Source organism: Geotrypetes seraphini, chromosome 1, assembly GCF_902459505.1.
Source record: "Geotrypetes seraphini chromosome 1, aGeoSer1.1, whole genome shotgun sequence".
Taxonomy (NCBI): domain Eukaryota; kingdom Metazoa; phylum Chordata; class Amphibia; order Gymnophiona; family Dermophiidae; genus Geotrypetes; species Geotrypetes seraphini.
The window spans coordinates 547,730,268-548,883,700 of NC_047084.1; the positions used below are offsets into that span (position 1 = coordinate 547,730,268).

At 42.4% G+C, this 1,153,433-nt stretch overlaps 2 protein-coding genes and 1 non-coding gene across 8 annotated transcripts; 1 reads left to right on the forward strand and 2 right to left on the reverse strand.

Annotated features, from left to right (window-relative positions):
* Positions 1 to 25,628: 25,628 nt before the first annotated feature.
* PAM (peptidylglycine alpha-amidating monooxygenase) lies at positions 25,629 to 641,941 on the reverse strand. Of its 5 annotated transcripts, XM_033929180.1 has the most exons (27): positions 641,659 to 641,940; positions 487,725 to 487,778; positions 479,921 to 480,432; positions 478,895 to 479,012; positions 429,458 to 429,515; positions 391,656 to 391,743; positions 371,698 to 371,783; positions 367,657 to 367,737; positions 344,202 to 344,250; positions 331,192 to 331,259; positions 309,177 to 309,257; positions 302,665 to 302,741; positions 286,132 to 286,235; positions 265,249 to 265,436; positions 245,069 to 245,140; positions 191,694 to 192,005; positions 163,538 to 163,667; positions 155,882 to 155,998; positions 144,876 to 144,948; positions 144,454 to 144,664; positions 138,472 to 138,666; positions 115,739 to 115,863; positions 111,224 to 111,323; positions 88,093 to 88,146; positions 66,694 to 66,897; positions 36,539 to 36,595; positions 25,629 to 26,450 (listed from the first exon to the last, which is right to left on the reverse strand). In XM_033929180.1, exons 3-27 carry the CDS (start codon positions 480,010 to 480,012, stop codon positions 26,263 to 26,265), a joined length of 2,928 nt encoding a protein of 975 aa, XP_033785071.1. In that variant the 5' UTR covers positions 480,013 to 480,432; positions 487,725 to 487,778; positions 641,659 to 641,940; the 3' UTR covers positions 25,629 to 26,262. The 5 variants fall into 5 exon arrangements, with proteins under 5 accessions (XP_033785071.1, XP_033785072.1, XP_033785073.1 ...); XM_033929181.1 differs by lacking the exon at positions 487,725 to 487,778; XM_033929182.1 differs by lacking the exon at positions 88,093 to 88,146 and having other exon boundaries at positions 641,659 to 641,939.
* Positions 641,942 to 760,906: 118,965 nt separating this feature from the next.
* On the forward strand, positions 760,907 to 915,465 carry SLCO4C1 (solute carrier organic anion transporter family member 4C1). Of its 2 annotated transcripts, none has more exons than XM_033929185.1 (13): positions 760,907 to 761,658; positions 786,538 to 786,801; positions 851,479 to 851,667; positions 860,261 to 860,357; positions 870,236 to 870,357; positions 885,921 to 886,036; positions 893,236 to 893,380; positions 897,098 to 897,293; positions 899,360 to 899,513; positions 900,226 to 900,422; positions 906,380 to 906,444; positions 913,603 to 913,740; positions 913,877 to 915,465. In XM_033929185.1, exons 1-13 carry the CDS (start codon positions 761,214 to 761,216, stop codon positions 913,999 to 914,001), a joined length of 2,253 nt encoding a protein of 750 aa, XP_033785076.1. In that variant the 5' UTR covers positions 760,907 to 761,213; the 3' UTR covers positions 914,002 to 915,465. The 2 variants fall into 2 exon arrangements, with proteins under 2 accessions (XP_033785076.1, XP_033785077.1); XM_033929186.1 differs by having other exon boundaries at positions 760,908 to 761,137.
* Positions 911,116 to 911,307, reverse strand: LOC117352767. Its single transcript, XR_004537830.1, has one exon. It is a non-coding gene; the product is annotated as a U2 spliceosomal RNA (small nuclear RNA).
* Positions 915,466 to 1,153,433: the final 237,968 nt, after the last annotated feature.

Consider the following 1,153,433-nt stretch of genomic DNA (forward strand, 5'->3'; position numbering starts at 1 on the left):
AGCGCAGAGCATTCAGCGTGCCGGGCTGTGCTAAAACCTGCTTTTGCGGTATTGTAAAAGAGGGGGGGGGCTGAATTAGCTGCTCTGAATATTTTAAAAATAGATTTTAATGTACCTTCATTAACCCAGCTGATGCAATCAACCCCCATATGTGGTCCTGAAAACTCTTTCTTATGTTGCTGTTGTTCAGTTCATGGTTAGGATGAAACAGTGAGGTTAGGTACCACAAGGAACAAAAAAAAGTATTAATAGAAAATAATTAATTTTTAAAAATTCAGAGGCCCCATATACAAAACCATGGTAGCAAGTCCCGACACAGCAAATGCAACGCAGCCCATAGGAATTATACAAGGTGCCCTAAATGTGAATACATAATTGAATACATAACCCCACCCCTACAAAAAAGCTGTATTGTTAAAACTGTAATCAAAGAAATTTAACAAAATGGAATAATTCGCAACACAGCCATTTTTCTCCCTTAGACTAATTAAAATTTTTATGATAGCTGATTTTTTATTTGAATTTTTTCACTTATTCATTCATATATTTAGGTACAGTATTTTAAAAATATTTTTATTAATTTTTCATATAAACTAAGTACAAAGAATGGTAAGGGGGCAAAGGTCATGGATTTGATATACCACCTTTCTGTGGTACAACTAAAGTAGTTTACATATTTATATATAGGTACTTTCTCTGTCCCTAGTACTTTCACATTCTAAGGGACCTTTTTACTGAAATTTTGTGTGCGCAAAATTTTATGCTGTCCATTTTATACCTATAGGCCAAGTTGCACTCAGGGCTCATTTACTAAAACTTAACATGTGTTAAGTTGTTGTTTTTTGTTTTGTGTTTTTTACCGGGGCCAAAGAAGTTAAATGGCTTGTCCAGGATTATAAGCATAGGAGCCAACTTTTCAAAATGATTGGGGGTGCTCAACTCGGCACAGATTACCAAATCCATATAAAATAAATTAAAGCATGGTGGGTTGTAAACACAGCTGGTGGTGTCACAGGTGGTGCCACAGGAAGGTCTTGTGGCTAAATAAATGCTATGGTAGTACGTCTCTTCAGTCTCTCTCCCTCTTCAACCCCCCAGTTTATCACCAGTTTGCCATCTTACTCCCAGTCCATCTACACCACATTCACACTGTCTTCAGTCCACCCAATCCACATTTTCCCTCTTCCAGCCAATCCTCAATATTCCCTCTTCCCTATTTAACCTGTAAACACTAAATACTTTCTTTTCTCTCAGACCATCCCTACTTCTTTCTGTCTTAATGTCATCTTCCTCCTCTCACTTCTTTCTCCCAATGCATTTTAGCTTTTGTTTTGGGGATAGAATGCTAAGTGCCCCCCACCCCCTATACCTACTCTACTCTCTCCTGACCTGACTTATCTTGCCCCCCATTAGGTTCCCTCTCACTCTACCTTCATCAGTGTTCCTCCCCTGCAGACTAGGCTCACCCATTCCTTATACTTCCTTAGATGATTTATCACACACTTCATATTTTTTATCCCCACCCTTCCTGGCAAGGATCATATTCCTACTCTCCGTTCCCAAAGCTCTAGACACCATTCATATCTGGAACTCGCAGACTTAAATACAAAAGCAGTTTCACATCCAGAAAGGGTCTATGAGCTGATCCATCACCTGCATGTACAGACTTTGGATGCTCAGCAGTCAGTTGCTCCACAGCCCTCAGGGCCACATTTGCATGTGTTGCTTCTTACCCTTAGACTAAAAATACCAAAGATCACATGTGAACAGGAAATCGGTGAACCCAAAAGCATGTATTCATATCAACCCACTGTGTGCTAGCCCACCTGCTAGTGGTAATGCGACCAGGCTGCAAAGGTCCTGTTACAGGAAATGACTAGATTCGCTAGGAGTGACGGTGGTCTCCTGTCCTGAGAAGAGACTCCTTATGCCTGTGCCAACATATTGCAAGTAAACCATAGAGGACTACAGAAGGTACAAAGGATGAACAAAATATTTCCTATATTAGTTTTATTGGATGGAAAGGAAGTAACAGAGCATTTGTACCTAGGGGAATGCATACATCCTCAGTCAGTCTCTTGCAGAAGCTAATTTTTTTTATTTTTTTTTTTACATTCTTGCAAGGCAGTCTACTCAATTAGCATATTCACTTTTCCATGGTCACAATGCTAATCTTGTGGTTTCTCCTTCTGTAGCTACTTCCTGTCTCCTAAAAGCAACGTATGACTTATCTTCATATCTAAGCTTGGGTTTCTTTCTCTTATAGCAATTTGGACAGGTGTAAAGCATTTTGCAGAACATAATGTGAGACATCGTGTGTACATTATTTCTAAATATACTGAAGAAATATGCTTCAGAAATGTGGCTTCCTCTCTCTCTTTACAACAGGGATGTCAAAGTCTCTCCTCGAGGGCCGTAATCTAGTCTGGGTTCAGGATTTCCCCAATGAATATGCATGAGATCTATTAGCAGACAATGAAAGCAGTGCATGCAAATAGATCTCATGCATATTCATTGGGGAAATCCTGAAAACCCGACTGGATTACGGCCCTCGAGGAGGGACTTTGATACCCCTGCTTTACAAGCAACCCATCCTAATAGAAATTCAAAACTTTAATCTCAATTTATGCTGTATTTTTCAGCTGCAATGCTACTTAAATCTGATCATAAATTGTTATACCTTAAATTCTAATATTATTTCTATCCTTATAGTACTACAAATATTATAGCAATCCTTAAAAATATTGTCAAAAAGCATTGACTGTAATATCTAGCATCAGGCATTGACAATGACCACTAGGTGGCATATGTAACCTACATAATTAATCTAGGCTGTGGTGGTGTATCAGGGGGGCCTCTTATCACATTACTATAGTCATCAATTTTGGGGAAAATTTGGTTGTCACATTTCTTGTTTCTTGTCAAGTTTTGACCATACCAAGAATTTCTTCCATCTCAGCCTATATCTGACCTTTGCATATTAATATTTTTTCTTTCTCTCCACCGCCATCTGTCGCCTACAGAAAATCACTAGGTACACATTCTTCTCAATAATGGCTTATGAACTTCTCTTTTAGGAAATTATCCACACTTTTATTTAAAACCCTGTTAAGCTGATTTCACCACATTCTCTGGCAATAAATTCCAGAGTTTAATTACACATTGTGTGAAGAAATATTTTCTCTGTTTTTTTTTTAAATCTACTCCTTAGTAACTTCATCACATGCCCTCTAATTCTAGTATTTTTGGAACGCATGAACCAGCAATTCATATCTACCCTTTCCATCCATTCATCATTTTATAGACCTCTATCATATCACCCCTGAGCCATCTCTTCTTCAAGTTGAAGAGCCCTAGCCGCTTTAGCCTTTTCTTGGAGGGAAGTCATCCCATCTCTTTTATCATTTTTGTCATTCTTCTCTGTACCTTTTATAATTCTGCTATATAATTTTTGAGATATGGCGACCAGAACTGCATACAGGTGTGGCCATACCATAGAGCGACACAAGAACATTATAACATTTTCATCTTTGTTTTCCATTCCTTTCCTGATAATTCCTAATATTCTATTTGCTTTCTTAGCTGCCGCACTTTGAGCTGAGAGTTTCAACATATCTTCAATAATGACACCTAGATCTTCTCCTGGGTAGTAACTCCTAACATGGAACCCTGCATCATATAACTATAGTTCGGGTTCTTCTTTCCCGCATGCATCACTTTGCACTTGCTCACATTAAATGTCATCTGCCATTTTGATGCCCAGTTCACAAGGTCCTCTTGCAATTTTTCACAATCCTCTTTAACTTTGAACTTTGGCTGAATGATGTCCAGAACCCAACAGTTGGAACAAATCTGAACACAGGCCTGCAGAAATGCTAAGAGGCGGCCCTAATTTGGAGAGGAATCTCCCTTGACCTGGCATCATTGTGATTTCTTGGTGGAAGGAGCAACACAGGGTGCTGAGTAGTGCTGCCCGATTCATGGAAAAAAATTTCAATTCGATTAGCCTATTGAATCGATTTTTCAATTCGATTTGATTTTCCTGCCCAATTGGATGCTTTTTTTCAAACATCCTGGTGGGTTTATTTTATACATCTTAACTCCTTTTGCTTTCTCCTATCCACACTGGCACTGTGGTGTAAACAAAATAAACAAACAAAAAAGACTTTTCCTCGCTCTGTTAAATCCTAACTGTCTAACACCAGCTCTGGCAGGATATACGTTTCAAATCTGACATATTGTAATTATAAAACAGAAAACAAAATTATTTTTTCTTCCTTTTGTTGTTTGGTCATTATTCAAATCATGTTGGTTCCTTCCTTACACCACAGATCACATCTTCATCATACTCTATACCACAGGTGTCAAAGTTGGTCCTCGAGGGCCGGAATCCAGTCAGGTTTTCAGGATTTCCCCCATGAATATGCATGAGATCTATGTGCATGCACTGCTTTCAATGCATATTCATTGGGGAAATCCTGAAAACCCGACTGGATTACGGCCCTCGAGGAGGGACTTTGACACCCCTGCTCTATACCTAGCCCTTTCTCAGCAGGGGTAAGGAATACCGGTCCTCGAGAGCCGTATTCCAGTCAGGTTTTCCCCAATGAATATGCATTGAAAGCAGTGCATGCAAATAGATCTCATGCATATTCATTGAGAAAATCCTGAAAACCTGACTGGAATATGGCTCTCGAGGACCGGAGTTCCCTACCCCTGCTCTATAGCAGTGATTCCCAACCCTGTCCTGGAGGAACACCAGGCCAATCGGGTTTTCAGGCTAGCCCTAATGAATATGCATGAGAGAGATTTGCATATGATGGAAGTGATAGGCATGCAAATTTGCTTCATGCATATTCATTAGGGCTAGCCTGAAAACCCAATTGGCCTGGTGTTCCTCCAGAACAGGGTTGGGAACCACTGCTCTATAGCATGGTTCATAGTTTCATAGCACTGCCGCTCCAACACTTCAATGGTCTTCATCATATTTTCACCCACTGCCCCACATCCCATTTTTACAAGCTCATCGAGTTCTTGTAACCCAAACATATCCATATCATCTAAGACTTACTGACATGTGTTCTCTGCCTTTTCCAAAATGTTGATGTAGCCATATTATGCAGGCTCTGGACTGGAGCAATAAATGTACTTTCTGGGTCAAGAATACAGTACTTCCTTAACTTTTTCCGCAATCACTAGGAGAGAAGGTTGCAGGATTATATCTGGACTGGCTGGGACTTGCCCTTCTCCCATTCTTGCTGAGAATTTGGAATTTTCATGGCACTTAGGTCTTTCCGGAGTACCTCTGCGGGTCTCTTTTGTTCATTAGCTGAGGGTTTTGACTTGCTCCTGTGTTTAGCACAGGAAGAAAAAGAAGCAAATTCTTTCCCCTTTTACTAAACTCTCGTGCTCTGTCCTGCTAGGAGCCCAGATGCGTCAGGATGAAACGCTACCGGAATTTCAGCAACAGTTCAGCTCTGCCTCCTTTACTAAACCGCTGCACCGCGCTAGTGGTTTTCAGTGCCAGGAACTGCACTGAATGCTCTGCGTTACTCCTGACACTCATAGAGTTCCTATGAGCGTCGGGAGCAGCATGGGTCATTCAGCGCGGCTTCTGATGCTAAAAACCTCTAGCGTGGTGCGGCGGTTTAGTAAAGGAGGCAGCGCTGAACTATTGCTGAAATTCCGGTGGCGTTTCATCCTGCCGCATCTGGGCTCTTAGCAGGACAGAGCGCGAGAGTGATAATCTTCACCACATCCGGGCCACAGCAGGGGCCGGAGCGAGAGGCCATGGTAATGCCAGAACAAATGGCTGCAGGGTGCGCACAGAAATCACCTGTTTCGGTTATTTGGGCCGGTGGCGTTGAAAGAGAGTCTGTTCCTGGTCTAGGCAGAGGCCTAACTACAGTGGGAAGGTACATTTTAAAAAAATGTAATAAAAGGAGAAAAGCCCTATTGCAATCTGAAGGCATGGAGAGAGGAGGGTCAGTCACTGAATCGGCCAGGCTGATTTTTTTAAAAATATGAATTGATTCAAATCGATTCACCCGAAGTGAATTGGTGAATCGATTTGAATTGTGAATCGGGCAGCACTAGTGCTGAGGTCTGGTTATGCCTGCCTTAGCTCTGGGAGAATCTCAGGGATGTGGAACTGGAATATTGTCAAAGAGTGCTTGTAGCCATAAAAATTAGAGCATCCAGATCCTCAAGGGGCTCTAGGTCTGCTGTCAGGCAGCATCTTAGGATGACAATTTACAACCCAGCTTCTGAAATCATCCAGACTCTTACTAAATAACAACTGATCTTTAAAAGGGAGTCCGTTGAGAGTAGCTTTAGAGGTGGAATCTCCAGCCCATTGAACGAGCAGAAATTGAATAATATGCTTTACCCATTGCATGAATGCCATAGAGAGCATCAACTAGATAATCCACTCTAGATAAAAGGAGCTGAGGCAATGGTTCATTGCCTTCATTGGTCCAAAGTATGCAGTCTGGAAAGACAGGCATGTGTGATAAAGGATGCCGCTGAGGCAACTTTGACTCCTAAAGCCAGCTCAAAAGATCTCTTGAGAACTACATGTACTCAGCGGTCCTGCATATTCTTAAGAACTACACCACATTCACTCAGAAGGGAGGTGCACTTAGTAACGTGAGCAACCAAGGAATCCACTTTAGAGTGACTAAAAAGCTGCTGGCACTCCTTTGCCACAGGATACAAGTGAGATATGGCCCTTGCTACCTTGACAGACCTTTCTGGAGAATTGCACTGCCCTGAGACCAAGGTATTAATGTATGGATGATAAGGAAATGCAGAGGAGTGAAGGTTCCAGCCTGTGTCCCAGCCTCCCCTGCTATGGGAGGTGTATCTGTAGACAATAAGGGAATAGTGAGAGTATCATCATCATCATCTATGTTCCCTGCAAACAGGTCTCCCAAGTCTTAAATACGTTTTCAGGAGCTTTCTGAAATGTTATATTTGATACATTCTTATAAGAGATGATTTATATCAGTATTCTTCAACCTTTTTACACCTATGGACCAGCGGAAATAAAAAAATTATTTTGTAGACTGGCAAACTAGTAAGATTGAAATAAAAATCCTGTCTCTGTTAGCTCAGTACCTACAAGCAATCTGATCCCATCCACACAAGCCTCAAATAGTTATGATTTTATATTGAACATATTTTATAAAAGTATAAAAAGAAACAATATTCTGTACAATTGTCATTTTATAAATACAACTAATACAGAGCAAGTATTAACAAAACCCACATCTCCCCTCCCCTTTACATATATCCCCTCTACTATCAAGATAACTGAATAAGTCAAATTATTACAGAATGCTACATGGAAATATCATGCTAACAGAATACCGCAGTCACACATGACAGGAATAATGTTAGGGGAGTGCAACTAGGGCACCTGCCCCCTGGTCAGAGAGAACCCTAAGCCAGCTGAAAGCTAAAGAAGCACTGCCTGGGCTTTGCACTCCCCAGTTATGTCTAACACCAGCTCTAGCAGGATACATATTTCAAACCTGATATATTCTAATCACAAAATAGAAAATAATTTTTTTCTATCTTTTGTTGTCTCTGGTGTCTGCTTTTATCTTCTATTAACTCTCTTCCTTCCAGCTTCTGCCCTATCTTTCTTCAATCCAGCATCTGCCCCTTCCATCCTGTTCTGCCTTCTTTTTATTCTTTCTATGCCCCTTTCCATCCAGCCTGTGACCTCTCTCTCCTTTTTACATGATTCATTCCAGCTTCACTGCTGTCTTCATTTTTATCTCTCTTACACCAGATCTAGCATCTTTGTCCCTCTCTCCTTATTTCTCTGCTGACTCCCTTCCCAGCATCAATCTCTCTCTACTTTCTCATTCCTCTGTCTCTCCTCTTTCCCTCATCTGATCTCTCCATTCTACCCTGACCCCTTCCCCTCCTCCCTGCCAGTTGTTTCCTTCCTTTTTTCCTCCTCCCCCTATCCAATAGTAACTCTTCCCTTCTCCCCTCCCATCAGCATCTCGCTTTGTCCCTCCCTTCTTCCAGATCCAGTAGCAGCTCTCCCTTTCTTTTCCTTTAGCCAGCAGCTTCCCAGCTTCCAACAGTGGCTTCCTCCCCTTCCCTCACCTCCTAGCAGCTCTCAGTACTTGCTTTCAGAAATGCCAGTAGCGTGAGCGCAGTGATTCACTTAGGCAGCCTTGGATCTTTTGATGGGTCGCGCCTGCCTCTTGAGGAAGTTGCATCATCAGAGGCAGGTCGCAACTTAGCAAAAGCCCCAAGACTGCCTAAGTGAATCACTGCTGCAGGCAAGTACTGAGAGCACACCGGTGGTTGAAGAACACTGATTTATATTGAACAATTTTGAATTCAAATTCCTGAGAATGTCCCAGCCTCTTCAAGTTGTAAACCACATAAAACTGGAAGGTAACACGGTATATAAATTATAATGTAATGTAATGGACAGTGGCAGACTGCAAAGCAGATGTCCCTTGGGGGGCTATGCCCTGACATGTCGAATCCAATATGCAGCTGGTTTGCGCAGTGGGAGCACGGCTCTGCTGAAAGGCTTTCCACATTAAATTGATGAATTCTGAAGAGAAAGCTGTACAAAGGAGCAAGGAATCACCCTGAGATGACCCTAATTTGTGTTTCTTGGGCTGCAGGGTATCTGCGTCCTTTCACGCAGAATGGTTATTGTTTCTGTGCCCCAAAATAAGAAAGGACCATCTCAGTTGGCTAGACATCTTTTCTTCTAGTTGAGAACACATATGAGACGTTAAGCTGGCTGCTCTCGCCTCTCTATTCCATGCTGCGTGGCCCATGGCACAAGGAGGCTCCTGGCATGGAATTGGTTAAAAGAGCCCAATCACTGTTTTGAGGCAAAAGGAGAAAATTTGGAGCAGCAGAAAACTTTTGAAAAAAAAGATTGCTAAAAATCTAAGATGAGACCTAAAATCACTAAAAATACTAACAAACCAAAGTAAAAAATCGGTGCATTTAGGATTTTTGAGGAGGGAGAACATGCAGAAATAAAACCCTCAAAAACTGCATTTTCAGAACTCTTTTCCCCCCAATTCACCTCACAGGCTGTAACAGCCTTACTTACTGTAACCTGTGCAGGCAATGTGCTGCAGCTTGCCTCAGCTCTTTATAGTAGCTGGCAAGGAGAAGAAACTAGTGCTTCATGCTGGAAGTTCTTCAGTGCTCTGCTGATCTTTGGGCTGCCAGTCAGAAAAGGCGTCTGATTGAACCCCCACCTCCGCAGACTGACGGATGCATTACCAGAAGCGGGGAAGAGAAAAATGCAGCTGAACCCTGCAAGACACTGCTGAGCCTCTGACGGATGCCTGACAGCCTGCGTGCAAACCCCTTCTAAGCAGTAGATGAGGGAAAACAGGGATGGCTTTGAGCTCCAAAAATACTTGTACAGGTACCACAAGAGATTGGCCTCTCAGCTGCAGACCTCAGTCTGCTTCTTCTCCACATAAGCAGAGCTGACACGAAGATTGGTAAGCTCTGAGCACCAAAAATTAACTGAAAAACACTGAGTAAAATAAAGAAAAAGGGAGAACAGAACAGAAACACTCCTTCAGGCTCACAAGCAGAAGGAAAAAACGGTAGGTGGCAGTAGAGCTCCCAGTGAAGTAAGAGAGATAAAGAAAAAAAAAATCTAGAGTGGATTCCTTCTGCAGAGCTGGCGGTAATGGGGAAACTACCGCTTTTTCAGAATGACACACCTAATGCATTAGAAATTACTTTGGGCTGTTCCTTCTGCCACCAGGAACATCACTCAAGCACAAAACCTTCTGAAAGTTTTCCCAAGCCTGCAGAAGATTCTGGTGCCAGAAGGTCTGAGTTTCCAAACAGGTGCAGGAAGCACAGGAAAAATAACAGGTTAAAAGTTCACAAAAGGGCAACCCAGTAGCTCTAAGGTTGCTTCAAAAAATGAGAATAAAATGCAGACACCAACTTCAGGAAATCTGCTCTCATTGGCAGACAAGGCTATATAGGAGATAGGCATAAATGCACAAGGAAAAAAGAAAAAAAAGGAACAGCAGGGGGATAAATTTGTACATGTATTATGTTGAATTTCTCCCATTGTTACACCAGATAGTCAATGCTAGGCTGTACCTGAATCTGGTGTTGAATATTTGGGTATAAAGGAGGGCCTGCACTTAGCTGGAGAACAGTAATACTCAGCCTGGAATGCGGCTAAAGTTAGGACAGTCTTTATCCAGTTAGTGGACTGAATATTACTAGTACAGTAACTGGGTAACTCCCAGCAATTCCAGGCGGGTGGAGTAGCCTTGGCATGGAGCAGTAGTTTAAAGCTTAGTATAGTGGGCCAAGAACCTGGAGAACTGAGTTTACTTCCCATTACAGTTCCTTGTGATTTTGGGCAAGTCACTTAACCTTCCAATGAACCAGATACAAAAATTTAAATTGTGATCCTATAGGGGATAGAGAAACTATCTGCATAGAATAAAAGTAAACTGCTTTTATTATACCACAGTGTATCAAAACCATGACCCTTTACCCTCTACTTAAGCTCTGCTTCCAGATCACCCCAGCAATACCTGGAGAGTGCCAAAGCAGTCGGTCTAGAAAGTGTTGGTTTCATATTGAACAATATCCCCCATATCCTATTAGATCTAACAGCAGCACCTGATATGATTAATTATCATCTATTGTAACAGAAGTTAGCTAAATTGGGAGTTACAGGATATAAACTTTGATATATGTCAGAAACGAAGGTACTCAACCGTTCAGTAGGAAAGATAAGAATCCAATGTTTTATTATCAACCAGTAGCCTTCCATAGGAATCAGCCTTGCCTCCATTATTCTTTAATTTGTGCTTGAGTTCCATAGCCCAGATAATGAAAGTTTAGATTTTTTTTTCCGTAATTTATTTGCTGATAATACTTCTATCTATAACTGAAATCAAGGTGTTTCACTATCATCTTTGCACATGCATTAACAGAAAATATCATTATGGTTTAGGAAGTCTGAACTTACGCTTAATTTGGAAAAACCTCATTATGTGTGGATTACTAAGGGCTCCTTTTACAAAGGTGCGCTAGCTTTTTTAGCACACGCACCGGATTAGCATGCGCTAGCCGAAAACCTACTGCATGCTCGAGGAGGTGGTAGCAGCTAGTGTGCACGGCATTTTAGCGCACGCTATTCCGCGTATTAAGGCCCTAACGCACCTTTGTAAAAGGAGCCCTAAGAGTCATCAAGCACTTTGTTCCATCTATTGATGGTTATACTTTAACAAAGAAGGGATTGTAAAAAATCTAGATTTTTGGTTAAGTACTTAACTTGTAACATCCAGTGGGTTGCTTTTGTTTGTTATATAGTTTAACTTTATTGTAAGATACTTGTACTTTTTTGGTGAGGCAAGACATCACTTTAAGTAACATTATTTGGATAATATTGCTGAAAATCTAGGTAGGAGTTGTTCCTATCCGATAAACCCCATTGAATATCAACCCCAATGTCTCTAAGTGGGAAGATCTCCATCGTTGAGCTCTTTGGGGATCTTTATTGTTACTCTTTAATTTACACAAATGGTTTTACAGAAGATGGAGTTATTTAGGCTCTACACATATTATTTCTTTTAATTTAACAAGTAATGATCAGACATTCCCTGACAGGACTGGTAACTGCCTGGTGAAAGTAGTTCAGTAATTAGTTGATACAACAGTTATAAATTTTACCTTCTGGAGATATTGAAAAATTCCTGAGCTGTAATGCCACCTTTTGTGAAGAACGGAGAGGAGAGTTTGTAGGTCCTGGTTCTGATATTTCTTTTGATTCTTTGAACTTGACTCATATTTTAGAAAAGTTGAGGGGTTATGCTAGCAACTTTGATTACTAATTTTGCATTAGAACCCAATAGCAAGTGGGTCTTAAGGTTCTTGTGTAATTATGATGCTATTTTCCTATTTCCAGATGTAGCATGGGCCATGCAAAAAAGGCAGCAACAACTTTTATTTAAGAATAAAAAAAAAATCTAGAATTCTTCATTGCATAAGCCTTCATTCTCCTTACTCGGTAAAAACCCTTTCTGATGCATTTACAATAAGTGTTTATCTATGCTGCATAGATGGATGTTGCAGTTTTTGCCTATTTTTTTTTTTTTTTAAATCAACTATTATATTCCAATACAATACTTTTATGACCAAAATAAAGAAAAAAATATAAACAAGGAAAAATATTACAAAACTACAACTCCTCCTGATGTCTCCTTTACAATCCAGTCCTCAAATCAGACAGGAACGCAAGGCATAATTCCAGGAAAAATTCAGCCATTGAAATAAAATGCTAACAGATAGCCATGCAATAGGAAGGATATTTACTCTTTGAATATTTTTTTAATTGTTTCACACTAAAATTTGAGTGTGTATTGTCTAAAATAATGTTTTTCAACTTGGTCCTGGAGTATCCCCTTGCCAGTCAGGTTTTCCAGATATCCTCAATGAATATGCATGAAAGAAATGTGCATATAATAGAGGTAGTGTATAGAAATCAAGTTTATGCATATTCATTGTGAACAGAAAATGGTAAAACCAGAGGGCATAATTTGAGATTGAGGGGAGATACACTCAAGGGTACTGTTAGGAAATTCTTTATGGAGAGGGTGGTTGATGGCTGGAATGCGCTCCTGAGGGAGGTGATAGAGAGGAAAACAGTGACAGAGTTCAAAAAAGCATGGGATGAACACAGAGGATCTCTAATCAGAAAATAATGGTATATATTGAAGAACTAAGGCCAGTACTGGGGCAGACTTGCATGGTCTGTGTCCCGTATGTGGCCATTCATTTGAGGATGGGCTGGAGAGGACTTGGACGGCTGGGATGATTTAGATGGGCTGAAGTGAGCTTTGATGAAGACTCCAGTATATGGAACCTAAGCACAGTACCGGGCAGAGCTCTAGGTTTCTGGCCAGAAATATTTAAGAAAAAGAACAATTTAAATTAAATCATTAATTTATATAAAGTGTAGGTTTGGGCAGACTGGAAGGACTATTTGGGTCTTTATCTGCTGTCATTTACTATGTTACTATGTCCTCAAAACCTGTCTGGCAAAAGGGTACTATATGACCAAGTTGGAAAAACACTGGTCTAAATCAGTGAAACAAACTTCTGCTTTCATGCATTTTGAATTGTATCATTTAGACAACAGAATGTGAGAAATGTGTAAACTGCGTCGAGCTCTACGAATGTGGAGATGATGCGGTATACAAACCTAAGGATTAGATTAGATTAGATGAGTTTTGCAAACCACTGAAGCTAAGGATTCCCATGTGTGAGGGTAATATCATCTGTATGTATTTTCAAAGAACACAAAGTTTTTTTTTCATCCATTATAAGGTGTTCTCCAAGGACATCGGTCTCACAAAACCTCCCCTATTACTTTAAAGATTGATTTCCATCGCTAAATGGATTTAGGGTGCATCAGATTATGTTTGATGTCAGTGATTCTATCCTGGAGTATGTGTATTTGGTGTGGCAACATCCTGGGCTATCGGTTGTTATTCACCGTGGACTTTGTATCACTATGTATTTCAGGGTCGATTTTAGACATGCTGGGGCCCCCAATCCTCTCTTCCTCCGTTCCCCTATTTCCCCTATTTGCCACTACTCCAACACAAAAAACAACCATCTTCACAAAATTCAGAACGAGGTATCACAAATTAGAAATATGAATAATCAAAATTAAACTGGGAACTTCAAGAAGGTAAACTCAAAGTATTACAACATTGGAGAAATAAAACCAGAAATGCACTTAATTTTTGTACTGAACATAATTAGTGGCACAACCACAAAATCGGGGAGGCTTAGCCCCCCAATTAACATTTCCCTTGCTGTGGTTGATGACCACCTTCTCCCCTCAGGTTCACCATCTCTTCCTCTCTCTATCCAGTGTCTCTATCCAGTGTCTCTATCCCCCCCTCCCTCTACGCCACCTCTTGGGTCCAACCTCTCTTCCTTTCTTTTCCCTCCCTTCATCCATCGTCCTCCAACTCTCTCCCTTTCTTCTGTTTCCAGGTCCATTATTTCTTCCTCTTCACCTCCCCCCATCCTGTTTGGCTTATCCCCCTCTCTTTGAACCCCCTCCCCTGTCCATGTACTTCAAAAGAGCTACACCAGGCATAGTTCTGGTTTCCACCCTTACCTGGCATGCAGCAGAGGATCTCCAGCACTAAAGTGATTCTAACAGGCTGCCATGGCCTCCACTGAAACAAGTTATGTCAGACAGTGCAGCAGAGGCCATGGGCAGCATGTTAGAATTGCCATAGTGCCAGGATCCTCTGCAGGCCATAATTACTTTTTAAAGTTAGACCGGGATGGTTAGGGGGATGCCAGACAAGGGGGAAACATGCCACCCTTCAGGGGGACCCCTAAAACGGGGGCCCAGGGCAACTACCCTGAAATGCTTGTATATCCCAGGTTACATCTATTTTGAAATCCTCAGATATGATGCACAAGGTCCTACTATATATTATATTATTCATTACATATTATAGTATTAAGTATTTTTTAGGCATACAACTATGATTTATTATTAAATATTTCTTGCTGATTATCTGTGGAGCCTGATGATTGAATACTTCTATTTTATAACAGCAATACCGACATAACTCAATACTATCTCCAACAGCACAGACATTTTCATGCACAAGCCTGGTTCTAAGAGAGAGGTTGTAGAGGATCTGCATTAAAGATAGTAGTTTTTACAGCAACCTGTGAACCTGCTCTCTTTTTTAGCACAGCAAAAACAGTCAAGCAATTGTATAGCCTTTAGAGTGTATTTAATACAAAACAGTGTTTTAGCCTAGATTAATTATTTAGGTTGCATTTCAGGGCATATCAACAGATTAGGGCATAAATAGCTGTTGAGGAAAGGCTCTGGTGTTAATTTAATTCCCTTCTACCCACCCCAAAGCTCTCCACCCATCCCAAGGCAGAGCTTTTTGATTTATAGGCTCTCCAGCCTACCAGGAACAGGGCATTACTTTGGTAGGATTTTTCTGCCCTTTCTTCTTTTTTTTTTTCCTTCAAGGTGTAAGTACTTCTGCACCACAGTATGGCTGGGAAACATCGTATCACCAAAGCTGCTGCTCAGGTTACAACTTCTGTCTCTGTGCAGACAGAAAATGTTACCCAGGCTTGAATCCGGTGGCAAGACTGAGAAGCATCCGTGAGAATGAGAGGTACATCAATGAAATGGTTCATGAGGGGTCAAAGATTTCCAGCAGTGGGGAAGAAGAGGCTGTGCTGAGGGAAGGCAGCTGGACTCAGATTACGGAACATTGCAAGATTGGTACTGTGACTCCCCCCCACCCTTGAACTGAAGAACCAGTATGCTATCCTGGAAGTGGAAGAGATAAGAGCATCCCAAGGAGAGGAAGGACCAAAGCTTGAAATTCCAACAAATGAGTAGATCCGTGACCACTAGGAGATGTACGGTAGTGGTAGTTGGTGATTTCCTTCTGAGGGGTACAGAAGCGTCCATCTACAGACATCATGTCACGAGAGGTATGCTGTCTGCCTTGTGTCAATATCCAAGATGTTACAAAGAGCTTACTAAAACTCATCAAGCCTGATGACTACTATCCGATGCTGCTCATCTATATTGGCACTAACGATACCAACTGTCAAACCTGTCAAAAGTGACTTTGTGGCTCTGGAAGAGAAGGTGAAGCATTCATGTGCGCAGGTGGAGATGAATGCTTCGCTACATGGATGGTGTCGTCAAGAGCATTTTGGCTTCCTGGACCATGGGATGATTTTCCTAGGGGTGGTGTGCATCAAAGAAGGGAAGAAGTGTCTTTGCTAGCAGGCTAGCTAATCTACTGAAGAGAGCTTTAAACTAGAAGTGATGGAGCAACTTGATCAAAGTTCCCAGGGTGAAGCTCCCGGGTGAGTATAAGCCCTCAGGTAAGTAAATCACTGAATACCTCTACACGGATCGGAAAAGGGGACAATGTCTGGAAAGCAGTATATCCTAATGCTCAAAGTATGGGAAACAAGATTCTGGATCTAGAAGCTGTGATGCAAAAAGAGGAGTTGGATATAGTGGCGATCACAGAGAACCATGACTGGCAAGGCAGGATTAATTCTTTGAGGGCCCCTAGGTACCCAAGTAGGCTGGGCCCCCTGGCCCTGCCCTGACCCTACCCCACCCATGCCCCGCCCATGTCCCACCCCCATTTATCTGTTTTCTTATTTACTTCTTTATTTCCCCTTGTATTTTTTTTTTAAATTTTTTTTTATTCAAAACAAAGATTAGCATACCAGTGCACAGTTTTTCCTCTATGCAACCCCCAAACATCTCTGAACAAATACCCCTTCCTTCCCACCAGGACTTTAACTCTGAACCCTTTCCATGCATATATAAAAGTGTTCAAATATTTGTAAAGCAGTAATACTATCCAAAACATGTCTATATTAATAACCAAGTTTACAACGCCTCAACTGCCTCACTCTACATCAACCAACTGTAACCCATATGTTCAAAGAAGCGTGGGATGAACACAGAGGATCTAGAATCAGAAAATAATATTAAATATTGAACTAAGGCCGATACTGGGCAGACTTGCACGGTCTGTATATGGCAGTTTGGGGGAGGATGGGCTGGAGAGGGCTTCAATGGCTGGGAGGGTGTAGATGGGCTGCAGTAGGTTTTGACGGAGATTCCGGCAGTTGGAACCCAAGCACAGTACTGGGTAGAGCTTTGGATTCTTGCCCAGAAATAACTAAAAAGAAAAAATTAAAAAAAAATCTAAATTGAATCAGGTTAGGCAGACTGGATGGACCATTCAGGTCTTCATCTGCCATCATCTACTATGTTACTATGTATAAACAACCAAATCTGTAACTCCTCTAGCACAGGGGTGTCCAATGTCGGTCCTCGAGGGCCGCAGTCCAGTCGGGTTTTCAGGATTTCCCCAATGAATATGCATGAGATCTATTTGCATGCACTGCTTTCAATGCATATTCATTGGGGAAATCCTGAAAACCTGACTGGATTGCGGCCCTCGAGGACCGACATTGGACACCCCTGCTCTAGCACTTTCCACTCCATGTATGTTAACTTGAAACAAAACAATAAGGCAAGCAGTCCACCAAAGAATCCAACATGAAACAAAAGAAGATTGGCAGAAAAATAAGGAGATTCAAATCAGGTTAATTCAAGGTGCTCCTAAGACCATGCCTGATGCATTTCGCCAAACAAGGCTAGTCAACGCTAACAAAAAAAACATGTCTTTCATGCAAACAGAACACAGAAAACACTTTTGCCTAATATGGAATATGTAATCACAAACTAACCTCTCCCCCTTTTACAAAACTATAGTATGGTTTTTAGCCACGGCCAGCGCTAAAAAATGCTCTACAGTTTTGTAAAAGGGGGGATAAAATATAAATACATAGACAAAGGTTAAATAAAACCACCAAGAAGCTGGACTCTGCATACAATGCAACACCACAGAAACAACGATGTCCCCTAAAGCAAACAGTGATGTCCCCTAAAACAACAGCAATGTCCCCAAAAGCAAAAAAATAAATAAATATAAATTTTTTTCTACCTTTGTCTTCTCTGGTTTCTGCTCTCCTCATCTTCTGTCCTTCTGTGCCTCTTCCAGAAATTGTCTGCCTCTCCCTTCCATCTCTTCTTTCCCCCCTATTGGTGTGGCATCCATCATCTTCTCTTCCCTTCTCCAATGGTTTGGCATCTCTCTCCTCTCCTTCCCTCTCCCACATCCCCATGGTCAGGCATTTCACGCTCTTCCCTCCCTTTCTCCCACTTCCATCAGCATCTTTCTCTCCCTTCAACCCAATTCCATCCAGTATCCTTCCCCTTATATCTCTCCCCTTCCCCTGCACACCAATTTCATCAGCCCCTTTCTCTCCTTCCACCACCCTTCCATACCACCCTGCCCCCTTTCTCTCCCTCCACCACCCTTCCATCCTCCTTTCTCTCTCCCCCACGGCAACGCCTCTCTCCCGCATCAACAGCATCGCCCCTCCCAGCAATGGCAACTGCCCCCCCCCGCAGTAACGGCAACAGCCCCCCCGCAGTAACGGCAACTGCCCCCCCTGCAGTAACAGCAACAGGCCCCCCCGCAGTAATGGCAACAGGTCCTCCCCACCCACAGCAACAGCAACAGCAACGCAGCCAAATGTGTTACAGGAAAGTCCCGTGATGACCGCTTCTACCGGTCCAGCACCCTCCGACGTCACTTCTTCCACAGCAAGTAAGTGATGTCGGAGGGATCTGGACCGGCAGAAGCAGTCATCGCGGGACCTTCCAGTAACACAGCTGGCCACATTGCCGTTGCTGCAGGCGGGCGGTCTGTTGCCATTACTGCGTGGGGGGGGGGGGCCCGTTGCCGTTACTGTGGGGGGGCCCGTTGCCGTTGAAAAATAGCAAGGTGAGTTGCCCTCCTTCACCGGGCCCCCCTCACAGTTTCGGGCCCTAGTCACGTGCCTAGTTGGCCTACTGATTAATCCGGCCCTGATGACTGGGATGTAGTTATACCGGGCTATAATATGTTCAGGAAAGATAGGAAGAAAAAGAGGGGGAGTAGCGTTATATGTTAAAGATCATATTAAAGCCACACAACTGAAGGATCTGCAGGGCAAAGAAGAGGCACTGTGAATTCATTTGGAAAGAGAGAATAATGAATATATTTACATTGGTGTGATATACAGGCCTCATTCACAGACAGAAGAAATAAAGATTTAATAGTAGACATTCAGAATATACTATATTTTTTGCTTTATAAGATGCACCTGACCATAAGACGCACCCACCTGTAGAGGAGGAAAAACCAAGAAAAAAAATTCTGAACCAAATGGTGTGCCCTGTACTCTTTCCCCCCTCTGGTAGTCTAGTGGTAGACCAGGACAGGGCACGTCTAGAGGTGGGCACGTCTAATGGTAGACACGTGTAGCGGCAGCCAGCCAGCCCCCCCAACCTCCCCCATACCTTTTTAAATCACCCCCTGTACTTTTAAATCATCCCCCAATAGATCACCCCCCTGTACTTTTAGATCATCCCCCCAGAACTTTTAGATCATCCCCCCAGTACTTTTAAATCATCCCCCCAGTACCTGGTGGTCGAGCGTGTATCCCTCCCTTGCTAGTGGCGCACAGGTCAGGAGCACGGATATCAGGAGCAAGTTTTCCACGCTCCTGCTTGGGCCCGCACCGCTTTCTGAATGGCTGGGGTCAGTTCTTGCGGGCCCAAGCAGGAGCGCGGAAAGCTTGCTCCTGACATCTGTGCTTCTGACCTGTGTGCTGCTAGCAAGGGAGGGATGCACGCTGGACCACCAGGGACTGCGATGATGACGAAGGAGAAGGAGGAGGCGGCGGCATGGGGCGGGTAGCTGTTTTAAAAGGTGCAGCAACTGTGGCGACAGCAATGATGGCGGGTGGATAGGTGGGTGTTTTAAAAGGTGTGGCAGCAGGGTGTTTAAAAATGTTGCGGTTATGGCGGCCACGGCGGGCGGGTAGGTGTTTTAAAAGATGCCGCGGTGGGGTGTTTAAAACATTGCGCAGGGGTTCAAAATTGTACCTTCGCTCTATAAGACACACCAAGATTGCCCTCCACTTTTGGGTGGGAAAAAAGTGTGTCTTATGGAGCGAAAAATATGGTATCTAAAAAATGGGAAGTCTTACTAATAGGTGATTTTAACATGCTGGATGTTGATTGGGGTATCCCTATTGTGGAGTCTTCTAGAAGTAGGGAGATCCTGGATTCTCTACAAGAAGAACTGTTCCAGCAGTTGGTAATGGAACCCATGCGGGATGGGGTCATACTGGACTTAGTGCTTACAAACGGGGAAAGTGTTTCTGATGTTACAGTGGGTGATCATCTGGCATCCAGTGATCACTGCATGGTATGGTTTAATATTAAGATGGGTATAGAGAGGGCTCATTCAAAAGCAAAGGTTCTAGACATTATAAAAACTAACTTTATTCGGATGGGGGTTTATGTCAAGGAATTATTGTCTGGTTGGGAATGTCTGGAAGGAGTGGAAATGTGATGGGCAAAACTGAAAGGAGAGATTATAAGGGCGACAAACCTTTTTGTGAGGCAAGTAAGTAAAAATAAGAGTTAAAGAAGGCCGCTTTGGTTCTCAAAAGTAATAGCTGTAAGGTAAGGAATAAGAGGTTAGCTTTCATAAACTGCAAAAGATCACAAAAAGAGGAAGACAGGCAAAAATATCTGGAAAAGTTACAAGAGGCTGGTCATGTAGTCAGGAAAGCAAAGTTGCAAATAGAAGAAAAAATATCTGAGATGGTAAAACAAGACATTTTTTAGATATATTAGTGATAGAAAGAAGTGCAAAAGTGTCATTGTGACGCTCAAAGGTGAAGAGGAGGAATATGTAGAAGTTGATAAAGAAAAGGCTGAAATGCTTAACAAATATTTCTGTTCTGTGTTCACGGCTGAAGAGCTGGGAGTGGGACTGCAGAAGACAAACGTGAATAGGGATGGAGGAGTAATAGACCCTGATCGATTTTCAGAGGGTTGTGTTTATGAGTTGCTAGCTCAAATAAAGGTAGACAAAGCAATGGGGCCGAGGGTGCTGAAGGAACTTAGGGAAGTTCTGGTAGCTTCGCTGACTGACCTTTTCAACGAGTCTCTAGAGTCAGGAGTAGGACTGGAGAAGGGAGGATTGGAGAAGGGCGGATATGGACCCTCTCCACAAAAGTGGAAGTAAGGAAGAAGTAGGGAATTACAGGCCGGTAAGTTCAAATTCTGTGGTAAGCAAATTAATGGAAACACTTTTAAAAGAGAGACAATACACGCTGAGACCAGCTGGTCTCATCATGGCTGCACTTTTCAAGGCTGTATTGTTTGTTCCCCTGATGAGCCAAACATTGCTGAAACAAGGTCACTTGTTGGGAAGATTGGAGAAGATATGACAGCATTGGAGCTCAAGTCGTCTTTTGTCAGCTAAGTCCTTGAATGTGCCCTTTTCCAAACCTGAGTTGTTCTGTGAGGCAGTTTTTTTGCCAGTGAAAGTATCAAAAGTAGTTTTGATTTGTACCTTTTGGTTCTATACTGCTACATTAGTCTGAGGCTTTTTCTCCCTCTTTTTTGGTGCATGCTGGGTTTGAAGAGGGGGGTACCTTAGTGCCACGATCATACAACATTTTGAATCATTATAGAGACGTTTAAATACCTACATAATGTAAATGCACATGAGTTGAGTCTCTTTCATTTGAAAGGAAACTCTGCAATGAGAGGTCATAGGATAAAGTTAAGAGGAGATAGGCTCCGGAGTAATCTAATGAAATACTATTTTACAGAAAGGGTAGATGTGTGGAATAGTCTCCCGGAAGAGGTGGTGGAGATTGAGACTGTGTCTGAATTCAAGAGGGCCTGGGATAAGTCTGTGGGATTTCTCAGAGAAAGAGATTATGGTTACTGTGGATGGGCAGACTAGATGGCCTTTATCTGCCATCATGTTTCTATGTTAAGTTCATACCTGCTCCAAATGTGTACTTGCATGTCCTTTATGCATATGTTTTATAACTTATGTAACAACACCCAAACTACGCCCCAGGGAATGCCTATGCACCATCTTGTATGTACACATACTGATAACAATGAGGGGGGGAATTGTTACGGTGTGGTAAAAATTTACCTTTTATAGCACCCTAATCTCCTGTGGGATTCAGCAGGATCACAGAACCACAGGTTAAGAGAATAAAACTGTTTTTTAGCCTCCTCACAAGCAGTATTATTACCACAGACCAGGAGCATCAGACTGCAAAACCATGGCCCTATTCTCCTTGGCCAACAGAGCAGGATGCCTCTCCCAGCTCAATTCCCTTGCCCCTTCAAAGGTTTCAAGTTTTATTAGTTTTAATATACCGACCATCGACGTGCATCTAGCCAGTTTACAATGCTAAAAAATGTAAAGGTTAAAAAAAAAAAAATTATATATATATATATATATATATATATATATATATGTATAATAATTATAAGAGGGGGAAGAGTGAATATTAAGGACAATTTACAAATACAAACTTAGACTTGAGGGGAAGGAGGAGTCAATAAATACATCATTAAAAACAAAGTAAAAGAACAAGGAAGAGGGGGGATACAACATTAGGAATGGGGATCACTTCTTGAAAGCGGCTGATGATAAGTTTTACTGGCTGTTGGAGAGGAAGTATTTAAGGGCTGTGATATGCATCTTGAAATAAGAATGTTTTTAGTTTAGTTTTAAATTTGTCGAGGAAATTTTCGAGACAAAGTTGAGGTGGCATAATGTTCCAAAAAGTTGGAGCAACTATGGAGAAGTTAGTTTTCCTAGTGTAGTAGAATTCTTTGATGGAAGGGATGGTCAATAGATTCTGATCTGCTGATCTAAGTGTCTGAGACAGGCAAAGAGTAATGATTGGTGGTCCTTGGAGGGGGTCTTTGGTTACGAGCAACTGTCATTTACTCTTGCCCAGTCCGGCACCAGCTGCATAATGGCTTGACAATACTTTGGTCATATTTCCATCAATGATATCAAGATAGCCCTTTGAAGGTACAAGAGCTACCTTTATAATGATGGGTGTGGGAGGAGGGCGAGTGGCTTGGCTTGAACTTGTGGGGTGGACAGGAATTGAGCTGGGAAGTACTCTGCTCTGTCAGCTTGGGAGCAGCTGACCGTGGCTTTGGGACTCAATGTTCCCAGGTGGTAAAATAACCCCAGCTAAAATGGTACATCGCTGCAAGTTGTGTTAGGGTATTTGCATAGTAATAAGATACAAAACAAGCATTTCATTACTACTTAAGCCATGACAACTTAAATATATCCAAATATTATAAACCAAATAATTCCCACTTAACCTAACATGTTAGTGAAAGTTCAATTCTAATAGCAGGAATTGGCCTCAGTAGTGGAGCCTACACGTAGTCGAAATCAATGACTGGGGTATTCAGCGTAGTTGTCCTTGCTCCTTATTCTCCAATCATTGGCCTTAATCCTGTTAAATTACTTTATTCAAAAAAATTCAATCTGCTATAAATTTCTTATTTTTTCTTTTTCCAATTTTATAACTTATTATCATTAAAACATTCTATTAAACTCATTTTACCCCTTTCATTACACTCTCATTCTATTCCTTTCACTACTCTGTCATTCTACTCCTTTCATTACATTATTATATATTTCTCATGAAACTGCCTGCTTTCTATTATATCTATTGATAGTTATTTTAAACTAGGCAACATTCATTATTCCAAAAGCCTACTTATCTTGAGTCAGCACTTGTATTTCAAAACAGCCAACGTGACCGCTTTCAAATAAACATTGAGCAGCAACGACTTGTTTCCCAAATTATCTGGCCCTGATGCAGTGGGTTTGAGTTTGTGCCCACGAAACGCTGGCCACGTTGGCTGTTTTGAAATACAAGTGCTGACTCAAGATAAGTAGGCTTTTGGAATAATGAATGTTGCCTAGTTTAAAATAACTATCAATAGATATAATAGAAAGCAGGCAGTTTCATGAGAAATATATAATAATGTAATGAAAGGAGTAGAATGACAGAGTAGTGAAAGGAATAGAATGAGAGTGTAATGAAAGGGGTAAAATGAGTTTAATAGAATGTTTTAATGATAATAAGTTATAAAATTGGAAAAAGAAAAAATAAGAAATTTATAGCAGATTGAATTTTTTTGAATAAAGTAATTTAACAGGATTAAGGCCAATGATTGGAGAATAAGGAGCAAGGACAACTACGCTGAATACCCCAGTCATTGATTTCGACTACGCGTAGGCTCCACTACTGAGGCCAATTCCTGCTATTAGAATTGAACTTTCACTAACATGTTAGGTTAAGTGGGAATTATTTGGTTTATAATATTTGGTTAAGTTTTTCCACTGGGGAACTTTTGTATTTAGTGTGTTAACTTAAATATATCACCATGACATTTTTTTTTTGTCAGACAGCATTAGGGCTATTTAAGTTATGTTAAAGATCTTAATACCACTTGGTGAATTCAACCATGAGCAACCAAATCTTCATGCATTTATTCTCCACGTGCAAAAACATGCTTTACAAAATTACCACCAATAACTCAAAACCAGCTGGTCCAAGTTAGCACAGCTTATTTTTGCACATGTAATTACAGTGAATATTGTGAAAATGTTGCAGATTTAAGTTGCTGAAAAAGGAGGAAACTGCTCTCTCCAATTTCCTAAACTGTAAAAAGAGCCATTGTGTCCTCCTTTTACTGTGCCATGCATTTTGCCAGTAAAACATATTAGATCATGCTGACTGGCAGGGAATTGAGCTCCCTTCCCAACCCCTCTTGTACGTCCTCTTTAGAGTTAGGGAGCAGTAGCCTAAAATCAAAATACAAGTATTTTTGGACAACTTTAAACACTAAAACTTACAGAACAGAAAGGCTGTATTATGAAGTGGTCACATGCACTTGTGTCAGATCCAAAAGCTATATAATACAGTATGTATCAGATCTACATTAATGCAGAGGCAGCTTAATCAAACTAAATCAGGGATGTCCAACCTGCAGCCCAGTGAAGTATTTTGTGCGGCCCCGATCAAGGACAATGCAGTGTTTTCCTCTGCTGCCCCCTGGTGTTTACCGTCTTGCCGGCTCCCTTCTCTGTCTTGCTGCAGAGTTTGCACGTTTGTTTTGTCCCAGAAACATTTTTTTCAACCAATGCGGCCCAGTGAAGCCAAAAGGTTGGACTCCCCTGGACTAAACAATTACCTAGGGTGGCAGTTTCACCAGAGTAGCTGCATTCAAAGCAAAGGCATAGCTCCTACCAGCCACATGAAATCAAAGAAGCATCAGCACACACTTTTACTCACAGGTAGGGCAGGCAATTTTCAAGCAGCTCATTTACCTAGGTAAATGAATTTTGGAAACTGCCCTCATTCTAGGTAAATTAATTTTGGAAACCGCCCTCGTTGTATAATGCATATATCTACAAACACAGAAGGTTAATATTTTAGATATGCTGTCCAATGACAAACCAATTTTTCTAGGAGATACTATTGGAGTAATCCTGATTTATTGAGTTTTAATTTTAAAAATCATATTGGAGAGGGAGGACTAGGTACCTGAAAATTAACTGAGAGGTGCCACAAAGCTAAAGGTTTTCTTACAGCACTTAACTCCCTTCTATGGATTCTGCATTAATGAATAGTAAGAACGTTTGTCTATGTACCATGAACTTACAATGTTTCAGATCCATAATCTAGTAACTTTGAGAGAGAATTAATTTGTGGAAATACCTCCTAACACTAATCACCTATACTGATCCACTATATGTATTAGAATATGCAATTTGAGACACAGATTTCCTCTTAGCTAAGATCATGTTTTATTAAACACACTGCAGGTTCGATATATAGGCACAATTTCTAATGAAGTGCTTAAAGATAGCTTGGTCTAATACACTTTTGATAGCTGTTCATTCTCCCTATTTCTCTCTCTTTACATAACAAAATATGGTCCAAGCTTAATTTTAAAAAATCTCTTTTGTCTTCTTGGCTGGTGAATAATGGTTTACTGTATCTTTACCCAAAGCACACACACTTTTTCCAACCTGCAAAAATTCCAACATACACTCTGAAACTAATGCTCTGCAAACACTTTATTACACAAAGTACATTCTGTTTTCTGAAAATAGTGTTCTAAACACTGTACCCATCTAAAAATAAGACAGCCCAGAAACATAACCCAAACAAAAGCAAAATCTTTAAATAGAGACTTTTTCTTTCTTTCTTTCTCTAGATACAACATAATGGAGTAATTTAAAAAAATAGAAGAGGATCTAGCAGCTTTATTTTGCAACATGTTTAGAATGCTAAGAAGGAAAGGCACAAAAGAACATAGAAATCAGCAATCAAAATTCTACTGGAAAACACAGTGTTATAAGCAGAGGATGAACTTGCCTACAAAACACTGGAGAAAGGGAAGAGAAAAAAATCTCTTTCAAAATGCTTAAATGATTAAATACTACATAGTTAGTTTTCAAAGTTAACACTGCAAGAATAGATGATTTTTTTTCAGAATTTATATGTTGACAAAAATATGGCAACAGTATGAGTAAGACACACCCTTACCTGCTTAAAGAAAAGAAAACCATGACAATGTACAGCCCACAGAGACATGTACAGTTACAATTAAATACACAACCTTAAACATGCTACTGTAAAGCAACCTCACACTAATGGATAAAATCATTCAACATAAACTGGATGTCAGTTTCAGGATGATGAGGAAACTGGAGGTGCTGGTGGAGGTGGTGCAGAATACTCTTCTTCTGAATCTGTACCATCATCCTCATCTTTTTCTTGATCGCTCCCTTCTGTACTTAGCCGGTCAAATCCTTTCCGACTGTACCTTTTCTGGCTTGCAAAAAAGTTCCCTAGGTTTAGGCCTCCACTGCCTTTTCCTGTAAGAACATCAGATATTTGATAAATGGATAGTACTATCAGTGTTAATCTGTATTTACATATAACCTGATATTCAGAGTTGATACTAATGGTTTTCCAGTTATATTACATCACTCATGCGGTAGAGCAGGGGTGTCCATACTTTTTGGGCTTGCAAGCTACTTTTAAAATGGCCAAGTCAAACTGATCTACCAACAATAAAATAAAATAAAAAAAAACAGAAAGCATACTGTATGCGGAAAAAATGTTAATTATCATTTATATTCCGTTTTTTTTTTCCAAAGAGGTCAAGGCAGATGACTTTATTCAATGTTACCTCAGTAACAATTATACAAAAATAGACAAATATACCACCTCCCTTTTTACTAAACCGCGATAGCGGTTTTTAGCACAAGGAGCTGTGCTGAACCGCCATTGTGGTTTAGTAAAAGGGGGCCATAGTGCAAAATATAGACAGCAGATATAAATTCTCAAAACGGACATATTTTGATCACTAAATTGAAAATAAAATCACTTTTCCTACCTTTGTTGTCTGATGATTTCATGAATCTCTGATTGCTCTTCTTCTGATTGTGCATCCAATATTTATTCCCTTCTTTCAGCCTCCTGTATGCTTCCTCTCCTCCAGACCTCATTCCTTCCCCAACTTTTTCTTTCTCTCTCCCTGCCCCTCTCTCCTTCTTTCTTTTTGTCTGTCTTTCTTTCTATCTCCCTGCCCCCTCTTTCTTTCTTTCTGTCTTTCTCTCTCCATGCCCCCTTTCTTTCTTTCTGTCTCCCTGTCCCCCCTTTCTTTCTTTCTGTTTCCCTTCTTTCTTTCTGTCTCCCTGCCTGCCCCCTTTCTTTTCCTGCACTCCACCGCCGCAGAGTTGTGAGCTCTCCCTGCTTCCCAACGCAGAAGTGCCGGGCCAACCAGCCTTCCCTCCAAATGGCTGGCCCGGAACTTCCTCTCCGACATCAGTATTGACGTGGGGGGGGGGGGGGGCTGGTTGGCCGGTTGGCCCGGCGCTTCTGTTTACGATGTTGGGAAGCAGGTAGAACGCGAAGGCAACGCAAGTCTATCACGGAGCCCGGGATACTGGTCAATTGCAGTCGACCTTTTGGGCACCCCTGCTGTAGAGTCACCCCTGCTGTAGTCATCTCTGGGTTGGCAGGTTTGGCTACCAGAAACCAGATTATTACTTATATATTATTCACAACTGATTAAAGTAAAGCACAAGCAAGTTTCTTTTAGGTTATTCTAATCACCAGTTTGCATCTTCACCTAAGAATGGGCAGAGTAATTCTGTAACTGGGCACCAGTAGTTATGTGTATCTTGCATGGGTAAATGCTGAAACAACTGGCACCTACACATGTAATTACACTATTCTATAAGATAGCACATACCTTTCTTAACATGTAACTCCTCCTTTCCCCGCCGATCATCACCCGAGGTTCCACTGGCCAGCACACAACAACAGTGGCAGACCGCCCCAGTCAACAGCAAGTAGACCAGCCGAGACCTCCAACCGCAACCAGACTCCAGGCAGGGGAAGGAAAAAGAATGCCATCTTGCTCCCTCTTTCCCCCGCCGATCATCGCCCAAGGTTCCACCAGCCAGCACACAGTGGCAGACCGCCCCAGCTTCAGCAGCAGCAAGCAGACCAGCTGACACCGCGACTAGACTCCAGGCAGGGGAAGGAAAGAAAATGCCTCTTACTCCTCCCTTCCCCCGAGGCTCCACCCGGCCAACACCAGCTCTGACTCTCCCTCAAACCATCTCTATCCTCACACACACCACTACTACAAATAACATGCCTCCGACACACCAAACCACCCCCCTCCCCACCCCCCCTCTCACCACAACCCCAACCCTCCTCACAAAAATATACTTCACCATCCCCATCATCACCATTACCTCCCAATACAAAAACAGCTGTACCAGGAACCCTGCCAAACTCATCCCCATCCCCATCCTACCCTCCCCACCAGCCCTCATCAACAACACACTCAAGTTCGCACTCATCAATGCAAGATCAGTTAATAAAACCTTCATCCTTCATGACCTCATCTGTGCCAACACTTGGGATGCCCTCATGGTCATTGAAACCTGGCTCCAATACAACGATGGGATAGCACTAGGCGAACTGTGTCCTCCAGGCCCTAGCCTGCTCACGCACCACAGGGAGAGGAGGCGGAGTGGCCACCATCACCAAGATCGCTGCCACACCAAAACTGATAAATACTATCAACGCTCCCACCCTAGAGGCTCTTGCCTTCACCTTGGGCCACAAACACAAAATTGCTTTCATTCTACTCTACAGAGCCCCACACTCCTCAGCAGAAGCCCTAGAGTCCCTCCTTGAATTCATCACCAAGCTATCCATCTCACACAAACATGTGACCATCCTGGGAGACTTCAATTTCCCAGACTACCCCAACACCTCAGGAATGAATGACAGCTTCCTCTCCTCCCTCACCGACCTGGGATTCCACCAAGCTGTAACCACCCCACACACTCAGCAGGCAACACTTTAGACTTAATCTTCACCCATAGGGACCTGACTGCAGAGCCTCAACAAACAATCTGCACCACTACACCTGTCCCATGGTCAGACCACCACCTCATTGAGCTCCAACTCCCAACTGAAACTACCTCAGCCCTGCTGAAAGGCTCTATCCCACCCACCCAACATCAAATCCCCAGCTCAGTCAACCCTACAGTGATGGCCACAGACATTCACAATCTAAACAAAATCTGCACCCAACACCCACACTCCATCGACCTAGCAGCCACCACTTGGCACTCCAACATCCAGTCCCTCTATAACAGCCTCGCTCAAACAAAAACAATACGAATAACCACCACCAAAACACCTGCCCCCTGGTACACCAGCGACCTCCGATCTATAAAGGGATCACTGAGGAAAGCAGAAAGAACCTGAATCAAACACCCAAATTCAGAATCCAAAACTCACTGGGAAAACACAGCCACTACCTACAAAGCTGCTATCCTAGAAGCAAAGAAAGTCTACTACTCTCACATCCTACAGAAAGTCCCAGCTAGGTGCAAACAACTGTTCGCACTTACAAACCAACTCTTCACCAATGCCCAAGGAAAAAAACAAAACAATCCAACTGAACTTGATAGTGAGGCTCTCTCGGATTTCTTCCAGTCCAAGTTATAAACCATCTGCAATAATCTTGACACCATCAGCCACCCACCAGCATACCCCCAACCTAACCCCAATACTCCATCCTCTACCACCCTATCCCAATTTCACATGACCACCCATGCTGAAGTTCTCGAAACCCTGAGAGAATTCAAGCCCTCCGGCACCCATCCTTGACCCCTGCCCATCCAGTCTCCTACTATCCACAGAAGACGCCATGGCAGAATCTATCCCCCCCTTCATTAACTCCTCCCTCTCCATGGGGACAGTACCACTCAGCTGGAAGTCGGCTATTATCAAACCCACACTCAAGAAACCCACCCTCAACCCCAACAAACCCAGCAACTACCAACCAGTCTCCAACCTCCCATTTGTCTCCAAACTCCTAGAACGAATAGTGCTCCGCCGCTTACATCTTTTCATAGAAGAAAAAAGCGGCCTTGTCTCCCGCACAATCTGGCTTCCGAAAAGGCCACCGCAGAGTCAGTACACCTGGATATCACAGATGACAGTTGATCAATAGTCGACAAAGGCAGTGATGACCTAGTGGACCCACTTGACCTCAGCTGCCTTTGACACTGTCGACCATCACCTCCTCTTTTCCAGACTCTGTGACCTCGGCATCAAGGACTCGGCTCTCCAGTGGTTAACCTCATTCCTTCACCAAAGAACCCAAACATTCCTACTAGGGCCGACCAAATCTGACCCCAAACTATCAAATATGGTGTTCCCCAAGGCGCCCTTCTATCCCCCCTCCTTTTTAACCTCTACATCAGACCTGCTTTAGATATAGCCCAGTAGTACAACATCAAAATTCACTCTTACACCGATGACATTCAGCTGCTCCTCCCACTAGGCGAAAATCGATCATCCCAAATTGATAACCTCCAACTTTGCCTCTCTGACATGAAAATATGGATGTCAAACAACAAACTACAGCTGAACGCCTCCAAAACTGAACTGTTATGGATTAGGAAAAAAAGTACCAAATACACACGCCCAACTCTATCATGGGACTCCACCTCACTAACAGCAGCAGATCAGGTACGCAGCCTAGTAGTAACATTAGATGGCCACCTGTTCCTGTCCACCCACATATCTCAAATAGCCTCCACCTCCTTCTACTACCTCCGCCAACTGAGAAGAATCAAATCCTACATCTCCAAACCTGACCTAGCCCAACTCCTCTATGCCTATGTTCTCTCCAGGATGGATTACTGTAACTCCCTATTTAATGGAATGGCCAAAAAAGATCTCAAATGCCTCCAGCACGTACAAAACGCAGCAATCCGCCTCCTACACAACCTCAACTACCATGACCCTATCTCCCCAGCCCTCCGCACAAAGCACTGGCTTCCGATCAATGCTGTGCTTTCAAGACCCTGGTGATAGCACATAAAAGAATTTACGCCACTACCCCAGCATACATAGGATCCAAGCTAACCCTGTACATCCCCACCCGCCTCCTCCGCCCTGAAACAGAGAAACACCTATGTATCACCCCAGGAAGGTCTCTCCTGTCAGAAACCGCCCGCAAATGCTCCTACAGCCACTTCATCCCCCATCTCTGGAACCAACTCCCCCCACAAATCAGACTACAGAACTCTCTGATGACCTTCCGGAAAGTAGTAAAGACCCTCCTCTTCAACTGAAATTCTAACTGCAAACTACCCCTTGACCTCCTTATATTCCCTCTCCTTTCTGCACTCTCCTGTACTTAAGTTGCTGTATAGTCTTTGAACTGTCCAAAATGTTTTCCATTGTGAATGTTGGCTTGTAATCCGTTCTGAGCTACTGGAAGGATGGGATAGAAATCAAAATAAATAAATAATTGCAAGAGGGTCTGTATAGGTCTCCAACTTACATTCATAATTTTTAGAATACTATGAGTTATAATGTGTTGCATGGTGCATTTAGGCATGCCCATTTATGCCTGCCATTGGCACGGCACTAGTATTCTATATTTTGGTGCACAGATGCCATTACAGAGCTGGTACCCGGCACCTCATTAGAAACTTAGAAATCAAAATACATAAAATCCAAGTAAAATAAGGAACAGAGAAACAAGCCATGATAGATGCGGCCCCTAGTATATGTGCCATATGAAACAGGAGTACTTAAGAAGGTGACAGGAAAACCAAAGTAACAAACCCATGTCATTGAACTCCTATACACTTTTACTTCAACTTAGAAGAGGAAACATGGGTAATCTGAACTTAGACATGCGTTATCCCAAAATATCAAATAAATTATTCCTGAGCCAGTGGCATCAACTGAAGATAAGGAGATACCGTAAAGTTGAGTATGAATGACCTAACTAAACGAAAAGAGGCAATGTGTCTGCCGAGTTAAGGTGCTGAATAGAATCTTAGGAAGCAATTGAGAAATTTCTAGAAGAATGGTCACCAGTATCAGAAAACATGAGAGGAAATGGTAACCGCAATGTTTACTAGTGAGGAGAAAATCTCAGTGTTTTCTCGCATTTTCTCGTGAGGATAATCTCAATGTTTTCTTGTATTTTTTTGTGAGTAGAAAAACAAAATAAGGAGAAATAAAATTGCTGGGCAGAAGCATAATACCAGAGGTCCATCAAAAACCAACATAAACTCTGAATAAAATCTTGTGTGTGGAAGAAAAGCACACCACGATATTTCCTACAGAAATATGGAAGCATAATGACAGAAAAAGTCAAACAGACCAACTACTCTGCTCTTCCACAGTAGCTCTTAAGTCTTCTTCTCTTAGTAAAAGCAAAAAGTAAAATAACTCTGCGAGACCATTAAGAAATGGTTGTAACAGAAGATCATATGAGGTAATCAACCAAGAAAATGGGTTTTTTTTTAGTAAAAACTTCCAGGTCACTTAAAATGATTCCAATGGTGAATCAAGATTACAGGCTTTTGGTAGCACCATGGAGGAGTTCTGAGTCTTACGTGACTGTATTATATTAGCAGGAACAAATCGGTAAGAAAGGTAAAAAGGAGGTGATCTAGAAATAGTCTAGAGGTCACAACGTGTAACAGACAAAATCCCAGCATACTGCAGAGAAGTGTAACTAGTAGAACAGTAATGCACTGAATAAAGATCAATATACAAACAAAGGGCTTATAACAAAGGTGCAGCTTGATTTTAGTACTAGAACAATACCCAGTGGTACTATGATATGCTATTAAAACTTGCATATGCTAAATTGCACAAGAGCATATCCATTTTATCTGACTAGAAATTGAAATTGCACCCCAACATTACCTATTTTCTCTGGCTAGAAATTGAAAATGAAACTGAAAGATATAAATGTGATCTGTGCAGAATGCAGAGCAGAAACAGGTCTAGAATTATAATCTTATCTAATAGAACTTGGGTAGTGTGCACTGATACTTGAACATATAACCCTGTAACTTTAGACCGTGTACTGAAACCTTTGTCCCAGAGACTCTGTTTAAGATAAACTGGAGTAAAATGGAAAAAAACCATCTTTAAAAGGATGTACTGGCCTCCTCCTCCCCTACAGCCACTCCCAAACCTCTGGGTTCCTTTGGAATAAAAAAAGGAGATGGAGTAAAGGATGTTGTGGATAATGTCCATTAAACCAGTGGTTCCCAACCCTGTCCTAGAGGACCACCAGGCCAATCGGGTTTTCAAGCATGAGAGAGATTTGCATATAATGGAAGTGACAGACATGCAAATCTTCTCCATGCATATTCATTAGGGCTATCCTGAAAACCCGATTGGCCTGGCGGGCCACCAGGACAGGGTTGGGAACCACTGCATTAAACAATAGGAAAAACACATATAGGGAATGATACTTCAAAGTAATATGTGCCTTTTGGAAAATACTATATGAACATTGATGGTACAGTGGAAGGCATGTTTCAGAAAAAATCTGGTTAGTCCTGCTTATAAGATAAAGCAGAGAACCATTCTTCTTCAATGGATAAAATAGAGAAAGAAAATGACCACTGATAGTGCATAAGCACAAAAGTAAACACTGCTTGACTTAATTTCCTTACCATGTTAAAAAAAAAGAAGTAACTTAACAGGCTCTACACCCATGTTAGATTCTGCCACTTATCTTTGTACGTTTGAGTCCAAACAACAGGAAAGAGATCACTTTACAGGCTCTACACTCATGGTGGATTCCTTTCACAGTAACCCGATGAAAATCATCGATGTCTATGTAGGTTGTTTTGAACCCATACTGACATGCTAAGATATGCAGCTATGCCATCTGTGATAAAACATCCATTTCTTTTCTTATGCAATTTTGCGCAGCAGAGTCCATGGGAAAATAAAGTTCAAAGACTGCTGGAAATTAAGAAACTTGAGCTGGAATTTTGTGCCACGGCTACAGGTGAATTCAAATTTTTGATAAAAAGCTTTTGGTGTCCCGTATGAAAAACCTTCAATACCTCGATGGCTTTTCCAAGAGAAGGACAAAAATATATGCCTGGTCAGTAATTACTCGACAAATGTAAATATGTGGATGAGGACTCAAATAAAATGTTATGATACCTAATCAAAAAATAATGCAAAGATCAAACCAAGTCTAAAAATGTTCCTTTCTAGATAAAAATGGCTCAGAAACAGTGAGTGAGTAAGGCCAACACAGTTTATGAAAAACATCAAGAGGCATACTGATTAGTGTATGTCTAATGCAATAGAATTGAATACGATAATTTCAAACTTATCCAATATTAACAACAGAAATGGATTAATTTCTGTCTCCCCAAGACGAACCAAAGGTCAAAACAAATAGAGCTAAAATAATTTGAAAGACCTCGGTGTGCATGGCTACTATAGGAACAAACATCAAAGCTGATGTGTCTCCAAACAATATGGAGATGGGCTATAGGTGCGGGTATCTGTCTGACCACTCAACAAAAGCCTTACAGAAGTTGACAAGTGATACAAAACTAATCTGGTATAAAAGCCACTAGTGAAATTGCTACCCACAAGAAAGAGAATCTTTGCGAGACTGAATCAAACGGCCCAAGCGGCAAACCTCTTATATTGAAAAAACAACCAATATTAATAACAGATATAACAACAAAGCCAGCAAAGTGTTGGAACCAATAATAAAGTAAAAAACCAAAATTAAAATTAAGTTAAAAAACCTTACCTTGCTTAAAAGAGAGCCAAAAGTGAGATAGAGCAGCTGCAATGCAGTGGCTATATTGAAAGATCACCGCACCGAATAGAGATAAGAAGGTACTGCATGATGACATCATGCTGCATCGCCATCGCAAACTAAAGCGTGAATCAAAGTGGTGGGTGAAACAATGACAGCTACGTGCAAATAAAGGGCATGAGGTTTAAAAAAAAAGATTGAACTTTTAAAAAACAATAACTGGCTAGGATACACAGATATTATAGATGTTTAACCAAAAAGCTAGCGGGAAATAACATCTTCAAATTTTAAAGATCTCTTGATCTTTAAATAGAAAGAGCAAGAGCAATTATTGTTCCAGTATGTCCCTAGAAGTCATGTTGAAAATGGTTTCTCATTAACAAAGGACCAAACATAGATTCTGATATAGGCAGTTTACTAAAACATAATGCCAGGACAATTTTGGCTGCTAGCAAGAATATAAAAGATAAGTTCATTTTATGTACATATGAAGACTGGAATGAGTGATCTTCTGATTTCATTAAAGATGACCACTTAAGTATTGTGGTATGTGGTTTTCTTTTATTGGATTTCAATGCATTATTTAACTTTTTTTTAGCTATTTTTAAGTGGAAAGGCTATAATTACTACTGAATACACATACCTTGGAAATACTGTGAGGTGCTCAATCATTCCACTTTCCTATAATACAGGAAATTATTTTGCAGACAATTCTTGTTCCATAGTTGTTGTTGTTTTTTTAATATGTTTACAGAACAAGCCTTACTGTTTTATTTTGCCTAATGAGATGTTTTCTCCAAGTATTTGGTGTGGGTTTAGGTTTGTTATGCCTAGGGCCCGGGGGTAAATGAACTCAGCATACTACGTGACATGTCTCCTCAAGTCTGCTTATCTGACCTCCTTGTCCTGAGTGTTACCTTGACAACCCCAAAAGGACAGTAAAGTCTGTTTATCTGACATCCTGACCTCCTTGATCTTCAAAGGACAGTAAAACCAGATGACCATCAGTAAAGACAGATGGGAAACCCGGGCTCTGCAAACACCTTCTGAATAAGTTGCTTCTCTGACTTCCTGACGCCTGCGTGTCTCTCAATGGGAAATTGGGCTCTGTAACACCTTCTGGATAACATCAAAGTTTGCTTCTCTGACTTCCTGACGCCTGCGTGTCTCTCAATGGGAAATCGGGCTCTGTAACACCTCCTGGATAACATCAAAGTTTGCTTCTCTGACTTCCTTTTCTCTGCGTGTTGCCCGATAGCATCAAAGGGACACAGATCTCTGCAAACACCTCCTTAACCTAGGTGTTGTCAAAACAGAGAACAAAAGAGCAAGACCAGCTGTTTATGCTTTACTAAGAACCCAGCAGCTTTTCCAGCTTTTCACCCAATATAAAAGACGGGACTTGCCTCTAACCAGAGAATCCATGACGTCTGGAAGGAGAATCCACGTCTAAAGGGACAGTCCTTTGGTCCACCCATCTATCTATTGCAAGGATTCCCAATTGTGAAGATGGTCGTTATATGGGGTCAAGGTGATGCTATTTTATATTTAATTCTTATATATGTATAATAAAGTGTTATTGTTTATGCTTTATATTGTCTGTGTGCTTTTTTGAGTGTCACTGATCATCCCATTTGACAGAAATAAGTGGCGGAACAAGGTTTTTCACTGCTATTCTTTTTCTATTGTTGCCATTTATCTTTATTTAAAAAATAAATATCATGTGCAAACCATCTGTTCTCAGCTCAGCTGGTTTACAAAATTCAAAGCACTTAAAAGTGGTTACAGAGCTCCAGTCATTTCACATACCTCGAAGCTTTCCTATGAGTCCTCCTGAACTGGATTCATGTTTGTGCTCTGTCTCAGCTGCAAGGAGAAGAGAACATTCCAAGTAACCATTCTCCTAGTACTGATTCACATTTACATTCCATCTTTTTAACTGAAAGCTGTATTCTTATATCACCTTTATATCTCACCTTTTTGTTCCCAGTAAGGCTGGTCTTTGGGCAGAGATTTTTTTAGATACAATTAGTATTGTATTCCTTTTTAACTTATCAATGTTGACTTGGCATAATACTGTATACCCTGTCAGCGCTATATAAACAATAAATGTTGTAATAATAGGAATGAACTCAAGACAGTTAAGAAACTGACAACAATAGAAATTTAAACCCCCATACTGTTGTATGACTTTAGGCTAAGGTTCTTCACAATGACCCATCAATGATACAAGTACCGATAAAAGATGATGTTCAGAAAGCATCAGCACACAGTATTCTAGCGAAAGATTAGGTTCTTACCTCTGCTAATCTTCTTTCTTGTAAATTTCCTCTGTAGTCTGGATGATAGGGTTGTGTATCTTATCTAGCCATAATTTGTAGGAATCTCAAATAACAAACTTGAGCCCCTCCCCTGGGTCTATCTCCTGTGACATGATCCCTGAAGACCAGTCAGTAACCAAGCCAGGAAGGACTACCTAAAAAACAAGAAACAAAAGAGAGAGGGAGGTGGAACGAGGAACTCCCCGCTACGCAATTAATTCAGTTCATGGAAAAAAAAAAAAATCAAAACAGCCATATTGAAGATGCAAAACATAGCATGAACATTCAATTTGAACTATAAACCTCATAGAACTTCATAAAACTTTAGAAGGAGACACAGCCTATATAGGCAAGAGGGGCCAACCACCCTGGGACCCCTCTAACCTTTCTTTACAAGGGAAGGATGGCATTCTCAGCAATGCTGGGTAAAGACAGAAATCCAGCTTACCAGTTACTTGCCAGGCGACCTGCGAATTGGACAGAAACTGAGCGGGTGTCCAGACTACAGAGGAGATTTACAAGAAAGAAGATTGACAGAGATAAGAACCTAATCTTTTATTCTTGTACAATCCCTCTGTAGTATGGATGATAGGGATATATCAGAGCAGTCCCCGAACATCAGGGAGGGCCTGATGAGCCCGCCGCCAGGACCACCACCCCTAAAGTAGCATCTTGCTTAGCCGCTAAATAAATCCGGTAGAACTTGGTGAAAGTGTGCAGGGAAGATAATCTCCTCAGAAGAAACAAATGTAGATTCAGCCAAGAGCAAGCCATTCCTCAGGTGGAATGAGCCCCAACCCCAAGGGAGGGCTCTTTCCCCGCAGCCACATAAGCAGCTGAAAAGGCAGAACATATCCATCTTGAGATGATAGCCTTAGAGGCAGGCCTACCTCAATGGGCAGGACCCGAAAAGATGGTCCGAAAAATGAAATTTGTTGGTGGCCTCCAAATACTGTATCTTCGAAGAAGACGCCGGACATCCAGGGACTGTAAGATTCTGTCCTGGGACTTAGAACCCGAAGGAACAAAGGCTGGCAGCCAAACTTCCTGATTCACATGGAATATGGAAACCACCTTCGGAAGAAAGGAAGACACTGTCCGTAAGATGACCGCAGAATCCATGATCAGAAGAAAAGGATCCCGACATGAGAATGCCTGTAGATCCAAAACCCTACGGGCAGACGTGACCGCTATAAGGAAGTCTTGATGGTGAGAACCTGCAGGGAACCTGCTTAAGAAGCTCATAAGGTAGATGGCCCAGTGAGTGGAGAACCAAATCCAGATTCCACGTTGGAAAAGGAAGCCACAAAGAAGGCCTCAGCCGAACTGCATCCCGCAAACAGCGGACAACTTCTGCCTGGGGTGCTAACAAACCTCTGAGTGCAGCAGGACCCAAGCAAGAAAGACCTGCGATCTAAACTTGAAGGGAAGATACAGCAAGTCCCTGCTTGAGGCCAGACTGCAGGAAATCCAGAACCAGTGCCATTAAGGAATCCGAGGGATCCACCTGAGCTCTGGAACACTAAGCCTAGTAACACTTCCAGGCCTTTGCATAGGTTGCAACAGAGGATTTCCGCTTACTATGAAGAAACCTAGAGATGGCCGTGGTTGAATAGTCCCTGGCTGTCACTGCCATGCACTCAATAGCTAAGCTGTAAGACCAAGACAGAATTGTAGTGCTATTGGGCCCTGAGCAGTAAGGTGAAAGGGCAAGGGAGTCACAGTCCCCTCTCGATTCATAGCCTGACTAGGTCGGCATACTACGGATTCTGTGGCCCATCTGGTGCCACCAAGATCACCGGGCCCTTGTGCACTTCAATGCAGTGCAGAGCGTGCTTTATCATGGGCATGATGGAAAAACAGAGAGGAGACCTCCCCAAGGCCATGGCAACCAATCCCTCGCTGCCAGCCTTCCGCCGATGACTGAAGAATCTGTCCACCTTCCTGTTCTTGGCAGACGCCAACAAGTCAAATGTTGGATGGTCCCATTGCAATACCATGTACACGAATGCTCACCTGGATAGGGACTACTCTCCTGAAACCAGGGACCGACGACTGAAAAAGAATCAGCGAGAACGTTTTCTACGCCCTGTCACAATCCGTCCCCGGTGGCTCCGCTCATTCCAGATATGTCTGGGACCAAACCCTGTCCAGCCATACAGCGAGCTAACCACGGGGATAGGATTGGGACCAGTCACAGGGAAAAATGTGTATTCCCCTTTAACTTGGATCAGTCTGTACTGCAGGGAGTAGAGGAAGGGGAACAGAACAGCTCAGAAGAGCCCCAGAGGAACCTCCCTCCCTCAGTTCACTCCCAGCTGAAACTCATAATGAGAAAGCCAAGACAAGCTAGGCAAACTGTGCAGGCAACTCCTCCCCCTCAGAAAGCAGGGCGTGGTTGGTGGAATTCTTTTGAGGCTGCCCTGAGGAGAAGGAGTTCAGTTGGTTCTGGGCCAGCTCAGGAAAGGGTCTCCCCTGATTGTGCTCCTGTGTGTGAGGACGTTGAAATGCAGGAAGCAGACACTGGCCCTTTTGTCAACCAGCCAGCACTGCCTGAACCCATGGACTGTGGGGAAAATCTTGGTCTGCCTGAAGATATGCTCCTGGAGTAAAGATAAGTGGCAAGACTGGGAAGTTTGTGTAGTTATTAGCATACTCTGTGTGATAGAGTCTTGTTAAGCAGAAGTGCTGTCTATTGGGAGTTGCAGAGACTTGTGCTAAAAAAAAAAAAAATCGTTTTTTTTTTTTAGTTAAATGAAGCTGGCCTAAATTGGGTCTCACTTATCTGAGAGTGAGGGAAGTAAATGATTTATTAGGGGAAGAATTCACTAAAGATCCAGGTTGGGTTAGTGGGGCCATTGTTGGCATTCTGAGAAATCAGAAACTTAAGAAGTAAATTCCTTTACTCCCCTCCCCCCACCAACAGCTTCTGTGTTGGTTATAGCCAAGCCTTAATAATTGCAGAGCTTGGGGGCCCAGAACTAGAGAGCGCGCTAAAAGGTTTCTTTACCTGCCTAAAGGTGAAGACAACGCCTCTGGAGTTCTGTTTGATGTTTCTTTGTTTAGTTGTTACTTACCTGGATTGCCTGACTAAAGGTAGAAGTGATAACCCATTCCTGTGGGTCCACTTCATATTTTGGTTTTTGTGTTTGCTTGGAGCATTTTACTCTGACTTTGATGGACTTGTTTTTTTTTTGAGTGCTTATGGATTGAACTAAGGGAGATGGTACTCCCGACATCAGACCACTGAATAAAGGGACTAGGTTATGAACCATAAAACTGACTTGTTTTGCCTTTATATTTCATTCCTGGAAAAGGGAATGTGTACCAGCAGGACTTCCTTCCTTCACCGGAAGCACGCCAGAGTTGTGCTAGGGTGAGCAGAGACCAGGTTCTGGAAGACACAGGTACCGGCTCTGTCACAGCCCGCCATGGGAGCTACGGACAGAGCCACCAGGTGCTTTTCTACCCAGGAAAAGAGCAGCTAAGCTTCTAGGCTCAGGAAAAGACTCCTGGTGCCTCCCTGTCTGCTGACATAGTCTATCACTGTCGTATGGACTGAGAACAACTGGACAGCTCAACAATGTAGACACGGCTGAAAATAGCAAGACAAGGCGGATCACCCTCAGTTCCAGGTGATTGAGCCAACTGCTTTCTCAGATAGACCACTGACCCTGCACCGGGGCAGACATACATACATACTGCTTCCCACCCGGAAAGACCCATGTCCGTGGCAAGGGTCACCCAAAGACCCTCAGAGGCAGACCCATGCACAGGGTCAGTGGGTGCAACCATCAATGCATGCTATTGCACGCCATCGCCGTGCAAGACAGTGGCATTGAAAATGAGTCCCTCAGCAGACTCCACCGAGGGTGCGGCGACTCCTGAAGAGTACGCAGCTGAGCCCTGGTCCACTGGACCAAATCACCTTCGTGACCAGGAGCCCCAGGCCCAGCAGAGCTTGCCAGGCTGAGGGAGCTGGAAATATTAACATTCCTTGAATTGTTTGGGGGAACTTCAGGTTCCGAGACTCCGGGAGTAACCCTTGGTTTCTGAGCGTGTGAAACTGAAACCCCAGCCACTGCAAGTCCTGCATCGGTTTGAAGTGGCTCTTTCTTATATTGATTACCTAGCCCAAATGGAGCAGCAAGTGGATTACCTGCTGCATTGCCCTGTGTCCCTCCTCCAGTGAGCGAACTCTGATCACACAGCCGTCTAGGTATGGATGGACCAGGATATCCTGACAATGGAGGAGGGCAGCAACAACCATCAAGACCGTAGGGAAAGTTCTGGGCACCAAAGCCAGGCCTAGCGGAAGAGCTGCAAACTGGACGTGTCGAGCCAATACATGAATCCTCAAAAACTTCCTGTGCCACAGAAAAAATGGGGATATGAAAATACATCTCCAGGAGATCTAGGGAGGCCAAAACACCCCTGGCGCCATTTCTGTGAAAAGCGAGGACACAGTCTCCATATAGAAGCACGGGACTTTAAGGACCGCATAGAGCGCATTCAGGGCCAGGATTGGCCTCCAAGCTTCAGAGAAAGGCTTTAAGACTGAGGAAGTAAATCAAGAATCTCCCAAGTCAAAGTCCTCCTGTGGCACGTGCTCAAGAGTCACAATAACCAGCAGCCTGCGAACCGTGGTCCTGTACCCATGGAACTTCCTCAGGGAGCCCCACAGGTGAATCCCGAGAGGAGTCCGGCAGATGCCGCCCAAAACTCCAGATTGAGGCTGTCGCGCAGGACCTCTAGGACCAAACAGTTTGAGGTCCCACTCTCCCACACCAGCCAGAAAAGCTGCGAGACTCCCTCCACTACTGAGGAGCGGGGCTAAAGGCTTTGTGTTAAAACTGCTTACTTTGTGGGAGCGGAAGTACCTCTGTTAATGGACTACTGATGGGCAGAGCCCCCCCAAAGCGGGGGCCGGACACTGAATGGAATTTTTGACCTAAAACCAGAGGACCAGAGAACTGGTGAGGGCCTCTGAAGGGACGAACATTAGGTCGCTCTGTACCCCTACATCCTGCACCCGGCACCCCTACATCCTGTTGCCCGGCAGAACTTGAAGCTTACAGTCCACACTGCTCAGAAGGACATCCAGCCCCTGACTGAACAGAAAAAGACCTAGAAAAGGCAGTCTGCTCAGGGTGGCCTTGTAGGAAGAATCCCCGATCACTGACAATCTTCTGGTGGATACAGAATGAGCTCCCAGCTTTACAATGATCTACATTATATTCCATAAGGTGTCTGCCAGATAAACCACTCTGGAAATCTGAAAATCAAGATACCGGAGAACTATTCCCTCAGGATCATGGCGAAATCTGGAAATACAGGCTTGGGTGATGGAGGACTCGGCTGCTGTCACCCTTACTCTGGCCACTGCTGAAGCAAGGAGGTGGTAAGAATAAAATCCACTCGCCTGTCCTGAACATCATGCAGGACCACCACTCCATTTGAGGGTAAAGACATGTGCTTAGAGACCTGAGCCATGACCAAATCTACCTTCGGTGAATGAAAGACGTGTAGAAAAATGCTGGTGCCATGGATATAACCTTGTTATAGCTCTAGCACATTTCAGGATACCCACCAGGTTATCCCAGACCTCTGGAAATGTCCGGACCAGATCCGGATGATCAGGAAAGGAGGAGGAAAGCAGTCTTTGGTCACTCATCAGTGAACATTCTGCACGAGCAGGGTAATCTGGCTGCAGGCTCAAATCAAGCAAGGAATTCCGACCTGACTGTTAGATGGTGTGACTTGGACAGTGTGTGTACAGATAGGTCTCTGCCAGGTCATAGGACCCACACTTATCTTGACCATTAAGGTCAGCTAGTTTAGCCACATCAGCTAACACTGCCAAGATACCCTGAGGCAACAAAAGGATGGAAAGAGATAAGGACACGACTGCAGGCATCGCCCGCCTATTCTCCGGGGTCCCCTTCAGTGACATGCTGGGAATCAGTGAAGGAAGATGGCCCACCTGATGGGCTGACTTCCAAGGGGGAATCACAGGCATGGACTCTTATATTTTTTTTTCTCAACATGCCTGAAACCTCCTCTTCACCAAAACCGGGGTAAAATAGCCCCTGCGGCAAGGGCCACTCCATGCACATCTGATCTAGAGTGCTTAGCAGGTTTATGAGACATTTCCCCAGAACTGTGGTTAAATTTCACCAGAGCGCTGTCCGCACACATTTTTGGGTCACCAGATGTGAGGTTCACAGCACTGGCAGCAGAAAGTCCAAGAGGGACCGCTCCGGAGGTGGAAGACACAGAATCCGTGCACACCTTGCCCCCCTTGCGGGCTGCGGTGCACGTGGAAACTGGCATCAGACAGCCATCCGCCGAAAACGAGGCATGAATCCATGACATCATGTCCTGAGGAGGCCATCTCAATTTAGAGCGAAAACGAAGCTCCGTGTGCAAAAAATACACCTCTGAAAAGTTTAAAGAAAAATCCAAGATGGCTGCTGCGGGTGCCCGGGAAAAACACAGGGAACCTGGGAAAACCGCAATTTTGTGTTTTAGAGGTGTTTGTGTGTGTGTGTGTGTGTGTGTGTGTGTGGTGGGGGGGGTTGGGGCATGCAGGGAAACCACCCCAAAACACCTTTCTAAGACCCCCCCAAATCACCAAACCAGGCATGCATACAGCTGCTCACTGTGTCTGTGCTGCAAGAGAAAGAATGGCAGGCAATCTGAACATAGCAAGAATGGAGATCTCTATTACCTCAGGAAGCTGGAAAACTGGATTTTACTTCTTCTGACTGCCTCACTTGCTTGTCACCCCAGTCAGTGACTTCTAAGACCTTTGGATTACTCAAGGAAGGTACGCAGTCTGGTCCCGATCCCAGGCATGCCTGCATGGAACCGCGCAGCCTGCGCTCCACCCTTTAGAAGACGAACCCAGGGTGAGTTAGCTCCTGATCCCAGATCCCTGATCCGACGTACCAGCTGTCCGGGGGGATTACTGCAGGTAACCCCCACAGATGCAGACTTTTTCTCAAAGTCTGCGATCTCCCACCGAAAGGATGTCCCCGCAGGATGTATCTGCGGCACAAGGGCAAAACCCACGCAAAAATAGCAAATAAATATACTAAATTCTAAGAAAAGAAACACAAGCAGAAGATATGAGCTCCTACAGTTTGGCTGTAGGAATACAAAACTGGTCTTCACGGAGCATGTCACAGGAGATCAACCCGGGGGAGGGTATTTGAGATTCATACAGATTATTGCTGGATAAGATACACAGCCCTATCGTCGAGACTACAGAGGGATTGTACAAGAATGCTGTGATTGTTAAAACTGCCCCAGGGGACTCCCAGCCAGTCGGGTTTTCAAGATATCCCTAATGAATATGCATGAGAGAAATTTGCATGTCTACCTCCTACTTTATAGGCACATCTTGCTCATGCATATTCATTAGGGATATCTTGAAAGCTCAACTGGCTGAGGGTCCCCCAGGATAGGTTTAAGAATCACTGCTCTAATGCATTAATTTCAAATCACTGTTAATCCAGATGAAGAACTGATGGCATGAAATTTACTATAGCATTAAAAAATATGCACTAACAGAAAGATGAGCGCATAGTGCTGCAGTAGCATGTTGCCATATACTGTATCGTGTGGAAATATTTTCTTCTTTTTGCCTGTCAGTGAGTCAGAAAGAAAAAAAATATTTACCCCTGAGGCTATCTGGCTCCAGAATTCAGTCTCCAATGCTGAAGTCTCCAATGCTGAAGTAACCCCCACGAACCAATACCATATGCCTGCCCCAGGGATGTACCTGGCAGAGTCCTCGTTTTGCATCATCATCTTGTAAAATGGTGGCCCCTGACCTCTTGTATTATGCTAGGAAGCACTGCTAGGGATCAGTTTGCAAAAAAAGAAAGATTGTTCTGGAAGGAATGCCTTATTTGATGTTGTGCCCTAGCTGTGTGCTCCGACGTATTGCTAGGGTCCAATGTGGTTATTTTTAAAGATGGTAGCATTACTGGTCCATGGGAATTTGAAGCTTTCTGGTCCAGGACCTCCCTGTGCTAGGTACTTTGTCTTGAGGTGACTAGGCCAGGAAGTGGGATTGAGTGGCAACTGAAATTTCTCAGGACAGAATTCTCCTAAGTACTGCACTTCTCCTCACATCACACAGTTGCTCCTGTAAAGAGAATCTTTACTTCAATTCAAAGTTGGAGTAAAGATTCTGCATCAAGGGTTTGCATGTGATTTGCATGATGGGCCCATATCCCTTTATTGCAGGGGTGTCCAATGTCGGTCCTCGAGGGCCACAATCCAGTCGGGTTTTCAGGATTTCCCCAATGAATATGCATGAGATCTATTAGCATACAATGAAAGCAGTGCATGCAAATAGACCTCATGTATATTCATTGGGGAAATCCTGAAAATCCAACTGGACTGCGGCCCTCGAGGACCGACATTGGACACCCCTGCTTTATTGTATTAGTTTTAATATGGTTTTTTCCAAGCTAAATTATTTACTGCATCAGCAGTAAGGTTAGCATGGGAAAATTGAAAAGTAAACTACCACTCTAAAGAATAAGACGCCTTATTACATGATCTTCTCATTTTTTAATATGAAGGGATCACTTTCTAGAATAAGCAAGATTAGTTTCTCTAGGTCTATTTTCCTTATTTTGGTTACTGCTAGACTATGGCGGTCATTTTAGAAGTAACAACTTGCAGAAATAGTGGCATTTATAGGTAAAGCAAAGTTACTTACCTGTAGCAGATGTTCTCCGAGGATAGCGGGTATACAGTATATTCTCACATGTGGGTGATGTCATCCACGGAACCCAGTATGGACAGTCAAACATACTGTCACTTTTAAGTTTAAGAATCATCCGCATGGCGTGCATTCCTGGGCCTTCCCGCCCAATGTCAGCTTGCAGGTCCTGCAGGTTCAGTAAGATAGCTAAGAAGCCAAGTGGGCAGGTTGTGAGAATATATACCTGCTATCCTTGAAGAACACCTGTTATAGGTAAGTAACTTTGCTTGCTCTAGTGATAAGCAATTACATATTCTAACATGTGGGATAGAGAATGACATGGGGACAGATTTTTCCCCGTCCCCCGCAGGATCTCATTTTTCCATCCCATCCCCACGAGTTCTTTTTCTGTTCCTGTCCCATTCCTGAAAGCTCAGTCCTCATCTGCACAAGCCTCAAACACTTTAAAATCATAAGTGTTTGAGGTTTGTGCAGTTAAGGCAGAGCTTACAGAAATTGGGTAGGGACAGTGACAAAACTCACGGGGGCGGGACGGGACGGGGAAATTGAGTTCCTGTGGGGACAGGGACACATTTGTCCCCGTATCATTCTCTAATGTGAGACTCCCAAGCTGGCAGGATCATGTCTCTAAGAAGAGGATTAGAAGAAACTAGCATGAACCTGGAGAAATCCAAAGGGCTGGAGGAAAAGTTGGCATTTAGTTAGAGAATAAATTTTGGAGAACTGCTTATCCAAATCAACTAGCCCTTCTAGTAACATAGTAGATGACGGCAGATAAAGATCCAAATGGTCTATCCGTATGCCCAACCTGATTCAATTTCAATTTTTATTTTATTTATTTAATTTTTTTTTTCTTCTTCTTAGCTATTTCTGGGCAAGAATCCAAAGCTCTATCTGGTACTGTGCTTGGGCTCCAACTGCTGAAGTCTCTGTCAAAGCTCACTCCAGCCCATCCACACCCTCCCAGCCATTGAAGCCCTCCATATCCCATTCTCAACCAAAAGGCCATATACACATACCGTGCAAGTCTGCCCAGTACTGCCCTTAGTTCTTCAATATTTACTATTATTTTCTGATTCTAGATCCTCTGTGTTCATCCCACGCTTCTTTGAACTCTGTCACCGTTTTCCTCTCCACCACCTCTCTCGGGAGCATATTCCAGGCATCCACCATCCGTAAAGTAGAATTTCCTAACATTGCTCTTGAATCTACCACCCCTCAAACTCAAATTAATCTCTACACAGTAGTGAGAAGTGAAGGTATGGCTGCTTTACATTTGCTAGTATAGATGCTTAAAATGTTCTCCTGCCAAATTTGTCCAAAGTTCTGCATTCTCTGCTTGGTGGTGTACTGGCATATGTATGACAGCTGTTTGCTTGCTTGAAGGCTGACTCAACTACTAAAGATTGGTGTTGTAGCTGGGGTTTATCAAAGCCAGAACAAGTTAGGATTCTGTGTAAAGAGTCTAACTTATGTGGAGCCACTGAGACAGATAGTTTCCCAGTTTTTAAAGAGAGCTTAAGAACATAAGAACATAAGAATTTGCCTCCGCTGGGTCAGACCAGAGGTCCATCGTGCCCAGCAGTCCGCTCCCGCGGCAGCCCATCAGGTCCATGACCTGTAAGTGATCCTTTATATCCTTCCATCCCTTTTGTCCTTACTTATCTATATCCTTCTAACTGCATCCTTCTTTATCCTATATCTTCCCTATCTATATCCTTCATTAACTTTTTCTTTCAAGAATTTATCCAATTCCTCTTTGAAACCCTGTAAAGTACTCTGTCCTATCACTCCCTCCGGAAGTGCATTCCAGCTATCCACCACCCTCTGAGTGAAGAAGTACTTCCTGGCATTGGTTCTAAACCTGTCCCCTTTTAGTTTCTCCGAGTGCTCTCTTGTTCTTGTAGTTCCCCACAGGCTGAAGAATCTGTCCTTCTCCACATTCTCAATGCCCTTCATGATCTTATATGTCTCTATTATGTCCCCTCTGAGTTTCCGCTTCTCCAGGGAGAAGAGCCCCAGTCTGTCTAGCCTGTCTGCGTATGAAAGGTTTTCCATACCCTTTATCATACGTGTAGCTCTTCTCTAAACCCTCTCAAGTATCGCCATATCCTTCTTCAGGTACGGCGACCAGTACTGGACACAGTACTCCAGATGCGGGCGCACCATCGCTCGATACAGCGGCATGATAACGTCCTTCATTGTGGTTGTAATACCCTTCTTGATGATACCCAACATTCTGTTTGCTTTCCTTGAGGCCTCTGCGCATTGTGCTGTTGGCTTCATTGTCGTGTCCACCAGCACTCCCAAGTCCTTTTCAAGGTTACTTTCCCCCAGTACCAACCCCCCCATTATGTAGCTGAACCTCGGGTTCTTTTTCCCTACATGCATGACCTTGCATTTCTCCACATTGAAGCTCATCTGCCATTTATTTGCCCAGCTCCTCCAGCTTGTTCAGATCCCTTTGTAATTCTTCGCATTCCTCTACTGTTCTAACCCTGCTACAGAGTTTGGTGTCATCCGCAAATTTTATAACTTCACACTTCGCCCCTGTTTCTAGGTCATTAATAAATACATTGAACAGCAGCGGTCCGAGTACTGATCCCTGCGGAACCCGCTCGTGACCTCTCTCCAGTCTGAGTAGTGGCCCTTCACTCCCACCCTCTGCTTCCTGCCTGCCAACCAGTTCTTAACCCATCTGTATACGTCGCCTTCCATCCCGTGGTTCCACAGCTTCCTTCATGAGTTTGTGTAGTAGCACTTTGATGCAATCTTTAGGCTACTTTACATAGTCCAAAGCTTCTATGAGCTTAGCATGAGGTTCCTCCTCAGATTCTATGCTTATAGGGAGCACTTGGCCCATCTGTCTGATGAAGTGGTAAAGGACTGATTTTCAGGTGGGGACCTGTGTTAAGTTGGTGATGAAGGATATTAGGGTATCCCATAGGATTCATCTGCAGAAAACTCTGGATACTCATCAGAAGAGCGTGGTGATAAATCAGATTCAGAGACCTTGATGTCAGCTCTTCTGGAAGTATAGTGTCGAGGTCATGTTGAGAGAAGCATCGAGAATATGATGAAGAACTTCAAGAAGTTGGCGTGCTCCATTTCCTCAAATATGATGCATGCATCAAGTGTCTTTTTGATGAAGAGGCTTGCCGTTATGGCATCTGAGACCAATGCCTTGAGGGAGTATATGGCTGAAGCTCGGACTGGACTGGAGCTAGAAGTGTCGATGCAGGAGGTTGCATCCTTGGAGAAAGATGACATACACATGCACATGGCAATTTCAGAGAACCTCTATTTCCACGTGTATATGTTTTGGTGAACAGAGATTCCAAGAAAACACAATTTGAGTTGGCCAAAAACATATGTACGCAGACTAGGAGTAACATTAGACGGCCACCTGTCCCTGTCTACCCACATATCTCAAGTAGTCTCTACCTCCTTCTACTATCTCCGCCAACTGAGAAGGATCAAACCCTACATCTCCACACCTGACCTAGCCCAACTCCTCTACGCCTATGTCCTCTCCAGGATGGATTACTGCATGGAGAAGCCAAAAAAGATCTCAAGCGCTTCCAGCGGGTACAGAATGCAGCAATCCGCCTCCTACACAGCCTCAACTACCGTGATCCCATCTCCCCAGCCCTCCGCACAGAGCACTGGCTCCCAATTAACCAACGCTGTGCATTCAAGGCCCTAGTAATAGCACATAAAATAATTTAAGCCACCACCCCTGCCTACATAGAATTAAAACTAACCCCCACCCGCCTCCTCTGCTCGGAAATGGATAAACGCCTATGCATCCCCCTAGGAAAGTCCCTCCTGTCAGAAACTGCCCGCAAACGCTCCTACAGCCACTCCATCCCCCAACTCTGGAACCAACTCCTCCCACAACTTTATTATAAAATTTCTATGACAGCTATTGTACCTGCTCCAAGGCCCACCCAAGTGCAAATACCAGAGTGCTTGGACTTTGAATTTCCTTGAATCAGGGGGCAATTGTGTTTACCTCTGCAGTGTCTACCCCATCTCAGAAAAGCATTAAACAGTTGTTCTTTTTTTCAGGTGGCTCTGTATTGTGGTTCCTCTTGTAGGTTTATAAAAATTTGGCAAACAGCAGTAATGTTAGCATGAGAAAACTGAAAGTAAACTGCCATTCAAAAGGGAATAGGACTTAATATACACTTCCCCCTCCGAATCTGTGGTTTCAGCAGGGCAGGATTAATTCGTCGAGGGCCCCTAGACACACAAGTACACTGGGCCCCCCTGCCCCGCCCCACCCCACCCCACCATGCGCCCAGGCAGAAACAGGAAGCTGCGTCAGAGGGAAGCTTTGGGCAAGCAGCACCGCTTGCACAATTACAGTTCCCGTTGCCTTTTTTACCCGCATTGCTTGCTTGTCTTACTTTCTGTTGATAGGGGGGGGGGGGGCTGCGTTGCTGATCGATGTTGGAGGGGCCCATCGCAGTTTGGAAAAAACAATGTTGATGCCCTCCTTCATTGGGCCCCCCTGACCATTTCGGGCTCTAGGCACGTGCCTACTTGGACTATTGGTTAATCCTGCCCTGGGTTTCAGCATCAACGGATTCGGTTATTTATGATTTAAAAAAAAAAAATCCCATTTTAATTTTTCAGGCTTTTTAAGCCCTGTAAGCCCCCCCTTAAGCCTTACCTGATGGTCTAGTGGGTTTTCGGGGCAGGAGCGATCTTCCCACGCTCCTGCCCTGTGCAGATCGCTCACAGGAAATGGCTCGAGAGACTACGGGAGCTCAAGGCAGCCATTTCCTGTGAGCGATCTGTACATGGCAGGAGTGTGGGAAGATCGCTCCTGCCCCGAAAACCCGCTAGACCACCAGGTAAGGCTTCAGGGGGAGGCTTACAGGGCTTAAAATAGCCGGGGGGAACGGGGGTTAGGGGCAGAACCAGCCCAAATATTATTCACGTTTTTTAAATATTTGTGAGCTGGCTCTGCCCCTTACCCCCATAGATACGGAGGGAGAAGTGTATTGCCTTTCTGTGGCTACAATCAAAGTGATTTACATATTATATACAGGTACTTATTTTAAATCTGAGACAATAAAGGGTTGCCCAGAGTCATAGGAGATACATTACAAAGCAGTTTGAGAGCTATTGCAATACAAAAACAGAAAAACTAGTGCTGTTTGAAGAGTGGGACATTTTATAGTCCATAGTCATGTTGATGGCTGTGTGTGTAGTGTGATAGTGGTTGCAAGGTGCTTGGTAGGCTCAAGGGTCAGTTTTCTGTGATGGATATGGTGTCAAAGAAGTAAGTCTTTAGTTTTTTTTGGAACATGAGGTAGTGGTGGTTGGGAAGTTGTTCCATATTTCTGTGCTGCTAAATATAAACTTAGAGTTGAAAATATGTTTGTATCTGAGGCCTTTTATCGAGGGGTAGCTCATCAGAAGCTTACTAAGATTTCTGGTCGAGGTGGACCATAAGGAAATGATTACCGTATTTCCCCATGTATAGGCTGCAGCTTATACATGGGTTTTATAAACTGGCCTAGTGGGTGCGGCTTCATTAAATGGGATGTCCTATCTTAAAATGCTGTGACAAAGTGCAGGAAAGACAAAACCAAAGAAAATTGACCCCAAAAAAGTCCACAGAAAAAAAATCCAGGAGAAGCAAAAAGAACACTGTGGAGAGACGATGTTCCTGAAATGGCAGAGTTCCAAAGATACAATAAAGCAATCCACAGAAAAGTAAAATAGTCCACATAAAAAACCTAAAGGACCTAGTCTGCTGAAAGCGCAGGATCCAACACGGTCCGTGTTTTGACAAAATAGTCTTTTTTCAGGGGTCCCTGAAAAGTCCTCTGGTAGTGAATACGTGGAAAAGCTATAATGTGGAAACTCGTAACAAAAGCACTGCTAACAACTGAAGTAGGAAGGCAGGAACTAGAATGCAGGGAGGCAGCGCAAGGAAAACAGCAGGAACTGATCTGAGGCAGAGATATAAGCGGTTCTCCTGTAACCAGCACTTTTAACACCGCTAGGGATATGTGACTTTCTTCCTTCTTTCAGTGCCCCTCCCCCTCCCACGAATGTCCTCGGGAGGTGCCTCAGCCTCCCTGCTGAAACGCACGCCCCTGCCTGTGGCTTCAAAGCCGCTGTCAGAACCAAGTGACTGACACTTATTGCCGAGCAGTCCCCCTCACACCAAAACAAGTATCACGAGAACTGAAGGCAACCAATCAGGAAGCGGTGTGGGGCGAGGCATGAGATTGCAAACATCATTCTTGCCCTGCACAGCATGACTGGAGGAGGGAGGAGGCAGCCGTCCAGAAGGTATTTACCAGCGAGGGGGGGATGATATATAGGCCGCCCCATTGTATAGACCAATGTAGATTTAAAAACTCATAGATAAGCCATGACTAGTAACAAGGGGCAGCTTATCTAAGAGTTTTTAAACCTACATCGGCATTTCCTGCGGCCTATACATGGGGAAATACGGTAAGTTTATGAGTGGCATGACAGTGTTGCCATATAGGATGTGGAAAATTATTCAGGAGATTTTGAAGTTTATTTGAGTAATGACAGGTAGCCAATGTAACTGAGATAGGTCGAGACTGGGTCATATTTTTTAGCTTGAAAATAAGTAACTGCAATATTGTGGATTAGTTGTAATTTGCGGGTTAGTATTGTGTTGATGCCTGTGTAGAGGGAGTTGCCATAATCAAGCAGCAACAAAATTCACATTTGTATAAGTATGGCAAAATATTGTTCGTGGAAGTAGGGTCTTACGAGTCTCAGCTGTCTCATGGAAAAAAAGGTTTTATTCCAAAGATTTGAGATTCACAGTTCAAGGGATAGTGTGAAGTCCAGTATAACACCCATTATCTTGGAGGATTTTTCTATGTTTAGTTTAGATCCTGGCGGTAGGACAATGCAATTGAGAGCTGTTTGTTGAGGACCGTGGATTTTGATTTTGGTTATGTTCAGTTTGAGTTTGTTGATATTTGCCCATAATTGTATCTTGTCGATGTAATCAGTGATTTTTTCTGACTCATCTAGTTGGCAGTCTGTATTGGGAATGAGGAGGAAATTGTCATCTGCGTATGAAGGCAGGCATTCATAGTTGAAAATGTAATGTTACAGAGAGAGTTCATTAATTGGTTGAACAGTATTGGGGAGAGGGCAGAACCCTGGGGTACTTCACAGAAGACTTTCCAGCTGTTGGAGAGGACTCTATCTTTCCGGACAAGGTATTTTCTCTTTTCTAGGAAGTCATTAAACCAGCTAAGTGTGGTGCCTTTGATTCCAATTTCAGTAAGTTTTGTGAGGAGAAGGTGGTGGCTTACAGAGTCAAAAGTTGCGAAGATGTTGAATTGAAGAAGGACTGCTTGTTGACATGTGCTTAGTATCTGTTTGATTTTTGTTGTGAGGGTTAGTAGGAGTTCAATGCTTTGCTGCAGTTGGAATATTTATTTAGATTTATATCCTGTCCTCCCCAAAGAGCTCAGAACGGGTTACAGTTTACATTCACAGTGTTACAATATAGGGAATACTATTCCCTACTATGTAGGATGTGAGTTGCTTAAATACATACATGAATTTCTAGGAGCTTGGTAAGTAAGGTCTGTAGCTTGAGGGGATGGAAAGGGCAGCATTTTGCAATTTTGGTATGGGTATAAGAGCTATTTTTCCCATTTTGGCCGTGAGTTGGCCTTGATTTAGAAAGTTGTTTAGGAATTTAGTGATCCAGGTGATGGTTACTTCAAGCGCTGTAGCTAAAAAATATGAGGGGCAGTTGTTGACAGGGCTGTTGTGGGCTGTTTCACATGTTGTTAGTGGAGTGAGGGTGTTCCATATCTGGTCTGCTGTGCAGGGGTCACTGGAGGTTTTGGGAATGGTGTGTGTAGATTCTGGGGTGAAGTATGTTTTTTTCGACTTCTGTCGGTACTGTTCTGATATTATTGAGGAAGAAGTCTGCAGTATCTTGAGCTGTCAGTTGGGACCTATGTTCATAGGTGCCCTTTTCCGGTGGTGCTGTAAGGTTGTGTGCAAGGCAAAATAATTTCTTGTAGGTTACTATTTAAGATAAATGTTATTTGAACAGATTCATATTTACTCAAATAAAGGTCTCAACATGAAACCTAAAACATTGGCTTTTTAGTACGCACTGTTCCTGAATACACACCCATACCCTGACCCCCCCTTTTCTGCAATTCTAGCCCCCCCAATCTTTAAAAGGAAAAGACCCAGTCAAAGGAGACTCACACAAGTTCAACATTTATGAAAAAGATCAGAGATTTATAACTCAGAGAGTTCAGAAATTTACTTTAAAATATCTAGCTCTAAGGATAATAAAACCATTAACAAACCTTTTTTTTTCTGAAAATACCTTTGCGGAGGGGGGGGGGATTGGCTCTAGGGTCTTTTGTAATGGAAAAAAAATCTCCAGGAAGGGTACACATTTTAAATAGCTTTCTGTGTAACAGGCAGCACATAGCACTGGGGTATCTGCTGGTTTACAGCAGGTGATGATGCATTATACCGTATGCACAGTTATACCACATGGGATATCATTTATCAATGCAAACTCTGGATTGTCTAAGACATGTTTCAAGCTTTTGACTTAGAAATAAGTAAAATCAATATTAAAAACTCAACAATTTATCACCTTGCAACTGAAATAAAATTTTTCTTCAATTTTTTACAGCTCTTTCTAGCTTTCCAAGGCTCCCTGATACAATGGAAAATATAATGGGATATCCTCATCTCACCTAAGAATGGTACATGTACAATCTTTTTTAAAATTCAATATAAAACAGTAAATTGCAATCCTTAAAGGAAGGTTTTTGAGACATTCCAGATTAATATTTGTACTCAGCTGAAGCAGTATGCATGCAAAACTCCCTCATGTATATTCATTAGGAACATCCTGAAAATTAAATTGGTTTGCAGTCCTCTATGATTGCAGTTGGGACACTTGCATAACATACTAAATCAGTGATGTACAGTAGACAAGTAGAAATGATCAAATATTATCTGCTTGACACCCAGAATGAAAAGCAAAGATTTTAGGAGCTCTCTGATATCACTTTAATAGTGAGGCACCCAGAGAACAAAGTCTGGACTAGTATGAGATATAAGAAAGTTTACTGATTTAATATCAAATCCACATGTTGAGAGGAATCAGCATGGCTGTGTTTTGGCAACTGTGGTTCTGTCAGGAGTCTTACAACCTCATAAAAACATAATTAGTTAAAAGAACAATAAATATTTAAATATCTCATACTATTGGACTTTGTTCTCCTTGTTTACTGTTGCATACTCACAAGGTTTGCATTACCTGTTCTGTTCTCTCTAATATTTAGGGCAATACATAATCTAAGATAATATATTTTAGAAAAAGTCTGGAAAATCAGCATATCTATCAATGGATAGCATATCTATCAAATGGATACAGCACAGAGAAGTGGGATAGCTGACATATCTTGATGCTTGTCAGCATATGACAATTAGCTATATTATCAGCTTTTAATTTCTTTTGGAAGCGTGAGAATTATAGAAGCATCAATATATATACATGTGTGTTTGAGGAGTTAATTGGACCTAAAGGTACTACAGGGAAGGCTAGTGATTCCCCAATAGCCAATGAAGTAACCAAAAAGGAATGCATGAAAATGAGTAATTCCTAATAGAACTGTGTTTTTCTGTGATGCCATTATGGACCAATAGATGGCAGGCTTCTAGAAACTACTGGTTCACGTTCCCATCCAAAAGCATAAGCCCCAGAGCAGACAACCAGATTCTAGATCTCCCTTCAAATAGTTCATTTCATAAGTTTCTGTCTTTGAGTACTTAAAACTGCTGCTCATTTGCCTTTCACTTTCTTCTCAGCTCTATCTAACACTTCTTCCTCTCGTCCACCCATCCCCTTCTTATCTGAGTACTTCCCGCCTCCAGCGTTGTCATTTCTCCCATACCCTCCTCCATACTCTTCTGCTCTGTCTCCTCCTCTCTGCTGGGGATATCAATCTCAATCTTATTCCTCCTAACCTCCTCCCACTCTATTTATTCAGCCCACACCATCTTACCTCTCTAGTACATCTCTCCTCTCCTCCCCCTTTCCTCAGCTGCAGGTATTAATCCCCACCCTTGTCCTCCCAGACCACTCATACCCCACATTGCAATGGCTCCAACTAGAGAATGATATGGGGGACAAATTTGTCCCCGTACCTGCAGGAACTCAATTTCCTTGTCCCCGTGAGCTTTGTTGTTGTCCTATTTCTGTAAGCTCTGCCTTAACCGCACAAGCCTCAAACACTTATGATATTAAAGTGTATGAGGCGGGAGTCACGTGATGCTGTGAGCCGGCGCGCACGTAGCCTAGCCAGCTCCGGAGCTCGTTCCCCTCTTACCCCTTACAAACGGGACGAACGGCGAGCGGACGAAAGCGAAATTCGGCGATTTGGGTGGGAAAGTATATGGACAGATTCCTGACCACAAACCAACCAGCCATGTCCACTAAATCGACGAAGAAAGATAAAGACAAAGGTAAACCTACCGAAGACAAGATGGCGGATCCCACCGGCGGCGTGCTAAGACAGTTCACGCCGGAGACGCTGGCGGAACTGAAAACTTTAATCACCCAGGCAATATCTCCTAGTATGGAGCAACTGTCAGCACAATTAACAAAATTAGAAACTATAATGGAGGACCAGTCAGCAAGGGTGACAGTACTGGAAGAACGCGTTTCCACAACGGAAGATGAGACACGTGTTCTAACAACGGACGTGGCACGTATGAAAGTGCAACTGGATCAACAGCAAGCCAAACTGGAGGACCTTGAAAATAGGTCCCGAAGGGGGAATTTACGATTTATGGGGTTCCCTGAGACGATTACAGACTCCTCTCTCCTATCTGTGCTTGAAACATGGTTAGCCAATGAATTGCCTATGCCGACTAGCCTGGGCCCAGCGCGCTTTGAACGGGTCCACCGTGTGGGACCCAGGTCGGGGAATGATCAGAGGCCCAGGGTAGTGATTGGAAAACTTCACAACTATAGGCATAAAGTGGAGATACTCAGAGAATTTCGACTTAAAAAAGAAAAACTGACCTATGATTCTACCCCCATTCGAATTGGCCAGGACTATTCTGCTGCATTGACGGAAAAAAGGAAAGTATTCTACCCTCTCTGCAGGAAGCTGGCTGATCTTAAATGTCGCTTCCTATTTCTCTATCCAGCTATCCTGAAAATTCAGCTAGAGGGTAAATGGCATGTGTTTGACTCGGAGATGTTGGCTGGGGACTTCATTAACAGGCTAGGGGCCCCTGGGCCATCAACAACCTGAACATATTGGACAAGGTTTACATAGTTCTGTGGGATTCACCAATGAAAAACATGGTTTATGCTGTTCACCCAATTATGGGTCACCTTTCCTGTTATGTATAAGGGGGGGACGAGTTTCCATGCATCATAGACGTGCTCTACCTTCCTGTATCGTAGTGTTGCAGGATGGGTCACTGTTTTGGGGGGGGAATTCGGGAACAGGGGTTCCCTGGGGAGAGAGGGGGGGGATTGGGAAGGGAGGGTGGGGGTTTGAATGTTGGGAAGTGTGTACTTTTTGATCTATCCTCCCATATGACATGGCCACCAAAGTTAGGGAATATATACGGGTTCTGTGATTGTTTCAGCTCTGGTGGTTCCTCGGGCGAGGGCTGGGCGCCTGGGGGATTTCAGGAAACACTGTTGAGAATGTTCTTTTTCTGTGGACCTGATGAGTGGTAGGACGTTCAGAATATTGTCCTGGAATGTTGGGGGCATAACTTCTCCAGTGAAGCGGACCAAGATCTTGAGCAGGTTAAAACATCATAATGTAGATCTTGCCTGCTTGCAGGAAACACGACTAAATATGACTGAACATGCTAAATTACAAAGGGGCTGGGTGGGCCAGATTTTTTCTGCCTCTGCCACTACTAAACACGCTGGAGTGGCCCTCCTGGTGCGTAGAGGCTTTCCGGGACGGGTGGAACAGATACATGCAGATACACAAGGTAGAGCCCTACTTTGTAGGGTGATCATGTCGGACAGGGTATTCAACATTCTTATAGCTTATGGTCCTAATCAATACGATCACAAATTCTTTCAGGGCCTGGTTAATTTAGGTCACCGTGACCCTACAACACCATTACTGATTCTGGGCGATTTTAATCAAGTTCTGGATCCAGAGCAGGATCGCACGGGGCCAGGCATCAGTCAAAGCTCGACTCCGAGCAAAGGCCTACCCTACTTGTGTGAAGCACTGGATCTTGTAGACCCTTGGAGATTATTGCACCCACGAGAGAGGGACTTTACACATCAATCTCGGGCACATCAATCCTTCTCCAGAATAGATTACATTTTAATATCAACATCCCTATTTTCCCAGATTGAAGCCTCAGAGATAGGTCCTCTTTCCGTATCGGACCATTGCCCGATATGGATAGATATACTTACAGAGACGTCTCCTATTTTTAGTGGGTGGCGCTTCCCATCTTATTTAATAGATAATCAAGACTTCATAACGTACTTAACGGAGAAATGGGAGGACTACCTTCGTTTTAATGCTCAACATAGGGAGACACCTCTCCTATTTTGGGAAGCGGCCAAGTCAGTTCTTCGAGGAGACATTATCTCCTATGTAGTGGCGTATAGAAAACGCGTGGCACAGGGCATTATACATCTTGAGCGGCAATGCAAGACGCTTAAGAAACAACACCTAGCACATCCTACATTACGATCTAATGAACTCTTGACTTCAGCACAGGCCGCCCTAAATTCTCTGATTCATGAGCGCACAAAAAAACACTTATACTTTGTCCAACATAAATACTATAGATACGGGAACAAACCGGGTAGATTACTCGCTTTGCTCACTAAATCAAGGCGGCCTGATAGATATATTCCCTGTTTGCACTTGCCTGATGGAACGAAGGTGACGGGCACAGGGGGCATATCTGATAGTTTTCTGCGTTATTATAAACATTTTTACTCTTCGGTGGAGGGTGCTCAGGGACCAGAGGCAGAGGACTTTTTAGAGGATGCAGGGATGCCAAGACTGTCCTCTCCTATGCGTAACGCCATAAATAGGCCAATACAGGGGAAGGAAATACAACTAGCTGTGAAACAATTGAAGAACCGAACATCTCCGGGCCCTGATGGGTATTCCCCGGAATTTTACAAACTCTTACTTACACAAATTTGTGGACCCTTGGAGGCGTATTATCAAGCGGCAGAAGAGGAGGGAGCTTTTCCGGAGGGAGCTAATCATGCATACATAACATTAATTCCAAAACCGGGGAAACGAGAAACAGATATAGAATCCTATAGGCCTATATCTCTACTTAATGTAGATATTAAAATATTGGATAAGGTATTAGCCAATCGACTGGCGACACTGCTTCCCCAATTGATAGTTCCTGAGCAGGTTGGCTTTGTCAAGCAGCGCCATTCAGTGCTCAATGTTTGAAGATTATTGACGGTCATGCACAGAGCTCAAGTAACACGTACAGATGGAATATTGGTTAGTTTAGATGCGGCGAAAGCCTTTGATAAAGTCAACTGGAACTACCTATTTTCGGTACTTTCCTATATGGGTTTTACCGGTTGGTTTTATGATATGATACGATTGTTATATACGTCACCCACTGCTAGCATTTTAGTGAATGGTACGAAGACGCCATCTTTTCAGATAGCGCGAGGGACGAGACAGGGTAGTCCTCTCTCTCCCATGTTGTTCTTGCTCTATCTGGATCCCTTTCTGAGATCACTGCAGAGAGATGATGGTATAGTAGGCCTTCCGGAGGGGGACTCACAACTACGAGTCTTGGCATATGCTGACGATATGTTACTGACTTTAGCTGACCCACAGGTTTCCCTGAAAAGAGCATTAGCCATCTTAGATGAATTTAGCCTATATTCGGGATTGATACTCAACCTTCAAAAATCACTGGTACTTCCCCTGTCTCGAGGACTTCCTGCTAAGTGGAGGGGACCCTTTCCCTTACAATGGGCTACCACTTCTCTGAAGTACTTAGGTATAAAAATACCAATAGACATCACCAGCCTATATTCAGAGAATGTCCTACCACTCTTGACGCTTACACGACAGAAATTGTCACTTTGGAGGGACTTTCCTATATCACTCATGGGTAAAATTGCTTTATATAATATGGTGTTGTTGCCCCAGTGGCTATATATATTTCAAATGCTCCCTCTTTTATTGTCTGCCAAACATGAGAAGGAGGTGGGGAAATACCTCACTTCTTATTTATGGAATGGCAAAAAGGCCAGAATTTCACTGTCTGTTTTGATGCTTCCTAGGGCGCAGGGGGGACTGGGCCTTCATAGCTTACGATTGTTCTCTCAGGCGTGTCAAATGAGACACCTGAGTGATTGGTTCCGGGGGACTAGCCATTTTTCGGCTACTTCTTCGGAACTAGTCCTATGTTCCCCGTACCACTTTAGTTATTTGTTGCACACCTTACATCTCCCAGGGGGTCCACCACCTATTGGAAAATTTATTTTTCAACCGTTGCGTCAAGTGTGGAGACGTTTGTGTAAAATGCTAAAGATCAACCCTACCGCTACAGCATACTTACCTTTCCTGGACAATAAAGACTTTCCACCTGGGACATCTAAATTTCCGGTATCTGTGTGGAGAACGTCAAATTTGCACTATATCTCACAGGTGGTAACAGCACAGGGCACGGTGCCACCATTCACGGTGATGCAGACTGAATATCGTTGGACACCTCGGGACTGGTTGGCGTATGCTCAGATGACATCTTATATTCGATCTCTCCCACCGGCAGGGCTCACGAACCAATGTCAGGAGACAATTTCGGAAGCGTTATGTTTAACAGCACAGACCCAAATCCCCTTGAAATTTCATTTACGCTTCTTACGGGACAGTCTGGGGTCAATTTCTTATGACGCCTATGCGGCCCGCTGGTCGGGGGATTTGCCCTGTGAGGTGAATGGTCAACATATACAACAGGGTCTTCAATCTATTCACTCTCTTACCTCTCAAGTGACCCTTATTGAATTGAACTATAAGTTCTACTTACGTCTCTACAGATCACCAACATACCTGTATCGTGCTAACCTCAGAGCATCGGATACGTGTATTAAATGCGCTCAACCAAGAGCAACGCTGGGACATCAGTTTTGGTCGTGTCCATTGATAGTGGGCTTTTGGATTCAACTTCAGCGGCATATTACCTCCATGTGGCACCAAGGTTATGTTAACCGTCCGGAATTGTTGTTCACGATGGACTCACTTCCCCGGGGTCTCCGAGAGGTTTCCGAGGCTTCCTGGCCCGGACTTTCCTCATGGGAAAGAAAACGATATTACATTGTTGGATTGTATCAGACCCACCAACTTTGTCATTCTGGAGAATTCTGATGCTTCGTCAAGCATCGATGGAGCGTATGTCCTTAACCTCATTGGACTCACCTAGAGGCCGGATATTTAGCTCTGTTTGGGAACCATTTTGGTTAACGTTGACTCATAAAGCACGTAGTCACTTGTTGAACCCGTAATAATTCGATAGATGGAGGATGATCATTGTTACTGTGGGATGTTGGGGGGGTGGGTGTTGGGGATAGGGAGGGGGAGGGTGGGGGGATGATACTGGTTTGACTTGTGTGATTCTATTTTCTTGCAAAATCAATAAACATATTTCAACATAAAGTGTATGAGGCTTGTGCAGATGAGGATGGAGCTTGCAGGAATGGGGCAGGAGCAGGAATAGAACTCGCAGGGATGGGAAAATGAGACCCTGCAGGGATAGGAAAAAATTTGTCCCCGTGCCATTCTCTAGCTCCAACATCATCTCTGTTCCTCGCCTCCTTACCTTTTGATTGTGAACTGTGGAACATCTGCTCTATCTCCAATAAATTTGTCTACATCCACAGCCTCTTCATCTCCCAATCCTTCTACTTACTTGTTCTGAGATCTGGCTCTGCTCCAAATATTCTGCTTCAGTAGCTTCCCTGTGTCATGGAGGCTACCTCTTCTCCCACACACCTTGCCCAGCTGGATGGCAGAGGTGGTGTGGGCTATTACTCTCACACTCCTGCTGATTTTAACCCCTTCTGATACTTCAGTCTCACTGCCCACCCTCCTTTAAAGTCCACTCCATCCACCTATTTTCTCCACTACCTCTCCAAGTAGTTGTCATCTACTGAGCCCCTGATATCCCTTTCTTTCTTCCTCACTGACTTTGACTCCTAGCTTTCCTCCTTTGCAACTTCAACATCCATGCTGACGAGCCCTCCAATTCTTATATCTCTAGATTTCTAGCACTGACATCCTCATTCAATCTTCAATTGTGCTCTACTGCCCCCACACACCAAAATGGCCACTTCCTCAACCTTGCCTTCTCCTCCAACTGCTCAATCACCAACTTCAGCATCTCCAGCCTCTCCTTCTTCGACCATCACTTAGTAACCTTCATAACTCAATACCCTCCTCCTCAGACCTGGCCTATCTACATTTTGGAACCTCCACATCATTGACCCTCGCACTCTCTTCAATACTGTTTCATCCCTCCCCTCAACCACTATGTTACAAGCCTCAATCAATGATGTCATCTCTTTACAACACCATCCTTTCCTCTAGATACCCTCACTCCTTCCATTCAGCAAGACGTACCAAACCCCAGCACTAGCTAACCTCCAAAATCTGCTACTTATGCAGATGCGCCCGGTCTGCCAAATGCCTATGGCTTGAATCTCACACTCCAACTTTATCCACTTCAAATTCCTACTAACCTGATATGCGGGATCTTATCTGTGGAATTCCATGCCTGAAGAACTTCATAAAGCTTTTTATTTTCTGTTATAAACTTTAAAAAGCTTTCAACAGTAGTTTTAATTCATGTGGAGATTTTTATTATAGTGGATTTATATGTCTGTAATATTATAAAATTGTTAATTGTAAGCCACTTCAACATAAGAACATAAGAACATAAGCAGTGCCTCTGCCGGGTCAGACCAGAGGTCCATCCCGCCCAGCAGTCCGCCCCCGCGGCGGCCCAACAGGTCATGACCTGCCTTAATCACCAGAACGGGCCCCCTTGCCCCCTAGGTTTCTCATCGAAGTCCTATCTTCCCATCAATGTCCTAACCCTCCAGCCTTGCACCTGCACGACCTGGTGAGCTGTCTATACTTATGCAACACCCCAGCACCTCCCTCAGTACCCCACGATCCCCTTTTCCCTCAGGAATCTGTCCAATCCCTGTTTGAATCCCTGTACTGTACTCTGCCGGATCACTTCCTCCGGGAGCGCATTCCATTTGTCCACGACCCTTTAGGTGAAGAAAAACTTCCTTGCATTTGATTTGAACCTATCTCCCTTCAGTTTCTCTGAGTGCCCCCTCGTACCTGTCGTCCCTTTTAGTCTGAAGAACCTGTCCCTGTCCACCCTCTCTATGCCCCTAAGTATTTTGAAGGTCTCTATCATATCCCCCCTGAGCCTCCTCTTTTCCAGAGAGAAGAGCCCCAGTTTATCCAGCCTCTCAGCATATGGGCAGTTTTCCAGCCCTCTTACCAGTTTCGTTGCCCTCCTTTGGACTCTCTCAAGAACTGCCATGTCCTTCTTGAGGTGCGGTGACCAATATTGAACGCAGTATTCCAGATGTGGGCGCACCATCGCTCGATACAGCGGCATGATGACTTCCCGCGTCCTGGTTGATATGCCCCTCTTGATGATGCCCAGCATCCTGTTGGCTTTCTTCGAGGCTGCTGCACACTGTGCGGATGGTTTCATGGATGGATCCACTAGCACACCCAAGTCTCTCTCAAGTCCGGTGTCTTCCAGCAATCTCCCCCCCATTTTATACTCGAACAACGGGTTCTTTTTCCCTATGTGCATGACCTTGCATTTATCTACGTTAAAGCGCATTTGCCATTTGTTTGCCCAGTCCTCCAGCTTATCGAGGTCCCTTTGCAGTTCCTCACACTCCTCCCTGGTCCTAACTCTGGCGCAGAGCTTGGTATCGTCTGCAAATTTTATAACCTCACACTTTGCCTCCGTTTCCAGGTCATTGATAAATATGTTGAAGAGTAGCGGCCCCAGCACCGATCCCTGCGGCACACCGCTCGTGACTCCCCGCCAGTCAGAATATTGGCCCTTTACTCCGACCCTCTGTAGTCTACCTGACAGCCAGTGCTTGATCCATCTGTGTACATCCCCGCCCACCCTGTGGTTCCACAGCTTCCTAAGCAGCCTTTCATGTGGCACCTTGTCAAAGGCCTTTTGAAAATCGAGGTAAATGATGTCTATGGGTTCCCCTTTGTCCACCTGACTGCTTATTCCCTCAAAGAAGTACAGAAGGTTTGTCAGGCACGACCTTCCCTTACAGAATCCGTGCTGGCTTGTCCGCAGTAGGCCATTTTTCTCGATGTGCTCGCAAATGCTGTCCTTGATCATTGCTTCCACCATCTTCCCTATAACTGAAGTCAGGCTCACCGGCCTGTAGTTCCCGGGGTCACCTCTCGATCCCTTCTTAAAGATAGGTGTGACATTCGCCAGTTTCCAGTCCTCTGGTACCTCTCCAGTTTTCAAGGATAGGTTGCAAACATGCTGGATTGCGCCCGCTATTTCCTGACTTAGTTCCTTTAGAACCCTTGGGTGGATCCCGTCCGGTCCCGGTGATTTGCCGCTTTTCAGTCTGTCAATCTGCTTGAGGACATCCTCCCGACTTACCTCTATATGCCCCAATCTTTTGGCCTGCTCCCCACTCATGAGCTCCTCTGAGTCCGGTATATTGGACGTGTCCTCGCTCGTGAAGACCGACGAGAAGAACGTGTTCAACCTCTCAGCTACCTCTTTATTCTCCTTAATCACTCCCTTCCTATCCCCATCGTCCAATGGCCCCACCTCCTCTCTCACTGGTTGCTTCCCCTTTACGTAACTGAAGAATGCCTTGAAGTTTTTCGCCTCCCTGGCCAGCCCCTCCTCGTATTTCCCTTTTGCTTTTCTAATCTCTCGGTGGCATTCCTTTTGGCATTTCCTGTGCTCCTGGTGATTTTCCTCCGTTGGATCCCTTTTCCATTTCCGGAAGGACACTTTCTTGTCACTGATTACCTTCTTTACTTCATGTGTCATCCAAACCGGGTCTTTTGACCGCTTGTTCTTGCGGCCTTTCCTGAAACTGGGGATGTACAGTTTTTGCGCTTCCTGCAGTGTGTCCCTGAGAAGGGTCCAGGCGCTCCCTACAGTCTCCATCCTAAAGCCGTTCCTGAGCTTCCTCCCCACCATTTTCCTCATAGCAACATAGTTCCCTTTCCTGAAGTTGAGCGCAGTCGTTGCTGTCCTCCCCACTATGCTATTTATGTGCTATATAAAATCAATAAATCCAGTCCAATTTAAAACCTGTTTTATCACACCAAAATGTAATCTTAAACGCCATGGATAAAACAGAGCCAATTGTCAAGAAAAGAAGAGAGCGGAATATATCAAGAGACCATCAAGTGGTTAGAGGTTATACCAGTGTCAACCCAGTCCTCCGGGCACAGCTAGCCATTTAGGTTTTCAGGATATCCATCAGGAGAAGGGCCCCAAAGGTTAGACCCCAAGCTCACTATTGAAAATGCTTTCCATGGCAGGGGAGGTGGGGGTGGGGTGGAGAAATACCCAGGAGGATGAACCCCCAATGTGGTCCCCTGCCGATGGGACCCGTTTCGCCCAAAAGTAAATCTAGCCCCAAATGAGGAAGGACGCTGAAAAAGAGCTCCTTTATGAACCCTTGAAAAAGCCCTTTTGGGCGAAATGGGTCCCGTCAGGGCATGCTAGAGTCACTGCTTTGAAAGAATAAGTAAAAAAGAAACGTGCTGTTAATTAGTCTTTATTTTTGAATAATAACAGAAAGTAATACAGCAGTAAGCAAACAAGCTATATTTAAAAAGGAGGCAATTAGATGAGCCAAAGCCGGACATTCACACATATTTTGTGTATCAATGTAAATGGCTTTGAAGGCCCTTTTGCCATCCTGTAATTGAACCCGAACCAGTGAAGTATGCGGTTGTTGTGGTTGTTTCCAGTTTTGCCTCACTTTTTCATCTTCTGCATCCTTTTAGAATTGGGAGAGACCCAAGCTATGGAATGGATATGAGGGGAGGGAGAATTACCAGCTACCCTTTTAGTCCAGGGTGATGGCAGTAAGTGGGAGGTGGGATAGACCCTGGTAGGAGAAAAAACTATCCCAAGGGGTGCTGCTGCCTAAGTCCTTGAGTGAAAAGGGATATTAATAAGTTAAACAGAACTTCCTAATCTGTTGGAATCCTGAAAGAGACCAGTGATAGAAAAGAGATTTTTTGGAGCCCTCATATGCATACGAATGAGGGCTCCAAACTAATCCATCTGAAAGAGGATGACATCAGACTGTTACCCATTTATCCAAAAGAGGCAAGGGAATGACCCATTTTGAATTTATGTTGAATTTTTCCTTTTCATCCTTAAGAGTGAAAGTGATCCCCAATGAAGGTTTGAGGGAGAGCCATGACCACAAGACAGATTATATAGGTCCTTTTGGGGCCTGTTGGATAGAGGACTTCTTGTCTGCAGAAAACCTCTGGTGACTGAAGAAGGCATATTCTGGTAGATTGCTGCGTGGATATATGGTGCTATGGATTCTTTCAAGCTGGCCGGGAACTTTGATTACTACAATATGCATTAAATAGATTTGCATACCAAGGAGACAGTAAATGAAGATCTATCTTATGTATAAGCATTGTGGATAGCCTGAAAACCTGTCTGGATTGGTGTGCCCCAAGGAATGGCTAGAGAACCATTTGGATTATGCACATAGCAATCTAGGCAAGCCATATTAAAAACAGTGAAGAATGAGATTAATTTAAGACCATATTTTTACCAACCTCCATAGATTTTCACTTTCCTCCAACGCAAGAATATTGCAATTGCAAACAGGACCACGAGTGGGATGATTAATAATGTGCTAATAAGGACAAATGAAACTCCTATGCCAGTTGCCTGCTCAGCACTTTTCTGTTTGTGCTGCACCTTCACAGATTCCATCAATTTGGGTCTGTTGTTTACTCTGGTTTCAACAATTTTTGTTTCTATACAAGAGAAAAAAAAAAATTCAAAATTCTGGCAGTAGACACAATTGGCTAATAGAGAAACATAAAGGATTATTCTATCAAACAAAATACCATTTGGGGGTAGAGAAGAGAAAGAATAGAACTTCAACAATGATTTTTAATATTCCATTTCAAAGGTTTGCAAAAAAAGAAAGCAAAACAGGTTTAATCCTCTTGGTTTGAGCAGGATCAAATAATTTTGTGCCCATAGGGAATCTGGTTGGTAGTGCAGTACTCCCCCCCCCCCCCCCCATATTCTACAGGTTCTAAGTCTCCAAACAAGAGATGAAAAATGAATCATCCTTACTTTAGGACTCAAAACTTACATTTAATCTTGGTCACAAATACTCAATGTGATATAATCATAGTAGAGAAGGTGTGGATAAGAGGCTACTATACTCTATTTCCCACCCACTTGCAGCATATCAGGGCTTGAAACAGGCTTCAGGCTATAGTTAATGGGGCAATGTAGGCTAAGGGTGGGCACAGTGTGCACCCCATTCACCTACCCCCAGAAGCCATAGCTTTTGCCTCTTTCTATTGCCCACCTGACATCAGAAGCTGCAGATTCTAATTCCTCCTCCTATATTTCCTCCTCCTCCAATATTTCACAAATGTCAGCTTTTTTGCATTTTCACCCGCTCTCAGAAACCGCAGCCTGAAATGTTTATATTTATTAAAAGAACTTGATATACCACCACTCTTCATCAGATATAGGCGGTTTACAATAAAAATATAATAAACGAAAATAACTCCATTTTCTAATAGGAAAGATAAAATCCATTCAGTAAAGACAATTACTCGAACACTATGTTTTCTCATGAGACCCCAAACCTTATTGTCATTATTAACAAATATACACTCTACCATTCCATGTCTGTAAAGGCTATAGAAGACATGCTAACCTGTCTAAAATTTGAAGACTTGCTTAAATAAATGGCATTTCAGAATTGAATTACATTTCTTCACTGCATCCCCAGTTACCCCAGCAGCAACCTTGGTATCACATCTCTTCTCCAAACAGTAGCTTGTCTCGATTCCTCTTCCCAACCAACCCCCTTCTCCCTTTCAAGGTCAAGTTAAATTTATTTAATATACTTCAAATATAAAAACAAAGGTAAATCTAAGCAGTTTACAATAAAAATTTAAAATAAGCAAAGTAAAAATTAAATAGGGTAAGAAACAAAAAAAGTAAGACAAAACGTAAAATACAATTAAGAACGTGAGGAAAGAGGGAATCAGCGGATTACAATAAAAATAAAAAGGTTGTGAAAAGTGATGAACAATATGGTAAGGGAGGAAACAGAAAATTTAGTTCTGCTCACACTAATTTCATAAAGCCAGGAATGAAACTTTTGAGAAAGGTTGCCGTCAAAAGGAAGTAAATTAAGAGCTGAAAGCCAAGGAGAAGTAATATGCCTTTAATTGTACCTTGTAGGTCATAAATGATTTTTCTGAACAGAGATAAAAAGGCAAAGAATTCCAGAGAGTAGGAGCCATAACAGAGAATGAAGAATTCCTATGGAAATCAAGGAAAAGTTGTCGGAATGAAGGAACGACTAATAACTGCTGTTGTGAAGAGCGTAGGGTTCTTTGTGGTGAGTATGGAACCAGAAGACTATATAAAAATGAGGGAAGACCACTCAATGGAATCTGGTGAGAAAGGATATATTTGAAAGGGATGCGATATGACACCGGAAGGATGTGTTCTGATTTTAGAAGCAGTGTGATGTGATCAAACTTAGAACAGTGATGAAATAATCTTACTGCAGTGTTCTGGACTAATTGTAGACGATGTAATTGGTATTTTGGCAGTCCAATGAGAACAGAATTACAGTAATCAAGTATGCTCAAGACAAGGGAGTGTATTAGAATACGGAATGAACTTTGTTGAAGAAATTAACGGATGGATTAAATTTGACAGAGGGTAGAAAGATGAAGATCCCAACTTAGAGATATGTGAACAAAAGCTTAGGGTATTATCTATTGTTACACACAGAATTTTGGTTTTAGGTGAGAATTGTAGGGGACTCCTTTCATAGTGATATATAAAGTAGTTTCTGGTAGTTTCCTGGTAGAGGGAAAAAGCAACACTGCTGTCTTTTGAGAGATAACCTTGAGCTTATTTACCGTTAGCCAATCTGCAATAGTGTCCAGCTTTGCAGAGATTAATGAATAAGATGCAAAAGAATGTGTTTCTAAGGGAAGAATCAGCTGAATGTCGTCAGTGTAAATGTAGAATGTAAAGCCTAGAGACTAGAGTATGAGAGTGAGCAACGCAAGAAAAATGTTGAACAATATTGGACCTAAAATGGAACTCTGCGGTACACCTGATTTCATTGAATACGGATGAGAGAAGGTGTTGGAATAATTGAGTAAGTATGATCAGTCAGATATGACTTAAACCATTGAAGAGCGAGACCAGTACCTTGTAGATCTTCTAGATGTTATAGCAAGATGCTATGATCCACCAAGTCAAAGGCTGCCACCACCAAGATAAGGCTGCCGACATATCTAAGGAAAACAAAACAACATTTTGGCCACTATCTAGTACCTGTCTTATATGATTTAGCAATCCAAGGAGAGCATGTTCAATAGAATAGTTTGAACAGAACCCCATCTGGCGAGGGTGTAATGCATTCATTTTTGTTAAGAAATCCGATAATTGAAACGCAACTGCTTTTTCTACAATCTTGGAAACAAAAGGCAGATTGGAAATGGGCCTATAATTAGTCACAGTATTTGGGTCCAATCAATGTGTCTTCAAGAGAGGAGTGATGACTGCTTCAATCTAAAGGAAAGTCACCTGTAGAGAGACTATTATTGACTATCAATATAATGGTTCAAGAAGAGGTTCAATGAGACATGATAAAAGTGATGCAGGCACAGGATCAGTTGGAGGTTCAAGTGTGTTACTAATTTCCTTAAAGAGGTGTCTGATTGAGGATTAAAAGAGTTAAGTGATGCAACTGGCCCTGCAGATAGTGAAGTTGATGAATGAGAGCATTTGAGAGAGTCCCATTTGGGGGCAAGTTGTCACAAGATTATCACCTGTAGAGAATGCAGGGAGAGAAAGAGCTGGCATCAGGGAGTCTTGAAGACCAGTAATTTTATAATGAAATCCCTTTGCAAATTATTTTAAAACACAGAATGGTGAAGTTTCTGGAATTCTGTGGATTACAGGACCGGAGGCAACATGGATTCACTAGAGGTAGGTCTTGTAAGACAAATCTGATCAATTTCTTTAACTGGGTGACCAGAGAATTGGATAGAGGATGTGTGCTAGATGTGGTGTATTTAGATTTTAACAAAGCCTTTGACAGTGTTCCATACAAACGTCTAATAAATAAACTGAGTGCCCTAGGGATGGGTCCCAAAGTGATGGGCTGGGTCAAGAACTGGTTGAGTGGAAGGTGACAAAGGGACGTGATCAATGGAGATCGCTCTGAGGAAAGGGATGCTAGCAGTGGTGTGCCTCAAGGTTCTGTTCTTGGGCCTGTTCTTTTTAACATTTTTTATAAAAGATATTGCTGAAGTGTTGTTGAGTAAGATTTGCCTCTTTGCGGATGATACCAAAATCTGCAATAGGGTAGACATGCTGGTTGGTGTGAATAATATGAAGAAAGACCTGGTGAAGCTTGAAGAATGATCTGAAATTTGGCAGCTAAAATTTAATGCTATGAAATGCAAGGTTATGCATTTGGGTCAAAAATCTGAAGGAACGGTACAGTTTAGGGGGTGAAGAACTTATGTGCACGACAGAAGAGTGGGACTTGGGTGTGATTGTATGTGATGATCTTAAGGTGGCCAACAGGTTGAAAAGGTGATGGCAAAAGCTAGAAGGATGCTAGGTTGCATAGGGAGAGGTATGGCCAGTAGGAAAAAGGAGGTATTGATTCCCTGTATAAGACTTTAGTGGGATCTCATTTAGAAAATTGTGTACAATTCTGGAGGCCGCACCTTTAAAAAAAGATATAAAAAGGATGGAGTCGGTCCAGAGGAAGGCTACTAAAATGGTATGTGGTCTTAATCTTGAGGCATATGGGGAGATATGATAGAGACGTTTAAATACCTACGTAATGTAAATGCACATGAGGTGAGTCTCTTTCATTTGGAAAGGAAATTCTGCAACGAGAGGGCATAGGATGAAGTTCAGAGGTGATAGGCTCCGGAGAAATCTAAGGAAATACTTTTTTTACAGAAAGGGTGGTAGATGCATGGAAAAGTCTTCCAGAAGAGGTGGTGGAGACAAAGACTGTGTCTCAATTCAAAAGGGCCTGGGATAGGCATGTGGGATCTCTCAGAGAGAGAAAGAGATAATGGTCACTGCAGATGGGCAGACTAGATGAGCCATTTGGCCTTTATCTGCCATCATGTTTCTATGGCTGCTTCTGCTGCTCTGGATCTCTCCTGATTAACCAGGCTCCATGTGGGCTACCTTTACAACGTGGAGACCTTCCTCTCCAACTTTTTTTCTGTCTCCAAGCAACAGCCCACCCCTTATGTTTTGTCTCCATTCCTGCCTCTGGCACTCTCCCCCCCCCCCCCCTTGGATCTTTGCTTTCCTCCAGCACATAGCCCCCACAGCTCTGTCTCAAACCTTCTTCCTCCAGCACACACCTTCATATCTCTTTCTCAATCATCACTCCCAAACCCACCCCACAAAATACCCCCAAAGCTCTCTCTTGGTGATTCTCACCATTCCTATTGTTGTCTACCAATAGTCATTTTCCATAACAAACTTTCCATACATCCCTGGTCCTTTTTTCCTCACTAGGCTACTTTAAATCGTCCCGAGTAATAACTCATCAGAAAGGTCATCAATTAGATCAAAAAACATTTTCTACTAAGAATTCAGTCAATCCTAAAATCCGCAGGAAACAAGAGAACTGGACTGATTCTTTATGGTCTGATCCATTTTGAGTAATATTGTATATCTAGGGGCTTATAAGAAAATACTTAAAAAAACTGAGAGTGGTTCAGAACACGGCTGTTTGCCTTATTTTCGGACTAAAAAATGGGAGCATATTACTCCTTTTTTTCAAAAACTTCACTGGTTGCCGGTAGAGTCCAGAGTCCTGTTTAAGTTCTCTTGAATTTGTTATAAAGCAGTTTTCGGTATGCTACCTGGCTACCTTGCTCCTCACTTCTCTCTGAGTCACTCCAACAAGAATACATGTAGGATAAACTTGTTTAACTACCCCTCTATAAAATCTTGCCATTATAAGAAGTTCTTTGAGAGAACTTTCTCATTTCAGGCTGACAAACTGAATATGTGGCTCGGAAAAACTATGCAAGAGGCTATTCCTATTTTGATTTTAGAAAATTGTTAAAGACACATCTATTTGATAGGTTGATATCTTAATGTGCTCTGTTTTAAACTATCTCACCTTTTAATTGATGTATTTTAATTATCTGCCTGTTTTATCTGTATGTATTAACTTTTCTTGTTGTGAACCGCTTTGAACCTTTTTGGTAAGGCGGAATATAAAAAATAAAATTATTATTATTATTAATATTATATCACCCCAGCTCACACACATTCAAGCTTTCTGCCCTCCTGCTGCTTCCCCCTTTAACCCCTGCAGCAGTCAACTACCCCCCCGACTCTGCAGCATAAAGACACCTAGATCTCTCTCTCTGTCCCCAAACCCCGGCAGAACATAAGCATTCAGCATTCTTTCCCCACCCCCCACCTGCAGCACACAGACACTCAACTTTTTCTCCTTCCAACACCGTCCCCCCATAGCACACACACACACACGCACCTAGTTCTCCTCCACGAATCTTGCAGCACACATATGTCCAGCTCTCTTTATCAATCCCCCTGAAACACACAGATGCCTGGCTCTCTCCCTCCACCAATCCCAATACCACCCAAACCCCATAGGTACCAGTTCCCAATCCAATCCAGTCCTTAAGTCTATATATCGGGTTTTCTCCTAAGTTAGGGGCTTGACTCGGTTAACATAAAGAAGTGTGGAAATGGAAACCAAAGCTAATTTAAAGGACCTGTTAATCAATATAGCAAGAGCACATTTCTAAATCCTCAGTAAGGTTACTCATGTACTGATTGTTGAAAAATGTTTTTAAAGACTTTCTAAAGATTAACCCCCTCTTCTACAAAGCCGCACAGTAATGGCCCCGAAGCCCATAGAAATTTAAAGAGCTTCAGGGCTGTTGCTGCGCGGCTTTGTAGAAGAGGAGGGTAAATGTTTTCTAAAGTCTAAATGTTTTTAAAGACTTTATAAAAGTACCGTATTTTTCACTCCATAAGACGCACCTCACCATAAGACGCACCTCTGATTTAGAGAAGGAAAATAAGAAAAAAAACCCATTCTGAACCAAATTGTTTACTAATATATACCCGACACCTTTAAATTCCGTCCCAGCCCCCCCAATCAATCATCACTTTTACATACCCCAGCACCTTTAAATTCTGTCCCAGCCCCCCAGCACCTTTAAATTCCATCCCAGCTCCTGGCGATACTTTTAAATTTTGGAGGTTGGTGGATGGATGCCTGCTGCTAGTAGGGGCCCACAGCACAAAAGCTCACTAATGCTTGGGCCCATGACACTTCCTAATTGTGCTGGCCACTGGTGCTTCGCTGGATGACTGCCTGCTGATTACTAGCATGTCGGGGCCAGCAGCGCACAAGCGCGCTGTTGCGTGGGTGCACGCCACTTCTGAATGGCTGCCTCAGTTCTCGTGAGGAGCCAGCGAGAACTGAGGCAGCCATTCAGAAGTGGCGCGCGCCCATGTAGCAGGGTGCTTGTGCACCGCTGGCCCCAACATGCCAGTAAACAGCAGGCAGCCATCCAGCAAGCACCAGTGACCGGCACAATTAGGAAGCGTTGTAGGCCCAGGCATTAGCGCACTTGTGCACCATGGGCCCCGCAAACAGCAGGCAGCCATCTACCAACCTCCAAAATTTAAAGGTACTGCAGGGGAGGGGGGGGTATATTCGCTTCATATGACACACCCTTATTTCCACCCACTTTTTTGGGGGGAAAAAAGTCCATCTTATGGAGCAAAAAATACGGTATATAGAGAGAAAGTTGTTCTAATCTCAACAGGAAGTTCATTCTAAATTGAAGTAAAGATATATGTAAAAGAATGGGAAACATAACCTAAGACTTTCGTTTCTTTGAGTGAAGGAAAAGATAATTTATACAATTGAGAAATTCTTGGTTTTGTAGTTTGTAAAGAACTGATTGAGATTGAAACAAAAGGAAAAAAGGCTCCATGTAAGATTTTGAATATTATGCTTGCACATTTAAATTGAATTCTAAAATAAACTGGAAGCCAGTGAAGTGCCTTCAGAAGAGGGGAAACATGGTCATATTTCTGTTTTCTATAGATTAGTTTAGCTGACGTATTTTGAATCAGTTGTAATCTCTTCAAATTACCCTTACTCAAACTGACAAAGAGAGTTACAGTAATCCAGCTGTGTCAAAATGACAGCTTAGACTAATGTACCAAATGTTTTTGATGAAATAAGTGATGAACTTTCCTTAACATACGGAGACAAAAAAACATTTTTTTGAAAGGTTATGTACCTGACACTGAAATGAAAGTTAGGAGTCTAACAAAAAACCCAATATCCTAGAGGAAAACTCAATATTTAAGAGATCTCCAGTCATAAAAGATGGTAAAAAGAACTAATTTGGGGCCAAATCATAATAGTTTGGTTTTTGTAGTGTTGAGTTTCATCCTAACAGAGGTAGCCCAAGTTTGAAGTCTGGAAAAGCAGGAGTTTATATTCATTGACAAATTAATCAGTGTCAGGTCTACTCCCAATAAAATGAAAATATCATCAGCGTACATGAACGTTGATTCAAAGCTGGTTAACATAACAAAATTTCTTATATACTGCCGCTACCTCGCAGTTCTGTGTGGTTAACAAAAATTAAAATACAAATATACACGGTATAAACACACTTAGTTAGTTAAAATATTTACCAAATAGATCAGTCTTCATAAATTTTCTAAATGCCAAATAAGAAGTAGAGATAGAAAGATGCATACTAATTTGTTTATCCCCTAATGCTGCCTGATATGCTAAGATCTTACTAAAGAAGCATTTATATACACATCCTTTTATAGAAGGAAAATCAAGGAGCCGAAGATCACATAGATGTTTTCTACTGGCAAATTTAAAATGATCCATGATCTAACTGGGCATGTTGTCAGCTTTCTGAGTTGGATATCTCGTATTGGATCCAGCAGGATGTAGAGCTGAATGTCATCAGCGAACAAATGTATGTGGATCTCATGTCTTGCTGCAATATTGATCACTGGTTTAATGTAGAGGTTGAAGAGCCATGAAGATAGTAGCACTCCTTGGAGTACTCCATATTTTGGTGAAGTTAGTGTTGACAGGTGGGAGTTGGTGAGAATGCGGTATTGTCTGTTTGTCAGGAAGGACTTGAACCAGGATAGTGCTATGTTGTTTATCCCGATCTCAGTTAGTCTAGAGCTGTGGTCTCAAACTCGCCGCCTGGGGGCCACATGCAGCCCGCCAGGTACTCTTTTGAGGCCCTCAGTATGTTTATCATAATCACAAAAGTAAAATAAAACGGTTTCTTGATCATATGTCTCTTTAGCTAAAAATTACAATATTATTATTGAGACTTAGCCAAAAGAAAAGATGTATATTAAAGTTTTACCTCATGCATAATTGTCATTTCTTTAACAAGACATTAACTATTTTTTCTGAGGCCCTCCAAGTACCTACAAATCCAAAATGTGGCCCTGCAAAAGGTTTGAGTTTGAGACCACTGGTCTAGAGAGTAGGATGTTGTAGTCAAGTGTGTCGAAGGCCGCACTCAGGTCTAGTAGGACAAGGAGCACATCCGTGCCTTTATCCAAGTAGTTACAGCAGCCATCTATGGTGTTAAGTAAGACTGTCCGTGCTGTGGTGTTTCCTGAAGCTTGATTGTTTTGTGGCCAGTATATCTGTGAATGAGGTTAATTGGTTTAGGACTGTTTTTGCCATGAGTTTTGATACAAACCCCTTTAGTGTAGTCATATAGATATTAAAAAGGAGAGGAGATAGAGGAGAAATCTAATCCAATATCTGATAGCAGATGAATTAAGATGTTATGATGACTACATCAAAGGATGCTGAGAGATCAAATTGTAGAAGCATTGTGTAATGGTTCTGAGATAACAGGCTTTGAATCGTAGAAATTAAGATCAACAAGGTCTCCGTACTAAAATTAGGATGAAAACCATGTTGAAAAGGAACAAGTATAGAAAATTTATCTTGATAATCAGAAAGTTGTTTAGAAATTATGGATTCAATCATTTTTGTCAGTAACGGTATATTTGCAATAAGGCGATAATTAGATGCAATTGTTGGATCCAAATCGGACCCTTTCAACAAAGTGGTTAATGCAATATGGCCCATTTTATTTGAGAAATAGCCACTTGTGAGATTAATCAAAACTATTAACCATGAGAGAGCAAGAGAAGAAATGTTGGATTTAGGATGGCAATGAGTCTAATATGCAGCTTTTAAGTCCAAATTTATTGCACAATTTCATCAACTGCTTGTCATCAACAAGATCAAAAGTGTGCCAAATGCTATCAGCTGGAATATCATTAAAGCTGTCTTCAATGAAAATCAGATTGTCCTCAGGTATAACATGTGAAAATGAAAAACATATGATTGTAATTTTATCATTAAAAAATTTTGCCAAATTATCCAATGTTGATCTAAGATTATTACAGGACACTTCAGTCTCACTTGTAAAGGATTTCCTGAAGTCATAATGCCGCTGTACAGATCCATGGTGAGACCTCATTTGGAGTATTGTGTTCAATTCTAGAGACCACACTACCGGAAGGATGTGCTGAGAATCGAGTCGGTTCAGCGAATGGCCACCAGGATAGTCTTGGGGCTCAAGGATCTCACGTATGAAGAAAGGCTGAATAAATTGCAACTGTACTCACTTGAGGAACGAAGAGAAAGGGGAGACATGATTGAAACGTTTAAGTACGTCACGGGCCGTATCGAGTCGGAAGATGGTATCTTCTGTCTCATAGGACCCTCAACCACCAGAGGGCATCCACTGAAAATCAGGGGAGGGAAGTTTCATAGCGACTCCAGGAAGTACTTCTTCACCGAAAGAGTGGTGGATCATTGGAACAAACTCCCACTGCAGGTGATTGAGGCCAGCAGCATGTCGGATTTTAAGAGAAAATGGGATATCCACGTGGGATCTCTAAGAGAGTAAAGTCAGGGGGGCGGGTAGTTGGAATGGGCAGACTTGGTGAGCTATAGCCCTTTTCTGCCATCATTTTCTATGTTTCTATGTTTCTAATCTAAATAATGTTTCCAATACAGCAGGGACAATGTATCAAAAGAGTCAGAAAAGACACTAAGCTGTAATTGAGAGACTGACTCAAGTCAATTAAACCACCAGAAGAGAAGGAACCACTATACAGTAACTCAGCTCAGAGACATAAAACTCTGAAGAGGGGGAGGTTACCCCCTCTTGGGGCAAGAGTTTATCATCCAATCATAGCATAATTATTGATAATAGCGGATCCAACTCAAAGGTGTTCAAGTAATTAATTTCTGTATATATATATATAGCTCTTAATGATAATGCTTTCAAAAATGCTTTCAAAAAAGGATTTCCAAAAAGTAATTGCACTCAGGTTGTCACTAGCAATATGAAAGCTTCACTTAGCTTATTTGCAAAGAACAGCTCATCAGGGTCCCGACGCGGCCCCGTTTCGGTGTCTGCTTCAGGAGACCCCGCCAACTGAGAGTTGAAAATTGCTGCAAAGTCACACCATGTACAAGTTCAAAAACTGTGATCTAAAATGCAAAAACAGTAAACTTAAGAAAAATGCAACAGAAACGTGCACTGAAACTCGAAGGGCTGCAGTATCTGTGCAAAGCAATTAAATATTCATAGCTGTCATTCCGGAGAAAAGGCACATTGAAACATACATACCGGTCAAAAAATTGAAAAGTTCTGTGCAACGGAGAACGCCGGCACCCGCTCCGACTTTTAAACTGGAGTGGGGGGGGGGGGGGGGAAACCGAGCGTAAGAACGTGATGACATCATAGATTCACAAACAGAAGCAGCAAAAATTCCTTACTACAGTAGCCAGACGTGATCAGAGGAATGCAGCCCACTCGATCTCGTTGTTAAGACCATTCGGGTGGAGAGTGCTGAGGTTGTAAATCCATTTTTGTTCTCTCCTCCACAGCATACGGGCAATATCACCACCCCTGGAGCAAAATAAACAGTCCAACACTGTAAATGTAAAATCTTCCAAAGTGTGATCCGCATGTTGCCAGTGTTGCACCAGGGGGGCTTCCTGTACCCCTGTCCGTATGCGGCTTATGTGTTCCCCAATGTGGAGCTTCAAATTACGAGTGGTGCACCCCACATACACGAGCTGGCACGGGCATGAAATAGCGTATACTACATGATGAGAATTGCAATTGGTACTTAACTGGGTATACTTAAAATGAGACGGCAATGACATTTGTTGAATAATGACACTATATTTACATATTTTACAATGTCCACACGGAGAATGCTGACCCCGCAAAGACTGTTGAACAGGTAAACTTGAGAACTGAGAATGTGTCAATTTCTGTTTGAGATTAAGAGGTTTAGAAAATGCAAACCTGGGAACCTCTTGAAAAGCTTCGTGATACTGCATGACAGGCCAGTGATGTTTAATGATTCTCTTGATTTGGAAAGCATGAATAGAATATGGTAAGACACACACCAACGGACAGGATTCTGGTTTGGATTGTGACTGCAATAACAGGGAACAGTTGGCATATAAGCCTCTCTTGTAGGCTTTCTTAAGAATTGAAGGTGGATAGCCTTTTGATAAGAACCTGTGCCTAACTTCCTCTGCCCTGTGCACATATTCTTCCACCGTGGAGCAGAGTCTCCTAAGACGTAAAAATTGTCCAGTGGGTATGTTGTTCCTTAGGTGCTTAGGATGAAAACTGTCATATTGCAGTAGATTGTTCCTGTCCGTGGGCTTCCGGTAAATAGATGTCTGAAAACTGCCATGATGCAATGTGATATTGATATCTAAAAAAGAAACCCGATGACAATCCTTAGTCATAGTAAACTGTAAGTTGGAATCGCAACTATTGAGCCAATCAAAAAATAGCGCCAGATCTGTCTCTGTACCAATCCACACAGCAAACACGTCATCAATGTATCTCTTCCAGAACAAAAAATATTGCCAAAAGTCAGATGAATATAAAAGCTGTTGTTCAAATTGAGACACATAAAGGCATGCTATGGAGGGGGCCATTTTCGACCCCATAGCAGTGCCTTTTATCTGTTTATAGAAATCTTGATCGAATTGGAAATAATTCATGCTGAGTGCCACATGGGCTAAATCAAGCAAAAACTGAATTCTAATATCAGACATTTCTTGTGCTTGTAGTTCTGTTCTAATGACTTCAATGGCTTCGCGTTGGGGAATATTAGTGTACAGCGCTGATATATCAAAAGTAAGCAAAATAGCATCCTCTGGTATGTTCTGAAATGATGACAAAAATTGAATAATACTGGTGGAGTCCAACACATAAGAGGGAGCCAATGGAACCCTATCTTTGAGATAAAAATCTAAAAAAGCTGATAAGGGTTCAAGAAGGGAACCAATACCGGATACAATTGGTCTTCCTGGAGGGCTAGACAAAGATTTGTGAATCTTTGGAAGAAAATAAATAACAGGTATCTGAGGGTGTTTGCAATTCAAAAATCTAAATTCCCTTTCAGTGATGACTCCCGATTCTACAGCTTGTAACAATAAATGAGAAATTATATCAAGTATGGATTGCGTAGGATCGTGCTGCAAACGTTCATAATATGTGGAATCACTAAGCTGGCGTTGTGCTTCCATGACATATTGATAAGTGTCTTGAATGACCACCCCACCACTCTTGTCCGCCGAATGTATCACAATACTTGTATCAGTGGCTAAAGAAGATACTGCAATATGTTGTTGTCTGGACAAATTAAACCGGGTGGGAGGAGGGTCACTCTCTAGACTGCCAATATCTTTCAGTATCAGATCTTCAAAGGTTTGTATATGCGGGTCAACCGTGCCCGGAGGGCACCAAGTGGATTTAATACGTAAAGTATGTGTGCTGTCTTGTGGCTGATCAGTAGAGTTTCAGTGCACGTTTCTGTTGCATTTTTCTTAAGTTTACTGTTTTTGCATTTTAGATCACAGTTTTTGAACTTGTACATGGTGTGACTTTGCAGCAATTTTCAACTCTCAGTTGGCGGGGTCTCCTAAAGCAGACACCGAAACGGGGCCGCGTCGGGACCCTGATGAGCTGTTCTTTGCAAATAAGCTAAGTGAAGCTTTCATATTGCTAGTGACAACCTGAGTGCAATTACTTTTTGGAAATCCTTTTTTGAAAGCATTTTTGAAAGCATTATCATTAAGAGCTATATATATATATACAGAAATTAATTACTTGAACACCTTTGAGTTGGATCCGCTATTATCAATAATTATGCTATGATTGGATGATAAACTCTTGCCCCAAGAGGGGGTAACCTCCCCCTCTTCAGAGTTTTATGTCTCTGAGCTGAGTTACTATATAGTGGTTCCTTCTCTTCTGGTGGTTTAATTGACTTGAGTCAGTCTCTCAATTACAGTCTAATCTAAATAAGGCATTATTTTGATCTCTAGAGGTATTTATTTTATTCCCATAGTAGGTTCTTCAAGTTTTGTTAAGTTCCCGGTTATACTCTTTCATTTTCCTTCTCCAATTTATTTTATCCTCCTCTAAATTACTTTTTTCCCCATTTTCTTTCTAATCTTCTGCAATTTCATTTAAGAGCATAATGACAATGTAAACCAAGGGACTTTATGTTTATACAAAACCTTTTTTGATGTGAAAGATGCTAAAGAATTAAAAATTTTCTCTGACTTATTTCCAACATATCCTCAATATTAAACTCCTGTGGGGAGCTGGGTAAAGTTAACAATAATTTTGACTAGAAAACGCCAGGATCAACCTTTTTCCTTGTTGTAATTTTTATTTTTTGTTTACTTTCCTGAATTTTGGACATGAAAATAGGTAAGTTAAAACTACCTAAAAAATGATCTGACCATGGTTGTTTTTGCCAATGTATATTTGAAATCGATGATATTTGGTAATTTAAGTCAGTGTAACTAATAAAATCTAGAGTGTGGCCATGTGCATGTGTAATTACTGGTGGAAAGAGGGATAAGCCTAAGGAACTCATGAATGATTTAAAATTAACCGCATCAGGATTATTATCATCTTCTAAATATAGATTAATGTTGCCTACAATCAATAGCCTAGAGTATTTTAATGCAGAATTTAATATAGTTGTCTGTAAGTAATTCAAATGATTTTCGCCAAGGAACTGGAGGGTGATAGAATAATAAAATTCCCAAGATTGGGATCACTGACTTTTTCCCTTAGGTGGATATCAAAGAAGGACCTATAGATTATAGATAGCCCTCCACCCTTCTTACCTACTCTAGAAGAAAAAAGACCAGCAAAAACATGTGGACACAATTCTTTTTGTGTGACTAAGTCACCCTGAGATAACCATGTTTCAGTAATGAAAAGGAATCCAGAATCATTGTCAATAATTAAATCCTGAATAATCTGTTGCTTATTGCCAACTGAATAAGCATTACAATAAAAGGAAGAAACTGGAGTATGAGAATCTACAAGTAAATTAGGCACAGAATTGTCAGTAGGAATAGATTTTAAAACATTCAAATTTCTATATTGAGTATGTTTATAATTGACAATAGGAGATTTCATCGTAAGAATTGAGATTTTAAAATTGACAGAATTAAAATCTTCTAACCTGAAGATATGGATGGAATAGAAATGACACAAATTGGATTAACACAAACACAATAAAAAGCAGCTTAACCAGCAAGTGAACTTCATTGTTATGAAATTAGTAAATTATGGAATAACTGACTGCTTAGACTTTAAAGCTACCTAACAGCTACCTAGTCTCATTAAGAATATGCTAATTAGCACCAAGGAATAAATAGACTGGCAAAGCAAATCAAACTAATAATATTTAACTTTACCCAAGAGCTAGTTTCACTAAGGTGTGCACCTTCGACTAGCACCTTAGATGGTGCACTAAACAGCTGTGCGCTATTAGACGCAAGCTTTTAAAAAAAGCTTGGCGCCTGATATGAAGAAGGAGTGGAGCAAGCTCCCACATCCACTGCCCTGCCCAGAAGCACATATATCATATGTATAGTAAATTATGGCAGATAAAGACCTGAATGGTCCCATCCAGACTGCCTAATATTTACACATATTATAAATTCATAATTATTTTAATTGTCTTTTTTCTTAGTTATTTTTGGGCCATTAACCGTAAAGGCCACTCAGTATTGTCCTTAGGATCCAGCTACTGGAGTTGCCGTCAAAACTCACTCCAACCAATCTAATCCAACTGTTTGTTTGCCAGATACAGGCCATGGAGTATACCCAGCACCATCCTCATGTTCCAAATTACTGTAGTTCCCGTTGAAGCCCTCCCCAGCCCATTCTAAACTAAGTAGCCATATACGGAACACAGACTAAGCAAGTTTGTCCTGTACTGGTCATAGTCTATCAATTTATACCATTCATTTTATAATTATAGATCCTCTGTGTTCATCCCATGCTTTTTTGAATTCCATAACCGTTTTCCTTTACATAACTTCCCTATGGAGGGCATTCCAGGCATTCACCACCCTCTCCATGAAAAAGGATTTCCTAACATTACTCCTAAATCTATTATCGTGCAACCTCAATTTATGTCCTCTATTTTTACCATTTTCCATTCTCTAGATCATATTTGGTCCTATATTAATACCTTTCAAGTATTTAAGGGCCTGTTTTACAAAGCCACACTAGCGGCTGCAGCGCGGTAACGGCCCTGAAGCTCATAGAGATTTAAAGGGCTTTGGGGCTATTGCTGCGCAGCTTTGTAAAACAGGCCCTAAATGTCTGTATCATACCCCCTGAGTCTCTCTTCTCCTTAAGAGTGTACAGTACATATTCAGCCTTCCATTTTTGTTGCCTTCCTCTGGACCACTTCAAGTCTTCTTATATTTCTTGCCAGATAGGTTCTCCAAAACTGAACACAATACTCCAAAAGTGTACATCCTTTCTTCTGCTGGTTACACCTCTCTCTACACACCCCACCATCCTTCTGGCTACAGCCACAGCCTTATCACACTGTTTTGTCACCTTCAGATCCTCAGACCCTTTCACCCCAAGACCCATCTCCCCTTCCATGTATAACAGTCTCTCACCTCCCAGCAAATACGGATCCCTCGGATTCCTACTCCCCAAATTCATCACACTGCACTTTGCATTAAACTTTAGTTGCTAGACGTCACATCATTCTTCTAACTTTTCCAGATCCTTTTTAATGTTTTCCACTCCCTCTGGGATGTCAACTCTGTTACAAATCTTGGTATCTTCTGCAAAAAGGCAAACATTACCTTCTAAACCTTTGACAATGTCACTCAGAAACATAATGAATAGAATCATTCTTAGCACTGATCCTTGAAGCACTCTACTACTCACTTTTCCTTCTTCCAAGCAAATTCCATTAATCACCACTTTGAGTCCTAACTAGAGAGTTGTGCGGGGACAGAAATCCCACCCGTCCCCGCCAAAGTCCCACCCGTCCCTGTGAGGAATCCCACCCGTCCCCGCAAGGAATCCCTCCATCGCCACCCGTCCCCATGAGGAATCCCCTCCGTCCCCACCCGTCCCCGAGAGGAATCCCCTCCGTCCCCACCCGTCCCTATAAACTACAGAAATAGTTATTTCATTTAATTATGCTACTGAATTAAAGGCTCTGGTAGAAACCCATTTACAAATAAGCAAAAAGACTTTATTTATTTGGAAATATTAATTGGGAAGAATACATACTTTGTAAACGGGTTTCTACCAGAGCCTCTAATGTTTATAAATTTTTATCAACACAACTAATATACTACTTTATCCTAAAGCAAAAAAAAAAAAAAAAGAAATATAATTTTTTTCCTACCTTTGTTGCCTGGTTTCTGCTTTCCTCATGTTCTCATTCAATTCCTTCCATCCACTGTCTCTCTTCTCTCTGCGTCTTCCATTTGCTCTGTTACCCTTTCTCCCCCCTTCCAAATTGGTCTGGCACCCATCTTCTTTCCTCCGCTCCCCCCATAGTCTGGCATCTCTGTCTTCTTCCCTGCCAGCGTCTTCTCCCCACTCTCTCTTCCCCATTTCCTTTCAGCGTCCTTCTCCCCCCCATCTTCCCCATGTCCTGTCAGCGTCCTTCTCCCCCCTCTGTCTTCCCCATGTGCTTTTAGTGTCCTTCTTCCCCCTCTGTCTTCCCCATGTCCTTTCAGCGTCCTTCCCCCCGTCTTCCCCATGTACTTTCAGCGTCCTTCTCCACCCCTTTGTCTTCCCCAGTGCTTTCAGCGTCCTTCTCCCCCCTCAGTTTTACCTTAAGCGCCTTTTCCTCTCCACTCCACCTTTCCTTCCTTTCTCCCTCCCTGCCCCTTACCTTTGTGGCGCTTACCCGTCCGACTGACAACAGAACAGGCCCGGTCCAACAAACCTCCCTACCCTGTAGCCGTGAATCTAAATTACCTTCTTACAGCAGCTGGAGTATTGAAGCTGCTGTAAGAAAGTAATTTAAATTTGCGGCTACAGGGCAGGGAGGTTTGACGGACCGGGCCTGTTGTCGGTCGGTCGGAGGACCTGGCTGGCTGTGCTACACCAGGGGCGGACCGCATCCCACCTTGTACCACTGCCTTTTCCCTGCCTGCCCTGCCGCAGCACACAGCCGAACGGAAGTCTTCCTGATGTCAGCGCTGACGTCGGAGGGAGGGAGGGCTTTGCTTAAGCTCTCCCTCCGACGTCAGCGCTGACATCAGGAAGACTTCCGTTCGGCTGTGTGCGGCAGGGCAGGTAGGGAGACGAGCCTCGTGACTGAATACATCCAGCCCCGCAGGAATCCCGCGACCCTCGGAGGCATCCCCACGGGATCCCCTCAACCCTAGGGGGCATCCCCACGGGATCCCCGTGACCCGAAGGGGGAACCCGCGGGATCCCCGCGGGATTCCCGTCGTCCCCGTTCTCATGCAGCTCTCTAGTCCTAACTTCAGTCTGTCAAGTTTATTCAAGAGCCTCTTATGAAGAACCGTGTCAAAGGCTTTGCTGAAATCTAAGTAGTACATCCTCGATCCAATTCTCTGGTCGCCCAGTCAAAGAATTCAATCAGATTTGTTTGGCACAATTTACCTTTAGTAAAACCATGTTGCCTCAGATCTTGAAACCCATTAGATTCTAGGAAATTCACTTTCCTTTCCTTCAGCAACTCTTCCATTATCTTTCCAATAACCGAAGTGAGGCTTATAGGCCTGCAGTTTCATGCTTCCTTTCTGTGATTACTTTTGTAAAGAGGAACCACATCTGCTCTTCTCCAATCCCATGGAACCTCTCCCGTCTTCAAGGATTTATTAAACAAATCTTTAAGATGATCTGCCAGAATCCCTAAGTATCCTGGAATGGATTCCATCCAGTCACATGGCTTTGTCTACTTTCAAGTTTTCAAGTTTTTATAAACATTTTCTTCTATATATGGCATGGTATCCACTCCTTTCTCACATTGTGGTCCTTTTCCTGGATTTTGTTCCATGAACACAGAACTATTTGCTTAGCACATTTTGCTCCTTTCTCAATCGAGGTCCTTTTCCTGGATTTTCTTCCATGAACACAGAACTATTTGTTTAGCACATTTTGGTTTTTTCTCATCACTCTCCACATAGCAGTTCATAACTTCTTTCAGTCTCACAATTCCATTTTTTGTCTTCCTCCTTTCACTAATATATTTGAAAAAAAAAAATTGTCCCCCTTTTTTACATGAAACTATATTGGCTATCCATAACTGCAAGGAATCAAGTTTAAATTAGGCATCATTGCCTTTAAGATCCTGACAGGCAATGCCCCTGACTATCCATCAGAGTCGGCCATCCTATTCTAGGGTACCTCCAACAGATATTCCACCACAAATCTTTTCCACATAAAATTCCCAGCATACAACAATATCAAGTCTACCAGGAAAATTACCTAATCCATCCAATATCACTTAGCAAAATGCTGGAACCAACTACCATTTACACTATGATCTTTTAAAAGAATTTCTGTATCCAGAGAAGGAGCCAACCCTGAATTAACTGAAATTGTAATTGTAAAAGTCCATTTCCAATCTGTCTAATGTAATTCCTGGGACATAACGATGAGCCAATGATGACCTATTTGAACTTGTAACTATGAACCAACTGTATTAATAACTTTACTGCTCTACCTGTACTAGCAACTCTGTTGAATGTTCAAGTCAAAATGTCCATTGTAATTTCCTGGGTAACTGACCCAACCTCTTGTAATGTACTCTGACCTTGAACTGAATATGTAAAGGCAGAATACAAAACCTGATTAACATAACATTTGCTCTTCCACTTGCTTTTTTACCAGACGTAGCTCTCTCTTGGCTTCTTTCAGTTCCATCCAGTATTCTTCTTTTTTTAATATTTCACAAATGCCAACTTTTTTGCCTTTATTTTCTCCGCCACTAGCTTGGAGAATCACATTGGTTTCCTTTTTCTCTAGTTTATATTTATTTTCCTCACATAAAGGTTGGTAGCCATTTCTATTGTTGTTTTCAGCTTGGACCATTGATTTTCCACTTCTCTTATGTCCTCCCATCCTATCAGCTTTTTCTTCAGATACTTCCCCATTTTACTAAGTCCACATGTCTGAAATCCAGGACTTGGGAGTTTTGTGTGGCTGCCCTCTACTTTAGCTGTATATCAAACCAAGATATTTGATGATCGTAATTTCCCAGGTAGGTATCCACTTGGACATTTGAGACACTTTCCCCATTTGTGAGCACCAGATCCGGTATTGCTTTTTCCCTCATGGGTTCCATTTGTCTGAGCAGAGCCCCTTGAAAGGCATCCATAATCTCTCTACTTCTTTCTCATTCCATAGATGGAACTTTCCAGTCTGCATTCAGCAGGTTGAAATCACCCAGAAACAGCACCTCTCCTTTCTTTTCCAACTTTTGGATATCTACAACCAGAGCATTAACAATTTGCTGCGATTGGGTCAGAGATCTATAGACAACACCCATGAAGACAGAAGTTTCATCTTTGCCTTTCAAATTGATCCATATCACTTCTTCCTTTCCCCAGGCACTCTGCATTTTAATCACTTGGATGTTGGTTTTTATATAGATAACTTCTTTTCCACCTTTTCGACCATCTCTGTCCTTCCTAAAAAGATTATAGGCTGGTATGTTTGCATCTCAGTTACTGAACCATGTCTCTGTGATAGCAACAATATCAAATTCTGGTTTCATCTCTCCCTTCTCTGCAGCACAGAAACTCAGTGCTCTCTTCCCCCTTTACCAAATGGTTTTAGCCTGGTAAGATTCACAAGTGGAGGAAAGGAAAATGACTATGCATCAGGCCAAAACCTTCTCCTCTGTTGCTTTGGCACTGATTGCAAAATTTGAACTACAAAGGTCAAATTTAAAATTCAGCACCAAGCGAAAGTAAACTGCCGCCTGACACACAGCCACTCTCCTTTCCTTCTGCTTATGATAAGCAGTGGGCCTGGGCCTAGATAGGAGGGGGCAAATGCAATATAAGTAGTATTTTTACATGCACATGCATTGCACATATGTGGTGGGAGGAGGGAACAGTGCAAAAAGGAGAGAGAGCTTGCTGCTGACCCTAACTGCAGCTCCAGTTGAGCTGCTCACTGCTATGGGTTTGTACAGGCAAAACCTAGGCAGCAGGTCCAGTTTTTTAGTCACCATGATGACCTGGTGATGAGAGTTTCAATAAAGCCCTTAATTACTCCTTTGTGATAACATAATGTTGTCTATATGCTCTGTTCAAGAGCATGCATTCAAGTATGAACTGACCAACAATTAAAAATACTTTTCTAAAAAAATGGTCCTTTACATTTATCCTCCCTGCCCACCTTTTTTTTTTTTAATCCCCTAACCAATAAATCACGTGCTACATAAAGAGATTCTAGATTTTTTGCAAAGACCAACAAGTATTCTGGTATTTGGTTTGGGCATTACTATAACACCATCCATACCTGTTATTTCTTGTATCGCAAGTCCAGCTTTTTTAACTGAACGATGTTCTGCTTCTACAATACAATACAGCTTGTTAAAACCATTTGAGGCACTATAAAGACTCTTGATCAAACAATTTTGGCAATTTTTAATTCAAATACACAATGAAGTCAGACATGAGATTTAAGTCTTTTGATAGCATGCTCAAATGAATATATTAAGTTACATGTATTCATACATATATAATGTATTTAATGCCAGCATTTATGGTATATTCTGCCCAACTACAAGTCTAAGCCTATAACAAAACACATCCAATATAATGTATTATTCATATGTCAATACACACACAAAAATATAGTTTAACAAATTACTGAAATGTGTGTTTTTTAAATATACAATACACACACACATATTATATATACAAATACATACATGTATCAGCAAAAAGGTAGATGGGAAGACAAGGCAGAAGGAAAAACGAACTAAACTAAACTAAACCTTAGGTTTGTATACCGCATTCTCTCCACAATTGTAGAGCTCGGCATGGTTTACAGGAGCTGGGATAGAAAAGGAACTCCAATGAAGGGTTATAGGCCTTAGTATAAAGAATGTTCAGAGGGAGGAAGTATTACATTTTTGGGAATAGCCAAGTTTTCAGATGTTTACGGAAAAATTGGAGGGAGCTCAGATTCCGAAGTGGGGAGGTAAGGTTGTTCCAGAGCTCAGTGATTCTAAAGGGGAGGGAGGTCCCTAGTTTTCCAGCATGGGAAATGCTTTTTAATGAGGGGAAGGATAGTTTTAATTTTTGGGTGGATCTGGTGGTATTAGGATTTGAGGAATTCCAAGAAAGTGGAATAAAGGGAGGAAGGATGCTGTGTAGAATCTTGAAAGTTAGGTAGGTGCATTTAAAGTGAACCCTGGAGATTACTGGAAGCCAGTGAAGCTTGGACAGGAGCGGTGAGACCTAGTCAAATTTACTTTTTGCGAAGGTATGCTTAGCCGCAGCATTCTGAATCCGCTGAAGTCTTTGAAGGCTTTTCTTTGTTAGGCTTAAGTAGATAGAGTTGCAATAGTCCAGTCTGGAAAGGATGATGGATTGAACAAGGACGGCAAAGTGTTTTTGATGGAAGCAGGATCTCACTTTCCTCAGAATGTGAAGGATGAAAAAGCATTTTTTTTTACCAAGGAATTGAGGTGGTTGTTGAAGGACAGTGTAGAATCAATGATGATGCCCAGAACTTTGCTGGAGAACTCAAGCTGCAGTGTGGAGCTGGAGGCCAGTGGGATGAAGGTGGGTAGTTGGTCTAATTTTGGGCCAAGCCAAAGTAGTTTTGTTTTGGACTCATTCAGTTTCATTTGTACGGTGAGGGCCCAGGATTGGAGGTTCGTTATACATGAGGATATGTTCTCGGGAAGGTTAGTGAGGTTCGAGTCGGTCTCAAGGAGGACAAGGATGTCATCAGCGTAAGTGTAAAGTGTTTCTAGGGGGGACAGATGGAGGAGTTTCAGGGAGGACATATAAATGTTGAAAAGAATAGGAGATGGAGGTGAGCCCTGCAGGACTCCACATATCTGTTTCCAGGGAGAGGATGAGGTGCCATTCATGTTGACAGTGTAAGAGCGGGAGCGTAAGAATTTCGAGAACCAGTCTAGGACTGTGGAGTTAATGCCAATCTCGGAGAGTTGGTAAACTAGAATATCATGATGAACAACGTCAAAAGCTGCAGAAAGGTCGAATTGTAGAAGAACAGCAAACTTATTATGAGAATGAAGTTGTTGAACCTTTGAGATTAAAGAGGTTAATAGGGATTCGGTGCTGAATTTGGGTCGAAAGCCCTATTGGTAAGTCAGGAGAATAGAGATGGTGAGAGAGAAAAGTTAACTAGAAAGCTATGTACACAAATGTTTGCAGTCTATGTAACAAAGTCCATGATTTGATGTTGCAGGCAGACTTGGATATTGTTCCTATCACAGAGAAATGGTCTGATGACTCTCATGAATGGAATACAAACATGCAAAGATGGAGCTGGTCGGAAAAGTAGAGGATAGCTTTATATATGAAAAATAACATTAAAGCAGCTGAGTACCTGATTGTAAAACCGCTTAGATAACCTTGATAGGCGGTATATAAAAACCTAATAAACTTGAACAAAAAAAACTTGAAGATGTGGGGATCCTGGGGAGAGGGAAAAGCAATATGGATTGTCTTAGAAAGAAAAGATGGAACAGCCATCGATGTGGGTGTTGTCTACAGACCTCAGACACACACAAAGAAATTAGACAAAGATCTGGTCCTAGATATACAAAAGATGGGGATGAAGGGGGAGATGCTATTGATTGGGGATTTCAGTCTGCCGCATTGTAAAGTCCTGTCTGCAGAATTGGGAGAAAGTAGAAAGATTGTAGATGCTTTTCAAAATGCACTGCTGAAACAAATGGTGATGGAACTCACAAGGGGAGGGGTGTGTGGCGCAGTGGTTACAGCTATAGCCTCAGCACCCTGAGGCTGTGGGTTCAAACCCCCGCTGCTCCTTGTGACCCTGGGCAAGTCACTTAATCCCCCCATTTCCCCAGGTACATTAGGTAGATTGTGAGCCTGCTGGGACAGACAGGGAAAAATGCTTGAGTACCTGAATAAATTAATGTAAACCGTTCTGAGCTCCCTTGGAAAAACGGTATAGAAAAATAAATAAAAATAAATAAAAATAAATAAAAATAAATGTATCTTGTGCTCACAAATGCAGATGATGTATCCAATGTCAGAATACTGATCATCACATTGTATGGATTGATGTAAGGGCTAAAGCGGAATATGACTACACAAAACTAAAAATGCTGATTTTATTAAAACTGGAGAAGTCACCAAAAAAAGAGCTGAAGGGTAGAGAATGAAACGGGGACACTTAAGCGTTCAAGGCTTGTGCAGATGAGGACAGAGCTTGCAGGCATGGGGTAGGGACAGGGACAGAACTTGTGGGGATGGAGATAGATCCTGCGGGGACAGGGACAAATTTGTCCCCATGTCATTCTCTACTGAAGGGTTAAGAGGACATTGGAGCAAACTGAAGGGAGCTATAAAATCAGCAACCGAGCTTCAAACAGGGAAGGTTAGCCTGAACAAGAGAAAATGAAAACCGATATGGTTCACCAAAAAGGTTACTGTCAAAATAAAAGCAAAGGATGTAGCCCTCATGAAATATAAAAGTACCCAAGACGAGAAACACAGAAGAGATTAGCAGATAAAACTGAAAGATGTGAAGAGCGAAATATGGTCGGTGAAGGCTCTGGAGGAAGACTAAATGGCTACAAACAAAGAAGGGTGATAAGACTTTTTTTCAGGTATATTAGTAAAAGGAGAAAGGCTAGAAAATGAATTGTGAGATTGAAAGATATTATGAACCACTACGTGGACAGTGATAATGAAAAAGTAGAGGTGCTTAACAAATACTTCTGTTTTTACCAAGGAAAATCTGAAATTGAAGTTGATATTACACCATTTACGAAAGAAAGCGTTTATGAAAAACTTTAAAAACTGAAAGTGGACAGAGCCATGGGGCCAGATGAGATCCTTCCCAGAATTTTGAGAGAACTCAGAGGGGTTCTGGTAGTTTCTCTTACAGATTTATATAATAAATCCTTGGAGATGGGGAATGTTTCACTGAATTGGAGAAGAGTAGATGTGGGTTCCTCTTCACAAGAGCAGAGAAGAGGTGGGAAATTATAGGCTGTTTAGTGGTTGGAAAGGTAATGGAGGTGGTTGGAAAGGTAATGGAGTACAGTACTCCCCCAATATTCACGGGGGTTCCGTTCCAGGAACCCCCGTGAATCTTGAAAAACCGTGAATACGGTTTTTTGTGGGACAGATTGGAGAGGGCAGCGGGAGAGGCAGGAGAGAGCAGCATGTCAAAGCAGCTCCTGATTGGTAAGACCCAACTTTACTGCAGGACGAGGTGGTCGGAGCATACAGCTAGTGATTTCTTTCACTCGCCGGCGCTCCAGCTGCTCTCTCCTGCCTCTCCAGCTGCCCTCTCCTGGTTGGTGGTTCACGGTCGGAAATACCGTGAATGACCGGGACCGCCAACCGCGAATGACCGGGGGAACGCTGTACTGGAAAGGTGGTTGGAAAAAAAAATTTCCTGCAGAGTCCACTAACCAATAACAATGCTAGACCTTTTTATGATAAATTTCAAATTTTAAATTTTATTTTATTCCTTACTATTTATGAGCATTCTAGTCTTCTGACTATTTGTAAACTGAGTCGAACTCTGACGAGAGATGACCCGGTATATAAACCAAAGATTAGAATAGATTAGATAGTGAGTTTCCTGGAATCCAATGCGTTACAAAATTCAAGGCAATAAGTCTTCACCAAAGGAAAATCATGCCAAACAAATCTCATCGAGTTCTTTGACTGGGTGACCAAAGAATTGGATAGTGGACATGCACTGGATGTAGTCTACTTGGATTTCAGTAAAGGCAGCTCACAAATAAACTCAGTGGGTTAAAGTTAGAACATAAAGCAGTGAACTGGATCGAGAATTGATTGATGGACAGACTGCAGAGTGTGGTAGTTAATAAGAGTTTTCTCAGATGACAGATATGTAAGTAGTGGAGTGCCTCAAAAATCTATAATGGGACCGATTCTATTGAACATATTTATGAGAAACATTGCTGAACAGTTGGAAGGAAAAGTTTGCCTTTCTTTGATTGACACCAAGATTTGCAACAGAATGGACTCCCCTGGTGGGTGTGGACAATATGAGAAGGGATCTACAAAAATTAGAAGAATGGTCTGTTTAGCAGTTAAGATTTAATGCGAAAAAGTACAAACTGATCCACTTGGGGTACAGAAATTCAAGAGAGCAGTATATGCTAGGGGGTGGAAGAGTGACATGCACGATCAAGAGGCAGATCTTGGGGTGATGTCTGAAGATCTCAAGGTGGCGACACAATGTGAGCAGGCAATGGCTGTTGCCCAAAGAATGCTAGGCTGCATAGAGAGAGAGGCGTAGTCAGCAGAAAAAAGGAGGTGTTGATGTCCCTGTACAAGTCATTGGTGAGGGCCCAATAGGAGTACTGGGTCCAGTTTTGGAGACTATATCTCTACAAGGATGTAAAAAGACTTGAGACGGTTTAGAGGAAGGAGACAAAAATGGTTGGATTTTGGTAATATTATAGTGAAAGAAATGGCAGGTTTTAGCGATATGTTGTAGGTGGCGAAGGACAGAGAGGAGTCAAAGATGACCCCAAGACTGCAAGCTTAGCAGACAAGACAGGGAGGATGAGAGTATTGTCCAGAGACAGAGAGAGAATGGAGGAAGGGGGAGGTATCTTACACTGCTGCCTGTCCCAAGTCCCCTAGACAAATCTGCAACACCATATATAACTTCAGTCAATATTATTCACTTCCAGAAATAAATAATGAAGTCATCCAAGTCTATCTGGCTAATTATTGTAATGGACCTATTCTTTAAAAATGTATCCAAATCTTTTTTGAAATCAGATATATTACTAGCCTTAACCACAGCAATAAACTCTATAACTTGTGTGTTGATTGAAAAACACTTTCTTAAATTAGTTTTTAGTTTGCTATTGCTTTGTTTCAAGGAATGTCCCTCAGTCCTAGTAATATTTAGCAGAATAAGAATGGGTTTCATATGAAGTTGTTCCACATTGCACACACTTTTATAAAATTAATTCATACTCCTCCTTTGTCGCCTTCTCCAGCCCTCACCTGTTTAGTTTTTCTTCAAATTACTTAGTTTTTTTTCAAATTATGAAGGCACAAATACAGATAAAAGCAACACCCAAATAAACAACCTTAAAATGAGAAAAAATATATTGAATGAACCATGTATCTAAATAAAGGGACAACACAGATCAATGTAGAAAAATAAACAAATCAACTGGATGGGTTGAAAAATAAACCAATCAATATGTTCGGAGTTGGATAAAAAGTCAATATATCATATATTGACTTTTTATCCAACTCCGAACATATAAAAATTGCAAATAACCAATTCAAAGCAAGCAACCAGGACCACAATGAACATGAGAACATAATGAAGGGAACCCAATTCAAACCCCTTTTATAGGACGCTACAGATTACAAACAGCAGGTCTGAAATTCATATTTAAATCTTTCAGAACACTGGGTCAAATACCACAGATCCTGGTAATTTGCTGATTTTCTAGCTGATCAGCTTTTTCTAACAGTAGCTTAAGTTTCACAGTTATTTGCTTTAGTTCTTCTAAATTATAATCTTTTAAGATTCTCCTCTAATTTACTCTTCAGCAAAGACTGAGACAAAGAAGTAAATTGTTTTTTTCTTCTCTGCTATGATAATCTTCTCCTTAGCCACTTCTTTTAAAGCCCTCTTTTTGAAAACTGACCTGCAGACAAGTTTACCAGCCTAATCTAGCTTTCCTTCTGGTAAAAGTATCTGAACTACTGAAGATTTTTTTTTTTAATTTCCATTTCCCAGTTTCTAAAGCCCCCCCCCCCCCCCGGAGGAAGAGATAGCTATGTGATAACAATGTTAGGGGGGCCAGGCCCCACCAGCACTAGAGAACCCAGCTGGATCCATGGTGAAGGAGAGAACCACTGATGAAGTGACTAGGCCTTACCAGCTTTACACAGGCTAGCTCAGTGGTCTCATACTCAAACCTTTAGTGGGGCCACATTTTGGATTTGTAGGTACTTGGAGGGCCGCAGAAAAAAAATAGTTAATGTCTTATTGAAGAAATGACAACTTTGCATGAGGTAAAACTCTTTATAGCAAGCCTTAGAATGCATGGCCTGACAGTTGACAGATTGTGGATGACCACGAAAACTATGCACGGCAGAACAATTTGAGAACTATAGGAGTTCCTGAGTCTGTCAAGGAGGGAGAACTGCGAGCTTGGATGGATGGCTGACTGCCTGAGGCGCTGCAAGTGGGTGCAGGGCCATCGGATTTCAAACTGGAGAGAGCACATTGTCTTGGGCAACAAAAGAAGCCTGATTCGAGGCCGCACCCGGTCATCATGTGGTTCCTTAATTATGTGGACAAAGAGTTTATTCTGCGCAAGTACCAGGACTGCAAGAAGCTTACCTATGAGAATCATCAGGTACTTTTAGTCCAGGATTTATCAGCTGAGGTGGCAGCAAGAAGGAGGGTGATGGCCTCACATTACACCGCACTTTATCGGTGGGGGATTCGGGCCACCTTGTTATATCTGGCCCGGGTGCGCCTGGCTTACCAGGGGAAAATCCTCTTTTATGAGAAGCCTCAGGAAGTGGAGGCTTTTCTGCATAATCTGCATCCCACTGCTGCAGGAGGCTCCTGAATACTGTTTTTATCCTTCTGACTTAACCACTTTTAGGTGTTGTTGAAGGATTGCTCCTTCTCTCTAGCTGAGGGCCCTGATGTGGCTTTGGGACCTGCTACATACCGCTGGGGCAGTGAAGAGCTGGCTATTTGGTTTTGCCTGAGCGGCTATTGATTATTGTGATCTGTAGTTCATCCTGCTCCTTATTATTTGCACTCTCTGTCTTCTCAGTTTTTTTACTCTAGCGTGCAGTTTTTTTCTTTCAGATGCTCTGCATTATCCCTGAAGGCGCAGAACATAGCTGCCTTGTACCAGTGGCTAACATTGCAAGTCTTATCTGCCCATTTCTGAGTAACAGGGATCTATTTTAGTTTTTGATTCCATTTGTGAATTGGAGTGGGCTGCTATACTGGCCAAATGGCTTAACGCATACTTGCCTCAGTTAATAGACGAAGACCAGGTGGGGTTCGTACCGGGCCGCTATACATCTAGAAATATCTATAAGACTATGCTGGCAATGCGTGCGGCTAAGGGGACTAACACGAAGGCCGTCCTGGCTAGCCAAACCTCCAAATGGTACAAATTCATACAATCTAAATGCTATCTGGCTCCTTTAGACTCCATAGCTAAATGGAATTCTACGTTACAACTCACTTTTACTGATGATACTTGGCTTGATATACGGCTCCGCACTTTCAAGTCTCTGCGATCTGCTGCTTTATTGCAAGCGGCTTTCTTTTTGTACCACAGAGCTACTTGGACTCCCAATAGATCTGCCAAGATTTCTAGATCTAATGACGCTGTTGGTCATGTAAATCACCTGATGGCTCTCTCCGACATATGTTTTTCTCCTGCCCATATGTCCATACCTCTTGGTCTGCTATTTGGTCTACAGCAGTGGTTCCCAACCCTGTCCTGGAGGACCACCAGGCCAATCGGGTTTTCAGGATAGCCCTAATGAATATGCATGGAGCACATTTGCTTATCTGTCACTTCCATTATATGCAAATTTTTCTCATGCATATTCATTAGGACTAGCCTGAAAGTCTGATTGGCCTGCTGGTCCTCCAGGACAGGGTTGGGAACCACTGGTCTACAATATCTAAAACTTTTCATATTTCTGATACTTTCACCTTTGATATTTTAATTGCTGGCTCCTTAGCTTTATCAACTCCATTACCAATTTATCATGATCGCCTGTTGATAGCCTGTTTATTGCTATTAAAATAATCCTCCAGAATTGAAAAGACTTCTCAAAGCTAGAATTTGAATCACTGCTGGCACTCTGTATGTTTACACCAGGGGTGTCAAAGTCCTTCCTCAAGGGCCGCAATCCAGTCGGGTTTTCAGGATTTCCCCAATGAATATGCATGAGATCTATTTGCATACACTGCACTCGTTGTATGCTAATAGATCTCATGCATATTCATTGGGGAAATCCTGAAAACCCGACTGGATTGCGGCCCTCGAGGAGGGACTTTGATACCCTGGTTTGACACCCCTGGTTTATACGTTAAATGTGAATGCTACATAGCAGAAAAACATAATTCCACTTCTTCCTATACCAAAACCTGGGCTCTGATACAAGAATTTTGTGACTCTGGTCTTTGATATATGTTTGATATAGTTTCATTTGCTTCTTGAATTGTTGTCTCCTGTAGTCTCATTTCTCATTTCCTGACTCTTAATTTTTCTTTTTTTTTTTTTTTTTTTTTTTTTTTTTAATGGCTGGTTTAGCATTCATGTCTATATATCTATTTAGGCACTATATGTTTATCTTCTGTATTAGACTATTATGCATTGTATTTGATTTACTTTCTCATACTTGGCTTGCGCTTACTTTCATGCTTCTTGTTTTGAAGCATTGCTTTTGTATATCATATTTGTTATATTTCTTGAAAATGCAATAAAAGTTGTTGAACTGGAAAAAAAAAAAAGATATAGAGAAAGCTTTTGATAGTGCACTCTGGCCACATCTCTTTTGGACCTTAGTGAGATTTGGTATAGAAGGACGCTTTGTGGACTGGGTGCGGGCACTATATTACGAGCCACAAGCCCAACTTATCGTTAATGGAAAGTTAACCCAACCCGTCACCTTAAACCGGGGAATGAGGCAGGGGTGCCCCCTTTCCCCCTTATTGTTTGTCCTGGTGGTGGAGCCATTGGCGGCACAAATATGACAAGACCCGGGGCTGGAGGGGATCACGGTGGCGTCCCAGGAGCTGCGCTTGAGCTTATTTGCTGACGATATGCTACTCTATATCAACCAAGCGCCTACTAATTTGCCTAAGTTTTTGCATTGGGTAAAGGTATTTGGAGCTTTTTCAGGACTGCGGTGAATTGTAGTAAATCGGATGTACTGATTCTGGAGGGAAGGACCCAGGAACCATGGCGTGCTAATTTACCTTGGGGATTTACCTACATACCTCCGAAGCAGAGATGTACTGGCTGAATATAAAACGGGCTCTCAGATCAGTGAAGGATCTGAGTTTGAAATGGATGGCGCTTCCACTGTCTCTTTTGGGAAGAGTGGCCCTTTTTAAAATGATGCTGCTGCCAAAATTCTATATCCAGTCCAGGTACTGCCTTTGTGGATTAAGCGAACGAATGAGTTGGAATTCATATCTATAGTGCGGTGATTTCTCTGGCACAATAAGATGGCTCGTATAGCCTATTCTAAACTTATTCTTTCCAGGGAGAGGGGAGGGCTTAATGTGCCTGATCTTAGACTTTACAGTGTGGCTGCCCAGCTGCGTGGCATTCATGAACTGTTTTGTGGTGAGCAAAAATTTTTTCCTCTTGTCCTAATTCAGGCATGGTGCAAATCATACATTTTTATCAACCTTTGGCCTCCACCCTGAATGTAAACCCTACTTTGCATTCCTTCACCCGTTCCGGGCTGAGTGGGCGTGGTGGCGCAAGTCACAAGGGAAATCAGCTTGTGGTTCACTGTTGGGATATGTGGGTAACATAGACTTTTTGCCGGACATTGGGTTTTTCTTGTTTACTCTCTGGACTGCTTGTGGTGGTGGTAGTTTGAGTAGTTTGCTGGCTGTGGGGGGAGGGGGGTCAGTTTTCCTCGTTTGAACAACTTAGGAATTGTTGGGATTTGCCTGCATCTCATTTCCGGGCATATCTGCAGGCTCGGCATTACTACACCCAGCTTCGTGCCCAGTGGGGAGACCAGGCTGACAACACTAAAGTGGATACTTACCTCTCCACTTTACCTTCGATGATGAATACTCTCTCTTGGTGGCATAAAGTTTTGAAGGATGCATTGGATACTTTGGGAATCACCAAACTAGCATTACAATGGGAGGAGGACCTTACTCAGGAACTCAATAGTGCCCACTTTCAGGACTTGTTTAGGGTGGTGGGTGGGGGGCCTTCCTAAAGGCCACAAATTTTCAGGAAATTCACTTTAAACTTCTCCATAGGGTCTATTTGACCCGCTCTCGGGGTTTCCAACTAGGGCTTTGGGTGGATCTGTTCTGCCTCAAGTGCAAAATCCATGTTGGTACTTATGCACATACTTTTTTGGAGTGCCCTAAACTGACCCTTTGGGTTGCAGTACTCCCTCGGTGGGAGGGATTGCTCCATTTATCTGTTTCTTGGGATTATGTGACTCTGCTTTTGGGTGATTAGCTGTCTCTTCAGGCCACTGCAGTACCTGCGCCTGACCGTAAATTTCTCACTATTGCTTTCCTCTTGGTAAACTGCTTGATCTTGCAACATTGGATAGAGGAGTTGGAGCTAGAGAGTTGCGCGGGGACAGAAATCCCACCCGTCCCTACCCGTCCCCGCCAAAGTCCCACCCGTCCCCACCCGTCCCCGTGAGGAATCCCACCCGTCCCCACCCGTCCCCGCGAGGAATCCCATCCGTCCCCACCCGTCCCCGCAAGGAATCCCCTCCGTCCCCGCCCGTCCATATAAACTTCAGAAATAGTTATTTCATTTAATTATGCTACTGAATTAAAGGCTCTGGTAGAAACCATTTACAAATAAGCAAAAAGACTTTATTAATTTAAAGTCAGCATTCTATTGATCAAGTCCGTTGGAGAGTTATTGATAAGGTGGAGATGGGGAGGGAGGTGGGTAACTATGATGAATTGTTGAACTATAAAGAACAGAGATGGATATATTCCTTAAACACAGTGACTCCTCTTGGTTTGAATGCAGAATTGGAGTGGGGTTCCTTGATCTAACCTACTGGGTGGGAGGCTCCTTTAATATACAATACAGAATGTACTATTCCAGTATAAGTGTTACTATCCCTTTAAATCCGGCAGGCCGACTCGTGACGCTGTTGCCACGTAATCACGGGTGTACAGTGTACTCGGGCTCGGCATTATTTAACTGCTGTCAAGAACGCCGCCGCCATCTCTATAGGTAGAGTGGTCGGGTTGCTGGCGATTGAATATCTGGTAAAAAACGAACTGCTGTTTTCGTGTCTCTTTTATATATACTTGGGGCACTTAGAGGGCTATAATAACGTATACTATTTAATATATACTTTTGTTGTTCTCCAGGGGAAGTTCCTTGATAAAGCTAATAGCGAAATATGTCGGTATGACAATCCCTGGGCCAGAGACCACAAGTTAAAGAGCTAAGTATTGCTTTTTGAAAAATAGAATTAATTACATTAATATAAAAACTTTAACAAAAGTAAAAAATGACATACAAAAATGATACAATTAAGCTAAGATAGGACCCGATGAAGATTTGACACGTAAAGCTTAGGGCAATGAGATTGAATTGAGCCCTAAGTGGTGCCGCTGAGGATCCTTAAGAACGTTATATGAATATGTATGCATGAGGGTATACCAAGGTAGTAGAAGGTTTGCTATCTTTATAAATTTTTATCAACACAACTAATATACTACTTTATCCTGAAGCAAAATAAAAAAAAAGAAATATAATTCTTTTCCTACCTTTGTTGCCTGGTTTCTGCTTTCCTCATGTTCTCATTCAATTCCTTCCATCCACTGTCTCTCTTCCTTCTGCATCTTCCATTTGCTCTGTTACTGTGCCTCTCCCTTTCTTCCCCCTTCCAAATTGGTCTGGCACCCATCTTCTTCTCTCCGCTCCCCCCATAGTCTGGCATCTGTCTTCTTCCCTGCCAGCGTCTTCTCCCTACTCTCTCTTCCCCATTTCCTTTCAGCGTCCTTCTCCCCCCATCTTCCCCATGTCCTGTCAGCGTCCTTCTCCCCCCTCTGTCTTCCACATGTGCTTTCAGTGTCCTTCTCCCCCCTCTGCTTCCCCATGTCCTTTCAGCGTCCTTCTCCCTCTCTGTCTTCCCCATGGCCTTTCAGTGTCCTTCTCCACCCCCCCCATCTTCCCCATGTCCTTTCAGCGTCCTTCTCCACCCCTTTGTCTTCCCCATGTGCTTTCAGCATCCTTCTCCCCCTCTGTCTTCCACAAGTGCTTTCAGAGTCCTTTCCCCCCCCGCCCTTCCCATGGCCTTTCAGCGTCCTTCTCCACCCCTTTATCTTCCCCATGTCCTTTCAGCGTCCTTCTCCACCCCTTTGTCTTCCCCATGTGCTTTCAGCATCCTTCTCCCCCCTCTGTCTTCCACAAGTGCTTTCAGAGTCCTTCCCCCCCCCCGCCCTTCCCATGGCCTTTCAGCGTCCTTCTCCACCCCTTTGTATTCCCCCATGTGCTTTCAGCGTCCTTCTCCCTCCTCTGTCTTCAAGTGCTTTCAGCGTCCTTCTCCCCCCCCTCCTTCTCTACCGCCCCGGGTGCAGCACAGCCAGCCAGGTCCCCTTACTTTTGTGGCACTTCCCCGACCGACTGACAACAGCCCCGGTCCGACAAACCTCCCTGCCCTTAACTGCGAATCTAAATTACCTTATTACAGCTGCTGTAAGAAGATAATTTAGATTCGCGGCAGGGAGGATTGTCGGACCGGGGCTGTTGTCGGTCAGTCGGGGAAGTGCCACAAAAGTAAGGGGACCTGGCCGGCTGTGCTGCAACCGGGGCGGGGTGTGGTGGGGCGGCCCGCCCCGTCCCTTGGTAGCCACTCGAACCGCGAGGCTACTCTCCTCCTTACCTGCACTGCCTGCAGCACAGAGCCAAACGTTAGTCTTCCCGACTCAGTCGCGCGGCTCTTCTCTCTACCTTCTCTGCTTGCAGCACAGAGCCGAACGGAAGTCTTCCCGACGTCAGCGCTGACGTCGGAGGGAGGGAGGGCTTTAAGCTTTAAGCCCTCCCTCCCCTCCGACGTCAGCGCTGACGTCGGGAAGACTTCCGTTCGGCTCTGTGCTGCAAGCAGAGAAGGTAGAGAGAAGAGCCGCGCGACTGAGTACATCCAGCCCCGCAGGAACCCCGCGACCCTCGGAGGCGTCCCCACGGGATCCCCATGACCCTAGGGGGCGTCCCCACGGGATCCCCGCGACCCTAGGGGCGTCCCCACGGGATCCCCGTGACCCAAAGGGGGAACCCGCGGGATGCCCGCGGGTCCCGCGGGATTCCCGTCGTCCCCGTTCCCGTGCAGCTCTCTAGTTGGAGCCTCCCTTTCAAGCCTGGATTCTTTCCATGAAACAAGCAGCTCGATTTGAAATTACTTTGGAAAAGTATAAATTGTCTACCCCTGAGCGAAAGCGCTATATGCACTTGTGGACTCAATGCTTGGTCTGGGTGTGAATTGCTAGCCATATGTGCGGGAATTTGAAGGGTGCCCCTACTTCCTGGGAGCTGGTGGAGGGGGGGGGCACTACATGCAACCTTTCAGGGATACATATAGGGATTTTAGGAGAGAAATGAAAACATACTTGTTCTTAAAGTACATAGGTAACTGATTCGCAGAATCTCTCTGTCAGTACTAGACCTCCAGATCTGCTAAACAATAGACACTAACTATGTCAATTCTATTCAATTTGTAACATTCTCTATAATCATTGTAAACCGCACAGAACTTCACGGTCCTGTGGTATATAAACCGTTATTATTATTATTATTATTCAGGGGGGAGTAGAGGGGGGATGGGTGCCTGTTGGGTGAGTGGTGTGCTTGGGGTGTCTGAAATGTTTTGGGGTGGGAGGGTTTTTTCTTTTGTTGGCTGCTTTGGGGGACTAATAAAAAACAATGGGAACATTCTTCTCTGGACAGAGTTATTGGCAGAGTTGGATTCACCCTTTTTTGTTGGGGGCTGCTGTGTTTACCTTTGTATATTGTTTCTGCACTAGTCAACTGTGTCTAGTTTGTTTTGGTTTCACATCACTATTTTATGTGATACTTTACCCTTGTTGGTTGCGTTGCTACACACTTTGATGATTGTGTGGAGGTGTATGTTTCCTGTTGTACCAATAAAGATACTTAAAAAAAAAAGAAATTTAATATGGAGAAATGCAAAGTGTTGCACATTGGGAAAAATAACCCAAATCATAGTTACCAAATGCTAGGATACACCTTGAGGATCAGCGTCCAAGAAAAATATTTGGGCATCACTGTATATAATACACTGAAACCTTCTGGTGGTGGCCTAGAAAGCAAACAAAATGCTACAAATTATTAGACATGTGATGGTAAACAAGACTAAGAATTTTATAATGCCTCTGTATCGCTACATGGTGCAACCTCACTTTGAGTATTGCATTCAATTCTGGTAGCCTTATCTCAAAAAAGATATAGCAGAACTAGAAAAGGTTCATAGAAGAGTGACCAAGATGATAATGGGGATGGAACTCCTCTTGTATGAGGAAACACTAAAGAGGTTAGGGCTCTTCAGCTTGGAAAAGAAATGGCTGAGGGGAGATATGACTGAAGTCTACAAAATCTTGCTTGTCCTGGATTGGTCGCTTGGAATGTTGCCACTCTTTGGGTTTTTGTCACGTACTAGTGACCTGGATTGGCCACCGCGATGACCGGCTACTGGGCAAGATGGACCATTGATCTGACCCAGTAAGACTATTCTTATGTTCTTATGTGTAGAATGGGTATAAATGGGTACAAATGGATCAACACTAAATGAAGTTACAGGGAAAAACTTTTTAAACTAATAGGAGGAAATATTTTTTCACTCAGAGAATAGTTAAGCTCTGGAACGCATTGCCAGAGGATATGGTAAGAGCAGTTAATATAGCTGGTTTTAAACAAAGTCTGGACAAGTTCCTGGAGGAAAAGTGTATAGTCTACTAATGAGACAGACATGGGGGAAGCCACTGCTTGCCCTGGATCGGTAGCATGGATTGTTGCTACTATTTAGATTTTTGCAAGGTATTTGTGACTTTGTCTAGCCGCCTTGAATACGGGATACTGGGCTAGATGGACGTTTAGTCTGACCTAGTAAAGCTATTCTTATGTTTTTAAATATTGCTGATGCTGAGGACGAAGAATATCTTTGCTGGCTGTTTGTCTTCACGGAGAAGCTAAGTACTTCCTGTTGTTTTTTGCTTGGCTGGACTTGGACGTTTTCTGGCCCCCTGGACAAGGGGCAGAGACAATCGTAGTGGATGGTAAAGTGTGTTTTTTTGATTTATGTATATCTTTTTTCACACTTAGCACTGTTGGGTGCACTTTATTGTAAAAAATACGGAGTAGAGCCCGGGGATGTTTCACAGTTAACACTCGTTTGGGTGTAAGCCATGTGACAGCCTTTTCCACTGGTTCTCTAGTGGGTGGCTGTGTTACTGAGGGCTCTCCCGTTTAATCTACTTACATCTTAAACATCATTGATAGGTTGGTGAATGTAGTTGAGCCGTCTCTGCTTTTGTCTCTCTCCCTTGTCTAGTTTCTATTCTTGGGGTTTGGGAGGTTTTTTGTTGTTGGTTTCTTATGCTCTGCCATACCCCTGGAACTTCTGCTTCAATTGCAACATTTCAGATCATCAAAAAGGCTAAACTCAGAGGGGGATCCCTCCCTAACTCAGTAATGTATAGCCCTTTCAATTGTTTTATTTTCCATTATCTTAAAAAAGTTTTCAAACCTGTGATCTAGAGGTCCAACTGATTCCTTCACAGGTTTCTTGTTTTCGGAATACTGTGTCAAGTTACTATGCTGAACAGGTTCAGAGAAAGTAGGCACAGGGTGGAGCTGCACTTAAGTACAGTTGTCCCAGATCTGAAACTTGCAAGTAGTAAGTGCTGGAGTGAGAACTGTAATCTGAGCTGACAGTGGAGCAGGTCTACTGGTCTACACCATAGCAAAGAAACTTAGAATGAACCAGAATCATAGACCTGAAACTGCAGTCAGCCAGGTGGTTGCAAGGCATTAGAAGAGAATGGAAATGGGTATCAGCTTCAAGCAGAATCTCAGAAAAAGAAATTCACACACAGCAAGACTGATAGCCTGATTACTATCAGCATCCTGCATACCAAATATCCCTTTTAACTAAGTTCCAGTCAATCTCAAGCAATCTTCTCAACTATACCCTGTATCTTTTTTTCAGGTCACAAGATGGTTTGGTAGTTAGGACTCCTGCCTTAAGCTTGCAGGCTGGCCACAATTCCAGCCTTCATTGGGGTTCCTTATCCTCCCAACTTGAAAACGTTTTTATTAGATTTTGCCTTGGTCAAGATTTTTCTCAAATTCTTTCTAGGCCTGCCTTAATGTTTTACCTTTCATTTGCCAGAGTTTATGCTCTTCCTATTTTTCCTTATTTTGGCCATTCTTTTTTACTTTACCAGCATTTTTTAATACTAAATTTAACAATGCCATGCAGCCATTTAGTCTTCCTTGGATCTTGTTCAATACTGTGGATAACATTTTATCTGGGTTTCAAAGACAGTATTTTTAAAACTCCATATAATAATAATAACAGTTTCTATACCACAGTACCGTGAAGTTCTATGTGGTTTACAAAAGATTAAAAGACGTTACAAGTTGATTGAACTTAAAGAGGTACAAGAAAGTGGTTAATAGGTCAAGAGAACCGTATTGAGGAGAAAGAGAAGTACGGGTCAGCTGTCTAGATATTTCAGGAATATCTAGACAGCTGACCCGTACTTCTCTTTCTTCTCAATATGGTTCTCTTCCAAGTTTCCAAGTTTATTATATAATTTGATTAATCGCCTATTACAATTTCTAGGCGATGTACGGTTTCTTAAATAATCAAGTACAGGTAACAAATCAAACAAACAAAAGTCAGGTCAAATTAAAATCATAAATATAAACATTCCTATACATAGTTTAACCTATACATATAATATCAAAACAAAGGGAAAATTATTAATGGATTACACCACTTAGATGGACAGCGTTATTGAAAATGTGTTTAACTGAACTTACTTATCAGGTCATGGAAACTACAGCCTGTGGGGATCATAATAAAAAATAAATAAATACATCCTAAAACAGTCATAAGTCGGCACTTGGACATCCTAACTGCTGGGATGTCCACATGCCAATTTTCTAAACCAGTTTTTTGGATGTCTAATGAAGCATTTTGCCCACTGTGCATCCAGAGTTCCAGGGGGTGTTAGGGGTTATGTTATGGGCATGCTTAACTTGGACATCTTGCAGTGATAATCAAACCTTTTCCAAGACATCCTGGAAGGAACTGTTTTGAGCTAAACTTGTTTTAGAATAATAATAATAATTTTATTCTTATATACCGCCAAAGCCCTAGTAGTTCGAGGCGGTTTACAACAGAGAAGAACTGGACAGTCAGCGAATATAGGTACAATGTAAAGTCATCAAAATACAAGTGAGCAGAATACAGAGGTAAGGCTTAAGAGATCTTGGGTAGCGATTCGGTTACAGTATTAAGAGATCTTAGGTTACAAATCGGTTAAACAAGTTTGTTTATACTAATTTTCTGAAACTTAGGTAGGATGAGGAGTGCGTGATAATGTAACCCAGCCAATCGTTTAGTTGACCTGCTTGGAAAACAAGTGCTTTGTTCAGGTATCTTTTGTAACGGCAGGTGTTTATTGTTGGATGGTTAAACAAATGTACTTTGTGTGTGGGTCTGATTGAACAATCTAAGTTAAAATGGGGAACCAAGTACATGGGGGCCGAACCAAGAATAGATTTGAAACAAAGACAGGCAAATTTGAACAGAACTCTTGCTTCCAGGGGCAGCCAATGGAGTTTTTGCTAGTAGGGAGATATATGTTCCCATTTTTTAAATCCAAAAATCAATCGGACTGCCGAATTTTGAATGATTCAGAGTCTTTGAATGGTTTTTTTGAAAGACCCCAAATAAATGATGTTACAGTAGTCGAGTAAGCTTAGAATGGAGGATTGCACCAGTAAGCGGAATGAGGTTGCATCGAAGTACTTTCTGATGGTTATTAGTTTCCATAATGTTGAGAAGCCTTTTCTGACCAGTAAGTCAATGTGAGCTTCAAGGGTAAGGTAGCGGTCCAGAGTCACTCTCAGAATTTTTATGGAATCAGCAATAAGAAAGTCTTGTCCATTCAAGGAAATTGATGAATCTTTGATTTTGTCATTCGGACTCGCCAGAAAGAATTAGATTTTTTCTGAGTTGAGTTTCAATTTGAATTCGGACATCCATAGTTTAATTTGCTTTAAGATAGATGCCAGGTAATTCTTCATCTCGGAAGTTAGGTTTGTTAGGGGAAAGTCTATGGTGATGTCATCAGCATAGATGTAAAATTTGACTTTTAAACTTGCAATAGATTCCCCAATGCGGCCAGGTAAATGTTGAACAGTGTGGGGGATAGGAGGGAATCCTGTGGGGCTCCACATAAATTTACCCAGCTGAAGGATTGTGTATTGTCACTGTAAACTTGGTACGATCATTTACTCAAAAAAACCTGAAACCATTTTAACACATTACCAGAGAGACCAATTGATTCCAAACAGTCCATGAGGATAACATGATCAACTAAGTTGAAGACATTACTTAAATCGAATTGCAGGACTAGTACACTTGTGCCCTGGCTAAATAAGCTGTGGAGGGAATCTAGAAGCGAGGCAATAACAGTTTCAGTGTTAAACCCAGAAGAAAACCTGACTGGTTATCATGTAGTATGCTGAATTTATCCAGATAGGTAACTAAATCCTGGTTAACCAGACCTTCCATCAGCTTTACAAAGAAGGGAATGCTTGCGATGGGTCTGTAATTTGATGTCAGCTTGATAGATTCTTTGGGATTTTTTACAATCGGTGTGATCAGGATCTGACCTAGGACCTTGGGAAAAGTACCCGACAGTAGAAGGGAAGAAAGCCAAGTGTGTAACTTGGCTTTGAAGATGACCAGGGCAACTATCATAACTTTTGGTGGGCAACAGTCTAATTTGCAGTAAGAATCAGCGTATTTGAGTAAAATTTGCAGAATTGTTGACAGGTAGGGATGGTAAAATTATTCCAGATCATATCAACTTTAGGTTTGTCTTTGTGTTGAGCAACTGGGTAGTTCGAATGATAGGGTGGATCTCAGGTTGGAGATTTTGTTGTTAAAAAACTCAGCCAGGGCATTGGCTGATGGTGGGGAGTCTAAGGTAGGGCGGGCTAAGGTCTGAATATCGTAAAGATTGTTGACTATTTTGAAAAGATTTTTAATGTTGGTGTTTGGAGAACCAATTCTTTGTGCGTAAAAGTTAGTGTGTTTAATTGTTATTAATTTTTTATATTCTTTTAATTTTAGTCTCCAATTCACTCTCCCTTTACTATCTCCTGATTTCAACCATTGTCTTTCAAGTTTTCATAACTCCCGTTTCACCGTTCCTAGTTTGGCATCAAACCAGCCATCCAAATTTTTGTTTCTCATTTTCCTTGATTTGATGGAGGCCATTTTGTTTAGGATCTGCGTGCTCATATTGGTCCAGGAATTTACTGAAAATGAGTCGGGATCTGGGTTGGAAGTAATGTCATAATGTGACCAGAATTCCACTGGATTTACCAAACCTCTAGTGGCTACCACTTTCTTATTCCTTTTTGCCACCTTGGGATTGGTTGGGGAACGTCTTGTTTGCCAGCTAAATTGGAAATTGCATAATCAGTGGTCTGACCATAAGGAATCAGTCTAAGTGGCTTGCTCCCAGAGAATCTTGGGATATATATACTAGTTCTTTGAAGGAGAAGGTTACTAGGTCTAGTTGATGACCTTTTTGATGGGTCTTTTCTGGGGCCGGCACGAAGAAGTCTAGAGAAGCGATGAAGGAGAGTAAAACTTTATGGTCACCCTGCTCTGCCTACTCTAGGTGAATGTTCAGATCTCTGATCAGTAGGTTGTAGGGACCTGTAATTGAGTTTGTGAGGAGGAATTCAGAGAAGTTGTTTTTAGCCATTTCTTAGGAGGAATGTAAAATAGCTTGTTAATTAAGCCATCTTTTAACTGGTCTGACCAGAGTTTACAGGAAAAAATTTTGAGATCCGTTGAGGATTTCGAAACTAAGATGGTGGACTCGAATGAATCTCTTACAATGATGGCTAGTCCTCCCCCTGTTCCCCTGGTTCTGGGTTGAGAAATAATTTTAAACCCGGGTGGAAGACACTCGCAAATTATGATATCATTGTTGAAGACCAACCATGTTTAAGTTAAAAGACCAAGTCAGGGTTGGTCTCCTCTAGCCAATCTTTAACCAGCTGTGACTTGTTCCTAATAGATCAAATGTTTAAGTAGAATCCTTGAACCTTTTGGTGATGGGGGGAGTCAGCAGGTACTGAGTAGGAAACTTTCCTCAACGACCGGTGTTTTTACTGTAAGGTCTGTTTGGTTTACGTGAGGGGCAAACAACCGGGATTTGAAAAGGGCCCCATTCGGAACAATTATGAATGAAACGATGGGCCGACCTGTGGGGTTCTGGTTGGTAGAACAAGACCTTATGAGGATTGGAATCAGAGTAGAGTATAGTGCCTCAGCTGACCAAACTTTGTAACACGTCCAATAAAACATAAGAAATAATGTTAAATAGTTATGTATAGAAGCCATCATGTATTGAGTTTAAGATAGCTTTATCTGAAGTAGAGGTAATAGATTAACCATGCAAAATACTTATCAATTTGTCCAGAAGGTGCGCCTAAGGGGAGTTCATGTAAGACCGGAGGTGAGTCCATTCGGAGCAGGAACCAGCTGTGCCACCAAGGGTCCCAAGCTGGGCAGATGATTATTGGATACATGAAGGTATGAACCCCACACTCCCTCATTGGTCACTGATCTCCCCTCCCATAACCCAAAAATCTGAATGATAGAGTACGTAATTGTCTCTAGAACAGCAGCTTTTAGTATGGGAAAGCCTAGTAAAGCTGGACACAGGTGTCTTAAGTAATCTGATGGGTGGGCTAGTGAACCATAGAGAGGATGACTCAGGTCCAAAAGCTACTCTAACCACTATTTCTGGTGGAAAATGTGAGGCCACAAAAACCTACCAACACCCTACTCTACTGCCATATAGGTGTCACCTGAAGCCTAAGGACTATTGGGGTGGTAGACAGGTGGGTATTAGTAGGTTTTGGGAGAGTTTGGAAGGCTTACCATAAATTATAAGGGAACTATGGTGAGATGTACATCTGGCACCCTTTATGTTAAGTTTACAGCAATGCCCTCTAAGGTGTCCAACTGCTCTGTTGGCATGTTTGTGTGGCCAGTACATCACAATGATGGTCACACTCATGTCTAAATGATCTGGATTTGGATGTTTTCAACTTGGACGTTTCTATGGTTGAAAATGGGGTATAAAGTTAGGTATCCTAAGGGTTAGATGTCTTGTTGGCCAAGATATCCAAGTAGGCAATTTTAAAAAAAAATTTGGACATCCAGCAGTTTGGCTTTCAAAAATGGATGTTCCCGTGATTCCAAATTTGGATGTCTTGCAGGAAACGTCCAAAGTCAGACTTAGACATCTTATCAAAAATGGCCCTCTATGGGTTTGACAATTACCTAGGTTGTATTAATTCACTCTATAACATCCATCTTCGAGCTCTCTTCTATTCCCATCCTAATTCACTCCTTGATCATTTCACACATCAATTACTGCAACTCACTATATCATGGTATCACACAAAAGAAAATCCGCAGACTACAATTAATACAAAATACCGCTATCAAACTCATTTATAAGGCCAACAAATATGACCACGTGAAGCCACTGGCTACCAGTATTGCATTGAACAACCTACAAAATACTCCTACTTGCCTTCAAAATCAAACACACCCACTCCCCAGCCTTCTTAGATAAGCATCTTATCCCCTATGCCAGCCCACTGCTCCTCCGATCTACAAATCAAAATTTGCTGACCATCCCGCCAATTAAAGAGCTCTTCAATACCCACAACACTATCTTCTCTGTCACCACCCCTATCCTCTGGAATTCGCTCCCTCCTGACATTCGATCTGAAGAATTCCTTTGAAAAATTCAAGAACAATCTCAAAACAATCCTATTTAAGGATGCATACCAAATATGAAAAATTATTTCTTCCCCTCAGCTCCATATAAGATCCAAGATGAAAGAGAACTGCTTTTAAGAAGCGACCCCCCCTTGTCTTCTTCTTCCCCGTTCCTCCCTCCTTTTTAAATTTATTTTTTACTTCAATGTATTTTTGACTTCCCTAACCCTAGTTCCTCCTGTATTAAGTCTTCTTCCACTCATGTCTTAATTAAGTAATGCCCTTTTTCTTTTAAAACTGTTCCCTAATTTTAATATGTTATTTATTGTAAACCGACCAAATACTTGTTGATGGTCGGAATATCAAATAATGAATAAACTTGGAAACTTGGTAAAGTTAAACAGTGACTACACTGTGAATACTGATCTCTAGATCTAAGGTTTATTTGATTATCTCCATTTGTACCCCACAAACTGGTCAGACCATTCAACGCAGAGAATATGACATATATAAAAGTTAATTCTCCTTGCCACATGTAACTTTCTCTTAGCATATTTTGCTTACATGGATAGCAGAGATATAATAGCAAAGAAATTAAAACATACTTTCTGTAGGTGTGAACTTCCATACAGTGGTGGCATTAGCATCTCCAACATACACCACACCATCTTCTGAGGCATCAATATCATGGGGCATTGCAAAACTCTATCAAAGCAAACACAAGCAGCATCACAGTTAAAATATATAAGAAGTACCATGCTGAGTCAGACCGATGGTCCATTGAGCACAGCATCCCATCTGTAACTCTGACAAATGTGAGTAACTTGGAAGTACCCGACAGATAGTAATGTGGAGGCAGTCCTCATTTCTACTTAGTTAAAGGATCTAACTAGCAGAGACTGACCTGATCTTCCTGCTCTGATGAGCCTTCATAATTCCAGGATGCTGTCGCCTTTGGCACAAGTACTTTACGAGAGGTGGAGCTCACCCCAAACTTGACTTCAACTTGGATATTTAAATTTCCTTCAGTGATAGCATGTTCCACTGGCACACAACTGAAGGATCATGCTCTTTGGCATACCCCAGTGAGGCACATATATTTTCAATTTTGTGGTTACTCTTGTTTTATGATATCTGGCTGTGTTTAATAAGGCTGCAGTTTTGGTTTCATAGGTTTATGTTCAAAGACCTTTGTTGTAGAGTCATGAGGGAACTGAGTTGGGCATAATAACCAGGAATTTTGTATTGAATATTCTTACTGAGGAAGCAGAGGTAAATATTCCAGGGATAAGGAAGCTCACTACTGCCATAGGCTGATAATTAATTTGTTGTTTGCTAATGATGCCAATTATTTGGATTACCAAGGTTTTAAATGCTCATAAGAACATAAGCAGTGCCTCCACTGGGTCAGTCCTGAGGTCCATCGTGCCCAGCAGTCCGCTCATGTGATGGGTCAACAGGTCCAGGACCTGTGCAGTAATCCTCTATCCCTGTATCCCTTTTTCCAGCAGGAAATTGTCCAATCCTTTCTTGAACCCCAGTACCGTACTCTGCCCTATTACGCCCTCTTGAAGTGCATATTTTCTGTTTATCTAGTCACAGACACTGAAGTCCTATAACAGCTCCCCATTTAGGATCCCTAAGGCTGTAAAGTAGGCAACTATTCTATAATGGAACTCACATTTAGAAACCTAACATTTAGAAACCTGCAGTTATCCTAGCCAATGAGCCTAATGTGGTACATACACATGCAACTTAAAATAAAATTTTCTGTAAATTACCTGTTAAGTGGGAGCTCAATCTTATGTCCCCCACCCATGCTCTGTCCTTGTGTATGCTCCTCTTGCTAATATCCACTCTGTGAGTTAAGCATGCATTGAACTTTCCAGTTATGCGGTATAGAAATGATTTGTTATGTTAATGTTTGCACAATAGCACTTACGTGGGTTTCTGTGCACATATGCACTCTAAACATTTGCATTCATAATGCATTCATAAAGGTGGATATCTAGGTTATATAATCACCCTTCATCTAATATAATAAAGCTCTAAGCGCGCATGCGCACTCCCACCTGCGTGCGTCCGTTTTCCGTGCGCTGTAGGGACCCGCAGGTAGGAGTGTGCATGCGGAGCCTGTCGACCGCCAAGAAGCGTCAAAGGACCGGCCAGGTAACACATCGCGACTCCCCCTCCTCCACCCCCTCCCCCGCCGACGACCCTACCCGTCACACCACTATCAAGCCCTGACTCCCCTTCCCCCCGCCGACCCTACCCGCCACACCAGATACCCCTGTTGACCCTCCCAGCCGACTCTCCCATCGCTACACGGCCGACAAACCTGGCAGCTCCAGCAGCGTCCCAGGCACACTAAACATGCTGCTTCGGCTCTTCTACTGACCTAATTTCTTCTGCCGCGTCCCTGTCAGGGGGGTCACCGGGGCCAGGAGGGCTTGGGCTCCCTCCTGGCCCCTTCGTGTCGTAGGGGGGTCACCGAGGCCAGGAGGGCTTGGGATCCCTCCTGGCCTGCTCGTACTCGGTGAAGGGGGGGGGCACGATCGCCGGGGCAAGAGGGCTTGAGCTCCCTCTTGCCCCGATATCGTCGGGCGGTCGTTGGGGGGAGGTGGGTTGTATTGAGGGCAGGAGGGCCTGGGATAATAATAATAATTTATTTCTTTTATACCGCTATACCGTGAAGTTCAAAACGGTTTACAGTAAAGATACATTTTTACAGTACATGGGATACAAACGGTTTACAATAAAGATACATTTTGTCAGTACATGGGATACAAGTGGTTTACAATAAAGATACATTTTGTCAGGACATGTTATGCAAGGGGAGAGAGGATAAGAATTAGTCTCAAATCTAGAATTGGGGAGGCGAGGTAGAGAGGAGTGCCATAGCAAGGAAGAGGAGGTTGGGCATTTAGAATTTGTTAAAAAATCGAGTTTTCAGGGATTTTCTAAAGCCTGTGTATGTAGTGGCCTCAAGTATGGGTTTTCCAAGCCAAGTGTTCAGCCTAGCTGCCTGGAAAGATAACATTCTATTTAAAAACTTTTTGTATTGGTAAGATTTCAGGGAGGGGTAATTAAACAGGTTTGTTCTGCGAGTGCTCTTGTTGGAACCGTTGAGAAAGAACTGGGAGATTAGGTAAGTTGGAAGCATTCTTCTGCCCGTATTTTAGTGGGGGGTGGGGGGTAGGGTGTCGCCGGGGCCAGGAGGGCTTGGGCTCCCTCCTGGCCTCTTCGTGTCGGAGGGGGGGGTCGCCAGGGCCAGGAGGGCTTGAGCTCCCTCCTGGCATGCTCGTACTCGGTGGGGGGGGGGAGAGGGGGAGAGCACGATCGCCGGGGCAAGAGGGCTTGGGCTCCCTCTTGCTCTGATATTGTCGGGGGGGAGGGGGTGATGTATCGCGGCAGGAGAGATTGGCCATCTTCTCTGACGTGATACGATCACTCCTGTACCCGAACTGCCACAACCCGCGGCAGGAGAGATTGGGCATCTCTCCTACCGCGGGTCACGGCAGTTCGGGTAGAGGGGTGATCGCATTGCGGTAGGGGAGATGAGGCATCTCTCCTTCCATGATGGTTGCGGTGAGTAGGTTGCCGGGCCGCTGAACTGATCCTGCTGCTGCTAAATGCTCTAATGGGTTGCAGAGACCCCGCCCCTGCACCACGCCCCTTCCCCCTTCTGCTGAGGCTTCGCGGAGCGGCGCTCGTGAGGAAAGAATGTAAGGGGTGCTGATGGACAGGGGGGGGCAGAAAAAGAAAGGGAGGTGTACTGCTGGACAGGGGGAGCAGGGATGGACAGGGGAAGAGGCGCTGATGGACAGGGAGGGCAGAAAAAGGAAGGGAGGCGTACTACTGGACAGGGGGAGCAGGGATGGACAGGGGAAGAGGTGCTGATGGACAGGGGGGAAGAAAAAGAAAGGGAGGCCTACTGTTGGACAGGGGAAGCAGGAAAGAGGTGATGATGGACAGGGGGAGGTAAAACAAAGGGAGAAGGGCTGCTGCTGGATAAGGGGATCAGTGAAGGGGTGGTGGTGGACACAGGGGAGGTAAAAGGAAGGGAGAATGGACAGGGGGAGCAGGCAAGGGGTAGTGGTGGACAACCAAGGGAAAAAAAGACAGAAAGAAAGAATGACAGAAATACAGAAAGCGGCTAAGGAGAGAGAGAGAGAGAAAAAGAAATAAAGACAGACACATACACACACACACACACATATATTCTAGCACCCGTTAATGTATCGGGCTATAAGACTAGTATGGTCATATTTAGCAATACCAAACAGAACACGAATTATTGAATTTTGAATTACCTGTAAGGCATGAATCGCAGAGACGCCTAACAAAACACAATTGCAATAATCTAGACTGGACAAGACAACTGTTTGGAGAATATATTTAAAATTAGCTCCAGATAGATATGATCTAAGATAATAATCTCAATTTAAAACAAATTTTTTTGACCATGGCATGTATGTGAGGCTGAAAAGTTAGCAGTGATTCTAAGATCAAGCTTAAATATTGCACTTCTGGGGAAAAAAGCATTGTTGTTCCCAAAACTTGCACTGAAGCTGGAATATTCAGTATCGTAATCCTTGACAGATACACCACCCTTGCCTTTGAAATACTCAACATTAACTTGTTAACCATCCACTTTTTAAAAATTTCAGATATAACCAATTCCAATTTCCCAATAGACTGCATCAGTGATGGACCAATTGAAAAGAAAAATTGGATATCATCCGCATATAGCCTATAAGAAACTCCCAAATTCCGCCACAACTTACATAGTGGAAGCATAAATAAGTTGAACAAGGCAGCAGAGAGGGCCAACCCCTGGGGAACTCCAATTTAATTCTGCACTGGATGCCTACCCAGCACTGCTGCTGGGTAGGCATGAACTAAAACTGGATGGGCCTTGTCCTCCTGGGCATATCTATGGCTATATTACTGCTGTATTTGAAGAGACTTTCTGATAATACCTTTGCCAAGGCACCACAGCAGTTGTGAGACTGCCCTATCAACTAAAGGGCCACCCTACTGGTGCTAGTGCATTAACTTGAATGTGCTTATCAAGGAATTTGATTCTGCTTTAAAATAAAAAGCAAACTAGAACATACCTTTCTGACAGGAACAAAAGTACTTATAATTTCTCCACTGGAAGAGTTCATGACGAAGCCCTGCACTGGAGTTGAGACACCATGGTACATCATCCCATTAACTGCATACAATACGCCACCTGCAACTGCAAACCCATTGTTCAGTTACTTAGAGAACAGAAAATGAATTTTCCACCGAGAACACAAAATCCTTTATTTTACTCTTAGAATATGCACTAAGAACCTTACTGTTGCCTTTAAAAAAATACACACAAGAAAATAAATAATCAATTGAAGTAAGAGTGGCTCTAGTAGAGCTTGGGCCTGTCTACTTTTGGCTCAGACCCATTGAGCAAAAGTGCATCACTGGTGTAGCTAACAGGGCTCCTCAAGCCTTGCCAGCTGACATCCTTGGCTCACTAAACTCCTCAGCATCAGAACACCACAGCAGTCAGCACCAGCATGCCCAGCTGCTGAAGCCAGAATCTTGCACATGATCCATTCCTGCACATGTGCAGGCTGCTAGCATTTGCAATTGGAAGCACTGTTGCTGACTTCTGTAATGTTCTGACAGCCCAAAGATTTGATGGATTAAGGATGTCTTCCATTGGCAAGGGCTTGCAGATCCCTGCCAGCTAAGGTATTAAATTTTAAGTTAACATAGGAGATTGATAAATAAACTGAATGCATGTGGTATGGACCCTAAAGTGATGAACTGGATTAAAAACTGGTTAAGTGGAAGGAGACAAAGGGTAGTGGTAAATGGAGTCTGCTCAGAGGAAAAGGATGTTAGTGATGTGCCACAGGGATCTGTCCTTGGGCTGGCTCTATTTAACATCTTTGTGAGTGATATTGCGGAAGGACTGTCTGGCAAAGTTTGCCTCTATGCGGATGATACCAAGCTCTGTAATAGGGTAGACACCCTGGAGGATGTGGATAACATGAGAAGGGATCTGGTGAAGCTTGAAGAATGGTCAAGCAACTGGCAACTAAGATTTAATGCTAAAAAATATAGGGTCTTGCACTTGGGCGGCAAAAGTCCAGGAGAAAAGCATAGAATAGGAGGCGAGGAACTTTTGTGTGCAGAAAAAGAGCGGGATTTGCAGGTGATTGTGTCTGATGTTCTCAAGGTAGTAAACCAGGTAGACAAGGCAATGGTCAAAGCCAGGAAAATGTTTAGATGCATAGAGAGATGAATGGCCAGAAGGAAAAGGGGAGGTGACAATGTTGCTGTATAAGTCTTTGGTGAGGCCCCATTTAGAATACTGTGTGCAATTTTGGAGATCGTACCTTCAAAAAAATATAAATAGAATGAAGTTGGTCTAGAGAGCTGCAACAAAGTTGGTTAGTGGCCTTTATCATAAATCATATGGGTACGGACTTAGAGAACTTAATATGTATGCTTTAGAGGAAATATGGGAAAGAGGGGATATGATAGAGACATTTAAATATCTTTGTGACATTAATGTACAGGAGGTGAGTCTTTTTCAAATGAAGAAAAATTCCAGAAGAGATGGCATAGGATGAAATTAAGAGGTGAAAGGCTCAAGAGGTAATGTAAGAAAATACTTCTTTACAGAAAGGGTGATAGATGCTTAGAATGGTCTCCCGATGGAGGTGGTAGAGATGAAGACTATATCTAAATTCAAGATAAGAGTGGGACAGGCATGTAGGATCTCTTAAGCAGAAGAGAAGAACAGACTTGATGGGTCAATAGGCTTTTATCTGCTGTCATGCTTCTATGTTTCTATTTTCTCCTTCAGCCCTTTTGGACCCTAAATGGCCCTCAACATTGCAATGGCCCTTAAACGCTACAAGCATTATGAGTATGTTGAATGACAAGAGACCTATTTTTTGAATGGACTTTGGTTTTATCATCAAAGAGTTCCCTGAGGCAGTAGATGAAACATGGTCCATGTCGGGACCCAGGTAAACTTCAGAAAATAAGTCTTCTTTCATATTGTTTTCAGTATAAAACCGTTTGAATCACACGTTGAGTCTTTATGAGAGTAATATATGCAATTAATGGATGGTGAGACCAATGCTGGGGGACTTGTTCCTTCTATAGATCTCTGAGCATACATCATACCACAAATTCAAGGACATTGCCAATATTACAAGATATTATTATAAGAAAACTTCTGCATCTGGGATTATTTTTTTGTGTTTTGGCCATTAGATCCTAGCCGTTAATTTAAAAAAAGAAAAGAAAATTGGCCATTTTTCCGCTGCAGTAAAAATGGCCTTAACATGTGTGAAAGACCTACTTAATGCAAGGTGAGGCCATTTTTTTATCGCAACTTGGTAAAATGACCCCATAGTTAACTATGGGGATCATAATAATAAAAAATTTTTAAAAATGATCAAAAAGTGGCCTAATCAGTACTTGGATGATCAAAAAGACAGATCGTCCAAGTACTGATAATCAGCTTAGGCCTTTACCCTGCCTCTAAACGCCTAGAGCAAAAAGAGACATTTTTAGAGGAGGGGAAAGGGCGGGAGGTGGGCCGACCTAGACATGGTCGTACAGCAACTATAACCAAAAACTTTAACAGGTTGTGCAGTCGGAACTTATACATTTTGACTTAGACCAAGTCAAAACAGGTATAAGTTCTGAATAAGGGCCGCTGAGCTGTTTGCGGCTGCCGCAATCAGCTCAGCAGCCCTCTCAACCTGCCTACCCCCCACTGCAACGATCACGGCAGGAGAGAAGGCTCATCTCCCCTGCCGCAATCGCGATCCCCCCCCGAAGTGCCACGAACAACAGCAGGAGACATGCCTAATCTCTCCTGCCGCAGCAGGAGGGGGGGGGGAGGGGGAGGATCACGATTGCAGCAGGAAAGATGCCCAATCTCTCCTGCAGCGATCGTGATCCACCCCTCACCCCTGAACCCCGACAATACCGGCAGGAGGGAGTCCAACACCTCATGCCGAGGTACGAGCCCCTGAACCACCTCAACTCCCTCAAATAGCGGAAGAAGGGAGCCCAACCCCTCCTGCCGAGGTGCACCCTCTGCACCCCCAGACAATACCGGAAGGAGGGAGCCCAACACCTCCTGCTGAGGCGACCCCCATCCCGTGACCCCCCCACTCCCCCTCAAATATGGGCCCCCCGAGCCCCCCACCCCCCTGAACTTACATTAAGTTGGATGGATGGACGGGTCCCAAGCCTGTCCGCCCGGCAGGCCCGCCATCCTCCAAATGGCGGGCCTAGGGTCTGATTGAGCCAGGCGCCTAAAGCCCCACCCATAGGAGGAGTCTTAGGCGCCTGGGCCAGCCGTAATTGGCCCAGTTGCTTTAGGCCCTCCTGTGGGTGGGGCCTTATAAACATGGGCTGGGTTGGCTCCATGTGTCTAGGGCCCCGCCCACAGGAGGGGGCCTAAGGCAACTGGACCAGTTCTGGTTGGCCAGGGTGCCTAAGGCCCCTCCTATGGGCGGTGACTAAGGCATCTGCTCCAATCAGGCCTTAGGACCGCCATTTGGAGGATGACGGCCTGCTGGGTGGACGGGCTTGGGACCCGTCAGTTCAGCCAACTTAATGTAAGTTCAGGGGGGGTGGGGGGTGTCGGAGGTGTCATGCGGTTAGTGGGGTCTGGTCGGCGGTTTAGGGGGTTAGGGGGTCCGATCGGGGGTTCGGTCGCAGGGGGGTACATCGTGGGCAGGAAGGCCTGGGATCCCTCCTGCCTGTATTTGAGGGGGGTCACTTTCCAGCTGGAGGGGTTGAGCTCCCTCCTGCCGATATTGTCTGAGGGTTGGGGGGTGCGCCTCGGCAGGAGGGATTGGGCTCCCTCCTGCTGGTATTTGAGGGAGTCGGAGGAGGCGTTCGGGGGCTCACTCCTCGGCACGAGGGGTTGGGCTCCCTCCTGCCATTATTCTCGGGGTTCGGGGATGGATCGTGATCGTGGCAGAAGAGATTGGGCATCTCTTCTGCTGTGATCATTGCGGGGGGGGGGGGGGGATGATTCTGTAACCAGTGTTGTTTTTGACAGATGCCAGATACGAAATCCAGGTTATTCTCAAAAATGTAACTCCTCCTCCCTCTCTGGTTATTCTAGTCCTCTAAATTTTCTCTTCATTTTGCCTCTTCCCTCCACTGGAGTTCCTTTCTACCCTAACTCTTGTTAACCGTGTCGAGCTTTACGAATGTAGAGATGATGCGGTATACAAACCTAAGGTTTAGATTAGATTAGCTTTTAGGCGAAGGACTGGCCCCTCCTTCGCCTCAAAGGTCTTGTTTTGGGTGTTTGGGACTTGGGTAATTTTTTGGTTGATAATGTGTTCTAAGTTTAGACATAGTGGTGGTCTGGGCGATTAAACTGCTGAATATAGAGATAGGCCATTCTCAAAAAAAAACCTCATTTTGGATGGTTTTTTTGAGAATGGACATTTTTCCTGCTGCTACTTTCAGCGTTTAGGGCTTTAGGCCAAAAGGGGACTTAGATTTTTTTTTATTGTGCCCCTCACGCATATAAACTTTTTTTTTTTTTTTTTAGTGTTTTTAAGTGTTTGATGTTCTGGTTTGCCCTGTTACAAAATTACCCCACTTGAAATAATCCAGCAAATATATATACATTATATGATGTCAATAACATTTCCCGAATCTGAAAATGTACCACTAGGAGAAAGCCTAATCCTAATCCTAAGACTAAGCCTAATCCTAAGCCTAAAGGATAATCTACACCCCAGAGTACTTCGGGAATTAAGAGATGTCCTGGCGTAACCGTTAGCCGCGCTTTTCATTCTTTCCCTAAGCAAGGGAAAAGTCCCCTTGGACTGGAAAACTGCTAACGTCATTCCGCTTCACAAAAAGGGAAGCAGGTTGGAGGCTGAAAATTACAGACCGGTGAGTCTCACATCAATAGTGTGTAAACATATGGAAACGTTGATTAAAAACAGAATGGATATGTTTCTGGATGACGAAAGACTGAGGGATCCCCACCAGCATGGATTAACAAAGGGAATATCTTGTCAAACCAATCTGATAAGCTTCTTTGACTGGGTAATGAAACAACTGGATGGGGGACAATCCCTGGATATCGTGTATTTAGACTTCAGTAAGGCTTTGATTATTAAACAAGATGAATATGATAGATCTGGGAGATATATTGACTGCATAGGTTAAAGACTGGCTTAGTGGCAGACTTCAGAGGGTGGTAGTAAAAGGTACTCCCTCGGAAATGTCAGAAGTGACCAGTGGAGTGCCACAGGGCTCGGTTTTGGGTCCGATACTATTTAATATCTTTGTAAGGGATCTACCTCAGGGACTTCGAGGTAAAATTGCATTATTTGCAGATGACGCTAAACTATGCAACATTGCGGGCAGCGCAACTGAGCCCGACAGCGCAACCGTGCCAGACACTATGAGGCAGGACCTAATTTTACTGGAACAATGGTCTAATACTTGGCAACTGAGTTTTAATGCCAAAAAGTGTAAGGTGATGCACCTTGGTAGCAATAACTCCTGCAGAACATACATCCTGAATGGTGAAAACTTAACAAGAACCATCGCAGAACGAGACCTGGGTGTAATCATTAGTGAAGATATGAAAACTGCCAATCAGGTGGAGAAAGCTTCAGCCAAGGCTAGACAAATGCTAGGTTGCATCCGGAGAAGTTTTATCAGCCGTAAGTCTGAAGTCATAATGCCGTTGTACATGTCGATGGTGAGACCTCATCTGGAGTACTGTGTTCAGTTTTGGAGGCCACATTATCAAAAGGATGTGAAGAGAATGGAGTTGGTTCAGTGTATAGCCACTAAAATGGTCTCAGGACTTAAGGATCTCCCATATGAAGAACGTCTAAGCAGACTGCAGTTATATTCTCTCGAAGAACGCAGAGAAAGGGGTGACATGATAGAGACATTCAAATATCTTACGGGCCGTATTGAGGTGGAGGAAGATATCTTCTTCCTTAAGGGGCCCACAGCAACCAGAGGGCATCCGCTCAAACTCAAGGGTGGGAGATTTCATGGTGACATCAGGAAATACTTCTTCACCGAAAGAGTGGTTGATCGATGGAATGTCTTCCACGTCAGGTAGTTGAGGCCAGTAACGCACTCAACTTCAAGGGACGATGGGATAAACATGTAGGTTCGCTCTGGGGAAATGCTTAAAAAGAGGGTTCTTGTTGAGGAAGGGTTCTTGGAGTGGGTTCGCTTCGGGAAATTCTTAGAGGGAGGGTTCTTGTTGAGGGAGGGTTCTTCGAGTGGGCAGACTTGTTGGGACAACGGCCCTTTTCTGCCATCATACTCTATGTTTCTATGATAGAGGGTGGCAGAGAATGAGGGGAGAGAGATACATTACTGAGGAGTCTTTTTCAGCCTCCTCCCTTCCTGGTGAATTTTTCATGTTATAATGACATGGACAAGAGAACTCCACAGTAGGTAAAGTATTGCTCTTTAACTCAGGTAGCTGTTAGCACCCTCACCATGCTATCACAATAACCACACCTACACATTTCACTCAGTAGTTGGAACATAAGAACAGTGCTGAGTGGATTTCTATAGTCTATGTTCCAGAAATGCCAAAGAAAGATGATTTAATCATGAATTAATAATGAAAGTGACTATTGAGATGACTGGATAAACTGTTCAGGTCTTTATCTGCTGTCATTTACTATGTTAATGTCTGTACATCATCACTTAAGCAGAAACAGAAGAGGCAGAGACACCTGACTCACCCGCTTTTAATCCCTCCTTCTGACCCACTCATACCTGTACCTTCTATGGGTGTGTAAAATACTATCACCTCAATTTCCCTTCTAGTCCCACCAAAGATGGCCCTACAGCTGAATACCAACTTAATTAGTAGCAAATCTCATTCACTTAGGGCTCCTTTTACTAAGGTGCGCTAACAAATTAGTGTGCATTAAATGCCATGCAGCCCATTTTATTCCTATGGGCTTCTTAGCATTTAGTATGTTCTAAATCCATTTGCGCACCTTAGTAAAAGGAGCCCTTAATGTTTTATGGGAAAGTTGCCTAACATTTGTCTGTTAGCTGAGTTTGTCCACCAGTTTGCCTCAGATTTATTTATACAGCAGGTTTCTCAATTTTTTTTTTAAGAAACAATGAAAGACTTATGACTTACAGGAGCACAGAGAGCAATAAATATTTTCCACAAAGCAAGCCAGCACTCAGTCTACTGCTTCTGCTCAGTGATGTGGCAATGAAAAGTGACATAACAGGTCCTCTTCTAAACAGCAATCAGTCAACAGTCACTGCATTTGTCATAGCTGGCACCCATGTCCTCATCACCTACTCTGTTATCTTGACAGCTTCATCCTCTCTTTTTAATAAAAAAATAGTCTCGACAAGAAAAATTATGATGGCCAGTCATAAGAACTACAGGAGGAGGAGGAGGGAGGAAGGAGCAAAGATGAACAAGAGGCTCACAGACAAAAGTAGGAATTTCATTTTAAAGCTGTTCCCTAGAATGGATTCTATCCTTTTGGGGCCTGGAAGTGAAAGAAGCTTACCTAACTGTGAAGAGCCAGCACTGTGAAGAGCCAGCCTCTTTTTTCATATCATTAGCAAGATTTATCAAAGTGCACTAACACACTAGTGCACTCATAATTCACCTTATTAGTAAAGAGGTTTTACTGCATAGAACAGGGTTTACAGCAAATGCAAGCAGTGTCTCACTTCTGGCTCACCACATATTAGCTTTCCAACGTATTCATCATTATAGGACCCTGAGGGACCCCTGAATAAGACTTTTTGTCGAAACGTGGACTGTGTTGGGTCCTGCATCCCTAGTGGACTGGGTCCTTTAAGATTTTTATGTGGATCATTTTACTTTATGTGGATGATTTTATTTTATGTGGATGATATTAGTGTACTTTTGGAACTTTGACATTTTCAAATAAAGTCCATTTAGAAACATCGTCATTCCACAGAGTTTCTTTTGGTTTTTACAGTAAATGGCACATTAATGTGGGTTAGTACAGAATAATGCATTAGCACCTTTTAGTAAATCTAGCTGTAAGAGTCTAATTTATTTACTGCCTTTTTGAAGGAGTTCACACAAGGCGGTGTACAGCAAGAATAAGTCAAACATAAGTAATAGATAATTACAGCTTAACCCTTTAACTGGCAGAAGGTGAAATGGCTGCTTTACGTAATTTGATGTTGAATGAGAGCAACCGTGCCAAGTAACAGGAATTTGGAGATGCAGATCTCCCATAAGAGCCATAGAAGACACATGTTGCTTCTGAGCAGCAATGCCAAATAAACGGCTAAAAAAACATCCAGAATACAAAGTGTCATAGTATGTTATATCAGATCACATATTAGAGATAGAGTGGTACCTTGTTTTACGAGCATAATTCGTTCCAGAAGCATGCTCGTAATACAAAACACTCGTATATCAAAGCAAAGTTCCCCATGGGCCACAATGTAAACTAAAACGATTTGTTTCACAACCAAGGTATGCTATGGTGGCCCAAGGGTGGGTACATGCCTGAATGATGCTGCAGCCTCTTCTGCAGGGTCACTTCCTTCTGTCGGGGTCCCCATACAGTTGCCCCCTGCTTCAGGACAATGCATCTCCTCCGTCCTCCACCAGGTTGTACCGTTTCCTCACCAGATTGTCTCTTCTCCTCTCCCCTCTAAGCAGCACAGTCAGCGAAGCCCCAACCCCTCTCTTCTACTGCTGCCACCACAAGCACCGGTGGCAAGGCTTGCAGGAAAGGACAGCCCCGGGCTGTCGGACATGGTGCATCCATCCACTCCTCTTCAGCCTTTTATCACAGCCAGGCAACACGGAGAACAGTAGATTCCCGGGCAGAGAGGAACAGACATCTTCCCTCTCTGTTGATTTCTAGGGCATGCTCCTATACAGCCATAGCCACAGCTCACCGGCCCGTGCTCATTGGTTACAAGTGAGTGCACATGGCTGGGGGTGTGACTAGCGGTGGAAGAGGAGGGAGTTGAGAAAGAAAAAGATTGCGTGGAACGTAGGCGCATGCGCGCATAAAGAGCACCTGCCAATTGCCAAAGGGAGCGTGCTAGGAGCATCAGGAATAGGGGGAGACTACTTCCATTATTGGGCCGGCGGCCGGCTTAATTCACTCGTGTATCGGGACGCCGCTCGGTTTGCGAGGTAAGATTTTTGGGAGTGTTTTGCTCGTCTTGCAAAACACTCACAAACCATGTTACTCGCAAACCAAGGTTTGACTGTACTATGCATTTTTTACAGTTATCTTCTTTTTCTACAATACCTGAGGGATGCTTGTTAGTCACTTCAAATGTGCGTTGTCTCTATACGAGTATCTCTCAAAGTGAAGCTTTGACAGTGGTGGAGGAAGTTTTAGACGAGGCGCCATGTCCTCATAAGGTTCCTGTTGAATTTTTAGTTCAGCTTACTAATGTTGCTATGTCTTATAACCATTTCATATTTGCAGATCATTTTTATCAATAAGTCTCAGGTATTGCTATGGGGGTGTCTTTTGCTCCCTCTATTGCAAACTGGCTAATGGCTTTCTTTTGAGAAATTTCTTCTTAAAATTGGATGTGCCATGGTGGTGTTATATTGATAAACACACACAAAAAATTCCAATAGAACTGCAGTGATATGTCGAACAAGGAACAAAGAAAAAAACTGCAAGAATGGTGTACAAGACGCCAAGTCTTTAATTAACACACATAAAAAATGAACATAAACAGTTTGTATCCAAGTATCCAATATAACGAAGTTTGCAGATGATACAAAACTATGTCGGGTGGTTGGCTCTCTAGGGGACTGCGAGGATCTCCAGAAGGATCTAAACTAGCTGGAAACTTGGGCGAAAAAGTGGCAGATGAATTTTAACATAGACAAATGCAAGGTGATGCATCTAGGAAAGAAAAACAATGAACATGAGTATAAGATGTTGGGGGTGACATTAGCCAAATGCGAACAAGAAAGGGATTTGGGGGTACTGATAGACAGAACCCAAAAACCTTCAGCTCAATGTGCGGCGGCGGCGAAGAAAGCAAACAGGATGTTGGGCATGATTAAGAAGGGGATCACGAGTAGATCGGAAGAGGTCATAATGCCACTTTACAGAGCAATGGTCAGGCCTCACTTGGAATACTGTGTCCAACACTGGTCTCCATACCTTAAGAAGGATATAACTCTGCTGGAGAGGGTGCAGAGACGAGCCACGAAACTAGTCAAAGGTATGGAGAATTTGAGCTACGAGGAACGCCTCAGAAAACTGGGACTGTTCGTCCTAGAGAAGAGAAGACTGCGAGGGGATTTGATAGAGACTTTTAAAATATTAAAAGGATTTGATAAAATAGACCAGGAAGCAGTATTGTTAACATTTTCGGAAGTCACACGGACACGGGGTCACAGCCTGAAACTGAGTGGCAGCAGGTTCAGGACAAACGTCAAGAAGTTCTGTTTCTCACAGCGAGTGGTTGGAGCTTGGAATGCTCTCCCTGAGGAGGTTGTGGCGGAGACTACTGTTCTGGGTTTCAAGCGCAAGTTGGATGCACATCTTCTTGAAAACCATATTGAGGGATACGGGAAATCTGGATCTCCCAAAAGGTGTACTTAAATGGGCCACCGCGTGCACGGATCACCGGACAAGATGGACTTCGGTCTGATCCGGTGAAGGCATTTCTTATGTTCTTATGTTCAAAAAGGTTAGAGAACCGAGACCCGACATGGTCCGTGTTTCGAAGAAACACTCTTTCCTCAGGGGTCCAAAAATGTGTGTCATGTACTGGGAAACCTTATAGATAACAACTGGAGACAGCGAAGAAGCTCACCCAGCTTGTTTTGCTTTTTAAGACATCGCTTTCTCCAGTTGCTACCCATAAGGTTCCCCAGTACATGACACACTTTTTTGGACCCCTGAGGAAGGAATGTTTCTTTGAAACATGGACTGTGTCGGGTCCGATGTTATATTGATGATATTTTTGTGATTTGGCAGGGTACTGATAAAACTCTGGTGCAGTTTGTTGCTTATTTAAATGAATGTCACACTTCTATAAAATTTGAATGTTGTCAAGATGTTTCTTCTGTTAATTTTTTAGATGTTCAGGTAACATTAAAAAAGGGAAGTTTTATTCTACTGTGTACACCAGTGATTCCCAAATGTTTTCTGTTCACGGTTCATTTAGGGCTCCTTTTACGAAGGCGCCTTAATGCACGGAATAGCGTGCGCTAAATTGCCATGCGCGCTACTCGCTACCGCCTCCTTTTGAGCAGGCGGTAGATTTTCGGCTACCACGCGCTAATCCGGTGTGTGCACTAAAATGCTTAGTGCACCTTCGTAAAAGGAGCCCTTAATGTTTCAAAAATTTTCCACAGCTCGCCAGGTCAAACAATAGTTCTGTAATTTAATACAGAGTTTCTCAACTTCTTCAAGCTAAGTACTCACTAAACCCCCTCTTCTATTGAACTGCACTAGCAGTTTGTAGCGCAGAAAGCCGCGCTGAATAGCCTGCGCTGTTCCCGACGCTCATAGAAACTCTATGAGCATCGAGAGCAGCACGGGTCATTCAGCGCAGCTCACTGCGCTAAAAACTGCTATTGTAGTTTCATAGAAGAGGGGGGGGGGGGTAAGTCTAACAAATAGCAACTGAATATCCCAGCCCAAGCTGCGCCCTAGACCCACCTTGGCTCCGCCCCTGATCCCACCCCCATAATAAAAGTATTAATTGTAATGCAATTTCTTCCATCCATTTTTCATATAGACATAATATCTTATTAATGCATAATGGTAACCACAAAATTTTAAAAAAGCACAAAGCCCACTGTACGCAGAGAAAATGTTAATTATCATTTATATTTCGGTTTGTTTGTTTTTTCAAATAGGTCAAGGCAGATGACTTTAAAATATGCAATGTTACCTCAGTATCAACTTTAGAAAAACAGAAAAATATAGTGCAAAATATAGACAACAGATATAAATTCTCAAAACTAACACATTTCAATCACTAAATCTATATATATATAAAATCGGAGGTATGTATGTATGTATGTATGTGTGTATGTGTCGCGATCACGCAAAAACGGCTTGACCGATTTGAACGAAACTTGGTATGCAGATCCCTCACTACCTGGGATGATATGTTCTGGGGGTCTCGCGGCCCCCCTGCACACGTGGGCGGAGCTACAAACATAAAATCAGATTTCACCCATTCATGTCAATGGAAAAAATGTAAAAAGCTGCCATTCTCACAGTAATTCAAAAACGGCTTGACCGATTTGAACGAAACTTGGTATGCAGATCCCTCACTACCTGGGGTGATATGTTCTGGGGGTCTCGCGGCCCACCTGCAAACGGAGGCGGAGCTACAAACAGAAAATCAGATTTCACCCATTCATGTCAATGGAAAAAATGTAAACAGCTGCTATTATCACAGTAAATCAAAACCGGCTTGACCGATTTGAACGAAACTTGGTATGCAGATCCCTCACTACCTGGGGTGATATGTTCTGGGGGTCTCGCGGCCCACCTGCACATGTGGGCGGAGCTACAAACAGAAAATCGGATTTCACCCATTCATGTCAATGGAAAAAATGTAAAAACCTGCCATTCTCACAGTAATTCCAACTACCTGGGGTGATATGTTCTGGGGGTCTCGCGGCCCACCTGTACACGTGGGCGGACTACAAACAGAACATCAGATTTCACCCATTCATGTCAATGGAAAAAATGTAAAAAGCTGCCATTCTCACACTAATTCAAAAACGGCTTGACCGCTTTGAACGAAACTTGGTATGCAGATCCCTCACTACCTGGGGTGATATGTTCTGGGGGTCTCGTGGCCCACCTGTACACGTGGGCGGAGCTACAAACAGAAAATCTTATTTCACCCATTCATGTCAATGGAAAGGATGTAAAAAGCTGCCATTCTCACAGTAATTCCAACTATAAAACACTTTATATGACACTATAACCACTAGGGACATCTTTTCTATTCTACCACGGACACCATACATATAGAGTTTGTATGTTCTAACTGTGTTTGTAACTGTTTCCTTCATGCACCCCAGTTCATAATGTTATTACATTACATGAGTACTCACATATGCTGAACTAGGCACACAGGTTCCATTCTGAACCGGGAAAAAACTGCATGGAGTTTCTTTTCAACCTGAGTTTCCACATATTGAGTTGTTTAAATCTATACTGAAACTTTTGGATGCCACTTATTCCAACAGATCTTCCTTTTCAGTTTAAGAGATTGCTAATTCCAGTGAGACTTGCATTCATTCACCACTATAAAGTATCTTTATTTGAATCCATTTACAGTGTTATTGCTATAATTAAATACCCGTGCAACGCCGGGGCATCAGCTAGTTGAAAATAAAATCAGCCATCCAGTTGGAGATGGTACGCTTAGAGATCGGATGTCCCAACTTGTTTGGATCAAAGGAGACAAAAAGTTGAGGAGCAGTTCTGTATGGTTTGGTGCATTCCAAGTAGAAGGCCAAAGCATATTTACAGTCCAGAGTATGAAGAGCTGATTCTCCAGGGGAGAATGAGGCTTTTGAAAAAACACTGGAAGAACAATGGATTGGTTGAGATGAAATTTTGAAACCACTTTAGGTAAGAATTTAGAATGAGTACGAAGGATCACCTTGTCATAATGGAAAACTGTGAAAGGTGGATCAGCAACTAAAGCTTGCAGCTCACTGACTCTTCGAGCAGATGTGAGGGCAATGAGAAACACCACTTTCCAAGTGAGATACTTCAGATGAGCCGAAGACATTGGTTCAAATGGGGGCTTCATCAATTGAGCAAGAATAACATTGAGATCCCAAACCACTGGAGGCGGTTTGAGAGGAGGTTTAACATTGAAAAGTCCTTTCATAAATTTGGAAACCACCGGATGAGCAGAGAGGGGTTTCCCTTCAATAGGCAGGTGGAAAGCAGAAATTGCACTGAGATGGACTCGGATCAATGTAGACTTGAGCCAGAGGTGGATAAGTGCAAAAGATAATCCAGTTAAGAAGGATATGGCAATACTCGAGAAGGTTCAGAGGAGAGCGATGCGACTGATAAAGGGTATGGAAAACCTAACATATGTCGAAAGATTGGAGAAACTGTGTCTCTTTTCCTTGGAAAGGCGGAAGCTTAGAGGGGATATGATAGAGACTTACAAGATCATGAAGGGCATGGAGAAAGTGGATAGGAACAGATTTTTCAAAATTTTGAAAAATACAAGAACGAGGGGGCATTCGGAAAAGTTAAGAGGGGACAGATTCAGAACCAATACTAGGAAGTTCTTATTCACCCAGAGGGTGGTGGACACCTGGAATGCACTTCCAGAGGGTGTGATACGACAGAGTACGCTACAGGGTTTCAAGAAGGGTTTGGATGAATTCCTGAAGGAAAAGGGGATTTAGGGGTACTGATAGAGAATTATTATGCAGGTTTTTGACCTGATGAACCTCTGGTCTGATCCAGCAGAGGCACTGCTTATATCCTTATGTCCTTAACAGATAAGGAGGAATCTTGAGGCTCTTTATCATGAGAGATACACCACATAGAAAATCTATTCCATTTTTGGTGGTAGCACTGTCTAGTGGTAGGCTTTCTGGAAGCCTCTAAAATGTCTCTTACAGGTTGAGAAAACTGAAGAGGAGTTATGTTAAAAGGTACCAAGCTGTCAGTTGCAGAGACTGCAGGTTGGGATGAAGTAAAGATCCTTGACTCTGTGTAAACAGAGATGGAAAAACTGGCAGAAGGTATGGCTCCTTGCTGCTGAGTTGAAGTAGAAGGGAATACCAAGGTTGCCTAGGCCACCGAGGAACTATCTGAATCATGGTGGCATGATTGTTCTTCAACTTGACAAGAGTTTTGAGAATGAGAGAGAATGGAGGAAATGCATATAGGAAGAGATTCATCCATTCCAGTAGAAAAGCATCTGCCTCGAGGCGATGAGGAGAATATATCCTGGAGCAGAACTGAGGCAGTTTGTGGTTGTAGGGAGATGCAAAGAGATCTATCTGAGGAGTTCCCCACTGCGAAAAAATGTGATGAAGAGGCGAGGAATTGAGTGTCCATTCGTGAGGTTGCAGAAGATGACTCAATTTGTCCGCCAAACAGTTTTTTGCCCCTTGGATGTAGACAGCTTTCAGGAAGGCGTTGTGGGAGATTGCCCAATCCCAAACCCTCAGAGCTTCTTGACAAAGGGAGGGAGATCCCATCCATCCCTGTTTGTTGACATAGTACATGGCGACTTGGTTGTCTGAGGACTACCTGGTTGTGAAGATGTTGAAAAGCTTTGAGAGCACTGAAGATCGCTCTGAGTTCCAACAGATTGATGTGACACTGACGATCCGTGCTGGACCAGTGGCCTTGAGTACGGAGACGATTGAGATGAGCCCCCCCCCCCAAGCATAGGTCGAGGAATCTGTCGTGAGGACTTTCTGATGAGGGGGTGTTTGAAACAGCAAGCCTCTGGAGAGATTGGAAGAGAGTATCCACCAGCGGAAAGCCTGTCTCAAGGAAGCTGTAATGTGTTGAGAGAGTGGTTCGCAAGCCTGTGTCCACTGAAATGCCAGGGTCCACTGAGGAATTCTGAGGTGAAGTCTGGCAAAAGGAGTCATGTGCACTGTGGAGGCCATCTGACCTAGGACCATCATGTGTCTCGCTGAGATTTAAGAGCGGGAAGACACTGCATGACAGAGTTGAAGAAGAGCATCCAGACATTGTTGAGGAAGGAATGCTCTGAGTTGGATAGTGTCCAGAACAGCTCCGATGAACTGTAGATTCTGAGAGGGCTGAAGCTAGGATTTAGGGAAGTTGATTTCAAATCCCAAGATATTTTAGGAACCACGTAGTCCATTGGGTTGCTACAATAACCCCCTGAGCTGTTGAACCTTTGATGAACCAGTCGTCTAGGTAGGGAAACACCTGAAGACCATGGTTCCTTAGAGCTGCTGCTACCACCACCAGGCACTTGGTGAACACTCTGGGAGATGAAGCCAGGCCAAAGGGTAGCACTCTGTATTGGTAATGCAGATTCCCCACCCAAAATCTGAGGTACTGACGGGAGGTCAGATGAATGGGGATGTGAGTATAAGCCTCCTTGAAATCTAGAGAACATAACCAATCGTTCTGATCTAGAAGGTGGTAAAGAGACACCAGGGACAACATGCAAAATTTTCCTTGAGATCCAGAATGGGTCGCAGATTGCACGCCTTCTTCGGAACTAGGAAGTAACGGGAGTAAAATCCCCTGCCCTGCTGTTCCAGAGGAACTTCTTAAATGGCACGGAGATGAAGCAGAGCTTGAGCTTCCTGAAGAAGAAGGGTGGTCTGAGATGGATTGGAAGGATATTTTCTTGGAGGAAGCTCTGGTGGAATCTGAGTGAAATGAAGAGAGTATCCTTCCCTGATGATTGACAGCACCCAGAGGTCGGATGTAATGGTCTCCCATCGATAGTAAAATTGATGGAGACTACCTCCTATGAGGGGAAGGGAGGACAGAAGCAGAACGATGGAGGTTATGCTCTGATTTAAACAGTCAAAAAGGCTGCGCAGCCTTAGGCACAGCAGAAGGCTGAGGTTTCTGTTGCTTCTGCTGCTGTTGTTTCTTGGGGTGGGTGCTCAAGTGTAAGGAGCTGCCCTTGGAGTATAACACCTCTGGAAAACTGGAGTTGGGTGTGAAGGTTTTGCAGGAGCTGGCTTTGGCTTTGGTCTGACAATGGAAGCAAAAGACTTTTCATGTTCAGACAATTTCTAAGTGGCAGCCTCTATGGACTCATCAAAGAAGTCATTGCCCTCACAATGAATGTTAGCCAGACGGTCCTGAAGATTAGAATCCAAGTCAATGGTGCAAAGCCAGGCCAAGTGGCGCATGGCTACAGAGAAAGCAGTTGCCCTAGCCAACTGGAGAAGTTGTGACAGAGTAGCAGTGACTTCTTGGAACTCGAAATGCCTATGTTGAACCAGGTTCTGGAGAAAACCTGAAAGAATATCAATGAGGAACTTGAGATAAGTAACAAAGATAAAATTGTAGTTGAGGACTTTGGAGGACATCATAGCATTTTGATAAAGACGACGTCCAAACTTGTCCATGGTCTTACCCCCTCTTCCAGGATAGACCCTAGAAGGATGGATTCTTTTAAATGAGGACTCCACAAAGAGGGATTGGTGAGATAACTGTGAATTCTCAAACCCTTTGCAATGTAGAGTTCTATACCTCGAGTCCAACTTGCCTGGAACAGCAGATATAGCATAAGGAGTCTCTAGACATCGTTTGAAAGTTTGAGACTAAAGCTTATGAAGAGGAAGCTTAAGTGACTCTGCAGGAGGTTGAGGCAGATGCATGACCTCGAGATACTCCTTAGAGTATTTGGACCCAGCATCTAATTGAATTTCCAGGTCATCAGCCATCTGACGAAGGAAGGAAGAGAAGGAGAGCTGATCCGCAAGGGCCCTGCCTCGAGAGAGACTCGATGACCTAGAGGCACCTCGAGTGGAGAATGAAGGTGAAGCCTCTCTGGAGAAGTGGCAATCCAAAGAATATGGAAACTTGGAGGAGGCAATGGAAGCAGCTGACTCCTCTGGGTCTGGAAGCGGCGACCTCGATCGAGGAGTTGAAGGCCTCGAAGAGCTGGAAGGTTTGGAATGAGGTCTAGATGAGAAAGGCTGCTCTTTGGAAGGAGACCTGCGCCTCGATGAATGCCTTGATGAGGGCCTCTATCGACGACGAGAGTGATGCTTGGAAGCAGGTCTCGAGTAGGATGGAGGAGACTTCACCCTATGTATGGAAACAGGTGATGTTGCTGGTGAATGAATAGGGCTGGAAGCTGTAGATCGAAACTTAGTGGTTTGGACTGAGGAATCTCAAAGCACTCCCAAAGGCTCTGCTCCTTGTATGGAGTGTGATGATTCCTGTTGAGAATGTTCCACTCGCAAAGAATTTACTCCTTGCATCGCGTGTGTAGATGCCAGACCAGATACTCGCAAAGACTCTGCTCCTTGTATAGAGTGTGAAGCTTCAGCTTGAGGCACAAGCAGGGACTCGACCTCGCGGGAGACTGCCGATTTCCCAGGCTGGATTACAGGAGTCATTGTCGAGGCAGAACCATATTTGCACAGTAATTGAACAAATTGCCGCTCCAACATGGTCTGGAGAGAAGCCTGCAAATGTGGATCCACGTCTGAAACCGGACCACTTGCTGAGGTTATAGGCTCCAAGGTGGAGTGGAGATGTGCTTCGTCTTGGAGGTCTTGGAGAACTTGAGGACCATCGCTGGAACCTTCTGCTTAGGTATCTGACCTGAGGGGAGCTCAGAGGACGATAATGTAGGTGTACGCGAGGCTAAAGATGATCCAAATGAGGATGGTCTGATGAGACTCGAGGTCAGAGACGTGGAAGCAGAAGGACCCTCGGCGGAAGGTGGGACCGAGGCAGCACTCGAGGTCGAGGGTGTCATTGAAGAGTCCACCCTGAAAAGTTTTTCCACTAATACCCGACGAAGTTTAAAGGCTCGAGGTTGAAGAGTAGCACAGCGCTCGAACGACTTAGGACTATGGTCCAGCTCGAGACACTTGAGGCACCAGTGGCGTGGGTCCGTGAGAAAAATCGCATGCTGTCACTGGTTACACTTCTTGAAGCCTGTTACTGGCCGGGACATAGGAGAGAAGATAGCCGCTGCGAAGTCGAAGCCCGCAGACTGCGGCCAAGCGGCCTGCCCCGCCAGTCAGTCGACGAAGAAAAATAAAGTCTTTCTTTTTTTTTTTAATGAAAGTAAAAGAGATAAGTAACACAGCGATTCGCGACTAAAAAGAACACAAACCGCGGTGAGAGAAGGCATGAAGTGAACGAAGTTCAGTGCAGAGCGTCAAAGTACAGACTTCTCAGCTCTGCGGAAAACTGAGAAATGAGGAGACTCGCCCTGTGCTAGGCGGGCAAGCACTCGCACATGTGCAGTGCGGCTGACTCAAAACTTCTGAAGTTTCTACAACCAAGTATGCTTGCGAGGCGATCCGCATCAGGACTCCGTGGATGTCGTCACCCATATGTGAAAATAGGCGGCCTGCTTGTCCTGGGATAAAGATATGCTTTGTAGACCTGTATGGAAAATGCAGATGGAGGAGGTTATTGGTCATCATAAATGTAAATGATCTGTATGCAATATCACGATTAAAGCTAAAAGTTATCATCCTATTTCTGCTCATTGTGTTTTTTTCTATATGTTTTACGGATTGTCAATTGGTTTGTGTGGTTTATTTAATAGAACACCTTTGTTATCTTTTGTATGTAGGGCACATTGTCCAAGCTTTAAAAACAAGATTGATAGAAAATAGGAGCCGTTTGTCTTTGCATAGACTGACAGCTCTGTTGATTTCACATTGTTTGAACCTTCATCATAAATTTAAGGACCTGCAATGTTGGGTAATAGAACATATTGTTATGTCAGTGCGGAGAGAAAACATTAAAAAGAAACTCTGGCATCATGAACAATGCCATTTGTTCCAGGTGGTCACTTAGGGAGAACTTAATTAGAAAATTATCTGTCCATGATAGGGGTGTAATTTCAATACTGCTATGTCAACCCCTTTGTAGAATACCACCAAGTCTAGAATGTGACCCTTTCCACGGGTTGGGAAATTCATCACCTATGTGAATCCTAGTGCTGTCATTGTGTCCAGGAAGATAGCTGTGGTGGTATCTGGGGTTTCAATATGTAGATTGAAATCTCCCATGATCACCATCCTAGGGTAATTCAGGGTCACTTGTGTAATCAGATCAAGGCGTTCTTGCACAGATGATGTTGTTGGAAGATGCTCAGTATTTCATGAGCAGCCTGATGGTGCTGGACAATTGGATTGGTACTTTAATTGGCATATCAAAATCAATAATTGGCATATTAAAATATATTTAATTGGCTTGATATAAAATGCATTCAATTGTCATACATACTGGCCTGACCTTCTATGCATAGGGTTGGGAAAACACCTAGCATAGAAAAACATCGCTGTCTGTTTCCCCCACTTGATTTTACAACTGCTCAGTTGTGAATTGAAAGTGCTGTCTCTGACATCACAGATGGACAGATGATCATGACAGTTACAGACTTAAAAATAACCCAGGCCGATCAAAAGTTCCGATAACAAAAGGTTGTGGTAAGAAGAACCTGAAGGCATGGTCCAAATGAAGGATGTAAGATGAGAAGTTTTTGTTCCTTGGAGAAATTGGACAAGTCTTACCAGGCATGTGATCCTACAGATGCATAACAGTCAGAATGTCTATGGTAGGAAACTTAGAAAGATCAAGGCATATGACAGTTGGAAGCAGATTAGCATAATTTTCAACTAGGCTTTAGCAAGAAATATGAACATGTATTAACTTCTGCTTATGGCCCGGGAAGGTCCTCTCTCTCTTTCTCTCTCTCTCTCTTTCTAATTTCCTTTCCCCAATCCTGGTATTTGTAACTTTGTGCTTTGGTATATATGCTTTGAGATTTTTGGCTGGGATCAAACAAACCTTTACTATCTGTTCTGTATTTACTTTCCGATACACTGAATAAAAGAAGAATGTATATTCATACAAGTATCATTATTGGTCTCATTTCTGAGCAATATAAGTGAGAGGTCTCCTATTAAAGTGGTCTGAATACATTTTGGGACTATCCCATGACCTCACTTCTTGAGTATGTCTGAATGTGTGTCTAGTGTCTTCTTTTAGTGTTATCTTTTTACATAGGCACACCAGTCAGGTAAGCTAAGAGAGAGTATAAAGCAGGCAAGCCTCTTACGAGCCAGATTGGAAATTCATCTTGGAGCTGGATTAAGAGAGATTCAGATTCACTTAGCTTGGGATGGTGATTCTGTGCAGTTTGAATCAGGACTTAATCAGGACTGCTACCCCTGGATGGATTTTAGAAATACAAATTTGACAGGTTTTGGATTGTGTGCTCATTTTTATCACACACAATGCTTCGGAGTATTTAATTTTATTTTCCCTCCTCCAAGTGTGGAGTGTTTTTTTGGGTTACATCTTTCACAGTTGTGCATATGTGGTATGATGCATGCCTAATTCAGAGGGTTGAAGAACTGAATTATTTGCAAGTGTACTTCATGAAGAACATAAGAATTGCCACTGCTGGGTCAAACCAGTCTTCCATGCTGCCCAGCAGTCCGCTCACACGGCGGCCCCTAGGTCAAGACCAGTGCATGCAGAAGCTAATGTCTTATTTAATGGTCACACCTGAATAATTTTAACAAGCAGGAGAGAAGACTGTCCACACAGCAAAGCATATCACTTTATCCTGAAATGTGGCATGAACCTGAAAGGAAACAGAAGTCAAAATCCACTGTCCTTCCACTAAAAATTGAGGTATTCCTCAATATGTTGACATTATTTTGGTCATCCTCCAATCTTCAGGTGTCACAGACAATTTCAATGATAGTTCACAGATTATTAACAGTAGATCTGCAATTTCATTTTTAAGTTCTTTCAGTACTCTGGGGTATATATAATTTGGTCTAGATGACTTTCTACTCTTTAGCTTGTCTGTTTGGCCTATTACATCTTACAGGTTTGTCAAATCATCACCATTAAATACCATTTCAAACATGGATAACTCCCTATTTCACCTTACCTTTTAAGGATACCAGCTGTTTTTTGATCTTCCTTCTGCCTTTTTAAACTGGTTGGATGCATAGCGAAATTCACCTTATTTATTTACTCCTCTTCATTCAATAACAAAGTAATTTTATGCTTCACCTGCCTAGAAAGTATTTCATTTTCTTTAAATCATGTGTCTCATATGTGTTTAGGGGCCCATTTACTAACTTGTGCTATAAGTAGTCAATATTGAGGTGCATTAAGTGCAAAACCTCTGTGTTAAGTGTTCCCAGTATTTCAGGGAAGGCAGTCATGCAGTTTATATTGAGCAATATTCAGTAATGCACATTAATGACATGGTCAGCATTATGGAACAGGGTTAGTTACAACTCTGGAGCTGCAGCTAAGTGAACGATGTTAGCAGTTAACATGCGGCAATGTCCTCCATATGAATAGCAAGGCACAGACTCTGTCCATACCACATCCCCTTAACATGATTTCTTCTGTTAAGTGTTTAAACAGCATCATGCTGTTAACACACATTAAAAAACACTGTTCACATCTAATGCAGCCTACTAAATAGGTGATTTAACGTCAGGATTAAAATTACCTCTATCCCACCTGCACAGTTTAACTGGGATGTGCCAACACAATTATTAAATTAGCACTACTCTAGTTTGGGTCATAATTAAACGGTGTCAGGTCAAAAGCACGCCGGGACAAAGGCGCGAGCAGACAACTGAGCGTAGTGTGGAGGCGCGCGCCGAAGAAAAAGACTGTTTTTAGGGGCTACGACGGGGGTGTGTGGGGGGGAACCCCTCCACTTTACTTAATACAGATCGTGCCGCGTTGTGGGGGCGTTGTGGGGGTTTTGGGGGGTTGTAACCCCTCACATTTTACTGAAAACTTAACTTTTTCCCTGTTTTTAGGGAAAAACTTACGTTTTCACTAAAATGTGGGGGGTTACAACCCCCCAAAACCCCCACAACACCGCCGCGATATGTATTAAGTAAAGTGGGGGGGGGTTCCCCAACAAAACCCCCCGTCGCAGCCTCTAAAAACATTCTTTTTCTTCGGCGCACGCCTCCGTCTTGCGCTTAGTTGTCGGCGCGTGCCTTTGTCTTCCGCATTACTGTCTATGAACCTAATTAAACATTTATATTTTTACAGTACCATTTTTCAGTTTTGTAAAAAACTCCTCATATTATCAATCAAAGAGAGATTACCTGGTGAATAGGAGATAGCAAATATTTCATCTCCAAAGGATTTGTGTTTGATTTCTTTCATGAACATGCCAGTTTCAGAACTAAAGCACTGAATTCGTGCATTTTCTCTGTCAGCCACACACAGCTGAGCGAGTTCCGGAACCAGGGTCAGACTGTGAGGGATATCGAACTGTTTTGCTACTCCCGATGAAGACCCTGTATGAAAAAAATATTGCATACTTATTTTTACCCTACTTGTAAGTTTTGAACTTCCTCACCATGCTTGCAATTCCAATCTTGCACCTTTAATTTGAAAGATACAAACTGTGCTTTGTTAAGAGAAATTTAAAGCTTGGTTCAGGTCAAATTTGCAAATAATATTTTGTGAGTTTATCAAACGACGGCATATTAAAAAGTGTGGAGAGAACAGAATTGAATGCTGTAAATACTTTACCAAAAATGGAGTGGAATAGTCTAGTGGTTATAGCAATGGGTTTAAGAACCAGTGAAATAAGGGTTCAAAACCCAACATTACTCCTAAGTCACTTAACATTCCACTGTCTTAAGTACAAACTTAGATTGTAATCCCTCTGGGGACAGGTAAATTTCTACTGTACCTGCATGTGACTTGCCTTATTCTACCAATGAACAGGTATATGCTAAATCCAAGAATAAACAAACAGGTAAATAAAATGTTAAATACACATGCAATGCATTGATCAACTTTGTGGTGTTTATGAAGGTAGGATCTTTAGATACTGCAAGAGATATTATACCGGGTATGCTTTATTGTGCAATAACAATGGGCAGCCTACAACTGGGACACATGGTTCTTACCCACTGTCATTTCCTCTGTTTTTGACAAATGAATGGGGAATCTGGTTTGCTGCTTCTAGCAGTTGTAACCAGTACCTAAAGGGAGATCAATGGATTATAACAACATTCTGTGGTGAAACAAACTCTTGGGTATTTGACCTTCTAATAACTGGACCTATTAGCTGTTACTGAAGCAGTATGGATGATCAGCATCTCATTGTATTTTTAAATAGCCAAGCAATTAAATATTCTAGTTCAGACTGTATCAATATTTATTTATTTATTCAATTTTCTATACTGTTCTCTCAGAGGAGCTCAGAATAGTTTACATGGATTTATTCAGGTATTCAAGCATTGTTCCCTGTCTGTTCCGGAGGGTTCACAATCCATCTAATATACCTGGGACAATGGGAGACCAAGTGACATGCCCAATAAATATATGTAAATTTAGAAAAAAAGTAGTTTTATTAAGTGGCTCTAAACTCTTGTATTACACAAAACCCAACATGCACATTTTAAGGATGCAAACACTTTTCATATATTTTCCCCAAAAAATGTATGTTGCAAGTTAGAAAAGTGTGGTATCAAATATGTAGAGAGGATATAAAAATCTTTAAGCAGTTTGTACAATCCTCATACAGGGGTAGGCTGTCTGTCCAGACCAAGCTAGGCCAGACACCACAAATCATTGTGAAATGCTACTATAGGAAAACAGTATTGCATACTATAGCAAGCAGCAATAAGGCAGTATGAAACAATACCATTAGGAACAGAGATAATAGTAGTATTGGCCAAATACTACCAGAAACACAAATACTGAAAACAAGAATTAGAAATTAAATCAGCCAAAGAGAAATTATGTTTTACCTGATAATTTTCCTTTTCTTTAGTCTTATCAGACCAGTCCAAAACCAATGAGCTATGTATGTTCATGGACCAGTGGATGGAAACAGAGAGACAAAGTAGTACTATGTCGTCTTAAGAATGCTCAGTATTTTAAATGACCAAACAATGGTGTTCATGTTCATACTTCCGATCAAATGTTCTATTCATCTATTACCTTTACCTTCAGAATGGAAGCATGGTCATTCAAGTTGGGAAGGTGTCTGGTCTGGTAGGATTAAAGGGAATAAATAATCAAGTAAGGCAATTTCTCCTTCCTTAGCATCCATACCAGACCAGTGCAGAGTCAGTGAAATGTAGCAAAGAAGTGAATGTGGATGGGGGAAGAGAAGATCCTGAATTATAGAATCAGGTATGCACCTTGTAGAACTTCTGAACTACAGACATATTCAAGAACAAATACATGGGAAGACAAATTAGCCAATGTGAACAGTGGATTCTTAAGCTCAGATATCTCCAGGCCAGGGAAATTCATTGCCAGATAACATATATCTTGACCCACATGGGAGCTAAAGTGATAGGCTTATTACAAGATCTGAAGATTGAACTGGAGATAAATAATACTGGCTTTTTGCTGTAGCCCTCTACATGAGAATTTTTAGTTTTGCTTGACCTCCTTAACTCAAGCTCTCATTAGCACCCAGCAAAATTGACTCTGGAAGATGTATGACAACTATCATAAGAACATAAGCAATGCCTCCGCTGGGTCAGACCTGTGGTCCATTGCGCCCAGCAGCCCACTCACGTGGCGGCCCAACAGGTCCAGGACCTGGCAGTAACCCTCTATCTAAACCTTTCTATCCCCTTCTCCTGCAGGAAATTGTCCAATCCTTTCTTAAACCCCAGTACTGTACTCTGCCCTATTACGTCCTCTGGAAGCGCATTCCAGGTGTCCACCACACGTTGGGTAAAGAAGAACTTCCTGGCATTTATTTTGAATCTGTCCTCTTTCAACTTTTCCGAATGCCCTTTTGTTCTTATATTTTTTGAAAGTTTGAAGAATCTGTCCCTCTCTGCTCTTTCTATGCCCTTCATGATCTTGTAGGTCTCTATCATATCCCCTCTGAGTCTCCTCTTCTCCAGGGAAAAGAGACCCAGTTTCTCCAATCTCTCAGCGTATGAAAGGTTTTCCATCTCTTTTATCAGACGTGTTGCTCTCCTCTGAACCCTCTCGAGTAACGCCATATCCTTCTTAAGGTACGGCGACCAATATTGGACGCAGTACTCCAAATGCAGACGCACCATTGCCCGATACAATGGCAGGATAACTTCTTTTGTTCTGGTAGTAATACCCTTCTTGATTATATCTAGCATTCTATTCGCTCTTTTAGCGGCCGCTGCGCACTGTGCCGTCGGCTTCATTGTCATGTCCACCATTACCCCCAAGTCCCTTTCTTACATTACATTTCGGATTTCTATTCCGCCTATACCTTGCAGTTCAAGGCGGATTACAAAAGATTTGACTGGACATTTTCCAGTGAAGATACACTTATTTATTTATTTATTTTTAACAACAGAGGAGATATAGCTGGAAAGATTCCGAGGGGATTTACAAGTTGGATAGCAAATTGACAGTGCAGAACTGTGTGATATAAACAAATAGATTACATTTGGAGTAGGTAAGATTACAATACATTTCAGGGATCTGTTTACTTGGTAGGTGATTTGGGGAGGATTTTATAACGGAGAATTATCTGGAGGTAGGTGAAGAGGGGTTAAGATATTTGGATGAATTTTTTGAAAAGCAGGGTTTTGATTTCTTTTCGGAATGTTTTGAGGTCGCCCGTTGTCATCAGCAGGTTAGAGATGGAATGGTTGAGTTTTGCTGCTTGTGTTGCCAGAAGGTTGTCAAACATTTTCTTGCGCTGTGTGCCTTTGAGTGGGGGGAAGGCAAAAGGGTTTGGGGTTCTTCTGTGTCTTGAGGTGAAGATCTGGTTTAAGCGGTTGTTTAGGTAGGAGGGGGAAGAGCCATTTAACGCTTTGAATAATAGGCAGTAGAATTTGAATTGAATTTGTGCTTGTATGGGTAGCCAGTGAGAGTCTAAGAAGGCAGTTGTAATGTGATCATATTTTCTCAGGGAGTAGATCAGTCTGAGGGCGGTGTTTTGTATGGTCTGAAGTTGTTTTATCATCATGGCAGGACAAGATAGATAGAGGGAGTTTCTTGGGTACTCTTATTCAATAACATCCCTTCCATCGTATAGTTGTACCTCAGGTTTCTGCTTCCCACATAGAATACTTTACATTTCTCAATGTTGAACTTCATCTGCCATCTCGTCACCCATTCCCCTAGTTTGTTCAAGTCTCTTTGCAATTCTTCGCAGTCCTCCTTAGTCCGAGCTCCACTAAATAGTTTGGTGTCGTCCGCAAATTTTATTATCTTGCACTTCATCCCTGTTTCTAGATCATTTATGAATATATTAAATAGCAGTGGCCTGAGCACCGAGCCCTGCGGAACACCACTCGTGACCCTCCTCCAATCCGAGTAGTGGCCCTTCACCCCTACCCTCTGTTTCCTACCCGCCAACCAGTTTCTGATCCATCTGTGTACGTCTCCGTCCACCCCATGGTTCTTCAGTTTCCGGAGTAGACATTCATGAGGCACCTTGTCAAAGGCTTTTTGGAAATCTAGGTATATGATGTCTATGGGGTCTCCTTGGTCCATCCGTTTGTTAATTCCTTCGAAGAAGTGCAATAAGTTAGTTAGGCACGATCTTCCCCTGCAGAAACCATGTTGGCTGGTTATCATAAGTTTGTTTCTTTCAAAATGTTCATCGATGTTTTCTTTTATCAGTGCTTCTACCATTTTCCCCGGAACCGAGGTCAGCTTCCCTTATGTCACCAAGTTTAAATTCAGGATCTTAAACAGTATTATATCATTTTCTAGTCCTTAAGAATGCCAACTTGTGTAGCTGGAATAACCTCCCATCTCATCAAGTGGCACAAAGAATTTTTCTAAGTTGACCTCTTTCCTGTGCATCCATCATCCTAGTGATGGAAACAGAGCAGTTGCTGGACCACTACTCTGCTTCAAGAGATAATGTGCTTACTATTTGTTTACATATTTGAGAGGACTGCTGTAGGATTCTGGGAACTATATAATTTTTTCTAAACTACAGTACATTGAATTCTGCACATCTTACAAGATGGCCCATTAAGCCCTTCAAAATTAGCTCAGAAACCATTCATGGGATTCATGGCAGAGAAAGATTCTCTAGATGACAATTCAGACAGCCATATTGTAGCCTATCCTGATGGAAGGAATTTCCATGGCACATGAAATTCTCAGTCTTAGAAAAGTGACCATGAAAGGACAAACTTGCCCACAATAGGTGTGGCTTAAGGAATAATTATGACTCAAAGCTCCCCAACTTCCCAAAAAACAACTAATTCTTGCAGAGGAAGAAAAATGAGCACTCTATGCAAAACTGCCATGTCAGCCACTCTGCGCTAGAGCTGCAGAGAACTATGGCCACGATCCTGTGGTGCTCCCTAGAAGTAGTCCTGATCAGGCAAATTGAAGGATGAACAAACCAAGACTGCGATCTGCAGCTCATGTCTGTGTCTGTCTGCACTCAGGCTTGACATTTAGCTGCAAGACAACTTTCTTTGGAAGGAGGAAGAAAACTACAATAGAAAGTCACCATGTAGCTACTGTCCAGTAAATAGCTACTTTCATGTCTGGCCAAATTATGCAAGAAACAAAATGAACTGAACTGGGAAGACCATTTCTTTCTTTTACTTTTTTTAAAGTAAAGCTTCAAATTATTCACAGAAAAGAACCACTGCAGTAGGTATGAACTTCATTGCTTCCGAAAATCTAATTCCATACAGAGTTTTCTTAAGTCTTAGAGCAGAAAGTTCTAATAGCTATGACACTAATGCTACTGGGCCAACAGGGCAAAACCTTCTGAAAAGAGTGGAAACCTGGAGACTAGTGAAAGTAGGCCTATGAGCAAGAATTCCCATGAAAAAGCCTTTCCTCAGTGCAGTTCAACATCGTAAACGTTTGAACTGTGCTAAAGAGCATACCAGCAGGACCACAGAGTAGTGGAAGAAGGTGTTGTGGAGCGATAAGACCCGAATCGTCGTATTTGGCATAAGACTCCTGAGTAACATACTTAAGAGATTATTTGTAGTTACTATATCAAGTGGATAAGACTGAAATTAACACATTTACAAGATGTGAAGAGTATTTTAGCCAACTGTTTGAGGGGCACAACAGAGGACTTCGGAGTCTGTGCATTGGAGAATACCACTGCCCTATGTGTTTTATGTGCATACCTGCTCCCCACTGCATGATGAACATCCCATTTGGCGAGAACTGTATGATTCGGCTGTTGCAGTAGCCATCTGCTACATAAAAGTTGCCTGTAATGGGATCCACAGCCACATCGGTTGGTTGGCAGAAGTGGTTCCTGTCACTGCCTGGTTGAAAGGGCTTTCCCAGGATTAGGAGAGGACTTTTTCCATTGTCAGCTGACAGCTTAAACACCTTTTCAGAGAATCACAAGTTCAGATAAGAGTAAAAACACAAAAGAAGCAGTTGCTAGAACTTATGAACCATCAAATTGTCAATGTTCCACGATGTGTGGCTTTTGGCACACATAACTACTGTTTGCAATATCTAACATAAATCATAGTACAGTCATATTGTCATATCAAATTAATGTTTTGAACACACTGTAAAACTGAATGAAACGCACCTGATGCAAAGCTACGTCAGTGAGCCAATAACTGCCATCCTTATCTATGCTCAGGCCATGTGGCATATGAAAACTGCAATTACATATAAAAAAAGAAAACACAATTAAAATGGATTGCAAAACCAGCCACAATTCCTCAAATATGAACTACAATGCTATTAGTCCTCTGCAATATTTAATAGGGCCTTATCAATCAATAATGAAACAAAGTAAAGCCAACAAATTTGAAGCCCACAATAAAATTCAGGATCCCTCAGGTTTAAGTTTCCATGGTGCCCAGTGTCATTACAATGCACAGAGGGAGGCTGGCTATGGAGAAACTGGAATCAGATTGAGACTTCCAGGCCTTATTGCCCATCTTATTTCTGTACTTGCTGAATTACTTATACTACCTTGTTTCTCCGAAAATAAGACCTACCCCGAAAATAAGCCCTAGCAGGATTTTTGGGGTAGGACTTAATATAAGCCCTACCCCCCCAAATAAGCCGTAGTCCAGGGATACACCAGCAGTTTCCCTTCCCTCCCATCCCTTGTGCAGCAGAACCCTAGAGTGAGTACCCCTTCCCCTGAGAACCTTCACCCGCCGTGCAGCTGAATTCCCATCCTTCCCTCCCTCCCATCGGGACCCTGCCATGAGCCCTACATACCTTCCTAAGCAAAGTCGAGTCAGCAGCACTCTAAACAGGCTGCTTCGGCCTTCCGCCTGTGAATTCACTCTGCCGCATTACTGACAGTAATGCGGCAGAGTGAATTCATGGGCGGACAAGGCCGAAGTAGCCTGTTTAGTTTCAAGTTTATTAATTTTTAATATACCGACCATCAACTGGTATCTAGCCGGTTTACAGTAAAATATTAAAAATAAAGATAAAAGATTATACTTATAAAAAAGAAGTTAATAAGAGTGCTGCTGCCCAAAGCTGCTTAGGGTGGTATGTAGATCTCGCGGCGGGGTTCTGATGAGAGGGAGGGAAGGATAGGTGTTTGGCTGCATGGCGGGTGCAGGTGCTCAAGGGGTGGGGTGCTCGCTCAAGGGTTCTGCTGCACAAGGGATGGGAGGGAAGCTGGGCAAGGGTCCTGCTGCACGAGGGATGGAAGGGAGGGAAGGATAGAAGCTGGGCAAGAATCCTGCTGCACAAGGGATGGGAGAGAGGGAAGGGAAGCTGGACAAGGGTCCTGCTGCACAAGGGATGGGAGAGAGGGTAGGTCTGAAGCTGGGTAAGGGTTCTGCTGCACAAGGGATGGGAGGGAGGGGAGAAAAGATTATGCACATGTGGGGGAGAGAAAGGAAGAAGAATTGGGATGAAGGAGAGGAAGGGAGAGATGATCATGTACATACCTTGAAAATAAGACCTAGTGCGTTTTTTGGACCTAAAATTAATATAAGATACTGTCTTATTTTCGGGGAAGCACGGTATTAAAATAAGACTGTCCAAACTACTCTCAGCATTCACAGAATGCTATACATGCTCCTGTCAGTAGAGGTGATCTGATATGCTCATTTGTTCCCAAAATGTAGGCTTTTAGGGCTGTAATAATTGGGCTATTCTCAAAATATGCATGTTCTAAATAAGTGGTTATCAAAATAGATATTTTAAGTGGCCTCAGAAAGCAGCCTCCTAAGAATCACATACTCTTCATTCTGCACACTTTTTCTCTGATCCACCCTTAACAAGGAGGGTTTGAAAAAACTTTACTCCTATGGTTTTTTTCTACCTCTGTTCAAAATTAATCAGCTGGGAGATTTATTTTGCTGTTTTCCTCATATTCAAGAATAGGAAAGCAAGTGGATGTAATAAGCAGTGGATCAGGATGGAAAGTTGTATTTAGTGCACGGGGTTGATTCAAATGCTGCTGTTTTCTTTTTTACCTCATATATAGTCTCCACTCTCTTACGGTTAAAGTGTGGAAGTAAAGGTATGACTATGTTCAAATTCACTGAGAACCTTGCATAGTTATAAAATTATTATCAGTTATGCAGAAAGCCTTGCTGAGAGAATGGAAAACCATATTGAGGTTCCAAATGCAGTCGCATCGCTCCCTTCAAAAATCATGCTACTTCAGGATGCGAAGCCAAAGCCACTCCAGCCCTAAGCAAGAGAGGCCTACCACCTGTACTTTGAGGGAACCAATTGCCAGGCCCTTTTCTAAGCCATCCTGAAGAAATGCTAGAACACTGATAGTTGAGTCTGAAAAGGCTCCACATTCTGCTTAGAACACCAGTGTTGAAAAGTCTTCCAAGACTTAGCATAGGCTGCAACAGTTGCCGGTTTCTTAGATCTTAGGAGGGGTAGCCATGATCACCTCTAGTAGCCCTTGCACACTTTGGCCATATGCTCAAGAGCAATGCCATAAGCCAAAAGTGTTCCAGATACCCCCAGGGACACTGGACCCTGTGAAAGAAGAATTGAATGAAGCAGTAGTTTAAAACATTGGTCCCTGATACGGTTGATGATCTTGCTTAAGTGGTTGTACCTTTTTCAGACACTACCTTTGCACTTACTATGGAGAGATATTCATAGGATGAATGGTTTGTTCCCTTAAGGTTTCTTGGCCAAACAAGAAATCTAAATTGCCTATGGCTTATCTACAGGGCGGTTGGGAGTTGGGCTTGCCCAACTTGCAACGATACAACTATGCTTGTTTGCTTCGCCATTTATGCGACTGGTTGTTAGGGTCAACCAAATATACCCTGGTACAGATGGAGAGCATATTATGCACCGGCTCATCTACTGCTGTTGTTGCACTTATTGAGAGAGTTACTTCTGGCTCGTTTGCGTAAGAGCTTGTTGGTGTGATCAATGGAGGATGAATGGAAATGGTTGGTGCACAATTTGGATAGGGATCCATATGTTACGGACCTGATACTGATGCTGCCATAGCTCTGACTTTGTGGGCTGTAACTCGATTCTGTAGATGCAGTCCAGCCTGAGCATAGCAGAAAGAGATGCAAGCAGCTAACCAGTTAGAGATGGTGCGCTTGGAAATTGGATGTCCCAACTTGTTTGGATCGAAGGAGACAAAAAGTTGAGGAGCAGATCTATGTGGTTGAGTGCATTGCAAGTAGAAAGCCAAAGCACGCTTACAGTCCAGAGTATGAAGAGCTGTTTCTCCAGGGTGAGAATGAGGCTTTGGAAAAAACACTTTAGGTAACATAGTAACATAGTAGATGACGGCATATTAAGACCCGAATGGTCCATCCAGTCTGCCCAACCTGATTCAATTTAAATTTTTATTTTTTTTCTTCTTAGCTATTTCTGGGCAAGAATCCAAAGCTTTACCCGGTACTGTGCTTGGGTTCCAACTGCCAAAATCTCTGTTAAGACTTACTCCAGCCCATCTACACCCTCCCAGCCATTGAAGCCCTCCCCAGCTCATCCTCCACCAAACGGCCATACACAGACACAGACCGAACAAGTCTGCCCAGTACTGGCCTAATTCAATATTTAATATTATTTTCTGATTCTAAATCTTCTGTGTTCATCCCACGCTTCTTTGAACTCAGTCACAGTTTTACTCTCCACCACCTCTCTCGGGAGCGCATTCCAGACATCCACTACCCTCTCCGTAAAGTAGAATTTCCTAACATTGCCCCTGAATCTACCACCCCTCAACCTCAAATTATGTCCTCTGGTTTTACCATTTTCCTTTCTCTGGAAAAAATTTTGTTCTACGTTAATACCCTTCAAGTATTTGAACGTCTGAATCATATCTCCCCTGTCTCTCCTTTCCTCTAGGGCAGGGGTGTCCAATGTCGGTCCTCGAGGGCCGCAATCCAGTTGGGTTTTCAGGATTTCCCCAATGAATATGCATGAGATCTATGTGCATGCACTGCTTTCAATGCATATTCATTAGGGAAATCCTGAAAACCCGACTGGACTGTGGCCCTCGAGGACCGACATTGGACACCCCTGCTCTAGGGTATACATATTCAGGGCTTCCAGTCTCTCCTCATATGTTTTCTGGCGCAAGCCTCCTATCATTTTCGTCACCCTCCTCTGGACCACCTCAAGTCTTCTTACGTCTTTCGACAGATACGGTCTCCAAAACTGAACATAATACTCCAAGTGGGGCCTTACCAATGACCTGTACAGGGGCATCAACACCTTCTTCCTTCTACTGACTATGCCTCTCTTTATACAGCCCTGCATCCTTCTGGCAGCAGCCACTGCCTTGTCACACTGTTTTTTCGCCTTTAAATCTTCGGACACTATCACCCCAAGGTCCCTCTCCCCGTCCGTGCATATCAGCTTCTCTCCTCCCAGCATATACGGTTCCTTCCTATTATTAATCCCCAAATGCATTACTCTGCATTTCTTTGCATTGAATTTTAGTTGCCAGGCATTAGACCATTCCTCTACCTTTTGCAGATCCTTTTTCATATTTTCCAATCCCTCTTCGGTGTCTACTCTGTTACAAATCTTGGTATCATCTGCAAAAAGGCACACTTTTCCTTCTAACCCTTCAGCAATGTCACTCACAAACATATTGAACAGGATTGGCCCCAGCACCGAACCCTGAGGGACTCCACTAGTCACCTTTCCTTCCTTCGAGCGACTTCCATTAACCACCACCCTCTGGCGTCTTTCCGACAGCCAGTTTCTGACCCAGTTCACCACTTTGGGTTCTAACTTCAGCCCTTCAAGTTTGTTCAACAGCCTCCTATGAGGAACTGTATCAAAGGCTTTGCTGAAATCCAAGTAAATTACATCTAGCATATGTCCTCGATCCAGCTCTCTGGTCATCCAATCAAAAAATTCAATCAGGTTCGTTTGGCACGATTTACCTTTTGTAAAGCCATGTTGCCTCGGATCCTGTAACCCATTAGATTCAAGGAAGTACACTATCCTTTCTTTCAGCAACACTTCCATTATTTTTCCAACAACTGAAGTGAGGCTCACCGGCCTGTAGTTTCCTGCTTCATCCCTGTGACCACTTTTATGAATAGGGACCACATCCTCTCTCCGCCAATCCCCAGGAATCACTCCCATCTCCAGAGATTTGTTGAACAAGTCTTTAATAGGACTCGCCAGAACCTCTCTGAGCTCCCTTAGTATCCTGGGATGGATCCTGTCTGGTCCCATCGCTTTGTCCACCTTCAGTTTTTCAAGTTGCTCATAAACACCCTCCTCCGTGAACGGCGCAGAATCTACTCCATTTTCTTGTGTAACTTTGCCAGACAATCTCGGTCCTTCTCCAGGATAGACTACATTCACGTGGATAGAAGTTCCATCTTCTCTTTTCAGAGCAATCCATATCGCTTCTTCCTCTCCCCAGGTCCCTTGCATTTCGGTCGCTTGGATATTGATCTTTACATAGAGAGCTACTCCTCCACCTTTATGACCATCTCTGTCCTTCCTAAAAAGATTATATCCCGGTATGTTTGCATCCCATCCATGTGATTCACTGAACCATGTCTCTGTGATAGCGACAATATCCAGATCTGCCTCTAATATCAGGGCTTGCAGATCATGAACTTTGTTGCTTAGACTGTGAGCATTTGTGGTCATCGCTTTCCAGCGATAATCTCCTTTTTCGTATGGATTTTTGTGTCGTTTCACTTTCCGTTGCAATACTAAGAAATAAGTTGCTGATATTGCTTATGTTGCAATCTTTACTACTATCACATCTTTTCTTTTGCCGGGGGTAGTCTCTATAATTGTCCTTCGTACATACACCACCCCCACCTTCTAGTTTAAATGCCTAGAAAAATATTGTCTAAATTTCTCTGCAAGGTTTCTTTTTCCTGCTGTAGTAATATGTAGCCCATCAGTGCAATATAGCTTCTTGTCCTTCCATGTATTTCCCCATCCTCCTATGTACCTGAAGCGTTCTTGATGACACCAGGCTTTGAGCCATCTATTAAGAATTTAGGATGAGTACAGAGGACCACCTTGTCATGATGGAATAATGTGAAAGGTGGGTCTGCAACTAAAGCTTGGAGCTTGCTGACCCTTTGAGCAGACGTGAGAGCAATGAGAAAAACCACTTGCCAAGTGAGATATTTAAGGTGAGCTGAATCCATTGGTTAAAAAGGAGGCTTCATCAATTGAGCAAGAACAACATTGAGATCCCAAACCACTGGGGACAATTTGAGAGGTGGTTTGAGATTGAAAAGACCTGTTATCCTGCCGTTATATCGGGTGATGGTGCACCCGCATCTGGAGTACTGCGTCCAGTATTGGTCGCCGTACCTTAAGAAGGATATGGCAATACTCGAGAGGGTTCAGAAAAGAGCGATGCAATTGATAAAAGGTATGGAAAACCGTTCATATGCTGAAAGATTAGAGAAACTGGGGCTCTTTTCCTGGAGAAGTGGAGGCTTAGACGGGACATGATAAGAGACGTACAAGATTATGAAGGGCCTGGAGAAAGTGAATAGGGACAGATTCTTCAAACTCTTGAAAACTACAAGAACGAGAGGGCATTCGGAAAAATTAAGAGGGGACAGATTCAGAACCAATGTTAGGAAGTTCTTCTTCACCCAAAGGGTGGTGGACACCTGGAATGCGCTTCCAGAGGGTGTGATAGGACAAAGTATGCTATTGGGTTTCAAGACGGGATTAGATTATTTCCTTAAGAAAAAGGGGATTGAAGGGTATAGGTAGAGAATTACTGTACAGGTCCTAGACCTGATGGTCCACCGTGTGAGCAGACTGCTGGGCGCGATGGACATCTGGTCTGACCCAGCAGAGGCATTTCTTATGTTCTTATGTTCATAAATCTGGAAACCACAGGATGAACAGAGAGGGGTTTCCCTTTGATAGGCAAGCAGAATTGCATTGAGATGAACTCGAATGGATGTGGATTTGAGGCCTGATTGAGACAAATGGAACAGGTAATCCAATACTGAAGACAATGAGGTAGACTGAGGCTCCTTGTGATGAATGGTGCACCAAGCAGAAATTCTAGTCCATTTCTGATCTTGCACTGTCTAGTGGTAGGCTTCCTAGAAGTCTCTAAAACGTCCTGTACAGATTGAGAAAACTGTAGAGCGGTAGTTAAGTTGAGAGGTACCAAGCTGTCAGGTGTAGAAACTGCAGGTTGGGATGAAGTAGAGACCCCTGACTCTGTGTAAGCAGAGAGGGAAAAACTGGTAGAAGCAATGGCTCCCTGCTGCTGAGTTGAAGTAGAAGGGAGTACCAAGGTTGCCTGGGCCACCGAGGAGCTATCAGAATCATGGTGGCATGTTCCTATTTGAGGTTGAGAAGTGTTTTGAGAATGAGAGGGAATGGAGGGAACGCATAGAGAAACTGATTCGTCCATTCCAGTAGAAAAGCATCTGCCTCCAGTCGGTGAGGAGAGTATATCCTGGAGCAGAATTGAGGCAGCTTGTTGTTGTGGGGAGACACGAAGAGATCTATCTGAAGAGTCCCCCACTGAGAAAAAATGTAATGAAGAGGCGAGGAATTGAGTGCCCATTTGTGAGGTTGTAGAAGATGACTCAATCTGTCCACCAAACAGTTTTTCTCTCCTTAAATGTAGACAGCTTTGAGTAAGGTGCTGTGAAGGATTGCCCAATTCTACCCCTGTAGAGCTTCCTTGCAAAGAGGGAGAGATCCTGTTCCTCCCTTCATGTTGACATAGTACATGGCGACTTGGTTGCCTTCCGTATGAGGACTACCTGGTCTTGAAGAAGATGTTGAAAAGCTTTGAGAGCATTGAAAATCGCTCTAAGTTCCAACATATTGATGCGACACTGACGATCCATGCTGGACCAATGTCCTTGAGTACGGAGACCATCGAGATGAGCCCCCCCAAGCATAGGTCGAAGAATCTGTCATGAGGACCTTCTGATGAGGAGGTATTTGAAACAGTAAACCTCTGGAGAAATTGGAAGAGAGCATCCACCAGTGGAGAGACTGTCTCAATGAAGAAGTCACTCTGATGTGATGAGAGAATGGGTCGCAAGCCTGCGCCCACTGAAATGCCAGGGCCTACTGAGGAATTCTGAGGTGAAGTCTGGCAAAAGGAGTCACGTGAACTGTAGAAGCCATATGACCCAGGAGAACCATCATGTGTCTTGATGAAATTGTAGTCAAGGAAGACACTTTGTGGCAGAGATGAATGAGAGCATACTGACATTGTTGAGGAAGGAATGCTCTGAGCCGGACAGTGTCTAGAACAGCTCCAATGAACTGCAAAGTTTGAGAGGGTTGTAGCTGGCATTTGGGAAAGTTGATTTCAAATCCCAAGCTTTGTAGGAACCATGGAGCAAATGGTTCCGCAGAGCTGCTGCCACTACCACTAGACACTTGGTGAACACTCTTGGAGATGAAGCCAGACCAAAAGGTAGCACTCTGTACTGAAAATGCAGATTCCCACCCGAAATCTGAGGAATTGTTGAGAGGCTGGGTGAATGGGAATATAAATGTAAGCCTCTTTGAGATCTAGAGAACATAACCAATCGTTCTGATCTAGAAGGGGGTATAGAGATGTCAGAGACAGCATCCGAAATTTCTCTCTGACCAGAAATTTGTTGAGGGTTCTAAGGTCCAAAATAGGTTGCAGATCTCCCGTCTTCTTTGGAACTAGGACGTAATGGGAGTAAAACCCCCTGCTCTGCTGTTCCAGCGGAACCTCCTTGATGGCACGGAGACGAAGCAGAGCTTGAGCTTCCTGAAGAAGAAGGGCGGTCTGGGATGGAATGGAAGGTTACTCTTTTGGAGGCAGATTTAGAGGAACCTGGATGAAATGAAGAGAATATCCTTCCCTAATGATGGACAGCACCCAGAGATCTGATGTAATGATCTCCCAGCGGTGGTAAAAATGATGGAGATGACCTCCAATGGGAAAAGCAGAACAATGGAGGTTATGCTCTGTATTAGATGGTCAAAAAGGCTGAGAGTTCTTAGGCACAGCAGGAGTCTGAGGTTTCTGCTGCCTCTGCTACTGTTTGTGGTTGTTTCTTAGGAGGTGCTCTTGTAAAAGGAGCTGCTCTCTGTGGAAAACGCCTCTGATAAGATGGAAGATATATGAAGCCTTTAGAAGTAGAAGGCTTAGGACGAGTGATGGAAGCAAACGATTTTTCGTGTTCAAACAATCGTTTAGTAGCTGCCTCGATGGAGTCTCAAGAAGAGGATCTATGCCTCAATGAATGCTTCGATTGATGTGGAGAACCATACCTCGAACCAGGCAGGTCTCGAGAAAGTCCTGGATTTTTAAATAAAGATTTAGACTGGCGGACAACAAAGTTAAACATACTGGCACTATCTGATTATGTAATACTGGAATACTTATATTTTGAATGTCATGACCCTGATGTTTGGTGACATGTTTATGTCATAGATGGGAAAGTCAGAGTAGTGGTGGCCTGGGCGTTTAAACAGCTGAACGTAAAGGCAGGCCATTATAAAAAAAAAACCTCCTTTTGGATGTTTTTTTTATTTATAATGGACATTTTCACTGCTTCTACTTTCAACGTTTAAGGGCCTTAGGCCAAAAGGGGACTTAGACTTTTTTTTATTATGCCTCTCCACACCTGTTTGAAAAGTTTGTTTTTTTATTTTCATGAAAACTATTTGGATTATCTTTGTGTTTTATAATTGCCAGCCTGGCCATTCTGACTTAAGCCCAGTAAAAAGGTTGGATAAAAACTATTTTTCCTTTACACTGACTGTTTCGTATGGTGGTGATTTTTGGCTACTACAGCCAGTACTCCGGCTGGTCCTGGGCAAGCTCCCGGGCCAGTGCTTACTCCTAAAGGTTACCCCAGTTCCAGGGAAACGCACCAGTTTGGTCCCCACCAGCACCCTCTGCTGTCCTGACCTGAGGCCTGGTGGGCGACAGAGGGAGGAGAGACACACACATACATACTTACCCTGGAGCAAAGAAGGGGGGGGGAGAGAGAGAGCGAAAGACAGAGATATCCTGATCCAAAAAAGGGGAGAGAGAGAGAGAGAGTGACATCCTGGACCAAGGAAGGAGGCACAAAAATAGATTAAGACCCTGGACCAAGTAGGAAGAGAGAAGGAGGAGGGAGTAAAAGAAGAGATGCTGGACCATGGAGGGGGAGAAGACAGGGCTGGGAGTTATAGGAAGAAGGGAAGAGAAAAAAAAAAGACAAAGTGGATATGGGGAGGGGCAGGGAGATAGAGAAAAGATGCAGGGCATAGAAAAAGGGGAGGGACAGAGACACATAGGGAAATTCTGGACAAAGTAAGGCAGGTACACAGATGAGATAGTGAAAATGGAGAAAGGATAGGGACACAGAGGGAAGATGTTGGACAGAATTGATGGGGACAGAAAGGAGAGATAGATGGACATAAGCGAGAAATGAAATGTCAAAAGGACAGGAGACCCTAGCAAGAGTTATCAAAAACACAGAGAAAAGCAGGAGACACTGAGACCAAACCAATGCTCAGACAACAAATACAGAAATAAATATTTTTTGTTTCTGAATTTTTAAATTGTAATATACGTATAATGTTCTAGAAATTGCACTTCAATTTCTATTACTGTGGCAGGATTGTTTTTTTCAGGGTTTATTAACTAGAGCTCTGAAAGTGTCTTTATCCTCCCCCCCTATTCAGGAGACATGGTTTATAGGGGGGCTCATCCCAGTTTTTCCACCCAGGGTCCATTCAGTCCTAGCTACTCCTCTGGTCTACAGAGGGGAAAACTTGAAACAGCAACTGTTCTCTTGATAACTTCCAAAATTAGCTGGACAAACCTTCTGAATATAAAGCTCAGTGTGAATTCTGAACCGCTTTAGATGACAAACATTGGAATGGAGATATTGGCATTATTAAATAAGAATTAAGGCAAACAATGTCAAAATATATGGGTTTTAAATTATGCGGACTGCTGGGCACGATGGACCTCAGGTCTGACCCAGTGGAGGCATTGCTTATGCTTTTCATATATTGGTATTAAAAGCTCAACACTAAGAAATCCCTACATATGTACTGCTGCTGATCTGACTGCACTCTAAAGTAACTTTTAGTACTGATTAAATGGCATCTAGCACACATACTTGCATATTGGTAACAAGATCACATAAATCTTACAGATCTCTGCCAGTAGACTTGAGTATTGTAGAACTACTCGGATCTACCACAAGAATAGTGCTTTGTTCAATAGGTCCAATTCCTCGCTGTTGGTACACAAAGTTTCTGTCAAATGAACTGTTTTAAAAAAGGAAAGGAAATTTGAGAAGAGACAGATCTAAATGTCAAAAGTGCAAACCACAAATATGTATCCATATAAGTCAATAAAAGCACATTCATTGTACAAATATACATGAACAACCATTTTTACCCACCCAATGATTAATCAATAAAAATCAATAAAAACATAGATTCTTTGGAGAATAGAGAGATCAAAGAACATGTTTTAGCTATGATTCAGAAAACAAGCTCATAGCACATACATCAGAATTCTGAAAGCAGCATTTGAGAATATTCTTAAAATAATCACTTTCCATGTATATAAGACAGCATTGCAGTGTTTAACATTAGAGAATATCTACGTTCAGCTGCAAACCTGGCAGCTAACTTTTCAAAACAATTGGGGGTGCTATACTCAACTCAAATCACTTTACCCAAGACATGGAGAAGTTTGCTCTGTATCAGGTATGCTCAAGTGCTCAGGGTATCCACAGAGCTGCTCCTTGTGGCTCTGTGGAATAGCCAAGGGAGGTTTGTGGGATATATGGCTTCTCCACTTTGGAGTCAGGTCTACCTAGTTATTAGGAGCAGCCCAGGCCAGTGAAAAGATAACTGTAGATAGTGAATGTAAAATAAAACTCCACGAGTACAATACACAAGGCATTTGTTTATACAGGTTCAGTTGTATTCCAAGTGTCTGTATTAAGCATATTGCACACTAGAACTCTCAGTTGAGGTTTCTAGTCCATGACTCTCTCCTTCCCTCTTTTTAAAAAATCTTTTGTAGTTATGCTGATAATCTATTGTTTTCATTATTCTCTAATGAATTGCTTTTGAGATGTATGCTTACTACTGTATATGGTAAAGAGCAACCAAAATGAACCAATGATAGTATTAAGTGACAAAGATATCAAAGTTACTCATCCTAAATTGTACCCTATATACAACTGAAGAGACTTTAAAACAGGAGTAATATGAGCAAATTTAGGCACACCAATAATTAACCTCACACTGCTTTCTGTATAATCTGCAGAGCCCAAAACAGAGTTGATACCATTCACAAATAAAGTGAATTGCAGTAATCAATTTTAGTTAGAACCAGGCTCTGCACCACCTTTCTAAAATCAGACACAAGCAGTATTGGTTTTAACTTACTTAAAGTCAAAGCTGAAAAAAGTCAGAGTCCAAAAATACACTTGCACTCCTAATGTGATGTTTCACAACAATCTCCACATTCTGATATCTAATCTCAGTAGGTAAAGCAGGGCCCAAATATCTACCCACATATACAACTCCGGTCTTTGACAAATTCAACACCAACTTGCTATATGTCAAAATATCCACTCAATGATCTTATCCAAAAATATTCTCAGTTGCAAACTGGGTTCCATGTCCCACTCCTGCATTGGAAAAAAACTGCAGATCATCAGCATACATTCAGTATGAGACCTGCCTGTTTATGACAAAAGATATCACCAAACATGGTTATAGTTATGTCATCTAAAATATATACAGTATACTCAAACAGTATATATTCAAATAATACCAGTGTGTTTAACATTGATGTTCACCAATCTCTTTGTTTAAATCATATGAGGCTACTAAATCCAACATTGTCCTTGATATTACAAACCTACATTAATGTTTCCACCATGAATATCTGGGACAATCACTTCCTAAACACTAAAAAAGAGGTCAGTATTTGAATGCACCGTTAAAGGCAGGGGTAGGGAACTCCAGTCCTTGAGAGCCGTATTCCAGTCGGGTTTTCAGGATTTCCCCAATGAATATGCATGAGATCTATTTGCATGCACTGCTTTCAATGCATATTCATTGGGTAAATCCTGAAAATCTGACCGGAATACTGCTCTCGAGGACCGGAGTTCCCTACCCCTGGTTAAAGGGGAAGGGAATGGGACTTGTATACTGCTTTTTTGTGGTTACACATTCAAAGCGATTTAAATATACAGTATACAGGCTACTTATTTTGTACAGGTTACTTATTTTGTACTTGGGGCAAAGGAGGATTCAGTGACTTATCCAGGTTCACAAGGAGCAGCCCTGGGATTCGATCTCACAACATCAGGCTATTAAGGCAGAAGCTCTACCACTAGGCCACTCCTAGTGAATCATCTTCTACAATAGGGACACTTTTTTCAATACTTATATTTTAGTGTGTTGCAAGTGGTTGTCCCACATATTTGTGCTGGTGACATTAATGTAGTTTTATTATAGCATGAACAGATTCAGATTTATGGTATGAATTCAGTAGCTCTATATGGATTTTTAAATAAAGATTTAGACTGGCAGACAACAATGTTAAACATACTGGCACTATCTGATTATGTAATACTGGAATACTGATATTTTGAATGTCATGACCCTGATGTTTGGTGACATGTTTATGTCATAGATGGGAAAGTCAAAGTTGAAATATGGCTGCAGAATGCTGCCAGCTGAGCCATTAAAGATGAAAAGAGTATTCCGCATGAAGCTGCAACAAAGTACGAGACAAAGTGGATGCAGAGGGCTTTTGGAAGAAGTTACTGAACTGTAAACTGCTGTCTACAGGTAGGTACAGGTTTTTTTCTGTTTGGTATACAAGGACTGGATTAATGGAGACAGAAAATGTAAAACTTTTTATATGGATTTTTGTTTTTGATTATAAACAACAACATTTTTATTTTGAACATAAATAATGCTTTTTTGATGAACACATTTGGAAGAGTACTTGATTGAAAAGTATACACAAGGGTCTAAACTATAGAGAATATATTTTAATTAGTCCCTTGACCTGGATTCACATATGCACACTATAGATTTCTGATAATTTTCAGAAAACCAGTAGGACCTTTGGATATAAAAATTTTGTTACTGTAATTACTATTGATGAAGCTGAATAGACCCATTTTTGTTGATGCGATTTTTTTGCAGCTTACTGTGGGACCTTCACATATACCCATTCTTTCTTTGGTCAAATTGCCTTCATTAATATCAGCAGAATTCTCAATTGCTTGAGGTCGTATCAGCTCAAAGGATTAGCACAGGAACTGAGTTTTTCCCCCCTAATAGCTACAACTGAAATTTAATAAGGACATGCAAAGTGATATCGCTGCTCTTTGAGAGTCTGCCACCTGCTTGTGACCTGTATTGGCCACTAACTGAAACAGCATACTGGGCTACATGGACCTTTGGTCTGACCCAGTACAGTAATTCTTATGCTCTTATGTTTACCAGCTGAGCTCTGATCAGCAGGCTAGGATGTTCCAAATTCAGAACCAGGAGACTGAAATTCATATCAAAGTACCTCATCATATAGTCACATGCTAAATGATGGCAGCAGTAAATGAGAGTAAGAAGTTATATGGATGCAGAAAATAACTGAGAAGTGTTGGCAGGGCAGTATAGAGAAATGTCCCATATCCCATATTACTCTTCCATTCTTTGGATAAACTGACAACCTCACAAACTATTCTGAAACCTTTTCAAAACATTATGGGGACCAGTGGCGTACCTAGGGTATGTGGCACCCGGGGCCCATCATTTTTTGACACCCCCCCCCCCATGTAAAAAAATATTTTTTGTAATGACCATGAAACGGAATAAATGGTCAGAATAGAAACAGGCAGTGAAAATTTTCTTATATTCCAAACATAACATAACATAAATTATGTCTGAATTGTCATGACATCAGAAGTACATATGGAGTAGTTGCAGGTGATGCTTGGGACAGTTCTGATTGTGTTAGTTCGGTTTTATGTGTTTTTTGAATAGAAGGGTTTTTATTTCTTTTTGAAGGTTTTGCAGTCTGTGGTCGATGTCAATTGGTTGTAGAGTTGGGGGTCGAGTGTTGCAGCTCGAATGGCTAGGAGGTTGTCGAACAGTTTTTTTCTTTTGACGTTTTTGGTTGGAGGGTGTGTTAATGGTGCGTGAGTTCTCCTATGTCTGTTTGAAGTGGATTGAATTATTATTATTATTAGCTGAAGAAATTAGTAAACCCCCCCCCATTCCACACACATTAATTCTCTTCCATTTTTGTTCCCATTATAAAAAACACTGATAAGTTCCCAGAAAAAAAATACATTAAAATAAGAAGTGAAAACAAAGGCCCCTACAGATGAGAACATAACATAAGAATAGCCTAACTGGGTCAGACCAATGGTCCATCATGCCCAGTAGCCCATTCTCATGGTAACCAATCCAGGACACTAATACCTGGTCAAAACCCAAAGAGTAGCAACATTCCATGCTACCGATCCAGGGCAAGCAGACACTTCTCCCATGTCTTAATAACAGATTATGGACTTTTCCTCCAGGAATTTGTCCAAATCTTTCTTAAAATCAGCTACACTATCTGCTTTTACCATAACTTCTGGCCACTTCATTTTTAAGTTTAGATCTTTCCTTTCAAACAGAGACCTTGCTAGATGTCAAATACAGCACAAGGTAACTTCACATGGACTTAGCTGTGCAGGAAATGTGAATCTCCTCATACACCCACCATATAGTGCAAAAATGTGCAAAGGTCTGTTTTTTTCTTTCGATCACTACATAGCCTAATGCCACACAAGCAGCGCTGTTACAAACATATTCTGTAGGTCAATGCTAAGGATAACAAAGTTTCCTTCCTTGGACCAGAAGGAGATAAACCACTGGAAGAGATCCCAAAACAACACCCAAAGACCCACTCAGTGTGTGAACCAGTTGAGTGGAGTGGACTAACTGGGGGGTGGAAATGGGCCCGGAGTTTGCTCAGCAGAATTTCCCAGACCACCTCTTCCTCTCAACACATTGACACGCTGCCACCACCACCACTAGGAACACCTCACTGGGTAGGCCAGCTATGCTATAAACTTTATAAAACACATTATTATATTTTCTTATAAAGCACATATTTTAACTGAACTCTCTGACATCCTCAGCCTTTCCATTCACAAAAATAGAAGGAAGAAAAGTTCCCATTTCCTGCTGTCTCATGTCCCCGGCCTATACAATATTTTTTTTCTGCAGACCCTTCAAAAGTCTGACCAAATCCTCGTTTCACTTGCATTATAAAGTACTGAGGATGCCATCTCTCCCCAATCCCAGGTCCTAAAGTCTAAGACAGTAGCGCAAACTAATGCTGCCAGATACAGGAAAAAAATTTTTGATTCGATTCAGCCCTATTGAATTGGTTTTTCAATTCGATTTTCCTGCCCAGTTGGGTGATTTTTTTTCAAAACTCCTGGTGGGTTTTATAGCTTTTTCACCCCCTTTGGCTTCTCCTAACTACACTGGCGCTGTGGTGTAAATAAAATAAAGAAACAAAAAGGACTTTTCCTCTCTCTGTTAAATCCTAGCTCACGTTTGCAGTCCAACACCAGCTCTGGCAGGATACACATTTCAAATCTGACATATTATAATCACAAAACAGAAAATAAAATTAATTTTTCTACCTTTTGTTGTCTGGTTATATTTCAAATCTTTTTGGTCCAAGGCTCTGGTTTTCTTCTGATAACTTGCTTGCCAGGGTCTCCTTCTTTCTGCATGCTAACCATCCATCTGCCAACTCTGTCCTCCCTTTCCATTTCCCTTCCCTTCCCAGGAAGTCTGGTATCTTTCCTTTTTTTCATCTCCCTCCACAGATCCACCTTTTCTTAAATACCCTTTCATCCGGCATCTCTCCCTCCTTCCCCACCACCCCAGAGTCCACCATCTCTCCCTTTCTTTTCCTAATTACCCTCCTATACAGTATCTCTATCCCTCCTCCACACCATCCCTTGTGTCCAATTTCTCTCCCTTTCTGTTCCTTCCCTCCCTAAATCCCATGGTCCATCATCTCTCTCCCTCTCCTCTATTTTCAGACCCATTATTTCTTCCCCCCCCCCAAAGTTTGGCATATGCACGTCTCTTTGAACACCCCCTTCCCTCCGTGTACTTCTAAATCATGGTCCCCCCCAAAGGCCTGTCCCCCCTTAAAGGTCTGCCTGTCCCCCCTTGAAGGCCTGCACCCCCCTTGAAGGCCTGTCCCATCCCCTTGTAGGCCTGTCCCCCCCTTGAAGGCCTGCCTGCCTTTCCCCCCTTGAAGGCCTGTCCCCCCCCCTTGAAGGCCTGCACCCCCTTGAAGGTCTGCACCCCCCCAAAGGCATACACCCCCCCCGAAGGCCTGCACCCCCCCTGAAGGCCTGCCTGCCCCCCTTGAAGGTCTGCACACCCCCCCCGAAGGCCTGTCCCCCCTTGAAGGCCTGCCTGCTTGTCACCCCCTCCCCCTTGAAAGCCTGCCTGCCTGCCCGCCCGCCCGCCCCACCCTGAAGGCCTGATGCCCCGAACCACCCCGAAGGACCGCTCGCCCCCCTGGCCTCCCCGCACCACCTATGAAGCAGCCGCAGCAGGATCGCGAAGTCAGCATCAGCGATCCCTGCGCTGCTTTCTGCGCCACGGTCCCGCCCCTCCTCTGACGTCAGAGGAGGGGCGGGATCGCAGCGCAGGGATCGCTGACGCTGACTTCGCGATCCTGCTGCGGGCTTCTTCACAGGTGGTGCAGGAAGGTCAGTGGGGCGAGCGGTCCTTCGGGGGTGGGGGGGACTGAACGGCAAGGCCGGGAGCACCCCCTTAGGGCTGGCACCCGGGGCGCACCGCCCCCCCCCCCCCCGCCCCCCCCTAGGTACGTCACTGATGGGGACCATTTACTAAACTGTGTTAAGCAGTTAGCATGGGTATTACCGTACGGTAGCTGTTAGCACAGACTCATACTAACAGCTATCGCATGCTGAAACCAGCCAGCAAACTGCTTAGTATGGGTAGGATCCAGACGACTTATTGGTGAAGATGTGGAGTACATGTTAGTTGTCAGGAATGCCAACAGCGCAAGTGCCCTTAATGCTACCTCAAATCAGGAAGCACAGCAACTACCCTTAAGAGGAAGAGGAGGAAGAAGAAAAAGAAAACGAAGACATTACAGCCAGGGAAACTCCAGGGAAACTCCCTCCATTCACTCAGCCACCCCACTGTATTCCCCCCTCCCAACTATTTATATATGATCCAAGTCCACGTACACCGATAAGGCCCTCCATTAAGATGAGGCCCCTCCCAATTTACTGAAGCCATACATCTCTGGTAGTCTAGTGTGCTGGGTAAAAATGATCTTTAGCTCCTGATCCATCTGAGGCTTGAATTCAGACTGACAGCGCTGACCTCTAGTGGTAGCCTTGCAGTACTACTGCAAGGGGGGTGAATCTGGCAAATAGGGACCTTGTAACAGGGAGTTATTGGGGGGAGGGGTGCTTAAATCATGTGTAAAGTGTCACAGTAGGGCTGAGTGAATGAGGAAGGGAATTTCCTAGCCATAGCTTTGATGATAAAATGTACAGCTGGGGACCTACATTACATGTATTGTCAGGTAGTGTGGCAGCACCCACACTGTCTGCTGATACATTTAACATTGGCCCAGGTATTATAAATGTAGGACGGATGTTTGCCACATCCCCTGAATTTACCATGCCTTAAGTTTTGTACTTAAGGCACCTTAATAAACATGCCCCTAAGATTCGGTATATGTTCCATCAATATTCGACTTACTTCTGGTCCCATATGTGATCTCCTCTGTGGAAAATAACTAAATTATTATTAGGATCTAGAGCCAACCCAGAAACTTGACCCAGATTCAGCTTTACTCCCTGCCAATCTACATCTTCTTCTAGATGGAAACCTACAAAACAGATAAAGCAAAGATTTCATTAGCAGATGTAAAAACCTTTTTGGAAATTGCACACTCTTATGCTGTGCTGGTGGTTCACATACAATTTAAGCCAAATGAATTATTAATGGTAAATTCATTACAGTATATGTTTAAAGACCACATACTTTGGTGCAAGAAAACTGAGGGTCATTTTTGATAGTGCTTCTAAGTCTGACTTGGACATCCTGAGAAGTGTGTCCAAAATTCAGATGCCGAAACCACTAGACATTCATCTTTTTTCGTAAATCACCTATTTAGATGTCTTGGTCTACAGCAGTGGTCTCAAACTCAAACCATTTGCAGGGCCACATTTTGGATTTGTAGGTACTTGGAGGGCCTCAGAAAAAAAATAGTTAATGTCTTATTAAAGAAATGACAATTTTGCATGAGGTAAAACTCTTTATTTTATTTAATTCAATTTCTATCCCATCCTCCCAGTAGCTCAGAATGGGTTACAAGATTTATAGTTTATAAATCTTTCCTTTTGGCTAAGTCCTAATAATAATATTGTAATTTATAGCTAGAGACATAAGATCAAGAAACTTTTATTTTGCTTTTGTGATTATGATAAACATACTGAGGGCCTCAAAATAGTACCTGGCGGGCTGCATGTGGCCCCCGGGCCGCGAGTTTGAGACCACTGGTCTACAGGATGTCAAACTAACTTTTTGGGACATTTTTGACTATAAAAACATCCAAGTTGAAAATGTCCAAACCCAAGCCATTTGGGCATAGGAGGGGCCACCATTTGTACTACACTGGCCACACAGACATGCCAGCAGAACAAATGGTGCACCTAAGACGGTACTGCTATGAACTTCACATAAAGGGTATCAGGTACACATCTCACCACAAATCCCTCATAATGTCTGTTGAGTCCTCCAAAACTCCCCCCAAACCCACTATTCACACCTGTCTACACCCCAATAGACCTTACAGAAACATAACATAGAAACATGATGGCAGATAAAGGCCAAATAGCCCATCCAGTATGCTCATCCACCTTAAACATTATCTCTTCCTCTCTCTGAGAGATCCCATGTACTTATCCTATGCCTGCAGACACAGTCACTGTCTCCACCACCTCTTCCGGGAGACTGTTCCATGCATCTACCACCCCTTCTATAAAAAAAGTATTATCTTAGATTACTCCTGAGCCTATCACCTCTTAACTTCATCCTATGACCTCTCATTCTAGAGATTCCTTTCAAATGGCTGCAAGGGTCACCTATATGGCAATACAATAGGATTGGGGGGGGGGGGGTTGGTGGCCTCATACTTTCTATTATAAATGTGGTAGGTAGAGTGTGATATTGGCCTGGATCCCCCTCTCTATGGTTTACCACACCATCCACTAGGTTACTCTAGACACCTGCTTGCTGTTCTACTAGGCTTTCCCATATCAGATGCTGCTGTTCTAGAGACGGGTATGTACTGTTTTATTCAGATATTTAGGGGGTTAGAGGGGGTCAGTGACCAGTGGGGATGTTGGGGAGGTTTCTGACTTAATCTCTCCAGTGGTCATCAGTTTGGGTACCTCTGCAGCACTTAGACGCTTCAAAAACAGGTCTAGCTCTGGACATCTAAATTGTATCCTGGACATCTTGGGAAAAGTTTCATCACCATTGCAAGAAGTCCACGTGCTAAGCATACCCAAAGCCTGCCCATAATATGCATTCAACATGTCCCCTTGAACTTTGGACGCTCAGTGGGAAAAAAGTCTACCAAGATGTCTAGAAAGATGGCTTTCAAACTTGGCACTTAGACATCTTGGCAAGAAAAATGTCCCAAGTGATGATTTAAGCTGGGTTTAAAAAAAAAGATTATTTATTTATAGTTTCAAATTAAATATCAAGCATTATAACTTGTACAGAAATAAATAAAGCCTGTGAACATATGCCAATAAAATTTCCACTTTAACAGTAAAAATAATAATGAAGAAAACAAAAACATAGGTTTAACTTTACTCAAGTCCTCAAATAAGATCCAAGATGTAACACTTGGTGAGAAAACAAAGAAATATACAATAAACAATCAAGGCTTATAGCTGAGAGCAAAATGTATCTATCAATCAATGAGCTCATGATTTTTCTTTCTCCAAATGGGAAAGTAACAAAAAGGTAGTTAACTGAAAAGGTTCAAAGAATACATACTTGTTTGCTTGGTGATACACAATACACTTACAGGCGTGTCACAAATAAAATGTAGCCCCTAAAGCTAAAACTCCTGGCTTAAGAAGAAGAAAATCACGCCTACGCTTCTGCATCTCACGTGACAAATCAGGGAACATTTGTATTTTATAGCCAAGAAATCCTTTCTGCCTATTCTTAAAAAAATAGTCTCAAAATACACGCCTTGTCAGATTGAAGAGCTACTGATATTATTAATGTTGCTGGAATTGCAATTTCTTTATCTGAAGTCTCAAGCAATGCTGACTGCTGTATTGCTATGCCACTTGATTAGTACTGGAACATCAAATTTATCACTTGTAATACTAAATATACTGCACTCTTATCGGGTATTATATAGCTATATGTAGACTACCTAACATACTTGTAACTACATATGTAGAATCTTTTTGTGTGGACTTTCGAACTACAGTTGGGCACTAAAATAGTCCCACTGCTAAACTCTTCATCAGTCCACTTTTTATTTTTATTGAAAATGCCACTCTATTCTTGTTTAATCTTCTGAGTAAATCTTCAATTTCATATAGCTTTATTTATCTTCAATTCTCAATCATACTTAATAGTGCAATAATTAATATAAAATTTATTTGAATTAATTTGAATCACTTAGCTCTGAGTATCGTTTTATTCTTTTAGTCTCCTTTTCAAATATCATCAAAGCCACCTCTCCTGACATGCATGCTTCAATGAAACTTTCTTCAGGGTCGAGGGGAACATTTGAGGATGCTTTCTACTGGAATCAAAATAAAAAGTGGACTAATGAAGAGTTTAGCAGTAGGACTATTTTAGTGCCCAACTGTAGTCTGAAAGTCCACACAAAAAGATTCTACATATGTAGCTACAAGTATGTTAGGTAGTCTACATATAGCTATATAATACCTGATAAGAGTGCAGTATATTTAGTACTCCAAGGGATAATCAAGCAATGCTGAGACATCCAATGCTTCTTGGTTAGTAGTCTTTTGATGTTGAACTTTACTGCTAGAAGGTAAATAGTAAACCTGCGAGAATGGGAGAGGTTTCTCTGAAACTCCCAGGATTTACTGAAAATCTCTTTTAATCTTTTCCCTAAGAGTCATCGTAACGACCCTAGGGAAATTAATCAATCTTACGTTGTTACTACGAACACTATTCTCTAAAATTTCAATGTTCCTCCTAAGATTAATATTATTTTTAATTAATGTCTCTTGAATTTTTTTTAGAAGAAATTAAGTCTTGTTCAACATTCTGGATTTATGGCTTTACCAAAGTTAGCCACAAGATCACAGAGTGCCTCTAGTGTCACTTCATTGGGTTGTTAAATAATAGTTTGTTCCTGTTTGGTGAAAAAGTGCTCACCATATGATGGTTCCTCCTGTTGCTCCTCCGTAAGGGCTTGTCCAACACCCGCAGAAGAAACAGCTCCCTGTTGAAATGCCCCCACTTCTAAGCTCTCCGTTGTTACTGCACTTGCCTCGAGAAGAGGAAAAAACCCTCCCTCCGGGGTTTCCTCACTCTGTGGAGAGCTGGTAATCCGAGGCTGCGGGGGCAGTGCTCGTGAGTCGGGGCTTAAGGTCGTATCTGCCCCAAGGAGAGCTACTGCGTTCCCGCCCATGCTTGGCACCTCCAACAGGCACCTCTGACATTCCTAAAACATTTTGCATCCGCCGTAGACGATCCTCAATATTGCTGGCACGGACCCCTCCGGTGCGCCACGAGGCAACAGCGGTGCTCCGGCCACGTCGCTTAGGCATTTCAGGAAGGAAAAATTACTACCACAAAGTTTTTTTCCTGGATTTAAGCCGCAATCTTCCAAAGCGTGTTACTCAGTGTATCAAGCCTGCAGCCATCTTGGATCTAGGCTGTTTTTTTTTGGATGTGTTTATGTTTTGAAAATGAGACCCATAGCATACAACTTTTTTTATTTACCACAATTATAAAACATTAAGGCCATAATATTTTTTGAGTGAGCAACAGGACTACCACCTGATTTTAGACAATATTTTGTTTTCATACAGATCAACCTGCAAAATACTGTGTATTTCCACCAATATCATAGTTTATTCATATGAAAGAGAGGTACAGTTCTCCAGTTTGATTCCTGTCCTCCTGACGCAGCGAGTTAGTATCCTGAGAAACAAGGCTGCTTTTGTTGAGTTTATTGGATGGTACACTGCTGAAGATGGCCTGGATGGGAATTTTGGTGGAATGATTTTGGTCTTTGTTTCTCTGGAGTGTTGCTGCAGTATAGGAAATTTTTCTCCACTGCTTCATAGACCTTGCTCAGAGATCCCTGCCCAGAAAGTGACAGTTAACAGCTATTTGAGAACAGAAAAAACTGCTTTCATATATTGCTGTTTTTTGGGAGAGGTCAATCTTATTGGTTTGATTGTTGTTTTTCTGAGCAAGAGAATTTGCTTCTTTTTTTGAGGTTTGTGTTTTTTGCTCATTTTTTTCTGGTCTAACCTGGCCAATGATAGTGCTGCTGTACTCTATAAGAGCATTGCTGTTGCAACTTTGAGTTGGATCCGTGCTTGTTGAGTCTATGTTTATAATCATGATTAACAATTGCCCCCCTAAATCAGTAATATTTTATTTTTTTCAACGGTTGTTTTGTTTTGTGTGTGAATTACTTCATTGAAGATGGTTCCTGATATCATAGTAATTTCATTCAGAGGTAAAGTGATCATATTAAGTAACTGCTTAAAGTAGCATTGGCACTGGAATTGTTTTGTTTTGATTTTTAACATGTTGACACCATATTCCTGGTTTCCATCCAAGTTTTTTTTCCCCTTAACATTCATGCTTAATTTTCTGTTGTCATAAAATTTATGCATTTATGGTATCAGAATGTGTATAGACTACATTAGGTGTAGCAAAACAATGTTCTTTCTTGCTTCCGAGACCATATAAGTGTCTAATTTTCCTATACAAACTTATTGTACAAACTGACCAACAATAGAAAGTTACATGCCTAAGTTGAAAAAGGACAAAGACAGAAAATCAGCAAGGACATACAAGGTATACACATATCCCATTTCTCAAAGCCAGGGCTAAATCAAGGGTTGTGCAAATAGTGCGGCCGCATATGAAGCAAGGGAGACAGCGGTACCAAAATTGCTCCCTGTCAATTATCTCCTCTCAGTTGTGGGTACAGTTCTGCTTACAGTACAAAGTGTCACTATGTCTAACATATGTACACTCCTTTTCTAATACATTGAAACCAACAGCAACCTCAAATATATACAGCCTCAATTTCATACACACATATAAACTGGTCTTTTCACATAAGCACATAAAGCACCACCCATGACTTTTCCCTCTTTGAAACACACACATTTCCTCTTTGAAACATACACACACAAATGGCAAATTCTATATAGTCCGCCTACGGTTAGGTGACTACATTGGTATGCCTAGCCGATGTAGGTGCTTAACTTAATCGATTAATAGGCTTAATTGGCGCTGATAAATGGCACTTGAGTCCTCTTAATTGGCTTTAATTGGACTTAATTGAAAGTTAGGCACCTAACTCAAAAAACATGATCCTATAAAAAGCAGGTGCCTAGTTCAAAGGGCCTACCTAAAAGTGGGCATAATCAGGGGCGAATTGTGGGTGTTTTCAAGTTAGACGCCTCTTTGTGATTAGGTGCCATTAGGCAGGCGCAGGTATTTAGGTGAAGAAAACACTGGAATAAACTGGGTGCACCTCCTAGACAGATACCCCCTCCTTTTTTTAAAAAAAACACTATCCAACATGTTGATAATGCGTATTCTCACAAATTGTATTCTGTTTTTCACTGACTCTTCAGTGACTTTTTCGCCATTTGTGTTCTGAAATTCGCTGAATGTCCAGCCCTCTTCACTGTAACATGCTAATATTATATTTATCTGTAATTGTACTCTGTAATCACTGTAATTCGCTGATTGTACAGCTCTCTTCACTGTAAACCGCTTAGAAGTTGCAAGATTGTGGCGGTATAGAAAAAATAAAGTTATTATTATTATTAAAGTTAGGTTGCCTAGCAATGCCTAAGCCTGCTTAAGCAGAGCTAAGTGTGATTCTATACAGTGTGCCTAACTTTTATAGAATCATACTTACCACTGTACTAGTTGGTGGCGGACTATATGCACAGGCACTGTGTTATAAGTCAGATGACTCTAATCACTGCCGAATTGCACCACCAGTTGCCAACCTCCAAATGATGGAGGTTCCAATCCCCCCTCCTCTCCATAATTACATTACATTACATTTGTGATTTCTATTCCGCCTGTGCCTTGCGGTTCTAAGCGGATTACAGTTAAAAGAGATCAGGACATTACCGAGAGAATTACATTACAACGATTTAAGTAAATTACATGTTGTGGTATAGAAATACAAGTATAAGATATCTGGATTTATCGATAGAATAACTTGACAGGGTTCAAGTAGTTACAAGGTTCAGTGGGGAAAACAATATAGGCAACTGAAGAAAGATACCTAACTTTGAAGGAATCAGTTAAGTGGATACCTAAGGGAGATGCTTTTTTAGGAGAAGGTTAAATGGATACCTAAGGGAGATGCTTATTTAGGAGTTTGGATATTTTTCATAAATGAGGTTCAAGGGGATGACTAGTGTGTTATTTGCTGGGGAGAGTGCATGTGCGATTGGGGAGGGGAATATTAAGTAAGGACGTGTTTTTTGAAAAGAAATGTTTTGATTTCTTTCCGAAACACTTTGATGTCTGTTGTTTTGATCATCAGTTTGGTGATGGTGGGGTCAATTTTCGCTGCCTGAGTTGCTAGAAGGCTGTCGTAAAGTTTCTTACGTCGGGTACCATTATGAGGGGGGAAGGTGAAAAGATTCTGAGTTCTTCTTGATCTGGGTAGTCGGTAGCGGCAAAGACGGTTGTTCAGGTAATTGGGGGCCATACCATGGGTTACTTTGAAAAGTAAGCAGTAGAGTTTGAATTGAGTTCTTGCTTTTATCGGAAGCCAGTGAGAGTCTACATAGGTGGGTGTGACGTGGTCGAATTTGCTGAGCGAGTAGATGAGTCTGATAGCTGTGTTCTGAACGGTCTGTAGTTGTTTTATCATAGTATTTGGGCAAGGTAGGTAGAGGCTGTTGCAGTAATCTAAGGAGCTGAGTATGAGGGATTGTACAATGATCTTGAAGTGTTCTTTGGAAAAGAATTTTCTTATTTTTCTTAGGTTTCGCATGGTGAAGAATGCTTTTTTTATGGTTTTGTGTATTTGTGTTTGCATTGTGCAGCCTCTGTCTAGGTGTGTTCCCAGAATTTTGAGAGTATTCTGTATTGGATATTTGATTGTGTTTACATCTAGTTCTGTTAGGGATGGTTTTTGTTCCTTCTCTAGTAATAGGAATTTGGTTTTCTCCGCATTCAGTTTTAACTTGTGGTTCGTCATCCATTTTTCTACAGTTTCTAATGTTGTTTTCAGGCGTCCGTTGGAGGTGGGGTCTTGGATGTCGAAGGGGAGGAGGATGGTTATATCATCCGCGTAGCTGAAGGATGTAATGTTTAGGGCGTCTAGGGCCGTGCCTAGGGATGCTATGAAGAGGTTGAAAAGTATGGGCGATAGAGGGGATCCTTGTGGAACTCCGCAGGGGTTTGACCATGAGTCGGATAGAAGATCATTTGACTTGACTCTGTATGATCTTGTTTTGAGGAATCCTTGGAACCAGTTGAGAACATTACCTGATATTCCTATGGCATCTAGTATTTGGAGTAGTATGGAATGGTCAACTAAGTCGAATGCTGCTGAAAGATCGAGTTGGATGATTAGTAACTTATTTCCTTTGCTGAGGTGCTGACGGGCTATGTCTAGTAGGGAAACCAGAAGTGTTTCAGTACTGTGATTGGTTCTGAATCCGGATTGAGTAGGGTGTAGGATGTGGTGGTCTTCTAGGTAATTGGTGAGATATTGTGCTACTAGACCCTCTATGAGTTTGACGTATAGAGGTATAGAAGCGATTGGTCTATAATTTGTTGGGCTGTCTATTGGGCCTTTGGGGTCTTTTAGTATGGGAGTAATTATGATTTCGCCAAGTTCCGAGGGGAACTGACCTTCCCTTAGGGTAGTTTGCAGCCATAGCGTGAGACCAGCTGTGAATTTAGTGGGCGCTGTAGCTAGTAGATAAGGAGGACAATTGTTCAAATCACATGAAGATTTGCTGTATTTTTTATACAGCCGGTCTAGGTCTGACCATTGTGTCGTTGGGAAGTCGGTCCAGATCCTATCTGCTGAGGTGGCTTCGTCTTTTGTGGGTTTTGTTAGTATCTCTTCAAAGATGTTTCGAGAGTTGTTAAATGTGGATCTGATTGTGATGATTTTGTGTTTGAAATGGTCCGCTAGTTGGGAGGCTGTTGGAGTTTGGTTTCCTAGGGTGGCGAGGTGTATTGTCTTTTTAGGTGTAGGAGTTCGGCGTCAAACCATTTGTCTGATGGTCTGCATATTTTATTTTTTGTTTTTAGTGGTGCTAGTTTGTTTAAAGCGGTTTCACTTGTGGAGCGCCAGGTGTTTATGAATCCTTTGGGATTGTTTAGGTCTATTTCTGGGTCTACTGGGTCCCAGAATGTGGTAGGATTGATTTTCTTTCTGGACTTGAAGCTTGTTGTGTGTGGCGTGGGTTTGTTGTTATTCTGCACCCAGTTAATAATGACCATGAGACTACAACTAGGGGTTAAGGCTAGAGAATGACCAAGTTTTGATTTGGGTTTCAGCATCAAAATTGGTCTGAAATTCTGATTTAGGACATGAGTTGGCCACTGTTAGAAACAGGATACTGGTCTTGATGGATCACAGTATGGGCAATTCTTATGTTCTTATGACTCACTCCCCCGAACCAAAAATGCCACCCTCCTAGTACCTCATAGGTCCTCTCCAGGCCTATCTTACAAGTCCTGGTGAACTTGTGACCTACCTGGGGAAGGAGCGAGCCTCAGTTGTATCCACTGTCTCTGCCATTAAAATAGCTGTTGTGACCTGCAGCAGAAATCTTGCGAAACTGCTACTGAGGGAGCACTTACAGGAGTAACCAAGAATTGTTTCTGTTTATTTCTCCAATATCAAAATGGCTTCCAAAACCTTCAGTTGCAGTCTCCCAAGACTGTTGCTGAAGTCTCAGCAGCCATTTTGGCAGTAGAGGTAGGAATGACTAGGATTTGCTCATGCCCCAATTAGGCCACTAGACCAATGTTTCTTAACTCGGTCCTGGAATATCCCCTTGCCAGTCAGGTTTTCAATATATCTACAATGAATATGCATAAATTTGATTTGCATATACCGCCTCCATTATATGCATATTCATTGTGGATATCCTGAAAACCTGATTGCCAAGGGAGTACTTCAGGACCAAGTTGAGAAACACTGCACTAGACCATCAGGTTTTAAGGTGGGCTTGGGGGGGGAGGCAATTCATGGGTATGACCAGGAGGGGTATTTTGCTTGGCCATGAGGTGAGGAAGGAAGGCTCTATCTGGTCTTGGGAAGGAGGAGATAGGTGCTCTTTGGAGGGGGGGGGGGCAGACTTATGTTTCAGCTACAGATTTAGTTTCTGCCAAAAATGAAAAACTTTGTTTTGGTCAATCTCTCTACTCATGGCATCCCTTTTATTTATTTAAGTCATTTTCTATCCTATCCTCCCCAAAGAGTTCAGGGCGGGTTACAGGTTAACATACATAATATACAGTTAGGTTACAATTTGCCGTAGTTACAGCACAAGCTTTTATCCTGATACATACTAGGGATCTAATACCAATATCCATAACATACAGTTCACTGGTTAAATTTGTCATAGTTAAAGTGCAAGATTTTGCAATACAAGTTTTTATCCTAATGCGACACATACTGAGGATCTTGGATCAATATATATTTCTTTGTAATCTATTGGTCGTGGGCAGGTATGTTTTTATTGCTTTCCTAAAGTTGAGAAGTCCTTCAAGGGATCTAATCTGATTCCAGTGGGTTGGTATGATGTGGGAATAGGAATATCGTTTGGCGGTTTGCAGTTGAAGGGGACAACCAAGGGGCGTTTTGAGGCATATTTCATCCTGGGAGCAGAGGGACCTGTTTGGCACACACGTTGGAAGCTTGGTCGTCATGTAGCCTGGAGCCAGGTAGTGCAAGGATTTGAATGTTAGCATCAGTCCCTTAAAGACACGACGTTTGGCTATGGGCAGCCAGTGAGCCAATGACAGAACCTGGGAGACAGGGTCGCAGGGATGGTTTTATAGAAATCTGATTGCTGCATTTTGTACACACTGAAGATGTTGTATGCTCTTCGCTATGAAACCGTTGAATAGCTCAGGCCCAGACAAAGCAGGAGCTAAGGAGGACCACTTCCATTCCAGTACACTAAACTACCAATGATCACTTCTGGGTAAGTCCTGGGAGTGATGGCAGGCCTGGGATTTGTTTGAGAGGGGTGAGGGTAGGGGGAGTAACTCCTTTACAGATTGTGGGTGGGCACTGCGTTGGGGAGGGTCTGATCAGAGCACAAGGATTGAGGGGCCAGCAAGGATCAACACTAATCAAGTCATGTTGCTGCATTGCCTGTAGCGCAGCTGCACTTATTGCCTCCACATGCTACTGACTCTTGTGACAGCTACTGGCTATTGGTTATTGTGACAGCAAGCATGCAAAGATGACCCATGTTCTAGCCTTCACAACTGGCCACTCCATCTACTCATGCCACATCCATCTCCCGCCCATTCCTATGTTAAAAAAAAAATATATAATGTGGGATTTCTACTGTGCTGGCTGCTTTTTCCATTAGAACAGGCCCACACTAATTCTCACTCTTGTTCACACAAACATATTTCTAAAATTTGTATTCAAGATAAAGAATGACTTTGGACATTTTGGCCCAGATTATCTAAAATGGTGCCTACAGGTAGGTGCCTATCAATGTAGGCACTTCATTTTTTAATTGGTTCAATCGGCGCTGTTAATTGAACAGCATCATTAAAAATCAATTAAAAAACTTAATTTTCGGGCAGGTGCCTACACTGGTAGGTATCATGTAGGCATTTACATTGAGACACCTACCTGAAAAGTAGACATGGTTAAGGGGAGGAGTAAATTAGGGGCGGTAAATTAGGCTAAGAAAATCCTGGCCAATATACTGGTACCTAACATTACAATACCTACTGGAACCTAAGTTGAGTTAGGCATCACTAGGTATGATTCTACTCCAAGGTATCCACTTTTCCCTCTAAGTTCTAACTGGCTATGTGCACAAAAAATTTATTTTCTGTAACCTTTTATAAAATGAGTTCAAATTTTTGCACTATGAGTCAAGTGAACCTCAACGTATAATGCAACTAATATTAGGATTTCAGAGTAATTGTTATAACAAAAGCAATTCTACATTAAGATGTTTTTGTATATTACTTATTTTAAATAATTTGAAAACATCAAGTATGAGTAGTTCAGTTTTTCTGTGCTGCTTTACAATACCTAATTTATTCTCCCTTTTACTAACTGTGGTGGAGGTTTCTACCGCAGCTTGGAGCACTAAATGCTCTGACGCTTCTCTGACGCTCATAGAATTCCTATGAGTGATGGAGCATTTAGCACCCTAGGATGCAATAGAAACCTCTACCGCAGCTTAGTAAAATGGGTCCTTAAATTATATTTTGTTATGCATACTATGTTTTGCCTTATGTAAAAGGTTCACAGTCTGTGTTTGCAAGCACATGTACAAAGTTTACAGGGAACATTGCACTCTTCCAATCTTGATCTTAGCTAATTCAACTGTTACTTAACTATCACTGAAATCCTTTGTTTTGTTGTTCAAAATTTTTTTTGGGGGGGTATGTTTAATATTCCTGACCACAATTCCTACCAAATTTCTCCCATCATTATGAACCTAAGTCAATTAAGGTATTGACTAGAACCCAGATTGAATTCACACTACCTTTGAACAAATCAAGAACCTGATATAAATTAAAACATGCACTTGGGGATACAGTAAATAACACAAATCTATTAATCGCAAAAATGATAAAAAATGAAATGGCATAAAACACACAGCTAAAGAAAAGAGAGATCGAAATAAGACAAAAATAAATCATATACCCACCAGGCAAGTTTATAATCTGAGAAACCAATTCAGTACAGCTACTTTTAGCTATATTTCTAACTCTATATCAGTGGTATCAAGCAAAATAGAGTACAAACAGTCTTTAGAACCAATAAAATTAAATCACATATCTGGATTATGCCATATTGACCATGTTTTCCCTCTTACTATGAGTATTTCTGTTTCACACATGAATCTGACTGTCCAAGAACTCTACCACAGTGTTAAAGGGTAGATCTTGCTAGGTTACCCAGAGTAAGGAAATAAGTCATGATCTGTTGTGTTTTGTATTTTGAGAGCAATATCTTGTAGATTAGATAGGGAGATTAAAATACTGCAGACATGCTGAACTGCAGGAAGAACAAACATAACCCTTATGATAGTCACATTGATAGCACTATTCAGAATACAAAGCAAAAGGAAGTATTTTTATGGCTTCTTTAGAAGTAACCCTATGTTGACTTAAGGCCAAAGTTTATGCTAAAATTATTTTGACTTTGAAACTAAGAAATGTTAACAGTTTCTGAAACTTGACACCATTTCAGTCAAAAATAGCTTAATCTTTTTTCCCAGCCTCCAGAAAGCTAAAGTTTTATCAGCACCATATGCTAGTATACGGTCATGGATTAGTTCAGTAATCTCTTCTAATAATGAGGTGCAAATCTATGATAGGCTGGTGGTGAGCTAGATAGCTTTACAGTTCACGGAATAGGGAAAAGAGTGGTGTGCCTCACGGTTCTGTTTTTGGGCCTGTTCTTTTTAACATTTTTATAAATGATATTGCTGCACGGTTGTTGGGTAAGATTTGCTTCTTTGCGGATGATACCAAAATCTGCAATAGAGTAGACACCCAGGATGGTGAGAATAACATGAAGAATGACCTGGAGAAGCTTGAACAATGGTCTGAAATTTGGCAGCTAAAATTTAATGCTAAGAAATGCAAGATCATGCATTTGGGCTGCAAAAACCCAAGGGAATGAACTTATGTGCATGACAGAAGAGCAAGACTTGGATGTGATTGTATGCGATAATCTTAAGGTGGCCAAACAGGTTGAAATGTGACAGCAAAAGCTAGAAGGATGCTAGGGTGCATAGGGAGAGGTATTATGGCTAGTAGGAAAAAAGAGGTATTGATGCTCCTGTATAAGACTTTGGTGAGACCTCATTTAGAATATTATGTGCAATTCTGGAGGCGGCACCTTCAAAAAGATATAAATAGGATGGAGTCGGTCCAGAGGAAGGCTACTAAAATGGTGCGTGGTCTTCATCATAAGGCATACGGGGATTTCAATCTGTATATTTTGGAGGAAAGGTGGGAGATATGATAGAGACATTTAAAAACCTACATGGCGTAAATGCGCATGACTCAAGTCTTTATCTCCCATCATTTACTATGATGCACAAAACTTCCTGTACAGTTAACATAGGATTAGCATGCTTTTGCCACAGTTTTGTAAAACAGCAAGGGTTTCAGCACAGATGTTAACTTACGTGGAAACCCTGACTACACACTGCATTAAAAAGAAAGCAAATGCAATGATATGCTAATTCAGGCATGTAAAACAATAACAAAAATATTTTGCATACATGGCTAGTATGGGCAATGTTTGACAGGGTCCAGGGCAGCATAGAATGGATGACTGAGAGGTGTCTCGCCACCCAACACGACCACACTGCATGCTTGGCATCAGACACTCCTCCCTCTTTCCTGAAGCGAAGAACCTCTACCTGGTGGTCTAGTGGCCCCTCTCCCTCTTCTCACCAATGACCCATCTCTCCCCCCTCCCCTATACACAGATCAAAATATTTTCCTGGTAGTCTAGTAGCCCCCCTTCCCTGACCTTCACCCACACATGCTCATTTCACTATTTCCCTGGTAGTCTAGTGGCCCACCCTACCACTCCTTGATCCCTCTACCCAAGCCTACATTCTATACCTTTATAGAAGGCAGGAGCTATGCTCACTCACTCCTGCCTCTGGCGCTGCCTTCTTAAAAAATGGTGGCACCCTGTTGATGCACTAGGTGAGGCCTGTCTGCCATAAAAGATTGTTATTTTTTTAGTTGAAGCACTGGATTTTTTTGTGGGGAGGAAACCTGTCTGGGGATCATGCAGACCTATGAAGCCTTTTCCCCCTCCCCTCTGTCACCCCTTTTTGTCAGTGCTTGGCAGAAAGAGTGACATTTTGCAATGAGCTACAGATTACTGCCTCAATTCTAATGCAGCAGTAATTTGCATACTCACTGATTATACATGATGTGGTAGTTTTTCTTCCATAATTTCATGGTAGAGCAAAGCTTTCTGAATCAGTCCCTGAGTTAGAAATACAATGAGAGGAAGGGGGTGACAAATATTCTTAACTATTTTTGTATACTTAATCATTCAAGGTTTATAACTCTGAAATGTGTTTTGTGGTAGTTTAACTTTTCTGAATGGAAGATTAGGTTTTCACCTTCGATAATCTTTCTGTTAGTCCTTGGAGGATTCAGTATACTAGGACTTCAATCCCTTCCCGCAATCCTGTTGTTGCAGAAATCCTAACACTTTTCCTCCCACCTTAGAGAGAGAGTTAGAGCCCCCTGCAGTTCAGTCCCAAAGCCCAGCAACATACCTGAACAAACCCATGACATGGAAGGGGTTACAGCAACATAAACAATTTCTGAACTGGTCTGCTCTGCAAAACATGAAAATAAGTAATAAACTGGCACAAAGTTAACACAGAAAACATTGAGGAACAATGTAGAACTAACCTGCTGTGTCCAATGAGCACCCACATGAAACAGCCTTTGGCAATATGCATACTCAGAAGGAAAAATTATGTTCTTACCTGTTAATTTTCTTTCCTTTAAAAGCAGCAGATGAATCCAGAGACAAATGGGATAGCACACATCTACTAGCAGGTGGAGATAGAGAAACTGATCAATAGGTAGTCCTATTGGCTGGCACGCCTCCTGCTTCTTCAGTATTGCTCCTTTCCCAAGCATCCATAATCATTAATATGCTTAGCATGTAAAAAACTTATTTCCCATAACAAATTTCAAAAGGTAATAATACAAAATACAACTATCAATAATAACAGACTTTGAAAGTTGCAAAACAAAAAACCGACAGAAAGAGTGGGGGTCTGGATTCATCTACTGTGTCTAAAGGAAAGAAATTTAAAGGTAAGAACATAATTTTTCCTTCCATAGCAACAACAGCAGATGAATCATGAGACCATTGGGATGTAGCAAAGCAATCCTCAATCTGGGTGGGAAGCAAACGCCACTTCCGAAACAACCGAAGCACTAAACGCAGCCTCCACATGCACCACCACAACCAACTGGTAATGCTGAGATAAAGTATTCTTGGAAGACCAAGTAGCCACATGACAAAACTCCTCCAAGGGAAAAAACCTCCAGACTGAGTCCAAGAAGTAGCCATCGCTCTGGCTGAATGATCATGAAGTTCTTCCGCCAACCACTTCCCTGCCATCAAGTAAGTGTAAAAAATGTTCTCCTGGACCCTTCGAGCGATGGAGACTTTGGAAGCTGCCATACATTTGCCGTGTCCCTTGAAGAATACAAAGAGGTGATCTAAATGATTAAAAGTCATTAGAAACCTACAGATTGCGGAGAATGCTACACACTTGCATGAAACACAGTGAAGAAAAGATCGCCTCCCCATTCCTCCTCCCAGGAAGAAGGAAGGAAACGTGAGAGCGGCATAAAAGAAAGGATGACACCACCTTAGAAAGAAATTGTGGTACTGTCCGAACTGACACCTCAGAATTTGTAAATCAGAAATAAGAATGCCCGCCATACAATGCCTACAAGTCAGAAAACCACCGAGCTGAAGCCATGGCCACAAGAAACACCGTGTTCAATGTCACAGCCTTTTAGAGTCTCAAACAACAAGGTTGAAACGAAGCACCTTAAGACTGTACTCCGGACAGGGCTTCTTAAGAGGTGTACGAATATACTGTACTCCTTTTAGGAACTGAACTACATGAAGCTGAGAAGTAAGCGAAGAACGAGATATCTAGCCCTTGTAACAAGCTAAGATTGCCACTTGAAGCTGAAGGGAATTGAATGCTAAGCCCCTGGCAATATGCTTGTGCCAAAAAGGAAAGAATATAAAACATAGAAGTCTGGAAGGGTGCCAATGTTGAGAAGTAACCAAGACAGGAAAAGCCTCCAAACGGTAGCATAAGCCACAGGTGAAGATGTCTGTATTGCCTGGAGAAGAGAAGAAATAACCTGCTTCACATAACCCTTACACATCAGCCATGACTTTTCAAAAGCTAGGTTGTAATACCAGAGTAGGATGAATATCCATGTTGATCGGACCCTAGGTGAGTAAATCTGGAGATACCGGGAATCTCAACAGTTCATCCGTCGAAAGACTCATCAGATGCGCATAGCAAGGATGGCGCAGCCAATCTGGAGATTCTCTGATTACTGTGCTCTGAAAGCGAGCTTGAGATGGCAAATCCATCCAATCATCAGCCAGGGAAAACACTTAAAAAACAGAAACCAGAGGCAAGAAAGAAGCAATGCTGCTATCCCCTCTGACTGCCACTCTCTGCATCTGCTGAAGAAGCTAGGAAGCTTTGAATTTCGAGATGAGGTCATGAGGTCTAGTTCTAGGAGATCTCACCTTTATACAAACAGCTGGAATGCCTGAGCGAATAGTTTTCAATTATCAGGATGTAGAAGATTTTACTACTACTACTATTTATTATTTCTAAAGCGCTGAAAGGCGTAAGCAACACTGTACATTTTAACATACAATAGACGGTCCCTACTCAGATTTTGTGGTGAGAAAGTCTATCTAAACCTTTTTCCTGTCCTGTAAAATGATGCGCTGATAGAAAAAGATGAGATTCCACCCATTGAAGTAGAACCATTACTTTACTCGCCAACTGAGTACATCACGTACTTTCCTGGCTGTAGAGAAATACCACCGTCATAACACTGTTCTAAAAGACCTTTATCGTTATTCCGGAAGAATAGTCTGAAACTCCTGAAACGGTAGCCTGACCATGCTTCAGTCCAGAAGAATGAACGAGTACCAGACTCCTTGCACTGAGGATTGAAGGCACTGAGCTCCCCCCCCAAAAAAACCAACAGCCTGGGATGTTTGGTGACTATGAGCCAGTCCAGCAAAGACTGAGGCATGCCTTTGAAAAGATTAATCTTGCTGAGCCACCAAATTATATTGAGGGATGCTTGAGGAGCCTACTAGATACTATAATTGGAGCCTTGAGATACTGGGAACCACTGGAACAAAAGCAACTGCTGTAGCATTCTCATGTGAAAGCGAGCTGAAGTTCCCAGTGGAGTCACCACCATAGATCCTAGAACCTGTACAGAATCCATACTCATGTTCTTGGTGACTGAAGAAGGCGGCAAACCTGAGACTGTAACCTGTCGTCCCAGTCTCCGGGAAGAAACACATTCCTCTCCTATGTGAACAATATCCCCCGATATTACAACAATTAGTACAGGAGAAAAGAGCTCTTTGGAAATTTGAAGATTCACATCCAAAGAATTGAAGAAAAGAAGTTCAAATAAAAGAACTCACCCGTTTGTGGCTGACAAATTGTCCTGGCTGGAAGACATCTGAATCAAGCAGTCGTCTAAGAAAGAAAGTACCTGAATCTCCTGTTTGCACCAAAACGCCACTAATGACCTCATTTTCTAAAATGTTTGTGGAGCTGTGGCTAGGCCAAATGGCATCTGCCCAAACTGATAGCACTGCTTGATGACAGCCAAGTGAAGATAGTGCTAATTCAGTGTTCATAGGGAAATTGTATATATTCTCACAGTTTTTCTCCGGAAATATTTAACTCTGAGAAACTAATTTACCAGAATGAGATCCAGCCCCCGTCTGACCAATTCCCCTGTCTTAGGCACTATGAAGTAAATGGAATAACTTCTCTTAGTTCCGGAAGAACTAAAACTACTGCCCCGAATACCAGTAACACTTAAAAGGGGGTCTCGCACTAACGTAACCTTTGGAAGCTCAATACATGGTGACTCCAAGAAAGAATCTGAAATGGGAGGAGGATTCAAAGTTGCAAGCATCCTGAAAAATGCCCAAAGCCCCTTGACCTGACATCATAGTGTCTCCCCCCTCATGAGAAAGCATAAAGAGTTACCAGAGGAAGTGAAGACCTCTTCAGAATGAAGAGCACACAGTCAGGGAACGGCTGGACGAGAGTTGTAAATTCTGGAAGAAGAAAGGAACTTTCCCACAAAAAATCCAGCTTTGCGATGTAAGATGGAGTATGTTAGAATTCTGAAAACAGTACTAACTTCATGCAATGTTAGCCAAAAACTTACTGCCTTTAAAGTGAAGACGTACTACATATAATCTAGAAGTTGCATTGACCGCCCTATGGGAAACAATCTGCACCCTAATTGTTATCAGACAAAGCTCACATCCCTAAAGAGAGCTTCAGGGATGATTCCAACAGCCACATAGCATTTGCTATTCTGTGGGTTTGGGAGAATAGGTAACTTGTCCCTGGTTAGAAGGAGCCACACAGCTCTTCTTGTCAGTTTGAGGGACAGTCTAGCAGGTGCCTTGAGAAGATGACGACCTGAGAAATCTGTGCAAGAAGCTTTGAAACGAAGTCCCTGGCACCCTAGAAATAGAAAAGACAGTTCTGCCCACAGAAAGTTATGAAGTGCCATTATGACCTTAGAAACTCCCCCATTTTGTAATCTATTCGTAATACATTCAGGAATCAATTCTATGGTGCTACCAGACACACACAGTGCTTTAGTGCTACCAGACACACACAGCGCTGCACAGAGGCACAAAGAATAAGAGAGAGATAAGAAGATACCCTATGAAACACAGGGTACTCTCATGCCGCTGACATCACTATGCAGCAATTTGCCTTCTGCCGACCATAACGGCAAAAAAACGAGATTGGGCGGCTGAGTACAGGGCAAAATCTCTTTCTTAAGCACCGTGAGGCATAACAGTACAGTCCCGATTAAAGTAGTTAAGTCTTTTCAAGTAGAGAGAATGGGGAAACACACACACAAGGTATATCACCGCAACAGTGGCAAAAGCAGTTGAAACACTCCCGACGCGTAGAACCCCGAAAACAGGGACGCCGTGGGATACAGTGACCTAAGTTAGCTGTAAAATAAACCCTGTGAACACTGCGGTGCTCCTGCTAGCTGTTTCATGCCGAAATGAGCTGGCTCTATCAAAAGTGCATTAAAAACCTACCTGGAGCCAACCATTAAAATATTTTGCCCACTGTCATGGCATAAAAATCTTAAAATGAACATTGGAGAGAAATAAATTAATGCTGTTTCACTCTCCTCAACTTAGGAAAATAAGCGTGCATCTCTTGCGCTCAGTCAGGAATCAGCTATGTGACGAACACACTTGGAGCCGTCCAAATATTCACCTCCACCCGGCCGCAGGAACTGCCAAGCAGAGTCCGCCTCGGGGAGAAATCCCACTACCACTGTGGCGCTGCAGCCAGAGTATGAAAACAAGCGCGTCAACGAAGCTCTATCCATACACCTGAAGCCCTTTACTGAATAAACTTCATACAAATGTAAATTTGCTTGTCAGTCGCTAAACCATTTCCACAACTCTACAAAAGACAGCATTTGATAAAAAACATATTCCTTCTGTAGATTCACACCGAACCCCCAGCTCCACCATAACCAGAAACCAGAAAAGAAGTTCAAATAAAACATATACTCACAACTTTGTTGATAGTGCTGGCAGATGCCAGTTGCTCAGCACTATGAGGGCAGAAATGTTTAATAATCACTATGGTCTCTTTTTTTTTTTTTTTTTTTAATACAGTGAAGGGAAAGAAAAAAAATCGAGACCCAGTCAGACCCTCTATCATTGGAGGGAGGGTGAGGCAGGGACCTGGTAGGGCCCAGGTATAACCCCTAAAGCCGGCACCGTTCAGCCGGATACCTCTTTCTCACTGAAGAGAAACCTCAACAGGAGAAAATAATTGCCCAGTCACAGCCAGAATCCAGGAGCTAGGTGAATAGAAACCATCACCTGCTGGGACATAAAGCATACTGAAGATGCAGGAGGCGTGCAGTCAATAGGACAGCGGTTTTCAACCTGTGGGTCGTGACCCCTTTGGGGGGGGGTCGAACGACCCTTTCACAGGGGTTGCCTAAGACCATTGGAGAACACATATTTCCATGGTCTTAGGCAGTGTTTTTCAACTGCCAGTCCGTAGAAATTTTCTACCGGTTCACAGGGCTGGCATGTCCATAGGGCCCAAAACAGTATTCTTCAGCCGCAGGTCCATGGTGTGATCAATGCAGCATCTTTGGGCCGGCTCCCTGAGTGCTGCAGTGCACAAAGTCGTGGGAAAAGGCTCCTATGTGCGGCCTGCACCTGAACCATAAGCCTTCTCTCTGACGTCATGTCAGAGGGAAGGCTTCCAGTTCAGGCGTGGGACGCGCGTAAGGAGCCACTGCTCACAGCTTTGTGCAATGCAGCACTCAGGGAGCCAGCCCGAAGACGCTGCGTCGATCATACAGTTGACCGACCCAAAGATAACACTGGGGCCAGAAGGCAAGGCACATGGAGGGAGAGAGACAACAACGTTAGGGGAAAGGCTTTTATTTTTTTTTTTTAGTGATTGATTTGTCTGTTTTTTTATTTAGTGATTGATTTGTCTGTTCAGGAAGAAATGCATTTGTTTTTTCCCTCTGGGGTTGTACTACTTGCAGAGTCTTGCATCTTAGGGTTTGTTTGTAAATATTAGTGCTTTTAGTTTTTGGTCCTGCATTTGCATGGGGTTATCTGTTTTCTAGTAGGAATGAATGTTAAAAAGCATACAGTGTGCTTTGTTTATTTTAATTTTGTGGTTAACAATTATGTGTTGTTAATACAATTATATTGTGTGTATATATGAAAAATGAATGGAAAAAATGGTGTTACAATTTGTACTATTATGGGGACAGGGTCTGGGGCGGAGATTGAGTGGAGATGGGCACGACTTAGCCAAGTGCCGGTCCACAAAATAATTATTTTATTTCCACCGGTCCATAGGTGTCAAAAGGTTGAAGGTTGAAGGTCTTAGGAACCAAGACACCACTCCTCTATCCATCTCCAGGCGGGTCCACTCATATGCAGATACGCCCACATACATTTATTTGTAATTAGAAAGAAATATTTCACAATATATAATTACATATTGTTTTTGTGATTAATCACTATGCTTTAATTATGTTCAATTTGTAACAATGAAAATACATCCTGCATATCAGATATTTACATTACGATTTATAACAGTAGCAAAATTACAGTTATGAAGTAGCAACGAAAATAATTTTATGGTTGGGGGTCACCACAACATGAGGAACTGTATTAAAGGGTCGCGGCATTCGGAAGGTTGAAAACCACTGCAAAAGGACCACCTGTTAATCAGTTTCTCTATCTCCACCTGCTGGTAGATGTATGCTATCCCATTTGTCTCTGGATTCATCTGCTGCTGTTGCTAAGGAAGAGCAAACTCCTCACAGGATCCATCTATTGGCTGAAAGATCCTCAGGCCCGTGAGGATAATAACAGAGGCAGAAAACAGGCAATTCAAAACAACTGAGCTTACACAGAGAGGGTGGGCTGTACTGGATCCTCTAGGTTGTAATAGAAAGATTATCAAAGGTGAAAACCTAATCTTCCATTCTGTTACGTCCCTTCCAGATTCAGTACGCTAGGTGACATACCAAAGCAATGGCAGCATCTAGGGAGGGGACAGCCTGCCCATAACACTGAGGCCCCAAAAGTGGCAAAAGAGCGAGCCACCACATCCATCCGGTAAAACCGGGTAAAGGTATGAAGAGAGGACCAAGTAGCTGCCCTGCAAATTTCATCTGTATGAATCGTTCGAGACTCCAACCATGAATGAGCAACACTTCTAGTCGAGTGGGCCTTAAGGGAAACTGGTGGCTGCTTGCCGCAAGCAATATAAGTCACAGCAATGGCCATACAAATCCAACAGGTGACCGAGGACTCGAGGACTTAGATGCCGGCCTACCACGCTGAGGCGGGACACTCAGGACAAAAAGGTGATCAGACAACCGAAAATTATTAGTCCTTTCCAAATAATGGAGCAAGACTCTCTTGACGTCAAATTTGCATAGAATCTGATCCATCCTCTCCCAGCTTATGGAATGAAATGCAAGCAAATGAACTTCTTGGTTGACATGGAAAGCGGAAATCACCTTTAGCATAAAGGAAGGTACAATATGGAGAACTACTTCTGCATCCATAAGTCAGAGAAAAGGTTCCCTACAAGAGCGAGCTTGATGTTCTGAAATATGCTATGCCGAGACAATAGTGACCAGAAAGACAAGTCTTGATCATCAGATCCAGAAGAGTAACATCCTTTAGTGGTTTGATATAGGCCTCCACAAGGCCCTGAAGAACGATGTTAAGATTTCAAAAAGGGAAAGGATGACACAAGGGAGGTCACAAATGGGGCAGATACCAGGTAACATCAGGATGAGCAGTAAGCTTGCCTGGAAACACAAAAGGCTTGCCTGAACTTTAAGGGAGGCCACCCTAAACCCTTATTTAAGCTTGCCTGAAGAAAGGCCAGGACCACCAAAATGGGAGCCTGTTCAGGCTCCACTTAGTCCTTAGCACACCACTATTGGAAAGCCTTCCAGGCCTTAGCATAAGAAGCCATAGTAGAAGGTTTCTTAGATTTCAAAAGCATTGAGATGACCACATCTGAATAACTGCATCTGATCAAGGATGAGCACTCAAGAGCCATGCTGTAAGACCAAAGCACTGTGGGTTCTCTATGGGCACTGGACCCCGACTGAGAAGATTGTAATGAAGAGGAAGTTTGAGCTTCCTGTTCCACTGAAGACGAACGAGATCTGCATATTACGGGCAACGAGGCCAGTCTCGAGCAACTAGAATCACGAGGCTAGGATGCATCACTATCTAGCCACCAGTGCAGACTGCTTTGAGCTTGTTCCATCCAGGGGAGCGGCATCTGAATTTGATGACATTGTGGAGACCACCGAGAGAGGAGGGAGTCCTGTTGAGGGTGCATGTACACTCTGGCCCAGGGGACCGCCTCCAAGGAGGCTGCCATGGAACCCAGCACCTGAAGATAATTCCAACCTGTTGCAGCTGGAAGGTCTAGAAGATTTCTGGTCTGCTGCTGAAGTTTCTGTCTGTGTGGCTCAGGAAGAAACATACAACCCTGCTGGGTTTCGAAGACAAGGCCCAATACTCCAAGGTCTGTGACAGCATCAACTGGCTCTTCTTGAAGTTGACAATCCAACCCAAGCCTTATAGCAAAGATACCACTGTCTCCACCACATGTTCACACTCCAGTCGAGACAGAGCCCGGATGAACCAGTCGTCCAAGTAAGGATGGATCTGGACACCCTGCCTGCCAAGAAAGGCCGCTACAACTACCATCACCTTGGTGAAAGTGGGGGAGCTGTCGCAAGCCCAAAGGGAAGAGCCATGAACTGGAAAAGCTGTTGCAGAACACAGAAACCTGCGATGCTCCGTAAAGATTGGAATGTGGGGTAAGCCTCCGTGAGATCCAAGGATGCTAGAAACTCCCCAGGAGAGATGGTAGCAATGACTGTGTGCATAGTTTTCATTTGGAAATTAGGAATCCGTAGGTAGCAATTGACCGACTTGAGATCCAGAATGGGTCTCCAGTCCTCTGAGCTGTTCTTTGGCACAATGAAATATAAGGAGCATCTGCCGAAGCCTGATTTGTGTTCTGGAACGGGTTCTATTGCTCGAATGTCTAAGAGATGCTGCAGGATAGCGCAGACCTTTGACTTCTTCTTCAGCCAACCTACCAGCAAGTTAAGAAACAAATCCGGAGGCAAGCAATAGAAGTCTATCTTGTACCCTTCCCAAATGATATTCAGCACCCATTGATCCGAGGATATGCGAGTCCACTCCTGGTAAAACTGAGAAAGTCAGCCCCTGATATGAGGAAGCCCCGCCTGACTTTTGGAGTCATTAAGGCTTTTTAGGAACAGTAGCTGCCCAGAATCTGGATACCTGAGGATGTCTGGAATTGGAATTGCTTTAATGAGGATGGTATCCCTGGGAATATCTCTGGGAGGAAGAACCCGAGGATCCCTGACAAAATCTGCGGGAAGGTCAAAAATTACTACGGTCTCCTCCCAAAGTCTGGTGAGGAGTGCTCACAGGGAGAGACTTAGGGCATCAATCAACAACACTGGCCATGAGGTCATACAGACCTTTCCCAAAAAGAAGCTGACCCTTGAAAGAAAGTCTACTCAAAGTGGTCTTGGATGTAGTGTCCCCAGCCCAATGACAGATCCAAAAAGTCCAGCGTGCAAACACCACATAAGCTGAGAACTTACTAAAAACTCAAATAAGATCATAAAGGGCATCCACCACAAAATCCACACCGTCCATCACTAGCTGGGGACAGGCATCCACTTCCGCAGAGGGCACACTGTGCAATTTCATGTTCAGGCATGCGCTACAAAGGAGCCTGCCCCTGCCTTGATACCCAAAGAAGCTACTTCAAAAAGCTTTTTCAATATAATGTCCACTCTACGATCCTGGGTGTGCTTAAGCACTACTCCCCCATCGCTAGGGAGGGTTGTGAATCGAGTAGCCTGCACCATGACGGAATCCACCTTAGGTTGTTCAAAAAACTGCTGAAAATCAGGAGCCAGCGGATAAAGCTTAATCACAGTTTAGAAAGTTGGAAAGAGCTTTCTGCGGTATCCCATTGTTCCGTAACTAGACCAAGAAGCTGTGGATAGGATAGAAAAAAGGAGGACAGCACATTAGAACGGTCCATGACTGAACACTGTGACATGGAAGGTGGAGATTCCAATTTGAGCTCTTTCAGAACATCAGCAATAAAATGGTGGACAGAGCTTTGATTAAAGAGTCTGTGGATGGAGCGGTCCTCACCCAAATCTGGACTCTCAGGGCGACCATGCTAACTAGTCCCAGGAAGGGTATCAGCTAGAACCAAAATAGAAGCAGTGTCAGAAGACAGACAAGGCATAATAACCATATGGCAATTAATGCAATCGAGCTCTGGCATTGCTGTATGAGAGGGTTCCCTAACAGGGATCTCTGCCACTGGCGCAATTGGCTTAGAAGAAACCGACGTGCTCGCCAGCTGTGTCAAACAAGCTGAATCCAAAGAATACACTTTCCAGAAGAGCCAAATAAAGTATGGTGAAAATTCACACCCTGTATCCACTGCAGGGCTCCTCTGAAGTGTCAGTACCATGCTAAAAGAGTCCCTAGACTCAGAATCCAGGTATTTGGCACCAGACTCCAGAACAGCCTCTAGACAAGACTATTTCCTGAAATCATGGACTAAGGCAGGCTCCCCAGCCATGGAGGACCCTGATGAGGTGAAGCCCAAAGCTCCCGCCTCCTCCCCCAGTGCACTGCAACACGCAGTATACAGTCGCTGATCAGGTGCAAATCCAGCACAATCAATGCACACATTTGACAGATTAGGGGCTGAGGAGTTCGTCCCAAATGATTTTTAAACAAATTGAGGGGATTTGAAGCAGAAATAAAACTTTGAAGAAAAGATCAATAAAATCCAAGATGGTTGCTGCCAGCGAATTTTCACCAAAAACGGCAAAAATAAACAAAATCTGAAATTAAAAAATAGTGATTTGGGGTTTGGGGAGGTGGGAGACCTGAACCCTACTCAGAAAATTCTGAAAAAAAAAAAAAAGAGTTTTACCGCCTTCCACAGACCACCCCCAAAGTTTCATTAGGAAATAATGGAGGTGTACTTACAGTTTGTGCAGTGCCTGCAAGTCAGCTGAATCGAGGAAAGGATTTTTTACTTCACAAACTGTTCCAAATGACCAAACTTGAAGATCTTTGGATTGCTAGTTGGACAGGCTCACTATAACCTCCACCTCCACAAAACCACTTCACGCAACCGGGGGATGGAAAACACAGCCTGTGCCCTGAAACCCAGAGGGACTTTTAATCAGGATGCATACAGACTGTGCTTAAACCCCTGACAAGGTCAGATGGCAAGCGAACTTCCAGGGGAATGGACCCTGAGTCTGAGAAAGATGGCAGAACTTAAGTTTCTCTGTGAAGCAGCAGTCCAACTCCGCAAGACTGCGCCCTTTCCTCCAACAGAGGACCACCAGAAAGGGTTCTCACAGCACTCAAGCCACCAAAAAAAGACAAACTCAAGCAAAAAAAATAAGAAAAAGAAGTAGAGCAGAAGACTTCTGCATGGACTGCTTGCAGAAATTGAAACCGCAGGGGTTTCTAACTCTTTCTCTAAGGTGGAAGGAGCATGTGCTCAGAAAAGTGTTAGGATTTCTGCAACTCCCAGATTGGGGGAAGAGACTGAACACCTAGCATACTAAATCTGGAAGGGACGTAACAGAAACTATGATTGTGATCCCTTGTAGTAATATTGGGATATGAACTATCTGCTGCTTGGATTCAGTATATTCCATGCTCAGTTAATCATGAGAACTGAGCTTTTCTTCAGGACTTTGAGAAATGCTTGGCCTAATTCCTGATTGGTGAATTTCCCCAGATTGTGTTAATTAATTTGAATGAAAAACAAAGACAAAGACAGACTGTTTCAGCTGCACAGAATTCACTGGACTGCCCATAATACTTACTTATATGTAAGCAAGAAGCTGTTGTGTGTTAATTTTGAAAATGGGGAAAAAATGGCAGGTGATAGTTTTATAGTCACAGGTAAAGGTACATCTGAAAGTGCTGGTTTGAATGCAAGGTGCCACAACCAATGTGCAGATGTCTAGAGATCAAACAGATCAGTGGCTTGGTAAGAGAATTAATTTCACATGTTGCATTATCTGGCTGTCCACATTAGCAAACAAGCCCACACAAAGTCAATATCATAAGACCACAACACAAAACAAACACAACAACATTATGTTTTGTTATAGAAACCTGAAGGGAATTAATCATGGTTTCCTAATTATAGGAATCATTGAAAATAAAAATTAACCTAATTACTAGAGTATTTAACTAAACATCATAAGAGGAAATGCTTCCAGCTTGGATAGTAATTTGTATTATGATAACACAAAGATCATTAATGGGTTGGGGTTTTTTTTTATTTATTTATTTATTTTTATAATATATCACTTCATAAGAATGTAAAAAATGTAAGATTCCCTTCTGGGTGCATAGGAAAGCACAATCAAACCTGTATTCTGAATTTAAAATCAAAGAAAAGCTAATGCCATGGGAAAATACAGCAGGATTTCCATGGCATTTACTGAAATGTAACAGCTTGGTTGCTTTCTGATGAATCTTGTCAGGTGCAAGATTGAAGAACAATTGCATCCAGGGTCCCTCATTCACTAGTAAGGGTGACATTTAATATCACTTCTCTCAAATTTTTATTAAAGAAAAGCAGCACTGACCCAATGATGCTTTTACAGGATTTAGACAATCATTACAAAATTGGATCCTAATTAGTCTGCCATTGATAACAACAGACAATAAGAATATGTTTTGATAGTAGTAGTTTTTCCCATAATAGTGTGCGTCAATATACAAAAAGCATAAGCTTTTTTAAATATACATAATGTGCATTGATGGAGTGTTTCAACAAACTTCCACAAAGCATTCACTTTTTGCATGGGCTGAAAATTGCTTCAGGCTTTCTTGGCATTCCCTTCAGATTCTGCTAATGTGGATCAGAGCCTGTATTAGCATTTCAAGGCTAAGAAAGAATGCCTAACCCACCTCCTGTGCGCTCCTTCTCCCAGCTGCCCCCTGCACCAGGCTCAGCTGGCTGTGTCATTGACAGCATATCCTTAGCTGGCCTCAAGGTAGACTCTAGCCTGTGGAACTTGTGGATCCTGTCTCTGACAAGAACAGGATCAGCCCTGCCAGCACGATCTCTGGCATCCAACCAACCAGGGTCCTTCTTTTGGACTACATTAGCAATCTCAGCTACAAGATCTGATCCTGCCTTTTCTGTGGGATTATATTTATGCACATGTACAACATCTTCCCTTTCGCCTAGCAGCTTGGAAATGAGTGAATAGAAATCACCTGTACAAAAGAGAAAAAAAAATAAGAGGGAAAGGATAAAAGGATTACAAACACCACGGCAAAAATGTCAATGCAATGAAACATCATTGATCATCTTTTGGCTAGTTGCCTGTTTAAAATTCATGCTTTACCTCATTAGAGGCTGAAAATCTATTTATTGGATGTTGTTATTAAAATATTATTTTGAATGAGAACCAAATTTCATACTGGCCATCTAGAAAAAAAAACTTTCAGCCAATATTCTTTTGCAATGGTCCCTTTGCATCAAAACCTTTCCCCCTCCCCCAAAGAAAAAACAGCAGTTTCAATAAGAGATATTTTCAGTAGGTTTTTTGACAGATTATGGCTAAGTTCCAAACGTCTCCAAATAAAGGTGACGGTATGAGGTCACATGACTTCTCAAAGGAGTCATATGTGGAGGCACAAATTTCAGGAAACAGCATCCACAAATGTCATCAGCCAGATTCTTGTGATAATGAAGAGGAGTGCAGATGTATCATCATCTTTTGGCTGCATCTTCAACAGAACTCTGTGCCGAAATCCAACTCATGAACAAGTTTTAAATGTAAACCTAACCCTTCTTCTTGAATAAATTGTAGGAAAGGAATTTTATCTTAAAACAAACAGGTGACATTACTGTACCATGTTGCCACTCACCAGCATAGTATCTTTTTTTAATCTGCTGTGTTGTATTCTGAAAAAAAATATTGATCCAAAAGCATGGAAGCAGATGGCATACAGAAAAAAAATGAGTTACTTGACTTTCTTTGAATTGAGTACATATGAGCTATTGAATAGTGTCAAAAGGCAGGAAAGATATATGAAAAGGGTGCAGACTTGTATGCAAATTTCTTTGATTAGATAGCCAGTTGCCCAGGAGATATTTACTACTTTTCATAACAATTCATACAACTCAGTTTCACAGCACAGAGAACTTGGAAAGCATGCTTTAATACATGGGAGAGATATGATGGCAGAACAGTTCTCTCTCTCATACATCTTAAGGTTAATAAATTAAAACAATGCAAACAAAAAGATAATATATGTAATACTTTTATTGGGCTCAAAGAATGCATTTGAATTTCTTAACCTCTAAAGTGAACTGACAAGGCAATAACACAACTTTCCTTAAGGTGAAAACTCAGACTCCAAACTAGTACAGTATGAGGAAAACTGGGCCAGACTCTAAACTAGTGTCAGGAAAACCAGTGGCCACATGAGTGTGAAAAATAAAGTAATTTTCAACTTTTCTCTCTTTCTTCCAACTCAGAATGAGAGGTTATGAGGCTCATTTTCAAAACACACAGATTTATTAAGTTATATATGTTACTGTGGGGCTCATTTTCAAAATGGCATAAAGTGGCATTTGGATGTTTGGATTGTCAAAATGTCTAAATTGCCATTTTCAAAACCTTTCTAGACATTTTTCTAGGCTGTACATTTCCAGTGCGTCTAAATCTGAAGGGGGCATCATTTAGACATTTGGGGCTAGACCTGCTTTAGAAATGAAAAGGGCAAAAAAGATGCCCAAACTGACTAGATGACCACTGGAGATATGAAGGCATTCCGCAGGGGTCACTGACCCCCTCTAAACCCCTAAGATGTGTCTCTATAACATCAGCAGATGTAATGGCCAGTCCTATTAGAGCAGCAAGCAGATGTCTGGAGTAGCTTTGTGGTCAGTGTAGTGGACTGCAGAGAAGGAGACCCAGGCCCATATCCCACCCTAACCACTACATTTGTGGTACACAGTTTGAGCCCACCAAAATTATACTGTACTGACATATAGGTAATACCTACAGGCATAAGGGCTATAGGAGTGGTAGACAGTTGGGTACAGCTGGTTTTGGGTGAGTTTTGGCAGGCTCCCCATACAATGTAAGGGGTTATAGTGGGATGTGTACCTTGTACCCTTTATGTGAAGATCACTGCAGTGTCCCCTAGTGGGGACTACGGGAGCTCACGGCAGCCATTTCCTATGAGTGATCTGCACAGGGCAGGAGCGTAGAAAAATTGCTCCTGCCCCGAAAACCCGTTAGACTACCTTTTATTCCTGTTTGTCTTTGTCCTTAAATTGTCTTTTCCCTTGGATTGTTTTTGATTAAATTACATTTTAATTGGTATATTGTTATGCATTTTTGTACACCGCCTAGAAGGCTCGAGTGGGCGGTATAATAAATGTTATTTATTTATTTATTTTTTAGTTCAATCTGTTTATTAAGTATTTCAAATATACAAAGAACAGTAAACAGAATTATCAGGAAATATCAAAACCACAATCAGATTAACTGTTAGACATGTCATGAAAGTAAAGAATATTATGGTAACAATGATAAACTAGTTTTGTGTAGCTATAAAATCGTCAATGGGTGTCCATAGCTGATTCTGTGAGTGATGTAGTAGAGGATAACGTTTCTCAATCACATATTGTTCGAAGTGTTTGAATAAGCATACCAAGTTCCACCAGAAGGGATAGTTGAGCCTAGAAGCCAATTTCCAATGTTGTAACACCTGCTGAAGGCCAATAGATATCAGCAAATCAATTACTGGTAGTTTTGGTTTACATTTGGAATTTTCAAAACAGGTATGTAAGGAATGTAAGATAATGATATCATATGATATATCAGCAGTACAGTTCATGATCACTTTAATGGTGGACCATATAGCTTCTCAGAAGGGGTGAACAGCCTCACATTCAAAAAGTATTTGAGGCAAATCACCCTCAGCTGAGAGACAGTGCCAGCATTTATCATTATCTCTAAGTGCAGCTTTTTTCCTACGCGAAGGAGTCCAGGTGACTGTCCACATAAGAAAATAAAGGGACTGGGATAAGCTAGCTGACAGGAGAAGTCTATTTGTTTTTGTCCAAAATGCTCTTCATTGCATTTTGGTAGAATCAACTAATTTTTGCAGCTCCGCTGGATCTGAATAAGTAGAAGTCTTATTGTTGTATGTAATTTTCATCCTGGCTGGGTATAGAAGGCCAAATATTGCGCTGAGATCTTTTAGATCTTGTTTTTGTTGGAGGAATATTTTCCTCTTGCCTGCTGTTGTCTTCGCCAAATCCGGAACAAAAAGGATTTTTCTGCCTTGATATAAAAGTTGTTTCTTAGATTTCATCTCATTTAGGATCTCCAGCGCTTGTTGGTATCGCAGGATTTTTGCGACGATGGGCCTTGGCGATTTCTGGTTGGGTATGAGCCTGGATGGGACCCGGTGCACTCGTTCAATCTCAAGCGGCGTAGTGAACGTAAGGCCGAGTAGGGACGGGATGAGATCCGTCAAAAACAGGATAGTATCCGACCCCTCAGAAGACTCCGGGATGCCCATAATATGAATATTGCTTCAGCGGCTCCTATTTGCCAAATCCTCTAGGTCCGTTTGAAGCTGAAGTATGGATTTCTCTTGGCTGAGAGCACGTGTAATATTTTGAGAATGAGTTCTAGTCAGGTCTTCGAGCACATCTATGCGTTGCCTAGCATCCACAAATTGAGAATTCAAAGCTTCAATTTCTGTGCGTATCAACTGAGTTTCTGCAACCTGTTTGTGAATAATCCCTTTGAATTCTCTAACTTCTGATATGAGCAGTTCAATTTGAGAGTCTAGCGATTTTGGCGCCATTTTGTCTGGCGAGCCCGGATCATGTTTGGGTCTCTTACCACTTAGCAGAGGAGATGAAAGGGGATCTGGTATACCAGGTTTAGAGAGTGACATCTGTGTACAGTATGGTTGTTAAGAGCAAACAAATCATCTCAGATTACAGCGAAAAAGCAGTCCGATTATCTGAATTAGTTGCCGTTTGTGGAGAGGGCTCACAGAACGCGTCCGACCACCATGTTTGTCAAGCCACGCCCCCGGTATAATAAATTTTAAATAAACTTGAAACTTGAAACTTAAAAATAGGCCGAAAAATGAAAACGGATCTAAAAAAAAAAAAATCGCAAATAACTGAATTCACGGATGATGAAACCGCGAATTTGGACGGAGAAGTGTACTACAATTTGACATTTCAGCAGCTTGCAATGCAGTGGACAACTCACTCTTCTCAAATTAAATGAACTTGGAGTACAGGATGTGGTATTACAATGGTTTTCATAATTCTTAAAAAAAAATAGAACATATGAAGTGTGGAAAAACAAGAAATCCCAGCAATGAAAGGCCAATTGTGGTGTGCCACAAGGCTCTCTGCTATCACCTGCATTGTTTAACATCTATTTGAGAACTCTGGGAAATAATCTGCCCTTGACCCAGGATCACATCCTCTCTTACGCAGATGGGGGCAAATTCTATAAATGGCATCCTGATTGTAGGCAGCGGTAGGCGTCCTACTGCTGTCTAACCAGCCAATCAGGATGCATGTTAAAAAAAAACCCTACACTGGTCGCCTACGCTGTATGCTTCTGCCATGGGTGCAGGGAGATGCATCGGGATACTTAAGCTCACCCAAGGTTGAGCATGGGCATGGTTTTGCCCGGAAGTGGCCTTGGGCGAGATTAAGTGGCCCTAGACATCTCCCTAGGGCCGTGATAGATGCCTACAATGTAGACCAGCAAAATGCTGGCCTACATTTCAAACAGACGCGGCTGCTGAGCTGATTGCGGCAAGGGAATCTCTCTGCCGTGATCAGCTGAGCAGCACTGGCAGGGAACTCCCCCAAGACTGTACATGGCAGGTGGGATTGCCCAATTCCTCCTGCTGCCACCCCCAAGCCCCCTCAAAGTCCCCCGGAAGGAGAGATGCCCTCCTTCCTGCTGGAACCCATGAAACAACCCCTCCCCCAACTGCGATAGGCAGGAGGGATGCCAACTCCCTCCTGCCAGCAGGCCCCCCTGAAACAATGACCTCTCCAAACCCCCCTAGGATGCACCAGGGGAGGGGGTCTAAGGCTTTTATTGGCCCAGGCACCTAAGGCACTCCCTTGGCCAACTGGAGTCACAATGGCAGGCCTTGCCCTTCCTGGTACATCCCAGAATGCAATGGGAAGGAGGCCTAAGACCTCCTATGGGAGGGGACCTTATGTGCCTGGGCCAATCAGAGCCTTGGCTCCTCCCCGGTACATCCCAGGATGTACCGGGAATGGGAAGGCCCGCCATTGTGAAGAGGCTGGCCATACTACAATAGGTATAGAAACATAGAGTATGACGGCAGAAAAGGACCGATGGCCCAAGAAGTCTGCCCACTCAAGAACCCTCCCTCCTTCGAGAATCCATCTTTTAAGCATTCCTCTGGAGCAACCCCACCTGTCTGTCCCATCGTCCCTTGAAGTCGAGCGTGGTACTGGCCTCGACTACCTGACATGGAAGACCATTCCATTGATCAATTACCCTTTTGGTGAAGAAATACTTCCTGGTGTCCCCATGAAATCTCCCCCCCCCTGAGTTTTAGCGGATGCCCTCTTGTCGCCGTGGGACCCGTAAGGCAAAAGATTTCTTCCTCCACATCAATACTGCCCGTGATGTATTTGAATGTTTCTATCATGTCCCCCCCTTTCCCTGCGCTCTTTGAGAGAATATAAGCGCAGCCTGCTCAAACGTTCTTCATATGGGAGATTTTTTAGTCCTGAGAACATCCTAGTGGCCATTCGCTGAATCGACTCCATTCTCTTCACATCCTTTTGATAATGTGGCCTCCAAAACTGAACACAGTACTCCAGGTGAGGTCTCACCATTGATCTGTACAACGACAGTATAACTTCAGGCTTACGACTGATAAAGCTCCTTCTGATGCAGCCCAACATTTGTCTAGCTTTCATATCTCCCCGGGTGATTACTCCCAAGTCCCGTTCTGCTACAGTTCTGGTTAGGTTTTCACCATTCAGGGTGCATGTTCTGCATGGATTTCTGCTACCAAGGTGCATAACCTTACATTTTTTGGCATTAAAATTAAGTTGCCAAGTATTGGACCATTGTTTTAGTAAAAGTAGGTCTTGTAGTGCCGGGTGTGATTGCGCTATCAGGTTCTGCTGCGCTGCCCACAATGTTGCATAGTTTAGCGTCATCGGTGAATAATGTAATTTTACCTCGAAGTCCCTGAGGCAGAACCCTTACAAAGATATTGAATAGTATCGGGCCCAAGACCGAGCCCTACGGCACTCCACTGGTCACTTCCAACGTTTTTGAAGTAATATCATTTACCATTACCCTTTGAAGTGTTGAGGGGGTTGGGGTGCCATGGTGGGGAGTTGGGGTCTGGAGGGTGTTAGGGTGGGGAGTTCAGGGGATTCATCAATTAAAGGGTCATCGGTTAGGGACATTCTTGGGAGAGTGGGTTCCCTGCTACAGCCATGACCAGCTGATGGCAACGCGATTCTCTAACTCGGTGTTCTTCAACCTTTTTACACCTATTGACCGGCAGAAATAAAATAATTATTTTGTGGACTGGCATCGGTCCGCAGACCAGCGGTTGAAGAACACTGGGCTAAGTCGTGAGCCAGACCCTGCCCATCTCTACCCAATCTCCACCCCGATCCTGCCCTCATAGTCCTAATTGTAACACTATTTTTCCATTAATTTTTCATATATACACCCAATATAACCTTATTAACAACTCATCGATCACACCGCGGACCGGCAGTTGAAGAACACAGTTTTGGGCCTGATGCACATGTCAGCCCTGTGGACTGGCAGGAAATTTCTGTGGACCGGTGGTTGAAGAACACTGCTCTAACTGGTGCCTGTGACACAAGCACCGGTTATAGAATTGGGGTGGTTAGGTAGGGTTTGGTGTTTGTCCACTAGGATAGACGCGATTCTGTACAGGATGCCGGTGTGTGAGTCTCAGATGCCACTTAGGCGGCTGCTGAGACTAGCGTTCTATACAGAATTTCCCCTATGATGTCTTTATTCATTGTATAGCCAAATAATCCTTTGATAATATCTTAAATTACTTGAAAAATACTATCGACAACCTAAGTGCATGGATGATGAGAAACTTTCTCAAACTAAACAAATCAAAGACAAGAATATTATGATTTGGAGATTACCTAGTAGGAACTAGAACTGTCTACAGGCGAGAGACCAAAAATTGAAAATTCTTCTAAAGTTCTGGGAGTTACACTAGACTCTCTTCTGAAAGAAGCCCACTGGCTACTTGTCACACACCGCATCACTTATAAAATACTAATGCTAATCTTTAAAATCAAACTCTCGCATGTTCCACCCTTCCTGGATAAACTCATCATCCCTCTCTGCCCTTCCTGGACTCTCAGATCAGCAGATCAGAACTTATTGTCTGTTTCCTCCATCAAAGAATTCTACTACACTAGGAAAACTAACTTCTCTGTAATTGCTCCAACTTTATGGAATGCCTTGCCATCTCATCTCCGCCACGAAAATCTTCTCGACAAATTCAAAACTAAACTAAAAACATTCTTATTTCAAGATGCATTCCACCGCTTCTAAACTTCTCATTCTCAAAAGTTTGCCAAAAGCTTTTAAGAAGCGACACCATCCCTAATGTTACATCCCCACCCCCTCCCTTTTGTTTTCAACTCTTAATTTTTTTCTTTTAAAACGTTGTAACTATCAACCCCCCTTTTTCCCCTTTTACCCCCACATTCATGTCTGTCTTTGTAAAATGTCTTTTAATGTTCACTCTCCCCCTTCCTATAAGTATTATTTTAATCTTTTATTTTATTTTAGCATTGTAAACCAGCTAGATACTTGTCGATGGTCGGTATATTAAAAATAATAAAACTTGAAACTTGAACTCAAACTTAACCTTTTTTAAGATGAGAAAACTGAGGACAGTAAAACCAGTCCTAACCCAGGTCACTTTCAGGACAGTAGCAGAGTCTGTTCTAATATCGTACCTGGACTATTGGAACTCACTATATTGTGGCATTACAGAGACAGAACTCAAGAGACTATAACTACTACAGAATACTGCAGCTAGATTAATTTTCAAAATGAATCAGTACAAGAGGGCAAGTCCGCTATTAGAACAACTACACTGGCTGCCCATGAAAAAGTGAATCCAATTTAAGATAGCTTGCATGGTTCACAAAGTGTTCTAAGGAGAAAACTCAGATGAACTAACTTCTGATATTAAAGTTCCACACTCCTTCAATTCACAAGTATTGCAACACTTCAAACTATCCTTCCCATCACCTGAACAAGTTTGACGGAAGAAGATGTTTGAGGCTACCTTTGAATACCAAGGACCTCTTATCTAGAACAAACTGCCAACAAACCTAAGACAACCCACCACTTACTTTGACTTTCGGAAGAAACTTAAAACATACCTCTTCTATCTAAAGCCAATCTCCTATCCTCTACCTTTCCCCCAACAACCTCCTAATCTTCACCTCTTCCCTCTAACAACCACAAGACTGGGCTTAAAAATTTAACGTCAAGAAATTGATTTCTTATTGTAAACCGCATAGATTCCTTGTAGAGAACTGCAACATATAAGACACTGTGCTATTCTTAAAATCCTCTACAATATTAATGCTAAGTAGAAGGAACCAATAACTAGATATGTTTGGGTAGGCCATGAAAAAGGACAGTTTAAGTATAAAGCACTGAGATGTGACCAAGCCTTTCTAGAATGAATGACTTTAAAAGGTTCTATCATGTTTATAAAAATCATCCTACCTCAGTGAGGTTAAACAGCCTCTCTATCCCAGCCTTTGAAGAGGAATCTTGTAGGTGAAATCCTCTCCTGTCAGGCACTAATTACCAAGACTATTAGGGCCAATTTTAGCAAAATGAGCAAAGCAAACAATACTCAAACAGGATTTCCCTAGCTTCATCTGTAACCATGCCAGACGTTCAGCTGTGTGTATATGTGCCAAAATATTCCATTACTCCTTCCCACAAAGACCTCAATGCCTTTATAAACATAAAAAGGCACATCTGTTCATTCTAAAAATATCTTCTGAAATGAAGCAATAAATAAAACAGAAGATTCTTCTTCATAAACAAAGATTTATGAAAGAAAAAAAGGCAAAATAGTTGTAATGTGTCACAGAACCATTTTGTTTGCTCCCAGGTCAATCCAAATGCTAAGACACATTTTCTGTTACACCCAAGATGAAGTATGCAAGGTGTTTTTCCTCCCCAAATTTATCTAAAAGGCACACCACTGCCAAGGCTTTCCCGAACTAACAAGCATAAAGCACAAATCTCAAGCACAATCAAAGTCAAGCAATAACTGAGACCTTGGGCATTAGATTGTTTTGAACTGTATCAAAGAGTCTCTGCAAAAGTCAAGAACAAACCAAATAGTAATACGTATAACGAATACAACCAAAATTGGTCAATTTTTAAATCAGTAACTAGAGAGCAGCTTCTTGTTTCAATAACTGAATTACTAAACTAAACCTTAAGTTTATATACCGCATCCTCTCCATAATTATAGAGCTCAGCACAGTTTACAAGAGTTTAATATAGGAAGGAATAACATAATGGGTTTGGAGGTTGAGTATAGGGGTAGGAGAGTATTACATTTTTGTGAAAAGCCTAGTTTTCAGGTGCTTACAGAATAGTTGGAGGGAGCCCTGATTCCTTAGTGGGGTAGTAAGATTATTCCAAAGACCTGTGATTCTGAAGAAGAGAGATTTTCCCAATTTTCCCGCATAGATGATACCTTTTAGTGATGGGAAGGATAGTTTAAGTGTTTGGGTGGGCTTGGTGGTGTTAGGACTCGAGGAGTTCCAAGATAATGGGATTAGGGGAGGGAGGATGCCGTGTAGGATCTTGAAAGCTAGGCAGGCGCATTTAAAATGAACCCTGGAAATTACTGGGAACCAGTGGAGTTTGGACAGAAGTGGGGAAATATGGTCAAATTTACATTTTGCGAAGATCAAATTGGCCAGTGTTCTGAATTAGTTGAAGTCTTTGAAGACTTTATTTAGTTAGACTTAGATTGATGGAATTACAATAGTCTAGTCTGGAGAGGATGATGGATTGAACAAAGACGGCAAAATGTTGTTGGCGGAAGCAGGATCTCACTTTCCTCAGCATGTGGAGGCTAAAAAAGCATGATTTTACCAAGAAGTTAAGGTGGTCGTTGAAGGAAAGAGAAGAGTCGATAATGATGCCTAGAACTTTGCTTGAGAACTCAAGCTGCAGTGTGGTGCCAAGAGGGCAGTGCGAAGAGGGTAGGCAGCTGTTCTAATTTTGGGCCGAGCCAGAGTAGTTTCGTTTTGGACTTGTTCAGTTTCATTTGAATTGAGAAGGACCAGGACTGAAGTTTCGTTATGCAAGCTGTTATGTTCTCAGAGAGGTTGGTAAGGTTCGAGTCTGTCTCGAGAAGGACAAGGATGTCATCATCATATGTATAGATTGTTTCAAGGGAAGATAAATGGAAGAGTTTCAGGGAAGACATGTAGATATTGAAGAGAATAGGGGATAGGGGTGATCCCTTAAGGACTCTGCAAGTCGGTTTCCAAGAAGCGGATGTGGTGCCATTTGTGTTGACAGTGTAGGAGCGGGAACGTAAGAAGTTCGAGAACCACTCTAAGACTGTGGAGTCAATGCCTATCTCAGAAAGTTGATAAATTAGATTATCGTGGTGAACGACATCAAAAGCTGAGGAGAGATCGAATTGTAATAGGACCGCAAACTCGCAAACTTATTACGAGAGTGTAATTGTTGCACCTTTGAGATTAGTGAGACTAGTAGGGATTCGGTGCTGAAGTTGGGTCTGAAGCCATATTGGTAAGGTAAGAGAATGGAAAATCTCTCTAGGTAAGATGAGAGCTGGGTGGAAATCATGGCTTCTAGCATTTTAGTCAGGAGAGGGATATTTGCTATGGGACGGTAGTTAGAAGGTGAGGAAGGGTCAAGATCAGCTTTTTTCAGTAATGGGGACAAGGAAATATGTCCCATTTCTGTGGAGAATAGGCCTGATAGTAAAGCAGAGTTTATAAGTCTGGTGAGGGATGAGAATGGCTTGCGTGGGAATATTCTCATACAGGTAGGAGGGGAATGGATCCAGGGCACATTTGCAGGATTTAGTTTGAGACAGAGTTTGGAGATCTGAGATTCGGATACGAGTTCAAAAGTAGTCCAGGATCTGTCTGCTAGGATAGGGTTAGAGTCATTGGGGGCCAGAGAATTGTAAGAGACTGCTGGAGGGAATGAGCTCCTTATGGTAGTGATCTTTTCATTGAAAAATTTTGCTAGGTCGTCTGCTGATGGGGAGGAGGGGGGGAGTGGTGGAATCATTTTTAGAAGTTAAGGTGCGCCAGATGTTAAACAGTGTACCACTCTGGTTGTTGGATCTGGAGATTTTGTCACCATAGAAGTTCTTCCTTGCTTTTTTTAGTACTGAGTTATAGAACTTGATATTGTCCCTCCAGGATTGTCTATCTGAAGGGGATTTGGATTTTTTCCATTTACGCTCCAGTGCTCGACATTTCTGCTTCAGTTCACTATGGTACGGAAGATACCAAGGGGTCTTACGGGGGTAGAAGATAGATTTAGTAGCTAAAGGGGCAATAGCACAGTAGGTAGTCTCGGAGAGGTTTACCCAGTTGCGCTAGTTGGATTCTGGGTCAACAGACTTAGGACAAGAGAGAAGTTGGTTGAGAAATTGGGTCCAGAACAGTTTGCTAGCGATTTTTTTGCGGAAGGTAATAGGATTTGTGGCACGGGGTGGAGAACCAAGGTGGGACATGAAAATGGGGAGGCAGAAAGAACCTAAAAAGTGATCAGACCAAGGGACATGTTCCCAACGAGCATCTTTGGCAGACGTTTTGTGCTCAGTCAGGTCGAGGAAGCTGATGATGTCTAGTGTGTACCCCTTTTCATGGGTTGGGGAGGACGAAGGAGAGGGGAAACCTAAAGAAGTGAGGAAGTTGTTGAATTCGGTTGCATCCTTGCTGGTGTTATCATCTAGGTGGAGATTAATATCGCCAATGATCAGTAGTCTCTGAAATTTTAGGAAGGCGCTTGTTATGGTCTCAAGGACGTAGGATATGTCTAAAATCATCACAAGCTATACAAAGCCACCCCATTGCCTGTAGCAAATACAGCCCAGCACATCAATGTCACTGCTTGCTTTTCATTCTTTCTGTGCACTTCTTGTGTCTGGTGCAACAAATAGCTACACAAAGACAAGGAGTGAGAGAGCAGCAAGCCCACAAACACTTTCTAATGCTACCAAAGAGAAAGCCATGTTTGTGCCAACAGAAAATATGAGCTGTGGAAAGATCATTCTGATTGCTTTTTCCTTCTGGTGTCCATTGGGCAGAATAAGTTCACAATCCTTCTGTGTACCCATCAAGAAAAATAATTAAAAACTAATATAATTTTCATTCCTCCTGACCTAAAGTTAGTCTTCTCCAGTTCTTTGGTTGCTTTATATATGAGTTTTCTATGTATTTAGAATCTATATTAGTTTGATTCAAAGAAAAACTACATGTCACCAGCTGCATCTGTGCATCAACCAGAAAATACCTCCCCGCTCCTTCCCACTCTTCCTCCACCATGAGCACCTTCACTTCCCCAGTACCTCTAGCTCTTTGTCAGTATGAGCAGCAGCTCCATCCTGCTGCTCGCCCCGGCCTCAGTGCTTCCCTCTGTTGTTACTTCTGGGTCCCGTGACTAGGAAGTGACGTTAAAGGGAGAGCTGAAGCTGGCAGCAAGTTGGAGGTGCTGCTCGCGCTGGGGAAGCTAAATAGGTATGGGGGAAGGGATGCGCTTGCGGCAGGGAAGAAGTGGAGGGATGGAGAAGAAGGCAGGGCACCACCGCCCCGGGCTCCTCCCAACCTCGCTACAGTGGGCAGTTGCACTTAATGCACCTCTTAATATTGTGTTAAGTGCAGTTAAGCTATCAACAGTCATAACAGCTAGCCAGTGGCATTGCCACGGGTGAGTCCAGGCTCACCTACTTTGAATTGAGGCCCACACAGCAGCAGTGTGGCTGGCGAGGATCCCCAAGCGCCAGCAGCTGAAGACTCCTGACATTTCTCTCTTCCCTCCTGGTGATTTGAGTCTCTTAACTATTTTTTCTGTTAATGCTCCTTTTCTCTGGAACAGTATCCCCAACTATTTGCGGGAAAATACAACACTTATCAAATGATAAAGACATTCCTTTTCCGCAATGCCTTTGTAACCTAAACTGTCCTTTAAAGGACAACTTAGTTTTAAGAAATATTTCTACTTTCAGTTCCACAACCTTGTTCTTCCCCTTAAGTGTTTTCTTTTCTTCTTTCTATCAATTGTAGTTCCAATCCCTTCTTCCCTTCTGTTCCCATTCATCTGTGTCCTTAAATCATTTTTTTCCCTTGGTGTGTTTTAAATTAAATTAAATTTTAATTGGTATATTGTTATGGCATTTTTTTGCACCACCTAGAAGGTTCAAGTGGGCGGTATAATAAATTCTAAATAAACTTGAAAGATTTATAGCCCACTTAACACTGGAGAGAGGAAAAGGAGAAATGCTGGGCAGGGAGTAGGATTATCGTGCCCACTCACTTTGAGCTCAGGTATGCCAAAAATTGGGTGTCTGGCTACGTCCCTGCAGCTAGCATGTGGTACTGGTCCATGAGCTGTCACAGTTGGATGTTCCTCTGCTCTGCCCTTACCCATGCTAAGCAACTAGCTTGAGTTATCTTTTTTACTGTGCTGGTTGGTTTTAACACATGAGAGCCAATTGCAAGGGTCCCCTAATTACTAATGACTACTATTAGCTTAATGCAGCTTTGTAAAAGCACTCTTTAGATTTTGCTTTTTTATAGTTATTTTATAGTTATGATTTATTTTTGTAGGCATTTAAACTGTTTATGTTGTGTACCTTTTTGCCAAATTGTTTAATTTAAATGATATTGATTTAGAGATGTTTATATGATTGAGACTGTATTTTTATAATTGATGTATTTTATTATTTTTGCATTAGCTTTTTGTAATCTACTTTGAGAAGATTATTTTATCAGGAGTATGCTGAATATAAGTAATACATTAAAACAAAATATTCTTTAAGCAGCAAATATAGTGAAACCCCTGATTAGCAAGCAACAAATTACTTCACATTGACTGGAAACAATTCAGTTTATATTAGCTTTGTTATCACAATTAGATTCCATTCCATGCAGTATTGTTCCCAATCTTATTGCTTGCTGGAGTTACAGAGAATTAAAGGAAAACAGTTTTAACCAAATTCAAAAGAAGTGACTTAATAAAAACATTCTAAAGTGAGTTAATACTGCAGTATTCTGTGCTTCCTTTGGCAATACTTATGAGTACACAAAGTACTTTTTTTTTTTTTTTTCTAAGATCGTTTACAAACCAGTAACAATATTAATTCTGCATTTTTTGGTTCCAGTGCTCAGACAAACTTATAACAGTGTGGTACCCCAAGTAATATATGCTGTTTTCAGTAGAAAAATGATGCCCTGAACTTTTCCAGTGTTTTTAATGTAAATGGTTGTTGCCTCTTAATTATGGTTATGGGTCTCTCTCTACCAGGATTTTCTCACTTCTAGTCAAAAAATACAGTTTGAGAGAACTATGGAGAAAAGAGAACTTTAGATAACAGAAAAATCACAGTTACTTACCATAACAGGTGTTATCCAGGGACAGCAGGCAGATATTCTCACAAGTGAGTAATGTCATCCAAGGAGCCCCAGTATGGATAGTATTAAAAGTGCACTGTCACTTTAAGTTTTAAGAAACTTTGCGACTGCCCGCACCATGCATGCATGAGTGCTTTCTCGCCCAAAGTAGGCTTGCGGTACCTCAGTTCCATAAGCAAGCAAAGAAGCCAACCAGGAGAGGTGGGTGGGTTGTGAGAATATATGCTTGCTGTCCCTGTATAACACCTGTTAAGGTAAGTAACTATGCTTTATCCCAAGACAAGCAGGCAGCATATTCTCTCATGTGGGACTCCCTAGCTTACTACAATGGGATGAAGGGAGTGTTGGCCATTAAGAGAGTAAATTTTGGAATACTGCTTGGCCAAAGTGAACATCCTGTGTGGAAAGGATTCCAGACAGTAGTGAGTCGTGAAATGAGGACCAAGTAGCTGCTTTACAGATTTCATCCATGGGAGTGGAATGCAAGAAAGCAACTAAAGCTGCCATAGCTGGGACCATATGTTGGTACATGACCCCGAGCTGCAGCCCAGCCTGAGTACAGCAGAATGCAACACAGGCTGCCAACCATGTGAAACAAATTCTCTTAGTTACAGGCTGATCCAAACTGTGAGGATCAAAGAAGAGGAACAGTTGAGATGTTGTATGTGGCTCAGCCTGTTGAAAGTAATAAGCCACGGCTCGTTTACAGTGTAAGGTAGGAGTGCCCACACTTTTTTAGGCTTGCGAGCTACTTTTAAAATAACCAAGTCAAAATGATCTACCAAGAATAAAATAACCTTCCCCCCCCCCCATACACACAAAGCACACTGTATGCAGAGAAAATGTTAATTATCATTTAAATTCTAGGGTTTTTTCAAAGAAGTCAAGGCAGATGACTTTATGCATTGTCACATCAGTAACAACTATACAAAAAATAGACAAATATATCCCTCCCTTTTTATTAAACCACAATAACAGTTCCTTAGGCAATAACAGAACGGTTTATAAAATTACAATTAAAATAGAAAGGAACACCATATTCATAAAAAAGGCAAAGGATAGCACAAAAAGAAGAAAAAAATCTATATATGTGGAGGGGCATAATCGAAAGGAACGTCTAAGTCCGTTTTTGTCTAAGTTGCAAGTCGTCCAAAGTAAAAAACAGCTTAGGACACATTTTCAAAAAAATACGTCCAAATTTTTTTTTGTTTTGAAAATCGTCCTGCCTATCTGATCATCCAAGTCGCTAAATCGTCCATCTTTATACCACATTTTCGTCCAACTTTTCATCCAAGTCAAAAACGCCTAGAACAAGCCCTGTTGGATGTGGGAGGGGTCTGCAAAGTGATAGACTGAACACCCAGACATGGCACCTAAATAGTGGGGTACCTTACAGGGCACTGCTGTGAACTTCACAAAAAGGGTGCCATGTCATCATCTCACTACAGCTCCCTCATAAGTTGTGGTGAGCCCCCCACCTCCAGAATCCTCTAGACCCACTTATCTACCACCCCCAATAGCCCTTATGGCTGCAGGAGCCACTTATATGGCAGTACAAAAGGGTTTGGGGGTGTATACGGGAGTGTACATGTTTAAGTATCAATGCAGTGATTACAGGGGCTTATGGACATGGATTCTCCTCTCCATGGGTCCCTAACCCACCCCCAAGACGGCTTAAGCCGCCTCTGTGCTGGACGACTAGGCTTGCCTATGCCAGGCTGCCAGGTGATGATGGTTTGGAGGCTGAATTTTAAAGGTGTGATTATGATTTTTAGGGGGTGGGGAGGATCGGTGATCACTAGGATAGTGTGTGGGGGTCTGTATTATGTGTTTGCAGTGCTTATCTGGTGACTTTAGGTGGGTTTTTGTAACTTAGACCATATTTTAAATGGTCTAAGTCACAAAGTCAAAGTTTTGTCTATGCTGGGCTATATAACTTTCAGTTATACATACTGTAAGACTTTTGACACCTATGGACCGGCGGAAATAAAATAATTATTTTTGTGGACCGGTACCGGTCTGCGGACCGGCACTTGAAGAACACTGGGCTAAGTCATGCCTTTCTCCACCCAATCTCTGCCCCAGACCCCGCCCCCATAAAAGTACTAATTGTAACACCATTTTTTTCATTCATTTTTCATATATATATATACACACACACACACAAAATATAATCGTATTAACAACACATAATGGTTAACCACATAATTAAAATACACAAAGCACACTGTATGCTTTTCAACATTCATTCCTACTAGAAAACAGATAACCTCATGCAAATGCAGGACCAAAAACTGAAAGTACTAATATTTACAAACAAACCCTAAGATGCAAGACTCTGCAAGCAGTACAACCCCAGAGGAAAAGAAACAAATGCATTTCTTCCTGATGCAGATGTAAATCAATCACTAAATAAAAAAATTAAAGCATTCCCCCCACCGCTGTTGTCTCTCTCCCTCCATGCTGTGCCTTGCCTTCTGGCCTGCCCCCCAGTGTTATATTTGGACCGGTCCACGGTGCAATCAACGTGGCGTCTTCAGGCAGGCTCCCCGAGTGCTGCATTGCACAAAGCTGTGGGCAGCACGTCCCGCGCCTCATCTGTAAGCCTTCCCTCTGACGTTGCGATGTCAGAGAGAAGGCTTCCTGTTCAGGCACAGGCTGTGCGTAGGAGCCTTTTCCCATGGCTTTGTGCACTACAGCGCTCAGGGAGCTGGTCTGAAGTTGCCGCGTTGATTACACTGTGGACCGGCGGCTGAAGAACACTGGTCTAGAACACTAAGATCCTCAAACCAATATCTTTTTTTTTTATTATTTTGAAATTTCAAATAATGTTGCTAAAGAAACATAACAGGATATGGAAACATAAATCATTTTATATAATTATTATCATTACAAAATCAGAAATTTCATCTAGCCCTCATTAAAAGAAGAGGTGCACTATTTAATAACAGAAATCTATTTCAAAGGAAAATTAAAGGAAGAAAACATCTTCCTTCTATATAAGCATCTTTTTCAAATCAGGCTCCTCAATTTGAAAATAGCTATCTCAACCAAGAAAATATATAATCCCCCATTATTTTTGATCATGAAATTGTATTAACTGAGCCGGATCCCAAAAAATATCATCTGTACTTCGAAAAGTCACCAAACACTTGCAAGGGAACTTCAGAAAAAATGTGGCACCCAGTTCCACAACTCGAGGTTTCAAGGCTAAAAAGCCCTTCCTTCTGAGTTGAGTCGATCTTGCCACAACATCTTTTTTCTGTACCCTCATTGAAAATATTCGGCACTCACCATACAACAGTATTTTCTGTGACTGCTCCCACAATTTGTAATTCTTTAACTTTACATATTAGATCAGAAACTAACTTAGAGAAATTCAAAGGCGCTTTAAAATGTTTTTTGTTCAAAGATACCTAGGAACACGGGGTGCCCTTTCTGAATGCGCTGCTTGCCCTTTATAGTTTCTCTTCTCTTAAAAGAAATACAGCAGCATAATGTGTGTCTTCCCATTCCTTGTGTTTGTTCCTTTTATGTTTTCTTTCTTGACTTTATTGTAGTTCCTCCCCCCCTTCCCACATATAATCAGTATGGTTTGTCCTTAGTCTGTAGATGCCTTTGTTTTAAATTACTATATCCATTATGTTTATTAATATTGTACTCTCGCCTAGAATTTTGATAGGCATGTAATCAAATTTTAAATAAACTATGAAACCGTCTCTGAAAGAGCAATTTAGCACCTATGTTCTACTAACTAAACGGTGACGGGTCAAAAGCGCGCGAGGACAAAGGTGCGCCGACAACCGAGCGCGGACAACTGAGCGCAGGGCTTAATCGCGCCGAAGAAAACCTGTATTTTAAAGGGCTCTGACAGGGGGTGTGGGGGTGCCTCACGCTGCCATGTTGGGGAGGTGTGGGGGAAAAAGTTAAGTTTCCAGTATAATGAGGAGGGTTACAACCCCCCAAACCCCCCACAACGCCAGCGCAATCTCTATTAAGTAAAGTGTGGGGGGGGGTTTTCCCCACCAACACCCCCTGTCAGAGCCCTTTAAAATAAGGTTTTTCTTCGGCGCGATGAAGTCCTGCGCTCAGTTGTCCGCGCTCGTTGTCGGCGCTTTTGTCCTTGCGCGCTTTAGACTATGAACCAACTAAACTAAATTATCACTGCTATGTTTTATTCAAAACCTACGAGAAGTACAAAGGAGAAATGCTGAAAAGATATTATATGTAAAAATAAAATTATTAAAAAAAAAAAAATCTTAAAGAGAATCTTGTAAGAATTTTATTTGCAAGGGCAACAACGCTGCAGCATCTGAAGATTATATAAGTATCAGTTTTTTGGGGAATGGCTTATATTCTTTGGCTACAACTTCCTCATAATAAGCAAATCATTTTCACAGCAGTCATTTAACTTTATCACCGCCACCTCTCACTGCTACTCTGATAGAAGACAATGCTTTCCCATATCACATAAGAACATAAGAACATAAGCAATGCCTCTGCTGGGTCAGACCTGAGGTCCATCATGCCCAGCAGTCCGCTCACGCGGCGGCCCAACAGGTCCAGGACCTGTGCAGTAATCCTCTATTTATACCCCTCTATCCCCTTTTCCAGCAGGAAATTGTCCAATCCTTTCTTAAACCCCTGTACTTTACTCTGCCCTATTACTCCCTCTGGAAGCGCATTCCAGGTGTCCACCACTCGTTGGGTAAAGAAGAACTTCCTAGCATTCGTTTTAAATCTGTCCCCTTTCAACTTTTCCAAGTGTCCTCTTGTTCTTTTATTTTTCGAAAGTTTGAAGAATCTGTCCTTCTCTACTCTCTCTATGCCCTTCATGATCTTATAAGTCTCTATCATATCCCCTCTAAGTCTCCTCTTCTCCAGGGAAAAGAGACCCAGTTTCTCCAATCTCTCAGCGTATGAGAGGTTTTCCATCCCTTTTATCAAGCGTGTCGCTCTCCTCTGAACCCTCTCGAGTAACGCCATATCCTTCCTAAGGTACGGAGACCAATATTGGACGCAGTATTCCAGATGCGGGCGCACCATCGCCCGATACAATGGCAGGATAACTTCTTTTGTCCTTGTTGTAATACCCTTCTTGATTATGCCTAGCATTCTATTTGCTTTCTTAGCGGCTGTTGCACACTGTGCCGTCGGCTTCATTGTCATGTCCACCATTACCCCCAAGTCCCTTTCTTGGTTGCTCTCATTCAATAATATCCCTCCCATCGTATAGTTGTACCTCGGGTTTCTGTTTCCAACATGCAATACTTTACATTTCTCAACGTTGAACTTCATCTGCCATCTCGCCGCCCATTCCCCCAATTTGTTCAAGTCCCTTTGCAATTCTTCGCATTCCTCTTTAGTCCCAGCTCCACTAAATAGTTTTGTATCGTCCGCAAATTTTATTATCTCACACTTCGTGCCTGTTTCTAGATCATTTATGAATATATTAAATAGCAGCGGCCCGAGCACTGAGCCCTGCGGAACACCACTCGTGACCCCCATCCAGTCCGAGTAGTGGCCCTTCACCCCTACCCTCTGTTTCCTACCCGCCAACCAGTTTCTGATCCATCTATGTACGTCTCCGTCCACTCCATGGTTCTTCAGTTTCCGGAGTAGACGTTCGTGAGGCACCTTGTCAAAGGCTTTTTGGAAATCAAGGTATATGATGTCTATGGGGTCTCCTCTGTCCATCCGTTTGTTAATTCCTTCGAAGAAGTGCAATAAGTTCGTTAGGCACGATCTCCCCCTGCAGAAACCATGTTGGGTTGTTTTCAAAAGTTCGTTTCTTTCCAGATGTTCATCGATGTGTTCTTTAATCAGTGCTTCCGTCAGTTTCCCCGGAACCGAAGTCAAACTCACTGGTCTGTAGTTTCCCGGGTCACCTCTTGATCCCTTTTTAAAGATGGGCGTGACATTGGCTATCTTCCAATCCTCCGGGATCATGCCTGTTTTCAAGGATAGGTTGCAAATTTGCTGCAGTAGTTCCGCTATCTCCTCCTTTAATTCCTTCAGAACCCTGGGATGGATTCCGTCCGGACCCGGGGATTTGTCAGTTTTAAGTTTTTCTATCTGCCTGTGTACATCATCAAGGCTCACTTCCATGGATGTTAATTTTTCTGCTTGATTTCCATTGAATATTTGTTCAGGTTCCGGTATGTTGGTTGTGTCTTCGTTTGTAAATACAGACGAGAAGAACATGTTGAGTCTTTCTGCGACTTCTTTCTCCTCCTTCACCGCTCCCTTCCTGTCTCCTTCGTCCAGCGGTCCTACCTCCTCCCTAGCTGGCTGTTTCCCTTTAACATATCTGAAGAACGGTTTGAAATTTCGTGCCTCCCTGGCTAGCCTCTCTTCATACTCTCTTTTGGCTTTTCGAACCACACGGTGACATTCTTTTTGATACTTCCTGTGCTCCTTCTGGTTCCCTTCAGTTTTGTCCTTTTTCCATTCCCTGAATGAATTTTTCTTATTGCCTATCGCTTCCTTCACTATTTTAGTCATCCATACTGGGTCTTTTGTTCGACCCTTTTTGCACCCCTTTCTGAATCTGGGGATGTGCAGATTTTGTGCCTCGCTCACTGTGTCTTTGAAAAAAGACCAGGCATGTTCTACTGTTTGCCATTTTTTGGAAGTGTTCCTAAGTTTCTTCCTTACCATTTCCCTCATTGCTTCATAGTTTCCTTTCCTGAAGTTGAAAGATGTCGCTATGGTTCTCTTTCCGTTCGGTATGCCTACTTCAACCTTGAACTTGATCATATTATGATCACTGTTTCCCAACGGTCCCACTACTTCCACTTCCTTTGCAGGTCCCCTTAGTCCATTTAGGATTAAATCCAGAGTGGCATTTCCTCTCGTCGGTTCTCTAACAAGCTGCTCCATGAAGCAATCTTGTATAGCCTCCAGGAATTCTGTCTCCCTAGCGCATCTTGAGCTTCCAAGACTCCAGTCTATCCCAGGATAGTTGAAGTCTCCCATAACAACTGTGTAACCACTTTTGCATTCTCGCTTCATCTCGGCATCCATTTCTTTATCGCTATCTCCGGTTTGCCCGGGTGGACGATAGTATAGGCCCATCTTTATTTCATGCCCTTTCCTACCCGGTATTTTAACCCATAGCGATTCCAGTTTGTTGATCATCTCCGCTGTGTCCATTCTTGTCGATTGTATGCTTTCTTTTACGTATAGGGCTATTCCTCCTCCTTTCTGACCTGACCTATCCCGGCGATAGAGCTTGTACCCCGGCAGTGCTGTATCCCATTTGTTTTCCTCATTCCACCACGTTTCAGAGATTCCAATGATGTCTATGTCCTCTGCATTGGCCATGGCTTCTAGCTCCCCCATTTTGTTTCTTAAACTCCTTGCATTAGTATATATGCAGTTTAGATCCTGGCATTTTGTCGTCTTCATTTCTTTTCCCTGTGCTTCAGTCTTTGGTGTCTTCTCTTTTGCTACAATCTTTCTAACCTCCTCTTCTGGGTTAGTTGACTCCTGTAATTTGTCTCTTGTTTCTTCCCTGCCTTTTTTCCCCTTAGTATCTTCACGGGATACCTTCCGAATCATCGACGCTAGGTCGACTGTCGGCTTTCCCCTTTCTCTTAGTTTAAAGCCTGTTCTATTCCTCTCTTGACGTTGTTTGCTAGAAGTCTTGTTCCCGCCACGCTCAGGTGCAGTCCATCTCTCCTGTAGAGCTTGCTCTTGCCCCAGAACGTTGTCCAGTTCCTCACGAAGTGGAACCCTTCTTCCTCACACCATCTCCTCATCCATGCATTTATTGATTGTAGTTCTTCCTGCCTTTTCACATCTGCCCTCGGTACCGGTAGGATCTCTGAGAATGCTATCTTCTGGGTCCTCATCTTCAGTTTCCTTCCTAGAATCTTGAACTGTTCTATCAGCGTGCCTCTTCTGTAGTCTCTCCTGCTGACATCATTCGTCCCGATGTGGATCATTACTGCGGTCTCTTCCGTCTCTGCTCCTTCCAAGACCTTCTCAATTTTGTCCACGATGTCCTTGGTTCTCGCTCCTGGGAGGCAGGTCACCAGTCGATCCTCTCTTCCTCCTGCTATGTGGCTGTCTACATGCCTCAATATCGAGTCTCCCACCAGGATCGCTGACTTTCCCTTCTTCAATTTTCTTATCGGTCTCAGGTCAATGTCCTCGGTGTGCTTAGCTCTCTCTTCTTCTGGGCATCGACTAGCCAGCAGAAAAACCCACTGAGCAAAAGCTGTAGAGTGAATTTTCAAATAACCAGCTTGAATAGCATACCCCATTTCCTATTCTTTTACTGTGGTCCCAAACCAGGAATCTTGTGCTCTTAACAGAGAAATAAAACAACAACAAAATTGACAGCAGATGAAGATGGCCTATAAAGTCCATATAAACTACTTAGCTCTTCAAACCCTTCCTCTTCATAGTGATACTCTAGGCTTGACCCATGCATTCTTGAATTCAGAAAAGTCCTTGTGTCTATCACCTCCACTGGGAGGCCACTCCATGCAAAGAACAAAAAAAAAAAAAAAAAAAGACTGCAGAATGGAATGTACAAAGTATAAGAATATTTATTCAAAAACTATGTAAAATTGTAATCCAAAAGAATGACACTCTTATACATGGAGTATGCTCCATGCATCCAGCGTGGGACCAGGCAGTTAGCCCTGTGCATCGCTCTGCTGCAAGTAAAAAAAAGAGGACTCGAGCCGCATCAGCCATCACTGCTTGCGGGGACCAGGCAGGCAGCCGCGTCTAGTGAGGAAGGGTGACTGAATGAAAAAAAAGGTAGCGGGGGGAGGGGGGGGGCAGGGCCTGTCCTGCCAAATTAAAAATAGGAAGGGAGCAGGGAGAGGCTGAGCCTGCCTGCGAGGAGGCCTGGAGGGGGGAGGCCTGCTTGCCAGCCTGGGATGGGGGAGGCCTACCTGCTTTCTTGTCTGAAGGGCTGCCAAGGAGGGGGAGGCCTGCCTGCCTGGGAGGGGGAGAGGCCTGTTTGCTTTCTTGACTGAGGGGGCTGCCTGGGAGGGAGGAGGTCTGCCTGCCTGTCTGGGGGGGGGGGGGGATGCCTGCCTGACAGGGACCATGAACTGCGAATGACTGGGGGAACACTGTATACGATGAACTATGCAAGCAGATTTAAACTTAATTCGCCTTTTAACTGATAACCAATGAAGATCATTTACTAAGGCACACTAGCCATTTTATCATGCGCTAAAACGGCTAGTGTGCCTTAGTAAAAAGACCCTATATGCAAAGGCAATGCATTCATCTCTTTTTAGACCAAATATTAACTTCAATGCAGCATTTTGAAGCAACGGTCATTTTTTAACCAGTTTTGATGCTAAATTCAAATATAAAGAACTACAGCAATCAAGTTGAGCTAACACTAACATCTGAAACAATAGTGCAAAATGATGTTAAAAAAATACGATTTCACTAACCTAAGGGGGTCTTTTACTAAGGCGCACTAGCCGATTTAGCACACGCTAAATGCTAATGCGCCATTTATATTCTATGAACGCGTTAGCATTTAGCGTGCCTTAGTGCCTTAGCGTGCAAGACCCCCTAAGTTTTCTCATAATGTATAAATTCTTCCTCCATAAATTGGAAATTTGATCTTCAACTGTAAGAGAAGAGTCTAAGACTTTAGACATTTATCTACTTGCAGGGTAGTATCTGATTGTAAAGTACGGTAATAGATGAAGGAACAGAGGATAATGAGTTATGAAACCAAAGAACCTTCATCTTACTTGTATTCAATTTCAACTTATTAGTAGAAATCTAATCTCCAATTCTGTTCATGCAATCAGTAACCTTAGCTGTAATAGCTACCGTATTTAAACTTAATGGAATTTATTCAATCATAAGCATAAAATAGCAGACAAACTTCTACTGGCAAACATACATTTTGCAGAGGGCTAATAAAGATATTAAAAAACAAAGGAAAAATATAAGAACCCTGTGGCATTCCATACAAAGAACCCCAGCGCCTAGAAAAAGTCCCATCCTTTGGCACACTAGAATTCCAGTTTACTAAGAATTCACTAAGCCCCCACCCCCCTTTTAGAAAACTGTAGCGCGTGTTTTAGTGCCAGCCGCAGAGGTAATAGCTCCAACGCTCATAGAATTCATAGAGTGTTGGAGCTGTAACTGCTGCTAAAAACTGCACTACGGTTTTGTAAAAGGGGGAGTGGTGTCAGGTCAAAAGCGCGCCGGGACAAAGGCGCGCACAGACAATTGAGTGCAGCGCAGAGGTGCGCGCCACAGAAAATTACTGTTTTTACGGCTCCGACCCGGGGGGGGCGTGGGAGGAACCCCCCCCACTTTACTTAATAGAGATCGCGCCGCGTTGTGGGGGCGTTGTGGGAGGTTGTAACCCCCCTCATTTTACTGAAAACTTCACTTTTTCCCTGTTTTTAGGGAAAAAGTTAAGTTTACAGAAAATGTGGAGGGTTACAACCCCCCAAACCCCCCACAACGCCGGCGCGATCTCTATTAAGTAAACTGGGGGGGCTCCCCAACAAAATCCCCTGTCGGAGCCCCTAAAAACTAATTTTCTTCGGCGCGCGCCTCCGTCTTGCGCTCAGTTGTCGGCGCGCGCCTTTGTCTTTCACGGGGTTGTCTATGAACCAGGGGGAGTAAACCAGTTAAGAACAGATCCACCTAAACCCAACTCACTCAATTTATTGATCAATAAAATATGATCAACTGAGTCAAAAGCCGAACTAATAACGAATTGTAACAGAACACACAGACAACCTTGGCTCAACCATTGCTTAAGCAATAACAGCTCTGTACTATGTGTGGGACAGAACCCAAATTGAGTATCTTGTCAGCAGGAAAAATATTTGATAAACCTTAAAGCTGCTTATTTACTAGTGCTTCCAAAATTAGAAGGCTAAGTGACATGCCACCATTTTGTTATTTAGGAATAGGAATGATGACAATATTCCCCAGTTCAGGATTGTAAGGACCCCTCTGATAGCAGGCTGTTAAAGAAAATTAATAACATAGCATCTGAAATCTTAGAGAAAAGATACGAGGGATATTTGTCTAAAGCTCAGGAATGTGAGTTAAAGCTCTTCCTCACCTCACCTGCAGTCCTGCAAACATAGCTATTTACACCTCATATACACTACAACCAAGTTTTAGTCCATAAGATAAAACATGTGACAAAACATGATTTGTGTTTGTGCTGCACATGGTACTCACCAAAACTGTGCGAGCCAAAGGAAATGACAAAATGTCCAACTTTTAGAACTCTCACATAATTTTGAGATCAACTGGTTTTTTCCCCTTTGTTCCTCAATTTATCTATTTTCTTACTGCAGTTCTCAGTCTCTGACAGCTTCCAGAATGCCTACCACAAGATATGTCAATTAGAGAATGACACGGTGACAAAATTCATCACCGTTCCGGTCCCCGCGGAAAATAATCCCATGTCATTTTCTAGTGTCTATTTCAATCTCAGTCCTTCTACACCAGCATTCTTCAAAGCAAAGCTTGTGGGTCAGTGGCTGTGGCCATTCATACTCTGATTCTTTCCTCTCTCTTTAAAGAATAACATGAAGATGGTTTCCCGCGGTTATCCGCGGGGACGGGAACGGTGATGAATTTTGTCACCGTGTCATTCTCTTTCAATCTTTCTTTCTTGAAGTTGAACTATCAACAAGGGGGGGATTAAGACCCCAACTGTGAGGGAGCAGAAATTAAAAACTCTACATTTTATGGTAAAGCTTCCTTGCTTTAGGTATTTATATAACACTATGGGCTCTTTTACTAAGCTGCGCTAGCAATTTTAGCGCACGCTGCATTGTTGCACGCGCTAGACGCTAATGCCACCATTGAGCTGGCGTTAGTTTTTACGCATAGCACGGGGGGCAGTGCGTGCTAATCTGCAACACACGCTAAAAACGCTAGCGCACCTTAGTAAAAGGAGCCCTATATTCCAGGGTGCTTTATCACAAATTAAATCTTTGTACAGAAATTTTGCATGAAAGGAACCAGTAAAATTACTGCCATTTTCCAGCACATTTTCTGCAAGCACAAAGACGACCAGCGGGCAATTTATTTTCTTCACTTTATTACATTTGCTGCTCTAGTGATTGATATAACTATATTTCTATTGGGTCCTAAATATGTATTTTATCTTTGGCACAAAATTAACAAATATTGCAACAAGACTGCAGGTCTATGCTGATATAGCTGCAGGAAGGATCTATCAGATTTGCCTTTGGTATACATTTGAGGCACTGACCAACTGTGACTGTATGTACACAGACTGAGCAAGCAATGTACCTGGCTCTAACCTGCACATTTATCTTCATATTCCTCAAACATCTTGGTGCTAACCCTGTAAACCATAATAAATGTAGCAAAACCCAACAGAGGTTCTATAAATTATAAATTATATTTTCAGCACAGTAGGCAATTGTGCTGCTAATGTTTATTCTTTTTTTTATGTTCAATCTTTTTATTAAATTTTCAGAGAAAAAGAATAACAAATATCAGAAAGAGTACACCAGGATGCAGAACTGTAACATCAGCAGAAAATGTACAACAATTATCACAGAATAAGACCATAAGATATGAATTAACACATGTCTATAATAGGAGCCCAAGTCTGATTAAAACTAGATAAATTACCAGATTTCTCTGCAGCTACTTTTTCAAATTTGGCAGAAAGGCAAACTAGATTCCACCAGAAATGAACTGTTAATGATGAAAAATCTTTCCAATTAGACAGAATTGATTTATGAGCTACCTGAAGTAAACAATACAGTAAACGAGATTGATATTTATCTAAAACATCAGGTAAGGCATGCGCACCAAATACAATTGCAGCATAAGAAAGAGGAGATGTGATAGGTAAGTACCTACAAATTATCACCCAAACTTCAGACCAGAACATGTACACAATAGGACAGTGATAAAACATGTGAGCAAACGTGCCAACCTCCAAAGTGCACGACCAACATTTGTTAGTGTGTTTCACATCTATTAAGGAGAGCTTATGTGGGGTCCAATAGGCCCTGTGCAAAAAGAAGAAAGACTGCTGTATCATGGACGAGGATTTGAGGGAGCGTCTCAGAGAACTCCAAACCATTTTCCAAGTAGGGAGATCAAAAGTGATGAGAGCAGAGTCTTCCCACGTCGACTGGAGAGATAAGCAAGCCGTAAACTTATGATCTCGGAGAATATGATACCACGATGATGCTTCTTTCTTAGCTCCACAGAACTTGGAACACCATAGCAATATAGATGGAGAAGATGACGATAATGGATGGAGTTTTAAAAAGAGTGATAAGCAGTGGTGAAGTTGTAGCCATTGAAAATGATAAGTAGCAGGGAGATGATAAGTAGTAGTAAGGCAGGAGAATGACATCAAGGCAGAATCCACCATCACTTGAGCAAAAGACCAGATGCCCCGTTTGATCCAGGACTTCCACTCAATATGTTGTCCTTGGATTTTAACCAGAGGGTTATTCCATACAGAAGATAGAGAAGTCGAATTCCATACCAGATCTGCACATTTATCAACAGCCCGTAATGCAGTTCCCGTAGAGGCCAAAATGATATTGTCATCAATGATGTGATTTGGAGCCATGAAAGAAGCGTGTTTTAAGCACTGTGTAGAGTGTAGACTAGATTCAAGGAAAAGCCAAGGCGGGGGTGACTCAGGTGTAGGTGTTGCTAACCATCTGGACCCTTGGCGAGCAAGAAAAGCCAGATGGTACTCATATAAACTCGGGAAATTCACACCTCCGTTCTCCTTAGAAGCCTTGAGTTTCTTCAGTGCAATACGAGGAGGTTTACGCTGCCACAAAAAACCAACCAGGATGGATTCTATTTTGGCATAAATCTTAGAGTCCAAAAGAAAAGGCATCATAGAGAGAATATAGTTGAGTTTAGGAGTCAAAATCATCTTGATGGTATCAAGGCGACCCCACCATGAGAGCTTGAGTGGTGACCATCGTTCTGTCAAGGAGGTAGCAATCTGTAACAGCAGGTCAGAATTAAATTTCCGGGTATCCTCGAGAGAAGGACCAAATAAGATACCCAAATATCTCATTTTCTGGGATGCCGGTTGTAATTGAAGACTTCTGAATGAATCATGGTCAACCAAGTCATTTAGTGGTAGAATCTCAGTCTTGGAGATATTCAGTTTATATCCAGATATTCGTGAGTATTTTTCCAATAGCAGAAACAGATGTGGTAAAGATGCAGGATCAACATAGAGCAGTACATCATCTGCATAAGCGGACAGTTTCACATGGAAGTCACCGATATTGAATCCTTGAATGGAAGATGCAGATCTGATGGCAATAAGAAGTGGTTCAAGCGCGATGTTGAATAGAAGCGGGGATAAAGGGCATCCTTGCCTGGTTCCCCGAGTAGGTCGAAATGAAGTAGAAGACAGGTCATTGATACGCAAGGTGGTGGTTGGGCACGTGTACAAGACTTGTACCATGTTAATAAATGCAGTCGGAAACCCAAACCATTTCAAGGCAGCAAATACAAAAGGCCACTCAATGCGATCAAAAGCCTTTTCGGCATCTAGCGCAACCGCCAGGAGAGGCTTAGAAGAAAGTTGAGCTTGGTGAATAATATGAGCAAACATTCTAGTGTTGTCTGAGGAGAGACGGCCACACATAAAGCCAGTTTGATCAGGGTGAATGATCGTATGAAGAACAGATTGCAATCTCATAGCCAGAATTTTGGCAAATATCTTCGCATCGGTGTTAATCAAAGATAAGGGACGATAATTGGAGACACGCAGTGGATTCTTGTCTTGTTTTAACAAAACAATGATGGTTGCTTCAGTAAACGTGCCTTCCACTCGCCCAGAATCAATCAAATGGAGAAATAACTGCAACAGTATGGGAGAAAGCAGATCCTGAAAAGCAAGATAGAATTCAGTGGTGAAACCATCAGGGCCGGGAGCCTTCTTTTTCGCCATGGAAAATAGAGCTTCAGAAATCTGAGATTGAGTCAACGGAGCAGAGAGGAAATCAGATTGACCCTCCAGGAGAGTGTTGTGAGGCAAGACGTCCAAAAAAGGGCCAATAGCCGAGATATCTGGAGACTCTGATGAGTAAAGAGTGGTGTAGAAACTTTGAAACTGAGCACAGATATCCGTATTGTCAAGCCACATCTTGCCAGCGTCATCTTGAATAGCCGGAATCAGAGTTTTTTCTGATTTAATCTTAACATATTCAGCTAGTTGATGACCACACTTATTAATATTTGCATAGTAATAAGCGGATTTCATGAACACGTCTCTAGCAGCTGAGGAACTGAGTAGCAAATTGTATTCGAATCTTAAATCACACAGAGATTGTAGGCATGTTTGGTCATTAGGACAAGATTTATGAAGGTCTTCTGCCGCACGCAATTTCTGCAAAAGAGTAGTTTCACGTTCCAGAAGAGACTTTTTCTTTTTTGCTGAGTGGGAGATTATCAACCCCCTAATATAGGCTTTGAAGCAATCCCAAGTAGTAGTCCAACACGTATCTTCAGGCAAATTGAAGTCAAAAAATTCTTTGATGGCACCACGCATAGAGGAAACAAAACTCTCATCCGAGAGTAAACAAGAGTTAAAGCGCCAAGCTCTCTTAGGTATGCAAGCTCCAATATCAGCAAGAGATAAAAAGATGGGAGCATGATCAGACACTGAGATTTCTCCGATGGTGGCTGAGTCAACCTTAGACATAAGATTAAAACTAATCAAGAAAAAGTCTATGCGTGAATATGATGCGTGTGGTGCGGAGAAGAAAGTGTAGTCTAATTCTCCAGAATGTAAAGTTCTCCATGGGTCACCAAGCTTCAGGTGTTCCAGCAGTTCTTGAAGTTTGAACCAAGACCTCGATTTACGATAAGGGACCGTCGATCTCCTGTCTAGAAGAGGATTCAAAATCAAATTAAAGTCACCACCCAATATATAATGTGAACCACAGGAGGAAGAGATTATATCAGCAATATCATCAAAGAATGCAGGGTGATCCACATTGGGTGCATATATGTTAACAATGCTGATTGGTAGCTTATTAATATTCACATGGGCAACCAGCCATCTGCCATCCATGTCAGTGATATGTGAGGTGATTGATAGGCCGGCACGTTTACGTAGAAAGGTAACCACCCCTCCCTTCTTGTGCACTGCAGCTGAGAATAACGCAGGGAAAAACCCCTTTAAGGACAACTTAGGGGATTCTTGCATAGATAAATGAGTCTCTTGAAGCAAAACAATATCTGGAGCATGGCTTTCAATATACTTCAGAATCTTGACTCTCTTCACTGGGTTATTAAGACCCTTAACATTGAGGGATAGACAGCTTATAGGCATGTGATGATTGGTAATAAGTCACTGCATGTATAGTATGAAAAGCAATAATAACATGAGAGCAGGTACATAAAGTTGTAGCATTAGAAGCATAAACCTGTGATAATAAAACAAGAAGCAAAGTACAGACTGCATCAGTGTAAGGAGCTAGCAAACAAGCTAGCATAACCTGTGGGTAAGTGAGAGGCACATAGAGACCAGCGAACTGACTGCAACGGAGGCAGAACAATAACAATCAGAACAAACATCATCAACAGTTACATAGAGGAAAACCTGTCAGAAACAGCCGCCATCAGAGTGAAACATTAAGTAAGAGCCATATGAAAAAGGTAGACATGATCACAGTCAGATTTTATCAATAGAAGAAGGCTGAACAGATTCCAGGAACTACGCCAGAACAGCAGGATCAGAATAATCAGTGGTTTTGTTGTTGTAAGTTACTCTCATGCGAGCTGGAAATAAGATACCAAATTTTGCACCAATATCTTTTAATTTAGGTCTATACGCAAGGAATTGTTTGCGTCTTTTAGCAGACTCTTTCGCTAAATCAGGTACAAAAAGCAATTTGGATCCTTCAAATGTAATCGGACCATGGAGTTTGGCATGTTGCATGATGAGCATGGTCTGGCTGTGGCGCAGCATGGTCACAACGATCGGTCTGGGGAATTTGGTGAGTTGGTGGCGCTGATGTGGCACGCGGAACGCGCTGTCAATTTCTAGCTTTGTAGGATCTTGCAGTTTAAGGATTTGTGGCAATAATGCACCCAGGAACTCAGCGATGTCACAGGCTTCTCGACCCTCAGCAAGACCGAGGAGACGGAAACCGTTCCGCCGGGCCTTGTTATCTGCATCTTCAAGAGCCCTCTCTAGCAAGGTAACACGTGCCGCTTGGCGTCTCAGCAATTTGAGTGATTCATCCGTCGCAGCCGCCTTCGCTTCCAACGTGTCAATGCGGGTAAGCGCTTTTGCAAATTCACCATTTAGATTGCTGAGGTCCTCTTTTATTTCAGCTATATCTTGCTTTGTGTCTGTGAGGAGATCGCGTATGCCGCGGAGCTCGGCTAAGATGGCGGCCGAATCGTCCTCCGACTTACTAGCGCTTTGTTTCTGGGGAGAGGAGGGCTCAGCGTTCTTCCGCTTGCTAGGTTTGGTGGCTGCCATATTCGGGCAGCAGTGAGTGCAAAAATAAAATAAAAGCAAAAAAGAAAAGACGATGTTTGATCGAGGCACAAGCACGAGGTCTCCGGAGCCAAAACGCTAGGCTGCCATACGTGCACGCGCTCACTAGCGCCCCGCTAATGTTTATTCTTTAATTAAACAACCCAGAGTCAATTAAGTGCAATGACGGCACCCAAGGAACTGATTTACAAAGAACACACTGTTCAGAGTTTCATACATCATTTATGTAGAGAGTTTCTAGGATGAGAATTTCTGCACTTTTCCCCTGGTTAAAACAAGACTCCTTCTGTAGCATGGAATAAAAATAGTGTAACTGTTTCCCCTTCCTACACACACTTTCCTTTGCAAAGACAGTTGAGATACATTAAAAACCCCACACCTCACTCCTAGAAGCTGTCAAATCTCCCATTACTAATTTAATACTGCTTGTGAATTTAAACTTCTTGCTGCTGTGTGTGAAAGATAAATAACTAGGAATAAAACATTGCACATACAGAGGGAGCCTAGTGACATCTTGACATTGTTTGTTCTCTTCTGGCATGATGGTTATCTGTAGCACTAAAGACATCACAAGTAAGAGAGATGTGCAAACAAATCTAACACATACTGCAGGGTCCTAACACTTTGCATGCTGTTGCTGGCTTCCCTCCATGAAATACTACTTTATGTAATAAAAATAAAATAAAATATATATTGTCACTGCCTCCTGGTGGATAGGCTAATAAGGCCACTCTTCAATCCAGACATAGGATTCTCTTTTAAATTCTAACTCAATGAAGACACTTAGAAATACTCTTCAAGGTAGACAAGAAATCAGTAATTTTATTTACAGTCAGCTTTAATAACTTTTCTGATCTAAGTGATCTAAATTTTTAACAGTAGGCAACAATTTCCAAGGCTTTTTTTTATTATAAATTTTCATAATGTATCAATAAAAAATACAGGACATGGAAACAATCAATTAATTAATAGGAAAACTATTGATTATACAAATATATATTCCATCAAGACCACATAAATGAGAGGAAAGTGCTCATGGATAATTTCCTAAACAAGAAGTCCCATAGGCTATTACTGAAAAGGCTTGAGGAAATCCACTGCTTATTCCTAGAATAAGCAGCATAAAATCTGTTTTACTACTTGGGATCTAGCTAGATACTTGGGACCTGGGTTGACCACTGTTGGAAACGGAATACTGGGCTCGATGGGCCTTCGGTCTATCCCTGTATGGCAATTTCTAGGATTTTGCTGCTAGATATGGGGGGGGGGGGTGGATGAAGAGAAAATTTTAACTAATTTAACACCTCTGGGATCCGGAAAAGCCAGTTTATTTGATTGTGTGTTCCCTATTGTTTTAGATGAGCTCAAAAAAATAAATGAATTACATATAAATTCACTACAAAGTTGAGCGCCAAAAATAAATGAATGCTGAGTGTTACCGTATTTTCTCGCATATAACGTGCGCGTTATACGTGGTTTTTACAAACCGCGCATACCCTTGCGTGTTATACGCGTGAGCACGTTGTACAAAATTTTTTTTACATAGTTCCCCCCCCCGACGTCCGATTCACCCCCCCCGCAGGACCGCTCGCACCCCCACCCCGAAGGACCGCTCGCATGCACCCGCACTCCGAAGGACCACTCGCACGCACTCCCACCCGCACCCCCAGCCTGAAGGACCGCTCGCACCCCATAGCCTCCTGACCCCCCCCATCATGTAGAAGCTCCTACCGGTGTCCTGCTGCTTCCTCTTGGCAGTCCCGGCCCTTCTGTGAGCCATGCGCCTGCTTCTTCCAGCGGTCCCGCCCTTTCTCTGACGTCAAGCCCTCTTGCCCCGCCGACTCCCCGACACGATTGGGGCAAGAGGGAGCTCAAGCCCTCTTGCCCCAGCCAACCGCGGTACCCCCGACACGATCGGGGCAAAAGGGAGCCCAAGCCCTCTTGCCCCGCCGACTCCCCAACTCCCCGACAATATCGGGCCAGGAGGGAGCCCAAGCCCTCCTGCATCTGGCGACACCCTCCCCCCCGCTAGTTGTTTGGGCCAGGAGGGAGCCCAAGTCCTCCTGGCCCTGGCGACCCCCACCCCGCTAGTTGTTCGGGCCAGGAGGGAGCCCAAACCCTCCTAGCCACGGCGACCCCCTTCCCCCACCCCGCACTACATTACGGGCAGGAGGGATCCCAGGCCCTCCTGCCCTCGACGCAAACTCCCCTCCCCCCAACGACCGCCCCCTCAGCTGACCCGCAACCCCCCTGGCCGACCACCACGACACCCCCACCCCCCTTCCCCATACTTTTGTGTAGTTGGCCGGACAGACAGGAGCCAAACCCGCCTGTCCGGCAGGCAGCCAACGACAGAATGAGGCTGGATTGGCCCATCAGTCCCAAAGCTCCGCCTACTGATGGGGCCTAAGGCGCCTGGGCCAATCAGAATAGGCCCGGGAGCCTTAGGTCCCTCCTGGGGGCGGGGCCTTGGACACATGGTCGGGTTGGGTAACACAGTATGAGAAAGAAAGCATTAGATAAATGCAGAGGATCCTTTGTGGCAGCAAAGCAATTGTAAATTCAAAGGTCAAAAAATTTTCTAACGAGGAGCCAAAATAAAAAAATTTTTTGACCTTTGAATTTACAATTGCTTTGCTGCCACAAAGGATCCTCTGCATTTATCTAATGCTTTCTTTCTCATACTGTGTTACCTACCACCACCTCCACAGGGAGGCCATTTTATAATTCATTACTCTGTAAAGAAGTATCTTCTTCTGGTACTCCTGAGTTTATCCCTCTTCAGCCTCATATCATCCATCCTGCCACAAGAACTTCCATTTTACTGAAAAATGTCTCTCTCTTGTACATGATTTATTAACTTTAAAATACCTGAATACCTCTATCATACTCCCTCTATTTGTTTTTTCCTCTGTAATACATTTACTTTAGTCTTCCGTTCTAAAGTCAGCCAGCACTAGGGACTACACTCACCATAAGAATTTGTCCCAGGTAGAAAGAATGGCTACTGTGATTTTTAGTATGTCTTAAAATTCCCTATCAGTCTAATCTGCTGTCATTATAGCTCACTATGCACTTGATCAGCATATCTTTCCCTATAGATTGCACCTAAGAAAAACAATGATAGAAGGGTTTAGCCAAACTTAACAGGCTCTAATCCTATATAGAATGGTCTGGGGTCTGACAGGAGGGAGTGGACATCCCTCCTGCTGGTGATCTTCGGGGAATGGCAGCAGGAGAAATCGGGCACTCCTCCTGCCGTGGACATTTGGGGGTGAGGGGCTTCAGGGGTTCCGTCAGGAGGAACTGGGCAACCCTCCTGCTGGGGGGATGCCTCTTGTGGTGGTGGCAGGAGGAAATGGGCACTCCTCCTGCTGCGTCTGTGTTGGGAGGGCTCGCCGTTGGGGCAGGAGGAATTGGGCACTCCTCCTGCCATGGACATTTGTGGGGGGGCATTTGGGGTTCTGGCTGGAGGGAGTGGGCATTCCTCCTGCTGGCCGACTTCACAAGGGGATGTGTTCCCTTATACGGCTGCTAAATTAATCGCGGCAGGGAGATTCCCTTGAAGTGATCGGCTCAGCGTCTGCATCTATTTGAAATGTAGACCAGCATTTTGCTGGCCTACATTTCAGGCACCTATCGCAGCCCTAGGGAGATGCCTAGGGCTGCCTAAGCTCACCTAAGGCCATTTCAGGGTGAAACCACGCCCACGCCTAGCCTTGGGCGAGCTTAAGAGGCCATATGCATCTCCCTAGGCTCATAAAAATGCACCCAGTGTAAGTGACAGTGTAGATAACCTGCCTCAGGGTTATAAAAACAAAATCTTGTGTCCCGATTGGCTGGTTAGACAATGGTAGGATGCCTACCGCTGCCTACAATCGGGATGCCGTTTATAGACTTTGCCCGTAAAAGTCTAAATTAAATTAATTAAGTAAGTATGGAAATGTACATAGAGACAGATGTCTGAGGAGAATCAATACACTTCTCCCTCCGTATTCGCAGTGATAGAGGATTAACAGATCAGAAAATACAGAAAAACAGCAAATAACTTTTTCATATGTTATTTGCGGGTTTCTGTTAAAAACCCTCGAGAATATGATAAAACCATGAAAAACATTTGAGAAAGTTATTTGCCTCCTCCCCCTGCCTGCCCGGGTCTCTCCTTAACCCTGGCCCCCATCTACAGAGCAGGGAAGAGAGAGAAGCCCAACGCCAACTCCTGTCGCGTCACTCCAACCCCTCCCAACCCACCAAGCCGCCGCTCTTACCTCCGGGTGGCAGTCTTTGCCCTGTTACTGAGATTCAAAGTAATGCTCGGGTTTCTCCTTAATTCTGGCCCCACCTACAGAGCAGGGGAGAGAAAGAAGCCCACCACCAACTCCTGTTGTGTCGCTCCAACCCCTCCCACCCCACCAAGCCGCCGATCTTATCCCCGGGTCCCCCTTGCGCTCGGCCCGTCTCTTCTCCTCAGAGCTGTGGACCCAAATTCTCATTAGCATTCCAGTGGCGCTCAGGTGACGGTCTTGGCCAACAGGAGCTCGAGGGGGAGGGAGCAGTGTGGGGTCCCGGCGGAGATGACGGCCATGAATGATGTAATTTGGGGGAGAGGAGCCAGAAAGCAAAAAACCCCAAATAATCTAAATTGCGAGTGCAGAAACTATGAATACAGAGGAAGAAGTGTAATAAGATTCATCTGATAATTTGCCAACAGGTGGGCAAAGAAAACAGTTGATAGGACACTTCTGTGTATCTGCGCCCAAGCCTGGTCATATTGAGAGTTGGACTACATCACTAGAGACTGCAAGAAGCAACAATGTAATTTAAGGAATAATTCCTCCAACTTCTGAACATCCCTCTCCCCCAATCAAGGAGGAGATATGTCTATAATAAACTTTAAAGTATCCCTCTAGTTGGCTCAATGGTTCAGGTGGTAAATAATGTGCACTACCATATCGAAGTTGCCCTGTTTAATCATCACCTATCACATCTGTTAAAATGGTATATGAAGCACCCATTAGGGAAAAGAGTCATAGTCATTTCTGAACAACAACATCTAGAGGTCAGATTTAGGGTCCATAATTGCAGGATTCTGAAAGATGCCCTGGTCTATGGTTCCTGGCTGAGGGCTATCACTGCTATAACCAAAGTGGGTGTGTCAGGGAGAGAGGAATATAAAAGAGGGGTAAATACTCTAGTAGTTGTGATCAAAGGCTCATGGCACTAGATCCTAACACTGGTTCATAGTGAACTAGAAGTATAAAAGAACAGGAAGAAATAGCTTGGACAAACAGAAACATAGAAACAGACGGCAGATAAGGGCCACGGCCCATCTAGTCTGCCCACCTCAATGACCCTCCCTCTACCTTTCTCTGTGAATAGATCCCACGGGTCTATCCCATTTGGCCTTAAAATCAGGCACGCTGCTGGCCTCAATAACCTGTAGTGGAAGACTATTCCAGCGATCAACCACCCTTTCAGTGAAAAAGAATTTCCTGGTATCCCCGTGCAGTTTCCCGCTCCTGATTTTCCACGGATGCCCCCTTGTTGCCGCGGGACCCTTGAAAAAGAAGATATCTTCTTCCACCTCGATGCGGCCCGTGAGATACTTGAATATCTCGATCATGTCACCCCTCTCTCTGCGTTTCTCGAGTGAGTACAGCAGTAATTTATCCAGCCGTTCCTCGTACGGGAGATCCTTGAGTCCCGAGACCATCCGGGTGGCCATTCTCTGGATCGACTCCAGTCTCAGCACATCCTTACGGTAATGCGGCCTCCAGAATTGCACACAGTACTCCAGGTGGGGTCTCACCATGGATCTATATAATGGCATAATGACTTCAGGCTTACGGCTGACGAAACTCCTGCGTATGCAACCTATGATTTGCCTTGCCTTGGATGAAGCTTGTTCCACTTAATTGGCAGTCTTCATGTTCTCACTGATGATCACTTCTAAGTCTCGTTCTGCTTCAGTTCTTGTCAGGATCTCACCATTAAGGGTGTAAGTCTTGCATAGATTTTGGCTGCCCAGGTGCATGACTTTGCATTTTTTGGCATTGAAGCTGAGTTGCCAGGACCTAGACCAGTGCTCCAGTAGGAGTAGGTCGTGCATCATGTTGTTGGGCATTAAATTTATGTCTGTTATGCTTTTGCCCACTATGTTGCTTAGTTTGGCGTCATCGGTGAATAATGTTATTTTGCCTCGCAGCCCTTCAGCCAAGTCTCTTATAAAGATGTTGAATAGTTTTCGGCCCAGGACCGAGCCCTGCGGCACTCCACTGATCACCTCCGTCGTTTCGGAGGGGGTGCCGTTCACCACCACCCTCTGAAGCCTACCTCCAAGCCAGTTCCCAACCCATTTCGTCAATGTGTCGCCCAATCCTATAGAACTCATCTTGCTCAGCAACCTGCTTAGGGAACTATGACAGAGGGCTATAAGATCATGAGTGAAGTAGAACCGTTAGCTCAGGTAGCTGTGAATTGCTCTTTTCAAATACACAGGGGGACCTCAATGATACTACTAAGTAGTATATTTATAACAAAACAGAGGAAATATATTTTCGCTCAATGTGGAATTAAACCATGGAGAGATTAGCATAGCAGGGATTAAAAACAGATTAGCATAGCAGGGATTTAAAAAGGTTAGAACAAGTTCCTAAAAGTCCATAAATCATTATTAGGGTTTATTTGGAAAATCTACCGCTTATTTCTGGGATAAGCAACAAAAGATCTATTTTACTTTTTTGGAATCGTATCAGGTACTTTTAACATGGATTGGCCATTGCTGGAAAGAGGATACTAGGCTTAATTGACCTTCAGTTAGACCCAGTATGACAATGCTTACATACTTTTTTTAAAAAAGTACTTCCCTATGGTAATAAATAAAATTGAAAATAAACCTTCTCAATGGCTTGCAAGTTTCAACTCCATTAACTCCCTGGTAACAGTTGTTTACTGATAATATCATATCGTTGGCAAACTGAGTTACTAGAGCAAGAAGATTTCTCTTTAAAGTTTATGGTGCTGGAAATAAATATCAAAATTCCCGGTTGCTTCAGCATGCCTGATATTCAATCTGCCTCCCACATCACCTCTAAATTACCCAGACCTATTGTGTCTAAGGGCAGTGACTGAAGAAGTAATGAAGTTGGCATTTTTGATACTGGGGATGCTCAAGACACCATGTGTTGAGTATCAAGTAACCTAGATATGTCAAGGACAATAGTATTTTATCTGATACTTGGAAAACTTTGAAATTTATTAATAAATTGGCAGATCTTCCAGTAGAGAAATTCACTTATCAATCCCTATGGCTAAACTCCAAGATTCAAATAGGCAGGTCTGGGATCTTCTGGAAGCATTGGATGCAGGCAGGCATTCGTACATTAGATGATGTTATATCTAATGGGAAACTGCTTGATTTTTCACGGCTGCAACAATCATTTGGTATTTCAAAATCTCAAAATTATAGATGGTTGCAGTTGAAGCAGGCCATTCAGAGTGGGTTCCCTGATTGGCAGAATCTTAAAAATTATTATAGCTTGCCGATCCTATGCTTCCAGACAGATTTGCTGGGGCATAAGGCCGCCCGGTAGTATAAATTAATATCTGATCTCTTAAATAAAAAACAAAAAATAGTCGAGACATTTGGAGTAGAGAATTGCACGGGAATGGGGACGACGGGAATCCCGCGGGGACGCCCCCAGGGTCGTGGGGATCCCATGGGGACGCCTCCTAGGGTTGCGGGGATCCCTCGGGGTTCGATGCAACTCGAGCCACAAGGCTCATCTTCTTTTTCCTACCTGCCCTGCCACAGCACACATAGCAGACCGGAAGTCTTCCCTGATGTCAGCGCTGACGTCGGAGGGAGAGCTTAAGCAAAGCCCTCCCTCCCTCCGACGTCAGCGCTGACATCGGGGAAGAATTCCGGTTGGCTATGTGTGCTGGGGCAGTGCAGTCAGGAAATAGAAGATGAGCCTCGCGGCTTGAGCTCCATTTGGCTGAGAAAGTTGCTGGTAATTTGCTTGCAGATGAGGGCTGGGAGGCAAACATAGAATACAAAAGGGGGGAGGGAGTGCGTTTTTGGACACAAGGCATGAACTTGGGAAAGAGGATGGAAGAAGGGAGGGAAAGAGATGCTGAGGTGGGGGAGGGAGTGCATTTTGGACATAAAGCATGAACTTGGGAAAGAGGATGGAAGAAGGGAGGGAAAGAGATGCTGAGGTAGGGGAGGGAATGCGTTTTTGGACACAGAAGGCATGAACTTGGGAGACAGGAAGGGAGGGAAAGAGATGGTTGTGTACACGGGAATGGAAGAAAGGAAAATTTTTGGTCATAGGGAGGGAGTGAGGTACAGATGAGAGGGAGAAATACTGTGGTGGAAAGGGAACAGTGGGACAGATTGAAATGAATACAAGAGGGAGGAATGTTGGACATAGTGGTGAAGGGAATGGAGGGAGAGATGTGGCATGGTGCAGGAGAGGGGTGATAGGAGAAATGCTGGGCATGGGGCTGGTGGGCAGGCAAGAAAGATGAGAAAAGGATAAATGCTGGACCATGGTAGGAGGAACCAATGGATAGCAATAGAAGAATTTACAGAAGATGGGAAAGCGGAAAAAAGAAACTGGGACCAACTTTATGGAAAAATAAGTCTCCAGACACAAAGATAAAAAACAGAATTTATTGACTAAAATATGTTAGCTTTGGGAAATGTATATAGCAGATGTCTTTGTATTGTGTTCAAAAGAAAAGGAAATGCATTTCTGGTTTTATTTCTACAGTGTTGAAGTACTTGCTGACCCTTGCTGTAACTGGTGGGGATCCCCAAGAACCGCCAGCAGAGGACCTCATCTAGAGACAGCAAGAACTCACCTCCACCAAGCACAGCAGTCGCTGGCAACATCCATGAGCCACTGAGGTGCCAGCATCTATGACTCAGGGACGCTACTGCTGCCTGCCAAGCTTGGCAAAAAGGACCCCCCGGCCAACTGCAAAGGAAGTCCTCAGCTGACAGCTTGGGGGTTCTCATCAGTGGGGGGGGGGGGGGGTGGAGCTTACTCTCGCCGCTGCCCCTGGCTTGCTGCTCCTCTTTGCCTCCTCTCCTGGCTCCTTTCTGGCTTTTACTTTCCTCTTCTGTCTCCCCCTTCTGCCTGCTTGCACTGCTTATGTTTTTATGTTCTTATATTTACATTAGAGGCTCTGGTAGAAACCCATTTACAAAGTATGTATTCTTCCCAATTAATATTTCCAAATTAATAAAGTCTCTTTGTTTATTTGTAAATGGATCTCTACTAGAGCCTTTAATTCAGTAGCATAATTAAATGAAATAACTATTCTGCAGTTTATAGGGACAGGTGGGGACGGAGGGATTCCTCGCGGGGACTGGTTGGGATAGAGGGTTTCCTCACGGGGACGGGTGGGGATGGGTGGGATTTTGCGGGGACAGGTGGGATTTTGCGGGGACAGGTGGGATTTCTGTCCCCGCGCAACTCTCTAATTTGGAGTATTGAGATAAAGCAGTATATTTCTGCATCTCGATGGCCACTTATTTGGACTTGGAGAATGAGATGTACAGCATCAGCATCTATGAGACAAACATGTTTTTTCTTGTTACAAAGATCTTTTTGGACCCCGGTTAGGTTACACAGGTTAGACAGTTCTAATTACTTCAATATAGCAGGTCTTTGATTATAAGTCAGTTTTTGTTTAGTTTCATACACATCCAAGGAAGGGTGGGGGAGGGGGGATATTTCTGTCCTATTTTGACCTTAGAGTATTTACACTTGGGGTGGGTGGGGGAAGAAAATGATTGGTTATGTATTATATTGGTGTATTATATTGGTGTATTATATGTTATATATTCATGTATTGCACTATTGAAGGGTTCATAGACAACGGCGCGAAAGACAAAAGCGCGCGCCGACAATTGAGCGCAGTGCGCGCCGCCGCACCGCTCTAAATTACAGTTTTTAGGGGCTCCGACGGGGGGTTTTGTTGGGGAACCCCCCCAGTTTACTTAATAGACATCGCGCCGGCGTTATGGGGGGGCTTGGGGGGTTGTAACCCTCCACATTTTACTGTAAACTGAACTTTTTCCCTAAAAACAGGGAAAAAGTGAAGTTTTCAGTAAAATGTGGGGGGTTACAACCCCCCACACCCCCCACAATGCGGCGCGATCTCTATTAAGTAAAGTGGGGGGTTCCCCCCCACACCCCCCCGTCGGAGCGCTAAAAACAGTAATTTAGAGCGGTGTGGCGGCGTGCGCTGCGCTCAATTGTCTGGGCACGCCTTTGTCCCGGCGCGCTTTTGACCTGACACCCTATTGAAGTATGGGAAATCAATAAAGAATAAAAAAAAAAGACACCATAGAATACAAAGGGCTTGCGCTTGTGCCACGGGGCATGTGACAATGCGTCATATTGTAGTAATCACAGAAACATCGTTCAGTGACTCTCATTGATGGGACATAAACATATTGGGCCATAATCTTTTTAGGAAGGTCAGAGATGATCAAAAAGGTGGAGGAGTAGCTCTCTACGTAAAGACCAATATTCAAGTGATTGAAATGAAGGAAGCCTCTGCTGCTGATGAAATGGAGGGTGGCCTGTCACAGCCAGCGTCAAAAACGGATATTTCTTCAGATTTGAGAACCCTATATCCAATCTTTGTCGCCAAGAGCCCGGAGTGATATTTTGAACTCCTTTTGACCCTGTCTGGGCTGGAGCTCAGGGTGTGGTCAGCGTGGGGGAGTCCGGGGTATGTGAAAGGACAAATTCTTATTTTTCTTTTTTTCCTCTTTCTTGGTTTGGTGTGTACTGGTCTCTCTTTTTTTCTTCTTCTTCTCTCTTTTGTTTCTTTTCTTTTTCCTTCCTACTGGGCTGGGGGGGTTGGAGATGGGGTTTCATTTTCGACAGTGTGTTATCAGAGTCCAAACCCACTGCCACATGATTTGTCTTGTGTAGGATGACATGGAGGAGGGGGGGGGGGGGGGTAGTTGATTTGTACTTTGCTTCCTGTTGGGAATTTCTTCACAGTTGATTGCGCTTTGTATTTGCTTCCTGATGGGTGTTTCTTCTTTGTTGATTGTACTTTGTTGGTTGCCTCTAATATTGAAAATAAAAATTGCTTACACATGAAATGCAGGGGGCCTGAAGAAAGGAGGAAGAGATATAAATAGCTATGAAAAGAGAAAATGGAACGTCTATTTAATTGGGTGTTCTCTATAGACCTCTAATTCAGTCGCAGCAATTTGATAAAGATCTTGTTGCAGATATCTGAAAACTGGGGAAGAAAGGAGAGGTGCTGTTATTGGGTGATATTAACCTGCCGGATGAGGATTGGAAAGTTTCATCTGCGGAATCGGAAAAAATTAGGGAAATAATGGATGCCCTTCAAGGCAAATGGTGACAGAACCAATGAGGGAAAAAGAGATACTGGATCTGGTGCTCACAAATGGGGAAAGTGTCTCTAATGTCCGAGTGGGTGCCTACCTGGGTGGTAGTGATCATCAAATGGTTTGGTTTGATATAACAACTAAAGTAGAGAGTGACATCACCCACACCAGCCATTCTCTACTTTAGTTGTTATATCAAACCAAATCATTTGATGATCACTACCACCCAGGTAGGCACCGGTGCGGCTGCTTGTCCTGTACTGTTTTTTGTACTCTTCCCAGCTGCTTTTATTTGTTTGCATCTGTATTTACCGGTTGCATTTGTATTTCTTGTATGCCCTTTGTTACTTTGGTGGACCTCAATAAACATGATTTAAAAAAAAAAGTCCTGGATTTCACACGTGTTGACACAAAAATCAAAGATCTGAATTTCAAATGTGTTGGCTTCAGTAAAATGGAGGAGTATCTGAAGAAAGAGCTCTTAGGATGAGAGGACATAAGAGAAGTGGAAAAACTACTCCAAGCTGAAAGAAGCAAAAAAAAAAAAAAAAAATGGTTACTAACCTTTATGTGAGGAAAATAAATAAAAACAAGAGGAAAAGGAAACCGGTTCTCCAAACTAGTGATGGAGAAAATAAAGGCAAAAGAGTCTGCGTTCATGAAATATAAAAATACTCAAGAAAAGGAGCACAAAGAGGAATACTGGATGAAAATGAAAGAAGCCAAGAGAGATATGTCTGATGAAAGCTCAAGCAGAAGAGCAAATGGCTAGAAATATAAAAAAGGCGAGACAAAAATGTTTTCAGGTTTATTAGTGAAAGAAGGAAGATGAAAAATTGAATTACAAGACTGAAAGAAGCTAGGAACCGCTATGTGGAGAATGATGAGGAAAATGAAAATGTACTCAACATATACTTCTGTTTTGTATTCACAGAAGAAAATCCTGGAAAATTGCAATTGGCTGGCAATATTACATGTGAGAATGGCGTAGATACCGTGCTATTCACATAAGAAAGTGTTTATGAACAACTTGAAAAACTGAAGGTGGACAAAGCCATGGGACAATACGGCATCCATCCCAGGATACTGAGAGAGCTCAGAGAGGTTCTGGCTGTTCCACTTAAAGACTGGTTCAATAAATCCCTGGACATGGGCATGGTTCTGTGGGACTAGAGAAGATCGTATGTGGTTCCTATTCACAATGAAGAGATGAAGAAGGAAACTACAGGCCAGTAAGCCTCACTTTGGTTACTGGAAACATAATGGAAGCACTGCTGAAGGAAAGGATAGTGAAATTTCTAGAATCTAATGGGTTGCAAGATCCGAGACAACATGGCTTTACTAAAGCTAAATCGTATCAAACAAATCTGATTGAATTCTTTGACTTGGTAACCAGAGAATTAGATCAAGGAATTGCACTAGATATAATTTACTTAGATTTCAGCAAAGTCTTTGACACGGTTCCTCATAGGATGCTCTTGAATAAACTTGACCGGTTGAAGTTAGGACCCAAAGTAGTGAACTGGATTAGAAACTGGTTGTCAGACAGATGTCAGATGGTGGTGGTTAAAGGAATGAAAGGTGAGTAGAGGAGTGCCTTAAGGATCAATACTGGGGCCAATTCTGTTCGATATGTTTGTGAGTGATATTGCCGAAGGGTTAGAAGGAAAGGTTTGCCTATTTGTGGATGATACCAAGTTTGTAACAGAGTGGACACCTCGGAGAGAGTGGAAAATATTAAAAAGTATCTGCAAAATTTAGAAGGATGGCTATACGCAGGAAACGAAGAAGGGAAACTGACAGGGTTGACGGTCAGTCTAGAAGAGGAATGCAGGCAGATTTATAGGCTTAAAACCGATAAATCTCTGGGACCGGACGTCATCCATCCAAGGGTAATCAAGGAACTGAAAGGGGTTATAGCTGAACTGCTCAAACTAATAGCCAATCTGTCGATCAAATCAGGAATGATTCCGGAAGACTGGAAAGTGGCGAATGTCACGCCGATCTTCAAGAAAGATTCGAGGGGAGATCCAGGAAACTACAGACTGATGAGTCTGACCTCGGTACCGGGAAAGATGGTAGAGGCACTGATAAAGGACTGCATCATTGATCATCTCGACGGATACAATCTGATGAGGACTAGCCAGCACGGTTTCAGCAAAGGAAGAACTTGCTTGATGAACTTACTGCACTTCTTTGAGAGAGTAAACAGGCAGATAGACAAGGGTGACCCATTTGGCATTATATATCTGGATTTTCAGAAGGCATTCGACTAGGTCCCACATGAACAACTACTTCCAAAAACTCTGAGCCATGGAATCGAGGGTGAAATACTCACATGGATTAAAAACTGGTTGGCAGATAGGAAACATAGAGTGGGGGGGTAAATGGACAATACTTGGACTGGAAAAGCGTCACGAGTGGAGTGCCGCAGGGTTCAGTGCTAGGACCCGTGCTCTTCAACATATTTATAAACAACCTGGAAATTGGTACGACGAACGAGGTGATTAAATTTGCAGACGATACAAAGTTATTCAGAGTAGTGAAGACGCAGAAGGATTGCGAAGACCAGCAACGTGACATAAACACGCTCGAGAAATGGGCCGCAATATGGCAAATGAGGTTTAACATGGATAAGTATAAGGTGATGCATGTCGGTATAAAAAATCTTATACACGAATACAGGATGTCCAGTGCAGTAATCGGAGAGACTCCCCCGGAAAAAGACTTGGGAGTACTGGTAGACAAGTCAATGAAGCCATCTATGCAATGTGCGGCGGCAGCAAAAAAGGCAAATAGAATGCTAGGAATGATTAAGAAGGGGATCACAAACAGTTCGTAGAAGGTTATCATGCTGCTGTATTGAGCCATGGTATGCCCCCACCTGAAATACTGCATCCAGCACTGGTCGCCGTACATGAAGAAGGACACGATACTACTCAAAAGGGTCCAAAGAGCGACTAAAATGGTTAAGGGACTGGAGGAGTTGCCGTACAGTGAGAGATTAGAGAAACTGGGCCTCTTTTCCCTTGAAAAGAGGAGACTGAAAGGGGACATGATCGAAACATTCAAGATAATGAAAGGAATAGACTTAGTAGATAAAGACAGGTTGTTTACCCTCTCCAAGGTAGAAAGAACGAGAGGGCACTATCTAAAGTTAAAAGGGGATAGATTTCATACAAATGTAAGGAAGTTCTTCTTTACCTAGAGAGTGGTAGAAATCTGAAATGCTCTTCCAGAGGACGTTATAGGGAGAAGCACCATCCAGGGATTCAAGACAAAGTTAGACAAGTTCCTGCTGAACCAGAACGTACGCAGGTAAGGCTAGACTCAATTAGGCCATTGGTCTTAGACCTAAGGGTCATTGCGGGAGCGGACTGCTGGGCATGATGGACCACTGGTCTGACCCAGCAACAGAAATTCTTATGTTCTAACGTCTTGCAACTAAAATTCAATGCAAAGAAGTACAAAGTGATGTATTAAAAGAGTAGAAATCCAAGGGAGATGTATGTGCTAGAAGGCGAGAGGCTGATATGCATGGATGGGGAGAGGAATCTTAAGATAAGTGTCTGAGGATCTGAAAGCAACAAAGCATTGTGGCAAAGTGGTGGCTGTAGCCAGAAAGATGCTAGACTGTTTAGAGAGCCATGTAACCAGCAGAAGAAAGGAGGTGTTGAAGACCCTGTCCAGGTCATCCGTGAGGCCCCACGGAGTATTGTGTTTGTTTTCAGAGGCCGAATCTGGCCAAGGATATAAGAAGAGTTGAAGTGGTCCAGAGGAAAGCAATGAAAATGGTAGGGGATTTGCACCACAAAAGTACAAGGAGAGACTAGAGGACCACAACATGTATACTCGGGAGGAGAGGAAGGACAGAGGTGATATGATACAGACATTTAAATATTTGAAAGGTATTAATATAGGACCAAATCTTTTCCAGAGAAAGGAAATTGGTAAAACTAAAGGACATAAATTGAGGATGAGGGGTGGTAGACTTAAGAGTAATGTTAAGAAATTCTTTTTCACAGACAGGGTGCTGGATGCTTGGAATGCCCTCCTGAGGGAGGTGGTGGAGAGGAAAATGGTGATAGAATTCAAAAAAGTGTGGGATGAACACAGAGGATCTCTAATTAGAATATGAATGGGTAAGCTTTCACAATCTGAATCCTGCAAAGGAGATGGTTTGGACAGACTGGAGTGAGCTTCAACGGCAACTCCAGTAGTTAGAACTTAAGGACAATACTAGGTAGACTTCTAAGGTCTATGGCCCAAAAATCACAAAAAAACAAATGATATTTTAATTTAATCATGAAATGATAATGGCATGTAATTACAGGGCAGACTGGATGGAATGCTCAGGTATTTATTTGCTTTCATTTACTAAATTATTATGTTACATGGGCCGAAAAGAGGAGAAGAAGCAAATTAAAAGCTAGAGATCGATCAACCGTGATCTACAGCAGTGTTCTTCAACCGCCGGTCCGGGGACCAAGTTTCCAAGTTTCTAAGTTTATTAAATAATTTGATTAATCGCCTATCACAATTTCTAGGCGATGTACAGTATACATAAATAATCAAATATAGGGAACAGAACAAACAGACAATATTCAAATCAAATTAAAATACTGACTACAAACATTTCTATACATAGTTTAACTTATACGTATAATATCGAGGCAAAGGGAAAATTATTAATGGGTTACAATCAATATTAATTTAATAACGTTTAAGGAAAGAACAATAGGAAGGGCAACAGGTAAAGTTTATAATAATATACAAAGTTGAAAGAAAAAAGAAAGCGAGTCTTTGTGATCTATTCATTAAAAGCATCTATAAAAAGGAAACTCTTAAGTTTGGATTTGAATTTATCTAAGTGCTTTTCCTCTCTAATAAATAGTGGGAGATCATTCCAAGATTGGGGTGCTGTTATTGAAAAAATGGTGTGACGCCTCGTATTGATAACTTTCAGTGAGGGAATAGCCAATAAGTGTTGACCGGTGCCGGTCCGCAGAAATTTTCTGCCGATCCACAGGGCCGGCACGTCCATCTGGCCCAAGACAGCGTTCATCAGCTGCCGGTCTATGGTGCGATCAATGCAGCATCTTCGGGCCAGCTCTCTGAGTGCTGCAGTGCACAAAGCCATGGGAAAAGGCTCCTACGCGCAGCCTTTGCCTGAACTGGAAGCCTTCTCTCTGATGTCACAATGTCAGAGGGAAGGCTTTCAGATGAGGTGCGGGACGCGCGCTGCCCACAGCTTTGTGCAATGCAGCACTCAGGGAGCCAGCCCGAAGACGCTGCGTTGATCTCACAGTGGACTTGGCCCAAAGATAACACCGGGGGGCAGGTCAGAAGGCAAGGCACATGGAGGGAGAGAGACAACAACGGTAGGGGAAATGCTTTTATTTTTTTTATTTAATGATTGATTTGTCTGTTTAGGAAGAAATGCATTTGTTTCTTTTCCTCTGAGGTTGTACTGCTTGCAGAGTCTTGCATCTTAGGGTTTGTTTTTAAATATTAGTACTTTTAGTTTTTGGTCCTGCATTTGCATGAGGTTATCTGTTTTCTGGTAGGAATCAATGTTAAAAAGCATACAGTGTGCTTTGTGTATTTTAATTTTGTGGTTAACCATTATGTGTTGTTAATACAATTATATTGTATGTGTGTATATATGAAAAATGGATGGAAAAAATGGTGTTACAATTAGTACTATTATGGAGACAGGGTCTGGGGCGGAGATTGAGTGGAGATGGGCACGACTTAACCCAGTGTTCTTCAACTGCCGGTCCGCAGACTGGTGCCGGTCCACAAAATAATTATTTTATTTCTGCCGGTCCATAGGTGTCAAAAGGTTGAAGAACACTGATCTACAGTATGTACCTGGAAGTAAATTGGGCATAATAGATAGGCTTTATGGTTCTTATCTACTGTGTGTCTCTGACTCGCTTCATCAAGAAAGCACTGCCTCACATTCCATTCTCATGTAAATGAGGCTTCAGCCAGTAAATTGAAGAGGATATCACAATGCAAAACCACCTGTACGTTTCACTTTTTTGAATAATTGCTCTGGCCCCTGGAAGAGACATAAAGCCAATTTGAAAGGAAGGTAAGGAAACAATTATACTGCAAGTTCAGAAGAGCCATAAAGTGGAGGGATCTTGTAACGAGTTTTCTATACAATAAAGCTGAATTGCTGATATATTCCAAATGAGTGGCTCCCCTGCCAGAGAGCATAAGAAATCACTATACTGTGAACATCAGCTAAAAAACCTTAAAGAAAATATCATTTTAATGTACATAGTATTTTGTTCATCAGGTATAAAACAAGAATGCTCAACAAATCAGCTTTTTTAATTTTTTTAACCTGACATTTAAGCACAGAACATTGGCACAACTCATCTCCCTTGGGTTTTGATATCTTATTCAGGAAAGAAATAAGCTTAAAAAGGAAAGCATCAGCCTGCCTTGGTTTCCATAGAAACACTATGTCTGCTAAGGTTGCATTACCAACTAGTGGCTTCTCTGCAAAGCAGACTACCTTGATGTTATCTATTGGTCTCACAAAAGATCTTTTACAGCTTCACTCAAATGTACTTTAAGGCACAGCCTTAGAACAAAATATTTTGGGACTAAAGTATAATATACCAAGGGCTCCTTTTACGAAGGTGCGCTAAGCGTTTTAGTGCACGCACTGGATTAGCTATAGAGCGCGCTAGCTGAAAATCTACAGCCTGCTCAAAAGGAGGGGTAGCGGCTAGCATGCACTATTCTGCATGTTAAGGCCCTAGCACGGCTTTGTAAAAGGAGCCCTAAACTAATAGAAGTGAAAGTAATATAGCACCTATCGAGAGGTCTATTTTGCTTTGTAGCAGCTATCCTTTCCCTTTTTCTCTCAGAGATCAACAGAGCGCAGGAGGCTTTAGTGCCATGCTTAGTGTGGGTTCTGCACACAGTCTTCTGTGTAATTATGTTTGTCCTATTCAGAAAAGAGTTTACACTCAATAAACCTGCATGTAAAGATTTGCATACACATCAGCAAACTGCATATTCAATACCCCCCTTCCCCATTTTACTAAGCCCGACAGCACAGACCGGCACAGTAAATGCTACAACACCCATAAGAATTGAATGGGTATCAGTGCATTTGCTGCAGAGCTTAGTAAAAAGGGACCTAAATGAAGATATTAGCTATTAAACCTAGATGCAAAGACCCGAAGTCAAGTGCAATTTCTAATGCCAGGGCTTAACATGTGGTCTGATAAGTGGTAATAAAAGTTAGCTTGTTTTGTTACAGCTAGCATTAGTAATAAGGTTTCATGCATGTTTTTTCTCTTTTTAAGAACATAAGAATAGCCTTACTGGGTCAGACCAATGGTCCATCAAGCCCATTAGCCCGTTCTCATGGTGGCCAATCCAAGTCACTAGTACCTGTCCAAAATCCAAAGAGTAGCAACATTCCATGCTACTGATCCAGGGCAAGCAGAGGCTTCCCCCATGTCTTAATAACAGACTATGGACTTTTCCTCCAGGAATTTGTCCAAACCTTTCTTAAAACCAGCTACACTATCCACTTTTACCACAATCTCCGGCAACCCGTTCCAGAGCGTAACTATTCTCTGAGTGAAAAAATATTTCCTCCTTTTGGTTTTAAAAGTATTTCCCTGCAGTTTCATTGAATGTCCTCTAGTCTTTGTAATTATTGATGGAGTGAAAAATCAATCCACTTGTACTCGTTCTACTCCACTCAGGATTTTGTAGACTTCAATCATATCTCCTCTCAGTCTTCTCTTTTTCAAGCTGAAGAGCCCTAACCTTTTTAGTCTTTCCTCATACGAGAGTATGAAAGACTCAAAATCTGTTCTTGCTTTGTTGAAAGGGATGGGTCAATTTAATAAAATGGAAGTGGGATGAGGAGCTGAGGTGATTGTCTCACCAATTGCAGGGTTAACAGGGAAGTGCTGCAGCTGTGAAATTAAAAGTAAAGCGCTTAAGAGCAGAAATTAAAATGATACCATATAGATAATATTTTTGTCCAGAATAGCACTCCAAGCATGCACATAAAGTATGCATAAACAGTTCCAAGTGCCAATACAATATTTTGGGTTTGAAACACTGGTTCTTCAAACACATGCCTATGTGTTAGTCTCCATGATGACCTTGTGTTCTCCCATGTTTGTGCACATTTTCTACGTGCAAATCATATTTGCATACAATTGGGTTTCAGAACTGAATGCAAAATTATGTTACTGCACAGCTCTAATACACAACTTAATATGTATTATTATTAATGTGGGTTGAAACAAATTCAATTTTACAAAGGTGCGCTAAGCGTTTTAGCGCACGCACTGGATTAGCTATAGCGCGCGCTGGCCAAAAATCTACCGCCTGCTCAAAAGGAGGTGGTAGCGGCTAGTGCGAGTGGCAATTTAGTGCGCGCTATTCCGTGCAATTAAGGCCCTAGCGCGGCTTTGTATAAGGAGCCTTAAATGCAGGTTATGGAATATTTACCATCAGTCTGAGCTCATTATTTCACTATGTATAAAAAGATATAGTGCAGTGTTATTAAGTAAATTAAAGCAATATTACAAAAATTTAGCATAATTAGATTGCACTATTATTACCACATAGACTGTGGACCAGTAATTGATTACTACTTCCTGAATTATTCATGATATGTAGAGTACATAGAGTTGTACAAAGGGCCTGATTCTGTAAGTGGCGCCTGACGCGGCAGGCTCCTGTAAAATGGGCACCTGCCACGTGCCAAACATGGCTAACAAGGACCCCAGGTGCTGGAAATGTAGGCTAGGGTTTTATAGGCCCTATATTTCTGGTGCCTAGGGTCCTTGTAGAATTGCAGCCAGCGGTAACTAGTGTCGCCAAAGTCCAGCACCGCCCCTAAACATGTTTTGATTACTTTGTAAACTGCTGTGAACTTCAGGAGGTATTGGCAGTATACAAATAAAGACTGTAATGTAATGTATTCTTTCTGTGTCACTAGGTGCCGGTAGGCACCATGGACCCAGGTACTGGTCTTGAAGGGCGCTTAATTTTTTAAATGTGTTTTTGTTTTTTAATGGTGTGACCAATTATCGTGCCACTTAAAACCAATTAAAACACTTAGTTAGGCACGATCTAGGTGCCTAACTTTTGGTGACCTTTGTAGAATCAGGCCCAAAATGTTTTTCTACCAAGATGATAACATAAAACATGTGTGCCTTATGGCTGTTTGTAATGCTTACTGTGATTGTGGTATTGTAACCCACCTTGTTAAAGGGGGGTTATAACCAAATAAACTATACCTAAAGAATTACTGTACCACCTTCATATTAGGATTGCTAAAGAATACCCAAATACTTTCAGAGATGGATTAAATAATCATGACAGCCATTCTGTGGTCCTGAACTCCACCTTATATTCCAGCACACCCTCTTTGAGCATAATTTAGTGCACCAGGAAAATAAAGAAACTCAGGAAATTGCAACAAAAATAACAAGGGTCCTAAAAGAATTGGCAAGTGTCATTTCCTTCTCTGACTTCCTAGATCTGTATCATTGGAACTCTAATCCAGTGGCTGCTTACAGTGATTATTTGATCCATCTCTTAGCTCAGAAATTCAAGAGAACATACATCCTACCCACTGCACTTACCTTGTTTAAATACTACCTCCTCTTCCCTTTTAGGCTGCTGCAGTACACCTTCTCCATGTGCACTCCCTGTTCCTAAAGAGAAGGATTTAAGAATGTCAATAACTCTGATTAACTCCAGTAAGATAAAACCATTCTTTCTCAGGGAATTTTCAACCACGAGAGAAGGTAGCAATATATATCAAAAAAGCTGCATTTGGCATCTATACATCTCCAATAATAGGGTATATAACATTGATTGGTGAAGACCTTTATCTTTTATCCAAGATCAATCAGAAAATTATGATGCCTGTATTCCTATTGATCTGTCCAGGAGAGCCTCTTTTCAGTTGGGTCTGTGAGGTACAAGGAAAAATAATGATCTGTCTCAAATCTATGACTGAGACCTTCTCCTGCACCGCAATCCAAATGTCCAACTACTAGATAATATGTGTTCCATGAGCGTCTTTGACAAAAGGCACATATCATGCATTTAAGGAGTTAAAATTGCAAACAACAAGGGTGGGTGTGTTCTCCTGTGTTGGTCCAGAGGAATGGAACAGGCTTCTGCAATATATATGATGATAAGGGAATTTGAAAACGTTTAAAAGATTGCTAAACACCATCTGTTTTGCAAAATGAAATATGGTTGAAGAATGAGGGACTACGTTTGTGGATATCAGGAGATATGTTATGAACATTGATGTTTAATTGCTTCTAATCATTTTATGTTCTTAGATATTTTATATTGTATTTTTGTATGGTTTTATGTCTGTAATAACATTTATTATGCTTGTTGATTTCTACTTTGCTTTGTATAAGGCAAATAATAAATAAACACACAATACAATTTATAAATTCTCTATGATTTTACTTCTAAAAATGCACAGTTTATATTTTATTTTTAATATGTGCAAATTCCAATACAATCAACAGGAAAACTGAGTCACTGTTACTCGAAAAAGATGTCATTAAATCAACATTGTCAAATGTAACATGAATTTGGAAAAGTGAAACATAAAAACCTAGTTATATCAGAGTTATTTATTGTCACTAGTTATTGATTATTGTATTTTTGTTTTTGATGTGAATTCTTTTGGTTTATGAACGAATTATAAAAAGACCTTGTAAAGGTGGTGGGACACTGGGGAAGGAAAGCTGCAAGATTGTTGGTGGACGACCTCTGGTATGAGTTTGACGGTTTACAATGTCACTGGAAGAGGTTCCATCTCCAGCCCTTACAATGTAGACTTCCAACTTTGCACATGTGATCTTTCAAAACGTGGCAAAAAGTTATCTTCCTCATGTTCCTCTTGAGTGTCATTACACTTTGACCCAGTGCATCCACCCACACCAAAAGGACTGGGTTGGCATTTTCAAGGTTGGCTGGAGCACAGCTCGGGACTATTACACATTTCTGTGGTCACCTGTGCCTGAAAATTACGTGAAAGGATCAACAGTTAACTGTGTGTTATCTTTTCAAGGATTTTATCTCCCAAATGATGATGGGGAGTTTTATCAGTTCTACTATGTTACACACAAAGGGGAGATTCGTGGGGCAAGTACCCCTTTCCAGTTTTGAACCTCATTATCAGTGGAAGAGCTACTGATTATGGAAGATGAAGGTTATTCAGACATGTTAGTAGTGACCATAAAAGCTGGTCTTCTTGAGCTAAAAATCGAGAAAACACTGAAAGAAAAAGAAGAGCTCCTAAAGATCACAACACACAGTTTATCAATGCAGTGGGCTTCAACAAAATTGTGCAGAATTTTGTCAACCCTGTTGATTAACTGAAGCATGATAAATATCAGCACTTAAGTAATAAAAAGAGGTTCTCTGACAATCAGTCTGTAATGCTCGCAAGGTTCTTTTTGCCTTAGCTCATTGCCAATACCACCGTAACTACGATAAAAGCATTAGAAACCCCATGGATATTACTGCACTAAAGAAACTCCATCAAGCGAGAATGAAATACAACTTACTTCTTAGTAGAAAGGCGGGTAATGCTATTTTTATGCAATCAGCTAACTATTACAGCGACAACAATAAGAGTTGACATGCCTTAGCCAATTATCTCAAGGTAAGAGAGGAGAGGCTTAACATACATACTATTATCGATGTAGACGGTAAAAGTACGTCTGATCCAAAGAAGATCACACAATCCTTTCAGAAATTCTATGAAAACCTGTATTCCTCCGAAACTATGTTATCAGCAACAGAAACATTACTCCGAAAGCAAATAAGTCACCCCACTATTACAAAGGAGGATAATGAACTCTTATTCACTCCCATCACCTTGGAGGATATACATCAGTCACTGAAAGGGATGGCAAAGAAGAAATCACCAGGGCCAGACGGTCTAACATCCAAATTTTACAGTACTTTTCAGGACCTACTGAGTGAGCCTCTCCTTGCCTTCTTTAATCACTTGATTGACTCTGGACAGGTGGCAGCTTCATTCACGGAGGCTAGCATTATAGTCCTACCTAAGCCAGGTAAAGATCCTCTGCTCATCCCTAACTACAGACCACTGTCACTAATAAATGTGGATGCTAAAATATACGCAAAGATCCTTGCATCTCGCTTATAAGAGATACTGCCTACACTCATAGGAACAGAACAGAATGGATTCATAACAGGCAGGCTTGCCAGTGACAATGCTAGAATGTTTGCAAATGTGATTCAACACGCCTGTCAATGTCAAACTCCCCTGCTAGTATTGGCACCAGACACAGAAAAAATATTTGACAGGGTAGAATGGAACTTCATCTTTGACACGTTGCATTGGTTCAGAATTGGCAAGAAATTAATTGATATGATTAAAATATTATATACCGCTCCCACTACAAATGTGTGTATCAATGGTTCATCCTCATCTTCATTTCATCCCACAAGAGGAACCAGGCAAGGATGTCCACCTCAGAACCTTTACTGATATCCATCCCCAACAATCCTAAAATCGTTGGGGTTCAACGGGATCCTGTAGAAGTGAAATTCTCGGCATATGCTGACAATGTCTTGATATACACGACATCTGAATCACTGCAGTCTTTAACAGAGGCTATTGAATCATATGCCAAAGTGTCTGGCTATAAACTAAATTCAAATAAAACTGAACTAATGCCACTGAATATGTTGGTGCAGAAAGCTGATGTTGAGAATTATAATTTTCAATGGTCTCCCAAGAAGCTAAAATATTTAGGTATAAATTTTGGTAACTCCATATCGCAGACAATGGTTCAGCATAAATTATGCAAAACATTAATTCTTTAATACTTCGATGGACTCCTCTGAAATTGTCCTGGTGGGAAAGATTAGAATTCATTAATATGATAACTCCAAAAATCAACTATATCTTGAGTATGCTCCCGTTTTCTCTATCATCGTCATTTTATAAAAAAATAGACACTACATTAACTCAATATCTGTGGAATAAAGGGGTACCGAGGATTGCTCTAAAGAAATTGAAAGTGCCAAAACTAGATGGTGGTGTAAACTTCCCTTGCTTTTACGATTATCACTGTGCTTTCTTGATGAGACAAGGCACTCGCTGGCTTCTGTATGGAGAAAGACCTGAGTCCAATGGAAACTGGTGCAGGTACATTGAGGAGGAAAAATATGGGCTATTCTCTCTCCCTTCTTTACCATTCACGTCACCCACTACAACAGAGAAGACAATGGACCCCATTCTGTCTTCAATGAAACAAGTAATACATGAGGTGGAATCACTATTGAAAATTACATGTCTGTCTACGACACATACTCCAATATGGAGAAATGAACGTATTAAGATTCAAAATGATATGGTAGATTGGAAAGATTGGTAGTGCTGGTATTTGGCAGATTAGACATCTGCAGGATGGAGATGGTTGGCTATCATATAATGCTCTTGCAATACGATATAATCTACCTCCCAGTTCTTACTACTCTTGGCTTCAATTAATTCACTCATTACAGGCCATGATGAAAAAGTCAAAATTGGCCAATGCTACTTCTGACATCATAACTATTTGTTCAGCCTTAACGACTAACCATAAAGAAGCGGCTCAATGGTACAAATGGATTAGGTCAAAAAAACACAGAGTTTAATCAATCTCGAACATAAATGGAATCAAGAACTGAGCATGGAAATCACTTCTGATGTTTGGAGAAATTGGTCCATAGCTTCAAAAATTAGTCGATCAGCTGCATATTGTCAAACCACATTCTTCTTGCTTCACAGAGCTTATTGGACCCCACAACATTTATCTAAACTCAATGCTAACACTGATGACAAATGCTGGTCATGTGGCAACAATGCTGGTTCTTTACGGCACATGATGTATGATTGTCCGTTATTATATGATTACTGGAGACGCATTTGGCATGACATTTGTTCAATATTCCACATTACACAGTCTCTCTTTCAACATTATCATCCTAGCAAGTGAACAAGAACAATTGCCCTAATCCCAAGATGAAAATGATCTGTTACATCTACTAACAATGGTAGCTATCAAAATAATCCTAACCAACTTGAAGAACTTGGCTGCAGCTGACTATAATACTTGGTGGAATACTGTTTGTCTGGTAGCCAAATACGAATGTATTGCTGCGGATAGATCGCATGCTCTGTGCAGATTTGAAAGGATGTGGGCACCATTACTGTCTTATACTCAATTTCCATATCATCCCAAAAAATGATTTAGGGATCAGAAGACAACAGCAATAATGTTCTCATGGACATCCCACTGTGTTCCGTATTTCTGCTTGATCATATACATGTATCTGCTGATTTAGACATCCAAGTGAACCTCTCTCTTCTCTTTTTATTTTTCATTCTATTTGGGTATTTTAATTATATTCCTTGATATTGTCTCACTCCTCTTACCCAATGTTTTACCTTGTTCTCTTTTTATTTTCATCTGCTTCATATTAGTCACTTGATGCTTTTGTGTTATTATATTCTTTTCACTCACTCAAATATAACTGTTAATCGATTTGTTTGTACTGCATTGTAAGGTTTAGAATTTTTTAAATTAATTACGGGGCCAAAAATTCCTGAACATATAAAATTAAGTCTTGAGGAGCTTATATCGATAAAAGAATTGCAAACAGCATTGAAATCTCTTAGAGTTGGAACCGCTCCAGGCGGTGATGGATTTACTGTAGAGTTTTATAAATCATTTCAAAGCACCTTATTACCACTTCTGTTAAATTTATATCAGGATCAACTGACTAAAGGTTGTATTACAGGTACTATGGCAGAATCCTTAAGTTTTGCCAAAGCCAAATAAAGATCCCATGTTGGTTTCAAATTACAGGCCTATTTCTTTAATTAATGTAGGTGGAAAACTTCTGGCTAAGTTATTGGCTTTACGCTTGGCAAAGGCTCTCCCTTATATTACTGGTATGCACCAAACGGGGTTCGTTGCTCAGAGATATTCTTCAAACAACACCAGACTGTCTTTTCACATGTTGAATTTAACAAAAGATATGGAAGATCCGGCCTTCTCTGTATCCTTGGATGCAGAGAAGGCCTTTGATTGTGTGGAATGGACCTTCATGTATCAAGCAATGGATTGGTTTGGTATTGGTTCAGGTTTTATACAAATGATTCAAACTTTGTATAGCTCCCCTGCTGCTAGATTGTATATTAATAATAATTTCTCAGAGCGTTTCTGTTTGCAGCGGGGTATTAGACAAGAATGTCCTTTATCTCCTTTGCTTTTTGACATCGTACTGGAACCCTTGTTATTAGCTATTCAACAGGCAAAAAAGATCCAGGGTATTCCTCACACAGGTCTGGAATACAAGGTATCTGCTTATTCAGATGACATTTTGCTTCATTTGAGGAATCCTGAAACATCCGTTCCACATTTGCTGGATTTGATAGAAAAATTTGGGAAATTTTCAGGATACAAAATAAATTGGAGTAAATCAGAGATTCTTCCACTAAATGTACATTGTACAAAAGGATTCCCTTTCTTAAAAACTGGAGAGATTCCAGAGGACTGGAAAATAGAAAATGTCACGCCCATCTTCAAGAAAGGCTCAAGAGGAGACCCAGGAAACTACAGGCCGGTGAGCTTGACCTCGGTCCCGGGAAAGATGATAGGAAGCGCTGATTAAAGACAGCATCTGGGAGCACATCGAAAACAATGGGCAGCTAAAGTCGAGCCAGCATGGCTTTTGCAAGGGCAGGTCATGCCTCACGAACTTATTATACTTCTTTGAGGGGGTAAACAGCCAGGTGGATAAAGGGGAATCCATAGATATCATTTACCTTGACTTCCAAAAAGCCTTCGACAAGGTACCACACGAAAGACTGCTTAAGAAGCTGTGGAACCACGGGGTGCAAGGGGATATCCACCGATGGATCAAAAACTGACTGGCAGGCAGGAAACAGAGGGTTGGAGTAAAGGGCCATTACTCAGATTGGCAATGGGTCACGAGCGGAGTTCCGCAGGGGTCGGTGCTGGGACCGCTTCTGTTCAATATATTTATTAACGACCTGGAGGCGGGAACAAAATGTGAGGTTATTAAATTTGTGGACGACACTAAACTATACAGCAGGGTCAAAAACATGGAGGACTGCGAAGATCTCCAAAAAGATCTGACAACGCTGGAAGAGTGGGCCAAAAAGTGGCAAATGAGCTTCAACATATTGAAATGCAAGGTCTTGCATGTAGGGAAAAAGAACCCGATGTTCACTTACAAGATGGGGGGATCACCACTAGGGGTGAGCAACCTTGAAAGAGACCTGGGAGTGATGGTAGACACAACATTGAAGGCGTCGGCGCAGTGCGCCACAGCCTCAAGGAAAGCGAACAAAATGTTGGGTATCATTAAGAAAGGTATCACGACCAGGACGAAGGAAGTCATCCTGCTATTGTATTGTGCAATGGTGCGCCCGCACCTGGAGTACTGTGTCCAGTACTGGTCGCTGTACCTCAAGAAGGATATGGCGGTACTTGAGAGAGTCCAGAGAAGAGCAACTAAGCTAATAAAGGGTATGGGGGACCTCTCATATACTGACAGACTGAAAAAGCTAGGGCTTTTCTCCCTGGAAAAGCGGCGACTTAGAGGAGACATGATAGAAACCTTCAAGATCATGAAGGGCATAGAAAAAGTGCACAGGGACAGATTTTTCAAATTATGGGGAACCATAAGAACAAGGGGGCACTCAGAGAAATTGAAAGGGGAAAGGTTTAGAACAAACGCCAGGAAGTTCTTTTTCACCCAGAGGGTGGTGGATACATGGAACGTGCTACAGGAGGATGTGATAAGCAGAAGCATGCTACAGGGCTTCAAAGAAGGTCTGGACAGGTACCTGGAGGACAAAGGGATTGAGGGGTACAGATAGGAGTAGAGGTAGGTTATAGGGATAGGATTAAAGGTAATTTATAAATTTAGTCAGAGACCACTGTTCAGGCAATAGGCCTGATGGGCCGCCGCGGGAGCAGACCGCTGGGCAAGATGGACCTCTGGTCTGCCTCAGCGGAGGCAACTTCTTATGTTCTTATGTTCTTTGGAAGGAAGAAGTTATAAAATATCTAGGTATTTGGATAAAAAATACGCTGGAGGAGACAATGAAAGTAAATGAAAAATCTTTATTACAGAAATGTGTGAGCATTGGAATCCATTACATCTGTCTTGGTGGGGAAGAGTTCAAACTACTAAAATTATGATTTTGCCTGTGGTTTGTTACCAAATGGGTATTTTGCCAGTTTTTTTTCTGGGGTTCTTTTATAAAAAATTAAATAGCATTCTTACAAAATTTATTTGGCTGGGTAAAATTGCAAGAATTGCTCTAGTATCTTTACAAAAGCCAATTACGGAGGGTAGGGTAAATTTTCCTAATTTTTATAGGTATCATTAATCCTATATTATGCGTCAAGGTATGTATTGGATCCTCCCAGAGCTCATGGAAAAGTTCCCAGATTGATTGACGTTGGAATGGCAACTCATGTTTCCTCTGAGATTAAGTCATGTTCTCAGTATCAAAATGCCTAGGTTATATAAAGAAAATAGAATATTAGTAGATACATGGAAAACCTTAAGATATGTTAATAACTTAACACCTATTTCAATACTTAAATCAATGGCTAAACTCCAAGATTCAAATTGGCGGATTTAAGGTCATCTGGAAATATTGGATGAAGACAGATATACGCACTTTAGATGATGTTATTTCTAATGGTAAGCTGCTTGATTTTTGACAATTGCAACACAAATATGGTCTTAATAAATCACAAAATTATAAGTGGTTACAATTGAAGCAGGCCATTCAGGTAGGGTTCCCTGAATGGAAAAATTTTAGTAATCAGTATAGTTTACCATTCTTGTGTTTTCAGGTGGATTTTCTGGGACACCAGGCTGCTCAGTGGTACAAATTAATATCTGGATTTATGAAAAAGAAACCAAAGACTGGTCTTCGGGACATTTGGAGCATTGAGATTAAGCATCAAATTACTGTGTCTCAATGGTCTTGGAGGATGAGGTGTACAGTGTCTGCCTCTATGAGACAACTTTGCTTTTTTTCTGTTACATAGAGCATTTTGGACCCCAGTTCGTTTACAGAAGTTAAATAGCTCTAAGTCAAATAGATGCTGGCACTGCCATCTCGAAGCTGGGACATTAGATCATTTGTTATTCTATTGTCCATTGATTTTTGCTTTTTGGAAATCAATATGGGGTCAAATAAATTGTATGTTGGAAAATCCAGTGGCATTATTGTATGATACTGTGCTGTTTGGCATGTCAATGAGGGCTAAGAGCCAAATATCATCTAAGAATAACAGGCTTCTACTTATTATAACAGGGGTTGCCATACACAGATTATGAGTAATTGGAAAAACTGGAAGAGACTTAATTACAGTTTCTGGTAGAACTCTTTATGTCACATTTATAAAATGGAAAGGACAATAATCACACAGCAGGGGAATTTTAAAAAATTTCAGGAGATTTGGGAGCCATTAACAAACTATTGTAATGAATGAATATTATTTTTCCCCTTAAAAATGTACATCCAGGATAGGGTAGGGGTTGAAGGGTTTTTTGATTTTAATATTAAATAAGGTATATAGGAATGGGGTTTATAGTAGGTTTTCTTGAATTTAAATAATGTTATTGATTAGGGGGGGATAAATTCTGATATGGATTTTAATAGAATATTAAGTGTTGTATTTAAGTTTAAAATGTTATAAATGCTGTTACACTTATTGTAAATGTTTTTAAAATGAATAAAGAATTGGAAAAACAAAATCACAAAATTATAGATGGTTGCAATTGAAGCAGGCCATTCAGGAAGTGTTCCCTGAATGGAAAAAAATCTAACTAATCAGCATAGTCTGCTGGTCTTATGTTTTCAGGTGGAATTCCTGGTACACCAGGCTGCTAAGTGATACAAATTAATATCTGGATTTTTGACTAAGAAACCAAAGACTGGTCTGTGTGACATTTGGAGCATTGAGATAAAGCATCAAATTACTGTGTCTCAATGACCACAAATTTAGGCTTGGAGGATGAGATGTACGGCGTCGGCATCTATGAGACAAACTTGTTTTTTTTTTTTTTTTTACATAGAGCAGTTTGGACCCCAGTTCGTTTACAGAAATTAGATAGCTCTAAGTCTAATAGGTGCTGGCACTGTCATCTCGAAGCTGGGACATTAGATCATTTACTATTCTATTGTCCATTTGGGGCCAAGTGAATAATCTACTGGAAAATCCGGTGGCATTATCATATGATACTGTGTTATTTGGTATTTCCATGAGAGCCAAGAGTCAAATCTCTTCTAATAATAATAAACTTATGCTCATCATGACAGGGGTTGCCATACAGCAAATTATGAAAAATTAGAAAAATTGGGATTGGCTGAATTATAATTTTTGGTGAAATTTATTATGCCAAATCTTTAAAATGGAATGGGTAATAGCCATACAGCAGGGGCATTTTAAGAAATTTAGGGATGTTTGGGAGCCATTAACAAAATATTGTACAGAATGAATATTATTTTCTCCCTTTGTTCATACACATCCAGGGTGGGGAGAGGGAGAGGGAATATTTTATGATTTATTATGCTTAAGTACAATTGTTGGATATAAGGGGGAGGGATATTTGATGTGAGTTAAACTTTGATGATATATTAAGTGATGTTAAAGTATAAAATGATTGTATCTTATGTTACACTTGTTGAAAGTTTTAAAAATGAATAACGACTTAAAAAAAAGACCTCGTATTCAAAAGATTCCAAAAACAGGCAGGAGAGGCTCTTGCCTGGTTAAACCCCACTAAGTTGGCCATCCAGCAATATTCAGCAGCATTTATGGTTAAGACATTTTAATTTTACCGTTAACACCAGTTATTAGTAATTAGATTATACTGCATTCCCTTCTAGTGCAAAAGACATGTGAGTCTTGAACCAGTGGAATATACCAAAGTAGTCCTGAGTCTAGGGTGGAGCAGATGAGCCTACTGTGGGCATTAAGGACCCAAAAGCGGAGTCCTTTCATACTCCACCCTGTAGAAGTTCATGAAAGTATGGAGGGTGGACAATGTAGCCGCCCTACAAATTTCCTCTGGCGACACTGCCCGGGACTCTGCTCATGAAGAAACCATACCCCTCAGAGTGTGTTCGCAAAGTGATTGGTGGTAGTGTACAACACCCAATATATGCTGAAGCAATAGCTGCACGAACTCACCTGGAACTAGAAGCCTTAGGCCCCGATTCACTAAAGTCAAGTCAGTGATTGTCGCTAAACCTGTTTTTACAGGTTTAGCAACGATCGCTGCTAACTGACCCAGTTCACAAAACGTCCCACTGCGTGTTTTTCCCGTCGATCGCCCATTTTTCGATCAGGCCATGCAAATTAGTAAAACCCCATGCAAAATAGCCAAGCGATTGATTCCCTTACATTGCTTGGCTATTTTGCATCGGGTTTTACGATCCTAAAACCCGACTGCTGTAGACCTGTCGATAACTGTGTTACCATCAAAATTGCGGAAGATTTCAGCCTTCACTATATCTAACCCATAACCAAACCTATAGCAGCAAAAGATGAGTCTCAAAGATGATCAAAAAATAATTTTGTATAGAGCAAATCTTTTAAGTTAAACATCATTTGTCATCATGCCAAACTCTAACAGCTATTTCTAAACATCACTCTCTCCTTATCTCCTCTAATGAAACAACTTTACATCTTCCCTTTGAGCATATACTTCCCATTGGAACTCGGTCACATTCTCATAACTTCTATTATCAAAAACTCCAAGGAGCCAGTCACTTCGGTTGCCAACTACAGACCCATTGTCAACATACCTCTTTCCTCAAACTAATGGAAGGCCTAGTTAACCTTGATCTCATGACATACTTAGAGAAGTTCAACATTCTACATGACCCTCAATCAGGATTTTGCACAAATTACAGCACGGAAACAGTCTTAGCCTCACTGACAGACTACCTCCTCCATCTATTCTCCCTGGGAAAAAGCGCACTGGTACTTCAGTTTGACTTGAGCAGTGCTTTTGACCTTGTCGACCATGACGTTTTGCTCAGATGCCTTGATTCTATTGGCATCTCTGGACAGGTCCTAACCTGGTTTATGGGCTTATTAAAAAACCGCACTTACCAGGTCCACAGTGAAGGAGCCTTTTCCCATTTCTGGTGTAACCTCTGCGGAGTCCCACAGGGTTCCCCTCTATCCCCTTCTCTATTCAATGTCTACATGGTACCTCTGGGACATATGTTATCTGATTTAAAATTGAAATTGTACATATATGCAGATGACATTACAATCATCATTCCCATAACCTCACTGATACAAGAGACAGAACAACTCACCTCATCTATCCTTACTAGGGTAGAACAATGAACTACTCAATTCAAACTAAAACTGAACCCAGAAAAAAAACAAGCTTTTCCTCGCAAGTCCAAACCACAAACTAATGAACACCTCCTTGAAATTAAACGGGTTAACTTACCCAATCAACTCTACCATCAAAATCCTTGGAGTCATCCTAGACCGATGCCTGTCTTTTGAAGACCATACTAACGCCCAAGTTAATAAATGCTTTGGCACCCTCTGGAAACCATCAAACACTATTTTGACTTCCTCTCTTTTCGATTGCTGGTTCAATCCCTAATCTTAAGCACCTTAGATTATTGCAATATTATATACTTGGGTTCCTTCAAAAAAATCACCAAACGACTGAGAATCATTCAGAATACAGCCGTCCGTCTCATCTATGATCTCAAAAAATCCAATCATGTAAGCCCGTACTACAGAAAACTACAGTGGCTGCCGATGGAGGCAAGAGTCATCTTCAAGTTTGCCTGCCTCTGCTTCAAAACCATAACCGGTTTATCTCCAATCTACCTCTCGCATCATTTTGAATTTCCAGGCACCACTTGCACACTTAATGCCTATCTGTTCGCCTTCCCCTCTCCGAAAGGCTGTATCTACAAGAGATTCCTTGATAGATCACTGTCATTTCAAGCAGGCAAATGGAATAAATGTCTAACCACCCTCATTTCCAACTCACCCTCCTACCAATCCTTCAGGAAATCAATTAAAACCTCTGACAAATTCCTCTGACTCCTTCCTGCCTTGTAACTTCTCTGAAACACTTCCGGATAGACCTAGCTACTCCTGGCTTACCAATGTAACTAGAAACTTGTTCTCTGTAACATCACTGTCTGTGTACAGTCTCTTCCTCTGTAAACCGCTCTGAACTGCTTGTGGTATTGTGGTATACAAAAAGCACAGTTACTTATCGTAACAGGTGTTATCCAGGAACAGCAGGCAGCTATTTTCATATATGGGTGACGTCATCGATGGAGCCCGGATGCGGACACCTCACAAGCAGACTTGCTTGAAGAAACTCGAAGTTTCGAGTCGCCCGCACCGCGCGAGTGCCTTCCCGCCCAGTGCAGGGCATGTCTCCTCAGTTCAGATAGCTAGCAGAAAAGCCAACCAGGGGAGGTGGGTGGGTTGTGAGAATAGCTGCCTGCTGTCCCTGGATAACACCTGTTACGGTAAGTAACTGTGCTTTACCCCAGGACAAGCAGGCAGGTATTCTCACATATGGGTGACCTCTAAGCTAACCAGAATGGGATGGTGGGAGTGTTGGCAATTTAGGAGAATAAATTTTGTAATACTGTTTGGCCAAACTGTCCATCCCATCTGGAGAAAGTATCCGACAATAGTGAGAAGTAAAGGTATGAACCGAGGACCAAGTAGCAGCTCTACAAATTTCCTCAATAGGTGTAGATCTGAGGAAAGCTACTGAAGCTGCCATAGCTCTGACTTTATGGGGCTGTGACTTTACTGTGAAAAGGTAATCCAGCCTGGGCATAGCAGAATGAGATGCAAGCTGCCATCCAGTTGAAGATGGTACGCTTAGAAATAGGATGTCCCAACTTATTTGGATCAAAGGAGTCAAAAAGTTGAGGAGCAGTTCTGTGTGGTTTGGTGCATTCCAAGTACAAGGCCAAAGCACGTTTACAGTCCAGAGTATGAAGAGCTGATTCTCCAGGGTGAGAATGAGGCTTTGGAAAAAACACTGGAAGAACAATGGATTGGTTGAGATGAAATTCTGAGACCACTTTAGGGAGGAATTTAGGATGAGTACGAAGAACCACTTTGTCATGATGGAACACCATGAATGGTGGGTCAGCAACTAAAGCTTGCAGCTCACTGACTCTTCGAGCAGAAGTGAGGGCAATGAGAAACACCACTTTCCAAGTGAGATACTTCAGATGAGCCTTATCAATTGGTTCAAATGCAGGCTTCATTAGTTGAGTAAGGACAACATTGAGGTCCCAAACCACAGGAGGTGGTTTGAAAGGAGGTTTGACATTGAAGAGCCCTTTCATGAATTTGGAAACCACAGGATGAGCAGAGAGGGGTTTGCCTTCAATAGGCTGATGGAAACCTACAATTGCACTGAGATGGATTCGGATCGATGTAGACTTGAGGCCAGAATTGGATAAGTGCAAAAGGTAGTCCAAAACAGAAGATAAGGAGGAATGTTGAGGCTCCTTATGATGAGAAAAACAGCACGTAGAAAATCTAGTCCACTTTTGGTGATAGCATTGTCTAGTGGTAGGCTTCCTAGAAGCTTCCAAAACATCTCTTACAGATTGAGAAAACTGAAGAGGGGTTATGTTGAAAGGTACCAAGCTGTCAGGTGTAGAGACTGCAGGTTGGGATGAAGCAGAGATCCTTGACTCTGTGAAAGCAGAGAAGGAAAAACAGGTAGAAGGTATGGCTCCCTGCTGCTGAGTTGAAGTAGAAGGGAGTACCAAGGTTGTCTTGGCCACCGAGGAGCAATTAGAATCATGGTGGTATGATCGTTCTTCAACTTGACCAGGCCTCGAAAGTTGGTGAGAACTGTGTCTGGAATCAGATCTTGAGGATTGAGGAGACTTTGCCTCGGAGACGAAAGCAGCCGATGCCAGTGGATGAATAGGACTAGAGGCTGTAGATCAAAACTCCAGAGGCTTGGTGGAGGAACCTTGATGCACTCCCAAAGGCTCTGCTCCTTGTATAGAGTGTGAGGATTCCTGTCGACACACTTGCAAAGAATCTGCTCCTTGCTTCACATGCTTGGATGCCAGACCAGACACTCGCAGAGACTCTGCTCCCTTCAAAGAGTTTGTAAGTTCAGACTGGGGCAAAGTAAGCTGCTCGACCTCGCGGGAGTCTGCTTAATGCCCAGGCTGGATAAGAGGAAGCAGTTTGGGTCCCATGTTAGTAAAGAACTGAAGAAACTGCTTCTCTAACATGGTCTGGAAAGAAGCCGGCAAGGATGGATCCGCGTCTGAAACCGGACCACCTGCTTTGACTGGAGGTTCCTTTGAGGTATTGTGAGTGTGCTTCGACCTGGGAGTCTTAGACACTTTAATCACTACCGGTGGAACCGACTGCTGAGGAAACAGGGGAAGATACAGCAGATGACATCGAAGTAAGAGCCGCTGCAAAAGACGAAGGTCTGATGAGGCTCGAGGTGGAAGCAATAGGTGCAGGAGGGCCCTCGGTGGGAGTCAAGGCCGAGGACACCTTCGAAGTCGAGGGATCAGTAGAAGATTCCATCTTGAAGTGCTTGTCCACCAAAAGACAACAACGCTTGAAAGTATGAGGCTGAAGTGTTTGGCAAGGCAGGCATGACCTAGGATGATGTTTCGGCCCAAGGCACTTGAGACAGTGTCCGTGAGGGTCCGTGAGATCGCACGCTGACACTTGCTACACCTCTTGAAGCCCATGGCAGGCCGGGACATAGAAGGAAAAATAGCCGCTGCAAGATCGAAGCCCTCGGGCTGCGGCCGAGTAGCCTGTCCCGAAAAACGGATGGAAGAAGAAAATTATTATTATTTTTTTTACCAAAAATAAAAGAAAGAAAATAAGAACAGCGATTCGTGAAGAAAAAAATACAAACCACGGTTCAGAGAAGGCACAAAGGAACGAAGTTAAACGCAGAGAGTCAAAGATGGACTTCTTGGCTCCGCGGAAAACTGAGAACTGAGGCGATGCACCCTGCGCTGGGCAGGAAGGCACTCGCGCATGCGCGGTGCGGGCGACTCGAAAGTTCAAGTTTCTTCAAGCAAGTCTGCTTGTGAGGCGGATGCATTTGGGCTCTGTCAATGATGTCACCCATATGTGAGAATACCTGCCTGCTTGTCCTGGGATAAATAAAGTTATTATTATTATTACATAATTAAATATACTGGTGGACATATCATAATAATACAGACGCCAATCTTCAGAACCTCTTATGATGTATATATCATGTCAAGTCCCCGTCTTGTATCACTTTATAATCATTTATGCCCACCACATCTACATTTCCCTATCCCTTGTGCCCTTTGTTTATACTAAATTTTTATTCTTATTAAACCAATTACTAATAGAGGATCATTTATATATGTACTGTAACTAAAACTTTTTCTGCATGAAAGGTAACACTTATCTCTGTGGATCCTGCCACCATCAACGCTGAAATATATTCCAGACTCCCTGGGACACACAAAATATCTGTCCCATTAAAAAAAAATAATAATTAAATCCCCTACTACCAGCCCTCCCCCAATAACCCCCAACAAATGCATGCCTCCCTCCCGACAAATGTGGCGACCCACAAACGGCAGGTGGGATGCCCACTCCCTCCTGCCACCAGAGGACCCCTCCCCGCCCTGTGCCCTGTAACTCTTACCTTAACGTTGGGAGCAGGAGGTACTTAAAACACCTGCTCCTTTTTTCCGACGATACTGAGCCTTAGGCCCTAATTGGTTCAGATGCCAATCAGGGACTTCCTTAGGCTCCTTCCTAAGGAAGTCCCTGATTAGCTCAGATGCCTCAGGCCCCTCCCAAGGGAGCCAATCAGGGCCTTAGGCCCCTCCCCGTGCATCACATGATGCACCTGGGAGACGTCTAAGACCCAGTGTCGTCAGAAAAAAGGAGGAATGGGGGGAGGATAGGTTCTTCATGGCAGGAGAGAGTGGGCATCGCTCCTGCTGTTTTGGAAGGGACGAAGGTAGGTTCTTCATGGCAGGAGGGAGTGGGCATCCCTTCTCCCATTTGTGGGTTGCCGCATTTGTCGGGGGTCATTAGGGGAGGGCTGACGGTAGGGATTAGAAAATTTTTTTATGGGACAGATATTTTGTGTGTGTAATACTCACAAAATATCTGTGCCATAAAAAAAAGAAAAAAGAAAAACAAAGCCCCGTCAGAAGCCAGTGACAGGAGGCTGCTTCCCCTGTCACTCCCTACTTGTTGATGTAGGTAACCACCGTGGCATTGTCCATGATAACCTGGCCCGCTTTACCTTCTAGGAAGTTCTCCAACATTTATAGGGCCAGATGAATGGTTCACAGCTCCAAGCAGCTAGAAGACCACTTCCTCTGCAAGGGTGACCATCAGCCCAGAACTGGGTGACCCTTGCAATGACTGCCCCCCCCCCAACTATAAGAACATAAGAATAGCCTTACTTGGTCAGACTAATTGTCCATCAAGCCCAGTAGCCCGTCCTCACGGTGGCCAATCCAGGTCACTAATACCTTGCAAAAACACAGTGACAATATTCCATGCTACCCATCTAGGGCAAGCAGTGGCTTCCCCATGGCTGTCTCAATAACAGACTATGAACTTTTTCTACAGGAAATTGTCCAAATCTTTCTTAACACCAGCTATGATAACCACTCTTACCAAAACCTCTGGCAACACATTCCAGATCTTAACTATTATCTGAGTGAAAATTTTTTAAAGTGTTTCCTTGTAACTTCATCAAGTGTCCCCTAGTCTTTATAATTTTTGACGGAGTGAAAAAACGATCCACTTGTACCCGTTCTACTCCACTCAGGAGTTTGTAGACTTCAATCATATCTTCCCTCAGCAGTTTCTTTTTCAAGTTGAAGAGCCCTAACCTTTTTAGTCTTTCCTCATACAAGAGGAGTTCCATCCTCTTTATCATCTTGATTGCTCTTCTTTGAAACTTTTCTAGTGCCGCTATATATTTCTTGAGATAAGGAAACCAGAAATGAATGCAATACTCCAGGTGAGGTCACATTATGGAGTGATACAGAGGCATTATAACATTCTTAGTCTTGTTAACCATTCCTTTTTAAAAAAACTCCTAGTATTTTGTTTGCTTTTTGGGCCACTGTCACACATTGGGCATAAGGTTCAGATCTTTTTCTTGGGTGCTAACCCCCAAGGCTGTCATCTGTTGTCAGGGTCACCCAAGAGGATATGCAGACCGGCAAGCCTTTTTCCAGTGACTCTGCCCAGAGCCACCAATACAAACTTTGCCAAGAATTTGCATGTGGAGACCACCGCAAGCCTCAGAGTTTAGATGAAGACCTGAAAATAAAAAATTGAATTCAGACCAGAGAGAAAGACATCTTCCAACTCACTTGTAGAAGGAAAAAATTGAAAAGTTGGGACACGGCCCAGAGATGCATAAGGCAGAACTGAGAGAAAAAGGTAGATGATGCCTTCTACAAATTTGCGAATAAAGAATAACCCACTCATATGCCTTTGGACTACAACTGTGGATAGATAAGAGAAGCCTTTTCCATAAAAGTACAGCAGAATCCAGCAAAGTGTCATAGTAGTTGTCAGTAAAAAAGGACCATTTGGCTAATGCGGTTCAAATGGCCCATTGCTATATTTTCTTCACAATTTTTCTTCTTCAAAGTGGCATCAGTACATTCATGTTTATTTTGGATCTTGATATACCTTGCTCTCACTTTATGCATCTTACTTGCTTTATAACAGTGATTAAGCAAGTTGTTATTCTGCTTTGGGGGGAGGAGGGGAGTAGAACTCAAATAGAAGCAGCAAATATTCATCCATTTATTTATTTGGATTTATATCCCGTCCTCCCAGAATAGCTCAGAACAGGTTACAAGTTTACGTACATAATAAAGCATACATGAATCTCACCTTTTCCTGATTATAGTTACCATAAAAAAAGGTTCACCACCCTGAATATATTTGGTTGTTAAACTGTTTCACTGTATTGTATGAACAGTGCTAGCATCATGTCTGTGTTACTTTAATGCATGCTTATTAACATGTTCCATTTGTATTGTGCTGACTAGAGAATGTCACAGGGACAAATTTTTCCCCGTCCCTGCAGGAACTCATTTTTCCATCCCATCCCTGAGAGTTCTTTTCCTGTCCCTGCCCCGTTCCTGCAAATTCCATCCTCATCTGCACAAGTTTCAAAACATTTTAAAATCATAAGGGGCTCATAATCGAAAGAGAAAACCATCCACAAACCGGCCTAAGTCGGCACTTGGACGAACATTTCTCAAAAACGTCCAAGTGCCGATATTAAAAACGGGTTTTGGATGTATTTTAAATGACCTAGGCCTTCATAGTGCCGCTGAACGACCAAAGCTAAATGGAGTATTTTGGGAGGCGTGTCGAGGGCGGGATGTAGGCCGACTTAGACTTAGTCGTACAGCATTTATAACCAAAAGTTTTACAACAGAGCCTAGACAGAATTTGGACGTTGTGACTTAGACCATGTAAAACATGGTCTAAGTCACAAAAACCCACCTAAACACACCAGATAAGCACTGCAAACATAGACCCCCACACACTACCCCAGTGATCACCAACCCCCCCACCCCCATAAAAATTTTAATCATAACTTTAAAATTCAGCCTCCAGACCATCATCACCTGGCCGCCTGGCATAGGAAAGCCTAGTCGTCCAGCCCAGAGGCAGCTTAAGTCGTCTTGGGGTGGGTTAGGTACCCTTAGAGAGGAGGTCCCATGCCCATAAGGCCCTGTAATCACTGCATTGATACTGAAACATGTGCACTCCCCTATACACCCCCAAACCCTTTTGTACTGGCATATAAGTGGCTCCTACAGCCTTAAGGGCTATTGGGGTGGTAGATAAGTGGGTTTAGGGGATTCTGGTGGTGGTTTGGGGGGGCTCATCATGACTTATAAGGGAGCTGTAGGGAGGAGAAGACATGGCACCCTTTTTGTGAAGTTCACAGCAGTGCCCTGTAAGGTACCCCACTATTTAGGTGGCATGTCTGGGTGTGCTGTCCATCACTTTGCAGACCCCTCCCACATCCAACAGGGCTTGTTCTAGGCGGTTTGGACTTGGACGGAAAGTTGGACGGAAATGTGGTATAAAGATAGACGATTTGGCGGCTTGGACGATCAGATTGGCAGGACGTATAACTAGACGATTTTCGAAACGAAAAAAAATTTGGACGTATCTTTCGAAAATGTGTCTTAGGCTGTTTTTTTTATTTTGGACGTCTTATGGGATGGACTTAAACGGATTTAGACATCCCTTTCGATTATGCCCCTCTGTGTGTTTGAGGCTTGTGCAGTTAAGGCAGAGCTTACAGGAATTGGACAGGGATAGCGACAAATCTCACGGGGAAGGGACGGGGAAATTGAGTTCCTGCGTGGACAGGGAAAAATTTGCTCTCATGTCATTCTCTAGTGCTGACATTGTGAGAGTACCCCTATCTCTGTCATACAAATGTTCTTCCATGCTCCTATTAGGGGATATGGCATCATTCACATTCTGCTGGTATTAATCATAATTCTGTAACACAAATATTAAATAGTACTGATGGTGTATCATGTGAGTCCAATTTCTAGGATTCATTTTGCCATCTCTAAATTTATCTCTGATTATATTTATGCTTATATTTGATATTATAACAATTGGAATAAATTATTTACCTGCATGGTGGTGTCCATGATGCATCATTATATCAGGCTTTACTGGAATCGGAATATTTGCCTCTTCTGGGATGTTCTTGAATAGCTCTGGTCTGCCATCCTGTACGCAGTTCATGAAAGAAGTGGCATGTGCAGCTTCCATGTAATACATAATGTATAAATTGCACATTTCATCATTGGCTGTACCACTATATCCAGGCAGCAACACATCAAAGGTGTCAAAGGGGACCAAAAAAAAAAAAAAAAAGAGACGTTACTAAAAGCATCAAAAGAATCAATCAACAATATCTACTCATTTTAACTTGTAGCGCTATAGAAATGATTAGTAGAAGTAGTGCCAAAGTACATGCTATAAATTTGTCATAGGTGACAGTCTCCGAGAAAAAGTGTTGAGAATGGCCAATATTTCATATCATGGGTCCACAAGCAGTTTTTTTTCACATAATAGGATGGGGTTTGGATTGCTGTACTACAAATTGTTTGCTTTAACAGAATACATTAAAACCTTAGTCATCTTTCTTCAGAGATGGTCAGATACGATAAAAGGTTCCACCATGGTATTTTTTTTCCAATAGAACCTCAGAGCAACTACATAGCAAGTCTGTTTTTTGTAGCTTAATGCTTTCTGTTGGCTATGTTGTTACAGCAATTTCATACCAATTACACCATAGCTAGGTTTAGAATCATTTCGATGCTCATGCCACAAGCAGTGGTTTGATAGCTGCTACATCACATCTCTGCCTTTCAGCAGTTTACTCTTAAACTGACATCTGCTATTTATAAGCATCAATGCATTTCATCTGTCAAGAGAGAAGGATTTCATGATGTCCTCTATTGTTCTTATGTTTCAATATATAGCCTACTGATGGGCTTGATAGGGAATTGTTGATGCTTTAATTTTATGCAAATCACGATACAAATTTCAGTAATGGAAGTAAAAGTCATGGATGAAGAGCTGGAATTCTTGAGTATACACTGCACTCAGTAATTCATTTTGAGCCCATCTTCCATTTATATTACTACTACTACTAATTTCTACAGTGCTACTAGGCATACACAGCGATGTATATCAAAACATAGAAGAGACAGTCCTTGCTCGGAATCAAAAATCTCAAGCACGAGTACAGGATGTCCGGGGCGGTACTTGGAGAGACCTCCCAGGAAAGGGACTTGGGAGTTCTGATATACAAGTCGATGAAGCCGTCTACACAATGTACGGCAGCTGCGAAAAGGGCAGACAGAATGCTAGGAATGATCACGAACAGATCGGAGAAGGTTATCTTGCCGCTGTAGGGGCCATGGTGCGTCCTCACCTAGAGTACTGCGTACAGCACTGGTCGCTGTACATCAGTGGTCTCAAACTCAAACCCTTTGCAGAGCCACATTTTGGATTTGTCGGTACTTGGAGGGCCTCAGAAAAAATAGTTAATGTCTTATTAAATAAATGACAATTTTGCATGAGGTAAAACTCTTTTTAGCTAAAAAGACATATGATCAAGAAACTTTTATTTTACTTTTGTGATTATGATAAACATACCGAGGGCCTCAAAATAGTATTTGGCGGGCCGCATGTGGCCCCCGGGCCGCGAGTTTGAGACCACTGCTGTACATGAAGAAAGACACGGTACTACTCGAAAGGGTCCTGAGAAGAGCAACTAAGATGGTTAAGGAGTTGGAGGAGCCGTACAGCGAAAGATTAGAGAAACTGGGCCTTTTCTCCCTTGAACAGAGGAGATTGAGAGGGGACATGATCAAAACATTCAAGGCACCCCAAGGTAGGGAGAACGAGGGGGAACTCTTTAAAGTTGAAAGGGGATAGATTCCGTACAAATGTAAGGAAGTTCTTCTTCACCCAGAGAATAGTGGAAAACTGGAACGCTCTCCCGGAGGCTGTCATAGAGGAAAACATCCTCCAGGGATTCAAGACAAAGTTAGACAAATTCCTACTGAACAAGGACGTACGTTGGTAGGACTGGTCTCAGGGCGCTGGTCTTTGACCAAAGAGGCTGCCGTATGAGCGGACTTCTGGGCATGATGGACCACTGGTCTGACCCAGCAGCGGCAACTCTTATGTTCTTATGCTCAAAAGAGCTTACAATCTAGTCAACACAACAAACTGGACAAGAAGGTGCATCAATACACTGTGCTCAGGTGAGGGAATTACAGAGGGAAAGACAGATATTGGTGCTTAGTAGATAGGGCAGTGTACCGCAAACATAATTTTTGCTCTGACATACTTATGGAGCAAATGTTTTTTTCTGTGGCACACCAACAACCAAGTCCCATTTCACCCCCCGCCTTGCCCCACAAGAACCTTATTTCGTTTTTCCTGAGCTTGAGGCTGTGTCTGGAGGGCCTCTGAGCATGCACGAACGTCAAGATGATACCATTGCATGCATGCACGCATGCGCGTGATGTCATTGTATCGACATTTGTGCATGCTCTGAGTCCCTCCAGGTTCGACCCCGAACTCAGGGAAAATGAGATGAGGTTCATGTGGGGGTGGAAAGGAGGAGAGGTACCGGCACCAGAAATAAAACTCTTATACATCATGTGTCCTTCAATCCCTGGCGACACACCTGGAATCTCGCTGCAACACGCAGTTTGCGATTCAATGAGGTAGAAGAATTACAGAGGGAATAATAAGACAGATATTGGTGCTCAGAAGGTTAGTTAGAGTTTGGAATTGAATGCATTTATCTAGCAGGTGCCCAGATTCACAGGAAACAAGCTGGTTTCACTGTGAATCTGGGCATGTCATTCTCTAGGAATGCATGTTGATGGTACCCTCAGTACTCATTTTAAATGAATACAGATTAGCTAGGGAAACAGCAAACTAGGAGGAAACCATGGGGGATGTACAAACAAGCAGAATTTTTCCCAGTCAGCTGAAAAACAGATTGCTCTAATTTTCTCCTCCAGATTCGTTATCACTTGTAATGTTAAAGGATATCTACATTCTTAAGCATAACCTTCATTATTATTAACACCACAAATGCATGCAGTAACAGGCATACACTACAGATTCACTTATACCAAAGAATGCATATTTAAATTAATGCTCAGAATTTCCCAGTAACAAGACACAAATAGAATACATGAGGGCGCATGGTTTGCTGCTTGGCAAAGTACGTCAGTGCTGACTTTTCCAAGTGGTGTCAGGAACTGCTCGTTTATTCACCATGGAAACAAATAATGGTGCTAGCCAGATAGGGAAAAACATGAGGAAAGATTTTTCTAGACACCAAAGAGATCAGCCCCTTTGTCCCAGTGAGCTCTGCTGATAATTGAAAGTTCAACTCATTTCATTCCATTGCTGCCTGACAACTACCAATATACAGTACTAGTTTTTTCTAAAAAGAAAAAATGGACACCCAGCTGTAGAAAAAAAACCCCTATATTTAATCACACAGACATCTCTGTACCTTTGATATATTGCTTTTAAAACATACCTTTCAAAAGTGACAGTTTTGCAGGAAAACTAGATCGGGTGGTTGTGTCCAACAAACCCATAACTACAGTATAATTCTCTATGACTCTTGCTTTAATTTCCCAGGGTGACCAGGACTGGATGGGTTGCTGCAATAGCAATCTCAACCCAAGGAAATAATCATAAAGAGGGTAATGAAGTCTTTTCCACACATAAAAACACTGTTTGTAAATCTTTATTCATTTTTTTGTGTTACAACAAGTGTTACAAATAAACTCAATAGAAACTTGAATACACACTTGACTAACTCATATATTAATATCAAATTTAATACACATAAAAACACTGGAAATGTTTCATTATTGCCCACAGGGCCAGTTTTGAGGAAGTGGGGTGCAACCAAAGGAACAATCCTTAGCCCCATGCCACAGGAAGCCTCAATCTTGCCTATAGCGAAGATGGCACAACCTGTTGGTAGACTTGGACCCTCTTGCTCTCAAACTTCTGCCACAGGCCCCAATATATTTAACACCAATGCTGACTGCTCATTCTGAACATAGGGACAATTCTAATCTAATCTAGGACTTATGAGTTGCATTATGTCTAAAAAGGTTCAAGGCGACTTATAGTACAATTTGTGGAGATACAGTTTAGTGCAGTGTATGCATGCAGCAGAGATACATTATAGAATCTTTGAGATTCTATGAGGTAGAGATTGTTGGATGTTGTCAAGCATCACATTATTTTTACCCACAGTGCTGAAGTGATATTCTAGGTGTAGGGGATAGAGTGTGGGATTTCCCTTTAGACTGTAGTTTTTGTAGTTTGAGGGTCTGGTTGGATTCATTTTTGGACTGGATTCTTTTTTGGAAGAAGAATTGTAGATTCATTGCCCAGTTGCTGTGTTTATAAAATTATGCTTTCTGGGAAAATTTCAGGATTTTTTTTCCTTAAATGATTTACAGAAGATAGTCTATGCAATTTATATTTTGAAATTGGATTACTGCAATTCTTTATATTTGGGTTGTTCTAAGCCATTGTTGTCCAGAATGCAACTTTTGCAGAACACAGCTGTTAAGATCATTTTATTTAACTTTAGGTAGAATGATTTCCACTTCTGAAGCATTTGAATTGGCTTCCTGTTACTGCCCATATTGAGTTTAAAATTTTATGATTTGTTTTTAAACTATTATATGGAAATTATCCTACATACAATGTATCCTTGCAGGTGGTTAGATCTGGCCTTAAATCTAAAGAGTTAATCCAAGTTGACAAGTTTGAATTTCTTCTTCCTCTTTTATTTGTTTGGCTTTATCCCTCTTTTACTTGTTTGATTTTATCCAGAAAAAATAATATATTTTTAGCTCAGTTCTTCCAGGTTTATAGAATTCATTGCCAATTATAATTAGGTTAGAACAAAATTACCTGGCATTTCAGAAGCCATGGAAAGGTTATTTACTGTGTATTTTCAAAGATTTTGTTCTAAGTGACAATGACTTTGGCTGCTATAGAATATAAATTCAGTTACCAAAGGTTTCATTTGTAAACCATCATGAACTAAAGGCTAAGACAGGATAGAAAATCCCTGATTATTATTATTACTAGTCTTTAAGCCTGTTACATTAACGGGTGCTAGAATATATGTCTGTCTGTCTTTCTGTCTCTCTCCCTCCCGCTGTCTTTCTTTCTGTCTCTCTCCCTGACCCCTTTGTCTGTCTGTTTTTCTGTCTCTCTCCCTGCCCCTGTGTCTTTATTCCTTTCTTTCTGTCTCCCTCCCTCCCACTGTCTGTCTTTCTATCTGTCTCTCTCCCTGCCCCTATGCAGCAACAGCATTTCTTTCCCCCCACTTCCCTGTGCAGCAGCCACAGCAGCATTATCTCCCCCTCCATTTCCCTGTGTAGCAGCATTTCCCCCTCACCCCACTTCCCTGTGCAGCAGCCGCAGCAGCATTCCCTCCCCCTCCATTTCCCTGTGCAACAGCATTTCCCTCCCCCCACCCCACTTACCTGTGCAGCAATAGCAGCAGTATTTCCCTCTCCACTTCTCTGTGCAGCAGCTACAGCGGTATTTCTCTTCCCCTCCATGTCCCTGTGCAGCAGCAGCAACAGCATTTCCCCCAACCCCCCCTTCCCTTCCCGCGGTCTAGCCTGCAGGATTAGTTTGAGCCTCAATGCGGTGGCTTCTCTCACGATCGCCACCTGTGTCAGAAGCTTTCTCCGACGCAGGTGCGGCTTGTGAGAGGAGCCGTCGCAGCGGCTTTTAACTTAAAAATAAACTTCGGCCTGTAGGGCCGTATTTACTGGATGGAGGACTGCGCGAGATGGAGAGAAGGGAGGCCGGGCACAGCTAAGCACACGTGCACACTCCTGCCGGCCAGGGACCTACGGATCACGGATCATGCAGGTAAGAGTGCGCATGCGCTTAGCGTTTTATTATAGTAGATTGTTACTAAAGTACCAGCCTGTTACATCAATATAGCATTGTAATATTTTAAATGCTGCAATTGGGCAGGGAGGCAAAAGCATTATTGCTCATATAGGCATGCTCCAAGGTCCTCATCTGGCCTTCAAGCTTTACAATGTCTTTATCCCTTATTTGGACAACTGCATAACTAATGACTGTGCCCCTAATTACTGCTTTATGTGTATACTAGTGTTTAAGCCCGTTACATTAACGAGTGCTAGAGTAGATGTCTGTCTGTCTGGGTTTTATTTTCCTTTGTCCCTCTCTCCTTAGACGCTGTCTATCTGTCTGTCATTATTTCTGGCTGTGTCTCCCCCTGGCCTACTGTCTGTCTGTCTTTCTTTCTCTCTCTGTCTCCCTGACTGCCTGTATTTCTGTTGGGCAATGCCTGCCTGTCTCTCCGTGGCCCCCCTTCCTATGTCCATAGTGTCCCATCCTATGTCCTTAGTGCCCTCAGTGCCTCCTTCCTATGTCCTTAGTGCCGTCAGTGCCTTCTATGTCCTCAGTGCCCTCAGTGCCTTCTTCCTATGTCCTTAGTGCCATCAGTGCCTTCTATGCCCTCAGTGGCCTCAGTGCCTCCTTCCTATGTCCTTAGTGTCTTTCTGCCTGGCCCCCTGTCTGTCTTTCTGTCTGTCTCCCTATCTCTCTGCCTGGCCCCCTGTCTCTCTCCTTGGCCCCCTGTCAGTATTTCTCTGTCTCTTCTGGCCCCCTTTTGTCTGTCTGCCTCCCAGCACACCCCTCCCTCCAAAGCAGCCCCCTTTCCCTCTCCCTCTCCACTTCCCTGAGCAGTAGTATTTTTTTTTTTTTAATCAGCATGGTTATTTTTTACCTTATAGCAGCCGCTGCACACCATCCTGCCCTTCTTCTAAGAAAAGCAGCACTACAACCGACACTCTCCAGCCCCTACTAACAGGAGACAAACTGCCAGCGGCGCCGTTGTCAAACTGCCACCGCAACCGCCACTCTCCTGCTGGTCCTCTAGGCGCAATGCCGCTGTTGTCAAACCACCACTGCAACCGCAACTCCTTCTGGTCTGCCAAACACAGCCGCATGCGCCTGAAGCCGACCGTCATTGAAAGAGCTGCACACTCACGCGCCTCCAGCCTCCGCACGCTCCTCCAGCCTCCACACGCGCCTCCAGCTACCGCAGGTGCCGTGAGGTGTCAAGTAGAATACTGCCACAGAAGCACACCTCATGGCGCCAGGAATCACGATGTTTCAACAGCGCATGCGCACTTAGGGTTTTATTATATTAGATGACTTATGAAACAATGGAAATAGAAAAAGAAAGAGTATGTCATGTGCTGTTAGGCACGTGGTACCTGGAGCAGAGGCTCTAAGTGAATCAAGGTAGACCACTGTGAGTCACCATGGAGAATGCTGGAAGGAATGGGCTGCAAAACCTCCTCAGCACTTGGAAATTGGCCAATGAGAGCCCTAGGTAACTAGAGTGAAGGCTCTTAGTGGATTGGGGGTGGACCTGCATGTCACCCCACAGAATGCTGGGATGAATATGCAGATAGACTGCAAGACATCCTCAGCACAAGGAAATCAGCTGGTGAGAGCCCTGTGCACCTGGAGTGGAGGCGGACCTGCAAGTCACCCTGGAGAATGCTAGGAGGAATAAGCAGATGGGCTGATCAAAAAAATAAATAAATAAAAATGACTTCAATACTGTCACATTTTAGTAAAAGAGTCCCCATATGAATTTCTTGCAGGAGGAGGGGTGCATTCAGTCTCTGTTGGCATAAGTATTATTTTCTTTTTAATGAGGTTATTGAGGTCTTTTACATTAATTTTTATTTTATTTAAGTATTTATATACCACTTATAGCCTAAATTGTTTATATTCAGGTACTCAAACATTTTTTCCTATCTATCTTGGAGGGCTCACACTCTATCTAATGTACCTGGGACAATGGGGGATTAGGTGATTTGTCCAGGGTCACAAGGAGCAGCATGGGATTTGAACCCACAACCTCAGGGTGCTGAGGTTGTAGCTCTAACCACTGTGCCACACATCTACCCTATTTGCCGGATAAAGCCAGTAAAAGATAGGCTTTCAGGTGGGGATATTCAGCTTGGAGCAGGTGGTGAAGGATCAGAAGATATACTGTAGGATTCATCTGCAGAAAAATCTGGTAGGTCCTCACTGAAGTGGACAGAGAGAGCGAGAGAGTCAGATTTCTCAAATTATTCTCTCCTTGGTGTATCTGGAACTGTGCATCGTGAAGACATTCAAAGATACCGTACTAAGATTAGGGTTCATCAAGCTCTCCAACTGCTAGTGCCAGCCTTGATACTATGTGGAGGCATGAGATATTCCTGTCATTTTCTTTCCTGGAAAAAGAGTACTACAATGTCAGTCTGACAAAATGGATATTCCTCTCATACAAAAGTCTTGTTCTGTCCCAAGAGAATTAATCATTAACTAAAGAACACAGGTACTTTTGGGCTTCACTTCCAGAAAAGCTTTCATAATCACCAAATGAACAGATTGTTTTAAATGTTCCACAGAATGTTAAATTATCATTTATCAATCAACAGACACCTAGGGTTCTACCTTACAGAGATCTCTACTGGATCTACAAGAGTATTGTGCTATAACCTATTTATACCCCTCCAATTTCCTGAAGAAATGAGGGCTCTCTTCAGGTCATGCTAAGAGGGGATTCCTTTTGGACAGAAACTGGGACTGACATAAAACCATACTCCCAATATAATATTTATCTTAGCTCTCCCTGCCATTGTACTATAAAGAAGGGGGAAGAACTATTTGGATGGCTAAGCCACTGAATCACAAAGAGGTGCATAGTGGGATCTGCTTGAATCAGCATTCCTGGGGAAGAAAGAAGCAAGTGCACCAGTTTCAAAAGAGAAAGGAAGAATCTCTGGAATACTGAAAAGTAGCAAGTAGCAGGAAGCCACTGATCTTGGAAATGGATAAGAGAATGCAGCATATGTTCATAGAATTGGACCAGAAAGGATCAAATCCATAGAGGGCCAGGCAACCACAATGAACTGTTGTGAGCAGCTTGAGGTTTTTTTGGTGCTGGCTGGAGGTGGCAGGACAGACCCTGGCTCTACTTGAGCTTGGGGCCACATCTAGAGGGCATCTGTGCATCCCAGTGATGTCATCATGTATGCTCGGTGGCTCTCCAGATGTAGACCTGACCTCCGGCAGAGCTGAGACCTTCAGCTATCATCAAACGAGTCTCCAGCAGCTTGCAAAAAGAGCTCCTGCCCTTGGACCACCAGTACCTGCAATAAGACTGCGATTGACATGGCTCCACCAGAGATGTATCTATCCCAAAGGGGGGTGGGGGCTGGGAGGTAAGGAGACAAAGTGGCTCAGTTTGTATAGGGGCGAGGCTGGGGCCATATTTCAGAAATATACCGTGTTTCCCCGAAAATAAGACACTGTCATATTAATTTTGGGCCAAAAACCCCCACTAGGTCTTATTTTCAGCAAAACAATGCCCAATCACAAACCCACAGTATCTTTTTATCTCCCCTCCTACCGCTCAGCCGAACCCCCGCTGACCCTTCCAGGTCTCCTTCCCATCCGAACTGAATTATAATCACTGGTTTCTAATGCTTTTATTTGTAGGCATAGCTCTGTTGCCAAAACCTCCGCCAGCCCTTCCATCCCCTCTTTCCCATGTGGATGATCCTGCCACAATACAAATTTTTAAAAGTGCTTAAGAGGCCACAAATCCATCCAGAATTTTAAAACTTTTTGCATAAGGTGCTTTTCAAGAGACCAACATACCATTACCTTCTTTCAAACAGCAGCGTCATGGCAGCAATCTAAATGGGCTACTTCGCGGCTTTCTCCTGCCGAGGAGTTCTGTGTACCGCGTTGCTGATGACATCATCAGTGATGCGGCAGAGGAATGCCACGGTGGGAGAAAGCCGCAAAAGCAGCTTGTTTAGATTGCTGCCACGATGCTGCCATTTGGAAGAAAGTAATGGTATATCGGTCTCGCGATTGGCGGAGGAGGGGGAGATGGGAGGGTTGGCGGGGGGGGGGTAAGTGCACAGGGGGAAGGGTGCACGGGGGAAGTGCTGTTGCCGGCGAATCCAGCGCTTCAGCTAGGGCTTATTTTTGGGGTAGGGGTTATATTAAGACCTACCCCTAAAATCATGCTAGGGCTTATTTTCGAGGTAGGTCTTATTTTCGGGGAAACATGGGTAGTAACCCTCAGAGATCAGTTCTATCAGGTATTTGGGGGAAAGAGTTTTAGATTCCAAGCGTGATTTAACTGTTTGATAGTTTTCCAGTCTGCCATTATTTTATTTTTGTCAACACCCCCTTAAGCCCTTCAGTAAATCCTTAGTTCACAATAAAGCCAGGCCTAGATTGATTTATTAGGAAGGTAGAGAAGAACATGGGGAAAGAGTGAATTTTGGTGCCAACAGACTCCCAGTTCTTTTATATTTCTGATCTGAAGCCCAGAACAAATAAAAGAGTTAAACTTACATGCCAGTGTTACCTCCCTGAAACTGTGCCCATAATTTGCTACTGTGAGGGTCCCTAGAATAACCGGGGTTACATATTAAAAACAAGCAATAATTAAATTGTTTGTAAATAAAGCACATCACAGAAAACCTTTCCAGTTGCCCACATTCATCACCTCAACATTCAACACCCTATTACCCCTCCTACCCCAAAGCCATCCCTCTCATATAGTCTTCCATAAATCATCCAGGTAAAACATCAATCCTTCAACATTGCACTCATTCTGCAAATCACATTCCTCCAAACTCCTCCCATAATGATCACAAGGCTCCACTGAAACCACTAAGCCAGGAGTGTCAAAGACCCTCCTCGAAGGCCACAATCCAGTCAGGTTTTCAGAATTTCCCCAATGAATATGCATGAGATCTATTAGCATACAATGAAAGCAGTGTATGCAAATAGATCTCATGCATATTCAGTGGGGAAATCCTGAAAACCCGACTAGATTGCAGCCCTCGAGGAGGGACTTTGACACCCCTGAACTAAGCTCACATTGCAACACTCACTCTTGCCTACTGTAGTTCTCCAAATCACCATAGGCCTGATATAGGCATCAAGCCATAAACTCAAGACTAGACATCACCTATTACCAACTATTACATTCACCCGACGCAAAGAATCAACTAACAAATAACACCCAACCATCCATCCATCTTCCCCAAAAATACACATATAGCCCATCCACACTAAGATGTCTTGGCTCAAGTTCTATTTAGCAACCTCACCTAGATTCAGTCAATATCATTGTCTCACAGAGGTTGCTTTCTTAAGAACATAAGAATTGCCACTGCTGGGTCAGACCAGTGGTCCATCATGCCCAGCAGTCCGCTCACGCGGTGGCCCTCTGGTCAAAGATCAGAACCCTAACTGAGACTAGCCTCACCAGCGCACGTTCTTTTTCAGCAGGAACTTGTCTAACTTTGTCTTGAATCCTTGGAGGGTGTTTTCCCCTATAACAGCCTCTGGAAGAGCGTTCCAGCTTTCTACCACTCTCTGGGTGAAGAAGAACTTCCTTACGTTTGTACAGAAACTATCCCCTTTCAACTTTAGAGAGGGTGAACAACCTGTCCTTATCTACTAAGTCTATCCCCTTCAGTACCTTGAATGTTTTGATCATGTCCCCTCTCAATCTCCTCTGTTTGAGGGAGAAGAGGCTCAGTTTCTCTAATCTTTCGCTATACGGCAGCTCCTCCATCCCCTTAACCATCTTAGTCGCTCTTCTCTGGACCCTTTCGAGTAGTACCGTGTCCTTCTTCATCTATGGCGACCAGTGCTGGATGCAGTACTCCAGTTGAGGGCGTACCATGGCCCAGTACAGCGGCATGATAATCTTCTCTGATCTGTTTGTGATCCCCTTCTTTATCATTCCTAGCATTCTGTTTGCCCTTTTTGCCGCCGCCGCACATTGTGTAGACGGCTTCATCGACTTGTCTATCAGAACTCCCAAGTCCCTTTCCTGAGAGGTCTCTACAAGTACCACCCCGGACATCCTGTATTCGTGCATGAGATTTTTGTTACCGACATGCATCACTTTACACTTATCCATGTTGAACCTCATCTGCCAAGGCGATGCCCATTCCTCGAGCCTGATTATGTCACGTTGCAGATCTTCGCAATCCCCCTGTGTCTTTACTACTCTGAATAACTTCGTATCGTCCGCAAATTTAATCACCTCGCTCGTCGTACCTATGTCCAGATCGTTTATAAATATGTTAAAGAGCATGGGTCCAAGCACCGAGCTCTGCGGCACCCCACTGGTGACACTCTTCCAGTCCGAGTATTGTCCATTTACCTCCACTCTCTGCTTCCTATGCTCCAGCCAGTTTTTAATCCACGTGAGTATTTCACCCTCGATACCATGGCTTGTAATTTTCTGAAGTAATAATAATAATAATAATTTTATTTTTGTATACCGCCGTACCCAGGGAGTTCTAGGCGGTTCACAACAGTTAGATGAAATACACAGAATGCGGTTGAAATTGAAGAACATAACAAAGCAATCGTAAAGTCAAACTAGTTATAGGTTTATAATTAAGAGAATACAGTAAGAGAATACATTGAATTTAAGAGAAGGAAGCCAATGCATATAAGTTAAATGGAGGGAGCAACAATCTTGAAAGAGTGGGAAGGGAAGAGGTGGAATACGTTAAGGAAGAGGAGGAGTGTGTTAAGGATTTGGTTTGTTGAAAAGTAGAGTTTTGATCTGTTTTCTAAAGTTGAGATGTGAAGAGGCATCAAGTAAAATTTGGGCGAGCCATGAATTTAGTTTGGCCGCTTGAAAAGAGAAGGTTCTTTTGAAGAATCTTTTAAGATGACACGATTTCAATGAGGGAAAAGCGAACAGATTTATTCTGCGGGAGCTCTTATTATTGTAATTCAGGTTGAAGTGAGGATAAAGATAATCCGGTGACATACCAAATACTGTTTTGTGGCAGATGCATGAGAACTTAAATAGAACTCTGGATTCGAACGGCAGCCAGTGCAACTTGTGGTAGAAAGGGGTTATGTGTTCCCATTTCTTCAAGCCAAAGATGAGGCGGCGGTGGTATTTTGGACCAACCTCAACTTCCTGGTGATTTTCTTGAAGGCGCCTAGGTATATGATGTTACAGTAATCCAGGACATTCAGAATAGAAGATTGGACCAACAGACGAAAAGAGGTGTCATCAAAGTATTTTTTAATGGTGCGGAGTTTCCAAAGCACCGAGACACTTTTCTTAAATACTAGGTCAGAGTGTTTCTCCAGTGTGAGATGCTTGTCTAAAGTGACTCCTAGTATTTTTAATGATTGCTCAATACAGTAATCCAGTCCATTTACATGTAGTGTAGTTTCCTTGATTTTTTCATTTGGGGCTGCCAAAAAGAATTTAGTTTTTTCCGGGTTTAGCTTTAATCTAAACGCTGACATCCAGAGTTCGACCTGATTTAGAATGCATGATAGAGAGTTTAGTAGCTCTGATGTAAAGCAGGAGAGCGGAATGACTATGGTGATGTCATCCGCGTAGATGAAGAATTTGAGCTTTAGACTCTGCAGGAGGTTTCCAAGGGAGACAAGGTAGATGTTAAATAGGGTGGGGGACAAGGGGGAGCCTTGTGGGACCCCACAGGGGTTGTCCCAACCGTAGGAGATAGAGTCGTCCTTAAACACCTTATAAGTTCTATTAGTCAGAAACCTATGGAACCAATTGAGAACATGACCTGAGATTCCAATAGATGTCAAACAGTCCAGCAGAATAGTATGGTCAACCAAGTCAAATGCGCTGCTCAGATCGAGTTGCAGTATCAGAGCGCATGATCCTTGGCTGAATAGTAGATGAAGGTAATCAAACTGAAAAGCTATGATTGTTTCGGTACTGTGCTCTGATCGGAAGCCGGATTGGTTGTCATGTAAGATATTGTGTTTTTTCAAATATGCGGTAAGTTCGGTGTTTAACAACCCTTCTGCTATTTTGGTTACCAAAGGGATATTGGCGATAGGTCTAAAGTTGGATGCGATGTTAGATGGCTCTTTTGCATTTTTTTAAATTGGTGTAATCATAAAGTGTCCTTGTTCCACTGGGAACTTTCCTGAGGATAGTAGAAAGTTTACCCAAGTCAGCATGTTGGCCTTAAAATTGACTGGGGCCGATTTCATGACATTTGGAGGACAGGTATCCAGTCTGCAGTAGGAATTGGCATACTTATTGTAGTATTTACTAAAGGTTTGCCAGTCAATGGATGAGAATATGTTCCAGTTCATATCGGCTCTGGAACTGTCTGAATCTAGCAGAATGGGGTAGCACCAGTGTGGCTTGGCCGGGGCGGTTAGCAAGGATCTTAATTTTTGTATTTTGGAATTGAAAAAATCAGCCATGCTGTTTGCAGTTAGAGTGGGTTCTTAGGGAGCATCAATAAATGTTTCTATATTGTATAGATCATTTACCAGCTTAAAAAGGTTGCTAGTATTGGCTGAAATGTCGCCAATTTTGTGGGCATAGAAGTTTTAGTAGTCATTCATGCGGAACCTTGTCGAACGCCTTCTGAAAATCCAGATATACAATGTCGACCGGATCGCCCTTGTCTATCTGTCTGTTTACTCCCTCAAAGAAGTGCAGCAAGTTCGTCAAACACGATCTGCTTTTGCTAAAACCGTGCTGACTGGTCCTCATCAGCCTGTGTTGTCAAGGTGATCAATGATGCTGTCCTTTATCAGTGACTCTACCATCTTTCCCGGTACCGAGGTCAGACTCACCAGTCTGTAGTTGCCTGGATCTCCCCTCGAACCATCCGGTCCCGGGGATTTATCGTTCTTAAGCCTATCAATCTGCCTACACACCTCCTCTAGACTGACCATCAATCCAGTCAGCTTTCCGTCTTTGTTTCCAGCATATTGCCTGATGGGTTCTGGAATGCTGTGCATATTTTCTTCGGTAAATACAGATGCAAAAAAAATGTGTTCAGTTTGTCAGCGATTGCTTTGTCCTCTTTTAGCGCTCCCTTTATTCCATGGTCATCCCACAGTCCCACCGCTTCCTTCGCGGGTCGTTTCCCCCTAATATATCGAAAGAACAGCTTGAAGTTCTTCGCCTCCTTGGCTATTTTTTCCTCGTGGTCTCTTTTGGCCCCTTTTACCGCCTTATGGCACCTGTGTTGATGTTGTTTGTGCTTGTTCCAGTTTTCGTCCATTCTTGACCTTTTCCATTCCTTAAATGAAGTCTTCTTGTCTCTGATCGCTTCCTTCACCTCTACAGTGAGCAACGCCGGTTCTTTGTTCTTTTCTTCTTGGATCCCTTGTTGATACGCGGTATATATAGATTTTGCGCCTCGGTGATTCTGTCCTTAAAAAGGGACCAAGTTTGCTCTAGAGTTTTTACAGTGCTTATCCTCTTCTTAATCTTCTTCCCTACCATGAGTCTCATCCCTTCATAATTCCCTTTTTGGAAATTCAGTGCCGTGGCTGTCGTTTTGGACCAATGTTTCTCACATCCAATATTTAAACAGATGATATTCTCCAAACAGAACTAGGAAAGTCTATTATGCAGAAACAGCATGTATTCACAAAAAAACTCTCATCAGCTCTGGCAACAGCAAGTCCAGACACTAACCACAAATTCTCAGGTGCAGTTCTTGAACATCTCCATCTTCTGACTACTCTCTTCAAATATAAAAGGCTGCCAGCTTATCCAGATCAATAGAGTTTCTTGTTTATTACGATATACTCATATTTGAATGCAGGCTAGTAAGACAGCCAGTATTATGCCTCTAAGCGCTTAAGCTGTGGATGGATTGCTAAAAATTGCTTATGTCTTTGCACCATGTATTTTCTAAGATTTGGGAAGATCATAATCTGTTTGTTCTGGAATAAAATTATAGCCTTTACCCTTGCTGTCTGTAAAATAACTATCACCTGGTGATAATAGCTTGATGACCATCAGTCTAAGGAACTTGGCACCCTATGGGTGCAACCCATTACAAGTTCTTTATCATACTTTAATTGAAGCAGTTTCAGTAAAAAAAAAAAAAAAAAAAAATTCTCCAAGAATTGTACAAATATGTGTACAGGATTGGCCTCTTCCATTCCCTCTTCCCTTTGCCTCCATTTTTCAAGTTAATAAACACATTTGTAACCTAAGCCTCCTATTGTAGTTCTTTGTTTTGTTTATTCCCCTTGCTTCAATACCTTTGTAAACCTTCAGCTCCAGTCCCCCATCCACATCAGTACCTCTCTCCCTTCCCTCCAGCACCAACCTCCCCCCATTGGTCCACCACCTCTCTTCCTCCCAGCCCAAATCCAGCACCATCCTTCAGCTTTAGCTCTGAAGACAGCCAGCATCCCTTCCTCAATCAATAGCAGCAGGCAACATCCCCCACCATGGGTCAGCATCTCCTCCCCGGCTTCCCTCGTGCCTACTACCAAAACAAACCAGCTGCGCCAATGATGAAAAATCTTCAGAGGCTAGTTCCGAGGCCTGCTGAGGAGTCCCTCCTTGATGTAACTAAGATACATGAAGGAGGGACTCATCAGCAGAAGGAAGGCCTCGGAACTAGCCTCTGAAGATTGTTCATCATTGGCGCGGCTGGCTTCTTCAAATAAAACTGCCGCCACGCTGAAAAATCTTCAGAGGCCTGCTCCAGGCTTTCCTTCAGCTGAAGAGTCCCTCCATGATGTAACTTAAGGTTACATGAAGGCTCAACGGCTAAAGAAAGGTCTTGCCGCATGCTGCTCAAGAATTTTCAGCGTGGCACGGCTAATTTGATTGGGTAAGGTAGGCGTGAGGGGAACTGGGGAGTATATGCTGAGCCAAAATGATGTTGCTGCACTGACCCTGGTGCAATTTTTGCTGTGGGAACAAGGTCGTCTACCGCTCTAGTGGAGCACCTGCGGGTGCATGCTTTTTCCAAACTCATTACCTCCTTGATAAATAATTGCAGTTCTCATTTACAGTAATAAATGCACAGCAGTACCCCTTTAAAGAATTTCAGAAAGAATAACTTTGCAATAAAATTTTTAATTGCTCTATTTTTTGCTCCATAAGACGCACTTTTTCCTCAAAAAAAGTGGGTGGAAAAATTGGTGCATCTTCTGGAGAAAATATACCCCCTCCCCCGGTACCTTTTTAAAATTCTGTTGGTCCAGAGCTGTATCGGCAGGAGCTTTCCGTGCTCCTGCCCCTGCAGGATGGCAGAGCGTCGCACAAGGCAGGCGCGAGCTTTTTGCGTTCCTGGCTGATCCCGCACTGCTCCCTGAATGGCTGCTGTCAGTTCATCGGATCAGATCGGTTCGGGGGGGGGGGGATCGCCGAAGCAAGATGGGTTAGATCTGCCCAGATCTATCGGGGGGGGGGCTGCGTCGGGGCAGGAGGGGTTGGGCTCCCTCCTGCCCGTATTTTAGTGGGTGGGGTTATGTCTTGGCAGGGCGATCGCAGCAGAAGAGATGGCTCATCTCCCCTGCCGCGATGGTGATCGCCCGAACTGCTGCCAACTGCAGCACTTCGGGGGGGGGAGGATCACGGCAGGGGAGATGCCTCATCTCTCCTGCTGCGATCTTCACCCCGAAGTGCCATGGTTGGCAGCAGTTCGGGCGATGCCATTGCAGTAGGGGAGATGAGCCATCTCTTCTGCTGCAATCATTGCTGGGGGGGGGTGGTGGTGTGTGGATTTTGTAACTGGTGTTCTTTATGACAGACACCGGTTACAGAATCCAGCTTTTAGGTGAAGGACTAGCTCCTCCTTTGCCTAAAAGGTCTGGTTTTGGGCGTTTGGGACTTAGGCTGGTTTTTTGGTTGGTAATGTGTTGTAAGTGTAGACGTAGTGGTGGTCTGGGCGTTTAAACAGGTGAACGTAGAGGTAGGCCATTCTCAAAAAAACCTCATTTTGGACTTTTTTTTTTTGAGAATGGACATTTTCCCTGCTTCTACTTTCAGTGTTTAGGGCCTAGGCCAAAAGGAGACTTAGACATTTTTTTTAATCATGTCCCTCCATGCCTTCATGCCTCCAGTGGTTATCTGGTCAGTTTGGTTACCATTTTGACATTTATTCATTACTGAAATAAGTCTAGCCTCAAACGTCCACATTTTGCCCTGAACATTTTTTGCAATGTTCCATTATTGCAAAAAAATGTCCACATCATAAATCTGCTCATATCCCATACAAAACACCCCCCTCTTCTGATTTAGATGCACTGAAAAGAGTTCAGAAAACAGTCTAAAAATGTGTTTTGAAAATGGCAATTTGGATGTTTTAGAAAACAAAACATCCAGATGCTACTTTATGCAATTTTTTGGATATTTTTTTCTCTTTTGAAAATGAGCTCCATAAGCACATAGCCTTTTTGTGGTTATAGGCTAAAGCAGTGGTCTCAAACTCATGGCCCGGGGCCCACATGCGGCCCGCCAGGTACTATTTTGAGGCCCTCAGTATTATAAAGAATGATTCTTTATGGAAAACTTGTGCCTTAAGTTTCCAGCGGTTGCATTCTGGAACTTTGCCCGCCTAACTACTGTAACCTCACGCAAGCGCTTTCCTGTGTCTGTACGCGATTGTCCTCTCCACTCCACCTCACAATTGCGTGTAGACGCAGGAAAGCGCTTGAGTGAGGTTACAACAGTCAGGCGGGCAACGTTCCAGAATGCAACCACTGGAAACTTAAGGCACAAGTTTTCCATAAAGAATCATTCTTTATAATACTGAGGGCCTCAAAATAGTTGGTCCAAAATCTTGTCTCTTGCAGTTGATACGTTGATAGTTTTTCACTTTCTTCGTGTTGCACTGCTTTCAGCTGTGTATAGCTGAAATTATCAGAAGCAATGAAGGAAAGATTTATAAACTACTAGTATTTTAGCCCGTTACATTAATGGATGCTAGAATATATGCATGTCTGTCTTTCTTTCTGTGTCTCTCTCCCTCCCGCTGTTTTTCTTTTTGTCTGTCTCTCTCCCTGGCCCCCTTTGTCTGTCTGTCTTTCTGTGTCTCTCTCTGCCCCTGTGCCTTTCTTCTTTTCTTTCTGTCTGCCTTCCTCTCGCTGTCTGGCTTTCTTTCTATCCATCTGTCTCTCTCCCCCCCACACTTCCCTGTGCAGCAGCCACAGCAGCATTCCCTCCCCCTCCATGTCTCTGTGCAGCAGCATTCCCTCCCCGCCACTACTTCCCTGTACAGCAGCATTTAGATCCCCACCTTCCCTGTGCAGCAGCCACAGCAGCATCAGCATTCCCTCCCACCCCACCCCACTTCCCTGTACAGCAGCAGTGTTTCCCTTACCCCCCCTTTCCCATCCCTCGGTCTTGACTGCTCCCTTAGTCCCTTGCTGCCCGACCATCTGCCGATTCCAGCAGCGTGTACAGCACTCTACACACGCTGCTTCGGGGCCTTTTACTGCCTTGATTTACTCTGGCACGTCCCTGATGACATCATCAGAGATGCGGCAGAGCAAATCAGGGCAGTAAAAGGCCCCGAAGCAGCGTGTGTACAGTGCTGCACACGCTGCTGGAATCAGCTGATTTTGAATCGGGACCGCGACATCCCTTCGCGGCTGGAGTGTTTTGGGCTTCCCTTCCCGCCCCGCAAGGTGTCACCACGGCTCCTCTCGATCCCGCCAGCGCTAGCGTCGGAAGCCTTCTCAGACACTGGTGCGGCTGGTGAGAGGAGCCGACATGGAGAGCAGGAAGTCCAGCGCTGGCAGCGAGTGGTAGGTGCTGGAAAGTAAGGCTGGGGACTCGCGCATGCGCACTCCTGCAAGGCCACAGACCTACATCTCACAGATCAGGGAAAACGGAAGCACGCAGTTGAGTGCGCATGCGTGGCTAGCGTTTTATTAGATAGGATAGATAGTTTATAAATCTTTCCTTTATTGCTTCTGATAATTTCAGATAATCCACATTTTGGATTTGTAGGTACTTACCTCATGCAAAGTTGCCATTTCTTTAATAAGACATTAACTATTTTTTCTGCGGCCCTCCAAGTACCTACAAATCCAAAATGTGGCCCTGCAAAGAGTTTGAGTTTGAGACTACTGGGCTAAAGGTTCTTCTGGAGCATGGTTGTTACAATCAAGCAATTTATGATGAACTATGTAGCACACTATGTCATCAATTATAACAAGGATTGATATATTTTGTTGCAATCAGAATATGAGAAAGGAGAACCAGTGTCCCACATAGCAAACAGCAGAAAACAAAGCAGAGTAGGATATGAAAGTGTTCAGGATTCTATATCAATTTTAATCCACCATAGAAAATGTCAAAGTTCATCAGACTGCAAACACAATTATTATAAATCTCTCGACACGGCCGTGTTTCGTTTCATTCACCTTAGTCAGGAGAAGGAACGATTCTTATTGGTACATGCGACAGCAGGTCAGAACCACGTTTCTCTAATTGGATTTGTTAACTAAAGTGCATTTCTCATAACATCATATAACACCTCACCTCAATGAACTTTGATTTCTACAGTAGATTAAAATTGCAATCAGAATGCAATTTCTCACTCACTCTAACAACATGTTGTTCTCATTGTAATACAGCAGCACCTAAAAGACCATGCTCTTACACTGCATAGTATTTTTTTCTGTATGTATAATCATTAGATTAAAAAAAACAAAACAAAACCACAGGCTACTATAGGTACTTGAAAGTCACAAGAAATGTAGCAAAACCCTGGTTTACAGGTAGGAGGGCTGTAAAAACCACCACAATTGTAATATAATTGTAAATTTAAATATTAAATATTAAATGGTGAAGTGTATTCTCAATGTGAGGTAGTAAGCTCTGAGAAGCCGAGTTCAGGAAAAAAAAACTAACAACAAAAAAACTGGCTTCATTGCTTCATGAAACCCAGGCTTTTTAAGGTGGAAATCTTGCTCTTAATTTAGCCACACACCATCATGGGCATACACTTTTTGTGCTTAAAAGGGTAAATAATAATATAAACTTTCAAAAGTAATTTAAAGTTCTAGTGGAGAAGTCTTGACTCATAAGCAGTGGTTGCATAACCTACCCAATGTATGTGTCTTTGGATCTCCCTTCACCAGTGAAAACACATCTCGCTGCTAAAGTGTCACCATAAATTACATCAAGCGGGTGCTCCACAGGATAGAATGCCTGCATAAGAAACACAATGAATAGCTCTATTACAAGACCTCAAATGCCTTAAGTTCCCACTCTGTGTGCATTCTGAAAATCTTTTCTCCATTTGCTATTCAAAAACAGTTTGAATGTTCAAGAATACGTCATCCCAGGCAAAGAATATCATGATAACATGCATGGAAAGCATAGCAAAATGATGGCAGATAATGACCATTTAGGGACGGATTCTACAAACTTCACCGATATCGGTGGCCACCTAAAAAACTGTTGCAATCATGCAATGGCACCATTTGTAGAATCATGGTTACCTCAAACATAGGTGGCAGAAATGTAGGCCAGGGTTTAACGTAAATCACATCTACTGAAGCACCTATGAATGCCTAAGGTCGTTTCTGGTGTTAACCGCACCTTCTTTGGCCTTAGATGTTCTAAGGCAGTGGTCCCCAATCCTGAGCTGGAGGACCGCCAGGCCAATTGGGTTTTCAGGATAGCCCTAATGAATATGCATGGAGCAGATTTGCATGCCTGTCACTTCCTTTATATGCAAATCTCTCTCATGCATATTCATTAGGGCTAGCCTGAAAACCCAATAGGCTTGGTGGTCCTCCAGGAGAGAGTTGGGGGACCACTGTTCTAAGGGGTGCAATGAAAGTGCCGTTTTTTGTAGGTGCCTATGTTTTCTTAATGGCTTTGGCAATTAAGTTAGGCCTACCAGCGCCTAACTTAAGGTGCCATTTATAGAATATTCCCCTTAGTGAATAAAATATACTATTCAGCTTTTGTAGATAAGACACAAACCAATGATCAAGTTATCGTAATCTATAGTTATAGGGCCTTCAATATATGCTATGAATAAAATTTTTTCTTTTGCTGCTTGAAAGAAAAATAAGAGCAAATTTATAATTAATAAATATCAGTGCAAATGTTTAATAATTTCCTATAGCTATATAATGGGCAAAAAATATCTTAACATGTTAGAAAGATTACATATGTATGGCAGGGCTTATGTAAGTGAAAAACAATGACTATATGTATAAATGTGGAAAGGGCAAAAGGAGTGTTTGCAGTCATTCAAGCTGCGGTAAAAACCAGTTGGAGATGGCCATAAGAGTGGAAAGGAGAAGTCCAGATGTCTAAAAGTACTCTAGTAGCATACAGTGAAGTGACAAAACCTAAATTAAATGTCATCAAGGACAAAAATGGCCACATGCAGAAGTAGGCATAGATCTCTATCTGAGAGTTTATTCTTTACTAAGTTTATAAGGCAGATGGGCAAAGCTCTGCCAGTAATGATGGAAACAGATTCAGAACTGAGAGCGAAACTGCTTGAGGCCTTAAGACATTGATGAGGTACCTTAAGACGTTGATGAGGTACCTTCTAAAATTGCCATTTCACCATCTGCTAAAGAAAGCAATGTTTAAAAATTGGGAGATCCTTCTTAAGTTTCCAGTGGCTCCTAGGAAGATGACTCTTTGTACAGAGTTCAGTCTTGCCTGGGCTTTGATAAATTGCAGCTGGTTGAGTCGACACTCAAAAAGACATCCAGCTCTAGGACGTAGACCCCTGGACCTCCAGACTAGAAAATGTTTCAACAACTTTGAGTATTAGCATATAATCTGTAAATCTGATCACCTCATTCAACCCCTAGGCAAGTCACTTAACCTTCCAATGCCCCACAAAAAAACAACTGTGCCCACTAAGGACAGAGAAAGAACCTGCATATAATTAAGGTAAACTGCGGGAGCAGGAGAACCTTGTCTGAGGGAAAGGAGGGTGCGATAGTGTGGCTACCACCGTGCTTCCAGCAGTAACGGCGACTGTTTTTGTTGGTGGTGAGCTGCAGGCATCGATTGAGACGGACCCTTGACATCACCGGGTCTGTCTCGAATTGGATTTAAATCATGCCGCCGCCGCAGACAGACCGGGAGCATGAGAACCTTATCTGAGGGAAAGGAGGGTGCGATAGTGTGGCTACCCCCGTGCTTCCAGCAGTAGCGGCGACTGTTTTTGTTGGTGGCGAGCTGCAGGCATCGATTAAGATGGACCCTTGACGTCACCGGGTCCGTCTCGAAATGGATTTAAATCGTGCCGCCGCTGCGATTGCCGCCGCAGGGCGTGGCTGAAGGGGTATGCCCAAAGGGGCATGCCAAGCCCCTTGGGAGCCCCTTGGAGCCACGAGGAGCCGGGGAGCTGGTCCTGAACGTTCAAGGTAACTTTACAAGGTTAATGTTGGGTCAACATAGGGAAAAGAAAATTAAACTAAAGAGTTCAACTCCAGCTATTTCTGGCCCCATGGATAGGCATTTAACATTAGCGGCTGGAAACTTTACTGTGGCACCAATTAATATGAACTCTTCTTTGTCTGGTGCTTCTATGAGCCCTCTTGAACAATCTCCTCCCCTTCATCCAGTATCTGGTGATAACAGGAATATATGTCCTGCTATATCCGCTGAGCAGGTGGTAACCCCCACTCAGACTAATAAGTTGGTTTACTCTGAAATACCTAAAGTTTTGGACTTTTCTGGTCTAGTGGAGGAACAATGACCTAGGGTGGAAGCACAAGATATTACACTCAAGGATTTGTGATTAGGTATTACTAGGTTTGAAGGGTTTCTTAGGTCAACAATGAAACAAATGGGGGATTTTTCACAATCTGTATCTTGTAAATTAGAAAATGTGAATTCCAATTTAACGTTTAAATGCTACGGAAGCTCAATGTAATACATTACAAGCTGTCTCAGTCTCTGTTGTTAAAGATTCTACTGTGATACATGCAAAATAGAATCTATGGAAAATATGAATAGAGCGAGAAATCTCCGCTTGGTCAACTTCCCTGTAGCTCATTTATTATCACCAGAAATTTTGTTAAAAATTTTTTTTAAAGAAATACTCGGGCTACCCAATGCGGAGAATTTTCCAATAAATAATTACTATTATATAGCTCAAAAAAAAAAAAAAAAAAGAATCTGCCCAAGAGGTGGACCATCTGGTCACCACAGAAATTAATTTAACTGAATTTTTAGAAGACACGCAAGATGTGATTCAGAATCGGTCCACCCTGGTGATAACATGCATGAGTGAGATAGATAAAATGTTATTCATGAAACTTTACTTTAAAAATAGGTTAACTAAATTTTGTGGTGATTTAGTCAGGATTTTTCTTGATGTTTCTAGAGCCACTCAATTTAGACGGAAAGAGTTTTTGAAGTTAAAGCTCAGAGTTTTGGCCCTAGAGGCATCTTTTTATCTAAAATTTCCCTGTAAATGTTTAGTTAAGTTACATGATGTTGAATATGTTTTTTGGGATCCTATTCAACTGCAACAATTTCTAGTTGCTCGTGAGCAGAAATAGCATTACTCTTTTTGTATTGTTTCATTCCTAAGATCTTGAGGAGGAATGTATCCCTATGAATAGTAAGGATTGAATAAGATTCGCGAAGGCGAGCTGAGAATCTTTCCTTTATTTTTTCTTTTACTTTTTCTTGTTGTATAAGTACCCTGCTCCCCCTTTTTGTGGGCTTAAAAAGGATTTATGCATGATGAAATTATGTATTTTGACTGTAGATTTTTTTTTTTTCCTGTTATTAATGGATAATGTATTATTCAAATTATAATAAAAAACTTATTAAAAAAAAAAAATTAAGGTAAACTACTTTGGATATAAATCACATCCTTGACCCTTTATTTATATACCATTATTCTCATGACTTGTGTACATAATTAGCATGCTATAAGCACATACCGTATATACTCGAATATAGGATGAGATATTTGGGCCAAAAAAATGGCTCAAAAATGGGGATCTCATCCTATATTCGGGTCATCACCTGACCCCCCCCCAGACTTCATGCAGGCTTCTTGTAGGCCAGGACAGGAGGGATCCCCTCTCATCTCCCATCCCGGCCACCTAACAATTTTTTTAACTCTCTATTCCCCCCCTCCCCCCCGCCTGTCTGCCCACCCGCATGTACCTTTTTTGCAGGTTTTAATCCCTGGTGGTCCAGTGGTGTATGGGGCAGGAGCAGTCTTTCTGCATTCCTGCCCCGTACCAAGCCGCTGCCTCCGATCTCGCGGCGCACCCCACAGGACCGAACTATTCATGCTCCCTGCTCGGCTCTGCGCTGCTCTCTAATTGGCTTCCGCCAGTTCTTGTCCCGCGAGATTTAGCAGAAGCCAATGAGAGAGCAGTGTGGGGCCGAAGCCAATCAGAGAGCAGCGTGGGGCCGATCAGGGAGCATGAATAGCTCAGTGCTGTGGGGTGTGTCATGAGATTGGAGGCAGCGGCTTGGTATGGGGCAGGAACACGGAAAGACTGCTCCTGCCCCATACACCGCTGGAGGGATTAAAACCTGCAAAAAAGGTACATTGGGGGGGGGGGGGTAGTTAAAAAAATTGTTAGGTGGCAGGAATAGGAGATGAGAGAGATCCCTCCTGTCCCGGCCTACCACTAGACGACAAGAGGGGGTACAGGGGAGGAAGGTGGAACAGGGTGCAGAGCCTGGAAGGGTATGAGGGGGGCTGGGTACAGAGCCTGGAAGGGAGAGAGTGGGGCTGGCTGCATAGCCTGGTAGGGCAGGGAAGGGAGCTAGGTGCAGAGCCTGGTAGGGAAGGGGGCTGGGTGCAGAGCCTTGGAGAGCCTGGTGGAGAAGGGGTTGGGTGCAGAGCCTTGCAGGGAGTGAAGGGGCTGGGTGCAGAACCTGGCAGAGAGGGGAGTTGAGTGCAGACCCTGGCAGGGGAGGACATGAGGGAGGGGACACTGGGTGCAGATCCTGGCAGGGCATGACACTTGAATATTAAGCCCCCATCTTATATTCGAGTCAACCATTTTTCCTCCTTTTTGGGGGGAAAAACGAGGGTCTCGACTTATATTCGGATCAACTTATATTCAAGCATATACGGTACTCAACAGAATTACCCTGTAAATGTCCGATCTTCCAGTTTCTTCTGTACATGCTTGTGCTGATCTCATGTTTTCCATATGCTGATAATCAGTCAGCTAAACCACAACCAACCTTGAAGGAAGACACTATCTGGAGTTTCAACAGTTTACTGAATCAAGTAAACAGACAAGCCACTTATTGTATACAGTCTAAATGGGGGAGGGGGAAATAAGAACACACTTCTGGGTTTACAGCTGCTGCTATATTAGCTGCTGGAGTTGAGATGGAGTATTAGAAAATAAGAAGAACATAAAAGTTGTCATACTGGGACAGACCAAAGGTCCATCAAGCCCTGTTGAGAATAACATTATTAAACAGGATTTAGGGGGCCCATACCTAAATATTTTTGAGATACCACTTGCCTGGGATACTTGAAGACAGACACCAATATAAATAAATAGAAGATGAGGCTGAAAGATATAGAAATGCTTTAAGGTTACAATAAAATACAATAATTTTCTTGGCTTAATATTACTGGCAAGCTGTCACTTAAAATAGATGTTTGTCCCAACTGCTACACCTTGTAGATTGGGTAATGGAAGGGTCCAAGTGACAGAATAGAGGAAGTGCCATGTTTACTGACCTAAGAAAAGGAAACAAGTCACTGGACCTTAAGATAGCACGCTGTTGTAAGATGTCCAATGCATAGAAATAGATGATAATTTCAGATAGTCTAAATGTAATCCCGTAAATTGCTTATAGGAGTGAAACTAATTGTATGTGGTTAACTAACCCATTATAGATTTGCTAATGTTAGAACATAAGACTTGCCGCTGCTGGGCAGGGCAGGATTAATTCGTCGAGGGTTCCTAGGCACCCAAGTACACTTGGCCCCTTGCCCTGCCCCACCCCACCATGCACCCAGGTGGAAACAGGAAGCTGCGTCAGAGGGAAGCTTTGGGCAAGCAGCACCGCTTCCAAAATTACAGTTCCCATTGCCTTCCTTACCCGCATTGCTTGCTTGTCTTACTTTCCGTCGATCGGGGGGGGGGGGGAGGGACCTGCATTGCCGATCGGGGGGGGGGGGTCCCGCATTGCCGATCGATGCTGGAGGGGCCCACCGCCATTTGGAAAAAACAATGTTGATGCCCTCCTTCATTGGGCCCCCTGATCATTTTAGGCCCTAGGCACGTGCCTACTTGGCCTATTGGTTAATCCTGCCCTGCTGCTGGGTCAGACTAGTGGTCCATCATGCACAGCAGTCCACTCATGCGGCGGCCCTTAGGTCAATGGCCAGTGCTCTGAGCCCAGCCTCACCTGTGTACTTTCCAGTTGAGCAGGAAAATTACTAATGAGATAAGAGTGTCACAAGGAACCACATCTATAGTAGCAGCAATGCATGCCTCATCTATAGTAGCTGTCTGCATACCTCTGGAAGATAAACATGGCCTTGTGCTGTTTTGAACTGAGTTCCCAGGTATTCCAGAGATTGGAAAGGAACCAGTTGGCTCTTGTGAGAAATCGCTATCCAGCCCAGGCTCTGCAAGACCTGTACTACTTGATTCGCTGCTCGATCTCCTTTGGAGAACGAGAGGCTCTGATCAGTCAGTTGTCCCAGTATGGATGCACTTGGAATCTTGCCCTGCAGAGATGCGCAGTAACCACCACCATCACCCTGGTGAATGTGTGGTGTGCTTTTGTCAGACCAAAGGGGAGCGCTGAGAACTAGAAATGTTTCTCCAGGACATGGAATCTCAGGAACTTCTTGAGCTCTAGAAATATGGGAATATGCAGGTTGGTTTCCATCAAGTCTAGGGAAGCTGAAAGTTTCCCCAGCGCTACTGCTGCAATGACTGACCGCACTGTTTCCATGCAAAAGTGTGGAACCTCCAGAGCCAGTATGGGACTCCAAACTTCTGAGCCTTTCTTGGGCACTGTAAAGTATATGGAGTATCTGCCTAATCCCGATTCTTCAGGCAAAATGGGCTCTATGGCCTGAAGTTCTACCAATCTCTTCACTGTTGCTAGGTCTTTGCTTGTTTTCTCTGTTCACCCTGCCAGGGAGTCCACAAACCAGGCTGCTAAGGAATGGGCAAACTTGAGATTGTGATCACTCCAAATGATCTCCAGCACCTAAGGATCTGATGAGATCTGCGGCCAAGCCTCCGCATACTCCGAGAGCCATCCCCCTATGTTCAGAGGAACAGCTCCATTCCTAGCATCATTGTGCTTTCTTGGAGGCTGAAGTGGGACGAGAACTATAGGCTTGGTTTAGCCTAGGTCCTGAAATCTCTGTCTTGAACCTTGATAGGATCTTTGCAATGAGGCTCCTCCCGAGCACTGCCAAAAGTGTCTTGAGCCATGAAAATTAGACCAGCATCTTGAGGTCCACAGTCTGCTGTCAGAGATTTTGGCCGATGACCTACCATGCTAATCATATTATGGTCCAAACTAGGCCTTTTCAAACAACATTTACCCCTTAAATAGAAATCTGCTGAGTGTAGCCTTGGAGGTAGAATCTCCTGCCCATTGCCTGATCCAGAGCATTAAGCGGGCTGAGATAAAATAAGCCGAGACTTTGCTCATAACTCTGATGATGTCAGGGCATTAGTCACATAAAGGGCATTAGTCACATAATCCATCCCTGTTAACAGAAACTGGGGCAAAGGCTCGCTTTCACGTGAGCATTAATATGATGAAAGAGACGTAAATTATCACCAATGTAGCGGTTCTTAATGAAGCCTACCTGATCTTTATGTAAGAGAGATGAGATTACTTTGTTCAGACGCAGGGAGAGGATTTTGGCTAAAATTTTGTAATCGAGATTCAATAGTGAGAAGGGTCTAAAGTTTTTAACAAGGGTGGGATCCTTATCAGGTTTTGGGAAGACCACAATAGTAGTATCAGTGAAATTAAATTGTTTATCGGGGGACAAATGAAGAAAATTATAATAATTAAGAAGGTGTGGGGCAAGAAACGTATGGAATTTTTTATAAAATTTGTTGGTGTATCCATCAGGTCCGGGAGCTTTATTATTGGCCAGCGAGGAAATGGCAGTCTCAATTTCTGGAATGGTAAGGGGAGCGTCCAACTCAGATCTAGAAGAGTCAGAAAGTTGAGGATGATCAATTTGATCCAAAAAGGAGTCAATGTCGGTGGTCGAGGAAGAAAGTTCAGATTTATAAAGATTAGAATAAAATTGCTCGAATTGAGAGGTGATCAGGTTTGGGGAGGTGAGAGTTTGTCCAGTAGAGGTTTGAATAGATGTAATGTGTAGTTTTTTGGATTTGGTTTTAAGATATCGTGCCAGCGGTCTTCCCATGGTATTGTCTCCCATATAATGAGACCAGAAGAGTGCAAGAATAAATCTTGTCTAGCTTTATAAGAAACATCCGGATGTTTGGTGCGAATATAGTGAGCTATCTTAGTGCGCTTAATTGGATGATTTAACCCATTTACATTATAGGAAAAAATATGCAAATCAGCCATGTTCCAATGATGGCAATGTCATTGTAAGGCAATCAAGCAGAAAAAACAGCATAGATACAATGAAGTAAACAGCAGGTAAGAAATCACTCCTGTAAGAGAAACAAATAATAATAATAATAATTTATTTCTTATATACCGCTATACCGTGAAGTTCGAAGCGGTTTACAATAAAGATACATTTAACAGTACATGGGATAGAAACGGTTTACAATAAAGATACATTTAACAGTACATGGGATAGAAACGGTTTACAATAAAGATACATTTAGTCAGTACATGGGATGCAAGTGGTTTACATTAAAGATTCATTTTGTCAGTACATGGGATGCAAGTGGGTTACATTAAAGATTCATTTTGCCAGTACATGGGATACAAGTGGGTTACAATAAAGATATATTTTGTCAGTACATGGGATGCAAGTGGGTTACAATACAAGTGGTTTACTAGCATAGTGAGTAAAGAGAGAAAGCAAACATATCAGCACAAGCCTGGTTCAAAAGGAAGAGCCATGCAAGTGTGCAGAAACAGCTAAACAGTTTATGGGTGTTCCCGCAGGAACGGGGGGAGACACAGGGAGCAATCAAACTGACAGCTCCACACCTATAATAGCAAATATAATACAAGACAATTCAGGTAAATGAAACACAGAACAGAATTGCGCATAGAAATGTCCAGTGAAAGCAGTTCATTGCATGTGTATAGATTCAAGGAAGGCGACAAGTTCCTCAGGGTCAGTATAAGATGTTGTATGGTTATTGTAGGTCACCTTCATGCGAGCAGGATACATGAGCCCATATTTTGCACCAACGTCTTTCAAAGCTTGCCGTTGAGAGAGAAAAGCTTTCCTTTTAAGCACTGTGGATTTAGCCAAATCCGGAACGATGAAGTATTTCCTTCCCTGATGTAATAGCTGTGGATGTGATTTCGCTGCAGTGATAATTTGTAGCGCGTGCTGAAACTGCAGAATTTTGGCCACGATGGGCCGTGCTGAGGTGAAATGAGCAGACGGTTTTGAAGGCACGCGGTGCGCTCGTTCAATTTCCAGCGGGGGCGTAAAGGTAAGGCCCAGGGCTTTTGGAAGAAATTCAGATAGAAACGCAGCCACATCTGATCCCTGAGAAGACTCAGGTAGACTGATGATTCTAATGTTGCTCCGGCGAGAGCGATTCGAAAGGTCTTCCAAGTCCTGCTATAGGGAGATAAGGAGCTTGTCATGTTTGTCGACCAGAGAGATTTTCATTTGCAGGTTTGCTGTTTGCTCTTCAAGAGTGTCAAGTCGATGTCTGGCGTCAATAAACTGAGAATTGAGAGCCTCTATTTCAACTCTCAGAGGCTTAGTCTCTTAGACTTGTTCCTGCATGATGTTTTTAACTGAGCGTATTTCAGTAAGGAGGATATCTAATTGAGAATCCTCATGCTGCGACGCCATTTTGGTTGGGGAGCTCAGATCCGTTTTAGGCCGCTTCCCACTCGATGGAGCCGGCGAGGCAGGATCGGTTTTGTTGGATTTAGGGGGAGACATGTCGGGGGTGAGAGCATACAAAATATGTCCGGAGTAGAAAATATAGCTACCTGAATTAGCCACAATAATCAAAGAGTGTTATCAGTGTGGAGGAGCGGTCACTCCATGCGTCTGTTCCCCGCGGCTGACAGGCTCCACCCTGAATAAAACATTCATATCAGGATGCCAGGGAAAAGATGTGGACTGGAATTTCATCCCTCTAAGGATAGAGCACGGAGCAGATGGGACCTGCTGGTAGTCTAGGTGTGATTCCCTTAGGGAATCAGTAATGAGATCTAACAGAGCTGAAGGTTTGAACAGCTAGTGAACTGGGGGGGTCATGCCCCTGGGAAAGGGCCAACACATCTTGCATATTCGCTCCTGCCTATGACCCTGTGTCTCCCAGCAGGGAGGACACACTCTGAGACAGCAAAGATATACAGATAGACCCCTCATCCTCCGAGTCTCTGTCTGAAAGGTCCACAAGATCCTGGACAGCTTCTGAAAGATAGGTGCATTCTGGAAGCTCAAAACTTGCATACCTCCTGGGTCGCTGCCAGACCTCCCCTACGAGATCACAACCATTCAAATAACTCTCCACATCAGATCTTCTTCAGGTGTGGGAGCACACTCTGCCCCTCCCCGATGCTACAACCGCTGAGCCAGTTGGAAGGCCTAGCGGGACAGTTTGAATTCTCTGCTTGCCTGAGTCCCTACCCTCCGGTAGCAGTCGGGAGATTCTCTTCAGGTGTGAGAGCACACTCCGCCCCTCCCCAACGCTACAACTGCTGAGCCAGTTGGAAGGCTCATTGGGACAGTTTAAATTCTTGGCCTGCCTGAGGCCCTATCCACATCCACCTAACACTACCCATAAACAACAACACAAGACACCCGATCCCTCCTTAGTACCTGAGCAGACCAGCAACTCTCAATAAGCAGAGAAAGAAGAAGGAACTCCTCCACCACTCTCCCACTACTACACTACCAGACACTCTTATCCCCACAATGATAGCTACACCACAAAAACACATACAGTCTATCCTGCTGATTACCCTACTCCTAGCCAACTGGAAGGCGACAGCAAACATATCTACTATATCAAACACTAACAGAATTCTCCACTCAGCCAGACGAATCACAATAGACAGAGGAGTAAATTAACAGACCTACACTTACCACCCCACCACACAAACAGTAAGAAGAAGACCAACAAACCCCTATAAGACCAAAACTCAACCCCACCAAAGATCACTCATCTACCCCAAAATAACTCATAGCACTCCAACAGACTACACCACTCTCATATGCGTATACTTAAACATCAGGGTCATAGGCCCTAAGACAGAACACATAAAAAAACTGGATAGGAGAAAACCTAGACTGCCTTTTCCTCACAGAAACCTGGCTAACTTCAGAATCAGACCCCAGAGAAAATAAAAGAGGAGGAGGAATTGCCATCATTGCCAGAAACACCATACACCTAAAAATACAAGACAAAATAACTACCCCATACATGGATCTACTAGCCTGTCAACTCTCAAGCACATCACTCAAAGGAACCCTAACCTACATGCTCTGCTACATAACCCCAGGAAACTGGAAGACAGCAAAACCAACATTTGAAGAGTTTATATGCCGAAACTCATTATCAACAACTTACAACTTAATCCTAGGAGACTTAAACCTCCACCTCGAAAACCAAACCTCCAAACAAGTGGAAACCTTACTATCCTACGTCGAAGCCTTAACATACAAGATATTAAGCCACACATGAAAAAGGTCACCAACTCGACATTGCAGCCTATATGTCCCAACAGCCCATGCAACCAGAGATTCACACATTAAATGGAAACTGGCACTGCACCCTCTAGTCAGATCATTATACTTAGATTTCAATATCAATTGGACTAAAAACAAAAACAAACCAATCACACAAAAAATAACCTACAACTCACATAAATATATTGACCCCCACCATATTCTGGACTAAAACAGACACCATAATCCAAGACTATAACCCCAAAGACTTCATCTCACAATGGAGCCATCTAAGCTCAACAACCCTAGATGAGCTAGCCCCAGAACAAACAAAAACCAGAATCTATAGGAAATCAGACAAATGATTCGACAACGAACTACTCCTGCTCAAAAGACAATGCAGACAACTAGAAAGAAAATGGAGAAAAAATAGTCAAGATTCCACAAAAACAGCATGGAGAAAAATAAACCAAAAATACAAACAAAAACTGAAAGAAAAAAGAAAGACATACTACATAAAACAAATAGGAGAAGAATCCCAAGACACAAAAAAGCTCTTCAAACTACTAAAAGAACTCACAAACACCAAACCCTACCTAACCAATAACGACCCCCCCTGCCCTTAGCCACTCTCTTAGCGACATTCTTCAAACACAAAATTGCAACTTTCAATGGAACACCTATGCACCTTGAAGAGATCACAACACACCTCACAGAGAAAGAATCAGTTGCAGCAGACAGAACTTGGTCCAACTTCCCACCTATACAATGGTCAGACCTAAACAAACTCTATAATAAATACAGCCATGCAGCCTGTGGCCTCAACCAATGCCCACCATAACTATTAAAAACCTCCAGTACACTATTTCATACCCTCCTTATGCAATAGATACAAACTTTACTCACAGACGGCATCTTCCCACAAGACCTTAGTGAAATCGCCATCTCTCCGATCCTAAAAGACCCCAAAGGACCGACAGATCAACCCTCCAACTATAGACCCATAGCTTCAATACTACTTTATGTCAAGCTAATGGAAGGCCTCGTAGCTAAAGTCCTAACCTTATACCTAGAAATCCACTACTTACTCCACTCTACATAATCTGGCATCAGAACGAACTACAGCACTGAGACCTTGCTAGGATCACTCATAGACACTGCTAGATAACACCTCAGCACAGGAAAAAAAAATGCTGATTATTGAACTAGATACCTCCACAGCTTTTGACCTGGTAGACTATAACATCCTCCTACAAATACTAGACTCAATAGGAATCACTGGCAAGGTACTATCATGGTTTAAAAGATTTCCACAATCCAGAACATACAGAGTTAAAACAAATAAAGAAAAATCAGAACCATGGTCTAATCTCTGCGGTGTACTCCAAGGATCACCACTATCTCCCACACTCTTCAACCTATACATTGCTTCCCTCAGCTCTTGCCTAGACAAACTAGGCCTTACATCCTACAACTATGCAGACAACATTACCATTCTACTTCCTTTTGACCAACCAGCGCCCTCCATGGCAAGCACAATACACAAAACACTTGTTACAGTAGCAACATGGATGAAAGAACACAAAATGAAACTAAACCCTAACAAAACAAACTTCATCCTCCTCAAAAATAGCAAAACACCAACTGTAACAAACCTAGTAATAAACTCAATCTCACACCCCATCCAACCCACTCTAAAACTCCTGGGAGGGCTGACAGACAGAAGATGCACCATGCAGCCACAAATCAACTAAACAATAAAAAAAATAATTCAGTCATGAGAAACCTAAGGCAAGTTTGAAAATTATTTGAAAAAAAACAGTTCAAACTTATAGTACAATCCAGAGTCCTAGGTCTAATGGACTACTGCAACATACTATATCTCCCCTGCCCAACAACCATGATGAAGCAACTACAAACAGTACAAAACACAGCCTTAAGACTTATCTACTCATTGAAGAAATATGACCACATTACAGTGGCATACCACAACTCACACTGGCTCCCAATACAAGCGAGAATACTCTTCAAATTCTACTGCCTACTATTCAAGCCATAAATGGAGACAGCCCAACAACTAAATCAATCCACCTCAACCAGACACAGGAGAACCCATGCACCATCCAACCAAAAACATGAAACGAAAAAAGCTGTATGACAACCTCCTAGCCACTCGAGCAGCCAAGCTGGACCACCAACTCTCCAATCTACTGACTTCGACCACAGACTACAAAACCTTCAAAAAAGAAACAAAAACCCTACTATTCAAAAAATACATAAAACCAAACTAACACACCTAGATCTACCTCAAACATCACCTCCAATATGCTCCATTCCTTAGCAAACTAGAAAATATCCAGACCACTCCTTATGTACTTCTAAATGTCCTGACAATTCATATGTAATTCGCCTTGAACCGCAAGGTAACGGCGGAATAGAAATCACTAATGTAATGTAATGTAATTAACAAATTTAGGAAAAAATATTGTATTAGGCAGCATGGAGTCCCCTTTAGGTGACTCCAACTTGCATTTCTTGGGCTCCATGGCTTCCATGCTCCTACACTTAGGTAAACCACCGTTCTGGAGTTCTGAAAGAGATTTTCTCCTGGCTAGACAGGCCCTTCAATGTCTCCTCAGCCTTAGAGACCTGAGGGGAGGCTAAGCCTAATGCTTCTGACCCCCTTCACACGCTGTGCAGCATGTGGCACAAGGGCATTCTTCCAGCATCCATCCAATGCAAATTTGGCATGAATTAGGGATAAAAGAGCCAGAGGACTCCATCCCTACAAGTTTTGAGGCAAAATGAAGAGATCTGAAGGTTCTGGAGAACTATGGGGGGGGGGGGGGGGAATCGGGAAATCCAAGATGGCCACCATGGCAGCATTTTGGCACCAAAAAATGGCTTAACCAAAAACAAGAAACTCAGAAAATAGGATTTTAGAGGTGGGGGCCTTAAAGGGAGGGGCAGAATCTCTTAAAACCAGCTTTTTCAGATCCCTTGATTTTTCCCACAGGCTTTTAACAGCCCTATTCACTGGGACCTGTGCTGTGGATGTGCTGCAGCCTGCCTCACCTCTAAAATTAGCTGAATCTAGGAAAAAAAAAAGTCACTGCCTCACTTTCCTCCAAATGCTGAAATCTTCGGGCTGCCAGTCGGACCAAAGTCTGACTGATCCTCAACCCCCGCTGACCTGTGCACGCAAAAAGGGGGAGGCAAAACACCACAGGCAGCCTGAAGAGACCTGCTGGATGCCTAAAAGTCTGTGCTCAAGCCCCTGCGACCCTGCAGACTAGCTAACATGGAGGGATTGGCCTGTCAGCTGCAGACCTCAAGTATGCTTTTCCTCCAGATAGAAAAAAAGCTTTCCCCTCAACCTGGGGAGCTCTTTAGCTTTGAAAGCTGCAAAAAAACAAAAACCCACAAAAAGTAAAGAAATATACTGAGCAGATCAGAAAGATTCCTTCTGGCTCGCATGTGGAAGGAAAAACTAAAAGGAGCAGCAGAGCCCTCTGGAGGAAGAGGAGAAGTTGAAAACCTGGAGTAGATTCCTTCTGCATGTCTTGCTACCATGGAGAAAATACCCTACCATTCAGAATGACACATTTATTGCACTAGAAACTGAGTTTTAGTTAGCAGGATGAAATTAAGTGGTAGTTCAGGATACAACTGGACTATAAATACGAAACAATAAAATGCAAACACTCTGTGGGGACAGAAGAATGCACATGCTATAAAAAAATGCACCATATCTGCACCTTTCTGACTTCACCAGCAACTTTCTTTAAATTAGTCCCTTATTTTCTAACTTCTGTTACTCTTATATCTATCTATATGTTCCATATTTGCTTACATTCTAAAAATTTTATATTGCATCTTGTATTGATACTGTAATGTAACATTCTATGCCATACCTTGCATTGTTATTTTAATATTTTTACTGCTGTGATTGTCTATTGCCCCTGTTTGACTTATTCTTGCTGTATACCGCCTTGAGTGAATTCCGTCGAAAAGATGATAAATAAACCCCAATAAATATATATTTTAAATATCTCATTGAGGTTACTGCCTAGAGTAATGTATAGCATCAGTGGCATAGCAAGGGTGAGAGGTGCCTGGGGCAGAGGCACCCCTCCCCAGCCCTTGTCTCCGTCTCCTTCCCTGTACCTCTAGTTGTTCACTGCCATGAGTAACAACTTCAACGTGCTCCTCGCGACCCCGTCGGCTCTCTGAAGGTACTTCCTATGCGCGGCACCCGGAAGTGACGTCAATGGAAGAGTTGACATGATCACGAGGAACATGTTGAAGTTATTGCTCGCAGCAGTGAGCAACTAGAAGTATGGGGGAAAGAAAGGGGAATGCTGGTGTCCCCATCAACATGGTGCCCAGGGTAGACTGCCCCCCTCTCTACGTCACTATACAGTCTATAACAAAGGTAAACCGCTTTAGTTGTATCACAGAAAAACAGTACTTCAAATCCAAGACTATTTACTATACCCTTATGTTGCCGCTGCACAATACCATGTCATCACATTCTCAGCATGAGCATGATTTACTAGAGAAAATAATTCAGGTCTGAACTAGCCAGGACTATAGATCTTTGCTCATTATTTACAGACACTTACTACAGTGTGTGATGCCCATTAATTAATTTTGCGTGTGACTTTCTTTGGATGCTGTAAACTGTACATTACAAAAATAAAAGTAAAAATCCCTAAAAATATATAACTAAAGCAGAGCATACTGCACAATGGAAAAAACATGCAACATCTCATGGTTTGTTGCTGTGTAACAATGCAATAAAAATACACATACCTGTGGCAGCTGGGGACTCTGTCGACCAATTAATGTCCACTGTCCATCTCTAACTCTGTAGCCACTTACTACTTGACCTGCAATAAACATGCCTTCACTTTAAACAAGAAAATTCAAGAAATTAACATATACCTGAGACCTGATTTAGGGCTCCTTTTACTATGGTGAATAAATGGATTTAAAATGGATTTAGCACACATTAACAATTAACATGTGCTAAATGGCAACAAATCAATTGGGGGCTAGGGGAGGGAGAAGGAGCAGGGAGGCAGGGAGAAGGAGCAGGGAGGCAGAGAGGAGGGCATGGGGAGTGCCACTGCCCCAGGCACCTCCTACTCTTGCTAAGCCACTGCGCACAACTTAATAAAAGGAGCCATTAATAAGGTTCTCTCCCTCTCTGTCTGTGAGAGAAAAGCTTAGTAAACCAACTCCATAGCCTATCTACATTTACCGTGTATATATTTTGCTCCATAAGACGCACCCATCTCTAGAGGAGGAAAACCAAGAAAAAAAATTCCGAACCAAATGGTGTGCCCTGAACCCTGTCCCCCTCTGGTGGTCTAGTGATAGGCCAGGACAGGGTACAGGGTACATCTAGTGGTGGGCATGTCTAATGGTAGGTAGCCCCAAGCCAGCCTGCCCCCAGCCCACCCACCCACCCCAAGTCAGCCTGCCAGCCCCAAACCAGCCAGCCAGCCCGCCCCAAGCCAGCCAGCCCGCCCGCCCCAAGCCAGCCAGCCCGCCCCAGGCCAGTCATCCCGCTCCAAGCCAGCCAGCCAAACTAGCAAGCCAGCTCCAGGCCAGCCAACCAGCCAGCCCCAGGCCAGCCAGCCTGCTCCAAGCCAGCCAGCCAGCCCCAAACCAGCCAGCCAGTCAGCTCCAAGCCAACCAGCCAGCCAGCTCCAGGCCAGCCAGCCCCAAACCAGTCAGCCAGCCCAAGGCCAGCTAGCTAGCAAGCTCCAGGCCAACCAGCCAGCCCCAGGCAAGCCCCCGTAACTTTTAAAATTCTGCCGCCATCATTTCCAGTCAGCTTTGCTCCCTCCCTGCCTCCCGCAGGCTGCTCATTTCCTGGCCAGTGCGAAACAAATCAGCAGTGCGGCCGTCAGGAGGAAGCTTTACGCTCTCCCATTCGGCCCCGCGCTGCTTTCTGACTGGCTGCCTTAAGTTCTCGTGAGTTCCGCGAGAACCTAGGCAGCCATTTGGAAAGCATCGCAGAGCCGAGCAGGAGAGCATAAAACTTCCTCCTGACGGCCATGCTGCTGATTTGTTTTGCGCTGGCCAGGAAATGAGGAACTGGATGGACACTAGGTGGAACGGCGACTGAAGACAGACAGACGGACGGACCGGGGGGATGTTAAAAAAAGGTGGTGCGGCATCAGAGGGCGGGCAGGTGGGTTTAAAAAGGAGGTTTTGTGGCAGCGGGCGGGTGGGTTTAGAAAGGTGCTGCAGAGGGCAAGATTTACAATGGTACGGGGGGGAGGGTAACAAAATTTGTACCTTCGCTTCATAAGATACACCGAGATTTCCACCCACTTTTGGGTGGAAAAAAAGTGCATCTTATGGAGCAAAAAATATGGTAACCTGTATTGTTTAAAACATTATGACATCATGCACAAAAAGAGCAGCACAATGAGAGAAGGGTATGTTATACTATGTTAAACTTGTTTTCTTTTCCGCCTTTACTAATTCAGTTCAAGGTCGGAATACAATATAAGAGGTTGGGTCAGTTACCCAGGAAGTTACAACAGACACTTTGACACAGAGATTCAATAGAGTTGTTAGTAAAGGTAAATCAGTACAATTGTTAATAAAGTTAGGTCATGGTTACAAATACATAGTTACAAGCTCAAGTAGGTTATCGTTGGCTCATCGTTATGTCCCAGGAGTTGCATGAGATAGTTTAGAAATGGGCTTTTACAATTACCATTTCAGTTACTTAAGGGCTGGGTCCCTGTCTTGGTACAGAAATGCTTTTAAAAGTCACAAAACTGAGATGAATGCACATATGTCAGCTAAGACTCAAATAAAACTCCTATCAGACTGTATACAAATTGCATTAGCTGGATAAAGCATGTGCAGTATCAGCTGTGCTAGGAATTACTTTAAAAGTTTCTGAAGGAAAAAAAAGTTTCAAACTACCAGAAGTCAGTATAGTTAAATGTAACCAAATGGTTTGATGAATCATAACTTTACACGTCATAGCATGCTAATCTCAAGACTCAAGCTAAATCATAGGATGTCTCTGTTGTTAAACAATAACATTACATTAAAAGATTAGTGTTGAAGAAATATTTGTGGAGAATGAACATTGATAAAGGCCCATCTACATTATTCCTAAGAATGCAGCTGAAACAGCAAAATTGTCCAGTACTCTCCCATACACTAAACAAGCCCAAACAAAAAATCCATACAAAATATTATAACTGTGAGTGAAGAGGCTAGAGAATTCTCTGAGGGCTAGGAACCTCAGATTTTGAATTTCTCTGTAATAGACTGTTGTTTGTAGATATACAGGAAATGTATTTCTGCTTAAATATCTTTAAGGAGATGTAAAAAAATCTCTAAGCCTGAAGAAAATTCCTTGATTAATCATTATTTTGAACTTTCTAGAACTCACTGGAAGAATGAGGCTGAAGGAGACTTAGGGCTCCTTTTACGAAGGTGCGCTAGGGTCTTAACGCACAGAATAGTACGCGCGCTAGCTGCTACCGCCTCCTTTTGAGCAGGTGGTAGATTTTCGGCTAGCGCACGCTAATCCGGTGCATGCGCTAAAACCGCTAGCGCACCTTGGTAAAAGGAGCCCTTAGATATTTTGACAGAGGGCTCCTTGGGTGTAACTAATTTTCTAGAACCCTCTGCTGATGATATTTCTTTGAGACTATCTCTACTGGCCACCACTGTTCCCTCTAAGCTGTGCGCTTGTGCGCGCGCACACAACTTGCCAAACCCGCACACACAAATTAAAATAGCGCGCACAAAAAAATAAATTTTTGCCTAAAATGATTTTCACTGCTAAAATGAAATGTTGCAGAAGACCAGCTGTTCCGATTTCCCATTTATCACATTTATTGAAGCACTATAATATAAATTTTAAGTCATTCACGTGATTCCGTTATCTTTGGCAGTTGAACTTGACACGTCACGTGCCCCATAGGGCTATAGCCTATGGCCCATAGGATATGAAACACTTCCAATTCTTTGACTTCCTTAAATTCTGCCATATTGTTTATTTCGTGGAATCGTAGTGTGCAGCATGGAACTGTATTCGTTTATTAAATTGCAACCAGATATAACTCTTAAAATGTCTAAACCGCGAATGGTGAAAAGTGTAAAACGCAAGAGAGCTGCAACAGCTTTTAGGTCTGAATGGCTTGAAGAAATTGTTGAAATGGAGACACCGGAATCTCGAAATACAATGCGTGTTCGACTGTGTGAAATATTTACCTATGACGAAGACGATGGAGTTGTGTGTTGTTATTGTCAAGATGCCAAAGCAACTGGAAAATTCTCTACTGGAAAAATATGGGATGATGTTTGGAAACTGGACTTTCTGAAACGCCATCTATCAAGTAAATCTCATACCAACAGTATTAGGAAACTCAGAAGTAAAAATCCGAATTTAAGAGGGGGACTGGTTAACGTGTTGCTTGAAAGCACAACCAAAAAAGAAAACAGGCAAATTAATAATGAACGAAAGCGTTCCAGTCCTGATTAAATTAAGGTTCTTGTCAACAGTGTTGTGCTGGACATTAAGATGAATATCTCAATGCTCTCTGTTCAAGATATCAATGAGCACATGGTGAAGTATGTTAGTATACCTGATAGCTGGAGAAGCAAAAACTATGCGTTTGAATTTCTTGGAATTATCAATGGCATCGTGCAAGATGATCGTATGGCAGACATTAAATTAGCAACGTATCATATGTTAACTGTTGATGAAAGCACAGACATTTCTGTCAACAAGTACTTAATACTCTACTTTAAGTATCGGCCAGTCAATTCAAATGAGTATAGGATATCATTTGGTGGGAATGCTACAGTTGGAAGCATGTGATGCTACATCAATAGTAACAGCAATTAGGGAATTCTATAGGAAACATGAACTTGACCTGAATAAAATGGTTATGTTCACCTCTGATGATGCTTCTGTTATGTTGGGCAAAATAGATGGTGTTGCAGCACAGCTGAGAAAAGACATTCCACATTTAGTGCAGCAACATTGTGTTGCACATCGGGAAGATTTGGGACTTTCTGATTCATGGAAAGAAGTAAAATTGATGAAAGTAGAAACTTTAATGAGAACTGTGTACACGGTGTTCTGTCGGTCTTCCACTAAACGATGCAAATTTCAATAAATAGCAGATGCATCTGAATGTGAATCAATTGCTTTCAGACCTCTGAATGAAGTACGCTGGCTATCTAGACACTTTGCACTTAAAGCAATTATTCAAAATTATCATCCCCTGTTAAAATATTTTGAAGACAAAGATAATGATCCTATTGCATAGTACTGCTATAAGAAGCTGAACAGTGAACAATTTCATATTACACTTGAAGTTTTGAATGATGTCTTATCAGAACTGGCTTCCTTAACCATGGCATTTCAAAAACGTGGTTTGACACCATTGGAAGCTTATCATCTTGCACAGGGTAAATTGAACAAACTTCGATGCAATACTCAGGCGACAAGGTTAAGTGGAGTGATAAAGTCAACAGTCTTCTTGACAACAGGATGAGGTCTGGAGAAAAAGTTTCAGTGGATACTAATTCCATATTAACCTTCATCAACATCCTATGTTTGCATCTGGGTGAAAGATTTCCTGAAAATGAAGTTGAGGAATGGTCTGCTTTTGACTGTACAGCAACATCATAATGCGACTTTGACTTAGGAAATGGACATATCAGATCTTTGTTTAAAGTATAAACAATTTCTTCCAGAGGAAAGTGTTATTATTCAACAATACAATGACTTTAAATTCCTTGTTGCAGAAAAAAAATCAAAAGTAATCTGATAAACAGCTTTCCAGATATGACGAAATTTGCATTTCAGAATGATCAATTTGCAGATTTAGCAAAATTGATGGACATTGGTGCCACATTCTTAGCATCTAGTTCAGATTGTGAGCGTGGTTTTAGTCTAATGAACAATTTGAAGACTAAACAAAGGAATCGTTTACATTTAGAGCATTGTCTGCAGTTTTTGTTTGGTTTTCCTGTTTTGGTGGTTTTTCTGCAGATTCGGTTGGATTTCTTTTTTGTCACATAAAGTGTAACTAACATAAAGTGTAACTAAAATTACATTGTGTTTTCGTTAATTCAGACTAAACTCAAAGACCTGCCCATAAATGCCCATAACTGAACTCCGGGCCCTCTGGCAATAATTTTTATAGCGCACACAAATTTAGCTTTTCTTTAAAATGCGCACAGATGAAATTTTTTGCGCACACAGACTATGAAAAATTAGAGGGAAGATTGCTGGCCACACGTTCCAAAGTTAGCTAAAAATGATGCTATTAAAATTGTTCTTTAAGTATTATTTGCAGAAAATAGTATTATGTGGGATAAAAGACAAGTTTTCTCTGATGTGTTTTGGATCACATAGACAAGTAAAAAGTCTTTTTTTGAGGTAAAAAAAACAACAGAGTTTTGGCAAAGGGTGGAATATTTTACTTAATGTTGTATATCACATGATACACTAGGGAAGGGAAGGTGCATCATTTGGGACTGACAGTGGTGGCCGAAGCAAGAGCCTCCTGTGGGCTTCCTACTTCCAACATTTTAAAGAGGTACGTCGGAGGTTCGGGGGCATTTCAGGGTGGGGTGGGGCATCTGGTGGCATGAGGGAGTGGACATCCCTCCTGCCGCATTGCTGCTGTGGGGTTGCATTGGCAGGAGTGAGTAGGCATCCCTCCTGCCATTTTTGCTGCCATAGGGGGGGTCGCAGTGCCCTAACAGCAGTGACAGGAGGCTTCTTCCCCTGTTAGGGCTCTGCGCATGTGTCAATTGTTCACTGAGCGACTGATCGGTTGCGTTTGCATGCAAATGATTTGCACCTCCATGCAAATCATTTGCATGCAAACTTGATAGTGCATTGATCGCTGCTGGAGAATCATCCAGAGAATCAGCCAACAGCAATCGAGTCACTCTCTTTAGTGCATCTGGCCCTTAGGCACTCATTTATAGAAATGTCCCTCACCCTCCCATGCTCCCTTTTTGGATCCACTCAGAAAAACTTACGTCTTTATAGAATAGCAACAATAAACTTACGTATGTAAATTCTAATTATTACCAATTAGCACCAATAATGATTGTCAGCACCCAATTATCAGTGTTAATTGGTTCATTAAATAATGAAATAGCACAAAGAATTCTGAGTGTGATATATAGAATTAGGGAGTTATTGTGTATTCATAATGACAACTGTTTGATAATAAAAGACAAAAATGCACATTAAAATTTTTGGGTGCCCCTACACATGCAGCACATGCACACATTAAGCAAGTAACTCTTACCTAAATGGTGGGTGTGAACTCGATAGGCAAAGGGATACATCGGATATTTTTTATACGGGCAGGCGACATCAGCATAAATCTCTGGAAAATGACAAGACAACAGCATTATTAGTTCACATAGGCTCCTGTCTGGTTTTGTTCAAACATAATGGCCCTTCAGCTAAACTGTATTGTAAGACAAGCATGAGCATCATACCTATGTTATTTGAATGTTCTAGCACAGGATAGGCAACCTTTACACACAGAGAACTGCAACATTATGTAATGTCACAACTAGAAATACGCAGAACTCCACAGACTTTCTGTGATAAAACAAAAAAGTAAAAAATGAGCTAAAAATAACAAAAGTAAACTTCTAGAGTGGCTACCAGGAAAATATTTGCGAAATACAATAACTGATGTTTTCTGTGTGTACTTCCCATGGTCTCGTGGACTGCATGCAATTCAATGGTGGGTCGCATTCAGTCCAGGGACTGCAGGTTGCCCACCCTTGATCTAATATGTGCCTATTAGATGTTTCATTGGTATTATACTGACGTTATATCTATGTTATATGAATGTCCTTCCAAGGTGCCTATTATGTCAAGTTTCTTTGGAGATTAAAAACATATTAGACTTGAAATAATATGGCTTTAGAGCAAGGCATTCTAAGGAGACACTGTTCATTTCACTCCTTGATTCTCTTAGAACTGGCTTTGATCAACAGGGATTTCTTATGTTTTTAGACTTTTCTGCTGTTTTTGATACGATTCATCATGAGATTTTATTAAATAGACTGTATTCTCTAGGTATCCAAGGAATGGTTTCACTCACTTCTTATACTTTGTAGTTTCAGGTAGGAAATTAAACAGATTGAACACCCATCTCAACAAGAGTACAAGGTTCTGCTTCTCAGCAGTGTTATGTTATTTGTATACAGTACTGATCTGTAGAGTACTCTCCTGCTTGGGTCTACAATATCAATTATTTGTAGATCAGGGATCTCAAAGTCCCTCCTTGAGGGCCACAATCCAGTTGGGTTTTCAGGATTTCCCCAATGAATATGCATGAGATCTATGTGCATGCACTGCTTTCAAGGCATATTCATTGGGGAAATTCTGAAAACCCGACTGGATTGCGGCCCTCAAGGAGGGACTTTGAGATCCCTGTTGTAGATGATATTCAGTTTTATTTCCTAGTGAAGGATTCTATTACCACTACCATTTCCTCTTTACTGATGTGTTTATGTATTTACAGATGATCAGATCACGGAAGACTGCTAATAGGTTGAAATTGAACATTAATAAAACTCAGATTCAGTTTTAAATCAGTTAAAAGTGATCCTATGAGAATTCCTCAATTCATTAAGATGGATGATACATACATTCAAGCAAAATTTCAATATTAGTATTTTGGAATTGTGTTGGATTCTAAACTGTTTTTTTAAACCACATGTGAAATCCATTGTACAAAAGGCATTTTTTAGGTTAACGCTGTTAAGGTAATTAAGGTATTAAGGGCAGGATTCACTAATCTGCCAGATCGGATCCGGGCAGGTCCGACTAATTCAGTAAACTTTAACATGCAAATGAGGGCAGTCAGAGGAACGCCCCCATCTGCAGGCACGGATCGTGCTATAGCGATCCCCACGCATGCGCAGAAGATCTGTAGATGGTCTGAGCATGCGCGGGACCTCCGTACCGTTGAAGTTGGGGTTTTTTTGGCGATCGAGGAACTTTTGGGAGCCCGTGGTTTTAACCCGCTTAAGCCCACGGGTTAAAACCATGGGCTTGTAGTGCGGGGAAAGGTGGGAGAGCTGGGACAGGCAGGCATGTTCGGGGCTGGAAGATAGGTGTATTCGAGCAGGCAGGCCGGCACTTTCGAGGCTGCAGGAGGCATTCGGGGCAGCAAGAGATCAGGGCTGACAGGGCAGAGAGCAGGGCTGCAAAGGGCTTCAGCGACTGGTCCTGAGTAGTCGCTTTTTGCGAGCACAGTCAGATAGGAAAAAAGTTTAGTGAATCGCGAACCTGCCTACATTTGCATGGCCTTGCCCTCATTTGCATGCGCGGATTGGAGGATGGTCGGAAGACAGGTAGGTAAATCGGTCCGGGGTCGCAAATTGATCGGTACACAATCGGTTTGCTTTGTGAATCTAGCCCTTAGGGAGGTTTTCATCAATGGGCACTAACGATTAGCACATGCTAATTGCTAAAGACACTTATAGGAATATAATGGACATTATTAACATGCAGTAATGCAATTAGCACCCATTGATGAATTCTTCCCTTATTATCAAAAACTAATTTTCATAGTCTTGCAAGTGCTAATCTTTTCAATTCTAGATTACTGTTACTCGATCTATTTAGGACTAGCACATTCCTTACAGCTGATTCAAAATGTTCTGCAAAAGTGTTGAAAGGTCTATCCAAATGCAAGGATGTTTCAAAAATTATCAGCAAATTGACAGTATTTAATAAAACAAACACCCCTGGCATTTCAAACTCCTGCACAGGAAGATACATTCTTAGAGGAAGTGCTGACACTGTCCAATAAATGACACGGTGTGCTTAATTGGTAGGGCACCATATAAAAAATGGCAGCGCCCTTAGTTGTTTGCACGGTAGAGCAGTGAGCAGTCATCACATTTTTGTGGTTGGAGAGTGTGAAACCTTGTGAAATTCATAGAAGAATGCTGCAACAGTATGGCGAGAGAAGAGTATACAAGTGATATGTTGAAAAATGAGTGAATATCAATTCAGATGAGGAACACTCCAGTTGTCCCAGCATGGCTGTCACTGATGAGAAGGTGGGTCATGCTGACACCATTATTCATGAAAACATGTGCATTTTTTTAGAAGTTCTGGCCAGGGAATTAGATGTCAGTATCGGATCCACACATACCATTTGTCTTGGAGGTTCTCAGGTATCACAAGTTGTGCGCACAGTGGAGGCCTAGGATGCTGATTGATGAGCACTAGATGATTCATGTGCAGACTTCCACAGCCTTTTTGGTGCGGTATAACGATGAAGGAGAAGGCTTCCTGGCATGTATCATTACAGGGGACGAAACCTATGAGCCTGAAAGCAAGAGGCAATCTTCACAATGGCACTACATAATCATCTCCAGTCAAGAAGTTGTTCAAGTCTCAATCCTCCACGGGAAAGGTCCTGTGCACTTTCTTCTGGGATATGAATGGACCAATTCTGGAGCACTATCTGGTAAAGGGTGAAACAGTGAATAGTGCTTGATACTGTACAATGTTTGAGGAGGAGCCAAAGCTAAAAATATGGAGTTGTCACAGAGGACTTTTGTCTAAAGGCGTTCTGCTCCTTCATGATAACGCATGCCCTCACATGGTCACTGAAACTCGACACCATTTAGAGATTGAGATTTCAGATCTTACAGCATCCTCTATACAGCCCTGATATTGCTCCTTCTGATTATTGTGTGTCTGAACCCTTGAAGGACACTTTAAGACATGGGTGTCCAACCTGCGGCCCCGTGAAGTATTTTGTGCAGCCCCGGTCAAGGGCAATGCAGTGTTTTCCTCTGCTGCTCCCAGGTGTTTATCGTCTTGCCGGCTCCCTCCTCTGTCTTGCTGCAGCGTTTGCACGGCCCCAGAAAATTTTTTTTTCGGCCAATGCGGCCCAGGGAAGCCAAAAGGTTGGACACTCCTGCTTTAAGAGAATGAAGATTTGGAAGTGATGAGGTCAAAGAAGCAGTACATTCCAGGCTGAAGGCACAACCAGAAACATTTTTTTTCCAATAGAATAAAGAAGTTGGTACAACGGTGTGAGAAATGTGTTGAAAAGGAGGGTGAATTTTCTACATAATGACATATAATTTGTATCTCTAATTGAATTATATATCTCAACATATTCAATTTGCTGTTACTTTCTGAAATGCCCTCATATACTCATGTAATGCTGGTTTTGAAAAAGCTTCATTGGTTGCCTGTCTACTGGAGAATCATATTCAATGTCTTGACTTGATTTTTAAAGCACTGAACAATGAGGCACCTCTGGCATTATAGTCTTCATTAAAAATTTACCGACCTTTTCGGTACTTAGGAATCCAATTGACCTCTTCGATTGACTCCCTTAAGCAGATAAACTTACGCCTGCTTTTTGATTATACTCGTCAACGGCTGGACCAATGGAGATTTTTTCCCCTTTCAGTGCATGGTCGTATTCATCTTTTTAATATGATTATTTTTCCCAAATGGCTGTATGTCCTGCAGTTATTGCCTATACGTTTACTGCAGAAGGATCTTCGGGCATTTTATAGACTTCTTTCTCGGTTCCTTTGGAATGGAAAAAAACGCGGATGCAGTCCCACTTTTTGATTGGGTCTTGGTCGAGGGGGGGGCATGGGTGTCCCCGATTTGCAGAAATATAATCAGGCTTGCCTGCTCCGTTATCTTGGGGATTGGATTCTGGACCAAGACGTTTAAACTTGCTTTGCTTATGAACGGGCATACTATTCTCCTTGGCATTTATTTTCCCTGTTACATGTGCCTCGGTCTTCTCTTCCTTCTTCCTTGCGCTCTAGCTTGTTGTTAGGATCTTTACGTGATATCTGGAAGATTTTGGTGTTGCATTTGGGGGGGAAGCCGGGGGTGTCTGACCAGTTGCCTTTGCAGGGGAATCTTCAGTTCTTGCCTGGTAACTCTTCGGCTTCCTTTAGTCGTTGGGCCCAAATCGGAATGACTACTTTGGAGCATGTCCTCACCGAGGCTGGGACTCTCTGCTCTTGGCCGGCATTTCAACTCCGGACGGGGATTCGGGAAACTGATTTTTTTGCATATCTACAATTGGACCATTATGTTCATTCATTGCGGGCGGAGGATTTGCAGCTGGGTCTGGGCGGCCGGCTTCGCTCATTTTTCGCTAGTTTTGCAGATGGGGGGGGGGCTTTCTGTTTCAGCGCTGCATAAAGCTCTCTGTTTGTTGGCCCCGCCTCGCTCTTGGTACTCTTTGTATGTTCGGTGGGCCCCAGACTTGGGTCTCCTCCCGGCGGATTTGGATGTGGGAGGTCTTATTCGGTGTATCCCGACTATTTATGTTTCTGCTGAACTTCGGGAGTGCCAGTTTTGGGTGCTCCATAGGGCGTACTTCACGAAGGTTCAGCTGTTCCACTCTGGCTTGGCCGATTCGGCTCAATGTGAGAAATGTAATGCTGCCCCTAAATTCTTCTAAGCAACAAAGTTCATGATCTGCAAGCCCTGATATTAGAGGCAGATCTAGATATTGTTGCTATCACAGAGACATGGTTCAGTGAATCACATGGATGGGTTGCAAACATACCGGGATATAATCTTTTTAGGAAGGACAGAGATGGTCATAAAGGTAGAGGAGTAGCTCTCTATGTAAAGATCAATATCCAAGCGACCGAAATGCAAGGGACCTGGGGAGAGGAAGAAGCGATATGGATTGCTCTGAAAAGAGAAGATGGAACTTCTATCTACGTGGGTGTAGTCTACAGACCTCTGACTCAATCGCAGCAAATTGATAAGGATCTGATTGTGGATATCCAAAAGTTTGGAAGGAAAGAGGAGGTTCTGCTGTTGGGAGATTTCAACCTGCCGGATGCGGACTGGAATGTTCCGTCTGCGGAATCGGAAAGAAGTAGGGAGATTGTGGATGCCTTTCAAGAGGCTCTGCTCAGACAAATGGTGACGGAACCCACAAGAGAAAAAGCGATATTGGATCTGGTCCTCACAAATGGAGAGAGTATCTCTAATGTTCGAGTGGGTGCTCACCTGGGTAGTAGCGATCATCAAACGGTTTGGTTTGATATAACGGCTAAAGTGGAGAGCGGCCGCACGATACTTAAAGTCCTAGATTTCAAACGTACGGACTTTAATGCAATGGGAAAGTATCTGAAGAAAGAGCTGTTAGGATGGGAGGACATAAGAGAAGTGGAAAGACAGTGGTCTAAGCTGAAAGGAGCGATAAAAATGGCTACGGACCTTTATGTGAAGAAAATCAATAAAAACAAGAGAAAAAGGAAGCCGATATGGTTCTCCAACCTAGTGACTGAGAAAATAAAGGCGAAAGAGTTGGCGTTCATGAAATATAAAAAAACCCAAGTAGAGGATAGCAGAAAGGACTACAGGGTGAAACTGAAAGAAGCCAAGAGAGAGATACGTTTGGCGAAGGCACAGGCGGAAGAACAAATGGCTAAAAATGTAAAAAAGGGAGATAAAAATTTTTTCAGATATATTAGTGAAAGGAGGAAGATAAAAAATGAAATTGCTAGGCTAAAAGATGCTGGGAACAAATATGTGGAGAGTGATGAGGAGAAAGCAAATGTGCTAAACAAATACTTCTGTTCTGTGTTCACAGAAGAAAATCCTGGAGAAGGACCGAGATTGTCTGGCAAAGTTACACGAGAAAATGGAGTAGATTCTGCGCCGTTCACGGAGGAGGGTGTTTATGAGCAACTTGAAAAAACTGAAAGTGGACAAAGCGATGGGACCAGACGGGATCCATCCCAGGATACTAAGGGAGCTCAGAGAGGTTCTGGCGAGTCCTATTAAAGACTTGTTCAACAAATCTCTGGAGACGGGAGTGATTCCTGGGGATTGGAGGAGAGCGGATGTGGTCCCTATTCATAAAAGTGGTCACAGGAATGAAGCAGGAAACTACAGGCCGGTGAGCCTCACTTCAGTTGTTGGAAAAATAATGGAAGTGTTGCTGAAAGAAAGGATAGTGTATTTCCTTGAATCTAATGGGTTACAGGATCCGAGGCAACATGGCTTTACAAAAGGTAAATCGTGCCAAACGAACCTGATTGAATTTTTTGATTGGATGACCAGAGAGCTGGATCGAGGACATATGCTAGATGTAATTTACTTGGATTTCAGCAAAGCCTTTGATACAGTTCCTCATAAGAGGCTGTTGAACAAACTTGAAGGGCTGAAGTTAGGACCCAAAGTGGTGAACTGGGTCAGAAACTGGCTGTCGGACAGACGCCAGAGAGTGGTGGTTAATGGAAGTCGCTCGAAGGAAGGAAAGGTGACTAGTGGAGTCCCTCAGGGTTCGGTGCTGGGGCCAATCCTGTTCAATATGTATGTAAGTGACATTGCTGAAGGGTTAGAAGGAAAAGTGTGCCTTTTTGCAGATGATTCCAAGATTTGTAACAGAGTAGACACCGAAGAGGGAGTGGAAAATATGAAAAAGGATCTGCAAAAGTTAGAGGAATGGTCTAATGCCTGGCAACTAAAATTCAATGCAAAGAAATGCAGAGTAATGCATTTGGGGATTAATAATAGGAAGGAACCGTATATGCTGGTAGGAGAGAAGCTGATATGCACGGACGTGGAGAGGGACCTTGGGGTGATAGTGTCCGAAGATCTAAAGGCGAAAAAACAGTGTGACAAGGCAGTGGCTGCTGCCAGAAGGATTCTGGGCTGTATAAAGAGAGGCGTAGTCAGTAGAAGGAAGAAGGTGTTGATGCCCCTGTACAGGTCATTGGTGAGGCCCCACTTGTAGTATTGTGTTCAGTTTTGGAGACCGTATCTGGCGAAAGACGTAAGAAGACTTGAGGTGGTCCAGAAGAGGGCGACGAAAATGATAGGAGGCTTGCGCCAGAAGACGTGAGGAGAGACTGGAAGCCCTGAATATGTATACCCTAGAGGAAAGGAGAGACAGGGGAGATATGATTCAGACATTCAAATACTTAAAGGGTATTAACGTAGAACAAAATCTTTTCCAGAGAAAGGAAAATGGTAAAACCAGAGGACATAATTTGAGGTTGAGGGGTGGTAGATTCAGGGGCAATGTTAGGAAATTCTACTTTACGGAGAGGGTGGTGGATGCCTGGAATGCGCTCCCGAGAGAGGTGGTGGAGAGTAAAACTGTGACTGAGTTCAAAGAAGCGTGGGATGAACACAGAAGATTTAGAATCAGAAAATAATATTAAAGATTGAACTAGGCCAATTACTGGGCAGACTTGTACGGTCTGTGTCTGTGTATGGCCGTTTGGAGGAGGATGGGCAGGGGAGGGCTTCAATGGCTGGGAGAGTGTAGATGGGCTGGAGTAAGTCTTAACAGAGATTTCGGCAGTTGGAACCCAAGCACAGTACCGGGTAAAGCTTTGGATTCTCGCCCAGAAATAGCTAAGAAGAAAAAAAAAAAAAAAATTTAAATTGAATCAGGTTGGGCAGACTGGATGGACCATTCAGGTCTTTATCTGCCGTCATCTACTATGTTACTATGTTATGTTACGCTATTTTGAGTTGTCCGGTCGTTCAGTCCTTTTGGAGGAGGGTGGTCCGTTTTTTGGAGGCTCTGTTGAGCTGTTCCATTCCTCTCACCCCGGTGGGGTTTCTTTTAGACAAATTTGAGGCTTTTCAATTATCGCCTGGTATAGGTAGTTTATTCCTGTGGAAGGCAGGCTTGGTGGCCAAAAAGGTTATCTTGACCGAGTGGGTGTCAGCTGACCCTCCTGCGTATTGGGCATGGCGTAATCGGCTGCATGCCTTGATGCTGCTAGAGAGGGGTCGGGTGCGTGTTTCCTTTTGTCAGTCCAAGATTTTTCTGCGGGTCTGGAAGCCCTATATCTATTCTCTCTCTCCTAGAATTCGGAGTTCGATTCTTAATACTCTGAGGTTTTGACCTGCTTGGAGCGGTGGGCATTGGGGCTCTGGAGTGCCCCTCCCTGGATAAGGACCTCCCCCCCTTTTTTTTTTTTAGGGGATGGGGAGGGGAGAGACCTTGCATTTCTTCTCAGGGCTCATCAGAGTACAGGGCTCTGTTTGTACAGTATCTTGGTATATATTGTCTAGGCCTTTCCAAAGGTGAAGGCTTGACGTTTTGTCTGCTATCAGCTTACATAATCTAGCTTGTCTCCCCTCCTTTTTTTTTTAGGGGGGTTGGGTTGAGGGGGGGGATGGGGAGGGAGTTGGGAATGAGGGGGAGAGTTTGGGGAGTTGCTGTCTATTCTCTGCACCGCCTGTGCCTGTATTGTGTTTTCTCTGTTCTGTCTATGCTGATTTTTAGAAACACATCTGTACTTCATTTATGCGATTGTGGATAATTTCCTAACATATGTTATTGCTCTCCCTGTTTTATTGACCTGTATATGTTTTCTGCTGCTTTGGTATGTTTCTTGGAACTTTAATAAACAGTTTGAATGTAAAAATTTACCGACAATCACTTAATTTTTGCTCTGATGAAAATGATTTTGGATGTGCCTTCGTTCCAACAGATTAAGACTGGACACCCATCGTGCTTCTACGTTTTAGATAGAAGGTGCATGTTTCTGGAACTCTTTACCTTTCGACTTCCTTGAGATGACCTCAATTCTGCAGTTTAGTAAATACTGTATATGAAAGCTGATTTGTTTAATAATGCCTTTGATTAGACCTTTTCAGTTTACAGAGCTTTTTGTTATGAAATCTTATGTATTTGTTTTTGTTTGATATTGTTTGCATTTTATTATGTATGTTTACTTCTGTAAACCACCTAGAATTGTAAGTGCAGACTATACATATTTTAAATAAATACAGTATTTGTATTATACTGACATTTTTTTACAGTGCTATTAAATGTGTATATTTCTGATATTGTTACATGTTAGCCTTATTACTAGGATTCAATTTGTTGTTTCCAGTTTTATCTCATTGATAGTATTTATGATTATATTTCGTCATGTCACTACTGTTACACTGTAAACAAAACTGAAAGTTGTACCTGATGTATACCACTTTGGGTGAAACCCTTCACAAAGGCAATTAATAAATCTCAATAAATAGATTAAAATGAGAACTCAATTCTCTATAAGCTCGCACATTGTAAGGAGGCATAAAAAACCCTGAAAGCTCACTCAGGTTTTAAAATTTTTTTCCCCTACTACATTCTAAAGAAACAGCCAGGCAGCCTTTTCAGTGCTCTGCTCACCCATAAATATATACCAGAGAACATTTTAAAAAGAAGCATTACAGCTGAGCAATTAAAAGCAGATACTGCATTATTAGAGCTTTCGATAAGGGACTGCATAATCATCGATCAGCTTCAAAGAAAAGCCCTGAGCTTATTCACGTCACAACTTCCAGCATGGATAATACACTCATCAAAGTGACTAAGCACTGCTGAACTCATTCAGATGCACCAGGACTTCAGCTAGCACCTGCAAGGCATATTGCTGGAGATTTACAGTTAATTACTAGTAACAGATCTTTCAGCTGGCCATATATTAAAGACAGTAGAAAGAGCATGTGTGAATAGTAACCCTTTTATAAGAGTTATTAGCAAGTTACATACCACTCTGTGATAGAGGGCATTTAGATTGTGTTGCTTCCAACAAGTCAATCTTCATGAAATGTACTATCTTTAGAAACATGACTTCTGACAAGCAATTCAGAGGATTTATCTTTGTTTGACAAATACAAAATTTACACTAGCACCTACTAAGATTATTTTTAAACACTATGGGTTGCAGAGGTAACATGTCTTTCTAATCTAATTTTTCTAAACCCTCTGTAACCCATACGAGCTTATCGTATGGGCATTACTTTAGTGCACACTTGTCCTAAATGTTCCAGTATTAATGCCTCTTTGGGTCACATGTTCTGGTCTTGCCCAAGTATTTCCCAGTTTTGGCACCATTTGGGAGAATACACTACCTCCTGTAGGGTCGACATTGGACGCCGGCCTCGCGAGCACTTTTTGGACACTATATCATTGCATCACCGAAACCTAAAGGACTGACCGCTTTTCTTGCACGGGCGATGCTCCTTGGTAAGAAAGCTATTTTGATCAACTGGTTGTCCCCTGAACCTCCATCTTATGCCCAATGGAGATAGTTGATGATTGTACATGCCTCCCTGGAGCGTAGACAAATTGGGGACCTGGATTCTAAGCTTGGAAGGCGCTTTTGCTCTATCTGGGAACACTTGGATGGACCTTACTCCAGGCACGGGCAGTAGACTTTTGAATTTATGATTTGCTTTTTTCTCTCTCTCCTTGTGGTTCTTGAATTGAAGATGGGTGTGTGGGTTTATGGGAATGGGGGATGGGGGGAAGGTTGGGGTAATGCTGTATTTTGTGCACAGTATTGAGAACTCTGTTGCTCATTTTTGTATTATTTGCTGGCACTTTATTGAAACCCTCTGTAAATGGGGCTAGGAAGGGCTTCCCAAACCTATCTTCAGGACCCCATAGCTAGTAGATTTTCAGGATATCCACAATAATATGTATGAGATAAATTTGGATGTACAATCTCCAGTGTATGCAATTTTATCTCATGAATATTTGTTCTCAGATATCTTGAAAACCTGACTGGCCATGGAATCAACTAGAGCAGATCTGGGAAGCCATGCTGTAAGTACAAGCCCATATCACTGGATAACATATCTGTGTACAAATCAGAAGATCTATCATTAGTTCCTGGTTGCCTCAAAGATTGTTTTCAGTAGTGGGCAATAGTGCTGCCCGATTCACGATTCGAATCAGTTCACCGATTCACTTCGGGTGAATCGATTCGAATCAATTGAAAGCAAAACAAAAAAAAAAATCAGCTTCCCAATTCGGCTGACCCTCCCCCCCTCGCCCCCTAAAGCAGGAGCGGCAGCTCTGCTCTTGCTGGCTGGCCGCTGCCGCACCTGCTTTATAAGGTGAGGGGGGAGGGTCAGTCGGGATATGCTGCTGTCGACTTCCCCCCCGGCGTACGGCTTCCCCCCCCTCTGGTCTCCCACTTCCCCCCTGGCCTGCCCGCACCGTTTACCTTTGAGGAGCAGCCTGCAGACAAGATCGCGGTGCTAGCAATCTTTGCACTGCTTCACAGCTGTTTCCTCCGTGATCCTGCTTCTGATGTCAGAGGAGGGGCGGGACCACGGCAGAGGAAACAGCTCCGAAGCAGTGCAAAGATCGCTAGCACTGAGATCTTGTCTGCAGGCTGCTCTTCAAAGCCAAACGGTGCGGGAAGGCCAGGGGGGAAGCCAGACACCAGTGGGAGGCCAGGAGAAACATGCAGGCCTTCCGGGGGGGGAGGGTGAGCAGTCATTCAGGGGGGGACAGGCATGCAGGCCTTCAGGGGTGGGATGCAGGCTTTTAAGGGGGGGAGACAGAACTTCAAGGGGGGCACAGGCCTTCAAGGGGGGACAGGCTTTCAAGGGGGACAGACAGACCTTCAGGGGTGGGATGCAGGCCTTTAAGGGGGAACAGGCCTTTAAGGGGGACAAGCCTTCAAGGGGGGAGACAGGCCTTCAAGAGGGGGGACAGGCCTTCGGGGGGACAGACCTTCAAGGGGGGACAGGCAGGCAGGTGTTCGTGGGGGACAGACCTTCAGGGGAGGGGGACCCTGGTGTAGAAGTACAAGGAGGGAGGGAGGGAAGGGGGGGTTCAAAGAGACATGAATATGCCGGGGGAAGAAATAATGGGTCTGAAAATAGAAGAGAGGGAGAGAGATGATGGACGATGGGATTTAGGGAGGGAAGGAACAGAAAGGAAGAGAAATTGGACACAAGGGATGGTGTGGAGGGGGAGATAGAGATACTGGATAGGAGGATAGTTGGGAAAAGATAGGGAGAGATGGTGGACCCTGGGATGATGGGGAAGAAGGGAGAGATGCTGGATAAAAGGGTAGTTAAGAAAAGGTAGATCTGTGGAGTGAGACGAAAAAAAGGAAAGATGCCAGACCTCCTGGGGAGGGGAGGGAAACGGAAGGGGAGAACAGAGATGGCAGATGGATGGTTAGCACGAAGAAAGAAGGAGACCCTGGCAAGCAAGTTATCAGAAGACAACCAGAGCCTGGGACCAAAAAGATTTGAATAATGACCAGACAACAAAAGGTTTTGTATTTTCTGTTTTGTGATTACAATATGTCAGATTTGAAATGTGTATCCTGCCGGAGCTGGTGTTAGACCGCAAACATGAGCTAGGAATTAACAGAGAGAGGAAAAGTGTTTTTTGTTTATTTTGTTTATACCACAGCGCCAGTGTGGTTAGGAGAAGGCAAAGGGGGTGAAGAGGCTACAAAATAAACCCACCAGGATGTCTGAAAAAAAACAACACCCAATTGGGCAGGAAAATCAAATCGAATCGAAAAACCAATTCAATAGGCTGAATTGAATCAAAATTTTTTTTTTCCTGAATCGGGCAGCACTAGTGGGCAGATCTGCATGAGGACAGTAAGATGGCCATGCTATTAGGCTGGGAGTCTTAGAATTGAACATTAGTCAAATGGGAGTATCCCTTAAGCCTAAAAATATTTATACAATACTAGAAACAGGTGAAACCATCAATATATCAAATCCAAAAAATAAAAATTTCACCAAAGTTGAATCTTCAAGACTTGGGCTCATAAACAAAACTTAAATACGTCTAAAAACCCGCCCAAGCCAGCACTTGGATGACCTAAAAGACAGGTCGTCCAAGTGCCGATAATCAAACTGAGTTTCTGGACATATTGAGGGACTTTTTAGACCTCTGAATCTTGCTGTGCACACAGAGCTAAAATGGGAGGGGTGTGGGCAAGATAGGGGCTGACCTAGACTTAGTTATCCTACAGGGATAATCGAAGGTTTTACTAGACATCCTGGATGAAATAAACATTGTGAGTTAGACGATATAAGAACAGGTATAAGTGCCAAAAAGGTATCCAAAGTGACCAGATAACCACAGCAGAGACAAAGTAAAAACCGCCACACATTCCCCCAGTGTTCACTGACTTCCTCTCACCCCCACAAAGATTGGAATAAAAACATACATACATGTCTCCAGAACATCAGCACCAGGTATAGGAAAGACTAGTACAGCTGCACAGAGGTATCTTAAATAGCCTGGGGGGTGAGCTAGTGAACCATAGAGAGGAAGACCCAGACCCATAAGTTACTTATTCCCCCATTGCCCCAGGTACATTAGATAGAGTGTGAGCCCACTGGGACAGATAGGGAAAAATGCTTGAGTACCTGAATGTAAATCACTTAACATAAGAACATAAGAATTGCTGCTGCTGGGTCAGACCAGTGGTCCATCCTGCCCAGCAGTCCACTCACATGGCGGTCCTTAGGTCAAAGACTAGTGCTCTAAATGAGTCCAGCCTCACCTGCGTACGTTCTAGTTTAGCAGAAACCTGTCCAACTTTATTTTGTAACAGACTCCAGAAGAATGCTCCAGTTGTCTACCACTCTCTGGGTGAAGAAGAACTTCCTTACGTTTGAATGGAATCTATCCCCTTTCAACTTTAGAGTGCGCCCTCTCGTTCTCCCTACCTTGGAGAGGGTGAACAATCTGTCCTTATCTGCTAAGTCTATTCCCATCAGTATTTTAAATGTTTCGATCATGTCCCCTCTCAGTCTCCTCTTTTCAAGGGAGAAGAGGCCCAGTTTCTCCAATCTCTCACTGTATAGCAACACCTCCAGCCCCTTAACCATTTTAGGCGCTCTTCTCTGGACCCTTTCGAGTAGTACCATGTCCTTCCTCATGTACGGTGACCAGTGCTGGATGCAGTACTCCAAGTGAGGGTGCAACATGGCCCGGTACAGCGGCATGATAACCTTCTCCGATCTGTTCATGATCCCCTTCTTTATCATTCCTAGCATTCTGTTTGCCCTTTTTGCCGATGTCGCGCATTGCACGGACGGCTTCATCAACTTGTCGATCAGAACTCCCAAGTGTCTTTCCTGCGAGGTCTCTCCAAGTACTGTCCCAGACATCCTGTATTCGTGCATGTCATTTTTGTTACCGACATGCATCACATTACACTTATCCACGTTGAACCTCATTTGCCATGTCGATGCCCATTTCTCGAGCTTGATCATGTCACGTTGCAGATCTTCGCAATCCCCATGTCTTCACCACTCTGAATAACTTCGTATCATCCGCAAATTTAATCACTTCACTCGTCATACCAATGTCCAGATCATTTATAAAGATGTTGAAGAGCATGGGTCCAAGCACCGAGCCCTGCGGCACCCCACTGGTGAAGCTCTTCCAGTATGAGTATTGTCCATTTACCCCCCACTCTCTGTTTCCTATGCTCCAGCCAGTTTTTTAATCTACGTGAGTTTTTCACCCTCAATTCCATGACTCTCAATTTTCTGAAGTAGTCGTTCATGTGGAACCTTGTCGAACGCCTTCTGAAAATCTAGATATACAATATCGACTGCATCGCCCTTGTTTATCTGCCTGTTTACTCCCTCGAAGAAGTGCAGCAAGTTTGTCAAACAAGATCTGCCTTTGTTGAAACCGTGCTGGCTGGTACTCATCAGACCATATCCATCAAGGTGATCAATGATGCAGTCCTTTATCAGCGCCTCTACCATCTTTCCTAGTACTGAGGTCAGACTCACCGGTCTGTAGTTTCCCGGATCTCCCCTCGAAACTTTTTTGAAGATCGGCATAACATTCGCCACCTTCCAGTCTTCTGGAATCTTTCCCGATTTGATCGACATATTGGCTATTAGTTGAAGCAGTTCAGCTACAGCCCCTTTCAGTTCCTTGATGACCCTCGGATGGATGACATCCGGTCCCGGGGATTTATCGCTCTTAAGCCTATTGATCTGCCTGCATACCTCTTTTAGACTGAACGTCAACCCTGTCAGTTTCCTGTCTTCGTTTCCAGCATATAGCCTGATGGGTTCCTGTATGCTGTGTATATCCTCTACAGTAAATACAGATGCAAAAAAATGTGTTCAGTTTGTCGGCGATTGCTTTGTTCTCCTTTAGCACTCCCTTTATTTCATGGTCATCCAAATGTCCCACCGCTTCCTTCGCGGGTCATTTCCCCTTAATATATCAAAAGAACGGCTTGAAGTTTTTCGCCTCCTTGGCTATTTTTTCTTCGTAGTCTCTTTTTGCCCCTTTTACCGTCTTATGGCACCTGCATTGATGTTTGTGCTTTTTCCAGTTTTCGTCCATTCTTGACCTTTTCTATTCCTTAAATGAAGTTTTCTTGTCTCTGATCGCTTCCTTTACCCCTACTGTGAGCCACGCCGGTTCTTTGTTCTTTTTCTTCTTGGATCCCTTGTTGATACGCAGTACATATAGATTTTGTGCCTCGGTGACTGTGTCCTTAAAAAGGGACAAAGTTTGCTCTAGCGTTTTTACAATGCTTATCCTCTTGTTAATCTTCTTTCCCAAGCATGAGTCTCATCCCTTCGTATTTCCCTTTTCGGAAGTTCAATGCCTTGACTGTCATTCTGGACCGATGTTTCACCCCTGCGTCCAGGTCAAAGCAGATCATGTTATGATCGCTGTTTTCCAGTGTCCCTTCTACTTCTACACCTTGTGCCGGTTCTCACAGTCCATTTACAATTAAGTCCAGAATTGCATTTCCTCTTGTATTTTCCTTGACAAGTTGTTCCAGGAAGCAATCGCCTACAGCATCCAGGAACTTGGTCTCCCTAGCACGGCCGGAGGTGCCTAGATTCCAGTCTATCCCCGGATAGTTGAAGTCACCCATGATAACTGTGTTGCCTCCCTTGCAGTTTCATTTAATCTCATCCATCATTTCTCCATCAATTTCTTTGGACTGCCCTGGGGGTTGGTAGTAGATGCCGATCTTCGCTTCCAGTCCATTTGTTCCTGGAATTTTACCCATAGAGACTCTAACTTATCCGTCTGTTGTGGCGTGTTCTCTCCAGTAGATTCAATTCCCTCTTTGACGTATATGGCAATGCCCCCACCTTTTTGAGCCACTCTGTTTCTGCGGTATAGTTTATATCCCGGTAGCACAGTGTCCCAAATGTTTTCCTCAGTCCACTATGTTTCCATGATGCCGATGATGTCCACATTATGTTTTTGTGCCATAGCTTCTAATTCACCCATCTTATTCCTTAGGCTCCTTGCGTTCGTGTACGTACACTTGAGTTTGCAGCCTGTTCCTTTCTTGCATTTCCTTCCCTCTTGTGTCGGTCTTGCCTGTGATCCAGTGAGTCTTCTCCTCTATCTTCCTACACGGTATCCTCCATGTATACTGTTTCCTGAACCATCAACACTCTCTCTCAGTCGACTGTCGGCTTTCCCCTTCTTCCTAGTTTAAAAACTTCTCAACTTCTCTCTTAATGTTGCTTGCAAGTAGCTTTGTTCCGTCTCTGCTGAGATGGAGTCCGTCCTTTCCTGAATAGCTTGCTCTTCCCCCAGAACGTCATCCAGTTGCGCACGAAGTGGAATCCTTCTTCCTCGCACCAGCGCCGCATCCACGTGTTAACTTGCATGCAGCTCCATCTGCCTCTTCTCGTTGGCCCTGGGTACCGGTAGGATCTCTGAGAATGCTATCCTCTGCATTCTGGTTTTCAGCTTCCTTCCTAGCATCCGGAACTGGTCCTTTAGTACTTCCCTGTTGTAGTTCCTGTTGCTCATGTTGTTCGTCCCCACTGCCGTATCTTCTTCTTCCACACTGTCGATGACCCTGTCTATGCGGCTCACTATGTCTTCTACGTTAGCTCCCGGTTGGCAGGTCACTAGCTGATCCATCCTTCATCCCGTTATGTGGCTGTCGACTTGTCTGATGATGGAGTCCCCCACGATGACTGCTGTTCTCTCTATCTTCTCTTGATTCTCCAGCTGCAGGTCCATGTCCCTGGTGTATGTCCATCACTCCAGCCGTAGGTCCGTGTCCTTCGTTCCCATCCATTTTCTCTCATCCTGGTATTGGCTTACACCGGACTCATCTTCTTGTGGGTTCCCTCCACTGTTTCCAGATCTCGCTGCTGTGACACCCATTTCTTCCTGGTGGTTGTCCGTCAGATGGTCCACACTCTCTGTAGGTGTATCTCGGCAGTTCCACTGTTGCTGGTAATTTTCCACGGCCTCCCTGTATGCCTCCTCTATGAACTTCTCCAACTCTCGGACTTCCTCCTCAATGGTGTCCTCTGTCTTGATGTTCTCTGCATCCTCTGTCTTGATGTTCTCTGCATCTCTGTCTTCCTCCTCCACTGCTTGAAGAGCTTCCAGTTCCAGTATTATGCCCTCCAGGAGTATGATTTGTTTCTTCAGGCTCTCCAGTTCTCCGCATCGAGTGTATATGTAAGACCGCCTCCCAGAGGGGAAGTAGTCATACATATGGCAGACGGTGCAGAAAACTGGGTAGCTCAACATCCTGCTTCTGTCTGCTGCTTCCATTGCTACCCACTTGCCGGTCTGCTGAGGAAGTCTTCTGTGTCTGCTGTGGCTGTCCTCTGTGTCTGCCTGGTTGTATATCCTCTGTACCTGCTGTGTCTGCCTCGTTGTGTGTCCTCTGCGCCTGCTGTGTCCTCTGAGTCTGCCTGGCTGTGTGTCCTCTGCGCCTGCTGTGTCCTCTGTGTCTGCCTGGTTGTGTGTACCTGCTATGTCTGCCTGGTTGTATGTCTGCGTCTGCTGTGGTCTCCTTATGCTCTCCTTTAGCGGTGGCTCATCCCTTCTCAAGGCCCTGTTAGCCCTTCCCATTTTAAGGTGGAGCTCCGGTGGATGATGTCAGGGGGTGGGTGGAGCTACCTCACGCCGATGCCCCTTGCTCTCTCCTGCTTTCTGTTGCTCCTTCTTCCCTTCTGTTCTCTGCTTTGCTTTTCTCTCCTCTTTTCCTGCCTCCTGCTTGCCTGCCCGAGCCTGTTTAACTGAGCTTTGTTGGCCCCTCCCCTTTTAAGGAGGAAGTCCAGTGGATAAAATCAGGGGGTGGGCGGAGCTACCTCTCGCCAATGCCCCTTGCTCTCTTCTGCCTTCTGTTGCTCCTTCTTCCCCTCTCCTGTTCTCTGCTCTGCTTTTCTCTTCTTCTCTTTTCCTACCTCCTGCTTAGACCATAAGTGGTATATAATTACTAAAAATAAATATTCCTCTAAAGAAAGCTGACCTCTTATGAGGATGATTTCTACATGTCTACTGTTCTTTAAGCCAGCTCAAGTGACATCTGAAAAGGTGTTCTAAAGAACACGTGCAAATAGGATTCAGTGAAGTGCTCTGGTCCAAATAGAATCTAAGGATCACACATTTAGATTAATGGGGGGGGGGGGTAAGTGTTATGTATATTGAATAAACCCACAAGCCAAGATTTAATTATATAAACAAATTTTCCAGTACTCAGATTTAAAAATGTTTTAGGGAAAAAAAGTTTATTAGAGATTGTACTTACCTACAATTTGCAGCATTTGTATACTGATTATATCAAAATCTCATTATATACTTAATTAGAATAAATTGAATATTTTATATTATCATTTAACCTATTGCCACTTGTTTCTTCACTAGAATTCAATTTTGTGAATTAAGAAACAGTCCCCTCTTTATTACAAATTCCTTTAGAACCAATTATAACAAACAGTTTCCTTGCAAACTAATTTTCTTTGGTTCAGCAATTTTTCTTGCTCCTTTGAGCTTCCAGTTCAGACAGAAGCTGCATTTAGTGGAACAATGGTACCAAAAGTCTTCATTCTCAACTGCTCTCTTCTAGGTCAGCCATTGTACAATTCTGCAACCTGGTATATGTGGCCACCAGACACTTTCACCTTCATCCTGTGCCTCCTCATTACAGTACTTCCTTCCAATTGAAAGACTCGCCCTCCTGTACACTTATGCCACAGAGGTATTTAAACATCTCTATCATATCTCCCCCTCTCACCTTTTTTCCCCCCCCCAAAGGATATAAATTGAAATCTGGTCTGCCTCCATATGCTTTATGACAAAGAACACTGACTATTTTAATGGCTGCCTTCTGGACAATCTTGTTTATTTCTTTTTGCAAGTGTGTTCTCCAGAACTGTACGTAGAATTTAAGTTAGTAGGAAACTGTTGTGACATGCGGGACTACAGCCTGACTAATCTTGTGTGCCTATGTGGTGCCAGAGCAAAACCATCATGGATTCTCTACTGTAAAGTAGGTTAGACTAGTGACACTGCTGCACAGCTAAGCTATCTTATGTGTGGAAAGTCAAAAATTGTTGTTTCTTTTCCTGCGTAAATATGCACAGAAACAGATTCCTGAAGTCTTCTCTGAGTCTAGCTATGAAGACTGTGAGGATGCAACAGTGTTACTGCCATCTTATGCAAGCACTGGTGCACCAGTGTTCCTCATTTGCATCCTTTCTTTCATCACTGAAGATGCTTGCCGCAATCCAATAATTATACAAATTAAAACATATATTAAACACTTACAACTAACAGGGGGACATGACAAATCGGTACATTAGGCTAAAAAGGGATGAAATACAATCCTTTTTTACTTTTTTTTCTCTTTATTTATATTTTGAACATATTATCAAGAATAAACTTCTTGTACAGAATATGATTGAGTCAACATAATATAAAACAAATGAAGTAACATCTATATGACAAAATTACTATTTACAAAATTACTATTTATTATTATTGTATTTCATGACAAAATGACAAAATAGTAATTTTGTCATGAAATACAATCCTAATTGCAGCTGCCTAGTGACACCTAAGTTCGGGATCGGCACCTACCTTTTTTTAATTGGCTAAATTGGCATGGTAATTGACCACGCCAGTTTTCAGCCAATCAAGAAAAAACATACATTTACAGCGCCAAACTCTTAGGACACCTAGTGGCACTTAAGAGGAGGCACCTTCCCATGCCTAAAGATGCCTAACAGTGCCTACGTTAAACAGTAGGCATGGTTCACTCAGGCATCATTAGGTGTCCAAGATAGGCACCTCTAAATTAGGTGAGTGAAAAGCTGGCCTAATGGAGCACTGCCTACCTTTAGGATGCCTAGCAACACTTAGGGCTCCTTTTACGAAGCCGCGTTAGCAGTTTAACGCACGTAATAGCGTGCGCTAAACTGCTGGCCGCACTAGACGCTAATGCCAGCATTGAGCTGGCGTTACTTCTAGCCGCACAGCGCAAGTTTAGCGCGCGCTAAAAAGCTGCATGCGCTAAAACCGCTAATGCGGCTTTGTAAAAGGAGCCCTAAGTCTGCTTAGGTGCCGCTAGGTGTGATTCTATAAATGGTGCCTAGCAGTTGATTGTCAACTGAGCCAAGAGGCGCCTACAATGTAGAAACTGTGAGGCATCGTTTATAGAATCTGGCCCTTAACGCCCATTGATGAAATCCTTTCTAAATGTTCGATTGGTAAAACATTCAGTTAATCATTCTAAGACCAAATAAATAATACCTAAACTATTTTAGTTTAGATAAATGCAAATCACAATCAATTAGATTAAAAACAGCAGATAAATCTAGCTTTCTAACAATTACCTTTCCTCCTTTATCTAATATTAAACACATTTAATAAACTGAGATTGCAAGTAATGTTTCTGTGCTGTGAAGGCTGCGGGAACTTAACTGTGTTGATTTCAAGTAATCATACTATAAAATACACCTAATATATAGTGGTGATAGGCCTACATGAAGATCTGATGAGGGCTGGCATGGTAGCATCTCAATTTTCTAACAGTCAAAGGAAAAACATAAGAAAGGATAAAATATAAGGAGGACATAAATGGTTTTTGGCTTTTTAAAGAAGTACTCATGGCAAAATTCAAAATGTTTGACAGGCCATTCTGATTGAGAGCCCACAAGGGACAGAGAACATTACCTGCATGTAATAAACGTAAACCTCTTTATACCACAGAAAGGCGGTATATCAAATCACATTACCATTTCTCTTGTATCCTTTATTTCCTCACCCTGCCTGTAGAGGTCCTTTGAGTAGCTTTTGTTTTATTTCAAAAAGTATGAGTATTTAAACTGTCAACTGATCAAACTAACAAAGGAATAAAAATATTCAGATCTCTCCTATGCACTGTGTATCATCTTCTTCAGGAATTTTCCACTAGTGTACCCAAATGTCCCTTTGACATATATGATTTTCGTACTGAAACAACACTGTTTCATGCATGAAGATGCTGCTTCGGTCAGCCAGCCTCCTAATTACTTAAGGCTAGTTGTCTCCAAGCAGAAATCCTGAAAAGTTTCCTACTCTCTCAGGGGACAACAGTCCCATCACCAGTTGCTCCTTAGCCAGCTGTGTGTAAAGATAGCAAGAATATACTCTCCGATTTTTCCACCTACCTCCCCCTGCCCTCCAAGTTTAAATTGCTCTAGTGCTATAAACAGAAATAAGTAGATCTCAAGTTTATGATTTCACTCACCTTTCTTCCCTGGTGGTATAACTGTGTTCAGGGACATCAAAAGATAGATGCCAGCAATCAGAGGCTGTCTGGAGGAATAGAAAAACAACCACACTAATTTCAACTCTAAGCTAAACAGCGTAATAATAAAAATATGGCCTTCTGCTGTTCTGTAAACTACATTCAACTCACTTAAAGCAAATCTCCTCAACTAATTGACTATGAATTCTCAACTACATAACAACATGTAAGAAATAGAAATGAAATAGAAACACTTAAGAGCTTCTCATCGTTTCCTTCTGAAATAAAACAATTGCATTATTAATTACCTGTAGAGAGGATGTTTCATGTCCATGGATTCGTGTTTGGAGTCGTTGAAGAGCCAAGGTAAAGGTAGGGCCACAGACAAAATTTGAGACTGATGGCTCATTTATTTAATTTTCTATACCATTCTCCCAAGGGAAGTCAGGATGGTTTACATAAATTTATTCAGGTATTCAAGCCTTTTTCCCTGTCTGTCCCAGGGGGGGCGATGTGGAGATTAAGTGTCTTGCCCAGGGTCACAAGGAGAAGTATGGTTTGAACCCACAGCCTCAGGGTGCTGAAGCTGTAGCTTTAACCACTGCACCATCCAGAGGCATTACAACAATTGTACAATATGATCGAATTAATATCACCTCTGTTCAAGTGTGAGGAAACAAGAAGGCAACCAGTTTACTAGATCCAATGTGAGAAATAATAGAGAAGCAGACCATACAAAATAAAAGAACAATCTTTATTAAACGTATTCCCAGGATACAGAAAAGTGCACAACATTGCCGTGTTTTACCCAAAATGGCTGCGTTACGGGCAAATTAACCAGCTGGTGAATGGCATGCTAATTACACCAAAGCCTAAGAATGTGCCTGGGTTCGTTGCAGCTGGTTAATTTGCCCCTAACATAGCCATTTTGGTGAAACGCAGACACTTTTCTATATCCTGAGAGCACATTTAATAAAGACTGTTTTTTTTAATGTTGTATGGTCTGTTTCTCTATTGCCTTTGCTCAAAACCACTGTCCAAGACATAATACAAAAGGGGCAAAAAATGATTTAAAAAAAGGACCATGCTCTCAGTTTTATAAACATTAAAGTCAATTAAAATGAAGGAACCAAAAATTTCTAAGAAAATCCATGTTCTATTTTCCAGTCCAATAAATTGCTTGCAATGAAACTGAATTTCTTTTCATGTCCAGAGAAAAATAATCCTTAATATCAAATATTTTGATAGATTTATGTTTCATTAGAGGTTTTTAGAATGAGTTTCAATATCTTGGTGAGAGAGGCTTGTTATTTTAGGACTTCCTCACAACAAAACATATTGCATAATATTATCAAAACAGGAGCAACACACAGACAGTCATAACAGACATCCTCTGCAGCTGCAATGAATTACATATACTATTATTTCAACAATCAAGCCTGAAAATGATTCTTGCCTTTAGCATATGGAAGAAAATATAACTTTTTTTCTAGGTGGTATGCTTCCCAAAAAAATGGAAAGGATCAAAATGATGTTTATTTAAGTAATAATGTTTGGTTGACAGCAGTTGATGCAGCACTAAAATTTCAAAGACTGAGCAAATGTCAAAATCAAAATAAGATGTTTAATTTACAAATCACTCACTGCTCGTAATAATCACACAAACTAAATATTAGTAGTACAGCTGCTATTACTACCGCAACACAAAACGACTCCCAAAGAGCTTGGACCAAAACACTGATAGCTGAAGATTGTAGAAGTGGACAAATTGAATGTGTACAACAAACAAACAACAACAAAAAATAAATCAGTTGTGAGTAACTGAAGAAATCTGAGCAGTATAGAAAAGTGTCTAAAATAACACCTAATATTCTGGTTGTGTTAACCTGTGGGACTAGTATATCACTTAGAAGAATTGGATGGGATAAACTATGAATATTGTTTTTCCCCAAAAGTATTGCTATTTGTGTCAGAGAGCTGAGAGAGAATCCGAAAAGGAAGTACCATGGGCCCGTCTTCTTCATTGCCTGCTGAGTTTAGTTTCCTCAATCCACATCCCTTTTAGTATGGCTATAACGAGAGCAGTCCTCTTGCTAAGGGACACAGATCATGGTTCCTTCTGATCTCAGCACACTTACTCTGACCCTTTTAGCTGACAGAAACATAGAAACATGATGGAAGATAAATGCCAAATGGCCCATCCAGTCTGCCCATCTCCAGTTTTTAAGAAATAGGGTTACCATATTTGTGATAAAAAGAGGGCACAACACATGGCTCCGCCCCTCTCCTAGGCAGTTGTCAGCTGCATGCGGTCAGGGCCATAGCAGGCTATAATTACACCCTATGTGACTTGCCCTCCATGGCGGACCCCCCAACCTTTCTTGCACTGCACTCATGACATATCAGACTTTCAGTTGCTGAGTTTTGCACTTTATATAATTCTTTTTTCTACATATGTTGTCTAGTCCTAGCCGTAGTCCCAAAATGTCTCCTCACCTTGAGTGCCACTGCATAATCACAGTCTCAGATACAGCAGTGATGGGCCCAATAGAGACTAAGGGCTAGATGCACTAAGGAGGATCAGTAAGACCATGTGGGTCTGCTCTGATCCGATTTTTAGCCGATTCAAAAAGAGCAGTAAAAGGTTTGCATGGAAATGATTCACATGGAGGTTCGTCATAATCCCCGTCGGATCGATCACTGTGAGAGTGACTCTCATACATGCGCAGAACCAGCAGGGGAAACCCGAACAGCTGAGAGGCAGGGGAAGCCCCCAAAACAGCCTCCTATCACTCAGCTGTTTGGAGCAGGAAAACTTTTTTTTTTTTGAGCACAGATATTGTGCGTGTGAATCTGCCCCTTAGGCAGGGGCCTTAGGCATCTGAACCAAACAGGGCCTTAGGCTCCTCCCCCTCTGTATCCCAGGATACAATGGGGGAGGAGTCTAAGGCCCTGATTGACTGAGCCAATCAGACCTGTCAGTTTTTACGGATCGTTAAAACCCTTGCTTTTTTGTGCATAGCCAAGTGATGTTAGTGCATCAATTGCTTGGCTAGTTTGCATGGGGTTTTAGCTAATTTTCATGGCCTAATTGGAAAATGAGCGATCGAGGGGAAAAACACGCAGTGAGCTGTTTTGTGCATCAGGTCAGCAAATGCGATCATTGCTAAAGCTGTCAAAACAAGTTTAGCATTGATCGCTAGCTTTAGTGCATCTGGGCCTAAGTGAGGAGAAGGGCTCCCCCATGAGAGAAAAAAGATATATACAGTGGTACCTTGGTTTGTGAGCATAATATGTTCCAGAAGCATGCTCGTAATCCAAAGTACTCGTATATCAAAGCGAGTTTCCCCATAGGAATTAATTGAAACTAGGATGATTCGTTCTAACACTTCTCCTTCTTCCCCCCCCCCCTCCTCCAACCCAGCATATGTACTCCCCTCTCTTTCCATCCCCACAGACCATCTTTCCCTTTTCTCTTCCTCCTGCCTGGTGGGACCGTTAACAGGCCCCGCTCTCAACTCAAGGCCTGCTCCTCCATACAGGCTCCCTCAGCCCCCAGCCTCTTCAAGAGTGTTACAATGCCAGCATCACCTCACAGTACCCGTTATTGCTCCAGGTTCCAGTCCCACTTCTTGGACCCATCCAGTTTCCCGCTACCGGCTCCATTCTGCTCTGATCACCTTTCACCGGGCATTGGCAGCTCTGCACAGGACGATCACGGGCCCATCTGGTTCCGGTTTCCTGCTCCTGCTATGGCTAGTCTCTCCCCTCATGGCCCCATTCTGCTCTGATCGCCTTTCACCAGGCGTTGTCAGCTCCGCACAGGAGAGGCAATAGTAGCATGGTGTCAGGGTAGAAAGAATGCGAGGTAGGATGGTGGGGGACATGGCTGAAGAAAGGACAGGGTAAAGAAAGCGAGGCCAGATGCCGGGGAGGGGGGGGGAGCTCACGTTCCAGAGCCGGAACGCAGCATTCCCTCAGCCAAGCCCCACCTCCTTTTGCTTCCACTTCCTACATAAGCTCTTCCCCGCCTCTACGAAGTAGCCGAGATGACTTTCCTGCCCGCCCTCTACCAATCAGGGCTAGAGGGAGGACCTTTGCACAACTCTCCCCACCCAGTGACATCTAGGCAGTGGTGGTGCCGGCATGGGTTGGTGCGTGTTGTTTGCCAGCTGGAGGTAAGGGTTTGGGGGGGGGACGCGCTCATTGATCAAGTCAACGTTCGTTTTGCGAGTTAAAGTTTGCTCGAGTGTTTTGCTCGTCTTGCAAAACACTTGCAAACCGCGTTACTCGCAAACCGAGGTTTGACTGTACATGAAAATTTGTAATTGCAGTGCTTTTGCATACACTGTGAATTGTTAGAGCAGAACTTAAATCTCTGGCAATGGAACGTTATGCTTACAGCCTTGACTGTCCCTGAGAATGAAATGTTATATTTATAGTTTCATTGCTCTGTGCTCTGATACGAAACAGACTGAAAGCTGCTTGCATATGAAATATATATTTTGTACATCTCCAGAAACCTTGTGCTAAAAAGGTTATTAAGCAATGTAGAAGGGAACAGGGCCTTTAGAAATGCAATGGTCTTAAATGCAGAATGGGTGATGGGTAAACAGGATCAAATATGCTCTATTATATAATGTACTAGTGATGAGTTTTATACTATGCCATCACATCTGATCACATTCAGTTCTGGTGACTATGTTTTGTTTTTTTCTTGTATGGTAATGGGTTTTTGTTGACATGAAAATAGTCTGACATGTTAATTCCTAACTGCTTGTGCAATTTTGAATTGAATTCTAATAAAAGGCACGAGGCATGCAGGGATATTTTGAGACAGACCTGAGAATTCAGTTGCATCTAAACTGACCAGGTTCTGCTTAGTAGCTTCATCGCATGCCCCCTAGTCCTAGTATTTTTAGAAAGAGTGAACAAGCAATTCACATCTAGCCTTTCCACTCCACTCAGTATTTTATATCACCCCTGAGCCATCTCTTCTCCAAGCTGAAGAGACCTTATCCTTTCCTCATAGGGAAGTCATCTCATCCCTTTCATCATTTTTATTGCTCTTCTCTATAACATTTCTAATTCTGCTATATCTTTTTGAGATACGGCAACCAGAATGTTCTTGTAGTGTTCTGTGATAGGGCCACACCTTGTAGTATTCAAGGTGTGGCCCTATCACAGAACACTACAAGAACATTCTAACATTTTCATCTTTGTTTTCCATTCCTTTCCTGATAATTGTCTGGCAACTAAAATTCTTGATGCATTTGGGGATTAGAAATGCTGGGAGGCAAAAGGCTGATATGCACAAATGGGGAGAGAGATCTTGGGGTAATTGCTTCATTGCCTTCAGATCCTCAGACACTATGTTATAAGGCGGTGGCTGTAACCAGAAGGATGCTAGGATGTATAGAAAGAGGTGTAACCAGCAGAAGTAAGGAGGTGTTGATGCCTCTCTACAGGTCATTGATGAGGCCTCACTTGCAATATTCTATTCACTTTTGGAGGCCGTATATGGTGAAGGATTTAAGAAGACTTGAAGCAGTCCAGAGAAAGGCAACGTGTGTGTGTGACGTCATCACATACTGTCTCCCTGCCCGACAAGAACAGGCAGCGGGGGCGGGCTTAAGGCGGGCTTGGGGGCATGATTAGGGTAGGGATGGGCGGAACTAGGTGGGCCTGGAGACGTGGCTAGGGGTCCGGATTTTCCGAAAGGAAAATCTGATGACCCTAATTCAGGCTGTCTGGTAATTGAGACTAGTTACCAGCTGCAGCAAAAGCAAAGCCTAATAGTTTGAAGCAGGAGTTGTGAAAAGAAACTGTTTTGTTTTCCTTCTGAGTTTGAAGTGCGCAAGCGAAAGGGAAAGGGCTGAGTTATCTGACCTTTTTAAGAAAGCAAGAAAGAAAAGTTGAATGCTCACATTTTCTTATGCCTTTCTTTATGGGAAGGTCCTAAAGTGGAACTATTGTTGTGCCTCAGTTCTACAGACGTTGAACTGGTAACTGTGCCCATGTTTGGGGCCAGTTTGCTAAAATTATGTTCTAACCAGAACTGTGTGAATTCTAAAGAGAGAATTGGGCTATTTTGGATTTTCCCCAAACCGCTGTTTTGCCATCTGACATGAACTGTGAATGAAATGTGAAACTTTATTAAACAGAATTTTGCTTTCCTAAGAAGAGTTTGACTGTTGATTTTTGGCACAGCTGCTAGTAGTACAGCCAGAGTATAGCAGTGGGCATGGGAACCACTGTGATGTTTCAGTGGCCACAACCTTGTTCATTATGGCAGTGGAATACCACATGACCAACCAAGCGTCCCTGCCGCAACTTTCAATTTTTCAAGTTGTTCATAAACACTTTCTTCCATGAATGGTGCGTTATCCACACCATTCTCATGTGTGATTTTGCAATCCAATTGCGGTCCTTCCCAGGATTTTCTTCTATAAACACAGAAGTATTTATTTAGCACGTTTGCTTTTTCCTCATCACTCTCCACACTCTGTGCATGTCTAACAATTTCATGATACTGTCTGTCTTCTAGGACCTTGAAGGCAGGCAACTGGATCTCCTGTTTGACATGAAAATAGGACACTACCTTCAGCAAGAAGGACGGGACACTTCGTAGTACAATTCCCATCTACGATATTCCGCGGAAAAGTTTCTGCAGGATAGAGCCTGCAGTTCCAATACTTGTTGTACATACGTGGTAGCCACCAAAACTGCTGCTTTCACAGTGATATCCATTATTGATGTCTTCTTCAACAGCTCATATGGAGCTCTGGCTAGATTCAGATTCCACTCCAGGAAAGGGTGCCATATTTGTGGATTCAGACATAATGCTCCCTTTAAAAATCAGGATACATCTCGATGAGAAGCCAATGTTCCTTTGTTGATTCAAGGTCTGAAGCATGAGAGACTAGTGATTTGTACTAGAGAATGGCAGGGACAAATTTTTTTCTGTCCCTGCAGGAACTCATTTTCCTGTCCCGACCCCATTCCTGCAAACTCTGTCCTCATCTGCACAAGCCTCAAACACTTTAAATCATAAGTGTTCAAGGTTTGAGTGGTTAAGGCAGAGCTTACAGGAAAGGGGCAGGGACATAAACAGCGCCACAACTCATGGGGATGGGACAGGAAAATTGAGTTCTTGTGGGGATGGGGACAAATTTGTCCCCATGTCATTCTCTAATTTGTACGTTATAGGGAGCCCCCTGCTAGGCCTTTTTCAAGTCCTTCCTGAAGAAATGCTAACACTACTGCAATTGGGGCTGTAACCGTGTCCTCATTCTTTTGCGCACATCAGCTCTGGGAACCCTTCCAGACTTTCCGTAGGTTGACAGTGTTGTTTGCTTCTTGGACTTTGGGAGAGTGGCAATAACCACTTCTGAATAGCCTTCGTGCACTAATGCTGGATGTCCTTATATATCTTCTATTTATTATTGCTAAGTTTGTACAAATATCGCTAAATTTGCACTTTATACATAAGAAGAAAAATTAAGAAAAAAATACAGAAAAAGGATCCATTGAAGATAATGGCTTATATTATCCTTATATGAATTCTATTTAAAGGAAAGTGAGCTCTCTGAGGATTCTACACACTCTAGAAAAATATTTATTTGCTTAAAAGACTTCATTAAGAATACTTATATTTTGGCATGCTCAAGAGTTGCATGCTCAAGGACCAAAGTAGTCCGTGTTTTCCAGGGCAATAGGAAGCCTGGATTGCAAGGTAGTCTGAGACCCTGGTCCCACTTAACTGGACTAGAATTGCATACCATAACCATCTCATCCAATCTGGAAACACCAGGACTACCAGTCCCTGATGGTCCATTATTCTTCGCAGAACTCTGCCTATCATGGGCCATGGAGAGAAGACATACAGCAGACCCTCCCAAGGTCATGACTGAACCAGAGCATCCAAGCCATCAATTTTGAGTTCATATCTTCGGTTGAACAAATAAGCTGTTTTCCTGTTAAACACCAATGCCTTGAGGTTGATTATCAGATATCCCCAGCAACTTACAATGGCACTTCATGCCTCCTGAGATAGATCCCATTCTCTGGGATCTAGGATCTGGCAGCTGATGAAACTTACTTGGACATTATCCATGCCTGCTACATGTGCCACCGAGATTGCCAACAGATGGTTGTACACCCAATGAAACAATATTTAGGTCTCCAAGCAAAGAGGAGAAATCGGTGCCTCACTGCTGATTGACATACACTACTGCAATTGCATTGTCTGAGAATACTCATACTGCTTTGTCCTGTAGGAAAGCTCCCTAGTACCTGCAGCACTAGGCAGATAGCTCTTAGTTCCAACCTGTTGAGTGACCACTTCCTCTGTGCGGGGGACCAATGCCCCTGCACCAGTTGTCCCTCACAATTCACTCCCCAGCCAAAGAAGCTGGTATCTGTCATGAGCCTCACCCAGAAATAAATTTGAAGTGGCATTCCACGGGTCAAAGACCGTGGCAGTAGCTACTAGTTCAGACTGTGACGCGCCAGCACTGTCTAAGGAAGTGGCATCTGCAAAGCATCCATTTGTGGGGACCAGCAAGATAAAATTGCCTCCTGTAGGGGATGCAAATGTGCCCTGGCCTAAGGGACCATATCTGTCACCGTCACCATTGAGCCCAGTGCCTACAAGTGCTGCCAGATTGTTGGTGCTGGCTTGTCCCGCAGCTCCCTGATTTGCAGGTCTCCGGAAGAAAACCTTGTTCTCCTTTGTATTGAAACATATGCCTCTCCAGGGATTGTGACAGCTCCAGGTCGCTCTTCTTGAAATGTATGACCCAATCTAGGGTTTGGAGGAGCTGAACCACGCGCCTCACTGCTCTTCTGCCCTCTGTTGAGGACTGGGCTCAAATCAGCCAATTGTCCAGATATGGATGTATTTGTATATCCTCCTTACATAGGTAATCTGCCACTATGACCATCACCTTGAAGGTTAGTGGTACCATAGCAAGTCCAAACGGCAGGGCAGAGAACTAAAAGTATTGATCCATAAAACTGAACCTTAAATATTTCCTATGGTGTGGAAAGATGGGAATATGTAGACAGGCCTTTGTCAGGTCTAGAGAGGCCAGAAATTTCCCCGGCACCACCGAGGCAATGACAGACCTATTTCCATGCAGAAGCATAGGACCCTGAGGTTGGCATTTATTGACTTCAGGTCCAGAATCCACCTCCAATCTTCTGAATCTCTTTTGGTCACAATGAAGTACTTGGAATATCTTCCCAATCCCAATTCTTTATCTGGTATGGCCTTTGATAGCTGCCAGATCTAATAGCCTCTGCACTGTGGCTTGGATCTTGACCACTTTTTTCAGTCTTCCCACTGGGGAGTCTACAAACAGCACTGAGAGGGTATGGAAGAACTTGAGTTTGTACCCGTCCTGAATAATGCCCAGCACCTAGCAGTCTGTGGTGACTTACACCCATTCATCCCAATGAGCTGTTATCCTCCCCCCTATCTTAGGGATTACAGCTGCCATCTTGGTAGCATAACTGCTTCTTAAGGACCCCTGAGACAAAGGGTCTGGAAGACTGGGGATGCTTAGCTTCAGTAAAAAAACAAAACAAAATACTCTATTCTCATCCAAAGATGTCAAAATCACTGCCTGAAAAATCTTCAAAAAAAAAAAAGTGGAGAAAAAGACCTCAGTGGACACAGCACTCCACTGAATTCAGGCTATTGCCAAGTAGTCGAGCGAGCACACACTAATCATAGGCCCAAAAAACTCCACTCAGGAGTAATAAACAAAGTGATTTTAATGAGCAAAGGGGAAATTGTATAAAGCTTCATAAGTCTTTCCAAAAATCTACATAGTGCGGGTAGAAATAAGTATGCAAAACAAGCAAAGACACTTATTCATATAACTCGGTTAGAACGCTCCAGATAGACTTCTTTCTGAGCAGAAAGTATACTCCTTCTTTATGAGCAAACAATATACTCCTTTATGAGCAGACAAAAAATGCATAAACAATGCTCAATTTAACTGTTGTTCATAGAAGGACAGTTCAGTTATCATAGGCACAGAAATCTTGCAAACACACACGCCCCCCCCCAAAAGTTCACCAAAATAATCCAAGATACTTAGTTCAGAAGTGTCTTCAATTTTCTTCACAAGACCCCAGTCACTGAAGGATTTCCAAAAGACCGTTTCCTTTGTCATAGTGTTCCTTTCAACAGTTTATCAACTCCTTCCACAGCAGCCAAAATGTCTCCTGCACAAAATTCCCAACAGGCATACCCCATTTCGCTGAATGTGTCTTCAGGGGAAAATTAGAGAGAACTTGCATATTTCATAGCAACTTCAAAATGGTGGTTTGTGAATTAGACACCACTCTTTCATTACACAGAATAATGATGTCAGTTGTATTCATTACTTCCCAGCCAATGTGGTTCAGAACGCAGGCACAGTGTTTAAAGAAACTCCTTCCATTCAATCAAATTTTCAGGCAGTGATTTTGACATCTTTGGATGAGAGTAGAGTATTTTGTTTTTTTTATCGATTATGATCCTATTCAAGCCCTTGATAAAATTGTTTTCTGGGATGGTTAGCTATCCCAAATCCCTGCCTCAGGCTGTGAAAGGTTCTCTGGTCAAAGATCCTGCTGAGCACTAATGAAAGTGCCTAGAGCCACAAAAATTACCTCAAGCAGACCCCTTAGGGGCCTTTGGTCTGCTATCTGGTAGAAACTTGGATATGTGGCCCGCGGCAATGCTCCCGAACTGCCCCTTTTCACAGCCCAGCTTGTCCTCCCTCCCACGCCGGTCCAACATTGTCGTCATGCCAGAAAGTGATTCGGCAGTGTTTTCCGTGGCTCTCCCTCCTGCCTTCTGTCTGCCATGGTCCACCCCGGGTGGAAACAGGAAGCTGAGCATCATTGGAGACAGACGTGGCAGGTAAAAAGCAGGAGGGGGAGCTATGTACACAACTGCCGAATCACTGAGGTCGGCAGACTCCTCGGCTTGGCGGCGACATCGGACCGGTGCTGGAGGGAAAGACACTGGGCTGTGAGGAGAGAGGGACTGGCACTGGAGGGAAAGGCAAGCTGGGCTGTGAGGAGAGAGGGACCGGCGCTGGAGGGAAAGGCATGCTGGTCTGTGAAGAGAGCGAGATGAAGGGAGAGAGGGTGGACTTGGGGTAGTGTGGAAAAAGAGGGAAAAAGATACTTGAAGGGAGAACTGTTGGGAAGAGAAAGGGAGAGAAGTTGGAAAATTGATAGGTAGCTGAAAATTTAAAAAGGAGAAGGACAAGAAAGAGGGCGAGATTTGAGTGGACAGAGGCAAAAAAAAAAAAAAAAAAAAAAGGAGAAAAGTTGAAAGGGAAAAATCAATATGTTAGAGACAGGGACTGGAGCAAGAGAGAAGAGGAGAAAAAAAATGGACAGCAGATACTGGAAAGAGAATTAGAAGATAGACAAAATCAGAAAGAGAAACTGGGACTAAAAGCAAAATGATCAGACAACAAAAGGTAGAAAAAAATAATTTTATTTTCTATTTTGTGATTACAATATATCAGATTTGAAATGTGTATCCTGTCAGAGCTGGAGTTAAACATCAAGTGTAAACTAGGACCTAAAAGAGAGGAAAAATCTTTTTTATTTATTTTGTAGCCGGCGTGGGGTTGGAGAGGTTGTATCCCTATACTTCTACTAAGACTAACCCCCTCCTTTGCTGGCGCGCAGCGTGGGTTTTGGCGGCGGTGGCGGCAATTGATCCAATGCTCACAGAAGTCTTGTGAGCATTGGAGCAACTGTTGGCGCTGGGGCCCACGCTGTGCGTCAGCAAAGGGGGTATCTTAATAAAAAATCCGGCCCGCGACTTAGCCTGTGTTTTAGATTTCGGCCCCTTATGTGATTTGAGTTTGACACCCCTGCATTAGATCATTCGGCCCTTTATCAAACAGTAATTGACCTCTGAAAGGCAATTTCCTCAGAGTCGCTTTAGAGGCAGAATCTCCTACCCACTGTCTAATCCACAGCATTCTACAGGCAAAGATAGTGATCCTGGAAAACTACCAAGGAGCTGATCAGCAAGCAGTCAAGCCCACTGCAGACAAACCCTGGGGTGAGCCATGCTCCCATGGGAGCTGTCCCCAAGATTCTGAACCCTTAGAGCAGGCTAGCCAAGTGGGTGACCTACAATGCAGGTGGCCCCTTGACTACAGACTTTTGACCTGAAATTCTGTGTTCTCCTGCAGCCAGAGATATCCCGAGACCGGGAGTCTCTGCAGCACCAAAAGTCTCTCGGCCGGATGATAACCCCCCCCCCAAAAAAAAAAAAAAAAAGAAGAAAGAAAGAAAGAAACACAAGCAGAACAGATAGGCTCCTACTACCTCGCATGTAGAGAGAATAACTGAAGAGTACAAGACAGCCCAGGGGGAAGAGAGGCAGAGTGGAAAAATGCAAATGAGGCTCTATACATACACTCCATAGGTAAAGGTGCATAAACCCAGTGGTTGAAGTCTGATATTCCTATTGAACTAGAAACAAACCTATAGTCTTCCCTTCTCTAGGCATCTAGTTGGCAATGGCATCTAAACACAAAATTTTAACAGTAATTTTGTATTTGGATGAAAACAATATGCTGCAATGGACGTGTTTCTGATAAAACACAAGACTGGAGAGGAACTTTTATAAAACTAAGTGCCCGTAGTGGGATAAGGAGGGTGAGGAAAAGCCTCAGTAACCAATCAAGTATGGGGCCTGGAGATAAGCATATGAACAAAAGCCTGATATGGAAATATAGAACTGGAATTCAGTGAACCCATAACGGTAGTTGGTTAAGAGACATATTTGTAGTTTCAGTGGCTGAGTCCATTTCATGTACAATAACAATTTTAAAAAATATATCTTTATTTGAACATGTGATGTGTCTTATCATAGACTGTAAGCTCTTTCAAGCAGGGACCATCTCTTGCATGTATAATATATAGTGTTCAGCGTGTCTGGTAGTGCTATAGTAATAATAAATAGAAATAGTAGTACTTACTTCTCACGGGTCAGCTGTAAAGTGACACCAGAACAATCCTCATGATGATCTAAAACAGAAAAACACACAAGAACAGAAACATCATATTTTTCAGTTTTCTTTTTACCATTAAAGGGGAGGGAAATGATCAAACTGTCACACATATTTTCAAGTAAAAGCTTTGCATTGATTTTTGAAAGCTACTATGGGAGCAATGTGCAAGATAACTTCCACCTGACAGCTCTGCAGATAGACTTGCTGAAAAAGGAGGCACAGAAATTTTTAAAATGCAATCAACATACCGTATATACTCAAATATAAACAGATTTTTGGGCCAAAAAAATGGGAGGCTCAGTTTATATTTGAGCCTCCTTTTGATGATAGTGTTTTTTTCTCCCCTCCCCACCCGATGACCAACGCTGCTATTTTCCAGCTCTCCAGATGTCTGGCATTGCTACCTTCCACCCCCCTCTGATGACCGGCACTGCTATCTCCCCTCCCCCAATGAACAGCAATGCCATCCCCCCTGACATCGCTATCACCCCACCACTGCTATCTCTCCCGCCACCGGCGCTCTGAACTGGGCTGAAGGGCCTTGAGTGTCAACGCATGCGCAAAGCCTTCTGGCTCCCGCCCTTTCAAGCAACCCTTAAGCACACTCAGACGCTAAAGGCCCTTCACCAGGATTTCGTTTGTGTACAATGGTAATTTCTGGGTTTGTATTTGAAAATGATTCTTCTCTGTTTTCTGCATGTATGACTGAGGCTAGGTGTTCTGGTGGGGATAGAAGTCCAGAAACTTTGGTTGGTGTCATAGCCCGAAGTAGGAAAATATTTGTCGTCTGTCCTTCAGCTTTTTTTGAACTCGACACAGCCCCAACTGAAAAATTAGTGATTACTTATGGCATGATCCCTGACAAACGACACTCACATACCCTAATTTCTAATCTTGGTTTATATTTGAATCAACATTTTTCTCCTTTTTTGGGGGGGAAAAGGTTACCTTGGTTTATAATTGGATTGGTTTATAGTCAAGTATATATGGTACATTCTTTTCCATCCTCTGCTTTTTGTGAGAACACCTTTTCTAAAAATGGTTAAAAGAACGCACTACGTGGAACACTGTGTTTATTGTTTTGTTTATTGAGAGCTTCTATACCGCTACTAATGACTGGGGAGTCAATTCAGAGTGGTTTACATGAGCTTCTGTAATGGTGTCACAATACATGAGCTTCTGTAAAGGTGTTACAATACAGAGTTAGCATTTTCTGAGATGGTTTTCAATATAGACACATTTAAGCCTCACTGAGGTAGAACAATTTTCAGCCAGCCATTAAAAGAGGTAGCTACTTATATACCTTAAGGTAATAATTAGGCCTGTACATTGATTAATTTTAATCTCATGATTAATCGTGAATGAAATTTTTATTTGCTTGATTAATTGCATGACCCAAATGTAAAAGACTCAAAAGAAATTTAGCATGTACATCCCTACTAAAAATTAAAAGGCTCCTTCTATAAAGCCACGGCAGCAATTCCCCCTAAGGCAAATGCACTGAAGCCCATAGAGATTGAATGGGCTTTGCTGCATTTACTGCACTAGGACTTACTACAATAGCTTTATAAAAGGGTCCCAAAGTCTGGAGATGTTATTTTTATAATCTTCTTCCCTTACCCTCTGCTCTGTGGGCACCATCCCTTCCTCTTCCCTTTCCCTTCTCTCTGTGGGCATCCTCCCCTCCCCCTCTCCATGGGCACCCTCCACCCCACTCTCCATGGGCACCCTCCCCTTCCCTTCTCTCCATAGGCACCCTTCCCCCCCTTTCCCTTCTTGCCATGGGCATCATCTCCTCCCTTCTCCCTCCATGGGCACCATCTCCTCCCAGCTCCCTTTTTTTCCATTCCCACCATCTCCTCCCTTCCAGGGCTGCATACCGGTTCTTCAGTTCAAAGGTAAATTGAGTCACAGTTTCAGTCCTGCAGGGTCTCGTAACTTGAGTCCAGCAGCATGGCCTCTTCTTCCCCATTGCTGGAAATCTTTGATACCTAATGAAGCATTTCACTGATGTATTTTATTCTCACGGATGCTGCTCGGCCTTGTCACCTTCTTTTTCAGTTCCTTCACTTCCTTCATGAGGTTGCTGAAGACAGCTTGCACATGGAACCACCCCCTCTGTTTGGGTACCATTTTCTGTCTGCACAGAGACAGAAGATGAAACCTGGGCAACAGGTTTGGCAACACATTGGTTGCAGAAGTGATTACCGTACTCCTTTTCCCAAGTCTGAATGCCAGCAAGTAGGATATTCCAAAGGCAACATATAAGGATAAATCAGAAAGTAAAGGCAAAACACATTTTATGGCTTTAATAGAATAACTCTGAGCACTTTTCCACATTGTCCCCATATGCAAGACAACACATTTGTTGAATCATTCAGCTAGCTTCTGCATTCCTGCAGAGAATAAGTTTTTCAGTTGCTCCTGAAACCAGGTGAGCACCACTTCCTTTACTTCATCATGCTTTGTCTTTTGCTCTCCGGGTCGCAGTGATGCACCCATGTCTCGTCACCGATGAGTTTCAAGTTTATTTCAAATTTACTATACCGCCCACTCGAACCTTCTGGGTGGTGTACAAAATACTTTAATATTATACCAATTAAAAAATAATTTAGGCTAAAACAGAATGCTTGGATCTTCTTCATACTTTCATTCAGGTGAAAGTTGAAGAAAATCTACCTTCTCTAGTACCTTTGAGAGATAATAGAGATTAGATACTGGGAGACAGTAAGCTAATTTAGTTGGATCAAGTGATGTTCTTTTAAGAACGAGTCTATCTATTGCAGATTTCCACAGGGAGGGAACCTGTCCTGTGAAACATTGGAATTTATATTAGACAGGATGCAGGGCATCCGTTCCAAATCAGAAGTCCTAATCCAAGAAAATAGTAAAAGATCCAGAGAGCAAAAGATCATATTTATAGTACAAAATATTTTTGACAAGGAAAATAAAGACTATGGTTGAAAAGATGCCCATGTTGAATTTCTTACAAATTGGACAGAAGTTTCAGAAAACCCATTGTTCTAAAACAATGTTGTTGGGATTTAAAAAACAGGATAAGTAGGGTAATGTATTTTATAAATTAATGATCTTGGTTGAAAAATATTGTGCTAGTTTCGGCCATCAGTCCTGAAATAGAGGAGGACATGTAAGGTTTTGAAGTAATGGGTACAAAATATGGAGTATAATTCTTTAGATGGGTTTGATGATTTTTTGATCAGGTCATGATAATATTGGGATTTTGTCTGAGAAGGTGCATGGATGCACAGGAAAAGCAGCCACTACTTCATTTAAAAGGTATACAATAATATGGCTTTACACAACATCGGAAAGCAAGCCAGAGGAGGTCAAACAAAGAATAATTTTAAAAAGTATTGTAGGTCAATAGATGGAGCAATGAGGCAGAGACAAAATTAAGAGGAAGCAAATTTTATTGAATCTGACAAAGCCAGTGTTTCGGCAAGTGCTTGTGTCAGGGGTTAGAGCAACGATGCAAAAATTTGATATTCCTATACATTGTGGAACTGGAAAAGGAGGCTTTATTATCCTTGTAACATTGCTCTGACCCCTGATACAGGCACTAGCCAAAACAGGGGCTGTGTCAGATCCAATAAAATTTGTTTCCTGTCCATTTTGGCTCCACCTCATTGTTCCATCTAAAGTCTACTATACTTTTTACTTGTCTTTATACAACATGGAGTAATTAGAGCTTCTGTGTTCAGGTTTAATCTTCAATCCACTTTGTTTTCTTTCTTATATTCATTGTTCAGACTCCACATTTCTCTACACTCCCAGTTCCCCAAGAGCATTAGTTCTTAACACGAGACTACTATTCTACTGCCCTCCTCCTGTCACAGGTATAAATGTGTATGAGTCGAGTCTCTTTCATTTGAAAGGAAGCTCTGGAATGAGAGGGCATAGGATGAAGTTAAGTGGTGATAGGCTCTGGAGTAATCTAAGGAAATATTTTTTTACAGACAAGGTGGTAGATGCGTGGAACAGTTTCCCGGTAGAGGTGGTGGAAACAAAGACTGTGCCTGATTTCAAGAAAGCCTGTGATAGGCACGTGGGATCTCTTAGAGCGAGGAAGAGATAATGGTTACTGCAGATGGGCAGACTGGATGGGCCATTTGGCCTTTATCTTCCATAATGTTTCTATGTTCTAAACTCAAGCTGATGGTTTAAACAACAGAATGAGCAAAAAGAGGAGGAAAAGGGGGGGAGGGGAGTCAGTGTTATATGGAAGGGCTGTTGAGGGAAAAGCCCCAAAATATCCAATTGTAAGTATAAAGATAAACCAGTTGACATAAGATCTGCTTGGAGAGAGGATATGAGGGTCTTTGTCACTGTGTCTCACCAACATCTTGATCTGGAATTTGTCAGCCTAGAGGCCTCTGGGAGATTATATCAATCTGACCCTGGCATACTGACATTTTGGGGGCTATGTCTCGGTCCTTCCTGATGATTTCATCTGGGTAAGTAGAATTTAAGTTTTTTTATGCACTGTGCAATAGGATTACAGAGTGAGATAGAAATCAAAAGTCCTTGGAAAACCCTTAGATTGATTGTACGTTAGACTGGATGACACACTGTTGAAAAGTTCCAGTAATATTGTGGGGTTTTATACTTGGTGAGATTTTATTTCTATTTTTGATTGATAGACAGAGTGAGATAGAAATCAAAAGTCCTTTTGGAACCCTTAAATTGTTTTAGACTGGATGACACAATTGTGAAAAGTTTCAGTAATATTTTGGGTTTTATATTTGGTGAGATTTTACTATCAAAAGTCTTTGTAGTTTACCTGTGCCAGTTTGCATTGTATGATTTGCTATGCTTGCTAGGGTGTTGCATGTAAGAATATTTGAGCTGCTCTGAAGAAAAGCAGGGTTCAAAGTGAAAACAGTCACTCAATTAAGACACGCCACATCTGTATAACTTTTACTTTGCTTACCTTGTGCTTTTAATTCTATTTCTTGTCAGTCTCTGCACACTGGACTGGAACTGGCAGCTGACACCTCTGCTCTTCTATATTTTATCCTGCTAAACTTCTGCCTGTAAATTTCAGGTAGTAACCAGTGTGGGCAAGTGTGGGCATAAGTGTATTATTTATGCCAATGACTCTTGCCTAACACGCTTTACCTCGCTTTTCTACCTATTAACTAAAGTCTCCCTCCTTCATAAGTGGGAGCATTTCAATCTCAAAGGCTACACACAGACAGGGACATTTAGAAGCCCATTCTCTCTCATGAAATATATGAGCAAGGCCCACGAACCAAGGCAGACTTCTGCAGCCTCAAATATGAACCCTTTTGATTTTCAAGAACTCACAGATATTGTACACAAATATTTTGACAAGAAAGGGGGTCCATATGAGGGTAATTTTCCAGAAAACACATGGCACGATATTCAGAAACAAATGGTTTCTCATTCTCAGGAGTTTAGAAAGAAAACAGATAAACGCAAATGCCTTTTCATTCAGGGCTTATGTAGAGGACTTATTAGCCTAAGACAAGATAATACTGACTTGAACACTCAGTGCCATCAGCTGTCCAAAGACTTAGATGAGGCACAAATTAATATATCCATGCTAAGAACCCAAATTGTTCAGGCCACAAATACCTTTTTAACTGTAAATGAACAATTAGAAGAGGCCAAGGCAGAATTAAAGTATTTAAAGTCAAAATGTGCCTCACCGGGACAGGTTAATGCTGTCTCCTCACAGATTCTGCCGTCTGCACCAGTGCAACATTCACCCTATCATTCACCCTATAATCCATGTAGTCAGTTTATTGAAAAACAAAACACTGTTTTTGTAGCAGGCCAGCGAAAAGGTAAACTAGCTACAGATGTAGAACAGGAAGAAGAACCGACAAACGAAAGTGAGGAAAATTCATTACCAGGCCAGAGCAATACCAATAGTACCCCTATAAGTGACACAGCTCCAGTAACTGTAGTGCTGCAGGGACATATGAAAGATAGTGACATTGAAAGAATAGTGGAAAAAGTGGGCCCTATGCCTTTTAACATAAATGAATGGTGCAAATGGGCTACTGACATACTGATTCACTGGGGTCTAGGGAAATACAAAAGGAACAATGCAGATTTTGATAAGCTTATGCACCTAGCCCTGGGTCCACATTATTATAAATTTGGATCTCTTGTTCATCCATACCAATTTGTAAAGATGGGCATCGAACAACTATTTCGCTGCACCTCTTTGCAAGTACTTAGAACTCTTTCACCCCTGCCAAGTGATACACCAGAGCAGTTTGCATATAGAGTGTGGGTAATCAACGCGGTACTTAACGAACATGAACATTGGCCCATTTCCTCAGATTACGGTCAGAGAGAACATAAAGAATTCCTATTAGAATTATTATCTCCCGAGATTACTAAACACCTTCTGTTGTTCTCGGAGGACCCTAAAACTACGCCTTTTGACACTTTACTGCTCAGGATTGGGTCTGTGTGGAAGACCCAGCCAGCTCAAATTATTTCAGTCTCAGAAGCTAGAAGGTGGCGTGCTGAGGGAGCACCCCAATACAAGAACACACCACACACAGGAAATAGAGGGCATGGCAGAGGTAGTTACAGAAATTCCTCCACTTACATTCCTTTCCATGAGCTCAGAGCACAGACAGAAGCATTAGAAAAAGAGAAAAGGAAATGGGAACAGGATCGTCACACAATGCAGATAGAATTGGACAGAGTAAAAAGTGATTTGACAGCCAGGAAAAACAGTGCTAGTCCATAGGGATGTCCTGACTCTCTTTGTCCGAATGCCAAGGTGACTCAGGCCTTCACAGCCCAGCCAGACTCCTTTCGCTTACCTGTGGACTCACTTTTGGAGACGCAGGATAAGGGAAAGATGTCAGACTCAGAATTCAGCTTGAGTTATGTTACACCTTTGATTTTGGACACTTCCAACAGCCCCAAGGTTAATACTACCATAGAGGGTCAGGATACATTAATTTTGATTGAAACAGGGGCTAGAATCAGTTTTACAGATAGAGCGCCTCCTACTGGAGATCAGAAAAATATGGAAATTTTTGAGATTCAGGGTCTAAATGACAAAGCTTCAAAGTGTGTGTCTATCCCACAAAAGAAACTAATGAAAAACATTGTAGAAACTACTGCCAGCACGAGTGAGAATACAGGCAAAGAAATAGTTGAGGTGACTGGTCTTGCATTAGGTACAGGAATTCTAAATGCTTCTAAACCTTTGGTTCATGAGGTTATTCCTGTGCAGTTAGCCACACAATGTTGCCTGCCAGTGCTGCAGCATGATCATAGTGTAACTCACTCAGAGGCTGCAGATCTTTCAGTTTGGGCACAAGATTGTGGGAAAAGGTACACAGAAATTTTGTTTGAGGGCAAAGATCCTGCACCACAAACACAGCAACCAGTACTTCCTCCAGCAACAGAACTGGTGCCTAAGATGGAGGAGAGGGGTCTGAGTGGACCTATCTCTTTAGCATGTGGCTCTCCAACTGGGTCATTTGCTAAATCAGAGGGCTCTGTTAGGTTCACTCTACACTCTCAGGCTCTAACTAAGATTTCAAAGCCTGTAGTGCCAGTGGCTGCCTCTTGCTCTGACATTACTGTGAAATTTAACCCTAAATGTGCATTTTTCTCTGTCCTAGACATGATTAATGATTTTCGGAATTTGCCCCTTGCCTCTGAATGCCAGGACACAACTGTGCAGACAAAAGAAGACAAATCTAGCCTGCACCTGACTTCTGCACCGCAGTGCCCACTCCTCCGAGTGCAGTGGGACCCAGGTGGCAGACATGTGGTCCAGGTCGGCCTGAATGGAACATGGACAAAGTTTGCTCTAAGTGACCTTGAGGTTGCTGCTAATTTAAAATGTTTTTTTCTTTTTCCTAGCAGCAGTTCGAATATAGCCATCCCAGACCAATTTTGGCACAAAGATATTTCTAGTGTTTTCCAAGGTTCCTCTTTATCACTGCAGAGATAAAGATGTTCCAAAGAAGATATTAGCTTTATGCCTTTTCTGAATATGAGATGGTTATGATATGCATTATTTGTACTACTCAATGTGTTTATTTGCAGAGTTAAATTCAGCCCTGAACACTTGACAGATGGAAGAATAATGCCGACGCCTCAAAATTTGTGTTTTATGTTGTCTGTGCTATGTGGTCTGTCTTTTGTCTATTTGTTTTAGTTTAGGGGGTACCCCAGGATACATAACATTGGCCATTTCTAGAGCTCTTTTCCCCAATTTTTTTTTTTAACTAGCCCAATTGCACAATGTACTTTTTTCCCTATAATTTGCATATGCTAAATGTAGCTTAGTTAGGGGTTATATTTTTAAGAAAAGGTTTTATTCTATATCTATACCATGTTTATTCTATGCTCATTAGATTCAGTACACATTTCTGACATAATTTTTTTATATATACATTCAGTACAGAATTATGGTTTCTCTGAATTGCCATAAGTTATATGCAGCACACAAAAACATATCTTTTTGGAAGGTCTGATTAAGAACCTTAAGTACCTGATTATTGTCTGTCTTTTGCCATAACTACATGTTGCCACATTCAGTACAGGCAACTAGTCTCTCTCTCTCTCTATGCATTCAGTACAGGCAACATGTTTTCTCTTCCATTTTCTATCTCTTATTTGGATCACACTGGAGTACAGCTGCTGAATGATATCGGGACTCTTTTCAAATCCCTCCCTGTATGCACAGACATCATTTCATATCAAGGGCGAACACCACCAGTTTCCAGTGACTTGACTGATCCTGTGCAAACATCAGATCCTGTGCAGACATCATTTCACTTCAAGCATGCATCTCACCAGTTTAAAGAGACTGCCGGTTCCTGCTGGACTAATTCATCTTCATGCACCCTAACTGCAAAGACTTTTCCACACATGCTGTACACAATGTTTCCTGTTCATCGGATATAGCCACCTTCCTAAGAACGCTTTGCTGTACAATTCCTCCTATTTAACCTATTCTATGGACATTCCAGACTTTATTTCTTATGCTGTACATCCACTACCTCTTGGAATGGGGAATGAGACATTCCACAAGCTGCTGAACTTTACTGAACTCCATACTTACATTGAACAACTTAAGAAAACCTCCAAAGAAGTGAATCATACTATCACTTTTGAAAATGGACAGATTGCACAAACTGTAGAAAATTTGCTACGAGACGTTCATGTCTCAGTTTGGGAACTTTTCTTTGGGTATTCGCCCACTGCAAACCACGTATTTAATGTTTTAATTCACCCTATCATTATCTTAATTATTGTACAAATTTTGTTATGTATTATTATGCTTTTTCTTTGCTGTAAAGTGAAACACATGTACATTTCTTTACAACGCTTATCATACAAGCTTCCTTCTAACTTTTAAGGCAGTTATACATGTATTTCCAGTATCTTTTCTGACACTTGCTAATTTGGTCCTAATTTGGTTTTAATTTGGCATGGCCTATTGCATTACCATTACCAGGGTCAGATATAATATTATCCCATATCCCATACTCAGATACTCTCTCTTATGACATCTTGGTACCTTTATACTTGAACCTCCTGAAAAAGCTACACCCCTTATGTACGTTCACTCGCTCAACGACGGGTAAGATATAGGCATACTGGGATCCCCGCCCAGATTATGGCCTATACGACCTAAGACAGAGGTTTGAACTCGTAATGGGAACTGTTTACAACCTATCTTCATAGCTTGGAGATTCTGCAAGACAGGGGACGTACTGTTGGAGGTAAGTGAGGGTACCACAAGCTTGCCCTCATTTCAAAGAATAAAAATAAAAATAAAAAAATTATGGGAGATGTCAGCCTAGAGGCCTCTGGGAGATTATATCAATCTGACCCTGGCATGGGAAGGCAGATAGACCCTTAGTGCAGGGAAACTGTTTTAAGTAGCCCTGATTGATATATTTTAAGTTTCAAGTAGCCCTGCTTGAATCATGGCTAGCTAAAAGGTGTTAATGTCTGATTAAGAGGGTGCTTAGGACAATGGTGCACAGATCAAGCCAGAGACTTAATCCCATCAGGTTTCTCACCCTCCTTTGTTAATTAAATTAACCATTGTCTCAAACAGTTTACAAATTCTAAACAGAAAGATACTGGGGGATACAATATTTTCTCTATTCAGAATAAGATTCCAAGGTATAAAAGCCTGCTCTCTGCAACACACAAGCTCTCTCTCTCTCTTTTCCTATGGAGCTATCTCTTGGCTCTTCTGCAAGCTTCTATGTCCCTCTCTGCCTCTGACCTCCGTAAGGCAGTGAGACTGCTTGCTCTCTGCTTAATTGTAATGCTTATAAATATTACTTTTCTGTAAGACTATTTCTATAATATATTCTTTATATAATCACCCCTGGCTGTGCTTCTTATTTGATTCTATCCCTAATGAAACTTCTGTGAAGGAACTGAACCTGGGACCGGGCGTTTGTCAGTACGCCTTTCACTTAACCCTTACCACCTAATATTGTGGGGGCCACTTTCAAACTGACATAATTCATTCCATTTCCCCATGATAGGTGAAAAGGGTCTGGTCCCAATACTGCCTCACACTCTCTGCCGTCTGTTAAGTCAGATGCATCTGGGGACACTCCTTAGAAAGAAAACACACACTCATGCAAACAGTTGTGTATCTAAAGAAGTGTCCATTTATTTAGTGTCCAGGTGCATATATTTATAGTCTTCTTGTACATGCGCAATCACAACTAGTTACAAGTCAGTTTCCGTGTATAGCCATATGTGGAAGAAAGCTAAGTTTTGTTTCTTTAGAAAGCAAAGTTTCATTTCTTATACATGACATCAGCTTCATACTGGCAGGGAGGGGGGAGGGGAGTTTCCAAAGCCAGCACAGGCAGCTGTAACACTGAACTCAGTTACAGATAACAAAGGGAAGAAAAGTTTTGGTTTCTTACAGTGCAACAGTTTCTGATCATTCATAAGCTTGGAAAGAATATACAGTATACTCCTACAAAAGGCAATGCAAAATTTAAAGTGGTAACCCTGCCACCTCAAAGGATCTGTTTCAAAACCCTCAGAGGCCATTCTCAGTTTGTGAGGGACATCATCAGAATCTCCAACACTAGTGGCTTCCCAAAGGAGAACACTGATAAAGGTCATCCTTCAGGGGAACTTTGATCTAGGAATTACTGAGTCAAAAATCAGCCAGGGAAACAAGAGGGAGAAACAAGAAGTCATATGCCGAAGAGACTGTATGGGTGAGAGTTTTTATAGGTAAGCAGCTTGTAGACGATTAATAAAGACCAAGATACAATGTCTAATGTGTTTAAGCTTGGCATAGCATACCTTCTGGCAAAATGATGTTGTGCATGAAAAAGACTAAGGAAATCCTGTGAGCAGTGCTTGTGTCATAGCCGTTTAGCCTAGAGTAAATGTGTGTAAAGTAGATGGAAGCTTCAGGGGAAACCGGGATGGGGGTGGGGGAAGGGGAAGGTGAAGGTGAGATGAGGAAGAAGGAGGGGTGTAAGTATCAAGCAGGAGATGGAGAGATGAGTGGAAGACACCTGCAAGGAGAGCGGGAAAGGAGGAAGGAAGAGGAAGAAGGGCAAAGTCACAATGAGGTGAGTTTAACGATGAATCAGAAATGTTGCAGGCAGGTAAGACGGATGGCATGATGCTGGATGTGCTTGGGAAGAGGGTGGCACAGTAATAGAAAGGAAACAAAAAGTGATTTGACCACAGTACCACTAGACAGGGGGTAATGGAAACCCCAAGGAGAGAAAGGGTGAAGTAAATGAAGTCTAGTGTGTTTCCTGCAGAGTGAGTGAAAAGAAGGAAGAGGCTATTGGGGAAGGGGGTAGGTTACAGTCACATTAAGAGTAGAAGCAAAGGAAAAAGAGCTGCATATTCCAAAGCTGTGAGTTCAGCCTGGGCAGGGTTAAAAGAGGGTGATTGTCTATTAAGAAGGACAACATGAAGGGAGATAGAGGAAGAATGTGAAGAAGTGAAGCTTCTGCAAAAGCTAAGGGAAATGTAGACTGCATGCAGATCTCATATGAAAGCAAACATACATTCAAAATATCCTGTAGAAAATTGCTCTGCGCTACTGCCTTTGGTGCTCATTCCTAACAGCCTAATGACTACTACCCCCAATGAGACAAAGAGAACTCAATAACGTCAACACAAAGTTTATTTTCAAATGTTTACTAGGTATGTGCCCAATGTGAGTTTCCTCATTAAATGGATGTCACTATCAACATTAGGAAAAGACGATAATTTATTGGAACCCCCCACCCCACTCCCCACAAATAAAAAGCATTCATTCTTTTATTGATTACATAATCATCAACACAAAAAGAGTAGGGATGGGCCAATAGCATATATCACCAAATATATCCAAATATATATCATCATGCTATGTCTCACCATACCATGTTATGTTTTCCCATGCTTTGTTGACCATTTTGCCATCCCCATCAGACAATGTCCTGCCATGCCATGTTTGCCAACACATGCATAAAAACACTTTAATATGTATGTAAACTTGTAACCCATTCTGAGCTCCCTTGGGAGGATGGGATATAAAACTAACTAACTAAATATATATATATTTATATATATATATATATATTGGAAGAGCCACCAAGAATGTATCAAGAAGCTGACATTTTAACAACATAAAACAAGAAACGGTCTGCAAGGGTCAATGATAGGTTGCAAACTGACTCTGATCAGAGTGCTTGTGAAAAATAAAAAAGGTTCTTGCAGATATTTTATATTATGGTTAGCTAAGCGGGTCTTTGACCAAGGGCCGCCGCGTGAGCGGACTGCTGGGCACAATGGACCACTGATCTGACCCAACAGCAGCAATTCTTATGTAATTATATGTTAATATACAACTTTCTGAATTTTATTTATTTATTTAAAAAATTTATCAACCACTTATTCCTAAGCGGCATTACAAAAGTTACATAAAATAAAACAGACAGGTTTTATATAAATATCTTAAATTACAAGTGCAATAGTTACATCTTAAAACCCAGATTGCATCGATCCTCACAATACCATTTATTTTAAAACTAGCAGTAAACAACATATCTCTTATTAAAATGCTTCTAGAAACAATGTAGTTTTAAATTTTTTTTTTAAACTTCTGGATATCAGATAAAGCCCTCAGTGGTCCAGTTAATTTCTAAGCCTGGTAGACAGCTATCGTAGCTTTCAACATGGCTTTAGTTCAATGCACAGTACTGAATCCCTTCTTCTAGACTTAACATCAACAGCAAAGACCTATCTTCAAACTTTCAAAAAATAAAAGAACAAGAGGGCACTCGGATAAGTTGAAAGGAGACAGATTCAAAACAAATGCCATGAAGTTCTTCTTTATCCAACGTGTGGTGGACACCTGGAATGCGCTTCCATTGGATGTAATAGGGCAGAGAACGGTACTGTGGTTTAAGAAAGGATTGGGCAATTTCCTCCTGGAAAAAGGGATAGAGGGGTATAGATAGAGGATTACTGCACAGGTCCTGGACCTGTTGGGCCATCGCGTGAGCGGACTGCTGGGCACGATAGACCTCAGGTCTGACCCAGCGGAGGCATTGCTTATTTTCTTATTTGATACAGTAGATCACTCATTACTACTTTTAAAACTAGAACTAGGAATGTGTGGGTTAGTGTTGAAATGGCTCACAGAATACCTTAGCAAGAGAACATATGCAGTGAGGAAATATCATAAGAAATTTCAAACCTGGGATGCCTTCTGTGGGGTTCCACAAGGCTCCACCCTTTTGCCATCACCGTTCAATATATGCATGAATGCCTTGGGCAGGCGGTTCTCTTCCACACACGTCTATACTTTTTCTTATGCAGATGATCTTTCTCCTCTGTATAGACAACGACTCCTTCATGGATACATTGCAACACATATGTATTCTGATTGAGGATCTAAGTACATGGTCACAGCAGAACTTCCTTAAACAAGTAGAAGACAAAGGTGCTATGGTTTGATGATCACAACTCAATACCTCATTTAGAGTTAACCCTATCCTCAGGTGAGAAGCTCATGATTAATAAAACGTCAAAAGTATTATGAGTAATTCTAGATTCCAATCTCACCATGGGTGAGCACATTATCTCACTGTTCAAAAGATTTTTTCTTCAGGTTCAGGCCATTGAGGACGATAAGATCAGTCCTGAGCCCGACTAGTTTTTGGACAGTGACTCAAGCAGTTCTACTTCCATATCTAGATTATTGCAACTCTTTATATTGCAACATCTCAAAGAAAGGACTCCAGAGGTTGCAGCTACTCCAGAACCCAGCAGCTAGACTGATTTTCCATAAGGTCCAATTTGAGAGGGCCAGTTCGCTGTTGATAGAACTACAGACTGCCAATCACATATAGAATTTAATTTAAAATTGCATGTATGATTCACAGGGCTATATATGGAGAAACCTCAACTGGGCTAACTTCAGACATTCAAGTTTCACACTCCTATAACTCAAGAATGACTCAACGCTATAAATTACCTCTTCCCTCTCCAAGTCAAGATCGAAGGAAATCACTCTTCAAATCCACCATTAAGTTTCAAGGCAACCAAAATTCGGGACTTCCTCACGAATTGCTTATGTCAGATCTCCTATCTTCAATTTAGGAAGGTGCTAAAAACATATCTGTTTTCATTATAGTCTTGCTATGATTCATAATGTCTATGTTGCTAACTTTATTAATCTTATATAAGCAGAAATGATTCCCAGTTGACATTTGTGGGGTATAAGAAACAATATGGTATGGTATATTTTGTAACAATACTCTGAGGATTTACAGGTGTGCTCAAATTCCTTTAGAAAGCTGTAACCCCTGATGCAGGCAAGCACGCTGAAACATGGCACCGTGTGAAGTCTCTTTCTTGGATAATTGCTTACAAACCCTCAGTTTTTATATAACTAATTTGTTTGGGACCTATCACCGACCCTTGCAGATCTTTTCTTGTTTAACATAAGAACATAAGAATAGCCTTACTGGGTCAGACCAATGGTCCATCAAGCCCAGTAGCCCATTCTCACAGTGACCAATCCAGGTCACTAGTACCTGGCCAAAACCCAAGGTGTAGCAATATTTCATGCTACCAATACAGGGCAAGCAGTGGCTTCCCCATGTCTTTCTCAATAACATACTATGGACTTTTCCTCCAGGAACTTATCGAAACCTTTCTTAAAACCAGCTATGCTATCCACTCTTAAAACCTTCTCTGGCAACGCGTTCCAGAGCTTAACTATTCTCTGAATGAAAAAAAATTTCCTCCTATTGGTTTTAAGAGTATTTCCCTGTAACTTCATTGAGTGTCTCCAAGACTTTGTAAATTTTGATGGAGTGAAAAATTGATCCACTTGTACCCGTTCTACTCCACTCAGGATTTTGTAGACTTCAATCATATATCCCCTCAGCTGTCTCTTTTTCAAGCTGAAGAGCTCTAACCATTTTAGTCTTTCCTCATATGAGAAGAGTTCCATTCCCTTTACTACCATCTTGGTCATTCTTCTTTGAACCTTTTCTAGCGCTACTATATCTTTCTTGAGATAAGGAGACCAGAACTGAACGCAATACACCAAATGAGGTCGCACCATGGAGCAATAAAAGGGCATTATGACATTCTTAGTCTTGTTAATCATACCTTTTTTAATAATTCCCAGAATCCTGTTTGCTTTTTTGGCCACTGCCGTACATTGGGCGGAAGGTTTCATCATATTGTCTTTTGAAGATTTCATCATATTGTCTTTTGGCTTTTTGATACATTCTTGGTGGATTTATGACATACGTTCACCCCTTTTTTAATAATTCCCAGCATCCTGTTTGCTTTTTTGGCCACTGCCGTACATTGGGCGGAAGGTTTCATCATATTGTCTTTTGAAGATTTCATCATATTGTCTTTTGGCTTTTTGATACATTCTTGGTGGATTTATGACATATGTTCACCCCTTTTTTAATAATTCCCAGCATCCTGTTTGCTTTTTTGGCCACTGCCGTACATTGGGCGGAAGGTTTCATCATATTGTCTTTGGGCTTTTTGATACATTCTTGGTGGATTTATGACATATGTTCACCCCTTTTCCTTTTGTGTTATTCCGAACTCTTAATGGGAACCCCCTTCCCCTTTTCTTTGGTATTCTTCTGATTAAGCAGTCTCCACTTCTTCAGAGAAAAGATCATTTCATACTCCAAAAGATGAAATCTCAACTTTAGATAAGCATAGATAAGTCTTCAACAGTGCAAAACAACTGTGCTTCATAAACCAGGCATAGGGCAATAAATGCATGTAGAAGGAAAGCTGCTGAATACAGAGTTCCTGCATGCACACGCTGGCCTCCTTAATAATTAAACTTTTCTTCATCTCAGACTAATAACCATTATCAAAATAGAGATACCCTATATCAGCATGGGGGTTGCAAATTAAATTATACTGATCTTTTAAAAAGGCAGTCTAAATGGAACTAGGATGCAATATTCATTTAGGAGGAGGTAAAATAAGGCACATCTTTAAAGCAATGCTTATTGCGTAGATGGACAAAGAGCTTTAGAACTAATTGATTTTCTGGCAACAGTATATCCAGAGCACTCAGTTTTCCTGAGTTAAAAAATTCTGTGTCCCACGTTCTTGCATTCTTCAACAATTCTGTGGTATATGTGCAGAAATCAGTTTCATAAGAGCAGCCATACAGGAGTAGATCAATGGTCCATCTAGCCCAGTATCCTATTTCCAACAAATGGGCAAGTCAGGTCACAAGTACCTGGAAGAAACCCAAATAGTAGCAATGTTTCATGTTACCAAACCAGGGCAAGCAGTGGCTTCCCCCATGCCACGTCTGTCTCAATAGCAAACTATGAATGTTTCCTCCAGGAACTTGTCCAAACCCTTTTTAAACCCAGATACACTAACTGCTGTTACAGCATCCTCTGGCAACAAGTTACAGAGCTTAACTATTCATTGAGCAAAAATATATTTCTTCATATTTATTTTAAAGGTATTTCCACGTAACTTCATTGAGTGTCCCCCTAGCCTTGAAAGAGTAAAAATTCAATTCACTTTTACTCATTCTATACCAATCAGAATTTTGTAGACCTTTATCATTATCTCCCCTCAGGTGTCTCTTTTCCAAGCTGAACAGCCCTAACAGTCTCCATCGAAGCTTACTCCAGGCCATCTTAACCATCTCAGCCATCGAAGCCCTTCCCAGCCCATTTCCTCATAAGAGAGAGTTCCATCCCCTTTATCATTTTGGTCTTTGAACCTTTTCTAGTTCTGCTATATCTTTCTTGAGATATGGTAATCAGAACTGAATGCAATACTCAAGGTGAGGTCGGTCACTTCTTGGACCAATATTATAACATTCTTGATCTTACTTATGTAAATACCATATTTTTCACTCCATAAGATGTACCTGACCATAAGACGCACCTTAGATTTAGAGGAGCAAAACAAGAAAAAAAACATTCTGAACCTAGGATCTGCACCCAGCCCCCCTCACTCCCTGCCAGGCTCTGCACCCAACCCCACACTCCTTGCCAGGCTCTGCACCCTGTTCCCCCAGTACCTTTTAAAATCCCTCCTATAACTTTTTAAAACATCCCCCGCCCCATTGTATCTTTAAAAACAGCCCCCCACACACCCTGCCCTACTTTTTAAAAACACTGGTATCACTGGTAGACCAGTGTGTATTGGCACGGGCAGAAGCCAGCTTTCCGCGTTGCTGCCTGGATCTATGTAACTTCCTGAATGGCTGCTGTCAGTTCTCGCGGGAATCGCTATGTTTTTAAAAAGTATGACAGGGCGGGGTGTGTGTGTGTTTTAAAAGATAGGACGGGGCGGGGGGTGTTAAAAAGGTACGGGCCTGATGCACCAACTCCGGTAGGCTAACAGAAATCCCACCCTCCACCCATGCTATCGGCTTTACCTTTTCTTACAAAGATTACACCGCAGCAAAGATATTTTCCCAAGCAGCTACTTTCAGAACAGCGCTATAGCAATCTAACGCTTACCGTATTTTTCGGTCCATTAGACACATCCTCCAAGAAAAAAAACCATTCTGACTTGTGTACTAACATATACCAGGTTCTGCATCTAGCCCCTCTCACTTCCTGCCAGGCTCTGTACTCTGTCCCCCCCCTCCCCTCCCTGTCTAACACCAGCCTTGGCAGGATACACATTTCAAATCTGACATATTGTAATAACAAAACAAAAAATAAAGTCAGTTTTTCTACCTTTTGTTGTCTGGTCATTATTCAAATCATGTTGTGGTCCCAGGCTCTGGTTGTCTTCTGATAACTCACTTGCCAGGGTCTACTTCTTTCTTCTTCCCTTCGCTCCCTCCATCCCGGCAGCTGAAGACAGGCACCTCCCCCAGCGATATGAAATAGGAGGCAGGAGAGGGCCAGAGGCCAAAAAGGGGCCCAACAGCCGAAAACAACCATCCAGGAAGAAGGCAGGCAACGAATAAGGCCAATCCAATCATGACACTCAGACACCAATCAACTGGACAACCATCTCCAGGTGCAGCCATCAGGTGCAGCGCAGCTCCGCCAATGTGAAAAGGAGCCGCAATGAAATCGGAGCTCATATGGCTGTGTCGCAACCGCCAACGTCCATTCACATTCTCTCCTCTTAGGGCCCTGTTTCAGTACTTTTAGGGGATGTGCACCGCAGTTCCCTGCTGTTCACAGATCAAAAGACGTCAGCGAAGACTGGAGGGAAACCTTTGAAGTCAGTAGAGGCAAACAGGATCGCTACACCTTCTCCTCCCGCCTCAACTATGCTGCAGAACACATCTGACTCAAGGTCCGTTCAACGAAAGAAACAGCCTCAACAGTCAGGGAAGGCTGTGAAGGACCAAGCTTCAGCCTCGCGATCCTCCCCAACCTCTGCCCTGTACCACAAGGAATCATATACCAATTTCACGGCTTCTAAGCCAGGACCTTCTACTCACTCATAGCAAAAATCTAAATGAAAAGCTTCTTCAGACTCTCAGAGGACTTACGTCCACCTAAACAGCCTTCTCTGCTGCCTCTAAACAGCCCTGCCGACACCTTAGCATGTTCCCTCTGCCGTGGTCCTGCCCCTCCTCTGACGTACGGGACTGTGGCAGAGGGAACATGCTATGGCAGCAGCAGGGCTCTGATTTCGATGCGGCTCCTTTTAACATTGGCGGAGCTGCGCTGCACCTGATGGAGGGAGGAAAGGAACGGCAGGCCCGCAGGCCTGACATGTCTGATTTAAAGATACCGGTGGGAGGGAGGAGTGGCGGTGGTTATATTCACTTCATAAGATGCACCCTTATTTCCACCCACTTTTTTTGGGGAAAAAAGTGCATCTTATGGAGCAAAAAATACGGTATATATCATATTAGATATGTAGGATGGGGAGGGAAGCAAAAACAAAAAACAAAAAAATACAAGGAGAATATACCTTCACAATGAGCACATATATTTTTATTTCCCTAAATCTCTCATATTAGTTAGTTACCAAGCATTCACAACTCGCTGCTCCTGCTTGCTTCGGGCCTTCCTCGCTGCCAGATCACCTACTTTCAGTTTCCGTGAAGGCAGGACCCAGCAGTGAGGAAGACCCGAAGCAAGCAGGAGCAGCGAGTTGTACGCTTCCCTCCCTGCCTTATCTCCAGGCCGTAGCCAGCAAGTGACTTCACCCATGTTCTGGGGCTCTAACACTGTGCTTTCCGGATTCGCTTCTCCTCCCTCCCCCCTAATGACGTACCTTCCGGTTTCGGAGAAGGGTCGGGAAGCCGGCAAGCACAGTGTTAGAGCCCCGGAGCACGGGTGAAGTCGTTTGCAGGCTACAGTGGGAGATAGAGCAGCTGCCCTGTTTGCTCCCCCCTAATGCCAGGCAATTTTTGGGGAGGCTATGGCCCCTGTCCCCCCTCCCCTGTTCCAACGCCTATGGTGCTATGTATTCAATGCACTAACTGTCTTTATTCAAAGCCTTTATAAATTGTTTCTTTGGGTCTAGCTTTAAATGTAGTGGTGGCAATATGATTCTATCTCTTGCTACCAAAGGTTCATTGATTCTTCCAACCACCATATATTCCCTCAGAGGTCAAACTTTTTTTGCCCAATGCTCATGTTATGACATCCCGATTCTGCAGAAGAGCTCTTTTAAATAGCGGTAAAAAAAAATTAGGGGGGTGAAGAAATTTTGTGCATGAAAGATGAACGGGACTTGAGTGTGAAAGTATGTGATTATCTTAAAGCGACCAAGCAGGTTGAAAAGGCGACAGTGAAAGCTAGAAGGATTCTTGGGTGCACAGGGAGAGAAATGGCCAGTAAAATAAAGAATCAATGATGCTCCTGTATTTAGAATACTGGGTACAATTCTGGAGACCACACCTTCAAAAAAATATATAAACAGGATGGAGTCGATATAGAACGGCTAATAAAATGGTCAGCGTTCTTCATCATAAAGCATATGGAAACAGACAAAGTTTTTAATATGTATACTTAGGAGGAAAGGTGGGAAAGGGGCAATCTGACAGGTATAAAAACGCCTTTATGTGGCCTAATTGTGCATGAGGCGAGACTTTCAACTGAAAGGAAACTTTGGAATGAGAGGGCATAGAATGACGATGAAAGGGGATAGAAATAACATCAGAAAATAGTATTATATGGAAAGAGTAGTGAATGCTTAGAATGGCTACCCGATGGAGGTGGTGGAGACGTAAAGAAGTGTTCTCCCCAGCGCTTTTCAGCCGGGCGCAACGCCCAGGCCACCCGGCTGTCATCTGCCAAATCCTGCTGCCACCACTGCTTAATGCGCAGCCTGAAGAGCCGCGGAAAGACCCGCCGGACTTTAAACAAAAAACCCCCTAGCAAGCGAATCGAACCCGGCTTCCCTCCGAAACCAGTAGTTACTTCGGGGGGGGGGGGGTTAGAGAAGAGAAGCCAGCACGGACCATTAGAGCCCCGGAGCATGCGGGAGATAGACCAGCCATGGAGGGAAGCTTACTTGCTCTTGCTTACTTCAGGCCTTTCTCGTTGCCGGGTCCTGCCTACTTTCTGTTTCCGCGAAGGCAGGACCCGGCAACGAGAAAGGCCCGAAGTAAGCAAAAGCAGCAAGTTGTAAGCTTCCCTGTCGCTGCCCTTTGGGAGATAGGTCAGCGACCAAGGGAAACTTGCAACTTGCCTTTGTCTGTAGCGAATCTGCCGGGTGTGTGAGATGGGGGGAGGGGGGAATGGGAGGAGAAATGCTGCTGTACCCAATTAGAGGGGGAGGGGGAAGAGAAATGCTGGTGCTTCTGCTGTACTCAATTGGGGGGTTAAGAGAAATGCTGATGATGCTGCTGCTGCTGTACCCAATATGGGGAGGGGGAAGAGTCATGCTGCTGCACCCAATTAGGGGGGAGGGGGAAGAGAAATGCTGCTTCTGCTGTACCCGATTGGGGGGGGAAGAGAAATGCTGATGATACTGCTGTACCCAATGGGGGGAGGGGGGAAGAGAAATACTGCTGCACCTAATTGGGGGGAGAGAGGGAAGGAGGGAGAAGGAAGATCAGGAAAAGAAGAAAAGAGATGCAAAGACCATGGGAGGGAGAGAGGGAAAGGAGATACCATACCATGGAGTGGAAGAGAGAGATGTCAGGGCATATGGGGGGGAAGCAGGGCCAGATTAAAGGACACAGGCCTAGGGCCCGAAATGGCCAGTAGATCGCAAAGGCAATGTGAGTCGATCGCGTTGCCTTGGCAATCTTTTCCTTCCTGCCTCCCTGAGCCAGCACAGGCATGTAGAAGCGCCGGACTCACAAGACTTCACTTCTGACGTCAATTCTGACATCAGAGAGAAAGTTCTGGGCCAGCCAATCGCTGCCTGGCTGGCCTGGAACTTCCTCTCCGCCGTCAGAATTGACAAAAGAGTTGAAATCTAGTGAGTCCAGCGCTTGTACATTCCTGGCCTGGCTCTTGGAAGCAGGGAGAAATCGGCATGGTGGCTTAAGGGGTAGGGAAAGAATCGGGGAAGTGGAGAAATTGGCGCGATGGCTTGGGGGGGCAGGAGGAGAGAGGAAGAAAGAGAGACAGAAAGAAAAGGGGAGGGGCAGAAAGAAAAAATATTGGATTTATAGTCAGAAGAAGGAAGTGCAAACAGAGACTCATGAAATCACCAGACAAAAAGGTAGGAAAAATGATTTTATTTTCAGTTTAGTGATCAAAATGTGTCTGTTTAGAGAATTTATATCTGCTGTCTATATTTTGCACTATGGCCCCCTTTTACTAAACCGCAATAGCAGTTTTTAGCGCAGGGAGCCTATGAGCATCGAGAGCAGCACAGGGCATTCAGTGCATCTCCCTGCTCTAAAAACCGCTATTGCGGTTTAGTAAAAAGGGAGGGGGTATATTTGTCTATTTTTGTATAGTTGTTCCTGAGGTAGAATTGTCTGCCTTGACCTCTTTGAAAACCTGCGGAATATAAATGATAATTAACATTTTCTCTGCGTACAGTGTGCTTTGTGTTTTTTTTTTAATTTTATTGTTGGTAGATCATTTTGACTTGGTCATTTTAAAAGTAGCTCGCAAGCCCAAAAAGTGTGGGCACTCCTGCTGTAGAGCCATTTCTTGGATGAGCTATATTTATCTTTTTTTTTAGTTGTTTAAATTCATGCAGAAATAAATGGCTAGATTGAACCTAATGACTTAATTAACGCCTGTCCTTTTTTTTAACCTCTATACCATTTGAAAAAGGGCAAATACTTCTTAAATTTAGTAAAAATATTCTGGCACAAATGTCAAACCTTAAAAAAGGAAGTCATATTGAGCATTGGAAAATAATAATAATAATTAACTAATAAAAATAGTACACATTTAGGGCTCCTTTTACTAAGTTACAATAGTGGTTTTAGCATGCGCTTAGCGCGCATAGGAACTGCCACGCGCGCTAGATGCTAACGCCAGCATTGAGCTGGTGTTAGTTTTCCCACGTAGCGCAGGGGTTTGCGCGCACTAAAAATGCTAGCGCACCTTAGTAAAAGAGGGGGTTAATTTTCCCCACCACCAAATTTCCTCATCCCGCCCCACCCGGCTACTTTTTCATGCCACCCGGCTGAAAAAATTTCTGGGGAGAACACTGGTAAAGTGTTATCTGAATTCAAGAAAGCTTGGGATAAGTATGTTGAATCTCAGAGGAAGAAGAAAGGATAGTAGAAGGAATGGTTAGGCAGACTAGATAGCCATATGGTCTTTATCTGCCTTCAATTTTCTCTGTTTCTGTGCTATCCCTGCTATAGAGTCTGTCACCCTCCAGGTATTTGCAGCCCAGCAGATGCAGGAAGAAAAATCTTGGTACAAAAATCCTGGGTGCCTGAGATTTGTCAAGCCCTGGTGTAGAGCACAAACATCAAAATATTTATGTCTTTCGTAATCATGCCAAAAGATATGGCAGAACTTACCACTGAATGCACGATTATCTCCATAATGTACCTGGAGCACAAAATATTTACTGCCGACACCTCCGACTCTGAAGCCAACACCTTAGCAAAACACAAAACAGAAATTGCAATTTAAAAAAGCTATTTATCTGTATCTAGCTACACAGAATAAAGATGGCTTTTACACATTTATATATCACTATGGTAACTAATGGGACATATGCTCACTACAGAAAGATATATTCTTATCTGCCATAATGATGAAGCCATTCACACAACAATTTGACTATAAATATGCACATCAATCCTAGCAACCAATTGTATGTATCCATCACTGTGCCACATAATAAACTAGCATTGAACAATGATAAATTCTTCATGTACATAATTCTGACACAAATCAAACTCAATAAATGATCATCAATTCTATTAGTAAACAGAAAAAATATTCTTTTTTGGCATGATGGATCTGGGTCTGACCCAGTATGGTACTTTGTTTTTTTGGTTTTTATGAGTCACACAAAATAATTTTAATCATTCTTGCAGTACTCTCTTTATATTTATTAAGGGCTCCTTTTACAAAGCCATGGTAGAGGTTTCTACCGTAAGCCAGCGAGGTAAACAGAATATTTACCTTGCTGGCCCGCAGTAGAAATCTCTACTGCAACTTTGTAAAAGCCAGTGTAAACTTAATTGAGAGTAGAAATTAATTTTCCATTCTTATTTCTACACACAAAACACCATAAATGAACCACAGTGGATCAAACTACTGAATTTTCTTCCAAATCCTCACACATCTTGCTTTGACTTTTCTTTACAAATCAGACAGGGAACAACCAATTTTCTGCTTAAAGGATATGTTTAATTTATTGTTCTCTATTTTTAAAAATTCTTATAGTGGTTGTATTTTCCGTTACTCTATGTTACATCCCTCATCTAATATAATAAAACGCTAGGCCGCGCATGCGCACTTCCTATGTGTGTGCCGGTTTTCCGTGAGCTGTAGCGACACATAGCAAGTGCGCATGCGCGGCTTAAAGTGCTCCATTACAGTAATTTTGCCGTTGCCGCCTCTCCGCTCTCTCTCTTCCTCCCCCCCCGAGACGGATGTCAGCTGCGGCGGCACAAGAATGCAGGGTGCAAGAGGCGCTGGGTCTCCCTTACACTAACTTTGTTGTCGCTGCCTCTCCGCTCTCTCTCTTCCTCCCCCCCCCCGAGGCGGATGGCCAGTGGCTTACGCGCATGCGCTGGCTTGGCGCACCAGAGGGCAAGATGAAGGGGGTGCGGAGCAGCGCTGGTGGTGGCAGTGTCCGGTAGGGAACATGTCCACGAGTCCCCCCTCCCGCATCAACTGCTGAGGTTTGCGGCCAGCTGTAGCGAACCTCGCAGGCCGCTCTCCACATGGAGCACGTTCCCTCTGACGCGATTGCGTCAGAGGGAACATGCTACCATATGGACAGCGGCCTGCGAGGTTCACTACAGCCGTTTGTGAACCTAAGCAGGCCGCTTTGAACAGGAGCGGCAGCGGTGGAAGCAACCATGGGTGGATGGAGGGAGGGGAAGAACAGGAGGGGAAGCGAGAAAGAAGGGCTATGGAGCAGGCAGGAAAGAGGGCTGCTTTGGGGGGAGGGTTGTGCTGGGGCCAGACAGCAATCGGGGGGAGGAACAGATGGGGGGCCATGAAGCAGGCAGGCATTGCACAACAGGGGGAAAGGGGGCTGCTTTTGGGGGGAGAGTTGTGCTGGGGGCAGACAGCAATCGGGGGGAGGGAGGAACAGAAGGGGGGCCACGAAGCAGGCAGGCATTGCACAACAGGGGGAGAGGTGAAAGGGGGCTGCTTTGGCAAGCAGGGGGGGCCAGGGAGACAGACAGAAAGAAAGACGCACAGACAGGGGACCTGGGGAGACACAGACACAAAGAATGACAGACAGACAGCGTCCAGGGAGAGAGACAAATAAAAAAAACAACAACACCATAGATACAGACATCTACTCTAGCACCCGTTAATGTAACGGGCTTAAAGACTAGTTGACATATAAACCATAATGGTCTTTATTGATCATTATGGTTTATATGCCATTTTTCTGTGACCATAGTAACTATATGTTACTATGGTCACAGAAAAATGGCATATAAACCATAATGATCAATAAAGATATCAAGAAAGTGACATATCACTAACTTGAAAAATGCAGTCAAAGCATACACATTAATTAGATTCCCTACATACAGCAGCCAAGACAGGGAGAAATGGGATAAAAGGAGAGACTGATCATGGAAGGAAACAATCAAACATTTCCCTATAAAGCCCCAGATCAATAGATGTCATCAGCCAGATTTTCAGGGAAATGAGTTTGGAGCAATACTACAATCCAACCATTACTAACAGCAAATACAGAAAGGAAAGGTGTTTTCTGCAGGGCTGGTCATGAGTTATATAAGATCAAGTAGAAAGCTGTTGCTGTGCATCAATTATTAAAGCTGAGTATGAAGATTGTATGGATATGCTTTTTAGTACAAGGTCAGCAACTACCTTCTCCCACCCTACCACCCCTAGCATGCATGGCACACATTCTTCCTGGCATACTATTCACTGGAAATGCTGACAACTAGAATTTTCAAAATTCATGAGCTACTTCTGATGAACTCATGATCCATGAGCTTATGGTGCCAAAAATTTTCACTAAGTTGCATGCCAGGTAGCTGAGCATGTAAGTGGTGGCAGGATTTTGTAGGAGAGGCTGGGAAGAGATGATAAATCATACCCATTCACAAATATATGATGTATTTGACAGTCTTTTAGTATGAGATATTCAGGAAATTATGAACTTTAATGCAATATGCTACACGCTCACACAAAACATTTTACAATTGAGGCACAAATATCAGACCTTCTTCCTCTTCCAAGACCATCCCAAGAGGAAGAAAAAAAAAACACAAAAAAATCTTCCCCAAACAGAAAAAAAGACCACCACTCAAAACCACCCTCCCAATCGTAATCCTTCCATTTCCTCAAAAATATGTGGGGTTTATTTGTTTGTTTCCCCCCCCCCCCCTTACCTAGCAAACAAAACTCCAAACTCCCACCTGTCCAAGTTCTAATCTCCCTCCTGGTGACGGCAGATGCCGCAGTAGCAATGATCTGTGTCTCACTGGTGAACCAGACACTTCCTGGTATTTTCCCAGATCAATAGATTTTCCCATCTCTCAGGTCTCTCACAGATGATCTCTTCTGCTCTCTCCCAGTAGTGGCAGCACTTTCCTTGGGAATGGGGCAGTGCCCTCTGGTGACATTAGACACTGTGGGAGCAATTGTCAGCTCCTCATTGTCAAACCAGATACTTCCTGATACTTCCCTTCCTCTCAGATCTCTTACAAGTGATCTCCTCCCAGCAAATTTTAGATTGTGTATTGACTATTGGATTGAATGAATCATTTAGGAATTGGATTTCTTAACTTTACTACTACTACTACTAATCATGTCTAAAGCGCTACTAGATGTATGCAGCACTATACATTGAAACATTCAAGAGACAGTCCCTACTCAGTAGAGCTTACAATCTACTCAAACAGACAAACAGGAGAAGTAGGGGGTTCTCTAATCTTACAGCACATGTGCGAGTGAATAGAATAAACTCAACTATGTTCCCCTTATATATGGGGACTAGGCAGGGCTGAAAGTTCTCCCCATTGCATTTTGCACTGGTGATGAAACCCTTGGCCTCTACTATTCAAGCCAATCCTAATCTTGAGGGGGTAATGGTAGGTAATAGAGAATATAAACCAGAGAACAAATTCATATCAAGTTGTATTGAATATGAATAAGACAGAGACTCTTAACCTCAATATTGATCACACTACTTTACTGAGGATGCAATCTTCCTTCTCCTTTTGGGGGAAAAAGCTTACCTCGGTTTATATTCGGGTCAGTTTATATTCGAGTATATATGGTAAAAGAAACACTTTTTCAAATTAAAAAAAAAATAAAAAATCACATCCTGAAATCAATCTTCTCAAGTGAACAACAAAAGTAGAAACTTAAGAAAATGAAAAACAACCTACCTTTGGGCAATGATTTGGGTGGTGCGTTTCTTGCCCAAGCGTACAAAACACTGACTTCATCAGAGCAAGTTCCAGATCCACAATCCCTGAAAAATAAATAAGGTTAGATACTCTATTTTTTTCACTAAAACATTCTTTCACTAAAACACTTTTTTACTAAAACACTCATTTAAAGAGGAAAATGTATAAATGGGCACAGTATATGAGTATGAACTGACCACAGTAGTGAAGTAGTTTGGGAAGAATGAGATGCATCATTCAAGGCATTGTATTTTGTAATGTTTCAGAATTCAAGGTATTTGAAGGATTCAAACAGATTAAGGGGCAGCTCTATAAATGGGCCAGTGGCATGCGGTGACATTTATAGCAGGGAATTCAGTAGATGATCTAAAACAGAGGTGACCAACCTCAGCCCCTGCCAAGTCAGGTTTTCAGGATTTCTCCAATGAATATGCATGAGATGTATTTGTATTCAATGGAGGCAGTGCACGCTAATAATCTCATGCATATTAATTTGTGAAATGCTGAAAAAGTAACTAGATTGTGGCTCTTGAGGACTAAGGTTGAACATTCCTGTATTAAACATTAGTGCAATACATACTCTTAACCAAGGTTAATGTGCTCACTGTTTGTGCCGAACGATGTCATATTTTAGTCTCCTTTAGACAGTCACCTATAACATTTGCTACTTTTCCTTTTCTCATAGGAGGGCCCTTAAACACCTGGGCCAATCAGCACTTTAGACCACTCCCTTGTGCATCCCAGGATCCACCGGGAAGGGGAAGGCCACCCATTTTGAAGAGGTGGGCCTGCCAGCGGAAGGAGTAGGCTTCCCTCTGGTCAGCTGATATCTGAAAGGTTCGGGGGTGTCGGACCCAGCAGCAGGAGGGAGTGGGTCATCCCTCCTGCTGGGAGTGTTGGGGGGCTGTCATGGCCTGTGGCAAGAGTAGGAGGGAATGGACATCCCTCCTGCTGATCTTGGGTCAGTGTGTTGGGGGGTGGGGGGGGCGGGCAGTGATGGGCGAGAGGGGGGAAGTCGATGGGAACATTTCCTTCTGCTACTCTCCTGCCGGTCAATCAGCTGAGTTGGCAGGATTTGGGAGAAATGTGGCTCAGTTGATTGGGGCAGGGACAGCAGCTTTGACAGGAAGAAGGAGCTGTACTTGGTGATTGCTCTTCTGAGCAATCACTAGGCACCCTCCTGCTCTTTACCGGTGATTCTCTGCACAAATAGTGCGAATATAATTTGCATGCTAATATGTTGAGAATCGCCATAAAAGTTGTTTCCACTACAAGCACTACATTGGCTTGCCGGATTTTACTGGCGAGTTTTGAGAATCTTTTTCTACGTATGGGAGTAGAATAGCCTGAACAATTATCCTAAAACTAACCTAGTTTAAAACAGGCCTAATTGTTTTTAATTGCCTTAGTCTGAAGAAGAATTTCTTTACCAATGAATCAATCTGGGTTTCAAAGGTTAGGTAAGAGTCCAGAATGACTCCCAGAGCTTGTGTTGTGTTTTCAATCTTAAGTTCTTTTCGTGTAAGTAACACTAGCCCCATCTTCTACAAAACCGTGCTAGTGGTTTCTAACATGGGGAGCCACGCTGAATGGCCTGCGCTGCTCCCGATGCTCATAGGAACTCAATGAGCATCGAGAGCAGCGCAGGCCATTCAGCGTGGCTCTCTGCACTAAAAACCGCTAGCATGGTTTTGTAGCAGAGGGGGTAAGTCTTTATGTGGCAATGAGTTGTAATTCCCAAATCAAAGTACCTTGGTCTTTAGTTTATTAAGTTTGAAGAAGTTCTTCTGCATCCATGTACTCAAGTCTTCGATAATCATTAAGTACTGTATTGTATCCTCAAAAGAGTCTTTGGCTAGATAGAGGAGGAAAATATCATCTGCATAGGAAAAATGCATGAACTTGGGGAATGGTAGATCTCTTACCCAAGGCTCTTAAATACACATTAAATAGTGATGGGGACAGTGATGAGCCTTATGGTACCCCACAGAAGGCGTTCCAAAACTGGGATTTTTTATGGCCCTTTCTTACTACATATGTCCTATTCCCTAGGAATTCTGTAAACAACTTTAGTGCCATTCTGTGTAATCCAAGTTCATTCAGCTTTAGTAGAAGTAGTAGCAGTGGTCAACTGCATCAAATGCAGCAGAGATATCGAACTGCAACTGAACTGTGTTTACCTTTACTTAGACAGGATTTCACTTTTGATGTTAGTTCCAGCAATAAGGTTTCTGTACTGTGTATAGTCTGAAAACCATGTTGTGAACTGTGGAATTTGGCTGCCAAGTTTAGAAAACCCATAAGTTGTATGTTGACACAGAATTCTAACAACTTAGCAGGCCATGGTATTCTGGCTACTGGTCTGAAATTTTCAGCTTTGGTTAAATCTGCTCCTTAAGTCTTAAATATAGGGGGTCAACGCAATAGTTGATATTGTGTTTGGATATATATCTTTTTCCAAGCACAAAATAACTCTCTCAGCTATAGCAGAAAACCAGAAGGAACTCATTTTAGCTAGACAGACGTCTAAGCTGCAAGTTTTTTTGACAGTCTCTTCAGTAAACTTGAGGTCTGCAGAGAATTCTTTCCAACTTCTATCAGCTAATATCCCTTCATTTATATTATCATTTATAATATCTACTTCAATACTGTCTTCCAAGGTATGTGTAAACGACTCACTTACCATCCTAATATTTCCTGGAAAAAAACATGCCAAACTATTTTTAATAATAATAATTTTTATTCTTATATACCGCCAAACCATAAGTTCAAGGTGGTTTACAGCAAGAAGGAACTGCACAAACATATCAAAATTCCTCAGAAAATACAAAATAGCAATTAAGTCATATATTTATCAAACAGATAAGTTTTAAGAATTTTTCTAAATAAATAATAAGACTGAGCTTGTGGAAAAAGCGTCCTTCAAAATGAATTCATTGCACTAGCCTGAAATGCAAAAGTTTTTCCTAAGAATCTCTTATAACGACATGCTTTTACCGATGGAAATATAAACCAGTAAGTTTTTCGTGTATTCTTAATTAAAAAATTCAAAGTGGGAAGAGAGTTAGGTTGGAGTTAATCCAAATAAAACTTTAAAACAGATACAGCCAAATTTAAACATATAGTAACATAGTAGATGATGGCAGATAAAGTCCCGAATGGTCCATCCAGTCTGCCCAACCTGATTCAATTTAAATTTTTTCTTCTTAGCTATTTCTGGGCAAGAATCCAAAGCTCTACCCGGTACTGTGCTTGGGTTCCAACTACAGAAATCTCCGTCAAAACTGACTCGAGCCCATGTACACCCTCCCAGTCATTAAAGCCCTCCCCGGCTCATCCTCCCCCAAACGTCCATATACAGACACAGACTGTGCAAGTCTGTTCAGTACTGGCCTTAGTTCAATATTTACTATTATTTTCTGATTCTAGATCCTCTGTGTTCATCCCACGCTTCTTTGAACTCTGTCACCGTTTTCCTCTCAACTACCTCTCTTGGGAGCGCATTCCAAGCATCCACCACCCTCTCTGTAAAGTATAATTTCCTAACATTGCTCTTAAATCTACCACCCCTCAAACTCAAATTATGTCCTTTGGTTTTACCATTTTCCTTTCTCTGGAAAAGATATTATTCTACGATAATACCCTTCAAGTATTTGAACGTCTGAATCATATCTCCCCTGTCCCTCCTTTCCTCTAGGAAATACATATTCAGGGCTTCCAAGCAAGCCTCCTATCATTTTCGTCGTCCTCCTCTGGACCGCTTCAAGTCTTCTTACATCTTTCGCCAGATACGGTCTCCAAAACTGAACACAATACTCCAAGTGGGGCCTCACCAACGACCTGTACAGGGGTATCAACACCTTCTTCCTACTACCGGCTACGCCTCTCTTTATACAGCCCAGCATCCTTCTGGCAGCAGTCACTGCCTTGTCACACTGTTTTTTCACCTTTAGATCTTCAGATACTATCACCCCAAGGTCCCTCTCCCCGTCCGTGCATATCAGCTTCTCTCCTCCCAGCATATACGGTTTTTTCCGATTATTAATCCCCAAATGCATGACTCTGCATTTCTTTGCATTGAATTTTAGTTGCCAGGCATTAGACCATTCCTCTAACTTTTGCAGATCCTTTTTCATATTTTCCACTCCCTCTTTGGTGTCTACTCTGTTACAAATCTTGGTATCATCTGCAAAAAGGCACACTTTTCCTTCTAACCCTTCAGCAATGTCACTCACAAACATATTGAACAGGATTGGCCCCAGCAACGAACCCTGAGGGACTCCACTACTCACCTTTCCTTCCTCCAAGCGACTTCCATTAACCACCACCCTCTGGCATCTGTCCAACAGCCAGTTTATAACCCAGTTCACCACTTTCGGTCCTAACTTCAGCCCTTCAAGTTTGTTCAAGAGCCTCCTATGAGGAACCATATCAAAGGCTTTGCTAAAATCTAAGTAAATTACATCTAACATATGTCCTCGATCCAGCTCTCTGGTCACCCAATCAAAAAAATTCAATCAAGTTTGTTTGGCACGATTTACCTTTTGTAAAGCCATGTTGCCTCGGATCCTGTAACCCATTAGATTCAAGGAAGTACACTATCCTTTCTTTCAGCAACATTTCTATTATTTTTCCAACAACCAAAGTGAGGCTAACTGGCCTGTAGTTCCCCCCTTCATCCTAGCCTCAAATGGCAACCAATGGAGCTTTAAATAATAAGGGATTATATGATCATGTTTTTTAAGACCAAAAAATCAGGCAAATTGCTGTATTCTGTATTATTTTGAGTCTGTTAAGAATTTTTTTTATGAGATCTCAGATAACAATATTACAGTAGTCCGATATGGACAAAATTGATGGCTGAACCAGTAACCTAAAAGAAATTGAATCAAAATGCTTTTTAATAGTACAAAGTTTCCATAGTACTGAAAAGCATTTTTTAATCAGCAGATCAGTATGGTCGTTAAAAGATAAGAAGGGATCTAACGAAATGCCTAAAATTTTGATCGTAGTGGCTATTGAGTAGTTTTGACCATTTAAATGAAATACATTTTCATTGATTTTATCATTTGGACTAGCAAGAAAAAACTGTTTTTTCCAGATTCAGCTTCAGTTTAAATTTAATGGTCCATTGTTCTATTGGTGCCACAATAAATGAGATCTGATTTTTTTACTTCATACCAGTACTAAATACTTAATAAGATCTATTTTTCAAAAAACCTTGGAACCATTTCCACACATTTCCTGATATTCCAATTGAATCCAGGCAATTTAATAAAATCTCATGGTCTACTAAGTCAAAAGCACTACTTAAATCCATCTGAACAATCAATGCATTGGTCCCCAAACTAAATTGGCCATGAAGGCGATCAATCAATGAGGCCAATACAGTTTCTGTACTAAATCCTGAATGGAAACCTCATTGAAAACTATGGAGGACTTCAAATTTATCAATGTAAGCTTTGTAAATGGCAGGACAGTGGCAATAGGTCTAAAGTTTGAATTACAGGTAATAGACTCTTTAGGATTTTTTACGATAGGAGTAACCACATTGTTGTGAAGTAGGACAATAGTAGTATCTCTGGTAGATGTTAATGAATTAAATATCTTAAATAGACATTTTGTGGAGTTTCTTAATTGGTTAATCAGGTTGTCATAATCATATTTTCTTATCTTCGGTTACTGTAAACTTCTATTGTTTTATTTCCCTTCTCCAAATGATATAGAGTTCTAGTTTATTATTCAGTTAAATAGTGACCAGTATGATTATGTAAAAGCTTCTGTAAACAAGTAAGCTTTAAAGATGCTTCCAAAACCGAATGTTCAGTGATATCAATAGAAGAGTTCCACAAACTTGAGCCTACAATATAAAGGCAATCAGTATTCCTCCAATCTGATATGCCAAAAAGAAAACCAAACAAATATGTTTTATACTGCAGGGTCACATTAAGTTGGGCTATTTTACCACCAACATTCTATTTTATTATTTTTTTTTCATCATAGATCTCATTTATACAAAGAGAACTATTTATTAATAACCGAGGTTAACAGCGGACCATATTAATAACTTCCCCCTTATACATTTGTGTGTATTTTAGAGGCAGCAAAAATTATGATACATCTTATTAAAATGAATTGGCATATTTTACAACTTCATGGTGGGTTGATCCAAACTCCGCTGATTGCCTTTAAACGGGGGAAAACTATCCAACAGATGTTAGGACAGTATAGTCTAGGGAGAACAGGACCAATAGAGGCTAACCATCAGCAGGGTAGCCACTGCCAATGGTGTCCACTAACAGTAGAGGGTCCCCAGTGGGTAGACCCACAAACGGGTGAAGACAAATTGTAGATCATCCAGGGTAATTTATGTTCTTATATGTCTCTGCAACCTAGTTTATGTAGGACGCACGAAACGTCCAATCCATCTTAGACTAAATGAACATAAATCACAGATTAATATCGATGCTGTCCAAACTCCAATTGCACAGCATTGGTTTGATAAACAAATTACTAGAGACCAGCTTTGATGGAGAATAATAGATGTACTGGACGAGGGGAGGGAGGGTGGCAATGAGGAGGAAAGACTTAATTACAAAAAACAACGCTGGATCTATAGATTAAATACAGTTTCCCCTAAAGGGCTGAATGAAGAACTGGAGAACTGGAGTGGTTATCGCTAGTCTAATGGGGGGGGGGCGGGTTGTTGTGTTGTAATACACTTTGATTGGTAGTTTCCCCCGGTATGCACGCTGAAGTCGTAATGATGTCGTCCTCAGCTGTTTCGCAGGTACTTAATTAACCTTTAAGTCACGCCGCCGCCATTTTCTTTCAAAAAAGAGTGGTCGATAGTTATAGCGGTTAAACAAAGGGTAAGGAGTCTGTTCCTGTTAAATACAGCATTTGATAGATTTGTATATAACTTAGCATTTAGGTTGAAGAATAATGCAGGGAAGTAATTTTGCACTTTTATTTTAGGGATTTGCTGTCTTGAAAAAACATTACAGTGAAACATGTTGACATAGTGCTTATCCCAAAACTGACCACAAAAGCTAAGTATAACTATTACTTTACAAATTATCGTATTTTAATAAAACTATTTATGAAATAATTTACTATTTAAGGCTATTGCACCCATGAACTGAAAATACTTAAAATAATTTAAAACACAAGATAGGATCCTGTGATGAAGTGACATGTTAATCATTGGGTAGATGATTGATTTGACCCCAGCATGGTCTCTGAGGATCATGAACCCAACGTTTCCCTCATGCCTTACCCATGCCTTCAATTCAGACACAGTTTTGTCTCCAACACCTCTACTGGGAGACTATTCCATGCATCTACTAGTGCTGCCCAATTTGTGATTCGAATCAATTGATTCGTTAAAAACAAAACAAATCGGGCTTGCCGATTTGACCAGGTCTCCTAAAGCAGGAGCGGCAGCACTGCCTCTAGCTGGCCGTTCACTGCTGCTGCTTCTCATGCTTTAGGGGGCCCCTCGGGTCAGGCGGGAAGTGCTGTAGTGCTTAGGCGCTCTCCCCCCTGGCCTCCCGGTCCTATCTTTATCTAATTACAGCAACCTGCACAGAGGATCGCCAGTGCTGTAGTGATCCTTGCAGGCTGCCGTTGTCCTCCGCAGCATGTTCCCTCTGCTGCGATCCTGCTCCTGATGCCAAAGGAGGGACAAGACTGTGGCAGAGGAAATGTGCTGCAGAGGCCGATGGCAGCCTGATAGGATTGCTATAACACCGGCGATCCTTTCTGCAGACTGCTGTAATTAGCTGAAGATAAGACCGGGAAGCCAGGGGGGAAGACTGAGGCACTGCAAAGAAGTGGGGAACATGCAGGCCTTCGGGGGGGGGGGGGCCCTGTTGTAGAATTGCATGGAGGGAGGGAAGGGGGGTCCAAAGAGACGTGCATATGCCACACTAGGGGGGGGAAAGAAATAATGGATCTAAAAACAGAGGAGAGGGAGAGAGATGGGATTTAGGGAGGGAAGGAACAGAAAGGGAGAGAAGTTGGACACAAGGGATGGTGTGGGGGAGGGGGTAGCGATACTGGATAGGAGGGTAATTGGGAAGAGAAAGGGAGAGATGGTGGACCCTGGGGTACTGGGGAAAGAGGGAGAGATGCTGGATGAACGTATAGCTAAGAAAAGGAAAGATGGTGGATCTGGGGGTAGTGGGGTCCACCGCTGCAGCTGTGGGGATGGAGATGAAAAAAAGGAAAGATGCCAGACCTTCTGGGGGAGGGAAGGGAAACGGAAGGGGAGGACAGAGATGAAAGATGGATGGATAGCACGGAGAAAGAAGAAAACGACAAATGGGCAGGAGACCCTGGCAAGCGAGTTATCAGAAGATATTTGTCGCAGAGCCTGGGACCAACATGATTTGGAAATAATTTTATTTTCTGTTTTGTGATTACAATTTGTCAGATTTGAAATGTGCATCCTGCCAGAGCTGGTATTAGACCGCAAACGTGATCTAGCATTTAACAGAGAAAGGGAAAGTCTTTTTTGTTTGTTTTGTTTACACCACAGCACCAGTGTGGGTAGACGAGAGCAAAGGGGGTGGGGTGGGTGAAGAGGCCATAAGATAAACCGACCAGGATGTTTGAAAAAACAAACACCTAATTGGGCAGGAAAATCGAATCGAAAAATTGATTCAATAGGCTGAATTGAATCAAAAAATTTTTTCCTGAATCGGGTAGGACTAGCATCTACTACCCTTTCTGTAAAAAGGTATTTCCTTAGATTAATCTTGAGCCTATCACCTCTTAACTTTATTCTATGCCCTCTCATTCTGCAGTTTTCTTTCATTTGAAAAAGGTTCACTTCCCAAACATTAATGCCATGGAGATATTTAAATGTCTATCTTATTCCCTTTCTCCTGCCTTTCTTCCAGAGTATACATATTGAGGTCTCTAAGTCTGTCTCCGTATGCTTTATCACAAAGAGTACTAACCAATTTTGTAGCGGCTCTCTGGACAGACTCCATCTTATTTGTATCTTTTTGAAGGTGCAGTCTTCAGAATTGCACACAGTATTCCAAATGGAGCTTCACCAGACTTATACAATGGCCTTTCACCTCCTTTTAAAAAAAATTGGAATGGCCTTTAAAGTCTAAAACTCCTTTAGTTTCTAAGTTTTTGGAATTTTGTCAAATAGGTGTTACTCAGGGTCATACGACCTTGCTGTATTACAAGTTTTTTATCTCGTCAATTTTATCCCAAAATAAATGTATGAAATGTATATGGAATTCTGAATCTACCTGGTCTGGTTCTGAAGAGCAATGGTTTCATTTTTTCAAGTTTTCATAGCGCCCCACATTTTCTACTAGTTTAATGCAGTCACTATATTTTCTATTTAATAAAGCATATTGGACATAGAGCTAATTTAACAGACTCTAATACATGTTGGCATTGTATGGTTAATTTAGGTGACCTAAAACATATGATATATGATTGCTCAATTATTCAGCTATTCTGGGGATGAGTTTGGAAAATTATTTGTTCTGTGCTACCAATTTCTTCTCAGTTATCTTTTAGCATTGTTCTCTTCCGATCTCTTGCTTTGTCTCATGATTTGAATAAATGGCAGTCCAAATTATTTGATATATTAATAGCTGTTACAATACAGATGATTCTTTCTCATTGGAAGTCAGCTCAGCAGTTAAATGTGTCTTTCTGGTGGGCAACAATTATGATGACTCATAAATATGAATGCAGAGCCAACTCCCTTGTTAACAAAAGCTTCAAATCCAATAAAATTTGGTCACCAATAGAAAATTTTTCTTTGTAATCTAACATTTTCCAACTGGTTTTATTATGAACAATATATTATATAAATAGATAAACTTAGTAGGTTTTTGTAATCAAAACTTGTTATGATAGCTGGTCTATATGGAGCTTTTATAACTGTTCGTGAATAAATGACTTTATACAAACTTTGGATTGATAACATAGATGCCTTAGTTCCCGTTGCATCTATGATTGGATTGTAAGGAACATTTTAATTGTAAAGTATCCTTGTTTTTGACTTATTTGTGACTGATTGTAAGTGATGCTGTTAACTGTACAATCTCCTTGATTTATTATATGTATACATTTAGGGGTAAATTCTCTATTACTGCGTTTATTTTAGGCGTGCTTTAGGCGTCCGATGTAAGTGAATAATTACGGAGTTAAGGGTCTTAATTAATGTTAATTGGGAAATAAACGACACATAGACGTCCCTAAGACGTAGTTGACGGACTGATGTCTATAGAAAGCATAGTCCCGTCTCCAACTCTGGACATGGGCGTTCCGTGGGCGTGCCAAATGGGGACGCTAGATGAGCGCTACCTGAGCGAGCAACTGCGTCTAAATATCGTGTATTATGTAGACGTAAGAAACCCTGGTCTAACTTGGATTTCAATGCCGTTTCAACTATCGTAATTGCGGCTCTTTGTTAGACGCGAGGCAGACGTCCGCTGTGTTTTTTCATCAATAATTCCAATAGTGAGTTTGAATAGGTAATTTTCATCTTTTCTCTGTCCTAATAAATATAATGACACCATAACAATGGAACACATTATATTGCATGGATAACAAACCACATTTCTGCCCAAACAATAATATAATTTACACATGGCTTTTACAACCCCCTTTTTTTTCTCAACAAACAGCATTGCAATCGGCTCTCTTTTGAAAGCAAAGAAAAAACAGCACACATTATCAGCACTTAAAAAGAGAATAAACAGATACACACCTTAACATTCAGCTTCCCTCATTGCAAAATGGAGGTCTTCAGTTGCACAAAACTGACCTCATTGTGACCTCATCAATCTGCACCTTCAAAGTAGTATGCCACAATTAAAAGATGTGCTGGGTGTAGAACTCACAACCTCTGGATGTTAGGAGCACAGGCTCCTAACACATAGAGCTACAGCTGCTTCTACTTAGGTCCATCTCACCACCCTTCCATATCATACTTGACTGAGCTGTCTATGCTCATTAGCGATCATATCAGGATGAACTCAAATAAGTTTAAGCAAAGGAATGCCTAAAGATTTGGAAGGTTTTCAAGTAGAAAACAAATATCAACTATGTATTAAAGAATTGCAGCACAAATGACGCTGATTGGTAAGGGCAAAAAAAACACCACTTTTCCGGTATGACGCCTAAACGGAACAGATTACTTACAGTCATATATGCATTAGTACAGTGCTTAGAATGAAGATTAGCGTGTGAGAAAAATGGAGCTCCACCTCACATGCATTCAAGCACACTTGGGAATATGGGTTTGGGGCTCAGTGAAAGCAGCGCTTTTAACCATTGAGCTACCACTCTTTTATCTCAGCCTACTATGACATTATAGCTAAACTCCTTTTCCCTTAGCACTTCACTAAGATATGATATGACAAGGGAGCCAGAGGCATTGGAGCTGTAGCTCAGTGAGGAAAGGCACTCTCTACCAATCTTCCGGGCTTTGAGGGTTCAAATCCCAGCCTGTATTTTACTTGTGGCATATCTACCTTCCAGGTACACTTTGATGATGCTTTCCACTTCTTATAGGAGTTGAATATAACATTACTGTACAACTTTGCTGTGTAGCAGAAAAATAAACTTTTCCCCCTTCCATGCTAAGAATTTGAGTTCAACTCATCTTATATTTCTCCTTTTAAACATGGCATACTTTGTTAGTTTTTATCATGGTAAAGTATACATTTCTGAAATGGTGAAGAAACAATAATATACAACTGCAGTGTTTTGTCTCACCAAACTGCTATAAGCACAAGAAAGCATTACTAGGTCAACACGGTAATGCTCCTGTTCCGAGCTCTGACCTCTGAAACTCCTCAGTTCAACTCCCACCTTTGCTCATTTTAATAAGGTCCTAGTTTTTTCCTATTAGTTCTTATAACAGGGTCTACATGGTGGACTTAGCCATTTGTAAGGTGCACATTTCCCTTTCCAGGCAAACCTATTTTCAACTTACCATGGCTCGGACATCCTAAGCAGTGATGAGAGGAAACCTTTCCTCTGACAGCAAGATGACATTTGTGGATCGCCTGGTTAATGTGCTCTCATCACTGCTTAGGATGTCCGCAGGGCATTGTAGCATGCGCTATTCAGCGTGTTAAAGCCCTAACGCAGCTTAGTAAAAGAAGCCCTTAATATAAAAGATTCAAAGTGGGTCTGAAAACTCAACTTTACAAATTAGCTTTTGCACCTTATCTCTATTTTGATAACCTGCTCAATGGATTCCCCACATCTGCATTGCTATAAGCGGGAATCCCTTTCCTATTCACACCTCCCTGCACTTTTTCTGATACCCTTATCTTTTGTTATGCAAGTTTATTAATTGTAGCTATTTTACTTAAATATGATGTATTATTTGTACTTTATTGTCAATCTGATATAACATTTCTTTGATTTGTGATACATCAGATAAAATTGAAACTAAAATTGATAAGCTGCTTCTTTGTTATACAATTTGTAGGATATCAAGAATTAATAAACTTGAAACTTGATACACTATCCTTCACATAACAATCCTGTAAAAACGCATAGTTAGACATCAGCTCTTAAATATTAAGCTTTGTTTCATATAGCACAGCTACTTATCGTAACAGGTGTTATCCAGGGACAGTAGGCAGATATTCTCTCATATGGGTGACATCATCCATGGAGCCCAGATGCAGACAGCCTCGCAAGCAGACTTGCTTGCAAAACTTTTAGAAAGTTTGCGACTGCCGCACCGCACATGCGCGAGTGCCTTCACGCCCGACATAGGCCAATCCTCAGTTCAGATAGCTAGCTAAGAAGCCAACCAGGGGAGATGGGTGGGTAGTGAGAATATCTGTCTGCTGTCCCTGGATGACACCTGTTACAGTAAGTACTTGTGCTTTATCCCAGGACAAGCAGGCAGCATATTCTCACATGTGGATGACCTCCAAGCTAACCAGAATGGGATGGTGGGAGTGTTTGCAATTTAGGAGAATAAATTTTGTAAAACTGCCTGGGCAAAATGGCCATTCCATCTGGAAAAAGTATCCAGACAATAATGAGAGGTGAAAGTATGAACCGAGGACCAAGTGGCAACTTTGTAGATTTCCTCAATAGGCGTAGATCTAAGGAAAGCTACTGATGCCGCCATGGCTCTGATTTTATGGGCTGTGACTCGACTTTGTAGATGCAGTCCAGCCTGAGCATAGCAGAAAGAGATGCAAGCAGCTAATCAGTTGGAGATGGTGCGCTTGGAAATCGGATGTCCCAACTTGTTTGGATCAAAGGATACAAAAAGTTGAGGAGCAGATCTATGTGGCTTAGTCCTTTGCAAGTAGAAAGCCAAAGCACACTTACAATCCAGAGTATGAAGAGCTGTTTCTCCAGGATGAGAATGAGACTTTGGAAAAAACACCGGAAGTACAATGGATTGATTGAGATGAAATTCTGAAACCACTTTAGGTAAGAATTTAGGATGAGTACAGAGGACCACTTTGTCATGATGGAATACTGTGGAAGGCGGGTCCGCTACTAAAGCTTGAAGTTCACTGACTCTGCGAGCAGACGTGAGAGCAATGAGAAAAACCACTTCCCAAGTGAGATATACGAGATGAGCCGAAGTCATTGGTTCAAAAAGAGACTTCATCAATTGAGCAAGAACATAGAGATCTTAAACCACTGGAGGCAATTTGAGAGGTGGTTTGACATTGAAAAGTCCTTTCATGAATCTGGAAACCACAGGATGAGCAGAGAGGGGTTTCCCTTCGATAAGCTAATGAAAAGCAGCAATTGCACTGAGATGGACTCGAATGGATGTGGATTTGAGGCCTGATTGAGATAAATGCAACAGGTAATCCAAAACTGAAGACAAGGAAGTAGATTGAGACTCCTTGTGATGAATGATGCACCAAACAGAAAATCTAGTCCATTTCTGGTTGTAACACTGCCTAGTGGTAGGCTTCCTGAAAGTCTCTAAAATGTCCTGTACAGATTGAGAAAACTGTAGAGTGGCAGTTAGGTTGAGAGGTACCAAGCTGTCAAATGTAAAGAATACAACTTGGGATGAAGTAGAGACCCCTGACTCTGTAAGCAGAGAGGGAAATAATGGTAGAAGTAGAGGCTCCCTGCTGCTGAGTTGAAGTAGAAGGGAGTACTATGCTTGTCTGGGCCACCTAAGGAGCTATCAGAATTATGGTGGCATGGTTTCGCTTGAGTTTGACAAGAGTCTTGAGAATGAGAGGGAATGGAGGGAACGCATAGAGAAACTGATTCATCCATTCCAGAAGAAAAGCATCTGCCTCGAGGCGGTGAGGAGAGTATATCCTGTAGCAGTTTGTTGTTGGGGGGGGGGGGGGGAAGAACGCAAAGAGATCTATCTGAAGGGTTCCCCACTGAGAAAAAATGTGATGGAGAGGCATGGAATTGAGTGTCCATTCGTGAGGTTGGATAAGACGATTCAATTTGTCTGCCAGTTTTTCTCTCCTTGAATGTAGACCGCTTTCAGAAAGGATTGCCCAGTTCCACACCTTTTGAGCTTCCTGACAAAGAGGGCGAGATCCTGTGCCTCTCTGTTTGTTGACGAAGTATACGGCGACTTGGTTGTTTGTACGAATGAGGACTATTTGATCGTGAAGAAGATGCTGAAAAGCTTTGAGAGCATTGAAGATCGCTCTGAGTTCCAACAGATTGATGTGACACTGACGATCCATGCTGGACCAATGGCCTTGAGTACAGAGACCATCGAGATGAGACCCCCAAGCATAGATCGAGGAATCTGTTGTGAGGACCTTCTGATGAGGGGGCATTTGAAACAGTAAATCTCTGGAGAGACTGGAAGAGAGCATCCACCACGAAGGAGTTACTGTAATATGTTGAGAGAGTGGATTGAAAGCCTGCACCCACTGAGATGCCAGGATCCACTGAGGAATTCTGAGGTGAAATCTGGAAAAAGGAGTCACGTGAACTGTAGAAGCCATGTGACCTAGGAGAACCATCATGTGTTTTGCTGAAATCGAAGATAGGGAAGACACTTTTTGACAGAGTTGAATAAGAGCATCCTGACATTGTTGAGGAAGGAATGCTCTGAGTTGCACAGCGTCCAGTATAGCTCTGATGAACTGTAAAGTCTGAGAGGGCTGCAGCTGGGACTTGGGAAAGTTGATTTTGAAGCCCAAACTTTGAAGGACCCACATAGTCCATTGGGTCGCTACAATAACCCCCTGAGATGTTGAATCTTTGATGAGCCAATCGTCCAGGTACGGGAACATCTGAAGACCATGGTTGCACAGAGCTGCTGCCATCACAACGAGACACTTGATAAACACTCTAGGAGATGATGTTGAAATGTAGCACTCTGTACTGAAAATGAAGATTTCCCACCCGAAATCTGAGGAACTTGTGAGAGGCTGGATGAATGGGAATGTGAGTGTAAGCCTCTTTGAGATCTAGAGAATATAACCAATCATTCTTATCTAGAAGGGGATATAGGGATGCCAGAGACAACATGCAAAATTTTTCTTTGACAAGAAATTTGTTGAGTGCTCTGAGGTCTAAGATAGGTCACAGATCGCCCATCTTCTTTGGAACTAGGAAGTAATGGGAGTAAAAACTCCTGCTCTGCTGTTCCAGAGGAACCTCCTCGATGGCATGGAGATGTAGCAGAGCCTGGGCTTCCCGAAGAAGAAGGGTGGTCTGTGATGGATTGGAAGGATACTCTTTTGGAGGCAGATTGGAGGAATCTGGATGAAATGAAGTGAATAACCTTTCCTGATGATTGAGAGAACCCAAAGGTCGGATGTGAAGAGCACCCATCGTTGGTAAAAAAGATGAAGATGACCCTCAATGGGAAGAGGAGAGGACAAAGGCAGAACAATTGAGGTTATGCTCTGTATTAGGTGGTCAAAAAGACTGAGAGGCCTTGGGTGGAGTAGAATTCTGAGGTTTTTGCTGCCTTTGTTGTTGCTGTTGCTACTGTTGTTTCTTAGGGGGCACCCTTGAATAAGGAGCCGCCCACTGAGGAAAACACCTCTGGTAGGATGGAAGAGGCCTGGAACCCTTAGAAGTAGAAGGCTTAGGCTTTGGCCTGATGATGGAAGCAAACAATTTCTCATGTTCAGACAAACGTTTGGTAGCTGACTCAAAAGAGTCATTGAACTCAGTGCCTTGACAAAGGATGTTGGCCAGACAATCTTGAAGATTCGGGTCCATGTCTACAGTGCGAAGCCAGGCAAGCCGGCGCATAGCCATCGAGAAAGAAGTGACCCTCGAGGAAAGTTCAAATGCATCATACGAAGATTGAAGAAGATGCATGCATAGTTCAGCCAAAGTATTACACAGCTGTTGAAACTCCGGAAGTCGATGTTGTGGAATATATTTGACATAATCAGGCATGTTGTTGACCAAATGCTTGAGAAAAGAAGTGAAGACAAAATTGTAATTCAAAACTCTGGTTGCCATAAGTGAATTTTGATACAAGCGACGGTTAAACTTGTCCATAATCCTGCCCTCTCTTCCAGGGGGGACAGTGGCATAAACTTTGGCAGGATTGGTTCTTTTTAAAGAAGACGCCACGAGAAGGGACTGATGGGATAATTGAGACTTTTCAAAGCCTTTGCAGAGGACTATCCTGTAGTGAGATTCTAATTTTGCTGGCACAGCAGGAACGGAATACGGTGTCTCAAGATTTCATTTGAAAGTTTGAGAAAGAAGTCAATTAATGGGCAATTTTAGAGACTCCCTAGGAGGATGAGGCATACCCATTTCTTCCAAATACTGTGTGGAGTATCTGGAGTCAGATTCCAATGAGATGTTCAGATCCTTACTCATTTGGCAGAGGAACTTAGAAAAGGATACCTCATCTGAAGAAGGACGGCCTCATGAGGGAGGTGACCTTGAGGCGCCTTTCATAGCAGAGAATGAAGGTGAAGCTTCTCTGGAGTATTAAAACCTGATTTCTGAATATGCAGGTAGAGATAACTCACTGAGAGAATGGGGAGAATACCTTGCAGGAGAAGAACTTGAGTGTTGAGAGTGGTAAGGATCTGCAGGTGGTCTTATCGACTGAGGAGTTGGAGGCCTCGAAGAGTCTCTATGCCTGGATAATCGAGACCAGTCTCTAGAAGAGGATCTGGTCCTCGAAGGATGCCGCGAATCAGTCAGCTCCCGCTTAGATGAATGTCGATGAGTCCTCGCCCTGTGCCTCGAAAAGGGCAACGCCTTATGCGAGGAAGGAGGGCTGGAAGTTGGAGATCAATGTCAAGACACCAAAAAGGACTCGGCTCCTTGTTTCGAGGTATTTCAAGGCACTTGTAAGGACTCAGCTCCTTGTATAGAGTGTCGAGATACTCGCAAGGCTCGACTCCTTGAATAGAGTGTGTAGATTCAGCTCGAGGCACTCTTAAGGACTCGACTCCTTGTATAGAGTGACTAGGTTGAGCTCGAGGCACTGCCAAGGACTCGACTCCTTGTGATACTGCTGAGTGCTCAGGCTGAACTGCAGGAAGCAGAGTCGAGGCAGGAGTGTATTGGGCAAGCATGTTACCAAACTCCTGATGCATAATAGTCTAGATCATAGCCTGCAAATGTGGCACTGAGACCTGAGGATCTGGTACATTTGGTGTGACTATAGTCTCCGAGAAAGATGAGGAAGAATGACACTTCAGTTTGGAGACCTGCATTTTGGGCAGCTTCAGGACTACCAGTTCTAAGGACGGCATGCCCGAAGGAGATTGCTAGGCTAATTTACCTGAGAGAGACAGTGAGAAACACAGCTCCTCAGGAGAAGACTTAGTAGATTTGCCCGAGAACAAGGACTTCCCAAACGAGGAAAGTTTGATTAAGGTCGAGGTAGAAGGCGGGAACCCTATAGAAGACTTGACCGGATTTGGGGTCGAGGTTGAAGCCGGGGTTGATCTATCCATACTGCTGAATATCTTTTCTACCTGAACTCGACGACATTTAACGGCTCGAGGTTGAACGGTAGCGCAGCAGGCACACGATTCCGGACAATGGTCAGGTCCTAAACACTGAACACACCACCTATGTGGGTCAGTGAGGGATATCGCATGCTGGCAGCGGTTACACTTCTTAAAGCCTGTGACCGGCCAGGACACAGACTGGAAAATAGCCACGGCAAATCAAAGGCAGTAGGCTGAGGCCAAAGGGTAGGCCCCACTGTGACACAAAGTAAAAAAGAAATGAATTTTTTAAAGAAATGAAAACATGCAAAAAACACAGCGATCCTGTAAGAAAAAAATACACAAGCCCATGGTGAGAGAAGGCACGAAGTAGAACTGAGTCTAGTGCAGAGCGTTGAATAGAGGACTTCTTGGCTCCGCGGAAAACTGAAAACTGAGGAGATGCTGAGGAGACACGCGCCCTATGTCGGGCGGGAAGGCACTCGCTCATGTGCGGTGCGGCAGTTGCGAACTTTCTAAAAATTTTACAAGCAAGACTGCTTGCGAGGCTGTCCGCATCCAGGCTCCATGGATGACATCACCCACATGTGAGAATATGCTGCCTGCTTGTCCTGGGATAAATGCTTTTTAAGTAAACAAACATTTACTGAAGAACACTGGGATGTAAAATAGACCATTATAGCTTAGTTTCCTTAGCACACTTGCTAGATCTATAACTTCTGAGTGGGTATTCACAAGCTTTGGCTCCCCACTGTACATAGGGAATATACATACACTAGTCGTTAAGCCCGTTACATTAATGGGTGCTAGAATAGATGTATGTGTGTGTGTCTTTCTTTCTTTCTTTCTCTCTCTCTCTCTCTCTCCTTGGCCGCTTTCTGGCTGTCTGTCTTTCTTTATTTCCGTCTCTCTCTTTCCTCAGCTGTCCACAACCACTCCTTGCTTGCTCCCCCTGTCCAGCAGTAGCCCTTCTCCCTTCGTTTTACCTCCCCCCTGTCTAGCCGCACCTCTTCCTTGCTCCGGGCTGTCTAGCAATAGGCCTCCCTTCCTGTTACCCTCCCTATCCAGCAGCACCTCTTCCTTGCTCCCACTGTCCAGCAGTAGGCCTCCCTTCCTGTTACCTATCTCCCCCCCCTGTCCAGCAGCACTTCTTCCTTGCTCCCCCTGTCCAGTAGTAGGCCTCCCTTCCTGTTACCTCCCCCCCGTCCAGCAGCACCTCTTCCCTGCTCCCCATGTCCAGCAGCACCCCTTACCTACTCCCCCGTCCAACATCCAGCTTCCTGGTCGTTCACGTCTGCCCTCCTCTTCAAAGCAGCCTGCTGAGGTTCGCAGCCGGCTGTAGCGAACTTCGCAGGCCACTCTCCACATCAGTAGCATGTTCCCTCTGACGCGATCCCGTGCGTCAGAGGGAACGTGCTACCGAGGTACAGAGCGGCCTGCGAGGTTCGCTACAGCTGGCCGCGAACCTCAGCAGGCTGCTTTGAAGAGGAGAAGTGGCAGCGGTTGGTGAGTGAGGGTGGGAGGGGGGAATCGCCGGCATGTTCCCTGTCTCCGTGTTCGAAAATGGAATTCGGCACGGACCCAGAGACCACAGTGGCAGGGATCACGCTGTCCTAAGTGCGCATGCGCGCTTAGGGTTTTATTATAGAGGATAATGAGGGAAAATTCCAAAAGGCCATTTACCCATTTGCCCACTCTTCCTACTCTTCCACTCTTCCTAGGTAAAAGTACAAGTTCATGGTTCTTTAAGTTAGCACTGCTGCCTTAATGGCAGATGCTCTTTGCCCCACCCCTATTCCAAATAGTCTGCCAAATGCTTAAGGCAGTCTTGCGACACATATGTTGCCTTGGGAATGAAATTGCAAGGTTAAAGTCATAGTTTGGAAAAAAAAATTTCTAAGACAGGAGAAATATAGGAAATCTCTGTAGCCACATCAGTGCTTTAAATTATGTAGATTCCAAATGGTAAAACAATTACAGTGCAAAATTCTCAGATATTTACAAAAAGAAAACTACATGTGAAATCCTTACCAATAATCTTCAGAGGAAGAAGGTACATTGCAGCTAAACAGTAACATATGATGAACAGTATCCATGTTTGCATGAGGTTTGAAATCAACTGAAAGACAAAACGATAAACTAACTTAGATATGATCAGTTTTTACCCTCAAACTTAATACAGAGAGAAATAATTAAATTATAACAGATATATCACAAACATATACATGTTTAATCACTACAGATGGTGTTACTAACTGTAATGCACTCTAATGGTGAGATGTAAGTTACCATTCTTGGCATGTCTGATGAATCAGAAGTCAGACTGCTCTAGTGACTGTGTTAAAAGTTGAAACTAAATCCCATTACACATCTGAAAACCTCTAAGAAACTCTCCCTCACCAAATAAAAGAAGATTGGATGGAAGAAAGGGGCAGAAAGGCCCTTGGTAGATACGAGTATACGCGGTGATCATGACCTCCTGTTTCGGTGCCTTGATTCCATCGGCATTTCCGGACAGGTACTAAATTGGTTCAAGTTTCAAGTTTATTAGAGGTTTGTTGTACACGCAATATCAAATATTTCTATGCTTATTACAATTTAAATTCCTAAAAAACGTACATACCAGGTCTACAGCGAAGAAGCCTACTCTCAAGCTTGGTCCAATCCCTGCGGAGTGCCACAGGGCTCCCCACTCTCCCCCTCACTTTTCAATATCTACATGGCTTCACTGGGAAATATGTTATCCAATTTAAAACTGAAATTGTACATATACGCGGATGATATAGCAATTATTATTCCCATAACCTCATTGACCCAAGAGACAGAACAATTCATCTCATCTGTCCTTACCAAGGTAGAACATTGGACTATGCACTCCAAACTAAAACTGAATCCTGAAAAAAACAAGATTTTCTTGGCAAGTCCCAATAACAAGATAGTGAACACCTCCTTGAGACTAAATGGATCAGACTACCCAATTAATCCCACAACCAAAATCCTTGGCGTCACCCTGGACCGAAGCCTGACGTTTAAAGATCACACTAATGCTCAAGTCAAAAAATGATTTCTCACTCTATGGAAACTTCGTACCATTAAACAATACTTTGATTTATTTTCCTTTCGACTGCTGGTTCAATCCCTGATCTTAAAAGTACCTTAGACTACTGCAATATTATATACTTGGGATCTCTCAAGAAAACCATCAAACGACTGAGAGTCATCCAAAATGCTGCAGTCCGTCTCATTTATGGCCTCAAGAAATCAGACCATGTAAGCCCATATTACAAAAAACTACACTGGCTGCCTGTGGAAGCAAGGGTCATTTTTAAGTTTGCTTGCCTTTGCTTCAAAATCATGATAGGTTCATCCCCAACCTATCTGTCTCACCAATTTTAATTCCCAGGCACAACTAATACACGCAGTACCTACTTGTTCGCTTTTCCATCCCTAAAGGGCTGCACCTACAAGAGATACCTCGATAGAATACTATCATTCTATGCAGGCAAATGGAACAAATGTTTAACCAACTTCATCTCAAATGCTCTTTCGTACCAAACGTTTAGGAAGTCAATAAAAACTTATCTCTTTGACAAATTTCTCTGACTTCAACCTGATGTACTTCCAAAACACTTCCAGATAAACCTGACTAAACTTAGCATGCCTATGTAATTTTGAAAGTTCTCTGTAATGTCGCTGTCTTTATACAGTCTCTTCCCTTGTAAACTGCTTAGAACTGTTTATGGTATGGCGGTATATAAAAATAAAGTTGTTATTATTATTATTATATGCGTGGAAGCCTGAGCGTGTGGCTTCTACCATGAACCTAATATGAAAGCTTACAGCATGCAAATTTATGCACAGAATTTTTGCATGCTAAAGACACATGAGCACAAAGGTTTCATGTCAGTAATAGTGGTTTACAGATAAGCAGCGAGTATGTACATTCGGCAAAGCTAACTGTAATTGGCAGTAAATATATGCATTTTTAAAACAGCAAGAGTTGAAGATTATACTGACCCCTGCTTTTCAATACTGAACCAAACATCTACATCAACTGACCGGCTCCCCCCAAAGAAGCGCAGAGTAATAGTCATCGGGGATTTCATGCTGAGGGGCACCGAGGGACCAATTTGCAGACCGGATATGCAATCTAGGGAGGTCTGCTGTCTGCCTGGAGCCAGGATACGAGATGTCACCGCCAGTCTGGATAGACTACTCATGCCCCGAGACCACTTTCCTATGCTTCTTGTCCACATAGGAACCAACGACACTGCCAGGAACACACCGGAGACCATCACCAGAGACTTTGGAGCACTGAGTGAGAGGCTGAAGCGGACAGGAGCGCAGGTGGTTTTCTCATCGATCCTCCCAGTTAGAGGCAAGGGAAGAGCCAGAGATGAACGTATCCTCAGGACGAACGAATGGCTACAGGGATGGTGCCGGGATATGAACTTCGGATTCCTAAACCATGGGGAAGCGCTACAAGGTCTTCAGGGACCAGACGGACTCCATCTGACCAGTAGGGGTAAGAACGTCTTCAGACACCGACTAGCCCGCCTGCTTCACAGGGCTTTAAACTAGGTAAGTCGGGGAAGGGTACCCATTCACATATTAGTGCAGAAAGGAATTATCCTGATGAGGTGAGTTGAAACTCCGCTTCCATGTCCAAGGTAAGTACCTACATTGCAAACAGTTCTTTAGGAGTCACACTGACTCGGGTAGGATACGCCTCACAGGGACTTAGCAAACACAAGATATGGAGGGCCATGTATGTCAATGCACACAGTTTAGGTAACAAAATTCTAGAATTGGAAGCTGAAATAAGGAATGCCGACCTAGATGTGGTGGCAATATCTGAAACTTGGTTCACGGACTCACATGGGTGGGATATGGCTATACCGGGCTACAATCTACTTCGTCAGGACAGAGAGGGCAGGTTAGGAGGGGACATCAAAACCACCAGGATCACAGATGTCAAGTACACCGGGGAGTCCCTCTGGGTAAACCTGGCAAGAGGCAGAGAAAAATGCCTGTATCTAGGTGTGGTATACAGACCCCCAAGACAACTGGAAGACATGGACGCAGAATTAATTGAAGACATAGAGAATATTACTCTACGAGGAGAAACTGTACTGCTAGGGGACTTCAATATGCCTGATGCAGACTGGAACTAATTTTCAGCGACAACCAGCGGTAGCAGGAGGCTCTTAACCTCCATAAAAGGAGCACGTCTCAAACAAATGGTAACGGAGCCCACTAGGGCCCAGGTGATCCTCGACCTGGTACTCACCAAAGGGGAAAGCGTCTCAGAGGTCTCAGTAGGAGATACGCTCCAGCGACCACAACATAGTATGGTTCAACCTTAGGAAAGGCTTCCCTAGATCAAACACGAAAACAAAGGTACTCAATTTCCGTGGCACAGACTTCGCACGCATGGGAGATTTCGTCCATCGGACGCTGCAGGACCAAGCGGAGACCGATGATGTAGAAGCTAAGTGGTTAACACTGAAATCAACAATACATGAAGCAACTAGCCGCTTCATAAAATCAGTAAATAAACGACAAAGAAACAATAAACCCCAATGGTTCACCGCGGAGATCTCGCACCTCATTAAGGAGAAGAAAAAAGCGTTTCTCTCCTACAAGCGCACGGAGAAAAGAGAGGCAAAGGTAGAATATAGGACCAGGTCTACAGCGGTCAAAATGGCAGTTAGGGAGGCAAAACTTCGAGTGGAAGAAATTCTGGCAAAACATTAAAAAGGGGGACAAATCCTTCTTCAGGTATATTAGTGACAGAAAAAGGAACACAGGCGGGATAGTACGCCTTAGAAGACCGGATGGAAGTTACGTGGAAACAGATTCCGATAAAGCCGAACTACTGAATGAATACTTCTGCTCAGTCTTCACCTGTGAAGCACTGGGACACAGTCCGCAGTTGAAGGCAACACAAAGCACAGAAGACCCGTTTCAGAATTTTGAGTTCACACCAGGTGAAGTTTACAGTGAACTGGCAAGACTCAAGGTGAACAAAGCCATGGGACCAGACAATTTGCACCCAAGAGTGCTCAGAGAATTGAGCGATGTTCTGGCGAAACCGTTGGCTGAGCTATTCAATCTCTCCCTAAGTAAGGGGAAAGTTCCCCTGGACTGGAAATTAGCTAATGTCGTTCCTCTGCATAAAAAGGGTTGCAGGGCAGAGGCTGCAAATTATAGACCGGTGAGTCTCACTTCAATAGTGTGCAAACTCATGGAAACACTAATTAAAAGCAAATTGGACACGATCTTGAACGAAAGAAATCTTCGGGATCCCAGTCAGCATGGATTCACCAAGGGTAGGTCCTGCCAATCCAATCTCATCAGCTTCTTTGACAGGGTAACAAGAAAGTTGGACTTGGGAGAGTCTTTGGACGTCATGTACCTGGACTTCAGTAAAGCTTTTGACAGTGTCCCACACCGCAGGCTGATAAGCAAGATGGAATCGATGGGGTTAGGAGAGACACTAACTGCATGGGTCAATGATTGGCTGAGTGGCAGACTTCAGAGGGTGGTGGTTAATGGTACCCTCTCTAAAACATTGGAGGTGACCAGTGGAGTGCCGCAGGGCTCGGTCCTGGGTCCAGTCCTTTTCAACATAGTCATAGGGGATCTGACTCAAGGGCTTCAAGGTAAAATAACACTATTCGCCGATGACGCCAAACTATGTAATATAGTAAGTGAATGCAGTTTACAGAATTATATGGCGCAGGACCTGCTTACATTGGAAAGTTGGTCCTCAACCTGGCAGCTAGGCTTCAATGCTAAGAAATGTAAGGTCATGCACCTCAGAAGCGGAAATCCATGCAGGACGTACTTCTTGAACGGAGAAACTTTAACTAGGACTTCAGCAGAACGAGATTTAGGAGTAATCATCAGTGCAGACATGAAAACTGCCAATCAAGTGAAGAAGGCTTCATCTAAGGCAAGGCAGATATTGGCTTGTATCAATAGAAGTTTCGTCAGCCGAAAGCCTGAAGTCATAATGCCGTTGTACAGGGCCATGGTGAGACCTCATCTGGAGTACTGTGTGCAATTCTGGAGGCCACATTACAGTAAAGATGTGCATTACAGTAAAGATGTGTAAAGATCGGTTCAGCGGACGGCCACCAGGATGATCTCGGGGCTCAAGGGTCTCTCATATGAAGAGAGACTGAACAAATTGCAGCTCTACACTCTCGAGGAACGTAGGGAGAGGGGAGACATGATCGAAACATTTAAGTACCTCACGGGACGTGTCGAAGTGGAAGATGATATTTTCTTTCTCAAGGGACCCTCGGCCACAAGAGGGCACCCGCTCAAACTCAGGGGAGGAAAATTTCATGGCGACACCAGAAAGTATTTCTTCACAGAGAGAGTGGTTGATCATTGGAACAAGCTTCCAGTGCAGGTGATCGAGGCAGACAGCGTGCCAGACTTTAAGAATAAATGGGATACTCATGTGGGATCCCCACGAGGGTCAAGAGAAGAAAATTGGGTCATTAGGGCATAGACAGGGGGTGGGTAAGCAGAGTGGGCAGACTTGATGGGCTGTAGCCCTTTTCTGCTGTCATCTTCTATGTTTCTATGTTTCTATGAGTGTAGGGAGAGATAAGAGGAGAGATATCGAGGAGCTGCAGAATGAGTACACTTGTAGGTCAGTAAGAGGAGTTTGAACTCTATGCGGAAGCAGACAAGGAGCCAATGAAGCGACTTGAGGAGAGGGATAACGAGCATAACGACCCTGGCGGAATACACGGCACACAGCAAAATTATGAACAGATTAAAGGGGGAGAGATGGGTTAGCGGGCGACCCATGAGAAGCACGTTGCATTACTCCTTGTGAGAGGTGAGAAGGACATCGATAATGGTCTTGGCAGCATGCTCAGAAAGGAAACTCTAGATTTTAGCGAGGTTGTATAGAAAGAAGCAACAAGTTTTGGTGGTTTGTTAGATATGTAAAGAGAAGGACAGAGACAAGTCAAAGATGACCCTGAGGTTGCGAGCTGATGAGAGGCAGGTTTAGGAGGAAAAGGAGGCAGGTTTAGGAGGAAAAGTAAGGAGTTCAGCATTGTCTATGTTTAACTTTAGATGGCAGTGAGATAACCACGTAGCAATGTCAGACAGGCAGGCCGAGACTCAGGCCTGGATTGCCGTAGAAATTTCAGGCATAGTGAGATAGATTTGCAAGTCATCAGCATAGAGATGGTACCGGAAGCCATGGGAAGAGATTAGAATTCCAAGGGAAGATGGAGAAAAGAAGAGGTCCCAGGACAGAGCCCTGAAGTACTTGCACTGTTTACAGAAAAAAGTGTTTGTGAACAAAGTCATGGGCATAAAGAAGGACCTCTATTGACTAACAAAAGTGAAGTAGATATTGCAGTGTTCACAGAAGATGGTGTTTATGAACAACTGGAAAAACTGAAAGTAGACAAAGCCACAGGACTGGATGAGATAGATCTGAGGATACTGAAGGATCTCAAAGAGATTCTGGTGGGCCTTCTTAAAGATTTGTATAATAAATACTTGGAGACAATGGGAAAAGAGGCTTGGGACACATATAATGACAGCAGTATTTTGAACGGTCTGGAAAGGCTTAACCACAGAACCTAATCCTATTATAAGAATTTTTTGATTGGGTGACCAGAGAGCTGGATCGAGGACATATGCTAGATGTAATTTACTTAGATTTCAGCAAAGCCTTTGATACAGTTCCTCATAGGAGGCTGTTGAACAAACCTGAAGAGCTGAAGTTAGGACCCAAAGTGGTGAACTGGGTTAGAAACTGGCTGTCGGACAGACGTCAGAGGTTGGTGGTTAATGGAAGTCGCTTAGAGGAAGGAAAGGTGAGTAGTGGAGTCCCTCAGGGTTCGGTGCTGGGGTCAATCCTGTTCAATATGTTTGTGAGTGACATTGCTGAAGGGTTAGAAGGAAAAGTGTGCCTTTTTGCAGATGATACCAAGATTTGTAACAGAGTAGACACCGAAGAGGGAGTGGAAAATATGAAAAAGGATCTGCAAAAGTTAGAGGAATGGTCTAATGCCTGGCAACTAAAATTCAATGCAAAGAAATGCAGAGTCATGCATTTGGGGATTAATAATCGGAAGGAACCGTATATGCTGGGAGGAGAGTAGCTGATATGCACGGACGGGGAGAGGGACCTTGGGGTGATAGTGTCTGAAGATCTAAAGGTGAAAAAACAGTGTGACAAGTCAGTGGCTGCTGCCAGAAGGAAACTGGGCTGTATAAAGAGAGGCGTAGCCAGTAGAAGGAAGAAGGTGTTGATGCCCCTGTACAGGTCATTGGTAAGGCCCCACTTGGAGTATTGTGTTCAAATTTGAAGACCGTATCTGGCAAGGACTTAAGAAGACTTGAAGCGGTCCAGAGAATAGCGATGAAAATGATAGGAGGCTTGCACCAGAAGATGTATGAGGAGAGACTGGAAGCCTTGAATATGTATTTCCTAGAGGAAAGGAGGGACAGGGGAGATATGATTCAGACATTCAAATACTTGAAGGGTATTAACTTAGAACAAAATATTTTCCAGAGAAAGGAAAATGGTAAAACCAGAGGACATAATTTGAGGTTGAGGGATGGTAGATTCAAACGCAATGTTAGGAAATTCTACTTTATGGAGAGAGTGGTGGATGCTTGGAATGCACTCCCGAGAGAGGTGGTGGAGAGTAAAACTGTGACTGAGTTCAAAGAAGCGTGGGATGAACACAGAGGATCTAGAATCAGAAAATAATATTAAAAATTGAACTAAGGCCAGTACTGGCAGACTTGCACAGTCTGTGTCTGTATATGGCCATTTGGTGGAGGATGGGCTGGGGAGGGCTTCAATGGCTGGGAGGGTATAGATGGGCTGGAGAAGGTTTAATGGAGATTTCGGCAGTTGGAAACCAAGCACAGTATCGGGTAGAGCTTTGGATTCTTGCCCAGAAATAGCTAAGAAGAAAAAATTTTAAATTGAATCAGGTTGGACAGACTGGATGGACTATTCAGGTCTTTATCTGCCGTCATCTACTATGTTACTATGTTATATTAATGTACGTATGGACTACACTTGCAGATCCTTCAGTATGGGTATCAGGTTTACAATTATTAGGTATTGATGGAAAGGGCAGGCTGCTTAATCCCTTCCCATAAACTAACTCAGTCCACACCAGGAATGCTGTTGCATAAAAGTACAGATTTATTATAAAGTAAAAGGCAACATATAAAAAAAGAGCAGATTAATAAATCTATAGCATTCAAAGTGTCACAAGAGAAGATATAGTTCCACATCTGCAGATATGCGGAAAAATACCATCTGTGTCATTTCCTTATCTTACATGAATAGATATATTAGCCTTGCATTACAATCTATTTGAAAGTTTCTGATTGGTTTTTAGCATTATTACAAGTTGCTAGTCTGATTTGTTAGCATCATTAGCAGAATTAATTCAGTGGTTACAAACACATATAATTGGCTATATCCCTAATTGATGTAAAAGCCATTAACATAACATCTGCATATGTCCTTAAAGCAATTTTCCACTTATGTATGTCCAAAAACCACCTAACATTATCTGCCCTTGACACCCTTCTATTTGGGGCTTTTTTTCAAAGGTTATCTATGCATGACCTTAAACCCAATTCCAAGAACGGCCCCCACTCTGTCCTCTAGGTGCTGTGGTTTATGCATACGTACAGGCCAGTTTATGCTCTCAATGTTCCATGAACCAAGGCATCTGTAGTTCTGTGTTATCGTTATCTGATGTCCCAAAAGGTTGTTACTTCATCTGCAGTAGCAACTTTCAGAAGGACAACCTTGTCACTTGTCCAAGCTTTGCATTCTGTGCATACAGTGCATAGGCCTCATGCCTGGCCTGCTGTCAATTGTTTCACCTTTGGCCAGAGAATATAGGTAACACAGGAATCATTGCTGACTGCTTTACACCTGCAGCCCTGTCTCTGTCTTCCAACTAAGCACCAGTATTATAATTTTCTTTGCATACAGCTAGCACTGGTCTATGCGGTGTAATAATCCTCCGTGCTGTGTTGTAACATCTGTGCTGTGTACTGTATCTTCCTTATCTCAAACAGCAGAGGTAGGGGGAAATTGCTACATAAGAAAACTGCTTCTGTTCCAATTCCAACGTTCTTGTAAAGCTGAAATTAAGCTGAAATGAAGCTTGGCTTGTTTTGTTTTTAAGTTCTGTAGTCATATCCCGAGGGTCCTCAGGAAGGGGTCCAACAGGAATTCTCCTTCACTGATTTATTAGAGCAGGGATAAAAATGGATTTATTCAATTTTTTGAATTTAGGCTTAAGTCTATCCATGCTAGGATGATTGGTAGCAAATTTGAATGACGTTGGATACATTCTAATTAATTTCTCATGCCTGATTATTTTGTGGACTGTATTAGTCCCACAAGAAGAGGCTCACAAAGTGAAATTTAGTCATACCTGTTAATTTTCTTTCCTTTAGTCCTGCTGCATTATTCTGTATGATTGGACTGTGTCCCCTTCCTACCAACAGATGAAGGTAGGGAAATTGATTTTTTTCCCCAGCAACATCAGCATTATGCCTTTGCCAAAGCAGTGGAAGGACCCAAATACCATACCCATGCACCATCAAAGCAATGCAGCCATATTAAACTCCATTAACAATATTTAGTTAGTTAGTTTTCTATCTTATTGTCCCCAAAGAGCTCAGTTACAGGTTAAACATACACAATATACAGTTACGTGAGTATACCTAAAAAAAACTGTGAAATAATTAAGGATAGTGCAAAACGCGGCCGTCCGCTTAATCTTCGGACTAAATAAAAGCGAACATATTAGGAATCCAAGATGGCACTTCCATGAGCTTGATGAGAGGACGCCAGTAAGCTCGCCAATAAATTACCTCTCTACTTTTCTTCAATGAGAATTTTTACCTTTTACTATGCCGAAGCGAAGAGGCAGGAGCGCGGCTGGGGCCTCGCGGCCCTCTGGACCAGTAGCTGTCGGCACTATTGATGAACTTCTGCGGCGGATGCAGGACACCACGGTGGCGGCGGCAAATTCCCCGCTGGAGGCGCGGCAACGAGGCAAGATGCCGGCGGCCTCTTTGGGGCTTGAAACAACACTCAGTCCCGACGCCAGAGCACCGCCCCTACAACCTCACATTACTAGCTCCCCAAGGGAGGGAGTGTTGCCAGGAGACAGTGGACATTCTACCCCTGAGGCCAGAGAAGTCGATCTGGAGAGCAGAAGTTTAGGCTCTCAGCTTTCTCAAGAGAGCCTGAACTTAGAAAGTGAGGATTTAACATCTGGTGGAGTAAGAACAGCCCAGACGGAACAGCGACAGGGAGAAACTGCAATTGGTGAGCAATTTGGAATAAATTTACAACTTTTCTTACCTCAAAGACCCCAGAAAGTTACATTAGAATCCCTTTGGGATTTGATTTCTAGTTTGGGAAAGACTTTTAATTCTCAATTCCAACAATTAGAAGGGAAAATTAACAATTATGATACTGAAATTGGGAACTTGAAAAAAGATTTAGAAGCTTCTAAATCTTTAACGAATAATCTTCAAGAAGATATAGGATTATCAAAGAAACTTCAAGAGACTTTGATTAAAGATAATATAAGTTTAAGAAGGAAAATTGAATCTTTGGAGAACTTTTCTAGGAATAATAACTTAAGACTGATTAACTTTCCAAAAGTTTCTACGGTAACACCTAAAGATATGTTGAAACGATATCTTCAAGAAATATTGGAAATACCTGAGTCTGAATTATCACCTATTACACAAATATATTATTTACCGACTAAGACTTGAGATACTCAACAAGTAATAAATCAACACCCTATAAACATCTCAGCTGTATTAGATTTATCTGATAGAGAAATGTCTGTTCCATCTACTTTGCTTTTAACGCTTGGACTTACCCCTGATAAGAGTTGGTTAATGAGAATGTTCTATAAACATAGACAAAAAGAATTTCTTGGTCATAAGATACAAATGTTTCCAGATTTGGCAAGGGAGACTCAAAAGCGTAGAAGAGAATTTCTTTTGTTAAAACCTGATGTTCTGGCCCTAGGGGCAACTTTTTTCCTCAGACATCCTTGTAAATGTGTAATTCATTATAAAACCCAGAAGTATGTCTTCTTTGATCCTCCCCAACTGACGACCTTCCTGTCCTTGTCCCGACTGGAGAAGGAGAGTGCTAAATAGATTAGAAGTCCTTACTCTGTTAGTTTATGATTCTATAAAGATTGTTTCTTTTTGATGTACTCGCATTTGATTTACATCTTGAATCCATTTGAGGACTTGAGAAGATTTATGTTAGGTTATTTTAATTGCTTGTTTAATTTTCTTTTGATAATTTTCTTTTCATGAATCATCTTTCTGTTCAAGTTTATCTTGATTGTATAAATTAGAAACTTATAAATAAATATATATATAAAAAAAAGAAAAGCGAACACATTAGTCCCTACTACAAACTGCTACACTAGTTGCCAACGGAGGCACAAATAATACTCAAATTCTCTTACTTTTGCTTTAAATTGGTGTGGGGAATGGCCCCTACCTATCTCTTACCACATTTCGAGCTGCACATCCCCACGAGGACAACCAGAAATCGCAATCTTTTTGCCTATCCAAAGATCAATGATTGCAAATACAGGTCCTTTCTGGACAGAACCTTTAGGTTTCAAGCTAGCAAACAGCAGACCTGGCTGGGCAATTACATCAGCAGAGCCGGGTCGACCTACGGCGCATTTCAGAAAGAAATTAAGACTGCTCTGTTCGATATTGTGTATTCTCACTAATTGTATTCTGTTTCCACTGACTGTTCAGTGATATCTTCGCCAACTGTATTCTGGAATTCGCTGATTGTCCAGCCCGCTTCACTGTAAACCGCCTAGAAGTCGCAAGATTGTGGCGGTATAGAAAAAATAAAGTTATTATTATTATTACCTTCTAGCGACACAGGCAGCAAAAATTGACCCCACAATCACCAAACTAATGATCAATACAACAGACATCAAAGTGTTTCGAAAAGAAATCAAAACATTTCTATTCAGAAAACACGTCATTACCAACTAATATCCTCCCTTTATGCACAAGCTCTCCCTCGAGAGAATAACACATTAATTCAATTCTTAGAACCTTTCCTATCATACATACTCTGATTCCTATATAAACATTTTCCACACTATCCAATAAATTTCTTACTTCATTATTAGGTAACTTCCAATCTGTAAACCGTATATACTGATAATCTCCACTATATTCTGTTATCACTTGATTCCCTTGATTTGTAATTCTCAAAATTGAATCCTCTACCACACCATGTAATGTACACGAATCACTGTTATGTAATTTATCTAGATAATCTTTATTACGCAATTCTTTTGGTAATGTCCAAATCTCCTATAATTTGTATTCCGCCTTGAACAATATATAATGTATAATGTATTCGAAATTAATTTTCCTATGAACTGTTTTCCTACCTTCTTCTACTCTATGTTTATAACCTAACTAATTTATTTTTCTCAAGTACTTTAGCAAGAATGTGAGCCTTTGGGACAGTCAGGGAACTCTAAGTACTTTCTCTTCATCTTAATTAATCTTACTTATTGCATTTCTTCTGTTTCTACTGTAAACCGCTTAGAACCTCACGGTACAGCGGTATATAAGAAATAAAATTATTATTATTAACAGGTTATAATTTGGATTTGCCTTAATTTCAGTACAAGTTTACGATAAAAGTTTTTATCCTAATTTGACACATTTTAGGGGGTCTAATACTAATATACAGTTTACCGGTTACAATTTAACATAGTTATCCTTACAGTGCAAGTTTTCCAGTACACGTTTTATCCTAATTGACATACACAGACAGTTCACAGGTTGGATTTGCCATCGCTACAGTACAAGATTTTACAATACAAGTTTTCCTACATGACACATACTGGGTTCTGGTACCAATATACATTTCTTTGTAATCCATCGGTCAAGAGCAGGCGGGTTAGGCGAAGAGGTATGTTTTTATTACTTTCCTAAAGTTGAGGAGTCTTTCAAGGGATCTGATTTACGGGAAAAGTCAATTCCAGTGGCTCAGTATGAAGTGGGAGCAGGAATGCTGTTTGGCAGTTTGCAGTTGAAGGGCGCGACCAGGGGGCCTTTTGAAGCGTACTTCATCTTACGAGAGAGAAGCATAGAACTCAATGAGTTCCTTGAGCCAGTCTTCCAGAAGAATCACAGGATGGCGCAGCAGGACTAAAATAAAGGAAATTTAAAAAGATATAACTAAATTTCACTTACTAAATTTCACCTTCCTTACCATCTAGCTGCACCATTCTGTATGACTGGGATACACCCAAACAGAAACCCAATGTGTGGAGGAAGGCGAGGCCTCCTGAATGACGACTCTGCCAAAGTCTGATTGGGTTCTGGACAGCACATCCAGTCTGTAATGCTTTATAAAAGAAAGGAGTGATGACTACATCATAGTGCTACAGATATCCTCTGGCCTTTGTCACTGCCTGGTCCTTTCAGGGCTATGGATTAAGGCTAAAAAAATGATCAGAGACACAGAAGGCATTCATCTCCTGCAAGTACTAAAACAAAACTTTGTGGATATCTACCTGGTGGAGACTCCTGGCTCTTAAGTCTACACCCTGATCCAAAAAGAAGGGTAAGCAGACTGTTTGATTCACATAGGAAGGAGAAATCACCTTCAGGAAGAATCAGGGAACTGTGCAAATGGACACTGAGCAACCCTACCCCAGGAGAGATGAGGGTCTTGACAGGACAAAACCTGAAACTCTTACATTTTCCTGGCAATTGACACCAAGTCTTTCTTCAAGGTGAGATCCTTGAGCAAGGCAGCCCTTGGGGACTCATAAACTAAACTAAACCTTAAGTTTGTATACCACATCATCTCCATAAAGATAGAGTTCGGCACGGTTTACAGGTAATTCAATAAATGAGAGAAGGACATAATAAGAAATTTGAGGTTATGAAGAGGATAGCTAGCTTTACATTTTAAATAGATAGCTTTAAGTTTTAGAGAAAAGCCAGGTTTTCAGATGCTTTCGGAATAATTGGAATGAGCCTAGGTTCCGCAGCGGGGCAGGAAGGTTATTCCAAAGCTCAGTGAATTTGAAGAAAAGGGATTTCTCTAATTTACCTGCATACATGATGCCTTTTAACGAGGGGAAAGATAATTTGAGTATGTGGGCGGATCTGGTAGTGTCAGGTCTAGAATTCCAGGATAGTGGGATTAGTGGAGGAAAAGTGAAATGTAGGATCTTGAAAATTAGGCAGGTACATTTAAAGTGAATCGTAGAAATCACCGGAAGCCAGTGAAGTTTTGACAGAAGCAGGGAAACATGATCGAATTTGCTTTTTGCAAAGATCAACCTAGCCGCAGTATTCTGGGTCCGCTGAAGTCTTTGAAGAGTTTTCTTGGTTAGACTTAGATAGATGGAATTACAATAGTCCAGTCTGGAAAGAATGATTGATTGTACAAGGACAGCAAAATGTTGTTGGCGGAAGCAGGATCTCACTTTCCTCATAAGAAATATCGAGTAGAAGATTCAAGTCCCAAGAAGGAAGAGCTGGATGAATTGGAGGTCATAGATGAATGACCTCCCATCAGAAACCATCCAATGGCTTCCATGAGTTGCTAGGAAAATCCCCAGTATGTTGTCCCTCTAATAGGAGATATGCCACCAAACTAAACTCTGGTTGAATTCCTGCTATAGAAAGCTGAGCATCTCCAGAATCTGAGCTTTCCATGGGGAGAAGAGACACTGCTGACATCAGTAAAAACCTTCCAAGACCTGGACATAAGCCATAGAAGTGGGTTACTTCTGGGCTCTGATCTGGGTGGGTCACTTTGCTCATCAATGTCCCGGGTATATTAGATAGACTGTGAGAACACACTGGGACAGACAGGAAAAAATGCTTGAATACCTAAATAAATTCATGTAAACTATTCTGAGCTCCCCTGGGAGAACGGTTTAGAAAATTGAATGAATGAATAAATAAATAAATAATCAAATGAAAGTAAGATAACAGTGGGAGAAAAATACCTATCTTGCTAGGCGCCTCTTCTTAAGGGCCAAACCAAAAGCCAGAAGGGGCCTGGATCCTCCATTTCCACTGAACCTTTACTGTTCATCCTGTGACCCCCATTGTAAGAACTTGCAAGAAGTCCATCAGGAGATGAATGAGATTTGAATACCACAGCCTTAGGGGCCAGTCCAGAGCCACCATTCTCTAAAGAACCCATCTGATCAAGTGCTACAGTACAAAGATGTACAGAGACTCCTCCCTCGGCCACTACTGAATCAAGGCATCTATTCCTGCTGCTGAAGCAGCTTTCTGCCTTGGCATTCTCACTCAAGGCCAGAGATCCTGAGTCTAAAATGGAAACAATGCAGTGGAAACACCAGTCATCCCCCATCCCAAAATCATAGCAACTATCTTCTGGGATGAAGGACTTTTTCTTCTAGAGTACATGTCACACAAGACAGCCATAACTAACGAGAGTTACATCAACACAATGATCACTTTGCGGGAGTCAATCAAGGAAATGAGGAAAACTTACAGCAGGCATGCTGTTTCTTTACAACAATGCACCGGTGCACATGTCACAACAATCACAGGCTGCTATCCGAGAACGGGGGTTTCAGCAGCTGAACCATCCATCCTACAGTTCTAACCTGGCTCCCTCAGATTATTTCCTGTTCTGAGTTTGAAGAAATCTCTACATGGACAGTGGTTTTCAAGTGATGAAGATGTCAAGGAAGCCGGGATGTCCTGGTTTGAAGGTCAAAAAGAAGAATTATTGTCAAAGGGGTTAAAAGTCATTGCAGGAAAGCTGGATGAAGTGTATGGAGCTACCAGGGGACTATATTGAAAAATTAACAAATTTTTTTTGAAAGCTCCTTTCTTTCATACTGAGGTAGATAAATTGTTGAATGCCCCTCATGTCACATGGATATGAGGTTAACTAAATATACTTATTTCAGATGAAAATATTGTATATACATGGCCATAAACTGCATAAAGTAAACATTAGTCGTTATTATTTCTTAGTCATGAACAAATAATTACAGATAATAAAATTAATTATCCCTATCCTGCATTTTCCTCCCTCGCTGGTTCCTCCCATACCTTCCAGTTCCTTAGACAGCAGCAGCAGTACAGGCAGTGTACAAACATGGCTGCACTGATGCTGCTATCTAAGGAACTCACAAGGTACAGGGTGGGGGGAGCAGAGAGAGAGAGAGCAATGTTGAAATCCAGGTGGGGCATGGGAGAACAGAGAGGGAGAAATGTTAGATTGGGGGAAGAGGAGAGAGAGAGATTGGGACATAACAGTACTGATTCCAACTGGTTTTCCCTATCTCATCTTGAGGTATCTATTAAAAAATGTTTGGGGGTTTTTTTCTATTGGAAAATTGATGAGGAATTATACAGTAGATTAAAATGAAATACTAAGACAACCAAAGTTTTGTTACTAGATAATAAATCAGATCCTCTGCTTGATCATATCTTTATCGATCAAACCAAATATGAGCTTTCATCTGTAATTAGGATTTTAGGAGTACATATCAATCAAACATTGTCTTTTGAGGTTCAAGTTAATACTGCAATGAAAAGGTGTTTCTTTTTAATGAGAAAATTGAGACAAATCAGGAAATATTTTCAGCCGGACCAATTTAGGCCTATTGTTCAATCTTTACTGCTGTTCAAACTAGATTATTGTAATCCCAGTTATATTGGAGTTTCTGAACAATGCCTCCTTATATTTCAGAATTTATATGTAGTTTCTAATGTACTGTCTTACTCAATATCCCACGTCCCATTGCAACGCCCTCCTTTGATTCTGTTATGATCTAATGTATTCTCCATTTCTTGCTGTAAATTGACTTGAATCTTTATAGGGGTATAGCGCGACACACAAATAGCAGATTAGATTAAAAAGATTGCAGACAACACAGAAAACTGCAGTACACCCGATCTCCTCATTATACAGCATAAAAAAAGTATTACAGGATGTTATGTCAAGCTTCATTGGCTCCCTATGAATGCCAAGATTTATTTTTAAGTTTGCCTGTGTCCTTTATAAGGTTTTACAGGGAAATTGCCCTTACATGCTTTTCTATTTTCAGTTTTTCATTGTTCGTAGTAATAGGAAACAGCAGAGTTACTTACCATAACAGGTATATCCGGGGACAGCAGGCAGATATTCTCACATGTGGGTGATGTCATCCACAGAGCTCAGTATGGACAGTGCAACGTGAATTGTCACTTTAACCTTTTAGAAGCTTCGCAACTGCCCGCACCGTGCATGAGCCAATGTCTTCCCGCCCGATATCGGCTTAAGGTGCCTCAGTTCGGTAAACCAGCTAAGAGCCAAGAAGCCAGCCAGGGGAGGTGGGAGAGATGTGAGAATATCTGCCTGCTGTCCCTGGATAACACCTGTTTTAATAAAGTGTTTTAAAAAAATTAAGTAACTGTGCTTTATCCTAGGACAAGCAGGCAGCATATTCTCACATGTGGGACTCCCTAGCTCAGACATGTCACTTAGGGGTTCTTTTATTAAGGTGTGCATTTAGTGCGCGCTAAATCGGTTAGCGTACCTTAATAAAAGGACCCCTAAGTATCTTAATTAAAAATTTGGCCTGCGACAGCCTTTTTTTTCAGATTTCAGCCCCTTATAACATAAGAACATAAGAATTGCCACTGCTGAGTCAGACCAGTGGTCCATCATGCCTAGCAGTCCACTCACGCGGCAGCCCTCTGGTCCAAGACCAGCACCCTAACTGAGACTAGCCCCACCAGCGCACGTTCCTGTTCAGAAGAAACTTGTCTAACTTTGTCTTGAATCCTTGGAGGGTGTTTTCCCTTATAACAGCTTCTGGAAGAGCATTCCAGCTTTCTACCACTCTCAGGGTGGAGAAGAACTTCCTTACGTTTGTACGGAATCTATCCCCTTTCAACTTTAGAGATTGCCCTCTTGTTCTCCCTATCTTGGAGAGGGTGAACAACCTGTTCTTATCTACTAAGTCTATCCCCTTCAGTACCTTGAATGTTTCGATCATGTCCCCTCTCAATCTCCTCTGTTCCAGGGAGAAGAGGCCCAGTTTCTCTAATCTTTCGCTGTACGGCAGCTCCTCCAGACCCTTAACCATCTTAGTCACTCTTCTCTGGACCCTTTCGAGTAGTACCGTGTCCTTCTTCATGTACAGAGACCAGTGCTGGATGCAGTACTCCAGGTGAGGGCGTACCATGGCCCGGTACAGCAGCATGATAACCTTCTCTGATCTGTTCGGGATCCCCTTCTTTATCATTCCTAGCATTCTGTTTGCCCTTTTTGCTGCCACCGCACATTGTGTGGACGGCTTCACGACTTGTCGATCAGAACTCCCAAGTCCCATTCCTGGGAGATCTCTCCAAGTACCACCCCGGACATCCTGTATTCGTGCATGAGATTTTTGTTACCGACATGCATCACTTTACACTTATCCACGTTGAACCTCATCTGCCATGTCAATGCCCATTCCTCGAGCTTGATTATGTCACGTTGCAGATCTTCACAATCCCCCTGCATCTTTACTACTCTGAATAACTTCGTATCATCTGAAAATTTAATCACCTCGCTCGTCGTACCTATATCCAGATCATTTATAAAGATGTTAAAGAGCACGGGTCCAAGCACCGAGCCCTGCGGCACCCCACTGGTGACACTCTTCCAGTCCGAGTATTGTCCATTTACCTCCACTCTCTGCTTCCTATGCTCCAGCCAGTTTTTAATCCACGTGAGTATTTCACCCTCAATTCCATGGCTTGCAATTTTCTGAAGTAGTCGTTCATGCGGAACCTTGTCGAACGCCTTCTGAAAATCCAGATATACAATGTCGACCGGATCGCCCTTGTCTATCTGTCTGTTTACTCCCTCAAAGAAGTGCAGCAAGTTCATCAAACAAGATCTGCCTTTGCTAAAACCGTGCTGACTGGTCCTCATCAGCCTGTGTCCGTCAAAGTGATCAATGATGCTGTCCTTTATCAGTGACTCTACCATCTTTCCCGGTACCGAGGTCAGACTCACCGGTCTGTAGTTCCCCGGATCTCCCCTCGAACATTTCTTGAAGATCGGTGTAACATTCGCCACCTTCCAGTCTTCCGGAATCTTTCCCGATTTGATCGACAGATTGGCTATTAGTTGAAGCAGTTCAGCTATGGTCCCTTTCAGTTCCTTGATGACCCTCGGATGGATGCCATCCGGTCCCGGGGATTTATCGCTCTTAAGCCTATCAATCTGCCTACATACCTCCTCTAGACTGACCGTCAATCCTGTTAGCTTTCCGTCTTCATTTCCAGCATATAGCCTGATGGGTTCCGATATGCTGTGTACATCTTCTTCGGTTAATACAGATGCAAAAAATGTGTTCAGTTTGTCAGCGATTGCTTTGTCCTCCTTTAGTGCTCCCTTCATTCCATGGTCATCCAACGGCCCCACCACTTCCTTTGTGGGTCATTTCCCCTTAATATATTGAAAGAACGGCTTGAAGCTCTTCGCCTCCTTGGCTATTTTTTCTTCATAGTCTCTTTTGGCCCCTTTTACCGCCTTATGGCACCTGCGTTGATGTTGTTTGTGCTTGTTCCAGTTTTCATCCGTTTTTGACCTTTTCCATTCCTTAAATGAAGTTTTCTTGTCTCTGATTGCTTCCTTCACCTCTACAGTGAGCCACGCCGGTTCCTTGTTCTTTTTCTTCTTGGATCCCTTGTTGATACGCGGTATATATAGATTTTGTTCCTCGGTGACTGTGTCCTTAAAAAGGGACCAAGCTCGCTCTAGCATTTTTACAGTGCTTATCCTATTCTTAATCTTCTTCCCTACCATGAGTCTCATCCCTTCATAATTCCCTTTTTGGAAGTTCAGTGCCGTGGCTGTCATTTTGGACCGATGTTTCTCCCCTGCGTCCAGATCAAAGCAGATCATATTGTGATCGCTGCTTCCCAGCGTCCCTTCTACTTCTACATCTTGTGCTGGTCCTCGCAGGCCATTTAGAATTGTCCAGAATTGCATTTCCTTTAGTATTTTCCTTGACAAGTTGTTCCAGGAAGCAATCGCCTACAGCATCCAAGAACTTGGTCTCTCTAATGCAGCCGGAGGTACCTAGGCTCCAGTCTATTCCCTGATAGTTGAAGTCACTCATGATAACTGTGTTGCTTCCCTTGCAGTTGCATTTAATCTCGTCTGTCATTTCTCCATCAATTTTTTGGGACTGCCCTGAGAGTCGGTAGTAGATGCCGATCTTCATTTCCAGGCCATTTGTTTCTGGAATTTTGACCCATAGAGACTCTAACTTATCCGTCAGTTGTGGCATGTTCTCTCCAGCAGATTTAATTTCCTTTTTGACGTATATGGCAACGCCCCCACCTTTTTGAGCCACTATGTCTCTGCGATATAGTTTGTATCCGGGTAGCACAGTGTCCCAGATGTTTTCCTCAGTCCACCATGTTTCCATGATTGAGTTTGACACCCCTGCCCTAGCTGAATTGCAAAGGGATGGAGGGAGAGTTGGCTTTAAGAAGAAAATAAATTCTGTAAAACAGCTTGGCCAAAATGGCCATCACGTCTCGAGAAAATCTCTAGACAGTAACGTGATCTAAAAGTGTGAATAGAAGGCCATGTAGCTGCTTTGTAGATATCTTCAATGGGAGTAGAACGCAAAAAGGCCACCAATGCTGCCATTGCTCGGACTTTGTGTACAGTATTACGGCCCTTTAATCCTAGCCCAGCCTGAGCATAGCAGAGGAGATGCAAGCTGCCAACCAATTAGAGAGAGTCTGATTGGTGACAGGAACTCCCAATCTGTTAGGATCGAAGGAGATGAAAAGTTGAAGTGAAGTCCTATGAGCCTTGGTATGGTCCAAATAGTAAGCTAGAGCACGTTTACAGTCCAAGTTATGATGAGCTGCTTTACCAGGATGAGAATGAAGCTTTAGGAAAAAAAGACCCAGGTAGCACAATGGATTGACCGAGATGAAATTCTATGACTATCTTCAGAAGGAATACTGGATGAGTCCAAAGGACCACCTTGTCATGATGAAAAACAGTGTATGGTGGATCAGAGACAAGTGGTTGAAGCTCACTCACATGACAAGCTGAGGTGATACAAATCATGAAGACTAATTTCCAAGTAAGAAACGTAAGAGGAACAGTAGCAAAAGGTTCAAATGTAGGCTTCTTGAGGATAGAGAGGTCACAGACAACCAGAGGTGGTTTAATTGGAGGTTTGGAATTGAGCAATCCTTTCATGAACCTGGAAACCAGTGGATGAGTAGCCAATGGTTTATTGTTGAGAAGACTATGAAAGGCACTAATAGCATTGAGATGTACCCTGACTGAAGTGGTTTTAAGGTCAGAATTTGAAAGGTGGAGAAAGTAGTCCAAGACCGTACGAAGAGAAGATGTACACCAGCTGGTAAAGCGTGTTCATTTGAAGCGATAGCATTGCTGAGTAGAAGGTTTTCGAGAAGCAACAATGATTGCTTCGACAGGTGCAGATAGATTTAAATCTGTCAGAGTGAGGTGAACAGATACCAAGCTGTGAGATGTATAGACTGTAGGTTGGGATGCAGCAGAGAACCTTGGCTCTGAGTCAGTAGAGAAGGAAAAACCTGTAGAGGAATGGGATCCTTGATGGTCAGTTGAAGGAACAGAGAGAACCATGGTTGTCTGGGCCACCAAGGAGCTATGAGGATCATAGTGGCTGGTTCCCGCTTGAGTTTGAACAAGGTGGTGAGTGCAAGAGGAACTGGAGGAAATGCATACAACAATTTGTGAGATCAGTTCAGTAGGAAGGCATTTGCCTCAAGGCGATTTGGGAAGAACTGCCTGGAGAAAAATTGTGGCAACTTGTGATTGGTGGGAGATGCACAGAGGTCTATCGAGTCCCCCAAAGTGAGAAGAGGTGGAGTAAGACTTTAGAGCTGAGAGACCATTCGTGTGGATGAAGAAATCTGCTGAGATTGTCTGTAAGAGTATTGTGTTTCCCTTACACATATACTGCCTTGAGAAAAATATTTCAAAATATTGCCCAGTTCCAGATATGAAGGGCATAGAGGATGGGAACCTGTGCCCCCTTGTTTGTTGATGTAGTACATTGGCTACCTGATTGTTTGTTCTGACAAGAATGACTTGGTTGAGAAGGCGATTTTGAGAGCTTTGCAGATTGCCCAAAGTTCCAGGAGGTTGATGTAGATATGCTTCTTTCGAGTATTCCAGAATCCCTGTGTTTGTAGACCATTGAGATGAGCTCCCCAGGCATATAAGGTAGCATCTGTTGTGAAGACTCACTGATGTGGCAGAATATGAAACAGCAACCCTCTTGAGAGATTCGCTGGTTGTAACCACCACTGAAGTGAATGACAGAGAAGTGGAGAGACTTTGATTTGCCGTGAGAGTAGATTTGTGGCTTGAGTCCACTGTGAAGCAAGGTTCCACTGAGCTGGTCTGAGATGGAGATGGGTGAAAGGAGTTACATGAACATGAAAGGAGTTGCATGCAGAGAGATGATGAATAGTGGAGACTTGATTGCACAGTTGAAACAATTTTTTCTGTCTCTGCTGGAGTAAGCCCATAGACAAGTGGTGTCCAATATTGCTCCTATGAACTCGAGCTTCTGTGAAGGTTGAAGATGATATTTTTGGCAATTTATCTTGAATCCAAGAAGCTCTAAGAGAGAGATAATCCCTTTTGTGACTAACTGGACACTTTGAGGCGATTGAGTTTTGATCAACCAATCGTCTAGATAAGGAAACACATGTAGTCCATGAGCACGTAAGAATGCTGCCACCACCACTAGGCATTTTGTGAACACTCTGGGAGAGGATGCCAGGCCAAAGGGAAGCACTTTGTATTGGAAATGATTATTTTAAATGTGAAAGCAGAGGTACTTTCTGTAAGCAGGATGAATGGAAATGTGTGTGTAAGCCTCTGAGGTCTAGAGAGCATAGCCATTCATCTCTTTTGAGAAGTGGGTAGAGTCCCTAAAGATAAACTAAACTAAAACTTAGCTTTGCATACTTGGTCTTCAACCAAAATGGAGCTCGACTCAGTTAACAGTAACTAAAAATAATACAAAAAAAAGTAACGGTCAGAAAATATTAGTGTGACTGATTTCCGAAGTGTTTGGCAAATAAAATAGTTTTTAAAGATTTGCAAAAAAGTTGAAAAGTACCAGGACCCCTTAAAATAAGAGGAAGTTGAGAAAATTTAAAAACTAAGGATTGACTGAAATTCTTGATTCCTTCGATTCCTTTCACTGAAGGAAGGGAGAGTTTGAATTGTTGGGTGTCTCATGCATAGGAGAATCTATAAGCATTCCATAATAAAGGGACAAGAGGGATTAAAGATACCATATAGAATTTTAAAAGTAAAGTGAATCCTTAGATGAACCGGGAACCAGTGAAGGTTTAGAAGCAAAGGAGACACGGTCAAATTTACTTTTTCCAAAGATTAATTTTGCAGCGGTATTTTGTATCAGTTGGAGTCTTTGAAGACAGGTCTTTGTTATGCCGAAATAGATAGCATTACAGTAGTCTAACCTGGATAATATGATATATTGGGCCAGGACAGAAAAGTGTTGTTGATGGAAGAGAGCTCTGACCTTCCTCAATGTTGAAGGCTAAAAAAGCACTTCTTGACAAGAAAGTTTATTTGATCCTTAAAAGTAAGAGAAGAGTCTATGAGAACTCCCAATATCTTGGAAGAGAACTCAATCTGTAGGGAGACCCCGGAATCCAAAGTTACAGTTGGAGAAAGACAGTCCAATTTTGGGCCTAGCCATAAAAGTTTTTTTTTTTTGCAGTATTTAGCTAGGCTGGTGAGATCTGAATCAATCAATATAAAGATATAGTCCACATAGGTAAACAGTGTTTCCCAAACTGACAACTTGTAAAGGTTCAATGTAGTCATACAGGATAGCATGTGAAACTTCTCCTTTATTAAATATTTGTTGAGAGCTTGGAAGTCGAGGACTGGATGAATACCTCCCGTCTTATTTTGGAATTAGGAAGTACCGTACTTTGAATAGAACCTGGTGTTCTTTTGATTTAGAGGAACAGGTTCTAAACGCATATGGGAAGGCAAACTCAAAGGATAGCAGTGAACAAAGAACTGAGGCACTGCAAGCTGATGTTGAGCAGGAAAGAACTTGATACGTCACAAAGCTTCTAAAAGCTTAAAGTGACAGTTCGCTTTGCACTGTCCGTATCGGGCTCTGTGGATGATGTCACCCACGTGAGAATATGCTGCCTGCTTGTCTTAATATAATGAAGGTTCTCCCCACCCCACCCCATTTGCTTTCCCCTTGGCTAGAGGTAGAAAGAACTTTAATTTTTTTTTTAATAAACTTCTAGCATATCAGGCTCCAAAATTGAGGAAAGAAGTTTCTAGCTGTTTTGTTCAATCGCATTCTTACTTATCTTTTAGAAAAAGTTTGAAAGCTATGTCATTTAAGAAATATATTTTATGATGTATTATTATGGCTTCTTTGTTATTTTTATTTTTTAAATTTTCATTAACATGTAATTTCCAAGAACTGCTTGTTGTTTTTGATATGTGAACTGCTTAGAACTATATTGGTTATAGAGTATATAAATACATAAAATAAGCAGAGGATTTTCCCAACTCCAACTTAATAATGGTTTATGGACTTTTCTTTTAGGAGATTAGCCAAACCATTTTTAAACTCTGCTAATTGTAATATATGAAAATACCATATTGCTTATTGCAAGTAGAATAGAATGTATGTCAGACATGTCAGTAGACAAAGTAAACAGGATGTGGTTAGTGGTTAGCCTGCAGTTGCAAACTCAGAAAAAGGCAGAAGTGGATATATGAGGACAAAAGAAAATATGGATCGAGGTAGTTTCTGGTAGAGTAAGGGGGAGATGTAAACAGGGGAGGGACAAAAGGAAGTAGGGTAGCTTAGGTGTGGATAGGATGTGAGCCACTTAACCCTAATCAATGGGGCAAGAGGACTGATGGAGGTTTAAGTTTAGGATGAATGTACATAACCTGATGTAAAAGGGAAGCCGGTGCACCTACTTACATGACACTCAGTCTTGCAAGAACGTAATAAAAACTTTGTTACTGCCTCACTGGTGTGTCTTTCATAAGTTTCTAGTTGGAAAATGTTTATTGCTAACACTAAGCTAACTACTTTATGTCACATTCTCTGGAAACAAATTCCAGAGTTTAATTTAAATTACGTATATAGTGGAAGCCACATATTAACATAGTAGATGATGGCAGATAAAGACCCAAATGGTCCAACCAGTTTGCCCAACCTGATTCAATTTTAATTTTTTTAATTTTTTCTTCTTAGCTATTTCTGGGCAAGAATCCAAAGCTCTACCCGGTACTGTGCTTGGGTTCCAACTGCCGAAATCTCCATCAAAACCTACTCCAATCCATCTAAACCCTCCCAGCAATTGAAGCCCTCTTTAGCTCATCCTCCACCAAACGGCCATATACGGAAAGCTGAGGACAGCAAGATGGCGGCGCCTGCTAGTCCTGAAGTGGCGGGGAGCTCGGCATGGGTTTCGGAGGTTGCGGCTGAGGTGACCGCCGCGATGGAGCTGGTTTTAGAGAAGCGTCTGCTCCCCATCGACGCTAAGCTTGAGTATGTGCAGGAGAAGCTGGACATGAAGGGGCAAGATGTGGCCACCTTTCACCAATGAGTGGCGGCCTTGGATGACCGCGTCCTGGTGCGGAGGGCCTGTTGAGCAGCCATGCAAAAACTATTGCTGCTTTGGAGGATCACCTTGAGGACCTGGAAAACCGGTCCCGGCGCTGCAATCTACGGTTTGTTGGCCTGCCTGAGGATTTGCCGGAGTCTGATCTACGTTCTACTATAAAATCTTGGCTTACTTCCTCCCTTACCTTACCACCGGGTTTGGGACCCCTATGCATTGAAAGAGCTCACAGGCTGGGCCTCAAGCGACCCATGATGGCGAGACCGTGGGTGGTGATTATTAAGCTATGTTCACAAACAGGCTATTCTCCAAGCCCTTCGTGGGGGTCAGCATCTGACTTATAACAGGAGAATTTTATGCTTCCAGGATTACTCTGCCAAAGTCTCGCAACAGCGAAGAGCCTTTGCCCTGGTGTGTACGGCGCTGATTCAACGTAACATCCGCTTCGCCTTGCTGTACCTGGCGAAACTTTGGGTCCAGAGCAATGGGACTACCACTTTCTATACCACTGTGGCGGAGTCGCAGTCCTTCCTGGCCCAGGAGCCTACGACGGGGCCCTTTACCAGCACAATTTTGTCTACAGAGGGGCCGGTAGAGTGAAGGGGTTCCCTGCTGCTACTGTGGACTGGTTCTAGTGTTTCGTTGTTAGCTGAAGAGTGACCGTTCGCCCAGTTAAATGTTGTGTTTGGGCCTTTTCCTTGCTACTCGGAGGCTTATCTGAGCTGTTTCTGGTCTATCTGCATTTCTGGGGCCTTCTGTGTTTCCTCATGGGGCTGGGAGCACTGTGCCTTGACTTTCCTTTGATTCTGAGCTCCGCATGGTACGTGGGCCTGGTTCCCGGGCCCTCTGGCCTCTTCATATAGACTTTGAACTGCACCTCTTGGTCTCTGGGAAAATGGAGTGGGAGAGCTCCGGAGACCCTACTGGTTCTTTTACCAGTTCTGACCATGCTTGACTGAGTTACTCGAAGACTATCTGGATGAACCACTATCTTTGTTCTATTGTGGCTTATTCTGGGTGTTTTGGAGTGCTGTGAGAGTGTGGGACTGGGGGGGGGGGTGGCTGGACTTCAGAGGGGGTATGAGAGTTCTGGTAGGATGTGTGTTCGTTGCTGTGGGCGACTGTCGGGTGTAAGGGTGTTCCTTCCTAGGGGTTTGTTTGGTTTTGTTTTTTTTCTCCCTTTCTCTTTCCTGCTTCAGGTGCTTAGCAGACAGCTGCTATTGGCGCGGTTGCCCATTAGTGGGGCGGGCTGGGATGTATTGTGTTTCCCTAGGCTGTGTGTTGAGATGGCACGTTTTGAGTGCTGGGGGTTTCCGGTTGGGCATTGTTTGATCCCTGCTTGCATATGTTTCGGTTCTTGTAGGGCTGGGGATTGTTTGCCTCTTTGCCCTCTCCACTCTCATGGGGCTTTCCCTCTGTAGGGCCCATCTTTGGATCTATCTGGGTTTTCAGCTGGGTTTGGGAGCTGGGCGGATTCGACTTCTTTGCTCTAAGGGGTTGTGGGAGGGAGTGGGCGTTGTATGTGATTTGCTTTTCCTTCGGGGAAAGCCTTTGTTGGGGGGTTCCTGAGGGTTGGGGGGTTTTCAGGGCTGGGTTTTAAGCTTGGACTGGGGGGAGGGTGGGGGATGGGAAGTGTAGGGGTGGGGCTGTGTGCGGGGCTTTTGTTTTTTGTTTGGTTGAGTGGGTTTTTTTTTTTTTTGCTTTTGCGGTGCCTGATCCCGGGAGACACTATTTTTATTTGAAGGCTTATTTTCTAGTTGTGAGCCAGTTGGTGCCTTGGAGACTTGTTATTTTTTCTGCTGGATGTTGTAGGATAGGACGGCATCTTGGCAGCCAAATTCTTTTACTCACTTTTTCACTTTATTTGTTTCATTTTTTCGTGAGTTGAATGGTGAGATTTATTACTTGGAATGTTGGAGGCATTAACTCTCCTGTCAAACAGGCAAAAATTTTACAAAATATGCAGAGACTTAAAGCGGTTATTGCTATGTTGCAGGAAACACACCTTACTGACTTAGAACATGCTAAATTGAGAAGGGGTTGGGTGGAGCACTGTATAACAGCGGCTGCAGTCGGAAAGAAATGGGGAGTAGCTATTCTTTTTCAGAAAGCGGTGGCTACCCAGATTACACCCGTGGTTATTGATGAGGGAGGACGCTATGCTTTCTGCACGGCGGTGATCGGGGGTGCTCCAGTGCTGATGGGGTGTGTTTATGCTCTCAATACCTATGATAAATCTTTTTATGCCCGCTTGAAGACTTTCCTTTTGTCGCATGCTCCTCTTCCGATGATTTTGGAGGGTGACTTCAACGTCGCCTGGGACGCTTCCCTGGCTAAATCTCACTCTTCTAGTGGCGGCGGGGTTACTGAGGCTAAGGGTCTCCCCCAGTTGTGTCAACTTCTGGATCTTTTGGATGTTTGGAGACTCCTGCATCCTGGGGAGCGAGATTATACCCATCTCTCACGCGCTCATGCCTCTCAATCTCGTATTGATTATCTGCTGCTTTCTCGCTCTCTTTTTTCCAGGATACGACGAGTGGAGATTGGGCCTTATGCGATCTCGGATCATGCCTGGGCCTGGATGGACTGGGACTCGGGTGTGGGGCCTCGTACGCCAGGGTGTTGGGCTTATCCTTTGTGGCTCCAGGATGACCCTAACTTTCTGCTGTAGCTTCTGGAGGCATGGAAGGATTATCAATTCCATAATAGTCCACATGTGGAGAACCCGGTTTTATACTGGGAAGTGGTGAAGGCGGTTCTTCTGGGTGTTATTATTAGTTATGTCAGTCGGGTGCGGAAGTCCCGTGATAGGGAGTTGTTTCGTTTATCGGGACAGATGACGAGAGCGTGACGTGCTTTTGCTCTTTACCCTACTTCCAGTAACAAGCAGAGTTTGCTCTCTTTGCAGATGGCAGTCAATGCGATCTTACTTCAATGGGCGACTAAGTCCTTTGCTTATTATAAATACTGCTTATATGTCCATGGTAATAAGGGGGGAAACTTTTGGCCCGTTTGGTCTCACAACGAGAGAGCCGTAAGTAGATTTTGCATCTTGTTACTGCAGAGTCCGGGCGAGTCACCAGTGATATTGATATATGTGATGTCTTTCGCCGTTTTTATGCAGCTCTCTATGCTCCACCTCCGGCTTTGGGGCTTCCTGGGGAACTCTACTTGGATGGACTTGCTCTCCCTTGTCTTACTGAGAAGCAGAATGTCCGGTTGAATGCGCCTATTGAGATAGGAAAGGTGGAACTCGCTATTGCACAAAGTCCTACTTTGAAAGCCCCTGGGGTCGATGGTTATAGAGCTGAATTTTATAAACTCCTGAAGTCTGAAATTGTGTCGCCGCTGGCTAATATGTTTAATGTGATGATCAATGCTGAGGCGATGCCTGAACACCTTAATGTAGCTCAGATCATTGTTCTTCCAAAACCCGGGAGAGATCCTACTATCCCGCAATCTTATAAACCTATTTTGCTACTCAATTTTGATGTCAAGCTTTTGGCAAAGATTCTGGCTAACCGATTGGCCCGGGTGTTGCTGCTTCTTCTTCACGAGTCTCAGGTCGGTTTTGTTCAGGGTCGCTTGGTGGCAAAGAACTTGCGCAAGATTTTGACATCTTTGGACTTTAACTCGAGAGTGGTGGCGCCTTCTCTTATTAGTTTTGATGCAGAGAAGGCGTTCAACCGCGTTCACTGGGATTTCTTGTTTGCTACTTTGACTAAATATGGCTTTCGAGGCCGTTTTGTCTCGGCAATATGTGCACTCTATGCTACTCCCCAGGCTGCTCTGTGGGTCAATGGCTGTCGTTCTTCTTTATTTGAAATCCATATGGGAACCCACCAGGGGTGTCCTTTGTCCCCTTTATTGTTCGTTTTGGCGCTTGACCCCCTCCTCCGTGATATCTATTCGAATCCGGCTATCCAGTGGGTTCAGTTGGGGGCTCAGAGCTTTAAAGTTGCTGCTTTTGCGGACGATCTTTTGGCTTTTCTGATGGACCCTTATCCTTCCTTGCAGGCTCTTTTGGAGACTATTAGAGAGTATGGAGACTATGCTGGCTTCTGTTTGAATCTGATCAAGTCTGAGGCCTTGCCTTCATCCCCGGCCCTGAAAGTTCAGTGGGGAGCTTCCTTTCCATTACGATGGGCCTCGGGCTCCTTTCGGTATTTGGGGGGTCTATCTTTCACGACTCAGCTTTATTCGCTTAATATTTCTAAGCTTTTGGCTGATAGTAGGGTCCAACTTGAGGCTTGGGGTGACCTCCCTCTGACCCTGCTGGGCCGTATATCTTTAATTCGCAAGGTGATTTTCCCGCGTTGGCTGTATGTGTTCCAAACTTTGCCACTTTGTTTGTTGAAGAAGGATCTTACACGTCTGCACCATTTACTGTCCTGTTTTTGTTGGAATTCGCGTAAACTGAAAGTTCGCTTTCAATATTTGGTGGGTGGCTGGCAATAGGGGGGTCTCGGACTTCCTGATTTTGGCCTTTACAATGAAGCCTATTTACTCAGTCATTTGAAAGACTGGTTGCTGGGAAAACATCAGCATACTCGTGTACCTGGACTTCAGTAAAGCTTTTGATAGTGTCCCACACCGCAGGCTGCTAAGCAAGATGGAATCGATGGGGTTAGGAGAAACACTAACTGCATGGGTCAATGATTGGCTGAGTGGCAGACTTCAGAGGGTGGTGGTTAATGGTACCCTCTCTAAAACATCGGAGGTGACCAGTGGAGTGCCGCAGGGCTCGGTCCTGGGTCCACTCCTTTTCAACATATTCATAGGGGATCTGACTCAAGGGCTTCAAGGTAAAATAACACTATTCGCCGATGACGCCAAACTATGTAATATAGTAAGTGAATGCAGTTTACAGAATTATATGGCGCAGGACCTGCTTACATTGGAAAGTTGGTCCTCAACCTGGCAGCTAGGCTTCAATGCTAAGAAATGTAAGGTCATGCACCTCGGAAGGGGAAATCCATGCAGGACGTACTTCTTGAACGGAGAAACTTTAACTAGGACTTCAGCAGAACGAGATTTAGGAGTAATCATCAGTGCAGACATGAAAACTGCCAATCAAGTGAAGAAGGCTTCATCTAAGGCAAGGCAGATATTGGCTTGTATCAATAGAAGTTTCGTCAGCCGAAAGCCTGAAGTCATAATGCCGTTGTACAGGGCCATGGTGAGACCTCATCTGGAGTACTGTGTGCAATTCTGGAGGCCACATTACAGTAAAGATGTGCGCAGAATTGAATCGGTTCAGCAGACGGCCACCAGGATGATCTCGGGGTTCAAGGGTCTCTCGTACGAAGAGAGACTGAACAAATTGCAGCTCTACACTCTCGAGGAACGTAGGGAGAGGGGAGACATGATTGAAACATTTAAGTACCTCACGGGACGTGTCGAAGTGGAAGATGATATTTTCTTTCTCAAGGGATCCTCGGTCACAAGAGGGCATCCGCTCAAACTCAGGGGTGGAAAATTTCATGGCGACACCAGAAAGTATTTCTTCACAGAGAGAGTAAGAATAAATGGAATACCCATGTGGGATCCCTACGAGGGTCAAGATAAGGAAATTGGGTCATTAGGGCATAGATAGGGGGTGGGTAAGCAGAGTGGCAGACTTGATAGGCTGTAGCCCTTTTCTGCCGTCATCTTCTATGTTTCTATACTCCTTTGGATTTTGAACTGGCTTTCTATGCTCCTCATTCCTTGTATAGTCTCTTACACTTGCCTACTAGGGAGCTTCCCGCTGAATTCCGTGCGTGTGTTCCTTTGAAATCTATGCGTGCTGTGTGGGGGAGCTTGATTAGCAGACTGGGTGGGGACCCGCGTGTGTCAAATCAACTTCCCCTCCTAGGGAACTTGGCCTTTCCTCCAGGCCAGGATAACCCTGCTTTTCTTGACTCGGCTACTCGCGGCTTTCGTCTCGTGGAACATCTGTTGACGAAGGAGGGCTGTTTGAAACCACTTGCTGCATTTGGGGATCGATTGGGTAGGTGCTGGGGTGATATTTTTGCCTATTGTCAAGTGAAGCATTATATTCTTTCTCTTCCGCAGGATCGGCTTGCTTTACCAATGGGGATGCGTCTTCGGGCTTTTTTTGAAGGGGTGGTGGTTCATTTTACTTCAGTGTCAGGTTTGTATAGGGCCCTGTCGGAGCTTATGGACCTTAAAGAGGTATCGCATCTTCAAGAGAGCTGGAGTCGTGAACTTCGCATTGATCTTAGTGCTTGGGATATTTTGCGTGCCCTGCGGGGGGGGGGTCCCTCGCTTGATAACGGGAGCAGCGTATCGCGAGTGTTATGTTAGAGTGATCTATAGGGCCTATTTTACTCAAGTCCAATTACATAAGTTGGGAGGTATTGACTCCCCCCTCTGCCTGAAATGCGGCCGGGATCCCAATACTTTAGCTCATTCCTTTTGGGATTGTTGGACTATACAGGTTTTTTGGAAGTCTATTGTTCACTATTTCTGAGGCTTATTTTTGAGCCCCATTGTGGGTACCGTGGAACAGTTGGTTTTTGATCTGCCTGGGCTTTACGCGGCCTTCATAAAGGGGGTCGCCTCTGGTGTCATAAGGTGTGTCTCCTTGCTCGCAAATGCATTTTGCAGTCCTGGACTGTTTCTGAGCCTCCCCCTCTTTTTGGACCTGGAGAGCTCTAGTGCATAATTTGGCCACTTGGGAGGCCCGAGAGGCCGTTGGTCGCCCTCGTCGCCGCCGTCGCTTTCTGCTTGTGTGGGGAGTCTATTTGGACTCCTTATCTCCTAGAGGTTGCAGTCTCCTTTTGAATCCTCTTGCTTAGCCTTGTTGAGGTTCATCGCGCTCCTTCCCGGGATCGGTCACCGCAGGCACTTCCTTTTTTTTTTTTCCTTTTGTTTTGCTGCCTTTTTTGTTGGGGGGAGGGTTTTTCTTTTGTGACTGGCAGGGGCCACCAGAGCCCAGGCCTTTGGCATTTGGAGTTTAGTTTCTTGGCTTCCGTTTGCTTCCTGGGACACAGGGGGGGGGAGAGAGAGGGGGGTTTGTACGAGTGGTTCTTGCTGCTTGGATGGGGTTTGGGGGGCGGGGGGTTACTACTCTTGTTTCACCATAGCAACGCACTACCTTTTGTATCGTTGGAAGCTCTCTTTTTTGCCATTGTTGTCTTTGTTATTTGTTGTTTGATGTTTATATTAATAAAAAGATTTGAACATAAGCATCTCTATGGAATATTTGACCCTTTAGTTCCTTTATATTGGAATACTACTAGATCTTGCCACTAGAGGATTACACAGAAATATAAACTATAGTTCCCCTCTTTTAGAAAAATTAAATCTGTTGGGAAGCTTAGCCAATCTCTTGCATTCAAACTGGTAGAAACTTAGAACAAACTCCCCGACTCTGTAAGATGGATAGGTCAGCTACAACAATTTCATAAAGCCTTAAAAACTTTGTTGTTTACACAATATCTTAATGGTTTACCTACTGAAGTGACAAATTGATAGCATTTTTACATTCACTTTCTTAGGTATGCATTCTTTTATGTATTTTGGTCTTTAATTATTTGTGAACCGAGTCAAGCTCTGTTAGGAGATGACCCGGTATATAAACTAAAGACTAGACTAGAGTAGACTTATAGAATCATACCTAGTGCCAACGCATGTGGGCACCTAGATTATATCTTTGCTATTTGTGATGCCTGGGGCTAGGACAGCCAGACAGCAGTGAGTCTGTGGATGGCAGAAGTACAAGAAGTGCCCCTGTGCAAACAGCATAAAGAAAGAGCACCTTATATGGCTGTCAGGGTAATGCCTCCCTCACATCCCTACTGGTAAATAGGGCCAAGCATTCAGTGAAAATGTGAATATGTTTATGGTTTCTGTGTACAAAAGTAAATAGTTAATTCAAAAGAAAGTGTTCTTATCAAGTTTCAAGTTTATTAGCATATTTGATTAATCGCTTATTAGAATTACTAAGCGATGAACAAAATTAAAAATAGAGTATAGTACAAAGAGACTAACATATTAACAAAATTCTTTCATATAATACAAACAAGAGTTGGGAGGGAAAGTGGAAAAGTTACACCCCAAAATTGTGAGATAATGCTGACTATTCAACATATTGCACACCGGATTGCCTTGTCAGAACAGTAGCGCGACAGAACTAGAACACTACAATTGTGCTGTTTAAAAACAAAAACCCAATTTTTAAAAAATGGGCAACAGGGCTTAGTTTGACCACCTACTTATATGATTTAAAAATGTATTTAAATTTTAGGTATTTATATACCGCTTATCAAAGTTATCTAAGCAGTTTACAATCAGGTACTCAAGCATTTTCCCTATCTATCCCGGTGGGCTCATACTCTGTCTAATGTACCTGAAAATGCTGATACACAAACCTAAAATACTGACACATTTAATCCTCAACTGCTGTTAGGTAACTGTTCCTATATTTAAACAGTGACCAATATATTTCTCAGTAGCAAACAGTGACAGTCTTCAGCGACATCACCAGGGACTCAGTACATTCATAGTCCGTGGCTTAAATGTCCTCTCCTCATTGGACCTATTCAAACTTAATTTTTACTTGTTTAACTTTTATTCAATTTAATAATGCTATTAAATATATAAATACCGTATTTTCACGTAGATAACGCGCACCCGTGTAAAACGCGCTCACGGGTATAGCACGCGAAAAACACAAATTTATGTACAGAAATTTTTATATACCGCGCACACCCGTATACCGCGCATGCTGTCCGACTCTCCTTTCGCCCGCCCCGACTCTCCCTCTCCCCCTTGAAGTCCTGTCCCCACCCTGAAAGCCTGATGCCCGCCCGACGTCCAATTCACCCCCCCCCGCAGGACCGCTCGCACCCCCACCCCGAAGGACCGCTCGCATGCACCTGCACCCCCACCCCGAAGGACCGCTCACACGCACTCCCACCCGCACCCCCACCCTGAAGGACCGCTTGCACCCCCACAGCCTCCCGACCCCCCCATCATGTAGAAGCTCCTACCGGTGTCCTGCTGCTTCCTCTTGGCGGTCCCGACTCCCCGACACGATCGGGGCAAGAGGGAGCTCAAGCCCTCTTCGCCCAGCCAACCGCGGCACCCCCGATACGATCGGGGCAAGAGGGAGCTCAAGCCCTCTTGCCCCCCCCGACTCCCCGACACGATCGGGGCAAAAGGGAGCCCAAGCCCCCTTGCCCCGCCGACTCCCCAACTCCCCCGACAATATTGGGCCAGGAGGGAGCCAAAGTCCTCCTGGCCCTGGCGACCCCCCCCCCCCCGCTAGTTGTTCGGGCCAGGAGGGAGCCCAAACCCTCCTGGCCACGGCGACCCCCTACCCCCACCCCGCACTACATTACGGGCAGGAGGGATCCCAGGCCCTCCTGCCCTCGACGCAAACCCCCCTCCCCCCAACGACCGCCCACCCCCCAAGAACCTCCGACCGCCCCCCCAGCCGACCCGCGACCCCCCTGGCCGACCCCCATGACACCCCCCCCCCCCCTCCCCGTACCTTTGTGTAGTTGGCCGGACAGACGGGAGCCAAACCCGCCTGTCCGGCAGGCAGCCAACGACGGAATGAGGCCGGATTGGCCCATCCGTCCCAAAGCTCAGCCTACTGGTGGGGCCTAAGGTGCCTGGGCCAATCAGAATAGGCCCGGGAGCCTTATGTCCCTCCTGGGGGTGGGGCCTCGGGCACATGGTCGGGTTGGGCCCATGTGCCTCAGGCCCCGCCCCCAGGTGGGCCCAACCCGACCATGTGCCCAAGGCCCCGCCCCCAGGAGGGACCTAAGGCTCCCGGGCCTATTCTGATTGGCCCAGGCGCCTTAGGCACCACCAGTAGGCGGAGCTTTGGGACGGATGGGCCAATCCGGCCTCATTCCGTCGTTGGCTGCCTGCCGGACAGGCGGGTTTGGCTTCCGTCTGTCCGGCCAACTACACAAAGGTACAGGGAAGGGGGGTGGGGGTGTCGTGGGGGTCGGCCAGGGGGGTCGCGGGTCAGCTGGGGGGCGGTTGGAGGTTCTTGGGGGGGTCGTTGGGGGGAGGGGGGTTTGCGTCGAGGGCAGGAGGGCCTGGGATCCCTCCTGCCCGTAATGTAGTGCGGGGTGGGGGTAGGGGGTCGACGTGGCCAGGAGGGTTTGGGCTCCCTCCTGGCCCGAACAACTAGCGGGGGGGGGGGTCGCCAGGGCCAGGAGGACTTGGGCTCCCTCCTGGCCCGATATTGTCGGGGAGTTGGGGAGTCGGCGGGGCAAGAGGGCTTGGGCTCCCTTTTGCCCTGATCGTGTCGGGGAGTCGGGGGGGGGGGGGCAAGAGGGCTTGAGCTCCCTCTTGCCTCGATCGTGTCGGGGGTGCCGCGGTTGGCTGGGGCAAGAGGGCTTGAGCTCCCTCTTGCCCCGATCGTGTCGGGGGTGCCGCGGTTGGCTGGGGCAAGAGGGCTTGAGCTCCCTCTTGCCCCGATCGTGTCGGGTGTTGGGACCGCCAAGAGGAAGCAGCAGGACACCAGTAGGAGCTTCTACATGATGGGGGGTCGGTCGGGAGGCTGTGGGGGTGCGAGCGGTCCTTCAGGGTGGGGGTGCGGGTGCGGGTGGGAGTGCGTGCGAGCGGTCCTTCGGGGTGGGGGTGCGAGCGGTCCTGCGAGGGGGTGAATCGGACGTCGGGGGGGAACTATGTAAAAAAAATTTGTACAACGCGCTCACGCATATAACGTGCAAGGGTATGCGCGGTACGTAAAAACCACGTATAACGCGCGCGTTATATGCGAGAAAATACGGTACTTAGCTTAGTGGTCGATGTGCAGGGATGTCAGGCCAACATGTTTCACTTATTAAGGTTTTCTCAAGGCAATAATCCCTTCCTGCTTATAGCCACTGTTTAAGACCATAGCCATCATCCAAAGATCTTAATAGGATCGGAGGTGAGCATATCATAACTTATTAAGATAGATCATAGGACCTCCTATGATCTGTATATCATTTCAGGTCCACATCCTGAATGTAGTATTATAATCATTTATGCTTTGACCCTCCTCTCCCTACCGTTTCAATTGATTATGCACAAGTGCTAAAAATTTTTTATATTAATTGATCATACAAAAACCTTTCTTTCTATATTTCATATACAAAAAACCTTTTTTATCACACTACCATTTCAATTAATTATCCACAAGTGCTAAAAAATGTGTTAATTGGTCATGTAAAAACCTTTCTTCCTATATTTCATGTGCAAAAAACCTTTTTTATCGAAAATAACAAATAGTCATAATATAATGTGGAAAGGCAACACTTATCTTAGGTGGAAACAGCCACCACCAGCGCTGATGTATCAATGCAAACTCCCAGACCTAAAATGATATACAGATCATAGGAGGTCCTATGATCTGACCATCTTACTAAGTTATGATATGCTCACCTCCGTTCCGAAACAAGAATTATATAATGATTTCAAATGGAAACTTTATTCAATTAATTGTTAACGACTGCTTGATAAATTTTGTTTAAATTGATATGAAATAGAACTAAAGCAGTGGCTATTTTTTAGCACCTTTAAGGAATCTTTAATACTCCTACATATAAGATTTCATACAAACATCGTGTTACCCACATATATATATTTTTCTACACATTTAATCCTAGCATCTAATCCATGCTGTCTAGGCTACCTTCTTATAATCAGACAAAAATAATCATGAGTCTTTTCAGATAGGGACTATATTGATATTAGTAAGTGCAAGCAAATAAACAAACAGTCTGCTCAATGAAGTGGAATTAAGCATCCAGATTTAGACAGAAAGACAATACCTTATAAATTGGACTGCCTGGTACTTGCTGAAAAATCATCTGCTTTCTGCATTCAAATCTCAATAACTCATGACTGTCCCGCAAAAAAAGATACAGTTTGTTATCTTGACTCTTAAGTAGCTTTCACTGGTTTCTTTCTACAGTAGGCAGGATCAATACATTTCACTAACAGTAACAATCATGGATTAAAGCTTACAGTAGTGAAATAAAGAAACCTCTTGGCCATACCAAGAGAATGCAATCAATTTTTTTCCATTCAGCAGTACTCACCCACATAGACTTCATCATCCACTGGGAGGCGATATGATGTGCAGAGATAGGTATCAGACTGCAAAAGAATGGGGGGGGGGGAACAATACACATACCATAAATATGTTTTATTTACTGGGATTTATTAACCACCTTTATGAAAAGATTCACTCAAGTCCATGTACAGCAAATATAGCTTGATACAAAACTTATAGTTTTGTTAACAGCATAACAATAATAAAATGATCAAATATAAGCATAAATACAATCAATGAGAAACTTGGAGACAGGCAAACTGAATCCCAATAACAGGATCAACATGATACAGTGTCAGAAATATACACATAAAAGCAGCACAATAGAACAATCATATGAGAGAAAGCACAGTTACTTACTTGTAACAGGTGTTATCCGAGGACAGCAGGCAGATATTCTCACATGTGGGTGACATCATCCAAAGAACCTGGTAAGGACAGTGTTAAAGTGTATTGTCACTTTAAAAAATTTTCAGTCCCAAGACTTCCCATACCGCGCATGCGCCAGTGCCTTCCCGCTCAGGGTCGGCTTGTGGGATCATCAGTTCAATAAAAAAGCTAAGAAGCCAACTAGGGGAAATGGAAGAGTTGTGAGAATATCTTCCTGCTTTCCACGGATAACACCTGTTACAGGTAAGTAACTGTGCTTTATCCTAGGACAAGCAGGCAGCATATTCTCACATGTGGAAATCCTTAGCTACGAGGATCAGGGTTGAAGTTGGTATTTAAATGGAGAATAAATTTTGTAGAACTGCTTGGCCAAACCGACTATTGTGTCTGGAAAGATTCTCCAAACAGTAATGGGATATGAAGATATGAACTGAGGGATCAGGTGGCTTCAAATCTATTAGGATCAAATGGCAAGAAGAGCTCATTAGAAGTCCTGTGAAACTTGGTGCAATCCAAGTAATAAGCTAGAGAACATTTACAGTCCAATATATGGAGTGCTGCTTCTCTAGGCTGCGAATACGGTCTTGCTAAGAAGCCAGGAAGAACTATAGATTGGATCAGATGAAATTCCAAGATGAGCTTTGGGAGGAATTTTAGGATGTGTGCGAAGAACCACTCTGTCATGATAGATATTGTATAAAGTAGGTCTGACACAAGTGTTTGAAGCTCACTGACTCAGCATACAGATGTGTTTGCAGAGTCGAAATATTATTTTCCAAGAGAGAAACTTTAAAGATGATGCCAAAAGAGGTTCAAACGGAGGTTTCATCAGAGTGGAAAGTATAACATTAAGATCCCAAGGAACTGGAGGGGGCTTGATTGGTGGTTTCATGAAAAAGGCCTTTCATGAATCTGGAAAGTAAAGTAGGTACAGATAACTGTTTCTTATCCAGAAGTGAATGAAAAGCAGTAATGGTACTGAGATGAACTCTGACTGGAGTGGTTTTGAGACCAGAGTTAGAGATATTCAATAGGACAAATAAATGGATTCAGCTAGTTGAGATTGCACCAAGATGTGAAACAAATCCACTTAAAGCAATAACTTTGTTGTGTAGAAGGTTTTCTGGAAGCTTCAATAATGGCTGACACTGGTACAGAAAGCGTTGAGGTATCAGTGCTAACAAACAGACTGGGATGAAACAGAGATCCTTCATTCTGTGTCAGCAACGTTTGGAAAGATTGGAAGTGTGATGGGTTCCCATACACTGTATTGCAGAACGAGAGTGAATCATGGTTGTCGAGACCTCCGAGGTGCTGTATTATAGTGGTCTGATCTTGGTGAAGTTTGAGTAGAGTTTTCCCGAGTAGAGGGAAAGCATAAAGTAAGTTACCATGCCAGTCTAGGAGAAAGGCATCAGACTCCAAGTGATCGGGGGTGTAGATTCTGGGACAGAAGTTTAGAAGTTTGTGACTCTGTGGAGACACAAAAAGATCTACTTCTGGAGTGCTCCAATCCACAAAGATCTGACATAAAGTAGTGGTGCTGAGGGACCACTCATATGGTTGAAAGATCCTACTCAACTTGTCAACCAAGATATTCTGTTTTCCTGCTAGTTAGACTGTCTTTAGGAAAATGTTGCAAGAATAGCCCAGGATCAGATCTGTACTGCTTCCCGGTAGAGAAAGCAAGATTCTGTTCCACCCTGTTTGTTCACGTAGTACAAGGCTACTTGGTTGTCCGTTTGAATGAGCAGTACTTGATTGAGGAGACGATCCTGAAATGTGTGTATAGTGTTTCAGCTGCTTGAAACTCGATAGTATTGATATGGAAACTTTTCTTTTAAGAGCTCCAAGTACCCTAAGTAAGTAGGCCATCCATAATGTGACCATATGTCCTGTTTTGAACATGACCATCTTGTTGTTAGATCCCCTGTCTCATTGTCCCCATGCACAGCTTCGGGACGCCGAAATGTCCCGTTTTCAGAGAGAGCGTCCCAAAGCTGTGCGTGGGGACAACAGGACAATCGATCATGGAGCCTGAGCTCTCTCCCTGCTTCCCTGCCCGCCGCTGCCGCAACTGCAGTAAAGGAAAGTCCAGGCGTCGGCCCACAAGCCTTCTCCCCAACATCAATTCTGACTTCGGAGAGGAAGTTCCGGGCCAGCCAGGCAGCGATTGGTTGGCCCGGACCTTCTCTCTGATGTCAGAATTGATGTCAGGGGAAGGCTTGTGGGCCAGTGCTGGACCTTCCTTTCCTGTAGTTGCAGCGGAGGGGAAAGGAAGCAGCAGCGGGCGGTGGACCCCGGGGGGGGGGGGGGCTGTAAGCAGAAGAATTTGTGGTAGGCCAGGCTTCGGTGCTGGAGGGAGGCAGACAGGCAGGCAATCTTTGGTGCAGCAGGGAGGAAGGGAGGTTGGCTGGCTTTGGGGAAGGTGTGAGACAAAGGCTGGAAGGCAGTGAGGGGGACATAGGAAGGAGGGAGGGAGGAAGGAAGGAAGGAGAGAAAGAGGCAGAGAAAGGGGGGTTTGTAAGCAGAAGAAAGACTAGAGAGAGAAAGGCCTGGACCAAAGAAACTCAGGAGGCAGATGCAGGACTATGGTATGAGCAGAGGGGGAGAGACCCTGAGGAAGAACAGAGAGATGGAAGATCATAACAGAGGAGGGAGAGAGAGGAAGACCTGGAACAAAGGTACAAAGGAGAACTGACACTGGATCTGGGAAGGGTAAGAGAGGGAAAAGAGAGAGAGACCTGTACCCAAAGGGGATGGGGCTGGGCTGTGAAAGAAAGGTTGGATGTAAAAGAAAGAAAGAAATATTGGATGCACAGTCAGAAGGAAGTGCAACCAGACACTTATGAAATCACCAAACAACAACGGTAGGAAAAATGATTTTATTTTCAATTTAATGATCAAAATGTGTCAGTTTTGAGAATTTATATCTGCTGTCTATATTTTACACTATATTTGTCTATTTTTCAATAGTTACTGAGGTGACATTGCATATTTTAAAGTCATCTGCCTTGACATCTTTGATAACCCCCCAAATATACTCAAGGAACATCTGGAGTGGGAAGAAGAGATACAATCCCTCAATGATGCTGCTCTCCTAGACACTGATTGACTTCGGCATGGCATCCAAGATCTAGCTTTCAACAACAGATAGGAGCATTGCTTGAACTGGGCTGGTGCTGTAGACATCGTAGCCAGTGCTTGCACTTGATGTGACTGAAGCATCACAGCCAATTCCCTCTATACCAGCTCTTTAATTTGGTCTTATAGGAATGGCACCGGTACCATGGAAGTCATTGGTAGAGATGATGCAGGCTACCTTGGTTGTCGAGGCATTAGTGACCTCGATGAAGAGGCATGCTTCAGAGGAGAACCACTTGGAGGGGCAGCGATCTTGCCTCAGTACATTGATACTTGAAATGCGTCAATGGTGTAAACATCTGAGAAGATGCCGATGCACTTTTTGATGAGGAAGAGTGCTTATGCTTCTTAGCCTTTTTTTGCTTGTTCCCCTGACAGAGGCAGCACCAATGATATAGAAGTGGATCAAGGAGTCGATGTTTGGACTGGTACCAATGCTGAAGTTGGTCTCTGGACACTTGCGTTGGAGTCAGCAGACATTCTGGTTGTTCCCAATGAACCAAAAAGTTTTTGATACTGAAGCTGCCTTGCTTTCAATGACCTTTTCTGCAGAGTAGAACAGTGGAAGCAGGACTCGGCACGGTGGGCAGGACCAAGGCACTGAATGCACCAGTTATGTGGATCAGTAGCCAAAACAGTCTTGTTACACTGAGTGCATTGCTTGAAGTCACTGGACATCGAGGGGAACACAACCAACGCAAGGTCAAAGGACTCAATGGTCTAGGGAGGTAGAGTAGAATCAAACCCCTTCAAAATGTCAGTGCTCCCAGCCTGAAAACAGGCTGTGGGGTGTCCGAGGACCCGAAAACAAAAAACACTGGAAAAAGGATATTTTTCCCCCTACCAGGAGAAAAAAAGAAGAAAACAATTTTATGACAAAAGTATAATAAAATAATAAATGGGAAGGCAAAAATCTTTGAAAAAAGTTTGACACGCTTGGAGATACTCCAAGAACACGGCTTCTCAGCTCCGCAGAAAACTGAGAACTGGTGGCTCCGCAAGTCGACATCAGGTGGGAAGGCACCAGTGCATGTGTGGTACGCAATCTCGAGACTGAAAATTTTTTTAAGTGACAGTACACTAACACTGTCGTTACTGGGCTCCGTGGATGATGTCGCCCATGTTAGAATATGTTGTCTGCTTGTCCTAAGATAAATAGGATAAATGTTAGCAGGGAACACATGATACATCATAATAGCATGAACATCCATTTTAGAAAAAAAAATAGACATCTTAAATATCAAGAGGGCAGATAAATTCCTTGACAAAAAAAGTGTTTTTTTAGTCTGCACATGTTGAGGAAGGTCAGATCACTATTCCATCAAGAACATTTCTCAGTATTGGTACAATCCACTGTGCTTTCTCAACTAGATTATTGTAACTCAGTTAATACAGAATACTGCAGCTAAGCTCATTTTTGGGAAAAGAAAGTATGATCATGTTTCCCCTTTGTTGATAAAGCTTCACTGGCTCCCAGTTCACTTTAGGATCCAGTTTAAATGTCCCCTTATGTTGGAATACCCTTAAACTTTGCCATTTGAGAAACACACAAAGATATAAGTTAGCCTTCCCTTCCTTTAAGGGAATTAAATCTGCTGGGAAGCTCAATCTTTTGTTTTCAAGTTTGTAGAGATCTGGAATGAACTTCCTGACTCCATTAGGCTTTTAGGCCAGCTGCAATTATTTTGTAAATTCCTGAAAACTTTGATGTTCTCGCAATTTTTAAATGGTTTAACTACAGCCTCAACTAAATAATATTATAGTTATTTTTCTTATGCTTTTCTTATGTTTTCTGCTATGTACTCTAGTCTTAATTATATATGAACCGAGTCGAGCTCCACTGGGAGATGACCCGGTATATAAACCAAAGATTAGATTAGATATGAACACAGCAGTATATGAACATCTATGTTATTAAATGGCAACATAGACATTTAAGTGTTGAAACTGAAATAGTTATGTCAGCTATTTTAGGAATATAGATGTCTACACTTCCTCCTCTGAATCCGCAGTTTCAGCATCCACGGATTCGGTTATTCACAATTTTAAAACAAAAAACCCCATTTAAATTGTTCAGGCTATTTTAAGCCCTGTAAGCCCCTCCTTAAGCCTTACCTGGTGGTCTAGCGGGTTTTCGGGGCAGGAGCAATCTTCCCACGCTCCTGCCCTGTGCAGATTGCTCATAGGAAATGACTACGACGGGAGCTCAAGGCAGCCATTTTCTATGAGCGATCTGCACAGGGCAAGAGCGTGGGAAGATTGATCCTGCCCCCAAAACCCGCTAGACCACCAGGTAAGGCTTAAGGGGGGGCTTACAGGGCTTAAAATAGCCAGGGGGAAGCGGGGGTTAGGGGAAGAACCGGCCCGAATATCATTCGTGGGTTTTTTAAATATTCGGAGGCCAGCTCTGCCCCTAACCCCCATGGATATGGAGGGAGAAGTGTATTTCTCCCAAAGCTGTCACAGAGCCCGGAATCCAGGAAGTCTACATCTGAATGCTGAGGAGAAACAAAATTAGTTTTGGATTGGCTTAGTCAAAGTCCTCACTTGCACCTCTTACAGATGCTGTAGCAGGACCTGAAACCAGAAAAATGTTTTTGAATTAAATCAGTTCTTCAAAGAAGAAAAAGTGGGCTCAGATTCCTCAACAGCAATGTGAAAGACAGATATCAAAATACAGAAAGAATCTGGTTGCAAATATTGCTACTAAAAGGCAGTGCAACCAGTTATACTTCCCCCTCCTGTTTTGCAGTTTTAGGACTTGCAATTTCGATTATTTTCAATTTCCTATGGGAACTCTCGACAGTCATTTTGAATGAGTGATCTGCATGGGGCAGGAGTGTAGGAAGATCACTCCTGCCCCGAAAGACCACTAGAACACCAGGTAAGGTCTGGGATGCCAGGGGGAAGGTGGGAGGAAGGCGGGGGTGAGTCATTGTCGACCCATAAGTTATTCGCAAATTTTCAATATTCGTGGGCCGGCTCTGCCCCTAACCCCCGTGAATACTGAGAGAAGAGTGTATTAAGTTTAAGGGGCAGTTACTTTTTCAAATGGGTGTTAGTGTTGGATAACTTGGGGGTCCTTTAAGGTGCACTAACAGATTTAGCACAAGCTAACAAATTAGTGGGCATTAAGTACCATGCAGCTCATCAGCTGTCTAGTATTTAGGCCCACATTCTATAAACGGTGCCTTAAGTTAGGTGCCTGTAGATGCCCTAATGGCACCTAAGTGTAAAATGTCATTTAATAACGATTGCAAGCTGTTATATAAGAAAAATCTAATCTAATCTTTGGTTTATATACCGGGTCATCTCCCAGTGGAGCTCAACTCAGTTCACATATAATTAAGACTACAAAAACTGCGCCTTCATCACAGCTACAGAGGTGCTTTATGATGCCTAATGCCACTATAGGCATGACTAAAGCTGGAAGTGGCATTAGGCGTTATAAAGTGCCTCCGTAGCCACAATTCACATGAAAGGTAGGTGCCAGAAATGTAGGCCTTGAAAACCTTGGCCTACATTTCTGGTGCCTACCTTTCACAAAGAGACACAATTCTATAAAAGGTGCCGTTGCATGATTGATAAAGTCAGCGGCCATTTTTTATGTGGACGACGCCAGCGCCATTTATAAAATCTGGGCCTTAGTGTATGCTAATCATTTGTATGTGCTAAATCATTTGTGAACCTTAGCAAAAAAGACTTCTTTGTTCCTTAAAGTAATAATTTTAAAATTGTGTTATGTATTTATTCAGATACACTGTCTAATATTACATTTTGTTTAAAGATCAGCAACCATCTAATGTGACAAATGCATTAATAGGATAAACCATGAAGGGAGAGGGAGAAAAACTTTTCCCCCTCCTCATCACTATAAATTGTTTGCATGTCTGATTCTAAAACTGTTTTGCCCCCATTTTATGTGGACAATTACTCAGTTTCTTGTATAAAACTAATATAAAAGTGTTTATGCTAAGATGTATGAGTAAAGTGCGCTCTGTGGACTTAAATCCCCAGAGGGTTTTGCTTCTCCCAGAGAGATAGGCTGCAACCACAGAGCTTATGCCTACCCCACCCCCCTTCTTGTTCAGGCTGAGAGAGAATAGTTGCCATATTTTATAGACCACATGACTGTATGGGAATCTGAGTTAGCATTGTTCTCCCAGTAGTTTTTGTGCCCTTTATTTCTAACAATCTAACACAGCTTAGTTTTATATCTAAGTCTGGAGAACAGTGTTATTTCCACAAGGTGTGGACATACTCCCAGCTCCCTTTTTGGATAGGGAAAGCTGGTAGATTCTGTGACAGAGTTGATTCTAGGACAGATTATGTGACTCTCGCGCTAGCCGAAAACCCCCCAAGCTAGCCGAAAAACTACCGCCTGCTCAAGAGGAGGCGGCAGCGGTTAGTGCGGTCGGCAAATTAGCACGCGCTATTACGCACGTTAAACCACTAAAAAGGAGCACGTTAAACCGCTAAAAGGAGATCGAAGTGTCAAATGTGTGTGCATTAGCTGTGTACTAAAAAAATATTTTTAAATTTGTTTTAAGGGAGCATTTCTGCACTAATCAGTTAGCACAGCTACATTACCACGTGCTAACTGGTTAGTGCAGAATAGCACATGAGGCCTTACTACTGCCAATGGGTAGCAGTAAATGCACAAAACTTAACTGCAACATTAGCCATTAATACATTGGCCATTAATACAAAAAAATAGAAATGGGCCATATTTTTATAGGTGTAGTACAAATGGCTTTAGCGTGCAGGAAAAATCTGCAAAAAATTGTGCTAAAGCCATTTTTTTGCCGCAGCCGCAGCTTGATAAAAGGATCCTTTAAATAGTAATTTTAGAATTTTTATACATTTTGATTATATACACATTTGATTGGAAATTATATACCGTATATTCTAGAATATTAGACAAGATTTTTGGGCCAAAAAAATGGCCCAAAACTGGGGATCTCGTCCTATATTCGGGTCATCATCTGGCCCCCCTCCCAGACTTGATGCATGCCTCTGGTAGGCCGGGACAGGAGGGATCCCTCATGTCCCAGCCGATAATAACAATTTTTTACTCCCCTCCCCCGCATACCTCTTCTTGCATCCCTAGTGGTCCAGCAGTGTATGGGCAGGAGTGAACTTTCTGCACTTCTTCCCTGCGTCCCTCCTTCTTGCCCTCCGCTCTCACGGCCAACAGCACATCAGCACGGCCCTGCGTCGCTCGCTGAATGGCTGCCGTCAGACACAAGAACTGGCGGCCGCCATTTAGGAAACGGCGCAGGGCCAGGCGGGAGCTCAAGAAGCTCACTCCTGCGTGCCAGTGCACCACTGACCACAAGATTGGAGGAAGAGAAGGATGGGTGCAGAAGGAGGGGCGCAGCCCAGGGAAGGAGCACAGAAAGTTCGTCCCTGCCCATACACAGCTGGATTACCAGGGATGCGAGAAGATGTACGCAGGGGGTGTGTGTAAAAAAATTGTTAGTATCAGCTGGAATGGGAGGGATCCCTCCTTTCCCAGCCTACCACTTGACCACCAGAGGGGGAAGAGGGTACAGGGCAGGAAGCTGGGACATAGTGCAGACCCTGGCAGGGAGGGGGGACATGGTGCTGAGCCTGGCAAGTAGTGAGGGGGGCTGGCTGCATAGCCTGGTGGGGCAGGAAGGGAAAGGGGCTGGATTTGGAGCCTGGCAAGTAGTGAGGGGGGGATGGGTGCAGAACCTGGAAGGGGGTTGAGTGTAGAGCCTAGCACAGGAGAGCATGAAGGAGGGGAAACTGGGTGCAGATCCTGGCAGGGCATTGCACTAGAATATTAAGCCCCTGTCATATTCAAGTCAACCATTCTTCCTCCTTTTTTAGGGGAAAAATGGGGGTCTCAACTTATATTTGAGTACACTGTATATGGTATGTTTGTAGCATGACTTTTTGAACTTTTGCGATCACTTGGTAGATATATAAATAAATAATTATTTCTCAGCCTTGAGCCCTGTTTTAGAAACAGCAATGCTCTTATCTCCATTTTACCTTTAACTACATCTGCTTGTGTGTGTTTTAGGTAGGAATAAACTGGTTCTGAAAGGTAGAAAGTATAGGAAATTCTGCTGTCCTGGGAACTGCTTCAAACTAAAGGCTCCTAGGCCTACAGGATAGCTGTGAAACAAATATTTTCAAAATCAAAGAAAATATTTATTTTGCCTCATACTTGCGTATTCTCAATATAATACAAAATTATCAAATATCTTTTCTCTCCTACAGAGTCCCCTTTTTATGATTCACATCCAGATCACTATTACTTTGGGATGATTTCAGAAAAGACGAAAAAAAAATGCGTACTGAGGTTTGTGCTGCTAGTATCACTGATAAAGCTCCACTGGAGTTACTGCAAAAATCAAGTTGCTGATTGAAGAAGCATTCATTTGAGGAGGGCATGCCCTCAGAGACATAGGGGCTCATTTTCAAAGCACTTAGTCACACAAAATACCATAGTAGCCTATGGTACTTCATATGTCTGTGCTTTGAAAATGAGCCCTATAGTGTTCTTGAAGTAAAGCTAAGCCACTGAGCCAACAATAAAAATGAAACTTTAAAGATAACCTATGAGTGGCTCTCATGAAAATGTAGCAAAGTATAATGCAGACTCTGCTGCAAGTCACTGAAAGGACCAAACTCCCTTTTCCAAAAATTGAGAGGCTATAAAACTGGAGAAAAAGTTTATTACGGTACTTATATACCCGTCCTTCACAATACCATCGAGGCAGTTTTTACATTCAGGTACTCTTAAGTATTTTTCTCTATCTATCTTTGAAAGCTCAAAATCTACAAGGAAGAAAATTTAAAATTAACATCAAGAAATACTTTAATCATGGGGTAGATGTCTAGAACATTCTTCCATGGTGGTGGGGAAAAAGTGACAGAATTGAAAAGGATGTGGGATAAACAAGGAAGTTCCCTATATGGCATGAAAATGGAATAAAGGTATAGAGCATTTCCACTCACATTAAAACTTAAAACAACTTTCACACTTTAAAGCAGTGTTTCTCAACTTGGGCCTAGAGTACCTCCTTGCTAGTCAGGTTTTCAAGATATTCACAATGAATATGCATCAACTTGATTTGCATACACTGCCTCCAATATATGCAAATTTCTTTCATGCATATTCATTGTGGATACCCTGAAAACCTGACTGGCAAGGGGGTACTCCAGGACCGAGTTGAGAAACACTGCTTTAAAGGATCAGACTGAACCTGGTGTCCATTACAATACCTAAAGACAAAAGTTTGTGCATGTTGGGAGATGGGGTGGGGTGTTAAACCTACACAGAGTCACACTCACAAATACAACCTTGACCACCTTTCTAGGCAGACTGAGTTGCGCTGGCCTCTGTCTACTACCACTTACTATATTACTATATAAGTAAATGATCACTTAGAAAAAGCTCAAGAAATAGCAATACAGTGAAGCTTTTGTGAAGACAGGTTACTCAAACAGGAAGAAATCATCACAATTTGAATATTCATCATGTAGCTTGTTCAGGCCACTGCTGCAGTCAAAAGTAGGGTCCATATCCATTCCATTTATTCAGAAGCAAAAACAAGAACCTAGAAAAAACAACTACTGATAATTTTATTCTGAGCAAGGTACCTTACCTGTCAGGGTCTGCCAGTTCATAATCACACAGGCAGATTCAAACTTTAAACTGGCTCTTGTTAGTTATGTTCCCCAACAGAGATCACAGTTGAAACTAAACTAAACTAAACTAAACTAAACCTTGGGTTTATATACCGCACCATCTCCACGAATGCGGAGCTCGGCACGGTGTACAGGAAGAAGGATGAGAGAGGAACTATAGTGAAGAGATTAAAGAGTTAGGTGTAAAGGGGGAAGGTGAGAGGCCTAAGAGGGGGGAAGTGTTACAGTTTTGAGAATAGCCAGGTTTTTAGGTGTTTGCGGAAGAGTTGGAGGGAGCTTGAGGTTCGGAGTGGGGAGGTGAGGTTATTCCAGATCTCAGTGATTCTAAAGGGGAGGGATGACCCAAGTTTGCTTGCATGGGAAATACCTTTTATGGAAGGGAAGGATAGTTTAAAAATTTGGGAGGATCTGGAGGAAGTAGGGGTTGGGGAGTTCCAGGATAGAGGGATAACGGCAGGAAGGATGCCATGTAGGATCTTGTAGGCCAGACACGCACATTTGAAGTGGATCCTGGGGATTACTGGGAGCCAATGGAGCTTAGACAGGAGTGGTGAGACGTGATCAAATTTGCTTTTCGCGAAAACAAGCTTAGCTGCGACGTTCTGAATCCGCTGAAGTCTGTGGAGGCTTTTCTTGGTTAGGCTGAGGTAGATAGAATTGCAATAATCCAATCTGGAGAGGATGATGGATTGTACTAGGACTGCGAAGTGTTTTTGGTGAAAATAGGGTCTGACTTTCCTTAGCATGTGAAGGCTGAAGAAGCATTTCTTCACCAGGGATTGGAGATGTTCGTTGAAGGATAGAGAAGAGTCTAAGGTGACACCCAGAACTTTGCTTGAGAACTCGAGCTGTAATGGGGGGCCGGAGGACAATGGGATGGAGGAAGGTAGATGGTCTAATTTTGGGCCGAGCCAAAGGAGTTTTGTTTTGGACTCGTTTAGTTTCATATGCATTGTGAATGCCCAGGATTGGAGGTTCTTTATGCATGAGGATATGTTCGTGGAGAGGTTAGTGAGGTTTGAGTCGGTCTCAAGGAGGACGAGGATGTCATCAGCGTAAGTGTAAAGAGTTTCAAGGGGGGATAGTTGGAGTAGTTTCAGGGAGGACATGTAAATGTTAAAGAGGATTGGGGAGAGGGGTGAGCCTTGTGAGACATCACAAGTCGGGGTCCAGGGGGAGGATGAGGTGCCGCTCATGTTAACCATGTAAGAGCGGGAGCGCAAGAATTTGGAGAACCAATCAAGAACTATGGAGCTAATGCCTATCTCGGAGAGTTGGAAAATTAGAATGTCGTGGTGGACAACGTCAAAAGCTGCGGAGAGGTCGAATTGTAGAAGGACAGCAAACTTGTTACGAGAATGCAGTTGCTGAACCTTAGAGATTAGAGAGGCCAATAGGGATTCAGTGCAGAAGTTGGGTCTGAAGCCATATTGGTAAGGTAAGAGGATGGAGAATCTTTCTAAGTAGGAAGAGAGCTGGGTAGATATGATAGACTCGAGCAGTTTGGTGAGGAGAGGGATATTTGCTATTGGACGGTAGTTGGATGGTATGGAGGGGTCTAGGTCAGCTTTTTTCAGTAAAGGGTCAATGCGATGTGTCCCATTTCAGTGGAGAATAGGCCTGATAATAGGGCAGAATTTATGAGTTTGGTAAGAGATGTGATGGCCTGTGTAGGGATTTTCTCAAATAGGTAGGAGGGAAATGGGTCCAGGATGCAGTTGCATGATTTTAACTTGAGGCAGAGTTTAAGGGTCTGAGAATCAGATATGAGCTTGAAGACAGTCCAGGATCTGTCGGCAGGGATGGGGTTGAGAGCAGCTAGGGTGGGGTTGAGTTCGGGGGGCACCAGAGAATTGTAGGAGATTGCGGGTGGGAAGGAGCGCCTTAAGGTAGAGATCTTATCATTGAAGAATTTTGCTAGGACCTCGGCTGAAGGAGATGAGGGAAGAAGGGTGGAGTCATTTTTAGTGGTTAGGGAGCGCCAAATGTTGAACAATGTGCCATTCTGGTTTTTGGATTTGGAGATCTTGTCTCCATAGAAGTTCTTCCTTGCTTTTTTTAATATTGAGTTGTAGAGTTTGATATTGACTCTCCAGGCCTGTCTGTCAGATGAGGATTTGGATTTTTTCCATTTTCGCTCTAAGGCTCGACATTTTTGTTTCAGGTCTCTATGGAGTGGAAGGTACCAAGGGGCTTTATGGGGATAGGTGATGGATTTAGTGGTTTGGGGGGCGAGGAAATGGTAGGTGGACTTGGAAAGGGCGATCCAGTTGTGCCAATTGTTTTCAGAGTCTGCAAGCTTGGGAATGGAGGGGAGGAGGTTGAGGAATTTGGTCCAGAACAGATCGCTCGAAATTTTTTTCCGGAAGGTAATAGAATTGGGGGATCGGGGTGGGGATCCGAGATGAGACATGAAGATGGGGAGGCAGAAGGCCCCTAGGAGATGGTCTGACCACGGGATGTGTTCCCAACGGGTGTCTTCGGCAGACGTTTTATAAGCGGTGAGGTCGAGGAACTGGATGAGGTCTAGGGTATGCCCTTTTTCATGGGTAGGAGCGGATGTGGGGGGGGGGAACCTAGGGAGATGAGGAAGTCATTGAATTCTATCATGTCCTTGCTGGTGGAGTCGTCAAGGTGGAGATTAACGTCTCCGATGATTAGTAATCTTTGGAATTTGAGGAAGGCATTAGTTATGGTCTCGAAGACAAGGATAGAGGAATTGGACCAAGGGATAGGTGGATGGTATAGTAACAAGATGCCCAGTGGGTGAGGACGGAGCTCATCATTGATTGAGGCTAGCATATATTCTAATGAAGCGTGGGTGCCTCTCTCGAGGAGCTGGACATCAAAGAAGGATTTGTAGAGGAGTGCCAGGCCACCTCCTTTGCGGTTGATTCTGGGTGAAAAGAGGCCTTGGTAGCCATGGGTGCAGAGTTCGTTTTGTGTGAAGAGGTCGTCTTTTGAGATCCATGATTCTGTGATGCACAGGAATCCAGGATCAAGGTCCTCAAGGAGGTCCTTCAGAATTTGAATTTTATTGCATGCGGATCTGGCGTTGTAGTAAAGGGTCGGGACAGGGGTGAGAGAGTTAGAGGCATGGCAGGGGAGGTTAGTATGGGGGACAGGCTTTAGAGAGGTGGGATTGACTTTGCGGGGGGGGGTTTCAGGTGGGGTGATTCCTGGGGCGTGTCAGGGTGGGGATTCTGGTGCCAGGGCCAGAATTGTGACTATTTGAGGAGTCGAGCAGGTTGGGAGAGGGAGGGTTCAGGCAGAGGGAGGTGTTGAGAGATGAGCAGAGCAGGAGTATAAGGACCCAAAGGGGTGGCTTCATGGTGGGGGGGTTTTTTGGTCAGAAAAGGGCCTTAGCAATGGGCAGAGACTAGTAACTGGACAAATTCCAGCGGAGGGGCTTAGCGATGGCTAATTGGGTAAGAGCCTTTATAATGCAATCAAGTAAACTGTACAGATCACGATGGAATTTGAACATGGGAGACTTAAGCCAGGCAGGCAGAGTGGAGGCAGCGGACTGTTCAGCAGGGGCTGTAGGGGGCGGAGTTTGTCTCCTACGTCGGCCAATTCTTTCCCTTGCGGTGCCTGGAGCCGAAGAAGGGCTGAGCAGGAAAGATAGCAGTTTTACAGGTTTGAAGAACGGCTCAGCAAGGGCTGTTGGGGGCGGAGTTGGTCTCCCACGACGGCCAACTCTTTCCCTTGCGGTGGCTGGAGCCGAAGAAGGGCTGAGCAGGAAAGATGGCAGTTTTTCAGATTTGAAGAATGGCTCAGCAAGGGCTGTTGGGGGCGGAGTTGGTCTCCCACGACGGCCAACTCCTTCCCTTGCGGTGGCTGGAGTCGAAGAAGGGTTGAGCAGGAAAGATGGCAGTTTTTCAGATTTGAAGAATGGCTCAGCAAGGGCTGTTGGGGGCAGAGTTGGTCTCCCACGCCGGCCAACTCCTTCCCTTGCGGTGGCTGGAGCCGAAGAAGGGCTGAGCAGGAAAGATGGCAGTTTTTCAGATTTGAAGAATGGCTCAGCAAGGGCTTTTGGGGGGCGGAGATTTCTCTTCCTGCTATGAATGAGATGCTTAATACCATGACTTCCAATAGTCTACGTACCTTATGCCAATAAGAGAGATTGAAGAAGCCAATTTTTTTTCAAGTTTTTTTATTAAATGATCCATGCTAAAGATTGTGTAAACAGTAATGTGCATAGTTTATATTAACAATAAATAAAATACCTAGTTCTGATGCAAGTGTATCCTCATTGAAGTACACTGAAGCTACAATGACTTCCAATACATATATTCACAGTTGTGAGTGATTCATTGGTGCCATCCATCTTTTAAAAGGAATTTGGACTCATTCCCTTTTGGAATGTCCCAAACTGAATTTTATGGAGAGGCTGAACAAAATAGAGAAATAGGCGCATCGAATAATCAGACCCATGCTTCACTCTTGTTAGGGGATAAAGCACCCCTTCTTACATGTGGAGGGGCATAATCGAAAGGGACGTCTAAGTCCGTTTACAAGTCGTCCAAAGTTTAAAAGAGCCTAAGACACATTTTCAAAAGAGACGTCCAACTTTTTTTTAATTTTGAAAATTGTCTAATTATACGTCCTGCCGATCTGATCGTCCAAGCCGCTAAATCGTCCATCTTTATACCACATTTCCGTCTAACTTTCCGTCCAAGTCCAAAACGCCTAGAACAAGCCCTGTTGGACGTGGGAGGGGTCTGCAAAGTGATGGACTGCACACCCAGACATGCCACCTAAATAGTGGGGTACCTTACAAGGCACTGCTGTGAACTTCACAAAAAGAGTGCCATGGCTTCTCCTCACTACAGCTCCCTTATAGGTTTTGGTGAGCCCACCAAACCACCTCCAGAATCCCCTAGACCCATTTATCTACCATCCCAATAGCCCTTATGGCTGCAGGAGCCACTTAAATGCCAGTATAAAAGGGATTTGGGGGGTATATAGGGAAGTACACATGTTTCAGTATCAATGCAGTGATTACAGGGGCTTATGGGCATGGGTCCTCCTCTCTATGAGTCCCTAACCCACCCCCAAGACGACTTAAGCTGCCTCTGGGCTGTACGACTAGGCTTTCCTATGCCAGGCGGCCAGATGATGGTCTGGAGGCTGAAATTTAAAGTTGTGTGTGAGGTGGGGGGGGTCGGTGATCACTGGGGTAGTGTGTGGGATTGGGCCCATGTGCCTAAGGCCCCACCCACAGGAGGGACCTAAGGCTCCCGGGCCTATTCTGATTGGCCCAGGCGCCTTAGGCCCCATCAGTAGGCGGGGCTTTGGTTAGGCTGGGCCAAGCCGGCCCCATTCGTCGGAGGACTGCCTGCCGGACGGACGTGTTTGGCACCCATCTGTCCGGCCAACTTACCTAAAGGTACGGGGAAGGGGGGTGGGGGTGGGGGGGTCGTGGGGTCGGGAGGGGGGTCACGGGTCGGCTGGGAGGGGGGCTGATCGGGGGTTCTGGGGGGGGGCGGATGTTGGGGGGAGGGGGGTTCGTCGAGGGCAGGAGGGCTTGGGATCCCTACTGCCCGTAATGTAGTGGGGGGTGGGGGTAGAGGATCGGCTGGTCCAGGAGGGCTTGGGCTCCCTCTTGCCCCGATGGAGGCGGGAGGGGGGGCAAGAGGGCTTGGGCTCCCTCTTGCCCCGATGTTGTGGGGGGGGAGTGATGCATCGCGGCAGGAGATGAGGCATCTCTCCTGCCACGATGGTTAGGTTTCCGGGCCGCTAAACTGATGGCGCCAGCGGCCATCAGCTCAGCGGCCCCTTTTTCGGCACTTAGACCTAGTTTGACTTTGTCTAAGTCAAAAAGGTCTAAGTGCCGACTAAACTGTATTGGTTATACCTGTTGTACGCCTAGGTGTAGGTCGGCCCATCTCCCACCCACTGCCCGCCCTTTCCCCTCCTCTAAACACACCTCTTTTCTCTCTGTGCATTTAGAGGCAGGGGAAAGGCATAAGCTGTTTTTAGATACGTCTAAAAACCAGCTTTGGTTATGGGTACTTCGACGATCAGGCTTTTTGATCGTCCAAGTAGCCATTTAGGACACTTTTTAGACTTTTTTTTTTTTTATTATTATTATTACCCCCATAGTCTCCCAAAGAAGCAGCAGTAGTGGTGGTAGCCGAATGGCAGATGCAACACTGTGAATAGGCAGCTTGTGGCCGGCTCCACCAGGGTCTTCGCACTCCGTATCACTTCCTGTCGATAGATGATACGGCAGAGGGAAGGCTCTGGCAGGGCTGGTCATGAGCAATCTGTTCACAGCACTGCCTCTGCCGGCTGCCACTGCTGCTGCTCTGGGAGACCCGCAGGTAGGTCTGATCCGATTGTGGGGAGAGGGTCAGTCAGAAGGAGAGAGGTCAGACCCACACAGAGGAGGGGACAGGGATATTGATGCCTCACCACAATTTTGGGGGGACCGAGGGAACATGGATGCTAGGCCCGTGCTAGAGAGGAAGAGGAGAGGACATGGATCCTGGAATGCAAGTTGGGGGGGAGGAGGGAGCATGGATTCTGGACAGCAAGTGAGGGGGGGAGAGGAGGGGACATGGATGCTAGTCCTGCAGAAGAAGGAGGAGAGGGGAAGGGACATGGATGCTGAATTGCAAGTGTTGGGGGAGGGGACATTGGTGCAAGACCTGTAAGTAAAGAGGGAAGAGGATGAGAAGGAAACTCATAACATAACATAACATTGTGCTTTTTGACCGCGTAACCAGAAGTTCAACGCGGTTTACAAAAAGTTATAAAAGTAAACATGTTACATGAAATAAGATGATTCGTTAAACAGTCAAATATTTAGAAAAGGGATAGGTCTTCAATTGTTTTCTAAAATGGCCATAGGAATGGGTAGTAAGCAATAATATTCAGAATTCGTTGTCATGAAATGGAGTGAGAAAGAAGAGATGCTTGACCCTAGAGAGAGAGAGATGCCAGACCATGGGGAGTAGGGAAGGGATTAATGGTGCAAGCAAGAGAGGTGGTGGTTGGGGTGAGGGGTCATGGATGCTGGACCAGCAACCAATTTCCTAAATTCTGAGCATTATTTTGTTACTATAGCTGAAAAGAGTGCTATTTTATTTTGCAAAGTGCCAATTTGCAGAATAATGCTATGTTTTCACATTGTTTCAGATCATTGATTGAACCATGTCAACGAAAAAAGTGGGATTTTCAAGTATGGAACTCTGAGCCGTCATGAAGTTCCTATCCATTCAGAAGAAAACTCCAAAGGAAATCCATGAATGTATGATGCAAACATTGAGTGACAAATACCCATCATACTCCCTAGTGAAGAAGTGGTATGCAAACTTTCAGCATGGAGATTTTGAGACCAAAGATGCAGCAGGGTCTGGGAGACCTCAAATGGTGTTAACTCCTAAAATTGTTGACCATGTCCATGAACTGATTTTGGCAGATCAGCGAATATCGGCTAAAACAATTGTTGAGACACTACAGATATCCAGGGAATTTATTGAGTGTATAATTCAAGAGCAGCTGGGTATGCAGAAGTTGTCAGCCAAGTGAGTGCCTAAATGTTTGAATACTAACAAGAAATGACATAGAGTGGACATTTTCAAGTTGATTTTGCAGCATTTTCAGCTCACCTGTGCCAGTAATTCTATAAAGCGATGGAAAGGTCACTCATCTTGTTAATGGCCGTGAAGTTCTGATGGTAGAAAATTTCTATATGGAAAAGTATAACAAGATTTATGTGAACATCCTGCTTTTAGATCGCCTGTCCTGTTGTCCCCACACACAGTTTCGTGATGCTGAAATGTCCCATTTTCGCAAAGAGTGTCCCGAAGCTGTGCGTGGGGACAACGGGACAGGTGATCTAAAAACGGGATGGTCACATAAATCTTGTTATACTTTTCCATATATAAATTTTCTGCCATATATAAATTTTCTGCTTCTCCCTGCTTCGCCGACGTAGCAACAGATCAGGTGCATGCAGTAGCGACTGCACAATCCTTCCCCCTCTCCCCCCCCGTCAATTTTGAAAGGAAGTTACGGGCCAGCCAATCACTGCCTGGCTGGCCTGGAACTTCCTCTTCGATGTCAAAGTTGACGGGGGCGGGGTTAAGGCTTATGCAGTCGCTGCTGCACACACTTGGCCTGTTGTTGCGGCAGTGGTGGCTTGGAAAAATTGGCAGCAGCTTGGGGGGCGGGCAAGAAGAGAGAAAGAAAGAAAAGGGGGGCAAGGAGACAGAAAAGATCCACAAGGGGTATGGTCTCTAGAGCTGCGCAACAAGGGTGATTATGGTTTTCTGTTCATCTTCTTGCTGTAGCTTTATGGAACAGAGGAAAACATGATGGCCAGAAAGATAAGCAGCTCTGTAGTGAGCATATGTTTGAGGTGGACAGTGGAGGGTGCATGCGAGGAGTGTCAGGAAAGAAAGAAAGGGGGGAGGGGCAGGGAGCGAGAAAGAAAGACAGAAAGAGAAAGAAATGAAAGAAAGGATGCACAGTCAGAAGGAAGTGCAACCAGAGACTTATGAAATCACCAGACAACTAAGGTAGGAAAAATGATTTTATTTTCAATTTAGTGATCAAAATGTGTCAGTTTTGAGAATTTATATCTGCTGTTTATATTTTGCACTATATTTAACGGGAACCAGGTGGTCGGGGGTTCCGGGGAGTCCTATCCCGTTTTGAGCAAAAAAAATAAATGGTCACGTTAAACAAGATGGCACGTCTCATCCTTTGGAAACTTGGAAACATTACAACATTACTGTGCTGGAAAAGCATTAGGATGATCATTAGGATCAAGTCAATCTCTTGTGTGTTTGTTGAACAACTGCGTGCATCTAGCAACGCATTATAAATAATAAATAGCAGTAGTACGGTAGTAGGATCATGATCCTAAGAGAATTATGGAGAATAAAGAGGATATGATCACCTATACCCATTCTGACACAATGTTGAATGCCAGGAAACTGAACGTAGTAGTGAAAGAGAAGAATAGCACTGATTATAAAGTTATCAGTCTTAAGTGACTACATGTAGAGCAGTGATTCTCAACCAATGTGTCACCAAGAGTTGGGGGCAAGGCACCAAAAATTCAACAAAACACACATACGCTTTCCTTAACATGTGTGGAAGCTTGAGGAGAGTTGAGAACCAGAAAATCAAGTACTTAAATATCAATAACTAGTCCCTACTTCTGTCATCAACCTCAACTGCTAGTGCTGCAGGCCTGTGGTGCACCCCTCTCCTTCACCCCAGCAGTCACCACTATTGCACCTGTATTTCTCTTGAATCCCACTGTCAGTAACAGTGAAATGATAGACAGTATAGGGTTTTTTCTTTATTCAGTTGTGAATTGTAGTGCTCAGTGTAACATGTATGTGAACATTATCTCTTAGGTGTGTTACAACAGAAGAAAGGTTGAAAACCATCAATGTAGCGTGAAATATCTTCAGATATTAAGAAAGTCAGTCTGAGATTATGTAAATGTGGCAAAAGGATACAGAAATATTTCCCATAAATTTGGGTGCCATATAGACTTTATTAAAAAGAATTTCCAAGTACACCTGGATAAATTGCTTATTCTTGTGGAGGAACATTTTTGATAGACATAGTTGACTTTGGATGTTTCCAGCAAGATGTCCAAATATTGGGGTGGGGAAACATCCATTTCCAAAACCACTAAATGTCCAATTTTTTTTTTTTTTTTTAAATGACCTATTTGGACATCTTGGCCTTTAAGATGTCTAGCCTGAAGATTGGAGGGTAGCCAGTGTTACACTGATTTTTAAAAAGGGTTCCAGAGCAGATCCAAGATAATTACAGACTGGTAAGCCTGACTTTAGTGTTGGGCAAAATAGTGGAAACAATTCAAAAAAATAAAATTGTGGAACACGTAGACAAACATGATTTAAGGGACAGAGTCAGCATGGGTTCAGCCGAGGGAGATCTTGCCTCACCAATTTTCTTGACTTCTTTGAAGGTGTGAATCATGGTGAGCTGGTTGATATAGTGTATCTAGATTTTCAGAAAGCTTTTGAAAAAGTTTCTCATGAGAGGCTTCTGAGAAAATTAAAGGGCTCCTTTTACTAAGCTGCGATAGCATTTTTAGCGCACGCAGGATTTTAGCCCACGCTACACGGCTAGAACTAACACCAGCTCAATGCTGGCATTAAGGTCTAGCGCGCGGCAATTCTGCGCACGCTAAAACCGCTATCGCAGCTTAATAAAAGGAGCCCAAACAGTCATGAGATAGAAGGCAAAGTTCAGTTGTGGATTAGGAATTGGTTATTGGATAGAAAACAGAGAGTAGGTTTAAATGGGCCATTTTTCTCAATGGAGGAGGGTAAATAGTGGAGTTTCACAGAGATCTGTACTGGGACTGGTACTATTTAACTTATTTATAAATGATCTTAAAATTGGAATGAGTAACATAGAAACATAGAAAATGACGGCAGAAAAGGGCCACGGTCCATCCAGTCTGCCCACATTAATGACCCACCCCCTAACTTCCTCTATGAAAAGAACCCACATGCCAATCCCATCTTTTCTTAAAATCTGGCACGCTGCTGGCCTCAATTACCTGTAGTGGAAGATTATTCCAGCGATCAACCACCCTTTCAGTGAAGAAATATTTTCTGGTGGCGCCATGAAATTTCCCACCCCTGATTTTCAACGGATGCCCTCTTGTTGCCATGGGTCCTTTAAGAAAAAAAGAGATCTTCTTCCACCTCGATACGGCCCGTGACATATTTGAACGTCTCGATCATGTCTCCCCTCTCTCTACGTTCCTCGAGTGAGTATAGCTGCAACTTATCCATCCGTTCCTCATAAGTTGTTAAAACGCATGCAGATTGTGAAAAATTACAGGCAGACCTTAGGAAATTGGAAGACTGGGCATCCATATGGCAGTAGGTGTAGAACTACAGTTGGAAATATGTAAACACTCACTATATATCTGCTAACTTGTACACAAACTCCAAAATATTCTTTCAAAAATAAGATGAGTTGAGAAGAGACGAATGGCAAAAGCAAATAATTAGTGATGTGAGAGAGAGTCCTCAGTAATCACAACTCTAAAATGGGAAACCAACTCCTAAATAGAGTTGACACAATTTAAATCCAAAATAGGTAAAGTATGTGATACATCTCCCAACCTCTCTGAAAGTGAAAATACGTGAATTATGGGTATAAATAAAGATGAAAGTGATTAAATAAAGTCACATAAGTCTCTTCTCAAAACACTTATAAAAAGCGTCCAAAGTCAAATGCCTAAAGACTGTATTTTAAACTGCAAAGCTGGAATGAAAGCCATTGGAAAAAAACAGTACTCATCTCGCACGAATATCTCATAAAGGCGTGATTGATTTACAGCTCAACGGGGCTCTGTTTCAAGTGGACAGACCCCCCTTTCTCGGAAACCACAGCATTGCATAAAATCCAGAAATAGATCACCAGCAGCACGTGACAAATTGGAAATGGCTGCTGAGAGAGTGGATCCACCGCTTGCTGCTTGTCCCCATATCATCTTATGAAATCCAAGTATTCCAGCAAGCATTAGGAATGAGAGACTGTGATCATATACCACTTGCTCTAGCCTAGGTGTGGAGGTACATTCCTGCTCAAATATGTGCAAAACTAACTTGTTCAGAGAAATTGCCCCATAACACCATCATTCCCCAACCTCGACAACAGTCAGGTTTTCAATCCTGCAGAGAATCAGTAGATCAACTCTTTATGTAAAATTTTAGGCAGCTTATTCCACAACTATTAGGCCTGAAAATGTCCCGGATCTCTAATATATCAATTGCATTCATTCCACGGAAGGCATCTTGGCAGAACAACAAGCAGTGCCTCTAAATGTAGGGAACTAACCTCTTGAACATATACCATGGATCAACATCCTACAACAAATTTTATCCAGGTCAATGCAAAGTACACAAGCAGTACTCTCATCACAACCTATCTGCTCGCACTAACTGAGACCTAGATCTGCCCTGATGACTACTTCAGTTGCTGCACATCTGGAAGAAATACAGGTCAAAGAGTCCGCCTTCCAATGGTTTCAATCATATTTGTCTAATCATACATATTCAGTTCATTACTCCAATACTTTTTCTAATTCTCATTCACTTCAGTCTGGTGTACTACAAGGTTCTGTCTTGGGGCTTTCAATTCCTAACTCCAACCTGTCTGCTAGCACCCATCTGTTTTGCACTCACTCTGTTAATTCCCCATCTGATCACCATGTATGGATGCAACTTTTTGTCACCTGTCTATCATAACTAGATTATAAGCTCTTTTGAATAGGAATGGTCTATTCCAGGGGTGGGCAACTCCAGTCCTCGAGGGCCGGAATCCAGTTGGGTTTTCAGGATTTCACCAATGAATGTGCATTGAAAGCAGTGCATGCAAAGAGATCTCAATTGGGAAATCCTGAAAACCCGACTGGATTCCGGCCCTCGAGGACTGGAGTTGCCCACCCTGGTCTATTCCATGTTTGATGAACAGTGCTGTGTATGCCCAGTAATACTATAGAAATAAGTAGTAGTAATAAAAAGAAAAAAAAAAAAAAACCAACAACTGCAGAGAGAATCCTCACCCCCATATTCAGATGTACAAGCAAGTCCTTCAAAGGGAGCAAAAACTATTAAAAAGCAAGTCTAATGCACAAAACCCTTGAAGCACCTCAAATAGAAAATTCCAAAAACCTAAATTTCCACACTACCAGTTGCACCTGACAACCTAGCAAAAAAGGATCTAATCTACTCAAGAGACTTTACTGTTATCCCTGTCTGTTCACAGTACAATAGATAGCAACTAAGTTAAAAGCAGTAGCCAAATCCAGCTGGACCAAAAATACCTCGCTGACCCTTATCACGATGACAACATATCTCAACTTGCAAAGCCATCAACACTACATCAGTGAGGTAACAGTGATGAAAACCAGATTGAACATCCAAATCACAATTCATTAAAAAAAAAAAAAATCATGCAATTCCAAAAAAACCACATTAGCACCTTAGATAAAAATGGCAAATTAAGAGGTAGTAAGTGCATTTATACTAACTGAGAATAACAATGTGCTGTAAACTGCAGGGAACAAGCTGGGCACTCCTTCCCCCCCCCCCGCCCCAGCTATTAATAAACAGCTTTTGCATTTACTGCAAATTAATTTTTGCTTTTAAAGCATAAGGGCAAAAAAACGTATTGCATTTGGGTAAACAAGGTCCCTATTGTTTATTTATGAAAAGTGAGTAGCTCTAAAAATTTTTTATACTTTTTAAACACAAGATGTTTTTATATATTTAAGTCAATGTATAACCTTCCGCCAAAATTATTTTAAAATACTAAGGGCCAGATTTAAGATTTTAGCTTCTATACACAGTATGGAAAACTGAGAGAAAGAATCCTCTTTTGAAATCCAACAGCCAACAGAGCTCCCCTCTCTCACACACACTGGGAAGCAGGGGTGAAGATGTTCTGGACCGAGTGATGTGGTGATACATCTTACTTTTTTGGCCTGGGTGTTTTGCATCCTCAACATTTTGTGCAATAAGCAATTGCTTTTGTTGGACAGGAGTGGAACCTGGGGAACTGGGTTTGATTCCTACTATGGCTCTGTGTGTCCATTGCCTCAGATAAAAAAAACAACAACTTGTGAGCCCTTATAGGGACAGATGAAGTACCTTTATATAACATGTAAACTGCTTTGGCTGTACCAACAGAAAGGCTATATATCAAATCTTTTACCTTTAGGCATGAAGCTGAGGGAATCAAACCCTCCCTCTTATTTTTTTTTTTTTTAATTCAATAGCTTGCAAACAGATTCCTGCCAGTAGCAGCTACTTTCCATATGATCACTCATATAAAATAAAATTACAGTCTGATCAATATTCAAAATGATTTAATGGGCCAGAAACAGCCCCATACCAGTTAAATTGCTTGTTTGGGACTATCTGCTAATTTTCAGAGGCACTTAACCAGTTATTACAACTGAATATGTGCAACTGGTAGAATGAGCACTTGGCTAGTTAAGTGCTGATAGTCAACACTTAACTATCCAGGGTAACCACTATGACCACATAAAACACAGTCCTCTCTTTATTTAGCAACCCATAGTTGGTTAAGTTCTGAATATTAACCTAACCAGCTATATGTTAGCCGATTCCACATAAAGCGGAAATTCTATGGCTTGGCATTGAATAGACTATGGGCTCCTTTTACTAAGGTGTGCTAGCGTTTTTAGCGCACACACAAAATTAGTGCGCGCTAGCTGAAAAATTACCGCGTGCTTAAAAGGAGGCAGTAGCGGCTACCGTGCACTAAAACCACTAATGCGCCTTTGTAAAAGGAGCCCTATGTAACAAAATTTTATCTTTTTTTGTTCCTAGGTGATAAGTGTTCTTTCTTAATTGCCTATGCCACAAAAATATAGAAAATGGCTATCATTCCCTTCAAACTTTGCTTTTGTGACCAGGACATTGATATTTTGAAATTTATTTTTTTTGTGATAGAGTAACTTCAAGAAATTTCTAGAATTTTCCATCAATATAAATAGCAGTACAGTATAACTATAGAGATCTTAAGCCTACCAGCTCAGTTCATTTCCAACTACCTAAGTAGTAATATATCTGCATTGTTTTAGATTACATCCAGAGGCTGTAAACATCCAACAGATGCATTTTGCTATGTTTGTGGCCAATTTATCAAGGCGAGAAAAAAGTACTCCATAGAAGCATCTGCTAAGATGTGCGTTGTCTACAAGACATATTTTGGCACGTCTGTTAGGGATCAAGACAAACTCTGGGAGCATCTCACTTCACATGTGAGCACTGCCAAAAACTCTAGAAGATAAGACAATTTTGTTTTTCACTAGGAAAGTGGAATTTTCTGCTATAAAATTTCTTAGAATGTTTGCTCTATAAAAATTTATTTTCAGTGTTATTTGAAAATACAAGGGTCATTTCATAAATAATACACACTATTTTTTAAAATTTACTATTGATTATTTTGTAGCCTAAATGTGGGCTAAATGGTAAATGTCTAAAGTAAATGAAGTTGATCGATGTAATCTTTGTTTTTTTGTTTATCCATTCTTATACTTTGTATATCTATGTAATTTTGAAAATTATAATAATTTTAAAAAAAATTTACATTTTTTTTATTTTTTTTTTCAATGTAATGTAATGTAATGTAATTTATTTCTTATATACCGCTACATCCGTTAGGTTCTAAGCGGTTTGAAGAAAATATACATTAAGATTATAAATGAGAAGTAAGAAGGTACTTAAAAAATTCCCTTACTGTCCCGAAGGCTCACAATCTAACTAAAGTACCTGGAAATTAATAAAGAAGAGAAAATAAAGATGGTTGAAAAAAGAAAAATTCTATGTGAACTTATAGGATGGAAATTAAACTGACAGTGAAGAACTGTATGAAAAATACATATGGAATTCAGTTAGAGAGGGTAGGTTACAATCTATTTATGGTATTTGTTTAATTGGAAGGTGTTAAGGTGGGTAATTTGGGGGAAGGTTATCTGAAGGTAGGTGAATCTTCTGGAGGTAAAAGAGGAGGGGTTAAGATATTTGGATGAATTTTTTGAAAAGCAGGGTTTGATTTCTTTTCTGAATGTTTTGAAGTTGTCTGATATTGTCATAAGATTGGAGATGGAATGGTTGATTTTTGCTGCTTGTGTTGCTAGAAGGTTGTCAAACATTTTCTTGCGTTGTGTGCCTTTGAGTGGGGAGAAGGTGAAAGGGTTTGAGGTTCTTCTGTGTCTTGGGGTGGAGATTTGGTTTAAGTGGTTATTTAGATAGGAGGGGGAAGAGCCGTGTAATGCTTTGAATATCAGGCAGTAGAATTTGAATTGGATTCGTGCTTGTATGGGTAGCCAGTGAGAGTCTAAGAAGGCAGTTGTTATGTGATCATATTTTTTGAGTGAGTAGATCAATCTGAGGGCGGTGTTTTGTATGGTCTGGAGTTGTTTTATCATAGTGGCTGGACAAGGAAGATATAGGGAGTTGCAATAATCCAGCAGACCTAAGACTAGGGATTGGACGATTAGTCTAAATTGTGCTTGGTCAAAGAATTTTCTGATTTTACGGAGATTTCTCATGGTTAGAAAAGTTTTCTGGGTTGTTTTGTTGATCTGGGGCTGCATTGTGCAACATCTGTCTATCGTAACTCCTAGGAGTTTTAGTTCGGGTTGTATTGAGTATTTGGTATTTTTGATTTTCAGTTCAGTGATGGTAGGAGTTTGGGCTTTTTCGAGCAAAAGGAATTTTGTTTTTTCAGAATTTAGTTTTAGTTTGTGATCCATCATCCATTTTTCTACTGTGTCTAAGGTTGTTTCTAGCTTTGTTGTGGTGGTGGTCTCTGATGGGTCGAATGGGAGGATTATGGTGATGTCATCAGCATAGCTGAAAGATGTGACATCTAGGGTATCTAAAGTGGAGGAGATAAAGAGGTTGAAGAGCGTAGGTGAGAGAGGTGATCCTTGTGGAACTCCGCAGGGATTTGTCCATGGTTCTGATTTGATATCATTGTATTTTACCCTGTAGGTTCTAGATTTGAGGAACCCCTGAAACCATTTGTAGACCTTGCCTGAGATTCCTATGGCGTCGAGAATTTGTAGTAATAAGGTGTGATCAACTAGGTCAAATGCTGCGGAGAGGTCTAATATTCAAGTATTTCTTTACATTCAATATAATCTCCCTGCTTTGCAATGACCAAGTCCCAACGTCCGGATAGCTTCATTATTCTATCCAAGACACAATTTTGGTTCAGTTGCCGAATGGCTCGGCTACTGGCGGAAAAAAGCTCTTCAAGAGTGCAAAACAATGTCCACGCTTAGGTTGTTTCAACTTTGGAAAAAGGTCGAAGTATGCTGGACTCATGTCTGGACTATAGGGAGCATGAGGTAACACCTTCTAGTCATATTTACGTAGTTTTTCAATGACAACAATCCCTATGTGTGGGCAAGCACTGTCATGAAGAACGAGTGGCCCAGCCAAGAGCAACTGAGGTCAGGTTTTCTGCATTTTTCTGAACATTTTTTTTTATAAAAAATCACGATAATACACTGTTGTGACACTTCTTCCACATGGAACTTTGCCTGTAATGATGGTGCCTTCATGATCATAAGCAAAAATTATCATTTGTTTGACTTTTGATTGAGCTTGTCGAAATTTTTTTGGTCACGGGGGAAGATAGGGCTCGCCACTCGTCATTGAAAAACTATGGAAATACAGCTGGGAGGTGTTACCTCATGCTTCCTACAGTCCAGACATGAGTCCACCAGACTTCAACCTTTTTCCAAAGTTTAAACAACCTATGTGTAGACATCGCGTTGCATCTCTGGAAGAGCTTTTATCCGCCAGTACTCGAGCCATTCGGAAACTGAACAAAACCAGTGTCTTAGATGGAATAATGAAGCTTCCTGGACGTTGGGACTTGGTCATTGCAAAGCAGGGAGACTATATTGAAGGACTGTAAAGAAATACTTTGAAAAAAAAATTAAACATGTAAATTAAAAAAAAAAAAATAGTGTGCATTATTTATGAAATGATCCTCATATATCATATATGAAATATTTTGTGAGAATATCATATATATTAGTCATAGGTGAAATAAATGTGTTATTTTTATTAGCACAATTTAATTTTGCTCTTCTACAGGATAGTACAGAGGGGAAAGGAGAGTCATGAAGTTTGCTATTCCAAGAATTTGACAGGAACACCTCTCCCCTCCCCCCCAGTTGAAGAAGTCCAAAGAGAAAATTGTTCTTCTATTGGAAGATTAGAGAAATCTTGTAGTTTTATTTTGAGAGACTCCTGAATAGTGGAAGAGGTGCACTTTGAGTTCGAGCTTTATTGGCAAATATACGCCGCTGCTCGGTTTAAGGCAGGTTATTGACGAACTAACAGGTAAATTATAAGAATTTTTAAAGTTCATGTCGTCAGTATTCTTGAAACTAGGATTACGATTAAAATAAAAACATAAATAGAATTAAAGCAAAATAAAACAAAATAAAATAGAACTTTAAACTTTTAATCTTTTAAGAATCAATATTCAGTTGAATATATCGAGTATTATAAAGATTAGGTTATGTTATTGCTATACTAATTAAGTAGTGTCTCCAGAGGAGTCTGTTTTGAGCTGTTGTAGTTTGTTTAATGAGCTTAAACTGATAAAGGTTTTCCTTTCAGAACAGCTATAATAGAATAATATAATAAGTTTTACAGGATTTTGAGTTTAATTAGCTTTTGTATGCTCTTTTTATATTCGCAGTAGTTCCAGATGACAAAATATTAATTTCTTGAAGAAGCCCGATGTAATGTCTTTTGGGCGAAACGGAGATCTTCCGTCGACTGAGTTCATTGAGTTGGCTGGGTAGAGAATCTTCACCCAACATTAATGGACAATGAATAATAAATAACAAATCTGAATAGGGCAACAATTAAAATTGCTTCATAGGGCAACAGCTAACAACAGCTAAAATTGCTTATCATAACAGTCCCCCTGAGATAAATACGATCAATGATAGTCTGCATATGAGTTATTCCTTATGACTAGCTCTGAGGTCTGACTGCAGACACTGGAGATCGGTTGTCTTTGTGAAGGGAACATTGACTTATCACTCTTAAACAAAGCGTGTTCAATACTAGGTGGTTTAGTGTGATTCACATAGCATTTGAAGGTTTTTTTTTTATTGAACAGACCCTAGTTTTGAGCATTTGATTTTAAGGGTGTGTCTAATATACAAATTAATTCCCATTTAAGAACATAAGAATTGCCGTTGCTGGGTCAGACCAGTGGTTCATCATGCCCACCAGTCTGCTCACGCGGCAGCCCTTTAGTCAAAGACCAGCGCCCTAACTGAGACTAGCCCTACCAGCATACATCCTTGTTCAACAGGAACTTCTATAACTTTGTCTTGAATCCCTGGAGGGTGTTTTCCCCTATGACAGACTCCGGAAGAGCATTCCAATTTTCTACCACTCTCTGGGTGAAGAAGAACTTCCTTACATTTGTACGGAATCTATCCCCTTTCAACTTTAGAAAGTGCCCTCTCGTTCTCCCTACCTTGGAGAGGGTGAACAACCTGTCCTTATCTACCTTGAATATTTTGATCATATCCCCTCTCAATCTCCTCTGTTCGAGGGAGAAGAGGCCCAGTTTCTCTAATCTTTCGCTGTATGGCAGCTCCTCCAACCCCTTAACCATCTTAGTCGCTCTTTTCTGGACCCTTTCAAGTAGTACCGTGTCCTTCTTCATGTACGGCGACCAGTGCTGTACACAGTACTCCAGGTAAGGGCGCACCATGGCCCGGTACAGTGGCATGATAACCTTCTCTGATCTGTTCATTATCCCCTTCTTTATTATTCCTAGCATTCTGTTCGCCCTTTTCGCTGCCGCCGCACATTGTGTGGACAGCTTCATCGACTTGTCAATCAGAACTCCCAAGTCCCTTTCCTGGGAGGTCTCTCCAAGTACCGCCCCGGACATCCTGTATTCATGCATGAGATTTTTGTTACCGACATGCATCACTTTAAAAAAATTGTTTCTCACCAAGTTCAACACCAAGCTTTTGACGTTTAGGCTTAAGCAATAAAACTTTTTGGATGAAAGTGTTCAAGCCACAGATCAGAGGAAGCATCACCAAGCTTCTACCAAGAAATGACGATACCAAGGACAATATGATGAGACCATCATGGGAGACTACATCTGGTGGCTGATTCATGAAAGTGACTTACAATGTAATTGCTAATCTCGAAAAACTACTGGTATTTTCAAAGGTAAATTGCAAAATTTGACTATCCTAGTCACAAAAGCAAAGTTTTATGGAAAAATAACAGATATTTTTGCTACTTTTTAAGCAATATTGATTAGGAAATTACACATTTACTGCCCAAGAACAAATATTATGTTACATAGTGATATCCAGGGGCATGGCTGGTTGCAGTAAGCATAACATTCACCACCGTTGGCTAAATATTTATCATAGTGTGTTTATGCATGAATTATATGTAGAGCTTCTACTAGGTTTTAAACAGATAAAACACTCCTGATGCAATAAAATTAAAACAAGTGTTTAAAGGCAAACACCACATTTGCTGAATGAATACTACAGAATATTTTTAAAATGTTGCTTACATATTGACAATATTTCTATTATTTGGGCAGAGAATGAAGAGGAAATTTGTCCATTTTTAATCTCTTTCAATCAGATTCCATTACTCAGTAGAAATTGTTAATTTTTCAGACATTACTTGCAATCAACAACTGAAACTTACAAATATTTGTATAAAGTTAGCCAACCAAGAGGTGCAGTTACAGTTAGAACCCTCTTCATGTGAAAAAAACAAAACTATAAAATCCTGCCAAGATACATGGCACTGCTGAATAAACAATGATATTAAAAAAAACAGGGACACACATCTCTAAATCATACCTGACATACAAAAACAAAAAATAGGCATATATCTAAATCCCAAACTATCAAAATGTGACATCTCACTAATTTGAAATGTGTCATGCTCAGGACCGGACTAAGCTACAGCTTCATCCTGCGTGATTTGCCCACTGGCACCCTACCCTCTTCGCCACTGCCCATAAAAGCAAATTATAGGTTGGGAGCAAATTTTGCACCCTCCATATCTGTGTCCTGTGCAGCTACACCAATCATACTCATTTGATGACTCTCACTCAAGTCCCTTTTCTCATTTATTAGAGCCTCAATATCAGTGCACTCTTCACAATTACTGCCTTCATAAAAGGCAAGACTAAGAAGAAAAGTAAAGTGATCTTATCTATAGAAAGAAACCTCAGCACACATTCTTATTACCTCCACTTCCACATCCCTTTTTTTCCTGTGCCTACAGATACAACTGCTGTGAGCCACTGTGTAGAAAACAATTTTGAGCCCGGAGCATTTACCCATATCGCCTCCACTGTCTGTACCTTTCAGAGGATTCAAAAGATACATATTTCAGGCTGCTACTTGCTGCTTTTTTTTTTTTTAATCAGCAAAGCAATACTACACAAATCTTTCTAGATTTATATCCCAGATGCACCGTCTTAAAAATTTCACTTCTTGGCCTTCAATCTCACTCTTTGGGGTAGTAAATCTCATTCTGAGATGGTTCATCCTTGACATCTCTAAAATCATCTTCAAGAAAGCTGTATTGTCACATAAAAACAGCTAGGGAAACCCTAAAGCAGGTACCTCTTCCAATAACATAAATTAAAGGTGGAAAACTTAGAAAAATCATAAAAGGCCCATGGTTACCAACACAGAGAGGATTTCTAGACCAAAAAAAAAAAAGTTCTATACTCCCTGTAAATTTAGATTTACAGAAAACAACTGATCTGAAGCAAAGACCGGAAAGAAACAGTCTTCCAACAAACTGAGAAAGAAAAGGACTAGGACAAAAGATGTATTTATTTAAAATATTTATAACCTGCATCATTCACAAATTTGAGCAGATAACAAAAACATGAAAACATAATATAAAATCGGACATTCTAATTAAATCACAAAACCCTCAAATAAAACCATCAAATATAACATATCCTACAAATCAAAACTCAAAAACATCTAATCAACAAATCAGAATATTAATAAAATGACAGCTCCTGATAATGAAAAATAACCTATCAAATACTAACCCAGTTAAAAGCAAAATGAAACAATAAAGCCTTAAATTATTTCCTGTGCCAGAATATTATAAATATCAATTTCTCAATGGAGGAGGGTGAATAGTGGAGTGCCACAGAGATTTGAACTGGGACTGGTACTATTTAAAAATCTGTAAATGATCTAGAAATTGGAACGATAAGTAAGGTGATTAGTGTCATTGCAAATTTAAACTATTTAAAGTTGTTAAAACACGTGTACTGTGAAAAATTGCAGGAACACTAGACATCCAAATGGCAGCTGAAATATAATGTGAACAAGTGCAAAGTGATGCACATTGGAAAAAAAATATGCCATATCATAGTTACTTGATACTAGGATCCATCTTAGGGGTCAGCAACCCAAAAAAAGATCTAGGTGTGATCATAGACAACATGTCCACCCAATGTACAGCGAAGACCAAAAAGACAAACAGGATACTAGGAATTATTAGGAAAGGGATGGTAAAAGAAACCAAGAATATTATAATGCCTCTGCATTGCTCCATGATGTGACCTCACCTTGAGTACTGCGTTCAATTCTGGTCTTCAAATCTCAAAAAAATATAATGGAATTAGACAATGTTCAAAAAAAGAGCGACCAAAATGATAAAGGGGATGGAACTCCTCTTATAAGAGGAAAGGCTAAAGAGGTTAGGGGTCTTCAGCTTGGAAAAGAGACAACTGAGGGGAAATATGATTGAGGTCTACAAAATCCTGAGTGATATAGAATTGGTAAAAGTGAATTATGAAGAATAGGGAACACTCAATGAAGTTATATGGAAATACCTTTAAAACAAATAGGAAGAAATATTTTTTCACTCAAAGTAAAGTTAAGCTCTGTAATTCATTACCAGAGGATGTAGTAACAGAAATTTGTGTAACTGGGTTTAAAAAAGATTTGGACAAGTTTCCTGGCTGCCACTTAGGATTGAGTAGGAGGCACACTCCTGATCCTGCAAATTTAGGCAGCCTCAATGGCTGCCTTGATGCAACATACAATAGGTGCCTTGGTTGAATGCCACCATCTGGCCCTTCCTAGGGCCATGAAAGAAAAGGATGATTCGAGAGGAAAAATATGTTCACCTTTTGGAAATACCTGAGAAATCTATGGATGTTCCACTTGAGAAGTCTCCAAGCTGTATAGTCGGAACCCCCATCCATTAAGGAGGATAGATACACCTCTTGGTTCACATAGAAGGGTGATATCACCTTGGGAAGTAAGGAAGGATCATTACAGATGGACACCTCTTCTAAAAAGGAGATACGAGTCCCAACAAGGCAGAGCCTGAAGGTCTGACACCCTCCTGGGTGACAAAATTGCCACCAGAGACACAGTTTTCAGAGCAAGGTCCTTAATTGAAGCAGACCTCAGGCTCAAAGGGGGGCTTCCTGAGAGGACTTTCAACACTAAGATTTAAATCCCAATAGGGAAAATAGAGATAGACAGAAGGATGCTAGCGGGTGCCTCCCTTCAAAAACCGAGCGATGTTCTCATAAATAGCTAGGGAAAGTTCCAGGATTTACCCTGGAAACAGGAAAAGGCTGCTAACTGAACCTTAAGCCAATTTAGTATCAACTGGATGTCGACAGGATGGCACACATTATGCCAATTCTGAAGAAATTACACTGGTTACCAGTTCTATTTTGGGTACAACACAAGGTCATTTCTTGGTCCATCAAACTGTTTATCATCAAACACGATGGTATTTTCAGCAAATTGTGGCGCTATAAGTCAACTAGATCTTTATGATCTGAGAATCAAAGGTTGTTAAAATCAATAGTGCAGGGAAATTATGCAGACACTAGAGTGCTTACTTTTTGTATTGTTGGTGTCAAGATGTGGAACGCTTTGGTGGGCCAACTACAACTGTGTAAATTGGTTCCAATTTAAGAAGCAGTTAAAAACTGTTATTTGTTACCACATTTTTGTGATTTATTAGCTATCACCTGAAGAGAAGAAACTAATTATGAAGATTTTAAGATTTTAGTTTGTCTGTTATTTTATGTATGTTTTTATTGAGGTAAACCATTTAGTCTTTTCTGCAAACGATATAAAAAAGTTTTAAATAAGTAAACCCCTGAACAAACCTCTATTGCAGAACTTGAGGACCTCAGGAATCTGCGCCTTCTAAGAAGGAAATGCTCACTCCACCAGCTCTCAAACACCTTCCAGACATGGAAATAAGCCAGGGAAGTAAAGACTTGCAGCAGAAGGATGGAAATCACTGCAGGTGAAAAAACCTTTTCCTTGCTAATGGTTGCCAGAAGGGATTCAGATCCTCCATTTCTACTGGACCTTGCTTGAGCAAGCTATGATCTCTGCAAAGGGGAAGTGGATTGTCCACCAACAGAAGAATCAGATCTGAACACCACGGCCTCATTGACCAATCTGGGGCTACCAGAAGGATCAGAAGAGATGCCATGCTACCCTGCCTATCAATGAGACTAAAAACTAAGTGCATATCAGTCTAGGTGGAGCTGAAGGCCCCTGGCTCCAGCTTCCACTGGTGCACCAGCCTAATTGTTAGTGCAATGGTGTCTGAACCAAGGAACTGGGTTTGATTCCCATTTCAGCTACCTGTGATTCTGGAGACAGTTGCATATATTAAAAGAAGAATTAAAGTTTAGCATTTTATTTTAGGAGTAAAGCCTTTCAGATTTTCTGGCCTTTGAACAATATAACATACTCTAGGGTCTCTGGTAAAGGATATTAGCACTCTTTGCAGGTGTTGACAGCATGAAACTTCTGGCTTTCGGCCTAGGAGTGCTGCAGGGTCATGTGTCAAATTCCTTTCACACACATCCTGTTGTATATAATTGTCCCTCTCAAGCTGCAGCAATATCTCACAAAATACTTTCCTAAGCAGGGGTCAAAGTGATACAATGTTGATATAAAGCTATTTCAATCTAGATGTTAAGGAAACGAAGAGTCAGAAAAACATTCCTGCAGAACCTTTAACTAAGTGACTAGACTAGCTGAAAGAGTTTTCAGCTGGGATAACAAACTGTGTCCAATTCAGTGGTTTCTTAAAAAAAAAAAAAAAAAAGATTTTAAAATCTTAGAAGTGAGTTAAATGCAGAAAGTGTTACTGGACAGTACAAGCAATACAGTGTGAAGGAGCTATCATTAGAATTAACAATAATACTTTGCATTTCTACACTGCATGTCCAGGATTAGCTCAAAAACAGTAAGGGAAAATCCAGTGGCACTAATATATGACACTGTGCTATTTGGCACTATGATGAGAGCTAAAAGCCAAATATCATCTCACAATAATAAACTTCTCTTTATTATGACAGGGGTTGCCATACAGCTTATTCTAAGGAATTGGAAAAACTGGGATAGACTGAACTATACCTTTTAGTGGGAGTCTCTCTGTCACGTTTATAAGATGGAACGTAATATGGCTATACATCAGGGACATTATAAGATGCAAACAACTTAGCTTTGGTGCTATATGCAGTCAACCCGGAAGTCTTCCCCCAAAGTCAGAGCTGATGTCGGAGGGAAGGCTTCGCGTCAGTCTTGCGGCGGCTGAGGTGTCAGTGGGAGGGGGTAGATACTGGATGTAGGAGGTGAGAGGAGACAGATTGTAGATAGAAAGCAAGAGGGATCAGACACACCGGATGAAAGGGGAAAGATAACAGACAAGCTGGAATGCCTGGAGAGAGAGAAAAAGACAGATGATGGCTGTAAAGAAAAGGAGAGGGAAGGAAGACATTGAATGGAAGGGAGGAGAGGGGGAAGATGTAGATGGAAGGGAGGAAAAAGAAAGATGGGTCAGACACTGAATAGAAGGGAGAGAAAGAGAAATGAAGCAGATGCTGGGCTGAAAGGGGGGAGAGAAAAATGGACAGATGCTGGATGGAAGGGGGAGAAGGGTAGATGATGGATGGGGTGACAGAGACGGCAGAAAGGAGGAAGAGAGGAGACAGATGCTGGGCAGAAGCAGGAGAGAGAGGGGCAGATGCTGGATGGAAAGGAGAAAGAGAGAGAGAGAGGGGCAGATGCTGGATGGAAATGGAGGAGAGGGAAGATGCTGGAGAGAAAAGAGAGAGAAAGGACAAATGCTGGATAGAAGGGGAGCAGAGAGAGAGAGAGAGAGGAGGGTACACATTAGATGGAAGTGGGAGAGAGAGGGGGAAATTCTGAATGATGGGAGAGAAAGATGATAGAATTAGTGACAGACTAGGAAATAAGAAGTAGAATAAGAGCCAGAGTGAGGGAAAGAAATGGCAAGCTATAGGTAGACAGAGCAGACCATCCAAGCTCACGGGGCTTCAGAAAGTTGGATTATTACAGTAGCGGCAGAGCAGCTTTCATCCTCGCTTGCTGCGGTCCAAGATCCCAGGTCGCAGCTCCTCACTGGGTTTTCACAGCTTAAACTCAGCAGCCCTCGGCGTCCACTGATCCCCGCTCAGTTCTGAGCTACAGATCATGGCTCATGCAGCAGAACCGGGCCCTGCATGCTGCACGTGACTGGCGAAGTTAACTTAATAGCTCATTTCGGGTTTGTCCCAGGGGAGAGGAGGAGGACTCTGTCCGCCTGCTTTAGCCTGCATGTGACACCTCTTGATGACTCAGCAGCAACAGTCTCTGTCACATAGGCATGGAGCCATGCTGAGCTCACTTCCTGCATGACAGTTTGTTGCTGCTGATTCGTCGGGACTTGGGAACTCAGCTCGGTGCCAGACCCGGACCGGAAATTAGGTAGGCCTCAGAATAGAAACCCCCGGTCCATCCCCGTCGGAGTCCCGTGGGCCTCATGGGGATTCCCGTGATCCCCATTCCCATGCAGACCTCTAGTCCCGGTAGAGAGGTTCCAATAATGACGAAAGAAAGCCAGGAGGGTTTAAGAGGAAGGCAGAGAATAGTTAAGCTCTGGAACGCATTGCCAGAGGATGTGGCAAGAGCGGATAGTGTAGTTGGTTTTAAGAAAGGTTTGGACAAGTTCCTGGAGGAAAAGTCCATAGTCTGTTATTGAGAAAGACACGGGGGAAGCCACTGCTTGCCCTAGATCGATAGCATGGAATATTGCTACACCTTGGGTTTTGGCCAGGTACTAGTGACATGGATTGGCTATTGGCTATTGTTATGTTCTTATATTAAGAAAAAAAGACACAGAGCTGGGTGTCAGTGAAAAATATATTGGATGTTAAAAGAGTGGAAGAATGAATGATTGTAAATGAAATATAGGGTTCCTTTTATCAAGCTGTGGTAATACCGCGTGTTAAACTGCCTGCCGCGCTAGCCGCTAACGCTTGCTTGATAGCGCGGCTTGATAAAAGGACCCCATAGTGGATGTATTATAGCAATTACACAATAGTGTCTCAGATAGGAGTTTTTTTAAATATATACACACAGTAAGTGATGGTGCATAATTAAATGAAGTATGGTGTTTGTTTCATAGATATACAGCAGCCATTTGGGTCAGGGCAGTCTGTGGGGTTCATAATAAATAAAAAAAAAGTCTAAAAAGTGTCCTAAATGGCTATTTGGACGATCAAAAAGCCTGATCGTCCAAGTACCCATAACCAAAGCTGGTTTTTAGACGTATCTAAAAACAGCTTAGGCCTTTCCCCTGCCTCTAGACGCACAGAGAGAAAAGAGGCGTGTTTAGAGGAGGGGAAAGGGCGGGCAGTGGGCGGGAGGTGGGCCGACCTACACCTAGGCGTACAACAGGTATAACCAAAACATTAACAGGTTGCCTAGTCGGCACTTAGACCTTTTTGACTTAGAAGAAGTCAAACCAGGTCTAAGTGCCGAAAAAGGGGCCGCTGAGCTGATGGCCGCTGGTGCCATCTGTTCAGCGACCCAGCAATTTACCCACCACAAGCATCGCAGCAGGAGAGATGCCTCATCTCCCCTACCGCGATGCCATCACTCCTCTACCCGAACTGCCGCGACCCGCGGCAGGAGAGATGCCCCCCCAACTCGATCTGCCCAGGAGGGAGCCCAAGCCCTCCTGGCTCCGGCGACCCCCCCCTCCGATTTAACGGGCCAGGAGAGAGCCCAAGCTCTCCTGGCCCCAGCGAGCCCCCCCTCCGATTTAACGGGCCAGAAGAGAGCCCAGGCCCTCCTGCACTCGACGCAACCTCCCTACCCCCCAACGACCGCCCCCACCCCCCTTTCCCGTACCTCTTCAAGTTGGCCAGACAGACGGGTGCCAAACCCGCCCATCCGGTAGGCAGCCGACGCCAGAATGGGCCCGGATTGGCCCAGCCGTCCCAAAGCCCCGCCCACAGGTGGGGCCTAAGGCGCCTGGGCCAATCAGATCGTTGGGGGGGGTGTCTGTAACCAGTGTTGTTTTTGACAGACACTGGTTACAGAATTCAGCTTTTAGGCAAAGGACTGGCTCAACCTTCGCCTAAAAGCCCTTCTGTTGGACGTTTGGGGCTTAGGCATTTTTTTTGGTTCATTATGGCCAAAAAGTGTAGACATCCTGGGGGTATACTTTTAGACATAGTGGTGATCTGGGCGTTTAGTAGAGGCAGGGCATAATCAAAACAAGGACATTTGTTTTGGTTATGGACACTTTCCCTGCTTCTGCTTTGAACGTTTAAGGACTTAGGCCAAAAGGGGACTTAGACGTTTTTTTTTATTATGCCCCTCTGTGGCTATATAACATATGTTGGGCTACATTATTTATACTGTATTCATATTTGCATGATATAAAGAAAAAGAAAAAAATATAAAATATTTTTAGAAAATTTGGAGAGGTTTTCCAGGATCGATGATCACTTGGAATCAAGTAAGTCTTGATTGATTGTATGGTTGAGAAAATCAAACAGGTTTCTGAGATCCTTTTCCTCTTCATAAAAACTTAACCCTCCTTACATAAACTGTAGCACAGTTTTTAGCACTTGTCACGGCAGTAACAGTTCCAAAACTCATAGAATTCCTATGAGCATCAAGGTGTTACCGCTGCAGCCGGCGCTAAAAACTGCACTACAGTTTTGTAAAAGGGAGGGTTATTGTGTGAAAGAGTGGGATTTTTTGGGTATCTCAAAGAGTTTCATTTGATCCTACACACCATCTTGTTTCACTAAATAGTGGGGTTCCCCGGGAGTCTATGCTGGGACCACTGCTTTTTAACATATTTATCAATGATTTAGAGATGGGAATAACTAGTGAGATAATTAAATTTGCTGATGACACAAAGTTGTTCAGAGTTGTTAAATTGCAAGAGGATTGTGAAAAACTGCAAGAGGATCTTGTGAGACTGGGCGTCAAAATGGCAGATGACATTTAATGTGAGCAAGTCCAAAGTGATGCATGTGGGAAAGAGGAACCTGAACAATAGTTACGTGATGCAGGGTTCCACGTTAGGAGACACTGCTCAGGAAAAGGATCTCAGTGTCATCATTGAGGATATGTTGAAACCCTCAGTTCAATGTATAGCAGTGGCTATGAAAGCAAACAGAATGTTAGAAATCAGGAAATGAATGGAAAACAAAGATTAAAATGTTAAAATGCCATTGTATCACTCTATGGTATGGCCGCATCTCGAATACTATGTGACGACTTCCCTATGAGGAAAGGCTAATGCGGCTAGAGCTCTTCAGCTTGGAGAAGAGATAGCTCAGGGGTAATATGATAGAAGTCTATAAAATACTGAGTGGAGTGGAAAGGGTGGATGTGAACCACTTACTCTTTTCAAAAATACTAGGACTAGGGGGCATGCAATGAAGCTACTAAGCAGTAGATTTAAAACAGATTGGAGGAAATATTTCTTCACATAAAGTATATTTAAACTCTAGAATTCATTGCCAGAGAATGTGGTGAAATCAGTTAGCTTAGCAGAATTTTAAAAAGGTTTGGATAATTTCCTAAAAGAGAAGTCCATAGGTCATTACTGAGATGGCCTGGGGAAATCCACTGTTTATTCCTACGATAAGCAGCATAAAATCTGTTTTACTATTTGGGATCTAGCTAGGTACTTGGGACCTGGGTTGGCCACTGTTGGAAACAGGATGCTGGACTTGATGGATCTTCGGTCTGTCCCAGTATGGCAATTCTTATGTTCTTATCAAATTTTTCTGATCTGCCTCTAGTAAATCCATGTTGCATCAGGTTCTGTAATCTACTGGATTCTAGAAACTGCACTATTAAGAGTTTCCATTAATTTACTTACAACAGAAGTCAGACTTACTGGCCTGTAGTTCCCTACTTCTGTCTTACTTCCACTTTTCTGGAGAGGGACCACATCCACCCTTCTCCAATTCTTCGGTACCAATCCAGACTAGAGAAGCATTGAAAGATCGGCCAGCAGAGCCACCAGAACTTCTCTAAGTTACCCTTAGTACCCTCGGATGTACACCATCCGGCCCCATCACTTTATCCACTTTTAGTTATAGTGAACTCCTTCCAAACACAATTCTCCAAAAATCGATCATGGTTTGCCACACCTACAGCCCCATTTGCTTTTTTCTGTGGTCCAAGCGCTTCAGCTGTGAACACAGAACAGAAATATTTGTTAAGCAATTCAACCTTTTCTTTATCAGCTTCTACATATTCCTCCCCTTCACCTCTCACAATGCTACTTTTGCACTTCCTCCTATCACTAATATACATCTGAAAAATGTCTTGTCTCACCGTCGGCTACTTTTTCTTTCATTTGCATCTTTGCCTCCCTGACTACTTGATCAGTCTCTCTTATCTTTTTCAGATATTTTTGCCTGTCTTCTTTTTGCGATCTTTTGTAGTTTATGAAAGCTAATCTTTTTTTCCTTATCTTCTCGGCTACTACTTTTGAAAACCAAAGCTGTCTTCTTTTCTCTCTTAACTTTTACTTACTTTTCTTACGAAATGGTTTGTTGCCCTTACAATAGCTCCTTTCAGTTTTGCCCACTGCTTTCCTACTTTTTCTGGATGTTCCCATCCAGACAACAATTCCTGGACATAATCCCCCATCTGAACAAAGTTGTGTTTTTTTAAAGTTTAGAATCTTCTCTTTTGAATGAGCCCTCTCTACCCTCTCTTAATATTAAACCACATCATGTGATGATCACTGGATGCCAAATGATCACCTACTGTTAACATCAGAAACACTTTCCTCATTGCAACTGTCCCTTATGAGCTATGGAGTACCTTGGTAGTTCCAGTTAATAGTTGAGCTTATTCTCCCTGTAGTGAGCCATTAGACTGACATCATAGTTCTCAAATTTATTTACAGCTTCTGATTTACTGATGCATCTTGCTGGAACATAAGGATAGCAATATTTCTTTTGGTATAAAGGCCTTAAATTAGGAATTTAATGGGATGATCATTCATGCAACTACTAGTTTCAAAGTACTGCTTTTCATATCACCACTTGTAATGTGTTTTTAATGGCAAGTAGATTCAACTTGTATTTAAGTACATTAATCTCAACAAAACACAATTTACAGCACAAATGTTACAGTGAAAAGTATCTTTTTCAGTTTTTGACCAGGATTACATATGTATGCTGCAACTCTGTGCTTCCTTAGGTGTCCACAATATACCGAGGCCTACCCATACCCAATAAAACCTTGATCTTCACTCCCAGATCAGGTTTTTAGGATACCCCTAATGAATATACACAAAAGAGATCTGTCATGATTTCTGGTCTCATGAGAAACCAGCACTTCATCAAGCTGATTCTCCACAATTGCCATCTACTGCTCCAAAAGAACCAGCCAGTGCAGCAAGAGAGAAGCGCAGAGCAGTTCCCTCAACCTCTGGGAAAAGGCCTAATAGAAGCTAGACGACATCATTAATGTCTGATAGCTTAAATAACAAAAAGTCAAAGCTGTCTGTTGAACTTCTGTTGTGTAATCAGCAGCTCCATGGCTGGAACACTTTTTTTTAATCCGTTTCAGAAAGGGATTTGGGCTTATTAGAATCTGAGCAGAGAGCAACCATCTTAACATAAATGACAACAACCTTTAGTGAATGGACAGTTATTTTACTCCATTTAACTGAGCTTGATTAACAGAAGCTAAAACTTAAATATCAAAGTTTTAATAAGTATTATATTAAAAAAAGGCAAATCATAGGGAATCATATAGTATTCTCTCCTCTATTTGCTTTGTGTACTCACAGGAGCTAAAAATGTAACATTTAAGCTGGAGTAGGAGTTAACATTTTAGCATACATGTTATTGAAAGGGCTCGACTAACAACATTATTGAGATTGAAAAATGAAGTTTATCTACCAGTCCACGATGTACAAGGCACACAGTTTGTACTAGACATGTACATGAGGATGGGGACAGTGGGGACCCCCAAAGGAATTTACAGTGTTGGTAACAAAATAGTCATTAATACTCAGAGAACAAATTCGAAATGAAAACTGTGGGGATGGTTAGATGACATTAGCAATATGTTGGGGATGGGGATTAAATTATGTTCCTCTAGTCTGTATACTAAAAATTCCAAAGATCATACAAAATAACAAGATTTCACTTATCACTACTGTTATGGATCTAGATAGCTTAGTCAAAGAGCACAGCAGACATTCTGAGTCTTGTCTGAGGGCTTCTCCAAGTTCCATAATTCATTTGATGTGCTATAGGGCTTTCTTCATAGAACTTTTAAGCCCTCCCAGACTGTGATATCCTACTGTTCTATGTACAAGTAGAGATGGCATTATTATTTATTTTTTTTAGAAGGGGAGTGTCCACCTAAGTCTATAGTTAGCATAGAGGCCCTTCATATTTTTCTACCACCAACACTGTACACCATGAGAGTAGAGGTGAACCTTAGAGCCAAATTAACAGGGGTTTTTGTTGTGAATAAACGGTCAGATAAGATCACTCACTGGACTCAGAGCTGGCAGATTTCCTTCCCAAGTATCAAGAGAATATACATAAAGGATTTGGGGTACTTTGTATATGAAAGAGAAGATGTGGTTGCTGCCACCTAAGAAATGATGTTAGATGGGGAATAGAGAACATGGGAACGAGAGTAGGGAAACAAAGAGTAGTGATAGTGAAAGAGAGGAATTGCCAATAAGAACTTGAGATCTATAAAAATATATCAGTATTTACATAATGAAAATGTATTTCCCAGCAACAGGTTAACATAGGGCAAAGTTCTTTCATATTATCAGTACTATTTGTGTAGCTAAGCATTATAGTAGGAATTTTGAAGCCTCAGACTAAACAGCCATCTGGACCTCAAAACCATCTTTGAGCTCACCAGGTATTTTGGAGCTCTTTTCAATCTGCTCTAAGGTTCTAGCAGTCACTGAAGGGCTTATATTACAGCAGGGGTGTCAAAGTCCCTCCTCGAGGGCCACAATCCAGTCGGGTTTTCAGGATTTCCTCAATGAATATGCATGAGATCTATTTGCATGCACTGCTTTCATTGTATGCTAATAGATCTCATGCATATTCATTGAGGAAACCTTGAAAACCCAACTGGATTGCGGCACTCGAGGAGGGACTTTGACACCCCTGTACTACAGGGTGCTTCCAGACAAAAGAATGGTCAGATGAAAGTGCTATTCTGAATCAAAGCAACAAGACTCCATCCCATGCTTTCCTTCTCTTACAAACTCGATGTCCTTTCACATTGCTCTTCCATACCTAACATCAAAAAGAGATGATGGAAAACAAGAAAACCATGAATTGTTTCTCATCTCCTGGAACTCTAGTCTCCTTTAATTTCTCCTGAAACCTAAAGTGAGGAGAGAGAACCATTCATGCTCAGTTTTAAAAAAGTACACGTGCTATTTAGCTTTACCAATGGAGTGGACAAGTGGTTAGAGTAGCAAGCTGAGAATCAGGAAAGTTGAGGCTCAAAAGCTGCTCTCCCACAGCCACAGCCAGCCTGGACATCAGGTAAGACTAAACAGGGAAGCAGTTTCCTGGGGAGAGCAAAGAGCAGCTGCAGTCAAAGCAAAATAATAATTCCTGACAGCCATATAAACTCAAAGAACAGCAGCACATTCTATAAAACTTCAGGTTGCAGGTTAAAGTATGTCTATGTGATCACTGGGTGTGATTGTATGTGATAAACTTAAGGTGGCGAAACAGGTTGAAAAGGTGATGGCAAAAGCTAGAAAGAGGCTAGGGTGCATAGGAAGAGGTACAGCCAGTAGGAAAAAGGAGGTATTGATTCCCCTGTATAAGACTCTGGTGAGACCTCATTTAGAATATTGTGTACAATTCTGGAGACTGCGTCATCAAAAAGATATAAAAAGGATGGAGTTGGTCCAGAGGAAGGCTACTAAAATGGTGTGTGATCTTCATCATAAGGCGTATAGGGATAGACTTAAAGATCTCAATATGTATACTTTAGAGGAAAGGCAGGAGAGGGGATATATGACAGACATTTAAATACCAATGTGGCATAAATGTGCATGAGTTGATTCTCTTTCAATTGAAAGGAAGCTCTGGAATGAGAGGGCATAGGATGAAGTTAAGAGGTGATAGACTACGGAGTAATCTAAAGAAATACTTTTTTTTACAGAAAGGGTAGTAGATGCGTAAGAACAGTCTCCTGGAAGAAGTAGTGGAGACAGAGATGGTGTATGAATTCAATAAGGCATGGGATAGTCACGTGAGATCTCTTAGAGAGAGAAGGAGATAATGGTTACCGCGGATGGGCAGACTAGATGACCAATTGGCCTTTATCTGCCATCATGGTCTATATTTCTATCATGATTGTTGAGTTTAGCTTTTGAAGTCTTGGGAGGGAAGATGCAGGCTAAAGGGCCTGAAAGTTAATTGGAGGTGGGGTTGAAGGTTCACCTAGAGCACCCATAACACTTGAACCAGTCCTGACTCCTTGTGATATCTGCCATATCACTTCACCATTCATTGCTTTAGCTACAAACTGGCCTTAATATATTAATAAATATTACCATAGAATAAAGTGTTATATATTTACTGGCAAATTCTATATAGTACACCGAAAGTTAGGTGCATACACTGATGTGCCTAGCCGATGTAGGCACCTAACTTAATTGGTTAATAGGCTTAATTGATGTCGATTATTGGCACTTAACACCTCACAATTGACATTAATTGGACTTAATTGAAAGTTAAGCGCCTATCTAAAAAAAACATGATTCTATAAGAAGTAGGCGCATAATCCAAAGCACCTATCTAAAAGTAGGCAGGGGTGGATCATGGGTATGTTTGAGTTAGGTGCGCTATTTAATCGAAGAAAACACTGGCATAAATATGGTGCTTTTAAAGTTAGGATGCCTATCAATGCCAAACATCACTTAAGTGCCGCAAATAATTCTATAAAGTATGCCCGATTTTTATAGAATCGTGTTTAATGCCGCAATAGTGCCGATTTTTTAGATGACCTATATAGAATCAGGCCCTTAGTAAATAGATCCCATAGAGAATATCAAGGATTATTTATTTTTAGGATTTTTATATCACTTAGAACTTAAGTGGTTCACATTCTGGTACTCAAGCATTTTTCCCTATCTGTCCTGGTGGGCTCACACTCTATCTTGGGAAGTGACTTGCCCAGGGTCTCAAGAAACAGTGTGGGATTTGAATCCACAACCTCAGGATGTTAAGGCTATAGCTCTAACCCAGGGATGGGCAAACGCTTTGACTCGTGGGCCACAATGGGTTCCATCCCATCCCATCCCATCCCCATGAGCTTGGTCCTGTCCTGTCCCGTCCCCGCGAGTTCAGTCCCCTTCCCTGTCCCCACAAACCATTTGATCCACACAAGTCTCAAATAGTTTTATACTAAACTGTTAGAAACAGGATAGACCTTTGGTTTGTCCCAGTATGGCAACTCTTATGTTCTTAGATTTACACCATGACTTTTGACACTAGGATAAAATTATATTTTAAGAGATTTGTTTGTCCTATATTATTAAACCCATTAAATAAAAAGATCTTCTCCAAACAAATCAGATCTTCCATAAAAACTGATATTTTTGTTAGTACAGGGTGACCATGTTTCTTATATGACTTCTATTACCCCCCTTCTTTGGAATCATACAACTAAAACCCCAAGATGAGACGGGTTTAGTTTCAATCCATGCTAAACCTTTATTTTCACAATATTAAAGGAAAAAATTATCTGCAACAATGAGTCATCACCTACTGCAGCGTGACAATAACAGCTCTCTTCTCCTTGTGCTTCTGCAGCCTTTCTAAAGGAAAGCAATGCTTTTTAATGACAGACATAAATCCTCTCGCTGCACAATGCAGAATTAATAACCACAGAATTTTCTACTTAATGAAAACCTACCATAAATATGACAACAATGGATTTGAGGTTTCCAAGCCTATAAAAAAAAATCATTCTCTGGGCATTCCCAGCTGATATTTGACCAATAAGAAGTAAGCAAGGAAGGAAAACAGCTTATACAAAGAAAAAGAGTGCACTCCACCTGTAGGAGTACAAGATTCCTAAAAAGTCCACAACAGAAGTGGACAAAGCCTGCTATGCCGAGTAAGCAGCTCAACTCTTCTTATCATCAACAGCGCTTACATTACAGGTTTGGATAATTGCCTAAAAGAGAAGTCCATAGCCATTATTGAAATTGGTTGGGGAAATCCACTGCTTATTCCTAGGATAAGCAGCATAGAATCTGTTTTGCCACTGGATCTAGCTAGGTACTTGGGACCTGGGTTGGCCACTGTTGGAAACGGGATACTGGGCTTGATGGACCTTCGGTCTGTCCCAGTATGGTAATTCTTATGTTTTTATCTGCTCCTTAGAGAGATCCACCCAAGGCTAGAGTTATTAGAAGACATCTTTTTCACCAAGTGAATACTTATTAATTATAGATTCTCAATTATTGAAATGCCTGGAAAACATTAATGAGGCAAGACAAGTTAAACAGCATCTCTACTTAGAACCCACTTTCAGAGAAGCTCAGCTGGGGGGAAGGGAATAAAAACAGTTCAGTCAAATAAAACCAAACCGAAAGTTAAAGGAATATAATATGTGCCTCTTAATAAAAATGAAATATCCACCGAGTCAATTCCAACCTCATATAGCTTTATCCGCTATAATAAAACCCTTAGCGCGCATGCGCAGTTGAAACTCTGTGGGGCCGTGATCCCTGATCCGTGGCTCCGTGTCGCCGCATGCACAGTAGGAGCTTTTGGCGGTTTGCAATGCTTGCGGCGGTTTCCCCAGCAACATTCCTGCCCTGATCTCCGACGCCGGATGACTTCTGACGACGCCTCTCCTTCTCACCCCCAGACCAGCAGCGGCAGCAGCCGCGTGGCATTTACTAGGCTGGCCCACTTCGATAATGCAAGGTGGGCCGGCCTAGCAAAAGCCCCGAGGCTGCCCAGCCTAGTGGATGCTGGACAATGAGCAGGTAAGGGAGAAGGGGTACTACTGGACAGGGGGGAGGTAAAAGGAACAGAGAAGGGCTACTGCTGGACAGGGGGAGCAGGGAAGGGATGCTGCTGGACAGGGGGGAGGTAAAAGTAAGGGAGAAGGGAAGACAGATAGGGGGGCAGAAAGAAATGCCTAAATCTACACATCTATTCTAGCACCTATTAATCTAATGGGCTAAAAAACTAGCCTTTATATATTTATTTTGGCCTCAATTTCACCAACTCCACCGTGTAACCATAGTCTTTTAGCAGGGAACTTCTGGTGTTAAATCCTCACCAGCCATCAAATAATTTAATCTAAAACTTTAGAATTATCCCTATTTTGCATTTTTTAAGAATAAAGTTTTTAACTTATCTTAATTTTGTAGCTTCACTGCTAACAATAATTATGACCTGGGAGACATGAAGTCCAACATGTGATTAATTCTGCATGTTTTCAAGGAGCTCCCTAGGACAAAACATAACTTTCAAAATTACTTTACAAACATTAACTTACTTTGAATGTTTTGTCCTAGGGAGTTCCTTGAAAAAGTGATAGCAAAACATGTCGGACTCCATGTCTCCCAGGTCATAATTATTGTTAGCAGTGAAGCTACAAAATTAAGATAAGTTTAAAACTTTATTCTTAAAAAATGCAAAATAGGGCTAATTCTAAAGTTTTAGATTAAATTATTTCATGGCCAGTGAGGATTTAACACCCGACGTTCCCCACTAAAAGACTACAGTTAAGTGGTGGAGGTGGTGAAACTGAGGCCTAAATAAATATATAAAGATAAGCTATATGAGGTTGGAATTGACTTGGTGGATATATCATAAATTGATTATTTTATAACTCACGAGTATAAATGAATATATAAAAGTAACCTTCTTAGGAAGAACAGTGTGTCTTAATAAAAATGACCACAATAATTTTCTGAACAAGTGAAATCTAACAGAACATGACAGGACAATAAAGAGGAGGGACTAAGGAAGCAGAGAGAAGCCATTGAGCTGAGAAACAGAAAATATGACATTTTGAATTAAGATAGCACTGCTGCTTTTACTGTCATTCCTTGCTACTTTATTCCCAGGCTCTTTCTTAGGAGTCTCTATGATGCCAGCAATAGAGTTAAATTATAGAATTTAGCTTGTTCCTTTTTCCCTCTCTCTGAAACCTTGAACTGTTTTCCCTCCAGTTTCAAATACAAATAACTTTAGTGACAATAAACCATGAAAACAAAGCCTCTGTTCTCACCTCTTGAGGAGTTACCCTGGGCATTCGAACAGGTAATGAAAAATCCACTGAATCTGGAGGCACCACAGGCCTAGTAGATTCCTGACAATCATCTGACTGGGACTTGGAGATCTTATACCTAAAAGTGGAAAATTAAGGAACACTTCTCTCATTTTCAGAAACCTTATATAAATATGCACATGTGAAAAGAAGTCTAAATCACTCTTCTGTCCCCTAAAATAGTAAGCTCCCCCCTTCCCTTGTGAACTAACATGGACTATGTGCAAATGCCTCTTCAAAACAGTAAACTCTAAGTAACTCAAAATACACATACATTTTTTTGGGGGGTTGGGGGATTTGTAGGGGATTGTTTTTTTTTTGTTTGTTTTGGCAATTAAAGAGGAATATGTAAATATTTGTGTGGAACTACAAAGACATGGCCAATTACTCAAAATTTTGTGGTTATTAAATTAGGGCTGATCCCTGGATAGACCAGTAAGCATCCTGTGAGAAAATATTGGATGAAAGAGCGCAGGTCAAGAAATACTAGCAGTAAACAACAGCACATAAATAAGCAGCTTTCTGCTAAGCCAGAGCTGACAGAGGAAAAGGAAATATTAATAAAGATGGGGGATGTGATGTGAATAAGGAATGCACACGTCTATAAATAGTTAATGGAACGATTCTGGGACTCCACTGCACACAGTTAAATGCATTCTCCTCAGCTAATCAAGTTAATGTAAGCTTGTTTTAAGAAATATGAGCATACTACCAATAACTTCTATTGATATTCTATGTCAACTAATGCACGCTAGTTTCATTCAGTTTCAGCCAAATATTTACTAAGAAACGAGACACATCGTGTGGTTGCAAATATAGTACACAGCTGACCACACCAAAAAGTTGCTTACATGAAAATAAAAGTTGATAGTACAGAAAAGCATTTTACTTTTCCTCACAGATACAGTACCTATTCTACTAACCCCCCCTCCCCCCCAACAACCGCTGCCTCCCTCAATAGCTCCCACATGCAGCAAAAGAACCCACCTCTTAAAAACAGACAGTGGGCTTTTGAAAGCCTGGAGGCTGCTGGCAAACACAAGGCAGAGTATTAGCAGGTTGCTAACGAGGCCAGCCATATCCAGTCTGCTGTTCTCGGCCCGACGAAGGGAGCAGAAAGGGCAACTGGCTTTGATCCAGACAACTGAGCAGGAGCAGCGGTGGCAATTCACTGCTTCATTATCAGGCACCCATGAGTCCTACAGTAACTGAGAGCTTCTCTGTCTCAGGAAAGGGTGTGCTGCAAATCAGGAAAGTGGCAAACGCTCTGCTCTCACCACTTTTATTAGCCCCATGCACAAAATAAAAAGAAGAGTCTGTAATGGAGAATCTCCTTCCGACAGGTCAGTGAGTTAGAAGATGCACTTGTGTGAACAGAATATGAGAAAAGCGAGGCAGCCGGTTCCCACCCCTCTAGGATCTCCTCGTGCCGCCCTGTAGGTTGCTTCTCTCTGTGGCGGCCTCAGGCAAAACCCAACGTCCTGGGCTTCATTCAGAACCTGCGAAGAAACAAAACAAAACACAAGCAGATAATGGATGACTAATCGCTGAGCAAATCCCTACTGACGCTTCTAAAGCCATTAGTACTTTCTAAAGCCTTAGCCCAACCCAGAAATAAAGGCACTGTCTGTCTGTTCCTCACGCTCGTACACATTCTCTGTGTCACACGCAGGCATCCTCTCTGACTCCGGGGGCGGACTGAACTCATTAAACATCCATTAAAAATAAATCCTACCATTTGAGCACACCATGCTACCAAGTTATTCAAATAAAAAAATGAATTAGACGGATATGTCAAAAAGGAAGAATGCAGGAAAAAGCATCTTTGAAAAAGGCTTCCTGTGCCTTGCATATCCTTTAAGTGAGCATTGAAAAAAAAGGCAGAAGAATCCGCTTTCCATTATTATGAGCACCAGAATGTAGCAAGAGCTCTAACATAGGAAACAATTCTAGTGATTCAGGAGCCCGGAAAAAATAAATAAATAAATAAAAAAAAGTCCAGCTATCAATCAGAGATTAAACAACCCGATCTTGACAGCAAGCAATATTTCATTAGCAGCAGAAAGAAAAATGATCAAGCATGAATCAGCCTTCCTGAACATAATGTCACTTGACTTTAGAATAAACACCTTTTATTTCCCTTGCATTTATGGCCTCTGTAACAGTATATAATGCACCAAAACTCCATTAGCCATTAATTTTGCTAATTTAATAGAGCAAACATTTTAGGGATGGAAATTATACTATACACCAGCAATTAGAGGTTTTGCTATTCAATTTCTACCCTATTTATCACCTGATTAATGTTCTACCTTCTAGTTGCTCTTGATCCATTTTAAGACACTTATTATAAGATCATTTACATAGGCCAGTTGCATGAGACAGATTTGTATATCAAGGCGCAATGTATGCAAATATATATTGTGCATATTCATTATGGATATCCTGAAAGACTGATTTGCTGGAGTTGCTCCAGGACAGGTTTGGGAATCACTGAGACTTATTACTGCTGAAGTTTTTGAAGCCGAAATGAGGCAAAGCTAAGGTTGAAATGAAATAGGATTGTCTGCTAGTGACTAAGTTTTAAATATCTGAAATGCAGATAATTAGGGGGATGTCTCTAAAATTAAAACAAAATAATATATGAATTTATGTGGCTAACTAGGGCAACTTTAACCTCCACTATTATCTCTCCTTGCACATAATAATGTTGAGATCCCTTATAAGAATTCAATCGCGTTTGTAGTAAGCTTTTACAGGACTCCTGCTGAGTCAAACCTCAGAGACTGGAAGTGCAGCACTAAATATAAAGGGCTAGATTCACTAAGCAAACCGATCATGTACCGATCAGTTTGCGAGCCCTTTGCGACCCGATTTCCCTCCTGCACTATTCACTAACCTGTGTAGCAATCCGATTCCAATCCGCGCATGCAAATGAGGGGAACTGCATGCAAAGTAGGCAGGGACGCAATTCACTAAGTTCCCGATCCGACTGGGCTGGCCTATCAACCAAAAAGCGACTGCTGGGGACCAGTCGCAAATGGCCATCAGACTCTCCTGCTCCATTGCTGCCCTGCACTCTGCCCCGATCTTCAGGTTTTTTCCTGCAAGCAACAATCCCGATCTTCCAGCCCTGCTTTCTCCCCCCATATCCTCTCTGCCACCTTCCTTGTACTGCGAGCCTGCGGGTTTAAAGCGGGGCTGCACGCTGCAGTGCAGCCCCGCTTTAAACCCGTGGGCTCGTACTAAAGGGAAGGCGGCAGAGAGCAGGGCATGACCAGCTGACAGTCGGCGAAAGGGCAGAGGCTGCTGCTGCCGGGCTGGGGAGAGCAGGAGAGTCGGGGCCTGTTCAAACAGCAAGCCTGCTGAGTCTGTGGGGAAAAATGCCACCCTTCCCCACAGTGCAGCCCGTGGTTTTAAAGTGGGGCTGCACTGTGGGGAAGGGCGGCATAGAGTAGGAGAGTCTAGGTGGCAAGAGCAGCTGGAAGGGGAGAGCAGGAGAGTCAGCGCAAACAAACAAACCAGCAACAAAAAACCAAATAAACCCAGACCCAAAATGCATGCGCAGACCATCTGCAGAGAAAGCAGATGGTCTGCGCATGTGTCAGGATCGCAAACTCGCGATCCATGTGGTTGGAGGGGGGCGTTCCTCTGATTGCTCTAATTTGAATTTGTTCGCAGTGTGAATCGATCGGGCCTGGTGGAATCGGCCACGGATCGCCCCCGGAAAAAAAGGTCAGTGAATCTAGCCCAAAGTGTGAGAGCCTGTTCTCAGGTGCCTGGCTCAACAGGGGGCTCTGCTGCCCTACCTTTAAGGCGTAGGGTTACCATATGGCTGCAGAAAAAGGAGGATGGATTGTGACATTCAGGTTTTACTTCCATTGCTTTCAATGGAAGTAAAACCTGGATATCTCAATCTGTCCTCCTTTTTCTGGAGCCATATAGTAATCCTATTCAAGGGTTCTCTTTGCAATAGTCTAGACCACAGTTCTTCAACCGCTGGTCCGCAGGAAATTTTTGCCGGTCCGCGCAGGGCCAGTAAGATTAACTCCCTTCAATTTCCTGCCGGTCCGCACAGGGCCGGCAAGATCAACAGCTGAAGTCTGTGCTGGGCCGGAGAGATCTTGGGAAGCCTCCGACAGTGGCTTTCTCCCCTCTCTGCGGTTCTCCTTTACTTCCCAGCGCAGCGATTCACGAAGGCAGCGTCGGGGCTTTTGCTGAGTCGCGGCTGCCTCTGATGATGCAACTTCCTCTTTCCTCAGAGGCGGCGCAACCCAACAAAGGACCCGAGACTGCCTTCCTGAATCGCTGCGCTGGGAAGTAAGGAGAGCTGCTGGGAGGGGAGAAAGCCACTATTGGAGTCTGGGAAGCTGCTGGGCAAGGGGAAACAGGGACAGCTGCTACTGGAGAGGGAGAAGGAAAGATGCTGCTGGAGGGGAGGAGGGAAAGGAATCTGGGAAGCTGCTTGGCAAGGGAAAAAAAGGGACAGCTGCTACTGGAGAGGGAGAAGGAGAGATGCTGCTGGGAGGGGAGGAGGGAAAGGAGTCTGGGAAGCTGCTGGGCAAGGGAAAAAAAGGGACAGCTGCTACTGGAGAGGGAGAAGGAGAGATGCTGCTGGGAGGGGAGGAGGAAAAGGAGTCTGGGAAGCTGCTGGGCAAGGGGAAAAAAGGGACAGCTGCTACTGGAGAGGGAGAAGGAGAGATGCTGCTGGGAGGGGAGGAGGGAAAGGAGTTTGGGAAGCTGCTGGGCAAGGGAAAAAAAGGGATAGCTGCTACTGGAGAGGGAGAAGGAGAGATGCTGCTGGGAGGGGAGGAGGAAAAGGAGTCTGGGAAGCTGCTGGGCAAGGGGAAAAAAGGGACAGCTGCTACTGGAGAGGGAGAAGGAGAGATGCTGCTGGGAGGGGAGGAGGGAAAGGAGTCTGGGAAGCTGCTGGGCAAAGGAAAAAAAGGGACAGCTGCTACTGGAGAGGGAGAAGGAGAGATGCTGCTGGGAGGGGAGGAAGGGAAGAGAGTTACTGCTGGACAGGAGGAGGAGGAGAAGGGAAGGGAGAATGAAAAAAGGAAGGAAACAGCTGGCAGAGAGATTAGAGGAGGGGAAGGGGAGACAGAGGCATGAGAAAGTAGAGAGATTGATGATAGGAAGGGGTCAGCAGAAAAATAAGCAGAGAGGGACAACGATGATAGATCTGGTGTAGGAGAGATAAAAATGAAGAGAGCAGTGAAGCTGAAATGAATCATGTAAAAAGGAGAGAGGAGGCACAAGCTGGATGTAAAGGGGAGAGGGGCATAGAAAGAAGACAGATACCATATGAAAGGGGGAGAGGACAGACAGTGGATGGAAGGGGCAGATGCTGGATTGAAGAGACAGAGAGGGCAGACGCTGGAAGGAAGAGAGTGAAAAGAAGATTGAAAGCAGAAACCAGAGACGACAAAAGGTAGAAAAAAATAATTTTATTTCTATTTTGAGATTAGAATATATCAGATTTAAAATATATATCCTGCTAGAGCTGGTGTTAGACATAACCGGGGACTGCAAAACCCAGGCAGTGCTTCTTTAGCTTCCAGCTGGCTTAAGGTGCTCTCTGACCAGGGGGCAGTTGCCCTAGTTGCACTCCCCTAAAACTGTTCCTGTCATGTGTGACTGCAGTATTCTGTTAGCATGATATTTCTGTGTAGCATTCTGTAATAATTTGGCTTGTTCAGTTTTCTTGATAGTAGAGGGGATATATGTGAAGGGGAAGGGAGACAGGGATTTTGTTGATCCTTGCTCTGAATTATTTGTATTTATAAAATGACAATTGTACAGAATATTGTTTCTTTTTATACTTTAATAAAATACATTCAATATAAAATCATAACTGAGGCTTGTGTGGATGGGATCAGATGATTTGTGGGGACCGAGCTCATGGAGATGGGGCGGAAACGGGGTTTTAAAATTTTAGTCCTAGTAGTTTGCCGGTCCACAAAATAATTCTTTTTTTTCTGCCAGTCCACGGGTGTAAAAAGGTTGAAGAACACTGGTCTAGACAGTGAATAGAGGCAACTGAAAAGCACAAGAATGGGGAATGAACTACAGCAGTGTTTTTCAACTCGGCCATGGAGTATCCCCTTACTAGTCAGGTTTTCAGTATATCCACAATGAACATGCATGAAAGAAATTTGCATATAATACAGACAGTGTATGCAAATCAAGTTTATGCATATTTATTGTGGATATCCTGAAAACCTGACTGACAAGGGGGTACGCCAGGACATGTTGAGAAACATTGGATTAGAGCAGTAGTCTCCAACCTTTTTCATGAAAAGGGCCACAGTATAAATATGAGAAAGCTCTGAAGGCCACCAAAAGATTTCAAACTTACACATACTACTAATTTTATAAACCATCTTGACCTACTTGTTCAGACTGGGTATTAAACATTACAAATGAATATTGATTATGGATATCCTGAAAACCTGATTTGCTGGCGTTCCTCCAGGGTAGGTTTGGGGATCACTGAGAGAGACTTATTGCTGCTGGAGTTTTTGAAGCCGAAATAAGGCACAGATGGAGCACTGAAGAGAGAGAGGGTGAAATCTAAACGGGCAAACAGAAGAGAGAGAGAGAGAGGATATATGTCGGAGATGAATGTACTGAGGGAATGGAAGAAGATAGGAGGTAAGTGGAAAAAGTACAGACATACAACACCCAAGGAAAGACACAGAGAAGAAAGTGAGGAAAGCAGAAAAGGAAACCAGGACAAACATGCCCAGAAAATTAAAGCAAAAAAAAAAGGTTTTATTTTGAATTTCATTGGTAGAATATGTTAGTTTTGGGAAATGTGCATCATGGACGTCTTTAAATTCTCAGGGGGGTTTTCTCCTGTGTTGTGGTTCATGCCTAGTTTGAAATCTTGGGGTTCACAGTTCAATTTTTCTCTTTACATTTCTAATTTTATTTTATTTTATATGAGTTCAAATGGCACTAAATCATCACACTAGTTTCGAAGCAGTTTAGAAGAAAACAAATAAAAAATAAAACTTAGCCAAAAATCTAATTTGGTACTTTGAATAATTTCCCTCTCTGTCCCAATGGACTCACAATCCAACTGCAGTACCTATGAAAAGGAATGAACAAATAATTGTCATCATAATTTGTAATCCCTTGTTCTGTATTTGGTAACGATTTGTCTATGTTTTATGTGTGACTGATATGCGGTATTTCATTTGCATTTGTGTTAAGATCTATAACAGTTCCACTTATTTACTTTTACCTGGAGTAGGTATATTGGTGTGCCCCATATAATATTTGTAGTGCTGCCTAGTCTTTGGTAAGGCTTACAGAATGACAAGAGGAAAATTTTTCCATGTCCCGCGGGAACTCATTTTCCCGACCCCGCAAGTTCTTTTCCTGTTCATGTCCCATTCCTGCAAGCGCCATCCTCGTCTGCACAAGCCTGAAACACTTTATAATCATAAGTGTTCAAGGCAGGGACAGGGGCAGGAACAGCAACAAAACTCATGGGGACGGGATGGGGAAATTGAGTTCCTGCGGGGATGGGGGGAAATTTGTCCCCCATGTCATTCTCTATGTTTGAATCATAGGAATTAGTGCTATGATTAGTGCTAATTCATTTTGCTATACCTATGTTGAGTTAGGAGTTTTTCAGCTTTTGTATTATTTCACAATGTTCCTTACAGTGGAGAGATTTATGTTGCTATTACTGGTGGCAATTTTATTTTTCTTTTCTTTTTTTGGTATGGCAACTTCCATGAAGAGATTTATGTTGCTATTACTAGAGGCTATTACTCAAATGGCATGAGAATTAGAATTTTTTGTTTTCTTTGCAAGATAACTTCCATGGAGAAAATGTGTGCATTCTTATCAGCATCTGATTTTTGAGGAGCTAAGGTTTTTGCGGATGTAGAAATGTTTACATTTGATTCATAAGAACTGCCACAATGGTATCAGACAGATCAAAGTCACGTATGTCATGTGTTACGTATGCGAGGTGACCTGTGTGGAGGAGAAAATAGTTTGGCAAGAAGGGCTGAGTGCATTAAGGAAGAAGCTTAAAGATATTTACAGAGTACAACCTAAGCTGGCTGGTGATTCTGTTAGTGTGTACCATGTTGAGAACAAGCTGAATATATGAATATAAGAAATATTTATTGGAAGAGCTGAAAATACTTATGAAAGCATTGCCACCATTTCAAAATGTGTATTATTTACCTTTCAAGAAGGGGCACTTCTAGTGGTAGTAAGAGAAAAAAAGAGAGAGAACATGTAGGAAGTGCTGGATTATTTCAATGTGTCATTTATACTTGAGGCTTAATCTGAGGATGACAGATCGAGCCATTCTACTGGTTTCTTTGGTCTTTGAGGCTAATATGAATTTGATAATGCATTTGATTTTCTGTTGTCAGTCAGCAGAATTTATGTGTGGTGTTTTCATGATTTTTGTCTAGAGAGGCAGAAGAGAAGAAAACTATTTCTTCAGCTCCATCAAGGTGTAAAGGACTACTACTATTATTATTATTATTATTATTATTAATTATTTCTAGAATGCTACCAGACATACGCAGTGCTGTTTATAGTCAGTCTTCCTTAATATCCTGTGAAATGTTTAGTAAAATGTTCTTGTGTCAGATTTTTTTAACCCATGTACCTGAAAGAATTTCTTGTGATAAAGTTTTCCATATAGTATCGGGTGATGATGCTTTGAGGATAGATGCAATCTTTAGTAAGCAGGTTTAGTAGTTCATGTTAAGTACTGTCTAATTAAGAGTTTTATATGCTTAGAATTGTTTACCTTTTTTGAGATACGTCCCTTTATTTTTCTGTTGATTTTCCCTTTTATTCAGGGCTTGATAGAAAAAATAAGAAAAAAAAGAAATAAGATCCCACATAGCCTCTATTTGACCCTGCATTTGTTACTCTAATTTGTTACAAGGAATATGGCCTAGATTCACTAAACTCACTGATCCGAGCGATCCGTGGGCCAGGCGACCGATTCACTAAAGAGACCCCAAATTAAGTGATCGAACACACACCCCACAGTGACCCCACGGATCGCTGCAGAGCGATTACGACGCACGCGCAGAACATCCTGGATGGCTATAGATACGATCCGCGCATGCGCTTGCTCTCGGCACGAGCGAGGTCAAAATAAAAGGGGAGGGGTGGCTGCAGTTTACTTGAGTGGAATGGAACAGAACACGCTAAATCCAAAAAAGAACATGTTTTTAACCCACGGGTTAAAACCACGGACTCGCACTGCAGGGCGCTTTTTGCGGAAATATGGGGAATAATTTGGCGGCAGAGAGCAGGATAGTCGGCAAGGACAGCTGCGACTGGTCCTCAGCCGTCACTTCTTTTCAGATCGGCAACCCCAGTCAGCGTTTCTTCTTCTGCTTAGTGAATCACTGCCTTCCTACTTAGGCAGGCAATTTCCCCTCATTTGCATGGGTGGATCGGATCGAGTGGGAGATTGATCGGCCACAAGGTTAGTGAACCGGGTCAGGGAAAAATCAGGTCAGGGAACGATCACAAACTGGTAGGGACACAATTGGTGCGTTTAGTGAATCTGGCCCTATGTGCCTTGTAAAATTTGTAAATTGAAAAATATAAAATAAAGAATTTCATCAGTACATGAACTATTCGTTGACAACAATGTGACCACATCCATATTTTTTTTCTTTATCACAGCTAAACAGCTACTGCCAGCAGTTTTTCTGCCAGCAGCTTAATCTACTGATTTACCAAACATATGCAGAAGAACTTTTTCAGGAATGTTAAGCAAGTGATAAACAAACTTCTGGTACTTAACATTCATAATACTGTCAAAACATGTTGAGCAACTTAATCCATCAGTAAAATGCTAAGATTACTGCTTAAATTGTTTTGCTATATTGTTTCAAGGTAAGGTAAATTCTAATAAGAAAATAAAAGGCAGGGCAGTCCATGGGGAACCTTCTCGTAATCTTGCAAACAAGATAGCTCATAGGCTGCTAATAGGGGCAGGACACAAAGGCAGATTTTACACTGGTGCACTATGAGGCAATTCCTTTCCTATGAAAAATCATCTCAAACAAGGTTAACAAAACTATTGGTAAAGCTAGAAAGTACTTGTAAGAGTTTAACATTTAAAGCTGATAGTTTTAAAGCACTTTCCTGTCCTTTCAAAAGAAAAATAATCTAGACCATTTAAATTTGAGTCCTAAAAAGCAGAAGTATAATAGATACAAAATGGAGACAACTGGGCCCAGGTTGTCTTCTTAAACTAGTAGTGGACAAGCCCAGAGGTAGTGTCTTTACTGCACAAAGACCCAACTTCAAAGCGCAGCACCCAGGCCCAGATACACTAAAAATGTTCACTGAGTCACTGTGGGCCGATTCATTGTTTGAATTTAAAACAATTGATTTATCAATGACTTTCCATGCAAATTAGTTTTGCAGAGGTCTGCCATAATCCCACACCACCAGTCACTGGAAAACTGATTTTGACACATTCACAGAGCCAGTAGGGGAAGCAACAGCTGTGCAGCACGGGAAGCCCTGCAGAAGACTCCTGCCACTCAGCTGTTTGGGGAAGGAAGACTTTTCTCTTTATTATTTTTTAAATTTGCACAGATGTTTTGTGTGTGTGTGTGTGTTACACACATACAGTATCTGTCCCCATTAAAAAAAAATTGTGATGCTCTCCCAGGGGGAGGGGCCTTAGGCACCTGAGCCAATCAGGGCCTTTAGTTCCTCCTGGTGCATCCCAGGATGCACTGGAAAGGGGAAGGCCTGCTATTTTGAAGAGGCGGGCCTAAGGGCAGGAGGGACTAGGCATTCCTCCTGCTGTCATTTCTTTTTTAAGGTATGGGGTGGGGGGGCCACAGAGAGTGGACATCCCTCCTGAGGATCTTCGTGGGGGGTGTCCAGGTGGCCTTGGGGGTGGGTGTCCAGGTGGCCTTAGGGGTGGGAAGAGTGTCCAGGTGGCTGTGATTTTCATTGGGGAAGCGGCTGTTTGGGTCACGCAATCTTCGTGGAGGAATCCTGGTAGCTGAGGCAGGAATTGGCATCCCTCCTGCCGAGGATCTTCACAGGAGGAGAGGGGTTGTCCAGGATTTTCACCGGGGGGGGGGGGGGGGAGTGTGAAGTGGTCCAAGTGGCCAAAGCAGGAGGAAGTGTGCATCCCTCCTGCCTCTCTTCATTTGAGGTCCAGGGCATCATCGGGGGGCCAGCACAACTTTTTTTTATGGGGCAGATATTGTGCATGTATAACACACTCAGATCATCTATGCCCATCAAAAAAAAAGAAAGGAAAAAATATGGCAGACAGTTGCTGATAGGTTATACCTGTCAGTAATCTCAGGCCCTTAGTAGCCATTTATAGATTTAAGGCATGCCCTAGTGATGTTATGGGCATCGATTGGAGGCCTCATTTTAATATTAATGACCTAATTTCAATACTAATGAGGTCATTTGAATGGCAGAGTCAGAGAATGTACAAATGAATGGAAAAGCACGCAGTGAACCATTGTGTACATCAGTCAAACTGGTTTAACAACAATCATTAGACGATCAGAGAGTTTAGTGCATCCAGGCCTCAGTTTTTAGCTTCTCAGATCTGTGGGAGTCTAGCAATGCTTTAGAGGCAGTATTCACAGACCCTGAGAGGAAGGAAGTCAATATGTAGTGATGGATGATATCTGGGTCTAGGCCTTTAATTAGAAAGCTCCATGAAGAAGCCTAGTGGTGCACAGTCCCAGCAAAGTCCAATCTCTGCAATGAGTAAACTAAAGTATATAACAGTATAAAACAGAAGAAAATTCACACCAATTGTGACTAAAGGTTTATGGGATCAGATGCCAAGCCTATTTGTAATCCAGTGGAACAAGAGCAAACTGTTAGATCCCAAAGGAAAAAAATACGCAGCAATCCATAATTTGGCAATTGAAAATAATACTGCATCAGATTTCATTTAAAGGAAAGAAAAACAGGATAAGAGAACAACAGAACTACAAACATTTTTGCTTCCAAACTTTTGAAATAAACTTACCTTTTGCCATAAAGAAAAAGCAAAACATAAGAGAAAACAGAGCCAAAATGGGATTGTCAGAAACCAATGAAGTGTGGAACCAGTTTTATTGAGATAAGTGACGAACGCTACCAATTCCAACCGCTAAGAGACTGCATCAGGAATAAAAAATCTAAATACTTAAAAGAAAAAAGGGGGATAAACACTGTGGTTCCTTTTATCAAGCCGCGCTAGCAGTTTAATGCGCGTAATAGCCCGCGTTAAACCGCCGGCCGCACTAGCCGCTATCACCTCCTCTTGAGCAGGCGGTAGTTTTTGGCCAGCGCGGGGGTTAGCGCATGATGAAACGTCGTGCGCGTTAACCCCCCCCCCTAACGCGGCTTGATAAAAGGAGCCCTGTGTGTGAAATGTTAACTGCAGCTTCCTTCTCTCTCACTACTCAAGTGATTTTCCAAAGTGCTTGATGTAGATGGTACCACTCATCACATTTCTCAATAACACTGGCTCTACCTAGCATTGGCTCCTGTTTACCACATTCAGGTTAATCATTGCTCTTGTGTTCTGTCTTTCTGGATTGGAAGAGCTTCCTCTCTCCCCTTTTTTTTTTTTAATCTTTATTCATTTTTAAAACTCACAATAAGTGTAACAAATAATACAATCATTTTATACTTTTACATCACTTAATATATCATCAAATTCTAACTTGCATCAAATATCCCCCCTCCCTTATACCCAACAATTATTCATAAGCAAAAGAAACTATAAAATATTACCACCACCACCCCCCTACCCCACCCTAGACATGTATGAACAAAAGGGAAAAAGTTAATATGTATTCTATGTAGTAATTTCAATCTTTACAGTATCTTGTTAATGGATCCCAAATAACCTGAAATTTCTTAAAATTTCCCTGCTGTATGGCAATTACCCTTTCCATTTTAAATATGTGACACAAAGAGTTCCACCAAAAGCTATAATTCAGCCTGTCCCAATTTTTCCAATTATTCGTGATCTGTTGTATGGTAACTCCTGTCATAATGAGTAGAAGCTTATTATTATTAGAGGATATTTGGCTTTTAGCCCTCATTGACATGCCAAACAATATGGTGTCATAGGATAATGCCACCGGATTATCTAACAAACTATTTATTTGACTCCATATTGATTTCCAAAAAGCAAGTATTAATGGACAATAGAATAACAAATGATCTAATGTCCCAGCTTCAAGATGACAGTGCCAGCATCTATTAGATTTAGAGCTATCTAACTTCTGTAAACGAACTGGGGTCCAAAATGCACATATCTCAATAACACTGGCTCTACCTAGCATTGGCTCCTGACTACCACATTCAGGTTAGCCATTGCTCTTGTGTTCTGTCTTTTTGGATTTGAAGAGCTTCCTCTCTCCCCCTTTTTTGGTTATAGGAAAATGAAAACATACAAGCCAAACTTTTCCATAAAAGGACTTTCAAGCAAGCTTTCAATTTAGCGCCTAAGAAAGAGTGTTACAAATTTACAAAGTTACAAAGTTTTGCCTTGGGCACTATTTTGTGTCAAATTATTGTCTTTCTAAAGTTTCCAGAAAAATACATGCATATATATTGGACAGTTAGTAACAGACACCCAGGGTGAATTAATACCGTTTTCAGGAAATTGAGATGATTTAGAGCAAAAATTATGGTGCCTTGTAGAAGTCTTCAAATTATTGCACATTTTTTCAGAATTACTGTCAGAAAAAATGCAATTTTTAAATGAACTGAGGAAGGAGTTTGTCTCATACATACACTACGGGGATCATAATTGAAACAGAAATATGTCTAAAATCCCGCCCAAGTTGCCAATAATCAAAATGGGTTTTAGATGTATCTAAAAACAACTTAGGCCTTTTCAGTACCGCTGTACACCAGAGCTGAAAGGGGAGTTTTAGGAGGAGTGGTGAGAGTGGGACGGGACGTGAGCTGACCTAGACTTAGTCGTACTGCAAGTATAACCGAAAGTTTAACAAGACTGCCTAGATGGAACTTATACGTAGTGACTTAGGCCACTGTTCTTCAACCTTCGGTCCGCAGAAAATTTCTGCCGGTCCGCGCAGGGCCATCAAGATCAACGCGGTTAAATTTCCTACCCTGGTGGTGTTGGCGGAAATCTGATGTTCCACCCAGCCTCAGGCGATCAAGACAGGCTGCCGACGTCAGAGGCCTTCCCTCTGTGAGTCTCGCCTATGCAGAAACAGGAAGTTGAAACAAAATAGGTGGAACGCAGAGAGAGAAGGTTCTGACATCAGCAGCCTGTCTTGATTGCTGCCCCTGCTGAGTCACCAAAGAGGGCCACGGAGAAGGTGCAGCTGGAAGGGAGAGAGCTGTAGATACAAGGGAGTTGGTCAGTGTACGTGGGGCCAGCGTGTGGATTGGGGCCATCGGCAGCATCTGGGCTGAGAGTGCAGCGGGTTGAGCCCATGCGGCTGCGGGGTCGTGCCGTATTCGCTGGCTGCCACCGGGTTGTTGACAGAGTCCACGGGTGAGCGAGTGGTGCGGCGCTGGCCCTGAGCTTTCCTTATGCGGGCCACTCACTCTTGAAGACTCGAGGGCAGGGCGGTGGGTAGGGGCCTCGGGCTCGTCTTGGGTGGCAGGACCTGCAGTGCAACGCTGTTTGTGCCGGCTTGCGGGGGGGGGGGGGGGGGAGGTGGCGCGAATGTGCAGGGTGTGCAGGAGCAAGATCATGGGGAGCCTTCGATAGTGGCTGTCTCCCCTCCCAGCAGCTCTCATACTTGCCAGAGCAGTGATTCGCTTCAGCAACTTCCCCTTTCCTCAGAGGCGGCAACGGACCCAAGGCTGTCTAAGGAAGTATTGAGAGATGCTGGAAGGAGAGGATGTCACTGTTGGAGGCTGGGAAGCTGACGGATAAAGGGAGAGCTGCTACTGGACATGGAGGGAGGTTGAAGAGAGATACTACTGGGAGGGGAGGAGGGAAAGGGATGGGAAGACAGTTAATGTTGGATGGGGGGAGGAGGGAAGGAAGAAGGAAAAAAGGAAGGAAATAGCTGGCAGGGAGATTACAGGAGGGGAAGAGGGTCAGGGGTCATGGTGAAATGGAGAGATCAGATGAGGGAAAGGGGAGAGACAGAGGAATGAGAAAGAAGAGAGAGATTGATGCTGGAAAGGGGGTAAGCAGAAAAAATGAGAGAGGGATAAATATGCTAGATCTGGTGTAGGAGAGATAAAAATGAAGAAAGCAGTGAAGCTGGAATGAATGATGTAAAAAGGGGAGAGGGGCATAGAAAGAAGTCAGCTACATATGGAAGGGGGAGAGGACAGACAGTGGATGGAACGGGCAGATGCTGGATTGAAGAGACAGGGCAGATGCTGGAAGGAAAAGAGTGAAAAGAAGATGAAACCAGAGACAACAAAAGGTAAAAAAAAAATAATAATTTTATTTCTATTTTGTCATTAGAATATATCAGATTTGAAATATATATCCTGCTAGAGACATAACTGGGGACTGCAAAGCCCCGGCAGTGATTCTTTAGCTTCCAGCTGGCTTAGGGCTCTCTTACCAGGGGGACTCCCCTAACAGTATTCCTGTCATGTGTGACTTCAATATACTGTTAGCATGATATTTCTGTGTAGCATTCTGTAATAACTTGGCTTGTTGAGTTTTCTTGATAGCAGAGGGGATATATGTGAAGGGGAGGAGAGACAGGGGTTTTGTTGGTCCTTGCTCTCTATTTGTATTTATAAAATGACAATTGTACAGAATATGGTTTCTTTTTATACTTTAATAAAATACATTCAATATAAAATCATAACTGAGGCTTGTGCAGATGGGATCAGATGGTTTGCGGGGACTGAGCTCGTGGAGATGGGGCGGAAATGGTTTTTTTAAATTTCAGTCTTAGTAATAATTTTTTTATTTCTGCCGGTCCACGGGTGTAAAAAGGTTGAAGAACACTGACTTAGGCGATCTAAAAACAGGTCTAAATGCCCAGAAGGTATCCAAAGTGACCAGATAACCACTGCAGATACAAAATACAGATCCCACACACTCCCCTAGTGATTACTGATCCCCCCCACTCTACCATAAAAAGAGGAATAAAAACATACATACATGCCTCCAGAATATCAGCACCTGGCATAGGAAAGCCTAGCAGAGCTGCACAGAGGTGGCTTAAGTAGTCTTGGGGATGGGCTAATGAACCAGAGAGGAGGACCCAGGCCCATAAGCCACTCTAACCACTGCATTCATGATGGAAAATGTGAGTCCACCAAAAAAAACCCAAAGCCTACTGTACTGCCATATAGGTGGCACCTGCAGCCATTGGGGTTGTAGACAGGTGGGTATAGTAGGTTTTAGGGGTGTTTTGTAGGGGCTCACCATGACCTGTAAGGGAGGTGTGGTGAGATGTTTATGTGGCACCCTTTTTGTGAAGCTCACAGCAATGCCCTATAAGGTGCTACACTACTCTGTTGCAATGTCTGGGTGGCCAGTCCATCAATTTGCTGGCCCCTCCCACATCCAAAATGTCTTGTTCTAGGTCTTATTCTAGGCATTTTTTACTTTTTGGACGAGAATGGGGTCTAAAGATAGACGACTTAGCAGTCTGGATGATCAAACAGCTGGACGTACAAGTAGATGATTCTCCCCCTCCCCCCCCCCAAATGTTTTTGGATGTATTTTTCGAGAATGGACTTTAGACATGTCCGACTTTGGGCAACTATCGACTTAGGCCCCAAAAGGACTTAGATGTATTTTTTGATTATGCCTCTCCATACTTACAAAATTAAATAACATTTATAGAATTGTTGAAATTTAATTAAGAATAAGAAACCAAAAACTCAATCACACAAGTCCTTATACCTCTTGATCCAGTACCTGGTGGAAGGCAGGATGACTAACCCCCTTCTTTACTAATGTGTAGCGCGGGTTTTAGTGCCGGCAGTGGCTGTAACTGCTCCAATGCTCATAGGAATTCTATGAGCGTCGGAGCAGTTACCACTGCTGCCAGCGCTAAAACCTCCGCTACGCATTAGTAAAGGAGTGGGTGATATAACCATTTACCAATGTTATACAGTGGAAAGATGCAGTTTTGCTTATTGTTCTTTGAAGTATAGTTCAGACTCTTCCAAGTTGGCTAGAAATCATCTGTTGACTGCAATCAAGTTTTGCTGCAAATTTTGTATTAGATTCAGGTCTTATCTTCAACTAGGCCATTCAAGATAATTCACTTTCATCTTACCAAGCCACCCCATTGTTGCTTTTTCTTAGGATCATTATCACTGTCCTGCTGAAAGGTAAATTTTCTCCCCAGTTCCAGGTCTATGACAAAACACATTTTCTTGCAAAATCTGCCTGCACTATCCATCTTTCCCTCAATCTTCACAAATCACTCTGCTCTACTGCTACAATTCATCACAATATAATGTTTTACTGTATAGATGGTAGGGTAAGGTGCTGTGCTTTATGCCACACATTGCTTAGCAATGAGACCAAAGTTTCCACTTTGGTCTTATTAACCCCAAAACCTTGTCTCATTATGCAGGCACTATGCCTTAGATATTTCTATACATACATTACAAGGCATATCATCTTGCTTTTCTTCTACTAGTGAGCTGGATTGGCTACCATGAGAACGGGCTACTGGGCTTGATGACCATTGGTCTGACCCAGTAAGGCTATTCTTATGTTCTTTTGTGTGTTGTTAGGGTTACCAGATGTCCGGATTTCCCCGGACATTTCCTCCTTTTGAGGACATGTCCAGGGGTTTGGACGGCTTTTCAAAACCCAGCACTTTGAGAAGCTTCCCAACATAATCGCATCGGGAAGAAGCATCCATGATTGCACAAATGCAACACGGTCACATTGTGCATGTGTATGACATCATTGTATCATGCATGCATGGATACTGTCTGGGGGCAGGACTAGAGGCGGAACAGGGTGGGAAAGAGGCAGAACTGGGCATTTCTTGGGGCTTGGCCATGGGTCCGGATTTTCCCAAAGAAAAATCTGATAACTCTATGTGTGGTTTAACTCCATTAGGCTATACAACTTTGGTTTTATGCACATATTCTATAGCAGTGGTCTCAAACTCAATCCCATTGCAGGGCCACATTTTGGATTTGTAAGTACTTGGAGGGCTGTAGAAAAAAATAGTTAATGTCTTATTAAAGAAATAACAATTTTGCATGAGGTAAAACTCTTTATAATTTATAAAGCTTTCCTTTTAGCTAAGTCTTATTAATAATATTGTCATTTATAGCTAAAGAGACATATGATCAAGAAACTGTTTTATTTTACTTTTGTGATTCTGATAAACATACCGAGGGCCTCAAAATAGTACTTGGTGGGCGCATGTGGCCCCGGGCCGCATGTTTGAGACCACTGTTCTATAGATACTGTTTACTGAGCCAGCAGGTGAAGCCTCAAAGCCGGGGCGGCTTTGGGGAGTCCTGCCGGTGCTGATCAGCAGGCAGGGAGAGAAGCAAAAAAATCTGAGAGGAGCTGTGCCTAGCGATCGCTCTTCTGCGCAGGCGTCAGGTACAGTTCCTTCTCCTTTTATCGGTGCTGCTCTGCATGAATAGTGTGGATATAATTTCCATGATATTCATGCTGAGAATCAGCCATTGGGGAAAAAAAATCACTCCTGCCATGGTAATTTTTACTGTGGCGTCGGAGCATTGTGCATCGGGGCCTGGGTCACCTGACAAACCCTAAACTGCTTCCTTAAGCAACAACTTGAAACATTTTTTTTCCTATTGACTATACAAACATTAATTAGGGAACCTCCTTGTGGTCAGTTAAGTCTTTCAGTACTTTGAATGTTCCTAAAGGGAGCACTAAAATACATTATTCTTAATTAAAGCACAAAAGCTTTGGACTAATGTCAAAAAGCATGCCTTTATTTCTCAAACACTGGACGGACTGAACTGAGGAGCCAATGCAGAAAGCTACTGCAGGCTGCAGCGTGTGGGTTAACAAGTAGTTTATTTGCATGTTAATTGCTGCTGCATGTGAAAAGGATTTCTACACTAAAGTTACTCCCACTGTAGACATCAGCACAAAGCATATTAAAATTTAGGATAAAAATCATATTAGCTATCCTCAGCAATGCAGGTCTGTGTGCTGATGTGACGGCTCAATACCACCAGGTCTATAGGAGTGCTGAGAGCCACAGTGACAGTCTCCCTTTAGAGAATGACACAGTGACAGAATTCATAACAGTTCCTGTCCCCGCGGATAACCGCGGGAAACCATCTCCATGACATTCTTTAAGGAGAGAGGGAAGAATCAGAGTATGAATGGGCACAGCCACTGACCCTCAAGCCTTGAATTGAAGAATGCTGGTATAGAAGGACTGAGGTTGAGATAGACACTAAAGAATGACACACAATGGTTTCCCGCGGTTATCCACGGGGACGGGAATGGTGATGAATTTTGTCACCATGTCATTCTCTATTTCCCTCCCCCTGCCCACTGACCCCACCAGACACCTCTGACTTACTCAAAATACAGATGCTCCTGGTGTCTAGATTAGGGACCATCTTGTTTGTTTAATGTACAGTGCTGCGTGTGACTGATAACACTATAGATATAATAAATAGTTGTAGTGCACATCCCCAATTCCCAACTTGACCCTCTCTTCCCTGGCATATTTTTAAAAAAATCATAAGAACATAAGAGTTGCCATACTGAGACAGACTGAATGTCCATGAAGCCTAGTATCCTGTTTCCAACAGTGGCCAACCCAGATCACAAGTACCTGGCAAGATCCCAAAAAGTAAAACAGATTTTATGCTGCTTTTCCTAGAAATAAACATACCACAGAGCAATACAAAGGCATTATAACATTTTCATCTTTGTTTTCCATTCCTTTCCTGAACCGCAAGGTATTGCCGGAATAGAAATAGAAACCTACTCTGACAAAAAAAACTTAGACACTCGGGAGAGTAGGCTTCGCCTAAGTTAAACAAACCTTTTATCTATGGGTCTATAGTTGGATGGTTGGTCTGTTGCTCCTTTGGGGTCTTTTAGGATCGGAATTATGATGATTTCGTTGAGGTTTTGTGGGAACTGGCCATCTGTGAGTAGGGTTTGTATCCATTGTAGAAGCAGAGTGCAGAATAGTGTACTGAAGGTTTTCAATAGGTATAGTGGGCAGTGGTTATGTTCACAGACTGCGTGATTGTATTTGTTATATAGTTTGTTGAAGTCTAACCATTGTATAGGTGAGAAGTGGGGCCAGATTCTGTCTGCTGCTATCAATTCTTTTTCTGTGGGGGAAGTTGAGATTTCTTCTAGGTGAGTAGGTGTTCCATTAAATGTGGCTCTGATATTTGCGATCTTATTTTTGAAGAATGTGGCTAATACAGTAGCTGAGGGAGGGGGGAGTTGTTATTGGTCAAATATGGTGTGGTGTCTTGTGAGTTTTTTAAATAACTGGAATAGCTTTTTTGTGTCTTGGGATCCTTCTCCTACTTGTTTTGTGTAGTATGTCTTTCTTTTTTCTTTTAGCTTTTGTTTGTATTTTTGGTGTAGTGTTCTCCATGCTATTTTTGTGGAGTCTAGGCTACTTTTTCTCCATTTTCTTTCTAGTTGTCTGTATTGTCTTTTGAGTTGGAGTAGTTCATTGTCGAACCATTTGTCTAATTTTCTATGGATTCTGGTTTTGGATTGTTCTGGGGGATTCACTGCTAAGGGGCACCGAGGGACCAATTTGTAGACCAGATCTGCAATCAAGAGAGGTCTGCTGTTTGCCGGGGGTCAAGATCCGGTAACCGCTAGCCTGGGCAGACTCATCAAGCCCCAGGATCACTTCCCTATGATTCTCATCCATTAGTTTGACATGGTGCTGGAGAGGGGTGATAGAAGGAGAAATGTTGGGCATGGGACTGGTGGGCAGGGGTGAAAGATGAGAAAGGGATAAATGCTGGACCATGGTAGGAGGAACCAATAGAACATAAGAATTTACAGAAGATGGGAAAGCGGAATAAAGAAACTGGGACCAACTTTATGGAAAAATAAGTCTCCAGACAACAAAGGTAAAAAACAGAATTTATTGACTAAAATATATTAGCTTTGGGAAATGTATATAGCAGATGTCTTTGTATTGTGTTCAAAAGAAAAGGAAACATATTTCTGGTTTTATTTCTACAGTGTTGAAGTACTTGCTGACCCTTGCTGTGACTGGTGGGGATCCCCCAGCACCGCCAGAACTCCCCTCCACCAAGCACAGCAGTCGCTGGCAATATCCATGAGCCACTGAGGTGCCAGCATCTGTGACTCAGGGACGCTACTGCTGCCTGCCAAGCTTGGCAAAAGGGACCTCCGGCCAACTGCAAAGGAAGTCCTCAGCTGACAGCTTGGGGGTTCTAATCAGCTGAGTATTTATATTTTATATTTACATTAGAGACTCTGGTAGAAACCCGTTTACAAAGTATGTATTCTTCCCAATTAATATTTCCAAATTAATAAAGTGTCTTTGCTTATTTGTAAATGGGTTTCTACCAGAGCCTTTAATTCAGTAGCATAATTAAATAAAATAACTATTTCTGAAGTTTATAGGGACGGGTGGGGACAGAGGGGATTCCTCACGGGGACGTGTGAGATTTTGGCAGGGACGGGTGGGATTTCTGTCCCTGCGCAACTCTCTGGTGTCTATACTATGCACGTTTGTACTCTGGCACAGTTTTGGTGCCTGTGACCACCACAGATACCTTGAACAGACTTCAGCCACCCATCCCACTTTTCCTATCCTTGTGCTTCTCAATTCCATGGAAATCTAAACCTTTTATTACTTTAATATATGTTTCAAGCCAGTAATAGTCTAAAGTCCCACTGGATCCTTGCTACACAATAAACATATTGGGCTTGATTTTCAAACACAGCATATATGCAGAATGTCAAAAACAGCTACATATTTTATAAAGATTCAGGGGGAGGGGAGGGAATAGGGGGGGTGATTGTAATTTGTTTGGAAATATTTGAATGGCATATTTGTTTAATTCATTCAATACAACGTTATAATTGGTAATAAAAGGAATGGGGGAAAGGAAGGGGGGAAGGGAACAGGGGATAGAGAGGAATAAAATAGGTCATATGGAAATATATTTTGGAGGAATGATAGTAATTTGTATGGATATATTATAATTGTGAATCAAATTGTAATGAATATCTCCTTGTTTTATTTTATTGTATATATATATTTGATTCCTTCAATAAAATGTTATAAAATAAATAAAAATAAATAAGAGGCCACATCTGGGTAAATCCAGACATCTGGCACACCATTTCAAAAAAAAAAAAAAAAAAAGATAATATAGGTCCATATGTGTTTTTATTAAAGAGGTATCCAGAACTAGCCCCAGAATGCTGCAAATGCCCTCACACAAATTTACACTTGCTCTGAAGCAGGATATACAGTACATATTCTCCATATGTATACCCATGTACATTCTAATTCTTCTACAGCTGCACCTCTAGGAATGCCTACATGTACAATCTTGTTGGTATGTATATTCAGCTGTACAATTTCAAAAAAAGCCCTTTTACTGTGTGTCAAGCATGCTTGTTTGACACACATAGAAAAAAAAGCTTTATAAAAATTGCACCCATTGTTGACTGGAAACAATAGGAAAAACAGTCTGAAACATACAAGGCAAACAGAGATAAAGCAGTCAGGAGAATAAACATTTTTCTCTGTCTTACATAGTTGTGTAGGAAGAGATTCTGCAATGCTGAATCTGGGATTTTCCTTAGGCTACAAACATAGAGGAAGGGGTCAAGGAATGAGCTCCCTTGGTTTTCTATTATCATTCTAAGGAAGAATGCATTTCAATTTTGCACTCTATGATTTGGGGTCATTTATTCTATAATCTGTGATTTAGGAATTATGGATGTTAGCCTTTGTTTGTGGGATTCCTTGTCCCTTGTGGGAGCATGTCCAGTTTTATTTGGACATCAGGAGAGGTTTGAGGATTGCTGGAGCTTGCTAATAAGGAAACTAGGGCCCTGAAACCCAAAACATTTCCTTGCAAGTAAGACTGGACATGCACAACAGCTGCGCTCACTAAAAATCCAAAAAAGCTGCTCCCCCTGCCCTAAACAGCTGAGCGGCAGGGGAAGCCCTGAAGTCACTCAGCTGTTTAGGGCACGGACAGCAGCTAGCCTGAAAGGAGGGAGGAGCTGTGCCTAGTGACTGCTCTTCTGAGGCCCAGTTCCTTCCCCCTTTTACCAGCGATTCTCCGCACAAATAGCTCCCACCACAGTATTTTCTACAGAGCTTTGTGCATCTAGCCCTAGGACTTTTCAATTACCTCAGGTTACTCAGTCAGCATGCCTCAATGCCATCCAGGCTGTATCTGCAGGAGAGAACACTCCTCAAAAAATGTGCTGCTAAAGGATTAGTGTTTAAAATTCAGCATTGTATTTTCTACCTCCTCTTAAATCATTACATTTGCTCCCCACCCATCTAATATAATAAAAGCCTAAGCCGCGAATGCGCACTCTTACCTGCGTGCTCCCGTTTTCCGTGCGCTGTAGGTCCCCGCAGGTAGGAGTGCGCATGCGCGCTTCCACGCATCTCTCTCTCCCAAGGCAGATGTCGGCTTTGGGCGGCGCGGAGGCTGTCTGCCACGGCGGCTGTTGGTGGCTGCAGGCCACCGCGGCTGTCAGCGTCTGCAGACTGGGGGGGGGGGGGTAGAAAAAGGAAGGGAGGCCTACTGCTGGACGGGGGAGCAGGAAAGAGGTGCTAGGGGGAAAGAAAAAGGAATGAAGGCCTACTGCTGGACGGGGGAGCAAGAAAGAGGTGCTAGGGGGGAAGAAAAAGGAAGGGAGGCCTACTGCTGGACGGGGGAGCAGGAAAGAGGTGTTGATGGACAGGGAAGAGATTTAAAAAAGGGAGAAGGGCTGCTGCTGGATAAGGGGAGCAGTGAAGGAGTGGTGGTGGACACAGGGAAGGTAAAAGGAAGGGAGAATGGGTGGACAGCCGAGGAAAAAGAAAGACAGAAAGAAAGGCAGACATACAGAAGGAGAGGAGAAGAAGGAGAGAAAGAGAGAAAGAAAGAAAGAAAGACACACACACATATATTCTAGCACCCATTAATGTAACGGGCTATAAGACTAGTTTCTGTACAAAGTTCAATATTTTTTTTTTTGCCTAGAAGTACAGTACTTCAGAATAGAGAATCACGATTCCTTTCTTAATGAGCTTAAGTAATTCATAAAGTTATATATGATTTGTAACCACAGCAATTTGATACCCTGAGGCTGGGAAACATGTGTTTTGATTAATATGCCAAATACAGAGACATATATGGCTCCTTTTATAAAGGTGTGCTAGCGTTTTAGTGCACGCATCGGATTAGCACATGCTAGCCAAAAAACTACTGCCTGCTCAAGAGGAGGCGGTAGCGGCTAGCGCGCGCTATTACGCACATTAAGGCCCTAACGCACCTTTGTAAAAGAAGCCCATAATTTGTCATTCAATAGACTAAGCCCATCCTAGTTCTGCTCCAATGTGTTAGGTTGGTGGAGGGAAGGTTTAAAAGAAATTAGAAACATAAGTCCTTAGATCTAATGAGAAAACTAGGAGCTGTTCAATTATCCTGATAATTCAGAATCATATGATAATCCCCCTACTAAACAGATTAAATTAAAAAAAACCTTGCAATCCTGTACCGACGATCGCAAAACCAGTTTTACTGGTTTTGTAATCGTTCCCCGACCCGATTCACTAAACTGCTGCCCGATCATTCTGCGCTACAATCCTCCCATGCAAATTAGTAAAACCCCATGCAAAATAGCCAAGCAATTGATTCACTAACAATTGCTTGGCTATCTTGAATCGGGTTTTACTATCCTAAAACCCAATTGCTGCAGACCTGTCAGTCAGTAACTGTGTTACCTGTTTCTTTTCTTTCATTTTTTTTTTATTTTTTTATTTTACTGATATTTTGCATGTATTACACACGCAAAATATCAGGCCTGTAAAAAAAATAAATAAATAAAAAAAAGCCTCCCCCAACTGACAAAACGCCCCATTGCTGAACACCCCCCCATGCGTGCCAAAATGGCAGGAGGGATACTGACTCCCTCCTGCCTCCTGCCAACAGTCCCCATGCTGAACCCTCCTGTACGCCAAACCACCACAATGCCCCCGAACAGCCCCCGTGGTGAACCCCCCCAATCCATTTAATAATTTAACAGGGTCCCCTCCAGGTTTGTACACTGCTTGTTACAATACCTTGTTTTGCCTTCTTCAGGGGTCCAGATGACAGGCCTTGAGTATTAAATCAGAGAGCAAATTTTAAGTGAAGACTCTTGCGGTTTTAATTTTACAGCAGCTACAATCACATTCAAGTTCGGGTATAGTGCAAATCATGTCTTCACGCAATAACTGCTCAGTAAATCATTCTAGAAAATGGGTGTCGAAAAGTGCTCCTGCAGTAATATTTTAAAGTTCCTGCATGCTAATGACAACATTAGCACATGGCCATCAATAACCCTCCCCCCCCAAAAAAAAAAATCAGAGGTTTTTATGTGTGCGGTAAAAATGGCCTTAGTGTGGGGAAAGACCCATATAAGGGTACGCTAAGACCTATTTTTTTTTTTTAATTTATTTATTGCAGTTTATACATTTGACAATAAAACAAGTCAAAAAGAAAAAATACAATGGAAACTGAAATATAGATAATTAGCAAGAATAAAATTATTCCTACTTAATAGTTACAAATTAAATTATACACTCCAAAGTATAGTTAGTCCACTATAATGAGGGACAGAGCTGTAGGATGATTGAATAAACTTTTACTAACCAAGCAATAAGCAAAAGGGAATAAGGATGGAGCTTAAAAGCCTCCGGAGCAATTTCCTTTGAGCAGATTAACTGGAGTGCAAATCTCATGAAGCAGGTATAGTCTGTGTGGAAATAAATTTAACTAGTTGCTGCGGCTCATAAAATACATAGCTATTATGTTTATATACCATTACACATTTACATGGATATCGTAAAATGAAGGTTGCTCCTAACTGCAATACCTGGGGTCTCAGAACAAAAAATTGCTTTCTTCTTTTCTGGGTGGGTCTAGATACATCAGGGTACATTCTCACTTTACAAATCAAGGCTATCTGAGAAAATTCTGCTGATTAGCTACTTGAGTTTTTATTCTCCTAGACAAATAATACATTTTTGAGAGAGGTAGGTGTGAAGCCTCTGGTACCTTCAAAATCTCACTAAGGTATCGCTTGAACATTTCTTGTGCAGAAATAGGAAAAACTTTTGGGAAGTTTATAATCCTAAGATTACAACTTCTAGTAGCATTCTCCAACATTTCATATTTCAAATGCAAATTCCCACTATCTTTGACCCATACTGAAGCTTGCAATTCCAAATTTTTCAATCTAGATTCACAATCTGCCGATTTATTCTCCAAAGTTGATAGTTTATTTTTAATTTTCATATGCTCAGAAAGCATCGTTATACAGCGAGTAGATAACTGCTGAATCTGACCGCCCAGAGAAAGTTGTAAGCTTGAAATAGCCTCCCAAATCGACTCCATGTTAATGACCCTAGGTCTTTCCAAAGGGGGCAATCTTCATGCTAGGACTCACAGAAGGCAAAGTACCTTGAGCTGCAGTGGCCAAAGAGACCCGAATTAAATCCTCTTCACGGGTTTGCTCCAATTCCTCCACCAACCTTGCTGAATTGGCCTCCCCCTGCACAGGACCGGGAAACCTGCTTTGTTGAGACAGGAAAGAAACACCCTGGGCCTCCAACGACTCCTCCGTAGCTCCTGGGTAACTTGGTGGGCTCCGCTCCTCCGGATATAGGGTGACAGCTTCAAAGGAGAACTCGCACGCTTCAGCTTGCATGCATCTTCCGGTTGCTGAGCTCAGGAGCTACGCTCCACGAAGGTGTCCATCGGACCGGCAGAAGAAACAGGTAACTCCAGGAACACCCGGGTCTTAGATTTTCTCTTTACCATCGGTAAAGTTAAAAGGAAATATATTCCCTGTCGGTGGCATCTTCGTGAGAGCTTCAAATGGCCATCTTAGGTTAGCTCTGCCCGCTAAGGCCTATTTTTACACCACACTTTAGTAAAAGTCCCCTTAATTAACCCTACCAAAATTCAGTCAAAACCTCACACGTAGGGGATATGACAATTATTAAAGGCATTTTAAATACAAGCAAATGCCCAAATTTCTTTCTTCCACATTTCTACATGCAACCATTATTCTAAATCTTATAAATACACAATGACAATATCATTACATTACATTAGTGATAACGTAAGAAATTAAAAAAAAAAAAATTTTAAGCTAGAAATAAAAGATTCGTGAAGAAAAAGAACCCAAACCGCGGTGAGAGAAGACACGATGTAAGTAAGTTAAACGCACAGAGTCAAAGAAGGACTTCTCGGCTCTGCGGAAAACTGAGAACTGAGGAGACGCGCCCTGTGCTGGGCGGGAAGGCACTCACGCATGTGCGGTGCAGCTGACTCGAAACTTCTAGTTTCTACAAGCAAGTCTGCTTGCGAGGCTTCCGCATCAGGGCTCCGTCAATGATGTCACCCATATGTGAGAATAGGCTGCCTGCTTGTCCTGGGATAATTGTAACTTTACATAAGAATTGTCATAAGAATTACATAAGAATTGTCGGGAACTTGAGGTGATACATGTTGGGTAATTAGAAACATTTTAGATTTGAAAGGGGTAGAGAGTGTGGTGGGTGGAGATTGGGAAGGAACTGGTCGTGTTAAATAGGTTTTATGTATTTTTTGAAGAGTAGGGTTTTAGTTTCTTTTTTGAAAGTTTTGTAGTCTGTGGTCGAAGACAGCAGATTGGTGATTTGTCTGTCTAGTTTTGCTGCTTTGGTGGCCATTAGATTGTCATATAGTTTTCTTCGTTTGACATTTTTGGTTGGTGGGTGTGTGAATAGTGAGTAGGTTCTCCTGAGCCTGGTTGAGGTGGATTGAGTTAGTCGGTTGTTCCAGTAGGATGGGCTTTCTCCATTAATAGCTTTGAAAAGTAGGCAGTAGAATTTGAAGTGTATTTTTGCTTGTATTGGGAGCTAGTGTGAGTCATGGTATGCTTCTATGATGTGGTCATATTTTTCAATGAGTAGATGAGTCTTAAAGCTGTATTTTGTATTGTTTGTAATTGCTTTATCATGGTCGCAGGGCAGGGGAGGTATAGAATGTTGCAGTAGTCAATTAGTCCAAGGATAACAGATTGTACTAAAAGTTGGAATTGTTTCCTGTCCAAGAATTTTCAGATTTGTCTTAGGTATCTCATAGTTATGAATGATGCTTTTATTATTTTGTTGATTTGAGGTTGCATGGTACAGCCTCTGTCAATCAAGAAGTTTTAGTGTTGGTTAAATGGGGTATGAGATTGAGTTTATTACCAGTTTTGTTAAGGTTGGAGTTTTGCTGTTTTCTAGGAGGATGAAATTTGTTTTATCAGGATTAAGTTTTAGTTTGTGTTCAGTCATCCATGTTGCTACTGTTTCAAGTGTTCTGTGTACTGTGCCTGTTATGGTGGGTTCTGGGTGGTCGAAGGGGAGGAGAAATGCATAGCTGTATGAGTTTATGCCATATTCGTCTAGGCAGGAGCTGAGGGAGGCTATGTATAGGTTGAATAGTGTGGGAGATAAAGGTGATCCCTGGGGAACTCCGCAAGGGTTGGACCATGGTTCTAATTTTTCTTTATTTGTTTTAACCCTGTAGGTTCTGGATTGTAGGAAGCCTTTAACCCATGAGAGAACCTTGCCTGAGATTCCTATGCAGTCTAGCGTTTGTAGGAGGATGTTATGGTCTACCAGGTCGAAGGATGCAGAGAGTTCTAGTTGTATGAGCAAGATTTTCTTTCCTGTACAGAGATGTTGTCTAGCTGTGTCCATTAGTGTTCCTAGTAGGGTCTCAGTGCTGTAGTTGGTTCTGAAGCCAGACTGTGTGGGATGGCGTAAGTTGTGATTTTCTAGGTATGAAGTTAAGGTTTTGGCTACTAGGCCTTCCATCAGCTTGACGTACAGTGGGATTGAGGCTATGGGTCTGTAGTTGGATGGTTGGTCTGTTGTTCCTTTGGGGTCTTTTAGTATCGGAGTTATGATGATTTCGCTGAGGTCTTGTGGGAAATGTCCATCTGTGAGTAGAGATTGTATCCATTGTAGGAGCAGGGAACGGAATAGTGTGCTCAAGGCTTTCAATAAGTATGGGGGGCAGTGGTTGAGGTCACAGGCTGTATTTATTATATAACTTGTTGAATTCTGACCATTGTATGGGTGAGAACTGGGACCAGGTTCTGTCTGCTGCAACTGATTCTTTTTCTGTGGGGGGAAATGAAGTATCTTCTATGTGAGTGGGAATTTCATTGAACGTGGCTCTGATGTTTGCAATCTTATTTTTGAAGTATGTGGCTAACAGAGTGGCTGAGGAGAAGGGGGAGTTGCTGTTGTCTAGGTAGGGTGTGGTGTCTGTGAGATCTTTTAGTAGCTGGAATAGCTTTTTTGTATTTTGGGATCCTTCTCCTATTTGCTTTGAGTAGTAGGTCTTTCTTTTTTCTTTCAGTTTTTGTTTGTATTGCTGGTTCATTATTCTCCATGCTGTTTTTGTGGATTCTTGGCTGCTCTTTCTCCATTTTCTTTCTAGATGTCTGCATTGCCTTTTGAGTTGGAGTTCATTGTCAAACCACTTGTCTGATTTTATGTTGATTTTGGTTTTGGGTTTTTCTGGGGCTAGTTCGTCCAGGATTGCAGTACTTAGACAGTTCCATTGACAGATGAAGTCTTTGGGTGTGTAGTATTGGATTATGGTGTCTGCTTTTGTCCAGAATATGGTGGGATCAATGTGTTTGCGCGAGTTGTACATTATTTTTTGAGTAATTGGAGTGCTTTTGTTATTGGTCCAATTGATTTCGACGGAATATGTGTAGTGATCAGACAAAAGGGAACGGTTCCATTTTCCGTTTGACATTTGGATCTCTAGTTGTGTGGGTTGTTGGGACATGTAGGCTGCGATGTCGAGTTGGTGTCCTTTTTTGTGTGTGGTTTGAGGATCTAGGATTTTATATGTTAAGGCCTCGAGGTATGATAATAAGGTTCCTACATGTTTGCAGGATTTGTTTTCAAGGTAGAGGTTGAGGTCTCCTACGATTAGGTTGTAGGTTGACATTAATGAGTTTCGATATATAAATTCTTCAAACATTGGTTTTGCTGTGTTCCAATTACTTGGGGTTATGTAGCAGAGTATGCATGTTAGTGTTCCTTTGAGTGATGTGCTTGAAAGTTGACAGGCTAGTAAATCCATGTATGGGTTGGTTATTTTGTCTTGTATTTTTAGGTTTATTGTGTTTCTGGCTATAATAGCAATTCCTCCTCCTCTTTTATTTTCTCTGCAGACCATTGTTAACTTGTGGCTCTTTGGGCAAATTTCAGTTATTCTAGGGTCCGAATCCAAGATAAGCCAGGTTTCTGTGAGGAAAATGCAGTCTAGGTTATCTTCTTTTATCTAGTTTTTTATGCGTTCTGTTTTGGGGCCTATGGCTCTGATGTTCACATATGCACATTTGAGAGTGGTGTAGTCTGTTAGTGTGCTGTGAGTTGTTTTTGGGTATATGAGTGATCTTTGCTGGGGTTGTTTTTTTTGGTCTTATATGGGTTTGTCACTTTTCTTGTTGGTTGTGGGGTGGGTTGGTAAGTGTAATTCTGATAGATTGAGTTTCTATCTGTTGTGGAATGTCAGGTTGGTTGGGTGACTCCCTTGGAATTTGCTATAGTTGGTATTGGAGAGATGTAATTTTCAGTTGCTTTCCAGTTGGTTAGGAACAGGGTTATTAGTAGGATTGCTTGTGGGTATTTTGGTGGTGTGGTTCTCATGGTGATGCTAGGTGTGGCGAATATTGTAGTTGTGGATAGAGGCGGAGTGCTCTTCCGTGCCCGAGACCTGCCTCGGTCCGTCGATGGTAGCGGGTTTGGAGAAGGCTTAGTGACTAGCAGCGGTGGGGAGGGATGGAGTACTCTCCCATGCCGAGGAATGGAGTACTCTCCCACGCCAGAGTCCCGTCTCGGTCCGTCAATGGAAGAGGGATGCAGGGTCAGGGGAAGGCAGGAAGTGTTCAAACTTTAGTTGCTGGGTTTTCTGACTGGCTCAGCTACTAGCAGTGGTGGGGAGGGGCATAGTGCTCTCCCATGCCCGAGTTCCGTCTCGATCAGTCTATGGGAAAAGGTAGCAGGGTCGGGTGAGGCAGGATGGTTCAAAATTGAGTCGTTGAGCCTTCCAACTGGCTCTGCTGCTAGTGGTGGTGGGGAGGGGCGGAGTGCTCTCCCATGCCCGAGTCCCATCTCAGTCCGTTGATGGAAGAGGTTTGCAGGTCAAGAGGAGGCAGGAAGTGTTCAGACTTGAGTTACTGGCGGGAGGGGGGGGGGCATTTATATTTAGTTCTTGACGAAGAATCCCATTACAATTTAGTTCTTTGAATTAAGTCAGAATACATACATTTTTACCGATTGTGCAAGTGATGAAAAGCAAAACCTGTTTATCATGTATCTAAACAGAATAACTCCCACTCAAACAAACACATTAACAGAAGGCATGAAACCCTTGAGTGCTCTCAGTAGCAAGTCATCAATCTTTCTGTTAAGTAGTATTTTATGTTGTTCTTTTGCTAAGGTTACAAAAAAGGTACAAAACACGAGGTACAAAACACGAAGAATAGAGTATTCCTTTTGTATATGGACACTCAAGTTGCCAAGACACTTATTCTCTTTTCCTACTAATATGACGATTACAGGGAAAGGAAGGAAAAGATTTCAGTTTTATTTATTTTAATTTTTTTTATATGCTACCTCCAAGTCTGAAAGCTAAGAAAGTGGTGTACACTAAGATGTTTTTGAGATGATGGAGGGCTTCTACTAAAGTAGGGGTGTCCAACCTTTTGGCTTCCCTGGGCCGCATTGGCCGAAAAAAATGTTTCTGGGGCCGCGCAAACACTGCAGCAAGACAAAGGAGGGAGCCAGCAAGACGGTAAACACCCAGGGGCAGCAGAGGAAAACACTGCGTTGCTCTCGACCAGGGCCACACGAAATACTTCACGGGACCGCAGGTTGGACACCCCTGTACTAAAGCTTAGTGCACACTAAATGCTAGCTTAGTGCACACCAAATGCTAAGAAGCCTTCAGGGTAAAAGCCTAATGGTAAAAAGCCTGTAAAATGGGTTTCTTAGCATTTAGGACTCCTTGTAATAAGGTGCCCTACGCATTTTAGCTTGCGCTAAACACTAACATGTCCATTATAAGTCTATGAACGCGCTAGCATTTAGCGCGCGCTAAACGGCTAATGCAGCTTTGTAAAAGAGGGGGTTAGTATGCACTAAGCTTTAGTATAAGGGCCCCTAAGTGACTTGCTGAAGATTACAAGGAGCAGCAGTAGAATTTGAACTAGGCTCCCCTGCTTCTCAGCCCACTGCACTAACAGTTAAAAATTAAGGGCCCCTTTTATAAAGCTGCAGTAGTGATTCTCCCATGGCAAATGAACCGAAGCCCATAGGAACTGAACGGGCTGCGGTGCATTTGCCACAGAAGAATCACTACCGTGGCTTTGTAAAAGGGGCCCTAAAGAGCCCTTTTACTACACTGTGCAAGTAAATAGGCTTAGTACGCCCTTGCACATGCCTTTCCCTTGTGCTAAGCTCATTTCTACTGAAAACATTAAGCCTTATTTGTACAGTATTTGTTTCATGTATGGCTGTGTATATATATAGAAGGAGCAGAGAGAGGACAGACAGTGGATGGAAGGAAGAGAGTGACAAGAAGATGAGGAAAGCAGAAACCAGAGAAGACAGGTAGAAAAGAATGTTCTTTTTTTTTTTTTTTTTTTGCTTTAGGATAGTATTGTAGCTGTGTGAATAAATATTTATAAATAGAAAATGGAAATAAGGCAATCTTTTTATTGGACTAATTATAATACATTTTTGACCAATTCAGAGACCAAAACCACCTCCCTCAGGTCAGTATAAGATACTGTAGCTGCAGTATACTTTACTGACCTGAGAAAAGAGGTTCTGGCCTCTGAAAGCTAATTGAAAAATGTATCAAGTCCAATAAAATGGTATCTTATTTTCCATTTTTGTTTTATTTCCCCCACCCCTCCTGCTTTGAGACTGGAGGGAGAGAGGGGGATTCGTGGCTCAGGACTGCTGCTGCTTCGGGGACAATTTTTTTTTGCCAGTGATTTTTTTTGCTGGTTGGGTAAGAGTGACGTTTGCTTGAGTGCCAGTTAATCAGGATTCTACTGTAATTGTATCAAATTGAATCACTGTATTTGTTAGGTTCTGTAGTTTACATAGTAAAGCATTGGAGCATCCTAATTAGACTATATTGCAATAGTCCAATATGGACAAAATCAGAACCTGCACCACCAGCCTGAACATGTCCTGGGTTAGGTATTTGCAGATACGCTGAACTCTATGCATCAATAAAAAACAACTTCCTACAAGGCTGCTAAAGTGCTCCTCCATAGTTAGATACTGATTTAAAAGTAACACCAAGTATTTTCAGGGAAGACTCCAATCAATATGATGTGTGATTTACTTCAAAAATAAGGTCACAACAATTATCTGCTTTTGGCCTAATCACAAGGAATGCTGTTTTATCACTATTCAATTTATGTAAACTAGCAACCATCCAAGAGATAAAATTAATATATTTCTCCATACTAGCTTTAACATCAAGAATATTAACGGTAACAGGAATTAGCACAGTGATGTCATCAGCATACATAAAATATGAAATTCCAACTTTTCCAGTTCAAATGAGCCTTGTATCACCCCACAGAGAATAATCTACTTTTTGCCAAAAATTAATTCATCTTCACTAAATATGATCTTCTAGTAAGAAAACCTGTGAACCACTGAAAAACATTACCAATGATACCAATATTACATAGTGTTTTCAACAATGATCAGCAACATTGAAAGCCACAATAAATATGCATAAGATAGATTTGCATGCACTGCCTCAATTGTATGCAAATCTAAGTCTCCTAACAATGTAACTTCAAGAACTTGATCTAAATCTTATTGTAAACTGCATAGATTTGTTGCAGAAAATTGTGGTATATAAGACACTGTATTGTTTTGTATAAGCATTCATTGTGGATATCCCGAAAATCTGATGGGACAAGGTCTGCCCCATGGACTGGGTTAGGAATGGCTACTGTAGATATTCCATGTATATCTTCATTATGAATTATAACTGTAGGTACAAACAGACTGCATGCTTCCTTGACTATTTAAAAGGAGGGTCCCCATGTGCTGTTATTCCATGAATGCTAACAAATTGTGTCAAAGAAATTTCATTATTTGACAACTACTCAGATTAGAAATCCTCTGAATCCAACCTCCTACAACACAGGCAACATAATTGGTTCAAGCATACCGTATGATTTCTTGGCTATTTAGAAGGAGAGTATGCAAACGCCAAAAGCCTAAGAAACAAGATGGGAAGAGTTAGAATATATTGCTCAAAATTAAAAGAAAGATATAATAGGCATCTCTAAGACCTAGTAAAGGAAGATAACCAATGGGACCTTGTCATACCGGGGTAACAAACTATATCGCCATGATAGGGTGGATTGAATTGGTGGAGGCAAAGTGTTATATGTTAAGAAGGGCCTTGAATCGAATGGACTGAAAATTCTACAGGAGCAGAAGCACACCTTGGAATCCCTATGGATAGAAATTCCATAAGTAAAGGGAAAAGGGATAGTGATAGGAATGTGCTACCGTCTGCTTGCCTGGATTTTAAGTCAGTCATCACAACTAACTTCTTAGAAGCAGTGATGCTTTAGAATTATCAAACAGCAATCAAAGAGTACTAAATTGAAAATACAGACTGAAAGAAAATATCAGAAGTTGCTGAAATATCATAAGTTAGGGAGGCTAACAAACTGGGTAACACAATAATAATGGGTGATTTCAACTACCTGATATTATCGTACTTTTCGTTCTATGAGTCGCACCTGTCCATAAGTCGCACTCCCCTGTAGAGGAGGAAAAACCAAGGGAAAAAATTTCCTCCTCTATATGGGGGTGCATCTGGTGGTCTGGTGCATCTGGTGCTGGGAAACCCAAAGCAACCCACCCGTAGTCTGAAGCAGCCCACCCGCAGCCCATAGCCCGAAGCCGCCTGCAGCTGAAGGAGCCCGCCCACAGCCCACAGCTCAAAGCCGCCCGCAGCCCGCTCTTAGCCCCCCGGTGCCTTTTAAAGTTACAGTGGTCCAGTGCGCTCCCTTTGTGCTTCCTGCCTGGTCCCGCGCTGCTCAGTGATTGGCTGAGGTCACTTCTCATTCAGAATTACTGTAATAATTTGACCAGCCCATATATTGCCATTTTAAGTATACTACTGTCTGATTTGTTACAAGAAAACATGCCTCAAGAAATAAATCATTCTGAAAATTCAAATTCGCAGGAAGCTTTGATTAAAGGTTGTCTATTGTAAAAGAATTCTGTTGTTTCATATTCAATTGAAAGTATAAACACTGAATCTTTATAAAGCACTAATTAAAAAATCTTCCCAGGACATCAGCACATCCTTGAACAATAAACAAATACATGTGTAATTTTGTTCATGGCAATTTTGTTCATGGCTGTATATGTCAGACCATCCTTTTCATTTCACCATTTAATATAAAAGCTATATCAATTGTTTTCCTGTAGGTTAAAAGCTGCAATCCTTCTCCACATTTCACAACAATAAGAAAGGTCAGTAATGATAATTTTGGAGAACTTTTGCCCAGCAAGCAAACCCATTAAGGTGATAGTAGGAATATACTATATATGCACAAGAAGTTAACTATCTCACTCTGTTCCCTGTCAGAAAACTGAATGATTGCTATGAAAATGGGTTTCCTTTATGCCTGTATAGGTCTTGTCAAAACACAGAGAGAGAAATTCTATACCAGCGCCTAAACTTAGGCGTCAGTAGGCACCCTGCTGCCTAAGTAATTGAAAAATGCACTCAGAAAAGGCAGCTGAAGTAGCTGCTTTAGGCTGCGGAATGCCAAAGTAAGCATGGCAACACCGGAAGTGGTGCTAGGCGGTCTAAAGCAGCTACCCAGCCACGATTCACACCAAGATAGGTGGCTGAAATGTAGGCCTGAAATACCCTGCCCCCATCAGCTGAGCAGCAGCGACTCCCCAAAGCTGCAATTCTCTAACCTGCACACAAGTTGGATTGCCTGTCAATCATTTGAAGATGGGTGGTATAGGGCTCTGCAGCTCAGCTGATGGAGATTCCTCTGCCACAATCAGACAAGGACCAAAACTTATACCCAAGTCATTTTCAAAAATAAAAGATAGATGTCTGGCAGCTTTGAAAATGGGTATTTTTTTTTTCTCCTGGGTTTGTGTATGTCCTAAATGGGTAATTTTTTTCTCTTGGGTTTGTGTATGTCCTGCCCAAAACGTCCAACCTCAGACTTATATGTCCTATCGAAAATGCCCTCTTTGTCAGCAACTCTTTCTCTGTTACATTGCTGAAGGTAGTATGTTTTAGTAGTGTCATATAGTATGAGGATATGCAAGATCCAGAAAGATACATTCTGGGCCAGATTCTGTAACCGGCGCCAAAGTCAGTAATCTGGACATCTCAGGATTGGGGAGTTTCTAGCAGAAGGAATGATATAATGGGAATATGTATCTGATGGTGAGTGGGAGTTAAGAGTTAAAAGCAACTTCAAAAAAAGTGGGCTTTTAGCTTGGATTTGACTACTGCTAGAGATGGAGCAAGACATATTGACTCTGGCAGCCTGTTCCAGGCATATGGTAAGGCAAGAAAGAAGGAACGGAGTCTGGAGTTGGCGGTGGAGGAGAAGGGTATAGATAAGATACCTGAAGAATGGAATTCATGATGGGAGCACAGGGGAAGAAAAGTGATGAGAGATATTAAGGAGCTACAGAGTGAATGCACTTGTAAATCAGTACGAGGAGTTTGAACTCTATTTGGAAATTAATGGGGAGCCAATGATGTGACTTGAGGAGAGGGGGTAATATGAGTGTAGCAGCTCTCATGGAATATGAGTTATTCAGCAGCATTTTGAATGGATTGAGGGGGAGAGAGATGATTGAGCGGAAGACCTGAAAGAAGTACGTTGCAGTAGTCTAAGTGAGCGGTAATGAGAGCGTGGGTAAGGGTTTTGGTAGTGTGCTCGGAGAGGTCGGCTTTTGCTAATATTATAGAGGAGGAAGCAACAGATTTTAGTGGTTTGCTGGATTTGAGCGGAGAGAGAGGAGTCAAAATTACCCCAAGGTTGCGGTCCTAATAAATTGAAACAGACTAACCTCATGCACATTTATGCCACGTAGATATTTAAACGTAGTACACTATGTCATACTTTGATTGTACTGTAATTTGAATATTTTTACTGCTGTAATTGTCTATTGCTTAGGTTTGTCTTATTCTTGCTGTACACTGCCTTGAGTAAATTCCTTCAAAAAGGCAGTGAAATCCTAATAAATAAATTGAAACAGACTCACTTCATGCACATTTAAGCCATGTAGGTATTTACTACTACAGTGGTTCCTTGGTTTAAGAGCATAATTTGTTCCAGAAGCATGCTCTTTAACCAAAACACTCGTATATCAAAGCAACTTTCCCCATAGAAGATAATGGAAACTTGAACAATTCGTTCCACAAACCCCCCCCCCCCCCGAGTCTACCGGTGCTGCTCCATCACCCCATCCCCCCGCTCGAACCGGCATCGCAACACCCCCCCCTCCGCGAACGCCCCCTCTTGCCTGGGCTGGGCCTTGAGCATCTGCGCATTCTCAAGGCTTTCTGGCTCTCGTTCTCTCGGAGATCTCGTTCTCATTCTCGCGGGGGGGGGGGGGGGGTTGTGATGCCGGTTTGGGGGGGTGCGATGCCGGTTAGAGCGGGGGGGAGGTGCTCGTACACCAGAACATGCTCGGTTTGTGAGGCAAAAGTTTGCTGAGTGTTTTGCTCGTCTTGCAAAACACTCGCAAACCGGGTTACTCGCAAACCGAGGTTCCACTGTACTACTATTTGAAATCTTTAAGTCTGTCTAATGTCTTCCATTAGGGTCCACCAGACTGGATTATTGCAACTCTATCTACTTAAGCCTAACAAAGAAAAACCTTCAAAGACTTCAGCGGATTCAGAATGCCGCGGCTAAGCTTATCTTCGCAAAAAGTAAATTTGACCACGTTTCACCGCTCCTGTCCAAGCTTCACTGGCTTCCAGTAATCTCCAGGATCCACTTTAAATACGCCTGCCTAACTTTCAAGATCCTACTCGGCATCCTTCCTCCCTTTATTCCACTTTCTTGGAATTCCTCAAATCCTAATACCACCAGATCCACCCCAAAATGAAAACTATCCTTCCCCTCATTAAAAGGCATTTCCCATGCAGGAAAACTAGGGACCTCCCTTCCCTTCAGAATCACTGAGCTCTGGAATAACCTTACCTCCCCACTTCAGAATCTGAGCTCCATCCAACTTTTTCGTAAACATCTGAAAACTTGCCTATTCTCAAAAATGTAATACTTCCTCCCTCTCTGGTATACTAAGCCCCTCTAAACATTCTTTATACTAAGGCCTATAACCCTTCATTGGAGTTCCTTTTCTATCCCAGCTCCTGTAAACCGTGCCGAGCTCTACGATTGTGGAGAGGATGCGGTATACAAACCTAAGGTTTAGTTTAGTTTTAGTTTAGTTTAGCTTGTTGTGCCCCAACTGATAGCTTCAGGTTACTAGCTTCTTAATTCAAACCATCACTAGACAGTTGAAACTTCATGTCATATCCCTGATTAAACCACTGTGAGCCAATGGAATCTGCTTCCTTCATGCAGGTAAACCAGAAGGTACCCTTTTCAAATAGAAGTTATCTTGGTTAGATGAATAAATGTACTACAAATTTTAGTTAACTAGTTTTATCACAACAAAGTAGTCCTTTAAATGCATTCCAATTCTTACCTAAATAATGTGGAAAAAATATTTCTTACGTACTGTCCAGACTTTGTAAGAATCCATCTCAGAAGTACCTCCATATTCTGGACTGCAAATAGGTTGCCACTACCTCAAAAGAACTGAATCCATCAGAAAATCAACATAGTTGTCTCCTTTAACCCCAACAGAATTGGCTTTCTAGTAGCCAAGCAGACTTCAGGAAATTAGTTAGCATAATGCATCCAATTCTGTTATGAATCGATTGGTACTCTATTATCCCTGAAGTGAAATCTCACATCAAATGCTGCTGCTATTGTGTCCCTCATGAAATCTGCAGTGATTTGGTCCTCACCTCATACCTTTGCTTTATAGTAATGCTTAGGCCAGAGAGACAGTGTATTCCATTGAACTATGCTGCCAACCATCTGTATAATGTTCTCAGCTCTCAAAACTGCCGGACCTTTATTTTATTTATTCAATTTTCAATATTGCCCAGGGTCACAAGGAGTAGCTTGGGTTTGAACCCACAACGTCAGGGTGCTGAGGCTGTAGCTTTAACCACTGCGCCACATTATCCCACCACTATGCCACACTCCCTTTAGTTTTGTAACTGCGTTCACAATATAAATATTTTCACAAGAACATTCTATTTCCTTACAGCAGACTTAGGGCTCCTTTTACGTGCTAGCTGCTACCGCCTCCTCTTGAGCAGGCGGTAGTTTTTCAGCTAGCATGCGCTAAAAAAGCTAGTGCAGGAGCCCTTAATCAATGCATATTATTTTTGTTGTTCTCTCAAGGATCCTCAGATTGCCATACGAGTAATATAACTCACTAATCGCTCCAATCTTCATTGGTCCTTTTTCATTTTTGTAATTTGCTTTCTAGTTTTTATAATAAGTTAAATTTAATATACTGTATTATAAAAAATAGAAAACAATAAATGTCTTACCACCCTCATCACTAATTCACCCTCCTATCAAACCTTCAGGAAATCAATAAAAACCTATCTCTTTGATAAATTCCTCTGACCACCCAGCCTCTCTCTCCCGACTCGCTAAGTTAACCTGAATGTCTAAATTAAATGAAGCGCTATGCTAAATGGAATGTCTTATCTGTATCACCTCTATCTTATATGTAACAGTGCTGTCTTGTATGTTGCATCACTGTAAATGTACAGTCTCTTCCCCTGTAAACCGCTCTGAACTGCCAAGGTACTGCGGTATACAAAAATAAAGTTATTATTATTATAAATGAAAAAAGATCAATGAATATTGGAACTATTAGTGAGTTACATTACTCATATGGCAATCTGAGGATCCTTGAGAGAACAAAAAAAATAGTATGCAATGACTAGGTCTGCTTTAAGAAAATAGAGTGTTCTTATGAAGATATTTATATTGTGAGGCATTTATTTGTTGAATAGCCATATTCAAGGGGGACTCGACAATGTTCAGACACCTCTGGAGAAACCCGATGCAAGCCTCCAACAAAACCATCCCACAGATGCTCGCATTACAATGGGGCAGAAGGAACCCACCACACTGCTCAAGTGTTGACCTCTACAACCCCCACACCAACAACAAGTTTATCATCAGGGATCATCAGGGGAAGCACTTCCCTGCACTGCTGAGCTCTTACTAACATATGCTGTTCTGTAGTGGCTCTTCTACTTCAATTTATCTTGAATAGCGCTCCACTAGACAGCCCAACTGCCATGAAGGTTTCTGTCCACCTAGGGCAGAACTGAAAGCATCAGAGGAAGACTACTTCTAGGCTTCAGTCTCTTTTTACAACTGAACAGGGAAACCTCTTGAGAGGAGCTGCCCTGTGACCTCAGATCCTGCTTTACCAAACAGACATGACAGTAGGAGGCCTTAAACCATATGCCTGCACTGAACTAGGAGGATAACATGGATATTTTCCATTTAGCTACTAAATAATACCAATAAATGGATAACTTTTAGGTTGCCCTTGCTCAATCCTTAACTAGGCCCTCTTTTATATAGATAACAGTGGCCCATTTACCAGTTTTCATGGCTCAACACCTATCCATACAAATTTTAAAAATATTTGATGGGCAGCAGCAGCCAGTGAGCACATAATTGTTTTGAATATATGACTGAATATTTCTCTCTCCATGCTCCTATGATTGCATAACAATGATTACTGCCACTGTATGTGCACAGTAACTAAGAATTGTACCATGTGCTTATAAGTAGTGGAAAATACAGCTAACTGCTTTCAAATTTAACATCTCTAAATAAATAATTCAGGTGGCTTTTTTCAGTCACCGCTCTTCAGAAATTGAAAATAAACACAGACACGTCTCTATTCAAAGGTCAATTACACTAAAAGCTCACTTTTTTTCCAATATGTGCAGGGCCTTTTGAACATATTATCTAAAATAAAATCTTTAGGCCCTGTATTAAAACCCCTTTTTAAGAACATAAGAATTACTATACTTGGACAGACCGAAGGTCCATCAGGCCCAGTATCCTGTTTCCAACAGTTGCCAACCCAGGTCCCAAGTACCTAAGCTAGATCCCAAGAAGTAAAACAGATTTTATGCTGCTTATCCTAGGAATAAACAGTAGATTTCCCCAAGTCATCTCAATAATGGCCTTTGGACTTCTCTTTTAGGAAATTATCGAAGTTTTTTTTTTTTTAATCTTTATTAATTTTCAAATATTAATAGTGCAACACACAGGTATAAGAACATATAACAAGTCAAGGAAAGCACATTCAATTTACAGATATTCAAAATCAATCATTTTAACCCACCCACCCACCCACCCATCGATTAATCAATAACACAAATGTATATACTCTTTCAATAACCTACACTTATTTAAAATAATACAGTATATTTAAATAATACAGTATATTTAAATAATACAGTATATTTAAAATAATACAATCCCACCCTGGATGTGTAAGGAAATGGCACAGAAATTAAAGACAAAAAACAACTACAGAGAAGTAATAAAAGATGTCAACGGGCCCCAAACCAGTTTAAATACATTACTATGCCCCAGCATTTCAGCATTCATTTTTTCATACCTTTTTTAAATCCTGCTAAGCTAACTGATGTTGTGCATAAGGGAAAATATTTTACAATGAGGATCTGTCCTCCTATAGCTAATTTTATAAGCCTGTACTCCACTTTTAAATTTGAACAGCTCTGAAGATCAATGAATAAATCTAAATTAAAACCTACAGAAGGCAAACAAACTAAAAAGAAACTTGGTCTTGACCTTTTTTTAGGCAGGTTAATTTGGTTTGAAATTAGATCCACTAACAGTGAGGCCAGACAGTATGGGATCCTCATGCTAAACTGCAGTAAGCACTTGTGCATGCTTATCAGATATTAAAAGGGCTTGCTGCAGGGCGTGTGCTGCCATTCCTCTGTAAATTTCAATATCTGCATGCATACACCGCATGCTAACAACTTTTCATAATTTCCTCTATGGGGACATGTTCGAGGATGGAGAGTGGATGTGACAGCACTACCCAGTTAGCATGTGAGGCACTGCCATGCGCTAACTGATAAGTGCTGAATTAGCACTTGGGCAATTGCCAACTATAAAACAGGTGTCGGTAAGGAATCACACAGTAACTTTCTTTAAAGGTTGCGCACCAGTGGTGAGATTAGTGTGTGGCCATTAATTAGGAAAATGGAAAAGTTGGCTATTTTCCGGCCACAGCACAAGTGGCCATAGGGTGCAGGAAAGCTACACATAAATAGCACGCTAAGGTCACTTTTGCCGCAGCTTTAGTAAAAGGACCCCTATATTTCCTAGGATATTAAGAAAACTTAGGCCCCTCTTTTATGAGGCTGTGTTAGGTTTTTTTTATTGCCAGCCACAGTGGCATTAGCTCCAGCACTCACAGGAATTTTATGAGCGTCGGAGCTTTTACTGCTATGGCTGGCAATAAAAAGGCCTAACGTGGCTATATAAAAGGGGAGAGGGGTTAAAGAGTTGCTGGAAGCAGCAAGCAGCACGGACAGTTCTATTCAATTATTCATTTGAGAAAGGATTGATTCTAGAGCTGCATATCTCAAGCCAGATCTGAAGTACTCCCTAGCCAATCTTACAAATCCCTCTCACACATATTTACTGTGGATATCCTAAAAACCAGACTGGCTGGGCAAGCCTGATATACATTGGGGTAGAAATTCAGATATTCAATGCTGGGCCAGCTATCCATTAGGAGGGTACAAAAAAAGAGCAGAGAAGACCAGACCTTCAAGCCGAAAGACATACTTTAATGACAACCATGTAAAGTGGAATATGAAAACGGACCCAACATGGACCATGTTTTGACTACAGAGTTTTGTATCAGGAGTCCTAAAAATAAAGATAAAAGTCAAAATTAAAAATAATAATAATAACTAAAAGACATAAATGTTAAAATGATACATACAAGGACCAAGAATTGTACATAAATATGTTAAAATTACATAATGAGAGGACCAGGAAGTGTGTCAACATAAAGAATGCAGAGAGAATCCATATTATTAATTTTAGTTTTGATAGACGATATATAAATACCTATCTAATTGGTTAACAATCAGGCACTCGAGCATTACCCCAATCTGTCCTTTGAGGGCTCACAATCTATCTAAAGTACCAGAGTTATTAATTCATTATTTATTTATTTAAGCATTCATATCCCTCATAACCAAAAACCTATGTAGGATATATAAAAATAATCACATAAACATAGGTGAACAAACACACCCTGATCTTAAACTTCCCCAAAATACACAATCATACAAGTTATTAAAAAAATAATGATCATATTTTTCAAAACATCTAATAAAACAATAATGTCAAATTCTGATAACATCAAAACCCATCACAGATTTCAAAAAGTCCTCTGAAAGAAGTAAGCCTTCAAACATTTATGGAAAAGTAAGATTTAAGAGATTTGGTGAACATTTTCTGGAAGGGCATTCCATAACTGAGGATCCGCCACCGCAAAAACCCTGGAATGAATAGTTGATTTAATTATAGTCCATATAACTGGAACAACCAGCAGTTGCTAAGATTATGAATGCAAAGATCGAGACGGCTCATATAAGGCAAGAGAAGTTGCTATTACTTTCAGAAAAGCTTGATGCAAGGCCTTATACACTAATACAAAAATTTTAAACTGAACCCTCCAAACCACTGGCAACCAGTGTAATTCAGTCAATAAAGGGGTAACATGTTCCCTATGTGAAATGCCACAATCACTCTTTCCGCAGCATTCTGCACTACTTTTAATGCCTGTAAAGACTTCTTTGGAAGACCAAATAAAAGGGAATTACAATAATCCTACCATAATGAACCATTTATATAAAAAATTACAAAATTCCACTACATTTAAAATCTATAAGAAACATATCTCAAAAAAATCCAATCAGCAAATGGTCAAAGTTAAAAAGGTGCCTAAGTGAATAAATAAAGGAACTGCTCATAAGGCAATAAAAATATAAAGACCAAAACCAATACTACTTGTAAATAAAATACAATGGCATTAGCAAAGTTTTACTCATAAAAAAGTACGTAAGAAAAACTACCCTGAGTAACAAATTGGCTGTCAATAGTTAATTTCAAAAAAATATATTAAAAAATGCATGACACCTTAAAAATTGCATAAAAGCCTTTCTAAACAACTACAGGCATTGAGATTGTCAGCACTACTGCGGCCCACGATAATAATATAGTCAGTAAGCAAATGTGAGGTGTGGTATGCAACCTATGCCTGCTAGGTGTGTCTCCAGAGCAGTGTGAACACTTGAGCCAGACACACAGTTAAACCTCAGGCAGACAGGTTTGAGGGTGTTCCAGTCCCATCCTCTAGAACAGTGGTCTCAAACTCAAACCCTTTGCAGGGCCACATTTTGGATTTGTAGGTACTTGGAGGGCCTCAGAAAACATAGTTAATGTTTTATTAAAGAAATGATAATTTTGCATGAGGTAAAACTCTTTATAGTTTATAAATCTTTCCTTTTGGCTAAGTCTTAATAATAATATTGGAATTTATAGCTAAAGAGGCACATGATCAAGAAACTGTTTTATTTTACTTTTGTGATTATGATAAACATATGGAGGGCCTCTAAATAGTACCTGGCGGGCCGTATGTGGCCCCCGGGCCATGAGTTTGAGACCACTGCTCTAGAAGGAGCATAAGTCCAGATCTGCCTGCTATGTACCACACATGTCACTCTAGTTCTGCTCCTTGAAATCACTAAGGAGAAGGAAGTAAAAGCACTAGGAATCCTCTACACCTGAGGGTTTAGGGCGTGGCTGCACACTTTTAAACAAGAGAGCAGAGCAGCTAGAGGAGTGGAAGGCCAAGCAGCTGAGAAGGCAGGAACGCTCAGGACTGGGAGTTCTGAATAGCAGCGAGAAGCCAGAGCCCATGGACCTGGTAGAGCCGGACAGGTGCAGTCAATGCCTGAGAGCCAGGTGAGCCAAGCCTTGGAAGCAGAGCCATATGAAGAACTGCCCAGCGAGGAACAGCCGATGGAAGTCTGCTGTAATACTAAAGGCAAATGGAAAGACAAGTGTTTTATTTCCCTCTTTGGAGTGGGGGTTTTGCTGTTTGAAAGTACCAGAGAGTGGGGACGCTCTGTGTTTTATCTTGAGGTGGGAATTATGGGCATATTTCTTAATATACCAGCACACAAAGCACACTCCCTGGCCTTCCTTTCCCCGGTGCATCCTGGGATGTACAGGGGAGGGGCCTAAGGCTCTGATTGGCCCTGGTTGTTTAAGGCCCCTCCTATGTAAGGGGCCATAAGCGTCTGGGTGGGAGGTCTGCAAAACGCCTGGGGTTGATCTGGAGGATAAGCAGAGAGCTCAAGCATAGCTGTGGAATCTTCCATGAGTTGTGAGCCAGTAGCCTTTACTTTCTCACCAAACAGACTATTTCCAAGACCAGGGGCATCTGCTAATCTGTCTTGGAGATCTACTCTAAGGCCTGAAGCTTTGAGCCACAATTGCCACTGCTGTGGTTCTAGAAATCATATTATAAGCATCATAGTTTTAATCAAATGGTAGTTGACTCCTGCAATGCCATGTAGAGATTTGGGACTACTTCAGGGGAGGCAGTCTCTAGTTGTTGCAGAATGGAGTGCTGAAAGTATTTGCATCCAACAGAGTCTAGGAAATGATAGACTTTTCCTGGGGATGAATTATATTGAGATTTGGCTGATTTAGATTTATTAATAGCTGACTCAGATACCATGGAATAGTGTAGTAGTTGTTGTAAGTCATGTCTAGGTGCTTTTTGAACCCAGTACTTCAGCTCCAGTCACTTAGAAGCAGTGAATAGTGATTGGGGCTTTTGCCAGTTAGCAAGCTGAAGGTCCTGTAGGACCTGATGCACCAGGAGCGCAATAAACCCTTTCAACGAGGTCTGGCAGGATTGAAGGATTACTTGAAAATATTTTTTATCTGCAGGTATAGTGGCTTGGTTGAGACTGAGAAGAATAGATACCTTTTGTAGGAATTTGGAATAAGAATATTCTTCTGTTTGTTCTGGTTGTTGAGATGGCTGTATTTGGTAGGATCTAGATTTAAAGGATTGGGACCATCTGGGTTATACCAATTGTGGGTAGGAGATGCATCCTGTTGAGAGGAAGGGCAGGCAGATGTACAGGGACTCTAGGTAATATCATGTGAATTTGTTAAGGTCTCTGGGAGCAATTGGTCTGGTGAGGGAAGGTGTTCAATGCACTCAGGACACTGCTGGGTCTCAGCTGGGATGGAAGGAAAAGAAGGAGAGTGGTACAACAATGCAGCAGTCTTAGATAAACTTTCATAATAGTAAGATAAAATTGGAAACTGTGTGAATGGAATCCTGTGCCTGAACAGAAGGTTCTGGCACTAGCTGGGACATAGAGAGGCATTTAGAAGGTATGAGGCCTCGAGGAATAGTTCCTGGATAAGCCCGTCATTTAGTTTTCTGCTGGTGTTTAGAAGAATCTTGGTTGGGGCTAAGAGAGGACCTTGAGGCAGAAGCAGTGTCCACAGAAGGCCTCCTTGCCCTCTCTTTCTGATGAGCAGCATTCATGGCTGCTTTTTGTGGGCACCATGCTGCTTTTGCTTAAGTCAATGGAGAAGGTGCCTTACAGGTCTCTCCACAACTGACTGTCTTTTCTTTATGACTGCCGAATCTGCTGGTTTAATCTTGTCCTTCCCCCGGTGGTGCCGAATCCAGGCCCTGAGGGGGAGGAGCAAGCAGCAATGTTTGCGGCCTTGGTGATTTCAATGCGCCATTGGCGTGAAGCACCGCTGTGAGGGAGCAGCCATCTATTTGTGTCTTTGCCAAGAGAAAAATTCAGGACTTATCACAGTCCTAGCAACCACTGTGTTAAGAGGTGTTTATCGCTTACCGCTAACAGTTGTTTAAATTGTCCTCTTGTTGCTATGGGTTGGGGTTTTTTTTTTTAAGACTGTTGAGTCTGCAACTAAAAGTTGTTTTCTCATTGTCCTCCCCCTCCTTTTTGGAGGGGAATGGTATAAACAAAGAAAAATTAAGTAAAATTTGTTGTTTTTTTATTTTGAGAAGATATAAGAATAGCAGAGAGCTGTCACCTGTCAGGAGAAAAAACTGACTAAGCAGGGGGAGGAGCTCTGAAGGTAAGGTGCCTACACATGCCCAATAAGGAGAGCACTGACACCTGGGCTCAGTCAAAGGACTTCACCAGCAAGTGTGTCTGCATTTCCCCTGCTTGGCTCTGGAGAAGTCACTGTCCTCCACTGCAGAAATAAGGAAGAATCTGGAAACTACACCCACTTGAAGCAACGTAACTTCAGTAGGAAATGAACAGATTCACTAGAGGACTATCTCAAATCTAGCACATGCCAGGACTCAAGCAGGATGGTTTTACCAAACATATCTGATCACTTTCTCTGACAGTATAGCCAGGATGAGGAGAGGACTAGATGAGGTCTACTTTGATTTCAGTAAGATTTCTGTAACTGCTCCTCACAGAAAGATCATTAACAAACCTTAAATTGACAACTGTGATATAACTTGCCACTAAATAGAGCTCCTTCCAAGTAAATGTATGTTACCAGTGACGTGTAAAAGGTTAATGCTATTTTAAGAGTGATTGTGGAGGGACCAGTAGGAAATTGCCTTCTAAAACTATCATGAGCAAAATGACGGAAATTTTGGATGGGCCCAGGGGCTCACTAGGTGGACAGAAAATGTCCTCTCCTGATCTCACCTCCAATTCATAATATAACGACTTGATTTGGCAGGAATTGCCAGATGGAGACCTCCTCCAGTTCTACAAAGGTTCTCCTCTAGCTCTCCTGAACCGACACCCAGTGTATGTTCATTTGTCATGCATGTGCAAAATCTGAGCATGCATGAGAAGTGAGCATGTGCTAAGTGCTGGCTTAAGAAAGCTACTTCATAAAAGTGCAAATGTTTGTCAGTTGGTGGGGGTCCTTAACAGCTATTTGTTGCTGGGTGGACCCCTATCAGCCCTTGTCCACCTGTTGCTAAGCCACTGGTTTCAGCACCAATTATTTTGGTTAAGAAGACTGCAGTGGCATTATCACAAGAAAATTTTTTCACATTCAAGAAAGTATACATCGCATTGCATGAAACAGACTGTATTTTACCTGCTGAAATATTTGTAAAACATGTTTTACAGATATGCACTCATAAAAATATAGCACACCAGTCTCCTTTTTGAGACCTACAGGGAATGACACTACAAAAATATAAAGATAGGATGAGACACAACAAAAATGCAAATATTTGAACAGCTTAATGGATGTTCAGTTTGGATATTGTGGAATCAACATTCAAAACTACTTATGCAGTCAGCATAAGGTACTAAATGCATAAGCTGGGGTTTTTTTTCTCAATTTCAAGGGCCACTAAGGGCCTGGTTCTGCATATGGCACCTAAAAAATCAGTGCCGACTAGTATAGCACTAAATGCAATAATGTAACAGTTATGCACACCTTATAGAATCACGCTTAATGTCAGTGTGTGTCATAACTTTTAGGTGCATCCATTTAGGTCAACTAAAACCAGGACAAAGGGCCAGATTCACTAACCTGCCCGATTGGGCCCGATCCGGGCAGGTCTGACAAATTCAGCAAACTCCAACATGCAGATGAGGGCGATTGGAGGAACGCCCCCATCTGCAGGCACAGATTACTCTATAGTGGTCCCCGCACATGCACAAACCATCTTCAGATGGTCTGCACATGCACTAGACCTCCAGCCCGGCACTTTTTATTTTTTTTTTTTTACAGCCTGTGGTTTTAACCCGCTTAAAGCCTGTGGGTTAAAACCACAGGTTTACACTGCGGGGAAGGGTGGGAGAGTTGGGGCAGGCAGGTGATGAGAGCAGATCGGGGCAGGCAGGCGATCAGGGAAGCGTCAGGGCAGGCAAGCAGATCGGGTCAGGCAGGCGATAAGGGCAGCTACAGTCGGGGCAGGCAGGCAATCAGGGCAGCATCGGGGCAGGCAGGCGATCAAGGCAGCTACAGTCAGGGCAGGCAGGCAGATCAGGGAAGCAGGAGATCGGGGTTGAAAGGGCCAAAAGCAGGGTGGCAGAAGGCAGTCAGAAAGGGCTTCAGTGACAAGTCCTCAGCAGTCGCTTTTTTAATCGGCCAGCACAATCGAATCGGCAAATTTATTTAGTGAATCGCGTCCCTGTCTACTTTGCATGCAGTTCCCCTCATTTGCATGCGTGGATTGGAATCGGATCGCAAAACAAGTTAGTGAATACTGCAGGAGGGAAATCGGGTCACAAAGGGCTCGCAAACCGATCGGTACACGATCGGTTTGCTTAGTGAATCTAGCTCTAAATGTCTTTGCCTAAGTTATGCACTGACCTGTTTGTCGGTGCATAATTTTTAGGAACACTCACTATCTACTCCAGGCCACACATTCTTTTTAGATTTGTGCACCGGACAAAACACTTTGTACAATGCGCCTACCAAGTTGTGCAGTAATTTCTAATTGTTGACAATTATTGTCAATTAGCAGGTGTTAATTGTCAAATATCAGTCCCAATTAATCAATTATGTTGTGCGCACACAACCTTAGGTGCCATATACAGAATGTGGGGGTAAATGGATAACTTTTGGCTAATAAACCAATATATGCCCACAATTTATACAGTTTAAATTAGGCAAGATTTGGGCAGAGCAAAAACACATCAAAAACAACAATACTCAACTGCTATCTGTACAAGACAGTTATCTATATAAATGGCAAAGTTTATTTATTTATTTATAGTATTTATAGACATAGCCTAAGTGGTTTACATTCAGGTACTCAAGTATTTCTCCCTATCTGTCCCAGTGGGCTCACAATCTGACTAACACACCTGGAGCAATGAAGTCTTAAGTGACTTGCCCAGGGTCACAAGGAGCAGTGCTGGGCTTGAACTTACAACATCAAGGTTCTGACGCTGCAGTCCTAACCACTAGGCCACTCCTCCACAGATATCTATAAAAGGTTGTGTGTGTATATTCAGCAACAACACTTCTATGGTACTAATGCTGCTTTATGAAGGATATCTTACCTGTATAAAGTACGATATTAAGTGCTATGCTGAAGATTTGTCCTATTGGTTACAACAGGCTTAAAACACGGCAGTTGATCATGTACATTTCTTATGAGTTAACAAAATTGAAAGAGGCAAGGTGGCACTTTAGCCAATTTATTGAGGCATGAGCTTTTGAGGACTAGAGTCCACTTCATCAGAAGATAACATGGACTCTGGTCCTTGAAAGGTCATGCCTTGGTAAGTTGCTTTGTCTATACGGTGAACTGCCTACTACTTTCCAGATTTCTGATATAATCTCAGCTTTGGTTTCCGTTTCAGTGATATATGAACTGATTCTGCCAAACAGATGCACTATTCCACTCAAGTCTATACGTGAATTGGCAAGTTGATGAAGATGTCAGGTCAGAATCTCTTAAACAGATTGGAAGGTTACAAGTGTGCATTTCAGCTTAATAATCCTCTGGCTGCACAGACAGGCCAAGCGTGTAAGTCTTAAGAATCAGATATATTGGCCTGATCATCTGTGAATACTTTGGTCTAGGCACTGTCTGGTCCAATTATATCTTCTGCTTCATTGTTTATATCTTCATTACAGTTAAGAGGCATGTTAGTCAATTTTTCTGTGCAGCACTTTCTAGCAATTCAGCTCCCATTCCTAATTGGTAATGCAAAGTAGTATCTAGCTCACTCATACTGCATGGGTCTCTCACAGATGTTCATGGACTGCAGTTGTATGAAAGCAGAAGGGTTTTGCCACCAAAGCAAATTCTAATCTAGAAGTTTTTAAGGCCTAAGGTCATCACAATAGTCCATCAGCAATACAGACAGAGTGAATGTTTTATCATTCACTCTGTGAGAAATTCCCTAACCCCTATTTGTCCTGTTTATTTTGATTAGATTGTAAGCTCTATCGAGCAGGAATTATCTCTTACATGTTTAATGTACAGCACTGTGTATGTCTGGAAGCGCTATCGAAATGATAAGTAGTAGTAGTATTAGGGGCGTTCAATAATTTATCTACCTCAGTAGGAAAGAAAAGAATTTTTTTTAAAAATTTATTTTCAGTATAGACCCCAGATAGCGCCATACTTTTCCACTTTACCTGCAATTACTTTAACCTCGTTGAAAATAATTCTGTTTAACCTTTAAACAGGATGTCACAACTTCCTTGACGTCTTCATCACTTGAAAAACACTGTCCATGGAGATATATCTTCAAAACTTGGAACAGGAAATAATCTGAGGGAGCCAGATCAGGACTGTAGGGTGGATGATTCAGCTGCTGAAACCCAGCCTGTGATTGCCATGACATGTGCACTGGCGCATTGTCATGAACAAGCAGTACACCTGTGAGTTTTCCTCATCTTTTTTCTTTGATTGATTCCTGCAAAGTGATCATTGTGTTGGCGTAACTCTTCCCATAGAAACATGACTGCATATAAAGGCCAAATGGCCCATCTAGTCTGCCCATCCACGGTAACCATTATCTCTTTCGCTCTCTGAGAGATCCCACGTGCCTATCCCAGGCCCTCTTGAATTCAGACAGTCTCTGTTTCCACCATCTCTTCTGGGAGCCATGCATCTACCACCCTTTCCATAAAAAAGTATTTCCTCAGATTACTTCGAAGCCTATCACCTCTTAACTTCATCCTATGCCCTCTCATTGCAGTTTCCTTTCAAATGAAAGACTCGACTCATTTATATTACATAGGTATTTAAACGTCTCTATCATATCTCCCCTCTCCCGCCTTTCCTCTAAAGTATACAGATTGAGATCTTTAAGTCTGTCGCCATACACCTTATCACGAAGACCACAAACCATTTTAGTAGCTTTCCTCTGGACCGACTCCATTCTTTTTATAACTTTTTGAAGGTGTGGCCTCCAGAATTGTACTCAATATTCTAAATGAGGTCTCACCAGAGTCTTATACAGAGACATCAATACCTCCTTTTTCCTACTGGCCATACCTCTCCCTATGCAATCTAGCGCCATCATCTTTTCAACCTGTTTGGCCACCTTAAGATCATCACATACAATCACAACCAAATCCCGCTCTTCCGTCGTGCACATAAGTTCTTCACCCCCTAAACTGTACCTTTCCCTTGGGTATTTGCAGCCCAAATGCATGACCTTGCATTTCTTAGCATTAAATTTTAGCTGCCAAATTTCAGACCATTCTTCAAGCTTTGCCAGGTCTTTCTTCATGTTATTCACACCATCCGGTGTGTCTACTGTATTGCAAATTTTGGTATCATTCCGCAAAGAGGCAAATCTTACCCTTCAGCAATATCATTTCTAAAAATGTTAAAAAGAACAGGCCCAAGAACAAAACCTTGAGGCACACCACTGGTAACATCCCTTTCCTCAGAGCAATCTCCATTTATCACTACCCTCTGTCGCCTTCCACTCAACCAGTTCCTGACCCAGCCCGTAACTTGGGGACCCATCCTGAGTTTATTTATCAGATGTCTGTGTGGAACACTGTCAAAGGCTTTGCTAAAATCTAAACACACCACATCTAGCGCACATCCTCTATCCAATTCTCTGGTCACCCAGTCAAAGAAATTGATCAGATTTGTCTGACAAGAATTACCTCTAGTGAATCCATTTTGCCTCCAGTCCTGTAATCCATAGGATTCCAGAAACTTGACCATTCTCTGTTTTAAAAGCATTTCCATTAATTTGCTTACCACAGAAGTCAGACTTACCAGCCTGTAAGTCCCTACTTCTTCCTTATTTCCACTTTTGTGGAGAGGGACTACATCCGCCCTTCTCCAGTCCTCCGGTACCACTCCTGACTCTAGACACTCATTGAAAAGGTCAGTCAGCAGAGCTACCAGAACTTCCCTAAGTTCCTTCAGCACCCTCGGATATACACCATCTGGTCCCATCACTTTGTCTACTTTTATTTTAGCTAGCTCCTCACAAACATAACCCTCTGAAAATCGATCCCTATTCACGTTTGTCTTCTGCAATCCCGTTCCTGGCGCTTCAGTCGTGAACACAGAACAGAAATATTTGTTAAGAAATTCGGCCTTTTCTTTATCAGCTTCTACATATTCCTCCCCGTCACCTTTGAGTCTCACAATGCCACTTTTGCACTTCTTTCTATCACTAATATATCTAAAAAATATTTTGTCTCCCCGTTTTACCGTTATAGTTATCTTGTGTGGCATGAACTCCAGGAGCAAAAGTCTTTCATCATTCCAGAAAACAGTTGCCATAACTTTGCCTGCAGATTTTTCTGTCTTGAACTATTTTGGGGTGGGGGATAACTTGTGCTTCCACTGCATTGACTCCATTTTTGACTCTGGATCTCTGTGATAGACCCAAGTCTCATCTCCAGTCACCAAACGATAAAAAACAATCACTTTGTCTTCACGGAGCATCTCCAAGTTCTTCTGATAGTACTGGAGTCTCGTGGCCTTCTCAGCATTCTTGAAACCCATCTTGCACTAACCTTCATGAATTATTTTCCAAACTGTACTTGCCGAGTTGCCCATTTCTTCAGCTGTTCGGGAAACCTTAATTCCATCTGTCTGACAATATTAATTCCTACACTTTCTTGCACATTTCTGTGGAAGTTGCTTCCACAAGCTGTCCAATGTGAGGGTCATCTTCAATTGATAATCTACCTCACTTGCTCCAAAATATTACTTTGTAGGATGATGGACAAACTCACCATAAACTGCGTTCATGGATCTCCTTTGGCTTTTTCCCTTCTTTTGTGAAAAATTTTATCACTAAATGGTGCTCCAAATCTAGCAATTTCTTACTTGATTCACACAGGGACTCTCCTGACATCCATTCTCTTGGAATGTTAGACTCATACTGAGCTGCAACTGCATGAGTAACTTTGAGACATCTCACAACACACTTGATACTTTTTTTCATACTCAAGTAGATAAATTATTGAATGCCCCTCATAGTAGTAGCAGCAGACTTCTGATCAGTAGACTCTACACCCTCTAACTTGGCCTCTGTCCTGAATGGCCTCATCTTTCTTACAGCAACTGGAAGAACAGCAGATTCATTTCTCCATCCCCCATCTCTCTTGCAGACTACCTCTAAGCCCTCCCCTGCTGCTTTTGACTGGTTGACTATAATCCCTCCCAAGCAAGAACTCAGGTGACCTCACTAGCCTTGCTATCTATTTAATCTGAACCCTCTCAGGGCGGCGTCATTTTTAACTGGGCCTCTGTCCTGAATGGTCTTATCTTTCCTCCAGTAACTGGTCAATCATACATTCTAAGCTTTTCAGTCCCTATCTGTTCTTTCTCTTGGCCCTGTTTTCCCTTTGGTCCAGCCTGCCCTCTAAAATAAATTCTTTCCTCTGCTTTCTTCACACAAAGTGTACTTAAACTCCGGAATTTTTTGCTGGAAAATATGGTGAAATCAGTTTGCTTAGCAGTGTTTTTAAAAGATTTGGATAATTTCCTAAAAGAGAAGTCCATAGAACATTATTGAGATGTCTTGAGGAAATCCACTGCTTATTCCTAGGATAAGCAGTAGAGAATGACACGGGGAGCGATCCCCGCAGAGAGCCGCTGCGTGGCTGCGGTTTGGCTGCGGGTTACAGTGACTCCAAAGCCAAATCGCCGCAGACACGGGGACAAACGTTTTCACCGCCCGCAAAAACGGTGAAAAGATTTGTCCCCGCAGGCCAATGTACCCCCTTCTAGGAACCGCTATTTACCTGTGTTTCACCGTGCTCCTCATTTGTCAGATCAACCCTTCCTGCCAATAGAACCCGCCACCCCCCCCCCGACGATCGCCGGCAGGAAGGTGCTCAGCCCTTCATGCCGACAGAACCAGCCCTCCCCAACGATCGCGGTAGGAGGGTACCCATCCCCTCCTGCCTACCCCAACAGCCCCCCCGACGATCGCAGCAGGAGGATATCCAACCCCTCCTGCCAGCTCCCCAACAGCCCCCCTATGATCACTGGTAGGAGGGTGCCCAACCCCTCCTGCCGGCACCCCCAACGGCCCCCTATATCGCCAATAGGAGGGTGCCCAACCCCTCCTGCCGGCACCCCCAACGGCCCCCTATATCGCCAATAGGAGGGTGCCCAACCCCTCCTGCCGAACCCTCCCCCAACAAACCCCGCCATCCCGAAACACCACCCTTAGTCTTACTTTCCAAGTTGGACCGGACAGCTCCTCGCTCGTCTGGCCAGCAGGCCTGCCTCCGTCCAAATGAGGCGGGCCCGCCCCTCCCCTCCCCTGCCTAACCCACAGGATCCTAGGGCCTGATTGGCCCAAGCACCTAAGGCCCCTCCTATAGCGGGAGTGGCTTTAGGTGCCTAGACCAATCAGGCCCTAGGATCCTGTGGGTTGGGCAGGGTAGGGGCGGGCCCGCCTCATTTGGACAGAGGCAAGCCTGCTGGCCATACGTGTGAGGAGCCGTCCGGTCCAACTTGGAAAGTAAGACTAAGGGGGTTCCGGGGTGGGAGGGTTCGTTGGGGGGGGGTCCAGCAGGAGGGGTTGGGTACCCTCCTGCCGGCGATCTTAGGGGAGGCCATTGGGAGGACCGGCAGGAGGGGTTGGGTACCCTTCTGCTGCGATTGTCGGGAGGGCCGTTGGGGGGGTCTACAGGAGGTGTTGGGTACCCTCCTGCCGTGATCGCTGGGGGGAGGGGAGACTTGCAGCCGTAGCCGCGGTCACTATGCTAATCACGGCAGGGAGATCTTTGCCGCAATTAGGTACAGCGGCCACGTCTACTTACCATGTAGGCTAACATTGTAAGCATTTAAAGTACATGTCGTGTTTGTTTTTGCATTGCTAGCCCCAGGGGTGGTGGAAGATTAGTGATTGAAAAATTGTATGAAAAATAACTATTTTAAATTTAGTGATCAAAATGTGTCAGTTTTGAGAATTTATATTAATTAATTTTTTCTCTGCGTGTTTTGTTTTTGTATAGTTATTAACTAATATTTAACTAAGTTTTAAAGTTTTAAAGAATGTTTCCTTTATACGTAAATAAAGAAAAGTATATAAAATCGTACCCGTTTGAGGCTTTTATGTATGCAGCGGTGACGGTGACGGGGCGGTGAATGGGGTGGCAGTGGCGGTGACGGGGCGGTGAAGGGAATGGCGGTGACGGGGCGGTGCAGAGGATGGTGAGACGGGGACGGGGCGGTGACGGGGACCAATTTTTTCACCGTGTCATTCTCTAATAAGCAGCATAAAATCGGTTTTACTACTTGGGATCTAGCTAGGTACTTGGGACCTGGGTTGGCAACTATTAGAAATAGGATACTGGAACTTGATGGACCTGTCTGTCCCAGTATGGCAATTCTTATGTTCTTATGAAAAGTGATACAAAGATAACTGCAGCCCATTGGTCAGACATGCCTAAGGAAGCTTAGACAGCCAATAGGCTGTAGGGAAAAGCAGGACTACAGGTTGATAAGGTAGTGTCTCTGTAGCTACTGCTCCCACCTCCCCCTGGAGCCTATTGGTCAAACATGCCTAAGGAAGCTTAGTCAGCCAATAGGCTGCAGGGAACACCAGGACTGAAGGTATTGATGTCTCATAACCTATTGGTCATTTCTCCTCTGCAACTTACTGACTGCCTAAGAAAGAAAAGCTGTAGTATAGACAAGGGATTGTGAGGGGAAGAGAGCCTGAGGGAACAGATATGGAATGTAAAGGGAGAACACAGCTGAAGTTAATGTAAGCTGGGTGGGGGAAGATACAAAGATAACTGCAGCCATTTGTCAGACATTCCTAAGGAAGCTTAGGCAGCCGATAGGCTGCTGGGAAAAGCAGGACAAAGTTGATAAGGCAGTGTCTCTGTAGCTACTGCTCCTGCCTCCCTCTTTAGCCCAATTTGTAAGGAACCTTAGCCAGACAACAGGCTGCAAAGAAAAGCAGGACTGAAAGTTGCTAAGGTACTGTAGCTACTGCTCCTTCCTCACCCTGCAGTTCATTGGTCAGACATTCCTAAAGAACCTTAGCCAGCCAATAGGCTGCAGAGAAAACCAGGACTTAAGGTTGATGTCTCATAAACTATTGGTTCAGTCTCCTCTGCAGCATACTGGCTGGCTAAAGAATGTCTGAGGAATGGACTAACAGCAGAGAACACTCAGCCCACTTTTCCCAAGTGAAGCTTGGTCTTCAGTTTAACACACTAAATAACATTGCTGAATAATATTAATTAAAGTCACTATGTACCCAACCACAATATAGCTTACTTTTTGGCCTTTTTTTCTGTCCAGTTACCTCTTATCAGTGAACCCTAAACGAGCTGCTTTGTACAGTGAATCAGTTCCTGTCGACAGAGAACAAACATATGAGTACTGTAATGTAAAGACATGAGAATTTTTACATAAAAATAGGCTTACTGGGTCTAACCAATGGTCCATCTAGCCTCTTTACAGTGGCCAATCCAGGTCACTAGTACCTGGCATAAATCCAAATAGTAGCAACATTCCATGCTACCGATCCAGGATAAGCACTGGCAATCCCCCCATGCCTCAATAATAGACTATGGACTTTTTCTCCAGGAAATTGTCCAAACCTTTCTTAAAACCTGCTCTTATCACAACCTCTGTAAATGCGTTTCAGAGCTTAACTATTCTATTGAGTGAAAAATATTTCCTCCTAGTGGTTTTAAAAGTATTTCCCTGTAACTTCATTGAGTGCCCCTTGTAATTTTTGACTGAGTAAAAAAAATTTGATCCACTTGTACCCGTTCTACACCACTCAGGATTCTATAGACTTCAATCATATCACCCCTCACCTGTTTCCTTTCCAAGCTGTTTCCTTCCCTGTCTTCTTTCCTAACATTTTGGTGCAACCTTTTGACAACCCTTTGAAGCCCGTACTACTTTCACAGAGACACAAGTCCTTTCTCATTACAAATTATTCCATGCTAGTATTGTGACGTTCCCTGACGCAGGGGCAAAACATGATTCATCACATCAGAACCTTCTAAATGAGATAAGTGCATTACTTTTTAAAATCAAGTGTGACAATATAGGTCCAGTACCTTTGGCACTTAATAAAAAGAATATGGCAACTGATATAATTCCACAGGGCTCCCCACTTTCTCCCATCCTATTCAACCTGTTCATGAGCTCACTCGGGGACATCCAATTTGAAGACGAGAGCATAATGTCATACGCAAATGACATACTACTCCTCATACCAGCAGCAGAAAACCAAGAAGACACCACCAAGAAAATCTCAGACAACATAGAAAGAATCCAAACCTTGGCTACAACTCAAAAACTAAAGCTAAATGCCTCTAAAACCAAAGCTCTCTACTTCCACAGCTCCCAAACGGCACCAACAAGCATTCCCTTCCATAGCTCCCAACAAATGGCACCAACAAGCATCATCCTCCAAACTGGCAACATCCTCATGGTAGACAAAACCTCTAAAATCCTAGGCTGCATCCTGGACTCCACCTTAACCATGGAACCTCAAATATCCAACCTTAGAAAGAAAACCCACTTCACCATGAAACAACTAAGGCTCATCAGACCATATTTCCATCAACATCATTTTGCCCTCTTAGTCCAGATGATGAACTGGATTACTTTAACTCTGCCTACATGAGAATCAGCACCACCTTAATCCACAAAATGCAGATCATACAAAACACTGCAATAAGATTCATATTTGGCCTGAAAAAATATGACTCTATCTCAACATACTGTAAACAACTCCATTGGCTAATTATCGCATCCTGAATAAAATTCAAAGCAACGTGTATCATACATCACATAATCTACGGCAACTTGCCCTTCCTTCTTATCAAACTCTTCTCAAAAGCATGGTCCACCTCTCGCAGAATTTTTAACAGGATACAGTTAAACCTCTCCTCGACAAAAAAACCTCAAGTACAGAAGAATTTTCCAAACCATGTTCACCTTCCTAGAAGTCAAGATTTGGAATGAACTCACAGAGACAATAAGAACAGAATCCAACCACCCCCTTTTCTGGAAGAAACTGAAAACTACTTTTTGACAATCAAACTCTACAAGACCACCCTCGCACATGTTCTCTTACTTAGTATGACTAGGCTCTCCTTCCCTCCTGCCCCTTCTCCTCCCCGCCCCCTCCTGACCAAGCTTCCCTTCTTCTCTTGCAAGTCGCCTAGAGCCTGTATAGGTTTGTACAACACAAATATACTAGATTAGATATAGAGAATATTCAATGATTGGAAGGAAAGGCTGTATATGGGGAGTTTTCCCTGGGTATGGTCTCCAGGTCTCTGAGCAAATTGTATTGCAAATTTGAAGGAATTATGAACCTGTTTATTATTTATTAGTTAACAACAAATGGTGAAATTCATAAGGGAGTTGCTTTATGTGATGTTTGAGAAGGCCGAATTCTGGAAATAGGGATGGAAAAAATCAAGGGTGACAGAGGAGGGAAGGCGAGAAACGGTGAGCACAGAATGGTGGGGTAGGGAAAGAACAGAAGAGAGAAGGGAAGAGAGGGTTCCCATGGAAGGGAACAGAAGAGATGGAAACTAGACAGATTTGAAAAGGAGGAAGAAAAGTTGATCGTGAAAGATAGATATAGTGCAGGAAGAGGAGAAAAAAAGAAAGAGTGGCTAGACAGAGCACAGGGAAGCAGAACCAGACCAAGACTTCCAGCTACTTCCCTGGCCACCAAATTCTCCAAATCTTAACCCAATTAAGCACATTTGGGACCACCTCAATTAACATGTTCGATCACTGGATTCACTACCACGCATACCATCAGCAATTGTCAGACACACTGCAGTGTGCATGTTCCAGATACATAAGAACATAAGAAGTTGCCCCCGCTGAGTCAGACCAAAGGTCCATCTTGCTCAGCGGTCCTCTCCCGCGGCGGCCCATCAGGCCTAGTGCCTGAACAGTGGTCCCTGATTAATTTTGTAACTTACCTCTAATCCCATCCCTATAATCTACCTCTACTCTTATCTGTACCCCTCAATCCCTTTGTCTTCCAAGTACCTATCCAAAGCTTCTTTGAACCCCTGTAGCGTGCTCCTGTTTATCACATCCTCTGGTAGTGCGTTCCATGTATCCACCACCCTCTGTGTGAAAAAGAACCTCCTGGCGTTTGTTCTAAACCTCTCCCCTTTCAATTTCTCTGAGTGCCCCCTTGTACTTATTGATCCCTTAATTTGAAAAATCTGTCCCTGTCTATCTTTTCTATGCCCTTCATGATCTTGAAGGTTTCTATCATGTCTCCTCTAAGTCTCCGCTTTTCCATGGAGAAAAGCCCTAGCTTTTTCAGTCTGTCAGTATATGAGAGGTCCTCCATGCACTTTATTAGCTTAGTTGCTCTTCTCTGGACCCTCTCAAGTACCTCCATGTCCTTCTTGAGGTACGGCGACCAGAACTGAACACAGTACTCCAGGTGTGGGCGCACCATAGCACGATACAGTGGCAGGATGACTTCCTTTGTCCTGGTCGTGATACCCTTCTTAATGATACCCAACATTCTGTTTGCTTTCCTTGAGGCCGTGGCACACTGCGCCGACGCCTTCATTGTTGTGTCTACCATCACTCCCAGGTCTCTTTCAAGGTCGCTCACCCCTAGCGCTGATCCCCCCATTTTGTAAGTGAACATCGGGTTTTACCTCTAGCAACTACCCAGAATCTTATTTAGTCACTCCCTTGGTGTCTGGCTGCCATCCCTGCTGCCAGAGGCGATTATTCTGGATATTAGCAGGTGGTAATAATAATGTGACTCGACCATGTATATTTTTTGTAGTTTTCTTAATAGATTCTACATTAATGTACCATACTTCTGATTAAAGCGGAAACCAACTGTTATTCAAGGTGTCTACTTTATAAAAGGCATAATTATAAAATAGATGGGTTTTAAAAATACATTTTTAAAGCTATCCTATAAAAAGAAACTTGCTATCCATATGAATCCATTATTTCTTCCAACAAACATTTTCAGACAAGAAATAGATACACATTTATGCCCTAAGGGGCAGTCAAATTTGGCTCATATGATAATTATTACTAAACACTACTGAGACCAGGCTATGCAAGTAAACTGAAGGACAGATGGCTTCAGTGATGTGTTCAGCCTACAGTACTTTTGATCACACTCAACCTGCCAATCAACAAACACTTGAGAAGGAAACTGGCTCCATCTGTGCTTGGATTACCATAGCACAACCATCCTCTGCAAATGCCAGTGTTGCTCATTTCATTTTTACTGTATCTTAGATATCTTCCTATGCAATGTGCTTATGCATGCATGTGTGTGTATAGAGAGAGATATCTATATAAAGCACAGTTACTTACCGTAACAGGTGTTATCCAGGGACAGCAGGCATATATTCTCACATGTGGGTGACGTCATCTACGGAGCCCCGGCGCGGACAGCTTTTCAAGCAAACTTGATTGAAGTTTCAAGTTTGCACACTGCACCACGCATGTGCATGCCTTCTCGCCCACTAGAGGGCGCATCCCACCTCGTGGTCCTCAGTTCCATAACTAGCAAGGAAGCCATCCCCGGGGAGGCGGGCGGGTTGTGAGAATATATGCCTGCTGTCCCTGGATAACACCTGTTACGGTAAGTAACTGTGCTTTATCCCAGGACAAGCAGGCATGATATTCTCACATGTGGGTGACCTCCAAGCTAACCAAAAAAGGGCAGGTGGGAGGATGGCAATTTAGGAAAACAGATTCTGCAAAACTGACTGGCCAAACCGGCCGTCACTCCTGGATAAAGTGTCCAGACAGTAATGAGAGGTGAATGTATGAACCGAAGACCAAGTGGCAGCCTTACATATGTCCTCCATCGGAGTGGAACGGAGGAAAGCTATCGAAGCTGCCATCGCTCGGACCTTGTGCCCCGTGACTCGACCCGGGGGAGGAAGGCCAGCCTGAGCGTAGCAAAAGGAAATGCAAGCAGCCAACCAGTTAGACAGAGTGCGCTTGGAAACTGGATGCCCTAATCGATTGGGATCGAAGGACAAAAACAATTGAGGGACCTTCCGATGAGACCTGGTGCGTTGAAGGTAGTACGCCAACGCCCTCTTACAGTCAAGCGTGTGGAGCGCCGCCTCGCCAGGATGGGAGTGGGGCTTAGGAAAGAACACAGGAAGGACAATGGACTGATTGAGGTGGAAATCAGAAACAACCTTAGGGACAAACTTAGGATGGGTGCGGAGAACCACCTTGTCATGATGGAAGACGGTGAAAGGGGGGTCCGCGACCAAGGCTTGCAACTCCCCAATCCGCCTGGCGGAGGTGAGGGCAATCAGAAACACCACCTTCCAAGTCAGAAATTTCAAGAGGGACTTGTTGAGTGGCTCAAAAGGGGGTTTCATCAGTTGAGCCAGAACCACATTCAAATTCCACACGACAGACGGAGGCTTAAGAGGGGGACAAACCCTGAGTAACCCTTTCATGAAGCGTGTCACCACGGGATGGAGAGACAGAGGGCGTCCATCCAGTGGTTGGTGGAAAGCAGAAATCGCACTAAGATGAACACGCACCGAAGTGGTTTTCAAGCCAGAGCGCGACAAATGGAATAAATAGTCCAAAACCGAGGATACCGGAACTGATACCGGATCCAGGTGAAAAGACGAACACCAGGTGGAAAACCTGGTCCATTTCTGCGCATAGCAAAGCCTCGTCGAGATCTTGCGGGAGGCTTCCAACACCTCCCTCACCGATTGAGACAGATCCGGAGGAGTCAGGGAACAAGAAACCAAGCTGTCAGGTGCAATGACTGCAGATTGGGATGTAACATGGATCCTTGACTCTGAGACAGCAGAGAAGGAAAGACAGGCAGAGGAAGAGGCTCCCTGGCACTGAGCTGAAGTAGCAGGGAGAACCAGTGCTGACGTGGCCACCGAGGTGCTATGAGAATCATCGTGGCCGTGGACGATTTTAGATGTACTAACGTTCGCATGATCAGAGGGAACGGAGGGAATGCATACAGGAACCTCCCTTCCCAATCGAGGAGGAAGGCATCCGCTTCCAGACGATCCCGCGAGTACATCCGAGAACAATACAGTGGTAGTTTGTGTGTCTCCGGAGAGGCAAACAGATCCACCTGTGGCGTTCCCCAGCGAGCGAAAACCTCGCGCAGAACTGCTGAGTGTAGAGTCCACTCGTGCGGTTGCAGAAGTCGACTGAGTTTGTCCGCCAGACAATTCAGTTCTCCTTGGATGTAGACCGCCCGGAGGAAGATGTTCCGGGAGGCCGCCCACTCCCAAAGGTGAAGGGCCTCGGAACAGAGGGGCCAAGACCCCGTTCCCCCCTGCTTGTTCACATAGTACATTGCCACCTGATTGTCCGTGCGGACGAGGACCACCTGGTCCTGCAATATGTGAACGAAGGCTCGAAGTGCTAGGAAGATGGCCCGCAGCTCTAGCACGTTGATATGACACCGACGGTCTTCTGCCGACCACAGGCCCTGCGTGCGAAGACCGTCGAGATGGGCTCCCCACGCGTACTCCGAGGAGTCCGTGGTCAGGACCTTGCGAAAGGGAGGAGTGCGAAACAGCAGCCCCATGGACAGATTTGAAGAGTCTGTCCACCAACGCAGCGATTTCCGCAAAGGCGGAGTCACCGAAACGAGGCGAGACACCGGATCGCACTCCTGACGCCACTGGGACGCGAGGGTCCACTGAGGGATCCTCAGATGTAGCCTCGCAAACGGCGTGACGTGTACCGTCGAGGCCATATGGCCGAGCAGCATCATCATGCGCTTGGCCGACACCCTCGATAGTTGAGAGACCTGGCGGCTCATCCGTACCAAGGCTTCCAACCGCTGGGTCGGGAGGTAGGAGCGCAGGCGCACCGTGTCCAGCACCGCACCTATGAATTGAAGAGACTGAGCTGGCCTCAACTGAGACTTTGGAAAGTTTATCTCGAACCCGAGAGTTTGCAGGAAGGCAATAGACTGTCGGGTCGCTGAGATAACCCCCTCCCTGGTCGGGGCTTTGATGAGCCAATCGTCCAGGTAAGGGAACACATGGAGTCCACGTGACCTCAGGGCTGCCGCAACCACCACCATGCACTTCGTGAATACTCGTGGGGACGCGGCCAGGCCGAAGGGCAGTACCCTGTACTGGAGGTGGAGGTCCCCCACCTGGAATCGTAAAAATCTTCGGCAGGCGGGGTGCACCGGAACATGGGTGTATGCTTCCTTCAAGTCGAGGGAGCACATCCAGTCCCCTTCCTCCAAGAGAGGATACAAAACCGGGAGAGATAGCATTCGAAACTTCTCCCGGACCAGGAATTTGTTGAGCTTTCTGAGGTCCAGTATGGGGCGCAGGTCCCCAGTCTTTTTTGGGACCAAAAAGTAACGGGAGTAAAACCCCGTGCCCCACTGGTCCTTGGGGACCGGCTCGACCGCCCGAAGCTTCAAGAGGGCTTTGGCTTTGGTCAGAAGGGTCGGTAGCTGCGAACGGTTGCAAGGGACTAAACTTGGCGGACTGTCCGGTGGCGAGGACACAAAGTTGAGCGAGTAGCCCTCGGAGACGATCCGGAGCACCCAAGCGTCTGAGGTAATCCCGGTCCATGCCTCCCAGAAGGACCGAAGACGCCCCCCGATAGGAAGGGGTTCCTGTGAAAGTGCGGAGGGGAACCCGCCCCGTCCGCTCAGCCCGTCAAAAGGAAGGCGCGGGCTTAGAAGGGCCCTGCGCCGGGGCTTGGGATTGTCCCCCTCTGCCTCGCTGAGACGGACGTCTCGGAGGCGGTCTCGAGAAAGCCGGGGTCGACTTCTGAGGGTATCGGCGCGGCGGAGGCCGGAAGGGTTTCTGCGGCGGGGGCCTAGGTTTGGGGCGGACCAGGGATGCTAAAGAGCGCTCCTGCTCCGACAGCCGCTTGGTCGCCGCATCCAATGACTCGTCAAATAACTCGGACCCCACACAAGGCAAGTCTGCAAGACGTTCCTGCAGGTTTGGGTCCATGTCGAGGGTGCGAAGCCAGGCCAAGCGGCGCATGGCCACTGCGAAGGCCGACACCCTCGAAACCAGCTCAAAGGCGTCGTACACTGCATGGAATAGGTACAACCGCAATTGAGACAGGTTGGACATAAACTTATCGAATCCTGCTCTTTGGGAGTCCGGTAACGAGTTTCGATATTGAGGAAGGTCCTTCACCATACCACGCAAATAGGAGGAAAAGGTGAAGGCGTAATTTAGAACCCTGGTGGCCATCAGGGAATTTGAATAGAGGCGACGGCCAAACTTGTCCAGGGTCCGCCCCTCCCTGCCGGGTGGAACCGCCGCAGAGACCCGTGAGGGCTGTGATTTTTTAAGAGCAGACTCCACCAGAAGAGACTGGTGGGAGAGCTGCGCCTTATCGAACCCTTTAGGGGGAATCGTCCTATACTTCGATTCCATTTTTGAAGGCACAGACGTGACTGTAAGAGGGTTTGACAAGTTCTTCAGCCAGGTTTGCAGAAGGACACTGTTGAGGGGGAGTCTAGGCACCTCTCTAGGAGGAGTGGGAAGGTCCTGTTCCTCCAAAAATTCTTTGGAGTACCGAGAACCTACCATCAGGTCAATCCCCAGGGCTTGGGCCATGTCCTGAACGAAGGATGAAAATGAGGACGGCCTAGCCTGGGGAGACGGGGTTCTCGACCGCCCCACCGAGGAGAGGGGGGGAGGCCTCATGAGAATAATGAGGATCCCTAACAGATCCCGAATCCCAGGATCCCCTCTCCAGGGCCCTCGAGGGGGAAGGGGAAATTATCCTCCTCGCAGAACCCTTGGGCGAGGACCCCGGGGTCCGTGGGACACTCTCCCATTTCCTCGGCGAGGCGGCCCGGGAAGACTTCCCACGAGGTGAGCGGAGGAGCCTCGGGTTGTCGAGGCGCAACTCCGACACCTGCAGCGCCTCGCCCCCGAACGACGAGGAACGATCGCGCCGAGGCAAGCCTCGGGCCCGCTTAGACTTCCTCGATCGGCGCCTCGTCCGAGGTCGCGTCGAGGGTGAGGCGTCCTGGGAAGACCCGGAGGAAGAGGAGGAAAGACGGCGCACTCTGCGCAACTTTTCTTTGGGCCTTACACTCCGCTCAGGAGGTTCCCCCGAGGTCGAGGTCAGGGGCGGGGCCGAGACCGAAGTGAACGGGGCCACAGTACCCGAGACCGAGGTCGCCGAGGCCGGGGCTCCCGCGGTCGAGGGAGCCGAGGCCGGGGCCTCCGAGACCGAAGGCGCCCTGGCCGAGGTCGAGGCCGCCGGAACCGCAGCACGTTGCAACACTTCCAGGGCTCCCGACAGCTCCGATGAGATCAGAGCTCGGAGGAGGTCCTGGAAGGCCGGAATCCCCACGAAGGTGGGGAGTTCCGAGTCCGGGGCACACTCCCTGGAGGGCGACCTCAGTCTCGAGTATTCCCTCGGGGTGTGCGGAGTCGAGGTCCGATGCGGGGCCGGGGTCGACCCACCCGCCCTGGCCTGACTCGAGGATGGCTTCTTTGCTGAAGGGGATGGAACAGAGGACTTACCCGAAGCTGGCTTCACTGACGACGCCTTCGAGGAAGAGGGCCGAGGCGAGGCCGAGGCCCCCGAGGACGCCGAGGCCGAGGTCAAGGCCGGGGCCGGAGCCGAGGCCGACGTCGAGGCCTTAGGCGGCGCGTCGACGGCGAACAATTCCGCCATTCTGGCCTTACGGCGACGGAGGGCCCTGTTTTGGAAGGTAGCACAGCGATCACACGACTCTGTCGGATGTTCGGGCCCAAGACAGACAATGCACCACCGGTGAGGGTCAGTGATGGAAAGCAACCTCTCACACCGGCTGCACTTTTTGAATCCCGTAACAGGACGGGACATCCACGAAGAAAAAGAAGAAGGCCGGGAACGTACCGACGTCCCGCGGCCACGGCTTCCGGGAGCCCCCGGAGCCCAACGAAAAACGAAATACTTTTTTTTTTTTTTTTTGAAAAGAACCGAAAAGAAAAACAGCACCGCGAACTAATTCGATGGAGAAAACAAACTAAAACGCGGCAGCTAGAAGGCAAAACACTGGAGCTCAGATCCACAGGGCTTTCTTGCTCCGCGGAAAAAATTGAACTGAGGACCACGAGGTGGGATGCGCCCTCTAGTGGGCGAGAAGGCATGCACATGCGTGGTGCAGTGTGCAAACTTGAAACTTCAATCAAGTTTGCTTGAAAAGCTGTCCGCGCCGGGGCTCCGTAGATGACGTCACCCACATGTGAGAATATCATGCCTGCTTGTCCTGGGATAAAGATATACCCAGATAGATACAGATATAACAGTAAGCAAAAAAAGTAAGTGCTATCAAAGAAATAACATGAAATCGTAAAATTACAGCTTTTTAATCCATATAGAATTGATTCTCAAAACAAATTATCTTCCTTTTCTATTCTGATTTAAAAATGTAATATCCACCTCTTAACCCATTTTTATTCTTTCCAACTCAGAGGAATGTTGGGAAAAAGAAGTTCTGTGTGTCCATGACCATGATTTGGTATGATGATAAACAGAAGGTTCCAGAAAAATCAAGCCTCTGAAAATAAAATGTTCAACACATTTCAATAGGAGAAGCAGTTCCAGCAGATGCCATATATGAACAGTGGTTCACTATACCATAGTGGTTAGGGACATTGCCCCATCACTGATACAGATAACACCTGCATGTTCAGACGCCCAACTGCACAAAACAGGCATGTTCTACATCTTTTCCTCCTCATCTCTTCTCCTTGCTGTTACATCCCTATCCATCCTGGGCTGATACATAGATGTCTATTCATTTTCTTTCTTGAAAATTCTCCAATGAAACTTAGGGCTCCTTTTACAAAGGTGCACTAGCGGTTTTGGCGTGCGATAAAATGGCGCGCGCGCTAGCCGCTACCGCCTCCTTTTAAGCAGGCAGTAATTTTTCAGCTAGCGTGCACTAATCTTGTGCGTGCGCTAAAAACGCTAGCGCACCTTTGTAAAAGGAGCCCTTAGTGACTTAACCATATAATTTTCTTTATAGCTGCTATATGCTGCCTCTTGTTGGAGAAGGAAGTCAAGTCTATAGCAAAACTGTAAAATTCATCCTTTGAAATCTGTTGATGTTACAGATTTTTTGCCTTCATTTTTATTAATTTTCTTTCCAAACTAACTCGATGTTTGGGAATCATTCCATTTAGATTAGATTATCCTATTCCCCTGCAGGTCAGACATATACAAAGATAACACAGACCATGGACCAAAAGAAAAAGGCAATGCAAATACACACACAAGAGAGTGGAAAAAAATTATGTGAATGATCCTCCACATGGGTTTCCTCTCTAGCTAATTTATTATTCTGAAATGTGGCATACATAGGTGAGGGATTTGTCATTGTTCAAAGGGTAGCCCAGGTTTTTTGAGAGGTCATGTAAGAAAGTTCTTTTATTCTGTGGCTGCTCCTACTTGTTGGGAGTTACCAAAAACAAATTAATTTGTTTAACTCATCTGCATTTTAGAAAATTTCGCTATTCTGGTAGGTATATGTGGAAGATAGACTATACAGTATATGAGCTGTATATAAGGATTGAACTGTTCAGTTGCAGTTGGAAAAAGCACAGTTACTTACCGTAACAGGTGTTATCCAGGGACAGCAGGCAGATATTCTTGACTGATGGGTGACGGCACCGACGGAGCCCCGGTACGGACAATTTTAGAGTGATTGCACTCTAAGAACTTGGAAAGTTCTAGTAGGCCGCACCGCGCACGCGCGAGTGCCTTCCCGCCCGACAGAGGCGCGCGGTCCCCAGTTAGGATAAGCCAGCTAAGAAGCCAACCCGGGGAGGTGGGTGGGACGCAAGAATATCTGCCTGCTGTCCCTGGATAACACCTGTTACGGTAAGTAACTGTGCTTTATCCCAGGACAAGCAGGCAGCATATTCTTGACTGATGGGTGACCTCCAAGCTAACAAAAAGAGGGATGGAGGGAAGGTTGGCCATTAGGAAAACAAATTTTGCAAAACAGATTGGCCGAAATGTCCATCCCGTCTGGAGAATGCATCCAGACAATAATGAGATGTAAAAGTATGAACTGAGGACCAAGTAGCAGCCTTGCAGATTTCCTCAATAGGAGTGGAACGGAGGAAAGCTACAGATGCTGCCATCGCTCGGACTCTATGGGCCGTGACAGAACCTTCCAGTGTCAGTCCGGTCTGAGCATAACAGAATGAAATGCACGCTGCCAGCCAATTAGACAACGTACGTTTAGAAACAGGACGTCCCAATTTATTCGGATTAAAGGACAGAAAGAGTTGGGGAACTGATCTGTGGGGTTTCGTACGCTCTAGATAGTAAGCTAGAGCCCTCTTACAATCCAAAGTATGCAGAGCCTGTTCCCCAGAATGAGAGTGAGGTTTCGGAAAGAAGACAGGGAGAACAATGGATTGGTTGAGATGGAATTCAGAGACAACCTTAGGGAGAAACTTTGGATGTGTACGCAGAACCACCTTGTCATGATGAAAGACCGTAAAAGGTGGATCTGCAACTAGTGCATGTAGCTCACTGACCCTCCTGGCAGAGGAAAGAGCAATAAGGAAAAGTACTTTCCAAGTGAGAAACTTGAAAGGAGTGGTAGCCAAAGGTTCAAATGGAGGCTTCATTAAAGCGGAAAGAACCACATTGAGATCCCAGATAACAGGAGGGGCTTTAAGAGGTGGTTTCACATTGAAAAGACCCCGCATGAACCTGGACACCAGGGGATGAGCTGAGAGAAGTTTTCCATGAACCGGCTCATGAAAAGCAGCAATGGCACTGAGGTGGACTCTGATGGAAGTAGACTTAAGGCCAGAGTCAGACAAAGAAAGCAGATAATCCAACAATGTCTCCACTGCCAGGGAAGTGGGATCAAGATGATGAAGAAGATACCAGGAAGAAAATCGTGACCACTTCTGATGGTAACATTGCAGAGTGGCTGGTTTCCTGGAGGCATCTAGAATGGAACGAACGGGCTGAGACAAAAGAGTATCATGAGAAGTCAGCCCGAGAGATACCAAGCTGTCAGGTGCAGAGACTGGAGGTTGGGATGTAGAAGGGTCTCCTGATGCTGTGTAAGCAGAGAAGGAAACAGTGGAAGAAGAAAAGGTTCCCTGGAACTGAGTTGAAGTAGAAGGGAGAACCAATGTTGCCTGGGCCACCTCGGAGCAATCAGAATCATGGTGGCTCGTTCCCTCTTGAGCTTGAACAAGGTTCTCAACATGAGAGGCAGAGGAGGGAAAGCGTACAGGAACAGATTGGACCAGTCGAGGAGAAATGCATCCGCTGCCAGACGGTGAGGAGAGTAAAGTCTGGAGCAAAAAAGGGGCAGCTGGTGATTGTGAGGAGCTGCAAAAAGGTCTATCTGAGGAGTGCCCCATTGAGCGAAGATGGACTGTAGAGTGAAAGGATCGAGTGCCCACTCGTGAGGCTGGAGAATTCTGCTGAGCTTGTCCGCTAAGGAATTCTTTTCTCCCTGAATGTAGATAGCTTTCAGGAATAGATGGTGATTTATGGCCCAAGTCCAGATCTTCTGGGCTTCCTGGCACAAAAGGCGAGAGCCTGTCCCACCCTGTTTGTTGATGTAGTACATCGCAACTTGATTGTCTGTGCACAGCAGGAGGACTTGAGGAAAGAGAAGGTGTTGGAAGGCCTTGAGGGCATAAAACATTGCTCTGAGTTCCAGGAAATTGATGTGATGCTTCATTTCCTGAGCTGTCCAAAGTCCTTGAGTTTGGAACTCGTTCAAATGAGCTCCCCAGGCGTAAGGGGAGGCATCGGTGGTGATGATAAGTTGATGAGGAGGTAGATGGAAGAGAAGACCTCTGGAGAGATTTGAGGATATCAACCATTGTAGAGACTGACGAAGAGATGATGTCACAGATATGTGACGTGAGCAAGGATCCATCGCTTGGGACCACTGGGTAGCTAGGGTCCATTGAGGAGTGCGCAGGTGAAGACGTGCAAAGGGTGTGACATGAACTGTGGAGGCCATGTGACCCAAGAGTATCATCATTTGCTTGGCAGAGATGGAATGTTGTGGAAGCACCTGCTGACATAGAGATTGAAGCGTTTGAAGATGGTTGGATGGCAGGAACGCTCTCATGAGGACTGTGTCCAAGACAGCTCCGATGAATTGAAGTCTCTGAGTGGGGATGAGATGAGATTTGGGTAGATTGATCTCGAACCCCAGAAGTTGAAGAAACAGGATGGTTTGGTTGGTGGCCAGGAGAACAGTCTGAGATGAATTGGCCTTGATTAACCAGTCGTCTAGGTAAGGAAAGACCTGAAGGTGGTGAGAGCGTAGAAAGGCAGCCACCACAATCAGACATTTGGTGAACACTCTTGGAGAGGAGGCAAGACCGAAGGGCAGCACCTTGTATTGGTAATGACAACGATTGATCATGAAGCGTAGGTACTGTCTGGAGGCCAGATTGACCGGTATATGAGTGTATGCTTCTTTGAGATCGAGGGAACATAGCCAGTCGCCTTGATTGAGAAGAGGGTAAAGAGTGGCCAGAGAAAGCATTCTGAATTTCTCTTTGACCAAGCATTTGATTAGATCGCGAAGATCTAGTATGGGTCTGAGATCTCCTGTCTTTTTGGGAACTAGAAAATAACGGGAGTAGAATCCTTGCCCCTTTTGATCTAGAGGAACTTCCTCTATGGCGTTCAGAAGGAGGAGGGATTGAACCTCTTGAAGAAGGAGGGAAGACTGAGGAGTGTTCAAAGCAGACTCTTTTGGTAGACCTTGGGTAGGAAGAGTCTGAAAGTTGAGAGAGTAGCCGTGGTGGATGATGTTGAGGACCCACTGGTCCGAGGTGATGGTTTCCCAACGGCTTATGAAATGAGTAAGGCGTCCTCCTATAGGCAGCGGAAGATGGGCAGATGGAGGGATACTGGCTATGTCCTGGAGAACCAAGTCAAAAGGGTTGTGAAGGTTTTTGTGGAGGAGGAGGCTTCACCTGTTGTTGCTGCTGTGCAGGTCTAGTGTTTTGCCTTTGTTGTTGCCTCTGACGCCTGGGTTGTTGAGCTGCCGGTGGCAAAGGACGAGCCACAAATCGACGCTGGTAGGCCGATTGCTGACGAAAAGGCCTGGTAGGTGGGGTCTTCTTTTTTGTTTTGAGGAGAGTATCCCACCTAGTTTCATGAGCCGAAAGCTTTTGAGTAGTGGAGTCCATGGATTCTCCAAACAGCTCATCCCCCAGGCAAGGTGTATTAGCCAGTCGATCCTGATGATTGACATCAAGTTCTGACACTCTGAGCCATGCCAGTCGGCGCATGGCCACCGACCTAGCTGTGGCCCGAGAGGTCAGCTCAAAGGTGTCATAGATCGACCTGACCATGAACTTTCGAAGTTGTAAGAGCGATGAAGAAGTTTGGCGAAAGGCAGATTTTTTACGGTCAGGGAGGTACTTCTCAAAAGCAGTCAGATTTTGTATGAGATGCTTGAGATAGAATGAGAAGTGGAAAGCGTAATTCCCTGACCTGTTGGCTAACATCGCATTCTGGTACAACCTCTTGCCAAATTTGTCCATGGCTTTACCTTCTCTGCCAGGAGGGACTGAGGCGTATACACTAGCTCCCGTGGATTTCTTTAGAGTGGATTCCACTAATAGAGACTCATGTGGGAGCTGTGGTTTGTCAAACCCAGGAATCGGGATGACTTTATATAAGGAGTCTAACTTGCGGGGGGCTCCAGGTATGGTCAAAGGTGTCTCTAAATTCTTGTAAAACGTCTCTCTCAAGATGTCATGGAGAGGTAATTTGAGATATTCCCTTGGAGGTTGGTCAAAATCCAGTGCATCAAGAAAAGCTTTGGATTTCTTTGACTCAGCCTCCAAGGGAATAGAGAGAGAGTCACACATCTCTTTTAAAAAAGATGAGAAAGAGGTTACATCTGGTCTAGAGGATGGGTCTAAAGCAGAAGGATCCTCATCACAAGATGAACATTCCCCTTCAGAGAGAAGAGGGTCCTCTGAGTCACCCCACAGATCAGGATCCCGAACCTGAAAACAGCGGTCTCGAGATTTCGGTGTGGAGGGTTCCAGGTGTCGGGATTTGTGTGCCGACTTACCTGACCTCATAGACACGGTACCGGGAGACATTAAGGGCTGCATCGGTGCCGAAGTCTGAACAGCCTGGTGTTGAGCTCTCGGTTCCGGTGCGAGGACTGGCATGGAGACCGAGGAAGCAGAATGTAGCGGTACCGACAAAGTGGATGCCGAAAGAAGGGGCTGCTCCACTGTCGGTACCGGTGGCTCAGACCGGACCGGGACCGGAAGGCTCGGTGCCAAAAGTGCAGGAAGGAGTTGTTGCAACTGTTCCTTAAGCTGCACCTGCAGGACAGCGGCGATCCGCTCGTCCAGCGAAGACACCGGTACCGCCTTTTTCTTCTGCGGTACCTGCGGTGCCGCTCTACGCCCCGAGGATGAGGAACCCGAGGTCGAGGGGCTCACCTCTATTGGGGCGGAGCGCTTCCGTGGACGCCTCGAGGTCGGCAGGACTGGGCTCGCTGCTACTGAGACTGGAGGACGCTCCAACGGGGAAGGCTTCTTAGCCGGCTTACCTGAGGGATGCGGTATCGCGCGGTGTCGACGAGGTGGGTGCCGACTGAGACGGGGCCGATGTCGGTGCCGGTGCCGCAGAGTCTGACATCTCGGCACCAAACAATAATTGCTGCTGGATCTACAGATTTTTCAGAGTTCTCTTTTTTAAAGTCGCACAGCGGGTGCAGGTAGACGCTCGATGGTCAGGACTAAGACACTGTAGACATCAGTTGTGTGGGTCAGTGAGTGAAATTGATCGTGCACACCGCTGGCACTTCTTAAATCCGGGTTGAGGGGGCATGAAGGTAAAAACGGCTTCTGCCAAATCGAAGGCCGAGGCCTCGATGGTGGCAACAGGCCCCGCCGGGGCGAAATTGAAAGAAGTGAAAAAAAAAACCCAAAGTTTTTTTTTTTTAAAGAAAATAAAATAAAATAAAATGAAGGAAACAATATTTCCTTAAGGGTTTACGCGAGCGGGAAGGCGATATGAAAAAAGTCTTCAACAGCCGTTGAAGAAAACGCGTCTTCTTAGCTCCGCGGAAACTAAGAAACTAAGAAACTGGGGACCGCGCGCCTCTGTCGGGCGGGAAGGCACTCGCGCGTACGCGGTGCGGCCTACTAGAACTTTCCAAGTTCTTAGAGTGCAATCACTCTAAAATTGTCCGTACCGGGGCTCCGTCGGTGCCATCACCCATCAGTCAAGAATATGCTGCCTGCTTGTCCTGGGATAATTTACAAGACTAGTGTCAGGTTATTTGGTTGAATTTCTAAATTTTATATGGCATAGTTAAGAAAGAATGTAGAGGAACATGTGATTTCTACTTTTAGTAATTGATGGCCATTTTTATTGTAAATCAATTGAGGTCGGGTTGATGTGATAAATTGAAAAAATAAATGGCTCCTTTTATCAAGCCGCGCTAGCAGTTTAACGCACGTAATAGCGTGCATTAAACCGCTGGTCGTGCTACCCGCTACCGCCTCCTCTTGAGCAGGCGGTAGTTTTTAGCCAGCGCGGGGGTTAGCGCATGATGAAAAGTCATGCGTATTAACTCGGCTGGCGTGGCTTGATAAAAGGAGCCCTAAATGATACCCCAACAGAATTCAAAGAAAATAATTTGTGGTTGGAGTAGAAAATCAATAAAGATTTATAAAAAAAAAAAGAATTGAATTTCAAATTCCACTGAAACATACTTTCAGTGCTTTTTAATTCCAGGCTAGAAGGCAGAAATACAGTGGTTAAACTAGCTCATATATCCTAAGGCATAATAACCTGATGCCTGAAAGTTTACTGTGGACCTAGCGTCTATTATATAGAAAATTACCTCAACTTAATAAGAGCAACTATTATAGCAATACAAACAGGATACATCATTTAGTGATTCCATTACGTTTGTTCAGAGAGTCACCTCTCTCTCACCCAAGATCAATCGATTCATTTTGAGACTGGCACGTTGCCAAGTTAGCAGGTGATATGGTTGAGAATAAACCAATGTTCTCCTACCACTGAACAAAAAGCATTGGTGAAATAATTAATTCTAGCTTTCAAATAAAAACATCATGCCGTTTGGCAGGTTATCATACCAACTGTGGCAACTGTCAATGGTGATAGTTCATTTAGAAGGTTCCCTGTATTTAGGTACCCTGCTGGCACCTAAGTTAAGAAATGCTGTTTAAAATTACGAAAAACATTAAAATTCATACCGGTGCCTAAAAAATCTGCTCCGGAATCGCACCTCTGAAAGTGCTTTAGGTTGCCTAACACCACTGTGGGCGTGGCTAACACCGGAATTAGATTTAGGCGACCTAAAGTGCATACGTAGGCAAGATTCACAACAAAGATAGGCACCAGAAATGTAGGCCTGGAAAATCTTGGCCTCCATTTCTGACCCCTATCTTTCCCAGAGCAGCGATTTTGTATACGGCATTGTCACTTGATTGACACACGATTGGTGGCCATGACTGAAGGAGTTAGTATTTTCCCAACAGTCCTCCTGACAGAGGGCTTGCCTCTAGCCATTTCCTCACCCCACTCTTCCAACACTCCTGTGGAAGTTGACAACCTCGGCAGCTAATTGTATTTCCACAGATTTGGGGGATAGTAAGAAGGCTTCTGTTTTGGCTATGCAGCAGTTGCAAAAGCCTGATAAAGTCACTATCGATTCTTTGTGGGACACTATGCAAGTGCTTAATACCACTTTAGATTCTGTGGTAAAAGTTGTTGGAGCGTAATCTAACTCTATAGAAGTGGTGGAAGCTCAATCTTAAGGAGCTCAATCCAAGGAATTAAGTCAACAAGTGATAAAGATTAGCTCTCTTGAAAATAAAATAGAAGATCTTCAGGAGCTGAATAACAATTTATTGAAGGATAAGGGATTTATTCATAGGAAAATGGAATACTTGGAGAATCAAATCCACAAGAACTCTTTTTGAATTTCCCCACATCACCATTGGTGTCATCGGTGGATATAACTGAAGTTTTAAAAATTCCATCTGAATCCCTACCTCCAGCCATAATGGCTGAATATTTGAATCTTCCATCAAGCTCTGATTCAGTTTTTGTTCAGAATAAGGATAAATCTACTCTTAACTGGACTGAATGTTTGGAATCATCATTAGAAGTTATCACTGTGAGAACTACTTTAATAGCAACATTTGCTCTGGAATTAGATCGTTCACTGGTATTGAAAGCTTATTTCTGTGTGATAGATGAGAAGTATTTTGGGTCCAAAATAAGGATATTTCCAGATTTAGCCAGAAGTACTCAAAAGTGGTGCCAAGAATTCTTGGCCTTTTGGCTGAGAACTTTAGCACTGAGAATGAAATTTATATTGAAATTTCCTTGTACGTGTATTATACGTTTTGAGCATAAATCTAATGTCTTTTTTTAACCCAAACAGCTACTAGATTTTTTGGTGTCTAGAGAGGGAGTTAAGATCAGCATCATCTGCTGAAGTTGGCTAGAACACTGCAATGGAAAAAAACGCCTTGATAATTTTATATTTTGTTTCCTTATAATATTTGTGTAATCTTGGATCATTTACTTATTGTGGCAGAAATATTTAAGCTTATTTTTCCTTTTTTGGTATTGTGGTCTATTTTATTGTATATTTCCTAATATTGCAATGGTGTAATTGTTATAAATTATTAAAATTGAAAAAAAAACAAACACCCAACTATGATACTGGGTCAGCGTGCGTCTGGTAGCGCTATAGAAATAATTAATAGTAGTAGTAGTGGACCAAACAGTCCATAAAACCCAGTATTCTTTTTCTAATAGAAAAATGTCACAAATATCTGGCAAGATCTCCAAAAAGCTACATGTCTCCATGCTGGTCAACCCCTCCCCCCTCCCCATCTAGGGTCTACTCGATTCATAACAGTTTATGGACTCTTCCTTGAATTTGTTAAAACCCCTAACTGCTTTTACTACATCCTATAGCAATGAATTCCAGAGCTTCACTATGCACTGAGGTCCGGATTCTCTATAGGGCACCGATATCAGCAGCCGCCGATCATATGTCAATCATGCAAAGGCACCCTATAGAGAATTGCACCCCACAAAAGATAAGCACCAGAAATGTAGGCCAGAGTTTTCGAGGCCTACATTTCCAGTGCTTATCTTTGTCATGAATCGCGCCTACGTTGGCGCTTTAGGCTGCCTAATGCCATTTTCAGCGTTAGCCATGTCAATAGTGCGGGTTAGACAATTTCACAGTGCCATTTTAAATGGCATTTGTTAATTAACTTAGGTGCCAGTAGAGCACCTACCGTTTTTAGAATTTCCCCAACTGACAGAACAGTCTCTCCAATTTATATATTAAGGCCCTGATTCTATAAAGGGCGTCTAACGCTGCGCGGGACTTAGGCGTCAAAACTAAGTGGTTAATGAGCCATTTAAGAGTTTTAACGATCGATAATTGGCACATGGATGTCAAAAAGATGTGGATGTCACTTTGTAGGCGCGCCCACAATTTCATGGATGCCCATTAAGAAAACTCACGCGTGGGCGTGGAATGGGCGAGGCTTCAATATGGGCATCCTTTAATTCATTTTCATAACACTGAACGACCTAGGGCGTCCATCTCATGCCTACATTGTAGGCGAATGAAAACAAGGTCTATTTTTCTGCATAGTTTGGGCTTCATATAGACATGAGTTCTATGGATTGGAACTTAGGCACAGTTTGGATGTCCTTAATGCGATCTGCTAAATAGCAATCTGGGTTTTTATTTTTGAATTATTAGGCACCACATAAACAGGGCACATCAAAACTGATATATTACATTACATTACATTACATTACTGGCTTATATTCCGCCTGTACCTTGCAGTTCTAAGCGGATTACATCAGAAAGATATCTGGATATTTCCAGGAAGAGAAATACAATTAAAGAAGTTGGACCTAGTACAACAAAAAAGATAGCTGGACTTTTCCAGTAAAAGGAATACAATTGAAGGCGTAAGGTCTAAAGCAATTTTGATGAGATGATTCTAAGAGGGGGAAAGAGGGGAAAAGGGAGGGATTAGGACGTTTGGATGAATTTCTTGAATAGTAGGGCCTTGATTTCTTTGCAGAAAGCCTTGAGGTCAGTTGAAGCTGACAGTAAGTTGGTGATGGTGGGATCCAATTTAGCTGCATGTGTTGCTAGTAAGTTGTCATACATCTTTTTGCGTTTAGTTCCTTTAAAAGGGGGGTAGGAGAAAGGGGATTGGGTTCTCCTCTGTCTGGTTGAGAGGTTCCTGTTTAGACAGTTGTTTAGGTGGGTGGGTGCCGTTCCGTTTAATGTTTTGAATAACATGCAGTATAGTTTGAATTGTATGCGGGCTTGTATTGGAAGCCAGTGTGAGTCTAGGAAGGCGTTGGTGATGTGGTCAAATTTTCCAAGGGAATAGATCATTCTGAGAGCAGTGTTCTGCACGGTCTGTAGTTGTTTTATTAGGTAGGTGGGACAGGAAAGGTAGAGGATATTGCAATAATCCAATAGACTTAGGACTAGGTATTGGACTATGAGTCTGAATTGTTCTTTTTCAAAGAATTTTCTGATTTTGCGAAGGTTGCGCATGGTGAAGAATGCTTTTTGTGTGATTTTGTTGATTTGCACCTGAAGAGTGCAACCTCCGTCTACTGTTACTCCAAGGAGTTTGAGAGTGGGTTGTAAGGGATATTTGGTGGTTTTTATTTCTAGCTCAGTTATAGAAGGGGTTTTGTCCTTTTCAAGCAGTAGAAATTTAGTTTTATCTGGGTTGAGCTTCAGTTTGTGTTCTGTCATCCATTTTTCCACTGCTTCTAGAGTTTTTTTCCAGGATGCCTGATTTGGTGGGGTCGTGTGTGTCAAAGGGGAGGAGTATGGTGATATCGTCCGCATAGCTGAATGAAGTTACTTTGAGTTTGTCTAACAGGGTACCGAGGGAGGAAATGTAAAGATTGAAGAGCATGGGTGACAGTGGGGAACCTTGGGGTACTCCATAGGGATTGGTCCAAGGCTCCGATATAAGATCCTTTGTTTTTACTCTGTATGTTCTTGATTTAAGGAATCCTTGAAACCAGTTGTATACTTCGCCTGAGATCCCTATTGCTTCTAATATCTGAAGAAGTATAGTGTGGTCGACCAGGTCAAATGCGGCAGAGAGGTCGAGTTGAATTATCAGCATCCTTCTTCCTTTGCTAAGGTGCTGTCTGGCTATATCTAGAAAGGAAACTAGCAGTGTCTCAGTGCTGTGTTTCGATCTGAACCCCGATTGAGTTGGGTGGAGTAGGTTGTGGTCTTCAAGGTAGTTGGTGAGGTATTTGGCAACTAGACCTTCTATTAGTTTAACATATAATGGAATTGAGGTGATGGGACGGTAGTTGGAGGGGGTGTCTATTGGTCCTTTGGGATCTTTCAGTATTGGGTTGATTATGATTTCCCGTAGGTCTTGTGGGAATTGGCCTTCCGTGAGAGTTGTTTGTATCCATTGCAAGAGGCAAGCTCTAAATTTGGGGGATGCATTTATCAGTAAATATGAGGGGCAATTGTTCAGGTCGCATGACGCTCGACTGTATTTTCTGTAGAGTCGGTTCATGTCCAACCATTGCACCTTTGTAAAGTTGGACCAGTGCCTGTCAGCTTCAGTGGCTTCATCTGTTGTAGGGTTTATTATGATCTCGTCTAGGAGGGTTGGTGAGTTGTTGAAGGAGGCTCTAATACAGTGTTTTTCAACCGCTGTTCCGTGGCACACTAGTGTGCCGTGAGATGTTGCCTGGTGTGCTGTACGGTGCAGACACTGATTAGGCCTCAGGCCGGGTCCCGCACGCGCTCCCATGAGACTCCCCCGGTCCCCGCTGCTGTTCAGTTTCGATCTTCTGCTCTGACGCAACCGGAAACAGGAAGTTGCAGCAAAGCAGAAGATTGAACACTGAGCAGCCGCGCGTGTGCGGCTCTTTGGGAAAGCGTGCATGTCGCCGAAAAACAAAACCTACAAACTAAGGTGAGGCAAAGGGAGAGAGCTGGCTAAACAGTAGGATTGATTGGGCAGGCGAGTGGTGGCTGCGGGGACCGTGCGATCGCTCGTGTTCCCGGCTCAAATTGGAAGGAGGGAGTGAAAGGGAAAAGGATTCTGGGCCAAGGGGATGAAGACGGAAAGAAAAACCCACAGCAGGAAAGAAAGGGAAGGACAGGCAGGTGAGCCAGATGCTAGAAGCAGGGGGGGGGGGGGAAGAAAGAGGGAAAAAAGCTAGATGGGGTTGAAAAGAAGAGACACACTGGTATGGAAGAGGAAGATAGGGGAAATCTGGACACAGGAAGGTAACAGAAAGAGGGGAAATTATGTGCATGGGGCATAGGGACAGAGACATAAAGGGGACATGCCATGGGGATGGTATATGGACACAGGGGGGGGGGCAATGACAGATACATAGGGGAGATATTAGAAATGGAGAAAATAGGAGCACAGAAGCGAGATGGTTTGTGGGGATGGGACAGGGACCGAGCTCGCAGGCTCCAGTGGCTTGCACAAATTACATTGTAACGTGTCATGAAAATAAGAGGGAGGAAGGTAGATAGATAAGCCACGTGAGAGGAGCTGAAGGGTAGTAGAAAGGAACAGATGGTAAAGGAGGGAGGGAAGGATGGTGGTGGAAAGGAATAGGACAGACATTGAAGGAGGGTGGAGAGGAACAGACCCCGAAGGGAAATGTGGAAGACAGAGTGGGAAGAAGACAGATGCCAGACTATGGGGGAGCGGAGGGAAGAAGATGGGTGCTAGACCAATTGGGGGGGGGGTGAAGGGAGAGGCACAGTAACAGCAAATGGAAGACGTAGAGAGAAGACACACAGTGGATGGAAGGAAATGAATGAGAAGATGTGGAAAGCAGAAACCAGACAACAAAGGTAGAAAAAAAAATTATATTTATTTATTTATTTTTTGCTTTAGGATAAAATAGTATATTAGTTGTGTTGATAAAAATTTATAAACAAAGCCCTGCCAGCTGAACATCTCTTTCTCTAGTTCAGCAGCAGGAACTTTGATTTATAAGAAAGGAATAAGCTAAATATTACAGTACTAAGGCTTATATGGATGCAGCGGGGACGGTGACGGGGCGGTGAATGGGATAGCAGTGGCGGTGACGGGGCAGTGAAAGAGATGGCGGTGACGGTGACGGGGCGGTGAAGGGAATGGCTGTTGACGAAGAGCTACGTGTGTGTCTTTCTTCGATTCCAGCCAGAATATCAGCTTTGTGTTCAGCCAAACAGGTCCAGGTTTCGCACTGAATAAAGTATTTTATAATTTTTCACTATTCTGTTTACTTAATATTTCATAATAAAGTAATTATAAAATACTTTCTTTGTGTTTATTTGATTCCTATTCAAGAGAATTACTTTATATATAGTCAATATAGGCACAGAGTTAAATTTTTTAACATTTTCTAATGGTGGTGTGCCTTGTGATTTTTTTCATGAAACAAGTGTGCCTTTGCCCAAAAAAGGTTGAAAAACACTGCTCTAATATTGGCGATCTTGTTCTTGAAATGGTCTGCTAGTTGGGTGGCCGTTGGAGGGTGGATTCCTTGAGTGGTTAGGAATGGTTGAGTGTCGGTGAGGTTCTTCAGAAGTTGGAAGAGTTTCTTTGTTTCTAAGGATTCTGTGCCTATTAGTTTGGAGTAATAAGCTCTTCGTTTTTCCTTAAGTTTGATCTTGTATTGTTTTATTAGGTTTCTCCAAGCTACTTTGGTTGGTTCTTGGTTCTTTTTTTGCCATGCTCTTTCGAGTTGTCTGCAGTGTCTTTTTAGTTGAAGAAGTTCTGTGTCGAACCATTTGTCTGAAGATCTGCAGAGTTTGTGTTTTGTCTTTTCTGGGGCTAGTCCGTTCAAGGTTGTTTCGCTCAGGGAGCGCCACTGGTGAATGAATACATTGTGGTCTATGGAGGCGATTGAGGGGTCTACTGTGGTCCAGAATGTAGAAGGGTCGATTTTTTTCGGGTTTTGAAGGAGGTTTTGTGGGTTTCGTGCTTGTTTGTGCTTTGAGTCCAGTTGATGTTGAAGGTGAATTTGAAGTGGTCTGACCAGAGGGAGGTGTGCCAGGCCCCCTTGGAGATATGAATGTTTGGTACGTGGGGGTGTTGGGACATGTAAGCTGCAATATCAAGTTGGTGGCCTTTTTCATGAGTGGGTTGAGGATACAGAATTTGGTAGGAGAGTGCATTGAGGTATGAGATTATGCCAGCAGCTTGTTTGGAGGAGGTGTCTTCTAGGTGGAGATTTATGTCTCCGAGGAGTAGGTTGTGTGTTAAGGTTAATGAATTCCGGAAGATGAAATCTTCAAGATCGTGTTTTGTGGTGTTCCATTTTCCTGGAGCTATGTAGCAGAGGATGCAGGTTAGGGTGTCTTTGAGTGAGTTACTGGAAAGTTGGATGGCAAGCAGGTCTGATTGTGGGGTGGAGTGTTTGTCTAGGACAGTGATGGTAAGGTTGTTTTTTTACTAGGATGGCCAGACCGCCCCCTCGCTTTTTTTCTCGGCAGACTAATTCAAGTTTGTATCCCTTGGGGCAAAATTCTGTAATGCTTGGGTCCGAGTAGGAGGATAGCCAGGTTTCGGATAGGAAAAGGCAGCCTAACTGTTCATTAACTATCCAGTCTTTTATTAGGTCTGCCTTTGGGATGATTGATCTTATGTTCATGTACGCACAGGGGATTGAGAAACGATGTTTGTGATAGTTGGGGCTAATCTGTGGGTGAAGGAGGTTCTTGGGTGTATGGGGGAGTTTGTGACCCGACTTCTTTGTGTTTGGGGGTGGTTTTCGTCCCCATGTGGGTGGGATGCTTTCTTGTGAGGCTGTTGTGCATTCTATCAGGTTTCTTGTCTGGTGAAGTTTCTTGGGTGATTGTGTCTGCCTGTATGTTGTTGTCACTATTGGTATTGGCGAAAAGTGGTGGCCTGCTGTTCTCCAGTTTGTTGAGAGTAGGGAGAGAAGTAATAGGGTGCATAGGAGTTTGGTAGTGGGGGGTGACATGTTGTTGGTTAGCGGCTGGAGAGTGACTGGAAGGTTCAATGCAGGAGCAAAGAGGAGAGCTGAGGGAGAGCTGGAACTGAGGACAGTTGAGAACAGGCCAGTAGCCCTTCTCTAGTTGAGATCCGCGTGGTTTCGGTGATCTGGGGGGGGGGGGGGACAGAGCTGGCTCACAACACCCAGTTAAAGTTGGGCAGAGGCAGCCAGATAAGAGACCTGCACTGGCAGGAGGCTTTCGGCGATCCCCGGTGGCTGGAGGAAGCAGGGGCTCTAAGAGAGCAGCGTCCTCCTACTTGAACGGCGTCGGGCGGAGGAAGGAGGGACAAGATGGCAGAAACTTCCTCCTTCCTCTGCCTAGGATGTCACTGGGGGGAGAAGTTTTCAGTGGCCCTCAAGGGCTGAAGAAAATCTGACGCTAAAGTCGGGCTGAGTCGGCGATCCCCGGTGGCTGGAGGAAGCAGGGGCTCTAAGAGAAGAGCAGAGTCCTCCTGCTTGAATGGCGTCGGGTGGAGGAAGGAGGGACAAGATGGCAGAAACTTCCTCCTTCCTCTGCCTAGGAGGTCGCTGGGGGGAGAGGCTTTCGGTGGCCCTCAAGGGCTGAAGAAAATCCGTAAGGGGTAATAAGTGGCAATGAGAAACAATGAATCAAACTTGGTAGCAGGATATTAACATGTAGGGGTAATAAGTGGCAATGAGAAACAAAAAATCAGAACAACTGGAGATCAAGGTAAAAATTGGGTAAATAGGCAACTGGATGATGTCAAGCAGCTGGATACTGTCTTGTAAGGGAGGGGGGCAGAGATTTTGCATGCAAAATCTTCTATTTTTGTGGACAAACAGCAATACTATTTGCTAATTAGAGGAAAAGATCCATCAATTGAAGCACAGCACATGAAAAACACAGCTTTATGTTTCTTGCTAAAAAGCTACCTTTTTTTTCCTGACTAAACAGTGCTCCAATCAGCTCATTATTTAAAGCAAAGAAAGCACATGAAAAAATATGTAGATTGCATACATAATTTCATTTGCAAAAGCTTAAAACCAGAAAAAAAGATACAGACCTTAGCATGGCTTCTACTTCATTACAAATGGAGATGTGCAGCTGCACAATGCTGACCTCATTGTGAGATCTTCAAGGTGTACCTGCAAGTTAGAATGCCACAATTAAAATATATGCTGGAATTTGAGCCTATAACTTCTGGAAGATGAGGGACAGGGCTTTTACCCAATGGACCACAGCAGCTTCCACTAATGTCTTTCTTCCTTACATCTGATATGATAGCTTAGGGATCTGCTAAGCTATGATCTGGTCAGGTATTTTTACCTTCACATGGCTAGGATCACTAAGCTCTCATGGTAGGAATCTCCATGACTGAAAGGAAGCAGCTGTGGCTCACCGGGTAAAAGCCCTGTGCTCATCTTCCAGAGGTCATGGGTTCAAATCCCAGCACACATTTTAATTGTGGCATTCTACTTTACAGGTGCACCTTGATGAGCTCACAATAAGGTCAGCATTGTGCAGCTGCACACCTCCATTTGCAATGAAATAGATGCCATGGTAGGGTCTGTATCTGTTTTTTTCAGTTTTTAAGCTTTTCCAAATGAAGTTATGTATGCAATCTATATATTTTTTCAAGTGCTTTCCTTGCTTTCAGTAATGAGCTGATTGGAGCACTGTTTAATCAGAAAAAAGGGCAGCTTTTTAGTAAGTGTTTTTCATGTGCTGTGCTTCAGTTAATGGATCTTTTCCTCTGATTAGCAAATAGCATTGCTGTTTGTCCACAAAAATAAAAGGTTTTGCATGCAATATATCTGTTTTGACATGCCTTGTTTATGTGGTGTCTTATTAAATGTATTTTGAGTTTAATAAAGCAAAAATAAAAACCCAGAGAGCTATTTAGCAGATCGCATTAAGGACGTCCAAACTGTGCCTAAGTTCCGTCCATAGAACTCAGGTCTATCTGAAGCCCAAACTATGCTGAAAAGTAGACTTTCTTTACAATGCCTATAGGTTCTAGTTTTACAATTGCTATGCAACTTGCTAACTCACTGTGTAGCACACTGGTTAAACCTACAGCCTTCTACCCTAATGTTACTGATTCAAATCCCAGTCACTCTCTCTGATGGAAGAGAAATAAATAAAAGTATTAAACAGATCCAACTCCCAGTATCACAATTCCAACTCCCAGTTTCACAATTATAATGAAAAACACCATAAAACTGCCATTCTTATAACTTCATAATAATAAAATATTATAACATTAAGGACATTGTTTAGACATCTAACTCTCGCCTAAAACCTGATTCTCTAAAGGACGTCTCAAAAACTGGACGTCTAAACAGTGCTGAGCATCACTGAGCACGATTCTACAAAGAATGCCCATTGTGGACACCCAAACTACGCCTAACTTTAGGCACGCTTTGCAGAATCAGAGCCTAAATCCCTGCAAAAGAGCGTACAATCTATATAAAGGCCCTGATTCTCCAAAAGTGCGTCCCGATTTTAGGCAGCTGTAGGCGTCCTACAGCTGTCTAATCAGCCAATCGGGATGCACGTTTTAAAAAAGAAATGCTCCCCAGGCCCTCCGGGAGCCTAGGGAGACCCGCAAGATGCCTAAGCTCGCCTAAGGGCCTTAGGCGAACCTAGGTGGCCCTACGCGTCTCCCTAGTAGAGGAAGAAACCTTAAAATGTAGGCCAGCAAAATGCTTAAAATGTAGGCAGCTGCTATACTTATCGCGGCAAGGGATCTCTCTGCCGCTATAAGTATAGCGGGCCGCGGCCTGTCCGATCGGATGCCCCCCCTCCGACACTACCGACCGCACCCCCCCAACACTACCAACAGCCCCCCCGACATTACCGATCTCCCTCCCACCCCGACACTACTGATCGCTGGCAGGAGGTTGTCCAATCCCACCTGCCCTAAGACGCACCCTCCCCCGGCGCTAACAACCCCCAAACCTCCAAACTAACCTGTTCTTCAGGCCAGACGGTTCTTGCCCGTACAGCCGGTAGGCCCGCCTCGTCGAAATGAGGTGGGCTCGCCCCTTCCCGGCCCATCCCGCCGAAGCCTAAGGCCTGATTGGCCCAGGCTCTAGAAGCCTGGACCAATCAGGCCTTAGGCATAGCGGATCCGCCCATCCCCACTTAATCTAAGGCCGTCTGGCCTGAAGAACAGGTTAGTTTGGAGGTTTGGGGGTTGTTAGCGCCGGGGGGGGGTGCGTCCTCGGGCAGGAGGGATTGGACACCCTCCTGCCAGCGATCGGTAGTGTCGGGGTGGGAGGGAGATCGGTAATGTCGGGGTGGGCGGTTGGTAGTGTCGGGGGGGGGGCATCCGATCGGACAGGCCGCGGCCCGCTATACTTATTGCGGCAGAGAGATCCCTTGCCGCGATAAGTGTAGCGGGCCGTGTCTAATCTAACCCGATTCTCTAACCAGCGTCTGTAACATGGACGCCGGTTACAGAATCGGGGTTTTAGTTTAGGCCGATTCTGAATAGGACGCCTCTCCCGGGCGTCCTATACAGAATCAGGGCCTAGGTGTCTTGCGGGCCTTGCCTTCAATATAGGCGGCCTGCCTGGGGAGCATTTTTTTTTTTAAAACGTGCATCCCGATTGGCTGATTAGACAGCTGTAGGACGCCTACAGCTGCCTAAAATCGGGACGCACTTTTGGAGAATCAGGGCCAAAATGCCTAGATTTGCCAATACAATTGCAAAAGAAAATATACACACAAGTTCCTTAAGATTTATAAAAGATTTACCTATTAGACACACTTCTATTTCTATTCATTTAAATTCTGTCTTCTTTATTCTTACCATTCATTGTTTGATAAATGTGGAATATCTACCCATGTAACATTTTTGCATTACTAATCAATGCATCATCTTGTTTTCCTTCACCAATCATGTTCAACTTCATCAATCATCTTATTAGCATACTACTGTATAAGCTTGTCCTAGAGGATTGTTTCTGAGTTGCTTTTAACAAGGTAAACAATCCTATATTCACTTTTACAACTATTCCATTCGCATTCATTAATGACAGGGATATCCATAGATGACTTATTGATTTTGTTCTTTCAGACAGCAGACATCTACTCTAAAATGCACTGTTCTTTCAGGATATTTGCACTCACGACCTTGGGTATTATCCCTGATGTGAGTCTATTTTAGTGTGACCAAAACATGTGTTGAATATTGTATTTCATAATACCTATTTGCTTTTGTATTTATTTATTTTTGAGGGTGTGCACTTAGTATAGATGCAATGTGCTTCTCATAAATTGTTTATTGATCATGATTAGCATTCACTGGTACAAACATACAGAAGTCTGATTCTGTAACTAATTTAATGCAACACTAACCCAATAATTGAAGCAAAATTTCAAACCTAAACAAAATCCAATAACCAGCAATGAATGATCACTCTCGGTGAAAAGCATATGCTTCACTGCTGGAAATCATTCCATAATAATAACTGCACAACTCTACTTAACTAATCTGCTTTTGTTCAAATTTTTATTTTTACCCTAGCTTTCTATAACAATTTTGGAACACTGAGCATAAACAGGTTAATCAATATCTCTGAGGTTGCAGTGACTGTCCACCGATATGCCACTATGTAAGAAACAAGGTCAAATTTGTGTGTCAATGATTAACAGCAGTCATTCATTCATTTATTTATTTACTAGTACAGTGGTACCTCGGTTTACGAGTGCACCGGTTTGCGAGTGTTTTGCAAGACGAGCAAAACATTTGCAAACTTGGTGCCTCGTAAACAGAGCGTGCCTCGATTTGCGAGCGCCCCCCCCATGAACCGGTACAGTGGTACCTTGGATTACAAGCATAATCCGTTCCAGGAGCATGCTCGTAATCCAAAATGCTCGTTTATCAAAGAGAGTTTCCCCATAGGAAATAATGGAAACTCGCTTTGATAGGTTCCCACCCTCCACCCCCCCCTGAGGCCAGCAGCGCTGCTTCCCCCCCACGAGAACTGGCATTGCCCCCCCCGAAGGCCCCCCCCCGTGATCCGGCACCCCCCCATCGGACACACCCCCCCCGCCGCCATCGGGCACCCCCCACGCCGCGACCTGAGGTCTCACCAACCCACCCGAACCCTCTTCTTACTTTGTCCTGTGCTGGTGCCGGTGCCGGAAGATCTGCCTCCTGTGCTGGGCCTTGAGCATGTGCACATGCTCAAGGCCTGAGAGTTCACGTCGAACGTGAACTCTCACATCAAACGTGAACTCTCAGGCCTTGAGCATGCGCACATGCTCAAGGCCCAGCACAGGAGGCAGATCTTCGGACACCGGCACCAATGCACATGACTTGCTGGTGCTGGTGCCGGTACAGAGGCTACATCAAAGTAAGAAGAGGATTCGGGTGGGTTGGGGGGACCTCAGGTCGCGGCGGGAGGGTGTCCGATGGCGGCGGGGGGGAGAGGGGTGCCGGATCACGGGGGGGGCAGGGGGCCAGTTCACGGGGGGGGCCTTCAGGGGGAGCAATGCCGGTTCTCGGGGGGGGGGGGGAGCAGCGCTGCTGGCCTCAGGGGGGTGGAGGGTGGGAACCTATCAAAGCGAGTTTCCCCATAGAAAATAATGGAAACTCGCTTTGATAAACGAGCATTTTGGATTACGAGCATGCTCCTGGAATGGATTATGCTCGTAATCCAAGGTACCACTATATTTTAGCCCATTACATTAAGGGGTGCTAGAATATATGTCTGTGTGTCTTTATTTCTGTCTCTCTCTCCCTCCCGCTGTCTCTCTCTCTTCCTGGCCCCCTTTGTCTGTCTGTCTTTCTGTGTCTCTCCCTGCCCCTGTGTCTTTCTTCTTTTCTTTCCATCTATCTGTCTCTCTCCCTGCCTCCTATGCAGCAGCATTTCTCTCCCACCACTTCCCTGTGCAGCAGCCACAGCAGCATTCCCTCCCCCTCCATTTCCCTCCCCCAACACCACTTCCCTGTGCAGCAGCAGCGTTTCCCCTAACCCCCATTTCCCTTCCCGCGGTCTGGCCAACTCCCTTAGTCCCTTACCCCCCCCTTCCCTTCCCGTAGTCCCGACAAAACTTCCGATTCCAGCAGCGTCTGCATCACTCTACACACGCTGCTTCGGGGCCTTCTACTGCCCAGCAAGTCAGGGCAGTAGAAGGCCCCGAAGTAGCATGTGTAGAGTGCTGCAGAAGCTGCTTGAATCGGAAGGTTTCAGGACCCGCAGCGAGCTCTGAGGGTTTTTGGGGTTTTTACGCGGGCCCAGCCAGAGCAGGAGGAGAAGCCTGGGAGCCAAGAATTAAAGTCTGTTGGGGGAGGGGAGGAGGGAGGAGAGCAGCTTCTCTCCCTTCAAGCTCCTGTCCGGCCCCCGCTGACGTCGCCCTGGCCAGTTCACAGTCCGAAGCCGCGGGAGACGCGGCGCTGTATGGCCTCTTCTTTCTGTTGCCGCAAGCGTGGGTTCTGGGGAAGGACGGCAGCGGCGGCGGCAAACTTACAGGAAGGGAGGGAGGGAGTACTATATACTGCAACTTACAGCCTTCTCATAAGATCTTCAGATGTGCTCCTTATAGATTTTGTGCTTCTTGGCTTTATCCTTCAGACGGCAAGAGCAGCCACGGCTGACAGGCTCTGCGCCGCCGTACGCATGCGCACTCCTACCTGGGGGTCCCTATAGCGCACGGAAAACGGGAGCACGCAGGTGCTCTTAGGGCGTTATTATATTAGATAGTACTTAATATCCCACCATCCCCACTTCTTAGCTAAGAACAAATCAACATAATGAATAGCCCTTTAAACAACCATAGAGACAGCTGGTAACTTTCATAAGAGATCTTGTGCTCTCTAGTATGCAAACTGAAGGAAGTTGCTAAGGTCTGATCAAGCACTGAAGGCGAGGTAGTTATATACTTTTCCTTTTAAACTGTTACAGCTAACAGATTTCTAAACTTGAGGCCTGTTTTACAAAGCCGCGCTAGCGGCTTCCGCATGGCAACAGCCCTGAAGCCCTTTAAATCTCTATGGGCTTCGGGGCTGTTACCGCGCTGCAGCCGCTAGCGCGGCTTTGTAAAACAGGCCCTTAAATTTCTCAAGTACAAATTGTTTGTTTCATCATATATAATATATGCCATAATGTTTTCATGGAAAAAGTTGTGTACTGGTAAGCACAGAACAATGCTTAAGATTAGGACTGTGTGTAGAAGTTGCTTGCGGATCAAGAAATTGGAATTTCCATTGGTGTTAACTTTGCACAGACATTCAAGAATTTACAGCTCCATTGGCAGAGACTTCAACTTGATAACATAAGAACGTGAAAATAGCCATATTGGGTCACGCCAATTCGTCCATCTATTCTAGGCCATTATCCTGCTTCCAACAGTAGCCAATCCAAGTTACAAATACCTGGCAGAATCTCAAATAGTAGCAAGATTCCATGCTACCAATCCCAAGGCAAGCAGTAGCTTCCCCATGTCTATCTCAACAGCAGACTATGGACTTTTCCTAATGATAGTTGTTACACATGTACATAAGCATCGTCATACTGGGACAGACCAAAATACCTATCAAGTCCAGCATCCTGTTTTCAAAAGTGCCAATCCAAATCACAAGTTTCTTATGATCCCAAAATAATAAAATAAATGTAATGCTGTTTATCCCAGGAATAAGCAGTGGATTCCACAAGTCCACCTTAATAATGATTTATGGACATTTATTTTAGGAACTTGTCCAAACCCTTTTTTTAAACCTTGTTATGCTAATTGCTTTTACCATATTCTTTGTTAATGAAGAAATATTTTCTCTGACTTGTTCTAAATGTACTATAGTACTTATTAACTTCATTTTATGCCCCCTTTTCTTTCTACTTTTGAAAAAAAGAGTTAATATGCAATTAAGTTCAACTCCTCCCGCAGCACTCATAAATAGATCTCTTTATCATCTCCTCTCAGCCATCTCCTTCTCCAAGCTGAAGAGCCCTAGATCCTTCCTCATAGGGGAGTCATTTCATCTCCTTTATTATTTTGATCACCTTCACTGTACATTTTTTTAATTACACTATATCTTTTTTGAGGTTCTTTGACCTTGCACACTATATTCAAGGTGCAGCCAAACCATGGAACAATACAAAGGCATTATACAGAAATATTCTCTGTTTTATTCTCCACTCTTTTCCTAATAATTCGTAACATTCTGTTTGCCTTCTTGGTCATGACTGCACACTGAGCAGAGGATTTCAACATATTATCAATGATGACACCTATATCTTTTTCCTGGGTGGTGATTTTAATGTACTACTACTATTAAATATTTCTATAGCGCTACCAGAGGCATACAGCACTGCATAGAGTCACAAAGAGTAAAAAAAACCAGTCCCTGCTTGAAAGAGCTTACAATCTAAACAGGCAAGACAGACAAACAAGATGACATGGATATAGTTAAGGGGAACGGTAAATCAGCGGGCTGGGTTGGAGGGCAGAGGAGTGTGTTAAGGATTGAAAGCTATATGAAAGGTGGGTTTTCAGTCTGCTTTTAAACAAGGGAAGAGGCTTGGCGGACAAACTCAGGTAATTTATTCCAGGCATAGGGGGCAACTAGATGAAAGGAATGAAGTCTGGAATTGGCAGTGCAGGAGAAGGGTAACGCTAAGAGTGACTTATCTGAGGAACGGAGTTCTCTGGGAGGAGTATAAGGAGAGAGAAGCGAGGAGAAATATTGAGGGGCAGCAGAATGAACACACTTGTAGATCAGCAATAAGATCTTTAACTTTATGCGATGGCAGATAGGGAGCCAGTGAAGTGACTTAAGGAGAGGGGTGACATGAACGTAGCGAGGTTGGTAGAAGATGAGTTGCATCTCTCTCCTGCCGGCAAACATTCGGGGATTCGGAGGGTTGTCTGGCAGGAGAGATTGGGCGATCGTGGCGGGGGAGTCGTGATGGGTGTGGGCAAGAGGGACTGGGCATCCCTCCTACCACGATCATTACAGGGGCAGGGGGACGGTTTATCTGGGCCGCTGAATTGATCGTGGCAGCCGCGATCAGTTCAGCGGCCCGATCTGGAACTTATACCTGTTTTGACTTCGTCTAAGTCAAACTGTATAAGTACCGTATAAGCAACCTGTCAAACTTTGATTATCACTGCAGGACAACTAAGTCTAGGTCGGCCCACAACCCACTTTAACCACTCTTTGAAAAACACCCCTTTTCACTTTGGGCGCACAGTGGTAGTGAAAAGGCCTAAGCTGCTTTTAGATACATCTACAACCCGTTTCGATTATTGGCACTTGGACAACCTGCCTTATTGATTGTTCGAGTGCTGATTTAGGCAGCTTTTTAGATGTATTTTTGTTTCAATTATGATCCCCATAGTATTTAAGTTGCAGCTGTACCATAGAGCAATACAAGGGCATTATAACATTTTCATCTTTGTTTTCCATTCCTTTCCTAATCATTCCTAACATTCTATTTTCTTTCTTAGCTACCGCTGCACATTGAGCTGAGGGTTTCAATGTATCCTCAACAATGTCACCTAGATCCCTTTCCTGGACAGTAACTCCTAACATAGAACTCAGAATCACATAGCTATAGTTCGGGTTCCTCGTTCCCAAATGCATCACTTTGCACTTGCTCACATTAAACATCATTTGCCATTTTAACATCCAGTCTTCCAGTATCACAAGGTCCTGTTGCAATTTTTCACAATCCTTTTATGATTTAACAATTTTGAACAACTTTGTGTCATCAGCAAATTTAATTATCTCACTAGTTATTCCCATTTCTAGGTCATCGATAAATGTGTTAAAAAGCAACAGTCCCAGCACAGACCACTAGGGAACTCCACTATTTACCCTTCTCCATTGAGAATATTGACCATTTAAACCTACTCTCTGTTTTCCGTCTTTCAATCAGTTCTTAATCCATAATAGGACATTACCTCCTATTCCATGACTTTCTAATTTCCTTAGAAATCTTTCATGAGGTACTTTTTACAAATGCCTTTTGAAAATCCAAATACACAATATCAACCAGTTCACCTTTATCCACATGTTCACTCACCCCTTCAAAGAAATGCAGTAGATTGGTGAAGAAAGATTTCCGTTGACTAAATCCATGTTGGCTTTCTATCATTAATCCATGCTTATGTATAGAACTGTTAAATAGGAAAGAACGATGATGGATTTATCGGCTAAATACTTTGGAGCCGACAGGTTTAAACATGGAAATAGAGTGGTCCACTTTGATTTAATAGATTAAGTCAGCTGATTTGATGTTTTTTTACATCTTGCTATTCTCTGAGCTTGCGCGGTCTTTTCCAAAGGGTGTAAGTAGGTCGCTATGACACGGGGATTAGAGAACCAATGAGGGGCAGACAAAGCCAGCTGTATAATTATGATTAAGTGATAAGAAAGAGCCCTAACACACTGCCACCATCTTACTTTAAATGATGACAGTGGCAGTGGTAAGAAATCTAATACTGGAAGGGGACTAAAGGAAGTAAGATGGTGGCGGTATAGCCGGCTGCTTTACAACGCTTCTCCACATCTTACAGTTGTACCTTCGGGCAGCGTTCTGCTCGTTTATCCAGATGCCTCACTCTAAGAAGAAGGGTGCAATTTGTTTGGATCCCTTACCAATGAGGACTTCCACCCCAAATCAATGATCGATTTTAGAGTATGCAGCAGTTGCCAGCGGTCCGATGCATTCTGGAGGTCCTGAGCTTTCGTCGTTGGGTGGAGCTGCTGGCGACTTCGGGCTGGAGATTTTTCTCTCTCCTCCAGCGACTACCCACCACCGCGTCCTGCTCCTCCTGCGGCTGTCAGGTGACCCTTGTACGGAGGGAACGTCAAGGGAGACCCTGTTTGAAGGGGCAGTAGCCGAGAGGGAACAAGAACAAGAGCAGAGAGCACAGGGAGCTGATTCGGCTGAGCTTGGAATTAGAAAACCTGCCACGGTGACCCTTGAGAACATATGGGACGCTCTCGAGAGACTAAACTCAACGGTTACAGGATCTTCCCAGGAATTGAAAACTCTCGTAAGTACTGTGGACAATCTGGGAAAGTCATTAAAAGATACTACAGAAGAGTTTTCTACAGAAACTAAGATGCTTAAAGAAAAAACAGACAAATTACAGCATGTAACAGAGGGGATTCTGAAAGAAAGAATTATTTTTTATAGAAAAATTGAACAATTAGAGAACTACAATAGAAGGTTAAATTTATGTTTATTGAATTTTCCAAAATCCCTTGAGTATCTCCCTATGAAATGTTTAAGAAATATTTAACAGAGGTGTTAAAATTTTCCCCTGAGCTTATACCACCAATTAATCGCATATATTATTTACCTAAAAAGAAAAGTGCCAATTGCCCCTATAAAAGGTGAAGGTTTGGAAGCTGCAGAGCCACTAAACCTTACAGAGATTTTGGAATCCTCGGTGATCGTGGAAACAGAGAGAGTCACTTTGTTGGTTTCCTTTGTTTTTGAACAAGATTTGAATTCAGTAATGAGACTGTTTTTTCACAATTCCCAGATGTTATTTTATGGAAAACAAATCTGGATTTTCCCTGATGTAACAAGAACTACACAGGAACGGAGAAAGCTGTTCTTAGTAATGAGGACAGAAACATTGGCACTTGGAGCAACATTTCTTTTGCCATATCTATGCAAATGTTCAATTAAATTCTTAGGTGTTAAGTATACCTTTTTTATCCCGGAACAACTTAGATCATTCCTGGACTTGAAGAAAATGTCAGCCAGGACAGTTTAATAAATGATAGTCACGATTATGGGAATATGAGGACCATATACTGTTAAACCAATTTCTTTTTTTCTTTTTTTTTAATTATATCCTTCTTTTGAGTTGCTCCTCACTCTTAATACTCTTCTTCTGGTGTGATATTGTGGTCTAAGAAAGATTTAACTTCTGTTTCTTTACTTAAAATTTTTAAGTTTATATCTTGGTTTCAATTCTGATTTGCTTATACAAGAGATCTCTTGTGAAATTATATTAAAACTAAAATAAATAAATAAAAGAAATCTAATACTGAATTCAAAATTTCATGCATTTGTAATGAATGATAGTTGTTAACATCATTATAAGATATATTTCTTTATATTATAAAGTGGATCCCTGACAAAGCTATTGCGAAACGTCAGGTCCAGCCGCATGAACTGCTTAAGTTTGCTTTATAAGATTTCAATCATCTCAATCATTCAGATAAGTTTTAAAAAAGTTTAAAAAAAAGATATTTATAAAAGTATTTAAGTAAAAATATGACCTAGACCTATGAGGAATTAACACCAAGATTTCCCCGCTGAGAAGAATATGCATTTATCTTAGAGTATGGAATAATTAGAAGGATCTATGTATATGTTATGTCATTTTGTTCTTTTATAATAGTCTCTACCATTTTGCCCGGTACCAACGTCAGACTCACTGGGCTATAATTTCCTGGATCACCTCTAGAACTCTTTTAAAAAACTGGCGTCACATTGGCCACTCCCAAGTTTTCTGGTACCATGCTCAATTTTAATGAAAAATTACAAATTACTAACAATAGCTCTGCAAGTTCATTTTTCAATTCTATCAGCACTTTGGGATGTATACCATCCAGTCCAAGCGATTTAGCTGAAGGGGGGCTAAAACTTCTTGGTAAAGGAGAGTATTCTGGAGGGAGTTGAAAAGAGTCTCTTTTGGTGGGTGGTGTGGAGGTTTCTTGAGCAAGTGCAGGGCATAGCCCTGGGTGACAACTTGAAGTACCCACTTATATGATGTGATAAGAGCCCAGTGTTGGTAAAAATATCTGCCTCTAATGGGTAGATTGTGAGGAAGACTCAGGGAAGTGTTGGCAATGCATTCTAAAAGGAGTCAAAAGGATAACTGCTGCTTGGATTGAGATTGAGGTTGTGATTTCTGTGTCCTTTGTTATCTTGCATGAGATAATTGAAGCACACAACAATACACTCAATAAATATGCCAAAAATCCTATAATAGTAACAACAAAGAGGCACAACCAGTCACAACAGGGTTTGGATGGGGGACGCTCAGAATAAGTAATAGTACTAGCCTGAAGCAACTCCACTGAAGAAGTAAAGGGCGCTCTCAGTGTGAACCATCAGCAATGGGAGCAAAAGCTCCGATGCTTCACTTCCGGGCTGAGGCGGGAAGCCTTCACCACCACACCATCATTGAGCCCCCTATGTGTATGTAATAATGAAAACACCTACAATAAGGCCCTAAATAAATAATGTAATCCAAACAAACCCGTGAGCAATTTAAACTCAAACGGTGGAGATACAAACTGAGCGACCCCCACACAAACCCTGCCAGCCGAAACCCGCCAAGCTAACTACAAAGCAATATCATAATTAAACTAAATCAAAATTATACTTATCCAAACCAAACTGCCACAATGAAAGCGCCAGGAGCCAAAGTTCAACCAAGCTGGTTTCGGGGAGGAGCCCTTCTTCAGGAACCAGCCCCCGACCGCAAACCAAAAACAAAAAATGAAAAAAACGCCGAAAACGAAGCGGGACGGCTGGAGGGAGGGGTGACCGGGCGGGAGAGCACCCGCGCTTAAAAGGCGGACCAGGAATTACGTCACACACAACCCAACCAATCATACAGGACGCACAACGCGTCCTAAATCACTCATACAGGGGCGGGACAAAGAAAAAAGCCCCAAAACTAAAAAGAGAACACAGCAAGTTCCGTACAGTTATTCACACCCGAACATGCAACAAATGCAAAAAACCACCCAGCACAGAAAACCTACACGAAAACACGGCACCCAGAAAAGATGGACGGGAACCCTATATAATGGTGTTCCACTCCACACTTTCATTAAGGCCATGGGGAACAACGGCTTGAAGTTGGAAAATCCAATATTGTTCCCTAAGATTTAACTGAAATTGTTTATCCCCCCTGAAATCCCAGGGAATTTGCTCCAGCACGAACCATGTAAGATCAGTAAACTGATGGCCAACTTCCAGACAATGAGGCACCAGAGGGGAGGCTAAAGATGCCGTTCTGATCCGACTCCTGTGTTCTTGAAGTCTTGTCCTGATCTTTCTACTCGTGCGCCCCACGTAGTGAAGCGCACAAGGACAGATGATAATATATACCACCCAAACAGAATCACAGGACGTTTGGGATCTAAGATGGTAAATGCGCTGCGTCCGGGGATGTTGCCATTGAGAAATGGATAAAGAAGACGCACACATGTCACAATGGCCACATGGACCATGCCTCCCCCCGGTGACAGCTCGGCCTTTAGTCGATAACAATTCCTTCAAATTTTTTGGACGGGAGAAAGCAATGCACGGAGCCTGGTTAAAAATGGAATGATGGTCCAGAACATGCCAGTGCTTTCTCACAATACCGGCTACCTGGTGAGCTTGGTCAGAAAATGAAATGACACACACCTGCTGTTCCATGGGCGGCCTGATGGCAGGAGCCCGCAGAAGCTCAGGATTGGCATAACGAGCTCTGCGATAGGCTCTCTTGATGGTCCAATCTGGATAACCGCGTGCCTTAAAGCGCTGCCATAACAGCTTGGCCTGAGTTCTGAACTCCCCTAGTGAGGAGCAGATTCGGCGGATCCTGAGAAATTGCCCCACAGGCACTGATTGACGCAGCCTGGCAGGATAACAGCTGGTGAAATGAAGATATGAGGTACGATCGGTGACTTTCCGAAAGACCGTAGTGACCAAACGCCCACCGGACTTGCTGACCATGGTGTCCAAATAGGTGACCCTGGCACCATCTACCGTAGCGGTAAACTTCAAGTGTCTATCCAAAGTATTCAACCAGGTAAGGAATTCATCAAATCTGGCCTTGGTACCATTCCACACCAGGAACACATCATCGATGTACCGGAGCCATGTACCAATATCCGACATCCACATAGATGGATATAACAGCTGTTCTTCGAAATTCGTAACATAGAGGTTAGCCACACTAGGGGCCATGGCCGTCCCCATGGCTACCCCGTGGGTCTGCAGATAAAATTCCCCTCTTACTTCGAAGAAGTTCCGCTGTAAAACCAAGGTAGCCAATTGCATTAGAAAAACCTTGGTTATACGATGATGGAAAAGCCCTTCAGATAACTGTTGTTCCACAATCTTCAGGGCCTCAGTCTGAGGGATATTGCAATATAGGGCTTCCAAATCCATGGTAACCAAAAGGTCGGTGTGTTGGACCTGGATGGACTCAATTTTATTCAAAAAATTGGTGGTATCCAATACAAAGGAACGTGCCTGGGCAACCCTGGGTTTCAGGAAGTGATCGACCATTTTGGACAGTGGCTCAAGAATGGTCCCACAAAGGGAGACTATGGGCCTACCCGGAGGGTTGGAAAGTGTTTTATGAATTTTGGGTACCGTGTAGAAGCGAGGGCTGCGACTGGGAGGTTGGGATAAATATCTGGCTTCGGATTGAGTAATGATATTGTCCAAGAGCGCCTCCTGAACCAAGTTTGCTATTTCCATACGCAAACCGGGAGAGGGATCCCTCTCCAGTTTAGTATACCAGTCCGCGTTGGAAATGTGAGTCGCCACCTGGGCGTCATATTGGGCAGTGGACTGAACAACCACCGCCCCGCCCTTATCGGCGGGTTTAATATCCAAGTAAGGGGCGTTCTTGAGAGCCTCCAGAGCAAGCCGTTGGTCCTTAGTAATGTTGACATAATGATGGGTAGAACGTGCATTCGGGAGCTGGTCAATATCACGTAGAACCAGGTCCCGAAATACTTTGATGTGAGCATCAATAGGTCCCGGGGGGATCCAATGGGATTTGACCCTGAAAAGGGAATCATCCCGGGAGCCCTCCTGAGTAGAGAAAAACAGCTTGATCTGGAGGCCCCGGACAAACCGTGCCATATCCCGATGTACAGTAAACAAATCTAAAGCAGTGGTAGGAACGAACGAAAGCCCCTTCTCTAATAATTGAGTCTGTGCTTCAGAAAGAGGAACCCCTGATATGTTGACCACTAGGGACCCCTCGCTGCCTGCGAGCGGGTCACTGGGATGTTTTGCACTGTATTGCGGTCCGGGTAGCCCCTGCGGCCCCGAGACCGTCTTCTTGGACCTCTTCTGGATCCCCGACCTAAAAAACGCGCTGACCCCATATAAGAACTACGTCCACTGGAATCACTGTTGGAGGAACTATCCTCCGATGGATAAGTGGGGTAGGTGTTAACCTGCTGTGCTGCAGCGGAAGAGGAAGACCCCTGGGGCTGCATCCAAGCATACACATACCCGGATGCGTAGTCCTCCGCATCCCTGTGAAATTTATTGATTTTCCCCTGTTTGATCTTGCTACGATATTGTTCATGAAACGCCTGTAAATCAGGCAAACATTGAGCAAACAGTGGAGATGTATTGGGATCAGTGGTTAATTTGGTCTGTATCTCAACACTTTGTGCCTGAACCTCTTGAGATACTTCCTGGATGGTGTCAATCAACAACACCATCAGATCCAAAGAGCACTTGTTGAGAATAGCAGCCCATTTATGGAGAAAGGGGTCCCTATTGGTGAACATACCAGGGGGTTTGTGAACCCGCAAACCCCGCGGAATGTAGTGATTCTTTATATACTCCACCAAAGACATACTGTGTAAATCCAACTTAATTAATTCTTTTTGTAAATTGGACCAGATATTTTTATTGGCCACAAAATCCGGCGCATATGTATTCGTCTGGTGGTCTGCCTGAAACAAGGAAGTTAGGGTGGTGCATGACGTCACCTGGTCCGCCGAAAAGCAGAGAGTGCGCTGCCACTCGGGCAACTCCATAGAGTGAGACTAATAATACACACAACAATACACTCAATAAATATGCCAAAAATCCTATAATAGTAACAACAAAGAGGCACAACCAGTCACAACAGGGTTTGGATGGGGGACGCTCAGAATAAGTAATAGTACTAGCCTGAAGCAACTCCACTGAAGAAGTAAAGGGCGCTCTCAGTGTGAACCATCAGCAATGGGAGCAAAAGCTCCGATGCTTCACTTCCGGGCTGAGGCGGGAAGCCTTCACCACCACACCATCATTGAGCCCCCTATGTGTATGTAATAATGAAAACACCTACAATAAGGCCCTAAATAAATAATGTAATCCAAACAAACCCGTGAGCAATTTAAACTCAAACGGTGGAGATACAAACTGAGCGACCCCCACACAAACCCTGCCAGCCGAAACCCGCCAAGCTAACTACAAAGCAATATCATAATTAAACCTCATTGCCTGGAAGTTGGCCATCAGTTTACTGATCTTACATGGTTCGTGCTGGAGCAAATTCCCTGGGATTTCAGGGGGGATAAACAATTTCAGTTAAATCTTAGGGAACAATATTGGATTTTCCAACTTCAAGCCGTTGTTCCCCATGGCCTTAATGAAAGTGTGGAGTGGAACACCATTATATAGGGTTCCCGTCCATCTTTTCTGGGTGCCGTGTTTTCGTGTAGGTTTTCTGTGCTGGGTGGTTTTTTGCATTTGTTGCATGTTCGGGTGTGAATAACTGTACGGAACTTGCTGTGTTCTCTTTTTAGTTTTGGGGCTTTTTTCTTTGTCCCGCCCCTGTATGAGTGATTTAGGACGCGTTGTGCGTCCTGTATGATTGGTTGGGTTGTGTGTGACGTAATTCCTGGTCCGCCTTTTAAGCGCAGGTGCTCTCCCGCCCGGTCACCCCTCCCTCCAGCCGTCCCGCTTCGTTTTCGGCGTTTTTTTCATTTTTTGTTTTTGGTTTGCGGTCGGGGGCTGGTTCCTGAAGAAGGGCTCCTCCCCGAAACCAGCTTGGTTGAACTTTGGCTCCTGGCGCTTTCATTGTGGCAGTTTGGTTTGGATAAGTATAATTTTGATTTAGTTTAATTATGATATTGCTTTGTAGTAAGCTTGGCGGGTTTCGGCTGGCAGGGTTTGTGTGGGGGTCGCTCAGTTTGTATCTCCACCGTTTGAGTTTAAATTGCTCACGGGTTTGTTTGGATTACATTATTTATTTAGGGCCTTATTGTAGGTGTTTTCATTATTACATACACATAGGGGGCTCAATGATGGTGTGGTGGTGAAGGCTTCCCGCCTCAGCCCGGAAGTGAAGCATCGGAGCTTTTGCTCCCATTGCTGATGGTTCACACTGAGAGCGCCCTTTACTTCTTCAGTGGAGTTGCTTCAGGCTAGTACTATTACTTATTCTGAGCGTCCCCCATCCAAACCCTGTTGTGACTGGTTGAGATAATTGAAGAGCAGGCTTAGAAGATTAAGAAAGCTAATTATATCTTCTTTTGGTGCTGTAATAATAGGTACATCTAGAGGAGGCAGAATATCTTCTAGATGAAGATTGAGAGGTTTGTGGTTTAGATAAAGTTGTCAAAGTATCTGCAGCTTCTTCAATATTTTCTCCAAATAGATCTTCTCCTTTATAAAACACACCGGAAAGGCATTGTTGAACTGAAGTTTCCAGGTCAAAGACTCTTAGACAGGCTAAAAGGTGCATTACAATTGTTACAGCAGACATTCTGGAAGAAACATCAAAAGGCATTGAAAGCTGCTCTAGCCATGTACTTTCTAGTAGTTAATGAGTTCTTAGACAGTTGTTTTAATTGTTTTAACTCACCTGGAGATAGAAATTACTCAAATTCTGACAATTGTTTTAATAAAGATTTAAAGTAAATGGACATGTAAAATTGGTAGTCCATTATTCTGTTAGAAGCATGGATGACAGGAAAATGTGTTTACTAGAAACACTCTCTCTAACCACCGTGTATTAACCGTGACACCAAACCAGTATAAATCTAGTGCACCTCTTATATTCTACTCTTCTATTCTATTTAATTTTAATGATAGAACAAAACCTCACCTGGTGCAAAAGCACCATCCCCTATTAGGGGAATCAGAGTGTGCGTTGAGGGGAGTGTCAACTGTGCATTGAGGTATGTTGAGGCATGGGTTGATGCTCTGAGGCAGGAAATAATTCTTCCACCAATGACTATGTATGCGTTAAGTGTGTCCACATAGATGCTAATGGTTGATGTTGAGCAGGAGTGTATGACCTCATCCTTGATCAATGCTCTTTTTTTTATTTATTAAACTTTATTTATTTTCAAATCTAGAACAGTGCTTTCAAATTATACATACAATTATCATCAGAGATAGCACTTACAAATTATTCCTTCCCTCCCATTTGATAACACATCATCCAAAGTACGTATACCTGCCTGCAGCCAATGCTTCCAGAGGATCTTAGACTCCCCAATTTGAATCTTGGAGTTCAACCATAAGGATTGACATGTGGATTGTTGTAATGGTATAGATGTTAAATTATCAATAAATTTTAAGGTTTTCCATGTGGCAAAAAGAATACTATTGTCTTTGTAAATAAGGGGTAATTTGATACTCAAAATATGGCTTAACCGTAATGGCACTCAATTAATCCACTAGGAAATGAAGATATTAACTAATATCTGAATTCAGCTGGAAGAAGTTATCTAGCAGCCTTAATCAACTTCATTTAATAAACTTTTTCTGTATATTCACTGGTCCTCAGCGGGCCACCATACACTCAAGTACATTCATAGTGAATGGCTTTACGCTCCCACTCCTCATTGGAACCAGCCCGACCTTATATTAAATTTTGAATTTTAACTTGCATTAATGATGGTAATATATAAATACTAAAAGTACTTAGCTTCTAGTAGAATGCTGTGCAGGGAGAATGTGTCTAAGTATCAACATGTTTCCATAATACAGAGCCTGCTGAGAAAACAAATCTTTCCTTGCCAATTTTTAGGAAATCAATGCTCTGATGTATCCTTGGGCTGGGCTGAGGCAAGCATGGAAGCCTTTAATGCCTGTGAAGACTGCAAATGCAGTAGCCTCAAAAGCTCATGCTGGAGCATTGCCCAGATCTCTTCCTGGAGAGCAGCTGCCAGTACCGGGAGAGACAATGGCATGGAAGAAACCTGCTGTACTGATTGGTGTGGCGTGGAAGACCTTGATGTTTAGGATCACCTATAAGAAGGCATGATCTGGATAGAAGGAGAACAAACATCTTTGCATTGATGTTTACTATGTGTCAAGAAAGCCAATACCTGGGAGGACGCAGTGGCATACTTAGAAGGGGAAGAATGTTTGTGCTTCTTAGCTTCCTTACATGCTACATCCTTTGAGACTCAAGGCATCGATGATGATGTAGAGTCCTGCCTCTGTAATGATCCCAATGGTCAAAGCTCAGGACATGGTGTCGAAGCACTTGGCACTGATGCCGATGCCAGTCACAGGAGGCTGGATGTTGGTTTCCAAGTCTCCAGACTTGCTAGATGTTTATGCTGATGCGGTACTGAAAATTTCATTGAAATGGAGTTTCCGAGCATTAAGAACATAAGAATTGCCACTGCTGGGTCAGACCAGTGGTCCATCATGCCCAGCAGTCCGCTCACGTGGCAGACCTCTTCTGCATGCAAAGATGGAGGGAAGTCAGTGTCCCAATGTTCAGGCCCCATATACTGGACACACTAATTATGTGGATCAGAGCCTGAGATTGTCCAATTACATCAATAGAATTTTTTTAAAGCTGCTTGGTACTGCCTTTGACATGGAAGGGAAACAGCCAACACTAAAATCAAAGGGCTCAAAGGCCTGGTTGCTTGAGTGAAAAAGTACACAAGAATTATCAATGTTCCCGGGCAGGGAAAATAGGCTCAAGGTAGCCTGAAGGCCAAAAACCTGAAAGGTTGAAAAATTTAACCAAAGTCAGAAGAAAGAGTGGAACATAATAAAAACAAAGAATTATGACGAAAAATAGGACAGGAAGGCACAAAAGTAGCAAAAGGTTTTATGCACTGAAGAGAAAACTGAAGACACAGGGCTCCTTTTATCAAGCTGTGGTAGGCGGTTAACGCGCGGAATACCGCATGTTCAACTGTCTGCCGCGTTAGTTGCTAACGCCTCCATTGACGAGGCGTTAGTTTTTTGGTGTGCCGCGGGTAGTTAGCACGTGATGAAATGTCCAATGTGCTAACCCCCATAGTGCACCTTGATAAAAGGAGCCAACAGTTTCTCAATGTCATGGAAAATTAAGAACTGTTGGTCTTGTGAGTGGACATCGGACGGAAAGACACCAGCACATGTGCAGTATGAGCACCATCTAAAAACTTTAAAGAGATATGCACTTGGCAATGTCCATACTGGGTTCTGTGGATGACATCACCCCACATGAGAATATAATACCTACTTGTCCTCTGAGAATTAATGGTATAAAAAGTAAAACAAATACTTTTGTAGCTGCAGCGATGCTGTCTTAACTGACTCTCACATGGTTTTTGAAGAATATGAATTTGATCTGTATGTGAAAGAAAAGATAACATTGCTGCAGCTACCACCTGCATCTGGGATCAAAACATCACATCTAGATTACCTTGAATCTTATAAGGGCATAAAAGTGCACCCAACACCCATTGTTGAAGACACCATTCGCAGTACTCTCACTGATAAAATGAAGGACTGGAACTGCTTTACAATTTAATGATAGCAGTGAGAGATACAATGGAGTTTCAATGGGGTTAGCACCTGCATCTAGGGTTAAAACATTACAAAAAGACCACCACAAGCCTTATATGTGTTTATAACTTCAAATAAATAAATAAATATTATAAATAAATTATTATTATTCAAAAAAGTCAAATGATTGAGGAATCTTTATAGTTCTGGATATGTTGAAGGGCTATACCTTTTTTAAAAAAATGATTTTTATTCAGAAAGCAGCCAAAACCAAAACAAGAAATCATAAGGTATGGTACAAGAAAATCCAACAACAAAGCAAACAACCACAGTGTAAACAGGCCAGGAAGGTAACACCCGGAAAGGGCATGAAGAAAATACCAGGCCTCTAAGAGGAAGGAGTGCAGCAGTAAATTCTGTAGTGAACTGGATATAACCTCCAAGGACATGGGCCAGAACCGGTGCTCTAGAAGTTACCCCCCTGGAGAACAGGTCAGGGATGCAATAACCTTTTGGAAATAAGAAACCCCAGTCCCCACTCACACCCACAACCATTCCAGCGGACAACATCCAGCAAACATACCACACTAACCACACCAAATAAACCCCAGGCATGCCCCCATTCACACACCAGTCAGACACATACTGACCATACCGGCTTGAGAGTAGGCAAACAACATCGAACCCTTGAGGTCCAACAAAACAAAGTTATCGCTGGGCAGCGGAGACAGCCGCCTCAGCCGCTAGCTAGAATGCCTTCCACAAAGAAGCATAAAGGCGTTTATTGCTAGATAATACTGAATGATAGGTGCGTAGCTCAAAAGCAGCAACCTCCTTCATCTTCATTAACCACTGTTGAAAGGAGGTGGGTGTCGGCGCCACCCAATGCTGTAACAAAAGCTTTTTTACCAACAGGAGCTTCCTATATGGGAGCATGAAACTCCCTGGAAGAGTTCCCTCTGGTCCCCTAAAAGCAACAAGCCATAATCCCGGGGTACCGTCCACCCCACCAAGCCATCGAGGAAGAGGAGAACCTGAAGCCAGACAGCTACATGAGGACATTCCAAAAACATGTGGACCAAGGTGCCTGGGACCTACTGGCAGTAGGAGCAAGTAGTATCATCCCAAAGACCCATAGCCTTCCCCTGTGCTCTAGAGATATAGGCCCGGTGCAGGATTTAAATTGCATTTCTCTAAGGTCTGTAGAACCAATTAAAAAAGAAATATTAGCAAAGAGGTCAAAAAATTGGGCCCGGGTATATTCAACTGCCAGATCCCTGGACCACAGACCCGCCATCCATTCTATGTATGGAGCTAGAGGATCAAGTTTGAGGACCCTGTACCACGTGGCTAACGTGTTCATCTGAGAGGTATCAACACCAACTGTGCATCTAATCTGCCAAGAGACCACTGTTCCTCCCACTGGCGTACTAGGGATGTAAAGTAATGTCGGATCTGTAAATATGCCCAAAACTTGCAGAAGGGAGCTCCCTTCTGGACTGCAACTGAGAAAAGGTGGGGAAGGCCCCCGCACCCCATTCAGAAAGGTGCCGAAGACTGACAAAGCCCAGGGACTCCCATAGCCGAAACCCCGAGATGCCCATCCTCGGAGAGAAGTCAATGTTCCCCACCAAGGGTAGGAAGGGAGAAGCCTGAGGGGAGCGTTGTTGTCTCCTCCGCTACCATCGCTATGCCCGGCGTAAAGGATTCAAAAATTGGAACCAAGAACCAGTCCCCAATATAGCCCACCGCTGCATATGCAGTAAAGATAAAAAGGAATGGGGAGCGCACCAAGCAGTCATCCACCCTGTGGGAGAGAATTTATAACATCCCGTGACACCCTCGTGCACAAATCGCATCAAGGAGGCCACGTTGTACAAACGGATGTCCGGGAGATTCAATCCACCCAATCTCCTGTCCAAGGTCAACATGGCAAAACTGATCCATGCTACTTTATTACGCCAGAAAAAGGAAAGAAGGATAGAGTTAAAGGCCCGTTCATCTTTAGCAGTAATCCACAAAGGAACAGTCTGCTGTGTATATAGGAGTTTAGGCAGGAGGACCATCTTAAACAAAGCTACTCTCCCCCAGAGAGAAAACGGTAAGTCCTTCCATTTGACACAAAGGGTGTGTATGGTCTCAAGATGATTAAGATTATATTGATACATAATTTTAGGAGGGACACTCAGGTAAACCCCCAGATAGCGCATCAGTTTTTGGACGGTGGGGATAGGTAAATCAGCACGCCATCGCTCACATCGCTCGGAAGCCAAGGGCAGCAATTCAGATTTGGCACAATTAACACAGAGGCCTGATATGGTCCCAAAGGCCTGCACAATATTGAGCACCAGCGGAAGGTGTAAATGAGTTTGTTCTAAATATAGAAGGATGTCATCAGCGAACGAGTTAAGACGGCTCTCCAAGGCTCCAATCTTGATACCCATAATAATGGGGTCCGATCTTATCTTAATCGCCAAAGGTTTGATAGCAAGAAGAAAAAGAAGCAGGGACAATGGACAACCCTGACGCGTTCCCTGTTCTAAAGGGAATGGAGTGGAATGGAGTGGTCTTTGACCTAAGAGCCGCTGTGGGAGCAGACTGCTGGACACGATGGACCTCTGGTCTGACCAAGCAGCGGCAATTCTTATGTTCTTATTGACAAGAAGCTATGCCTGAGAGGAAAAGTATAAACTGTGCACCCACTCCGAAAAGGTATCCCCAGGTCATATAGCCCCATGACCCAAAAAAGGTAAGACCATGCTGTCAAAAGCCTTTTCTATGTCCAGGCTCACAATATCTGTCTGTCACCCCCCCCCCCCCCAACCCATAGAGTAGATAGCCATCAATGCTCTAGTTAAATTCATAGAGGCATATCTGCCAGGCACAAAGCCCACTTGGTCCTCATGGATGAGCATGTGCAGAAAGACATTCAAGCGCTTTGCGAGTAACACTGCCAGCAACTTCGCATCTTGGTTAAGGAGCAATATGGGCCTGTAGGAACCCACCTGAGATGGGTCTTTGCCTGGTTTGGGCAGTAAAACAACATGGGAAGAGATAATATCCGAAAGAATCTTGTAATATTCAGGCCCGTATCCATTGGGTCCGGGAGATTTGGTAAGCTTAAGCCCCCTTAAACCAGTCTCCACCTTCAGGCGCATGATGGGGGCATGCAAATCCTGAATCTGATCCTGTGTAAGCTGAGGAAGTCAGACACCCTGAAAAAATGTGTCCCGATCCGCCACTGTATAGGGCTTATATGCATACAGATTGCTATAAGACACAAATTGCTGATGGATGTGGGCTTCTGTCGTATGCCTATGACCATGTGGGACCATGATGGATGTGATCACCGTTGCGCCAGCAAACTGCCTGCCTTCCCACCCCATCTATGAAGTCAATAGCGATGGAAATACAGGTGCCATTCTGTTCGTTCCATAAGAATAGCGTCAACTTGCTGCTGGAGCTCACGAAATTGAAAACGGTGTGCAATCGTCAAGCTGCTCTGGTGACGCCTTCGTAACTGTTATATCTCTCCAGACAACACCTGCAATTCAGCCTCTTGCTTCTTTTTTTTACCCAAAACATAGGCTATAATATAGCCTTGTATAACCGCTTTTGAAGCCTCCCAAAAGAGGCTCGGGTCAAGGTCAGGTGCATAATTAGTGCCTGAAGCCATCATGTAGCCAGTTGTGGAATGCACCCAATTGGGCCAGAGGCAGGATAGCGGCCAGACCCAAAAAGCCACAGTTCCTGGGCAAGGGTACCCCTCATGGAGCAGGCAGCTTTTCCAAGAAAGTCTGGAGGTTTGCTGGGGTATCCAGTGTGATGGTCCCATTGGTATGATGGATCCAGACCTTAGCAGGATACTGTAGGGCAAACTTGATCTCACGGGAGTGTAGCTGAGTACAGTAAGGGGCCAAAGCCCTCCAGCGCTCGGACAGCTTGATGGAGAAGTCCTGCAAAAGCAAGATTTTGTGGCCCTGGTATTCCAATGTCTGTTGTTGTCGGTAAGCCTCCAATAGTTTGGCTTTAGCCGTGTAGCCCCCTCCGCCAGCAGCACCCCGATGCGATGGGCCCTCTCCACTTGTACCGGGCCCAAAGAAGGAGTTAGTCCCAGAGTTTGGGGCAACCAAGTTGCCACTAAGTCACCCAGCTCTGAGTCCCGGACTGATTCCTGCAAGCCTATGAGCCGTAAATCATTTCAGTGGCCGCAATTTTCGGCATCCTCTGCCCACTCCGTCGCTGTTTCACTTGAGTCTCCAGGGAGGCAATACGCTGGTCCGCCATCTCCACTCTGTCCTCATGGGCCGAGATCCCCTCTTCTGCGTGTTGAAGGCGCGTTGCATGCCCTGCGATGCTCTTTTACTTCTTCAAGAACTGAATGTAATTTGGACAATTTTTTATCCAGTAGCTGAGAGAGATGGCGAACGAGACTTGCATGTTCTCCTTGTGCAAGGACGTGCCAGTTGACATCGGGTTGGGAGCCGCCATGCTGGTACGCTTTGCAGTTTTGTCTTTACCAGGCCTCGATGACTTCATCGGCATAACTGCCACAGGTCACCGATGCAAGCTACAAGATGTCCCGCCAACGAGAGCAGAGACTGACTGGTTGGGGTACGTACCTTTTTAGCATGGAAAAAGTACTGACAAGCGCAATTTATGGGGGTTATTTCAGGGAGAAGAGCAGAGCTCAAGCAGTAGACAACTGGTCAGAGCGCTGCCATCACGTGAAACCCCCCCTCCCCCCCCAAAGGGCTATTCCTAATTTCCTCCACAAAGTCCTGTGACACTCTGATGCCAAAATTTTTTTAAAAATCATAAATTTAGAAAATTAATTTTGTCAATCTGCTTCTCAGGTGTTCCACTGTATGGGTTGGTTGGGACTGAGGATAATGTAATGGCAGCATTTACAGGCCTTAGGGGACCTAAGGGTCATTAATTAAGAGAGACCCCTGGTGGCCAAATACAGAGCCCAAGATTGCACGTCTTCAGAGAAACACTGTTGAATGGCCCCTAGCCATGCAGATATGTTTGGGGTTGGGGAACAGAGGGAGGATATAAAAGGGGAAAAATCCCTAAGTAGTTGGAGAATGCATGCTGATAGAAATAGATAGAAAAAGAAAAAAAAACCACACATAAGAAAAAGCAAGAAAGCAAACAAAAACATTAACTCTGCAACTGTAGTAAACATTGCAAATATACCATAAATGCAAATGCTTGCGTGATTGACATTGTGCAAGATTCACAAGAGGGTATCTGTTACACAACCAGTATGGAGGCAGGATGCCAATGATCATTTTCTAACAAGAGTAGTATATAAAGCAAGTCTGAAATCCCCCAGATCCCTCTTTCTGTACATCCTAATGTCTGCTTTTCTTCCTTCGGTGGGGTAATGGGCACTTTTCATCTGTTTTAGATCTGTTGTTCTTTTCTGTGGTAGGAATTAATAGCCATGAGCTTGAACAGCACCGATAAGAATGCATATTATTCACAGGGAATTTCAATACATGCACCATAGCCAAGACAAACCTTCATACCGCATTTCCCATCAAGCAAATTGTTTTATAGACTCAGCCTGAAGAACAGCAGTTAGCACAAACATAACATGCCATTGAAATAACACTATTCTTCAGGAATTAAAAGTATTTACAAAGATGTTAAAAGACCAAAATCACAGTGGGGGAGAAAAAAAAAAAGAAATCATTACTAACTTTACCAACTCTGTTCACTAACTGAATTTACTTCAGTCCATAAGAGATTATTTTGTTGCATCTATTGTTCCTAGAAATGCTCTACCTTTTTAGGAATATGAAGTGTAGAAAAATAATTAAACAAGCTTATGATAGCAGCTGCTGAAGGCAGGAGATACTGCTTAGAAAATCATTCCCCTTAATGAACGAAAACGCGGTTTTCAGTGTCTGATATATGAAGTGCAAATGGCTTACCGTACATGCCTCGGCATTTTCTGAATCACTGCTAAAGAAGATGCAGCAGCATCTGAAGAGGGGCTTATGCTCCTGTGTTAGGGGTGAATCATCCTCATGTACATGGCTCGGAACAGTCTCTATCTGTCTATTGACATCATTCAGGAAGACTTGGAGGCAGAGGATACTATGGTAACCAGGCAATGTGCTGAGAGACAGAAGCCTTTAATTGCCTTAACAACTTCCAGGGGCTGTAGCTACAGAGCTTGGATTCACCAAGGAGGAAGCAAAGACTGTCACAGGCTAGAAGGGTGACACAAAGCCAAAAGAAAAATCAATGAATTCCTGAATCTATTAACTGTGACGCAACTTTTTTTTTTTCTTGTTTCTTATTTATTGACAAATGTCAGCAGCTTAATCCATTAGTGATAGGTGGTGGTCAATTAAAAGCTCTGGCACAGATCAGGGATCAAAAAAATGATACTGACACACAGTAACCCAAAGATGCATTCCTACATTATTTTCATGTTTGAAACACCAATCTCCTATTAAAAAGACACAGGAACAGAAAACCATACCAGCATCTTGTGGTTTCACTAGACTCGGATCTTGGTTTAATAACCACTGATGTCAGGGGGACCAGATTCATCTCAGGAGTGAATTTCTTTAGTCCCCGAAAGAGGGAAGAATTCTCCAGAACAGGTTTAGGAGCCACAAAGCTAATTTATACTTTGCAAGTTTCTAATGGGTTAACAACATTAAAAAAAAAAAGTCTTAGGAAGCAATATGCTATAGCAGTCAGCTTCTCATGAGCAGATTCAATACCTGGGCATGTCTGGACAGCAACACTGAACATCTAGGGTCAGGCTCTAACATGCAAGTTATGTAGGAGTCAGCCAATATTCAGTGCATAGCTAAGCAGGCGATGACACAACTGCTTAGCTATGTGAGCACCAGCACTGAATATACAGTGGTACCTTGGTTTGTGAGCATAATTCTTTCCAGAAGCATGCTCGTACTCCAAAGCGCTCGTATATCAAAGCGAATTTCCCCATAGGAAATAATGGAAACTTGAATGATTCATTCCACATCCCAAAAACTTTAATAGAACATATAGTACTGTACGGACTTGTATTGCAAGATCTCACTCGTTTCAAACAGTCACTACACTGCGAGTGAATTGGGCGTGATGCTTTTATTACATTCAGCCTTGCTCAGCGTGAAATGCACATGTTGTGCGCGCTTGAACTGAGGGTGCATGTATTACATTCAGATGCGATCAGTGATGCGATGCGCATATATTGTGCGTATTTGACATGACACACGCATATGTGATTGCACTGCACGACAACGCACGTTTATCGAGTTAAAATTTAAGAAAATGTTTTGCTCGTCTTGCAAAACACTCGTAAACCACGTTACTCGCTATCCAAGGTTTGACTACAATAGGTCCACTGCCTGCATAACTGCTGGCAGTGACTTTGTGATTTGACTTTGTGACCTTGACTTTGTGAAGTAGAGCCCGGTGAGCTTGATGTGGAATGCCTATTTAAACTGTCGGGGGTCCTCAGCATCAGTGTTAGGTGTGATAGTGGCGGCAGCTCTGGGGAATGGTTCTCAGCACACACCACATTCAGTATAGGACCAAGAGCTGGACCAGGAGGTTCAATCTGACATAGAGTGGCAGGATGGAAAGTCAGATTCCATGCCCTTTTTATCCCAGGATGCAGTTTCCATGGCAGAGTCTGCATCTCTGCATGAGACCAGTAGTGACCCTGGACCACGGGGAAGACCCCACAGTGTAGTGGGTGTTCAAGGCTTCCACACTCCCGTGCTTAATTTCTAATTCGCTGTGGGAATTGAAGCTGGAAGTTCTGCAAGCCTCCGTGTCCCAGTACTCTATTATGAACATCAGCCACGTCCTTTTCCTTGCATCCTGACATCATGAAGCTAGTCTCTGACCATTGGGAATCACCAGAGGGGTCCCTGCGAGTGGCTAAGACTATGGAAAAGCTTTAACCTATGGCTCTGAATTTTCAACTGCTGTTTGTTCAGCCGAAGGTAGATTTGCTGGTATTGCAGGTTGCCAAATGAACTTCCTTGCCCAGTGAAGAAGGTGTGATGTTGAAGGATACGCAAGACCACAAGGTAGATGTCCTCAAAAGGCAATTTGAAACCTTAGCTTTAGGAATTAAGGTAGCAGCAGAGGTTTCCTTTGTAGTACGTGCTTGCCACATGAGCCTGACTCAGGTCCCCACCTCAGAATTAGACAAGGGCCTTTCAATTTATCTTTTCCGGGGTGAATTATATAAGGGATGCTCTGTTTGACTCTGTATGCTCTGTATGTGGAAGCGTATGGCATGAGGTTACAGCCTCAGCCCCCTGAGAATGTGGGTTCAAATCCCATGCTGTTCCTTGTAACCCTGGGCAAGTTACTTAATCCCCCTATTACCCCAGGTACATCAGTTAGAGTGTGAGCTCACCAGGACAAATAGGAAAAAATGCTTTGAGTACCTGAATATAAACTACTTAGGTTATAACTGGTATATAAATACTAAAAATAAATAAGAATAAAATAAAATAAATATATAAATAAGTCATGAGCTGGAGATGGGCAGGAGGAGAGCGGGGGCGACCTAGACTTAGTCGTCTGGCAGTCATAATCAAAAAAGTTTGCCAGGTTGCCAGACAGAACTTATACGTTTTGACTTGCACTAAATCAAAACAGGTATAAGTTCTGAATCGGGCTGCTGAGCTGATCGCAGCCAAGGCAACCCATCCCCCCCCCACCGGTAACAATCACGGCAGGAGAGATACCCAATCTTTCCTGCCGCGATCCCCTGTGAACCCTCCCCCCACCCCACCCCCCAAATCTTCCCCGGCAGGAGATGCCCAATCTCTCCTGCCACGATCCTCCAAATCTTCCCTGGCAGGAGGGTGCTAAAAACACTCCTGTCGGACACAACCCCCCACCCCGGAACAGCCACGTGATCCCTCCTGCCGGATACAACACCCCCCACCCCGGAAGAGCTGCATGATCACGGGGAGGAGGATGCCCAATCCCTCCTTCCAGACACAACACTGCCCAAACCCCTGCCGGACCACGCACCAACCCCCCAGACCCTCCCTCCACCCCACCCCCACATGAACCCCCTAACCCCCCCGGACCCCTCTTCTAACCTTGTGAGATTGACGAATGTATGGGTCCTCACTCCAGCCGGCAGGCCCACCTTCCTCTGAATGGCAGACCTGCCCCTTCCCGGTGCATTGTTGGATGCACCAGGCAGGGGCCTAGCGCCTGATTGGCCCAGGCACCTAAGGCCCCACCCTTAGGAGGAGCCTTAGGCACCTGGGCTAATTCTGGTTGGCCCAGGTGTCTAATGCCCCTCCTATGGGCAGGGCCTTAGGCACATGGGTCATCCGGAATCTTAGGTCTGGGGGGGGCTAGGTGCGTGATCCGGCAGGGGTTCAGGGAAGGGGGTTCAGGGTGGGGGTGTTGTGTCCAGCAGGAAGGATTTGGCAACCTCCTGCTGGGCAAGATTCAGGGGGATCGCAGCACGATTGGGCATCTCTGTCATGATCATTGTGGGGTGAGACGGTTCCAGGATTCTGAAACCCTTGTTGTTTATGACCGCCGCTGGTTAGAGAATTCTGTTTTTAGGCAAAGGACTGGCCCCTCCTTCGCCTAAAAGATCTTATTTTGGGCGTTTGAGGCTTGGGCGATTTTTTGGTCAGGAATGTGCTGTAAGTAGTGGCTGTCTGGGCGATTAAACTGCTGAATGTAGATGTAGGCCATTCTAAAAAAATACTCTCATTTTGGATGATTTTTTTTGAGAATGGACATTTCCCTGCTGCCTACTTTCTGTGCCTAGGGACTTAGGCCAAAAGGGGACTTAGATGTTTCTTTTGATTATGGCCCTCTACATGTCCATCAAAACCAGACACAATAATGATTAAGGAGAGGTAAACGTAAGAGATTAAGCCACTTTTCTGAGCTACAGTTATTGCAGGTAAGAGGATTCACAACAAGCATGGAAAGAACTAGTAAAACTAAAGCAGTTTCTGTAAGAAAGGTCTGGAAATGATCTTTCATCTCATTGCTTGTTGTGATCTTCAGACAGGAGAAAATTTGAATACAGAAAGACAATAAAAAGTGGCATGTTTCATCCACTGGAAATTGTACAAACAATAACATCACTGTACCGAAACATCACTATATGGAGAGATGAAATCCTCATTACTGAACAGGAATTGACTCAAACATTGAAAAGAGAAAGACAACTCTTCTAAAACTGTGGCATGTTATGGCAGCAATGCATGCAGGTTTTTTTCTGTCTGTGCACTTTTTATTTTCCAGTAATTTGCATATCATTAGTTTATTGCACTTGATATAAAAAATTTTTATTCTTTCTAACAGATGCTGGAAAGAAATTATACATAAGGGGAAGATTCCGAGGGAGAAATTCTGTAAATGGTGTTTAAAAAGATTGGTGCCTATTTCTTGTCAATCACATTTAGGCGCCTATTATAGAATCATACCTAACTTAAAACTGGTGCCTGTAATGTGGATCAAACAGGTACAAGTGGATCAATTTTTCACTCCATCAAAAATTACAAAGACTAGGGAACACTCAATGAAGTTACATGGAAATACTTTTAAAACCAATAGGATGAATTGTTTTTTCACTCAGAGAATAGTTAAGCTCTGGAACACATTGCCAGAGGATGTGGTAAGAGCAGATAGCATAGTTAGTTTTAAGAAAGGTTTGTATAAGTTCCTGGAGGAAAAGTCCATAGTCTGTTATTGAGAAAGACATAGAGGAAGCCACTGCTTGCCCTGTATTGGTAGCATGGAATATTGCTACACTTTGGGTTTTGGCCAGGTACTAGTGACCTGGATTGGCCACCATGAAGATGGGCTAATGGGCTTGATGGACCATTGGTCTGACCCAGTAAGGCTATTCTTATGTTCTTATTAAAAGGTACTTAAGTCCTTTAGAGAATCACACATAGTGGGGCCTAAGTCCTTCTCCTAAGTCCAAAACACTAGTGCTGTCTGATTTGCGATTCAAATCAATTCACCGATTCACTTCGGGTGAATCGATTCGAATCAATTCATTTTGGGGAAAAAATTGAACTTACCAATTCGTCGGCCCCCTTGCTAGAAACCCGTTCAGGCTTTCTCTCTGCCACCGGAGTCCTTGCTTCTGATGTAACTTCCGGTTTTGCAAAAACCGGAAGTTACATCAAAAGCAAGGACTCTGGTGGCAAAGAGAAAGCCCGAACGGGTCTCTGCGTGCAGATCAGCGGCAGCAAGGCTCTCTCCTCCCCGGCTGGAAGTATTCCTCCTCTCCTCCACAGCCAAGCAAAAGCGGCCATAGCAAATCCGATTCACTACCCTGCTGCTACTCTGAGCGTCTTCTCTCCATTCGGGCGCCCAAGCGGAAACAGGAAGTTTTCACCGAGGGAGAGCCCCAGTGGAGAGAAGACACAAGGAGTGGTGACAGGAGTGGGGGAGTTGGTGGATTGGAGGAGAGATGGGGAGAAAATGGATGGGAAAGATGAACTTGGGGAGAGGGAAAGATGGGAAGAAGATGGATGGGAGAGATGAACTTTGTGGAGGGGGAAGATGGATAGTGGAGGGGGGAGATGGACTTGAGGGAGATCATGGAGGGGAGATGGACTGGAGAGGGAGAAATGGAGAGAAGATGGATGGGAGACATGAACTTGGTAGAAGGGAGGAGATGGACTTGGGGGAGATCATGGAGAGGGGAGAAGGACTTGGGGAGAAAGAGAAATGGACTTGGGAGAGTTGGTGGACTGGAGAGGAAGAGATGGGGAGAAGATGGATGGGAGAAATGAACTTGGTGGAAGGGGGGAGATAGACTTGGGGGAGATCATGGAGAAGGGAGATGGACTTGGGGGAGTTTGTAGACTGGAGAGGGAGAGATGGGGAGAAGATGGATGGGAGAGGTGAACTTGGTGTAGGGGGGGAAGATGGATGATGGAGAGGGGAGATGGACTTGGGGGAGATCATGGAGAGGGGAGATGGGAGAATGATAGAAGAAATAATGGATCTAAAAACAGAGGAGAGGGAGAGAGATGGTGGACAATGGGATTAAAGGAGGGAAGGAACAGAAAGGGAGAGAAATTGGACACAAGGGATGGTGTAAAGGGGGGGAAGAGATACTGGATAGGAGGGTAGTTGGAAAGGGAGAGCTGGTGGGGAAGGAGGGAGAGATGCTGGATGAAAGGGTAGTTGAGAAAAGGAGAGATGGTGGATCTGGAAATTGTGGGGTCCATCGCTGCAGATACGGGAATAGAGATGAAAAAAAGGATGATGCCAGACCTCCAGAGGAGGGAAGGGAAATGGAAGGGGAGGACAGAGATGGAAGATGGATGGTTACCATGGAAAAAGAAGAAAATGACAAATGGGCAAGAGACCCTGGCAAGCGAGTTATCAGAAGACATTTGTTGCAGAACCTGGGCCCAACATGATTTCAAAAATGACCAGACAACAAAAGGTAAAAGAAATAATTTTATTTTCTGTTTTGTGATTACAATGTGTCAGATTTGAAAACTTGTATCCTGCCAGAGCTGGTATTAGACCGCGAACATGAGCTAGGATTTAACAGAGAGAGGAAAAGTCTTTTTTTGTTTATTTATTTTGTTTACACCACAGTGCCAGTGTGGGTAGGAGAGGACAAAGGGAGTGAAGAGGCTATAAAATAAACCTACCAAGATGTTTGGAAAAACACACCCAATTGGGCAGGAAAATTGAATAGAAAAATCAATTTAATAGGCTGAATTGAATCAAAATATTTTTTCCTGAATTGGGCAGCACTACTAAACAAATCTGCTTTGGAGTTAGATGCCATTATTTTAGTATTATTATTTAGTTAGTTTTCTAGTCCGTCCTCCCCAGGAGCCCAGAATGGAACATTCACATTACATTGGCCTAAGACTAAGGGTACATTCACATTTTACTAGATATATAGGTAAGGGATATAATGGCTTATTCATAATATATTGGCGCACAACATGCTGTACTCAACATGTACTCAATTTGGGCATATAGAGATGCCATCATAGTGAATTGGAAGTGTTTGGTTAGAGTACTGTCTCTACATATGCTTTCCAGTTTTGGTTGCATACTGTTAAAATCTGGTCGTTAGGGTCTCAAGGCGGGTATGCATTGGTTCGAGAACAATATGGGGCTCATAATCGAAAGAGAAAAATGTCCAAAAACCGGCCTAAGTCCGCACTTGGATGATCATAAGTCAAAAACGTCCAAGTGCCAATAATAAAACCGGGTTTTGGACGTATTTAAAAATGACCTAGGTCTTCATAGTGCCGCTGAACGACCAAAACTAAACGGGGCGTTTCAGGAGGAATGTCGAGGGCAGGAGTTGGGCGGGACATGAGCTGGCTTAGACTTAGTCGTACAGCATGTATAACCGAAAGTTTTACAACAGAGCCTAGACGGAACTTGGACGTTGTGATTTAGACCATGTAAAACATGCAAAACATGGTCTAAGTCACAAAAACCCACCTAAAGTTACCAGATAAGCACTGCAAACACATAAAACAGACCCCCACACACCACCCCAGTGATCACCGACCCCCCACCCCAGAAAAATCGTAATCACACCTTTAAAATTCAGCTTCCAGACCATCATCACCTGGCAGCCTGGCATAGGAAAGCCTAATCATCTAGCACAGAGGCGGCTTAGGCCATCTTGGGGGTGGGTTAGGGACTCATGGAGAGGAGGACCCATGCCCATAAGCCCCTGTTATCATTGCATTGATACTTAAACATGTGCACTCCTCTATACACCTCCAAAACCATTTTTTACTGGTATATAAGTAGCTCCTGCAACCATTAGGGCTATTGGGGTGGGAGATAAGTGGGTCTAGGGGATTCTGGAGGTGGTTTGGGGGGCTCATCGTGACCTATATGGGAGCTATAGTGAGATGATGACATCGCACCCTTTTTGTAAAGTTCACAGCAGTGCCCTGTCTGGGTGTTCAATCCATTACTTTGCAGACCCCTCCCACGCCCAACAGGGCTTGTTCTAGGCGTTTTTGACTTGGACGAAAATGTGGTATAAAGATGGACAATTTAGCGACTTGTACGATCAGATCAGCAGGACGTATAGTTAGACGATTTTCGAAACAAAAAAATTTTGGATGCATTTTTCGAAAATATATCCTAGGCTGTTTTTTTACTTTGGACGACTTGCGACTTAGACGAAAACAGACTTAAGACATTCCTTTCGATTATGCCCCTCCATGGTCTTTACTGCTTTCCGGAAAGGTAGCAGGCCATCTATAGCTCAAATGTTTAGGGAAAGCTGGTTCCACAGTTTTGTCATGCTGTGAGAGAAGGATCGTCTGTCTCTGGGCAGTTTCAAGTTGGAGCTGGTGAGCTAGTGAAATGCTTAATTGGCGTTCCTGCTGCCATGGAATAGGTGCCTATCTTTTGTAGAACTGCGCCTAAGTCAGGTGCCTATCACCCAATTAATTTTTTTTTTTAATTATGAGCTTGTTAAAGCTCATAATTGAAGCCAGTTTACTAATTAAGGCTCTCTTTTAGTAAGCTGTGGTAGAACAGGGAGTTAAATGCTCCCATGCTGCTCTGACGCTCATAGGAATTCCTAGGCAAAACACAACCTCTAGTGTGGCTTAGTAAAAGGGAGGGGGTAAGTTAAATTTAGGCACCTATTTATTTAGGTGCCTCTTACAGAATTTCCCCCTGACTGCCTTGGGGGCCAAAAAAACCTCTGAAAATTTAACACAATGGGCCCAAATTTGTTGCTGGGGAAAAAAACTGGTGAAAAGATACCAAGTTCGAAAATGGGCCAGATTGGACCATGAGTTCCAAAGAAATAAAGATGGGAGAAGCCGTTCCAGATTATTTTTAGCATAGTAACCGTGATACAGGATATACTGAAATATAGTAGCTGGGGAACTGCTCCTTTCAAACTGCTTCTCTATTCTCTTGATCACAGATTTACATACAACCAGCACAGAAAAGCAGAACAGATGGATTTGGAATAATTTCATGAGGCATGTTTTGCATGCTTTCCTCATCAAGTGACCCCCCCCCCCCCCTCCATGGCTATCCCACACTAGCCCTGTAGAGTGGCTCTCATTTAATTTTTTTTGTTCTAAGTTTTACTGTAAAATCTAGCAATTAAAACATATACAGTCAAATGAAAAAATTAGGATACCCCATGAAATATTCAGTTTTTAAGAAATGTTTACATATCAATGTCAAATCTTTTTTTTTATTATTTATCTCTGGAAAAGAAAGTGATGCAATTGCAGGTAAACAAGAAATATTTTTCTTGATTTACTGATGAAACAAAAGATATCCACAAAAATGTGTATTCTAATCGAGGAATAAATTAGGACACCCCCACATATCCTCCCACTTGAAGTGGCTCAAATCACACACATGTGTATCACATCGGGTGCACATCATTAGAACATTGTTACTCAGCATTTTGAAGGAGGTTTGCCCTAATTAAAATGCAGACATTTAGTTTGGTGTGCTCAAGACTGCTGCAGTGAGAGTGAACACCATGGTGAGATCAAAAGAGCTGTCTGAGGCCTTCAGAAAGAAGATTGCAGAAGTTTATAAGTCTGGTAAGGGATTTAAAAAGATCTTGAAAGAATTTGACATCAGCCATTCCACAGTCTGGAAAATAGTGCACAAGTGGAGGACTTTCCAAACAACTGCCAAAATGCCCAGGTCTGGCCGTCCAAGCAAGTTGACCCTCCAAAGCAGATCATAAGATGCTAAAAGAAGTCTCCAAAAACCCTAAAATGTCATCATGGGACCTACAGCAGGCTCTTGCTACTGTTGATGTGAAAGTGCATGCCTCTACCATCAGAAAGAGACTGCACAAATTTAACTTGCATGAGAGGCGTGCAAGGAGGAAATCTTTGCTCTATAAGAGAAACATCAAGGCCAGACTGAAGTTTGCCAGAGAGAACGTAGACAAACACCAGGACTTCTGGAATAGTATTCTATAGACAGATGAGTCTAAAATTGACTTATTTGGACACCAGAAAAGAGGAAGTGTTTGGCTTACACCAAATACAGCATTCCAGGAAAAGAACCTCATACCAACTGTGAAGCATGAAGGTGGAAGTGTCATGGTTTGGGGATGCTTTGCTGCAGCAGGACTTGGCCAGCTCATCATCATAGAATCCACCATGAATTCTACCGTGTATTAGAGGGTGCTTGAGGAACATGTGAGACCATCTGTAAGAAAATTAAGCTGAAGTAGAACTGGACCCTGCAATACATACCAGTAAACATACCAGTAAATCCCAAACATGCCAGTAAACATACCAGTAAATCCACCAAGTACTGGCTGAAAACTAAGAAATGGAGAGTCCTGGAGTAGCCGAGTCAAAACCCTGATCCCATTGAGATGCTGTGGGGTGATTTGAAAAGGGCTGTACAGGCAAGAAACCCGCAAACATCTCACAGCTGAAAGAATTCTGCATTGAGGAGTGGGCCAAACTTTCCTCAGACCGATGTCAGAGACTGATAGATGGCTACAACAAGCGTCTCACTACAGTTATTTCAGCCAAAGGGGATAACATTAGCTTTTAGGGTGTCCTAATTTATTCCTCAGTTAGAATGCACATTTTTGTGGATGTCTTTTGTTGCATGAGTAAATCAAGGATAATTTTTATTGTTTACCTGCAATTATAATCACTTTCTTTTCCAGAGATTTAAAAAAAAAAGATCTGACATCGATATGTGAACATTTCTTAAGAAAGAACTGAATATTTCATGGGATGTCCTAATTTTTTCACATGACTGTAGCTTTCATAATGGTTGCTATGTATGCTGACACCTAAGGACTGAACCACAAATCTGTGTACAGCTCCCTAATGGTAAAGAAGCAAAAAGATTCCTGTTACCTTCAGACAGCGGTACTACTACTTATTTTTATACCACGGCTAGACATATGCAGTGCTGTACATTAACCATATAAGAAACAATCCCTGCTCAAAAGACTGTGGTCACAGTTTTTTGCTTTTTTGGCAAAGAATTTCTTAATGAGTAAAGAGCTACTGGGAAAATATTAAGGTGTTCTTAGAAAAATGCATATGGTCCTATATCTTCAAAGGGCCCCAAAACACATTTTTGAACAAGATTGAGCATTCACTTTTGAACAATGTGGTAGCAGCAAATTAAAGACACTAGCTACCTCCTAAGAATATGGCCAAGAGCAAACAACTGTTCAAGATGATCTTCTCAAGTCCACTTAACTTTACAGAGGAATTAGTGCAGCAGTCAGGTTGATTTTTGGGCTGAAGAAATTTGATCATGTAACATCTTCATATTGACTTCTGCATTGGCTGCCGATGGAGGCGTGTGTGAAATTTAAGTTCAGCTGTTTTTGTTTTAAGGTTTTATTTGGGTTAGCTCCTAAATATATAACTGACCTTTTTTCTTTTTCAACCAATCACAAGAGAAGCTCACACTTGAATTTTGTTTCCCCACCGGTTAGAGGATGTAAACTTAAAAAATATCATCGACATCTTTTTTCGTATCAGGCAGCATTATGGGGTAAAGATTTGGAAAAATCGCTTTTGCTTACTAATACTTATGAGGAATTTAGGAGACACCTAAAAACATATTTGTTCTTGACGCACTTAGGTAGCTGATTTGCAAAATCTTACACAATAACTGATCTTTAAGGTTTTTAGTTACTAGTTTTTAACTTTGTAAGTTTTACTCAATTTGTAGTATTCTTAACTATTGTAAACCACATAGAACTTTACAGTCCCACGGTATATAAACTTTTAATATTATTATTATTATTATTAAAGTAGGACTTATGCAAACCTTCATTTCTTATTTGCTAAGATAAATTCTTAAATAGTGAAATAACTGTTAAATCATTCAGTTCTGTAGAGGGCTAATGAAGGCACTCCATTAATCCTGGCAAATCTTTGTGGGAAAAACCTTTCATGCATGCCTTCTACCTGTCGCCACAGTTTTGCTTAGCTGATGCACTTGTTATAAAGCAGGGGTGTCCAATGTCGGTCCTCGAGGGCCGCAGTCCAGTCGGATTTTCAGGATTTCCTCAATGAATATACATGAGGTCTATTTGCATGCACTGCTTTCATTGTATGCTAATAGATCTCATGCATATTCATTGGGGAAATCCTGAAAACCCGACTGGATTGCGGCCCTCGAGGACCGACATTGGACACCCTTGTTATAAAGGAACTGTCAGTTTAAATTTTATTTACCTATCACATTTTGATTACATGCTTTAAAGCTCAAGATGAGGTATATAAAATCATTCTCTCCACTATTCTAATGGTTTTGGACTTATAAAGTAAGACCAATGAGATGTTGAGCCTGATACAAAACCAAAACTTCCCACTCAGACACTGCATGGCCATACTTGTCCCGGATACCCAATAACCAGAGCACAGTGAATCCTGTCAATTCCCAGGCAAAACACAACCTCAGGTCTCTAAACATCAAAAAAATCTTCACTCGACCCTTCCTACCCCTCCGATTATTGCTCCATCTCCCTTCTTTCCTTCTTATCCAAGCTATTCAAATGTATTCACTGCCGTTTTTTTGACTTTCTTTCATCTCAAGCTGTTATCAGCCAACGTCAATCGGGCTTTCGCCCTCTTCATTCTACAGAAACTGCCCTGACTAGAGTCTCCAATGACCTGCTACTGGCCAAATCCAAAGGCCTCTACTCCATCCTCATTCTCCTTGATCTATCCATAGCGTTTTACACTGTAGATCACCACCTACTCATTGATACACTGTCCTCACTTGGGTTTCAGGGCTCTTTTATCTCATGGTTTTCATCCTAACTTTCACATTACACTTTAGTGAAAACTCTGGAGCCTACTCCCCTGCCATTCTGCTATCAATTGGCATACTTCAGGGCTCTGTCCTGGGACCTCTTCTTTTCTCCATCTACACTTCTTACCTTGGGGCTCTGCTCTCCTCCCATGGCTTCCTGTACCATCTCATGATTTGCAAATCTACCTCTCCATGCCTGAAATTTTTACAGCAATTCAGGCCCGATTCTGCAAGGCTGATGTTGCTACCTGGATGTCTCACTACCATCTAAAATGAAACATGGCCAAGACTAAACTCCTTATCTTTCCTTCTAAACCCTCCTTTCCATGTCCTTCATCTTGGTGAATAATGCTCTCATCCTCCCTGTCTCGACAACTTGCAATCTTGGGGGTCATCTTTGACTCATCTCTTTCCTTCTCTTCGCATACCCAACAGACTGCAAAAACTTGTTGCTTCTTTCTATACAATGTTACTAAAATCCAGACTTTCCTCTCTGAACAAGCAGTCAAGACCTTCATTCATGCCTTATAACTTAGAATATTGCAACTTGCTTCTCGCAGGTCTTCAACAAAGCCATCTCTTCCCCCCCCCTCCACACCTTCAGAATTCTGCTGCACTGCTCATATTCTACCAGAGTCATTAGGCTCACGTTACCCCTCTCAAGTCTCTTCAATGGTTCCCTATTCATTTCCACAAACAGTTGAAATTCCTCTTATGGACCTAAAGTGTATCCACTCTGCAGCTCTTCGGTATCTCTCCTCTTATCTCTCCCTATACCCTACCCCAGGAACTCCAATCATTGGGTAAGTCTCTCTTGTCTGTTCCTTCCTCCTCTACTGCCAACTCCTGACTCTGTCCCTTCTGCCTTGCTGTGCCACATGCCTGAACAACCTACGTGACTCAGTACATCAGGCTCCATCTCTTTCAGTATTCAAATCTAAAGCCTACTTCTTCAAAGCTGCATTTGAGTCCTAACCTTACCAACTTGCAAAACACAAAAATCTGTTTGCCATTCCCTCTGTAGTCTCTTATCCTCTCTACCACATCATTCCCTCTAATTCTATACATAAATATATATATAGATTCATCATTTTTCTTGTATGTCTGTCATAATTAGATTATAAGCTCTTTTGAGCAGGGACTGTCTCTTGCGTGTTTAATGTACAGCGCCACGTACATCTGGTAGTGCTACAGAAATAATAAATAGTAGTAGGTTCAATCCTCAAGAGGTGCATTTCAGCATAGTTATTCTACTGTTTAGTACTCATTTCACACAGTTCACTATTCTATGCCTATTTGCATCTAGTTATGTGAGAAAAAAGTCAAGCCAGACTGCTCATAAGAAAATGCTTAAGAATTTTAAATTGCCAAGGAACCAGGAAGTGCAATTTTTTTTAAAGGTTATTATAATCCTTGTACATATTTCTCTCACACACACACATATCCTTCTGCCTCATATAAAAAGAAAAATGTGTTATTAGCAGCTCTAAATATACTACTTGAAGTAAGCTTTCCATGCACTGGGCATTTCTGGAATAATAATGCCTACTCCAGCAAAGAGTCCCAAAGCAGGACTGTTGTCTTGACATTTTTAGCCCACTCAGATTTGTACTTAATTGATTCTAAAGGCAACATGTTATTATGTGAATCCCGATTGCCTAATTAAACCCACAGAGGAAAACTAATGTTTAAATATAAAACTTTCATTCCGGAATGTAAGCTCTGAGATTTTAATTTTATATTAGAATACAGCTCAAAGTAGGGTTCATGCTTCATAAGTTATCACTGAATACCACATTTTGATAATTATAGATTATCCAGGCAAAATGAACTCAAAAGTGATTAAGGATTCAGTGCTACTGATCATATTTAACATGTTGCAGTTTGTTAGCACAGTACATTTAATATTCCTTGTATGAAAAGTCAGACGGTCTGTGCAGGCAATAGGAGGCTCTAAAGCAGGGGTGGTCAACCCGCGGCCCCGTGAAGTATTTTGTGCAGCCCTGCTCGCGCTAGAGGGCGATGCAGAGTTTTCTTCTGCCGCCCCCGGGTGTTTACCGTCTTGCTGGCTCCCTCCTCCGTCTTGCTGCAGCGTTTGCTCAAAGTCACAGATAGTGGATCCTATGTGCCTCTTATGGCTGACCCAGAAGTGTTCCCTCTGACGTCGCGACATCAGAGGGAACGATTCCAGATCAGCTGCAGGAGACGCATGGAAGCCGCTGCCCGCGGTTTTGAGCGAACGCTGCAGCAAGATTTAGGAGGGAGCAGGCAAGAAGGTAAACATCAACGGCACAGAAGGGAGAGAGGGAAAAGGATGTGTTGGGACTTGAGAGGGAGGCGCTACTCACAGTTTTCAGTAAAAAAATGACTAGCAGTGAGGAGGGAGCCGGCCTGAAGGTAAACACCCGTGGCACATAAGGGAGGGAGGGAGAAGGGCATGTTGGGACTTGAGAGGGAGGCGCTGCCTGCGGCTTTCAGCAAAAAATGACTAGCAGTGAGGAGGGAGCCGGCCTGAAGGTAAACATCCGGGGCACAGAAGGAAGGGAGGGAGAAGGGCATGAGACTTGAGAGGGAGGGAGCACACACTTAGGAAAAATGATGGCAGGAAGGAGGGAGGGGCATGAACTTAGGACACAGAATGAAGGGAAAGATAGAGGGGTGCAATGAGCCATAAAATGGAAGAATGGAGGGAGTGAGGGAAAGGGATGCAGAGGTGAGGGAGATAACAGAAAGGGAGAATTGGATGTCTGTGAGAGGGAAAGAGATGGTGCAATTGGGGAGATAAAGAAAGAGGAGAACTGTTGGGCAGAGAGAGGAGAAGCGGAGACAGAGAGAGAATTATTGGACATGGTGGTAGGAGAGGAGTGAGGTAGAGATGCATGGGCGCAGAGAGGAGGGGGAGAACATGCTGGGCCAAGGAAGCCTCTTGGACTTTTTTTTTGGGTGGGAGGGTATTAAAATAAGTACCAGATTGGGCGGGGGGGGAGCTTATGGGACCAGAAACAGAGGACAGACAGAGAGATGGTGGGCAATGGTCTGAAGGGGGAGAAGTTGGACCTGGGGTGGTGTGGAGGAAGAGGGAAAGAGATACTTGAAGGGAGAACTGTTGGGAAGAGAAAGAAAGAAATGGTGGACCTGGGGAAGGAGGTAGGCAGGCAGGGGAAGAGATGGGATGGGGGGCAGCTGGGAAGAGAAAGGGAGAAAAGTTGGATCTGGGGATGGGAGGGAGGGAGAAATGTTAGGCCTGTGGAAGGAAGGCAGAGAGATGCAGCATCTCTCTTTTTTCATTGTTCAGCATCAAGGGGGGAGAGAAGAAGAACAACAGAAAAGAGAGGGAGCAAAATGTTGAACTATGGAGATAGTGGAGGAAATATGGAACCATGGAAGGGCAGGAGAGAAGAGAGCTGGGATAAGATGATGCTAGGGGATGAAAGAAAGGGGCAGGAGTTATAGCCTGACCAGTGGAGAGAGGGAGGGGGATTCTGAAAATGGTGAGCCATGTGGATGAGGTCAAAAGGGAGATGACAAGATGGATGAGAGAGCAACGCGGTGCGATGTCTATTAAGTAAAGTGGGGGGTTCCCCCCCACGCCCCCCCCCCGTCGGAGCACTAAAAACAGTAATTTAGAGCAGCGCGGCGGCGCGCACTGCGCTCAAATGTCTGGGCGCGCCTTTGTCCCGGCGCGCTTTTGACCTGACACCGGATGAATGAATGCTAAGTCAGTGTCTTCTTAGGCTAAGGCCATGTTTTTCTAACTACATGTGCAAAAGAACAGATACAGTAAACTCTCAGTTATCTGGCACCCATGGGGATTTGTAGATGCCAGATAACTGTAGTTTCTGGTTGCTTGAAAGTTACTATAACATAGTTTTGTCTCCCTTTCCACCTCATCCCCTACCCCCACTTGTAGGTCCAGCATCTGTTCCTCCTTTCCCACCTTTCTGGTCTGGGTTACTTTCTCTTCCCCCCCTTTCTCTCCCACTGCCCACTTATGGGTCCAGCATCCATCCATCTCCCCTTCCCTGCTCTTCACGCTGCTAGTCCCTCCCCCCCACCACACTTTTGGTGCACCTCCCCGCCGGAACTGCCATCCCTCCATTCATGCAAGTCTGGCCTCCTTGAACCCCTCACTTACCCAATGCAGTCCTGACCCACCAATCCCCTCTGTTCCTCCCTCACTTATCTGAATCAGCAGTGGCAGCTGGTCAGCAGAGGCAGCGCTGTAAACAGGCTGCTCTTGGCCAGCTCCAGCAGGGCCTTTCCTCTGCCACATGTAAGTGAGGGAGAGAGGGAGGGGGTTGGTGAGTCAGTAACACTACTGCTGCTTTGGGGCTGGAAGGAAGGAAGGGGTTGGCGGGTCAGGATCATCGCCACTACTGCTTTGCTTAAGGTACAGAAGAGAGGGAGGACAATTTTGCCAGTGTTTTTTTGTGTTGTTTTTTTTGCTGATTGATTGAGAATGCTGGTTGCTTGAGTCCCAGATAATCAGGATTCTACTGTAATTCTTTTATCCCTACGCTGACACTCCAATAAAAAAACCCCAAATGCTTCTGATATGAAATCAGCTCATAGAGTTTCAACACACACAGTCACACAATATCTGAGCCATCTCAACTTTATCTTAATATCCAAGTATCCTTGATTCAGAAATAATGAAACTCCTCAGTAATTATCTCACAGTTCCACAGAACCTGCCAGTATATCCAGAGTACTAACTGGAAACAGCTCTGCACCATAGGATCTCTCAGAATTCTAAGACAAAAAATTACTCTTAAAGTTTTAGACCTTCAGTTCTCAGAACATTTAGCTTTCAAAAAACTAGTTTCAAATTCTCCAAACTCTACACAGTGGTGTACACTGGTTAAGGGCTCAGCAGATTAGTACCGGTAATCATAAAAGACTGCAAGAATGGACTCCAGCAGAAAACCAGCTTAACATCAAATTAAATATAAAGCATTTGCCTCAAACATCAATAATACTAGGCAATCTGAGTTGAATTAGTGGTTTTACACAGTAAAGGGATTAAAACTCTCTATTTCTCAGTACTTAATACTTCTTTTTAGCAACAGGAGTCATAAAAATCCAGTTTAAATTCTGAAACATATTTTAAAAGTTCTTATCACTTTTCATTTGAAATATAACTCCGAACTTAATTTAGAAATCTCAATAAATCATGAGAACTAGAAGGCATGAGATAAGTTCTTGACCCACAAAACCTTAGTTATATTCTGTTTTAGTTTTCTCAGTACACACATAAGCTCAACATCCCATAAACAGGTTTAATCTACAGTATTTCTCATGAAATCAAATATTTGCAGGAAATATTATTTCAAAAATATCTATTCCTTACACACACAGACAAAACTCCAGAGCAGACCTAGAAACTTTCACTCAGTAGCCCCAACATTTTCTCACTAATTCCCAGTGCTGCCTTAAGCTCACTGCTCTCTTTTAGCTCACTGTAAAGGTTCTGGGATTCTTAATGATAGAGACTATTATGTGCAGCTTCCTGCTGGGGACTCTCTTGACTCCCACCTCTATGATCTCCCTGCAGCTTACAAGCTCTTTGCATGAGTCCCCCCAGCTCTCATCATTTCCCTCCTGCCTCTCCTATGTAAGTGCTTTCAATTTATTTATTTTTCTTCCTGCTACAAATAGCATATCCTCACAGCTCAAGGGACCCTTGGTGGTCCAACAGTACGAAGTCCTTCAAGTATTCTTAGTGCTTGAAGAAGAGGTGGCTGAGGGGAGATGATAGAGGTCTTTAAAATCATGACTAGAATGGAATGGATAAATGTAAAAGTAAAAAGAATATGAGAAATGTCATGAAGTACATTTAAATTAAAAAAAATGAAAGTATTTTTTTTACTCCATGCATAAGCAGCCCTAGAATTCATTGCCAGAGGATGTGGTAAAAGCAGGTAGCATTGCTGGATTTATAAAAAGGCCAAGGAAAATCCATAAATCGTTTAGGTAAACTTGGAAGAAAGCCACTGCTTATTGTGACCGGGCCGGTTCCAAGGTAGGTGGGAGACCGGGCTTGGACCACAGGAAGATTTATTATTGCGCCTTTTATATGGCTGGATGAATGAAAACCGGAAGACGGATTTCCTAGGAACTGGAACCGGATTTATTAAAGTTTTCAAAAAAAAAATGTTGGAACATATAGTACGTTCGTCACACTTTTCACCCTCAAGCATAACCGGGGCTTCAGTCCTTGTGCCCTGCCTGAAGTTTCCAAGTCCACAAAAGAAAGCACATTAACACCCCAAACCTCCCAACAAATAAAACAAAGGTTTGGCTTCCAGACCCTCCTACACAGAATGTGTCCTGGATTACTGAACGTAACAAAGCCCACCCTGGGCTAACTTTCAGAAGTCGTTTACCCCCTTCAAGTCCACCAGAGGTAAGGTAACTAAACAGTTCTGATAATTATTTCTCAATTGGCCAGGATTGGTCTGACCCTGCTTCAAACACAGTTAGCGTCCAAGGCTTCCCTTTGCCTGGACTGGATTGTTGAGAGAATGGGACGGACCTCTCATATATCATTCTCCCCTAAGTCCATATCTTCCCCAGGCTCACTCTCCCCAGGAATACTGTCTCCATCTCCCAGTCCATAGACCCATAGCCCTGGCTGGTTTTCCACCCGGTGTTCTCGGGCTGCCTCTCCCAACCCCCGTCTTGCCTGGATGTTAGCTCTTTGCCCACCGGTCCTTTCCATGGCCAATCTCTTGGTGCACCCTCCCAGGGTTTGTACAGCCTGGCAAGGTCTGGTCCAGGGCCTTCGCTTTCCCTCCTGAGGGGCTGACTCCTAGATAGCAAACGGGGCTGAGTCACCGGAGCTCTCTGGTAGCTGCAATCCTTCCTGGTTGCTGGCTGATTGGAATTAGTCCCACCTGAGCTCCCCCTCTAACTTCTCCTGGTTTGTATTTGAGGCTTTTTGATCTGCCCGCCCCGAGGGTTAACTCCACCCTCTCCTAACTTGGGTTTGGGTTTCAGAGAAGGAGGAAAGGAGTAATAGGGGGAAGAACTAGCTTCAAGTGCCCTCCCCCTCTGGCTCTTAGGCTGGGCTACGACCTGGCTCTTCTCTTCCTTGCCGGACTGGGCCGGCAGTCCCGGCTCCATGCCAGGTTTTTCTGGGCCCAGGGCAGAATGCATGCTGGGTTTTGTAGTTCTTTTGGCCGGGACAGGGACTTCCCTGTCACATTATCTATGAGGATATGGAAGCTTACTATTTATTTGGGATACTGCCTGATCTTGTGATCTAGATTGGCCTATTGATGAAAACAGCATGCAGAGCTTGTAGGATCTTTGGTGTGACTTAGTTTGGCAATTTTTATGTTCTTATGCCCTTTACTGGAGTGTGTGGTACAGTGATTAAAAAGGTACAGCCTCAGCACCCTGGGATTGTGGGTTCAAACCCACATTGCTCCTTGTGACCCTGGGCAAGACACTTAATCCCTCCATTGCCCCAGGTACATTAGATAGATCGTGAGCCCACCAGGACAGAGAGAGAAAAATTCTTGAGTACCTGAATAAATTCATGTAAACCCGTTCTGAGCTCCCTTGGGAGAATGCTTCCCTATGTCTGGACACAATCGGCCACGATATAAGGTCCAAATCTAAAGAAAAGGGGTTATTTTTACCAAGTCAGTTAGTCAAGCAGAAGACAGTCAATTCAAATGGTTGCTAAAAAAACAATCAGATGCTCTTTATTGCATATTTGCTTCAATAAAAGTGATTTCATCTGATCCTGCCCACCACCACCCCCTTTTGGTCTACAAAGCACATCTCCTCACAATCACATTCTATGTAAATGTTTGCAGTAAGCATGAGACCCTGCTGCTTTATGGTCAGCACTGTTCATGCACAGCTATTCGGTCTATGCTAGTTTACACTGCTGCTTTATGGTCAACACTGTTCAAGCATAGCTATTTTTGTCTTTGCTAGTTTACAATAAAATTCTATACTCAAGTGAAATGTAAATAAGCCCTAATCAGACAGTGCGAACAAGATATGTACAGCTTAGGAATAATTGCAGTATCAGTAGCAATCAGTATCAGTGGCAATCAAAGTTAAAAATCTCATCTAGTACCATACCCAGTGAACAAATACATGAAAACGGCTCAGCCTGGCAATACATTTCAGAGAGAATTTTCTTTAAGCTGCAGATTAATTTTACAGTTAATTTGCAGTCTTGTCACTATAACATTACATGTATTTTGCAAATGTTATAAAAATTTGAGGTACATGATCTGATCTTAACAAAAGCGCTAGCAATAGCAATTAGCATTTCAACAGTGCTGACAAAGAAGCAATAATCTGCAAAGTACTGAAAACTACTTGACTCCATTTAGCATATATACATGCTTTCAGTTCAGGGCTAATTAGAACATTAAATAAACCTTATTATAAAATCAGACCCAAAAGAAAAACTAGCTCCACAGTATTAGTCCAGGTCCACAGGTATTTGTTTATTACAACGGCAGCCAAGGTCCTTTGTCCCAGCTCAAATAGACCCTGTCATATCTCTTCTCTTCCAACTTTCCGCCAAAGTATACATATTGAGATCTTTAAATCTGTCCACATACGCCTTATGATGAAGACCGCTACGAAAATGGTATGTGGTCTTCATCATAAGGTATATGGGGACAGACTTAAAGATCTCAATATGTATACTTTGGAGGAAAGGCAGGAGAGGGGAGATATGATAGAGACATTTAAATACCTAAGTAATATACTGTACATACTCAAATATTAACCTATCCGAATATAAACAGAGGTAACCCTTTCCCCCCAAAAGAGGGAAAAAGGTTGACTCAAATATAAACCGAACTTGCGGCAGTCTCACAAGGTTACTCTGGGAACTCATGTCAACTATATTGAGTAGTGAGACTGCACGGGGCAGGAGCATAGGAGGATCGCTCTTGTCCTGGCTCACCACTAGACCAGCAGAGCTTAAGGTAGGCTCAAGGAGAGGCCGGAGATGGATCCATGTCGGTTTTATCATTCCATCTATGAGACATTCCCTAACCTCTATTTGTCCTGTTTGTCTGTCTTAATTAGATTGTAAGCTCTATTGCAGGGGTGCCCACACTTTATGGGCTTGCGAGCTACTTTTATAATGACTAAGTCAAAATGATCTACCAACAATAAAATTTAAAAAAACCACAAAGCACACTGAAAGGCAGAGAAAATGTTAATTATTCATATTCCGGGTTTTTTCAAAGAGGTCACGGCAGATGACTCTATGCAATGTCACCTCAGTAACAAAATACAAAAATAGACAAATACACCCCCTCTCTTTTTACTAAACCACAATAGTAGGTTTTAGCACAGGGAGTTACGCTGAATGCCTCGTGCTGCTCTCAATGCTCATAGGCTCCCTGCGCTAAAAAACTCTATTGCGGTTTAGTAAAAGGGAGCCATAGTGCAAAATATAGACAGCAGATATAAATTCTCAAAACAGACACATTTTGATCACTAAATTGAAAATAAAATCATTTTTCCTACCTTTACTGTTTGGTGATTTCATGAGTCTCTGGTTGCACTTTCTTCTTCTGACTGTGCATCCAATCTTTCTTCCTTTCTTTCAGCCTCCTGTATGTTTCCTCTCCTCCAGACCTCATTCTCTCCCCCAACTTTTTCTTTCTGTCTCCCTGTTCCCCCTTCTTTCTGTCTCCCTGTCTGCCCCCTTTCTTTCTTTCTCCGAGCCCTCCCCCAAGCCACTCGGTTTGCTGCCACTGCCATCGGGGAACAGCCCCCAAGCCACCGCCGTCCCAAGCTTTCCCTGCAGAAGCGTTGCGCTGACCAGCATTCCGCTCCCTGATGTCAATTCTGACGTAGGAGAGGAAGTTCCGGGCCAACAAGGCATTTCTCCTCATTCCATCCAGCCTGAGCCCCATCTCTCCTTGATCCAGCATTTCCCTTCTGTGTCTGTCAGAATTACCATTCCACCTATTTTCCAGCATCACCCTTCTTTATGTCCATCTCACCTATATCCCTATCTCACCACTTTTTCAGAATCTTCATTTGTCTCTGTCCTTGTCTTTACCCCATGTTCACCATTTGCCCTTTCAATGTCTTTATCTCCCCCCCACACACTTTTTCAGCATTACTTCTATGTCTCTATTTCACCTCCTCTTCATGTCCACTCTGTATCTCTATCCTTATTCAGTAGGTCCTGCTTACTCTTTCTCTTCTTTGTGTCACTATCTCCATTTTCAGCTTTCCCCCCTTTTCCTTTGTTAATGCACCCTGTAGCCAGAATCTTTCCACCCTCCCTCCACTTCGGCCCAGCCCAGTATGAAATATTTCCTTTTGTTTCCCTCCCCTCTCTCTTTCTCTCTCTCTTCTGCTCCCTCACCCACGAGTCCTGCATCTGGCCCTCTCCCTTCTACCTGCACCTGGCAAACCCCTCCTGCTCCGCGGCTCTCTTAAGCAACTCGTCAGCAGCGGTGATCAAGACAAGCTGCCGACATCGAGGCCTTCCCTCTACGAGTCCCGCCTTTGTGGAAAAAGGAAGTTGAAACAAGCGGGACTCGCAGAGGGTAGGCCCCGACGTCAGAAGCTTGTGTCGATCGCTGCTGCTGAGTTGCCGAAGAGAGCCGCGGAGCAGGGGGTGTGGAAGGAAGCAGGTAGAAGGGAGAGGGCTGCTGGAAGAGGTAGAAGTTCCGGAGTATGACACCGACCCGGGCCAGGATGATTTCTTTTTCAGGCTGTTGCTGCTGCTGCCGCCGCCACGCCACCACGCCCCCCCCCCCCCCCGAAATGACAAAAAACAGCCTAATGCCCGGCGTTGGCGTCTTTGACGTCGGGGAGAGAAAGGCTGATAGGCCCGGTAGATCGGGACGGCAACACGAGTCTATCACAGAGCCCGGGATGGGCTCTGCGATCGACTCACGTTGCCTTCCTGAGCTACTGGTCGATCGCGATCGACGCGTTGGGCACCCCTGCTCTATTGAATAGGGATTGTCTCTTACATGTTTAATATACATCGCTACAATAGAAATGCTAAGGAGTAAGAGTCGAATATTTTGGGGCCATTTCTTTTGGACCAAAAATCTAGATTTATATTTGAGTATATACAGTAAATGTGCACGAGTTGAGTCTCTTTCCATTTGAAAGGAAACTCTGCAATGAGAGGGCATAGGATGAAGTTAAGAGGTGATAGGCTCCAGAGTAATCTAAGGAAATACTTTTTTACAGAAAGGGTGGTAGATGCATGGAACAGTCTCCCAGAAGAGGTGGTGGAGACAGAGTGTGTCTGAATTCAAAAGGGCCTGGAATAGGCATCTGGGATCTCTCAGAGAGAGAAAGAGATACTGGTTACTGTGGTTGGGCAGACTAGATGGGCTATTTGGCCTTTATCTGCCATCATGTTTCTATGAGTGAAGGAAGGGCTAGTTGGACCAATAACTTGAGGTAGCACATGCAATATTAGTGATAAGACTTTGGTTGCAGCTTTTATTGAACAACATAATTTGGCAATATTCTTTAACTGTTTACTATCACCAAAACAGTATCCAAGCCAAAAGTCACACATAATAAATACCTCTGCACTGCCACCCTGCCATGGAACCAGGAAGGATTTATTTTCTGTTACTTTCCAGGGGTACCACAAGTGTTTAGAGGTGTCTTCTAGTAAGCCAAGCAAATACAACATTTAAAAAATTTTCTACATGATCGCAATAATAGTTTTAATCATTATATATTAAATGTAAGCATAATCAATATGGAGTAGCACAGAGTCTTGTTTAAGCTTGTCCACCTTTAACAGTCCAGCAGTCTTAAAGTCTCCCCAGGCTTTTGTAACTACGGTATGTCTGGTAATGCTGAGATTTTAAGGCAGAGGCAGCAGAGGAAAACTGATTTCCAGCACAGAAACTCTTAGAATCAGCAAGTGACTTTAAAACCATCAGGTTTCCTCTACTAATGAAGGCCCCTGGATACTGAGCTTCACAGCAGTTTCACAGGCACATTTAGCCAATAGATAACTTGTTAAAGATGGTCTTTTTTTTTTTCCAAATCTGACTATAAAATTGTCCTTAATGTAGTAACAGAGTAAATGACAGCAGATAAAGACCGGAATCCAGTCTGCCCTATAATTACACACACTACAATTTCATGATTAAATTAAAATATATTTTTTCTTCGTTATTTCTGGGCCATATACCTTAGAAGTTCACCCAGTAGTTGGAACCTTAGGTTCCAACTATTGGAGTTGCCATCGAAGCTCAATCCAGCCTATCCAAACCATCTCATCGTTTGTGGAATTCAGACCGTCAAAGTGTGCCTAGCACCATCCACAGATTCCAAATTGCTGGGGATCTTATCAAAGCCCTCCCAAGCCCATCCTAAACCAAATTGCCATATACAGGACACATATCGTGCAAGATTAAATAGCTGTTTTTAAATTATTGGTTCAGTCACTGCTATTCTTGACTATTGTAACATTGTCTATCTGTCAATAACCAAGAAAGAATTGTCAAGACTAACATTGATTCAAAACACAGCAGTTAGACTGATTTACGGATTGAAGAAATATGATCATGTTACGTTGTTTTATCGTGAACTGCACTGGTTGCCTGTGGAGGCCCAGGTACTATTTAAGTTGGGCTGTTTTAGTTCCAAAGTTCTTTACCTGGTTAATAGTTTCTCCATAGCTATGCATAAATATAGCAGAAAAACTCATACTCTATTTAATTTCCTTCCTGTGAATGGCTGCAATAGTAAGAAATTTTTCAATCGTTTATTAGCAACTCAAGCAGCCTCCCATGAAAAAGAATTCCATTTATTGTTACTCACCGTAGACTCCTATAAACAATTTAGAAAACAGTTGAAAACCCATCTTTTCTCTAAATACTTGACTACTTAAATTACTTCATTTCATGGATTATGTTCATTATTACTAATTTTCTGTAAACCGTGTAGAATTTATGGTAACGCGGTTAATAAGTACAATCTAATGTAATGTAATGTCAAAGATAGTTGTGGGGAGTATCCTTGAAAAAACCTTGTGCAAAATATGTTGGATACCAGTCTCCTCAAGTATTGATAAATACTGGAACTAAGCTAAATAAAAGTTCCCTATGTAAATGAAATTTTACATTTGAGGATTCCATACTTCACTAAAATACTATAATATGATTGTAGGGAAGATAAAGAACCAGTAACGAGAGAGCACGTAGGGGCAAATTCTTTAAACGGTGTCCCAATTGCAGGCAGTGGTAGGCGACCTACTGCTTTCTAACCAACCAATTGGGATGCACTTTATTTTTTTAAAAACCCAGAGGCAGGCTGCCTAAACTGTAGAAGTCTGTTGCTGTTGAGGGAGATGCGTAGGGATGCTTAAGCTTGCCCAAGGCTAGGCGTGGGTGTGGTTTCACCCAGAAGTGGCCTTGGGCAAGCTTAGGTGGCCCTAGGTATCTCTCTAGGGCCGCAATAGGTGCCTGAAATGTAGGCCAGCAAAATGCTGGTCTACATTTCAAATAGACTTGGCCACTGAGCCAATCGCTGCAAGGGAATCTCCCTGCTGCAATCAGTTTAGCAATCACAACAGGGAATCCGTCCACCCCATGCAAATTTGGCCGACACAATCCAAGGCAGGATGCACTGGGAAGGAGACCTAAGACTCCGGTTGGCCCATGTGCTTAAGGGCCCTCCAACATGATCTTCGGGGTGTTGGGGAATTGTTAGAGTGGAGTTTGGGAGTGTCAGGGGGATGTTGGATGTCAGGGAGTATCAGGGGTGGAGTAAGTGAGTGTTTGGTGGGGTTTGGGGGATGATGGGACCATCATCAGAAGGGAGTGGGCATCCCTCCTGCCAGCCAACTTTGTCAGGGGGTGGGGGGACAGATGAGTTCCCTGCTCCATCTGCTAAACTGATTGTGGCAGAGAGATTCCCTTGCCACTATTATCTCAGTGGCAATGCGAATCTCTAACCGGTGCCTGTGACATGGACACTGATTAGAGAATCGGGGTCATTATAAGGGGTTCTATATAGGATGCCCGTGGCTGCTGAGATCGAGCGCCTATACAGAATCAGGTCCATAATGCATACCGCTATGAAAGTTTATTGAACGGTATGGTGTCACTGAGATTTGGGAGAAAGGTGAAAAGAGAAAGCATTCAAGAGGCACTCTTTGAAGCTGTATTGTTATTTGATGCTGGAACTCGGGGTTTAAATGAGAATATAAAATTTAATTATGGCAGACTGAGCAAGGGACATCGACACCTTCTTGAAAGCTCAAGGTTTGAAAAATAATAAAACATGCAAAATGACACCAGCGCAAGGTTTTAAAAATTATAATTAAGATATATTGAGTTATTGTTTCTATTTTTCCATTATGCGATCAAAAGAATAAAGCATAATTGCTTAACAGTTGCGCTAATGGGAGATCGTTATAGTTACCAAATGCTGGCCTTCTGATAACGAGCTCACCTCAGGATCTCATGACCTTCTATTATATACTTTTGGCTCCGTGACATCATCAGGTTGACAACCAATAACAATTAACAAAGGAGGTGTTTCAAATTAGACAAAGAAATTCCTCTACGTTTAAAAGTTTGACAAAGTTTCAGAAAATTACTTTTGATTTCTTATATTCATAACATGTTATAACATATTCAAGAGAATCTACAATTATTAACAGGGTGCTGAGAATTGGTCAGCTTGCTTGTCAGCTAAGTTTCGTACACACACAATGCTGAAAAGTTGTCAGCCTGAAGGACTGAGCTGACAGCTTCACACAGTAGCCCTCCTATGTTAGAGCAGGAGTCTCTGACTTAATTACTTCCAGATGTTGCTTTAGGATTTCTTTAGGTTGCAAAGATATATAATATGTTTTTTCAAAACCCATTCTTTTGTTCAATACACAGTCATACAATTCACTCCAGCACTTGCCTGGGCCCAAGCATTCCATACATTCATAATTTTCATTCATAACTATATTTAATTCCTGTTATATCTTAGTTTGGGACACGTTATGTTTCTAACCAAAAGCACATGTGGTATTAATTAACACCACGCTGCTGGGAGCGGGAAAAACTAAACAAAGAAAAACAGAGAGTAACAAAGAAGACAGAAACTAGTCACTGGCACAAAATGGTGTCCAAAGACAGAGCAGATATAGCAAAACAAAGAACCAAAATGAAGTCCATGTATTTATGATTTCCTCCATGATCTAGCCTAATAGCAAAGTACATAAACAGATATTATTATACTTTCCCTTATATTAATCTGTAGTGTGTTTTTCTGGCTTTAGCTTCATTTATATTTAGATTTTTATTCACCCTTTTTTCGTACGCTTCTATTGGGCGTGGCCTTAACTAACACATATTCTTGTATCTAACTAGAATTACCCAGAATCATACGAAAAACAGGCACTTTTGTAGAAAAACTCCACAAAAATACTGCACTAGCATGTTCCGACATCCATTCCATTACTGTCCCATAAACATCACCCCCTACTGGCCACGAGCCACTACTCCTCAAAGACACATTGGACAAAAATGGTGAATCAATATATACTGCTCATGTAGAAATATAAAGGGATGAAGAGGTGAAGAGGGTAGAGGACTACAGAGGGAATGTCAAATAAATATGGTGATTTACAAGTTGGTAGGGTTAAGACTTAAACACAGCTTTGAAAAGTGGGTTTTCAGCCTGGATTTGAATACTGCCAGAGACGAAGCCTGATGTACCGTGTCATACAGGTTGCTCCAGGCATACAGTGCAGCAAGACAGAAGGGACGGAGTCGATAGCTGGCAGTAGAGGAGAAGGGTACAGACAAGAGAGACTTGCCCAATGAACGGAGTTCCCTGGGCAGAATATAGGGAAATGAGAGAGGAGAGATATTAAGAAGCAAATAAGCAAATGCGGTGTTCCAAATAATGGCCAAACATATATGGGATTAGGACAGGAGTTGCATTAATGCTTGTTATGAGAAGAGCATACTGTGAGAAGTATAGTATAGGTGAAGTAGTTTGAGCCAGTGGAGATCGGCAATGATTGTACAAGCCTCCTTGGAACGCAGATGATTTGTGGACCTTGACTCCTGTCTGGGCGAGCGCTTTCGTCTGATTTGGAAGCCCTTTTGGAGGGACCTTACACCACTTGTGAGAAGTTGTCTCTTGAATATGTGACCCATCTTCTGTTCAATTGTATTCTGTGGTAGGGGAGGGTTGGGGGGGCAGAGGGAGGGAAAGGGGGCTGGGCTGGGGGTTTCTTAGTTGTGCTATTGTACTAAGAAAACTGTTATACTTTGCAATTGTTGGTATTTTTGCACTTTGTTCTAATAAATACATTTAAACATAGGTGAAGTAGTTTGGAAATATAATCTGGAGCTGAGGATTATAGGCCTTTGAATATTAGAGTTAACACAAGGATTAAAATACAAATCAATGATTCTTTCTAATTCTCATGTTGTATGTGATTTTTCTCAAAAGTTTTAAATAAAAAAATACAAAAACAGAATATAGTTACAAGTTAATATAACCAGATAATCACAAACAAAATTAGAGACAAAATAAAACCTCAAAATCATAACTAAGATAAAACGTAAATCTATCTGCAGCCAAAGAAAAGTTTTCAGCTACCTCAGGTAGCCACTAATCCATAAGCCTCCCAAAAAAATGTTTTCAGTTTGTATTGAAATATCAAATATGTTTCTGATAGCCTGATATCTAAAGGAGTCTAGAGCAAAACAATAGTATGTCCTCACTTGATGCAGCAATTTAATAGTATGCACAGTAAGCTCAGAAACATCAGGGCAGGTGATCCACAAAATCCAAAATGGAGGTCAAAACAGCAGCTCAGCCAAAGTATAGTAACCAAGGATGATTTATTGTAGTGCAGACATAAAAATATATATATTGTAGCCAAACTGCTGTCCCGGACCGGAACTCGACGGCACCTCTAGCAGCTACAGCAAGTAAGCACAACAGCGTGTGACCCGGCCTGGAGTCACCCTGCAGGAACGGACTGACACATTAGTGGAACTTACAATAAAAAGAAATAAACACCAAGAAGATAAATGTCAAATGTTTCACTTTTACTGGGTGAACAAAAATACGTCAGAATGGTTACTAATAGTGCACAAAGCAAAAACTCAAAAGAAGGCAAATAAACAAAGCAGAAAAAGTTCCAACTTTTTCCTCTTCTTTAAACCCAGTCAGTAAAGTTCAGATAAGGCTCTCCTTAGAGCCAGCACAGCCTGTATTCCAAACAGGTGCAAAATCAACTTCTGGTCATCCCTGTTACTTCCAAACAGTTCAAAGCCTCTAGCAGCAATTTGTAGTTCTGCTAGGATTAGGAGAGTGTCTTAGGTTTGCTCAAAAAAGCTTTTTCAAAGGCTTTCAAAATTCTCTCCCTGGGTGACAGCAAACCTCTCCCCAGAGACACTCCCAGCTTTACAAAGAAAAAAAAAACCAAAATAGTAAAGCTTCAACAAACAATCTCAAAACAAACAGTTCCAAAACAAAACTCACTGTTTGGTAGTTTACTGCTTGTGGCTGGTGGATAAACCAACTTCCATTTCTTCAACAGCAGGCTCCAATTGTTCAGGCATGAACTCCTCTATTTTCATAGGAAGCTCTTGATCAGACGATTCATTCAGGGCATCTCCAGCTTCCTGTACCTCCATAGGTGTAGCTTGGTCACTCCTGTTTGGCCCAGGGAGATCCTCAGGGAGAAAAGGCCTAAAGCTTGCCTGCCTGTTTGTTCCCCACTGCTGACTTTTTCTATCTTAGGGACCCGCGCTCTTGGGCTCTTCCGGTGGTGACCCAGATACTTACTACCTACTGGATTCTCAGTAAGATCAGGCTCCCCCTGGTGGTTGACTGGGAAATTAACATTATCAGGGCCGGGATGGACCCTACAAACTCCCTTCCTGAGTTTACTCTTTCCTTTACCTTTTAAATTAGTTGGGACACTGACAGGCGTAGAGCCTGTCTGGTCACAATATATATAAAACTCAACACAGGCAGTGTTTTGCCCAAGCTAAAGGCTGCATCAGGGGTTAATATAAAACTATAAAACAATTAAAAAGAAAACAGTTAAAATCAAATCATAATTAATCTCCCCTTTTATGAAGCTGCGTTGTTTTTTATCGCAGGTCGCAGCGGTAAAAGCTCCGTCACTCATAGTGGGTTAAATGTAATACAGATGTATGTATAAACTAAGAACTGCAAATAAAAAGAAGGACAACATAAGGTAGTTTATTATTTTATTAGGATTTTATATACTGCCTATCAAGGTTATCTAAGTGGTTTTTACAATCAGGTACTCAAGCATTTTTGACGGAATACATTTAACAGAATACACATTAATGGAATACACATTAAAAATACAGCATAAAATATATGTAGAATAAAGATGCAAGTATCTAAACATTCTGAAAGGTTAACTCTAATAAAAAGGTTCTAACCAGACAAGCTGTTTTCTAAAATATAAAGATGAAATTTTATTTATTTGTTTGGATTTATATTCCGTCCTCCCAGAAGACCTCAGAATAGGTTACAAGTTTACATATATAATAAGGCTGATGGCAATAATTGTATTAAGCAGGATATAAGGGGAGGCCCGATAACCCAATATGTATGAGACACCCCTTGCCTGGGAAACCTGAAAAGACACTAATCTATATATAAATAAAAAGATGAGAGTTACAGTAAAAATAATATTGCTTGGTTAGCATTGCTGGTAAATGTTAAAGTTTTTAAATAGATGTTTGCTGCAATAGAAAGATGGAGTCATACAGAATTGGTCTTAAGATCCGAATCTGATAAGTGTAGCAAGTAGGTTAAAATATGATCAATCGGACAATGCAATGAATCTTGTGCTTGCAAGTACTCTTCTCCCTTCGTATTCGCGGTTTCTGCAGTTGCAGTTTCACTTATTCGTGATTTTTCGGATGCTGACTCTACCCCCCAAAATTACATCATGAGTAAAGTTCCTTTTCTTTTACTGTATCAATAAAAAAGTTTAGCGCTTACCAACATTCACCCTCAAAATCGCTGCTTCCCAGCAACTCCAACACAGGTAGACACTCAGGTCAGTCACTGTGGATAGGGAGTGCAAGCGGTGGGGCCCTGCCATCCCCTCCCCCACCACACACTTCCTGATCATCCGACATCTTTTCAGACTTGGGGTTGGGGGATAGTTATATTTTAACAAACATTGCCTTTACGCTTTCCAGCACTGTAAGTGATTTGGCGTGATAAGGAGGAAAACACACATTTCTTGTCTTCTTATGCAACTGCCAAAATGTGGAGAGAGCGCTTTGGCATGCACCACTATACCACATAGGGGGGTGGTCAGGAGAGAGCGAGCTAGAAACTTAGCGAAAGCCGTTCTCTCCAGCTTTCAGCATTCACTACCTTTAGGATTGGGAATTGTCTTCATTTATGTTTTCTTTTTTTTTCCATTGTTTGGTTTAATGGGGTACATAAATTTGAATTTAAACTCTTGCTCCCCCTTCCTTTTTCAATCCAAGTAATTCTGTATTGGGGAGTGGGAGGCCTTGCAAGCTTTTCTCCCCTTCCCACCACTACAAATAGTAATAATAATGGCTTTTTTCAAAAAACCGCAAATAACAGTTGAAATAAGAGTGAGAACAAGGGACAACCCTGTCTAGTCCTCCTCCGCAATTGGAAACTCTCAGAAATCCTTCCATTAATCAGCAATCGGGCCTTAGGTTCATAGGCTTTTAATCCAGGTCACAAAATATCCCGCTATGCCATACTGTTCAAGGACCCAAAAGAAGTCCTGCCACAAAATGCTGTCAAAGGTCAAAGACCATTTCCATATCTAGGCCCACAATTGCAGAAGTCTCTCTTTGACCCCTATGTTCATGGATTGCTAACATTGCTCTGAGTAAATTCACAGATACTTGTGATGGACGATATAACAAGGAATTATTAAACTTGGAAACTTGGTTTAACATCCTGATTAAGTAATGATATTGGCCTGTAGGAACCTACCTGAGAGGGATCTTTACTGGGTTTTCGCAGCAGGACCAAATGATCAAAATCTACTCTCTTCCAACAATTATAAGCCTCACAGAGGGAGTCCAGCACCAAGTCACTCAAAATTTTATAATATTCAGGACCATAAACGTCCAGAAAAAAAAGAATGATTATAAACATTAGGCGCGTATACATTACAAAAGAGATATTTATGTCTCTATAATTCACCAAGGAGTACAACATATTTTCCCTCCCTATCTTGTATAATCTTGTGGGTATGAAATGGCAGTCATTTGTGTATGACAGGGGTGTCAAAGTCCCTCCTTGAGGGCCGCAATCCAGTCGGGTTTTCAGAATTTCCCCAATGAATATGCATGAAATCTATTTGCATGCACTGCTTTCATTGTATGCTAATAGATCTCATGCACATTCATTGGGGAAATCCTGAAAACCCGACTGGATTGCGGCCCTCAAGGAGGGACTTTGACACCCCTGTCATACACAAACGACCCCTGGTGTATAAGGATGGCCACTCCCTCTGGCTGCTGCTATAGGAGGAATAAAGTAGTTCACCCACCCAGTACCTTTTTAGTTTCTGCTGTTCCCCGCTAAAAATATGCGTCTCTTGAATGAAGGCGATATCCGCTCCTTTTTAAACCAGTTTAAAATCTTTTTCCTCTTGATTGGGGAGTGAATACCATCCACATTCAACGTCCTAGAACAGTGTTCTTCAATTGCCAGTCTGCGGACCGATGTCAGTCGACAGAAATTTCCTGCCGTCCACAGGGCCAGCACTTGAATCAGGCCCAAGACAGTGTTCTTCAACTGCCGGTCCTTGTTGCGATTGATGCGGCGTTATCTTCGGGCCGGCTCCCTCTTCCTCACTGTGTAGTGCACAAAGCCGTAGGCAGTGGATCCTGCGCCTGAACTTGAAGCTTTCTCTCTTACATCACAACGCAGAACGCGCAAGGAGCCGCTGCCCGCGGCTCTGTGCACTGTGTCAGTGAGGAAGAAGGAGTTGGCCCGAAGATAACACCAGGGGTAGCATAAAACGGCCAGGTGGGAGCAGGCCAGAAGGTAAGGCATAGCATGGAGGGAGGGAAACAACAAAGGTAGGGGGAATGATTTTATTTTTGAATTTAGTGATTGAATTGTGTCAATTTTGAGAATTTACATCTGCTGTCTGTATTTTGAAACTGTTCAGAAAGAAATGCAGGTGTTTCTTTTTCTATGGGGTTGTATTGCATGCAGAGTCTTGAAACTTAGGGTTTCTTTTGTATACAGTATATTAATACTTTTAGTTTGTGGTCCTGTATTTGCATAGGGGTTATGAATGAATGTTGAGAAGCATACAGTGTGCTTTGTGTAGTTTAATTTTGTGGTTAACCATTATGTGTTGTTATGTTGAAACAATTTTTTATTGATAACAACAACAGAGTCAAACAATCCAATATACAAGTTATTAAAAAAAAAAAAAAATTCAGCAAAGTAAGCATATACTTCAAGTCATAAAAATATTTCCTGTATAGTAACAGAGAAATTCGAGGAATGACAGACACCCCCTCCCTCCATAAGATTATATTGTGTGTACATATGAAAAATGAATGGAAAAAATAGTGTTACAATTAGTACTATTATGGGGGCAGGGTCTGGGGTGGAGATGGGTGGGGTCTGGCCCACGACTTAGCCCAGTGTTCTTCAACTGCCGGTCCACAAAATAATTCTTTTTTTCCCGCCGATCCATAGGTGTAAAAAGGTTAAAGAACACTGTCCTAAGGCCCCTGAAGGATCTGAAGATCCAGCATACAGTCCCTGGTTCCCCGTTCTTGAAGTGCTGCACCTTGAAAGGAGTCAGCAAGCTGGAAATCAGCATAAAGACCAGGATCAGGCAGATCAGAAACAATGGCTGAGACAAGGACATGCCCAGAGAAGCAACGCCACTGGGAGATGCAGCGGAAAAACGCCTGCTTTGAAAATGATTTTTTTTTCTGAGAAAGTCTCCGGCTCCTGGGGCGCATAGTCACTCTCTGATGATTTAACCATGCAATTCAGAGGCTGTGGAAGGACCACAGCCATGAACACTGAACTATAAACCATACCGAACCCCAAAAATAATGATGGCTGCCCCACCAGGCTAGCCGAGCATTTTGTCACCTGCTTGACCAGGAGAGAGGCTAAGTGTTGAGCTGCTGTCCCTCCAAGCTGCGCCACGTGGTAAGTGGCACAAGAACACTCCTAAAGTGCCTGATTTGTGCAATCCTGGTAAGAACTCACTGTGACCTGTTTGTGGATCTATGCTGAAGCCTGCCTCAGCTCTCTTAGAAACATAGAAACATAGAAAGATGACGGCAGAAAAGGGCTATAGCCCATCAAGTCTGCCCACACTATTTACCCACCCTCTTAAGTCTACTGACCCCCTGAAGTATAATTGTAATTATACTGTCACTCTACTGACCCGCTCATTCAAGTCCTAGTGACCCTATCCCTTGGCATGACCTCGTAGGGATCCCACATAGGTATCCCATTTGTTCTTGAAGTCTGGGATGCCTCGACCACCTGCACTGGAAGCTTGTTCCATTGCTCAATCACTCTCTCCGTGAAGAAGTACTTCCTGGCGTCTCCACGAAACTTCCCTCCCCTTCTCCAGTCCTCTTACAGTAGCTGGATTAGAGAATCACTGTCTCATGCTGAGAATGGCTCTGCAAAGCAGATCATCGGGCTGCCAGTCAGACTCCATGCTTGACTGCACCTAACAGCCTGCACTTAACCCCTACTTAATAGTAGGTGAGACAACTTCATGGACAGCCCTGAGGTCCAGAGAAACTAAGCAGGCTAACAGGTACCTACTGGGATTGGCCTGTCAGCTACATAGAAAAGCCTGGACATTGGTACGACGAGTGAGGTGATTAAATTTGCGGACGATACAAAGTTATTCAGAGTAGTGAAGACACAGGGGGATTGCGAAGATCTACAAAGTGACATAATCAAGCTCGAGAAATGGGCATCGACATGGCAAATGAGGTTCAACATGGATAAGTGCAAAGTGATGCATGTCGGTAACAAAAATCTCATGCAAGAATACAGGATGTCCGGGGCGGTACTTGAAGAGACCTCCTAGGAAAGAGACTTGGGAGTTCTGACCGACAAGTCAATGAAGCCGTCTGCACAATACGCTGCAGTGGCAAAAAGGGCGAACAGAATGATAAAGAAGGGGATCATGAACAGATCGGAGAAGGTTATCATGCCACTGTACCGGGCCATGAAGAAGGACATGGTACTACTCGAAAGGGTCCAGAGAAGAGCGATTAAAATGGTTAAGGGGCTGGAGGAGTTACCATACAGCGAGAGATTGGAGAAACTGGGACTCTTCTCCCTTGAAAAGAGGAGACATGATTGAAACATTCAAAATACTGAAGGGAATAGACTTAGTAGACAAAAACAGACTGTTCACACTCTCCAAGGTAGGGAGAATGAGAGGGCACTCTCTAAAGTTGTAAGGGGATAGATTCCATACAAACATAAGGAAGTTCTTCTTCACCCAGAGAGTGGTGGAGAGCTGGAACGCTCTTCCAGAGTCTGTTGTAGGGGAAAATACCCTCCAGGGTTTCAAGACTAAGCTGGACAAGTTCCTGCAAAACTGGGATGTACGCAGGTGATGCTGGACTCATTTAGAGCACTGGTCTTTGACCTGGGGGCCACCGCATGAGCGGACTGCTGGGCAAGATGGACCACTGGTCTGACCCAACAGTGGCAATTCTTATGTTCTGTGTGTTCTCAATGCAGGCAAAGCAACAGAAAAACGCTCAACAGAAGAATCCCAGAGAAAAAAGGACTATAAACACTGAATAAAACAATAAAATGTGAACAGAACAAACATACTCCTGCATGCCCGCTTGCCGAAGGATCAAACTGAAAGTGGAGCTAAGGAGCTCAGTGAAGTACAGAAGAGGCACAGAGAAAATCCGAACTGGATTCCTTCTGCAGATGGAACGCAGCCATGGGGATACTACCCACTGGTCTAGAACGTCTCACCTATTGCACTGGAAATCTGAACAGCTTTAACTGGTCAATATTATTGTTTACAGTATTAGGAAACTATTGCAGTATTAGGAAACTATTGCAGAAATATCAAACAATCTTGAGCTGTTCAAAATGTACATAGTAGAACTGGCTGCTTGTTGAAAGTTTGCTTTCCAAATACTATTTTTTTTATGTCAACATGTCCTGTTGGAACTCTTAATTTGGCAACACTCATTTGAGTGGCTGATTCATCTGGCTTTCATCGATGAAAGCAAAGCTGTTTATCTGTAACATATGTTTCTGGACAGCTGGATAAATTGGACACATTACTTCCCATCTCCCTGAGAGTTGATGCTAAGCTGTATATGAACTGGGTACTGCTGCAGGGATATGCAAGCTTAGATGTGCATTTTGGTAGTTTTCAGTTCTGAGTGAGTTACAACCATAGGGCATAATTACTGGCCTGTAATTTCCTACTTCCTCCTTACTTCCACTTTTGTGGTCAGGGACCACATCCATCTTTCTCCAGGCCTCTAGTACCACTCCCAACTCTAGTGACTCATTGATTGATCAAGGTACACAATCGTTGGTATAACCTTTTGTAGCCTAGTCGCTAATATTTTAATGTAAATCTTATGGTCTGTGCCTAACAATGAGACATAGGTTGTGAGGAATCTGCTAAAAGAGATCTCACCAGCCGCTGAATTACCAACTCACAAATCAATATAATCAGATGTTTCTGGTAGAGCGCAAAATTGGAGGTTACTCCTCCTACTGCAGTTTTCTTGGGCTTCTATATTATCTAATAAGTGCCTGATGATTTATACTCCTTAATAAAAGTATCCAAAGTGGTAATAGCGTCATAATGTTCATCTAGTTGGGTTTTTGTATCTGCTAATTGTTACCCAACTCCACAGGTCTGCCTGCCTTAATATCAGAATTAATGTCCTCTAAAAGCTGGTGAAATTCTGCCATCAGTTCTAGAAAAACTGATTCTGCGTTTAGATCTGATCCACTAGAATGGGAATGTTCCCAAATTGATCTAGCTTCCGCCGACACCATCCTGTCAAGAGACCCTGGACGATAAGCAAAATCCATCAATTCTTTACGGGTAAACTGTCCATTTTTCATAGCAATCTCATATGTATACTTTTCCATTTATAGTGCAGTTCATTCTCGGTAGGGATTCATAGGTTAAAAGGAGATTAAAGCCAATGATGTGCTGGGCTGTGCGGAGCTTAATGCTCAGATGACCATCTGGGTCAGTGACATCCCTTCCTCCCCCTTTTCATGCCTATGATCAAAATGTGGTTAATTTTCCTTCAATTAAGGGGGGTTTGCTACAAGATAAACCCTTTTCTGTCCTGATAAACTCTAACTCCTATCTTTTCTTTAGAAAAATGCTAAAGACTTACTTATTTGACAAATTCTTCTGAATGTGATTATAATACACTGTACTTGAACAGTCTCTTGATTGTTGTTAACTGCACTGAACTGAGAGATTACTGCGGTATATAAGTGAATTTGTTATGTTTTTCTTTATCAATCTGTATGTTTTGGACCCATCTTCCTACTGAAATTAGTTAAGAAATGTATTACTTTTTTTGCAAGGCTTTAAAAACAAAAACGGTCTAGAATTTGGCAGCTAAAATGCAATTTAAAAAAATGTAGGGTCTGCTAAAATCCAAGAAAGAGGAACACTGTAGAGAGTGAAATACTTCTGTGCACAAAAAGAAGAGTAGGACCTGGGAATGATCTGATGAACCTAAGGTGGCCGAAAAGGTGAGGGCAAAAGCCATAAAGATGCCTACATGCACAGGGAGAGGTATAGCCAATAGGTAAAAGGAGATGATAGTGCTTGTGTATAGAGCAAGTCTTTGGTGAGAGTTCATTTAGAGTACTGCATACAATTCTGGAGGCTGCACTTCAAAAAAATATAAGTAAACAGAATGGAGTCTGTTCAGAGGGCAGCAATTAAAATGGTCACTGGTCTTTACCATAAAGCAGTGGTCTCAAACTCGTGGCCCGGAGGCCACATGCGGCCCGCCAAGTACTATTTTGAGGCCCTCGGTATGTTTATCATAATCACAAAAGCAGTGGCGTACCAAGGCAGGGCGGGGGGGGGGGAGGTCCGCCCCGGTTGCACGCCTTGGGGGGGGGTGCACAGCCGGCCAGGTCCAGGTCCTCCTGCCCTACTGTGCAACTGGACCTGCACCTCAGCACCTTTTTCCTTTCCCCCGGTCCGCGCCGCTGCAGTCTTACCTCCCCGCTGTTGCTGCTAATCACCAACAAGTCTTCTTTCCGACGTCAATTCTGACGTCGGAGAGGACGTTCTGGGCCAGCCAATCACTGCCTGGCTGGCCTGGATCGTCCTCTCCGACGTCAGAATTGACGTCGGAAAGAAGACTTCTTGTTGGCGATTAGCAGCAGCAGCGGGGAGGTAAGACTGCAGCGGCGCGGAACGGGGGAAAGGAAGGAGAAAAGCGCTTTTTTTTTTCCGCAGCAGGGAGGGAAGGATGTAGGCAGGCAAGCTGGCTGGCTTTAGCGGGGCAGGGAGTGAGGGAGACAGGTAGGCAGGCAGGCTGGCTTTGGGGGTGGACAAAATCTGGAAGGCAGTGGGGGGACATAAGAAGGAGGCACTGGGGGCACTATGGACACAGGAAGGAGGCATTGGGGGCACTATGGACACAGGACGGAGGCACTGAGGGCACTATGGACACAGAACGGAGGCACTAAGGAAGGAGGGAGGGAATAGAAAGGGACAATTGTTGGGCCTGAGTGCAGAAAGAAAGAAAGGATACACAGTCAATTAATAGATGTCGTCTTCTGATGAAAAAAATAAATGGTCACGTTACCTCTGACTTACTTTCTCTGCAGCAGAGTTGGCAGCCGCGCTGAGGTTCAGGGAGGTCCCGCGATGACTCATCTGCCGGCTCTGCTCCGGAAGAAGTAAGTTACGTCGGAGAGGGTGGACCCAGCAGACGCAGTCATTGCGGGACTTTGCCACAACTCCCTGCGTCTGCCAGGTCCACCCCCTCCAATGTAACTTATTTCTTCCGGAGCAGAGCCAGCAGACGAGTCATCGCGGGACCTTCCAGCATGCGGCTGCCGAGTCTGCTCCAGAGTAAGTATGTCAGAGTGGGGTGGACTGGCAGTCAGCAGCTACAGTTATCGCAGGACCTTGCTGCATGAAGGGAGAGAAAGGAGCAGGACTGCTGGAATGGAAGAGTGGTGGAGGGAAAGAAAGGGGGCTGGGTGGTATGGAAGGGTGGTTCTGATGGAATTGATGTACACAGAAAGGGGAGAGAGAAAGGGAAGACATTGGATGGTAGTGGGGAGCCTATGCTGGATGGAAGTGCAGATGGGAGAGATAAGGGAGCAAATGCAGGAAGGAAATGGGAGGATAGAAAGAGGGGAGCAGATGCTGGATGGAAGTGGACAGAGAGAGGAGAAGGTACTAGATGGAAGGGTTGGAGAAAGAGGGTACATGATGGAAGGAGGGGATAAATAAAAGGAAGGCACATGATGGGGAGAAAAGGATTGAGTTAGGGAAACACTGGATGGGTGAGGGAAAGAGGTAGCAAGCTTTAGGTAGACAGTAAAAAAGAACATTGATGAGAGGGTAGTAAGAACATAATCTAGACAGATGCAGAAAATAAATTGAAAATGAGGGAAAAAAGGGAAAGGGATTGCAGAGGAGAGTTAAGGAGAGGAGCGAGATGCCAGACCAATGGGGGTGAAAGGAGAGATGGAAGGGGGAGGCATAGTTTCTGGAAGGGGCATAGAAGGAGAGAAGATGCCATATAGGGGAAGAGAGACGGCAGATAGTGGATGGAAGGAAGAGAGTTACAAGCAGATGAGGAAAGCAGAAAGCACAGAAGACAAAGGTAGAAAAAAAATTTCTATTTATTTATTGCTTTAGGAGACATGTGTCACTGTTTCTGTGGTGCATTGTATGCAGAGTCCAGCTTCTTGCTGGTTCAATTTAACCTCTGTCTATGTATTTCTATTTTATCCCCCCTTTTACAAAACTGTGGAGCGTACTTTAGCACCAGCCGTGGTGGTAGCAGCTCTGACGCTCAGAATTCTATGAGTGTCAGAGCTGTTACCTTCGTAGCTAAAATCCACACTACAGTTTTGTAAAAGAGGGAGGGGTTAGTTTGTGATTACATATTCCATACTAGGCGATGGTGTTTTCTGTGTTCTGTGTGTTCGAAAGACATGTTTTTTTGTTAGGATTGACTACAGGATTGATCTGTACTAGTCTGGCTTGTTTAGTTTTACAATGAGTGTATTGATGTTGTACTGCTCATTGCAGTATGTAAGATGCTGCCTTTTCCTAGGTACTCATGTGTGACGTGTGGATTGTTACTAAAAATCATGTTTTCATATAGATGGGGGGGTGTCAAAAAATGATGGGCCCCGGGTGTCACATATGCTAGGTACACCACTGCACAAAAGTAAAATAAAACAGTTTCTTGATCATATGTCTCTTTAGCTATAAATTACAATATTATTAAGACTTAGCCAAAAGGAAAGATTTATAAACTATAAAGATTTTTACCTCATGCAAAATTGTCATTTCTTAAATAAGACATTAACTATTCTTTTCTGAGGCCCTCCAAGTACCTACAAATCCAAAATGTGGCCCTGCAGAGGGTTTGAGTTTGAGACCACTGCCTTAAAGCATATGGTGACAGAATTAAAGATCTCAATATGTACTTTGGAACAATAGCAGGAGAGGGAAGATAATGATGAGACATTTGAATACCTCCATGACCTAAAAGCACAGGATATGGATCTTGAAAGGAAGCGTTTTAACAAAGAAGCAGCATGGGATGAAAGTGTAAGGGGACAGAAACAATGGAGGAGTAGCCTAATGGTTAGGGCAGCAGGCTGAGAACCTGGTTTGATTCTCATGGTAGCTCCTTGTTACTCTAGACAAATTATTTAACACTCCATTGCCCCAGGTTCAAAAAATTTACATTGTGAGCCCAGAAAAAGTACATGTATATATGTAAACTATTTTGATTGTACCACAGAAAAGCAGTATATTAAATTATTGGCATAGGTGAGGCATTTAAGGGAATACATTTTATCGGGTAAGTCTCTTATCTGTACTCTTCTCCTCTACTGCCAACTCCAGTGGAGGAGTGGTCTAGTGGTTAGAGCAGCTTCCTCAGCTCCCTGAGGTTATGAGAAGTTAATTCCTATTGCAGCTCCTTGTGAACCTAAGAATTCTCATACATCCAAATTCCTAACTTTTACAACAGACATCAATCTTATCCTATTTTTAATCCCACTCATAAAGCTGACCATACCATTAACATGATCCTCATCCCTTCTTCTTCAATATCAATCCCTTCTTCTTCAATATCATCATTCACCAATATACTCTCCTATGCCCTACCTTTTACTGACCATTCCTTGATTTCACTAAATCTCCAAAAGAAAACCAAAAAAATCCTAGAACAAACCTCTTACACATACAACACCAGAGACTTAAGCAAAATCACTCCCTCAGCTATAAAATAATCCTTCGTATGCACCCTCTGGAATACTACACAGACACTCATTGACACACCAGCCCCTATAAAACAACAACAGGTTGGAGCTAGATTAAAAAGAAAGCCATGGTTTACCCAGGAGCTAGCACTTTTATGCAAACAACTACGATCCCTTGAACATCGATGGAGATGTCATCGACTTTCTTCAGATTATAGCCTCTACTATACAAAAGCCATGGAATACAAACTCACCATACAAAAGGCAAAAAATGCCTACTATTCCAAACATCTCTCTAAAACACGCAATACATCTTCACTCTACTCTAATGTTCGTTCCCTAACCACCCAGCTCATTTTCAACTGCTCAAACCATCATCGCAAGATCTTGTAACTTTTTTTCGACCATAAAGTCACCCAGGTCCACAACGTCCTTGTCCAAACTCGTAATCCATCTCCATCCTCTCCCCAAGAAAACCGAACTTACTTATCATTCAGCACTTTATCAGATTTTACTATTCCCTCCACTGAAGATATTCACCGGAATATACAAACAATGAACAACCAACCCCTCAGACTCTATTACCCCCCTTTACTATCAAGATTTTTTTTTATATATTTGGACCTTTCATCCACACAATGATCAGCACCAGTCTCAATACCAGTGCTATCCCCAAACCATGGAAACTATCAATTGTATTTCCTAAACTCAAATCAACAAACCTACCTGAAGATCAATGCTCGAATTATCGACCTATAGCTAACCTCCCATTCATATCCAAAATTACAGAAAAAATAATCTTCAATAAGACTTCCACCATCCTCAAAAAAACAATTGCCTTCCATCCGAATCAAACCAGCTTCCACCAACACTACTCTACTGAACTTTCTTTAATCAGACTAAACACAGCCATCCACTACTACATTGACCATAGGAAATCAGTTTTACTAATCTCAGCTTTGACACAGTCGATCACAACCTTCTATTAAACAGACTTCAATCTACAGGTATTATAGGTAGAGCTCTGAATTGGTTCTCCTCTTTTTTTTCATGACCGCAAATTCAATGTATGTTTCAATAACTCCACTTCATCTAATACTCCTCAATGTTTTTCTATCTCCCCTTCTTACATTAGCTCAATCAATTAGATTCACCTGTTTCGCCACGCTGACAATATATAATTACTTCACTCCCTCAATCCAAACAATAAATCAGATATCTCCGATTTCAACTCCAAACTGATTCAAATGAATTCATGGCTTCAACAGAACATGTTATCATTAAATATCAACAAAAACTGTGTACTGTTTCCTGCCTCAGATAATGACCATCTAGCTGATCCTATCAAGATAGACTCCAATCCAGTTTAATTAGACACTAAGGTAAAAATTAGTGTTGCCCGATTCACGTCAGGAGCAGGATCACGGCAGAGAGAACGTGCCGCTGAGGACCACGGGCAGCTGCAGGGATCGCTATAACACCAGCGATTCTGCAGACTGCCCTATTAGCGTTAAGGAGGTAAGAGCGGAAAAGGTGCAGGGGGAGCAGTGTTCGTTCCTGGCGGGGGGGAGGAGAAAATGTGCCTTCGCAGCGGGGGGGGGGGGGGGAGCAGGCCTTCACGCGGGGAGGAATAGAGAAAGTGCCTTCCTTGGGGGAGAAGGCCTTCATGGGGGGGAACAGGGCTTTAGGGCAGGGAGGCAGGCCTGTGCAGAGGGAGGAGGAGGAAGAGTTCCTTTGCCGGTGGGGAGGCAGACCTGTGAAGAGGGAGGAGGAGAAAGGAGTAAGAGAGGGGAGGGGAGATGCCAGACCTGGGGTGAAGTGAAGGGAAGAGAGAGACCAAACCAAAAAGAGGGGGAGGAAAGCACAGGAGAGGTGCTGGGAGAGAGAGGGGGAGGGAGAGAGAAATGCAAGACCACAAGGGGAAGGGTACAAGAGGGACAGATACTGCTCCAAAGTAGGTGGGCAGGGTGCAGGATGGCAGGAGCCTGTACCTGGGGAAGGGGATTCAGGGGGTAAGGAAAAGAGAAAGAAGAAGCTGGATATGGGGAGAGATAAGATGCTGGGCATGGAGGGAGCATAGGAATAGGGATACAAGGAAGACACTACTGGAGAAGAGAATAGGGACACATACGAGAGATGCTGGATGAAAGGGTAGATGAGAAAAGGAGAGATGGTGGATCTGTGGATGGTAGGGTCCATCGCTGCAGCTGCGGGGGTTGGAAATGAAAAAAAGGAAAGATGCTAGACCTCCAGGGGAGGAAAGGGAAACAGAAGGGGAGGACAGAGATGGAAGATGGATGGTTAGCACGGAGAAAGAAGAAAGACAGAGAGCCTGATCAGAAGACAACCGGACCAACATGGGACCAACAAGATTTGAAAAATGACCAGACAATAAAAGGTAGGAAAAATAATTTTATGTTTTGTGATTACAATATGTCACACTTGAAATGTGTATCCTTCCAGAGCTGGTGTTGGACCGCAAACATGAGCTAGGATTTAATAGAGAAAGGAAAAGTATTTTTTGTTTATTTTGTTTACACCACAGGACAAGTGTGGGTAAGAGAGGGCAAAGAGAATGAAGAGGCTATAAAATAAACCCACCAGGATGTTTGGAAAAAACCACCCAATTGGGCAGGAAAATTGAATCGAATCATCAATTCAACAGGCTGAATCGAATCAATATTTTTTTTCCTGAATCGGGCAGCACTAGTAAAAATACTCTGACTCATTCTGGATCAAAACCTCTCTTTTCACAAGCAAATCAGTTCGGTAGTCAGTAAATGCTTCTACAAATTAAAACTCATCCGATCTCTTACATCACTTGACTCTCCCTCTCTAAACATTCTCAGCCTTAAGTAATATAAGTAACCTCCCCCGTCCTCCACATCTAATTATCACGTGGTGGAATTTTTTTTTCTCTTTTTTTTTTGTTCTTTTAACCTTTGTTTTTAAATATTTTTATTGATTGTAAAAACCATCTAGATAAATTTTGATGGACGGTATATGAAAGAAATAATAAACTTGGGATTCACTTAACACTTCATTGCCCCAGGTACAAAATAAGTACCTGTCTAAAATATGTAAATCACTTTGATTGTATAAACCACACAGAAAAGCAGTACAGTGGTACTTCGGAATCCAAACACCCCAGAACTCAAACAATTTGGAATCTGAACTATTTTTTTAATTAGATTTTGCCCCGGATTACGAATGCTGCTTTGGAATCTGAATTTATGGGAACTGCAAGCATTGCACAGCCCAAAGCTTCCCCTCTGATGCAGCTTCCTGTTTCCGCCTGGGCGGTTCGTGTCAGAGGGAAGCAGAAGAAGGCAGCTGGAGAGGCAGAAGAGAGCAGCTGGACCGCAGGCGGGTGAAGAAAATCACATGCGGTCTGCTCCGACCACCTTGCGCTACACCAATCAGGAGCTGCTTTGACACACAGCTCCTGATTGGTGTAACCCAACTTTCCTACAGGAAGAAGCGGTCGGAGCAGACCACGAATGATTGAGTCCGTGAACCGTGAATTTGCAGGGGAACACTGTAGTGAGAAAAAGAGCGTCTGTCTTGCTGCACCATATGCCTGGAACAGACTGCTTATGTTTGTGTTACTTGGCCCTCTGGTACGGTTGCAGAGTTTTGATTTGCAAATCTGAGACACTTGCTGTTTTGTGAGGTGGATATGCTGCTAGTCTGAAGTGTAGTTTGGAAGTGCAGACTGACAGGGGTTGTGTTTGGATTTTCCCCCGCAGTTACCCTGATGCAGCCTGTGGGCAAAACTTGGCCAGGTGCTTTACATTTATAAATCAGACTTCATTCCAGACTGATCTGCTTTTTGGTTTCGTCTGAAAGGAATATAATAGTACATTCTTTAAGTCACTTAAGGCTTAATATAAAAGCACTGCCAGGACTCAAACAGCACCAACCCATCCTATGAAAAGGTAGCACTGCAAATATTGCATCAGAATCTAAAACAGTGATTTTAAACCTTTTTCATCTCGTGACACACTAACAAGTACTCGTACAAAAATTGTCAAGGCACACCATTAGTTCTTTAAAGATATATATTTTATCATTTAGCAAATGATTATTAAGATTGTGCTTAAAAGTTCAATAGTTAAATGTTTAATCATTGTGTTATTTTTCTAGTTGAATATTTTGGCAACAGGGCAACAATACACTTAAACACAAATAACATGCATTCAGAAACAACAATTTTAAAACGTATACCTACCACCGTGCTGGTGGTGATCACATCCCTTCACTGCATCTGATCTGTAGGCCTAAAATCCTTTATAATAAACTTCCACCAGGCACGAATTTATAGAACTACCCCGTAATGATAAAGTAATGAGATCATACCACATGGATACAATCTAAATGTCACACAATTTTTACTATATAAGAATCTGGTTAAAATTTGTGATAAGAATTAGCAAACTGTCACAGGAACACACACCAAACCCAAGGACTCAGCCAGTTAACAATGTACAAGCAAATTAAAGTACATTTAATACTAAGGTTCCATTAACTTCCTCAAGGTATCTGGGTACACATAGGGAAATTTAGGTCTTTTTCTCACCTTTTTTCCTGTAGCAGTCAGTGGCACCAACAGCAGATGACAGATATTCAGAGAGCCTTCTCACTAACATTTCCCACCAATCCAGAAGTGGTTAGTCAGAGTGAAGACTCAGGGGTTAGCGCTAGCAAACCATCTGAATTGCTGCCCTCCACTGCCAACCGCAGTGGGGAGACAGCAATTCAGCAATTTTATAATCAACTTAGGCATAAGCGGAACATACGTTTTCATAAGAAATCTTATAATGCCAGGTTGCTTGCTGGGGACCGGAGAGGAGTGACATAAGCTCCTGCAGCACACCTGGGGAGTAGCCATGGCATACTGGCTGAAAAACACTTCCCTAGAACAGTAGCACATCTATTGGAACAACAGAATAAGACAGATTACTAAAGATTCCTACACTGAAATTACCAGTATGTGCTAGCAGAATCACTCACTATAGTCACACATACAATACACAAAATACAAAGCTATCATACCTTAAGTAAGACCTTAGCAGCTAATTGAAGCTGCAGGTTTAATTTTCTTAGATAATGGACTTAGGGGAGAGTGTGGCGCTGTGGTTAAATCTACAGCCTCAGCAACCTAAGGTTGTGGGTTCAAACCCACGCTGCTCCTTGTGACCCTGGGCAAGTCACGTAATCTCCCCATTGCCCCAGGTACATTGCTGGGACAGATAAGAAAAAATGCTTGAATACCTGAATAATTCATGCAAATCGTTTTGAGCTCCTTTGGGAAAATGGTATAGAAAATTGAATAAATAAATATCAGTATAGCTTTTCTCTCTGCCTGGACTCCCAAGACCTGCTTCCTAAAAATCTATTCAACACACTTTTGCCATCAGCCAACTTATTACTTCCAAGTGACTCCTCCTCCTAGAAATCCTGATTCCAGCACCTTATTAAGGAGCATCTATCTCAGAGATTCTTACCCCAGGGCGTACGCATACCATTGTACGCATACCAGGGGGTACACGGCGCAGTAAGTCTCCCACCCTCCTTCTACTGTTGCATATCTCACTTTTATCACCATTGTCTTCTCTCCCCAGCTCTCCCAGACTAGCAGTGGCAGTTCACTGTGGTTTTAACTTCCCCACACAGCTGCTGCTAGCATTACTTTAGCAATTCCATCATGCAGCCTTGGGGCCTTTGCTAGGCCGGCCTGCCTCTGACGATGCAACTCCCTCTTTCCTCTGAGGCTGCCGGCCTAGCAAAGGCCCTGAGGCTGCCTGATGGAATTCCTAAAGTAACGCTAGCAGCAGCTGTGTGGGGAAGTTAAAAGAACAGTGAGCTTTTGCTAGGGCAGGTGTCAACAACCTGTGACTTGCGAGCCACATGCGGATCTTCTTGCATATGGCTGCAGCTCTCCAGGCCCTGACCCTTTAATCTCCCTCCCAATCCCATGATCCCCCCACGGCCTACCAAGGTATCTGTTGGTCCAGCAGGTGACTTTGTGGCAGGAGCGCGGCCCTCATGCTCCTGCCTCTTTGTAGCTGCCTTCTAAAAGAGCTGCTGTGACCTATCACAGCTGCTCACGACATTTCCTGTAGTACTGCAAGCTGCTATGAGAGATCGCGGCAGGCATTTTAGGAGGCAGGAGCAAGAGGGCCGCGCTCCTGCCACAAACACTCCCTCTACATCAGGGCTGCCCAAGTCTGATCCTCGAGATCCACTGGCAGGCCAGGTTTTCTGGATATCCACAATGAACATGCATGAGAGAGATTTGCATACCAAGAAGGCAGTGCAGGCAAATCTCTCTCATGCAGAAAACCTGGCCTGCCAGTAGATCTCGAGGACCGGACTTGGGCAGCCCTGCTCTACACCATCAGGTACCTTGGTAGGCCCAGGGGAGGGATCCTGGGGTTGGGAGGAAGATTAAAGGGTCGGAGCCTGGAGAGAACCTTGGGTATGTGGTGGGGGAGGGGCAGGGGAGGAAGGGATGAGAGGTGCAGAGACCTGCAAAGGGTTGGAGGGGAGAGAAGCTACACCTTGCAGCTCTTTGTAAATCTTGGGTCAAACATTTTGGATAAATTGGTTCTTTGCTGTATAAAGGTTGCCGACCCCTGTGCTAGGTGGACGAAGAGGTACTGCTGGACATGGAGAAATGACAGGGAAAGGTGCTACTGGACAGGGGAAGAGGGAAGGGAGAAGAGGTGTGTGTGGCGCAGTGGTTGGATCTACAGCTTCAGCACCCTGGGGTTGTGGGTTCAAACCCCGCGCTGCTCCTTGTGACCCTGGGCAAGTCACTTAATCCTCCATAGCCCCAGGTACGTTAGATAGATTGTGAGCCCACCGGGACAGAGAGGGAAAATGCTTGAGTACCTGATTGTAAAAAACCGCTTAGATAACCTTGATAGGCGGTATATAAAATCCTAATAAACTTGAAACTTGAGGTACTAATGGACCTGGCAGGAGGGGAAGGGAAAGGTGCTGCTGGATTTGAAGGAGAGGGGGAGGCCTCAAACCCGATGGGAAGGAAGAAAGGAAGGAAAAATACTGCAGGAGGGTTGAGAGTGGTGAGAGGGAGAAATGGACATGGCATTGAGGGGATAGTGAGATGGTGCAGAGAGAGCATATTAGTTGCGAGTCGAATTGGGGGGGGAGGAGGAAAGGAAAGATGTCACATTTGAGGGAAGGGGTGAGGAGAGAGAGAGAGAGAGAGAGAGAGAAAGCATGCAGGAGGCAGAAAGTATTGGACATAGAGAGACAGAGAGAGAGATGTTGGATGGGGAGGGCAGAAAGAAGGGAAGGAGAGATGTCACACTCAGAAGAAGGGAGAGAGAGCATAGAGTGAAAAGTTGGACTCATAGAAGGAGAGAGAGATATGGTCTGGGGGAGGGAATGAGGGAATGAGTAATTGGCACTAGAAGAACCACTATCTTTTCTATCTTGGGACCCCAGCTTTGGAACAAACTTCCCAATTTTTGCGAGCTGAAACTTCTTTAGAATAATTTAAAAGTAAATTAAAAAGCTATCTTTATAAAGATGCATATGAAACCTAGATCTGATAATCTCGTCAATCTTCTATCATCATTTTAGATCAAGTCTCTCATATGGAAAAAAAACCCAAAACAATAACAAACCAGTTACTTTCAGACCAAGTTTCTGTAAAACCTTTTAAAATCCCTCCTGAAGTTGTGCCTTCCCAAATGTCTTTTTTTTTTTTGTTATTTTATTTTTAACAAATGTAATTTATCCCTCTATTCCTTATGTATCGCCATAGATAAGAGTGTATGTTTTTATTGTTTAAATGATTGTTATCTGTCACCCCAAAGTTATCATTGTTAAACGCATTGAATGTTTTGATATTGCGTTCAAATCAAAATTTTAATAAACTTGAAACTTCATCTGTGCTCCACTACCCATGCACACCAGAATGGCCGCTGATATGACCTTATTTTATTTATTTATTTATTCAATTTTCTATACCATTCTCCCAGGGGAGCTCAGAACGGTTTTATATGAATTTATTCAGGTACTCAAGCATTTTTCCCTGTCTATCCCGGTGGGCTCTTCTCTAACTCCTCAGTTGCTAATTTCTCTATCTCAATTCTTCCGCTCTCTGACCATCATCTGATAACCTTCATGACTTGACAGCCTCCCTCCCCACCGTCCCCCACCATGACCAATCCTCACAAATACATTCAGGAATCTTCAGGCTATTGACCCATGCGCTCTCTCCACCACTATCTCCTCCCTTCTCTCAAACATTATGCTATGCAAACCTATCAATGCAGCAGTCTCTTCTTATAATACCACGCTCTCCTCTGCCCTTGATACCCTTGTTCCTTCCATTTCACGTCCTGGCTGACCTCTAAGATCCGCTACTTATGTTCCTGCACCTGATCTGCATAACGGCACTAATTACAATCCCGCACTCACTTCAAATTCTTGCTGATCTCCTTCTACACTATCCTTTCGCTTGCAAAACAAGACTACTACACCTGTTTGACTGATTCTCTTGGATCCAACCCTCAACGTCTCTTTGCCATGCACAACTCTCTATTCAAAATACCCTCACCTCAGATTCCTCCTTCACTTTCTCTCCAGATCATGAGCAAGTACTTCCACAAAAAGGTTAACAAGGTTAAGCTATGACTACTACTACTTCTATTTATTATTTCTATAGCACTACCAGATGCACGCAGCGCTGTACATTAAACACACAAGAGACAAGAGCTTACAGTCTAATTATGATAGACACACAGGGTGGATCAATATACGTTGCTCATAAAGGGAAATACAAAATAATAAAAATAATAATAATAACTTTATTCTTCTATACCGCCATAATCTTGCGACTTCTAGGCGGTTTACATTGAAGAGAACTGGACAATCAGCGAGTTACAATATGTAGAATAGTCAGTGAAATTATAGTAAGTAGAAACTTAAAAGAAATGCAGCGAATTACAATGTACAGTTTGTTAAGGCATGAAGAGGTAGAGAGGTAGGGGCTACTGAGGCAGTGGGTGAGAGGTGCCTGGAAAGGAACAGGTGGTGAGTTTGGAGGAGAAAAGAAAATATGCAGTTTCCTCCTCCATGTTTTCAGAGAAGGAAGAAAAGGGGCATGGGTTGGCGGAGGGTCAGAGGGGTGGACGGAAGGGAGAAGCAGAGAACTCATGGATGTCTTAAATCTAAATCTTCCCCTATGTTCCTGCTGGCTGGGGGCAGTGTAGTGTGCTCACTAGACCCAGCATGCAAAAACAGTGTTCATATAACTCATACATCTGTCACCTGAAACAATTTGATAGGACTCTGCTGCTTTAACTTGAGTGCAATGAATCAAGTGGCTGAAAGAATAGATCAGGATCTTTCTTATCCCATGCTTTTCTTTAGCAACGGAGCATAAAGTGGTTTTTAATCAGTTGAAAATGTTTACAGATTTGTATATGCGTAATTTAAATATGCAAATAAAGATTCAATACAAATTAACTCTCAAAACAAACATACCTTTTGTTTGCCTTGTATTATGGTCAAGTTCCAAAACAGAGGGTAGCGTTTCCAGAGGTCCCGATTTTGAAATAGTGTCCCTGCTCAGCAGCACCGATTAAAATCAGCACCTTTTAGGTACACAACTTGTTTCTTCCATAGCTTTTCTGTGCAACATCTTCTAGACCTCTTCCAGGGTTACTTTACTGTGATTATCTTCTTGCCGCACTCTGACCTCAGTTGCTCTGTTCTTCGAAGTTTTCCTTCTCCTCCTTTAACACGCAGGCCCCTCCCCCTCATGCTGTGTTTTTGTTTTTTCTTTTCTGTCACTGGTGCTCTTCTTAAAAATGCTCCCCCCACCTTAGTAGGGAACTAACTTTCTTCTTCCCGGTTGCAACCTGGTTTGTTATGCAGTGACACCAGCTACGGTGTTAATTTAACCCTTCCTATTTGCAACGGGATTGATACCTTTGTCCCAGTTTTATCTCTTGCTGGTGGTACAGAAAACGAACAGAAGTCTGTTGAGGTTTGTTTTAACTATTCTCTATCCTGAAATAACAAGTATTTTACTCTATCCAGCTATGCTGAGGTAAGAAAAAACCAAAAACTCTTTTATGACATGTAGTGCTGTGTTGTAAAATAAATTTTAAAAAAGGTGTAGGTGATGCTTTACTTGGAAAGGGGGACGACATGTTATAAAAATACAAGACAAACAGAAGACGAGTTTTCTGAAACTTCATTTGTATTGCACTCTTATTTGCATATTTAAATTATGTCATAGGGGGAAATACTGTACTTGAGTACATGAATATAAACCACATAGGCTATAAGTGGTGTATAAATAATAAATAAAAAATGCATATATAATCTGTAAACATTTTTTAAACTTTTTATTTACCAAATAGCACAGTATCGTATGATAATGCCAGATTTCTACAAACAATAATAAATTATTACTCATAATGACTGGTGTTGCCATTCAACAAATTACGTATAATTGGAAAGATTGGAGTAGATTAAATTATAATTTCTGGTGGAATTCTGTATGTCATGTTTATAAAATGGAGAGATTTATTGCAATACAGCGGGGATGTTTCAGGAAATTTCAAGATGTGTGGGAGCCATTGACAAAATATTGTATTGTTTAGATGAAATTGTTTCCCTTAAATTTACAAGTTCAATAGTGAGGGGGTGGGGGGGTTATTTTACTATTACATATTCTATAAGATATTTGATAATATGGTAGGGAAGGGGGGGTGATAAGAGTTTATGTTTTGTACCAATGATGATTATTAAGTGATGTATTTATTGTTAATTTGTTTGAACATATGTCACACTTATTGTAAGTTTGAAAATGAATAAAGAATTTAAAAAAAAAACAAAAACTTTTAATTTAATTTTCAAAAGAAAACCAGTGTTATAATAAGCTAGGGAGAAAAACACAACAGAAATGATTTCTTACAGAGGAGAATAGGAACACTGAGCTTTGGGAATAGCGCAGAGCATTCAGCATACCAGCCTGTGCTAAAAAAACAAAAAACGCTTCTGCAGTTTTGTAAAAAAGGGGGGGGGAGTATATTCATTTACAAGTTCTATAGTGGAAAGTTGTCTGGGATCCGTTGCACACTTCAATGTCCCAGATTTTAAAATAAAAAATCTGGTAACAATACCAGAGGACCAAGCATTACATGCACATTTATTTTGTACATCACTGGGTTGGAACATTTCTTCATGTTATTGGTTTTTCTTACCTCTGCATAACTGAACAGTGTGATATGCTTGTCATTTCAGGGATAGAGAATAGTTAAAGCAAACCTCAGCAGCCTTTCCAATCTTTTTCTGTGCTGCCAGTGAGAGATATAACTGGGACTGGTGTCTGTCCTGTTGCAAGGATGGACAATGAGGCTGCTACCTAGAAATGGTGCCACTACATAACAAAGAATGCTGTAACCCAGAACAATGGTCTAGATTCACTAAGCCCATGAATCTGATCCAATCCGTGGCCAGGGTACTGATTCATGAAGTGCCTTCATGCAAATGGGGTGATCGTAATCATGCCCCCAACCGACTGCACAGATCATTGAACAGCGATCCTAATGCATGCGCAGACCATCTTCTTTGCCTACAGATGGTCTGCACATGCTTACAGAGCTTTGGATTTGGTTTTTTTTGTTTTTTTTTTACTTTTATTCGTCTTTTTCAAAAGTTTCAAACTTGTTCCTGTTACTTTGCGAGAACATGGTTTTAACCTGCTTTAAACCTGCGGGTTAAAACCATGGGCTCGCACTGCAGGGAAGGGCAGACGAGTCGGGGCAGAGAGCAGTGTGGCAAGTTGAGGCAGAGAGCAAGGCGGTGAGAGGAGAGTTGGAGCAGAGAGCATGGTGGTGAGAGGTGAGTCAGGGCAGAGACCATGGCAGCAAGAGGAGAGTCAGGGCAGAGAGCAGGGCAGTCGGAAAGGACCTGAGCAACTGGTCCTCAGCGGTTGCTTATTCTTTGACTGGCCAGCCCAATTGGTGTTCCTCATTTTTTTAGTGAATCGCTGCTAACTACATTTGCATGTGCAGATTGGATCGGAGGTTGATCGGCACCAAGGTTAGTGAATCAGGTCGGAACAATCGGGTTTCAAACTGGTCGGGACACAATCGGTGTCCTTAATGAATCTAGCCCTTAAACTTTTTGTCAATGGTGTTCTACTTAAGTGTCCCCTTCTTATTAGCATCTTAACAGGGAACTAACATTGGGCTAGATTCACTAAGGACACCGATTGTTCCCTGACCCGATTCACTAACCTTGGTGCTGATCAACCTCTGATCCGCACATGCAAATGAGGGGGAGCAGCATGCAAATGTAGGCAGGCAGCGATTTACTTAAAAAATGAGGAACACCGACTGGGCTGGCCGATCAATAAATAAAGCGACTGCTAAGGACCAGTCGCTCAGGTCCTTTCTGACTTCCCTGCTCGCTGCCCCGACTCGCCATCCTACTCGCTGCCCCGACTCTCCTCCCCTTCCCCGCAGTGCAAGCCCGTGGTTTAAAGCAGGTTAAAGCCACGGGCTCACAAAGTAAAAAAGTTTTAAAAAACAACCAAAGCTCTGTAAGCATGCACAGACCATCTACAGGCAAAGAAGATGGGCTGCACATGAGTGGGGAACCGATCATGCGGTTGGTTGGGGTGTGATTATAATCACCCCCATTTGCATGAGGGCACTTTGTGAATCAGTCCCCCGGCCACGGAACGGAGATTGCTCACGGATCAGATCGGATCTGTGGCCTTAGTCAATCTAGCCCTAAGAAAGAAAACAGTGTGAATGGGAGGAACCCATGTGATAGAGGAGAAAGAAAACTACAGAGAACAGAGGAGCTGCAATCAAAGAGTGTGGCAAGATTTCCATGGTATAAGCCCGGAGGGGAGCTGAAAGAGGCAGCAAATTGGGGACAGGAGGTAATTGTATTTCATGGTGCCAGGGACACTACTTCAAAATTAGGGACAAGTTCCAATAATTTGGGATGTCTGGCAACCCTATCCTGGTTCCCCATCAATAACACAAGGAAAACAGCCATACAACATAAACCATATTACACCCCCAAAGTTAAAATCAGCTCTCCCGCACTATAATAAATAAAAACAAGAGCCAGAGATCCTGTTTAAATGAATAAAGAACTATATTTCCTCCACTTTAAAGAAATTGTAGAATCCACCAACTCAGAGCAGCTAGTTTTTAGGTCACAATCCTACCCGATTTAGATAGTTCAAGTGGGGAAAGTTGCTGATACAGTCCCAGAGAGAATCCCAAAACCAAGAGCTAAAGTCCAAAGAGCAGACAAGGAGAGTGATTCCCCAGTCACAGAAACATAATACAGCATCTGTATAACTTTATGGTTTATGGCTTGTTAGTCATGATACTCCACCTGCCACAGCAAAACCAATCAAAGCAGTTTATTATGAAACTTAAGTAGAGGGAGGCATGAAACTACAAAATGTAGATAAGAAAGAAAATAGGAAAGCAAGTATTCAATCCAGCAGGAGGGGTCAGTAGCTATCATCCTTTGCCTTCTCCAGTTATATCAGGGCTGGCTTTCATAGGAACAAGAGTCAGCAGAGACCTAGAGAGCTAGAGCTGAGGAAGCATATAATAGGCTTTATACCATGTCAACTGCAAGAAAACACAAGTGCTCCAACCAGTACCTCCAGTCACTGATTCTGCTCACACACCACAACTGGACTGCTAGGCCCTGTCCCTATTCTACTGGCTTCACCCTCTCTAACAGTGCTTCCACCTTGTCTGTGAGATCTACCCTGCTGTGCTGGCTGTGCTCTCACTCGCGTTCTCTCTCTCTCTCCCTTCCTCCACCCCTTCCGTTTTGCCTGAGTGCTTCCCTCTTCCCTACAAGCCATGGAGTGCAATGTCATGTAATGTTTCTCTTGATGTAAGCTGCATGCTTGCCAGTTATAACTCTGGTCAGAGGTGCAGGAAGGTTCTTGAGCAAGACTTTTTAAATGGCATGGTAGGTAGTGCCCTTTGCACCTGACGTCTCCCAGTAATCCTTGTTTATAAATAGCAACCAGGCAGCTGCTGCCTTGTTCTTTTGCAGAGCATGCACAACTTGGTTCTTGCTATTGTCTCCCTTAGCAGATTTGTGAGAAGACTCTAATCTACATCTAAAATAATATTTGACAAGTTCAGCAAGAGAAGTGGGAACTCTGTCGCACCTTTCAGGGGCACTGCCTCTATGCTACCTCTTGAGGTCAGGTGCAGACAGGTAACAAAGGCTAGTCAGAAAGGGTCAGCAAACCTGTACACTCAAGTAAAGCTGGAGCCAATAAAGCTTAGATTATACTGTAGCTTACGGTTTTTCCAATCTCTCTCTTCTTATTCTTTTCTACATGTTTTAATGATTCAGGGAACAAAGCTGATCGCTACAATGCCATGTTCAGGGCTCATGAAATATACATGCATATACATTATTTGTTTACTTTCACCTTTCTTCATCAACCCTTCATCTATTCTTTCATTTAAAGGCTTATATGAACCTCAGACCGACACTATACCAGCAGTCTGGGATATTTAACTATAAAAAAATCCAGATGAAGCATTTATATATATTTCATAGATGTACAGTGGTGCCTCACACAACGAACTTAATTCGTTCCAGGAGCAAGTTTGTTATGCGAAAAGTTCGTTATGTGAAACACGTTTTCCCATAACAATACATGTTAAAAAAAATAATTCGTTCTGCAGCATAAAATATGCTAAGATGACATAAAAAAAGATAAATTTGTCAAAATGGTGAAAATGGTGGTCTTGCTGAGGCCAAACTCTTTGACGAGGTCACACTGTTTTACCCCACATTCACTCCTTCTAATTATTTCCCGTTTCATTTCAACAGAAATCACCTTCCTGCTTTTTTTAGAAGCCATGATATATAAAAAATATTGAGTTTATCTTAAAAGGACGACTGTATACAGTGAGAGAGGGCAGTTAAGCGCAGTGACTAACGACTGCCTGCAGTGCCTGCGCGGAAGGATGCAATACATCGGCAGCTCGGGCGACTTCGTTGTGTGAAACGAAGTTCGTTGTGTGAAGTTCGTTGTGTGAAACGAAGTTCGTTGTGTGAATCAAGACATGAAGTTCGTTGTGTGCAGCGTTCGTTGTGCGAGGCGTTCGTTATGCGAGGCACCACTGTACCTAGCTTTTCTTTGTTTCCTTCACTCTTATTGGTTCTGTCATTTTATTAATTTTTTTTTTTGGGGGGGGGAATGATGCACAGAAGGGATCTCCTGTGATTGAGTAAGTATAACAGAATTCCACTTTTTGATTTCTTTATTGGTAAGATTCCTGAGAGAAGAACAAACCTTAAATTTGAGTCATGGCTTCAGATACCATTTTACAAATCATTTTAACTGCTAGCCCAGAAAAGATGTCAGCATAATTTGAAAACAAAAAACAGATTCAGTTTCCACATACTGCTTAAAAGTATGGATGAAACAGCAAAAGTAGGAAATACTTATTGATGATTAATTTAGGACAGTAAAGTCCTCCTTGCAGTTTTATATTTCCATTCATTCAGAAATGGGGTTGGTATATAGCCTTTACGTGTTGCCTTTCGTAGGTCTGCCCCCAGTTCTTACACCCTTACTCCACCTAATCCAAACTATTTTTATCTAAAAAGGTATTTTAATAATAATAATAACAGTTTATATACCGCAATACCGTGAAGTTCTATGCGGTTTACAAAGATTAAGCAAAGGAACAAATTGATTGACTTTAAGAGGGGAGGAAGAAAGAGGGTTAATAGGACAGGAAATTTTACTCTTCTTTGACTAATCAGGTTATTCATATTTGGAATTCAGTTCTTTTAGGGATATATCAGATTAATTCCTAATCCTTATTTTGGAAAATTTTAAAGGCATACCCTTTTTTAAAAAAATATTTTGGTTAATTTTGTAACCTGTTGATTTTATTCTGTATTCTCCATTGAATGTTCAGTTAATGCTGTAATCAGCATTGAACCTTGTAGTATATGTGGAATATAAGACTATTTTGTATTTTGCCCTTATTAATATAAAAATTGCCTCACATATAGGCTAGAAATCATGGCCAGGAGCTGTGCTACCAGATGGCCTTTGGAGTGGTTTCTAGATGTTGCTGCTTAGCTTTCCTCCCTTTACCTGCTCACCCTGATGCTGTAAATGCAACATTCACATCATCCTTAGCTCCATTCAGCTCTGACAACATATTGCTGGCCAGGGAATCGATCCAGTCCTTGTGTGACAGCTCTGTGGCTGAGCTACCAGGCTGACCCAGGGGTTGTTGCTTAGTACTGCAAGGTTGTACAAGCTATATTAGAAAGGGAAAGAGTAATGAATGTGATATACTGCCTTTCTGTGATACATCCAAAGCAGTTTACATATATTGTATTTTATTTATTTATTGAAACATTTGTATCCCGCATAACCTGACAGAGCTGGCCGCGAGCATCCTGCTTATAGTGCTGCACGCTGCTGCTTCAATAGATGAGGGATGTCCAGGATGCCAGACCTGCAGAGAGGGAGAGAGGGCAGACCGGAGAGGGGAGGTGGACTCCTTGCCAGTCAGGTTTTCAGGATATCTACAATGAATATATATGAAATAAATTTGCATATAATGGAGGCAGTGTAAGCAAATTTCTTTCATGCATATTCATTGTGGATATCCTGAAAACCTGACTGGCAAGTGGGTACTCCAGGACCGAGTTGAGAAACACTGTTGTAGAAGATACTGGAGAGGGAAAGGGGGACATGGGGAGATGTTAGAAAGGGAAAGAGCTTAGAACAGAAGGATTGGTACCACAAGAGGTCATGGCAGCCATTTTGATGCAGCTGTGCTGGACAGGAGTGAGTAGGCAGGAATGTGTAGGGAGCTGCCAGGTAGGCCTAGGGAGGTGGGGTGGGGAGGCTCAAGAGGAGGTTATGTTGTTCTGGGGTGGAAGGGAGAATCAGAATGGAGATGTTATACTGTTCTTGGGTGGGATGAGTGATTGGAAAGGGATTTTTTTTTTTTTTTTTTTTTTTTTCTGTTTTGGGATGGAGAGGTGGGGGGGGGGGATCAGGACTGGGTCTAGGTCCAGGACTGGGTGGACAGGGGATTATCAGAGAGGCTGAGGCATCTTATCTTATTTGTGCCCCAGATGGCATTCAGTTGATGCCTGCATAACAATTTTATGTGGGTCCCCACTGAATATCAGTTGAGGCCTGCATAAGTTCTGAAGCCTGCTTTGTGTGAATTAGCCTTGGATATTCAAGGCCAGTGCATGGACTTGTCTTGGTATTAAATATCCAGGGCTAATGTTGCCTGTGGTGAAAACTAATGAAGGCTGAATAATGACCAGAATGTCTAGTACTACAACTACTTCTACTATTTATTATTTCTATAGAGCTACCAGATGCACGCAGCACTGTACATTAACACATAAGAGACTGTCCCTTCTCGAAAGAGCTTATAATCTAATTATGATAGACGCACAGGACAAAACGGGTGACTCTATACATGCTGCTCAGGAAGGGAATTACAAGGGAAAGGGATTGGGATTTGTATACCACATTTTTGTAATTATACAACCACACTCAAAGCTGTTTAGATACAGGTACTTCAAGCATTTTCCCTATCTGTGGGCTCACAATCTATCTAATGTATCTGGGGCAGTGGAGGATTAAGTGACTTGCCCAGGGAGCAGCATGGGATTTGAACCCCCAACCTCAGGGGGCTGAGGCTGTAGCTCTACCACTGCACCACATTCTCCACTGAGGAGACTGATGAGGTGGATAGGGTAGGGTACTATAGAGAGAATGACAAACAGATATGGGTGCTTTACAAGTTGGTATTCTGGGGTCTTCTAGACGTAGGGATATATATCTTTTTATTTTACTCATATACAGATCGGCCTTACTTGAGTTCTGCAAAAGTCTCAGAGGAAGCATATGTAGAAATCTTTGGTTAGTAATGGTGAACTTATAAAGTTAATTGCACATCACAATCTGTTGATTATTCATTTTATTGGGTTACTTCCTAATTTCACAGATACCATCTCCGCATAGTCTGAATTAGTTTTTGCATGAACATTTAAATCAATTTATAACTTTTATTAGGTCAAACGTTTATTTTATAAAACATTTATGTTGCTGCTGGACTTTCGCTACTTTCCTTGAATGGTTGTTGGGTCACATTTCACCAGTAAGGATTTTCATAACATGATATTTTATGGTCACTAGTTGCTCTATATGCAATTCATAGTCTCTCATGGTTGTTCACTCATATTCCTTTAGAAATATCTTGTTTGTTTTTTAGCCATATTAATCAATAGCGATAGCGGTTATTAGCGCAGGGAGCCACACTGAATGCTCTGCGCTGATCCCGACGCTCATAGAAACTATGAGCGTTGGGAGCAGCATGGAGCATTCAGCGCAGCTCCCTATGCTAATAACCACTATTACATTACATTACATTGGTGTCTTCTATCCCACCAATACCTTTCAGTTCTAGGTGGTTTACAAAAGAATTGGCCTGGGCATTACCAGAGAGATTACAAGGTTGATAGTTGGAAAAAGCATTAGGATCTGGGGAGTCGAGAAGGTTTAGTTTCCTTTATAAGCAAGGACATTTCATGTTCATTGGCTTCTTTATATGCAATTTGTAGTATTTTATGGTTCTCATATTTCCCTTGCAACATTTTGTTTGTTTTTCCAGCTATACTAGATATCAAGTTAGTCTCACCTAATTACTTTTGTTCTCTTTCATAACTTCCACATTAACGTTTGGCATAAGTCCCCATTTTTGAGAAATCATTATTCCACTTCCTCCATTTATGTGATTCACCACACACTTCTGGTACACACGCTAGATTTATTTTAATTTTATTCACTTTTGATATCATGGATTTATGTATTACAGATTTTCACATCACTGATTTTAACCATGGATGTTATTAGCACCATCTGACACTAATCTTTTTTTATTTTTTCCCTCAAAGCATTCACTTTGTATGCCTTTTTTATATATTTCGCTTAGGACCCCTGATGAAGGTTAACCGAAACACAGACTTTGTTGGGTCCAACCATTTGATACATTTGGTTTTGGACTGATTTGTTTCATGAGCATTTTAATGTTTGAACATTTTAAATATATTAAACTTAGCGTCCGTCCCTTCCATCAAAGAATTTTACTACACTAGGAAAATTAACTTCTCCCTAGTTGCTCCAACTTTATGGAACGCCATGCCACCTCAACTGCGCCATGAAAATCTTCGACAAATTCAAGACGCATACCACAACTTTTAAATACTTCCTCTCCTAAAGTTAGCAAAATTAATTTCAACCACTTTTAAGAAGCGATCCCCATTCCTGATGTTATATCCCCCCTCTTCCCTTTTCTTTTAAACTTTGTTTTTAATAATGTAATTATTGACCCTCCCTTCCCCTTATTATCCTCAAGGTCATGTTTGTATTTGTAAATTGTCATTTTAATGTTCGCTCTTCCCCCTTTTATAATTATTATTTTACTTTTTATTTTATTTTTTTTAGCTTTGTAAACCGGCCAGATACATGCTGATGGTTGGTATATTAAAAATAATAAAACTTGAAACTTGATCTACTTCTATGAAATCCAGAAGCTACAGTTCCACTTTGCTTTGATTTGGAGTTCCTCGGTTTTTGTATGGAACACAGGTCCTTTTACCTTCTTTGGTGTTTGTTGTTCTCTACCAGCAGCCATTCTTTCCTCTCTTATATTCCTTGAGGTCCTTCCTTTGCTGTAATATGAAGCTGAGTGTAAAGGGCTTTGGGAACATTGCATCGTTCAGCGAGTGCTTCAGGTTCTGTCTTTTCCTGATGATGTGCACATATTCCGAAGGCATTCCTTTTGTATGCATTGGGTGGAAGCAGAGGGGCTCAGCAGGAGGTCATATGGACAGGAAGTTCATATGGAGGGCAGTTCTATAATGGTAAAAATATATTAGGTGACAAGAAGATGCCTATTTGGAGCCTATTCTATAATAGAAAGATGTACATAAATAATATAGGTGCAACATTTATACTAGCCATAGAACTAGTGTAAATGATCATTGCCTAGATTGTAAAAACTTTTTTTTAAACTTCATAAATGATAGTATTCTATAATTTACGTGCTCAACTGTGCATCCCTTACATGCTCTGCCTAGACTCTGCCCACATTTTAGTGGTCTGCTGTGCATCCCATACATGCTCTGCCCATCTTCAAACTATGCGCAATGACATTTAGGTGTCATTTTATGGAATAGTACATAACTGGAACTTGGTATTTAAGCACTTATGTGTACACATGTGTGTGTGTCAGGATTCTGATCATTTGTGTATGTTCTTTGCACCTAAACATTGGCAGCCTCTTTATAGAATTGCCCCTTTTGGGACCAATTCTACAACAGGAAGCAGAACTTAAGCACCTAGGTTAAGAACATAAGAATTGCCACTGCTGAGTCAGACCAGTGGTCCATCATGCCCAGCAGTCCGCTCACGTGGCGGCCCTCTGGTCTAAGACCAGCACCCTAACTGAGACTAGCCCTACCACCGGACGTTCTTGTTCAGCAGAAACTTGTCCAACTTTGTCTTGAATCCTTGGAGGGTGTTTTCCCCTATAACAGCCTCTGGAAGAGCGTTCCAGCTTTCTACCACTCTCTGGGTAAAGAAGAACTTCCTTACGTTTGTACGGAATCTATCCCCTTTCAACTTTAGAGAGTGCTCTCTTGTTCTCCCTACCTTGGAGAGGGTGAACAACCTGTCCTTATCTACTAAGTCTATCCCCTTCAGTACCTGTTTTAGAATACAAGCATAGCCCAATTATTGGTGTGCCTAATATTTAGGCACCCACACTTACACCAGCTATGGAACTGGCATAAGCACAGGGGCCAAAATATAGTGGGGATGTGTGTCATTTAAAGTATTCTGTAAGTTACTTGCATAAGTGAGAGCTCTACCTTGGCCCTGTGTATGCCTCCTTTGAAATACATGCTATGTAAGTCTGGATATGTTCTCAAATATGCATAATTGCATTCTTAAATATGGATGCCTAGGTTATAGAATTGTCTTTCATTAGTCTATTCTTGTATTCACTTATACTTTTGCCTCTCCAGCTTAGAGATATCATGAGAGGAATTGGAGAGCGAGCAGTGAAAGGAAGAAAAAGACAGAGGGAAGATGGAAGGCAGAAAAGGATGATGGAGAGAAATGGTGACAATTTCTTCCTCCTCTTCTATTCCCCTTCTGTCCAACAAACTAAAACTGCATGTCTAGAACATGCAGCAGGGTCGAGACAAAGCACAAGAATTCCAATGTTATTCCCAACCCTCAGCTCTTTGGCTATTCTGTAACATTTACCTCTGGGCCATTTTTCTATCTGACATTTGCACGGTTACAGGGAAAATACCCGAACGGCTTCTTCTCTGTTACCTCTGTCTCTTTCATAACCTGTTCTGGTATATGGGTGACACATCGTAAGTGGTTGTTTATTGACTCAATACTTTAATAAGCCTGAGGAAATCACAAATATTTTCCTGGCACACCCATTCTACCTTTGCGTGTTTAAAGTGTGCATTATTTTTATAAAGTCCATTCATATCCTTTCCTGTGGGAAAAGTTTGTAACCCTAATGTCCCAGATGAGTGTCAGGTAGTGTACACAATATATTAGACTGATCTGAAGTCAGAGCTTGGATTAACACAACTAGGAGACCAGTTGGTACTGTAATCCACTGTCTCAGCACATGTCTCTTAGTCAAAAATGCTGTCCACACAGTTTAATATGCTTAAAAGTGTTGAGGATTTACATCAGCTTGGGGGTTCAGATAACTAGGGCATGCTTCAATGAACTATCAAAGATAAGGAAATTAAAGACTAACAGAACCTTCTATATGCTTCCTAATTCTCCAGGTAAAGCTAGTTCCTCCCAGAGGGATATCTGGGGTGTAGACAGGCTTTACCTTGGTGGTTCTTTTACTCCAGCTGGAATAAGTAGCATTTCTTCTCTGTCTCTTGTTTTTATTCCTCAGCAGGCAGAGGAGATAGATTCTTCTTTCCTGTGTCCAGCAGCTTTATAGGCTCCTAGGCCGGTTCCTAATCATGGCTTCTTAGGGTCAGAGATTATGTTAGTCAAGGACATTTTTTGTGTAGATCAGAAAGAGCTACAACTTGGAGGGTGAAGGTTACTTTTAGTCCCCTTGCATGGATGTTAGGGGAATGTCCAGGGACTCAGACAAAACCCTGGTTCACTTGCATAAAGGTCATTTGGTTGGGGATCTAAAACAAAGACAAAGACCCTTTCTCTGTTCTGGATATGAATCCAGTTTTCCCTTTAAGGGCTGGTAGGAAGGGAGACATAGGCCCTGTTCCATAAACTAGAGTTAGACAACACCTTTATTCTGATAGAGCAATTGAAAGTTCTAGCACTGCTCAAAGACTGAACCAGATTGGTCTTTACAAATTATTTTCAAGAGTGTGCAGGAGCTAATTTTATAACTGAACTTAAATGCAAAATTCAAAACGGCTTGTGCAATGATCCCCAGTACCCAGTAGCACACAAATGTTCTAACACAAACTTACAAATGCTACAAAGGTATAAATGTGTGCATGCACTCTTTTATAAATTATGCTTGTATATTGCAAATTCATCCCAGCTCTGGCCAAATTATTCCCTTGCATGGACTGTACGAAGGTAAATGCTATTTTACCATGGATCTACTTTTTACATAAGCATACCCATGCTTATGTAAAAAGGGTCATCTTCTTTATGTAAAACATGCTGTACATGTCAAAAATGCTTTGTTAATTACCCACATAGGATGAAGCATTAAGGATAGGGGATAGTAGTCAGTGGAAAAGAGATGCAATATGTGATTGGCCTGATGTTAAGAAAGAGTATTTGTTTTCTTGCTTCAGCTTAGGGAAGGAGAATAGTTACTTGTCCAGAATGTTTAATTTTGGGATTGGAATGTGCTACTCATGCAATAAAAAATAAATTAATTTTAGCTCTGGAGGTAGAGAGAGGGCATTCTCTGTGCTAATCAGTTAGTGTAGCTATATTGCCATATACTAAGTGATTAGCACATGCTTAGTGTGTGGGCCCTTACCACCTACAAAACAGGTGGTGATAGGAGCTCATGCACTAATAGCTATGATGTAATGGGAAAACTATTGTGTGGCCTTTAACATAGGTTCCAGCTCTGTAAGTGCTGTGCGTGCCTGAGCACCCCCAATATTTTACCCTGTAAGACTGTAGATCTGAGACAGCAAACTCCATTCTGCAGAGCTACAGGAATCACAGGAAGGAAATGCTTCTGAATCTTAGAAGGATGGGTAATGGGTGAGAAGGGAAATGGGAGAGCTAGAGCATGAGAAAGAGATGGAAAGTTGGTAGGTAGCTGAAAAAGAAGGAAAAGAGTGAAATTTGAGTGGATGGAGATGCAGAAAATAAGAAAAAGCAGGCAGAGCTAAAAAGGAAAGATCAGTATATTAGACAAGTGGAGAGGGAATGAAACAAGACAGGAGAGAGGAAAAAAGGTATGGACAGCAACCACTTGATAGGGAATTATTAGTAGACACAGGAAAGTAGATGGGCAATGTCAGACTGGCGCTAGAAAGAAGGGGAAAGGCATGCCAGCCCACAAGAGGCCCTCCAGAGCTGTGGGGCCCAGGGCAATTGCTCTGTTTGCCCTCCCCCACCGCCGGCCCTAAGAGTAGATACAGGAGAGGGGGTGATACCTATACCTATTTCTTACCAAACCTCTGGAACAGTTTACCTCCTCATATCAAAGCTCTTAAAGGACTTCTTAATTTTTGAAAAGCCGTAAAATCCTACCTTTTTGCCGAGTCACTCCCTCAACTCTTCACCAATTATATTGCAACACACTGTATGTAAGCCCTATATTGTAACACTGTATGTAAACTGTAACCCGTTCTGAGCTCTTTGGGGAGGACGGGATATAAATAAATAAATCAAATGAAAGTCAAACTGCATTGATGTGACAAAAAAAAAACCAGAAGAGAGGAAGAAGAAGACATTAAGGCAGAGAGGGACTAAGAAAGAAGTAGAGATGGTCTAAGATAGGGGTCAGCAATCTTTTTACAGCAAAGAGCCAAATTATCCAAAATGGTTGACCTAAGATTTACAAAGAGTCGCAAGGTGTAGCTTCCCTCTCCTCCAACCTTTCCCAGATCACTGCACCTCTCATCCCTCCCCACCCCTCCCCCCAACCCATATCCAAGGTTCTCTCCCCTCTCCAGGCCCTGACCCTTTCATCTCTTTCCCAACCGCATGATTCCCACCCAGGCCTACCAAGGTACTTGGTGGTTCAAGGGGAGTCTTTGTGGCAGGAGCGCAGTCATCTCACTCCTGTCTTCTCACAGCTGCCTTCTAAAATGGCTGCCGCAACCTCTCACGACAGCTCGCAGTACTACAGGAAATGCCACGAGCAGCTGCAAGAGGTCACAGAAGCTATTTTAGAAGGCAGCCATGAGAAAGCAGGCATGAGAGGGCCACGATTGCCATAAAGACCTCTGCTGGACCACCAGATACCTTGGTAGGCCCGGGGTGGGATTAGGAGGGAGATTAAAGGGTCAGGGCCTGGAGTGACATGGCCATGTACATGTTTCGGCCCTCAGGCCTGCCTCAGGAGTATTCTTTCATGATTTACCTTTTAAGCCAGATCCAACTGAATGCCACTGTATTGTGCACTTCATCTTTTAAGACTCCTGAGGCAGGCCTGAGGGCCGAAACATGTACATGTCGAGTCATTGAGTCATGAATATGTCATTTAGATGTTTTGAACAATAAAGATCTTCATATCATCAGACGGATTGGAGGACCCCCTTTTTTAAGTGCACATCTCTCTTATTTGGACAATTCCACTCTGGTCTTTACATAATCTATATAAACAGCTTTACAGTTTTCATGGCCTACTTCAGAAAAGCAAACCTACTTATTTTTAACCTGCCTAGAATTGTGGAATAGGTGGGATATAAATTTTTAAAATGACATCAGCTTGGCCCAGGAATCCCTGTTCTGCGGATGCAGGGGGAATGATAAAATAACTGATGAATGATTTTAATGCTAACATTGTGCCCAGCCCAGATACACAGCTAACAAATGATAATACAGCACAGGTGTGACAGTGTAGAGCTGAGGCCATAAGAGCTTGAAATTGCAGAAAGCAAATAATGCCTACAAAACAGACATGCTGGAGAAAAAACTAAAGGATAGGTCTGGAGGATACAGAAAAGGGCACTGTAAAGAAAATTTGTGTATACCGAGTATCAACCTGAAAAGGCCGAAGACCAGGATTATGGGCAGTGGCACCAAAGATAGTCATATCAAACATAATCAGGAGTACAGTACTGGGCTCTGGCTGTAGGGCAGTAAAACAAGGGTAATGGCTGTTGTGGTTCATAACTTCCAGGACAAATAAATGATCCTAATAATGACTGGAGAAGAATTTTTCAAAGTAATCAGATCTACTTCTTTTATGACTTCTTGCAGCCTTGCAAAAAAAAAAAAAAAATCACAGCAGGGTTACAATGCAATCAAACCAGCTCTCAGGAAATGTGGCATTAGATATGCATTATGGATGTGAAGTTGTTTGAAATGACAGATGAAACGCATGTGGGGTTCGTATTAATATGCTCAGTATGTCAGTTTCATTTTTGCATATGGAAAGCTCAAGTTTGGATCAAGATCAAGGTGAAGATGCTCATTTATTTGCTTCCCAATAAAATGTAGTTGTTTGTAAAAGGATGGGGTCCCTATTATTTATTAAATCGCACATATCACAATATTTATGCAGGTTACAAAATAAATAAATATAGATTAAAACAAACATATTAATAATAATTTTAAAACCCCATTAATACTCAGATAAAATAAATTTCTTAAAAAATAAATGATTTACACAATTAAAACAGAACCAAACTATTGAAGACCCAACTGTTTGAAAAATTTGTATCCTAACTGGTTTTTTCGTTTAATAATTCTATGCTTCCATCATGCAATGTATCTTCTTTTAAATTGTATTTTTACGGTATGGTCAGTTCTTATTTGTTGTAATCTGCTTAGAACCATTCTTTTAAATTGCATTTTGCTTTTAAATCATATTTTCTACTGTAGGACCAATTCTTATTTATGTATTTTGTTTTGAATTGTTTTTTCCTTTTAAAATTACTCTCCACTGTATGACTTGTGCTTATTTGTTGTAAACTGCCTAGAACCATTTTTTGGTTAAGCAGTATATAAAAATAAAATTATTATTATTATTATATCTCCCACAAAATTATATCATGGTACATTTCCAAAAGCTTCTCTAAACAAAAAAGCCTTCAATATCTTACGAAAGGATAAAATCAGTGGAGTTAGATGAATACTGTCAGGAAGTTTATTCCACATTTGTGAACCCATTACACTACAAACCCCTTGAACGAATTGGGGATTTGGCAAAAGCCCTCAAACAGGGAACTCCCAACAAACACTGCGATTCAGAATGCAATGTACAAGAAGGTATATACAGATATATACATATCAAGCAACCCAGAGAGTGGTAGAAAGCTGGAATGCTCTTCCAGAGGCTGTTATAGGGGAAAACACCCTCCAAGGATTCAAGATAAAGTTAGACAAGTTTCTGCTGAACAAGAACATGCGCTGGTAGGGCTAGTCTCACTTAGGGTGCTGGTCTTAGACTAGAGGGCTGCCGCGTGAGCGGACTGCTGGGCATGATGGACCACTGGTCTGACTCAGCAGTGGCAATTCTTAAGTTCTTAACTGCTGAACAGCCACACCAGCACAAAGATCTTGAACCGAATGCGCCAAGGAACTGGAAGCCAGTGTAACTTGGCCAACAATGGAGTTACATGTTCTCTGCGAGAGATTCCTCCAATCACTCTCACCGCTGCATTCTATGCAACCTACAATCCCTTCAATGCCTTTTTTAGCAGCCCACAAAATAAAGCATTACAATAATCCAGATGAAGTAACACAAACATTGCATAACTTGTCGAAAGTTCCCTGGAGAGAGAAACCTGTGCAACCTGAGTACTAAATGAATCTTAAAATAGATTGTTCATACCACTGATTTAATATTTAGTGAGAACTGAACATGACTAAAATGCTCATTGACTAGATAGCATTGTTACTTCTTTGCAGGTACTGCTGAGCATTTAGAACTAGAGCAGACACCTCATTTGATTGTTCCTTCTTCAAATCTGTATGCAGAGCTTTGAAATTACATGTGATATACGCCTGCCATTATTGCTTATTTAGCTGCCCTTTTACTAATGATTAGAAAGCACTAATGGACATTAGCATGCACTAAATGCTAAGACTCAGTAAATGGTGCTCAAAAATCAGTGCCAAAAAACCCAGCTCTGAATGGTATGCTATAAAGGGGGCTCCAGGATAGATGCCCTTGATAGAATAATGCATAGTCCTGGAATCTAAGCCCAACTTTGGGCACAAGCATTTCTACCACCTGAAACCAGGTGTAAATCCCAGCATGCAAGTTGAGCACAGATCCCCCAAATTCTCCCACAAGAGATCAGAATAGTTTACATGAGTTTATTCAGGTACTCAAGCATTTTTCCCTCTCTGTCCTGGTGGGCTCACAGTCTATCTAATGTACCTGGGGCAATGGGAGGATTAAGTGACACAAGAGCAGCGTGGGTTGGAACTCATAGACTTGGGGTGCTGAGGCTGTAGCTTTAACCACTGCACCACACTCTCATTCCCCCTCCCATTGTTATCCCTTTCAGATCTGTGCGGAAACACTTAGGCACTATTCTATAACAGGCACATTGTGTAGTTCTGCATGGATCTGCCATTTATGGGTTGTTTCACTGCCTTGCTTCCATTAAAATTCCAGCCATGTATAAGAGTAGAAACCGAAAGCCCCATGTCCAAGCCTTTATGAGGAAAGGACAGCACAGACGATACCAAGGCCTTGACAGGGTCCTGCTTCTCCTTGTGACATCAACATTGGAAGGAATCCCATGCCTTGGCATATGCTGAAAATGTGGCAAGCTATTGAGTGGTTGAAGTCTCAGAGGGGACTGTCCTGAAGAAGCACCAGATCTGTGTATCATGGATGCTGGAGCCAGTCTAGAACTGCTAGGACAACATGGCCCGGGTGCCTGGTTACTCATCTTAGAACTCTGCCTGTCATGGGCCAGGGAAGGAACACGTACAAGAACTCATCTGCTGGCCAAGGCTCTACCAGGACATCAATCCCTGCATTTCCAGGCTCTTATCTGCAGTTGAAGAAACATACTGTTTTCTTGTTTTTTGTCATCACCATGAGGAAGAATACTGGTCTGCTCCAGCGGCTGACAATGGTCTGAAATGCCTGAGGGGAGAAATGCCACTCTCCCAGGTCCAGGGTTTGTCTGCTGAGGAGGTCCATCCATACATTTTGTACTCCAGCAACATGGGCTGCCAAAATGACCAGAAGATGAACTTCCACCCAACATAAGAGGGGCTTCGTTTCATTCTAGAGTCCAATACTCCTGAAGCTTCCTTGCCTGTTGATGTAAGCCACTGCTGTGAAGTTGTCTCAAATCACTCTTGGCTGCTTTGTTCGTCAGCCAGGACTGAAATTGCTTCAGTGCTAGGTGGATAGCTTGGAGTTCCAGCCTCTGGATGGACCAACGGTGTTGAGATGGAGACCAATGCCTCTGAACTGATCAGGCCTTGCAGTGCACTTCCCAACCCAAAAGACTGACATCTGTTGTCAGCGTGGTCCAAGAGTCTATCTGAAGAGGCATTCCTGAAGTCAATGACTGTGGACGTAGCTACCAGGCCATGCTCCATGGGGGTCACTGAAATCCAGGGTAACAGAACACACAGAGAGTCCTTCTGCAGGGGACCAGCGAGACAGAAGGGAGTGTTGTAGGGGACACATATGTGCTCTTGCTTATGACAGCCATTGAACCCAGAATTGAAGATAGTCCCAGGCCGACGGACTCTGTGCTAGAAAAGCTGAGATTTGTCACCAAAACCTCTGTTTGCATACCTCTGGAAGAAACACTCGGCCTTTCTCCGTGTTGAATCTGACACCCAGGTATTCCAGCAACTGAACTGGCTGCAATTGGTCTGCAGAGTCACCATGATGGCCTGGACTGCTCTCTCCACTTCCTCCCTCGAGGAGGCTCTGATGAGCCAGTCGTCCAAGTAAGGGTGGACAATCCAACCCATTTTGCGTATATGGGCTGCTACCAGTACCATCACCTTGATGAAGGTCTGTGGCAACTCCAAAGGGCAGAGCCGTGAACTGAAAATGCTGTCCAGGGCATGGAATTGCAGGAAGCACCTGTGATCCGCAAAGATGGGGATGTGTAGATACGCCTCTGTCAGATCCAAAGCTGTCAGAAACTCCCTTGGCTGTACAGAGGCAATAACTGACTTGAGCATCTCCATTTGAAAACGAGGCACTTTGAGAGCCATGTTTACGTAGTTGAAGTCCAAGATTGGCTTGCAATCATCATAGCCTTTCTTGGGCACGACAAAGTATATGGAGTATCTGTTGAAACCCGAGTCTGCAGCTGGCACCCTTTTGATTGCCTTTCGAGCAGTCTGCATAGGCTCCCTTTCCAGTTGGCCCACTGGGGAGTCCATGAACCAGGCAGAGAGGGGACAGGTGAACTCCAACTTGTAGCTGTCCCTGATAACCTCCAGTACCTAGTGGTCAGACGTGATAGCTTCCCATGTATCCAGGAAGTTCCACAGCCTGCCTCCTATCTTGCCCGGTGGGTGCTGGAGACTTGGTGTCATTGGGATTTCTTGGACTACCCTACTGGATGTGGGGTGGTGCCCTGGGACTTTCTGGTCCCAGTGAACTTCTATTGTGGGTATGAATAGAGTGAACCTCAAAAGGTCCCACAGGATTGCCCTTTCACAGCCCAGGACCTTCTGTCTGGAAGTGATTTGGACGATGGCCCTGGATATTAGCCATGAGATCATCTTAATAGCATATTGCCCCCTGAAAGGAAGCCTGCTGGGCATGGATTTGGATATGGAGTCCCCAGCCTAATGTCTGATCCACATAATCCGGCGGGCAGACACAGAATAAGCAGAGACCTTGCCTACTACCCTAAGAAGGTCATACTGAACATCAGGCACATAGTCCACTCCCACTAGCAACAGCTGGGATGGGGGCTCTGAAGACGATCCTGAGTCATGCAATTTAGAATGACATGCTCGAGAAACAAAAGAGGCTGCCACAGCAGCCTTAACTATCAGTGTCAAGGCCTCAAACTGCCTTTTTAGCAACATGTCCAGCCTGTGATCCTGCTGGTCCTTGAGCTCCACTCCTCCCTCACTGGGTAGGGACATACGTTTTGTCACCTGAGCCACCAAGGAGTCCACTTTAGGCATAGCAAGCATCTGCTGGAACTCCTAGTCCATACAATATAACTTGGACATTGCTTTTGCCACCTTAAGGGAGCCCTCAGGATTCTATTATTACTTAGAAACCAGGACTTTCATATCTGGATGCCATGGAAAGGGAACATTGGATAGTAGGCCGAGGAGGATCAATTTTAAGCTCCTTCGGAGACTCAAAAAGGAGGTCATAAGGGCAGCAGACTTGAACAGTCTGCAAAAAGATGGGTCCTCGCCCTGGTCCACAGCACACTCAGAACTGCATCATTTTTAACTGAGGTTTCATTCTGGGAAAAAGGCAAAATGTCCAGATCATCATCCTCAGTAACCCATCTGACCAACTGTCGGAGTACAAAGGAGACACAGGCCTTTTTAGCAGAACAGACATGGGACCACGGGAGGGCTATGCAGCTGGTCACGCTCCAGGTGACCCAGAAGGCGTGCTAGCACCGTCAACATAGGCTTGCCAGAGCAGGTTTACAAAGTCAGGTATAAAGGGCACAGAGGACCAAGAACTCCCTTCAAGAGAAGGGTTAAAGTGATTTTTTTTCAATTTGGTGCCATCAGTGCCCTTAGTAGGCGCTGGCGACACATTCTGGGACTCTGAGAGGCTAAAATCATCCCCAAACCATCCCAACAATCTCTTGCAAGCCTTAATGAGATGGTCAGAGGTTAAATCCAAAGTTCTCGCCTCCCCATCTTGTGCAGAGGAACACATGGCACAAGGGTGCTCTTCTGGTGCCCAACCAGAGCAAACTTCACATGAATTCATGAGATTGGAGCTTGAGGACTCTATCCCTGGTGGTCAGAATTGAAAACGAGACTTTATGAGAAAGTTTGAGAACTTAGAATTCAAATCAGGAAAAATCCAAGATGGCCACCAAGATTATTCACTGAAAAAACAACCACCTCCAACAGCCAAAACCAGTGATTTTAGGATTTTTGGGAAGGGGGAACAAGGCAACATTAAATAAAACCTTCAAACAACAAATTCAGACCCCCTCCTGAACTGCCCTGTAGGCTGTGACAACCCTATTCACAGACTAGACATGGAAAAGAAAAGCTGCAGCCTGCCTCAGCTCCTTGAAGGGTACCTGGAAATTGGAGAGGACCTCTGCCACCAGGAAAGCTGTCTCTTCTGAATCTTCGGCTGCCGGTCAGGCCACTGCCGGATTGAGCCTCAACTTCCGAGACCAGGATCCAAATGTCGCGAGGAGGGGGAAGAAAATGTAGCCGACACCATATGTACTCTGAAGAAACACAAATGGTGTCTGTTCAGCCTGCGCTAACACTCCTGATCAAGTCAAGGAGTGAGCAAACAATAGGGGAAAATCCCTAGCACCACAGTTCAAGTAGGTTGGCTGAGCAGGTCCCTGCAGGATCCATCTGGCAGCTGGAGACCAAAGTCCAGCTAGGCAGTCACCAGAGCTGTACTGGAACATGAAGTTTTGTGATAAACTGCAAAAAATAAAAATGAGCAGCTCAAAGTTGCTCCTGCAGGCTCACTATCAGAAGAAATAACTGACTGGGGGCAGCAGAGAGCAGGGAGAAGGAGGAGGTGCTGAAAGCAGTGATCAGTATCTCCTGCAACGGACTTGTGAGAGCGGATGGAAGATCCTTGGTTCAGCATACCATCCCTGCACTGGAATAAACATATGCATGTGGTCTGTCTGAAAATAAATTTACACACATATAGGGTAATTCTAGAAAGCGATGCCTGTATTTAGGTGCCAAAATGGCACCAACTTGGAGCCTGTTCTATCAAGGAAAGTAGATGCCTAGTTTCCTTTATAGAATACAAGCATTACATGCATTCAGGCCTGGTCACTTTCACCAGTCATAGAGCTGGGGTAAAAGCTCATTCCAAGATCACTAAAATATGCATGTAAATGATAATATTCTTTAATTTATGCACATAAATGTATATCCTTCCCATGATCTGCCTAGACCCTGCCCTTTTTATATGTCCACCTTCAAATTATGCACCATCACATTTAGGCACCATTTTATAGAATAACATGTAGTTGGAATAATGGCATTTATGTGCCTATATGGGCCCATATTTATGTATATACCTGCATTCTGCTCATTTGCATGTTGATTTAGCACATGCAAATATTGGCTCCCTTCTTATAGAGTTAAATCCATAAAGCCCAGGTTGTTCCTATGGTTAAATACTGTTTCACCCATGGAAATGTCTGCAAAATTACTTAGAAAACAGTTTTCAAAGCCATTTACTCTGGTAAACAGCGATTTACTCGTATAAATTGGTCTGGCTGAAATTTCCCTTGTTTACCCTGGCAAAATTTATGTGCAGCTTTCCTTTATAGAATACCTAGTTTCCTTTATAGAATACAAGCATTACATGCATTCAGGCCTGGTCACTTTCACCAGTCATAGAGCTGGGGTAAAAGCTCATTCCAAGATCACTAAAATATGCATGTAAATGATAATATTCTTTAATTTATGCACATAAATGTATATCCTTCCCATGATCTGCCTAGACCCTGCCCTTTTTATATGTCCACCTTCAAATTATGCACCATCACATTTAGGCACCATTTTATAGAATAACATGTAGTTGGAATAATGGCATTTATGTGCCTATATGGGCCCATATTTATGTATATACCTGCATTCTGCTCATTTGCATGTTGATTTAGCACATGCAAATATTGGCTCCCTTCTTATAGAGTTAAATCCATAAAGCCCAGGTTGTTCCTATGGTTAAATACTGTTTCACCCATGGAAATGTCTGCAAAATTACTTAGAAAACAGTTTTCAAAGCCATTTACTCTGGTAAACAGCGATTTACTCGTATAAATTGGTCTGGCTGAAATTTCCCTTGTTTACCCTGGCAAAATTTATGTGCAGCTTTCCATAACGTGCATTGTTTTGGGCTGGGCTTTAAAAAGACTTTCTTATGAGTATATTTTGATCAAGAGAGAAACGAAGCATGTCTATTTGACATTTTCCAAAAGTACATGTACTATTTGCTATCCTCCCCTGGCTGCCAACACAAATATCAGGTGCAGGGTGTGCATGCATTTTCCAGTTGCTATTATTTGAAAGTACACAACACACGTAGTTTCTCATTTAAACATTGCTGCAGCTTACATTGGCTAAAAGACTATTCAAAACTGCCCCTAAATATATAGGCTTTCTTTGAAGAAGAGAATTATAAATTTGCCCTGTAAGAAGGTAATTTAGATTCGCGGTTAAGGGCAGGGAGGTTTGTCGGACCGGGCCTGGTCTGTTGTCGGTCGGGCGGGGAAGCGCCACGAAGGTAAGGGGGCAGAGAGAGAGAAAGGGAGGAAAGGTGGAGTGGAGAGGAAAAGACGCTTAAGGGAAATGGGTAAAACTGAGGGGGGAGAAGGACGCTGAAAGCACTGGGGAAGACAAAGGGGTGGAGAAGGACGCTGAAAGGACATGGAGAAGATGAGGGGGTGGAGAAGGACGCTGAAAGGCCATGGGGAAGACAGAGGGGGAGAAGGACGCTGAAAGGACATGGGGAAGACAGAGGGGGGAGAAGGACACTGAAAGCACATGGGGAAGAGAAAGTGGGGAGAAGACGCTGGCAGGGAAGAAGACAGATGCCAGACTATGGTGGGAGCGGCACAGTAACAGAGCAAATGGAAGACGAAGAGGGAAGAGAGACAGTGGATGGAAGGAATTGAATGAGAACATGAGGAAAGCAGAAACCAGGCAACAAAGGTAGGAAAAGAATTCTATTTCTTTTTTTTGCTTCAGGATAAAGTAATATATTAGTTGTGTTGATAAAAATTTATAAACATTAGAGGCTCTGGTAGAAACCCGTTTACAAAGTATGTATTCTTCCCAATTAATATTTCCAAATTAATAAAGTCTTTTTGCTTATTTGTAAATGGGTTTCTACCAGAGCCTTTAATTCAGTAGCATAATTAAATGAAATAACTATTTCTGAAGTTTATAGGGACGGGCGAGGACGGAGGGGATTCCTCGCGGGGACGGGTGGGATACCTCATGGGGACGGGTGGGACTTTGGCGGGGACGGGTGGGATTTCTGTCCCCGCGCAACTCTCTAGTATACACGCGTCACATCATCACAACTGAGCCGATGGTTCTTCTCTCTCTGACACTGCAGGAGTGTAGTGACTGTTCTAAAGTATTAAAGTTTTTGGATTGTGGAACGAATCGTCTGAGTTTCCATTATTTCCTATGGGGAAATTTGCTTTGATATACAAGTGCTTTGGATTACGAGCATGCTTCTGGAACGAATTATGCTTGCAAACCAAGGTTTTACTGTATTCTGAATTTGTGGGGGTGCAATGGGGTCAATGAACACAGGGTATTTGTGTGGGGGGTCTGTATTTTCAGCTCTAGGCGCACAGCGGGATTCAGAGGCCTACAAAGTTCCTGGATATATCTATAAAGCCATTTCAATTATCAGCACTTGGACAACCTGTCTTTTAGATCGTCCAAGTGCTGACTTGGGTGGGTTTTTAGATGTATTTAACTTTCAATTATGAGCCCCTTAGTGTCTCTTAAATTGGACATGGCAAGTGTTCCCGTGTTAACTATGGGGGTCGTTTACAAAGGTGCGCTAGCCAATTTAGCGCATACTAAATATTAGCACGCGCTAAATCGGCTAGCGCGCCTTAGTAAAAGACCCTCTGTATGCAGGTTTATACGCTAATGGCAACATTAGTGCTCAATCTGCATTAAAATATTTTTTAAAATCCCACCATGCTTGCCGCATTAAATCTGGACTTAGCATGCGTTAGAATGCATTAAGCCCAGATATGACCTCACTGTAAGGCCCTTAGGATCCTAAATCAAGGCAAATGAAAACCTGCCCTGATTATAAGGATTCTAAGTTTTAGGATCATAAATGTCGTTTCAAGTTTATTAAAATTTTTTGACTAATCGCCTATCGTGATTTCTAGTTGATGTACAATAAAAAGGGGATACTTGTAATCAATAAAAATAACTGACAGGGACAATAACAGATGCAACTCAAAACAAAGTGGGAGGAGGTAGAACTACAATAATTCAAGAAAGGCAGACATAAAAGGTAAAAACAATAGGAAGGGGGGAATATTTGAGCTGATAACCAGGGAATAGATAGCTGGAAAACTGGAGAAGCAGAAAAACCATAAGACTGAAAGGCATCTTTAAACAGGAAACGTTTCAATGTCCCTTTGAATTTGTCAAGGATTTTTTTCCACTCCTTAGGTGGACGGGTAAAGAATTCCACATGTAAGTGAATTTTCAGCTGAAAACATGTCATTTTATAAGGTTTGTGTGGCATTAACAGGTGTAAACAGTGGCATTTACACATGTAAGTGTCTCAAGTGTCAAAACAATGATTTCAGAAATCTACAATATACACGTGTTAAGGACTTGGTTTTCAAGCCAGTCAGCCATGCAGGAAAGGGAAGACGTTGTCAGCATGTTATGTGCACTGATGCTTTACAGCATAGCTTGCTTGCCTGTGTTTTCATGATAAAACATGGGTGATGGCACATAGAGACTGAAATGGCAGAAAAGCCATTTCAGTGCTATTAAAAGTCAATTCACTCCTGTGATATGACTTATTAGAGTCTTGCACTGGATCCTCATATAGTTACTGTATATTGAAACCTTAGAAGTCATAAAAGAAAGGAACAAAAATGATCAAAGTGGGTACTGCTTTCTGCTTTGAAAGAGAACAGTGCAGCATTGCATTTCAATCAGAATAAATGACTTCATGTTTCATGGACTGAGAAATATTCCTTTTTAAAACAAAACAAAACCAAATTAACGGGTTGAACTATGGAACTTGAAGCATCCTGCAGTGCTTGAAGCATATGCGCCTTGCAATGCTGAACTTTTCTCTTGATGTACACTTGAAAAAGGGGAAGAAGCAAGAAATAAAAATAAGAAGAAAATAGTTGAAAGTATTTCTATTTTTATTTCTGTTCCTGGCTGCTTATCAATCCTCTCCCATTAAATCACAACTTCCCAAACTGTGGATTTGGACCGTAAATGGGGTCACAAAACCTGCGCTTGAGGTTGTAACCTGGGTGGGTGCCTCATTGGAAGTCATTCTCCTACACCACCCATGGGTCATGTGCTTTCAGTGACTGCTCGATTTACAGTGATGTCCATTATTTTCTGATTAGAGATCCTCTGTGTTTGTCCCATGCTTTTTTGAACTCTGTCACAGTTTTCCTCTCCACCACCTCCCTTGGGAGCACATTCCAGGCATCAACCACCCTCTCCATATAGAAGAATTTCCTAACATTACTCTTGAGTCTACCACCCTTCAACCTTATGGAGGTACAGAGGGAGGAACCTAAAACCCTGACTGGCTCAGACGCCTAAGGTTCCTCTATTGCAGGGATCTCAAAGTCCCTCCTTGAGGGCCGCAATCCAGTCGGGTCTTTAGGATTTCCCCAGTGAATATGCATTGAAAGCAGTGCATGCACATAGATCTTGTGCATATTCATTGGGGAAATCCTGAAAACCCGACTGGATTGCAGCCCTCAAGGAGGGACTTTGAGACCCCTGCTCTACTGGGAGGGGCCTTAGTCATCTGAGCCAATAAGGGCCTTAGGCTCCTCCCTGTGCATCACAGGATGCACGGGGAAGGTGAAGGCCTGCCATTTTACAGTGGCGAGTCTGAGGAGCAGGAGGGACTGGGCAACCCTCCTGCTGTCAACTAATTTCCAGGTTTGGGGGTGTGGGTTTAGGTGGCATCCGGTAGCAGGAGGGAGTGGGTATCCCTCCTTATTTCTTTTATTTTAGGGAGCAGGGAATGGGAGGGGTCATTAAGGGGGGCTTGTGGGGGGGGTCAATGCAGGGGATGGTTTATGGAGGGCAAGAGGGAGTGGGCATCCCTCCTGCAGATTTTGGCTGGCATGGAGGGGGGTTTAAACGGTGGCAGGAGGGAGTAGGCATCCCTCCTGCTGATTTTGATGGGGGGGGGGGTCTGCAGTGGCAGGAGGGAGAGGGCATCCCTCCTGAATTTGACTTGTGTGGGGGGAGTTTCTGCAGTCACAGGCTCATCCATCCCTCATACCTAAGGTGACCATACGTCCCATTTTGAACAGTACCGTCCTGTTTTCAGACCCCCTGTCCCGTTGTCCCCACACACAGCTTTGGGACGCCGAAATGTCCCGTTTTCAGGGACAGTGTCCCGAAGCTGTGCTCAGGGACAACGGGACAGGCGATCACTTCCTGTCCCTACCTGCCGCAAAAAAAAGAACCTCCCTCCTTCCTTCCCCCCAGTCCACTGCTATCTTACCGCCCTGCTGCTGCCTGTTGCTAACACCAACACAAAGTCTTCTTTCCGACGTCAATTCTGACATCGGAGAGGAGGTTCTGGGCCAGCCAATCGCTGCCTGGCTGGCCCAGAACGTCCTCTCCGACGTCAGAATTGACGTCGGAAAGAAGACTTCATGTTGGCGTTAGCAGCACCACTAGGCCTCTAGAGCGTCCTAAAGTAGACCCGAGGAAGAATTGGGGGAGGGGGATGAGTGATTGCAAATGGCATTTTGGCAGAAAATTCACAGGCATTATCAGCCAAAACCTGAACCTGGATTTTGGTCCTGAATCCAAAATTTTGTCTAATTTCAATGTCAAATTCAAAATTCAGTTAGGCGAGGCATTTAATTCAGAAGTTGAGAGTTGGGGGTTGGGTGGTTGTCAGGGCACGAGTTGGAGAGAGCTGATGTAGACTTTTCTGTCACTGTTCAGGCAATGACAAGAAAAATATCATAGGGGGCTCAGGTTGGACTGCCTTAGACTTGGTGAAAAATTTCTTTGCAAGTGTCCTTACCCCCCTTTTTGGTATACTGAAATGGAAAGCTTAATGGCCTGAGTATCCATTTCAATGCACTTTGCGACTGTGTCTTCCACACAAGTTAATACCGGCACACAACTCTTTTGAGATTGTGAATTACTTGTCCAGTAACCTCTGATGGTAGCCACATGGTGAGGCATACAGTAGTTTTCTGCATCCTGTATTCCCACAAAGGTATAAACTGTTGCCAAGCTACAGCCTCAAACACATCATTGCATTGGCTGTTTGACTTGACCCCTCAATACCCTGAATGATAATAAAGCAGTTTAACTGAAGTCAGCTCTTTTCTAGAGCTGAAAAAGAAGGTGGACTCCTGCGCAAGTTGTAGCAAATACCTCTGGGAGCTTGAGTTTACAGAACACACTCTGTTTACACATCTTAGAACAAACAATCTAGATACTTGTTTTATACAAGAAACTGAGAAACTGCACACATGAAATGGGGGCAGAAGACTTCCCGCCTGGTATCAGTAGATACCACCATTACTATTTAAAGTGAATAATACGATATAGTTCAGTTAAAATCCATAAGTCACTGAAGCTTGACTTAATGACTTCTGGCTTGTCCTGACATCTTCGACGTGTGGATGAACTCGCTGGCAGTCGCATAGGAGCTGTAACAAGAGACTAATAACACAGACAAATAAACATAAGAGAAAGAAAGAAAGAGAGTTTCTGAGTCTCTGGGATGGAAACTGAGAAATTGCACACATGAAATGGAGGCAGAACACTCTTAAATTATAAGCTATTTGGTACAAGAACACATGGACACATCACCATTGTACAGCACTAGCATTGTGTACATATGAGTAGAATATTATTATTTGGGAAAAAGCGAGTAATAAATCTAAAATAAAACATACTAGAAAAAAACATGACATCCCCTTTAATTTGTAATGCAACTTCATGCTAGATGTGGCCATGAGGAAACAAGTTGAAAGAAATCATACTTGTCAACCTTTTTTTCTAACCAGCTCAGCCTCCATTGGCTCCTCTAGTTTCATTAAAAGATATCCTTAAAGTCACTTAATTACAAGGTGCACGGGGACCGTCTTACATCTACTATTCTCCCAGTATTCAAGCTTTTTCAGCATAATAGCATGGGGGAGAACCCAGAGAGTGAACATGCGATAGGTTCATTTTGACAGAGCATGAATAATTTCAGTGCCGCAAGAGAGTTGGCACAAGCAGTTCCCCCCAAGCAGTAGGTGAGTGATCCAGCAGAACCTGCTCCTTTTCTGGCGTCACAAAGCTGACATTCTGTTCATGTCACAGTACGGCCACACAGGTGTTGCTTCTGTTCTGGAAGTCACTTGGCTGCTCGGGTTCTCCTTGATGGCGTTGTGTTACAGTCCTGAGGATGAACTTGTGGTCTCTGCACTTGGGCTCCATAAAATCTGTGATAACTGGTGCCTGACTACCATGGTGTAACAGGATCCAGAGCTCCAATGATTTTATTTTTCAGTAGACCACTGCCACCATGCCCAACCCCAATGGAAAAACCTGGACAAAAAGACAGCCAAAAAGAGGGCATGTCTGGAGAAAAACCGGACATAATGATAACCCTAAACTGGAGTGTCTGAAGAATGGGTCGATTTGTTGCAGAGGTGATGATGAGAAACAAACTGAGGAAGTTTTGAAGCTGGGTGAAAGGTGATTGGTCACATGAGTCTGCTTTCTTGGAGGAACAAGGCAGACTAGTACCATGAAATCAGAGCCAAAATAGAGATTTCTGCCTTGCAAGGAGGAGGAGGCAAGAAGAAGACCTACAAGGCTAGAGGGCAAAGAAAGGGCCAATAGAATCAGTAGGGCTGTAGTGATATATAGTATGTGCAGCTACACAGGACACAAGAGAGGTGAGGAGTCAAATTGTACCTCTTCCATTCTCTCCCTTGCTGTGTGGGTGGTGGTGTGAGGCGCAAGTGCTAGGTTTGTGTGTTGCATTTTCTGCTTAAGATTAGGGGCACTAGTCATTAGGGGCACTGAAGAATGTACCTGCCAGTTCTTTAGTGATAGGAGGGAGAGATTGACCTGTAAGAATACAAATTATAAAGAGAATCAGAAAGTAACAGTAGCAGTGAACACACATTAGAACACTAGCTATGAGAAACAAATGCAGAACATGTACACACAACTGTGGGGGCAGATCATTTTCCAACTATTCTATCCCTGCTAAAAAGATAAAGCAGAAAAAGTAATTTGGGATCACAGCATTGTTTCCGTTTTCATTAATTTTATTTTCTGCTCTATTTGTAAAAAGGAGTTAAAACATCCCATTAGGCAGTAGAGTCAAGAATCTGTTGTGCAGATGAGAGAGAGAGAGCGGGCGAGTAAGAGAGAGAGCGAACAAATGAGAGAAAGAGAGAGCGAAAGATTGAGAGAGAAAGAGAGAGTGAGAGAGAGAGAATGAACGAATGAGAGAAAGAGAGAGAGATTGAGGAGAAAGAAAGAGCAAGCGAATGAATGAGAGAAAGGGAGCGATTAAGAGAGAGAGCGAACGAATGAAAGAGAGAGATTTTTTTTTTTAAAGTCAAGCATTTTTATTGAGCAAATAAAACTAAACAAATTATACATAATAGCAACAGAAAGACAACAAAAAGATAATCATCAGATCTAAGCATCCAGAGTACAAGATCAAGGAACAGTAGCGATGCATTCATTGTCATAAGGTGCCAGGTCACAAAAAATAAAGTAAGTTTAACCGTGGGACCATGTCCTGTTAGGAAATATTATCGCAGTAATGTTGTAATGGGTCCCAGATACTGTGGAAAGCCCTCATGGATCCCTTACATTCAGCTAGTCTGAATTCATATTTATAACACATAAGCACCAAATTCCACCATTGAGATGTAGGTATGGTATCCTGCTTCTTCCAATGAAATAACACAATTCTAAGAGCCAGGCCCATAAGTATGTCAAATAGAATAGATTGATATTTAGAAAGTGGTGGGTCTAGGCTAGCGGATCGCAGAATAACCAGACAGTAAGTCAATTTTGATGACTTGGCTAATTATGTCTCTCACTTCAGTCCAAAAAGTATAAACAGAGGTACAGTCAAAAAGCATATGTTGGAAGGTACCCAACTCGGACTCACATCTCCAGCAGGTATTTGAGGAGGACTTGGAGACACGTTGCTGTTTAACTGGCGTCCAGATCGATTTGTGGAGTATAAATAGTAGTGATTGTCTGAGGGAAACGGAGTGCAATGGTCTATTGCTGTGGCACCAAAGCTGATACCATTGCTGTTCAGAGATCTCACAAGTAAGATCAAGAGCCCACGATCTTTGTACAGGAAGCAGGGCATCTGAATCAGTATTCTGTAGAACACCATAAATCTTGGACATCACATGTGGTTTCGTACTCCAGATAACTAGCTTGTTGGTCAATGATATTGGCGTTTTAGTCAAGTGTTCCAACGTGGGGCCAAAAGCCGCACGTAAGCTATGACATAATTGGAGGTAATAGTAAACCTGTTTGGAAGGTAGGTTATATTTTTTACACAGCTGGTCAAATGTCAAGAAAGCATGAGCAGATAATATGTCTCTAATATACCATATACCATGTGCTATCCATACACCCCAATGTATCATGCGAGTTCCCACCGTAATATTGGGGTTACCCCAAATGGGAGAGTGGATAGATGTAAACACGGGATGCTGCAAGGTACGCCCTAGACGGAGTATCGCTTTTTGAGCGGTCTGCAACACCTCCCACTTACGAAAGCAAGGGATAGTGGTGGAGTAACAGGCTATGTCTAGGTCATAAGGCAGTGCCAACGCACGCTCCAATGTACACCAATAGGGCAAACATATATTGGATAAGGGCATAAACCATTTACTCGCACCCCGTAAGGTGGCAGCATAGGAGTAGCGTGAGTATTGCGGAAAGTTGACCCCTCCTAGATGCCACGGTCTTTTGAGGGTAGATAATGCAATACGAGGGGGCTTCCCAGACCACAAAAATTTTGTTAAGATCTTGTCAATTCGTTTAAATAAGGTATGTGGAAGAGGTAAAGGCAACATCTGAAGTACATAGAGAATCTGAGGTGTAATCATCATACGAATGGTCTCCAATCTACCCCACCACGTCAGGTACATTGGAGACCATTGGTCACACAATGTTTGAAGCTTGGCTATGAGGAGCTTAACATTTATATCTACTGTATCCTGCCAAGTGCTACAGAAATGTATACCCAAGTACTTAAGAGACGTGGAACACCAAGTAAGACCATATGGAGCAACCATTGCCTGCGTGCAGTGCACATTCAGGGGTAAAACTTCATTCTTATCCCAGTTGATGGAATAGCCAGAAAGGCGACCAAACCTGGAAAGAAGGTCAAGAATGTTCGGGAGGATATCCTTGGGGTTGGAAACATACAGAAGCACGTCATCGGCAAAAGCCGAGAGCCGTACCTCTGTTGGTCCCACCTGTATACCAGCAATGTTGGGATCAGAGTCAAGTTTGCGCAATAGAGGTTCAAGGGCCAGATTGAATAGGAGCGGTGACAGCGGGCACCCCTGCCTAGTGCCACGAGATAGGGAAAAGTAGGGGGACATATACCCCTCCACATTCAATCTGGCCCTGGGGCTCACATATAGGAGGCGAACCATATCATGGAAAACATCACCCAGTTGGTACCACTTCAAAGTGTAGAAAAGATATCTCCACTCCACGTAATCAAAGGCTTTTTCTGCGTCTAGAGACATAACGCACGCCGGAGTGGAGATATCTCTTGCAGCTTGTAACACATGACAGAACACCCTAGAGTTATCAGCAGTCAGACGACCCTTCACAAATCCGCATTGAGTAGGATGAATAAGTAAAGGAAGAGCCTGAGCTAGTCTATCCGCAAGGAGTTTTGCGTATATATTACAATCATAATTGAGTAATGATATGGATCTATAGTTTTTAGGGAGTAACGGATCCCGCCCTGGTTTGGGGAAGACCACAATATCCGCTTCCACAAAGGTGCCATCACTAGTTCCCTGTTGTAAGAACGCTGTGTATAAGGTGAATAAATGAGGAGTGAGTGTCTTTTGAAAAGTTTTATAAAAATCTAAGGGAAGTCCATCTCCTCCTGGCGCTTTTCCTGATTTCAAACCCCCAATGGCCAATCCTATTTCCGATTCAGAGAGGGGTTTATTGAGTGTCTCAATCATTTGAGGAGGGAGTGTAGGAGGAGTCATGTCTTTGAAAAAGTTATCAAAATCCTCTTGCATAGGGCTAACTCCTGATGTATAAAGGTGTTCATAAAAGGATTTGAATTGGGCAGCGATAGCATTCGGATCCGTGATCAGGGAATCTGCTGTTTTAAGGGCTTTGATATGTCCCGCTCGTTTTTTATGTTTAAGATAATTTGCCAGCATTGTCCCTGCTCTGTTACGGTGTTCAAAGTAGAGCGCCCCTTCATGGATCAGTTGTATACCAGCACGTTCTGACAGAATAGAATTGTATTGGAATTTAAGTTTACGGATCTGCATCAAAGCGAGAGAAGTAGGAGAAATATGGTAGGTTAGTTCAAGAGATCTAATTTGGGCTTCAAGAATAGTGAGCTCACGTTTACATTTTTTGGACAGGTGGGCTGAGTATGCTATGATTCTGCCACGTAAGTACGCTTTATAAGCGTCCCAAATTGTATGATATTTCAACTCCTGGGTAGTGTTATGTAAAAAATATTCCGCCGTCCATTCTTCAACCTGATGAAGAAATACTTCGTCCGTTAATAAAGCAGAATTGAGGCGCCAGGAGGAGGTGGGAGAAGATGAAGTAGGAAGAGTAAAGGAAAGTAGAATCGCTGAATGGTCTGAGAGAGGACATGCAATAATAGAAGTTGAGCTTATATATTGTATGAGGGATTGTGATAGCAAGTAATAATCCAATCTCATCGCTGATGCATGGGGAGCAGACCAAAAGTAAATTCAAGTTCCCTAGGGTGAAAAAGTCTCCAGGCGTCAACCAAATTGTATGACTGGGAGATATGCTGTAGAATCGGGAGCGTAGGAGGAGTGCGATACGATGACTGTGATCTACGATCAAGATGGGCATCAAGAATCAGATTCCAATCTCCCCCCATAATATAAAAATCAGTGGATGTGGAGGCTAGTTCTTTGGCTAGGTCTTTGAAGAAGTCAGTAGATGGGTTATTGGGACTATAGACTGTGAAAAAAGTGTACCGTCGAGAATTGATGTCTATAGTTACTGTTACCCAGCGCCCTTGAGAGTCATGGGATGAATGCAAGACAGTAAATTTGAGGCGTTTAGATATTAAGATGGCCACCCCTCCCTTAGACGAGATTGCAGGAGAAAAAAAGCAATGTGAGACCCAGTCTCTCTTCAATTTAGCTGATTCAATGGAGTTCAATTTAGTTTCCTGCAGAAATACCACCTGAGCTGAGTGATGTTTACAGTACAGTAATGCCTTCTTTCTTTTGATAGGGTGAATTAAACCTCTAATGTTCAATGATAACACTTTACATGAAGCCATCTATGGTCTGATTATCTGTTAATTACAAAGTGAGAGACAACTGAAATGCATCGCTGTGAGAGCACATGAAGTGGTCTTGCATACTAAGATCTGATTAGAAAACAAAAAGTAAAACACATGCATACACTCAATCACACAACCCCCCACCCTCCCTACATATATTCCAACTCCCACCCACCCACAAGACAAGTGCCTTGTAACCAACCCGCCAAAAAGGCGCCCCATGGGCCTATGGAGGGGAAGAGGCACCACAACATGGAGGCTCGAGGCCTCGCACCCCCCCCCCCCCACCGACCCCAAAACAAGTCAGTGACATAAACAGAAGCATATTGAGAAACTACTCCACCCTTAGCCCTAAAAAGAGCTAAATTAGATTGCGCAGTTAGTAATAACTAGTAAGGCTGCTCATAATTTAATATAAAACCATTCGCGCATATTTGTACAAACTCAAGTGTCCATCCGTTGCAGTTCCTCTTGCTCTTTTAAGAAACGATCCACTTCCGCTGGGTCAGAATATGTTTTGGTGCGATTATTGTGGGTGATTTTAAATCTCGCCGGCGAAAGAAGACCAAAGCGTGCTTCAAGTGCACGCAGACGGGGACGCAAAGCCAAAAATTGGCGGCGCTTTTCAGCGGTAGCTTTGGTGTAATCAGCTGAAATATAAATTGATTGACCCTGCCATTCAATCTTCCGTATGGATCTCATTTTATCGAGGATCTGGGCCACGTGTTGGAAGCGGAGCAATTTCATGAGCACTGGCCGCGCCTTCTGGGACCCAGTCGGAGATTTAGTTGGCACTCTGTGGGCCCGCTCCACTTCGAGCGGCCGATCAAATTTTAGTAAAAGAACTTTGGGAAGCCATTCTTCAAAGAATGCACAGGCTGTAGACCCTTCGGTCCCCTCATGGAGACCAGTAATTCGTAGATTATTTCGACGACTGTGGTTACCCAAATCATTAAGCTGATCCTCCAGGGTGTGCAGGGCCTTCCGGTCCATGGATTGATTGGAGGCAAGATCGTCTATAGCCAGGCATTTGCGCTCCAAAAGCGCCAGCTTGGAATCCATGGCAGACATTTTTTCAGTAAGTGATTGTATTTCATGTTTGATGTCTTTTATATCATCCTTACTTTCCGATAGCATGTTAGATATGAACTGTAATTGGTCCGATATCGTTAGATCCGGGTCTACACGTGGCCGCGGCGCTTCCCCCTTAACTGGAGATGGCGGGTCCGGTTTCTGTCGTTTAGTGCCCGACGTACCTGCAAATGCAGCCTCAATTTTGCCCTGCTTCGGGGCAGGCATCTCCGCTGTAGAATTCAGCGCGAACGAGGGAGCTGGTAAGCGAATGGAGTAGAAATAACGGAGCCGGTGACGGGAGCTCAAGCCCTAAGCCTCCATCTTGTTTGGGCACTCTAGCGCCCCCCCTGAAAGAGAGAGATTGAGAGAGAGAAAGATTGAGAGAGAAAGAGAGAGAGAGCGAACAAATGAGAGAGAGAGAGAAAGATTGAGAGAGAGAGAGAGCAAACGAATGAGAGAGAGAAAGATTGAGAGAGAAAGAGAGAGCGAACGAATGAGAGAGAGAGATTGAGAGAGAAAGAGAGCGAGAGTGGGAGAGAGAGCGAGAGTGGGAGAAAGAGAGAGTGAACGAATGAGAGAAAGAGACAGCGAGAGAGAAATTGAGAGAGAAAGAGAGAGCATGAGAGAGCGAGAGAGAAAGAGGGGGAGCGAGAGCATAGCATGCCAATAAGAAGCAGAGAGTTCGCTAAATAGAATTGTAAATTACAGAACTGACTAAGGCTAACTGGCAGAAATCTGGAAAAGCTACAGAGTCTATTACTAGTCTTTAAGGAATTGTCTCCTAATGGCCAATAACTGTACAATGTGCCTGTTAATATACTGATTTGAAACTAGTGGAGAAAAATCATAGTCACTAGCAACTTTTAAAGAACAAATTGTAAGGAAAAATAATGAAAGCAGACAGGTAATTATAGCTGCTTTCTTTCGTGATTTCAGAAGGAACAAAGCAGTGCATTGCATGACAAAAAGAAAAGAAAAAAAGTCTGCTGGAGTTTTCTTCTCCTAGGCAAGCTACCCCCACCCCCATTTTACAAATCCCCGAGTGTTTTTTTAGCACCGGCTGGCATACTGAATGCTCTGTGTTGCTCCCAACACTCATAGAGTTCCTATGAGTGTCGGGAGCAGCGCAGAGCATTCAGCGTGCCAGCCTGCGCTAAAAACCGCCTCTGCGGTTTTGTAAAAGAGGGAGCAAATTAATAAAGGCAAATGAATAAATGCAGTGAAGTTACATCAAGATTGACGGGGATAGAGATGGCTTAGCGGAGGACCTGCGAGAAAATCAGCACTTTTGCCATGACTTTTTTATTAAAGTCATGGCAAAAGTGGTCTTAGCATGCCACTTATGTGTGTCTTTCCCATGTGCTAAGGCCATTTGTGCCATGGCTAGAAAATGGCACATTTTTCCATTTTCTGAATTAATGGCCACAAGCTGATTTTCTCGCAGGTCCTCCGCTAAGCCATCTCTATCCCCGTCAATCTGTTCAGAATTCTGCTGCATGCTGCATCCTAGGAGTGACCTTAGATCAACAACTGACATTTGACACCCACACCAACATCTTAGTACAAAAATGCTTCTGCCTATTTTGGAAAGTACGTACAATAAAACCATAGTTCCAGAGGGAGAGCAAACACTCCAGTCAACACAACCCAGACATACAAACATACACACACCAGTTGCTCACCCCATTCAGTCATACCCGCCCTGGGGGGGGGGGGCATGCTCTGATGATATGCTATAACAATGAAAATGTGGGGAGCCGCTATGGGAGAGAGGCTGTCTCTGGTTTCTTCTCTAGAACAGCTTTGTGATCACGGGCTGTATGCTCTATGTTGGTTGCCCTTAGCTGTTTTATTATTATTCTGGCTGTCGTTGTCTGCCTGTATTTCCGTTGTATTTGCCTGTTTCCCTTGTTGACTCCTTAATAAACAAGATTTTCAAAAAACAAACAAACCATAGTTCAATTTCCATTGTTCGGACTATTAGTACAATCACTAATCTTAAGCTCACTGGACTACTGCAACATCATTTACCTAGGATCCTACAAAAAAAAAAAAAAAATTAGCAAAAGATTGAGAACAATCCAAAACACATGACATGAAAAAATCTGACCACATCACTCCATATTTCAAAAAACTGCACTGACAGGCTACCAGTCGAGGCCAGAATAATTTTCAAATTCGGTTGCCTATGCTTCAAAACACTATTCGGAACTGCACCCCTCCCCCTACCTTCTGAAACACTTTGTTCTCCAAAACAAACTCCGCCTCTCACGCAGAACACTATTATTCGCCTTTCTGAATCCCAAAGGATGCCAATTCAAAAGATTCCTCGACAAGACACTTTACTTCCAAGCAGGAATCTGGAACAATACTCTTAAGTAACTTACTCCTTAACTCATCATCATACCAATCATTCAGAAGATCACTCAAAACCCATTTATTTGACAATTTGTTTAAACGTCCTCAAATGATTTCCTCTATGACTACTTGCATGCTCCTGCCTTCTGATATATATAATTATGTTACACGTCTGTTTGTTTACTTCTTCTTCTTGCTCTTGATGTAACTTCGCTGCATTCCTGCAGCCTCTCTTGTTGTAAACTGTCTTGAACTAAAAGATATGACGGGAAATAAATAAAGCTATTGTTATTATTAGTATTATTCCACCAGGGTCATTATGCTTATGTTACCCCACTCCTCAAGTTGCTTCATTGACTCCCTATCCGCTTCTGCATACAGTTCAGACTTCTCAAAAGTGAAACAAGCTTCCTGGACATATAAGACAACAAACAAACTTGAGTGGTTTCAAGAAACTGTTAAAAAAACATCTTTTTTGTAAGATGAAATATGGGACCTGAATGATATGTATTTAGGGTAGGCGCTGGTAGCCTTTAGAGATTTTATGAGGTTTAACATTATTGTCATGTATGTTTGATGATGGTTGATATTATTGTTATGTATGTGAATTGATTACCGTATGTTTGTATTTTGTTGTGACCCGCTTTGGGAAAGACGGGATACAAATAAATAATCTAACTAATAAACTAACTAACGCTCATTGACCTACAAGTACATTCATTATGCAGCTCCTCAATATCTCTCCTCTCTTATCTCTCTCTATACTCCTCCCTAGAAACTCCGTCGGGTAAGTCTTTCTTGTCTGTACTCTTCTTCTCTACTGCCAACTCCGTCCCTTCTGCCTTGCTGTGTCATATGCATGGAACAACCTGTCTGACTTGGTACATTGAGCTCCGTCTCTGGCGGTATTCAAGTCCAGGCTGAAGCCCACTTTTTTGAAACTGCATTTAAGTCGTAACCCTACCAATTTGTAAAGCACCACATTTGTTTGTCATTCCCTCTGTAGCCCCCTACCCTCTCTATCTCTTCTCCCTTTGTATTTCCCTACATTTGCCGCATATATTCAGTGGTGTAGAAAGGGGGGCGGGGGAGCGGATTGTCCCGGGTGCCATGTCGGGTGGGGGGCATCGAAACCTCTCTGTCCCGCCCTGCCACACCACGCCCTGTTCGTGCCATCCATCCACCCCACCCAGTACCTCTGTAGATCTTCGCTAGCGTGAGCAACTTCTCCTGCCTGTTGTTCACGCCAGCCTGGTTCCCCTCTGAATCACTTCCAGATCAAGGGGCCAGGAAGTGACATCAGAGGGAAAGCCAGTGCTGGTGCGAGGAGCATGCTGGAGAAGTCACTTGTGCTGGCGCATATTTAGAGTACGGGGGGGGAGAGCTTGAGTGTGGAGGGGGCAGAAAGGAGTGGGGGCATGGAGAGGAGGGTGCGGGGGAAGGGCGCAGGGGGCACCTCCTACCCTTCCTATGTCACTGCATATATTGATTTACCATTTTTGTCCAGTGTATCTATATAATAAAATGCTAAGCGCACTTGTGCACTCTTACCCCGTGTTCCCTGTTCCCTGATCTGTCGGGCTGTGGTCGGCAGAGTGTGCATGCGCGCTAAGGAGCATGAAAGGTGGTACGGAGTGGCGGCTGCCAGGAGGAGGGCTTCACGGAGCGGTGCTGGCGTCAGCTGCCAAGAGGAGGGCTTCGAGGCGAGGTGGCTGTCGGCTTGAGGCGCGCGTGGCGGCTGTCAGTGCCTACAGGCCGCCGCGGCTGTCGGCGGAGGGCAGACGCGAGAGGAGGTAAGGGGTGCTGCTGGACAGGGGAAGAGGTGCTGACGACAGGGGAGGGGCAGAAAAAGGAAGAGAGGCGTACTGCTGGACAGGGGGAGCAGGGATGGACAGGGGAAGAGGTGCTGATGGACAGGGAGGGCAGAAAAAGGAAGGGAGGCGTACTGCTGGACAGGGTGAGCAGGAAAGAGGTGCTGCACAGGGGAAGAGGTGCTGATGGTCGGGGGGGGGAAGAAAAAGGAATGGAGGCCTACTGCTTGACAGGGTGAGCAGGAAAGAGGTGCTGTTGGACAGGGGAAGAGGTGCTGATGGACAGCGGGGGGAAGAAAAAGGAAGGGAGGCCTATTGCTGGACAGGGGGAGCAGGAAAGAGGTGCTGATGGACAGGAGGGGAAGAAAAAGGAAGGGAGGCCTATTGCTGGACAGGGGGAGCAGGAAAAAGGTGCTGCTGGACAGGGGAAGAGGTGCTGATGGACAGGGGGGAAGAAAAGGAAGAGAGGCCTACTGTTGGACAGGGGGAGCAGGAAAGAGGTGATGATGGACAGGGGGGAGGTAAAACAAAGGGAGAAGAGCTGCTGCTGGATAAGGGGAGCAGTGAAGGGGTGGTGGTGGACACAGGGGAGGTAAAAGGAAGGGAGAATGGACAGGGGGAGCAGGCAAGGGGTGGTGGTAGATAGCCAAGGAAAAAGAAAGAAAGACAGAAATACAGAAAGCGGCTAAGGAGAGAGAGAGAGAAAGAAAGAAAGACAGACACACACATATATTCTAGCACCCGTTAATGTAATGGGCTATAAGACTAGTCTTTCATAATTAGATTGTAAGCTCTTTTGAGCAGGGACCATCTCTTGTGTGTTTAATGTACAGTACTATGAGCGTCTGGCAGCACTATTGAAATAGTAGTCATAGTAGTAGTAGGCACCAGGCACAGTTCCTCCTCCTTTCACCGAAGTAATCAGCACAAATAGCTGCATATAATTTGCATGCTACTTGTGCTGAGCAGAGCCTGGCAAATGAAAATCATTCCCAACCTGGTGTTTTCCTGGGTTGCTGGATCTCGGTGCATCCTGCCCCGAGTCACTGCAATTAAATGCTTCTTTATTGAGAAACTCAAGGCCTACGCATAAATCATCATCTATGGAGATGATGCGGTATATAAACTTAAGGTTTAGATTAGATTAGATTAGATTAGATATTTCTCCTCTATGTGAGGATTTGCTATGAAATCTCTGGTTACAATCTCTCTCTTGACTCAAACACATAAGGATCAAAATTGATATACAGCAGCACATGCGTTTTGGGGTTTTTTTTTTTTTTTTTGGGGGGGGGGGTTTAACGCTGGCTGTGGTGTTTATAAACTTGCATATTTAATGCCTCAGTATGGATAGGCAATGTCACTGAGCGTACAAGGAGAGCACTTGCACTGCGAGTGCCGCTTAGTGCCAGGATCTATGCACAATTTTGGATACAAGGATTGCACTAACTGAAACCTGGTGTAACTCCTCGTGCCTAAATTAGGCGTGGACCTCCCATAGTCTGTAATAGTGTGCGCATCTTTAGTGAATGCTCCTGACCTGCCCCTTCCCCTCCCATGGCCGTGCCCACGTTCAATATAGTACCTGTATGTAAACCGCTTTGAGTGTATAACTACATAAAAAGGCAGTACGCAAATCCCAATCCCTTTTTAGATACAGCCTGCTGAAATTTCATGCCAGAGTTTGCTTCCTGATCTTTCATAGGTGCCCTTGATTAGAAGTGGAATGACTTATTTCAGTAGTTTTGCCGACATCTCTGAGAAAATGAAAGGAAGTGAATGACTCATGCCTTCAGGGGGACTTTTATTATACACTACTGTGCTAAGAAACAAAGAAATATATTACCTCCTCTTCTGGGAAAGCTCAGCTTCACCATCTAAGCCCTCCCTGTATAAAGGAGATTGCAAATTCCATTATAGATGGGGCAAACCTCATTATTTGTAGCTTAAATATCTAAATGATGTACCAGAAGCAAGCATTTGTTGTAGAAATACATTTCTAGGAAAAGAGATCCAATTTGACTTTGAAAAGGCGTAATCTTAGCAGTCACAGAGAGAAATATTTCTTTACAGTGTGGAGCTCTCTGGTGATAGCTAGGCTGTAGGAAATTGACATATTAGGATCCTTAACAGGTAAGGCTTGATGAGATCAAAGTGCAACTTTGGCAAATAGAAGGGCCAAGAGCAGGCAGAGGTTGGGATTTAATGACTAGAATCAAACAGCTAAAGATGCATGCACTATGACGAACGCTAGCAGAGCTTGAGAGCAGCAGTATCCGAAGCCAGAATCTTGCACTATGTGACAAAACCTCTAGCACACAGGTGTCAAAGTCGGTCCTCGAGGGCCGGAATCCAGTCGGGTTTTCAGGATTTTCCCAATGAATATACATGAGATCTATGTGCATGCACTGCTTTCAATGCATATTCATTGGGGAAATCCTGAAAACCCGACTGGATTACGGCCCTCGAGGAGGGACTTTGACACCCCTGCTCTAGCACATCCCACCCCATCCACTATGCCATGGCTATCACAAAGGAGATAATGAATGGGGATTGATTTTTATGCTTCTGTCTCCCTGTGCACTGTCCACACGGCCCTCAGGATGGCCCTAAGATACGCTTAAGCCACCAATAGATAAACATAAAAATGACTGTTGGGTATTATGACTGCGGTAGCCATCCAAATGGTCACAAAAAATTGGAAAAATTTTGATCGTTTGAATTTTACTTTTTGGTGGCACTCATTATGTTTAGTTTATAGATACGAAAAATGATATTTATGCAAGAAGGTAATAAATGGTTTAAACGGGTATGGAGTCCTTTGACTAACTTTATTGATATTACTTGAATGATGTTTCCCTTTACTCCTGATTAGAATTTACACATCCAGGGAGGTGGGTGGGAGGGAGAGAGGGAGATATTATATTGGGATTGTTTTCTTGATTATATTGAAATATGAGGGGGGGGAGTGAAAATATTATTTATATATTTTATTGAAAGTTGTAAGTGCTATTTTTAAATATATTCTGTAATGTATTGATATATGCACTATTTTAAGTTTCAGAATGAATAAAGAATTTGATATATATATATAAAAAAAAGAACATACGCAAGTAAGGTTAGACTCAAATAGGGCATTGGTCTTTGACCTAAGGGCCACCGCGTGAGCAGACTGCTGGGCACGATGGACCACTGGTCTGACCCAGCAGCAGCAAATCTTGTTTTTATGTATGAAACCATACTTTTAAAGGGGATGGGACAGGCAGGGTGTTGGAAGAATGGTGGAGTCTGAAAAGTCCTGCACTTGCTATTTCTCTCTTTGGTGAGCAGCAGCAGACTTGGGAACACATGGGGGTGGGTGGGCAGTGCTGGCCCTGGAAGCGGTGGTGGGAAGATGCAGGCTGGTGCTGTGGAAGCGGATGGAGATCCTGCCACAAGGCTGGAGAAGAGACAGTAGGAGGATTGGTGAGGCAGGCATTTGGCACTCTTGAATTTTGGTGCCCTGTCACAGTGCCTCACCTGGCCCATGCTTTAAGCCAGCTATCAGTAGCCTAGTGGCTGGATCAGAAAGCTGAGAACCAGAGAAGGCAGGGTACAAGATCTTCTGCTATTTCCATCATAGGAGTAACTGTGGAATAAATTAACTGGTCCGCTAAGAGCTCTCATAGACCTTCAGAAGTTTAAGAAAATGCTTAAGATTACACTCTTTGTGGAAGCATTTTGATGAAGGATGATTCTAGATTATAATGGCTTCTTTATAGGCATACAATTGAACGCTGTAAATATTTGTTCTTTTTGAACGATTTGAAATGTTTGTTGTTTGTATAAATTTTGTTTTTTGTATGTTTTTCCTTGTAAAACTGCCTAGGAATAGGCAGTTAAGAAATCTTTTAAACAACATAAATAAATACTTCTTATATTGATGTTCCTTGTGAATGTAACATTAGAATATAAGAGTTGCCATATTGGGACAGACTGGAATCCATCAAGCCCAGTATCCTGTTTCTAATACTGGCCAATCCAGGTCACAAGTACCTGACAAGATCCCCAAAGAGTAAATCAGATTTTATGCCACTTGTCCTAGAAATAAGCAGTGGATTTTCTCAATTCCATCTTAATAATGGCTTAAGGACTTTTGTTTTATGAAATTATCCAAACCATTTTTAAACTTTGCTAAGTTAACTGCTTTCACCACATTCTCTGACAGTGAATTCCAGGGTTTAATTTCACATTGAGAGAAGAAATATTTTCTCTGGTTCATTTTAAATTTACTGCTTAATAACTTCTTTGCATGCCCCCTAGTTCTGATATTTTTTGAAAGAGCAAACAAGCAATTCACATCTCCATTCCACTCATTATTCCACAGCTTACACAAGCTGCTTTACTTTCCACTGTTTCAAGTACATTTTAGATTTTTAAATACACAGAGGGGCTGATGCAGAAAGCTACCAAAAGCTATAGCACAACCTTAACGAGCAATTTATCTGCTTGTTAAAGACTGCTGTATGCTACAAGAGTTTCTGAATTCCATGGTAGACATAAGCACACAGCTTATTAAAATTATTCATGATTTTCATTATATAAGCTATGGCATTAGTTTGTAGATATGATTTCTGATGATTGCTTGTGTGTCTGTTTTATTGTGTTTTTACAAAATTATGTATGTAAATTATGTAAACTGTTTAGTTTTAAACCAGGGGTCTCAAAGTCCCTCCTTGAGGACCGCAATCCAGTTGGGTTTTCAGGATTTCCCCAATGAATATGCATGAGATCTATGTGCATGCACTGCTTTCAATGCATATTCATTGGAGAAATCCTGAAATCCCGACTGGATTGCGGCCCTCAAGGAGGGACTTTAAGATCCCTGTTTTAAACGGTATAGAAATTTTTAAAATAAATAAATAAAAAATGTATGCTAAAGAGTTGATCAGCCACCCTGCAGCATGCAGGGCTGTGGCTGATGTCTATCATGGGGGTATCAATGCCAGAAACCTACTGCCCGGTCTGAGAAGCTGGTGTAAAGTGCCTCCCCCCTTTCAGGCAGCATTGACCCCCCATCTCCTTCCCCTCAACCCTACTGTGCCACTGTCCCATCTCCCTAATTATCTAACCTGGTCCCTTCCACACACCCCATATAAAAAAAAAATCCCTTTTGGCTTCCCCCTACATGGCCATTCCCCTCCCTTCCTCCTGATAAAAACTGTTTCCCTGGTGTCAAATAGTACCCCTCTTCTCCCCTTGCCCAACCAAAACTTAGACTGACCCTGCTCAATGCATCCCAGAATGCACCATGTGGGGCAGAGGTCACCATTTTGGAGATGATAGCTCAGAGGAGATAGTTTTAAATAGGGAAGAGGGGGATGATTGTTCTGGGTGGACGTTAGAGGTGGGAGAGAGGGAGGTTAGTTGGTGGGCTAGAGCTAGTCCTGGTGGGGTTCAGGAAGACCAAATATCAGGGAGGCAGCCAGGTCAATTGGGTGAGAAGGAAGTGAGATCGGGGCTGGTGTAGATTGCCGACACCTTTTTTTTTCACCCTTACTATCATTGCCTGAGCCAATCGCAGCTCATACATTGACAGGAAGGGTGAAATTTGGCAATGAACTGCAGATTACTGCCATGATTTTAACATGGCAGTAATTTGCATGCTCATTGATTACTGTGTCCTGTGGAAAATTTTATGTGGGAACTCCATGTGTGGTCAGTGGCTCTAATGTGCTACTTTCTGCATTGGTTCCTGAGTGAGATCCAAATCTGGGGTGTGGAGAATCCTCAGCAAGTGCTCCTGTTCTGAGGAACTTAAATCTATTAAAAATGGGCCAGCAAACAAATAAGTGTTAGGGGAGCATCAGATTTAAAGCAGACTGAAAACCCACCATTTTTGTATAGCCTTCAATCCATAACCCTACTCCCCATAGCCCACCAACCCAGCCAGGAGATTAACCATTCTCCTTACCTATATCCATGACATCCTGTTTGTCTGTCTTGTCTGTTTGGATTGTAAGTTCTTTCAAGCAGGTAGCACTATAGAAATAATTAATAATAGTAGTAGTAGCCTGAGAGATAAATAGGCGGTGTTTAATTGAAGTCAGGAAATATTTTGGGTAAATTACTAAATATTGTGAAACAACCCTTATAAGAAAACTAGAAGTTGGCAGGGCTAGTAGTGCAGTAATTTTAACATTTCCACATTCATTTCAGCAAAATTGCAAACAGAATTAAAACAGTAATTAGGAGGTTTTCCAAGCTGATTTTGGTGATGTATGCAGATAGAACCAGCAAGAACTATTCTGATGGATCACTATGGGGAGAGCCATGGTAAAGAGTGGAAGGTGGTATAATAAATCATTTCTATAATTGTGTAAAACTGCAAAAAAATCAACCAGTCAGTACTCAGCAGGTGGTGATCAGCATTTTTTTAAATGCTGACAGCAGTGGTCTGAATTCAGCCAGGATGTTCAACGCTGGACTACGTCTGGGCCTTGACATTGAATATCAAGGTCTGATTGGAAATGTTTTGGTTGTCTGAGCTTATGTGGGTTCCGGCTGAATATCAGCTGGGTCACACATAAAGGGATCATTCTTTCTGCCCCCTCCAACAAGGTTAGATCTCCCTCACATCCCTTACCATGAGTAGGCTCCCTCCAGAATCCCTGCCTCCAAAAAGGCCCCATCCAGGTTGAATCCCTAGTGTAGCCCACCTTCCACATCCAAGCAACCAAATCAGGCCTACTTGGGTATGGCTTCTGGCTCTGGCAGATGTAGATGCAAAATGGCTACTGCAGCCTTTATAAGGGTGTGTATAAGTGTAACTGCAAGGGGGAATACACCTAGCAGAAGCATGGGGGTAACATGGGTGGTGCTGCCACTTATGTGTGCAACTTACAAAATATTGTACAGGGTGCCCACAAAAACACTCCTTGATTTTAAATTATTACAAACCCCAAATTTGTTGGAATATTCTTCAACCATTGAGGCTACAGTGTCAACTCATAAAGTTTCATATGGTCTCTGTTGATTATATACACTCGATGTGCGCTCCAGTTGTTACTCGGCAAACATTGATGCGATAATCAAGCTCGGACCAGACTCTCCAAAGCATATCTGGCGTGATTGCGTTTATAGCTTCAGTGATGTGTTCCTGCAGATCATCCAGAGTTGCGGGTAGAGGAGGTTCGTACACTCTGTCTTTCGCGTATCCCCAAAGGGAAAAAAATCACAAACAATAATGTCTGGTGATCTCGGGGGGCCACTTGAGGAACACCTGGTCATTTTATCATGTTGCATTGTCTGAAGATTGTAACGTCTGCACCAATTGCAGCTTATAAGGGTGAAAGTGCAAGCGATAGTGTAAGATCTTGCTAACCGTGCTTTTTGGAATTTGTATTTGTTGTCATCTTATTTATAAACCTATTCCAATAAGTTTTGATTTTGTAACCATTTAAAATCAAGGAGTGTTTTTGTGGGTACCCTGAATAGTGTTCACATTGCATGTGGCCATACAGTAGATGCCCCCATTTATATCTGCCATTGACCTGGACTAAATGGGTGCAACCTTTAGGTGCACCAAAGTAGATTTATGCTATTATTCTACAAAGAAATTAAGGTGCCCATATGCCATTATAGAATAGGTACTCCAGCATGGTATGTGGGCACCTAAGGTTATAGAATTACCCCCCTAAATGACAAATACTGTACACTTTATCATACTCAAGGTATGGTTTGCACAATGGAGTGCTGGAAAGGCATTATATTCCTAGTTTTGTTTTCAATGCCTTTCTAAATAATTCCTAGCATTTTTTTTTTTTAGCTCTTCTGGCAGATGCTGCCTTTTTCTCTACAGATGGCTCTGCTTTCTCTTTCTGTGCTGGAAAGGCCCGATTGTTTTACAAAAATGACTTTGTGTTGTATTTTTACTGACATGCATTCATATGATCCCCTGCTGTTGGTATATTTACATACAGCCTTCATTTGGCAGATCTGTCTGTCGCATCCTAAACATGCTAGAATTTACCACGGAACTGGAGCAGTTCTATTTTTAGTTGCATTGCGGTGGAAGAAAGAACAGCATCACCAGTGCAGCTTGTAATTGCTATATTAGATATACTTCTAGCATCTCCATATTGCTTTCTTTATTACTGTGTGCCCCAAGCCTCAGTACTGTCAGGAGGGTATTCTTATTTGGAGCATGAAAATCTTTATGCCTGCTGGAAATCATAGTAGCCAGGAATTCAGGAAACATTCAGTTACATTTTGAAAGTCAGAGTATTTCACATACTCAATTTTAGCAAATAAAGGCCAAATGGCCTATCTAGTCTGCCCATCCACAGTAACCATTATCTCTTTCTCTTTCTGAGAGATCCCATGTGCCTATCCCAGGCCCTATGTTTTTCTGAATTCTAAGGCTCTGGATTTTTTTTGCCTATTCCCCTTTTATTACCTTTCACCTGCAATTTCTCTGCCTTCCCTCATTTGATGGTATGCTTGGGGGACCGAGAACCCTTGCATTCGCTCAGCATTGCTCATTAGCTGGCAAGGCCCCCCCCCCAAAAAAAAAATAGCACTTTTCCCTGCTTCAGAGTGTATCATCTCTGTTGGCTGGCACCAGTGTTTTAACATTAATGGTATATTCTGCAATATTTCCTGGAGGAGAGTGTGGTGTAGTGGTTAGAGCTGCAGCTTCAAGCTGCACCCTGAGGTTGTGGCCTCAAAGCCTGTGCTGCTCTTGTGACTCTGGGCAAGTCACTTAATCCTCCACTGCCCAGGTACATTAGATTGATTGCGAGACCACTGGGACATGTAGGGAAAATACTTGACGTACCTGTATATAAACTGCTTTGAGTGTTGTTGTATAGCTACAAAAAGGCAGTATATTTAAAATCCCTTTGAATATCAGCCCAAAGGTGTTTTTTTTAATTAAAGAATTTGTTCTTTACTTGAATATAAGAGAATAGCCCTTTATTTACTCCTGTAGCTTTAAGTTTCCAGTCTTGGAAAGCAAGCAACCCTTTTAAAAAAAGAAAACTGCAAGTATTTCATGTATGTCTAAACTCTCCCAACGAAAGTATTCCAGTACTGTGTAATTTTAATGTAAAATAGCTTTGAAAGCAATTCAGCTCTGGCAAAAGATGTTTAAATGTTCAGTGTCTGTTGCTATGGCAACTGGCACTGCAGTACTCAACTGTATTGGACATACAATATTTTAAAGTCATAGTAATTTAAATCAAGTTGTTACATTCTAAAGCACTGCCTTCTAAGATCATATGCATATTAGATGTCTATACTGTTTATCTCAGGATAACGTCTCCAAATGGCTTAGATTTGCTCATGCTATCTATCACAAGAATGAACTTCACTTTCTATGCCAGGTATATTGGACACGACCTTAACCTCTTAGATTTATTGCTAATGCTTGCCTCAACATTTGCATGGCTTCAGACAGCTTCCTTCTTAAGGTGTAATGTTTTCAGAGTAGGCAACATATCAAGATACACTGGATATTTTTTTGTGGTATTAAATACGATTGAGGCAAATTTTGCACCTTTTGCCATATTTTCTTGGTATCCATTACATCTTATCTATCTCAACACATGCTTACAGTCACTTGCTACTGACACTTCAAAGGTTATGTGTGGAAACGTTTTCCGATGTGTTCCACCTTCAGGTTTGAAACTAATATATATCCTAAGGGGAAAAAAAGACATCAAGTGCTCGCGGCTGCCTGGTTTTAGAACTAGTCTTAGCAGAGCAGCCACTTGCAAGCTATCACATAGAAACATGACAGCAAATAAAGGCCAAATGGCCTATCTAGTCTGCCCATCCACAGTAACCATTATCTCTTTCTCTTTCTGAGAGATCCCATATGCCTATCCCAGGCCCTCTTGAATTCAGATAGTCTCTGTTTCTACCACCTCTTCCGGGAGACTGTTCCATGCATTTACCATCCTTTCCGTGAAAAAGTATTCCCTCAGATTACTCCAGAGCCTAGCACCTCTTAACTTCATCTTATGCCCTCTCATTCCAGAGTTTCCTTTCAAATGAAAGAGACTCGACTCATCCACATTTATATTACAAAGGTATTTAAAAGTCTATCACATCTCCCCTCTCCTATCTTTCCTCCAAAGTATACAGATTGAGATCTTTAAGTCTGCCCCATACACCTTATCACAAAGACCACACACCATTTTAGTAGCCTTCCTCTGGACCGACTCCATCCTTTTTATATCTTTTTGAAGATACAGCCTCCAGAATTGTACACAATATTCTAAATAAGGTCTCACCAGAGTCATCAATACCTCCTTTTTCCTACTGGCCATATCTCTCCCTATGCAACCTAGCACCCTTCTAGCTTTTGCCTTCACTTTTTCAATCTTTTTGGCCACCTTAAGATCATCACATACAATCACACCCAAGTCCCGCTATTCCGTTGTGCACATATGTTCTTCACCCCCTAAACTGCACCGTTCCCTCTGGTTTTTGTAGCCCAAATGCATGACCTTGCATTTCTTAGCATTAAATTTTAGCTGCCAAATAACAGACCATTCTTCAAGCTTTGCCAGGTCTTTCTTCGTGTTATTCACACCATCCGGCATGTCTACTCTATTGTAAATTTGGTATCATCCGCAAAGAGGCAAATCTTACCCGACAACCCTTCAGCAATATCATTTATGAAAATGTTAAAAAAAGCAGGCCCAAGAACAGAATCTTGAGGCACACCACTAACATCCCTTTCCTTAGAGCGATCTCCATTGATCACTACCCTCTGTCGTCTTCCACTCAACCAGTTCTTGACCCAGTCCATCACTTTGGGACCCATCCCAAGGGCACTCAGTTTACATATCAGACGTCTATGTGGAACATTGTTAAAGGCTTTACTAAAATCTAAATACACCACATCTAGCTCACATCCTCTAACCAATTCTCTGGTCATCCAGTCAAAGAAATTGATTAGATTTGTCTGACAAGATCTACCTCTAGTGAATCCATGTTGCCTCCAGTCCTGTAATCCACAGGATTCTAGAAATTTGACCATTCTCTGTTTTAAAAGCGTTTCCATTAATTTGCTTACCACAGAAGTCAGACTTACCGGCCTGTAATTCCCTACTTCTTCCTTACTTCCACTTTTGTGGAGAGGGACATTCGCCCTTCTCCAATCCCCCAGTTCCACTCCCAACTCTAGAGACTCATTGAAAAGGTCAGTCAGTGGAGCTACCAGAACTTCCCTAAGTTCCTTCAGCACCCTCAGATGTACACCACCTGGCCCCATCATTTTGTCTACCTTTATTTTAGCTAGCTCCTCACGAACACAACCTTCTGAAAATCGATCAGGGTCTATTACTCCTCCGTCTTTATTCACGTTTGTCTTCTGCGGTCCTGCTCCTGGCAATTCAGCCGTGAACACAGAACAGAAATATTTGTTAAGCAATTCGGCCTTTTCTTTAGCAGCTTCTACATATTTCTCCCCTTCTCCTTTGAGTCTCACAATGCCACTTTTGCACTTCTTCCTATCACTAATATATCTAAAAAAAATGTCTTGTCTCCCCGTTTTACCGTGTCAGTTATTTTTTCTTCCATTTTCGTCTTTGCTTTCCTGACTACGCGACCAGATATTTTTCCCTGTCTTCCTCTTTCTGTGATCTTTTGTAGTTTATGAAAGCTAACCTCTTATTCCTTACCTTCTCAGCTACTACTTTTGAGAACCAAAGCGGCCTTCTTTGCCACTTACTTTTACTTACTTGCCTCACAAAAAGGTTTGTTGCCCTTACAATCACTTCTTTTAAGTTTTTGCCCACTGCATTGTCACCCCTTCCAGACTTTCCCACCCACACAATAATTCCTTAATGTAAACCCCCAGCCGAACAAAGTTAGTTTTTTTAAAGTCTAGAACCTTTGCTTTTGAATGAGCCCTCTTTATACCCATCTTAATATTAAACCGTATCATGCAGTGATCACTGGATGCCAGATGATCACCCACTGTAACATCAGAAGCACTTTCACTGTTTGTAAGCAGTAAGTCCAGTATGACCCCATCCCGCATGGGTTCCATTACCAACAGTTCTCCTTGTAGAGAATCCAGAATCTCCCTACTTCTAGAAGACCCCCACAATAGAGATACCCCAATCAACATCTGGCATGTTAAAATCACCTATTAGCAAGACTTTCCCTTTTTTAGATATATCCTGAATTTCTATTATTAAATCTCTATCTACTTCTTCCGTCTGTGAAGGAGGCCTGTATATCACACCAATGTAAATATATTCATTCACCATTCCCTCTTTCCAAATTGATTCCCTGCAGATCCTGAAATTGTTTGGCTTTAATATGATCTTTAACTTATAATGCTACTCCCCCTCCTTTTCTTCCTACCCTGTCATTCCTGAACAGATTATAGCCCGGTATAACTACATCCCAGTCATGGTTCTCTGTGAACCACGTTTCCGTGATCGCCACTATATTCAACCCCTCTTCTTCTATCATAGCTTCTAGATCCAGTCACAAGTCAAAACCCCGTATTACTTCTTAAATGCCTTATGTGATAAGATAATTGAATTCAATACTCAGCACTTACAGTCTTGAAAGTAAGGTCAACTGTTAACTAGCAATTTTGTATGTGCTAATATAAGCACAGACAATTCAGACCTTATCAGAAAAAGCCTTGAAAAAACATGCAAGGTGAAACATGCTGGTGTATTGATCCCTAGTCTAATGACCACAAAGCTAAGTATTATCATATACCAATAAGAAATAATAAGAATTGCATTGAAACACTTTATTCACAAAGTTGGGATTTCAAGTTACACATTTAAAATATAGATCCAGTGACGAGATGACACATCAATCATTAGGCAAATGAAAGTTTTTGAGCCTAGCGTTGTGTCTCTGAGGATCTGGGTAACTAGTATTTCTGATAAGGTCTGAATTGTCTGTGCTTACTTTAGCAATTTGTGCCGCCAGCCATTGTGCACACCTCTGGACGGACACGTGGTTACTCATCCCCATGAGTCTCCAAATAATCGTCAGCACTGTCTAAGGCTTAAATTCAGCAATTTCTTTATTTTTCTTGCCAAAAAAAACCCAGAACTGGACCACAAACAGTGCTGTGGAGAATGCCTGTAATCCTTTACAGTTCAAAATATTCCACTTCAACTTCAAACAGGACACAAAAATCACTTTGCAATGCAAACAGTTTGTGAAAAAAAAACAACAAACCTTTGACTCTAGAGCAAACTGGAACAGCTTTAGCAGAGGGCTCTCCCTTCTCCCTCTGCTGCAAGCAAGGCTTTACAACTCTTTTTCTCAGAAAGGGCTAGTACTGCAGATATATCAGTGCTTTAATCCCATCCCCCACTCTAGGTAACAGCCACAGCAAGTCTTCACATTACACAAACAGTTCACTTTTAAAGTTGAAAGAAGAACAGTTTCAGTTTCCAACCTTTTTACTTGGCTATTAGTACCTCCATGGCTGCTTCCTCTCCAATCCCACTCTGGGGATTACTTACCCACTTAGGAGTGATTTCCATGGGCTGGAGTTGTTCTAATGAGGACTCCCCATTACTCTCAGCAGCATCCAACATGTCTATGTCTGTTTCTACTGAAGGCTGGAGCTTTTCTCCAAGTCCTTCCTCTGGCAAGCCTGCTGCCTGGGTTTGGGTTCCTCTCTCTTTCCACTCTCCCTTTACTCCCCTTCTCACTCCCTCTTGCATCCCCCCTTTGTGTAGGGGTGCACATCCTGATAAGGGTTGCTTTTCCTCACAGGTGCTTCCTCTGTGTATTTAGTATAGTCATTAACCTCCAGGGATCTTGGCGTTGCTCTGTTTTCCTTTCCCTAGGAAACTGCAACCCAAGGTCCAGTCTAACAACTAACCTCTTTCCTGTTAATGTGAACGTTTTTACTTTTACCCACATCCCTGTCATTCTCATGGGTCTGGGATGCCCTGGCACCATCTGGGCAAGAAATATAGGTCCCTTTCTGGGTCTGCTTAGGGCACACAGGCGTTACAGATGGCACAGCGCTGTCCTGCCTGTGACAACGTACAAAATTGCTAGTTATGTGATAGGATATTCATCATAAATAGTGAACAACCCTTAGTGGTAACTGTACTTATCTTTATGTGCAAACTTCTATTAGTAATGACATTCATGTGGTTTGCCAGTTTTCTTGCACAGTTTTGTTTTTTTTAATCAGTGGGAATGGAAATGTCCAGTTAAGTATGTACGTATCCAGATGGATATATATATATTTATACAAAATAGTGCTTAAAAACTTCTATATTTTTGGGCAATTTGTTTTAATGAATCCCTATGAGAATAGACACTGACACAACCTCTATATGGTACAAAGTGGCAACACATCCTTCAGCAAATTTAAATGCACTGTTATTGTTAATTTGCTGATTTTAATAGATTGGAAATAATAAAAAAGTGAACATAGTAGATTCAAAAGTTTGGACACCCTTCTAGTTGATGCATTACTACTTTTATTTTCAAAAGCTTTTTATAGACCTTCAATTATCTAGGTGACGATAATTCCATGGTTGAGCAAATACTCTGACCCTTCTAACCTCTCAGCTTGTAATTGTTCTACTTTCAAACACCATGGTGCCCTCTGAGGAAACATTTCAAAAGCAGGAAAGGCTGTAAACAAAAATCCAAATGGTTTCAGCTAACCATTTCAGCTGTCAGAAATATTGTTAAAACATGGAAGTTACATGAGAATATTGAAATCAAGGCAAGATCTGGGAGTCTCTGATAGAACTGCCTGAAATCTGGTCAATCTGCAAAACAGAACCCAAAGATTGCTGCAAATGATTGTTTATTGTTTATTCAGGTTTTTGATTGAATGCTTTTTTGAAACTACAAAGCGTTGAACAAAATTTAAAATTAACATTTAAACAAAAATTTAACAATAAATCATACATTTTTATAAAAAACTACAAGACTGACTACAAATACGTACTAGTTAAAACGGACCGAAAAGCCTCTGGACACAAATAGGAAGAAGGGGAGAAATACAATCAATATAGAAAATGTGAGAAACATTTAAGGTAAACACAAAAGGGAATTGGGAAAATAAATGTAAAAAACAAGAATAGGTTAATTGCTAAAACATAGTTGATCAATTAAAAGCATCTTTAAAAAGAAAGCACTTTAGATTGCTTTTAAAATTTTTAAAGTTTTTTTTCCATTTTTAAGTGTAAAGGAAGAGTATTCCAGATCATAGGGGCTGTCACAGAAAAGATTGAGGTACGAAGTGTACCAATTATTTTTAAAGATGGAATGTTAAGGTTGTATTGAGAATAGATCTTAAAGCTCTGTGCTGAATAATAGCAGACGCGTAGTTGTTCAGAGATTGACAGTATAGCATTGAACGCACAACAATCTGTAAGGGAAAGTTGTTAGAAGGAATCCTTTTCTATGACCTCCTCAGCAAAGTACAGTCGACTCCGTTTAAGTGCACGCCCCTCAGACCGTCATGTGCGCTTAAACAGAGTGTGCACTTAATAGGAGTGAGGGGGGAGGGTAGGGGGAGACTCTAGCTAAGCAGGCTCAGTTTAAATATGGTGTGTGGACTGCTGGAGCATAAAGTACAGGAAAGCTATGCCCTACAGCTTGAGTGGAAGCAGAGCACTCACTTTCCCAGCTGTCCCAGCACTCATAACATAACATAACATAAAAACTTACTTCTATACCACAATACCGTTAAGTTCTATGTGGTTTACAAAATAAAATAGTTACAATAGATGAAGTATGAGCAGTTACCTAAGGAGCTTGTGAACAAATATGTTTTTAAATGTCTCCTAAATAGTAGATAGGTACTAGAAGTCACAATTAGAGAATTTAAATCCTTATACCAAGATGCTGCTTGATAAGATAGGAGACGTTGATGGTCTTTTAAATTTACACCCTTTAACAGATGGAAAATTAAATAGAGCAGGTGAGCGTCTAGGATGTTTTAAGTTAGCAAATGTAAATGAATCCACAAGATAGTTGGGTATAAGACCCGATGTTACCGTGAAGCAAATACAACCAAAATTGAACTTCACACAGGCCTCTATTGGCAACCAATGCAGTTCGCGAAGGAATGGAGTGATGTCATCAAACTTTTTCAAATTGAGAATTAATGGGACCGCTGCATTCTGGATAATGCTTAATCTATAAAGATTTTTTTGAGTGCCTGCCAATTATTAAGACCTTCACAATTCCATTCAAATTTATTCCTGAGGAAATTTTTCCTGAAGAAATTTTATGCTTATAAACTAACACTCCTTTAATACAGTGCTTAATCTTCTCAAAACCTTACAGTACTGATATGTATTCCGAATGAATAGGTGAATAAAGAAATGAGGATATGATTATAAAGATTAGGATTGGCAACTGGGTCAGATTTTTAGGACAGCTTGAGTCGGTCCTGGTTCTACCCAGGGAGAGGAAGAGTAGGCTAATCATTAGAGCAGTGGGCTCAGAATCAGGGATCAAATCCCACTGATGCTCCTTAAGATCTTTCCCAGCTATCCCAGCGCTTAAGCTGCCGTGTGAAGCCTAGCCATTCCCAGTCAGAACGTGATTGCATTTAACTGGAGTGAATGTAATGTGAAAAAATAGAGGTTGGACCTATGACATCAGTGCGCATAAGTGGATTGTGTGCTTATCTGAATTGCAAATATCCGGAGTTTACATCCATTGATTTTAATGTAACAAACCGGGACCTTGGTGGTAGGTTGCGGATAACCAAAGCATGCGCTTAACCGACATGCACTTTGGTGGAGTCGACTGTTTTGCCTAAAGCAGTGGTCCACAACCCTGTCCTGGAGGACCACTAGCCAGTCGGGTTTTCAGGATAGCCTTAATGAATATGCATGGGGGCAGATCTGCACTCCTATCATCTTCATTACATGCAACTCTCTTTCATACATATTCATTAGGGCTATCCTGAAAACCTGACTGGCTGGTGATCCTTCAGGACAAGGTTGGGAACCACTGGTCTAAAATATGCAACAGAAAATCTTGATAAGCCGGAAACATTTTGATACAGAGGCCCTTTTACGAATTTGCGCATTAACTGCATGTTGTGGTGGTGGTGGGGGGCGGGAGGAATTAGGCAGCACATGGGTAGAGAATGGGCATGGACTTCATATTGCAGGTAGTGCTAGGTGCTTAATCCATGCTAACTGGCACTTGTGCGAGTAACACAGGTTCACTTACTGCCTCCTAAAGAGGAGATGCAAGGTGCCTCCATGCACTGTAACCAGATTTAATGAACGTTAATGAACATTTCTATGCAGTAACTGCAGCGGACATGCTGGGCCTTTTCCCAGCAATTATCACATGGCCTTCTCACAGTGTGTTAATTTTTGCTGTTAAGGCCTGGTAAGTGCAAAAACATAATGAGCTCTGGTAAAAGGACCTTAAAGTGTTTTGGAATGATGAAATAAATATTGATCTGTCTTGCCACAATCACAAAATATAGTTTGAGAAAAAAGGTAAAAACATTTTAAGAAAAGAACACTTTGCCAGCCATTAAGCACAGAGGATTTATTATGTTTTGGAGTATGTGTGGAATTCAGTTACACAGGAAATCCTGTGTGGGTAGAAAGAAGAATGGACTCAACTAAATATCAACATATCCTACAAGTTAATGCCTCAAAGTCAGTGAAGAAATTGAAACTGAAGAGAGATTGAATATTTCAGCCAGACAATGATCTGAAACATATTTCAACATACTTAGAGGAAAGAAAGATTAACGTTTTAGAATGGCCTCTACAATCCCAATGGTGTAGCTTCGTGTGGGCCTGGGTGGGCTCTGGCCCACCCAAACCAATTCAGCAATGGCCACTTTTCTCCCTCTCTCCTAACACCTTCCTCAAATACCCTGTTAAGTTAGCATGCCAACATAACTTGAGCACAACCATGAGCCCTGACTGTGATCCCAGGACTGAAGAGTTTAAGGTGCGGGAGCACCCCACAGCTCAGCTATGAATGATTTGAGGTCCTCCAATATGTCACATAGCCTGGTGCCAGAATCAGTATGGATCCTTATTCATGCTGGGAAAAAAACCGCAAAACGTATGCCCCAGTTGTGCAGCTCAGAGCAATAAGAGGCCAATGACTTTGATGACCAGCAATGGCAGCAGAGTAATCATTAAACAGCAGAAATTTGACGCCCTCTTGTTCCAGGGATCCAGATTTGTGATTCAGCGCCATGATCTTATCTTTAACCGCTACATTCAGGAAGCAGATAATGACGGGATTCAGCTTAGAATCACCCGGCTGTGGAACTCCTATCTGGTATACCCGATCCACCACCGCTCGGCCACCAGTCAGGTCCAGGCCCACTCACTCAGGCAGCCATTGCTTGACTAAGGGCCACAGCTCTGCATCCCGTATGCGTTCCAGGAGGCCAATGATGCACAAATTATTCCTCTGCCCCTGATTCTCCTGGTCTTCCAGGTGAACAGTAAGCACTTTGCGGGTGAGCTGTGAGCCTTGGTGCTCCATAAAATCTTTTATTTTTTTGAAGGAAGTCTGGAATTTGGAGAATTTGTCATCAATCAGCACCGACAAGTGTTTGGCAAATTCCCTCACTGTCTCCTCTTGCAGCATGACTGTCATTCTCACGGGTGTCCCCTCCACTGCCATCTTGGGGGAGAGCATGGTCTGTCTAAGCTTGGCCAGTTGCGGTGCCTTGGGTGGCATATCCCAGAACCCCCACCTGTTCGGTCCCAAAATTTTCCACTAGCAATACCAGGACCGTTTTAGAATGCAGGTAGTCCATAAATAAGCGCCAGAATATCGCTGCAAAACAGCAAAAAAATAAGTTACAAGCAGGGGAGATGTGGAACTCGGACAGGAAGCCTCTGCTCAGCTAAGCATCATCACATGCCCCCCCCCCCCCCATACACACACACTTTTTTTAAAGCAATCTATCTTATACAAATAGGCTGACTGAAAATATATTTAAAATATCTGGCTAATATATCTGGAGACTTTAAGGGCAGCCACGCTTCTGAATATTGGCCCGCTTGTGCTTGAAAATTGGCTGGGTATGTATGCATGTTTTTGCTGTTAGAGGCTTGATTGAAAATTCCTGAATATTGTGATAGGAGGACATCTGTTGGCTGAATATTAGTATTACAGCACAGTTCAGAAAAATTTGCTGTTAAAATCTTATTTTGAAGTGTTTCTTGGGGTGAAAGTGTATTGCAGTGTATTTTAAAATTATACCACTATTCCGGATTTTTGGAATACATTTTAAAATAAGAATTTTTTTTAGATTAATAGCTAATCCTTTTCCTTATAAGGGTCTTTTTTTTCCTCCCTCCCCCTATCACAGGTGAATTTACAATCATCATTAGAAGTCTTATGTGGTAAACATAAGAATCAAATGGAATTGAAGAAGGCTTGGGGTGATCCGGAAAATTATAGACTGGTGAGTCATACATCGGTGCCAGGCAAAATCTAGAGACTACTATAAAATTACAGAACATATACATAAGCATGGATTAATGAGAGAAAGCCGACATGGTTTTAGTCAAGGGAAATCTTGCCTCACCAATCTACTGCATTTCTTTGAAGGGGTGAATAAACATGTGGATAAAGGTGAACCGGTTGAGGGGGGCATGGCTTGCCTGCAGACAAGATAGCTGGGTGACAGGGGTGACATGATCGAGACATTCAAGTATCTCACGGGCCGCATCGAGGTAGAAGAAGATATCTTCTTTTTCTAGGGTCCTGCGGCAACAAGGGGGCATCCGTGGAAAATCAGGGGCGGGAAACTGCACGGGGACACCAGGAAATTCTTTTTCACTGAAAGGGTGGTTGATCGCTGGAATAGTCTTCCACTTCAGGTTATTGAGGCCAGCAGCGTGCCTGATTTTAAGGCCAAATGGGATAGACACGTGGGATCTATTCACAGAGAAAGGTAAGGGAGGGTCATTGGGGTGGGCAGACTAGATGGGCCGTGGCCCTTATCTGCCGTCTATTTCTATGTTTCTATGTATTCTGAAGCTCCTCCTTCAATTGCACCATTCTGCTTATTTTTCAGCATAGAAGTTTGATTTTTCACTCTAAAAGTGAATAATTTTTTTGACAATTTCACTTTCAACAAGTATGGCATCTGGCAGGCAGACTAGGTTGGAAGCAGCTTTTATTGCTGGGAGTACAGCAAAACGGTAAAAACCGAATCCTCCAACTCCATCTAAAGTGCCCTTCCCAAAGGACACTTCAGAGTTTGAACAGCTGATGGAGGAATTAAAATCGATAAGAGGTGTGCTGCAAAAAATACTGTCAAGCTGGATACAATGCAGGAAGAATTACATACTTTGACAAAGCACATGAAAGTATGTGAGATAAAAACAGATCAGCTGGAACATCGGGTAACTGAAATAGAAGGCCGTTTGAATAAAGTTCAAACGGATTATAAAGATTACAAGGGGATGATTTGGGAGGCCTTCTTAATGGTTGCTTTAATCTGATGTTTGTTTAAGACTACATAATTATTTTAATTGGGTATATTAATTGTTTCTTAATAAATTGGAATAATAATGTCCCACATATTGAAATTGATCCAGTCGCTCACACTTCAATGGTCGCCTCTAAATCTAACCTGGTGGGGGAGATTGGAAGCCATTAAAATGACCCTCACACCCAAGATTACTTACACTTTAAGCATGCTTCCATTTTTCCTGCCGGATTCCTTTTACAAAAAGGTAGATACAGCACTGTCTCAGTTTCTTTGGAAAAAAAGCACTCTGAGGATTGCCTTGAAGAAACTGAAGAATAGTAAAGCGGATAGAGGAGTGAATTTCCCGGACTTATACGACTATCATTGTGCCTTCCTCATGAGGCAAGCTGTTCGCTGGTTACTTCATGATGTTTCGCCTGATCTCAATACTATTTGGTGTCAGTTTGAAGAAGAGAAATATGGCCTTTTCTCCTTGCCTTCACTACCTTTTCTTAAGATGGACAAGTCAACATGTGTTAATGATTATATATTCACCTCTATGAAATGTGTGTTCACAACATTGAAAGTTCACTGGAAGTTCCTTTGCTGTCAACTCTTCATGCGCCCTTGTGGCACAATCCAGATATTAAAATACAGAATACTTCTATTGCTTGGAAGCGCTGGCAGCAAGCGGGTATATGGATAATTCATCAATTATTGGATGGTGATGAGTGGATTCGTTTTTACACGTTGACATCGCTCTACAAATTACCAACTACATGCCACTACCAATGGCTCCAATTGCAACATTCATTAAAGACTGTATTAAAAAATAAGACCTTACTGACTGCAACTCCTGACATTCTTCAAGTTAGCTCCACTATGTCGCAACATTGTAAAGCGGTATCTCAGTGGTATAAGTGGATAAGATCGGAGAAAACTCAACAATTGACAGTCCTTGAGTCCAGTTGGTCACGGGACATGGACATGGAAATCACTCCTGATGTTTGGCCTGATGTTTGGACCAGGATCTCGAAAATATGTCGATCTGCCACATACAGACAGACGTTTTTCTTTCTGATGCACAGAGCGTATTGGACTCCCCAGAAATTAGCTAAACTTAATACCAATGTGGAGAGCAAATGTTGGTCCTGCTGTCAGGATAATGGTTCTCTTCATCATATGCTACTAGACTGTCCGCTATTGCATGACTTTTGGAAGACAGTTTGGCTAGACATCTGCACGATATTGCAAATATCATCACCCCTTACTTTTGCCATACTGATACTCGGGGATGAACTTGGCCATTTAGGGCTCTCTGATGATGCAAATAATTTACTCCATTTGTTGCTATTGATAGCTATTAAAATTATCTTATCTAATTGGAAACTCAGTATTGGAAACTCAGTATGCTTGATAGCTAAATTTGAACGTGTAGCTTCTGAACGCTCTCTTGCACTTGATCGATTTTAAAAAATGTGGTCCCCGCTGTTGGAGTACTCCTTATTGCCTTATCAAGCCACTGGTTAATCAACTTCGGAATATAATCAACATTTGTGTCGCCTTATTTTATTCTTTCAGCTGCTTTTCTTACTGCTTCTTGTTGTCTGTTCTTCTCTAATGACATCCAGTTTGGACTACCAGAGTTATTGTCACTCTCATGGCTCTTCGCTATAATTTTACTAGCGACAAAAAAGGATTGATGAGCCATGTTTCTCTTTCTGTACATTTTCTTTCCCTTTTCCCTTTCCCTTATAATTTGCTTGTTCTTGATCTTCGGATGTAATGGAGTTACAATAAGTATGTCATCTACAACTGTATTATGCATCCATTGATCTTGTTGTATGCTTTTAATTTTTTTAATAAACCCAATAAAGCTTTTGAACTGAAAAAAAAAAAATTGGAATAATATAACAATTTTTAATGAATTTACTAAGGACTTCTTTTATTAAGGTGCGCTAGCATTTTTAGCGCGCGCTGCCGATTACGCTAACCCCCACGCTATGCATATAAACTAACGCCAGCTCAATGGTAGCAATTTATTCAAATGATTCCAACCTTGTATAGTTCCCCTTCTGCCAGATTATATATTAATAACTCATTCTCAGAGCGTTTTAGTCTGAAGAGGGGAGTTAGACAAGGATGTCCCTTATCATCTTTGCTTTTTGATATTGTTTTGGAACCCTTGTTGTTGGCTATTCTGCAGGCAAAGAAGATACAGGGAATTCAGTATGCAGGTCGAGATTATAAAGTTTTGGCTTAAACAGATGATATTTTGCTTCATTTGAAGAATCTTGAAGCAACCATTCCTTATTTACTGGAATTGATTAATCGTTTTGGAAAATTTTCTGGTTATAAGATAAATTGGAGTAAATCAGAGGTTCTTCCACTGAACGTACACTGTGTAAAACCCATTACAATTTTCTTGGTAGGGGACATTCCAAACCATCAAAATGATGATTTTGCCTGTGGTTTGTTTTCAAATAGCATGCTACCAGTTTATTTTCAAAGTTCCTTTTATAAAAAAACTGAATGGGATCCTTACAAAATTCCTTTGGCTGGGTAAAACTCCTAGAATTGCTTTACTATCTTTGCAAAAATCTCAATCGATGGGTAGGGTAAATTTTCCAAATTTTTAGAGGTATCATCAAGCCTTTATTATGCATCAGGGTATGTATTGGATCCTTCTTGAACTCATGGAAAATCTACCGGATTGGTTGATACTGGAAAGTAATCTCTTGGCCCCATTACGTCTTAGTCACATCTTGAGTATCAAGCTTCTGAGAATATACAAGAACAATAGTATTCTTTTTCCCACTGGAATACATTAAAATTTATAAACACCTTAACTTCTACTCCAATACAACAATCTACGTGTCAGTCCCTATGGTTAAACTCCAAGATACAAATCGTTGAATCTAAAATCCTCTGGAAACATAGGTTGCAGGCAGGCATAAGTATTTTAGACCAGTGTTCTTCAACCTTTTTACACCTATGGACCGGCAGAAATAAAATAATTATTTTGTGGACCGGTAAACTACTAAGACTGAAATAAAAAAGCCATTTCTGCCCCATCTCCGTGAGCTCGGTCCCCGTAAACCATCTGATCCCATCTGCACAAGCCTCAGTTATGATTTTATATTGAACGTATTTTATTAAAGTATAAAAAGAAACAATATTCTGTACAATTGTCATTTTATAAATACAAATATACAGAGCAAGGACCAACAAAACCGATGTCTCCCCTCCCCTTCACATATATCCCCTCTACTATCAAGAAAACTAAACAAGCCAAATTATTACAGAATGCTACACAGAAATATCATACTAACAGAATACTGCAATCACACATGACAGGAATATTATTAGGGGAGTGCCCCCCTGGTCAGAGAGAGCCCTAAGCTAGCTGGAAGAGAATTTGAGCAGGAGGCAGGGAGAGAGTGGGGAGAAATTTTGGTAACTACCCACTTTGGGTTCAGTGCCACTGCCCACTTTTCCCATCTGCTATCTGCAAATAAATAAACCCCCCCAAAAGTGAACATATTTGCAAAAAGGTCCCTGTATAGAATAACACAACTGTACGCAATAACAAATTAAAAATATGTACACAAAAAATTAAACCTGAAGAACCCATACGCTGCATAAAGTGCAGCACTAGAGAAAGAGAAACAGTACTCTAAACTTTGGAAAAGAAAACAATGTAAATTTACTGTAAAACTGCATTTTCTGAAATTAAAACTAAAATTATTTTTTCTACCTTTATTGTCTGCCCATTTTGTTCATGTTTATCCCAGTTTCTGCTTTCTTCTGTCTTTTCTTAATTTTCTTTCCAAGGCCTTCAGTCTATCTGCCACTTCTGTCCCTTCCTGTCTTCTACCTATTACTCCAATATCCAGGACCTCCTTTTTCTTCTTACTGCATCCACCCCATGTCCAGCATCTCCCACCTGTCTTCCTACTCATGTCAAGTCTGCTTTTTTCATTCACCCTACAACCTCCATGTCCAGCATCTTCCTGTGTTATTTTTTTCTTCCCATTGCTGAGCCAGCCAGCCAACCCACCATCTTCCCCCATCCCATTCCAGTACCTCCCCTTTTTTCCCCATCTTAACCTAGCATACACCTTCCATCACGCTACTCCCTCCATTCCTTATTCAGCATTTTTTCCTTGTCTCCCTATTTCCCCTTCACCATGTCCAGTATATCCCCTCTTTCTCCCTACTTCCTCTATCCTTGTCCAACATCTTACTTCTGCCTTCATACTCCACCCTTGTGTTCAGCATTTTCCATGTATCTCTGCCTCCTGCAAGGTCCAGCATCTGTCTTTGTGTCCCTATTCTTCCAATTCCCACCTAGTTCCAATAACTATCCTCCCCCAAGGGGATCCACCATCTTCCTTCTGTCACACCAATCCCCCCCCCCCCCGGGGTCTACCATCCCCTTCCCACAACATGTATATCACATTTTTCCCTCTCCTCATAATCCAGCATCTCTTATTCCCTCCCTTGGCTTGCTGGCCCTGATCCACTCTTCCAGCACTCAATTGCTATCAGCCCTGCCTTCGACCCTGATCCTGCTAAACTGGGCAGCAATAACAAAGACAAAACCTGTCCTACCTTCAACTGTGGTCCTGCTAAATCAGGCAGCAAAAACAAAGACAGAAGCCATGGGACCTATCCTCTTGCCTGCATTGCAGGGGCCTCAGGCCCTAGGATCCTGTGGGTTGGGCAGAGGAGAGGCGGGCCCACCTCATTTGGACAGAGGTGGGCCTGCTGGCTGGACAGTGGGAGGACTCGTCCAGCCAACTTGCGGATAAACCCGAAGGGGGGGTTCCAGGGTGAGGGATTTCATTGGGGAGGGGTCCGGGGAGGAGGGTTTGGGCATTTTGATGGGGGGGGGTCATTGGGGGGTCCAGGAGGAGGGATTGGTACCCTCCTGCCGGCGATCTTCGGGGTGGGGCCTATCATCTGGAAGGGTTGAGCACCTTCCTGCCGGCAATTGTGGGTTCTGTGGGCAGGAGGGGTTGGACACCCTCATGCCGCGATCATTGGGGGGGGGAGGTTGAGGGGAGACTGACAGCCACTATTCTAATTGTAGCAGGGAGATCCCTTGCCGCGATTAAGTAGGTATTGTTCGGTAAATAGCTTGAATTGTACAGCAAAGCGTTCTTAGGAAGGTGGCTCTCATAAATCCTGGGATCTAATGAACAGGAAACATTTTGTGGAAAGAACAGGTGAAAACAAAACTGTCCAGCTCTGAGGTGATACAGCTTGTATGAGGAAGTAGAGAAGTAGGAGATCTTTGTAGTCAGGGTGTCTCCTGCCTAGCATTTTTGTTAAGTCTGTAATCCAAAAAAATAAGGAACTTAGCTCAGGCAGGAATGGTTATTCAAATGTATTCAAACACTGAAGTCATGATGTGGATAAATAACAGCGTCATGATTTAGATAAATAACAGCAGTTCGAGGCAGTCGCCATCTTTGCTGTATTGAGCGTGATTAGAATCGCCAAGTAAGTAGGGACACAGGGAGAGGTGTCCTTTCACTACTCTTACTCTGACATTGCTGTTTGTGTGTTTCCTTTGCACAGGAGTCCACCGCCCTGACACAGCTACACAGCGAAATGCCAGCTAGCTTTACGTTGGTAGGAGCGGACCAGCAAAGATAGCAAGAAAGAACTTCAGTGTTTGAATACATTTGAATAACCATCCCTGCCTGAGCTAAGTTCCTTATTTTTTTGGATTACAGATTTAACAAAAAATGCTAGGCAGGAGGGGGAGAAGGGCCAATGAGGTTGTTTCCCTATCTAGTGTGGCTGTTTAGTTAACTAGCTGACAGTGCACGGGGATCTGAGGCCACTCCTCTTGTAAAGTATACAGTGTGAAGATTTGATATTGAAAAACTGTTGGAGATAAGTTTAGATGGAAGAATACTTATCACTGGTCTCTAGTTAGAAGCACTAAAAGTGAATACAGAGAGGTATGATTAATAGTAAATAGTGGGATTCCCCAGAGATCTGTGCTGGGACCGCTGCTTTTTAACATATTTATCAATGATCTAGAGATGGGAATAATTAGTGAGATAATTAGATTTGCTGATGACACAAAGTTGTTCAAAGTTGTTAAATCGCAAGAGGATAGTGAAAAATTGTATGAGAACCTTGTGAGACTGGATGTCAAAATGGTAAAAGACATTTAATGTGAGCAAGTGCAAAGAGATGCATGTGGGAAAGAGGAACCCGAACAATAGCTATGTGATGCTGAGTTTTGTGTTAGAAGTCACTGCGCAGGAAAAGGATCTAGGTGCCATTGTTGAGGATATGTTGAAACCCTCAGCTCAATGTGCAGTGGCTGCTAAAAAAGGAAATAGAATTTTAGGAATTATCAGGAAAGTAATGGAAAACAAAGATGAAAATGTTATAATACCCTTGTATTGCACTATGGTACGACCGCACCTCAAATACTGTGTACAGTTCTGATCACCGTATCTCAAAAAAAATATAGTAAAATTAGAAAAGGTATAGAGAAGGGCAACAAAAATGATAAAAGGGGTGGGATGACTTTCTTATGAGGAAAGGCTAAAGCAGCTAGGGTTCTTCAGCTTGAAGAAGAAACAGCTCGGAGATGATATAATAGAGGTACTTGAGGGAGTCCAGAGAAGAGCAACTAAACTGATAAGAGGTATGGAAAACCTCTCATATACTGACAGACTGAAAAAGCTGGGGCTGTTCTCCCTGGAAAAGCGGAGACTTAGAGGAGACATGATAGAAACCTTCAAGATCCTGAAAGGTATAGAAAAAGTAGACAGGGACAGATTTTTCAGATTACGGGGAACCACAAGTACAAGGGGGCACTCGGAAAAATTAAAAGGAGACAGGTTTAAAACAAATGCCAGAAAGTTCTTTTTCACCCAGAGGGTGGTGGACACATGGAACGCGCTTCCGGAGGCTGTGATAGGCCGGAGCACGTTACAAGGCTTCAAATAAGGTTTGGATAGGTTCCTAGAGGATAAAGGAATTGAGGGATACAGATAAGAGTAGCGGTAGGTTATAGGGATAGTCTGGGACCATTGCTCAGGCAATGGGCCTGATGGGCTGTCACGGGAGCGGACCGCTGGGTGAGATGGACCTCTGGTCTGCCTCAGCGGAGGCAACTTCTTATGTTCTTATGTTCTTAGGTGTATAAAATAATGAGCGGAGTGGAAAGGGTAGATGTGAATCGCTTGTTCACTCTTTCCAAAAATACTAGGACTAGGGACATACAATGAAGCTACTAAGTAGTAGATGTAAAACAAACCAGAGAAAATATTTCTTCAGATAGCTTGTAATTAAACTCTGGAATTCGTTGCCGGAGAATGTGGTGAAATCAGTAAGCGTAGCGGGGTTTAAAAAAGGTTTGGATAATTTCCTAAAAGAGAAGTCAATAGATCATTATTGAGATGACTTGGATAAATCCACTGCTTATTACTAGAATAAACAGCATAAAATCTGTTTTGCTATTTGGGATTTAGCTAGGTGTTTGGGACCTGGGTTGGCCACTTTTGGAAAGAAGACACTGGGCTTGATGGACCTTTGGTCTGTCCCAGTATTGCAATTCTTATGTTTTTATTTTAGAGAAAAGTATAAGGGGCTTGAAAAGCCAGTACCCAGTTCATCCTTCTCAGGGACCCAAGGGAGTAAGAAGGAATCTTCCTGCAAAGAAGAAAAGGAAATGGAAAAAACTGAGTCCACAATTGGAGCCCAGTAGATGCTGCATTGGTTGTACCTTATCATAAGAACATAAGAAGCGCCATCTCTGGATCAGACCTTCGGCCCATCAAATTCGGCGATCCGCACACGCGGAGGCCCTGCCAGGTGTACACCTGGCATCATTTTTATAGCTTTTAGACAGCAGTCACCCCAAGTCAACTTGTCTTGATCAGGAAGAAGAGATTCTAAGCAAAAAGGAGAGCACTCATAAAGCTCTGTGGAAAATAGAATGAACCCAAAAGCAGAGGAGCCAGCGAGTCAAGGAGAAGACACTACTAATACAGCACTATTTATCATTTCTATAGAGCTGCCAGATGCATGCAGTGCTGCACATTACATTAATCATGAAGAGACAATTCGAGAATCTAAGTGCCGGTCTTTCTATTGGAGAAAGAATAGAATCATTATAAAGTTTAAGAAGGACCTGTCATACAGTCTATCCTTGCTGACCACTCTAGAGGGGTTGATAGTGTGTGGAAGGGACCAAGAAAACAAGTACATCCCTCACTTCACAGCAGAAGAATAGGCTTCAAATAATTGTACTGAAAAGTGGACTTTGGCTATTTTTCCTGCAGTGCTTGCATGTATCTCATGAGGAGGAGAGCGAGTAGCCAGTGGGACTGAGAGTTTTTGTAATTTTGTATCCAGAATGGGTAGACACTGATAATGCTTAACTGAGAGTTGCAATATCTGAATATGTATTTTGTGGCCTCCTATCCAAGAGGGCTGAATTGAAGGTGAGTCTGACTAAAAGGAGATTACTATTGAAAGGAAACATTGGGGAATATAGAAGAATATTGAAGATAACTTTGGTCCAAAGTACTATGAACAACCACTTACTGTCTATTTTGTCATCTATTGGCCTTGTTTGCCTGTATACTTAGCTTGGGGGAGACATTCATTATGGATCTGATATTCAAAGGGGTTTAACTAGGCAGAATAGGCTCCTCCTGCCTGGTTAAACTCCACTGAACTGACTAACTGCCTGTCTATATTCAGCAGAACTGAACCAGGCAGTGCCACTGAATAGCTCTGCTAACTGGACATTCACTAACTGGCTAGGTTAGGACCCAGGGCATTCTGGGGCAGAGTTTGGGCAGAGTCAAGCTTAGAGGGTTAGTGATGATATTCAATCTGCTAACAGGTTAAGTAAGCACATAAAGACAGGGCAGCAAAAAGGCTATTATAACTTTATGTACTGAGTTAACCAGGTACCAGTATGAATATCAGCCAGTGCCCAGTTAATTTCTGAATCAGCACACATACCTGGGTATTCAATACTGGGAGCCATGCATGCCGCAGCATTGAATATCTGGGGTTAGGCAAGCCTGTGGTTGTGAATGGTTCACAAGCTGCTTACCACCATAGATTTTTGTACTCCTTTTGCTTTTTAGCCTTGTGTCTTTTACCTTTACACTAGTTTAATTCATTCCCACCCCCCTTCCCGGATAGGTAGAGTTTGACTGTGGTTTCCTTGTGTAAAGCGATGGACACCCTTTAGAAATGTTTCTGTAGCATTTCTGCAGAAACTCTCATTCCACCAAGGGAGGACCAGAGCTATATATTTAATATTTAATATGTTATGTATTTGCATACCAAACCCCCCATTCAATTTCATCATATGGTTAGATTTCGATAATCCTGAGTAAAATGGTCCTTTTTCTAATTTCATCCTTATTTATGTATTATGCTACTTTACATATTTACAGTGTGGAAGAGTTAGAATCTATATCTTAACTTGTTGCTTTTCATCCATGGGTAAAAAAAAATTGTAGATTTTCAGAGTTTAGTATGTTTCCTCATATACATATAGGCTTAAGTGACCTAAAGTGTGATCAGTACTACGTAAATGAAGGCTGATACTCTCCATTTCAGTTTTCCTTTGAGATAGAAAAATTCTGTACAAGTGACTTTGCGTGAGCTTCAGGAAACAGTCCAGTAGACGGCGTTTGTAACAATAAAATAATGAATCCTTTGAAGGCTAGCCTTGTTATGCATTTCTAATAGATATCATTGAAAGGCAACCTCTGTTTAGATGTTAGTCAGAACATGGAACATACTGTCAATATGTTGACAAACTACCTGTCAAATATAAAAGAGGAACTGGATACGATTATTGAGTTTATTCAATAAGGGTTAAATAACATATGTCGTCATGTGATCCTGCACAAGGTTAGACATTGTTATTGTTTTGCCCCAGCAGTCTTATGCTAATTTTATGATATAACTTTAAGATGTGTTAATGCTATCCTCACTTATTAGAACTTTAGTACTGCAGTCGTTTCTTGCCATGATATGTGAGCAATGCATTGTATGTATTATAGAAACATGATGGCAGATAAAGGCCAAATGGCCTATCCAGTCTGGCCAACCACAGCATCCGTTATCTCCTCCTCTCACTAATCGATCCCATGTGCCTATCCCACACTTTCTTGAATTCAAACACAGTCTATGTCTCCACCACCTCTACTGGGAGACTGTTCCACGCATCTACCACCCTTTCTGTAAAAAGGTATTTCCTTAGATTACTCCTGAACCTATCACCTCTTAACTTGCCCACTCATTCTGGAACTTTCTTTTAAATGAAAGACTCACCTCATGTACATTTATGCCACGTAGGAGATCTTTTAGTCTATCCCTATACACCTTATGATGAAGACCACCGACCATTTTAGTAGCCTTCTTCTGAACCAACTCCATCCTTTTTATGTCTTTTTGAAGGTGCAGTTTCCAGAATTGTATACAATTTTCAAAATGAGATCTTACCAGTCTTACACAGGAGCATCAATACCTCCTTTTTCCTACTGGCCATATCTGTCCCTATGCACCCTAGCATCCTTTTCAACCTATATGGCTACCTTAAGATCATCAAATAGTATCACACCCAAAACCTGCACCTCTTTTATCTTATGAACCAAGACTTGACAGCCTTCCAAACCCAGTATGATCCAATGAGGAAGATCCAAAAGCAAAAATACTTTGGCACTTTCAGAACAAGCAGATTCTTGGATTTCTTGGGATGCATATAAGTTTAAAATAAAATGCACTCATGGAGGGGGAGGGGGAGGAGAATTGGCCAGTGAAGTTTGGAAAAGATTGAATATGCTTTCTAAACATAAGAGCCTAGCAAAGCGGTCTTTTTCAGAAACTTTGTAATTTACAGCTCTGTGAAAATCAAAATCTCATAAATCATATCAGCCAAATCCAGGATTTCGCAAAACAGCTAGAGCAGGGGTGCCAACACTTTTTGGGCTTGCGAGCTACTTTTAAAATGACCAAGTCAAAATGATCTACCAATAATAAAATTTTAATAAAACACAAAGCACACACAGTACACAGAGAAAATGTTAATTATCATTTATATTCGGGTTTTTTTTCAAAGAGGTCAAGGCAGATGACTTTAAAATATGCAATGTCACCTCAGTACCAACTATAGAAAAATAGACAAATATACCCCCTCCCTTTTTATTAAACCGCGATAGCGGTTTTTAGCGCAGGGAGCTGTGCTGGATGCCCCGCACTGATCTCGATGCTCATAGGCTCCTTATGCTAAAATCCTGTAGTAAGATTTATGGTTAACTAATCAGTTACATAAACAAATGCATGCCTGTTAGTTTTATAGGGAAGACCACAATATCTCATCCAGGTTCAGCAAGCTTTGCCTACTTACACGACATAGAGACCCAGGCTATGAGAAATACTTTATTATGAAAATAGAAAAATATAATTCACAAGCCAGCAGCAATAACTAATTATTGTTCACATAATATCCGAATACATATATGAAACTTAGTACATAATTGTTAGATAAATGTTAGATAAATGAATAAAACTAATTCTTACACTCTAAATAATTCCTTATAATAATAATTCCTGAATAGCAGCAACTAAAAATATAGCATATCACTGCAGGTGCTTCACTTCCTTATCCCAAAGACAATAGGATTCCCTCTCTAACCCAGCTGAAAAGACATATAATTCCTTATTCTCACTATCCAATTAGGCTATGGCACAAAATCAGGTGAAAGGAAGACAACTTTTCTCAGCTTAGCAGATATAGAAATTCTGTTGAGGGACAGTCCATCAGCAACTGGAGAAGCTGTAAATTAGGTTGGCAGCAAAGGTTTCCTTTATGTGATAGAATCGAGATCTGTATAAAAGTCCGGTTCTCTCTCTCAGGCAGAGAGTCACAAGAGGTAATTTTCCAGGTCTTAATTATTATAGAAGATGTGCAGAAAACACCTATGATAAGATGCAAGTTCCCTCACATCCCAACACAGCCTAAAATAATAATTAGGCACATTCGACTTGGTTCATCAGATGACCTCTCCGGACCAATCCAGAAACATAACTTAGATGAATAGCCTTTCTGTATAGAGTCTCGCTCAGGCCATGAAACAAAGGCGCCTTCGTTAGATAAGACCAGCACATGAGCTATGACTCCCCCAAGATTCACACAGGCTGAGCATGTAGGCATAGTTGGATGTCCTTGACTAGAATACAGTTCTGGTACATACCCAGAATGCATCAGGCATCATAAACAGCAAATATGTTTTCTTCTTTCTCTTCTTGCATGGTTTAGGCTGGAATGATTTCTTGCAAACAATGGTTCAGGCTTGATGATGTCAGAGAGGCCTAACCTTCAGGTGCAAATAAGGAAACACCCCTACAATCCGCTACTGCGGTTTAGTAAAAGGGGGCCATAGTGCAAAATATAGGCAGCAGATATAAATTCTCAAAACGAAAAATAAAATCATTTTTCCTACCTTTGTTATCTGGTGATTTCATGAGTCTCTGGTTGCACTTTCTTCTTCTAACTGTGCATCCAACATTTCTTCCTTTCTTTCTGCCTCCTGCATGCTTCGTCTCCTCCAGACCTCATTCCATTCCCCAACCAACATCTCTGTCCTTCCATGAGTCCAACTTTTTCTTCACCTCTCCCTGCTCCCTCCCCTTTCTTTCTTTCTTTCTGTCTGCCTCCCTGCCTCTTTCTTTTTGTCTTTCTGTCTCCCTGCCCCTTTCTTACTTTTTTTCTCTCTCTGTCTCTTTCTCTGTCCCTGCCCCATTCTTACTTTCTTTCTCTCTCTGTCTTTCTTTCTGTCTCCCTGCCCCTCTGCCTGTCTTTCTGTCTCTCTGTTCTGCCTACCTGTCTGTCTCTTCTGTTTCCCTGTCTGTCTTTCTGTCTCCCTGTTCTGCCTCCCTGTCTTTTCTGTCTCCCTGTCTGTCTCCCTGTTCTGCCTCTCTGTCTTTCTGTCTCCCCTTTCTTTCTCCCCATGCCATGTTGGGGCTTTCATCTGGGAACAGGCCCCCAAGCCACCTCCAACTTCTGGGAATACCGCCGACTTCTAGGTCCCCAAGCCACTGCAGATGCCGCTGTTGCCGAGTTCTGTTTTCCGACGCTGCAACAGGCCAGCAGCCTTCTCCATAACGTCAATTCTGATGTTAGAGAGGAAGTTCCGGGCCAGCTAGGCAGCAATTGGCTGGCCTGGAACTTCCTCTCCAAAGTCATAATTGACGGGGAGAATGCTTCTGCAGGGAGAGCTTGTGACAGCATTGGGGGACATCGAGGAGAGGAAGGCTGATTGGCCCGGTAGATCGCGAAGGCAACGCGAGTCTATCACGGAGCCCGGGATGGGCTCCGCGATCGACTCGTGTTGCCTTCGAGATCTACTGATTGATCGTGATTGAAGAATTGGGCACCCCTGAGCTAGAGGATTTAGTCAAAGGTCTCTAACTCTTATGTTGAGGGATTAATTTTAAACCCTTTGGCTAAAGCTATCAAACATTAAAAATGGAAATTCATGATTCAAATGCAATCATAAATTTAAATTATATCTCTATGCTCTGAGACTGAGAAATGGCTTCTGATCCTACAGATCATGTTATACCCTGTAGCATTTCCTCCAGGGATCACAGAGATAAATGTTTCAGTGTACAGGCAAGGAGGTGCACTTGTATGCTAATTGGCCAACAAAAATCCTGGTAGAACAAAGGTGGAAAATGAAGGGTTTCTGAAACTGCAAGCCATGGCGTTCTTTTACCAGAAAGATTCTGATAAGATATGAAGAGTTATCAAAGATACAGATCCAAGTCAAAACATTATAACACCATGATTGAAATAGATAAGAATGTCCTTTGAATAGATTCTGGAGCCATGGGAAATCTTTTTATTTAATTATATTGACTGTTTACTGAATTATATAAGTTCCCATGTACCCTAGAAGATGGAAGCAAAGATAAAGACATATAGAGACTGCTGCTGGCCCTCAGGCCTGGTAGGGGAAAGGATTGGAAGCTGGAGAGTGGTGGATCTGGTGAGTGCTTGACCCCAAAATCCAAGAGAAGGGAAGCAATAAGGAAAAGAGGGGAGAGAGATTTGTTTTGAGTCCAGAGTAACAACACTCCATATCAGTGTTTGTCCTTTAGATCAGGGGTTCTTTACCTGTATTGGATCCCACACATGGAATCTTCAAAGGCCTTGTGCTAGCCCATAAAGCCTTCTATTAGAGCAGTGGTTTCAAACTCACGGCCCGGGGTACTGTTTTGAGGCCCTTGGTATGTTTATCATAATCACAAAAGTAAAATAATACAGTTTCTTGTTCATATGTCTCTTTAGCTACAAATTACAATATTATTATTAAGACTTAGCCAAAAGAAAAGATTTATAAACTATAAAGAGATTTTACCTCATGCAAAATTGTCATTTCTTTAATAAGACATTAACTATTTTTCTGAGGCCCTCTATGTACCTACAAATCCAAAATGTGGCCCTGCAAAGGGTTTGAGTTTGAGACCACTGTATTAGAGGGTGCCAGATTACATATCAACAAAACTAACTCCCTACATATCCAGACAGCCTGTTCGCTCTAAGGATAAAAAACAACTTAACATACTTCCAGGTCATTCCTTACTCCTTGAAATGGCTTGCAAACGATCCTTCACCCACTTCCTACCAAAACTGTGGAACCTTTTACCCACACATATCAGAACACTGGAACACATGATGGACTTTAGGAAAGCAGTTAAAACCTTCCTCTTCCAACACCCCAAGTACAGCTCTCCTACCCACTGATATGAACTAAAGAAAGAAGCACACTCTCTTCCACATTAGCAGATGGATGACAGTAGAGCCCATAAGCTACGGCATCAGACAGTTGACAGACTAAGCTTTCTGATATTTTGATCTTTATCTGTTGTATCCCCTCGCCCCCGAATTGTTACACTAATATTTTCTGTTACTTCCCCAGTGTGTAACCGCACCTCCTCCTGCCTCCAATGCTTTGTATGTTTACTTGTAACCTGTTCTGAGCTTTCTGGGAGGACGTGATATAAAACAAAATAAATAATAAATATATATGTCACTATAAGTTGCCAACAGTGCCAGCTGTTAGTGTGTTGCTAAAATTACAGTAGTGTCCGGCAGGAGAGATTGGGCATCCCTCCTGCTGGCAATCATTTGGGGGATCCGGGGGGGATGTCTAGTAGGAGAGATTAAGCATCTGTCCTGCCGGCAATTGTTGCGGGGGGTGGGGGGTGGGTATTCAGTAGGAGAGATTGGGCATCTCTCCTGGCAGTGATCAATCGGGGGTTCAGGAGGGTGTCCGGCAGAAGGGACTGGGTATCCCTCCTGCCAGTAGTCTTCATGGGTAGGGGTGGGGGGACAGGTTGCCTGGGCCACCAAAATCTCAGCAGCAATCCATTCAGAACTTATATCTGTTTTGACTTCATCTAGGCCAAAATGTATAAGTTCTGTTCAGGCAACTTTGTCAAACTTTCGATTATCGCTGCAGGATGACTAAGTTTGGTCATACCACATTCCGCCCACCTCCCTCCCTTATCATTCCTCGAAAAACGCTCCTTTTCGCTCTGGACGCACAGCGGCAGCCAGAGACCTAAAATGCTTCTAGATACGTCTAAAAACTAATTTCCATTATCAGCACTTGGATAACCTGTCTTTAAGGTCGTCCAAGTGCTGACTTAGATGGGTTTTTAGACATATTTTTGTTTCGATTATGAGCCCCTTTGAATTTTGTTTTTTTCCTGCTGGCTAAGCTTTGTTAGGAATGTCTGACCAATGTGCTATAGTTATCTTTGTATCAGTTTTCATGCATTCCCTAGCTTATATTATCTTTAGCTGTAACTCAAGGGGGGGAAGATTTCATGGTGACACCAGGAAGTACTTCTTCACCGAGCGGGTGATTGATCAATGGAATAGTCTTCCACGCCAGGTGGTCGAGACCAGTAGCATGCTCGACTTCAAGAAGTGATGGGACAAACAGGTAGGGGTACCACAGAGTTATGCTTAGAAAATGGATACCCCAGGGAGGGAGGGTTAGTCTTGAGTGGGCAGACTTGTTGGGCCAATGGCCCTTATCTGCCGTCATATTCTATGTTTCTATGTTTACATTCTATATCTGTTCTCTTAGCCTCTGTTTCTCTCAGAACCCCTTAGCTACACTGCATGCTTCTTCCTTAGCCAGCCAATAAGATGCAGAGGATACAGGACTAATCAACCTTCAATCCTGGTTTTCCCTGTAGCCTATTGACTGATTAAGCTTTGTTAGGAATGTGTGACTAATGGGTTGCAGGGAAGGGAGACGTGGGAGCAGTAGTTACAGAGACAGTGCCTTAACAACCTTAAGTCCTGTTTTTTTTCTTTTTTCTGCAGAATATTGGTAGGCTAAGCTTTCTTAGGAAAGTCTGATCAATTATCTTTGCTTCACTTTCTATGGCTCCTCCAGCTTGTATTTGTTTTTCTTTTATTTATAAATTTAATGATTACAATATCAGATGATACCAAGAAAAAAAGGGTTCTTACACAAGATTCAACAATACTTAATTATTCTTACAAAATTCCTTTCCAAGCCCACAACAATGAGGAGACATGTTAGAATTTCAACTAGACAAATTAAGAAGAAAAAACTAAGGAAATGGTTCTTGATTCATCCTTGCGAATCTTAAACCAGTCCCTACTATTTAGGGATTCTTACATCCTCTTATTTCTCAGTAGTGGAACTGAAAACTTTTTATTTACAAAAACTCATTTCAAGTTTCAAGTTTTATTACCATTTGATGAATTGCTTATACAAATTTTCTAAGCGATGTACAATTTAAAAAACCACTAGATAGTGGTCTCACATACAATTGGACAAACAAAACTACGTACAAATTAAATAAATCAACTAACATTTTTGCAGTCATATTAAAGACAAACATGATTGAAGAAGGAAAGGGGGGAAAAGTTACAACTTCATTCTATATTGGAAATTACATAAAAGGAAAAAAAAACGATAGGGAGGGAAAAGAGGTTAATGTGGTTGATATCCGTAACAAAATGTGAAGGGTCCAAGATACGACATATTAAACATCAAAAGCGTCTTGAAACAAAAAAGTTTTTAATAATTTTTTAAAAGATGAAAGATCTTTTTAATTTCTAATATAATGTGGCAGTGAATTCCACAATTTAGGAGCCATAACAGAAAACATATCATTTCTTCTTGTGCCAACGATTTTCAAAGAGGGAATTGTTAGTAAATTTGAAGAAGATGATCGTAGAGAACGCGGGGCATTGTATGGAATAATCATTCTTGTCATAAATTGTGGTTCGTTAAAGATTAGTACTTTGAATACTAAAAATAGAATCTTAAAGTTAATTCGGTGGGAAATAGGAAGCCAGTGTGATTTAATCATTAGTGGTGTAACATGATCATATTTTTTCGCTTTATAAATAAGTTTTATTGCCGTATTTTGAATTATCTGAAGCCGTCTTTTTTCTTTATGTGTTATATTGATTAGAAGAGAGTTACAGTAATCGATTTTAGATATGATCATAGAATGGATTAATATATTAACAGATTTAGGATCTAGAAATGTAGAGATTGAACGAATCAGACGTAATTTATGGAAACAAGATTTAACTATTTGACTGATGTAATCATGAAATGATAAGTCAACATCAACCACTACTCCGAGAATTTTCAGCATAGGTACTGACTCTAGGGGGATATTATCTAGGATGAACGGTGATATTGGCGTTAAGTCTCTTTTCCAGGTAAAAAACATGGTTTTGGATTTTTGAATGTTTAATGCCAATTTATTAGAACTTAGCCAGTCTTTTATCAAGTCTAATTTTTTATTGATGGCCGCTATTTCTTCATCATTTTCCGGGTCAAAAGGGTACAGGAATTGAATATCATCTGCATAAGAGAATGATGTTAGGAATGTGTGACTAATGGGTTGCAGGGAAGAGAGACGTGGGAGCAGTAGTTACAGAGACAGTGCCTTAACAACCTTAAGTCCTGGTTTTTTTCTTTTTTCTGCAGAATATTGGTAGGCTAAGCTTTCTTAGGAAAGTCTGATCAATTATCTTTGCTTCACTTTCTATGACTCCTCCAGCTTGTATTTGTTTTTCTTTTATTTATAAATTTAATGATTACAATATCAGATGATACCAAGAAAAAAAGGGTTCTTACACAAGATTCAACAATACTTAATTATTCTTACAAAATTCCTTTCCAAGCCCACAACAATGGGGAGACATGTTAGAATTTCAACTAGACAAATTAAGAAGAAAAAACTAAGAAAATGGTTCTTGATTCATCCTTGCGAATCTTAAACCAGTCCCTACTATTTAGGGATTCTTACATCCTCTTATTTCTCAGTAGTGGAACTGAAAACTTTTTATTTACAAAAACTCATTTCAAGTTTCAAATTTTATTACCATTTGATGAATTGCTTATACAAATTTTCTAAGCGATGTACAATTTAAAAAACCACTAGATAGTGGTCTCACATACAATTGGACAAACAAAACTACGTACAAATTAAATAAATCAACTAACATTTTTGCAGTCATATTAAAGACAAACAGTGATTGCGAGCTATTAAAAATTGTTGCAGTTGAATGGGATCCCAAAAAACATATTCAATGTCTTGTAATTTAACAATCTGTAAAGAATTGGCTCAATGCTTCCTTAGAAAATTAGTCACTTTTTCTTGAAAATTATTACTAAGGTGCTCTTCAATTCTTCTTCCCAATTTAATATATAATTTAGACCATATGTTCACAATATTCTGAAACACTTTTTTCCATCGTGTATGTTAAGTAATGCATAAAATTTAAAGTAAGGAGACCGGTGAGGATTTCACCATTTGCAGCTCCCCGTATCAACACCTAGGTGGGACGGAGGAGTGGTGGTTCTGAGGTCTCATGTAAACGGTAAAAAAAGTGTTTCAGAAAACGATGGAAAAAAGTGTTTCAGAATATGTAATTTAACAAGACATTTACATGGAAGTTCTAGGTAACAAGATGCCTCTAGAGCTAAAACTCTACTTTTTAATTTCAAAAATTCTTTCCTTCTTAATTGCGTAGCTCTTGAGACATCTGGAAAAATTCTAACCTTGTCTCCACAAAATTTTGTCAGCCTATTTTTAAAGTAAAGTTTCATTATTAACATTTTATCTATTTCACTCATGCATGTTATTACCATAGTGGACCTACTCTGCATCACATCCTGACTATCTTCCAAAAACTCTCAAATTTATTTCATTTGTAACCAGATGGCCCACCTCCTGGGCGGATTCTATTTTTCTTTGAGGAACATAATAATAGTTGTTTATTGGGAAATTTTCCGCATTGGGTAATCCCAGTATTTCTTTAAAAAATTTCCTTAACAAAATTTCAGAAGATAATAAATGAGTTACTGGGAAATTGACCAAGCGGAGATTCCTCGCTCTATACATATTTTCCATCAATTCCATTTTAGAATGTATCACCGTAGAATCCTTAACAGCAGATACCGAGACAGCTTGAAGTGTATTACTTTGAGTTTCTACCATATTTAATCTTTTGTCCAAACAACCTAAATTGGAATCCACATTTTCAAACTTTTGAGACACAGACTGTGAAAAGTCCACTGTTTGTTTCACTATTTCTCTGAGAAACCCTTCTACTCTAGAAATACCTAACCACAAATCTTTAAGGCTAATATCTTGTGTTTCCACTGTTGGTAGTTGATCCTCCACTACACCTGAAAATTCAAGTGATTTAGGTATTCCAGTAAAAGCTAATTTATTTGTCTGAGTGGAGGATACCACATATTTAGTGGAAATAGTAGGATTTATATTCCTACTATCAGTTGATACTGGATGAAGGGGAGGAGTCCTTTCGAGGGGGCTCATTGAAGCTCCCGATATAGGAGAGTTCATATCAAGTGAAATTTGTGGAGGATTATCAGTTGATAATGTCAAATGCCTGTCCATAGGACCAGATACAGCAGGTGTTGAACTCATAGGTTTAATTTTCTTTTTCCCCATGTCTTGGCAGTTTAAATATAATACAACCTTAAATTCCTGCTTCTCAGCTCCTCGTTGCTCCAAGGGGCTCCCAAGGGGCAAGACGTGCCCCTTTGGGCACGCCCTGTGGCCGTGCGGCTGCGGTCGCAACCGCCGCAGCGGTGTTCAATTTAAGGAAGTTAGTAGAGACGGATCCAATGACATCAGGGGTCTGTCTCTTCCAGTGCCTGCCCGATGGGCCGCCAACAAAGCACTGCCGCTGCTGCAAGAGACACGGGGCAACAAACAGAGTCTCCTCCAGTTAATCCCGTTGTAAGTAACAGTTCCCAGTAAACCGCGGCAGCGGTGTTCAATTTAAGGAAGTTAGTAGAGACGGACCCAATGACGTCAGGGGTCCGTCTCTTCCAATGCCTGCCCGATGGGCCACCAACAAAGCACTGCCGCTGCTGCGAGAGACACGGGGCAACAAACAGTATCTCCTCCAGTTAATCCCGTTGTAAGTAATAGCTCCCCTCCTCCAGCTTGTATTAACTTCAGCTGTATTCTCCTTTTTACATTCAATATTTCTCACCAAAGCCACTTTCCCTCAGAATCACTTAGCTGCACTGCAGGTTTTCTTCTTTAGCCAGTCAATAAGATGCAGCGGAGATAGGACCAATAAGTTATGGTGCATCACCCTTCAGCCCTGGTTTTCTGGGTAGCTTATTGGCTGACTAAGCTTCTTTAGGAATTTGTGACCAATGGGCTGTAGGGAGAAGCGGGAGCAGTAGCTACAGAGAGAGTACCTTAGCACCCTTCTTAGCAATCTTCAGTCTTGGTTTTCCCTGTGGCATAGTGACTGGCTAATCTTTCTTGCCTGATCAATGTATTGCAGGGGGAGGCAGGAACATCTGAAAAATTTCCTGTTTCAACCCCCAAATGAGTTTTGCGAACTTCAGACCTAAATAAATCACTTGCATTGAAAACCGTAGATTGACCCAATTTCATCAAAATCCTTAGAGCTGTTTTCAAGATTGCTCATAGAGCTTGCTCAAATCAGGAAGGATTCCAGAAGACTGAAAAGTGGCGAATGTTACACCAATCTTCAAAAAAGGTTCGAGGGGAGATCCGGGAAACTACAGACCGGTGAGTCTGACCTCGGTACCGGGAAAGATGGTAGAGGTGCTGATAAAGGACCGCATCATTGATCACCTTGACGGATACAATCTGATGAGGACCAGCCAGCACTGCTTCAGCAAAGGAAGATCTTGCTTCACGAACTTACTGCACTTCTTAGAGGGAGTAAACAGGCAGATACACAAGGGTGACCCGGTCGACATTGTATATCTGGATTTTCAGAAGGTGTTCGACAAGGTCCCGCATAAACGACTACTTCGAAAAATTGCGAGCCATGAAATCGAGGGTGAAATACTCACATGGATTAAAAACAGGTTGGCGGATAGGAAACAGAGAGTGTGGGTAAATGGACAATACTCGGACTGGTAAAGCATCACGAGTGGAGTGCCACAGGGTTTGGTGCTTGGGCCCATGCTCTTCAACATATTTATAAACGACCAGGAAATTGGTACGACAAGCGAGGTGATTAAATTTGCAGACGATACAAAGTTATTCAGAGTAGTGAAGACACAGGATTGCAAAGACCTGCAACGTGACATAAACACGCTCGAGAAATGGGCTGCGACATGGCAAATGAGGTTTAACATGGATAAGTGTAAGGTGATGCATGTCGGTAACAAAAATCTTATACATGAATACAGGATATCCAGTGCAGTACTCGGACAGACCCCCCAGGAAAGAGACTTGTCAATGAAGCCGTCTGCGTAATGCGCGGTGGTGGCAAAAAGAGCAAACAGAATGCTAGGAATGATTATGAAGGGGATCACAAACAGATCGGAGAAGGTTATCATGCCGCTGTACCAGGCTATGGTACGCCCCCCACCTGGAATACTGTGTCCAGCACTGGTCGCCATACATAAAGAAGGACACGGTACTACTCAAAAGGATCCAGAGAAGAGCGACTAAAATGGTTAATGGGTTGGAGGAATTGCCATATAGTGAGAGATTAGAGAAACTGGGCCTCTTCTCCCTTGAAAAGAGGAGACTGAGAGGGGACATGATCGAAACATTCAACATAATGAAGGGAATAGACTTAGTAGATAAAGACTTGTTGTTCACCCTCTCCAAGGTAGAGAGAATGAGAGGGCACTCTCTAAAGTTAAAAGGGGATAGATTCCATACAAACGTAAGGAAGTTCTTCTTCACCCAGAGAGAGGTAGAAAACTGGAACACTCTTCCGGAGGCTGTTATAGGGGAAAACACCCTCCAGGGATTCAAGACAAAGTTAGACAAGTTCCTGCTGTACCAGAACGTACGCAGGCAAGGCTAGACTCAATTACGGCACTGGTCTTTGACCTAAGGGCCACTGCGGGAGTGGACTGCTGGGCACGATGGATCACTGGTCTGACCCAGCAGCGGCACTTCTTATGTTTTTATGTTCTCACTTTATATAAAAGGATTAACCTCCATATGAGAGCCATAGGTTAGGTGCCTAAGGTTTAGTGCACTACATAGAACTACCCCAGTAAGCTTTTCATCTATGGGGAATTTGCCCAAGTAACTTAATACCTGTGCAAATTTCTATGAAGAACTGTCCTAATACTACCTCCATTTTTTTATCCTTCCAGAGGCACTGGATATCAAAGTCATCTGCCAGTCCAGAAGTTATACAGGAGTCTTTTTGCTGTCCTTAACCAGTTAGTGCACTGAACATTGCCCCTAGCCAATTAAGTGCTAGCTCTGCTAATGGACCACCTCTACAATAACCTGACAGTCAATATTCAGTGGCACTGCCTCATTACGTATTGATGAATAGCAGTGGCCAGCCAGCTCAGTGGGGTTTAAGCAGGCAGGAGCCTCTCCTGTCCACTTAAACCAAACTGAATATCAACCCCCCTATTTACATTTGAATATTTCTATAATTGTTCTCTCATATTGGCAGTATGCCGTGTGGATCAGCAAAACTGGCTCTTACTTTAATGCTTTTTAAACTGCATATTGTAGACTGCAGAATGTGCAAAATGTACAAAGACTTTTACAAGCAAATGTGGATGTCTAGTTCATTGTGACAGCCAAGTTCTCCTTGATATTGTCTTTACTTTTTGTGGTCTGGAAGGCATGTAGATATTTTTTTAATCCATTAAATATAACTACATTACATTTATGCAAATAATGTGATCATTTTATTTACTTGATACAAAGAATCTGAAATATTATTGCTACTAGACAGTTTTAGATCTTGGACTTAATGGACTTCTGGCCTTACTTCAGGCTAACCAACTGTTTCCTTGAACTTTGTCCACATACAAGTGCTGCCATCTTTCAACCAAAGTGTGCTCTTTTTATGTGAGCTTACGAAACTTATCACTTGCTGATGTTACTTCTGAGATAAGAAGTGCAATTCAGTCTTCTTTAAAAAAGTTTACGTGACATTGAGTTCTGGCACATTGCATTGATTTAATATTTTACTTGCATATCAACAAAACTTAAATCAAGATACTTGTTCTGTTAAATCACCATGGTACCTGTCACTGTCCTCTCAAGAAACTATATTAAACTTTTATCATTGGAAGATATGTTTTGGCTTTGATCCTAAGGTAATCATTTTGAAGGTAATACTGTACTTACACATGGTAGTGTTTTACCATTCAGTTATGAAACTGTTCAAATTGTCTGCATTTTAAATGTTAATTTTGGGGGGAATAAAGTGTGATACCATTGCTTGTATTCAGAAAAGAACATAGTACAACTGAAGACCCTGCCATGGGAATATCTTTATGAAAAAATATCCTTGGTCATAATGCTTTTAATATTATTAGTACTTAGTTCATATCTTTTTCATATATTCATATATTTACAATGTTTTAAAATCATCTTTCATTTATTCTCCCTAGTGGGTCAGAGCAAAGGTCCATCAAGCCCAATAGCCCATTCTCATGGTGGCCAATCCATGTCACTAACACCTGGCCAAAATCCAAAGAGCAGCAACATTCCAAGCTACCGATCCAGGGCAAGCAGTATCTTCCCCTATGTATTTTGCAATAATAGACTATGGGCTAGATTCACTAACCTTTCCATGTTCGATCTGTGCCCGATTGCATGCAGGCCAACAAATTCACTAAAGGCCTGCATGCAAATGGGGGCGATCGTTGGCACGCCCTTCACCAACCGCACGGATCACTGGAGAGCGATCCTTGAGCATGCGCAGACCATCTTCCTAGACTATAGATGGTCTGCGCATGCAGTGGTGGTCCTTCGTGCCAGGTTTTTAAAAAAACTATTTTTTTAACTTTGCGAGCCCTTGGTTTTAACCCGCATTAAACCTGTGGTTTAAAACCACGGGCTTGCATTGTGGGGAAGGTCAGGCGAGTCAGGGCTGAGCAGCCGGAGCAGGAAAATCAGGGCAGAGAGCAGGGTTTTTGCACAAGTGACTGGTCCTCATCAGTCGCTAGTTTTTTGATCAGCCAGCTAGTTAGTAAGTTTAGTGAATCGTGTACTTCCTATTTTGCATGTCGATTCCCCTCATTTGCATGCATGGATCATGATCAGATTGTAGGAGAGGTTAGTGAATCGGGTCGGGTAGATGATCGGTTTGCTTAGTGAATCTAACCCTATGGACTTTTCCTCCAGGAAATTGTCCAAACCTGTCTGTCTGTCTATCATCCCCTCAATAGTCCCCTCCCACCTCATAAGCCCCCTCTAATACCCTTCATGAACACTAAGTTCAGACATCCCTCTGTCCTATGTGATTCCACCTCATCAGCCCCGCCTCTAATTCCCTACATGAGCACTTTGTTCTGACTCCCCTTTTGTCCTGTGTGCCTTTCATAATTATATTATAAGCTCTTCCGAGCAGGGACCGTCTCATATGTGCATTGTGCAGCGCTGCATGTGTCTGGTAGTGCTATAGAAATAATAATTGTTGTTGTCATTCCTGAGTGCTAAGGCCATTTTTTCCACATGGGTAAAATGGTAGAATTTTTCTATTAATGGCCATGGGCTAATTTTTCCATTAGCACATTAGCCCCTAACACCACCTATTTTGTAGGTAGTACGTGCTTACATGCTAACATCCTGCTAATCAGTTAGCATGCAACAATGTAGCTGCACTAACCGATCAGTGCAGAACATGCCTACTCTCCAGCCTCTGACCTGCCCCCAGCACTAAAAAATAATATCTGTATTTTAACACATGGGCACCACATGCCAATGGCAAAATTATCATGAGACACCTGAGTACATTCTTCAGTAAGACATTTTAATTTGCGGCAAGCATGTGTTAGATCAGTGGTTCATTAATCTGTCCTGGGGACTCCTAGCCAGTTGGGTTTTCAAGATATCTCTAATGAATATGCATAACTCAAATTCTTAAAACCAGCTATTAAATCTTTAATACAAACAAGCATTATCTGAATCAGTTCAATTTTAATCTAATCTCCCACAGTTCATTTCATTACAGTTCTTTTACAACTTACCAATACTTAATTTATTAATAAATATCAGAATAATTTAGTCAGTGAACCTAATCCCCATCACTCACACTCACTTCCCAACTTTCACACACATACTACAGTCATTGTGATTACTTTTATCCAAAACTGGATCTTGGTTAGTTCATGAGTTCATTAGTCCATGATCATCTAGTCAGAGAGGCTTCAAACTGAGAGTTGCACAACAGTCTAGCACAGTGTTCTTCAACCTATTGACACCTATGGACCGGCGGAAATAAAATAATTATTTTGTGGACCGGAACCTGTCCGCGGACTGGCAGTTGAACACTGGGATAAGTCGTGGGCCAGACCCCACCCATCTCCACCCACTCTCCACCTCAGACCCCGCCCTCATAATAGTACTAATTGTAACACAATTTTTTCCATTCATTATTCATATATACACACACACTATAGCAACACATAATGGTTAACCACAAAATTAAACTACACAAAGCACACCATATGCTTCTCAATATTCATTCCTACCAGAACACAGATAACCCCATGCAAATACGGGACCAAAAACTAAAAGTACTAATATATACAAACAAACCCTAAGGTGCAAGACCCTGCATGCAGTACAACCCCAGAGGAAAAGAGACAATTGCATTTCTTCCTGAACAGAAAGCAGATGTAAATCAATCACTAAATTCACAAATAAAATCATTCCCACTACCGTTATCTCTCTTCCTCCATGCTGTGCCTTTCCATCTGGCCTGCTCCTGCCTGGCCATTTTATGCCGCTCCCCTGTGTTGTCTTTGGGCCGGCTCCCTCTTCCTCAGTGCTGCAGTGCTCAAAGCCATGGGCAGCGGCTCCATGCACATCCCGCGCCACATCTGGAAACCTTCCCTCTGACATTGTGACGTCAGAGAGAAAGCTTCCGGTTCAGGCACAGGATGCACATAGGAGCCTCTGCCCACGGCTTTGTGCACTGCAGCACTGAGGAAGAGGGAGCCGGCCCGAAGACAATGCCGCATCGATCGCACCGTGGACCGGCGGCTAAAGAGCACTGTCTGGGGCCCAATGCATGTGCTGGCCCTGTGGACCGGCAGGAAATTTCTGTGGACCAGCACCGGTCCATGGACCAGTGGTTGAAGAACTCTGGTCTAGCACATGAAAATCACAGTTTCTGTCCTCATGATGGTCCTGTTCTTCAATTCATAAAGCATTCAGATCAACACCAGACTGTGTTTCGTCACATTTAAGCAAGGACTGTCTCCATAAAAACTGTGTACAGCATTCCAAATGCCTGATAATACCCCAGAAACAAGTAATAATTGTCATGGTAGCAGCAATAATTTAATCTGGTAATGTTCACTCTTAATTACTGCAGAAACAAGTAATAATTGGAATAGTAGCAGCAATAAGTTTATCTGGTAATGTTCACTCTTAATGGTTCCTTGAGGTGAAATCACCTTCTTCTTGACCCTTGAGGAATCATCTGCAAATATGACTAGAATGGTTTAGTATCTTTGCAAAAAAACAATTTTCCTAATTTTTATAGGTATCATCAAACCTTCATTTTGCCAAGGATTTATAAGGACAATTGTATTTTATTTGCCACCTGGAATACATTAATGTTTATTAATAATTTAACACCTGTGTCAATTTAACAATCCATGTGTCAGTCTCTATGGTTAAACTGCAGGATTCAAATTGGCGAGTCTAAAATCCTCTGGAAGCATAGGCTGCAGGCAGGTATACATACTTTAGAAGATGTGTTCTCTAATGGGAAAATGCTAAATTTATTACAACTGCAACAATCATTCAGCATTTCAAAATCTCAAGCATATAAATGGTTGCAGTTGAAACAGGGCATTCAGAAGGGGTTCCCTGATTGGCGTAACTTAAAAAATCAGTATAGCTTGCTGGGCCTATGCTTCCAGACAGATTTGCTAGGGCATCAGGCTGCCAAGTAGTATAAATTAATATTTGAATTTTTGAATAAAAAGCCAAAAACTAGCTTGAAAGACATTTGGAACATTGAGATAAAACAGCAGATTTCTGTAACTCCATTTGTGGGACATTATTGTATGCTAAACCTACGTTGGACAGATATAAATGCAGACTTTTGATTATTATGTCTGGGATGATTACTAAAAATTGGAAAAATTGGGACCGTCTTAATTTTTCCTTTTGGTGGGAGTCCTTGTGTCTATGCTATAAATTCAAAAAAATGTATTCAGAAAGAGTGGGACATAACAAAATCTTTAAATTAACATGGAGCCCATTAATTGAGTTTATGAGGCCTGATTAAGTAGAAGAACCCTTGATTGCTTTAAGATTCCAAAACACATCCAGGAAGGGGGATGGCTCAACCTCAGGATAGGCTTCTCTAAATCAAACACAGCAACGAAGGTCCTCAACTTTAAGGGCGCAGATTTCGACCACATGAGAGACTTTGTCCATCAGGAGCTGCAAAACCATGCAGTAACAGACAATCCAGAAACTATGTGGTCAAATCTAATATCCATCCTGAACGAAGCATCTAGCCGCTACATAAATACAGTAAGCAAACGCCGGAGAAACAAAAAACCACAATGGTTCAGCAAGGAAATTCGGACCTCATAAAAAAGAAAAAAGAAGCATTTATCACTTACAAACATCTTGAGAAAAGAGAGGCAAAAAAAGACTATCTGGTCAGATCTAAGGCTGTCAAAAAGGCAGTCAGGGAAGCCAAACTTCAAACAGAAGAAGATCTGGCACGGAATATTAAAAAAGGGGACAAATCCTTTTTTAGGTACATTAGCGACAGGAAGAGAAACAAAGATGGGATAGTACGCCTTAGGCAATCAGACGGAAACTACGCAGAATCTGATTATACCAAGGCAGAACTGCTAAACGAATACTTCTGCTCAGTATTCACCTGTGAAGCGCCAGGAGCTGGTCCGCAACTACAGATAAGAGACAGCCAAAATGATCTGTTTCATGATTACGAGTTTACACCCAGTAGTGTCTACCACGAACTTTCAAGACTCAAAGTAGACAAAGCCATTGGACCTGACAATCTACACCCCAGGGTACTCAGAGAACTGAGTGAAGTTCTGGCTGAACCACTATCCGTGCTCTTCAATCTTTCCATGCGCACGGGAAAAGTACCCCTAGACTGGAAAACAGCTAATGTAATTCCACTCCACAAAAAGGGCTGCAGAACAGAGGCAGAAAATTACAGACCGGTGAGTCTTACATCCATAGTGTGCAAACTCATGGAAACACTGATCAAGCAGAGACTCGACGAGATTCTAGACGAAGAAAATTTACGAGATCCACACCAACATGGATTTACCAGGGGAAGGTCCTGCCAATCTAATCTGATTGATTTCTTTGACTGGGTGACCAGTCGTCTGGATGCCGGGGAGTCCCTGGATGTGATATATTTGGACTTCAGCAAAGCTTTTGATAGCGTCCCACACCGCAGGCTGTTGAACAAACTAAAATCGATGGGATTAGGGGACACATTCACTGCATGGGTAAATGATTGGTTAGATGGTAGGCTTCAAAGGGTAATGGTAAACGGTACCCCTTCCAAAACATCAGCAGTAACGAGTGGAGTACCTCAGGGCTCCGTCTTAGGGCCGATTCTATTCAATTTATTCATAGGAGATTTGACCCAAGGGCTTAGAGGAAAAATATCACTGTTTGCCGACGACGCCAAACTATGCAACATAGTAGGCAATGGCAGTGTTCCTGACCTTATGATGCAAGACCTACAGAAATTGGAACAGTGGTCATCAACTTGGCAGCTAGGCTTCAATGCTAAAAAATGTAAAGTAATGCACCTAGGCAAAAAAAAATCCACACAGAACTTACTCACTAAATGGTGAAACCTTGTCCAGGACCACGGTGGAACGTGATTTAGGAGTGATCATTAGCGATGATATGAAGGCTGCCAATCAGGTGGAGAAGGCTTCGTCCAGGGCAAGACAAATGATGGGCTGCATCCGGAGGGGTTTTGTCAGCAGAAAACCTGAAGTCATAATGCCACTGTACAGATCCATGGTGAGACCCCATCTCGAGTATTGTGTTCAATTCTGGAGACCGCACTACCGGAAAGATGTGTTGAGAGTTGAGTCGGTTCAGCGTATGGCTACCAGGATGGTCTTGGGGCTCAGGGATCTCACGTATGAGGAAAGGTTAAAAAAATTGCGGATGTACTCACTGGAGGAGCGAAGAGAGAGGGGGGACATGATTGAGACCTTTAAGTATATCACAGGGCATATAGAGGTGAAAGATGATATCTTCAGTCTTACAGGGCCCTCGGTAACCAGAGGGCACTCGCTGAAAATCAGGGGAGGGAAGTTTCAAGGTGATGCTAGGAAGTATTTCTTCACCGAAAGGGTGGTCGATCATTGGAACGAGCTGCCTCAGCAGGTGATTGAGGCCAGCAGCGTGTTGGATTTCAAGAGGAAATGGGATATTCACGTGGGATCTATAGGGGAGTAGAAGTCAGGGAGTGGGTCATTGGTATGGGCAGACTCGATGGGCTGTGGCCCTTTTCTGCCGTCAATTTCTATGTTTCTATGTTTCTATGTTTCTATATTTTATATTATCTCCTGTTTGGTTGTAAGTGCTGTTTATTATGTTATTTGTTTAATAATTTTTTGCACTGTGTACGCATGTTTAAAATTAATAACGTTAAAAAAAATCCACACCCCTTTGAAATCTTCTTTAAACCTTGTTTTTCTCACTCAGGTAGCTTTTAAACTTTTAACCCTGGTTACATTAGTAAATGGATCCCTAAGTTTGTGCCTGAGATATTAGAGGATTATGTGATGTGCCCAAGATCCCCAGGTCCCTATTGATCATTATCTATATTTTATTGTTCAACAAACTTCTCACACAGCTTATAATTTTTATTTCAATTCCCAGGCTGTGTGACATGCTTTCAAGTGTTCTATGTGAAACCATGCCAAAGGCTTTACTGAAATATAGATAGGCCACATCTAGTGCCTACTTTGCTTATTTTATCAATGAATTCAATCACAGAAACCTTGAAACAGAAAAAAAGTGAAGGCAGATAAAGACCATATGACCTATCCAATTTGCCCACCCATACCATCTACTATCCTTTTGTTTCTCTTGGAGATCCTCTTGCATTCAGATTCAGTCTTTGGCCTAGATGCACTAAACAGGGTTGGTAAGACCGTGTGGGTCCGCTGCGGTCCGATTTTTGGCTGATTCCAAAAGAGTGACGGATGCTCAAACAAGTTTGCATGCAAATGATTTGAGCAGAGGATGGTCATAATCACTGTCCGATCCCTCCAATGAATTGATGTGAGTGTGACTCTCACACATTCGCAGAACTGGCAAGTTGGAATGTGCACACATACCCCTTCATACTTTAATCTTGCGTACCCAATTTTATGCTTAGTGCCAGGACCAGTCTTAGGCAGGGGTGACTGGGACAGCCACACAGAGCCTCAGTGCTGGTGGGTTATCTTTTGAACTCCTGCTGAGGGGCAAATCTTTTCTCTCCTCCTCCTCCTCTCTTACCCTCCCTTCACTTGGCCTTGTACTGTATCTTCCCTTCTTACTACCCCTCTGTGACCTGCACCTTCCCCTCAAACCATCCTTTTGCCTTCTTTCTTCATTTTTGCAGCAACAGCAACAGCATCAGTACACTGAGGAAGAGCAAGGCACTGTGGAGCCTCACAGTTGAGTGCTAGGAAGTCACTGCTGCAGGGCCAGCTCAAAGGACTGTGGTGCCAAGTCAACTTTTGCATGAGTGCTCCTCGTCTGCAAACTGGTATTTCTCTCCTCCCTCCCCCACCTATGATCTGGTATCTCTGTCTCTCTCAAGTCTCTCCCTTCTGCTGGACCAGCTGAGATACTGGCTCAGGACACTGATGATCAAGGGTACTAAAATCCAGTCTGGCATCTATCCCTCTATCAGTCTTCACCTGCGAAGCGCCAGGATCCGGTCCTCAGCTACAGACAAAGGGAAGTTCGGAGGACCCATTCCGGGACATGGAATTTACTGCGAGCGAAGTCTATCAAGAGCTATCAAAATTAAAAGTAAACAAAGCTATGGGCCCGGACAATCTACACCCTAGAGTACTTTGAGAATTGACTGAATGCACTATCAAAAAGTCCCCCGACGAAGCCAATAATCTGGCGAAACGGGTCCCGTCGGGCTCTTATCATTAATCCAGATAAGTGCATTACATTATCAATTTCATACCGATTAAAGTGTGCAGGTGTTGAATACACTGTTGAAAGAATTTTTTGTTAGTCGGTTTTGAGAAGTTTTTGAGACCAATGATAGAGAACCTGTCCTGCTGAGAAACCATTGCTGGAATTTATTATTCTGTATGGTGCAGGTTTCTGAGGTCTTTTCCTCTCGTTTATTATCAATTCAATTGCATGCAGAAATTAAACTTTAATGCCAAAAAATGTAAGGTAATGCACCTTGGCAGCGGAAATCCATACAGAACGTACACCTTGAACGGTGAAAACTTAACTAGAACTACTGCAGAAAGAGACCTGGGAGTTCTCATCCAGGAAGATATGAAAGCTGCCAAATCAGGTGGAGAAAGTATCAGCAAAGGCTAGACAAATGCTGGGTTGCATCAGAAAAAGCTTCATCAGCCGAAAACCTGAAGTCATACTACTGTTATACAGAGCCATGGTGAGACCTCACCTGGAGTACTGTGTCCAATTTTGGAGGCCACATTATCAAAATGATGTGAAGAGAATGGAGTCGATCCAGAGAATGGCCACTAGAATGGTCTCAGGACTTAAAGACATCCCATATGGAGAACGTCTGACCAGACTGTGCTTATATGCTCTCAAAGAGCGTAGAGAAAGGGGGGACATGATAGAAACATTCAAATACATCACGGGTCGCATTGATGTGGAGGAAGAAATCTTTTTTCTAAAGGGTCCCAAGGCGACAAGAGGGCATCCACTAAAACTTAAGGGGGGAAGATTTCATGGTGACACCAGGAAATACTTCTTCACCGAACGGGTGATTGATCGATGGAATGATCTTCCACGCCAGGTGGTCGAGGCCAGTAGCGTGCTCGACTTCAAGAATCGATGGGACAAACAGGTGGGGGTACCACAGAGTTATGCCTAAAAGATGGATACCCCAGGGAGGAGGGTTCGTATTGTTTAAGTGGGAAGGCTTGTGGGAGGGAGGGATCAAGAGTGGGCAGACTTGTTGGACCGCCGGCCCATTTCTGCCGTCATACTCCATGTTTCTATGTTTAAAGTACCCCTGTGATCCAACTTGTAATCCATGAGTGCTGTACAAGGCTCCCCTCCCCCAATCCAATCTACCATGAGTGCATAGATAGCAAACTACATTTTCCTTTACAACCATACATATTTGCAGGCTGTAGAAAGCACAAGGTAGGGAATCAGATACTTGAAATCCCCATTACTTCTCACTATTTATGGTTTCTCCCCGTCCCCAGTATTTACTGATCCTAGCCCAAGCTAGAAAGGTAAATCTGCTTCTACTCATCCAGCCTCTACACAAATAAGCACCACTGCATGCATCTTGATTTTAGAAAACAGATAAAAACTCAATTGTTCAATAGAATTGGCAACCTAATGTATCTTATTACTTACTTATAATTTTTATCTCATTTTAAATTGTTTGTATCTTTCCACTGCAAGCTTTTAACTTTGCTGAAATTTTAGATGATTTCAATTTTAAATATCTATTTGTACTGTATGTATAATGATTGATTGATGTAAACCGCCTATGGCGGTATATAAAAATAAACTATTATTATCCTGAATTGCCACCACCATCATTGCTATCACCAGCCTGACTTGGAAGTGCTGCATCATGCTCCCTCCTGTGTGACTAAAATCTCTGCTGCCAACCTGGTTCAGAAACATAGAAACATAGAAAGATGACGGCAGAAAAGGGCTATAGCCCATCAAGTCTGCCCACTCTACTGTCCCACCCCATTAAGTCAGAGTGCTGCTCGACCCACGTAGAGATCCCACGTGGATGTCCCATTTATTCTTAAAGTCGAGCATGCTAGTGGCCTTGATCACCTGCACCGGTAGTTTGTTCCAGTGATCCACCACACTTTCTGTAAAGAAATACTTCCTGGTGTCACCACCAAATCTCCCTCCTCTGAGTTTGAGCGGGTGCCCCCTTGTGACTGAAGGTCCCTTAGGAAAGAATATGTCGTTTTCCACCTCAACATGACCCGTGACGTACTTAAATGTCTCAATCATGTCACCCCTCTCCCTGCACTCCTCTAGAGAGTAGAGCTGCAACTTGCCCAGTCTTTCCTCGTATGAGAGACCCTTGAGTCCGGAGACCATCCTAGTGGCCATTCGCTGGACTGACTCAACTCGAAGTACATCTTTATGATAATGTGGCCTCCAGAATTGCACACAGTACTCCAGATGAGGTCTCACCATGGCTCTGTACAGTGGCATTATGACGTCAGGTTTACGGCTGACGAAGCTTCTATTGATACATCCCATCATCCGCCTTGCCTTGGATGAGGCCTTCTCTACCTGTTTGGCAGCCTTCATGTCTGCACTGATGATTACTCCCAAGTCCCGTTCTTCTGAGGTCGTAGCTAGTGTTTCTCCATTCAAGGTGTATGTTCTGCATGGATTTCTGCTGCCGAGATGCATCACCTTACACTTCTTTGCGTTGAAGCCCAGCTGCCATGTTGAGGACCAGTTTTCCAACTTGATCAGATCCTGCGCCATACCATCCGTGAGATCGCTTTCACCTACTATATTACACAGTTTGGCATCGTCGGCAAACAGCGCTATTTTTCCCTGAAGCCCTCGGGTCAAGTCCCTTATGAATATGTTAAAAAGGGATGGTCCCAGGACTGAGCCCTGCGGCACTCCGCTAGCCATCTCCGATGTCTCAGAGAGGGTGCCATTGACCACCACTCTCTGAAGTCTTCCACTTAGCCAATCATTGACCCATGCAGTTAGTTTCTCACCTAACCCCATCGATTTCATCTTGTTTAATAGTCTACGGTGACGGTGTGGGACACTGTTAAAAGCTTTACTGAAATCCAAGTATACTATGTCCAGAGACTCTCCCGAGTCTAGCTTTCCTGTCATCCAATCAAAGAAGCTGATGAGATTGGACTGGCATGACCTGCCCCTAGTGAATCCATGTTGACAGGGATCCCTCAGATTCCCCTCATCCAATATCGCGTCTAATTTCCCTTTAAGTAGAGTTTCCATGAGTTTACACACTATTGATGTGAGACTTACTGGTCTGTAATTCGCAGCCTCTGCTCTGCAACCCTTTTTGTGCAGAGGAACAACATTGGCAGTTTTCCAGTCCAGGGGGACCCTCCCCGTACTTAAGGAGAGATTGAAGAGCATGGCTAACGGTTTCGCCAAAACATCGCATAGCTCTCTGAGCACTCTTGGGTGCAGATTGTCCGGTCCCATGGCTTTGTTCACCTTGAGTCTTGACAGTTCTCTGTAAACATCAGCTGGTGTGAACTCAAACTCCTGAAATGGGTCATCCATGCTTTGCTTTGCATCCAGCCGAGGCCCGTGCCCTGGTGCCTCGCAGGTAAAGACTGAACAGAAGTAATCATTAAGTAGTTTAGCTTTATCGGAGTCAGTTTCCACATAATTCCCGTCTGGCGTTCTAAAGCGTACTATCCCGTTTGTGTTCTTTTTCCTGTCGCTAACGTATCTGAAGAAGGATTTGTCCCCTTTCTTGATGTTCTTTGCTAGAGTTTCTTCCATATGAAGTTTGGCCTCCCTGACTGCTGTTTTGACCGCTGCAGACTTTGTCCTGTATTCAATGTTTGCTTCTTTTTCCCCCATGCGTTTGTGGGGTCATGCTTTCTGCCTTGAGGGCCCAATGCTCTAAACTTACTGGGCCTTTAATAATCATTGCTAAACCAGTTCTAACTGGTTTAGCATCAAAGTATTTTAGCTCTCGATGCACATAATGGCTCTGCGCTATAGCGTAGCGGGCTGAGTGGCACCTGGGGTGGTGGTGCCCCTCTCCTGCCTTCTTCCCCGCCCCCTGCTGTGCACACACACCTCTTCCCTGTACCTTATGTTCAGTGCAAGCAACCACGAACTTGCTGCTCGTGTCGGCTTCAGCGCTCTCTCTGACACCACTTCCTAGGCAAGGGTCCCGGAAGTGACGTCAGAGAGAGTGCCGAAGCTGACGTGAGCAGCAAGTTTGTGACTGCTTGCTCCAAAGTTAAAAAGGTATGGGGAGAAGGGAAGGGGTGTGCGCATGGCAGGGGAAGGAGTGGAAAGGGGGGCAGAGAACAAGAGGGGTGTCAGCGCCCTGAGGAAGACTGCAACCAGGGCAGACCATCCCCCGCCCCCTCCTTACTACGCTACTGGTTCTGCACAGTCTTTTCTGTACTTTGTAACATCCTCCTAAAAACCCCTGCAGCTCCCTCTGGGATTCAGTGCTACCCTGACCCAATGCAGCAGCTAGTTAGCTGAGGTCACAGCATCGGGTAGTAAGTGGAATTTCCCCTGGGTCAAGGTACACTTCCTCCTGAACACACCGAAAGAATAAAAACTTTGCAATAGCTCTGGACGGTGTGAGTCACAATGTACACCTGGTAAAGGAACACAATTCACAAATGGCAAATTCCAAATAAATTAAATATTACACAGAAACCCCCCAAAAGTGCATTGCATAACATTAAAATGCTTTCATCAGGTTAAAATATAATTTAAAAACAGTATTAAAACATTTCCCACTTAAAGTGTAATATTAAATATTCTAATTAAAACAATCCCCTTAAAATAGCTTTAAAATTCTCAGTAACAATTTTCTATTATGTAAAGTGTTTAAGTAATCAGATTTTGTCCCCTGCAGGTCCCACTTGGAAATTAGGCAAACTCAGGAACTCTTCAGGTAAGTATCCTTTCACATTACTCTCCCACCCTTTTATTTACTTGTTTCCATATATAGTACAGTGGTGCCTCGCATAACGGACGCCTCGCACAGCGAACGCTGCGCACAACGAACTTCAGGTCTTGCTTCCCACAACGAACTTCGTTTCACACAACGAAGTCGCCCGAGCTGCATCGCTTAACTGCCCTCTCTCCGCCTGGCTCCCTGTGCAGTGGCGCTACATATTTTAAACCCCCCTGCCGCCGCCGCTGCATATTTTTAAGCCTCTGCCGCCACCGCATATTTTTAAACCTCCCCCCGCCGCCACATATTTTTTTAAAAAAGCCACCACTGCTGCAACTTTAATCTCACCCGCTCACTCGAACTGGTGGTCTAGCAAATTTCCCAGCCAGAAGCGCAGACAGAGATCAAGAGCAAGCCTTCTGTGCTACTGCCTGGGCCTGCGCTGATCTCTGAATGGCTGCAGTCAGCTCTCGCGGGACTCACAAGAACTAACTGCAGCCAGCTCTCGCGGGACTCACAAGAACTAACTGCAGCCATTCGGAGATCGGCATGGGCCCACACAGGCGTGCAGAGGAATTGCTCCTGATCTCTGCGCTTCTGGCCTGTACGCCACTGGCTGGGAAAGATGGGAGGAATTAAAAAAGGTACTGGGGAGTATGTGGGAGGTGATTATAATACACAGCAAGGATCAACAAAACCCCTGTCTCCCCTCCCCTTCACATATATCCCCTCTATATCATGCTAACAGAATACCACAGTCACACATAGCAGGAATAGGGTTAGGGTAGTGCAACTAGGGCAACTGTCCCCCCTGGTCAAAGAGAGCCGTAAGCCTCTGCCTGGACTTTGCAGTCCCCAGTTGTGTCTAACACCAGCTCTAACAAGATAAATTTATCTTTTTTTATGTCATCTTAGCATATTTTATGCTACAGAACGAATTATTTTTTTTAACATGTATTGTTATGGGAAAACGCGTTTCACATAACGAACTTTTCGCATAACAAACTTGCTCCTGGAACGAATTAAGTTCGTTGTGTGAGGCACCACTGTATATGGTGGTGTATTTTCTTTGCAGGTATCAACAAAGTGTTCCTGTTACAGGTAAGTCCACTTGTGTGTTTCCACCCTTTACTTAGTATGTGGCCTTTTCTTAAACTCTGGCTAATACTAATGTGCTTCCCTTTTATTTGCAGAAACCTTCTTTACAGGTAAGTTTTCTTAGATTCTCCAATGTCTCTCAAAATTACCAGGAAAATATAGGTGTGCACACATTAAAAGAAAACAAACCTTTAAGGGCTCCTTTTACAAAGGTGCGCTAGTGTTTTTAGTGCACACACCGGCGCTAGCCGAAAAACTACCGCTTGCGGTAGTGGCTAGCACGCACGGCATTTTAGCACACGCTATTCCGCGCGTTAAGGCCCCAACGCACCTTTGTAAAAGGAGCCCTAAGTAAAAGAAACATCTCCTTTGTTTTCAGGCTTTCTTGCAGTGGCTAGCATCAGATGAAAATGAACACCGTTGGAAACTGGAACTGGAACTGTAGTCTTTAACTCTGCATGCCACCAAGAAGTCAGGATTCACAGGAACCAGGATCAGCACTGTAGCTCTTTCTAACAAATATATAGGTGTTCTGACTATTATGATCAACCAAATAAAAATATTTTTGCCTCCCTCTGAAGTGTTTCTAAATATGTCCTTTTTCTTCGTCAGGTTCCTACTTTGTTACTAAATACTTTTGCAAAATAAAAATTAACATTCAGAAAATCTCTACACTTCAGGACCTGTCCCCATATAACCATGTCCAGCTAAAAGCTTCAGCCTGTAAGCAGTGCAGCACAAGTCAAGATTCTACAGCAGCAAAAACAATGTACTGCATTCTGAACCACGGTGCCTTTCGGAAAGTAATTAAATCTGTACTGTTTGACAGATTGATCTCCTAAACAGAAGCCTCACTACTTACAAAGTTATATTTTCCCTCTGTCTATTTCTCGTGTAATATGGTGTTTCCTCACTTTCTGCATTCCACAATTCGCTGATTGTCCAGCTTCATCCCTTGGGTTGCATACATGAGACCTATATTACATACTTAAGATTTATATTTTCCTTTTATCTATTTCTTGTGTAATAAGTTGTATCCTCACTTCTTGCATTCTGTAATTCGCTGATTGTCCAGCTTTATTCTGTAATTCACTTTATTCTGTAATTCGCTTCATTCTGCAATTCGCCTTATTATCCAGCTCTATTCTGTTTAACGCCATCTATCTATAAATTTAATCACCTCACTCGTCGTTCCAATTTCCAGATCATTTATAGATAAGCACACCACCACTCAGAACCCTCACATGCACACTCTATCATGTACACTAGAGAATGGCAAGGGGGAAAAAAATTTGTCCCCGTCACCACCCTGTCCCCACGTCCATATATAATATAATTCTTTTTTCTACCTTTGTTGTCTGGTTTCTGCTTTCCTCATCTTCTCCTTATTCATTTCCTTCCACTGTCTGCCTTCTCTGTCTCTTCCATATGCTGCATTACTGTGCCTCTCCCTTCCATCTCTCCTTCCACTCCCACCTCAATTAGTCTGCCATCCTTCTTCTTCCCTCCGCTCCCCCCATAGTCTGGAATCTCTCTCTTTCCCATTTCCCTTCAGCGTCTGTTCCTCCCCACCCCACTTTCCAGAGTTCCCTTCAGCGTCTGTTCCTGCCCACCCACCTTCCCCAGTTTCCTTCAGCATCTGTTCCTCTCTAGCCCACCTTCCCCAGTTCCCTTCAGCATGTTCCTCTCCACCCCACCTTCCCCAGGTCTCTTCAGATTCTGTTCTTCTCCACCCCACCTTTCCTCCCTTTCTCCCTCCCTGTTCCTTAACTTCGCAGCAGGCAATTTCTCTAAAACTACTTCCTACCAGTAGCCAGATCGTTTAAATCGCGTGTGGCTGCAGGAAAGGTCATCTCTGATGCAACTTTCGGTTGCGTCAGAGATGACCATTACAGCAGCTACACGTGATTTCAATGCCCTGGCTGCTGGTAGGAAGCACTTTTAGAGAAATTGCCTGCTGCGAAGGTAAGGAGCAGGGTGGGAGATGCTCAGACGGCAGCGGTGATTGGACTCAGGGGGTGGCAATCGGACGGCAGTGATCAGAAGGGATGGAGGGAGATGTTTGGGCGGTGATTGGGTGGTGGCAGCTATCAGTATGGAGGGAGGGAGCATGATCGGTGACCGCGCACATCCCCTCCCTTCACTGTGGAGACAAGGCCATTCACCGCCCATGGGGCAGTGAGTGGCCTTCTCCCGTACCCACAGTGACCACTTCTTTTCTCTCCCCTGTTTCGGCGGCACACCAACATTCAAACAACACTCATGCATCTCCAAAACAGCTTACCTATTCTGATGAGCACTCTTATTTTAAATCTAGAGTTTCTTTATATTTAAAATATAAATTTTAGCTGCAATATCCAAAATATGGCTGTGCAAATAGCTGTGTTGCTCTTCATCTCTTTCCTATTGTGCCAGCACAACAGGCAGCTCGAGCTCACGCTCTACTCCTTCCCCCCCACCTTTGCTGGATCAAGCTACCAATCAGGAGATGCTAAATTTGCGCCTCCTGACATCCGGGGAATTTCCTCTGTGCCCTTCTGCCTGCTTTGTTCCTGCATGTGCACTGCACATCTTTTTATATTTTGTTTAGGCAAACTCAGGGTCATAATACATCTTCTGTGATTCCTGGCCTCCCACAGCCAGGGTTCCAACCAATCCCTGCTGCCACTGTGGCCTCAAAAACAATATTTCCCATTAACAGGGACACCCCAGCTGGATCAGGCAAAGACACCCCCCCCCCCAGCATACCCCCTGGCGTGCTCCCGCACAGGCACAAAGCTCCTTCCAGCTTACTTTAATCTTCGGGACCTGGTCGCTACTGGATCAGGTCGATGACAGCCCTTCAACGCTGGTCCGAGCTCTTCCCAGCCCTGTCTTCAGGCCTTCAGGCTAGTCTTTGGTATGCTGGCATGGCCCAGTTATCAGCGCACATTACTGGCGTGCCATTTGGGCTTTCTCCTCCTTTTGCACATGCGCAAACCACCATGCATGTACCACTTCTCTGCTGTAGAAACATCATTCGTATACACTATGCAGTACTATGGCTGCCTATCACCTAGATGTCAGCCGCTTCTCCTTTGCCAATGCAGTATTGCAGAGTGTATACGAATGATGTTTCCACCACAGAGAAGTGGAGCATAACAACAAGGAGGTTGAAGAAAATGCAGCAAGCAAGATAAATAAATAAAAAATGATTGTGAGACATATATATTTGTGAACAGTGTTTCTCATATATTGAATGCTACCAAATCAAAAATAATATCATTGAATGAACTTTTAATTTATGAGCAATTGAGAGAATTTGGAAAAGTGAAAAATTGAAAAAGATAAAGAAAAAAATAAGGAGATTGAGTTTTTTAGAAAAAGAAGGTGGTTGGTGGTTTTTGTCTATGATTTTACTGGGAGCATTATGAAAAATCATATATTGACACCGGCTGGTGCTTTGCTCCAAGTATGAGGCTGTTTTCCACCACTATCCTATTTATTATAATGTTCTAAGTTGACTTCATATCTAAGGATTTGTTATCACTCTTTTTTTGATAGTGGTTTAGCGGGAGTTTTTTTAGGTTTCCTAATATCTATACCATTGTTTATGAGATTAGATATAATTAATTTAACTCTGACAGACCTTGGTGTACTCCCCCCTCCAAGCCCCATGGATCTGCTTTGACGGACCTCAGTGCATTCCCCCCTGCAGACCCCACAATCTACTTTTGATGGACCTCAATGCCCCCTCTCCCCCAAACATGCTTTCCTCCATTTTGACAGCTGCAGTTTCTGATCTAAATTTAACTCTGACGAACCTCAGTGCACTCCCTCCTCCAAGCCCCACTGATCTGCTTTGACGGACCTCAGTGCATCCCCTCCTACATTTAGGGGTAAATTCTCTATTACTGCGTTTATTTTAGGCGTGCTTTAGGCGTCCGATGTAAGTGAATAATTACGGAGTTAAGGGTCTTAATTAATGTTAATTGGGAAATAAACGACACATAGACGTCCCTAAGACGTAGTTGACGAACTGACGTCTATAGAAAGCATAGTCCCGTCTCCAGCTCTGGACGTCGGCGTTCCATGGGTGTGCCAAATGGGGACGCTAGATGAGCGCTACCTGAGCGAGCAACTGCGTCTAAATATCGTGTATTATGTAGATGTAAGAAACCCTGGTCTAACTTGGATTTCAATGCCGTTTCAACTATCGTAATTGTGGCTCTTTGTTAGACGCGAGGCAGACGTCCGCTGTGTTTTTTCATCAATAATTCCAATAGTGAGTTTGAATAGGTAATTTTCATCTTTTCTCTGTCCTAATAAATATAATGACACCATAACAATGGAACACATTATATTGCATGGATAACAAACCACATTTCTGCCCAAACAATAATATAATTTACACATGGCTTTTACAACCCCCTTTTTTTTCTCAACAAACAGCACTGCAATCGGCTCTCTTTTGAAAGCAAAGAAAAAACAGCACACATTATCAGCACTTAAAAAGAGAATAAACAGATACACACCTTAACATTCAAGCTTCCCTCATTGCAAAATGGAGGTCTTCAGTTGCACAAAACTGACCTCATTGTAACCTCATCAATCTGCACCTTCAAAGTAGTATGCCACAATTAAAAGATGTGCTGGGTGTAGAACTCACAACCTCTGGATGTTAGGAGCACAGGCTGGTGCCTAACACATAGAGCTACAGCTGCTTCTACTAAGGTCCATCTCACCACCCGTTCATATCATACTTGACTGAGCTGTCTATGCTCATTAGCTATCATATCAGGATGAACTCAAATAAGTTTAAGCAAAGGAATGCCTAAAGATTTGGAAGGTTTTCAAGTAGAAAACAAATATCAACTATGTATTAAAGAACTGCAGCACAAATGACGCTGATCGGTAAGGGCAAAAAAAACACCACTTTTCCGGTATGACGCCTAAACGGAACAGATTACTTACAGTCATATATGCATTAGTACAGTGCTTAGAATGAAGATTAGCGTGTGAGAAAAATGGAGCTTCACCTCACATGCATTCAAGCACACTTGGGAATATGGGTTTGGGGCTCAGTGAAAGCAGCACTTTTAACCATTGAGCTACCACTCTTTTGTCTCAGCCTACTATGACATTATAGCTAAACTCCTTTTCCCTTAGCACTTCACTAAGATATGATATGACAAGGGAGCCAGAGACATTGGAGCAAAAGTTGCTGTAGCTCAGTGAGGAAAGGTACTCTCTACCAATCTTCTGGGCTTTGAGGGTTCAAATCCCAGCCTGTATTTTACTTGTGGCATATCTACCTTCCAGGTGCACTTTGATGATGCTTTCCACTTCTTATAGGAGTTGAATATAACATTACTGTACAACTTTGCTGTGTAGCAGAAAAATAAACTTTTCCCCCTTCCATGCTAAGAATTTGAGTTCAACTCATCTTATATTTCTCCTTTTAAACATGGCATAATTTGTTAGTTTTTATCATGGTAAAGTATACATTTCTGAAATGGTGAAGAGCACATTAACCAGGCGATCCACAAATGTCATCTTGCTGTCAGAGGAAAGGTTTCCTCTCATCACTGCTTAGGATGTCCGAGCCATGGTAAGTTGAAAATAGGTTTGCCTGGAAAGGGAAATGTGCACCTTACAAATGGCAAAGTCCACCATGTAGACCCTGTTATAAGAGCTAATAGGAAAAAACTAGGACCTTATTAAAATGAGCAAAGGTGGGAGTTGAACCGGGGAGTTTCAGAGGTCAGAGCTCAGAACAGGAGCATTACCGTGTTGAGCTACAAATGCTTTCTTGTGCTTATAGCAGTTTGGTGAGACAAAAACTGCAGTTGTATATTATTGTTTATTGGGGGAGGGTGTTCAGCATGAGAGAGAACAGGTTGCATTAAATATTAGACAATGGGCTGCACATAATAAAAGCTGAAGCAAAATATTGATATGTAAAGGCAAGGCTAAAGAGTTACCAGGTGTCCTGGCTGAGAAATGAATATAACCTATTTGCTAACCTTACTCAAGACTTGAACCCCCTGATGTATGGAAGATGAAAAGCAATGCCTTAAGGCATAGAGCTATAGAGGTAACTTTGTTTAGAACATAGAGCTTCGTATCAAAGCTTAGAGATGTGACGGAAATGACTACAATGTCACTACAGCTGTATATTGCAAAACGACATCCAATGCACATCCAATTAGATTTGAATCCTAACGGTTCCTATGACGTCAGACGCTAATTAGGCGTGCTTTAGTATATAGAAAGCTTTGGCACAGCCATTTTTCCTATGTAAGACCCCCTCATGTGAGTTGGTGTTTGTGGTGTTCCGTTTCCTCAATGATGAAACTTTGTGCTATGACTTACCTGTTCTCCTTTATACTCCCTTCTGCCTTTGACACTCCTCCCCACCCCCATTATCTGTATTTCTTTAGTTTATGGATTTTTCTGGGTGTTGGTGTGAGGGATTGTTGAGGACTTAGGTTTTGTGTTAAGTGTGGAGGGGAATCAATTGTTAGGGAAAAGAAGGGGCCAGGTCAGGTTACACACAGATGCCCACACCCACCACTCTCCCTGCTTTCATAATGTCATGGTCTGCCCCAGCTCCATTTTCCATATCTGCAACTCTCCATGCAAGAAATTCGATTTCCCTTTTGGAGCCATGTTGTAAGGTGAAGACATCTTTTCAGGCTACTTGTAGAACACGTTCAAACACACCCCCATAGGACAGCCAATGAGGTGTGATGGGCGTGGTTAGGAAGCGGGCCAAGGAACCGCACCCGAACGGCGCCCAATAAGCATTGAGAAAGTTTTCCCGCCCTACTGACGTCAGACGCTACATAGGCGTGCATGGGTATAAGAAGGTCCAGGTGAGCAGTGTTTCCTTTCTATTCTGTCCTATTGCTTATGCAGATGTTTGAGACTTTACTCTGTCTTAGTCTTTTACATTTTTTTTCCTATCTCTGCCTCCCATTTCTCTCTATTCCACAGAGCCATTAACAAGCTACATGTCATTCTAATATGTTGTTTTATCTTTTCTAGAAGCAGCTCAGATAGTAAGTCCAGGTGAGAATGATATTTTGTAAGCTACTTAGGTGTCCTTATGATAGAACTAAAGAAACCAACCAGCAAAAACTGACTTCTCTTTATGGGCTTTCATTGTGTACTATTGTTTATAATAGTTATTTTATTTCTGATATCTCTTACTCTTCATTCCACAGGGCTGACAAAAATGACTGAGAAGACTGATAAAGACCATGCTGGTAGAAATTTTGCTGGTAGAAATATGGATATGTAAGTAAAATGGATGTGTTCATACATATGAGAGGGTTTACTCATAGAGCTAAAGTTAATTCTTTGTAGAATCAAATTACAGGCAAGTTAAAATCAGGTGAGGAATGGTTCTGTGTACTAACTCATTGATAAGAATAAGTTGGGTGTGTTGGGGGGGGGGGGGAAACACTGCCATTCAGTGGACATCCAATCAGTGTACATGGTTCAGGTGGAAAACTCCTAATGAGTGCCTAATGGCTGCCATTTTTAATAAGGAGTCTAAAGGTATGTTAGCACCTCTGTTACTTCTAGGTGTATGTTCTGCCACAACTTCAGTGTTTAATTTTGGAGACATAGGTCTTTGTTAACAGTTTCTCTCTATTCTTCATTTCAGGTTAACTCTGCTCATCACTTATGTGTTTGCCAGAGAGAGACCAGACAAGCAGCTCAGCACACCAGCTTGCACCTAGCCAAACAGTTGTAGGTGAGAATGATATATGGTAACCTTTATTTGCTTACTCTACTATTCTTCACTTGAGTCACTCTTCTGATGAGTGAAATAAATGTTTCACACTTCTATTGTTCTCTTCACACAGGTATCCTTGATGACTTTCAGGAACAATAGTAAATTGATAATGTTGGCCTCATAGAACACCATGGCACGCATTCCTGCTGTTATATGCACACAAACTTTTTGTTTTCAGTTAGTCTATTCCCTCACATGAGTTCTAAACAGTAGCAGTGGAGGATTACAGGTGATATTAACCCACACCATCAGCGAGTTAAGGCTATTGCTTTAACAACTATACCACGGTGACATCTAAGCAGCTCAACATAAATGAGGTTAACATATTGCTTCAGGGAAGGGAGGACAGATATGGACCTTGGGGGTTGAACCCCCTGTTTGTGAACCTTGTGTAAACCAGCTTCTCCTCTTTTCTGTTTTCAGGTGTCTTAGACAGGCAACTGCAGTATTGTCAGATGGAGTTTTGTATTACTGAGAGCAGTGCAGCTGTGAGCATCTTTGTGGTTTCCACACCTGCTTAACCAAAATAGTGCAGCTCAAGAACCAGGAGGATAGATTGAGGTATCTGGCCTTTACTTCCATCACCTTCCGTGAAAGGAAGAAAAACCCAGATGTCTCATTTGGATTCTCCTGGTGTGGAGCCAACTCTTACTAGCAGTAACCCTATTCCTTAACAACAAATCTACCACAGTGACTTATATTCTCTTCCTTATGTAGCCATTTACTTTGGAACAGGGACTGGCTTACCTTGCACATCATAGCTGAGATGTCGTCATCTACCTACAGTTGCATATACCCTTGCATTCACTTGCTTTTTTCCTAGATTCTGCAATGATTTGACATCAGAGTGGCTAGCAGGTAAAGCACAGTTACTTACCGTAACAGGTGTTATCCAGGGACAGCAGGCAGATATTCTTGACTGATGGGTGACGGCACCGACGGAGCCCCGGTACGGACAATTTTAGAGTGATTGCACTCTAAGAACTTGGAAAGTTCTGGTAGGCCGCACCGCGCACGCGCGAGTGCCTTCCCGCCCGACAGAGGCGCGCGGTCCCCAGTTAGGATAAGCCAGCTAAGAAGCCAACCCGGGGAGGTGGGAGGGACGCAAGAATATCTGCCTGCTGTCCCTGGATAACACCTGTTACGGTAAGTAACTGTGCTTTATCCCAGGACAAGCAGGCAGCATATTCTTGAATGATGGGTGACCTCCAAGCTAACAAAAAGAGGGATGGAGGGAAGGTTGGCCATTAGGAAAACAAATTTTGCAAAACAGATTGGCCGAAGTGTCCATCCCGTCTGGAAAAAACATCCAGACAATAATGAGATGTAAAAGTATGAACTGAGGACCAAGTAGCAGCCTTGCAGATTTCCTCAATAGGAGTGGAACGGAGGAAAGCTACAGATGCTGCCATAGCTCGGACTCTATGGGCCGTGACAGAACCTTCCAGTGTCAGTCCGGTCTGAGCATAGCAGAATGAAATGCACGCTGCAAGCCAATTAGACAACGTACGTTTAGAAACAGGACGTCCCAATTTATTCGGATCAAAGGACAGAAAGAGTTGGGGAGATGATCTGTGGGGCTTAGTACGCTCTAAATAGTAAGCTAAAGCCCTCTTACAGTCCAAAGTATGCAGAGCCTGCTCTCCAGAATGCGAGTGAGGTTTCGGAAAGAAGACAGGCAGAACAATGGATTGGTTGAGATGGAATTCAGAGACAACCTTAGGGAGAAACTTTGGATGTGTACGCAGAACCACCTTGTCATGATGGAAGATTGTAAAAGGTGGATCCGCAACTAGTGCATGCAACTCACTGACCCTCCTGGCAGAGGTAAGAGCAATAAGGAAAAGTACCTTCCAAGTGAGGAACTTGAAAGAAGCGGTAGCCAAGGGTTCAAATGGAGGCTTCATTAAAGCGGAAAGAACTACATTGAGATCCCAGATAACAGGAGGGGCTTTAAGAGGTGGTTTCACATTAAAAAGACCCCGCATGAACCTGGACACCAAGGGATGAGCTGAGAGGAGTTTTCCATGGACTGGCTCATGAAAAGCCGCAATAGCACTGAGGTGGACTCTGATTGAAGTGGACTTGAGGCCAGAGTCGGACAACGAAAGGAGATAATCCAACAAGGGCTCCACTGCAAGGGAAGTGGGATCATGATGATGAAGAAGACACCAGGAAGAAAAACGTGTCCACTTCTGATGGTAACATTGTAGAGTGGCCGGTTTCCTGGAGGCATCCAGAATTGAACGAACAGGCTGAGACAAAAGCGAATCATTCGAAGTCAGCCCGAGAGATACCAAGCTGTCAGGTGCAGAGACTGGAGGCTGGGATGTAGAAGGGTTTCCTGATGCTGTGTAAGCAGAGAAGGAAATAGTGGAAGAAGAAAAGGTTCCCTGGAATTGAGTTGAAGTAGAAGGGAGAACCAATGTTGCCTGGGCCACCTCGGAGCAATCAGAATCATGGTGGCTCATTCCTTCTTGAGTTTGAACAAGGTCCTCAACATGAGAGGCAGAGGAGGGAAAGCATACAGGAACAGATTTGACCAATCGAGGAGAAACGCATCCGCTGCCAGACGGTGAGGCGAGTATAGTCTTGAGCAGAATAGGGGCAGCTGGTGATTGTGAGGAGCTGCAAAGAGGTCTATCTGAGGAGTGCCCCATTGAGCGAAAATGGATTGTAGAGTTACAGGATCGAGTGTCCACTCGTGAGGCTGGAGAATTCTGCTGAGCTTGTCCGCTAAAGAATTCTTTTCTCCCTGAATGTAAATCGCTTTCAGGAATAGATGATGATTTATGGCCCAAGTCCAGATTTTCTGGGCTTCCTGGCACAAGAGGCGAGAGCCCGTTCCACCCTGCTTGTTGATGTAGTACATCGCAACTTGATTGTCTGTGCACAGTAGAAGGACTTGAGGGAAGAGAAGATGTTGGAAAGCTTTGAGGGCATAAAACATCGCTCTGAGTTCCAGGAAATTGATGTGATGCTTCTTTTCCTGGGCTGTCCAAAGGCCTTGAGTTTGGAACTCATTCAAATGAGCTCCCCAAGCATAAGGGGAGGCATCGGTTGTGATTACTAGTTGATGAGGAGGTAGATGGAACAGCAGACCTCTGGATAGATTTGAGGATACCAACCACCATTGTAGAGACTGATGAAGAGATGATGTCACAGATATGTGACGTGAGCAAGGATCCGTCGCTTGGGACCACTGGGTAGCTAGGGTCCATTGAGGTGTGCGCAGGTGAAGACGTGCCAGAGGGGTGACATGAACTGTTGAAGCCATGTGTCCCAATAGTATCATCATTTGTTTGGCAGAGATGGAACTTTGAGGAAGAACCTGTTGACACAAAACTTGAAGAGTGTGGAGACGGTTGGACGGGAGGAATGCTCTTATGAGGATCGTGTCTAGCACCGCTCCAATGAATTGAAGTCTCTGAGTGGGGATGAGATGAGATTTGGGAAAATTGACCTCGAACCCCAGAATCTGTAAGAACAAGATGGTTTGATTGGTGGCCAGTAGCACTGCTTGAGGAGAACTGGCCTTTATCAGCCAATCGTCCAGGTAAGGGAAAACTTGAAGATGATGTGAACGAAGGAAAGCAGCCACCACAATCAGACATTTGGTGAACACTCTTGGAGATGAAGCAAGTCCGAAGGGGAGAACTTTGTATTGGTAATGACAGTGATTGATCATGAAGCGGAGATACTGTCTGGAGGCTAGATGGATGGGAATATGAGTGTAAGCCTCCTTGAGGTCGAGGGAGCATAGCCATTCGCCCTGATTGAGAAGAGGATAAAGAGTTGCTAAGGAAAGCATCTTGAATTTCTCCTTGACCAAGCATTTGTTGAGATCTCGAAGATCTAAAATGGGCCTGAGATCTCCTGTTTTCTTTGGAACTAGAAAGTAACGGGAGTAAAAACCCTGTCCTTTCTGGTCTAGAGGAACTTCTTCTATGGCATTTAGAAGAAGGAGGGATTGAACCTCTTGAATCAGGAGAGAGGATTGATGAGTGTTCAAAGCAGACTCTTTTGGCAGACTTTGATCGGGATAAGTCTGGAAGTTGAGAGAGTAGCCGTGGCGGATGATGTTGAGGACCCATTGGTCGGATGTAATGATCTCCCAACGGCTGAGATAATAGGTCAGGCGCCCTCCTATCGGTTGAGGAAGATGGGCAGATGGTGGAATATTGGCTATGCTCAGGAGAAACACGTCAAAAGGGCTGGGTAGACTTTTGAGGAGGTGGAGGTTTTTGTTGCTGTTGCGCCTGCCTCGGAGGTTGACGTTGTTGTTGTTGTCGCTGACGTCTAGGTTGTTGAGTAGCCTGAGGTAAGGGGCGAGCAGCATAACGGTGTTGGTAGGCCGATTGTTGTCGGAAAGGCCTAGTAGGTGGAGTCTTCTTTTTATTCTTTAGGAGAGTATCCCAACGTGTCTCATGTGCCGATAGTTTTTGTGTGGTGGAATCCATGGAATCACCAAACAGCTCATCCCCTAAGCAAGGTGCATTTGCTAGACGGTCTTGGTGGTTTACCTCTAGCTCTGAGACCCTGAGCCATGCCAACCTGCGCATAGCCACTGACATAGCCGTGGCTCTAGAAGTCAATTCGAAAGTATCATAAATTGATCTTACTATAAACTTTCTCAACTGGAGAAGAGAGGAAGTACAGGCCTGAAAATTAGGTTTTTTGCGATCAGGAAGATATTTCTCAAAAGTGGAGATTGTTTGGATCAAATGCTTCAAATAAAATGAGAAATGAAAAGCATAGTTTCCTGATCTGTTGGCTAGCATGGCGTTTTGATATAACCGCTTGCCAAATTTGTCCATTGATTTGCCCTCTCTGCCAGGAGGGACTGAGGCATACACATTAGCTCCCGCTGATTTCTTTAAAGTGGATTCCACTAAAAGAGATTCATGCGGGAGTTGGGGTTTATCAAACCCAGGAATAGGAATCACCCTGTATAAAGAGTCCAGTTTACGAGGGGCTCCTGGGACAGTCAGGGGAGTCTCTAGGTTTTTATAAAACGTTTCTTTCAATATATCATGGAGAGGAAGTTTAAGAAATTCCCTTGGAGGCTGGTCAAAGTCCAATGCATCAAGAAATGCCTTAGATTTCTTTGACTCAGCCTCCAAGGGAATAGACAAGGATTCACACATTTCCTTTAAGAAAGATGGAAAAGATGTGGAATCTGGGTGAGAAGAGGGATTGGTAACAAGGCGATCCTCCTCATCAGAAGAGCATTCACCTTCGGATAGAAAGGGCTCTTCAGAATCACCCCATAAATCAGGATCCCTAACCTGAGAGCCATGGTGTCGAGACTCTGGTGTGGAGGGTTCCAGGTGTCGGGTTTTATGGGTGGACTTGCCCGACCTCATGGATACGGTACCAGGCGATGCAACCTGTTGTGCTGGTACCGAGGTTTGTACCGCCTGGTGGTGAGATTTAGGCTCTGGAGCTAAAATCGGCATCGAAGTCGATGAGGTGGTAAGAACCGGTACCGACAAAGTGGATGCCGATAAAAGAGGGCGTTCCACTATCGGTACCGGTGGCTCCGACCGTACCGGAACCGGAAGGTTCTGGGGCAAAAGAGCAGGCAGTAGCTGTTGGAGTTGCTCTCTCAGCTGTACCTGCAGAATGGCGGCAATACGCTCGTCCAGCGAAGGCACCGGTACCGCCTTTTTCTTCTGCGGTACCTTGGGTGCTGCTCGACACTCCGACGAAGAACCCGATGTCGAGGGGCTAACTTCAATCGGAGCGGAGCGCTTCCGTGGGCGCCTCGAGGTCGGCAGGATTGGATTCACTGCAGTGGAGACCGGAGGACGCTCCAGCGGGGAAGGCTTCTTAGCCGGCTTACCTGCTGGATGCGACGCCGGCGCGGTATCGCGCGGTGTCGATGAAGTCGGTGCCGATTGAGATGGAATCGATGTCGGTGCCGGTACGGTGGAATCGGACATCTCGGCACCGAAGAGTAACCGCTGCTGGATTTGGCGGTTTTTAAGTGTTCTTTTTTTCAAAGTTGCACAGCGGGTGCAAGTGGACGCTTGATGGTCGGGACCAAGACACTGCAGACACCAGTTATGCGGGTCTGTCAGTGAGATTGGCCTAGCGCACCGCTGGCACTTTTTAAACCCGGGCTGAAGGGGCATGAAAGTGAAGACAGCCTCTGCCAAATCGAAGGCCGAGGCTTCGATTGTGGCAACAGGCCCCGCCGGGGCGAAACGAAAAATGAAAGAAAAACAATTAAGTTAATCTTTTTTTTTTTTTTTTTTTTAAGAAAAGAAATAAAGAAACCTTTATTTAAGCAAAGGTTTACGCGAGCGGGAAGATCGAAAAAATTTTCTTCAACAGCCGTTGAGGAAACGCGTCTTCTTAGCTCCGCGGAAACTAAGAAACTGGGGACCGCGCGCCTCTGTCGGGCGGGAAGGCACTCGCGTGTGCGCGGTGCGGCCTACCAGAACTTTCCAAGTTCTTAGAGTGCAATCACTCTAAAATTGTCCGTACCGGGGCTCCGTCGGTGCCGTCACCCATCAGTCAAGAATATGCTGCCTGCTTGTCCTGGGATAATAGAATGAATGACAGACCCCAATAAAGATTGTCAAACTTTCTATATGTCACCTTGTTGTTATATTGAAAAGGGCCCATTCAGCAGTCCCTCCTGAACCCCTATCTACCTTGGACTCTGTCCACTAAACTGATGATGCTACAAGGTTAAAACCACACAGGCATGTTTAAACTATAAACAATTTTTTTATTAAAATATAAAACTTTTAAAAACATAAACTTCTTTTTAAAAAACTATTTACATATATAACATATAACACAGGGAAAGAGGGTGGGTGCCCCCCAAGAGCAGCTTGAGCTACCTCAGGCGAGGGGGGCGGAAGAGGTGCAGTCATTAAGAGGGTGTATGGCTGCTGGCACCATGCCCTCTTTCGGCTACCAGCCGCAAGAGGGCATGTTCCATCCTCTCCACATACCCTCTCAATACCTGCACCTCCTCCAAGATGGCAGAGTAGGCCTCCATCTCCCTGCCCGCCCCCTCCTGAGGCTGGTCGGGCTGCTCCTGGGGGGGAACAGAAAGGAAAGGGGGTGGGATGGGATCAGGAACAGGAAGGGCAGGAGAGTGATGGGAAGGGCTATGGGTGGGGGAAGGGAAAGGTCCAACAGGGGATGGTGGTGGGGGTCCTGGAGGTAATGGTGGGGCAGGCAGTGGGGGTCCAGGGGGCAGTGGTGGGGCAGGCGGTGGAGGTCCAGGGGGCAGTGGTGGGGCAGGCGGTGTGGGTGGTCATGAGGGCTCCCAGGGAGAATAATCCCTCTCCTCCTCCGCCGAGGACCAGGGTGGGGCTCCCTCCATCACCTGCGGTGCCTCCTGAGGGGGTGCCTGCGCTGCTGCTTGACAAGAGGGAAACAGGATCCAGTCAGATATGTCCACAACACTTTTGAACATTACATTCTTTACTACGTTATTTTCTTCAAATGCTAATAACAGGATGCAAAGCACCTACTCCACTGTAAACATCAAAATGTAGCATAAGTAAGTGAGGCAAGTAGAACACCATAAAGCCATTGTGACATGATATCACAATAACAGCTTTACTGCAGATTTTATGATTAAGAATGGTTTACAGCTACTCAAGCATTTTCATCTATTTATTCTGGTAGGCTGATCACAAAGAAACACACGCTGGACTCATTACTCACCGGCTTCAGCGCGCAATTCCTCCCTCACCCCCTCAAGGAAGGCCCGCTCCTGGCATCTCAGCAGCTGACCCCGTTTCCTGAGATCCTCAACCTGGATAATAGAAAGAGAGAGAGAAAGAACGGAGAGGGAGGGATATGATGAGTGCCATCTAGCACTGTGGCATAACATGTTTACTTAAGTATTGACCTCTATAAGCACATAAAAATGGAGTATGCTGCCCTCCAAGAGCCCCTATCCGCTTTGCTGCCTGCCTCCACCCCCTTCTGCCACATGTTTTACATGAATGTATTCACATACTCCAGCATTTTCCCCTTTCTGTGCTGGAGGCATCGCTATCTCTCTACTGTACCTGGGACAGTGGGGGGGAGGGGGGGTGTGAGGTGACATGGCCAGCATCACAAGGAGGAGTGTGGGATTGAACTCACAACCCCAGGGTGCTAAGACTGTAGCCTATCAGCACTGCCCCACATTACAGCATGTCCTGGTGAGCTTACAATCATGCAGCAGGGGCAATAAAATAGTTTGGTCAGAAGGAGCAGCGTGGCTTGAAACCCCTGACGTCAGGGTACTGACGCTGTCACATTAAACGTCATGCCACTATCTCCCTAGACCAGCAGATTGATACAGGAAAGGTGAAGGTATTTGAAATGACATAGCAGCACTTTAATATATTTGTTTTCCTTTGGCAAAGTTGATTTCAAGATGTTTCTATTACAAATGCGAAGCTCGTGACCCAAAAATTAGTTGTGTGCATGTTGTGAATGGAATAGATGCCTTCTAGGAGCTGAATTTGTCATTTGAAATCCTACTACTGCTCCTTTGGGATGTGCTTTAATTTCAGTATTCAATGTAAAAGATTTATTATGCACAATTGTAGTTTTTAAAAGGAATCAAGATTTACCCACAAAAACATGACAATTTGATTGAGACAGGTTTCCATCATCATTACATTTGACATGATTATTTGTGAGGGCCTGACTTGGAATACTTTCTTCCCTGGCACATGAGGCTCTTCGATTGTACCGCCGGGTCAGGCGGGTCCAGGACTCTCTATATTGCAGGTATGTCCTGCAATGTCCCGGTATCACAAAATAATGGTGCTCGCGCACCAAAAACAGCCTTGCCAGGAGTTTACTGTCAGCAGTGCTGAAGTTGGGCTGTCTCCTGGCAGCCATTTTATGAGAAATAACTGCGTATGAAGAACAGGCGATTCTATGACGTCACAACGCAAAACAACGCGATGATGTTTTTGTGCCACTTGGGCGTGCTTGCAGCGGCCGATCAGTGCTACATCAACACTGTTGATTACATCCTAAACCACGCCGATATCGCTGTTATACAAAAAAGTATAGCAGAACGCTTAGAAGCTTACCATGTAAACCTAATGAAACTTCACCTCCCCCAAACACAATGACAAGTTATAAATTAAATAAATGAAGATTGGGAAGTGAGGTTCACATAGTTTAGCTTAGCTATGCATGTTTGGGTGGGTGGAAAAAAAAATAATATTATGTCTTTAGTAACCTTAGTCAGGACTTGAACCCCTGACCTTTGGAAGATACATGCAGTGCTTTTAAGCACTGAGCTATGTTGGGGATTTGGGAATGGGAGTCTCCAGAAATGGCTTTACGTACAAGCTTTGACAAGGGGTAATCATTGCAAGTATCTACAGGTGTATTTGATCTGAGAACACCCAATGAACGTCCAAAACGATTTCAAAATTCTAACGGCTTCTATGACGTCAGATGCTACTTTATGGTTAGGGTTTGGGCTAGAGTTAAGTAGCTCAGTAGCTCAGTGAGTAAAACGCACTGTACCAATCATCCATAGGTTGTGAGTTCAACTCCCAGCTTGTCTTTTATTTGATTATAAAATGAGGGGTTTATGCAGCAGGAGTGTGTTGTTGGGGTGTTGCAGGGGTGTCTAGGATGACAGAGAACAGTCACTTGCATTTTCAACAACGCATTTGAATTTCTTAAGACGAAACCTTAGTGAGCCGGGGGAGGGAGGTCACCGCAGCCTCGCGCCTCAGATGAAAAGGTTCATTTTTTAGGGACCGTGTAAGCTGATCTGGGACAGTCTTCAGCGACTCGTAGCCCTCCTCCCGGCTGGGCAGAAGGAGGAGGCTTTGGCGGTGGTGGTTTTGGTGGTGAGTGAGGGCGGGAGGGGCGAGTCGCCTGGCTGCTGCATCTGCACTCCTGCTGGCCACAGACCTACTGATCACAGAGCAGAGATCACAGAAGCACGCAGGTATGTGCGCATGCGTGGCTAGGGTTTTATTATATAGGACCTATCGCATCTCATTTTCATCACAAACACATTAGCGAGACTATACACAATACATTACAAAGTTGAGCTTGGGTTTGATAAAATAAACAGCATAATTTTGACTCTGTATTACATTTATTGAACCATACTTAAGAATATGGGTGTTGCATCCGTGACAACGGTGCTTTACATCATTGAGCTACCAGTCTTTTGCCTCAACTGACTGTGATATGATAGCTAAGTAGAGTATACTTTAGCACATCACTAAGGTATGCTATGACAGGGGAACCAGAGACACAGGTGTAGGTCAGTGAGTAAAAGCACTATATCGATCATCTGTAGGTTGTGAGTTCAACTCCCGGCTTGTCTTTTACTTGTGGCATATCTACCTTCCAGGTGCACCTTGATGATGTCACAATGAGATCAGCATTGTGCTGCTTGCTACTTCCTCTTCCTGTGAACTAGAAGCCACATTCAAGTCTAATCTGTGTTTTGATTCTGTTTCTAAGTTGGGCCAGTGTAAGTTATGGGATTTACCTTTGTTCTGAAGAATGAGCTGATTGTTGCAATGTTTTAAGACCAGGAGAGTGTTCTTTCGAGCAAGATATCACTTCTAAACTATCCTCTCTGAAATAATGTCTCTGGGAAATCGAGAGAAAGCTTATTGGATGACTTAGGGTGCCTTTCCTGCCAGTCTTTGTGGAATTTAAACGAAGTTTATATGGTGTTCAAAGTCCTATCCTTTCCACTTCTAATAGGAGGTGAGTATGACATTTCTGTACAGCTTTCTGTGTAGCATACATCTACCGGTTCCCACCTTCCATACTGATAATGTAAGTTCAACACCCACTCGGTACGTTTCATCTTCTAGTTCTCCTTTGAAACATAACATATTTTTTTTCCTTGTATTAATGGTAAACTGTACAATTCTGATATCCTAGAGGAAAAAGATACAACACAGCAGTGTTCTCTGTCTGCCATTCCCTACCTCACTGATATTGCTAGATCAACTAATATATAGTTTACAAAATGGTATACTGTGTTTTAGTTATCTTTTTCATCATCCTATACTTACAATGCTGAATGAGTGATAATAAAGAGTATAAAGTATAATTTAAAAAAAAACAAAACAAAAAAAAACAAAACCGTACCCACGTCTATCACGGGTCCATTGGAGACGTCTTAATGACGTTTCAGAAACCTGCGTCTATTTTGCGCGAAGAGGTTGTAGGGGCGTCTACCGCACGCCTAAGTACCGTTTGATTGACACTTGCGTTTCCCGGACGTCTAAAGCACGCCTATGTTAGACGTACTAATAGAGAATTTACCCCTTAGTGTCTAGAATGGAAACTATTCCCCAAGTTCTGGGTTCTATGCACTAACCAGTAGGGAGGATCCATGAAGTAAAAGTTAACCAAAGGCCCACAGTGTTAGGGCAGGAAAATTTATTTTCACAGGCTCAACCTGGTTTTGTACCCAGGTCTCTCCACTCTCAGGCAGTTACACAAACCTCCAGGATACTTCTCTGGTCTGTGGTCTTACCCTCTCTCCCTTTCTAATATAACTATTTCATATTTAATAAATATTTCAAACAAAAGCAGATCTGTGTGGCTTGCAGTGGGGAGGCATTGAGGTCTGTTAGACATAAATTAACATCAGGGACTGCAGCTGTCAAAATGGAGGGAAGCATTTTTACAGAGGTGGGGGGAGGGGGAGGCCATGAAGGTCCATCAATAGTAGATTGTGGAGTCTGCAGGGGAGAATGCACTGATCTGTCAAAGCAGATCCATAGGGCTTGGTGTGTGTGTGTTGGGGGGTGCACTGAGGTCTTTCAGAGTTAAATTAACATCGGAAACCACAGCTGTCAAAATGGAGGGAAGCACATTTGGTGTGGGGGGGGGGGTAGGGAGGGGTCCACTGAGGTCCATCAAAAGTACATCATGGGGTCTTCGGGGGGTTGGGGGGGGCATTGTATTGAAATCCCAGCCTGCAGCTGCCAAATTTTTAAGGATCCGCTTCTGTTTGGAATGTTTATTATATCTGAAATAGTTATAATATACTAGTTTTTTAGCCCGTTACATTAAGGGGTGCTAGAATAGATGTGTAGACTTAGGCATTTCTTTCTTTCTATCTGTCTGTCTGTCTTTCTGTCTCTCTTCCTGTCCCCTGTCTGTCTTTCTTTCTGTCTCTCTCCCTGCCCGCTGTGTCTTTCTTTCTTTCTGTCTCTCTCCCTGTCCGCTGTGTGTCTGTCTTTCATTCTTTCTGTCTCTCCCCCCCGTCCAGCAGCACCCCTTCCCTGCTCCCCCTGTCCAGCAGTAGCCCTTCTCCCTTCCTTTTACCTCTCCCCCCTCTCCAGCAGCACCCCTTCCCTGCTCCCCCTGTCCAGTAGTAGCCCTTCTCCCTTTTACCTCTCCCCTGTCCAGCAGCACCCCTTCCCTGCTCCCTGTCCAGCATCCGCTAGGCCAGGCAGCCTCGGGGCTTTAGCTAGGCCGGCCCGCCTTGCACTTATTGAAGTGGGCTGGCCTGGCAAATGCCCCGCGGCTGCTTGATGAAACCGCGGCTGCTGTCGCTGCTGGTCCAGGGGTGATAAGAAGAGGCATCGCGGCAGCGGCGACAGAAGGCAGAAAGTCAGCTGGCGTCTGAGATCGGGGCAGGAACGTTGCTGGGGAAACCGCTGCACGCGTCGCAAACCACCGCAGGCTCCTACTGTGCACGCGGGGGCAGGGAACCACAGATCACGGCCGCATGGAGACTGAAGTTCACATGCGCGCTAAGGGTTTTATTATAGCAGATTACAAAGGTGGGCTGGGTGAGAACACGACCAAGATGTTAGCGTCACTGCCTCAAGAGCCTGGCATTCTGGGCTGAAAACCAGATTTGCAGGGGCAGATATGTAGTCTGTTAAATCAGGTCAGTGGCCTTTGCAGGAGGGAGGGGGGAGCTCTTTAAACTCCGTCTCAGTAAAAGTGTAACCTGAAACCACAGCTGTCAAAGCTGATTTTTAAGGACTTGCAGCCGCGTTTTATCTAGTCTCACCATTTTCTTTATACTCCCAACGTCGGAAACCCTTTTTAGAATACCAAGCAACTTCCTGCCAGCTCGCTACACAGTAAAATAACGTCAACTCGCAGGAGGTGCTGTTCCTCCTCCATAAGAGCCAACACTTTGTGCACCAGTGGGTGCTAAGAAGTATCCCGATATCGATTAAGCTCCTTCACTGAGTCCAGAGCGGAGTAATTCTGCTTGGCACCCATGCCTACACGGACGTGAGGGACCGCTCCCTTCGCCGAATTCTTGCAGATCGGTTCCAGGTAATCACTTTCCTGTAATGATGTGCTAAGATAGGACACAAGGAAAAGGCGGGGACGAAGGCAGCACGAGCGCGCTATGGCTCTGACGAACGCCTGGGAACGGGGGCGGGGACAGAGGGAAGCTCGCGCCCCTTCTTCCTCGTGCGTTTGGAAACTCCGCCCGTTGACTGCAGCGGTGGCTCTCCGCAGCCGGGGGGAGAATGGTCCGAGAGATCCGCGGCTGAAGCGCACGAGACGAGTCTCGGGCGAGGAAGCTCCATCTGGCACCATGAAGGAGGGCATCGATAACCCCGCGTTCACGCTGCAGGAAGGTGTTTCCAGCGGCTCTTTGCGCGGCGGTGAGCTTGGGGGCCTTAGGAAGCCAGAGGGGCCCGTAGACCCGCGACAGCGGCAGCAGCAGCCGGCCGATGAGTTTGAGGAAGGACCCTGCGGTTGGGGACGATTCACCCCCCAAGCGCTACAGTGTTGCAACAATCCCAAAGGCTATTTGGCTTTCTTCAGCCTGTTGGCTATAATGCAAGGTAATGGTTCATTCCGTTGCAGTTCAATCCTCTTCTGTTCAGACGTTTAATGGTCCTATTCACTTTGGGAATTGCATTTTTTTTGTTTTGTTTGCATTGTATTAAATACGCAAAATTATAGCTTTTCAGATGTGATATCTTGCAGAAAGCGCAATTTTGTTAAAGATGCCTGTATGGGTGGTTTTTTTTTTTTTTTTAACCTCTTTCCTTATTTTTGGTCATTTTGTGTCGCTGATGGCTTTTCTTCTAGCCTGGCAAGAACCGTGGCAGGTGCATAAAAGCACCGTGACTTCCAGAAAGACGATTCAAAAAGTTGTGTGATTATTGTAGATCAGACTGTGCTATATACTTCTCATACAAGTGGAAACGAGATTAAAACCGAAATCTTGATCGGGGATTCAGGACCCTTTCGTTTACTGGGGGGGGGGGGGGGGGGGGAAGCTCTTGACATGAGATGCATATTTGGATTAGGAACAGAATGGTGATATCGCCAAGCTCTGTACTGCTGGATATCTGTGTCATCTGTGTTGCAATTGCTTCTAATAAAAATGATTTCCCCCCCCCAAAAAAAATGGTGATATCGCAGATTCTTGCATCCGGCAGTTCTCTGAGGCCGTAATTTGATTTGTAATAGGAAGTAAGAGGCTTCACAGTTTATATGAGGCTTCCGAGAACTGCTTCTGCTCTTTTAAATAACTGTTGGGGGTAGAAAGCATGTGCAAACTTCTTGTCCCAGAACCTTTTCCTCTGGTTTTGTGGTTTTATGTTATTTTGTTGTTTCACTGCTGATATTATAGTGTAACGTGCCTGTCTTTGGACAGATTGGTGTGTGCTAGATATGACTTTGACTTGTTCTCAGCAATTTGGCAAGATCTCAATAAACATAAGCGTTAAATATCTCATTGAACTCCTGCACCAGGTCAAAAGCTGTATGAGTGTGTGTAACATGGAAACAGCAATTACACATTTGTTTGTTTAAAAGTTAATAACTCAAAATAAATCTACAAGATCAAATTCTTATATAAAATATGCATTTAAAAATATTTGAAAAGTGATCAGGACCCTGCATACAAGCTGCAAGAGAATCAGCCAGGAACCATCACTGTACTTTTACTGTTTGCATCCATCTGCCACTTTCTGTGACCTATTGTAAACCACACTATCAAAATAAAATTATGTTGAAATAATAATGACAGCGCAGAACTGGCGATTGTTATGGTGGCTGGATGAGAACAGTAAAAGTGCAGTGATGGTTCCTGGCTGATTCTCTTGCAACTTGTATGCAGGATGTCAGGGTTCTGAACACTTTTCACATATTTTAAATGCATAATTTATATAAGAATTTAATCCTGTATATTTATTTTCTTTTGAGTTTGTAGTTTGTGGGATTTTAACATTAATACTCCTGTGTTTCATTGGTTACAAATTAATAATTTTACTAGTAGGGAGAAAATCACTAAGATTCTGTGATGAAAATAATAGTGTTCTTTATTAAATCACAGCTCTTTATTATGTTTTTAGCTATCAAGCCAATATATTAAAATCAAACATCTATCATTCCCAACAAATTAATAAGCCATATAGTTTTGTAGCATCCTAGAGAATTTGTAAGTTAATTTGTATAAGAATTACAGTATCAGAGCAGTAGTAGCATAGAGAGGAGCTCTAAAGGCTTAAGGTAAGTGTTCAGTTACATGATATATACTGTGGGGAAGGAGATAACCACAAAACGCCACAGTGCACACAGGCAAGCCAAAGCAAAACACAGTGGGGATGACCAGGCAAATGAGGAAGAGGAGGAAACCAGGTTCATGAAAGTGACCTTTTATTAATATACAGTACCATCAATCTCGGACCATCAAGTACATAGCCATGCTTGAAATTGGAGTAGTCTCTCCAGGTTACTTCTCCAATGCAAAAAAGATGTTGTTGATATAGTGTTTATAGAATCGAATCTTTGTACTAAAAGGATGATCCTTCAAAAAGATTTGCTCACTGGACACACAAGTTGGTAATGTTTAGTTTCATGGATTTGCCCGTGGCTGTAATTTATATTCTGCCGGAAAAATTTCTTCTGAAAGCAGAAATAGTTCCGAGTCAATGCAATAGTGGTCATAGTGAGGATGAAGTGATCAGGTATCCTGCGGTGACTGGTTCTTTTTTTTTAACATGTTCTTAATTACTGTTAAAGCCTCTGAGAATCTATATCAAGTGTGAATAGATAAAGATATTGAGAGCACCATCAAAACTGGTTAACCATCGGGGATGCATCTCTGACATACAATTCTATATATAGTACAAAAGGTCTTAAGAAAAAGTCCAAAAAGATAGACAATGGTTCTAAAACTGAACTATTCTCAAAAATTATGGGTCTACCAGATGGATCTGTGAGGGACTTATGAACCTTAGGTAAAATATAAATGGTGGTTGTGATGGGATCTTTTACTGTTAGAAAATCTTTTTCTTTAAGTGTGATATGTGCTGCTTTGTAAGCAAAGTCATTCCTGTGGGATTATTCCTTAAGAGAGCATAATACTCCGTATCATGAATTTGTCTTTTGAATTCTCTTATATATTTATATTTCTTTCTGTCTATAATCGGAATCCTACCACTTTTATCTCATGATTCTGAAAGAGAAATAATTCCAGATAGGTTCTACCTGGCCTTCCTGATTTTTACCAACAGAGAAATCCACTTGTCTGGCAGTATTTTTTTTTTTTTTTAAAAGGCAATTAAAGTGGATAAGTCAACACTTGTCTGAAGAACTTTATACTTAATGTTAAGAACAAATTAAAGACCTTTTTAAGGGCTTTAACTTCTGAGACAGAAAGAGAAATATCTGCTAAACTAGTAATCTGAATGTTAGTTACCACTGATTTTTGAGGAGGTAGTCTCTGCTTTCTGGTTTGTTTTGGATTGATCACTTGGCTAAATTCTTTGCATATGTACTTTGAGGTACATAATTTACAAAGCCATGGTAGTCAGTCCCATTGCAGCAAATGTGACTCAGCCCATAGGAATTGAATGGGCTGCATGGCATTTGCCATACACGACTTGTTACCATGGCTTTGTAAAAGGGGCCCTTAATGACATTCTCAGTCATCGCCAAAATCAGACTCATAAGTTATGTGGAGGAGACATTCTTTCAAACAAGCCAAGTCAAAATTGGGACATCCTTCTTGTAAAAAAAAAAAAAAAAAAAGGTCCATCTCATAGCAATTTTCAAAAGGGAAAGACGTCCAGATATTATAATGCCTCTGTATAAATTCATATTGCAACCCCACCTTGAGTATTGCTTTCAATTCTGGTTGCTCTAAGTTAAATATAACAGGATTTAGAAAAGGCTTAAAGAAGGGTGACCAAAATGATAAAAGGGATGGAAATCCTCTCGTATGAGGAAAGGATAAAGAGGTTAGGATTATTCAGCTTGGAAAGGAGATGGCTAGTGGGGGAGGGGTGGGGATATGATAGAAGTCTATAAAATCCAGAGTGGTGTAGAATGGGTAAAAGTGAATCACTAATTTTACTCTTTCAAAAATTATCAAGACTAGGGGATACTCCATGATGTTATAGTGAAATACCTTTATAATAGTGGGGAAGCAAAACCAATGCCTGGCGGACGTCTGTGGTCTGTGTCCTGTGTCTGAGGCTCAGCTGGAGTAGGCTGTGATGGCAATTCTGGTAGCTGAGAAGTAGGACCCATGCAAGGCAGACTCTTTTTTGTGGTTTGAGCCCTGAAAATGACAAGGATGTATCGGGAGCAAGTATGAATATTTTATACCACATTCATATGCATGAATGCAGGTCTTGTATATCTCACTAGGATAGGGGAAGACATTTTATAGTAGAACTTAGCAAGTAAAATCTAATACCATTGGATTATTGGTTCAACATTGACTTGATAACGAATATGACTGTTGGGCAGATTAGATGGACCACACAGATCTTTATTTGCTATCTAGATAAAAAATGTCCCTTTTATAGATATGGATGTTTCTTTCCATTCGAAAATTGCTGTTGGGCATCCTACTTTTAGACTCTCTAAAGTCTTGCCAAAAGCATGCCCACAACACAACCCCATGCTTTTTGGATGATCCTCAATGTGAAACATCTAAATTCTGACTTTCCAAAACCAGGATTTGAATGTTTTAGCAGCTGAATGTTTTAAGCTTTTTGAGGTGTCCTGCTCTGAAAATGAGAGCCATGAACTATTAGCTGGTACCTGGTGAAATTCACTAGAGGATGACTTCTGTCTTCGCCACTGCTGCTGTCTGATCAGTGTCATCCCTCCCCTATTCCTAAGCCAGCAAGCTGACTCTACAGCACTACCTGACCACCAGCCTCAGCAGTGAAACCGTGTTGGCTGCATTTGCAGGGAATGATTAATCCTTTATTGGACACCAGACAAGCACATTGAGCACCAGCCATAAAATATATTCTAAATTTCCCTCATCTTCTCATGCTCATTTCATTCGTTCTCTATTCCCCTCAGCATCATTTACTTCCAACATACCTTCCCTTATCTGATTCTGTTGAGCAGTGCTTACCTACTGCTGCCTCTTCCTCTCTGCAGTTAAACTGTGAGGGCCTTTCAGGTTACATGGCCCCCACGTGCTTCTGACTTCAAACCAAAAGAGCAGAGAAGGCAGCAGCAACAGGAAAGAAGTGATGCCCACTGACTCCGTTTAGCTGGACAATGCAGGGGTTTTTGTAGAGAGTGGCATCTCTGACCACTCACCCCCCCCCCCCTAGTTGGGGGTGCTAAAACCATCACAAGTAACTCCTGTTTGGACAAAGTGAAGGCATATGCTTAATATTGGGATGGAGGAGGCATTACAGCATCCACAGAGCTGGCATCTATGCCTCCACCACATCTTTTTCTCTGCAAGATGGTGGCTATATGGCACACATGGCCTGAGCATACCTGTTGAAAACCAGAGTTAGCATATCTGATGAGGTCTACTGAAATTGTATGAGTGGAAGGCATATGTATGTGCCTTAATCTTACCCATGGCACCTGTGGAACCTGTTATCATAAGGGGACTAATGAAGTCTTCTGAGGCACACCCTGCAATTCCTGGCAGACATCATTAAGTATTTTATATATAGAAAAAGATGATGATAATGAAACATCTATCTATCACAATGACAGTAGAATAAATATTAATTACGTAATTAGATTTCCGTGCTGCCCCAGTTTCATTTGCATGTGAAACATATTCTATCAGTGATTAACATCTATGGATGTGTGTTCTTTCCAACTAGATACTATTAATCGGAGGACTAAAGGCAAAAGAAAATCTGGCAGATAAGAATCCTTTTTATAGCTAACTAACGATTGCCAGATAAATCAGATAACTGTACACAAGTTTCTGTTTCTTCAGTTCACTATTTGCAGCTTTTCAGAACCAGGTAGCTTCCCCTCGCTTAATCTTGCTGGTGCCACTGCCTCAGATTATGATCATCTGCTTACGGTTGCATGCCTGTAATTTTTGTTAGCATCACACGGAACATACTTAAGGGGGCATTCATCAAGAGGTGCTAACAGATTTAGTGTACACTAAATGCTAAGATGCCCATAAGAATATAATGGCTGCCTTAGTGTTTTAGCCCATACCAATCATTAGCACCCCTTGATGAATTCCCCCCTTAGTATCCCTCCATCCCTGTGGAGACTTTTTTTTATGGTATCTATAGTGGTAGTAGTGGAGAGAACAGTCCTATCCTAAAAGGGATATAGAAAGAGAAGAGAGTGCATTGTGTGAAACATATATTCTGTGGCTATCCTTTAAAAGCCATGCACTGCTGGCCTGAAAATTCTGATATTCATACTGGCCTTTGTGGTGGTGTAGGGTAATTGGTACTATAAGACAATTAGCTTGTAGCGGTTTGGCTTACTCGTTCGTGTCTAGAGGGAATAGCACCCATTACAAAAACTAAGATCCAAACTTTCTGGTTGTCTTTGCCAACAGATCAGGAGGAACAAATTGGTAAATACAGTCTTTATTACCAAAATAGAGAAATGCATAGAAACATGTATTACTTGCATAAAATACACTACTGATTATCTAACTAAATATCATTACATAAATCATTGGTAGATACCGATGTACCTTCAGCACCAGAACTAAATATATTGCACACAATATATAAAAACTATGATCCCCTAGAGATAAACATCTATGATTCACACATGGCTAAATCACCTTCCTCGCACATGCACAAAAGGCATTTCTAAACTAAACCCCAAGTGAACTGTAAAAGGAATTCCTGTTCACAGCTGGATCCCCGGGGTGCAATCCACAAGATAGCTGGACTGTCTCGTCCAGGGTAATTAGTCAGAGGCAGACCCCAGTTCTCTGGGCAGTTGCAGAATTTCAGCACGGGGAAAGAAGCCATAGGTCTTAAGATAGAATCGGCCTGAGCTGTCAGCTGATAGTTTAGGCAATTCAGAGAAAAAGCTTACAAGTCCCCGTAAAGACAGGTGTCCTCTTTTACAAGGAACAGCAATCTTAGGTCTGGTATGGCAAACACCGCTACTTCAGCTTTCATCCTCCTGCACAATCTTGTATGTTGCTCTTCCAGGCACCAACCGTGTACTATCCTCTTTCTTTCTTTGTCTTCCTTTTTAAAGTGTTTTTCCCCTTCTTCCCAGGCATACTCAGAGAGGACTTTCAGGGGTAACTTTTGGGTCAGACAGCTCCAGCCATAAAGCCTTCTGGAAAGTATCAGATGTAACACAGATCATCCAATAGATAAGACTTGGGGGTGCCAGATATCACAGTTCTGCAGATTTAGTCCTTTTCCCACACATTTCATTGGGGAAAGTAAAGGGATCCAGTGTTTGTGTTGATACAAGGTGACCTTGGCTTCACATACACAGCTTGCAGAAATCCCAAGATGCTTTAAGAGTGAGAGAAAATGGTGTTTGCTACTCAGGCCCAACACAAAATAGAGGTGTAGAAAAAGCCCTACAGTAGATTTGCAAATAATTTTTTCTTTATGGTTATAAAACATCTGAGGATTAATTTTTCTTGTTTCATTTCACATGAACCCCAATCGCACAATTTGCCTCACTTTCCTGGTCAACCGATTCTAGTGCCTGTCACAAAGAGTCATAGTGGCATGTAGATTATGAAATGTAAACAAGAATATACACATATTCATTGCAGATATCCTGACATCTTGACTGACTGTGGAATCACCAGTATAGATGTTAGAAGCCTAGTTTAATCTGTTGAAGTCCTTTTATAGAAGTTGCAAACTGAAGGCTTTTTTTCCCTAGGTAGTTTTTATTTGTTTAGTAAAGGTAAAGAAGCCTTAATACTTCAGTTTGATTTAAGTAGTGCATTCGATCTTATAGATCATGAGAAATTGCTTAGTTGTTTAGAAGCAGTTGGTATTTCTGGTGAAGTACTTCAATGGTTTTGAGGATTTTTGTTTCTATACTCCTACCAAGTTCAAATGGGTGATACATTTTCTAGTAAGTGGAGTAATCCTTGTGGTATTCCCCAGGCTTCTTTGGGATCTAGATTAACTACCTTGGGAACAGAATTATATAGTTATGCAGATGGCATAACCATTGTGATTCCAATTCCCGCTTCACCATTTCAATCTACAGTATAGATCTATTTGCAGTTGGGGAGTGGATGGCAGAGTTTAAGTTGAAGCTTAATTCAGATAGGCTAGCCCTATTAAGATTAATGAAGGAATTTTGAAATTGAACAGAATCTCATATCCTATTAATTCCACCATCAAAATTCTGGGGGGTTTACCTGGATCATAATTTATCAGTGGGTACTCAGATGCTATAGTCCACAAAAGATTCTTTATGTTAACTTCCTGTATCTTCTCCTCCTCTCTCCCCTCCTACCTATCCACCTCCCTACTCTCTCCCCTCTCCCCTTTCTTTAATTCGGAATGGGAAAATGGTAAATTTATTACAGTTACAACAATCATTTGGCATATCAAAGTCTCAAGGTTATAAATGGTTACAATTGAAGCAGTCCATTCAGAAGGGGTTCCCTGACTGGCTTAACTTAAAAGATCAGTACAGCTTGCTGGGTCTATGTTTCCAGACAGATTTTCAAGGGCATCAGGCCACCAAATGGTATAAATTAATATCTGAATATTTGGCAAAAAAACTTAACACAAGTTTAAGTGACATTTGGAGTATAGAAACAAAACAGCATATTTCTGCTATGCAATGGCCACGGATTTGGACTTGGACTTGGAGAATGAGATGTACAGCGTCAGCATCTATGAGACAAACCTGGGGTTTCTTTTACTAAGGTGCGCTAGCGTTTTTAGCATGCGCTAACCACGCACTAAATGTAAAATACTAACACAAGCTGTATGGAGACGTTAGCGTTTAGCACGTGCGGTATTGTAGCACGCAATAAGCGTGCACTAAAACCGCTAGCGCACCTTAGTAAAAGGATCCTTTGGGTTTTTTTTGGTTATATAGAATTTTTTGGACACCTGTTTGTTTACAAAAGTTGGATAATTTCTCAAGTCTAATAGATTCTGGCACTGTCGTCTTGAAGTAGGGATGAACACTGGATCACTTGTTGTTTTATTGGCCCTTGATATTCAATTTTGGGAAAAATTAATATGGTACTCGGTGTCTCTATACCATTGTTTTATGACGTGGTTCTATTTAGATTGTTGAAATCTAAGAGTCCAATAGACACGCATAAAAGTAGACGTTTTCTGATTATGACGGGAGTGGCCATGCAATTAATAACCAGAAACTGGAAAAACGAGAATAGATTAAATTTTTCTTTTTGATGGGAAACACTTTGTTTGCATTATAGGTATGAAAGAATGAATGCAGAACAATTGGGAAATAAGAAAAGGTTTAAAGAAACATGCGGTCCACTGGAAGCATTTGTTAAACAGAAAATTGATTCAATAGATTAAATCCTTAATTCCTAGATGATTTCTACACACATCCAGATAGAGAGGGAGGGAGGGAAAGGGGAGGGGAATTGTTTTAACATTTGTTTGAATAGAAGTGCTGGTATTTGTTTGCACTTTTTATAAGTTTTGAAAATTAATGAAAATTTTGAAAAAAAAAAAAAAAGAAACATTTTTTTTGATGGCTCTTCTCTTTTTAGGGGACAATTTTTAACTATCAGAAATATATGGCCTTTTTTTACAAAGCCGCGCTAGCAGCTGCCACGCGGCAACAGCCCCGTAGCCCTTTAAATCTCTATGGGCTTCAGGGCCGTAAGCGCAGCGGCAGCTTTGCAAAAGAGGCCGATAGTTTTCTCGTGGACTTTGCACTAGTTTTCAAAGAGAGAATTGCCATAGATATGAAACAGCTGTTTTCACTTGCTTTTTGTATTGGTAGATTTTATTTGAAAAATGGTATACTTCTTAATGCATCTGAAAGTATTTATATTGTTGATAGGGGATATGTACTTTAAGCAAGATCGAGGAAAGGAAATCTTCAAAAATAGTCTGCTTTTTGTTGATCATAGTACCTATTATATTTGTGATAAAGGGGTCCTTTTACTAAGGTGCGCTAGCTAATTTAGCACGTGCTAAACACTAACGCGTCCATAGAATACAATGGAAGCGTTAGCATTTAGCACGCGCTAATATTTAGTGCTCGCCAAATCAGCTAGTGTGCCTTAGTAAAAGGACTCCATAGTTAGCCCATAAAAATGTTGCACACTTTGCACAGGAACTTAATACCAAGATTTGCACTAATCCAAAAAATTTCAGTCCCCTGACAGATTTTGTTGGGCTTCAGCTCCAGGACAAAGTGACTGTTTTATGTTATCTGGAGCATGACATTCTGAAGATGACCTCCATTCAGCTGCCTGTAAGCCTCGAACCAATAGAGATCCAGCCCCAAAATTTTGCATGGTTTTGTTTGAGCCCTAGAGAACATCAACATAAAATTTTGTTCAATTTGTTGGAGGTCTTGCATTGATGATCTTCAAAATTGGTCTACTTGATGTGGAATAACCCATGAACATTATAAAAAAATGCATAGAAAAAGAGGTCAGATTTTTTTTTCTTTTTAATAGGAGGATTTTATCCTCCTCCTTTGCCCATGATTGTAGTGTATTTGTTTCTCCAGTGCAATTATAAGTGCCTATGTTCTACACATTCTTAATCTCAGCCTAATGGCCAAGGGACCACTCTTGGTTCACATCTCAGACCTTAATTTTAATCCTAAAGAGTCAGGGAACAAACTCCCTAGATAAGTTGATAATGGTATACTTAAAGGCTGGATGCACAGCTGGAAATGGTAAAAAAATGGCTTGTTTTTTTAATCGGGAGATTACACTTTTAGCAAGATAGAAGTGACTATTGGAAAACTTAATTTCCATCACTAAACAAAGTCATAGCCTTTGTAGTTCAAAAATCAGGCCCCTAGATGCCGAAACCCAAAGAAAGCAAAGAGCTTGCACCTGCTAACATCAGCAAGGGTATTCCCTCTCCTCCCAACTCTGCCCTTCCATTCCCAACTTTCCTCAGTTTCTGCTCAGTGGATTTATAGACTCTGTAGAATAATTTTGGTAATGCATATTTACAGATTCAGCAAGTGCTAATTCATGTTTCCATTCTGAGCTAAGTAAACTAATCATATATTTTGGAAAATTCTGTAGTATTTGAGGAGAAAATGAGAGAAGTTTCAATCAGTTTAACTGTACTGCAGGTAGCCATTTGTCTGCTAAATCAAGACTACAGAAAACTGAAAGGGTTTGGCAGCAAATTACTAATGCTGAGTATGTCTTGTTTGTAAAATCTTTCCTGGAGTTTGCCACTCTTAGATGCAAAATATTGGGCCTGATAGACATGTGGCCTGATCAGGTTAGACAGCAATTCTGGCTGTTTGGAAGTATATTTCTTCAGAGATTTTATTCAATGAAATTACCTTCCTTATTATTGTATAATTGTTAACCATGGTTAAAGAATGGATTTCTTTCTTCTCTAGTTCCACATAATGGATTATATTGTTCTCTGGTTTCCTCTTTGTGACAGTTGTTAATAGTTGGTTGCCTGTTGACATTTACCTCTGTTGTCAAACCCCCTTTTATATTCAAACAAAGAGATCGTAATCCAAAACAGTCTTGATGCCGTCTGCCTAACAGACTTTGGCCCCGATTCACAAAATGGCCTATCACATGTTTATCCCGTTGATCATCCATTTTCCGATCCGGCTATGCAAATTAGTAAAACCCCATGCAAAATAGCCAAGCGATTGATTCACTTACATTTGCTTGGCTATTTTGCATTGGGTTTTACGATCCTAAAACCTGACTGCCTGTTTTGGGTTGGGTTTTTTTTTCCATTTTTTTTTTTGCAATGGCACAAATATTTTGCATGCAAAATATCTGCCCAATAAAAAACCAAAAAGAAAAAAAATCGCCTCCTGACAGCGCCCCCCTCGACAAAGCGCTCCCTCCCTCCCCCCTCCCCAAACCCCCAAAAATGACAGGAGGGATGCCTACTCCCTCCTGCCACCAGATGCTCCTCCCTGAATGAATATAGCAGGAGGGATGCCCACTTTCTCCTGTCACCAGACGTCCTCCACCGCCAATTTTAAATATAGCAATAGGGATGCCCACTCTCCCCCTCAGCTGAACCCCCCCCAATAAACTTAGATATGGCAGGGGGGATGCCCCCCATCATTTACTCCATTGGCCCTCCCGTACCTTTAAGTCGGGAGCAGGAGGGGTGCCCAGTCAGACCCTTCTATTCCTCTGGCCTGCTCCTGCGCAATGTGGGTCTTAGGCCTCTCCCCGGTGCATCATGTGATGCTTGGGGAGGAGCCTAAGGCCCTGATTGTCTCAGGCGCCTTGGGCTCTTCCCTTTTGTGCCTTGGGCTCCTCCCTAGGGGGTCTGTGGTGCTAGCAGTCAATAAAAAGTCATACCTCTGCATTGGAGCAGTCCCATCCCCAACTTCCAAGAAAATGGCAAAGAAAATAGAAAGGAAAGTAGAAATCCCGCAGGCCCTCTGGTACTATGCAAGAAAGAATTGTGCAGGCAAAGAAAACCAGTGACCATAAGCACAGAATACATTGAGGAAACAATTTCCAAGCAGGAGCTTATCTAAGACTATCTTACAAAGTTCAAATCTTTCATTGGTCCTTCAATGGGTAGAAGGATTGGCAGGAGGTGCATTAACAGCATCCAGAAATTTCTGCGCGGCATTGCGGTCTTGGAGGAGGGTCATTTTGCCATCCCTTTAGATCTGGCGATTAGCAGGGTATACCAGCGCAAAACGGACTCCTTTCTTATCGAGGGCTGTGCAGATTGGGGCCATTTTATGTCATAAAAGAGCTGACTTGCTAGAATAGTCATTAAATAGAAGTAGACGGCACCCTTCATATTCCAGTGCATCTAGCTTTCGATAGGCATGCAAGATCTGCTCTTTATCTCTCCAATTCAGATATCGGGCAATTGCAAATCTGCGCATATCTCCCTCTGTCTGGGGGCCGATGTGGTGGACGCGTTCACAGACAAAACTGGCAAACCTGTTAAGCCCAGCTGCTCAGGTAAACAGGAATGGAAGAACTTGTATAGGTCACTGTTCTTCACAGATTCTGGAAGATCCACCACTCTAATTATTCCTCTGCTGACGATTTTCTTGATCTTCCAGCTGTTCTGTGAGGTGGGAAACCTGTTTTTGAAGAAAGCCGATCTGAGTATTCATTTGTTGTGCGTTGCCTTCCCGTACCAACACTCTGCGTGCCAAGTTCAGATAAACTTGACTCTCAATCTCAGAGACTATCATTAATTCCCTCCACCGCTGATTGCAGTTTGTTTATCCGATCTTCCAAAGCCGTGGAAACCATGCAGGACACCACCTGCACCCAGGCGCTCATATTTGCAGGTTCTGGAAGAGGGCCCTCTGCCATCTTGGTAATAGGTAGTTTTTCCTTATGAGTAGATTTAAGGGTTTTTCAGGCAATCCCTTTGCTACACTCCACAGAAAATGCACCCCAGGATGCCCCTTGCAAATCCGCTCCTCTCGGGCGCAGAATTTCCAGACTTCAAGTTGATTCAACAGGGAAAACGGATATTAATATCCAAGAGTCCACGGAGCCCAAGTGAAGCATGTCTCATCAGGTAGTGTGGATCACATGACCCCCCCCTAAACTTCTTGAAGGTTTTGCAATTAACATATGTTAACGGCAGAAGCTTAACTGTTGTAGCTGCAAAACTGCTATGGTAATAGCAGAAAGCATTCCTAGCACTTGTGCCACTGATTTATTTATTTATTCATTCAATTTTCTATACCGTTCTCCCAAGGGAGCTCAGAACGGTTTTACATGAATTTATTCAGGTACTCAAGCATTTTCCCTGTTTGTCTCAGTGGGCTCGCAATCTATCTAATGTACCTGGGGCAATGGGGGGTATTAAGGGCTAGATTCACAAAGCAAACCGATCATGTACCGATCGGTTTGCGACCCCTTTACTATCAAATTTCCCTCCGGCCCCATTCACTAACCTCTCCAGTGATCCGCTTCGAATCCGTGCATGCAAATGAGGAGAAACGCATGCAAAGTAGGCAGGGACGTAATTCACAACACACATTTCACAATCTGACTGGGCTGGCCGGTCAACTCCAGAAGCGACTGCTGGGGACCAGTCGCAGACCTTCTTTTCCCACTCTCAAGCGCCGCCCTGCTCTCTGCTGCCCCGATCTCGCTGTTTCGGGGGCTGCAGAAGCCGAAGTCCAAAAAGAAACTGCTAAGCCCAGAAAAGTGAACTCCATCTTTTAGCCTACAATCCAGGACTTTCCCTGCTTCAGCTGCCTTCTTCTTTACTCCAGTTCCCAGTTCATTAATTTTATTGAATATTATAAGTAATATACAGAAAGCAGTTCAAATACATAAAAATTGAATAAGAACTAGTGATGTAGAAACAAAAGAAACCATAATTGCTGTTATTTGCATATAGTAGATTAGTAAGAAGAATTCAGAGTATTTGAAACTGCTAAGAAAAGAAATAGAAAGGATAGAAAAGCAGAGAAGATGAATTGAAATAAAAAAGAAAAAAGAGAGATAAAGAAAGAGAGAGAGGCAGAAGTGTCTACAAGGCAGAATGAACATATGAATCTAAGAATGACCAAGGTGATTTATTTCGCACCAAATTTGTAGATAAACGAGATATCGTGTTCTTTTCATATGCATATGATTCGAATTTGTGGTACATGCTCAATGAGTTCCACCAAAAGGTGTAGTCTAGTAGTGTGGGTGACTTCCAATTTTTCAAAATGTGCATAAGAGCTGTCACAATCATGGTGTCAATAAGTTTAGGAGGACAGTTTGATAGTGTGAAACAAGGGTGTTGAGAACGAAGGATTATAATGTCTATGGAAATAGCTTCTGAACATTTGGTAATAGATTTTATGGTGTCCCAGATACGAATCCAAAAGGAATGAACCATAGTGCAGTGAAGAAGCATGAACTCCTTTGCCTGCAAGACACTCCAATATCTTCTTTTCTTCTATTTAACTTTCACGGATTCTGTCTTCTACCCTGCATAATTTCCATACTATAGCGATCTCGTGCTGCCTTCCATGCAGCCGCAGTGCAGCCCCGCTTTAAACCTGCGGGCTCGCACTGCACGGAAGGCAGCAGAGAGTAGGAGAGTCTGTGTGGCAAGATTGCCTTTAAGGGGGGAGCAGGAGAGCCAGCCCGTGAGAAGAAAAAGGTTAAAAAAAAAAAGGTTGCTTCTCGATCGGGCATGCGCAGACCATCTTCAGATGCGCGCGGATCGCACAACAGCGACCCGTGCAGGCAGATGGGGGGTGTTCTCTGATCACCGTCATCTGCATATTTTTATTTCCTGAATTCGTTGGACCCGATCGGGCAGGTTAGTGAATCTGGGCCTAAGTGACTTACCCAGGGTCACAAGGAGCAGCATGGGTTTGAACCCACAATCTCAGGGTGCTAAGAACATAAGAATTGCCACTGCTGAGTCAGACCAGTGGTCCATCTTGCCCAGCAGTCCGCTCACGCAGCGGCCCCCAGGTCAAAGACCAGTGCTCTAAATGAGTCCAGCCTCACATATGTATGTCCCAGTTTAGCAGGAACTTGTCCAGTTTAGTCTTGTCCAAGTAGGTTGGAGACTTGAAACCCTGGAGGGTGTTTTCCCCTACAACAGACTCCGGAAGAGTGTTCCAGCTCTCCACCACTCTCTGGGTGAAGAAGAACTTCCTTACTTTTATGCCTATGGCCAGGCCAGGGCATAGCATAATCTGTGAATTTCCGTGTCTGCTTCAATTCTTGTTTTTTTTAACTCCCTGTATCTGTTCCAGCTTTAATGAGAGCATACTACAAGAGTTTTCTAGGCTGTTTTTATCTTGTTATCGAGAAAGGATTCTCATAGTACTGTGAACATTCCAGTTGTAAGGGCTGTGAGATAAGTGGGACAAGTGAGATAAGTGGAGGAACCGCAGTGTATGTGTGCGAGAACAATTTAATTCAGCATTTTTTTATGCTATATAACAGTGTTCTTCAACCTATTGATACCTATGGACCGGCGGAAATAAAATAATTATTTTTTGGACCGGCACCTGTCCGTGGACTGGCAGTTGAACACTGGGCTAAGTCATGGGCCAGACCCCGCCCATCTCCACCCACTCTCCACCCCAGACCCCGCACCCATAATAGCACTAATTGTAACACTATTTTTTCCATTCATTATTCATATATATACACACACACACTATAACAACACATAATAGTTAACCACAAAATTAAACTACACAAAGCACACTGTATGCTTCTCAATATTCATTCCTACCAGAACACAGATAACCCCATGCAAATACGGGACCAAAAACTAAAAGTACTAATATATACAAAACAAACCCTAAGGTGCAAGACCCTGCATGCAGTACAACCCCAGAGGAAAAGAGACATTTCTTCCTGAACAGATAGCAGATGTAAATCAATCACTAAATTCAAAAAATAAAATCATTCCTCCTACTGTTGTTGTCTCTCTTTCTCCATGCAGTGCCTTGCCATCTGGCCTGCTCCTGCCTGGCCGTTTTATGCCGCCCCCCCCCCCCGGTGTTGTCTTCGGGCCGGCTCCCTCTTCCTCAGTGCTGCAGTGCACAAAGCCATGGGCAGCGGCTCCTCGCGTGTCCCGCGCCTCCTCTGGAAGCCTTCCCTCTGACATTGTGATGTCAGAGAGAAAGCTTCCGGTTCAGGCATAGGATGCGCGTAGGAGCCTCTGCCTAGGGCCTTGTGCACTGCAGCACTGAGGAAGAAGGAGCCGGCCCGAAGAAAATGCCGCATCGATCCTATAATTTGAATCCAGTTGCAGCAAAGGGAAGTCCAGTGAACTGTACTGACCTATCAATCTACCGGGTTCCCGATTGTGAGGGGCAGATATGACAGACATGGTGAAGTTTTTCTATATATATAATCTGTTTCTATTTTATATATGTATTCTGTTTCTGTTTCATCTGGTGCTTATCAGATGTTTATGCAATAAAATATCATATTACTCTGATGCTTTCTTTGGATGTTACTATTGCACGGTTCACAGTCCCGTCACCCTATTGCACACCCTTGTTAGATAAATATGTGGTATTACACTTACATTTATACGGAATCTATCCTCTTTCAACTTTAGAGGGTGCCCTTTCGTTCTCACTACCTTGGAGAGTGTGAACAGTCTGTCTTTATCTACTAGGTCTATTCCCTTCAGTATTTTGAATGTTTCGATCATGTCTTTTCAAGGGAGAAGAGGCCCATTTTCTCCAATCTCTCACTATACGGCAACTCTTCCAGCCCCTTAACCATTTTAGTCGCTCTTCTCTGGACCTTTTCAAGTAGTACCGCGTTCTTCTTTGTGTATGGCGATCAGTGCTGGATGCAGTATTCCAGGTGAGGTCGCACCATGGCCCGGTACAGCAGCATGATAACCTTCTTCTATCTGTTCTTGATCCCCTTCTTTAGGTGACGGGACTAAATCGCGCCAGACAACGGCGCGCAGACAACTGAGCGCTAGGTTGATGGCGCGCCGAAGAAAAGCACTATTTTAAAGGGCTCCGACAGGGGGCGTGGGGGGGAAACCCCTCCACTTTACTTAACAGACATCGCGCTGGCGTTGTGGGTGGCTTGGGGGGTTTTAACCCCCCACATTATACTTAAAACTGAACTTTTCCCCCTAAAAAACAGGCAAAAAGTTTGGTTTCAAGTATAATGAGGGGGGTTACAACCCCCCAAACCCCCCACAACACCAGTGTGATGTCTGTTAAGTAAAATAGGGGGGTTCCCCACCAACACCCCCTGTCGGAACCCTTTAAAATAGTGCTTTTCTTCGGCGCGCCGTCAACCTTGCGCTTAGTTGTCTGCGCGCCGTTGTTTCGTGCGATTTTGTCTATGAACCCTTCTTTATCATTCCTAGCATTCTGTTCACAATTTTTGCTGCCGAAGCACATTGTGCAGACGGCTTCATTGACTTGTCGATCAGAACTCCTGAGTCTCTTTCCTGGGAGGTCTCTCCAAGTACTGTCCCAGACATCCTGTATTCGTGCATGAGATTTTTGTTACCGACATGCAACACTTTGCACTTATCCAAGTTGAATCTCATTTACCATGTTGATGCCCATTTCTCAAGCTTGATTATGTCACTTTGTAGATCTTCGCAGTCCCCCTGTGTTTTCACTATTCTGAATAACTTCGTATCATCTGCAAATTTAATCACCTCGCTCGTCGTACCAATGTCCAGATCGTTTATAAAGATGTTGAAGAGCACAAGTCCAAGCACCAAGTCCTGCGGTACCCCGCTAGTGACGTTCTTCCAGTCTTAGTATTGTCCATTTACCCTCACTCTTTGTTTCCTATGCTCCAGCCAGTTTTTAATCCACGTGAGTAATTCACCCTCGATTCCATAGCTTGCAATTTTCCGAAGTAGTCGTTCATGTGGAACCTTGTTGAACGCTTTCTGAAAATCCAAATATACAATGTCGATCAGGTTGTCCTTGTCTATCCGCCTCAAAGAAGTGCAGCAAGATCGTCAGGCAAGATCTGCCTTTGCTGAAACTGTGCTGGCTGGTCCTCATTAAACCGTGTCCATCATGGTGATCAATGATGCAGTCCTTTATCAACTCCTCTACCATCTTTCCTGGTACCGAGGTCAGACTCACTGGTCTGTAGTTTCCCGGATCTCCCCTTGAACCTTTTTTGAAGATCGGTGTAACATTCGCCACCTTCCAGTCTTCCGGAATCTTTCCCGATTTGATCGACAGATTGGCTATTAGTTGAAGCAATTTAGCCACAGCCTCTTTCAATTCCTTGATGACCCTCGGATGGATGCTATCCGGTCCCGGGATTTATCGCTCTTAAACCTATCAGTCTGCCTGCATACCTCTTCTAGACTGACGGTCAACCCTGTCAGTTTCCCGTCTTTGTTTCCAGCATATAGCCTGATGGGTTCCGGTATGTTGTGTATATCCTCTTCGGTAAATACAGATGCAAAAAATGTGTTCAGTTTGCTGTGATTTCTTTGTCCTCCTTTAGCACTCCCTTTATTCCATGGTCATCCAACAGTCCCACCGCTTCCTTCATTAAGGTCATTTCCCCTTAATATATCGAAAGAATGGCTTGAAGTTTTTCGCATCCTTGGCTATTTTTTCCTCATAGTCTCTTTTGGCCCCTTTTACCGTCTTATGGCACCTACTTTGATGTAGCTTTAACCACTGCGCCACACTCTCCCTGTGATACAGGGCAATAGTTGCCAAAGTGTGTTAATGACATGGCTGCTAACATAGAATGCAGTAAATTAGACTTTTTGGAGGGGTATATTTTGACTGTTCTGGATTATTTACCATTAGCAATCGGTGTATGTTAATACCACCCCCATTAACTGCAAGATGGTCTTCCTGCTCCAACATGAAATTCCCCCCTTCGGTGTTTAACATAGCAATTAACTCACACTTAACATGGTGTACTTTCTGTTATTAACTGTTAATGTGGAGCTCCAACACTTATCAATCAGTTAACAGGGCCTTAATAGGCCTCATTGACATTAATAGGGCTTGTGTGTTAAACAAGATTCTTTTAAATTAATTTATGTAAGTTTGTATCAAAATGTGTCTTCAAAATCGTGCAGTAGCTTATTGTTTGTAAGATGGGCTTAAGCAAATCTTTTATTGTAATAAAACTAATTACTTTATTAATATTTGTTTATTTATAACTGCTTTAATGAATGAACCTGTGCTCATAGTTCATGAGAAGGGTTTTTTTTTTGTTTTCGCAGAAGGGTTTTTTCCCCCCCCCCTTACATTGCCTTGACTGGATGGTCTCTTATCTGCTATCATTTACTGTATATATATGTTCTTATCCCAGGACAAGCAGGCAGCCTATTCTCACATATGGGTGACTTCACCGACGGAGCCCGGATGCGGACAGCCTCGCAAGCAGACTTGCTTGTAGAAACGTAGAAGTTTTGAGTCAGCCACACCGCGCATGTGCGAGTGACTTCCCGTCCAGCGCAGGGCGAGTCTCCTCAGTTCTCAGTTTTCTGCGGAGCCAAGAAGTCCGTCTTTGACTCTCTGCGTTTAACTTTGTTATTTTGTGCCTTCTCTCACCGCAGTTTGTGTTTATTTTCTACACAAATCGCTGTGTTCTTTTCTTTATTTCTAGTTAAAAAAAAAAATCTTATTTTATTTTCTTCCGTTCGACTGGCAGGGCAGGCTGCTCGGCCGCAGCCCACGGGCTTCGACTTCGCTGCGGCTACTTTTCCTCCTATGTCCCGGCCAGCAATGAGCTTCAAGAAGTGCAGCCAGTGTCAGTGTGCGATTTCCTTCACGGACCCACATCGTTGGTGTCTCAAGTGCCTTGGGCCAGACCATCAACTGAAGTCGTGCGAGCGCTGGGCTACTCTTCAACCTCGAGCCCTTAAATGTCATCGGATTTTAGTGGAGAAGCTTTTCAGGATGGACTCTTCAGTCACACCCTCGTCTTCAAAAGCGGCTTCGGTTTCACCTTCTACCGAGGGTCCTCCTATCTCCATGACTCCGACCTTGAGCCTCATCAAACCTTCCTCGTTTGCGGCGGCTCTTTCCTCGAGTACACCTGCTGTATCTTCCCCTTGGATCCTCAGGTCAGATAGTTCAGCAGAAAGTTCCAGCGGTGGTCCTCAAGCTTGCTAAGACTTCCAAGTTGAAGCACGTTTCCATTGCCACTTTGGAACCTCCAGCCGTAGCAGGTGGTCCGATTTCAGATGCGGATCCATCCTTGCTGGCTTCCTTCCAGACCATGTTAGAGCAGCAATTTGTTCAGTTCCTAACCAAAATGGGACCGAAGCTGGCTACTGTAATCCAGCCTGGGCATTCTGCAGACTCCTGCAAGTTCGAGCCTCTTCCTATGCCTTGGGCTGAAGCTTTACACTCTATGCAGGGAGCAGAGTCTTTGCGAGTGTCTGGTCTGACATCTATGCACTCTAAGCAAGGAGTAGATTCTTTGCAACTGCCTCGACAGGAAATCTCACACTCCATACAATGAGCAGAGTCTTTGGGGAGTGCCTCGAGATTCTTCCACCAAGCCTCCTGAGCTTCGATCTACAGCTTCTAGCCCTATTCATTCCTTGGTAGCCACGTCTGCTTCCATCTCTGGGGCGAAGTCTCCACGATCCTCGAGACCTGCTTCCAGACACCACTCTCGTCGTTGATCGAGGCCTTCCTCAAGGCATACCTCCAGGCATAGCTCTTCTTCCAAAGCGTCCTTCTTCAACTAAGCCTCGATCTACACCTTCCAGCTCTACCAGACCACTGACTCCTCGATTGAGGTCTCTGCTTCCAAACTTCGAGGACTCGGTGGCTTTTATTGCTTCGTCCAAGTCTCTTTATTCTTTTGATGACTATTTTCCCTTCGAGGATTCATCTTTGACCCAGGCTGTCTCGAGGTCCTCGAGTCCCTCTCGAGGCAGGGCATTAGCGGATCAGCTATCTTTCTCTTTCGCCAGATGGCTTCTGACCTAGAACTTCAATTGGATGCTGGTTCTAAATACTCTAAGGAGTACCTCAAAGTCATGCATCTTCCTCAACCTCCTGCAGAATCACTTAAGCTTCCCCTTCACAAGCTTTTGTCTCGGACTTTTACACAATGCCTGGAGACTCCTTATGCAATTCCTGCTGTTCCAGGCAAATTGGACTCTAGGTATAAAACTATGCATTGCAAAGGATTTGAGAATTTGCAGTTGTCTCACCAATCCCTGCTTGTGGAGTCCTCCTTGAAAAGATCCCATCCTTCCAAAGTTTATGCTACCGTTCCTCCTGGAAGGGAATGGAAAACCATGGACAAGTTTGGACGTCGCCTTTACCAAAATGCTATGATGTCCTCCAAAGTCCTCAATTATAATTTTCATTTTGTCACTTATTTCAAGTTCCTCATGGATCTTCTTCCTAAATTTCTCAGCTATTTAGATTTTCAAGATGTCATAGCTACTCTGTCACAACTCAGATTACATCTTCTCCAGACTTCTTATGATGCCTTCGAGTTGTCTGCCAGGGTGACTGCTTGTTCTGTAGCAATGCGCCGCCTGGCCTGGCTTCGCACCATTGACATGGACCGCTTGGTTAATATTCCTTGTGCAGGCAATGATGTCTTCAATGAATCTATCGAGGCAGCCACCAAAAAATTGTCTGAACATGAAAAATCTTTTTGCTTCCATTTTCAGACCAAAGCCTAAGCCAGCTCCTGCCAAGCCTGCACAACCTCCTCCAATTTTCCAGAGGCGTTTTGCTCCGAGAGTGGCTCCTTACACTTATCTACCTCCCAAGAAACAGCAGAATCAAAAGCAACAGAAATCTCAACCTTCTGCTGCACCTAAAGCTGTGCAGCCTTTTTGACTGTTTAAAACAGAGCATAATCTCCACCGTTCTATCTCTGTCCTCTCTTCTCCCATTGGAGGTCGTCTCCATCATTTTTATCACCGATGGGAGACAATTACATCCGACCTCTGGATGCTGTCAATCATCAGGGAAGGATACTGTCTTCATTTCACTCAGGTTCCATCAGAGCTTCCTCTAAGAGAGTATCCTTCCAGTCCATCCCAGACCGCCCTTCTTCTTCAGGAAGCTCAAGCTCTGTTTCGTCTCCGTGCCATCGAACCAGTTCCTTTGGACCAGCAGAACAGGGGTTTTTACTCCCGTTACTTCCTTGTTCCGAAGAAGATGGGCGATCTGCGACCCATTCTAGATCTCAGGGCTCAACAAATTTTTGGTCAAATAAAAATTTTGCATGTTGTCCCTGGCATCCCTGTATCCCCTTCTAGATCAGAACGACTGGTTATGCTCTCTGGATCTCAAGGAGGCTTATACTCGTATTCCCATTCATCCAGCCTCCCGTCAATATCTCACATTTCGGGTTGGGAATCTGAATTATCAATACAGATTACTGCCCTTTGGCCTGGCTTTATCTCCCAGAGAGTTCACCAAGTGCCTGGTAGTGGTAGCAGCAGCTCTAAGGAACCATGGTCTTCAGGTTTTTCCCTAACTAGACGACTGGCTCATCAAGGATTCCACATCTCAGGGGGTTATTGTAGCGAACCAACGGATTACGTGGTTCCTACAAAGTTTGGGATTCAAAATCAACTTTCCCAAATCCCAACTTCAGCCCTCTCAGAATCTACAATACATCGGAGCTGTTCTGGACACTATCCAACTCAGAGCATTCCTTCCGCAACATCTGGAAGCTCTCCTTCAACTCTGTCATGTAGCGTCTTCCCACTCTTCAATCAAGTTTCAAGTTTCAAGTTTAATAATAATTTGATTAATCGCTTAATCTAAATTCTAAGCGATGTACATAATAATAAAATTACAAAATAAGGGGAATAATCCAATAAATAACAAAACTAAGACTAACGAGACTATTGACAAATTTAACGAAACTAGGAACTTAAGGTAGGAGATGGATAAGAGTTACAATTTGTTTAAAAGTTATAGAAACAAATAAGGGAGATACATAAGGAGAGGGAAGATAAAAATTACTTCAATAAAATTATAGAGAAAAAATAAAATTAGTTAGAAGACTAAATGACTAATTTACAAAGGTATCTTTAAAGAGAAAGCTCTTTAGTTTACCCTTGAATTTTTCTATATTGGGTTCTTCCCTTAAGTGGCTAGGGAGAGAATTCCAAGTTTGGGGGGCCGTGACTGAAAAAATCAATTGTTGTCTAGTATTAATAATTCTAAGGGAAGGAATTATCAGCAAATGCTGTTCAGCGGATCTTAATGTTCTATTGGAAGTGTATGGAATTAGTAACTTGTAAATGAAAGCCGGAGTTTTAAAAAGAAGGGATTTAAATGTGAGCAGACATAGTTTATATGTTACCCGATGAGCAATTGGAAGCCAGTGCGCTTTCTTAAGAAGGGGTGTTACGCGATCAAACTTCTTAGCTTTGAAAATCTCAGCGAGACACATGATGGTACTATTAGATCACATGGCCTCCACAGTACACATGACTCCTTTTGCCAGACTTCACCTCAGAATTCCTCAGTGGACTCTGGCATCTCAGTCTTGCAACCCACTTTTTCGACACATTGCAGTCACTCCTTCCTTGATACAGTCTCTCCGCTGATGGATGCTCTCTTCAATTCTCTCCAGAGGCTTGCTGTTTCAAATGCTCCCCCATCAGAAGGTCCTCACAACAGATTCCTCAACCTACCCTTGGGGCGCTCATCTCGATGGTCTCCGTACTCAAGGCCACTGGACCAGTACGGATCGTCAGTCTCACATCAATCTGTTGGAACTCAGAGCGATTTTCAATGCTCTCAAAGCTTTTCATCTTCACGACCAGGTGGTCCTCATTCAGACGGACAATCAAGTCGCCATGTACTATATCAACAAACAGGGGGGGGGGGATCTTCCTCCCTTTGTCGAGAAGCTCTGAAGGTTTGGGACTGGACAATCTGCCACAACACCTTCCTCAAAGCTATCTACATTCAAGGGGCGAAAAATTGCTTGGCGGACAACTTGAGTCATCTTCTGCAACCTCAAGAATGGACACTCAATTCCTCGCCTCTTCACCACATTTTTTCACAGTGGTGAACGCCTCAAATAGATCTACACCTATTGAGGAAATTTGCAAAACTGCTACCTGGTCCTTGGTTCATACTTTCACCTCTCACTATTGTCTGGATGTTTTCTCCAGACGGGATGGCCATTTTAGCCAGAGGGCATTACAAAATTTATTCTCCTAAGTTGCCAACGCTCCCACCATCCCATTCTGGTTAGCTTGGAGGTCACCCATATGTGAGAATAGGCTGCCTGCTTGTCCTGGGATAAAGCACAGTTACTTACCGTAATAGTTGTTATTCAGGGACAGCAAGCAGCTATTCTCACAACCCACCCACCTCCCCTGGTTGGCTTCTCTGCTAGCTATATGAACTGAGGAGATTCGCCCTGCGCTGGACGGGAAGGCACTCGCACATGCGCGGTACGGCTGACTCGAAACTTATATGCTTCTACAAGCAAGTCTGCTTGCGAGTCTGTCCGCATCCGGGCTCCGTCGGTGACGTCGCCCATATGTGAGAATAGCTGCTTGCTGTCCCTGGACTGTTATGGTAAGTAACTGTGCTATATATGCATATAGCAAAAATATTATCTAAAAATAGGAGATGTGATAACCTGGTGCTTGTCTTGGTGACTGCATTCAAAAAATAATTGGCTAGAGTTGCTACCATTTCTGTGCATTATTTTAACCACAGGTACAAATGTTAGGCAAATTTTATTTTCTAATAAGAAATGTTAATGATATTAATGCACACTATCATATGCATGAATATTAATAACTGGGTAAATATGTGATATCCATAGTATAATTGTTTATCAGATGAGATAATGTCTGAAGAAATATTGTATTCATGTCTTCCCTTTGTTTTTATTTCAGGTACTATTGTAAATGGCCTTGTGAACGTTGGTATATCCACCATTGAGAAGAGGTATGACTTGAACAGCTCCCTCACAGGAGTGGTGTCTTCCAGCTATGATATTGCATTCTGTGTTTTGTCACTTTTTGTATCTTACCGTGGCCAACGAGGGCACAAACCGAGATGGCTTGCGTTTTCAGCATTCATGATTGGACTAGGAGCAATCATCTTTTCCTTGCCACACTTCACGAGTGGATTATATGAATATGGAGCTGAATTTAAAGGTAAGCTGTTTGTCAAGTTTCAAGTTTTATTGATATTTGATTAATCGCTTATTCAATTTGTTAAGCGATGTACAATCATATAAAAAGAAAATAGGTTACAGAAAAAAAACTAACAAAGTAACATGAATCTTACAAATAAAACAAATATGAATTGGGGAGGAAAGGAGGGAAAAGTTACAATTCTTTCTTAGAGGGAATGAACAAAGAAAGATAAAACAAGAGGAAGGGGAGAGAATTAAAAGCCTGAAACATTCTATCATGTCTAAAACTTAAATATTTGAAGGCATCTTTAAAAAGATAAGTTTTTAAGGATTTTTTAAAAGAAGTAAGGTCCTTTTCGTCTTTAATATATTAAGGTAATGAGTTCCACAGTTGAGGACCCATTACAGAAAACATATCGTGTCTTCTGGTGCCTACTATTTTCAGAGATTCTGGGAGGTCGACCGAAGAGGACTCCCCCCATCTCTCATTCTGTGCCTAGAAATATCTTCTTTATTGAATAAGTGCCATGGTGTCTTACTTCCCTGCCAAGCCATGATTATTTTGATATTTCACTGGAGTTGAGATTCGTGACTGTCCTTGACAAGGTAGGGTCCTTCCTTGAGTTGGGAAGAGTCCAGGAGGGGCTGTTATCAGGGGAACCTAATCTCAAGGAGTGGATTCTACCTTGGAGAAGGGTAAAGTGGGAGTTCTGTCCTCCCAAAGGTCCATCTTGGGGGAGAAGGGTAATGGTCAGTTTTAGTTTATTTTTGGAGGAGGAGGGGGTTTCAACCTCAGAAAAAAGTAGTGGTATCAACTTAGATGACACGAATGGAAGTTTTGAACATTTTGTGACCTATGTTAGGCCTATCATGGGTGTTGGAACGGGGGGCTGTGGCCTCCCCCAAAATTGGGAATGGCTCTGCTCCCCTACCTACCTCCTCTTTTAGCTGATCTAATTTTATTTTTTTGGTGTGTAGTGTGTTATTCTTTCCTCTCCCCTCCTCCTCAAGCTAGACCCTGCGGTTCAACACCTCCCAACTCCCCCACACCTGCTCCCCAGTTGTTATTTTAAATCTTCAGGCAACCACAGCGTCAACAAGTTCAGCCTTCTGCTGTTGGCCTGCCCCAGAAGTCTTCATTCAGCAGCGACTTCCTGTTTCTGCCTAGGTGGGCTGCTATTGAATGAAGGGCTCCGAGGCAGGCTGAAGGCTAAACTTGTTAATGCTTGGTTGCTTGCTGCCCGAAGATTTAAAATAACAGCGACTGGGGAGGAGGTGTGGGGGAGTTGGGAGCTGAAAAAGATGTCATGTTGCAGGGTCCTACTGTGGCAGGGGTGGGGGGGAGAAGAAGAAGATATGCTACACCAGTGTAGCCTTGCTGGTCAGGTTTTCAAGCTATCCACAATGAATATAAATGAAAGACATTTGCATATAACGGAGGCACTGTATGCAAATCAAGTTTATGCAAATTCAATGTGGATATCCTGAAAAATTGACTGGCAAGGGGGGTACTCCAATATTGTTTGTGTGTGCAGAGACCGGTACGGTGTCTTCATTTGAATTCATTACACTTTATTGTGGTGTATCATTCAATATAGTCTGCATCACTCAAGTAATTGAATATTTTGAACAAAGCTTCTGAGGCGGGCCATATTGGCCGAAACACATGCGTGTCGAGCCACTGCACAGACTTTATATGACTGTTGAATAAACTGCACACCAATACTTCTACATATCTCCACTGTGGTTTTGTTTGCCTCTTTGGGTTTGCCATGAATAGAGAACCGCTATGAAATCAGAAGGATGTGGAACTTGATGGATCACCCTGGTCTTCATACTGCTCTGTACAACTTTTATATTTGTGTTCATGTCTAGAAAAACCTGACTTCAATCACCAAAAGCTTTAGTTATGTGTTCTCAGAGATGGTTACATTTCTTTAGCTCCAAGTTTCTAAGTTTGTCTTATTTAATATACTGCCCATCGACAATGCCTTCTGAACAGTTCACACGCTAATCAGATACTCTAAGGCCCAAATTCTATAAATGGCACTGGGTTTAATTGTCTTTAAATGATGTAATAATTGATTGCATTGTTTAAAAGCAATTAAAATGTCATTAAACAAATATAGTGCCACCACAAACAGTGCTGGAACTGCAACTTTGGAGTAGAGAGTTGTGTGGGGACAGAAATCAAACCCGTCCCTGGTAGAATCGAACCCGTCCCCGCTGGAATCAAATCCGCCCCCCCCTGTCCCTGTAAACTTGAGAAGTAGTTATTTCATTTAATTATTCTACTGAATTAAAGGCTCTGGTAGAGACCCATTTACAAATAAGCAAATATACTTTATTAATTTGGAAATATTAATTGGGAAAAATACATACTTTGTAAACGGGTTTCTTCCAGAGCCTCTAATGTAAATATAAATATAAATACTCAGCTGATGAGGACTCCCAAGATGTCAGCTGAGGACTTCCTCTGCAGTTGGCCGGGGGTCCCTTTTGCGAAGCTTAGCCGGCAGCAGTAGCATCCCTGAGTCACAGATGCTGGCACCTCAGTGGCTCATGGATGCTGCCAGCGACTGTTGTGCTTGGTGGAGGGGAGTTCTGGCATCTCTAGAGGAGGTCCTCTGCTGGCGGTGTATGGGGATTCGCACCAGCCACAGCAAGGGTCAGCAACAGTAGAAATAAACCCAGAAATGCATTTCCTTTTCTTTTGAACACAATACAAAGACATCTGCTATATACCCTTCCCAAAGCTGACATGTTTTAGTCAATAAATTCCGTGTTTTACCTTTGTTGTCTCGAGACTTATTTTTCCATCAAGTTGGTACCAGTTTCTTTTTTCCGTTTTCCCATCTTCTGTAAATCCTTCTGTTGCTGTCCACCCACGCCCAATTCTCCCTTTCTATTCTGCCCGAAAACAAATGTAGACTAAAGACAGAATGAATGTCTTTACACTGTGAATGACATAAGAATCACATCATACAAGTAAAACAATATGAGAACCTAAAGCTGTGAATGAAATGAATTATGCGTGAGAGCAACATCATACATGAAAATCAGTAAAGACAGACTTAGAACTCATAGCAGGCACTTTAAAATATCAATTTAAAACTAAACAGTCATAACAATAAAGAGCCCATACAACAGGAATAAATTATGCATAGGAATCACATCATCCATAAAAATCAACAAGAGCAGAGTTAAAACATAGCAGGAACATTTAGATACCAAAAAATGGACAGTCATAACAGGGAAAAAATTATACCAGGCATAAAAAAAAATCACATCAAACATGAAAATCAATAAGAGCTGACTTAAAACTCATGGCAATCCCGTTTAAATACTGATAAGAAATAGACAGTCATAACAGAAAAATTCATACATTAGGAATAAAAATATGTGACGATCATGTTGAGAGCTAAATGCACTAAGCCTTAACCATAAGAACTGATGTAAAAGAACAGCTGTGGAAGGCTTTAAAATCAATAAGCAAATTGCAGCATTCATAGAGCTTGTGGTGGACCTCTAAAGGTATGAATCGCATCGAAAGAAAACTAAAGAAGTTCATTCCAAGACGTGACTCGCTCCAATAAAAAATGAAGAAATGCAATGGCATATGCTGAACTAGCACCAACCCCCCCCCAAAAAAAACTAGAGGGGTTGAAAGTTACCACTAGTTAAAAATTAATCCAGATAAAAGCAGGGGTTGTAATAGTAGCAAGGTAAAATAGCATTGTTCACAATAGCCTCTAATTTACTAGTCGCTGTAAATTAACATCACACAAAAATAAATCTCCTTACCAAAGACTCTGTAGAAGTAATTTGAATAGCATGGTTGCAGCGTCTCTTTTGCTGCTAACTTAAAACTCATCAGCTGATTTTTTCTTCGTTCTGGTGTCCAATCAAAAGTCAGCTTCTTTGGAGCCTTTGGTAGGGATATTAGAAAGCATTGTTCTGAGAAGATCCCTGCACACTGCACGTGACTGACGCAAAGCCTTCCCTCCGGGGAAAGACTTCTGGGTCAGCTATGTGTGGCATGCTGCAGGCAGGAAAAGAAGATGAGTGGACCTTTCAGCTCGAGCAGCGCTGCCTCCAACCCCGCGGGATCCCCTGACCCGAGGGGGCGTCCCCATGGGATTCACACGACCTGAAGGGGGAACCCACGGGATCCCCATGGTCCCCGTTCTGTGCAGCTCTCTATTTTGGAGGCGCCTATCAGTGCCTAAGGGTAAAATAGGTTTGCTTAACCAGAAGTACCCTTAGGCGTTGGTAGGCACCTCCATAGTCACGATTCTCATCAAAGATAGGCTCCGGAAATATAGGCCTTGAAAACCCTAGCCAGCATTTCCAGTGCCTCTCTGACATAGCTGCGATTCTATAAACAGTGCCGATGCATGATTGACACGCAATTATCCCACTTTTGTGGGTGGATGCAGACTGCGGCACCATTTATAGAATCTGGACCTAGCTGTCCCAGCAGGCTCACAATCTAGAACACAATAGCCTTACTGGGTCAGATCAATGGTCCAAGCCCAGTAGCCTGTCCTGACGGTGGCTAATCCAGGTCACTAGTATTTGGCAAAAATCCAAGGAGTAGCAACATTCCATGCTACTGATCCATGGCAAGAAGTGGCTTCCCCCCATGTCTTTCTCTAATTATGGTACCTTGGAAATGAGATATTATAGTAAAAATTCCTGTTTAAGCAGTGTACATTGTGGTATATTTGGATGCTTCATAAGGTTCTGCACTGAACAGCCTTCATGGATATATTGAAATCTGAATTTTACATGGAGAAAAATTAAGGCACATAAAGGCCATATGGCCTATCCAGTCTGCATATCTCTTCCTCTCCCTTAAAGATTCTGCGCACTTTTCCCAGGCTTTCTTGAATTCAGATGCAATTCTCATCTTCACCACCTCTAAGAATTATCACCCTTTCTGTGAAGAAGTATTTCTTCAGGTTCCTTCTGTCCCCTTTCATATTCATCCTATGCCCCTCTCATTCCAGCGCTTCTTTGCAATTGAAAGAGATTTGTCTCCTGCGCATTTATGCCAAATAGGTATTTAAACATCTCTATCTTATCTTCCCCTCTCCTGCCTTTCTTCTAAAGTATACATATTGATCTTTGTCACAATTTGCTTTATGACAAAGACCACTAACCATTTTAGTAGCCGCCCTCTGGACCAACTCCTTTCTGCTTATATTTTTTTTAAGGTGTGGTTTCCAGAATTGTACACAGTATTCTAAATGAGGTCTCACCGGAGTTTTAAACAGGGGCATCATTGCCACCTCTTTTTCTGCTGACCATTCCTCTCTACACTCAAGCATTTTATTAGTTTTGCTGTCATCTTTTTTACCTGTTTGGCAATCTTAAGATCATCACATACTATCACACCTATCACACCTATGTCCCACTCATCATTCACTTCCTAAACTATACTGGGCCCTACAGGTTTTTGCAGCCCAAATGTACAAAGGGGTGCTGAAAAGTTCTCAGCCCAACCAACTTCCTAAATTCTGAGTTCTATTTTGCCATTGTAGTTAAAAAGAGTGTTATTTTATTTTGCAAAGTATCAATTTGCAGAATTGTAATGCTAAGTTTTGACATTGTTAAAGATCATTGATTGAACCATGTCAATGAAGTGTGGAACTCTGAGCCGTCATGAAGTTCTTATTTCTGCAGAAGAAAACTTCAAAGGAAATCCCTGAATGTATGACAAATACCCATCTACAATGAAGAATTGTTATCCCCACTCCTCTTCAACGTCTATGTCAGACCAGTACCCGAAATCACTGCAAAATACCAAATCAAAATCCACTCATTCGCAGACGGTATACAGCTCTACCTTCCCTTAGGCCAACACCAAGATGCACAAATCATAAAACTCCATAGCTGTCCAACTGAAATAAAGAACTGGATGACTACAAATAAACTACAACTTAATGCCTCAAAGACTGAACTCCTCTGGATACACAAGACACCTGCACATACCCCCGCCCATCCTTTTCCTGGGGAAACGATACACTTACAGCTAAAGATAACGTCTGCAGCCTAGGAGTGATCCTGGACTCAAATCTATCACTCTCAAATTACGTATCAAGCTTAGTGTCTTCATCCTTCTACTACCTCCGTCAACTGAAGTGCATCTGTCCCTACTTTTCAGAAACCGATTTTGCCCAACTACTGCATGCGTTTGTATTATCCAGCTTAGACTATTGCAACGCACTACTAGTGGGCTTACCCACAAAAAAACCTCTCCCGCCTCCAAGGTGTACAAAATGCAGCCATTCATTTCCTGAAAAACCTAGGCTTCTGAGACCATGTCACCCCAGCACTAACATCCAAGCATTGGTTACCTGTTCAAAAACGCTGCACCTTTAAAGCCTTGGTCCTAACCTTCAAGACCTTCCACAAGCTGACACTGAACTACATGACATCAAAACTACAAATTTACATCCCAAACAGATAACTGAGATCTCAAACAGAGAGACGACTCACACTACCACCTGGTCGTTCACTCAAAACTGAAATAGTCCACAAAAGGTCTTATTCACAGTTTATACCCAGATTCTGGCACATCATCCCCACTCCATTAGATCGCTAGACAATCTATGGAACTTCAAGAAGGCCATGAAAACTTTCCTCTTCACAAATCCAGCTCCTTAATGTCCAATGCTACTCACAGGACCTAAACTGCCAACCACCAATCATGTACTCGCTTACAACACTAAAACTTTAGTACAATTATGTTATTACATTACATTATATTGATGTCTTCTATCCCGCCAATACCTTTCAGTTCTAGGTGGTTATGTTCTGTTAGTACAGAGAATGCTGTCCTAAATCTATACTGTGCCATGTAATATCTTTTATGAATGCCGCAAATGTCTTTCAATAATTTTGTCCTTCTATACTGTGGGGGGGGGGGGGGAGGATGGGCTAAATAAATAAATAAATAAAAGAAGTGGTGCGCAAACTTTCAGCATGGAGATTTTGCGACCGAAGATTCAGCAAGGTCTGGGAGGCCTTGAACGGTATCAACTCCTGAAATTGGTGACTATGTTCATGACCTGATTTTGACAGATGGCAAATATTGGCTAAAACAATTGCTGAGGCACTACGGATATCCAGGGAATGTGTTGGGTGGATAATCCATGAGCAGAAGCTGTCAGCCAAGTGGGTACCCAAATGTTTGAATGCTGATGAGAAACGACATCGAGTGGACACTTCTAAATTGATTTTGAGCATTTTCAGTGAGCTGGCTCCAACCTTTTGGAATGACTAGTTACTGTTGATGAAACATGGTTTAAGCCACTATGATCCCAAGACAAAACAGTCCATGCAATGGCAGCACTCAGGTTCTCCAAGGCCAAAGAAATTCAAGACCCAAAAGTCAGTAGGAAAGGTCATAGTCACAGTGGTTTGGGATCAGGAAGGTATTGCAATGACTGACTATCTTCCAAGGGGCGAAAGAGTTAATGCAGAATATTACTGTAACTTGCTGTGCCAATTAAAGGAGGCATGGAAAGAAAAAAAGGAGAGGGAGTCTGCAGAAAAGAGTTCTCACAAGGCTGGCAAATGATGGTAGTTTAGACACAGAACTATGAAAAAGGCTTTGTTGAAATCTAAATACACCACATCTAACACTCTCCCTTGATACAAGTCTCTTGTTACCCAGTTAAAGAAATTTAATCAAATTTGTCTGACAAAACCTGCCTTGAATCTTATAATCTGTTGGAATCCAGAAACAACATTATTCTCAGTTTTAACAGAAGTTAGGTTGATAAGTTAGGTTCCTAACCTCTTCATTACCTTCTGCTTTTTTTTTTTTTTTAATATTCTTTATTCATTTTCAAAATTACATTAAGTGTTAAATATATTCATTCAGATTAACATTAACTACATCACTTACAAACAATCATTGATATATTACATAAAAACATATCCCTTCCCTTTTCCCACCCCACCCACCCTTATATTCCATTATCATATAAAACATGTAATAATAAAATTCCCCTCTCCCTACCCCTTAAATCGATAAGTATAAGGGAAACAATTTTAAATTAATCTTTACAATACTTTGTTAATGGTTTCCACACATCCTGAAACTTCTTAAAGTATCCCCGTTGCAATGCAATAAACCTTTCCATTTTATAAATATGGCATAAAGAGTTCCACCAGAAGTTATAATTTAATCTCCTCCAATCCTTCCAATTATATGTAATTTGCTGAATGGCAACACCGGTCATTATAAGTAGTACTTGTACTTGTACTTGTTTGAGATTCTGATAAAAGTATCAGGACTAACTGAATCCTAATAAATTGTACTCTTAGGGGCTTAGCACTGGAAAATTTAGTGTGGGGCTCTGTTTGCCCCTTCAATTCCGAAAAGTGGCTTTTGCTAAAAGATTTGAATTGTTTTGTATGTTGGAGGGAAGCAGATTGAAGGATATAGAAGATTGAATGTTTCAAATTTATTCAATATGGAAAGTAATGGACAATATTAAAGCTTACATAAAGGTACTTATGGACACAGTATAAGAAGGTTTTTATATATTTAATGGTATGTCTTGAATCTGTTTATTAAAAATAAAAAAAAAGATAACACATAAGCTTGATTATTATATTGTAATCATATGTTTAATAAATGAATAATATGAACAGATATATTTAGTATATGAGGGTTTAGAGATGGGAAAACTCTATTGGTAGAGAATTTGAAGCTTGATTTACTTATTAATGTTATTTCTTTTCTCATTTCAATTTGCTATGAAAGATTGAAATATTATGATGTTAGTTTATAAAAAAAAAAAAAAAAAGGAATTTATTACAGAAAACAAATCTAAATATTAAATTATTCTCAGTTTTAGGGGGTGGAACTAGGAAGCAGAGTATGATATATGATTGGGATATATATAATGAGAATATTAAAATCTTTTAAATTATGGACAGTTTGAGATATTTTAAAGAAGAAATAGTAATATATGATGCTTATGGGGGAGGAGGGGGGTTTGCTGGGTTGTTCCTATGACTTCAAGTTATCGAAATATAAGTGGGGGAGGGATAAGGGTGGGAGTAGGGAAGGTGTTTTGGGGTATTATGAATATATTTTATAAAACATTAAGGGATGGGAGGGATTTGATAAATAATAAATTAAGGGAAAGTTGTGGTATAAGGGGAAGGTATGATATAAGGGAATATTTTAATAGTTTGAAATTTTTTATTTGAAAGCATATTTAATTGTTATAAATGCATAAATGGAACTTAAAATTTTTTCATTAAATGTTAATGGTTTAAACCATCCAATTAAGAAAAAGAAAACACTTATTTTTAAAAGAAAAAAGTATAGATATATGTTTCATTCAAGAGACTCATTTGTCAGCTTTAGAGTCTCAAAAACTAAAAGGTAGTTGAGTAAAGCATGTTTTTTATGCTCCAGCTGTAAAAAAAAAAAAAAGCAGGAGTTGCAATACTGATTAATAAAAGATGTAATGCAATTTTCAAATTAATTGCTGCTGATCCTTTAGGAAGGTGGTTGCATGTGTATATATTTCTGGGAAATACTACTATGGCGCTTTTCAATGTATATGCACCTAATTAGAACCAATTTGAATATATTAAATATTTGCAACAATTGCTGTTACCACTGGCTGCTGCTAATTTAGTAGTGGCTGGGGATTTTAATGCTGTTATGGATCCTATTATGGATAAAAAACCCAATAGAGTTATGAAATCATTAGGCTTAGATAATTTGGTACAAAATTGTGATTTGAAAGATATTTCATTTTAATGATCAGGAATTTTCGTTTTGCTCCCATGTTCATAAGTCTTTTTCAAGGATTGATTATATATTCGTTTCTAATACATTAGTTCAACAAGTAACACAAGCCCCCATAGATCCAATCATTTTGTCTGATCATGGTGGGGTATGGATTAAAATTAAGATAATTGATAAAGAAGATAGTAGACCTAAATGGAGATTTGATAATGCATTGCTGGTGGAACTGAATTTTTTTGAGGAAATACAAGTGAAAATGAATGATTATTTTCAAATTAATAATACAAAGGATATCTCTATAGAAACATTATGGGATGCTTTTAAGGCAACCATGAGAGGTCAAATTATTTCTTTTTTGGCATATCTTAAAAAACAAATTAAAAAACAATTTTATAGTTTGGAACAAGAGATAAAGATATTAGAGTCAAAATTAGTTGAGAAATGGGAATATTCTATATTACAAGATCTCATGAAAGCAAAAGGGAAACATAATGAGATTTCCTCTAAGTTGATTAGAAAAGATTTATTTTCTTAACAGGCATTGTATTATGGAAATTCAAATAAGGCGGGAAGATTATTGGCAAATTATCTAAAAGCAAAAAAACAAAAAACAAAAATAATGATGATTAAAGATGTAAAGGGGAATTGTTATTCTCAAATTGGACCGATTTTAAAACAATTTTTAAACTTTTATAAAAACCTATATTCTGAGCCTTATTTAGATAAAGAAAGGGATGGTTTGGAATTTTTAAAGTTAATTACGGGGCCGAAAATTCCTGAGCATATAAAAGAAAGTTTAGAAAAGCTGATATCATTAAATGAATTGCAAACAGCATTGAAGTCCCTTAGAGTTGGATCCGCTCAAGGTGGAGATGGTTATACTGTAGAGTTTTAGAAATCATTTCAAATTACCCTGTTACCATATTTATTAAATTTATATCGAACTCAATTTACTAAAGGTTGTATTATGGGTACCATGGCTGAATCATTACCTTTAGTTTTGCCAAAGCCAAATAAAGATCCCACACTGGTTTCAAATTACAGGCCTATTTTTTAAATTAATATTGATGGGAAAATTTTAGCTAAGATTTTGGCTATACGTTTGGCTAAAGCTCTCCCTTTTATTATTGGTATGCATCAAACAGGATTCGTTGCTCAAAGACATCCTTCTAACAACACTAGGCTTGCATTGCATATGTTAAATTTATCCAAAGCCTTAAAAGATCCAGTTTTTTCTGTATCACTTGATGCAGAAAAGGCTTTTGATCGTGTTGAATGGACCTTTATGTATCAAGCGATGGAATGGTTTGGTATCGGCTCAGGATTTATACAAATGGTTCAAGCATTGTATAGCTCTCCTATTGTTAAATTATATATTAACAATAATTTTTCAGAAGGTTTTAGGTTGCAAAGGGGGGTTAGACAAGGTTATCCCTTATCTCCTTTGCTTTTTGATATTGTATTGGAACCCTTGTTATTAGCCATTCAGCAGACAGAGGAGATACAGGGTATTCCTCATAAAGATCGGGAATATAAGATCTCGGCTTATGCGGATGATATATTGCTCTATTTGAGAAATCCTGAGTAAACCATTCCTTGTTTACTTGAAATAATTGAGAATTTTGGAAAATTTTCAGGATATAAAATAAATTGGAATAAATCAGAAATTCTTCCACTCAATGTTCATTGTACAAAAGGTTTGTTTGATTCTTTTCCCTTTCTTTGGAAAGAGGATGGAATAAAGTATTTAGGCATTTGGATTAAAAATACATTGGATGAAACAATGAAAATAAATGAAAAATCGTTATTACAGAAGGTTACGGAGATGTGTGAGCAATGGAATCCTTTACATATTTCATGGTGGGGGAGAGTCCAAACTATTAAAATGATGATTTTACCTGTGGTTTGTTATCAGATGGGAATGTTGCCGGTATATTTTCAAGGGTCCTTTTATAAAAAATTAAATAGTATTCTTTTAAAATTTATTTGGCTGGGTAAAACTCCTAGAGTGGCTTTGGTATCCTTACAAAGATCAATTTCGGAGGGAGGGGTAAATTTTCCAAATTTTTATAGTTATCATCAAGCCTATATTTTGCGCCAAGGTATGTATTGGGTCCTCCCAGAACTCATGGAAAAACTCCCTGACTGGTTGTGGTTAGAATGGCAACTCATGTCTCCGATACGTCTGTGCCATGTACTCGATATCAAAATGCCTAGCTATAGTAAAGATAATAGCATACTAGCAGATACATGGAAAACATTGCGACATGTAAGCAATTTAACAACTATTCCAATTCATAAATCTACAAAACAGTCTATATGGGTAAACTCCAAGATCCAAATTGGCGGAGAGAGACTAGTCTGGAAGCACTGGATGATAGTAGGAATACGAATATTGGATGACGTTATTTATAATGGTACTATGTTTGAATTTTTACAGTTGCAACATAAATTTGGTCTTAAAAATTTAGAAAATTTTAGATGGTTGCAACTGAAGCATGCCATTCAGGTGGGGTTCCCTGATTGGAAAAACCTTAACAAACATTATAGTTTGGAGTTTCTGTGTTTTCAGACAGACTTCTTGGGTCACCAGGCCGCCCAGTGGTACAAAGTGTTAAGTGGATTTAATAAAAAGAAATTAAAAACTGGTTTAAGAGATATTTGGAGCATTGAGATTAAGCATGAAATCACTGCATCTCAATGGCCACGAATTTGGTCTTGGAGGATGAAATGTACGGTGTCAGCATCTATGAGATTACTTTCTGCTTTTGTGAAGAGGACCACCTCCACCCTTCTTCAGTCCTCCGGAACCACTTTGTACTCTAGGTCATCTAGCGGAGCTGCCATAACTTCCTCAGTTCCTTCTGTACTCTCAAATGTATACCATCTGATGCAATCACTTTGTTCACCTTTAGTTTGGCTAGCTTCTCACAAACACAGTCCTCTGAAAAGTGTTCAGGGTCTACCGTTCCTATTTGTGTTTTGTCTTCTCTGGTACTGCTTCTGGCCCTTTAGCTGTGAACACACAACAGAAATATTTGCTAAGCAATTCAACCTTATCTGTATCAGCTTCTACAAATTCCTCCCCTTCACCTTTGAGTATCGCAATGAGTATCACTTTTGTACTTCCTCCTATCATTAACTTATCTAAAAACAAAAAGTCTTGTCTCCCCTTCCCCCCCATTTTATCATATTTGCTATTTTATTCTAAGTGCTTCTGGAAGTCTTGTACAAAACAGATGGAATAGTGACTCAATCGAGTGTCAAGATCCAAAATAAGGTTTGATTAAATAGTGCGGCCTTTTTTTTTTTTTTTTCCTATTCCTTTAGTATATCAGTAAAAGCTGATGTGTTCTTATTTAATGATCTACATTTTAAATGCCAGTACTGCAATTAAAAACAGTTGAAGATTTCTTTCTGCAATAGGACCTCAACATCTTTATAAACGATCTGGACATTGGTATGATGAATGAGGTGATTAAATTTGCAGACGATACGAAGTTATTCAGAGTAGTGAAGATACAGGGGGATTGCGAAGATCTGCAACGTGACATAATCTAGCTCGAGAAATGGGCATTGACATGGCAATTGAGGTTCAACGTGGATAAGTATAAAGTGATGCATATCGGAAACAATCTCATGCACGAATACAGGATGTCCGGGGCGGTACTTGGAGAGAACAAAAAAGGCGAACAGAATGCTAGGAATGATAAAGAAGGGGATCACGAACAGATTGGAGAAGGTTATCATGCCACTGTATCGGGCCATGGTGCGCCCTCACCTGGAGTACTGTGTCCAGCACTGATCGCCGTACATGAAGAAGGACATGGTACTACTTGAAAGGGTCCAGAGAAGGGCAACTAAAATGGTTAAGGGGCTGGAGGAGTTGCCGTACAGTGAGAGATTGGAGAAACTGGGCCTCTTCTCCCTTGAAAAGAGGAGACTGAGAGAAGAAGACATGATCGAAACATTCAAAATACTGAAGGGAATAGATTTAGTAGATAAAGACAGATTGTTCACCCTCTCCAAGGTAGGGAGAACGAGAGGGCACTCTCTAAAGTTGAAAGGGGATAGATTCCGTACGAATGTAAGGAAGTTCTTCTTCACCCAGAGAGTGGTAGAAAACTGGAAAGCCCTTCCAGAGTCTGTTATAGGGGATAACACCCTCTAGGGATTCAAGACAAAGTTGGACAAGTTCCTGCTAAACTGGAACATACGCAAGTGAGGCTAGACTCATTTAGAGCACTGGTCTTTGACCTGAGGGCCGCCACGTGAGCGGACTGCTGGGCACGCTGGACCACTGCTCTGACCCAGCAGTGGCAATTCTTATGTTCTGAGTTTTCTTTCTGCAATAGGACCTAGACATTTGAAGATTTGTGGTCATAGATGCATACTACTACTACTGCTATTAATTATTTCTGTAGTGCTACCAGACACAGGCAGTGATGTACAGAGTCACAAAGAGTAAGAAAACAGTCCCTGCTCAAAAGAGCTTACAATCTAAACAGCCAAGACAGACAAACAGGATGCCATGGATACAGTTAAGGGGAACGATTAATCAGGTGGCTGGGTTGGAGGGCAGAGGAGTAGGGTTAAGGATTGAAAGCTATATCAAAAAGGTGGGTTTTCAGTCTGCTTTTAAACAAGGGAAGGGGCATGACGGACAAACTTGGGTAATTTATTCCAGGCATAGGGGGCAGCTAGATGAAAGCAACTAAGTCTGGAATTGGCAGTGGAGGAGAAGGGTAACTTTAAGAGTGACTTATCTGAGGAACACCTCTCTGGGAGGTGTATAAGGAGAGAGAAGCGAGTAGAGATATTGAGGGGCATCAGATTGAATACATTTGTAGGTCAGTAATAAGATCTTAAATTGTATACGATGGCAGATAGGGAGCCAGTGAAGTGACTTAAGATCACACTGCAACAGAGCTTCAGAATCCCAGCTGCATAACTGCCTTTACCCTCCTACACTTATATAAATAATTTGAGGTAGAATCTACTGAGGCTCCTGTTTGCTCAAAGCGTTGCTTATTACAGCACACCTGTATTAGATGAACACTTGCATTCCTTGCAATCAAAACATTCCTTCATATGTGGTTTGGCTTCTTTGAGGAAGAGGAGTTTTTGGAATTGAAACTATTTGTGTTATGCAGCATACTTTAAAGACAGAGGATGTAAAGTGTAGTTACTTACCTGCAATTTAGGTACTTCATGGATAGCAGGATAAGTCAGCCACAAATGGAGGATGTCCCTGTCAGCGGTCCAGAGGTGCTACAGACTTGAAGCGGTCCAGAGGAAGGGGTTTGAACCAAAAGAAGCATGAGAAGAGACTGGAAGACCTAAATACGTATACTCTGGAGGAGAGGAGGGACAGGGGAGATATGAAACAGACGATTAAATACTTGAAAGGTATTAATATAGAAAAAAAGGTTTGGAAGTAGAGATCGCATCTATTTCATATCCTAAGTGAGACCTCAGGAAGGAGCCTATTGATCAAAACATTATTAGAGGTGCTGTAGAGCCATTTCTTTTATGACTGGATGAGCTATATTTATCTTTTTTTTTTTTTGTTATTTAAATTTATGCAGAAATAAATGGCTAGATTGAACCTAATGACTTTTTTTTTAATGCATTTCCCTTTTTTAAACCTCTATACCATTTGAAAGAGGGCGCATATCTAATTATTCACTTCTAGAATTAGATACTTCTTAAATTTAGTAAAAATATTCTGGCACAAGTGTCAAACCTTAAAAAAGGAAGTCAAATTGAGCATTGGAAAATAATAATAAATAATAATTAACTAATAAAAATAGTACACATTTAATTTTCCCTACCACCAAATTTGGGGTAGGCTAGGTTTGTCTCACTGAGATGGGAGTTTTGGTCCTACCCTCTGCTGGGGTCCACATTGTGGAGGGTCCAGTCTGGGGGGATGGATGAGGGTAGGGACCCCTATTGGGTGAGGAGCTGTTCCTGTGGTGTCAGATGGCAATGAGCCTGAGGGGGGAGTGTGAGGGTGACCAACCATGCCTAACTAATTGGTCCAGGGTGCCTGTGTCCGTTGCCTCATTTTCTGTGCCCTGAAGTGGAAGAGGAGGAGAAGCAGTGCCTGTGCCTTCTGTGATGACTTCTCCTGCTGTGGTGGCTGTGCTATGAAGCTCGGGACCTTGATGATCTAGAAGCTCCTCTTGGGTCCTCCTTTTACAAGGTGCGGGTGTCTTCTGGGTCCTAGCTGCCCTGCTGAGTGCTGTGCTTCGAGCCTTCTGTGCAGGGGAAGTCTCTGATGCTCACTGGAGTTCCCTTCTCCCTTCAGGGAGGCATGGTTCTCTAGGTCATGTCATCGCTGATGCGGCTGGGAGAGCCCCGTTGGCTTTCTGCAATTTCCATGGAAGAGGGAGGGGAATTTGCTCTGATTGGCTGCTGGAGCTTTTCAATATGGCTGGTCTCCAGGGCTGTAGAGGTAAGGGTCAATGGTGGCTGGGCTTCTTTGGGCAGCGTGAGTGCAAGGGCCAAGTCTGGTGCTGCTGCATCAGAATTGACTGGAGAGGGAGTTGTGTAGAGGGGTGAGGGCTGCACCGGTCGGGAGTCTGTAGTATTGGGCAGTTTGTGCGATCGGGTTGTGGCAGAAGAGAGCCTTTCTTGGTTGTGGGGGTTGCAGGGGATTCCCAGGGGTTCCTTACCAGGGTAATCCCGTTGGGTGCCAATAGAGCAGTCTTTGGTTCGGGCCATTATGCGATGGAAGTCTCTCTGGCTTTCCTCATCCTCAGGAAGTCCTTCAGAGCCTGCTGGCTGAGCTTGTGTGTGCGTGGAAACGTGGGCACAGTACAAGCATGGCTGGTCCTTGTGCGTCATACCCATGCAGCAGACACACAATTCATGAAGATTCATCATGCTCCTCCTTTTTCTGCTGCTTGGGCATTTCTTTGAAGGTTGTTTCCTTGAAGAATCTGTAATTTTTGAGGTGAGTAGATGATTTAGTGGAGAACTTGTAAAGAACCGACCGTTTGGACCGGGCAGAAACTGTAGACTGGGGAAGGAAGAAAGGAATGGGACCTGCTTGGGCATACCCAGACGGGTCCAAGAAATCCACAAGCTCAGAGAGAGAGCGAGCGAGAGAGAAAAAACCTCTCTGAGCTATTGGAGAACTTATCCAACCAATGGAAGCTGATGGGGACATCACCCATTTGTGGCTGACTCATCCATCCTTAGGAGAATTTCTATATCAACTGCAAGCAGATGAATACAGAAGAGGGAATGCTATAGAGTAGTGTGGGTTTACAAAGGGGTCAATGTCCTTGATAATTTGTGCTATTATGGAAAATTTTGGGTGCAATTCTGTTTGCAACTTTTTGCTCACATTGTTTTATGTAGTGTCACTTTGTGGATGTCCTTGAATCCTGTTGTTTTTTTGTTGCTTGTCCTTGAATCCATTACTGACGTGGCAGAAATCTTCATTGGACACACTTCATTGGTCATTGGTCACTGGTGCCCTTCTAGTTTAGCACCATTGCTGTCCCCTAGTTCCTCTTGGGCTAGTTAGAAGATTAAAGTAACAGCATCATCACTGCATGGGACTTGTAAGCACAGGCCTGCACTGAAGTGCTGCTTTGTCCTGCTTCCCTTCGACAGGAAGACTGCCTTAGAAGAGGGTGGGGCAAAGTTTCTCAGGCTTTTATCAATCAAAAAATGAGAGGGTCCTAAAAATTGTCACTTCTCATTAGTAAATACCTGTGACAAAAAATGAACGAGGGTTGGTTTGGGGGCTGGAAACCATGCATGTGGCTTTGGAATTTCAATATTGTTCATATTTTCTGCATCTGCTTCAAGCCAGTTTCAAATTTGAGAGTATTATTGACCCCTCCCCCATGTACAAAAAGCCCAGCTTTCAAGTTAAGCCCCATTGGGGGTGGTTAGAAGAAATTGTGGTTCTTTTTGAAAACCTTCTTGCAGGCCATTGGATATGAGTTATCTAGGGCCCATAATGCCTGCAGCCTTTCTGAGAGCCTCCTTATTAAATTACTGCTGCTGCAAAGCAGGGGACAAACCTGGTCACATTCTGGTCAATATTCAGGTGATTAGTGTTTGTTTAAACGCTGACCACCACTGGCTAAATTAGACTCGGATATTCAATGCCAAGCCCTGTTTAGACCCTGGAACTGAATATTTAGCATTTGGCAGTGCCCAGAAGATATCCTGATATGGCCAAGATTTAGTGCTGCGTAGCTCAACAGTCATAGTTAGGACTCACATTTTATGTGGTCCAGCATGTTTGGTTATCAGGCATCAGTGCTGAATCCTGGCTCCACCTCTGGACTGTGCTGGCACTAACCAGAGTGCCAAGTGATTAGAACAGATGTTCAGCTGTCCAATTTAGTGCCATGGAATATCTGTTCTGCGATTTATCTGGGCGGGAGTCTCTTGCCTGGTAAAATTGCTTTTAATGTTCTAAGCTTCGACAAAAGGGTTTTTTTTTAAGTTTTTAAGTTTAAAGGTTTACATGCAAAACTGCAAACACTAGGACAGATTAATAGGTGATTCCTGCTTGGTTTGTAGGTGGAAAAGCTGGTTTTCTACCTGGCTGTGACCTGTATGCCTGAGGCCGATGCCAGCATTATTAATAGTTCCAGCATTCAACTCGGCTCTTTCATAATATCACATGAATTGTGCTGCTTACCATTAATTACCACCTTCCACCTGAATGCATCAGATTGTAATTTTAGAATCTTGGTGCAATCCAGAGCAATTGTTCATGGTACACCATAGCTGCTACAGCTAGCTTTATCATAGGTTTTCTTTGTGTGTTATTTTAAAGAGTGCTTGCAGCCCGTGTTTTGTTGTAAATAGACAATGGGAAGACATCAGAAAGACATCTCTATCAAAATGTTTTCAAACTTTTCCCTGTATATTCCCATGTAGAAATAATAACATAATTTAAATAGAAATAAATGCTTATTGTGAAATTCCCAACTAAGATGATGCATGTGGCTACTTTATGGAGTCTATAACTTAGAGCAGGGGTGTCAAAGTCCCTCCTCGAGGGCCGTAATCCAGTCGGGTTTTCAGGATTTCCCCAATGAATATGCATTGAAAGCAGTGCATGCACATAGATCTCATGCATATTCATTGGGGAAATCCTAAAAACCCGACTGGATTCCGGCTCTCGAGGACCGACTTTGACACCTGTGACTTAGAGCTTTACAGGAAAAGAAAAGCATTTAGTGGGCTCCAGATTTGAGAATGACACGGTGACAAAATTCATCACCGTTCCCGTCCCCACGGATAACCGCGGAAAACCATCTTCATGTCATTCTTTAAAGAGAGAGGGAAGAATCGGAGTATGAATAGCCACAACCACTGACCCACAAGCTTTGCTTTGAAGAATGCTGGTGTAGAAGGATTGAGGTTGAAATAGGCACTAGAAAATGACATGGGATTAGGGACGGGAACGGTGATGAATTTTGTCACCGTGTCATTTCAGTTGCTTTGGCTTCATACTTATGAGACACATAATGGGAACCAATTTTCAAAGCTGGTAGCAGATTTTTAAAATTTATTTATGTATGTATGTCAGTTAGTTGGTGGTGCTCAATATACACATTCACTGCCGACCACCAATCATAATCCATGTAATGGCAACTTTAGCCATTATATGGTAGCATTTCTGACCCATGCAAGCTGCAGATTCCACTGCATCCAGTACCCGAGTCTCTGTGTTGTAGTGTCTGATGAAATCAGTGAATCTCCTGCAAATATGGTAAATGGCAAAAGTTTAGAGAATGAAATGAGGACAAATTTGTCCCCATCCCTGAAGGATCTCAATATCCCTGTTCCATTTCTGCAAGCTATGCCTTAGCCACACAAGCCTCAAACTTATGATTTTAAAGTGTTGGAGGCTTGTGCAGATGAGGACAGAGCTTGCAGGAATGGGACAGGTACAGAACTCTAGTTTGCAACAGAATGATATTTATTAAAAGTCAAACATGTATATTATGTAAGGACCTGACACAGGCCATGTTTCAGCATGTTTGCCTGCACAAGGGGTCCAACAACTCTTAAAATAAAATTAGAGGAACATCAATAAAAAGACATATCATATGTGCTAAACATGCATGAATAGATCATACATGTAAAAATATACAGGGAAACTGGACTTGAAGATCGTAATAAAACATTCCTGAATGTACATGTACAGTACAACCTGGTGAAATAATATACAGTACATGAATGAACAACAAACCTGTACTAGCAAAAAAGTACATTAACTGAAATAATGAATCAGCCATGTTCAGCACATCATTGAAGCCCATTGAAAATTGATGCAACTGAAGACCTATTTCTGCAAAACATCTGTCCCTAGGATGTGTATTTATCAGGAGCAGTGCTGGAGCAGGATTTTTATTTTATTGTATTTGTTCTTCTGCATGGGTAATCTGCAAATTATAGCCCAGTGAAGTATTAAAAGGAGTGATTGTTCTTTTTGTGACCTAGTTAATTATGAAAGAATGTTGCATGTCAGAGACGCACAGATAAAGCAGCAGTTTCCCTGAAACTGTTGCACGGTGAAATGTTGATGTAAATTGTACAATAATGGAATGATTGTGTAGGGGTACTGCTGTTAATTTGCATAGCTGGCACCCCTGTGATGGGAATAGAGTGTATGTGAAAGAAAAAAGTCGGGCTGCAGGTTCCAAGAGAGAGGTAGGCCTATCAAACCTGGAGACCTGTGTTTAAGGGTGTGCTGAAATTGGAAATTAGTGTGTCTGAAGGGTTGGCAGCCAGTGAGTTATTGAGATTTGTAAATAGTATAGCTTTTCAAGTAAAGACCAAATTAAATGTTAAGTGGCAATAAGCAACCAGAAGATGTATTATCTTCTGTAACAAGTAATATCTTCTGTGAAATTGTAATATCACATCTCTTCACTGTTCCTGTAACTTACTCCTATCCTGAAATGTAATTCTACTGGAATGTCCCAGATATTTTCTATATTGTAATCCGCCTAGAACCGCAAGGCACAGGCGGAATAGAAATCCGTAATGTAATGTAATGTAATGTAAGATATCCCATGTTGCTAAACTTATTTAGTGTTGCTATTTAGTGTGAACTCACAAATCACAGTTGCCAGAGTAATTATTCAGAAGGCTTGCAATTATCATAAGAAAAGGGAAGAGAGTTTCTTCTCCCCCCCCCACCCCCCCAGATTCTTGAATGTAAGGGGCGTCAAGATTTCAGACAGAAAAGGTTGGGACAGCCTGTCTGAAAAGGAAGCCCCAAGCACTTGAACTCTGGACCTGGATAAATATTTCATTTCTTCTGTATGTTCTGCAATATACAGTTTCCACAAGGTAAGATGTTGAAGGCAGGTTATGATAATATCCTTGATTTTGGTCACTAGTGAAATAAATATCTTTAATATAAGGGGTTTATCATTTTACAGTTTGGCATGTTAAGTCATGTATAACAGAGTTGCTTATATAGCTCTTAGGTGGTTTGGAGTGGAGTTGGGGATGTCTTATTAAAATCAGAGGTAGTGGCACTGAACTTCATTATCTGTGAATAATTGTTGGGATGTAGTCATGTTGAAAGATTTTGTGAGGTCATCGTTGTTGTTAGGGATCATTCTGTGACATAAGACTTAAAGGCTAAAACAAACAAAAATGATCCTGAGTAAAGAATGACATGGAGCTAAAGTTTGTCCCCACAAGCTCTGTCCCTCGTCCCCATAGGCACTGTACCCGTCTCCACAGGCGCCATCTCCGTCCCTGAAAATGTTCTGTACAACTGTTTATAAATCACAAATAGAACCTTCCATTTCTAGCTGGTTTTGTTACAACCTTTCCAAAGATTCAGCTGCCTATGTTTTACGTCATCTGGGAAGGTACCGTAGTGGATTGTTTTTCAGACATGGGGGTAGAAGAAAACCTAAACTGAATAGTGGATGAACAAGAAAATAAATGTCTGCCAAATGTTAGCAATGACGGGCATTCGGAAAAGTTGAAAGGGGACAGATTCAATACAAATGCCAGGAAGTTATTCTTTACCCAACGTGTGGCGGACACCTGGAATGCGCTTCCAGAGGACGCTATAAGGCAGAGTACAATACTGGGATTTAAGAAAGGATTGGACAATTTCCTGCTGGAAAAGGGAATAGAAGGGTATAAATAGAGGATTACTGCTCAGGTCCTGGACCTGTTGGGCCGCCGCGTGAGCGGACTGCTGGGCAAGATGGACCTCAGGCCTGACCCAGCAGAGGCATTACTTATGTTCTTATGTTCTTGCAGTAACAATAAGATGCTTGAGCAGCTGGACACATGATGGAAGGGTTTTGCAGATGACAGTCAAGTCACAAATTATGTAATCTAACAGTAGTTCATTGAAATCCAAAAGCAGTTTCTGCATTTTTTCAAATCATTGAATTAAGTTATCAATTGTCTAAGATGTGTTACATATTTACATATTGATACTAGTCTCGGGTTTTTAGAGAATGACATGGGGGACAAAATTTGTCCTTATCCCTACAAACTCTGTCCCTATCCCCATCCCCACTCTGTTCCCGCCCCACAGATACTCATCCCTGTGTGATTGTCTAATCCTGAGCCCCAATAACATTTAGGAAGCTGTTAACCTTTGGGTGCCTCTGGCAAGCATGGTTGAAAGCTGCAACTGAATAACAAAACATTAAAACTCCAGCCTTGCAAACCAATAGAACGTATGAGTAAATATGTTAATAAATAGACTTTTATAAAATGTGATGTTTCAGTTCTTCATTGAAACCTTTTATCAAGGTACTATATGCAAAACTGTCTTCTTTTTATAACTTTATAGGGGATTAAGATTGTTTGTACATCCATTTGTACTCTTGTTAATATCTTGAACCTTACTGTAATCACCCCAGTACCCACTCACCTTGTACTTTCCTGTATCTTACTGTAAACATCCTGTAACTGTCCTCTTGTTACTATCTTGTACCCTTTGTAAACACCCCAGTACCCTGTACTTCATTGTAAACATACTGTAACTGTTTATCGTGTTAATATTTCGTACCTTATTGTATCACCCAGTACCTGCTCACTTTGTATTATCCTGTATCCTTCTGTTAACACTGTACTCCCTCTAGACACGACTTCACTATAAACCGCTTCAAACTTAGGGTATAGCGGTATATAAGAAATAAAATTATTATCTGTTTGCCCAGGTGCAAAATAACTAACCAGCAGTTTAATGAAACAGGACCAAATGTGGGGTGGTGGAAAAACCAGTGAAAATACAGATCCAATTTGAAAATGGGTCAGATAGAACAAGGGGGTTCCAGAGAAAAGATGTCCTGACAGAAGGCTCAGTAAATTTTCTATGGGAAGAATAGTTCCAACTTCTGCCGCATAGAAACATTATTTAACTGACACTTAGCAGTTAGGAAATTGCTTCTTTTAAACTGCCTCTTCTTTCTTCTGAACTCTCCTACTTACATATACACAAAGAGCCAACATATGAACACACATACAGACAAGCACAAATACAGTTGCATTAGAAATAATTCCATGGATCATATTCCACATTTTTACCTGCAAAACACAGTTTCACTTTCTCCTGTTGCCACACTCCTGATCCTGCTGGCCTGGTTCTTGGTGATTCAAATGTGTGTGTAATTTTCTTTTTTGCAAATTCTGCTGCAAACCAATTGCTATGGGAGACTAAAACCTTCATCCTTTGAAGTCTCTTGAGAGTGAAATATAGGGGGTCCCCCCCATATCTGCAGGTAATAGGTTCCAAAGCCTACCGTAGGTACATGAAACTGCAGAAAATAGCAAATGCTATTATACCACTCCCACTCCCACTCGCTCGCACCCTACCGCATCCACATCCATCCCAGCGTACCTCCTCAAATCTTCATTGGCAGTGAGCAGCATCTCCTGCCTGCTGTTTGTGATGGCCTGAGCGCCCTCCCTCTGATATCACTTCCTGGTCTTGTGACCCGGATGTGACCTTAGAAGGAGGAGCTCAGGCCATCGTGAGCAGTAGGCAGGAGATGCTGCTGGTGAAGTTACTTGGAAATATGCTGGGATGGGTGCAGTGGGGAAGAGTGTAGTCGGGTGGGAATGCTCAGGCAATAATCCATGAATAATTGAAACCGTGGATATGGAGGCCCCCAGTATACAGAGTATTTATCCAAAGGTCACCTAAAGTTAGACACCTAAAGTGTATGCAAACAAAACAACAAAGAAATCCTCCGACTCCATTTGGTATAAGGAGAAGAACAAAACAATGTCGGCAAACAAAAGTCAGCAGAATGGAATCGATGTTCTGGAAAGTCACAGGTTTATTTTTGTGTGTTTAAATAAACCTGTGACATTCCAGAACATTGACTTCACTCTGCCAACTTTTGTTTGCTGGCAGTCTTATTCACCTAAAGTGTGTGCACCAAGAACAAATTCTATAATGGTAATTATATGTTCAATTGTCATTATAAAATAATAGTATAAATCTGCATTTACATACCTGCAGAGAGGTTAGAAATGAATCCATGATCCACGTTCTTTCCCTGCTTGTTTATATGGGGTTTTTCAGATCTGAGTGTTTGGCTTTGAGCCTCAGTATGTAAGCCCATATGACAATAGGTAACTGCTTAAAGCAGCAAGCTGCAAAGATGTAAAACATGGTCCACACCCCAACCTTTCCTGCTGCCACATACCTCCATCATGCCTTCTCCTTGTTGACTCTTCCCAGCCCAAATACCCTGGATCAGGCATTGAGTGCTATCATCCTGCACTTACAGTCCTTACGGCTCTGATGTGTCATTGATTTACTCTTTCCAAAAGTACAAAGGCTAGGGCAACACTTTTGAAATTACATAGTAATCCATTTGTAAAACAAATATATTTTAATTCAGTGCATAATTAAACAACAGATCTCATTACCAGGGAATGTGGTAAAAGCAGTTAATGTAATCATGTTGTTTTTTTAAAAAAAGGTTGGACAAATTCCTAGAGGTGAAGTCCATAAACTGTTGTTAATGTAGACCTGGGGAAAGCGCTGCCCATCTCTTGAGGATAAGTAGCATGAAAGTAATAAATAAATAATAGGAATGCTATGAGCATCGGAGCAGTGTCGGAACATTTTGCGTTCCAGGCCACGGTAGAAACCTCTACCATGGCTTAGTTAAAGGGGGCTGGGGGTAAATTTATTATTCTGATTTGCAGCTACGTGTGTATGTATTGCTAATGCAGATGAACTTTCTTGTACAATCTGCATACAGAGAAGACTGAGGCCAGGCATGGTGATATTGGGGAAAAAAAGGCCGAGACTAGAGAGATGGGGAGCAGAAGTAGAGGAGGTTGGCAGATGAGGAAGTATCAAGAAAGTTACAATGCAGAAAACAGGGAAGTATATTTTCAAAAAATAGTTTCAAGTTTCAAGTTTATTATATTATTTGATTAAACGCTTTTCAGGATACAAAGCGTTTTACAAAGAAATAAAATTGGATTTCTTAAATCACAAATACATCGTAAATAAAAAATTACTTTAAAATTAAAAAAAAACAAACAGGGGTAACAAACCACATGACACAGTAGGAAAGGGGGAAAAAAGAAAAAATACAAAAAAAAAAAATGTGTTAATCAAATTAGGTTAGAACATAAGGAAGGTGTGAGGAAAAGAAATTGAGAACAGGAAACTCTAAAGAGAGGGGGTAGATAATCTGAATTTAATAAAAGATGATGAAATTCGGAATCAACCGGAAAATAAACTTTTAGTTAAAGGCTTCTTTAAAAAGAAGACACTTTAAGCTATTTTTAAATTTTTTCAAATCTTGTTCAAGTCGTAAATATAGAGGGAGTGAGTTCCAAATAGTTGGGGCTGTAACCGAGAAAATCAGGTCACGGCGAGTACCAATGATTTTTAAAGAGGGGACATATAGGGTAGCTTGTGAGGATGATCTGAGAACTCTTGACGGACTGTAAGGAATCAAGAGCCTATCTATAAATGCAGGAGTATTTATAATCTTCTTTATAATTATCTTCTTTATAAACACCCAGATTCTATATATGGTGCCCAGAGTTCTGTGTACAGCGTTGGGTGTGCTTCTGAGATGCGCACACAAATAAACTGGATAGTGAACTTTGAACCGTCAATAATTGGATGCTAACAACCAGCAATTGATGTTAATTGGCACTCATTAAAATTTGTGCACACATCTGGGTGGAAGGCACGTATCTCAAAAGAGGGTGTTCTGAAAAATTGCATATGGAATTACAGAAAATTGCCTAACTGCACCTAACTTGGGTGCTGGCATTTACATTAGGTTTCAGCAGGAGTAAGTCTGGCGCCTAAAAGCATGGGATCCACATTAAACACTATTCTATGTAAGGTGTGCACCCTTTATAGAATAAAACTTAGTGCCAAATTTTGGCATAATTTATTGAATTCCCTCCTAACTAGATTAAAAGCTAGAATAATGACAAACAGGCCTTTGAAGTAGACAGCAGCACGGGCACGTCACTGACAAACATATAAGATGGGTTTTTGAGATGCTGTAGGGAAGTAACTGCTCTGTCTGTGGTTTCTGACAAAATGGGAAATGCCTGCTTTTGTGTATAATATGCTTATAAACCTAACAACCAAGGCTGTAATCTTTAACTTATAAACCGCCTTTTTGTAGTTATATATCACTCAAAGCGGTTTACATATAGGTACTTCAAGCATTTTCCCTATCTGTCCTGGTGGGCTCACAGTCTGTCTAATATACCTGGCAGTAGAGGATTAAGTGATTTGCCCAGGGTCATAGGGAGCAGCACAGATTTGAACCCACAATGCCACACTCAACTTACTGCCAAAAACACAAGGACAATCACAAATTTCAGAAGGGCTAAAAATAAAACCCCTGTAGGGTAGTTCAAGTGTCTTCTATTTTACCATTAGAAAATATACAGATCTTTTTTTTCTTACAATTTCTTGTGACCTTTAAAACTATACAAAAGTTGAAGTTTAAACTTTCCTAATGGAACAATTTAAGGGACCTTTTTTACAGAGCTGCATTAGGTGCTAACACACATCTATCGCAGCTTAAAATGGCAAATTTGCAGGATGAACTTAGACATCCTGCAGTAATTTCTAAATTAGTACACCCTAATCCGGTTGCTAAAAATTTATTCGTATTTTTTTGAGGGAGGCATGTTTTTTGTTTTTTTTTTTTTAATTCTTTATTCATTTTCAAATTTACAATAAGTGTAACAATATATCCAAACAAATTAACAATAAATATAACACTTAATAATCATCAATGGTACAAATAATATGCTCTTATCTCCCACCCTTCCCACCCTTTCTTATCATATAATCAATACCTTATACAATATGTAACAATAAATTTACCCTCCCCTCCCCCCTCACAATCAAACTTGTAAATTTAAGGGGAAAAAAAAAAAATAAAATAAAATATCATCTAATCAGTACAATACTTTGTAAATGGCTCCCACACATCCTGAAATTTCCTGAAAAAACTGCGCTGTATTGCAATAAATCTTTTCATTTTATAAACATGACATAAGGAATTCACCAGAAATTATAATTTAATCTACTCCAATTTTTCCAATTATACGTAATTTGTTGAATGGCAACCCCAGTCATTAAAAGTAATAATTTGTTATTATTTGTAGAAATCTGACTTTTTGCTCTCATTGCCATACCAAATAGCACAGTATCATATGATATGCTACTGGGTTATCTAATAAACAATTAATTTGGTCCCAAATTGATTTCCAGAAATTCATAATAAATGGACAATAGAATAATAAATGATCTAAAGTCCCTGCTTCGAGATGACAGTGCCAACATTTATTAGACTTAGAGCTATCCAATTTTTGTAACTGAACAGGGGTCCATAATGCTCTTTATAACAGAAAAAAACAAGTTTGTCTCATAGATGCTGACACTGTACATCTCATCCTCCAAGTCCAAATTCGTGGCCATTGAGACGCAGTAATTTGATGCTTGTTCTCAATGCTCCAAATGTCTCTTAGATCAGTGTTTGGTTTCTTTTTAATAAATCCAGTCAGCAATTTATACCACTGGGCGGCCTGGTGACCCAAGAAGTCCACCTGAAAGCATAAGAACTCCATACTATATTGATTATTAAGGTTTTTCCAGTCAGGGAACCCAGCCTGAATGGCATGCTTCAGTTGCAACCATCTAAAACTTTCTAATTTATTAAGGCCATATTTATGTTGCAACTGTGAAAATTCAAGCATTTTACCATTAGAGATAACATCATCTAATAAACGTGTTCCTGCTATGATCCAATGCTTCCAGGCGAGCCTTTCTGCACCAATTTGAATCTTGGAGTTCAGCCATATAGATTGATTTGTAGATTTGTGAATTGGAATTGTTGTTAAATTACTTACATAATGCAATGTTTTCCATGTATCAGCTAATATTCTGTTATCTTTACTGTAATTAGGCATTTTGATACTGAGCACATGACAGAGGCGCAAAGGAGACATAAGTTGCCATTCAAACCACAACCAATCTGGGAGTTTTTTCATGAGCTGTGGGAGGACCCAATACATACCCTGGCGCAAAATATAGGCTTGATGATACCTATAAAAATTGGGAAAATTTACTCCTCCCTCTGAAATTGGCCTTTGTAAAGATACCAAGGCTACTCTGGGAATTTTACCCAGCCAAATAAATTTTATGAGAATACTATTTAATTTTTTTATAAAAGGACTCTTGAAAATAAACTGGTAACATACCACAGGCAAGATCATCATCTTAATAGTTTGGACTCTCCCACACCATGAAAGATGTAAAGGATTCCATTGCTCACACATTTCTGTGACCTTCTGTAATAATGATTTTTCATTTATTTTTGTTTCTTCCATTGTATTTTTAATCCAAATGCCTAAATATTTTACTCCATCTTCTCTCCATAGAAAGGGAAATGAATCAAACAAACCTTTTGTACAATGGACATTGAGTGGAAGAATTTCTGTTTTACTCCAATTTATCTTGTAACCTGAAAATTTTCCAAATTTCTCAATCATTTCAAGTAAGCAAGGAATGGTTGACTCAGGATTTCTCAAATAGAGCAATATATCATCTGCGTAAGCTGAGACCTTATACTCCTGATCTCTACGAGGAATACCCTGAATCTCATCAGCTTGCTGAATAGCTAGTAACATGGGTTCCAATACAATATCAAAAAGCAGAGGAGATAAAGGACAGCTTTGTCTAACCCCCCTCTGCAACCTAAAGCCATCTGAGAAATTATTATTAATATACAATTTAGCAACAGGGGAGCTATACAATGTTTGAACCATTTGTATAAATCCTGAACCAATACCAAACCATTCCAACGCTTGATACATGAAGGTCCATTCAACACGATCAAAGGCCTTCCCTGCATCAAGGGATACAGAAAAAGCCGGATCATTTAAGTTTTTTGATAAATTCAACATATGCAAGGCAAGCCTAGTGTTATTAGAAGAATGTCTTTGAGCAACAAATCCAGTTTGGTGCATTCCAATAATAAAAGAGAGCTTTAGCAATACCCAAACGTATTGCTAAAGTTTTAGCTAAATGTTTTCCATAACATTAATTAAAGAAATAGGCCTGTAATTTGAAACCAGAGTGGGATCTTTATTTGGCTTTGGCAAGACTATAGTTAATGAGTGAGGCATGTTGTGAGCAGAGAGCAGGTACTCCTTTGCTAGCTAGGTAGCACATCCACAACAACATCGGCACTTGCTAACTGGTTAGTGCAGGATTACCACCATGAGCCCTTACAGCCCATTTTTATTTATTAGAAACTTGTAATACTGTGCCAACACAAACAAACCTATAAAATGGGTGGTGGTTAGTGTTCACATGGTAATTCACTTTTTCAATAAATATTTTATTAAATTTAAAATATATATATATATCTATCTACTAGTCTTATAGCCCGTTACAATAATGGGTGCTAGAATATATGTGTGTGTGTCTTTATTTCTTTCTCCTTAGCCGCTTTCTTTCTTTCTGTCTTTCTTTTTCCTTGGCTGTCCATCACCACCCCTTGCCTGCTCCCCCTGTCCATTCTCCCTTCCTTTTACCTCCCCTGTGTCCACCACCACCCCTTCACTGCTCTCCTTATGCAACAGCAGCCCTTCTCCCTTTGTTTTACCTCCACCCTGTCCAGCAGCACCTCTTTCCTTCTCCCCCTGTCCAACATTAGGCCTCCGTTCCTTTTTCTTCCCCCCCCTGTCCAGCAATAGGCGTCCCTTCCTTTTTCTCCCCCCTCCTCCTTCTTATCCCTATGATACACTTACCTTGCTCTGCCCCTGATCAGAGGTTCCCGACAGCCGCCCAGTTGCACCCATTGGAAAAGTTCCCTCTGCCGCATCCTGCACCCCTCCTGACGCGACTCCCGCTGTCTTTCTTTCTGTCCGTCTCTATCCCTGGCCCCCTTTGTCTGTCTGTCTTTCTGTGTGTCTCCCTGCCCCTGTGTCTTTCTTCTTTTGTTTCTGTCTCCCTTCCTCCCTCTGTCTGTCTGTCCAAAGCAGCATTCCCTCCCCCCACACCAGTTCCCTGTGCACCTGCCCCTGTGTCTTTCTTCTTTTGTTTCTGTCTCCCTTCCTCCCTCTGTCTGTCTGTCCAAAGCAGCATTCCCTCCCCCTCCATTTCCCTCCCCCCACACCAATTCCCTGTGCACCTGCCCCTGTGTCTTTCTTCTTTTCTTTCTGTCTCCCTTCTTCCCTCTGTCTGTCTGTCCAAAGCAGCATTCCCTCCACCTCCATTTCCCCCACACCAGTTCTCTGTGCAGCAGCATTAGCGTTTCCTCTACCCTCATTTCCCTTCCCGCAGTCCCGACTACAAACCTGGTGATTCCAGCAGCATGTGCAACAGTCTCCACACGCTGCTTCGGGTCCTTCTACTGCCCTGATTTACTCTGGCACGTCCCTGATGACATCATCAGAGACACGGCAGAGCAAATCAGGGCAGTAAAAGGGCCCGAAGCAGCGTGTGAAGACTGCTGCACACGCTGCTTGAATCGCCAGGTTTGTAGTCATGCCCGTGGGAAGGGAAGGTGGGGGGCGGCAAAGGACTCGGGTCCCGGACAGCGAGGTCAGTTTAAGAGCCGGGGCGGAAAGTTGCTGGGCTCCTTGGTGGGGGTGCTGAGCGGCACAATCCCTCTCCTCTGAGACCCCCCCCCCCCCCCCCGCTGGAGGAACAGAGATTGGTGGCTGGCTGCGGTCCTAGCTTGTGGAGGCGATTGGCGGCCGGTGATGTATAAACGCGCATGCGCACTCCTGCGGCCACAGACCTACTGATCACGGAAGCACGCAAATAGGAGTGCGCATGCGCAGCTAGCATTTTATTATATAGGATATATATATATACTAATGTTTAAGACCGTTACATTAACGGGTGCTAGAATATATGTCTGTCTTTCTTTCTTTCTGTGTCTCTCCCTGCCCCTGTCTCTCTCTTCCTTTCTTTCTTTTTCCCTCCCGCTGTCTGTCCTTCTTTCTTTCTGGTTCTCTCTCTGGCACCCTGTCTGTCTTTCTTTCTTTCTGTCTCTCTTTCGTTCTAATGCGCTGCCTGCCTGCCTGTCTTTCTGTCTCTCCATGGCCCCCTTCTGTCTCCCCTCCCCCAAAGCAAACCAAGATTGCTCCCAGGCTCCCTTTCCCTCTCTGTCCCCTCCACTTCTCTATGAAGCTGCAGCAGCATTTCCCTCCCACCCTTCCCTGTGCAGCAGCAGCATTTTCCGGCCTTCCCTATGCAGAAGCAGCATTTCCCCCCCCCACACACACTTCCATGTGCAGCAGCAGCATTTCCAGGCCTTCCCTGTGCAGAAGCAGCATTTCCCCCCACACACACTCTTCCCTGTGCAGCAGCAGCATTTCCCCCCCCCCACACACACTTCCCTGTGCAGCAGCAGCATTTCCAGGCCTTCCCTGTACAGAAGCAGTATTTCTCCCCCACACATACACTTCCCTGTGCAGCAGCAGCATTTCCAGGCCTTCCCTGTACAGAAGCAGCATTTCTCCCCCACACATACACTTCCCTGTGCAGCAGCAGCATTTCCCATCCTTCCCTGTACAGAAGCAGCTTTTCCCCCCCACACACACACTTCCCTGTGCAGCAGCAGCATTTCCTGGCCTTTCCTGTGCAGCAGCAGCATTTCCCAGCCTTTCCTGTGCAGCAGCAGCATTTCCAGCAGCCCCCTTCCCAGCCGCCGTGTTTAAATTCAGAGAAAAGTGCTGCGCCACGCTACCGCTGTCTTCAGCGTCTTCTATCCCCTGCGGCCAACTCTAGTGGAAACAGGAAGTAGTCAGAGAGGGCGGGCTGCAGTGGACAGAAGACGACGAGTCCAGTGGTAGCGCGGTGCAGCGCTTTTCTCTGAATTTAAACGCGGGTGAGCCGGCAAGAAGGAGGAGGCTTAAAACTAGCTGGTTTTTGCGGTGAGTGAGGGCGGGAGGGGGTAGTTGCTGGCTGTGCTGTGTCTCTCCGTGTTCGAATTCGAAAATGGAATTCGGCATGGAGGGACACAGCACTTGTCAGGTACCCACAGCCTCTTAAGTGCGCTTGCGTGCTTAAGGATTATTATTATAGCTATATATACTAGTATTTTAGCCCATTACATTAACGGGTGCTAGGATATATGTCTGTGTGCCTTTATTTCTGTGTCTCTCTCCTTCCCACTGTCTGTCTCTCTCCCTGGCCCCCTTTGTCTGTCTGTCTTTCTGTGTCTCTCCCTGCTCCTGTGAATTTCTTCTTTTCTTTCTATCTATCGGTCTCTCTCCCTGCCTCCTATGCAGCAGCATCTCTCTTCCACCACTTCCCTGTGCAGCAGCCACAGCAGCATTCCCTCCCCCTCCATTTCCCTCCCCCCACACCACTTCCCTGTGCAGCAGCAGCGTTTCCCCTAACCCCCCTTTCCCTTCCCGCGGTCTGGCTGGCTCCTTTAGTCCCTTACCGACCTCCCTTCCCTTCCCATGGTCCCGACAAACCTTCCGATTTCAGCAGCGTCTGCAGCACTCTACACACTGCTGCTTTGGGGCCTTCTATTGCCCAGCAAATCAGGGCAGTAGAAGGCCCTGAAGCAGAGTGTGTAGAGTGCTGCTTGAATCGGAAGGTTTCAGGACCCGCAGCCCTTGCCGGACCCGAAGCGAGCTCTGGGGGTTTTTGGGTTTTATACGCGGGCCCAGCCAGAGCAGGAGGAGAAACCTGGGAGGCAGGAATTAAAGTCCGTTGGGGGAGGGGAGGAGGGAGGAGAGCAGCTCCTCTCCCTTCCAGCTCTGGTCCGGCCCCCGCTGACGTCGCCCTGGCCAGTTCACAGTCCGAAGCCGCGGGAGACGCTGCGCTGTACGGCCTCTTCTTTCTGCTATCGTGAGCGCGGGTTCTATGGAAGGACGGCAACGGCGGCGGCAAACTTACAGGAAGGGAGGGAGTGAGTACTATATATTGCAACTTACTTGGCTTTATCCTTCAGAAGGCAAGAGCCGCCGCGGCCGACAGGCTCTGTGCTGCCGCGCGCATGCGCACTCCTACCTGCGGGTCCCTACAGCGCACGGAAAACGGGAGCACGCAGGTGGGAGTGCGCATGTGTGCTTAGGGCTTTATTATATTAGATATATATACACACAAAACAACAAGTGGACAATATTAATGAAATAAATACAAAACATTAGTTGTGAAAAGTTGTAAGAGTATCATAACTGCATTAAGTATATTAATTACAGAATTTAAGCAAAGGCTCCCATATTCGGTCAAATCTCCTCAAATTGCTACACTTAACTGCAAACATTTTCCCATATTTAGCATATAAACACCCTAAGGGGTCCTTTTATCAAGTTGCGTTAGGGGTTTAATGCGCGTAATACTGCGCATTAAAATGCCTGCCGCGCTAGCTGCTAACGCTTGCATTTAGCAGGCGTTAGTTTTTTAGCCGGCCGCGGGGGTTAGTGTGTGATGAAATGTCTGACGTGCTAACCCCGCTTGCGCGGCTTGATAAAAGGAGCCCTAAATTCCACCACTTTTAAATGGTCATCAACTAATGGCAACATTGATGCATAACTATTAATACAAATTTTTTTTTTTTTTTTAATTGACTATATTACTGAAGAGGTCAGCGACCTCTATTATGATTTTACCTGAATTACTGTGCCTGAAGGAATGTGGGCCTTGCTCATTGTTTTAGGATAAGTTTCATATCCTTAGTAGGGTGCCTTTTTCTGGAAAATCACTTGTTACATTTCTGTTTCTGCTGTAAGAAAGTGATAATGTACCTCGCCCTCCTGGACATATCAAAACTTCAATGCTTAGATAAATTGTGTATTTACTATAGGCTCATAAGGACAATGGTATGCTTTGTATTAGAACCAATCATGAGTTGTAAAACTGTCTGTAACTAACCTATAGAAACCCCCCCTGTAGCATCCCAACATGTATATAAGAATAGTATAAATGACAGTAGTATTTCCTGTTTTGGCACTTTTAAGGTAGAACTTTTAATGCCCAGGAGTCCTGCATATGCTGAATAAAGACACTTTTGTACTTTCTTCACGTCTCTGGTTTTTGTGGCTGCCCAAGTGGCCTTTCTTTACGGCTGTAATAAAAATAGACTTATTGTGCATGAAAGACCTATGTAAGGGTACAGTAAGGCCAGTTTTTGCTGCAGCTTAGTAAAAGGACCCCAAAGCTAATTTTGACCTCCCATAGAAGAGTTTGTTCTTCTTGAGCCAGATTTTGTCATTCTTTATTGTGAGCGTAAGATGCTTGCTTGTTTTGTGGTAAATAAGTTTGGTGGTTGTAATATTTACCTAGCTGGGATGTTATCATGGGCTACCGTAAAGATGTGTACATTGGCTCATTCCCCCCCTTTTACTAAAATGCGATAGCGGTTATTAGCACAGGGAGCCGCCCTGAATGCTTCACGCTGCTCCCGATGCTCATAGGAACTCTATGAGCGGCGGGAGCAGTGCATAGCATTCAGCGTGGCACCCTGTGCTAATAATAGCTATTGCAGTTTAGTAAAAGGGGGAGGGGTATTATATAATTACTCTCCTTCTGTAAAGTTTACACTTAATTATTTTCTTGGGTCAGTATGTGTAGACTTACTTCAAACTGGGGTCTTATTTTCTATAATGGAAATGATTTTTGTTGGCATTCTTTAAATAGGTACATATATTATATTAAAATTCATTGTATAAAATAAGAACAAAAATTCTCCTTTAGGGCCCCTTATACAAAGCCAAAGTAGTGATTTCCACATGACAAATGCGACACAACCCATTCAATTCGTGTGGGCTCCTTTGCATTTGTCGTTCTGGGACTTCCTACCACGGCTTTGTAAAAGGGGTCCTTAGTCAGTTTGCATCTGTGACTGGACCTGTTATATGCTGCTTCTTTACACAAACTAACCTGGATATATTCTCTAGCATTAAAAGTATCAGGCCAAAATTAAAAGTATTATTTTGGCATGATGTTTTCTTTTAAAAATTGATTTACCCATTTTCTTTTTTTAAAAGAAGAATTTCATTGCAAAATGAAAAAAAGTATATATTTATTATAACATTGGCTCTGAGCATCAAAAATGTGCACCTTACAGATTATTAATAAAGTTGACTGCTTAGCTATACTATTCAGCCCATTACATAATGCTTTTGGACAGCCTGTAGTAGTTTCCAACTTATTTACAATATTTTACCCACAAGAATGAAGTTGATTTGCTAAGGTTAACATAGGTTAATTTGCATATTGATTACGATGGGTCCCATTACATTTCGACAAAGCTGATTCACCAAATAATGCACACATCGCTCATTATTGTTAGCACTTCAGAGAATGATTCTCAAAATGATGGATTATGAAAATATGATTAGATCAATATTCAAAATACAATTAAATCAATATTCAAAAGCAATTAGGTGGTCATATTAGCACCCAATGCTAAGCTGGATAATGGATATATTCTGGCTAGACAACTTGATGTCCAAACAAAATACATTTATTCATCATTAGGAGGGGAGTCAGGGTGTCTTGGGGGTGGGGCCACAATGTATCTGGATAGCAGAAGTATTCAGCTGCAATCCTGAAATTTGGCCATTTAGGTGGACCACAGCCCTAACTTAAATAGGTAAGTTTTTTTCCTTTTTTTTTTTTTTTGGGGGGGGGGTGTCTAGTTATACAGTGCCCTCCCAAAATGAATAGTACTGCATAATGTGGGATATAATGAGTGCATATCTTCATGTGGTGCTATAGGTCTGAATAGCATACCTCTTAATACTGTTCAGTAGACTCTGGTTGTCCACTGGTCTGCTAATAGACTTGTTTGTTTTCATTGAGACTTTGGGTTCTTTTTACAAAGGTGCGCTAGCGTTTTTAGCACACACACCGGATTAGTGCACGCACCAGATTAGCGCGCACTACCCGAAAAACTACTGCCTGCTCAAGAGGAGGCAGTAACGGCTAGCGCGTGTGGAATTTTAGCACACGCCATTCCGCACTTTAAGGCTCTAATGCACCTTTCTAAAAGGAGCCCTTTATGTCCTATAACTTTTTAATCATTTTCCACTGACAGCTAAATTTCATGCATATCAGAAATAACATCAGCTACTTGGTTCTTGGAAATCATTCAATGGAAGTTCAGTCTAGGTCAGGACACTGGCAAGAAAATGACTTCACCTGCCTGTTATAATTCAAAGATGCCTTGATCAACAAAATCAAATTTTGGCTTAGGGTGTGGTGAAGCAGTGAGCTTAAAACTACAGTAGACCTAACAAGTTGAAAATAAGTTTTGGAAAAGTGAACATATGAATTTCTTGTCACGTTCAATCTGATGTGATGAACTACCTTATGCTCTGGCAGTTCAGTGTCACTAAAGTCAAGTGCATTTGCATGTGTTTAAAATGAGCCAGTGTAGGGCTGTAGCATCTTAGGCAATAGTTTAGTGTCCAAAGTTTAGTTTGCTTAACACAAACACTCAAACCACCAACGGAAGGAAAAAAAAAGTGGTCCTTACGACATTCCCCAAACTAATTCACTGAGAAATGGTTGCTTTATGAGTGAAAGCACCTGTTCTGCAGGAAGAGAAATTAAATTAAACAGTGGTTTTCTTTTTCTAAGCCAGGGGTGTCCAATGTCGGTCCTCGAGGGCCGCAATCCAGTCGGGTTTTCAGGATTTCCCCAATGAATATGCATGAGATCTGTGTGCATGCACTGCTTTCAATGCATATTCATTGGGGAAATCCTGAAAACCCGACTGGATTGCGGCCCTCGAGGACTGGCATTGGACACCCCTGTTCTAAGCCCTTTTATGTTTTGTTTGGATAGGATGGTGACCTATTGTGATGCAGTTGGTGAAGGCTAATAACTCAAGGATGAACAAATTGATATTTGATCTCAATCAGATTAGAGTTCATGAAATTTGACCCATAATTTTTGTATAAACTTCTATAAACTGCATTGCAGGAATTAGAAGCTGGAACCCAGTGAGAAGTTACTGAAGAATATTTGGTCTTAAGGCTCAATATTATCTGTTATGCTATTTAATATTTGTGTCCTTTTTGGACCTGGAAATTAAGATTTTTTTTAATTTTTTTAATTAGAGTTTATGCTGATGAAATTGTGATAGGTAGTTTCCCCAAGGACAAGAAATTATATATTCTCATATATGGGTGACTTCATCCATAGAACCAAGTATGGCCAGTCAAAAAATGTACTGTCACTTTAAATTTTATCACTGCCTGACCTTGGCTCACGAGACCCGCAGTTCACAGTTATCCGCGGAGCTGAGAAGCTGTGTTTTTTTCCAGAGTTCTCAGTGTGTCAAACTTTTACTATTTTCGGTACCTTCCCTTTATTTTTTTCTTCAGTTTTCTTCATTATTAGTTGTTTTCATTCTTTTCTTCCTGTGTAGTCAAAGTTGTGTGGTTTTTTTTTTTTTTTTTTACCTTTTTCAATTTTTCATTTTTGTTCTTTCTGACCCCCCTAAAGCCTTTATTCCTTCCAGGAGCCTCACCCATTTTCAGTATAAGTATTACTTGAGCTCCCCGGGCTATTGAACCCTTTGACTTCGCATCAGTGATTTTCCTTTTGATGTCGAAAGTGCCTAGCAGCTTCAAATGTTGTACTCAGTGTAATAGGACCATTTCAGGCACTGATTCACACAACTGGTGTGTCCTGTTTCTTGGTCCTGACTACTGAGATATTTCCTGCACCTTCTGCTCTCGCATGCAGAAGAGGTCACTTAAGGCCTGGAAACTTCAGCTTTCTGGTTCAAGTTCAGGAGCATCGACTATTCCTGGGGATTCTGATCTCAGTGCTCAACCTCGAAGATGCATATCAGGGACTCCACATCTTCATCACCAGTGCTGCCAGCATTGGGAAAGCTTTGTAAGAGAGCTAAGAAGTACAACCATATCTCCCCAATCAGATCCTGTACGCCTCAGCATCTTCTCCAGCTTTCATGGCCTCGACTCAATCTAAGCATTGATACAAAGATGACTGATCAACATCTCTTCAGCTGATGTCTCCTCTTAGATGTTCCTCAGCATCAAGGTTCCTGATGCCTCGACACCCAGAACAAGCAGCACCCACTGTACCTTTGCCAACAATCGAGGCACTGCTCCAAGAGCCCTCTACATTGAGCATCAACATGTAGAAGGCGCTCGATGCATGCATTGCCTTCAATGGAGAATAACACATCTGCATCTCCTTGATGCTTCTCCACGCATTCTCGATGCTCTTATTGATGCTCCACTCGATGCTATCCTTCATGATCTGCTACAAGAGATTACTTTGATGAAACTGCATGATTTGTCACCACATTCCAGTGATCATTTTCCTGAATTCTCTGCAGTTGAATCTTATGGGATACCAACTGATCTTTCTCCACCTCCTCAAATGGGACACAAACTCCCTATCAACATGGAGTCTGAGGAGGAGCCTCGAGCAGAATTGATGGAGGCTTTAGACTATGAAGAATGGACTAAAGAGTACATGAAAGATCTACTCCATAAACTTATGAAAGATACTGTGTCAGTTGTTCCTCATAAGCTTGACTCCTCTATAGAATTCAGACTTGTCCTGGGTTTTATAAACCCCAACATCATTCTCTTGTGGTTGAGTCTGCCCTTAAGCATACGAATAGTTCTCGCACATAGGCTAATATTCACCCCGGCAGAGAACCCAGAACCCTGGACAGATTTGGCAAACAAATATTTCAGGTATCTATGCTTGCTTTCAGGATTCTAGCCTGCAATTTCTATATGACCTTTTATTTGAAGTCTTTAGTAAAGCAATTGTCAAGCTTTCAACAACACCTTCCCTCAGCTCAGCACATATTGTTTCGCCATCTTTTATAATTGTTGAAAAGCAGAAAATACTGTACATGGTCAGAGCTACTTTTGATGCATTTGAAGTCACTTCAAAAACTTCTGTAATGGCTATTGCAATGCGTAGTCTTGTCTGTTTCCAAATCTCTGAGTTGTGACAGCGACAGCTGCTGATCACGTCACAGAAATAGACCTGGCACTCCTTGGTTACTGGTATAAAATATATTTATTAGCAATAAATGAAAGTTAGCAAAAGGCACTGAAATGCAGCACTCAGGGCAGATAAGGATAATATACATACAATGTAGCTGGCTTCTGTCTTAGGATTCATCTCTTTTCCTCCACTCCTTCCTTATGCCAGTCAGCATAACATTTATACACTTTAGCTCAGTAGCCTAAGATACAGATTACATACTTTCTTTTCTATTGGCTATATGGTGTAAACACTTATCATGGAGCTGTACTGAAACGTGACATCACCTGGTGCCAAAACTGACTTTCTATATTTCCCTGACAAATGCATTTCCAATACTACGGCTAATAACTCCAGAGAACATGCCCCACCTTCCTGAGTTACACTGTCCTTCGCTAGCACTTCTTAGGAGTACTTCTTATCTTTCGTGGTGTACCAAGGGGGGGGGGTGGTCTGCCCCGGGTGCATGGCTTGGGGGGGTGCACAGCTGGCCAGGTCCGGGTTCTCCTGCCCTTCCTTTCCCCTGGTCCACGCCTGCAATCTTACCTCCCTACTGCTGTTGCTAATCGCCAACAAGAATTATTCTTTCCGAGGTCAATTCTGACATTGGAGAGGATGTTCCGAGCCAGCCAGGCAGTGATTGGACTGGCAGCTGGCAGCTACAGTCATCGTGGGACCTTGCTGCATAAAGGGAGAGAAAGGAGCAGGATTGCTGGAATGGAAGAGTAGTGGAGGGAAAGAAAGGGGGTAGGGTGGTATGGAAGGGTGGTGCTGTTGGAATTGATATACAGAGAAAGGGGAGAGACATAAGGGGGAAGGATATTGGAGGGAAAGAAAGGGGACAGATGCTGATTGAAGAGGGGTGGATGGCGAGAGAAAGGGCAGACATTGGATGGTAGTGGGGAACCTATGCTGGATGGAAGTGCAGATGGGAGAGATAAGGGAGCAAATGCAGGAAGGAAATGGGAGGAGAGAAAGAGGGGAGCAGATGCTGGATGGGAGTGGACAGAGAGAGGAGAAGGTACTAGATGGAAGGGTTGGAGAAAGAGGGTACATGATGGATGGAGGAGATAAATAAAAGGAGGGCACATGATGGGGAGAAAAGGATTGAGTTAGGGAAACACTGGATGGGTGAGGGAAAGAGGTGGCAAGCTTTAGGTAGACAGTAAAAAAGGACATTGATGAAGTAAGAACGTAATTTAGACAGATGCAGAAAATAAATTGAAAAGGAAAATTAGGGATAAAAGGGAAAGGGATTGCAGAGGAGAGGTGTGGGAGAGGGAAGGAGAGGAGAGAGATGCCAAGCCAATGGGGGTGAAAGGAGAGATGGAAGGGGGAGGCATACAGTTTCTGGAAGGGGCATAGAAGGAGAGAATATGCCATATAGGGGAAGAGAGACGGCAGATAGTGGATGGAAGGAAGAGAGTTAAAAGAAGATGAGGAAAGCAGAAACCACAGAAGACAAAGGTAGAAAAAAATGTTCTATTTATTTATTGCTTTAGGAGATATGTGTCACTGTTTCTGTGGTGCACTGTATGCAGAGTCCAGCTTCTTACTGGTTCAATTTAATCTTTGTCTATGCATTTCTATTTTATCCCCCCTTTTACAAAACTGTGGAGCGTTTTTTAGCGCCAGCCGTGGTGGTAGCAGCTCTAATGCTCAGAATTCTATGAGCGTCAGAGCTGTTACCACCATGGCTAAAATCCACACTACAGTTTTGTAAAAGAGGGAGGGGTTAGTTTGTGATTACATATTCCATACTAGGCGAAGGTGTTTTCTGTGTTCTGTGTGTTCGAAAGACATGGGGCACCAAGACGGCTCTGCATGGGGCAGGAGCATAGGAAGATCACTCCTGCCCCGCTTCACCGCTAGACCACCAGGTAAGGTTCTGGGGACGCAGTAGGGAGGTGGGGGTGGGTCAGAGCCGGCCGAAAAGTTATTCGTGGTTTTTCACACTTCGCGATCTGGCTCTGCACCTAACCCCCGCGGATACGGAGGGAGAAGTGTAAGGGCTCCTTTTACGAAGGTGCGCTAGCGGTTTTATTGCACGCACTGGATTAGTGCGCGCTATAGTGTGCGCTAGCTGAAAATCTACCGCCTGCTCAAAAGGAGGCTTTAGCAGCTAGTGCGCTGGGCAATTTAGCGTGCAGTATTCCGTGCGTTAAGCCCCTAGCGCACCTTCGTAAAAGGAGCCCTAAATCTATTGCTGCTTTACCAACTGTAGTAATTGCCAATCAGAAAACATTTGTGGAAATATCTGAAACTGATAGAGATACAGTATGTTCAGCTTTCTTTGATGAAAGACAAAATGCATGCCCTGTGAAGATCTCAAAGTTTTAACCTGATTTTTACCCCTAACCTTTTGTTTTTTTTTACCTTATTTGTAGCTTTTCTATAATGTAGTTCCTACCCTTCACCTATTGTACCCGTTTGTTTGTCTGAGTGTTATTTAAGTCCTTTGAATATTACATATGTGTAAACCAAAATTTTATTGTACACCGCTTAGAAACTCTGTATAGGCGGTTTAAAGATTTTTAAATAAACTTGGAGTTCAAAGTTGTTAAAACTCATGCAGATTGTGAAAAATTGCAGGCAGAGCTTAGGAAATTGGAAGACTGGGCATCCAAGTGGCAGCTGAAATTTAATGTGGACAAATGCAGTGATGCACAAAGGGAAGAATAGCCCAAATCACAGTTACCAACTGCTAGAGTCCACCTTGGGGGTTAGCGCCCAAGAAAAGGATCTGGATGTCATTGTAGACAATACGATGAAACCTTCTGCCCAATGTGTGGAGGCGGCCTAAAAAGCAAACAAGATGCTAGGAATTATTAAAAAGGGATGGTTAACAAGATTAAGAATGTTATAATACCTCTGTGTCGCTCCATAGTGCAACTAAAATTGGAGTATTGTGTTCAATTCTAGTTTCCTTATCTCAAAAAAGATATAGTGACACTAGAAAAGGTTCAAAGAAGAGCGACCAAGATGGTAAAGGGGATGGAATTCCTCTTGAGGAAATACTAAAAAGGTTAGGACCCTTCAGCTTGGAAAAGAGATGGCAGAGGGGAGATATGATTGAAGTCTACAAAATCCTGAGTGGAGTAGAACAGGTACAACTGGATCAATTTTTCACTCCGTCAAAAATTACAAAGACTAGGGGACGCTTGGTGAAGATACAGGTAAATACTTTTAAAATCAATAGGAGGAAATTTTTTTTCACTCAGAGAATAGTTAAGCTTTGGAACACATTTCCAGAGGTTGTGGTAAGAGTGGATAGCGTAGCTGGTTTTAAGAAGGGTTTGGACAATTTCTCATGTACCAGGTTTACATCATGGGGAAACGTAGCCAGAACATTACCCTGGGATGCCATGACTATATATACCCCCATAGTAGCAAATCACAAAAATCTGTCATGTGCTAGGGTGCAGAATTGTACTAGAAATCGCATTTTTTAAATATTTCATATATTAATGCTCCCCTTGTCCTGCCTGTAGGATATCCCTGCTAATTTAACACACAATACGCAAGGCTGCCTGAGAAGATTCAGGGCAGCCTTGGTAAACAAACAGCAGTTGATTAATCCCAGAATTGCTAGAGCAAGACGCTCTGTCTCTATACCCTCTGATAATTATGCTTTAACTGATTAATGTGGTAGTAATGTTAACTTGCTCTCAAAAGCTACATAGTAACATAGTAACATAGTAGATGATAGTAGATGACAGCAGATAAAGACCCGAATGGTCCATCCAGTCTGCCCAACCTGATTCAATTTAAATTTTTTAATTTTTTTCATAGTTATTTCTGGACAAGAATCCAAAGCTCTACCCAGTACTGTGCTTGGGTTCCAACCAGTGTTCCCTCTAAGCTGCGCTGGCGTGCGCTGGCGCACAAAATATTACATCCAGCGCACAAGTTTCACGTCACAGTGCACGGCGGGCAGGGCGGCGAGAGGAGAATCGGGCGAGTTGGCTCATAACTTGCTGGCGCCCGATATTTGTAGCGCACAGCGAAAAAAATTTTGCTCACAACACCCGCCCGCTTAGAGGGAGCACTGGTTCCAACTGCCTTTATCTCCGATAAAATCTACTCCAGCCCATCTATACCCTCTCAGCCACTGAAGCCCTCCCCAGCCCATCCCCCACCAAACGGCCATACACAGACACAGACCGTGCATGTCTACCCAGTACTGGCCTTAGTTCAATATTTAATATTATTTTCTGATTCTAGATCCTCTGTGTTCATCCCACACTTCTTTGAACTCAGTCACAGTTTTACTCTCCACCACCTCTCTCGGGAGCGCATTCCAGGCATCCACCACCCTCTCCGTAAAGTAGAATTTCATAACATTGCCTTTGAATCTACCACCCCTCAACCTCAAATTATGTCCTCTGGTTTTACCATTTTCCTTTCTCTGGAAAAGATTTTGTTCTACGTTAATACCCTTCAAGTATTTGAACGTCTGAATCATATCTCCCCTGTTCCTCCTATCCTCTAAGGCAGGGGTGTCCAACCTGCGGCCCAAGGGCCGCATGCGGCCCCATGAAGGATTTTGTGTGGCCCCGGTCGAGGGCGATGCAGTATTTTCCTCTGGCTGCCTCTGGGTGTTTACCGGCTTGCCGGCTCCCTCCTCTATCTTGCTGTAGCATTTGCGCGGCCCTAGAATCATTTTTTTTGGCCAATGCGGCCCAGGGAAGTCAAAAGGTTGGACGCCCCTGCTCTAAGGTATACATATTCAGGGCTTCCAGTCTCTCCTCATACTTCTTCTGGCGCAAGCCTTCTATCATTTTCGTCGTACTCCTCTGGACCGCCTCAAGTCTTCTTATGTCGTTCGCCAGATACGGTCTCCAAAACTGAACACAATAGTCCAAGTGGGGCCTCACCAATGACCTGTACAGGGGCATCAACACCTTCTTCCTTCTACTGGCAATGCCTCTCTTTATACAGCCCAGCATCCTTCTTGCAGCAGCCACTGCCTTGTCACACTGTTTTTTCGCCTTTAGATCTTCGGACATTATCACCCCAAGGTCCCTCTCCCTGTCCGTGCATATCAGCTTCTCACCTCCCAGCATATACGGTTCATTCCGATTATTAATCCCCAAATGCATTACTCTGCATTTCTTTGCATTGAATTTTAGTTGCCAGGCAGTAGACCATTCCTCTAACTTTTGCAGATCCTTTCTCATATTTTCCACTCCCTCTTCGGTGTCTACTCTGTTACAAATCTTGGTATCATCTGCAAAAAGGCATACTTTTCCTTCTAACCCTTCAGCAGTGTCACTCACAAACATATTGAACAGGATCGGCCCCAGCACCGAACCCTGAGGGACTCCACTACTCACCTTTCCTTCCTCCGAGCGACTGCCATTAACCACCACACTCTGGCTTCTGTCCGACAGCCAGTTTCTAACCCAGTTCACCACTTTGGGTCCTAACTTCAGCCCTTCAAGTTTGTTCAACAGTCTCCTATGAGGAACTGTATCAAAGGCTTTGCTGAAATCCAAGTAAATTACATCTAGCATATGTCCTTGATCCAGCTCTCTGGTCACCCAATCAAAAAATTAAATCAGGTTCGTTTGGCACGATTTGCCTTTTGTAAAGCCATGTTGCCTCAGATCCTGTAACCCATTAGATTCAAGGAAGTACACTATCCTTTCTTTCAGCAACACTTCCATTATTTTTCCAACATCCGAAGTGAGGCTCACCTGCCTGTAGTTTCCTGCTTCAACCCTGTGACCACTTTTGTGAATAGGGACCACATTCTCTCTCCTCTGATCCCCAGGAACCACTCCCGTCTCCAGAGATTTGCTGAACAAGTCTTTAATAGGACTCGCCAGAACCTCTCTGAGCTCCCATAGTATCCTGGGATGGATCCCGTCTGGTCCCATTGCTTTGTCTACCTTCAGTTTTTCAAGTTGCTCATAAACACTCTCCTCTGTGAACGGCGCAGAATCCACTCCATTTTCTCGTGTAACTTTGCCAGACAATCTCGGTCCTTCTCCAGGATTTTCTTCTGTGAACACAGAACAGAAGTATTTGTTTAGCACATTTGCTTTTTCCTCATCACTCTCCACATACAAGCTGAACTTATCTCTTTGACAGTCTCTTTATTTGGTGTACCTGGGTTAGCATTATAGAATTAATAAATCTTTATCATGTTTATCTTGTGCATTAGCAAAAAACATCGATCATACCTCACACAGCACTTAGCTTGTTAAATCAAGAACACGATAACTCACCAGAGTGCTGGAATGCTTTATGGGCATGGCTCCCATCTGGCCAGTGGATCTGGGTTATTCTGCAATATCTCCTCATGGGATTAGGCCTCTTGATTACCCTCTGTTGTTTTCTGCAATGCCTGCCTTCCTTGTTTAAATTGCTCATAAGTCCATTTTATGGTCGCTATCGCAAATTATCCCGAGCAGATTTGTCCTACCTCTGTAAAGCTCTTAAAATAGTAAAATAAGGGGAAATGTACAGATGGAGATCTGATAAGTTCTGATCCAGGGCATCAGAATACAGGCAAGGTCAGCACATAGGCAGTTCTGAACCAGGCCAGGTCGGCACACTGATCTAGGCCCTGTGTATGGATCTAGGCCCTGTGAGGCCCTGTATGGAAGTATGAATCTTTTCTTAGTCCCTGCCATGTCGACATTCTATTTAGCAAGGAAACTGCTAGCACCTTGTGACAGAATGCTGAGGCAGTCCCCCCTCCCCTTTTGTCACAAGACTCTTGCCACATATTAACCTGACAAAGGTTTACCCTTATCTTATCTTTTATCTTGTTTAAGCATCCCTTATATGGGCAACAATCAGACTTTGCCTGAGCAGGCCCTGAGTTAAGGCTAATCAAGAGAGCTTAAGAAGCATGCATTATAACCTTTGGACTGTCACATGCTATAGTAAGATTAGAACCACACCGGTCTCTTCAAAGTTTTAAATAACATGCATTTCTTAGTGTATTATTACTTAACTTAGTAATGGTGAAATCTTGTTTTTCATGCAGACTGAATGGTAAGACCTGACATGTTTCACTGAAGTTTCGTCAGGGGTCTATCCACTACCGCAGCCGTGCACTTCAAATCCATTAGTGTTATGGATTTGAAGTGCACGGCTGCGGTAGTGGATAGACCCCTGACGAAACTTCAGTGAAACATGTCGGGTCTTACCGTTCAGTCCGCATGAAAAACAAGATTTCACCATTACTAAGTTAAGTAATAATACACTAAGAAATGCATGTTATTTAAAACTTTGAAGAGACTGGTGAGGATGTCACCATTTGTAACTCCCCGTATATACACTTTGGTGGGACGGAGGAGTGGTGGTTCTGAGGTCTGTGTGTGGCACAGTGGTTGGAGCTACAGCCTCAGCACCTTGGGGTTGTGGGTTCAAACCCTGTACTGCTCCTTGTGACCCTGGGCAAGTCACTCAGTCCTCCATAGCCCCAGGTACGTTAGATAGATTGTGAGCCCGCTGGGACAGAGAGGGAAAATGCTTGAGTACCTGATTGTATAACCGCTTAGATAACCTTGATAGGTGGTATATAAAAACCTAATAAACTTGAAACTTATGAAAAAACAAAAAAGAAGTGCTTTCCAAACATTATGAACACTCAGTTAAACTAGATGTTGGATTTGAAAGACAAACAGCCAAATACCTTAGAAATAATTCTAACTTTATTGACCAGATTTCTAAGGAAGCAATCAGCCTTTTCATATAGTAAGATTTGAGACATATCAGAAATGTACACATTGGGAATCACTTTATTGTAACTGTTATTATGTATTCATATGTCATGTGAGATAGTAACTTTAAGAATCACATGAAATATGTAAACAATGAATTACCTTGGTCTAATCCTCACTGTAAATGCATTATGAAATAATAACCTTGTAAAGCATTAGCCATGTAATTAAGGGAGGTAAGATTCTCAATAAAAGGGTGAGAGAGCATCCATTAGGGAGCGCCTCCATCCCAATTCTAAGATTGCGTGTGTGTGTTTCCTTTGTGGCATTTCCTGGATGAAAAGTTCATAGTCTGTTATTGAGAAAGACAGAGGGCAAGCAACTACATGCCATGGTTCGGTAGCATGGAATATTGCTACTCTTTGGGATTTGGCCAGGTACTAGTCACTTGGATTGGCCACCATGAGAATATGCTACTGGGCTTGATGGACTTGTAAGGCTATTCTTATGTTTTTATGAATGAGATGGGGAATGGGAAAGCTGATGGATGAAAAGATAGAAATTTGATTCCTGAAAAGTAAAGAGATGAAGAGTGAGAGAAGCAGAAAAGAGCTAAAAATGAATGATAAATATGTCAGACAGGTGTAATGAGGGAATAGACAGGAGAGAGGAGAAAAGACAAATGACCAGCAGTGCTTGAAGAAGAATTATCAGACAACAGGACAGCAAAAAGAGTAACTGGAACCAACATGATGGGAAAATAAAATGTCTAGACAACAAAAGTAAAATAAAAAATGGCATGTTATTTTGAATGTTTTAAGTGGAACAAGTTTCAGAGGATGTTCTAACAATGATTAGCGTAGCTAGGTTTAAAAAAGGTTTGGACAAATTTCTGGAGGAAAAGTCCATAGTCTGGTACTCAGACAACAAGGTAGAAAAAATTATTTCATTCTGAATGTATTAATTGGAATATGGCTACCGGGCAGGAGGGAAGAGAGAAGGGACCGACAGATGTGATATTTTGTGTCTTTAATTGTACTTCAGTTTCTGTTTCTCTAGTATTGCTGTAAATGCTGAGTCTGACTTCTTAAGGTTTCCAGTTAAGATTTTTGTGTTCATGTCTCTATTACTGATCTGTGGTCCCTCATTTCATATTTTTTGAGTGTTCTGTCTGTCTTGCTTTTGTGATCAGGATGTAATAGTCTGCTACTATAATTTCTGTGTAGAAATCTTGCAGCAATCCCATTGTTCTGGGGTTTTGGGGGTTTTATTCACTAGGTGGTGTATTAGTTTTTTAGGACCTGCTGTAATTACAGTACATAAGGTTCTTGCTCTTTGTGTTCTGTAAGCTAGTGCTGTTATGATATGGTTCCGGGTTTGTGTATTGGCCTTACTGAGGTGATATCAAAACTTTTTAATATAGTTTTAGTCTGTCATAACATTAGACAGGGCTTTAGTCATTTTACAGTAACTGATATGTATTAGGTGCAAGAAGAGCCTGTTGATCTTATAACTCCCAATCTCATGAGACAGCAAAATCAACAGACTATGAGAGAGAAGGGCAGAGTGGCTGAGGGCACGTGGGATGTTTGTGAGAACTTTCCCATAGTGATCAATCAGATTTCATTTTTCATTTTCCCAGGAAAAGATGAAACTCTATTGTTCACTAATTGCAAATTTTGATGAGGTTATCCATGTCTCCTTATAAATAGGCCCTGTCTAAGGGCTAGATTCACGAACTTTCCGATCTTTGTCCGATCTGTGAGCGATTGGAGGCAGGCTGACCGATTCACCAACCATTTCATGCAAATTGGGGTGATTGGAAGCATACCCCCATCCGACGACACGGATCGCTGGGTAGCGATCCCAACGCATGCGCAGACCATCTACTTTGCCTGTAGATGGTCTGTGCATGCGTTTGCAGTCCATGCTTTTTATTTTTATTTTACTTTTTTACTCACAAGCGGGTTAAAACCATGGGCTCGCGCTGCAGGGAAGGAAGGCTGAGCAGTAGAGTATAGGGGCAGCAAAAGACAGGAGAATTGGGGCTGAGCAGGGCGGCAAAAGGCAGTTGAATCGGGGTTGAGAGCAGGAGAATTGGGGCTGAGAGCAGGGTTTTAGCACAAGCGACTGGTCCTTAGCAGTCGCTTGTTTTTGGATCAGCCAGCCCAGTCGGTGTGCCTGCTTTTTGTTAGTGAATCGCAGCCTTTTCTACTTTGGATGCCATTTCCTCTCATTTGCATGCACGGATCGGAATCAGATCGGCACAGAGGTTAGTGAATCGGATCGGAGGAAAATTGGTTCGCAAAGGGGTCGCAAACCGATCGGTACATGATCGGTTTGCTTAGTGAATCTAGCCCTAAGTGTCATTGTTCATATTGACTCAGTTTGTAAGAATGAAACACCACCTGTCAAGGAGCCAGTTTTATATGAGACTGAAATATAACAGATCATGTCAGGTATGCCTTGGTCTGTACTCCAGTTGCAGTAACCTGTATTGATATTTATGTTGCCTAGTTAGTTATTATTTTTACAATAAAATGTCCATTTCAAAATCTGCTGCTCGGGGATACTTGGTTGAAATGCTTTCGATCTAGGGGTTACTTGACTTGAAGAAGTTGAGAATCACTGCTCTAAGGGGTAATTTTAAAAAGGCATTTCTCAACACACTGGACCCCAATTAGGATTGCAAAATTATCGAATGGACTCTCTCTTCTATGTGTTGGTCTTGTAATTTACAGGAAGGCACACTAACGCATATGATCTTTGACTGTACACATTTATCGCTTTATTGGACTAAAGGAAACCATCTCTATGATCTTAAACATACAGGAGCCTCTAAATCTGCGTGTTATTATATTGGGTCATCATGGTTTACTAAAAACACTGCCTGATCACAATGCAAGATTGCTTAACATACTGCTGCTCTTAAAAACATTTTACATTGTTGGAATTATGTTACCTGGTGGAATATGCTTTGTCTTACAGTAAAGTATGAAAGTGTTATTGCTGAGAAGCATAAGTCCATGAGCTCTTACCTTAAAATATGGAGTCCAGCCAACTCTTATTGTAATATGGGCTGATGCCATTCAGTTACTGTGCTGGTCTATAATTAACAATATTTGAACATATGTATTATTTTGTGGCTCAACTCTTATCTCGTACCTATAGAGTATGATTCTGGTGTCTCTCGGTGCTTTGAATACTGTGCACATTGTTGGCTGCAGGTTGTGCTGACACTCTCCTCCTGAATAGGCATGGTTCAGTCTATTGTATTGTATTGTTTGTCAACACTCTCTAAGATATCTTGCTTTGTACAGCTTATTGTTTTCATGCCCTGTTAATAATTTCTGTTCTTGCTGTATATTAAAATCAATAAAATCTTTGAACTAAAAAAAAAGGGGCATTTCTCAAGTGATATTGCTTATTTTGTAGTTTGGTATATACTATATATGGGTAGGCTGAGCATATATGGGTAGGCTGGGCACCCACATTTTACACCAACTCTGTGGCTGGTGTATGCTCTTGTGCCTAAGCATATACACATCCATATACCTAGTTACAGTAGTATTCTAGAAAGGAAACATAGAAACATAGAAGATGATGGCAGAAAAGGGCCATAGCCCATCAAGTCTGCCCACTCTAATGACCCACCCCCCTTGATTTTATTCCCCTAGAGATCCCACATGTGTATCCCATTTCCTTTTAAAATCTGGCACGCTGCTGGCCTCAATCACCTGAAGTGGAAGTTCATTCCAATGATCGACCACTCTTTCGGTGAAGAAAAACTTCCTGGTGTCGCCATGAAATTTCCCACCCCTGATTTTCAGCGGGTGCCCTCCTGTGGCCGAGGGACCTTTAAAAAAGAAGATATCATCTTCCACATCGATGCGGCCCGTGATATATTTAAACGTTTCAATCATGTCTCCTCTCTCTCTACGTTCCTCGAGTGAGTATAGCTGCAATCTGTTCAGCCTTTCCTCATACGGGAGATCTTTGAGCCCTGAGACCATCCTGGTGGCCATTCGTTGAACCGACTCAACTCTCAGCACATCTTTTCGGTAATGTGGTCTCCAGAATTGTACACAATATTCCAGATGAGGTCTCATCATGGATCTGTACAACGGCATTATGACTTCGGGCTTCCAGCTGAAGAAACTCCTATGGATACAACCCATCATTTGTCTTGCCTTTGATGAAGCTTTCTCCACTTGATTGGCAGTTTTCATGTCTTCGCTAATGATCACCCCTAAGTCACGTTCTGCCTTAGTCTTAGCTAAGATCTCACCATTTAGTGTGAAAGTTCTGCATGGATTTCTGCTGCCAAGGTGCATTACCTTACATTTTTTTAGCATTGAAGCTTAGCTGCCAAGTCGAGGAGCAAAGATCACAATTCAGTTGGAGTCGGATGACAGCGGCAGCCTTGGGAGACCCTTGATAAAGCACCTTCTCGTGCGAAACATGTCGGGTCTGACTCCCGGGTTTGGCTGAGATAAGTATTGAACAGCTTTTTTACACGTATTTATTGCAAAAGAAATATATTTATTAACAGCACAAAATGAAAAACTAAATGAACATAAAATAAATCAAATTGACAGCCAATGATGAAGTGCCATAACAAACTTCCCACAGTATAAAATTATTATAGTGGTGGAGAGGTGGGGTTGAAGCGTCTTTTTGAACTAAAAAATATATTAACACTTTACAAATCCAGTACTTATTGAGAGAAGTTATATGAACATCTGGATTTGAAGATTATTGCCATTTAATATAGTGCCCTGTATTGGTAGCATAGAATGTTGTTACTCATTGGGTTTTAGCCAGGTACTAGTGACCTGGATTGGTCACCTTGAGAACGAGCTACTGGGTTGATGAATCATTGGTCTGACCCAGTAAGGCTATTCTTATGTTCTTATGTTCATCAAGGATTAATATAATTTCTGCATCGCTAAATGTTATTCTTTCATAATATAAGCAAAATGCATAATTGAAGCCTATTGCTGTAAGTACTGTGTTCCCTGTTCTCAGCAGAGGGTTGTTTCCATCACTTATCTCTGTCTGACCTTTTCATATACAGTACAGTATGTCAGGGAAACAATCATGTGTGCACTTTCTTCTAAGCTGTTGGCAAGCTGTGCATTTTTTTTTATAGGCAAATCTTCTGTAACTCCTTTGTCTCCAGTGGAACTGGCTGGGTGTTACTTTGGAAGGCATGGCGCAAATTATAGGTATTTGTAATTTGTTAGTGTCTTAAAAAATGTAAGTCAAAATTATGGTGTCCATTCTTATAATTGCAATAAATTCAAATAGATAATTCACATAGTATGCGATTATTCCATCATTTTTCCTTTTCTCGATTTCTTGTTTATAACTTTTTTAAGGATTTCGGATGGGTGCAGCAAAACTTCATTAATATGCTTTATGAAGTGCAGCTAAATCGTCATTCATCCTTAAAGTTATCTTTTATTATTGTTATTATTAGTCTTACCCCCTCTTCTACAAAGCCACGCTAGCGGCTGCCGCACGGTAACAGCCCCAAAGCCCATAGAGATTTAAAGGGCTTCAGGGCTGTTGCCGCATGGCAGCCGCTAGCGTGGCTTTGAAGAAGACGGGGTTAATCTTTTTATTTTCTTTATAAATAATTTAAAAGTCACTTATCTCTAGTATTCAGCTTAATATTCGGCTTAGTTGGCTGAGGACTGTTGCGGACATGTTTCGCCGTACTGGCTTTATCAAGGCTGTCCCCTAGATAGAAAACAATCATGTTATTACTGCATCCTACCAAATAAACTCATAATATCTAGTAACTTTTTCTTATTTCTTATCCCCTTACCAATGTTAGTGCTCAACCGCATCTGTCCTGTCCTATCTCTAGAGTTAAGATGGCGGCGACATTTTTCTTAAGAAAATTTATTGCGCATGCTCCTAAGACGTCTCACGTATAGCGTCTTTTTTACCTAACGTATAGGGAATACCCTCACAACTTACATCAGGATTTCCATTGACATGAAGGTTTCTCAGTGTAGGTTTACAGAAAAACACTACATCTACCATATAAATATCCTTATTTTTCACAGTAATGTGGACCACTCTATTTCTAAATTTAATCCCTTTGGGGTAACAGTATCAAGATCAAAAATCCACCTTTGTTCTTTAAAGTTCAGAATTTTATCACAATTACCTCCCTCTCACCCTTCTGTTACTTGATCAATTATTCGCCACTAAATATCTTCCCATTTATGATGTTTGTCTCTCCAGTGATGAACAATCGGGGCCTGCAATGCACCTGTGACAATCCTAGATTTATGTTCGTTGAATCTAATATGTACTGTAGAGAGTTGCACGGGGACAGAAATCCCACCCATCCCCGCCCGGATCCTCTTCGTCCCCACCCATCCCTGTCGGAATCCTCTCCATCCCTACCCATCCCCGCAAGGAATTACCTCCATCCCCACCCGTCCCCATAAAAAGCAGCAATTACTTCTGACAGGATCATCAATTCCACAGTTTCTTTTGTGTTTGCGCTGCTGTTTTCCTTGTGGAATCTCTTTAGTGGAACCCTTTTTTTGTTTTCTGTTTAGGTAGTTAACTTATAAACCCCCTCTTTTACTAAGGTTGACTTGTCCATTATATTATATAGACGAACCCTGCTTCCAAAGCCTTCCATCCCCGTGGGAGTCCCGTGGGCCAGAGGGGGGTCCCAGTGGGAGTCCTGTGGTTAGGGGGGATTCCCACGGGACCCGCGGGATTCCCGCGATCCCCATTCCCGTGCAGACCTCTATGTACTGGTCTACTACTTCTCCCTACATATATCAGATCACATGGTCATTGTATTATGTAGATGACATTTTTACTTTTACAGGAAGTTGATATTATAGGCCAGTATTTTAAGACTATGTTCTTAATCTGTTGCTTCATCTTGTTGTAGGGGAGCACACAAATCAATTTCTCTTCCTGTATACTTTCTTCCTTTTCTTGTATCAGGAGCTGTCTATTAACAATTCTTATGCTCTTATGTTCACTATCTGAAACCAGCCATTAGAAAGGCAAGAGTAAGAGCACAATTTGTTAATAGCTCCTGATACAAGAAAAGGAAGAAAAGTATACAGGAACAACAGGTGAAGAACAAAGTCTTAAAATACTGGCTTATAGTCCGATCCCTATTGGAGGATTTTAGTGAATTTCCTATAATAGCCTATCAGAGGAATAGGAATATTGGTGAGATTATAGCAAAAAAGAGATACACTGACAAAATAGAAGAACATACTGTATATCAACATAACACCTGTGACTCTTATCAATGGTATTACAAGAAGAAAGCAGCACTGCTATAGTTCCAAAAGGGGAGTCACAGCTAACTGGAGGAAAAAGCCTCAGATAGGAGCCCTTCCACCACCACAATGGTGGTCCAAGGTGGTTGGACGTAACACCTCACTGGCAAAAAACCTCCAGACCGACTCCCCGTAGTAAAGAACTTAAAGCAGGGCGGCGGTGCAAACGATAGAGGATAACAATCCACTTATCTAAATTAGTAGATCGGTACACCGACGATGGCCAGCGTTTCACTCATCTGCTGCCTCAGGGTGTAAAGAAATCCGATCAAAACTAAAACCAGAATCAGAAAAAAAAATATATTTAATCAGTAAACTGGTAAAACTGCACAGCTTCAAAGAAAACTGAAAGAAGCCTTAATGACATACCTTAAGATAGGACGCAAGCTGCATCTCAAGATCAAAAGATGGCCGTGCCTTGACAGAGCTGGGATTTATATAACACTGCCGGGTGGTGAACCCGGAAGTGACAATAGACAAAAGGTTATTACTGTTAGAGAACCGGCACTTACAGAACAAATTATGTTGTAATGAAAATGTTCTTTTATACAATTTTGTGTGTATATATATGTATATGAAGAAAAAGATTATATTTCTGCAAATTCAAAAGTTGAACTTTCTTATTTAAATGTTACGATGTTTTATGTCAGTAAACCCAGAAATTTAAAATTAAAAGTAGTGTTCAATCTCTCTTCACATAGTTTGAGTCCTATTGAAACATCGGTTTTATCCAGGGGACTTACATTTGTCCCTGTTCAACCTTTAAAAGAATTTCAATTACGGGTGGATATTGAAAAATTCTTTAGGAAATTACACTTAAAAGAATTCTTCACTCAACACTCCTTCACTAATACTGAAAGCTCTATTGTTAGTTTGAAATCCACTTGGACTCCTCCTACCCCTCCTAGTGCACATTTACAGCTCTATAAAGAATTAGTAATTAGTGACATTAAAAAAGTTACAAAAACTAAGAGATACCAACCATACAATCTCTCACGGGAAGAATACATGGCCTTAAAACAACTTAGGTCAAATCGCTCAATTAGGATTTGTAGGGCAGATAAGGGCGGAGCAGTGGTAGTTCTGGACATGGCAAAATATAAAACTGAGGTCTCCAGGTTATTGAGTGTATCCACAGACTATAAGGAATTGATAACTGATCCCATGCCTGAATTAGCCAGTGAAATACAGCAATTGACATCTTCAGCTGTAGAAGAAGGTTTTCTGACTTTAAAAGAACATGCTTATTTAAATAATCAAAATCCCAGAACTCCTGTGTTTTACATCTTGCCAAAGATTCATAAAAGTTTGATCGATCCTCCAGGTCGCCCTATTGTATCCAGCAGTGGTTCCATTCTGGAACCCTTATCATCCTTTGTTGATTTATTTCTCCGTCCCATTGTATCACAAGGTTTTTCTTATTTAAGGGATTCTTCTCAATTTTTGACTAAACTCTCGGATATCGACAACCCTGAAGACATTACATTTTTTGTCACTTTAGACGTTAAATCTCTTTACACCGTAATTCCTCAGGACGAGGCTCTTATTGTTGTTGAGGAATTTCTCCTCAACAACGTAAGAAATGATAGGATTCCTGTCCAGTTTATAATAAAACTATTATCTTTAGCCATGAAGAGAAACTACTTTAGATTCATGGAAAGGTTTTTTCAGCAGATATCGGGGGTAGCCATGGGGGCAACCATGGCTCCCTCGGTAGCAAACCTTTTCATGCAAAAATTTGAAAACACCTGGATTATTAATAATCCTTTCTCGGATAAAATTGCTATATGGCTACGTTTTATTGATGACGTTTTTGTGGCCTGGAAAGGTTCTAAAAGTGATCTGGATGAATTTTTTGAATGGTTGAACTCTAGACATTGTAACATCGAATTTAGCATGACTTATCACTCCAGTCACATTTCTTTTCTTGATGTTTTTGTTATAAAAGAAACAGGTTCCATTAAAACTACAGTACATAGAAAAGACACCGATAGGAATACCTTTTTGGATTTTTCAAGTAACCATCCGAACCCTCTGAAGCGAAGCTTGCCCACCTCTCAGTTTTTTCGTTATCGTCGGTTATGTTCCGACATGGGAGATTATAAAACAAAATGCAAACAATTATACTCTCGTTTAAAGAGTAGAGGATATCCTACTGGTGTTTTGAAAAAAGCATACAAAAGGGCGAAGTTCATTAATAGAGATCTTCTTTTCCTACCCCGAGAACCTGAGTCCACTGACAATATTGCCACATGTATTATAGAATATTCTCCCAATATCAACATCATCTCCAAGATACTCAGACGTCACTGGACTATAATGGACCTTCATCCTTCATTGAAAGATATTCATTTCAGAATAGCGTACTCACGCCAAAAGAATTTTAAAGAACTTTTAAGTCCATCTGACATAAGAGATCCCTGTCCACCTACCACACTTTCAACTGGTCATTTCAAGTGTGGGAAATGTTCCATTTGCACTATCACCAAAGAACTGTCTAACGCCTTCATCCATCCATCTACCAATCAGAGTTTTTATCTGAAATATAGAACGTCCTGTACATCTACTTTTGTGGTTTATGTGTTCATGTGTTCATGTCCTTTAATCTATGTGGGTCAGACTACTCGCCCTTTTAAAACTCGAGCCATTGAACATAAGAGTTGTCTGAAGAACAACAGATTACAGGCACCTATGGTCACACATTGTTTGGAATTTAACCATCAGTTTACAGACTTAAAATGTTGTGTGATTGACCATATTAGGGAGGGCGTTCCGGATAGACAGCGGCGTTTATTAAGAGCGGAACAACAATGGATCCACAGATTGAAGAGTGAAGACCCAGATGGACTTAATTCGAAACTGGAATGGAGTGCGTTCTATTGATCATTTTTTAATTTTAAATTTCTGGGTTTACTGACATAAAACATCGGAACATTTAAATAAGAAAGTTCAACTTTTGAATTTGCAGAAATATAATCTTTTTCTTCATATACATATATATACACACAAAATTGTATAAAAGAACATTTTCATTACAACATAATTTGTTCTGTAAGTGCCGGTTCTCTAACAGTAATAACCTTTTGTCTATTGTCACTTCCGGGTTCACCACCCGGCAGTGTTATATAAATCCCAGCTCTGTCAAGGCACGGCCATCTTTTGATCTTGAGATGCAGCTTGCGTCCTATCTTAAGGTATGTCATTAAGGCTTCTTTCAGTTTTCTTTGAAGCTGTGCAGTTTTACCAGTTTACTGATTAAATATATATTTTTTTCTGATTCTGGTTTTAGTTTTGATCGGATTTCTTTACACCCTGAGGCAGCAGATGAGTGAAACGCTGGCCATCGTCGGTGTACCGATCTACTAATTTAGATAAGTGGATTGTTATCCTCTATCGTTTGCACCGCCGCCCTGCTTTAAGTTCTTTACTACGGGGAGTCGGTCTGGAGGTTTTTTGCCAGTGAGGTGTTACGTCCAACCACCTTGGACCACCATTGTGGTGGTGGAAGGGCTCCTATCTGAGGCTTTTTCCTCCAGTTAGCTGTGACTCCCCTTTTGGAACTATAGCAGTGCTGCTTTCTTCTTCTTTGTGACATCTTTTCATTTCAGTGAAAGTGTTTTTTGTAATATCATTGAGTTTCACAATTCCGAGTTTTTTCTTGACTCATCAATGGTGTCATTATGCACTTACGGGTTCAGAATGGCTAGTGCCAACAGCAAACAGAACAATAAAAGCTCAAGTATAGCCTTCCTGTAAAAGTAAAAATGTCATCTACATAATACAATGATCATGTGATCTGATATACATAGGGAGAAGTAGTAGACCAGTATATATTAGACTCAACGAACATAAATCTAGGATTGTCACAGGTGCATTGCAGGCCCCACTTGTTCAACACTGGAGAGACAAACATCATAAATGGGAAGATATTCAGTGGCGAGTAATTGATCAAGTAACAGAAGGATGGGAGGGAGGTAACTGTGATAAAATTCTGAACTTTAAAGAACAAAGGTGGATTTTTGATCTTGATACTGTTACCCCAAAGGGATTAAATTTAGAAATAGAGTGGTCCACATTACTGTGAAAAATAAGGATATTTATATGGTAGATGTAGCGTTTTTCTGTAAACCTACACTGAGATGGAAATCCTGACGTAAGTTGTGAGGGTATTCCCTATACGTTAGGTAAAAAAGACGCTATACGTGAGACGTCTTAGGAGCATGCGCAATAAATTTTCTTAAGAAAAAAGTCGCCGCCATCTTAACTCTAGAGATAGGACAGGACAGATGCGGTTGAGCACTAACATATGGTAAGGGGATAAGAAATAAGAAAAAGTTACTAGATATTATGAGTTTATTTGGTAGGATGCAGTAATAACATGATTGTTTTCTATCTAGGGGACAGCCTTGATAAAGCCAGTACGGCGAAACATGTCCGCAACAGTCCTCAGCCAACTAAGCCGAATATTAAGCTGAATACTAGAGATAAGTCACTTTTAAATTATTTATAAAGAAAATAAAAAGATTAACCCCGTCTTCTACAAAGCCACGCTAGCGGCTGCCATGCGGCAACAGCCCTGAAGCCCTTTAAATCTCTATGGGCTTCAGGGCTGTTACCGTACGGCAGCTGCTAGCGTGGCTTTGTAGAAGAGGGGGTAAGACTAATAATAACAATAATAAAAGATAACTTTAAGGATGAATGATGATGTAGCTGGACTTCATAAAGCATATTAATGAAGTTTTACTGCACCCATCCGAAATCCTTAAAAATGTTATAAATAAGAAATTGAGAAATGGAAAAATGATGGAATAATTGCATGCTATGTGAATGATATATTAAGAAATATAAGTGCATGAAGAACCAATTAAATGGTAAGGTTGAGGGGGGGAGGTTTCTATATTACGATATTTTTGCTTTGTTCATTTTATATCTTCTTGTTTGGCAGTGCTTTGGTGTACTTTTAGCTGATTGTTCTCTTGAATGTATTGTTCTTGCTCTGTGTTGTGTTTTAGCAATAAAAACTATTTGAACGTAAATGTCCATTGTCAACTTGCATGCATTTCTTTTTTGAAAATATGAAAACTAATGTATAAAGTGAAATGAAAAGTCTAAAAATCAGGAAAAAGGATCAGATGCATTGAAAATAAACCAAAGATTTTGCTCTCTGCCTTTTGCTATTATATGCATATATTATAGTTTTGCTAATATACTGAACTGTTTTCCTACCTATTAGGCTCATGTTTTTCTCAAAGGAGAGAAAAATGATTACTTGGCTTAGAATTCTTTCTGCAGTGAATATCGCATTTCACTTAACTGCACAGCTATTTATTTGTTCTGCTCGTGACAAACCTCTCACGAGAAAGCCCTGTAAGAGAGTATCTGATCATTTTGTAATCCTAGAGCTCTTTTTTTTGTAGACATCTTTATTAGACTTGTCTCCAGCAATAGCTGGAAGGAAACCACAAGCCTTTCATAAGAAATGACCTAAGCATTGCAGGGAAGTTTAGTGGTGGTGATATTATGTGTCTTTTGAGAAGGTCGAATCTTAATCTTATTCATTGCAGAGATGACCATTCATTTGAAAACAACATCAGTGATTACATTGAGCTTGTAAAAGTACACAGTGTACCTTTTGCAACTCATCTGGAAACATGAAAACTGAAGGTGTCAGTTTAGGAAATAATTGGTTTGCTCTTAAGCTTTTGTCTCTTCCTCATTTTGGCCTTCTTTTATCAAGCCACATAAGGGTTTTTTTAAATTGCAATCTGCTGCAGTAAAAGCTCTGAAGCTCATAGAATTCCTATGTGAGTCGGAACTTTTACCACCGCAGACTGCGATAAAAAACACTTACATGGCTTGATAAAAGGGGGCTTTTATTTTTTGCTTTCCTATACTTCTGTTGGATTTTATTTTCACTTTTTTCTGGAATTGTCTGTATTTTAAAGTTCTAAGTAGCCTGACCTTACTGAAATTTGATGGTGGGAATTTTAGAAAGTATTACTATTACTTCTAATCATTTCTATAGTGCTGCCAGACATATGCGGCACTGTATATTAATCATATAAGAACATAAGAGATGCCCCTGCTGGGTCAGACCAGTGGTCCATCATGCCCAGCAGTCTGCTCATGCGGCGGCCCTTTTGGTCAAAGACCAGTGCCCTAACTGAGACTAGCCCTACCAGCGTACATCCTTGTTTAGGAGGAACTTGTCTAACTTTGTCTTGAATCCCTGGAGGGTGTTTTCCCCTATGACAGCCTCCGGAAGAGTGTTCCAGTTTTCCACCACTCTCTGGGTGAAGAAGAACTTCCTTACGTTTGTGCCCTTTCGTTCTCCCTATCATGGAGAGGGTGAATAACCTGTTCTTATCTAATAAGTCTATCCCCTTCAGTATCTTGAATGTTTCGATCATGTCGCCTCTCAATCTCCTCTGTTTGAGGGAGAAGAGGCCCAGTTTCTCTAATCTGTCACTGTACGGCAGCTCCTCCAACCCTTTAACCATCTTAGTCGCACTTCTCTGGACCCTTTCGAGTAGTACCGTGTCCTTCTTTATGTATGGCGACCAGTGCTGTACGCAGTATTCCAGGTGAGGGCGCACCATGGCCCGGTACAGCGGCATGATAACCTTCTCAGATCTGTAAGAAACCTTTGGCTGTGAGGAAGCCAGCTAGAGGAAATCCATTCTCTCAAATCCCAACTTCTGGGGAAGCTTATGGAAATGAGTAAAAATAAATCTCTGCAATAATGCAATTTTCTTAAAATTGTCTGTAGCTCAATGGTGGCATGCTATTTTCACTATTTGAGAACGACTGGGTTTTTTCTATAATAGGTCATTAATTTGATATTAGATTTATTGACTTTAGAAATTTAAGAGTGAGGTTGCTTTTGGAGGGGGAAGGGGGGGGAATATGATCATGTCATCCCTCTATTACGGGTTACTGGGAACATGTCGGATTTCATTCAAATTTAGTGCATAAGATATTTCATTTCGGGTTCCTGAATTTCTTTCTCAATATTTGATCCTGTATGTTCATTCCCATTCACTGTATTCTGCTCAGCATTTGCTTATTATCCCCTCATTTCACCAGGTCTCCCTGACGACTCTCAGAAGATCCATGTATATAGTGTGGCAGCCCCTGAACTTTGGAATCAGCTTCCTATATTTTGGGGGTCAGAGCCTTCTCTGTTCAGGTTTAAGAAATTATTTTAAAAAGTGGGCTTTGCAAATTTTTAAATGGTTGTTTTGGGTCCACAAATATCTTCCTACTTGGAGCCATGATGCCAATAGTGCTTCTTGACATTCCAGAACATCTGGCCTTGGACACACAATGAACCCTATGCAAATACAGAACCGCAAACTAAAAATCTAATCTAATCTTCCATTTGTGAGTTGTACAAACCTATATAAGCTCAAGGCAACAGATCAAAGAGTAAGTGGGAAAGTAGTAGGGGATGGGGGCATGGAGAAGCAAGAGGAGGGACCTAGAAGTAGAGGGTGCTATACAGAAGCTGAAACAGTTAATTGTCAAAGAGGTGGGTCTTCAGCTTTTTTCTGAATGTGGTGTAGTTTGTCTCTGAAACACATGATGCTAGTATACTTAGGGTTACCAGACGCCCAGATTTCTCTGGACGGCGTTTCGAAACATAAGAACATAAGAATTGCTGCTGCTGGGTCAGACCAGTGGTCCATAGTGCCCAGCAGTCTGCTCGCACTGCGGCCCTCTAGTCAAAGACCAGTGCCGTAACTGAGACTAGCCCTACCTGCGTACGTTCTGGTTCAGCAGGAACTTGTCTAACTTTGTCTTGAATCTTTGGAGGGTGTTTTCCCCTATGACAGACTCCAGAAGAGCATTCCAATTTTCTACCACTCTTTGGGTGAAGAAGAACTTCCTTATATTCGTATAGAATCTATCCCCTTTCAATTTTAGAGAGTGCCCTCTTGTTCTCCCTACCTTGGAGAGGGTGAACAACCTGTCTTTATCTACTAAGTCTATTCCCTTCAGTACCTTGAAAGTTTTGATTATGTCCCCTCTTAATCTCCTCTGCTCGAGGGAGAAGAGGCCCAGTTTCTCTAATCTTTTGCTGTACGGCAACTCCTCCAGCCCCTTAATCATCTTAGTCGCTCTTATCTGGACCCTTTTGAATAGTACCGTGTCTTTCTTCATGTACGGTGACCAGTACTGGACGTAGTACTCCAGGTGAGGGCGCACCATGGCCTGGAACAGTGGCATGATAACCTTCTTCGATCTGGTAACCCTAAGTACACCACCAGAGAGATGGAGAGAAATGCACTCCTGAACAGTACAAAATATAGAAGGCAGATGTAAATTCTCAAACCTGACATATGAATATGTCAATCACTGAGCTGAAAATAAATTAATTTTTTCTACCATTGTTGCCTGGTGATCTTTTCCCAGACTGGCTGTTCTTCCTTCTGTCTGTGCTCTTAAATGTTTCCAGGACATTTTTATTCATTTACTGTTTTTCTCTCCATTTCTTTCTGCCTTACATCTTTACTTTCAATGAAAGCCCCACACCAAATATAAGTGTCCACTTGTTTGATTACTCAACTATAAATAAATATTTAAATCTGAATTTTCATGTGCTCATAAATAAAATCTTCATAGGGCGCCATGTGGTAATAGAATATTACCAGTGGTGCATGAGATTCTAATCATAGCACATTACAAAGAGGCTTCAAGTAGCTCATTAGATATTATTAGGGTGTCTCTTAAGTGCAAAGAAAAACATTCAAACACTTATCTGCAAAGCTATTAACTGGAATAGTAGGTAACCCCTGGCTTTGACATGAGCCGTGTTCCATGAGTGCTTCAGGAAACTAAGTAAAAGCTTTCTTTCTTGCATTTTAATTCTGTTTTCCTCTTTTAAAGTAAATTACATGGTGCCTGTGAATAAAACCAAAATACTGTAAATGTGTTCCTAAAAGGTATACTTGATGCCTAAAACCCTCTTCATTTAAATCCATTTCAAAAGGCTGATAAACATGAATAGCATGGCAAACTGGCAGGTACCTCAGTCCTTTGAACGTGACACCTCTGAGTTTGAAAAGTGAAAAAAGACGCTCCATGAAACTGGCACCAAACTGAGGCTAAAATGCTGGTAGCGGTGATGTCATGCTCAGCATGTTTTTCGGGGGCAGTACTCTCTGAAGCGTAGCTTTGGGGAATCCTGCTAGCTCAGCTGATTGGGGATTCCCTTGCCATGATCAACTCAGCCGGCTGCGTTTACTTTTAACATCTGAAATGTAGGCCAGCATTTTGCAGGTTTACATTTCAGGTATCTGTCTCAGCTCTAGGAGATGCCTAGGGCCACTTAAACTTACCCAGGGATACTTCCAGGCAAAACCACACCCACGCCTAGCCTTGGGCGAACTTAGGTTTCCCTATTCATCTCCTTACACCCATGACAAACGCCTAAGGTTAGGTGTCCTGCTGTGGAGATTTTTTTTCTATAAACATGCGTCCTGATTGGCTCCCAGACGGTGGCAGTAGGACGCCTACCATTACCTACTATCCGAACATCCATTTGTAGAATCGGCCCCTTTGTTGATTAGGTGTCTTATTTAGGTGTTATATTAGACTCTCGGCTCACTTATTGACCACATGTGCAGAGTACCAATAAGAAAACTTATTTTAAATTACAAATGTTAAATAAGCGTCTATCGTATTTGTCTGTGTGACTTTAAGAATATTGTTTAACCCATTGTACTCGCAGGTTTGGATTATTGCAATTGTTGTGTTTTATTGGGCTGCCTGCTACAAGCATGTGTGCTTTGCAGGTAGCACAGAACTCTATAATACATTTGTTATGTGGAACTCACAGATTTGAACATGTTACTAGGCATTTTATTGCGATGTATTGGTTATTTATGGAGTTCCTTGTTAAGTATAAACTGCTATTGATGGTTTATTTGAATTGTAATCAAATGTCACCTAAGTATTTACAAGACTGTTTGAACCCTGCATTCTTCAGCTCAGTCTGGTCTGGTTGTTCTTACTCAGAAATGTTTGCACTGGTGTATTTGAATTGAAAATCAATAAAGAATTAAAAAAATAAAAAGAATCAGTAAGGAAGAGTGTGTTTTCATGTGCAAAACCATCAGAATGGAATAGGTTGCCTGTATACCTTTGGCAACAAACCTGCATCAGTTTAAGAAACACCTTTTCTGTCAAATGAAATATATTACTTAGTAGTAGTTCTGATTGAAGTCTTGATTTCCATCTTTTTACAGCACTTTTGTGAGTTTGGGCTGTTTTAATGATATATTTTTATGTTGTAATTTATTAAATTTCTTAATATATTTGTACTGTTTGTAATCCGCTTTGGCTAAAAGCGAAATAGAAATAATAAATTATAAACTATTTAATCTTTCTTTTTTAGACACCTGCCATGATTCAGGAGCCAACAGCACTGTTCCCCTGTGCAAATCAAAATCTTCCCTTTCTAACTACCTGTATGTTTTCATCTTTGCACAATTGCTGATGGGAGTGGGAGGAACTCCTTTATATACATTGGGAACAGCTTTTTTTGATGATAGCCTCCCTGTGCATAAATCATCTCTGTATATAGGTAAGCATTCTTTTTAAAGGTTTGGCATTTAATTGGTGAAGAATAGCATCGTTTTAAAAGTCTTAAAGGTAAACAAAAGTATTCTATTCTTAATATAATCTGAAGGTATGCTGCATTTGCATATGTACTAACGCAAAATGAAACTTGGTCAAACTTCAAGTGTCAACAGGGGTAGTATCCCTTTAAAAACTGCTTGCAAGGTCTCTTGATTTCAAGTAATTATGTACTTTTGCTTTGGTTTAATCTGCAGATTGTGGAATGGGAGGAAAACACCACATGTACATTTGAAAATACACATATATGTATTACTATTTATCATTTCTATAGTGCTGCTAGATTTACTCACTGTTATACATTAAACATTCAAGAGGCAGTCCCTGCTCAGTAGAGCTTACTATCTAATCAGACAGACAAACAGGACATGTAGGGGTTTAGGGAGTTTCTCAGAGAGGGAGTGATAAAACAGGCATGGGTGGTTTACAAGTGAGTGGGAGTTAAAAGCAACCTCAAACAAGTGGGCTTTTAGCTTAGATTTGAATATTGCCAGAGACTAATCTTGATGTACTGACTCAGGCAGTCTGTTCCAGGCATATGGTGCAGCAAGAGAGAGTGTGACGCAGTGGTTAAAGTTAAAGCCTCAGCACCCTGAGGTTGTGGGTTCAAACCCATGCTGCTCTTTGGGACCCTAGGCAAGTCATTTAATCCCCCCATTGCCCCAGGTACGTTAGAATAGATTGTGAGCCCGCTGGGACAGAGAGGGAAAACTGCTTGAGTACTTGAATAAATGCATGTAAACCATTCTGAACTCCCCTGGGAGAATGGTATAGAAAATTGAATGAATGAATAAGTGATGTAGTGGAGATGGCAGCAGAAGAGAAGGATACAGATAAGAGAGACTTACCCGAGTTCTCGGGGAGAAGTATAGGAACAAATAAGAGAGGAGAGATATTGAGGAGTTGCAGAGTGAATGTATGTGTAAGTCAATAAGAGGAATTTGAATTCTATTCATAAAGGATAGGGAGCTGAGGAGATGGGTGATGTGAGCATAGTGACTCTGGTTAAATATACAGTAAGTCGTGCAGCAGAATTTTTAATGAATTTAAGGGAAGAGAGATACTTAAGTGGAAGAATTGTAAGAAGCAAGTTGCAATAGTCTAGGTGAGAGGTGATAAGGGTGTGGATAAGGGTTTTGGTAGTGTGCTTAGAAAGGAAGGGTCGGATGTTGGTGATATAGAGAAAGAAATGACAGGCTTTAGCAGTCTTGGATTTGTTTGTAGAAAGAGAGAGAGGAATCAATGAGGGCCCAAAGGATGTGAGATGACGAGACAGGGAAGATGAAAGTGATATCCACTGAGACAGAGTGAGAGGAGAGAAGTGATAGGTTCAGGTGGAAGAATAAGTACTGTGTTTCACCGAAATTGACACTGTCTTATATTAATTTGGGGCCCAAAAAAGGCACTAGGTCTTATTTTCGGGGAGGTCTTTTTTTTTTCATGTACAATGATTATCTCTCCCTTCCTCTTCTATACCCCAATTCTTCCTATTTCCTTTCTCTCCTCCACATGTGCAGTATCTTTCCTCCACTCTCACCCATCCCCTTGTGCAGTATCTTTCAATCCCTCCCTCCCATCCCCCTATGCAGCAGAACCCTTGCAGCCTATATCCCTCCCTCCCCTTGTTCAGCAGAACCCTTGCAGTTTATATCCCTCCCTTCCTCCCATCCCCCCGTGGAGCATTTTTTAATCCCTCCCATCCCACCACCACTGCCACCCACCCCCCTCCCTGCTGACCCTTTCATCTCTCCCACCCATCCGAACCCCCACCATGAGATTGAAATACAGTTCCTTATAACAAACTGCATTGTTGGCAGCACAGGCCCCATCACAGCTTTCTCACACCCGGGCGTTCCTCTGCCGTGTTGCTGATGGGTTCATTTCAGCCTGTTTTCATGTTGGGAGCATCAAGCCCTTTTCAGGTTACCAACTCCTCGACCTCCGTGGACCATTGAGTCTTTTGATTTAGCATTGGTGTTCCCCTCGATGTCCATGGCCTCCCAGTGGCTTCATGTGGTGCACTCATTATAACAGGACAATTTCGGCTATTGACCTGCACAATTGATGTGTCCAGTGCCTAGGTTCTGAGCACTATGATATTTTTTACCCACTCTGCTCTAAACTCCAGAAGAGGTCGCTAAGAGCCAGGCAGTTGCAATACGAAAAACTTTCAGGTCAACTGCAAGAACATTGAGGATGTCTGTTGACTCCAATGCCAATGCTCAGAGACCACCTGCAACATTGACACCGATACCAATATCATTGACGCCCCAGTCAATTTCTTCCTTGTCTGCCATGCCTCCATCATGCTCCATCAGGGGAAGTTCATAAAGCTAAGAAGGATAAACACCCTTCCCCCTCCAGGCATGCATGGATGTCGTCTCAGACATCCACACCCATCAACATAGTCAAAACTTCGATGCAGCTGTTGTCTCCTCTGAGGTGTGTCTCGACATTAAGGTCACCAATGCCTTGACACTCAACACACTCTTTGCCTTCTCTGCTGCATGGAAAATCAGTACTGGTGCCATCTCATCAAGACCAGATCAGAGAACTGGTGCAGAAAGAATTAGCTGGCATGCTACACTCGCATATAGTGCAGAGACCTATTACATTGGATCCAGCCTCATCCCAGTCTGAGCAAGCCCTCAGGAAGCCATTGAGGGATCGATATTGGACTCCACACCATTGACGTTCCCTGTCAAGGAGACTTGCTTCTTCCAGGGAACACAGTCCTTCTTCCCATTCTCGACGCTCCTCTACTTGACACTGACATTACTGTCGACAAACACCACTAAGCACTCCTTGGCGCTCTCCTTGATGCAATACTCAGCATATTCCTCCATGCTCTGTTCAACGCTCTCCTCATTGCTTGCCATTCTCCAAGGCATTACATCAAGGAGCATGATTCTGACCTGTCTCAGTATTGTTCTGAGTACTGACATGCATACCCTGGACATACAGATGATTCAACTGGACACTACAGACCTATATTCTCACTTGTGTATGCTGGACACTACAGACCTATATTTTCCTATAGCCAGGCCCAGCCTGTACCTTGCTTTCTGTAAACATCTGCAGCCTATGCAATACTAACAATGATGTTCTTGTTTCCATTCCCTGCTGGGAGGATATCTAGCCAAGGTTCTGCTGAACTGTTATCAGTGCTGTATGATTTCATATGCCAGGCACCCTGGAAAGCCATAAAAACTTTTATAATGAGCAAGGATCCCTGCTCATGTGGGTGTAACGAGATGAAATAACTTGGTACCAAAACATTTGCTCCCCGTCTCTGAACCAAGCTATGGGAACCAAGCAGCTGGATTGTTGAAAGGTCACCTTTGCCAACTTTCAGCTTACAAGGACACCATCCCGAATATGCACAGAATTGTAAAACCACTAATTAGCATCTACAGGTCTCAGTGCTGAAAGAAGAAAGTTCACCAAGAGTTCTCTGTTTCTGCAAGGCCCCTCCTTTACTGGGGAGGGAGGGGGGTGGAGGTGAGAGAGAGGCGTGGACTGAGAGGAGGAGTTAGATATACATTATTTTATGTACCAATAGGGAATTACATAACCAGAATTCGGGGATGGACTTTTTTGGAACAAAGGAAGAATTTCTCTGTATAAAAATCACATGTATTTTAGGTAAAGCCAGAGAGATTCACTTACTTATGCTACGGGGATCTGCTAGCCCCCTGCTAAGCATATGGGTGCAAGTTCTTCTCTCCATTGCATATTCTGAACTGACAATACATTTTTCCAATATGTCTCTGCTGCTGTAATACTGTAAGTTTTTATACTAACAATAAACGAATATTGTCTGTTTTGGAAGATACAATGCCGTCTTGTAGTTATTCCAATGAGGTAAACAAAGCAGCCTTTACTTCAGTACCCAGAACTCCTGTAGAAGAATCCTATGGCATTCTTTCAGATCCATCTCCTCCACCTCCTTGTCTAAGTTCTCCATCTGAAAGTCTTGTCTTTCACAAAATTCATTACTCAAATGGGGCATTCGCTTCCAATCAAAATGAAATCAGAGTCTGCGCCTCAAGCAGAATTAATGGATGCTCTAGTTCAGGGGTGCCCACACTTTTTTGGCTTGCGAGCTACTTTTAAAATGACCAAGTCAAAATGATCTACCAATAATAAAATTTAAAAAAACACAAAGCACACTGGACACAGAGAAAATGTTAAATATCATTTGTATTCGGGGATTTTTTTCAGAGGTCAAGGCAGATGACTTTAAAATATGCAATGTCACCTCAGTAACTACTCTACAAAAATAGACAAATATACCCCTCCCTTTTTACTAAACTGCAATAGCGGTTTTTAACACAGGGAGCTGCGCTGAATGCCCCTCGCAGCTCCCAACGCTCATAGGCTCCCTGCGCTAAAAACCACTATCGCATTTTAGTAAAAGGGGGCCATAGTGCAAAATATAAACATCAGATATAAATTCTCAAAACGGACACATTTTGATCAATAAATTGGAAATAAAATCATTTTTTCCTACCTTTTTGTCTGGTGATTTCATGAGTCTCTAGCTGCACTTCTTCTTCTGTAAATCCAATATTTCTTTCTTTCTGCCTCCTCCCCTTTTCTGTCTCTTTTTCTTTCTCTCTCCCCCTGCTCAATCTTTATTTTGTCTTTCTCTTTCCCCCTGCCTGTCTTTCTTTCTTTCTCAACCTGACCCCCTCTTTATTTCTGTCTTTCTTTCTCTCTCCCCCTGCCTGCCTTTCTTTCTCTCTCCCCCTGACCCCCTAAGCCATCACGCCAGTTTCTCCACTTCCATGATTCTTTCTCTCTCCCTCCCCCCTCCCCCCCCCCAAAGCCACCACACCAATTTCTCCCTGTGTCCTCGAACCAGACCTGGCATGTACAAGTGCTGGACCCACAAACTTTCACCTCTGACGTCAATTCTGACATCGGAGAAAAAGTTCTAGGCCAGCCAGCGAGGTGAAGGTCAGAGGTGAAGTCTTGTGGGTCTGGCGCTTGTATGCACCTGACCTGGCTCGGGGATGCAGGAAGAACAAGCTTGCAAAGGCAAGGCAATCGACTCGCGTTGCCTTTGCGATCTACTGGTCGATCACGATCGACCATTTGGGCACCCCTGCTCTAGTTTATAAGGAATGGCCTAATGACTGTCTTAAATTACCCTCCCAAAATTGAATGAATGATGTCATGTTTAAAAACTGGAAAGCACACTCTTAGTACCAGTTGCTCCATGCAAGCTGGATACCTTATATAGGATACATCTTGACCAGGGTTTGACATGCCACAACTGCAGCATCAGTCCCTCCTTGTCAAGTCTGTGCTAAAGAAGGTCAACAGTTCAAGAACTTATGCCAATGCTCCACCTGGGAGAGAAGGCAGAACTCTCAATAAATTTGTTATTTAGTATTCAAAAGCTCTATGCTAACGAGCAGAATACTCGGCTACAATTTTAATATGACATTTTACTTAGTCTCATATCTTTCTGCGATCAATATATTCCTGCAGAACATCTTGCCAACATCTATCCAGTGACCTCCTAGAAACAAGGAAATACATGACACATTCAGTAGTTGATGCCTCTGATGTAACTTCCTAAACATTGGCAGTTTCCATTGCCATAAGGAGGCAAGCGTGACTTCAAGTTTGATGCCAATGTGCAGGAACTTCTCTGCAACATACCTTGTTTAGAAGATGACATCTTTGGAGCCAAAATAGAAGAAGCAACACAGAAGATAAAGACATGAGGACTCCATGACAGCACTTTAATCCTCAAAGTCATCTAAACCTCAAACATCCAAGAGTTTTAACAATCCTAAACGTTCTTCTTAGTATACCAAATGGAGTTATAATCCACCTTTTCATTCTCTCGAGCTCCCACGCAAAGCAATCCCAGACAACAAAGAGCTTAAAATTATCAGACGCAGACTCGGTCAAAATTTCAGTAGTCTTTTTGACTCCGTTCTTGAGAGCTTAGCCAGTATTCTTCAACCTCTATCTTTAGCTGTCGCTTTAGGAGGTCTAACTCACTTTTATCAACGCTGGTCCCTTTATAACAACAAACCACCAGGTCCTTCATGTGGTGAGACAAAAACCTCTAATATATCACCTCAATGCCTCAAATAAAACCTCCAATCCACCCTCCAAAAGAGTTGTATTTAATTTCCCTTCAGAAGACCCTCCTTCAACAAGAGCTCTCAGCCCTCCTCCAGCTCAATGCCATAGAACAAATACCCTCACAGGAGAGAGGCCGAGAGTTCTTCTCCAGGTATTTTCTCATAGAAAAAAAGACTCGAGGCATCCATCCAATTCCAGACCTCTGAGCTCTCAGTAAATACTTGGCAAAGGAGAAATTTTGCATGGTCTCTCTGTAGATGCAATTCATATCAAACATAAGCACTGAAAATGTAGGCCTCAAAAACCTTGGCCTATATTTCTGGCACCTATGTTTGAGGTAGCCATGATTCTACAAACAATACCGATGAGGTAATTTTACCTTGGTTTGGAATTCTCACACTTTTCTCAACTAAGGTTGGTGTGGGAGGGTTCTGAGGCTCTTTCCTTCCTCCTGGGTGATTAATACATCTTTAAACATTTGCACTGTCAGAGACCTGGAAAATGATTTATTACACGAGTAAGTAATATGTGACAATTGTGCTCTAGTTAATTCTACTCTCTAAGGAGTGTATCATTTTGATATAAGGAAGTTGTATATTAGGATTATGATTATTCTTATGAACTTTGGTGTGTTTGTCTAGCATTGTTGTTCTTAGTGTTATTTATTAAAACATTTGTTACTCCATTTTTTTATTAAAATATTCATAATTATGTGGGGAGGTGGGTACCTATTTGCATATGTGGTGGTCCTGTGGGAGAGTGCATGGCTTTTGGACCTGGGTATTTGGTCAAATCTCTCGGATTTTGAGTAAGAGGGTACCAGCTGATTGACGACATGCCTTATTGTTTTGGCATGAGCTGGATCTGGAACGGGGGGAATCCTCCTTTTGTATATTGCCATTCACTGCTGCCTATTTGGTGTTGGCCTCCTAGTGGAATCAACCGGTGCCTCTCTTGGTAGTCGGTGGTGCGGAAGTTATACCAGTGGCATCTTATGTATCGCCTTACTGCTCTACATCATAGTAGATGCCATGGTTACGCACATATTTGGCAAAACTTTCGCCTGCTCACTTAATTCTGCATACTTAATGCTACATTGTGGGGGTTGGGCTTTCTGGATGTGAGGGTGGTAATGAGGATTTTGTTTCTTGGGGAACTTCATTATGGTAAGGTATTGTGGGCTCTGGGATCAATGGGTTGGGAGTGGGTGGGATGCACAGTTATGGTAATGTTTCTTTGCGACTATGTCTACCCTGTTAGAGTGTCTTGATTTTGGCTTGTTATCCTGCTCTTGTCATGTCTTATGTATGAGCCTCTTGTGTCTTTTAGAATTTTGTATTTTCCTTGTTTGTATTTCTTGTGTGTGCATATTTTCAATAAAAGCTTTAATTATTAAAAAAAATATTCTCGATTATTATAATACATGAAAATTAAATAATCAGGAAAATTTTTAAAAAGTACAAAACAAACTACATTTCTATTATTACAAACAAGTCCACATCAAGAAGGGAAAACTTAAGAGCTGCTGTGTCATATTTAGCAAAATCATATAAAGAAATTAACATAGAAATAATAAATAGTATTAGGGTCATACGGTCATAGCAACAGCTTCCTGAAGGAGATGTATTTATCTTAAAAATGGCGTTTGATTTCATCTCATGATGTTTTAATGGAGAGGATTATAAATGAATCACATTAGAGTCTGGGGGATGCCCTAATGCTGACATTTCTCCAATCTGCTGAGTGTAACGCCCAACTGCAAAACATTCAGGAAAGAACTTAAAAATTTTGTATTTAAGAAATTTGTCAAATGATCTAACTAAACCTGATCAACCCTCCACAGACCCCGATGCATATACTACATCAATTACCGGTGAAGGCATTCTTATGTCTTATTTTCAAGCGCAAGTTGGATGCACACCTCCTTGCAAAACACATTGAGGGATACGGGTAATCAGGTTCTCCATCTGGAAGTACCTGACTGGGCCTCTGCGTGTGCGGGTCGCCAGACTAGATGGACCTACGGTCTGATCCGGTGAAGGCATTCTTATGTCTTATGTCTAATTAACCATATGCCCAGGCCAACTCTTGTTGTAAACCACCTAGAACTGATAGGTATTGGCGGGATAGAAGACATCAATGTAATGTAATATTAACCAAATCTGCTGGCCCAGAGAAAAATACCTAACCCATTGCTCCTCCGTTTTAATGGCATCTGTCGTTTACTTTAGTATCAAAGGTCATCAAACAAGCTACTGGTGATATTTTACTGAAGTAAATGCATTTATGATCTTCTCTTAAGAACCTGCATTATTCATTAGGAGTTTAAGTCCTGGGACTCTAGCTTGATTCAAGAATTAGCTTGTATAACCCAACTGTGGTATTGTTTTTACTAGGCATGCTTAAGCTAATTGAAATGTCTTTCTTTTTAGGAATTGGCTATGGCATGTCTGTTGTTGGTCCTGCAGTTGGCTATGTGCTTGGAGGGCAGTTACTAAATATCTATATTGATTTTGATAGTGGGCAACGGTAAGTCTTGATTTACTTGTTTTTGTGTGGTATTGTGTGAATATCCTTGTTTGTATTCCTTGAAATCTGCAGCTCTTCTTTGCCACAGTGATGCCTCTGATCTATGACTTAAGAAATGTACATTGCTCATTTGTGCATAATTCTAGGATTGATCCATGTGTCATAGTAATAACATCATTAGTTTCCTTTTAAACAATAATTTAAAAAGACAATTATGAAGCTATTTCTGTGGGTAAAACAGTACTTTACTGGCAGAAATAAGACTTTTTTGTAGGTCAAACACATCTTTCTACAACAAGCAGGCAAAGTGTGTACCCCAAAGAACAGGAGTACTTGCTTTGGGTAGTTTCAAAGCAGAGGTGCTTGCATGCTTGTTTTGAAGATTCAGAAAAGTCCACATACAAAATATGTACTTGGTACATTATGCATTGTAGCTCCTTGTGACTCTGGGCAAGCCACCTAACCTTCTTTTGCCTCAGGTGCAAAATAAGTGCCTGTATATAATACTTAAACTACAAAAGGATGGTGTACCAGTATTTCAAATCCCATCCCCTTTTCTTTTTAAAAAAAATACCTGCTAAATATACTGGGGCTGAATTGAAATCACAGAAGGTGGGCTGGTTAACTCCTGCAGAGGGTGCTGAGCTGTTTCCGGTGATCAGTACAGAATATCCAGTCTGTTTTTTGGCCAACTGAAACTTAGCTGGCTAAGTTGATTTTAAGCACTGGCCAGTTAAATTATAGTGGCCAAAGATAGACCCAACTATTTGCGTGGCCCCATTTGGCTGCTAAATTTGTCTGGTCAGCTTTTAAATTCGGCAGCTGTTGGGGGGAACTGATGTCAATGTCTTAGATGGCCACTTGAGCTATGAGCTATGATCCCTTAGTGTGTAATTATTTGTATAGTCTCCCTATCGGACGGACTCCATTTGTGCTTGAAAAATTGCTGAGCAGCATAAAAGCGCCCCCTGCATGATGATATGCTTACCGGCATCCTAAGCTCCTTCAATCTGAAGAAATATGCATTTCCCCTGGAGGGCAGGAAAGTGGCTTCAGTACCAAAATGGCACCTGTGTTGGCAATTCTGGAAAATTCAGCGTCCCAAGCACTGATCGAGGAAACCCTGGGATTGCAATTTGAAGTAGGCCCTGAGGGAGATGCAGAGACATCCAGCCCCATATTGATTATTTGGCAATATCCTACAACAAATTTTGACAAACCTTAAAGCTGTGTATCTAGAATTAACTTCCCTTGCGGCTGACTTGGAAGATGAAATTGCGGTACTGGGCCATAGGTAGAAGAGACATAGGGTCGGTTAGATGATCATGCAGAAGCTCTCACAAGCTTTGACACGTAACTAACTACAAGAACACAAACTGAAAGAGTCTTTCATTATGGATAAACTTGAAGACTTGGAAAATCACAGCAGGCTTTATAACATTTGGATTCGGGGGCTACTGAAGACCCCTTATTAAAATGACTGTGAGACAGTGTTGCAGAAAATTGCATCTATGTTGCTGATAGTGGAGCCACCGAAGAAAAGGAGCCCAAAGGGTCTCAACTCCGAAAGCAACAAGACAAAGTAGGGAGTCGTGAGGAAGAGAATGTCAATGGCTCAGCCGTGGACTTGAGTTCAAAAATATACTTTATTGATAGTAGCACTGTGTAGACTCGACACTGGCAATGTTTCGGCAATAATGCCTTTGTCAAGTGTCTATTAAACTATAAAAATAATAAAACATTAAAAGGACATGTACTGTGATGCAAGGATTTAGAATAAAACAAAAGCAATGAACATTGTTACATTGATATATACTGAAACAAGCACCTCGTATAATACATTCAAATTGCATACAACCAAAAAAGGGACATGGCATAAATAAAAAGTCAGTAGTTAAAACAGTACACAGTTAGGCCCTGATTCTGCAAAGTGCTCCCAATTGTAAGCAGCTGTAGGCGTCCTACAGCTGTCTAATCAGCCAATTGGGAGGCACTTTTTCTAAAAAAAATAAATAAATAAAATGCTCCCAGGCAGGCTATAGGAGGGGCCTTAGGTGCTTGGGCCAATCAGGCCCTAGGATCCTGTGGGTTGGGCAGGGGAGGGGTGGACCCACCTCATTTGGACGGAGGCGGGCCTGCTGGCTGGACGGGAATGGGGATCGCGGGAATCCCATGGGTCCCGCGGAGGTCCTACAGGAATCCCCCCTTAACCCACGGGACTCCCACGGGGACCCCCCTCTAGCCAACGGGACTCCAACGGGGATGGAAGGCTTTGGAAGCAGGGTTCGTCCATATAATATAATGGACATGTCAACCCTAGTAAAAGAGGGGGTTTATAAGTTAATTACCTGAACAGAAAACAAAAAAAGGGTTCCACAAGGAAAACAGCAGCGCAAACAGGAAAGAAACTGTGGAACTGATGATCCTGTCAGAAGTAATTGCTGCTTTTTATGAGGATGGGTGGGGATGGAAGCAATTCCTTGCGGGGATGGGTGGGGACGGAGAGGATCCTGGTGGGGATGGGTGGGGATGGAGAGGATCCTTGTGGGGACGGGCGGGGATGGATGGGATTTCTGTCCCCGCACAACTCTCTAGGCCGGATGTGCGAGGAGCCGTCCGGTCCAACTTGAAGGTAAGACCAGGGGGGGTTGGGTACCCTCCTGCAATGATCTTTGGGAGGACCGTTGGGGGGTCAGCAGGAGGGGTTGGGTACCCTCCTGCCACGATTGTCGAGGGGGGGGGGGCAGGTTCTGTCAGCAGGAAGGGTTGAGCACCTTCCTGCTGGCGATCGTCGGGGGTGGCAGTTCTGTCGGCAGGAGGGGTTGGACACCCTCCTGCCAGTGATCTTAGGGGGGCCATTGGGGCCGGCAGGAGGCGTTGGGTATCCTCCTGCCGCGATTGTCAGGGGGCGGGTTCTGTCGGCAGAAAGGGCTGAGCACCTTCCTGTCGGTGATCGTTGGGGGACGGTTTTGTCAGCAGGAAGGGTTGAGCACCCTCCTGCTGGTGATTTTCGGGGGGGCCATTGGGGGGTCCTGGGAGGGGGGTTGGGCATGTTAAACCTGTTTCTGTAAACGGCGTCTACAACATGGACGTTGGTTACAGAATCGGGTTAATTTTGGGCAGGTGTAGGCCCGATTCTGGGCCTTAGTATAGCATAATGAATGTGTTTAAAAATGAATGAAATACATGGCATATATGAAAGTCAATGGCTAAACATTATGCAAAAGGAAGGCTACTAAAATGGTATGTGGTTAAAGCTACAGCCTCACCACCCTGAGGTTGTGGGTTCAAACCCACGCTGCTCCTTGAGACCCTGGGCAAGTTACTTAATCCCCCCATTGCCCCAGGTACATTAGATAGATTGTGAACCCACCGGGACAGAGAGGGAAAACTGCTTGAGTACCTGAATAAATTCATGTAAACTGTTCTCAGCTCCCTTGGGAGAACGGTATAAAAAATTGAATAAATAAATAAATTAAAGTGTATGGGGACAGACTTAAAGATCTCAATCTGTATACTTTGGAGGAAAGGCGGGAGAAGGGAGATATGATAGAGACGTTTAAATACCTAAGTAATGTAAATGCGCATGAATCGAGTCTCTTTCATTTGAAAGGTAACTCTGCAATGAGAGGGCATAGGATGAAGTTAAGAGGTGATAGGCTCCGGAGTAATTTAAGGAAATACTTTTTTTTACAGAAAGGGTGGTAGATGCGTGGAACAGTCTCCCAGAAGAGATGGTAGAGACAGAGGCTGTGTCTGAATTCAAAAGGGCCTGGGATAGGCATGTCGGATCTCTTGGAGAGAGAAAGAGATAATGGGCAGATGGGCAGACTAGATAGGCCATTTGGTCTTTATCTGCCATCATGTTTCTATGTAATTAGTGTAGCACAGTGAATATGTTTAAAAACTAAAATTAGATGAACTTCAAAATTCTATAATGTGGTGAGAAAAGGAAATGTAAATAATTAAAAAAATATATAAAAATGAAAATAGAAAGGCTCGATAAAATAGGGAATAGCTAATATAATTGACCCTTTTTAAGTTTATCCAATCCAATCTTTAGACTTTTATATCAGGTCATCCTTGTGATAGGGCTCGATTCAGTTTACTACTATTAATTATTTCTATAGCGCTACCAGACGCACACAGCATTGTACAGAGTCACAAAGAGTAAGAAAACAGTCCCTGCTCGAAAAAGTTTACAATCTAAACAGGCAAGACAGACAAACAAGATATCATTGGGGAACGGTTAATCAGCTGGCTGGGTTGGAGGGCAGAGGAGTAGGATTAAGAATTGAAAGCTATATCAAAAAAGTGGGTTTTCAGTCTGCTTTTAAACAAGGGAAAGGGCTTGACGGACAAACTCGGATAATTTATTCCAGGCATAGGGGGCAGCTAGATGAAAGGAACGAAGTCTGTAATTGACAGTGGAGGAGAAGGATAACGTTAAGAGTGACTTAAGAGTTTACAATAGTTAATTCTTTACACAAAAGTAAGAACTTTAAGTTGAAATATATCAAAATGAAAACAACATTGTTAGAATCTTCAAAGTAAATTGGGAAAATCCATCAATGATTTCTGAAATTTAAATGAGCAACATTGTTAGAACCATCAATGTAAATTTGAAGAATCCATCAATGATTTCTAAAACAGTAGCATTTAAAAAGATTTACGAAAACTCTGAAAAGAGGGTAAGATTCTAATTTCAGAAGGAAGATCATTCCAAACCTTTACAGAGGTAAATGCAAAGGAGCAAGAGATATGACTTACCGTAATGTTGTAATTTCTTTAAAATAGGGGAAAACAAGTTGATATCTTTGAGAAATTCTTGAGTGCAAAGACCATAGAGAATTAAAAGAGATGAAGACCAACGGAGAAAAACCCCATAAAGAATTTTGAATATGATGGTAGCACATTTAAACTGAATCCTCAAATAAACCAGAAGTCAGTGGAGAGCCCTCAAAAGGGGAGAAACATGATCATATTTTCTTTTCCTAAAGATCAGTTTGGCTGCTGTATTTTGTATAAGTTGTAACCTTTTTAAATTGCTTTTATTAATGTTGATGAAAATGGAATTTGCATAATCTAACTGTGCAAGTACAATAGACTGTACCAATATGGCAAAATGTTGTTGATGAAAGAAATGTTGGATCTTTCTTAATATCCGGAGACTAAAGAAAAACTTTTTTGATAAAATATTTATCTGATTAAACACAGACAAAGAAGAGTTTAAGAAAAAAACCTAATATTTAAGCTGAAAATTCAGTGGTCAAAATGTTACCTGATGGCAGTGTCACTGAAGGAGATAATCGTTCGATTTTTGGGCCAAACCATAAAAGTTTCATCATTGTTAAGATTGAAAACAATGAGGAATACAAAATATGTAGACCCGAGGGTTAAAAGTGTTGTGAAACTAATTGCCGTTCAACTGTAAAATATGAGTTAAGGGAGGAGCTACATGAAACCTAGTGCTATGAAATAATCTATTACAATTATATTTACGATCCGATTGATAAAACAGTAATAGGCAATGCTAATTCAATGTATAAGTAGCTGAAAGTTGTTTGAGAAGACATACAGTATATCTGATGTAAATGCCTAAATTAAAACAATAAAAAAACCAAGATGATCACTATGTTTAAAACTCTTAGGAAAAATTGAGCAATAGAATACTAACATCAAGGCTTGATTAAAAATAAAAATTAGGGGAGATCTCCTGCATCGGAGCATTTCATCTGAGGGGATTGTGCCTCTCTCCCTGGCTTCCTGTAGCAGCGGTTCTGCTTTTTTCCACTGGTTCCTAGCAGGCATCTTCAGAGACGGACCCCTGACGTCACCGGGTCCGTCTCCAACAATTTAAAAACAGAACGCCGCCGCGGGAGACTCGGGAGATCTCCTGCATCGGAGCATTTCATCTGAGGGGATTGTGCCTCTCTCCCTGGCTTCCTGTAGCAGCGGTTCTGCTTTTTTCCACTGGTTCCTAGCAGGCATCTTCAGAGACGGACCCCTGACGTCACCGGGTCCGTCTCCAACAATTTAAAAACAGAACGCCGCCGCGGTTGCGGCCGCAGCCGCGCGGCCGCAGGGGCGTGGCCGAAGGGGCGCGCCCTAAGGGGCTCGCCAGGCCCCTTGGGAGCCACGAGGAGCCAGGGAGTTGGAGATTATTGATTTGCCTATTGGAATATAGGAACGAATACAGGAGATCTTCAGATCCAGGATATATGATTTGATTTGTATCAGTGACTGGTGAGACGCTGAGGGCACGATTGTTTATATTTCAACAGCGATCAGACTATTCGTCAGTCGCGATGCCGAAGAGACGGGGTAAGAGCGCCGCTGCAGCCTCACGACGTCTTGAACACCCCCCTCTCGCTTCAATTGAACATTTTCTTCAGCGTCTTCAGAGGGAGTCAGTAGGTTCGGGGAATCGCCCGCTGGACTCTGCGACGTGCAGTGACGCCGGATCGGAAGTCCTTGGGCTGGATACCACACTGAGCCCCGACCAGAGGAGTCCACCTCCCCCACCGCTGAGTGCGAGTTCCCCATGTGAAAGGAGTGGGCCAGAAGTAGCAGCACTCTTTGATCATGAGGCTGTAACATCAGGGAGCCAGCAAGGTGAAGTCTCTATGGCTTTGTTAAGTCCAGAGATGGTTCCAGCGGATAGAGCAGAAGGAGAAAAAAGTCCAGACCAACAGACAGAAGGCAGTCAAGGTGAGTCTTCCCTAACTTTACATGAGACTTTCTTTAAATATGAGAAACCAGCTGAAGTGACTCTTGATTCAATTTGGGACTTAGTTTCCAAACTGGGAGACTCACTAACTAAACAAATTAAAGAAGGTGAAAAGAATATAAAAATTCAAAAACAGACAATAGAGGAAAATAAACAGGAAATTTCTAATGTCAAAGAAAAATTGGGAGGTATTGAAAATGAAGTGAAAATGATTAAACAAGTTCAATCTACAATAATAAAAGATAATCAAAGTATTAGAAAAAAATTGGAAATTATGGAAAATAACTATCGGACTAATAACCTACGACTGTTGAATTTTCCTAAAATCTTATCAGTAAACCCGAGAGAGATGATAAAAAGGTACTTCATGGAGATATTTAATATTCCTGAGGAATCATTGCCTCCTCTCACTCGAGTATATTATTTGCCTATGAATGTAAGGGGTCAACATTCGGAGGATAAGAGACAGGAAACACAAGACCTTCAACAAAATTTGACAGCAATTTTGGAAACATCAGATAAAGATTTGGTTAAACCAGCAACTCTTATACTATCTGTGGCATTGTTGCCGGACAAAGATTGGATTTTGAAAATGTTCTTTAGGAACAAGAGTAAGGAGTTTCTGGGTTTGAAAATTCAAATGTTTCCAGATGTTAGCAGAGAAACTCAGAATCGTAGACGTCAGTTTCTTTTGTTGAAAGCAGGAGTTACACAGCTGGGTGGCATTTTCTTTTTACGTTTCCCATGTAAATGTATAGTAAGATATCGAGATAAGTATGTGTTTTTTGAGCCATCTCAACTTACAGCTTTTCTGACACTGAAACGTCTGGAAAAAGAGGGTATAACAACAACTACCACAATAACAACTAAGTAATTGTTGGACTTGGTAATAGAATAATTCCTCAAGTCAGACACATGATACTGTTCTTTATTATATAGAATTTATAATTGATTTCCTTAAAAGTTCACTCTTATATATATCTTGGATCACATAATTATTGAGGACTTGAGATTGTCCGATTTGAATTTTGTTCTTTTTATGTTAATAATTTACTTATTATTTTGTGATCAATCTGACAATCTTTCTGTACAAAATGTTTGATTTTGTTAAAATTTTTAAAATGATAAATAAAGAATAAAAAAAAAAAAAAAAAAAAAAAAATAAAAATTAAGTTTGAAACTTTGCATAAAAAATGCAACCACGGAACTTCTTTTCTAAAAAGAGAGAAAAAAGTTATAAAAAGATATCCAAGTGCAATGTTTAGTTTCCGATATTAAAACGTTCCAAGGATATGTAAACCCCCCCAGAAGACCAACTTTTCAAGGCTATAGAAAACCAAAAGATAAAGACGTTCCAAAGATATGTAAAACCAAAAGATAAAACCAAAATATTTAAACGAGACATATAATTTTAAAAAATATATGTGTGACTATCCACTCTATTGCCAATGGTTCTTACTGAAGTGTATCCTCCCAGCTAGACTTTTATTATCTGGTATTTAAATCATCATGTTTTTTTACTGGGGGGGGAAACAGACTTCAAGTACCGTACTCGCAGGTGTCAAACTTTAGATTGGACTTGTTTAATCACCCCTTATGCGAGCTATCACTATCTTAAAAAAAATACCCAGTTGTAGAGAAATTAAACTGGTTTGCAGTGACTTTCTTTACTTTTTTTCATTTTTTACTTATTTGCATTTTGTTTTTTTGCTTTCTTATGTATGTTTGTTAAAAAAACAAACACTAAGCTTGAGTAGCTAGAGTGAAAGATCTGTTAATGTTAGGCTAAAACCAACCTAAAAGAAGGATTTGAAATAGTGACTGACTTGTGGAAATTTGTAAACACAAATACTTGCATAAATTTCACTGATGCCCATGATAAGATAGGGGGGCATGTTTTGGAGAAACTATTATATGCTCACTGAGGCGTGCACCCCTAGGGCGTGCACCCGGGGCGGCCCAGCTCTCCACTCCGCCCTTGGTACGCCACTGATGCTGTTATTTCCTTTATTTTAACAATCATTCCACATTTTCATTTAGCCTGTAAGGACTGAATGATTTCAAGTGAAATATCCAATATTGTTCTTGAGCTAGGAGCTGTGACTGTTTGTCACCATTGAATGTAACATGAATTTGTTCTATAATACACTATCTTAATTGGGAAAAACTGTGATTAAATTTAATGTGATGAGCCACCATAGGAGCTGAATGTTTGTGAGTAAACAGCTACGATGTTCTATCAGTCTAGTCCTTACTGGTCATGAAGTATAGCCCGCATATAACATCTTGCATGGGCAGGTGATTACATAAATTACAAAAGCCGATTATTTTCCAAAGTGTGCTACTCATTAGCCTGCACCAACAGCATTATCAGATGCTATTGTTAAACATGTTCAATTACATAAAATTGGATTTGTGGTAAATTGTATGTGTAAGTACATATTAGTTTGCTGTTGCCTGGTTGCACATTTTAGTAGATCCAGCCTTTATGTTTTGGGGACAATTTTTGAAGGGATTTCATAGCTTAACAGGTATTTACCCAAGGAAAAAACCCTTTTAAAAATTTCCCTTCCATAAAGGGAAATGGGCAGTGCAGAGGATGTAGTTGGAGCAGTGCCAGTGAACATGTGCTTGTTTTGCTCTCCTGTACAAGCTTCATACTTCCAGACTCCCTGCAGCCCTGGCCCACTGGTGGATTTTCAGAGGAAAGCTCTACAGGGAATTTTCCTCTGAAAATAAATGTGCATGTACAAAGCAGGGACATAGCCACGGGTTGGTCTCAGCAGGCCTGGGCTTGTCCACTTTCTGCTCAGGCTTATGTAGCTGGCAGGGAATCCCCCAATCCCTGCCAGCTGAGGACATCCTCAACCTGAACCCTGGGCCATAAGAACACTCTGGCAGTCGGCTGGTACCCTGTGAATGCTCAGTTCCTGCTCAAAAATGGAATATGATTAGGGTGCCAGTGGTGATAGCTGGCAGTGTTGACTGTCATGGTGTTCTGATGGCCTGGGGGTTCAGGCTGAGGGATGTTTTCAGTTGCTGGGGCTTGGAGATCTCTCAGCCAAAGCATTTGTTTATTTTTAAAGTTTGGTGGAATTTCTTAATATGTAATTCACCAGTGTAAGAGACTGTTTTTTTAAAAATTTAGGAATGAACTTACGCCTGATGATGCTCGTTGGCTTGGTGCTTGGTGGATAGGGTTTTTACTTTGCGGGTTGATAACATGGTTCCTGATTCCTCCTTTTTCTTGCTTTCCAAAGCATTTGCCAGGTAAGAATTCCTGCTGCAGAACACTTTAGGCCTACAAAGTCACAAACTGGACATACGTGGGTTAATTTTCAGTAGCTGCTTTATTGCCACAAAATATGGGTATTTTGTTCATGGCAAACCTTGGGAGGAGCCTAAGACCTGATTGGCTCAGATGCCCAATGCCCTGCTCCTTGGGATGGGCCTTAGGCATCTGAGCCAATCAGGGCCTTAAGCTCCTCCCTCTGTATGGAAATATGATGCACAGGGAGGGGCCTAAGGTCTGATGTCTGAGCAAATCAGGAGCTTAGGCCTTCCCCATGCATCACATGGGATACAGAGGGAGGAGCCTAAGGTCTTGATTGGCTCAGAAGCCCAAAGCCCCGAGGGTCCTTGGACATCTGAGCCAATCAAGGCATTAGGCTCCTCCCCATGCATCACATGGTGCACCAGGGACAGGAAGGACCGTCTTTTCCTCATGTGTGGGCCTCCAGCTCCAAATGTATACCAAAGTTACGGATGGGGGGGTCGGGGAGTAGGGGAGATTCAGTTCGGGGGAGCATCCGATGGCAGGAGGAAGTGGGCATCCCTCCTACCTTTTTTTATTCGGGAAGAAGGGGGTAGGGTAGGGGATGGTTGGGAGGTAGTGATGCGGGTGGTCCAGGACCGGGTGACGGTATGGCACTGGGGTATTTGGCCAGGAAAGAGGGAGTAGGCATCCCTCCTGCCATTTTCACTGCTGTGGGGGAGTCGCGGTGCCGGTTCATGGTGGGGGGGGGGGGTTGTTGGGGAGGGCTGACATCAGTGGTGGGGGACTTTTTTTTCAGTTTTTTTAATGGGACAGATATATTGCATGTGTAACACATGCAAAATATCTGTGCCATTGTAAACAAAATGAAAAAAACAAGGCTGATCTGTCGGTAGCACAGTTACACAGTATTTTCTGATAGCTAAAACCCCTGTTTGTTTTTTGTATAGCCAAGCGATGTTAATGTATCAGTTGCTTGGCTACTTTGCATGGGGTTTAAGCTAATTTGCATGGCTAGATGGAAAAATGGGTGATCGAGGGGAAAAAACATGTGATAAGCTGTTTTGTGCATCAGGTTGGTAAAAGTGATTGTTGCTAAAGCTGTGAAAACAGGTTTAATGACAATCGCTGACTTTAGTGCATCTAGCCCTTAATTCTTTACTGCTTTTGTTTCTAACATTCTCTTAAGTGCTAATTTTTATTTCTTGCCATTTTGGCTCTCTACTAGGCTGCTTTCTCACCCTCTCAAATTCTCTTTTTTTTTAATTTTTTTTTTTTGCTAATACATACCATCACAGTAATTTCTATTGTCACTGATTTTGCTGGCTTTGGTCTCCACCTGGCTGACTCCATGAATTGCTGCCAATACTTGGTTGACCTATCTTTCACCTACTTGTTTCAGAAGGAGATTTGCATGCTGCAGCCTTCTTGTTCTTTGGATAGTTGCTCACCCATTTCAAGACTGCCAGATTTGAATTTGCCACTGGTTCTCTGCTGTTCTCTTTTTCCCTTCTTCTTATAGTTGACCATTAGCCTGTGTAATCATGTGACTCCACCTCCAATTGCCTGGTAGGTATTGTCTGGGGACTGCTGATACTTTTTGCTACTGCTGCTTCTTTTTCTACATCTGTTCTTGCAACAGCTTGATCCTTGCTAGCCATTCTACCTGCCCTTGCTACATGATCTTGGATGAGAGTTGGTTTGGAAGCAAATCTGCAGTCTCCCATGACAAGGCAGAAGAGGTGATAACAAGGTCAGTGATCACACATGGTTGCTGGATTAAAAGGAGAAATGAGACATGTGTGGTGTCTGCTGCATGTCCAGTACTGTTCCATCTGTTTCCAAATGCAAGCCAAGGGGGAGAGACATTCACTGCTATGGAAGTCCAGGCTCCTTTGCTGCTGCCACTGCTGATACACTTTACTCAGAGACAGATGGCTGGACAAGGTGGGGCTGCCAGCCAGCTTGCTTGAGGCCAGGTGCAGCAGAGGGAATGCAACTCAGTAGAACATTGGATGACTGCCTTCGTTGTGACTGCTGCCTTTTTATCAGCTGTTCTGAACTATTGTGCCTCTCATGGTACCTTGGGTACCTTGTTACTTTGCCAGCTGTTCTGTCTGCAGTCCTGTTTATTGCTTCTGCTATCCTGATGGCCAAGCTGCTCTCTTGGTGGTAAGTGCTTCTTAATTGCCTCTCTTTTCTATTCTTCCAGGTTGTTTGCTTAAGCTGTGTTCTGCTCTTTCCCTGGCTTCCCTTACTTTTATGTTACTCATTTTGCTTCCTGCTGAATTCTGTTGGACCGCTTAGGTAACCCCTAGCCTAACTTTACCTGTCCAGCCAATAAGTTTACAATTTATGGCAATTAGATATATTAAAAATTCATCCTTTGCACTTTGGGGACAGTAGCCATGCTCTGCAGCCTCCAAGTATCTCAAAAAGAGGATGAGAAAAGAGTGTCGAATTTAACACTTTAATATCAGGAATCAACAGAATCAAATTTTTGTTTTCATTCTGAGTGTTTCATATGATGCCCAATCTCTTTATTTGATGTATTAGTTATGCTCTGCAGTGCTACCCTGCCATTGTGCAAAACCCATGAAAGCAGTGGCACCTGTAAGTAGTATAATGGGTATGCATCATGTTGAGATGATTGACAGCTGTCAAGATGAGGATCAAGTTTCAAGTTTATTAAAAGTTTGTTGTACACGCAATATCAAATACTTCAATGCATATGACAATTTAAAATTAGGAGACAAAAATAAAACAATTTATACAAATAAACATACAATGCATGTACACAAGTAATTAGCGATACAAAAGGGAAGAGGGGTGAACTACAATCTTTGAAGAAAGTAAGAGTACATTTAGAGAAAAAACAACATTAGGAGGGTGATGAAGAATGTTTTAAAAATATGGCTAAGCCTAAAAAAGAGGATGGAAAAATTATGTTCTTACCTGTTAATTTTCTTTCCTTTAGACGCAGCAGATGAATCCAGAGACCAATGGGATAGCACACTTCTACCAGCAGGTGAAGATAGAGAAACTGATTAACAGGTGGTCCTATTGGCTGGCACACCTCCTGCATCTTCAGTATTGCTCCTTGCCCAAGCATCTGTAACCATCAATATGCTTAGCATGTAAAAACTTATTTCCCATAACAAATTTCAAAAGGTAATAATACAGAATACAATTATCAAGAATAACACACTTCGAAAGTTGCAAAAGAAAAAAGCAACAGTCAATATTCAGAAAGGGTGGGGCTCTGGATTCATCTGCTGTGTCTAAAGGAAAGAAAATTAACAGGTAAGAACATAATTTCTCCTTCCTTAGCAACAGCAGAATATGAATCCAGAGACCAATGGGATGTAGCAAAGCAATCCTCAATCTGGGTGGGAAGCAAACGCCGCCTCCGCAACAACCGAAGCACTAAACGCTGCTTCCACATGCGCCCCCACATCCAACCAGTAATGCTGAGATAAAGTATTCTTGGAAGACCAAGTAGCCGCATGACAAAACTCCTCCACTGAAAAAACCTGTGGACTATGTCCAAGTAGCTGTCATTGCTCTGGCTGAATGGTCATGAAGTTCTTCTGCCAAGTAAGCGTAAAGAATGTCCTAATGGACCCTTCAAGCGATGGAGGCTTTGGATGCTGCCATATGTTTGTTGCATCTCTTGAAAAAGAGGTGATCTAAATGACTAAAAGTCGTTAGAAACCTACAGATTGCGGAGAATGCTATGCACTTTTAAAAAATGCAGTGATGAAAAGCTCGCCTCCCCATTCCTCCTCCCAGGAAGAAGGAAGGAAAAGTGAGAGCGGCATAAAAGAAAGGATGACAACACCTTAGAAAGAAATTATGATACTGTCCGAACTGACACCTCAGAATTTGTAAATCAGAAATAAGAATCCCCGCCGTACAAGGCCTGCAACTCAGAAAACCGCCGAGCTGAAGCCATGGCCACAAGAAACACCGTGTTCAACGTCACAGCCTTTTAGAGTCTCAAAAGACAAGGTTTAAATGAAGCCTTCTGTAAACTGTGAAGAAGTACCTTAAGACTGTACTCCAGACAGGGCTTCTTAAGAGGTGTACAAATATACTGCACTTCTTTTAGGAACTGAACTACATGAAGCTGAGAAGTAAGCAAAGAGTGAGATACCTAGCCCTTGTAATAAGCTAAGATTGCCACTTGAAGCTGAAGGGAATTGAATGCTAAGCCCTTGGCATTATGCTTGTGCCAAAAAAGAAAGAATATAAATCATAGAACTCTGGAAGGGTGTCAATGTTGAGAAGTACCCAAAAAAGGAAAAGCCTCCAAACGGAAGCATAAGCCACACGTGAAGACATCTGTATCGCTTGGAGAAGAGAAGAAATAACCTGCTTCGCATAAACCTTACACATCAGCCATGACTTTTCAAAAGCTAAGTCATAATACCAAAATAGGACGAATATCCATGTTGATCGGATCCTATGCGAGTAAATCCGGAGATACCAGGAATCTCAACAGTTCGCCGGAGACCCAAGCTTGTGCCTGTTTCATGCTTAAATGAGCTGGCTTTATCAACAATGCATTAAAAAACCTACCCGGAGCCAACCATTAAAATATTTTTCCCACTGTCATGGTATAAAATGCTTAAAATAAACATTGGAGATAAATAAATGAATGGTGCTTCATTCTCAACTTAGGAAAATAAGCACACGCCTTATGCACTCAGTCAGGAACCGGCTATGTGAAGAACACACCCAGAGATGTCCAAATATTTACCTCCATTCGGCCGCAGGAACTGCCAAGTAGAATCCGCCTCGGGGAGAAATCCCACTACCGTTGTGGTGCTGCTGCCAGAGTATGAAAACAAGCGCGTGCCTACAACATGCGGGAAGGCAGCGTCAACGGAGCTCTGTATCCATACACCCGAAGCCCTTTACTGAATAAACTTCATACAAATGTAAATTTACTTGTCAGTCACTAAACCATTTCTACAACTCTACAAAATATAGCGTTTGATAAAAAACATATTCCTTCTGTAGACTCACACCGAAGCCGCAGTTCCACCACAACCAGAAACCAGAAAAGAAGTTTAAATAAAACATATACTCACAACCCTCTATCATTGGAGGGAGGGTGAGGCAGGGACCTGGGAGGCCCAGGTGTAACCCCTAAAGCCGGCACCGTTCAGCCGGACACCCCTGTCTCACTGAAGAGAAACCTGAACAGGAGAAATAGAATGGCAGTTTCACTGAAGAGAAACCTCAACAGGAGAAAATAATTTTCCAGTCACAGCCAGAATTCAGGAGCTAGTTGAATAGTGACCATCACCTGCTGGGAGATAGAGCATACTGAAGATGCAGGAGGTGTTCCAGCCAATAGGACCACCTGTTAATCAGTTTCTCTATTTCCACCTGCTGGTAGATGTATGCTATCCCATTGGTCTCTGGATTCATTTGCTACTGTTGCTAAGGAAAGGGGAGATTGTGACCTATACATAAGGTCTGGTTAAAATTAGGTATTTGAGCCTGGGATTAATGATAAGATGAATTATCCTATCTATGACTCAAATGTGTCTTTGTACAGGTGGCATTTTAATATGCTTTAAAATTTTTCTAATGAGGTTTCTCCACGTAGATAGATTGGTAAGTTGTTCCAAAGCTGGGGTGCTATGACTGAAAAAATTGTAGATCTTCTGGTACCTATTATTTTTAGAGAAGGAGTAGTCAGCAAAATGTTGTTCCGTTGATCTAAGTGTCCTGGCTGGAGAATATGGTATCAAAAAACGATCCAGAAATACTGGTGTTCACTTCTGGGTCAAATCATGCCCAGTCTCTGCCCACGCCCTACCCATACCATGCCCTCTCCCCATCCAAACATAGCTCTGCCCAGGCACCTCCCACTGCCCATCCCCAAAGTAACACCTCCCTGTCTACGTCACTAGAAGTGAACTTTCTGATGACATCTCCGGAAATGATCCTGGCCGCTTTTTGATGACATTAATGGAAATAGAGGGTGCCTGACCTGGAAATGCACTTTTTGATGACATCAGTGGAAATGGGTGTGACTGACACGCCAGAAATGTGTTTTCTTATGTGCCGGGAATGTACTGTCTGATGATATTAGCGAAAACAGTTTTTCTCTAACCCCCTAGAATTGATGTGGCCAGAAGCAAATAAAAGAGAAAAAATGTGGCTGTTATTTTAACAACCTTCTAGTTAAGTCAGGTTTTAAGACCTAATTGTTAGAGAGAGCAGTGTCCCTATTAGAATTTTGTTTTTACAGTTCACAAATACAAGCCATGCAGTTACAAATGCCTTAAAAAAACAAAAAGAGGCACCTCAGAACAATCCTTGGCTAAGCCCTGGTTAATGTTTGTGGGGGTAGCAGCCCTGTTGTCATGGTGACAGATGATGAAGTAGAGAGAGGGTAGTTAATCATAAATTTTGGTTTTAAACATGGGGAAAAAAAAAACCCTGACCAAACATGTCCCTGGTGTTTGTTTGGGGTTGTTATCATGGTGGGCTTAAAGGAAATGATGTGGGCAAATAACATGTGACATGGGACAACCACTAGATGATCTTTAACAAGCTAACAGAGACAACAGAAATAAAGTTCTCTCGCTGAAAAAATGCTATCCCTACCCACCCCTGTTAAAAGACAGAGTTTTAAAGACCTGTTTTTATTTAGAGAGAGAGGTTAACAGAGCTGCTGGACTGCAAGTAGGGAGGAGAGAGCAGGGGACATGGATGTCGGACTGCAAGTAGGGGTGGGGTGAGTGGGAGAGGAAGGTACATGGATGCTAGACTTACTGGGGAAGATGAGAGGAGGGGGCATGGATGCTAGACCTGTAAGTAGGGGGAAAGGGGGTGAGAATAGGCCCAGATTAGAAAGGGGATTCACAGGACAAGGTTGATCCATTCCTGGGTTTACCCCCATGTATGCTGGGACTTGTAGTCTTTCATTTTGTAGGGACTGAAATCAGAGCTACAAGTCTCTGCATGCAGTGGGGTAAACCCAGGACTGGGTCAAATTGGTGACTTTTCTTTTGTGAGATGTCTTTAATTCTCTCCCTCAGCTTTGGGAAAAGTTGTTGCATTTTGCATACTACAAGAGAAAACATTTCTGTTTCTGTTTCTCTAGTATTATGTGTCATACAGTCTGACTTGTGGTTTTCCATTCATATTTTGTCTGCATGTTTAGGTTTCTAATTTGTGGTCCTTTATTCTCTATTTGGTTATGATCCATCTTAGTTCTGCATGTGCAATGAAGGCGAGGGATTCTGTCAACATTTAAGTTTTGTGCAAGGATCTACAGCAGTGACTCTGTCAAACTGTGTGCCCTGGCACAGTAGTGTGCCCCAAAGAGATTCTGGGTGTGCTACGAGAGATTCAAGATTTTTACTTTAGTTTTAAAAATTCCCTTCATAAGTATACATTAGAATAGATGACTTGAACATCGTGTAAGCAAGAATGTCAATGTTATGAGCGTCTGTGTGCTTAAGGATACAACTGCTCAGATAAACATCATTCTTTGATGTGATTGGTCCTTGAAAACTACCAACAAATAATCTTAGTTTTATTTTTGTATGCAGTAGTTAGCCTAACTTGAGCAACAAAGCAATCAAGGTTTTGTTACTGTTTAGATCTTCTTATCTTTGCGAACTTGGATTTTCATCTCTGACAGAAATTAAATAGAAAAATGACTGCAGGTGGTGGATGATGAAATGCGTGTTTTATTGTACAATCCCACTTTATTCTGGGACCAGTGGGTTATTTCTGTCTACCCACCAGGACTTTGTAGGAAGCCTCAAACTTCAGAGACATAAACCCCTCACCCTCTTACCTCATCACTGTCCCTGTAAGAATCAGCTTTCCTTCTTACAAGCCAGGCTGTAAAAGCTTGTCTTTCTGGCTCTTGTTTTATTTCACGTAAATTCAGTCTTTGTGTTTACAATTTTTGCTCTCATGCTTCGGAAGTTCCCTGCGGGGACAGCTCTAACTGCAGGCGATTGCAGACCTTTGGAAAAGTCTGTTTCTGGGGGGGTTCCCTGCTTGTCAGTAAACCCTCTGGACAGCCTAAACATCAGATCGGGGCTAAGGAACCGTTCTTTCTGGAGCTTGCTCACCCAGGTTTGTCCACTAGTGGGTAGAGCACAGGCTGTGTGGTTCCATAGAGGCACGTCTGAGATAGGAGCCAGACTGTGTTCCTCCACCAGGTGTTCTGCGCAGCATGTCCAAGGGTGGTGGAGGTACCTGGCCGTGGACATCCGGTCGGTAGTGCAGTCAGAATAATCAAAGTCCAGCTTTCCAGCAATTTGAAGCAGAAGATCTCCCTGTCAGCTGTTTCAGCTCTGTCTGCAATGTTTTCCATTCAGCACATGTCACTGTGAATACAGACTGTGTCACCACCTGTGCTTTTGCCGAGCGGTTTTAGGCAGCCTAGCAGTTACATATGACTTAAATACTGGTGTGAGCCCCTTTGAAGTAGGGGAACCTTTCAAATAGGACACCCCTAGGTTATTACCTAGCACAGCCAATGTGTGTTCCTTTATAGAAAATCCATTAGTCAGAATGGCTTCAATGAAAATTATAAGCTTTATTAGGCCACTGGCCTCAGCAACACAAAGCCATCCCGGTTCCACCAGTGGCATGAACTTTACAAAAGGGAAAAGAATTCTTCAAAAAATATAATTCAGTCTGCTCTGGGCTTTATCAAATGCAACACAGTCCTAGCATTTCTCTTCACCAGAGTCTTATAATTATGTAGGCTATCTGCCATCAGAGTCCAAAGTTCCTTCAGCTTTAAATATGTCCAGTTGAAAATGGCTAGCTGGGAAATACTCAATAAGCTTGAGCTGTATTTACCAAGCAACAATGGAGCAGTCTTCTAGTCAGCATTTTGTTTAAACCTCAAAGGCAGGCAGGACTAATTGCCTTTCACAGGTTTCCATAGCAAACAGATAACAGCTGTAAGCATAAACGGAGGTTTGGTAACACTTCCAGGCTGTCTTTCTGCTTAGCGTTTGATTTACCTAAGCTAAGGTTTGTATAGTAAAACATATAGGCTCTTGTGCTTTACCCAGCTATGTCCTCAGGAAGCAAACTTGGCAGTTTCCAATATTACAACTTCTGCCATAACACTTTCCCCATTTATCAGCGAGACAGCAGAGAAACAGCAAGGTAAAGAATCTTTCTCTTTGGGACTCACAGTTTTTATGCTATCTCCACTTGTTCTGGTTGGCTTTCAAACGGAGCACTACTCTCCTCAATCACCATGGGCTCAGACATACAGAATTCTGCAGGAGAGTTCGCCATCTGTTCCTCCCTCATGTCCCACTCAGACTCAGCAAACTGTCCTGGCTGCTTCCAAGAAAGGACTGCCTCACGCTGGGCTCCCTGCCTCTGCATTGCTCCTGCCTCAAGGGCTCTCCTGGTTCCTTCCTCACTGCTTACAGGGTAGTCAGCTGAATTACTCTCTTGGGCACTGACCTGGTCAGCCCTTCTGCACTGGGGTTTGTATGTTTTACTATATTTCCCTGTGATAAACCTTGGGGATGCAGTAGGTTTGTCACAACTGATAGCCTGAATCAGCAATTTTGGGGGGTTTCCCTGCATACCCTACCCCCATCCTCACCCCTAAAATCTAAAATTTCCATTTTGAGGGTTTCCGTGGTTTTCTCGGGCTATTTTTAATCAAAATCAGCACCCAGCGGCAGGGCCGGATTAAGACCCTTAGATGCCTAAGCACTAACTAATTTTGGTGCTCCCTTACACTTGTAATTCAAAATATTAAAACAATAATAAACCATAAAATAAAATGTTATTTATCGAAAATTTGAAATTAAACAAAACTTACAGTAAGAAGGAAAATAATATTTATTTCTATATGCTTCCATTTTATTTATGATTTAATAATTTTCTCCTACTTTTTTTCTTGCAAAGTCTTTGATCAGATCTTTATAATCGATCTTATGTAACACATCTGCTTCTGTACATAATAGAGATAAGGCATCCAGCCTGCCTTGTTGCATAGTTGTTCTGAGGGGATTTTTAATATATTTTAACCGAGAAAATGAATGCTCAGCTGAGCAGTTTGTGACCATTAATGTTAAAAATATACGAAATGCAATGTCTACATTTGAAAAGGCACACTCAATATTGTCTTCTAAAATTATTTTATAGTTTAGTGTGACTGAATCTTGTTTTTACATTTTCTGTTGCACTGAACTTATGGCGCACATATAAATAAAACTACTGAAGTTCAGCTGAAAAATTACTGTTGAAGTCCTCTAGGTAAGCATCAATCAGCTTTTTACAGCACTGAGAATACCTTTCAATGTTAGTAGATGATGAAGTGACATTATATGGCACATCACTTAAAAAAGAAAATGTTTCTGTTATTTCTTTGTCTATTTCTCCTCTTCTTTTCATCTCCGTTGCAAGTTTGTCAAGAATTGTACAAAAGGTGCTGATATGAAATTTATCTCTAGCATTCAGATATACTTTCTGTATATCTCCATCATTGGGTAGCTTATTTATGATACATTTGCGAGTTGTAGCTGCCTTGTAATCAACATCTGGTAACATTTTCATTGCATCCTTTTCATATTTTTAAAATTCATTTCGTAAAGTACACAGTTGGTCAGCTAATGATACATACAGTCTGTACATGTTTTTAAGTTCACATCCTCATTTTGTAGAACTTTGTTTACTCTGTGAAAATTCTGCAAAATCTCATTCCAAAAATTTAACATAAAAATGAATTCTAGCTCTTGCATCTTATCTGCAATATTATTTGCTTCTCTTCTAGCATCTCCCTTTTGTGACTGGTCTTCGGCTATATATTCAGATGTTTCTAAAATTTCAAAGAAAGATTTCAAAATTGCTGTTATTGCCATAGCATGTGCCTCCCGTCTTGTATCAGCGAGTGATTTTAAGATACTTTCATTTTTAATACGATCTTTAAGAATTTTCCACCGGCTGGTTGAGGCTGAAAAAAGGTATAGAGTAACTGTACTGTAGAGAAGACATTAACAGCCTCTTGACAGCAGTCAACAGCACTTCGGCCAACCAGATTTAGTGAATGAGCTGCACGTGGCACATATATAGCAAACTTGTTTTTTCCTAAAAATTTTTGCTACATCCCCTTATAACGCCCAGACATGTTAGCAGCATTGTCATAAGATTGACCCCTACATTTTGAAAAATTTAGTCTACAAGCTTCACGTAAGTACTGCAACACTTGGTTTGCCATTTTCTCGCTGGTGTGGCTTTCTATTTCCAGAAAGGTTAAAAAGCGTTCAATAGGCTGTCCATCTTTTAAATACCTAAGTACAACACTTAAGTTATCGATATGTGATAGATCTGGTGTTGAATCAACAGACAAACTAAAATAACCAGAAGATTTAACTTTGTCAACAATGAACGCGTGGACCTTTTGTGCCACTACTTGAATAAGTTCCTCACAGGTAGTTTTTCACAGGTAAGAAGGATTTCCTTTGCCAGAATTTCCATACTTCGAAATGTGGCCCGCTAAAAATGGATCAAACTGGCTTATGAGTTCAAGCAGCCCTATGATCCAAACCTTTCTTCAGTTCCTCGAAAGCAAAGCCACGTTCAGCTAACATACAAATAACAGCTATGACACGCCTCAAGACATGTTCCCAGTAATCACACTCTTCCCGAATTTGTTTCTGCAACCGTGACTTCAACCCTGCACCTTATCTGTGAGTTAAATATGTTAGCAAAGAGTCTCGTTGAGTAGTGCTTTTCTCATGCTTATCAATTACAATAGTATTTCGCCAGTCACTGAACCCTTCATCTTTTACAGACAGAATAATTTTACTGCCATTGCCATGATCCACTAACCCTTCATTTTCAGCAATTATTTGAGCCCTAAAATGTATTGTAAAGTCATTCGAATCAACATTTGCAGTAGAGATATCCATATCAAGAGAATTTACAGGCAAAGTGATATCACTTACGAGACATGTGCTAGACGAACCTACTTGTGACACCTCGGTGATTCTAATGTCATCACATTTTGATTCTGAAGGGATCAAAGTGGTATTTGCCATATTTGTGTCCACTTCTGATGACAGAGATTGTTTTTGACCTGGAATCTGTATATCATGTTGTGGAACTTGTATGAAGAAATCAGTTAGCTTTGCAGCTTATCTGTATATCATGTTGTGGAACTTGTATGAAGAAATCAGTTAGCTTTGCAGCTTGAGCTCAAATTCTAAAGTCTTCTCTTGTTTGAAAGTTATCATTTTTGTGCACCACTTAACAGAACCCGTTTCATCTTGGTTCTTGGGATCTGTTAAATATAGAAATAAAAAGAATGTGGGGGGGCATAATCGAAAGGGACGTCTAAGTCCGTTTACGTCCATCTTACAAGTTGTCCAAAGTTAAAAAGAGCCTAAGACACATTTTCGAAAGGTACGTCCAACTTTTTTTTACTTTTGAAAATCGTCTAATTATACGTCCTGCCGATCTGATCGTCCAAGCCGCTAAATCATCCATCTTTATACCACATTTCCGTCCAACTTTCTATCCAAGTCCAAAACGCCAAGAACAAGCCCTGTTGGATGTGGGAGGTGTCTGCAAAGTGATGGACTGCACACCCAGACATGCCACCTAAATAATGGGGTACCTTACAGGGCACTGCTGTGAACTTCACAAAAAGGGTGCCATGGCTTCTCCTCACTACAGCTCCCTTATAGGTGACGGCGAGCCCCCCCCAACCACCTCTAGAATCCCCTAGACCCACTTATCTACCACCCCAATAGCCCTTATAGCTTCAGGAGCCACCTATATGCCAGTAAAAAAGGGTTTTGGGGATGTATAGGGGAGTGCGCATGTTTAAGTATCAATGCAGTGATTACAGGGCTTTATGGGCATGGGTCCTCTTCTCTATGGGTCACTAACCCACCCCCAAGATGACTTAAGCTGCCTCTGGGTTTGGCGACTAGGCTTTCCTATGCCAGGTGGCCAGGTAATGATGGTCTGGAGGCTGAAATTTAAAGTTGTGAATAAAATTTTTATGGGGGTGGGGGGGATTTGTGATCACAGGTGTAGTGTGTGGGGGCCTGTGTTATGTGTTTGAAGTGTTTATCTGGTGAGTTTAGGTGGGCTTTTGTGACTTAGACCATGTTTTACATGGTCTAAGTCGCAACGTCCAAGTTCTGTCTAAGCTCTGTTGTAAAACTTTCGGTTTTACATGCTTTATGACTAAGTCTAAGCCGGCCCACGTCCCACCCAACTCCCTCCATCGACACGCCTCCTGAAACGCCCCGTTTAGCTTTGGACATTGAGCGGCACTATGAAGGCCTAGGTCGTTTTTAGATACATCCAAAACCCGATTTTATTATTGGTGCTTGGACGTTTTTGAGAAATGTTTGTCCAAGTGCCGACTTAGGCTGGTTTTTGGACGTTTTTCTCTTTCGATTATGAGCCCCATTTTGTTTGAATTATTATGCGGCATTCAACATAGTTACACATTTCATAAGCAGAATAGTACGGACAATTTAATTCCCAGCTTACTGCTGATGCTAAATCATGTGCTTTAATTAATAAAGAGAGATTTTGTTTCAGAATTTCAGAATACATTTTGGTGTTTCAGAAATACTCCTAAATAAAAACGCTTGTAAAACTTGTGTTTAACAAATAAACTGAAATAAATTTAACTATGTTCTATCAAAAAAGGCTGTAATAAACAAAATAGTACTGTAATAGTAGACTGTGCAACATGAGCACATTTTGCACGAAGGCATGTTTAGCGCACGACGCCGTTAGGGAGTGTGCCAAAATGTCTGAGCTCATATCCAAGAATAGAATTAAACGCATTCAAAATATAGAAAACGTACTTACATTTTAATAGATTAAAAAGTTAAAAAGCCAGAACTGAGTGTACTATTGGAATAGTCATTAAGCAACTTTGAGGTTGTTTGAGACTTTGTAAGCAAGAAGAGGTTATGAATGCACCTGCAATTAAAACCAGTGACAGTTGGCAACTAAACTAAGAACTTCTTATGAGCTAGTACCCATCACTTGTTCTGTTTCAAACACGTCTAGACTTGTTCAAAATTTGTATACTTCCAGTATGTGAGCACAGTATACTTTATTTTGCAGGATAAACATGATGACACAGGAGAGAGCGCTATATAAACAGAATTTATTCATTTATCATTAAATTTTGAAGATGGCCATACATTTAATAAATTTAATAATTTAAATGATAAATTTGACTATGAAAAATTTCTGTGGTGCCCCCTTCCCTTGATGCCCTAAGCACATGCTTAATTTGCTTAAAGGGTTAATCCAGCACTGCCTAGCGGCCATTTGGGATTAAGCCGCATTTTGAGTTAATTTGCACTTAAAAACAAGCACATCCATCACATTGATTAGTAATTCTATTCTATTTTAGTTTCACCGATGTTACAATTACCTATCCATGGCTTAAATAACTTTAAATAACTCTCAAATTTCAGTTTTTGTTGATTTTGCAATTTTATAATTTCAGTTTTAATGTTTCAAAACACATTTGCTCCATTTAATGTGCCGTGAAAAACATTTGTTCCATTTAGTGTGCCATTTAGAGCTAAAAAAAGTTTGAGAGAAACTGATCTCTGGCAATCAGGTTTGAATTATTTTACAAATACAGTGGTACCTTGGTTTACGAGTGCACCGGTTTGCGAGTGTTCGAGCAAAACATTTGCAAAATCAGTGCCTTGGAAACCAAGCGTGGCTCGATTTACGAGCGCCCCCCCCGCGATCCGGCACCCTCCCCCCGCGATCCGGCACCCCCTCCGACGCGATCCAGCATCCCCCGCCGCGATTGGGCACCCCCCCCCTGCCGCTTCTTACCGTCATCTGGGCACCGGCACCAGCATGTCTTGTGCGTTGGTGCCGGTGCCCGAAGATTGGCCTCCTCTTCTGCTGGGCCTTGAGCATTTGCGCATGCTCAAGGCCTGCGAGTTCACATTCTATTCCGTGTGTTAAACCCCTACCGCGCCTTGATAAAAAGACCCCTGTTTTTAAGGCAACTTGACATTTCATGGAATACTGATCCTCGAGTCTGTCAGATTTTCCTGAAGGAGTGGTACTGTGTAAGCTAGTCAGGTAATGCTGTCATCTGTTTAAAATGCATAAATATAAAATGAAAAAATAAAAATAAAAATCAAGAGCAACACTTGAAAACTGAAACAAACTCCTCATTATAGGAAATCAATTTTCACAAATAATTTTCTTAAAAGAAAAAAAAGGGAAAAATAGTTATAACAAGGAGTATCATTAGACAGATTTAAGAATAAAGAGGAAAAGGAAGGGGGGAGATGTTATAGAAAATACTAGTTCAGAAGATACTAGTACTTAGGTAATGTTCTCATCTTTAAACAGATCATTCTATCTAGTACTTGGGGGTTATAGTGTACTTGGTACTTGGTTGGAATCTTCTGTTTTGTTATAGAAGCTGATGTTTTTTATGTTGAAGTTAGGTGTGAACATTACAGTTCTGTATGTGCTGACTGAAGAGTTTATTCTAGTTTTACGGAATTTTTTTGTGGTTGTGCAGGCACAGCAAAAGTACAGGCGGAGAAAGTGTCTCAGGCGCACAACAATGGGAGTGAGAATATAATTGAAAATAAGGATATTGGAAAAAGTTTTAAAGATTTTCCCATGGCTCTTAAGGTAATGTGAAAAAGTGCATCTACTGTAAAATCCACTTAAAATGTTTAATGTAAATGATTCTAAGTGCCTGTTTTACAAAAAAAGGAAAAAATGTTTTTTAAAAAAGTTTAATGCTGGGCTAGAGAGACCATTGGTCTGATTCAGTATGCCTATTCTTTGTTCTTATGTTCTGCCTGAGTTGTTTCTAAAATCACAAAGGGTACTTTTTGTAAGGTGTGCTAATAGATTTACTGTGCACTAAGGCCCCGATTCTGTAAACTGCAACTAGTTTTACGCATGCTTTAGACGTCCTCGTGGCGCAAGTCCCAATCAGTATTACTTAGGCGTTGGGTAGGCATCCGATATCCGTTTTCAAAAATCCACTTTTTCCTGATATAGGCGCCAGATAGACGTTCCTATGATGTTAGTTATATATATAAAAATGTGTTTTTTACTGATTTGTTATCATTATTTCAGGATTGTAAGCTTTAACATAATAAACCCAAAGTATGCCATCATTAAAAAGATAATAAAAACACAATATGCCATGTTTAAAAGGATAAGTAATAAGATTATTTTTTGACTGAGAAGTACTGATTGGGAGTTGAACTGGAAACATCAGCGTAGAAGGGTGGAAGCTTCACTCCTGTGCTACACAGAAACTTGTATAGTAATGGTATAATTAGCTCCTATAAGAAGTGTAAAGCATATGAATTTTAGCATTGTATATCTGACGTGGTTAAGCTCCAGAAAAGCTTTAGCAGGGTACATGCTATTTAGGCAGCCTAGGTTATCCAATGAGCTTTCTCTGGGCATCCCACAGATGTTATTTGAGAGATGTTTTTAGAAGTGATTCCATGCTCTAAATAACACTCTCTTTCTCATTAAACATTGCTACAATCAGCTCATTCTTCAAATCAAAGAGAAAGCCCATAACTTCATTTGGCCAAGCTTAAAAACAGAATAAAACACAGAACAGACGTGAATGTGGCTTCTAGTTCATAGCAAATGGAGGTGTGCAGCTGCACAATGCTGACCTCATTGTGACATCATCAAGGTGCACCTGCAAGGTAGAATGCCACAAGTAAAAGATTTCCCTGTCATATCATAGCTTTCTGAGCTGCCTATGTATCCGCTGCTTAGCTATCATATCACAGTTAGCTGAGACAAAAGAATGGTAGCTCAATGGCTTAAAGCAGTGATTCCTAACCCTGTCCTGGAGGAACACCAGGCCAATCGGGTTTTCAGGCTAGCCCTAATGAATATGCATGAGAGAGATTTGCATATGATGGAATGATAGGCATGCAAATTTGCTTCATGCATATTCATTAGGGCTAGCCTGAAAACCCAATTGGCCTGGTGTTCCTCCAGGACAGGGTTGGGAACCACTGGCTTAAAGCACTGCTTTCATTGTCCCAAAAGCCAGAATCTCAAGTATGGTTCAATAAATGTGACATGGAGTCAAATACTGTTGTTTTTATCAAATGTAAACTCAACTTTTGTAATGTATTGTTTCTAGTATTGCTAATGTTGTGCTGTTTGAGATGAAAATTAGATTGGATTGGTCTGTAGCTTGTAATTTTTATTAAAATGAGTTTGTGTCAGATGAAGGACATGAGCGAACCCAGACCATGCTCATACCCCAACCTTCATTCTAATCACTGTGCTACACAATAAGCCATAAATTCATAGCAATTCTGGTTTGATTATACTGTTCCATTTAGGCATCGTTACAGCAGTAGCTACAGCGTGCTTGCGGCTCCTTAGTGGAGCGCCAGAAGCATGCCGTATCGGCTGTAGTTAAGCATATCTCAAGCTGTCAGGGTAGAAAACCTCTCCCCTGACTGAAAGAAGTTAAGGCACCTCGTTGCACCTTTTCATCCTCTTCAGCTCTCATATAATCTCATTTTCTCAAATATTATGCTAGTTGCAGGCTGTGAGGCAGGAGACATGCCAGCTACTCTGTTTGTCGCCCTCTAAGGTTCTACCCACTTCTCTCCTTTGCAGCCTGGGCCTCATGGAACACTAGATAAGACAAAGGTCAATGTGCTGAAGTAGCTGAAGTGGTGCTTATTAAGGAAACACTAATGCCTGGCAGCTACTCAATATAAATAAGCACAAGGTGAAAAATGGTATAAGATTTTTAGGGCACAGTCCAGGAAAGCAGCAAGCAAGTGTAATATCAGGCAATTGCAGTTCGATGAGATGGATGACAGGTATGCAGAGTAAGCCAATCTTAGGTCCAAGTTGTTACTGTAGTAGAATTGTTAAGTCCCCAGAATCTGCTCCTGGTAGGAGAAGGCAGGCTGAAGAAAAAGGAAGATGGATTGAGACAAATTAAGAGTTGATTGATGAGTTTTAGGCTCTCTTTTATAAAGGTGCGCTAAATCAACGCATGTGCTATTAACGTGTCCATAGGCTAACATGCAAGCGTTAATCTTTAGCACACACTAATGGCACCCTAAACGGTTACTTTTAAGCGTGTAGTAAATATTAACATGTGCATGTTATCCTATGCACGTGTTAATAGCGCATGCATTGATTTAGCACACCTTTGTAAAAGAGAGTCTAAAACTAACCAATTTACTGTTTTCTCAGAAAATCTTCTATAACTACACCCTTCTGAAGGAAAAAAAGTGTGAAACATGTTAGTATTGTGAAAATGTAGATAATTCATCACAAGTGCAAACAAAGGTTGCAGTACATCATTCTCACCTATTCTTTCTGTTTTGGTATTTGAGCTTTGGCCAAGTGCAAGCTGGTGTGCTGAACCCAGTTTGAACAGACCTGCTCTGGCTCTGGGAAACTGAAATCAGGGGAAAAAGGGGGACATGTTAGACATCTGTGGCAAAAATAAAAAGCAATCTCTTGGGAGAATATGTCACAGCACAGTCTCAGAATAACAGCTAAAATGAACAGAAGCACAAACACTGTTCCCTTTTTATAATATAATAAGGATGCTTAACAATTATGACTCTAAATAGATTTACCTTTAGTTCTATGAGGAAAAGCACTGCTATAGGTTCCACATATTCATGTAACTTGCATATCCATTTTTCTAGCCCAAAGTTTCAAATAGCATGGTTTGTTTTTTTCAGCCAACACTCCTGGAACCAATTTTTATCATCACGAATTTTCAGACCTGCTAATGACCCTGTGGAATGGAGAGAGTTGTGGCAGATATCAGGGGGACAAAAAATTAATGGAGAATCACCATAAGCAATAACACAGAATGGGAGTCCCAAAGAAGAATTCAGTTTTATCTAATAAAGACACCTAAGTAGCTAGCAATATATCATTTTCACCTAGATTTGCTATCTGAGCTGCTAGCAAGGAGTTCCTGGAAAGATGAAAAAGGTTAGAAAAACATCAAAATTACAAATTACTATAGCTGCTAATGGTCCTGTGAAATGGAGAGAGTTGTGGCAGATATAGGAAAGAAAAGGTTAAAAGATAATCAAGAAAGGTAAGGTCTCAGAATCAGCATAAGCAATAACACAGAATAGGAGTCCTAAAAGAGAAAACACTGCTCTGATGGACCTTCTTATACTAAGCACACCTAAGTAGCGTCTGACTTCATAGGCACCATTAGGACTTCCTGCCAGAAAACTTTCAAATCTGATTGGGTGTGCTTTAGGTGTAGTTTGGGCACACACCTGTACTGACTTTTAATCATTTCCTTCACTTCTCAAAGCTTTGACTAAAAGCCATTTCTCATCTGTTTAGTCTGTAGAGGCTCTGTTGCCAAACTCTAAACGAAGTTTCCTCTGTAGCTCTATGCCTTAAGACACTGCTTTTATCTTCCATATGTCAGGGGTTCAAGTTGTGAGTGTGGTTAGCAAATATTTGATATTCATTTTTCTACCAGAAAACCTTCAAACTCTTTAGCCATTCCTTTGCTTAAACATATTTGAGTTGATCTTTAAAATGATCTGCAGCAATTCTCAGATGTCTAAAGCAGCCTGTTTTCTCTCATCCTAAACTCCCTCCCCCACCCCAACACACACTCAGGCATGAAACCACAACCAGGCAAGCTGGATATACCAACAGTAATGTTCCTAGGGTACATCTAAAAAACATGTACCTTCCTTCAATACCTGTCCAAGCCCTCTGAAGTTTTAGTAAACTCTTCTACCTGTTGCCCTGTGCAGATATTGCATAAAAAGAAACACATTCCTACCACAATGGCTTGTAGCTGAGAGCAGATGAATTCATCTGATGCACCTGTGCCTGCAAACTGTAGAATGCTGATGAAAAACAGAAAAGTCCACTACTTATGAGAGCTGTTAGGATGCTGTTAAAATGAGTGAAGGTGAGGGAGGGTGGGAGTTGAACCGGTGAGCTTGAGAAGTTGGAAAAGATGCAACAAGGTGCATTAACCTAGTGAGCCACAAATGGCATCTTTTTGTCAGAGGAGAAGTTTTCTCCCATGACAGCTTAGGATGTCCTAGCCATGGGAAGGAGAAAATACTTTTACCTGGAAAGGGAAATGTGCTGATAAAAACGGCAAAGTCCACCATCTAGACCAGGGGTCTTAAAGTCCCTCCTTGACGCCCTCAATCCAGTTGGGTTTTCAGGATTTCCCCAATGAATATGCATGAGAACTATGTGCATGCACTGCTTTCAATGCATATTCATTGGGGAAATCCTGAAAACCCGAATGGATTGTGGCCCTCAAGGAGGGGCTTTGAGATCCCTGATCTAGACCCTCTTATGACAGCTAATAGGACGCTGTTAAAATTAGTGAAGGTGGGATTTGAACCGGTGAGCTTGAGAAGATGGACAAGGTGCAACAAGGCTTATTAACTTGGTGAGCCACCAATGCTTTCTTTATGCTGATTGTGATATGATAGCTAATCAGATGATACATAGACAGGTCAGTCAACTATGATATGACAGGGCAGTGACATCCACCTGAGTAGAAGCTGATATAGCTCAATGTGTTAAAATCCTGTGCTGATCATGCAGAGGTTGTGAGTTCAACACCAAGTGCATCTTTTAATTGTGGTATACAACCTTGAAGGTGCACCTTGATGATCTCACAATGAGGTCAGCTTTGTGAAGCTGAACAGCTCCATTTTTCACTAAGGGAAAATGCATTTTAAGGTCTGTATCTGGTTTTTCTATTTTTAAGCGCTGAATATTTATACCTTTTTCTTTGCTTTCAAGAAAGAGTTGATTACAGCACTGTTTGGTGAGAAAAAAGGGGTTCTATTTAAGCAGGAAAGTCAAAGGTGGTGTAATTAGTAAATCATATTACTGTTTGGGCAGAAAAGTACTATGTTTTCCATGCAATTTGTTTATATTGATGTGCCCTATTGATATGGTGGCTTATTAAATCTATTAGGAGGGGGGAAAAAAAGGAAAGAAAAAACGATTCTTGAAGTCTAGGTAGAATATATCATTTTGGAAGCCCAAAGCATGTCTATGTTGCAACCATAGAAACTCGAGTTCAGGCCAAGCAGAAACCACACTTAGACCAGCTTTTCATTCGCCTACGTTTTCCACGATGTTTAGACGCGGTCTGCTGTACAACTAGCATCTATGTGGTGCCTATCCTTAACCACGCCCATGTTACACCCTCGTTATACCCACGTCTACATACTTGGACGTGACTTTTCCAAAAACTCGCGTCTACCTCACATCTATATTCTGAGAACGCCTACCTGACGCCTAACTCTGTCTAAGTCCCAATTAACGCTTGTTAAGACCCTTAAATTGCTCTATCCACTTAAATTGGACACCTAAACCACGCCTAAAGTTAGGCGCACTTTACTGAATCTAGACCTAAATGCTAAGAAGCCCACTTTATACCTATGAGTTTTAACATTTGGTGAGTGATAAATCTTTAGCGCACTTCAGTTAAAGGACTCCAAATTCTTAATAAATGTTGTGCTAGTGATTGTGCGAGCATAGAGCTAAAGTCAAGTGGGTACGAGAATGATGATGATTCTTAGTTTGGCAGTTAAGTAGAGTTACTGAGTAGCAAGGAATTTATCAAAGAAGTACGTTTTCTGCTTTTTCCTGAAGGTGAGGTAGTTTGTCTCTGCCCTTATAGACGAGGGAAGATTGTTTCAGGTTCTCGTGGCTGTATAAGTTTAAAGGGAGTTGAATATTCCCATATTTCACAAAATAGAAGCTACCCGGGTGCATTGTGACTGGCTCTCTAGGGTTATGCAACCAAGTAGGAAATGTGTTAACTCAGGCTCCAAGTTTATCATTCTGCATATATTTGCAGAAAGAGTTCTGATTTGGTGGCTATGATCTTGTCAGGGGCAATGAGTTCCAGAGCTTAACTAGTATGTGTTGAGTTAGGATAAAAACTTGTACTTGAAAAAACTTGTACTGTAACAACGGCAAATTGTAACCTGTTAACTGTATATTGCGTATGTTGACCTGTAACCTGTCCTGGGCTCTTTGGGGAGGATGGGATAGAAAACGAATTAAATAAATAAATAAATAAAAACTATTCTTTGACTGAAAAAATATTTCCTCCTATTTGTTTTAAAAGTATTCCCATGTAATTATTTTGTACTTTTTGAAATGGTGAAAAATCGATTGATTCTTACCAGTTCACCATTCAGGATTTTGTAGACCTCAGTCATCCTGCGGGAAGACCGCATGGATCTTACCTATTTACCTCTTAATGGTTTCACAGCCTCTTGAACTCTCTCTTCGAAGTTTTTCCTCAGCTTTCCCTTTATGGTACTTGTCTTCTATTGATCTTGTGCTGCCTACTTTAAGCTGCATTCCCAAACAACCCGACTCCGAGAAGACCCGGACTCAAGTGTGCTGTGGGCCGCTACCGGCCTAACATGAGTAATACATACCCAAAAGTGTTCTGTCCCTGGCAAAACAATAAGTGCTAACATTCTATAAATTTATGCACACAAGGAGCATGTAAATTCGAGTACCCAGTTACTGAATTGCCCTTATAGTGAATTGATGATATAGGGCAGATGGGCAAAATTAGCTGATCAGAGTGAAGGAAATTATTTCTTTCGTGGCTATACAACTTCTAATTGCAGTTTTTATATTCATCTATCTTTTCTAGGGAAAGGGGAAATGAATTGGTTAAAATACAAGGGTAGCTAAATATTGTTTTTCAGGTTTAATGTAATATAGGCTGAAGTTACTGTATTTTAATGAAGTTTGTTGGGTGAGGGGGGGTTGTCATCCTGCTGCATAAATGCATACTGAATGTTTATCTTCCGTGACAGCTGATGCTGAGGAATCCTGTTTTCATGTCTCTGACTGTATCCAGTTGTTTTGATGCATTAATTACCACGGGTTTTGCTACATTTTTGCCAAAGTTTATAGAAAATCAGTTTTCCCAAACCTCCAGCTTCTCAGCCACTCTTGGAGGTAAGTTACTGTTCATTATTTTTTCCACAAAATGAATGTTGCCCTGGTTAGTACCTCAAATGACACTGGTCTCTTGAAGTAAAAACAATTATTTTTCCATACTGAAAACTTCAAATAAAAGATTTCTTGACAAAATCTATTTTTTAAAGTGTTTCTCATCCTAAGTGGCTCATTTTTTAAACAGAAAAACATCCAAAAAAACCAGCACACATGTCCAAATTGCTATTTTCAAAACTAATTTTTAAGATGTTTTTCTGCAGTAATAGAAAATTGTTAAAAAATGTCCAGGACAGAAAATAAGTGCCTTGTAGAAGCCTGTGCCATAAAGTAATGTGTTTCTTTATAGAATTACAATATAATACAATACATTGTTTTATATTCCGCAGTTCTTTACAAGGAATCTACACTCCCTTCTCCGTATTCGCGGTGGTTAGGGGCAGAGCTGGCCTGCGAATATTGAAAATTTGTGAATAACTTTTGGGCCGACTCTGACCCACCCCTGCCTCCCTCCTGCCACCCTCCTGCATCCTGGACCTTACCTGGTGGTCTAGCAGTGATGCAGGGCAGGAGCGATCTTCCTGCACTCTGGCCCCATGCAGAGCCATCATTGAAAATGGCTGCCGTGAGTTCCCATTGTAGTCTCATGAGACCACGGGAACTCACAGCAGCCATTTTTGATGACGGCTCTGCACAGGGCAGGAGTGTAGGAAGATCGCTCCTGCCCTGCGTCACCGCTAGACCACCAGGTAAGGGGGGGGGGTCCTGGCACTAAAAAACGCGAATAGTCGAAACCGCGAATAAGGAAGGAGGAGTGTATGTGGTTTACAATAAAAGTTAGGTCATATTCTTGAAGTTATGTTTTTTTAGTCTGATCTTGTGATTTTTAGGGGAAGAGGTGAAGGGTGGCTGCGTGATTATAGAGCAAAAATATATGTCTTAAGTTTTTACCGGTGTAACCCAGTATAAATGAGTCTAACATTTAGGTATGATCATCTACACCAGCCATAGAGCATATATAAGTATTAGCACGCAGGCGCCTCAGGAATGTACATAGCTTATAGTATTTTCTAAATTATGCATGTAAATGGAAGTCCCACCTAGGTCCTCTTTATGCTCCTCCTCTTTGTATACTGCCTTTGCAAATACACACTCTATAAGTGAAGCGGCTAATTTGCAGAATAGCATTTAGGTGGCAGGCAATATTCTAAATATTTACATGTACAACATTCATCTAGTTTATAAGCTTGCTCCCATATTTGATTGTGAGCAGTTTTATTAAAGCCTATTTCCTTGATTTAGGAACTTATTATTTATTTTTTTTTACCTATGGAAATGCTTTTGAACATTTAACTGTTCAGGCCTTATCAAATAAAGAATTTTGCTCATATCCAAAATAGGAAAACATCCTTTTATGAAAAGACCTTTAGGGATATAGTTACTAAGTTCTATTGTTAGAATAAATTAATGATAAAATAACAATTGTATTTTAGCCCAGGTCCCATTTTATAAAATGAGACCTAGTTACTAATAATGGAGGTTAACATAAAATAATACTTAATGGTAGACCAATTTCCCCCTTGTTTTTAGTGCTGGTTGCCACGGTAACAGCTCCAACGCTCATAGAATTCCTATGAGCATCTGAGCTATTACTGCCGCAGCCGGTGCTAAAAATGCTAGCGCAGCTTTGTAACGGAGGGATTTTATTAACTATGCTCCTTAGTTTGAGCTGCTGTGTGCATATAATTGTGGCTACTTGAATCCTTATTATTTATTTATTATGATTGGGACTCTTTGCCTTTGGAGTTCGATGCTGCTATATTAACTTGTGGCCACAAAAAGAGTGTAAGCAGAGTTGCTCGCTTGAGTCTGCACTGAATTCTGCATGGCAAGTGCAGAATTCTGTGGAGGTGGGAAATTCTGTGCAAATTTTATGCTAAACAGTTGGGCAGCATTCCCCCAGGAATAACTCTTTCAGGCATTCCCAGGTTTTGTACTCTTAATTGTTTTTTTGTTTTTTTTTTTAGTAGGAAGACATGGTAAATGGAAGTATAGGTATTATGGATGGAATAGTTGGGCAGAATTGTTCTGGGTAAGGCAAAAAAGTAGCGCTCTAGAGCTTTTTGCCATTTTTTCAGCAACCGCTTTGAATTTCAATGAAAAATTATACGTTCTTTAGTCATCATACTTACATATTAGTATTAAACAACATGTAATTATCTTAAGCTATGTTGATGTGGGTTCTAGGATACTGGGCTAGATGGACCATTGGTCTGACCCGGTAAGGCTATTCTTATGTTCCTATGATGTTTTGGCTTTACTACTCAGTGATTTTTATGCATTAAAATTGTTTGAGCTAAAACATAGTAAAACATAATTTAAGTGATACAATTAATGTGCCAGGATGTCGCAGACACTGTGAATGTTCAAAATATGTACCCCCAGCTTCCGTGCAGGTCCTCAGTTGCTGTGGGACATTCTTAACCCTTTCAGGACCAAGGGACATATTTGTCCCATAACTTTAAAATCCTATAAATTTTGATTGGGATAGTCTACAGTTCTAAATTTGATATGTACGGATTCCATATGATACTGCCTTTATGTAAACAAACTGGTTCCGACATTCATTCATTAGCGTCGTTGCCAGATTGACGAGAAGATTCACTTGCCACACTGTCCATAAGCCAGAAGTTAGATTTTTTTTTAAAAAAATAATGATATTTCACAAAAAAAATCAATTTTTTGGCATCTGCAAGCCCTTTTTACCATAAAAATGTCGTCAAAACCACAAAAATTGGCCTACGATCCTTATGGTCCTGAAAGGGTTAAAAGCCTTGTCTACCAGTCTCTGTGGTATGCTGTCCCAGATCATCTGCAGTATATCCTTGAGTTTAGCTTTGGATGGCACTTGTGATAGGCTTCCAATGTTGCTTTCTAGACAAAAGTCTATGTCACTGTAATGTCATTAACAGTAAGCTGGTGCCCAGTTTTACAGTGCAAACACTTTTGAACTTGCACAAATTGATGGGTGGTCGTGCTAAAAAGTCTGTAACTTTGTCATATTTAAAGATAATCTCATTCTAATCAGCACATGAGCATAGATAGTAATAACTAATAAAGCTGTAAAACTTCACTTTGAAATTCCAAATGGCTGCTTAGAAATCAGCAAAAAAAAAAACAAAAAACCCTTTAGATTACTTTTTTATTTATTTATTTATTTTTTTGCTTCACCCTGTATATGTGCATGTATGCATGCATGGGTAAAATGTGTTTGGGAATTTAGGAGTGTGCTTATGGGTAAGAGGCACATGTGTATGTGGATAGTTTGAGGCCGAGTTAATTGGGAGAGATTCAAAAAGGCTTTGAAGACACATTTATTTACTCAGGCATTTAGTTCAACCTGAACAATTTTTTCTACATTTAAGGTGTCTTAAGACTTGAGTTATTATTTGGGTCTATGGGATTTGGGGGTTATATATTGGTCTATGACTTTTTCTTTCAGACTAATTTTTGAGCAATTTTAGTAGTAGTAGTATTTGGTCAATGAAACCTTCATTGCTTTCTGTCTACTTTTATTTTCTATTATGTAAATTGTGCTTCCTTTTTTCCTTTGCATGATCTTATTATTTATAGCTCTGTTACTCTATATGATATGAGGGGTGGCATTTGAAATAATAAACTAAACAAAACTAATTATTGGTATATTCTTGTTTTCTTTAGGGGGTATATTGATTCCAGCAGCTGCAATAGGCCAGGTGGTTGGCGGACTTATAGTTTCCAAGCTGAAGCTGAATTGCAGAAATCTGATCAAATTTTCAGCACTCATGTCTATGGTGTCACTTGGGCTGAGCTCTGTGTTTCTTTTTGCTAAATGTGGAAATGATCCTTTTGCAGGAGTGTCTGTATTGTATAATGGGTAAGTATACTATGTTTGATCTAGTATTTAAACGTGGAAATTATTTTCTTTTCTTTTTTTTTAATAATCTTTATTCATTTTAAAATAATTTCAATAAGTGAAGAACAATAAATAAAATATTTATACCATAGACATCACTTAAAATATTACAAGATTCTTACAGATCAATAACCCCCCCCCCACCCAAACTATTCTTTATCATTCAAGTATCTATAAATTTATCATAATTCTGTAATTCACTACATGTTTTTAAACATAAAATTACACATTTATCATCTTAGACATATTTTAAACTTATAAACCACCCTGCCCCATCCATAATAATAGTTGATTATATAATAATAATAATAAAACAGTTTATATACCGCAATACCGTTAAGTTCTATGCGGTTTACAATAGATTAAGCGAGGTACAAATTGATTGAATTTAAGAGGGGAGAAGAGGAGAGTTAATAGGACCGGAAATGCGTTGTTGAGGAGAAAGAGATTAACAGGACAGAGGAAACACTATGGAGGAGAAAGAAGATAAGTGGGTCAGTTGTCTAGATACTTTAGGAACAGTTGAGTTTTTGGACGTTTTCTGAATTCCTCATAAGTAGTGGGCGAAAACAGTTGATCTAGGTCTTTACCCCACAATGCTGCTTGATGTGAAAGAAGGTGTTTATGGTGTTTTTTCAGTTTACAACCGCTAACTGGGGGGGAAACGAAGTAGGAATGAGAGCTTCTCTTGTGTGTGTTGGCAGAGAAGGAAAAAAGGTCAGTTATGTATTTAGGGGCAAGTCCATTTAGCGCTTTAAAGCAGAAGCAGGCAAATTTAAACTTTATGCGTGTTTCCATCGGTAGCCAATGTTATATTATATTATATTATTTTCTAACGTGGGAAATTAAGGCATTGTCAGTAGCTGCATCCTGCACCTTCTTCCCCCCCCCTCCCATTCTAGACTAGTGATTCTCAAATCTGGCCTGGGGTGATATCCTTAACAAATATTCATGTATTAGATTTGCATGTACTATTTCCATTGCATGTAGGTTTCTCTCATTTGTATTCATTGAGATAATCTTGAACACCTACCATGTTTAAACTGAACCTTACTGATGGTGATGATAACCATATTACAGATGCATTTAGTGCCACTGACTGTACGCATAATGGCACTGAATCATTTAAACACTGGTGCCACCACTAAAAATACATCCTGCTATTCTTACCTTGGAGAAGGCAATTTTTAGCAGGGCTTTGAAAATTGCTCTGATAACCCTGTAAATACTGAGGGATGAATTCTCAAAAGTTACCATGCCTTTATCAATGGTCGCTAAACCGGTTCCAGCCAGTTTAGCATGCCAGGATTTTACCATCCAATTATCAGAACGGCTCACCATGGTCTTTTCCGAGCTTCTTAGCAGACTTCAACTCTGCCATGTAAATGTAGTACAACGAGGGCATTACTATTAAAATGGTAGTAAAATGGGCTCGTTAATATTTAAACATGCACTCTGGGTGATTCTCTATTATCGCTGCGTAATTCTCCAAATGAAGCACCGGCTTTTAACAACCAAAAATTACCGGCTGGTCCAATTCATGTACAATTACGCCACGTAGGTATTTAAAATTCTCTATCATATTGCCCCTCTCCCACCTTTTCTCCAAAGTATAGAAATTGAGATTTTTAAATCTGTCCCCATTTTAGTAGCCTTCCTCTAGACTAACTCCATCCTTTTTATAACTTTTAAAAGGTGCCTCCAGAATTGTACACAATATTCTAAATGAGGTCTTTATATTTCTGGAATTGTAATTGTTGAAGAAATGTTGGAATTCTCAGCTATGTTTTACAGGTTGTTATTGAAATCTGCTCTGAGCTCTTGTGAGGATTTAGCAGAATATATAAGCACAAATTAAATTAAATTAGATTTGTTTAGGGACATAGAAAGTAGCTGTATATAATATATAAACTGCTTTGGTTGTACTATAAAGAACTGTGTATCAAATCCATAAGGAAATTACAGGTTATTGGGAAATATAATTGGAACATAACATGGGTAACAATATTTTTTTTCCATTTCTTCAGAACAGAGACCCTAGGGGAATTGACAGCTCCATGTAATGAGAACTGCAGCTGCTTTCGTTCGTCATACAGCCCTGTTTGTGGAGCAGATAAGATCCAGTATTTCTCTCCTTGCTATGCAGGATGTACCTCTTATGCAACTGAAAATAAGGAAAAGGTGATCTTATTCACTTCTTTTAATAGATTTGCTATATCTTTTTTTAGATGCGATGACCAGAATTGCACACAATATTTGAGATGTGGTCACCCCATGGAGCACTATAAAGGCATTAAAACATTTTCATCTTTGTTTTCCATTCCTTTCCTGATAATTCTTAACATTCTATTTGCTTTCTTAGCCGCCACCACCACTCACTGAGCTGAGGGTTTCATCGTATCCTCAGTGATGACATCTTATCACCTTGTGCAGTGATTCCTAACATGGAACTGTGCATCACATAGCTATAGTTCAGATTCCTCCTTCCCACATGCATCACTTTGCACTTGCTCACATTAAATGTCATCTGCCATTTTGATGTCCAGTCTCATAATGCCCTCTTGAAATTTTTCACTATCCTCTTGCGATTTAACAACTTTGTGTCATCAGAAAATTTAACCTCCCAGCCCACTCAGTGTAGTTTAACCAAGAACCTCTTCTACCTGATTGAACCCTTTTGAATATCGAGTCCACAGTGGTTTAGGTGTTAAAAAGAAGAAAAATAAGATTTATTTTTTTTTAATTGAAAATGAGCAGATAATCCATGTCATGGTAGCCTACTTAATTATAAAAGAGGGTATGTGATTGTCATTATCAGTCTTCAAGACAAGCTGAAACTGTATCCTTAAATGTTGATGATAATTTTTCATTACCTGTTTTTTATTATTCACAGGTTTATCACAATTGTTCTTGTATCCAAAATCCAAAACATGCCTGGTCCAATGATGGTGATTTCTTTAATACTTCTATTGCTCGAGAGGGAAAATGTCCTACCACGTGTCAAAATATGCCTTTATTCATGGGCTTTTTCTTTTTTGTTGTGGTATTCACCTTCATGAGTGCCACACCGATCACAATGGCTATCCTCAGGTAGGTACTTTCTTTTATATGAAGCACAGAGTTCTAGTATTACCGTATTTTCACGCAGATAACGCGCACCCGTGTAAAATGCGCACACGGGTATAGCGCGCAGAAACCACGATTTTATGTACAAAAACTTTTGTATACCGCGCTCACGGGTATACCGCGCATGCAGCCCGACTGCCCTTTCGCCCGCCCTGACTCTCCTCTGGCCACCCCGACTCTCCTTACGCCCTCCCCGACTCTCCGTGCGCTGTCACGACTATCCGTTCACCCTCCCTGACTTTCCGTGCACTGCCCCGCCTCTCCGTGCGCGGCCTGAGGCACATGGTCGGGTTGGGCCCATGTGCCTCAGGCCGCGCCCCCAGGTGGGACCTAAGGCTCCAGGGCTTATTCTGATTGGCCCACGCGCCTTAGGCCCCACCAGTAGGCAGAGCTTTGGGACGGATGGGCCAATCCGGCCTCATTCCGTCGTTGGCTGCCTGCCGGACAGGCGGGTTTGGCTCCCGTCTGTCCGGCCAACTACCAAAGATACGGGGAAGGGGGGTGGGGGTGTCGTGGGGGTCGGCCAGGGGGGTCGCGGGTTGGCTGGGGGGGCGGTCGGAGGTTCTTGGGGGGGGGCGGTCGTTGGAGGGAGGGGGGTTTGCGTCGAGGGCAGGAGGGCCTGGGATCCCTCCTGCCCGTAATGTAGTGCGGGGTGGGGGTAGGGGGTCGCCGTGGCCAGGAGGTTTTGGGCTCCCTCCTGGCCCGATATTGTCGGGGAGTTGGGGAATCGGCCGGGCAAGAGGGCTTGGGCTCCCTCTTGCTCCGATCGTGGATGCGGGTGCGGGTGGGAGCGCGTGCGAGCGGTCGTTCGGGGTGGGGGTGCGAGCGGTCCTGCTGGGGGGGGGTGAATCGGGCATCGGGCGGGGTGGGAACTATGTAAAAAAAATTTTGTATACCGCGCTCACGCGTATAATGCGCGAGGGGTATGCGCAGTAGGTAAAAACGCGTATAACGCGCGCGTTATATGCGTAAAAATACGGTATTCATCTTGGTAAAATAAAAACAAGTTTTTCTTGTAGGCTGTGAATCCTGTTATTGGGTAGAATGCTATTGCTCCATAGGAATTGTATACTGGTTTCAGTTGCAACATCCATACCAAAAACTTCAACAGCAGACCTTTCCAAAACTTCAAACTACCGGCCCATCACTGGCATCCCTATTCTAAAAAAATCCTTGAAACCCACGTAAGCAAACAACTAGTCTCTCATATTGAGCTACATTCATGCCTTCACCCATCCCAATATGGATTCAGAAAGCAACACAGCACAGAACTCCTTATCATCTCCCTAATCACCAAAGTAAAACGACTACAAAGCATCGGCCATCAAGCAATACTACTCCAGTTTGATATTTCCGCTGCCTTTGGCTCGGTAAACCATTATTTGCTCATAATCAAACTAACTGAAATCGGAATTACAGGAGCTGTGTTAGACTGGCTCACAGACTTTCTACAAAATAGAGAGTACACGGTTAAAAAGGAAGGAGTATTCTCCAGCCCCTGGAAAGCATTCTGCGGAGTTCCGCAAGGCTCCCCATTATTCCCCCATCCTTTTCAACCTTTTCATGAGCTCATTTGGAAACATTAAATTAGAAGACGAAACCTTACTATCCTACGCAGACAACATTCTTTTCCTCATCCCTATTACAAACAAACAACCAAACATAGACGAGAAAATTTCAAACAACATTGAAAAAATTCACACCTGGGCAACCACAAACAAACTTAAACTAAATGCCACTCAAACCAAAGCCATCTGCTTCCACACCGCTCAGCAGAATGCCCCGACAAGCATTAATCTTCAATCTGGTACCACCCTTGCAGTAGAGAAATCCTCAAAAGTACTTGGCATTATTCTGGATGACACACTCACAATGGATCCTCAAACCTCCAGCCTCCGGAAAAAGACATCTTCACTATGCGCCAACTAAGGCTTATTAAGCCATACTTCCACCAACATCATTTTGCTCTGATTATCCAGCTGATGGTACTACCCCAGCTGGACTACTGCAACTCAGCATACTTCGGGATCAACTCCTCTCTAGTTCACAAACTGCAGCTCATTCAGAACACAGCTGTCAGACTTATCTTCAATCTAAAGAAATATGATTCGATCTCAGCCTTCCTCTAACAATTACACTGGCTACCAATTTCATCGCGAATATTCTTAAAAACATCATGCATCCTACACCACATAATCCATGGAAACTCAGCCACTCCTCTCACCCAACTATTCTCAACGGTCTGGTCTGTCTCCAGGAGACTCATAAACAGAATACAGTTGATTCTACCTTTCACGAAAAATCTCCATTATAGGCATTTGTTCCACTCCATGCTTAAATTTATAGGAGTCAAAACCTGAAATAACCTGCCAGAAATGATCAGAAAAGAAACTAAACATACATCATTTCGGAAAAAACTGAAAACCTTCCTCTTTGACAGCTGAACCTACTTGACTTCTCAGAAATGAATCTTTCCACCTCTTTCGCTAGATGAGCTCTTAGACAACTATGATTTCTTGCCCCCTCTTACCCTCCCCCCCTTTCAAGGGCCTTTTTAGTCCTTCCTCCTTATCCCCTTTCAACACCTCTCTTAATGTCACCTAGAGCCTGAATAGGTATGTGCAACACACAAATAGAAGATAAGATTAGATAAATCCTAGTCCAATAAAATCTCTGCAAAGTCACATCTCTGCAAAGGATCCAGTGACTATGTGAACAGTTACTCATATTATTAAAGCAGAGATTGAGAGAGAACCCTTGTTACTCTTCCAAAATGCACATATACTTCTCCCTCCGTTTTCATGGTTTCGATTATTCACGATTTTTAGCTTGCTAGCTTCTTCCCCCAAATTAAATCAGCTTGCATAGAGAAATTACTGATTCCAAGCATTTACAGAGAAAATTGCTGATTCGCAGCACTTTCTTCACCGTGTTTTGCTTCTCCTTCAGGAATAGGCCAGGTCTCCCACCATATTATTCGCAGTTTCACCATATTCACGATGGATTTTAATAGAAAACAGTGAATAGCATATGAAAAAGTTATTTGCAGTTTTTCTGTATACACGGGTCTGTTAATCCCCTATCACAGCAAATACAGAGGGAGAAGTGTAGTTAAAAGAAAGTCAGGATAAGTTTTATATGAGTAAGAAATGTAATGTTTTCATTATATATTCATTGAGGAAAAGAGCTTCATGATGAAGGCAAACTTGGAATGCTTGATCTAGCATTGCTCCTGAACGTCTGACCAGTAGCTTCTGCTCATGATCAGTAAAATCCTCAAATCTTTTCAATGCAGCCTTTTTTACATGGAAAATTACATGGCACTTTGATGCACCAGTACCTTGCCCAGGCAAAGTTATATCCTCTTCAAAGTCTGACATCTATAACCTAAAAATTGAAGAACACAATCTGACCATTTAGATGTAAGCAGGGTACAAGTTTTTAAATAAATAAATAATTTTTGGCACAGGTTCAAAAATGTTATAAATACCTGACTAAAGCATGTGAATGGAGTCAAAGCAATAAACATATGGCTAAAATGATTGGTAATAATGGGTTCAACAAGGCCTATTTAAGTGTATCAATTCTGAGTATAAAATCTATTTTAATACAGTAGAATCTCAGCTATCTGCTACCCACGGGGATTGGTGGATAACTGTTTTTTTCTGGTTAACTGAGAGTGTGTTGGAAACCTTGTCTAACACGGTCTCAATTCCCCCGCTCCTACCCCAAAGCACTAGCGCGGCAGCAGTCCTGAGTTGCAAAGCCATCTTTCTTCCCTCAAACTCCAAAGTGGCAGAAGCAAGCAGCAGTCCTGAGCAGCGAACCCCCTTGCTCCCTCCCTCTCTCTCTCTCTTCCTTACCTGAAGCACAGCAGTCAGCAGGAGGCAGCCTCAAAACAGGCTGCTCGCGGCCAGTCCTGGCAGGGCCTTTCCTCTGATGTGTTGGAAGTGATGCAGCCTTTTTGAGGCTGCCTCCTGCTGAAAGCTGCACTTTGGGTAAGCAAGAGAGAGAGAGGAGGAGTGAGGGAGTTCATAGCCACTAAAGGGCTTGAGGGAGGGAGGAAGGAGGGTTTTGCAGCTTAGAACCGCTGCCACATTGGTGCTTCAGGGCAGGAGAAAGCTGCTTGAAGGCTTGGGGGCTTGAGGAAGGGAGGGAGGGAGTGGGGTTTGCAGCTCAGGACCACTGCTGCTTGTACTTCAGGGGACATTTTTTTCCCACCGGCCATATTTTTGCCAGTTGGGTGAGAGCCCTGGTTAACTGAGCCTCTACTGTACTTAGAAAATGCGAATGATACACAAATGTTATACATTACAACTAGCTGATAAAACCAGTGCTGTCTTCACTGGAGAATGAAAAGGAAATGAAGCACAAAATATAGTTCCAATCACTAAACTCACTCACCACCAGAAAAACACATATTACAGTAATACTGTAGAACCTTTACAGATCTTTGATGAGCATAAAACAGTTAGAAATACAGTGATATTCAAATTATCAAACATAAATGCAAAAATTAAATATTGCATGTCACACTGCTAAGCATTCCTAAATGTGAGGCGAATTTGTACATTTATGACAGTGGCATTGCAAAATCAAAAGGTACGTATCTTATCTAGTAAAATTTTTTCTTTCAAACTGTTGCTTTTAGGAAGATATAGGCAGACTCTTTTTTTACAATTAACCCTGAAAATTGACAAATTTCAGCCCCTATGTCAAAGATGCCAAATTTGAAGGAATGTTATGATGTAGCTATTAATGCTGAATTGCTGCAAATTTGAGAGTGTAAGGATAATTATGATAAAAGTCTGTAGTCTGTATTTACTATTATTCTGGAGCTATAGCAGCTGATAAACTGGTCAAAATCTTTTGCAACAAACTGTGATAACATTTTGGGTACACTTTGAGCAAAATTTTCATTGGACTTTTGTATCCATGATGCTCATACTAGCATTCTTGACCAATTATTCTCAATTTTACAAGCAGCTAAAAATGACAACTTTATTCGTCACTGTGCACAATGCTGCCAACATCCAGCCAGAACAAGTGGGTCTAGCTTAGTGACTATTGCAGTTAGGAATCTAAAATCTTAGAAAAATTTTCTTACTACCTTGACTATTTTGTGTACACATTTTGAACAAAATCTGAAACATAAAGATGAAGATCATTAGACCACTTGGCATGGAATGACCCAATTGTATTCTGGCTCTCGGGATTTCATGCCTCCAAAAAGTTTTTTTTATCCTATCACTGCATTGCCTGAAACATCTTCTCTATTGATTGGGCTCTCTTTATACTTGAACTATGCAGTGCAGGGGGCTTGAGAAGTCTTGTATACGAAACAAAAAAGTAAGACAAAAGCATAAACTGAATTGAGGAGTCTTTCTTTTACTAAGCTGCATTAAGTGCTAATGTGTGCCTAATACAGCTGATAATGAAGTCCAGTGGGACACACACTGGTATTCTGTGGTAACTTCAAATTGCACGAGTGCTAACCGCACTAAAAAAAAAAAAAAATTCTAATATTTTTGAAGGAGCATATCATGAGCAGAGTGTATGATCCTATGCTGACTAGTTATCACATTTACATTGCTAGGCACTAACTGGTTAGCACAGGGATACCATATGAGCCCTTATTGCCTACAAAATAAGGAATGAAAGCCAGCTGATGCAAAGGAACAGCTTTCTCCTAATATGCAATAAGTCTCCTTAATCTCCGTCAAACAACAAACATCTTGAATAAATCTGATATTATCTCCAGATTGTCTGCCAATTGTTTTGTTCCATATTGGATTTTTCGGTGAATCATGTTCCTTGTTGCTTTCTCACATTGATACTATATTTCTTACATGTGTTGAGGTAAAAAAGTAAATTGCTGGAAATCAGAGGGAAATAAATATAACAAAATGCATCATTTGCAGATGTGTTCCAGATAAGCAACGGTCTTTTGCTCTTGGCGTGCAGTGGCTGTTCGTACGACTACTAGGTAAGGCTTTAGTCTTGTTTTTATAACTTTGTCTGTTAATGTTTACTACTCCAGTACATGTGTAACACTATGGAGAGCTTTCCTTGACAAAATCTTATGATGTATCATTTGCCTGAAATTTGTTAGTTTAGGTACTATAGAAATTATGTATACAAAACTGAACAGAGACCAAAATTGTAATTAAGCATAGCAAGTTATGAGATGGAAGCTGTTATTCAGTACATTTCTGTTATTAAAAAAATTATTATTCTAATATGTGGCCACTGTCTTGGAAGTAAACACAAAACATAGGACAAACTTCCAGGCCTTCAACCCTTTTCTTTGCTGGTTTATTACAAGGAAAATCTGAAATAAAAATGGAGTGAAAAAAATGATTCTTTGCTTATACAGGTATTTTGGAATAAGAAAAATTATTTCTTTACTTAGCCATGTTTCAAGATAGTAGGAAGGCTGATGAGGAGGGAAGTTGTCCTCATGCAAGTGGGAGTTTGAATTCTTTGTGTGTGACCTCAGTGTGAATCCAAAAAAGAGGTAAAAATGGATGGATGTTCAGCAATAGGAAGTGAACCTGAGATTCCTTTTAAACTTTGCTATTCTGTATATATTTTTCCTATGTATAAAGTTATGTTTGAACATATTTTCTCATGACCTTGTGTCACTGTGGAATTTTTACTAAGCTTAATAACACAGGTTTTCCCCACGTGCTAAGGTCATTTTTACCACAATGAAATGGACAATTTTTTTTTTTTTTTTTTGCTATTAAAGGCCATAAGCCAATGTTGCCATTAACATGTGGCCTTTAAAAAATATTAGTGCATGGAAACCTATTTTGGAGGCAGTAATGGCTTACACGCTAATGCTGTGCTAATTATTTAGGGCCAGATTCTGTAACTAGTACCCATGTCAGTGGCCGCTGATTGTGTGTTATGGCCGCTGATTGTGTGTCAGTCACTCGACAGTGCTAGTTACAGAATCGTGCTTAAATTCAGCAAAGATAAGTGGCTGAAATGTAGGCCCGGAAAAACCTGGCCTACATATCAGCCACATATCTATGCTGCCGCGGAATCCTAAAGTCAAGCCGCATCAGCCATGATCTGGTTGTGACAGGGGAAGTTATCCCTGCGTATGTGTGTGTGTGTGGGGGGGGGGGGGGGGGCTGGAGGGAAGGGAAGAAAGGTGCTAGGATCTGAAGGAGGTTAGGGGCCTGAGGGGAGAGGTGTTGAACCTGCTGGGGGGATGCTGGAAACTGCAGGGAAGGGAGAGATGTGCTAGATCTGCAGAGGTGCTAGACCTATACAGGGGGGAGAGGGGGGGGGGTCTAGTGATGGAGGAAACAGTGCTGTGACTTGAAGGAGGTTAGAAGCTGGAGGGAAGGGAGAAGGGTGCTAGATTTGCAGGGGGAGGCAAGAGATAGGAGGTAAGGCCTACAAGGGGGTATTAGGGGCTGGGGGGAAGGGATAGAACTGCTGTACCAAGAGTGAGGGTTTAGAGGGAAAGGAGAGAGGTGCCGGGCCAAGGGGATGAACGAAGAGGGAAACAAATGCTCAGCCCACAGTGGGAGAAAGAGCCACAAATTTCGCTTTTCCTTTCTTTTATCAGTTGGCATTCCTTTCCAGTTTCTGTTTGTCCAAAAGTAGCAAGATCCAATACTACTTTAACTCCATGGATAATAGTTTAGGGACTTTCCTTCCAGGAAATTGTCCATACTTTATTTTTAAGTCTAGATATGTTAACTGTTTTTACCACTTCCACTGGTAATGAGTTCTAGAGCTTAACTATACATTGAAGAGCCCTAACTTCTTTAGCTTTCCCTCATATGAGTTGCTTCATTCCCTTAATCATTTTGGTTGCCCTCCTCTATCTTCCAATTCAATTATATCTTTTTTTAATTGTGGCAAGTAGAATTGCACACAGTACTAAAGTTGCTGTCTTACCATGGGATCTGAGTAAAGATTAAATAGTGAGTAAGGTGGGTTTGATTATACTTCCTCAAATTTGGAGTTCAAAGTTGGAAACTTATATTGAGGAAATCCTTTTTCCTGGTTTCAGATAGAGATATAGTTTTGCATTTATGTTTTATTTAGGATGCCATCCTCTTCATATAATTTGAGTATAGAATCTCTCTTCATTCAAATTTAAGCATCAATATAAACATCAATATAGTGGGAAACTGAGAAAGTGTTCTTACCAATACAACAAGAGAATTGTAGCAACGGGAGTTCAGATTTTGACCTCAGAGTTTAAAGTACTCATTCGGTCTGTCATTCGTCATTAATCCCTGCTGATATTCTCATATTTTCAACATTTTATATACTTTTTGTAATATTTTTGTTTTATATTTTATCACTTATGTTGTCAATAAAATAATATTTTCAATAGTGTAATGTTTAGACCACTTAGCTTCTTTTACGAATATGCATTCTGTGATCTACTGGTTCACCAGTGCTGTCCCAGCATTAGAGTAAATGTTCCCCCATGCCAACGCGTTTCGCTTAACTTTATCAAGGCTGGGGAGTCTGCGGGGACATAAAGCACAAAGAAAACCCATTAATGTACAGTAGTATTTGCTTAGTGCAATATATTAAAAAATCAATTAACACAACTTACCATAGTTTTAACTTTCATACTAACACGCCGGTAATAACCAAAAGATGGCCGCGGCGTGCACCCCACAATATAAATGCACTCATCCCCTGACGTCACCTCCAATAGGGAGTGAACAGCTGAGAAGTACAAAACTGTCAGAATGCTAACAGGCTAGTTAAACGTCAGCCTGAGCTAGCCAATCAGAGGCTTCATTTAACCCCTCCGGAGCCATGGAACCTAGCATGAACATCCAGCGCAATTCTTTTAAATTGAGATTCCTCTCTATATTTCCACCTTCCCACCCTACATAGACAGAGTCCAATACTCTCCACCTCAAGTCATCCAGAGTATGGCCACATAATTGCCAGTGTCGGACCAGAGGGGATGTTTCATTTTTAGTATGGACACGCAATTTATGCTCTGTCAAGCGTGTTTTTATAGATCTCAATGTTCTACCTACATACAGTTTAGGACAGGGACATTGGATAAGATAGATGACATGGTCAGAGTTACAGTTAGTTTTAATTTTTGAACGATAGGACTCACCCGTGTGGGGGTGAATCCATATTTCACCTGACATAGTGTAAGGGCACCATTGGCATTTGCCACAAGGTAAGTGACACCCTACAGTTTTAGGCCTCGGGTCCCTGAGAAGATTGTGATTTACATACTCCCCAATGTTTTTCCTACGTTTGTATGAAAAAATAGGGCGCTCAGTTAAAGTAGGATTGGCCAATCTGGCTATGTGCCAGTGTTTCATAACCAGTTGAGTGATATGATGAGCCAGAGGAGAGAATTGTTGAACAAAAGCCACCCCCTCAGATTCAGAACATTTCTGTTTTTCATGAAGTAGCCATTCTCGATGAGCATATTTAGCTCGAGTATATGCTTTTTTTACTACTTCACGGGGATAGCCTCGCTGAAAAAAAGTCTCTTCATTATTTTAGCCTGAGCCCGAAATTCGTCTAGGGAATAGCAAATGCGCCGCAGGCGCAAAAATTGACTAATAGGAAGACTTCTTCTGAGACCAATGGGATGGAAGCTGTGGTATCGAAGTAAACTGTTCCTATCAGTTTGCTTTCGATATATAGTCGTTAGTAATTTACCTTGCTTCTTTATAATTTTAATGTCCAGGAAAGCAATTTCATAGTTGTTAATAGTGGCAGTAAACTGTATATTAGTATTCAGTTGGTTTAAATCTGCAATGAATCGATGGAGATCAGCTTCAGAAGATGTCCATATACAAAATATGTCATCAAGAAAACGTTTCCAAATAACTATGTGGTCAAACAAGGGCATCTGATATATCAGTTCTTCCTCCATGTTAGCCATAAAAAGAGTGGCTAAAGACGGGGCCAAAGAAGCTCCCATCGCAGTGCCCTGACATTGTAAGAAAAACTCACCATGGAATTGAAAGTAACTACGGGTAAGTACCAAAGTAGCCATCTCCATCAAAATTTCAATTGATAAGTGAGGACGAATTGTTTGTTTAGAAAATATTGTCCGAAGCAGATTTAAGGCTTGATCCACAGGAATCATGGTATATCTGCCTCATACATCATGGCTTGCAAACCCTGAACTTTGATACTTAGACTGCAAGTGTTGGTGCTTGCTGCTTTCCAATTGTTGCTCATGAATAAGTTGCTTAGAAGCTTCATTATATTAATGTTATTTTCTCTGCTGCTGTCTTCTTTTGCTTTTCTTGGAGATGACTTTCTGATTTCCTTAGTTCCTTTTGTCACTCCTGTCCATAGTTTAAATGCCTAGATATACTGTCTGAATTTCTCCCCAAAGATCTTTTTCCCTGCCACAGAAAGATGTAGCCCTTATTGCTGTAGAGATTTTTCTTTTTCCATATATTGCTCCATCTTCCTATGTATCTAAAACGTTCCTGACGTCACCAGGCTTTGAGCAAGTTATTAAACAACAAAAACAATAAGCATAAAAACAATAACAGAGATGCAAAATTTAGGGTTCTGACTGGATTTTTACATGACGTTTTTAAATTGTTAAACCTAACAGGATTGTGAAAAATTGCAAGAGGACCTTGTGAGACTGGGCATCAAAATGGCAGATGACTTTTTTTTTTGGTGCACCATTCCTGGAGATACTGCAGTATCAGGTTGATGGCGTGGAGTGGATGAAACAAGCTCCTATTTCATCTCCCTGTTCCAAAAATCAATTTAATATATTGTCCCTAGATAAGGGACATATCAGATATTAAACTGATAAGAACAGATACTACATTTGATTTTAGCCAAAAGGCTGAGAAGCGATGACGTTTAATGTGAGCAAGTGCAAAGTGATCCATGTGGGAAAACCTGAACTATAACTATGTGATGCAGGGTTCCACATTAGTCACTGCCCAGGAAAAGGATGTTATCGTTGAGGATACATTGAAACCCTCAGCTCAATGCAATGGCAGCTAAAAAAGCAAATAGAATGTTAGGAATTATCAGGAAAGGAATGGAAAACAAAGCTGAAAATGTTATAATACCCTTTTATCACTCTATGGCATGGCTGCAACTTGAATACTGTGTGTAGTTCTGGTTGATGTATCTCAAAAAAGATATAGCGAAATTAGAAAAGGTACAGAGAAGGGCAACAAAAAATGATAAAAGGGATGGGATGACTTCCCTATGAGGAAAGGCTAAAGCAGCTAGGGCTCTTCATCCCGGAGAAGAGATAACTCAGGGGTGATATGACAGAGGTCTATAATATACTGAGTGGAGTGGAGCAAGTAGATGTGAGTCACTTGTTTACTCCTTCCAAAAGTACTATAACTAAGGGGCATGTAATGAAGCTACTAAGTAGTAGATTTAAAACAAACCGGGGAAAATATTTCTTTACTCAACATGTAATTAAACTCTGGAATTTGTTGCCAGAGATTGTGGTGAAATCATTTAGCTTAGCAGGGTTTTAAGAAGGGTTGGATAGTTTCCTAAAAGAGAAGGCTATAGGATATTATAAAGATGCCTTGAGGAAACCACTGCTTATTCCTAGGATAAGCAGCATAAAATCTGTTTTACTTCTTGGGATCTTGAGGTACCTGTGACTGGGATTGGCCATTGTTGGAAACAGGATACTGGGATTGATGGACCTTCGGTCTGTCCCAGTATGGCATTTCTAATGTTCTTGTGACATGTGGCTTCTTGATTGATCCAGGTATTGAATTTCAGGACTTACCACTTGCTAGTACTTCAGGAGCTTCATTTGCTCCCAGTTAAGCAGTGGTTGCAGTTTAAAATCTTGATGTTACTGTTACAATTTAGAAATGAAATAGAGCCAAGGTATCTTACAGGTTATGCTATACACCAAGGTACTCTCTGTTCCTTTGTTAGAGTTTTGTTAATACTGACATTTTTTATAGTGCTCGCTTACAATTTGCTAGGGCTTTTCCCATGTCTCTGCCATTTTTTTTTTTAAAGCTTCCTGAAGTATTGCACCATGATACAAATTTTTGTAAGAGGGTTAAGATGTGGTTATGGAGGCAGGCTTATTGTTGGTTTTTGACTTGATGATATAGTGAAGATGGTCTGTCTGTAATAGTAAGTTTTTCATGGTTTGATGCACATGTACAGTGTACATTTCATATCCTTACAAATTGTGGAGATAGAAGTGATCAGTAAGTGTAAAATAAAAATGAAAGGCCAGATATTAGGACAAATAAGCTGCCATGATAGTTCTAATCTCCAGCATCAGACTCAAAGGTTAGTGTGAAAAAGACCTTTTAAAGAGAGAAGATTCTTGCAATAACAAATCCCAGCATGATGGGCCCAGGTAGGTAAAAACAGAGTGTCACATGCAATCAGGACAGATCTGGAAATGAAAAGGAAGAGAGAGAAGCAATGCTTGAGAAGAACATAAATTGTGTTTGGAAATATAGGGAAGAAAGTGATCTTAAATAACAGCTGATTGCTATGTAGTACACAAACCTAAACAAGAATTTTAACACTTGATATGGGCTGTTAACAGAAAACCAGTGGTTTGCAATAGACTTGTCTAGAAAGTAGACTTGTTAAAAACTAGCCAGTGAAGCCAGCTTTGGGGTTTCAGTCTCCAGTATGACTATTAGTACTTTTAGAAATGTGCATGAAGGAAAATGATTTACGAGTTTAGTGGCTACTTTTACCCTTATATGGCGATTTGGTCCCTAGTGCTAGTACCATGAGACTACTGCTAGTGGTTGCTGATGCCATTTTGAACATGGTGCTAGCAAGGGGCAGGAACAACTGAGGATTATAAGGGACTTTGCAAGGTAGGCCCAGGGATGGTAGGGTTGGGGGGGGTTTGATGGGAAGAGCATTGGGAGGGAGGACTTTGTTGGACAATCTTCAAGGAGAAAGAGTTTGTGATTGGGAGGGGCATTGTCAGGAAAGGGGAGTTTTCTTGCTATTTGGATGGCCCCTTTAAGAAGCAACTGGCCAGGAAAAATATGTTTTGCATGCATCATTATTGTGTGTCTTGTACCTTTAATGCATTAGGTATATAATATACATTATTGTCCTTTATTGGGACAGATAACATGGGTTATGGCCAAAGTACATCTTAATAACTGTGTTTATTTTGTAGGATCTATTCCTGGACCAATTCTCTTTGGCGTTACAATAGACAGTTCATGTATTTTGTGGCAGATTGATCAATGTGGAGATAAAGGAGCCTGCTGGACCTATGACAATACAAAAATGGCTTTATTGCTTATAGCTATAAGTAAGTACTAGCAAATTATCTTCTGTTTTGAAATTAAACCAGTGTGAGCTGCTTTAACCAATCACGGTTTTGTAATAAGTCTGGAAGTAAAATACACCAGTAGGTGAATTTATTCATGTTTCATTTTATTCTATAGGTGCCTCTGCTAAAGTATTCACCATCCTTTTTGTTGTCTGCGCATTCTGTTTCTATAAACCTCCACCAGAGATAAAGGTGCCTGTGAGACAAGACAGTGTTGTTATTTCTTCTGTATCTCTTTAACTTTGAGTGAGTGAAAACAGAAGAGATGAAAAAAAAAGACAACAGAAGTCTGAAGATATTGAAGCATGTGTTAAGACTACGCCTGCATTTTTATTTTCTAAAGACAGGATGTCTATGTACTGGACATATGGTGGCCCATGGAAGATGTTTTGTTTCTGTTTTGGGGACAGCTGGGCATTGGTCTATATTTGGAAAATTTTTGCACATAGGACCTTTGTTATTTTAATTGCCATGTTTTTAAATTTGCAGTTATAAAAAGAAGATTTTAGCTCATAAACAAAGCCTCATTCTTGGGGTAACAAACAGGCTTTGCAGTCTTCAGAGCATCACTCACAAGGGCAAATATTAGGATCTTCAAAAATTTAATCCAAAGTCCAATACCCAGATTGAGTGTATACCTATGATTGTGAAGACCTCACTTATGAGCAGATAACTGAGTAAACAGATGATGATTGTGAATAATCTCTAGAAATGGGATTTTTCTGCCGATCTTGTGCAAATAGGTAAATTGTAAAATCATTGATTTACACTATGTTTGGTGGTTTTCTTAAAAAGAAATATTGAATGACTGTAGAAAAAAACTCCACATGGCCTGTCCTGTCTGCCCATCCAGACCAACTATTAAGATCCATAATCCCTTCCTCTCCCTTTAGAGATCTGTGCTTATCCCATGCTTTCTTGAATTCAAATACAATCATCGTCTGCTCCACCTCCAAAGGGAGGCCATTCTATACATTCACCACCCTTTCCATAAAGAAATATTTCCTTTCAGTGGAGAAGTAACCTAATGGTTAGTGCAGTGGGCTGAGAACTTGGGGCTTGATTCTTACTACAGCTCCTTGTGACCTTGGTAAAGACACAACGCTACATTGCCTCAAGTACAAAACTTAAGACTGTGAGCCCATTAAAGGACAGAGAAAGTACTTGCATATAATGTATGTAAATTACTTTGGTTTATTTATTTATTTATTTATTTAAACATTTATTACCCGCAGCATCCTACAATTCTGTGCGGGGTACATTCAAAACACACATAATTAAGGCATACAGAAGGGCAGTAAATCAAATCCATTAACCTTGACCTCTTTGATCCTATTTCTCTTGAATCTGTCCTCTTTTACCCCTAATGATATATCTCATTCTTCTGCAGGACCTGCATTTTATACATATTTTGTCTTTGAGAATTTCCTCTGCATGCTTTCTATAAGGAACAAGAACAAGGATTTTTAAAATGAAATTTTATTGTATAGACCTTTGTTTTAAAAGTCTCTTCACATCTTTACCAGAGTAGGCAGTTACAGACTCTAGAACACAGCTGTTCTATAAATGCGCAGTTCTAGAAATGTGACTCCATTACTGATAAAGTTTCACTGGCTGCCTGTGACACTTAGAAGTGCTTTTAAGCTCTCTACCTGGCACACAAATCATTGTGGGAACAATAGGCTATTTACCTAAATAAATGGACAATCCTAAGTACACTTGCAAGGTGTTTAAGGTCATTATAAGACTATAGGATATCCCTGCCAGGCTTTCCCAAGGCACACTGGGCATCCACAAGAAATAGGGCATTTTTCTGGCTTGCCCTGACACTTTGGAATAATTTATCTAGAGAAATTTGTAGGGAGCTTAATTATAAGACATTTAGGCCCTGATTCTGCAAAATGGCCCTGATTCTGCAAAGTGTGTCCCGATTGTAGGCACGGGAGGCACATTTTCTAAAAAAATGCTCCCCAGCCAGGCCGCCTATATTGAAGGCGCCTCCGGGAGCCTAGGGAGGCCCGCAAGCCCACCTAAGCTCGCCTAAGGCTAGGCGGTAGCCTTAGGCGAACCTAGGCAGCACTACGTGTCTCCCTAGCAGAGCGGGAGACGCTTACAATGTAGGCTAACAAAATGCTGGCCTACATGGTAAGTAGATGCGGCCGCTATACTGTATTGCGGCAAGGGATCTTCCTGCCGCGATTAGTATAGCGGCTGCGGCTACAGCCGGCAGTCTCCCTAACCCCTCCCCGATGTTCGTGGCAGGAGGGTGCCCAACCCCTCCTGCTGTCAGAACCCGCCCCCCCCCCAAAGATCGCAGGCAGGAAGGTAACCCAACCCCTCTTGCCAGACCCCCCCAATGACATACCCCAACTGCCATAGGAGGGGCCTTAGGCGCTTGGGTCAATCAGGACCTAGGATCCTGTTGGTTGGGCAGGTGAGGGGCGAGCCTGCCTCATTTGGACAGAGGAGGGCCTGCTGGCCGGACGGTGCGAAGACCCGTCCGTCCAACTTGGAGGTAAGCCAAAGGGGGGATTCTGGGGTGGGGTTTTTGTTGGGGGAGGTCCGTCAGGAGGGGTTGGGCACCCTTCTGCCGGCAATCTTTGGGGAGGGCAGTTGGGGCATTTTGTTTGGGGGGGTACGTCAGAAGGGGTTGGATACCCTCCTGCCGCGTTCATCAGGTGGGTGGGCAGGGGAGACTGGTGGCCATAGCCGTGGCCTCTATACTGATTGCGGCAGGGAGATCCCTTGCTGCAATTAAGTATAGCGGCCATGTCTAAACAAACCCTATTCTATACCCGGCGTCTGCAACATGGACGTCGGTTACAGAATCAGGTTTACTTTGGGCGGGTTTTGTTCCGATTCTGTATAAGACGCCCAGGACGGGGGTCCTATACAGAATCCAGGCCAATGTGTCTAAAGTTAGGCACCGTTTAGGTGTTTAAAGTTAGGCATCCTTTAGAGAATCAGGTTTTAGGTGAGATTTAGATGTCCAAACAATGTCCTTTATGTTATAATATTTTATTAGAATGGCAATTTTATGCTGTTTTTTCATTATGCTTGTAATACTAGGAGTTGGATCTGTTTAATGCTTTTATTTATTTCTCTTCCATCAGACAGAGTGACTGGGATTTGAACCAGCAACATTAGGATAGAAGGGTATAGGTTTAACTAGTGTGCTATAGAGTGAGCTAGCAATTGTAAAACTAAGTCTTATAGGCATTGTAAGGAAGTCTACTTTTGAGCATAGTTTAGACTTCAGATAGACCTGAGTTCTACGGACGGAACTTAGGCACAGTTTGGATGTCCTTAATGCAATCTGCTAAATAGCTCTCTGGGTTTTTATTTTTGCTTTATCAAGCTCAAAATACGTTTAATAAGTCACCACATAAACATAGCACGCCAATATAAAGATATTGCATGCAAAGCCTTCTGTTTTTCTGGGCAAGTTAATGGTATTTGCTAATTAGAGGAAAATATCCATTAACTGAAGCACAGCACATGACAAAAACAGCTTTATGTTTCTTGCTAAAAAGCTACCCTTTTTTTGCTCCAATGAGGTCATTCTTGAAACAGGTGGATTCAGCAAATAAAGCACATAACAAAAATATATAGATTGCATACATAACTTCATTTGCAAAAGGTTAAAAACAGAAAAAAAGCAGATACAGAGCATAGCATGACTTCTACTTCATTGCAAATGGAGGTTTGCAGCTGCACAATGGTGACCTCATTGTGAGATCATCAAGGTGTACCTGCAAGGTAGAATGCCACAATTAAAATATGTGTTGGGGGAGCTGGTTGGGATTTTAACTTATGACCTTTGGAAGAGGAGCACAGGGCTTTTACTTATTGAGCTATAGCAGCTTCCAGGCAGGTGTTTCTGACTGCCCTTTGATATGGTAGCTTAGAGATCTGCTTCAGGGACTGGAGGGAGGGAAATTTGTGGCTGCTTGCTGATTCAGGGGCTGGAGGGAGGGAGGGGGGTTGTTTGGAGGTTGTCTGAGGAGCGCAGGAGACTTTTTTTTTTCTGGCAATTTTTTTGCCAGTTAATTGAATGCCTGTTAGCTGAAATTTATCTCATATTGATTGCAGACTCAAGTGAATGTCAATTTCAGAAAGCCACTGTTTATACATGGAGATCCACTTGAGGCAAAGCTTTCATGTGGGCATGGCATGTGTGGTCTGAAAATTTGCACATGTATTCCCCTATGTTATATAGGGAATACACATTTATTAAAAAAGAAAAACTGTTGGCTTTTGCACTAGCTCAGAAGTATGCACATATTTTAAGAAGGTGCTTGTTTCAGCCAGAACTTGTAAGGTTAAGGGGGGTAATTCATATTTTTTAAAAAAATTTATTGAAATTTTAACATAGTTCACAAGAGTATACTCTTTTAACAAGAAAAATAGATGGAAAATTTGAAAATACAATTCAACAATATCACAGCGCAGCTTAAAAATAAAGGAAAAAATTATGATCTTTCTTAGATCACTAAATCAGGAGGAGGAAAAAATATAGTGAAGAGAAACTCCAAAAGAAAGATATATACATATCAATAAAAATTAAGGAGGTAATTCTCCATAACATCCCCCCTCTTTTTGTTGTTTATGCTTCCAGTAGTGGCACCTTCTACGTAAAGATTTGTAATATGGGCTGACTGCATGTGTGAGTACTACCTTTTAGACATGTAAATTGCAAAACTGACACCGCTGAGCCAGTTGGAAGGCTCAGCGGGATCTCCCCAAAAGTTTAAAAGTTTGTTTTTGCCGGTTTCAGTTTCTTTTACCTCTCGACGGACCTCAACACCTCCCCCCATGGACCGGGAGCACTCGGGGCAGAGCGGGAGCAGAGTAAGGCACACTCAGGGTGTGAGAGCGAACTCCGCCCCCTCCCCTCCCGACGGTGCACCGCTGAGCCAGTTGGAAGGCTCAGCGAGATCTCCCCAACAGTTTAAAAGTTTGATTTTGCCGGTTTTAGTTTCTTATACCTTCTCGCCGGTCCTCAACAACCCCCTCCACAACCCACTCCCCTACCCAGACACTAAACACAGCCAACAACCTAACCACTGGAAACTACGCTGCCTCTACCAGCAGCCCCACCTCCATAATGAAGCTAATTCCACAAACAAACACACAGATTATTCTATTAACTAGTCTTTAAGCCCGTTACATTAACGGGTGCTAGAATAGATGTGTGTGTCTGTCTTTCTTTCTTTCTCTCTCTTGGCCGCTGTCTGTCTGTCTATGTTTGTTTGTTTTTCTCTCCTTGGACACTGGCTGTCTCTCCTTGGACGCTGCCTGAATGTCTTCCTTTCTGTCTGTCTCAATGGCCCCCTGTGTGTCATTCTTTGTGTCTGTGTCCTTTTGTCATTCCCCCGCCCCCCCCAGAGCTAAGCTGTCTGCTTCCAGCATACCCCTTCCCACAAAGCAGCCCCCTTTCCCTCTCCCTGACCCCCTTGTGTCTTCCCCCTCCCTCCCGAGCAAAGCTGTCTACCCCCCAGCACACCTCTCCAACAAAAGCATCCCCCTGTTCCTGCAGCACTGGCACAACACCCTTCAGCCAATCGTGAGTGCTCAGAGCGCGACAGGGAGCGGGGCCTGCAGCTTCTTTGGCGTCGGTGAGGGAGAGGTTGGCCCAACTCTGCTATCTGCACTCAGCACAACCCTCCCACCAAAACAGCCCCCTTTCCTGCCTGCTCCATGGCCCTTCTTTTTCCTCTTCCCCTCCCGTTCTTCCCCTCCCTCCAGTCACCGCTGCCATTCCTATTTAAAACGGCCTGCTGAGGTTCGCGGCCGGCTGTAGCGAACCTCGCAGGCCGCTGTTCACCTCAGTAGCATGTTCCCTCTGATGCGATCGCGTCAGAGGGAACGTGCTACCAAGTGGAGAGCGGCCTGCGAGGTTCGCTACAGCCGGCCGAGAACCTCAGCAGGCCATTTTAAATAGGAATGGCAGCGGTGACTGGAGGGAGGGGAAGAACAGGAGCGGTAGCGGTTGTTGCGGGAGGGGGTGAGTCGGCGACATGCAGGCCGCTGTGAACAGGAGCGGCAGCGGCGGCAGGACCATGAGCCCTCCTCCCGCCATCCGCTGCCAGAGCCGCTCCTGTCACCCGATGCAGCTAACTGACGCATACACCTCAAGCCGCGGCCAAGGCTGGGGACTCGCGCATGCGCACTCCTGCGGCCACAGACCTACACCGCACAGAACACGCAAATAGGAGTGCGCATGCACGGCTAGCTCTTTATTATATAGGATAATCCTTCTCATATCCAGCTGTAAGGTAGAAGCAAACAACCTACCCAACATTCCCACTAGCTCAATTGCAATCAAAACCCTTCACCCTAACAGGAGAGTTCCAATAGACAGAAACTCCAACTACCAAACAAGCGTTCAACACCCCAAAACACCAGCATGGGGAAGAAGAGCAACACAACCCAAGACCAAACCGCTGTCACAACCCTAGCCCTAAGGCTCGGCTTGTGGCAGAAAAGGCTTTGCCTAACCCTAGGCTGACTTTAAAGAGGGCTGACCATTGTGACAGGCTAGACACCAGTGGTAGGGAAAATTCTGAATTCCCATTCAAAGCCCAGCTCACAGAACCCTGGGGAGGTGAGGACGATGAGGGTAACAGCCTGGAACAGCCACTGAATCCTCCTACTCTCTCAGCTAACTCCCAGCTGCAGGAGCTAATTAGAAGTCCTAGGAAAGCTAGGCAGAAGCTGCAGGCTGTCCCTCCCCCTCAGAGAACAGGGCGTGGTCGCCTCAATGCACTAGAGCACAGGTGTCAAAGTCGGTCCTCGAGGGCCAGAATCCAGTCGGGTTTTCAGGATTTCCCCAATGAATCTGCATGAGATCTATTTGCATGCACTGCTTTCAATGCATATTCATTGGGGAAATCCAGAAAACCCGACTGGATTCCGGCCCTCGAGGAGGGACTTTGACACCCCTGCACTAGAGGCTGCTCTGAGGAGGAAGCAGTCAGTCTACCCTGGGCCAGCCCAGGAAGGAGGCTTTCAGGATTGCTCTCCTGAGCCTCACCACTATCAGGATGTTGAGATGGTGGATCCAGCCCCTGTCCCTGAGACCAACCAGCTAGCTGAACCAGAACCCATGGACTGTCTAGAAGCTGCCATGAATACTGAGGCTTGCCCTATGGAAGAGAGCTAAGTACCTTTGCTGGTTTTCTTTTCCTTTTTTTTTGTATGCTCATGCTAGCCAACTTTTGACTTCTTTCTGGGGAACCTGTTTGCACCTGTGAGCAATAAGGGAGCAGTGCTGAGCTCCTTGAAAGGTGCCTGGAGCTGGAAACCTTTTTGTTAGGTTTAATTGTGCTGGACTGTTTAATTTATGTTTTTGTTTTTGAAAGCAAGAAAAGCTACAATTGTGATGGTGTGCCTGAGGAAGTAGTTTGGGGAATAATCCACACAATATCCTAGGTTGGGTTTGTGGGGCCATTTGTGGCATTCTGTTTCTTACAGAGTATAATTAGTGGATTCTGCTACTCCCCTCCCCCACCAACTACTGTTAAGTTGGTTGGGGCCAAGCCGGCTTCAATCCAGGCTTGGGCACAGCACTTTCTTTATTTATAAAGGAAGTGTGACAATTTGTTGCTGCCTGTTTGCCAAAGGCAGAACGATTGGGACTACACTTTGCTACTTACCTGTATCACCTGCAAGGAAGGTGTGAGTTGTTGGCTGTTTGCTTTTCAACTCGATTTGATTTTTGTTCCATTTTTCTTATGTTTTGGGAAAGAGTGAACTGAACCTTGTTCAAGCTGCATTGCCACAATAAAGTGGGACTTTATTTTTTGAAATTGACTGTTTTGAATCTTTTTGATTCCTCATTGAACTGTGTGCCCAGCAGGACTTCCAGCTTTCTCTGGAAGCGCGTCGGACGCAGGCCGTTCTGAGCGCTGTCGGGAGCCCAGCGTATACACGGGCACCGGCAACACCACACCGCACCATAACCCAAATTCACTCATCTACCCTAAAACGATTCACAACCACCAAACAGAAACCACCACCCTTAACTGTGACTACTTAAACGTCAGAGCCCTAGATCCAAAAACAGAACTTATAAAAACCTGGATAAAAAACGAAAACCTAGACTGCCTCTTCCTCACAGAAACCTGGCTAACATCGGACACAGACCCAAGAATTACAGAAGTCTGCCCTCATGGATACAAAATTACAGTGACCTGCAGAGAGAAAAAAAGAGGAGGTGGATTAGCGATCTTACTCAAAGACTCCCTAACCTTAAACATATTGGAAAAAACTTCCACCCCTTACATGGACCTTTTAGCATGTCAAATCTCTTCTACCGCACTGAAAAACTCACTAAACTGTATGCTCTGTTATATAACACCGGGAAACTGGGCCATGGTTAGTTCCGAATTTGAAAACTTCATATACCAAAACTCACAGCAGCACACAATCTTATCCTAGGAGACCTAAACCTTCATCTTGAAGACCATTCATCCAAGCCAGTAGACAATCTACTTTCTTTCCTCAATGCCCTATCCTTCCAAATTTTAAACCCACAAACTACTCATGAGAAAGGACACCAACTGGACATTGCAGCCTTCATGCCCATCAAACATCTACTTCAGAAATTCAAACGTCTAATGGAACCTGGTCCCCATCCCTCTGGTCAGACCACTACACTTATACCTTCAACATCATCTGGACCAAAAACAAATCCAAACCAATATCCAAAATAGTAACCTACACATCACGCAAACTCATCGAGCCCGCCATTTTCTGGTCAAAAGTAGACGAAACAATCCAAGAAGATAACCCCAAAAACTTCATTTCACACTGGGGCTATTTGAGCAACAACATCCTTGATGAACAAGCCCCACTTCGAACCAAAACCAGAACATGCAGACGATCAGACCAATGGTTCGACGAAGAATTACTCCTACTCAAGAGACAATGTAGACGTCTGGAAAGAAAATGGAGAAAAACCAACCAAGATAACACGAAAACCGCCTGGAAAAAAATTAACAAACAATATAAACTTCTATTAAAAGAAAAGAGAAAAAAACATTATACCAACCTAATAGGCACGGAAACCCAAGACACCAAAAAACTATTCCAAATATTAAAAGATCTAACTAACACCATACCCTATTTGACCACTAACAATAACTTCTCCCCTTCAGCCTCCCTCCTAGCTGAACACTTCAAGAATAAAATTACAAACACCAGAGCTACTCTCATTAGTAACCCAACCCACCTACTCGAAGTCACAATACTCCCCACAGAAAATGAATCTTGTGCTGCAGACAGATCTTGGTCCCAATTCCCTAAGATACATTGGACCAAATTCAACAAACTCTACAATAAGTACAGCCACGCATCATGTGAACTCAACCACTGCCCGCCATATCTCCTGTCATCAGCGAGCACTAAGTTCCGTACCTTACTCCTACACTGGATACAAACCATGCTCACAGATGGCATTTTCCCGAATGACCTCATCGAAATCATCATCACCCCAATCTTAAAAGACCCAAAAGGACCAACAGACCTCTCATCCAACTACAGACCAATAGCCTCAATACCTCTATATATCAAACTAACAGAAGGATTAGTAGCCAAATTCCTCACCAACTATCTCGAGGACCATAACTTACTCCATCCCACGCAATCTGGCTTCAGAACTAACTTCAGCACAGAGACACTACTAGGCTCCCTTATCGACACAGCAAGACAACACCTAAGCATTGGAAAAAAAATGCTGCTCATACAGTTGGACCTGACGGTGGCATTTGACCTGGCAGACCATAACATCCTAATGCAAATCTTGGACTCAAGTATACTCATGGTTTGAAGGTTTCTTAAAATCCAGAACATACAAAGTAAAATCAGACAAAGAAAAATCCAAACCTTGGTCCAACCCCTGCGGTGTTCTACAAGGGTCCCCACTGTCCCCTACTCTCTTCAACCTATATATGGCCTCTCTTGGCGTTTACCTGAACAAACAAGGCCTATCCTCTTATAGCTATGCTGATGACATCACCATCCTCATTCCTTTCGACCAACCAATGCTCTTATTGTCAGACACACTACACAGAACTCTAGCTACAGTTACGACTTGGATGGAAGACCACAAACTGAAACTCAGCCCAGACAAAACTAAATTCATCCTCCTAGAAAATAACAAAATCCCAACCATAACCAACTTAGAAATCAACTCTATCAACTACCCTTTGCAAACCACCCTAAAACTTCTAGGTAAGACTATTGACAGAGGCTGCACCATGCAACCACAAATTAACAAAACAATACAGAAATCTTTCGCAGTTATGAGAAACCTTAGACAAGTCCGAAAATTCTTCAAAAAAACACAATTTCAGCTCCTAGTACAATCTCTAATCCTAAGTATCCTAGACTATTGCAACATCCTCTACCTCCCCTGCCCTGTAATAATGATTAAACAACTACAGACAATTCAGAATACAGCTCTGAGACTCGTCTATTCATTGAAAAAACATGATCACATTACTGAGGCATTCATCAATTCTCATTGGCTTCCAATCCAGGAAAGAATACAATTTAAATTATACTGTGTACTATTTAAAACTATAAATGGAGACAGCCCAACCTACCTAAACGACCGCCTCATCCAAACCACCTCTACCAGGCATAGAAAAACACACACCCCATTCATTTACCCCCCCCAATCAAAGAAGTAAAATGGAAAAAACTATACAACGGACTACTGGCCACTCAGGCAGCGAAGATAGACAACCAAGTCTCCAACCTATTGACAACAACTCCAGACTACAAGATGTTCAGAAAGGAAATAAAAACTATACTCTTCAAGAAATCCTTTAATAAAGCTTAATACCATGATAAAGCTTAACTCCCCTCTTACCATCCCCTCCCTAACCCCAGATACTACTTTTCCCTCTCTTGGAAACTTTCTCTGATCTAACGTTGTAACCCTTCTTCCATAACTCTTTTTGTAATCCGCTTTGAACTGAACATGTGCCGAATATGAAATAATTTGCCCTCTCGTGGTAGCTTTAAAAGCATCCCATAGTGTTTCTAAAGAGATTTCCTCCGAGGCATTGATTTGAAAATATTCATTCATTTTTGATTGAAATTCCTCAATAAAGTTTGAATCCGTAAGCAATGTATTATTAAATCTCCAAACAGGTCTACTATAATCTTGTTCAACAATTTTGAATTCAATCCAAACTCCACCATGATCTGACAAAATAATTGGGTCTATGGTGGCTTTTGTGACCTGCTGTACTAAATTATCTGATACAAAAACATTGAATATTATGGGGGGGGGGGGTTTCCCCCCTTTTTCCTTATTAAATAAATCATTTAAGTTACATCCTGTAATAGGCGAGACTATAACTAAAAAGAAGAATTCATTAACAATTAACTTGACATGAGGCAATTAAATCCCCACAGCCTGAAAATAACAAACATTACCAAAGCATTACCACTCCATAGCAACGAACAGAAATTAATTGCATACATACTATATTATTCTAAATAATAAACATAAAGCAATATACTACCCCTGAAGAATCCTATTGAGAAATATAAAACCTATTGACTGGAACTCTCAAATAATTATAATCCTCCAATATAAGTACTATGACTTAAAGAATAATTCATTGACAATATAACATGACCTGAAACAATTAATTTCCCAAGGCCTAACCCCCCCAAAAAAAAATGAACCTTATAATGCAGTAAACTAAAATATTTATTTAATACTGCCTTCTATATCTGCATTAAATTTATCCACTCCAAATAACAATAAAAATAGTAAGCACATCATAACCTCGAACAGAATCCATTGCTTACATACTATATTATTCTAATTAAGGAAATTAAGAAAAATAAAGCAGCTTACTGCTCCTGAAGAATTCTAAGAAAAGGTTTAACATCTGTTAACTTTAACCTTTAAGCAATTACAATATACTTCTCCTATGCATATCTTAACAGTCTTCAAATATGCATCCTGTTTTTTGAGTTTTTTCATATATTATCCTGTGCTTTCTCGTTGTTAAAAATTGAAGCTTTCTATTGTCTTCCTTATAAGAACTCTCACCAAACAGCAGATTGACCACCGCTTCCTATGTACAGTCTCCTTTCTCCTTCCTTCCTTATTAGGTTCTGAGGAATGTAAGCTAAGAAGTAACAAATCCATGTAATCAAACATTACTGGTATCCAGCAGACGCCTTACTCCAAAAGCATTTATTCTCTGTCCAAGTATTCCCATCTTTTAATCCTTTTCAGTTACTCTGTAGTCGTTAATTTTCTTTTAAAATCTCCATGTACGTACAGCCATCAGCTTCTATGAAGACAAGGGCTCTGATTGATGAGTTAAATATTCTTTCAATTTCTCAGGCTCTTCGAATTGCATAGTTTTGTTCCCGTATGTGACCTTCATTACTGCAGGATACAAGAGACCAAAAGTTGCTCCCAGCTCTCTCAATTATGGACGCAGCAGGAGAAATTGTTTTCTCGCATTGGCAGTTCCTTTGGCAAAGTCTGGCACAAACATCAGTTTAGATTCCTTATATTTTAAGTTCCGGTCCGCTTTTGCCAGTTTCAAAATTTCAATTGCCTGTTGAAAGCTTAACAATCAGAATATCAATGGCCTCGGGCCTGCATGACCAGCTGATCTCCTCGATGGAATCCTGTGAGCCCGTTCAATATCTAGTGGAAACTTTGAATTTAACGGAAATAAACTTGTCAGAAGCCCTTCTTTAAAGGTGATGATATTATTTCCTTCCAATCCCTCAGCAAGACCTAAGATCCTCACGTTGTTCCATCTTGCCCTATTCTCATAATCTTCCATCTGCTTTGCCATTCCCTGTATGATTTACCTATCCTTTTGACACTGTAATAAATTACTTTCCGCTTTATCCACTTGGTTATCTAATTGTGTTACCCTAGCATTTGCTATTTCCATTTGTTTTGCTATGTTTGTTACCTCTTCCTTGACTTCTACTAACTTATCCTCTGTGTCTTGAAGTAACAGCTTGATGCTATGTAATTCCACCATCAGATCAGCACTTTCTGAAGTATCCTTGGGGAGCGGAACTTTAGACGGCGTCGGTGGATCATGTTTTACTCTCTTAGCCGTACCGCCTGCAGCAAATGCCGTCTCCAGTTTAGATTGGCGAGTTGAAGCCATCCTAGGAAAAAGAAATAGTTTTCTAGGGGAGAAAACACAGAGGAACTGAAAAATAACTTTAAAAATATGCCCGGGGTTGAGGAGTGATCCGATCACACTTCCATCACAGCGTGCTGCCAAGCCACGCCCACAGAGCAATTTGTTAAAAAAATAGTGTAGGGAAGGACTGAGCACATCTTGATTTAGATGTCTTGGGTTTAATCTCTATGATCTGTCTAAGATGAGTCTATTAGGCTTCAAGAATGATAATTTGATAAAAAGGAATATATTTTCATGAAGCAGAGAATCAACTTATAAAAATTTATTTATTATTATGTTTGATCTATAAATGTATAGCAAAATTATTTGAAATTAGTTTTGGAAAATTGTAAAAATGTAAATATGTTTTTAAATTGATTTTAAATGCTAACAAACAATAATTTTATGATAAAGTATACAAATTATGTTAATGAAAATTTTGAACTGTACATTTTGAGAAAGGAGTAAACTTTTTAAAATATCAGTTTGTTTTCAATTCTCTATTAATGTAGGATTAACGTGTGTGTGTGTGGGGGGGGGGGTTAAGGTGCATTATGGCAATAAGGGATGTTTGCCTCTTAATGCACATTAAAGAGCAATAATGTATTACTGTAAAGTATGTGAATATAAGGTGTGATAGGATATATAATGAGATGCAAAGCATGCAAATAAAGGTAAAATATCTCTTGATGATATAAATTGAATAATAGAGTTTGTGCAAGCTGTGGCATTCCTGAAAAAGAATACTAGCTCAAAACTGGCATTATTATTCCTGCCCCAAGATCATTGGGTTGCTTATCTATGCTCTGATGCTCTTGGGCCATATTTTAAAGGAGTCATTTAAAAAAAAATTAAAAAAAATCTTATCCTCCATTTCTCTGAAGCTCTCCCCTGCCCAGATACAACCCACCTTCCCTCAGAGTCCTCCAAACTCATTCCCTTTCCTGAAAATTCACTGAAGTACAACCTGTTCAAATTTATGGAGTCTAGGATTTCAGGGGCAGGAACTATCCCTAGTCATCCTGCCCCTGTTAGTGCAAGGCTCAGAATGTTACTGGTGGTGATCACAAGCAATCTCTTGCCACTACTTGTGATCAAACTGCTGTGTAAGCTTAAAAACTAATACACTTTCTATTTCTTACAAAAATTAAATAAATATTGATCTAAATGTGAAGGAAGCTGATTCCATATAGACCTCTCACAGGTGCATGAGTAAAACTATTTTTGGCCTATGGTATTGCTAATATTAACTTTTGAGAACTTAATCTAAAAACTTGAATGTACATAGTACATCTCTGTCAAAGACATTAATTCAGGGCTGCCCAAGTCCGGTCCTCGAGATCTACTGGCAGGCCAGGTTTTCAGGATATCCACAATGAATATGCATGTGAGAGATTTGCATACCAAGAAGGTAGTGCAGGCAAATCTCTCTCATGCATATTCATTGTGGATATCCTGAAAACCTGGCCTGCCAGTAGATCTCGAGGACCGGACTTGGGCAGCCCTGCATTAATTCATTCTCATTAAGTTTTTGCGTTTTAAGTCTAAATATAATACATAAGTATTTAAATTATAGCTGATAATTCTTATTTTTAAAATTGCCAAATAAAAAGTAACTGTAAATGCTTGCACTGACTTTACAGTTAGTATTTTTACTGGTCACTAAAATAATATGCATATGTATGCTTCACAGTCAACAAATAAAGAAGGTAGCTCAAACCATTTTTAAGGAAAAACCAAAAGTGGAGGAACTCATTGTTATAAAGACATATTTAGCTTATGAGGAAGTAAAAGAACCTAGTAGGAGTAGAGGTGGAAATAGAAATCCCCAAGGCCTCCACCCTCCCTCTCAAAGACAAAATTTTAGTTAGCTGAGCTGGGTCAAAAAATGTTACATTATTATATTTTATAACACACTTCCAAGGAAAATTGAGCCAAAATAAATCAATACCTGTTTTTACTCATGGGACTGGATTAAAAAACTATGTTCTCCGAGGATTTTAACATGTGGGTGACGTCATTCATGGAACCTGACATGGACAGTCAATAGTGTACTGTCACTTTAAATTGAAGGACTGCCTGCACTGCACGTGTGCCTTTGCTTTCCCGCCCAGTGTCAGCTCGTGGGACCTGCCGTTGTTAATTTTCTGCAGAGCTGAGAAGCTGTGTTTACAAGTTCTCTTAAAGCGGATCAAACTTTTACCTTTTTTTGTGTCTACTCAGTTTTTTCTTCAATTTCTGTCATAATATTTCTGCTCAAATTTTCATTTCCCATCTTTCAGAGTTTTTGGGCACTTTTCAGCCTGTTCCCTTATTGGGAGCATTGACCTTTTTCGGTTTAACATCTACTCAACCTCCTCGGGCCATTGAGTCCTTTGACTTTGCGGCAGCAGTTTTCCCATCAATGTCTAAGGTTCTTAGTGGCTTCAAACAGTGCACTTGATGAAATAGGACCATCTCAGAATAATCTGGATAATCTGCACAAGTGAAGGGGCATAATCGAAAGGGACGTCTAAGTCCGTTTGCGTCTAAGTCGCAAGTCGTCCAAAGTAAAAAAACAGCCTAGGGCACATTTTCGAAAAATACATCCATCTTTATACCACATTTTCATGCAACTTTTCGTCCAAGTCAAAAACGCCTAGAACAAGCCCTGTTGGACTTGGGAGGGGTCTGCAAAGTGATGGACTGAACACCCAGACATGGCACCTAAATACCTTACAGGGCACTGCTGTGAACTTCACAAAAAGGGTGCCATGTCATCATCTCACTACAGCTCCCTTATAGGTCATGGTGAGCCCCCCAAACCACCTCCAGAATCCCCTAGACCCACTTATTTACAACCCCAATAGCCCTTATGGCTGCAGGAGCCACTTATATGCCAGTAGGAAAGGGTTTTAGGGGTGTATAGGGGAGTGCACATGTTTAAGTATCAATGCAGTGATTACAGGGGCTTATGGACATGGGTCCTCCTCTCCATGGGTCCCTAACCCACCCTCAAGACGGCTTAAGCCGCCTCTGTGCTAGACGACTAGGCTTTCCTATGCCAGGTGACCAGGTGATGATGGTCTGGAGGCTGAATTTTAAAGGTGTGATTAATATTTTAATTGGGGGGGGTCAGTGATCACTGGGGTGGTGTGTGGGGGTCGGTTTTATGTGTTTGCAGTGCTTATCTGGTTACTTTGCAAATCCAAGCTAAAAGCCTACTTTTTTGAAGCTGCTTTCAATCCTTAACTCCCATTCACTGTCAGATATCTATACCCATCATATCATTCCTTCTGATAGAAACTTCACAACCCTGAGATGTCCTGCCTGTCTGTCCAAATTTATAAGGTAAACTTCTGAGCAGGGACCGTCTATTGAATATTAAATACACAATGCCTTTCAGCGCTATAGAAATGATAATTAGTAGTACTAGTAGTTGAGTCAGCCCTCAAGTGAGCAAACAGCTCTCATACAAATGCCAGTATGCCACTGGACAGAGAGGGCAGAACTCTGGACAAGTTTGGCAGATGAGCATTCCAAGCCTCCGTGCTAACAAATAGAATGTCCAATTAAAATTTTTACATGACTTTTTATTTATTAATAATAATAATTTTATTATTTTATACCGCCATTACCCAAGAGTTCTAAAGTCTTTGATTAAACAGCTAAAAAACTGTGAACATCTTCAATTGACCCAGCGTAAAGCATTTCATCATCTGGTCCATGATTTGTTAGAGACCAGGAAGTATATGGTCAAATCAACATTTGATGTTATTTCACTGCCCTCAGAAGTCTCTATTGCTATGCACACATTTCCAAGTTTATTAATTATTTATATACCACCTATCAATGGAGTGGTTTTTTAAATTCAGGTAAACAGGCAGGCTTAGGTACGTATCTCAGATTTGGACACCAATGTCCAGGATTGACTTGCCAATGTTGGCATTGAGGAGACTACAGAAAATATCAATAAACACTGCATGACAACCTGGTCAAAGGTATAAACTTCACAATCTCAATCATCAAATACTCTACTACCTTTAGATGCTCATCTTAATACACTTCCAAGCGTCAGTATAATCAACCATCTTCCGCATCGTTCATCTACTCAAAGGCAACCTAGACAACAGAAGCCTCAGTCTCAACTACAATCCAAGCAGCATCAGTCTTTTTGACCCCCTTCTAGAGAGCATTGGCAACATTTCATTGTCTCTCCCTCCAGCTCTTCCCATAGGAGGCAGAATCCACCACTTTTATCATTGTTGGACCCTCATTACAGATCAGTGGGTTCACCAGGTGGAGTCCCAAGGTTATGCCCGCCTTTTCTAGCACAAGCCTCTGAACACCCTCCAATAGAATCTCTTTTCAACTCCCTCCAGAAAACCCTCCTTCACTAAGAAAATTCAGCCCTTTTCTAGCTGAATGCAATACAACAGGTTCCTCTGCAGGAGAGGGACCAAGGGGTCTTGCATGGTCTTTCTGTGAGCTCTCTTACTACTTCTGGAGAAGAATGATTGGCTCTGCTCTATAGACTTCAAAGAAGCATACATACACTCACATTACATTTCTATTACAGGGTGTTACCCTTTGGCCTGGCATCAGCACCAAGAGTGTTCATAAAGTGCTTGATTGTGGTAGCTGAACCACTTTTCTCATGGGAGTTCCACATCTTCCCTTGTCTATACAACTGGTTGATCAAAGCTTCATCACTGCAGGAGGCTCAGCATGACATCAACTCCACAGTTTGTCTACTAGAGCTACTGGGGTTTGCTGTGAACTACTAGAAGTCACATCTTCAACCCACACCAACCTTAGAAGAGACCTTAGAAGTAGACACTACTTAGAGCCAAGTTTTTCTTCCTCAGAAGAGAGTTGACAATCTAATTCACCTTGTCATACATTTCTACATGCAAGATGTTATATCTTCTAGGTCATATGGCCTTGATAGTGCATATTGCTCCATTCACATGTCTACACCTCCAAGTTCCACAATGGACTCTCTAATCCGAGTGGTCTCAAGCCATCAGCTCCTTATTTGCACAACTACAAGTGACTTTACCACTTCATCACTCCCTCCAGTAGTAGATGATTCTGTCCAGCCTTTCCAGAGGCCTTCTCTTTCAGCTTCTTCCCACTAGAATCTTCATACATTAGATGCTTCCCCCAGTACACTCCCGCTTTCGTTGAGGGTGTGTGTGTGTGTGTGTGAGAACCCCCCCCCCCACACACAAGCACTACACTTACAACTCGCGCTCTCCTTGCACAAACTCCATACTTTCCCTTTCTCAGGGTGTGCATGTGGGGAATTCCCCACTACAATCGGGGATGCCGATGCGCAACATTCCTGCAACCCCCCCCACACTTATAATTTTGCCCCAAAGGTAAGGCAATATGTTGGATGTATTTTTCAAAAATGGACCTTTTCACTTGTCCGACTTTGTGCGACTTGCGACTTAGGCCCAAAAATGACTTAGACGTTTCTTTTGATTAGTCCCTTCCACGTCTCCCAGAAGGAGCTTAGGCTCTTGCCTTTCCTCATCACACCCTCTTTCACTCCCACAGTCACTCGCTCACATACTCTCTCACTCACATACTCTTGGGGGGTCATTCTCTCTCTTTCTCACACTCTAACTCACTTTTTCAATTTCTCTCTCTCTAATTGTCTTTCTCACACTTTGTCTCTCTCACAGTATCACTCTCTCTCTTTCTCTCTCTCACTGTCTGTCTCTTTTTCACTATAGAATCACCTCTCCTTTCTCTAACACAACACCTCATTACACCCATAAAGAATTGTCATTCAACATGTAGGGCTATATATAGACATGCAGGACATCAGCAACATCCTATTACTAGTCTGGTAATGTTTTGACATCATCAGGGACATATTAAAGAAACTTATGGGATGTCTAACTTAGACGTTTGAGAGGTGGTATAATCAAGACTCTTGGATGTCCAGGAGAAAGGCGCCTAGAGCCTGGGCCAATCAAGCCTTAGGCTTAGTGGGGATGGGTGGACCCGATATGCCTAAGGCCTGATTGGCCCAGGCTTCTAAAGGTGGGGATGGGTGGACCGCTATGCCTAAGGCCTGATTGGTCCAGGCTTCTAAAGCCTGGGCCAATCAGGACAGGCTTAGCAGGGATGGGCCTGGAAGGGGCGGGCCCACCTCATTTCGATGACGTGGGCCTGCCGGCTGGACGGCCAACAATTTAGGGCCGGCCGGCCAACAATTTAGAGGTTAGTTGGGGGGGAAGTTAGTTGGGGGAGATTAGGGGGGTCATCGAGGGGGTGGTAGCATGGGGTGGTGTTAGCGGGGGGAGACCCGAGGGGGTGCGGCTTTCCGGCAGGAGGGGTTGTGCACCCTCCTGCTGGCGATTGGGAGTTTCAGGGGGACGGCGTTCTGGCAGGAGGGGTTGGGCACACTCCTGCCGGTGATCGGACAGGCGGCCGCTATACTTATCGCAGCAGGGAGATCCCTTGCCGCGATAAGTGTAGTGGCCGCATCTACTCTAACCCGATTCTCTAACCAGCATCTATAACATGGACGCCAGTTACAGAATTGGGGTTAGTGTAGGCCCGATTCTGTATAGGATGCCCCTCCCGGGCATCCTATACAGAATCAGGGCCTAAATGTCCGTGAGAGGCACAGTTAGAGCTAAGACTTGAATCTAGGTTTTTGAAAATTTGTGGCAAAATATGAAGACAATGAATTTATATTTTCTATTGTTTCATAACCAATAAAAATAACCGAACATAAGAACATAAGCAGTGCCTCTATTGGGTCAGACCAGAGGTCCATCATGCCCAGCAGTCCGCTCACGTGGCAGCCCATCAGGTCCAGGTCCTGTTTAGTAATCCTCTATCTATATCCTTCTATCCCCTTTTCCATCAGGAAATCTAATCCCTTCTTGAACCCCAATACCGTACTCTGTCCTATCACACCCTCTGGAAGCACATTCCAGGTGTCCACCACCCTTTGGGTGAAGAAGAACTTCCTAGCATTGGTTCTAAATCTATCCCCTCTCAATTTTTCCGAATGCCTTCTCATTCTTGTAGTTTTCAAAAGTTTGAAGAATCTGTCCTGCTCCACATTCTCAATGCCCTTCATGATCTTGTAAATCTCTATCATGTGCCTTCTAAGTCTACGCTTCTCCAGGGAAAAGAGCCCCAGTTTCTCCAATCTTTCAATATATGAAAGGTTTTCCATACCTTTTATCAATCATGTCGCTCTTTTCTGGACCCTCTCAAGTATTGCCATATTCTTCTTAAGGGACGGCGACCAATATTGGATGCAGTACTCTAGATGCTGGTGCACCATCGCCCGATACAACGGCAGGATAACTGGTTGTAATACCTTTCTTGATAATTCCTAGCATTCTGTTTGCCTTCTTAGAGGCCGCTGTGCACTGTGCCGACAGCTTCATTGTCTTGTCCACTATTACCCCAAGTCCTTTTCTAGGGTACTTTCACCCATTACCAGCCCTCCCATCGTGTAGCTGTACTTCGGGTTACTGTTTCCTACATGCAAGACTTTACATTTCTCTACATTAAACTTCATCTGTCATCTCATTGCCCACTCTTCTAGTTTGTTCAGGTCCCTTTGTAAGTCTTCACAGTCCTCTATTGTCCCAACTCCACTAAATAGCTTGGTGTCGTCTGCAAATTTTATTACTTCGCACTTCGTCCCTATTTCTAGATCATTTATAAATACATTGAACAGCAGCGGTCTGAGTACCGACCCCTGCGGCACACCACTCGAGGCCCTCCTCCAGTCAGAGTAGTGGCCCTTCTCTCCTAACCTTTGCTTTCTACCTGCCAACCAATTTCTGATCCATCTGTGTACTTCTCCTTCTACCCCATGGTTCTTCAGTGTCCGTAGTAGGTGTTCATGGGGTACCTTGTCGAAGGCTTTTCGGAAATCTAAGTATATGATGTCTATGGAGTCCCCTTTGTCCATCCGTTTGTTTATTCCTTCAAAGAAGTGTAGTAAGTTCGTTAGGCACAATCTTCCCTTGTAGAAGCCATGTTGGCTTGTTTTCATCAGTTTATTCCTTTCTAGATGCTCATCAATACTGTCTTTTATCAGCACTTCTGCCATTTTCCCCAGAACTGAAGTCAAACTTACCGGTCTGTAGTTCCCCGGGTCACCTCTTGATCCTTTCATAAAGATGGGCATAACATTAGCTATCCTCCAATCCTCCGGGATCATGCCTGTTTTCAGGGATAGATTACAAATCTGCTGTAGTAGTTCTGCTATTTCTTCCTTTAGTTCTTTCAATACCCTAGGGTGGATTCTGTCCGGGCCCGGAAATTTGTCAGTTTTTAATCTATCTATCTGCTTGCGTACGTCTTCAAGGCTTACCTCCATGGATGTTAATTTTTCTGTTTGATCTCCTTTGAAGATTTTTTCAGGTTCCGGCACGTTGGATGTGTCCTCTTTTGTATATACTGACGAAAAGAACATGTTTAGTCTATCCGCCACTTCTTTTTCCTCCTTCACCACTCCTTTCCTATCTCCGTCATCCAGTGGTCCCACCTCCTCCCTTGCAGGCTGCTTCCCTTTAACATATCTGAAGAACGGTTTGAAATTTCGTGCTTCCCTGGCAAGCCTCTCTTCATATTCTCTCTTTGCTTTTCTCACGAGGTGACATTCTTTTTGATGCTTCCTGTGCTCTTTCCAGTTTTCCTCGGTTTTGTCCTTTTTCCAATTCCGGAATGAATTCTTCTTATCTCCTATCGCTTTCTTTACTTCTTTAGTTATCCATTCCGGGTCTTTTGTTCGACTCTTTTTGCATTCTTTTCTAAATCTGGGGATATACAGATTTTGCCCCTCGCTCACGGTGTCCTTGAATAAAGATCAGGCTTGCTCTACAGTCTGTTATTTCTTAGTGCTGTTCCTAAGTTTCTTCCTTACCATTACTCTCATCGCTTCGTAGTTTCCTTTCTTGAAGTTAAAGGTTGTCGCTGTGGTTCTCTTTCCCTTCGATATTCCTATTTCAACCTTGAACTTGATCATATTGTGATCGCTGTTTCTCAACGGTCCCACTACTTCCATTTTCATTGCAGGTCCTCTTAGCCCATTGAGTATTTGATCCAGAGTGGCATTCCCTTTCATTGGTTCTCTGACAAGCTGCTCCATGAAGTAGTCCTGTATAGCCTCCAGGAATCCGGTCTCCCTAGCGCATTTTGAGTTTCAGAGACTCCAGTCTATCCCGGGGTAGTTGAAGTCTCCCATAACAATCATGTTACCGCTTTTGCATTCTCGCTTCATCTCGGCTTTCAAAAGGACATAGACCTGCGACCGGAGTGAAAACTGAAGAAGGGAAAGTCTGCGATCCTATTGGGAGACTCATTCCTAAGGCAAGTGGATAGCCACATAGCAGGAGGGAGAGAGGATCGAAGGAGTTTCTTCATCGTTTGCTTCAGTTTGCCCAGGTGGACGATAGTACAGGCCCATCCTTATCTCGGTCCCTTTCCTTCCTGGTATTTTAACCCATAGTGATTCCAATTTGTTGGTTGTCGCCGCTGTATCCACTCTGGTCGAGTGTATATTATCCTTTATGTATAGGGCTATTCCTCCTCCTTTCTGACCTGCCCTGTCTTCGCGATAGAGTTTGTACCCCGGCAGTGCTATGTCCCATTTGTTTTCTTCATTCCACCATGTTTCAGAGACCCCAATGATTTCTAGGTTCTCTTTTTTGGCCATGACTTCTAATTCTCCCATTTTATTCCTTAGGCTCCTTGCGTTACATAGAAACATAGAAACATAGAAAGATGACGGCAGAAAAGGGCCATAGCCCATCAAGTCTGCCCACACTACTGACCCACCCCAATAAGTCTAGATGCTAGTGAATCGTCTTGCGTAGGGATCCCACGTACATGTCCCATTTGCTCTTAAAGTCAAGCACGCCTGTGGCCTCGACTACCTGCACCGGAAGCTTATTCCAGTGATCTACCACCCTTTCCGTGAAAAAATACTTCCTGGTGTCACCCCTAAATTTCCCCCCTTTGAGTTTAAGCGGATGCCCTCTTGTGGTCGAGGGTCCCCTGGGGAAGAGGATGTCATCTTCCACCTCGACACGTCCCGTGATGTATTTAAACGTCTCAATCATGTCCCCCCTCTCCCTGCGCTCCTCAAGAGTGTAGAGCCGCAGTCTGCTCAGTCTCTCTTCGTACGAGAGACCCTTGAATCCCAAGATCGTCCTAGTGGCCATCCTCTGAACCGACTCGACTCTAAGCACGTCCTTATGGTAATGTGGTCTCCAGAATTGCACACAGTATTCCAGATGAGGTCTCACCATGGTCTTGTACAGCGGCATTATGACTCCTGGTTTCCGACTGACGAAACTTCTATTGATACATCCCATCATTTGCCTTGCCTTGGATGTGGCCTTCTCTACCTGCTTGGCAGCCTTCATGTCTGCACTGATGACTACTCCCAAATCTCTTTCTACTGAGGTTTTAGCTAATGTTACTCCATTTAAGGTGTAAGTTCTGCACGGATTTCTGCTACCGAGGTGCATGACCTTACACTTCGTAGCATTGAAGCCTAGCTGCCATGTCGAGGACCAGATTTCCAACGTACGAAGGTCCTGTGTCATACTATCATGTAAAACGCCATCACTTACTATGTTGCACAGTTTTGCGTCGTCGGCGAATAATGTCACTTTACCCTGCAGCCCTCGTGTCAAGTCCCTTATGAATATATTAAAAAGGAGAGGACCCAGAACCGAGCCCTGTGGCACTCCGCTGGTCACCTCTGATGTTTCAGAGAGGGTACCGTTGACCATCACCCTCTGAAGTCTACCACTCAGCCAATCATTGACCCATGCAGTTATCGTCTCACCCAACCCCATTGATTTCATCTTGTTTAGTAACCTGCGGTGTGGGACGCTGTCAAAAGCTTTGCTGAAATCCAAATATACTATGTCCAGAGACTCTCCTGAGTCCAACTTTCCTGTTACCCAATCAAAGAAGCTGATGAGGTTGGATTGACACGACCTACCCTTAGTGAATCCATGTTGACTAGGATCCCTAAGATTCCCCTCATCCAAGATAGTGTCCAACTTACGTTTAATTAGTGTTTCCATGAGTTTACATACGATCGATGTGAGACTCACTGGTCGGTAATTTGCTGCCTCTGCCCTACATCCCTTTTTATGCAGAGGAACAACGTTCGCTGTTTTCCAATCCAGGGGGACTCTCCCCTTCTCTAGGGAGAGATTGAAGAGCATGGCTAATGGTTCCGCCAGGACCTCGCACAGCTCTCTGAGCACTCTTGGGTGCAATTCGTCTGGACCCATGGCTTTGCTCACCTGGAGTCTTGACAATTCGCTGTAGACATCAGCTGGTGTGATCTCAAAATTCTGAAATGGGTCTTCCACGCTTGATGTTGCTTCCAGATGTGGCCCATTCCCTGGAGCCTCGCAGGTAAAAACCGAGCAGAAGTATTCATTCAGCAGTTTGGCTTTATCGGGATCTGTTTCCGCGTAATTCCCATCCAGAGTTTTGAGGCGTACTATCCCGTTTGTGTTTTTTTTCCTGTCACTAATGTACCTGAAGAAGGATTTGTCCCCTTTCTTAATGTTCTTTGCTAGAGTTTCTTCCACTGCGAGCTTGGCCTCCCTGACTGCTGTTTTGACTGCTGCAGACCTGGTCCTATATTCAATGTTAGCTTCATCTGTTCCCGTGCGTTTGTATGAAAGAAATGCTCTTTTTTTCTCCCTGACGAGGTACGAGACCTCTTCAGTGAACCATTGGGGTTTTTTGTGTCTTTGTTGTTTATGTACCAATTTTATGTAGCGGATAGTTGCCTCGTGTAGGGTCAATTTCAGGTTTGACCACATGGTTTCCACATTATCAGTTGCTTCTTGATCCTGCAGCGTCTGCTGGACGAAATTTCCCATACGTGCGAAATCAGCTCCCCGGAAATTGAGTACCCTCGTTTTAGTTTGTGATTTAGGGAAACCTTTCCTGAGGTTGAACCATACCATGTTATGGTCACTGGTAGCTAGCTTTTCTCCCACTGAGACCTCCGAGACACTCTCGCCGTTTGTAAGTACGAGGTCTAGGATGGCCTCGGCCCTAGTGGGCTCTAGTACCATTTGTTTGAGCTGTACTCCCATCATGGACGTCAAAATCCTCCTGCTACCACAAGTTGTTGCTGAGAGTGTGTTCCAGTCTACATCGGGCATGTTGAAGTCCCCTAGCAGAACAGTGTCCCCCCGTAGAGTAATATTTTCAATGTCTTCAGTCAATTCGTTATCCTTGTCCTCTGTTTGTCTTGGAGGTCTGTATACCACACCAAGGTACAGGCACTTTTCTCCACCTCTGGCCAGGTTAACCCAGATGGATTCCCCGGTGTACTTAACATCTGTGATCCTGGTTATTTTGATGTTCTCTTTGATGTAAAGTGCTACCCCTCCTCCTAGCTTACCCTCCCTGTCTTGTCGAATCAGGTTGTATCCTGGTATAGTTGTATCCCACCCATGGGAGTCCGTGAACCATGTTTCTGATATAGCCACCACGTCTAAGTCAGCATTCACAATTTCTGTTTCCAGTTCTAAAATTTTATTCCCTAAACTATGTGCGTTAACATACATAGCTCTCCACTCTGTGTGTTTGTTAAATCCCTGTAGAGAGATTCTTGTCTGACTCAAAGTGTCTCCTAGTGAACCTTTAGCAGTGAGTGTACTTACCTCGGACTTAGAAGCGCTGTTTTGGATCACCACATCAGGATTGTTTCTTACTGCACTGGTATATAAGTGGGTACCCTCCCCCGACTTACCTAGTTTAAAGCCCTCCGAAGTAGGCGGGCTAAACGGTGTCCGAAGACGTTCTTACCTCTGCTGGTCAGGTGAAGTCCGTCTGGTCCCTGGAGTCCCTGTAGTGCCTCTCCATGATTTAGGAATCCGAAGTTCAATTCTCGGCACCATCGTTGTAGCCATTCGTTTGTCTTCAGGATGCGCTCATCTCTATCCCTTCCCTTGCCCCTAACAGGAAGAATAGAAGAGAATACTACCTGTGCTCCTGTCTGTTTCAGCTTTTCTCCTAGAGCTCCGAAGTCTCTAGCTATGTCCTCCGGCACGTTCCTGGCAGTGTCATTTGTTCCGACGTGGATGAGCAGCATGGGAAAGTGGTCCCGGGGGCTGAGAAGTCTATCAAGTCTGGCGGTCACATCCCGTATTCTTGCTCCTGGTAGGCAGCAGACCTTCCTCGACTGTATATCCGGTCTGCATATTGGTCCCTCGGTGCCTCTCAGCATGGAATCCCCGATGACTATTACTCTGCGCTTCCTCTGGGGGGGTCGATCTGTTGTGACTGGAGATGGAGTCGTTTGTTGAACGTCGGTAGTCTCTTCCTGCTTCACGTCGAAAGTCCCTTCTTGCAAGACCTGGAATCTGTTTCTCAGGTTGAGTTGTGGAGTCGATGTGGAGCTACCCTGGTAAGAGAAAGAATAAGGAGGTGAAGAGATTGTAGATATGGGGGGGGTTCTCCTACGTTTACCTGTGGAGGAGGTCACTAACTGCCAGGAGTCAGTGTCTCCAGCCATCTCCTGGATTCCTACAGTTGGACTCGGCGTCGACGGCCCTGGTGTCTCAGTGAGGGAACTGTCACGGGTCTGTTCGGTGATTTGGGACAGCTCCTGCACTAGTCCATCGATGTAGGCCTCGTCCTCTCTAATGTCTCTCAGGCGTTTCACCTCCTCCCTGAGGCTCTGTAGTTCCTGCATGATGACGTCGTCCTGTTGAACGATCTCCTCTGTTTGTGTAAAGGCCGTATTGTACTGCTGCGGGATGGCCTCGGTCTGCACGGAGACCTCCTTCCCCGGTATGTTCTCCTCCGTCTGTGTGTAGGCTGATGTCACCTCTCGGATCACCTCCGTGTAGGGAATGCCAACTTTGCTTGTAGTCTTCACACTTCTTGTGCGTCCTGCCATATTTAGGTAATAAGAACATAAGAACATAAGAAGTTGCCTCCGCTGAGGCAAACCAGAGGTCCATCTCGCCCAGCGGTCCGCTCCCGCGGCGGCCCATCAGGCCCATTGCCTGAGCAATGGTCCCAGACTATCCCTATAACCTACCGCTACTCTTATCTGTACCCTTCAATTCCTTTATCCTCTAGGAACCTATCCAAACCTTCTTTGAAGCCTTGTAACGTGCTCCGGCCTATCACAGCCTCCGGGAGCGCGTTCCATGTGTCCACCACCCTCTGGGTGAAAAAGAACTTTCTGGCATTTGTTTTAAACCTGTCTCCTTTTAATTTTTCCGAGTGCCCCCTTGTACTTGTGGTTCCCCGTAATCTGAAAAATCTGTCCCTGTCTACTTTTTCTATACCCTTCAGGATCTTGAAGGTTTCTATCATGTCTCCTCTAAGTCTCCGCTTTTCCAGGGAGAACAGCCCCAGCTTTTTCAGTCTGTCAGTATATGAGAGGTTTTCCATACCTCTTATCAGTTTAGTTGCTCTTCTCTGGACTCCCTCAAGTACCGCCATGTCCTTTTTGAGGTATGGCGACCAATATTGGACACAGTACTCCAGATGCGGTCGCACCATTGCACGATACAGTGGCAGGATGACCTCCTTTGTCCTGGTCGTGATACCCTTCTTAATGATACCCAACATTTTGTTTGCTTTTCTTGAGGCTGTGGCGCACTGTGCCGACGCCTTTAAAGACATGTCCACCATCACTCCCAGGTCTCTTTCAAGGTTACTTACCCCTAGCAGTGATCCTCCCATTTTGTAGCTGAACATCGGGTTCTTTTTCCCTACATGCATGACCTTGCATTTCCCTACATTAAAGTTCATTTGCCATTTTTTGGCCCATTCTTCTAGCGTCGTTAGGTCCCTTTGCAGATCTTCGCAGTCTTCCATGGTTTCAACCCTGCGGTAGAGTTTGGTGTCATCCGCAAATTTAATAACTTCGCAATTTGTTCCCGCCTCCAGGTCATTAATAAATATATTGAACAGGAGCGGTCCCAGCACCGACCCCTGCGGAACTCCGCTCGTGACCCCATGCCAGTCTGAGTAATGGCCCTTCACTCCAACCCTCTGTTTCCTGTCTGCCAGCCAGTTTTTGATCCATCGGTGGACCTCCCCTTGCACCCCGTGTCTCCACAGTTTTTTAAGCAATCTTTCATGCGGTACCTTGTCAAAGGCTTTTTGAAAGTCAAGGTAAATGATGTCAATGGATTCCCCCCTATCCACCTGTCTATTTACTCCCTCAAAGAAGTACAATAAGTTTGTGAGGCATGACCTACCCTTGCAGAAGCCGTGCTGGCTCGACTTTAGCTGTCCATTGTTTTCTATGTGTTCACAGATACTGTCCTTAATCAGTGCTTCCATCATTTTTCCCGGGACCGAGGTCAAGCTCACCGGCCTGTAGTTCCCTGGGTCCCCCCTTGAACCCTTCTTGAAGATGGGTGTGACATTTGCAATTTTCCAATCCTCCGGGATCTCTCCAGTCTTTAAGGATAGGTTACATATTTGGCGAAGTGGCTCTGCTATTACGTTCCTTAGTTCCTTGAGTACCCTTGGGTGAATGCCGTCCGGACCTGGCGATTTGTCGCTCTTTAGTCTGTCTATCTGCCTGAGGACATCCTCTTGGCTTACCTCTAGTTGGACCAGCTTTTCATCCCGATCCCCATTTACGATGTCCTCCGGTTCCGGAATATTGGATGTATCCTCCCTCGTGAAGACTGACGTGAAGAACTTATTTAACCTGTCTGCTATCTCTTTTTCCTCTTTTACCACTCCTTTTTTGTCTCCATCATCCAATGGCCCCACTTCTTCCCTTGCCGGTTGCTTCCCCTTCACATATCTGAAGAACGATTTGAAGTTTGTTGCTTCCCCCGCCAGTCTCTCCTCATATTCCCTTTTAGCTTTTTTAACCACACGGTGACACTTCCTTTGGTGTTCTTTGTGTTCCATTTGGTTGTCCTTTGTTTGGTCCTTTTTCCATTTTTTGAACGATGTTTTCTTGTCACTTATCGCCTTTTTCACTGCAGTTGTTATCCACGCTGGGTTTTTTGTTCGGTTTTTTTTTGCACCCCTTCCTGAATCTGGGGATGTACAGGTTCTGTGCCTCTTGCACCGTGCCCTTGAGTAGGGACCAGGCTTTTTCTACAGACTCCATCTTCCTTTCGCTACCATTGAGTTTCTTTCCCACCAGTTTCCTCATGCCATCATAATTCCCTTTTTTGAAGTTGAGTGCTGTCGCTGTGGATCTTTTCACCTTTGATGGTCCAATTTCCAGCTTGCACTGGATCATGTTGTGATCGCTGTTTCCTAGGGGTTCTAGCACCGCCACCTCCTTTGCAGGTCCCCCTAGCCCATTGAGGATTAGGTCGAGAGTTGCATCCCCCCGTGTTGGTTCCGTGACCAGCTGTTCCATGAAACAGTCCCTCGTGGTTTCCAGGAATTTGGTCTCCCTTGTGCAGTTTGAGTGTCCAATACTCCAGTCTATCCCAGGGTAGTTGAAGTCTCCCATCACCATCACGCTTCCGCTTTTGCATATCTGCCTCAGCTCAGCCTCCAGGTCCTGGTCGAGTGCTTCCGTTTGTCCAGGTGGGCGATAGTACAGGCCCAATTTTATGTCTGCTCCAGCTCCTCCAGGTAGCTTAATCCATAGTGATTCCAAGTCGTCCGCCCTTACTGTTGTTTCTATCCTGGTTGAAGGTATGGAGTCCTTTATATAAAGCGCTATTCCTCCACCCTTCTTGTGTGTCCTGTCCCTCCTGTAGAGTTTGTACCCTGGTATGGTAATGTATGTGATCTGCCTACAAATAAGTAAATAAATGAGAGAGATTAATGTCAATGAGTAAATGAAAGAGAACAAGTGAAAGATAGTAGGTGAGAGAGAGTAAATGAGAGAGAGATAGTATGCTAGGGCGTCTGATGGATAGAGTTGGATTTTAGGATGTCAGAGAGGTCTAAGCAGTAGGGTGCTTAGGGTGAATGATATGAAGGAACGGTTAGAGGGTAAAAGATGTGTGGTGTAAGATTATGGTGCTTGTAAGATCTAAGATTGGGGTTAGGGTGCCTGGAGGACCTCTAGTGTCCTATTGGTTTTCCTTTAAGGCTCTCCTTAGTATACATGCAATTTAAGTCCTGGTATTTTTCTGTCTTCTTTTTCTTTTCCTGTGCTACGATCTTCTTATCATCCTCTTCTTGATCTGTCAACTCTTGTCTTTTGCCCATTGTGTCTTCCCAGCATTTTTTCCACTCAGTATCCTCTCAGGATACCTTCTTCCGAATCGTCGACACTTGGTCGACTGTCGGCTTTCCCCTTCTTCTTAGTTTAAAGTCTGATCTATTCCTCTCCTGACGTTGTTTGCTAGAAGTCTAGTTCCCACCGTGCTTAGGTGCAGTCCATCTCTCCTGAAGAGCTTGCTCTTGCCCCAAAATGTTGTCCAGTTCCTCACGAAGTGGAACCCCTCTTCCTCACACCATTTCCTCATCCATGCATTTATTGACTGTAGTTCTGTCTGCCTCTTCACAACTGCCCTCGGTACTGGTAGGATCTCTGAAAAAGCTATCTTCTGAGTCCTAATCTTCAACTTTCTTCCCAGAGTCTTGAACTGTTCAATCAGTGCATTTCTACTGTAGTCTCTCCTGCTGACATCATTTGTCTCGATGTTGATCATCACTGTGGTCTCTTCCATCTCTGCTTCTTCTAGGATCTTTTCAATTTTGTCGACGATGTCTTTTGTTCTTGCTCCTGGGAGACAAGTCACTAGTCGATCCTCTCTCCCTCCTGCTATGTGGCTATCCACTTGCCTTAGGAATGAGTCTCACAATAGGATCGCAGACTTTCCCTTCTTCAGTTTTCACTCCGGTCGCAGGTCTATGTCCTTTTGTGCTTCATTGCTTCTTCTTCTAGGCATCGGCAAGATGTTGCCTCCCCTTCCTGCGGGGTTCTTCTGTGGGTTTCTTCCTTGGCGTCATCTTCCTCTTGTTCGCCATTCCATGTGGGTGTATCTTCATCTTTCCTCTGATGTTCGTGTTCTTCCACCCTCCTCCTGTAGGCCTCCTCAATGAACTCCTCGCGCTCTCTGACTTCTTCCTCAATGTGTCTCTCTCTCCTGAAGTCTTCAGTTGTCTTGATTGAGTCTTCTGCGATGTAAAGTCCTTCCAGTTCATGTATCCTGTCCTTCATTTGCCTAACTTCCTTCTTCAAGCTTTTCAGCTCCTGACACCGACCGCATACATATATATGACTGCCTCCCCGAGGGGAGGTAATCGTACATATGGCAGACTGTGCAGAACACTGGAAAGCTCATCTTCAGGATTCCCTCTGCTTCCATTGCTGCGTGCCTTTTTTGGAGTACTTTCTATTATTGCACTGGTACCTTTTTGCTTGTGTGTTTGTATGTATGTGTGTTCTCTTCTTGTGTGTATGTTCTCTTCTGTGCCTGCTGCTTGCTACTTCCCTATTCCCTCTGCATTTGCTCTGGCTTACCTCTGCGTCTCCTCTGGTTTTCCTCTGCGTCTGCTCTGGCTTCCCTCTGTGACTGCTCTGGCTTTCTTCTGCATCTGCCGTAGTTGTTCTGCTTTTTGCGCAGTGACTCACCCCTTCTTAAAGCCCTTCGCAAAGGCGCTCTCGCTAAGGCAAGTGCCTATATCGCTCACCTTCGTGCGCCGAATGGCTGAGCACCATTGTCTCTGCCCATTTTAAGGTGGAGCTTCGAGGTCCGACGTCGGAGGGGTGGGCGGAGCTACCTCTCGCTGCTACCCCTCACTCTGTTCCTCCTCTGTGCCCTCTTGGCTACTCTTCCTCTCCTCTCCCCTGCCTCCTGAGTCTCTCTCCTGCCTCTCTCACTCAGTTGCTGCTTGCAGGCAAGCTGGAATCGATTGCCATTGGCTCCACCCCTTTTAAGGTGGAGCTTTGAGATCTGACATCAGAGGGGTGGACAGAGCTACTTCTCGCCGCTACCCCTCACTCTGTTCCTCCTCTGCCCTCCTGGCTATTCTTCCTCTCATCCTCCCTGCCTCCCGAGTCTCTCTCCTGCCTCTCTCACAATTCAATAAATATATTTCCCTAAGATCAATATTTAAGAATTAACTATGTATATTAACAAAACACGATTTCAAGCTAGGGATTGTGGCAATATTAATGGTGGTTTGTTGCCACCTTATGGTAAGTTGAAGGAATGTTTTATCTTCTGTGTTTAAGCAAGTGAACAAATAAAATGCAGACATATAACCAACGCTGGGTTTTACTAAATTGTGGAAGTGCTTCTTACCACAGGCCAGCGAGGTAAATGCTTTAACGCGCACTGGAGCATTTACCTCACCGCCCCAAGTTTCTAATACAGCTATAACATGAAGTTTCTTAAAAAATATCATTTCAACACCAATAATTAAGAATAGAATGTAATTTGAAAGTATAAATCCAAGTCCTTGCCTGAATTCTCATATTTTTCTTGTTTATTTTTATTTTATTTTTCAGTCTAAATATAAGGCAAACCTATTTTAGGACATTTTGCAAGTGGAAAAATCCACCTCATCTTATAATCACATTAGCCATACCCATAAAGGCCTTTCAAAGCCCACTGCTAAAAACTTATTGCTCCCCTAGAAGAAAATAGGTCATTAACAAGTTCCTCTAACACATAGGTCAACTAACGAGGTGCTCTGATCTTTTATGCCTGCACCTCTTTTTCTCAGTTGTATCACTGTCGGACCTGATCTGGCCTTACCATAGGAAGAGTGGAGCTGGTGGCCTGGATCTTATATAACCTGCTCCTCTGGCTGCTGGCACGTCTTCTCCTGTGCTGCTTGCAGATGAGCTGTTGTAGCCAATCTATGCTCTGTTGGAATGTACAGAGCACCATGCATTTTAAATGACTTATTGTTTGAACTCATGGGAAGGAGAAGCAAGTTAGAGAAGCGTTCAATTTATGCTCCCCTGTCATGTGAGTCTAATCTGATTGTGGTCTATGTCACTGGTTATAAACTTCTCACCTTTCTTTTGTGCAACACCTGACAGTGTTCATGTGTTGACGCAGTCAACACTACAGTTTGTAGTTGATCCTCCCCCCACCCTAATTTTTTTTAAACATCTAAATATCATTTCATTGTTAAAAATGATTCTTGGGAAATATAAAATATTCTTAATATAATTCTCTTTGGGGTGCTTCTACTGGGGAACTCTAGGCCTATAGCGATCTTGCCTTTCCTGCGGAAAATTATAGAAAAGTTAATTTTAGAGCAATTGGAGAAATTTGTGGAGAAGGAAAAATTACTTGATTGTCATCAGTTTGGCTTTCCGATGGAGCATAGTGTTGAATCATTGTTGGTAATCACAGTGGATGAATTAAGGAATGGTATGGATAAAAATAAAACGTTTTATATGGTTTCTCTGGATGTATCATCAGCGTTTGATACTGTAGATATTGACATTCTGCTACAAAAATTGGTGAAGATGGGAATAGGAGCTGTGGTATATGACTAGTTTGTCTCATATTTCCAGGATCGATTGATTTGAGTGCAGATTAATGGAAATGTATCTAGTACAGTTCATACACAAAGGTGTTCCACGAGGATCAGCACATTCATCTTTACTTTTTAATCTTTACATAGCCTCTTTGGGAAATGTATTTCAGCAATTGAATATACCGTATATATTTGAATGAGTCTCATCTTATATTCAGGTCATCGCACACCCGCCCCTCTCCCAGACTTGTTGCAGGCCTCCACCGGCCTGCCATATGACCTGGTAGGCTGGGACAGGAGGGATCCCTTCCGTCCTCTGTCCCGGCTGACTCTAACAATATTTTTACTTCTCTCCCGCCTCCCCCCACATACATTTTTCGGCTTTTTGAATCCCTGGTGGTCCAGCAGTGTATTGGACAGGAGCGAGCTTTCCATGCTCCTTCTCTGCACTAAGCCCCTGCCTTAATGGCCACCTCAAGTTCTCATAGCCCAGTGTACTGGACATGAGCGAGCTTTCATGCTCCCACCTAGTGCTGAGCTGCTCACTGAGTGGCTGTTGCGAGTTCTCACGAGTCTCATGAGAACTTGGGATAGCCATTCAGCAAGTGGCTCAGCAACGGGCAGAAGCGCAAAAGCGAGCTCATGCCCGGTACACTGGGCCATGAGAACTCAAGGTGGCCATTCAGGGAGGGGCTCAGCATGGGGGCAGGAGTGCAGAAAGCTCGCTCCTGCACAGTACACCACTGGACCACCAGGGATTCAAAAAGGTATGCGAGGAGAGGTGGGAGGGAGATTTAAAAAAAATTGACAGAGTCAGCCAGAACAGGAGATAGGAGGGATTCCTCCTGTTTCAGTCCACCTAGTGGAGGCTTGCAGGAAAGCATGAGAGAGGGAGGCTGGATGCAGAACCTGGCAGGGAGGGAGGGGGGACAGGGTGGAGAGCCTGGCAGGGAGGGAGGGGACTTGGTGCAGAGTCTGGCAGGGAGAAGGAGTGAGGGAGGGGGGACAGGGCATGGACCTTGGCAGGGCACATGAATATTAACCCTCCCCCTCCCATCTTATATTCAAGTCAACCTTCTTTCCTCCTTTTTTGGGGGAAAAAGGGTTCCTTGACTTATATTCGGATCATCTTATATTTGAGTGTATATACGGTATGTTTTTTATTACAAGTTTTAGCTTCACTTGCTTCATCGTTGCAAAATCTGTAACTGATGCGGTACATACAGTTTTTCAATATGGATTTGAATAATAAATAAGTTCAAATTGAACTTACTATCAACATCAAGAAAGCTAGGATATTTCCCCTCATAACTTGCTCCACAAAAAATATATATACTCAAATTCTCTTGTCACTTCAAGAACAGCAAAACAATTTCCACTGCCAGATACGTACTTTGTAAAGTAAAACAAAAACTTAAGCTACTCAAAAACTATTTAAAATTTGATGTAACCTCACCTTGAGTATTGCATTCAATTCTGGTCACCGTATCTCAAATAAGATATAGTGGAAATGGAAAAGGTCCAAACAAGAGCGACCAAAATGATAAAGAAGATGGAACTCTTCTCATATAAGGAAAGGCTAAAGAGGTTAGGACTTTTTAGCTTGGAAAAGAGATGGCTGAGTAGGGGGTAGGGGATATGATTGTGGTCTATAACACTTGATAACATTACATGGAAATACCTTTAAAACAAATAGGGGAAAATATTTTTTCACCCAATGCATAGTTGAGCTCTGTATCTCCTTGCTAGAGGATGTGGTAATTGCAGTTAGTGTGTCTGGATTTAAAAAAGGTTTGGACAAGATCCTGGAGGGAAAGTCCATAGGCTGCTAGTGAGAAAGACATTGGGGAAGCAACTGCTTGTCCTGGGATTGGTAGCAGGTTATGTTGCTACTATTGTATTTGGGTTTCTGCCTGGTGCTTGTGACCTGGATTGGCCACTGTTGGAAACAGGATACTGGGCTAGATGGACCATTGGTTTGACCTGGTGTGAATATTCTTATGTTCTTAATATGGAACTTTCCTGTGCACTAAGCCTAGATTTATTGCAGCATTTTTGTATAACTTTCTCTTTTTTTTTCAGGTTAGGTGCTAATATTCACACTTGTGCATGGTACCTACAAAAAATTAACATGGGAATTCTTACTGTCTCCTATTTTGCAGGTGTTAAGGGCTCACACATTAACTCTACTGGTTAGCAGGAATACCCATGCTCTGCCCATCACCCCTCCCCCTCTTAAAACCACTAAAAATAGCTAACACGCAAGTTATCACTCACTAACAGACATAATACTGCAAAACACTTTAAGGAGTTTTGCAGTAGCCTATTGGCTTGCGTTAACTGTGCTTTAAGGGCTTTAGTAAAATGGTCTCTGAAGGGATGCAGTTCTGATACAAGGCCATATCAGCACACTGATATTATGAGGCCCTGTGAAGGAATTATGAATCATTCCTCATTCCCTCTTCCCTCTTGCCATATAGCCATTCTAAAGCAAGGAAAAATGTTAGCACCTTGTGACAGAATGCTGAGGCATTCCCCCCTCCCCTCTTGTCATGACCCCTGTCACATATTAACTCTTATTTTATTTAAGCAGTCCTTATTTAGAAAGGACATCAGCTGACAGGCATTGAGGATATGCAAAAACACAGGTATTGTCTAAGTGCTGAGTTGGAGGGTGATCACGAGGTAAAGGGAGGATGATCACGATGTAGAAGCATGTACCTTTGTATCCACGAGGGAGTTACTATGATGTCATTAGCTTAGAAGCATAATAAAAGGAACTTGGAGCTAGCCACTAAGCGAGCAGGACCCCCACATTACTAAGCCAGGCTGGCAGTGGTGATCATGGTTGAGAACCATTGGTCTATGCTATAGCGATCCATGGCAGAGTCATCAATTTGGTATGTAAGGACCAGGAAACACGGTGGGAAAGGGGTGAGAGATGGGGGAAGAGTGGAAACAGGGAAACTGGTAGAAATTTGGAGACTGTGGGTAGAGTAGGATGGGGCAAGAACTCATGAATAGAATGGCAGAGCATGTGACCGCTATTAGTTATACCAAGGTGTTTTTTTTACCATATTGGCCTGGATATAAGAGGATTATCTTATATTTGAGGATGTCTGTATATGGGTTAATATGGTATTTCCTGAAAGAAGAACGTAGTCTCACCATTAGGTGCCATAATTTTATTTATAGTTTGATTCCATTGTTTCACTAAGGGGGGGGGGGGGGTGTCTTTTACTCATTTAGCATCTCCTCAATTGTGAGCAGTATTAATGCAAGCTAAGGAATATTTCAGCATGGTAATTACAGAGGATAGGTGAAACCCAAATTTGTGTGCAGCCTTTGCATATAAGGCATATTAATTTTTGGTGTTAAGGTACATTTACTGCAAAATCATAGCACACTATAGTAAAAGAGCCCTAAATGTTCAGGTTTGAATTTCCATCCTCAGAATAAACTACTTCCTTACCCCCCCCCCCCAAAAAAAAATAATAAATAAATAAAACACTTTATTGTTTCCAAGCCTATCTTATTGGTTGGGAAAGAACATAAGAATTGCCATACTGGGAGAACCTGAAGGTCCATCAAGCCCAATATCCTGTTTCCAACAGTGGCCAACTCAGGTCCCAAGTACCTAGCTAAATTCCAAGTAGCAAAACAGATTCTTTGCTGCTTATCCAAGGAATAAGCAGTGAATTACCCCAAACCATCTCAATAATGGCCTATGGACCTCTCTTTTAGGAAATTATCCTCGCTAAGCTAGTTAATTTTACCACATTCTCTGGCAACAAATTCCAGAGTTTAATTACACGTTGTGTAACGAAATATTTTCTCCGGTTTGTTCAAAATCTACTATTTAGTAGCTTCATCGCATGTCCCATAGTCCTAGTATTTTTGGAAAGAGTGAACAAGCGATTCACATCTACCCATTCCACTCCACTCATTATTTTATAGACCTCTATCATATCACCCCTGAGTTGTCTCTTCACCAAGCTGAAGAGCCCTAGCTGCTTTAGCCTGTCATCATAGGGAAGTCATCCCATCCCTTTTATCATTTTTGTCACCCTTCTCTATACCTTTTCTAATTCTGCAATCTTTTTTGAGATACAGCGACCAGAACTGCACACAGTATTTGAGGTGCGGCCGTACCATTGAGCGATACAAGGGCATTATAACATTTTCAACTTTGTTTTCCATTCCTTTCCTGATTATTCCTAACATTCTAGTTGCTTTCTTAGCAGCTGCTGCACATTGAGCTGCGGGTTTCCTGGGTAGTGACTCCTAACACAGAACCTAGCACCACATAGCTATTGTTTGAGTTCCTCTTTCCCACATGCATCACTTTGTACAGAAGTGTTTCCCAAGTCAGTCCTAGAGTACCCCTTTTGGTATAATGAATATGCATGAATGAGATTTGCAAATAACAGAGGCAATGTATGCAAAGCATGAGGGGGGGGGAGGTCAGGAGTGGGTGGCTTGGGAGAGGGATCACACATCTTCGAGGGGGGGAACAGGTTTTGGACCTTCCAGAGGGACTTGGGCATCACTTCAGTCTCAAAACATTGGAGGTATGTGATAGGCGTCTGTGGGATACTGGGTCCAATTGCACTCCCAATGTATTTTTTTTTGGGGGGGAGGGGACATCATTTAAAGAGTTAAAACATTTTAAAGACTAATTATTTCTCCCAGGTCTTTGGAAAACAGCGCTAGATAATTTTCCTGTCACTATGTTGCTTGTTTTCTTTAAATAGTGTATACTAGGGTGAATCAAAAATGAAAGGCAATTATTAAATTACATGAGAATTGGAACAGAGCTAGCGAAATACAACATATGTACTCGTATCTTACCTGTTGGATAATTCATTCAAGCATAGTGCAGTGCTTGACCTTCAGTTGTGTGGCTGCCACGGTGTCAGAAACATGCACACTCCATTGCAAGATTGCACTATCGAAGAACAGTGTGCAGTAGTGCACTTTCTTTGGGCAGAGGGAGTAAAACCAGTGGAAATTTTCTGTCTGATATTGACTCAATATGCACATAACACCATGAACAGTGGTGTCATACTTGTGTCCTCACTCCCCCTCCCTGTACCTCTTTAAATATTTGCCAGCATGAACAACTTCTCCAGCCTGGCTTCCCCCTGAAAACACTTCCTGGTTGTGGGGCCAGGAATTGACATCAGAGGGAAAGCCATGATGGCACAAGCAGCAGGCCAAAGAACCCGCTTGTGCTAGTGAAGATTTAAAGAAGTATGGGGGGAAGGGAGGGTGCGGAAGGATCGGGGGAGGGGCAGAGAGAGCCTGTCGGGAACCACTACCCCGGGCACCTTCTACCCTTACTATGCCACTGACCATGAATCAATGAAAGGTTTATGAGTGGGTAAAAAGTTTTAAAGTGGTAACAACAGATGTAACCAATGAAGGTCGCTCTGGTCACCCATCAACATCGTGCACACAAGAGCACATTGACAGGGCGAATGTCTTTATTAGAGAAGACCAACAAATTATGATGTCTCAATTGACTGCAAATTTGGATATCAGCTAAAGATCTGCATTTTCCATAATGCTTGATGACTTGGGATACAGGAAATTCTGCACTGGATGGGTTCCCAAACAGCTTACTGATCTGCAAAAGCAGCAGCATTTGGAGGTTGTGACCCAGTTCCTGAGACTGTATGAAGAAGATCCAAGTATTCTGGAGAGAATTATCACTGGTGACGAAACATGGGTGCATCACTGTGATTTGGAGAGCACAGGACAGAGCATGATAAAGTAAAGAAAGCAATGTTCACCTGCCTGCAGGAGCAGCTGAAAAACTTCTTATCTGCAGAAATGCAGAATCTAGTTGAATAATACAACAAATGTATCATCTTGCATGGGGACTATGTGGAAAAGTGCTCAGTTACTTCTATTAAAGCCATTAAATGTATTTTGCCTTTATGTTTTGATTTACCCTCATATCATCTCAACACTATTACACTTTTAGGCTCAGATTCTGTAACCAGTGCCATTGTTGGCAGCCACCTTAAAAGTGGCTGCCAATCACATGTCAATCAGGTGATAGCACCGGGTAGAGAATCATGCCTCCAGAAAAGGTAGGCATACATTTCCAGCACCTGCCTATGAAGTGAATTGCACCTCCGTAGGCACCTTGAAACTGACAAACTAGTAATTGATGCCAAAAATTGGTATAGCTGTGAATAGGGCATTGGACATTTGAAGGGGAAGATCTGTGAAAATTTGAAGTGAATACAGAGTACTTGTCAGACACAGACCAGTGGGGCTGCCTACATGCTTGAATCAGCCATAGCTGAAAGCCACATGAATAATTCATAAGGCACATCTAGTGCAGGCAGTGTGTGAGCTTCCACCTCTTGGAATACAATGTTGCATTTTGAGCACATCACTGAGATAGAAGTACCTGTAAATAGCTTAAGGAAAAAAGGGTTTATTTTTATTCAGTGCATAATTGTAGACAAGGCTGAACCCAGTTTGTCACAGTCCCATTCTGATAGTTAAAGAGACACTGGCAAATTAACTAAAGAACAAACTTTGACTAAAAAAGCTCAGGAGAACTATGAGGCATAGGTGCAAAAAGTATCTTCTGCTCCTAGAGAGACTATGGGGCAAAGTAATATGGGAGATAAGTAAGAAAGGTCAAACCAGTCAACTACAAGCTGCTTATGAAAAATATCAAAGAACATCAACAGAGTTCTGTTCTTACTTGGATAGGAAGTGTACAGAGGATAGACTTCCCTAGAGATCTAACAAGGCAGGCTATGGTGACAGTGGCTCTTGAAGAGACAGAGCAACCAGCAGAAACTCCCCAAAAAGAAACCAAATCCCAATATTCTGAAAGCTCTAAATGCTGTGTCAGGAGTTCTAGAACCAGCAGAACCTCCAGATCACACAGAACTAGCCAATCAGTTCAGTCAACAGCCAGTTCGGTAGCCATTCAAGCTAGAGCCGGGGCAGCAGCTGCAAGGATAAAGGTTCTCTATAGCCAACAAGAAGCAGCTATAGAGACACAGAAATTAAGACTAGAGCAGGGGTAGGCATTGCCGGTCCTCGGGAGCCAGGTCAGGTTTTCAGGATCTCCACCATGAATATGTATGAGATGGATTTGCATGTACTGCCTCCTTGAGAGCAAATCTATCTCATGCATATCTATTGTGGATATCCGGAAAACCTGGCCTGGCTCCGGCTCTTGAGGACCGGAATTGCCTACCCCTGGACTAGAGGAACAAAAGAACCCCCCCCCCCCCAGGCTCTGGCTTCTGCATACAGGAAAACATAATTAGAGAAAGTGGTGGCAGCAGCAGAGTCTGCCGATGCTGTATGTAGGAAAGCAGAATTAGAAGAGGTGGAAACCACCATTGCACAAAACAGTGGAGAATAATCCAAATCATAGTTATACGATGCATCCAATAAAAAAAGGTCTAGGTGTCATTGTGTACAATATGCTGAAATCTGACCAGTGTAAGGTGGCCACAAAAGCAAATGGAATGTTAGGAATTTAGAAAAGGGATAGAACATAAGAAAAAGAATAGTATAATGCCTCTGTATTGCTCCAAAGTGTGACACCTTGAATATTCTGTGCAATTTTGATCTCCATATCACAAAAAAGATATTGCAGAATTAGAAAAGTATAAAAGATAAATGACCAAAATAATTAAGAGGATGGAACACCTCTCATGTGAGGAAAGACTTAAAAGGTTAGAGCTCTTCTGCTTGGAAAAGAGACAGCTGAGGGGTCATCTTTGACTCCTCTCTCCTTCACAGCCCAGATACAACATATCACTAAAACCTGCCGCTTTTTCCTTTATAATATTACCACAAGCCAACCCTTCTTCTCTGAGCACACTACCAAAACACTTATCCACGCCCGTATCACCTCGTGCTTAGACTACTGCAACTCGCTACTCTCAGGCCTTCCACTTAGCCATCTCGCTCCCCTCCAATCAATCAAGAATTCAGCTGCACAACTTATGTTCAAAGAAAGCCGCTATATTCACATTACCCCTCTCCTAAAGTCACTTCATTGACTTCCCATCTGTTTCTGAATACAATCCAGACTCCTCTTACTGACCTACAAATGCACTCACTCAGCTGCCCCTCACTATCTCTCTTCACTTATCTCCCCCTTGATACCCCCCGTGAGCTCAGCTGGTAAGTCCCTCCTATCTGTGCCCTTCTCTTCAACTGCCAACTCCAGATTCTGTCCCTTCTGCCTTGCTGCACCGTATGCTTGGAACATGCTGCCAGAATCCCTATGGCGGGCTCCAGCTCAGGCAGTGATCAAGGCCGAGTTAAAAGCCCACCTCTTTGAGAGTGCTTTTGACTCCTAACTCCTCTCACCTTGGGTTCTGCATCCCCAACCCTATATGTCATGTCTGTCTGTCCAAGTTAGATTATAAGCTCTTCCAAGCAAGGACCATCAACAAATATCAAAATGTATAGCGCTGCGTATGCCTTTCAGCGCTATATAGTAGAACATATGCACAGTACCAGGCAGAGCTTTGGGTTTCTGGCCCAGAAATATCTAAGAAAAAGAACAATTTAAATTAAATCATTAAATTATTAGAGAGTGTATGTTTGGGCAGATTACATGGATCATTTAGGTCTTTATCTGCCGTCATTTATTATGTTACGATGTTTAGATATGATAGAGGTCTGCAAAATCCTGAGTTGTGTAAAAATTGATATTTTACTCTTTCAAAAAGTACAAAGACAAGGGGACACTCAATAAAGTTACATGGTAATACTTTTAAAGTGAATAGGAAGAAATATTTTTTCAAAGCTCTGGAACTCAATCCCAAAGGATGTGGTAGTAGCGGTTTGCATATCTGGATTTAAAAAAGGTTTGGATAAGCTCCTGAAAGCATTCTTTCTCCATATTGCTCTACTATGTTGTGCTAGGATGATTATATGTTATATAAGCCCAAAATTGTTTTTCAATAAGTATATATGAAATTTAAAAATTTCTGGAGGAAAAGTCCATATTCTGCAATTGACATAGACATGGGGGAAGCCACTGGTTGCCCTGGGATTGGTAGAATGGAATCTTGCTACTATTTGAAATCCTGTCAGGTACTTGTGACCTGAATTGGCCTCTTTTGGAATCAGCATACTGGATTAGATGGATCACTGGTCTGACCTAGTATGGCTATTCTTATATTCAAGAGGGTATGGTTCTGGGCTGAATATATACCTAATCAAAGCTGTCTAGTTAAGGATTTGAAAAAGACTGACTGAACAACTTCACTGAGACAAAATTGCTTCGCCCTTTAACTACCATTCATTAGAGCTACAGAATAAAAGATGGATGGCCATGTGATTGTATTAAACTTTTTCACTGTATCTCTGTTATCGTGAGATGAGGTAGTTTCAGACCATCTCTGCTATATACACTGTCTGAGATGTGGGTTAACTGATTCCTCAGAAAACATTACACAAAGGGTCATTGACATGGACTAGAATGAAAAAGTCACAGCATAATTTTCTTAATCTATTGCCTGATTCCCTTTCAATGCATTCCCTTTTCACTCCTCACACCCCCTCATTTCCTTCTCCTTGTAGGGTTGTCTTAATATATTTACTTTCCACTGTCTCCCTGGTACTGCTTCATTTCACATGCTGTGAGTAATTAGCTTTATTGTCCCCAAGCCTCTGCTACTTGTAATTTCACTTGTTCTGTTTTCTGCTGTCTCTTTCTAGGTTTTTCTTCTGCTTTGTTTAAAAAGAAAAGGATCCACAACAGTATCAATGCCTGTCTGACAGTGATGCCTCAATGTGGCACATTTGCCAGTTCCAGCAATTAAATGACTTTTTATTTCTTGCATTGCCACTGATTAAAGTGACATCATCAACTTTTTCTACCACTCAGCCACATGTTTTTAAATTATACTCCAATACATCACAGATCATATATATAATATTATTTATAAAAGTAACATGCTCAGACCTGGAAACGGGGACGAAGTGTGAAGTTATAAAATTTGCGGATGACACTAAACTCTGTAGCAGGGTTAGAACTGCGGAAGAGTGTGAGGACCTACAAAGGGACCTAAACAAACTGGAGAAGTGGGCGAATAAATGGCAGATGAACTTCAATATAGGGAAATGCAAGGTCATGCATATAGGGAAAAAGAACCCGATGTTCAGCTACCAAATGGGGGGATTAGTATTAGAGGGAAGTAACCTTGATAGAGATTTGGGTGTACTGGTGGACACAACAATGAAGTCAACGGCACAATGCGCAGCAGCCTCGAAGAAGGCAAACAGAATGTTGGGTATTATTAAGAAGGATATTACGACCAGAACGAAAGAAGTCATCCTGCCGTTGTATCGGGCAATGGTGCGCCCGCACCTGGAGTACTGTGTCCAGTATTGGTCACCGTACCTTAAGAAGGATATGGCAATACTTGAGAGGGTCCAGAGGAGAGCGACACGAATGATTAAGGGCATGGAAAACCTTTCATACACTGAAAGATTGGAGAGACTGGGGCTTTTCTCCCTGGAAAAGCGGAGACTCAGAAGAGACATGATAGAGACCTACAAGATCATGAAGGGCATAGAGAGAGTAGAGAGGGACAGATTCTTCAAACTTTCAAAACATAAAAGAACAAGAGGACATTCAGAAAAGTTGAAAAGGGACAGATTCAAAACGAATGCTAGGAAGTTTTTCTTTACCCAGCGTGTGGTGGACACCTGGAATGCGCTTCCAGAGGGCATAATAGGGCAGAGTATGGTACTGGGGTTCAAGAAAGGATTGGACAATTTCTTGCTGGAAAAAGGGATAGAGGGGTATAGATAGAGGGCTACTGCACAGGTCCTGGATCTGTTGGGCCACCGCGTGAGCGGACTGCTGGGCACGATGGACCTCAGGTCAGACCCAGTGGAGGCATTGCTTATGTTCTTATGTATATTACCAAAGTGTGATTGCCTTTATGGACCATCATCGCCTTTACTGTTCCTCTCTGCCTCTCTGTTATGGAACTTAACACTTTCACATAAAATATGCAAATCAACTTATCTTCAGTTCCTGGGCGGGTAGCTATCAGCTCTGCTGGAAAGGCAGTCACATCAAAAAATGCTTGTGCTTTTGTGCAGTGTTTAAAATGCCATGATTACAAAAGGCCCCCTGACTCGAGTTTCGCACTCTTCATCAGCAGGGGTCATTGCTCACGGCAACTTCCTAGCCAGATCTGCCAACAACGGGCGAAAGAGTCACAAAGAGGAAGAAACAGTCCCTGCTCGAAAGAGCTTACAATCTAAACAGCCAAGACAGACAAACAGGATGACATGGATACAGTTAAACTCCGCAGGGATCTCAAAGTCCCTCCTTGAGGGCCGCAATCCAGTCTGGTTTTCAGGATTTCCCCAATGACTATGCATTGAAAGCAGTGCATGCACATAGATGTCATGCATAGTCATTGGGGAAATCCTGAAAACCCAACTGGATTGCGGCCCTCAAGGAGGGACTTTGAAATCCCTGAAAGGGGAATGTGGATAATCAGCAGGCTGGTTTGGAGGGCAGAGGAGTAGGGTTAAGGATTGAAGGCTATTTCAGAAAGGTGAGTTTTCAGTCTGGTTTTAAACAAGGGAAGGGAATAGTACAGAATAATGGGCAGTAGGAGTTTAGCAAAGCTGGCACTGATTCTTTGGCATCCTCCTATAGAAATGGTTACAGCACAAAATGTTGCAGTCCTTTAAAAGTACTACCATATGTTTAGAGAGTGTCCAAGCTTAGCAGCAAGATCTTAAAGGAATATATCTTTTTAATGAAGGCAAGGTTTCAGAATGTTAAACGCATGATAGCCATAGAGCACTAGTGCCTAATTGTAATGAGGCTGAAAATATATTTCTGTGTTTCAGAGCCAGGCAGGCCACAGATGCTTCATTATACACTCGTTCTCATCCAATTTTCTGTTGTTGTTCTCCCACGCAGCCTTTGCTATGTTTGGAAAAATTTAAAATAAGATCTGAAATTATTTAAAATATTCAGCACAGTTGTAGGATATTGAATGTAGAGGATTTGGCCAATTGCTTGTTCATCAAGTGATTTCATTGTAAAATTTAGTGGATATAAATTACCAGCAGAATAATATTCAATGAATCTTGATATTAAGCTATTTTTGCACATTAATTGAATTATAGTTCCTGTTTAGAAATGCATATCATAGTTGGTATACCAGCTTTGCGATTTTTATTGTTTAAAATTTAAGTACCTCTGAGCTCAGTTAAAAACAATATTTCAGATGTTCACAAGACAACAAAGAGGCTCTTTTATTAAAATGTGATGAGTTTTGCACTTACATAAGAACATAAGAATTGCCGCTGCTGGGCCAGACCAATGGTCCATTGTGCCCAGCAAGTCCGCTCCTGCGACTGCCCCTAGGTCAAAGACCAGTGCCCTGAGACCAGCCCTACCTGCATATGTTCCGTTTCAGCAGGAACTTGTCTAACTTTGTCTTGAATCCCTGGAGGGTGTTTTCCCCTATAACAGCCTTTGGAAAAGCGTTCCAGTTTTCCACCACTCTCTGAGTGAAGAAAAGCTTCCTTACGTTTGTATGGAATCTATCCCCTTTTAACTTCAGAGAGTGCCTTCTCATTCTCCCTACCTTGGAGAGGGTGAACAACCTGTCTTTATCTACTGAGTCTATTCCCTTCAGTATCTTGAATGTTTCGATCATGCCCCCTCTCGGTCTCCTCTTTTCAAGAGAGAAGAGGCCCCATTTCTCTAATCTCTTGCTGTATGGCAACTCCTCCAGCCCCTTAACCATTTTAGCTGCTCTTCTTTGGACCCTTTCGAGTAGCAACGTGTCCTTCTTCATATACGGTGTCATATCTGGTGCGGAAATCCAACAGCTTGGCAGACAGACTGAACAGGGTAATGCAACCTTACAAGTAGTCTTTTAGCATGGGTGTTGTCCGGGAGCAAGAGAATGACACTGAATCATAATTTGTCCCCATCTTCACCCTGTTCCCACAGGCTCTGTCCTCATCCCTGCAGGCTCTCTCTCCATCTTCTCCACATCCCCATGGACTCTGTCCTCATCTGCACAAGCCTGGAACACTTATCTTATATTTAAATATTTTTATTACGTATAAAAAGGAACAATATTCTGTTCAACTGTTTGTAAATCACAGAGCCTTCTGTTTTGATCTGGTTTTGGTACAACTTTCTCAGATTCAATTGCCTATATTTTTACATCATCTGGGAAGATAACCTGATTGTCTTTCAAACATGGGTGTAGAAGATAACTAACACAGTGTAGTGGATTAACAGGAAAATAAATGTAGTGTAGTGGATTAACAGGAAAATAAATGCCTATTAAATGTTGAAAATGCTCCTTGAATCCAGCAATGATGGATGAATCTGTTGCAGTAACAGTAAGATGCTTTAGTAACTGGACATATGATGGAAGGATGTTGCAAGTGGTAACATAGTAAATGACGGCAGATAAAGACCTGAATAGTCCATCCAGTCTGCCCAACCATACACGCTCTATAAACTAATCATTTAATTTAAATGGCCCATTTTCTTAGATATTTCTGGGCCAGAAACTCAGAGCTCTGCCTGGTAGTGTGCTTAGGTTCTATGTACTGGAGTCTACATTAAAGTTCACTCCAGCCCATCTAAATCATCTTATCATCGAAGCCCTCCCCAGCCTGTCCTCAACTGAATGTCCATATATGGGACACATCGTGGAAGTCTGCCCAGTACTGGCCTTAGTTCCTTCAATATATACCCATTATTTTCTGATTAGAGATCCTTTGTGTTCATCCCATGCTTGTTTGTCACTGTTTTCCTTTCCACCACCTCCCACGGGAGCACATTCCATGCATCAATAACCCTCTCCGTAAAGAATTTCCTAGCATTAATCCTAAGTCTACCATCCCTAAACCTCAAATTATGCCCTCTTGTTTTACCATTTTCCTTTCTCTGGAAAATATTTTGTTCTACATTAATACCTTTCAAGTATTTGAATGTCTGAATCATATCTCCCCTGCCCCTCCTTTCATTTAGGGTATATATTTTCAGGGCTTTCAGTCTCTCCTCATATGTCTTTTAGCACAAACCTCCTACCATTTTCATCACCTTTCTCTGGACTGCTTCAAGTCTTCTTATATTCTTTGTGAGATACGGTCTTCAAAATTGACAATTCATCTATCTGTACATCCAGGCGATTGATCGTCCAGACCGCCAGTATGACTATCTTCTTACCATATTCTTGACCAAAAATTCATCCAAGTCCCAAACGTCCAGAACAAGACAAGTTAGACTTGGTTGGGGACCAGCATTATGATGGACTGGCCACCCAGACATGGCAACAGAGCAGTGGGACACCTCACAGGGCACTACTGTGAACTTCACAAAAAGGGTGCCACATAAACATCTCAGCAGAACTCCCTTATAGGTTATGGCAAGCCTCCCAAAACACCCCCAAACTCACTATACCCACCTGTCTACAATCCCAATAGCCCTTATGGCTGCAGGTGGTACCTATATGGCAGTAGAGTTTAGGGTTTAGGGTTTTTTCTTGGGGTGGCCTCACATTTTCCACCATGAATGTAGTGGTTAGAGTGGCTTTTGGGCCTGGGTCCTCCTCTCTATGGTTAATTAGCTCACCCCCTAGGCTACTTAAGACACCTCTGTGCAGCTCTGCTAGGCTTGCCTACAGCAGGTGCTGATGTTCTGGAGGCAGGTATGTACGTTTTTATTCTGATCATTATGGGGGTGCAATGGGGTCAGTGATCATGGAGGGAGTATGTCTCTGCAGTGGTTATCTGGTCACTTTGAATACCTTTTGGGTACTTATACCTGTCTTTACATCGTCTAACTGACAATGTATACGTTTCGTCCAGATAGTCTCATACAGGGCCATGGTGTGCCCCCCACCTGGAATACTGCGTCCAACACTGGTTGACGTACATGAAAAAGGACATAGTACTACTCAAAAGGGTCCAGAGAAGAGCGACAAAAATGGTTAATGGGCTGGAGGAGTTGCCATACAATGGAAGGCTAGAAAAACTGGGCTTCTTCTCCCTTGAACAGAAGAGATTGAGAGGGGACATGATCGAAATATTCAAGATATTGAAGGGAATTGACTTAGTAGAGAAAGAGAGATTGTTCACCCTCTGCAAGGTGAAGAGAACGGGACTCTCTAAAGTTAAAAGGGGATAGATTCCATACAAACGTAAGGAAGTTCTTCTTTACCCAGAGAGTGACAGAAATCTGGAACACTCTTCCAGAGGCTGTTTTAGGGGAAAGCACCCTCCAGGGATTCAAGAAAGAGTTAGATAAGTTCCTTCTGAAACAGAATGCATGCAGGTAAGGCTATACTCAAATAGGGCACTGGTCTTTGACCTAAGGGCCGCCGTATGAGCGGACTGCTGGGCATGATAGACCACTGGTCTGACCAAGCAGCAGCAATTCTTATGTTTTTATGTTCTAGGTTGGCCCACATCCTGCCTAAATACCGACGCAGGGGAGAAACATCGGTCCAAAACGACAGCCATGGCACTGAACTTCCGAAAAGGGAATTACGAAGGGATGAGACTCATGGTAGGGAAGAAGATTAAGAAGAGGATAAGCATTGTAAAAACGCTAGAGCAAGCTTGTTCCCTTTTTAAGGACACAGTCACCGAGGCGCAAAATATATATATACTGCATATCAACAAGGGATCCAAGAGGAATAAAAACAAAGAACCGGCGTGGCTCACTGTAGAGGTGAAGGAAGCGATCAGAGACAACTTCATTTAAGGAATGGAAAAGGTCAAAAACGGATGAAAACTGGAACAAGCACAAACAACATCAACGCAGGTGCCATAAGGCGGTAAAAGGGGCCAAAAGAGACTACGAGGAAAAAATAGTCAAGGTGGCGAAGAACTTCAAGCCGTTCTTTCGATATATTTCGCAAAGGAAGTGGTGGGACCTTTGGATGACCATGGAATAAAGGGAGCACTAAAGGAGGACAAAGCAATCGCTGACAAACTGAACACATTTTTTGCATCTGTATTTACCAAAGAGGATATACACAACATACCGGAAGCCGACAGGCTATATGCAGGAAACGAAGATGGGAAACTGACAGGGTTAACGGTCAGTCTAGTAGAGGTAGGTATGCAGGCAGATTGATAGGCTTAAAATCAATAAATCCCCGGGACCAGATGGCATCCATCCGAGGGTAATCAAGGAACTGGAAGGGGCTATAGCTGAACTGCTTCAACTAATAGCCAATCTGTCGATCAAATCGGGAAAGATTCCGGAAGACTGGAAAGTAGCGAATGTTACACCGATCTTCAAGAAAGGTTCGAGGGGAGATCCGGGGAACTACAGACAGGTGAGTCTGACCTCTGTACCGGGAAAGATGGTAGAGTCACTGATAAAGGACAGCATCATTGATCACCTTGACGGAAACTGGCTGATGAGGACCAGTCAGCACGGTTTTAGCAAAGGCAGATCGTGTTTGACGAACTTGCTGCACTTCTTTGAGGGAATAAACAGACAGATAGACAAGGGCGATCCAGTCGACATTGTATATCTGGATTTTCAGAAGGTGTTCGACAAGATTCCGCATGAACGACTACTTCGGAAAATTGCAAGCCATGGAACTGAGGGTGAAATACTCACGTGGATTAAAAACTGGCTGGAGCATAGGAAACAGAGAATGGGGGTAAATGGACAATACTCGGACTTGGAAGAGCATCACCAGTGGGGTGCCACAAGGCTCGGTGCTTGGACCCGTGCTCTTTAACATCTTTATAAATGATCTGGACATAGGTACGACGAGCAAGGTGATTAAATTTGCGGATGATACGAAGTTATTCAGAGTAATAAAGACGCAGGGGGATTGTGAAGATCTGCAACGTGACATAATCAAGCTCGAGGAATGGGCATCAACATGGCAGATGAGGTTCAACGTGGATAAGTGTAAAGTGATGCATGTCGGTAACAAAAATCTCATGCACGAATACAGGATGTCTGGGGCGGTACTTGGAGAGACCTCCCAGGAAAGAGACTTGGGAGTTCTGATCGACAAGTCGATGAAGCCATCCACACAATGTGCGGCGTCAGCAAAAAGGGCAAACAGAATGCTAGGAATGATAAAGAAGGGGATCACGAACAGATCAGAGAAGGTTATCATGCCGCTGTACCAGGCCATGGTATGCCCTCACCTGAAGTACTGTGTCCAGCACTGGTCGCCGTACCTGAAGAAGGACACGGTACTACTCGAAAGGGTCCAGAGAAGAGTGACTAAGATGGTTAAGGGGCTGGAGGAGCTGCCGTACAGCAAAAGATTAGAGAAACTGGGCCTCTTCTCTCTCGAACAGAGGAGATTGAGAGGGGACATGATCGAAACATTTAAGGTACTGAAGGGGATAGACTTAGTAGATAAGGACAGGTTGTTCACCCTCTCCAAGGTAGGGAGAACAAGAGGGCACTCTCTAAAGTTGAAAGGGGATAGATTACGTACAAACATAAGGAAGTTCTTCTTCACCCAGAGAGTGGTAGAAAGCTGGAACGCCCTTCCAGAGGCTGTTATAGGGGAAAACACCCTCCAAGGATTCAAGACAAAGTTAGATAAGTTTCTGTTGAACAAGAACGTGCGCTGGTAGGGCTCAGTTAGGGTGCTGGTCTTAGACCAGAGGGCCGCCGCTTGAGCGGACTGCTGGGCATGATAGACCACTGGTCTGACTCAGCAGTGGCAATTCTTATGTTCTTATGTTCCTCCAGAAATGCCCCTTTCAGCTCTGAGTGCACGGCTGGATTCAGATGTCTCTGGATACATCCAGAAATTTGGTTTGATTATTAGCACTTGGATGACCTGTCTTTTAGGTTGTCCAAATGCTGACTTGGGTGAGTTTTTAGACCTGTTTAAATTTGGGTTATGAGCCCCATATGTTTTCAGGATGAATGAACTTTTTGGACTCATAAGAACATAAGAATTGCTATAAGGGGATAGACCGAAGGTCCATCAAGCCAAAAGTGGCCAACCTAGGTCAAAATACCTAACTAGATCCCAAGTAGCAAAACAGATTTTATGCTGCTTATCCTAGGAATAAGCAGTAGATTTTCCCAAGCCATCTCAATAACTGCCTATGGACTTCTCTTTCAGGAAACTATCCAAATCTTTAACTTCAGCGACAACCTTTAACTTCAAGAAAGGAAACTACGAAGTGATGAGAGTAATGGTAAGAAAGAAACTTAGGAACAACTCAAAGAAATCCCAGACTGTAGAGCAAGCCTGGTCATTATTCAAAGACACGGTGAGCGAAGCGCAAAATCTGTACATCCCCAGATTTAGGAAAGGATGCAAAAAGAACCGAACTAAAGACCCGCGTGAATAACCAAAGAAGTGAAGAAAGCAACATTCATTCCGGAAATGGAAAAGGACAAAACCTGGGAGAACTGGAAAGAGCACCGGAAGCATCAAAAAGAATGTCACCGAGTGGTTAGAAGAGCAAAAAGAGAATATGAAGAGAGGCTAGCTAGGGAAGCACGAAATTTCAAACCGTTCTTCAGATACGTTAAAGGGAAGCAGCCGGCTAGGGAGGAGGTGGGACCGCTGGATGACAGAGATAGAAAGGGAGTGGTAAAGGAGGAAAAAGAGGTGGCGGATAGACATGTTCTTTACGTCAGTATTTACAAAGGAGGACACATCCAACATACCGGAACCTGAGCAAATCTTCAAAGGAGACAAAACAGAAAAATTAACATCCATGGAAGTAAGCCTCGAAGACGTACATAGGCAGATAGATAGATTAAAAAGTGACAAATCACCGGGCCCGGATGGAATCCACCCTAGGGTTTTGAAGGAACTAAAGGAGGAAATAACGGAACTACTACAGCAGGTTTGTAACCTATCCCTGAATACAGGCATGATCCCGGAGGATTGGAAAATAATCAATGTTACGCCCATCTTTAAAAAAGGATCGAGAGGTGACCTGGGGAACTACAGACCGGTAAGTCTGACTTCGGTTCCGGGGAAGATGGCGGAAGCACTGATAAAAGACAGCATCGATGAGCATCTAGAAAGAAATAAACTGATGAAAACAAGCCAGCATGGCTTCTGCAAGGGAAGATCGTGCCTAACGAACTTATTGCACTTCTTCGAAGGAATTAACAAACAATGGACAAAGAGGAACCCATAGACATCGTATACTTGGATTTCCAAAAAGCCTTTGACAAGGTACCCCATGAACGCCTACTACGGAAACTGAAGAACCATGGGGTGGAAGGAGACGCACATAGATGGATCAAAAATTGGTTGGCAGGTAGGAAGCAAAGGGTAGGAGTGAAGGGCCACTATTCTGACTGGAGGAGGGTCACGAGTGGTGTGCAGCAGGGGTCGGTACTCGGACCGTTGCTGTTCAATGTATTTATAAACGATCTTGAAACAGGGACGAAGTGCGAAGTAATAAAATTCACAGACGACACCAAACTATTTAGTGGAGTTGGGACAATAGAGGACTGTGAAGACTTACAAAGGGACCTGAACAAACTAGAAGAGTGGGCAATGAGATGACAGATGAAGTTTAATGTAGAGAAATGTAAAGTCTTGCATGTGGGAAACAGAAACCCGAAGTACAGCTATATTATGGGGAGGGCTGGTAATGGGTGAAAGTACCCTAGAAAAGGACTTGGGGTAATAGTGGACAAGACAATGAAGCCGTCGGCACAGTGCGCAGCGGCCTCAAAGAAGGTGAATAGAATGTTAGGTATTATCAAGAAAGGTATTACAGCCAGAACGAAAGAAGTTATCCTGCCGTTGTATCGGGCGATGGTGCGCCCGCATCTGGAGTACTGCGTCCAATATTGGTCGCCTTACCTTAAGAAGGATATAGCGATACTCAAGAGGGTTCAGAAAAGAGCGACACGATTAATAAAAGGTATGGAAAACCTTACATATGCTGAAAGATTAGAGAAACTGGGGCTCTTTTCCCTGGAAAAGCGGAGACTTAGAGGGGACATGATTGAGACTTACAAGATCATGAAGGGCAAAGAAAAAGTGGAGCGGGACAGATTATTCAAACTTTCGTAAACTACAAGAACGAGAGGGCATTTGGAAAAATTAAAAGGGGACAGATTCAGAACCAATGCTAGGAAGCTCTTCTTCACCCAAAGGGTGGTGGACACCTGGAATGCGCTTCCAGAGGGTGTGATAGGATAGAGTACGGTATTGGGGTTCAAGAAGGGATTGGATGATTTCCTGAAGGAAAAGGGGATAGAAGGGTATAGATAGAAGATTACCATACAGGTCCTGGACCTGATGGGCCGCCATGTGAGCGGATTGCTGGGCATGATGGACCTCTGGTCTGACCCAGCAGAGGCACTGCTTAGGTTCTTATGTTCTTAAAATCCAAACCTCATATGAAGTGAACAACTAAAATCTGTCCAGCGATAGACTTTTCTTCCTCACAATAATGACTCACTGTTGTGGTGAGCGCAATGAACTGAAAACCTGGAAAAACCCTCCAATGCCTCAGGCAGATGGTAACTTTCTGGGTGTAGAGAAATATGTACCTAATGTACTTTAGCATAAATTGCTTTTTGAACTACTGATAAAAAAGCATGAGCTAAATCCAAATCAAATATACATAGATGAGAAACTTCTACATGAAATTCTTTATATATACACATTTCTGTAAAGGCAACACTACAGAATTGTATTTTCCATCCTGATTAAGATGCATCAGCTCTTACCGCTCTACTTTCCCCTGCAGATATCTTTTGCATAAATTCTGTTAGCATGGGAATTTAAAATCAACATTCTGGATCATACCATTTTATTTGGCTTTGCTGAACACAACTCATTTTTCTGCTGTCTGCAAGCATGAAAGACTGCCTCTCACAGATCTCTGCTTTCTTTCATTCATACTGTTATTCATTCTTTTACTGCTACCACAAGATGGCATTATTATTATAGAAATAGAATAACCCTAAAATTGCAGGTAAGTCAAATGATCTTATTGTCTTTCTTTGTAATGAGAAGTTGCAATTTAAATTATGCACTTAGAAGAAAATACATTATGGTGCATAAATAAGGTATAACGTGGGGTGCGGGTGCAAAGCAATTTGCTAGTTCTCTTAGGAAATGCAGTTTTTATTTTATTTTTCATAGAAACTTAAAAAATATTTTTGTTTACAACATATGGTTTAGATTAATTTGTAATTTTTGTTATTTGTTCATTCTGTAATTCTCTTAATTGTTGAGTTACCTTCTTATTGTAATCTACATTGAATCCTTTGTGAAATAATGTAGAATATAAGCAACAATATGGTACAGTATGGTATTTTTTTTTTAAACAAGTATTTATCATGATTTTGTATTGCTTCTATGGTGTGGCTGCTCTTTGAATACTGTATGCAGTTCTGGTCACTGCATCCCAAAAAAGATATAGCGGAAATGGTATAGAGAAAGGTGAACATGATAAAAAGGAGAAGGGATAGCTCAGGGGAGATAAGGTATAAAAAATACTGAGTGGAGTGGAACAAGAAGCTGTGAATTGCTTGTTTACTCTTTCAAAAAATACTAGGACTAGGGGGCATGCGATAAAGCTAATATATAAAACAAACTGGAGAAAATATTTCTTTACTCGGCAAGTAGTTAAGCTCTGGAATTCATTGCCAAAGAATGTAGTGAAAGAAGTTAGCTTAGCAGGGTTTAAAAAAAAAAAGGTTTGGATAATTTCCAAAAAGAGAAGTTCATAAACTATTATTAAGATGGCTTAGGGAAATTCAGTGCTTATTCCTATGATAAGCAGCATAAAATCTGTTGTTCTCCTTGAAATCTTGCCAGGTATCCTTGGCATCATCATAGACTCCTCTCTCTCCTTCAATGACCACCTCAACTTCTTGGTAAAAAAATGCTTCTTTAGTCTTCATATGCTGAGGAAAGTGAGATCGTACTTTCATCATTCTCACTTCGTCGTCCTTGTTCAATCCACCATCCTCTCTAGACTGGATTATTGTAACTCCATCTATTTAAGCCTAACTAAAAAAAAACTCCATAGACTTCAGCTAATCCAGAACGCCGCGGCCAAGCTTATAGACAAGTTCGACCACGTCTCCCCACTCCTGTCCAAACTTCACTGGCTCCCAGTTCACTCCAGAGTCCTCTTTAAATGTGCCTGTTTAGCTTTCAAGATCCTACATGGCATCCTCCCTCCCGTTATCCCACTCTTCTGGAACTCCTCTAACCCTAATTCCACTAGATCCTCCCAAAAACTGAAACTATCATTCCCCTCTGCAAAAGGTATATCCCGCGTAGGAAAACTAGGAACATCCCTCCCCTTTAGAACCACAGAACTCTGGAACAACCTCACATCCCCGCTCAGAATTTCAAGCTTCCTCCAATCCTTCCGCAAACACATGAAAACTTGGCTCTTTTCAAAAATCTAACACCTCCCGCTCTTTGGTACCCTGTCCCTCTTTATCTTCCTAGCTCCTTTCCTATAACCCTTCATTGTAGCTCCTTTTCAACCTAACCCTGTAAACCGTGCCGAGCTCTACGCTTGTGGAGATGGTGCGGTATACAAACCTAAGGTTTAGTTTAGTTTAGTTTTAGTTTATTTGTGAACTGGGTTGGCCGCTGTTGTAAACAGGATACTAGGCTTGATGGATCTTTGGTCTGTCCCAGTTTGACAAATCTTATGTTCTTATGTTTAGCTTTTCCTCCTGGATTTAGGGTCTCTACATATCAATGGTGAGAGAGAAAGAACAGATTAAATTTAATGTGGCAATTGCAAAGTGATGCACATTAGGAAGAATAACCCAAATCATAGTTATCAGATCCTAGGGTCCATCTTGAGAGTCAGCACCCAAGAAAAAGATCTATGTGTCTTTGTAGACAATATGCTGAACCCATCCACCCAATGTGTGGTGCTGGCCAAAAAAGCAAACAAGATGCTAGGAATTATTAGTAAAGGGATGGCAAACAAGACTAAGAATGTTATAATGCCTCTGTATTGCTCCATGGTGTGATCTCATCTGGAGTATTGTGTTCAATTGTGAACACCTTATCTCAAAAGGATATAGTGGAATTAGGAAAGGTTCAAAGAACTATACCATACTGATTCTTGTATCCCGCAAATGTCGACTAGGAATCATTGCGGCTTACATAATTATTGGAAATGAGTGACCAAGATGATAAAGGGGATGGAACTCTTCTCATATGAGGAAAGACTTAAGAGGTTAGGGCTCTTCAGCTTGGAAAAGAGACAGTTAGGGGGAGATATGATTGAAGTCTACAAAATCCTTAGCGGTGTAGAATATGTACAAGTGTATCAATTTTTTACTACATCAAAAATTACAAAGACTAGGGGACACTTTAATTTACAGGGAAATACTTTTATAAGCAATAGTAGGAAATATATTTTTACTCAGAGAATAGTTAAGCTCTGGAATGCATTGACAAAGGATGTGGTAAGAGTGGTTAATGTAGCTTAAAAACCAACAAGGATACTGTGCGTACGCGCGTCGATCGATGTTTCAGCACTAATAGCGGCGTGTTTACGATTAGATCATTTGCATGGACAAGCTTTACTGAATCGATCGCCTACAGTGACTCGGAAATGGATAGGACACGAATCGGATAGATTTTGGGACTTTAGTGAATCCTGCCTAAAGTGAGAAGATCAATAAAGCTGACAGTGTTAGCACGTAAGCAATGCAAAGGCAGATAAATGTGAGAATAGTAGCATGAGAACTTCAGCAGCACAAAAGTGGAGAAGCAAACCAATAGAAGCTTAAATGAAGCTAACATATGAGTGAACCAACCAATTTAAATTAAAAAATAAATAAAGGCAGAGTACAGGAGTGGTTTGCTGATGCCTTCTTCTGTTCCATTATGTTGCTGCTGCCCAACATAGGGCCCCTCTGCCTACAGCACTTGGCTTTCCTTGATGGACTACCATCTAGGTACTAGCCAGGTCTAACCCTGCATAGCTTCCAATAGTAAGAGTAGGCCTACCCAGGGCAGCTAGGCTGTAATCTTCATAGCTATAGAAATAACAAATCATGTCAATTCACATGCAATAGTAAAAATGATTTATATAAAATAGGAATAGAAAATAGAAGCAAAATGAAGTTGTGTAGTTATTCCAAAATACATGTCAATACATATCACACATTTTTTTCTAAAATAGCTAAACTTGTAGTATCTTGTTGCCTTCACAATGCAGAAGTCATGCCGCCTTTAATATATTCAAATGGCATATCATATAGAATATAAAATGATTGGTCTAAGACTTCTATGCAGGGTACCATGTTCCTGCTGGCAGCAATTTTTGAAAGTAGACATTAGTGCCCTGTGGATAAAATGATCAATGCTGCTTATTTGCAGTAAAGGCATTTTGTGTTCTGCCTCAAATGTTCTCTACAGACATGGGACTCACTTTCAAAAGAAAAAAACGTCCAAAAATTGGCATAATATGGCAATCTGACGTTATACTTGCTAAAAACGGTCAAATCACTATTTTTAAAACACATATTTTAGATGTTTTTCTAGTCTGTTTATCTCTGGTTCATCTAAATTCTAAGGAGGCGTGATGAAAGCATATTTTGGGCGGATTTGGATTTTTTTGCAGTGACAGAAAACAATTCCAGCTCATGGTCCAATCCCTAGTCCTAGGACTTCTAGACTACTGCAACATTCTCTATGACCCCTGCCCCGCAGTCATGATAAAACAACTGCAAACAGTACAAAACACAGCCCTGATACTGATCTATTCACTGAAGAAATACGACCATATCACCGCCGCATACCTTGACTCACACTGGCTCCCAATACAAGCAAAAATACTATTCAAATTTTACTGTCTACTATTTAAAGCCATGACTAGAGACAGCCCAGCTTATATGAACAACCGCCTTATCCAAACTAACACAACCAGGCAAAGAAGAACCCAGACACCATTCATGCACCCCCCAATCAGAGGCATCAAACGCAAAAAAAAAAAAAAAATGTACGATGGCCTACTGGCTACACAGGCAGTGAAACTAGACTGCCAACTATCCAGTCTACTGACCATGACACCAGACTACAAAAGTTTCAGAAAAGAAATAAAAACTCTGCTATTCAAGAAACCCACCAAAACAAACTAACACCGCAGGAAGCACTTCAGTCCCCGAAGTAGCCCGTTCAACTCTGTAACTCTTCTGGAAATGTCCAGATAACCTCTTATGTAATCCGCCTTGAACCGCAAGGTAATGGCGGAATAAAAGTCACTAATGTAATGTAATGTAATAATTGAACATTTAACAAAATATCCAGGGCACTATTTAGACATTTAAGGCTAGACCTCTTTTAAAAAATAAGGGCCAAAAGACCAGAATACCACTGGAGGGATTAAGGCATGACCCCACCCCCCCTTACTCCCCTAGTGGTCATCAATCCCTTTTCACCACCCAAAGATTTGAAAGAAACAGTACATACCAGATGACCACACAGAGATTTTAGCAGAGCAGAGGGGCATTCTAAGGGGTACTGCAGTGAACATCACATAAAAGGTCCCAGGTATACATTTCATCATAACCCTCTTATATTGTATGGTGAGCCCTCCAAAACCCACTGTACCTCCTCCGGCAGCGATTTTGACATCTTGACTCCTCCTTCTGCACTGGTGGTTTAAGTCAATGAGGGATCGTCTACTGCCTGCCTGCCTGCCTTACATTGAACTGTGCTGAACTGAACTTTATTTTTTCTTTTAGCTTTATTTAAATTTTTATTACATTTGCTTTCCTTCCCATTCCATATTTTTTCTTTCCTCTAGATATAAGGGTGCTGGTGCAGGCAAAATAATTGCTAGTGATATAATTATTATCCATTGCAAGGGAGCTATGGAGACCTCATGGGTGTGAAGGCTGATGTGACACAACCCTGCCTGCTTCATCAAGAAAACAGATTCAATTTAAATACACTGGGAAATCAAACATATATGCATCTGTAAAGGTTACATAACCATTTTTACTAAGAGACCATTGGGTGAGCAAAATTTGCCCACTACTAAAACGGCTCGTTTCTCAATCATTGCACCAAATGTGCCTTTAAGATGTTCAAAAAAAAGGTCGTCATCTTAAAGGCACATTTGGTGCAGTGATTGAGAAACGAACCGTTTTAGTAGTGGGCATATGTTTGATTTCTCGGTGTATGTAAGTTGAATCTGTTTGCAGCCAATACACCTGGGTTTAAGGAAGTATTATTCCCGATATATCTTTTTGGTCATCAAGAAAATAGTCATGATACCTGTGGGATAAAGCTAAGATTCTAAGCATTGCTTTCAGCTTGCATTTAAACTCTGGTGATCTCCAGCACAGAAAAGAGCCACTGTACCTATTGATTTTTCCATAACAAATAATTGTAATTGGAGTTTATAGTAACATAATAAAGATTAGTGTGAAGTGACTCCTATTGCTTTCAGATTGCTATTGTTATTTCTATAATTACTCTTTCCCAACAATAACAATCTTTATAATAAATGGCACGATAACTTTCTACCTTCTCAGAATTTTTTGATGTTGTTAAGAATTATTATTTTATCATTGTTGCCATTCATTCAATTAACTCCTCTTATAGATCTTAATGATATGGAAGTCCTCTCAGTTCCGTCATTCCATTTGTTTTCCCCCTTCCAGACATGCTCCTTCTCTCTAATTCTCTTCCTTTACCTTTATAAGCTCTCTCCCTTATACCTTCATTTCCGACAGTATTTCCCCTTTCCTTTCTCCCTCTAAACATTCTACTCCCTTCTTGTACAATATGTTTCATCTTTGCATCACCTCCCTCCAGGAACTCTACTACCACTCTCTTCCTCCCTCCAGATCTTATTTCCCCTTCTGACTCTTCCTTCTCTCCATATGATCTTTCCCCTTCTAATCTCATCTCTCCAGATACTTTCCCTCTTTTTACTCTGATGACCTAAATATATTCTCCCCCCTCTCACTTCTTTCTTCTAGTATTTTCCTCTTTCTTAATCTCTTCCTCCCTCCAGATGCTATTCCCTCAACCCATTCAACTCCTTCCTCCTCATTCCTTTCAAAGGGTTTTTTCCTCCTCCTTTTGCCCACCATGGCTGAAGTGAAGGTGGTCCCAATATGGTATCACTTTTTTAAAAAAGAAAATGATGACTATTTATATCTAAAAAGCTTGAATGGAGCTTTGAGGTTGCCCTTCTGTTGATCCTTTTCTCACCCTGAATCTTTACAAGTCAGCAACAGGAAAAAAAACATTTAATTATGCATCAGTTCTTGCTCTCAACTAGAAAGAAAGGGACTGCAAAGTGCAGAAGGGTATAGGAGCAGACAGCGCTGCCTGCAGGAATTATAGCAGACTGATGCCCCTTGCTGCATGATGTCCATGACAGCTACCCCATTTGAGCCCTCACTTCTGGCTCCAGTTAAGTTTACCTACAGTTTCAAGAGACATGTGCAATGCCAGGGCTGGGTTGGGGGTTTGCTCTTACTCTCATACTTTAGAAAATTTAAAGTACTGTATTATTTCTAATAGATATCCAGATTATTATTAGAAACAATGGAGTTTCTGAAGTCTAGGGTGAGCGATTAATAGAGGCACCATTTATCTCCTCTACCTCTGCTTTCTGCAATGGCCACCATTTCTTTCCTCCCCCATGTCCCCCCACAGAAACTAGAATTTCTCTCTCCCCCCCCCCACGACAATGACTGGATATCTTTTCTCTTCTCACAGTTATAGCACTAGGCTGGTGTGGGGTCTTCAGCATCTGTACATATTCAAAGTCTCAAACTAGCTTAGTGCTATAACCATGAGAAACTGTAAACAGAGAGATCTGATCATCATGGGAGGAGGGGGTGAAGGTGGAGGAGAGCAATGCTGGTTACTGCAAATTCCAGTGATGGGCTATTATTGAGGGAATTTAAATTTGGCTTTAAGATAAAAATTTATAGGGTTTTTCAGTGTTGAAACAGTGGGGTGGGTCATTATTAGATGTGGGATATCATTAGAAACAATATTGGATGAAGAGTTGGCTGCTGAGTAGGGATGGTGTGCATCTATCAAAGAAGGGAAGAAGTGTCTTTGGCAGCAGGCTGGCTAATCTACTGAAGAGGGCTTTAAACTAGAAGTGATGGAGCAGGATGATCAAAGCCCCCAGGTAAGTATAAGCCCTCAGACAAGTAAATCACTGAATACCTCTACACGGATGAGAAAAGGGGGCAATTTCTGGAAAGCAGTATATACTAATGATTGAAGTATGGGAAACAAAATTCTGGATTTAGAAGCTGTGATGGAAGAAGATGAGTTGGGTATAGTGGCGATCACGGAGATGTGGCTCATGGAGAACCATAACTAGGATGTAGTTATACCGGGCTATAATCTATTCAGGAAAGACAGGGAAGGAAGAAAAGGAGGGGTATTAGCATTATATGTTAAAGATCATATTAAAGCCACACAATTGCAGGATCAATTGGGCAAGGAAGAGGCACTGTGGATCAATTTGGAAAGAGGGAATGGTGAATAGGTTTACATTGGTGTGATATACAGGCCTCCTTCACAGACAGAAGTAGAAAGAGATTTAATAGTAGACATTCAGAATATATCTAAAAAAGGGGAAGTTTTACTAATAGGTGATATTAACATGCTGGATATTGATTGGGGTAACCTTATTGCGGGGTCTTCTACATGTAGGGAGATCATGGATTCTCTACAAGGAGAACTGTTCCAGCAGTTGGTAATGGACCTTAAGCAGGATGGGGTCATATTGGACTTAGTGCTTACAAATGGGGAAAGTGTTTCTGATATTATAGTGGGTGATCTGGCATTCAGTGATCACTGCATAGTATGGTTTAATATTAAGACGGGTATAGAGCGGGCTCATTCAAAAGCAAAGGTTCTAGACTGGTGGGAACATCTGGAAGGAGTTGAAATGTGGTGGGCAAAACTGAAAGGAGTAATTGTAAGAGCGACAAACCTTTTTGTGAGGCAAGTAAGTAAAAGTAAGAGGAAAAGAAGGCTGCTTTGGTTCTCAAAAATAGTAGCTGAGAAGGTAAGGCGCAGTGGTTAAAGCTACAGCCTCAGCACTCATGCTGTTCCTTGTGACCTTGGGTAAGTCACTTAATCCCCCCATTGCCTCAGGTACATTAGGTAGATTGTGAGCCCGCTGGGACAGACAGAGAAAAATGCTTGAGTATCTGAATAAACTCATGTAAACCGTTCTGAGCTCTTCTGGGAGAATGGTATAGAAAATTAATTAAATAAATAAAAAGATCACAGAAAGAGAAAGACAGGCAAACATATCTGGAAAAATTAAGAGAGGCTGGTTATGCAGTCCAGAAAGCAAAGATGCAAACTGAAAAAATAGCTTACATGGTAAAACGGGGAGGCAAGTCTTTTTTTTTTTTTTTTTTTTTTTTTAGATATATTAGTGATAGGAAGAAGTGCAAAAGTGGCATTGTGAGACTCAAAGGTGAAGGAGAGAAATAAGTAGAAGCTGATAAAGAAAAGGCTGAATTGTTCTGTGTTCATGGCTGAAGTGCTGGGAGCAGGACCACAGAAGACAAACATTAATATGGATGGAGGAGTGATAGACCCTGATTGATTTTCAGAGGATTGTGTTTATGAGGAGCTAGCTAACATAAAAGTAGACAAAGTGATAGGGCCGGATGGTGTTCAACCGAAGGTGCTGAAGGAACTTAGAGAAGTTCTGGTGGCTCCGCTGACTGACCTTTACAATGAGTTTCTAGAGTCAGGAGTGGTACCGGAGGACTAGAGAAGGGCAGATGTGGTCCCTCTCCATAAAAGTGGAAGTAAGGAAGAAATAGGGAATTACAAGCCAGTAAGTCTGACTTCTGTGATAAGCAAATGAATGGAAATGCTTTTAAAATAGAGAATGGTGACGTTTCTAGAATCCTGTGGACTACAGGAATGGAGGCAACATGGATTCACTAGAGGTAGGTCTTGTCAGACAAATCTGATTAATTTCTTTGACTGGGTGACCAGAGAATTGGATAGAGTGTGCTAGATGTGGTGTACTTAGATTTTAGCAAAGCCTTTGACAGTGTTTCACATAGATGTCTAATAAATAAACTTAGTGCCCTCAGGATAGGTCCAAAAGTGATGGGCTGGGTCAAGAAGTGGTTGACTGGAAGGTGATAGAGGGTAGTGATCAATGGAGATTGCTCTGTGGAAAGGGATATTACCAGTGGTGTGCCTCAAGGTGCTGTTCTTGGGCCTATTATTTTTACCATTTTTATAAATGATATTGCTGCAGGGCTGTTGGGTAAGATTTACCTATTTGAGGATGATACCAAAATATGCAATAGAATAGACACTCAGGATGGTGTGAATAACATGAAGAAAGACCTGGCGAAGCTTGAAGAATGGTCTGAAATTTGGCAGCTAAAATTTAATGCCACTCAACTGTTTGGGGCAGGAAACCTTTTTTTAAAAAAAATGGGCACAGATGATGGCTCTTTCTGATGAACTATCCCCCCCCCGCATCAGTGAAAATAGCAGAAGGAATGCCCACTTCCTCTTGCCATGCTGACCCCACTCCCCCATGTGACACAAAATGGCAGGAGGGAAGCCCACTCCTTCCTGTCAACGAAGGTCCCCCCTAATCATCCCCTTCCCTCCCCCTTTCCCCCCAAAAGGCAGGAGGGATGCCTACTTCCTCCTGCCACTGGATGCTCCCCTGCCATTTTTGCTGCCACAAGGGGGGTGTTTGGTTCTAGGTGCCAGTTTTTTTAGTGCATCGGGAAGCCATGTTAGAGCATCAATTGCTCTACTAGTTTACATGGCATTTAAATATTAATGAGCTTATTTGCATGGTTGGATTGGGGAATGAGTGATTGTGCAGAAAGCCACATGGTGAGCCACATCGGGTCGGCAAATGTGATCGTCGCTAAAGCTGTTAAAACAGGTTTAGCGACGATAGCTGGCTAAATTTAGTACATCTGGGTCTCAGTCCCAGATCACAGTACAACTATCTATCTTCTTTATAAAGATAATATCTCAATCCAGCCTTTCTCAAATTTATTATTTTAAGCTGTCAATTGGGCTGCAGCCGTAGAACCCTTTGCCCTTTATCCTGAGGAAATTTCTGTGAGCATGTTTTTGGATATGTGTTTTGCCTTCTGATAGTGATGGAGTTCATTCATGCATTATTTTTGTGTATTGTAAGACCTTTTTCAATATAAATTGTAAATGTAATATGTGATCTGAATATGTCAGAATCTTTTATTCACTCATAGAAAGAACCATATGGTATTTTATTACTCCTGATACATCAAAAACCTTCTTTGTACCAGGTTCTGAACCATGCATTGAAGTCAACCATATGAGAGAAGCTGTCTTCTCCTTTATCTATTAACTGGGTAATATATCTGAAAACATTATGGCCTTTTCTAAGTGCCAGGGCCCATCCAGGGAATGACTTCAGCATTTTATCATGTATTACCATAGAAGGGTATGCTTTTACTTAAAATCATGCTTGACGAACCTACTTCAATTTTTTGACAGTGAACAGACAAATTGATAGTGGAGAACCGGTGGATATTGTATACTTGGACTTTCAGAAAGCGTTCTACAAGGTTCCACATGTAAGACTTCTCAGGAAACTACAAAGCCATGGAATAGGGGGAGATATACTAAGATGGATAGGGAAATGGCTAGAGAACAGAAAACAGAGAGTGGGCATAAATGGGAAGTTCTCAGAATGGGAAAAATTGACTAGCGGTGTACCCCAGGGCTCAGTACTTGGACCCATCTTATTTAATATTTTCATAAATGACGTAGAAGAAGGAACATCCAGTGAAATCATCAAGTTTGCAGACAACACAAAGCTATGCCGGACAATCAGATCGCAGAAGGACAGTGAGGAACTCCAGAGCGACTTGAATCAATTGGAGAAGTGGGCAGATAAATGGCAGATGAAGTTTAATGTGGAATAATGCAAAGTGATGCATTTAGGCATACAAAATAAAGATCACAAGTATAGTATGTCAGGTGTAACTCTGGGAAAGACCGAACAGGAAAAGGACCTGGGTATACTGATAGATAGGACCCTGAAACCATCAGCGCAATGTGCGGTGGCAGCAAAGAAAGCAAATAGAATGCTAGGCGTGATAAAGAAGGGAATTACGAGTAGATCAGAGAAAGTTATAATACCGCTCTACAGAGCCATGGTCAGGCCACACCTGGAATACTGCGTCCAGCATTGGTCTCCATACCTAAAGAAGGATATAAAACTACTAGAGAGGATACAGAGATGAGCAACGAAGCTAGTGAAAGGTATGGAGAACCTGGACTACGAGGAATAACTTAGGAGACTGGGGTTGTTCTCCCTTGAGAAGAGGAGACTGCGAGGGGATCTGATCGAGACTTTCAAAATGCTGAAAGGATTCGACAAAATAGAGCAGGGAAAGCAGTTATTTACAATGTCCAATGTGACATGGACAAGAGGACATAGACTGAAGCTGAGGGGGGACAGGACCAGGACGAATATCAGGAAATTCTGTTTCACGCAGTGAGTGGTGGACACCTGGAATACTCTCCCAGAGGAAGTAATTGCAGAATCCACCGTTCTAGGATTTAAGGGCTAAACTAGATGCACATCTCCTTAAGAGTGGCATAGAGTGATACGGGTAAGGGTATGTTAGATGCACTTCTCCCTTGAGAAGCATACAGTGATATGGGGACTAAAACTATGCCAGGGTACACCTGGCAGGGCCTCCGCATGTGCGGATCATTGGACTTGATGGACCCAGGATCTGATCCGGAGATGGCAATTCTTATGTTCTCATGTACATGCTTTACAATGTTATTTTCTCTGTGATTCAGTCCTATTAGGGATTATACTTCTGTCTGTTGGTGCTGTGTCCCAGGCTGAGGCTAACATGGGGGTTCAACAGTCACAAATAACCATCCAGATACTCTGAGCAAGCAGAGGGCACCAAGAAAAATGACACCTAGAAAACAATACTCCAGAGATAATACTTTTCATTAAAAAGCAATTTGTCCTCCTGAGCTGATACTGAGCTACAGTTCAGCACTTCTGGCTTTCTGAGTGATTTGTGCAGAGTATTTCAATCTTCCAGATTTTGAGTCGGTATCCAAAGGACAAATCGTTGCATTACTTATACCTAACAGCTGTGCAACAAAAGCAGTAAAAATGAGAAGCTTTGTTTGTTATTAAAAAAAAATAAGAGCAGAGATAGACAGGCTACCCACCTGCTCAGAACATAAGAAACCTCAGCTCTCTTATTATCTCACGCGGACCAGATCACTTGATTGACAGTCTGCTTCAAGTCAGCCCCACAACCGACCAGCATCCAACCATGAAATCACTAAAATCCAGAATGTGTGACCATCTTTATGAATTATATAAAATATGTGATGGTAAAAGTTCATATTCAGGGATATAAATCTTCCTAGACTCAAATCCAGACATCTTTTGAACTAAGGTTCACAAGGACCTTACATCAGTTCATTGTGTCTCAATTTATTCTGATATTGAATTGTTTGGTAAACTTATTCAAATGCAGATAATTTAGTAAATGTAGGAATTAAATTAAACATTTTAGTCTCAATTGGCCATAAGCAGCATCCATTGATCTTGTTGTATGCTTTTTATTTTCTTAATAAACCCAATAAAGCTTTTGAACTGAAAAAAAAAAAGGGTCCACCAGGACCATAGTCTACCAACTTTTCATGAGGATGATGAGGGTGAGGGCTGGGCCAGGGCCAGAAGCAGAGTTTAGTTTAATTGGCCTGCTGTGTCATAAATTAAATTGTTACTACTATATTATTTATCATTTCTATACTGCTACTAGATTAGGGTTGCCAGATTTTCCAATTGGAAAATCCAGACCCTTAGACCCGCCTCCAGGCACACCCAGTTCTGCTCATACCTGCCCTCTAATGCTCTAGTCCTGCCCCCTGATGCCTGCTCTTATCAGGCAGGGAGGAAGTCCATTGTTCTATACAAATACAGATAGAAGCCTACTGAGTAGAGTTTACTGTATAATCTGGTCAGTATAACACATAGCTAGATGAACTAGAGAGCCAATGAAAGGTATGCTGCTAGGACCGGCAGGTCTGTGTCAAGTCTTTTTAGTGGATTACATTACATTAGGGATTTCTATTCCGCCATTACCTTGCAGTTCAAGGCGGATTACAAAAGAATTATCCAGGATGTATTACAACAAGAACTTACAAAAAAAAATAAATAAATAAAAAAATTGGTCATTTTCAAAGAGAGTAAGAAATGGGTATGGTTATTTGTTTGGGGTAGTTGGCTTTAGTGAGAGGTGGAGTTTGTTTTGCGGTATTATTTCTTTTTTTAGGGTTTTCTTGAAGAGTATGGTCTTTATTTCTTTTCTAAAAGACTTGTAATTGAGGGATGCCATCAGTAGATTGGCGATTTGGTTGTCTAGTTTGGCTGCTTGAGTGGCCAGGAGGCCATTTAATAGTTTTTTTCCGTTTGACCTCCTTAATTGGGGGATAAGAGAATGGGGTGTGAGTTTTCCTATGTCTGGTTGAGGTGTTGTGGATGAGGCGGTTATTCAGGTAGTTTAGACTGTCTCCATATAAAGTCTTAAATAGTAGACAGTAGAATTTAAATTGTATTCTTGCGGGGATTGGAAGCCAATGCAATTGGAGATATGCTTCTGTAACGTGGTCATGTTTCTTTAATGAGTAGATGAGTCTTAGTTCTTGGATGCATAATAAACGTTACCCTTGTGTTGGAATCAGTGTCCCCCACCCCCACCCCCATTTTTTTGTTTGCCTTTGTGTACCTCATCTTAACCATTCCTGTGTTAACCAATCTACTTGTTGTTTTTGAAGTACGGTAACATTCTGTATTTCCTGCTATGTAGGTGCTTTACTCTCTTGTTTTAAGAAGAGGAAGTAACTAGTGGTTAGTTCATAATATGAGAATGAAGGAAGCAGGGCTCGATTCCTGCTTCTGTCACTGGCATCTTTGTGACCTTGGGCAACTTCCTTTATCTTCTATTGCCTCGGGTAGTCACATAGTTGATGAGCTCTTTAGGGAAAGAACTGATTGTAACTGAATATTTATCACCAGTGTAAAGGACTGCATACGTCAAATAATGCTATAAATATGACCACTGTTATCATTTTTCCTCGTTTGCTGATCTAATTCTTGTTTTGCAAATTCTGCTGCTTCTTTCCCACCAAGCGGTGTGGATTGTCACTCACTGAGTTCCAGCTTAACCACTGGGTACAGGGGTAGGCAGTCTCCTTGGGTCGCAGCTTCTGAGAGATGACAAAAAGTAGCAGTAGTCAAAGCAAACAAATTTAAAGAACATTCAGCACATTCTTTTATCTGCAGTAAGGATGGACAGTTCTCAAATACATGAAAGAAGAAACAGCATTAATCAAAAACTTCAATATATAAAAATTATATCCTTATATTCCAACATATCAACAATTATTATTTAACATATATAATACAGGAGGAAAAAATACCTCAGACTCCTTAAAAAAAAACCCAAAAACTGTGGTGTCAATTTGATTTTTATTTGATTTTCTATATTTCTGTTCCGCACTTTCCAAAGTTCTAAGCTGATTACAACAGACATAGACCACATTAAATGAAACAATAGACAATGAACAGTTAGTGATAATTAAACAAAAAACACTGAACCAAGAAGATTAGACAGTGTATACTCTCATAAAGACTCCATAGGCATGAAGGTAAAGAATAGTCTTGAGCTTTTTCTTGAAAGATCCAAAGCCGGACAATGTATGGAGAATTGAAGGCGTGGAGGGGTATAATCAAAACAAACGTCTAAGTCTGATTCAGATGTATGGCGCCAGACACCCAAAGTCGGCAGTGGGAAAATGTCCATTTTCGAAAAATACATCTAGAATATTTTTTTGGGGGGGAAAATCGTCTGTTTAGATGTCCAGGCTATTGTTTGTCCAGACCGCCAGAACACCCATCTTTACACCACCAAAATTTCATCCAAGTCTCAAACTCCCAGATCAAGACCTTTTGGATGTGGGAGGGGCCAGCATTGTAATGGACTGGCCACCCAGACATGGCAACAGAGCAGTAGGGAACCTTAGAGGGCACTGCTGTGAACTTCACAAAAAGGGTGCCACATAAACAGCTCACCAGAACTTCCTTGCAGATTATGATAAGCCTCCCAAAACACCACCAAAACCCACTATACCCGCCTGTCTACAACACCTGTCCTTATGGCTGCAGGTGGCACCTATATAGCAGTAGAGTAGAGTTTAGGGGGGTTTTGGTGGACACACATGCTTCACCATAAATGTAGTGGTTAGACTGGCTTATGGGCCTGGATCCTCCTCTCTATGGCTCACTAAGATTTTGTAGAAAATATGAAGAGATCTACCAGTGTTAGACAGACAATTTGAGTCAGTTGGGAAGTACTGTAGGAAATTCCAGTTGTTGAGGTATAGCTCTGAATAGGTATAATTGAGAACCATACTTTTTCCATAGGTTTAGAGGTTTCCTCATTTTCCTAGTTTGTATCTCCTAATTTCTTTTTCTTGGATTCCCTCTTCTTTATTTCAGTGCTGAAAGGAATTGCTTATCAAAGTTATATTATTTTTCCTTTTTAATGCTATTCAAACTGTTTGTAATTTGATATAATTTTGAAAATCAATTAAATAAATCTTTTTTTTTTTTTCTACAGAAATATATATTAGCTCTGGATTTGATGTTTGACTTTACTTTGTAGTTCCCAGATATGCCTCACTTCTTACTTTTGTATGAGCTGTAAAAGGTGAGATTTTGAGCTAAAAAAGCAGAGTTTCCTACCTACATGATTAAGTACCAGCACTTAAATATGTAAGAATCAGGACTTGCTAAATTGTATGTCCAATGGGAGCCAGTTAAGGAGCTGACTACCCCCACCCTTGAAACACAATTTATTTTGCTGTGGTTTTGAATACCAGAGAACAATTCCCTCTTCAATAACTCCTCCAAACCTCAGATCCAAAGGAACAGTTAGCTGACATTCTGCATGCCTTGGAGCAGGTGTGAATGCAGATGGGAAAATGTTTTTGAAGTACATTTACTGTATATTTCCATTGCAAAATAAGATACACACTTATCATTTGAAGTTCTACCAAAATCGTCTCCAGAACATGTCTCCTTCAAAATTGTGCATGCTAGGTGTATAGCTAGCACCTTTTAGAAAAATTGCTAGTTATATGTGTATGATCATGTGCAAATAGTGTTCTTTTTACATATGTAGACCTTCTAAAATTGCCCCTTTAGTTGTCCTAGTTATTTTGTAAAAGGTATAACCTGACTCTACCTATGTAATTTAAAATGTATGATCTGAAATATTAAATGTGAGACAAATTGGACATAGATGGTGACATAACTACGGTATAAGAGTGAACTTTTTTTCTTTTTCATCTACTTGCATAGACAGTTGGGAAATGGGTATTGGTCTCCTTGTGGCTTTTTTGCTTCTTTGTTGAACCTACAGACTGTGAGAGAATGATGAGGTTAATGATCAAGAGAGCTATGCCTGGACATCCAGTGGAACTTAACCACATAGGGCCTAAAACAATTGGTGCCAACTAGTGCTGTGCTACACTTGAGTCTATAAAAGCTTAGGCTTACTGTATATTTATTTATTTTTAATATCTACAGACCACTTATAACCTAAGTGGTTTACATTCAGGTATTCAAGTATTCCTCCCTATCTGGCCTGGTGGCTTCACAACCTGACTAATGTACCTGGGGCAAGGGAGTGTAAAGTGACTTGTCCAGGGTCATAAAAAGTAGCGCTGGGTTTGAACCTGCAACCTCAGGGTACTGAGGCTGAAGCTCTAAATACTAAAGCCATTCCTCCACTCCAGTCCACTAAGTGAATTAGGCGTCGCTAGGCATCCTAACTTTTTAGGTGCACTGGGCCTGATTTTCTGCAGTGTGCATTAGTTCGTCCACATTGTAGGTGTGCAGGCGTATGGTTGTCAATCAACCGCTAAGCTCGTGCAGTAGAATCACGCCTACAGTTTTGTATAGGAGCATGAAAGGTAGGCCAGTATTTTGCAGACTTACATTTCAGCCACCTACTTCCTGCGTTCAGAGGCACACAGCGATGCGCAAGGCAACTTCCGGTGCAAACCAGGCTTCTGCCTGCCTTACAAATGCTTAGGCATCACTATGCACTTTCGCATGCCCGAGGTACGCGCGAAGTAGGCATGTTAGTACAGCAAACCTAATTTAGTTAATAAACATGCTCTGCCATTGAATTGGTAGGTGGCGGTAGCGTGCCTACCACCGCCTAACTTTTGCGCGTGCTATAGAGCAGTGATTCCCAACCCTGTCCTGGAGGAACACCAGGCCAATCGGGTTTTCAGGCTAGCCCTAATGAATATGCATGAGAGAGATTTGCATATGATGGAAGTGATAGGCATGCAAATTTGCTTCATGCATATTCATTAGGACTAGCCTGAAAACCCAATTGGCCTGGTGTTCCTCCAGGACAGGGTTGGGAACCACTGCTATAGAGAATTAGACCCACTGTATTTATGCCAGGGCTCTCTTCACTTAAATACTTGTACCCAAGTTAGGCTCTAATGGTGCCTAACTCAAAAACACGCTCACAATCTGCCTCTAACCACACCCACGTTTAGGTAGGCACTTTGGACTAGTCATCTACTTTTTATAGAATGGAGTGCTTTGAGTTAGGCACCTAACTTTCAATTTAGCCCAATTAACGGCAATTAGTAGGCTGATTAAGCCTACTAACCAATTAAGTTAGGCGTCTACATTGGCTAAGTGTGCCGATGCAGGCGTCTAACTTTAGGCGGACTATATAGAATTTGCCAGATAGTAGCACTGGATATCAGTAAATGCTGCTCAGAATTTGGAGTTAAAAAAAAAATATGGTGGCAAATGCAATTCTATGAAGAGTGTATGCCCTTTAAAGAATCATGCTTAGCTTAATTTTAGGTGCCAGCAGGAGTGAGCTGACAGGGATTTGGGTCCCTGGGCAATAAGGGTCATGGTCCCTAACCATCTATCAAAAATGATTAAACTAAATGGAGGCTAGGGGTGAGTGAGCCCCTTACTGATCTAATGTAATCTTCTATTTGTGCGTAGCGTATATCTATGCAGGCTCTAGGTGACTTATAGAGAGAAGTGGGTGGAGAAAGAGCAGAGACAGGGAAGAGGGGGAGGGAGGAGAAGAGAGAGAAATTCAGGCAAGAGGGAGAAAGAGGGAATTATGTGGACTCATGTACCAAAGAAGAGGGTTTTCAGTTTCTTCCGGAATGTAGTGGGTGGGTAGGCTCTGTTCTGGTTGTTTCTGCGAGGAAGGTTAGCATGGAGTGAAAAACACGCGTGTACTGGAGATTTTTTGTAGATGGGAGATTTAGTTGTATCCTGTTGAGGATTCTGCGGGAAGAGCTGGATGAGTGGAGCTGCTGAGTGTCCATGACGCATGTGGTGAATGATATTTTGGAACTTTATTATGGGATGGGTAACCAGTGTAGTTGCTTGATGAAAGCTGTAACCGAGTCGTATTTTTATAGGTTGACAATTAGTCTTACAGCTGTGTTTTGAATGTTTTGATGTGGACCCTTGGGCACTGCCCTATTTTCTTAATGGTCAATCTGCCCCTACATATGCCTGCTGAAACATGGTGTGAATGCTGGCACCCAAGTTAGGCGTGCTCAGGCCACATTCTATAATTTTGTGCACCACCTTTTGGCATGCCCCTGATGTGCCCATGCTACACCTCCTTTGGAGTTATGTGCTAGTAGAGTTAGGTGCCAAGCCTTATAGGAAATCCTATAGCCAGATGTTTGCACAAATTTTAGTGAATGCCAGTTTACCACAATAATTGGTTATTAGCACCCAATTATTGTTAATTGGCTCATTACTCAAATAATTTGCATGCATATCTTGGGTGCACACATAAATTTGGGTATGCAATTCTGGGCACTATATATAGAATCTGGGGTTTATGTGTAATATACTGCGATGTACCTGCAAACTAATCTATACAATGAGCTGTGTGCACATATCGCAAGCCTACAGTTTCATCCAAACTACGTCCCCCAAAGATTGCAAGTGAACAGATTGAATAAACATAGGTGCTCTCTTTCAGTGTGCCTACTTTTTCATGTGTAAAAACATACCTTAAAACACGGGAAAAGCTTTATAAAATTATCCCCAACATGAGTTGTAGCAAGCTGTTAACTGCCTGGAGGCTTGGAATTGCAGCTGGCTGGAACCTTTAAAGGTCAACATTAAAAATGTACTGTATTTCTAACAGCAGCACATCAGCCTAGCCCCAAAGGTTACCTAGTCCGAAATGGTGAGCTAAAATACCCTCTTCATGAATACGCTACAATATTTACCCTGGAGCAGGCAAAACATTGAGCAGAAGCTTTTCAATTATGTTAATTTATACAGGTATATAGGTAAAGCAATGTGCCTGTGCCTTTCGGCCTATATTCTATAAACGACGCTTTAAGTGAGGAGCCTAACTTAAGTGCAAAACGCTGTTTAAAAAGGAGAAAATAAAGCAGATTTTTTAAAAAAATGTAGGCGCCTGCATTGTGGCTGTGGAGGCGCTTTACACCTAATGCTATTTGTGGCAAGGTAAGACCCTGACACTGGTGAAAACACTCCTTTAAACACTAATTCCTTAAAAACTGTCCCAGTTCCAAAGGAGAGGAACAAACCCAGTAAACCTGTACCTAGCCCTAGAAGAGTGCAGCAGAGAGGAGATACTGCAGGGGAGAATAGGATTTCAGCCACTTATCCCTATGATTCCTTTCATAAAATAGGTGCTAGTACTCGGCTTGGCAAACGTGACCATTTATTTTGTTCATCAAAATGGGACATCTATTAATTGTCAGTCCCACCCCCAATCCCACCCTAATCCCGCCCTAGCCCTGCCCCCAACCCCGCCCCCAATTTATTCCATTCATTTTTCATGTACACATAATATCTTATTAATTCATAATGGTAACCATAAAATTAAAAAAAAAACACAAAGCACACTATACGTAGAGAAAATGTTAATTATCATTTATATTGTGACAGGGCCAGGGGTAAGCCTAGCGCTGGCAACCCGGCTCCCGCCCCAGGCGCAAGTATTAGCGCTCTTTGAAAGGCCACTCTGGGATAAACACAGCAAAAAAAACCCTCCACAAATAATTGCCAGTTCCAAGTTTTATTACCCAGTTCAAAATCATTGGTTGGTTCTAAGGCAGCCACACCGGCTGATGAGGCTTGGAAAAGATTTATCATAAACAAAGTTCTCTTTTATAGCAAGTCCATGCTTCTTTCAGGAAAGGAAAAAAAAAAACAAAATTATTTATTTTTAAGCAGGCTTTCTCTTTCTCCTGGTTATGCTGCCAGGCTTAAATAGTTCTGGGCAGCCTTCGGATTTAAGAACCCCAAGTATCAAAGTTTAGCTGTCCTCTCCTTGAGCTTGGAACAACTACTGTATTGTGCCTTCGGTTGCTTCAGGAAGTTCTCCCCACCTGACCTCCTGAATTATAAATGCCCCCACTACCCTCTTTATTTTGGGGCAGGGGCTGGAACCATCCACCCTTTGCTTTACTGGTCTAAGATTCCCCTCCCCAAAGTTCCCATTATCAGGGCTGTGCAATGTCAGGTCACTGAATCCACTCCGGGCTTTACTTCGCCCTTTAAGGTTAGTTAGCAGTACCCCTCCCCCACTCACTACGCTTAGCTTGAATACAGGGATTCTGGTTTAATTTCTGCTACTAACCAAACCTCACATTTACACCTCCAACACTCATTCATTATACAGTCCTTCCTAAGGACAGAACGGTTCCTTTAAAATACGTTAGACCATTGTTACAGCACAAACTTTCATTTCCCTCCCCCAAACCTAACGTGACCATTTATTTTTTTCATCAAAACGGGACATCTATTAATATTCAGTCCCGCCCCCAATTGCACCCTAGCCCCACCCACAATCCCACCCTAGCCCCACCCCAATCCCGCCCTAGCCCCGCCCCCAATTTCTTCCATTTATTTTTCATGTACACACAATATCTTATTATTTCATAATGGTAACCATAAAATTTTTAAAAAACCACAAAGCACCCTATATGCAGAGAAAATGTTAATTATTTATTTTTGGGGGGTTTTCAATGATGTCACCTCAGTAACTATAGAAAAATAGACAAATATAGTGCAAAATATAGACAGCAGATATAAATTCTCAAAACTGACACATTTTTATTACTAAATTGAAAATAAAATCATTTTTCCTACCTTTGCTGTCTGGTGATTTCATGAGTCTCTGGTTGCGTTTCCCTCTGACTGTGCATCCTATCTTTCATTTCTTTCTGCACTCAGGCCCAACAATTGTCCCTTTCTATTACCTCCCTCCTTCCTTCCTATGTCCTTAGTGCCCCCAGTACCTTCCTATGTCCTTAGTGTCCCCAGCACCTCCTTCCTATGTCCTTAGTGCCCCCAGTGCCTCCTTCTTATGTCCTTAGTGCCCCCAGATCCAGTCTCAGTTCTCCTTTGTACCTTTGTTCCAGGACTCCCTTTCTCTCTCTCCCTCCTCTGTTATGATCTTGCCTCTCTCTGCTCTTCCTCAGGGGCTCTACCCCTCTGTCTGCACCTCCCAAAGTCCTGCTTCTGCCTCCTGTCTTTCCCCTTTGGTTCAGGCCTTTATCTCTCTAGTCTTTCTTCTACTTACAACCCCCCCCCTTCTCTGCCATTTTCTCTCCTTCCTTCATCCCTCCTTCCTATGTCCCCTCACTGCTTCCAGCCTTTGTCCCACCCCCTCCCAAAAAGCCTGCCGGCCTACCTCCCCAAAGCCAGCCTTCCTCAAAACCAGTCTGCCTGTCTACCTACCCAAGAGCCAGCCTGCCTGCCTATCTTCCCCAGAGCCTGACAGCCTATCTGCCTCCCCCAGAGCCTGCCTGCCTACCTACCTCCCCCAAAGCCTGCCTGCCTACCTACCTACCTCCCCCAGAGCTAGCCAGCCTGCCTGCCTCCCCCAAAGCCTGCCTACCTCCCTCCCTCCCCCAGAGCCATCCAGCCAGCCAGTCTACCAGCCTGCCTGCCTATCTCCCCAAAAACCTGCCTACCTACCTCCCTCCCCCAGAGCCAGCCAGCCAGCCTGCCTGCCTGCCTGCCTACCTCCTCCCCCCCTACCGCGGAAAACAAAAGCCTCCATCCAGGCCCGATTTAGGTCCACCGCCGCTGCTCCTCTGCTGCAAACTGCTGGAACCCGGAAGCTTTCTTTCCGACGTCAATTCTGATGTCGGAGAGGACGTTACGGGCCAGCCAGGCAGTGATTGGCTGGCCCGGAACGTCCTCTCCGACATCAGAATTGACGTCGGGAAAAAAGGCTTCCGGGTTCGAGTAGTGGCAGCAGAGGAGCAGCGGCGGTGGACCTAAATCGGGCCTGGAGGGAGGCTTTTTTTTTTTTGGGTGCGGCAGGGGAGGGACAGGAAGCGATCGCCTGTCCCGTTGTCCCTGTGCACAGCTTCCGGACGCTGTCTCTGAAAACGGGACATTTTGGGCGTCCCGAAGCTGTGTGTGGGGACAAAGGGACAGGGGATCCGAAAACGGGACTGTCCCGTTCAAAACGGGACGTATGGTCACCTTACCCAAACCGTACCTTACAGACTCATGCTGCATTCAGACCTATAGTCTAAGGCTTCAGGGCTGTAGTCCATGTAATTTCTCTCAGAGATACCTCCCTCCCTCGCTCTCTAAGGCTGGATACAGGCTATCCTCTGAAGCAGCATTTGACAAGCCCTGCTCCTGGAGCCTTTCCCTTAGCCTCTGCTTGGAAAGCAAGGTTTGGTTAGTTTGCCAGTGTTGTGTGTCAGGGAATTTCTTAGCCTTCCATTCCCTGCCCTGGGAGGCATGTCCTTCCCTCCAAGTTCCTGATTGCTTGTGGGGGTTTTCAGCTGGCCTTGATTTATGCTGTTGGGTAACTTTCACTCCTGCTCTAGCCACTTCTGCCTGTAAGCTACACCCCTTTCCTTAACCCTTACTGGGTCAGATTTCCTGACCAGAGGTTTAGCTAGAGAATTAACAGATGATTTATAAAAGGGATTATAGTGACTTGGAACAGGTCTCCTCTGCCATTCCTTCTCTGTTCTGCCCTGCCTGTCTATTCTTAGTACTGGGAACATAGTTAACGGGCAGCTTCCTGAGTTTAGGAATTGGCACATTTGTTTTAGTGGCAGGGTTGAAAACAGGTTTTAAACCAGTGACAGGAGCTTCCCTGTCACAATATTTGGGGGTTTTTCAAAGATGTCAAGGCAGATGACTTTAAAATATGCAATGTCACCTCAGTAACTATAGAAAAATAGACAAATATAGTGCAAAATATAGACAGCAGATATAAATTCTCAAAACTGACACATTTGATCACTAAATTGAAAATAAAATCATTTTTCCTACCTTTGCTGTGATTTCATGAGTCTTTGGTTGCGTTTCCTTCTGACTGTGCATCCTTTCTTTCATATCTTTCTTTCTGCACTCAGGCCCAACAATTGTCCTTTCTATTTCCTCCCTCCTTCCTTCCTATGTCCTTATTGCCTCCGGTGCCTCCTTCCTATGTCCTTAGTGCCCCTTCTCATGTCCTTAGTGCCCCTTCCCATGTCCTTAGTGCCCCCAGTGCCTTCTTCCTATGTCCTTAGTGCCCCCAATGCCTCTTTCCCATGTCATTAGTGCCCCCCAGTGCTCCTTCCTATGTCCTTAGTGCCCCTTCCTATATCCTTAGTGCCCCCAGTGCCTCCTTCCCATGTCCTTAGTGCCCTCAGTGCATCCTTCCTATGTCCTTAGTGCCCCTCCTTTGCCAAAGCCAGCCTGTCTGCCTGCCTGCCTCCCCCTCATTGCCTTCCAGACTTTGTCCCACTCCCTTCCCTGAAGCCAGCCAGCCTCCCTCCCTGCCGCGCCGAATATGAGAAAGCTGAACTGCAGGACTCCTGCCTGTCTGTCTGCCTCCCTCCGAAGCTTACCTAATTCTTCTGCTCCCCTCCCCTTGTTCTGTTGACGCCGCCAGCTGCTACATCCTGCCCTTGCCGCAACCACAGGAAAGGCATGTCCAGGCACCAGCCCAGAAGCCTTCTCCCCAACATCAATTCTGACGTCAGAGATGAAGTTCTGGGCCAGCCAGGGAGCGATTGGCTGGCCCGGAACTTCCTCTCCGACGCCAGAATTGACATCGGGGAGAAGGCTTCTGGGCCAGCGCCTGGATTTGCCTTTCCAGCTGTTGTTGCGACGGTGGGCGGGTAAGCAGGGAGATTACCATTCTCCCGTGATCGCCTGTCCTGTTGTCCCACACGCACAGTTTCGGGATGCCGTCGCTGAAAACGGGACATCTAGCCGTCCCGAAGCTGTGCGTGGGGACAACAGGATAGGGGATCAGAAAAAGGGACAGTCCTGTTCAAAATGGGACGTATGGTCACCTGAGGCTTCCTCCATGCTAGGCTTCTTCCAAACTATGGACTTTTCCTCCAGAAACTTGTCCAAACCTTCCTTAAAACCAGCTATGCTATCTGCTCTTACCACATCCTCTGGCAACGTGTTCCAGAGCTTAACTATTCTCTGAGTGAAAAAAAATTTTCCTCCTATTGGTTTTAAAAATATTTCCCTGTAACTTCATTGAGTGTCCCCTAGTCTTTGTAATTTTTGATGGAGTGAAAAAATTGATCCACTTCTATTTAATAAATAGTGCTTAAAAATAATATTGTGCAAACTTTTTGAAGATCCCTTGTATAAATGGCGCTGTTGCATGATTGACATGTGATCGGTGGCTTTTTTTTAGGCGGCTTCCACTGCTGCTGGTGCCACTTATAGAATCTGGTCCTTCCTGTTTATGCAATCTGTTAAAAAATACTCTTCCCCTCCCCATCCATGGCTCTGAAGCCTCTACTACAAGCTACTAAATAACAAATTTCAGAAATCCTCAAGCAAGTTCTTTCATACTATTAACTACTGTAACCTAGACATCCAAGTTTAGGACCCTTTTTATCAAGCCACGTTATGGTTATTTATATCGCTGGCCGCTGTGGTAAAAGATCTGGCACTCATAGGAATTCTATGAACGTCGGAGCGTTTACTGCACTTGCCAGCGATAAAAAATCCTAATGCAGCTTGATAAAAGGGGGCCTTAATCTTTTCCTAGTCTTTTTAATATTGCTTTGTTTTATAATATTTCTTGTAAACCACCTAGACTTTAAGATTGGTGGTGTATCAAATAAAGAATGATGATGATGAATATTCTGAGATAAAACAGATGACAGATTCTATCATTCTAAATCTGTATGTTAGCTCCCTTTCCACTCATAAGATGCATTAATGTTTTAGAAGGCAAGGACATCATAGCTGTTTAATTATATTTAAGGATTTAAAATTATGCATAAATTCTGCCGCTCTTCACTATAGATTGGAAGCAATGACATGCTGCAGAGATTAGAGCACTGATCTTCAATTCCAATCTTTTCATATTCCACACTTTATACTTTTTTTTTCCATGCTGTGATCTTTAATTTAGACAACTTCTGTTTTTACTCAGTGATGATTTTGAAGAGTTGAGTAAACAATATCCTCAAATGTGAATATGATGCTATGCTTTTTGCTGGTTGTCCTGCACGCTCCCATCCAGTGAATAATGGGTTTAACCTGGGTTATGTGAAGTTATTCCTCCTCCATCCTTCTGGATTTACTGTTTTTTGGCTTGGCCTCTTCCCTACAACTATTGCCTCTATCTCCTTCCTTTAGCCTCTAGAGTAGAGAGTGATACGGTAACCATTACTGCGATAACTATTGTGGTAATGGGGATAATGTCAGAAGATTACCTAGAATTACGACAGTATTGGTAGACAGTATTGGTAGACAGTATTGGTAGACAGTATTGGCCACCTGTTTTGCTCCACTACCACAGAATTACCACAGTAATGGTTGACCATTCCATAGTAGTGCTGCAGGAAGGGGACCAATACAATGACAATCCCGCAGTAATGGGAAAAGCAGGCTGGCCATCCCTGAGCCCTAGGTGGCTCTTCCCAGGCCTACCTTAAGAACCCTGGTGGTCTAGTGGCCTCTTTGGTGGCATTAAAGAATACCACTCTTTTCTTCCCACTGCTGCCACTGGAACCGCTACTAATGCATTTTCTTTTTTTTTTTTTATATTTATTTTTTCATTTTCAAGATTACATTAAGTGTTAAAATATATTCAATCACATAAATAATGAATACATCACTTAGAAATAATCATTGGTACATCTCACATATTCTTATACCCAACCCAATCCCATCCCTCCCCTTCATATTTTTAATTATCATAAAAACATGTGATAATAAAATACCCCCCTCCCTACATTTTAAATTAACAATTAATATAAGGGAACCAGTTTTTAAATTAATCTTTACAATATTTCATTAATGGTTTCCACACATCCTGAAACTTTTTAAGATAACCCCGCTGTACTGCAATAAACCTTTCCATTTTATATATATGGCATAAAGAGTTCCACCAGAAGTTGTAGTTCAATCTTTTCCAATCTTTCCAGTTAAGTGTGATTTGTTGAATGGCAACTCCAGTCATTATAAGTAATAATTTGTTGTTATTTGCAGAAATCTGACTTTTGGCTCTCATTTCCATCCCAAATATCACAGTATCATAAGTCAATGCCACTGGGTTCTCTAATAAATTATTAATTTGGTCCCAAATTGATTTCCAGAAATTCATAATGTATGGGCAATGAAACAATAAATGATCTAAAGTTCCTGTTTCTAAATGACAATGCCAGCATTTATTAGACAAAGAACTATCTATTTTTTGTAACCTAACAGGGGTCCATAACGCTCTATGCAATAGAAAAAACCAAGTTTGTCTCATAGATGCTGAAACCGTACATTTCATCCTCCAAGACCAAATTCGTGGCCATTGAGATACAGTAATTTCATGCTTAATCTCAATGCTCCAAATATTTTTTAATCCAGTTTTTAATTTCTTCTTAGTAAATCCATTTAATAATTTATACCACTGGGCGGCTTGGTGACCCAAGAAGTCTGTTTGAAAACAAAGAAATTCCATACTATAATGATTATTAAGGTTTTTCCATTCAGGGAACCCCGCCTGAATGGCATGCTTCAGTTGCATCCATCTAAAATTTTCTGATTTATTAAGTCCAAACTTTTGTTGCAACTGTGAAAATTCAAGCATAGCACCATTAGAAATGACATCATCTAAAATACGTATTCCTGCTATCATCCATTGTTTCCAGACAAGTTTTTCTCCGCCAATTTGAATCTTGGAGTTTACCCATATAGATTGAATTGTAGATTTGTAAATTGGAATAGTTGTTAAATTATTTACATATCTTAGAGTTTTCCATGTATCTGCTAGTATTTTATTGTCTTTATTATAACTAGGCATTTTGATACTGAGAACATGGGATAGTCGCAATGGAGACATGAGTTGCCATTCTATCCATAACCAATCTGGGAGTTTTTCCATGAGTTCTGGGAGGATCCAATACATACCATGACGCAAAATATAGGCTTGATGGTACCTATAAAAGTTTGGAAAATTTACCCCTCCCTCTGAAATTGATCTTTGTAAAGATACCAAAGCTATTCTAGGAGTTTTTCCCAGCCAAATAAATTTTAACATAATGCTATTTAACTTTTTATAAAAGGACCCTTGAAAAAATACCGTTAACATGCCCAACTGATAACAAACCACAGGCAAAATCATCATCTTAATAGTTTGGGCTCTTCCCCACCATGAAATGTGTAAAGGATTCCATTGCTCACACATTTCCGTAACCTTTTTCAATAACAATTTTTCATTTAATTTCATTGTTTCTTCCAATGTATTTTTAATCCAAATACCTAAATATTTTATTCCATCTTCTTTCCATAGAAAAGGAAATGTATCAAACAAACCTCTTGTACAATGTACATTGAGTGGAAGAACTTCTGATTTAGACCAATTTATCTTATAACCTGAAAATTTTCCAAAATTTTCAATTAATTTAAGTAAGCAAGGAATGGTTGTCTCAGGATTTTTCAAATAGAGTAATATATCATCTGCATATGCTGAAATCTTATATTCCCGATCTTTATGAGGAATACCTTGTATCTCCTCTGTTTGTTGAATGGCTAATAACAAGGGTTCCAATACAATGTCAAAAAGCAGAGGAGATAAAGGACAGCCTTGTCTAACTCCTCTTTGCAACTTGAAAATTTCTGAAAAATTATTATTAATATATAATTTAGCAACAGGGGAGCTATACAAAGTTTGAACCATTTGAACAAATCTTGATCCAATACCAAACCATTCCATCGCTTGATACATAAAGTCCATTCAACACGATCAAAAGCCTTCTCTGCATCTAAAGATATAGAGAAAACTGGGTCTTTTAAGGTTTTGGAGAAATTCAACATATGCAATGCAAGTCTAGTGTTGTTAGAAGAATGTCTTTGAGCAACGAATCCTGTTTGGTGTATACCAATAATAAAAGGGAGAGCTTTAGCTAAACGAATAGCCAAAATCTTAGCCAAAATTTTCCCATCAACATTGATTAAAGAAATCGGCCTGAAGTTTGAAATCAGTGTGGGATCTTTATTTGGCTTTGGTAAAACAATAGTTAATGATTCAGCCATGGTACCCGTAATATATCCTTTAGTAAGTTGATTCTGATATAAATTTAATAAATATGGTAACAGGGTAATTTGAAAAGATTTATAAAACTCTATAGTAAAACCATCTCCACCTGGAGCGGATCCAACTCTAAGGGATTTCAAAGCAGTTTGCAATTCGTTTTTTGATATTGGTTTTTTAAACTTTCTTTTATATGTTCAGGAATTTTCGGTCCCGTTATTGATTTTAAAAATTTTAAACCATCTTTTTCCTTATTCAAATAAGGCTCAGAAGAATACAGGTTTTTGTAAAAATTTAAAAATTGTTTTAAAATTGGTCCAGTTTGAGAATAACTATTTCCCTTTTCATCTTTTATCATTATTATTTTTGTTTTTCTTTTTTTAGCTTTTAGATAATTTGCCAATAATCTTCCTGCCTTATTCGAATTTCCATAATACAATGCTTGTTGAGAAAATAAATCTTTCCTAATTAACTTAGAAGAAATTTCATTATATTTTCCTTTCGCTTTCAAGAGGTCTTGTAATGTAGAATATTCCCATTTTTGGATTAATTTAGATTCCATTAACTTTATATCCTTTTCTAAACTATAAAATTGTTCTTTAATTTGTTTTTTAATATATGCTGAAAAAGAAATAATTTGACCTCTAATGGTTGCTTTAAAAGCATCCCTTAATGTTTCTATTGAAATATCCTTCGTATTGTTAATTTGAAAATAATCTTTCATTTTTATTTGTAATTCTTCATTAAAATTTGGTTCTACAAGCAAAGTATTATCAAATCTCCATATAGGTCTACTATCTTCTTTACCATCTATCTTAATTTTAATCCACACCCCACCATGATCAGATAGAATAATTGGATCAATGGAGGCTTGTGTTACTTGTTGAACTAATGAGTTTGAAACTAGTATATAATCTATTCTTGAAAAAGATTTATGAACATGGGAACAAAACGAAAATTCCCGCTCATTAAAATGAAATATTCGCCATATATCTTTTAAATCACAATTTGTTACTAAATTATCTAATCCTAATGATTTCATATTTCTACTAGGTTTTTTGTCCATAAAAGGATCTATAACAGCATTAAAATCCCCAGCCACTATTAAATTTGAAGTAGCCAGTGGTAATAACAGATGTTGTAGAGTTTTAAAAAATTCAATTTGGTTCGTATTGGGTGCATATACATTGAACAGCTCTATGGTAGTATTTCCCAGAATCATGTTTACATGTATCCATCTTCCCAAAGGGTCAGCTGAAATAAATTTAAAATTTGCAGTACATCTCTTATTTACTAAAATTGCAACCCCTGCTTTCTTTTTTATAGCTGGTGCATAAAAACAATGTTTTATCCAATTATCTTTTAATTTTATAGACTCTATAGCTGATAAATGTGTCTCTTGAATATAGCAGATATCTATATTTTGATGTTTCAAGAATAAAAGCGTTTTCTTTCTTTTTATTGGATGGTTTAAACCATTAACATTAAGTGAAAGTATTTTAAGCTCCATTATTAGAATTATTACTATCAAATATATATTTCATTAAATTATATAATGAGTATTTCTCTTTTATAGTTTTAATTTCCCTTAATTTATTATAAGATAAATTTCTTTCTTCCTTTAATATCTTACATACTATATTAATAAAATCCCAATAACCCATCCCTAAACCCTCCCTTATCCCATCCCTTCTTACAATGCGATAGCTTGGAGTCAAACGATCAGACCAGCCTTCTTTCCCCTCCCGAGCAACTTTTTTCATTATTTCCCCTGTATTATATAAGTTAAATATAAATCCCATTTTTTCTCTTATATGTGTATCAATTCTATTTTATAAACCTATATCCATATTTATATTTCTTTTTACTTGTATATTTTAATTTTTTTTTTCCCTCTCCCTCTTTTCTTTATTCTTTTCACAACATAAATTATTTTATATTAAATGTCCTGACAAAAATCTCTTACATCTTATCCATAATAATAAATTTATTATATAATTTTTACTTGTATTGTATGTATATTGTTTAACAATATTAAATGGAAAATAAAAATTTACTTTTGCATAACAATTGAAACATTAATCTTCTCGAATTAGAAAACCACTCATGTTTTTAAATGCTTACATAACATTCATTTCAACCTGTTGTTATAAATCACCCTTCCCTCTATCTTTACTAATTGAACATCTTTTTTTTTTTTTTTTCATTTCTAAAGATGATCTGGACAAATATTTCTTACCATGAAATTAGAATTCTTATAAAATTAAAATGATAAAATGAAACAAAATAAGAGGCAAAATAATGAATAATGAATAAAATTAAAATAATTTAAAAACTGGAAAGAAAGTGAGAATTAAAATCAAACATTCTAAACAGAAGTCCATCTTGAAATGACTTCACTGCTTAGGGTGTCATATCTCTGCAGGCGACAGCCGATCTTTGCCAGCATATCGGATGTCTCAGAGAAGAGAGATAATGAAGATCCAGCAGTCAGACATCCCCAACATGGCTGTCCCACCGGCTGCACGTCACATCAACCGACCAACCACCATCATCATCTTGTGCAATATCGCAAGGCTGCCACATGAAGTCTCAGCAGCCATTTTTAAAATGCATTAGTGGTGGGTTCAGTGATGGCAGTGAGCAGGAAAGAGTGGGATTCTTGTTGATTCCGAAGAGGCCACTGGACTGCTACTCGCCCAAAGGTATAAACTATCCTTTCCCTCTCTACACGGTATTCGCTATGCAGGCAAACTGGGAAAATCCCTTCTCTTCAGAATCACAGGTCTTTGGAACAACCTTACTACCCCGCTGCGGAACCTGGGCTCCCTCCAATTATTCCGCAAGCAACTGAAAACCTGGCTTTTCACTAAAATGTAATTCTATCCCCCCTTATTCTTCTCTTCTATATATAAGTTCATGTAAACCTTTTTTTTTTCCTTCTCTTCCTATATTTTAAGTTCTTGTAAACCGTGCCGAGCTCCACATCCGTGGAGGTGATGCGGTATATAAACTTAAGGTTTAGTTTAGTTTAGGGAAGAGGTAAGGGAAGGGAAAGAAGGGAGGGAGATGCCCTACTATAGAAGGAGAGAAGAAAGATGATAGACTATAGGAGGGAGGAAGGGGAGGACACATGTCAGATCATGGGAGAGAGAGAGAGATAGAGAGGAGATGGTGCTCAGGGATAGAGGGAAAGGGGGAGCGAGAGGAAGGAAATGGTGCGAGTTATTCTACTCAGGTGGCAGTCTGAAGATCCTTAACAGCACTTGCTGTAGTATTAGTTACATTCTTCAAATACAACGCTATTTTGTTATATTGTGTACTACATGATTAGTGATTGATGGACTATTGAATATCTATATGTTAAGATGACTTCCAGCGTTAACCATGCCTACAATGGCATTATGTGCTGGTAGGCGCCTCTGGAAGTACGATTCTGGCAAGATAGGCACCTGTAAATTTCTTTTTGAAAAACTCTTAAATGGCATTTCTCTCAACTTAGGCACCGGTAGGGCACGTTCTGGCAGCTAAGTTAAGGTCAGAACAAACAAAAAAACCCAACAGGACTTGCAGTAAAAAGACAGCAAAAACCAAACAAAAACAGTACTGCAAGAAAATGTACAAGGTACAGGAGTTTATTAAAATCGCAAAAATAAAAAGTCCAAAAACAAAATGCATGGACTGCATAAAAAGTATAAATCCTAAACAACTGGTATCAATATTCCTGTGGACTGAACCTGACATGGTCCGTGTTTCGAAGGAACACGCCTTCCTCAGGGGTCCCTACTGGTAGTTCACAGAGTATCAGAAAACAAAATCGGTGGTGAACAGGCATGAAACACTCCTGTACAATGCGCTGCAGCCTGCTGTCTCTTCGGTGGGAGGAGCCATCGAGGAGCTGGACTTTGATGTTTCACTCTCCCCACCCGGCTCTGTTCCTCCGCCGCCTCCAGCTACCTGCCGCAGCACAGCTGGTGATTCCCAGTGAGGAGTGCTCGTCTGGGGAAACCCCAATCCAAGGGGCAACTGCCGCGTGATTTGGAGAGGAACATGGAGAGCTAGGAGGAGTAGTGCAGGCTACTCCCCAGCTAGTGAAACTGGCGGCAATCACCCTGGAGAGCATTTGGGAAGCTCTCCAGACACCGAACATCTCAGTATCAAGGACTTCAAACAAAGTTTCAGCTTTAGTAAGTACAGTTGATATTGTGGGAAAGAAATTGGATGGGACTAAAGTAGAATTTTCTTAAGAATTAAAAAGGTCTCGGACAAGACTGAGATACTTGAAGATTTAACGTCCGGGATAGTAAAAGAAAGACTTGCTCTTAATAGGAAGATTGAACAAATAGAAAATTTTAATCACAGATTGAATACAAGAATTCTCAATTTTCCTAAATCTCTGGTGATGACACCCATTGACTTTACTGAAAAAATACCTGACTGAAACTCTGAGTTTTTCCTCCGACAATATTCCGCCAGCAAACCGTATTTACTATTTGCCAAAGAAAAAAGAAATGGGATCGGATCCAGCTAATTTACAATTAAGTCCAGTTAATCCTCCTTTAAATGTTACGAACTTATTGGAATCTACTATCACTGAGAATACTGAAAGAGCAACTTTATTGGTGTCCTTTGTGTTTGAACAGGACGTTAATGCTATGTATAAAATGTTCTTTAGAAATTCTCAGGTACTATTTTGTAGTAAAAAAAAGTCTGGATATTTCCAGACGTTACTAGACAAACTCATGAATGAAGGAAATTATTTCTTGTCATGAGACCTGAAGTGGTTTCCTTGGGTGCCTCATTTCTGCTCTCCTATCCTTGTAAATGCATGATACAATATTTAGGGATAATGTCACTCCTATAATTTTTATAGAATCATCTATAGGAAAATCCTGACCATTTAAAGATATCGACATATCTTTAATTTTCTTGTAAAACTTGCTGGTGGCAGAACCGATTCAGAGCGTCGTTCTGCTGTTGGCTCTGGCATCTTCTCTCCACTGTGGCCCACCCTCTATTGACAACTTCCTGTTTCCACTGGGGCGGGCTGCAGTGGAGAGAAGACGCCGGAGCCAGCGGCAGAATGACACTGTGAATCGGTTCTGGCGCCCGGGAAATGTTACAAGAAATTCAGGATAGACATGGGAAGGGGGAGAGGAGATGTATACTGGACTATTGTAACATCATATACCTGGGATCCAATAAAAACACCATCAAACGTTTAAGAATAGTTCAAAATGCTGCTGTCCGCCTCATCCTCGGCCTCAAAAAATATGACCACGTTAGCCCCTATTACACTAAACTCCACTGGCTGCCAGTGGAGGCAAGGATCATCTTCAAATTCGCCTGCCTCTGCTTCAAAACCCTAGCAGGCTCTTCTCCAATCTACCTATCCGAGCACCTTGAAATTGCTGGCCCCTCTCGTACACGAAACACCTACCTGTTCTCCTTTCCTTTCCTGAAAGACTGCCTCTACAAGAAATTTCTCGACAGATCCCTTGCATTCCAAGCGGGCAAATGGAATAAATGCCTCACAGCACTCATCTCCAATTCCCCCCCTACCAAATGTTCAGGAAGGCAATCAAAACCTATCTTTTTGATAAATTCCTCTAACTTCTCCCCCCCTCTTCCTTGCCTCCTCCTCGGACCTTGACTTACCTCAGACTCTCGACTCCTCCAATCCTGTCAGCCACCAAATGGCTTAACAAAATGGATCACCTTTCCAACTAATCACCCCTTCTTCGTTACCTCCCTTAATGCCTCTGCTCGGCTTTATCGAACTCCGCAGTATATATCACCGCTGTATGTAACACTACTGTATGAACTCCGCTATATATATGCAACTTACAACAAATGTAACTTCTCTGCAATAGTAACCGACCTGAAAAATAACTTCATCGCAAATGTAGTGTCGCCGAAAATGTAAATGTAGCTATACCAAAAAAAAAAAAAAAAGTGTAACTTCGCTGTAATGTACAGTCTCTTTATCTGTTAACCGCATAGAACTTCCATGGTAATGCGGTATACAAAAATAAAGATGTTATTATTATTATTATGTTGGGGAAGGGATGTGACAGAAAGAGCCAAACAGCAGGTACGCTGGCCAGCAGCAAGATGCCACCCCCTTAAGAGTGCTGAGGCCACGAAACCCCCTCCAAACCATTATAGGCATGAGGGATGCCCACTCCTTCCTGCCAATAGGCCAGCCCCCCCCAGAGCAGAACCCCCAACCTGGCTGGCACCCCTAAAACAGAGCTCCCGCCCCAGCATCCCCCTAGAGCAGAACCCCCATGCTGTCACCCCCCCAGAACAGTGCTCCTACCCCAGAACCCCAACCCCCGCCCCATAACTTTTGGAATACTGCCGGCCGGAAGGATGCCTACACCTCAGCCGGCAGGCTCGCCTCTTCAGTATGGTGGGCCTTCCCCTTCCCGGTGCATCCTAGGATGCACTGGGGAGGAGTCTAAGGCCCTGATTGGCCCATGTGCCTAAGGCCCCTCCCATAGGAGGGGCTTTAGGCGCCTGGGCCAACCGGAGTCTTAGGCCTCCTCCCAGAACATTCTGGGATGTTCTGGGAGTGGCTTAAGACTCTGGTCAGATAACTAAAGCCACTCCCATGGGAGATTTCCTTGCTGTGATCAGCTCAGCTGCAATGCAATTCTCTAACCAGTGCCTGTGACATGGACAACAGTTAGAGAATTGGGGTTTTTAGGTGGGGTTAGACTTCTGTCCATCAGGACAGACACGATTCTATATAGAATGCAATGTATGATTTTCAAAAGCCCCTTAGGCAGCTGCTGAGACTGGGCATCCTATATAGAATCAGGCCCAAAATGTCTAAAGTTTTGGGTATTCTTTTAGACTCTTATATTTGAAGATTCAATTCCTAATTTATGAAGGAAGATTTTATATATTATGAGGAAATTTAGGTTAGTGAAGTTGTGCTTTTTTGAACATCATTTTGCACTGTTGGTTCAGATGTTAGTGTTATCTCAACTTGATTACTGTAATTCTTTATCTTTGGACTTAGCATCAAAACTGATCAAAACATTGCAGTTGCTCCAGAATACTGCAGTTAGATTAATATTTGGTCTAAAAAGATATGAAAGTGTTGCATTAGTGTATAAGATTGTTCATTGGTTATCAATTGAGAGGCAAATTAAGTTTGAATCAGCTTGCATAGTTCATCGTATATTACAGGCTGACTCTTCAGATAATCTGATTTTGCTTTTCTCTCATTTGCATTATTCTTCCACCAGATTAGGTGGTATTTTATTACTACATTTTCCACAGATTAGAGGAGTACAGTATAAATGACAGCTCAACTCCTCTTTTGCTTTGGCTACTATTACAATTTGGAATAATCTACCTGTTCGCCTTAGGATTGATATCATTTCTTAAAATTTCATAAAAATTTGAAAACGTTTAATGAGATTTAGGGCTCATTTTACAAAGTTGCGCTAGCATTTCTAGCGCACGGACCGCTATAGCGCGCGCTACCCAAAAAAGTACTGCCTGCTCAAGAGGAGGCGGTAGCGGCTAGCGCACATGGCATTTTAGTGCACGCTATTCCGCGCGTTAAGGCCCTAAAACACCTTTGTAAAAGGAGACCTTAGTGCAATATTCATGGTATAATGATATTTTAATTATTGATAGCTTTTGTATTCTCCCTTAGATTTTATGGCTTCTTTGGATGTAAATCGACATGAACCTTTATGGTATAGTGCGATTGATACGTTGTGTGTTAGATTAGATTAGATATGACGTCTAAATATGAGTTTAGATGCTTTGCGGAAGATGCACAAAATCCAGTAGCGAACATATTCATTTTCAAAACTGTAAAACATCTTGTTTTCTTTTTTCACAAATGTACTTTGTGTGTCCACCCTCTCTGCAGCTATCTTTTTGAACCATTTTCAAAACAATACAACCCCCCCCATTCAAATGAAAAACGCACAAAAGAAGCCATTGGATGTAGGAAGAGGCAACATTTCTACTAGACTGGCCACACAGACATCTCAGATGAGCAGTGGAGCACCATAGGGGGCACTGTAGTGAACTTCATATTAAAGGTCCCAAGAACACACCTCATCATAACCGTTTGATAGTATATGGTGAGCCCTCCAAAACCCACTCAAAACCTACTGGACCCAACTGTACACCTGCCATAAGACTGCCATAGTCCTGCCCAAACCATGCCTCTAACATGCCCCCTTGAGATTTAGACGAACTAACATAGTAACATTGTAGATGACGGCAGATAAAGACCCGAAAGATCCATCCAGTCTGCCCAACCTGATTCAATTTAAAATTTTTTAATTTTTTTCTTCTTAGCTATTTCTGGGCAAGAATCCAAAGCTCTACCCGGTACTGTGCTTGGGTTCCAACTGCCGAAATCTCAGTCAAAACTTACTCCAGCCCATCTACACCCTCCCAGCCATTGAAGCCCTCTCCAGCTCATCCTCCCCCAAATGGCCATATACAAACACAGACCTTGCAAGTCTGCTCAGTACTGGCCTTAGTTCAATATTTAATATTATTTTCTGATTCTAGATCCTCTGTGTTCATCCCATGCTTCTTTGAACTCAGTCACCATTTTCCTCTCCACCACCTCTCTCGGGTCCGCATTCCAGGCATCCACCACCCTCTCTGCAAAGTAGAATTTCCTAACATTGCTCTTGAATCTATCACCCCTAAAACCTCAAATTATGTCCTCTGGTTACCATTTTCCTTTCTCTGGAAAAGATTTTGTTCTACCCTTCAAGTATTCGAACGTCTGAATCATATCTCCCCTGCCCCTCATTTCCTCTAGGGTATACATATTCAGGGCTTCCAGTCTGAATATGTATACAGCATAGATATCTGTTGAAAAAAATAAGTTTTGAAAATAACAAATTGGAAGGGTTTGGTGAGAAAAATGTCTACCTCTTTATGCCCCTTTTTGGACATCTTACTCTTTTGAAAATGAGCCCCTTAACCTCTCCTGCCCATAAGAACATAAGAATAGCCATACTGGGCATTAGCAATGGTCCATCTAGCCCAGTATCTTGTTTTTACAGTGGTCAATCCATGTCACAAGTACCTGGCAGAAACTTAATATATTGTATATGGAGCAACATTCCATACTACAGATCCCAGAGCAAGCAGTGGCTTCTCCCATGTCTGTCTTAATAGCAGACTTTGGACTTTTCCTTGCTTTGAAAATCGGACTCAACATTTCTAGTTGGACAATTTTATTTTTTTTTTTTAGTAGGAGGGAAGGTGTTATTCGTTCATACAAACTGCCTGGCTAGCAATTTACTTCCTCTATCAAACACTGCAAATCCATATCAAATGCCAAATGTCAAAGCATTCACTGTATTATGCATGATTTATTAGAAATGCTGATGTGATGACATTGCAGTTGGAAAGTTTTAATTTCATCTGTTATTGACAATCCAATTCAGTACCTGCATCTGAACTGAAAATGATTCTGTGTAGGTTGTTTTGAATTATCCTGATAAGTACTGCCAGTCAACACGCTGAAGAAATGTAGCTGACGCTTTCTGGTCTGAATAATAATTCAATATTAAATTGAATTTCAGTAACTGATAGTGACTTTGTACATGTTATAGGGAGGAAGGGGTCAGCAAACTGCATGTTTTAAATGTATCTTGGGAACACACTTATATTACTTAAAATGGTTTCATAACAGCCATCTTATTGAAAATATATTTTAAGTATGGATAAAACACAAAGAGAAATCATAAATGCATACATAGATGATACAAGAAGTCTCCAAAGCCTGTATTCCCATTTTCCTACTGTACATCGTTGTGGAGAACTACTATTTTCCATCTCAGTATTTTGGGGCTTGTATTTCTATAAGTAACCTAGATTTAGGTGAAAAAATATGTTTAAATGTTGCATGGTGCATGGTGTGAATGCATATGTGTGTATATGACCATTTTCTGGCTACTGCTATTCTGTGAAGGGCCGCTGAAATGTTCTCAGCCCAACCAAGAAGAGAATGCTGTGGAGCCATGAAACTTACAAGTTATTCCACACTTTTCTTGACACTTTTCGTTTCAATGATATGTGGAATAACTTGTAAATTTCATGGCTCCACATCATTCTCTTCATGGCTGGGCTGAGAACTTTCAATGGCTCCTCATGTAAATACTCGTATCTACCAATATTTGATGGTGGACTTTTACTTGCATGAAATTTGGATAAATGCATATAAAATACTAAAATCCATGCACATTTTTATCAATCGAGGTGCTAGCATTTGCTTCTGCTCTATGGCTGGTATAAGTGCTCACACCTAAAATATATGTGTGCATTTGACCTGTATTCTATAAAGAAAGGTATGGACTTGGTATTTTAAAAAGAAAAGTAGATACCGTATTTTCACGCAAATAACGCGCACCCGTATAAAATGCGCACATGGGTATAGCGCGCAGAAATCACGATGATATGTACAAAAACTTTGGTATACCGCGCTCACGGGTATACCGCGCATGCTGCCCGACGCTCCTTTCGCCCGCCCTGACTTTCCGACTCTCCGTTCACCCCCCCTGACTTCCGTGCACTGTCCCCCCTTGAAGGTCTGTCCCCATCCTGAAAGCCTGATCCCCCCCCCCCGACGTCCGATACATCCCTCCCCCCGAAGGACCGCCGACTCCCCAACAATATCGGGCCAGGAGGGAGCCCAAATCCTCCTGGCCACGGCGACCCCCTAACCCCACCCCGCACTACATTACGGGCAGGAGGGATCCCAGGCCCTCCTGCCCTCGACGCAAACCCCCCTCCCCCCAACGACTGCCCCCCCACAAGAACCTCCGACCGCCCCCCCAGCCGACCCGCGCCCCCCCCTGGCGACCCCCACGACCCCCCCACCCCCCTTCCCCGTACCTTTGGTAGTTGGGCCAGAAGGGAGCCCAAACCCTCCTGGCCACGGCGACCCCCTAACCCCCACCCCGCACTACATTACGGGCAGGAGGGATCCCAGGCCCTCCTGCCCTCGACGCAAACCCCCCTCCCCCCCAACGACTGCCCCCCCCAAGAACCTCCGACCGCTCCCCCAGCCGACCCGCGACCCCCCTGGCGACCCCCACGACCCCCCCACCCCCCTTCCCCGTACCTTTGGTAGTTGGCCGGACAGACGGGAGCCAAACCCGCCTGTCCGGCAGGCAGCCAACGAAGGAATGAGGCCGGATTGGCCCATCCATCCTAAAGCTCCGCCTACTGGTGGGGCCTAAGGCGCGTGGGCCAATCAGAATAGGCCCTGGAGCCTTAGGTCCCACCTGGGGGCGCGGCCTGAGGCACATGGTCGGGTTGGGCCCATGTGCCTCAGGCCGCGCCCCCAGGTGGGACCTAAGGCTCCAGGGCCTATTCTGATTGGCCCACGCGCCTTAGGCCCCACCAGTAGGCGGAGCTTTAGGATGGATGGGCCAATCCGGCCTCATTCCTTCGTTGGCTGCCTGCCGGACAGGCGGGTTTGGCTCCCGTCTGTCCGGCCAACTACCAAAGGTACGGGGAAGGGGGGTGGGGGGGTCGTGGGGGTCGCCAGGGGGATCGCGGGTCGGCTGGGGGGCGGTCGGAGGTTCTTGGGGGGGGGCGGTCGTTGGGGGGAGGGGGGTTTGCATCGAGGGCAGGAGGGCCTGGGATCCCTCCTGCCCGTAATGTAGTGCGGGGGGGGGTGAGGGGGTCGCCGTGGCCAGGAGGGTTTGGGCTCCCTTCTGGCCCGATATTGTCGGGAAGTCGGCGGTCCTTCGGGGTGGGGGTGCGAGTGGTCCTGCCGGGGGGGGGGATGTATCGGACGTCGGGGAGTCGGCCGGGCAAGAGGGCTTGGGCTCCCTCTTGCTCCGATCGTGGATGCGGGTGCGGGTGGGAGCGCGTGCGAGCGGTCGTTCGGGGTGGAGGTGCGAGTGGTCCTGCCGGGGGGGGGATGTATCGGACGTCGGGGAGTCGGCCGGGCAAGAGGCTTGGGCTCCCTCTTGCTCCGATCGTGGATGCGGGTGTGGGTGGGAGCGCGTGCGAGCGGTCGTTCGGGGTGGGGGTGCGAGCGGTCCTGCTGGGGGGGGTGAATCGGGCGTCGGGCGGGGTGGGAACTATGTTTTAAAACTTTTGTATACCGCGCTCACGCATATAACGCGCGAGGGGTATGCGCGGTAGGTAAAAACGCGTATAACGCGCGCGTTATATGCGTGAAAATACGGTACTTACTTTTCCATATAGAATAAGCTTCAAAGAGGCATGTTCTTGATTACCCTCTTTCTTGATTCAATGGTTGGGAGTGGTTTACTGTAATATTAGGCAGTGCACATAGGCTCACTTCTAGGAAAGAGGTGAGGGTATGATGAGGTACATAGGAAAATAAAAAAATGGAAAATAGGGCAAGAAACAGGAAATACAAAGGTCAAGCTATTCAGCCAGTGGCAATCAGCTTTGGCTGACCACTGCCAGTGTGCCTTTTTCTTCTGTTTTTTACAGCTGATATTGCAAATGCAGATTTGAGAAAGCAATGATCCCAGGAGTGGCAGCAGTGGACGAGAGAGAAATGTCACAGTTGAAGCTAGGGAGGTGCTGTGGACCCCCTTCTGTTGTCTTGCATTCCCTTTGAGGTACATATACCATGTGCATGCTGGGAACTTGTGTTCTAGGATATGTAGAAAATAAGTAGTCTGGAGTACCCTGTCTGGAACTCATGAAGAAAAAAGAAGAGTGGGTTTTACCCAAGACTTGAGGAGTCTTAACAGGACCATCTCGATATCTATATAGTAATATAATAAATGACAGCAGATAAAGATCTGAACGGTCCATGCAGTCTGCCCAATAGTTACATGCATTATAAATTCATGATTAAATGAAATAAGCTGAGAAGAATCAGCCTAGGACTATATTAAATGATTTTGTCTAATCAATCTGCCTAGTTTCCTTTGTCAAAAAATGGATCAGATGCTTGGCCTTGAGCTCTTCATTTTCTATAAACATGATGCAGCCATATTACCACTATGGGTGAATTGCCATTCTCTTCTTCATTATTTGGCCTTCTGATGTTCCACCTGATTCAGCATGGAGACAGACTTAATGTAGACCTGGTTCTTGAAATGGGGCTTCATTATGTAGGCAAGGTTATGCCAAAGCAGTTTGTCCTATTCAGTTTCTGATGCTGTTTAAGAGGAAAGCGTGGCAAAGGGATATAAAAGCGTAGTATTTATTTATTTTTTAAATTTCTATACTGTTTTAATCCAAAACGGTTTACAAGGAGTTACATACATAAAAAAAGTTAAGAGTCATACAAAAATAAAAAGATAAAACAGACATATTCAGTCTAACATAAAATCAATTGCCTAGAAAATTCATCAATACCATCAAAACGTACATATTCAGTCTAACATAAAATCATTTGCTCAAAAAAATGCTTCAATGAATAGTTAGGTCTTCAACATTTTCCTAAAGGAATTCCTCTCTCCACATTGTCTAATCTGGCCAACAAGGCCATTCCATAACTTGACTCCTGCATATGTAAAAATAATTCATCCTACTCTAAAGATAATCCTTTTAGATCATCTCTTAATACTCTCACTGAAACCAGTAATACGAAAAGGCCCTCAGAGATGCCACAATATACTCAAAATTTTCATAGTATTTGGCTTTATGCATCAAATCCTCATCGGGTCCATTGTTGAATGGCTCTTATAATAAATTAAATTAACCACTAATATTTTAAAGATATTTTTAAGATATTCAAATACTTAACTTAATATTCGTGGTCAGGTTTCACAGGGACTAACCAGCCAACATGTTTCACCCTTGGGTTTTTTTTTTTTTTTTCCAAGGCTATTATCCCTTAATGCAGCTTTTTGCCCATACGTCGACCACTCGGTGATTTGTATTAAGAGGTGATCTAAAAGGATTATCTTTAGAGTAGGATGAATTATTGATTGACACTCCTATTAACATTATTTATTAAATACGCTGAGGTATGTAAAAGTAATGGCATTCGTATCTACATGTTTAGGGTTGGCCTTTGTTTTCAACAATGCCTCACCTACAGAATGTAAGGATCTTTGTGGGTAACGAGAAATCATGTTCTAAAAAATTTCAGGCATCGTACCATAGAGAAAATGATGAAATAACATGATTGCTTTGTACTGAATTTGAAACACAACTGGCAGCCAATGCAGTTGTCGAAGATATGGAGTAACATGCTCATATCTTGATGTTCCAGTTATCAATCTGGCTGCGGCATTCTGGACAACCTGCAATGCCTTACACCTAGGCTTAGTAATATCTTATAGCATTATTTGCTGGCCGTGTGTCCCTAAGGTTTCAGTCTCCGATAATCATCACAATCATTTTGTATTTGCAGGCTTGTTATTGAAGCTGGTCTGTACTGTAGGCTGATTTAAATTTCCATAAAATATAATGAAGTCTGGATTAAAATACTCAAAAGATGACAAGTTATGGTAATTTTATCTTAGGACAAGGTTTGCTAAGGAGTTCAGAAACTTATTAATACTAGCAGGAGGTCATTTTATCCCGCTGATTCATTAATCATTTTCTTTCAAGTTTATCATTGCAGTTTTTAATTTAAGAAGGAGAAAGACTGCTCCTTCGGCTAGTAACATGCAGAGGAGGCCTATGTGACATGATGCCGTGTTGCTGTGCTTTCGGAGGAGAAATCTGTTTTGTAACTTGCCCAGATAAGAATAGGTCAGGTACTTTTGACAAAGCAGGAAACCAGGTGCGTATTAATGCAAGTTTTGCAAGGTTTTACAAACCAATCATTTTATCTAATGTTATGTTATCTAATGCTCTTTATTTAACCCCCCCCCCCCTTTTATAAAACCACAAAAGTGATTTTTAGCGCAGGCCAGTGCACTGATTGCTCTGCACTGCTCCTGACACTCATACAGTCTCTATGAGCGTTGGGAGCAGCACAGAGCATTCAGCACGCCGGCCTATGCTAAAAACCGCTTCCGCGGTTTTGTAAAAGGGAGGGGGGGGGGGTTAAAATTAAGCTTTAATTTTAAATATGTTGAAGAGCCTCTATGACTTATTTATTTGACCTTCCTTTCTATTATTTTATTTATCCATTTTCATATACACCTATGACTCCATCAGTAGCAAATCTTTCCCCCGTCTTTTGCTTACATCTCCTGATTTGTCTACCCTCAACACCATACAGTTCAATACACACAATCAATCTTTTTAATTATATTTGGAACCATACTAGCCTTCTAGAATGTCACACTTGTTATTGCATCCATTTAACACTTTTGTTCTGCCATCCTTGTTTGCCCGGGTTACCTTTGCTTCCTTGCCCTTTCCTTTGCTAACCACTAAATCGAAACACTGTGATTAGTTCTACTGGAGCTTTCATTGGTCTTGTGGCCTGGCCCAAATATCTTTAGATTCTAACTCACAGGATGAAAGCACTACAGGAAGAAATCAAAATGTATTAATTAACGACTAGTTCCACAAAAGTCTGTCTTGGGGAACCCCCAACTGGTGGTGTTTTCAGAATATCCGCAGTGAATTTTCATGAGATAGATTTGCTCGCACTGCTTCAGTTTCATGAATATTTCTCTCTCCTTCATTTTTTATTGTGGATATCCTGAAAATTGAACCAGCTGGGAGTTCCCGAGGACAGGTTTGGGGAGCCACTAGTCTAGTTAATATATTTTCTTCCAATATTGAATCAACCAAAAATTCTTATTTAAGTCTGGTAGGTTACATTCACATAAGATGACACACAGTGACATACACTGGAGGAGCCTTTCATGTCTTTTGCCCCTTCCATAGGTGGAACCCTTCACCTCCATCTAAAACATTTACTCCCTCGTTCTATATTCAAATAGAAATTAACATACATTAAGCCCAAAATGGCAATTAGGCTCCTATGTGCACTTCTGTAACTTGGTGCCTAAGTGTTCTAGTGTGTAACTGCAAGTGGGTGTTCACATGGGAGAGGCATGAGTAGGTCATGGGCATTTTAACTATTTAAGCCAGCACCTTAATGAATAATTTTAGATGCCTAACTACTGTATTTAGGCAAAATCATTTACACCTGCCAGAAAGTAAGAATTAGTGGAGTTGCCCAAATTTACGGACCCTGTCACGGTGCATTTGCTGAGCAACCAGAAGGTAGATTTAAGACTATGGTGATACTACTGTTTCACTTCATTGGAAGGTGAAACAGTAGTATTACCATAGTACCACTAGTGGCTATTTTAAATTTCAGTGCTGGTGTTTGTGTCAGTTAGTCTTCGTCTTTCAGCGTCTATGCTGCCTGAGCTGTTCAGCTTGCTCTGCCTCAGTAAGTACTAAAGGAGTTTTCTAATCCACATCAGTTCTAGTGCATGAATCCTGAATCTGAAAAGGGGTTGTGTCCAGGGAACCATGGGTATTTCTGAAAGTTACACACACTGTTATACAATACACCCAATCCGTGCACAACTTAGCAGCAAGTATTTAAGCCTGGTTTTCCTTGGCCTAAATGGGTGCACCTAAAAGTTGTGATACACACTGGCGCATTGTATGATTCTATAAGTTGCTTGTACCTTTTATAGAATCATGCTAAGCACTGTTCTAGTTGCCATCAATTTTTGGGGCACCATATATAGAATATGGCCCTAAGAAGGGAATTCATCAAGCAGTGTTAGAGCTGTAAGTCAGGTTAATTGACCCTTAACATTACTACTACTACTACTACATAAGAACATAAGAACATAAGAAACGCCTTCACCGGATCAGACCTAGGTCCATCTTGTCCGGCGATCCGCACACGCGGAGGCCCAGTTATTTATTATTTCTTAGCGCTGAAAGGTGTACACAGCGCTGTACATTTTAACATGACCTAAACAGCCCTAATGCTGCTTTTCTATGGAAATATTTCCCCTAGTGTTAGTCCCACAAGACTGCCACTAGGGGGTGCCATTTTCATGACAGCGCTGGAGTGGCCAGGAGTGATTGGGCATTGCTTTTGGGCAAAGAGCCCCGGACCCAGCCCACCCTTAGTGGATGCCCTACTGGACCACCAATGATAAGTCAAGGAACCACGAAGGGGCTGAACATCAGGAGGTTTAGGTCAGAGGGAGATCAGGAGCATCGGGCCACAGCTTGGTGTAGCTTGATGCTCCGGAATAATGCTGCTTGTGAGGTGGCTCACATTCAGTGTTATTCCTGTAAGATGGGATTCAGCAATTGGGGTACCGCAGGTGAACTTTTACCACACCTTGATGAATTCCCCTCTTAAATGTCATATCTTGAAGATACCCCCTCCATTGGACTATTTTGGGATAAAGCTTTTAACTTAACATGTAATTGCATAATTACCCATGCTATATATTACAGAGAACAGGACATCGTCAAGTATTTTACTCATTGCTGTTTTTCTTTACTGTTTATTTCCTTGGGATAGAAATAATAGTGCAAAATCACTGGGTTCACAGATGAAAACACTTTTCTTTCTGCCGAAGGACTTGAGCATTTTTTGTGATGCATTAATATGTGACGTGTGCGTGTTTCAGTGAACCCCGAAGCATGTAATGGCATGTTGATAATAAGTAGTAATTTTCTAGTTGTGCCTTCGATAAAAGCAATCAGTGATGCCTGGGGCTTGCTGTCTTAAGGCAATCTGGAAAATATCACAAAAATAGATTGGATGCTGCTTGCTACTGCCAAGTTATTCAATTGAAAGGCACATCCGAGTTCATGTGCAGCTTATCTTGTTCCTTTCTGCTGGTCAGTGCTGATGTTATTAGCAGGGAAGGGAAAAGTGAAGACATTGATGCAAATAGCTGCTTTCATTATTTGATAATTTGATAATTTGATAGCACCTGTGTATTTTATTTGAACTATCTCTTTGTTATTTTTTAAAACTGATTCAGAGAAAACCATAAGAAGTAGTATAATCAGTACATGTGCAGATCATCCGTTACATTCTTTTTTTTTTAAGTTCAATAAATTTTATTATATAATACTTATAGATACAACCAAGTGGTAACAGATTTACATTATACATAGGAACCAACAATCGTCCTATACAATAACAGTTATATAATACATCAGAAAAAAAAGGTATTAATTAACACAATTAAAACAAGGCACAAATAAAGGTAGCTCACTAACAACTACCAATAGTTAATAACAATAATCATCCATTACATTCTAAAGCTGCATCTTCCCTCCTGTGCGTTTCAAAATCCACAAAATGTCCTCTCTCGATTTGACAAGGAGATTTGACATGGTGATGACAGATCAAATTTACTTCTTAAACAAGAAAACTGCCCATGTTTATGGCATATTGTACAAATCTTACACTGAATTGTGACAAGTAGCAGGTACAGAAATTAAATAATTCTCAACAGTCATGATGCAGCTGCATTTTATATGTTATGTTTTGTTATATGCAATCTTATATCCCGCCAAATCATCGTAAAATGGAGTTCTAGAAGGGTTACAAATAACATTTACACTTTATGGAATTTTACAGAAACACTTAGGGCTCCTTTTACTAAGCTGCGTTAGCGTTTTTAGTGCACACAGCTTTTTAGCGCATGCTAAACCCACGCTACACAGCTAGAACTAGCAGCTCAATGCATGGCAATTTAATGCGCTATTCCGCGCATTAAAGTCCTAACGCGTCTTAGTAAAAGGAGCCCTTATTAAAAATCATATTAGGGCTATAACAGAGACTTTTGCATGCTAGCAGAATCCTTCACCTCAGATGCACATAGTAACCTAGTAGATGACGGCAGATAAAGACCCGAACGGTCCATTCAGTCTGCCCAACCTGATTCAATTTAAATTTTTTAAATTTTTTCTTCTTAGCTATTTCTGGGCAAGAATCAAAAGCTCTACCCGGTGCTGTGCTTGGGTTCCAAATGCCGAAATCTCCGTTAAGACCTACTCCATCCCATCTAAACCCTCCCAGCAATTGAAGCCCTCTCCAGCCCATCCTCCCCACAAACGGCCATATACAGACACAGACCATGCAAGTCTAGCTAGTACTGGCCTTAGTTCAATATTTAATATTATTTTCTGATTCTTGATCCTCTGTGTTCATCCCACGCTTCTTTGAACTCAGTCACCGTTTTCCTCTCTACCACCTCTCTTGGGAGCGCATTCCAGACATCTATCACCCTCTCCGTAAAGTAGAATTTCCTAACATTGCTCTTGAATCTACCACCCCTCAACCTCAAATTATGTCCTCTGGAAAAGATTTTGTTCTACGTTAATACTCTTTAAGTATTTGAATGTCTGAATCATATTTCCCCTGTCCCTCCTTTCCTCTAGAGCACATGTGTCAAACACAAGGCCCGCGGGCCAAATCCGGCCCGCCAGGCCTTGCAATGTGGTCCGCACCGCGCTGTCATCACTGCACGCCGCTGCGTTCCATCACAATGACGCGCGGTGACATAGGAGGCTTGTGATCTCGCCGGCCGTACTTGCTATCTATCTCCCCCCATCGACCGCCCCCCCAAGAACCTCCGACCACCCCCCCAGCCGACCTGCGACCCCCCTGGCTGACCCCCACGACACCCCCACCCCCCTTCCCCGTACCTTTCTGTAGTTGGCCGGACAGACGGGAGCCAAACCCGCCTGTCCGGCAGGCAGCCAACGACGGAATGAGGCCGGATTGGCCCATCCGTCTCAAAGCTCCGCCTACTGGTGGGGCCTAAGGCGCCTGGGCCAATCAGAATAGACCCGGGAGCCTTAGGTCCACCAGTAGGCGGAGCTTTGAGACGGATGGGCCAATCCGGCCTCATTCCGTCGTTGGCTGCCTGCCGGACAGGCGGGGTTGGCTCCGGTCTGTCCGGCCAACTACAGAAAGGTACGGGGAAGGGGGGTGGGGGTGTCGTGGGGGTCGGCCAGGGGGGTCGGAGGTTCTTGGGGGGGGGCGGTCGATGGGGGGAGGGGGGTTTGTGTCGAGGGCAGGAGGGCCTGGGATCCCTCCTGCCCGTAATGTAGTGCAGGGTGGGGGTAGGGGGTCGCCGTGGTCAGGAGGGTTTGGGCTCCCTCCTGGCCCGAACAACTAGCGGGGGGGGGGGGGGGTCGCCAGGGCCAGGAGGACTTAGGCTCCCTCCTGGCCCGATATTGTCGGGGAGTTGGGGAATCGGCGGGGCAAGAGGGCTTGGGCTCCTTTTTGCCCCGATCGTGTCGGGGAGTCGGGGGGGCAAGAGGGCTTGAGCTCCCTCTTGCCCCGATCGTGTTGGGAGTCGGGGAGTCGGCGGTCCTTCGGGGTGGAGGTGCAGGTGTGTGCGAGCGGTCCTGCTTGGGGTGAATCGGACGTCGGGGGGGGGGGGGGGAACTATGTAAAAAAAATACACAGCAGAAGCTGCCAGTTCCTGGCATAAAGTGTAGGCATAAAAATCACAACAGAATCTGCTATCTGTACCCAGCCAGGCATTTATTGACTGACTTTTTCATTCTAACGCAGATTTCCAATAAACTACATCTTTTACTGCCAATATTGATCCCAAAATGTCCAGGAAAAGAAAAGTTGACGGTGAAGGCAGACAATTTAATGACAAATGGGAAAATGAATACATGTTTGTGCTTAGTGAGGGCAAACCAGTGTGTATATTGTGTTATGAGACAGTGTCGGTGATGAAAGAGTACAATATACGTCGTCATTTTGACACCAAACATAATGTTAAGTATGGCAAATATACTTTGGAAGAAAAGCATAAAATTGTTAAAGAACTAAAAGGCAAACTACAATCACAGCAGCAAATGTTTACAAAGGCTACAGCGAAAAATGATGCTGCAGTGAAAGCAAGCTTTATAGTGGCTGAAGAAATTGCCCGTACTTCAAGGTGTTTTTCAGAGGGTGCCTTTTTGAAGCAATGCATGCTAAAAGTGTGTGAGAAAGTATGCCCAGACCAGATACAGAGTTTTCAAACTGTCAGTTTGTCAAGAAACACCATTGCAGACAGAGTTCAAGAACTCTCAGGAAATCTATCATCACAGCTGGCCGAACAGGCATGCAGTTATCTCGCTTTTTCACTTGCTATCGATGAAAGCACAGACAACACTGATACAGCGCAGCTGTCCATCTTTATACGTGCTACGAAGACCGACCTCTCTGTCACTGAGGAACTTTTGGATGTAGCTGCCATGCATGGGATGACGACTGGTAGAGATATATTTGAGGCTGTGGAGAAATCTATAAATAATTTTAAATTACCCTGGGAAAAGTTGGTGGGGCTAACTACCGATGGCGCACCTTCAATGTGCGGAGAAAAGAAAGGCTTGGTTGGACTAATGAAGGAAAGAATGCAAAAAAGTCACTGCCACACACCCTTGATTACTTATCATTGCATTATCCACCAAGAGGCTATGTGTGGAAAAGTTCTGGACATGAATGACATAATGACCACAGTCATTAAAACTATTAACTTTATAAGGGCACGTGGCCTGAATCATCGCCAGTTCCAGCAGTTTTTACAGGAGGTGGGTGCAGAGCATGGAGACGTGCCATACCACACAGAAGTAAGATGGCTGAGCAAGAGCGCAGTCCTCAAAAGATTTTTTGAGCTCAGAGAACAAATTGCTCTTTTCATGGAAAGTAAAGGAAAGCCCTTGCCTGAACTGTCGGATCCCGCCTGGCTATGTGATTTTGCTATGATGTGTGACATATGCGAACATCTCGCCCAACTGAATCTGAAGCTGCAGAGATGCAAACAAGTCATCACGAAGATGTCTGACATGATCACAGCATTCCAGCATAAACTTCAACTATGGAAGTCCCAACTGGAACAGGACAATCTTGCCCACTTTCCCGTTTGTTTGAGTATCTCAACCACTATTTCTGGTACTTTTCCTTGCAGTCGGCTGGCTACCAAAGTTAGCCGTTTACTAAGTGAATTTGAGCGGCGCTTCTCTGACTTTAGAACACAGCACTCAGGCTTTGACATCTTTGCCAATCCTTTTACAGTTGATGTCAACAATGTGCCCCATCATCTTCAGATGGAGATAATCGAGCTTCAGTCTGACAGTGGCCTGAAATCAAGGTTTCAGGATGTTGAAATTGAGGACTTCTACCCTCTACTGCCCCCTGACTCAATGCCAGAGCTCCAACTTCATGCTGCCCGTATTCTATCCATGTTCGGGAGCACCTATCTTTGTGAATAGATGTTTTCAATAATGAATCTGAACAAAAACAAGCACAGATCACGCATTACCGATGACAACCTCCATGCTGTTTTGCGGGTTGCTACAGCCCAAGAAATAAAACCGAACATTGACTCATTGATACGGGGAAAACGGTGTCAGACATCTAGCCAGAAAACAAAACAATAAGCATTTTAGGTACATTCCAATATTACTGTTTTGCTTGATACCAATATTACTGTTTTGCTTGATAGCATGTGAGTTGGTTAACAGCACTGTTAAGGAAAAGATTGTTCCACTCATTTTAAATTCACATTTCTGGTTAACATTGTCAGTTTATGACTGTTCAGTAAACCATTCGGCCCGCGATTTAGGCTGGATTTTAGATTTTGGCCCCTTCTCTGATTGAGTTCGACACCCCTGCTCTAGAGTATACATATTCAGGGCTTCCAGTCTCTCCTCATACGTCTTCTGGCGCAAACCTCCTATCATTTTCGTCGCCCTGCTCTGGACCGCTTCAAGTCTTCTTACATCCTTCGCCAGATACGGTCTTCAAAACTGAACACAATACTCCAAGTGGGGCCTTACCAATGACCTGTACAGGGGCATCAACACCTTCTTCCTTCTACTGACTACGCCTCTCTTTATACAGCCCAGAATCCTTCTGGCAGCAGCCACTGCCTTGTCACACTGTTTTTTCACCTTTAGATCTTCGGACCCTATCACCCCAAGGTCCCTCTCCCCGTCCGTGCATATCAGCTTCTCTCCTCCCAGCATATACGGTTCCTCCCGATTATTAATCCCCAAATGCATTACTCTGCATTTCTTTGCATTGAATTTTAGTTGCCAGGCATTAGACCATTCCTCTAACTTTTGCAGATCCTTTTTCATATTTTCCACTCCCTCTTCGGTGTCTACTCTGTTACAAATCTTGGTGTCATCTGCAAAAAGGCACACTTTTCCTTATAACCTTTCAACAATGTCACTCACAAACATATTGAACAGGATCGGTCCCAGCACTGAACCCTGAGGGACTCCACTATTCACCTTTCCTTCCTTCGAGCGACTTCCATTAACCACCACCCTCTGGCGTCTGTCCGACAGCCAGTTTCTAACCCAGTTCACCACTTTGGGTCCTAACTTCAGCCCTTCAAGTTTGTTCAACAGCCTCCTATGAGGCTGAACATGCAGAACTTGGATAGACCCACACCTGATACAGAATGAGGAACCACAAAAAACATATATATAGCCAGTGGCGTAGAAAGGGGGATGCAGGGAGTGCCTTCCTAAGGGCGCAGCACCTCTCCTCCTCTCGGCTCTGTAGCACCCCTTACCCCCCCCTTTTTTACAAAGGTGCGCTATGCTTTTTAGTGCGTGCTAAACATGCGCTAAATGCTAATGCCTGCATGTTATCCTATGGACGTGTTAGCGGTTAGCGCATGCGTTGATTTAGTGTGCGCTAAATCTGCGCTAAAATGCTTATCGCGCCTTTGTAAAAGAGGACCTTCGTTACAGCGCAGCCCTGTCTTGTCACACAAAATTAGAAAATATGTCACAATGGTCTTTTATACTGAATTGAAATCCCCAAGACGAGGCTCACTTCCACTGAATTGCTACCGGGGTTTTAGGAACTTCAGGGTACGTATAATCTCCAGGATAATATCAGCAAGAAAAGAGACTGACCCTTTAAATAACAGATAGAAGTTAACAGTTTATTGCATAAAATAAAATTTTATCTATAAATTATTCAGGTAAATATTCTCTTATAAAATTTCTTATACCTTTTTATTTAACTTATTTCTAAATTCTATAACATTGAAACTTTATCTTTCTCTCACAGGTAAACATTCTTCACCCTTTTCTTTATTAAACTTTAATAATTGTTTCTTTTCTGTGCAGGAACCTACTGAAGCTTCTCAGGTAAATGTCACTTAAACAAAATTAAACCTACTGTGTGCACACAGGAAAATAAAGTTAAAAGAAAACCTTTCCTCTGCTTGCAGGTTTTCTTGTAGTGGCTAGAATTAGTTGAGGAGAAACGCCATCCAGGAAACAGGACTCTTGAAGCAGATGGCACCGGAAGCAGTTGACACTGGACTGTAGTCTTAACTCTGGAGCCACCACACAGTCAGAATACACTGGAACCAGGATCAGCAGAAACCTCAGGAACAGCTCCTCTCCTTGCCACACGCGCCCCTTGCCTTCCCTGTACCTTTTTTACTTTCTCGGCATGAGGTTGCTACCCGTGTCGGCATGGGCGGTCTCTCTGATGTCACCTCCTGGACCCTCACCTAGGAAGTGACATCAGAGGGTGAGTCGACACCGACGTGAGCATGCTTCTCACGCTGAAGAAGTAAAAAAGGTATGGGGAAACAGAAGGGGGTACACGAGTGGCCGGTGAGAGGGGGGCAGGGAAGAGAACAGGGGAGGGGTACCACCATTACTACACCACTGTGTATAGCAAGTGAAAGGGAGACCCTCAGAAGATTCAGACTATAAGCAGTGAAAATACTGATAAAAGAAAACAGAAATGCATTGTCTTCTGTACTCTGCTAAGTATAAAAACAGAAAAGAGAAACATTTCCCCCAAAGAAGACACATTCCAATGCTCAAAAAGTATTAAAAATAATGTTATTTCTTTGTCATCTTTGTTGTCTAGGTTCCTTTCTAATTGGGTTGGTCCTAGTCTGTTTCACTGTTTGTGTCAGTCTTTGCTTAAATTTTTTTCTAGGTTTACCCTTCTATTTCAAATGAATGAATGAATTAAAATTTATATCCTGCCTATCACTAAACAGCTTACATAATAAAATCATACTTTTCTTTTTAACAGTTTTGTAAGTGATATTGCTGAAGGGCTGTCAGGTAAGATCTGCCTCTTTGCAGATGATACCAAAATCTGCAAAAGTAGACCCCCTTGATGGTGTGGATAACATGAGGAAGGAACCTAGTGAAGCTTGAGGAATGGTTTGAAATTTGGCAGCTAAGAATTAGGGCTCCTTTTACTAAGCAGCGGTAGCGTTTTTAGTGCGTGCTGAAGATTAGCGTGCGCTAACCCCCACGCTATGCGGAAAAAACTAACATCAGCTCTATGGAGGCGTTAGCGTCTAGCACGCACGGCATTGTACCGCGCGCTAAGTGTGCGCTAAAACCACTAGCGCAGCTTAGTAAAAGGAGCCCTAAATGCTAATAAATGTAAGTTCATGCATTTGGCTGCAAAAATCTGAAGGAATGGTACAGTTAGCAGGTGAAGAACTTTTGTGCATGAAAGAGGAGCGGGATTTGGGTGTGATAGTACTCATATGTGATGATTTTAAAGTGGCCAAACAGGTTGAAAAGGTAAGGGCCAAAGCTAGAAGGATGCTTGGGTGCGAAGGGAAAGGACTGGCCAGTAGGAAAAAGGAGGTGTTGTTGCCCAGATATAAGACTTTAGTGAGTCCTCATTTAGAATATTGTATACAATTCTGGAGGCCGCACCTTCAAAAAGATATAAACAGGATGGAGTCAGTCCAGAGGAAGGCTACTAAAACAGTCAGTAGTCTACATTATATGACGTACGGGGACAGACTTAAAGAAAGGCAGGAGAGGGAAGATATGATAGAGGTATTTAAATACCTACGTAGCATATATATGCATGAGGCGAGTCTCTTTCAATTGAAAGGAAACTCCAGAGTGAGAAGGCGTAAGATGAAGTTAAGAGGCGATAGGCTCAGGAGTGGTCTAAGGAAATACTTTTTTAAAGAAATAATAATAATAATAATAATTTTATTTCTTATATACCATAAGTTCAAAGCGGTTTACAACAAGATTCATGCAATGAGAGTATGCGATGATTACAATAAGAAACATATGTTTACAACAAGATACATAAGTTTAGAGCGGTTTACAACAAGGTACATAAGTTCAGAGCGGTTTGCAAGAAGATACATGGGTGGTAAATGCGTGGAATAGTCTCCTGGCAAAGGTGGTAGAGACAAAGACTACATCTGAATTCAAGGAAGCTTGGGACAGGCATGTGAAATCTCTTAGGGAGAGGAGGAGATAGTGGATATTGAGATGGGCAGACTTTATTGGCCATTTAACCTTTATCTGCCATCATGTGTCTGCTCTATGTTAAAAATGTCTTCTCTCTCTTCTTGTCCTTCTTCACTTGCTTCTCTATATCTGTCTGGCAATAATCTTTTTCTTTTTCTCTGCTTCTATATCCACTCATATATGATTTTACACCTCATTCGCTTCTCACCCTCTAGTCCAGTGATTTTTCAACCTTTTTCATCTCATAGCACTCTGGCAAGGCGCTAAAATTGTCAAGGCACACCATCAGTTTTTTAAAGGATATATTTTAATTTATAATCTAAAAAAAGAATATTAAGATGTAGGTTAATGATTTGTAGAAAATCAATTCTTCAATTAAGAGCTTATCAGACGAGTCACATTGCAATCTACTGCTCCGCTCTGAAATTGAAAATTCAGCAAATGAAAGAGGGTGAATGCTGGGGAAATGTAGGCACAGATTTCTGTAGGTACTTTGTACCTACAGCATGTGTCAGCACACATACTTCTTTCTCTTTCAACCTTGCTATAAAGACCCACAGATACTTGTCCCAAAACAGTCTGAAAATGTCTCACAAAGCATCATTCCTATTCAATAGCAAATTAATTTCCATCCCTAAACATTAATAGTAAAAGGATTATAAGTTAAGTTCACACATTTAAAAAGTAGAAATATAAAAGATTTCTGAAGATGAGCTGGAAGGACATACTAATGCGTAGCATGGGTTTTGGCGCCAGCAGCAGCAGTTACCACCACTGCCGGCGCTAAAACCCACGCTATATGTTAGTAATGGAGGAGGATAGTTTTTGTAGGACTCAGTGAGGATAATTAAAAAGCTTGTATTCCTCTTCTCTTTCCCCCCAAGTCCCTCACAAGCATACAGCACACAAGAACTAATTTTCCCCAAAACATATCCAATTTTGGCATACATGTGCTGAAATAGATAAAAAGGGTACAATTGAATTATTTTATTTTAATTGGAAATCTCTACTGTAGAATGCACACTTACATTTAAATGTGTGCATTCTACAGCAGAGATTTCCAACCTTTACAAAATAAATCAGTTGTATTCTTTTTGTCTATTTCAGCAAACGTATGCCTTTATATTTTTAAACCAGCATAAAAATATCCAAGTGACTTAGGCCCAAATTCTATAACCAGCGCCTAAAGTTAGGCACCTATTTCCGAGGCGCCCAACTAGATAGGCACCTATCTAAATTGAATGAAAAGCTAAATTAAGCTTTTTAATCAGCACTGATTGAAACATAGGCGCCTATCAAGAAAGCGCAATTCTGTAACAAGGTGCCTCTATAAATTTAGGTGGCCTTCAAAATAATAGGCGCTATGCATGTTAGGCGTGGGCGTGGCTACATGTTAGGTGCCTTGTTACAGAATCACTGCTCTTAAGCGTGCTTAAGCTCTCAGCTAGGTGCCTAACTTTTAGTTGTGCCTAGAGCTGGCCTATTTCTTGGGCGCCTCCAAAATAGGTTTGACTCAGCGCGATTCAAGTAAAATTGGGTGCTGTTAATGAATTGCGCTGAACAGTGCCTAAGTCGGTGCCTAACTTTTGGGTGCTTCTTATAGAATTTGCCCCTTAATCAGCATCAAATCTCATACATACTGTCTGAAAATCATGCAAAATCTAATTTAAACAGATATAGCCCTGAACAATCAAAATAAAAACTTTAAAGAAAAAAAATTAAAAACTTCTAGAAAGAGTTATAGCTATTTAATTTGAGCACATTGTTAACACTGTAGTGAAGATATATAATGCGTAAGGGTTTTGGGGTTTTTTTGTGGACTGATAATTTTAATGTGGAGAGAAATCTGTGATTTTGTCACAGATGCTTCTTCCCCCTCCCCCTAAACTGCCCTCTTGGTCCTCCAAAGGCTGGCACAGGCCATTGCTGAGTGAGTGCTGAAAGCTACCCTTATGCCAGTGGGTTCTTTCCTCTGCTGTTTCCTGCTAACAGGAAGTTGCATCAGAGCTAGAAAGGCAACTTTCAGCACTGTCTATGCTGTGACTTGCTGCAGCCTTTGGAAAACCTGATGGGCAGATGAGGAACTGGGAGAAGAGATGATGGAACTAGATCCAGGTACAGGGAAGGTGGGGGTAGGGGGGGGGAGAGTTGCTAACTGCTTTTCCAGTTATGGTCCTCCCCCAAACTCTCATGGCAAACTTGTGGAACATTCACAGCACACCAGTGTGCCTTGGCATATTGGTTGAAAATCATTGTTCTAGTCCCCAGTCTCCTCCTTTTCAACTCTCATCTACCTACAGGCTTTTCTAATCTCCTTTGTATCCCCTCTCCAGCAATCCCATTGCCCCCCTGTCTTTCTCCTTCCCTAATCTGCTATCCTATCTTTATCTTTCACCCACTCCCTAGTCCCCCATGCCCATCCTCTGTACTCACCCTCTCAGTCGTCATCTACCCTCCACTGCCTCTCATCCCTTTACCAGCCTCAGCTCCATCCCAGTCTCTCCTTCCTTCCCTTGTTTCCAGGCCATTCTGTCCCTTGCCACCTCTCTTTTTCCAACTCAATGTCCACCCTCACTCAACCCCCTTCAAAGATCCATCTCCATCCTCTCTCACACTATTCCAAATCACTCCATCCTGACCTCGCTCAGAATAGTGCTTGCAGAATAGTGATAGCATCTGTACAAATATAGGATAAGTGACCACAAACTAAAAAGTGACTAATGTAGGCAAAAAATAATTTAAAACATGAGTGCAGCACTTTAATAAATAAAAAGTAATGTGTTTCCTCATGTACAGAGCAAAATAATGCTGTCAATGTAAATTTTCAGAACTGTTTTCTGGTGATTCTATTTTTAATCTTCTTTTTCCCCAGTTTCTGGTTCCACTTCGACTTCCCTCTGTCTGTGCAGAGGTGAAGCAGAAGGTGATAGGCTCAGGAGTAATCTAAGAAAATACTTTTTTACAGAAAGGGTGGTAGATGTGTGGAATAGGCTCCCGGTAGAGGTGGTGAAACAAAGACTGTGTCTGAATTCTAGAAAGCGTGGGACAGGCACATGAGATCTCTTAGGGAGAGGAAGAGATAATGGATACTCTGTATGGGCCATTTGGCCTTTATCTGCCATCATATTTCTATGTTTCTATGTTAACTCTGGCCCAGATGCTTGGAACTCAAATGCTGTATGGAAAAGCCCAGCCCAAATGCTGAAGAAAATAATTACACAAGCAACGGCCAACAATAAATATTCAATAAATAGTCACTTATGAGTGAAGCTGTTCAGTCAGACAGTCCAGAATCAGGAGCTACACTCTTATATTCATCTTACATAGAAAGTGAGAATAAATAAATAAATAAATATTCAATCTTATAATAGCATTCCAGTGCAACTTCATTCAACTTTAAGTATTTTCATGGGTTTGAAGTAGTTTACCATATTTTCATATAATGACTTCAGTGGCTACACTCAAACCATCTCTTTCATGTAAGGCTTGAGTATATGCAGCCATCTGAAGAAAATAATTACACATAACATTTGGCACTAACAATATGCAAATTACGAGTGCACACTGTTGGTGTTGAGCATTGGAAGTTAAAGGGGAACGAATGAAGAGGGCACAACTGTGATCTCTGGAGTAGAAACTAGGCAGAAAGTTGTTTGATACTAGCAAGACTTGAGTACTTAGCACCAAACTAAGAAAGAAAAAATAATGGAGCTATCAAGTTGTTCTCATCCATTTCTCGCACCAAACTTTGAGTGGATGGAATGAGGAGAGCCAAAGAAATGCCCCTCTGTTCTGTGCTTCAGCTGGATAAGCATTAGCTGAGGCTAATAGGTGAAGCCCAAAAACCTCCCAGGAACTAGAGATCGTCAAGGGACTCCTGAGACTAGTGAAGATCTGCTGACCACCTACCCACACAGTTACCGGCAGTTTATGATCTCTAAAACTCCCATTTGGAATAGACAAATGATGTTGCATCAGTCGCTTGGCTATTGTGCGTGGGGTTGTAGCTAATTTGCATGGCTGGTTCGGAAAATGGGTGATCGAGGGGAAAAATATGCGGTGGGCCGTTTTGTGCATTGGGTCAGTAACAGTGATCATCACTAAGGCTTAGTGTCACAGGTTTAGTGACAATCGCGGTTTTAGAGCATCTAACCCATTGTGTTTTCTTTCAGTTCCATTATGCACCAACTGCTTTTCTTTTCCTAAGGAGGATGCTTGAATTAGTTATCTCTTTTTGTTTGTTTTTTTTCTGTAATTGAGAATAATTCCTCCTTCTCCCTCCCACTGGTTGCAATTCCTCCTTTTACCTCCCGCTGGTTGCTTTGCTATTCTACAGACTGTAATACAGATGCATAATTATGCATCCTTTTCCTTTCTTTGTATAAATTGTACTTTTTTTTCTATTCTGTTGCCTTCAAGATTGTCTTGCATAGAAATAAAATCAAATTTACTAATTATAACATTAAAACATGTTTTCAAAATTTTAGGTCTTCGCCCATTTAAAAGAAGCAATTAAAAATATTAGTTTCACAGTTTGTAAATACTTACCCCCTTCTTCACAAAGCCACTCTAGCGTTTTAAGTGCCAACTGTGGCAGTAACAGTTCGGACGCTCATAGGAATTCTATAGGGGCCGGAACTGTTACCATGGTGACCGACACTAAAAACGCTAGTGTGGCTTTGTAAAGGAGAGGGTTATTTTGCTAAATAATTTGTGATCCCCGAGTATAATTAGCACTTCAATTACTATTTTGGTGGTTATTCAATCAGAAAGACAATAGTTATAAACCTTCCTTAAATCTAGAGATCAGTTGAAGACATGGGTTAATGCATAGGTCTTCAAAATCAATTGTATAAGATTTATTTTAATTTCTACAAATTACCAAAATATGTTTATGTGCTCTGATAATAGATTTTATGTGTTTGTATTACATATTGTGCCTCAATTATCAATTTATCTTACTTATTTACCCATATTGACACCAACAGTTTCATTTTCTCATTTACAGGTTTTCAACATAGCTTCCTCATATCGATAATCTAATATTGAAAATGTCCAAAAGAAAATCAAGATTGCAAGTTTGGACTCATTTGCATCATTTACATTTACAGAGAACTACCTATAGCTAAACTGCCAACTGTAAGGGATCTCATCAGATATGGGTTATATTTGAGAGACCTCAATCCAAACTAAATCCCACTAAAGGGTAATTGAAGGAGATTGTGGAGTAAAATGGTCTCAGTAACCCACTTGGATAGGGATAATTCAATCCCAGGATATCACAATCCACATGCCAAGTTTTTAAGGTTTTAAGATTACTACCACTGACCAAATTACCTCACTATACTGGTGCCATTTGACTCTTCTTCATTTGCTACAGTTATAATTCAGGATAGTTTCTTTCTAGTAAAGGAATGAGTTAGTATGGGTAAACTATAATTGAATACATCTAAAACTAAGTTAAAGTGTCTTACCTCCTTTCACTGATATTACCATCTATGTGGAACAATTTAACCCCTCCCCCCTCTTTTATTAAACTGTGCTAGAGGTTTTTAGAGTGAGCTGGAGAGGTAAATACCCCAGTGCTCATAGGAATGTTCACTTTGAATTTTGGGTATTACACTTGATTTGCAATCAATGAAGGTCCAGATTAACAAATTGATTTGCATAATATTTCATAGACTAAAGAAATTAAAACACATGAAGTATTTTTCAGTTGAGCATCTGACAATCTTGATTCAAGCTATAATATTATCCTCCATTGATTACTGCAATTTGTTGTACGTTGAGCGTATTGAAACTCACCTGGATTACCTACAGTTGCTGCCAAATGCCACAGCCAGGTTTATTTTTGATCTAAAATGCCCTGATTGGATTTCTCCTACCTTATACAAGCTTCATTGGCTTCAGGTTTAAGTTTGATGCAAATTTAAAATGTTTACAGTGATGTTTAGAATACTTTGTTCTAAGGCCTCCTCCTATCTACCTGATTTAAGACTGCTGAAGAGTCAACAGTTTTCAAAAGGTCTATTACTTTCATTTCCATCTGTCCACAAGATATATTTTAAACGGTTTTTGACAGCATCTTTCTCTTACCAAGCTGTGAAACATTGGAATTTTTATACCACGTATTCTAAGAACCGAATCTTTCTTATATTAAATTTAGAAAATTGCTTAAAAAGCATCTTTTTATTGCTTATCTTAAAAGCTTAGAGGGGCATAATCAAAAGAAATGTCTAAGTCCGTTTTTGGCCTAAGTCGCTAGTCACCTAAAGTCAGCTAAGGAAAATATCCATTCCTGAAAAATACGTCCATAATATTCCCCCCACCCCGAAAATCATCTAGTTGGATGACCAGCTGTTTGATCGTCCAGACCACTAAGTCATCTATCGTTATACTCCATTCTCGTCCCAAAATTCATCCAAGTCACAAACTCCCAGAACAAGATCTTTTGGACATGGGCGGGGTCAGCAAAGTGATGTACTGGACACCCAAACATTGCACCAGAGTAGTGGGGTACCTTTCAGGGCACTGCTGTGAACTTCACAAAAGGTGCCACATAAACATCTCACCACAACTCCCTTATAGGTCATGGTGAGCCCCCCCAAACACCCCCCCTCTGTCTACCACCCCAATAGCCCTTATGGCTGCAGGTGCCACTTATATGGCAGCACAAAAGGGTTTTGGTTGATTTTGAGGGGTGCACATGTGTCACCATGAATGCAATGATTAGAGTGGCTTATAGGCCTGGGTCCTGCTCTCCATGGTTCACTAACCCATCCCCAAGACCACTTAAGACACCTCTGTGCAGCTCTACTAGGCTTTCCTATGCCAGGCTGCCAGGTGCTGATGCTCTGAAGGCAGATTTGTGTGTTTTTATTACGATTTTTATGGTGTGTGTGTGTGTGTATCAATGATCACTGGGACAATGTGTGGGGGTCTGTACTTTGTGTCTGCAATGCTTATTTGGTCACATTGGATACCTTTTTAGCACTTAGACTTGGTTTTACATGGCCTAAGTCACAACGTACAAGTTCTGTCCAGGCAGCCTCGTTAAAGTTGCAGTCATATAGTTTAACGCCCGCCCAAACCCGTCCTCACCACTCCTCCTAAAATGCCCCCTAAAATGCCCCCTAAAATGGTCGTACAGCAGCACTGACAAGGCCTAAGTCATTTTTAGGTATGTCTAAAACCCATTTCGATTATTGGCACTTGGACAACATGTCTTTTAGATCGTCCAAGTACCGATTTAGGATGGGTTTTTAGACGTATTTATTTTTTGATTATGAGCCCCTTAGAATGAGGAAATTGTACTTGATTTTTTAGTAATTAAGTTGTCTTAATTTTTTTTTGTGTGTGATGTTATTGCACTAGCTTTTTTTGACTTTGGAATAATATGTTCCCCCTTTTTAGTATTGTGATTGTATTGTATTATAGTTTCTCTTTGTTTACGCCATCAATGTAAATCTCTGTGCTGCTACTGGCGTCAACAGCAGTATATCAAGCATGTAGAAATATATAACATTTGTGACTGGCTTTATTGTAAGGTTGCCAGCTGGTTCTAGATTTTCAGGAAAGTCCAGTCTAGTTCTGATTCTACCTCATTGTTCACATGGGCTTGTAGTCTTGTGATTCTCTGGGAAATCAACTAGAAGTCCACGTTAGCAATGGAGCAAAACCAGGACTGGATAAGAATGTCCTGAACAAGCGATGCCAGTTGGCAACTCTTTCTTTTGAGGGTTATGCTCCTTTCATCAGTGTGTAATCAACTCCTACAAATATTCACCTTTATTTCTACAAATCCAATTGGACTAACATAACTTCCAAACAACTGTACTCATACACCAGAAAATACGAATAAAATGGAAACCATTAAAAACTTATCTTGGCAATTTGCTGGTACCAAGGTTTGCAAGCAATATTTTATTTTGCTGGTAACTGAAACCCAAAGTTATAACACTGACATTTTTACTAGTTTGTGTTTGTCAGAAAAATGTAACAAGTATTTCATGTGAAACATGAGATTGATGTAGTAATATAGCATTTTGTGACCCCCGGAGTCTGAAGCAGAATATAGATTAGGACTGCACCTCATTTTTCTCTTTCATCTTTCATCGTAAGTCAAATAGTAGTTTGTGAACACATATATTTTCCTTGCTACACTTTGCATATATGCTAGCAGGAGCAATCTGGCACACAAAATCATTAATATCCATAATATTTTAATTGGTACTGAGAAGGTAATGGCATTCAAACGTTTTGAAATATTCTCTCACCTGGTCATTTCCATCATTCCATCTCTACATAAATTAAGCTTAATTATAATGATGAGGTTCATTGGAACCCTATTCAGGCAGCACATGGGTGTATGAATATGACATAACCGGATGAAGAATAAACCCAGGAAGGGAAATGTTTCAAAAACATAAAATGTGGTCTTAATAAGAGAAAATGATCTTTCAACAAAGTATAAGAACTTTGAGAAATAAATACAATATAAAAACTTCCTTTTGACGTATGAGGCAATTATATGTGGTTCTTTGCTGCATTTCAAGCCACCTATGGATTGTTACAAAGGCAGGCTTTTCTTTATTATGACAGGAATAGCGATGCAAATGATAACATGCAATTGGAAAAATTGCAGCCACCTCAATTTTGCATTTTGGTGGGCTAGTTTATGGGCTCCTTTTATGAAGCTGCGGTAGCGGCTTTAATGCGCGTGACTTTTCATCACACGCTAACCCCCGTGCTAGCTGGAAAACTACCACCTGCTCAAGAGGAGGTGGTAGCGGCTAGCATGGCCGGCGGTTTAGCGTGTGCTATTATGCGCGTCAAACCGCTAATGCGCCTTTGTAAAAGGAGCCCTATGTTTAGGATATAAATATGAAAAGATGAATGCGGATATGTTGGGGAATAACCTAGTTGAATAACCTAGTTGATCACACCATCTTAATGAACTGTTTAGAATCCCTAGCCATCACAGAAAACACTTACAACTGGTTCCAGGGATTCCTCGAGTACAGATCCTATCAGGTATTCAAAGAAGACAAACTCTCCCACAGCTGGAATAACAACTGTGGCTTACCCCAGGGCTCCCCGCTGTCCCCGACCCTGTTTAACATCTACCTCATCACATTGGGACACCTGCTACAAAGCCTAAAGCTCAATTTTTATATTTACGCTGACGACATCACAGAAAGAGTGGTTGATCACTGGAACAAGCTTCCGGTGAAGGTGGTCGAGGCCACCAGCGTGCTTGACTTCAAGAATAAATGGGAAATCTACGTGGGATCCCTACGAAGGTCGAGTTAAGGAACTGGGTCATTAGCATTAGTGGGCAGACTTGATGGGCTATAGCCCTTTTCTGCCATCATCTTGCTATGTTTCTATGTTTCTATATAGTCCTACCACTAACCTGTCTGTCGTCAGACTTTATCACTCTCCTAACCAACACCCTAAATCAAATAGAGCTCTGGATGACAGCCTTCAAACTAAAACTTAACACAGAAAAAGCAAACTTCTTCCTGGCATCCCCCAACGAAAAGATAAAAGATAACACGATCCACGTGAATGGCTGAGAATACGAAATTGACCAAACCATAAAAATACTGGGAGTTACACTAGACAAACACCTAACCCTGGAAAAGCATACAGATCTACTGTTCACCACGCACTATGGAGCTAGAACTAACGCCAGCTTAATGCTGGCATTAAGGTCTAGCGTGTAGGGCAATTTAGCACGTGCTATTCCACGTGTTAAAGCCCTAACGCAGATTTGTAAAAGGAGCCCTGAGTTTTAATAGAATCAGTCTAAGACTTTGAGTTTGTTAAGCTAAAAAGTAAATAAAATAAACAAATAAGGTGTACGATTCATGTGAGAGCTCATAATGGAATAACAGGTTGAATAATAGAAAATATCTGCCAAAGGGATTTTTATTTCAAATGTAGCAAGGTAATCAGTGGTCCCTGTGGAATTAATAATAGGCCTTGTAAATTCTTTTTCTATGAGGAAAAAAACACCCTTATTCATGATATGGTTTTAGAAAAGCATATTCATGCCTTATTTAACCGAATCTAACTTACAGAACTGCCCTGGCAGAGGGGATATTATAAGGGACATGGTGAATTGCTTAATTGTGAGGAGTTTGCCATATTTTTTCAAAGCTAGATTGTACAGCTTTGAATATTGACAGAATGATTCCTTCATCCTTCTTACCCCTTCCCAGGAAGATTTACTAGGAATGCTCCTTGAGGGGAAAAATTTATAAAGTATACAACCCCCTGAATGCTCTGCAGGATTAGACAGATATGTTACCATGTTACCAGTAAAGTGCACAAAATGTTTATTTACAGAATATAAAAACATGTGAGCACGAGTAACTCAATTAAGTAAATTGATATCGCTTTCAATATACTGTATTGCATTACATAAATGTTAGTTGTAGTATTCTATTATGACCACTAGAGGACATCTGCCATGCAAAACCAAATAATATTGCCAGCTGCTATTGTACTGCTGTTTATCAAAAATTTTAGCCGGTAGTCTTCATTAGTTTTTAAGTTGGGGCCACTTTGGATTCTAATGAGTTGAATGAGAGTCGCTAAATATTTTCCTATGGTGGTACCACAACACTGCTGACATTCATCCCTATAATCCACCTTCAAACTTCATTGGGGAGTATTCTCAAGGTTGTGACCATTTCCAAATGCATTCTTTTGTCTATTGAGAAATGCCTTGTCCTTCAAACATGTGCTCTTGCCCCCATCTACTTTCCCCTGTCTGTCCTGAGCCTGGGTAGAGAGGCAGAGTTGCAGAAAAAAAAATAAACAAACCAATCAGAAAGGCAATGAGAGCTGTCAAAGCAGTCTCTGAGGCCACCATTGGGCCCCCGGACCTTGCATTGAAGAACATTGATCTAGGTGCTCAAAAGCTAGGGGTTTAATCCCTCTCCTTCTCTTCTCAAATTCAACACACTGCCAAAACCTATTGATTCTTTCTCTACAGCATTGCTAAAATCGCACCCTTCCTTTCTGAGGGTGCTGCTAAAACCCTCATCTATACCCTCATCATCTCTCGCCTAGACTAATGCAACCTGCTCCTCATTGGCCTCTCTCTAAACCATCTCTCTAACCCTTCAATCTGTCAATCTCCCTATACTCCCCCTCCTCCCGGGTACTCCACTCATCTGATAAGTCTCTCTTATCTGTACCCTTCTTCTCTACGGTCAGCTCCAGACTCTGTCCCTTCTACTTTGCCGCACTGTATGCCTGGAACAAACTTTCTGACTTTTTACGTCAAGCTCCGTCTCTGGTAATATTCAAATCTATGCTCAGAGCCCACTTCTTTGAAGCTGCTTTCAGTTCTTAACTCCAACCCACCTGCTAAGCACTCATATCTGTCTTACCATTCCCTCTGTAATTCCCCACCTGAGCACTTTGTATAGATGTATCTTTTTGTCCAGTTTTTCTGTCATAACTGGTACAGAAGATTGAGAGAGGACATGATTGAAACATTCAAGGTACTGAAGGGAATAGACTCAGTTGATAAAGACAGGTTGTTCACTGTCTCCAAGGTAGGGAGAACGAGAGGGCACTCTCTAAAGTTGAAAGGGGATAGATTCCGTTCGAACGTAAGGAAATTCTTCTTCACCCAGAGAGTGGTAGAAAACTGGAACACTCTTCCGGAGTCTGTCATAGGGGAAAACACCTCCAGGGATTCAAGACAAAGTTAAACAAGTACCTGCTGAACCGGAACATGCTCAGGTAGGGCTAGTCTCAGGGCACTGATCTTTGATCAGATGGCCGCCTCGTGAGTGGACTGCTGGGCACGATGGACCACTGGTCTGACCCAGCGGCGGCAATTCTTATGTTCTTATGGTTGTATGCTCTTTTGCGAAGAGACTGTCTATTCCATGTTTGATGTACAGCACGGTGTATGCCTAGTAGTGTTATAGAAATGATAATAATAGTATGAGGGGGTGCTGAAAAGTTCTCAGCCCAACCAACTTTCTAAATTCTGAGCATAATTTTGACCCTGTAACTGAAAAGAATGTTGTTTTATTTTGCAAATTGCCAATTTGCAGAATTGTAATGCTATCTTTTGACATTGTTTCAGATCATTGATTAAACCATGTTATTTTGTAGTGCTAAAATCTGGACACGTGGCCCTGCCCCCAGCCCTGCCCAGTTCCACCTAGCCCCACCCCGTTCCATCCAAGTCACGTCCCTTTCTGCCCCCAAACCTATTCCTCTCGAGCACAGAGCCACGTCTGTAGGGCCTCCAAGCATGTGCGGGTGTGACACGATGACATCACACGCATGCTCACATCATCACGTCACATCCATGCATGCTCAGAGGCCGTCCAGATGCAGCCACAAACTTGAAAACCTGGATGAACTGCTGCATTTAAAAAATACGCCCAGACATCCAGACAGTCCTCTACAAAGAGGACATGTTTGGGTAAATCCAGACGTCTGGTAACCCTAGTCATAAAGTTCCTATTCCTGCAGAAGAAAATTTCAAAGGAAATTCATTCGTGTATGATAAAAACATTGATTGACAAATGCCCATCATACTCCACAGTGAAGAAGTGGTGTGCAAACTTTCAGCATGGAGATTTTGAGACTAAAATGCAGCAAGGTCTGGGAGGCCTCAAACAGTGTCAACTCCTGAAATTCTTGACCATGTCCATGACCTGATTTTGGAAGATTGGCAAATAGCAACTAAAACAATTGCTGAGAACTACAGATATCCAGGGAATGTGTTGAGTGTATATCAATGAGCAGCTGGGTATGCAGAAGCTGTCAGCCAAGTGGGTGCTCAAATGTTTGAATGTTGACAAGAAACAACACTTCCAAGCTGATTTTGCAGCATTTTCAGTGAGCTGGTGAAAACATTTTGGAATGACTAGTTACTGTTGATGAAACATATTTACACCACTATGATCCTAAGACAACAATCCATGCAATGACAACACTCAGGTTCTCCAAGGCCAAGGGAATTCAAGACCAAAAAGTCAACAGGAAAGGTCATGGTCACAGTGTTTTGGGATCAAGAAGGTGTTATAATGACTGACTATCTTCCAAGGGTACAACCAGATAATGCAGAATACTACTGTAACTTGTGCCAATTATAGGAGGCACTGAAAGAAAAAAAGGGAAAGGAAGCTGTGTGAAGGAATTATCTTTTTGTAAGACAATGCACTTGCTCACAAGGCTGGCAAAATGTAGAATGTTTTGACGCAGTTGGGGTTTCAGTGCATAGATTATCCACCCTACTCACCAGATCTCACTGCATCTGACTATTTTCTGTTTCCATACCTTAAAAAGAGTTTGAAAGGGTGACAATTTACAAGCGATTTGGAGGTGATGCAGCAGTGGACCAGTATTTCTGTGACCAGATATCAAAGTATTTTACAGAAACTTCAGATACGAAGGGCTAAATATGTTGAACTTAGGGGTGAATATGTGGAATAACTTGTAGGTTTCATGGCTCCACGTCATTCCCTTCTTGGTTGGGCTGAGAACTTTTCAACACCCCCGATAGTAGTAATAGGCATCACCAAGAGGAAAAAGAACAAAGAACCAGCGTGGCTCACTGTAGAGGTGAAGAAAGCGATAAGAGAATGGAATGGAAAAGGTCAAAAATGGACGAAAACTGGAACAAGCACAAACAACATCAACGCAGGTGCCATAAGGCAGTAAAAGGGGCCAAAAGAGACTATGAGGAAAAAATAGCCAAGGAGGTGAAGAACTTCAAGTCCATCTTTCGATATATTAAGGGGAAACGACCCGCAAAGTAAGCGGTGGGTCCGTTGGATGATCATGGAATAAAGGGAGTGCTAAAGGAGGACAAAGCAATCGCCGATACACTGAACACATTTTCTGCGTCTGTATTTACCGAAGAGGATATACACAACATACCGGAACCCAACAGGCTATACGCTGGAGGCGAAGACAGGAAACTGACAAGATTGATGGTCGGTCTAGAAGAAGTATGCAGGCAGATTGATAGGCTTAAGAGCGACAAATTCCCGGGACTGGATGGCATCCATCCAAGGGTCATCAAGGAACTGAAAGGGACTATAGCTGAACTGCTTCAACTAATAGCCAACTTGTCAATCAAATCGGGAAAGATTCCGGAAGACTAGAGGGTGGCGAATGTTACGCCGATCTTCAAAAAAGGTTTGAGGGGAGATCCAGGAAACTACAGACCGGTGAGTCTGACCTCGGTACCAGGAAAGATGGTAGAGGCGCTGATAAAAGACCACATCATTGATCACCTTGACGGCCTTAATCTGATGAGGACCAGTCAGCACGGCTTCAGCAAAGGATGATCTTGCTTGACGAACTTGCTGCACTTCTTCGAAAGACCTGGTCGACACTGGATATCTGGATTTTCAGAAGGCATTCGACAAGGTTCCGCATGAACGACTACTTCGGAAAATTGAGAGTCATGGAATAGAGGGTGAAATACTCACGTGGATTGAAAACTGGCTAGCAGATAGGAAACAGAGAGTGGGGGTAAATGGATAATACTTGGACTGGAAGAATGTCACCAGCGGAGTGCCGCAGGGCTCGGTGCTTGGACCCATGCTCTTCAACTTATTCATAAATGATCTGGAAATGGATACAACGAGTGAGGTGATTAAATTTGCAAATGATACGAAGTTATCCAGAGTAGTGAAGACGCAAGGGTATTGTGAAGATCTGCAACGTGACATAACCATGCTCGAGAAATGGGCAGCGACATGGCAAATGAGGTTCAAAGTGGATAAATGTAAGGTAATGCATGTCGGTATCAAAAATCCCATACACAAATACAAGATGTCCTGGGCAGTACTTGGAGAGATCCCCCAGAAAAGAGACTTTGGAGTACTGGTCGACAAGTCGATGAAGCCGACCGCGCAATGCGCGGCAGTGGTGAAAAGGGCAAACAGAATGCTGGGAATGATTAAGAAGGGGATCATGAACAGATCGGAGAAGGTTATCATGCCACTGTACCAGGCCATGGTATGCCCTTATCTGGAATACTGTGTCCAGCACTGGTCGCCGTACATGAAGGACACGGTGCTACTCAAAAGGGTCCAGAGAAGAGCGACTAAAATGGTTAAGGGGTTGGAGGAGTTACCGTACAGTGAGAGATTAGAGAAGCTGGGCCTATTCTCCCTTGAAAAGAGGAGACTGAGAGGGGACATGATCGACACATTCAAGATAATGAAGGGAATAGACTTAGAAGATAAAGACAGGTTGTTCACCCTCTCCAAGGTAGAGAGAATGAGAAGGGCACTCCCTAAAATTAAAAGGGGCTAGATTCCATACAAACGTAAGGAAGTTCTTCTTCACCCAGAGAGTGGTAGAGAACTGGAATGCTCTTCCGGAATCTGTTATAGGGGAAAACACCCTCCAGGGATTCAAGACAAGGTTGGACATGTTCCTGCTGAACCAGAATGAACGCAGGCAGGGCTAGTCTCAGTTAGGGCACTGGTCTTTGACCTGGGGGCTGCTGCGTGAGCGGACTGCTAGGCATGATGGACCACTGGTCTGACCCAGCAGCGGCAAATTCTTATGTTCTTACCACTTTTGCTTGTTTTATGGCAGGTTTATATGGTATATATATATATATATATATATATATATGGTATCCTCCCTCCCTTTATCCCTCTTTCTTGGAATTCCTCAAACCCTAATACCACCAGATCCTCCCACAAATTAAAACTATCCTTCCCCTCGCTAAAAGGCATTTCCCACACAGGAAAGCTAGGGACCTCCCTCCACTTCAAAATCACTGAGCTCTGGAACAACCTTATCTCCCCTCTTCGGAACTTGAGCTCTCTCCAAGTTTTCTGCAAACATCTGAAAACCTGGCTTTTCTCAAAAAATGTAAGTCTCCCTCCAATTTAGGAATCAAGGAAACTCTTATATCTTGACATCCCAAGTCCTCTAATTTTCTTCACACTTCTACCTCTAACCCTCTGTTGTAGTTCCTTCCTATTTCTCCTACTGTAAACCGCGTCGAGCTCTACAAACGTGGAGATGATGCGGTATACAAACCTAAGGATTAGATTAGATTAGATTAGGTTTAAATAAGTGTACTTACATGAAGCAGTTAGTTGCCTATTTAATAAAATGCATGCTTAAATAGCCAGAATACCTGGAACCTATTCTTGCCTCTCCCATGTGAATGCCTCTTTGCAGTTATGTCCTAGAACTCTTAGGTGCCAAATTAGGGAACTTAGGCATCCAACTGCCTTGAACCCCTGTTTTGGTACTTAACTTCCATTTGAGAACCTAACCATTCGAGAACCTAACCAAAATTAGGCACCTAATTGACCCTAATCTTTGGTGCACTATATGTAGTATTAGGGGGGCAAGTGTCCTGATCTTTTTCATAATTCAGTTGCTATTCACCAACTATCTACTGGAAGTTGCACTAAGACCAAATAGAAAGGTCGCTACAGATAGGGTTATCTGACATCTGGGAAACCTGGACATGCCCTCTTTTTAGAGGACTGTCTGGGTTCCTGGACAGACTTTCCAAAACCCAGCAGTTTGTCCGGGTTTTGGAAAACCCTGATAAGGTCCGGTCACTGGAAGGTCTCTGAGCATGTGTAGATGATGTCACACACATCTGCATGTGCTCCAGACCCTCCAGACACAGCAGTAGTTCATCAGGGAAGATGAGAGGTGGCTTTGTGGGGCTGGGGGTGGGACTGGAGTCAGAGCGGGGCCATGGGTTTTACCGCTCAAAATATGGTAACCCTATCTACAGGTTACAAGGTTTTGCCAGAGTAAAGCCTATAAAAATCAATACTCCCTTTGTCTGTGCTGGTGTATCAAAGTCCTGTAACTTTCTTTTCCACAGTGCAAATTTCTAGCTCAGTCAGGCTACCAAAACTGCAGTGAAAAAAGGGGAATGTTTTCAAGTACACAATCATAGACTTTTTGATATCTTCTTTAACCAGAGCCCCAAAGTTTAGAGAATCTTTAGGTTTAAAACAGTTTGCAGAGATTCAGATCCATGCAATCTACGAGTAGACCAACTAAAGCAAGAGATTTCTATCCACAGCTTACACTTGCAAAACATGGTCTTATTTCTCAGTCTCCTCCTTATAAGTCTAGTAGTTGACTGGGTCGTAGACTTCTAGAACAAATATGTGCCTTTTACAAACAGGGTTCGTACATGTCCTCGCACATGGTGATGCACATTCTTTAGTAATTAACTGGGATAAGATCACTTCTGCAATCTCATTGGTTCCTACAGTATTTCCTACTTTAGCAGCTTCTGCAAATAAATCAATTACTTTTTCTATTGCTTTCCTCTGACCAGGGATAAGCATAGGGGGCAGTTCTATCAGTGGCTGGCCTTTTAATGTCTATCGTCTTGATTGAATTGATCAGACAACTGCAGGCAGAAGTTGACAGCATACTCTTAAATCTTCAGGCTATGCTCATCCCATCTCTGTGGGTTTCCTCTCTTGTGTATGCAGCCACTAGACACCAGGACAATAGATTTGTTGGGAGGAAGGAAGGGGTCTGATTGTGTTGGGGAGGGTGGGACGGAAAAAGGTTGACCAGTCCCATCGGGGAGAGGGACGGAAAAAGGTTGACCAGTCCCATCGGGGGATGGAAGGGCTCTCTATCCAGGGAAACAGATTTATTTGGAGGGAGGGGCTGGTCAAGTGGGAGGGGGGCACAGGGTACTTTTTGTTAAGATCATGGGGGGTGGGGAGTATGAGGGATCTGAATCAGATGATTTAATGGGATGGAACGGTGCCACTTAAGGAAGGAGATGGAGCCAATTCAGACTGCAGGGGCTCTTTACCAGCCTCAGACCTGATGGTAGTTTTCTGGAGTTGAACCCCTGTGGTAGCTGCTGATTAGCTCATTAGTATGCATTTCAATATGCTGTGTGCTGATGTCTATCATGGAAGCTTAGAAACTCTTTTAGCATACAGTAGCCATTAATAAGCAGGTAAACTGCTCCTTAAGGGTGTGCTGTGTCCTGCAGTAACTTTCTGCATTGGCCCTTGAGAGAACAATTTCATCCTGGTGCTATCAGATGGCATCACCCATTTACAAGTGTCTTATCAATCCTGTTGTCTATGGAAAACATTTAATATAGGTAAGCAACATTGTTTATGCTTTAGGAAAATTATAGCACAGTATTATCTTTCTATTTTGCTTCAAGATAGAAATAACATAAATATATGAAAGATGCTTTTAAGTCTTAGCTATAATCCAGGAAAATCATCTGCATTGAGGGAAAGGAAGCCAGGGGGGAAGAACAACCCTTTTCTTGTCCCATAAATGTATTTTATAATGTACCACAGAAGCTGTGGTATGCATGGGCATGCTCTCATTTAAATCCAACATGTTTTAATATTGTTTATGCTTTGGCAGTGGCCAAACTTGTGAGGCATAAAAAGAATCTAAATGCTTTTTGCATATTCTATAAGCACTTCCCACAGAGCTCCCCATAATAAAATGCCAACGTAAAAGTTATAGGAGTAACTGTAAATCTGTGCTAATGCTTCTGTCCCAGGCACTACAAATGCAGGGACTTTTAGACAGAGCATTCGTTACGGAGAGTAATGACTCCACACAGCACAATACCATTCAGGATCTCAAAATATTGGAGACTAGTGACATATTGTACTTAACAGTGTTCGTTCTCTACTGCAGTGGCACTGTCCTTCGCGTGAGTTACGGTCTTCCAACAAAATTTGTTTAGAAGTTCCCGTCTTTGGCAGTGGTGCGACTTAACTGGGAATTGCAAGTCGATGCTTTCTGTCCAGGGCCTGACGCTGTGGAGTTCTCTACCTTTGCCTATGTGCCAATCTAACATGCTCTTGCATTTCAGAAAAGGGGAGAAAACTTTGCTGTTTGAGCTCTTCTTTGGTTTGAGCCATGTGACCGCTTGAGTCGCTCTGGTCTTTTTAAATCTGTGTTTGTCTTGCCAATTTATATTTGTTTAAGTATTTAATGTATTTAGTATGTTATTTTTGTACCCCGCTTAGATCTGTGGATAGGCGGGTTATAAATAGTTTTAAATAAATAAATTTCTATATTTTTATAATGCTATGGGTGCAGTTCTATAAAGGGTGTTTAGAGAAATGGTGGTGTGCCAAAACTGGAGCACCGAAATGTGGGCATGTACACTAAAAAGGGCTCAGAGGTAGGCATGTCCTTTACACAGTGGCATACTTGGCTTGGCAGCCACCCGGGGCAGAGCACCCCCCCCTCCAGTAAACATGGGGGATGTGTGGGGCAGTCACAGTCAGCATGCGCACAACCATTGGCTCTGCTGGTCCCCTGCCTCAGAACAGGAAATTTACATCAGAGGGGGCAGGGGCCGGCGGAGCCAACGGTTGCACGCATGTGAATCATGGCAGCGTGACCACTCCTCACAAACCCCTCCATTGCCTGCACCTGGGATGGATTGCCCCCACCGTCCCACCCTTAGATCCTTTGCAGAATACACGTGCAAATGGAAGTGCTCAAGTACAATGGGCACAGTTACAATTGTGTACCAACATGTATGCAACATACACACTGATGTCATGCATGGAGGACATTCTCGATAATGGCTGCTGCTATCAGACAGCCTAATTTCTCTGAGGAGGGCACGTTCCTGCAGGTCAGGCTCATGTTGACTGGACTATGGAGGTTGTTCTCAGTTCCTTGCCACAGAATGGACTACCTGCGCCTGAGGAGAACCTGGAAGAGGCTCCATAGATGTAATTGGCAGGCTGTTGTCTCAAGAGATGTAAGCGCAAGCAGGGTTGTGGCACACAGGTGTAACATTGGGAGAAATTCAGTGTGTTATCTGTGTGAATTTATCCCTGCTGTTCCAGAATTTTGTTTGTTTGAGTTTTTTTGTGCCTTTGTGCCTATTTCTATGCTCACTTTTTCTGTTCTAGGTACACAACCAATGAGAGCAGGCTATCGGCAATTAAGCTTGTTTCAGTTCGTTGCAAGCAACCCTAGAGCTACTAGGTGGCCCTTTTGGTGAAATTTTGTTTCCAGCACCTGCTTGGAAACTCAGACCTTCTTAAACCAGAACCTTACAGAGACTTGGGAAAGTTAATGGAAGGGAATGGAAATGAAGGAGGGAGTTAGATTTTTTGGACGGTATTACTGGTGGCAGCAGTGAATATCTCCAAAATAATTTTAAGCTTCTGCTTTGCATGCCAAAATTGTCATTGGTACTCTCCTGCCTCTGACTATCCATCTCACAGGGCGAGCCCCTATTTTTATTTTCCTGCCGAGCTTGTCATGTTTCCTAAGGTTTTAAGAATCAGCCTGTCTATCAATGGCATAACCAGACAGCCAATTTTGGGTGGGCCTCAGCCCAGATTGGATGGGCACAATATTTTCTCTGCCTCTGCCATACCCCTACTTTTCACTCCTCCCCAGGCACCTCACCACTCAAAATATAAATACTTTAGCTAATGAGGATTCCCTAAGCTCAGTTATCTAAATACTTCCTCTGAAGGTGGCCAGAACTTCCTTTTTACCAAGATTAGCACACATGTGTAGTTGTCGGTGATTCAAGGATAGAGCATGTGTTAGACATGTTGGGGCCCAAGTCAGAAAATAAAGGAGGGGGCCCTCCAGACTATCTTTTCATCTCTTTGTCCCCTCCAATCTATCTACCTGCCATTACCGTACTATCATACGAACAGACTCTCACCAAGTACAAAACAAGGAATCTGAAAAATTGAATTGGGTACCCCAAGAAGTTAAACTTGGCATGTACTACAACATTAGAGAAATACAATCAGAAATGCATTTCCTTTTACTTCTAAACACAATACAAAGACATCTGCTATGCACATTTCCTAAAGCTAACATATTTAATACATTCAAAATAAAATACTTTTTTCTACTTTTGTTGTCTGGACATTTTATTTTTCATCATGCTGATTCCAGTTTCTCTTTTCTGCTTTCCTGTTTGTCTTCTGTTAATTCTCCTTCAAGCAGCTGCTATCCATTTTTAGGGAAGGGCCACATGGCATCGGTGGAGAGCAGAGGCCCCTAATATAGTATGGGGCTCATTTTCGAAAAAAGATAGCCCAATAGATGGCATAAACTGGCACTTGGACATCTTACTAGTCAAAATGTCCATGTGGGCATTTTCGAAACTGACTTTCTAGAAGTTTTTCTGGTTGTTTTGTATCCCATGCATCTAAACCTTAAGGGGTTGTGTTAGAGGTGTGTTTTGGGTGGGATTAGGGTGGGCTTAGTACTTGAACGTTTTACAGCGATAAAGCATTTTATAAAAACATCTAGTATATAACAATAATATAGCCAAATCGGTTTCATATTAACAAAAAGTAATATTACATTGCCCTTTGAAGGGTAAAACATTAAAAACTCCAGAACATTTAAAAATACATATAAATTAGTATTAAAAATATATAAATACACAAACAAACCATAACCTTAAATTTCATAACTTTTTTAAATTTTTTTTTAAGGAAGAGAAGGGAGCACAGGTTGGGTAGAATCTATGACATAATAGGCAGCAAATGGTTCTTATCAACTGACAGCTTCTACATTTCTTTGCATGTCAGGCAGCTTCTCATGAAAAAGAATTTCGATCATTGCTGCTCACAGCTGTTTCTTACAGACATTTTAGAAAACAGCTAAAAACTTATCTTTTCTCCAAATACCTGACTAGCTGACTCATTCAAATATACGATTATGTTTAATGTTTATAATCTTTTGTAAACCGCGTATAACTTTTTGGTAATGCGGTCTATAAGTATAATGTTATGTTATATTATGTTCTTTACAAAAGAAACAAGCATAAAGGTTAGTACTCCCAGCTATAGCAAGATATATTGACTGACACTATTTATCAACACTCAGACGACTAGATAAATGCTAAATAGAGCAGTGAATTTATAAGTACAGCAAAATGTGACATTCTGGACAGCTTATCACTGATTACACAACAGTTTGGTGTGGAGTGGAGCTCAAAAGAGCATATAAAAAGCTCTGAATGAATGTGAGCTCATGGTAAAGCTTGAAGGTGTGTAGCCTTTGAGAGTACTGACATAACAGGAAGTAATCTCCTATTGGAGATGGCCAATTTGGGAAATGTAGTGAGGCAGCAGATCAGGTGAAGACACTTAGGCCCTGATTCTCCAAAAGTGCGTCCCGATTTTAGTCAGCTGTCAGATTTTTAGTCAGGCGTCCTACAGCTGTCTAATCAGCCAATTGGGATGCACGTTTTTTTTAAAAAATGCTCCCCAGGCAGGCCTGAAGGCGCCTCCGGGAGCCTAGGGAGACCCGCAAGACGCCTAAGCTCGCCTAAGGGCCTTAGGCAGGCCTTAGGCTGAACCTAGGTAGCCCTACGCGTCTCCCTAGTAGAGGAAGAAACCTTAAAATGTAGGCCAGCAAAATGCTGGTCTACATTGTAAGTAGACGCAGCCGCTATACTTATCGCGGCAAGGGATCTCTCTGCCGCTATAAGTATAGCGGGCCGCGGCCTGTCCGATTGGATGCCCCCCCCTCCAACACTACCAACCGCCCCCCCCCCCCGACATTACCGAACTCCCTCCCACCCCGACACTACCGATTGCTGGCAGGAGGGTGTCCAATCCCTCCTGCCCGAAGACGCACCCCCCCGCCCCCCCGGCGCCAATCAGACCTTAGACTTAGTGGGGATGGGCGGACCCACTATGCCTAAGGCCTGATTGGTCCAGGCTTCTAGAGCCTGGGCCAATCAGGCCTTAGGCTTCGGCGGGATGGGCCGGGAAGGGGCGAGCCCGCCTCATTTCGACCAGGCGGGCCTACAGGCTGGACGGGCAAGAACCGTCTGGCCTGAAGAACAGGTTAGTTTGGAGGTTGTTAGCGCCGGGGGGGGGGCGGGGGGGGCTTCTTCGGGCAGGAGGGATTGGACACCCTCCTGCCAGCAATTGGTAGTGTCGGGGTGGGAGGGAGATCGGTAATGTCGGGGGGGGGGCATCCGATTGCGGGCCTCGCCTTCAATATAGGCGGCCTGCCTGGGGAGCATTTTTTTTTTTTAAAACGTGCATCCCGATTGGCTGATTAGACAGTTGTAGGACGCCTACAGCTGCCTAAACTCGGGACGCACTTTTGGAGAATCAGGGCCTTAACCTAGAACAGGGGTGTCAAAATCCCTCCTCGAGGGCCGCAATCCAGTTGGTTGCTTTCATTGCATGCTAATAGATCTCATGCATATTCATTGGGGAAATCCTGAAAACCCGACTGGATTGCGGCCCTTGAGGAGGGACTTTGACACCCCTGACCTAGAACTAATTTGCAGAGATGCCAAGTTACCCAGTTCCAGACTGGAGACTTTTTGGCATGAGAGAGATTTGCATATAATGGAGGTGACAGGCATACAAATCTGCTCCATGCATATTCATTAGGGCTATCCTCAAAACCCGACTGGCCTGGTGGTCCTCCAGGACAGGGTTGGGAACCACTGGCTTAGAGCAATATCTTCAAAGTTGTTATCACTCACAGGGAGACCAACAACAGAGGACCAAGGGTCTGAATACATATTGATTATCAATTGGCTCAAAGACCAATGTAACCCTCCCCCCTATAAGAACATAAGAACAACCTTATTGGGTCAGACCAATGATTCATCAAGCCCAGTAACCCGTTCCCACATTGGCCAATCCAGGTCCCTAGTACTTGGAAAAAACCCAAGGAGTAGCAACATTCCATGCTTCCGATCCAGGGCAAGAAGTGGCTTCCCCCATGTCTTTTTCAATAACAGACTATAGACTTTTCCTTCAGGAAATTGTTCAAAACCTTTCCTATAACCAGCTATTCTATCCGCTCATACCATAACCTCTGGCAATGTGTTCCAAAGCTTAACTATTCTCTGAGTGAAAAATAAAAAATTCCTCCTATTGGTTTTAAACGTATTTCCCTGTAATTTCATCGAGTGTCCTCTAGTCTTTATAATTTTTGATGGAGTAAAAAAAATCGATCTACTTGTACCTGTTCTACTCCACTCAGGATTTTGTAGACTTCAATCATATCTCCCTTCAGTCGTCTCTTTTCCAAGCTGAGGAGCCCTAACCATTTTAGTCTTTCCTCATACGAGAGGAGTTCTAACCCCTTTGTCATCTTGGTCACTCTTCTTTGAGCCTTTTCTAGAGCCACTATATCTTTCTTAAGATAAGGAGGCCAGAATTGAATGCAATACTCCAGATGAGGTTGCACCATGGAGTGATATAGGGGCATTATAACATTCTTAGTCTTGTTAACCATCCCTTTTTAAATTATTCCTAGCATCCTGTTTGTTTTTTTGGCCACCGCTGCACATTGGGTGGAAGGTTTCATCGTATTGTCTATGATGACACTTAGATCCTTTTCTTAGGCGCTAACCCCCAAGGTGGACCCTAGCCTCCGGTAACTGTGATTCAGGTTATTCTTCCCTAAGTGCATCACTGCATTTGTCCACATTAAATTTCATCTGCCACATGGATGCCCAGTCTTCCAATTTCCTAAGGTCTGCCTGCAATTTTTCACAATCCGCATGTGTTTTAACGACTTTGAACATTTTAGTGTCCTCTGCAAATTTAATCACCTCACTCGTCATTCCAATTTTCAGATCATTTATAAATAAGTTAAATAGCACCGGTCCCAGTATAGACCCCTGCGGCACTCTACTGTTTACTCTCCTCCATTGATAAAAATGACCAGTTAACTCTACCCTCCATTTTCTATCCAATAACCAATTCCTAATCCAGAACTGAACTTTGGCACCTATCCCATGACTCTTTTTCTCAGGAGCCTCTTATGAGGAACTTTATCAAAAGCTTTCTGAAAATCTAGATACACTACATCAACTGGCTCACCTTTATTCACACCTTCAAAGAAGTCAAGCAAATTGGTGAGTCAAGATCTCCCATGGCTGAATACATGCTGACTCCATCTCATTAAATCATGTTTGTCTAAGTGTTCCACAATTTTATTTTTTATAATTGTTTCCATCATTTTACCCGGCATTGAAGTCATGCTTACCAGTCTGTAATTTCTACCCTGGAACCCTTTTTAAAAATTGCCGTAAGATTGGCCACCCTCCAATGTTCAGGTACTATAGACGATTTAAGCGACAGGTTATAGATCACTAACCTGTCTTAAGTTTTGATCTAAAACCATTGATTCCTCCTTTAAAGTAGCCCTTGACTGATTGTGCCTTTACATGAATAGTATTGCTGTGTGGTCAGAATTAATTAAGCTGGCTTGAAATATTGGAAATATTGAGTGGGTCCCCGTTGCTTGATATTCCTGTGCAGATTACATTAGGAGATCAGATGTTTAATATACTGTATAAACTCAAATATAAACCGAGATTTATGGTCCAAATAAATGGCCCAAAATGGGAGTCTAGGTTTATATTTGTGCTTCCTTTCGATGATAGTGCTTTATTCCTCTCCTCCCCACCCGATGACCAACGATGCTATTTTCCACCCCTCCTGATGTCCAGCACTGCTATCCTCTACCCCCTCCAATGACTGGCACTGCTATCTCCCCCACCCTTTGATGACCAGCATGGCTATGCCCCCGATGACTGACATTGCTATCTCCCTCCCTACCAATGACTGACATTACTATCTCTCCCCCCCCCGATGACCGGCATGTCTATTCTACACTTGTCACTCCCCCCTTCCCCAGACCGACATCGCACTTACAGTCCTGATGCTCTGGAAGCCCATGCCTGTGCTCTGTGCTGTGCTGAAGGGCCTTGAGTGTCTGCACATGCTCAAGACCTGCTGGCTCCCACCCTCTCCGGGATTCTCGAAGGGAGTCCAGCAAGCCTTGACCATGCACAGATGCTCACGGCCCTTCAGCCCAGCACAGAGCGTCGGCATTGGTTTCCAGAGCATCGGGACTATAAGTGCGATGCTGGTCTGGGGCAGGGGGGGAGTAGGTAATGGAGGATTGGAGTACCTAAGCCACTGTTCTTCGATTCTCCTGCACTGCTGGTGGCCTCCTCTGTACTTTTCTTTTCCTGCAGTCCACCCACCTCTGAAGCAATTTCATGTTTCTGCTTGGGTGGACCACAGCAAAGGAACAGTGCAGAGGAGGCTGCTGGCAGTGCAAGAGATTCACTCCCATGCCAGCGATCTCTTTGTAGTTTTCTTGGTGAGGGGGGCTTTGGAACTGGGTGGGGAGAACATTTGGTGGAACTGGGGGGTGTGGGGGTGGGGAAGGAGGAAGAAGGTAGAGATGCTGAATGGGAGGGGCAGAGAGAAGAGGAACATGGATGGAGGGGAGAGGAAGGAGATGGTAGCACATGGATGGAGGGAAGGGGAAGAGATGGGGCACATGGATTGAGGCCTGGACCACCAAATCCTAAACATTTAATCACCAATATCAGCCCTTTGAACATGGCATCTTCAGTGCCACTTTGAACTTAAGAAATGATGGCTCTGAGCGGATCTGCGTGGGCGAGTGGTAGACCAAGATGGCGGCGATGTAGAGAAGCTGCGAGAGACGCGGTCAACAAGCTCCTAGCCTGCACTTTTACTCATACCTTGTACCGATGCCTCACTCTAAGAGGAAAGGGGTGCTTAGGGTTTCTTCCTCGCCGGCCCTGACGTCCACCCCGATTCAGCAGACGATGGATCGTTTCTTCACGCCTTCTCCGGCGTCCACATTGGCTGGAGTGGAGAGCCCGGTGTTGGGCGGTGATGGGAGGGAGTCACTGGCCCTTTCGGGCACTGAGATATCGCTGTCTCCTCTGGCTCCCATGACGCCTCCATGTCCGGCAACAGCCGAAACGCTGCGGCGAGAGACACACGCTCCTGGAAGTGAAAGCGTGGGGTCTCCCGGTGAGGGCACAGCATTGTCGGCGGAACGGCAGATGGAAACAACAGCAGAGAGAGGGGAATTTTCTCTCTCCCAGACGGAGGTCTCCATGAATAGCATCTGGCAATTGCTGCAGCGGATGGAAGGAAAAATCGAAAAATCAACTGAAGAGGTAACAAAATTAAATGAAAAATTGGAATCATTGACTGGGTCAGTTGAATCTATGAAATTAGAGTATACAGACCAAGCCAAGCAAATGCAGGTGGATATACAACATTTGCAACAATTTAAAGTGGCTTCAATTAAAGATAGCTCCACTATTCATAAGAAATTAGAACAATTTGAAAATTTTAATAGGCGTTTGAACCTCCGCTTTCTAAATTTTCCTCAAACCTCAGGTGTGTTACCTATTGATTTGTTGAAAAGATACTTCATTGAGAATTTGGAAATTTCCTCAAACTGTATTCCTCCAATTAACAAAATTTATTACCTACTAAATAAAAAGATGCCTAATGCTAATGAAAACGGAAAGGTAACTGGAAACGAGATTGGGAAAGCAAGAGGAGGAGAGACAAATGTGATAGATTTTGCTAACGTGACGGCTTTATTGGAACAAACGATAACATCTGAAATGGACAGAGCAACGTTACTAGTATCATTTGTATTTGAACAGGATGTGAATATGATTATGAAATTGTTTTTTAAAAATTCCCAAAAACTATTTGGGGGACGGAAAATATGGATATATCCTGATGTAGCTAAGACTACACAAGAACGGAGGAAAGAATTTCTTTCAATGCGACAACAGACTATAAATATTGGAGCAACATTTTTATTGGCGTATCCCTGCAAATGCATGGTTAGGTACTTAGGTGTTAAATATGTTTTTTTCTCTCCTAACCATCTGAAGGAATTTCTAGATGTTAAGCAGATCATCAAGGATTAAGGGATAATAATAGTAATGGGCGCTTGATACATTATGCCTTTCTTCTTTGCATTTTTCCTCTAAATTTCTCTCTAATTTATGTTTTGGTCACCCCTTAAGTATTTTTGTGGTCTAAGAAGGGGTTTATCATTATGATGATTGATGTAAAAGTATTATTGTGTTGTATTTTCTTCCCTGTATTTAATGTAACAAGAATTAATTCTTGTAAATAAGATTGTATAATTATAAATAAATAAAAAAAAGAAAAAAAAAAGAAATGATGGCTCTGTGCACAGAGCTAGGGAAAGTGAGTTCCACAGAAGAGGGGCAGAACAAAAGAAAAGCACTGTGGGAATAAGGTATTTCTGTATTCAGATGACCTCCCATATCCCTATTCTTCCTTCCCTTCCCTATATTATCATCGATTGCAGTTCTTTCCTACTGTTATTATTATGTAAATCACCCTTTTGCATCCTTATCAAGATTGGTATATCAAGTTTTTATTAAGCCATAAATCATAATTTACTTTTAAATCTCATATTTGTGCAATATTGAAATCTTCATTTTTAAAGTTTCATTTATTGAACAAGTTGAGCCTATGATCTCAATCAAGGGATTTAGAACAGAGTTTCAATGCACTGTTTTATTAAAACTGAATTAATGTAATGCAGTATAACTTGGTCTCCCTGCTTCTAGTATGAAATCATTGCAAGTTGTTCAGAATGCAGCTGTTCATCTTATTACAGGGAACTCTTGTTTGCAGAATATCAATACAATATTAAGCAAGTTACATTGGCTTCCAGTAGAGAAGAAAATTGTTTTTAAGATCTTGCATCTGATATGTAAACTCTTGAGTCATAATACTCCACAATTATCTGACAACTGTTTTGAAAGTTTACAACCAAGCAGGTCTCTGCAATCTGGGAATGTAATTTATTAGAAAGATCCACTTTGTAGATATCAATTAATGTATCTTTGTTAGTCCAAGAAAATGGCAATGGATCTCTGTTCAGTTTAGGTTGATGATTGATACTGTTATGTTCTGAAAACAGATGAAGGCTTTTTAATTCATGAATACTTTGGTAGACTCTGCAGCCTGTGATATAGCATACAAGGCAAAATGTTTTATCAATGAATTGTAAGAGGCCTAAAGAATAATTGTTACTTTGAGCACTGGGTATACGCAGTCATGTCTGTTAAAGCGAATTGTAAGTGCTGAGACAGAATGACGGAATACAGTTGGTGGTGGTGGTGGGGGATTTAGTTAATAGGACTGCATAGTCTTCAGATGTAATAGACACTTTCACTTTTACTAAGGGGCACTAAGTGATTTAACGTGCGTTAATAATTAGCGCATGCTAAATGCTAAGGCGCCCATAGAATATAATGGGTGCCTTAGAATGTGCTAATTGTTAGTATGCACTAAATGAATTAACACATGTTAAATTGGTTAGCGCGCCTAAGTAAAAGGACCCTTATATGTTTTGCAGATTTAAACTGTGCAGTGGATGATAAAGTATTCATATTTGTTTTTCTAGCATTTTTGAGCTTATGCTGCCTCATGGTCTAGAATTAGTAATTGAAGAGAGGGACTCAATTACATACATATATTAATACATTGAATAACAGTTTTTGCATTTAACGTATTGAGCACTTTGCATTATAAATCTATCACATCACTATTGGAAGGGACCAATGATTGACTGCTTTGAAGCATATACGTATCCAGTAGTGATTTTAAGGTACTAGCATTAGTTCCTAGTCTGGGGGTTCGCATACAAGAGGCATTCAATAATTTATCTGAGTATGAAAGAAAGTAGCAAGTATGTTTTAAAAAAGTCTGTGCATGTTGTGACATGTCTCAAGGTTACTCATACACAGTTGTGGCTCAGTGTGAGTTTAACATTCCAAGAGACAGGAGGTCAAGAGAGTCCTTGTGCAAATCAAGTAAGAAACTGTTAGATTTGGAGCTCCATTCAGTGATAACATTTCTCACAAAAAAAGGGAAAAAGCCAAAAGAGATCCACGAATGTTTGACTGCAGTTTATGGTGGGTCTGTCCCATCATCCTACAAAATAAAATTTTGGAGCAAGCAGTTTAAGTGCAGTAGAAAGTTCATTGAAGATGACCCTCACACTGGATGAATTAAGGTTTCCCAAATAGCTGTAGAAATGGGCATCTCGACAGGTACAGTTTGGAAAATAATTCATGAAAAGTCGAGCATGTCCAAGGTTAGTGCAAGATGGGTTCCTAGAATGTTGACACCATGTCAGAAAGCCACAAGGCTCCAGTGCTGTCAGGAGAACTTGGAGATGCTACATGGAGACCAAGTGAATTTTTTTCATCATTTGGTGACTGCAGATGAGACTTGGGTCTATCATAGAGGTCCTGATTCAAAATGGAGTCAATGCAGTAGAAGCACAAGCCATCCTCCACCCATAAAAAGTTCAAGACAGAAACATCCGCAGGCAAAGTCATGGCAACTATCTTCTGGGATGATGAAGGACTTTTGCTTCTGGAGTTCATGCCACACATGATAACAATAACTGGGGAGAGTTACACCCATGCAATGATCACTTTGTAGGAGTCAATTAAGGAGAAAAGATGAGGAAAACTCACATCATGCGTGCTACTTCTTCACAACAATGCGTCAGTGCACAATCAATAACAATCACAGGCTGCTATCCGAGAATGTGGGTTTTAGCAGCTGAACCATCTACCCTACAGTCCTGACCTGGCTCCCTTGGATTATTTCCTGTTCCGAATTTTGAGGAAATCTCTCCATAGACAGCAGTTTTTAAGTGATGAAGACATCAAAGAAGCTGTAACATCCTGGTTTGAAGGTCAAACAGAAGAATTATTTTCAAAGGGGTTAAAGTCATTGCAGGAAAAGGGGATGAAGTGTATGGGGCTGTCCTACTGAGGTAGATAAATTATTGAACGTCCCTCGTATATGTAGTTCTAATTTTATTTTATTTTTTTTGCAAGGAGCTTTTCTTTATTTTGGATTACCGTCTCCTGTTTTGTGGGTTGATTTTTTTGTTTGCTTTTTTACCCCAGACTGACATAGTTACTCCTTTTAAAGCATGAGATAGATATGTTTTCATAGCAGCAGTTTTGTTACAACCTCTTATTTGATATAAACTTACATCAATTTCCCTAATGAAACCTGAACCAATACATTACAAAGTCTAGTGTGTACATCCATTGCCAAAAAAAGGATCTCTTTAATTGACCCCAAGCCAAGGATAAAAATAAGTTACAGCCTTACAACCTTTCAGGCAGGGAAGAATGCCAACTTTAGATCTAGTTCCAGGAAGCAGCAACTGCTGTCTTAAGGAGGTAGAATATATTGTATTTCTTATGCTAGGTCTAGTCAACCCAGTTCTCAGGATGGCAAGCCACATGTATGAACCTAAAGATAAGACTCTGACAAATTTCCTTCATATGTGCCAAACCGGTCCCTCCGCTGCCAGGATGAAATGTGCCTCAAAACGCCCCCTTGTCGTGCCCTTCGACTATAAACCGCCAAATGATGTTCCTATACCCACTTCATACTGAGCCACTAGAATCGACTGTCCCCACAGATCAGATCTCTTGAAAGACTCCTCAACTTTAGGAAAGCAATAAAAACATACCTCTTCATATACCTCCCTGCCCTTGACCGATAGAACACAAAGAAATGAATATTGGTACCAGAACCTAGTATGTATCATGTAAGGAAAACTTCTATTGTAAAATCTTGCGCTGTAACTATGGCAAATTCAACCTATGTCTATGTGTGTTAATTAGGATAAATCTTGTACTGGAAAACCTGCACTGTAAGGATAACTGGTAAATTGTAACAGGTAAACTATATATTATTGGGCTCATAATCGAAACAAAAATACATCTAAAACACGCCCAAGTCGGCACTTAGATAATCTAAGAAAAGGTCGTCCAAGTGCCGATAATCGAAACGTATCCAGAAACATTTTAGGCCTCTGAATCTCACCGTGCGCCCAGAACAGAAAGGGGCATTTTTTGGGAGGAGTGGTTAGGGTGGGATGTGGCCGACCTGGACTTATTTGTCCTGCAGGAATAATTGAAGGTTTGATGAGACTACTTAGATGGAACTTATATGCTGTGACTTAGGTGATCTAAAAACAGGTATAAGTGCCCAAAAGGTATCCAAAGTGACCAAATAAGCACTGTAGGGACAAAGTAAAGACCCCCCCCACTCCCCCCTCATGTTCATTGCCTCCTCACACTGCCCTAAAAAATCAGAATAAAAATGTACATACCTGCCTCCCTGTTATATCAGGGAGTGCTAGAAAGGTGAAATTCCTAGATGTCATAAATGACTGCTTCTTAGAGCAACTGGTCCGGGAACTGACAAGAGGGGTTGCTATTTTAGATTTGGTCCTTAGTGGAATGCAAGGCATAGTACAGGAGTTAACTGTGTTGGGTCCCCTGGGAAACAGTGATCATAACATAACATTACATTACATTAGGGATTTCTATTCCGCCATTACCTTGCGGTTCAAGGCGGCTTACAAAAGATTAATAAAATGGGGGTTACAATGGGAGAACTATTGATTAACTAGAGAGGTAAGTAGAAGATCTTTTAACATTTCTCGGGTTGTTAAGGGAAAGGTGCCTTACAAAAGAATTAAAAGGGGGTAACAATGGAAGCACAATTGTTGTTACTAGTGAAGTAAAGAGTAGATCAATTGTCAATTTTAGAGTTATTAAGAGTACGTGATGTTATGGCTGCTTCAGAAATTTCTTGAAAAGTATTGTTTTTATTTCTTTTCTGAATGTCAAATTGAGCTGATAGCGGGAGTGACGTCGCAAAAGAAATCTACTGTAGAGGCATTCCATTTTCGAAAAGGTGACTATGATAAAATGAGGAAAATGGTTAAAAAGAAGCTAAAAGGATCAGTTGCAAAGGTTAGGACTATAAACCAGGCATGGATGTTATTTAAAAATACCATCATGGAAGCCCAGACCAGATGTAGTCCACGTATCAGCAAAGGTGGAAAGAAGAGGAAACGAGAGCCGGCATGGTTAAAAGGTGAAGTGAGAGAGGCTATCAGAGCCAAAAAAAACCCATCCTTTAAAGAATGGAAAAAGGATCCGAATGATGAAAATAAGAAGAGACACAAGCACTTTCTTTTATCCCCCTTGCAAACCCTTGCCATCCAGGGAATTTTGGCCAAAGACTGCACTTCCCATGAGTCTTGGACACTCCTAGCAGGGCTTTATTTGCCTGCTTGCATAGATTTTCCTGCTCCTGCCCCTTTCTCAAAGAATATGGTTACTGCTTTCATATGGGCTTTCCCAAGAATTTAATTTTTTAAATAAGATGTTCTCTCTGAAGGCAAGATTCTCAAAACTTTAACGCGGTCGCTAAACTGTTTTCAGGCGGTTTTTCTGTATGTATTTTAGCGGCGTATTATAAAAACGGATTATCTCTGTCTTTAGTGAGATTTCAGTCTCCAACAATGGCATGCAAGTGTGCTATGTAACATTGAAATGAGCCCTCCGGTGGATTCTTAAAATTTGTCGAGGCATTTTCGAAGAGTGGCACGTCTTTTGCCAGCATTTGTGTTCTGACTGTGGCTATTGAAAAAAAAATGTGTATTTATATATTTTATAAATGGAGGGTAGTAAAATCTCACTTCTTTTGAGTTTATGGGGGAGACAGGCATGTTTCATGTGCGCTTGTTAAAAGCCAACTTTTCTTCTTGAGCGCGTGTATGATACCCTTATCTTGTGTGTTTCTGGTTGTGGGTCATGATTAATAAATTTTACATAAAACCAATTATAAGATTTATCTGTAGAGAAAGGCAGGGCATGTTTTATGCGCGATTGATAAAAGTAGAGGTAGCTTCTTCCTTTCTACTCGTCCAGTAGCTCTTGTATGCCTATGAATGACACACCGCTTACGGCTGATTGCATTGTGTTGCTTTCCAGTGACATGCGTACATTAACGCCTCTTTCCTTGTATATTCTGCGTATATGTCGGTCAGCGACTCGACACATGTAAATTGAGCAAATCTCCCCCACTGTCCACCGACATCATTTGCATGCGAGATTTTTGAGAATGTCTTGCTTTTTTAAATTCGCTCTCACAACAGCTGCGTTTTATTATGTGGATTTTTTAAAGCAGATATTTGAAAATCTTGCCCTGAGATTTCTGGGTCAGATTCCCACGAGTCCAGGCAAGTTTCTTGGGGTCTCCAAAAGAGATAGCTTGCCTCTTCCTTTGCTCTGTTCTACTTTGTATGCCACAAATATGATAGGGCAAAACTGTGTAAAAAACCCTGCAAGTTAATTCATTTTCAGTCAAGATTCTGCTAGTTTAGGAAGGTAAATAATTCACAGGGTTATTTCAAAAAAGGAATCAAAAGTTGTGAGATGTGACTGTGTCTTGCCTTAAGATCTGAGGAAAAACTGGTTAAATTGGATAAATAAGTAAATTAATTTGTTGTCTTTATTTGGGTCAAACTTATTTGGGTCAAAAGATTTTTATGGCCTAATTTTTAAATAGAATGTTATCCTTTTAGAAACTATAAGCAAAAGTAGGTATTCCAAACTGATCTACCGACTTGTTGCACATTTCAGCTCTATTTTTGCCTTATCAGGAGATCCCTCTGCCCCATTTTTATTCTCAAAACTACTGTATGTGTGTGTGTGTGTTGTGGGTGGGGAGAGGGTGATGTCTACAAAAGGCACATGGAGCTTAGAACATAAAGCTCTAGGGAATCATTTTACTAAGCTGTTAAAATTTTCTAATACAGTATTATCAAAATACGTAGAACAGTGTAGTATACATTTTACATTGCTTCATGGCTTGAGCAGTTACAGTATCTTGATAAATGTTTTCCTTATAACCTCTTGTTTATTTCAGAGCACTGCTACTTACGCTTTCATAAAAACTGAACCACTGATCCTTATCTCAGCAGTTTCAGGATGGCGTCCCAGGCCTGGCTATAAAAGCATCTTCAAAATGTTTCTTAACATTTTGCGCACTGAAAGCTTTATTGGTGCAATGGGACACATATCAGCTGTTGTAATTCTTATCAGGTAATGGTGTAGATCTTATTGAGCTTACCAGTTTATAGGCCATACGAAAAGAGTACAATATACAGATGCTTGTTTAGAACAGTTTATATGCATGTCCATGAGTTCAGGTAATAGGAAAAAAAAAATACATATACTGTTGTCTGTTGATAACTACCCATTTAAATTGGCCTTTACAATAATTAAGAAATGGATGTTGTTAAGACTGTAATACAAACAAGGCCTGTTTTCATAAACTCCACCAAAAACTGTGCAGTTGATAAAAATGGCATCAAGCTGGTTGTTGCTATCAACTGTGATAGTGTTATGAGGGCAGATGCCGTCTCTGCCTTGAGTGGGAAAAAAAACTTTAAGGTATTACTGCTTTGGTCATTAAGGCCTATATCAGTGGTTAAACCTGGGGGGGAGGGGGGAGAATGGAGAGTATGCTTGTGGTGTGTCAGATTGTGTGTCTGGGATGAGTAGTGTGGGGTGCATGTTGCCCTCAAGTAGGGGGGCTGATGGGGAAAAAATGGAAAAACATGTAGGGCCGATGAGGGGAACGGGCTGATCCTGTGGTTGGATCATCCAGTGAGGGGATTTTTGAGACTGGGGACTCTCCCTTTTCTCCTCTGCATAGTGAGTCTGCTCAGGGGAGTGTGCTGACATTTTCTGGCTCTGCATGGGTTATGCTTTTACGTACATACCCGATCGGTGTTGGTGGACTCCTCCTCTTGTTTGTTTGTTTCTGTTATACTGGTACCGGTTGTGCAGCTATTTCATTTTTGTATTATTACCTTTGTTTGCATACTTGCTCATTGTGTCATGCCTGTTTCTCTTGTTGCCTCTTTTTAATAAAAATTATATCTATCTATCTATCTATCTATATCTATATATCTATATCTATCTATCTATATATATATATATATAAAACCTGTCCTGTGGTGGCTTAGTGGAGGGGTCTGCCCCAGGCGCCAGCACCCCTCCTCCTCTCTGCCCTACCTCTTCTAACCCCCCTTGCGTGCCCCCCATACCTTCCCCCTACCTCTAGTTGTTCACCGCCCCCGAGTAACAACTTCAACATGCCCCTTCTGACTACATCGTCTCTTCCTATGTACAACCCCCGGAGGTGACAGAGGGAGAGACGAAGGGGTTGTGAGGAGGTGGGGAGGAGTGCCACCCTCCCAGGCGCCACGCACCCTCGCTACACCACCGCTGTCCTGGATGGGTTTTCATTATAGAGAATGAGACGGTGACATAAATTTGTCACCGTCCCGGGTGGATAACTCTCTCCGTGTGTTTCTCCGTGCGGGAAACCATTCCATGTCATTTTTTTTTTACTGTCTATCTCAACCTCAGTCCTTCTACTCCAGCATTCTTCAATGCAAGGCTTGAGGGTCAGTGGTTGTGTCCATTCATACTCTGATTTGTCCCTCTCTTCTTAAAGAATGACATGGGGATGGTTTCCCACAGACCAGAGATGAATTATGTCACCTTGTCATTCTCTAATGAATATGCATGAGAGAAATTTGTATGCATACTACCTACTTTATAGGCAAATCTCACTCATGCATATTTAGGGATATCTTGAAAACCTGACTGGCTGGGGATTCCCCAGGACAGGTTTAAGAACCATTGGTCTCTATTGAAGTCTCCAGCTATAACCTATTTTTTTGTGCCTTTTATGAGAATTTGTTTCAGCAAATTGAAGAAAGTCGCCTTTGTTTGCTTTGGGTGATTTATATCAGTGTTTCTCAATATGCGGTAAGCATACCCTTAGGGGTAGGCGAGCCACTTGTTGGGGATACGTGGCACTGGCCGCTGCCGAGGATATTGCCTGCCTGCCCCCCTCTGCCAAAGCCACCGCCGGGGATCCCTCCTTCCTGCCCGCCCCCCCTCCACCGAAGCCAACCCAGAAAGCTTCCTCCCGATGTCAGAGCTGATGTGGGAGAAAAGCCTTCCATTTACCCTTATTCCTTATCTTGTTTAACTTCCTTATATGGGCAACAATCAAACCTTTCCTACGTGCAAAAGCAGGCCCTGAGTTTAAGACTAATCCCAAGAGGCTTAAGGAGCATGCATTATAACCTTTGGACTGTCTGCAATGTAACATAATCAGGCTCGAGGAATGGGCATCGACATGGCAGATGAGGTTCAACGTGGATAAGTGTAAAGTGATGCATGTTGGTAACAAAAATCTCAGGCATGAACACAGGATGTCCGGGGCAGTACTTGGAGAGACCTCCCAGGAAAGGGACCTGGGAGTTCTGATCGACAAGTCGATGAAGCTGTCTGCACAATGTGCAGTGGCAGCAAAAAGGGCAAACAGAATGCTAGGAATGATAAAGAAGGGGATCACGAACAGATCGGAGAAGGTTATCATACCGCTGTACCTGGCCATGGTGCGCCCTCAGCTGGAGTACTGCGTTCAGCACTGGTCACAGTACATGAAGAAGGACATGGTACTTCTCGAGAGGGTCCAGAGGAGAGCAATCAAGATGGTTAAGGGGTTGGAGGAGCTGCCTTACAACAAAAGATTGGAGAAACTGGGCCTCTTCTCCTTCGAACAGAGGAGATTGAGAGGGGACATAATTGAAACATTCAAGGTACTGAAGGGGATAGACTTAGTAGATAAGGACAGGTTGTTCACCCTCTCCAAGGTAGGGAGAACGAGAGGGCACTCTCTAAAGTTGAAAGGGGATAGATTCCGGACAAACGTAAGGAAGTTCTTCTTCACCCAGAGAGTGGTGGAAAACTGGAATGCTCTTCCAGAGTCTGTCGTAGGGGAGAGCATCCTCCAGGGATTCAAGACAGGGTTGGACAAGTTCCTGCTGAACAAGAAGTGCGCTGGTAGGGCTAGTCTCAGTTAGGGTACTGGTCTTTGACCTGGGGGCTGCCGCGCGAGCAGACTGCTAGGCATGATAGACCACTGGTCTGACCCAGGTGCGGCAATTCTTATGTTCTTATGTACATGCTATAGTAAGATTTTAGACATATCAGAAGTGTACACAAAGGAAATCACTTTATTGTAACTGTTATGATGTATTCATATGTCACAGGAGATAGTAGCTTTGAGAAGCACATGAAATATATAAACAATGAGTTACCTTGGTATAATCCTCACTGTAAATGCATTATGAAATTGTAACCTTGCAGATCATTAGCTAAGTAATTAATGGAGCTAGGATTCTCAATAAAAGGTCGAGAGATCATCCATTAAGGTTGCCTCATCCCACTCTGAGCCTTGTGTGTGAAAGCATCATTCCTACAGGAGAATTATTGGGTTTGAGTGTGTGAGTGAGAGGGAAAGAGATGGTGTACATGGGGAAAGGAAGAAGGAAAATTATTGGGCATAGAGAGAGGGGTAGGCAGAGATGCACTGGGAGGGAGAAATGTTAGATAATATGGTGAAGAGGGAACAGAGGGACAGATTGAAGGAGATGCAAGGGGAGGAATGTTGGATATAATGATGGAGGGAGAGATGTGGTATGTTGCTGGAGAGGTATGATAGAAGGAGAAAAGGGCATGGGGCTGGTGGGTAGTGGTGAAAAATGCTGCACATGATACGGGGGATGAAAGAGGGAAAAATGTTGCCAATAGGGGTGGAGGAGAGAGGAAGAAAAGTTGGACTCATGGAGGGACAGAGAGAGATGTTGGTTGGGAAAGAGAATCTGATCTGGAGGAGAGAAAGCATGCAGGAGGCAGCAAGAAGGAAATATTGGATACACAGTTAGAAGAAAGTGCAACTACAGACTCATGAAATCACTAGACAACAATGGTAGGAAATATGATTTTTATTTTCAATTTAGTGATCGAAATGTGTCAGTTTTGAGAATTTATATCTGCTTTCTATGTTTTGCACTATGTCTATTTTTCTATAGTTGTTACTGAGGTGACATTGCATATTTTAAAGTCAACTGCCTTGACCTCTTTGAAAACCCCCCGAATATAATAATTAACATTTTCTCTGCATACAGTGTGCTATGTGGTTTTGTTTTTTTAAATTTTGTGGTTTCCATTATGTATTAATAAGATTATATTGTATGTATATGAAAAATGGATGGAAGAAATTGTATTACAATTAGTACTATTATTATTGGGGGTGGGGTCAGGGGTGGAGGTTGGGCAGGGGTAGTCAATTGGTATACGATAGACTTAGGGGGTACTTGGTTTGAAGAAGTTGAGAAACACTGATTTATATAATACAGAAACTGTTACTTTTTTTGTAGTTAACCCCCCCTTTTACAAAGCCGTAGCATGGTTTTTAGAGCTAGCCGTGGCGGTAACAGTTCCAATGCTCATAGAAGTCCTATGAGTGTTGGAGCTGTTACCGCAGCGGCTGATTCTAAAAACTGCGCTATGGTTTTGTAAAAAGGAGGTAAATTGTACAGCCTCTGTGTAGGCTGATCTATCAGTACAGTGTTCGTGTGGTGTACAAATGTTTTGCTAGATATTCTAATAATGGCAGCGACTCCATATGCTTTCCTTTGAAGTGGCCAATCTGTTGAAAACCCAGTGTAGGTATAAAGTCGAGGTTTCAGCAAATAGCAAACCATATGAGGCTGTGCAACAGGCATCCTACGAGCTGAGTACTAATTTGGCAGACTTTGGATATTGTTAATTAGCAGTTGTATATTATTAGTGGTTAGGGGGACCTACTGTTGTTGGTGGGAGTTGGGGAACTTTAGGAGTGGGTTTATTGTTAGGGGTTACCATATGGCTCCAGAAAAGGTAGGAAAGTTTGAGACATGCAGGTTTTACTTCCATTGCTTTTGATGGAAGTGAAACCCGGTTGTCTCAAACCTTCCTCCCTTTTCTGGAGCCATATGGTAACCCTACCTATTGTTCTTTGGGGGATCAGGAATAAGACAGCCTATTATTGTTTGTGGGAGTTAGGAAAGGGTATTGTTCTTGGGGGGGGGCTCAGATGTAGGGGACTGTTCCCCTTTGGGGTAAGGGAGGTGGCTTATTACTCTTTGTGGACTGGGTCAAGAGGGAGGAAAGACTATCCCCCTCTTCTACAAAGCCGCGCTAGTGGCTGCTGCGCGGGAACAGCCCCAAAGCCCTTTATATCTCTATGGGCTTTGGGGCCATTACCACACACAGCGCGGCTTTGTAGAATAGGGGGTATGTGTTGCTTCAGGCCACTACCCATGTGTAGGGTTACCAGAAGTTCGGATTTACGTGGACATGTTCTCTTTTTAGAGGACTGTCCAGGTGTTCGGAAGGGGTTTCAAAACCCAGTGCTTAGTTCTGGTTTTGAAAACCATTGAGGTTGGGGCTGCATTTGGAAGGCATCTACGCATGTGTGGATGTGACATGATAACATCACTCTTATGCATGTAACATAAGAATATAAGAATTGCCATACTGAGATAGATGAAGCCCAGTATCCTGTTTCCAATAGTGGCCAACCCAGGTCCTAAGTACCTAGTTAGATCCCAAGTAGTAAAACAGTTTTATGCTGCTTATTCTAGGAATAAGCAGTCAATTTCCCATAGTCATCTCAATAATGGCCTATGGCCTTCTCTTTTATGAAATTATCCAAACCTAAGCTAACTGATTTCATCACATTCTTTGCCAACAAATTCCAGAGTTTAATTACACACTATGTGAAGAAATATTTTCTCCGGGTTGTTTTACATCTACTACTAAGTAGCTTCATCGCATGTTCCCTAGTCCTAGTATTTTTGGAAAGAGTGAACTTCATTGGTGTTGCATTCGCACATGCACAGATGCTTTCCAAACGTGTCCCCGAAGAGACTAGGTTTTTGTGGGGCCAGGGTTGGATGGTGGAACGGGGTGGGGGCCATGCGTCCTTTTTTTTTAGGACAAAATCTGGCAACCCTACTCATACGTTATGTGGATCAAGTTTATCAAGTTTATTATGCAATTTGATTAATCGCCTATTCTACATTCTAGGCGATATACAATCAATAATGAATAAATAAAAACTTGGGGTAGTTATTACATAGACAAATAAAATTACATAATTACAAAAACTTACAATCATGAAACATTAGGAGAACGATATTTAAAGGGTTACATTATGTATCAAATTTTATATTTCAGGATTACAACAATAGGGAGGGAATAAAAACATAATTAAAAATGTAAAAGATAAGAAAGATTATAAAGTTGTATATCAACTAAAAACATCATTGAATATTAATTAAAAGCATCATTGAATAAGAAACTTTTAAGCTTAGTCTTAAAATTAACTAAGTTCTTTTCTTCTCTAATATAAATAGGAAGATTATTCCAAGATTGTGGTGCGGTCACTGAAAAAATAGTAAGTCGTCTAGTGTTTATAACTTTCAATGATGGAATAGCCAATAGATGTTGGTCCTGAGATCTAAGTGTTCTTGAAGTTATATAGGGAATTAGAACTGTAAAAATAAAAGCTGGGGTTTGGGACATTATTGATTTGAACGTAAGCAAACAAATTTTATATAGAATCCGATGTACCACGGGAAGCCAGTGGGACTCTTTAAGTAAAGGAGTGACGTGGTCGAATTTCTTTGCTTTATAAATTATTTTTATGGAAGCGTTCTGTATGATTTGAAGGCGTCTAATTTCTTTTTGGGATATGCCCATGAACAAAGCATTGCAATAATCTAATTTGGAAATGATAAGGGAATGTATTAGGATATTTAAAGATTTTTCGCATAAGAATTTTGCAACAGATCGAATTAGGCGTAATCTAAAAAAGGTAGATTTGACCACATTGCTTATATGATCGTGGTATGATAATTTAGTGTCGAATGTTATACCTAGGATCTTAATATTTTGGTGAATCAGCAGAGGAGTATGATTAATAGAAATCGGGATAATTGGTTTACTACAGTCTTTCCAAGGAAAAAGCATAACCTTGGTTTTAAGAATATTTAAAGATAGCTTATTAACATCTAACCAATGGTGAATTTGATCCAATTTCTCGTTTATTATTGTTATATCTTGTGAGCTGTCAGGGTCAATTGGGTGTAATAACTGAATATCGTCAGCGTAGGCGTAAACAGAAAATCCGATAGATTGACATAAGGTCAAAAGAGGAGCAAGAAAAATGTTAAATAATATTGGAGAGAGTATTGATCCTTGTGGTATTCCATATGGTGCTGAGAAACTATTGGAGGTGCTATTATTAAAAATGACATTTGATGAACGATTATTGAAATAAGATTTGAACCAGTTTAAAACTTGGTCAGTTATGCCAATGGACTGAAGTCTTTGAATCAAAAGAATATGGTCGATCGTATCGAAGGCAGATGATAAGTCTAATGAGATCAAAATAACCGAAGAATGGTGATCTAAGTGGTACAAAATTGTTGAGGTCAATCCTATCAAAGAATATTCAGTAGAGTGATTTTGTCTGAATCCTGTTTGGTTTGGATGAAGTATGTTAGTTTTTTCTATGTATTCTAATAGTTGATTGTATACAATTTTTTCCGTTATTTTTGCTAGATATGGAATATTAGCTATTGGTCTATAGTTAGATTTAATGTCAGGGCCAATTTTTAAATCCTTAAGGACTGGTCGTATGATCGATTTTTTCCAGACTGTAGGAACAATGCCTTGTTGTAAGCTAATATTAATTAGTGTATGTATATAAGGCCCAAAAATAGGGAAATATTTTTTAATGACGGTAGGTGGAATAGATTCCATATAAGACCCTTTGAGGTTTACTGACTTAAAAACCAGCTCTAAATCATTAAGACTAAGTGGATTGAAATGAGAACATTTTGAGGATAATAATGATAACTTATCAAGTTCTAAAACAGAAGTAATGTGTTGATTAGTTTTGAAATGTTTCCGTATTTTTTGAACTTTCTCGACAAAGCAATCAGCTAAATCTTGAGCTGTTGGAAGAGATTTAGATTCATGAGGTAGATTTTTGGATTGGTGATTGATAGATTTTAAAATGTTATATAGTGTAGATGTATTTTTAGATTGTATAATTTTTTTTGAATAATAAGATTATTTTGCTTGGATTATTCTTTCTTTGTAATATGTTGCTTGTTCTTTAAATTTTTCTAAGTTGTATGTATTTTTATTTTTCCTCCATATTCTTTCCAAAGAACGAAGTTGTTTTTTTATCATGACTAACTCTGAATTAAACCATGGATTGGTTTTTTTTCTTAATGTGATATTTTTTATTTGGGTTGGGGCTAATTTGTCCATCAATGCTTGGGTAGTATTTTGCCAATTTAATACTAGATCATCTAATAAAGGTGAACTAAGATTTCCAAAATCAAGGTTAAAATTTGATGCTATTAATTCAGATGAGAGTTTACTTAAATCTTTAAATTTCTTGGTTTGAGAGATTTCTATTGTTTTGGTTAATGTAATTTGGAACGTAAAAGTTAATAAAAAGTGATCAGACCATGGAAGAGGTTGAGAGGAATGAAATAGGATTTGAAATTTATTAGCTATCGATGTAGAGGTAAAGATCATGTCTATCGTATGGCCCGCTACGTGTGTAGGAACTGACAGTAGAGGGAATAGGTCAAGTAGTCTTAGATGTGAGAGAATGTCTTTTGTATAGTTGTTGTTAGAATCTTCGAAATGAATGTTAAAATCTCCTAAAATCAATGGATTATTGGTTGAAGAGCCAAAGTCGAATAGTAAGGATTGTAACTGGTAAAGGTTATTGCTGTTAACAGGTGGAGGGAGATAGATCAGAAGGACATCTAACTTAGGCTTTGTACTTAACGAAAATTGTAAATATTCTATTGGAGAGCTGGCACCCACATAACTAACTGGGCATGCTAGGACTACTATTTATGCAGCCCAGCACTGAAAATTGCTGGTACCTATATAATTCCTGGTTCCACCCCAACTCCGCCCTTGGAATAGCCTGCTCCTACCCACTTTGAAACTGTGAGGTTAGCACCAATTTTTTACTGCCATTTCCCAGTTAAGTGCTACTGAATATTGGTGGCTGGCCTGCTGAGCACAATTTAAGAGACAGGAGCTTCTCCTAACCATTTAAATCATTTAGAATATCGGGTCATATGCTACCATCCTTAAACACAAATCATGAACAATTCTTCTCTTCAAAAATAATATCTGAAATTTCTCTTCCTCTCAATGGCCCTCAAGAAAAAAAAAAATAATGCAAATTGTTTGCAGTATAGCAATAATTCAAATGAAGTTGGTTTATGGCAGTGCTCACTTAAATTGATATGTGATAATGTTAAATTGTCGCTATGACAGCTTTCAACAGTAAAGGTTTGCAAACTAACAAGCACATACACAACTCATCAATGTGTCAGTATAGAGGGAAAAAAAAAGCCCACGCTGTAAAATGTTGAGGCTTTTCCAACACACAGATATAAAACTTCTCTGTGTGCTGATATAGAAAGGATTTGACACATTGATGAGTTTTGTGTGTGCTTGTTAGTTTGCAAACCTTTATTGCTGAAAGCTGTCATAGCAGCAATTTAACATTATCACACAACTGATTTATGTAAGCACCGCCATATACCTACTTCATTTGAATTATTGCTATGCTGCGACAATTTACAGGTGTGTGTTTTTTTTTTTGCCCGAGGGATACTGCGAAGAAAGGGAAAGTTTCAGATATTATTTGTGGAGAAAATTGTTCACAGTGTGTGGGACAGTGGAATGATTCGTTTGGACATTATTTATGAATGCTAGATATTTGTTAAGTGATTCTATGATTGACCATAAGGAGCGGTGATTATAGGCGCTGAATTAGCAGCTATTTATTCAAGTCTGAAGATTCCTTTCTCTGTAGTTTTTTTCAGTAGTAATTGATTTGCTTTGGGGCAGCTTTAATAAGTGACCTTAGATATATTAGAGTAGTCACACTGCATCTCTGTCCTGCAAATGACAAAAGACTGGTGAAGATTCGGCAACTCCAGCATTAGGGAAACCAAGGACGATACCAGACAGACCTCTACAATCTGTGTCCCGCAATGGGACAAGACAGGTGAAGCTTCAACAACTCTGGTGTTGTAGTTCGCTTTATTGTTACTTGCTGAAAGTGAGGATGCTGTGCAGATTATGGAAGGGAGCGAGGGAAGACATCTTGACTGGTAAATCAAATACTGTCAATAATACTTGGGGAGGATGTCTTGGGGACTCCTCATTTGCCTGCTTATATGTGGTTGGCATGTTGAAGACTTGCCAACCAGTGTTTAAGCATGGATGACTGTAGCCCGCACACAGTGCTGGGCTACCTTGTTTGGCAGACTAGATGGACCATGCAGGTCTTATCTGCCATCATTTACTATGCTACTTTGTGTTGAGGAATGGAGAAGAGTTTAATTTATGAGCCGTTCCATCTGATGGTAGATGATGGGTTGCGTTGGCAGGGTACTTTTCCCAACTCTAGCGGGATGTCAACTTGCATGTTTTTCTGATCAAATTTGTATCATGCAAATTAGTCATCTAGCTTTTATTTTAATTATTTATTATAGGTATTTATATACCGCCTATCAAGGCTATCTAAGTGAATTACAATCAGGTACTCATACATTTTCCCTATCTGTCCTGGTGGACTCACAATCTATCTAACATACCTGGGGCAATGGAGGACTGAGTGACATTTCCCAGGTCTCCAGGAGCAGCACGGGATTTGAACCCACAACCTCAGGGTGCTGAGGTTGTAGCTCTAACCACTAGACCATTCCTTCTTCCTGCCTCATCTTCGATTCTGTTCTCAGTGGCAGTTATTGCTGTTTCAACATATGTGAGCTGTTAAAGATTTTCTTGTGAATCTTAATAACTGTGTCTTTAAGGATGTCAAATAATTCTTTACAGTTGGTTTTAAGTAATCCCAGTTTCTCAGATTGCCTGGATAGGAAGAGCATGAGAAGTTCCCTGCAAAATTGTCAGGGTTGGATAAAATGGTATATCTATTGTAATGAATAAGGTTGGACTTTGTCCATTGTGTTAAGTAACCAGGGATGCTTTTGAATTGCGGTTGACCATCTTCCCCTCATTTTTTGGGTTATGGTAGATCCTCTGTGTCACCCTCCATAGAAATAGAAGAGTGGTGAAGTTTGCCTTTTTTGGGAGAATGTACAGTAAGCAACAAACTCTGCCAAGCAACACGGTCTTCAACTTGTCTGTTCTTTGTGAGTAATACTGTAGGTGTTTGTTCTTTGTGAGTAATACTGTAGGTGCTGTCGACAAAAATATCTCTAGACTCAGCATTCATAGGCCTAAGTCGGGTCTCTGGTTTCAAGATTTTATTGGTATACTGGTATACATGGGGTGATGTACGAGGGTGGTTTGAAATGTTTGGTAAAAAAGCAAGTTAAACAACGTACTCTCCATCGAGGGCTATGAACTTAGTCCAGCGAGTTTCCATTTTTTTTTTTTTGTATCGTAGGAAACATAGGTTTTGTCAAACTCTGCAAAATACTCATTGATGACATCGATGACTTAATGGATTGTCACTGCCATCTGAAGGTGTTTCCAATGTTAGAACTTCACTAAGTTAGTTATTAATAATATCTTTGATGCATGTGGAGGGGCATAATAAAAAAAATCCATCTAAGTCCCCTTTTGGTCTAGGCCCTAAAAGCTGAAAGTAGAAGTAGGGAAAATGTCTAAGTCAAAATGTTTATGTGCTGACTAGGCAACCTGTCAAATGTTTTGGTTATACCTGCTGTACGACTATGTCTAGGTTGGCCCACCTCCCACCCTTTCCCCTCCTCTAAAAATGCCTCTTTTCGTTCTATGCATTTATAAGTAGGGGAAAGGCCTAAGCTGGTTTTAGATATGTCTAAAACCAGCTTTGGTTATGGGTACTTGGACGATCAGACTTTTTGACGTCCAAGTACCCATTTAGGCCACTTTTTAGACTTTTTTTTTTTTAATTATGAGCCCCTTAGCATTTATGTATTTAATTGTCATATTGAATGGCAAAGAAAGGGAGAAGAAAGAGAATTCTTGTGCCTTCTATTGGATAATATGAAATTCCTAATCAACACTTTTCCTTTTTTTTTTTTTAAACATAGTGGCCGCGGCTTGAGACATCCGGAAGTACGCATGATATCACGTCAATGTCTACGTATGCGCGAATGCTCTACAGACAGGCCCTGAGCTGCCAGTGGGAGGTGCCGGAAGGAAGGAGAGGCACCGGCGCCAGCTGATTTCCTACAGGATGTGCCTCTTGCTGTGAAAGGCATGTCCTTTAGGCAGTCAGTCAGCGCTGATGCCTCTCCTCCCTGGTGTCTCATGGCACACCTGAAATCTCGAGAGGCACACACTTTGCAATACACCGCTCTATGTGATAGTAGTAATGGTTGATTTTTATTTTTTTTTGTCCTCCAAATGGCTCATGTGGTGATTTCCAGGTAGTAATTGGTTGTAATGGCTGTAATTTTTTCTTTTCTGGTTCCCAATGGGCTGAGGCTTTAAAAATATTTATCAAGAAATGGTAGTTTCATTAGTCTGAATTAGGTTGTTAAGGCAGTTATTAGCAAGCACAAACTGCACATTATATTTTTGGAACGCTTTGCTTTTTGTCTATTAAAATTCCTATGGTCCCAGTATGTAAGTTTGACGATTTCTTTTCTTTTTATTTTTTTTTTTTTGTAGGCATATAGAAGATAGTAATTCCGAGAACCATGCCAATCATAGCATTGAATTTCAGAATTACAGGTATCTATATAAGTGAGGTATGTTGGTGTGCACCTCTATTATTTATTTATTGGGATTTATTAACCACCTTTATGAAGAGATTCACTCAGCAGTATCATGAAGTTGCCACAAGAACTCACGGCAGTCATTTTATTTTTTTTTTTTACTACAGAGACTGCTGAGCAGGAGTGTAGAAAGATTACTCCTGCCCCACCTCACCACTGGACCACTAGGGACCTAAGGTAGGCCTGCGGGCAAAATGGAAGGGTATGGATACAGGGGTTGTAGAGGTGAAAGTCACCTTGGGGAATGGAGAGAGGGAGGGATCAGTAGCTCTGGCTCCTCTTACCACTGGACTATCAGGGCAGTAGTGTAGGCCCAGAGAGAGAGACCTGTGGTGGGTCTGGGAAGGGTGGGGTGGGGTGGGGCGGCTGGATGGGACTCAAATATATAATCAAGACTCCCATTTTGGGCCATTTTTTGACCCCAAATTCTTGGTTTATATTTGAGTATGTATGGTTTTTGACACCACAATTTTCTCGTCTCCCCTTCCTATATACCCTTCCAAAGATACATAAAAATTTGACCTGCCCTCCTGGTAGGCCTATTGTATCTGCTAAAGGGTCACTATTGGAGCGTGTTAATCAATATGTGGACTTGTTTCTGAATCCGCTGGTGCCTTCTGCAAAATCATTTATACAAGACACTACTCATTTTTTGAATATTCTTCAACAATTTCATCCCACCAATTCCACCATTCTAGTAACACTTGATGTACAATCCCTTTATACTAATATACCACAAGAAGAAGCTTTAACAATTTTAAACATGGCTTTGGAGTCCCGTCCACGCCCACATTTGGTCCCCTCAGCATTTATTATTCAATTTCTCTCAATCTCTCTGAAACATAATTTTTTTGTGTTTCAGAATACATTTTACCAACAATGCGGTGACACTGCTATGGGGGCGTCCTGTGCCCCTTCATTAGCGAATTTATTTATGTCTCATTTTGAGAATACTCATGTCTATCCATCTAGCTGGTTCCTCAACACCAAATTATGGTGTCGATATATTGATGACATCTTTATGCTTTGGGAAGGGTCAGCTGATGAGCTTTTGCTTGCTGTAGATGAGTTGAATAGTTATGCCCAGACTATAAAATTCACCTGCTCATTTGATTTGAAACAAATTGCATTCCTGGATGTGTTGGTAGAGATCAGGGATCAAAATTTTTTTACAACTGTTTACTGTAAAAGTACTGACCGTAATACGTTCTTGCACTTTTCAAGCTCTCATCCTAAGCACTTAAAGGAAAGTCTACCTCATTCTCAGTTTCTGAGGTATCGAAGAATTTGTTCCACTAAAGACGAGTTTAGACGTCAATCAACTATGCTGAAACAGAAATTATATGATAGAGGGTACCCAGAGAAGTGTGTAAAAAAAGCATATACTAGAGCATTATATAATCCTAGAGGACGTTTGTTGGAATACTCTAAGTTTCAGGAAATTGACTCTAGAATCACTTGTGTGTTACCCTTTTCTCAGCAGGCGAGTGCATATGGACGTAGCTTGAAGAAGTACCGGAACTGTTTATCAGTACATCCCTGCTTTCGGGAATGTTCAATGATGTTTGCTTTTTCACGAAATAAATGTATTCAAGATGAGCTCTGCCCTACTAGCAGAGTGGCAATAGAGGGGAATGAGCGCTGGGAGAGGGAGCCGGAGGGTATGCATGACAAATGTGGGCATTGCTCTGTATGCAGTATTATGGAGACGTGTTCATTTTTTGTGAACCCAGTGGATCAAAAACAGTATATTTTGCATCATACCACAGATTGCAATAGCAGAGGAATTGTATATGTCATCAGATGTCCTTGTCAGAAGTTATATGTAGGACAGACATCCAGAGTGCTGAAGACACGTCTTATAGAGCACCGTTCCTGTCTGCTGCGAGAACGGGCAGAAGCTCCGATGGTGCAACATTGTGTAGAGTTTAAACATCCTTTTGAAGACCTACGGTGCTGGGTTCTTGAACGTGTGTCTCCATCTGCTAGAGGGGGTGACTTCAAGCAATTATTACTTAAAAGAGAACAGCGTTGGATTTTTTGGTTACAAACCTGTGCTCCGATAGGTTTGAACAGTACCTTGGATTGGAAACCTTGGTTTTGCTGATGTTTTTGTAACTTTTTTGTATTTTTTGTGGTTTTTTGGACTGTATTTCCAGTGTATGAGTGGAATTGGAAGTAATATGATGTCACCACGTGGGCGTGATGACGAGTGGATTTGCATATTAGCTTAGAACGCTGAGGGGCCATTTTGTGACAGGAGTGGAAGCGGGTGAATGGATGCTGTGGGTTAAGTAGCATTTGTTCTTCTTCTTTTTTTGTTTTTTGAAAATGTTTTGGACTTAATTTGTTCTTTTTTCACAGCAAAATCCCTGACGAAGCATTGTAGCGAAACAGGGAGCCCTGTTGGATGATTGTGGAAGTGTTGCATTGGACATGCTTTAACTAGCCTTCAGCTGACTTCCTACGGAGCATTATTTGTTCCTGCTTTCTAACTCCAGGACTACGTCTAAACAGCTATCTGTTCAGATAAGTGATTTCTATGACACTATTTATGAAAATTTAAACAAAGATGATAAAACGAGATGTGTGACTCTGAATATTAATGGAGTTTGAAGGAGTTTTTTGACCAAGGATGTGTCTGCCAGTTTCAAACTCTGTCTGAGATTGGTTTGTCTATTTGGGAAGCTTTTTTAGAGCCCCTGTTAGACACTGAGGTCTTTTCTCCTTTTTTTTTTTTTGCTATAGATTCTGAGATGTAGCCCTGGTCTTTGAGGGGTGTTGTTATGAGTTTGAGATTTTTTGGACATCCTTTCTTGTATATTTGGATTTTTTTGGTACCTATTCTTCCCATCTCAAGAGACCAAAGGCAATTCCAACTCACTTGTCGTACCCCATTCTTCTTAAGAAACCTCCCCCCCAACAAAGAAACAAACAATAATCCCCCTAAATCTGTTGCCCACTTTCCCACCTCCCACCCCTTCCTCAAGGCCCAATCATCATATTCCTCCCTAAAAAAAAGCTCAATTCTTATTCAGTTCTGGCCTTTCCTCCCCCATCTCCTGTTATATTCTAGCAGTTCATTCCATATAGCCACCTCGCTATTTTGCCTTTCTGTTGAATTCCTGTCATTTTCTCCATTAACTCTACAAACCCCAACTTAATTTCACAGTCTTCTTTTCTTGGGGTTGATCTTTTTTTTTTTTTTTTTTTCCAGTAGCTGCAGCTCCCACCATCCAGTAACTAATTCTACAAGAATCCATTTCCTCATATCTGAACCCACTGATCCTGGTAATATGCCCAACTGGAAAATATTGTGGTCCAATTGAAGCTGCATATTTATAAAGTTTTGAATCTCCTCCCTCATCTTATTCCAATAATCTTGGATCACTGCAGCTTTTATCAATGAAATCATAGGTATGATTAATAGCGCTGAATTGAGGCTTATTTTTATGGGCAGCATAAGATCATAAGAATAGCCCTACTTGGGCAGACCAATGGTCCATCTAGCTCAGTAGCCCATCCTCACAGTGGCCCATCCAGGTCACTAGTACTTGGCAACATTCCATGCTACTGATCCAGGACAAAGTAAAAAATGGTAAAAAAAAGCTAATAACTCAACCTTATTTAAAGTGTTGAATGACTAAAGAGCATGTATCAACAATGAAAAAAGTCACTCTATATGCCCTAACAGCAAGCAATATTGACAAGATGTCCTTTACTGTAATTGGAACTTATGCTCAGAGACATGAAGGCGAATATACCGCCTCACCACCCAATCATTGCATTGTTCAATACAGTGTCAAAATGATGGTATTAATCACTATTGGATTTGTAAATGCCACACTGGCTATGGCTTTATCACCTTATGTTGATAACTTAGCTTTAAGAATTCACTGGTTTCGATGTGCCACGTTTCGGTATTGCTTCAAGGAACCAATGTACCACTAGTACTCCCCTCAAAATATAGGTAGTGGCATCTCATGTAATACCAAAGATCGATACTGACCGCTAAAGCTTACTCCCTCATGCAAATCCAACGGCCGTGAATTCTTAAAGCTAAGTTCGCCTTCATGTCTCTGAGCATAAGTTCCAATTACAGTAAAGGACATCTTGTCAATATTGCTTGCTGTTAGGGCATATAGAGTTACTTTTTTCATGACTGATCCAGGACAAGCAGTGGCTTCCCCCATGTCAGTCTCAATAGCAGACTATGGACTTTTCCTCCAGGAAATTTTCTAAACCTTTCTTAAAACCTTCAATGTTAACCGCTTTTACCACAACCTCTAGCAATGTGTTCCAGAGCTTTACTATTCTCAGAAAAAATATTTCCTGCTATTGGTTTTAAAAGTATTTCCCTGTAACTTGATTGAGTGCCCCCTAGTCTTTGTAATTTTTGACAGAGCAAAAAATGGACTCACTTGTACCCATTCTACTCCACTCAGGATTTTGTAGACTTCAATCATATCTCCTCTCAGCCATCTCTTTTCCAAGCTGAAGAGCCCTAATCTCTTTAGGCTTTCCACATACGAGAGGAGTTCCATCCCCTTTGTCATCTTGGTTGCTCTTCTTTTCTAGTTCCGCTATATCTTTCTTGAGACAATGTGACCAGAATTGAATGCAATACTCCAGGTGAAGTCTCACCATGGAGTGATACAGAGGCATTATAATATTCTTAGGGCCTCTTTTACAAAGCCGTGTGGCAGCAGCCCCTTTAAATCTCTATGGGCTTCAGGGCTGTTGCCACACGACAGCCGCTAGTGCAGCTTTGTAAAAGAGGCCCTTAGCCTTGTTAACCATCCCTTTTTAAAATAATTCCTAGCATCTTGTTTGCTTTTTCAGACGCTGCATGTACCTTGATATCGCGCATTGTTTCAGCATCTTGGAATTGAGGGTCCATTTTGTGTGTAGCATGCGCCTTTGTATTTAAGGACTATTCAATAATTTAGTAGAACCATTGAATATGGACAGTTATGGTGGTATGCTTGCTGCAAACTATATGACAGCTTCAACACAGTAGATGTACAGTAGTCTGCCATTAATAATAAAAACATATTTGCAGATAGTCACAACCTATACGATTGTCTGTGAATCACAAGGTAACAGATTTACTTTCCAGTTATAAAGACTTAAGGGCTCCATTAACTAAGCTGCGCTAGCGGTTTTAGCACGCGCTTAGTGCATGCTACATTGTCATGTGCGCTACACGCTAATGTTTCCATAGAGCTGGCGTTAGTATTTTTCATGTAGCGCGGGGGTTAGCGTGCGCTAAAAACGCTAGTGCAGGTTAGTAAAAGGAGCCCTAAGGGAGATAGTGGCTAGAGAAACTGGGCCTCTTCATCCTTGAAAAGAGGAGACTGAGAGGGGACGTGGTCGAAACATTCAAGATATTGAAGAGAATTGACTTAGTAGAGAAAGAGAGATTGTTCACCCTCTCTGAGATGAAGAGGACAAGAGGGCACTCGCTATAGTTAGAAGGGAAAAGATTCCGTACAAACGTAAGGAAGTTCTTCTTCACCCAGAGAGTGGTAGAAATCTGGAACGCTCTTCCAGAGTTTCAAGTTTTATTTTAATTTGATGAATCGCTTAATTTAATTGTTACTAAATGAATTACAACAAAAAAAATAACATTTATTTTAACATAATGCTTAAAAATTTTTAAAACAGTAGTTAAGACCAACAGATATACAGACCGACTGAAACAAGAGGCTGTTATAGGGGAAAGCACCCTTAAGGGATTCAAGAAGAGGTTGGATAAGTTCCTGCTGGAACAGAACATACACAGGTAAGGCTAGATTCAAATAGGGCACTGGTCTTTGGCAGGGGTGTCAAAGTCCCTCCTCGAGGGCCGGAATCCAGTCGGGTTTTCTGGATTTCCCCAATGAATATGCATTGAAAGCAGTGCATGCAAATAGATCTCATGCAGATTCATTGGGGAAATCCTGAAAACCCGACTGGATTCTGGCCCTCGAGGACCGACTTTGACACCTGTGACCTAAGGGCTTGCTGGGTGAGTGGACTGCTGGGCACGATGGACCACTGGTCTTACCAAGCAGCGACAAATCTTATGTTCTTAGTGTGTAGGCTGAATGTATCAGAAACTGACAAATTATCTTGTTAGAGGTGATGCTGGAACATACATAGGAAGAAAGGTAACACAGTTCAGATAGTCTGAGCTGAAATACTCAAGTGTAATTTTATTTATTTATTCACTTTTCTATACCATTCTCCCAGGGGAGCTCAGAACAGTTTACATTAATTTATTCAAATACTCAAGCATTTTTTTCCCTATCTGTCCCAGTGGGCTCATAATCTATCTAGCGTACCTGGGGGAAGTCTGACAAAGACGGCATAATAAAGTTTGCAAAGCTTGATAAAAATATAACAAAACATGGTATGGTGAGACATAGCATTGCGAGCATAGTTCAGGGCTACATCTACAAGAGATTCCTTGATTGAACACTATCATTCCAAGCAGATAAATGGAACAAATGTTTAACCAACTTTATTTCAAACGCACTTTCTTATCAAACTTTCAGGAAGTCGATGAAACTTATTTCTTTGACAAATTTCTCTGACCCCACTTCTATTCCTAAAACACTCCCAGATAAACTCGAGTAATCTTAACCCGGCCCATGTGCCTAAGGCCCTGCCCACAGGAGGGCCCTAAGGCTACTGGACCTAGTCCGGTTGGCCCAGGCGCCTCAGGCCCCACCTGTGGGCGGGTTTGAGCCGCCTGAGCCAATCAGGCCTTAAGGCCAGCAATTCCGGGGATGGCTGGCCTGTCGGACAGACGGGCTTGGCACCCGTCTGTCTGATAAATGATTTTCAGATATGGGGGTTCAGGGGGCAGTCGTGGGGGGGGGTTGCATCGAGGGCAGGAGGGCTTGGGATCCCTCCTGCCTGTATTTTAGTGAGGGGTGGGGGTATTTTAGTGAGGGCTTGGGCTCTCTCCTGCCCCAATCGTGTCGGGGGTTCGGGGGTGCCGCAGGGCAGGAGGGCTTAGGTTCCCTCTTACCCCGATGTCAGCGGGAGGGGGAGGGGGGTCATGACTCACCAGGGCAGGAGGGCTTGGGCTCCCTCCTGCCTGGATCATTGTCGGGGGGGGGGGAGAGTGATGCATTGCGGCAGGAGAGATTGGCCATCTCCCCTGCCGCGATGCGATCACACCTCTACCCAAACTGCCACAACCCGCGGCAGGAAATTGGGCATCTCTCCTGCCGCGGGTTGTGGCAGTTTGGGTAGAGGGGTGATCGCATCGTGGCATCTCTCCTGCCGCAATGGTTGTGGTGGGAGTGTGGGTAGGTTGCCGGGACGCTGAGCTGATCGCGCCAGCCGCCATCAGCTCAGCGGTCCCTTTTTCGGCTCTCATACCTGTTTTGACTTGGTCTAAGTCAAAACATAAAAGAGCCGACTAGGCAATCTGTCAAAAGTTTTGGTTATACCTGCTGTACGCCTAGGTGTAGGTCAGCCCATCTCCCGCCTACCGTCTTCCCTTTCCCGTCCTCTAAAAACGCCTATTTTTGCTCTATGCATTTAGAGGCAGGGGAAAGGCCTAAGCTGGTTTTAGATACGTCTAAAACCAGCTTTGATTATGGGTATTTGGACGATCAGGCTTTTTGATCGTCCAAGTACCCATTTAGGCCACTTTTTAGACGGTTTTTTTTTTTTTTTTAATTTTTATTATGAGCCCCTTTTTATTCAAACCAGGTAGTTTCTGCGCAAAGTAAAATGTTAGAGAAATAATATCACAAAAGAACCACAAACTATCTATTAGTCAGCAGCTGGTGTGGAGCATGTTTGCTTCTAGCAGAAGCTGTAAGCACCACCATCGCATATGATCAAAACAGCATTCTTTAACTATTAGCATCCCTGCTAGGCATTCATGAAGCCCTATGCATAACTGTGATAGGCTAGAGGTGATTATATTCAAAACAGGCAGCTGCTGCATTGAAAAGAGAATTATGGCTTTTTTTTTTTTTTTGAGGGGCTTCATTTATTTTCTGTCTCCAAGCAGACACAGAAACTTCACTTCTACTGCACAAAATCTTCCTCCTGATCACCAAATCTTTTACCACCATTGGATTATCACTATTTTAGGCACTATGGAACCATTATATTTGTGGGTCCCCCCTACCATGGCACTTCATTTCTTCTTTCCTTACCTTCCCCATAGATTCACATTCATTCCCTATCCCTCCCCTTGCTGATCTTTATTTGTGCCCCCCCCCCCACACACACACAATTTCACCTCTCTAGAAATAGCAGGGAAAAATGCAGAGCCTACTGTAGTTTTGCGTGTGGCACCAGTAATAAATTTGTGAATGAGCTTTGGGACTAGGCAAACATAGGGCTACAGACATCCAGATTTCCCCGGACATGTTCTCCTTTTGAGGACATGTCCGGGGGTCCGGATGGCTTTTCAAAGCCCGGCACATTGTCCGGGTTTTGAAAAGCCTCCTCTCAATCGCGTTGGGCAGGAGGCAGTGCGCACATGCACAGATTGCCTCTTGCCCGACCAAAGCAAGGAGCGGGAGGGCAGAGCTAGGGTGGGACGGTGGCAGAGATGGACGGGCCTAGGGGCGAGTCTAGAGTGTCTGGATTTTACAATCGTAAAATCTGGCAACCCTAGGCAAACATATTCTTCAAATGGAGCGGCTTTATATGTAGAGCATGGAGTGCTGACATATAGGGAGGGAGATGTCCTAGGAGGGAGATTTTAGCCTAGTCCTAGATTTCTTAAGTCTTAGAATGGAACCTATCACCAAACGTTTAGACTCATTGGCGCCTGTTATCACTCTCATGATTTCCCCCTGCAAACTTAAAAATCCTTGGTATTCAGCTAATTTGAGCTTAATCAAAAACCAATTACGCTCTCTCGAGCGTAAATGGAGGCGAAACAAAATGCTCATTAATTTCAGTAAGGTTAAGGAACACGCGGCATACTATAAAACTGAAATTAATAGAACCAAAAAAGAATATTACTTCAAACAAATTAAGAAAGCGAAAAAAAATACTTCTGCATTATTTGCAATAGTCAAATCTCTTAACAACGAAGAAAAAAGAAACAAATAAAACTAATCAATCACCATCAGCGCAAGCCCTTATAAACAAAGTACAAAGAATTAGTGACACCTTTTTGCAAACTCCTATCCCCAGCCATGCTAAAGATCTTACCTATTCAACTACCTCTCCAAATTTGTCCTTTTCTAAATGCTCTCATTTCACCCTTCCAACTTTACAGGAAATTCAAAGAATTCACTGAATATAAAAGGGAGCAGCTCTGAAGTCATTCCTCCTTTCCTCTTAATATGATTCTTTTCCATTTTTGGTCCATACATCAAAGATTTGGTCAACTCTAGTCTATCATAGGGTTCCTTACCCAAAATCTGGAAACATTCAATTATCTATCCAATCATAAAGGACCAAAAAACTAGTACTCAAGACATGTCCAATTATCAACCTATAGCTAACATACCATTTATGGCTAAGCTTACTGAAAAAAATTGCCTTTCAGCAAATTTTGGATTTTATTGAGAAAACAAAGGTTCTACATCCCAACCAAACTGGTTTTCATCATCATCATTCTACCGAACTCTCTCTGTTAGGACTAACCACAAAAATACTCTACCATCTTGACCATCATCAGTCAGTACTGCTCTTCTCCTTAGATCTTTCCTCTGCTTTTGACACCATTGATCATAACTTGTTACTATCACATCTTCATGAAATTGGCATAACAGGTCAAGTCATGGACTGGTTTACCTCTTATTTCTCAGATAGGTCATCTAAGGTTATTCAGTGGCGTACCAAGGGGGAGGCAGGGGGAGGTGATCTGCCCCGGGTGCAGCCTTAGGGGGGGTGAACAATCGGCCAGGTCCCCTTACCTTCGTGGCGCTTTCCCTCCCCCACTGCCTGCCTGCCCGCCCGACCAACAACAGGCTCGGTTCGACAAACCTCCATGCCCTGTGGCCGCAAGTCTAAATTGCCTTCTTACAGCAGCCAGAGCATTGAAACTAGGTACGCCACTGAGGTTATTTTCAACGGTACATCATCTAAGCCTTCTTCTACTAAGCACTGAATTCCGCAAGGCTCCATTCTGTTGCCGTTACTTTTTAAAATATCTTTATGTCCCCCCCTTTTGACTGTGGGACAACCCATTGGCTTCACCACATTTGCTTATGCTGACGATGTGCAGTTAATACATCCCATCGATCTTAATAACCATCCATCAACCACAAGCTAGAAAAAAATCAAATTGTGGTTAGATTCAATAAATCAAAAATAATGATCTTTCCTTTTAAAGATGGAATAACTCTTCAGGCCCCCTTGAAATTTGAATCTCTCCCAATTAAAGTCATACCCACTTTAAAGCTTCTAGGAGCCACTTCGGGCTGTAAATTTTCCTATCACAATCATATTAGTATGGTTGTTCAGAAATGTTTTCACCGTCTTAGAATGATACGTTCCCTCTCTAAACTACTAGACCCAGCTTCCTTGAATACACTGATCCATTCTTTGGTAATTTCCTGTATAGATTACTGTAATGCACTCTATAAGGGCATTACAAAAAAGGAAATAAGATGCCTTCAGATAGTGCAGATTATTTGTGGCGCTAAGAAATATGATCATGTTTCTTCTCCTCTGTTCAATGCACATTGGCTACCCGTTGAACATAGAATTTGTTTCAAAATCTTACTCTTAACTTTTATAACTCGTTCAAATAATCAACCAGAGTTCATTGATAGACTCTTAATTCCTTATAGTCATTCTAAATTGCTTCATTCTACGTCACAGAATCTCCTTATCATAACATCACTAAAATCAATCAACACGCCGAGATCCAACAATTTCGCTGTTACTGCACCATCTCTCTGGAATTCACTGCCTAATCATTTACGTATCGAATCCGTGCTGAAGCAATTTAAATCAAAATTAAAAACATTCCTGTTCCAAGATGCTTTTGGATAACAACTGTCCTTTTAAGGACTAAAACAAGCTTTATAGCTTTTTACCCTTACCTATTGTTTGTTCCCCTAACTGCTCTTTTTCTCAAAGATTGTAGTTCTCGCCCTTCTTTCCTAAATGTGTGAACGTCTAGGTAAGTGAACATCTAGGTAAGTTGCAGCTATACTCTCTCGAGGAACGCAAAGAGAGGGGAGATATGATAGAGACGTTCAAATATGTAACTGGCCGTATTGAGGTAGAAGAAGATATCTTTTTCCTTACAGGACCTATGGCAACAAGAGGGCATCCGTTGAAACTCAGGGGTGGGAGATTTCATAGCAACACTAGGAAGTATTTCTTCACTGAAAGGCTGGTTGATCATTGGAATGATCTTCCACTTCAGGTAATTAAGGCAAGCAACGTGCTCGATTTTAAGAAAAAATGGGATAAGCATGTGGGTTCACTTTGTGGAAGTGCTTAGGGGGGAAGGTCCTTAGAGTGGGCAGACTTGTTGGGCCAGTGGCCCTTTTCTGTCATCATATTCTATGCTTCTATGTTTTGGTATGTGTTTACTAACCTACCCTGGTTCTGTTTAATAATTTAATTTAAACTTGTTTTTAAGATACTTTTTTATTAAGAATTTATCAAGCAAGTAGATTTTCAGTATTTTCTAAAAGCATGGTAAGATTGACCTTGAGGAATTAAGATACTCCATCAGGTGTTCATTTTGCTAGCCTGGAATGCTAAAGTTTGATCAAAAAATCTTGTATAATGACAAGCTTTAGGTGATGGAAATGCAAACCAGTAAGATTTGCGTGTATTCACATTTGTTCTATGAAATTCAAAATGAGAGACAAGATAAGCTGGAGCTAAACCGAATAATACTTTAAAGCATATGCAACCAAATTTGAATAAAACTCTTGCATCAGATGGTAACCAGTGAAGATGTCTATAATAAGAGCTAACATGATCATGTTTTTTTCAGACCGAAGATCAAACAAACCACTGAGTTTTGTATTTTTTTTAATCTATTAAGAATTTTTTTAAATGAGATCCCAAATAAATTATGTTACAATAGTCAAAGACAGACAGGACTGTAGACTGAACCAATAGCCTAAATGACTCTAAATCAAAATATTTCTTAATCGTACGCAATTTCCAAAGGACTGAAAAACTACAAATAATACACTGAATTGACATATACTGTAAATTTAAAAACAGAACTGACCAAAAGGTCTCCCTCCTAAAACTGAGTATTGGCAGCTCTAGAGCAATGTACCTAGCCTCCTGCGTCTGGATCACATTAGATAGGGACCAGAGAAGTTGAGAGTGCCATTTTCAGCTTCCAGTACCTCTGGTACAAACAAGAGATGCCGAGGATGGACTGTTCCAAACAGTGAGATTTACAGGTAATATGTCAGAGGTATAAAAGTATGACATTTTATGTGAGATAAACTTCATACATGGAAACAGCAAAAGAAGATATTTAGCTTTCTTTGATGCTTGTCAGAAGACAGAGGGAATGAAGACAGTAATTTTCTAAAGATCTTGCCCAGGTAAAGTAATAGTTAGCTAATAGCTGGGTCAATTTCCCAGGCTCAAACTTCTTTTCACTTAGATCCTGAACCTACCACAGAAAAATTGCTACAGCATGCTCAGAGTAATCAGCATGCAAATTAATGCTGTGTTAAAATTGGGGCAGTAATTTTCTGCTCGGTGCTTTACATTAACTTTCCTGTCCATACCTGAAACAGTGATTGGCTCAGGCATCGACAGGAAATTTGGCATTAAGGAAAATAACTCCCCCCCCCTCCTCCAAGCTGCAGGTCAATTTCTTTGACTGGGTGACCAGAGAATTGGTTAGTGGAGAGTGCTAGAAACATAGAAACATGATGGCACCCACCCCATATGCATGCTATAAAATTGTATTTAACATTGTATCTTTATGTCTCTGTTTAAGTTATGGGACTGGGATGCAATTCTACCTTTATGACTCTGTCTTTGGGGCACTTCGGTGTTGGGGGTTTCTTTCTTTTGTGCATTATCCAATATGTGTCCCCTTGCTATTTTCCATCTATAAACCTCCTGGCTTGGTCTATTTCTCTTAGTTTGGAAGTATGTATTGAGATATGTATCTTTATGTCTGTTTGCTCTACTAACATAGAAACATGAGGGCAGATAAAGGCCAAATGGACCTTCTAGTCTGCCCATGTATGTTTCCTTGTAAGCTTTGAAGAGACCCTCCAGGAAAGAGACTTGGGAGTACTGGTCAATAAGTCAATGAAGCTGTCTGCATAATGTGCGGCAGTGGCGAAAAGGGCGAACAGAATCTTAGGAATGATTAAGAAGGGGATCACAAACAGATCGGAGAAGGTTATCATGCTGCTGTACCGGGCCATGGTAAGCCCTCACCTGGAATACTGCATCTAGCACTGGTCGCTGTACATGAAGAAGGACACAGTACTACTCAAAAGGGTCCAGAGAAGAGCAACTAAAATGGTTAAGGAGCTGGAGGAGTTGCCGTACAGTGAGAGATTAGAGAAACTGGGACTCTTCTCCCTTGAAAAGAGGAGACTGAAAGGGGACATGATCAAAACATTCAAGACAATGAAGGGAATAGACTTAGTAGACAAAGACAGGTTGTTCACCCTCTCCAAGGTAGAGAAAACGAGAGGGCTGTCTAAAGTTAAAAGGGGATAGATTCTATGCAAACGTAAGGATGTTCTTCTTCATCCAGAGAGTGGTAGAAAACTGGAACGCTCTTCCAAAGGCTGTTATAGGGGAAAACAGCCTCCAGGGATTCAAGACAAAGTTAGATGAGTTCCTGCTGAACCAAAATGTATGCAGGTAAGGCTAGTCTCAGTTAGGGCACTGGTCTTTGACCTATGGGTCGCCGCGGGAGTGGACTGCTGGGCACGATGGACCACTGGTATGACCCAGCAGTGACAATTCTTATGTTCTAAAATAAATAAATAAAGGCCAAATGGCCCATTGTGATTGGGATGAACAGTCAACACTCATCTCACATCTCTGCTCCCCAAGCTCTGCTGGAATAAAACACAATACTACTGTTCAAAACATCAGGACCAGGTCTTTCAGCTCAACTTGGTCCTCTTTGGGTCCTCCTTGGATTCCTTCTCCTCCAGTTCTTCCAGGTCCTCTTTTGACCCTTCTTTGGACCTCTGGGTCTTCCAGAAGCCTCTGATGCCTTCATCAGTCTCTCTGCCAGTCGCCACTGGCTCCTCCACCAGTTGCTCACCAGACCTTTGGCTAATGTTCTCCCAGGTCTGTCAGGCTTCTTAATCCTGGGCTCCTCTGGAAGCTTCCAGGGCCATCACCAGTCTTTCCACTGGTCACCACCAGTCCCTCCATTGGTTGCTTGCCAGACCCCCCTCAGCCTTGGACCTTCACCCTTCTGACTTTTCCTGTGGGGACACTACCAGTCCATATGCTCCCAGGCCTCTTGGGTCCTTCACTCCTTGGAAACTTCACCAGTCTCACTGCTCATCATCAAGCCTGAGCCCCATCTTAAACTCCAGGCTCTACCAGGCTCTCCAGCTACTCCATCTTCCAGGTCCTTCCAGTCTCTCAGGTGTCTTTTCCTGAACACATGCACAGAGGACTCGCCCTGTCCCTCAGTCATCTTCTCCCAGATGTTCGCACCAAGGATTCCTATATCTCCTAGCTAGTTTCTCTCTGAGGACTCTTCCTGAGAGCTTCTCCCAGCTCTTCTCTGTGAGGACTCTCCACTTTCTTACTCTCCTGGTCTCCCTGACCAGCACTGGATCCTCTGCCAGTTGTCAACCCTGGAGTACCCTCCTAGTCACCCCAAGGTCTACTGGGCAGGCTGATCTAACAAGCTTTCCAAGGGTTAGATCAGAAACCAGCATTTCCTCCCTTCAAGGATTGGCAGGTTCCCGAAGGAGCTTCATCATCTTCACAGCTCTGTGTTCTGAACCTGTCCTTTTCAGCACCACTGTTCTCTCAGGGTGAGTGGACAGCTCTAAGCAGGCTTTACAGGATGTTATGCAAATTAGCTCTTTCTTCCAACTTCTTAGGCTCCCATCTACTGGCCAGTGACATGTACTCCACCCTGTCATACAGACCTGCTTTGGGCATTCAAAGAGAGATGGTTGTTTCTGATAGCGGACGCCCAGTGGGTAAGTCAGAAAGGATTGAGGAAAAGTATAATGCCAATACTGTTTGCATTTCTTCAAACAAACATAAAAAATGTATTTATTAAGGATTCATCTCACCTATGTTTTGGTCTTAGAACAGAGGGTCTCAATCCAGTCCTCATGAGACATTGTGCAAAGAGGGAAAGAGATGGAGCAATGCAGGATTTAGGAGGTAGGGGGAAGAGATGGAGTGATACTTGATGGTGGTGGTGGTGGTGGGGAGGAAGACAGAGATGTAATGCTGGATGATGAGGGGAAAAAGACACGTTGCTCACGAGGGGAAGGATTGGAAGCCAAAAGCTGTTCTTTGCTTTGCAAACCCATTCTTAGTAAAGGAGAACACTGGAATCAGGGAGGGATGGAGAGAGGAGAAGTATGGTGGTGAGCTACGTGATGCTTTATGTCTTGTGAGAATACAGTGAGATTTTGGGCAGCACATAGCTCAAACAAATCAAGAGATGTATGGTATAGGTATTATGTACTGCTTATAGAATTATTGCAGGGACACACATTCATTCAAATCACAATACAATGAAATCATAAAAAGACCACGCAGTGACCTGTGAATTTTTTTTTTTTTTTATAAATCAAGGAGCCAAATAAATGAGGTCTGTTTTTCTCCAATGATTTCATTGTATTGTGATTTGAATGAATGTGTGTCCTTGCAATAATTTTATAAGTAGTGAGGTGTTTGCTGACTTTATGCCTCATCCATCAAGATACAGTGGTCCAGGCATTATACAGAATGACGGTTATAGAGGTAACATCATTTAAGATACTTTGATATATTTTACAAGATTAGGAATATGTAAGTGAAACATCCTGTATTAAAATATATTTACAGAATTGTGAAAGGCAAATGAAAGTCCGGGAGCCCTGAAAAAACGGCTAAGATCCGTGAAACGTTGGCTGCTTGTGGGACACTATAAAAGTCTAGCACAATAATTAGCACTGTTATTAAATCTCAGTTCCTATTATGAACCTTAGTGGCATAGGGTCATTCTACATGGAAGTTTTTTGAGCCAATGATGTGGGTGGAGGTAGTTTGAGCTTTAAGCTCTGCCAGATAAGACCTGAGGCTTTTTCTTCTGGTAGATTTGACTGGTCAGTTAACAAAGTTGAGTATTTGTTATTTATCTATGTTATGGAGGTATGTCAGTAATAGGTCTGAGGAAATAATGGAGCAAGAGTTAAGGAACCACACTCGGAATTGACAGGGGCTGCCACTGGTCACTGGGCCTTGCAATGAAGAGCATTGATCTAGAGCCCTCGTCGCTTTTTCCATATATCCATCACGATTGCCATGCCCTGTGGGAAATTATATATTGGCCAAACAAAACAAGTTATTAAACTTAGAATAGCTGAGCGCCTGAGTTGTATTCGGACAGGGAAAATTCAGGCTCCTTTAGTTGCTCATTGGTAAGAAATGAAACATCATATTAGTGATCTAAAGTTTTTGTCATTAGGAAATTCAGTTTTTATCACGCAGGGGATATTTCAAAAATTTTAACCTATCATGAGCAGAAATTTAGGCATGGCACTCTGTTACTCCCAATGGGCTGAACAAGGAGATTGAGTGGATCACATTATATAACAGGAAAAACACAATCCCATAGAAAACATTTTTTATTAATATAGGGTGGTTGAGGATCTCGGAAACCAACTTGAAAATAAGTGAATGAATCTTTAAGCCAAGACTTACAGGTTCCAGGTTTCCATCATTGATCTTCAAAACCTCCTCCTCCTCCTTTTAAAACTCTAATCAGGAACTCAATTCTTTATTGCTTCTTACTTAAAAATACTTCAATAGTGGATCTTTGTTTCTCATCTATATATATAAAATCAGAGGTATGTATGTGTGTATGTATGTGTGTGTGTGCCGCGATCACGCAAAAACGGCTTGACCGATTTGAACGAAACTTGGTATGCAGATCCCTCACTACCTGGGATGATATGTTCTGGGGGTCTCGTGGCCCACCTGCACACGTGGGCGGAGCTACAAACAGAAAATCAGATTTCACCCATTCATGTCAATGGAAAAAATGTAAAAAGCTGCCATTCTCACTGTAATTCAAAAACGGCTTGACCGATTTGAACGAAATTTGTATGCAGATCCCTCACTACCTGGGGTGATATGTTCTGGGGGTCTCGTGGCCAACAACTCTATGTTGCTTGCTCAGGGCTGGGTTCACCCAAGAATTTATATGTTCTTGCTCCAGGAGGTGAAACTAAAAATGTTGTTTATAATTACATTTTGCGTTAGTTGTATTGTATTCATTTTGTCAAATATTTCACATTATAATTTGAATATTGTACTTTTTATTAAACTGTAAAAAAATAATTTCATTCACCACTATAAAGTATCTTTATTTGAATCCATTTACAGTGTTATTGCTATAATTAAATACCCGTGCAACGCCGGGGCATCAGCTATTTAAATATATAGATGGACCAATGGTGTGAAGCTTGGGGAATGATGTCACACAGTCAGATTGATGTCACAGTCAACAGTATATAAGGAAGTGCAGCTGTGGTGTGTTGAAGCCTAAACAGAAACTGAAAACTGAAAATTTGTGTGATATTAATCCTCAAGTGAATGTAAGCCAAAACCCAAGGGAATTTATAGCCGGGCAAAACCGCAAACAACTTCAACTAGAGGTATGGGGGGGGGGGGGGAAGGGAAGGGGGCGAGAACATAGAGGGGAGGAATGGGAAGAGGTGGGTAAGGGGAAAAGAGGAGGAGAGATGCCAGCTTTGGGAATGATATCACAGTCATTTAAGAGTATATAAGGAAATGCAGCTGTGGTGTGGTGTGGTGAAGCCTAAACAGAAAGTGAAAACTGAAAATTTGTGTTATGTTAATCTTCAAGTGAATGTTCCTCAAGGGAATTTATATCCGGGCAACGCCGGGTGATCAGCTAGTATTCTATGTAAATTATCATCTACCCAGCAAAGTAATAAAATAACTTATCTTAAATAGATGCAAATAATCCAAAACCCAATAAGACCCGTTTCACCCTTGACGCTACATCTTTTTTCCAGCTGTGTCACTCCCAGCCTTTATCGGGAGTGATACAGCTAGAAATAGATGCAGCGTCAACATTGAACTCTTGAGAAAGCTTATATAAAGGGCGAAACAGGTCTCATCAGGTTTTGGATTATATGCATCTATTTAAAATGTTATTTTATTACTTTGCTGAGTAAATGATAATTTATATATAATATGATAAACAAAGATTTATTTATTTATTTTATTTCTTCCATTTGTGCGTTGCACATACCTATATAAGCTTTAGGTGACATTACAGAGGAAGGGGTTAGAAGAGAGTAGGGAGGACTATGGAGGTCAGGAAGGAGTGGAGAGGAGAGAAGCATGTAGAATATTTGATAGAAATTCCTAACTTTACAGATAGGAGCATCTAAATGAATTAAAGTAATATGTAAAAAGGAATAGAAGGGAGGAACCGTTAAACAATAGAATTCAGTTAATAAAATAAAAAGAATAGGGGTAAAAACAAAGGAATACAATTTAAAATAATTCATAAACTGGAAGAAAAAATTGAAAACCAAAATCAAATAAGTCTGATAGAAATCCAATTTCCTGAAGCAGCTCTGTTGCCTCAGCATATTTTAAATAATTACAACGGCAAAAGTCCAGACGGAACAGATATCACTCGGGCTTTCCAGCTGCTGCAGCCATGACTCATCGCTTCCACTATTGAAATATTTTTAAGTAAGAAGCAATAAAGAATTGAGTTCCTGATCATAGAGTTTTAAAAGAAGGAGGAGGAGGTTTTGAGGATCAATGATGGAAACCTGAAACCTGTAAGTCTTGGCTTAAAGATTCATTCACTTATGTCCAAGCTGGTTTCTGAGATCCTCAACCACCCTATATTAACACTCTATGCTTTAATCTGTGGGATTGTGTTTTTGCTGTGGATGATTCCTTTTTGATCCCATACACCAGGGGTAGGCAAATCCGGTCCTTGAGAGCCAGAGCCAGGTCAGGTTTTCAGGATATACACAATAAATATGCATGAGATAGATTTGTATCTCAAGGAGACAGTGCATGCAAATCCTTCTCATACATATTCATGGTGGAGATCCTGAAAACCTGACCTGGCACCATCTTTTCAGACATCAGTGTCACATTATAGCAGCATAGGTGCCTAGTATTTGATCATCACAGGTGTCAAATGATGTATATCTTTAAGAACAGCCTGGGATTAGGTGTTTTTGTTGCTGGAGCAGACAGACCTAGCTTCCTGCTCTGTCAGGTAGGATTTCGCCTTGACAGAATTTTAGAGATTTGATTTTTCACTGGATTCCATGAGTGATTTTTAGCATTTTGAAATAAATAAAACAATTTTAATTTTGTTTTTTCTCCTTTAATCTAGTTCCTCCTCCTGAAGATGCACATATGCGAAACATGATTTCGTGTTGAGGAAGGAACTGATTTGATTTAATTTGAACATTCACTTGTTGGGATATTGGTACATTCATAATTATAAACTGGATTCACTTTGGAGGAACTGCAATTGCTGGTGTAGCCCTATGGGGGGTTTTCAGACGAAGATTGAAGAAGGACACTCCCTGACCAGTCTATCAATGAAATAAAATAAGTAAAAAGTTATCATCATAGAAAAAAATTATTTTGAATTGGTATATGGAGGACAGGCAGGGAGTGCTGTGATGTAGGTGAGAACACCTTCGCCAGCAAGTAGGTGTCACTTTAAACTGAGCACTATAGTTATAACATAATTTTATTTTTGGTAGAATTTAGTAATTTGGTAGAATTTAGCAATTATTGAAGATCTTAGGTTTATTTGTGAGTCTCCCGTTAACTGTTTATCTGTGGCAGTTTATTTTTAACATAACTATTTTCTAAACTTATCATCTCAGTCTCCATGCATTTATAAGAATCTAAGTTGTTCGGTACGTTAATGAGAGCTAAAAGTCAAATATCAGCTAGAAATAATAAACTTCTCTTTATAATGACAGGGGTTGCCATTCAACTCATTTTGAAGAACTGGGATAGGTTATATTACACTTTCTGGTGGGAATCTCTCTGTTATACTTTTAAAATGGAATGTTCGATGGCCATACAACAGGGATGGTATAAGAAATTTATGGATGTTTGGGAACCATTGACTAAGTTCTATAAGGAATGATATCTGATTTTATTTTATTGACCCTTAAGCATATACATCCAGGGTGGGTGGGAGGGGGAGGGTTTTGCATTGGAATTTCATTTGTGGAATATATGGAAGATATCCTTTAGGTATGTACTTTTTCTGATTATTTGTGTGTGTGTGTGGGGGGGGGGGTGGAATAGTTGTGCATTAATGTCTATAAGTGTAATGTGCATTTTGTGTAATATTATGTATATTGAAATTGTTTGTTTGTACAATGGTAGTTTGGAAATTTAATAAAGATTTAAAAAAAAAAAGAATCTAAGTTGTCTTTCTTGTTGTGAGTTACAAAAGAGGTTACTTGCCCTGAGAGAACTTCTTTGAAGATATCCCATACTCCTGTCATTGAAAATACTTTTCAGAGGACACTGTACTTTTGCATAGTATCTATGAGGTACATAATTGAAACGAAAATATGTCTAAAAACCCACCTAAATCGGCACTTGGACAATCATAAAACAGGTCATCCAAGTACCAATCGAACAGGGTTTTAGACGTATCTAAAACCTGCTAAAGCCCTTTGATTGCCTCTGAACGCCCAGAGCAAAAAGGGGTGTTTTAGGAAGAGTGGTTAGGGCAGAAGGTGGGCCGACCTAAACTCAGTCATCTGGCAGCAATAATCAAAAAGTTTAACAGGTTGCCTGGAAGGCAAGGTACATCCTTTAACTTGGACAGTCATTCTAATACATAGAAGAAATGAATATGAATCCATCTGCATACAAGGGAGAAGAAAGCAACATAATTTGAGTAAAATAAGAGAAAAAAATCTCTTTAAACACATCTTCAAGGAAAAATAAGTCAAATAAACATAGCAGGAGATATAAAACATTACTCCATAAACTATACACCAATAAAACTTGACACAGGAATGGTTGAGGAAAGCTGAACTTAAATGAAAAATGAGAGCGGAACAGAATAGTAGGGTACAGACAAGATGGCTCACAGGAAGCACATAAAAAAACTATTAAAACAGACAAATACAGATTCTATGAAACAGAATAGGAAATTGTTTTGACATCCTGATGCCAAGTGTAATATGCTGATTTCAGAAAGCCTATATATAGAAAGGCATGGTAAGGTAGTATGATTCATCAATTACTTATCATTTCTTCAGTGCTACAAGACATGCAATATGAATTTCTTGTTACTATGTATTTAATGACAGTTTTGTGGTATGTATATTTAAGTGTCATGTATTTTTATATTCTAAATTATGTATGTAAATGTTGTAATCTGCCTTGTATAAAGTCAGAATATAAAGAATAAACTCTAAACATAAAAACTGTCACACTAGATCAGATCATAGGTACATCAAGTTTGGTATCTTGTTTTCAACAGTGGCCAATCCAGTTAAGTTCCTGGAAGGATCCCCCAAAACAGATAGGTTCCATGGTGCTTATGCCTTGAGAGATGCAGGGGCTTTCTGGTTAACAGATGAAAGACTGCCCATAAGGTCTGCATGGTCTTCCTACCACCTATGCAGCATTTCTTAGATACTTCATGATCATCTGCCAATTTTCTTCTCCAGTGAGAGACATCAATAGAGTGTATTTTTATTACCATTGGGGTTTATTGCATTTCTTTGTCTAGGGGCTCACGAAAAGGTTAATCCTTCCTTCTTATTCATCAGAAATCCACTGTCCTCTTTATTTCTAGAGGGGCACTGTTGGATGGTTGTCTCTCAAAACATGAAAAAAAATAAAGGTTTCAAGGAAAGATGAGAATTCTTTCTTCAAAATTTGTTTCCCACAATCGCCCTTGAGTAGGAATGTTATTACTGAAGAAGGCTTTAATGCTTTATGTACAGTATATTCTAGTTAAATAAAGAAATTATGGAAAATGTCATAAGAGAATATAATAAACATAAACATAAACAAATATATTCCCCCTTGAAATTAGCACCAATGAAAAAACATTGGGCTCCTTTTACTAAGGTGCGCTAGTGTTTTTAGTACATGCACAAGATTAGCGTGCGCCATAGCGCGCCCTAGCCCAAAAAATGACCGCCTGCTTAAAAGGAGGCGGCAGCGGCTAGCGCGCGGGGCATTTTAGCACGCGCTAAGAGCGCACTAAAACCGCTAGTGTGCCTTTGTAAAAGGAGCCCATTGTTGAGTTCAACACAATGATGTGTGGTTTGTCTAAGAACATAAGAACATAAGAACATAAGCAGTGCCTCTGCCGGGTCAGACCACAGGTCCATCCTGCCCAGCAGTCCGCTCCCGCGGTGGCCAAAAACAGGTCAAGGCCTGTCTGAATCATCAGAAGGGCTCCCCTGTCACCTTGGTTTCCCATTTAAGTTCTGCCCTCCTATCGAAGTCCTAGCCCTCCGGTCTTGCACATGCACGACCAGGTTGGTTTACTCAGTACCCCATGATCCCTCTATCCCTCAGGAATCCATCCAATCCCTGCTTGAATCCCTATACCGTACTCTGCCTGATCACTTCCTCCGGAAGCGCATTCCAAGTGTCCACTACCCTTTGGGTGAAAAAGAACTTCCTTGCATTTGTTTTGAACCTGTCTCCCTTCAGTTTCTCAGAATGCCCCCTCGTATTTGCTGTCCCCTTCAGTCTGAAGAATCTGTCCCTATCCACCCTCTCTATGCCCCTCATGATCTTGAAGGTCTCTATCATATCTCCCCTGAGTCTCCTTTTCTCCAGAGAGAAGAGCCCCAGCCTATCCTAATCTAGCTAGAGAAAGAAAGATTATTACATTGTGGATTCAAAATGTTTTTTGCAAATGAGAAAAATAATCCCTTTGGGTTGGGCAGACTGGGCAGGTTGGGCAGACTGGATGGACCATTCGGGTCTTTATCTGCCGTCATCTACTATGTTACTAGCCATAGGGCTTGATCAATAGCATCAACATTTTTTAAGAGGCAAAATTAGAAGAAAAATTTGTACTCTTTAGATGGTGAACATAATGTACGTCTTGCCTCTGGACATAATAGCCTTCATTTTCATAGTCACAGAAATTAAAACATAAATAAATAAATAAATAACTACAGTTTTTGCACTGTAGGGCTGTGTGCCTTGGAATCAGGAACACAGAGCTCTTGTAGAAAACCAGATCCTGAAACTGATTAATAATTGAAACACTCCTTTTTCTCGCAGAACAGCTCTCGCAGTGTGATATTATCTGTAAACAATCAAAACTCAAGTCTTTTGTGAAAATACAGTGTGGTGAAATTACAAAGACATACTGCTGCTACTTATTGTAATCAAGACCTACAGAAAGAAAACTATGCAAATATAAGGCTGTAAGCAAAAATAAATCTTTCAGCTTTTCCCAGAGAAAGACTGTTTTTTTTTTTCTTTGGGAAAAAATGCTGAGTGCAATGCTTAGATACATTAGGATTGTGTTTATGTTTGCAGTTCATCTCATTAATAATGCAGAGTGCCAGTTTTCAATGGCAGTGGACAGCAGATTTTTTAAAATGCTGCCTGCAGCATTTTATAAAAATCTGTATATTTAGTGGGGGATTCATGAAAAGGCGCTAAACGCACAATCATGTTAGCACATGCTTACTGCTAAAGATGCATGTTAGCACATGCTAACTGCTAAAGAATATAATGGGCTTCTTTAGTGGTTAGCATGCTCTAAAGTGCTTAACACCCTTTCATGAATCCCCCCCACCTCCTTAATACTGATATATGTATAATCACTAGTCACTATTCAGTCTAAAGGGCATTCAGGTTCTAGGCAGTTAAACCTGGTTTATTAATGGACCCGACATAGGCCGTGTTTCAGCATATCCACCTGCGTCAGGACTCAAACAATGAAGTGGTTTGCCAGTATAGCTGTCCAGAGTAGAGATAAATGAAGAAATAAAATGGATCTGATAAAAGGGGACATGATCGAAATGTTCAAGATAATGAAGGGAATAGACTTAGTAGATAAAGACAGGTTGTTCACCCTCTCCAAGATAGAGAGAATGAGAGGGCATTCTCTAAAGTTAAAAGAGGATAGATTCCATGCAAATGAAAGGAAGTTCTTCGTCACCCATAAATTGATAGAAATCTGGAATGCTCTTCCAGAGGCTGTTATAGGGGAAAAACACCCTCCAGGGATTCAAGACAAAGTTAGACAAGTTCCTGCTGAACCAGAACGTACGCAGGTAAGGTTAGACTCAGTTAGGGCACTGGTCTTTAACCTAAGGGACGCCGCGGGAGCAGACTGCTGGGCACGATGGACCACTGGTCTGGCCCAGCAGCGGTAATTCTTATGTTCTTATGAATTCCTTTTTTATTTTCTTTCTCCTTTTTGGTAAACTGCTTTGATGTTATAGTGAAGAGCAATCTATAACTATGAATAAACATACAAGAAAAATATTACTCTGCATACAAGAAAAATATTACTCTGAATTACCATCTTCACCAGACACATAAAAAATTTAGTTGAAATTCAAGTGGGGGATGGTCTCTTTTCAAGATAACATTCAATTACCATTAAAGCTTTGTCCTGAAGGATACATGTGTACAATGACACTACATTAAAAGTAGCCATAAAGGTTATTCTGTTAGACTGGTCAAATTCATTCAACAGTATTTTAAAAAATGAGATGCTAAAAAGATGGAATTTTCTTGACTTCTTTAAAAAAATTCACAAATATTGACAAAGGCTGTAAAATTGATTTTCTAGTGGATACAATAGGGTGACCCGGAAAATATAAAGGATGTTTGTGAATCATAAGTAAAAAATAAATCCTTGATGCAGAAGGGTGCTGTTCTTTTGAAAAATTCACTTCTCTATAGGTAAGAATACTTGTTTTCAGTGCAGAATCTACTAATGATTTTATTTGAAATTTGAAATTATTCATCAGGTCTTCAGCCAATTTCAAGTAACAATCACGCTGCATAAACTGGCAATTAGTAAAAAAATATCATGCTCATATTCTCTCCTTTCAGGCAGCTCTTTATGATGAGGACTTTCAACACCTTCTCTTCTGGTCTCACTCCTATTTACACTGCAGAAAACAATTAAAAACTTTTCTCTTTTCAAAATTCATAGCTAATTAGATTCCCCATGCACACTTTCATTTGTTTTTCTTTTAATTTAGGGCTCCTTTTACAAAGCTGCGCTAGTGGTTTTAGCGCGCACTTAGCGTGTGCTAAATTGCCGTGCATGCTAGACGCTAACGCCAGCATTGATCTGGTGTTAGTTCTAGCCACATAGCGCGGGTTTAGCGCATGCTAAAATTCTGCATGCGCTAAAAACGCTATCGCAGCTTTGTAAAAGGAGCCCTTAATCTTTTGTAAACCGCATTGAACTTCAAGGCTATGCGGTCTAGAAATCCAATTATATGTTTTTATATTCATATACTGCTGACTGGAATGGAGCACTACAGTTCCCCCTTTATCAGCTCTTAAGATAACAAGATCTTTATTGTCTCATAATTCTTTCAAAGCTTTTTGCAAGCCTGTAGAAAGATTTATTTATTAAAAAAATGTATATACCGCATACAACTATGCGGTTTCCATATCATATACATAGAATCTTGTTTCCCTCAGATTCTCACATATAACATAGACATGTCAAGACAACCTCGTTAATCATCCCTGTTATAAAAGGGATAGAGCACAAATTCAAACAATTCAGAAGTACAAACAAGCTTTAAATCATACATTGATGTCAGAAAAATTCTAGAAGGCGATTATCAACTGAAATACATCTTAGCATAAGAAGGCATTGGCAAATAAAGAAGAACACCAGATTCATCTGGTGTGATATAACATTAGCTGAGCTGATGTCACCGGCTGGTAATATTTATTGAATGATGGTGTGGGTAAAATGGGAGGGGGGACAGATAGTGAGGGGAATTTATGAGGTGTTATCAAGGGTCTGTAGAATAAGGATTGACAATTTTAGAAGAGGAGGTAAGAAAGGGTTAATAGATAGAGCTTGTAAGAAAGAAAAATGATTAGGGAGGTTGCTAAGGTGATGGGGTGGAGCAGTCACGTGATTGGTTGGATGTTGTGGCACTCTGGAGTGAATTCTGTGAGGAAAGGGGAACAGTAGAGTAGTCTCTTCAGGAAAAGATTATTCTCTTCAGAGTATATTAATTCTTACTAAAAATATTCTTTTTCATTGTGATTTTAATGTTAGGAAGTTTGGTTTATTTTGAGTAAGATAATTTTTGCCTTGTTAACCTTCTCTGTGTCTGTGTTTTAGTCAGGACAGGCTATTTGTCTGTCAGGTGCTGGATTTGTTGCCTGATTAAGCAGAGACTGCAATGGAGAGGAGCAGTTTGGGCTCTTCTGTGGAGGTTTAACAGCCTGGCAGCACAACAGTCCCCTGTGTGGAGCAGTAGTTAGCGCTGGGCTGCCATTTGGTGAGTTGTCTGCATGACCGTGGGCAGAGTGGGTTGGCTGTGAGGGAGATGGGATGTATAAGGTGTTTGCTCGCTAATGTACAGTGTGTCAGAGAGGGACTTACCTGTTGGGGTTATTTCGTGTGACACAGAGAGGTCTTTCTGTTGAGGTGTAATTTTGCCAGGTTGTTTCTTAGTAGGCTAGTTTGGAGGAACTGGCAGGTGGTTGGTCTTTAGTTCACGAGGGTAGTGACTGGCTGGTCTGTGTGCCACATGGTAGGGCACTTCTAGATAGGTTTGAGGCTTTGACTCTAAATTCTGGTGTTAGAGGGAGGGAGTTGGGAAGTGCCAATGCTGCATTCAGGTGTTTGTTTTTACAGCTAGGCAGAGTTGTGGATTTGCGGCCTTCGCGGATTTGGTGTTCCCGTGTCTGGGAGCTTAGGAGCACTGGCAGCTGCCATTGCAATAGTTATATGCTCAGCGGCTGCATGACTGTATGGCATCAGCATTCACAGTATTGTGATTTAAAAATTTTGTTTGGAGTGTCAATAGGGGCCATCTTCCTAATTTTCCTTTTGTGCTATGGCCTTTCTGGGTCTCTTGGATCTTCCTGTGTCTGCCATTCTTTCTGTGGTGATTCAGCATGGTGTCAGCTGTCCTGATTTGTTAGCTCAGCTGGAGATGACCTGTTCTTGGTGTTTAAGGTACATTCATATTATGTACTTGTGGTGTTTTTCTGGGTGTGTGGTGTGTGTGTTAGGGGGAAATAGATTTCTTGGTGTCTGTCTCTGTGGAAAGGGAGAGGGTTCATTGTAGTAAAGTTGAGGGTTTGGTTTATTTGTGCTTGAGAAATTAAAGGTTAAAAGTTTTTATGGTGTTAGTGGGGAATCATCTAGGTAAGTGGTGAGCAAACCTAAACAAAGTTATTGTAAGGGTAACAACCTATTGTGTATGTCATGTATAGGAAATACTGAGTGGAGTGCAGTGAAAAGGGCTGATGTGAATCGCTGGTTCACTCTTTCCAAAAATACTAGGACTAGGGGGTGTGCAATGAATCTATTAAGTAGTAGATTTATAACAAACCAGATAAATATGTCTTCACACAACATGTGATTAATCTATGGAATTCATTGCTGGAGAATGAGGTGAAATCACTTAGCTTAGCGGTGTTTAAAAAAGGTTTGGGTACTTTCCTAACCGAGAAGGCCTTATTGAGATGGCTTGGGGAAATCCTCTGCTTATTCCTATGATAGGCAGCATAATTTCTGTTTTATTACTAGGGCATAGAATTTGGATTATAGGATCTCACTAGGTTCTTGGGTCCTGGGTTGGCCACTGTTGGAAACAGGATACTGTTCTTGATGGACTTTTGGTCTGTCCCAGTATCACAATTCTTCTGTTCTTATAAGGTGCAAGGCATCAGAAGCACTATTGGATAGAGTTAAGGGGGGGAGGGGGTTGGTCGAGTAGTCTGGAAAGTAAAGATAGAGATGGAAGGATAAATAGCTGCCACGATAATGATGGGGGACAAGACATTTTTGGATTTATTAGGGATAGGAAGACATGCAAAAGTGGCATTGTGGAACCCAAGGGTACAAGAGGCCAATACGTAGCAGATGGTAAAGAGATAGATGACTTCTTCACTAATATTTTCTGTTCTGGGTTCACAGCTGAAGTGTTTGGGGGGGAGGGTGTACAAACACCTCATGTGACTGGGGCAGGAGGTGTAAAAAACCCTGATTGATTTTCAGTGGCTTGGGTTTGTGAGGGTTCGTTAGAACTACGGGTGGATACCACAAGGGGAATGGCTGGTACATCCAAGGGTACTGCAAGAATTTGGGGGTAGTTCTGGTGACTCTGCTGACTACCTTCTCACTGCTTCTGTAGAGTAGGGAGTGGGTAATGCATGAATAGAGCAGGGAGAATACGGTTTCCCTCCACAACAAATGGAGAAAAGGCAGCACTAGGGATATACAGACCGGTAAGTTTGACTTATTGGTGAGTATCTCAATAGAAACACTTTTACAACAGAGCTTGGGGATTCACTAGAGACAGATTTGGATCGACAAATCTGCTTACTTTCTTTGGGTGATCTTGGCATTAGATAAGGGGAGTGTGGTGAATATGGTGTATTTTGATTTTAGTCATTTTACCATTTTCATAGGCATATCGTATTCAGTGTTCTCGGTATGGAGGGCTCCACTGGTGGTCTGGGGCAGGAACTAGTTGGTCAGTAAGGTGTCAGTGGGTTGTGGTCCCAGGAGATGGTTATGCCAAGGGAGGATCTTATCGGTAGTGTGTTTGAAGGTTTGTTATTGGGCTTGTTCTTTTCACAATTATGTAAGTGGGATTGTTGTAGGAGGCCAAAGCAGTAATGGACCAGACAGTCCTGATGGTGTGCCTAACGAGGATGGGCTTAAGTTGTAGAATGGCTTCATATTGTGCAGCTCAGATTTCATGTTTAGAAATGCCAGGTCATGCATTTGCATTGCTAAACCACAAGGGAATGGTGCGATTAAAGGGTGAAGACCTTGGTGTACGAATGAGGAGTGCGGGTTTGGTGTGATTGTATGTGATGAGCTTCAGGAGGCAACCAGGTTGTAACAGTGCTAGCAAAAGCTAGACAGATGTTTAGATGCATGGGAATCAGTATGGCCAGCAGGACAATGGAAGTTTGCTGCCCCTCTACAAATTTTGGTGAGACCTCCTTGTGAATTTTGTGTACATTTAAGTTCAGTTCAAAGGAAGGCTACTACAAGGGTTGATGGTCTATGTCCTATAGGCATATGGGAACTGAGTTCATGATCTCCATCTGTATACTTTGAGGAGGAGCAAGAGAAGGGAGATAATAGTGATGTTTAAAAACCTATGTGGCCTAACTATACATGAGATGACTCCCCTGTACGGTATGGCGCTACATTGTTACAGAAGGTGAGGTAGATGCATAAAATAGTTTTGGAATTCCAGTAGGTGTAGGAGTAGTAGATGCATGAAATAGTTTCTGAATTCAGGACGGTTTTGGATAGGCACATGGACTCTCTGGGAGAGAGGAGTTAATTGTTACTGTGGAGGGGTATACTGGCTGGGCATTTTGGTCTTTATCTGTCCTTATGTTTTTTCTAAGTGGCTTTATTTGTGTCCTCAGACTGGAGGAACTGCAAGGCGCTGGATAGGTGCTGAGAGCCAAACTGCTTTGTTTGACTCATTGTCTGCAATTTTGGGTGCCAGAGGTGCATTGCTCCTTTCTCATATGGAGCAGCCGCATGTTCTATTAGTACTGTATTGTTTGTTTGTAGGATGATTTTAGAAGATGGTTCACTTGACATTTGCTGGTGTGGGGATTTTATGGAAGTTATGAAATTGGTTGTGGGTGCGTGTGATCTGGTGTCCATGTGCAGGGTTTACTTGTTTGTTTGTTTTTTGTATGAGGGTTTAGTGACATTTGTTTGCAGTATTGCCTAATGTGTGCACTTCATGATTTGTAGTGGTGCTCTGGCGATTAGCCTTTTTGCAGCACTGGGCAGATTATCAAGTGGGTAAACTGGCACCTTCTCGACCTGCTATTGTGTTCACGGGGTAGCTGTCTGGAGATGTTGGGTTGACTGCAGGTTAAATGCAATTGCCTATTCCCCGGTCACCTTCTTGGAAGGATCAGGAATTTGGATTCTTTTATACGTGTGTGTGTGGAGTAACGGGAATGTGCAATATCTTGTTTACCATTCTATTGGGCTGGTGAGGATTTTCTTAGCTGTTTCTGAGTCCAGTGGGGCATGGACTATAGATTTTATGGTTAGGTATATGGAGCATTTGTTGGGAGTGACCCTTGCTAATCCTTTTCCAGCAAAGACAGTTTCCTAATCTTCTATTCTGCTTCCCTTATGATTCTTTTGATGGGTTGTGACATTTGTTCAGCAAAGGGAGAGGATTTCATACTGCCCCTGAGGCAGGATCTGTTGTCTGTTGTCTGTGTTTTCCCTAATGCCCCCACTCCTTTTTGTTTTGTTTGGTCCTCTATTGAGTGTGTAAGGAGGATTGGGACATGGTTGCTATTGAGTGGGTTTAATACTAAGCTTTTGGAGTTATGGATAGCATGTGGGGGTTTAGAGTGGTTTCTCATGAGTTTGTTGCAGCTATTTTCCATGGACATTATTGTCCTGATGCTGTCAACCTTTCAGACATAGGTTTGGCCTATTTTATTGGAGACTTGTTTTAAAGCTGTTGGCCGCAGCTTATGTGGTGGGGGGAGCGGTGACAAGCTCGAGGCTGTCACCGCTTGTGGCGGAAAATGGGGTTTGGCCCAGTTGGATCTGGGAGATGAGCAGTTAATAAATAAATAAATGTGACACTCGTATGCGATACCGCTGCGAGGGGAAGCATGACCTTGCGTCACCGTGGATCATGTTTAGGGGGAGGGGAAGCATGACCTTGCGTCACCGTGGGTCATGTTTGGGGGGAGGGGAGGGGAAGCATGGCCTTGCGTCACCGTGGGCCGTTTGGGGGAATGTTATAAATTTAAAGACTTAACTGGAGCTAGTTTCGACACCGAATAGCTCCCTTGGGGTGTGTGAAATATGCATTGGGGGTTTGTTGGTTTTTGGACACAGATTGCATTGTAAGTGAAGATAATATTCAGATAGATAATAAAGCTGCGGCCAAATATTTATTCCAATAAAACTGAGTTGTGTGATTATTGATTGATGGTGATTAGCTTTCAGTTGCAGGTGACGGGAATGCGAATGCTAATGTTAAGAAGAACACCAGATTCATCTGGTGTGATATAACATTAGCTGAGCTGATGTCACCGGCTGGTAATATTTATTGAATGATGGTGTGGGTAAAATGGGAGGGGGGACAGATAGTGAGGGGAATTTATGAGGTGTTATCAAGGGTCTGTAGAATAAGGATTGACAATTTTATAAGAGGAGGTAAGAAAGGGTTAATAGATAGAGCTTGTAAGAAAGAAAAATGATTAGGGAGGTTGCTAAGGTGATGGGGTGGAGCAGTCACGTGATTGGTTGGATGTTGTGGCACTCTGGAGTGAATTCTGTGAGGAAAGGGGAACAGTAGAGTAGTCTCTTCAGGAAAAGATTATCCCTCCCTCCCTCCCATTTGTGCTGATGTTATGTTTTGTGTCAGTGTTGTGGGGTGGGGTGGGGGGTTTACATGTTATATGCCGACTTGAGTGGGTTTGGTGGAGCTTATGGGGTTGGGGGGGAGGTGGTCGCAGCTTTGGGTGGGGCGGAAAATGGGGTTTGGCCCAGTTGGATCTGGGAGATGAGCAGTTAATAAATAAATAAATGTGACACTCGTATGCGATACCGCTGCGAGGGGAAGCATGACCTTGCGTCACCGTGGATCATGTTTGAGGGGAGGGGAAGCATGACCTTGCGTCACCGTGGGTCATGTTTGGGGGGGAGGGGAGGGGAAGCATGGCCTTGCGTCACCGTGGGCCGTTTGGGGGAATGTTATAAATTTAAAGACTTAACTGGAGCTAGTTTCGACACCGAATAGCTCCCTTGGGGTGTGTGAAATATGCATTGGGGGTTTGTTGGTTTTTGGACACAGATTGCATTGTAAGTGAAGATAATATTCAGATAGATAATAAAGCTGCGGCCAAATATTTATTCCAATAAAACTGAGTTGTGTGATTATTGATTGATGGTGATTAGCTTTCAGTTGCAGGTGACGGGAATGCGAATGCTAATGTTATTGAGTTTTCAGCATTTTCTTAAAATTCATCCTCCCCATACAAAACCTCAGGATACCAGGCAAGGCATTCCATAGTTGTACGCCAGCCACAGATATTATTGATGCTCCGATCCTAGCATGCATAGTCGACATTCTACCCTCCAAACTTAATTTCATCCCATTTACATCTCTAAGCTCTCTTCTCGGTTTATAGATCTGGAAGAATTCTTGTAAGATCTTTGGGGAAGCGCGATACAATGTCTGATGTATAATCGCAATAATCTTAAACTGTACTCTTTGTTGCATAGGTAACCAGTGTAGTTTCTTCAACACAGGAGGTGCACATGTGTACAGGGCTCCAGGAAGGTCTTGTCCTGGCCTACCACTAGACCACCAGAGGGGGGACAGGGTGCAGAGCTTGGCAAGGAGTGTGGGGTTGGGTGCAGAGCCTGGCAGGGAGAATTTGGTTCAGAATGTTTTTTTCTTGTTTTCCTCCTCTAAATCTGGGGTGCATCTTATGGTGAGGTGTGTCTTATGGAGCGAAAAATACGGTAAGTTTTTTAATCAGCAATAATTAAAACTTAGGCATTTATCAATAAAGAGCGATTCTGAAATAAGGCACTTTTAAAAATTTAGGCGGCCTTCAATAAAATAGGCGTGGGTTTGTTACGTGTTAGGCGCCTTGTTGCAGAATCGCTGCTCTTAGTTGTTCCTAGAGCTGGCTTATTTATTGGGCGCCTCCAAAATAGGTGCTGCTCAGTGTGATTCATTAAACAGCACCTTGTTTTACTTGAATCATGCTGAACAGTGCCTATTTTGGTGCCTAACTTTTGGGCGCTCCTTATAGAATTTGTATTTAAGTGCTAATCTATAAGTGGCGCCTAACATAAGAATGGCCATATTGGCTCAGATCAATGGGTCATCTAGCTCAGTATCCTGTTTCCATAGTGGCCAATTCAGGTCACAAGTACCTGACTAAAACCCAAATAGTAGCAAAATTCCATACTACCGATCCCAGGGCAAGCATTAGCTTCCCTCATGTCTGTTTCAATAGCAGACTATGGATGTTTCTCCTAGAGTGCTAACAGAATTGAAAAATTAACTTGCAGAGCTATCATTAGTAAATTTGCAATTTTGTCTTTAAAATCCAGCATAGTACCAAAAGACTGGAGGGTGTCCAACGTGATGACAATTTTTATAAAGGGTTCTAGAGGTGATCCAGGACATTTATACACTGGCGAGTCTGATGTTGGTGATGGGCAAAATGGTAGAGACTATTATAAAGAACAAAATGACAGAACATATATATATATATATATATATATATATATATCACTCATCTATGTATATCCAATTAGAACATACATCTATCATCTCAAGCTTCTTAAATTTCCACCAAGAACCTCAGAGACACTACTCCAGGCTCACATAGTTCATAACCTTAAGATTGACGTGTCAGTTCTTCGCTGGTTCTTCTTATAAAGTGCATTTCTTAATTTATATCCCATTTAAATATAAATTTGTGTTAAGTTCAATAGCTTTCCTCTTTAATTTATAAAAAGCTTATAGAGTGTACTTAGCTTTTGTTTGTGGTTGAACAGGTAGCGATTATCTTGCCGTCATGTTTCGCCGGAGCTTTTCCAAGGCATAATCCCTATAGATAAAATATAGATTTACAATTTAACCAACAATCTCTTTTTTTTTTTGTAGGTATGTTGTTATTAACTACTATCTCTACAATATACCACACCTTTTATTTCTCCCGCCAGCTTTCTGGACCACTCTAACTCAGTTAAGATGGCAGTAGTGTTTCATATACAATGTTTAAATATCTTCTTCTTTTGCAATTCCATTTTTAATTTTTAAGATCTCATGATATTTTAATTATAATACAATATATGCATTATTCCCCACTCATTTACATCTTGCATGCTTTCTTGCCTCTTTGAAACTCTTTGAAGCTATAACAATTTGATACTTTGTAATAATGTATCATGTTTGAAATTTGAACAATGTTATCAGGTTGGAAGTTTGAATGAGCAGCTTGTTTCTACTGAAACTTTAGACCAAGTCAACTAATAACTATCTGCCTCTTTTACAAAGATGAACTAGTGGCTGCCGCACGGCAACGGCCCCAAAGCCCTTTAAATCTCTATGGGCTTCGGGGCCATTAGCGCAGAGCAGCCGCTAGCGCAGCTTTGTAAAAGAGGCTGTATGTCCGCAGTTTAATCAGTGTTGGTAATTCTAAAATGTTTGACTGCGCTATGTTTCTGAATGTTGTGGTTTTGTTTTGTGTTCAACAATTTCTAAATAAAAAAAGCTTTCAAAAAATATATACATATATGTTTGACTGCACATTGAATTTTCAGTCCTAGTGGGTAAATAGCGCAACTATTCGTGGCCAACATTATTAGAATTGGTTTGTTTACTTGTATGTAAAAATGAGTTCCTCCTTTATGTCTATGAATAATTATAAGACACTTACACATTATTGTGATCAGATTATTTTGTGTTTGTTGTAACCTTAATAATGGCTTATGGACTTTTAGGAAATTATCCAAACCTTTTTAAAATCCTGCTAAGCTGACTGCTTTTATCACATTCTCTGACAACAAATTCAAGAGTTTAATTCTACGTTGAATGAATAAATATTTTCTCCAATTTGTTTTAAATCTACTACTTAGAAGCTGCATTACATGCCCCCTAGTATTTTTGTAAAGAGCAAACAAATTATTTACATCTACCATTGGGTGTGTAGATACCCAATTCTCTAGAATTGCTCCACTTGTGTTCATATAGACCTCTCACCTGTGCCATTTCTTCTCCAAGCTGAATAGCCCTAATTAGATTTTAAGCAGAGACTGTCTGTTGAATGTTAAAATGTACAGTGTTGCATATGCATTTCAGCATTATAGAAATGATAAATAGTAGTAGTAACTGCTTTAGACTTTCCTCATGGGGAAGTTGTCCCATATGCATTTATCTTTTTTTTTTTTTTTTTTTTTTAACTGTAGCAATACAGTCTGTAATCTGGTTCATGCCTTTTTTTTTTTTTTTTTTTTTTTTTTCCATTATATTTTTATTTTCAAATTTTACAAAAAGTGTACATAATAATAAAATACATTTGATAAATGCATGGTATCACTTTTATATCTAACACAATGTATGTCTGAATTTGATTTTCCCCTTCACCCTCCCCCCACCCTTTTATTGCTTTAATATAATATTTTTAATTTTCAAATTTTATAAAAGTATACAACATATTAGAATACAATTATTCAATAACATATTTATATCTAATACAATATATTCTGGATAAATTTATTCATTTTCCCTCCCCCCACCCTTCTATTATTTTTTAATCATATGTTACATTTTGTATCATATATTATAATATATTATATATAAATTGTTTTCCTTACCCCCCCTATATGTGTGTCATAAAAAAAAAAAAAAAAAAAAATCTCTAAAAGAAGAAAAGAAGAAAAAGTATTCTATTATTTATTCATTACAGTATTTTGTCAATGGCCCCCATATTTTTATAAATTTATTATATGTCCCCTTTTGTATTGCTATTATTCTTTCCATTTTAAAAATATGGCATATTGTATTCCACCAAAATGTGTAATTTAGGTTGTTGTAATTTTTCCAATTATTAGTTATATGTTGAATGGCAACCCCTGTCATAATTAATAAAAGCTTATTATTTTCTGGTGAAATTTGACTTTTTTTTCTCATCATTGTTCCAAATAAAATTGTATCATATGATATTGCAATATGATTTTCCATTAATTTATTAATTTGTGGCCAAATTGAATTCCAAAAAATTTTAATATAAGGACAATGATATAATAAATGATCTAATGTCCCTGGTTCTAGATTACAGTGCCAGCATCTATTAGACTTAGAACTGTCTAGTTTTTGCAAACGAGTAGGGGTCCAAAAAGCTCTATGTAATAAAAAGAACCATGTTTGTCTCATAGACGCTGACACTGTACATCCCATTCTCCAAGACCAAATTAGTGGCCATTGAGATGCATTAATTTGATGTCCAATCTCAATGCTCCAAATGCATTTATCTTTTTTAAAAAGTCTTAGAGCTCAATTTTAATTTTATTACCTCTAGGTCTTTCTCCTTCCTTTCTTCTAAATGACAGATAAAATTTAATGTCAACAAATGTGATGGTCTAACATCTCTCCTTCTCTTCCCCCCTTCCCATTGTCTGGTGTTTCTCTCTTCTTCCCATAGTCTGGCATCTTTCTCCCATCCTTCCTGCAGTCTGGCATCTCACTCCTCTCCTTCCTATCATCTGGTATATCTCTTTCCCATCTGTCCCTTCCATTCTCTGGTCTGGTATCTCTCTCCTTCCCCTTCCATAGGTCTGACATCTAATTCTTTCTTCCATCACCCTTCTCTAGAATCTGACATCTTTCCCTTGAGTCATATCTCCTCCCTCCCTCCTTTCCATCACTATCATGTTCAACAATTCTCCCTCCCTCTTCCTTTCCCCATGTATAGTATCTCTCTTTCCCTTCCACGCCACACACCTATGTCCAACAATTCTCTTTTCCTCTTCCCTCACCCACTAGTAACATCTCTTTTCCTCCCTTCCCACACACCATCCATGCAGCATCTGTCCTTCTTGCCTTCCTAGCTGCCTTCCCAGCCCCCCACCCCATGTACTGTAGCATCTGTCCTTCACTGCTTTCCCAACTCCCAGTACATGCAGCATCTGTTCTTCCCTGCCTTCCCAACTCCCTCTCATCCCATGCAGCATCTGCCCTTCCCTGCCTTCCCAAACCCCCAGCCTGTGAAAAATCTGTTCTTCCCTGCATTCCCAACCCCAGCCCCCCTGTGGGATCCTGTGGCATGACCTCTCTCTCCAGCTCCTGACTCCCCCAACTACCACCTCCCCGCTACTATAATTTTAAATTTTGGGGCAGCCAGCTGTGGAAATGAGGTGAACCTGCTGCTACCAGCCTGCCCCGGAAGTCTTCATTCTGCAGCAACTTCCTCTTCCTGTGTAGGTGACACGCTGCAGAATGAAGGCTTCTGTGGCAGGTCAATGGCAGCAGGCTCACCTCGTTGCCACTGCCGGCTACCCGAAGATTTAAAATTAAAATGGCTGGGAAGGAGGTAGGTGGGGGAGTCAGGAGAGCCATAACTGACTCGTCTGACTTCCAATTTTTAGGGAGGCCATGGCCCCTGTGTCCCCCTCCCCCAATCTGATGCCTATGGTCAACCAAAATTCACTAATGTAATATGGCATATTCTCAGTGATCTTAAGGGGACCATAACAGAACTATCATATTTCATAACATTTATATATACAGATAAAATCATTATTTTCTACAATGTATATGCAAATCACCATATCAGGTTCAGACTTGTTCAAAACAATTAAACCAGCATTCATTTCAAAGCCTGGAAATACAATTGAAGCTTTAAATTAAGAAGGCACTGAATTCAAATGAGAGGTGTCCCAGTGCACAAATGACATGTGATCTAAATTGATTTTGCAAAAGATTAATCAAGTGATGAGTATTGAAAGAAAATACAAAAGATGTGCAATAGAATGAGTAAGATTATTAACCTCACTTGCCTCTTTGCTAATTGTATTCCTTTCAGGTTATAATTTTCAGAAATGTAGCTTATGCATATGGATATCTGGTCTGAGTACTTTAAAACAGTTGCAAGTGTTGAATCCAAGAGAAATATATGCATATGATTAATCATGTTTGAACTGCCTTTATCCCAAGTGATATTCAATGATCTAAATATGTGTATGTGTATTGGAAGTTAAATCTATAAATTTGGCAATATAATGTCTGATTGCATTAATAATCAAACATAAAGATCATAGAAATATGCAATCTTACTTAATTGAAGCAATTTTAGTATTCATTTAATCCTATTTAAGATCCTCAGAGTCGAGCGCAGAAATCCTTTATGATTTATTATTATTTTTTTTTTTTTAGAAAAACTGCTCTAATTGTCATCAATACTTTTAAAAAATATATTTGTTTATCATCTTTTTCATAATATTACATTACATTACATTAGAGATTTCTATTCCGCCATTACCTTGCGGTTCAAGGCGGATTACAAAAGATATCTAAATGGAGGTTACAATGGAAGAACAATTGTCATTTCTAGAGTTGTAAAGAGTAGATCATTTTTCATTACTAGAGTTGTTAAGAGTAAGTGAAGTTAGGACTGTTTCAGGAATTTCTTGAAGAGTATAGTTTTTATTTCTTTTCTGAAAATCTTGTAGTCTGGGGTGGTTAACAGTAGGTTGGAGATTTGGTTGTCTAGTTTTGCAGCTTGAGTGGCTAGGAGGCCATCGTATTGTTTTGTCCTTTTTACTTCTTTGATCGGTGGTGGTGTGAATGGGGAGTGCGTTTTTCTATGTCTGGTTGAGGTTGTTTGGATGAGGCGGTTGTTTAGGTAGGATGGGCTATTTCTGTTTAGGGTTTTGAATATCATGCAGTAGAATTTAAATAGTATTCTTTCTTGGATTGGTAGCCAGTGTGAGTTTATGTAAGCCTCTGTGATATGATCATGTTTTCTCATTGAGTAGATGAGTCTCAGAACTGTATTTTGGATTGTTTGTAGTTGTTTGGTCATAGAGACAGGGCAGGGGAGGTAGAGGATGTTACAGTAGTCTAGCAGTCCTAGGATAAGGGATTGCAATATAAGCTGTATTTAGATAAGTATTTATCTAAATACTTTTTCTTTTGATTGTACTTAAAAACACCCAACAATCAGGCACTTATCTTTTTTTTTTTTTTTTTTTTTAGGAAAAATTATTTTATTTTAAATTTAGTGATCAAAATGTGTCAGTTTTGAGAATTTATATCTGCTGTCTATATTTTGCACTATATTTTTCTATTTTTCTATAGTTACTCGGGTGACATTGCATATTTTAAAGTCATCTGCCTTGACATCTTTGAAACCCCCCAAATATAAATGATAATTAACATTTTCTCTGCGTATAGTGTGCTTTGTAGGCACTTATCTTTTAATGTTGAAGTTCTGTTGGCTCGGGACGTACCAACATGTTTCGCCTCCCCAACTGTATCAAGGCTCCACCATCAAGCCTGCTATTTACTCTGGATAAGATCTAACAGAACTTCAACATTAAAAGATAAGTGTATGATTTTTGGGCGTTTTTAAGTACAATCAAAATACTATCAAAATAAAAAGTATTTATATAAATATAATGAAAAAAGATAAACGAATATTTAAAAAAATTGATAAATGGCAAATTAGAGCAGTTTTCTTAAAAAATCATGAGGGACTACTGTGTTTGACTCTGAGGATCCTAAATAGGGTGAACTGAATACCGGAATTGCTTAAATTAAGTAAGATTGCGTATTTCTATGATAATTATATGGGAAGTTAAAAGCACATGTTTGAAATCTGTCAGGAATCATGGAAATGATCAAGGCTTCAACTATACTGTACCTACTGTCCACAAGTACATCATTCATGCAGTTCATTCCTCTCTGGACAAACATATCCAACTACGAACTGTTCTCTTATCGATATTTACATTTCCCAAAGGGACTGCTTAAAAGGTTGCAAGCAGAAAGTGAAACCATTTTTGATTCACACATAGGGTAAACAAATGTAAGATAAGAGTGATTGTTGATTTTGCTCTTTGGTCATACACATCCAGGGTGGGTTGGAACATATTTTTATCTTCTTAATTTGAGTGTACTTTTTGAATATAATTATGAAGGGGGGGGGATATATCTATTTGTCATAGATTACAATTTTAATTGTATTTAAGTGCTTTTATAGTGTAACATGATGTTGCACTTACTTATGGCTTCAAAATGAATAAAGATATTTTTTTTAAAAAGATATACTATCCATTTTATAGATGTTTTCAAGATGATAGAATGTGTTTATGAAGAAAAGTGTGAATCGATAGTAGCAACATCTGATACCTTGGCAATTGCTGTTTCTGTTCACAAGCTACAAACTTGTGCTAATTAAACCCCTTTAACTGTGCAGATGTATAAATTGTAAACACATTGTAAACACTCTGTGGGAAAGGAAAAAGAGAGCAGATTCATCCACTATGAAAATTTCCTCAGGGGATCTGTGTACATTTATATTTATGCCTTATCTTTGCCGCACACTCATTTCTAGGGCTAATTCGTGCGCAATCATGCATATTTTGTAAAGTATGTTAAAAAATGCAAATCTTCTCCTCTTTGCTACCTCAAATACCTCCACTCAGTCTAGGTAAACCTATGCATACACCGAGTATTTATGCTTAACGTTACTGAGAGTAATTCTATAAGGAGCTGCCTAGTTTTAGGTGGCAAGAGCATAATAGCAGGATTATAATCATTTACTTGCATACTCTATGTGGCTTCTTACGTGTTTAAATGACCCCTTATAGAATACTACCTACAAGCCTAGAGAATGACACGGGGACAAATTTTCCATATCCCCACGGGATCTCTCTACCCCGTCCCATCCCCGCAAGCTCAGTCCCTGTCCTACCCCATTCCTGCAAGCTCTGTCTACATCTGTATAAGTAAGGATACCAGATGCCTGGGAAAACCTGGACATGTCCTCTTTTTAGAGGACTGTCTGGGTTCCCGGACGTACTTTCCAAAACCTGGCACTTTGTCAGGGTTTTGGAAAGCCCTGAGCTCCGGCCACATCTGGAGAGCCTTCAACAAGCATGCGGGGATGATGTGGCACGCATCCGTGCATGCTGGTGGCCCTCCAGATGCGGCCTGGAGGTTGGGAAAAGAGAAGCGGCTTTCTGGGGGGTGGGGCTGGAGGCAGAATGGGGTGGGTTGGAGGCAGGACAAGGCAGGGCTGGTGGCAGAATGGGGTGGGGCCATATGACCAGGTTTTTCCTTCTTTAAATCTGGTAACCCTATTCATAAGTGTTCAAGGCTTGTGTGGTTAAGTCAAAGCTTGAGGAAATGGGACAGGATCAGAACTCACGGGGCAATTGAGATCCCACGTGGATGTGGACAATTTTGCTCCGTGTCATTCTCTAGACACCAATGTCTTGAGGGCATATACTTTACTGGTGGGTATGTACCTGGGTGGTGTTTGAGCAGAGTGTGGTCCAAACACATAATAATAATAATAATATAACAGTTTATATACCGCAGGACCATGAAGTTCTATGCGGTTTATAATAATTAGAAGATGTTACAGATTGAATGGATTTAACAATGCGTTTTTAGCGCACACACCGGATTAGTGTGCGCTACCTGAAAAACTACTGCCTGTTCAAGAGGAGGCTGTAGCAGTTAGCATGCCTTTGTAAAAGGAAGCCTAAGTTTCTGCAGAATTGGTTTTCTGTCTATGAAGTTAAAATGATCTATGAGATAAGTAGGTATTAGTCCGTACAGTGTCTTATAGCAAATGCAACCCATTTTGAAAAGAGTCCTAGCTTGAATTGGGAGCCAGTGCAGAATCTGATAATTTTTCGTCACGTGTTCACTTTTTCTCATTAAAAATTGGTCAGACAGTTGTATTTATGACAACCTAATAGCCTCCAAAGCAGCTAAGTTGGACAAACAACTCACCACTCTGTTATCTTCATCCACAGATTACAAAACCTTCAAGAAAGAAATTAAAACCATACTCTTCAAAAAACAAGTTAAACCTATCCAGCACAACAATCCTAACCCAACATCCAACACTCTATAAACCCTTAGTACTCTCTAATTTTTCTAATTACCAAACATTATCTAAAACCCATAATTCTCCCTTAAAATTTTATCTCACCATTTAATCTATTACTTCAAAGTTGAAATGTAATTCTTGTTTTAGTTTGGATGCAATCCGCCTTGAACCACAAGGTAATGGCGGAATAGAAATCACTAATGTAATGTAATGTATTCTGGATAAGTTGTAATTTATTGATATTCTTCTTAGGAAAGGCTAGATAGATGATATTGCAATAATCCAAAAGGCCTAGAATCAAAGACTGTACAAGTAGTCTAAAAGCAGAGAATTCAAAGTAAGATCTAATAGTGTAAAGTTTCTACGGCATGGAGTAGCTTTTTTTTTCACCAAGGCGTTAATCTGAGCATCAAAAGAAAGATTTCTATCTAAATAGACTCCCAAGATTTTGATAACGAGGGAAAAAATTGAATAAGTTAGACCCATTCAGACTCAAGGTTTCTTCTTTTATTTTCTCTGATGGTGATGCCAGAAAAAAAACAACTTAGGGGTCCTGTTATCAAGCTGCGGTAGGCGGTTAACGCATGGAATACCGCGCATTCAACCGCCTTTTGCCGAGCTAATCGCTAACGCCTCCATTGACGAGGCATTAGTTTTTTGGTGTGCCACGGGGGTTAGCGCGTGATGAAATGTCCGACGCGCTAACCCCCGTAGCGCACCTTGATAAAAAGGAGCCCTTAGTTTTCTCTGTATTGTTTCAATTTAAATTCTCTCGTCCACGATTCTACTGCCTGAATTATCATTGTTATCAACTGTAAAGTATCATATGATAAAGACAAGATCGGGACGCCTATAGTTATGTCATCTGCATAGCTATAAAATTTGATCTTAAAGGGAGTTAGTCTGTTTCCTGAGGAAGCTAGGCAGTGATTAAATAGTACAGGAGAAAGGGAAGAACCCTGAGGGACTCCACTTGGGTTTTTCCATCTATATGAGTAATGATCATTAGAACAGACCTGATAGGTTCGACAGTGTAGGAAGCCTGTGATCCATTTCAAAATATCCCCAGCTATACCAATTTTGTCCATGAATCTTATCGGGATTTGATGATCGACAAGATCAGAGGCACTGCTGAGGTTGAACTGTAAAATCAAAGCACTTTGCTAAATAGTTGGTGAAGATAATCAAGCAAGGATGCTAATACGGTCTCTGTGCTATGACAAGAACGAAAACCAAACTTGAGAAGTATGCAAAATGTAAAATTTATCAAGGTAATTTATTAATTCAATGTTCACCAGGCCTTCCAAAAGTTTACCAAAAAAGGGAATAGCTGCTATTGGTCTGTAGTTACTAATAAGAGTTAAAGATTCCCTAGGATTCTTAACATAGAAACATTATGGCAGATAAAGGCCAAATGGCCCATCTAGTCTGCCCATCCACAGTAACCATTATCTCCTTTTCTCTCTGAGAGATCCCACGTGCCTATCCCAGGCCCTCTTGAATTCAGACACAGTCTCTGCTTCTACCATCTCTTCTGGAAGACTGTTCCGCGCAACTACCACCCTTTCCGTGAAAAAGTATTTCCTCAGATTACTTTATCTTATGCCCTTTCATTGCAGAGTTTCCTTTCAAATGAAAGACTTGACTCATGCACATTTATATTACGTAGATATTTAAACGTCTCTATCATATCTCCCCTCTCCCGCCTTTCCTCCAAAGTATACGGATTGAGATATTTAAGTCTGTCCCCATACGCCTTATCACAAAGACCACACACCATTTTACTGTGTTTCCCCGATGATAAGGCAGGGCCATCAAATAAGACAGCCCCCCCTTTTTAGAAAAAAATGTAAAATAAGACACCCACCCGCAAATAAGCCACCCACCGATACCTGCGCTTACCCGAATCGGGTGGTACGGTGGGTGACTCCGTGTGGTCCCTCCGTCTACCGTATTTGCCTCCATGGCTGCGTGCCGCGCCTCGTCATGAAGTGAAGAGGAGGAAGTGACAGGACTGCAGCGCGCGCACGTGACTCCGCGCAAGGAAACACAGGCAGCTTCCCTCATCCCTCCCTAACGGAGACTGCAGGAGTTTGTTCACGGCCAGAACATCCAAAAGTGAGACACGCAGACTGGTTTCTTTTGCTGTGAGCAATACCACTTACTGTATATAAAGCCTGTTTAAAATGCATACGGTATATAAACAATGGTTTCACATTGTCAAGTCCCCTCTGATGCTGCACTACAGAATAATCTCTTTACTGTGTTTCCCTGATGGAGAACATTGGGGACATTAAATGGTACAATATATGGTATGATGGATAAAGCTGGCCATACACGGTACGATTTTTCGGCCGACCGATTCTTCAGCCGACCGTTTTCTTCCTCCAACGAACGCATTGCGAACGTACCTATCGCGAACGTAATAAAATTCTGTTTTTTTTTTCAACAATAACTGTGTACTGTAGTCTTCTTCATGGGTAAATAAGGCATCCCCCCGAAAATAAGCCCTAGAGCATATTTTGGCCTTCCAAAAAAAAATAAGACAGTGTCTTACCATCGGGGAAACAGGGTAGTAGCCTTCCTCTGGTGTAATTATATGTCAATGTAACATTTTGTAGCAATAGAGTAACCCAGTTCAAGACTTTTTTCTTTAAATCTTATGGTGCTGTATTTACAATAATTGGTGGGCAATTATCCAAAAGACAGTAAGATTTTGCATATTTGGTGTATAATTTGTTAAATTCATCCCAATCCAGATTTTTAAATTCTGTCCAGTTCAAATCGGACAGGCTGCACATATCCAAGCTGTTTAATATCATCAGGTCTTTACATTCTGGATCTTTGCACGCTGATCTCAGCATAGTTACTTTTGACAACAAACATGGCTAACAACCAGAACCACTGTCTTCTAGATATTCAACACCAGCCTATTAATATGTATCTAACTGGCAACCTTCTATTTATTTATCCAAATTTCTATTCCACAAAAGCTTGCATTTTCCATGGATTATAAAAAATATATATATAATCTTAAAACAGTTCACCAAATACATCAGAACAAATTTTTTAAATAAATACAAACAGTGACCCCCTCCATATTCACTATGGACTCCTTTTACTAAGGTGCGCTAGCGTTTTTAGCGCATGCACAAAATTACCGCACGCTAAAAACTGCACGGTACGCTTCTAGAATAATGCCAGCTCAATGCTGGCGTTAAGGTCTAGCGCGTGCGGCAATTTAGCGTGCGCTATTCCGCGCGTTAAGGCCCTAACGCACCTTAGTAAATGAAGCCCTATGTTTCAGCCTCTCATCCTAGATTCCTGTAAAACCTCTTGCTTCAGCAAGAGCTTTAAAAAAAAAATAAATGTCTTCAATTGCTTTCTAAAAGAGAGTAACGCCTCTATTTGACGTAGTTCCAAAGTTAAATTGTTCCACAATTTATGTCCTGCAATTTCAAAGGTGATAGCATCAATGCTTAAAAGACTCACAGATCGAAAACTGGAACCTTCACGAGACGTCTGTTCTCAGAACTTAAAAGATGTGAAAGTTTATACATTTTTAAAGTAGAAGCAAGTGGAGACTCTGTTCAGTTCAGTGCTTTAAAGATCAATGTTAACAGTTTAAATTCAATCCTATAAGAAATAGGCAACCAATGCAAAGAAGCTGTGCAGATGAAATGTACTTGTTCCTCAATTTTCTAGTTTTCTAGCTGCATTTTGAGCGACCTGCAATGCTTGTAACATATAGTCCAGTAATCTGAAGAGCAGTGCATTACAATAATCAAAATGAAGAAAAATACTAACTTGAAAAATCATTTGCAAATTTTCAAGAGAACAGATCTTATAATCTAAGCATAATTCTTAGTTTTAAACAACACCTGTAAGTCTGAAAGACAGTTTGTCCAACCTGTCCTTGACAGAAACAAAACTTGGGTTTTACTCACATTCTATTGTAGCCTATTGGCCAACATCCAGTTTTAAACAAAGAAACATAGAAATAGACGGCAGATCTAGTCTGCCCACCCCAATGACCCTCCCTACCTTTCTCTGTGAATAGATCCCACGTGTCTATCCCATTTGGACTTAAAATCAGGCACGCTGCTGGCATCAATAACCTGAAGTGGAAGACTATTTCAGCGATCAACCACCCTTTCAGTGAAAAACAATTTCCTGGTGTCCCCGTGCAGTTTCCCGCCCCTGATTTTCCACGGATGCCCCCTTGTTGCCGCGGGACCCTTGAAAAAGAAGATATCTTCTTCCACCTCGATGCGGCCCGTGAGATACTGGAATGTCTCGATCATGTCACCCCTCTCTCTGCGTTCCTCGAGTGAGTACAGCTGCAACTTATCTAGCCGTTCCTCGTAATTTTTCAGACTAAAAACAATGCATAAAGGAATACAAACAAATAATTTGAAAAAACAGCACTTACATCAATCGATAAATATATAAGAAACCATTTTCACCCCCCTCTCACCCTAATTCCAATGTATTCAATAGAATCATTCAACAGTACTTACATGTAATTAATAAATAAATCCAAATCAATATTCTTCTCTCTCTCACCCACCCACCTTCCCTGGATGTGCAAAACAACCTGGAAATAAGGGGGAAAAAATCATTCAATCAGTCAATGGATCCCACATCTGTTTAAACAACTTATAATTACCTACTCTTTGAGAATACATTTTCTCATATTTATAGCACAAGCATAATGAATTCCACCAAAAAATAAAATTTAACCTATCAAAGTTCTTCCAATTTTTAGTAACCATCTGTATGGCTACCCCAGTCATTATACCAAGTAATTTGCTCTTCTGTCTATCTATTAGAGATGTAGGAGATAACAAAGTCCCACATATTACCGCTTCATAAGACAGCGGAACCACAGTTCCCAGAATCAAGTTGATATGTCCCCATATAGGGCTCCTTTTACTAAGCCGCGTTAGTGTTTCTAGCGCACGCAGCATTTTAGTGCACGCTAAACCCATGCTACATGGCTAGAACTAATGCCAGCTCAATGCTGGTGTTAAGATCTAGCGCAGGCAGCAATTTAGCATGCGTTATTCCACGCATTAAAGCCCTAATGCGGCTTAGTTAAAGGAGCCCATAGACTTCCAAAAAATGAGTATCAAAGGACAATAGAACAATAGATGATCCAATGTCCCTATGTCAAGATGACAGTGCCAGCATCTATTAGATTTTGAACTATCTAATTTTTGTAATCTAACAGGAGTCCAAAAACTTCTATGCAACAATAAAACCATGTTTGTCTCATAGATGCTGATGCTGTACATCTCATTCTCCAATTCCAAATCCGTGGCCATTGAGTAGCAGAAATCTGCTCCTTAACCTCAATGCTCCAAATATCCCTTAGGCTTGTTTTTGGTTTCTTATTCAAAAATTCAAATATTAATTTGTACCACTTGGCTGCCTGATGCCCTAGCAAATCAGTCTGGAAGTACAGGCCCTGCAAACTATACTGATCATTTAAATTTTGCCAATCAGAGAACCCCTTCTGAATGGCCTGCTTCAACTGCAACCACTTATATGATTGAGACTTTGAAATACCGAATGTTTGTTGCAGTTGTGAAAAATCAAGCAGCTTCCCATTTGATATTACATCATCCAAAGTACGTATGCCTGCCTGCAGCCAATGTTTCAAGAGGATCTTAGACTTGCCAATTTGAATCTTGGAGTTCAACCATAAGGATTGACACATGGATTGTTGTACTGATATAGCTGTTAAATTATCAATACATTTTAAGGTTTTCCTGGTGGTAAAAAGAATGCTATTGTCCTTATAAATTCTTGGTAACTTGATACTCAATATATGATATAACCGTAATAGGGACATAAGTTGCCATTCTAAGTAAAGCCAGTCCAGAAGATGCTCCAAGACTTCAGGAAGGATCCAATGCATACCCTGACGCAGTATGAAAGCTTGAAGGTATCTATAAAAATTTGGGAAATGTACCCCACCTGCCACAATTGGTTTTTGCATAGATTCTAAAGCTATTCTAGCAGTTTTATTTATTTATTTCTTCCATTTGTGCATCACACATACCTATATAAGCTCTAGGCGACATTACAGAGGAAGGGGTTAGAAGAGGGTCGGGAAGACTATGGAGGGCAGGAAGGATTGGAGAGGAGAGAAGTATTTAGAATATTTCATAGAACTTTCTAACTTTACATTAGGGGCACCATCTATGTAAACGATATTTAAATGAATTAAAGTAATATGTAAAAAGGAATAGAAGGGAGGAACCGTTAAACAATAGAATTCAGTTAATAAAATAACCAGCCAAATAAATTTAGTGAGAATTCCATTCAATTTCTTATAAAAGAATCCCTGAAAATAAACTGGCAACATACTCATTTGGTAAAAAACTACAGGCAAAATCATCATTTTTACAGTTTGGACTCTCCCCCACCAAGAAAGATGTAATGGATTCCAATTCTCACATATTTCTTTGACTTTCAGCAATAGAGATTTTTCATTTACTGTCATTGTGTCTTCCAATGTATTCTGAATCATGATGCCTAAATATTTTATACCCTTTTCCTTCCAAAGGAATGGGAATGAATCAAATATTCCTTTTACATAATGTACATTAAGCGGAAGAACCTCCAATTTGCTCCAATTTATTTTGTTCCAGAAAATTTACCAAATCTATCAATCAATTCCAGTAAATGTGGTAAAGACTCCAAATCTATCAATCAATTCCAGTAAAGACTCAGAATTTCTCAAATGAATCAAGATATGAATCTTCATATCGTGACAGGGAAGCCCCTGTCACTGGTTTAAAACCTGCTTTAAACCCTGCCTATTCTTAAGCCAAGGCAATTGCCCATTAACTCTGCTAAGTTCCCACTGCTAAGATCAGACAGGCAGGGCAGAACAGAGAAGGGATGGCAGAGAAGAACAGAATACCTGTTCCAAGTCACTATAATCCCTTTTATAAATCATCTGTTAATTCTCTAGCTAAACCTCTGGTCAGGCAATCTGACACAGCAAGGGTTAAGGAAAGGGGTGGAGCTGACAGGCAGAATGTAGCTAGAGCACAGTGAAAGTTACATAGCAGAATAAATCAAGCCAGTTGAGAACACTCACAGGCCAATGATCTATTAATTAGCATACTGGGTACTCCAATAATTGAGTCACTTATAGCTTTAAAAATGTAAATAGAATACATATCCAATTTACAAAAAGCATTATTTAAATTTGAAATTATTTTAGATACCTGTTTAGGAGTAACTGGAGTAAATTCCTCCTATTTTACTCCAAAACTAAAATCAGATTTCTGTCAATGACAATGATAGACCTAAAAACTGAACAATGTCAGAAACCAATGCTGAAATCCTTGAATTGACCTTTTGAACATCAGATATTAAACTTGTTTTACTACTGCAAAAAGATCTCTTGATTTAGACATGAGTATAGAGATCTTATTATTAAAATAATCTTTCTTAGTGATTACAATTAATGTTGATAGCCAGTTCAGCTTTAAAGAATTGCTTATTCTCCAATGACAATGAATTCTGCCAGTGCCATTTAAGACATCTAAGGTTTTGATTTTTGATCTTTCAATTCTGATATAAACCAGGGTGCAATGACTGTTCTATACTTACATTTTTCAGTCAAAGGAGCCACCTGGTTAAAGGCCATTGCCAATGAAGATTCTCATTTGACAATGCTTCTTTTAAAGGTGAAGATAAGTTTTGAAGTGAAGATGACCAAGCTGCTAAAATATCTACTTTTCTTCAGACTAAAATGAAACTCAATTTTCTTATGAACAGACCAAGGTATGGAATCAGTTTGTACTCCTTCTACAACTGAGTTCAATAATGTCTCCCCCCACAAATATTATGTCTAATGTATGACTTGCATGATGAGTTGCATTATAAAAAATCTGATGCCATCCTAAAGAGGACAAAATATCAATAAAATCTGAAACACCATTTCTTGTTCAGCAAGACCCATGTGCATGTTAAAATCACAGAAAAATTGTCACGAGCTAGAGTAGGAAAAATATCAGAAAATTCAAGAAATTACTCTCCTCTCCTCCAGAGATGTCAAAATCACTGTCACTCAACACATTCAAAAACAGTGGAGAAAAAAGGCCTCAGTGGACACAGAGCTCTGCTTAATTCAAGCTAATTACATTACATTACATTACATTAGGGATTTCTATTCCGCCATTACCTTGCGGTTCAAGGCGGATTACAAAAGGTTAATTTAAAAAAAGCAGAGTTACAATGATTAGCTAGAGAGGTAAGTTGTAGATCTTATAAACATTTAACGGGTTGTTGAGGGTGAGGTGGTTTGTAAAAGAATTAATAGGTGGTCATAGTGGAGGTTCTTTTGTTATTATTAGTGCGGTAATGGGTAGATCAAATGTCAGTTTTAGAGTTACTAAGAGGTCGTGATGTTATTGCTGCTTCAGGAATTTCTTGAAAAGTATGGTTTTTATTTCTTTTCTGAACGTTCTATAGTCTGGGGTGGTCATCAGAAGGTTGGAGATCTGGTTGTCCAGCCTTGCGGCTCGAGTGGCTAGGAGGCCGTCGTGTAGTTTTGTTCTTTTTACTTCCTTGATTGGGGGGGGGGTATGAATGGGGAGTGCGTTTTTCTGTGTCTGGTAGTGGGTGCTTGGATGAGGCGATTGTTCAAGTATGATGGGCTGTCTCCGTGTAGGGTTTTAAATAATATGCAGTAGAATTTGAATTGGATTCTTTCTTGGATTGGAAGCCAATGTGAGTTGATGAAGGCTTCAGTGATGTGGTCATGTTTTCTCAATGAATAGATGAGTCTCAAAGCTGTATTTTGGATTGTTTGGAGTTGTCTAATCGTCGTTACAGGGCAAGGAAGGAAGAGGATGTTGCAGTAGTCCAATATACCTAGTATTAGGGATTGTACTATAAGTTGGAATTGTGTTCTTTCAAAGAATTTTCGGACTTGTCTCAGATTTCTCATGATTGCGAATGATTTCTGAATTGTTTTATTTATTTGCGGTTGCATAGTGCAGCATCTGTCTATGGTCATGCCAAGTAGTTTTATGGTGGTTTGGATGGGATATTTGATTGCGTTTATATCTAGGTTGGTTGTGGTTTGGACCTTGTCATTTTCGAGAAGGATGAATTTGGTTTTGTCTTGGTTGAGTTTAAGTTTGTGATTTTTCATCCAGGTTGTGACTGTTTCAAGTGTTTGGTGAAGTTTGTCTGTCATGGTAGGTTTAGAATGATCGTATGGGATGAGGATGGTGATGTCATCGGCATAACTATAGGTGGTTATGCCTAGATTGTCCAGATGCGTTCCTAGAGAAGCAGTGTAGAGATTGAAGAGGGTAGGGGATAGTGGAGATCCTTGTGGTACGCCGCAGGGGTTTGACCAGGATTCTGACTTTTCTTTGTTTGATTTTACACTGTAGGTTCTGAGTTTTAGGAATCCTTCAAACCAATGCCAAATAGTCAAGCGAGCACACACTAATCATGGGCCAAAAAAACTCCACCCATGAATTATATGTAGACAGTGATTCAACAAACTTCAGGAAAACTATCTCACCTAATAAAATTGTATCCTCTGGTGCAATTCCATGAGCCTAACTTAATTTGTAAATTGGCTTCAATTATGAGTTTGAAGTGGGGGTGCTGAAAAGTTCTCAGCCCAACCAACTTCCTAAATTCTGAGTGTTATTTTTCCACTGTAGCTAAAAACAGTGCTATTTCATTTCGCAAAGTGCCAATTTGCAGAATCGTAATACTATGGGCTCCTTTTACTAAACTGCGATAGCGGTTTTAGCGTGCACTTAGCACGCGCAGAACTGCCACACGCACTAGACACTAACACCAGCATTGAGCTGGCTTTAGTTTACCCGCGTAGCGCGGGGGTTTGCGTGCGCTAAAAACGCTACCACAGCTTGGTAAAAGAGGGGGTATGTTTTGACATTGTTTCAAATCGTTGATTGAACCATGTCAATGAAAACTGTGGAACTCTGAGCCGTCAAGAAGTTCCTATTCCTGCAGAAGAAAACTCAAAAAGAAATCCATGAATGTACGATACAAACATTGAGTGACAAATGCCCATCCTACTCCACTGTGAAGAAGTGGTATGCAAATATTCAGCATGCAGATTTCGAGACTAAAGATGTAGCAAGGTCTGGGAGGCCTCAAATGGTGTCACAACAAAACAAATCCTCACTCATCAGGGGTAAATCTTCCAAAACTTTCACTGAAGAATTTCTTCTCATTCAAAAATCCATACAGACAACTGTGATAATTCTTAATCTTAATCTTTATTGTATTCAAATATTGCTTGCCCCAACTTTAAGGCCCGACGGGACCCGTTTCGCCTCGAAAGGCTTTTTCAAGGGTTCCAAGGGGAGCACTCATTCATACGTCCTCTCACTCTCAGGGCAGGAGCAGCTCCATTTAATGTATGTGACGGGGCCTGCATTTTAGAAAGTGGCAATCATTTGATTAAAATGCAATTACATTCTCTACCTGGTATCAAAATTAATTGCATCAAACTAGTACAGTTTAAAAAAAAAAATCCCTGATAAGTTAAATAAATAAGCTCAAAAGTATTTCAACAAACTTGCACCCTATACATTAAAAATTACTTTTGACTTCATGTCTAATGGGAACTATCGGTTTTATCTTTTTTCCCATCTAAGAAGTCAAATTTACATATTTTAACCCCACTACTAAACTGGTAGGATGTATTTTCTATTGGCTGCATGCCCACTTTTACTTTTGATCAAATGAATTCTAATGTGCTATGCAATCATCATGATTCAGAACTATCCATGGAACTAAATGCTGTCTTGTTATTATTCAGGTGATTACAGAAGAAATTTACCCAGTAGCTTATGGATGTCCAAGGGAATTGAACTTGGCACTGTTACAAATAAGCATTTACCCTGACCTGCATTACACAACTTTAGCTGTCATCCACATTAGTTACAATTCCTGTCAGAGTTCCAGTAAGATTACATTGAAAGAACTGACATTCTGATTTTCTCCTAAGCAGTAAGCTGCTCAAGGAAACTGGTTCTCAAAAGAAGCCTAAATACTCCCTAATTCCACATATAGCGCTCAAAATTGCACACACAATTTAATTGCTTAATGAACCAATAAGTGCAGCATACAAAAAACTTGAGACGTGTATTGCATTTAAATCTGCTTGTTTGATTTATCACGTTACAAACTGATTCTTCTGAATATCTTGCTTTATTTTTCTCTTCGTTACACTATTCTTCTATTAGGCTAAGACAGGGGTGTCAAAGTCCCTCCTCGAGGGCCACAATCCAGTCGGGTTTTCAGGATTTCCCCAATGAATATGCATGAGATCTATTAGCATACAATGAAAGCAGTGCATGCAAATAGATCTCATGCATATTCATTGGGGAAATCCTGAAAACCCGACTGGATTGCGGCCCTCGAGGAGGGACTTTGACACCTCTGGGCTAAGGGCTCCTTTTACTAAGGTGCGCTAGCGTTTTTAGTGCACGCACAAAATTACCGCGCGCTAAACCGCACAGTAAACTTCTAGAATAACGCCAGCTCAATGTGGCATTAAGGTCTAGTGTGTGTGGCAATTTGGTATGCGCTATTCCATGCGTTAAGGCCCTAACGCACTTTAGTAAAAGGAGCCCTAAGTGGTAAATTTGGCCTTTTTCTATTTCAAGAACATATGGTCATGTGCTGATGTTAGCTCGTGGCAATTTAAAAATATGGCAAGAGCACTTTCCACCACTTATTTGGAAGGCACTAAGACAGGGGTAGGGAACTCCGGTCCTCGATAGCCGTATTCCAGTCGGGTTTTCAGGATTTCCCCAATGAATATACATTGAAAGCAGTGCATGCAAATAGATCTCATGCATATTCATTGAGGAAATCCTGAAAACCCGACTGGAATACGGCTCTCGAGGACCGGAGTTCCCTGCCCCTGCACTAAGAGCTCCTATATTATGAATGCACTAACCAGTTACCATGGCAGTAATGTTAGCAGCTAGTTGGGGGCCCAGGCAAGAAGGATACAGGCAAATAGGAGCGCAGAGGTGGTGTTGCGAGGTCCAGTGAGAGCGCGGGCAGCATCTGCTGCAGTTTTCATGCCTGCAACCAACACTCGAGGGAGAGAGCCTGGGAGAAACTATTCACCAAGCAGAGAGGCAGCTTACATTTAACATCTCCCAAAGAAGACCTTTTATGGGGTTGAAACGCCCATAAAAAAATAAGGGTGTCGGGAGTCAGGAAACATCAATGTTGATGGTGGCAGGATCCACCAAGTTTAAAGATAAGCGTTGCCTTTCATTTATAATTAGAAAGTTGGTTGCTACACAATTTATAAGGTTTTTTTTTAAAGGGAATATATTTATGGGTAATATTATTAACTAATAAATCATATTCTCAAAAACACAAATTAAAAATATAAATATAATTGAAATTGGTAGGTGGTGGTGGGCATAAATGATTATAAAGTACGTGACGAGAACTTGAAATGATATATTGAGGAAACAAGGAAGATATGAAATAAGATGTGTGGTAAAAATTGATATCAGGAATTGACAATAGAAGTTTATTCGTCATCATAACGGTTGAAAATTGATTAGAAATTGATTATTAAGAATTTTATACTCATCATTTAGACACCCCATTTTCTACTATAAACTGTTCCATATGGGGTGGATGTCTTAAGGCTTCATTCTGTAACAGCATCTATTGATTAGCATGTCCACATCTATTCTCCACCCCTGACACACGTCCTTCAATAAATAAATAAATAAATGAATACCACGTGCTTAACACGTGCAGATGGCAGAACTAATGTAGAATACTTTAGCACATCCCATGTTAAGCTATTTTTTCCAAGTTTATTTAAAATTTGATGTACCACACATTAGCATTTAATTTCTGTTCTTAAAAAGCCCTCTTTGGATCCAGGATTACTTTCTAACTATAGACCTATTTCAAATTTATCTTTCTTATCTAATCTGACTGAATGTGTGATTTTAGAACAACTTACCCAACACATTGGGTCTTCCCATTTCCTCCACCTTTTCAGCCTGGCTTTCATCAAAGTCACTCTACCAAAACTATCATGCCCACCATTCCAAATGATCTGCATGCATCCCTTGACCAGGGTAATTTTATATTTCTGATTTCATTAGACAAGTGTGTGAGTCACTGTCAATTTCTCAAAAGATTAGCCTTGCTTAACATTTCTGGCTTGGTGCTTACTTGGTTTTCTACTTTGCTTTCTGACCACACGTTTTCATTACTATGACCCAGTCACATTCTTCTTCTCTTCCCCTCCATTCTGCATTCCCCAAGGACCCTGCTCTTTCAAGTTTGTTTGTTTTTTAAATATCTTTTCGAGTACCTTGGTTTCCTTAAATTCAATTCACTTCTATCAAATTTTACATCTATGCTGATGACATTCTGTTGGTTTTCCCCCCAAATCCTTCTAACCTGGATCTCTCTGTTCTTCAACACCTCTTTCAATAATATTGATTCTTCTAATTAAGAAGAACACCAGATTCATCTGGTGTGATATAACATTAGCTGAGCTGATGTCACCTGCTGGTAATATTTATTGGATGGTAGTATGGGTGAAATGGGTGGGAAGGGGGGAGAGTGAGAAGAATATATGAGGTGATGTCAAAAGTCTGTAGAATAAGGATTGACAAGTTTATAAGAGGAGTTAAGAAAGGGTTACTAGAGCTTGTAAGAAAGAAAAAGGATTAGAGAGGTTTTTAAGGTGATGGGGTGGAACAGTCATGGGATTAATTGGATGTTGTGGCAAGTAGGAGTGAGTTCTGTGAGGAAAGGGGGAAGAGTAGAGTAGTCTCTTCAGGAAAAAATTATCCTTCCCTCCCTCCCATGTGTGCTGGTGTTATGTTTTGTGTCAGTGTTGGGGGAGCGGGTTATAGGTTATATGTGGACTTGGGTGGGTTTGGTTGAGCTTATGGGGTTGGGGGAAGGTGGTCACAGCTTTGGACAGGGTGGAAAATGGGGTTTGGCCCACTTGGATCTGGGAGATGAGCAGTTAATAAATAAATAGGCAACACCGCTGCGTAGGCGATACAGCTGTGAGGGAAAGCATGGCCTGGCGACACCGTGGGTCATATGTGGGGGAATGGTATAAGTTTAAAGACTTAACGGGAGCTAGTTTTGACAGGAATGGCTCCCTGGGGGTGTGTGAAATATGTATTAGGGGTTTGTTGGTTTTGGACACAGATTGTATTGTAAGTGGAGATAATATTCAGATAGATAATAAAGCTGCGGCCAAATATTTATTCCAATAAAATTGAGTTGTTTGATTATTGATTGATGATGATTAGCTTTCAGTTGCAGGTGATAGGAATGTGAATGCTTATGTTATTTGGTTCTTATTCTCTTAAAATCAGTTGCTCTCTGGATCACTGGCCAGTCCTTTCTCCTTCTACCACACCATCAATCCAAACCATCCCTCTTCAGCCAGTGCATTCTCTAAAGTATTTAGATGCAGCATTTGATTCTCAGCTGTCTTTCTCTTCTCACATTTTGCACCAGTTATATCCTAATCTAATCTAATCTAATCCAATCCTTAGGTTTGTATACCGCATCATCTCCTGTTTTCATTCCCTTCATTTATTCACTCTCTTTGGAGTTGTCTTGATGATACTTCATGTGCTAGAGTCTTCTTGAGTAGTTTATTATAATATTGTTTTTGCTGGTCTCCCCAAAGTTTTTAAAATTTCTTCAAATGGTTCAGAACACTGATATTCGATTACTCTCTCATGTCTCCTTCTCACATAGCATCACTATTCCCAGTACCTTATGTATTCAATTTAAGATCTGTGTCCTGGTTCACAAGGTGCTACACTCGAGGAATCCCTCCTACCTTTCTGCTTTTATCTTCCCATATACTCCTTCCAGGATTCTCTGTACAGCCATGATGTTCTGGTTGGCCTTGCCCCCTTTATTGCTCTTGACTGGAATTGCCTTTTTCTGGGCAGCCCTTATTCTTTGGAATGCTCTTCCTGTCGAACTTTGTTCTACCCAATCATACTTTACTTTTTGATTCCTTCTTAAAACTCATTTTTTCACCTTGGCTTTTCCGTTCCTCACTTCTGGTTGACTCGGCTCTGGATCTACTCTGGTCCAGACTATTCTCAATATTCTTCCTGTGCTCCCCTCCCCCTTTTTAATTATTATTTTATGTAGTTCCTTTCCTTTAGTTGGTTTTATTGTTTCATTGTATACCACTCTGATTTTCTATGAAGGTTGGTATATCAAGCCTCAACTAACCTAAACTATTGTACCTTAATAAAAGGGCCCTTTTGTCTATTAATAATAAATTTTTAATAACCTTTCTAATCTAGTACAGAAGAATCTGGTAAATATATCAGATAATATCTATTAACTCTTCCATAACCCCTCCTTCTTTAAACCAAGACATCAGGCCTTACATTAATGATTACCTTTGTATCTTTTGTTTTTTACCTCCCCTTTCTTTTATTTTATGCAATGTATCCTCCCCATTTGCCCATCTGTATTATGTTGTGTTTGTATGGTAATTGTGAATTTTTTCCCTTTATTTTATTTTTAAATCTTTTTAAAACTTTGTATTAATTGGAAAACGCTTTGACTATAAAAGCGGGTTATCAAGATTTAAATAAACTTGAAACTTGCATAAATTCATACAAGATTCATTTATATAAAGGAACAAAAGATGAAAAAAAGATTCCTCTCCTCTGTCCTTATTTTAACGTATATTCTTGAATGTCTTCCTAATGGCTCAGGAATTCACTTCCAGCATATCCTCTATGGATTTTAATAGTAACTCATTCCAACTTGTCCTGCTGAATAAGCGCCTCTTCTTTCTTACATATTCTTTTCTAATGTCTTTAAACTGAGTTTCTCAGCATGTCCAGGCCCATTAGCTATACTAATGGGAAGTAGCAAATTGTGGCACCCTTCTTTCCTTATTCCTGGCATCAGTTTGAATTTGCCATTTTGCATTTATTAACTATTACAAACATGCTCAGTCTGTATCTTTAAGTACCTATAAGCAACTACAAGAAGAGAAGGTAAATAAATATGAAAAGAATAAAAAAAATCACTTTGGGTAAACTGTCAGATACATGCCTGAGTTTTCATCATGGAAATAAAAACACTTCTTCATATACATTTTTCATTTTCTTAAGTCATATTCCTTAAATATCCCACCTGCAAAGAGGCCAGGAAGGCAGGAAACATAGAAACATGATGGCAGATAAAGGCCAAATGGCCAATCTACTCTGCCCATCTGCAGTGACCATTATCTCTTTCTCCCCCTGAGAGATCCCACGTGCCTGTCCCAGGCCCTCTTGAATTCAGACAAAGGAAAGGACCCAAGAAAGAAGGAAGTAAAGACACAGGAAAAGAAATAAGGACCATGCAAACAAAGATGGCTTCTTCCACTTCCTGTTTGATACTTTGTACATTTTCATCTGGCACCAGCTATTTGTTTTTCTCTCCACTGGTGGCATATCACATGACTGAATGTCATCTTCATAGCTTTCCTGCATTATAATATAGGCATTCTTACAGAGGAATTCATTACACAAAGTAACTGAAGGTAGCTGAATTTGCCCATCAATGTGTTAGACGTTGCGCTAAGAGCCCTATGGATCATGCAGCCGCCAGCAAATTGATCAACGCATCTCAATTTCCACAAACTGTAAGACAGGTAAAGTCACCCAGTGCTTTTCTATGTTCAGCCATCCTCCCAGCTGCTTGGATTTTAGGGAGGAATTCATAAGTATATAGCAGGTGACTGTGAAACTCTGTGCAGGGCTTGGCAATCCATATAGATATTGTTCACAGCTTAAATAAACCATACATGAGAATTTTGAAATGAAATTACCAGGTGTTGTTGGTTATATTCCCCACCCTGTTATGACATGCAATAAAAGAGTCTGAACTGTAAAACAGCAGGGGTACTTTTAATTCCACCCCATCCCAGAGGAAATAGATAAAGTTCAGTCCCCATTTAATTATTAATTTATCCTGAGTAAAATCATTTCAAAACTGTCTGTCAATATTTCTGAAACAATCCATCATCAGCACTTCAGGGACATCATCAAGCTTCATTTGACTTCATTATTTTCTCTTTATCTATTTCTATTACAGGAAATCTATATAAAAAGTCCATTTTAATCTGATCTTCAGAATGAATCATGTTCAGCGCATGCTCCCTATAACTGACTACATATGTGCTGGTTCAAATACAAGTTCAACTCTCCAAAATGCACATTTTCCAGTTTTGGTTTTATTTTTGTATTAACAAGCACTTCCAGTGACTTTTGGGTAACAACACATTCTGTACCAGCACTCATGTTTACCTTGAAAAGACATTTGCATAGTAAATCAAACACTCGGTTTGCAATGCATGTCTGTCTCCAGAGTTCACATCAGACAGGGACTTGATTAGTGAACCTCGTTAGCATTTTAAGAAGATGAAGGGACTGTGGGAGCATGCGTATATTAACAAATTTATAATTGAAATGGTAAAGACGGAACAACCAGGGCAAAAATTCATGTCAATAGCCTAATCTTCCATGGGTATAAACAGCTTTCTTCGCCAAACTGTCCATCAGAGTGCCATCTGAATTCAATCCCTTAAAAATGTTTATTTATTTGGTTCCTTTTATATCCCATCCTCCCCAATGAGCTAGGAATGGGTTACAGGGTTGACATACAAAATACATCGAAAAATGAATTATGAATTTACATGCATACACTAATGTTAGATCATCTTGGGTTGACATATACAGAGAAATAAGTTTAGCATAAAATTTGGGCATTACAAATTAACATACACCCCCTCTTTTACTAAGGTACGCTAACCAATTCGCATGCGCTAAATGCTAATGCGTCTATAGACTAACATGCACATGTCAGCGTTTAGCATGTGCTAAATCGATTAGCATGCGCTAATTGGTTAGCGCAACTTAGTAAAAGAGGGCTGCGGTTTTTCCATCTTCAGTTGACAGAGTGGATCTAACTCAGCATACATTAGAATACATTTGTTCGGAAGGGAGTGGCTGGATTTAATCTTAGATTTTATATTCTAGCTCTAAACAACATTATAAGTAGCAGAAAGGAGATAAGACTACGGAGAATTGGTTACTACAAGGTTCTCAATTACCAAGTATCTTCTAGGACAAATTTTAGTAGCTGCGTGATCCAATCTGTAATCATAGCTGTAGCTGGCTACAGACACAGTTGTCCAAGGTAGAGGAAAGTGTAATAGTATGCATTTCTCTAGCAACACCTGAAATATTCAGACCACTACATCACACTGGTGGCACCTGGACAAGACAGGGGCAGGCTGCAGGTGTGAAAGGGATATGCTAACAACAGGGCACATGTGAGCAGTGCTGGACATGCATCTGACGAAGAATAGCCTTACCACAACCCATTTCTTAGCAAACATAAAGACAGCTGGCAGCTAGGCTGGAGAGAGACAACAATGACTCCTGGCTATTTTGTAAGACATAGCTGTGATGAAGAAGTGTTTTTGAATGGCATACAGTGCTTTGTACACATCCTGTATTTGCGTGAGGGAATCTTTAGGATGCTGCTACTTCCTCTTAAGGATACACCCTCACAGCATGCGAGTGCGAGTGCTAGCAGAATGTCTAAGCTCTATATGTAAGTGGCGTAATGTATAAATGCAAGGGGTATACCCATAGGCAGAGGCTACCAACTACATATGTAACTTACAGAATATTGTAACATAGAAACATAAAAACATGATGGAGATAAAGGTTAAATGGCTAAACACAGCATCCACTATCTTCTCCTCTCCATAAGAGATCTCACGTGCCTGTCCCATGCTTTCTATGTTTTTACCACCTCTATCGGGCGACTATTCCACACATTTACTACCGTTTCTATAAAAAATATATTTCCTTTGATTACTTGTGAGCCTATCACCTCTTAACTTCAACCTATGCCCTTTCATTCCAGAGCTTCCTTTCAAACCTGGTATACCCACATGTCTCCCACCCTAATAGCTCTTATGGCTTCAGGTAGCACCTATTCTATTTTATTCTATTCTATGAAAGACAGCTGAAAAGTTCTCAGCCCAACCAAGAAGAGAATGATGTGGAGCCATGAAACTTACATGTTATTCCACACTTTTCTTGACACTTTTTGTCTCATGCATATTAATGCCACATAGGTACTTAAACATCTCTATCATATGTCCCCTCTCCCACCTTTCCTCCAAAGTATACATATTGAGATCTTTAAGTCTGTCCCTATATGCCTCATGATGAAGACCATAGACCATTTTAGTAACCTTCCTCTGAACCGACTCCATCTTGTTTACATCTTTATGAAGATGTGGTCTCCAGAATTGCAAACACAATTCACTATTCAGGTTTCACTAGAGTCTTACACAGCAGAATCAGTACCTCCTTTTTTTTCTACTGGCCAAAACCTAGTATACCTACCTGTCTACCACCACAATAGCCCTTATGGCTATAGGTGGCACATATATGGCAGTATAGAAGGTATTGGTGGGTTTTGATGTGCTCATACTTAACACCATAGATGTGCTTAGAATGCATTATGGGTCTGACTCTTCCTCTCTATGGTTCACTAGCCCACCCACCGGACTACTTAAGACCCCTGTGTGATGCTCTACTAGAATTTCCCACACCAGATGCTACTGTTCCAGAGACAGGTATTTACTGTTTTATTCAGAGTTTGGGGGGATGGGAGGGGTCAATGACCACTGGAGAATAGTAGAAATGTTATTACTTAATCTCTCCTCTGGTCATCTGGTCATTGATCACTGGTCATCTGGTCTGGTCATTTGGTCACCTTTTGGCACTTAGATGGTTCCAAAAGAAGTCTAGCCAAAATGTCTAAGTTCTACCCAGTATGTCTTGGCAAAGGTTTGATTAACCCCATAAGACGCCCAAGTGTGACCCACCCAAAGCCCGCCCGTAACACACCTCTTAACATGCCTCCTTGAACTCTGGACACACAGTAGACAAAACATCTCACTAGATGTCCAGGAAAATGGTTTTGAAACTTGGCACTTGAATGTCCCAGAGAATAGGATGTCCAAGTTCTGACTTGGGCAGTTTTTGGGACATTTTAGTTTTTGATTATGCCTCTATTTATCTTTTTTGCCCATTTTCGACCACAAAAATTGGCCAAGTTCAAAACTTCTAAATCCAGACCATTTGGATGTGGGAGGAGCCAGCATTGTAATGGACTGGCCACACACACATGCCAACAGAGCAGTGGGGCACCTTAGAGTGAACTTCTGTGAACTTTACATAAAGGGTGCCAAATGTTTATCTCACCATAACACCTTTATAATTTTTGGTGAGTCCTTCTAAACTTCCCCAAACCTGCTATATCCACCTTTCTCTCACTCCAATAGTTCTTATGGCTGCAGGTGACACCTATTCTATTCTATGAAGGGCAGCTGAAAAGTTCTCAGGCCATCCAAGAAGAGAATGATATGGAGCCATGAAACTTACATGTTATTCCACACGTTTCTTGACATTTTTAATTTCAATGATATGAAATGAAATGAAAAGTATCAGGAAAAGTGTGGAATAACTTGTAAGTTTCATGACTCCACATCATTCATTTCTTGGTTGGGCTAAGAACTTTTCAGCGGTTCCTCATATAACATTTATAGCCTGCTCTACTCTCTAATCAGATTCTAGGTAGCTAACAATCTTAAAAAAAAAAAAAATACATCAGAGTTCTTAGCAAATTTACAATAAATCAATTAAAATAATGAGTTTTAAAAATATTTGAAATATGAAGAAGCTTTCCTTAATTCAGTAGAAAGATCATTCCAAAGTTTGGTTACTACATATTCAAAAGATTTACTCATCAAAGACTTCAAATGGCAGTACAGTAGGTTTTGTTGAGTTTTTGTGGGCTCATATTTTCCACCATCAGTGTGCTGTTTAGAGTGACTTATGGGCCTGGGTCCTGTTCTCTATGTTTCACTAGCCTGCCCTGCTCTCTATGCCAGCCTATCCACCAGGCTACTTAAGAAACCTGTGTGCAGCTCTACCAAGCTTTCTCATACTAGGTGCTGCTGTTTTAGAGGTAGATCATTCAGATCTTTGTGGGGTGAGAGAGGGCTGGTGACCACTGAGGGAGTGTGGGAGGGTCGTTACTTTATCCCTCCAGTAGTCATCTGATCCGTTTAGGTACCTTTTTGGCACTTAGATGCTTTTAAAACAGGTCTAGCTTTGGATGTCTAAGTTCTTTCCAGCCTCCAAAAATATATAAACCTCAAATCTAAATTTTTAAGGTAAGGAGCACCCTCAGCGTGAGTTTGAAAGCTTTAAAGAGCGACTCAAAGAGCAGCTCTAGTGCTTAGAATAGCGAAACCAACAAACATTGAGAGCAGAGATTATCACTCACTGCCAGCCGCCCACCATCATCTGGGTGTTCCTGTGTGCTTTAAAGTGCAAGTCAAGTGCAAACAATGTGCAATAAATAAATATATAAATATATATATAAAAGTAGAAGACAAAAATTTCACTGTCCTGCAATGCCCCAAATGACTAATCCACTGACCTGAAGAGAGAATGAAAAAATTAATCACTTGTCCCTCAAGTTACTTAGCTGAATAAGTAAAATAGTCAAATAGTCAAATAGTAGCAAGAAGAGTCCAGCTTTTTTTTTGATCAAAGACCAAAGTTAAGGTGCAGTCCTCTTTCAACACAGCTCGGCCCAGCAGGGTTTCAGGGCAATAGCCCCTTCCTCAGGAACCGAACAGGCCAACACGACTGTAGGTCAGAGTGATTCCAGACAGACAAGGCAAAAAGGGGGAGGAACCGGAGACACAGCAAGTTCTAAGCATGCCCAAACTCACCCATATCATGCCTCCCATGCACCTTCTCAAACTTTGGACACCCAGCAGCTAAGCAAAACATCCAGAAAGTTGGCTTTGAAAATTGTCACTTCGACGTTTTGTCGATTTATGCTGTATTTTGGACGTCTTAGTCTTTTGAAAATGCCCCTATAAATTATGTACAAAAAACAATCAATTTGGTCATCATTATTTTTTCTCAGAGCAATGCCATATAGGTTATAGATGAGAAATAAAAGAGATAATTCATCAAGAATGACATTATAATTACAGCAAAGGTCTTATTCGAAAGCCTCAATTAATTCTTATCCACAGGGCCATTCTTTTCTCAGTCTCATCTATCAGCTTGGCAACAGTGAAGAATAAAACTCACAAGCCTTATATCTATCCTCACACTTAGCTTATTCTTCCAATTGACCTAGTTACCTACAATGCTATCTGAACGCTTGTATAATTTTCCTAATGATGGCATAACAGCAGCCACTGTTCATTCCACTGTGTTTCAAATAGGGTAGGAAAGAAGTCTCAGATATAATAATAATAAATGTATTTTCTTGTATACCACCCCACCAGCAGTTCTAGGCAGTTCACAACAGAAAAACTGAAACAGTTCAGTTAAAAAAATAAAATTTCAAAAAACACAACTATTGTAACTATAACTGTATCTTTTGTATGCATAATACAGTATTTTGATTAGGTGAATTTCATAGTGGGCTATTTTCATTCATTGAGAGAGACTTCTATATACAAAGGTTTCCTGAAAAGGCCAACCCTGTATATAATATATTATGCAATAATTGCACTGTGATGATATGCTTGCATTAAATTGCCATGTCTTATACAAAGGTAATTAAGTTGAAAATGCTTTCAGTTGAAATAAAGGTTAGAACTCGTTTGCAGTCCACCATCTCATAAATCAAGCCCTTACCCAGAACATAAATTTAAAGCTACATCCTATTCACGTTGCTCTCTAATTCTGAATTCATGAATTCATGTCCATGAAAATGAAATGAGTCTGAAAGTAAAGAAGACCCTATAGTAATAAGGTTAATAATAATGATAATAAAGAAAATAGACGAGTACATTTATCACGGCAGACAGCATATGAATTGGAATGCCTCTTGTGACCTCGCTAAAATAAATAACCGGCAACTGTAAGTGGAAAATAAAGTTTTAAAAAATATTTTCCTTTCTTTTATTTATTTTTACTATTTAGTGTGTTTTACAACTCCCTTCAAACTTTTGGGCCATATTTACTAAGAATTAGCATGCACTATCTGCTGCCATGCCTGTAGGACTAACAATGTAAATAGTCTTTTACTTGATTAAATGCAGTACACTCTAAACTATATTGTAGAAAGTGTATTAAAATTAATCTTCACATACGCTCAGAGATAAAGAGCTCTGTGGAGACAAGCTCCGTTATGGAGCTCATACTTCAGTCATTGCATATGACTTATATTCTTTCCCTTATATATATATATAATTTCTCTTGCTTATACAGCAGACCCTAAATATTCGTGGGGATTAGGGACAGAGCTGGCCCACGAATAGGGAAAATCGTGAATAATTTTTGGGGCCAGCTCTGACCCACCCTTGCCTCTCTCCTGTGTCCCCTGGTGGTCTGGTGGTGACGCAGGAGAGATTTTCCTATGCTCCTGCCCTATGCAGAGCCATCATCAAAATGGCTGTCGTGAGTTCCCGTTGTAATCTCGAGACTCGTAGGAACTCAATGAGTGTCTAGAGCAGCGTGAGCCATTCAGCACGGCTCCCCGCATTAGAAACTGCTATCACAGTTTTGTAAAAGGAGGCCAAAGACAAAAGTACATCCTCAATATCTACACAATTTCTGCATTTTTATTTTTCCTTGTTCTCCACTTTGATGTTATGTCTTAGTGGAAAATTGGAATATAAACATTTTGAAATAATTTAGCTTACAAGTTATTCCACACTTTTCCTGACACTTTATATTTCATTTCATATCACTGAAACGAAAAGTGTAAAGAAAAGCGTGAAATAACTTATAAGTTTCAAGGGTCCACATTATTATTTTCTTGCTTGGGCTGAGAACTTTTCAGCGACCCCTCGTAGTTTGAGGTGGGCATTGGGGTGGGGGGGGGGGGGGGGCAGCACAGCCAAAAATTGCTGGTGATAATGTTATATTAGTTCCCCTTTCCCACCATTGCACAAATGATTTTCTTACCTTGGGCTCCAATAAAGTAAGCAGGCGATCTACACCTATGTTAACATAAGGAGATAACAGAACCATTCCAGGTTATCTACCATGTAGCTAACACACAGTAGCAAGTTTTGTTCTGTATTAAAATACAGAGGTTTTGTACCTTGGTAAATAGGAGTCTTAAGGCTCCGATAGAGGTTTTAACGCACGCTTAGCGAGCGTTAAATTGCCCCGTGCGCTAGATGCTAATGCCAGCATTGAGCTGGCATTAATTCTAGCCACATAGCGTTGGTTTAGCGCGTGCTAAAATTCTGCGCATGCTAAAAACGCAATCGCAGCTTTGTAAAAGGAGCCCTTAGTGTGATGCCAGCTACTATGAAGTTTGAGTGCTGCCATGGAAAGCGGGTGGTCCTTAAACACTAATTACATGACTGTGCAGACAACAGTGACAGGAGTTTTGTTATTCTGAAACTCACAGGGATATTGGGGGTTAATATTATGCTGTGGTAACGCTATACACTGTTGCATTGGAGAATCTGATTTGATTCCAAGTCTTCTCTTCCAAACATATTAAGGAGCAAACATCTGGCAAGAATTTCCCAATGTCATGCTTTCTCCACAGCTGATAAAGTAGAGCTGTATCCAGCCCAATAGCTAGAGAATTTAGTAGCCTAGGTTGAAATAGCTGTAAACAGCATCTGTCCTTTCTCTAAGTGGGCAGCAATAACACTTCTTTCACTGCATCTGCCTTTTCTCTCTGTTACTGCACAATCTACACCTCCTCAGTTATTGCCCTGCTTCTGAAGAGGAACCTGCCTTCAATTTTTTTTTTTACATCCAAAATCTATCATGCTTTCCTTTGGTATAGTGTAGCAAAAATTGTGGCAGGCTCCTGTGGCGGCAACTGCCCTGAAGCCCGTAGGGATTTAAAGGGCTTCGGGGCTTTTCCTGTGCAGCATCCGCTAGCGTTAAAGAGGGGGATAGTTGGACAATTTCCTTGGCTCTTGTTCCTATTGATTCCCTAATCCATTCCAAAAGTCAAAAAGCCACATGAACTAGAAAATCAGACCTACAATAACTCAGTTCCAAAAATCGGCTGATTTAATGACATTCAAATGAAAGACCAACTTTTGATCACAGAACTTTCTTTCCTTAATCTCCTCGCATCGGCCCTATATCCATACAATCCACTGTCAAATTTTTAAACTCAGAAAATTCATGTGCTAATTGTATACAATGCTGGCTAATGATAACATTCATACTTTTATTGTTCACACAAATACAATCACTGAGGAACATCGTGATGCTTCGAACAAAGAGGTGTATTCAGTAATGGGCTTGTCTAAACCTTTGAATAAAGTATGCATCCTCTAAATACAGTACAAGGAATTCATATGCTGAAAAGCAAAATGATTTAATATGATGATTGCAAGTTGCATTTAAAAAGTTAATCAATGTATGCTTATGATTTGGAATGGGAGTAAGTATCCTTGACAACCTAACCCTCCTCCATGTTAACATCAGCGTGTGAGCATGCTCAAATGGGACTTCAACTGGAAGCTATACTGCCCAAGAAAAGGATAATGGTGTCATTGTTGAGGATACATTGAAATCCTCAGCTCAGTGTGCAGCGGTGGCTAAGAAAGCAAATAGAATGTTAGGAATTATCAGGAAAGGAATGGAAAACAAAGATGAGAATGTTTTAATGCCTTTGTATTGCTCCTTGGTACAGCCGCACCTTGAATACGGTGTACAATTTTGGTCGCCGCATCTCAAACAAAGATATAGTGGAATTAGAAAAGATATAGAGAAGGGTATAAAAAATTATAAAAGGGATGGGACGACTTCCCTGTGAGGAAAAGCTAAAGAGGCTAGGGCTCTTCAGCCTTGAGAAGAGATGGCTTAGGGGAGATATGATAGAGGTTTACAAAATACTGAGGGCCAGATGCACAAAACTCTAGACACCGCAGTAAAAAAATACTGTGGTGGGAGCGTTTGGGTTTTTTTTTCTTTCGATGCTCAGCACAATAGCCTGTAAATTATATGCATGCTAATTGTGAGGAGAATTGCCAGTAAAGGAAGAAAGTAATTGTGCCTGGCGCTTGCTCAGAAGAGCAATCACTAGGAACTGCTCCTCCCTTCTGTCAGACTAGCTGCTCTCCCTACCCCTGCTGAGCCGCAGGACTTCCTGCAGGTTCAGCATTAATGAGTTTCTTGTAATCCATTTGCATACGATTCTCGGTGGCTACTACTGATGACCTGTAGCAGCCACAGAGAAGCCTTTTGTATATCCGGAGGAGAGTTTTCTTGCAAATAAGACTAGTTAAAACCAGTTTTACTTGCAAGGAAACCTTTTTTCTATCGGGGCCCTAGTGGAATGGAACGGGTAGATGTGAATCGCTTGTTTACTCTTTCCAAAAAAACGGAGAAAATATGTGCGGTTCATGCATAGTGAAATGACGCTAATAATCCACTGTGCTATTCAGAGCACTGGCCAGTCTAAAATGTCTCAGAAATGGCATTTATATGTGGGGATTCCGAGCCCCTCTTTTTAAACATAAGGTCCAGTTTCTTCTTTGCCGAACTCTTTGAAAAGTTTAGTACAAAAAAAAGTTTTTGTGATGCTGGAATTTGGGTGTATACAGCAATTTGATGGAAGGATAAATTAAACAGATTAACTAACAAAGATTGTGTAGCAGAGCTCTTTTCCTATTCTCTCTCACAGACTGTGATTATAGCACAACAAAATAGAGAAACCTAAAATTAACATATTGCTCTTGCTAGGTATGAATCAATTATACTGTTTCTGTTGAGCAGAACTTTGCCGCCCAACTAGAAAAGTGGCAGTGCTGCCCCACTGCTTAAAACTGATGAGAGTATTAATCATAACTACTAACCTCCATCTCTCATGATGCTAGGAAGCTTTAGGAAAATCGATTTGTGCAATCATCTTTACACTAAATGTAGACAACTATATAATAAAGTAATTAGTTTCCACATGGGTAGAGCATGAAACAAAGAGTCAGAGCTGCTGAGTTCTAGGTCCTGACTGTTCCCTGGTATCTGTCTGCTATAGTACATCACATTTCTGTACTGCGTTACAACAAACTGAATTCAACAAGAATTACAATTTAATACTAGTCATAGCTGCTATTTTCCATCCCAGTATTAACATGGAGAAGATAATCTCATGGCATTATCCTGGAGCCTGCTTCTTGGAAGACTAAATGCATTTGTTCCCATATTTCTCAATATGAATGTAAAATGAATAGGGATTCAACCCGATATCTTCATGAATGGAATTATTACAATGCTGGAAAAATATCCTGGGTTCATTCATTTAGCAAAGGGCCTAAGAATAATGAGCGTTAGCATTAATGCCCACCTTAAACATACAGGGTGGATTCGAGAATGGGCGCCAAAAATTAGGCACAAAAAAATTGAGTTCTAAGCAAGTATTCTATAATGCGGATTGGCTTGTTAAATAATTAAGTTGCATGCGCAAATTGGCAATGTGCATAGATTTGAACATGCTACTTTGGTTGCATTATGCAGAACATGGCTCTAAGGGTTCCTCTGTTACGCATGCACTAACTAGTTAGCACACCAGTTATATCAGTGCTAGCTGAACAGTGCTTCTATGCCCATTCTCTGCCCCCGACATGCCATCCCCTTCCCCCCCCAAAAAAAAATACTGTATGCTTAGTGTGCAATACTAACAAAGAGAACTCAAGTACATCTTGTGCTAGGCCATTTTGTTCTGCATAGAAACATGACGGCAGATAAAGGCCAAATGGCCTATCCTGTCTGTCTATCTGCAGCATCCATTATCTTCTCTTCTCCCCCCAAAATCCCACATGCCTGTCCCATGCTTTTTTGAATTCAGACGTGGAGGGGCAAAAAAACAAAAAAAAAAACCAACTACGTCTAAGCCCGTTTTGGGCTTAGAACACTAATTGCCCAAAGTGGGAAACATCCAAAGTCCATTCTCAAAAAGTACACCCAAAATATCTTTTTTTTTGAGAATCGTCTGCTTATACAACCACTGAAAAGGCTTAAACTGGTTTTAGATAGTATAAAAACCAGTTTTGATTATTGGTGCTTGGACGACTTGTCTTTTTGATTGTCCAAGTACTGACTTAGGATGGTTTTTGGTTGTTTTTAAAAAAAATTAAATTATTACGAGCCCTACAGTCTTTGTTTGTGCCAACTCTACCAGGAGACTATTCCATGCATCTACAACATTTCTGTTAAAAAAATATTTCCTTAGATTGCACCGGAGCCTATCACTTTTTAACTTCATTCTATGCCCTCTCACTAGTTTCCTTTCAATTGAGACTCGCCTCATGCATAGTTAAGCTGCATAAGTGTTTAAACATCTCTATCATTTCTCCCCACTCCCTTCTTTCCTACAGAGTATAAAATTTGGGATCTTTAAGTCTGTCCCCATATGCATTTTGACTACTGACCATTTTAGCAACCTTCCTCTGGACTGACTCAATCCTGTTTATATCTTTTTGAAAGTGCTGTCTCCAGAATTGTACATAATATTTTAAATAAGATCTCACCAGCGTCTTATATAGAGGCATCACTACCTCCTTATTCCTACTGGCCATTCCTCTCCCTATGCACTCAAGCATCCTTCTAGCTTTCACGTTTTTCAACCTGTTTCATCACCTTAAGATTATCACATACTATCACATCCAAGTCCTGCTTCTCTTTCATGCAGAAAAGTTCTTCACCCCCCTAAGCTGTACCATTCCCTTGGATTTCTTAGCATTAAATCTCAGCTGCAAAATTTCAGACCATTTCTCAAGTTTCTCTAGGTTCTTCCTCGTGTTATCCACACCATCAGAGGTGTCTGCTGTATTGCAGATTTTGGTATCATCCGCAAAGAGGCAAATCTTACCAGACAGCTCTTCAGTAATATCTTTTACAACAATTTTTAAAAAGAACAAGCCCAAGAACCTAAGCTTGAGGTATACCACTGGTAACATCCCTTTCCTCAGAGCAATCTCTATTAACTAGTGCTGCCCGATTAAGGAAAAAATTTTTTTATTCGATTCAGCCTACTGAATTGGTTTTTCGATTCGATTTGATTCGATTTTCCTGCCCAATTGGGTGTTTTTTTCAAACATCCTGGTGGGTTTATTTATTAGCCTCTTCACCCCTTTTATAGCCTCTTCACCCCCTTTGCCTTCTCCTAACCACACTGGCGCTTTGGTGTAAACAAAATAAACAAACAAAAAAGACTTTTCCTCTCTCTCTTAAATCCTAGCTCACGTTTGCAGTCTAATACCAGCTCTGGCAGGATACACGTTTCAAATCTGACATATTTTAATCACAAAATGGAAAATAAAATTAGTTTTTCTATCTTTTGTTGTCTGGTCATTATTCAAATCTTGTTGGTCCCAGACTCTGGTTGTCTTCTGATAACTTGCTTGCCAGGGTCTCCTTCTTTCTCTGTTCTAACCATCCATCTGCCATCTCTGTCCTCCCCTTCCGTTTCCCTTCCCTCCCCCGGAGGTCTGGCATCTTTCTTTTTTTTCGTCTCCATCCACAGATCTACCCTTTCATCCAGCATCTCTCTTTCCATCCACCATCTCTCCCTTTCTTTTCCCAACTACCCTCCTATCCAGTATCTCTATCCCTCCCCCTCCACACCATCCCTTGTGTCCAACTTCTCTCCCTTTCTGTTCCTTCCCTCCCTAAATCCCATTGTCCATCATCTCTCTTCCTCTCCTTTATTTTAAGACCCATTATTTGTTCCCCCCCAAAGTCCGGCATATGCACGTCTCTTTGAACCCCCCTTCCGTCCCTCCGTGTACTTCTACACCAGGGCCCCCCCTCCCCTGGTCTGCCCCACCTTGAAGGCCTATACCTCCCCCTGAAGGCCTGTCCCCCTCTTGAAGGCCTACATCCCCCTGAAGACCTGCCTGTCCCCCCTGAAGGCTGTCCCCCCCTTTGAAGACCTGCATCCCCCCAAAGGCCTGCCTGCCTGTCCCCCCCCTTGAAGGTCTGTCACCCCTGAAGGCCTGCACGTCAGAGAAGGGGTGGGACTGCGGCAGAGAGAAGAGAGCTCCGAAGCCGTACAGCAGCTTGCAAAGATCGCTAGCGCCAGCGATCTTATTGCAGGCTGCTGAAATTAGGAAAATTCATTCCGGGAGGCCAGTGGGGAAGACAGACAGGACAGCACAGCAGCGGGAGGCCAGCGGGTAAGCCACTTCCCGACTGACCCTCTCCACTCGCCCTCTAAAGCAGGAGCGGCAGGCCAGAAAAAGGCAGCGGTGCCACTCCTGCTTTAGAGAGCGAGTGGGGAGGGTCAGTCAACGAATCGGGAGGTCGACTTTTTGTCGGGGTAAATCAATTAAAATCGATTCACCCGAAATGAATCGGTGAATCGATTTGAATTGTGAATTGGGAAGCACTTCTATTGACCACTACTCTCTGCCGTCTTCCACCCAATCAGTTCCTCACCCAGTACATTACTTTGGGGTCCTTACTCAATTTATTAGACGCCTATGTGGAACACTGTCAAAGGCTTTGCTAAAATCTAAATACACCACATCTAGCGCACTCTCTCTAACCGATTCTCTGGTCACCCAGCCAAAGAAATGTAAAGGATCCCCTAAGATAACAAACATTAAGCTACAAATCTTGCTTTATGGGTAAAAACAGGAAAAGATGTGCTGCAGTAGCTTAGTGGTTAGAGCACTGTGGGCAACCAACCAGTAAAATGAGTTGAATTCCCACTGCTGCTCCTTGTAATCTTGTGATGTCACCTAATCCCCCATCGCCTCCGATCTAAAATTAGATTATGGTCCTCCAGGAACAGCAAAATATCTACCGTATATACTCAAATATAAGTCGAGATCCCCCTTTTCCCTCAAAAAGGAGGAAAAATGGTTGACTCATATATAAGTCAGGTGGTTTAATATTCAAGTGCCTTGCCCTGTCAGGCTCTGCGCCCAGCCCCCTTCCTTCTCTCCCCTGTCAGGCACTGCACCCAGTCCCCTTCCTTCCTTCCCTCCCCTGTCAGACTCTACACCCAGCACCCTTCCTTCCCTCCCTCCCCTGTCAGGCTCTGCACCCAGCACCTTTCCTTCCCTCCCTCCCCTGTCAGGCTCTGCACACAGCACCCTTCCTTCCCTGTCAGGCTCTGCACCCTGTCCCCCCCTCCCAGCCCTATCCTCATATCTCCTCTGCCGATTTGAGCTACTGTGCTAACCAGTTGCTGCATTTCGAGTTTCTTCGGCTGCTGAGTGGCACGAGCAAGAGCGCGATTTGGCGCTGCTGTTCTGCACTGAGTGGCTTCCTTACTGGCTCCTGCGAATTCTGGGAGAGAGTGTTGGCTCGAATAGAAACCGGGACCCCCCATTTTTTGGCCAATTTTTTGGCCCAAAAATCCGAGTTTATATTTGAGTATATATGGTACTCTACATAAATAACACATCTTGAGCTACTTCTGAAAAAGGTGTGAGATAAATATGAATGTTAATGTGATTTTAACTTCCAAAAATAGCATTACTTTCTGAAATATATTGCATTATAGCTGATGTTTTCCATAAGTAAGATGGGATTTAAAACTTTTAAATAAATAAATATTTTAAATATGCACAGATAAGTTAAATTAAAGCATTTTATTAAAATATCTCTTAGGAGATTGCCAATTAAATAAGTATACTTATATAAGCTGGGTTTGTATACTTGGGAACATTTCTTTTGGCACAATAAATTGAAATTTATGAGCGCTCATTTACATCCGCGTGTTATGGTTTTTATCCCTATCTTTTAATTTGTTTATAGATATGGCTTTCATCTGAATTGCAGAAAAAAAAAAATGCCAGACATTAGGGTCGGTGATGAATTCAAAGATACTATGAACCAAGGGCTAAACTCAGCAATATGATGATTTATACCTTAGACTACTGCATGAATCTGTGCCCTACTTAGAAAGGGATTTATGCACTGAAAATGCATGACTTAAGCTGATGACTATCCAATTTTGCCTTTTCTAGCCTATAAATCAGCACTGGTCATGTTATGAATACCTCAAACAAAAAGCCTGAATCTGCGTTTTAGGATGTGTCCCATAGGCAAAAGCTAGTTGTATATTGTCAGAGACCATTTTAAATCTTCTGTAATATAGATACGTAGAGGTACTCAAGATAACGTAAGGTCTGAATGGGATTTAAATTAACTATGTATGAGCCAAATACTGACCTTCCTACCCTGCCAGGTCTTCCTGAAGGCATTCCTCGCTTTTAGTCAATATGGTGTGTCCGAAGTCAATTTAGACTTTTAAACAACTCTTCTCTGCTTTGCTGTGGCCCTCATACTGAGCCATACCGACTGATGATCCCTGGTGATCTCCTATTTAAACATTAGAAACACTTTCTCCATGGTAGTATCACCTTCACATCATGGTTTCTTATACATTTACCCCAATGAGAGGCTTTGAAAGGATCCAAGAATTTCTCTGTTTTAATTTATCCCTCAGATGAGATGCTGCAATTCATGTTTGCCAAAATAAGGGCACTTTTAGTAAGTTGTGTTAAAAGTTTTGCAGTTAACCACGTTGATGGCCAAAACTAACACATTTTATAATTGCAAAGCATCTGCATTAATTGGGCATGCCCATATCTGGTATCTTCCAATAAAACTAACAGAACTGCACTGTAGAAATATGTAATGGACATTTTTTTAATCCTATATGATTATTACATAAAATTGTATTGGCTTAAACTGGAGTACAGGATACGTTACAAACTGTTGTTGATGGTTTACCTTTGTGTGAATCAATTGGCACCAATGTACTTGGTGGATAGAAATTCTGCCATATGTTGTCGCCAGTCAGGCCCGCAAGGAGACTGCGGGGTCTGCTGACAGGTGGCAGCACGACCCTGGCATGGCTCCTAAAGGGGGGAGAACCTACACAGTAATTCAGTTCTCTGGTGTAATAATAATAAACCAAAAAGCTCTCAGACCATTGTAGTAAGTTTAATCCACAAAAGAAAAGGAAACAACTATTGTACTGGCTTTCACTCAACAAGCAAACAGTTCATAGTAGCCAGTTTGTAGTCCAATAAGCAAAACTCAAGCTCTGCCCAGGTAAGTAGCCTGCAGTCATGTCCTGGGCAGTTCCATACTGTTCCCAACAGGAAAAAGGGAAAAGCAAAAAAACCCCAACAAAACCCAACAATTCCACTCCACGTTAAGGCAATCTGGGCTTTGGGTTAACACAGTCCTGAGCTTCACCAGGTCCTTGCAGTTTAAACAACAAAACAAAACTTCAGTGCAATGCAGTTCAAACTTTGCCTCTCTAGGCTGTAGCAACTCTCCAGTCCCTGGGGACTGGGAACAGAATTGCTGGGTTCATGTTTAATAATGGCTTTTAACAAGCACCCACAACATTCCCAACCTGAGGTCTTCTGTAAACTCTCCCCAATTCTGGCAGTCACTCTCTTGCAATGCATTAAACAACAACAACAAAAAAAACATACCAGCTTCCTACAAGCTCAGTCCCAGCTGGTGTAGAGCAGTTCAATTAGTGCTGTGCACAATTCCAGCACTGCTTCCAGCCCAGGCCCCACTGCTGTACAACAAAAAAGAAACTTCTCAAAACAGTTCCTTGGTAGCTAGTTCATTAGCAAATTGTCCCATCAAAAATATCCAAAAATAACAAATTAAATCACTGGCAGGAAATTGCCAAACTCACATCCATCTGTTCCAGTTCAGCTCCATGCCTTTCAAACACTATGTCCATGCTTTCTTCTGGGGCTTCCAGTTCTGTAGTCTCCTGGGGTGCAGGGCCTTCCCATTCCATGTGCTCCTGCTTGGTGCTTTGCCCTTGCCTGGCCCGAAGAGCCCTATCTGCCAGGTCTTCCTGAGCTGCCTGCTTCAGACTTTTTGAGAGTTGTTTTAGGTTGTTAAAGCCACTCCCTAGCTTATGTGGCTGGGGCACAGGTATGTATGCTCTCTGGCTCCCTCTCAGTTCATTGGGTATACTACAGTTTGTAAATTGACTAGACTTTCTAAGGGAGCTTGCTCTCCTGACAGGCTCTGGTTCTAGAATGGGTTCTGGGTCAGAGTCAGACTATCCTATCCTCTACAGCAGGTGTGCCCAACGCGTCGATCGCGATCGACCGATAGCTCAGGAAGGCAACTTGAGTCGATCCCAGAGCCCATCCCGGGCTCTGTGATAGACTCGTGTTGCCGTCCCGATCTACCGGGCCTATCAGCCTTCCTCTCCCCGACGTCAAAGACGCCGACGCCGGGCATTAGGCTGTTTTTGTCATTTCGGGGGGGGGGGGAGAGGGGGGCGTGGTGGCGGCAGCAGCAACAGCCTGAAAAAGAAATCATCCTGGCCCGGGTCGGTGTCATACTCCGGAACTTCTACCTCTTCCAGCAGCCTTCTCCCTTCTACCTGCTTCCGGCCACACACCCTGCTCCACGGCTCTCTTCGGCAACTAAGTAGCAGCGATGACACAAGCTTCTGACGTCGGGGTCTACCCTCTGCGAGTCCCGCTTGTTTCAACTTCCTTTTTCCACAAAGGCGGGACTTGTAGAGGGAAGGCCTCGATGTCGGCAGCTTGTCTTGATCACCGCTGCTGACGAGTTGCTTAAGAGAGCCGCGGAGCAGGGTTTTTTTTGCCAGGTGCAGGTAGAAGGGAGAGGGCCAGATACAGGACTCGTGGGTGAGGGAGGAGAAGAGAGAGAGAAAGAGAGAGGGGAAGGAAACAAAAGGAAATATTTCATACTGGGCTGGGCCGGAGTGGAGGGAAGGTGGAAAGATTCTGGCTACAGGGTGCAGTAACAAAGGAAAAGGGGGGAAAGCTGAAAATGGAGATAGTGACACAAAGAAGAGAAAGGGTAAGCAGGACCTACTGAATAAGGATATAGATACAGAGGGGACATGAAGAGGAGGTGAAATAGAGATATAGAAGTAATGCTGAAAAAGGGGGGGGAGATAAAGACATTGAAAGGGTAAATGGTGAACATGGGGTAAAGATAAGGACAGAGACAAATGAAGATTCTGAAAAAGTGTTGAGATAGGGATATAGGTGAGATGGACACAAAGAAGGGTGATGCTGGAAAATAGGTGGAATGGTAATTCTGACAGACACAGAAGGGAAATGCTGGATCAAGGAGAGATGGGGCTCAGGCTGGATGGTATGAGGAGAAATGCCTTATTGGCCCGGAACTTCCTCTCCTACGTCAGAATTGACATCAGGGAGCGGAATGCTGGTTAGTGCGACGCTTCTGCAGGGAAAGCTTGGGACGGCGGTGGCTTGGGGGCTATTCCCCGATGGCGGTGGCAGCAAACCGAGTGGCTTGGGGGAGGGCACGGAGAAAGAAAGAAAGGGGACAGACAGGGAGACAGAAAGAAGGGGGAACAGGGAGACAGAAAGAAAAAGTTGGGGGAGAGAATGAGGTCTGGAGGAGAGGAAACATACAGGAGGCTGAAAGAAAGGAAGAAAGATTGGTTGCACAGTCAGAAGAAGAAAGTGCAACCAGAGGCTCATGAAATCACCAAACAGCAAAGGTAGGAAAAATGATTTTATTTTCAATTTAGTGATCAAAATGTGTCTGTTTTGAGAATTTATATCTGCTGTCTATATTTTGCACTATGGCTCCCTTTTACTAAACCGCAATATCGTTTTTTAGCGCAGGGAGCCTATGAGCATTGAGAGCAGCGCGAGGCATTCAGCGTAACTCCCTGTGCTAAAACCTACTATTGTGGTTTAGTAAAAAGGGAGGGGGTGTATTTGTCTATTTTTGTATTTTGTTACTGAGGTGACATTGCCGTGACCTCTTTGAAAAAACACGGAATATGAATAATTAACATTTTCTCTGCCTTTCAGTGTGCTTTGTGTTTTTTTTAAATTTTATTGTTGGTAGATCATTTTGACTTAGTCATTATAAAAGTAGCTCGCAAGCCCATAAAGTGTGGGCACCCCTGCTCTACAGCCTCTGAGGCTCTACCTTCCTCTGGTTTCCTGCCTCTGGCAACTGGTTTAGCACCTGACTTAACCCTGACAGGTTCATCCCTAGGGATGGAAATGTCACAATGTTCCGCTTCCAAAGTTGCATTCTGTTGATTGTGCTGATCTACCATATACTGTACATCCCAACAGCAAAACAGATAAAGCTAAAAGTAACCAGAGTGAGCATGTTTGCCTGTGTAGGTCATCAAGAATGGAATGTGATTCTGTTTTTAGGAAAATTTGAGTAGCTTCAATAGATTATTAAAAAGATACTTATTTTGCCAGATGAACTAGAGAACCCATACCCGAGTATCCCGTTGTCTACTTGAACGCTGGATGCTGACAAGTTCTTTAGCTGTCTGCTATTATATTATCATGTACGTATTGTTTTATTGTGTATGTATTTGTTGTAACCCACTTTGTATAAGATGGGATACAAATGAATAAACTATAAACTATTATAAAGACAAGATATAAGAAGTAAAGGTGAACGTTATTAACAAGGGCGACCGTTAATATGTGCTAATTTATCATTAACTCGTGCCATCTTTGTACAGGTTCCATTTTATGCAATGAGACCTAATTACTAATACTTATGGTTAACAATAAAATACATTGTCTTAACAGTACCCCTTCCTCCTAATGGGTAAAAAGTTTACAGTGTAGAACAGTAGGTGTGATTTGAATCCAGAAATGTAGCTGAAGCTCTGGGAAGCTGAGAAAAGAGAAACCAAGACTAATACAAACACTGATTTATAATTCAGTCATCAACACATATCAGGGGCATGTATTTTTTTTTATTGATAACATGTTTATAGAAAGATAAGTATATAAACATGTTTATAGAAAGATAAGTATATAAACTAATGTGTCAAGCAAACATATAGAATAAGGCAAAGAATGTAGCCCCTCCTCCTGGCCAAATACTTGCAACACAGCAAGGATATAAATGGATACTGCAGCACCTATATGGGACAATGGCAAGGAGCCCTTCATCAGGTGTCTTCTGAGGCCCACTGAGATATACTGCAATGGGAACCTTCCACAGACCTCAAGATGGACAAGTAAGGACTTAGGGCAAGATGCACTAAAGTCAGCAATCGTTGCTAAACCTGTTTTCAAAGCTTTAGCGATGATCGCTGTTACTGATCAGATGTACAAAGTGGCCCACCGTGTGTTTTTCCCCTCGATCGCCCATTTTCCGATCTGGCTTGCAAATGAGCTAAAACCCATGCAAAATAGCCAAGTGATTAATGCACTAACATCGCTTGGCTATTCCAAATGAGATTTTATCAATCGTAAAAAAATGATTTCTTCTATTTTTTAGGGGGTTCAGGGGGATGGTGGCTTGGGGGGGGCGTGCATGGTGCAGGGGGGCTTTTTTCTTTTTTAATGGGACAGACTGTGGTGGTGTAACACACACACAACATCTGTGCCATTTAAAAAAAAAAAAAAGAAGCCCCAACAGAAGTGACAGGAAGCTTCTTCCCCTGTCACTGCTGTTAGGTCTCAGCACATGTGTCAATCGCTCACTGAGTGATTGATTGGTTGTGTTTGCATGCAAATGATTTGCACCTCTGTGCAAATAATTTGAAATCAAACTCGATAAAGCATCGATCGCTGCTGGAAAATCAGCCAGAGAATTGGCCAATAGCGATCGAATTGGTATCTTTCGTGCCTTATTTCATTTGGGTCCTTCTGAACAACACCTATGAAAAAAATGACAATTAGTGGATTAAGCTCCAACAAATAGAAATTAAAGTATTAATCTTGGGTAGCCTTAATCTCACTCTTGTAGCATACATTACAGACATTCAAGGTATATCTGGCTTCATATAGAAAGATGTAATACAAAAAAACAAGGCAAATAATCCCATGATAAGTAAACCAGAAAAAGAGAGAAGTGCAGAAGGGACTGTATACATCAGCCTGAGAACAAATGGAGTTTAGTGAGTATAATCATACATCGAATTATATCACATATACAAGTGAAAATAAACAGTCCATATTTTATGTACAGTACTTCTGGACCCGACATGGTCTGTGTTTCGGCTTTGAATGGAAAGTCTGCTTCAGGGGTGAAGGTGTCAATCCAGTAGGTGGCGCTGCATCACTTAACATCTACAGAAAATACTATGAGTTCACAGTGAAATACAATGTTCCCCCGGTGGTTCGCGGTCGGCGGTCCCAGTCATTCGTGGTATTTTCTGACCGCAAACCGCCGACAAGGAGAGGAAATCACTCGCGGTACGCTCCGACTGCCTCTTCCTGCACTAAATCGAGCCTTATCCAATCAGGAGCTGCTTTGACACTTGTTAAGCAAAACATAAAATAATTACCAGAGTTGAAAGGAGGGCCCTTAGAGATAATCTTTATCTTTTCAGTGTTAATCCAGGAAGACTAGCTGTAGGCTGCAAGATGGCACTGCCTCAGAGCTGACAAGGAAGCTACTCCTAGAGCAGGGAATTAACAGGCAGCTGTAATCTATGGTGATTCTGAATGGCAGGCTTTAGAGGAGAAGCAAACAGATAATGACAGCAGCCATTTTGGTTTCCAGATGTTACCCATTTATTTGTACGTGAGAATGAGACTGTCTACTGCAGCACTGTACTTATTATTTCTATAGTGCTGAAAGGCGTAAACAAAGCAGTAATTTAACATGTAAAAGTTGGTCCGTGCTCAGAAGAGCTTACAATCTAATTTGGGCAGAGAAACAGGACGTAGAGGTGTTCTAGCAGAGAGAACGATAAACTGGACATAGGTATCTTACGGTGAGTAGGAGTTAGGAGTTGAAAGCAGCCTTGAAAAAGTGGGCTTTTAGCCTGAATTTGAATACTGCTAGATTTGGAGCCTGACGTACTGATTCAGGCAGTCTGTTCCAAGCATTATGGCACAACAAGATGGAAGGGATGGAATCTGGAGTTGGCAGTAAAGGAGAAGGGTAAGGGTATTTAGGAAACTACTTAAAACGCAATTGTTTGTAAATGCCTTTTTTTAGATATTGATTCCTCATGACTGCTGACTTTTGAGAACTTTTTCATAATTATTTGTATAAGCCTTTTTTGGCTTTTATTTTCCTAGTGCTGATTTTCTGAGGATTGTTTGTTTATATTTATGTGTTTTTATTTTGTTTTATAAATTTATGGTATGTAACACTATGGGCTACTTTTACTAAGGTGCGCTAGGGTTTTTAGCGTGCGCTGCATTGCCGCAGGCGCTAGACGCTAATGCCAGCATTGAGCTGGTGTTAGTTCTTGGCGCGTAGTGTGTGCGGCAATGCAGCATGCGCTAAAAACCCTAGCGCACCTTAGTAAAAGGTGCCCTATATATAAACCGCTTAGGCCTTAAACGGTATAGAAATTTTTTAAAATAAATAAATTTTTTACAAAATATTGTTAATAAGTGGAAACATTTTAAGTAAATAAGAATGCTAAACATCTATTTTTCAACTATTTCTGAATGTCAATCTAACAGTTTGACTTAATGTTAACAATAATATGTATATAGTTTTCTTACCTTTAAAATAGCCATTTTAGAATGTTTTGGTTTATAAGGAACTTCCATCAGAATGAGAACAAAGCATGCAGCAATACATCTGATTTCATTGTCTGGTTCCAAATGAAGAAATAGGCTTTATCTGCACTTTATTGTAAGCTTGCTCATGATTGATGATTCAATATTCTACCAAACCTCTGTCAGCCATGATCAGTCAACTACAAGTCACCATATCAGAAGCATATTTCTCTTCTTTGAGGTTGACAGATTCATTATCCAATCAGCTTGCTGAATTTTACTTCCTCAGCAGTGAAGACACAGGCTCTTTCTTATTCCCTTCAATGAGAAATCAGCATTTCCTCAATTTATTAATACACAGCACTTTAAGTAAAAACTAAGGGCCTGTTTTACAAAGCCACGCTAAGGGCTGCATTGCGGTAACAGCCCCGAAGCCCATAAAGATTTAAAGGGCTTCGGGGCTGTTGCCACGCGGCTTTGTAAAACAGGCCCTAAATATTTTTCATATGATTAATTAGTATAACAGGAATTGAAAATACTCCTTATCCAGCTTATTACAATTATTATGCATACTTTTCACACATATACTTTATAGTAAAGATTTTTTCCCATTTGGCACTTATCATACATGCTTTATATATTAAAAAAAAAAGGGCCTATAGGAGTAGCCTAGTGGTTAAGGATGCAGCCTCAGCACCTTGAGATTGCAGGCTCAAGCCCAACACTGCTCCTTGTGACCCTGGTCAAGTCAATTAACACTCCATTACTCCAGGTACATTAGTCAAATTATGAGTCCACCAGGACAGATAGGGAGAAATACCTGAGTTCCTGAACTTACGCTATAAACAGCATATAAACACTAAAATAAATAAATTCTTTCAAACCATTTAAAAGAGCTGATTTGCCCAGTGAATTTGAAGTAAACATTTGGGTGGGTGGATATGGCATTGGCATTGAATTTACAGTATTGCTACAAACCCTGTGAGATCTTCGGTGATCTACTGTGGTCCGAATATGAGCCGAAGCGCACCCGCTGACTTAACTGCTGCTTAGACAGCAAAGGCAGGCCTTGAGCAGGAGACATCTTTGGCTGGCAGGGCTTGACATTCCAGTGAGCTATTAAAACAGAAATGGCCCAGAATAGCATAGTTTTAAATTGCCTGTTTGGCCTAAGTGTATGCTTGTTGAGCCTTTGAGGCTAATATTTTATAACTATATGGGGTTATGCAGGTCCTTTTCCAATTCAGGAAAGATAAGATATTAAACACATGTTATTTTTGAT

Excerpts from the sequence above, each read along its gene's own strand:
- SLCO4C1 (XM_033929185.1), top strand. The coding sequence starts at position 761,214 with ATGGCTCTGACGAACGCCTGGGAACGGGGGCGGGGACAGAGGGAAGCT. Across the intron at positions 897,294-899,359 it reads GTGTCTGTATTGTATAATGG|AACAGAGACCCTAGGGGAAT; the intron begins GTAAGTATACTA and ends CCATTTCTTCAG. Across the intron at positions 906,445-913,602 it reads GCTGTTCGTACGACTACTAG|GATCTATTCCTGGACCAATT; the intron begins GTAAGGCTTTAG and ends TTTATTTTGTAG.
- PAM (XM_033929181.1), bottom strand. The coding sequence starts at position 480,012 with ATGGCTGGCCTCGTTAGCAACCTGCTAATACTCTGCCTTGTGTTTGCC. Across the intron at positions 302,742-309,176 it reads AGTTCACACCCACCATTTAG|GTCAAGTAGTAAGTGGCTAC; the intron begins GTAAGAGTTACT and ends TGTTTATTGCAG. Across the intron at positions 115,864-138,471 it reads TGCTATCTCCTATTCACCAG|TTGCAGGTGGCGTATTGTAT; the intron begins GTAATCTCTCTT and ends ATGGGTTTGCAG.